The sequence below is a fragment of the Mauremys mutica genome, chromosome 1 (genome assembly GCF_020497125.1).
Source record: "Mauremys mutica isolate MM-2020 ecotype Southern chromosome 1, ASM2049712v1, whole genome shotgun sequence".
Lineage (NCBI taxonomy): Eukaryota > Metazoa > Chordata > Testudines > Geoemydidae > Mauremys > Mauremys mutica.
Window position 1 is genome coordinate 21172840 of NC_059072.1, and position 1153433 is coordinate 22326272.

At 41.8% G+C, this 1153433-nt stretch overlaps 2 protein-coding genes and 3 long non-coding RNA genes across 7 annotated transcripts; 3 read left to right on the forward strand and 2 right to left on the reverse strand.

Annotated features, from left to right (window-relative positions):
* Positions 1–177959: 177959 nt before the first annotated feature.
* On the forward strand, positions 177960–814374 carry CACNA2D1 (calcium voltage-gated channel auxiliary subunit alpha2delta 1). 3 transcript variants are annotated; one of them, XM_045030029.1, is made up of 39 exons: positions 177960–178364; positions 254889–254970; positions 277318–277434; positions 472413–472472; positions 512625–512669; positions 547312–547441; positions 629422–629553; positions 645079–645148; positions 646309–646359; positions 647790–647889; positions 681270–681428; positions 689031–689135; positions 720311–720389; positions 725544–725593; positions 728583–728672; positions 732562–732630; positions 736658–736732; positions 737421–737495; positions 746961–747032; positions 748401–748472; positions 752891–752952; positions 755604–755680; positions 756944–756952; positions 757668–757728; positions 760436–760533; positions 767368–767452; positions 767761–767823; positions 773679–773782; positions 775317–775403; positions 775796–775863; positions 778922–778960; positions 781581–781652; positions 783228–783380; positions 783472–783524; positions 786863–786918; positions 787049–787178; positions 789521–789633; positions 792987–793069; positions 811996–814374. In XM_045030029.1, the coding sequence occupies exons 1-39, from the start codon at positions 178270–178272 to the stop codon at positions 812110–812112; spliced, it is 3258 nt and encodes a 1085-aa protein (XP_044885964.1). In that variant the 5' UTR covers positions 177960–178269; the 3' UTR covers positions 812113–814374. The 3 variants fall into 3 exon arrangements, with proteins under 3 accessions (XP_044885964.1, XP_044885971.1, XP_044885981.1); XM_045030036.1 differs by lacking the exon at positions 756944–756952; XM_045030046.1 differs by lacking the exons at positions 177960–178364; positions 254889–254970; positions 277318–277434; positions 472413–472472; positions 512625–512669 and adding an exon at positions 525483–525538.
* On the reverse strand, positions 627935–636083 carry LOC123377318. Its single transcript, XR_006582172.1, has 4 exons — positions 636027–636083; positions 630366–630443; positions 628927–629063; positions 627935–628172 (listed from the first exon to the last, which is right to left on the reverse strand). It is a non-coding gene; the product is annotated as an uncharacterized LOC123377318 (long non-coding RNA).
* LOC123377324 lies at positions 808704–812313 on the reverse strand. Its single transcript, XR_006582177.1, has 3 exons — positions 812268–812313; positions 809923–810030; positions 808704–808904 (listed from the first exon to the last, which is right to left on the reverse strand). It is a non-coding gene; the product is annotated as an uncharacterized LOC123377324 (long non-coding RNA).
* Positions 814375–895297: 80923 nt separating the features above from the next.
* HGF (hepatocyte growth factor) lies at positions 895298–963538 on the forward strand. Its single transcript, XM_044999117.1, has 18 exons — positions 895298–895485; positions 906243–906408; positions 910151–910263; positions 910953–911067; positions 921593–921735; positions 923341–923461; positions 927659–927777; positions 940805–940979; positions 943050–943177; positions 944732–944834; positions 946185–946324; positions 948178–948216; positions 948756–948852; positions 952316–952390; positions 955058–955201; positions 956832–956938; positions 959649–959794; positions 962441–963538. The coding sequence occupies exons 1-18, from the start codon at positions 895407–895409 to the stop codon at positions 962612–962614; spliced, it is 2184 nt and encodes a 727-aa protein (XP_044855052.1). The 5' UTR covers positions 895298–895406; the 3' UTR covers positions 962615–963538.
* Positions 963539–1028430: 64892 nt separating this feature from the next.
* On the forward strand, positions 1028431–1037514 carry LOC123375460. Its single transcript, XR_006581461.1, has 3 exons — positions 1028431–1028630; positions 1030889–1030938; positions 1037478–1037514. It is a non-coding gene; the product is annotated as an uncharacterized LOC123375460 (long non-coding RNA).
* Positions 1037515–1153433: the final 115919 nt, after the last annotated feature.

Below are 1153433 nucleotides of genomic sequence, written 5' to 3' on the forward strand. Positions count from 1 at the left end.
CTAGATCTGGATAAATATTGGAATAAAATTTTCTATTTTTTACATTGTGTTGGATGAAGAAGAAAGCAAATACTATTCCCCTGAAAAGTTATTCTCCACTTGGAATATAACTTCAGACTTTTATGTAACAATGATTGCAAGTGCAGACAATGAGAAAATTATTAGGATACCTGATCTTTACATAGTGCCTTTCATCAGACAAGCTCAAAGCCATTTACATCCATTATTATGCCTACTGGGTAGGCATTTTTATACTTATTACATAGATGGATAAAAAGACACAGATTAGTCTCAGGTGCTACAGTGGTGTGGTCCATTTAAGTAGAAAAAGATGAGGTGACCTTCCCAAAGTCATTGATTTCAGTGGGAATTAAGCACTTAAATTACTGTAAGAAAATGGGACTTAACCCCCCAGGCTCACAGAGTTTGGGAATGCAGTGGAGGAAAGCACTGGAATTAGTTGGTAAATCAAGTGTGTTGGGAGTGTTTTACTTCAATACCTCAATATTCAAAATGTTAGGGAGAGCAGGAATAGTTGGACATACTGGTGCACTGTTCCATATAGAAATAGATTATGGATGTGCTGTTCACCCAACATGCTCAAACATTTGTCTTCTGCTAGTGAACACGATAATAGCAGCAAAGTGTGAACTGGAACTCACCACTCATGCCATCCAGCTAATGAGTTGTTAAACTGGAAAACCAAGCTTCTTCAGGCTCCATAAATGTTATCTATCATGGTTAAGCGAGGCCATCTAAGGAGCTATCCTCTGTTTGACACCTGGTGGCAAACACAGCATGTTCAGTCACTCAGTTGGCCTTGTAGTCAAACCATGTTCAACAGAAAAAAAGCATGATCAGCTCCTTGTCCTAACAAGATCGACCAAACTTTCTGTATTAGGTCCTGACTGCCAAACTTAATTTGGCCCTACCCACACAATAGACAAACTGCATTCAACCAGAGCTAAAATGGAACAAGAGCGGGATTACTGTTTGACATCACATCAATGCACATCTCAAATTTTTAGTGTAAACACTCAATAGAAAGAAAAGTTCTCTTTTTAAAGCAGTCTGCTTATGCTCACCTCCCTCCTTTGCATTACCCAAGACTGAGCAGGATCTTTCCTCCCAGCGTATGCAGGCTGACAGGAGCTAAGAGGTTTTCCTTACTCATCCATTCAACTGCTGATGAAAAGTGCTGCAGAAATTACTCAGCAGCAGCTGCTGCGATTCCAATAAATAAGTTAATTAATTAACTCATTAATTACTGACATTAAAATGTTGCCACCCATAGACGCTTAAAGAGGATTGCAGAGCAGTAACGTCAGTTAAGAGACACAAGCATATCGGAGAAATTATTTTTTTAAAAAGAGCCCCTGAATCCCAAACCATCACTGAAACCCAGACTCAGGCAGATGCTGTTTTGGTCAAACTCGGGTAAATCAATTATGATGATTATCACTGAGGAGTATTATTTATTTATTATTTTATTACAGTAGCTCCTAGACATTCTGTAGCACAACAGACATTAAATATATATTTTATAGATAAACTCACGTCATTTCACCACTGGGAAATAAAAGAGAGAACCACACATGAATTATGCTAGAAGGTGTTCAGATACTACAGTGATGAGGACGGTACCTGAATAAAATAGAATAGGCTCAGGTGCTAGGCCCTATATAAACACAGGGTAGCAGCGCAGTCCCTATCCCAAAGAGTGTACAGTCTCAGGCAAGATGCAGTAGGGGGGATAGCACACAGTAGGAAGAAGCAGCGAAGGGAGGACTGGGCATAGATATCAAGTTTTGAGGAGATCCTCCACTGACATTTGTGGCATTTAAGAAGTTAGGAGGCTAGAAATGGGGAAGGGAATGCTTCCCTGGGGGAAAATTGTGCTGTGCCCAATTCCCCTCTCCTACACTGTGTTTGCCTCAACAGGCACCCAGGCAGACACCAGCAAGTTGGTTGCTCCACTACCTACCTTTCTCTCTTATTGTGCTCCAGTTTCTCCTCCCACAACTAAGTAATCTCAGTTATGCTCCTCCTTTCTCCACCTGCAACTTGCCTGCCGTGATAGATACAGTATCAGCCAGTACCAGTCACCCCCTTACTCAACAGTTCTCAGCCCTACAAGTTTTGCTTTCCTGCTAGCCAGCCAGCTACCAATGGGCAATCCCTGCAGCCTAGCCTGAAGCATGAGAATCCGGTGGGAGGTAAGGAGTCACCACGGAGGTGCCAAACGCACTAGATGCTTTATGCTTGGCAACTCTGCGATGGGAACAGCAATGCAAGTTTGTGTCCACACAGGGAAGCTACATGTATAGCTAGATGGTGTTTCTGTTGTTTTTTACATTGTAAGAGATAAATAATAGGAGTCACTAGTGACCACCTACCTAGATAGAGAGACTTCTAATATTCGTTAATTTAACAATTACAACCGAAAGAGAAACAACTATATTATATCACCTAGAATTAGGAAGAACTCTTTCATTTACCATGCTTACTTGAAGAATTCACATTGTTTTTGGCACACCTACCAGGATTACAGGAAGGTTGCTAATGTCTTTATCTTCATGTAGCTGTTAGTCCATTGCAAAACATATGCTGATGGCATACCTAGTGCAAAACCTTCTCTCAACTGTTGTTTTTATAACAGATCACATCTGCTTTTCTAGCTACATCTTTTAATCAAGTGCAGGGTCTCAGCAGCTGTCCTAGAAGTTTTCATACCCTACCCCTTTTTTCCCCTTTTCTTTTCTGTTTTAAATGAAAGGAGACGTTATTAAGCTACAGCCTGAAGACACATCAAGGCTGTCATTGTGAAGGCGAGGCTATTCTTTCCTGTATTTCCCAGGTGGGTTTCAGTTTGTCAGGGATGAACAGTCACTTTTATGAAATGGTGCAACCTGCACGTGAAAACCCATGTAACACTGTGAAGGGTTTGTCAAACTGGTAAAAGTGACTCTACACAATATCGACCTCAAAAAGCCCCAACAGCTCGAGAGCAGACAGCAGGGTGAAGAGGATGTTTTTAGGTCAAACAGGATCACATATTTTGATGGGGAATGGAATGAAAAAGTAGTCGGTCAGATTCAAACGGTTGCTCAGATAATGCCATGATACCATTTCTTTTCACAAAGCAGCTGGATAAAATGATGGTACTTAAATGATGGCCCATTTCAAATAGTGGTCTCTATCCAAGTGCTGTATAACTAATAAACAGAATGGAATTACTTAGAATGGAATTGTTTTGATTTTCATTATTCCTAACACGGGACTCTAGCATTCTTGGAATTGTTTATTAGATTGTACAAACTCCCTACTCCCTAGGGACCACTTTGAATTCCCCCCTGCATCAGTGTTAAGATTCAGATCCTAATTTACAAGAGTGTGTGCCTTAATGAGACTTCAAAATCCTGCATTTGGATACTCAGCTTGGCATTTAGAGATATTGCTGTCTTTTTTCATAGACCTAAACCCTGATTGGAAAGACATTCTGTGAAGACACCTATGTTTGAAAATGTGTTTCTCTCACAGTGGGCCAAATTCTGAATTCCTTGCTCAGTGTTAGCTACTTAGCTTCATCATTACTGAGGAAAGAGAATACTTTTTTTTTCTTTTTTGGCTATATTATCCAAGCTCTGGCCTTACAGACACTAATTCATCACAGTAAGAGACAGAAGAAAGAATTTTCATCTCTAGATTCTGTGCTAGTCCTTTCTGATACCTGTAACACTAGTTTAGATTTGGCAATGAATGTGGAGTGGGGTTTTTCCTATCTTTCATTTCCATTCAGCTAATTAGTGACCCTTAAATGTGGGAGAATGTTTATGTGGCAGTTTTATTTAGGAGGCAGGGAATTCTCCCCTTAGCACTGGCAAACCAAAGAAGCATTTTGAACCTTTAGACATGTGGGATCAATTTCCACTGATTTATGGGAAGTTGCTTCTGATTCGCAATGGTGTGAAATCAGGATCTGACCATGCAGTTATACAGGCTCCAATGCAATGACTTAACTGACATGCTCTTAACCATGGGACTACACACAAGCTTAAAGTTAGGCACATGCTTAAGTATCTTACAGAATAATGAACATATACTATAAAGATGGGCCTGAGCTTCAAAGATTGGGTCTGGATCCTAATAAGGATCCACTTCTGATCTTCCTCAACATCCAGTGGGCCAGTTGAGGAGTTCAGATCTAAAGTTCCCCAATATTTGAGAATGTTTGGATCTGGAATTTTAGTCCAGGTCCATCTCTAACATACACAGTTAGCAACATCCAGAGAGGAAATGACTCTATCAGAGGCAAGGAAAATCCTTCTTTTCTGATTCCTTTTGACCACTCTATTTTCATATGTGTGTCATTCACTCTGATATGTCACTAACAAGGCCTTGGTCATTATATCCCTTTTGAGACCCTCATTATAGGCCCCAGGCAGCACCACTCTTTCTTTTGAGGGCTGTGATAAATGAAGGGTGGGAGTAGCTCCCTTTGATGAATACCCAGCCGGACAATTAGCTGTAAAATCCCTCTTGGTAGCTGTTCTCTACTTGTTTTACCTGTAAAGGGTTAAAAAGTCTCCCAGGTAAAGAAAAAAAAAGTGGGCACCTGACCAAAAGAGCAAATGGGAAGGCTAGAACTTTTTTAAAATTGGAAAAGAAACTTTCCCTTTGTCTGTTGTTCTCTCTGGCCTGAAGACATGGGGCAGCAGGAATGCTGTGTAAAGTTTAAACCAGATATGAAAAATCATCAGATCATATCTAGAACTACTTTTAACAATCCAAATATATAAGTAAGTTAGGAATGTTTAGAAATATGCAATTAGGTTTATTTCTGTTTATTTTTTAAGGCTTATGGACTCCTCTGTGCTAACCCCAGATGCATTTGTTTGCTTGTAACCTTTAAGCTGAACCCCCAAGAAAGCTATTTTGGGTGCTTAATTTTTAGAATTGCTCTTTTAAAATCTAACAAAAGCCTAAGTTCCAGATGTATTTTCTTCCTTTTTGTTTTAATACAATTTATCTTTTTTAAGAACAGGATTTGGATTTTGGTGTCCTAAGAGGTTTGTGCATGTTGTTTAATTAGCTGGTACCCCCAGCTAATTTCATTTGTTTTCTTTCTAAGCTCTTCCCGGGAAGGGGGTGGGGTTGAAAGGGCTTGAGGGTACCCACAGGGAGGAGTTCCCAAGTGCTCCTTCCTGGCCCCAAGGGTGGTTTTTTTTTTTTTTGCATTTGGATGCTGGCAGTGTTTATCAAACCAAGGTCAGAGAAATGCTGTAACCTTGGGAGTTTAATACAAGTCTGGAGTGGCCAGTATTAATTTTTAGAATCCTTGCAGGCCCCCACCTTCTGACCTCGAAGTGCCAGAATGGAGATTCAGCCCTGACAAGGGCTAAACTAAGTTATGATATTTTCTAAAAATCCTGCAATCAAACAGTGGGGTAAAAAAAAGAGAGGAATAGGCACCCAACAACAGAATAAAATACCATTGGGAAATGCAAAGAAAATGAACCATGCTGAGGTTTTGTTTGTTTAGGAAAGGAAATTACAGTTCTTAAGAGCATTTTTTGGCAGTTATTTTTCATTTTCCTAAAGAAGTCACATAGGAAATGCACTGCATACATATTTCTCAGCATATTCTTTTTTGATGGAATTAATTATCACGCTGGAAAGACACAGTTTCCTATTATAATGCAAATAAACAGGAAGAAGTTCTTCACTCGTATTGCTGATCTATTCCTGTCCTCAATTGTGCAGCTCAGATTTTACTTCACATTAAAGATGTCTCCAAAGTAATAATTTGGATCTGAACAACAAAGAAGTTTGGTTAAATTTGGAGCCTGTTCTAAATGTTGTAACTGACTTTTTGCTTTATCATGCCGAACCCAAAACCTGAAGTCAAACATTCATGGAACTGTGGGGCAGTTTGGAGCTGGAGCTGAACTGTGCTGTTCAGTCTCATCTCTACAGTATAATTGATCAGATATGGTTGAATGGGAACAACAGGAAATATATCCACATGCTCATTTTACAGGAACTAAAATACAGGAATTGCCATACTGGACCAGACCTGGACAGACCCAGCTAGCCCTATCTGACAATAGCCAGCACCAGCTGCTTTAGAGGGAGGTATAAGAAACCCTGCAGCAGGCAAGTGAGAGATAACTATGTTTCTTAGAAGAGAAATCCTGAAGGGACTGATTAGAATAAAGGTGGTGAACTGTTTTTGCAATCATGGGATAAACTTCTGCCTCACTGAAATCGATGGCGGTGGGGGAGGTTGCCCTTGATCTAACTGGGACCAGGGTTTCACCCACACTCTCTAAATTTCCTGGAGACTGTTTACATGAGAAACATTACCCTGATGTTGCAGCAACAAGATGCCAGGAGAGGACCTCGATGCAGGCACAAAGACAGGATTCTCAGTCCCTGGCCTCAGATGCAGTACAGACAGGGCCAGCTCCAGCTTTTCTGCTGCACCAAGGGGCAAAAAAAAAAGACGACGGCAGCACTTTGGTGGTGGTTCCTCCCTCTCTTCCTCTTTGGCGGCAGCTCAAAGAGGAAGAGAGGGAATGAGGGACTCGCCGCCAAATTCCTGCCGTGGACCTGGAAGTACCACCCCAATACTGGATGGACTGACGCCCCTTTGAATTGCCCTCCCGAAGCACCAGCTTCTACGCTGGTGCCTGGAGCCAGCCCTGAGTACAGAGGTGACACATTGAGTCTATGAGAGAGGGAAACAACTGCATTGTTGTTTGAGCTGCCCTCAAATGCCAATTAGTGAAGGCATGGAAATGAGGACTTTGCAGGAAACTGATTACTCTGCGGCCAAGCCCCCCATGCCAACCAGGGAGTATAGCTAATGCTGCTAAAGAAATATTACAAGGAGGTGGGGGAAAAAAATAACCCTGTCTGTTTGCAGAATTCTCTAGTCTCAAGGGGTTTTCTGTCTGTGCTGAAAAGGGAACATAAATAGCAAGCCCTTTTTGGAAGCAAGAAAATATTAGACTTGTAGATGAGATATTTGAGTTTATGTTCCCAGATTAAAGCAGCAAGCAAGGCTTGAGCGAAGGAGAAAATTTGTAATGTGAGAATTAACAGCGTCCCGCATTAAACAGGGTTTAGAAAAATTGCAATCCACAGTCCTAACAAAAGTGAAAAGCACGGGTCAAGGACTCACATGAGGAGATTTTCCCCAGTCATTATACATGATTAACTTGTTGATTAGGAATTACTGATTTATGTCCTCTGGGGCTTGATAGGAGAACTTTGCTTGACTTTTCAACTTTCAAATAACACTGAGTAAAGTCATGCCCTATCCTATCAGCACCCATGTATGAGACAGGAAACACTGCAAGTTTCTTTCCCTTCATAGAATTTCTTCTGGATTTCTCCACTGGGGGAAAAGTGTTTGCTCCCATATAGAAGAAAGTTGGGGTCTGGCCCACTAGCCTCTGAAAAACCCATCCTGACATCAGGAAACCATGTTCTTCCACATCTTCTCTGTGTCCCCTTTAGCTTTGCCCACCTCTACTCCACTGGAGCTATGCCACCAGTGACTCCTCCACCAATCCGTACGCCAAGACACCCCTATGAGAGTGTTTACCAGTGTGGGGTGGGGAAGGGCTCTGCAGGAAAGGCATTACTCCTGGGTGAGGAGGGGGGAATGATGGACTGATCAGGGCCACACCTGCCTCTTCTGACTTATTCCTGTTCCCAGATCACCCCAGCCCATTAACAAAGGCCTGTGGCAGCATCTGAACAAAGGATGGGGAGAGGGTGCCACAGAAGTGGCTGACTTGCCCCTTCCAAGTGAGGAGGGGGATCTCTCTGCACAGGCCTCAGGACAAAACAACACCACAGAAGAAAAGGTTCCCTCTATAAGGAAGCACAAATAAGGCATGGAGCAACACATCCAGCATGGCAGGGGGTGAAGACATAGGGAAGCTTTGTGATGAGAGGAAGTCAAGAGCTGAGAGGCTTTTCCACCTCCTTGATCAGGCCTTTTCCCAGCAATGACATTTTCCCAGGACCAACAAGCAGACTGGAGAGGAGAGAGTAGAAAGCAAGTGGCAAAAAGTGCAAACAAAACAATTTGTACACTGGGAATGAGAGAGACCCTGAGAACACTGGGCCTGGTACAAAGCCCAGGGAAGGCTTTCCATTGACTGTACTGGGCTTTGGATCAGATCCATGAGAGACACCTTAGAAGAAAAAGACAGAGAAATAGGTCCCCTTGGTTGGAGAGCCAACAAGCAGACTATGACATAACATATGTCTCTGCAAACTAACCAAAAATCACCTGTGTACCTCCCTCCTGACTTTTTGGCCACTGTATACTGTCTCATGTTTACTGTCACTGTAGACAGCCCAGTCCATCCAGCGCCTATGTAAATATATCCGTGCATAATTATTCACATTTAAACATTAGGACTGGAAAAGACTCCAATAGTTTGGTCACTCATGTCCCAGTCAAAGAAGGTAGTTTTATGTCTACTACTTTGTTTTAAATATTCAAGCATAAGTTGCACAGTCCCTTCACCACAATTATATTTAACATATTGACATACAATAAACCAGGCGACAACTTGCAATGATTTAACAGCACTCTTTGCACCAGCCAGTCTATTAAATGTTAATGGACACACACAAAGTGATAGACATTAATGTATTCTGTAGAATGCAGGCACGTCTGCAGTTTATTTTTTTACAGAGACCTCCAGCAGTAAATACAAAATTTATTAAAAACAATATATTACTTGATGCATATAGAACTAAAATATTCCAAAGTCCTGCCAATATTTTCTTGGCCAGCAGTTTTTGAAAGTTAATTTTAAAGTGGAGCAGGGGAAGGTAACAGCATTTAAGTCCTAGAAACTGTTTCATTCTTCAGGAAATAGCACAGCTGAAAGAGCTCAGTCCAAGGTATAGATAATGCCCCACCTTACAAAAGAGTGTGTTTTGAAGAGATTTGAAGGAGTACAGGGAGTCTGATTGGCACACAGGAAAAGGGAGATGGTTCCAAGCAAATATTTCAGGCTCTCAGGTGCCATGGTGATGGGCACAATAAAACTCTAAATAGCATATATTAAATGCACAAGTGAAAGCATTGAGAAATGCACTCTGGTAAGAGTGTTTCTTGAGACCCATGGAAAGATTAGGTGTTTTAAATCATTACAATAATATAGCCTTTACTTTAACAGTTACATTCACTCTCCTACTGAGGGCCAGCATATGACCTATGCACCACCTGAGTTTTATTTTAAGAACCAAAGTGGTGCAGCAGGCTTCTGCTGGACTTTTCCACAGTGGTGACTTGGAATGACTGCGGAACTCAGGAAATCCAGCGCGGTCTACTTAAGAACCTGCCTGGAGAGGACCAATCTCTTAACCCTCTTCCAGTTGGGTAAGTGACATATTCATGGCCGTGGCACTTGGTGCTGTGGCATTTGTGATGCCCCTCATTCTCCTGTGGGGGTGTGATGGTTGCCATCTTGGATGACATGGGTTGAACTGGAGACCTCCAGGGCTAAAAGCATGAGTCTCTACAGTTTAAACTAAAGAGCCAGGCTCTTAAGCTGAGGCCTGTAACAGGCTTGTGCCCCTTGTGGATTGGGCACAGAGAGGAACAAATAATACACACTGACCAGTTGGTTACATGGATATGTTTGATAGATCACAGTTTGGATCGGCTGCCTATTCTTAATTTTATGCACATCAATAGTCCTATCAATTTTAGTGTGAACATTCACATGCATAAAATTAAGCATGTGTGTAAGTATTTGCAGCATCAGAGCCTACATTTGGCATGCCTCTTGCTATGGCATGCTTGGGCTCCCTGGTGTGGGCCAAAAACAGACAGGGAGGCAGAGGAATTCCTTTTGATCTCCTTTTCTTTTTATTTCACTCTCCTGGGCTTTTTCTCCCCGTTCGAATGTGGTCCAATATATAGACTTAGGACAAAGTACTAGTAGCCTCATCACCGCTTGCTGGCAAAAGGCAGTCAGATGACCCTGGGAGCATGAGAGCAAACTTTATCCTCCTATCTCCTCCTCCTTGCATAATTACAGCAAGTTTCCTTTAACTTAGAAAATAGAAGCGGAAGTCTAGTAGCCAGTCACCACAGAATTATACCACATGCTATGGTGAGCTCAACGTAGGTACAATGGCCCAGCAACATGACTACAGAACTGCTAGGTCACAGTTGGGGAATATTATAACTTCCTACAATCAGATGGAATGTTTTCCACTTAATTTTTTTAAATAATAATGAAACTATTTAGTTTCGAGAGAATATTTGTTCACTAATCCTATTTTTTTTCTTGGCCTAAACACCACACAGTGGGGTACCTTTAAGATGTCCCTGTCTCATTTTCCCTTGATCAGGCACGCATGAAGATGAGAATGAAACTCTTGGTTTAGATGCAGGAATGCTAATCTTTTAATTCATTAGGTATAATACATTGGCAGGAGACCAGAAAGTATTCATTTTAATTGCCTTCAGAAGTAAAATCAAAATGAAATTATTTGATTCTAAAAGTACTCCATCCAGTATGGAGTGCATTGTAACAATCTGTACAGTGTGTACTTGGCAAAAACACAAAGTTGGGAAAACTTTTAGATTCAAACTTAAATTAAAATTAAAAATGTAATTTGACTATTCAAGTGTAAGGTACCTCTGCCCCAGCTGTTAGATTTGGCTATACTGTGTTGTGCTCAGGATCCAAAAGTGACTTTCCTCCACCTTTGCTGCTTCCTGGTTCTGGGTACAGCTTGGGACCAGTCCAGCCACCAAAGTAAGTTGGACCAGCCTTATATATGCCGTTTATATGCCCAAGGAACTGTTCTGGCAGCTCGTAAACACTGCTGTGTAGAGATCCTTCAAGCCATGCCTCCTTTTCCCCAGATATGCTTCCCATGTGCTAGAGCAGGGCCAGAGGTGTGGTGCAGAGCCACAATACCAGCTCTGTCCCACCCCAAAATCCTCCTTTTCAAGGGGTAGTTCCCAGTTGACTATCTCCACTGAATTACTAACCACTTTGTGCCATGTTCTTTGGTAATGCTTCTTTGAAGTGGAATTAACACACAATTTGAATCCCCTCTCCCCCAAGTAAAATTTTATTTTCTTAATCAATTGGAAACTAGTTGATCCCCAGGTGACTATCAGTCAGGAGCTTTGCAAATTTCCCAAAGGGAGCCACTGGGGTGCTGCAATGGGCGAGATGTAAAGGATTTGAATATTTGGAGGAAAAGTGTCATTTGGACCTGCTGTAAATCCCCACCTGATACCCTGGCAGGAGCCCCTGCCCTAGACTGACTTCTGACAGGACCTACCCCAGTGCTCATGGCCCATCACTTCCTTCCCAAACTCAGGGAAATGACATGGAGCAGGAAGACAGCCTGAGGGTAGGAAACAACTGGCATGGCCCCATGAAGTGTATGATAGAAGTGGAACCACAAGGACCTTTTCCTACTTAAGGGGGTTCCTTTTCTAGTGCTCACAGAAGATATAAGGAAGTTAGTAGGCAGGGTAGCCAGCTCCCAGGTATGCCATCCTGGTGTAGGAGGAGACCCCTTTCCTGTAGCTATGGGTCTGACCCAAAGCCCATTGTAGTGTAGTGTAGTGTAGGGGATGTTGGCAGCAACAAGGGCCAGGTTCAATAGCTAGGGGTACCTCTTAGCATTACAAAACAGGACTGGCTCAAGCCCCACCCCACCCCCCGAAATCTGGAAAAACTGACCACCACTCTAGGGCACCTCTAAGAGACAATGCTTCCTCACTCACAAGCACTGAGTCTGTGTATGACAAAAGAAAAGTTTTATTAAGAGGAGAAGGAAACAGCATTAATTTGGGAAAACACGGCAGTGACTCAAAAGCATGTAAACAGTAAGTAAAGCACCTGTCCGCCCCCCCGCCCCCATCTCGGGCAGTAGTCCTTTGCCTCAGTTGCCCACCTTGTGGTGTGAAAACCCAACAGATGAAGGTCTCTTTAACATGCCGCTCCCCTCTTCCCTGCACTACTCCTCCGCTCATGTGGTGTGTTCAGGTGTGTTCGCCTCCCACCATGAGGAGTCACTGGTGCCTCCACCTCCTTTCGATATTGTCGCTTCCACTTGTACTGTTCCTCGGTCTTCCTGCTGCTGTTCCTCAGTCTTCAGCCACAATGCCATGTTCTGAGGAACACCTTCACCTAACCCAGCCTTCAGGGATTTCAGCTACTAGTTATATTGGTGGATAGTGAGGAGCCTCACTCCTGCTGCCCTCTCTGTATTGTCTTTTGCCACAGCACTGTCCACACCAGCAGGTGTAAGGCTCTGCCCCTCACTGTGTACTGATGTTTTCAGCTCTAGTGTTCACTGAGAAGAAACCATGGCTATCAATTGAGTCTAGTCAGTTCTGTCTTTAAACAGTGGAGGAAGAGGATCAAATGGCATTTAGGACCCTTTAAAGAAATCTTCCCCACCCTTCCCCACTCTGACTTTCACTTGGATTTGGTTTCACTGCCCCCTGCTGAGTAGACGAGGTTGATGTTAAAGGTGACTCACCTCAGTTAGGGCATATAAAGGGAAGCTGAACTTACGTCATACAATAAGGATAACATTAATTACTCCTGCATCCAAGACAAAGTGAATTTTAACCGAAAACAGCCAAAATTGATCTCTTTGACAAAGCAGATCTGTCTGCTGATCACCTAGACAAAATAAATGTGTCTATGCAAATATGGTCTGCTCCCGAGATCTTTTAACCCAATTCATCAACAAATAGTAGATGAGATTCAGACCCTGCAGGCCTTACTGCAGTCACTGGGACTCTTTCCACTGACCTCAATTAGCTGTAGATCAGGCCTTCAGTGTTTAACTTGCTAGACTTTTACATTACACCTAATAGTGCTGAGTTAAGCTTTTTAGTGCCCAAGCTGTGAGGGAGAGTCTGGAGGGAAGGGACATTTGTCATACTTTAAAGATCAGCTTCTGAAAGTCCTGTAAGCAAGTTACTTCTCTGGTGATAGATCTGCTTTAAAATAATGTTATTGGAAATGTACAAAGTGTTTGGAATGTAAAATTTAATTACCCCTTGTATGGCCAATATTTCTGCTACGGAGGCAGCATCAGTTCTCAGCTCTGCAGTGTCATAGACCTGATGTCATGATCCACTAGCCAGCTGAGAATCTATGAGCATCCTCTGATTATTTTTAAATGGATTTGAGATACCCGAGCCTGCTATCTCCAAACTCCTTCACATCAGAAAATGTGATCTCAGCCCATCAGGCACTCTTGCCTGCTCCAAATGTGCCTCAGCCTTGCCCTGAAACCCAGATCCTTGAGTTTTAAAGACTTTTTCTTTTTTTCTCTGTTTGTACAGTCATTTTAAATGCAGATAAAGTTAGTCTAAAACACGGACATAGATTTCAAAGCCAAAAAGGAACATTGTGATCATCCACTTTGAATTCTTATATAACACAGGCCATAGAACTTCCCAAAATAATTCCTAGAGCAAATCTTTTAGAAAAACATGCAATCTTGATTTCAAATTTGTCAGTGATGGAAAATCCACCACAACCTTTGGTAAGTTATTGCGATGGTTAATTACTCTCACTGTTAAAATTTACAGGCTGAACTTGTCATGTTATGCCTTCTCTGCCAGACCAAAAAGCCCATTAGTAAATATTTGTACCCCATGTAGCTACTTATAGATTGTAATCAAGTCGCTCCTTAACCTCCTCTTTGTGTAGAAAAATAGATTGAGCTCCTTGAGTCTATCACTATACGGCATGTTTTCTAATCCTCTAATCCAGCAGTTCTCAGATGGTGGATTGAGAGCCCAAAGTGGGTACACCCCCATTTTAATGGGGTCAGCAGGGCTGGCTTAAACTTGCTGGGGCCCAGGGCTGAAGCCCAGGCCTGAGGCCTGAAGCCCTGGGCAGCAGGGCTCAAGTTACAGGCCCCTGCCTGGAGCTGAAGCCCTTGGGCTTTGGCCCCCCACCAGGGGCAGTGGAGCTTGGGCTTTGGGGTCATGTAGTAATTTTTCTTATCAGAAGGGGGTCACAGTGCAGTGAAGTTTGAGAACCTCTGCTCTAATCATTCACCTGGCTCTTCTCTGAACCCTCTCCAATTTATCAATGTAACAGGCCCCCGCTTGGCCAAGTGCATGTGCCTGCACTCTCTCTCTCTCTCTCTCTCTCTCTGGTGTGTCTTTGGTGACTCAGCCCTCCGACCTAGTCACACACAGTCTGTCTGTGGGATGAAAGCAAAGCAAAAGCCCTTCCAGGGTACACATCCAACAGGGGTCTCTTTCAGTGCCCCCTGTAATGTCTCCCACAAGTTGTCCCTGCTTCAGAATAGATCAGTGCCCTAGGACTCCCTCCCTGATGACAGAGTCTTTGCTCTTAGGGCCTTTCCGGCCACAACTCTCCAGCTGGGCTGCTGAAGTTCAGTTCCCCCCTCTGGGAGTGCCTCGATGTCCAAGCCACTTCCCCCACTGGGGGCTAGGGGAGATCCGGCCCAACCAATACTCCAGGTCCCAGCACAGGGATCCTGTAGATAGCAGCTGTCTGCTGTGTCCCTTTAAGTCACACTGCTGCTCTAACTCCCTGGGCCACGTCCCCATGCCGTCTTCACCCTTGCCTCAGGGCCTTGTCCTGATGGAGTCCCACAACCGGCACAGGGCTCCTTCTCACTCTCCCTGGCTTCTGGCAGCACTACCTCATCCAAGGTCCTGCAGCTCCCTCAGCCAACCACACACCATTCACCATCCTCCAGCTGTAGCAGGGAACTGGAACTTACTCTGGCCCTGCAGCTCTTCTTATACTAATCTGCAGGGCCCTGATTGGCTGTGTCCCACACAGCCATTCTAGGCAGCTTGGTGGACCATCCCCACTGCCCTTTTCTAGGGTGGGGATGTGGCAGGGCCACAAAGCCTCCAGCAGGGGGACTTAGAGGGTCTGATATACCCCGTCGTAATCAACATCCTGCTTGAATTGGGGGCACCAGAACTGGACACAGTATTGCAGCAGTGGTCATACCAATGCCAAATATAGAGGTAAAATAATCTCTCTACTGCTACTCAAGGTTCTCCTATTTATGCTTCCAAGGATTTCACTAGTTCTTTGGGCCACAGTGTGTAGCACTGGGAGCTCATGTTCAGCTGATGATGAGAGCCCTGTGTGGATACACAAATATGTATCCACATCCGATCTGCTATCCCCAAAATGACCTGTGGATATCCATGGATTTGCAGGGTTCTACACGGGGGGGCCGAGCTGAGGCTCCAAGGCATCCACCCGCCACAGCCCGGTAGGGGAGAGCTGCATGAGCAGCTGTGAGGAGCCTGTGCGATATCACAGACCCTCCACCTGCCCTCGGCTGGGTGGGGAATCTGGGGGGGTGGGGATTGCCCTCAGCCTCCCCTCCCCTGCACCGTGGACAGTTGGAGGGTCTGCCACAGCTCCCCAACTGGGCTCCACACTGGCCTGACTAGGGGGAGGGAGACCACCTGTGGAGCTGCCTGGGGGCTGCTTGGGCCCCCACCCAGGGAAGGTGGAGGGTCCGCCGCAGCTCCGCACAGCTGTCCACCCGACTCTTAAAACATTGTCGGGCTGCAGCTCCGAGCCAGGCCCCCCGCTGGAGCCGGGTCGGGGAGAGCCGTACTGACAGCTGTGGGGAGCTGCGGCAGAACCTCCATCTGCTCTGGGCCGGGGGCCCCGAGCAGCCCCCTGCCCAGTGTCCCAGCCTCCCGCAGCCCCCATTGACCTGGAACAGCAAACCGCGGCCAGTGGGAGCTGAGATCGGCTGAACCTGTGGACGCTGCAGGTAAACAAACCATCCCAGCCCACCAGCGGATTTCCCTGATGGGCCGTGTGCCAAAGGTTGCCGATCCCTGTTAAATAGCATAGGGCCAAGAACCAATTCATTTTCTTGCCTGGAATCAAAGTCAGATTCACAGGCCTATAATTACTTGGGTCTTCCCATTTACTCTTTTAAAATACTGGCACAACATTAGCTTTCTTCCACTCTTCTGGAACTTTCCTGGTGTTCCAAGACTTTTGGAAATCAACGTTAGTGAGCTCCTCAACCAGCTTTTTAAAAATTTGTGTATGCAAGTTATCTACACCTACCGCGTTAAAAATGTCTGACTTCAGTAGCTGCTGAATAACACACTACTGAGATGCTTACAGAATAGAAAGAGTATTATCATATGATATTACTACATCATCTATTTTTTCCCAAATACCCAGCAGAAATATTTATTGATCATTTCTGCCTTTTTGGCATTATTACTCATAATTCTACCGTTTCCGTCTAATAATGGACCAATACCATTGTTAAGATTATTTTTTCCTAATATATTTTAAAAACTCCTTCATATCGTCTTAAACTATGCTGACCATAGGTTTTTCCTTTTGTCCTTTTTCTTCCTTTATCAATTTTCTACAGTTCCTAGCTTCTTATTTATATTAATTACTATCAAGCTTCCCTTTCTTCCATTTGTTTAGCTGCCTTTATTTCCACACTAAACCAAGTCAGTTTTTTAACCAATATGGCCTTCTTCCTCAGTTGTGGGACTGTGATTTTTGCATCTAGTAAGGTATTCTTAAACATTTTTCTGATTTAATACTTCTTCCCAAGTGATTTGGCTAATAGTATTTTCAGCTTTATGAAACTGGCCCTTTTCAAATATATATACTTGGTGCTTGAAAAGGGCCAGTTTCACAAAACTGAAATATATATCACTGGGCTGGGATTTATTCTGTTTGCATGTTATAAATGATATCAAGTCATGATCACTTTACCGAAGCTACTATTAACTTTCAGTTCTGTGATTGGTTCCTCTTTATCTGTCAAGATGTGGTCTAGTATGGAATCCCCCCATGTTGGCTGCAACACTTTTTGAGTTAGGAAATTATCATCTGTAATGTTTAGAAATTCTCAGGAAGTTTTAGTACTGGCAACATGAAACTCCCATTATATGTCACTGAAATTGAAGTCCCCCCATGATCATGCAGCGTTTTTTCCCCTACATATTATAGATGGGTGCTTCAAAAACTGCTCATCCTATTCTCTAAGGAGATTTGGTGGTCTGTAACAGGCACCAACTAGTACCCCATCTTGTGCTTTATCTGTTAGGACATTTATACATAAGTATTCAAGATCATCTTCTTCTGAGTGATGTAGGATGAAGTCAAAGCAGCTGTGAAGGGTTCTAAATTCCATTTCTGGAGCCATCTAGTCCCCCAGCTGCACTTCTGTGGATAAGCAGCAAGATTCAGTACCCATTGCTTATGAACCCAGCAGCTTTCATGACCAGTAACTTTTACCAAAAAAATACTGTTGTCTTAAAAATGTGGACCAAAAACCCCAACCATCTCTGCATCCTTGGGGACTTACTATATGCAGATGGCGGATTTAAAGTGGTTATAGTTTAATGGATATTTATAGACACTCTTTTGATAGGTGATAAAAAAGACCCTATGAAGCAGCTTAAATGCACATTGCAAGAGTAACATGTAATTCTTAGACATTGGCAGTGAGTTGCTTATTAATGCAATGGAACAAGCTTTGTTGTTTAATTTACACTCTGCGGTACACAGAAGCACTTCTGAGCTAGACAACCTAGTATATCTGCCAAGGCAAGGCCCTGTATTTCTGCAGAACTTCTGATGTATTGGTAATGTCAGGCTGTCATGTCATGGAACTGCTTCCCCTACAGAATCAGTTCCAGCAAGCATTTGTATTGCTTCTGGTCAAGCCCTGTTCAGTACTCTGCCATGAAGAGCTTCATGCTTCCTGCACATTTGTTTCTTGAAATATAGCCTGTGCACTGGCCAGCTTCAGATCTCATTTTGGTAACTTTTTAGTGACCAAGCTGGAATTGCCACAATTGTGTGCATGGTTATCCAACCCTTGTGAATTTGCTTAAGACTTATTAGTGGTCTATTATTATATCATATCATATTGTATTATATTACTATTCCAAGCAGTTGGTAATACAGAACTGATTCGCATCTGATCTTTCAAAAACAAACAATTTCAATATGCAAAATGTCACACGCTAATTTATTTCAGATCATGCCGCCTTTGGTGCTTCATTTGAAAGTCTGCATTTAAAGTATTGTGAGTGCATGGAAAGATGCCCTGGAATAGTGCTCATTACAGCACATCAGCTTTCCTTCTGAGTGGAACAGCCATCTCATCCCAGTTGCCTCATATCTATTGACAGGGAAGTGTTATGTTTCCTTTCACTTTGGGAATATGAGCGACTTTGTTCTGCACATCAGAGTCAGCAAGAATCCTTCAATGGTGGGGGTTAGAGATCTTTCTTCAGGGAGGTTCATTCTGAAACAGTCCTGTTGTCTTGAGCCATCATGTAGAAGTGCACATACTGTTGTGTAAAGGAAATTCATTTGTAAGACTTTAGAGACATTGTTACATTACTCGCCGTAATCTAGTGACCCTTTTATATATGAGTGCTTAAGAAGAGAGACAGTATGCTAGACAGTATTGCTAGAACATAAACAAGAAGAACCCAAAGAAAAATTGCATAAACTGCTGATACATACAAGAGATTTAAAAGGTTTATTTTTTTCAGCTTCTAAACACCCATTTGCATGTGAAATACAATCAAACAAAGCCTTGATTTTGTTAAATAAAATATATGGTTCATTTTAACTGACTAACGTGAAACAATATGTTCCAGTAATAATACGGTAATACAAGCACAGATCTTTATAATCCCTAGGAATTTTATTTCTCCAGAGTTATATAACAGAAGATACAGGAAGAAAAATTGAAAATAAATGTAAATTACAAGCAGCCTCCTATTTTTATATAATATGGTCATGTCAGGTAACTCACACTTTTGGGGCAGAAGTAACATATATAATAAAGGACATCACAGGAGATTGTTGTGGATAGAACACTGGACTGGGACTCATGAGACCTGTATTCTGTTCCTGGGTCTGACACTGGGTGACCCTGGGCAAGTTACTTCACCTCCTGTGACACAGTCTCCCCATCAGTAAAATGGGGATAATGACACTGATCTCTTTCTTAATTAATTAATTAATTTAAAAAAGGGAGATAACTGATAAGGTAGCGCGGGTGGGGTGGGGTGGGGGAGGAGAGGAGGAGGAAAGGACAAGGCCACATTGCTTATTGTAGCCACACTACAAATCAAAACTGTTTGAATGACAGCCTTCTGTTGCTTGGGCCATCCTCTGGAGTGGAGTGGTTGGGTGCCCGGAGACGCCTCCCACGTTTTTGGGCGTCTAGGTGAGGAGGATATGGAACTTGGGGAGGAGGGCTGGTGGTTGTACAGTGGATGCAGCAGCGGTCTGTGCTCCTGTTGGCTTTCCTGCAGCTCCACCAGACACCTGAGCATGTCCGTTTGCTCCCCCATTAGCCTCAGTATTGCATCCTGCCTCTTCTCATCACACTCACTTCATGCTTTTCTGGACTCTGCCACTGAATTTCTCCATGCATTCAGCTGTGCCCTATCAGTGCGGGAGGACTGCATGAGCTCAGAAAACATGTCATCGTGAGTGCGTTTTTTTCGCATTCTAATCTGCAATAACCTCAGGGACGGAGATGATAGGGGGAGCACAGAAACATTTGCACCTGTGGGGGGATAAAAAGAGAGAGTAAAATTTAAGATAGATTTCTGAGAACAAAAGGGAGACTCTTTCACAGTGAATCAAGCAATTCACAGCAGACAGCACATGTGCTTTAGGTACAAGGTATCATTTTGCCTTTTATATTGAGCTCCTGCTGGTATGGTGACACATCACACACAGCTGGGCAACAGAATTCGGTTTCCAGGCAGCCATGGTAAGCCAAAGGGTACACAGGTTTGGCTTCTAACACCTTCATAACATGTGGGAATGTTTTCAAACTGCAGTGCCCTCCTTTCCCATAGCAAGCAATGCCAGTTAGGTTTGCCATTTAAAAGGAGGGGCTGCAGTTTTTGGGTGGATGTGCAGCACACACCTCCCCACACCCCTCCACATTGCTATTTGGGATGATCCGTTTGCCCCTTGCCCTCCGCCGCGTGGCTATTCTCAGGGATGATCCCTTTTTGCCAAGCGCAAACAGCCCAGCATGAACGGGGTCCTTTTACTGTTCCCTTACAAAAATTCCCCTATTTCAACCAGGGGATCATGAATGATATCACTCTTCTGAGGCGAACACAGAAATATATAGACCGAATGTTGCTTGAATGCAACCAAAACCCAGGACCATTCGCTGCCATGCTTTGTGCTGCAATGATTACTTGCTACTGGCTTGGAGTGGTAAAGTGTCCTACCGTGGAGGACGAAATAAGGCAGCCCTCCTCAGAAACCTTCTGCAAAGACTTTCAGAGTACCTCCAGGAGAGCTTCATGGAGATGTCCCTGGAGGATTCCTCCTCCATCCCCAGACACGTTAACAGACTTTTCCAGTAGCTGTACTGGCTGCAAATGCATCCCAATTCTTCAGGGCAAATCAAACATTAAATACTATTGCTTTTAAACCCTGTACTGTAGTTACAAATGTGCACTCACCAGAGATGCCTTCTCTGCGTTCAGGGTCGGGGATCCCACCTTGGGAGGGTATTGTCTCCAGGGTGATGAAAAGGTCCTGGCTACCAGGGAGAACGGATTCACCGCTTGTCTGCTACGCAGTCTCCTCCTCTTCCTCATCCACAAAATCCTCCTCCCTGTTGCATGAGACTCCCCCCTTGCAGTATCCACGGACAGTGGTGGGGTAGTGGTAGGGTCCGCCCCTAGAATGCCATGCAGCCGATCATAGAAGCAGCATGTATGGGGCTCTGACCCAGAGCGACTATTTGCCTCCTTTGTCTTTTGGTAGGCTTGCCTGATCTCCTTGACTTTCACACGGCACTGCTGTGTCCCTGTTGTAGCCTCTGTCCATCATGCCCTGTGCGATTTTGGCATATATATTAGCATTTCTTCTTTTTGATCTGAGTTCTGCCTGCACAGATTCTTCTCCCCATACAGCAATCAGATCCAGTGTCTCCCGTTCGCTCTATGCTGGAGCTCGTTTGTGATTCTGGGGGGACTGCATGGTCATCTGTGCTGCTGAGCTCGGCATACTAACCAAACATGAAATGAAATTCAGAAGTTCCCAGGGCTTTTTCTGTGTACCTGGCTAGTGCATCAGAGTTGAAAGTGCTGTTCAGAGCGGACACATTGGAGCACTCTGGGATAGCTCCCAGAGGCCAATAATGTTGATTTGCATCCGCACTACCCCAAATTCGACCCAGCAAGGTCGATTTTAGCACTACTCCCCTCGCCGGGGAAGAGTACAGAAGTTGATTTTAAGAGCCCGTTAGGTCGATGGAACAGAGTTGCTTTTGTAGATGCATTCATTATAAAATCGATCTAATGCAGCTAAATTCGACCTAACCCTGTAGGGTAGACCAGGGCAGAGGCAACATAGCTTGAAAAATAAACATTCCTTTCCCTCAGCAGCACTATTGCTTCTTTTTAAACAAAAGTTAATATATCAAAATTTTGGTTCAGAGTGAGGAGTATAGGCAAAGGTAGAGATCAGCAATAGAAGGCTAGCAAAAACAAGTGAGTTCTGAATTTTGAACGGGACAGAAAGTCTGTATGGCACTCAGGGCAAGGAAAGTCATTTCAACCACAAGGGGAGGCGGTTGAGGAAAGCCAGAGAGTTGTTGTTCTTGATAAACCCAAGATCCTGACTAAAAAACCCACATTTCACAGACATAGCTGGTCTTTTATCTTCCAAATTCATGCAAAGCCGCTCACTGTCTAATGTGGATTCCACGTAACACTGTGGAGATGATGGGACTGGAGACCCTATTGATTAGTCCCGGTGACAGAAGAAAAAAAATTTATGCAAGCCTGATAATATTTGTGTACTGTACTAAGAGGGGCTTGCCAGTTGCAGTGGTTTTGGATTTCTCCCTAGTAATGACCTCGCTCTGTGAACACTGTAGAAATCCTGTGTCATAGGTCAAAATGAGACTTAAGGTCCTTGTACATCAAGGCCTACATAATTTTCAAATTCACCCTGATGCTTTGTCTGCTCCCAGGAAAGAAAAACCATTGCATAGTTTAGAAAGACTTACAGCTGAGCTTTAATGACTGACTGGTATAGCATCTATATAGATTTCTAAAGCCCTACACTATTAGAATCCAGCAAAGACTTCACAGCAAGATTCACTCAAAAGATTGATGAATCAATTCAGAAAAGTTCAGATGGATATAGCCATAGTCCTTATGGCTCCAAACTATCACAACAAAATCCTACAGCTCCTAAGGTCTATCAATAACTCAGCCTTTAAAGTAGAGATAATACAAAAGTGAGGGCACAGAGGATGTATGAATTCGTAGGGTTTAGTGTGGTGTATTTGGTTGTCATAGTAATAGAATCTTGTTGTCCCAAGGATATAACATTTAGTGTCATCCTCCAGATTTAACACTCTTCTCTAGGATCTACATCTTCATTTAAAAGAAAATCCCAAAGAACAAACATTTGAGGGAATGGTTTGGCTCAGAGTATTGGTAACAATATAAAGGGTCTTCCATGCACTCGTAGAAATGTAGGGCTAGAAGGGACCTTGAGAACTCATCAAGTCCAGCCCCTGAGGTGGGGCAGGACCAAGTAAGCCTAACTATCCCTGACAGCTGTTAGTCCAACTTGTTTTTAAAAACTTCCAATGATAGTGATTCCAAGACTTCCCTTGGAAGCCTATTCCAGAGTTTAATTACCTTATAGTTAGAATTTTTTCCCTAATAGCCAACCTAAATCTCCCTTGCTGCAGATTAAGCCTCTTACTACTTCTATTTCAGTGGACATGGAACACAATTGATCACATTCTCTTTATAACAGCCCTTAACATATTGGAAGACTGTTGTCAAGTCCCCCCTCAGTATTCTTTTCTCAAGACTAAACGTGCTCAGATGTTTTAACCTTTCCCCATAGGTCAGGTTTTCTAAATCTTTCATAATTTGTGTAGCTTTCCTCTGGACTCTGTCCAATTTATCCACATATTTCGTAAACTGTGGTGCCCAGAATGGACTCAGTACTCCAGCTGGGGCCTCACCAGTGCCAAGAATAGCAGGACAATTACCCCCTGTTTCTTACATACAACACTCCTGTTAATACATCCCAGAATCATTTTTGTAGCTGCTTCACATTGATGGCTCATATTCAATTTGTGGTCCACTATAATCCCCAGATCCTTTTCAGCAGTACTACCACCTAAACAATTATTCCCCATTTTGTAGTTGTACCTTTGATTTTTCCTTCCTAAGTGAAATACTTTGCACTTGTCTTTGCTGAAGTTCACCTTGTTGAATTCAGAACAATTATCCAATTTGTCAAGGTCATTTTGAAGTTTAAACCTGTTCTCCAAAGTGCTTGCACCCCCTCCCAGCTTGCTATCATCTGCAAATTTTATAAGCATACTCTCTACTCTATTATCGAAGTCATTAACATGTAGCTAGTTTAAATCAATCCCATGTTGGTAGTGACTGAGATCTGGATCCAAAGCCCATTAAAGTCAATGGGAGTATTTCCATTGACTTCGAAGGGTTTTGGATCAGGCTCTGAAATCATAAATATCTGGCATCTGTTTAAAGGCCGACATGGAATGGGTTGCTGGTCTCAGGCTCCACGTAGTTCCTAGGGGCAGTGGTTACAACAGATTGAAATGGTAGGGAGACAGCTCTTTGTGCCAGCCCAGGAGAAAGATGTAGTGAGGGAGGACTAGATGACCTCCTGAGGTCCCTTCCAACCCTGAGATTCTATGAACCTCTGCATATCCAAGCCATGGAGAGCTGTACTCCTCTATTTATTCTAGCTTTAGTACCAGTGAAGAGACCGGGAGTTAAATCCTGACCCCACTGAAATCTACGGGAATTTTGCCATTGACTTTAATGGAGTCTGCGTGTCACCCCATTTGTCTTCATCACAACATCTGGAACTGAGTGGCACTTTTATTGGCCATCCATGGATATGAAGAGGAAACTACTTATTCACCCTTATTCACTTCCTCTATGTTATTGAGGCACATAGGCTGGGCAGTGTGAGTAAATATGCACTGCCAGTGGAGTGCTGTGTCTGCTCTGGAGATATATAAGAGATTACAGTCTCTTCAACACTCAATCCAGATTATTATACTAGCACTAAATCCATTTGAAATTTCAAGAGCAACAAATGTCATATTCATGCAGCAGAAAAAAGCACTTCTGACTGTGAAGTTACAAAGGGATCTCACAAAACTGGGTTGCAGCCCATAGAGCTAGCTTCAGTATTTTATTTAGCAGTAACGCAAGGAACCTATATGCCTGTATGGTGTAAGATATTAGCTTAAGCAGTTAGCAGATGGCATATATTAGCATAAGGCTTTGAAGCCTATGACCTTTGGCATAGATAAATGGCCCAACAGTTACCCTGAGCTTTGGGGAACTGGGAATAGCATGCTTAAGAGAGGATTTTGTGTGTAACAATACCAGGTAACCACAAAAAAAATGAGCTGATACCGGTCTTGGATATTTTCTGATAAAATGTTGGCAAAGGCTTAACTATTCACAGATTCTAGGACTGGAAGGGACCTCGCGAGGTCATCAAGTCCAGTCCCCTGCCCTCATGGCAGGACCAAATACTGTCTAGACCATCCTGGATAGACATTTATCTAACCTACTCTTAAATATCTCCAGAGATGGAGATTCCACAACCTCCCTAGGCAATTTATTCCAGTGTTTGACCACCCTGACAGTTAGGAATTTTATCCTAATGTCCAACCTAAACCTCCCTTGCTGCAATTTAAGCCCATTGCTTCTTGTTCTATCCTTTGAGGCTAAGATGAACAAGTTTTCTCCCTCCTCCTTATGACACCCTTTTAGATACCTGAAAATGGCTATCATGTCCCCTTTCAGTCTTCTCTTTTCCAAACTATGAACTTGACTTGGCAACAAATTGATGTATATGGTAATTAGCTGAAATCATTAATATACTAAACTATAAGATATAGATACACCAACATTAGTAGGGTGAGGAAGTTAGGTATGGACAAGAGAGGCTAGGCATTTGAATGAATATTCATGACAGAACCTAAGTCCTATAATAGGCCACACCACCATGTAAGAAAGAGGTCTGGACCATTGGACTCATTTGGCAGGCCAGAGACAGGGCTGGACCTTTGTCTCTTACCACTAGATCCCCAAGGAAGGGTGTGAGTATATGAGCATAAGTGTGAGTAATTGTACAAGATATCACCTTAACTCTATATTTTTGCTATCTTTTATGTGTTTTGGAGCTTTCCTATCTTTACTAGTTGTGCTAATAAAAGTGGTGAAAGCTTTCCTTTGCCCTCAGTGTGAATGTCTCTGCTGTGCACACCAGGTTTCCCCAACCAGTTATTGAACTTAATAACGTTGATTCTGTTGTGCTTGATTCTGGGACTAGAAACCTACAATCCCTCAGCTCTTTAAATCAAAATTAATTGGAAATCAATAATAATCAATAACCACTAAAGAATTGGGCTACAACATTAACCAAGATGCTGTGCATCACCTCATCAGAAAATCTACATTATGTGCTTGTTCAGGAGGGTTGGATAGAACCATTTATCAAAATTTTACATTTTTTACAAAACAACCCTTGCCTTGGTATTTTTCTGCATATTTTAAGTCAGCATCTTTCATTTATCAAACATAGTTTTTTTTCTTATTGAAACCCAGAGTTTTAAAATATAAATTCTAAAAATTTTAGTAAAATTACTGCATAAAATGTTGCAACCCCCCCCCCCAAAATGGGACCATTTCAGACCCTGTAAAACAGAAGCAATATTGAAACTTTGAAATGTTTTGCAAAATCACTTTTTCTATCAGCTCTAGATAAGATGCAGATAGACAATTTGGATTCCCAATGGACAGTGAATTATTACAAGCTTAATCTATAGAGTGATTTATTTTGAACAAATATTTCCTGAACCTCAGAGGCTAAGCCTCTCCAAGCATGTCCAGAGGTGGAATCCCACTCTGAGCCTGAATTCTTCTTAAGCCATGCCTTTCCTTTCTGCAAACTTCCTTTGTCTTGACATCCCTTCTGCAAAATCCCATTTGCTATAGCTCAACAAGTCTCAGCCTGACATCTTTTAAATTTTGCATAAGTAGCTGCACTCTGTACTGTTCTAACCAGAAAAGCAGCTAGATCTATAGGTTCCAATGCATAGAGCCTTAGAGGAAGAACATATGTTAGGAGGGTTCTGTGATTAAGGGATTTCCAGTGAAAATGCAAAAAGAGAACAAAGAAGCACAGAGCCTTGGGATGTATCAGGACTACTGACTGGTGCTTCATAAATTGTTATTAATAGTTTAACTGCCACATATAATCCAGAAGGCACAAAACATTTAGTTTTGGTAGGTCCTGTAAAATATTTTTTTTAGTTTAAGTAATACATACATATGGATGCACATTCACCCACCAGATATTTAGAATCCAGAGGACTTTTAATGTGGCACAAACTTTAGACCCTAAAATATTGATGGCATCTCTTTAAGTGTTCAGTTTTAATTCCTACACTGAAGGCGGGGCTGTGGAGGTAGGAAATCAACCATTTAGTTAATAGCAAAATGAGAAACATTTTTAATAATAGACACATTTAACTACGTAGATGATATATCTCTCTGATTTATGAGCTGCATATGTAATTATAGCACAATCATAAAATGTTACTCACAGAGCAATTCAATATATTTGTTTATCTGTGCTCCCAGATTAAGAAAGTAATGCCGTCAACCAACCATGTGAGGGCATTGCAGATCCCAGATTAATTACCATCTGTATGAGACAGATGTTAAATCCTCAATTTCACAGCAAGGCATCTATTGCTTATTTCCCATGGAGTGTTTCTTTGTCCGATCAATAAAATGTATCAGCCTAGTTCTTCATCTTGCCTTAGAGGTCAGAGAAATGACAGAAATACATCTGGTTTTGTGTCAAATAAAGGCTGAGGAAATTAATCCAATCCAGGCAGATAAACACTCTAGCTACAAGCATCCTTCAATCTTCCGCTAGGCTACTGATGATGATTAAGTTTTAAGCATTTGGGGATTTGTAAGCGTTGGCACAGTTAAAAACTTTGTATGGATTCCCCAACTAGAATTGGTCTCAGTAACTTAAATGTGCAGAGCCTAATTTGTCTCTCAGTTAGGCCGGTGGAATCCCAATGAATTCAACTACAGCCAATGGGGTAGTTCCACCGTAGATGCTAACTAATAATATTTCATCACAAGTAGGGCCGGCTCCAGGTTTTTTGCCACCCCAAGCAAAAAAAAAAAAGGGAGAAATAAAAAAAGAGGCCAGAGTGCCACCGCCGAAGCAAAACAACAACAAAAACGGAGTGCTGCCGCTGAAGCAACAAAAAATAAAACCTGGAGTGCCATCCCTTGAAAAGTGCCGCCCCCAAAGGGCCGGAGTGCTGCCCCTTGAAAAGAGCCGCCCCAAGCACATGCTTGGAATGCTGGTGCCTAGAGCCGGCCCTGATCACAAGCTGAACTATTAATGGTTATATTTGTTGTATGGACTAAGAAGGGGAGTAATGAATCTGGTTATTATGTTAGTGACCAGTATTATGAGGATGAGTGCCTTTGATAATAAATAGTGTGCTAAATGCTTAACTCCTGTTAAGTTAATGTGGGTGAAGTGACCTTCCCAAAGAAAACAGGGATACAGTGACAGAGCCATATGTGGGCAAACTACTCTGGGTTGTGTTTCATGTTTTACATGAGAATCTAAAGGGTGTAGAAAACAAAGCGTATGATATTCTATATCATTTGTTTAGGAAATAGTATGTGATCATGTAATAAAAGGGGAAGAGTTAAGACTGCAAGTGTAAATTTAACTTGCCCATGTCCTGCTTTGCCATTCTGTCTCTGTGGCCCCTATTGTATTTCAAGGTGTAATCCAGACCAGTAAAGGGCCGTGTAGTCTTCGGTGTCTCACAATGTCTTTCTGCGGTAGCTCCTACATGAGCCGCTCACAAACAGCCTGCCAGCGCAGGTCACACCCTGAGTGTCTGTGTATGGCCATAGTCCTGGTTCAGTAACTCAGATCCCAGAAGCCTGTCAGAAAACACCAGCCACACTCTGGCACCTACCAGTCTTGGTTATTACTTGCAGGGTGACACCAACACATTCCCAGACCTAGATTTTCTCCAAAAAAAATGTGTGTTCTGTACTGTTTAGCCCTCTTCTGGACAGTTCAGATATTTTAAGTCCATTGTCCCTGTGAGGGAACAATATACAACAACTTGCCACCTTAAATGGATTTACCCACACAGTCACAACACCGGGTTAATTAAAGAACCAAAAAAAAGTTTATTTAAGTATACAGAGATAGATTTTCAGTGAGTACAAGTAATGAGGTGTTAAAGTCAGAAATGGTTACAAGAAAAATAAAGATAAAACACTTTCTAAACTTAACAAACTAGTCTTGGTTTTAAGTGAAGTCCCTTCCCGCAAGTTTTCAGTACATTACTGACCAAATTTTTAGCCAGAAGTCCAATGGCTGTTTCTTTTGTATTCTTAGGTAGGGAGAGAGAACCTGGAGTGATTTTGCCCTTCACGTTTAAAGTTCAGACACCCTTTGAAAAGCATTTTCCTGAGTGTGACCCCTAGTTAAAGTTCTTTCCAGCCGAGAGCAAGGAAACATGGAATCTGGTGGAGAAGAGGCGTTATGCTATTGCTTTCCACCTCTGTTTGCTAAGAGGATGCAGAGCTGTGCATCTCTTGCCTTCCCCTTATTCTGCCTCAAAGATTGGCCAACTGATAAGTGATGGCCCATCAGCTTTGATGATACCTGGCTAGGGGCACCTGCTTGTCTGTTGTTTTTGAGAAACAGGTTTACCCACTTCCCAGACTTGTTAGATAAACACATTTCAGTCATCATTTCAGGTTATGTTCATAATTTTGCTTATAATGTTGCTTCATGCATTTCATCATGATATTATTGATGAACAAGGGGATTAGTTTTCAAATGATACCTTACAAGGCACATTTTGTACAAAGATTATTACAGTAGTGTGTAAGGTGTGAATACTTGGGTGCATTACCATAATATCAGTGCAGCTGATTATTAATGGATTTTCTCTCTATAACACTCCTGTGAGGTTCAGAAATGTTATCCCTATTTCAAAAATGTGGAACTAAGGAACAAAGTTGATTATATAACTTGCCTAATGTCAAGGAAAGAACTGAACACAGGTCTTCCAAGTCCTCATCTGGTGACTTAAAAATTAGAAAGAAGCATTGTCTGGTGGTTGTATTGTTTTGTATGTAGAATATGGCATTATAATGGCTATGATCAGAGCATTGTATATCCTTTAAGAAGGGTGATGTTGTCACTAGTAGGTGTTGCATCACCTACTTAGGAGCAGTTCTGTCTCTTGCTGAGTGGAAACATGGTTTATGCCAGTCTTTTTTATCTAACTTTATTGTCAATATTCCCTCCAGAGAAGTGCATATACTTTTCCAGCTTTGCATCTAACAGGCATATGATGGACCTTGAATTCATTGACTCTAAGGAGAAAGGCTTGTTCTCTGAGTTAAATTTACCTGTGTCATAAACAGATAGTTAAGGGTTAAGGTCTCTTTTACCTGTAAAGGGTTAACATGCAGTACCTGATGACCACCTGACCAGAGGACCAATCAGAGACAAGATAATTTCAAATCTCTGTGGAGGGAAGCCTTTGTCTGTGTTCTTTGTTAGAGAGTTCTCTTTTTGGATCTAAGAGAGGCCAGACATGTCTCCAAGTTCTCCTGGAGTAGTTCCTACTATTCAATAGTGAGTATTAATTAGAAAGGTGGATTAGTCTTATAATTTGATTTCTACATTTGCAATTGTGTGTTTGCTGAAGGAAATTCTTTATTCCTGTTTGCTGTTACTTTGCTTTTACTGAGAAAGAAAGGAGGGGGAATTCTCTCCAGAGATTGATAAGTTTAGACCCTGTATATTGTTCCATCTTGGTTACAGAGACAGTGACTTTCTTTTATTTTTTAATAAATCTTTTCTGTAAAGGACTTGGTTAATCTTTCTTTGGGTGGATTCTCAGAGAAAGGGGAGGGGGAGGCATCCCTCTGTAGTTAGATCCCAGTATCTCTCCTAGGAAAAGGGAGGGGGGAGGAAGCAGGGGGGAATGGTTTATTTCTCCTGGGTGTAAGAACTCCATAGATTTGGGGCTCTTGGGATCCCCAAGGATTTTGGGGAAGGACTGTGTCCCAATCCACGTATCTGATTGGGTGGTGGCAGCTTTTACCAGATCTAAACTAGGATTTTTAGTTTAGAGGGAAACCAGTGCAGGTCCCCATTTTGGAACCCAACAGCTCCAAGTGGGGGTGAGACCTATGACAACCTGTGTTCAGAGGGTAATCAATGCTCTATGCATCACTTAATCCCTTGAGGAACTTGAAAAAATCCTCATCCTCTCAACCATGTCCTGTAGGAAGCTTCCCCGCACAAATGCCATCAGTGTCCTTAGAATCTAAGCTTTTATTTGGCAAAATCAAACAAAATCAAAACACAAGCTTATGGCTGTGACGACATTTCAAATTGAAACTGACTATATAGTGGTGCAGTGTTAGCTTCCTGAGTCTGCCAACAGTGTCAATGTCTCTGCTGCTGCCCAAGGCTTGCCCAAGCTGCAGCAGGATGAAAGCTGCTATTTGGGACCTGCAGTCAGTTGTTGTCTGAGTGTGTGTTCTCCCTTTCTACTATTGTGAGTAGCAGTCAAACTGACAAGAATCAAGTCAGTTTCACACTACTGCTGCTGCTGCTGCTTAAGAAAGCTAGCAGGAGGAGTGGAAGTGGGCACTGGAGCTACTCTATAGCAAAGAGGACTCAAAAAACAATGTTGGGGAAGTGGAGGAGTAACAGAGACAGATACATACCTCTGACAAGCATCCAGCAAGCCTGGGAGGGGAGAGAGTAAAGAAGATCCATGACTCACACAGGCAGTAGAGAGAATCCTTTTGCAGCAGCCAGAAAAGGTTAGGGGAAAGTGGTGAGGTTACTCCTCAATCCTCACCTTATTTCCCTTGGACAGTACGCCCCAACCTCCATCTTTTGTACTGACCTTTGGTTACCAGGTGTCTGGTGAAAATTCCAAGTCCCTTGTGTGATGGGATGTGTGTAAAGGAGAGATTAGAAAAGATAAGTACAGTACTGAGAGATCAAAAGATCTGAGGTGATGAGGATGGAGAGGTGCAGAGAGCACATTGGTTCAGTGTCATGTGATCTGGTCACATGCCCTTGCTGAGTCATAGCAGCCATTACTTACAGGCTGTCTGGAATGTTCTCAGGAAGGCTCACCAGGTGGGGGATAAGCTTCTCCTACGGCCTTTTGTTTCCCCTGATGGCCCATTACCTTGAATAGGCTCTTCCCAACCAGCTGTCTAGAATGGAAGCATCTTGCCTAGTGGGTGTCACCCAGGTGTAACTACATTTGAAATACAGACACATAGTCAATATTCATAGCTTTAGGTACAAAAATGACACACACACACACACACACACACCTAGGATAATCATATTCAGCAAATCAAAACTTTTCCAATGACACCTCACATGACCCATCTTGTACAAAATGCATCATAATTACGTTATAATTACATCATAATCATACAACTGTGAAGAATATGGTGTCATAGCCACCATCTAAGAGCTTGTCAAACAAGGGGTTATTTTCTTCTAAAGAATTTCTACAGCTAAAGCGAAAGGGAATAAGGGGTGTTGTTAAAATTAAAACCTTACTTAATACTTTACATTTCTAATGCTTAACTGTTCTTTCTTCTTTTCTGTATCATTAAGGAAAGGTTTAAAAGGATTTTTAATAATGTGTTTGCCGTGGTACTAAGCAGTCTTAATAGTCTTTAATGTTGGGCAGTTTAAGGGTCATGTTAATATCTTTGACTCTTTAGACCTATATACTCCATCTAGATTAATACAAAAGGACTCTAGCTTCTACTGTAATAGAAATACTAATAATAATTGGTTATGATATGTTTAGCCATATATATATATATATTTGAAGTGATATTATTTGTTGCTTTGATACACAATATGAGGGAGATAATAGAGTAAGTGATTCAAGGGCTTTACCATTCCTCATGTGCCCTACTTTCTTTTTTTATATGGATGAAATGCATCTGGAAGACGTTCCTATATTCTTCCCTTACACTTTCCACTAGCTCTTCCTATGTCACCCAGGTGCCTGTCTCCACATGTTATGACACCTTCTCATTGTAATATTTCTATTGTGCCTTTCCTCAAAGGTAGAGGAATGACTCATAACATTAAACTGCATTATAGTTTAATAAAATGCTACATTGCACTGGAATACTAGGTGGATGGTTTGTAGCACATAACGCGACAACACAGATACTGAAACAGCAAAAGTATAATTTTGAAATGATATGTTTTTGTCGAGTGTATAAACATCAGACAGATACCAATAATCATAGGTAATGAAATCCTGTGGGTACCTTGTCAGCCGGTTTACCAATGTAATAATACGATCATCCACTAAGGGGCACCCAGGTGCTATGTTTAAAACTGTACTCGGCGTTCTTTACAGACTTTAAAACTTCTGAAGTTTCCAGACAAAAGTTCCTCTCCCTAAGGCACCACTCCCAAGATTCAATAAAATCCTGGCCTATAAAACTCCCTTACAGTCAATAGAGGCCTATGCAATATACATTTAATTAATTCACTCTCGTTTACCAGAGTGCTGATCACAGTAACAAATATAATACTTAAATCACTCAAGGATGTGGCCTCTTTACAAGGCAATAGCCAAATCCTAGGCAAAGAAACTGACACCAAAGAATAAGCTTTGAGAACAAAGGCCAAGGAGCTTCATAGGGCAGAATATATTTGTTATCAAACTAACATTAAACAACCTCAGATCCTTACCACCATAAATAAGTGTGCACGTGATGGGGCTGAAGTCAAGGCAACCATGACAGTTGAATGTCCATGGGAAATTCTGAAGTCAGAATGGAGGGATTTTCAGCAGTCATTCACTATCATACTCACCACAATTATATGGCTATTTAGAAATCTGTACAGTGCAATTGCCAGATCCTGTGAATGAGCAAGCAGAGATTTGCCTGACATATTATTGGGAAATAACCTATACATCCATCACGCAAATCAGACTCATTCACAACCAGTTGGAATGCTGAGAACTGCATAACTGAGAAGTAAATGTACAGTTATCGGTCAGTAACCTACAGCAGCCCTGTATTCTGACTGGCTGAGGAAATTCTACTTAATTATAATGTACTTTAAAGAGGCATTTAAGCATATCTTCTGATCTAAAGTTAATCTATCTTTTACTGCTGCTGGTTAAAATAACTTAAACTAAATGGAGTGGGTGTGGAGTGATCAGTTCAGTGGTCATGAAGCCAATGGTATTGCACAATTTTATACAGCTGGGAATTTGGCCCATTAAGTTTAACTCTTTCATTCTCCCCTGTACTTAACAAAAATCTACATTTTGTGTCTACACTAAACTGATGGTGTCTTAATAACAAGCGTTTGAAGACGTTTAAAATTATTTTAAAATACTGTAACATATTTGAAACACATCTCTGATACATTGTGACACTGATCATTTGAAATCACTAGGCAGTGGTTTGGGAATGGCAACACTTTTGAGCTGAGCTTTTAGAGTAGTTTAGTAGAGAGTGCTGTGGTTTGAGCATGAGCCTGCTAAACCCAGGGTTGTGAGCTTAATCCTTGAAGGGGCCACCTAGGGAGCTGGGGCAAAATCAGTACTTGGTCCTGCTAGTGAAGGCAGGGGGCTGGACTTGATGACCTTTCAGGGTCCCTTCCAGCTCTATGAGATAGGTATATCTCTGTATATTATATCAGGAATTAATATTATTTAAGAACCAACATTTAGAATGTTTTCAGCCTTGTCTGGTTATAATTGTTCCCATCTGGTGAAGGAAAGACAATCACACAACAGCACTGGGCCAGTGCCTGAGCAGCAGGAAGTGAAACTGCTCAGTGAAGCCTCTTTGTTTTCAAATGCAGTTAAATGGGAAAGTAAGCAATCCACATACATGATGAAGAGGTCATCCATTTCCAATTTTAGACGGGTTTAGCAGCATGGGGAAGGAATTTTAAAAAATGTATTCTCATCTTGTCACTGACTCTGTCTTTTATAGACACAGGAAATAAAAGCTATCACTTTGTATGTGATCAGCAGCATTGCAAAGCCTGGAAGTGTCTTCAACAGAGGAGGGCCATTTGTCAGCACCTGAATTTGTGTTAAACCATTTAGCATATGCCTACTTAAAATCTTGCTGCACAGTGAGATATGAAGTGTCATGAGACACAGTTGTAAGATAATACTACACAGTAAAGCACATTTGTATCTTGCTGCTACAATGGAAAGATTTAATATGTCCTATCCATTTACTACCCTTCAGAGCCAGAGATATAATTGGCTAGGATGGTTAAGATTTGATTTAAAGCAGTGACTCCATCAGCCTGGGTTTTTGTTAATGTGGAGGAAGGGTTCCTTACTACATTATATTTTGCCTTGTCATAGTAAGCCCTAGGTTAATTGTATGTTGCAATCTAATCTATTCCTGCCTTCACTACATTCTCTACAAGACAACACTGGTACATGTGCTTGATCATTCTCCACCTTTATAAGAAGAAGAATGATAGCTGTCACAGACTACAGCTTACCTGAAATATGAGGGGCTTGAAATTGATAATGACTGTTACAATGATTACAGCTTTCATTTATTTTCACAAAAACACTTACTGGATCACAGTGGTCAAAGCTTACAATTATTTGGCACTAGGCAAAGGGGTCTTTATTCAATTCTTATTATATTTTAATACTGAAAAATCTGAGAACCAGATGATGACTGAAGACAGGGCCACACAGATGTGTTTGGGTGCCCAGGGCAAAATCTGAAGCTAAGGTTCCCCACCCTTCCAAAATAAATTACCATGGAAATGGACACATTTTAGAAGAGGAGAGGGGATGGAGGGTCAGAGAGGGCTCAGACCTGTAGGATCACTGCCCTCCCTGTGCAGATTGGGGATTCTGCCCTGCATGTGGCCAGGGGTCCGCTCCCAGTCCTGGCTTCCGCTGAGCTCCAGCCCCGCTGTCAGTAGGAGCAGTATCTCTGCCCACTTCTACCTCTGAGCTGTGAGCCTGCTGGGTTGCCTCAGGCCCATTGTGATGTTGCAGCAGCAACAATGGGATCTGGGCCCAGCCAGGCTGGGCGAATCACTCCCCACGCTTTCAATGGTTGGCGCCAAACCTGAGTGGTGCTGTAACTCTGTGCATCAGGTCCCAACGCCTCTCACTCAAATTTGGCCCAGATGCCCCTCCATCATTATGAGGCCCCTCTCAAATGGAGGGCTTGGGGCAAACTGCCCCTTTTGCCCCCCTCCAAAACCCTGACTGAAGATTTAAAAAGGGAATAATTCCACATTAGCAGCATGGCTTATGGCCAATAGTACTTAAACAACCTGATGTTTAAATATATATATTATGAATCATATCAACTGTGTGTAGTGTAATGAAAGTCTAATTTTTATGGCTATGGACGATGATTGTCCCAAATAGAATTCTAATTACATAATTGAGATTTGCTAGTGCCATGCCTGTGTGTTGGTTTTCATTATATTTTTAAATATTTTTTTCTAGTAGACGAGATGATTCTGGGATTGGGATATATGGAGTATTAAATCATCAATTATTTGGATTCCTCCCAGGTTGTTAGTGGTTAGACCTCAATACCATTATCTGATGGCTTTTCAGTGACCCAGTTCTAGTGGATAGGTGCCCATATCACACAACCACCCAACAAAACTGGCAGCTTTCTTGGCAGGCTAGACAAGACTGCTTGAAGCATGGAGAGTCTCACCTCTAGAGACGTTTACTCCAGCCCAAGGTTGAGGCCGATTGGCAGGGCAGTAGTACAGAACTTGCACTGCTACAATGGTTTGGCTGTACCTAGCTGGTGAACAGCTCCACTTCTATCACTGCTACATCTTTCATATGCACTACAGAAATTCAGACACATTAGAGAGTGAAAGAAAACGTCAGGTCATATAGCCCCTCTGCATCCCTTCCTATCAAAGGGACCTCACAGTGTAACTTTAAATGTCTGGTTGATCTTATGTGCACTCTCTAGTGTGCCTACATATTACAGGTAATGGACAGAAAAGATGGCCAATGGTTCAAGAGTTAGGCTGGATCTCAGGAGACCCAGGGACAATTCCCTGCTACACTATAGACTTCCTGTTTGCTTTCAGGCAAGACATTTAGTCTCTCTGTGCCTCAGGTCCCCATCTGTAAAAAGGGGATAATAGGACAGGGATGTTGTGAGGGTAAATACATTAAAGGTTTTGAGGCACTCAGATGCTGTGGTGAAGGGAGCCATAGAAGTACCATAGATAAATAACAGAGCTTAGAGTGCTACACAATATTCCGGGAGTGGGCCCACCAGAGCCAAACACAGAAGAACTATTAGTTTCCTTTACTATTATATAAGATCATAGAATATCAGGGTTGGAAGGGACCTCAGGACCAATTCCCAACTAAATCATTCAAGATGGTGCTGTGGATGCACATCTGCAGACTCAGTGCCAGGTAGTTAAGACCCGTTGGTCCCTTTCAACATTGTTGATTTCCAGGTTTCCCGCATTATACATCTTCATTTAATGAAAAATAAGTTCAATGAAAAAAAAAGTGCTTCCAGGCACACATCTCGGCCTTCTCTTCTGCACCGTTGCCCACTTCCAACACCAATATCTGTGGCCATTTGATGTAGCAGTCTGGTGTGTTGGGAGGGGGTAGGTTAGTAAAGGGAGTGATGGAAGGTTGGACTCCCAGAGAGAGAGGATGCATGCAAGTTGTTCAATGATATCAATATTTTAATGAAATAGACATTTACAAAATTCAGAAGAAGCCCCCAAGGTAAAGCCTGAAGTTCTGGTTGAGCTTTGTTACAATAAGTTTTCCTTGGCAACCCTCAAGTTTCAAGCTACCTTCAGCAACTGTTCAGTGGCATTCGAGATATGGCGATGTTTCAGACTTTAAAAACTTTTTTTTTCCAACAAAAATCAAAATTTAAAAAGGCTCCAAGGGTCTTCAAGAGAATGAAGCCACATTCTTCTTCTCTAAGAAGAAACTACATTTAAGGCTACTTATCTTTAGTCACTGATACTTTCAGAAAATGCCTGTGGCTACCATGTCCCTTGCAACTCCCAAACTAGCTCTTCTACTGGAAAGTAATCTTTGGAAGTGGCTCTGCTGTCAGAGAAAAGTTACTGAAAGGAGATAATGAGCTACTGTGTGTGGGAGGGCAGATGGGCTCCAGAGGGAGAGCTACAGAAAAAAGTTACTAATCAAAGTAAGTGAAAAGCATTACACTTCCAATGATGTGTTTACCAAGTATTATTCTACCATATTCTTCCCGCATTCTCTAAAGTATTTTCCATGAGGGACTGAAAGAATATCCACAATAAAATAGACAAACACATTTTTAAAGACGAATGCTCTTAAAACTAATGCATTCCAAAAGAAAGAACTATACTCTAGTAAGACACTCCAGGATATGTTCTATGGGGGGACATAACTTTGGTAGTTGAAGGTACGTTGGATTGGCTCAAAGTAGGTCCCTGTGATGGTCTAGTTATTCTAAATCCTGCCTCAGCAAAGGGGGATGTACTGGATGACTTCTCAAGGTCCCTTCAAGCCCTACATTTCTATGATCCTATGATTCTGTGGGGCTTGGTATGGGTGACAAGGATCCACCCATGAGGATGCAATTGCAAGATCATGGGCAAAGACTTGTCAGGGCTTCCTTTATACAGACATGAACCAAAGTCCGTTGAAGTCTTTACATTGATTGTGCTGGGACTGAGATCAGGCCTGACATCATTTATTTACAGAATCTTAGCTTTTTGGATGCAGAGGGTTGAAAAGGTCCACCATCACTATTTGTGTAATGTAATAATGTATAAATAGTAATATTATGTGTGCATGCATGTGCGTATGTGTGTATACACATACATATATATTTATATGTACTGCCATGCAGTAGGTATGCATGAAAGGTATTATAATTTTATTTGGAATTTTTAAGCAACTTTACAGAATTCAATTATCTGTTCTTCTACCAAATGGGGACTGCAACCAGTTGCAGTACAATCTTCCTCAGCCTACAGCACCAAGGGACCTCCCATTTCACTTGGAGGAATTCTCTCTAGGGGGAAAAGGACAGTTTACTCAACTCTTGGCTTTTATTCTGAGGCTGCCAATAAGGATACCAATTACTGTCAGTTACAGTGGTAATTATATTTTTAACCTTCCATTTGAACATGAGTGAGAATGCATAGGTTACGGAAGAGCCATCACCCAGATGATTATGATTTTTGGAACTACCCCCATCCTCTGTCAGTGTCTAATTGGTGACATATAGAGAAGAGGCTCTGTACCCCTGAGCCATGCAGTCCTCCGTTCTGATCCTGAATGTTAACATGTAAGTTTGGTATGATAGCTTCTGACTTCCAGTCTCTAAGCAGGAAAGAAAATAAACTGAGATATTCATGAAGATCAACATTTAGTGGGCCAGATCCTCAGCTGACATAAATCAGTGTCGCTTGATTAACTGCAATGGAGCAACCCTGACTGGCACCATTGAGAATCTGGCCACAGTTTTTAAAAAACACAAATACCCAGAATCACTCCTTGTTAAAATTAGAAAGTAGATCAATAGCTGCTAGAAATAGTATTTGGGGGAAATATTTAATGATCTTCCAGCTTGCTCTTTTAAGGTATCTGAGTGGACTTGAGGGCCTTTTAAGCTTCCTTTCAGCCCTACATTTCTAAGATTCTGTGCTTTTATGCCCAGGATGCAATTTCTTGTAAACTGGCCTGTACAGAGCCAGTTACAGTTGGCTGCCATAACAACATAATCTTACACTTCAGTACTGCCCTAAGTACCTAACTATAATACCAGGTTGGCATATAGGTGCTGCTGACCCTCCATGTTCACAGTTCCCATCTCTGTTAAAGCCCTTATAATGCATCAAGACACCAGTAGTATGGATTCCTGCATCTATGGTTCCATGCAGGGTCCCATTGCTGCAGTTTATCAGTTCAGTCATGCCCATGTGCGTTAATATGGTATTTGACATTATCAGATATGAAGTGATGTGGGATTGTGTGCCTGCACAGAACCAAACAGTTGATGCCCATGTCTGTCCCTAAGTCTTGTAGAGCATAAAGCTTCTTTCTCCCTTAACTGATCATTGCCTCACCTTGATTCATTCATGGCTCCACTTAACTTGCTTTAACATCTTCTGCTGTGTCTGTGGTAGAATATTAATATTTCACCGAAACTTTGATGTGTCCCATCCTTCAAAATACTCCAGCTAAAAAAATTCTCCATAAATCAGCAAGACTTGCTTACACTGATACTTCTTTACTGTTAATGGTGCACATGTATTGGCTCAAACTTCCAGGATGTCTGAGGACACCAGTGCCTCCTAAGAGTGTCTCTTATGTAAGGATGCAATTGTTTTCTTTAATCAGACAGTTGCAAAGTAGGCTTGGCTTTGAAGTGGAGTGCAAATGTGGGTACATTGATTTGGGAGACCATGAACTAAAGCTGTCATCCCTGCATCTTTATCAAGTGTTGGCTAGGTGGTCTAATTTGCCAGATTGTCTAGAGCTGTCAGGGACAGCTGCTTCTTGTTTATTTCTTATAAAGAGGTGTGAATCAAAATGACCTGGACTCCCATGGGCTAGCACCATTGGCAGCAAGTATTGGTGTCACTGGATCCTTGTTTGTGTTAGGTTAACAGGCTTTTTAAAAATAATATCTAGCTGCTGTAGTTGGGAAGATTGACAGGATTAGCCATAAGTATACCAAGAACGCTGCAATAAATATTTGATCTGGAAAGAAAAAGTCAACAAAGATTGTACTTTCAGAAAGATAAATGCTGGAATGGTAAATGTCACAATTTGGATGTTACTAAGACAATGCTAAGAAAGAGATTTAATATCAGATGTCTGTAGGAGACAAGGCAGAAGTTGAAGCCATAGAGATAATGAACTAGGGCACTTCGCATGATAATTTTAAAAGGGATGCACAGGCTCAGGGATATCGATACAAAAAATAGTTTAGACTCAGAAAAGAACAGCAAGTTTGCTCAACAATGGAGAACACTAATAGTAAGCCTGGTTTGAAGACCAAAGTTGAATTTCCTTCTAAAATGGCCACTGGATCTGGTTGGGAAATGTGTCTCCCACCTGGAAAATTTCAGTGAGACAAAAAAAGTTTATCAAAATTTTCAGTGGAAACATTGGACTTTTAAGCTCAAAATGGAAAAAACCATACAAAATTGAGATTTTGATTGTCTGACAAAAATTGAAATTTTTGAGGAAACCACTTTCCATGAAAATTTTTTCTTTATCAAATGTGATTTGCCACCAAAAATGTTGATAGAAATCTTTCAACTAACCCTAATAGCACCACTGTATTACAAGATTGCCAAGAGCTTTTTTTGACAAAGAAATAAGTAGAGATGGGCCAGAACCAGACAGTTCAGCAGTTGGAATCTGAACTTCTCCACAGGATTTGGGCTATTTAGAAATTGAGGCTTTTGTTTCTGGGCATCTTGAGAAACAAGACCTTCCATTCCTGGTGTTTGTGAAGGAAGCTGATAAATAACTATGATCAGATATAAGCCTCAAAGTAGAATGTAAAGGGATTCTGAAAGCAGAAAGCCACAAAAAGTCATCCGCTTCTAGGGCACCAGAAAGTCCAAATGAAAAACAAAAATATGGCCCTTCATCCACCACCCCTGGGCTAAATAGGCCTCTTCCCTCTGGTAAAGGAGTTTCCACCCATCTCTGGGGCGTGGGGGGGAAGAGCATGTCTTCCCTTTACTCCATGTTCCAGCTTTGGGATGCTAAATTCTGGTCAGTGCTCAGCTCTAAGCCCAAGGCTGCTGGTACAGGTTGGGGACTCACCATCTGGCGCCTTCCGCTGGTGACTCTGGGAATTAGCTCTGTCCAGTGGAGCTCCCCCTCCTGGTGGTGTCCCGTCCGTCTTTCCACCCTCCGTTGGCGTCTCTGGACCCGCATTGCTCCCTGCTCGGCGGTGTCCCCTTCAAGGCCACTGCCCTCCGGCAGTGCCCCTTAGTCCATCCGCACCCGCTTCCAGGGGTGGGTGATCAGCAGCCCTACACCTCAGCCACCATGTCCAACCACACCCTTGGAGTCCAATCCCTCTTGTCAGGGATCTGGCGTAGTATAATGGTCGCTCCCTACAGCCAATGGCTGGGTGTACTGCAAGGGGTGAAGGGGGGGGGACCCAGTCCCACCCTCTACTCTGGGTCCCAGCCCAGGGACCCTCTGGCAGCAGCCTCGCTGTCCTCCTTCTCTCCCCTCCTCTGTCAATTTCCCCGGGCCACTTCCCCTACAGCCCCTTGCACCCGCTAGGCCCTTCCCTTCAGGGCCTGCAGGCTGCGGGCTACGGGCTAGAGCTCACTAGCCTCCCCAAGCCTGGCCAGCACTGTGCTGTCCATGGTGCTAGTCTCCCACCTTTGAAGACTGACCTTCCCCTGTCAAAGGCCTGGGACAGACTGACTGCTCCCTTCTGGTGTCTTGATGCATGATAAGGGCTTTAACAGAGATGGGAACTGTGAACATGGAGGGTCAGCAGCACCTATATGCCAACCTGGTATTATAGTCAGGTACTTAGGGTAGTACTGAAGTGTAAGATTATGTTGTTATGGCAGCCAACTGTAACTGGCTCTGTACAGGCCAGTTTACAAGAAATTGCATCCTGGGCATAAAAGCACAGAATCTTAGAAATGTAGGGCTGAAAGGAAGCTTAAAAGGCCCTCAAGTCCACTCAGATACCTTAAAAGAGCAAGCTGGAAGATCATTAAATATTTCCCCCAAATACTTCTTGGGCAGCCTTCTTACAGGGCTGAGCCTGGCCCTGATTGGCTGTCTCCACACTGGGCCTGATTGGCTCACAATAAGCCCTTCTTTAATTGGCTCCCTGTCTGCACAGACGCCCTGGCCTGCCGCAGCCCACACTCACAGGGAGTGGGGCAATCTGCCCCACTACAACTGCCCTGCTCCATTTCTTAGGGTGCCTGCTGCTGGCCAGTCCTTCTTCTCTGGGTGCCCAGTGTTCCTTCTGTAGTCCAGCCAAAGACCACTCATCAGCTCCTTTCCCGGCTTCTTCCACACAGCCTTTCCCAGGCTCCTTCACAAGCTCCTTCTCAAAAAGGAGCTACCACTGGCCCTTTTGTGTTCCTGGAGACTATCCCTGCAACCCCCACCACGGAGAACAGGATCATATGTTTCCCAGTTGGCCTGTCCACATGTCCTCTTCTCTCTCAGTCATGTGATTGGAGCAAGCAGTGGAACCAGGTACAAGTCAGAGCTGGGACCTGCCTATCTTCAAGTTCTAGCATATCCTGCAACACATCATATGTTTTACACTGAAAAAGTCTCCTAAAAGTGCTGCCTTAGTCCTTGGACCAAAAGTCAGGCTAGTGTCCTGATCACTTCTAAAAGAAGCATGACCTTTGATCATTAGATAGCAAATTGAACAAGGCACTTCACAGACAGATGTATACCTGAGATTAAAATGAGTAAACTGAGATTAAAATGAGTAAGCAATAAAATCACAAAGCCTCCCGCTAGAGGAGTCCCTCAGTGTGGGACAATCCCCAGGTGGTGTAGAACTGCCACAATTTCCTACACCAACCTCCAGCACAGTGGGCGTGGAAAGGACAAAAGGGGTCTGGCATGTTTTGGAGAGGTCTGTGAGAGTAAGTTAAAGCTGGCCCAATGGCTGCTCTAATACATGTTAGGGACTAGCTCAGTTCCCAGGCGGGCCCAGAATTGGAGGGAACATAAAGATGGCCTCCAGCCCCTGTCTCTGGTTCTGTACTAAGCACAGCTCAGCTGCAAAGGAGAACCTTCCCCCCATATATTTTTTTAAACTACATATTTTTATAGAAGTGTTTTGTCTTCACTTGGTGGAGTTTTCTGACTACATCTCAGCTGCACAGGATACAGTAGCGGTTAGATTAATGCTCTGTTCACTGTCAGGCTGCAGCAACCTGCCCTCTCAAAGCCAGCGAGCCTTGTTATTCACCTTGTACAGCCACTGTTCAGGGCTAAATATATCCATCCAGTTCACCACAAAGACTGAGCCTGGAGTAAATGTTAAAGGCCATCCAGATAGTTAATGCTTTGTGCAAATGGGATCCAATAGAGCTGACGTAACAAAATCCAGGCAGCTTTTTTTCAAGCTCTGTATCACAGCAAAAGGAAAGCACAGCAGTAATGGCAAAGCACTGCTTGTTCTTCCTGTCTATGCACTGGTTAGGAATTTCTCATTTAATTTATGGCTTGCTGCACCGATTGCATGAAGTCACTGGAGTCCTTAAGACAAAGTCTGGAAGAAAGAATTAATGTCCCCGAATAATATGTGGTGTCTAATCTTGGCACATTGAGACACCGATATACAGGCATTTTTCAATGGTCAAATCTACCAGTCCCGACACAATACCTACTCACCCATTAAAAAAAATAAGTTACTGATCCAGGTTAGAAGTTTGCAATGCCACAGTAGCAACTGGAGATCTAGTTAAATTGGTTGATCCTCAAATATGAAACAAATTCGCTCAAAAGAGAGTGATCACACACTAACCTGGTCCTCTGTCAGCTCTATTCAAATCCATGCCAGAAGGACCCAGGATAATTCACTCACTACCAACATATTCCAGGTATGGAAAGAAATGACTTTTCATCAGATTGAAAATTATAGAAGCATACAGTCTTCCTCTACTTCACAATTAGAGATAGCAGTTAAGTCAGAATATTTTAGATGCTAATGTGGACCCAAAATTTCTCAAAGTTTAAAGATGTTTGGTTTTGACATTTTGGTTCTGGCCTGCTTCTATTCAGAATGCCAAAAATCATCACTGAATGGTTAACACAGATGTCTTGTAAACCTGGTAGATTATGCATAGGCAGCTAGAAATAATCATTTGAAGATCAGGGTGGGGGAGGAGGGGATATCAGAGATGAAGGATCATGCAGAGACCTTGTAAAATATTCCAGTATTTCACATACTAGGCAGCTAGAAATAGTCATCTGAAGATCTAGCAAAAAATATAAACTCCCACAGTCTCATTATCTTTTGATATTTACAATAAAAAAAATTCTCTAACTTAAGACATTGGTTCAATGTACCAAGCAGATAAATTCTGCCCCATAAAATACATGCTAGTGTTTCAAAGAAGGATCCCTAGGCACTCCTGACCCAATCCTACTTTCACTGAAATCCATGGCAAAACTGTGACAAGGGAGAGGATCAACCCATATTTCTCTTCGTAACTGATCTGTGGCAGTTTACATAAAGACATTATAGACATCAGTTAAACAGCATGCATACAGCAAAGGCAAGGCTTGAAATACCATCACCCACTCCCACTGGTGAGTGGGAAGCCTGCCTTGGCAACTGATGGATCTGACAGGATCCATCTTTGCAGAATTTAATTTTCGCTGTTTATTTGCTTATGACTGATTTTAACACATATGGTTCTAAACTTGAACTGAGTATAAACCAATACAACATTTTTCTGAGGCCGCAGACAGCTCCGGTGCCTCTGTTGCTGTTCATGGCTTTGCCAAGCACCAGCAGACTAAATTAACAAAACTAAGTTCAGTTTCACTGCTGTTGTTCAGAACATGATGTCAACAATGAAACAGTCCAGAATCATTGCTGCTGCTGCTGCTTGGGGAAAAAACTTTGAGAAAAACCAGAGGCAGACACAGAAGTGATTCATGGCCTCAGAAAGGAAGGCTGCCCAAAAATCAAAGTTCAGAGACCTTTTATACAATAATCTCCTCTTTACAGCACCCAGAAGGCTGGAGAAGGGGTAGATTAGTGGAGACCTTCCCATTTGAAACAGTCAGGAGATTCTGGAGTAGAGAAGGAAAGACAGAAATCTCAGGACTCAGAGAAGGATGGAGATTCAAATATATAAGACATCTGCTAGAAAAAGTTTATATGGAAAATGGAGGAATGACCGTGGTCAGCTCTTTCCCCTTTCCCAGAAACTAGGAGTTGAATTTCTCATTAGGGTATTTTCCATGGACTTTATTAGTGTTCCCTGCCACCTCTGATTAATAGGTTTAGTCCTGTGATTAGTAGGAATCTGGTATATTTTTAAGTCTTGGGTATAGAGCTGTGTTTCCCGAACTTGGCATGCCACTTGTGTAGGGAAAGCCCCTGGCAGGCCAGGCCAGTTTCTTTGTCCCTGCCTCGTCCACAGGTCTGGCTGATCACGGCTCCCACTGGCCGCAGTTCACTGCTCCAGGCCAATGGGGGCTACTGGAAACAGCGGCCAGTACGTCCCCCAGCCCGCGCCACTTTCAGCAGCTCCCATTGGCCTGGAGCAGCGAACTGCAGACAGTGGGAGCCGCGATCAGCCGGACCTGCGGACGCGATAGGTAAACGAACCAGCCCAGCCTTCCAGGGGCTTTCCCTACACAAGCGGCGTCCCAAGTTTGGAAAACACTGGTATAGAAAATTGAATTCAGGAGCTTCAGGTTCAATGTATTCTATATAGGTTGTTATGTCCCACACATTACCATGGTATCTGAACTAAAGGACCATTGATATTAGCAATGGTTAAACTTACACCCTTTTTGTAAGCCCAAGAACTAGAGGATGTCAATAATATATATTTGAGCCCATTTGAGATCATATGTGGTAGTCAATAAACTATAGATATTCAGGCCTAAGTCAAAGCAAACATCGATCCTCGATTGTCCAGCAGAGTAATCAGTGGGAAACAGATCAAAACATTCTCATTGAATGATAAGCAATGGGAAGCCAAGTCTGTTTTAAAGTCAGATGAATTTATTCCAATAAAATATGAAGAGTTTGTTGGATTGTGTGTATTTTCTCTTATGTCTGTTCAGAAACGCACCTCCCTAAATAAATTAATCCCAGAACTATATATATCCTAAACCTCGTCAATTGCCAGAGACTAAGGTTTGTTTTGTTTAGTCTCTGTTTTTGTTTTTCCTGTTTCCTGGAGTGCTACAATTTTCTGAAAGACCATAGAAACAGGGCCGGCTCCAGGCACCAGCTTATCAAGCAGGTGCTTGGGGTGGCAACTCCGGAGCGGGGTGGCACTTTCAGGTATTCAGCGGCAATTCGGCGGAGGGTCCCTCACTCCCGCTTGGAGCAAAGGACCTCCCGCTCAATTGCCGCAGATCACGATCGCGGCTTTTTAAATTTTTTTTATTTTGGCTGCTTGGGGCAGAAAAACCCCTGGAGCCAGCCCTGCATAGAAATATGCATGATCAGATAATCTCATATTGCATAGAAGGTCAATAGGTTTACATGTTATATAGAGCACTATGTTGCTGACTTGATATGAGTAATTGGACATGGGTGAGGCCTCATTTCTTGGGAGGCAGAATTAGGGAGGTAAATGGTTCAGCAGACTGGAAACAGAATGTCTCTTCTAGCTACGATAAGGGAGAACAACCAGGGAACCATTTACAATGGACAAGATGACAATGGATAAGATAAGCCTGGAACATAAAATGAGGTAAAGAGTAAATTGTTCATGCACAGTGCAGGGAACTGAGTATGCTGTACAGGTTCCTACAAAGTGACCAAGCCAGTCCTAAAACGTGTGATGCAATGTGTAGTAGACGCAATGTAATGTGTAATTATATAGAGAGAGGAAGCGGTTTGCTGTATAACTTTGGATGTGTGATATACCCTTTACTCCTCCCTTCTCACCCACCCCCATGCTTGAGTCTGATCAACTCAAGTGTCGTTTGATTGTTTGCCAATAAAGAAACCTCAGTGACAAGTCTGGAGTTGAACTGATTTCTTGGATTCCAAAGAATTGAATAAAGTGTCCTCCCAAACTGGAGTGGAAAAGGTCTCGGAGGGAATCCCAACATCATTGGTGCCCAAACCCTGGAGCTACTTGTCTGGAGCAGGTAAGGTAGCCTTAGTGATGAGCCTGGAGTTAACCCAAAATTCACTCATTTGGAGTAGGTCAAGTATACACCTATTATTGTGAGGGTCACTACCTAACAGTAAGAGAAATGGCACTGGAAGGGTTTAAATGTTTAAATATGAGGAAGTTAGCACCAGGCTGGAGAAGTGGGTTAAATCTAAGGGCGACCCTATGAACTCTCCAGAAAAGTACTAGGGGGAGATTGGTACTATGTGAAAAAGAAACTCCAGAGAGTGGTATTAAATGGGAGAGAGGAGGGGAGAGGGAGAGAGAGAGAGAATGCTTGCCAGAGCTTTATGGCAAAGGTTGGCTAAGTGCCATAAATAAATAAATTATTGGCAGAGCACACCAAAAGTCTGTTAAAACAACAAGGAGTCCGGTGGCACCTTAAAGACTAACAGATTTATTTGGGCATAAGCTTTCATGGGTAAAAAACCTCACTTAGAAGTGAGGTTTTTTACCCACGAAAGCTTATGCAAAATAAACCTGTTAGTCTTTAAGGTGCCACCGGACTCCTTGTTGTTTTTGTGGATACAGACTAACACGGCTACCCCCCGATACAAAAGTCTGTTGAATGCCACTAGAATTTTCAAAAAAATAAAACCCATTGGCAAGCATGAAAAAAACAATAACTGGGTGTGTTGGGGGGTTCAATCCAAAGGGGGGGGAAAAGCCCAAACCAAGGCAACAGCTTCACAAGGATTAGTCGTGGAGGCTAAAACTTCACAAATGAAATGCGCCACATCGAGGGATGAATGCAAAAAGCATCCAGAGCAAATCAAAGCTGTACAGAAAGAAAAACTAAATGAAAAAGATTCCTGAAAAGTCAAGAAGAAAATTGTCTGTCACCTATTTGCATAAATCCAAAGTAAAACGCAACCATTCTTCAAGGACTGTATTTAGTGAGTACAGTTTTGCAAGCAAAAGGCACTAAGTTAAGAAAGAAGTGCAAAAATAACCCATAAAAAAATACAGTAAGCTTAGAACCACCAAGGAAAAGTCAACTACAATATGTGTTACTCTAGGAAATAAGATATAAGAGTTATGGTCCCAGAATTTAGTAGCTGGCAAGGCCTTAAAAAGTATCTTATTAAACAATAAAAAACTAAAGTAAGTAATTTAGGGAAAAGTATGTGCAAAAAAGGAATGTTTGCACAATTAATACTGCAGAGCTCAGAGGGGACTAAATAGCCACGGGGGTAATGACAGTCATAAAGTATTAAAAAGGACGTTAAAGTGTTTAAAAAATAGAATTCTTGATTTAAGAATGAATCCCAGTTATGGCAGAATAATGCAGTGCAGTCATGCCTGGTGAAATCCTTAGTAATCAAACTAATTATGCACTGGGGAGGTCAGGTGGTAACAACTTAACAGCGCTAGGCTTTTCCCCCCCAAGAACCTTTACAGCCCTTCTGAAAAAAAAATGGGCTCTTCCCAATGAATATGTCTGTAAATAATCAATTGTGCTGGCTGCTGCAAATACAAAGACAATCTAATTTAAATTGTCTGACTATAAACGATTTACTTGAAATCACAAGAGGAAACAGGAATAGCTATATGGTTTAACTGCTTCCAAATGTTCTAGTAAGGAGGTAACCTGGGCACAAAAAGGAAAAGGAATAATTGCAGTGTTAAGTTCAAGAAAAATAAACAAAACAGCAGCTAAAACTGCCTGTCAAAAAAGATAAATGTAACACTCTGTTTACTAACATCTGAGATAGCTAAAATGCAGAATAAAAATAAAGAAGTAAAAAAAGGCAGCAAAACAGATGTTGCTGAAATTCAGCAATTATCAAAGCCCAGGCCAAAAATGTTATCTTGTCTGTAAAAAAATGTATTCAAAGCTTAAATATAAAAATAAAAATTGCAGCTTAGAAATGTGTGCCATTTGCTCATCACTTGCAATTTACAAAGGGAAAACTTCAGGAGTGTAAGACCATTTTAGAAAAGAAGGTTCAAAGATTTAACTAGCCGGTTAAGCCAAGCAAGTTTAGAAGTTGAAAACAGCTAAAAAGCTGCAAAAATAAAATAAATATAATAATAATGATAATTATATTATAATATATAATGTAATTAATACAGCAAATAAAAAAATAAAAGTTAAATTACAAAACATGCAGTGTATACAGTAAAAGAAGCAAAAAAATGTAAACAGAACATGTTACTTGATTAAAATCCAAAAAGTTGTGTTTTCTTTTTCATATGTATGTACCCAGCACAAGGGGGGAAAAAACAGTAAATTTAAAGTAAATCCCAGTTACCAGAATCCTATTAAAAAATGCCATCCAAATTGCTTTCTTTTAACAGATTATTAATGATAAATAATTGTGCAACTGTAAATGGTGCAGCGGCCATTCAAAAAATATAACAAAACCTCCAACTATAAAAATCCCACCCAAAAATTCCGTTTAACTGAAGTGTAACATAAGTGTTACTAAGGGAGTAAAAATCAAAACTATATGGTGACATTTTGTAAATAAAAACAAATATAATGTCCTAGACTGAAAACAGGTCCATATAGTTTAGCATTAAGACGTATTAAAAATATTGTACAAAAAATGTTCAGTTTATATATGTGTCAGAATTATTACCTTTTACCAATCTGAGGTTACCTAAAAAATCGTGCCCACCAAAATTTAGTAAAATATAGTTTACAACTGTTGAAAGGAATTTCTGAATAAAAATGTATACTATAGAACCCATAAACCTGCCATGGTAGGGGGCAACGACAGCAAAAGAAACTGAATAGGGTTGGTAAGACTAGAGTCTATTTAAAATAGGTAGGGAGAGCCACACAGAGATGCTGTGGAAACAAGATCAAGCACTTCAAAAGAAAATATCAGCAAAAGTTCTGCATCCGTTAAATAAGCAAAACCAACTCATTAATAAAGCTTTGTTAACTGTATATGCTGTATATCAGGTTATAATTGCTTTTTAAAAAAACATAACATTAAGTCAATGTGTTCTAATAATAATATGTGTGGTATGTGGGGGATACATGCTATACAAACCAAATGCAGCCTTAAGTGATATGTAGCAAGAAAACATGCTCTCTTTTATCACAACAGAAAAGTTTAAAATTTGGTACAAGAAGGGTGACACCATTTGGTGCAGGGTAAGATAATTAACAAGGGTCCAATACCAGGAAGTTAAATGTGAAATCACTGCAACCCATACGGTGTGGAAGAGGTTTGTTTTCCCTCCTCAAATATTGTTGCAAGACAATTCAAGGTCTGAAAAGCCCCAGACTAGTACTGCCATTTACAGTTTGCACCAAGGGACGCTTACATTTGCAGATGTAATGTCTTAAACAGAGATGCCGGCATGTGCGTTCAATATGGGGGAGTAGTCTCCAAATTGCTCAGTAGCGTTGAGACACTGGGACGCTGGTAAAGTAAAAACCGCCTATGCTGGTAATGTCAAGTATTATGTGGTGGCCAAAGAGGACAACTTCTGGTATGGACCCAGAAAATGTTATTTTAATTAGCCTATGTTCTGTTTCAAATTTCCTTGGTAATAAATGGAAAAATATATATGGTGTAGCAGGTTTTTTGTAATGTAATAAAAGAAAAGTTAAAATTACAGAAGAATGTTTTAAAGGCAAATATGTTTGCCAAGCCTCCCGGATTGTCCTGGAGTCTCCAGGAATTAAAGATTAATCTTTAAGTAAAGATTATGTCTGTGACGGTGCACCCCATAAGGCTTTATGGAAATATGCTTAGGAATGTATATATATGACATAACTGGAATATGTTTTATGCTACATATGCCATGTGACATATCTCTGTAAATGTTATGATCTACTGAATCTATTCATCCTGTTTGTATGCATTCATCATTTTTGTATTCAAAGTTATGAATATTCGCTGTGTAGTGGCTTGATTTGTATGTAGCCTTTGTAAAGCATTTGGTCAGCTTCTTGAGAAAGGAACGTGCAAATTAAGTGCCCAGTCAAAAAGCACTCCAGTCCACATAAGAAGTCTACATGAGGACATTCAAGATAGCAGGTAAGCAATGGCTGCTGCCTGTAAAAACTGAGTCATTCATGGACATGTGACTCCAAAATTCCATCTTGGAGCTGGACTTTGCATAGGAGAGAGGAGGGGGTCTCCACCCACAAGAGAAAGTCTACTTAAACCCTGAGAGACCCTCCATTTGATCTTCAGCTGGCTCAAGAGATAGCCTCTCCAACCCCAAGGATAAATGAAAGAAACTGGAACAAATGACAGTAACTACAGAGGGTGTGAGTGATTGCTGGACCCAGACTAGAAGGAGACTAGTCTATAAAATGAAGCTTACTGGGTGAGGTTTTTATCTGTATTCAGTTTTCTTAGACATAGACTTGCGTGTTCTATTTTATTTTGCTTGGTAATTCACTTTATTCTGTCTGCTATTACTTGGAACCACTTAAATCCTTAAATACTTTCTGTATTTAATAAAATCACTTTTTACTTATTAATTAACCCAGAGTATGTATTAATACCTGGGGGGGGGGCAAACAGCTGTGCATATCTCTCTATCAGTGTTATAGAGGGAGAACAATTTATGAGTTTACCTTGTATAAGCTTTATACAGGGTAAAATGGATTTATTTGGCGTTTGGACCCCATTGGGAGTTGGGCATCTGAGTGTTAAAGACAGGAAAGCTTCTTAAGTGGCTTTCAGTTAAGTCTGCAGCTTTGGGGCACGTGGTTCAGACCCTGGCTCTGTGTTGGAGCAGACAGGTGTGTCTGGCTTAGTAAAACAGGGTGCTGGAGTCCCAAGCTGGCAGGCAAAGCAGGAGCAGAAGTAGTCTTGGCACATCAGTTTGTTGCTGGCCCAAAAGGCCTGAGGCAGCAAACAGTGATTCGTTGCCCGGAGTGCCTCGCTCCAATTAGACACACCAGGGTGGAGAAGCAAAAAAAAAGTTTATTTGAGATCTCAAAGCGCGTGCTCGGAGACACAGTCAGGTCTCAGATCAAGCACACCCCAGAAAAGCAGCTCTCTGTCTTTATACATGATCTTAGCTAAGCATGTCTATTACCCCCAATGCCCAGCTTCCCCCTCCGCCCCCCTCTTCTCCCTCCTTTTTAGTTCCCATACAGCAAATACATTATGAAGCAGCAATTACTCTAAACAGGTTAGATCATTCTTGGCAAAAAACATATTATCTCGTTAGTAACTTTTCTTGACCGGTCATTCTGTTTCACTCCCTTTAGCCAGGTGCAAGCAGGCTGTATAATTGCCTCCTGGTACTGATAACTAGTTGCCACACATTCCATTCTTTCCATCTAGCCTGTGGGGTTAATTAAAGTCTAAACATGGACGCGGTTCGGACAAGCAGAGGCCTAATACAGGGAGCCTTCATTGGCACTGTCATTTTCCACCCCTCTGTCAACACTGGGTCATGCCTGGTGCCACCAACAATTCCCTCCTTTGAGAATACTCAACAAACCTTTGGCTGAGTGTTCTCATATACTGTGGACAAAACGTAATTGAGTTCTATGGAGCTGGGGCTGTCAATGAGAGGGTACATAGGGACCTTCGGGACACGGGGGGTACAAAGTTTACGGAGGAGCAGTTTAAAACAAGCAAGCAGGAGGAGGGTGACCAGGCACAGTATCACACCTGTGAGGAGGAGATGCACAAGGCCACTTCCCAGTCCTCCTAGGTTGGGCAACCAACTCCAAAGGGAATCAAAAATTGTGGGTTCCCTTTCCTGGGCCTTCCACTCCTCGAAAGCCTGTTCGGCTGACAGGATGTGTTTTCGTAGCAAAGAGTAACATTGTGGCACACCCTAGGCCTGGATCCATACTGGGCAAGTGATCCTAAGGCCTAACAATTACAATTTCCCAAATACCCACAAAATTACTACTACTAACAACAAGCAGATTAAAAACAAAAGGGACCAGGCCCACAGGTTAGGCTGGCCCTGTGAAAATAAACACAGCCAACGCTCAGAGTGTTCACGGGGAGTGCGCTGTAACTGTCCAAAGGGGTCACAGGGCATTCCCAGCAGGCCTTACTGTCGCCTGAATAACAGCTTAAGTCCCAGATCGTCGTTGGCAGTCTTCTCCGCAGGTTGGACGGTCCACCGTTCAGGAGCTGGCACTGCTTTCAGACGGGAGTAGTGGATCCAGTTCTTGTATCCCTCGACCTTTGCTGCTGTGTGGGTGATCAGCAGGACGGTGTGAGGTCCCTTCCACTTCTCTTGGAGAGGCTCGTCCTTCCAGGTACGAACGAGAACGGAGTCACCAGGCTGCAGGGAGTGGACAGGGGCATCCAGCGGGAGAGGCTGCAAATCTTTGGTATACCTGTGGAGAGAACAGAGAACAGCAGACAGAGAGCACATGTACTGAGATAAGAAACCGCAGCCTACCTCCCACTCCCCTAACAGAACCGGTGTACCATTCATAGGCCATGCCCTCCCAAACATAATCTCGAAGGGACTAAGCCCTAACCTGCCCTTTGGGAGAGCACGAACTCGGAGCAAAACAAGGGTAAGGCATCAGGCCACCGAAGAGAAGCCTCTTGGCAGACCTTTGAGAGATGCCGCTTGAGTGTCTGATTAGTACGTTCCACTACTCCACTGGCCTGTGGTCGCCATGGAGTGTGGAGCTTCCAGGTGATTTGTAGAACATCCGAAATCCCCTGAATGACTTGCGATGTGAAGTGTGTTCCATTGTCAGATTCCATCCACTGGGGGAGTCCAAAGCGAGGAATGATCTCCTTGACAAACTTGAGAGCCACAGTTCTGGCAGTGTTGTTTCGGCATGGGAAGGCTTCAGGCCATCCGCTGAATCGATCCACCATGACAAGGAGGTACCTGAACCCTTGGGTCGGGGGAATTCAGTGAAGTCTACTTGCCACACCAATCCTGGCCCTGGGGTAGGTTCCAGAGTGGCTGGTGGCACTGACACTCCTGGTCGAGGGTTGTTCTTTTGACAGACTAAACACTCAGCCTGTACCTGGGAAGCCAGGGGTCTTAATCCAGAGGTTAGAAAATACTTATTCATAAGCTGGGTGAGAGCCTCCTTCCAGCGTGAGTGGTCTGATGTAGTTTCTGTAGTACTGGCCGTATTAGGCTTTTAGGTAGGAGGATTTTTCCTTCTGTGGAGTGGAGCCATCCCTCCTTTTCCTGGAGCCCAAGGGAGTCGGCCAGATTCCTTTCTTCACGAGAGTACTGAGGGGCTGGGAGCTCACCCACTGATGGGATGAGGGCATGCACATGGGCCTCCTCAGCTTCCAATGGTTCCAGGGTGGCAGCCCGCTTGGCTTCCCTGTCCGCCCTGGCGTTGCCCTTGGCTACGTCCTGGTCTTCTCTTTGATGAGCCTTGCAGTGCACCACTGCTACCTCTGAGGGGAGCTGCACCGCTTCCAGAAGCCGGAGAATGTGTGTCCCATGCTTGACCGGGGACCCCTGAGCTGTAAGCATTCCCCTTTGTTTCCACAGACCAGCGTGAGCATGCAATACCCCAAAAGCATATTTTGAGTCAGTAAAAATATTAACCCGTTTGTCTTTTGCCAGTTCAAGTGCACGGGTTAATGCTACTAGTTCAGCAAGCTGGGCAGATGTTCCAGCAGGTAAACTCTCTGCTTCCACTGTATCGTAGAGGGTCACAACAGCATAGCCCGCCCTCCTTTGCCCATCTATGACAGCACTGCTCCCATCAGTATACCACTCACAGTCTGCATTTGAGAGCGGTTGATCTTTTAAATCTGGACGGCTGGAGTACTGGGCATCTATGATTTCTAAACAGTCATGTTCCTGCTCCTCTGTTTCTGGTAACATAGTGGCTGGGTTGAGGGAGGGGCAGGTCTGCAGGGTAACTTCAGGATTTTCTAGGAGTTTAGCCTGGTACCGAGCTACCCGAGCCTGTGTGAGCCAAAGACCACCCTTAGTGTCCAGCAGGGCTTGAACCATATGAGGGGTATACACCTGCACAGTAAGTCAGTTTCTCTGCTTCACCAAGCACTAGGGCAGTTGCCGCGACAGCTCGCAGACAAGCTGGCCACCCCTTGGCAACTTGATCCAGTTGTTTAGAGAAATATGCCACAGGACGTTTCCAAGTGCCTAATAATTGAGTAAGCACTCCCAGGGCTACTCCTTTCCTTTCATGCACATACAGTTGAAACGGCTTAGACTTAACACATTCATACAAGGGCTTAGCAGTCCGAACTCTGGGATCCATATTCTGCAAAAGCCTGCCATGCCCAGAAAAGCCCTGAGCTGTTTACGATTGCTTGGGATAGGAATTTGACAGATGGCTTCCTTCCTCTCGTTTGAAAGCTGTCTCTCCCCCTGTCTTATGTGAAATCCTAAGTACTGTACTTCTGAGAGGGCAATTTGAGCCTTGCTCTGAGCTACCCAGGCTCACAGTGGCGTGGAGGCAAGGGGCTATTAACAGGTCGTCCACATACTGGAATCCCGTCCGGAGTATTCCACTCCTCCAGGTGGACCAGCCGATAGGTGCCATTGGGCTTTCGAACAGGCAGGATGGGGGTGTTCCAGGCTGACTGGCATTCTCACAGTACCCCGTACTTCAGAAACTGATTTATAGTTTCCTGCAGCCCTTCTCTGGCCTCCCTCTTTATCGGATACTGCTTGATCCGCACCGGACTTTTTCCTGGCAGGAGCTGAACTTTAATGGGGGTGTGATGTACTGCCTTTCCTGGGACCCCCGATGCCCATACTAAAGGAAAAACCTGGTCCTCCCACTGGCTTCACTCTGGGGCTTGCATGGCTGAGGGCTCAACTGCAAGAGTCATTATCCAGGCATTCTCTGGGGGCAAGGTGAGGGTGATTTCATCTTGGGTGAAGTGCAGGGTGGCACCTAAGCGACAAAGCAGATCCCGTCCCAGTAGAGGCGTTGGGCAGTCGGGGAGGTAAACCAGCTTGTGGGAGAGAGTTCTGTCTCCCAAAGCACATTCTGCTGGGGCATACACTGGACATTTGATTCCTTTTCCTGTAGCGCCGACCACAGTGAGGGAATCTGCCACAGGCAGCCGGAGGGGTTGATTTACAGCGGTTCGAGCTGCTCCAGAGTCTACTAAAAAGTCTATTTCAGAATTTCCCACCCGCATTTTTACTCGGGGTTCCGGGGGCAGGATAGTCCGTCTCCCCTGACACCCCTAGTCTTGATTCTCTGCTGCCATCATAGGGGTATCTTCCCTCTCGGGGCACTCATTTTTCCAGTGTCCCTCCTTCCGGCATATGGCACACTGATTGCGACCCAAACGCCTTTCCTAGAGCCAGGGCGCCCACGTCCACGACCTCTCATCCCCCGGCCCCTTCCACCTCCTTCCTGAAACTTCCTCTTGTCACTGGCCTGTACTGCTGCAACCATCATCTTCACTTGCCTTTTTTCCTTCTCTCCCTCTCTAAGGCTGTAAACCCTGTTTGCAGTTTCCAAAATCTGTGCCACAGACATGCCCATCAAATCCTCCTTTTTCTGCAATTTCCTTTTAATGTCAGGGGCAGCACGGCTGGTAAAGATACCTTTTATAATTGCCTCAGTTGCTGCATTATCAGGGTCTGCGTTAGTGTTTTGCCGAATGGTATCCCGGATGCGCTGCAGAAAAGCGACCGGACTTTCCTTAGGCTCCTGTATGAGCTCATAAGGCTTGGCCCAATTGTTATGGCGAACAGCTGAGCGTCGGAGTCCTAGCAAGAGCAGCTCCTTGTACACAGTGAGGCGGGTCTGACCATTAGGCTCATTAGGATTCCACCTAGGATCTGCTAGGGGGACCATATTGGCAGGAGTGGCAACATTAGCTGGATCCCGATCATGCCTTAGTTGTGCTTCTTCTCTTGCCTTAGCTATAACCTGATTCCTCTCCACTTCAGACAACAGGGTCCTCATAAGGATATTACAGTCATCCCAGTCAGGCTTGTGACTGGCAAAACATCCCTCAAAAACCGAAATAAACTTGCTGGGATTCGTGGAGAATTCCCCTGCCTGTGCCTTAAAGGCTGCTAAGTCCACTGGGTTAAAAGGCACATGTGAGTAAACTAGCATAGTAGTGGCCCGGCGCCCCTCTGCTCCCGGGCGAGCCACCACAGTCTCAGTAATCAACGGATAAAATCCCACTGAAGGAGCAATCTCTGAAACCTGAGGCACCTGGTCTTTATACGGTGGGGGTGTAGGAGCCGAAGGGGACACCGACTCTGCCATTACAACCGGGGAGGGGTTCGGGGAACTAACAGTGACTGCCGAGCCTGTCGGAGTCAGATTACACTCTTGCAACAGATCTGACCTATCTCTCAACAACATAAACAACTGTGCATACATAAATTCATTCCACTTATTCATTCGCTGACAAAACAAAGCTAATTGAAGGATCGTGTTGTAATTAAGTGATCCCTCCGGTGGCCACCTCTTCTGGCCCTCTAGCTGATACTGAGGCCAGTTTACTGTACAGAATCTTTTCAGTTTACTTTTAGTCAATGGATCTTTTTCAAACACTTTCCAATTCATCAGAATGCATTCTAAGGGTGTACACCGTACCCTGCCTGTACTCTGTCCCTGCCCCATACCTATGGCAAGGCTAATTTAGCCTCAAGCCCACCCAGGGACGCCAAAACTGTTGCTGGCCCAAAAGGCAGCAAACAGTGATTATTAGACACACCAGGGTGGAGAAGCAAAAAAAAGTTTATTTGAGATCTCAAAGCGCGTGCTCGGACAGGCTGTATAATTGCCTTGGTACTGATAACTAGTTGCCACACATTCCATTCTTTCCATCTAGCCTGTGGGGTTAATTAAAGTCTAAACATGGACGCGGTTCGGACAAGCAGAGGCCTAATACAGGGAGCCTTCATTGGCACTGTCATTTTCCACCCCTCTGTCAACACTGGGTCATGCCTGGTGCCACCAACAAGTTGGCAGCCCCAAGGGGGTTTCTGTGATCCAAACCATCACAATGTCATGTGATGAAATCTCCAGGAATTTGTCCAACCAAAATTGGCAACCCTAAAGGCAAAGCAACCATATAATGTAGGATTATACCTTAGTGGACTATACCAGAGGAGGTGAGCTTGCACTGCCTGGTTTGTAGTACTACTAAGCCTAGTATTAATGGTGGTTCAAATAATTACAACTACTGTGATCTTGGGAATGTGTTGCTGGGTAATAAACTTTAAAAAAAGCACACAAAAACCCAAACATATAATGCAAATTAAACAAATGCTAATATAAAAAAGAATAATAAAAGCAGCAGAATGTAGGCCTGGCTTGACATGAGTAATTGAACATGGGTGAGGCCTCATTTCTTGGGAAACAGGATTAGGGAGGTAAATGGGTCAGCAGGCTGGAAACAGAATGTTTGCAATATCTAAGATAAGGGGGAACTACCAGGGAACCATTTACAATGAACAAAATAACAATGGATAAAATAAGCCCGGAACATAAGATGAGATACAGAGTAAGTTGTGCATGCACAATGCATGGACAGAGCATGCAGTTTAGAGATTGGTTCCTACAAAGTGACCAAGCCACTCCCAAACTGTGTGATGCAACGTATAGTAAATGCAATGTAATGTGCAAATATATATAAAGGAAAAGGTTTGCTGTATAACTTTGGATGTGTTGTATGCCCTATGCCCACCCCTGATCAACTCAGTGTAGCTTTGCTATATGCCAAAAAACCTGAGTGACCAAAGTAGAGTCTAACAAAGTTCTTGGGGAACCAAGTGGAAGGGTCTTGGGGGCACCCCAACATATATCTGAGCAGATAATAGCATTACTGCATACTGTGCCATCACTATATGATAATCTAGAGGTAATTCTTGTTGGTGCATTGAAGATAGGTGCTGTTCAGAACCATGCTCAAAGATTCTTGGTGGCAAGAGAGCAAGTAATTTATCTAAGGTCTCAGAGGCAGTTTATTCTAAGGTCAGAATGGAACCCTGATTTTCTGAGTCACACAAGATCATCTTTCCTTTGCAAGGCAATAACAGGGATGGAGGCATGAGAAAAGAGATTCTTCCTCCCCTTGAAAGCCTGCCACTTTTGAAATAGACTTAGAAACAGGAAAATCAGTCCAGGTTCCACTGCCCCCTTTTGCAAATTATTTGGAAGCAAACCTCTGGCCTTGTGGCCTCTTGAGCCTGCACTGGCATGGCATTAAGGTGATACTAGGGGACCAGATGTTGCCAACTTTCCACTCATAGAATCCACGCTGGGCCAACCACTGTATCTGAGAGAGAATGAGCTCATTTTGGATGCTGGAGTGAGTCTTCTAGTTAGTGGGATCTTCTATGCTTCTTATGAGTAACAGTCTAGTTTACCGCTGAGATAGGGCTGTGCTGCAGCACAACAAGAGTGGCTGGAATCCACCACAGGAAAAAAGACAGTGAATGATGTAATGATCAAATTCCTAGGTTGGCTTGGTGGTGCTGTGATCAGGCACAGGGAGGAGCAATGGAATTCATTTGTCTGACATAGGTTCTACCTTTATTAGAATTTGTCTGGAGCAATATTTACCTAGCAAGCTGGGTGAGGCTAAATGTTCTAGCCATTCAGTATGAGGTTATCACATGAAAAACCCTTTACCCCATCATACTGAATGAGGAAAGGGATGGGTGGTGGATTTTGGCTTCAACCTACACCGGGGGGTGGGCAAACTACGGCCCGTGAGCCATTTTAAGCCAGCTCGCAAACGCGGCTTGGCCCCGTCCTGGCGCTCCAGCCGGGGTGCTGGGTCGGGGGGGGGGGCACCACGCGGCTCGGCCCTGCTTTGGCACTTCGGCTGGGGTGCTGGGTCAGGGGCCAGGCCCGCACCACGCAGATCGGTCCCACTCCGGTGCTTTGGCCAGGGTGCTGGGTCGGGGAGTGGGGGGCGCACCACACGGCTCGGCCCTGCTGTGGCACTCCAGCTGGGATGCCAGGTCAGGAGGGGCGCACCACGCAGCTCGGCCCTGCTCTGGCGCTCCGGCTGGGGCACTAGGTCAGGTGGGGTGCACCATGCGGCTCGGCCCTGCTCTGGCGCTCCGGCTGGGGCACTAGGTCGGCTGGGGTGCACCATGCGGCTCGGCCCTGCTCTGGCGCTCCGGCTGGGACACTAGGTCGGGTGGGGTGCACCATGCGGCTCGGCCCTGCTCTGATGCTCTGTCTGGGTGCTGGGTCAGGGGCCAGGCCCGCACCACGCAGATTGGTCCCACTCCCGCGCTTTGGCTGGGGTGCTGGGTTGGGGGCTGAGCCATGTGGTACGGCCCCACTCCAGCCAGGGCGCTGGGTTGGGGGCCACACCCTGAGCCTCTCCCCACACCCCTGCCCCAGCCCTGATTCCCCTCCCACTCTCTAAACCCCTCGATCCCATCCTGGAGCACCCTCCTGCACCCCAAACCCCTCATCCCCAGCCCCATCCCAGAGCCCGCATCCCCATCCCAGAATGTCTTCCCGCACCCCTGCCCCAGCCCTGATCCCCCTCCTGCCCTCCAAACTCCTTGGTCCCAGCCCAGAGCATCCTCCAGCACTCCAAACTTCTCATCCCCAGCCCCACCCCAGAGCCCACACCCCCAGACGGAACCCAAACCCCTTCCCGCATTCCTGCCCTGATCCCCCTGCAATGTCCCATTTCAATGCATAACCAATTCCTCATGTTGAAGAACTCCTAGAACGATTAGGGGGAGCAAGGTATCTTTCAACCCTGGACTTAACCAAAGGGTATTGGCAAATCCCCCTGACTCCAAACTTCTGAGAGAAAACCGACTTTCCCACAGCCTTCAGCATCTTCCGCTTCGTAACCATGTCATTCGGCCTAAATGGGGCCACCACCACCTTCCAGCGATTTATTAATAAGGTCTTGAAACCCCATGACAAGTATGCCATGGCTTATATAGATGACATTATGGTCTACGGTGGTAACTGGGAGGACCACCTGTGACACCTCGCTGGTGTGTTCCAGGCCCTTCAAGAACCAGCCTCATGGCCAACCCTGCAAAATGCCATCTCGGACAGGATGAGGTGGCATATCTTGGGTATATAGTGGGAGGAGGGAAACTGCGGCCACTAATCAATAAGGTGCAAGCTCTAGCAGACACACCCATGCCGAAGATGAAGAAACAGGTGCACTGATTTTTAGGATTAGCAGGATACTATAGAGGCTTCATGCCAGATTTCACGACAATCGCCACCCCCCTCTCTGACCTGACAAAGAACTCTCAACCCCGGTAGGTGCAATGGTCCGATCAGTGTGAAGAGTCTTTCTGGACCCTGAAAGAATAGCTAATGCAGGAACCCATCCTGAGACATCTTGACTTTATGAAAGAGTTCATATTCCAGACTAACGCCTCAGAGGTGGGCTTAGGGGCCATGCTATCCCAAGAAGCGGAGGGGGAAGAACACCCCATGCTGTACCTGAGTTGCAAGTTATTCCCCCAGGAACAGCATTATTCAACAATTGAGAAGGAAGCCCTGGCCATAAAGTGCCCTATTACCTACTGGGAACCACCTTCAAATTAATCACTGATAATGCAACCCTCAGGTGGTTACACAGCATGAAGGATACTGCACTGGTACCTCTCCCTCCAGCCCTACAACTTCTGCGTGTTTCATTGACCGGATGAGACTCACCTTAATGCAGAATTTTTTACTAGCCTGGGAGGGAAGGAGGAGGAGACGGACTGGCCCCAGGGTCCCTCTTAAAGTGGAGGGTGTGTGACGGGGTGTGCATACCCCACACTAGCCAAGACAGGATTAAACCCATGTTATGAACAGCGGAAGTTCTGCCCCTTAGGCCAGACTGAGCATGCTCCATATGCTGCAGCAGTATAAAGGGAGGAAGCCCAGATCATTTGTGGCTGGATACTGGAGGGGGAGGATCTGTGCTGGAAGCTGTGCTGCCTGCAGAGATCAGAGGCCCCAAGGATCAGCTTGGACCCCTGCGACCAATGGAGCCCCAGGAAGTGACTGGTGCTGCAGAGCCTGGAGACCCTGAAACCTCATTGCTTGCCACACCAGAGACAACAGTAGGAAGTGACCCAAGAAGGGTGACAGAATAGTATCTTCCACCCAGGTAAGCTCAGCATGTTTTGCTGGGATTCCCCGCTGAGCTAGTGACAGACTGCTCCGCCACTACCAGGACCCTGTGTCAGGGCCCGGTGAAGTCAGGTGGGCCCGGATCCCGCTACCTGGGCTGCCTGTCATCCTTGCTGGTGGCACCTCGGGTACTGGCTATTAGGCTTGGCTACCCAGCACCAAAGGGCCATGCTATTGACTCTGGCTACTAGGCCTCACTGCCCTGCACCAAAGGGACGCACTATTGACTCTGGCTACTAGGCCTCGCTGCCCTGCACCATAGGGCCGCGCTATTGACTCTGGCCGCTAGGCCATGCTGTCCTGTATCAAAGGATGGCTGTATTAACTCTGGCCGCTAGGCCACTGTGCCATGGGAACAAGGGCTATTAACTTTACGCTGGTCCTTAGACCCTGGGGTGGTGAGGTCAGAGATGGACAAGTGGACTTGACGGCGGTGTCTGTGTACCCCCGGGACTCCTGTTTCTGGCCGGTGTGTGCATACGCCGCCACAGGGTCCTTGATGGTTGTTGTGCCTGTTGTGATCATGTTGTGATGAGCTAACTTCAGGGAACACTTGGTCTTGTAGGTAACAGACATTAGGATTTCTGATGTTTAAATGCATAATAAAAGCTGTGGCCAAGCTCTTCAACCATAAGCCTTGGGTGGAGTCTTTATTTGCCAACCTTCCTGTTAACACCAGTGTTACATTTAAAAAAAGAAAAAAACATAAGTGGGCATCAGTAGACTGATGCAGCTAGTACATATTTTGCTGAGTTCTAATGTATCTTTGCTGAAGACACTGTACTTTGTGGGGGTAGAGTGATAATGGACAATAATGTCTTCTATAAGCTAGTTTCCAAGTAGCTGAGGGTCTCTGATTTTGAAAAAGGGATCAGATTGGCTCAGCCCTCATTTATTTCCTCCTTGTTGCAAGTTAATTAACAGAGTGAAGGAGTCAACATGCACTCAGTCTTCTCATACCAGCACTGACTTTTCTTTTTCTCTAGCAGTAGAAGGCAGATCTCCAACTGGCTTGTTACACCAAAGAAAAGTAGATTCCCTGACTATTCCCTTCTGTGCAGTTTAAATACCACCGACTGAGAAACCTTTAAGCAGACACCAGTGTCACAGGTGCTAGTTGCCTGATTGATTCCCTCTCAGAGGAACATGTTGGCATAGATGTGCATGAGTACCATTTGGCCAGCTGGCATCCAGGGACATCAGCTGCCCTTTCAGGCAGATGAATGGTGCAGCATATTAGCTGTTTGCCAAAGGAGAGACTATCTAGGAGAGGAAGATAGGAAACATACTTCATACATTTATGTCAGAAGTTTTTATCCTCTTACCATTTGGTTATGGAGCTAACATTATGTGACAAGCTCATCATCACCAAAAGCCTCTCTCTGACACAGCAGTGAGTTACTTTGAATGGATTCTACAGAGCAGAACAATTCATTGAGGAATGTGCATTCTCTCTAATGGTGGTTAGTGTTGTATATTTTCCCCAGTGTGGTCACAACACTAAATAAAATGTGATCTTATAGAATATCCTTTTTAATAACCTTAAATCCCCAGGCCCCCCAAAATTGACTAACTTTAGGAGCTAAACTAAGTGGCCAAATTTTTGGATGGGATGAGCACCCATAACTCTCACTGGGAGTCCCCCTGTTGGAGGCAAGATCCTCAGCTGGTGTTAATGGGCAAAGCTCCACTAATGTCAGTGACGCTCCAACCATCAACACCAGCTGAGGATCTGGCAATGAAGTACTAAAGACATGGTTCTCAGTGCTTTCCATACCATGGTCCCATGTTACAACAGAAAAAAGTTGCAGGACCCTGATAGTTTTTGGGATCCCCTATCATCTAGACAGAAAGAAACAGGGTGGTCATGATCCCTCTGGACCCATCTGTGACTCCCTGTGAGTCGTGACCACCACATTGATAACTCATGCTCCAATGCATTTTCTTTGACTTTTATGCCAGGTTACGTAGGCAGAATCTGAAAGAAAGGGACAAAGGTTGGTAGAGTAAAGCTATTGTATGTACTTTGAAAGACTCACACAGATTAGAAATGTAACAACCTGGCAACAACATTCTGATATTGTGACTTCATAATAAGTATATATTCACAGCCTCCTTCTTATTCATATGAATTCTTGGGGCTCATTAAATGTACTAGCATGTACTCATTACCATAGAATATATATTCCTTTCCTCAAGAAGTGTGATAATTATTTTTCATTTAAAACATCCTATTAACTAACTGTTCAGAGTTTGCCAGTCCATCCTGTCTAGTCTATATTTGTCTTGTTTAGATGTAAGCTGCTTGGGGCAGGATCTCTCAGTATTTTGTGGTTATTACTATGCTGAACACATATAAGAAAAAAGATCTTGCAGTGCTTTTCTGAATGCCAGATATGTCTGGGGATGTGAATGCTCATTGTTCATTCTCCCAGCATCTCACACCCTTTAGCTGAAGTGTTTTAATATATTTCTGCTGAAACTTAACTGCCAGTGAATTAACAACAAAATTAAAGAGAGTAAATGGTGATTTCTGGCCGGCAGGGTGCCTCTGAGCCCCATGTAGTATATGTTATCTACCATCGGACACTCCAGATAACAGACTGTTTTTCCCCCACCATTACTACTAATGTTGTATGGCTCCTATCAGCATCTGAGCACCTTTTGTGATTTTGACTCTGCAAATTTACATCCTGACCCAGCAAAAAAAAAAAAATTACACACCTGATTAACTATATCCATGCATGAAGTCCCACTGAACTCACTGAGACTATTCGCTTGAGCAACACCATGCACATGTGTGTTTGCAAGATCAGGTCTCCAATGGTGCATTAACACAGTGGGTTTGCATTTAATTAAAAATATAAATCTATAAGATGCTTCACAGATGGGCCTCGGTGACCCCAGCTAGTGTCATTTTTTTCTCTTCATGTAAAAAGTTGATGTAAGGCTCTGTGATGCAAAGTAGGAAAACATTCAGTGTTGCAGCCAAAAGAATCTCATTTGGAATCCCAAAGGAATTTGACCCATCCAAGCAAATGCACTTTAGCCTGATTATGTAGCTGTCAATTATATTATTGTTTCCTGCATTAAGTTTACGTGGGCTAGATTCTATACTACAACAACAAAAAATCCACTTCAGTGAAGTGTTGTACCTTTGCCTATCTACCAAACAAGTGAATATTGAACATGCATTAGTAATCCGAGTCTTTCTATTCAATTTTGTCAGTCATATAAATGGCAACTGTCCAAAGTTTAAGGCTGAAAACAAAGATACTGCCATTACTTGGTTATGTAATGGGAAGGATATGACATTATATAAACAGGTTTTGATGAATTATGGGATACTGCACTTTTCTTCTGTATACTTGCTAGGGCTGAGGGCTGCAGCCTGTTACAGCATGCATAACATTCATGGCTTTGATTTGCATGTCCGTATGAGAAGAAGACAATGGATGAATAGGATAGCTATAAAGAGATTGCTGGAAATAAGGATGGACTTCAAACATTTGAAGGTTCAGTTTAGTTATCAAAAGCCCTGAACATTTTCTCAGGGGAACCCCCATCACCATTTTTTAACTAGCTCTACCAGGGACTCCTTTAACCTTTCACATTAGGTCTATGTAAAGTTACATTTTCAGGCATTTTCTGTAGACTGAAAGAAGCTCTTCTAAATCCTTGTGAAGTGTTACTCTCACACAATTCATGTTATCAAATCTTTCATGGGTCAAGATGTGGAAAACTCTCTGACTCCCAGTCAGCTCATTCTCTGGTAAGCTTCTAAGGCCTCATGCATGGAAATACCCAAAATAGGCTCTCTTGCTATAGGGTGGGCAGATTGTAGGCTGCCCAGAGATAGAAAAAAAATCTAGTTGTACCCCTGCCCCAAAATAGGCTTAAAACTGAGGAGTTCTGTGCAGCAGAACTTTCCTAAGAGATGGAGAAGTCATTTGATAGCCCTCCCAGCTCCCATATTCAATATCTCTACCAGCTTCCCTTTCCTTCTCCCTGTAGAAAAGAACCCAGCTGCCTAGTAAATAAGGTTGAGCCAGCAGCATCCAGTGGATCAACTGGAGATCCTCTGTTACCCATCAAATCCTTTTAGTAGGAAAGTGGTTAGCACCGATCCCTCCCATATACTCAGAAGTCCATAAAAATTATGCTCTGAATTTCCAAGGAAAAGTCACATTTGGGTTGAGACCAAGCCTGGAAAGTTTCACCACATAGGAATATGTTTTAGGAAATTGTAAGTGAAATGCAGGGGTTTGAAATAGAAGTCTTCATCTAGTGTGAACTTATTAAAAGTTCTGTCTTGAAATGCCAAATCCTTGATTTATATTCCATTCATGTGTAAATACCATCCAATATGTATTTACTTCTGAATAGAAAAGCAACTCCCTTCCCCACCCACACAGATATGGACTAGCTATACAGATGTAACCCCCAAGGAGCTTACCTTGGTTCCTGGGTCTCTGTGTGCTAGTAATTCGGGGAGACGTGCTGTCCCTGGGAGGAAGGGGGGACAAGGGCAGACTCAGAGCCTGCTAGGCAACCAAGAGGGGTGAGGAGAGACACTGTTTCAAGTAATAGGGGCCCTGCTGGCTCATGGGAGAATAGCAGGTGTGCATGGTTGGCCACCAGCACGCCTACTCAGGGAAGGGGCAGTTTCTGAGAGAAAGGAGGGGGTATTATCAGTGTGGGCACCAGTGACCGTGAGAGTAGTGTTTTACCCAGTTATGTTATACATACTTCTTGTTTAATATAATTACTCTGGTGAATATATTGCGTGTGTTTGTTTATCTTATTTCTTGGGAGTCTCCAATAGGGTGACCAGATGTCTTGATTTTATAGGGACAATCCCGATATTTTGGGGGTTTTTTTATATGGGCTTCTATTACCTCCCACCCCCGTCCCGATTTTTCACATTTGGTACCTGGTCACCCTAGTCTCCAACTATCTCGAAAGTAAGTGCAAAGAAGGAGGAATGGGGGATGGAGGCACTCACAAATAAATTCATAGGGGAAGAAAACAAGGAAGTTACACTCTGCTGAGCTGGAGGCAGGATCCTGATGAACCCAGGCCTGTCCATCAAAATTCATAAGGAGACTGGCATTAAAGGAGGCAAACAAGTGCATCGGGGTGCCACATAGGCATAGAATCATAGAATCATAGAATCTCAGGGTTGGAAGGGACCTCTGGAGGTCATCTAGTCCAACCCCCTGCTCAAAGCAGGACCAAACCCAACTAAATCATCCCAGCCAGGGCTTTGTCAAGCCTGATCTTAAAAACCTCTAAGGAAGGAGATTCCACCACCTCCCTAGGTAACCCATTCCAGTGCTTCACCACCCTCCTAGTGAAAAAGTTTTTCCTAATGTCCAACCTAAACCTCCCCCTCTGCAACTTGAGACCATTACTCCTTGTTCTGTCATCTTCTACCACTGAGAACAGTCTAGATCCATGCCCTTTGGAACCCCCTTTCAGGTAGTTGAAAGCAGCTATCAAATCCCCCCTCATTCTTCTCTTCTGCAGACTAAACAATCCCAGTTCCCTCAGCCTCTCCTCATAAGTCATGTGCTCCAGCCCCCTAATCATTTTTGTTGCCTTCCGCTGGACTCTCTCCAATTTATCCACATCCTTCTTGTAGTGTGGGGCCCAAAACTGGACACAGTACTCCAAATGAGGCCTCACCAGTGCTGAATAGAGGGGAATGATCACATCCCTCGATCTGCTGGAAATGCCCCTACTTATACAACCCAAAATGACATTAGCCTTCTTGGCAACAAGGGCACACTGTTGACTCATATTCAGCTTTTCGTCCACCGTAACCCCTGGGTCCTTTTCTGCAGAACTGCTGCCCAGCCATTTGGTCCCTAGTCTGTAGCAGTGCATGGGATTCTTCCGTCCTAAGTGCAGGACTCTGCACTTGTCCTTGTTGAACCTCATCATATTTCTTTTGGCCCAATCCTCTAATTTGTCTAGGTCCCTCTGTATCCTAGCCCTACCCTCCAGCGTATCAACCACTCCTCCCAGTTTAGTGTCATCTGCAAACTTGCTAAGGGTGCAGTCCACACCATCCTCAAGATCGTTAATGAAGATATTGAATAAAACCGGCCCCAGCACCGACCCTTGGGGCACTCCACTTGATACCAGCTGCCAACTAGACATGGAACCATTGATCACTACCCGTTGAGCCCGACCATCTAGCCAGTTTTCTATCCACCTTACCGTCCATTCATCCAGCCCATACTTCTTTAACTTGCTGGCAAGAATACTGTGGGAGACTGTATCAAAAGCTTTGCTAAAGTCCAGAAATAGTACATCCACTGCTTTCCCCTCATCCACAGAGCCAGTTATCTCGTCATAGAAGGCAATTAGGTTAGTCAGGCATGACTTGCCCTTGGTGAATCCATGCTGACTGTTCCTGATCACTTTCCCCTCCTTTAAGTGGTTCAGAATTGATTCCTTGAGGACCTGTTCCATGATTTTTCCAGGGACTGAGGTGAGACTGACTGGCCTGTAGTTCCCTGGATCTTCCTTCTTCCCTTTTTTAAAGATGGGCATTACATTAGCTTTTTTCCAGTCATCCGGGACCTCCCCCGATCGCCATGATTTTTCAAAGATAATGGCCAATGGCTCTGCAATCTCATCGGCCAACTCCTTTAGCACCCTCGGATGCAGCGCATCCGGCCCCATGGACTTGTGCTCGTCCAGCTTTCCTAAATAGCCCCGAACTACTTCTTTCTCCACAGAGAGCTGGTCACCTCCTCCCCATACCGTGCTGCAGAGTGAAGCTGTCTGGGAGCTGACCTTGTCTGTGAAGACAGAGGCAAAAAAAGCATTGAGTACACTAGCTTTCTCCACATCCTCTGTCACTAGGTTCCCTCCCTCATTCAGCAAGGGGCCCACACTTTCCTTGACTTTCTTCTTGTTGCTAACATACCTGAAGAAATCCTTCTTGTTACTCCTAACATCTCCGGCTAGCTGCAACTCCAAGTGTGATTTGGCCTTCCTGATTTCACACCTGCATGCCTGAGCAATACTTTTATACTCCTCCCTGGTTATTTGTCCAATCTTCCACTTCTTGTAAGCTGTTCTTTTGTGTTTAAGACGAGCAAGGATTTCACTGTTAAGCCAAGCTGGTCGCCTGCCATATTTACTTTTCTTCCTACACATCGGGATGGTTTGTTCCTGCAACTTCAATAAGGTTTCTTTGAAATACAGCCAGCTTTCCTCGACTCCTTTCCCCGTCATGTTATTCTCCCAGGGGACCTTGCCCATCAGTTCCCTGAGGGAGTCGAAGTCTGCTTTTCTGAAGTCCAGGGTCTCTGTTCTACTGCTTTCCCTTTTTCCTTGTGTCAGGATCCTGAACTCGACCATCTCATGGTCACTGCCTCCCAGGTTCCCATCCACTATTGCTTCCTCTACTATTTCTTCCCTGTTTGTGAGCAGCAGGTCAAGAAGAGCTTTTCCCCTAGTTGGTTCCTCCAGCACTTGCACCAGGAAATTGTCCCCTACACTTTCCAGAAACTTCCTAGATTGTCTGTGCACTGCTGTATTGCTCTCCCAGCAGATATCGGGGTGATTAAAGTCACCCATGAGAACCAGGGCCTGTGATCTAGCAACTTCTGTTAATTGCTGGAAGAAAGCCTCGTCCACCTCATCCCCCTGGTCCGGTGGTCTGTAGCAGACTCCCACCACGACATTACCCTTGTTGTTCATACTTCTAAATTTAATCCAGAGACACTCAGGTTTTTCTGCAGTTTCATACTGGAGCTCTGAGCAGTCATACTGCTCTCTTACGTACAACGCAACTCCCCAACCTTTTCTGCCCTGCCTGTCCTTCCTGAACAGTTTATATCCATCCATGACAGTACTCCAATCATGTGAGTTATCCCACCAAGTCTCTGTTATTCCAATTACATCATAATTCCCTGACTGTGCCAGGACTTCTAGTTCTCCCTGCTTGTTCCCCAGGCTTCTTGCATTTGTGTATAGGCACTTAAGATAACTCGCTGATTGTCCAGCTTTCTCGGTCTGAGACAGGAGTCCTCCCTACTTGCAGTCTCCTGCTTGTGCTTCCTCCCGGTATCCCACTTCCCCACTTACCTCGGGGCTTTGGTCTCCTTCCCCCGGTGAACCTAGTTTAAAGCCCTCCTCACTAGGTTAGCCAGCCTGCTTGCAAAGATGCTCTTCCCTCTCTTCGTGAGGTGGAGCCCATCTCTGCCTAGCAATCCTTCTTCTTGGAAGACCATCCCATTGTCAAAGAATCCAAACCCTTCTCTCCGACACCATCTGCGTAGCCATTCGTTGATTTCCACGATTCGACGGTCTCTACCCTGGCCTTTTCCTGCCACAGGGAGGATAGACGAGAACACCACTTGCACCTCAAACTCCTTTATCCTTCTTCCCAGAGCCACGTAGTCTGCAGTGATATGCTCAAGGTCATTCTTGGCAGTATCATTGGTGCCCACGTGGAGAAGCAGGAAGGGGTAGTGATCCGAGGGCTTGATGAGTCTCGGCAGTCTCTCCGTCACATCGTGAATCCTAGCCCCTGGCAAGCAGCACACCTCTCGGTTTTCCCAGTCAGGGCGGCAGATAGATGACTCAGTCCCCCTGAGGAGAGAGTCCCCGACCACCACCACCCTCCTCCTCCTCTTGGGAGTGGTGGTCGTGGAACCCCCATCCCTAGGACGGCGCATCTCATGCCTTCCAATCAGTGGAGTCTCCTTCTGCTCTGTTCCCTCAGGTGTATCATCCACTCCACTCTCTGCACTAGTACCTGTGGAGAGAACATGAAAACAGTTGCTCACCTGTATCTGTGTTTCTGGTATGTGGATGTTTCTGGTACTCTTTCCCCTTCTGGAAGTCACATGCCGCCACTTATCCTCGCTGGCCTTCTGTCCCCGCTGCGTAGCCTGCTCTGAATTTTCAGAACATTGTGCCCGCTGCAGCTGATCCTGACGTCTATCCAGGAAATCCTCATTTTCTTTTATGGAATGCAGGGTTGTTATTCGTTTCTCCAGACCTTGAATCTTCTCTTCCAAGATGGAGATCAGCTTGCACTTTGTACAGACAAAGTCATGTTATTCACCCAGGGGACCTTGCCCATCAGTTCCCTGAGGGAGTCAAAGTCTGCTTTTCTGAAGTCCAGGGTCTCTGTTCTACTGCTCTCCATAGAGTCTAGTATTTACCACACTTCTCCCAGTGGCCTGGCTGCCCCCAATTATCCACTATGTAATGAAAAGCCTAGATTCCCTAGGCCTGATCTGACACTCATTGAAGTCAATGGATGTTTTCAGTGACTTTGGTGATCATTAGGTTTGGTCCTTAGTCACTGCAACTAACCTGCTTCCCTCTCTGTGGAAAGACTTACCTCCTCCAGTTCTTTCTTCTTGCCCACCTCCTTTCTCCCTACTCCAGAGACTGTCTTCTACCTGATCCCTCCTGCAACCATTTCCACATAGCCAGAGACTCCCTCCCTCAGATTTGTCTGATTCCTTCCCTTTGTCCCTCCATTAGAGCACTCCAGATAGGCTAGCCTCCCACTGTTCCAGGTTCATATTTAGCAAATACCCTGGTCAACTATTAGGGTTTCAGTAGAAAATCCAAATATGTGGCATGTCTTTTATATTTAACCATTCCCCAAAGCCACATTAAAGTACAATCTCTGTGATACCTGCAAATTTGCAAACTTACATGTGTCTATATTTTTTCATGCTGTGACAGAATTAAATTAGTTAAGAATCACATACTCTTCTGCATTAACATCTCAGCCATGTAAGAGAACAGGAATTTAATGCCATGGCACTATAATCTCCATCTAAATTTACTGGGAACACTTATCTATTTTCTCCCAAACAGCATCAGACATTAATCCAAATCGATCCAGTACAACAGCATGCTGTTCAAGTATTAAGGCAAAAAGGCTCTGCTCTTAAGACTCTAAAGTGACAGTGAAATGTGTTAAGTTTGGGAGTGTCTGGGTTTATTCATCAGCAAGGACAGTGTTATATAGTGAAAATGCCATACGATAACAAGATGGTAATGGAACTTGCAACTGAAGAAAATGAAAAACTCCAATCTAGCTAAATGCACAATGATTTTTTTTTTAAAGAGTACGGAGAACTGGTGACTATATCTGTATTTTCAAGCCATTCTCAGCCAAAATACAGTATGAAATGCTGGAATCTAAGGGCCTCATCCTGCAAACACTTACACATATGAGTCACTTTAAATTACTTGCATGAATATATTTTTGCAGCATTGGGCACTGAAGTTGAAAGCAGATTGAAATAGCTATTTCATTAATATTTTAACTTATACTGGGGAGAGCATGAAATCCGAAGACTTTATTATTAACCAGGTATCTCATCTAAATAAAATTCAGACTGATCATTCATCTTCCCATTTTACACAAAGTCCTATTTTCCTTCTCTTTACATGTATAATTAATTTTATTATACACTTGATACATCTTATATTTATTATACATCTTTTTAACAGATCCTTTATAAAGAGGTTAGTTCACCTACGCTGGGTTTTTTTTTGTTCACTGTTCTAATGCAAGCCCTGTAATTTAATTATTTTAATAGACATGACAAATGTGTTTGACACATGCTAGACAATGTTTTGGCTAGTGCGTTCATGCATACAAAATGGACATTTCCCTTGAGAGCAGATGCATCACTGTATACTGCTCCTGTTAAAAGGACAGTGGGCTTCATGGTGGTATAATTAACAGAAACAACAACACTGGTAACATAAGCATAACATTTAAGCATCTGCTCAGTCTGGGTGATCTGGTTAGATAATGCTTATTGCTTTTCAGAATTTTAAAGAACAAATAAAAATGACAAAGGGATAACAGGCCCGATCCAAGGCCCACTGAAGTCATCAGAAAATTCTCTTGACTTCAGTGGGCTTTAGATGAAGCCCCAAGAGAGTTAATCAAGGAAAGGCAACATATTTCACCACAGCATGTAATGCTTCAGCAACAGTTAATCCATTTGAAGTCTACAGGCAATGCCTACAGTATGTCATTGTGGAAATGAGCAATTTTGTTTTGCACAGTTCAGAAAAGCCCATTTTGGTTTCATGTTATGGTTTAATTCTTTTTTTTCCAATGTCCTATTCACTTTAGTAAATATGCAATTCCAGTGTGAAAACGTGCATATTCTCTTCACAGAGCAATTTCATAGAAATAGTTGTATTGAATGTAACAGTGTCAGGGCTGCAGAAAAGTAGTGTGCAAAATGATGTTTGCATGAGCAAATAGACACCAAGGCACATAAAATGGGTAATCACTCACCTAAAAAACTGTGTGTGCCTCCATGGGCAGAATTTGTAGGAAGTGCAGATGTGACAAACACTCTTGAAAATTTCCCTCTACATGGAATCTCTTTCAGGACAATTTACAGTACTCAGGAAGAAAGGTATCAGTCTAATTCTAATTCAGGTATTTTATTGAATTTAATTCTTGTCCTCTTTTTAATGGCAGAAAGAGAACACTTCCAAACTGAAGTATTCAGTGCATTGCCCATGGTCACAGGGCTTAGAACAGCACTGAGATCTATCTAAATTCCTCCTTTCTTCCCACATCCTGTCTCATGTCTCTAACTCAAAGTGTAACTTGGCTTTTAGTTCTGATGTTTGACCTCCCTAGGTGCTCTGTCGTGGGTCCATGTTTCTGTAACTTTGGCCAGAGTCCAAATTTGATGAGCTACCAGGTGCAGTACAACACCTGTCTCTTCAGCTGGACCTGTGATTGACCAATGGATCACCATTGCAGTGGGTACGAAGGGAAGCAGTCATCTTGTAAAGACCTACAGTATATCTAGTCAAATGCAGTCTTTGATTTTAATTGATGTATAGTCAGGTACCTACATGATGAGGTCATGGTTGCACTAATAAGCCCTTAAATACTTACACATATAGAACCAGATCCTCAGTCAGTGTAAATTGACATAGTTCCATTGACTTTATTTAAACTTTGCCCTGTTACACAAGCTGAGGTGTTTTATAGTGAAGTCCTTTCACAGAACACCTACAGACACTCACAGTGCATTCTGTTCTGCAAGCTACTGAGGGCCATCCATTCCCACTGAGGTATACACCATGTGTCAGATGTCAGCTGAGTTGACGGCTCTCAGCATCTTTCTGGATCAAGCCTTATAACAGAGATTAATGGACTTTTTTTAAAGCAGTGAAAGCAGGAGGGACTTCCATTCTACACCCACACAAATGGAGTTTCACTCTACCCAAGATTACGATAGCCAAATCCTGCTGTATAATTTGTAATTTCACTTCTCCATTCATACCCATGTGCTTTCTCTGCAAACAATATATTATTCCTGATGCCCTTCTCTGAAGTGTGTGCAGATTCATTATGCCACAGTTGTGCAGAGATGGTGTCTGTGTTGTGTTGCTAGGCAACTTCTGAAAAACCAAATCCCCAAGCAGGTCACCTGCACAGGCATACCTGCCTGCAGCTCCAGCTATGTTTGTTTAATTAAAACTCCTACCCCTTAACACCAAGCTGGCTAGAAAGTCAACAGCCCCAATCGATTACAACTGCATTAACCAATCTGTCCACAGTATGTTTTCATTTAATATTTCAATGCTCTGGAAACATCTCCCACGCTGCACTCACGTTGACTGACATCACGGAAAGAGTCTCAGAGCAAAATATGGACTGATCCTCTTGAACATTGCAGGAGTTGAAAGCGAGCTGTCAGGACTGTCTCTTCCCATTATGAATGCACCCTCGGCACAGCATCCTGCAGCCACATGACAAATACCCATAACAACACAATTTCCTCCAAAAAGGGATTGAAGTGTCATTTTATATTGGTAGAGAACAACTGAAAATATATAGAGAAAATTTGCTTTGGTTTATTGATAAGAAAATAATGGTGATGGCATAGTCTCTCATTTACACTTTCTATCCCTAAATGGTTTTCTGTTCATTGTTATTACTATTGTGCTGATTTATTCCTTTCATATATTTCCAAATTCCTCAAAGACTCCATTGTATCAAACAGAAGGCATTGGCACTAGCTTGGCAAACTGAAACTCCCAATTGGAGACAGCAAAGCCTTGACATTATTCTAGCATGTGCCAGCAGTGCTCGTTCACTGAGAGCTCATTCTTGGATTTTCTTCTCTCTTGGGAGTAACTATACATTGGACACATGCTTTGCAAAAAGCTCCACTCATGATGCTATGACAGATTCATTTTTAATATCTGTAAGGCATGGCTTTCTAAGTGGAATTTCATGTAACCATGCATTTTCCTAATTTCTTCAAGTGCTATTATGATTGTGAATGAGGCTCTTAAACAGGACTGAATGTATGAAATCACCAACAGTAAAGCATATTATTATGCACATATATACACAAATGTTTTTCCATTAGAATAGTATAACCTGTCAGAGTAAAGGCTGAGTATTCTGGGATGAAACTGTGAGATGGGAATGAAACCTGTGTTACGATATTTTTAGGAGCTGCTTTTGAAACCAAAGGGCCTCTGATCTCACTCACACCAATGTAAATCAGTACTAACACCACTGATGTGAACCAAGTTATTTCAGTTTAAAACCACAGTGAGACTGGAATTAGCCTCACAATATAGAAAGCTCTCTCGTTTTAAGTGTAGAGAGAGCTTTAAATTTATTTTATTTTATTTTAAATGTATTTTAAAATTTAACTCATGAACAAGAGATCCTTTCCGTGCTCTGAATAAAGAAACTTTTTATTCCCATTCCTGATGTTATGGGAATAATTCAGGTTAGTTTTGAATTTGGTGATTAAGGAATGTGTACTTGTAACTGTGGATAAAATAAAGATTAAGAATGTGTTTTGTGATGGCTGCTCTTAATGATGTAAGCTTTTCAGAATTAAAGTGACATGAGAAAAATGTCACTACTGGAAGGTCTTCTAATGACAGGCTTAGCATTGTGAAAGTGCTTACTGGACTATGTACTGTGAAAGTGTTAGCTGCAATTCATAAACCCATGACGAATGTTATAGTTGCCTTGTGTCTGTTACTGGATATACTACAGAGTAGATATACAGTATATATTTTATATTATTTAAACCAGTCTATAGAAATAACATGCAATATGATGCCTATGGGTAGTGGTGGGGATTGAACTCCAGAGCTCTCCATCTACAACCATGAGCCTCTACAGGTAGAGACAAAAAACAAAACAAAAAAACAACCCCCTCCCTGCTCAGTTTGCTAAAAGGCTGTAACAGATTCTTAAACTTCTACGCATTCCAACCACTAGAGGGGGACAGCGCGCCAAAATGCATAAACATGAGTTACAAACATGTGCAATTATGACAATATATTTTTATCTGTGATCATTCTCATTTTACAGTTTGCATAATCATCCTTCCCAACTCAGCAACAGAGCAGAGCAAAAATGTAACCTATCATTTAAATCAGCTTCTGTACCAGATGACTGGAGGATAGCTAATGTGATGCCAATTTTTTTAAAAGGGCTCCAGAGCTGATCCCGGCAATTACAGGCCTGTAAGCCTGACTTCAGAACCGGGCAAACTGCTTGAAACTATAATAAAGGACAATATTGTCAGACATATAGATTAACATAATTTGTTGAGAAAGAGTCAATATGGTTTTAGTAAGGGGAAATCATGCCTCACTAATCTACTAGAATTCTTTGAGGGGGGTAAACAAGCATGTGAACCAAAGGGATCCAGTGGATATAGTGTACTTAGATTTTCAGAAAGCCTTTGACAAGGTCCCTCACCAAAGGCTCTTACGCAAAGTAAGCTGCCATGGGCTAAGAGGGAAGGTCCTTTCATGAACTGGTAACTGGTTAAAAGATAGGAAACAAAGAGTAGGTATAAATGGTCAGTTTTCAGAATGGAGAGAGGTAAATAATGGTGTCCTCCAGGGGTCTGTTCTGGGACCAGTCCTATTCAACATATTTATAAATGATCTGGAAAAAGGGGTAAACAGTGAGGTGGCAAAATTTGCAGAGGACACAAAATTACTAAAGATAGTGAAGACCCAGGCAGACTGTGAAGAGCTACAAATGGATCTCTCGAAACTGGGTGACTGGGCAACAAAATGGCAGATGAAATTTAATGTTGATAAATGCAAAGTAGTGCACATTGGAAAGCATAATCCCAACTATACATATAAAATGATGGAGTCTAAATTAGGTGTTACCACTCAAGAAAGAGATCTTGGAGTCATTGTGGATAGTTCTCTGAAAACTCAATGTCCAGAGGCAGCCAAAAAAGCGAACAGAATGCTGGTAATTAAGAAGGGCTAATAGGCAGGAATGGTGTCCCTAGCCTCTGTTTGCCAGAAGCTGGGAATGAGCAACAGGGGATAGATCATTTGATGATTACCTGTTTTATTCATTCCCTCTGGGGAACCTGGCACTGGCCACAGTCAGAAGACAGGATACTGAGCTAGATGGACCTTTGCTCTGACCGAGTAGGGCCATTCTTATGTTCTTATGTTAACTCGTAGACCACCTCGGCAGGGCCAAGTATATCATCATATTAGACTTCACAAACCTTGACTGACCCACTCATGCCAGAGTTCTGAGACCCCTTTCCACACCCTTTGGGGTATACCAGTTTGAACCATGCCTTTTGGCCTCCACAGAACTTCCACCATCTTTGTGGCTGATGGACTGGGTCCAGGGGTGGCTCGAGACATTTCCCCGCCCCAAGCACGGCGTCATGCCGCGGGAGGCGCTCTGCCGGTCGCCGGTCCCGCGGCTCCAGTGAACCTTCCGCAGGCACGCCTGCGGGAGGTCCACCAAAGCTGCGGGACCAGCGGACCCTCCGCAGGCATGCCGCCATGGCGTGCTGGGGCCTGGAGCCGCCCCTGACTGGGTCTTCCATCCACACAGTTCATACAATGATGCCTATTTAGCCAGGATTGGGAGTCCCATCTAGAACAAGTGGCTGTGGTCATCCGATCATTACAGGAGGCTGGGCTGACAGTGAACCCAGCAAAAATGTAAAATTGGAAGGACGGAAACTACTTACCAGATATATACGCTGGGGCAGGACCAGGTCCAGCCCCTGGCTGAGAAACTCCAGGACTTAAAATCCTGCCCTGTCTCAATAATGAAGAGATAGGTTTGGAGTTTTTTAGGTCTCATGGGCTATTATTGCAGATTTGTGCCTATTCACTGACCTGCTTAAAGATAATGGCCTAGAAAAGTCCACAGGTCCAAGGAATGTGAGAAGGCCTTCTAGACACTGAAGGATTGCCTGTATAGGGCACCAATCCTGTATGGTCCAGATCTATCAAAAGAATTCATGTTACAGACAGATGCTTTGGAAATAGGGTTTGGGGCCAGTTATCCCAAGAAATAGATGGATGGGATCATCCAGTGCTATATATTAGCCAGAAGCTATTTTCAGGGGGAAAGGCCTACTCTGTCATTGAGAAAAAAGGCCTAGACATGAGTAATAGATGCGCTCCAATATTACCTCAGGAACCAGCTCCTACATGTCCCCCTCAGGTGATTAAATGCCATGAAGGACACAAACACCATGTGTCATAAACATACAGCTAAGGGTAGCATAAAATCCCTCCTTACCTGTAAAGGGTTAAGAAGCTCAGATAACCTGGTTGGCACCTGACCAGAAGGACCAATGGGGAAAGAAGATACTTTCAAATCTGGAGCGGGGAGGCTTTGTTTTGTGCTGTGTGAGAGAGAGAAAGGGAGAGAAAGGGAGAGACCAAGCAAATAATCCCGCTTCCACTGAAATGATACATCTAATATTACAGAAATAGTAAGTAATAGCAAGGAAATGCATTAGAGTATCTTTTGTTTTAGCTTGTGAATCTTCCCTGTGCTAAGAGGAAGGTTTATTCCTGTTGTTGTTGTTGATTTTTTTTTCTAACTTTAAAGTTTTGCCTAGAGGGGAAATCCTCTGTGTTTTTAATCTTTTGTTACCTTGTAAAGTTATCTTCCATCCTGATTTTACAGAGGTGATCCTTTTATCTTTAAATAAATTCTTCTTTTAAGAACCTGATTGATTTTTCATTGTTCTTAAGATCCCAGGGTTTGGGTCTGTGTTCACCTGTATCAATTGGTGAGGATATTATTCTCAAGCCTTCCCTAGGAAAGGGTGGGGGAGGGTTTGGGGGAATATGACTCCAAGTGGTCCTTTCCCTGATTCTTTGTCTAAATCACTTGGTGGTGGCAGCATACTGTTCAAGGACAAGGTGGAATTTGTGCCTTGGAAAAATAAGCTTAGGGGGTCTTTCATGCGAGTCCCTACATCTGTACCCCAGAGTTCAGAGTGAGGAAGGAACCCTGACACCATCCTTCCAGCCCTAATGTTTTTCTTTCGAAGAAGAAAGCACACCCAACTGTGGATTTTTCTCAGGAGGGTGAAGGATCTGTCTTCCAATCCTAGTACCTTGAGTACTGTCTTGAAAGGGAGAGTGTGTGCCGGGGTATACAGACCCTACACTGACCAGGATGGAGTGAATTACAGCCAGTGAGCCCAATCAGCCCCATCCCATTACACCTATGCAGAGATCAAGCCTGGAAGGAGAAGATAAGAGAGGAAAAACCCAGCTCAGTGGTGACTGATAGAGAGAGACCAGACCTCTTGAGCTAGCACTGGGAAGGAAGGTCCAGCTGGGGCTATAGACTCCTAAGTATCCAAGAGTCCTTGGGGGCAAGTAGGCCTGGTGGGGAACCTTTTTGTTTCTTTTGATCCCTATAACTAATTGGGCTTTCCTTTGTTTTCAGAGTCAGCTGGGGGACTGTAACAAAATGAATGAACTGAACAAACAGACCTCCTCTGTTTCAGTCAGAGTCCCTAGGCTGGAATGCAGAGTAGAGGTCAGGCCTGGCTTCCCTTTCTGGCCCACTTAGGACAGGGCATGAAAATCCCTGAAGCCAAGGGCTGACAGGTCCCAAAAGCCTGAAGTTTGGCCTAACCTCTGGCATTATGTTGCCAGACTATTGGCATAAGGCCAAGTCACAAGAAGAGGCAGACCACTGCAGTCCTAGAGCCACTGTTGGCAGGGCACAACAAAGGAGGAGAGGCGCTAACCCACACCCAGATATAAGGGGGGCACGCCTGCAGCGAGTAGACCCGTCCACAGGAACAGGACAAAAGAAGGGGCACACGGCCTAATATAGGGTTCTATCTGGTACAATATCATGGCAGGGAGTGTGGAAACCTGTCAGAAATACATGACAAGGAAAGGTGTAGAGTTATTACTCTGTGATAGGAAAGGAAAGAGGAAACTATCCGGTCCCAATCTTAGTTCAAGGCTGGGATTCACTAATTCTATTGTTATCAAGAACTGCTCTTCCATATGAGCCCCTCCCATTGCATTATGATGGAGTGCTGCTTGTGATCACTCATTCTCCTGGAACTCCCTCTGCTGTGCTGTTCTCACCCTCTTTATTATTAGCTCCTCATTTCCCATAGTTCTTATCTATGTTAGCTTTGCCTTCATTTCAACACTCCATGATTCAGTTTTCTTCTCTCCTGATGATTTTCATCTTTACTGATAGGTATGTAAGGAAACCAAAGTCCTTCACTCAAAAGCAGCCTGTTTCTTTTATTAGTCCCAATATACTGTGACATAGTAACACTGCATATCATGTGACTATGTCAAATTATATATGACTAACAAAAAGAGTATAGCAGATTCTTATCTGTTTCTTAGCTATACAGAACAATTAGCAAAGTTGGCACTAGCAACAGCCTGGCTTTTATTATCCTTGATGAACTCCTTCTTTGAATTGTATTGGAACATTAGTTGTGCTCCTATATCATGGTGCCCACATCCCTGTGATTTGAATGAACATGTGAATAAATCTCATATGTTACAACATATTGTGCCATGTCACACCGTACTTCCATTCAGGATCATAACCTGGATATGTTCTTTTTAAAGGTAAATGTGCTGAAACGGAATGAAATTTTAGAGAAGAATCAGTGAAAGAAATAGTCTTAATTCATTATGTTACACCATCTATAGCTAGGTGGTCCATGGCATAGGACAGTAGACACAGGTTCTATCCCTAGATCTGCCACTGACTTTTAGTGTGATCTTGGCCAAGTCTCTGAATTTAGTTCACTTTCCCATGTTACCATCTGAAAAATATTCTGTTCTCCCCATACTAACACTGAAACCTATAATCAGCTGCACAGGTTTAAAAAAAAATTGGGAAGCTACAAGCTATACTTCAACTTCATCCTCCCTGAATACGGTATTGGGGCACACACTAATAGGATGATCTTGTGGTCTGCAAATAAAAATGGATTGTCTCACTGCCCTTTTAAATTTACCACCACCTCATTTTTCTGCCTCTTTTTATAAACCCATCAAACAATCTGTAGACCTCAGCAAAGATGGAGCTAGCAGTTGCGATTAGAAACAAATTTCTTCACACTTTTGCAAAGTGAAGGTCAATCACACAAAGCTCTGAAATATTTGGGAAAGGGAAGGTCAAGGAATTGGTACAGTTGGAAGATGTGAAAAGAATGTTATTAAAAAGAAACCCCAGAGAACAAAATCCAAATGTGAAAAATGCATGTCAATGCATAAATTAAAATAATGCATCATTAGTAACATTATTTCTTCATTTAATGCCCCAGCTTCTGGAGTCATGTAATTACATGAGAATCTACTCACAATTAGTCGCACCGGGAACAGTCTTGTAGCTAGAATTAGCAGATTTTGGCCCAAAGAGAACAATTCTACACTTAAATTAATTTAATGACAAAGAGCTTCAAAAGAAGGCACCAGGGAATGTATGGCACAGTGGGTTAATTCACCTTTGGATACTATTTAACATATACCTAGTGTCTATGGCAGCAGGGGGTTAAGCAGAAAAATCACATATTTCTGCTTGAAATGCCAGCAAAGCTCTAGTGAAGAACAGATTGGCTATGTAGTATCAACAATCTGATTTGTTACCATGACCACATTTGTCTGACCTGTGAAATGTGGGAAGAGTTATTGTATGGATCTCTCTAAAAGTACTGTGATTTCCTACTTTAAAATATTACTGTAAACTACAATTGCTCAGGCAACAATTATTTGTGTTTGGTGACCTCTGTGCTCCAGTATATAATATACTTGTTTCAATTGTTTTATATCTTTTTTCACATAAAAAAGTATGCTGAGCAGAAAACTTTGGCTTGTATGATTTAAAAAAAAAACAACAGTTAGTAATTAACAGAGAACCAAACCCCCTACTTGCAGCAAAAAGGGAACCAGGAAGCAGAAACCTCCCCTATGTCTTTTTGCCTTTCTTCATGTTCTCAGAGAAAAGAGAACTCAGTAAAGGCATCTGTGACTAGATGAATCTTACAGAATTCCTGAAGGTCCACATGTAATGATAACAGACACAATTACTATTAAAAAAAATTACATACACATTGAGCCTGGACTGGAACCCTGACCATTCACCTCTGAACAAACTGTCTATCACTAGAATAAAAAGTAATGGTAGCATCAGGTCCCTTGTCCTTTCTGTGTGACAGCCAATTTTGCAGAGAGCTAATACATTCCAAGAAGCTTTGGTTTCTGTTGGACCAGCAAAGGGAAGGAGCTCCCAATTCAAGGTCTCTTTTGCTGAAGAAGCCCTAACTCCAGCCCACAGTGTTAAAACCTGGTGCTGTTAACTCAAGTACCCCAGCTATTTTAAAGGTAGCCACAATTGAAACCATATAGTGTTCTAGAAATCAAAAATGGAAGCAGGCAGGGAACAAGCAGTGGAGTAAGTGGCCTTCATGGAGAACAGCAGGTGGGGTCAGATTTAATTAGGTACTTCCATACACCCAGGCAGATGTCCTGGACTGCAGCATTGTGTTACGTCTCCCATAAATCTATGTGCTTCTGGTTCGGAACATTGATACTTATAGCTATGCCCACCTAGGCTGATTAGAATAGATTCAGCGCCCCTTAAGCAGGACTCTCTCCTATGTATTTCATTCCATCCATGTTTATAATTAAAAATGTACGTTGTATGCTAATACAAGGATGATGAGTGCAGGGTAAAGGAGAGGCTCTTGGGTGGGGGAAGGCTGAACAGAGAGCAGAAGGCAGCAGGGATAAAATTGTGAACTATCCCTGTCTCTGCCTCCCTTTGTGGTTCCCTGCAATCCCTGTACCCATAGACTCTGAAGCCCACTAAGGTTTGTGATAACCATCACTGGGTATGAGCCTCAGATAACATTAATGTGAGCGTCCATTGCAGCACGACTTTCTCCACTCTGCTTTCTTAGTTTTTTTCCCCCACACTGCCCTTTTCTACACTGCTTTCCCCAAAGGAGCTCTGTACTTTCAAAGGCTGTTCTTACCTTACAAGCGAGAAAGAATTTGATGGTCTTATTGTGTTTCCTACTTTTCATTTGTTGGATCATAAGAGTTATTACATAATTCTGGCAAATCAGCACAACTGGCAGTCTCTGTTCACAACCGGCCAAAGACTGGAACAGCTGGACTGTTGTAGTTTTGGATTGAGGTATATCAACTAACCCATGTGGAGGATTTTGAATATTACCTTCTATACTACACAGCATGCCTGATTCAAATTAGTGTTATTAGGGTCTCTGATTAGCACTGAAATTCTCTGTTTTTCCTGGAATGCATGTGTGTGTTAAATGTGAAAAGACACCTTGTGACAAGAACTGCAATGCAAACTTAACCTGGTGGATTGTTGCAACAAAAATGATCAACGACAGGAAGAAAAGTCTTGTAGTCCAAGAACGAAGACTGGGAGGCAGTTAATCAGGCTTCTACTTCAGGCTTTGCTACTGCCATCCTTGAACGTTACTCTCTCTGTGCCTCAGTCTCCCCATCCATACAATGAAGACAATAAGATTTACCTACCTCACAAGAGCAGAACAACTCTTAATTAACTGATTGTGAGAGGGCTCCACTCACCAAGCTAGCACCTCATGATGGTTGTCTTGGGGATCAGCGCCACAAGTTAGTACATCTACTCCCAGTGATGTCTCACACACCATCACTCCTGCTTCTAGACCCACATCACTCCAAGGACCACAGCATCCTCTTCATGACACAGCTATCCAGCTGTGCCACACTCTGCACTCCCTCCTTCCAGGAGCCAGTACCACAGTCCAACTGTCCAGCCACTGCCTCAGCGGGGGTACCTGGGCCCACACACTACCCCAAGTCTCAGCCCAGAAACCCTATAGATGGCAGATATGTGCTGCATCCCCTCCAACCTCTCAGTACATTTCCCTGGGCCACTTCCCCACGACCCCAGCACCTTCTTCACCTTGACCTCAGGGTCTCAGCATGGCAGTCTTAGCAGCCAGCCAGGAGCTCTCCCTAGCTTCCCCAGTCCCTGATAGTAGCACTGCTCTGTGCAGAGTGCTGGATCTCCTTCCTCTTGCTAGGAACCTTATTTTTCCCTCCTTAAGCTCCAGGCAGGTACTGACCTTGTTCTGCCCTGCAGCTTTTCTTATATGGGCCTGCCAGGCCCTGATTGGCTAGTCCTCACAGCCCCTCTCCCATTGGCTGCTTTTTGTGCAGCCTCCCTAGGGCTCCATTAATTCCTTACAGGCCAGTGTGGGGCAGACACCCCGTCACACTGGTGGTTGGAAATCCCTGGATGGAAGGATAGAACTGCAAAATATATTTTACTTACTGTTGAAAAGCAGCATATTTTATGATGCATAGTGCACATTTCCCCATAATATACAAGCTTAGCTTGCATATTTCCACACCTACTCTCCTACCCCCCCAAAAATGACTAAATTTATTAGAGATTGGTGACATGGTCAGCTGTGACAGATGTCTTCAAACATCCTTCCTGGAAAATTCTAATATAGAAAGCTAGCCTCCCTCAAAAGTGAGCACACTTACCGTGGGGTAGATTGTGATATCGAGTGTAAATAACACTTTACACTAATGGGGCAATTTGAAGAGTAACAAACTACTCAACATGAGCAGGAGTCTCATGACCTAGGTCCATATGACAAATGGATGTTGAAGAATGACCATGGAAAGAACCCTGTCAAGTGAGAGTGCTTCCAACTTGTCCATACAGCAGTTTACATGAGTTCTCTCTTGGCATGTATGACTGTCCATGAAGAAGTGACTAATGATCTTTTCTGTTCTCATTTTATTTTAAGATACTCTACAATTCAAATACTAACAAGCAAAAGAAGAGGTCACACGAGTCACCTTTGTAACAACAACGTAGATGGTTGGCACATTCCAGAATTTTTAAAGTTTTTGTTACTTTATAGGACATATTGTAAGACCATCTATTTTCCCAGGCCTTACCTGGGGAGAGATTAATGGAGGAGGTGAATGGCAGGTAGTTGATGCAGGCAGAGGAAGATACAATGGGGGAAGAGAGAAAGGGATGTGAGGTCTCCTCTTTTTTAAGTCCTATAAATGTTTTTGTGCTTGGGTCAGTCATACTTCATCATTTGGTAATGTGCATATGGGTAAGATAAGCACATTTTATTAAAATATAAGTAAGTACTTGTATAAAATCTCAACAGCGATCAATCAAAAGCTGCCCATAGAGAAGGAAGAACTTAGGGGAAATGAATTCTGTATTAAACACCAGAAGGATGATTCATTGGTTCTTGATTTAGTAGTTTTGGACAACTCCCTTTTTGAAATCAGAAATTAGAAATCAGCTTTGTTCATTGCCTCAGCACTGTGCTGAGCATGAAATAGGGCCTAATGTAATGGAACAAACTACTCGCCCCATGAGCTGATTACATGTTTTGCACGCAGAGTGCTGATTCTTTTATTATCATAGGAGGCTGAATATGTAAACAATAAAACACACATCTGTTACTGAAACTTGACTTCCTTCATCTGATGTTTCCTCCTTATGAATGTCTGTCTTGTATTTGAAATCTCATAGTGAGATCACGTACTGGTTTTCAGTCCGTAGAAACAGATTATAGTGCAGTGCAATTTTCATTGGTTCCATCATTCCAGTCCCAAATGAGCTTGGTCCAATCAAGAGTGAGAATTGTTGCGGGAATGTTTAGTTAGTCAGATTGCTTAAGTGGCAGAGTGTAGTAAAAGATGTAGTCTTGTGTAAATGAAATTGCCTCAAATCATGTCTAAAGGTTGATATTGGAATTTGGTCTCTTAACAGCATATTGAAGAGGCAGTCTATGGGGGGCAAATTCTGACTCAATTTCACTTGTGTATAAAGTTAGCAAAAGCCATTCTGTGTATCTTTATAGTGCCTGGCACAGTGGGGGCCCTGGTCCCCAGCAATGCCCTTAGGCATTACTGCAATACAAATAACAAAGTAACAGATGAATAAAGCTCACATATTCCAGACACTGTTCTCCAGCTTTTCACCCAAATTCTGCTAACCTTTACAAATTTCAGATTGGCAATTGCACCTTTTCTATACTCTCAAAAGGGATGTAGGCAGAAGTAAAAAAATTGGTAAGTCTTATCCATAGACAACCTCCTTCATGCTGGGTCTCTTAAATAGGTATAGGAACAACATAGTTCTCATTCCCTCTCCGAACTTGTATAAAGTAGATGAAGTTCACACCAGCTGTTCAAGTGCTGAAAAAGATCTTATTCCCTCTAGGTCCATTGCAGCACATCCAGGACCTTACCCACAGCCTACAGAAATTAATGGAAAGACTCCTATTAACTTCAGTGTACTTTGCATCAAGCAACAATGGACAATCAGTACAATTTGCTGAAGTTACCCACAAGTGAGCCAATCCTATTCTCACTAAAGTTATTTGCAAAACTTGTGACTTCAGTGATGCAGTGTTGGGGTCCTGGATACCTGAAGCAGATGTTGTGTCATTGGATATTGGGTTTATACACACATGTGTATCTGTTACACTTACTGGCATTTTAAAAATGCTGTGTATATTGATAGGCAGAGTGGATACACATAACACACAAATACAGTAAAAAAACAAGACAACATATAATTCACTTCCTAATGAGAACATTTCAATTAAATGACTTTACAGTTGACAGAGAAATCAGAAAGAAATTAATCTTTACTTTGAGAAAGGCCTCTCTCACTATGTGTGTGTGTGTGTGTCTGTATGCATGTGTGCCTATAGACCGCTAATATTTTAGAGAAATCACCCTGGATTTGAATTACTTGTTATTATACTATTAAGATGCAGGGCCGGCTCCAGCACCAGCGCAGGAAGCAGGTGCTTGGGGCGGCCAATGAAAAGGGGCGGCACATCCGGGTCTTCGGAGGCAATTCGGAAGCAGGTCCCTCAGTCCCTCTCTTCCTCTTTGAGCTGCTGCATAAGTGCCGCTGAAGAGGAAGAGAGGAAGTGAAGGACCTGCCGCCAAATTGCTGCCAAAAAATGAAGCAGCACAATTGAGCTGCCACTGAAGTGCCGCCAATCAGCTTCCCTTTTCTTTTCTTTTTTTCACTTCGTCTTCTGGGGCGGCAAGAAAGCTGGAGCCGGCCTTGTTTAGATGACAAGTTCTCAGCTTCCCTTAATGTCCTGCTGGAATAAACTGTGCTGATCCAAAACTCATTGAAGTCAACTGAAAGATCCCACTGACTTCAGTGAGCTTTGGAAAAAGTCCTAAATACAACAGAACCAGTGAATGAAGGAGACTTTTCCACCCCCCAAAAAAATCTACTCTTCATCAGTGAATCAAACAAGGCAAGATCCTCAGCTAGTATAAATTGATGTAGCATCATTGAAGCGATGCCTATTTACACCAGCTAAGGATATGGCCCACAATAATCGTGAATATATCTCATGATGGCCCTGCAGATTTTCTGATGAATTGGTTGCCCAAGTGTGGAACCAAATTCCATGAATGGTCCACCGTAGCCTCTACACATTTATGCTATATAGAAGGTCATGGGTTTTTGTTGTTGAATATGGCACCCTGAGGAATTAATTAAATGTGATTTTAAATTATGAATGCCAGACATGTCATATTGGATAATTCACTTTTATTTTACAGTAATTGGTTACACAAATTATTATTGTATTATTTAGAACCTCTTGATTCTCAGTGGAAGTCCTTGTACATTTAATTAAGCATGAGTACAAAATGACTTTAACAGTGCAGTCATTAAACAACTCCTTATAAATTTTTATTGAATGGAAACAGCCAGTAACAACAGGTTTCAGAGTAGCAGCCGCGTTAGTCTGTATCCGTAAAAAGAACAGGAGTACTTGTGGCACCTTAAAGACTAACAAATTTATTTTAGCATGAGCTTTCGTGAGCTACAGCTCACTTCTTCGGATGTGAGCCAGTAACAACAACATTTTAGTTTCAGTTATTGGTATTTTCTTTTCTTTTTTTAAGAAAAGCCAATAGAGACTTGTGATAAAAATCACAAGAGTTGGCAACACTGATATGGCAAACAAAGATTTTGTCCCTTATACAGAGAATAGTTCATAATTGTTACTGATCCATTTTTAATACATTAAAAAGTAACACAGATTAATTCAGTAAAAAGTAAATTAACTTTGTCAGGAGTGATAAGATTATAAAACGGGAGATGGAGGACATCAGTTCTAAACCCACATGCTGTTTAGCACTCATTACCCTCCCTTTTACGCCGTAGCTTTTTGTACTTTGAATCCTCCGCTCATTATAATCTTTACCATTCAACTATAAATTCATTAGTTTGTGTCAATATGACAAGCTGTCAATTTTGTCTTTCTCAGCCAGCTGAATCTTAGCTAATAAATGATCTTTTCTTATTTCACTTCCATGAGTCAGCATAAGTAATATATGACTTCTGCCAGCTTGCGTGTTGCAGTAATTTGCCCACTGGCACTGTGTGACAGTCTTCATTTTGATCATCTGACTTAACCAATCAGTCTTTTTTAAACATAATTTTTCTAAGACTTTGTAATGCAACAATGCAGTGAGGCTCCAGTAACATACATGCTGTGTTTTAGAAGTAGCAGTAACTTCCCTTGCAACAGTGTGAAATATAGATATTATATAAATAAAATACACACACACCACCTGTAGGTCTTCATATATTCAAATGTTTTGAAAACATTAATTGAAAACTGCAGTATTTTCTCACCCCAATGCTGGAATTATACCATCTTTCATCAGAACAAAAGAACCGACTTCTTAAACAAAAATTAGCAGTGTGGACCCTGATTTTAATAAATAGGCACACAATTCAATTGTTGAGATTGTGGTAGCATGTACACAGATAGCTAATTGCGTGCTTGTGTGTGTGTGTGTATCATTTCTGTACTTGTGTATACAACAGTAATTGTGTCTGCAGAATGTGCACAAGTACTTTTGCACACAAATGTAAGGAAATTGGGACCAAAATGGCAAATTCTGTTCATTCCATTAAGAGCTCTTTTTTCCTTGTTGGCAGACCAAGGTTATGAAGGAAAGTTTATTTCCCATTGTGGGAAAAGCACTCAAACGAGAATGCTGATTTTAAATATATTTCAACATGAATAACATTAAAACTAGAGCTGGTTTTCCTGCCTCACAATATTTTGAGATTTCAAAACTTTTTACCATCCAAACTCAGAATGCAAATTCTAAATTTAAAAAATATCTGCAAACCAATAATCTGAAAATGTTTTTGGATCAAGTCAAACAAAATATTTTGTTTTGATTCATTTTTAATGTTTCAACTTTAACCTTTTTTTAAAAATTACTAAAACATACATTTTGAAATGAAAATTGAAAGTTTCTTTCAAAAAGTTCAACATTTTTTCCAAAAATTAGAACTGGGAGCTTCATCAAAACTGACCCTTTTCCTGCAAACAGTTTCAATGAATCAGCATTTTCTGAAGAAATGATGTTTTGTTGGAAAACTCCCACCCAGTTCCAATTAAAACTACTGACCAATTTTCTGCAAACTTTGCTTGTTTTGTAGATTTCAGTTAGACTTAAAAATCAAGCTGGAACCCTTCTGCCAGGTGTTGTTAGCAGCAACAAAGGCCATTTTCCTATAGCTAAGGGTCCTCTTGAAACTAAGAAGCACCATTGGCTCAAGCCTCCACCCAGAATTCCCAGGATCACTAAATACCTTCCCTGAGTGCCCTTAATATGCAATACTTTTCCACTTGCAGGCATTGAGTCCATATGAAACAAGGGAACCTTTATTAGGGGGAAAAGGGAACACGGGATCAACTTGGAAAACACAGCAATGGTATGTCTATATGAATGATAAATAAAACAGCCCTCCCTCCCCCCGCATATGGTAACTTTGGCAGTATCTATTAACTTGGTCCCCCACTCACCAGTGTGTATGTCCAATAGAAAAATGTCCCTTTACCACATCACTTCTTTCTTCCCCATCTTCTGACCTCACTCGCTATTTGGTGTCAGAGTGTAGTACAGTCCCAGAGTCCTGAAATGGACTTAGGGCTGTCTCAGGTTCCTTGAGAAGTTCTGCCTGCTTTTGTCCTAATGCTCCAATAGCTAACCCAGCTACAGTGATTTGGGCTTTATTTAGTGGCTGGATAAGAAGGGCCTCACTGGAGGTCACTTAGCTCTTCTGCTCTCCTCTGTGGCTTCAGCAAAGAGCCTTCTTTGCATTGCACCCATCAAGGATCCAAAACTCATCCTCACCATCCAAGCGTGTGAAGTATTGTCAGTGGAGGGAAATCAGTAGCATATAGGATCCTTGAAGAGAATCCTTGCCACTGAGGATGCACTCTTTGCCATGAAGGAGGAGCCCTTTTCCTCTTTCTCAGTCCAGTTCTACCATCAACCAGTCCTTAGTTTGTGCACAGTTAAGGTGGCTCACTCAAAGTGTCACTGGAGAAATTCTGGGTAGAAAGCTCTCTCAATAGCTCCACGCACCCACTGGAATTACGCAGAGGAAGCAGTTCTGTGGCCATTCTTCCTCCTGGTATCAAGAGTTGGGAGCAGAGAGCTCCTGACCCTGTATAACTTCAGGCCTCAGGGCTTATAAGGATAACTGTGAAAGCCATATGTAAATTATTGTACATACTGTTTGTGATGAGAATAGCTTATACAGAGCTTATGTAAAATTTTAAATTTTATATTTCAAATAGATTTAATCTTGATAAGCTGTAAAATAATTTTTCCTTATCAAGATAAAGCGTTTTAAGACCAGTTTCTTGACCAATGACCCAGCTCCAAAATAGAAAGATTATTGTAAATGACTTATTTTCAAGAATAAAAAGAAATTGGAATGGATGAAACTGATCACAATTTGAATTTATTTTTAATTCTGCTCTTGAATGAATGTTGAGTGACTAGTTTTTGCTAAGAGATTTTCCAATTAGCTCCTTTTATAGGATTTTTATATTGAATTTTTCCTAAACTGGTGACAATGTTATTTTATGACCTTTCATCCAGCTAAGACCATGCCAACTTCCTCAAAACTGGCCTCATATATCTGGATTCTTGATATTTTTTTTGCATCAAAGACTTATAGTTGCTGTGGTATGCAATATAGTGAATATTTTTAAATTGCTGATTTAAGCAGGGCTTTTCCAAATTGATGCTCACTAAGGGTGACCTAATTCAAACATGATTGGACCAAGCTGCAAGGTTCCAAGATAGGCCTCACACCTGATTTGGCTGAAGACCTCGGAGGGAGGCACAGCAAGGCTGAGGAAGCAAAGTCCTCAAACCATAAGAATCACGGTTAAGCCAAAGGAGCTTTGCCTTTTGGGTCAATCAGCCACACATTCCATAATATTCAAGACTGGGCAGAAGAAGTCATGTGATCGACAAACAGGCTACTACAGCCTTGAACTAGTCTCTACGTGTTAGAAAGGAGGCCTGCTAGCAAGAAGCACCATCCCTACAAAATATTGCCATCTGACTCCTTGTCTACAGTTCCAGCTCCTACTCTACAAGAGTCCAGAAGATTGCAAAAGCTGAAGACTTTGCAAGCCACGTGTTATGTTATGTATTTTCTATTTTCTGTCTTTTGTTTTTATTAATGGGGAGATGTCCTAGCCTTTTTATTTTTAGAGTGTGAAATGAAAAAGTGTGGCTGTGTGCATGTGTGTGAACATACCTACAAAATCCACACAGGGAATGCACCTGAAAGAAAAGATCCCCAGCTTTAAACAGCCCTAAATATTGTCTCATAAAGATACTCATTAATGCATGGTCTGTGTCTAAAAGTCCTGGGAGACTTGAGATTGTCGTCTGTAACTTCTGGTAAATAAGAGTTGTTACACTTGTGCTTGTCAAGAGTGTTTGGTGAAGTCTCTATTGTAATATCTCTGTTGTGGGGAGGAAAGGTTAGCCACCATACAAGAACTGAAATCTCAGAAGGAAGCTGTATAATTGGCTCTGAGATTCGGGTTTGGACATTACGTAATTTGGTTTTTTTCCATTAGAGATTTAATTGACTTTGACAAAATTCCATAGCTGGGATTTATCACCAAATGGATAGCCTCTTTTTCAGAATTAAAGATTGATTTGTTTTGGTATTAATGTGATGACTTAACTCCAATCCAATATTGAAACTAACTTGTTGATTTGATTATGATTGGATAGTTGTATTGCTTTATTTTCAGGTTATTTTAATATTCATAAACAGTTTTTATTATGTTTTCTAGATTTTCTTTAAGAGTTTTAACAAATTTTATAAAATTGATACTGCATCACATTGCTTTCAATAAGCAACTTGGGTCCAGAACCTGGGTGGATACTGCAGCAATTATTTATTTATTTTTTTAAGACGTGTTTTTCTTTGGCTTTTTAAGTACTTAGTTTGACTGCAGACTTCGTCACTCAGGTATTTTTATTTGGCATACGGCAACACTACACTGAGTTGATTCGACTTAAATGCATGGTGTAGAAGTAGGGTACATCACAAATCCAAAGTTACACCAAAACCCTTTTTTAAATATACATTTACATATTGTATTATATTCACTACACATTGCATCACATCTTTTAGGGTTGGCTTGGTTACTTTGCAGGAATCAATTGTTGTATAGCACGCTTTGTTCACACGCTGTCCATGATGGCCTTATTTTTTACCTCATTTTTACATTCCAGACTTATTTTATTTATTATTTTGGTTTTTGTAAATGGTTTCCTGGGTGTTCTTCTTTTTATTTTAGCTAGCTTCGTTTGATGACCCATTTACTTATTTTAGTTAGCACAAACATTCTGTTTTCAGCCTGCTGATCCATTTACCTCCCTAATCCTGGCTTCCAAAAAATAAAACCTCCCCCCATGTTCAATTAGCAATTAGTCATGTCAAGTCAAGTCTATAGATACAAGCCTGTCAAACTAAAAGCATTACCAGCCTCAGTCCTTTGTCTTTGGTTCTCACATTGTATAAAAAAAAGTATGTTGATGTAATACTTCATTAGTTGACTAGTTATAAATAATAAAGGGAGACCATATTTTAAGGCATAAGCTCTGGTAGAGTTTTATCTACCTAAGCATTTTTATTGAGATAATCACCAGGTATCTAGACACTATATGTGGAACTGGGGATCCGACGAGGTCTTCAATGGATATAAATCCTCATCCAAAGAGCTTTTAGCCAGAACTTTGCATTTCCCGCCTGTGGAGCTCTTGATTTCTCACACTAATCTGAAGTACTTAATTTCTCACACTTGATACCACACTAACCAAAGTTGTTTTGCATGGACTTGATCTAGAAGTACATTGGGCTAAACCTGAATACACCCCAGTGTGTCACCCATTCAGATCAATGACAGGCAAAGATACACCTGCTGCATTCAGACACAAAGGAGACTTGTTTGGGACATAATTTCTCATCTCTCTCTAACACTATTTTTTATTTATTTAAGTTTAAAAAATAAAAACCTCAATGCAAAAAACTACATTCTCTTTGCATCCCCTAACCCTCCCCAAAAATGTTGGCCTTTCCAGAGTACCCACTACTGGTATAAACAAGTACCGTCTGTAATGGATACATAAGGATATCTTGGGATGCACATATTATGGACACGCAATCATCATTAAACCCTTGATTGGTGTATATGCCAATTAGTCATCTAAACTACATAACCACATTCCAGGATTGTCACTTTTTTGTATGACACTGAAACCTAGAATGCGTTGTGAGTCAGTGTGAAGTGCTGCAAATAGCTACAAGCATGGTTGTTCAGAAAATCACTGGGTTCAGTCATCACTGGGATTTGCAGTCTTGCCATGCAGTTTTTGAGTTCTCAGCCATTTCCAATTTGCAAGTTTTTCCTTCTTCAAAATGGCCACCAACTCCTATTACTGTCAATGGAACTGAAGCCAGCAAGATGTCCACCATTTCCCTACTGTCTATCTGCATGAGGAAGTGATGCTGCCCTTAAGAAATATGCTGCCACATGTTGCTTTTTTCCAGTGAGATTGAAATCTCACTCACCGGCAAAATGGTTGCTACTATATGATTCGGGAAGCAGAGCAGGAACTGTGAGGAGCAACAGAGACACTGGGAAAGGTGAGAGCGAGTGAAAGCAGATGGCATGAGAGGCTCCTTCGATCCTGTGAATTTCAGGGTGGGCTTGCAAAGTGCTGTGCGAGAGTCTCAGGCCTGAGGACACAGATCTGCCCTGCCACTGAGCCCTGCCTTCATACATGACCCTAGAGCAGAGAGCAGGTCCTGGGACAGCAAGCAGCAGGGAAGGACAAAGCAGGGGAAGTGGTGCTGCTGGGTCCCAAGTAGAGAAGTCCCGGAGCAGCAGGAAGCAGAGAAGTGTTGCTGCAGGGTCAAGACAGTCATAGGAAATGAATGGCAGATCCCCTGTCTGAGGGGTGAGGAGAGGGTAAGCGAAGTCTCCATCTGAGCAGCCACGGAGAAGCTCACACACACTCACTCACAGAGGAATAGAGGGCAGTTAAAAAGAGACACTGTGGCAAACACGTATTTTAGCAGTAAGTACAGTATCAGTCCTGGGGTATCCTGAGACTGGTGAAATGTACCTTCGTAATAAAGTTTCATATTCAAAGCAAACAAAGGTGTTAGGCTTTCAAGTTGTCGAGTATTTGTCTGCCACAAAATAAAAATGGCTTCATGCTTTCAACATTAACGAAAGATGTGGTTCAAAACTTTGTGGAAACATGGACAGATGTCCTAAGTAATTTAACAAACAACTGGGATGGAGGTGGGCATGTTTGAGTTAGGTGATAGGAGTCAAAATTGTCACATGTGCATGCACTGCAATTTGACAGGGTGAATGTTTTGCATTCATATTCTTTCTTTCTTGCCTAATATTTTCATCCAGCAGTCACTGTCGTTTCATATGACTTTAGAAATTAAACCAGTGCAATAGTATGGGCTTTCAGCTAGCATGATATAACCAGAGCATGTTGGCAATCTTTTATATTGTAGGATGGGATAAGATCTGTAGTACCCAAGCTAGCCTGAAAGACCTATTTTCCATTTCATAAGTACAGAAGAAAAGAATGAAATGGAGAAAGGCATTTAGATAGTGCAAAATAAAAACAGTTTAGCAGCTCTTAAGACACTCAATATGGCTATGCTACATGTTTGCTATTACATCCCATGCGTACTAATGATAAATTAACAAACCACATAGGTGGAAGTGGGAGTTTGAAAGCCAGTTAGACACTGTGAATTTTCCCCAATGTGTCAAAATAATAGACGTGGCTGTGCTCAGTAACTTTGTGCTGAGCCATTGTGGAAACTGAGTGATTAATAACCTTCAGTGCCTGTCTTTGCTTTCTTATGGTATTGTGATCTGGTTGCTGTATGCTAAGAAGCAGTGTGTGCATAATACACACACTGCATACAAATCTCTTAAATGAGGGCTATGCTGGGTTCCAGCCAGGTACACCTCCAGTCCTCTACGTAATACTGACTGCTTTGTATACACAACATACTTATGTTATGGATTGGGACATAGGTGGTCAGGCCTAGTGGTCTGAGCCAGAGTCAGAATGAGGAAACTAGTCAAGTGAGGGGTTGGAAATGGAGTCAGAAACAGGAATCAAGTCAAGGGTCAGAGTGGAGTCAGTGGCCAGATGTGGGGTGTGCACACAGGGATCTGGAACGAGGCAGGAATAAGGGTCCAGGTTAGAAAGCAAGGTCCAAAGTAGCAATCAACCAAAAATTCACCTAATTGCTCAAACAACTTCTTATGCCTCCTTCTGATTTGAATAGCTAGTCTGAGCCAATCAGAGAGGCCATCTCCTTCAATCAGGAGATCTGTGGGTGGTGCCTCTGGTGACTTAGGGTCCACCAGCCCATACTTCATGCTGAGAGTAGCAAGCTGCTGGGTGGTGACTGAAGTCTGAGGACAATCTGTAGTTCCATGGATCCGGGCTCAAGAGCTGTGATACCTCTGAACTTATAAGGACAGCTTCTGGACGAGCATCTCTCCTGTGCCAAATTTCCTGATTCTTGGCCACAGCTCTGATATGATTTCAAGCAAAGGCAAGGATGCTCTGAGGTGTGGCACTGGTGTAGCTCTGCACTGCCACCCATGAGCACCAGACCTGGCTCCTGCACACTTATGCTACAAGAGAGCCCCTTCCACAGGAGGATTCACTGCCAGACAGATTGTCATCTGAGCAGGAGAGAATCTAGCCCATGTGATTTCCTTCTCCAAAACTAACAGCAGTGGAAGTTTATTATTGATCTTTTTGGTGCTGAGAAGTACCATGACAACATCCTTTCTAAAGATAGAAAAATAGACTTTAAAGACACTAACGTGTTGTAAGAGCACCTAGAAAAACCCATTATCCACATAGCATCCAAATGTTTGCTAGGTGCTTTTTATACATGGTTCATGTCCCCAGAGCTGTTCTCCTGACAGTAGGCATGCAAAGCATCCAGCAAATTTTGGGACATTATATAAATAAGCAATAAAGGCTTCTCTTCAATCCTAACATGGGGGAGAGAGGGAAGAGATCCAAAGCTAGCCTTCAACCCCAGCAGGGTGAAGCACTGAGTTCTCACATGGCAAATATAATTACTAGCAAATCAAAGTTCTACATCAGACATGGGATTTTTTTCTCTGATTCAAAAGGACAGTAGCAAAGCAATCAGCTTTGTGTTAGCAGAGGGAAGGAGAGTCCCTAGGGAACAAGTGATCTAAGAACACATTTGAAAATAAAACGGAGAAACATCTGTGTAGATTGAAGCAGACTTCCCCAGTTGGGGGAAAGGTGAGAGAACATGTCAACACAGGACGTAGCTAACATCTGGGTCCACAGAAAGCTACTGATTGGCACTGATGTTGTCAGTGTTGGGATTTTGCTGTCAGAACTAGGGGGAGGTCTCCTTTCATCTTGGCTATGTCTAAACTACAAAGATAAGTTGACCTATGTTAGGTTGACTTACAGCCACTGCATTAATTACTGCGGTGGCTAATGTCCACACTACCCTGCTTCTGTCGGTGGTTCATGTCCTCACCAGGAGTGCTACAGAAAAGGGGCACTCGTTACACATAGCTCCACACCGGGATCCCAGCTGCCCCCTGGGGATTCTCGCCTCCAGCGGGAAGATCTACATATGGAGTCCGGTTGGCTGCTGTGCTCCTGGTGGGGAGCAGGGAGCCGGGACCCCCAGGGGGCAGCAGGGCTCCCAGTGGGGAGTGGGAAGTCCAGACAGCAGCTCAAGCTGGGAGCCTGGGTGGCAGCCCAGCTTGGAGTGGAGAGCAGGCAGCAGCCCAGCTCCAGAGCAAGGAGCTGGCTTTCTTGTCAATTTCACGGCCCCCTGGGCATAGCAGGGCCCTGTTGGTGTAGCAGGGGAGTTACATCAGTGGGAGGAGCATTCCACTGTCTTGTCAACAAAAGCTGACTTTTCTCAACAAAACTGGGTAGCACGGACAAGGCTCTTGTCTGGTCTCCCATAAGGAGGGGCAGCAGGACTCTTCTTTGAATTAATGAGGTTCCTGGTCTTTTTCAACTACTATTATCCCTTTCACCAAAAGGAGATGGGGTCACTCTGGATCAGGTAACTATGGTTTAGAAGCAACCCCATTTTTCAGATTGAAAGTTTGACTGTCACCAGGTGGAGACTACGAAAACTATGGAATAACTTTACAGAGATAGTTTGTGTTCTATGGGTTTGTCTGTAGCAAGTTATGTGCCTAAAATGTCTTTATATTAAAAGGGGTCCAGGGTTGTACAGACCTTTGAAAGCAAAAGTCTTTACAAGTCAGTATGAGAAATAAAATAAAACTAGCTGGCTGGTGTACATATCTATATCAATGTGTACATAATGGCTTACTGACTGCCATTTTCTTTCTGAATTTTCCCTACAAATGACTAGCAGAATTCTTGCTCACCAGTGACCCAGGATTTTCAATCTATGACCTAGGATTTTCATGCAATTTACTGAAAAATTCAATGTGAAATCAATGAGCTGGCGCTGTGATTCAGGAAACAGGATGAAATAGGGCTGGTCAAAAATTTTCCATCATAACTGTTTTTGTGGAAAATTTCATTTTTTTCAATAAAATTATTTTGGTTTTTTGAGCTTTTGCCAAATACACAAACATTTCAAGGGAAAACGTATGGGTGAAAATTAATCTTTTTTTGGTTTCGTCAAAAATATTCACAGGGGAAAATACACATACTAGCTATAGTTAAGATGCCTCATTAGAAACCACTACCTAGCTATGCAGACTGGTTTGGTTAGGGAGACCCCTCACCCCATGCACATTTCGTTCAGTTCTCTTGTGCATTTGTTACCCAACAGGAATAATAACATCTTCATAGATAGATTATTACCACCAAACTTAAAACTTAACTGAATTTTGATCAAAATGTTACAGACTGTTACATAACAGAAATGCAAATACAGTTTGGCCTATTCAGTTGTTTCCTCTTTCTCATCAGCAGAAGCCGGCAGAGATCTCCCTCCCCTGTTCATCTGGAATTCTTAAGCAGTTCTGGTCCGGTCCTCTCCCGGCTCACTAACAGGTGTCAATTCTATGCTGTAGGGCAGTGGTTTTCAACCTGTAGGCCATGGAGCCCTGAGGTTCCGCAGACTATGTCTAAGGCCTGGTCTACACGGGGGGGGGGTTCGAACTAAGGTACGCAAGTTCAGCTACGCGAGTAGCGTAGCTGAACTCGAAGTACCTTAGTTCGAAGTACTTACCCATCCTCACGGCGCAGGATGGAAGTCCGCGGCTCCCCCGTCGACTCCGCCACCGCCGTTCGCGGTAGTGGAGTTCCAGAGTCGACGGGAGCGCGTTCGGAGTTCGATATATCACATCTAGATGAGATGCGATATATCGAACTCCGAGAAGTCGATCGCTACCCGCCGACCCGGGCGGGTAGTATGGACGTACCCTTAGATTTCCAAAGAAGTCTGCAACTCCATTTGACATTTTTTAAGGGTTCGCAAATGAAAAAAATGTTGAAAACCCTGCTCTAGGGCTTCAGGCCAAAGAAAGCAGTGCTCTTCAACACCACAAGGTGGCCATTTTGGAATGCCATTGCAGACTTAGGGCCTAATATTCCTGTCTTGCCAGTGTAAATCAGGAGTCGCTCCACTAACGTTAATGGAGTTATGCCAGTGGGAGAGGACAATTAGGCTGTCAGCCTTCATTTATGGACATCTCTGTTTTACATAGTGGGAGGGTAACAAAATGATTAAAAAAAACTGGCCCAGAAAGAAGAGGCAGAGTTTATGCCCACCCACACTTTCTACTCATTCAGGATCACAAGATGAGATTACCGGGTATGATGACTACAATATAAGGAAAATATGTTGTCTTTTTAGAGCCTAAGGCTAGGCTTACTTATTCATTGTCTAAAGAATCCTTCAGCATCAAGATAGACATTTTAAATATTTTTGCTGGAGGCTAATTTTTAAATAACTGACTGATTAATTAGTAGCATCAACGAGCTGAACTGTGCATCACCTTATTTACCTACTACAATGAGCAAATCTAATAAGTTCAGGCTTTGATGGTATCCACAGGATTGGGTCGCAGTCAGCGGCGGCTCCAAGCACCAGCACTCCAAGCACGTGCCTGGGGCGGCAAGCCTCAGGGGGCGGCCTGCCAGTCATTGTGAGGGCGGCAGTCAGGATGCCTTCGATGGCTTGTCTGCAGGTGGTCCGCCAGTCCCGCGGATTTGGCAGCAATTCGGTGGCGGATATGCTGAATCCACGGGACCGGCGGACCTCCTGCAGGTGTGCCGCTGAAGGCAGCCTGCCTGCCGTGCTTGGGGTGGCAAAAGCTAGAGCCGCCCCTGTTTGCAGTTGCTGACTTTTGGGGATGAAGGTGAATGCACAGGGCAAATTCTCAAAATGGCCTGATACCCCTGATGTTTTCAGTAGGCAGATAGCAGGTGCACATCTCTCCACAAGGTTTACATCAGGTATCTCCCAACTTCCTCTTCTAGAGCTGATAGGAGGCTGCTTCCCTCCCTTCCACAACCTATGGAGAACATGGGGGCTCTCCCGCCCCCTCCTCCACCTGACTGGCATATAACAGCTATAATATGAACTCCTATAATCTTTCCTCCAAGTTTCATTTTTTTTTCCTGAAATGGCCCCATTTCTCGCTTACATTTCTCTAAGCTTTCATTGTTTCTGTCCCCATATTCTCTGCCTTTCTTTCCATCTCAACTTCATTTTTGTCCTCAGTTGTTTCTCTCACAGGAGACCTGGGTTCAAGCATTTTTCACTGGCTTCCTGTGTGACATTAGGCAAATCACTTAGCATCTCTGTACCTCAGTTTCCCGCCTGTAGAATGGAATACTAGCACTGCCCTGCCTCCCAGGGGTCATATCAGGATAAATACATTAAAGATTGTGAGGTGCTCAGATACTAGGGTAATGCAGGTCATAATTACCACTGAGTCTCTTACTGTTCTGCCCCATATAATTTATTGGACATCTCCATCCTGGCTTTGGAGGTTATTGGGAAGAGTGGGGTGGGAAGAGACAGATCAACCAATGCCTTCAGGTATGAAGCATAACTGCCCCTGCTATGCCTCTGAGCCCTCTCCATTCCACTCTGCCCTCAGATACCACCAGGATACAGGGAAAAGACAGTTATTCTGTTGCCTGTCTCCTTTCCACCTCCACAGTACAGTGCCTCCTAGTTCGTAGATTCCAAGGCCAGAATGATTCATTGTGATTGTCTAGTCTGACCTCCTATATAACACCGGCCATAAAACTTCCCTAAAGTCGTTCCTAGACCATGTCTTTTAGAAGAACATCCTATTTTGATTTAAAAATTGTTGGTAATGGAAAAATCCATCAAGACCCTTGGTAAGTTGTTCTAGAGGTTAATTCCTCTCACTGATAAAAAATTACACATTAGTCCGAATTTGTCTAGATTCAGCTTCCACTATTGGATGGTGTTATACCTTTCTCTGTTAGACTGAAGAGCCCATTGTTAAATATTTGTTCACCCAGTAGATACTTATACACTTATACACTGTAATCATGCCACCTCTTAACCTTCTCTACATTCAGCTGAATAGATTGAGCTCCTTGAATCTATCACTGCAAGGTGTGTTTTCTAAACCTTTAATCATTCTTGTAGCTCTTCTCCGTATCCTTTCCAATTTACTTGCAAGAGGCTGGCATTCTTTTAATAAAGTGTAAGCACCAGTGTCAGACAGCAGTGCTTTGGACAATGCCCAGGGCTGGATTATAAAACAGGACAGTCTGGCAAAAATGGGACTCTTGGCAGTTGTGAGTTGCTGAGCCATTGGCAATATCACACAGAGTCATTTATTCATCAGAGATGTACAATAAAAGTGCATAACTAAATTTGTATTACATCATGGACCAAAGGAGTTCAAGAGACTTGGCAGTTTCTCAAGGAGACAATATTAAAAGGAACTGCAAACTATCACACTGTAAAGGAAAGACAGGAAGCATAGTAAGAGGGCATTATGGCTCCATCAGGAGCTCTTTAATTTAAGGAATCCTACAAAAAGTGGAAACATGGATTAATTGCGAAAGATGAGTACAAAAAAATAGGCACAAGCATGTAGGGACAAAATCAAAAAGGCTAAGGCACAAAATGACTTACACCTACCAAAGTATATAAGAGGAAATAAGAAGAGATTCTTTTAAATACCTGAGGAGCAAGAGAAAGATGAAGGAAAGAGTAGGTCTTCTACTTAGCAGCAAAGTAAAGCTAATAACTGATGGCAGAAAGAAGTCTGAGGTTTTTAATTGTGCTTATTTTGCTTCAGCTTTCACTAAAACATTAATGGTGACCAGATACTCAACATAATGAAAACTAACAACACAGGGAAAGGACCACAAGCCAAAACAGGAACAGAACAGATAAGTTAAATGTATTCAAATCAGCAAGGCCTGATGAAAGTCATCCTAGGGTACTTAAGGAACTAGCTGAAGCAATTTTGGAACAAGATTAGCAATTATCTTGGAGAACTTATGAAAGATTGGTGAGGTCCCAGAAGGTTGGAGAAGGGAAGACATAGTACCTGTCCTTAAAAAGGGAGACAAAGAGGACCCGGAGAAGAACAGAGCAGTCAGCCTAACTCCATACCTGGAAAGATACTGGAACAAATTATTAAACAATCAGTTTGTATGCACCTAGAGGATAATCGGATCATAAGGAATAGACAGCATGGATTTGTCAAAAACATATTATGCCAAACCAGTCTAATTCTCTTTTATGTCAGAGTTCCTGACCTACTGGACAGGGGGGCAGTAAAAATGATATCTTGATTTTAGTAAGGCTTTTGACACAATCCCACATGACATTTTCATAAGCAAACTAGGGAAATGTGGTGTAGATGAAATTACTTTATGGTAGGTGCACAACCTGTTGAAAGACCATACTCAAAGAACGAGGACCTACACACACCACACAACAAAAACACTAACCCAGGAACCTATCCTTGCAACAAACCCCGTTGCCAATTCTGTCCACATATCTATTCAAGGGACACCATCATAGGACCTAATCACATCAGCCACACCATCAGCGGCTCATTCACATCTACCAGTGTGATATATGCCATCATGTGCCAGCAATGCCCCTCTGCCATGTATACCATTAAATTAGGCTTGGATAAAGATTAGGAGTGGATGGGTCATTACACAAAGTAAAAACTATTTCCCCATGCTATTTCACAGCTGCAATGTGATGCAGCTGTGAAAAAGACTAATATGCTGGGGTATATTAAAAGCAGTGTTGTATATAAGATATGGGAGGTAACTATCCCATTCTAATCAGCACTGGTGAGGTACCAGCTGGAATACTGTGTCTAGTTGTAGGCACCCACACTTTAAGAAAGATGTGGATAAATTGGACAGTGTCCTGGAGAAAGCAAAAAAAAATGATAAAAGGTTTAGAAAACTTGACCTATGAGGAAAGGTTAAAAAACTGGGCATATTTAGTCTTGAGAAAAGACAACTGGGGGAGTTGGCGGAACCTGTTAACAGTCTTCAAATATGTTAAAGATTGTTATAAAGAGGATGGTAATCAATTGTTGATCTATCTTCATTGGCTTGGAGAAGAAGTAATGGGGTTAATATGCAGCAAGGGAGATTTAAGTTAGATATTAGGATAAACTTTCTAATGACACAGGTAGTTAAGATCTAGAATAGGCTTCCAAGGGAGGTTGTGGAATCCCCGTCATTACAGGGTTTTGAAAACAGGTTGGAAGAACACCTGTCAAGGATGGTCTAGAGATTTCCTTGGCCCTATGTCAGCGCAGGGAGCTAGACTTGATGACCTCTCGAGGTCTCTTTCAGCCCTATAGTTCTCTGAAAACAAACTGCATATGGACAAGGCAGGGTAATGCATACATACATCATGCATTCAACTGTGAACAGCGAGATAGAAGTACTGTGTCACTGTGATGCGGTGTGTTCTCCAGGCTGGTTCTGAGAGGGCTGAATTAGGCCAGGTGGGTCCAATCAGCCAATTAATCAGCAAATTATATATAAGCTGTGTGGATGAAGCTAATTGTGAGGAAGCTCACCTGTGAAAGAAGAGGAGGGGCCTGTATAAAGCCCAGGAGCTTAGAGTAGAAAGGGTCTGTCAGGAAGTAGGATGCAGTCACTTCTGGAGGGGAGGGGATAGGATATGTGTTTGGAGGTTACAGAGGCAGGTAGCCTTCAGCTACTCCCTGGGAGGAGGGAGTTAGGAGGCTGGCAAACCCTGGGAGGGGAGCCAGCCAGACAGGTAGGAAAGGCTCAGGGAAAGTGGCAACAAGATCCAGGAGAGAATAGACCTTGGTTGTTAATTAGAGGGTCCCTGAGCTGAGCCTGGACTAGAGGGTGGTCCTAGGTTCCCCCTACCAGCCACTGGGAAAGCGTCACTGGCTGGGCAAGAAATGGAAAGGCTGCCTAAGCCTGTTCCTAAGAAGGGACTTTGATATCCCAGAAGTGGAAACAGCATGGTGACCTGGCCAGAAGACCAAGTCATGAAGAGGCAGCAGCAGCTCCTGGATCAAGAGGGGTGCTACAGAGTGATAGAGAGATGAGGTGCAACTGCAGGAAGGTGCTCTGGCCTTGCAGAGCTAGTCCCCAGAGAGGCCAGGAGGAGGCATCATCTAGTGGTGAATAGAGTACACCGTGACAGTCATATTTAGAATTAAACAGAAATAGCTGTTACTATAACTATCCTAGGCAGTCATATAACCCCCCCATTACCATAGTACCCAATCACCTCACTATCTTTAATGTCGTTATCCTTGTAACCCTATAGAAGAGAGAGAGGTCAGTTCCTTTATTGCCATTTTACAGAAATGGAACTAAGAGCCTGCGTGTCTTATCCAAGCTCAGGCAGGAAGTCTGGGGCCAAGCAGGGATTTGATCCCACATGTCTCAACTTGCACCCTAACTATTGGACCATGCTTTCTCTTCCAACTACAGCTGATGTAAGGGTCACATACGAGGCGGAATGTTTGGCAGCAATCTCTCGTTCTAATAACTAGCAAGCAGAGTCTGAAATTATGATACAGCAGGGGTGTGATATATAGGAAATGTCATCTTTGAAAACACAAAACTAATATAAGACTTTAAACACACTGGCTTGATTCACTGTTGCCTTGCCATTGTGTAGTCAATTACATCACTGAAAGTGGGTAGCGTTGGAATGGTAGCATTTCACACCCACTGTGTGTAAGTGTAAGTGACTGTATAAGGGGCAGAGAAAAGGGAACTGGACCTCCCTGTGTGTTACACTATTTTCTATACTCAAATGCTAATGAATTTCACATTATGTAAATTCACAATAAGCAAGCACAGGAAGTATGCTTATACACAGAACACTGTGGAGTCTGCCCTTCATAGCTTGTGGCATTTTAAATAAACTGGTCTGTAAGGGTATGTCTACACTAAAAACAACCACCCGCAGCAGCAAGTCTCAGAGCCAGGGTCAACTGACTCAGTCTCCTGCTAAGGAGCTAAAAATAGCCAAGTACATGTTCCTGCTCAGAGGGTAGGCTTGGATCTGAAATCTGGCAAGAGGGAAGTCAGAGTCTACACAGATATTTTTAGCCCTGTAACATGAGCCCAAGTCAGCTCATACAGGCTCTGAGACTTGCTGCAATGAGTTGTAAGTTTTTTGGTTTGTTTTTAATGTAGATGTATTCTAGGAGGGCTTTTAAGCCAAACTTGGAGCACATTGTGCAATTGATTTTTCCAGAAGAACTCGCTAGTAAAAATCAATGAGGAGTTCTGCTTAATGATCAATAGTACAAAATGGTCTTTGTCTTGGATTAGGAGTGAGATCAGATCATCTGACAAAGACAACAAATGGTGCACATCTCACTACAGATGCATGGGGTCCCAACTTGTTAGTTATATTCCATTTACCTCCACACCAAGATCATAGAATATCAGGGTTGGAAGGGACCTCAGGAGGTCATCTAGTCCAACCCCCTGCTCAAAGCAGGACCAATTCCCAACTAAATCATCCCAGCCAGGGCTTTGTCAAGCCTGACCTTAAAAACCTCTAAGGAAGGAGATTCCACCACCTCCCTAGGTAACCCATTCCAGTGCTTCACCACCCTACTAGTGAAAAAGTTTTTTTCTAATATCCAACCTAAACCTACCCCACTGCAACTTGAGACCATTGCTCCTTGTTCTGTCATCAGGTACCACTGAGAACAGTCTAGATCCATCCTCTTTGGAACCCCCTTTCAGGTAGTTGAAAGCAGCTATCAAATCCCCCCTCATTCTTCTCTTCTGCAGACTAAACAATCCCAGTGATTCAAGTCTAACAACTTGTGGTTAAACTAGAGTATCTTTTAGATAAATACTCACTCTTAAAGATATCAGGTGATGAAGAATCTATCAAACCAATTGGTAAGCTGTTCTAATGGCTAACTTCCATCACTGTTAAAAGAAAATCGTGCCTTAATTCCAGTTTGATTTTTTTTAGTTTCAACTTCCAGCCATTTCCTCATTGGATAAATAAATATCACTTGATCAGCTATTAGCTAGGCACAGTGCATTTGTGTTCCGCTCACCAGCTACATCACACAATGTAGAAATCAGCTAATGATAACCTTACCCCCTTAGGAGAAAGTGTCACCATTTGCAGCACAGAAGACCAATTGAGAAGTTTTAATCAGTATCTCTTTACTAACTTTTTTAGTTAGTGATCATGGTGGCTTCCTTGTGTTTTCAAAGGAATATATGAATCTAATAATGTTTTAAAAGAATATCCTTGTGTGAGGTAGATAATATGCTGAAAAATAATTGCCAGCTCTCTTCCAAATGCTAGTCTTATTTTCCACAGGATGCAGAACAGCTATATTCACTCCAAGAAGAGATGGTAATAGCACAGACTTTCGTAGGATAATATTTCTCACACATTCTCATGTTGCTCCATATTTCCCTGTCCCATTTCTAGGTGTCAGAGCTCATCAGGTATGTGACATACATTATGTGCTTTGTTCACTGAAAAGTGTAGTGTAGCAGTTTCATAGGTGTGAAGCCAATGTACCGCACATGAGGCATAAGAGGTATATTGTTAATACAGATTTACTACTAATCTGCAAGGAACATTGAAGCTAATTTTCTGCAAACACCAAGTTCCTGTCAGCTAGACAGAATGCCCTTCTTTGAATTAGTGCTGCTCTTGAGCAGTGAAAATGAACCCAAAATCCATGGACAAAACCTTGTTCTTTCTGCGTGTCTGTAAATTTGGCAATGAAACTGTGTAGCCACTGTACATGTCCTTTATATAATTGGTCCCAGAAGAGAAACTGCATGATGTAGCTTGAACTTTCCCTGTGGGAATGGGGAAGACCCAATCATAAGAAGATACTCTTTCAAAAATGTTATGTCATTCTCTCAATAGGAATCAGTCTATGAAGGTAGGGGAGAGGTTTGGAAATAAATAAATAATACTGAACTGGCTCTCTGAAAAGTGGTTGCTTATTTTCAGTTAGTTTGGGGCAAGTTGGTTCTTTCATTTCCCCTCCATCCTATGCATTTAGTACTTCTTAAAAAACTTGTCTATAACTTGTCTTCTCTAGTAATAGCAGAATGCCTCTTTCACGTACTGCTAAGCTACTATTACTCTGATAATCTATTTCCAATCATACATTGGTTCAAGGTACTCTGTTTGGTTACACAACTTTTTCCGGCACTCCTAGATAGCTGAATTTAGAGCCCTTTTTGTCTATCTTAGCTTGTTAGGATTCTTACTGCACGGGGGGAACCCTTGAATGGTGTAGACCTACCCATCCTAACCCATGGCACAAAGGGCATATCAAGGGAAGTGGGGAGAGTAGTCCTATGCCTCATGTACCTATCTATGCATTTATATTGGGTACATCACTGCATCTGGGAAGAAGTAGTGAAGAGCAGCATGCTAATTTCACAGATACTACTACATTGATAGGAGCTGTGAACATTACTCGGGACAGAAATATGAAGATATAGAGAACTTAAAAACATGAACATAAAATAGCAATATGAGATTCAACTTGGCAAACTACAAATTAATGCCCATCTGGGGGTAAGTGATCCGAAGGTCATGTATGCCATGGGAAGATACAGGCTTGGAAGTAGTAATACTGAGAGACAATGTGTGATGATAGAGGACAAGACAGCATTATAATAAGGCAGCAAAAAGGCCAATGTGATTGGGGGTGGGGGGGCTGTAGGTGCAAAAGAACCATGTTACTCAGAAAGAGGCACTAACCACCACTAGTGCCATATCAGAATATTGCATTCCATTATGGATACCACATTACCAGACAACAAACTGGAGGGATTTCACAAAAAAGTAACAAAGATCGGGAGTGTGCAGAGAGTGACTTACAAGGAAAACATTTTAAGAAGCTAAACATGTGTAACATGTCTTAGTTCTTTCTAAGGAGATCCATGATAAGCATATACAACGATTTAAAGAAGCTCAGCACGAAGAATGGAGAGAATTAGTTAATCAATCAGTCTAGAAACCTAAGTAAGCTAGCTGTCATTGGAGCAGTAACTGGTTAAAAGAGAGCAAACCACGGGTAGGAAGAAATAGTCTATTCTCAGAATAGAGAGGTAAATAGTGGTGTCCCTCAGGAGTCTGTACTAGGACCAGTACTGTTCAACATATTCATAAATTATCTGGAAAAACGAGTAAACAGTGAGGTGGCATAATTTGCAGATGATACAAAACTACTCAAGGCCTGGTCTACACTGGGGGGGGGTGGAATCGATCTAAGATACACAACTTCAGCTACAAGAATAGCGTAGCTGAAGTCAACGTATCTTAGATCGAATTAAAATTACCTACTTCGCATCCTCGCAGTGCTGGATCGACAGCCGCGGCTCTCCCATCGACTTTGCTTCCACCTCTCGCACTGCTGGAGTTCAGCAGTTGATGGGAGAGCGATCGGGGATCAATTTATCGCATCTACACTATACGTGATAAATCAATAGCGCAGTGGTTTGAGCATTGGCCTGCTAAACCTAGGGTTGTGAGTTCAAGCCTTAAGGGGGCCATTTGGGGATTGATCCTGCTTTGAGCAGGGCGTTAGAGTAGATGATCTCCTGAGGTCCCTTCCAATTCTATGAAAATCCCCGATAGATCAATCGCTACCCACTGATCCGGATAGTTAAGTTCAAAGCAGACTGCAAAGAGTTATAAAGGGATCTCACAACACCGTGTGACTGGGCAACAAAATGGCAGATGAAATTCAATGTTGATGAATGCAAAGTAATGCACAGAGGAAAACAATCCCAACTGTACATATAAAATGATGGGGTCTAAATTAGCTTTTACCACTCAAAGAGTTCTTGGAGACATTGTGGATAGTTATCTGAAAACATTTGCTTAATGTGCAGCAGCAGTTAAAAAAGTTAACAATGTAGGGAATCATTAGGAAAGGGATAGGTAATAAGACAGAAAATATCATATTGCCTCTATATAAATCCATGGTATGCCTGCATCTTGAATACTGCATGCAGATGTGGTCGCCACATCTCAAAAAGATATATTGGAATTGGAAAAGGTACAGAAAAGAGCAACAAAAATGATTAGGGGTATGGAACAGCTTCCATATGAGGAGAGATTAATAAGACTGGGACTTTTCAGCTTGGAAAAGCGATGACTAAGAGGGGTGGTAATGATAGAGGTCTATAAAATCATGACTAGTGTGAGGAAAGTAAATATGTCCTCCTCATAACACAAGAACTAGGAGTCACCACATGAAATTTAATAGTCAGCAGGTATAAAACAAAAAAAAGGAAGTATTTCTTCACATAACCACAGTCAACTGTGGAACTCCTTGTCAGAGGATGTTGTGAAGGCCAAAACTAAAACAAGGATCAAAAAAGAACTAGCTAAGATCATGAAGGATAGATCCGTCAATGGCTATTAGCCAGGATGGGCAGGGATACAAGTTTCCCTAGCCAGAAGCTGGGAATGGGTGACAGGGGATGAATGACTTGATGATTACCTGTTCTGTTCATTCCCTCTGAAGCACCTGGCATTGGCCACTGTCGGAAGACAAGATATGGGCTAGGCAGACCATTGGCCTGACCCAGTATAGCCATTCTTACATTCTTAAAGTGGTACAGAACACAGAGACCTGCCTAGTCAGCAGTGCTTCTTAGTGGCAGCACATAACACTACTTCTCTATGCTCTGCCCTGGCTGTCTATTGGCTTTTAGTCTGAATTTAAGGTATTCATTTTAACCTATAAATAGGGTGACCAGACAACAAATGTGAAAAATCAGGATGGGGGTAAGGGGTAATAGGAGCCTATATAAGAAAAAGGCCCAAAAATCAGGACTGTCCTATAAAATCGGAACATCTGATCACCCTACCTATAAAGCCCTAAATGACTGAGACATTTGTACTTGAGAGATTGTGTAACAACACAGGGCGTCTCCCCAGCTCCCAAAGACATACAGCCACACTCACAGGCTCTCTTAGGCAGTTTTATTGTAACAGTTTCTCAACTGCTCCTGGGCTACAATCCTCAGGGGATTTTTCCCCTTTACCCTTTGGCTTTCACTGCCTTGCCTTTTAGGGGAGACTGGCAGTTCTGTTTCCTAGCTCTGCCTCCCCAAGTCTCCCTCTCACTAGGTCTCTTAAAGCTTATTTGGGTCAGCTGCTACAGCACATATGCACCAGTCCTGTTGCCTCTTAAAGAGGCAGAGTCACCCTGTGCCTCTTTCCTCATGCTATACAGATACATCTGGGGTCAGAAGTGCTTGAGCTAGAGCCATCTGCCTTTAAAAGAGAAGGGGCCAGTGTCAGAGAGGTCTCCATGAGGAAACTTCACCTCGGGAGCAAGTTCTGCCTACACCAAAACTCTACTTTATTGGTTTTTATTGATGCTACAGAAGATGGGATTTAATGGGCTTTGTATAAGGTTTTGATCTGTGGCCAGGAGGGAAGTTTTTGTGTTCTGCTGACTGTTTAATTTTATTTCTTATTCTTGTGACTTCTGGCAGTAGTGCCTAGAGCCTTTGGTAAGCATCCAGTAAGCAGAGCTGTAACCAATCCAGTTTGGGGCTCTGTCTCTGCCTCAGTTCCCCTTTCCTGGGTTTCCAACTAACTGAACATAGGTGCTTATGCATCAAATAACATCCCTTTTTGGAGGCTGCTTTATTAAAATATCAACTGAAATCAAGACCCATCTTTCTCCAACTCTACAGATCTTCAGCCCGTCACTGGGCTCGATGGTTCCTTTCCAAAAATCTAGGCTCAGATGTTCCTAAATCCTCTCCTTTTTAAGGGTAAAGGACTCCACCTACTCTATTCATCTGGCTGGTGTTTAGAGCCCTTTGCAGGTCTGCTCACTCCAGCTCTCTCCCATCAGGGGCACCAGCGCAGCAAGCGTGTGCCTGGGGCAGCAAGCCTCAGGGGGAAGCAGGCAGGCGGCTTTTGGCGGCGTGCCTGCGGGAGATCTGCCAATCCGGCGGCAATTCGGCGGTGGGGACACTGATGGCGTGGCATCAGCGGACCACCCGCAGGCGTGTCGCCGAATCCGCATGACCAGCGGACCACCCACAGGCGCGCCACTGAAAGCCACCTGCCTGCCGTGCTTGGGGTGGCAAAAAATAGAGAGCTGCCCCTGTTCCTATGCCTGAACACAGGCTGCCCTTATCTCCCAGCAAATCTGGACCTTGTCACATTATCACCCTTGTCATGCAACCTCTGGATTCATTCTCTTCCTCTGGAGAGGTGGGCTAAACCTGGTACAGGTGAGGCAGGCCTCAACTCCTTAACGGGGCAGCTCATCAGGTGATACGCACCATTATACTTTGTACAAATCTAAATAAACAGATGGTGCATATTGGAATAAGTAGAAATGGATGACATCAAGGAAGGGGAAATTTGTCATATATGAATATCTACAACCAATGTATTAAGTATCAGAGGGGTAGCCATGTTAGTCTGGTTCTGTAAAAGCAGCAAAGAATCCTGTGGCACCTTATAGACTAACAGACGTTTTGCAGCATGAGCTTTCGTGGGTGAATACCCACTTCTTCAGATGCCAGATGCCATCTGAAGAAGTGGGTATTCACCCACGAAAGCTCATGCTGCAAAACGTCTGTTAGTCTATAAGGTGCCACAGGAACCAATGTATTGTGAGAAATTGTGGAAAGGAATTCATAAGAGCTCAATTTCCTCCTATTGTTCAGTACACAGAGTAGGCCATTGGGAAATTAAATTGAAAAACATAGAATCACAGCTAAATGAATTTGAAACTCATAGTAACCAATGGTTACAGGTTGCACAAACATAACTGAAAGCACCCTCTAATCTTTTCTCTCAAATCCCTAGGAGTCCAACACTAATGTTTTCTAACACATTTAGGAACCCAATTTTGCAGTCCTTACTGGCTTCTTAACTTGTGGAAAACTTTTCCCATTGGAAAATGTGATTTAGTTAAAACTGAAATTTGTCCCAGGATAGCTTGATTTCAACTAAATGTTTCAATTTTCTGTCAAGAAATTGAAACAATTTTAACTGAATTAACAATTTTAAACTGGACAATCTTTTTCATTTCAAAATGTTGGTTGCAAACAAGTTTTTATTTCAAGTTGACATCTAAAATTAAAAATGTCATTGTGAGTTGAAATGTTGATTTGAAACAAATTTTATTTCAAATTAACGTTTCAAAATGATTTTTTATTCCATTTTAATATGACAAAACATTTTGTTTCCATTAAAAATATCAACATTTTCCACTTCAGTGGTTGCATATCAACATTTTTCTCAGTGTGTTTGATCTGTAAAAACTTTCAATATTTTGACTTTTTTCATTCTAAATCAGGAGGAAAACAAATGTAGACATGTCATAATGTTCCATTGGATGGAAACTCCATTTTCCAAACAGCTCTACTGACTTCATTGTGCTTTTTGTTTGACTAAGGATGAACAATTTGTGCAGTAGGATTTGATAGTTTCACATTTGTTTAATCCTCCTCCTCGCATGAGTAGACTCATTTATTTTTAAACTCAGAAGATATTTTCAAGTCTATTCTCTACTTTCAAAATGAATGAAGCTTATGAAGGAAGCACAGATAGTAGCTCACCTCACACGCAAGCTGTATTTGTACCATGCACTCTTATGGACATTGGTCATGCTGGTCCCAAACGATCAGATGTCTATTATGCGGATTCATTTTTTTACCTTCTCATCCACCCCCACCCTATACCGCCTCACAAAGATCAACACTTCTTGTATTGCCTAAAAATCTTTGAAACTTCACATGTAGGGAACAGGTGCTTCTTTAATTAGTTATCAATCCCTTCTACCCAATTACAATGGATTGCGAGTCTGGTAATGATTCATTCAGGTTGAGTGTTCCTAGGTTGTTAAATTAAATTAATCTGGGAGAAAGCCTCTCTTTAAAAAAAAGAACTGCTCATAGCACAGTTAGGAAACGTTATGCTAGAGCCAATGTTGCCAATTTACAGTGTATAAATTAATATGGTGGCAGCAGCTATGAACCCTATTTAAAATTGCGTATCAGTGACTTCCTGCATTCAAGCTGAAATGAAAGTATTTTACTGGAAGCTTCACTCTTACCTCAGACAGAGATTGATGAAAAGATGTTCCTACAGAGAGTGGCCTCCCTTCACCTATTCCTTCTCTTTAGATCACTTAAGAAATTATTTTTCCCCGAATGTTCTACTTTCAATCTCTCTATTTCTTCTGCAGTTTCTCTCTCTTGTGCTCCCTGCAGTAGTGCTGAATGCTAATGAAGTAATATCTGGCTTAGCCATACAAAGACATTTTGGAGGTCATTTCTCAGGGACATTAGAGACAACTTTTTTTTTTCTTTTGAGTCCTAAACTGCCGTTGGACAACTTGAACAAGTACCTGAGCTGAGCTAAGCTAAAAGAGGAGGAAGGAAACTGAGCTCAACTGTCAACTGGTGTTCTTTGACTTCACTGGATCTATGCAGATTTATACCAGCTGAAGAGCTGATATGGTCCTATGTTTTAGACTACAGCAACCGGTCTAGTGTACTGTTGGGCCCTAGTACTAGCGATTTTTGGAGCCACTGGTCCTCTAATGGAAAACAGAGGCAAATAGGAACATTTTAATGTAATCTACTGGAATTTCAATTAGGGTGCTGTGTGCTGGCAAAATGCTGCCAGAGTTGCTAATTTCCTAAATTTTGAGATCAAGTGCAAATCCAATTTCCTATATTTGCTGGAGTTTTCTTTTTCTCCATTCAAAAATCATAAAAGCACTATAGAGACAAGGTGGGTAAGGTAAAAATTATTTTTATTGACCCAATTCTGTTTGTGACAGAGCCAAGCTTTCAAATTTATACAGACCTGAAGAAGAGCTCTGCGTAAGCTTGAAAATTTGTCTTTGCCACAAACAGAAGTTCGGTCAATAAAAGAGATTTCCTCACCTACCTTGTCTGTCTAATATCCTGGGTCCAACACAGCTACAACAACACTGCATAGAAACACTACAGACGTTTTCATTTTGCACGTCATGATGGTTAGTAATATTGCTTTTTTATTTTATTTAGAGCGGATTCTGATGCAGTTACTCACAAAGAGTAGCTCTTTGCTTTGTAAGTAGCCCCAGGAAAATCAATGAGACCATTGTACACTGTAAGGTACTACTTAATCTGCCTCCCCCTGCACCCATTGAAGTCAATGCCAAAGCTTTCATTCACTTGAGTAGAGTGGGATTACCCCCAATGGAAGTAAGGCTGGAAGAATCGGACTCATTTTGTATTGTTTTTGCCCTTCATTGTCTGCTCTAGGAAGGCAATGGGCACTAAGCATGGTGGGGGACAGACACAGACTAGAACTGTGCTTGTCGCTGTTGCCACTAGTTCCCTTTAGAATGATAGTTCCCAAATTTTTCATGCTGTAACCCCCCCCACACACACTTTGGGCTCACCTCTCTTACCATGACGCCCAGGGATCTGACTGGTGATGGGTGGAAAATTAAAATAAATAACGAATGGGTCCTGCCTCCAGAGGGTGGAGGAATGAGGTACAGAGCGAATCTTCTCTGCGTTCACCCCAAAACCATGCAGCTCCTGTGCTGTGGCCTGGCTGGGCTCAGTTCCCACTCTGGGCATTGCAGCCTGGCCCCTGGCATATGGGGTCACATTATAGTGCTGCTCAGGCTTGGCTGGGCCAAGTCACAGCAGCCAGACCTGCGAGCCGAGCCAAACCAGCCCAGCAGGACAGGAGCCACTTCAACCAGGACTTATTCTGGCTTCCTTGCATTTTCTTTCCATGTCTCACAATTTCCCTAGTGCCCTTTTAGGACCACTGAGTGGAGTCATGACTCACCGTTATGAAAATGCTGTATTAGAAGACTGGCAGCATTTCTTCGGGTGTTTTCTATACTGCACCAGGGTGTGACGAAAGAATGGCTTGCTGGCTGGAGGAGGTAGCCTCTAACAGGCAGGCAAAGAGCTTGCCACATTGACCACAAAAATCCCTTTTTTGCTGCAGTTATTTTTTGTTCCTATTTGTTCCCACTTTGTTAGCTATTTGTCCTATGTCAGGTGAATATGAAAAAGGCTAAATGCCAGATTTTTCACCCTTGGTGATAGGAATAAGTCTTATAACTATGCCTAGTGCTATAGGTCCTTCTTTTTCCCTGTTCCCAAGATTTTTTTTTCCAGTCTCAGTATTAAGACCTCTATTTCCAGGACTATTTATTCAGCATGAAAAACAAGCTGAAATAATTCTGGGGACTCCTGCCTGGGTATGGATATATTTTATACATACTCTAAAAGCAGTAAACAGATTAAATTCTAGTTATTTGCCTAGGCAAGCGTTACGCTATTGTTGTCCCTAACCCAAAATAACCATAGACTGACAAATTTCCTTGTACTTATGATATCACTATAACACAGCAGCCCCGTAGCTATTAGTGTAGAAATATAACATATTTCCAAAGGTCATCTTTCCACTGGGCAACCTCTGGATACAGAAGCCCTGATGATGTGTCTGACAGAGCTGTATTGCTAGAGAGAGTGGGAGTTGAAGACCGTTGAGGCACATGGTCTCCAAGGCAACAACCCTGGTCTCCTTCTGATCCACAGGATTACAGGGCTGGCCCTATAGCCTATCCCATGGATGGGGAGAGAGCAACACTTTTCTGGAAGATATTCTTTAGCACAACACAAGGTAAACACGTAATTGGACGCAATGCAGCTGTAGCCAGGTGAAATTTAATAGCCTGTGATGTACAGGAGGTCAGTCTAAACTAATGTTCCCTTCTGGCTTTAAAATCTATAACCACCCTACCCTGACAGAATAACAGACAACAGAAATGAACCCACAGGCCCCTCCTATAATTTCCCCATGAGACAGATGACCAAGTCATATTTCTATTTGTGCTTTACTTCTGCAAACACTAAGTTGTCACCATTTAAAATGGAAGCATTCACCAGTTGCTACCACACAATGGCATCAAATTTACTGCAGTGTTTCCTGCCATTAGAATACAGAATAACTGCAATATCTCATATGCCACAGTGTGGTGAATTTTGACTTTAAAATAGTGATCACTGGTATCTATATCCATGTATATATTTATCAAAACCCTTAAGAACATAAGAACTGCCATACTGGGTCAGACCAAAGGTCCATCTAGCCCAGTATCCTGAGTTCTGACAGCGGCCAATGCCAGGTGCCCCAGGGGGAATGAACAGGAAATCATCAAGTGATCCATCCCCTGCCACCCACTCCCAGCTCTATCTCAGACTATTGAGAGTCACCATCACCTCTTAGGAGCCCAGGGCCAGATTCCAGGTCCTTATTCTCAGTCACGACAGTTTGAGAGCCCTCACAAGGAGGCGTGGCATTTCGTTTCTCTCTTTAGCACCTCTTTCACCTTTCTAAAAATGTTTTACAATGACCTTGGCCCATAACTTTTTGGCAGCAGTTTGTTCATCCCCCAAACCCGGCAGACATGCACACTGGTCCTATGTTTATTTCTCCCTCACTGCTGTGCACCACAGTTCTTATCTCTAACCCCATTCCCTCTCAACCCTTCCTGCACAGACATCCTTGTATTCAAACCCCTTTGGACGGAAAGATACCTTATTACTCTAAGCCAGGAGGAAAGTGATCAAGACCTGTAAGTTAATCACATATTGATCTGCAATTGATGTGCACATAAATTACGTTGAACAGTAAAGATAGCCAATGAATCAAACACTTCTTTTTCTGAACCACTGTACTTTTTTTTTTCCAACTTCAAATACTAGTTGTCAGGAAGCAGGGCCTGCCGCAGAACCAGTCTTCAGGCAACATAATGAGTGCAGCCTGATTGGTGGGAAGAGGTGGCTGATTGCCTCCCTTGGGAGTGCAAAGTGTGTACTCTGGCAAGGGGGATGATTATACAAAAAACTTAGAGGCCTTAAAGCATCACTAATTGTATTGTAACACCTAGTAAGAGTATCAGAAAAAATGTGGCCTTATTTTAAAAAAAAGGAATATTGCATTTCTTTACAAATTCAGGGAAAGGTGAAGGGCTTTAATTCTTGAATTATCTATGATGCCCAGTGATGATCATAAACTCAGCAAGTGAGTCTACTTCACCACAAACCACATGAAGAAGTTTGCTGGCGGTTCAAAGCATTCACCCCTGGCTGCAATAACTCCTGGGCCACCTTGAGCCCAGCCCTATTCCTGGCTTGCCCCACCCCAGGTAACACAGTTCTGACCCTAGGTTCTGATTCCTGACCTCTGACTCTGACCCTTGTCTCTGGCATCTGGCCTCTGTCTCCAACCACTAGATATGCTTGCCCTCATCCCAATGTCTGACCCTCATAAAATGAAAATCTTTTGCAGATAGAAAGATTCTGAATCCACTTTTTCTGAAGTTTCTACAGGAATAAATTAGGGCCATATTATCTTACAATGTGAAGATACAATTTCCCTGTAGACACAATCAAGAGGTGCAAACTGGCAGCTTCTACCTGAATTGGTTAGAAGTGTTTTGGCATTATCTCAAGTAATATCAGGTTTACAGAGGAGATAAAAGTGCTTTTAGCTCCCCTCTCCCCCATATCTCCCCTAGCTTAAGAATTAATACAAGGCTTTTTAAATAGTCTCTTTTCAGTATGATCTACAATGTAAAATACATTTTATAATTTAAAAAGGAATGGAAGTTTATGTGAACATGACACACAGTAACACCCAGGGGCGGCTCTAGGCACCAGCAAAACAAGCTGGTGCCTAGGGCGGCAAAACATAGGGGGCGGCAAAAGGCTGGGGCCCCAGCTCATCCTGCCGCTGCGAGCCGAGGAGCGGCCCGTCCCCTGCAGCCGGGGCAGGGACGCGCTACCGGCTCCGCTTGGGGGAAAGGGATGGCCCCTTACCGGTAGCGCGGCCCCGCCTGGCTGCAGAAGACGGGCTGCTCCTCCTCCGCTTGTTCGCGCCCGGGTCCTAAACAGCGCTGCAGCCGCGTGGCTGGGGGGGGCCGGGGCTGAGCTCTGCCCCGCTCAGAGCCGCGTGGTGAGGGGGCGGGGCTGCGAGCTCCGGGCCAAGCGGAGGCAGCTGAGCTCAGCCCGGAGCTCGCAGCCCCGCCCCCTCACCACGCGGCTCTGAGCGGGGCAGAGCTCAGCCCCCTCCGGAGCCATGCGGCTGCTTCTCGAGGCGCGCAGTGAGCCGGGGAGAAGCAGCCGGGGCCAGGGGGTTGGCTAAGGGGCAGGGAGTCCCAGGGACACTCAGGGGGCAGAGGTTCTGTGGGGGGGGGGCGGTCAGGGGCCAGGGAAGGGGGGGTTGGAGTGGGGGGGTCTCAGGGAGGTGTTTGTCAGGCAACCCCCGACCCCATTACCCCCCAGGCCCAGCCCTGACCCCCAGCTCCAAGCCCAGCCCCTCGGACCTGGGCACCCCCCCAACCCATCCTCCCCACCCAGCCCTGACCCCCAGCTCCAAGCCCAGCCCCTCGGACCTGGGCACCCCCTTGACCCCATTTCCCCCCACAGCCCTGACCCCCAGCTCCAAGCCCAGCCCCTCTGAGCCAGACACCCCCCTGACCCTAGTCCCTCCACAGCCCCGACCCCCAGCTCCGAGCCCAGCCCCTCTGAGCTGGACACCCCCCTGACCCCATCCCCCACAGCCCCGACCCCCAGCTCCGAGCCCAGCCCCTCTGAGCTGGACACCCCCCTGACCCCATTCCCCCCACAGCCCTGACCCCCAGCTCCGAGCCCAGCCCCTCTGAGCTTGACACCACCCCGGACCCATCCCCACAGCCCCGACCCCCAGCTCTGAGACCAGCCCCTCTGAGCCTGACACCCCCCTGACCCCATTCCCCCCACAGCCCTGACCCCCAGCTCCGAGCCCAGCCCCTCTGATCCGGACACCCCCCTGTACCCATTCCTCCCACAGCCCTGACCCCCAGCTCTGAGCCCAGCCCCTCTGAGCTGGACACCCCTAACCCCATTCCCCCCACAGCCCTGACCCCCAGCTCCGAGCCCAGCCCCTCTGATCCAGACACCCCCCTGTCCCCATTCCCCCCACAGCCCTGACCCCCAGCTCCGAGCCCAGCCCCTCTGATCCGGACACCCCCCTGACCCCATTCCCCCCACAGCCCTGACCCCCAGCTCCGAGCCCAGCCCCTCTGATCCGGACACCCCCCTGTACCCATTCCCCCCACAGCCCTGACCTCCAGCTCTGAGCCCAGCCCCTCTGAGCTGGGCACCCCCGACACCATCCCCCACAGCCCTGACCCCCAGCTCTGAGCCCAGCTGCTCTGAGGTGGGCACCCCCGACCCCATCCCCCACAGCCCTGACCCCCAGCTCTGAGCCCAGCTGCTCTGAGGTGGGCACCCCCGACCCCATCCCCCACAGCCCTGACCCCCAGCTCTGAGCCCAGCTGCTCTGAGGTGGGCACCCCACGACACCATCTCCCTCACCCCAGACCCCTAGCTCCGAGCCCAGCCCCCGTTGAGCCGGGCACCCCCAGACCCCATCCCCGACAGCCCTGACCCTCATCTCCAAGCCCAGCCCCTTTGAGCTGGGCACCCTCCGACCCCATCCCCCCCACCCCAGACCCCCAGCTCTGAGGCGAGCCCCTCTGAGCCAGACAACCTCCGACCCCATCTCCCCACAGTCCTGAGCCCAGCCCCTGTGAGCCGGGCACCCCCCAGAGCCCAGCTCCCGACCCAGCCCTGGGCAACAGCAGCACCACCTCCAGGCAGTGACAGCTCATTGGCACCAACCATCACCATCACCCAGCAACAGCCCATTATGTAATTGCAAATGTATACAGACCAGTAAAGCATTTAATGTTTTTAAATAATGTATTTGGTGTATTTTCAAATTATTACAAATTAATTTTCACTAGTTATTTTTTACATTTCCAAATACATGTTACTATAGTATTGCAACTTTTTTTATGGAAGGGGCCCCCAAAATTGCTTTGCCCCAGGCCCCCTGAATCCTCTGGGCGGCCCTTCCCAGTGTGTGTGAGGAGCCGGGGAGGGAGGGAAACGGGGTCTCCTGGAGCCAAGCCCGGGCTGCGATGGCGGCGAGGGGCTCCTGGAGTGTGTGAGGAGGTGAGCGGCCGGCTGGGTTCGTTGGTGCTGAGCAGGTAGCCCACAGCCGGAGATCCTCGCCTTCCCTCCTGCCGGGGCTGGGCCAGGGCACCGTGAGGCTGAAGAGCAGCAGGTCCAGGGGGCTCTCCAGGTCCTCGGCCGCCAGCATGTTGGGGGTGAGGGCGGTGAGCGTGAACTGATCCACCTTGGCCACCAGCAGTGCTGCGAAGCCCAGGGAGGGGGCCGTGTTCTTTGCGCCATCCTGTAGCCGCGCCGCCACCTGGAAGTACTCCCGCTCCGCGCCGCCCAGCAGCTCCACCCGCATGGGGACAGAGTCGCAGCTGGGCCAGGGCTCGGCTGCAGTGTGCTGGTAGCGGATCCCACATTTGGGGGGGAGCCCAGTGCTGGGGCAACAGGGGGTGTGAGTGGGGGGCACTGGTGGGCGGGGGGGGCTCATGTCTGGGGGTGGGAGGGGGGCAGCCAAAAAATGTTTTGCTTGGGGCGGCAAAAAACCTAGAGCCGGCCCTGGTAACAGCGTATGTGTTAAATGTGGGTGTAAGCATGCACGCATCTGCGTTGTCATCTTCACAAATTTTGATGTCAAAACAAACAATTGTCCAAATCAGGTATTTGCTGCTATGTCCAATGATTTCTCAACATAAGAAAATCCTAAGTAATTTTATTGAATAGCCACTTTAAGAAATGGTTCATTAGGACTTAAAACATAAGGGTCTTGTAAAATCTGCAGTCTCTCTCACTCTTACCTTTATGTCAGGAGTTTGATGCTTGCAGAAATGTAGTCAGGTAGAAGAACACAACTGCACTGCAGTTTCAAAATACCAAGGCATTTCCTTCTACCCTATGATTTCCTTTGGAGGAGAGGAAGCAGGAATTCAAAGTATGGTCATACTAATGAGATAATACCTCCACTAACGACTTTCAGCTATGGGAATACAACTGTATTGAGCTGAAAGAGGAAATTACTCCTGGACAATGAAGGAACACCAAGAATCTTGCATCTTTTTCTTTTGTACTTTGTTTCCTATACCTTAAGAATCATCAATAGAAATGTGTCACTAAACACCATCACACAGAGCTAGGCAGGTACACCAGACCCAAGTGGAATGTGTCCATTTACCCATATAATCTCTCCAGTCAAATCCCATCCTGAAAACCTACTTCGACTGTGATGCCTACAAGAAATTAACTGCCAGACTGTTGCAAGTTTGTGGGGTACTTGCAATAGTCTTTAATATTATAACAAAAACCTCCGGCTTATTAAAACTTTGCTAATCAGTACCTGGCCACTTTACTTGTCCTCTGTACCCCTTTCCAGGTTTGTTTGTTTGTTTGTTTTCCTGTCTGTCTATTTTGCTTTTGCAGACAGAGTGAGCTCTTCAGGTCAGGGAGCATGCCTTCCTTTGGACCAGATTCCAATACTCCTACACATGCTAAATAATACCTTATGCCAAGGACAGTCCCAATGAAGTTTCTAGGACTATTTGTGGAGGAAGGTGCTATCTACTCAGTGGGACTGAGGATATCAGAATCTGTCCCTTCATATTTGCATGGTGCCTAGCTCATTGTTGGCATTACTGAACCAGTCATAGGTATTTAAATTCCTATTATTTATCTGGACTTCCAGTTTCTATATAACTGGCGATAGTCATTCCTTCTGACTTCATTAACTAATATTATAACTAATTTAGGGCACTTTGACTCTGTTGTATGCCTCATTGAATTCCTCCACAGATAGGGGGCCATTTAGGGATCTGGGGTAAAAATCTGGGGATTGGTCCTGCTTTGAGCAGGGGGCTGGACTAGATGACCTCCTGAGGTCCCTTCCAACCCTGATGTTCTATGGTATGTTCTATGAGAAGTCCTCTCATAGCCTTCTTCTGCTTCCCCCAGACTACCCACATCTTGAGAGTCTGCACAGTAAGAGAGCAGATGCCACCAGCCTGCTACTTCCTCTCCCACACAGGTGGGCAAGGAGTGGACAGACAGCAGGAGTTAGTAATCTGTGGCAGCAAGAGGGCCACCATAGATTGTTTTCCCTGGAGCAAGAGTTGAGCAGAAACCAGATTGTATTATTGGGGTGTAGACATAGCCTCAAATACACAGCAGCTGTGGCTAATTCGGGCTCTCAAGGGTCGGGCAGTGGGGCTATAAAATTGCAGTGCAGATGCGCAAACTCTTGCAGAGTCCAGGATCCAGCCCAAACCTGAACATGTACACTGCAATTTTATATCCCATAATCTGAGCCCTGGGTAGCTGACCCAGGCTCTGATACTCGGTGCTGTGGGTTTTTTATTGCAGTGTAGACATACCCTCAGAGTCACAGCCGGACTCTTTGCTCTTATTTGGACTGAATTGTAACTTTACAATCCAGCCCTTCAGAAACTATTTGCTAATATGTTTGTTTTAATAGATTGTATTACTTAATAGCAACAAGTAATTCCAAGACAGGTAACAGTACTGCTTAGGATGGTTATGTAGTAAACTTGATAGTGTAAATACCGTCAATTCCTCCCTGAGTATGTCTTCCCCGGAATCTAATTATTAATCAAATCTCATACTGGAGGCAGTGCTTAATTTGTGCTGGGGCTTGCCAGCACTGAGCCCCAGCACCTCAAGGGTTGGCAGTTCATAGCCCTAGCACCTCTGGGCTTCCCGCATCTGTTATGAAAGTAAAAAAAAAAATGCTTGAGCCCTGGAACCTCTTTCATTACAAATTAAGCACTGACCATAGGCACACTTACAAGAAAAAAATGTCTTAAGTGAATAACATTACATCACTATCCCCGTAGTAAGTATAGAAAATGATGGAGGAGATACCGAGGTAACTTTGTCTAAAAGTGACGAGTTTTAAAATTACTGTGTATAATGTGGGGATTCATTTATTTAAGTGATGGAAGTGCATTCATGTTCATGATTTAGAACAAGTGCAATAGTAACAATGGTGGCTGTACAAGTGAGTGATGTTGTCTGTCAACGGGATTTGACAGCTGAGGAGACTAGAAATGAGACATTTTGTGCCCTGTTAGTGTGATATGAATTGTACTTGCTATATAAATCTGGGGGTGGGAGCAATACTACGTTTCCTGTGTGTTTGTGTATGACAGTTAGCCTGGAAACAAGGTCAACAGTGGTTACATTTGCAAGGTTAGTAAACATTTCTCTCAGGGTATGTTGAAGGAAAAATGCCCGACACCTGATGGTCAGACATACCCAGTAGACTTTGTATTACATGACAATGAATACTCTTGTAAATAGGAAAAGAAATCAAAGTCTGACATAATTCCAAAGTTGCAGTCCTATGAAACAATAAATTCAGTGAACTATGAATCATGGGCTTATTCAACAAGTAAATCATGCTTACTGAACGTGAAACTGCAATTGCTTCGAAGTCACATGTACCCCACAAATAGATGACCTATTAGGGAAACCCCACGAGAACCCAGCTCAGTACAAACATAACAACAAGGAAATTGACACCTCCATACAGCCAATAAATAGAAACCGGGCAGGATGTATAAGACATCAGGGGTGGAGCAGAAAGAATCTACTTGGGAGCTAGAATTGGCCAACTCTGACATGTCTATTAAGAAGGCCTCAAAGTGACGGCTGGGCATCACACCAGCACCCATTAGTTGTGGTCTGCCCACTTGGCCCTGCCCCAAAATCTAAAGCCCTCTGTATGATTTATAACACTGCTTACCCTTGTGGGAATTCCAGAAGACACTACTACAAGCATTCACCTGTTCTCAATTGCTCTCTGTTGGTCACTGTTGCCTTGCACTGGTTTTTGTTATTTTCACTTGGAGAAAGAGTAATCCTATGAAAGACTAGATGAATACATCTGTTTCTCTGTTCCACAATCCAGTTGGCCAAATAGAAACCAGTAGGAGACAGCTGAAAGTTTTCACTTGGAACCTAAGTAAAAAGGCACATTTCTGGTCTTTACTGGCAGGGGCGGCTCTAGGAATTTGGCCGCCCCAAGCACGGCGGCATGCCGCAGGGGGCACGCTGCCCATCGCCGGTCCCGTGGCTCCAGGGGACCTCTTGCAGACGTGCCTGCGGAGGGTGCGCTGGTCCCACGGCTCCGGTGGAGCAGACGTGCCTGCGGGAGGTCCACCGGAGCCACGGGACCAGCGCACCCTCCGCAGTCATGCCTGTGGAAGGTCCGCTGGTCCCGCGGTTCCGGTGGACCTCCCGCAGGCATGACTCCGGAAGGTCCGCCGGAGCCGCCTGCCACCCTCCCGGCAAAATGCCGCCCCAAGCACGCGCTGGGGTCTGGAGCCGGCCCTGTTTACTGGAAAGATAAATGGTAGTTTGTGGAGAGCCTATCACTGTTGCTTTGGTATATGCATTTATACAGAAAATGGGAAGTACTTTGTTGTTGACAATCAAGAGTATTTATCTGGGGCTGGGATGGTGGTAACCTATGAATCCACCAATCAGTCAGCACTAACATGAGTGTAAAACATCCTATCAAGGAACAAAGGAGGTAAAAAAACCATTATCTGCTTGGCAAAGAAACAGAAAATGTGTTCTTCTGTGCACAACTACTGGAAGAATTAACTTCAGTATGGGTCCCACAAGTGTGAACTGGATAAGCTGTGGCAGGAGATGTCTAGCTTCCTAAATCATATATTCAAACATCAGAGTACATTTGTATACTGCACTGTTGGCATTTCCTCTGAATGTTTATTCAAAGCTGTAATACTTGCCTGCTGAATCTGTCCTGAAATGAATGTCACATTATCCTGTCTCAGCAAATTGGATTGTGGTTATGTAATTTAACCCATGCTAATACAGTGTGGTTCTTTGTCCCCTTCTAGTGACTGTACCACATGTGTCTTTACTTGTCTCTGAAATAATAGACTTGGTCTATTACTTTCAGAAGTAGAGGCACCTAGCCTGAATCTAAGCCTATGACTACACTGCAAAAAAACCTATCCCAGGCAGTGAGTCTCAGGGTACGTCTACACTAAGGGATTATTCCGAATTTACATAAACCGGTTTAGCAAAACAGATTGTATAAAATCGAGTGCGCGCGGCCACACTAAACACATTAAATCGGTGGTGTGCGTCCATGGTCCGAGGCTAGCGTCGATTTCTGGAGCGTTGCACTGTGGGTAGCTATCCCGTAGCTATCCCATAGTTCCCACAGCCTCCCCCGCCCCTTGGAATTTCTGGGTTGAGATCCCAGTGCCTGATGGGGCAAAAATCATTGTCACGGGTGGTTCTGGGTACAGCCTCACCCCTCCCTCCCTGAAAGCAGCAGACAAGCGTTTCGCGCCTTTTTTGCTTGGTGAACTGTGCAGACGCCATAGCACAGCAAGCATGGACCCTGCTCAGCTCAATACCGCAATCGTGGATGTTTTAAACACCTCGCGCACTCTCGTGCAGTATACGGTGAACCAGGACCTTCACACCGAGGCGAGGGAGGAGGCGGATATGGCAGCGCGGCGATGACAGTGATGAGGACGTAGACACAGAATTCTCTCAAACCGCGGGCCCCTGCGCTTTGGAGATCCTGATGGTAATGGGGCAGATTCTATCCATTGAACGCCGATTTTGGGCCCTGTGAAACAAACACTGACTGGTGGGACCGCATTGTGTTGCAGGTGTGGGACGATTCCCAGTGGCTGCGAAACTTTCGCATGCGTAAGGGCACTTTCATGGAACTTTGTGACTTGCTTGCCCCTGCCCTGAAACGCCATATTACCAAGATGAGAGCAGCCCTCACAGTAGAGAAGCGAGTGGTGATAGCCCTGTGGAAGCTTGCAATGCCAGACAGCTTCTGGTCAGTCGGAAATCAATTTGGAGTTGGAAAATCTACTGTGGGGGCTGCTGTGATGCAAGTAGCCAAAGCAATCACTAAGCTGCTGCTACGAAAGGTTGTGACTCTGGGAAACGTGCAGGCCATAGTGGATGGCTTTGTTGCACTGGGATTCCCTAACTGTGGTGGGGCGATAGATGGAACCCATATCCCTATCTTGGCACCGCAGCACCAGGGCACCCAGTACGTAAACCGGAAGGGGTACTTTTCAATGGTGCTGCAAGCACTGGTGGATCACAAGGGACGTTTCACAAACATCCACGTGGGATGGCCAGGGAGGGTTCATGATGCTCGCGTATTCAGAAGCACTACTCTGTTTAAACGGCTGCAGCAAGGGAATTACTTCCCAGACCAGAAAATAACAGTTGGGGATGTTGAAATGCCTGTTGTTATCCTGGGGGACCCAGCCTACCCCTTGATGCCATGGCTCATGAAGCCATACACAGGCAGCCTGGACAGTGGTCAGGATCTGTTCAATTACAGGCTGAGCAAGTGCAGAATGGTGGTGGAATGTGCATTTGGCCGTTTAAAGGCGCGCTGGCGCACATTACTGTCTCGCTCAGACCTCAGCCAAACCAATGTCCCCTATGTTATTGCTGCTTGCTGTATTCTCCACAATCTCTGTGAGAGTAAGGGGGAGACCTTTATGGCGGGTTGGGAGGCTGAGGCAAATCACCTGGCCGCTGATTACGTGCAGCCAGACACCAGGGAAATTAGAAGAGCACACCAGGAAGCGGTGCGCATCAGAGAAGCTTTGAAAACGAGCTTCATCAATGGCCAGGGTACAGTGTGACTGCTGTGTTTGTTGATGAACACCCCCCCTTGATTGACTCATTCCCTGTAAGCAACTCACCCTCCCCCTTCGAGTACAGCTTACTTATGCAAATAAAGTCACTCTCGTTTAAAAATCATATATTCTTTATTAATTCATTATAAAAAGAGGGAGAGAAGTAAGGGTGTGGTTTGGGAGGAGGATAGGAGGGATGGAGAAGGCCATTAAAAAAATTTCACAGTAATGACAGCCTTCTGGTTGGGCTGTCCACGGGGGTGGAGTGGGCAGGTGCACGGAGCCTCCCCCCACGCGTTCTTACACGTCTGGGTGAGGAGGATGTGGAACATGGTGAGGGTTGAGGGTGGTTATACAGGGGCTGCAGCGACACTCTGTGATCCTGCTGCCGTTCCTGAAGCTCCACCAGATGCCGGAGCATGTCAGTTTGATCACGCAGCAGCCCCAGAGTTGCATCCCTCCACCGCTGATTTTCCTGCCGGTCTTCCTGCCGCCACCTCTCATTTCGGGTGTCCCTCCTGTCCTCACGTTCACTGGCCTCTTTCCTGTAATTTGATACCACGTCCTTCCACTCATTCAGATGAGCTCTTTCATTGCGTGTAACTTCCATAATATCCGAGAACATTTCATCTCGCATCTTCTTTTTCCTCCGCCTTGTCTGTGCTAGCCTTTGGGATGGAGGAGGGACGCTTGAAAAATTTGCAGCGGTCACAGTGGTGCACTGTGGGATACCGCCCGGAGGCCAATACCGTCGATTTGCGGCCACACTAACCCTATTCCGATATGTTAATCCCGATATTAGCGCTACTCCTCTCGTCAGGGAGGAGTACAGAAACCGATTTAAAGAGCCATTAAAATCGATATAAGGTGCCTCCTAGTGTGGACGGGTGTGGCGTTAAATCGGTTTTACGCTCCTAAAACCGATTTAAACGCCTAGTGTAGACCAGGCCTCAGAACCTGGGTCTACAGACTCAGGCTGATGCTGTGGTGCGAAAAATAGCCATGAAGATCCCAAGCAGGAATGGCTGAAAGCTAGGGGGTTGGGTTTCAGAGCCCAAGCAGGGACATCTATCCTATTTTTAGCACCATAGTGCGAACCTGAGTCTGTAGACTCACACTCTGAGACATGCTGCCATGGTGGGTTTTGGGGTATTTTGTTTTGGTTTGGGTTTTTGTTGTTTTTTTTGCAGTGCAGACATACCCTCAGAGCTCCTAGGCAGGATTCAGTCCCTTCAGACACCCCAACAATAATGAACCGTATACATATGACACCATGGCTGTCAGTTAGGCCAGCCTAGGAACCTCAGCCCAAAAACATAGTTACTATTGCTTTACCTGAAAAAGTTCTTTTAACTGTCAATAAGTAGCAGGCTTTCATGACCTCTGGGGCTAGCCACTCCATAGACTACACCAATGTATTGCATTTAGCAACCAAAATGATGGGATCCCAAGCTTCCCATATGACCCCACTCTGTGTAGGATCCTTAGTTCCCTTATCTATGCTGGAAGCCAGTCTGGCTCCTTCTGTACACCCTGGATTCCTTTCTTCCAGTCGCCATGGAGGTTTGAGGAAGGCAGCCAGTACAAAAGATGGCATCTAGAATGAGCATCCAATTCTTCCTCACTACTAGAGAGTGTCTAAACTAAACCCTGTTGTTCAGTGAGATGATATCCATAAATTGGATCAGTTGGATGCCTACCATGGTAACAAGTCCCAGCTCCAACTCAACTCCCTAAATCCCTCCTAGACATGCAGCGTACACATTAGCTAGCAAACTGACTAAGAGGGTTTTGGTCTTTTGTGTGTTTTTTAATTTATTTATTTTTTGGCACTTGTGCATATCATGCTTAGGGGAGTTCCCAGCAACCGAGAGACCAGAGCTTACAGCTGCTGCTTTTGTCTGCTTTTGTTTTCATTTTTATTTATTTCTGGGACTATTTGAGACTCATCTATTCCCTTTAACAGCTGAGCTACTTTACATGATATAAAGAGTATAAATAATAAGAGCTGCTGGGAAAATAAAAAACTTTCATCAAAAAAATCCAAATGCAGCCAGTTCAAGTACCTTATATGTTGGCAGCATTTAGTATCTACATTATAGATGAAGTGTTCGGAGTGATAAAAGACATAGTCAAAATTCATTGGTTCCTCCCTTTATTGCTGTACCATAATAGAAGAATGAACAGATCCCTCAAAATAATTTAACAGCAAGGAAAAAATCCAAAATATGTCACAGAGAGCTAAATTCTGAGGTCTTGTGTCCTCAATCCAGCAAATTCCCATTAACTACAATCAGGGAGAAGGAGTTTCCTGAGCATGGAAAAACTCAGTAAGGATCTCCAGGATTTGGTCTCTTTTATGAAGGCAGCCTGTTGAATACACTGAAGCAAAAGGTAAGTGAAGGCTGCAGTGACATTACATATTTCACCACCAATAGGAAGATGTAGTTTAGACAAGCCTCCAGCATTTTTACCATTCAGTCAAACCTAGATTTCAGCCCCATTTATGCTGCTGCTTGCACTGTTGATACCACCGAGGGAGTGTGACCACTCGTGAATTGTGGCTGTAAAGTCCACTGGCATAGATAAGGCCAGATAAGACTCAAGGAGCTCGGTCTATTTAGCTTAACAAGGAGAAGGTTAAGCTATGGTACTCATAGCCTGTAAGTACCAACATGAAGAACTAATATTTGATGATGAGCTCTTCAGTCTAGCAGAGAGAGGTATAATATGATCCAATGGTTGGAAGTTGAATTTGGACACATTCAGACTAGAAAGAAGGTATAATTTTTTAACCATGAGAATAATTAACCATTGGCACAATTTACCAAGGGTTGTGGTGGAGTCTCCCTCACTGACAATTTTTAAATCCAGATTGGATGTTTTTCTCAAAGATCTGCTCTAGGAATTATTTGGGGAAGGTCTCTGGCCTGTGCTATATAGGAGGTCAGACTAGATGATCACAATGGTCTCTTCTGGTCTTGGAATCTATGAAACTATGAATAGAGGGATTATGGTAAATTAGAGGAAAGAGCTGCAGAACATGGGACCAGATCCATGAATAGATTCCTATCTCATTCTGTCTATCTACATTTTACTTTCCTTTTCTGTTTCTTTCAATCACTGCATTATTTTCTGCCTTTTAAAGGGCTTGGTTTGGCATTATTATCAGAATGTACTGGGGTTCTTCTTCTGGGAGACCCAGTTCACCTTGGATTTCAGCCAAAGCACACTGAAGTCAGTGGATGTTTCCATTGACTTCAATGGTCTTTGGATCAGGCCCTTTGAGAGCTGCCCTGTGGACAGCCAAAAGTAAACAGGTTAATAGCCTGTAGCTTTGCCTCAGGGTCATCAACTCTCCTAGCCAGTCATTAATAGCTAGGAAATACTCTATATAAGAGTTATTTAATGCTCAATTAACTTTAAAATGTAGATTGTTGTGCTCTCATACCTTGTCACTGGCATGTTTCCCCTTTTTGTAAAGAAACCTGAGGTTGCCTTTTAAAATTGAGCTGTTTTCTTGAACACCAGACTTTTATTGAGCAGTAAAAGGAAGTGCTGCACTTGCTTTCAGATATACATTCCAGAGCTTCTGGAATACTATGTCCACTCCATCAAGAAGCAGAGTTCAAAGCAAAGGAGAGAGGTGGGGAATTACAGCTGGAGGAATTACATACATGAAGAGAGAGGCACACAATATTTTTAAACATGTATTAATCATGACTCAAAACAGGGGCTTGAGAATGAGGGTTTGCACCTGGAAGGAGGTAGCAGAGAGAGTGAAGTACTTGTTTTCTAAGTATATGCTTTGTTGAAGCTCAGAAAGATGACTCCAAGTGGGAATGTGCAGCTAGGATGTGGAGGGGAGAAGGAAAATGGATATTTTTCTAGATCTGCCACTTTGACGTATGTGAACTCCTGCTTCCAACACAATGGGAGAGTCTGAGAAGTAGAGTGGACATGAGAATAGGGCCCTGTTCTAAAATAGCAGCCATCATTAAGCTTTCCTTCTGTTTGCTAATTAGCAAAGATTTAAAACAACAACAGAAAACTAATGGACTTGACAATGCTTTGACATATCACATTTTTAACAGCAATTTAATATTTAATAATGACTTAATTATGCATGTACTTAGATCACAGATGAGCCTGAGAGTCTTCTTTGGTGTTGGATTTGCTACACCTTATCATTCAGCTTTCATTTGCAACCCCCAAACTGGGGATGGCTCAGATCTGAGTTCATTCAACTTGAGCATCTGGAGTTTGGCATAGTGGGAAGCGAGACAAAAGATTCTAGGTTAATCGACTCTCATCTCTAATTTATATAGTACTCTAGGAAGCTTACTAGGATTGTGCAAGGTATATTAAAGGGTTCAATTTAGCCCTGCTCCTTGGGACTACATGGAGCATATACTAATGCAGGGTTTGGCCGTATGTGTACCTGTTGCACTTCCGAGCAATGAATAATGATCCCTGCCCTGAGGAGTTATACAGTACATTGGAGTCCAGATGAAACACAGGACAAGAATGGAGAAAGGCGGGAGTATGGAGACATCGTGGGTGAGGAGGAGCCTGACACTGGATTGTTTAATGGCCAAGGTGAGTGTTAAGAAATAATATTGAGCAGAAAGAGGGGATCACTTAAAGAAGAAGTAGGAGGGGCTTTCAGTCCTAGGAGGTGGTGTGAGAGAAATGAGGCTTAATTATTTGTGTCTGGTACTTTTTCTATGGACTTTATTTTTTTTAGAAGAATTTTCTTGGGCATCACTATGGGTGAGTGGCTGAGGCACTAGACTGGGAGTGAGGAGACTTGCATTCTATTCCTGGCTCTGCTACTGACTGGCTGGGTGACTGTAGGCATGTCATTTCACCTCTCTGTGCCTCTATTTCCCATTGCTTGCCTGTCTTGTTAATTGAGGACTGTAAACTTGCCATAGAAGGGATGGTTTTCTTCAGTGTGTTTGTACAGCACCTAGAACAAAGGGGTCCCAGTCTTTGCTGGGGCCTCTGGGTGCTACTGCAGTACAAACAATTTGTCTGGCTCTCCGGATGGGTGTTTTACCCTAAAGGTGTTATGTCGCACCATTCAAAAATGTGATTACACAGAAGTCCCCTTACATAATTTTTTCTTATCTCTGAATTAAACTGGTTATAAGTAGCTGATCTCATTTTAAAACACTAAGGAGATATTATTTGTGCAGCACTTCATAACCATGTATTATCAATAAAGTAAATGGCGTAACTAAATGGGTTTGTTTGGGATGTCTTTAAAAAGAAACAACCGTGCTGGCTGGCCAGCTGAGGTATAAAATGAAACAACATCCATCAGCAGCACAAGAAGAAGTGGAACCGACCCACTGCTGTATTCCCCTGAAAGCATGAGTCACAGACCTATTGAGAACAAAATATGGATGTCAGATGGTTAGCCCCTCAGGCTGTCTGGCAACCTGCTTGCTAGTGAGAAAAGGGTAATAGCTATTTCATATAGGACTAAGAAGGATGATGGAAAGGCCTATATTGGCGTAGGGAGCTCAATACCTGAAGAAACCAGTCAAGGCAGACAACATCTGTGCCTTAGGAAACAACTAAATCCGGCTAGTGTAGCTGGAATAAATACAAGATGGCATTCGCTTATTGGAGTCAGGAATTACTGATTTCTCCATCCATTTTATGGGGTTTATTTTAAAATCTTCTAGTGCTGTTTTTTATCTCTATATAATATTTATTTTTAAGCTGGTAATTTCAATGGGGACTACAGGAGTTTGAAAATCCCATCTTTATTTCTTAAGGCCAGCTTGTTTCTGGGCTTTGTGCAGGGCACAGGAAAGGGAGCACCTAAGGAGTACACCTCTGCCAAGTATAACCACAGTGCCCACATTCAAGAGCATAGAGACAGTGCCCCTGGGAGCATAAGTCACTGAAGAGGGGGCAAGAATAGGTGAGAGGAGACAATGCCATTGCACCACTCCCCTTATTGGCCTATGGGACTGGCCAGCTGGTGAGAAGGGTACATGCTGCACCTTCGCAAGAGATGGTGCAGTCTGTGTACTCACCTGTGAATCGGGGAGCTCCAGGAGGTGTTATACTATTGCTATTATCTATAGCCCTTGCACATTTGGTGCTAAGTTGAGGGAGCTTCTTGTGCCCTGCCCTCCTCTTCTGCACCTCCGCTAAAAGGCTACACACAATCTGATCCTAATGATGGGCCAGTGATGTCAGATCAAATAAACGCCCTACCTGGCAGAGCCAATTGTCATTTCTCACTCGCTGAGTTTGACCCAAGCTTTGGGAGTGTTCAGCTACAGTTGAAATTCCCACTTCCAGTGAGCACCTGACAGGGCCGCACAGGAGGGGGGGCAAGTGGGGCAATTTGCCCCAGGCCCTGGGCCCCGCAGGGGCCCCCACGAGAATTTTCCAGACCCATCTTCCCCCTTCCCCCGGCGCGTCAGTGCGCCGCATCCAGGAGCGGCCCTGGACAGAGCTAAAGCGGCCTGGCTCGGGCAGGGCCTGAGCTCCTCCCCGCTCGGAGCCGCATAGTAAGGGGGCGGGGCTGCGAGCTCCGGTCCCGCCAGAGCCATGCCGCTGCAGCGCTGTCCAGGGGCCAGGGCAGCTCCTGGACGCGGCGCGCTGAGGCTCCGAGAGAGAGGAGAGGCGGGGGTAACCCGGGAGTGGCCCTGGACAGAGCTAAAGTGGTGTGGCTCAGGCAGGGCCTGAGCTCCTCCCCGCTCAGAGCCGCGTGGTCAGGGAGCGGGGCCTGAGCTCCTCCTCGCTTGGAGCTGCGTGGTAAGGGGGTGGGGCTGCGAACTCCGGACCAACCAACAGGAGCGTAGGCCTTGCTGGAGCCACGTTGCAGCGCTGTCCAGGGCCGCTCCTGGACGTGGTGTGCTGAGGCTGGGGTGGAGGAGGGGGTAAACAGCATGGCAGGGGGCCAGGGAGTTGGATAAGGGGCAGGGAGTCCCGGGGATAGTCAGGAAACAGGGAGGGGGCAGAGGTTCTGGGGTGGTGGTCAGGGGATGGGGAATGGGGAGTTGGATCATGGGCATTCTGGGGCTCTGTCAGGACTCAGCGGGGTGGGGTGGATAGGGGTCGGGGCAGTCAGGGGACAGGGAACAAGGGGGGTTGGTGGGGCGTGGGGTCCCAGGGTGGTGGTTGGGGAGCGGGTCTCAGGGGGGTGGTGAGGGGACAAGGAGCAGGATGGGTCAGGGATTCTGAGGGGGGCAGTCAGGGGGCAGGAAGTGGCTGGGGGTTGGTTAGGGGGCAGGGCCAGGCTGTTTGGGGAGGCACAGCCTTCCCTACCCTAAAGCTCATTCCACAGTTTGATGCTTGCAGACAGCTATTTAACACAAAGAGCCAAGCTGTTATTTTTTCCATGGGGGAGAGATCACATGAGAAGAGCAATATCCTACACCACCTACCTCCTTCCCAACCCTATCAAGCGAGACCGCCCCCCCTGCATTCCCTGAGGGGTTAATTCAGTGGTTCTCAAACTTTTGTACAGGTGACTCCTTTCACATAGCAAACCTCTGAGAGTGACCCCCCCTTATAAATTAAAAACATTTTAAAAATATATTTAACACTATTATAAATGCTGGAGGCAAAGCAGGGTTTGAGGTGGAGGCTTGCAGCTCGTGACTCCCAGTAATAACCTCATGACCCCCTGAGGGGTGCCGACCCCCAGTTTGAGAGCCCCTGGGTTAATTTAATTTTAGCACCTTGTGTCCATTCACATGCTTGTGCTATTTTGAGCATTTCAGTTTTCACAACATAGGCTCATCCCAGATTCTGGAACAAGCTGAAATGCTCAGTTCATGGAGTATGTACATAAGCTATACTAAAGACAAACTCACAGTAACCGTCTCCAGTTTGTGAGGGACCCATTGGAGCCAATCTCTAGGAAACAGATACATTCATGGAGGTTAAGTCCATTAATGGCTATTAGGCAGGATGGGTAAGGAATGGTGTCCCTAGCCTCTGTTTGTCAGAGGGTGGAGATGGATGGCAGGAGAGAGATCACTTTATCATTACCTGTTAGGTTCACTCCCTCAGGGGCACTTGGCATTGGCCACTGTCGGTAGACAGGATGCTGGGCTGGATGGACCTTTGGTCTGACCCAGTATGGCCATTCTTATGTTCTAACCTAAATGAACCTAAAGTTATGGAGACAGATATGAGTCAAGGAAGCCAGCAGAGTATCAGAAACCTGGAAAAATCTCTGCCTGGATGGGCTCCGGCTTTTGGTCACAAGCTGAGGTGGTTCAAAAGTTTTGGATTTTTTTAAGCAGAATTTTTTTATTGTTTTTTTAAACAAACACAGCAAGCAGCAAATATTTGGCCACACACTTCTGAAATCCCAAACCATGTTCAGGTTTTGGCAGACTAATTTCAGCTTTTCAATTAAAAAAACACAACACATTTTGAAGGAAAGCAGACATTGGCTGTGATTTTTTTTCTGCTTTTTAAAAACCCCTAGTTTTTGATCCAAAAAATGTTTTGACGGAAAATATTTGTCCAACCCTTTTAATGAGCTTTAGTGCCTTTTAGCACTAGCTGATGCTGAGAACTAGTGATACCTTGTAAAGGTGACTTGAAAAGAAGTTCTCTCAAAACTGGGTTTGTGCCGAGATGTGGAAGGTTTTTAAATGTTTATTTTTCCCAGGGCTGCCCGGGGACGGGTTCGGGGGGCAAGTGGGGCAATTTGCCTCGGACCCCGCAGGGGCCCCCACGAGAATATAGTATTCTATAGTATTGCAACTTTTTTTTATGGAAGGGGCCCCTGAAATTGCTTTGCCCCAGGCCCCCTGAATCCTCTGGGCACCCCTGGCACCTGAACCCAAAGTTCTGATATAACAGTAGAGACTAGCCACTAGAATGGCTAGAAGTTTCTCACTTCATGAGAATCTTGTGCCTTCCATCCTAATGTACCCATCACAACGGCGTCTCTATTCTGTTTTTGGTGTGGGAGCCAGCCCAGCTTTGCTGACTCACAAGGATCAGTTAGAAATAGGGCCCAAATAACAAAGAATGAATCCAAATCCAATGTTTTTTTCGGGGGGGGAGGTCTTCCTATCCATGACTTTGCTTCCACTTATGCTAGAGATTGGGTCCAGCAGCAAAATTCAGATCTCCAGAAAGGATGGTCTAACAATTAAAGCCGTGGTCTGGGATTTGGAGAGCAGACTTGCTACATGATCCTGGGTAAGTCACAATCTTCCCATGCCTCAGTTTCCCACCTTTAAAATGGACATTTCTCCCACTCTTTGTGTGTCCTATCTATTTAATTTGTAAGTTATTTGCAGCAGGTACTCTTGCTTACCATGTGTGTGTATATCATTAGCACAACAGGCCCCTAGATACTACCATAATACAAATAACAGCATATAAACTTCCAAGAGAGTATGGCTGGAGTTCTGTTTGAGGCTCAAATTTTGCCTTAAGTGCCACAAAATCTTCCAGTGGTTTGGGCTTTTATCAATACTAACCAAACTCTGAATCCTTGGACGTTCAGTTCTCACCAAAAGAAATAACGCTTTTTCATTACTGCAGTGAATTGATTAAAATAATCAACCACATTTACCTTAGTATATTACATTCAATGGACTCTCTAAGTCAAAGTCTCATGGAAATAGGGGAGCATCAACAGTGTTTTAAATGTCAGGAAACATTTAAATGCTAATGACTGTCTGATTCACTTATAAATGAAAAGGATAATTTTAGAAAATAAAAATGACCTTCCTCCTCCATGCTCTGTTGATTATGTGTCTGTAATGCATCACCACCCACTTCTTTAATCAGGCTCTTTGCTCTCTGCAACTACACGGAGGTGTCTTGCATTTGGCAATATGTGTTTTAAATAGGCAAAAGCCATGATGGCTGCTCTGAATTACTGAAGGGCAAGCTTGTTATCCGTTCAGGGGACAAACAGACCTGTAGCAGTGTTTGTTATATTACTTCCGGGAAGAAAAAAAAAGATGGCTAAATTATCATCCAAGTGATATCATATTATTTTTTTACAAAAGCTGCCAGAACTTACTGCAGGGGTCGGCAACCTTTCAGAAGTGGTGTGCCGAGTCTTCATTTAGTCACTCTAATTTAAGGTTTCGCATGCCAGAAATACATGTTAACATTTTTAGAAGGTCTCTTTCTATAAGTCTATAATATATAACTAAACTATTGTTGTATGGAAAGTAAATAAGGTTTTTAAAATGTTTAAGAAGCTTAATTTAAAATTAAATTAAAATGCAGAGCCCCCCAGACTGGTGGCCAGGACCCGGGCAGTGCGAGTGCCACTGAAAATCAGCTCAGGTGCCGCCTTTGGCACACCTGCCATAGAATGCCTAACCCTGACCTACTGCAATGAGCTTAGACAAAGTCAATGAAGAAAAGGAAAAAAAGCGTGAAAGTGATGGTGACAAAACAAAAGTGGAGCATTTCAAGTATTAATTCATAGTGTGTGGGTTGTTTTAGGAACACTTCAGCAGCATCCATGTATTGGGGGGTGGGGATGGGACTCTCCTCTCTGGTAGCTGGCTCCAAACTACCCTTTCTTCCTTTGGGATGAAGAACCCTCCTGTTGCCTTTGAGGAAGGAGAAATTCCCCCAGAAATCATTCCAACACATTTATCAGCAAACAAACAACTCCTGTCCCTCAGTCACTGATCAGGGGGCCTCCTTCCCTTTGGGCTCCGTCAGATTCTCCTGTGCCAGGGGGTGTAGCTCATAGGGTATGTTTACACTGCAATTAAATACCCAGGGCTGGTCCATGTCAGCTAAGTTTGGCTTGGGCTGCAGGGCTGTTTACTTTCAGTGCAGACATTCCACCTCGAGCTGGACCCTGGGTTCTAGGACTCTGTGAGGAGGGCAGTCCATGAGCCCAGGCTCCAACCTGAACCCAAACATCTACACTGCAATTAAACAGCCCCACAGCCTGATTCCTGTGAGTCCAAGTCAGCTGACAAGGGCCAGCTGCAGGTGTTTTAACTGCAGTGTAGACATATCCATAGGGGCCCCTCAAATGGGCCTGTCTCTCAGCCCTAGGCTCAGACTCTTGGGCTGGTGTGTTCCTGCAGTAGCGCATGCAGCCTGCACCATCCCTTCTCAAAGGGCATTCCCCTCTGTCATGACCCCATGTTACCTACAACCCAGTTCTCACTCGGAACATTTAAGCCAGGCCACTCCTCCCTCTGCTCCCTTCTAAAAAGGACCCTGTCACCATGAGAGAGAGGCATGGTATGTGTTCTTCAAATTCTTCTGCAGAAACCCACAGCGCCTCTCCAGACTGAACTAATGAACTTGTAATTTATTATTTACAGTTAAAACCTCTGAATGGATTCTGGTACTGATCAGCTGGAAGGGCCTACTGTCCTTTTCAAGCCCTGTAAAGTCTTATTTCCCACCCCAGTGCAGGCTTCCTTTTCATAAGGCATGGAGACTGAAGTTCTCCCTGTCTGTTCTCAGTGCTACTCTGGCAGCCCAGGCCTCTACCCTCTCTGGTCCGTGGAGTCCAGCACGACCTTTCTGGCATCTTCAGCAAGCCTGGATCAAACCACCCCAACTGTCAAGTCTCCACACTCCCTCCTTCCATTACACTTTTCAACAAATATTTTTTGGGAGGGGCTCCTAGCAACCCTATGGGCCCTCATGTAGTCCTTAGGTTTCGAACCACTATCTCACTTCCACCCACATATTTTATCTTCCATATATCTCATACCTAAATAATATAAACACAACACATACCCAAATGTTCTCCAGGCTCTCCTGCAAGTGGAGAAGAAATGGCAGATGGGAATAGGGGTGGGATTTTCTGCCAGCGCCCTATCCAACCAGGGCTCTGGGGGCAGAGGCCTGACCCCTTCACACAGTTGATATGTGGAGTGGAGACTCCATACATTACCTCCTCCTCTTAGGGACACACTTTTAGCTCAGACATAAAGAGTTAGCTAAATGACTCCTGTTAATCACACTGGAAGTTGCTTGGCAATATTCCTGTGGGCCATATGCTGATTACTTGAAAAACAGCCAAACAAAAGCCCTACTTAAAATTAGAGATAAACTTCAAATCTGGATCCAAACTTTTCCCAAGCCTGTGAGGATACCGCTCCTGAGTTTTGGATCAGCCCATTGCAGACTTAAGACCCGATTCTCTTCTCTAATATGGCCATAGCTGGCTAGTTAAGTGCCTGCCTGGTTGGGTGATCTCTCCACTGGCATAAAGTGAGCTTCTTTGCCAACCACCCCACACCATGCTGGCATTAGGGATGGGTCGGGAAAAAGCACAGCTCTGCCAGTTCTCAAGTATAATCCCTGGGCTGCTCTAACTTTCACTGAGAGCAAGACTAGCATAGACCAGCCCACCGGCTGTTCCTGATGTCCCCCACCCCACCCCAATCTTGACACAAGAGAGAATCCAGCCTTTACTGTCCATCTAGGGAGTACAAGTGCATTGTAGATCTGGGTTTGTGGTTTGGGTGTTCCTCCACTTAACAAGCTTGTTTAGACTCTCTGTCCCTTCTCGTGTCATTCTTCTCTGTCTTACATAAAAGTCACAATTTCCAGTTTAAAATAGCTTTCCTTCCTGCAAGAATTAAAGATGATGAAATATGCATGCAGCAATATTAGCAGCTATTATCCTGCAAACACTTACACACATGAATAACTCCATGGATGTGCATAGTTCTGTTCAGCTCAAGAGTTTACCAGATCAGAGCCCTATTGTGTATTATAATGAAGGTCCTACTTAACTTGCAATATTGCAGAAATTGTGAATTCTGCACTATTAGGCTTCCACCACAATTTTGACAGTGGGAGCCCCGCCATGCGCAGGGCTGATAGCGGGAGCCCTCGTGGTCAGCCCTGAGTGGCCGCTGTCAGCCCCAGGGGGCCAACACTGGGAGCCCCCGCCCTCAGCCCAAGGCAGTGGACAGTGGGAGCTCCCATGGAAAACTGTGGAAGAAAAGTAATAAGGGGCTTTATTACTGTAAATGATAAGATCCATTATTACTTTTCTGTAATTTTCCATAGCTTGTCCACAACTCAGCTGAATTTTTTGACAATCCATACTGCAATTCAAGTAGGGTCTTCATTATAATGCTATTGCTAATGCAACTCGGGTGTGCAAACCACAAGGGGGCACAATGAAGAACTGAGGCCGGGCATCTACTCAGAAGCAAAATGTCATAAGTGGCTGTTTCTATTTGGTAGCCAAGGAGAGGCTTTAAATCTTTTACTCCCCTGTAATTTTCCAAGCAGCGATCACATCTTTATACATATTGGGGCCTCTTGCTTGCATGGAGTTATACTCACAGCTGCTTTTTGCAACTAAAAGTGGGGTTTCTTTGAGGCAAGGTCTGTCTTTTTGTTCTGGGTTCGTGCACAGTGGGGTCCTGGGCCTGGGCCTTTTAAGTGCTACAATAATAATACTAATAATAAATAAGAAGCAAACCAATTCACATCATTTTAAATTAAAAAGGTCAGACAAAGTGTAATGGTAGCTGTAGCCTTATTGAAATTCTACTTCTCCACATTTATTTTTGAGGGCCCCACAATGTGCAAAGTATGGGACTTGGTCATCCCTGCACATGAGATGAGCTCAGTGTAGGGACTCGGGAGTGGAGTAGAGACAAAAGGTGGCTTTCTGCTTCCCCCATCCTGGGGCAGGCTGGCTCCAAATGCAGGCTGCCCTAACTTGTGCTTGACTGGAATGCTCCCTATAAGCTGTTCTCATAGAACATCCCAACCATGTCCCCCTCCCCAGCAACATCATTGGTGCATCCTTCTACTATCAGGGGATGATGTAGGGCTGGCGGTGTGGACTTAGTGCCAGGCAAGAATTCCCACCTATGTTGAAGGAATTCACGGATGGCCTTCATGGTCCCTTTACACTAGCAGAGTGCATCCACTAATTAATTTGACCCATGTGCCCTGCCCCTAAGTAATTCATTTAAATTCAACAACATGCAATTACTGAGGGTCAGGCAGACAGAAGGGGAGAAGAGACAGAACAGAAGAGAGGTAAAATGGTCATGAGGTAACTCAGTCAGGGATGAACACATCCTCCTGTAGTTTAATTATGTCCTTGGAGGTCCTGACACTTAGTTTCTATTGGTTTTACCCCCATCATCAGGGCTATGAGGTTTTCAGCCTCTTTGTTAATATGACATGCATACGGTGGAAACCACCTATACTGAGACATTATAACTGCAGTCTTCCTATATCCAGATGCACCTACCTCCCACTTCCTCTTTTGCTAACTCGGGACGCTGACCCTTTCTATGGTCCCCAGCTTGTGGATCACAAGCAACCATGATAGCTAAAATATGTATAGACAGTGGTGGTTCTGGTTGGGTTATCTGTGGGGACTGAATTCAGGATCTATGGATATAAAAATATGAGCATCTACTGCCTGAGGTAAAGGACTACCTCTACTGAGCTCAGAGACAGCAGCACAGTCATACACCTTTATATGTGGCCTAGCCACTAGAGGGAGACAAAGAGCCACTATCATGTTGAGGTGAGTTATACAAACATATCAAGTGAGGACCAGGAGTTTAGAATGCCTGGCTTCTGCAGTCACTTTGCGAGGAGCACCAGTGAAGTGATAGGGGGTTGAGGGTTGAAAAATATGCTTGAAAAGGCACCATACATAAACCTAAAGGGCACCAACATGGGGGGTGACTGCCCTTTTTGGCCTCCTATTGCCTCCTCTGTCCTCCATTGACTTCATTAGGTGGATTCCCACCAGGCCTATGTGCATAAACACAACAGAACCTGCTGTTCCTCTCCCTCTGATATGGACAAATAAAAGAGGGAGGGGAGAAGATAATTCACTTGGCATGCAGCACTTCTCACCTACCAGAGAGGTGAAAAAATCATGAGGATTATCCAAGAGGACCCTGCTTACACTGGAGCTTAGCTTCATGATAAGAGAAGTGAAAGTCCATTAAACTGCACCCTTCTTGACCACAGATGGAGTTTCACTCTATCCAGCTTCCCTATTGACAGATTCTTCTGTACTCCTAACATGCATTACTCAGACTGCTCAGTGGCTAGAACAAGACACTAAGAATCAAGACAATGGGTTCTGTTCTATTGCTTAAAACATAAGAGAGCTACATAATCTGTGCCAGAAGCTATACAAATTATAGGTGTTTCCACCCCAAGAGCAGATCTATGTAAATCCCTTTCCTGACAACCAGTTCCCCATAAATTCCACATTAGAGAAAGCTATACAGAGTGGACTAGATTGTGCCGCACTGATGTGGGGGGGGATGGACTCCGTGGGGGATTGTGTCTCATGGAACATTGTATTAATTCTCTCCAAGCTCCCTCCTGCACAAGAAGATGTGCAGTTTGCACCATTCTTTAAGAAAGTGTCGCCTTCCCCTTGTAATGCCTGAGCTGTTCTGCAACAGTGCAGGGAGAAAGGTGCCCTTCCTTTCCCCTACTTGCACCTTCCTTCCTCCCATGGACCCCAGCAAGGGTCAAGTACAATTTGCCCAGTGCATTAATCTGCCAAGGGCATTATGCATTTTGTGCATTATGTGCTCCTGAAACAGACATCAGTGAAAAGACTTTCATATGACAGAAGATGAATAAGGCTAAGAGCACCCGTTTGTCCCGAACCAGGACCCTTTCTGGAGCTTCACCCTGCAACATGCAGCAGACATGTGGACATGGATGATGGAAAAACACCAGGGATCATCTGTTACACATTTTCAGGGCACAAAAGACCCTTCTGCCATTGCAGTAGGTAGCTGGCCCATCACACCTGAAGTGCTAGTACTTGAGAACACTCCATGGTTTCAAAGAAATCACCATCACACAGAAATTATGGCAGCATCTACAATCACTGCAAGAGTGATGTTACTTTTCAGAGAAAATAATCTTTTCAGAAATAAATATGTGCAGATCTGCCAGGCAATTTTTCCCCTCCTGCTATGGACATCTGCAGTTCATTTATTTGAATGTCTTCCGAAAATATATAACAACTGGCAGTTGGCAGGCAGAGCTTCAAAAGGAATCTCAGATTCTTTGGAGATTGAGAAGGCTGTTTGACAGACATTTCTCTCTCCTCCCCCACCCCTCACTTCTTTTTGTATACCTTAATACTGTTTTAATAAAACTTTTATTAGATGAGTCCATTTTTTCTCCTTTTACATAAAAGTCTGTAGCTTTTATGTAAAGAAATACAAACAAACAGAGACACAGGTAAATCCTGAAAAAAGAACGAGGAGTACTTGTGGCACCTTAGAGACTAACAAATTTATTTGAGCATAAGCTTTTGTGGGCTAAAACCCACTTCATCGGATGCATGCAGTGAAAAATACAGTAGGAAGATATATATTTATATACACAGAGAACATGAAAAAATGGGTGTTGCCATACCAACTATAACAAGAGTAATCAATTAAGGTAAGCTATTATCAGCAGGAGAAAAAAAATTTTTGTAGTGATAATCCGGATGGCCAATTTCCAACAGAAGGTGTGAGTAACAGTAGGGGAGAAGCAGCAAAGAGTCCTGTGGCACCTTATAGACTAACAGAAGTTTTGGAGCATGAGCTTTTGTGGGTGAATACCCGCTTTGTCGGATGCATGTTGGGGAGAAAATAGCATGGGGAAATAGTTTTTACTTTGTGTAATGACCCGTCCACTCCTAGTCTTTATTCAAGCATAATTTAATGGTGTCCAGTTTGCAAAAATTAATTCCAATTCTGCAGTTTCTTGTTGGAGTCTGTTTTGAAGGGGGTTTTTTGTTTGAGTATTGTGACTTTGAGATCTGTAATTGAGTGACCAGGGAGGTTGAAGTGCTCTCCGACTGGTTTTTGAATGTTATAATTCTTGACATCTGATTTGTGTGAATCTCAGTGTAAGCAGAGTCAGTATGAGCTCTACCCTGACATCTGGTGGTAGATTATGGGGAGTGCAGAAAGAAGTTTCAAGTATTTGCATTAGCATTTCAGTTATTTGCATCGGCACTCCCACCCCACTTAGCATACTGAACAGCAGCCTTGGATGGTTATTTTCACAGCTATGGGAGCCCCAATTTCGTTGTTATTGGGGCAGGAGCAATAAAATGTTGTCATCCCGATTAAGTAACTGAGGTACTACAAAACTGTCTTATGATAGAGGGTTTCATTATCAACGAAATAGCACTTGCTAGACAAGGGACATGGGTTCCAAAACCCAGTCAAGGGAGAGAGGCTGGGGACAGATATCTGTACTTGGTGGTGCAGGCCTCTTGTGTGAGCCAGAAGCACCAGTTCCACCTATGCCTCTCTCCACTGTGGAATGTCAGAGTTAATTTTTTGATTCCCTTAGGAATACAGGTTACTGAGCTGAACTCACTGGCACTGGGGCTCCCCTACTATGAGCTGGAATCACTAAGAGCTGAAATCACCGAAGAGCTGGACTTGCTGAGCTGAGAGCACTGAGTACTGTGCTAATGAGTGGGGGAGCCTGAAGCAATACCGTGGAGCAGAGCAGCTGGCAGAGTGGAGTGGAGCAGTTTGTGCAGCCACTGGGTGAGTGGAGCCAAGCAGCTCGCGAGGATGGCTGGAGTGGCTCACAGGACAGCTGGTGGACCAGAGCAGCTGGCAGAGCGGAGCAGCCCACAGAGCAAACAGAGCTGAGCTGTTTGCGGGGACGACTAGTGGAAGCAGAACCCCACGAAGAGGCAGGGCAGTTGGCCCCGAAACCACATAAGGTGCCCTTTTCTACCCAGGCTGGGGAGGGGGACCTCTGCAGAGAGACTCTTGAACTCTGGGGCTGCACTGACCCGGGACAGAGACTTTTGGATTGTGGGACTTTTGGGACTGTGGGTGATTTGGGGGTTGCTGGACTCGAGGGCCCCGAGAGAAGGACACGGCCCAATTTGCTGGGGTGGGTCTTTGCTCACGGTTTGACCTATGAACTCTAGCTGAGGTATTTTCCCAATTTAATGCTTGTTGTTTATCATGTAATTAAACCTTTTCTGCTACACCAAGACTCTGTGCTTGTGAGAGGGGAAGTATTGCCTCCTCGAGGCGCCCAGGGGTGTGTGTAAGATTTTCCCAGGTCACTGGGTGGGGGCTCGAGCTGGTTTTGCATTATGTTGTGGGGAAGGGACCCCTATGTATTGAACCCAGCCCTTGCTGCTATCGTTTCGGCCCGGCAGAAGGGTTACATCAGAAAGAATGAAAAGTGTAGGTACAAACGACATGCTATATTCAAATCTAGAGCTATCAAAGAAACATATGGTGGAGAAATAAGTCAACACAGAAATAGTATAAACAACTATGCCCAATCAGTAGATATATAGAAATAAAAAGGAAAGGAAGGTGATATTGCATGAAATCATTGATGACAGAATAACATTTTTGAAGAGGGTTTATGTTTCATGATGTTTCCCCTTCTGCATTGAGCAACTTAGTGTAACATCTGATGCCAGAGATCTAGATAAAGTTTGGATGCATTTTTCTAATTAAGTCACATAGCCTTGATATGGGATAGATAGGCCACCCAATGGCGAGATGAGGATTAATGAGGCAGGTAGGCTATCCCAGTGGCAAGAAGAGTGTTAAGAAGAGCCTCTGGGCCCACCTGACCTTGCCCTGCTACCTCTGCAGCCAATGTCAGGCAACTTAACCCAATTTGGGGCTGTCCAAGGAAGGAAAGCAGAGCTCTATTATGCCCTTGAGGAGGGAAGCCTGGTTCCAGTCAAGAGCCTGAAGAAGCTTGCTGTGGGAATGAACCATTTTGTGGTTGGGGTGACTGGGCAACAAAAGACTGGCGTAAAGGGACTAGCTTTGTGATGACCAGCCTGGAGGAAAAAGATTAATCTCGGGGTGACCCTGTTTTCAGTTCACCAATTTCCTATTGTTTTGGACTCTATCACCCCAGAAGGGGCAGGACTCAAGTGTGCCGTAGCTGGAGAGCTAAAGTGCCACAGCACTGGATCTTTGAGGGATGACACCTGACCAGTGGATGCCAGCAGAGTGAGTTGTGCCCTGAGCAGCCACAAGGGAGAGGTGGGTGCTGCTTAGATCACTTCAAAGGCTTGTAACAAGATTATGTCAGATAAGCAGTAGAGTACTTATTTCAACCGGTATAACAATGCACTTCAGATTTAAGATAGCATTCTATGGCTATGTGAACAGAGTTTAGAGAGGTTTAAGGATTATCAGAGATCTGGAGAATAATAATGTGAAGGTGTGGGTTGTTGTTTTTTTTAATCTACTGTCAAAAAATGGCCCACAAGACTGTGTAGGAAGAGTCATGTTTGTTTAAACCACTGCTGCACTCTCAGGACACGTAAGCCAATAAAGTCACACCACCATGTTCTGGGCTGATATAATTGATAGGGAAGCTTTGACACAAGTGCATTGCTTCAGGATTTTGGATGCACCGATGAAGGACCTTGCAGGGGACTTTAGGAGATATTCTCTACTTAAGCAATGTATTGTCTGACTTTACAGGTAAAGGATCCTAATGCATCAGCATGTATCTAATGCTTCAGAGATTAGTTCTCTATGAATTTTAGTTTGGCACATACCAAATGTGGCTGCAAGATCTAGGAGTGGGAAGAGAAAAGGAGTGGCCTTAGGTGAAAGGGTACGGTTCACAGTTGTCTCAGTTGTATGCTATTTCTATCTCCCGCGATAGAGGCAGCTGTAGGGGGAATGACCTAGTCTAGGCAAATCCAGCAGCAACAGACAATATGGAACTTTTTCTATGCCACAAAGTTAATTTGTTGGTGACAGTCTACCAACAAAATTACTGGGAAGTAGTCAGACAGGGCAGGGGACATCTTACAAGATCAACATGACAAAGTGAGCAATTAAGCTGACAAGAAGTAAGACAACAAGCTCTCTCTGCATCTTGTCATCAGCTCTGAGGACTGAGAGCAGTGCAGGTCACCTTAAAGAGACACAGCAACACAAGCCAGGTCTAGGTCAGGGAACTATTGAACTGCTTCCTTTAACACAGGATGGAGTTCATGCCAAATACAGCTATTCTGGGAAACCAAATGTATTCTGCATACACAAACTATATTAAAAGAACATTATTAAGGTTGCAGAATCAAGCACTTGGAAGTTAAGAAATGCTAGACTTAAAGTTGTCAATGTAACCTTAGTTCAGCTTCCTTGTGTGTATCCATTGGGAGTCTTTAATTACATGATCCCATATAACTTTTTCTACAGAATCTGCTTCATTCAGTGCACAGAATGGACAGTGCTCGCTTAATGAGCATCTCTTCATTATTATCTTATCCTCATTGTTCAATATGTGGCACCATGTCTTATCAATTGCACTCTGTTCAAATCTTGTTCTCAGGACAGAATTATAAATGTTATGAGTCCTTCACAGGTATTAATTTATATTCATGACACTCCTAAGAAGTGAGGGAGAGGTATTAACCTTGTTTTGCAGATTGGGAACTGAGGCACAGAGAAATGATGTCCACTAATGTTGGGTACCCAATCTAAGTTGCTTACAACCTGACTTTTTGGCGTAAGCACTTTATGGTCAAACCATGAGTACTCAGCCCTTCCGCAAATCAGCACCAAAAATAGGAGGAACACAAAATGAATGACCATCTCTGAAAAGTTTTGCTTTAAGTGACTTTCCTTCTATCACACAGGAATACTGGTCAAAGCTTCCCACCCCTGCAAAACAAGCACCACCCCCTGTGAGGAAAAAACACCCATTCCCTGGGTTGATAGCCAAGAGGGGGGATGCTGTAGATGCAACATGCCTGGTCTGCATCCCCTGGGAACTGCCCCTCACAGCACTGGCACCAGAACCATGCCTACACACATACCCCCAAAAAAGAAACAAATGTAGAATTCATGTCACCTGTGGCTTTTTTTCACCCTGAAGAAAAATAGATTCTGCTGGAGAGGTGCTACCATACACTTTTCATCCACCAGGGGCTGCTGTGGCACCAGAAGAGAGGGCAGATGGCGAACAGCCAGGCCCAAAGAGGGAGGGGGCACTTTGGCCTTTTCCCCTGTCCCACTTCTACAAAGGTTCTGATGTACTTGCTACGCAGGCATACTCTGGGGTAGCTGGTTAAATTGGCTGTTTTCCTGCTTTGTGCCACCAGAGCAGCACAAAGTTGGCAGGCTAGAGGCCAGAATCAGGGCCTCAGCTGTTACTTAGGCAACTGTGTGAGTTGCCTTGCCCTTGATTTCAGTGGGAGTTTTGCCTCATTAAAAGCAGCAAAGAGTCTTGTGGCACCTTATAGACTAACAGACGTTTTGGAGCATGAGCTTTCGTGGGTGAATACCCACTTCGTTTGGAGCATGAGCTTTCGTGGGTGAATACCCACTTCGTCGGATGCATCCGACGAAGTGGGTATTCACCCACGAAAGCTCATGCTCCAAAATGTCTGTTAGTCTATAAGGTGCCACAAGACTCTTTGCTGCTTTTACAGATCCAGACTAACACGGCTACCCCTCTGATACTTGCCTCATTAAAGACATCAGGAATTAGGCCCTTACTTTCATAAAAGTGAAATCAGGTAACAAATACTGTTAGCACTATGAACAAACTTCACTATTTATAGAAAACTGTCCTTCTGTAAATAGACTTGTGCTGTTATCTCCATGTGTGCTGGTTTTTTATATAACTTTTTTTCTGTTTTTCAGTACCTATTAACATCTGGTAGTTCCTGCTGTTATTTTGTACAGTGATAGTGCCTAGCAGCCCCAGTCAGGGACCAGGACCACGTTGTGCTAGGTGCTGTACAAACACAGAACAAAAACATTGTCTCTGCCCCAAAGAGATTAAAATAAGAACATAAGAATGGCCATACTTGGTCAGATCAAAGGTCCATCTAGCCCAGTATCCTGTTTTCCAATGGTGGCCAATGCCAGGTGCCCCAGAGAGAACTAACAGAACAGGTACTCATCAAGTGATCCATTCCCTGTCGCCCATTCCCAGCTTCTGGAAACAGCGTCTACGGACACCATCCCTGCCCATCCTGGCTAATAGCCATTGATGGACCTATCCTGCATGAACTTATCTAGGTCTAAGTAAAGTAGTGCTAGAACAACTTTTTTATTTTTTTATTCAAAGCATAAATAGCCCCAAAGATTAAAGTCAATAAAGACAAGGTCAAAATACTACACTTAGGAAGGAAAAATCAAATGCACAAATACAGAAGGGGGAATAATTGGCCAGGCAGCAGTACTGCCAAATATATCTGGGGGGTTATAGTGGATCACAAAACGAATAGAAATCAACAGTGTCTTCAATCAATGTCCTAGTCAATGTCATTCTAGGATATATTAACAGGAAAGGTGAATGTAGGACATGGGAGATAATTGTTCTTCTCTGCTTAGCACTATTGAGGCCTCAGCTGGAGTATAGTGTCCAGTTTTTGGCACCTCACTTTAAGGTGATGGAGAGAGTCCAGAGGAGAGCAATAAAAATGCTAAGAGGTTTAGAAAGGTTGAAAGAGTTGGCCATGTTTAGTCTAGAGAAGAGAAGGCTGAGGGGGGCATGTGATAAGTCTTCAAATGTATTAAGGGTTGTTATAAAGAGGACAGTGATCAATTGTTCTCAACGTCCACTGAAGGTAGGACAAGAAGTAATTGGCTTAGTTTGCAGCAAGGATGATTTAGGTTAGAATTAGGAAAAACTTTCTAACTATAAAGATAGTCAAGTACTGAAATAGATTACCAAGAGAGTTTGGGGAATCCCCATCAGAACAGGTTAGACAAACACCTGTTGGGGATGGTGGATTAGATGACCTCTGGAGGCCCTACATTTCTCTGACTCTTTCACAGTGTAATTGTCAAACTAAATTATCTGAGCATCCTGGTGTAATTTAGCTTCTAACAAAATTGCAAATACAATTCCCTTTCCCAGCATAAAATAAACAGACACTAATAGATAAAATAACCCCCAACTCTAAACAAGGCTTTTTTATAATTTCAAAAAATGGGAATGCTGTGTGTGTGTGTATATATATAAAATAATAAATACAATGTTCACCCTTTGCCAAATGCAACCCAATGTTAATCATAGAACATCAGGGTTAGAAAGGACCTCATCTAGTCCAACCTCCTGCTGTTCAAAGTAGGACAATCCCCAGACAGATTTTTGCCCTGATACCTAAATGGCCTCCTCAAGGATTGAACTCACAGTCCTGGGTTTAGCAAACCAAAGCTCAAACCACTGAGCTATCCCTCCCAATCAGTCTCTTGTCCCACCAACAGGAGGCAGTGTTATGAGTGCCAGGAAGGGCACACTGTAGTCAACATGAAAAGAACATTGCTCACATGAGTGAGAAATTGTAATACTCCACTCTACATGAAGTAGAAGGTACAGGCAAACGGGTAGTAATCAGCCCACTTCTCAGTGTAGAGCTAAGGATTACATTTGCCCACCTTCCCCAATGCTCTTTTTCTCCTCAGCCTAGCAGTTCAATGTGGAGACCAGACCTTTGTCTTTGTTTTTGGTGCAGCAACCTTCTCATACAAGTCTATGAGAGCCGCTTTTCTCATTCATTTTCAGCCATGTTTTTTAACTCAGTCTAGTATTATTAAGGAAATGCAACAAAGCTTTTTTTTATATACTATTGAATACCCCTGATATTCTCAGTATTCCTTCTGAGTCCAAGTTGACTCATTTTTTTATTTTAAAAAACCCTCTTTCCATAGAATATTGCCCACAATTCCATATAAAATGATCAACCGTTTCTTTGGTTTTGGACATATTACACAGCCTGCGTTTGTCTTTTTATTAAGCTTAACATACCATTTAAGGCACACTGACCAGATAACACTCTATAAATGACTACTTCACTTTGTCTAGCATGACGGTAAAGTATTATCTTTTGATTTATTTAGCATACATCATAGCATTTTCATCCTTTTTGTTTCCTTAGTCCAAGGTTTTTTGCCATTCCTTCACAAGTTTCTTCATGACCACACTTCAAATTCTTGTCTAATTAAGGGTATCTTAATATCCATCTCCCCATTTTTAGAGCATGTTTTGCTGCTTTGTCAGCCATTTCACTTCCAGGTATTCCAATATGTGCTGGAATCCATGCTATTGTTACAGAGATCTGCTTGCATTATTTCCATAGTTAGGAACATTATTTCACTTATTCTGTCACTTCTGCTTTCCAAAGTCCCTGCTCTGATTGTCATTATGCCTGACAAGTAATCAGATAAAATAACAGTTGCAGCTGGTCACGCATCTCTTATCCAGGTTAGTGCCAACATTATCCCCATTAGTTCAGCTGTCAGAATGGTCCCATAACTCAATAGCCTTTTAGAATTCTGGATTCCAAGACTAGGAACACAGAAGGCTGTTCACACTCTACCCATGTTGTCCTCTTTTGATCCATCTGTGTAGATTAGGCAAAGCTGGCCCCATTTTTTCACACATAAATTCAGAAATTGCTTTGGTCAAAATGTGTAGTTTGCTTCCCTTGTAGATTTGGAATTGTATTTTTTTAAAGGGGAGAGATGGGGAATTACTGTCCTTCTCTTTGCTTTCTATTACTAAAAATTCTTTCTGAAAGTTCTTTCAGTTTTTCTCTGACATCATTTTTACCCATTTTCTGACCCTGATAGTATGAGGAAGTCTGTGACAATCATATAATTTTGTCTGCTGAACTCCCAGCAATCCTCATAAATCTACATACTTCTATTTTCATTATTTCCCTTTTACCTCTGCCCAAAAGCTTAGATCTAACAGTTTCACTCTTATTCATAGATGCTTCTCCAGTGGCTATTTGCAACATGCACATTGGTACTTTTATCATTGCGCCACATGCCTGTTGCAGAGCTTAGACCTGGAGCAATTTCAGGTTTCTAAGAGTTGTTTTTGAGGGTTAACCAAAAGCTTGGCATCCATATTCTAAAACTGGTCTTCTCAATGCTCTGTACATAAAAATCAGCACTTTCTTGTCTGTACCTCCTTTGTTTCCAGCTATACTTTTAAGTAAGTTCATCCTACTTTTGTATGCAGTGACCTTTCCAAGCTAATTTAATATCAAACACTACTTCTACTAACATAGATTTTTCAACTATGTGAAATTTTTCACCATAAGGAAATGGCGTATTCTCGCCTAACTTTCTTCCTGGTGAAAAGCATTCCTTTTCTAAGTCTGACTTTAACTCCCCAATCACTTTCCTCCTTGGAAATTCTATAAAGTGCCTCATTTCTTTTCCATAGCTACATTGTCTTTCATATGTAGTCCATATAGTACAGTCATCTCCCCCCCTCCCACGCCTCAAAAAAACCCTATTGTCATCTGCACACTATGTGGGGGGTCATTTATCATAATGGAAAACAAAGTGAGGCTGATAATACTCCCTTGTGGAGTTCCATTTGTAGAGACAACCCCTCTTTTGCAGGCTTCCTCTTTTTCTGCCTCAAAATAAACTGAATGGGTATGTCACAAGGTAGCCAGTCCCTGTGAGTAGAACTGGGCCCAGCTTCCCTGTGTCTGAGCAGGTTTGCTCAATGCAGCCAATTAAAGGGGGATGAGCTACACCTGGGCCTATAAAGGGCTGCCAGGAAATAAGTGCTGGAAAGGAGTGATTGGAAAAGGCAATGCCTGGAGAAGGGAAGCTATGGTGTAGTGGGTCCCTGGAGCAAAGGACTAGGTGCTTAGAATACAGCTCTGGGTCTACTGCTCTTGGAAGGAGCAGTGCTGACTAGAACTAGGTAGCTTCCAGGAGTTTCTTTGAGAGCCCCAGACACTGCTGGGAGAGGTGACCATGAAGCCTAAAAGAAAGGAGTGAGTTAAGACTGTTCTCTGTTGCTTTCTTCACCTATGTTAAGAGAATGAACCTTCTTAAAGGAGACAAGGCATGGCAGTGACTGCTTGGAAGCTGCAGAGAAGCCCTGCCCTGGGACAGAGGAATACATAAGTGATTAGCAGAAAGAAGGCAAAGAACTAAAGTCCCTTCTAGAAGTGCAGTGCCCCTCAACAGGGAGAGAGGGTAACACATCAGAAGAGACCTTCAATAGCCTTGCCCCTCTGGGCCCTCTTGAGGGCATTGCATTCCCATCTGCATTGTTTCCAGCCTGCCTTCATACTGGACCTGCAGCAACTCCAGCACAGCTTTCACACACACACACCTACCCTGCCCTGAAGATCTCATAGCATAAAGGAGATGACAGCCAGAACAATAATGCAAACCATATAAAATAATATAGTAAATGCATTTGACCAGAAGGAGAATTTTTAAGTGTGTTTTGGTTTCTTTTGGCACAGCGGGGGGATAACTAATTTCTATCTCTCTCAAAGCCTGTCTATTAACATGATTCATCTTTCAAGCTCAGGCAGACTGGAAGTGTGACCTCTTGCAGAACTTTGCCACGTGTCACCCATCATGTAAGAGCAGTCTTAACCTATCTCACGCTACTGTCCTGAGGCTTACATAGCTAATATTTGCAAATGTAAAGTGCTATGTAAGTGCACAGTCATGAAACAGTTCCTTATAAATTAGCACTGAGCTAGAGAATTTGGAAAGTCAGGAAAAGAAAGTCAAAGACAGAGGAAAAAGGTTAAGGCCTAAAGTCGAAGAGGAGAAAGGGGACTTAACTGAAGGTCAAAGAGAAGGCCTAAGCCTGAAGTCAAAGAAGGGATTCTTAGTACAGAGGTGTCTGACTGGGGCAGAAGAATCCACCCAATAGGCTCCGAGGTTCAGGAAGCCTAGCCTGCCCTCCACTAAAGTTTGTTAGCTGTCCAGTATCAACAATAGGAAGATGTGCTGGAAAGCACCTAAAGAGTTAATACTGCAGGTCTCCCTGCATTCTGAAGTAGAATCTGCCTCACTTTCAGTTATTCCTCAGGGCTCACCTGTGGCTTTGCTGCAAGCCCCCGAGTGAGGAACAGCCTGTGGTTGTGCTTTCCTAGGAGCAGACTAGTGACCAGATGTTGACTCAGACACACTGTAGACCCTGCTTCCCTCCAGTCCTTTACGAGGAGATAATCTGCTCCAGCTCTGTACTGGACTTGGGTGACCACCCGTCCCGAATTGGGTGTGACAGGCCTGAAATGCAGAGTTCAAGTCCGAGTCCCAGACTGAATGACTCTGGGGCAACATTTGTCCTGGATTCCCTGCAGCACCACTCTGGTGCCAGCCACTTCCCGCTGTGGGGGCTGAGGTGGGCAGGGGCATTGGCTGGGGGCTGCTCTTGGGCAGCTGGAGGGTCCAGGGATCCCCACAGTGGCCCAGGCTCCCTGGGCAGCTCTTACCACAGCTTTGCTCCAGCTTCCGGACTGGCCAGGGGGAAGAGGAGGGGCAGGGCTCCTGTTTGTGTCCTGCTTCTGCCTATTGAAAAGGTGATCACCCTATACTGGACATAGATGACTTGCTCACTGCACAAGCTCCACCAATTTCCCACTGCCCAGCAGTGGCGGGACCAGCCGCATAGAGGCAACTCTGCGCCTGCAACGCAGATAGTCCTCACAGGAGAGTAATGGGATTTCTTGCCTCCCCTCCCCCCAGCTCTCCTGTGAAATAGCATAACCAGGGTGACATTCTGTCCCTTACAAAGTCATATGCTCCCTGCTCCTGCCTACACCACCACAGACTATGTCCCATAATATGTTGTGCAAATTCCAGCCAGACTGCATTGAGTTGGGTTATTGCAATCAAACATCTGTCTGTATGTCAAAAATATAAAGGTCCCTCCCTCCCCCCTCTATGAATGTTCCACAGTTAATGAGTTTTGGACCGAAGTCTGGGAGTTAACTCTTAGCTATCAAGTTCCTAAAGGCTGGCTGACGTTCCTCTGTCATCATTAATAGTAATTATAAAAGCAAAGCCCTATTGATACAGCCACACATTTTTAAAAAAAAAACCATGATAGACATTTTTATGCCATTCCTCCGGCCAGATGAGCATTAAGAGATGAAGGGCTCCCTGCCACTCTGAAGATCATTGGATTTGCTTTATAGGATCAGATGAGCAGCAAATTGAGAGTAGAAATGGCTAGAAAAAAGTTGACAGAACCACTTTTTGTCAGAGAATGCAGGTCCATGGAAGTCGAAACACTTTGTAAAATCATATTGATCTCACTGAAATTTCATTTCACAGAAAAAATGGGTTTTGTTTCCGGTTGGAACAAAGATAAATGATGAAATCTCAAAATCCTTAGTGAACAGGAATTTCTGCTTCCAAGTGGCTCTAACTGAGAGCAGTAGCCTGCCTCTGGCAGGGTCCAGTTGATAACACCTCTGACAACTCTCGGTGCACCTAGTCAATTGTGGAATACAATGTAATATGCAGTCAATTCTTCCCTGATCAGCTTACCCCCTGATCACTGTTATGTCTGCTTGTATAACTATAGATATCACTGGTCCTAAAACTAGTCAATACTCCTCCTATCTGATGGCAGTGTATTCAATAGTCTGACTTCATGCTGGGAGTATAGCTTTTATTTGCCTTCCTCCCACAGCCCAGGAGCCAAGCTAATGTTTGTTTTTTAATCAAATGTCTGTCTATTGCCCAAAATTCTTTCCTGATTTAGTTTTGGATTTAAAATCAGCATGGTTAAAAGGTTTACTGGAAAAAAGCAAGATAGAAAAAAATAGCTGTCTACAGTGGTAGCACAAACCCTATCATTAAACAGGGGAAAGGAGGAACAAGGTGATCACTGGTGTTGTGGCTCTGCAATCTGTATCCTGCTGAAGATGAACTTATCTCTACAGGGAGAGAATATAGAGAGAAAGCAGCTGGGAGAGGATTGTTGAAACAAACCAGGGGTTGGTTGTCCCTGTAGCAGATCTAAGGAGGGAGCTACCCTCTGACTGGTGACTCTGAGCAAGCTGGCCCTTTCACAAGGTGTTGTTTGTATGTAGAAGTGAAAGGTTCCCAGTGTTGAATTTCTTTTTTTGGGGTGTGGGGGATTAAACATTGATGCTAATTGTATACCGGGCAGAATGAAGCCTGAGTAATTTACTCTCACACTTACACAAGATGTAACATCTTTTATTTCTCATATTTCATGTCCTATGTCTGTAAATTTCAAGGCTGCCTGTCATGTGACAGTGGTAGAGAATGACAAAAAGAGTTCTTCTAACACCAAAGAAGGAACTTTATTAGAATAACAGAAAATAGTTATCCTTAAAAACGCTCTGCCATGGTGAAGAGCTTCTGCCCAGAACCTTCCCCTAGGGCTATCCTACCTGACTTCCACCGAATATTTTAAGAAACAGTACAGATCTACAGATCCTCGCAGACCCATTACCAATAATGGGGAATGCAAAGGGAGAGCTGAATAGTCAGCATGGTGTTTCTTCATTAAGGTTCTGGGGTCTTTCAAGTATGGTGTATCAGTTTGCTGTGCATCTGTTTTTATTGCTTCTGTAAAGAGAAGAGAGATTGGTACAAATCCCCTTTGTTGCTGTATAAAAGATTTAAAGAAACAAGAAAAGAAAGTGACTGACCATAAGGGGAAATGGAGAACTTGACTATATATAAAGCGCTATCAAACGCACAATGTAAACTGGAAAAAATAAATATTTTTCTCTCTTGCTTTGGTAATAATCTTAATGTCACTTTCAACAACAGTAGGTACTACATTTTCAGAAAGAAGTGTTTGTTCTGTTTTTTAAGGGACTGTGGGCTAGATTCACAAAAGGTCTTACTAACTGCCTAACTGCCATTGAGGCACCTAAGTCCCATAATTAGGCCCCAATGGGATTCACAAAATCCCTACTCAGTAATGCTGTAGGTGCCTAAACTCACTCTAACATTTTTTTGCAGTAAAAATTCCCTAGAAGCCTATCATAGAATCATAGAATATCAGGGTTGGAAGGGACCTCAGGAGGTCTAGTCTAACCCCCTGCTCAAAGCAGGACCAATTCCCAACTAAATCATCCCAGCCAGGGCTTTGTCAAGCCTGACCTTAAAAACCTCTAAGGAAGGAGATTCCACCACCTCCCTAGGTAACCCATGCGAGTGCTTCACCACCCTCCTAGTGAAAAAGTTTTTCCTAATATCCAATCTAAACCTCCCCCACTGCAACTTGAGACCATTACTCCTTGTTCTGTCATCTTCTACCACTGAGAACAGTCTAGATCCATCCTCTTTGGAACCCCCTTTTCAGATGGTTGAAAGCAGCTATCAAATCCCCTCTCATTCTTCTCTATGATTCTGCCTGTGCACATACACACTACAGCCCCATGCCAGGAGTCTGGACACACAAACCCAGGCAATTCACAAACTGGGGGAAGATAGACATTCCTCCACCTAACTCTCCTGCAGGGCCCAATCTGGCAAGCATGCTCAGAACTCACCTTCTAGATCAAGCCCTCATATGTTCAGCCAGGAATCTTATAACTCTTTAGCCCAAGAGTTAGAGTACTCAGTTAGGATGTCTAAGACCCCTGGTTCTAAATCCCCCATTCTGCCTGAGAGAGGACTTGAACAGGGATCCACCACCTCTCAGATGAGTACCCTATCACTAGGTTAGAGAATATTCTCATCTGGGGTCCCTCAGTCTCTCCTTTTGAACTGTTCCACTGGGATAAATAATGAGTCATTGGGCCAGAGAGACGCTAGTCAGGGAGAAGAACTGAGCTATTCCTCTGCTTTTAGCCATCCTTTCCTTACTTTAACCTGAATCTTGCCCTGCATCTGGCTACATAGCTCCCATGGTCCCCTCTTTAAGGTTAGGAAGGTTGTAGTGCCCCTCTCCACCTGGTTACCTCCTTTAATGCCAATCCGCTTACAGATTTTGATGGACAGGTCTGGGTTCTTTTGGATCCCGCCACCCACTCAGCAGGGTGAATCTTTTTTCTTTTTTTCCCTATGAAATTATTTGGTGGTGCCTCCACCTCCCTCGCTCCTTCCTGGCAGGGTCACCAGGTTAGCTTGGGCAGAAAATTCTACCAACAGAGTAATCCCCACTTACTTGACAGATAATTGGAGACTTCCAAGAAATAACACAAGCACATAAAATATATTCAACACAATAATTATATTAAACTGGAGACAAATACAACATAACAGGGTGAAACACTATTTTAGGGTCACCGGTGCCCACACTGAAAATACCTGTGACTTGATGTAACAAGTGTAAAATTAGTGTCCTGTTGGTACGCATACTTTGCTGGGGCCCTTGATGATCTATAATCACAAAATTCTTCTCTGCAGTGGTTTAGCAGTGTGGCTGACTGGGTTCAGTACAGCCCAAAGGACTCACAAGTGGGAGGAGGTGGTAAATCCCTCCACAGGTATAATATGCAGCAGGTTATAAAATCCTCAAACCCTCACTCCCTGGCTTGAGGACACAGTTCAGGGACTAGGGGGTCCCCAAAACAAATTCCCAGGCTAACTAACTAAAAGCTGGTGCACTCACAAACTCCATGAATGATTCTCAGGTTTGAAGATTATGCTGGACACCTCAGTCACTGCAGAGAGGATGCTGTCTGCTGTCAGGGATCCTCCTCAGGCAGGAATCAGGCTGCATCAGTCCCAGGATTTCCCCTCACCACAAAGGGGTGCAGGGCTCAAGGTGTAGGTTATACAACTACACTAACATCCAAACTGTAGCCTCCTAGCCCAACCTCTAGTCACACACTCAGCAGCAGCTTCCCTGGACTAGCAGGCAGAGCAGAGCTGACCATGTGGTGACTGGTCTCACCTAGGGAGCTGGAGGTGAACCCAGCCTGGCTGGGGAAATTTCCCAGCAAACACTACAAATTGGGAATCATCAGTGGGGAAGGAAAAACCCAGCTGAGGGATCTGCTGTCAGGTCCCTAGAAGCCTGTTCTCAGGGGGAACCCTGCATACAAGCCTGGGACTCACCAGCTCCCCACACAGCCAGTTCTCCCTTTTTCCTGGCTGGCTCCAGACTGACTACAAAATGGCTTCTCCCTGGGAGGGCCTGTCACTCCGTTTTGGTTTCTGGGTGGACTCTGAGTCTGCCTTGGTTCCCCCTCTCTACCAGGGAGAGTGCCTCATCCTGAGCTGGCAGCAGACAGCGTCCCAGGAATCTATGTTATCTCCTTGGGGGTTACAGAAAGGTAGGAAGGGAAGAGGATTGAGGGAGATTTTTTGGAAGGAGGGTGGGGGAAAGCCTGAGGGAAAGGGGAAGCCAAGAAGAGGGTAACTTTGAGAGAGTACGTGGGGCAGGAGGGAGAGTACACGAAGCTGGGGCAGAAAAATAAAGGGGAGGCTGTGAGGATTAACCAATTCATGTTCACAGAGTTCTGAAGATGGAAAAAGGGCTGTAAGTACCAAGTATTGCCCTTTGTAATAAAGCTCCATTGGAAAAAAAAATCAGTGGGGGAAGCATGGCTTATTTGAATGGGAATTTGCATATCAATATCGCAGTAGCATGGTGCTATAGTAGAGAGAGATTGGGCAAATAAAGGCTAGTGCCAAATATTGCTGGTGTTTAACCTCCATATCTATTTAAAATAAAAACTGAAAATGCCAGTGTATGTTTGTCCTTGATTTCCTTCCAACAGAATGTTAATTGATGTGTTCACATGTTTTGATGTGTGATTTACAATCTCTAACTCGAGGGGCAATTGCAACCAGGCTGGTAATCGAAAAGCTGAGCCTCACTACAGTGGGATGTCAACTCTCTTGAATATTGTACTCTAAAAATTCTGGCTTTCTAAGTGTGTGGGTGAAATTATTAAGCAGTGATAATCAACAGTACAGCTGATGGGGGAGAGGGTGGTGGCGGGGAAATGGAATTCTGAAAATAGCTAGTGCATCTGCTTGGTAACTATTTTTTTCTTCCAACTGGAAATATTCTCTAGTGTTTCAGAGGAAAAAAATAGAAAAAAAACCAAAAATGTACTAGTCTTCACAAAGAACTCATTGTCTAGAATTTTTAAAAATCTGTTTTTAGGTGGTACCTAGAAAAAAAAACGAATATCCGCAACTGGTTTTTGTTTAAAAAAATCTATTTCTTTTCATCAGTACTTTAAAAATTGCTTTGCAAAACCATAAATGGCCTGAAAACTTGTAAATTATAGTTTCATCCCAATACAACCTACAGCGGCTCATGTATGACCCCTGAAAACTGAGGTGATAATGAAAAACAGTGAAAGCCTGTAAACTATTGCAGCACTACCCTGTGCTACTAGACTATCACCTGTAAACTTTACGTTTGATCTAGTTTTCCATTGTGATTTCATCCTGTGCAAGAGATACTTAACTAGGAATATTTTTAGAAAAAAAATTGTTCTATTTTTCATGTGCACAGGCTTCCATGCTGTTAAATGAGTTGCTGTAAAGGTCTGTGTGCGAGAGAGAAAAATAATCATGAGCTTATGCTATTACTTGCTATTTCTGTTTATAGAGGGTGATTTGATAAGTAGATTTCAGAGTCTGCTATGGATCATTTGTATTCACTCTGAGAGGAGTTCAGAAGAAATTAACGAGAAGCTGAAATTATTGTTGGTGTGCAAAGTTTTGAAAAAGGTGGGTAGAGCAGATAACCACAACTTTCTAGTGAAGAAATCTGGCAGTTGCTGACCCAGCAGCTGTATTGCTATTTTTTGTTAAGCAATTAGCAGCTTTAATGAATTTTGATAACAAGATGCTGCAAAAATGCATACCTGAGTTATCTTTTTAATGTGGAACAAATACATTAGTTTCTCTCATAAACATGAATGTATAGGCTCTCATCTTATATTATGTAGCATACAGTCAGATCTCCACAGAGCCCCAATTATTTCAGCGAGATTTTGTGCCAGTTGAGCACTCCACTCACACATTACAGTTCAGGACTGGGGCCATACGTCTTGCCCAAGGGGAATCATTGGATCAGATTTTCAGAGGTACTGAGTGCCTAAAGATTGAGATGCCTTAGAAGTCAGGTGCTGACTTCTATTGACTTCCATAGGAGTTCGGCATCTAACCTGCCTAGGCACTTCTGAAAATCCCCTTAGGTGCCTACCTGCATCTATAGGTGTTTAAGTAGCTTTGGAAACCTGACCCCTCCCAGTTAACATCTTTTGCTGATGGCGACACTGCTGAAGTCAAGCCACATCCTCAACCAGGCAACAAGAGAATTTCTACCCATGGGAGACAGAACAAATAATACCAGCTTCCCCCTATCCAATTTCCACAGCTCTGCTTCCCATCTCCCATTTTCTCATTTGCAGAAAAACACAGGTGCTTGATTTTTAAAGGGACACAGGGCTACATTCACCAAGGAACTCTGACTTGGTGAGTGTTGCCACACCTAACTTCTAGGTGCTTAGGGAAAAAAAATCACTGGGATTCACAAAGTTTGATTAGGTGCCTCACAGTTCTCCCTCTTCCTTGGACTGGTGTAATAACAGCTCCCTGTCCTGTTTCAGTCTACTTTAGCCACAGGGGAGGCTACAAGGTGGTGATACACTGGCAGTTCCCACGAGACTTCATCTGGGCTAAAGAGATGAACCCTGGTTGCTCCAGGAGGAAGCAGCAGCTAGCAGAGGTATCCTCTGAGAACTGGCTGCAACAACAGGCTCTGTGGCTCTTAAGTCCAGATCCTGATAGTTATTGAGATACTTACCTCCAATCCAACTCAATGAGAGCTAGGTTCCTAAATACCTCTGGAGATCTTGGATTCTGTGAAGCATACCAGCCCATCAAGCAGATGCTGATTGATACATCAGTGCAAACCACTTCCCTGGGAAAGAATGCAAACAAATGACTCTTTAGCGGAAAATGCCAGATCAAATTTACTCCATTTAAAGAGATGTATTAAGAATCTCTTTATTTTTCTACATTTAATTGTTATGCTTTGAACTTTTAATTATTTTTTGGCTAAGAGTCTTAACCTAAGGTTCATAGAATCATAGAATATTAGGGTTGGAAGGGACCTCAGGAGGTTTTGATGACACTTTTAAACACCAGCCTGGGAACGTGTATGTGTATTCAATGTGAAATTCACCCCTCTGCCAAACACCAGAACAATGACTATACATCACTTGCATTAAGCAATGTATATGCCAAGCATGGGTCTGCTGTACCAGGGTGAAGTTCACTCATGGAGCATGATCCATGGGAATGGCCCAGGCCGTGCTGTAGGTTTCCTGCAGTAGGACCAAAATGGAGCTTGTCCTGGAGGAAAACATGTAGAATAAAGAAACTTTCATACCCAAAACTACCCTGCCTTTGGAGCCTGGGGAAAGAGGCATATGGAACTGCATGGAAGGAGAATGGAAAGTCTAAGGCAGACTTCCTATCAATTCTGTGCAGGGAACCTGTACATCTCATATTGCCATAATTTCTTTTTGGTGTATGCGCACCACAGCTCTCTGGACAACGTGAGAGGCCTACTCAAGTCTAAATCAAGTGCATGTGTGTGTATATAAAACAAGTGTGTATAAATCAATAATTGTGCTGACTATGTGTAGTTACTGCACCTACCAGGTCTGAAATAGTGCTGGTCACAAGTTTTTCAACAACAAGTTGGCCTCCTTGAAATCAAAATGTTCCACAGGCAAATGTCAACTTTGATGATTTTTTTTAATTTCTTTTTCAGAAGCAACATTTAGAAATGTCAATTTGAAAGTAAATGTCTTGTTTCAAATTGACATTTCATTTCAAAATGTCAAAAGGTTATATTTTAATTGGAAATGTTGAAATTTTTCATTTCAGTGTTCTCCAATTAGTATTTTATGGAGCTTTTTGTTCTGCAAAAACTCTCTGCATTTTCACTTTTTGTACTGATTCAGGATGAAAACAAATGTCAAAACATGAATATTTCTTGTGGGATGGAAGTGCCAGACAGCTCTGGTCTGAAATATTCTACCTGTCAGAGTTCAGAAGGCTTCTCAGTTAGCATCTGGAGTTTGGTCAGAGAGCAGACATAGAGATGGAGTGAAATGGTTGCAGATTATACAAGGGTTTACTGTGTTAGCTTGATTCATTTTGCTGTTTATCTTTTGCACTTAAAGTCAGCATAGCTGATGTTAAAAAAATTATTTGGATTTTGGGACACACAACCATCTGGTAACTTTTGGTAGCCAGCTCACACAGAGTATAGTTCCTAATACTTCTACAATTAACAGATTCTTCATAACTGATACAAGCCTGTGTTTGTGGAACTTAAGATCTTGGGTTTGTAGCCACAAAGTCCACCTTAATTGATTAGTCTTGTTAGAGTTGGTATGGCAACCCCCATTTTTTCATGTTCTCTGGACCATGCATCTGATGAAGTGGGTTTTAGCCCATGAAAGTTTATGCCCAAATAAATTTGTTAGTCTCTAAGGTGCCACAAGGACTCCTCATTCTTTTTGCTGATACAGACTAACACAGTAAAAGCAGCAAAGAATCCTGTGGCACCTTAGAGACTAACAGACGTTTTGCAGCATGAGCTTTCGTGGGTGAATACCCACTTCTTCGGATGCAAGTGGTGGAAATTTCCAGGGGCAGGTTTATATATGCAAGCAAGAAGCAAGCTAGAGATAACGAGGTTAGTTCAATCAGGGAGGATGAGGCCCTGTTCTAGCAGTTGAGTGAAAACCAAGAGAGGAGAAACTGGTTCTGTAGTTGGCAAGCCATTCACAGTCTTTGTTTAATCCTGAGCTGACGGTGTCAAATTTGCAGATGAACTGGAGCTCAGCAGTTTCTCTTTGAAGTCTGGTCCTGAAGTTTTTTTGCTGCAGGATGGCCACCTTTAAATCTGCTATTGTGTGGCCAGGGAGGTTGAAGTGTTCTCCTACAGGTTTTTGTATATTGCCATTCCTAATATCTGATTTGTGTCCATTTATCCTTTTCCTTAGAGACTGTCCAGTTTGGCCGATGTACATAGCAGAAGGGCATTGCTGGCATATGATGGCATATATTACATTGGTGGACGTGCAGGTGAATGAACCGGTGATGGTGTGGCTGATCTGGTTAGGTCCTGTGATGGTGTCGCTGGTGTAGATATGTGGGCAGAGTTGGCATCGAGGTTTGTTGCATGGATTGGTTCCTGACTAACACAGCTACCTCTCTGAAACCTGTCACAAAGTCCTGTGTGTCTGTACAGTGGTTTCAATGTGTATGTTGAGAGAACCCATGGGAGTACAGAGTGATAGCTTTTTATGGACATAAGTTCAAGGTGACTGTTTCTCATGAAGGAGTTAGGCATATTGTGTGAAACAAATTGAAATAACGGCTAAATGAAAGGAACCTAACACCCAACTCCCACTGAATTAGTTGGGTGCATAACTCCCTTGGGCTCTTCTGAAAATCCCAGTCAAAAATTTCATAGCCCTCTACATCATCACATGCTTCATTTTGATTATCTTGCATGTTAAATTATTTTTTGTCTGTCATTTTTTGGTGTGCACATCTTCATTCCCCTTTACACATATTTCAGTTGCTTCCCCACTTTCTTTTAAGTATGTTAGTTACTATGGAAACAACACTGGAGTTGGGAGTGGCAATGATTAGTGATGTCTGCAAGTGCAGGGTAAAGTCAATGTATATAATTAGGCCCCAAAGCCACAGTGGGCTTTGTGTAGCTAGAGTCCCAGGGTCTGGCTGGGCACAGTTCATTCCAAGATGGGGGCCTTAGCATTCTATATCCTGATTTGTGAAATAGTTGTGATGGGGATTAATTAATGTAAATGAATGACATTGTTCGAGGGTTGAGTGGGGTGTGAATCAGGCCAGGGGTTTGACTTGATATGTATTACGGGTGCACATTAAGGATGTGCTGTACACTCGCAGCAAGCATAAAAAAAATGTCTTTCTACTGAACTGTCAACTTGAAATGTGACTTTTAAATTCCTTCCTTCATTTTAATGATAGATATTGGGGCCGGTCAGAGACACATTTATCTGCAGCTGCTTTTATCTTTGATTCTTTAATTGGCAAATTTTAAGATTACCAAGAAGCTTTTAAAATAAAGATTTTAAATAAAACTCTAAAGGGCTTAGAGAGCCTGCTTGCCATGGGCTTCCTCAGAGAAGTAAAGTTTATTATTTCTTAAAGGCATTTTGTTTGTTTGTCTTATGGGTCCCTTTGCTCCTCCTCCTCCTACCAGGCCTTGTCTATGCACAGAAGTTATACCCCTATAACTTAAATTAGTATTCAAATTAGTGCAAAATGCTGTGTGGGCACTCTTATTTCAGATCAGGGGTGTCTTATTTTGGTTTAGCTTAATCCATTTTTACCAGGTTAGGCTAAACTGAAATATGCCAGTCTTAATCCAAAATAAGTGTGTCTCTTTGTAATGGGGTTGAGGGAGGTTGAGGCAATATTATGTATAAATCTATCACACTGCACTTCTTCCAGTTTACCTCTTTGCTGAAGCACAGATCAGATTTCTGTCTTTTCAGAAAGTATTACAGAGTTAAACTTCAGGACTATTTTAGGGACAATCCTGACCAGTAGGTATTAATAGTTCCCAGTCTACTTCAAAGATAGAGTACCCTACAGTTTATTAGTAAACCAACATTGTAAACAGAATAAAGTATTACAAATAGGGTTTGGAATACTATAAATGTACACAAAAGCTATTAGATGGTAAATGTGTTCCTTTTGCAGACTTCCCCTTTGTTGCTGTTGCATATATTTAAATACAAGTTTCCAACACAACATTTAGACTTCTATATTTTAGCACACACAACAAAACACACTCCCTTCCACCTTATTCCAAAGATGGCTTCTCAGTCTTTATAGTGTGACCAGAATGTGTAGAGTGTGTCTGCTGGACTCTACAGAGCTTGAGAAGAATGGCAGCATCTCAGTCCTTTCAAATGCTTCAGAATCCTGTCAGCTCACAAAGAGTTTGGGGATCTCCATAGTTAAGCATTCCAGCCCTTGGGATAATAGGTGACTAGTCTTCATTTTGCTGATGAAATGGAAATCTGGAGCCTGTATCCAAAGCGGTAGATGGGTCCCACACAGCAGACACATCTTAGTCCTGATCCATCAGCTGCTGCATCCGCAGGGTTGTCTTTAGCTCCTATGTTTACAACCATTCTCCCCTTGCCCACAAGCTGTTTGTTTGGCTCAGTTCTCAAGTGGTGAATGTGTGGGACCTGCAACATTCCTTGCTCACAATGAAGGCCTTTCTTTGGACTAAAAATAAATAAATGCTGTAGTACAAACCATGTAGGTTACATATGCACAAACTTAACACCACTTTAGAAAACACTTTTTAGTTAAAGCAGTGCTAGCATGTGTAGACCAGGCACGCACCCGTCTCCACCTCCTCTCCCTCCCCCTTGCTATCTACTCTGAACTTCTATTTACTTCCACCATTTCCTCCCTTTATTCCCCTCCTCATCTTCCTAGTCACTCTCCTTTCTTCTTCCTCTCCTGTTTATACCTTCCCCCTTTTCTTCTCACATCCCCCTCTTCTCCTTCACTTTACTCCTCCTTCTCTTATTCTTCCCCTCCCTCTCTCACATTACTCCTCCTTTTCTTCTCTACTCTTCTTTCTAATTTTCCTGACTTCATTGTCTTCATCCAGTTCTTTCTTTCCCTTCCTTCTCATTTTCTCTCTTTCCTTCTCCCATGATTCTTCACTCTCTTTTTCTTCCTACATTCTTGCTTCCCCTCTAACTCTTACTTTTTTTCTTGTCTCACTTCTATTCATCCTCTGGACCATCCCACTCTTCATCCACTCGTTTTCCTCTCTCTCTTCCACATCACCTTTTCCCCTTTGGTGAATGCTCATTAACATACTTCAATGTCCTGAAAACAGGATCAAAGGCAAGGGGTGAGGTGGAGTGAAGAAGGAGGAAGAAAGGGGAAAAGAAGCAGCTGAGCACTATTAGCGTTCAGCCTTGAACTCTATGGCCGTAAGCCACCACTTTTGTTCCAAACTTTTGAGGGTTGCACCCCACCTTAACCCTGTCTGTGCTTTCCCGCTCCCCTGGAGCTGGAGCTGGGAGTGGGGCCATGGCTCCTGGGGATGAGGGGAACGGGGTAAGGGGGCTGAGGCTGGGCCTGCAGCTGGGGCCAGGAGTGGGACCCACCTCATCCTTCAGTGACTGTAGCTCACATATATCATTCCCATTCTTGAGAAGCAGAAGTACAGCAACACCTACTGACAATGATGGGGACTAACCTTCTCAATGCTCATTGAACTCACTAGGAGTCTTTCACTGATTTCAATGATCTTTGAATCAGGCCCAAACAAAGCTACTATTGAACTGATCCAGCATTTCTTCTCACTGACTTCAGTATGTCAATAATCAGTATGAATGCAGGCTCAGGCCCTGAGTTCTTAACCCTGAATTTCTTGGGCCCAATTCTTTACTCTTTTAAGCTGTTGCCAAAGGAGTTACAATGGCACAAAACCAGAGTAAAAGAGAGAGACTCAGGATCCTTCTATTCTTAACTTGTCACAGCTTTAGCGTTATTTTCGAGCTCATTTTAGGCCAGATTCACCACTATGTTACTCTTATGCTGGTGTAATACCATTGATTTCAACTGACTGCCACTTGCATAAGGCTACAGGAAAAGAAGTGGTGCATCCGGCCATTAAAAATTAATGTAAATGGTTTTAAAACTTGTATGAGGCTCATCCATGGACCAGTCTCGCTCTTACTTTGTGTGATGTGATACAGCAACAGCAACCAGAGTTCTCCATTATTCTTACAGGCCCCTGATCCCGAGAGATGCTGAGCACCCTGAACTTCCAGTCTGGCAAGGTGACCAACCCTGACAGAGCTGTTCCAAAGACTCCTATTAATTACAGCAAGAGGCTGTCTGGTGCAATATTATATATTAAAAACTACAGCCAAGTTCCTCATCAAATGATGCACTGATCACAAAAATACGATATTACTCCTGGCATGCAATATCTTCCTTATGCATTTCCATAACATGGGGCTTGAGAGGCTAAGCACATCAAATTTTCAATTTGTTCAGCAGTCCAGTGGTGGGGAGAGTAAAGGCCTGATCTGGAAATAAGATACAATTTTTAATAGGGTAATTAACCCTTGGCACAATTTACAAATGGCGTGGTGGATTCTTCAGCACTGACAATTTTTAAATCAAGATCGGATATTTTTCTCAAAAATATGCTCTAGGAATTATTTCGGGGAAGTTCTATGGGCTGTGATGTTCAGATGATCAGACAAGATCAGGGGTCAGCAACCTTTGGCACATAGCCCATCAGGGTAATCCGGTGGCAGGCCGCGAGACAATTTGTTTACGCTGACCATCCGCAGGCACGGCCCCCCCACAGCTCCCAGTGACGGTGGTTTGCCATTCCCGGCCAATGGGAGCTGCGGGAAGCTGTTTTCTCCTAATGTTTATAGTTGTAGGGCAAACCCTTAAATATTACCTTATAACATGGGGTATAGATATTATAAGTAAGATTCATGCATGCAACAACTCACAAGCATTTCATAGTCTCAAAACTCTAAATACATTTTAATAGGTCTAATACCTATTTGGAGATATACCTATCTTGTAGAACTGGAAGGTACCCTGAAGGGTTATTGAGTCCAGCCCCCTGCCTTCACTAGCAGGACCAAGTACTGATTTTGCCCCAGATCCCTAAGTGGGCCCCTCAAGGATTAAATTTACAACCCTGGGTTTAGCAGGCTAATGCTCAAACCACTGAGCTATCCCTCCCCACTAACACACAAGTGAGCCAGACTGGTTTCCAGCTATGTGTTTGTCAGTGGCCAGCGAGGCCTAAGGGCCTTGGCATGAGCTTCCCAGCGTCACAACACATACACACACTTTGTAAGTGGAAGTGATGTCTAGGGCATAACATGTGTAACATGATGTTATCATGCACCTTTGATGGTTTGGTAGTCCTGGTAGTCCCTCTCACCTGGAATTTATTCCACCCCTTAAAGAGACCCTTCTATATCGCATGCTGCATTCTCATTTTAAAATAGAATTGGCCTTCTTCACAATGGCATTGCACTGTGTACTCATCTTCTGTCTTTCTCTGATGTGCCTAATGGAATGGAGCCCTGACCTGGTAAAGATTTCTAGGCACTACACCATGTTAGATTTTGGGAATGATGATGCTGATTTATCTCATCATAAGAGCTTTCTAAATAGCTTTCTACTTGACATGTAGATGGGGCTTTGTTTTTTTCTCAGGAATGTTATCTTTTATCTCAGGTACTTAAATGTCCCCTATTACTGTACTGTCAATGTACTTGTCCTCACAACACCCCTGTGAGATAGGGAAATGCTCTCACCTGCATTTTACAGATGCAGAGGTAAGGCTTAGAAAGACAATGATTTGCCCAAGCTCATACAGGAAGTCTACCATAGAGCAGTGAACTGAACCCTGGGCCCTAGGGGTAGCACCTTAACCATTGCACTGTCCTTTTTGTATTTTGCTATATTAAACTCATTTTTTCCTTTGGCCTGCCAAATGTCCCAAATGATCCCAATTTCTCTGTATTTTATGTGGGTTCTATAGAAATTGTGCAAAACCCCAGAAACTATTTCAAAATTCTCCACCATTTCTCCTAAACCACAACAGTGGGAACAAACATGTCTTAGCTGATGCGTTCTCAGAGAGTCTCCAAATGCAGAGCAGTATCCACAAGCTGCTTTTTTAAAGGGCTGCACAGTGAATCACAATACAGTGGGAAGAGCTGCATCCAGGTCTCTCCTTTTCTGGGATAAATTTGCAGTATTTTGGCTCTGCAGATCACTGCATCTGTTAGGAGCTTCTTTGAGTTAAGAGGTTTTCTTTTCTTGTCTTTTCTTTTTTTTAACCAATTAATAATAATAATTAGTTTTCAGATTAAATGAACATTGTTTAGGAGTTTCATAAGCACCTAAGTGACTTCGTGCTCCTTTTCAAAATCCCACCCATAAAACATAAGGGCAAGACTGTGGATTTAATTTGGGTTGGGTGGGGATGGTGGGTTTGAGAACACCTGCGCATCGCCAGCTTCTGACTGGCATGGTGCATGATCTAGGCACAGACCCTCTGGGAGTACTGGGAAAATGCATGCGGTAGCTTTTACCGAATGTTGCATTCTCCACCCAGTGGCCCAGGTGTGATGGTGGAGGGCAGCAGGGTCGTGGCTCAGGCCTTGCTCTGCAACTTCCCCTGTTTTTGTGTCATTGTGTATATGGTTGTGTGAGTGCAAGTGTGAATGAAGTGGGCGTCTAGTACAGCTGTCACTGCCAGTCTTCTGAAGTCCTTATGCACTAGGAGCCTGATCCAAAGCCCACTGAACACAATGGGATTCACCCATTAATTTCAGTGGGCTTTGTACTAGGCTGTAGGAGCACAAAGACTAGGCACAGTCCTGGTCCCTGCACAGAGGCTTAATGGAAACAGAAGGAAGGATCTTTGTACCCTATCACCTGAGCACTCCTACAGGGCAAGGCAGAATTGAGAAATGTGCTGGTACGTCATCCCTCATGACTTGCTGATGCTCTGCATGTTTTGTCTGCACATCCCAGAAAATAGCTGCCAGACTGTTTCAAAAATAAGCTATGGAGCTTCTCCAATCTACACCAGCTGAGGATCTGGCCCCATGTCTATTGACCTAGGATACTCTCTTAAAACCTGCAGTTTGAGAGAGCCCATTGCAGCAGTGTGGAAGAGCCAGGAATGGCACATTTCTCCAGAGTGGAGCGTACACGCTTTTTGCAGACAGTCTGGCTCAAAGAAACTATCTCTGTTCATAATTATTTGCAAGGAAAACAGACGTTCGGTGTCAAAGCATGTTTTACTATATCTTACACTGGAAACAAGGAGCAAGACTACCCTGATTCTTATTACTTCCTTTCAAGAAGCAATGGCCATAGAGCATGAGTAAAGGTGGCTCTGCCATTTTGAGCATACATCTGACATTAGTAAGATGTATCAAGGGGTTGCACTATATTCTAAGTACTTACATGGGATTGCTCTTGACTTTAAAACCAAAGCTGCTCTACATATTATTTAAAATTATGCTTCAGTCCAGTACTCTGACTTCTCTCTTGATGTTGTGTTCTCTGTCTTAAGTCCTAAACTAGGATTTCTCCGCTTAAAAAACAGTCTAAGGCTCTGATTCTCCACTCCCACAGGCTTGACACCCATGTGACTCCCTTGATTTCAGGGGAGTTACTTCTGATTAAGCATCTGGAAAGTGTATGAAGGCAGTAATAATAATAGTAGTAATAAACTTCAATGGTCCACCTTCCCATCTCTAATTGGGGTTATGAAGTCAGCATGTATTAGACCCAATCCCGCTCTCACAAAAGTCAGTGACAAAACTTCTGTTGACTTAAATGAACTAAGATCCCATTGGGGCAAACTATGTTCCCATTTACACAGGTGTAAACTCCCCAACTACCTTACACAAGTGTAACTAAGGCCTGGTCTACACTAAGGGCGGGGGTCGAACTAGGGTATGCAAGTTCAGCTATGCAAATACTCGAAGTACCCTAGTTCGACTTACTTACCCATCCAGACGCGGCGGGGTCGAACTCCGTGGCTCCAAGGTTGACTCCGCCACCGCCGTTCGCGGTGGTGGAGTTCCGGAGTCGACTGGAGCTCGCGCAGAGTTCGAACTATCGCGTCTTGATTAGACGCGATAGTTCGAACTCAGAGAAGTCGAACTCACCGCGTCGACCCGCGCGGTGAGTATGGACCTGCCCTAAGAGTAGAATTTCTGTAAATCTGTTTTCTGCCACAGATTTCCTGAATGACCTTGGGCCCCTCCTGTGTCTGTTCCCCCTCTGTAATGGTGGTAATCTGTGAGTAGTGCAAGAATATATACATTAAAGATTGTGAGGCACTCAATATGGTAATGGGGGCCATGTAAATATCAAGGCTAGATAAGAGACAGAATATGGTGCATTGCCTAAAATATATATAGGGCCTGATTCTCCTCTTGCTTCCATTGGTGTAAATCAGGAGTAGCTAATCTCCCCTCCCTACCATATGCATTATAGTGAGTATACTGATAGATCAGAGTGCCTTAACATTCATTACTCTTCTCCTTGGTCCCTATCTTTCTCAGTTCTTTAGATTTCTCCTGCGTGCACACATATAATTCCCCTGGCCCAATCCTCTTGTCTTCTAGAACTTATAGACTTTAAGGTCAGAAGAACCATTGTGATCATCTAGTCTGGCCTCCTGCATATTGCAGGCCACAGAGCCTCGCCTACACATTCCTGGAATAGACCCCTAACCTCTGACTGAATTACTGAAGTCCTCAAATCATGGTTTAAAGACTTCTAGTTACAGAGAATCAACCATTTACACTAGTTTAAACCTGCAATTTACCTGCACCCCATGCAGCAGAGAAGGGCAAAAAACCCACAAGCTCTCTGCCAATCTGATCAGAGGGAAAATTCCTTCCTGACCTCAAATATGGTGATCAGTTAGACCCTGAACATGTGGGCAAGACCCACCAGGCAGATACCTTGGAAAGAATTCTCTGTTGTAATTCAGAGCCCTCCCCATCTAGTGTCCTTTTGAAGGCCGTTTGGTATTTTTGCTATTGAAAATCAATGATGGGCCATCGGCCATTGTAGGCAGTCCCATCACACCATCCTCTCCATAAACTTACCAAGCTCACTTATCAAGACCTTCCCTGTGTCAAGGTGCTCTCATCTCAGCCTATCTCTACCTCAGTTTGAGTTCCACTTTCTGTAATACACAAATACTTCCACCTCATTCCTCTCCTGCTCAGTGACCACTCTACAGTACAACAGCTCCCAGTTCAGAATCCCATCTCCTCACTATAAATTCTCCACCTCGGTCCTCCGTCCTTGTTGACCCACCTACCCCATTCCCAGCTACTGCTACCAGCTCAACCCCCCAAAACCCAAAGAAAAGGTTTAAATGGGTCAACTAACACAGGTCAATTATTGCTTTTAATATGATCCTTGGTTATGCTTTCTTCAGTTTGTTTGGCTTGTGGTGTGAAGATTTACATAAGGTAAGATTTTTTTAGGATCTTTGAAACAATAAAACATGACTTGACACAGGAATGCATACAGAAACCATCTGACTTTTGAAAAGTCCATGCTAAAAACAAAAGCTTGTCTTTAGACTGCAAGAGCATGAAGAAATATCTAAGTCTTCAATCCTGCAAAAACTTATGCATGCAAGCAACTTAAGTCCCCCCAAGCCTTCCCATCAAACTCAGTGGGAACTCGCCTGAGTAAAATTACTCACGTCCATAAGTGTTTCAAGATCAGGCCCCAAATCAGTAAGAATTTTGCATCCCCATAATTTGTAGCACAAACAGTTATTTATTTAATAAAACAAGTGAAATAAATAGTTGGAAGGTTTTAAATATCAGTCACTCCTGGAATTTGTGCAAGCGCATCATTCACTCTGAGTCAGGGTGGATCTTGCCTCCTGATTTTCAGATTCAGAAAAAATACAAGAATTCAAAATATACCACCAAGCTTCACTTGGTTTTGAAGCAAAACCATGACTCAACTTCAGGTTTCTCCAACACCGGGCTCAGCGCCAAGTATGGTTGTAAATGTTGCAAGGTTTTCAGGCTGAATCTGGGTGGAATACCATGGCTCTGATCCTTATGGTGAGCTCCATGTGGGTGGACCCCTGCACACACACCCCCAATGGGACTATGCACAGGCACAGAGGTCTGTCTGTATGGAGCTTGTTGTAATTGTGGGGTTCAAGTTTGTAATGAAACCTCAAGCCCACCAAGTTTTTCTTGTTTTGTGAGCACCATACACAGCTCTGCCTAGTTCTAATATTCAATGAATTTCACCACAGAGTACATATTCATAATCAGGTTATAATAGAAACCTGCCCTTATAGTGACACGGCCAAAGTTGGGAGGCCTCAGAGTTAATCAGCTTTGAAGCTAGATAGTGATTTAAACCATTAGCCCCATGCCTGGACCCCTGCATGGACTAGCCAGGCTTTACGTCTGGGGGCAGAGAAGTAAGATGGTGCTACATTCATGTTTACTCCCCCTGGAGCACGGGAGTGGAAAATAGGCACAGCCTTGGTTCCACTGATCAACACAGCTAAGAGTTCACTTGAGTAATTCTAATCTTCCAGAGCTGCCCCCAGCTTCTGCTGCCTACTCGTTTTCTCTAACATGGAGGAGCAGGACAAAATATCCAGCCTCAGAGTGTTAATGGAGCCAAAGTGCCTGGGAGCAAGGGTGGGGGAGCAGAGACCTCCAGACCTGACACAGATGCACAGCTTCTCCATATAGACTCCTGCATTTCTTGGACCCATACAGTGTGGGAGCAGCACCCACTTCCTGATCCGGAAGTAGCACCCCCTCTCTTCCCTCTTCCATTGAAACAGTGAGGTAAATACTACATCACTATGTGCCTCCACTTCAGCCTAATGGCATCTGTTCAGCTCCTGACTGTGCAGGGCTTCCAAAGACTCCCTCTGCTACCGGATGGCGATGGACACCATGCTTCTCTTCCCTTCACCTCCCTTCCTTTCTAGGGCCAGCTCTACTGTTTTCGCCGCCCCAAGCAGCGTGCCGAATTGCCGCTGCGGAAGGCGGGGGCAGTCCTTGTGCCCTTAGGGCGGCTTGCGCGTTTCCGTGGCAGCTGAAGACAGAAGCTGTGCCGCCGTGGACAGCTGAACACAGAAGCTGCCGCTGAATCGCCGCCGCCACGGAAACGCGCATGCCACCCTAACGGCACATGAACTGTCCCCGCCATCCGGCGGCAATTCTCGCACTGCTTGGGGGCAAAAACACAGGGACTGCCGCCCCTTGCAGATTGCCGCCCCAAGCACCTGCTTGGGATGCTGGTGCCTGGAGCCGGCCCTGCTCCTTTCGATGATAACTCATCCCATCCCTGCCATTCCCATCTCTTCCCATACCTTGGCAAGCCAAAAAGAAAATAAAAGAATCTTATATAAATAAAAGGAAAGAAATACCCTCCCTCACTCCAATTTGATATATGTCTATAATCAGGGAGCTAACGGGGCATATTTTGGTCATCACCCTGGCTGCCGTGCTTCTGTGTTGTGTCCATTTCAACAACCCTTATGTCCTGATCTGTACATGAGTGTAGTCAGATATAGGATCGGGGCCTTAGTCTATCTTTGGCCTCTATCCTGCAGTGAGCTTTATGCAGACCTTTCCGCCTGTATGGAATTCATTGCAGAAGGTGGCCTTTAGCTTGTAATCTCTTCAGGGTGAGTGTCTTGCTAGGTGTTTGTACAGGGCTTAGGATGGATCTGGATGCTGATTGGTGCCTTTGGGGTATTACTGTATTAGAAAGAGCAATAATACTTCTACTTGTATTCTTTCCAGTTGTTTACTACTTTGATTATTATTTATTTATACCTGGGAGCTCTGGTCATGGTCCAGTGTGCAGGGCCCTCTACAAGCACAGAACAAATTACATTATTATAGTGGGGTCGGGGTCTGATCCTGGAAGCTATTTGTATTACCATTACTATAATTAATTATTTTTACAGTTGCTGCACAGAGGACAAATGCAGCATTAGAAAGCTTAAGAATATGATGTTAATGTGGAAGAAATTAATCCCATGTCACTTTATGCTTCTGGCTTTGCTTGTGCTATCATTCCTCCTTTTGCCTTAGTTGCTCATTTGTCTCTCTCACGTCAGCATTGCTAACCCCAAGTGTTCAAAAATTACGAGTCGGGGTACCAAAAATCAGGAGATTGGCTTAAAAATCACCTCATTATAAATGTAATTTTGATGGGTTTTTTTCTTCTTCTAGTGTTTGTGCCTGCTGGGGGGTGGTGTCACATTTTCAAGCTTTTCACTGCAATTATAAGCACTAAAAACTATTTTTTTTAAAGTGGAAGCTGAGATGCTCTCATAGTCACATGACTCCAGGAGTTGGGTTCTTGAGAAAAACACCAAATATCATGAGACTCAACAAAACTGAAGATGGCTGAAAGTTTTACGTCAGTGCTAAGGTGGCTCTGAAACAGTCTTTCTTTGTGACCAAGGTTTATGACCACCCTGCTCTTCCCATTGCTAAATGGAATGGAGTCCTGGCTAGACAGGAGGGAAGTCTCAGAGGTGGGGATGTGCCAGTTTAGCAAATCCAATGAGTTAATAGTGACAATGTTCAACAGAAGCAAGGAATAGGTGGAAGTAAGCTCCATTAGATTAGAATAATTAAAATGAGACTGGATAAAACTCTCAGGTACCATACGGAAGCATGATACATATAGACAAGGTAAATAGCACTACAAATGCACTGTACGGCAGAGATTCTCAAAGTGTGGTCTGTGGAGTATTTGGTGGGAGTCGTGTAAAGAGCTGGCTGATTTCATGAGGAGAAGGATGGTTTGGTGGTTAGGGCACAGAGCTGTGATCTGGGACAGCTGGGTTTAATTCCGTGATGCTAGCTCTGCCCCCTCAGGTCTATGTGTTGGATTGTTGTTTTTTTAAAGTTTGATGAAATTAAAAATAATTGTCATTGTTCTTCTACCTGCTCTATTAAATATACATTAAATATTTCCCCACTCTTCCTTTACCTTGTAAACCAATTGTATTTTCCATGGGGATGTGATTGATGATGAATGGGGTAGTGGAGACTGTGGGAGGGGCTGGTCTGCATGATTGTGAATGGAAGAGGTGGTGGCTCCTACAGGGGCATAGACAACTTTTTTGAAGGGGGGGTGGTAAAGTTAACAAATAAAATAACCGTTGAATCTCACTTTAATGAGTAATATTTTATTATGACTAAATTTGTCTGCTTGTAATACATTGGAATAAACAAGCTTCTATTCCAAACTGTTTTCTTCATTTAATAACTAAATCCCTAAATTGTTAGTAGGGATAAAGCCCCTTCCTAGCTCCCAGCTGCCTATACCCTGGGCCCTAAGATGATCTCTGAGTTAAAATGTGGTGAGGCAAGGCGGATGGGGTATTAATTTTTATTGGATCAGCTTCTGTTGGTAGGAGAGAGACCAGTTTGAGCTTACACTGAGCTCTTCTTCAGGTCTGGGTTCTGTGTACGCTTGGCTTGGCTCGCTTGGCTCTCTCACTAACAGAAGTTGGTCTGATAAAAGATATTACCTCACCCACTTTGTGTCTCTAATATCCCCGGACCCACAAGCTTACAACACTGCATGATTAAAATGTGGTGAACACACTGATAAAATCTGGTCTTGTCCTGGGAAGGAAATAGGTGGAAGGACCAGACTGTCAAAAGTGCCGCGCTTAGCACCCATAACTGGAAACCGACTTTCAAAAGAGCCCCCCAGAGGAGCTGGTGAATGCTGAGCAGAGCACTTTTAAAAATCAGGCCAACTTCCATGGGGAGCCTAAATGGCAGCTGTTAAGTAAGGGGGCAGCTTGCCTAGTAACTAGCCTAACTTGCATGGTTGAGGGGGAGAAAACACCCTCACAAGGGCTGCCAGGGACAATCAGACCCAGGGAGCCGCCCGTGCCCTGGGGGTGCAGAGCCCCAGCCGCCCGTGCCCAGGGGGCCGCCCGGGAGGTGCAGAGCCCCAGCCGCCCGTGCCCTGGGGGTGCAGAGCCCCAGCCGCCCGTGCCCAGGGGGCCGCTAGCGACAAGCCCGCAGAGGCTTTCGAACGAGGCGGCGAACCGGAGTCTCGCTGGATTCTGCGCTCCACTTCCCAGGCTGCCCGGGCTCCAGCACGGGGCTAGTTAATAAAACACCAAGTGCGTGGCGGGCCGGTTCGGAGCCTGGCCTGCGCGGCTGCCCGGTGCGGGGCTTTCTAGCATGTGGCTGGCTGCGGGCTGCGGGCTGGGGCTGGGGCTGGGGCTGGGCACCCCCTCCCCACGCTCGGGAGCGCAGCTGCTGACTTGGGGAGTTCCTCCGATTCCTTGTATGGAAAGCGGCTCCCCACGGGGCTCGCCGAGACTCCTCGAACACCCTCCCCCGCTGTGACTCCCCCCAGCTCCCTTGTCTTCTTGCCGGTAGCAGGGAAGCAAAGGAGAAAGCGCCCAGCCGCTGCTGCTGCCCACAACTCACCCCCTCCAACCCCCCCCACGCCCACGCCCGCCTCCTCCTCCTCCTCCTCCTCTCCCCCGCGCTCGGGAATAAATCCGGGAAGGACCGAGCCAGGCGCGCCAGAGCCAGCGGAGAAGCTGTTCCAAAAGTAGCCCTGATGGCGGCGGATCGGATGCAGCCGGAGCTGCCGCGGGAGTAGCGGCGAGTCTGAGTATCTCCCTGGATCCCCCGCTCCACCCACCGATCTCAATCGGTCTCCTCCCCACCCCCAGCTCCGCTCCCTGCTGCTGTGCCCATCGCTGGGCGGCTCCTCGGAGAAAGGGCGGGGGGGGCGGCATTTTAAAAAGCAAAACAAGCCCCCACTCCTTTAATTTCATTATTTGTTCCGTCTCCGTGACTGGGGCGGGGGGAGATCGATCTTCGATCAGGAAGATGGCTGCTAGCTGGCTGCTAGTCTTTAGTCTGACACTTTTCCAGTCCCTGGTGATGAACCTGTCCTCGGAAGGACCCTTCCCCTCTGCCACAACGTAAGTCCCACCTGAGTTGGGGTCTGGACTGTGTTTTGTTTTTTGAATGGGGTGGTGGGGAAGGAAAGCGTTTCGCTGGGAAAGTGTGTGTGTGTTTGGGAGCGGGTGGCGCTTGTAATTTGCAGGAGAGTTCTCCTTCCTGGGGCGTGGGGGAGCCCTGATCAGAAAGTGGTAACTGGGGTACACTGCAGGATTTTGGCTGCTTTTGTTTTGGCGATCCAGGCTCTCCAATAGACGCTCACTGAGAAGAGCGAGAGCAAGCCCAGGGAAAGCCGAGTACTATACTTTTGAGTCAAGGGATTTGCATGAGAGCAACACTCCAGACCAATCTCTAAATATACCCCCAGCAGTTTAGCTGTGCTAAGAGGAAAGTTTCTAGTTACACACATTCCCCTCTCCCCGCCCCCACCAGCTTCAAAGGTTATTTCTGTGTGACTGGAATTTTAACACTTTCTATTTTTAAAAATACTGTAGCAATTTCTTTTTTTAAAATAAAAGATGCATGGAATACATGTCCTTGCCTTTTCCATGCATGTTTCCAAGACAGTGTTGTTATAATTTTTGGATGCAGATTTTAAAGGTATATTTGCGCTCATTTCTACTTGGATCTCCTCCAGTTCACAACATTAATATTTTGACAGTTCCAGGGTTTGTTTTGTTCGTGTGGTTTTGTGTGTGCGCATGCATGTGCAAAAGCAGACTTTTTTGCATGTTTAAAGCAACATAAGTAAAGTAGCTGTGTTTTCATGCAGACTCTTCAAACATTAGCCTTCACAATAATTACTTAAGGGGATTCACCTTTGCACCTTCAAGAGAAATATTCTTAGTAATAGCTGTTTTATGTTGCTGTTTTGCATGGATGTAATAGAAAATTTTAAAGCATTGCACAGTTGTTAACATGAAAGTGTGTCCCTGAACAAAGCTAGGATCACATAATGAAAGGCATGCAAAACAAGAAAGGGGTGGGGAATAGCCCAATATGTTATATTAGTTTCAATCAGACACTTATAGGATAAGAAGCAATGTGGACTAATGACCATATTTTCTTTTTAGAAGCACTTACTTTAGTTCCTGGGTTAAAACCTGTCATTAGATAACTTTATGTGGATGGCTCACTTTAATGCATTTTACATAAGAAAAACAAAGCTAAGGATAGTCTTCTGTGTTGTTTGATGCTGGGCAGAATTTACTGTCCTGGCTCATTCTGTACAGGAGATTTCAGTGATTATCAGTAGTGCTTTTTACCAATTAGTGCTGCTGCTGTGTTAGCATTGGTTTCGGTTCTCTGTGTTGGTTCTATTATGTATTGGAGCAAGACTAAAAGGATGCACACACTGGTACAAGAAAGAAAGGAATTAAGAAAGATAACTGCATAACCACTTAATATCTTTTAGATTGCTTTTTCATTTACTTTTATTTTCTTGGACTGAAAGAGTTACAAAGATGTGCTGTGTAAAACAAGAAGCGTTAACTAAAAAATAATGCTCAGATACCCATCTTTTAAATCCTTGCTACTCTTAGACTTCACCATCCTAGATCAAAAGACTATCTCTTATGAATTGATAAATCATGATAGATACAATTATTCACAATTGATCTTCTTAAATTTATCTAATTCGTAAAAGATAAAGAAATGGAAACCAACATGATGGAAAGCAGATACTATAATTTCCAAGTAGAATTATGGATCTCTTTTTACTTTGAGATACTTTGTTTTTAAATATTAGTAGTCCGCTCAGTTCATATTTGCTTCTTACCGTCACAATTACTCTTACTATTCATAATGATAAGAGCAAACATCAGCAGAATAGGGTATTAGTTAATCAAAGAACTTTAATGATAAGGAATGCAATAAAAATATCTGTTCTCTTGGTTAACAGCATTTATATGTTCCCCATGATCTACTTACTGTCTTTTTTTTTTAAACTCAAGCCATTGAAATATTGTAGAAAGAATCCACAGTGTCTGCTTATCTTCATAATAATGTATTTCCAGTCTTAAATGAAATCAAAGAGCAAATAAGTCTCATTTCATTTAGGAGGCAGTTCAGCAGGCTGGTAGGAGGACTTGTTTTGCAAAAAGTAATGATGTAACAGGTGAAGCCGAAAACAATGCTAGGATACTGCTTTTAACAACTGCGAGTTTAATGATGTTTTGCTCACCAGTGTATAGTGTAAATGGGGAAGAACAAAGTGAAAATGACACAAGTGAAAATGTTCATGAGTGTAAATCATTTTAGATGTAAATACCAGTAGTAACAAATAGAAAAAAGACTGAGGGGTGGGAAGAAACGGAAGGGATACTAATAGTTGAAAACCAAAGGCTGTTTAATGCCTGATATGTCACATTCATCTACAAATATTTTCAATATGCACCCCTCTTTTATCATTTACTTGAAAACTTGGTGTTAGGCGGTATTTGAATATTGCTTGGGTGGGTGTATTGTAGTTTAAAATTAGCATATCCAAGGCTACATAGTTGTTGATTTTATCAACAATTGCTTTTCACCCCATTACCCTGTGTATTTTGCATCAGTTAATGTCATTCTTATGAGTTGTATCTTTCCTGCAGAACTCAAGAAATTCATGTAATCAATACAGTGATATAAAAATATGATATCTTTTTTGGTAAAGAAAAACTCAAAAGCTTTCACTAGTGTCTCTTAGATAGAATCTCAGCATTTGATTGATTTCACTACTTTGGCTTTGATATGTTTACCCAGCAAAATAGGGGGAGTCAGCTTATTAGAAACATCTATACTGAATGAAATAGAAACCTGAACTGTTAATTCAAAATCAGAAAATATGTTATAGTCACATAGTGCTGCAAGCAGCCAACATTAGAATATTTTAAACAGATTGAAGATTTTCTGTATTGGGATATGCAGGCATATTGATGGATATAACTTGATCTTTTGATATAAGGTTTGACAACTGATCAATATATATTGCACATTTAGTTAAATATATCATTTTCACTGAGTCAAAATATTAAGGAATTATACAATGCACTAAATTATACAGTGCACTAAAATATACAGTGGTCTCTTATGTTTTGACGTCCAGTAATTCAGTCATATGTGCAATATTGCATACATTTTGCACTTGTATGAGAATATTTTTTTTGTATGGCAGACCTATCATACATGTAACTGAACTGCTGGTAAAAGTACACAATGCATTTCTTTCTTTCTAGTCTTATATGTACATTTAATGTCTATATATATCTAGATATAATATTTTAATGTTAGATGCATTTTTTAATTTTATTTCTAAGGACAGCCTAGCGCACTGTGGTGCTACATGAATAAAATAACAGTAATAGAAACAAAATAAGCCATTTTAATTTTAGATTTTTTTTAAAAAACAGTTGTACTTTTGATATCAACTAAAAAGCAGTGATTACAGTAGTGTTGATATTTACTATAACACTGATTAACATAAAATGTAAATATGTACTCCATGCTTTGAGAGGACTAACTTGGATATTTTGTTACACAATTTAAAACTTAACTGTTAAGTGTTTGACAAATTTAGGGTTGGATCCTATTAAATTCAATGGGACTGCTTTTGTGTATGTATTTGCAGAATTGGCTCATAGTTTGGTTCTATCAAATCCTTTAAAACATTTTCTGTCTTTAGTTCTCTCTTTTTTTTTAAAATGACTCTCTCCAAATGTTTTGGATTTTAAAATAAGAAGTATAAGTTCATGATATAACCGAGACAGACTTCGTCACTTGGAATGAGTTATAAGATTTATTAATATTATTCAGAATATGTAAAATATGCGAGAATAACAAGGAAATTGTGCATATACTTATAGACAAGCAAACATTTAGTAAATAAAGGTCTAATCCTGCAAACACTTACTCACGTGAATCACTCTCACTCTCTTTTATGTCATTAGGATTACTCATTGAAGTAAGGATGACACACATGAAAGGACTGGGATCTTTATCTTTTAGGTTTTGCACATGGTCCTACCAAGTGTAATTCTACCATTAATAACTATACAAGCTAGAATTGATATTCTGTATCACTTTCTGTATTAAATGATTAGTGACAAAGGGTGGACAGAAGACGTTCACAGTGTGTGTTTTAAATGTGCTGATAAATGTACATACTTCATTTTGACACTTCCAGTATAATGATTATTTAATCCTTTTATTAAAAAAAATCTTCCTATTTAGCTTTGAAACTAGTAGTAATATGTCGAGTACTAGCACTTATAGCATTGTTTTGGTACATTCAGAAATACTCTCTGCTATAAAAAATACCCCACTGACGTGAACCTTCATGTAAATGGAACAGAGAGAGGGAGTATCACCTCTTGGTGTGTTCTCAGCATCATGTGTATTAAAACCACAGGTGCTTAAAACACAGTCTTATGAATGTACGTCTAGTAGAAATAAATTTAAAGCAGAGTGCAAAACAGCTTGGTGACCAGTATTGTTTTCCTTTTGCGTGTGTATGTGTATCGGTGTGCATGATGGTGGTAAATGAAAGTTATTTGGATTCACAGAACATGATTCCATTTATTATATTTATTATCAGTGAATGGGAGTTTCTTGGTATTTTGTTTTTATTTCTTTCCCTCTTGTTAGTGTTTTGATGTCTTCCCCTCCTCTCCACCCCCATGGTTATTTCTTCTGAGGTTTTCAAACCTACAACTGTTACATTTTATTAGGTATGAAAATCTAAACTGAAAACTTGCAGCATAGTCGCTGATCAGAAAGAGATTTTCATTGAAATAAATCAGTGGTTTAGGGTTCTTGCCATCTTTAATCTTACAATGATGCTATTTTCAGAACTGCATTGCTCATACCCTACAAAATGATTTTATCCAAGAACTCCGCTTCTAGAAAGAGAGGGAGGGAGCCTGGCAGTATGTTAGTTTTATATATGTTCACTTAAATAGAAGGTCTTTGGTGTAGATTTTTTTAAAAACAATATTAATTTAGCTGAACACTTTAATTTGGGGGAGGGAAATGGTCAAATTTTAGTTTAACCTTTTGCAAATGATAAACAGTAAACTGGGTTACACAAATCCACTGATAACTGAGGTTAGACCTTTTAATGCCTTGATCCTGTGTCCCTTATTCATGTGAGCAGCTCTTACCAAAGCAAGTAATCTCATTTAAACCAATGAACTATAATAAGATTTGAGGGTTGCAGTACTGTGTAGTATAACAGAGAGAAGAAAATAGTCCAATCCTACTCAAACTGGTTTTAATGGAAGCAGGATTGGGTCCGAAATTCCCTTGTATTTTTACAGGTGAACTAGAGTTTCTCATCCTTGTATGCCTATATATGTATTTTGTTTAGCAAGTTTATAAAGATATTCGTGACTAATGCCAAAATTGTGGACTTGGGATAAAAACCCCTCCTCTGCTTAGGAAGAAGAAACTTCACCAATCTATAATGCTGGGAATCAAATTGTTACTTGGACCTCAACTGTAATTTTGCTAAAGTCAAATGCTGTGCTTTATTTTTGTCTCTAGTAAATACTGAATCAGGCTTATTTACAGAAATGGTACAAACTTATTTTCTGGATTTAAGCAATTAGTGACCCCAACACTTTGAAAAAATGCAAAGGTTACTAATTACCAAAAAACAAACAAACCCCTAAAAACATATTCCTCATTTTTCTCCTTTGAGTAATCCCGATTCTCAGTGCTCTGATTACTGTCAAAGCTCTCCAGTATGAGCACTTCATTCTGTCTACTGTCATTAAATGATGAGTATCAATGAATATTTAAATTATATGTGAACGAGATTGCAGCCCCAATTTTTCTTTTTGTACGTACTAAAGGACCCGATCCTACAACACCTTTCTCATTCATATAGTTCTCTCACATCAGTGATCCCATGGTCCCCTCGGACTACTCGTATGATTTGCAGGATTGGGCCCAAAGCTCGGATTTTGTAGTAATAAATGGTATTGCAAAATAAAAATGAACCGAACGCTGCAATTACATATTATGGGCTTGATTCTCATCACTCCCGATTGATACTCCGATCAATGAGGAGAGAATTTGTCCAGTATCTTATTTTGAATATGCTTTTTGGCTCCAACAGCATAATTATTTCCATATAATACTCTACTGATTGTAGAAATGGTTTAAATACAAACTGCAAATATATAATATTAATAGCTGAATCCTGCCACCATTGATGACATTAATGTGCTGGTTTGAGTTTAACTGAGGACAAAGTCGGGCCCAATAGGTTTAATTTTCTAGGACATTCAGTCAAATCTAGCCTGCTAATTATGCAGTATTGCAGTAGAACATGGGTGGGATTTTCAAAAGAGCCTTAGTGACTTAGGAGCCTGTACATACCTTATTGAAAATCAATTGGACTAGTGCTCCTAAATCACATCAGCACCTTTAAAAATCCCAGTTTGTATCAGAGGAGTATATCTAGGGGCCTTATTGCATAAACCTTACTCAAGCTAAAGCCCATGGCAACTTTGCCTGCATAGGGGCAGCTGGTTGTGGCCTCGGGTGTTTCCCAGGTGTGTAGAACTACACCTTTTTGAAACTGAGATTAGTTCAGATTGTGCCCCCATCAGCAGAATCCTCAGCAGCATCTCCATCTTCCCATGCCCTCAGAGCTTGGATTTATGTAGTGAGGGGGCTGAGTCTCAGCAGGCCTGACACAGGAAGAGGCTGATCCCACAATGGACTGAGGCAGCATGGGTGATACACATCGCTCCCTCTCACAAAGATCCCCCTGGTAAAAGTGACACAGAAGTGAACTTGGTTGGTGGAGCTGATGTTTGATGAGGGTGGAATTGTTGTCCAAAGGGTGACCCCAAAGCAGCTGTCCTATGAAGCAGGGTTATCGGTTACAGGGGGCACAGATCCTATCTGTATAAGAAGTGCCAATGCTCATTCCACATGGAGGCCAGTCCTGGCCCTGATGTTGTTTGAAAAAAATAAAAGCAACTATGCTGATATAACAAACTTGCAAAAGCCTTGATGTTTCCCCCACTGTTTTATTTTTCTGGGCTTTTGTTGAGACATCAGTAAATATAAAGTGTTGTGCCAGAGCGTAGAGAACACACATGATTTACAAAGGGAAAAATGTCAACTATGGCTTTGTACGTGATTGCTTCATTTATTTACAAATGACTGTCTTTAATGGGAATTAATAGTAAATTAATGAATTATGTAATGATGGGATTGATATTTGAAAGATAATATCCTTATGTTCCATACAGTTTCACTCCTGAGCACATTTCCACTGTGACAAAAATCAGTACTAAATGTGTCTGATCTGTATTCCTTAAAAGGTGTGAACATTTGTTACCATACAGTAACCTTACTTACATCAATGAGATATCTTCCATGAGCAGTGACTTCTTATTTGAGTCAAGTTTTGCCGAATCAAACCCCATGTTTTATATTCTTGATTTGGGGTCAGAATCTGACCCTAATCAATGAACCTTTGTTGAGAAGCCCCATTCATGTCAGTGGGGTTATTGCATGGGCAAGAACTCATCATATGAGTAAGGATTTGCAGATTAGGCCCATAGCTCTCTTTTGGTTTTGTTTTTAAATAATTAAAAATAATGGGTCCTATCTTGCTCCCATTCAGTGCAATAGGAGTTTTTCATTTACTTTAATGGGAGCAAGATCAGACCCAAAATTCCCTCCTCTCACTCCCTGCCCCATTTCTCCCTAAAGTACTCTTCACTGTGTGCCAGTGGTGGAAGAGAGAGGCAGGAAGCTGGATTTTTGTTCCTCGTATGATTTTTACTGTTTATTTACAAAGATTCTAACAAGTTTATGAAAAAGATTGACATTATATTGCATCAACAAATCAGCAAGCTTTTGCAGTTAATTACAGTAATTCAAAATCAGACTGTCTTTATTTGAGGCAGTGCCTGAAATACTCATAGCATATGAATGTGGGGTTATAATATTTCTGGTTATAATAAACCTTGCTTCTATGGGATTTTTTTACCCTCTTTAATTACCTTCTCTGCTTCTCTCCCCTTCCCTGCTTTTTAAGAGTTCAATAGGAGAAAGCATGCAGATCAGCTGTGATAGATACAGATTTTGCAAATAATGATTTGGGCCCTTGAACCTGAAATTGGATCGGTGTGTTCAGAGCCCAGTCCTGCCGCCCTTACTCACCCGACTCACATAATTTCAGCTGGGCTACATGTGTGAATACGTAAAGCAAAATGTGTCTCATGTTTAGCAAAAGCTCTGATGTGACTAGAGAGAGTAAAATAAAGATTGCGGTCATCGTTTTCCTTGGCATGCTACTGAAAGTTCATTTTGTAGCCATGTTTTCTGAGGTAACAATTTTTACTCTAGGATAGCTCCTCCATATGACATCAATGGGGGGCTGGGCTCTGTGAGTTTATTCTGGAAGTGCAGCTATTGCATGCGTCATGTTCCCCTCTGCACATTGCCAGTTTCCCAGAAGATATCAATGCAGGAAGTGATATGGGTAGAAATACCTTATACAATATCATGTATTTTATTATTATCCTCATCATTATTAAAAATTCTATAGAAAGAATAACATTCTGTACTCGGGTCTATGTCACTCTGTCAAAAATTACATTACCTGTTCCCAAGTCACTGATAACTTGGAATTAAATAATCTTATGAATCAGTGTCCCAGCAGACAAAGCACAATATGGGGTATTAGTTGGTGCCTGTGACAGACCACCAGATCACACTATACAATAGAATGATGAGCTCCTTACTCACCTATTCAGAGTGTGCAGGGAAAAAAAAACCTGTGTGACTGTGGGGGACTTCAGTATGAGTGACACACACTGGAAGTATCATGCTGCCAGCACTAAAACATCCTTGAAATTTCTAAATATTATAGAATTCAGTTCAAATTCAATGTGTTGCTTCCAAACCAGGGGAATTCTATATTAGACCACGTCTTGACAGATAAAGAGAAACTGGTCACAAAACTAAATATTAATGGTAGCTTAGGTACAAGTGATCATGACTTTATCACATTTCTAATGAGCAAACTGAATAAAGTCCAGACCAGTAGTAAATATACTTGATGCTTTAAAAGGGCCTGTTTTACAAAGCGGAAAACAATTACAAGTTAGATCAGCTCAGAGGAAAAAAAATAATCAGAAAAATGTGAATGATAATTAGGAATTGTTTAAGAACATTTTACTAGATGCAAAAAAGCCGCAATCCCACAACTGAGAAAGAAGGATGTTTTGGTTAAAAAAACCAACCTGGTTTATAAGGGAAGTGAAGGCAGCTATAAAAAATAAAATAATATAATATATAACAAATGGAAGAATGAGAGTAAGGAATATAAATCAGAAACTAGGAATTGTAAAAAAAAAAAATAACAATCCGTTGGGAAGTGAAGGAACACAAGGAGAAATTTATGGCCAGCAGTATAAGATAATAAGAAGTTCAAGAATGTTAGGAACAAAAAGAATCCTAACAATGGTATTGATCCATTAATAGATGGAAATGGTGGAATTATTAATGAAAATGCAGAAAAGCTAGAATACTTCAATAAATATTTCTGTTCTGTATTTGGGGGAAAAAAATATATAACATCATCCTCTAACACACTTTCCATTATATTAGTATCTCAGTAGGATGTTAAATAGAGGCTACTACAGTTAAACATTTTTAAATCAGCAGGTCTGAATAACTTGCATCCAAGAGTTTTAAAAGACCTGGCTGAGGAGCTTGCTGGACCATTAATATTTGTTGTTGTTTACAATAAGTCTTGGAAAACTGGGTAAGTTTCAGAAGACTGGAAGAAAGCTAATTTTGTGACAGAATTAAAAAAAAGCGTAAACAGGATGACCCACAGTAGCTATAGGCCTGTGAGTTTGATGTGGTTCTCTGGTAAGATAATGGAGCATCTGATATGGGACTTGATTAATAAAGAATGAAAGGAGGGTAATATAATTAATGCCAATCAATATGGGTTTATGGAAAATAGATTCTGTCAAACTAATTTGTAATCTCATCAAAAAAAAGATATCAAGTGTGGTTGATACAGATAACGTTGCTGTAATATACTTAAACTTCTGTAAGGTGTTTGACTTGGTACTGGATGATATTTTGATTAAAAACTAGAATGATGGAAAACATGGCCCACTTTACATGGATTAAAAGCTTGTTAACTGATAGGTGTCAAAATGCAATTGTAAATGGGGATTCATCATTGAATGGATGTTTCTAATGGGGTCCATCAGGGATCAGTTCTTGGCCCTGTGCTAGTTAACATAGTTTTCAGTGACCTGGAAGGAAACATAAAATCAGCACTGATGAAGTTTGCAGCTGACGGAAAAATTGGGGGAGTGGTAAATAATGAAGAGGAGAGGTCACTGATGCAGCGTGATCTGAATCACTGTGTAAGTAGAGCACAAGCAAACATTATGCATTTAATATGGTTAAATGTATACATATAGGAACAAAGAATGTAGGCCATACTTTCAGGATGTGGGACTGTATCCTGGGAAGCCGTGATTCAGAAGAAGATTTGGGGTCATGGTGGATAATCAACTGAACATATGATACAAGTGTTATGCTGCGGCCAAAAGGGCAAATGCCTCCCTTGGATGCATGAACAGGGGAATCTCAATTAGGAGCAGAGAGGCTAATTTTACCTCTGTAATCAGCACTGGTGCAACTGCTGCTGTAATACTGTGTCCATTTCTGATGTTCACAATTCAAGGAATATGTTCATAAATCGGTGAGGGTTCACAGAAGAGTCACAGGAATGATTAAAGGATTAGACAACATGCCTTACAGTGATAGACTTGAGGAGCTCAATCTATTTAGCTTAACAAGGAGACGGTTTAGAGATGACTTAATCACTGTCTGTAAGTACTGACGTGAGAAACAAATATTTAATAATGGGCTCTTCAGTCCAGCAGAGAAAGGTAGAACAAGATCCAATGACTGGATGTAGAAGCTAGACAAATTCAGACTGGAAATAAGGTATAAATCTTTAACTGTTGGAACAATTTACTAAGGGTTGTGGTGGGCTCTTCATCACTGGCAATTGTTAAATCAAGTTTGGATGTTTTTCTAAACTATATTCTCCAGGAATTATTTTTGGTGAAGTTCTATAGCCTGTGGGTTATAAGAGGTCAGACTAGATAATCACAATGGTCCTTTCTGGCCTTGGAATCTATGCCTCTAGGAATTATTAAACTCCTAAAGTATTTAAAAGACTTGCTACAGAACCTTGTTAAATGTCTACAGAACCCTGTTGGTTTCACCCTTATTACATTCTGTAGCACTTCTCTAGCCAGGAGCAGTAATTCCATTCTATATCTATAACCCCTCTTCACGAGGGGTTAAGGTGGAGGTGTGGGGGCCAGAGTTCTAAAAGGAGCTAGAACATTGAAGTACTGCATAAAGAGGGTTGGCCTTCTACAGTGGTAGGAGGTATGCACAGGTCCACATGCATTTACTAGTCAATTTGCTGGTGTTGACAACTGTGCGCCCTTCCTTGGGGCTAAAACCATCCCCATGAGTGGATGATGCAGTTTCAATGATATTTTTTCTGCAGAAGAATAATGAGAGAGGAGACTAAAGGGAGGGGTATTGTTTTTCTGGTTTACATCCCCGGGGACAAATATATTACATTATAGTTAAACTGGTCCAGTCTTTTCATATTGAGTCTCTCTTTGGGCTTGTTCTAGTCACTTAAAATCAGTGCCTCAGTTTCCCTCATTTATTAAGTGGGGGTAATACTTACCTACTTCACAGGTGTCCAGTTTTACAGATGAGGGGCCTAGTACCTAGCCAGATTGGGGGAGGGGGACTGTCTAGATTAATTTGTTACTGAAGGTTTGTAAAGCCCTTTATGAATGAAAAGTGGTTTTATTTTTATACTCTCATTTTGCCTCAGAAAGCTGCATACGCGTGATCTTTCCTGACAGGATAGTAATTCTGATTTATCTGCTTCCCGCGGCAGATGCTTTTTATAGAACAAATGAAAAGTTGCTGTCACACCTAACCCTCCCCCTCTTTTTTGGTGACTGAAGGCCTGGGGAGTTAGGAGAGTTAATCCCCCAAATCTTTACTCCTAGGATGTACACAGATTGTAAAACATAAGCTCAGTAGCATTTTTAGAAACTAACGCAGGAGTCAGCAAAAATGTACAGAAAGCACTGTGAAAAAGACCAGCGTATCTGATTCACGCCAGCAGTTAGTTACACTCATTTTGATATACCCCCATCATTTCCCAAGATGAGAACACCTGAGGGGCTTATTTCTGGAATTAATGAGCTTCTGGAGTTCCCACTGAAGGCAGTCGGAACTGGGGGTGCTCAGCTCATTTGAAAATGGGACATAAACATCTTAAGTGTTCTCAAATGAAAACAGAGAGGGAGGCTAGTCAAGAGGTTAGGATGCTAGCCTAGGACCTATCCTACCTTGCAGAGGTGGTGTGTGAATAAATACATTACAGACCGAGGGGAGAATGGAGGCCACGTAAGTACTTAAGATAAATAGAGCTACTTAATGAAATTACTTCCAAGGAATACACAGACATGTTGCATGGGGGGCAGTGTAGGTTGGGGTGGATTTATTACAGACTATTAATTCATGCTATAACTAATTATAACCACTGAAGTAGCAAGTTTTCAAATGCGAGTAACAGGCCTCTCCGTGGTAATCATTTTTTACATGCACAACAGAAGGAAATTTGTATAATCCTTACACTGTTAATTTGTTACATTCAAAGTCACTTTCTTGTGTGGCATCTTGTTGCATTTGGCTTTTGCAGAAAAGCTAGATTTGCAAGTGAGTGGGTGATTTGCATGAAGTGTTAAGGAGATTACATTAAACTAAATAGGTGGGACCAAGTTCTGCTCTATATCTGAAAGCAGAATCTGGCTAAATTAATCAGTGTGTGACTTAGTGGCATTACACCAAGGATGAATTTGGCGTAAATGTGCATGCATAAATGTCCACAAATATAATTTGGGACCTGAGTCTGACCTCCCTTACATCAGCATAGGGCAGAAGTAATTCTACTGAAATGAATAGACGTTATTGGTGAATGCAAGAAGAGAATCAGGCCTGTACCATATACAACCAAGGTTCAGGATGAATCTGCATAAAATAATTTCTTATTGTGCATATGCAGGTTTTAATCCTTGGGGAATGAGTCATCACTGTTAAGGCCTGATTGTGTAGATTGTATAAAATAAAATGTATTACAGATCATATTAGGCTATGAAAAGGGAAATAATAACATATCACAAAGGAAACCAGGCATGATATCAGATGTGGTCATTTGTCTTCCCCTTAAATTATCAGCTCTGACATCACTTCATTGTCTATGCATTGCTGAGCAAGTTTCTATGTAAAAGAGGACTTTTTAACATGCTATAAGGCATGGCAAATTGTTCCTTCAGATTAGCAACAAATGTTATTTTGTATACATATGTGATCGTAAAGAGGAAGTATTTTCCCTGTTTAAAACATTGTATATTGTCTAATACTGTGAAGTCTAAAATGTAAATGGCTTTCACACGTTTTGCCTTTTTTTTTTTTAAGAAGCAATTAGTTGTAGAGCTCAGCATTTCATTTCAGCTTGGGTAGGAATGATCAAAGTCATTTATTTTAACCCCTCATTATGCAGAGCTGATTACCTCGTTCACCATCTGGTGCAAAAGCTTGATTTTTTTTCAGGTATTTATATTTAAAATCTTCACAAAATCTAAAGCATCAGAGTTCTGCAAACTAAAATCTTGATCTTTGTCGCAAGAGATATATTGGAAAATATTTACCATTTCTCTTCTCCACCAGGAGTTGAAATATACAATGCGGTTTAAAGAGGAGACTGGTCTAGGTGTGAGAATGGGGTGTAGGAATGCCTGGGTTATATTCTCCTGCCAATGCCGGGTTTACAATGGTGCCAGTGGCTCCATGGAGCTGGGCCCATGTTCAGATGTGGCCCCAGCCTGCTCTGCTTGGACAGCACCCCAAGACCCCGCTGGCTCCCCACGCCCACCACTTGCTCCTCTCAGCCTGCCCCCTGGCTGAACCCCAGTCTCTGCTTCCTACCACCTGTGGGGCCCTGCCTGTCTCCCCGGAGTGGAGGTGCTTGAGACTGGTACAGAAACCTGGCCAGTCTCAGCCAGGTGGTGGTGGTGGGACAGTGTGGGGGAGTTGGCTGGGCTCCTCCAGGCAAGTGCTTCTTGAGGGAGCCTGGCTGGGGCAGGCCCTGGTCTGCCTGATCGTGGCACTCCCGAGGGGCTGGAGCGATTCCCTATCCTGGGACCAGCCCTGGCTGTGCTGCTGCCTCCCAGCAGGGCCAGTGAGTGTGGCCGGGAGGCAGGGCATAGGGGAGTGGGTCTCTGGAGGGGTTTTGAGTGGGTGCTGTGAGGGGGTGGGGAAGATCTCTGTGTGTTGCAGCATTAGGGAGTGGGGGTTCTGTGGGGGGTGATGAGACATTGTGATGGGGCGCAGGGCAGGGGGGTGCAAGGCAGGGGTAGTGTTGTGCAAGGAGCTGTACATTTGTGGGGGGGCACTGGGCATAGGGAGTCAGGGGGGTGTTGGGCAGAGGGGCTGTGTGGTGTGGCATGGCATGGGCCTGCTCCTGAGGGGAAGGGGCATGCTGGCAGCACAGGGCTGGGCGGGCCACTGTGCGTCTGACAACTGTGGTTTGTAAATAGTGTCCTCACACTGGTCTGGATGGAGCAGAGCCGCCCTGCCATGGCATGTCCCATTGCCTCTGGCTGGCCTCTTGCTCCAGGGACTGACCCCCCCGTGCCATGCTCCATTGCCCCAATGGGGGCCCACAAATATGTTTGACGTGGGGCCCACAAAAGATTAATCTGATCCTGTATAAGGTCAGGGGGCTGGGAGTTAGAAGAACTCTTATACTACTGTCTACCCTTAGAATATTAGGGTTGGAAGGGACCTCAGAAGATCATCTAGTCCACCCCTGGCTCAAAGCAGGACCAATCCCCTGACAGATTTTTAGCCCAGTTCCCTAAATGGCCCCCTCAGGGATTGAACTCACAACCCTGGGTTTAGCAGGCCAATGCTCAACCACTGAGCTATCCCTCCAAAGGCTCTCCCAAAGGAGAGAGAGCTCAGTGGTTTGAGCATTGGCCTGTTAAACACAGGGTTGTGAGTTCAATCCTTGAGGGGGGGCCACTTAGGGATCTGGGGCAAAAATCAGTACTTGGTCCTGCTAGTGAAGGCAGGGGGCTGGACTCAATCTTCAGCAAGTTATTTAGGTCTTGATCCTGTAGAGCACTCTGTTTCCATTAATCATAATGTCATTGGGAGTTGACTGCTCTCAGCATCTCATAGAATCAATCCCTTAAGCTTCTCAGGACCTTAGTTTCCCAGTCTGCAAAACATCACTCCCTCACTGGGATGTTGGAGGACATAATTAGGTACTTGCATGTGCAAATACGGTCACTGTGCACACAAATTGCATTTTTACACACAAGTATCCATTATGCGTCATGAATAGAGATTTTTCCCCCCTGCCGTTTCTGCAAGCACAGATTAAGCAGCAATGACTGAAATTTTGGTTCCATGTTTGTATTCACCTGGAGCCCAGTTCTGCCACCTTTACACCCAGGGCTGGCTCTAGGCACCAGCGTTCCAAGCATGTGCTTGGGGCAGTACTTTTCAAGGGGCGGCATTCCGGCCCTTTGGGGGGGTGGCACTTTTCAAGGGGCGGCATTCCGGGTTTTTTGTTGTTTTTTTTTCCATCTCTGCCAGTGAATGTCACTGGTGACCAATCACTTCACTTTTATTCCAGGTCTGAGAAGTTCCTTTGCTGTGAGTGATCATTATGCTAATCTATGTGGCTGTGGGTTCTTTTCTTTTTAGCTATGGACAAATTTCCACCAGTGACCAACATGAAAACAGCAAACTCATTTTCAGCAATGATATTCTAAGCTGTTATTTGGACAGACCTCCTTTAAAGAATGGCTGGTGCATTTATTTAGTAAACCAGGTTAGATCACCGTGAGTCACATTCGGATACCCTTACTCATGCACTATCTTATTTCTTGAATAGTCCCACTGAACTCAATGATTCTGTTTGGGGAGTAGGATAATATGCACCATGAGGAAGGGTATTAGAACATGGGCCTGTAGGATCACTGGCCCTGATGGGGATATTTCTGGGCCACACTCTCAGTAGAGAAGCGATGCAATGAAAAACAGTAGCAATGGCAAATCCATCCAATTTATTTTATTTTTTTTGGAAGCATCACAGAACTCTCCTAACCCAGACAATCTATATTGAAAAGTCACTCCCTGATTGGCAATACTTGTATAGCATCATGCAGAAGAAGAGCATAACACTTTATGAAAAGAACATAATTCCCCTTAAACTATACAATCAAAACAAAAATATGTGAGTCAGAAGCTGGATTCTGTTCCTGGCTCTAGCACTGACCTACTGGATTGCGTTTCACAGATGGGTATCATCATCATCATTATATATTAGTTGTAATGCCTAGAGGCCCCAGCTGGGATCTGGTCCCCATTGTGCTGTGTGTAGTTAAAGAAGAGCTCTGAAAGGCTTACAGTCTATGTAAACAAGACAGAGTGGGAGGGGAAACAAGCACAGAGAGGTGCAGGGACTTGCCCAGAGCTGCACAGAAGATAATTGGCATAACATAACCCTGGACCCCTGATTCCCACTATAGTGCGCTAACTAACATAGTTAGTCCTGTAGCCCAAGCGGTAAAAGTCTGCGTAAAGTGATGATGAATAATGGGGAGAAGGGTTGTCACAGCTGTGTTTAAAATTTTTTGCTTTTTCCTTTTTTTGATCAAAACAAACAAGGAAACGACATGAAAAAATGCTAAGTCATAGAACATTATTTAGATTGCCAAGTCAAATACTCCAAAGTTAGGAAATGTCAGCTTTTAAGTTGCCTATGCAATCTTTATTCAGCCCTCCTTGTGCATATGCATTATGATACAGTCTTTAATTAAATTATCATATATGGATATTTCCACAAAAATTCATTCCTCTTTCTGGAAGTGGCTAATTATACTGTTCACCAGGAGTTAGTAGGTGCACGTGCATTCTGGGTGAAACCTTGTACCTAAACTTAAAAATGTGTTTTAAGTAGCATCTGCCCTTACAGGGCTACCCAGGAATTTGTCAATAGCTTTCCCTTCCAGAGATAACTGTTACAGGCTGTAAGAGTCCCAATCCAAACGTGTTCCACTTACAGGAATCCAGTCTAGCATATACTTATTTAAATATCAGGTGAGCCACAAATTGGAGATCAACTGAAAAATAATTAATCCCAAGCCTGGTTAAAACAGAAACAGAGGAACTGATTACAGAGAAAGTATGAAACTGAGTTACCATGAGATACCTCTAAAAATTCACGGTACGCTGCTTTGATAAACTAATAACTAGGGATTCTATAACTGTTAGAGTGAAACAACTCTACAGTAACTGAAATAGGCCTGTTTATTTTTCCATGCAGGCTCATAAGTAGATTTTGGTCCATGCCCATCAAATATACATATCCTGTGTGTATACACAATGTATGTATGCAAATATAGACTGTATAGTGTGTGTACATACTTTGTTTTTGTATATGGGATTTCTGGTTCAACAGTAATTTGGTTCATTGCCAGGTTGGCCTGTTAGCACTCTATAATTAACATGGACACACACCCCTGCATGTGACATTTGTTTCACCTGGGAAAATTAGATAATAAACTAATGAAGATTTTCTTGGCTGAAAATGCTGTGTATTTTCAGAGGGGAGCAATTACAACTGTGTTATGCAGTCTTTGTATCTAAACAGAAAATCATCAGACAAATAGGCTTTATTTACAGAAGCATATTATTCTGGTGTGTGTGTAGGGGAATGAGGGGGATGGATGCATGGATGGATGTACATTTTATATAATCTCTGTCACATAGGCTGGAATGAAGTGATGCCCCTGCATTAGGACACAGGGATATTCAGAAGCCTGGTAGTACATCAGGGATTTTTTTTACCATCTGATTTTTGCTTTCAATTGAAAGCTGTTGTCACCTTCCATTGTGTCAGAATCTGAATTGTAAGGGGGTGGTTCAGAGAGCAGTACTTCCAGGAGAGACATTTAAAAGGCAAATGCTGTGGCGTAGTACTGGAGAGCACCCCATGGTTTGGTTATGCTTTGCTGGCATTCATACAACACCAGGCAAGTTAAACAGCCCATCATTTGCTGGAAAATGTAGAATTAGAAAACACCTCAAACTTTCCAGCCTAAAGCTGGATATGACTGACTGTGTTCACTTGGTGTGAGTCACAGGACGCGGTTGTGCTTAGTGTCTAGGATGCCAGTGTGGAGGCCCTATAGAGCGGGGCGTGGAGTCTTGGAGTCTGGTTATTGCTAATTGTTTTTGCTTCATGTTTCTCCACTGTGACAATGGGATAGTAATACTTGCCTCTCCCAGAGGTTTAGTGATCATAATTTAAAACGTAAAATGCTAATGCCTGTTACATTTGAGAAGGTAAGAAAAGGCTGTGTACAAAAACTTACTAGAATGACTTCAGAGATTTAAAAAGTATTCCTGTTAGCGAGAGAAGGTGGGTGAGGTAATACCTTTTATAGGACCAACTTCTGTTGGTGAGAGACACAAGATATTACCTCACCCGCCTTGTCTCGCTAATATCCTGGGAATGATAGTTACAGCTACACTGCATACAAGTATACCTGTTTTCAGCCATTTCCTTCATTTATGGGCTTCAAATTAAGATCAGGAAGATTTAGGTTAAATATCAAGGAAAAATATCCTGACAGACTTAGGGCTGCCAACTTTGGGTGGATGAATTCCTGGAGGTTTCATCACATGACATTATCTTTAATTACATCTTTAATTCCTGGAGACTCCAGGGCAATCCTGGAGGGTTGACAACCCTAGACAGAGTCCTTAGAGTACAGAATCATCCCTTAAGGTGTTTTGTGGATGTTTCCAATCTATGAGACTTCTAAAATATTACTGCAGATGATATGAAAATATAATGTAAAGCCTAATCCTTCACTAGTTTCCATTGCTCACATGTCTTCTGTGCAACCTGTTTTTATACTAGCAAAATACATTTTACTTTCCATACCCAGCTGGAAGATTGCGGTATGCGATGGATGCAGGGTCTGGTAATGCAATCAAATGTATTTTTGAATTGTGTGTTGTGTCAACTACCAGTCATCCAGAGGAACTGGCATTAATGAGTATATACAAATCCATGGTTCAACATGCTTTCCTCAGCTGATTTTCTAAGGCTTCTCTGAATTAAACATCTGTGGGATATTCTTTTAAGGAGATTTCCCACTTCACTGTGGCTCTGCATATAACATCTTTATTGCCAACATTCACTAGAGGAATGCCATGACAGTCGTTGATATTCTGTCTGGTCTCAGTCCACATTATCTTTTAATGAAATAAAATGTAGCTTGTTCAATTATTCACGCTTTGTGGCAAGATATTGTTAAACACTACAGATATGCAATCATTCTCCCCTGAATATTCTGGTGACAAACAAGTTCACAGAGTCATAGAAATTAAAGATAGAAGGAGAATCAAGTAGGTCATTTAGGCCATTCCTCTGCCATTTGCATTCTTGGATGTCAGTGACATTACAGTTTAATATAGTGAGTGTGTATTGTGCCAAATAGGCAGACCTGGGGATTGAGTTCCTCTCTCACACCGAATAGGGACAGCAGCAGTGGATGTGTCCTCTCATCACCCTACATAGTGCCTCTGTTGTTGCAGTTATTTATATTGCCATTACACCTGGGAGCTCCAGTAATGGATAAGGACCCTCTTGTCTTAAGCACTTAACAAACACAGAACAAAAAGATGGTCACTGTCCCCCAAGGTGCTGACAGTCCAAATATAAGATAAGAGACAACAGGTGAATACCGACAGAAATTGCGGTTTGGAGAGACCACACCTAGAAGGAAGAGAGGAGTTCACCTCATGCCCATTGAAACCTTGGTGTCTTTCCTATGACTGCTGATAAAGATAATAAATAATGCCCAATGGTGGTGTTTGGCTGTCTTGTGCCATGACATCTATCCACTCTGAAGTGATCTAAGACCACCACCTCGCTTCAGATGAGTCACTGATCTTCATGATAGCCAAATTCTTCCTTTTCACATGCACGTGTGCATCAGAGGTTGAAATGTGTGCCTTTGCCTTACTTCCATTTATCTGCTATCTCCTTCATTCATGTTACAGAACAGTAATACACTAACTGTTTGCTATACTGCAGGTGGTGACTGTTGTTAATGGATTCTTTAAATGCAGAGATATTAATGAGACAAACAATTTGTATACTATCACATGATCAGGGATCAGAATTTGTCCATGTAGATATTAAAATATAATTAAATATGCTCCATTACTGTATTGAGTTTTTGGCTTTAACTAGGTGACCTTGGGCATGTCATTTGGTCAGTTTTTGCCTCAATTACTCTATCTGTAATATTGATTACAAACAGCATGTCATCATTCTACATCAGGCCAGGCTTAATGACTGATTATTTCCTATCTCATTTCCAACAAGTATTGAACCATTTGCCTCCTGTATGAGAGTGTGGATGGAATCCTGGCTCCACTAAAGTCTATGGCAAAACTTGCACGGGGTCAGGATTTCGCCCTATGAGGTTTGAAATAGCTGCTGTGATACTGATGCAGATAGAACTACTGCACATATAGATTGATAGCATATAGATTTCCTGCATCTACCCTGCCTTCTTTTTTGCCAAGCAGTGTATATTCTTGTTAGTGTTTATCTTTATCTCCAGTTGCCTCTCAAATCTTTATCAGTTGCAGCTAGTAACAAGTTTGTATCTAGAGAGGTGTGTGTTGCTTGAGAGAGGATTAATTCACTTTTTTTTTTTTGAGAGCTCTGCCATTGACTAGCCAAAATAAAAAAAAAAAGTGGTCTCTGTTTGTCCAGGGTAGAGTGGGCAGCATGGGGACCCTTGCACTATTGCTATATTTGTTCTGTGGACAAGGCGAGCGCTCCCATTTCTGGGGATGGGAGTTGTCTTTCACGAGTATTAAAAAGTCTCTATCAGACTCAGGGAGAACGTATCTTTACCAAATAAACCATAGGTAGGTATACGTTACTCCTAGGATAGAAAAAATAAATTTCCTCTTTTGTTTGTTGTAGGCTAGATATAGAAATGGACTAAGACCTATTTATCAGTGGCCACTGCTCTCCTCATTACATGCTGCCATAGTTGTAGTCATCACTGGCATCTAAGCTGTGGCTCCCCAGATATATGAGAGAAAGGGCAGAATGTTCTTGTGAGGGCCTCTTATCATTGGAATCACTCCCACCTTTTGGTCTGTAATAGCCAATGTATTGACCTCTAGAGATCACTGAAAGGCAATTGGGTTTCCCTTGCTGAAAGAGAGTGGGAGAGTTCTTGTTCCAGATATTTTATATGTATGAATGTGTGCTGATGGGTTACTGTTGGTTGTTGGGGAAATAGGGGATACAAAAATGGTCAGTTTCAGGGTTCTTTATCTAGGAATTGTCAGGGATTGTCTAAAGGAAGGGATGTGCATGCAAATCTAAATAAAGATGTTTCCCAATTCAATCTCAGTATTTTTGGTTTTATACAGTATTAATGATAAATAATGTGATTCTGCTGCCTCTTAGGCCTGGTCTACACTAAAAAGGGGGTTTGAATTAGGGTACGCAAATTCAGCTATGTGAATAGCGTAGCTGAATTCGAAGTACCCTAATTCGAACTACTCACCCGTCCAGACGCGGCGGGGTCGAACTCCGCGGCTCCAAGGTCGACTCCGCCACCGCTGTTTGCAGTGGTGGAGTACCGGAGTCGACCGCGGTGCTTCCGGAGTTCGAACTATCGCGTCTAGATCAGACGCTATAGTTCGAACTCCGAGAAGTCGAACTCACCGCGTCGACCCGGACGGTAAGTGTAGACTAGCCCTTAGAAGGAAACCAGAAATCTTAAAGAAGTGGTACAAAATGGATGGTAAGAAAGAAATGTCCATTTGAATAAGCTGGATATAGCTGGATATTGTTACATTTTAACTTTATTATTTTGTTTTATTTAAAGATGATAAAGGAAGTGAAGAATCCATAGTGGGGTTGTTTTATTGATTGATTGTATGTTGTTGTAGAGGATGGTTGTGTGATTTTCGTCTTGTGGCATTTGCATATGTATCTCAGATTCTTTGGTATAAAAAGAAGTGCTGTCTGATTTGCATTTTGAGAGCAGCTTGGATTCAGACAGATGACAATCAAATTGGAATATGCCAGTCTGCAGTGCGGTTGTTAAGTGCAAGGTTGAATAGTAACTGAAGTTCAGTTTGGAATTTTAAACCCTGCAGCAGGGGCATAGTGTGTTCTGCTAAGAAGCAGCAGGGAACTGGCTCCACCTGAAGAGACCAGGTATGGTACAGTGGGACCGAATTCAGCCTTGAGTGTCTCTCCTTCCTTTGGGATCACTGATATCTGATGAAGTCCACGCTGTGCTTAGAGTGCACTCACTGAGAGCATTCACACAACAACAGGGTAATATAACTAATAAGGATTTGCTCTGTTTTCTTCATTGCTCTTGTTGCTTTTATTTTTAGCTCTCTGCTACAAGAGACAGGACTGTGGATTGCTTGCTCTGTTGTGCACGCTCTCTCTCTTTCTCTCTTTGGCTGTCTCTCTCTGTCTCTTGACAGGTGTAAGGATGATCCTAAATATAGAATCCACCCGTCAGTTGGCTTCAGCAATCAGCAGGCACTGATTTAGCATTTCTCTTAACCTACTAAGTTCCAAATGATAGGGTTATTTTTTTAAATCTACAAACAAGTTAAACTACAAGGTATTCTTAAGATTATCCGCAAATTGGGATATGTTGTAGGATGTATGAGCTATGCCATAAGCGGGCGTCCGTGAAACAATAGAAGGTTGTCAGGAATGGTTTGCTTAAGATGCAGTGATGGAATATATCAGGAAGGGGCAGAAAATGCATTTTAAACAGCTCCTGTATCTTAGCCACTTAATGAGATGTTAGATCATTGATTAGGAAGAGATTCAGGACACATAAATAAGCATATTCTTCACGTATCGGGTGTCGAATGCATTTTTAACACTTGTATTCTTCATGGATTTCCCAAGGAAAATAGAGTAACAGTCAGTGTGATGGGTGTGTGGGGGTGTTAATCAGTTGCATCCTGAGACAAGAATGAAATTCCAGTGCATGGTGGGAAATACAGTTATCTCGACTCTGAATGTTTTATGTTGCTTTCATGAAAACATTTTAAGGAAAAATAAAATAAAGTGTGATAACTTTATTTCATAAAGTGCAGTCATTAATGACTTAGCTGAGGTCAGTGCATTACCGATATTTAACACTTGGCCAATCTTAATTTGTTATTAAAAACAATTTCCAATAAAGGTATTTGCTAAAGACCTGTGATTTTAAATTTAAGGGAACAGGTAGTTTCTCTGTTTAGATTGCCATCAGGAATTAAAAGGATCTCATCTGTCTCTCGCATATCTGTATACCATTAATTTTAATAGGAGTTTCGCACAGCACATAGAGAGGGGTGTTGACTTGTTAGCCTGGAGGATGTAATTCTTTATGTTCTGCATCCCTTATGACTGCACATGTCTATGGAATGTATATGTGAAATCAGTAACATCACAGACCACCTTGAGGATAGCTCCTTTAAATGGATCAAGACCGCAGTAATGATTTTCCTCATTAACTCTGTTACAGGTGGCTTCTCTAGCTGCAAGTATTCTCTCCCAGTTTGCCATGGTTCAGTGCCTTTTGTTAATGGCAAAGCTCCCGTATCCTACATCCTAATTCCGTAGAAGCCTGTTCTCCCCTCTCCTTTTGTCATCACTTTAGGGTGGAACAGGTTGGTAGCCCACCACCACCCTTATTTATGATGTCTTCATGGGGCAGCCAGCTGGGCTGTGTCCTCCAGTATCCCAGTTCACCTGGAAACCTCTTCAGGGAAGCAGGAAATACTCCTCTTCCTTCCTCTACTGGCTGCTTGCCAGGTCTGGGATTATCTGCTAGCATGGTTCACTCCATTGATTTAAGCCCCAGAGTGAGGTAAAAGAGCAATGTATCAAGAGCAGCAGGACTCTCACTTGAGAAGATGCTTTGAGGAGGAGAAGTGGTTTCTGTCCCTGTTCCCTTGTGATTGACAGGTGCTGAGATAATTCTCCCTCCCCCTGCTGCAGCCAGTTGAACAGGGTACCAGGTTGGGATTTCTATTCTCAGGTGTGGACCGTGAAACTGTCTGGTGTAAACTCGCTGGCTCTTCATAGTTGAGAGGCAAAGCCTGCTGAAAGCTGGCAGTTTTGGCTGAGTGTCCATTTGAGTGTCTAGGCTCAAATGAATCTGAAACGGCAAGCGGCACAAACCCAAGAAAACTGAGCCCGATTTCCAAAGGAGCAAAATAAAACTTGTGTGACCTGAAACTGCTCCCTTTTTTGCACAGCTGTAGCTGCTTGTGCACAGATGGGCTCAATGTGTAATGACAGCTGAGAACACTGACCTTTCACCTAAAGCTATCATCTGTCTCTATGTAGCCAAGAACGTCCATGCTGGAAAAATCAGAGCATTTTTTTTAAATGCATGTACTAACAACTGACAATGTTGGGTTCATTCCTTCCTCCCACCATCATCTCTGCCAGTCTTTCTCCAGCAGTAGATGGTTCCTTGTCTTCCAACAGCCTCCTCTCTGCTTGGCCTGGGCTTTGGATGGATTCTTTCTTTTCCCACTCTCCCCTTTGCAGAGTGCACTGGGGAGAGAGCCCATCTGCTTCACCATCACCTATATAACTCTTCCTAGTCAGAATCTATTCACCCTTCCCCCATCCTTACCATTTGTCTGGATAGAAGATACATTTAGCTAAATAGAATAAACATCCAGAGCCAGACCCAAAGTCTACTGAATGGGAGTCATTTCATCAAGTTCAGTGGGCTTTCTATCAAGCCCCTAGTCTGCATTATTTGGAAGTAATTCTGTCGGTGCGTTTTACCCCAGGATAAAATTGTGTGAAGCAGAGATATCATTCAGGTAGGAAAATGAATTCTAGAATAGGTCATAATAAAAGGTGAATTTGGAAAATAATGTAGTGGAAGTAATGGCTACACTTTGGCATTAGATTGTGTTAAACAGGAAACAACCTCCCCAGTTCATCCATGTAAAAAAGATAAAAGGGTTAAAGGATCAGGATGTAAGATTAAGGAAGTAAGAAGGTTAATAAGGGGATACACACTAATTGTGTACATGAGTATAAAGACCAAAGACTGTCTTTATAAAAATAGACCTCCTGGAGATATTATGTGTTTGGCGTGTATCTGGGCAATGTTGACCTAAAAGAAATGTTGGGGATTTGCTGCGTATATGATTCTGCGGCAGTTTGAGCATGAAAATTGCTGGCAATGGTATCAGTGGTCTTGAGACCATGGACACTACCATTTCTTATCCTGGCAACTATAAGACCAGCTTATCCATAACCCTCCATGCATGTGTGAAGGGGAAGCTACAAGGTATCTTGTGCAGCACAGGAACTGCTCCCTCCCCATGGTATCACCCACTCTAGGGCAGAAAGGGAGTGGGGTCATGGCCCTATCCCCCTCCCTCATGCTGGTCTTTGCAGCTTGCTGGGCATGAATAGAAAGGCAGGCAGGATCATCCTAGACCTGCACAATCCTCCTTCATACTGTGAAGTCCCTCCTCATTTTCCTCTAGGGCAGAGTTGGCCTATGACTAAATGGCACAATGTAGACTGTGCTGTATAAAGAAAAGGCATGGCCTGCCACCGCTAGAACACATGGCATCTTTTAGTAGTTACATGTTACAAAGAAGTTCACTCAGGATGTACTGGCAGTCACTTGATCAAATAGATGATATAAGTTATAAGTTGCAAAAAATTACTCTCCATGCATGGTGCTTCGATTCCTAGCTTTCGCATGTTGGTGGATTTGAGACCTCATGAAAGAACCCTTGGCTAGAGCATTTTACCAGTCAGAAGGAGAGTGAAATGTGTGTCCTTGCTGTTGGGTTCCTGTCTAAGGCTTTTAGAGGTAGCAGTAAACAGAATCCTTTTATGTATGAGGAGTTTTCACCCTCTGTTTTAAAATGAATTGACATTCTGGTTCCATATCCTATATGAGAGGATTCCTCACAGTTAGTCACACGCAAGACGCCAGACTCAGTTTTGTCAAAGTAAAAGGCTCAGAAAACAGATGGGCTGGATGTCAGTTTAAAGAAGCAAGGAAAAACTGCAATCTTCGTGTTTGAATGTATGCCCAGGCTATGACAATTACACTGTAACATCTCTTCTGCCATTCCTGAAGCAGGGTTTACAAGCTCCCAGAACCTGTGGGTCAGCCCGGTGGCTTCTGTTCTTCTTTCCTTCAACAGAATTGAAACATTTTTTAAGGTGTAAGCTTGAAAATGTTTCTGGATGTTTGAAAGTTTAAAAATAACTAACTAAATAAAACTGTGTTGCATGTCTAGATTTGAAACATTTATTCCTGTCCTATAGTTAAAAATGCAGTTCTCTTTCTTTCTGTTATTTCAAAATAGAATACGACTACGTAAGAATAGGGCCTGTTCCCGGCTGAAACATGAGTGCCACTACTGAGCACAGTTGTGGGACTATGGCACAGAAAGAGAGGATGGTTTCTGAGGTAGGCAAGTCATATAGGGCTATATGGGTCAAAACTAACAGCCAGCACAGATCACATAGTGTGCACATATCTGTCTGCATGTGCACCTTTCATCATATGTGAGCCACCGTCAGACTAGGTGCCTGCTCATGCAAGGCCCAGGGCCTCACTGACCACTGACAAATGCACAGCTTGAAACCCCTCTGGCTTACCTGTGGGTTAGCATAGTTAAAATAGATATTAGTGTTATAAGGGCAAAAGTTGCTAAACATCAGTAAGAGATCCCCATGCTGCTTGCCGTGGGCCAGCCCTAAAGAACATAGAGAGCCGCTTATTACATAAGCGTCTATCACCTTTTTAAATCTAAGATTGTTACTCCTGTGTTTGTGTATGTTTCCTGTTTTAACCTTGTAAAGAACTTTCATTTCTCTTCTTAGTTAATAAATCTTTAGTTAGTTTATCACTAACTGGTTTGGTTTGAGATCTGAGGACAGTTGAGCTGCATCTTTGACTGGTTCTTTGGGACTGAGAGTAACCTGAATGTTGTGGTTATTTTTGGTGTAAAGTGACCATCTATCACATAGTCCAGTTTGCCTGGCTGGCAAGATAGATTGGAATGCCCAAAGGGACTGTCTGTGACTTCACGGTAAAACTGGTATAGTGCTTTTGGAGTTCATCCTTGTTAGAGGGTTGGTGAAATCTAATTATAGAATATACAGTACGTTTGGTATTTCTGCCTTGCTTTTTGTCACTCTGCCCTTAGATTAGCATTCAGAGTTGAGAGTCATTCCAGATGGCGTGACAATGTGAACTTCTGGTCATGGGCCAAGAACTAACCAAGCATTTATGCTGGCATTGCCAGCACCGTCTCAACATGGGTGATGTTGTCTAGGGAGAAGGCATGACCACCCTGGCTGGGGGATTGCGTTGATCCACAGCATCCTGTCAGCAGCTTCCACTATTATGTCTCTTGTGGAATCCCAAATGGTAACCATACAGGAAAGCCATTCTGCTTACCATCCTCTGGGTTAAAAGCTTGTTAAAAATCCCAGCCTAAGGATGTAATTGATGCTTCTTTGTTTTTGCTTGGTTGAATCTAGCAAGTAGTTTGTTACAGTTTCAGTTGTCTAAGGTATAACAAACCTGACAGGACATGAACCAGAGCAGTTGTGAGTTAACCTTAACAGCAGTATATGGATGGAAAGGCAGCACAAATTGCAGTGTGTGTGTGTGTGTATACTACCCATTTTATGGACTCTGTTTCTGCAAGTGGAAAGAATACTCAACATAGTAAATGAAATGAAAGCCGCCCACTTTCTGTGCATCTCAAACCACCCCATTTGTGTAAATGCCATGCTATGTAAACCACCCCTCTGTGTAAATGCCATGTAAACCTTCTTGACTGCAGCCAATCAAATTCTGGTTCAACAATTAATCTTCTGGTGACTACAGAATAAAAAGGGTTGCAAATCCTCAACTAGCACACTCCTCTTAAGGGAAAAGTCAGTATGTCAGATTTATGGCACTAGTCTAAATGCCTAGAATGGCTCTTATTGAGAGATTGCCAGCAGGGCCCACCTGCAGTTTATCTGTCCAAATAAATATGGTTCAGCCTTATACCTAGGACATAGGGGTTACAGTGGACGAGAAGTTGGATATAAGTCAACAGTGTGCCCTTGTTGCCAAGAAGGCTAACGACATTTTGGACTGTATAAGTAGGGGCATTACCAGCAGATAGAGATGTTCAACATTGGTAAGGCCTCATCTGGAGTACTGTGTCCAGTTTTGGGCCCCACTTACAAGAAGGATGTGGAAAAGTTGGAAAGAGTCCAACAGAAGGCAAGAAAAATGATTAGGGGGCTGGAGCACATGACTTTGAGGAGAGGCTGAGGGAACTGGGATTGTTTAGTCTGCAGAAGAGAGAGCTGCTTTCTCGCAGTTAGTCACACAAGGAGTCACTCAAGAGGAACCAGTTTTTTTTCCTCTAAGCACTGACAAGGAGCCCCAAGGAGATGTTTCCTGGAACAGTGCAGATCCACACTGGTTCAGAGCTCAATGCCAAAATCTAGCATTTTACAAACCATTACCCAATGTTTTTTTATTAGGATGAATTTAGTGCTTGTCTGACTGTCAGCCTCACCACCATAATGATTGGAATCTACACCAAAGGACAAGAGCATAGACAACAGTTGTGCAAATTTCCTCAGTCCATCCCACCAACATGCGACCTCTAAGGATGAGACATTGTGTCTCCAGCCCCGTTTAATCCTTGGTACCTCACCTGATCCTTCCACCATCAAGGTCTCATATACACTTTTTTTAGTGATGTCTGAAGGAAACCCAACTTGACCTTGGTCCTGGAGCTGTAGTTTTTGTTTAATGTGACTATGGATGTGTTTGAATGCTATCCAGGGACATTCTAGAATATTCACTGGAGGAGGTGACTGACTGCTTCTTCTGTAACGTCCTGTTGATGTGATCTAACCACATTGAACCAGACTATGACCCTGCCTGTGTTCCCATGCAGAGGAGGAAGGAGGCAAAGGAGCATCATTCTACCCTGTGAAGGCTACTGGTATTGTGTGGTTGGGGAGGGAGCAGGGACAAATGGTCTATGGGGCGCGGGTGGGCAGCGGTGGGGAGTGGGGAGAGTTTTGGCTCTGCTCCCAATGCAGTATCCAGCACACCTGAGCCAATGCATAAGAGGAAGTAGGCTGTGCCAGGAAAGGGGCTGGGTGCAGTTCCCCAAGGAAAAATGGAGAAGTGGAGACCAAATTGTGTTTCTGCATCACAGCTCATTTCCTGCTCTGCTCCTGGGGCAGTTTGACAGCAAGCCACCCCTCACTCAGAGTGGATTGCCAGGTGCCAGTTCATCCCATTGTGTTAGCAGGCTCCATTCAAAATCCTCTTCCATGGCTGTAAGGATGGATGGTCCAGAGGTAAGGGCAGAAGCCTGGGACTTGAGAGACCGTGCTCTGCCAAAGGCTTCCTGTGTGACTTTTTGGAAAAGTCACTCATGTTGTCTGTGCCTTCGTTCCCCATCTGTAAAATGGGGGAATAATAGAGCTTCTATAGCCCTCATAGGAAGGATAAATACATTAAAGATTCTGAGGTGCTCAGATACTATGGGGTTAGAGGACATGTAAGTACCATAGGCTGTAACATCAAAACAACATTTAAAAAAAAGACTCCGTTATAATCTAAACCAAAAAAAAGGATTCTTCACAGAGCATTGTGATGTGACTGCAGCAATCTGTGCCTGGAGACTCAGACGGGGAAGTTAATTGCTTTCCCAATAACCAACTAATTCTGCAGGTGCAAAATGTGAAGGAATTCATATCTAAGCTGCCACATTCACTCTGGAACCATTCATATCTCTTGGCACCTCACAGAGTATAAGGCCTCTCATAGCTAAATAAGAAAGTGAAAAACATTCTGGTCATAGGATAGTTGCCTATAAAACTAGTGTTCTGGGACCCGCCTCTGATTTCATTCACTCAGATCTCAGCATCTGCCTCTGGGAGCGTGATGGTCTAAGCGGTACTTTCCAGACTGCGCTGCAGTTGCTGAATTCGTGGCCACTCCTGGTGGTTCACAGGGGATGCATGCCAACAAACTCCAAATTAGAGTCCAGGAGCTGAGCTTTAACAAGCTCTAACAAATATTGTGAGATTTGTGATTAAAATTGTAAGTGTTGACAGCCCTGTGGAACAGATTACGTTGGGACTCTGTGCCTGGCTATAATAATTTATTTTATGGATCATCAAACTCCTCTTCAGAAACAGAATCTAATATGTGAAGTATAATAGTGCCCCTGTCAGGGTAAAATCCTCTTGAGTACCTCAGTAGGGTGCTTGAAGGTTCCAATGTGGGAGGCAGGATTCCTTCTTTCACAGGCTGCGGCTTAGATGCTGGAGCATACTTCTACAATAGAGTGTGAATTCTACAGCAAACTTCTCTACCCAGAATACAAGGAACCCTGCATAGTGCTAAGTATTATCCCCATACATTCCAAAAATATCTTTCTCTGGCTGAACAAGCTGTGATGTGATTTTAATTTTACTTCTTTCTGGATGGGACAGCTTGAACGCAGTACAAGCAGCCCAAGGGATAAAATGCGAGTCATATTTTGAAATAGATCCATGTGAAAGGCTGAAGGGCAGGTGGATGAACAGATTGTACAAAAGAATGGAAAAGAAGTGAGATTGGAAGGAAAGTAGATCTAAATCAGGTGGGAAAACTACGGCCCGGGGCCACATCCGGCCCTCCACGGTGCTCCAGCCAGGGAGTGGGGTCGGGGGCTTGCCCCATTCCGCATGGCTCCCAGAAGCAGTGGCATGTCCCCCCTCGAGCTCCTATGCATAGGGGCAGCCAAGGGGCTCCGCAGGCTGTCCCCACAGCTCCCATTGGTCGGGAACCGTAGCCCATGGGAGCTGCAGGGGTGGTGCTTGCGGACAGGGAAGTGTGCAGAGCCACCTGGCTGCACCTCCATGTAGAAGCCAGAGGGGGGACATGCCGCTGCTTGTGGAAGCTGCTTGAGGTAAGTGCTGCCCAGAGCCTGAACCCCTCCTGCACCCCAACGCCGTGCCCCCCCCTTCCTCCGAACCTTTTGGTCCCAGCCCGGAGCACCTCATGGACCCCTAACCCCTCATCCCCAGCCGGAGCCCTCACTCCACTCCCCCCGCCCACCCTCTAACCCCCAATTTTGTGAGCATTCATGGCCCAACATACAATTTCCATACTCAGATGTGACCCTCGGGCTAAAAAGTTTGCCCACCCCAATCTAAATTAAGGAAGATATGGCAGCAAACAATACCGTAAAAAAGAAGTACGGTATATAAAAGGATTCTCTAAATTCACTCAGAAAAATTCAAGTTAGGGGTAAAACAGGGCTGCTAATAAAGGAGAAAGAGGAACTGGCAAGTCATGATTGTAAAATGGCAAAACTTTTAACCATCTTTGTTCATCTCTTTCAGTAAGAAGGATAAAAACAAAGAAATCAAAGAGCAAGGACAATATTAGCGCCAATAGTCTGACTCCCGAAACAGGAGATGAACAAAGAGATGGTGAAAGACTCTCTCAGAAAATTAAATACATAGTTCAGTATCATATATCCTAATGTTTCAAGTTTCCTCTGTGAGGTGGTGGATGAATGGGAAAGCTGAATGGAGCCAGCTTTCATGGGCCAAGAGCCTTGTATCCCAGCCAAGGATATGTTAATCCCTGTGCTGGCCATGTAGCTATCAAACCCCTCACCCCCAGGGAGACATAACCAAGCTTCAGTTAACCAGGGTACTCTTTGTAAATGTGCAGGCGGGACTAGACAAAATGCCTCTGAGAGCTCTAAAGGAGCCTCAGAACTTCTGAAAATGATCTGCTATAAATCATGCGTGTCAAGGGAGGTACTTGAGGACAGGAAAAGGCATTTAGCAAGAAGGAAAGATAACTTAGGAAGCTATCAGCCAATTAGTCTCTGTTCTGGGCGAAGTATTCAAACGTAGCTGGGAGTCGTCTTGAAATATTTTGGATAGAAGCATCCAACTGACAAAAAAGCATTAACAAAAGACACATTCATCATCATAACTACTGATCAAGTAGACAAAGGAAATATAGGCACGTCATAGAGTGTGATATAATGGTGTGTCATACATTGATAAAGAAAATGGATAAATACTAATTGGATAAAAACATCATAGCATGGATTCAAAATTGGTTGATGAACAGGAGCAAAGGTTAATAGTTGATTTCCCAGCAAGGACTTGTTTTCATTAATGACCTATAGGGAGGTGTAACTTTAATTCTGATCAAATACATTGATGGCACCAACATTCAGAGAAGTGGCAAGCACAGATATCTAACCCACCTGCTAAGTGACCTGGAGACTTTGGAACAGTTGAATGCTGTGAGCTGAGATTCACTGTGATGGATTTAAAAAAAAATCACAAGAAAGATGAGATTAAATTGTATAGAAATAAATTGGGGGACAGCTATCTGGAAAACAATGAGTGATTAAGAGCAAACGATTGAGAGAAAATTAGAGAAAATCCCAAGGAGTTTAAAAAAGGTCCAGAAATTGGAGGATAAGTCATTTGAGGAGATTAAAGTAGCTAAACTTAAATAGCTCAGAAAAGAAGACTGGGGACATTGTCATGGTCTATAAATACCTTCAAGGAAATGGTATAAATGAAATAATGGAATTATCCGGTATTGGAAGTAGGTGGACAGAGAGCAATGGCTTGAGGCTAAGAGAGAAAAAGTTTGCTAGGTATTTGAAAAAAAGCCCTCTTGAACAGCAAGAGCAAATAGCCAATGGAATAGACTGCCAATGGCCAGAACACCCTCATTATACGTGTGCAAGAAATAGGTAAGACATTAGTCTTGCAAAATAGAAGAGTAGAGGGCGGTGTTGGGGTTTCTAGTTCCTAGTGATCATTCCTGCCCCTACTATCTCTGTTTTATTTATCACTATCGGTTAAAGTTAACGAAGAGCAGAGAAAAATCACACACTAGCTATGAATTTGCAGTCATCTTATATGTTCTGCAGGGCTTATTAGAACCTCACAAAGCCTCCTTGCAAAATTGTCTGCTTCCGGAAGTGCATATAGCAGAAATGCCATCACCTGGGCCAAAGACACTGCCTGCTCCTTCAGTACAGTCACAAAGAGCCATTGTTTGCTCCTGAGGCTATGTTACAGTATCCTCTCTTTGACTATTTCCCAAGCAGTGTGGTGATGCCTTGCACCTCAAGTCATTTGGTCCTCCATTCGCACAATGGTGCCCATCTGTCCTCTCTGACACTGTGCATATAAATAGGATTTTTCCCCATGGCAAACAAACCTTCTGGCCTTGTGTGTTATATTGCATGTTACACCTTCTCGGAGGGATGAGAGGAGGTTCTTAACATGGAGGGTAGGGCTTTTGTACACAGCATTGTTCAGTTTTGTTACGTAATGTTTCTTGGACTGTGGTCAAGAGAGCACCTAGCGCTCTGTAGAACTCATTATCATAAGGAAAAAAACAAGAACAGTCTGTGGCCAGGGTGTTTCCAGTCTCTAAGGCAGACACAGGGAAGACATTCAGAAGCCCTGGTCAATCCAGAGGAGGGAATAACTTCCCTCCCCCACCATCTCTTATTAATGTGGGCTTTATCGAAGGAGTTGTAGGAGGGTTCTAAATGAGGAGAGGGTGTGGATTTGGCAAATTGGGAAGGTATTTAATTACTAAAGAGCAGCATGGGCAATAGGAAAAAGAAATGAATGGACCCCAGCCCCATGGACCCTTCCTGATAATCCGCAGAATGAAACGTTTTAAGAATCAAACAGTAGGTTTGGGCATGTAGATGGATTCATGAGGTCTCTAGTGAAGTGGTCCAAAGAATGAAGTTTCACCAATGCAGTGCATATTGGAAGTGACACACACCCTTAAGAAAACCCAGGAGGGATATTGCAAGGGCTGCAATTGGACTGGCTGGACAGAGCTGACTGCATTTTACAAATATTTAGTGACATTTTAATGCTTTACCTTAAGCAATCTCTCTCTAGAATTTAGCTTAAACTCACTGTAACTGAGATGATCAAAATGAATCCATATGACCGTCATGAACTGTAGATTTTTAAATGGGGGAGCCTTCCATAATGAAAGGAGGCAGATTCCAAACTGATGGAAAAATATTACTTTCACACAGCTTGCCATTAGCCTGTGGAACTCATTGTCACATGATATCATTCAAGCCAACAACTTAACAAGCAGACCTTCAGCAAAAGACTGGACAATTATCCATATAACAATCTCTTCGAACCCATGTCTGTAGGGAAAACTTGGTTTCAGCTGTACTCCTGAGAAGAAGAAGATAGTGAAGGGGTCTAACCTGTTAGGAGTGGATCTGCTGTTTTCTAATAATGCCATGCTGTTTACTTTATGTAAGGTAGTTTCCCCCTATATCAGCATCTGAGTGTTAGCTTTTCTACAAGTGCTTTACAACCTAGAGTTAGAGAATGAGGACTTAATGGGCTGGTGATAAGACTACTGACAGTTAATGGGGGGAGGGGATATTTTGGGATTCAGCCAAATGTATGGGATGGTGTTTGCTACCAGGACCTGCTCAGGTCCTCCTACATTAACAACAAGTTACAAAACATTGATCTTGATGGAGCTGTAGGTGACCATTCATGTGGCAGGAGGAAACTACTTCCAGAGGTATCAGGGAAAATCTCCCAAAGAGGAGGAGGGTTTGTTTTTTTTTTTTTTAAACTTTGCTGTGGTTATTTGCTATGAGCCAGATCTCAAAATCCTTGTTTTTCTATTACTCAGCCCTTTCTCAGGCAAAGCTCCACTTCAGTGGAATACTGGCATGAGGAAGGAGGAGCTCTACAGTTACCCTTGGTTTGAAATTCTGGAACCTGTTTTAGATACGCTCAGGCCACACTGTACACTGTCAGAGCAGGGGTAAACGTTTGCTAAGTGTGCCATGTCCCTCTGCAGTGGCTGATCCACATAAAGGACAAGAGCCTACTATTGCTCTCAGCTCATGTAATTACTACTTTAGTTCAAGTGTGCTTTGGAGCTGAAAGTCCAGGGTTTTGTTCTGACTGATGTAATGGCCTGTTTCATCAGACACGAAACTGAGAGAACTGGTGATAATAGGTCTCTACTTCTCTCCTTAATAAAAGGTTAAAAGATTAAAACTAGGAGCTGTTGTGTAGCCAGTAGGAATTGAGACTTGCAACAAGAGCTCTGGATTCACAGATTTGTAGGCCAGAAGGGACCATTATGGTCACCTACTCTGCCCAGCATAACCCAGGCCATAAGAACCTCTCCCAGTATTTTCTGCATCCAGCCCATTGCTTCTGTTTTGAGTGATAGCATTCGATATTATTATAGAATGGCCTGTTCTGGTTTACTTCTCCTCCCTGAGGTGTCCAGTTGCAGAGAAGGACAGAGAATTTGATAATTACTCACTCAGAGAGTTAGGTGGCTTAAGCATTTCATTTCCATTCATCTTTAAATCAGAGCAATGTTCCTGTTGCAAAGCCATTCTTGGGTTGAAGGGGCTGAAAGAGAAATAGCCAGGTAACCTTTCCTGTTTGTTCTTTGGTAGGCTTGGAGCCCAAGTACTAAAATGCCACTTCTAATCTCCTTCTCTAATTCTATCTATATTTTATTAACTTCTGTTTTTACGAGGCTGTTCCTCAGTTCCCATCTCCACTGAAGCCTGCTGTGGATGGCCCTTTCCTAAAGATGGAACAAAATGTTATGCTATACAAAGCACACAGGATCTTTCCAGGGGGAAGGCAAATACACTGCATTTATTGAAAATATAAGAGTTAGCATATGCTTTTCAGTCTCACACACACCAAGTCCTGCCAGTTGATGTTTATATTTACCAGTCTGTTCTAGCTTGAGTCAATCTAATGGCCAGTTAGATTGAGCATGAGTGTGGAGCTGGGTTCTGTTGGTCGTGATCTGAGGCTTTGCAGGACTGAACCCAGAGTTCCATGGCAAAACACCCCAGCTTTATAGTTGTAAATTCCCATTTGAGTCCATGCATTTTGCAATGTCATCCTGTAATCATTAGTCCTTAAATGGTGTTAATCTTGGGGTTTTCTGCTGTTATTATTTGATGGTTATTGTCGGGCTTCCCATCGTTATCTTCTATTTGTTGTCTCGCCTTCGGGGGTGCCTGTCTCACCTCTGAGGTCGTCAGTGCTGGTAACATGTTTAGCATCGGATATGATGGATGTTTTCTGATTGTCTCCTGGTCTTTCCAAGTCTCTTACTTTTTCTTGACCATCTAGACATTTGTGATGGCTTTGACACCTTATTTTTTCCTGATGCATGCATTCCTCATTCACACAAACAATCTCTTACAGAAACTTTCAAAGGTATACAGACAGCAGTATTGTATATTCAGCAGAATACATTTGAAATCAAGCCTTGCTAAATCTTATAACTAAAACAATTCACATTGGAGCTTCAGGCCCTCAACGTTCCTCTAATCTTCTTAACATAGACACAATACAAGATCCTGTCTCTTACTTACTAAAACCTTAAAACAAAGAAATGTATATTTAACTAGAGTGCCTAATTTGTAATACATATAGGAAACCATACTAGACATTATAACTTATCCTAAAACAAAAGGGTGCGACCATAATCAGTCATAAGGATTGTTCTGTTCTGTCATTCCTTTCTGCTATTCAAAAAGGGTGGCTGACAGGATAAAATCAAATCATACATTAATTCTCATAGTACAATTATAAAATCCTGCTCCTACAAAATCACATGCAACCTGCAATGTCCTTGGATTAAAAAAATCTTTGGCCATGTCACATCATTTCGGTGTGCTATTCACCAGGTGACTGTTCTAAAGAATGGCCTTCCAGATAGTGGGTTATAATCAATTGTATTTCAGAAATACAAAGTATGGAAAATGCTAAGGGCTAGTTGGTGGCTGGTCTTGTGTTGGTGGGTGAGAGTGTACATGAAGCTTTTCTTCACTCTCCTTGAACAGTGGTTAATCATAGCAAAGGCATAATGTGGTTTGGTGCTCAACTTCCTAAAAGATGTGGTATTGCCAATCCTAAACATTTAAAATTGTGATTCTGGCTTAAAAATCATGAGATTTTTAAGAGGAATAGCTCTTGGGGTTATTTGTGTATTGTATCCTTTGTTCTCTAGTGTCGTAGCCTTTAGGACACGTTTAAGCTTTTCTCCGCAGCCATGAGGACTAGAAACATTTTTAAAATGAAAGCTGAAATTCTCATGGAATAACCTGATTTCAGGGGGTGGGGCTCAAGAAAAGCACCAAATATTGTGACTCTCATGATGAACATAAGAATGGCCATACTGTGTCAGACCAACTGTCCATCTAGCCCAGCATCTTGTCTTCTGACAGTGGCTGGTGTAAGAACTGGCATGATTGTATAACTATGAGAACCATTCAAAAACCCAGTTTTTGTCTTGCAAAATTTCAAATGTTTTCAATTTATTTTTGGTGGTGAAAACAAAATGCAGAAATCAAAAAGTTCTATTTTTCATGGTTTCTCTTTTACAATCCCCTCCCCAAAACTCCCCACCAAAAAACAAGACCAAAAAATGTCAAGGGAAACAAACATCTGCCCCACCCCCAAAATACAAAGAAGCCACTTTTCATCAAATACTTTCCAAATGAACAATTTTGACCATATCTAATAACTATGATATTTTATGCTTGTATTTTATAATATAGACTATCAGTGGAAATTAGGACTGTCAAGCGATTAAAAAAATTGGCTGGGAATGGTGAACCACAGCCACTGGGAGCTGCGGACAGCTGTGCTTGTGGATGGTCAATGTAAATAAACTGTCTCGCGGCCCGCCAGCCAATTACCCTGATGGGCTGTGTGCGGCCTGCGGGCCATACATTGCTCATCACTGATTTATATAGAGGGTTGATGGTTGATGGTTCGAAGGTTGATGAAGCTATAGCTGTACTACAAGCCCACCAAGGGTAAGAGGTTGCTCAGAAAGCAGTTAACAATCCCGCTGAGGTTCCAAGTGTTTAATATAAAGATCCGGGACTTCAGACTAGAACTTCGCTTCACCAAAGAAACAAATCTAAACATGGAAAAATGATTAAATATTGAGAAAAACATTGCAAAATATAAAATAAATAAAAAAAGGAAAGGAAACTTTGAAGCTTATGTACAATGCAAATGCCAGGGCTAGCAAAACTAATGCTGGTCCTAGATTTACCTATTGATTTAAAACAAAAAAAAATAGTAAAATAAAAAGTACAAATTAATGTTTTATAAACCCGGGGAAAAGAATTTTCAGCACAATTCCTTTCTTTAGGCAATATAATATTTTCTGTCTTCTTATCTATCCCTTTCTTAATGATTCCCAACATTCTGTTTGCTTTTTTGACTGCCACTGCATATTGAGTGAATGTTTTCAGAGAACTATCCATAATGACTCCAAGATCTCTGTCTTGAGTGGTAACAGGCAATTTAGACCCCATCATTTTATATGTATAGTTGGGATTATATTTTCCAATGTGCATTATTTGCATATGTCCCTACATGCTTCTGCCACCATTCCAGAGGACATGCGTCCATGCTGATGACGGGTTCTGTTTGATAACGATCCAAAGCAGTGTGGACTGATGCATGTTCATTTTCATCAGCTGAGTCAGATGCCACCAGCAGAGAGAAGGTTGATTTTCTTTTTTGGTGGCTTGGGTTCTGAAGTTTCTGCATCGGAATGTTGCTCTTCTAAGACTTCTGAAAGCATGCTCCATATCTCATCCCTTTCAGATGTTGGAAGACACCTCAGATTCTTAAACCTTGGGTCGAGCGCTGTAGCTATCTTTAGAAATCTCACATTGGTATCTTCTTTGCGTTTTGTCAAATCTACAGTGAATGTGTTCTTAAAATGAACAACATGTGCTGGATCATCATCTGAGACGTCTATAACATGAAATATATGGCAGAATGCAGGTAAAACAGAACAGGAGACACACAATTCTCCCCCAAGGAGTTCAGTCACACATTTAATTCACGCATTATTTTTTTAATGAGCATCATCAACATGGAAGCATGTCCTCTGGAATGGCGGAACCATGAAAGGGCATACGAATGTTTAGCATATCTGGCACGTATATACCTGGCAATGCCGGCTACAAAAGTGCCAAGAGAATGCCTGTTCTCACTTTCAGGTGACTATAATTAAGAAGCGGGCAGCATTATCATCTGTAAATGTAAACAAACTTGTTTGTCTTAGCGATTGGCTGAACAAGAAGTAGGACTGAGTGGACTTGTAGGTGCTTCAGTTTTACATTTTGTTTTTGAGTGCAGTTATGTAACAAAAAAATCTACATTTGTAAATTACACTTTCACAGTAAAGAGATTGCACCATGATACTTGTATGAGGTGAATTGAAAAATACTATTTCTTTTGTTTATCATTTTATAGTGCAAATATTTGTAATAAAAAGTAATAATATAAAGTAAGCACTGTACACTTTGTATTCTGTGTTGGGATAGAAATCAATATATTTGAACATGTAGAAAAACATCCAAAAATGTGCAATAATTTCAATAGGTGCTCTATTGTTTAACAGTGCAATTAATCACAATTTTTTAAATTGTGATTAATTGCACTGTTAAACAATAGAGCACCTATTGAAATTATTGCACAATTTTTTAAATTGTGATTAATTTTTTTGAGTTAATCGCATGAGTTAACTGCAATTAATCGACAGTCCTAGTGGAAATTATAGATAAAAAGCAATCATTCTGTAAAAATGCATACAGAAAGATTCTATCAAGATGCTCAGCGATTTGGCACATAATAATGGGTTGCTTTTGTGTTACATGGAAGATAGCCATCATTTTTGAGAATTTTTGTTAGCTTCACAAATATAGGGTTTCAGGGAAGGAGTTTTTTCTCAGTGACATTTCACTTTTTTTGTCATAAACCCAGTAACCTTTTTCTCCGAGGACCAACATTCATGTAACGATGGAAAATTTGGAAATGTTGATAAAACAAAGAAGTCTGAGCATAGGTCTAAATAGCAGATGCTCCTAAGTTCTGAACTGGGCTCTGGCATTTCCTCTCTGTGGCCTGGAGCAAACCATTTAATCTCTCAGCCTCAGAATTCCTATCAATTGTATATTGAAGATTAATTAGTACATGTTTATAAAAGGTGTTGAAGATGTACAGACCTAAGTAGTATTGGCAGACATTTCTTGCTGCAATGACTCAGGAAATCCATTTTCTTAAAATTCAAGGGAATTTCCAGACTGTGTGTGGTTCCTCTGAGGCAGCAGTCTATTTTGGTGTCATTTTTCTGAAAGTAGATTGAATTGTCATGCATGGAGAAATCTAAATCTCTCTCAGTAAGTGATTGTGCTTTACTCTCTCATTTGTTCTCCACAGCCCCTTAAAGATTTGCTCATTGTGCAACTCTCATGTCCCCACTACTCCCAATTCTAGTGGGGTGAACATTCCAATGTGTACAATAGAGAGCAGAGTAATCTAGCCTAGCTCAGTGGTTACTGAAAAGCATTGCCATCTGCTGGTTATTCATTAGTCTGTGTGAAATTAATGGACTCTGTCCAGATCAGAGAGTCTGCACTAGAGTAGCCACCAGTGAAATTGGTGCCAGTTGTCAGCTCTCTTAGTAGAGGCCAAGAAGTAATGCCCATTGTGACTGAAATTTCCTCTCGCCAGCAGAAATTGTCCTGCTATCTCATGTTTCTTCTGACATATTAGTGGTTCATTGTGTGGGAGAGTCGCAGTATTGCCTTTCATGTGAGGCTTCAGCTATAGATAAATGGAGGCCTTTATTCTCCAGGTCTGCTAATCCACCACCTTCCATAGTGCTAAATTCATACAGACAGAAGTACAGGAGTGTAGAGAGGTGTTTCTGGTGCTTACTGTTGCAGGTAACACACTGAACATTGGACTCAGGGCTTGTTTTCTAAGTACTGTAGTGAAGGAAGAGTTAATTTATGTTTGATAAGTTTTATAATTCATATCGTGTTCCTATTGCAATCTTAAGCCCCTGTGATGCAAGTATAAGTCAGTGCTCCCATTTGCATGTGAGTATGTGCTAGCTCATCTGTTTGCAGGTTCAGGGTCTGAGACAATATTTGTAGAAAAGCTTTGCACCTTCTATGCAATGTTTTGGATCCTGCAAGTCAACTCTGTGGCTGACTGAAGTCTACGTGATGCCCAGTATTGACAAGTACAGAGCAAACAACATATGGTAAGATTCCGATGGAGTCATTTGTTAATGCAGCAAAGAATCCTGTGGCACCTTATAGACTAACATGTTAATGGCACTGTTATCTTGCTTGGAGATACAGGTTTCTGGTATGATGCATAGACTTTTTTCTATATTTGCTATGGCTTTATGCTATATGCTAACAAAAAATCTGAGTCTTTGCCTAGTCTTCAGAACACACTACTGGCTAATATAACCTCAGCAAATCCAACCATCACTTCTTAATGTTGATAGTGCTTGAAAGATTCAAAATTGAAGGCCAAATTCTGCCCCCAGATAAACCCATGCAACCCTGTTGACTTTAATCAGAGTTTAGTCTCTGGTATTCATTTTTATTCTAAGTATTCACATGCACCTTATTTTCAAAAGCAATTAGAATTGTGAGCGTTTGGACATGTTTTTCCTTTCATTTTAGAAGGCAAGAGTAGTATTGTTCTCCTGCTCTCATGGAGAAGCTCTCATGGAGAAGCTATGTTAGGCAATTATGTAGCAACAGAGCAATAATATGGTTACCTCTGAGAGGACTACCCATCAATATTAGGATGCATGTGCGCACATAGCAATCTTGTTTTTCCAAAGGTGACTTGAGATTTTTTATGCAAGCAGGAGAGAGCTGTATTACTTAGATTGCTGGCTCTTTGGGGCAAGGCCTGTCTTGTTTGTTCTGTGTTTGTGCAGTACCTAGCACAATGGGCTCCTGGTACATGACTGGACTTCTAGGTTCCAGTGCAATACATGTAATTAATAATAATGCGTGGACTTCAAAATCCAGCTCCTAGCCCTGTGGCAGGCTACAGGATCTCAAGGCAACCTTTTCCTAACTCATAGGAACTGCCATTTACCATCTATAAGTAGGTCACTGTCCATAGAACTGGGTGGGAAGCGGTTTTCCCATCAGGTGAAAGTTTTCGAGATTAAAAAAAAATCTCATTTTTTTTATTCTCATCTCCTAAAATCATGGGAAATCTTTTGCCATCAATGATAGAGGAAGAAGGATAGCCTGGTGATTAGGGCACTCATGCTGGGATATGGCAATTCTGGTTCATGGCCTTGGTCTTCCATCCTTTCACATCCAGGTGGGTGTCCTAGCCACCAAGCTATCAACTATTCTGGGGTGGATTGCTCTCAAATGCTCCTGTTTGGAGCTGTTCCACTTCATATAAATGAAGTTCTTTGGAGCACGTATGTGAGTCTGGGTCCCCCATCCCATCTGAGTGCCCTAACCACTGGGCTATAGGGTCAGTCTCTTCCTCTCACCTTGGATGCAGAAGACCTGTTCTCCTCCATCCCAGCTGAGTGTACTTACTACCAGGCTTTTGGCTATCCTGGTCTCTCAGCATGAAGGAAAATCTGCCCAGCCTTTCCCTCCCCGGTAACATTACTGTAAGGAGAGGAGATGCAGATAGGACATAAGGTTCTATAGTGAGCTGAAGGACCCATCTGTCTTTGAGGACTCATTTATTTCCTTTCAGGAAACAAGTAAAGCAAAATTATTATAATGTTCCTTGGGATCTTCACCATTAGTGGCTAAAGCCATCATTAATTTGGCATAGCATTATTAGTTATAAATTAAAGCAGAAATCAGCTGAATCCATTTGGTGGCACCAGTCTAATTTCCTACATAGATATAAATTTTATGCTGGTGTGAAAGCCTGCATTAGCACTTTTTTATAGCTCAAGCTATTCACTGTGTGTTTCAACACCTTTGTACATCTAGTCCATTAATGTGTACTATAAAATCTTCCCTTTTTTTCCTGCTAAGCTTGTATATCACAGCTCAGCCTATGTTCCAAGATGACACTATCCTGAATTCAAATTATTCTGATTAGTGTAAGAACATGCAGCCTAAAACAAGAGCAAAACTATGTTATCCAATATGCATTGTGTATCCCTAATCTATGCTATGCTTCCATGTGCTAGAATCCTATTAATATGAGTGGAAGCTGTGTGTGTGAGACGAGTGAAGAATATTCATTGGTGAACTGAACTGAGGGTGGGAGATATGCCTTGCAGGTGGGAGGGAAGAATTTTGGCCATGGTTGGTGGTGTGTGCAGAAAGTCTAATGCTGCCCTGGTTACTCTGTTGTTTGTAGAGTTGCAGAGTAAATCAGCAATGTATGTGTAAGTGAATTTATTTACATCAGTGTGGTTAGTTGCAGAACAGCTTTCAGATTCGAGGCCTGAATTAACACCAGGCAACATATCAGAATGGGATTTGATCTCTGTAAAAAAAATTAGGTTCAGTAAACGCTGCAAATGCTGATAAAATCTTCTAAGTGAAAATGTAGCCCACACAACTCCTGGGTATGGTGCTCTGTCCCATGTAGAGGCACTAAGACCACTTAAAGATTAATGAGTCTGCTACAGCCTCAGCGGATAGCAATGTGGCTTTTAGCTCATGCAGTAGAGGTTCATGCACTAAGCTCCAGAGACCCCAGATTTGATCCTGTCCCCCGGCTGTCAGTGTTACACAAAGATATGTCTGTGAGAAATTCCCCACTTGCACATTCTAATGGGGTAGATTTGTGAGAGTAAAATTATGTCCACAGTTTTAAAAATAATGCAGGCTTTAATTTGCTTGGGAAGATTTTGCTCTGTGTGTGTGTGTGTGTGTGTGAGTGTAAACAATGCATACTTTTAAAGAAATAAAAAAAAGGGCACCATAAATCACAACAAATATAAATCTCCTGTTCTGTTTTTTTTAAAGATGATCTCTAACTTCACTGAAGGAATTTATATTGTATAACTATATGTATGTATGTATAATGAATTTTATTCAAATAAGCAGTTATGTGCAGTGTTGACCTAGATATGCTTGCTATAGGAATCATAACTTCATTTTTTTGTTTGAATGACTGAGGATTTAAACTTTCTATGAATGTAGGGCTTTTTTTGCATTTAACTTTCTACTGCATGTCATTTAAAAAAAAAAATCACATATTGAAAAACACCCATGGGTCTGATTTTAATGTATAAAATCAAAAATAGGTGGTGGCATGCAAATTTCAGTACATGTTGGAAGGAATTTGTGATCTAGAATGATTGGTCCCTGGCTTCATAAAGGGGCATCAGAGGGTATTGCAAGTCCACTGACACTACCCATACCATCCCCAGCCTCCATTTCCAACTTTTGTGTTTTGTACTACAGGCTGTAATACTGCATCTGTGGCTATAATTTCAGAGTATGAAAATCTGAATTAAAGGGCTGATGCATTGTTCAAACATTAATAACATAGGGGACTAAGAGGAAAGGATGGCTGGCCAGGTCTGAGATGGGTACAGAGTCCAATCAGTTTACACTGTGCTCCAAAGTGTGCATCTCAGATATAAAATGGAATGATGCCAGTTTAGGCCAGCTGAGGAGCTGGAGGTCTTTATTCATGTTTATGCATACGTCGGATTGCAGCTGTCCATTGTCAACTTTTGTGATTTTTATCATGAAGTGTTCTTGAATTTCCAACTGATGGAGTCAAGTGATTTCCTGAGAATTACAGCTTTCATTTTTTTTAAAAAGTGAGTTTCCAGCTCATGATTATGGCGGCAAGGTGGTGCTTGAAAATATGAAACCTAAAGGCTTGAAAGCCAAAAGAGAAATAAAAATAACTCCAAATTGATTCATTTAAAAAAAAATAAACCTCTTGATTTTTAAGATTGCCTCATAATTTTTGGGAGGGTCTCATGATTTTTGAGTGATTGATCCTACTGAGCTGTGTGCACCTCTCTGTTTTAGGTGGCGAAGAATTGTGCAGCCTGTGAGTTTTAAACATTTGTAACTTTATTTCTAAATGAAATTTCTTTGGACATGTCTAGAATGAGGACTCTGGCCCTAATCCTGTAATATGTAGCACAGAGCTGGACTGCTGTTGCATTTCTGTGGCGACTCAGGCTTTCTGGAGGCACAGTGGGCTACGTGAATGCTCCATGTTACAGTACCAGGGAGTTATTCCATAATAACAAAATTGACGTTTACAAATTAATGTACAATACTTACCAGAGTCCAAAAAACTCAACCTGATTTTAAAATAGCTCCCCTTCCCCACGATTATCCTAATAAAAATAATGTAATTGGACCTAGATTTATATATATTTATATACACACACACACACACACACACACACACACACACACACACACACACACACACATTCCCCTTGTCCTGATAAAAAGCATGAGAAATTTCAGGCTGGAGTTTAATTTTCATAAAGCTAGAAGCATCTGAAACAAAGCTTTGAAACAACAAGGCATCCTTGACCACAAGTATAGCACAACTCTGTATGGAAATTGCCGGTGCTTTTGATAAAGGGCTTTTATAGTATGCTTGCTTTCTTTACAATAATGGAACACAGTTTGATTTATATTGTTAGTGTTATGATTTTCTGGAATAATTACGGTGAAGGCCATAGTTATAAGAATGAACGGTAAAGGAATAAAATGCCTGTAAGAATAGGCATTTTATTCTATGCTGTGAACCATTTTACATGACTCTCAATAATTGCAGCTGTTAAAAGTATTGCACTTAAACTAATAAAATGGATGAAAGATGACAGAGTAAACCTCTCTTCCTTAATAAGATTTAGTGTATGAAACTCTCCTTCCTCAGCCACCACAAAAAACTATTCTCTCATTGGGGGGGGGGGAGGGAAGTGGGAGGAAGGTAGTGATAATTTTACAAGTTAAGTGAGTCTGGAGTTTGTCTGTTCCCAATGAAGTAACTGACAAGATTACCATTAACTTCACCAGGAGCAGGATCTGGCCTGTCAGTTGATTGTCCAACCACAATGAAGACAATAGGACTCTTGTCATTGACTTCAGTGGTGGCAGGATTTCACCCCCTATGTTTTATAAGCTTGATTCAACTGTGCAAGGTGCAGAGGCCACTGGGATTTGAGAGCACTCAGCATTTCCGAGGAGATGCTCAGTGCCTATTGGGATCAAATCCATTGTAAGCAAAATAAAGCCATATTAAACAAAGCAGCTCCCCATCATTTGTTTCCTTGATGTTAATCTGTTCTGCTAGTGCATTTTTATTGCCCCGTCCATTCTTTAAGTAGCCATTTTTCATCACTAGAGTGAAATAAGAGCTTATCAAATTCTCGCCCCAAAGAATCCCAAGCAGAAATTGTAATTATTGCTGTTCAAATGCTTCCAAATGGCCATGCTCCTTATTTACGTATGGCATTGCTCATATGTTGCATAGTTTGTATTCTGTCTCTAGAAACTTTGGCTGTTAATATGCTGACATTCATAAGAACACTTTGAACCTTTTACATATCCATTGCTTTTCCTCAGCTGTTTTCTTAAGTGGCATGACTTTAAACTGTTCTTATTATGATGTAAGTTGCTTTCTTATAAAGAATTAGTTGACCACAGAAAGCCATGGACATAATCTTGATTATGAAGACTGTGAAAAATCACTAAAGCTGAGTGAGTACAATTATTTTGTATCCACTAGTGCTAGCTAACCATGCTGATTTCTACTTACTGTTTAGCCAGTTTTAGGCCCCATTTCACCAAACCACATAAGGATGTGCTTAAAGGCAAAAACATGATTAAGTCCTAGGGACTTCAATGAGACTTAAGAATGTAGCTTAAAGTTGAGCACATGCTTAAATGCTTGGATTTGAGCATGCACTTAAACTTTAAACACATGATTAAATGCTTTAGTAAATCAAGGTGTAAGCACTGTTGAATGGGGGCTTGATTAGCAGTCCATCCCTATTCAGCATGTGCTTAACTGCTTTGCTGCGTTGGAGGCGTAATGATCATTCATAGATTCCAAGGCCAGAAGGGACCATTGTGATCATCTAGTCCAGTGGGTTCTCAAACTTCATTGCCCCTTTCTAACAACAAAAATTACTACGTGACCCCGAGGTGGGAAACCGAAGCCTAAGCCCACCCGAAAGAATTCACTCCTGTGCAACTCAAGCCAGAGAATTTCCTGATAAATAATCCCTAGAACAGATCTTTAAGGAGAAAAAAAAATCCATTCTTGATTTTAACATTGTCATTGATGGAGAATCCATCACGACCCTTAGTAAATTGTTCCAATGGTTAATTATTCTCACTTTCAAAAATGTGTGTTGTTTCTACTCAAGACTAGATGAATGCTAGCACAAGCCTGGAACATACATTCAGTAGCTTTTTAGCAAAAGGCAGTGGAACAAATAGATTAATTTAAAGCCAAGATAGTATTGTTAAAATTCGTAAGTGCTCTTGTTGTCAGCGTAGAATGTTTTTTACTTGTTTTAACTCGTTAGGGAAGCGTGTCTGACTTTTAGTTCAGGATCAGGCCCTTCGTTTTCAGATCTCTGTGGGGTAAAATTTCACCCGGGGTGCAAAACCTCACACCTTCCTCGAATTTGCAAACAGCAGAATATTTGTGGCTTCTTCCTTCCTTCCAAATTTGTTCTTATTTCTTTCTCCCTTCCACTTCCTCAAAAGAGAGATTTTTATGTGTTTATTGTTGATTTTTGCCTGGCACATGTGCATTAATTTGCTGCTGAAAATTGTTTTTCACAAGTGAAAATTTGCAAAGATCCACCAGTGATTCATTTCTACTTGTTTAAATGGGCCCCATTGAAGTCACTGCATACAGTGGTTTTTAAACAATTAATTTGTCTACAATGATTGTTTTGCTTGAGTAAGGACTGCAGGATTTGGCCATTAGAAATTAGTTAGACAAGCCATTTTATCTCATCTCTATCAGACGGAGTTGTTCCCTGCAGTGTATTTTCTAGAGCCTTTCATGTTTAATTACCAGTATATGCCAAGCAACTCACAAAATGTATAGCATTCTCGGGCTTGATTTTTTCCATTGTGTTTTATGTGGATGTGACTCCACTAAAACTAATGAAGTTACAGCAGCATATACAGTTGGTGTAAAGTCATGGAGTTTCAGGTTCCTACATTTACTGCAGTCTGCTGAGAGTTTGGTTGGAAGTGGGGAGTTTTAAACATCTTTAAATGATGACAATTGTTTAGTCATCTGTTCTTTGTGAATTTGAGGAATCCTGTTGCGAATTGCAGCTGTAGGTCGACTGAATTTTGCTTGGCCTTAGGTTCTTGTGGGTAAATGGCAGAAGTGAGGGTTCTTTTCCTGGTGCTGACATTAGCTCCTCTGTGTCTTCTGGCAAGTTATTTACCATTTTGGAGGAGGTAACACTGACAGACTCACAAAGGGGGGCAGTCCCTTACACTGGTCTAGATGGCCGATCACAAAAAAAGGTTAGATTTGTATTAAGTAGGTCACTTGCCTCTCTTTGTCCTAGGAGCACTAATGTTTTGCCTACTGCCCCTCCCCAAGACTGGTATGAATGGATTCTGTGAATGGGCCAGCATGGCTTCTGTTTAGCAGGGGGACTGGATCCATAATAGATGTAGCTCTTCAAAAGAAAGAGTAAAGGTCAGAAGTAGATGTGATGGAGATTTGCTGATGGAAAGACCATTTTAGAGAGAGCCAGGACTCATCTGGAAGATTCAAGTCACACACGGAGAGGAAGGAATTATCATCTGCTCTGTGATTCTTTAAAGTCAGAACCCAAAGCTGAAAAAATATAGTAGCAGCCACCCCTCTCCCCACCCCAAGAGAAGGAGTTTTAATTCCAGAAAGCCATTTGGGAGCATATATGCTTAATCTACTACCACCGGGCTCATTTTTACTGCATGAAAGATGCACAGGAGCAAATTTCTCACCGTGTCAAATTACTGTGTGACATGAGCTCCTCCAACATTATACCTCTTCTGAAACATCCATTCGCATCTGCAAGGATTGTGGGAAAGTTACTAGAGGCACATTGTTCAATGCTTGATAAATTCAGGATACTACTCGCTAGTCACCAAACTTGAAACAAGCTTCTTAATTACTCTGAAACCAATAGTTGTCCAGAATAGTCTAATTGGGACGATCTGAATCTGAAGGTCGGTCATTTTTGTCCAAGAAAACAAAGCAATTCGTATTCTCTTGCATCACAAATACTTGCAGAAATAGGCTGTATTTGTAAACAAAGCCAAAACAAAGTAGATTTTAGGATTGACGATTAGGAATTCCTGTGAGCTCATACCAGCTCTGTCACTAACTACCTCTCTCACCTCTGGCATAGCATATCACCGTTTTGCCTCAGTTTCTCCTACCGTAATGAGAGCTGTACATATCTGCCTCACAGAAAGATTATTTAAGTTTAGAAAATGAGAACTTCTATGTGTTGTCACATGCATGTTAGTGAAAGGCTTGTCTCACATCTGCCTTTTGTTTGTACGTGCTGCCTAGATTGTGCTATATTATGAAATGGCATCCTCTAGTCAATAAGCAAACCCATGACACTTTGTTTCAGTAGCATGCATGCCACATACCACTGAATGCTGCAACCCCCTCTTTAAATATCCAATAACGTAAGGCTTTGCATAAAGACAGAGGCAGTCAGGTGAGGATCAAGGTAATTCTCATACACCTCATGACATAAGACCCATTCAGAACTCCTTAGGAAACTAGTAAACATCCCTATTCTTGCTATTTGTATAAGATATGTGTGGCCCTGTCTTCCTTTCCATAGACCACCAACCATCTCTCAACATTACTGGAGAAATCGTGAGCTTACTCCTTGCAATGTCAGCTATAACTTGGGCAGCAAAAAGTGCTCACTAGTTTACATTTAAGTTGGTATCTCTTTAAGTAATGAATTTGGTATAAATGCATTGTTCACTCTCCAAGTGTTGCCCTTGTGGGCTATCTTTCAGCACCATGCAACGTGAATTCTGCACAACGTGGGAGGAAAGCGTCTCATACATTGATGGAATCAGAGTGGTCAGTCTGCTCCAGAATAACCATAAATCATGCACTTTTTTCCAATCTGCATCCAGGGTAGAATTTACCCCAATAGAGGAATCGGTTTAGTCCAGGAATTTTCAAACTTTTTATAGGTCAGGCCGTGTCTTAATACAGGGATTGTCTTGGGACAATTCCCCTCCCATTGATGATCCCTTTGGCAACTGTAGCAATTGCTTGTGCAGAACAGTAGGCAAGTATTTGATATTTTTAGTTGGCTTTTAATGTAGGTTAGTAGCTGGAGATTAATAAAAACCAGCACTGTGTGACCAGAGCATTCATCACAGAGCGCAGTTTGGGAATCTATCATTTAGTCTTTGTAAAGTGAAAGTAATCTGCGCAGGAGAATAGAAGTATATCAGATTTGTGTACAACTGGGAGTTTAACTTGAGTAGAAACGTCAACATACCCTTTTTCACCAATACCTTTCCTTGAAAGTGCTCTCCATTTCTCCCTCTGAGGGTATTTAGTAGCCTGTGTAAGTCAAAGTATTAAGATGATTAAATATTAAACATAGACTCTAGACCTGCATTAATTAATCCGGTCTGTTACCTGTACAAGACATAAAGCCATCTCATCTTCATTCTTATCACAGTGTAATCTGTTGCAGTGCATGCACAGATCTCACATAGCAGAGCACGCTTATACTGTGGATGAAAAAGGGATTACGTTTCAAGGACAGCCTTAGAAAGAGGGTACAAATAGATAGATCAGGTTTTAATAATACTTTGTGCCGTTAATGGGAGGATCTCAGACTGCTTTGCAAATGGTAACTAAGACTCATAGCACCTGCGAGAGACAGGGAAGCAGCATATTCCTTCTGCAGGTGGGTAAAGAGAGGTTAAACAGCTCCATCTTCTTGTACAGAATCTTGTGTGAACCTACCCAGTTGTGTAGGTTTAAAAGAACCTGATTGGCTTGCACTCAAATGCTTGTTTTTGTGTGTGTGTGTGTGTGTGTGTACCAGTGGTGCCCATAAACAGAAGTTTTGTTAATAGAGGTGCCCTAAATTTTCAAGCAAAGATATCTATATATTAACAAAACCACCTAGGGGATTTTAACACCCTGTTGCCATTAATATAATGGGAATTGGGCGTGCAAATACTTTTGGCAGCTTTAAAAAGATCAGCTTTATTATCATTAGAGAGGCAATTAGAGGCTCCAGTCAGGGATCAGGGTCCCATTGAGCTAAGTGCTGTACAAAGACATAGTAAAGAGACAGTCCCTGCCTAAAGAGTTGACAGTGTAGGTTTAGAACGAGATGCAAGAGATGGATGAATCAAGGTGGTGGTGATAAGGGTGAGTTTACAAGACAACAAACGTGTTTTCCAACAAACATGGACTAGCTATGCACACAGTGTAGTGCCACTTGCCTAAGTCAGGCGCTGTTTGACTTACGTGCAAACATAGTCTGTGAATGAGCCTGCTATTTTTAATACAGCCTGAAGCCTTGGTTCGAATAAGTGGGTGATGTAGTGCTGTCAGATTTCACCATTTTTGGTGGCGGTCTTAAAGCCCCAGCTCCTGGAGTCACGTGATCCCATGAGAATATCAGATTTCATTTTTGTAAGTAAGTTTTTAGCCCTCAGATTTGCTGAGGAAAGCTTGGAAATGTGAACCTTAACATCTCAAAAGGCAGATGGCAAGTTAAACCCTACAAATAATTGTTTGGCTTAAATATCATGAGATTTTAATCTCATGACTTTGTGGGACCTATGATTTTTTGAATGGATTGACAGTAATGGAGTTGGGCACCTCCACTGTCGACGAGAAATTAGTAGAGAGACAAAGGCAGGGGAGACAACTTTTTTTCCCCTTCATGCAACATCGACCCCAGTGGGCCTTATTCTCAGCTAGTGCAAATGGAATTGGCTCTACTGACTTCAGTAGAGGTGCAGCCATTTACATCTCAATGGAGAGCCTGGCCCAATATGCATCGCATCCACTGTGCTGATGTAATACAACATCCCTAATCTAAAGAGAAAAGCAAATCTAGTACCTTCCAAAGCACATCTGAAACTTTAATCAATAACTGGAATGTAAGAGCTTGGCAGTGGGACAGGCATGGGGTTTAAAGCAGGCTGCGTGACCCATGTGCAAGGAATCAATTTTTATGAGGAGTAGAATCTGGCACTTGTCCTGCATGATCCGTCGAGATTCAGTTTGACAAAATTTGGATAATGGATTAGTGCTGATTGAAATTAAGTAATTTTATGTGACTTTAACATGCTGCCTAAGATGGTTCAGTCAATAGTACTTAAACAGAGATGCCCCAATATTAGAGGATGGTTTGAAGTAAGCAAACAGCATGTTCTGCACAGTGCTGTGTGTATATAATTATCTCAGCATGCCTGCCAGGAGAAGGGGAGAAATCTTAACATAGAAGCGCGTTACTAAATCACTTCTTTTCCCATTTGAGTCTAAAGCAGCATTGGCTTTTGGTGCTGTGTACCCTGGAAAGTCATCTTTACAAGTAGGAAGACCCGAGAGTGCTCTCAGACCTGGTCCATGCCTAAAATTTAGGTCAACCTAACCACATTGCTCAGGGCTGTGACAAGTGTGAGGTAGTTAGGTTGACCAACCCTCACTGTAGATGCAGCAAGGTTGACGGAAAAATTCTTCTACCGCTTCTCAAGGGTGTGGATTTACTATAGTGACTTGGGGAAAAAAAACCCTTCTGTACTGTAGTGACAATGCTACATCAGTGTAGCTGCTGCTGTAGCTCATGTAGTTGTACACCACATGCCCTTAGTCGTCAGCAGACTTACTGCACCCAGCAGCACCACTGAAAGCCAGGTGCTGGGTGTTTCTATCACTGAGGAGGCTGGGAGCAAAGTGTGCTCTAACAGTGGGGCATTGAATCCAACGTGTAAATATCAGACACAGGTATGGGCTTAGCACTATGCCTTTTCTGAGAGGTTGCAACATGACTGGGCACAGAGATATTTACCTCTGAAGTAAATCGTGTTCCTTGCACAGAAGGTAAGTGGACAGATTATTGCCAGGAGTGAGTGGATCCCTGATAAGGGAATGGACCTGCTGCTTCAATACTATCCCTTCGGTGAAAAAGACAATCCAGCTGTGCCAAGGTGTTGCACAGTTAGACTTCCTTTCCACGGGGCGAGTGTTAGACATTCAGAGATGTCGCGGTGATTAACATGTCCTCTGAACGCTGTGCGCTGTCACGGCAAGGTGCCAAGTTGTTTGATTATGGATTTGACGATGAAGTGAAATTCAGACTGCAAAACCTCTCTTGATTTCTCTAGCGAGAATGGCAGCCATTTTACTGAGCTGCTCAAGGACTGCCTGAGCCTGCCAGTCTAAAAACACTTTTTAAAAAAAGAAAAACAGCTGTCAGCCATTGGTTCTGGTACAAAGTAGAAAACTCCATTCATTATTTACTCAGTTGGTCGCCCTCCCTGTTGCAATGTAGGTGCCTCTCCCACTTGCAGCCATCTGTAGCCCTACTCTGTTTCTACGCACTGCCACTCGCCCATGGGTGGATCAAGGCTAAATAAGACCCTCTGCCTCTCACGCCGGAGAAATGTCTCTTCCCTTGCCAAACGGCTTTTTTCTCAGTTCCCTCTCCATGCATTTCCAGACACGTCACATCCATACCCTGTCAGTGCCCTGCTGTGGATTCCCTGATCTTTTTGTTACTCCCCCAGGACTGAGGCTGCCTCTTACAGATAGTCAGGCTCAGAACCAAGGCTCCTACCTCCAATTGCCACAGCAGGGAAGTGTTGCAGCACCTTTCCTTTCAAGGGAGAGGGCTGCTTCTTCTGTGGCTGGTGCTATGTGCATTCTGTCCGTGCTCGGACTCAGGGCACCATTGTGGTTTCATTCAGAGCCCTTGGTTTGCATTTGCACTCTTTTCAGGAGAATCAATCCTTTCCTGGTCCAACATGAATGAGTGAAAAGCTGTGTCTGATTTCCAAACTTAGATTACCTTTCAGTAGCACAGTCTGCTCAAGTGACCACCCTCACCAGCCGAGGCTTGGTATAATTTTTGATTAAATACTTCTGTTACTCAAACTTGCATACAGAAATGTCTTGATGTTGAGGCAATGGAAATAGAGGGGAGGGTGCCCAGAAGGGAAGAGGGATGCTTGATCAGGTTACTGTTGTGATGTATCTGTTTTGCATAACTCAGAGAGAAGAATTGCTTTAGCAATTGGCGTCCCCCTCCCTTTGCTCACTCTAACGATTGCTAGAGAAACTGATTTAATCAACAAACCATGCAAGTGCAGTGATTGTGAATCAGATCCTTGTGAAGCAAACAAATGTTTCACAGTAAATTGCCAAAGGAGACCAGCTACTCTGCTCTCTTTTTACTCAAATAGATTGTCTTTTAAGCAGCTGCCTCATAAAAAAGCCTGTGCTATGTATGGACCTTTAATCAACATGTCACTAAAGCCTGCATTCTGGTATGCTTCATTTGAAACACATCCAGTGCTTTTATTTATTAAATCGTCCAGTTCCGATTCCAGCCACTATTAACCCTGGTAAGCAAAGATGGATGAGTGAGTGACAAAAAGCTTGTGTCAGAGCGGAGATCATTTATGCGTGTGTGATGTCTTGATCTGTTTGTACATCCCTCTTGGGGACCGTCGGGCAATTAAGTTCACCCATTACAAACAGAGCCCTTTCTGTACACTCTGATTTGATAGGAGAATGGGTAATTCCTGTTAATGACTACTACATCTGTTCAATTACAATGCTTTGTATTGATGGTTAATTAGGGAATGTGTCTAGATGGGGCAGGGGAGGAGAAGAAAGGGGGAGGGATGGCTCCCGTGTAAATGTCAGACACTCTTCCTCAATAGTCTGTCTTTGTAACGTGCATTCAGTGCACTGACAGGCATTGTAGCCTGACCATAGGGCATGTACCCCAGCCTGAGAAAGGAGAGCAAAGTCTCTTTGAGAAGGAGTTGTTCTAAAGCTGAATTACACTTCATGGCATCTTTATCCAGCTTTAGTGTGAAGTGACCCTTGCTGACCTTTGGCCCCGTCTGCATGCTCAGAAATCATTCCTAAGCCTTGGCTTTAAACCCTGTTTCAGAGCACAGGCTTTATTGCCGACCCCAGGCATTCAAAAATCGTGGGTTAGGCCCTTCCTAAAATCATGAATGATAGCTTAAAATCATGAGATTTTTTTAAAGGGTTGTTTTTATTTGCCTGCTGGCTTTTGAGTATTAATTGTCACATTTTCATGCTGTTTTTTCCACCTGCAACCATGAGAGCTAGAAACTTACCTATTTTTAAAATAAAACTGAGATTCTTGTGTAATCACATGGCTCCAGAAGCCAAGGCTTTAAGAAAAATGAGAAATATCAGTATTGAAAAACCTGCTATAAAATCGCAGGAGCTGGCAATGCTGCACGTGGCTGAGCTGGCCTGTGAGGCCTGGTGGTAAGTGTGTTAGAGATTTGTGATATAAAACCCTGGAGAAGGTTAGGCACATATGGCTTTAATACAGATGTGGCCTGTCCACACTGGCTGGCATAGCCATGACCATGATCCTGTGCCCATTACACAAACAAGTGGTGGTCACTCATGTGAGTAGTCCCATTGAAGTCAAAAGGCTACTGGATGAGTTAGGGTTTGCTAATCTGGGCCTGATCTTTTGCATAAACAATTTTCAACCCTCTATTTAAGACTGTTTCTCAGTACAGCAAACTGCACTGTGGACTAGATTAACCCTTTACTCAAGGAGTACAGAATATTGGTTATTTCGTTACAGAAGTTTTCCCGACAAGGATCATGACAGCCATTAATATGCATCTGCAGTTCAGGAGCTAGACTATAACATTCCACTGGCTCCCCCTATTTTTTTTTTTTCAAACAGGAATTTACTGCAATTTCAGTGGAATTGACCTTATAGGACATGAGCAATTTGAAGACACCAGGATTTTATACACTCTATTGCTACTGTTGTGGATGCTTAACATTCAGTTCAATACCCTTTTGATTTGACAATTGTTTTTGTTTTCCAATTTCCTTTCCTTTCTTTTGTTTTATTTTTTAAATGCCAGCATTGAATGCAGATAAATCCTACCTTTAAAAAATGGAGTCTATTTACATCTCTGCAGCGCAAAGTCTCGTTATGCTGTGACAGTTGTGGTATGTTACAGAGGTGACAGCTTTTACACATTGGAAGTCGGCCTTTGAAGGCTTGAAGATATTTGCAAATGAAATAGATTATTAGTCTGGAGGGTATTCTGCAACAAAGAGATGCCACTGTATATAACACTTCGGTAAACTACTTTTGTAGATGAGAGCAGCGGTAACTGTAGGATGATGAGGTAAGGTGAGTTGGAGTCAAAGATTTGTGTTTCTTTGACTATGTGGCCTTATCGTATACCAGCATGTTACCTTCTGATAATAGATGTTTTATTTATGACTCCTTGTGATGATTAAACAGGAGGAATCAACTGCACAGAACACTGTCTTTCCAAACAGTCTCTAAGGATCAAGTCTTGGTGGTGAACTGTTCTTGGTTGCATAGTAGCCACCATGTTCGCTGACACATTCGCTGTATTAAAAGTATTTAAATCAATGTGGAAGTTACCTAGACCAGTGCTTCTCAAAGCCGGTCCGCCGCTTGTGCAGGGAAAGCCCCTGGTGGTCCGGGCGGGTTTGTTTACCTGCCACATCCGCAGGTTGGGCCGATCGTGGCTCCCACTGGCTGTAAGTGGTGCGGGCTGAGGGACATACTGGCCACCCTTCCTGCAGCCCCCATTGGCCTGCAGCAGCGAACCACAGCCAGTGGGAGCCGTAGTCGGTCGAACCTGCAGACGTAGCAGGTAAACGAACCGGCCCAGACCTCCAGGGGCTTTCCCTGCACAAGTGACGGACCAGCTTTGAGAGCCACTGACCTAGACTATGAAATGCATGGTATAAAAACAAGTCTATTTTAATAATATTTGGTGTTTTTCATCTGGAGATTAAATATTAATTGGTGCAAGGACTGGAACCCCTCCTCAGCCCCGAATATCAGGACTGTCCCTATAAAATTAGGACCTCTGGTCACCCTACAAGCTAGACAATATAAGATTGGTGTATTTTAATTTATTTTTCTCTGTATACATGGAGCATAAATAGAATGAGGACATCCAAAGACTGTGCTTACCATGGGCTGCATGGTGCCCTGATTTACAACTTGTGGAATGCCACTAACGTCAGTCAGGCTGCACAGTTGGAAGGGCTTACTGCTGCACCACTGAAGTCAGTGGAAACTTTGCTATTGACTTCAGTGGGAGCAGAACTGGGAGGCCTAAATCAAGAGAGAATTTGGGTGTGATTAATATATTCTGAGGAGATGTATACATGCACTTCTGGCAAACATGCATCTTCAGTGATAAATGGTCTTAGAAATATCTACAGAACAATACATACAATGATGAATGTCACAATATACTTTTTAAATGATCTCTTTGGGTGCTGTTTTGGTTTGGGATCTGATCCTTTCTCAGACAAAACCTCTGCTGCAGGGCTTTGAGTGCAGGAGCAGGCCCTGAATTGACAGGCTGATCTTACCAACTTTCTAGCACCAACCAAGTGCTTTCTTGCCGCTACATTGGGCAGGCAACATTTACACACTTTTACCACACAGGCATGTGTGAGATACCACCACTTTCTGCATACTCTATAATAGGAAATTAACTGCCGTGCCTCAGATACTGGTGTGAGGTAACTGTTGACTCTAATGATGACAACTTTATATGTGTCACTGTACAAAGGCTTGTGTAGCTAATTCAGCCAAAAAGTACAGCGCCTAACTGCTGCATTCTAGGTGCATGAAGGCAAGCCTGTGCTACAGTGTAAAGACACGACGTGGGTGGCCCATATGGAATTCTCAGAATTGCCCTGGGAATGTATATATTTGTCAAACTGCGTATTTTGATCCTCATTTGTATAAACCTCTTTCCTTGTTAACCTTAATAATCACTTCTTTACTAGTATTCAATCTGCCATATTTTAATTTCATTACTAAGATTAAAATGCAATGCTTATTAGTTTTGGAGAAAAAAATTCATTTCAATATAAATGACAGCTAACGTGTGAACCTGATATGTTAAATGCAATTGATAAAACTGTTTCATGCATAAAATGCCTTAGCAAAACTGCATTTTAAGCACTTTATAAAACCCCATTACAGTGAAATTTATTTTTCAATCATGGTTTTGATGATAATTTTTTTCTTCCAGCGAGCAGTGCTATGCCCAAGGACAGAGCTACTACATAATAAAATAATATTCAGAAGCACTTACATAGCGCTTTTCAGCCATGGGGATCAGATTCTAATACCAGTTCCATTGGTGTAAGTCTGGAGTAACTGCATTCTGATGAGTGGGTTCAATTCTCATCTCATTTATACAAGTGTAAATCCACAGAAGTCAATGGAGTTATTCCTAATTCTCACTGTTGTAACTGAGGTCAGGATTGGGCCCAGTGGAATTATTTCCAACTGATAGCAGTTCAAATGAAAATACTCTTAATTATCTAATATGTTTATTTAGGTCCCCATCATCCTACTGTCTGAACGTCCTGAATTTCAAAGCACTTTACATAGGTTAGTTTCATTAACCCAAGTTTAGAGAAGTGCAAACAAGAGTCTGAGTCTGTGTGAATTGCTAGTGTCTCACTGCACTGCAGTTGGCTTTTGTATTGTGTGTTAACAATCGTGACTATAACTTCTCATGTACAGACTGCACAATGGATTTTTGCACGACACAGCAAGCAACACTGTCTAAATTACACTAGAAGTTGCAGTTGTGTGTCAACATAGATTAAACCACAATTAAATACGTGCAGAAATATTCCAGATAAAGAGCTAGGAAAAAAACCTGGGTCTTCTATTCCTGTGCTCTATTAACTGGACCAGATTTCCTCATTATTTAAAAAAGATTTATATTAAGCTCCATCTGCTGTAGATTTAAAAACAAGCTCATTATCATGCATGATGCAATTCTAGTTTTGGGGCTATAGCAGTGTTAAGTAGATTTTGAGTATTTGATTAATTTTCTTCTTATAAGCAATAAACGTACTTGATAGATATCCAGTTGTAAGAGCCTGTAATGAAACACATCTAGGAAACAATGGCAATCAATGAGCTGTAACTTCATTAAGTCTTATCTCTTTATATGAGATACTTCTCATTTAACTGGAGGTGGTTAAACTTTAATAATTTTTTAAAGGGCGTCTATTTAGGATATATGTTAATTCTGGATCTGAATCAGTTTGTGTCAGGCGTAAATATCTTGGGTTAAACATTAAAAAAAGGAAGTGTGTTGTGTTTAAAATAATAAATGATTTTCCGTATAATAGTAATTTCCATTACGGAACATTTTTTCGTGTTGTTTACTGGAACGCTGCAGATTGTAAAAGGAGACTCTTTTGGCAAAAAAGAAGAGAAGTATTTGTGGAGCAGCAGCTGTAATTATGGGCTTGCTCTGCTAAACACCTGTCTGTCACTTGATTTATACAGAGTTTGCTTATAAAAAGTAGCAACACAATTGAGGACTAATCCTGCTGTCTTAATGCAGGCAGAAGTCTGGAATCTATCCTAGGTCAATGTGGCCACCATTACTGTAGATTCTCAGCACCTCTTGGTCTTAAATCTGTTTATTTTTACAACACTCCTGTGAGATAGAGAGGCAATGTTGTCCCTGTCCAGTGCTACTGGAACACTTTTTAGAGTGGAGGAGCTGTGCCCCCCCTCCCGCCCCTGCCAAGGCCCCCACAGCCCGCTAGAGCTGGGTCTGGGAGCAGAGTTATGGCTCTAGGAGAGTGGGAATGTGGACAGTGGGAAGCGGGGGGGCAGGTGGACCTTGGGGCCAGCAGCCAGGAGCTGAGACCCAAGGTGAGGGGGCTGGCAGCCGGGAGCCTGAGTGTGGGGGCTGGGAGCCAGCACCTTGGATCGTGGGACTGGCAGCAGGGACCCTAGTTGTGGGGCCAGGAGCAGAGCCCCGCATAAAACCTGGGGGTGCTGAAGCATCCCCTGCACCCCTCGTTCCCGTGCCTATGTCCCCATCTTCCAGACAGAGATCTGAGGCACATAGAGGCAATGTGACTTGGCAAAGGTCACACCATAAGTCCAGAGCAGGGGCTTATCCCCAGATCTCTGAAGTCCTAGACTAGGTGTGTTAACCACTGACCCATCCTTCTGCTAACTTTCCCTGGTGTAAAGACTACTGTGTTGGGCTCACACTATGGTGTTTAGCTGAGGTGCGGAGAGACCATGACGGACTCTCTGCATCACATAAACCTCACTTTGGGGCTATTTGCTGGAGCAGCTGGTAAAGCAGTCGTGGATGTTTGTGAACCAAGCCTGCATAGGCCTGCGGCATGTGCTGCAATGGGGAGGGATCTAAAGAGCCGTCTTTTTGGAGATCCAATGACCCGGATGCCCTCGTCAAGGATGTGGAGGGGCTGCAGCTGCTACTTCAGCTTTGGACCTGGTTTTGGAGGTGGATTTTGCCTCCCTACCCCACTTTAAGAAGCCTAGGTGTGGATTTCACTCACGATGGGCAAATTCTGGGTATTTGCCTTCTAAAGCCTTTCTGCTTAGCATGGAAATGCTAAAGCCTCCTACAGGAAAAGAGGGGGGTTAGATGTGAGGGAGGGCTAACCTTCTCTCTCCTCCTGCCCTCACCAGAAAACCCAGATCTCTAAGGTGACATGGCATTCTAGAGTACAGAGATTCATATATCTAGCTCACTGGATCAAATCTGGTGCAGATAGGGATTGGCTCCAAATCGTTATCATCTGTGGCGATCACATATACTCTGTGCCTCAGTTTCTATTTCTGTAACAGTGGGATAGTGATTCTAACCCATGTACAGTGCTTTGAGAGTCAGGATGTTGAGCTAATAGGTTGATGGGAATCTAAATGTACAGATTAGAGAATTAACAGTATTTCATTTGCATGGGTGTCAATTGGGAATAATTCCATTGGGCCCAATTCTGACCGCAGTTACAACAATGTAAATCAGGAGTCACGCCACTGACTTCAGTGGATTTACACTTTGTATAAATGAGATCAAAATTGAACCCATTCATTTGAATGCAGTTACTCCAGACTTATACTAATGATGCTGGGAGGATGAAAAGCACTATGTGTGTGCTGCTATTATTTAATATTATTTTATTAATATCCAGATTTATTGCAGGCAGCAAGTTTCATGAGCACTGCATGAAAGATTGATGAAGAAGTTTATTAATTTAAAGTAGTGGGGGAAAATAAGGTGGTATTTATTAGTATTCCATCAGTGTCAAGAGGCTGCAACTAATCACTGAGCTAGACACTAGACAAACATAGAGTAAATAACCCCTACCATGATGAGTTTGCAGTCTGAATAGACACTAAAGAAGCCTTTCCACCAGAACAAGAATGACAGTCACTGTACAGAGGCCCACACCTTCTGCCATACTGACAAACAAATCAACCAAATAAACAACCCTACTTCAAGCAAAGTGTTTATACTGTGCAAAGAGAGAAGACCCAGAGACTTCCTGGAGTGCCTTAAGGGCTTGGCTATTGGTACTTCCATATGAAAGGCACTCCTGTACCAGGGGCAGCTCTAGACATTTCGCCGCCCCAAGCACAGCGTCATGCCGCGGGGGGCGCTATGCCGGCCCCGTGGCTCCGGTGGACCTCCCGCAGGCGTGCCTGCGGAGGGTCTGCTGGTCCCGCAGCTTTGGTGGAGCCACGGGACCAGCAGACCCTCCGCAGGCGTGCCGCCGAAGGCACCCTTCCTGCCGCCCTCCCAGCGACCGGCAGAGAGCCCCCCTGCGGCATGCCACCCCAAGCACGCACATGGCGTGCTGGGGCCTGGAGCCGCCCCTGTCGTGTACTGTATAGGCAGCAGTGTGTTACCCTTAGAAAGATCAACAAGATGGACAAAGGGGAGTGGGGAAGAAAGAAAGTAATATTCCCATTCTTGCAGTATAATGGATGCTGCATTGTGTACACTCCATCCGCACACTAGCGAGTTCCTTCATGAGCAGCATGGCTCCCAGCAGTAGCTATAGAGGCTATAATCTAACTCTTATTTAGACAAAAGCTTGTTCCGGTCATCTCCAAGAATTAGTCCCATGTGATGTACAGTTTTGCAATGAATGTCTGGTAGTGCACACAGACCCCACTGTCATCGGGATAGAACTGGGATCTTCAGCACTCGTATCACAAGCCCCTACCATTTGAACTAAAGGACAAAATCCTTTGTATATACCTTTGTTCAGTACTGATGGAATTTTACATGCCTTCAATCCACCAGCAGCAAATAGATTATGCCAAAGTATCCGAGAAACCAATGGGCCCAGGTTCAGACATGCCCAAAGGTTATATAATTAGTTCAGCATGTCTCTTATTGTGGTTGTAAAGGTCCTTGATGGTGTGGCATCTGAATGAATCGTTAAGTCTCCTGTACTAACGTATAAGTCAATCAGAGATGTGACATTCACTTCCTGGGATACTGACTGCTTTTCTTTTATGTGGCTTCCATGTTACACCTGGGCTTTAAAACCGAGGTGACAGTTTTACCCATCTTTAGATACTGTTGGTGTGTGATTCAAGGTAATGCCACTTCTCTAAGGGATCGATCTCATGCCCATTATTGAAGTCTGTGGGAGTCTTTGCATTCACTTCTATGGTCATTGGATCAGGTCCTGTGTGTTCAGTCTTCTGAAATGATGAGCCCCCTTCTCTTCCTTTGACTTGGAATAAATGGAGGTGAGGGCAGTCAACCCACTGCAAGGCAATTTGGTCAGTATCTCACAGGATCTGCCTCTCCTTGCTTTTTTCAAAGCCCAGCCATCCATCCACTAGCACATGTGAAATACAAGTACTGTCCGCTTGATAGGTCATTAGAATATATAGTATTATTAAAATTCTCCCTAGGAGTCATACACACTAGTAAAACTAGTGATTTCCTTATAGAAAGTTAATAATTCCATTGTCATGTGTGTTTTTCTTTCACATGTCATCTAGAAATTGTAATAACAAGCAGTTTCTACTTGCCCTTCAGTTTTGTCTGAAAGGAAAAATCCTGGCTGACAATTCTGTATTTATGATAATTTTGTAGCAGGATTTTTTCTTTGTGCTCCCTTTCCCCCTCCTTTCATGGATAGTAAATCTTCTTCCAGAAGCATCTGATTCTGAAAGTGAAGGTTATTCTGAGTGGGAAAACAAAGAGTAAGGGTAGATTGGATAAATATAGCAGTGCTTGCTCTTTCGTTATTTCTGAGTCAAACCTCCTTTATCTTCATTTTTCAAACATTGCTTTTCAATTGAATTAAGAGCATGTAGTCTGCATTTTGGGGGGGCAGGGGTTGATACGCTGAGAAATATTGAACTATTTTGTAAACAATTCACTTTCTTGTATTCCACAATTTTCATTATTTTAACTGTTGCTTATTAGCTATTCAAAGGTGTGCTGGACACATTCAGAATCACAGACAAGATGTGCCCTGGTCCTGAGGAATTTACAGCTAAGGTCCCAAACCTCATTGTGATCTGCGTTGACTGACTGACTGCAGTGGGCAACTAGGGTATGTCTACGCAGCCCCCGGCTTCGGTTGACAGACTTGGGCTCGGGGGGGGATCATGCTACTGAGCTAAAAATAGCTGTGTAGATGTGGTGGCTTGGACTGGAACTCAGGCTCTGAAACCCGACCTGCGTCTTAAAAGTGCTGTCCACACAGCTGTTTTTAATGTGTTGGCGTGAGCCCCGCAAGCCTGTGTCTGTCACCCTGGGCTCAGAGTTTCATTGCTGTTGGCTGTGTAATCATTGGGACTCCATGAGGGTGTGCATAGCAGTCTGCCCATAACATCAGAGCCAAACATAGCAGGATTGGGCGTTACCTCAGTGCCCATAGCCTCAAAGCCATGGTAGGGCCTGATTCTGATGTCAATCACAAAACAGATGCAACACTGTCTGAATTAACTGCCCTCCTTTCTTTAATTTTTGAAATCCACTAGGGCTCTACTTTTTTATATACTGAACTAGTGGTGCACAATACTGTGTGAAGTTTATTTTAAACACACATTGAACATAAAAACAAACAAACAAAAAAACCCACAACAGATTTGGGTTGTGTAAAGAAGGGTCTGTGAGGCAGAGACCTTTGATTCTGATTTTCAACCAGGCGTATGTTTAAATGGCCATGGTTAAACCCTGTGACTCTGGAGATTGTAAATTGCTATAGTGAAAGAGTGTCTGTTGTACTGACTGTCAAATTGGTCTTTATGGACCACCTCGTAACATCAGCCCTTGAACAGAGTTTCCCGCTGAACTTACCGAGGTGTTCTGCTTAAAAAACACATAGCATGCTGTGGCCCTGTGTTTGAAATTTCAGGCCACATTCTGCTTTTGAACACTCCAGATAAGGTTCCCATTGAAGTCAGTAGGAACTGCACATGTGTGGAACATATACTGTATATGTAATCTTTTTATGTAGATCTTTTCATCCATAGATCTCAAAGCCCTTTAACAAAGAAGGTAAGTCTCATTCCTATTTTGTAGGTGAAGAAACTGAGGCATGGGGAAATGACTTGCCCAAGAGCAGCCAGAAAACCAGTGATGGAGCAAAGAACAGAACCCAGGACTCATGAGTCCCAATCCACTAGGCAAAACTGCATTCCTTCTTGGTTATTGTCTTTATATATATATAACAACAATATATGCAATATATATACAACATATATGTTAGTGAGGGAATCTTTGCTATGTGGAATGTATAGCATATTGCAGTCCATATCAAAGGAAACCTAACCTCAGTAATTTTTTACTCTGCAATAATTCTCAGTGCCTGAGATGACAAAAAAAGGGTTCAGAGCAATTGTATTATTGTCTCTTTTGAGCTTAAATATATTCTGATTTTCTCTTTAAAAGTTCTCATTGCAACTTTAATGCTATACTAAACAAAAATAAACCTCTCATCAGCATCAAGGTTCTGTTGCTGGCCTTATCAGGAAAAAAGATTGCTGCCTCTTTAAGTCACAAGACCTCAGGTTTGCTGTAACAACTTTCCAATTGTTAAATAAACTCTGACCATGAGCAACTTCTCAGACAGACATTACACCGTAGGCTTCAGTGAAAGAAGACGCAGACAAGCTCTCATTTCTTTTCTTTTTTTTCTTTTTAATTTGACGTATTACATTTTTACCAAGAAAAAAAATTACAATGAGATAATGTGATACATTTGGATATGTTTAACAGAAATTGCCATTTTGGACTGGGATTACAGTCTACAAGTGTTTTGCAGAATTTCCCCTGCAAATTTAGTACTGAGAATGTGTCCAGTTCAGAAACCACATCTAATAGAAGCTTGGAATAGCTAAACCGTATGCAACCAAGCCACTTATAACTGGTAGTGAGGTGGAGGATTACCATTCACAGTTATAAACATTAGACAATTTAAGTAAATACTACTGGCGTTACTTAGATGCTTGTGGGAATGAGAGAGAATTGCATTAATCTTTATAGGGATTTTAGAACAGTAATTTACAATGTGATACTTCTAATATTACTGTGGGGGGAAGGATCTAAATGATTATTCTTTATTATACAGTACCCTATTGTATTAGCCACTATAGAAACAATTAATACCAAGAGAATCCATGTCACAGAAACCCCGCAGTCTATGGTGACTAGTCTAGACAATATTCTGTCCTGGATATAAACTATAAATCAATATTTGAAGGTACTAAATTATTTTAAACAAAGCTAGCATGGGGAGGGAGATTGTCATTTGTTAATTTTAGCTTATTAATTTCATTGTTGTTATCCCGTCTAACTGTGTGGAGCCAGTTGCAAGATTGGGACTAAGTGAGATCAGAAGCAGGCCTGGGATCTTTTTATTTAATATACAATTTAATATTACTAGAAAAACTGAACATATTTTTCTACATTAAGGAGGGCATCAGTTGGCATTTCAGCAGTTTCCCATCATGAAAGAGATTGATGCTCATTTTTTTAGGAGTAATTTGCTTCAAAATTCAAAAAGTTTAAGTATGTTAAAGTAATTTTAACTAAACTAGGTTTTTTACCATCTCAGATCTAATTGAGTAGCTGACAATTACCATTAAAAAAATATTAACTGTAGAGAGCACAACTGTGGTAAATGGAAATTGTCAATTTAAAAATCAATCCTGTCTGATTTTTATCAATTATTGTTACAAATAAGACCTAAACTCTTTTTATAACTAGAATAGATCAGAGAAAAAAAATTCTGTTTTTTTTCCCTTCGGTTTCCTTTATTTTGTGCACTGGAAAACACTTTTTGAATAATGGATGTCACTATTTCAGTTTTTTTGTTTGTGTGGGTGTTTCACACAACTAGGGAGATGAGACATTTTAAAAAAAATAGGAAAATGTGATGGTAAAACACACAGAAATTGGCAGATGATCTCGGGGCAACTGTAGTTCCTGATACTACTACCTACTAATACTCTCTCTCTCTGTGTCTCTTCTTGTGTTTAAGTGACTAGATTTCAAATTGGTGTCCCTTTCACTAAAGCAGATGGTAGGCTTAGTAGATCACAGCTGCAGGGCACACAAAATGCACCATAAAGAATCCACATTTATAAGCAGTTTTCTAGAATAGAAAATACTAGATTAAATGTTTACTTGATATAAAATGCAGAGAAGATTTGAACCAGGACCTTTAAAATAATTTATATGTGATGCTTCTGAAAAAAAGAAACATGGAAAATAATATGGAAAAGCTTCAGAACAATGTTTGAATTAATTACAGTAGTCAATGAGAATGTAATCAATCAGCCCAGAGACACATCATCAGCATGTTGTCTTGCCATGTGGGAGTCTCAAGATGAGAATGAACAAAGGAGGGAGTTGATAGGGGTGAACTGTTGTTGATATGATGCCGAAGAGGAAAAGCAAAGCACACACTGTATCTCTGGGGAGCAAACCATCCCTCATAATCTGATCCACAGAAGAGCATTAATATTACTCCTGAAGGCAGCTGCTTATTTGTTGGCTGGGAGGCTGGTAGCAAATTGTCGCAAGTGGGACAGTAAGTGGAAAAAGCAGTGTTCCAGTGGGGGGAGTAGGAATTAATAGTGTAAAAAAAGGGAGAGATGTGGAGGAAAGAAAACAAGAACATTGACTTCAATGGAGCCAAGATTTCCCCTGCTGTCTCTCTGCTAGCATTTGTTTTAAAATTGCCCACCCTTGCATTACTGCCAGTCCAGCTTCACCAGTGCTAGCAACATTAGAGTGCTGGGATAGACTTGTATACTGGCTGTTCAACCACCGTGTTGCGTAAGCCCTGGCGAGCACTCCCACTGGTGTTAGCATGACGGTCAGAAATTTTAAGAGAACGTCTAGCGTAGGCAGGGCTGCTGAGTCTAATTGTCTAAGTGGGTGAACATAAGAACATAAGAACATAAGAAAGGCCGTACCGGGTCAGACCAGAGGTCCATCTAGCCCAGTATCTGTCTACCGACAGTGGCCAATGCCAGGTGCCCCTGAGGGAGTGAACCTAACAGGCAATGATCAAGTGATCTCTCTCCTGCCATCCATCTCCATCCTCTGATGAACAGAGGCTAGGGACACCATTCTTACCCATCCTGGCTAATAGCCATTTATGGACTTAGCCACCATGAATTTATCCAGTCCCCTTTTAAACATTGTTATAGTCCTAGCCTTCACAACCTCCTCAGGTAAGGAGTTCCACAAGTTGACTGTGCGCTGCGTGAAGAAGAACTTCCTTTTATTTGTTTTAAACCTGCTGCCTATTAATTTCATTTGGTGACCCCTAGTTCTTGTATTATGGGAATAAGTAAATAACTTTTCCTTATCCACTTTCTCAACATCACTCATGATTTTATATACCTCTATCATGTCCCCCCTTAGTCTTCTCTTTTCCAAACTGAAGAGTCCTAGCCTCTTTAATCTTTCCTCATATGGGACCCTCTCTAAACCCCTAATCATTTTAGTTGCTCTTTTCTGAACCTTTTCTAGTGCTAGAATATCTTTTTTGAGGTGAGGAGACCACATCTGTACACAGTATTCGAGATGTGGGCGTACCATGGATTTATATAAGGGCAATAATATATTCTCAGTCTTATTTTCTATCCCCTTTTTAATGATTCCTAACATCCTGTTTGCTTTTTTGACCGCCTCTGCACACTGCGTGGACATCTTCAGAGAACTATCCACTATAACTCCAAGATCTTTTTCCTGACTCGTTGTAGCTAAATTAGCCCCCATCATGTTGTATGTATAGTTGGGGTTATTTTTTCCCATGTGCATTACTTTACATTTATCCACATTAAATTTCATTTGCCATTTTGTTGCCCAATCACTTAGTTTTGTGAGATCTTTTTGAAGTTCTTCACAATCTGCTTTTGTCTTAACTATCTTGAGCAGTTTAGTATCATCTGCAAACTTTGCCACCTCACTGTTTACCCCTTTCTCCAGATCATTTATGAATAAATTGAATAGGATTGGTCCTAGGACTGACCCTTGGGGAACCCCACTAGTTACCCCTCTCCATTCTGAGAATTTACCATTAATTCCTACCCTTTGTTCCCTGTCCTTTAACCAGTTCTCAATCCATGAAAGGACCTTTCCTTTTATCCCATGACAGCTTAATTTACATAAGAGCCTTTGGTGAGGGACCTTGTCAAAGGCTTTCTGGAAATCTAAGTACACTATGTCCACCGGATCCCCCTTGTCCACATGTTTGTTGACCCCTTCAAAGAACTCTAATAGATTAGTAAGACACGATTTCCCTTTACAGAAACCATGTTGACTATGTGAATGGAGGCTTTGAACTGCTATGACAACACCCTATGCATTCTCATAGAAAATGGAGGGCCTTTCTCTTGGCCCTTTTGTGAACAATTTTCCGGAATATAATGGAGCATTGTAGCCCTGCTATAGAACTCTATCAGATGGGTCAGATGGAGTTGAGGGGTGGGGTACTAGGGACTAGAGCTACTGTAGAGGTACCTGGCCTCTCCATGGATTGCCTAGCCTCCTATGAGGGACCTCCATGGGGACCTGGGTAGGTGGCAGGCTCTAAGGGGAGGCAAACCCCATCTTCCTGGACAGATGCTGTCAGGGAATCTCCAGAAATTTCATTAAGATTTCCATGCAACATTCCTACCCCTTCCTCCCTCAGCCCACACTCCTGTGGCTTTCCCCACAATATGGCCTGTTATTACTGAGACACCTAACGAGCTGGTATTCTCAGTAGACTGGAATTATCAGTGAAGCCTCTTTTGGCACACACTGGGAACCTCTGGGTATTATAGTTACTGCCAAAAATTCAAAGCAAACCTTTGTTTTTGGATAGTGAGTGAAGCTATCCAATCCAAATGTGGACACTGTCCCCTTCAAATTTTGGAGGCACTAGGTTGTGCTGCATTGTAAATGTAAGCATTGTTACATTCCCATCGCATTGTGCTGTATAATTTGTGTCACATTCCAAACTGATGGATCACGATGGGATGCGCAGTAATGAGATGCAACCCATTCTTGGGTTATTTTTTTTCCCCTTTAACAAAGGCATTTCTTTCTTGGATTAGATACAGCACATCTGTTTTGCAACTGAATCTAAAATAACTGCAAATCTGGAAGAGACCGTATCAAATGTGAGAAATGGCCAATTTCTTTTTAATATTGAACCATTTTACAACATTAATATTTCCAGAATAGCAGTTCTTAGCTGCTGAGAGCACAATTAACTTCCAGGATTTCTACCCTCCTGAGAGGTACCACAGAGAGCAGAATGAAAGCGCACAGGCATAAAAGGGGAGCCAAAGGCAGCGTGGCTCCTAATTGCAGGAATATGCAGACATGGCCATCAAGGGATAAATGCTCTTAGGGACAGGCATTTCTTGCGGGTGCTCTGAGATCAGTGGAGTTAAGACCAGATTTCCCTGTGGATCTCTCGGCTCTGCAGAGTTAGAGATCCATGCTCTCTCCTCATCCTCTAGAGGGAAGAATCTGATGAGTTTGCTGTACACTGAAGTTCTTTGTGTGTTCAGATAGCGTTTTTTCCCCTTCTGTTGGTTTTTCTATGGGAGGGGAAAACATAGGGACACATATATAGCTAGATGAATGATGAAGACTAGAAATAAAAGCGGGAGAGGAATTATTTAGGATGGTAAATAGGATTAACCGGATGAAATTCAGAAAGAGAATTTCCAGTGGGATTAGGTGGTGGCATAGTCTTCCAAAGAAAATTTTGGCAAATCCATTGAAAAGTAGACTAACCAAAGCTCTAGAAAATGGACTAGGAGGAGCCTAGCCTGCACTGTCAGGGAAATCGGTTAGGTGACCCAATCAAAATTAAAGATGGCCTGTGTTCTTATCTGAACATAGGAAATTGCCATTCCCATCACCACTGCAAGGGGGAGGGTTCATGATTTAAAGATCTCAGTCCTGATTCTTTGCTGCGCAGAGTTTCTGCTTCATGCAGCAGAGGAAAACCCATCAGGGAGGCTGTTACCATTTCTTAATTATCTGTGCTGGCCATGGCATAGATTCGAGTTGCCTGGGGGCTTCAGCAATTATACCTGCTGGTATTGTTCCCCAAGGGATCATCTACTGGCTGAGGGGATGCTTGGTGCCTATTGGACACCTCTGCACATCCCACTGTACTGATGCCAGGTGGGGTGGTGGTGGTGTATGAGCCAGGTCCATGACAGGGGAATTCTGATCTGGGCAAAGCTGGCCCTTTTGCACCATCAGAGTGGTGCAAAGAGGCCAGAATGCGATAGAAAATCTGGCCTTGGTTTGTATTGCACTAATTCACACTGTTTTGTGTCGCTGTTGAATACAAACAGCCCAGACTATTGCAATGGAGTTGTCACAGAGGCCCATTTGTGGTTCAGTGCTGTGTCGGCAGTTCTTGTAAGGCCTGACATACTCACCACACCTAACACACTGTGGTCATAATCTCAGTTTATAAAATGGCATGTAGGATTATTAATATTCTTGCATGATGTATGTATGGGGCATGGATATGGATATATAGCTCCCTGAGTTCTGGATATGGCCTAGAATAATATACTTAAAATGTGTTTGGCAAGCAATGTGTAAGCACAGTCTGCCTTAGATAGAGGTATGTGCATTTGCTTTTCTGACCAGCCTAGTTATCAGGCAGAGACACTATAAGGTAAACAAAACAATCAAGCTAACAAGTAGGGGAGAAGACAACATGGTGTCTACAGCCCAGCAGGAGAGAGACGCTTGGTCTGGGTTTTACTTTTCTAAGAATAGATTGCAAAGGTTTACTGGCTGAACCTCCCTGTCATTATAGACCAGTGATAAGCAATTGAATCAACTGTGTGTATACAATATTACTGTATTATAAAAGTGTATCTAGTCACGTCTTTTCTGCCAATGATACAGTGGTGATTAATATCCTAGTGAAATGTATGTATTAACACTATATGAGGAAATATGGGTGCTTAATGATACTATACTTTAAAGTCTGTGACCAAACACCGTGAGAAACAGTTGCATTCCCTACTGTCTGGGAGGGAACCTATCTACCTGTTTCCAACAAAATTAAACAAGGTTTGACCAAAAACACTGGAAGCCCTATTTACATGGAACTAAGCAGGGGGATGGGAAGCCCTCAGGAAGAGAAGAGCATGAGGTCATTCTGCATCTTGGAACAAGGTCATTGAACTTTGGAAGAAATAAGCAAGGACAGAAGCCATCTTTGGCATTCATCATGAGAGACACACGCAAGGGGTCAGAGCTCTTGCAAGCCGAGAAAGATGGGTCCATCAATCAAGGGTGTCAAAGTCTCTGGGAATGGAAGATTGATAAGGAAATGACCTTGAACAAAGATTGTAGCTGATTGAGTAAGGTCTTAGCCATTAGAAAACACATTTTTGCTTTTTTGTGTGTTTGTAGCCCTTTTTTAACTTTATTCCTCCTGCTTGGTGTCACTTAACTCTGTCCTTTCGTTAATAAATTTGTTTTATTTTTACTATAAACCAACTCAGTGCTCTGCTTGAAGGGAAGAGTGTATTTACCCCAGTTAAGTAAGCCTTGTCTACATTAAAGGGAAAAGTGGATCTAAGCTATGCAATTTGAGTTACGTGAATACCGTAACTCAGATTGATGTAGCTTAGATCTACTTACCACAGGGTCTACACTATGTAACGTTGATGGGAGATGCTTTCCTGTTGACTCCTCTTGCTCTTCTTGATCAGGTGGAGTACAGGAGTCAACGGGACAGCGATCGGTGGTCGATTTAGTGGGTCTTCATTAGAACCATTAAATCGACTGCTGATGCATCAATTGCCACAGCGTCAATCCTCTAGTAAGTGTAGACAAGCCCTTAATAAGCTGTAATATCCTTTTGGCTCTTTAAAGGAGCAAATGAACCTTAATATCTCTCTGACTGGTCCAGGAGGTGGCTGGACGTTGCAGAGCATATGGCTTTGGGAAAATTCAGAGTTAGGATTGCGTTGAGGTCACTCTTCAAGTGCTAACCAAAGCTGGTAGAAAACAGTGAATGTGACTGGTGTATTGCTGGCAGACTGCTGGGTTCAGAGTTGCTGGACTAAGGCTGCACTTATACACAACCACTCCGGGCATGCGAGTTGCTGGCAGTGAACGTCCCAGGCAGGGAGTTAAAGTAACAAAGCTTTTAATGCACATAAGGTTTACAGGGTAAGAGGTGATACAACTCCTCATCCCAGATTGCACCCCAAGATGTGATAGTAGTGTTACAAGTGTGGGTGATGGCTCATGTACAGAGAAAGTTTATAATAAAATAAAATCTGAATGAGACAGCCTATTCATGTGCCTCGACTGATTTGCGGTACATAATAGTACAATGACAATAATCCCCAATGATTCTGGAACTTTAACTGCTGCATTCTCCTACCTGTCAGTGCTACCTGTTTGAAACAAAAACCTCTCCTTACAGGGACAAATGCCCTGGATTACATGGAGGGCAAATGACCTTGTGCCAGTTCGATAAAGGACTGCAATCTATATTCCTAAGAGCTCGACCTTGTTCACATGGCATTGAAGTGAAATCCAAAGCATATGCACTGTGTGCAGCTGCTATGCAGAGTGATTTACATCTCTTCTGGCTTAACTCCTGTTTAGTGATCAGAGCTGAATCTTCAGCTGAATCAAAGCCATCCAACAGTGTTGTTACTCTGCATCTGCTGCTGTGACCAAGGCTGAGAGAATCTCTCTTGGTCAAACTCCCACTAGCTGCCTTGTGCCTGTGTTTGGGTTCTGCATAGCAACTGGGGAGGTGAAATCCATTACAGCAACTTCACAGGAGGGTGAAGGGCTGTTTCGTGGTCCCTGCTACTCCATCCTGGATCACATTCTAAGGTGACTCTCTGCCCCCATTCATTGTATAGGGAGCCAGGACACATAACTCAGCTTTGTGGATCACAGTGTTGTTCCTGTGACTTTCTAGGCACCTAAAAGTGGGGCACAGTGACACTCAGCCTTTGAATCATAGAAGATATGGGTTGGAAGAGACCTCAGGAGGTCATCTAGTCCAACCTCCTGCTCAAAGCAGGACGAACCCCAACTAAATCATCCCAGCCACAGCTTTGTCAAGCTGGGCCTTAAAAACCTCTAAGGATAGAGATGCTACCACCTCCCTAGGTAACCCATTCCAGTGCTTCACCACCCTCCTAGTGAAATATTTTTTCCTAATATCCAACCTACACTCCCCCCACCCCTACACTGCAACTTGAGACCATTGCTTCTTGTTCTGTCATCTGCCACCACTGAGAACAGCCTAGCTCCATCCTCTTTGGAACCCCCTTCAGGTAGTTGAAGGCTGCTATCAAATCCTCCCTCACTCTTCTCTTCTGCAGACTAAATAAGCCCAGTTCCCATAGCCTCTCCTCATAAGTCATGTGCCTCCAGCCCACTAATAATTTTTATTGACCTCCGCTGGACTCTCTCCAGTTTGTCCACATCCTTTCTGTAGTGGGGGGCCCAAAACTGGACACACTACTCCAGATATGGCCTCACTAGTGCCGAATAGAGGGGAATAATCACTTCCCTCGATCTGCTGGCAACGATCCTACTAATGTAGCCCAAGGGCACACTGCTGACTCATATCCAGCTTCTCATCCACTGTAATCCCCAGTTCCTTTTCTGCAGAACTGTTGCTTAGCCAGTCGGTCCCCAGCCAGTGCATCGGATTCTTCCATCCTAAGTGCAGGACTCTGCAGTTGTCCTGGTTGAACCTCATCAGATTTCTTTTGACCCAATCCTCCAATTTGTCTAGGTCACTCTGGACCCTATCCCTACCCTCTAGCATATCTACCTCACCCCCCAGTTTAGTGTCATCTGTGAATTTAATGAAGATACTGAACAAAACCGGCCACAGGACCGACCCCTGAGGCACTCCACTTGATACCAGCTGCCAACTAGACGTTGAGCCATTGATCACTACCCTTTGAGCCGACAATCTAGCCAGCTTTCTATCCACCTTATAGTCCATTCATCTAATCCATACTTATTTAACTGGCTGGCAAGAATACTGCGGGAGACGGTATCAAAAGCTTTCCTAAAGTCAAGGTATATCATGTCCACTGCTTTCCCCTCATCCACAGAGCCAGTTATGTCATCATAGAAGGCAATCAGGTTGGTCAGGCATGACTTGCCCTTGGTGAATCCATGCTGACTGTTCCTGATCATCTTCCTCTCTTCCAAGTGCTTCAAAATTGATTCCTTGAGGATCTGCTCCATGATTTTTCCAGGGACTGAGGTGAGTCTGTAGTTCCCTGGATTCTCCTTCTTCCCTTTTTAAAATATGGGCACTATATTTGCCTTTTTCCAATCACATCAGCCAACTCCCTAAGTACGCTCGGATGCACTGCATCCGGCCCCATGGACTTGTGTATGTCCAGCTTTTCTAAATAGCCCTTAACTTGTTCTTTTGCCACAGAGTGCTGCTCACCTCCTCCCCACACTGTGCTGTCCAGTGCAGCAGTCTGGGAACTGACCTTATCTGTGAAGACCAAGGCAAAAAAAGCATTGAGTACTTCAGTTTTTTCCACATCATGTGTCACTAGGTTGCCTCCCCATTCAGTAAGGGTCCCACACTTTCCCTGATCACCTTCTTGGTGCTAACATACCTGTAGAAACCCTTCTTGTTACCCTTCACATCCCTTGCTAGCTGTAACTTCAGTTGTGCTTTGATCTTTCTGATTACGCCCCTGCATGCTCAAGCAATATTTTTATACTCCTCCCTAGTCATCTGTCCAAGTTTCCACTTGTAAGCTTCCTTTTTGTGTTTAAGCTCACCGAAGATTTCTCTGTTAAGCCCAGCTGGTCGTCTGCCATATTTGCTATTCTTTCTGCACGTTGGGATGGTTTGTTCCTGTGCCCTCAATAAGGCTTCTTTAAAATCCAGACAGTCTTCTGGACTCCTTTCCCCCTTCATATTAGCCTCCCCAGGGATTCTGCCTATCAGTTCCCTGAGGGAGTCAAAAGTCTACTTTTCTGAAGTCACGGGATCTTGTGAGGATAAATAAATTAAAGATTAGAATGTGCTCATATACTAGGGTAATGGGGACCGGAACATAGATAGTAATAATAAGTGCTGACAGTATGCTTGATTGTTCAGCTAACACGTGGTCTGGTCACTATAGACAACCGTATGAGAGATACAACTGCAGAAAGGTTCACCTGACACTTGAAGACTTAGAATCAAAATACAACTGGGAGGCTAGTCAGTCTCTATACCATGTAGTCTCTAACCTCTCTGCTGCAGCTGTCAGCTAGTGCTAATTGTGTTGATGGGTTTTGTGAGAGGAACTCTTGTCTATGATATGCGGGGACCACCATGCAGTCTACAAATAGTTACACAATTGGTTGATGTAAGACCAGGCTAGATTTGAGCTAACAAAAGATATTCACATTAACTTATGTCTCAGTATTGGTGGCATATTCCAAAAGGACACACAGGTTACTTTTTCAACAATCAAGGGCAAGGCTCTTGTGCCCTTTAAACAACTATTTTCATGTGTCCTGACTTTTTGCCCTTTTTTCGATAGGTCATTGTATACAGCTTCCTCACCGTGTTGGGCCTTTGCAAGGCAGAGAGCTTCTATGAGCGAGAGAGAGAGAGAGAGAGAGAGAGAATGAATGTCTAAAGCAGAGTTACAGCAATATCGAGGGGACTTCGGAATCAATCTGCCTCCTGGAGGATAATCTGTCAGCCTGCATTTGTGTTTGTGATCATCATAACTATTTGCCATTGATCTGATGGGACATCTCTTTCTCTCTTCTTTTTATTTCTGTAGAATAAAGTCATGGGTGGATAAAATGCAAGTCGATCTTGTAACGTTGGCAAGAAGCGCAAGTGGGGTGGACGAGCTTGCCAAGGTGAGTCTAAATGGGTAGAGCCTCTGTGACAACTAGAACAGTCAAAAATGGATGGTGCTCATCATATAGGGGAAACAATTAATTCATCCCATCCTCACAGTGATTTCTTTTGGAATGAAAGCCTATAATATCCCTTTTCTCTTCTGTTTACATAGAAGGACATGAATAATGGAGACATCCATTAATTCACTCTCTTTATATTGAAGCTAATATTTAATCAGCTGTGCAGTACCGGGCATAAGGTTTATGATTATTACAACACCCACACACAATAGCACAGCTCCTTTTACATTGTATATTTGTCCAATATGGTATCCAGGAAGCAACTATTCAAGGAAAGTTCATGGAAAGCTCTCTGTTTTGAAAGAGAAGACCGGTTTTCTGACATATAAATTCTCTGAATTGAAGAAGTCTTTGTAGCCTAGATTTCTATGGAGGAGAATGATACTATCTAATGTTCTCTAATGTTATACTACTTTAATCCAGAGTATATTTTACAGAAGGAACAAATTATTATTATTTTTATTATGGAGAAGAGGTATCCATGTTACTGTACACACTATTATTGTGCACACAAAAATAAGTTAAAAGAACATTATTAAAGTTGCGAAGTCAAGCACTCAAAAATTAGGAAATGCCAGAATTAAGGTTTCCTGTGCAACCTTAATTCAGTCCCCTTGAGTGCATGAACTGTGATACAGTCTTCAATTTCATGGTCACACACTATTTTTTCCATCGGACCTCTTCCCCAGTTAGTTCACAGAATAGACACGCTCTGAATATGAATCAAGGTTATGCAGGGAAGGGGACAGTTGTTTGAAGGTCCGTGCATCATTTGTAGCAGAATTTGGAAGGTGTATGGTGAATGAAGCAGGAGAATGCAGGAAGAGAAAGGATGGTCTCATGGTTAAAGCAGTTGAATACTATCCCCAGGAATTAAATTCTGTCCCTGTCTTTGCCATAGAGTTCTTATGTGACGTTGGGCAAGTCGCTTATACCAAATTTAGTGTATTCTGTATTTTCTGGGTGCCTGAGTTGAGACTCTGGGATCTAATTTGCAGGAGTGCTGAACACCCTCAGCTATGACTGAAGTCAATGGGACTTGTGCTTTGATCATATAAAATGCCATATAATGGTAAGAACTCTAAAAAAGGAGCTCTTAGGCTGCTGAAATTTGGAACCTAAAATTAGTGAACACTTTTGACCTTAATCTTCCTGGGCCTCATTGCCCCTCCTGTAAAATAGGGACAATGCCCCCAACTCATCTCACAAGTGTACTGTGAAAATGAATTCATTAATATTTGTGAAGCACTCAGATGCTATAGTGATCAGCACTATAGAAAACTCATAAGGAAACTAATAACACTGTTTTCAGAGGAGGATTTAGATGGGTTTGCAGTAAAGAAGGCACACACTGAACAATGAGGTGAAAACAAATCTCCTCATTAAGTGAACACTGTCCATTCTGTGCACTGAATGAGGCAAGGGTCCTACAGAAAAATAGTGTGTGAGAGTTAGAGACTGTATCCTAATGCCTCTGGCAGCCAAATTAAGGTTGCACAGGCATCCTTCATTTGGAATTCCTAATTTTTTAGTGCTTGACTTTGCAGCCTTACTAATATTCTTTTAATCTTGTTTTCGTGTGTAATTTCCTAGGTTTTTTAAAAAGGAAACTGGAAAAAAACACATCCTGAAATTCCATCATGTGGGATCATATTGACACTCTTACATGGTTCATCAACAGGAAAGGAACCCTTAGACCCACTGCATACACCTCTGACACATGAGCTAATGGAGTAACTGATAGGGGGGATGAGATCCTTTGCCAGTGGTTTCAGAGATTTTCACAGCAGAACATGGTGAGACTCAGAAATTATAGGTTCCGTTCTGTTGGAGGGAGTGTGCTCTAGCAGGTATAGACTCTTCTGTGCATGTGCCCCAAGTGTGACACATTCTGCCCCATCCCTTCAGACTTGTCCCAGTCCTGTCTCTTACCCATCCCGGCCTCCTTGTCCCAGTTCCATACTTCTCACCTACTCAGTCCTAGTCTCCACATCCCAATCCTGGTTTTCTTGCTCAGGTAGTTCTAGTTTCCCCACTGTGGACTTCTGATCCCTTTATTAATTTACTCCCAACTCCCAGTTTTCTTGTGTAGCCATTCCTAGTTCATCCCTCCTCCAAACCCCCATCTCCTTACCCAGCTAGTCCAAGTTATCCTCTCCTGGCTTCTCTTCCAATCTCTCTCTCCCTCACCCTGGCCTTCAGTCACACCCCTTCTTGCTCTCGTGTTCCCAGTCCCAGTCTTCCTTCCAGGCTTTTTGTCCAATCTCAGTGTCCCCTCTCAGTTCTCTCCCCTCATCCTGGCTTCTGGCCAGATCTCTCTCCTCTCCTTCATCACCTCCTCCCCCCCTACATATTGGTCCTAGTCTCCGTAGCCAGCCAGTCTGTGTCTGCTGCCTGACTCCTCATCTGATTTCAGTCTGGCATTTCCCATCCTTCTCCCAGTGTCTTTTCCCAACCCGCCACAGTTTCCCCTCTCACCTTAATTCACTGTCCTAGTTCCCCACCCCCAAGCTTCTTGTCCCAATGTGTTCCTTTCCCTCCCCTCTGGTCTGGATTTTATCCCCTCTGCATGAGACTCAGTTGGATTCTTCCTCCATGCAGCCTGGGCCTACTGGCAGATGTGGGGGTTATGGGGGGCATAGGAGAGACAGTCTCTCTGCTTAGATGCCTGGACTAAGAACAGCCCATAGCAGCCCCGAGAACTGCAATTGTAGACAAAACCCTGTTCAGCTGTGGCTTGGAACATGCCCAGTGCATAGAAAATCTTTGAGAAAACTGCTAAAATCTAAGAACCCTCTACTGAGCATGTTTGATCTGCAGTTCTTCAAGGATTAGGATTTGGACAAATTAGGATGGAGTTTCGAAGGGACAATAAAAGGCACATCTGTGAAACAAAGGTTGCCCCCTGCCAAATTTCAAGTCCTTGCTCCAAAGCATGGAGGTGCTAGAGCTTTTAAAAGAAAAAGTGTCTTGAATATTTTAACACAGTCAAACAAAATATTTATCCATATTTCTTTCTTGGTAATTGCTGAACCCTTTTGCCTGAAATTTAAAAAAAAAGAAAATCAGCCTGAGGCAGACACCAGGGATGGAAAATTTCAGCCCAAATGGATATAGCTTGGCCACACTTGAACCAGTTGAAAACAGGTTCTTATAATGGGAAATGTTGGGCAACCTTACTGTTGAAACAGTGCTATCAGCCCTGCCTAGAATATACCACAATTACATGAAAACTGAAGGAACTGTTAAACTCTGAACATGGTAGCTAATCCCTTTTGAAAGCCAAAATGTATAGCACACTTAATACAAATCAAAGTGCTGTTTCAGTGAGTATGCGGACTGCCTGTGTGTGTGCGTATGATTCCAGAATAAGAAGCATTAATGCAGTATGTTTCCATGTAAAATATCACTTCATATTAATGTCATTAATGACAGATCTATACTGCCGTATGTCTTTTTTCTGTATCCACAGATTTGAATTGCCTTTCTTTGTAAATGGGAATGTAAGACCCTGTAAGGAGTGACCTATGGAATCTCTCTCTTTTCTCTTATTTACCAGTATCCTTGTCACTTTCTGATTTTTAAAATGAGACTCCATTAGTGCTTAATTGCATCTCTTCTGAAATGAACCCCTGTCAAGGCTGAATCCCCACTCTGTCACTCCGAATGCAGAAGATGGGGGCCCACAAGGATTTTAAAAATTAATACTTGCCACCCCAGGCTTGTATTACACTCCCAAGGTTACAGCTTTTCTCTGGCCTTGGCTTGGTAAATGCTGCCACTACCCAAATGAAAAAACAAAACAACAACAACAACAACTCAACTCTTTGAACCCAGGAAGGAGCACTTGGGAATTCCTCTCTGTGGGGTACCCTCAAGCCCTTTCACCCCTCCCCCCGCCCTTCAGGGAAGAGCTGAGAAAGAAAACAAAGGAAATTAGCTGTGGCTACCAGCTAATAAAACAACATGCACAGACCTCTTAGGACACCAAAAATCCAATCCTGTTCTTAAAAAACAAAAAGGAAAAATTACATCTGGAACTTAGGTTTTTTTTGCTAGATCGTAAAAGAAACCATTCCAAAAATTAAGCACCTAAACTCGCTTTTTTGGGGGTTCAGCTTAAAGGTTACAAGCAAACAAAAGCATCAGGGGTTAGCACAAAGGAGACTCACAAGCCAAAATAAAAAATAAACCTGATTGTGTCTAACTAAACAATCCCTATCCAAATAATTTCTTCTAGGTATGGAACATACATTTTCATACCTGGTTCAAGCCTTACACAGCATTCCTGCTCTATCCCTGCAGCCCAGAGAACAACAGACAAAAGGAAAGTTTCTTTACCAATTTTAAAAAGTTCTACCTTCCCATTGGCTTTTTTGGTCAGGTGCCCACTCCTTTTCTTTTACCTGTGGGCTTGTTACCCCTTTACAGGTAAAGCAGGCAGAGAACAGACACCAAGAGGGATTTTACAGCTAGCTGGCTGGCTGGGTGTCCATCAAAGGGAGCTACTCCCCCTCCCTTCATGTATCACAACTCCAGTCTTGCTATATGAGAGATTAACATATATTAAAGATAAAGCGCGTGTGAATTCTGCAGTTAGGGTCAACTAGCACTTTTATTCAAAGAACCTGCTTTCCATTGCTCATAGCTTTCTGAAACATGGAGCTTTTAGGCTAAATTTCCAGGGCTATTGTTTGACCCAAAGCCTGCTTAAGTCAATGGAAATACGTCTGTTGACTTCAAAGGGCTTTAAAGCAGCCCTCTAGTCTCCACACTTTAGGTAAACTTTGAGAGTAAAATAGTTGTCTTTTCTTTTTTCTTTTCTTCTTTTTTTTTTTTTGGAGGTGAGAATGATGAGATTTAAAAAAGAATACACAGTTTCTATTATAAAATAATAGTCATGACTTTTTGTGAGCAGCTGTAGCGCCGGAGTGCGTGCGCGGAGGACGGGGGTAGATAGCTGTAAATTGGCCAGGAAATAGGCTTTAGGAAGGATAAGTGTCTCTGTGTTCTAGAGAAAAATCCATTCTGATTTGGCCAAGCGATAAGGGTTTGAAAATCACCGCTAGCACATATAATAGATTTTTGATAATTTTAAGGCCTGATCCACCTCCCACTAAAGTCAGTGGAAGGACACCCGCTGAGTTCAGTGGGAGTTACTGCATCCTTCCCAGGGCTACACTCACCCATTTGTGTCACTAGGACTTCTGGGGGCATATCCCATGATTCTTTGTGCTGCAGCTTAATATTAAATACTTGCAATAAACTGCTTATGAACATTCTAAGACTGATAGAAGACCCAGAATAATGCATAGAAATGATTTGGTGAATAACTTTGAATAGTGAATACATTTGAGAAAATTGTTGCTGCTTGTGGACAATTGGCCAACAGAAATGGGTTGAATATTATTATTTATTTGTATCGCAATAGCACCTATATCTCCCAAACAAGGTTGAGTCCCCGTTATGCTAGGTGCTGTGCATACAGATAGTGAAACCCCTGCTCAGAAGAGAGAACAATCTAAATAGACAAGACAGCCAAAATGTGTGTGTGTGTGTAGGGAAAGGAACCGCTAGTATCCTTATTTTATGGATGGGGAACTTGAGCACAAAGAGATTGATTTGCCCAAGGTCACACTGACAGACTGTGACAGAGCCAAGAGTAGATCTTGGATCTCCTGAGTCCCAGTCCAGTGCTTTACCCACAAATCATCCTCCCTCTAAACAGTTTGTTATCAATTATTGATTAGCTGTAGGAATAAGCAGTCACACAACTAGCAATTAACTACAGTTATTATTACCCTTAAGATGAACTGTGCTTAATGTGTATGCTTCCTTTTGTAGTTCATCTTTGTGCCCTTTGCTGCTTATGTATGCTGTATGGGAATGGCTTCAAAGTGGTTTTCCAAAAATAGTTTTTAATCTGCATTTTTCAGTGCAGTTTTCCCAGATATTAATTAGGGGGCTTAGCTTGAGAACTGGGAAAGTGCCAACACAGATTTTCCACCAACTGTGGTGTCCTCATCTCAATTCCAGTCCTCCAGAGGTTGCCTCGGCAAAGAGGGGAAGTCTTGAGTTGATAGGCCAAATTCTCAACTGCTGTAAATCAGAGTAGCTGCACTGAAGTCAATGGAGTAACATTGATTTATACCAGCTGAGGTTCTGGTCTGATATCTCTAATTTAAAAAAAAAACAAGCAAGCAAACCTTATTTGGAAAAAAAACATTGAGCCATTTTTATACATCATACATGAGAAATAAAGGACACAAACATGATCACTTTTTGCCTGTTCAGTTTCCCATTTGAAAAGAGTACTGTGGGTTGTACTACCAGTCTCACATCCTGATACTGTCCAGTTTCTGATTCAGTACATGTTTCTTACTAAAAGAACAATGGGAAAGAACTCCTAGTGAAGCACAACATGCAGGATGATCTAGAGTTACAAGATGTTGCACATGTAGCAACCTCCCTGGCACTTGGAGGGGAGGCCCAAGGTTGCAGGAGGGGAGAGTTTGGAGGAGGCACCAGTAAGTCAGTCTGTGTGCATGTGGCTTGAAAGTTTGCTGCAGTTACAGCACCTCTGTAAATAGTTCTCTTAATAAAGGGCCAGTCTAGTTTTAGAAATATCGTGTCCTCTACTGTTGTGTTACATTAAACAGTGCAATTGTTGTGGGTAGGGTTACCCCTGACCGGTATTTGACCGACCTGGCTTTTTTTTTAAATGGATTTCCCAGTTGCCAGAAAAATAATTTAATCTGCTGGGTTTCTTTTTTTATGTGGGTCTAAAGATTTGCATTATTATCACAATACACTGGTATATCAAATGTTAAAAATTTCTGTGTCCAGCTAAAGATGCTGCAGAGTTCCCAATTCTGTAGTTTAAGTGATAGATCAAAACTGTTGAAAATACAGCAGCTGTCTTCCCACCAACATGTAAGCGCACCACACGAATGTGTGAGAGAGGGTTTGAGTCATGTGAGAGTGAGGAGAGGTGCAATGTTATCAATCTTATACGTATGTGTTAGCTCTCTAGTTAGAGTGGCTGCTGAAGGGGTAGTTGCGGAATTGCCTTGTGGTTGAGGTTAAGGTAGTCTTGCCTTGTGGGAGTGGTGCCGGGGGTTTTTGCATTTCAGAGGTGGTATGCCTAGTTGTTGGCTTTAAAAAAAGAAAAAAGATTCTTATTTACACCAAGGCTTCTTTAAACTGCTCTGGCAGTGTGCAGGTGGTGTTAGCATTGTATAAGCGTAATTGCTGTTCACTTTAAGGACTCAGTGTAAATCAACCCTAGGGTAAATGATATGCAGACCCTAGTGAGCAAGTGTATTTTTAAGCTTCCTGAGGACTATAGAGACATATTTTAAAAAAGTGAGTGTCTGTAGATAAAAAGAACAGGAGTACTTGTGGCACCTTAGAGACTAACAAATTTATTTCAGCATGAGCTTTTGTGAGCTACAGCTAACACGGCTGCTACTCTGAAACCTGTCTATAGATAGGCTCCTAAATCCATAATAAAGTACCAAAATAAGGGGCCTGTTTCTCAGAAATGCTGAGCACCCAGGTGATCCCATTGTCTTCAGTTATTTTCTTCAATGAGAGCAAAAAAGAGTTTATTCATAAAAGGTACAAACCCATGTGTGTTAGTCCTGGACAACCAGTGCCACATTGCTCAGGAGTGAGTGGAGAATGGTTTGAATTGTAGAGCTAAGTACACAAATAGTTACTGTTTTTTAAATGTGTGTACAGCTTCCATTTTAAATAGACCTTTCACAGCAAAGGCCCGTGACTAAGCTAATTGACACTTTTTATAATTTAATAAACTGTGACAAGTCTGCTTCTAATTACCCACATTAGTTGCTAATATACCTCTAGCAGAAGGAGAGAGAGAGAGAAAAGGAGGGACCCTTGCAAAACTCAGAAATCAAATTCTCAGATTGAGCGTGTTGACCCTCAGCAGTGCACTAGCCTGTCCATTTCAAACTGATTGACAAGGAGCATATGTTGCATAAATATCAAAATAAAAATGTGGTTGTGTGTTAGAAGTTTTGACATGACGAATACACAGGAGCTGTACCGTAAACTGCAGTGGCAACAAATAACGTTTTACACCATGTAACCTTTTCAGGCAACAGGCTAATTGAACACAACAGCAGTTTAGAGATACCGTTCCAAGGAGAGCTAGTTTCTGAATGTTTCCCTTCTGATGTAGTAGCAATAGTGACTCTTGCATGATATTCATGAGGCATACTGTTATTATAGTCCCAGGAGTCGCAGAGAAAGATAAACTTGTTCTTTATTAGAGCTGGTCAAAAATGGGAGGACATTTTTCTTTACAATTTTGTCTTTTTTTAAAAAAAGACCAAAATTCCAAATTTCAACCTCAAAAATTATTCGACATTTCTGTTTATTTTCAACCAGTTCTGTTCTTTATCTTTACCCATATGTATTATTGTGAACATTACCAGTTGATGTTTTCTGCCTTTCCATTTAATTTTGGATCAGATATTTTTAAAGGAAAAATTATTTGCTCATAGGGGGAAAATAATAGTAGGGTTGGAAATGATTGGTTTGGAGAAATGGTGGGAAGGATATATTTTATTTGCATATTTTATTTGTCAATAAATAAATATGTAGGCTTCAGCATGGCAGAGGGGAGCACAGGCCACTGGCTTCACGGAGGTGGGAGATTACCCTGCAGCCCCCCTGCCTGCAGAACAGATTCGATGAGAGTGTACCCGACCCTGACATAGCCTAAGGGGTAGGCCTGCCCCAGAAACACACCCTTGCCCCTCTGCACCAGGTGCGCCAAGATAGGAAGTGAGAGGGGCAGAGTCTCTCACGCATTCCCAGCTCTGGCCCCCAATCCAGGTGTGGGGCAGTCAGGCTCAGTCCTGCAGGATCCAAGTGTGGAGGGGCTTAGTGTTGGGGCATCCAGGTGTGGGGTAACAGGGTTCAGTGTTGGACAGTCTAGGTGTGGGTGGCTTAGTGGGATATGTGAGGGGATCTGGATGCATCTGGGCTCATTGTGGGGTTCCGGGTGCAGGGGGAATGGAACTTTGCAGGGGGGTTGAGATGAAGATGGTTGCAGCTCAGCGGTGGGGGTCTGGATGTGGGGGGAATGGGGCTCAGTGAGGGGGTCTGGGTGTGGGGGACTCAGCGGCGGGAGGGGAGGTGCTGGTGTGGGGGTCTGGGTGCAGCTGGTTGGGGCTCAGTGGGGTGGGGGGCCAGGTACAGGGAGTCGTCGGAGTGGTCCAGGTGCTGGGGGGTGGGGCTCGTCAGGTTGGGGGTTCAAGTGTGGGGGATTGTCGAGGTGCAGGGATGGGGGTCTGGATATGGGGTGAGGAAGGCTCAGCCGGGGGGTTCTGGGTATGGGCAGTGTGGCTTGGCAGGGGGGTATGTATATGGGGGGGTCTGGATGCACAGGGGTTGGGTGGATGGAGGAGCAGCTCCCTGTACAGTGACCTCTCCCACCATGGCTGAGGAGCGATGGGGGCAGGAAGTGTGTGGGGGGGTGTGGAGCTTCCTGCAGCCGGGGGAGGTTTCTGACCCAGCCCTGGCTGCTTCTTGCAGGGAAAGAGGAAGATCTGTTGTCTCCCACCCCGCAGCCCAACTGTGACTAGCAGCAGAACCTGGCGCAGGGTAGGAGCCACCAGCCAGGGCGTCCTCAGCCACTCTTCCCCCATCCCCCCGTCTGCAGTGATTTATCTCTCTGCCAGGTGCTCCAAAACAGCACACCCACACTTCCCTTTGCTTCCCTATCAGAAATCATTTTTCTGTGGGGAAACAAAGAAATCTCTGGGAGACATGAATTCTGTGCATGTGGAGTGACACAGAATTCCCTCAGGAGTAATAATACAGCAGGGCTCATTACTGGAGAGTCAGTGTGGTTGAGCCGATATAACGGTGTTTCTCAAACTGGGGTCGCCGCTTGTGTAAGCAAAGCCCCTGGTGGGCCGGGCCAATTTGTTTACCTGGGCCAGTTTGTTTAGCTGCTGGAAGCGGTGCGGGCCGAGTTTGAGAAACACTATGATATAATATAATATAGGGCTGGCACTCAAGATCTCGAGTTCTAATCCTGGATGTATCACCAACCTGTTTTGTGGGCTTATGTCACTCACAGTCTGTGTCTCTTAATTCATCTGTAAAAAAGGGGATAATACTTAGCTACCCCATGGCTGTTGTGGAGGTTAAGTGGGTGAGATTTGCATGGCTCTTTTAAACATGTAAAGTCTTATAATTGATGAGCATGGTTATTAAGGGATTTTGCAGTAGGGCAATGAACACAGGCACTGAAAATAAGCATTTCACTCATTCACTGAGGTGAATTAGAGCCCAATGGGTAGTGTTTGAGAGAATAGACAAGATGGGATAGGGTAAATAGTGGTCTCCAAAACGTGAAAGCAATGTTTTAACAATATTGTGCTCCAGAGAGACATCCCTGCCACTGCTATATAGTTTTATGTGAAACCAAATACCAGAGGAGTGAGAATTATGAAGAGGATCCTCCAAATTAAGTTCCGTCGAGCTTACATGTTGCTAACTGATGTCAAGATGTCAGTGGAATGAAATCACTTTTAGAAATGCAGGCTGGGAAATTTGAAGACACATCTGCATGTTATCCTTATGATCCATATGGAAATTAAGGGATTGTCAAAACACTGGGTGCCTCATTTATAACTTGCACATGCTACTCTCCCTCAGCTCCCTTAGCAATAAACCAGCATTTTGAAGTGCTCCTTCTTCAAGCATGTGAAGTCAGTTATAAGAGTCTAAGCATAGGTGACTGCATTACCAAAGTCCATTCAGACTCAAGGGGACGGGGCGACTCAGCATTACCATACTTTCAATTATTTCTACGTGATGAGCTGGGAAATTATTGAGCATATTACTACTCCTGGCATATGGAGGTTTTTTTTATTGTTTTTAATCACGCCTGCAAGTGTAAGTGGCAAACCATCCTATTCCAGCTTCCTATGACACTTGCTTTCTGCTTGCTCTCATAGCAGCAGGGGATGGATTTCCTTGTTCCAATGCTCAAATAAATGTGTTAGTCTCTAAGGTGCCACATGTACTCCTCGTTCTTTTTGCTGATACTGACTAACACGGCTACCACTCTGAAATCTTTCTGAACATAGTGGTCAGTCAGATGCCAGAAAGGGAATCTAGTTTTCTGTGAGTGAAATTCACCCCCATGTAGAGGGTTGGCATGGGGCTTCAGCTTGGTGATAGGTTTTCCCCTGTGTATCACTGTTTTTAAATGAAATAAATAAATGTTCTTTGGCCAAAATATGTCAGTAGTGAAGGATTATTGAAGTACTTTGCTATGAGTGCTCAAGTTTTCTATTGTCCTGATCCTGATATACTCCCACATTTAGTTGTGAGCATCTATTATCAGCATGGGTTGAGGAGTATAGACTCCTGGGTTCTCTTCTTGACTCTGCCACCAAATTTTCTGTTTTGTGATGGGGAAGCCACTGAACCTTTCTGGGCTTCAGTTTTTACATTTGTGAAACAGGGACAATACATACCTCTCAGGGAGACTATATGGCTTAATTTTGTAAGATCCTTGCTCTCAAGATATTCATGCAAGTGCGAAGTTGACTAGAAGATGAAAAGTGCTATGTACGTGTTGTCTATTACAGTATTGTTTGTTATCAGTATGACATCCAGTGAGATATTTTGAAAGATCATTTTTTTATGGAAAGGAACATCCCCTCCCCCCACTCTTATATTTGCTGTGTGATAGGTGAAGAATTGAATGTGTATTTTGAGATATTAGATACATATGAAATCGAGATCATGGAAATAATTTCTTGCCTTTACAGACTTCCAGGCTGAGTACCTGGGTAGACAAGGATAAAGCTGGGCAAGGTCTCAATCCTACAAAGTGGCCCTTGAGCCCCCGCTTAACTGTAAGCCCATGAATAGTCTCGTGACTTTGGGACTACTCATGTGCTTAGACAGAAGCAGATGCTTAAGTGCTTTGCTGGATCAGGCCAGATTGCTCAGCACTTTGCAGGATCAAGTCCCCACTGTCTGCCTGAGCCTTGGTGAATGTATCAGTTACGAGTGGGCTCTCTCTTGTCAGAGTTCTAGAACTTCCTAGTGCATCCATCACTACTCATGAGATGTCCCGGATATAGAAATTGTCGGCTCTGTCATTTCTGCTCAGATCACCACAGCACTCCGTGACGAATAATTGTGAAAAAGCAATGGAGAATGTAAAATATTGGGGCATTTTCTTCCTTTGTGGGGGTGATAAAAATTTCAAGAACAAAGACGTCCGTGGGTTGCTAGGAAACTGCTGTAATTTTATTTAGACTTTGTATCTGACAAAAAAAAGTAAGCCATGTTCAACATGATCTCCCTGATTTTCCTGGCATGAACATTTTTTTTTTAAATGGTGAGGATTTGTGGCTACAGTTTGCAGTTTATGCTCTATAATGAATCAGTTAGTTGCAAACAAGTTAGGGAGTCATAAGTAAAAGCCTCAGGCCCTGGACTTAAATAGAGAAAGTATTCGTGTTGCTTCAGGAATTTGTTATGGGCAGTAAGAGTACAGGAATTATTTACTTTAGTGCTTGGAGCGATCTACAAACTAGATTCAAGGGAAGTGTGCAGTATAATGGCAAATCAGAAATAATAATAAGGGGACACTCTAGACTAGGTTAGGGTGAATATGTCCATTCTTGGAGTTTTCCTATTTCTACCGAAATCAATGACAACTTTCTTTATTACCTTCATTGGCAGCAGGATGGAGCCCTTTATTTTGAGAGGCTTAACAAACCCAATATGTACAGAAACAATGTTATGAATTAAACAAAATATTCTGCAGTGCTGGAAACTTATACGTGCCCTCCCCCCGACCACTTTCGTAGTCCCTGAGCGACTCACTGTCAGTGACTGGAATGTGGGTAGTTGTGCCTAGTAGTTGGAGCAGGAGTCAGTAGCCAGGAATAGGAGCCAGGGTCAGAGGTCAGAAACAAGGGTTAAAGCCAAAGTCAGAAATTGGAGCTGAGGATTAGTGCCAGGTTACTGGGTGTGAGGAAGGCAAGGGTACAGCTGGGTTCAAAGCAGGGGCAGGTGCTATCACAGTAGAGAGCAAGTGCTGTGAGCAATTGATGAACTGCTACTGCTGCTGATTTAAGAGCTGGTCTGCTGACTCCTACCAGTAGCCGCTCAGATGGCCTATGACATGGCAGCTCTGCTCATTAGGTTGCTTGGAGACTGGCTCTACTACAGACCCTGACATTCACAATCTTTAATATGTTAATCCTCTTGGCAAATGAGGAAAGTATTGTTTGTCCCCATTTTACAGATAGGGAACTGAGGCACCAGAGACTAAATGATTTGCCCAAGGTCATACAGGAAGCTTGTGGTAGAGCAGGAACTCAAACCCAGGTCTCCCATATCCCTTCCTCACATATGCACAAAAGCATTGTACCATTTCATGAAACCACCCAAATCACACAGATCAGTACAATTTGGTACAAAGATGAGATAAACTTATAATTTAAAGAAGTCACATAAATGGTGACTAGCCAGTTTGATAAAATTAAAATTTATCTTTCTAAAGTAGTGCTAGGAACCCAGGTAAGGAATTGTATTTGTGTGACTTTCATATTTACAATATTCCATTAAAGATAGGAATTATCCTTTTCTTCGGTCTTCATGTCAGTAGCAAGAATTGTGTTGTACTCTTATGATTCTTATTCTTTGTATTACTGTAGCTCCAAGGAGCCCTAGTAATTGCCATGGATCACATAGTGCTGGGTGCTGTACAAACACTCCCTGCCACAAGGAGCTTACACTTTAAGTACCTGTTATGAATGGGCAATCTGACCTAGTGGTCAGAGCAGGAGTCAGGTAGGAGCAGGTTACGAGGAGATCAGAGTCCAAGACAGGCTAGAAGGCAAACTGGGGGTCAGGTGTGAGGAAAGAGGCAGCATCAAATTACTAGATCATCATCAGCAGGCTGTAGGAGCAGGTATTGCAGGGAAAACAGTCTTGAGCTGGGAGAACCCTGTTGCAAACATAATTTCCTGTTCTTGTGCTTGGATTAAATAGGGACTGAGGCCCCTTCAAGGTTCCTCCCAATCATATTCCAGGACTGGACTCCTTTGTTAGAGTCAGTTGCTCTTTTAGCCCTTGTTCACAGGTTCCTGGGTGGCAAGTTGGGGCTGCCTAACTCTTAAGCATCCTGTAGACTAGGGTTCAAGCCTCCCAGTCCCTGATGGTAAAGACAAATGGATACCCACAGACATCTCAATTGATTAGACTCTGCCTGTTGGTATGCATACTTCCACCTTTTCATGTTCTCTGTATGTATAAATATCTCCTGTCTGTGTGTTCCATTCTATGCATCCGAAGAAGTGAGCTTTGGCTCGCGAAAGCTCATGCTACAATAAATTTGTTAGTCTTTAAGGTGCCACAAGTACTCCTGTTTTTTTTGCGGATACAGACTAACACGGCTGCTACTCTGAAACCTGCCACAGACAGGGTATCTAGTTGTATCCTGACAGTACAACTAAATGCTGAAATGTTGTTGGCCTGCATGATAGGTGGTGGATAGTAATTTTGAACAATATATTCAGCAGCAATATAATGCATCGCAGATAAAGATCAGCAGTAGTCCAATAATTCTTGCCAGTACTGTTGCACCAGTGCAAGACTGGAGTGAGACAAGTATCTCGGTACTCGTGTGGCCTCCATTGCTGCAGTATTTGAGTGTCTCACAAACATCAATAGATTTATTGTCACAACATCGTGTTGCTATAGACAAGTACTATACTCCCTATTTCACAGGAAGGTATCAGAGGTATACAGAGCTCAGTTGTGGTTGCTTAACACTTGAGCTCTTTTGAAAACCTGGCTCTACGCGCCTTGCCCAAATTCATGCAGAAAGTCCAGTGACACATCTGCAAATAGAACTCACATCTCCCAAATCTCAGTTCAGTGCCTTAACCACACTGCCCTCCTTCCTAAGAAAAGGACCCTTTGTTTCTTAAATTTGGAAAACTTGCATTACACAAGGTACACAGAAACAAGTAGAGGTAATTGCAAAACAGAATAAACAATTCAGCCTTCGCATGAAAACATTCAAAGGAATTAAACTATAGTTTGGAATGATTCAGTGCTCCTTTATTATCTGTTTCTGGGCAATCTGTGCAAACAATGCAGAGGATGCTGGCCATTGAAAGGGGAGCACATTCAGTGCTCTTGGAAACTTGTGGGAGGAGCCAGCTTTTCTGAGTGTTATAATGTATTAAAGCCATTTCAATGGAATTTCAGTTATAGCATGCCCCATATATAAGACACAGTATAATAAAGGCCCTCAGTGAGTGTGCATCTTTATTTCACTCTTGATTCATATAAAAACATTTGACTTCCCTTATCTACCCTGCAGCAAGCAGAGAGAATGTCTTTTTTGTAAGGGATTTGTAAATACCGTATGCCCTTGAAGACAGAGCGGAGAGGGGTACTTTTCTGTAGGGGAATTGGCAGTTCTTCTAATCTTCAGCACATTAGACTATTGTTCTTGTTCTTGTGTGCTTTCACGCTGAAGTGTTGTGGTGTTTTTTTTTTTTATAAACTACGGTTCATTATCTTTGAATAAATATCCATTATTTAGAAAACTATTTTAATACATTCTCTCTTGAAGGGAAAAGTACATGACTATTGACTTGAGAGAGAAATGAGTGTATTTTTCTTGCTGTGACCTTACAGATTTGACTTATCCATGCAATGGGGTTTTTGTTCTATTAAAAATGGCATATTTTACTGTCAATTTGAAGAGCTTTTAGTAAAACACTAGTGATTAAAGTACTGAAAATGAAGTTAGATGTAAAATCTAACGAAAACTTGCATTCACTTGGTCAAAGCAATATAATAAAATGTATTCAAATCAGCTCTTTAGAACAAGCCCCATAGATAACCAAATTGCATTTTGAAAGGTGAATAAACACACCTTAGATAAGGACCTTTATGACTATTAGAGATGAGCTTTCGCTAATTATGTTTGACTGCTAGGTGGAAAGCTTTGAGAATGAAAAGTTTGTTGCTGCATGCAGATAATGAAACCTCCTCTTGCTGCTCTGATTTTCTGCAGTATCAAAGCTGAATTCAAGGAAAAGGGGAGCAAACAAATAAATTATGTAAGCAACTCAAGTAATTAGTGACTCTTTCTTCCATTATTCCTGCCTTGGTGGATTAGACAAGCCTCACATTTGAGGAAAGATTGGGAAGCGTGTTAACGTTTCCGAGCACTCTGAAAAACCGAAACAGGTTTGTGTTCAATAGATAGCGGGGTATATCTCCCGCTGGAGTTAGTGGCGGGTAAGGGAGGAGTAATTTTGATACTCTGAGCCCTGGGGATAGGATTAAGTGAGGAGAAGGGGGAGAAGGCGCACTGTGTTCTCTATGTTATAGTACAGCATCCTACAAATTTGCAAATTTAACACCATTAATTTGGGCTTGGATAGGGACTGGGAGTGGCTGGCTCATTACAAAAGCAGCTTTGCCTCTCCTGGAATTGACACCTCCTCATCTGTTATTGGGAGTGGGCTACATCCACCCTGATCGAATTGGCCTGTCAACACTGGTTCTCTACTTGTGAGGTGCTCCCTTCTCTTCATGTGTCATTATATGATGCCTGCATCTGTAACTTTCACTTCGTGCATCTGAAGAAATGGGTTTTTTACCCACGAAAGCTTATGCCCAAATAAATCTGTTAGTCTTTAAGGGGCCACTGGACTCCTTGTTGTTTTTGTGGATACAGACTAACACGGCTACTCCTTGATACTTGACATCCTACAAATGTTTATTCCTACTGTACCAGTTTCCAAGTTAGGTCATCTGGTAACAGCATGTCTTTAAATCCCTGACAAAGAGGCAGTGTCTCTGGAAATAATGTGAACCTCAGTAGAGTGAACCCTTCTCAGTGCCTGCAGTGAAGGCTTTTCACTGAATGGGGTAAAGGATTCCAATTAGGCATTGTTGGATCTCCGCTATAATCATGTGGATTATTCCTGGAGTAGGAGCTTGGGAAGGGAAATGAAAATGTTTCCCTTGTTCCTGAAAGTGGTACCCAGCATTCTGGCTAAACTGCTATTCAATTACCTGCAACTTCCCACAAATCCCCACCAATAAAAGGTGTTTAAATGTTGCAGTGTATTGAAAGGCTAGAAGACTCGGTGAGATTCTAGTGCTGTGCTTTGTTCTGTGGGCAACATCCTACTTTTTGCAGGCACATGTGATAGCACCATACATGGTCCCTCTCTTAGGACTCTGCGATTGAACACTCAGTGCTAGGACACTTATAACTGGTGAGGTGGGAAAACATTTTAATTTTCCTTATCACCCCTAGCACTTATTGCATCAAAATCTCACTACCTGCATACACTACCCTCAACCCCTATGTGCAGATTGAGGGTTTGCATATATTTATATGTTTGCAGTGGGTGGTGTTTTATTTTAATAGAGCAGAGCTGATTCAATTGTTTGGAATTAAATATTTGCTGAAATCAAAAATAGCCTTTTGTTGTTGTTGTTTTTTGGTGAATGGAAAGTTTTGCAAAACATTTTCCCCTCTCTTCTTCCCCTCCCTGCCAGTGAAACCCAAAAATGGAAAAAAAAAAGGTTTTTTCTGTTTGTTTGGGATTTTTTTCTTTGCCTCCCTCTTTTCAGTGGCAAAATGGAAAGAAAAAGAACAAAAGTGGGGGAAAGGCAGGGGTAAAATGAAAAATTTAGAAATTTTCAAAAGCAAAAAATTTAATGAAAAATTTAAAATAAATGAAAAATGGTTCTTTTGACACCCTGGAAGAATAAACAATATTTCAAATTGATCTAATTTCTTTGCAAAATCTCATTAACCTTTTAATCATATTTGTTGCATAGTTATCAAACCATGAAAATCCATAATTCATAATGGCTCTGCCCCTCATTAGTGCCAATGGTACTGCATTTGGCTTCAAAACAGAGGCTTTGCATATATGAGGATCACTAAGATTACAGTGGTTGTCTCTTAAGTGGTTAGGGTGGGTATTAACTATTGATAGGACATCCTGGTGGGTTTGATACACTTTGTTTAAATCTAGACATCTTGAGATTACAAAACTGAGCTCAGATTTGGTCTTTTTGGCAGTCACGTGAAACAATTTTGTGTCCCTTCTCCCCAGTGTACCTGGCTCTTGACTAGAAATGTAGATATACATATTACCAGTCTGGATCAGACCAGTATCTAATTTAGTATCCTGTCTCTGACAATGGCCAGCACTAGACACCTCAGAGCAGGGTACAAGAAATTCTGTAGTGGTCAATTATGGGATAAAACGCACATAGAATCATAGAAATATCGAGCTGGAAGGGACCTCTAGAGGTTATCTACTCCACCCCCCCCCTTGCTGAGAGGCTGGATCAAATAAACCTAGACCATCCCTGACAGGTGTTTGTCCAACCTGTACTTAAAAACCTCCAATGATGGATATGCCATAAACTTCCTTGGTAACCTTATTCCAGTGCTTAACTATCCTTCTAGTTTTCCCTAATATCTAACCTAAAGCTCCTTTGTTGCAGATTAAGCCTGTTACTTATTGCAGTATCTTACATTCAGTGGACACGGAGAATAATTGATCACCCTCCTATTTATAACAGCCTTTAACATATTTGAAGACCGTCTTCTTTTCTCAAGAATAAACATGCCTAGAGGGTTTTTTTAAACTTCAACCACAGGTCACATTTTCTAAACTTTGTATCATTTTTGTTGCTCTGCTCTGGACTCTTTCCCATTTGTTCCCATCTTTCTTAAAGTGTGGTTCCTAAAACTGGACAGTGCACGCCTGCTGTGGTCTTACTAGTGCCGAATAGAGTGGAACAATTACCTCCATATCCTACATCTGACACTCCTGTTAATGTGATACTACCTTTTTTTTGCAACTACATCATGTTACTGGCTCTCATTCAATTTGTGATCCACTAAAACCCTTAGAGCTTTTTCTGCAGTATGACCGCCTTGCCCAGGGGTCGGCAACCTTTCAGAAGTAGTGTGCCGAGTCTTCATTTATTCACTCTAGTTTAAGGTTTCGCGTGCAAATAATACATTTTAATGTTTTTAGAAGATCTCTTTCTATAAGTCTATAATATATAACTAAACTATTGTTGTATGTAAAGTAAATAAGGTTTTTAAAATGTTTAAGAAACTTCATTTAAAATTAAATTAAAATGCAGAGCCCCCTGGTCCGGTGGCCAGGACCCAGGCAGTGTGAGTGCCACTGAAAATCAGCTCGCGTGCCGCCTTCAGCACTTGTGCCATAGGTTGCCTACCACTGGCCTAGCCAGTTATTCCACATTTTGTATTTGATTTTTTCCTTCCTACGTGCAATACTTTGTACTTGTCTTTACTGAGTTTCATCTTGTTGATTGTCCAATTGTCCAGTTTATCACGGGCCTTTTGAATTCTAATCCCATCTTCTAAAGTGCTTGCAACTCCTTCCAGTTTGGTATCATCCACAAATTTTATAAATATACTCGCTATTACATTATCCAAATCATTAATGAAAATATTGAATAGTACCGGATTCCAGGACAGACCACTGCAGGACCCCACTAGATATATCTCTCCCCCCCACACCAGTTTGACAGTGAAGCATTGTTAACTACTCTTTGATTATGGTCTTTCAACCAGTTGTGCACGCTCTTTATAGTAATTTCATTGAGACCATGTTTCCTGAGTTTGCTTATGAAAATGTTATGGAAGACTCTGTCAAAAGCCTTACCAAAAAAATCTAGGTATATCAGATCTACAGCTTTCTCCTATCCACTTGGCAAGTAACCCTTTCAAAGATAATTGCTGATGGTTCTGAGATTGCTTCAGTTAGTTTCTTAAGTACCCTAGTGTGAATTTCATCAGTCCCTGACAACTTGAATGCATCTATCTTATCTAAACACTATGTTTTTTAACATGTTCTATCTAACCCCTATCAATTAATAGTTGGTTTATGCCCTGAAGCAAAAGGTTTATGTCCCTTCTATGGTTTTGTTATCCTATCTAATGTAACTAAATATGCATGTTGTCATTACAAAAACAAGGCCAGATTTTCAGAAGACATCGGCACATTGGCCATAACTGTCACTGCTGGATGATGAGTAGCTTTGAAAATCCGGCCCATATTTAGATGCCTAAGTAGGACCTGAGCGCCTTATAAAATCTGTCTCTAATTGTAGATGCTTTGCCGTCTGACTATCTTGTCCATGATGTCTAATTTGGTTTTGGACCTGCAGTGGGAGCTTTAGGAAGGCATGAGATAATTAGCCATGCTGGAATTTGACCAAGATACTGAGACTTGCAGAATGAGTCATGAGATCTTTAGCGTGCTCCCCTTGCACATCACTGGGGCATTGGCTGCCTATCAACTGAGCAAGAAGCATCTGTGGCTGAATCACCGCTTTTTGCAGAACAGTGGACTTATATTTGCTTGTGAGAACTTATGTAATCATAGGCTTGAGTGGTGGATTGTCTACAGGCGTTTTGGGGATATCTTCCCAAAAGCAAGAATTAAAACACTTTTTTCTTTTTAAATCAGTTTTTGAGGGAGAAAAACGTTTTGATTTTTTTGAAAATAAATAAATAAATTATATAATCCAGTGTTCTGGAAATCAAAACTGATTGCAACTAATGGTAATTCATGTGAATGACAGAACTGACAAGACTTATCAGACATGACTGGTTTCATTCATCAGAATGGCATCAGACCTGGCAATGTTCAAAATCCACCAGCCGCAAGGGGCAGATCCCTATATTGGTGTGTCCCTTTAAAGCCACCATATAACTATACCCTGAGAAGCCTGGCACAGCTGGTAGAATTAGTCTGCTGGATAGCTTCTGAGATCTTTCTGCTGGAGCTCGGCCAGTGAATTAGTGTTGGACCTGTTCCTGTGTGTGTGCCTAGAATTACTTCCCACAAGACAGTATAACCCCCCATCAAGCAGTGTTTCAGAGAGGCAAAGCACGTTTGTAACCTCAGACCATCTGTTGACTGCATACATTCGTTTTCCCCATTCACTATCTAGCCATAAGGTACACACTCTCTTTCTTTTTCCAGATTGTTGTTAGAGTTTTTCTCCCCCTTTAAGGAGGTTGTGTAGGAAGAAGGGGTGTCCTTTAAAAAACAGAAACAAACCCCACATCTCTCTGGTTTTTGGTAGTTATCCCCCTTAGAAACACCACAGAATAACAGAACTAGAGGTGCTCCCTCACCACAGTGTATTTTAAATCATGGAAGTAAGGACAATATTAAAACAACAAACCAATCCCCTAGATATACCTTACTAAAATCAAGGTAAATAAGTGTCTAGATCATCAGGAAGTGTAAATCAGCATAACTATGTTTAATTCAGTGGCGCTACATTGATTCACCCTGAGTATCTGGCTCTTAATCTTTTAGGAATAATAAAACACATCAGTGATTTCTGGGCTCAACTTCAGGGACCTTTACAGGCATTTGATTTTCAGATAGGGGATGCTCAGCACTTTGTGAAAGTCAGGGCCCTTTAAGGTCTCAGGTGAAGTATCTACCCCTCCCCCTATCCCCATCCCCCGCCAAAAAAACCTGGAGGCACCCAGAATAATTACCTATTTTTGAAAAGGAGAGCCATCATTTTTAAGGCTCAATCCTGAAAGCAGCAGACCATTGCTTGGGGATGCCGAGGACTGTTAAATACCACTGATTCTGATCTGCTCATCTCCTTGCAGAATTGATTCCATAGTGTTCTAGATGGGCCGAAGTCTAATAGAGGCACTAATCCTTAAGCCATCGTTGTGAGATGGGTAGTAGTGAGGTAAATACAATATCCTTTCTAAGGACGGGGAAACTGAAACACAGAATCCAAAGCTCCCTGGGGTAGGGACCGTCTGTTCATTATATGTGTGCACAGTGACTAGCACAGTGTGGCTCTGATCTTTGATCCTTTAGGCTTTATTGCGATGCAAATAATTAGTAATAATTATCATAATAGCCTCATGGGTGCGGAGTATTAATATTAACAATAATGATAATAAATTTAGCCCTTCATTATGCCCACATAATCCCCAAATCAGTGGGGACACAATTTTCAGCAGAGAGGCTGTGGCTTGCCCAACTTAGCATAGTTTATTTGAGAAGTGCATAATAATAACTGAAGAGTTACTGGCTCATAGTCCTGTATTCAATCCACTAGGCCACTGTGCTGTTATTACAATGTAAATAAACAGGCCCATATGCTCGTTCTGAATGATTTCCTTTTCTCATGCAGATTTATACGAAATACAGCGATCTGTATACGGTGGAAGCCAACAATGCACGTGACTTGGTGGAAATTGCAGCTAGCAATATTGAAAAACTACTGAGTAACAGATCAAAAGCCCTGGTGGTGAGTACTAATTGGATCTCTCTCTCCAACTTATTTCTCATTCTTTTTGAGTCTTCATGTTTACTGATGCATGTTTTTACTGTTGTTATTTTTGCTGCTTATAAATGTAGGGGCAGTGTCAGTCTGATATGTACGGGATGTGACATATGCAGAATGATGGCTTGCAAGTTCATGATAGAAAATCAGCTCATTAGTTAGTTGGCATAGGACAGACGTTTATATTGTTGATTGACACATTAGGGACCCAGGCCAAATGGCAAATCAGAAGATAAATAGGTTGAAAAATATTCCTCTACGTGCACATGAATGTTCATGACATGAAGGTGATAGCACTCTACAGTCATTAGTAATCTTGAAACATTGAATGAATACCGGATCCTCTAAGGTAACTTATTTTTTAAAATATGTGAACATCATCCATTGGGTAGATGTGTTTTGAGACAGACACCCAGTGAAAGATGGGTAATATAAGATGTATCTCTAAGTAAATCACTTAGCCTTTATCGACTCATCTTTTTAACCCTCGCATCTTTCGTGATGGCAGCATCTGATTTTCGTCTTCCAACAATGTGTTCATGTGTCTGCTGAAGGTTCACAGTGTGTTTATTCTACGGCTGACTGGCCATTTTACTCCATATTTCAGCCACCTGCAGTGTAAATGAAATTCACCTTGAACTTCTTATAAGAAGTCTGTGCTCAGTTCTAATCCCATGATCCCTTATGTTTTGAATTACAAGTAGTTGCTATTTCAAACTGCTTATTGGCAGTGATCCTTTCCTTTCCTTTCTTTTCCTGTCCTCTAAATAGGCCAAGTCTGGCTAATTGCTTCTTGTAATTCATACCCACAAAACCCTGATTCATTTCAGAGTAGCCTTCTGCTGCCGTTTTCAATCTCAACAATGCCCTTCCTAAGAGATGCTGACCAGCTTTGCATGGAGCACTCCAAGGGCTTGTCTTCACTACCAGGGAGATGTATGCTGCTGCAATTGATGCAGCGAGTGTCAATTTAGTGAGTCTAGTGAAGATCTGCTAAATCGACGGCAGAGCACTCTCCAGTTGACGCTGGTACTCTAGCTCTCTGAGAACATCTCTCATCAATGCAATGCAGTAAAGACTCTGGGGTAAGTTGACCTAGGCTATCACGACTCCAGCTATGTTATTCCCGTAGCTGGAGTAGCGTAACTCAGGTCGATATACCCCCGTAGTGAAGACAAGCCCCAAGTGTGTTCACTCCCTTGCCTTTCCTAGTGTTAAATCTAGAAACGGGCATACCTTGAAGTGGGGTCTAATGGATGGAAGAGTGGACTGGGAGATGGGTCACTTGGGTTCTGTCACCTTCACACTGACTCTTAGTGTAGCCTGGGACAAGTTACTTAAAGCCAGTTTGTGGTTGGTCATCTAGGAGTGGGGGAAGAGAGCACAAACAGCCTTCATCCCACTCCAGTTGTGCCTGGGTTGAGTGCCAGCAGCTGGCTGGGGAGTGAAACCACTGCTCTGTATTAGCCTTCAGTACTAGCCTCCTTACAGGTGGTGAGGAGAGCCATGCACTTATAGTAGCCTGGCCTAGGGGGTCACCATGTGCTGTACCCATTTAAAGGATTGTGGATCTGCCATTGCTTTTCGTGCTTTGCCAGGAGGAATTCCTGATTACTCTTCCAGATCCCTTAGCTTTCCCCATCCTTAATGAAGGGCTATATCTTTAATACACAAACTTTTAACTTCTCTGTGATTCAGCTTACCCAAGTGTAAAATGGACATCATGCTCCTCACCTACAATATGTCACTGGGTGTTCTGAGGCTGGCTTAGTGTTCTCATAGCATATGAACTTTGCGTGGAAGAATTATTGTGGTGAATTATGGTATGATAACTACTGTTTAGACATCTGAAAACATGCCTGTTTCCCCACTACTTTCCCAGTCCAATAATTCAAACTATTGTACACCTAAGGCAGTGTTGCCAGTTTTTGCAATTTTATTGTTAATCCAAGAGGTTTTATTGTTTTTCTTAAAATCTCAGCTGCTGAAATCAAGAGTATGTGAGAATCTCAATTTTCATCTTAAAAAAGTAAGTTTCTAGCCCTCATGATTGCTGAGAAAATCTTGAAAAGTCAAGTGAATGCACACTAAAGGCTCAAAAACAAGAAGGCAAATAAAAAGAACCCCCAAATTATTCTTTAAAAAACTTCTTCATTTTTTAGCCACTTCCATTAACTTTTGAGGCCTGATTAATGATTTTTCAATGCTGAGGGTTGGTAATGCCATTACCAATAGGCACCTATTACAGGGCTCGTTATTTATACCAGTGTGGCTGTAGTCTCCTGATGCATACGAGGAACTCCTGTTGAAACGTGGGAGGATCAGACTCCTGGCATCTGTACTTATCTTGCCACTTTATCCATCAAAAGTGAAATTCACCCTGCGCAGAGGGCCAGAATTGGTCCTAGGCATCACTTAAACCCTCTGCACAGATGTGAATTTTGCTCACAGTCTCTTAGATCCTAATGCTCCCTCTTTGGTGCTGAAACAGCTCAGAAGTTACCATTTTTAGCTGGCCTTTATGAGGTGTTTTTAATCATCTGAGGATCTCTGTGATTTACAAACATTAATTAAGCAAATACAACAGATGCATCCGCCCCTCCTTGGATGAGCATACTTTGGATATATATAACCCTCATCCAGCCTACCACAATTGCATATTCATCTGCTCCAGTTGGCAAGGCATGGCGTTGGACTTCTGCAGACTCCAGTATTTAAGTGTTTACCTCTATTCCTACGAAATGTTCTCCCAGTCTTTGTTTAGCTTTTTAATGCCATGTGTGTGTATACACACACTTTTTAATGCCTTTATATGTATATAGGCATAAAAGTGTGTGTGTATATACATATATGTACATATACACTTTTGTGCATGCTGGAAAACTGGATATTTAAATCTAGTCAGTTCCTTTCAGAATATTGTCTGCCGTTATATAAAATACCTACATACTCTTCAAAAGTCATAATTACCACACTGTTGCCAACCTCATGTAGTCAAAAATTATGAGTCACATATTCCTAAATCATGCGACTGGCTTAATAATCGTGAGATTAAAAAAATTGGAGTGTTTTGGTGTTTTTACTTTCTAGTTCTGATCGATTAAGGTACATTCAACTCACATTTTAAAGCTTTTCTCCACAGCCACTTGGGCTAGAAATGTTTTTAAAATGAAAGCTGAGATTCTCATGTATTCACAAGACTCCAGGAGCTGGGTCTTTCAGAAATATGCCAAATAGTGCAAGACTCCCAATAGAATCATGAGATTTGGTAATACTGTTACCAACTTCAGTTTTGTTCCTGGCTTCTGTTCTCTATTAATTATCAGTCTGTGATTAATCTCTGTGATGTAGAGTCTTCCATGGCATTACCTTACATTAAAAATTACCTGATTCATTCATCTTGCCATAAACGTTGATGGTTGAGATACTTTGTATTGGTTTTTCTGTTCACAGCTTCCTGCTTTTGTCATCAGTGCACACTGTGACTTCGGAGTTTATGCCCTCCTCCAGGTCATTTTTACACACTTGGGATACTCCCTTGTTATCTTCTGAATTTTAAACTGTTGCCTTCTACTAGCAGTTCTTCTTCACCTCCCAGGCACATTTCTGTGTCATGCAGTACCATCTCCATATGACTTACTGATTTTGTAACCAGATCATCTGTGTTGCAGAAAGTTGATCAGAAATGTAGATATGTTTATACCTACAGCTTCAACTTTGACTGAGAGCAGGAATGGAGTCAGGCATAGCTGTTACTAATCACCACAGTGGGTTTTTACCATTGGGACTAAAGTGTGTCAAAGTGTTAAATTCAGAGCGAGGATGATGCAAGAGGACAATACAGCTTCTAGCGATGCCCTGAGGGAGATACCAGTGAATGACATCAGCAGTCTCATTGTTCATACACTGGCATAGCCAAGGGACTCCACTGGGTAAATGATGTTCCCTAGGCAAATAACAGAAACAAAGTTGGGGCAAGGTTGTAATAAGCAAATATTGGTGGTGACTTTCCCAATAATATCCTGGTTTCCCTCAGGTTGCCAGGATGACTATAAATGAAAATTAATCCTTCTGTAACAAAATCTGCAGTGCTGTACTACACCCGTGTGCTAAACCTCTATGATGAAGATTTTTGGACAACATTATCTGATGGTTTTGTACGTGATATATGAAAGTGTCACTCCATCAAGCATTGCGGATAACTCAGAGGGGATTCATTATTCTATTTCTGGTCTGCATATATTAAGTAAATAGTATGACATTTATGTGGAGAGATTATTGTGAAACAATGGACGAAGATAGCAGATGCTTTTCTAGCAAGAAGAGAAATTACGTTTGATTAATCATCATCTTTCCTCTTAGTTAGGTTCCTATATTTACTATTCCCAGAAAGTAAGCCTGTCCACCCCCCTATAATCTGCCAAGGTCCAAATATGGGGCAGAAAGTGTCACAAAATTCCAAATGAGAGTCATACAAATATTAGAGTTGTGCAGGAAATGCCATGGAGTTTTTTCTTGTAGCGTTAGGTAACCGTTTCTGTTCCCATCCCACCATGATTTTTTATTTCTGTTGGAAATAATTTTTCTGCAATAAAAGTTTGGGGTACCATCTTTATGTAGAATTTAAGTATTCTTAGAACTGAAACAAATGATGTCCCTCAAAATGAGAGATATTTGAGATGTATGAGTCCATCTGGTCATGTCTGTGTAGGCAAAAAGTTGTGTTCTTCAAATGAGTTAAGCTAATTCGATTGCGCTAACTCAGTTAAAAACTCCCTTTAATGCCTATATAGGCCCTGTTTAATACATTTAAGATAGGTGGCTATAACATGACTAGATATTAAATAGAGCTTGTCTGGAATTTTCTGTCAAAACAATTTTGAATGAAAAATTCAGTTTCTGCAAAATTGGAATTTTTCATAGGAAAACTTCAAGTTTGCAGAATATTTTTGATTTTCCACTTTGTTTTGAGGCAACACAACATTAAACTATAGGTCTATGTTACCTGATCTGGAGTAGTATTTCAGAGGCCCGATGCCCACATTCTTCTCCAGTGGTTGGGCTCTCTGGCTGGATGACGTCTCCTATGATGCAATGTGGTCTCCCCTGTGAATGTGAGTGCATCATGGGAGATGTCTTCCAGCCAGGTAGCTGAGCCACAGGGGAGTGAGGGCATGAGTTGCCTCAACAACAACCATGAGGCACAGTAACATCGTAAGCAGATGTAGTTTAATGTTGAACTGACTCAAAATGAAATGCTTTGACATTTCCAAATCAAAACTTTTTCATTCTACAAAATATTTTTTGATATTTCAACTTTTTTGTTGTGATTTGGGAATGTTGAAGTATCAGAATTTCCCATGGCACAAATTCCATTCATTGCTCAGCTCTAGTATTAAGCTGTCTACTCAGATGTTAAGGAAGGGGCGGTCATGCAACTGAGTTAGCTTAACTCAGCTGAAAAATGCACCTTTTTGCCAGTGAAGATAGGGCCTCTGAGATTAAGCATAGCTATAATAATACTACCTCTGAATGGATACCTGCTCAACCATGCAGCCAGTTAAAAGCCTTTTCTTGTGGTAACAGAATAAAATGTGTAAAAAGGGGTATTATAGACTCCTTAATATTTGTGTGATTGAAGGCTTCCCTTCATGTTCTGAGTGCAGCAATATTATCTTTTGCCAATAATTGCAAGGCCAGACGAGACCATTGTGATCATCTCATCTGACCTTCTGTGTAACAAAGGCCATAGAACAAACACTCAACGTCAAACAGGAATTATTTTGGGTATCTTTTTGAAAATAATCCAATCTTGATTTAAAAATTCCCTGTAATACTAACAGTTAAAAGAAAAGATTTGTTGGCAACAACACTGATGAATTTTTCAGGAATGTGCTGCAAAGGACAAGGGTATATTTAGTGTAGGCGGTAGTATGATATAAGCAGGTTATGCGCTTTTACCCAGCAATTTCGAAGTGTAATCTACATTGTTCAGATGATCAAAACGTAGCCTCTGTGCATATGAGTTCTTGAACACATAATTTTTGTGTAATATTTCTTATTGGCCTAACCCATCACTCAATGCAAGTGAGTTCAACAGAAGTTGGATCTGGCCTAATGTGCATACATGAGAGAAGTATCAGAGCCGTGTTAGTCTGGATCTGTAAAAAGCGACAGAGAGTCCTGTGGCACCTTATAGACTAACAGACGTATCGGAGCATAAGTAGTGTATTCTGAGGAAGTGGGTATTCACCCAGGAAAGCTTATGCTCCAATACGTCTTTTAGTCTATAAGGTGCCACAGGACTCTTTCTCACTTTATAAATGAGAGAAGTTACATCTGAAAATTTAATCCAATGAAAATGAGTTCTGCAGGTATATGGTCTCACATGATAGTATACAAAACTGCATGCACCAGTGATTGCACTAGGGTTGTCAGGTGTCTGGTTTTCGACCAGAATGCCCGGTCGAAAAGGGACCCTGGCAGCTCCAGTCAGCACTGCTGAATGGGCTGTTAAAAGTCCGGCGGCACAGTGGGGCTAAGGCAGGCTCCCTGCTGCCCTGGCTATGTGCAGCTCCTGGAAGTGGCTGCCATGTTTGGCTCCTAGGCACAGAGCTGCCCCGAGCGCCGGCTCCGCAGCTTCCATTGGCCGGAAACCGCGGCCATGTATGCAGATGGGAGCAGCATGAAGAGCCGCCTGGCTGTGCCTACACCTAGGAGCTGGACATGCCAGCTGCTTCCGGGAGCCGCCCGGAGCCCACACCCCTCACCTCCTTCCACACTCAAACTGCTCCTGGAGTCTGCACCCCACATCCCCTCCCACACTCCAACCGCCTGCCCAGCCCTGAGCTCCCTCCTGTACTCCAACCCCTTGGCTCCAGCCCAGAGTCCCTCCCCCCAACTCCTCATCCTCGGCCCCACACCAGAGCCTGCACCACAGCCAGCGCCCACATCCCAATCCCCAGCCTGGAGCCCCCTCTAAAACTCTGGGCCCCTCATTGCTGGACTCACCCTGGAGCACGCACCCCGAGCTGGAGCCATCACCCCCTCACACACCTCAATCCCTTGCTCCAGCCTGGGAGTCCCCTCCCACACTCTGAGCCCCCCGGTCCCATCACCCAGCCCAGACTCCCCTCCTGCACCACAACCCCCTGACCTAGCCTGGTGAAAATGAGCAAGGGTGGGGGAGAGTGAGCGAGGTGGGGAGGGTGGGATGGAATGAGCGGGGGATGGGGCCTCAGGGCAGGTGTGGGGCAGGGGGCGGGGCAAGAGTGTTTGGTTTTCTGCAATCAGAAAGTTGGCAACCCTAGATTGCACACAGTTATATGTGTACAAATGGAGGTTGGGTTGATGCTTCTTTGAAAGTATGACCTGTAATAACCAAGTACCTCTATCTCTACCTGTATTTTTAATGCAGTTTCATTTTCACAAACTGGTTGCTCTTGGCAGGGAAGTTAAGTGTCTGCACTTGACTGGATGCTTAGGGTATGTCTTACTTTTAGCTTAATAGCTCAGATTACATACAAGATGAAACTTCCTTCTATACTCTTCTAAAAAGTGGAGCTGACCCTTTAAAAACCATCTGTGACAGGGTATACATTGATTAATAACCTTTTGTCCCATTTGCCGCCCACACTCCGTGGAAGCATCTTGATCATTTGTTCCCAGATAAAAATACACACAAATGCCATAAGAAATATAAGACATCAGACACTGAGAGGGCTTTATATTTCTGCTACATTTTCACTTGTTACTATCAGTTTTTTGCTTAGGGTACGTCTACACTACGGGATTATTCCGAATTTGCATAAACCGGTTTTGTAAAACAGAATTTATAAAATCGGGTGGAGCGCGGCCATACTAAGCACATTAAATCGGTGGTGTGCGTCCATGGTCCGTGGCTAGCGTCGATTTCTGGAGCGTTGCACTGTGGGTAGCTATTCCCTAGCTATCCCATAGTTCCCGCAGCCTCCCCCGCCCCTTGGAACTTCCGGGTTGAGATCCCAGTGCCTGATGGGGCAAAAATCATTGTCGCGGGTGGTTCTGGGTAAATGTCGTCAGTCACTCCTTCGTCTGGGAAAGCAACGGCAGACAAGCATTTCGCGCCTTTTTCCCCTGGATTGCCCTGGCAGATGCCATAGCATGGCAATCATGGAGCTTTTTTTGCCGTTTGTGACTCTCACCGTATGTGTACTAGATGCCGCTCACAGAGGCGATTCAGCAGCGCTACACAGAAGCATGCTTTTGCTTTTGCATGACAGCAGAGATGGTTACTAGCCATATTGCACCATCCAAACCCTTCCATAAATTGGAACTGAGGATGATCATGGCTACCAGTCCTTTTGTACCATTTGCTGCTAGTGCCCCTGGTCAATCAGCCAGGGGCGCAAAAGCCAAGAGTGGTTACTAGCCATATTGCACCTTCCATCGTTTTGTACCATTGGCTGCTGTCATAAGTGCCCCTGGCCGATCAGCCAGGGGCGCAAAAGCAAAAATTGGGAATGACTCCCTGAGTCAATCCCTCCTTTTTGGTATCTAAAAATAGAATCAGTGCTGCCTAATATAGGCAAGTGTGCTAGAGAACCACCTGCTCTGTGTCAGAGCCCGCAGAAATTATTATCTGTATGCTATTCACAGGGGGTGCTCCTGTAACAACCCCACCTGTTGATTCCGTTCTTCCCCCAGCCTTTCTTGGCTACTGTAGCATTGTCCCCCCACTTGTGTGATGAATTAATAAAGAATGCAGGAATAAGACACACTGACTTGTTAGTGAGAAATGAGTGGAAGGCAGCCTCCAGCTGCTATGATAGTCCAGACAGGACATTAAGCAGTGTGTAGGAGAGAAGCCCAGCATCCCACTGCTAGTCCAGGGGCAACTGAATCTTTTCTTTACACATGAAGGGTGGGGGCTGATGGAGCTCAGCCCCCTGTTGCTATGATGAGGATGGTTACCAGCCATATTGCACCATCCATCCACCAGAAAAAATTAGGGCCAATAGGCTGATGACGAGGACGGTTACCAGTCCTTTTGTACCATCAGCTGAGGCTGATGATGAGGATGGATTTCCATCTTTTTGTACGATCAGCTTATGCTGATGATGAGGATGGATTTCCATCCTTTTGTACCATCAGCCGCCCATGGCGGGGGGCGGGAGCAAGGATGTTGGTGTTGAGTGCTGCACTATCGCGTCTATCTGCAGCATTCAGTAAAGATAGGGTGACATGTAAAAGAGTCAGAGGATTGTTTTACCTTTCGCTTCTGGGGGTGGGTGGGGGGTGGGTGAGTAGATTGCCAAGCTATGCCCTGACCCGCGGACACTGTGTTTGACCCTAGAAGCATTTGGAGCTCAGCCAAGAATGCAAATAATTTTAGGAGGCTGCAGGAACTGTGGGATAGCTTCAGTCCTCCAGTCCATGCGCATCCATTTGATTCTTTGGCTTTCCGTTACGCTTGTCACGCTGCAGTGCGCTGAGTCCCTGCTATGGCGTCTGTCTGGAGATTTTTAAAAAAGGATTCTGAATTTCATCTTCTGTAACGGAGCGCTGATAGAACGGATAGAACGGATTTGCCTGCCCTTACAGCGATCACATCCGCATGGTCCATGCGGGAGCTCTTTTTTTTATTTTGATTTTGGACTGCATCGCCACCCGTGCTGATCGGAGCTCCACGCTGGGCAAACAGGAAATATTCAAAAGTTCGCGGGGCTTTTCCTGTTTACCTGACCACTGCATCCGAGTTCAGATTGCGGTCCAGAGCGGTCACTGGTGCACTGTGGGATAGCTCCCGGAGGCCAATACCGTCGATCAGCGTCCACACTAACCCTAATCCGATATGTTAATACCGATACTAGCGTTACTCCTCTCGTTAGGGAGGAGTACAGAAACCGGTTTAAAGAGCCATTAAAATCGATATAAGGTGCCTCCTAGTGTGGACGGTTTTGGCGTTAAATCGGTTTTACGCTCCTAAAACCGATTTAAACGCCTAGTGTAGACCAGGCTTTACTTTTTCTCTTTTTTCTATCAGTTTTTTAAGCCCTTACTGGTGGCTTAACATGATTTCAGGGAATGTTCACTTTTGCAATGGAAGCCGAAACACCTGGGTTCTTAGTTACTAGACTACAATGCAGCTTTGGGCAGATTGTATAATCTCTCTTTGCCCATTTGTAAAATGGGTTCTAACAATACCTCACTAGTATGTTGTGAAGTTTAAGTAAGAAATTGTGGTAAAGTACTTTGAGATCCATGGGTCAGAGACACTACACAAATGTACAGTGGTACTGGAATCTTTGCTTTGCTGAAGATTTGGTATGGCAGCTTACTTATTTATTGCTGTTTTGGGTGGAGGAAAAAATGAGAATATTTGTTTGTACTTTCACAGCTTCTCCTTTAATTTCCTCTGCATAAACCAGCCGTACTGTTGAAAATCTGAATTTAGTTGCTAAGAACTATTCCATTGTCATCAGTGAGAGTTAAATATGTATATCAAGAAGAGAAAAAATATATATAAGTACAGCTATCTGAATGTCTTTTATTTTTCTCTCCATTTTCTCTTCTCTATTCTATACAGCCTACAACAGCTTTTCCTCAATCAGAAATAATTCCATGTCTCAGTTTAGCTAGGACTGTTCATTTTTAGAACTGTTCAAGTGTCCAAAATATTATTTTTTGGTACCTAAACATGTATTTTTCTGGTCTCTTTTCCTGTTTGCTAAACCACACTACATGCTTGCCATGCTGATGACCACTGCAAGAGGTATTGCCACCTCCTGACACAATACTTCTGGTGTTAGAGGAAGATTAAGGCACTGGATAAACAATATCTCGAAGATATGGGTTCAATTCCTGGCCCTGCCAGAGACTTTCTGTGTGACCCTTAGTACACCTCTACCTCGATATAATGCTGTCCTCGGGACCCAAAAAATCTTACCGCGTTATATCAATCTTGCTTTGATCCACCGGAGTCCACCCGCCCCCCCCGCGCACTGCTTTACTGCGTTATATCCGAATTCGTGTTATATTGGGTCGCGTTATATCGAGGTAGAGGTGTATCTCTGTTTTAGTTCCCTGTTGTAAAATAGGGATGATAATCCTCCAGTTCTCTCACCCTTTGTCTTTCTTGTGAGCTTAGATTGTAAACTCTTCTGGTCAGGGACTATATCTGTTCAGTACCTAGCACAATGAGGCCCTTATTAAATAATTAATAGTGGAAAAAACGTTCCTAAGCCACTTAGGAGCTTTTGAAAATGTTACCTATTGATAATGCAAGCTTGTATTTAAAAAAAAAAAAAGGCACTGCACCACTCAACAGTAGTAGCTCTAAACCAGTGATTCTCAAAGTTTTGTACTGGTGACCCCTTTTACATAGCAAGCCTCTGAGTGCAACCCCCCCCCCCCCGCTTATAAATTAAAAACACTTTAGAATATATTTAACACCATTATAAATGCTGGAGGCAAAGCGAGATTTGGGGTGGAGGTTGACAGCTTGTGACCCCCCACATAATAACTTCACAACCCCCTTAGGGGTCCTGACCCCTAGTTTTGAGAACCCCTGCTCTAAACACTATCTCTTACAGTGGCTATAACTGCGGCATTTGCTGTAAAATACTGTAGTATTTTTCTTGAGGTATAGGCATCATATTTCAAACTCCTGACAATGCAGAGGAAACCCCCTGGGACCACAGCTACAGTCTCCTCCTTTACAAATTGGTAGCTCTGGAACTGTAATCCAGCTGACCCATGGCTGGAGACTCTGCACATACTGAACGAGCCCCCCAGCATGTCATGCCCCCGCTGTGGCAATTTTCTGTTTTTCAGTGTTAACATAAAATGAAAGCAATGCCTGACCTAGCTTAATCCTCTGAGACTGGGGCTACTGTTAGATTTATTCTTGGAGCCCTGTCCTGTAGATAGTAGTGTTTTATTGCTGTTACTTACAGAACAAATTTGAGTGAAAACACGTTTAACAAACAAAGTATATTGTAGCTGTTTGCCTTTCTCTAGGTTGGTAATAGCTGAATTATGGAGAAGGTGGCCTGTAATGGCTATGGTATCTACTTCAAGATCTCCTTCAAGCTAAGGATCTCAAAGTGCTTTGCAATTAACATAGCTTCAGAATACATGGGGTGGGGTGGGTGGTAGGTTAGTATTATTGTTATTAATTCCATTTACAGGTAACAAATGGAGGCAGAGTGAGGTTGTTACTTGCTTATGGTCACAGACTTTGTAACAGAACCAGGAATACTACCCCGATCTGTCTCGCATTTCTAGCTCATACACCCTGACTGCTCCTCCAAGTGCTGGTCCCTATGTGTATTCCATGTTCCTGAATCTGGAAATTCTAACAAGCAGTGTCTATTGGCCAGCATATGTGCAGTAGTTCTCTTTTTGCTCCAGACCGAGGGCAGAAGAGGCAGTACAGGCCGACGCCTCTCCAGTTCCTTGTTGCTGCCACATGTCCTGAGTCGGAATCCCTGTGGCCACAGATTTCTCCAGCATTTATCCTTGATAGTCTGTAAATAAATTGTGTAAATAGTTCTACAGTTTTTATATTAGTATAGTTAGAGTTTTATAGTATAGTATAGATAGTGCTTTTCCCCATATTGGGGGCTCCCTCCCTGTGGTCACGGACTATTCCCAGAGTCTCGGGATTCAAGAATTGTTTTCTGCCCTTAATGCAGTTTCAAAGCTGTATTAAGTCAATGTTCAGTTGTAAACTTTTGAAAGAACAGCCATAACATTTTGTTCAGAGTTATGAACATTTCAGAGTTCCGAACAACCTCCATTCCCGAGGTGTTCGTAACTCAGAGGTTCTACTTTAGCTAGACCCCACAGGAGCCTGAACATAACCGAGAGCAATCCACCTGGCATGCAGGGCTTTTCTCCTGCTCATTCGTTCTCTCCACGTCCACGTAATGTCAGACAACCTCACCATGGTCTTTCACACAAACAAAGAGGGTGGAGCAAGATCTCTTCCCCTTTGCCAAGAAGTAGTCAGGTTTTGGAACTGTGCATCCAAACCACATCACTATCCAAGGCACATGCCTTCCAGGTGATCAAAACTCTTTAGCAGACAACCTGAGCAGACACTTTTCTGCAGACCATGAGTGGGAGATACACAACTCTATCCTGAGTGAGATTTTCACTCAGTGGGGAAATCCTCAATAGGATCTCTTTGCATCCCAAACAAACAGGAAGCTTCCCTTGTTCTGCTACAGAGGAGCTATTGGTGATGGCTCTAAGGGTGATGCTCTCCTACTGTCATGGACAAACAATCCAATATGCCTTTCCTCCTGTTCCCCTATTACTACAGGTCTTGAGAAAGATCAGTCAGAACAGAGCCAGAGTCATTCTCCTGACATCCAACTGGTTGCCAGAGCTCATGAGAATTACAGTCTGTCCTCCTATCAGGATCTGCTCCTTCTGGGATCTCCTTACTTAGGAAAGGGACAGACTCAGACACCCCAGTCTAGACCCACTATATCTCATGGCCTGGTGTTTGGATAGGCATCAGAAGTAGAATGCTCTTGCTCAGCATCCATTCAAGCTAATCTTACTCAAAATAGGAAAGACTCAACTAGAACCTGCTACCTATCGAAATGGAGACGTTTTTCTACGTGGGCTCAGTATAACAGCCTTCTCCAAGTTCTGCAGATAATCTAAAATGATTGGGATATCTCCTGTTTATACAGAACTCAGATCTTTCCATTATCTCACTGCAGGTCCTTCTTGCAGCCATCCAGACCTTCCTTCTTTCAGTAAACAGATGTTCCATCTTTACTCAGCCTATGACAGTGAGATTCATAAAAGGCCTAGTCAGGACCTTTCCATCAGTCATCAAATCAACACCTCAATGGACATGGACACTTACAGCAGACCTTCAATGGAAAATACAGGTAGTAGAGATGAGATACTTTTGTAAAATCATGGTTATCTCCTACTTTGACCACGTCACTAATGAAGAGGTCCACAACATCATCACCCAACCCAGTGGGTCATATGAAGACTTCCTGACAACGGTGAAGAAGCACAAACTGAAGTGGTATAGATATGTAACAAGATCATCTGACTTATCCAAGATCATCCTCCAAGAGACGGTATGGGGGAAGAGAAGTATAGTATAGGTAGACAGAAGAAGAGATGGATTGACAACATAAAAGAGTGGAGAGGAATGGACTTCATGGTGACTCAAGCACTGACAGACAATCATCAGGAGTGGAGACAATTGATTGATTGCTCATGAATGATGGTGCCCCAACAACCAATGCAGTTTTCGAAGTGATGATGATGATGATGACTGTTGCTTGCATGTGACAATCGGATTAATCTTTTGTCCTGACATCTTACTATCCTAAACTCTATAACCCTCCATGCCTAATCATAATAATAATACAACATGAGCTTTACAGTATGTCTGGAAAGTTAACAAATCCAAGCTCTGGTGAACCAAGGATACAAGCGAATTCCAGAGTCTCTTCATGGAGCATGTCCAGCCGGCCGTCACATCCCATTTATAATGCCTCTGCTGATTGCAACTACTGTATGATTGAATGGGGATGGTGGTGATTTATCAGGTAGACAAACCCAATGTGTTTTTGCTTCTTAGATTAAAGCCAGCACCTTGAACTCCACTCTGCAATCAACCAATCACTATTGCAATGCATTCCTGGTGTAAAACTCTGCTTAATACGTGGTTTCTGGACTAGCTTCAGTTTCTAGATAGTCTCATGATCTAGCGCCACATAGCATATGTTACAGTAGTCTAGTGCTGATATGGCAAAGGCAAGAAGGACTGTGGGGCAGTTGGTATCCAAAATAAACAGGCTCAATCATCTTGCCTGGTATAGATAAAATGAAGGGCTGTTGGCTGCTATTTGGGCATTGAAGTCGATTGGAATTCTGCATGAGAAAGGACTGCAGAATATCACTGTAATGTGCCATAATTTACCGTATTAAGTGAAACAGAAACAAAAAAAAATGACCAGCTGCTCTCTAGGCTCTTTCCAGTGTAGAGCTGGAAGTCTGTGCAAAAATAATGGGTAGAGCAATAACAGGCTGGGTGGTGCTAACAGATGCCTCCCAAAGACAAGAAAAGATTATCAGCCTGTGTCACAGGTGCCAGAACGTCTGTCAGATCAGCCAGTGATGCTCACAGCACTGGCAACGTGCTGAAATGCTGCACTGTCACTGGGTGCCCGTGCTGATGGTAGCTCTTGTAATAGTAGCTGATGTCAGCTCAGCAAGACTCATTTAGGTATGAAAGCCAGGTGGTGTTTTACACCTGCAGCAGGGGTTCCTTGCAGCCTTATCACCAGGATAATTGCAATTGGCATAACTGGTCCCTCCCCCCAATTAATTAACTCATTAAGTCCTACCACTGCTTTCAACAGAAATTCTGGGCTTTTTCAATGTTTTGAATGAGAACCGAGAGCTGCAGGGAACTGACTTTCTGATCTGTTCATTCAGTTGCCATATAATTTCTCAACTACCTCCTAAGCAAAGAACAAGGGGCTTTCTGGGAGAGAAGGTCCTCGTGGACCTGGTGTTTCATGATGTGATATTTGTGAGCAGCAATATAGTGATGTGTGATTAACTAAACTCAGGGAGGAGAATGGCGTAAGTGATATGTGGATGATGTAAATCACAGGAGGAGCACTGTTTATGAAAGGTGAATGGATTGATCCAAAACTGATCAAATTTCAGCCTTTGAACGTACAGTCAAAGGGATCAAATGTCCATTGTAATGTTAAGAAAAAAGGAAGAGGTAGTGCTGGGAAATTGTTTTTTTTGTCTGGCTCACACTGATGATCTCTCTTTCTGTCTCTTGTACTCGCCAAGCCCTGGAATGGTGTAGGCAAGTACTGGGCACGTGCCCCGAGCAGCTATGCCAATGCGTCTTAGTTCTGAGCTGTAACATCCCAGTTCTATTTCACTTTGAGTGTGTGTGTGTGTGTGTGTGTGTGTGTGTGTGAGAGAGAGAGCTTTACTTAGCCTTTTTCAAACTAACATTTCATTTCAAACTAACCAGTCATTTCACTGATCCCATGCCTGGCCTGTAAGTTAGTGATTTTCCAAGCCAGCTAAAGTAGGGCTTGTTAAGAATTGCTGTGATTCCATGGCATTCATCAAGATCAGGTTTCTTTTCAGTGAACTGTAATCTCTCTTTCTCTTGTCCTTTGCTGAGACTAGGCACCATTCAGCCCTGTCAGTTTCAGGAGCCCTATCAATAGGGAAAGCAGCAGCAGCATGATTGTGTGGATAAAGTCTTTGTTTTAAGTTTAGCTCTAAGAACTTCATCTGTTTCTTTCTTTTTTTTTTTTGACACATTGCCCAGCAGCACTGGAAGAGCTCACACTGGAGAAATGTTGTTAGGGAGGAAAGCTTGAAGGGCTGACAGCAGTCAAGGCAGGATGTACTTTTCCTTTCAGAAAGCAGCTTGCAAGGGAACCTTCCCCATACTTTGCTAGTGTTTTATTGTCACTTAAGTAGATTGCCCATCCTAAGGGTAGCTAGCAGTGGACTTTATCTGCGGGATTGTAAGACAATAGTAATTTCATGCTTCTCAGTTCAGAGACACAGTTAAGAGGGGAAAATGTTGTAAATGGAGGAAGAAGTGGAAGATACATGGAATAAATTATTGGTACCCAAGGCAAATATGTTTTGTTGCGTTTGTACATACATGTGTGTATTATATATGCGCACACACACATCTACAAATATTATCTGTTATATATCCTCCTTTCTAACATATCAAGCTTCTTTCTGAAATAGGAGGGCTAGAAACTCCTTTTTATTTTTATTCTAGATGGAACTTTTAAAAAAAAAAAAGTTTTAAATGTTGCTCTTAAATCTTGGGTTATGAAAAGATAGTTGGAAATTCCTAGACCTTGACAAATGTAGTACACAACGCACACAAGAACATCTCAAAGTAAGCAGCATTAACCCTTCCAGAATCCTGCATTAAATGTTTAAAATGTATTTTAATAACATAAAGTTAAAGGGTGATTTTATCTGTGTGAGTACTCCAAGATCATGCATAGTGTATATCTTTATGCAACAATGTGTGTCTTGATTCTTCAACCAATTTTTCCACCATGTGCTATGGTGTTGGGACTTTTAGTGCTCTAATTTCTGTGTATTAATTGCCTTTCTCCAGCAGTGCACTAAAATCCTTTAACGAGTAATTCACTGCAGTGCAAAATTTGCAGATTTTATCATTGAGTGCTTAAAGTTGTCATTCTTGACAAGAGACTTGCCAATTGTTTGTGCAGCACCTAGCACAATGGGGGCATGGTCCCTCACTAGGGCTGCTAGGATCTATGGTAATACAAATAACAAATAGTAATAATAACTGGCTCAGATACTAAACAGTGCATATCCCATATGTCAGAGAGCAATGTTGCACTTCTCTTAAAGTAATGGCTTGCACTGACAGATTATAAAACTAGGAAGAAGATCCTGGGTGGTGAGACAAGCACATTTTTGCTCTTTAAGCTGTAATACTATGTCAGTTAGCATGTATGAATGTTGCTTAAACCTTCAGATGTAAATATAGCCTATTCTTGAAAGTCACTAGCAGTGGCTGAAGCAGATGTGTTTTGGAATGACAGCTAGTGAGATCTGACACTTGTGTAGTCAAGCATTTGTCAACTTGTCCACATATCAGTTGTTTGAATTTGTTTTCACTTGCCTCGTCTTGAGTCTTATTTTATTAAGTTGGATGCAGGTTGTACGGATGCAGTATAGTGTAAAGTAGCACAGTGTGCCTGAAAGCGACAACTCAAATAATTCACACACCTTGCAAAGCATTAGAGGTTTAGGAAAGTAAACCACAAGGGCTTGCAGTGAAAATCCAAATGGAGACTGCATGATTGTAGTTTTTCCAGTTGTTTTCCCCATGGTTTGCTGTGGATTTTATATCCCTACTGACCAGTGAAAAGGGGTCTACACAGACAATCATGACTCATCATCTTGATGGTATGTAGCATAAGTCCACAGAGGTACTGAGATGGTATTTAGTACCTCTGCCGAATCTCTGGCCTCCTGGCACAAACTATTGCAGCAACAGTACTACGTTTGGACTGCTTACATATGTGACTGAGATGACATAGGCCAAGACCAGCTTGAGGCAAATATTTTTAAATGATCAGCATCACCATTTAACTTTCCCTTTCATTCCACTCACAAAATTGACTCTTGGTGCTAGAACTATGAAACAAGTATGTTTCTTGGTTCCCATTGCACCATTCTGGCAGCATTTAGTCTGTAAAAAAACCAGGAACACTGGGACCAAAGGAGTCATAGGCTCCCCAGGTTAGTATTTTCTATCCAGATACGCCCCTTTGAATGTTTGTTTTGTTTGCAACAAATTCCCTTTTGATACGTTCCATGGCTCGGGCTCAGAACGCTACATTCTAAGTTGGTGCGTTACTTTTTACTTCTTTCCCCCCTTGCTTTCTAGCTTTGTGATTCTCTTCTACGGGCGTGTTCCCCTATCTCAGATTGCGATTGATATTCTAAACACCCAGAGCCACATTATCACTGTAGGTTAGTGGGCTGACCAGATGGGGAAGGTGAAGCACTGCTCCAAAGAACCACACTGGTCCAGTCTCATATGCTCAGGGCATTTCTTTATTAATTTATGCCTGGATTTCTCGGCTTAGCATTGCGACGCATAGCTGAGCTAAACTCCCAAGGCACGTTTGAAAATTAATCTTAGGCTCCTATAACAGGGTTGCATGCCACATGGACTGGAGAGTCTGGGGTTAAGCCAACTTGATTACAGATTGAGCCCTACCTGAGAGGAGGGAGGCAATTCCTGTAAAGAACAGAAGGTGACTGAAATAAATTAGGGAGATCTAGGAAAGCTCTCCAGACAGGAACGCCTGGGAGATACCCTGACAAAAACAGAGAAGAGACTGGGAAAAAGCTCTTCAGGCAGGGGGGCCTGGGAGAGACCCTGATTAAGACAAAGAGACCCAGAGGCCAACTTATGAATCTGGGTAAGAAGTGGCCCAGGGAAGACTGCAGCGTAGGGAAAGGAGCAGACGGTGCAGACCTAGGCCAGAACCCAGAGCAGAGGATGGGCCCGTGTTCCCCTACTGGTCCCAAGGAAGGGGGCATAGAAGCCCACCACAAGTGTTATTGAGCCCACTAAGGGGCTAGAGCAGAGGCAGGCAAAGTTTTGGCCTGAGGGCCACATCGGGTTTTCAAAATTGTATGGAGGGCTGGTAAGGGGAGGCTGTGCCTCCCCAAACAGCCAGGCGTGGCCCGGCCAATGTCCCCTATTCGACCCCCTGCTTCTTGCCCCCTGATGGCTCCCCGGGACTCCAACCTCATCCACCCCCCCCCCACTCCCTGTCCCCTAACTGCCCCCAGACCCTCTGACCCTGACTGCCCCTCACTGCCCCATCCAACCTCTCCTCTCATTCCTGACTGCCCCCCAGGACCTCTGCCCCATCCAACCATCCCTTCTCCCTGACCACCCCCCCGGGACCCCTGCCCCCATGTTCCTCACCCTCTGACCACCCTGACCTCTGTCCACCCCCCCGTCTCCTGACCACCACCCCAAACTCCCCTGCCCTCTATCCAACCCCCTCCCCCCAACTCCCTGACCCCATATCGCGTGGCCTGGAGCACTGGTGGCTGGCGGCGCTACAGCCACGCCACCCAGAGCACCAGGACAGGGAGCCACACCACCCGGCTGGAGCCAGCCACGCCACTGCACAGCACAGAGCACCAGGTCAGGCCATGGCTCTGCAGCTGTGCTGCCCCAGGAGCTCACAGCCCACCACCCAGAGCATTGCACCGGCGGCGGAGCGAGCTGAGGCTGCGGGGGAGTGGAACAGCAGGGAAGGGGCTGAGGGTTAGCCTCCTGGGCCAGGAGCTCAGGGGCCGGGCAGGAGACTCCCAGAGGCCGGATGTGGCCCACAGGCCGTAGTTTGTCCACTTCTGGGCTAGAGGATGAGAGGAAGACAGGCTTAGGAGGAGTCGGGGGAGGGGAAGGATTTTTGTTTGTGTGAAAGATAGATTTGGGACTTCAGTGTGGACAGCTGTGACCCTGGAAGGGATGGACTTAAGATGCAGTGTAGTTTACTGTAGCTGTCAGAGCCTTTCCTCACTGCAGGGAAAGCTGGCTGCCTCCTGCGACAGGGAGAGGCTCCAGCAGTGAGGAAAGGTGACAGAGGCAGTGGAGAAATGTTCCAACAGCTCCCCACTGCTGAGCCTTTCCCTACTGTTTCCTCCTGCTAGAGCCTTTCATAGACATGCGTAGCTATACACTGCAGTGTGGATGCAGCCAGCTTTTCACTGCAGCTACATATACCCTGCATGCCACCACAAGTGGCATGCTCTGGAGATGTAGAGGCAGGAAGCTTTATAGATTTGTAGCGTTTAAAGTTAGAAGGAACTATTACATCATCTAGTCCAGTGGCTCTCAGTCTGTGGTCTGCAGGCCACTTGAGGTCTGCAGACTATGTCTAAGGGGTCTACAAAAGGTTATCGTTTCAATAGTGGCAGCCTTTTCTATACAAGAACCTCGGAAAGTTCTTCTTTGAGTGATGGTCCCTATTGTATTCCATTGAAGGTTGTACGTATGCGCCATGCGTCCAGGTAGATAAACTGAGGTGCAGAGAAATCAAAAGCCAGTAGAGATTAAAGGTAGAAGCCTGATGTCTGTATGAAAAATTCTCAGTGTCTTTGGGTCCTGCTATTGATGGTTGCAGTTCCTGTATTTGCATGCAAATATACACCCTGATAACTGGGATGCAGCATGTAGGAGGTCTGGGGTTAGACTGCAACTGCTGCAACTATGTTGGGTTCAGGTGCAGTTGCAGGTGGGAAGTCCCTGTAACTCAGTGGTCTGCCTGGGCTTTGGTCCTGGGCATGGCAATGCATGGTGAAGGAGCATGCCTCTGGCTCGCATGCAGCTTGCGGCTTCCCTCATGTTCTCTCTCCTATCTCCAGCGTGGAGGAGAGGAGCAGGTTTCAGTGAGGGTCCTTTGGCAGGCTTGAGGATGTTGAGAGGACATTGTCCTCACACTCACTCTCATATTTATAGGACACCAGGGGCCACTGGTGCCAGCTGAAATCTACACTGCAACCTTCCTGCTGGGTAGCTTGGGCTTATTACCACTGTTAGGTGATACTTATAAAGTAAGTTGTGACCTCTGCTTTTAGCCATTTTATGGTGTTTCCATGTTCATATAATTGTTTTCATGCTCATATCAATGAAATGCTGCACATATTAGTGTGCATTCAGATGTCTCTACACTCCACGCCCAAAGGCAATAATTGTATTCATAGCTGCAGATCCTCAAATGGGCATTCTTGGGACTTATCTGTAACCCTAAGATTTTAAGTGACTTCTCTGAGAAGTAGGTAGAAGCCTGTGGCAAAGCCAGCAATAGAACCTACATCCCTTTTTCTCCAATGCCTGTATTATGATCTCGAGGCCATTCAAGTTACATTAGAGGGATTTGAATTTTGTGAAGTTTATGAACAGTTGGGGATTGTTTATTTTTAATCTGCCTGCCTCCCTTACACTGGTTAGCACCTTGCTGGTTGAGTAGCCCCCTGTGAAAGGGTATACCAGGCCTTTGTGGCCCCCTGTTGGAGGTCCTATGTGGCCCCCTGTTGGAGGTCCTATGGTCCTACCAAACCCGGCCCCAGGAAAGGAGCAGCGAAGGAGGTCCTCCAGGCCTGCCTAGAGAGAGGCTGCATGGAAGCAGCCAATGGGAGTCCAGCAGGCTCAGCTATAAGGAGCTGTGGGGGCTTAGTAAATCAGTGCCTGGGTGGGACCAGAGGGGCAAGGGAAGGTGCTCTGCTTTGGCTGTGGGAGTGCAACTGGTGGCATTTGCTTAAGTTGGGAGAAAAAAGGAACTGAGAACTTTAACCCTGAGGTAAGGGGTGAAGATAAAGGGGCCAGGTGTGAAGAGTCCCAGGGATGCAGCAGCAATGAATTGAAGGGAGTGAAACATGGCTACTGTTTATAGGGTCTCTGTGTTGGAACTTAGGGTTCCCCCGCTGGCAAAGTGGCCTGAAGCCTGAGCAAAGGGCTGAGTTTAAAGGGCCCAGAGCCAGTGCTGAAGACGCTGGTGAAGGCAGACAGACCATTTTTGATGGATTCTCTGCTGGAAGGGATTAATTTTTGACTGTGTGACCCAGCCGGAGGGCTAAGCCTCTGAAGACCTGCAAAGCAAGGCTGACAGCCTACAGGGGGTAACAGAAGCAGGAAAAGGCCTGCAAACCACATGCAACAGCAAGACGTGCTCAAGAGATTAGTGGCCTCTGTTATGCCCCCTTTTATTCAATGGGGACTATTCACAGAGAAAGATACTCACATTTCTTTGTCAGAGTGTGGCAGAATCAAGCCATTTACTTTTATGTGTATACTTTTCCTCACCCCCTCATATGAATTAATTATTTTAATGCCAAATTAGGATATCCTTTCTCAACATGAAATAGCACTTTACTGCATGAGTAGTGGCCTTAACTTCAGTGTAACTACTCTTGCTGTAAAATTGGAGTAAATGTATCTGAATCTGACCTTAAGATTGTAAGCTCTGACTTGTCTTATATTTTTGGCCAAATCCTAGAACATTCGGCGTCTCACTGCGATCTCGATGATAATTGATAATTGGGATATTGCTGCATAGTCTTTCCATTGACTCAACCATCCCTCTCTTTGTCATTCAGTCCAGGAAGTGTTGTCCTGAATGTTACTTTAGCCAGCTGTAAAATGGCTATAATCCTTATAGAGAGCCTTAGTATCTGCAGATGAAAGGTATTATAGAAGTGCATAATAGCATGGGGGGTTCAGTGGTGTAGAAAATACTTTCTTGGAACAATTTGAGATTTTTCTACAGCATCTTGGTGGCACAATTTGTGGCAGTATTTCAGGCATGCTGTTAATTGTAAGCCTCGGGGAAGAATGTGGGTAAATCTGGGGCTTTTCCGAGTAAGCTTCGAAGGAAAATTGGATCATCAGTGTTTGAATCTTCGGGAAACAGCTTGCTGCACAGCTAGTTAAGAAGCAACACCAGATCTCTCTCTTCAGGAAAGTACAAAGCAGATTCGAGTAGCAGATTCATCTGGCATCTTTCTTTGATAGCTTTCCCTTCCCCGTCAGTATTAAGGTGCCCACCTCCTACCTTTATTGTGCCGTTTGGGCTTTCTAGTTGAATTTCCATGTTAAAATATTCCTCAAGGGCAGCTTCTGTCAGCGTTTTATGCAACAGTGACCTTTGATGTACTTGTTAGTACAGAAGGCACAATTCCCTAGGAACCCAGCCCTCTCTTCACACCATAAGGAAGTGTCTACGGAAAGGTTCAGAAGGCAGAATATGTCGGTAGGGAGGCAGTATAATAAACCACCTTGTGCAATTTCCTGAAGGTACAGATTGTATTTTATTCTAACTCTCTCAGATCCAACTGATAGTTTGCCCACAAACAAATCGAAACGTCACCTGTGAAAGCCTACATTAGTCGGAAGTGAGTGATCCACTTTCAATTGCTTTAATGTTAACCCCTTTATAAAAGGAAGCGGAGTCTCTGATGGATGGTGTCGCTTCAGATAAATCTGCACGCAAGGGGTCAGTGATGATGTACCACTGTCACGATAATATTATAGGTGTATCAGAAGTCAGGGCAAGACGTGGTACGTGATATGCTGCTCCTCCCCTTGCACAACATAAGAACATAAGAAAGGCCGTACCGGGTCAGACCAAAGGTCCATCTAGCCCAGTATCTGTCTACCGACAGTGGCCAATGCCAGGTGCCCCTGAGGGAGTGAACCTAACAGGCAACGATCAAGTGATCTCTCTCCTGCCATCCATCTCCATCCTCTGACGAACAGAGGCTAGGGACACCATTCTTACCCATCCTGGCTAATAGCCATTTATGGACTTAGCCACCATGAATTTATCCAGTCCCCTTTTAAACATTGTTATAGTCCTAGCCTTCACAACCTCCTCAGGTAAGGAGTTCCACAAATTGACTGTGCGCTGCGTGAAGAAGAACTTCCTTTTATTTGTTTTAAACCTGCTGCCTATTAGTTTCATTTGGTGACCCCTAGTTCTTGTATTATGGGAATAAGTAAATAACTTTTCCTTATCCACTTTCTCAACATCACTCATGATTTTATATACCTCTATCATGTCCCCCCTTAGTCTCCTCTTTTCCAAGCTGAAGAGTCCTAGCCTCTTTAATCTTTCCTCGTATGGGACCCTCTCTAAACCCCTAATCATTTTAGTTGCCCTTTTCTGAACCTTTTCTAGTGCTAGAATATCTGCACAACTGTTGATGGGCTGCACCCACCAGCAGTTTGTCTTCTAGGGAGCACAGGAACTGTTCACGTCTGCTCCCCACCAGTGACTCTGAAAAGGGACCAGGGAGGAAAGGAGAGGAGGTGGGGCCAAGAATGGAGTACATTGCTCAACCCCTCCCATCCTGTGCCATGTACACATATAGCAACAGTGAAGAGAGAGGAATTGCCACACTGGATCTGACCAGTGGTCCATCTGGTCCAATTTCTGTCACTGACAGTGACTAGTACCAGCTGCTACAGAGGAAAGTACAAGAAACCCTGCAATACGTAGTTATAGGCCAACATGCCTCCAGGGAAAGCTTCCTCCTAATCTCCATTAGATAGAGCTTGGCTTAAACCCTGTATCGTGAAGGTTTATATCCTTTCCAAAGGTCTTGGGTTTTTAATATTTACGAGTATAACTCTGGATTTTCTTAGGCACCATATAAATGTCTAATTACTTTTTGAACTGCGCATTGGCCTCAGTGATTCTTTGTGGCAATGAGTCTCAAAGTCAAACACAATCTGACTGGTGCTCCTCTTGGGTGGTACTGATCTGCAGGGCACATACTCAGAAGTTTGATTTAAAAGCTACATGCCAGCCCTACAGTAAAACCTCATTCTAAAAAGTCAAACAAATCAAACTGCTAATAACACCTAGCTCTTTGTGTAGCACTCTTCATCAGTAGATCTCAAAGAGGTCAATAGCATTATCCCCATTGTATAGATGGGGAAACTGAGGCACAGGGAAGTGTAGAGAGTTGCCCAAATCACTCAGCAGGCCACTGGCAGAGCTGGGAATAAAAGCCATGTCTCTTGAATCCCAGTCCATGCTGCCTCCTGGTAGTTGGAGTAGGAATAAAGTAGGAAGGCAGAAGGCCCGGGGGAAAGGGGGAGGGGGAGGAGCGCCAGGGATGGGACTTCAGCCCCGTGCTGCTCCCGGCTTCAGCCCTGCAGTGGGGTCCCAGGGATGGTGCTTCAGCCCCACGCTGCTCCCAGCTTCAGGGAGTTGGGGGGTGAATGGGAGCTCAGGGTTTCAGCCCTGTGCCACTCCTGGCTTCAGCCCTGTGGGGGGCACCGGGGCTTGAGGTTTTGGCCCCATGGCCCCCTGAAAGGGCTCGCGGACCCCCAGGTGGCCGTGGACCCCCAGTTGAGAACCACAGGTATAGAATACAGTGATCCCTGTCTTCGTCCCATTGGCTGTCCTTCCAGTCTATCCATAATGGGCCAGATCATCAGCTAGTACAGCTCCATTGAGGTTTCTGAAATCATACAACCGATATGTCCCCCCTCCTTCATAAAACTCTGTATTAACACTCTTTCTCTGACATAAGAAGACTACCTGTTTCCTTTCCAGTGCAGTGAACAAAGAATGTGACATATAAGGAATAACCACCAGTAGAAGACTTTTTTAGAGGTTGTAGGGTGGAGTGGGGTTTGAGGAGGAAGTGGTGCTGGTGTGAAGTCTAGGAAAATGTAGCTTTGGTTTATTATGATTCATTTTCCTAGCATACAAAAGAAGTTTTCTGACAAAAGTTTTTAAAAATTTGGTGAAACCCCAAACTCCTGTTGATTCCTTCATGCCTGGGATCTAAGACATCTCTCTAAGGCTGGTGAGTCGCTATGTGAGCCATTTAACGATATTTTACCATATTTTAGTTAGTGCTGACATCATTCTCCTATTTTATAACAATAATAAAAGTTGCAGCTGATCTTCAGGTGCAGAATACCCTGAGCAGTCATTGCTCATTAGTGAGGTTTTGTTTTTTTCCATTATGCCTTTTGGTTTTAATGTATTTTAAATTCAGGATATCTTATTAAAACTTCAGTCACCCACTTGATTGTAATTAAAACCACCCCTAGGCAATACATTTTGTTCCATGTAAATATGACAGGCATAATTATGGCAAACCTAATTGTTCATGTATTTCTATTTTTCATGTAGTGATAAGGTTGGGTATGAAGGTAAGTGAACAAGTAATTAGTTTGAAAATTCACCCCTCTGCCTCCCAATTCTTTCTCATTTTTTAAAAAAAGTTTTATTTCACCCTCCAACTTGATGACTGAACCACATCTTAGAAATTAACTTCAGAATGCCACAGAGATATTGCTGTAGCCCCAAATGCTATTAAACTGGAAAATGGAGAAAAACTGTGCTTCTAGTCAAATACATACAATTCTACTTTTAATTGTAATTACACAGGCCTGAACATTTCAGACTTGCACTAATGGCAACATTTTGTAACCTTATGTTCACCTGTTTCCCTTCTGTGATGAGCCTGTATGACCCATTACAGCTCTCTTCTGGAAACAGCTTCATTCCTGAAGGAATTTTTCAGGAAGCAAGCAAGGGGCACACTACCTCAGACCTAAAGAATAGCAGCAATGGTGCTTTAGGACCTACCCTCTTCTGCAAAGAAACCTTACATAACCCTTCCATTTCAATTTTTGCTTGCACACCAGCTATAGACAGGCTCCTTTTCCCTAGCTCTTCATGCTGTCACAGAGTTGTTCTGTGTCACAGCAGCAGTGACTCATTAATGCTCAGTCCAGCGTAAAGTACTGAGCAGACAGCCTCTGCTGCTAAATTCAGTAACGATTCCCCAAGTAGACTGTCTGAGTCAGACCACTGTAGAGCAATGATTTTACTTGCTGGATATATTGGGGATGATGTCACGGGAGTGGGCGGCCCTAGGGCTCTGGTTGCTGAGCATGCAGTGAGCTTTACCCTCTGACATTTGTTTTCTTTTAGCTCTTGAAAGGATTTGCATTAGTTGTAGATTTGTCAGGATCTATTTCTGTTTTTTGTTTTTTTTAAAGTTAGTGGATGGAAAGTGCTAGAGTAGCATGTTTACCTGTCTGGAAGGTGATAAAGGCATCTCAGTTGGAAATCTCAGTGGTTAATTATTTGCAGGCAATTTTCAAAGAGGATCAGTCATTAGAAACATACGTGCTGTACTGACTTGTGTAGACCATGTGTCCATTCAGCTTCTCCAGAGAGCTCTCTCCTTCAGTTGCATTACTGTTATTACGAGCTATTATTTTTATTAGGGTAATACATTTGTGGCGGAAACCCACACCATCATGCACTATTCCACCTTAAACATATTTTACTGGCATATATGCTAGTGGAAATAGCCAACTGAGGAACAACAGGCAAATTAAAAAATGTTTGTGTTGTCATGAGATGGAGGTCAAACGTGGTCTTGTCACAAATCTAGGAAAAATTACCAATCAAATGACATGTTGCATGAGCTTCAACTCCTTATACACAAAGAGGAGATCATACCCACGTGTATTCCTGTTTTCTTATGTATATTCAGACTCCCAAAATGTTATGCGTATATATTATGGAGTCACCACCTGGCGCCTCCATAATTAGGGTTGTGTCCCAAAATGGGTTTAATTGGGCTGTGTTTCACCTCTAAAAGTAGGGGTCCAGTTGGTGTAAAGTTTCACCATGGGCTAGTTTATATACCCATTGCGTTTTCTGTGTAGGTTCTGTGTAGACCTCACACCACAACTGCAGCTCTACCACCTTCCCAAAATGCCAGCCTTCCATAACCCCCTTTAACCACTCTGCTGCAAATATCCCCAACCTCCCCTCTCCCAATACAATCAACTACAACACAAACATCCACAACTATTTAGTGTTTTTTTTGCGGGGGGGAGGGGGAGATAATCTGGTAAAGGGAGGTGTGCAGCAGGTGAAATCACTTAATATTGTAGTGCATGTTCTTCTGTACAGTTGTGCTCCTGTGTGTGTGTGTGTGTATGTATATGTATATGTGTGTGTATATATATATATATGTATATGTATATCTCTATATACATATGTATATATACTTATAATAGCCTGGTTTTTTAGCTATGATTATTAAACTGTATTTGAGCTACTCCACTGGCTCCTCATAGCACCATATGAGAAACCCCAGTGTGAGTATGATCTTGATATTCCAGTTTTCCAGACCCTGTGATCTGTGTCTTAGGAGCAGGTGGGAAGGCAGAAGGTCTTTTGAAAACTTTTGTGTGAAAATACCCATATAAACTACGAATGTCATTCATGAAGAGTGCCTCCAGCCTTTAGAATGGATCAGAATTGCACTGCATAATCAAAAGTGCATACACAACATACTCCATATGCAGTCTATTAAAACATGTTATGTTTAGTATCAAATCATTTCCCAACCGTTATATTTTGCTTTTTCTCCTATCCGTAACAATATCCACAAGACACCATATTTGTGTATCTTTTTGTATTCTAGCGACATTTTTGTGGGTCAATACAAATCTGAAAATTGTGCTCTGGATATTGTCATGAATTAATATCATTTTTGCTAGATTCAGTATAGATGAACAGATAGATGGCTTTACTGAGACGTCTCTTAGTTTCGGTCTCAGAATGCAGCAGTAGCTAGGTCAGATATTGGCTGTGTGTGTGTGTGTGTGTGTGTGTGTGTGTGTGTTAGGAACATGCGGTGGGAGAGGTGCGTGAATGAAATGTGGTTTTGCTTTTTCAAGATGCCTGGCTACATGGCTCTGATTTATTATTTAGCTGTGTGCTGTGTTCAGTTCAGCAGGGGAGCTTTTCTTCCTGTAGCTCCATTGAGATCTGTGTATGTCAAGTGACCATTATACAGTGGCTTGGACATCATTCATGACTGCTTGCATTTTCTGCACACCTTCCACAGAATTTATTCTCATAACTTCTTCAGTGCCGACAGAAAACTCGTTTTTACTAGGTTTATTTCCTCTTTAATTCTCAGCACGTTCATGTAAGCATGCAACCATAGGCTGCTATTGCACTGACTATCATGTGTCAGCTGGGAAATTAGACTTCTTCAGAGTTTGGCACTGATTTAAAACTAATACCAGTAGAAGGCATACTTAATTAGCAGCTTTCCGATAGGTGTGGTGTCACCAATGGGTAAATTACCATCTTTTTAGATTGTGTACATTTTTTTTAAAGGTTTGTGATGTCTTCTGTACCTTACACAGTCCGCATCTAATAACAAAACAAAGAGAAAGGAGCACAATGTTTTGAAATGCTCATTTCATACCATTCAGGCTGTGACTTACCTGTGTCTGCACCAAACTGTTTCCTTTGCCAATTAGGATATTTTGGAATGATATAAACATTATTTTTCATTTTAGGGTTTAAGAAAACAGGTTAAAAACACAGTTTCAGGGAAACAGATATAAAAAAGAGAATGATAAGCATTGTAGCTCTCTAGAAGGGCTTTTCAACAGGGGTTATCTTCAACTACTGGGTGATCTAGTTCTTCACTCAGTCAAGGAAGGATTTTTTTTCTAGAGTGCATTCTAGTCTTTTGTCTAGTCTGTTTTTGAATGTTCTAAGTGATTCAGCTTCCAACACTTTGGAGACTTTCCACTCTGTAGTAAATGCCCCGTCCAGACATTTTCCTTATCATGTTCAGCCTCCTTTTTACCAGTTTTAAATTTCCTTCTTACACTCCCTTGTGTCACCCAAAATAATTCCTCTGTGCAGCACCCCAGTTGTCACTTGGCCACCCTATATCTATACAGACCTTTATATCTTTCCTCATATGCTAGATCCTTCCCGCTGCTTGTAATCATTTCAGTTGGTTTCCTCTGCACTCTGTCCTGCTCATCACTAACTTGATAGTGCTGAGGTGTCCGGAATTTTGATATGATACTCTAGGTCTGGTCTCAAAATAAGGAAAGAGATTTAAAAAATAGTATCTATATTATAGCTTTGCTCAGAGACATCTATTGGGTTTGGGGACTCATTGTGCAAACGGAAGAGAGAGTTTACCGCAAAGGGCTTACAATAATCTTTTAGGGTTTTATATTCACACCAATCACCCTAATATCTGAGAGCCTTCCATGTAAAATCAATAGTATTAGTGAAGTCCCCAGTGGACTTTATTGAGTCTCTGGCAGGTCCCTCTTTTCAGGATAAAAAAATCTGCATGGGGCAGGGTTGTTGGTTTGGATATTTTAGATTTTGTTAACTTACTTTTTATTTAGGCTGATGTGTTTCAGAGTCTTTTGTTTTGTTTTGTTTTGTTGTTGTCCGCTGGGGTTCGTTGGGTAGAAGGAGGTGCCAGTGTTGTGAATTCCTACGATGAGAAGACCTTTCCAAAGAAGAAGTTTTGCTGCATTTCCTAAAGACCATCATACTTCAGGTTCAAATAATATCCTGCAAATGTGTTCCATAGCCCAATCCTCTCAACTGAGACTGCTTTGTCCCCAACTCTGGTGTATTTTAACTTGGGCTTTGCGATATGCAGTGGCCCAGAAGAGCACAGCGGTCCTAGGCAAAAGACACACACAGTCAAAAGAGTAGGGGATGAGGCTATAACATTCAAGGAAATGAGTATGATGAAGAATTAGCATAACTTTTTTAATTGGTGGGGGGCGGGTGGAAGAAGGGCTTAGGAAAAGGGATTATTCAAAGCTTGTCTCTCTCCAAACCACGTTCAGTAGGCTGGGCTTATTGGCCATCGTGGTAGAATCCTAAAGAGGGATTTTAAAAAATTAGAAGGTAGTATCTGTATGAATTGAATGAGAGAAGTTATGCCATGCCAGAGGTGTTTAAGGAAGAAGCTGATTGGTGGATGGGAAAGGTTGGAAGTGTTGGTGGAGCCAATTTTTGCATTAGATTCTGCAAGTGGGAACACTCTGCCAGAGAAATCTGAGGGATGTTTCCATAAGCGTGCACTAGTACTGCTTCTGAAAATGCAAGGGACCCTCCCAAATTATGAACCAAGTGTTTATCAGTAATCCAGCCCACCTCAGAAGTCCCATAATACAGAAAATAAAGAATGGAGCTCTCGAAGTTGTAACAGACAGAGAAACATAAGGGTTAAAATAAAAAAACTATTTCAGTTAGACTTTTTGTAGCACAAGGTACATTTTTGCAGAATCCAACTCTTAAAACATTAACATGAAATAAGTATCCAGACTGATATTTTTGTAAACAAACAGATCTTTACATGCAATTGTAATGGCTGTAATAAAACAGCAGCACTTTATACTAAAAATCCAAGGGGAAACTTTGTGAACAGCAAATAAGCTCTACAGGTAGTGGCTTGGTTACTACTTAAAAAGTGTCTGCAACAATTTCTTTCAATCTCTCTAGTAATTTTGAGGAAAGGAATTTTCACAGCAATGCACAGCATGTTAGGGTAGGAGATTGAGAGGCGTACCGCAGGCAGGGGAAAGTGATTAAGGATCATTTTCAAGCTTTCAGACATTTAAAAACTGAACAATGTGCTGGCTAGATCACAACATTCTTGCTCAGGACTCATGCCAAAACTTGGTTATTTGTTCTGGAGCCCAAACAGACTGCGTGACCCACGTATTGACTCCACAATGACTTTTGCAGCTTCAGGCAAGAAAGTTCCATTCCTCAAACCATGTGATACATCTTTATCCAAACTGTACTGTAAAACACTTTATGTTGTTTGTTGAATGTTGACAATGTGCATGACACTGTGAAACAGAAGAAGAAGTGGTCTCTACCCTAAGGAGTTTACAATCTAAACAGAGCTGAAGATTCATTCTCAAAGTTATTCTTGCTGCTGCTTCTTCCATAACATTTTAAAATCTGGCCTTTTGTCACTGACAGTGCTAAGCTCTCTTCCAGGCCCACCTCCTCTCTCATTTTGTCTACTACAATCTCCTCGTCTTTAGCCTTCTGACACCCACCTAGTTTCTCAGAGGTCTACTTAAAACACTGCTGCTAAGATCAGCTTCTTTGTTATGTCATGCACCACACCTGTTTGGTCCCTCCACTGTCTTGTCCACCACAACAAACAGAAGCTTCTGATCCTTCCCTTTTTAAAGCCCTTCGCAACTTAGTCCTCCTCTACTTAAAAGCAAATGTATCTTCTTGCATCATTTCTCCCGCTCTCCCCCGTTCCTGGCAGTGATGACTTCCTCCATCACTTGTTTGGCTGCTTCTCCCAGAAACTATCTTGTACTTTTTCAGCCCCAGAGTGTGCATGTGGATCAGAACTGTTTCTTTTCTCTGAACCGGAAATTCTCCCTTTCCCTTGTGATTTTTTTTTTTTTACCAAGAATCCTCAGTTTTGTTTCAAAATTCCATCAAGTTCAGAAGTGTAAAAACATTAGTTTACTTACATGCTTAAATATTTTTGAAGACTGACAGTCACTCTAAACTGGAGCAGGAGAGAATAGACTTCAGTCTGACCATGCCATAAAGTACTGTAGTGGATTTCATTGATATCTTTACATCCAATAGGCCACATCTTGTCTTCATTTTCACCCATGCAACCCCATAAAGCTCAATATGTTTTATAGAATTATACTTTCCCACATCAGTCGAGGACACTGGGTGAAATCTTGGTCCCATTGAGGTCAAAGGGAGTCTTGCCATAGATTCAGTGCAGCCAAGATTTCACCCAAAGTATGTTAAATGTTGTTTTAGACTTTTATTCCCTGGACCGCTAACCTTCCCCGGTTCCCTCTTCTTTATCCTCCTTTTTCTTCAAAGGGTCCATATCTTAACAGCCCTTTTCTGACAGAGGAAAGCTAGACTAATCTCCTTCCATATGCTCTCCATTCATCCTCCAGAGATGTTCACTGGAAAGCAATACAAAGCGTTGCATTCCCTTCCTTCCCTCTGCCACATGGACTGCAAATGTAATGCAGCAATCTCTGCTGGACCAGGCTTTCAGAAGGAAAGTTGATGCAGCTCCTTTGAAATCAATGGAGCTATGCCATTTTACATCACCTAAGGATTTGGCCCAGTGACTTTTGATTGATCAGCTTTTCAGTCCCCGCCTCCTTTGCTTGTCTTTCTTATGCTTTTTAAAAAAATGTTCTGGGTACAATTAAGAATTATAGGTAGAGTTAGGACACTAGCTTTTTGTTTTTGCAAAAGCAAATAGAAGGTGGCTGTGACTTGTTCCCCTTTTATCTGAATCATAAAATCATAGAATATTAGGGTTGGAAGGGACCTCAGGAGGCATCTAGTCCAACTCCCTGCTCAAAGCAGGACCAACACCAACTAAATCATCCCAGCCAGGGCTTTGTCAATTCGGGCCTTAAAAACCTCTAAGGATGGAGATTCCAAAGCACAAAAGTCCAGGAATGCGGGAATTGTTTTATGAAGTCAATATTTATTTTGATTCCATTTCCACTGCAAATGTTTACTTCCATGACTAGCCCGTGAACAATCAGCCCCACTGAAGTCAATGAGGCTGGAGACCAGAATTATGATGAGACCTAAATACCTTTGTAAATGTGGTCTTAGCCACCTAAGAGGTTAGCAGTACTGTCCCCAAAGCAGGCAAAATTCATTCCCAGATCAGAAATATTAATGATGTTGTGCACTTTGCAAAATGCATGTAGTTGAGTGGTTACTGAGCCATCAGGATGCATTCTCAACTGCTGGTACTAGATATGACCCTTTTTTGTTTTTATTTGAGGGTTTGGGTCAGCTCCTGAAGATGGATCTGAATTTTCTTTTTTTTCAAACTTTGACATTTGTTTTCTTCACTGTAGAGTCAGTGCAGTGAAGGATATTAGACAGATATTGTGGACTGAGAAAGGAAACAGACAACAAAATGCACACACAGGCACACGCACTGGAACCTGACAGGCTGAGTCATCAGAATAGAAAAAAGATTATAACACGTGGAGCCTGATCCTAAACAGAACCATAGCAGCAGCTACATCTAGGCAAAGAAATGCAAGTTGTTTCTCAATCCGCCTGCATGGAAGGAATGTAGCTAATAGGAAATGAAGCTCTCTCAATATGCTAAGGGTTATATAGTTATGGCAGAAAGGAAGGGTCTGAACCACAGAACACTAATGGATTTGCATGGCAGGAATTGCTCTTGAGGCAATATTCTGGAAACAAACAAACAAAAAATCACCATGCTAATTGTCACTGCCGTGGTTGAAGGTGATAATTAAAAGGAGTGTTCAAAAGCCAGACCTAATAAATAGTAAATGAACTGTAAGTATGATCTTTTCATTTGTTTGCTTCTAGCCATGGGAGGATGCATCACCTGTCTGTCCTTTCTTGTGACCCGGTCCTGGTGTGCTCTGTCCCCTCTAGGTAGGTCAGGCTTGTCTGGACTAGTCCAAGGGGGATATTTCATCTTGGTACTTGGCGGTGAGGAGAGATGTGAATCAAGCTCAAGGTAGAAAAAGGGACAAAATTAAAACACATGAAAAGCAAATATTTCTAGTCTATTTTTTTGTATTCCTTTTATTTCTGTCATGTTCTCTTCCTCTACCATCCACATGCAACATGTTTTCCAGCCTGAGGAGTGTGTTGCTGTCCTCCACTATTTGCATTTTTCTGAATATTCAAAACTGGGTGCTCTCAGTACCAAATGGGTCCATAGGAGATGGAAGTTAATATCATCCTGTGGATGATTTTCTTGATTGTTGGGTACAGAAGGGAGAAATGCCACGTTTCCCTAAATGCAGATGTGTATTATTTTCTGTGTGTGCCTGGTATGCTCTATCAAATGCCACAGTGTGCATGGGGAAGAGGCCGCTTGAGCTCTTAAGAAAATGGGATCAGATGCTCTTTGTGGTTTCTGAAAGCTCCTAAGGCTGGAAGCTGCTAGCTGATTAAAAACCTAAACTCCAGTCATTACAATAAAACCTGTTTACTTTTAACAGTCTCGAATGGAAGGTAGAACTTTGATTGTTGCATTATTGAAGCAGCATGTGGGAGGAAAGTGAAGAAATATCGCCAGCGCTGGGAAAGGGAAGGCCTCTGTAATGATACCAGGGACCTTGATGTAATTGTATTTGCCTTCAGTCCATTGGAATCCAGTAAACAGCATAGCCATTAGAAATGATACAATATGTTCAGACAACTAATGCTACTGTAAGATGAATGATTAAGGGAGCTGAACAAAAAATCATTGTACTGTGTCCTTCCCGTGTACAGGCAAAGGGGAACTTCATCCTTGGAATGACTTGGAATGAAGTCAGAGTAACGCCAGAGATGACTTTTTGGTGCAAAGAGCTTATATGTGAATGAGAGAGAGAGGATTTAATATATAGTTTTCAGGGATATCTTGAAGTGATAGCAGCTCTATAAGCAAAAGAAGTTCTGGCAAAATGACACAGCCCCAAATCCTGTAACCACTTGTGTGCAGGAGTAATTGTAGTGAAAAGGATAGTTACCATTGAGATCAATGGAGATTTAACCATGTGCGTAAATGTGACTTCCTTACATGGGCAGGTATTTGCATCAGGACCTGACACAGTAAAATGGGAAGGGGGCAAAAGAGAGTGCCAAAAAATGCAGATTTAAGGTAAAGCGGGGAAAAAAGAGGGACTGATTCTGTAGTCACTGTACACCCACGGCTGCTAGTGATTAGCAATGGGAGCTTTGGATGGGCAAGGAATACAGGAGTGGATTTGAAATCGACTAACTAAAAAGCTGAAGTAAAAGAGAGGAAAATAATTATTTTGGTGCACTTTTCCTTCCACTACTTAGGTTATGAAATGGCTTGATGGTAGGTTTATCTTCACAACTGTTTCCTGCGAAAGACAGTATTTCTAGACCAGGCCTTAAAGATAGTGCCTACTAATTAGTTTAATGGTATATGTGAAGAAATCTAATTATTTTTCAAAATACCTGGTATCTTACTAGAGCTGTGCACAAATTATGATATGTCCTCTCTTGTCCCGTCCAGTTTTGTCTTATATTTGATCAGCAAACTGACTCCTTAACATTTCATTACAAGTATAAAACTTTCATGACTTGAATTGGGAGTTTTTGCTTTACAGTGCAAGCAGGATCAGGGCTTGGACCAAAAGAGTAAGGATGGCCCTGAGAGATTCAGAGATAATTCCCTCCTCTGGCACAGGGGCTGATGGCTTGTGTGACAGCTGCCAGCTTGTCTGATACCCTGGGAATTGAACTGGTGACCTCAAGAGATAAAAAGCATGAATTCCTGTAGCTTGAGCTAAGGAGACAGCACTCCAACTGGGATTCTAACAGACTCATATCCTTGGAAGAATGCTCTCATAGCGGGCCACAATGCACCTTCATCAGTGGATTCTTCTTCAAGTGCTTTCTCGTGTCCATTCCATGCTAGGTATGTGCGCGCCCCATGCACTGTTGTTGGAGATTTTTTCCTTAGTGGTACCTGTTGGGCTGGCTCTAGCTCTCTCCAGAGCTATGCATGTATGCATTGTTATAAGGGGCGCTGCCAGCCCTGCTGGCCCCGCACTCTCTCAGTTCCTTCTTACCGCCCATGACAGCTGGTGGAACGACCCTTTCTTGCTCTGGCAAGGTTTCTTCCCAGTGGTTTTGGATTCTTGCTTCATTCATAGTGTTAATAGTTTAGTGTATATAGTTTTTGCAAGTTGTGATAGCGTATATATTTCTTATCATCGAAGGACTTTTCACCTCAGGGCCGGGCCCTGGTCCCCAGGTTTCAAGCCTTGTGCCTCCTGGGGCAAACCTATGCTTATGAGTGACCTGAACTCGAGTTGCTTAAAGGGCTTGGGGGAAACTTACCTAAAGGACAAGTGAAAAATCTGTTGGGACTTCAGACCCCACGCTAAGAAGGTCTGGGACATCTGTCGCAGATCTGAGCTGCTCCGATTCGGCGTCGAGTATTTCGGTATCGGTGCAAAGTGCTCCCTCAGCACTATTCTCTATTCCCAGTGCCAAGGAAGAAGTACAAAAAGCAGCAAACCAAGAGAGGGTGCTCGCCAGTGCAGAAGAGAGACAAGCAGGGTGAGGGATTAAAACCCAGGCCTGGTTGCTCTTCTAATCGTGGTTCCACATCTGCACTGTTGACTCTGACAATGGTGTTACGTCTGGTGTGGGAGCTACTGTGGTACCAGAGGACAGATGGTGCCATCGACCTCAGATGCATTTCAGGCAGCCAGGACCCTTCTCTCTTTTCTGGTCCCTCCAACTCCTCTGTGGCACCTATCTGCTCCAGAAACCGGAGGCCGAAGGTGATGTCACAATTCCACAACAACCAGTACATTTTTTCTACCTGTCTTCTTCCCAAAACCTCACAGAAGCTCCGAGGACTGCTGCTTCATTCGTTGGATGTTAGGTGGGCCCTCACTTTTTATACTGAGAGAACTAAGCCCTTCTGAAAATCCTTGCAACTCTGTGGCAATAGTGGATGAGAGGGCTACTGTGTCAACCCAAAGCATCTTGTCCTGGATAACTGCCTGTATTCTAGCTTGTTATAAACAGGCGAACATCCCACCTCCAGCCATCATGACCACTCATTCCAGAAGAGCGTAGGCTTTGTCAGCAGTGTTCCTTGCACAGGTACCAAGCCAGGACATCTGCAGAGCTGCAACCTGGTTATTGGTTCATACCATGACACCATCACCCAACAGGCCCAAGATGATGCTAGTTTCGGGAGAGCAGTGTTGCAGTCAGCACATCCATGAACTCTGAGCCCACCTCCAGGAGTACTGCTTGTGAGTCATCTAGCATGGAATGGACATGAGCAAGCACTCGAAGAAGAAAAAATGGTTACTAACCTTCCCCAACTGTTGTTCTTTGAGGTGTGTTGTTCATGTCCCTTCCATGACCCACCCTCCTACCCCTCCGTCACAGTTATTGGCAAGAAGGAACTGAGAGGGTGCAGGGCTGGCAGCACTCCTTATACCAGTGCATAAATGCATGGCTCCAGAGGGCAGTAGAGCTGGCCCAATGGATACTATTAAGGGAAAAATCTCCGGCAACAGTGCGCGTGGTACGCACACACCTAGGATGTAATGGACATGAGCCACACGTCTCGAAGAACAACAGTTATGGAAGGTTAGTAACTGGTTTTTACATTTGCACGTCCTCCAGTCTGAGAATGTGTGCGCCATGGAATTCTTTGCTTTGTGTTTGGCGGAGAGGCCCTTTGTCCTAGTGCTGGTCACCTAGAGGGTGGGGAGAAAAGTTTAATTTATGCCTGCCCTATAGGAGATGGATGATGCCCTTAGTCAAACACAAATTTAAAAAGCTAATAACTAAATATGCCTTGTCCTTGTACTTATGAGGAGATAAGTAAACAATGTATATCATGGGGAAATAAATGGTTTCCAGTTCTTTGGTAACCGCAGTTGTGATATTCAGAGAGGTTACAGTAGATTTTGGCATAACTGACTTTATCGTTGATCAAGAATATGGATTTCTTTACATTAGTGGTCAAAGTGCCTAGTTATGAATGGAGAGAATTTTTTCATGTAGATATTTTAATTTAAAAAAAGCAGCTTTTAAACTAAATTAAACATTAAATGTGGGATTTTCAAAAGTGCTTGGATGACTTATTGTAATGGGGTTTGTGGCCAAGATTTCCAAAAAGAGATTAGTGGTTTTGGGTGCCTCCATATTTGGGTACCCAACTTGACACCTAAAGATGTATGGCTTTCAGAAAGTGCTGAGCACCCAGCTTCTGGAAATCAGGTCCCTCTAAGGCGTTTCATGTAGGGCAAGCAAGAATGGAGGCACTCAAAATCAATTTTGAAAATTTTGGCCTGTGCTCCTAAATCACCGAGGAGCTTTTGAAAAAAATCCCACTCTACACCAGGAACTACAGAAACACGCACCTTGTCCTCATGTAAAAGGTTAATATTATGTCTTTCCCATCCTGTACCTCAGCAGGCCCCCTGCAATACTTTTAAATTTGTTGTTTTTTGTTATAAATTGTTCCCATATGAATCCACCTAGCAATGCCAAGCACTACAAGAGAACTCCCCATCTTGTAAGTTGCCTTCTTTGGGGGCCCATTGGGTCTGATCTGTTCCTTCCATGTTTTCAGTTAGAACTCAGAGTGGTAGCCATGTTAGTCTGTATCGGTAAAAAGAACGAGGAGTACTTGTGGCACCTTAGAGTGGGCTAAAATTCACTTCATCTGATGCATGCAGTGGAAAATACAGTAGGAAGATATATACACATAGAGAACATGAAAAAATAGGTGTTGCCATACCAACTCAAAGCTTATGCCCAAATAAATTTGTTAGTCTCTAAGGTGCCACAAGTACTCCTTGTTCTTTTTTCAGTTAGAACTGTACATTTCAAGATCTGTCTTCAACTAATTGCTCCCGCAGACCCAACAATGTGTTGACAATACCACGTGAAGTTGAAATTCTGAAGTCCCTTCTCAGCACCCCTTCCATCTTGCTTTTCATTGTAGCACGACTGTTGGGAAAGAAGCCTTTGAAAATCAGTAATTAGAAAAGGCAATAATGTATTGAGTACTAGGGCGCAGACAAATAAAGACTGATATTGTAAGCCTTCAATTCCTCTAGTGAAATATTATTATGGCTTGATGTTTCATAATGCTGGGTATATTGGTATCCTCAAGGGAAACTGTAATGTGGACAAAACATAATTACAGGGGCTTGCTTCCTGTAATGTGTTTTTTTTTGTGTGTTTTTTTTGTTTTTTTTACTGAATGCAGGAAACCAAAGATCTTGCTTGGTTCAGAGCTTAAGTTAAGATACTTGTGAAACTTTAAAGATATTTGAAATGTTCTGGAGACACAAACCTTGCTAATATGGGAATCACAACTCCACTTGAAGCTGATGCCTGGTTTACTTTCAGTGCTTAAATAATGAATTGCTTTCTGGTTTTCCGAAGTTCAATGAAAGAAATAATCACTTCAAATGCCACACTAGCTTGCTTATTGAAGATGTTTGTTTTACAAGACAGCTGTCGACATTCAAACTCTCTCTAAAGGTGAAATAAGGCTTTTTTCACTGGAGTCTGACCTACTACCAACTCTGTCACCAGGACTGGATACATAGATTGTGAGTTCTTTACAGCTGGCTAGCTGGGTGACCCATTCTGTAACTGGGGTTGAGGACCTCCAGCACACATTTCATTTTCCTCTTCTGTACATCTGGAGCTCATCTTGATCACATGCATGGAGACAAGGAGGCTCTACTAATGATCTTTGGAATTTTCCATTAGCATCGATCCATCATCTAGTTATTTATAAGGGGCTTACCAGAGACTGGAGAACAGACCATGGGCCTTACTGCACTGGCCTTTTCAGCAAATGTTGATGGGGCAAAACCATGTTAGAACTTGGAACACAGTTTTTCAACATGGCTCACAGGTTTTGAACATGACTCCTCTGGGGATTCCGCATGGCAGCATGAAGGGTTGGGTGGGAGTAAGCCAAAGAATGACTGAGAATGAGGATCTATCTACTGCTTCCTCCCACAAGTGGTCCTGGGACATATACCGTGTTAGAGGCAGCTCCAGCCCTACTACCTTGTGCATCAGTCCAGTGCCTAATCTGGCTACTGTTTTCCCAAACTGCAGGACTTGGGCAGTGTCTTTGTGGGGCCTTAAACTCTTGCTTTACTTGCCTATTTACAACCTTGAAAACACAAAATGATGCTTTTGGCATTTGCCTTAGTTCCCCTGAGTGCTCGTTCCAGCTTTTGCTAAAGTCTTTCCAATGCAGCCCCGCATGACTGCAGGGACCCAGAAGCGTTTCACTAGCAGCGATTCCTTCTGGCTGCTGGAAGCCGCAGTTGTGCTGGTACCAACGGTAAAGACACTGTATCTCTCATCTGCCGCATTCAGTGCTCTCTTGCTGGTGCCCAGTCAGTGTGGAACCACTGAGGGAGGAGAAGCTAGCAGCTGAGTGCCTCAGGGTCTTGCCTGAAGGGAGTTGAGGGAGCAGATGAAGGGGACAGGAGCTCAAGGGGGAACAGCACTGAGGGAACAAGTTGGATCCTGGTCCTCCATGAACCTCTTTTTTCTTTGGGGAGCTTTCCACTTTCAGACTGGGACCAGAATTTCCACAACTAGCTAAGCTCTGTGCACAGAAATAAGCTCCCATCCATCTCACTGAAGCATATCAAGGTAAAGTCTGTTACAATGGTGTATGCATTAGAAATCTCATACTTGATTCCTGGTGGATACCTTTGTGTCTCGAACATGTGTGAAGTTTGAGCTCATAAGCCTTGATAAAGTGGAAGACTGATGGTACAAAGTTTGAGAACCACCATACTACTGAACCTTTTCATAACTAGACTTGTGAACTGGCTCTGTACGTTAAGGAGAAGGGAGAGGTGGTGAAGGAAAACATTCCACTTTAGAGAGCTGTGATGGGATAGAAGCACAATGCTATGTCCCCAGTAGGCAAGGAGTTAACTCTGGTTTCCCTTCTCTCTGCCCCGGGAAGGCTATCAGAATGGCTTCTGGTGAGCCACAGAGAGTGTAAAGTGATCATGTACTTTACCTGGGCTTTTAAGGTAACTGCAGCCTTCGAGGTTGCTTTGGCTTATGAAAAGTTGTCTTGACTGCTGGTTAAAAAGATTTGCTTGAGATATCAACCACAGCTGGCTGTTACTGTAATTTCTGGAGTTAGCCTAGTTTATGGTGCAATCCTATCTCCTTAGCTCTCTGATATCTGCAGAGCTGGAGGAAAGGCTCTTGAATGTTTAATGGCAGCACAACACTGATAAACATTTAGTGCTGGTTGGTTGCCTGCAAGTGCATCGCAGGAGGTGCACTTGTCAGGTCCCACAAGCCTATATGGTTGGGCTTGTTTTTTGGTCTTGTATTTGAATGGGGCCATCCAAGGAAATCGCAGTGTGCGGGTATGATGTTTGTCCTTCTGCATCACTATTGAACCAATTCTGCAGCACCATTGTAGAGAGGGAGGGGAGCAGTGTATTGGAGATGCAGTGTTTCCTTCTGATCATTAAAGATCCCACGATACCTTTCTCAAGCCTGAGTTTATTTAACTCTAGTAACCTGAATTAATCAACTCAGCTGGTCAAATTCCAATTTAGGGAATTGAATTCTGCTTACCTATCGTAAATGCTTCTTGCAGTTTTGAATGAATAACCATATTTTTTCTTCTCTTCCTGTCCTAAATAGTTCTGTAGCATTGTGATGCACTGTTCAGAAATTTTGCTTTGTTCAACTGCTGAAATAGCTGCATATCATCCTTGTATGCTTGGTTTCAGAGGAAAAGGGCTATACTATATTAATGTACTAGATTCATTCCCATCCCCATTATAAGACAAGGAACCACATAGTTGATGATTCTTAGTATCAGTACTGCAGTGCCTCAGTTTCAGCCAGATATTTTATAGGATGATGAAGACAGCCTTTTTAAATACTGAGGTTCCTATACTGTCTTCACTTCTCACACACACCTCGTTGATATTAGTAAGAATTGTATAATGGCTCCAAGGCAGTGTGTGGACCTGAAGTTTTAAAAGAAACCATCTAAACCAGCTGAGAACATTAATCTGTGTTTTCTAGGATAGAATAGAATAGCACTGATTAAATGATTGAAATCACTGTTCAGAGTCATCTGGTTTGAATTGCAGAAACGCATTATGCTGCACTGACAATGTAAACGCTTGTAACCTAGTGTCTCTCCCAGTGTGCGTTGACCCTGACAAGATATTCCCCGAGCTCTCTGTGATTTGTCTCACTCTGTGCAATCTAGAGTATTTGGCCTTTAATCAGTTAAACAGGTTGAAGTGTTGCTTGTAGAAGGTAATTACAGGTTCTCAATGAAAATGGCAGAGTTAGTCCGCTGGATGGCACTTGTCACACTGGGGAGAGTACAAGCAGCCTACACAAGGCATGGGTCCTCTGCAGAAGGGCCCCTTCCTGAGATAATGATACAGCTCCTAGCGGGATTGAGGGAATTGGGTAGCAATCTGACGGGGGAAGTGCTGCTTTACCTTGTGTGATATCCATTCAAGAGAAGCAGCAAGGTTAAGAAGGAAATGTTAAACAACAGGCAAACTGTGCTGAATCCTCCTTCAGTGCAGGGTCTTTGCATTCAAGATAACTCTGGTAAAAAAAAAAAAAAAAAAGGAATTACTGACATACTGATATTCTGGGACGTCTCCAAAGATATTGTGTTCTCCAGTACTTTTTAAAAAACTTCTCTCTGTGAGAGCAGCTATCTTGCTGGAAGTCCTGTCAGTTCTGGTATTTAATTAAAGTAACAAGGTTTACACTGCAGCCTAATTGGCAGTACCAATGAGAGATGGCTGCTTGGTGGCTGAAGCAGCATGTACAGCTTGTGTTTCTGAGCCATAGGCCTTAAGTAAAGCTTGAATTGTTGTCTGCATGCAATCAGGCTACGGGTATATAACTGTGACTGATCTTCAACTGACGTAAATCAGTGTAGCTCCAATTAAATCGATGCAGCTATGCTGATTTATACCAGTTGATGATGTGGCTTATAAAATGTATGCATAAAAGGTCATAAGTGGCTGACTTATGTCTGTAAAATGGCATGCAGCATAGATGTGGTTTTGTGTTCAGTGCTGCTTCCTTCCATGGGGTTAGGTTATGAGTCAATGACGTGTGTACGTGTTCCCTTTTTGAGACAAGCAGGCCGCTGTGTTTTATATGCTAGTTATTTGTGGGGATTTAGTAAAGTAAATCATGGGGGACACGTAGTAGTGTTAAGAGGCTATTGTTGAAGAAACTAGCAATCTGCCCAGGTTTCTTTCGGCAGATTCCACGGAGATCAAGGCCGCTGTGTGTCAGACAAAGACAGTTGTACAGATACATTAACCACTTACTGGTACTGCTTGTTTTTAGAAAACATAAATGAACAGAGCAACGTTTTCCTTCAGTCATAATTATGATTTGGGAAACCCACCTTAATAATCAGAATATATGTGTGCACAAACAGAGGACTTCAGGGCTGTCAATCCAGAAACCATTTTTTAACAATATATTTACTTAAAATTTAAATGGGGGAGGAAGAGACTATGCTAAGAAACTGAATCGAACAGCCATTCTTCTGAAGAGATGGTTGCACAGTACTTGCGTTAGTGCTGGCAAAAGGACTTTCACTTCCATAGAAACAGATAAGAAGTCCCCTCTGTGAAAATACATCAGATGGCAGCAGAATCACAGGCAATCTGATTAGTTCGACAAGCTGTCAATTTTCACAGGCTCTCTGTTCAGGCACAGAGCACTGATGGTTTTTGTGCATGGAAGACAGATGTTCCCTTTATAGTCCCTAAGTGAGGTAATAAAAGTTCCGTCACATGCCAACCTGCACTGAAACACACACAAAATGAGATAATATTATGCTGCTGCTGCTGCCAGCACCTCTGGTGCTTCTGTACAACACTTTGGAGAGCCCAAGAAAATGGGATCTAAAAATAACATAAGGTGCAAAGGCATTTGTGCTACATACTGTATCTTACAAGTATCAGGAGGGAGCCATGTTAGTCTGTATCTACAAAAACAACAAGGAGTCCAGTGGCACCTTAAAGACCAGACTCCTTGTTGTTTTTGTATCTTAACAAGAAGGCACATCGCTTTTTTTATTATATTTTAACGATTATTTATTGATTAAATGCATGGATTTTCTTTTTGATTTTGGAGAAAATACTCTTAAAATATTTCCATGCAGAAATCCACCAAAAAAACCCAAACAAACAACTGAGAAACAAAAAGCCCCAACATAAGCCTTTGGAATATTGCTTAGCAAGGGACTAGAACCTCTCTTGGAATGTTTGCCGGTTGACTTTTTGTTTGTCACAGACAGGTTGTTAACACTACTTCAGGGTGTGTGTGTGTTTGTGTGTATGAGTGTATGCATGTGTGTTTAACCAGGCGGACTGGAGAGGGGCAGTGCGTTAAGCCAGACAATACTAATTGCACTAGTTCTGGAGTGGAACTTCATATTCAAAACATTAGTAGATGCCAGTTTAATACATACTAAATATCAACTAAACCAGAGCCTAGAATCTAAAAACCTTAGAATATTTGTGGAATTCGTATTTGAATTCCTGGATCTGAGAACTTGTCCCAGTAGCTCTAGCTTTGGATTGGATCCAAAACTTCAAGGAGTTTATGGGCCTGTTTTTGCATTTGGATATAGCCCAGATTTCATGAGAACAGATGTTCTTGCAAGAGGAGTCCCAAGACCAGAGAGATTTTGTGAGAACAGCTGATCATGTGCGGTTTCTGTCATTTGGGGTTGAAATCTTGAGAGTGCAGCAGGATTTCATTGATCTTGAATCAGAACCCAAGCCTTAGCCCTGATTTGGTTTTGAACCAGCAGACTGAATGTGGATCTGGCCTTGCATAGCTGCAATTGTTAGCTACTTATTGAATGAAATACGTGTTGGCAGTGATTGCTGGGAGCGAGGCAGCACCATACAAGTAGGGAACAGCTTGAAGAACTGTATAACCTTTGAAAAAAATTTAAACAGTTAGAAGTAAATGTGAATTATCTGTAAATTTTCAGGCCATCCCTTATTAAATCTTCACTTCAACATTTGCTGGCTCTGACATCTTCCTTTTGGGCAAACTGTGGTATTTCCCCACCATCTACCAGAGCTTGTGGTCACAGAGGATACTATGATGCTCTCCCAAAAAGAGTGTGGTGTGTGGATAAAAGCATCAAGGTAAATGATAAAAGAGGAAATGCCAAATTGCATTATGGATTGTAGCCCGATCGGTGGCTGAGGTTAGCAAAAGGTTGGGAGGGGGGGAAACAGAGAGGGGAGGAAGGAGGGAGGAACAAAGCAGAAATCCGGCACCACAATGTCCAGTGCTGGCACCTCTCCTGATGATTTGGTACATCACCGCCACCCAACTCAAGAGAGCAGACACACATTTTTTCCTAGCATAGAATTTTCAATAGTGCTTAAGTCCTATTTTTCAAAAGTGACTTCAGAGCCTAAGTCTCATTGACTTCCTATGAGACATAGGCTCTTAAATCACTTTTGAAAAATGGGACTTATGCTGCAATCCTAAACCACTTAGGCACTTTTGAAAATTTTACCCCTAATCTCAGATCCAACATTCTGGGTATGCCTACGCTGAAGCCTGGGTAGAAGTATCCGCACTGGCTCAAAAATAGTAGTGTAGCCATGACTGCACGGGTGAAGGGATGGCCTCACTGCCCCAAGTACAATCCCATCTGAAACCCTAGCTATGTAATCGAGAGCAGCTATCCCATCCCTCCTCCTTCTGCGGTGTCTACACTGCGATTTTTAGCATGCTACTTGTTCAGAGCTAGGATGCGTATGCCTACCCGAGCTAGAAATTATACCTCCAGCTCTAGTGTAGACATACCTTTTAAAATCTACATTTACTAAAGATACTTCTCTATAATTGCTAAACTGGTCTAGAAGTCAGTCTTCTCTTGAACAGGAAACAATGACAGCCTAATAAATCGATTGGGGTGTATATTCTTATTACTGAAGTTTTATTAGAGATTTGAATCAGTAGTGGGGCAATCATGTTGGCAGAGCACTCCATAGGAAAGCTATTTGGACCTCCAGCCTTCCCTGAAAGAACACTCTTAATAGCAGAAATCAACTATATTTCTGATAAATGTACTCAAAGATTCTCACCAATTAATTTAGAAAAAGGTAATTTAGCAATCCACAGTAGTTTTTAATTCTACATCAGGGGTTTGGAGATGTATCCAACTGATATTTAAGCAAAACAATCCTTTTTTAATATCTGCATTTTAGAGTGGAAATTCTCCATGTGCATTTGTGGGGCTTTTTCAGTCATAAATCCTTAATGGCAACCACAGTACTGTTAAGGCGGAATAACTTTGCAAACAAATGGACAGTGTGACAGTCAGATGTGTCTGGTAAAAGAGAACATGGGGTTGCTATTAAGGTTTTGCATTAAAATGTTGTTCCATGAAGGTGGAGTGCATATTACTTTTCAGTATCTTTTGGAGGTGGAAGTGAATCCTTTGAGTGGTGGAATGTGTTAGCGACGGCATATTAGGCAATGGGAAGGTGGCAAGGAATGCTGAAGGTTTTACCAGTAACTTCATATTCTTCTTCGAGTGCTTGCTCGTGTCCATTCCATATTAGGTGTGTGTGCTTGCCACATGCACCGGTGCTGGAAGTTTTCCCTTAGCAGTATCCATAGGGGACTGGCTCTGGCACCCTCTGGAGTGGTGCCTGCATGCTCCCCCCAACCCTCAGTTCCTTCTTGCTACCAGTGATAGTGCTGGAACTTCTGTTGGTTCAGCTAGTTTTCCATTAGTTCAGTGTGTCTCATGAATGTTTCTTTGTAAAATAGTTGTATATAGTTTTAGTATTTACCCTTAGCATTAGTTCTAGTTAGTTGGTCCCGGACAGGACTCAGCTAGGGACATTCTATCAGTGCTCACCTGCATGGAGCCATTGCGCCTCAGGCTTTGGGAGGCAGGCTCAGAGAAGCCCTCTTTGGTCTTCGGACCCTGGGAACCGACAGCAGGATTCGAGGCGCCAGTCACAGGTAACCTAATGTAGACCTGTGGAGTCACGCGCCCCCCCGGCATGAGCGTCGAGACTGATCCATCGTGTCTCCAACGCCTCGGCACCGGTCCTGCAGCGGAACGGGGTCACCAGTCACCCGCCCGCTAGTACCTGTCGCCGAGACACAGATCCCCTTGATCGGGGAGATTCTGCTGATGGCCGGCCTGCTCCGACTCTAGGTCCCACTCTAGATCCCGGTACAGTTCAAGCAGTGTGAGGCTTAGATTGCCGGTCTACCGAGGCAGAGCCGCTGAATGCCAAAGATCCCCAAGGTCCTGCGGGAGAAACTTGTTCCGATCAGACAGGTCGGCATCGAGGCACAGCAGCCAGCATCACGGGGAGCAGGGCCGCTGGACCAGCCAGTCGAGGTCACTCCGCAGTGTCCGTTCTGCTTACAACTCTGGTGCTGATCAGGAGTCCCTGGTAGATGGAGAAGCCCTGGTACTAGTGGTACCGTTGACCTCATTGGCACCGCAACCGACCCTGTGGCCTTCGGGCCAATGGCTGGCAGCATGGTACCCCTGGAATCCATGGAGGTTCACCCAGCCTTCCCAAGCAACTCAGTCAGTGGTGGGGGCCTCAGATAGGCCATCGGCCGCAGCATCCCACCCTTCTCCGGAGATGGAGGCACCACAGGGAAAGGCCCCCCAGACCTATGAGGACCAGCCAATTGGAGCACCAGGTGATGTGGGGGATCCCTTGGCACTGGCTTCTTCCTCATCATCGCCAGATGAAGTGATTACGAGTCCCCCTCACCCAATTCCGCAAGATGATGCCAAGGCTCATCCGGAGCTTTTGAAGAGGTTCACCTCTAACCTGGGGCTCCAGACAGAGGAACTTGAGGAGCCGTCGGACTCACTGTTCAGCATCCTTTGCTCCACAGCACCCGCTAGAGTGGCTTTACCCCTGCATAAGGGGCTATTGAAAATAATTAATGCCCTATGTCACACCCCTCCTCCCTGCCACCCATGGGCTGAGTGCAAATACTTTGTGCTGGCTAAAAGCCATGAGTGTCTCTATATTCACCCGGCCCCAAACTTCCTCGTAGTTGAGGCCATTAACCAAAGGGAGAGGTAGGGTCAACCCAGAGCTATGCCCAAGAATAAAGACTCAAAGAGACTGGATCTGTTTGGGAAAAAAATGTATTAGTCTTCCAACCTTCAGTTGAGAGTGGCCAATCACCAAGCCCTCCTTGGCCACCATGACTACTATATGTGTCAGTCTGTGGCCAAATTCGAGGTCTCGCTGCCCGAAGGGTCCAGGAAGGAATTCTGGGCGATCCTCAAAGAGGGCACAGCTGCAGCAAGAAGCCTTGGACGCAGCAGGCTCTGTGGTTCACACCATCGTCTCAGCCATCTCCATGCAAAGGACGTCCCAGCTGTTGCTCTCCGGTCTGTCAACGGAGGCTCAGCAATCGATGCAGGACCTCCCCTTCGATGGCCAGGCCCTGTTTGCGGAGCAGACAGACACCAAACTGCCTGGCCTTAAGGACTCCCGCACTCCCCTGAAAACTCTGGGGCTGTACGGTCCCAGTCCAGCCTGTAAGCAGTTCAAACTGCAGCAATCTCAGGGCTAAGGGGCCAAGGAGCCAACCCCACCAGGAGCTCCCGTATAAAAAGAGTAAGGGCTACAGGCGCAACCCGAGCCACCCACCGCCACCCTCTGCCCAGTCGGGCTCATCCTGCAATAAGCAGGGGGGCAAGCGAGCATTTTGAGCGTGAACTCGAGGGCAACCTAGCAGACTATACCCTGGCTCCATCTGTCCTGCTGTTCTCTACTTGCCTTTCTTTTTTCCTCCCCGCATGGACAGCTATAATTTCAAACTGCTAGGTCCTCAATACTATGGCGGAGGGTTATACCCTACAGTATATTTCTACCCACCTCCCTTTCCCATCCCTCTTCAGGGACCCTTCTTACGAGAGTCTCCTCGCACAGGAGGTAAAGGGGTTGCTGCAATTGGGCGCGGTGGAAGAAGTTCCTCTTCAGTTCAAGAATAAGGGGTTCTGTTCTGGGTACTTCTTAATCCTAAAGGCCAAGTGTGGTCTGCGGCCCACCCTGGAGCTGAGGGACCTCAACAAATATCTAAAGAAGTTAAAGTTCCCGCATTGTCTCCCTGGCTTCTATCATCCCCTCCCTGGATCCAGGAGACTGGTATGCTGCCGTTGACTTAAAGCACACATACTTCCACATAGCAATCTTTCAAGGTCACAGATGCTTCCTCCAGTTTACAGTGGGCCCCCACCACTACCAGTTTGCAGTCCTCTGTCTACACATTCACGGCACATTATGCCATCACTCAGCAGGCCAGAGATGATGCTGAGTTTGGCAGAGGTGTGTTGCAATCTACACGTCCATGAACTCCTACCCACCTCCAGTACGTCCCTCGGCCCGCACCGCTTCCAGCAGCTCCCATTGGCCTGGAGCAGTGATCCGCGGCCAGTGGGAGCTGCGATCAGCCGGACCTGCGGATGGGGCAGGTAAACACACCGGCCCAGCCCACCAGGGACTTTCCCTGCACAAGCGGCGACCCCTGTTTGAGAAACCCTGTGCTAAGGGAAGAACTTCCAGCATTGGTGCATGTGGCGAGCACAAACACGCACCTAATATGGAATGGACATGAGCAACACATCTTGAAGAACACTAGTTATGGAAAAGATAACTGTCTTTTTTTTTTTTCTTTCAGGATTTTATATGGGTGGAGTATAGTGATGTAACATTAAGTGCCCAGTCAAACAAAGTTTTTGTTTGTGCTAATAAACTAAGCAGGGAGGATAAAAGAATTCCAAACATGTATAATAAAAGTGTGTGGCTGTACGTAACAGAAATAAAACTACATTTAAAACAATAGTAATGTTGCAAATTCAAGCACTCAAAAGTATGTATGATACTTTACACAGTCACATACTATTTTTTCCATAGGATCGCCATCTCATTTCGTTCCTGAGGGACCTGTTCTGGGGATGAATCAGAGTTATTAAACTAGTCTTGAGAAGAGCCGGGGATCAATGCATATACTCTTTGTAGGTTCCCTGTATGCGTCAAGGTTTATTATTTTTTATTAAAGAAAAAATTCAAAGATGGCCTCCAGTTCACTTTCACTTCTGCTTGAAATTCTGTAGGCACACAAGTAAAGTGATGCTTTGTTGTACTTTTGTGTAATCTTTTGACAGAAAAATATTTAAAAAAATATCCCAGGGCTCAAAATAGCCCAAATCTGAATGGAGACGTTCTGAGAGTTCATGAAGAAAGTTGTTCCTTTTTTATCTTTAAGACCGCTGTATTTACAACCCCATCTTTATCGTTTCTTTTAACTGGCTTCCTCAGTTTGCAACCCCCGATGGGAACACTGAGTCTTGCTTAGAGCAGGGGTTCTCAACCTTTTTCTTTTTGAGGCCCCCAGCAACATGCTATAAAAACTCCATGGCCCACCTGTCCCACGATATCTGGTTTTCTGCATATAAAAGCCAGAACTGGCGTTAGGGGGGTAGCAAACAGGGCAATTGCCTGGGGCCCCACACCACAAGAGCCCCGGTGAAGCTACATTGCTCAGGCTTCGGCTTCAGTCCTGGGTGGTGGAACGAGGGCCGGCTCCAGGCACCAGCCCAGCAAGCAGGTGCTTGGGGCGGCCAAGGGAGGCGGGTGGCACATCCGGCTCTTCGGCGGCAAGTCCCTCACTTCCTCTCGGAGCGAAGGACCTGCCGCCGAATTGCTGCTGAAGACTGAAGCGGCGGCGGTAGAGCTGCAGATCGCGATCGTGGTTTTTGTTTTTTGTTTTCTTTTTGCTGCTTGGGGGGGCAAAAACCCTGGACCCGGCCCTGGGTGGAACTCAGAGCCCTGAGATTCAATCCCATGCGACAGGGCTTCAGCTTTCCGCCCTTGGCCCCAGCAAATCTAACACTGGCTCTGCTTGGCGGCCCCCTGAAACTTGCTCACGGCCCCCCAGGGGGCCCCCGGAACGCCGGTTGAGAACCACTGGCTTAGAGTATACTTGGCCAAAGGTGGCTAGAATAGTGTCAACCTTCTTATGCCCACACCAGAATTCTTCTTTCTTTCTGGGCTTACCACAGATGGACACATTTCTCTTCATTTTTTCCTCTATGTCCTTATGCAATCACCAGTACTTTCACTCTTTGATTCTGATTTGTGAGACGTGTGTTGAATATGTCATGCATTTTAGCTACGTTAATAAAATAAAGCCATTCAGTGTGCCAGGTTTCTCAAGCATTAAGGAAAATTGCTGCAGTGCAAGACTGCTCATGCTGGAGAGTAACTTATAACAATTCTTTGTACTTTTTATTTACTTTTAAAATACATTTTAGTTTGCTCTAAGGAAGGGTGGATGGGGAAAGTGTCATCATTCTGCTTGTTACAGTACCACTCTATATTGCTCAGCTGTCACAGCCCTTCTCACATCAGTTCAGTGCTACATTTTAGAATAGCTGCCTACCTAGGTCCTTGAGTTCACCTGATCAGAGTCTATGAAGATACCTTATGATTAAAGTAAAGTGATTGTAATTCACTAAAACGTGATCCTGTTGCTAATATAGTGTCAATCTATTGTGTCAGACTCCAGTGCTTGTTCAGTGTTCAGGTTGTAAGTTAATGCTCAGCAGGCTCTGTTATTTGAATTATTGATAAAGCATTTTGTTCAACGTGAGAATGCAATAGCAGTTTTGAGCTACAGAGGTAAGACACTCCCATATACTGTTCCCAGGCTGTCAGTGTGAAAATGCCTGCCTGTAGCCTAAAATGAAAGATACGATGTACTTACTTCAGTTTGCTAAGATTGTTAATGGATGGCTGTGCTGGATATCCAGTTAACAAGCAAGCAGTTCTCTCACACCTGACTGGAGAGCCTTTCTGTCATTGGAGCATATGAGCAATCGAGTCTGTTTTGAAAGCCACATTATATATTGCTGAAAAGAATTCAGTATTTAATTACTAGACCTTTATATGTGAACTCAGCCCAATCTTCCTTTTTTTTCTCCTGCTACAGAGGGGAATTTGTGTTCTCTTGCAGGCTGCAATTAAGAGCAGAGATTCATAGATCTTGCATTCAGTTTCACTGATGGACAAATCTTATAGGTTCATAGGTTTGGGGGCTTTTTTGAGGTTGTTTTTTTTTTAAGGCCAGAAGGACTATTGTGGCCATCTAGTCTGACCCCTGTATAACAGAGGATGTGGAATTTCACCCAGTTATTTTCAAATCAAGCCCATAACTTCTGGTTGAGCTAGAACAAATCTTTTAGAAAGATAACCAAGTGCTGTCTGTTTTGCAGGATTAAACACACAGCTCAAACAGGATAAGAATCAAGCCAAAACTTTTTTGAGGGTAAGTTTAGATTAAATGAGGAAGCTGGATCCCTGTCATGTTAAATTTTGAGTTTATTTCTAACTGTTTTAAAGATAAGCGCCATTAACCTGCCTTTCCACATTGTCACAGCTTTATTCAACACAGATTTATAATTTCACCTTCAAGAATTTATATATAATATATAAAAGTTTCAAATGAAAAAAATACACACTTTTCCAAAACATACTGATGCCCCTGCAATTGAAGTAAAAATGGATCTTCACATGAGCACAGGGGTCTACTTACAAGATTGGTGCTTAAACGTATGTAGGCCGAAAAGTGGGGAAGGCCTTTCATTATCCTAGTTCATATAGTAATGTACTTACTGTTCCTACAAGCCTGATCTAACCATATGCTGTGTTCCCAGAGCTGCTTGGACTCTGGCATAGTTGTGAGTGACTGTCTAGTGAAGAAGAATTCTAGCATTGGCATGCAAAGGAGCGCCTTTAGAAATCTATTTTTCTTCACAGTTTGACTTCCAGCAGTCCTGCAACAGGCAGGTTATGTACAGGCACAGAGTTTTACTCAGGCCAGGCATGCAGTCATGGATTTCAGCTGTATTATTTCATTTGTTTGTTTTAGAGAATGTGTGGTGTTTACTCTCTAATGATTTTTTTTTGGCTTAGGCACACTGAATGCATTTGTGAATTAATATTTTCCCAATGAACTATAATAGCTTCTTAGTGAGTACACATCATTTAGTACACACACTTTGGTATGCATATTAACTTGAAAATATGTTATTTACCTATATGCTTTATCAGATCCCTCTGAGTCAACATAGCTTATTCTGTTGATGGTTGATGGTCACTTAGCGGATGAGAACTACAACTGCCTGCTGTGGCTATGTAATAAGCTTTATATAGCTTTTATATAGTGCTTTTCATCAGTGGATCTCATATAACTTTACATCATTAACCCATTTTACAGATGAAAACCTGAGGCACAGAGTGGTGAAGACCTTGCCCAAGGTCATCCAGCAAACCAGTGGTGGAGCTATGAAGAGTCCTTGTCCAGTGGCCTTTCCACTAGGCCACATGGTTGCTGTTATTTCCTCAATGCACCTCCCCCTCCTGTATATTTTGTATGGTGGATAATGGTCATGCTTTCTAATGTGTAGCTGTTCACAGGGCCAGTAAGAAAAATCTCATTTGTAGTCTGTGGGTGTCCCCAAACCTTGACAGTTTTATTATATGGTTGTGACAGTAACTTCACATGTGTGAGGGAAGACTGGGGTGTCTCTCTCCTTCACCATTCCCTGCAACATGTAGCCCCATCCACCAATATTTCTAGCCCCCCTCCCCCAGCCTTCCTACCCTGTTAAGCTATTAGTTGGCTCTGTAAAAGTCATTAATATGTAAGTTGCTTCTTGCTGTGTCCTGCCCTATGCTGCTGCAGCAGCAGCTTACTGGAGGGCCTCACACTACTTTTGTTGTGTAGCCCGAGCTACATGGTGAGCTGGGCCCCTCACTCTCACCACCAACCTCAGGCTGGGACTCCTACCTCAGGCTTCCCCAACCATGCCCCAGGTACATCCAGTCTGACTGTCCTCCAAACTTGGACTCCTCCTCCTCCCTGGCGGCCATCCCTCTCCTCCCACCATAGGGGTGATGTGTATCTTAACTCTTTGTTTTCGGGATTTCAGACGTTTAAAATTGCATTACCTTCATTTCCGCTGCTACAGATGTCAGCTCACATGGAGGGGTGGGGAGAGGGGCTCAAACAGCCCAGGAGGAGCAGGGTCCCCCAGAACCCATAGTGGGTAGAGAGAGAGGGGTAGAGCTCCCTTAGATCCACACATGGAATAGAAGGAAGCAGGGCTGATAAATCCACCCCACCCCTGAATCCCCAACTTCCTCTGTTCCCCCTTATATTCTCCAGCACCCTCCCCTTGCCTGAACACCCAACTGCTCTTCCTTCCCCATCACCCATTCCCATTTATCCCCCCCATAATACTCCCACCCCTTACTTCAGACCCAAACCCTTCTTCCCCTATTACCACCTACTCTTGCACCTCTAAACCATCCTCCCCTCCCCGTGAGCATTCACATGTGTAATTTATTCTTCTTTTCAAAAACAGTTTCAGCGCCTCCTCAGTATTCTCCTGCACTCAGATTACATTTCCCCAAAGTAAATTAACAAAACAAAACAAAAACTCAGCCCTGGACAGAGACATTTGTTCGCAAATGTTTTATTCTCAGTTCGTTTTCAGATTTCTGCACAGGGTGGGTTTCAAACTTCAAAGCTGTAGGTTCAGAGGGGTGAAGTGGCCCTTTCATCTCAATGAGCTGTTTTCATGAAAGAGAATACCCAACGGAGCCTGAACAATAGTTCTGAGATTCTGAACCACTGCACGGCAGGTGGAGAGTTTCTATGTGTGAGGCATACCTGTTCTCAGCGCCTCACCCCAATCTTGGCAGTGTGTTCTTGGTGCATGTGCTGAGCATGCCAATTTTAAGCTCTCCACCCAGAGGGGTAAATCTTCCCCAGATCCTGGCTCACATGGGCTTGGGATAGAGAAAGGGGGTGTCAAACCCTTGTAGATGGGATGGGAGTGGGCCCATATCTTGAGAGGGGGAGGTGATGATATGAGCCCTGGTTTTATCTCTGTGCACAAAAAATAGGTTGGCAAAATCTGGCTACTTTAAGAAAAGCTGTGTTTTGTTTTTGTTGCTACTGTATTCCTAGCTGCTGAAATAGTGCCAAATCTGGATCACTATCAGAACCTCACACCCCAATGAGGGGCACCAAATTTCAAAGCAATCCAAGCAACAATATAGATTTTAGAGCATTTAGCAGAGTTGAGCTTTAAACAGAGAGCTGGTTTTAATCTTAACTAGAGCAGCACCGTAAAAATACAAGGCAGTGTATAAAATTCCAGACTCGTTTCCCATCACAGATTTTAACTCAGATTGGAATTCTATGGCCAAGTTTCAAACGTGTAATATTATGCGTGGGAGGAGCAGAGAGTACGTTCACAGAAGCCTTCCTACTTGTGGCACCCAGTGTAGAAGTCCTTAATTTGGCAAAACTCACATTGACTCTGTTGGGGAAATTGGCCTGGGACACTTCTGGATTTTGACCCTAGTTACTTTTTGTATGTCGGTATAATGTATACACTCTGTATTAAAGTAATGGCATATAGAGTACTAAATTTCAAATTCCTTGTTGTGCAGGAACAGTTGCCCTTGCAAGGATACAATAATTCCCTTTAACTTCAGATGCAGTTTACTTGCATTCTTCATTGGATAACAGGGCCCAGTGTCTTCCTCTGATTTGTACAGTGCTGGTAATGCTAGGGTTACTGAGGGCAGGTCTACACTACTGCTTAAGTCAATCTAACTTGCGTTGCTCAGGGGTGTGAAAAAGACACCCGCTGAGTGATGCAAGTTATAGAAACCTCAGTGCTGTCCACACCAGCGCTGTCAGTGGTAGATGCTCTCCCGCCAACATAGCTTCTGCCTGTTGTGGAGATGGAGTAAGTATGCCGAGGGGAGAGTGCGCTCCCGTCGTCATAGTGTGTCGTCATCAGACGCAGCTGCGCCAGTGTAGCACTTCTAGGGTAGACCTGCCCTGAATGAATACCTTTTGTAAAATTAAAGGTGAAAGGAAAGCAACCCTCTGAGCTGATACCCTCTCCTTATTTTCAAATCTCTAGAAATGAATCTGCCCTTATGGTTTTGGTTGCATGTCAGATCTCAAACTGAAAGAGATCTGTTGTGCATGTTTGATTCAGATGTGGCCCTGATGGCAGAAATTTCATAAAAAACATCATCTTATCTTACAAGGCTTCTGCCCTTTGGGGATGAAATCTCATGAACAGCTGGTGAAATTCCACACAGCTGAACCTGGACTCCAACCCTTGAAACTAAACCAAATCCAAATACTATCTCCTAGGCCCTGATAATGTTCATATACCATGGGAAATCAGACATGAAGCCTGCCAAATAATATTCTCCTTTAAAAGAATCTCCCTTATAATGCCACCCTTAAAACAGAATTAGGGTACCCCAGAATAGGTCACTCCGATTTACCAAAGGAATGTTTGGTGTACAACACTTTTTACAGCCAGTCTGTTTTCCTGAGGTTTGGGTCTCCAGGGTGGCTAAGGAAATACTTGGAGGACATGGATGCGGCCTTCTGATAAATGATTGACACAGAGACAGTTTTCTTTCCAAAAAAAGGCAGCTCCTCTTTATTGGTGCAAATAATAATTTCTAGCACAGTAATAATTTAGAACACAAATCCCTTACAACAAATTAAAGAGCATTTCAAACTGCAATAAATACAGTTGAAATTATTCTAAATGGTTGTACCCTGTCATAGCTGGCCAGTCTTTTACAGGCTGCTGACAGCAGTTTTTAAATGCTTTGACTCTTATACATGTCCTTCTCTATGAAGACACCTACTTACATCTTTATTAATCCACACATACACAGACACATACTAATAGGGTGACCAGATAGCAAGTGTGAAAAATCGGGACGGGGGTGGGGAGTAATAGGTGCCTATATAAGAAAAAGCCCCCAAAATCAGGACTGTCCCTATAAAATCGGGACATCTGGTCACCCAAAATACTGATACTATACTGTACTATGCTATAATTATAGCTGACAGGCTTACCCTGTCTGCTGACGCAGGACTCCTGCTGCTGCTGCTGGTTTTTCCCATTGCTGCTGCTTTGTTGCTGCTGCTTCTGCCACTGCTACTGTTCTCCACTCTGCTCTGTCTTTTTTCCACCACGTCTGCTCTGCTCTATTCTGCTCTGTCTTGGTCTGCTGTATTCTACTCTTCAGCTCCTACTCCCTTCAGCTATCCTGTCAGTACACTCTCTACTGCCCACCAACACACTGACTTTTATACTGTTTCTCAGTTCTATTTTTAGACACATCATCAGACAGGGGCGCTGGAACAATTTGTATAGTGGGGGTGCTGAGAGCCATTGAACCAAACTCTAAACCCTGTATATAATGGAAACCACTTCAAGCCAGGGGGTGCTGTAGCACCCCCAAACCCTTAGATCCAGCACTTATGTCATCAGATCTTTACTGCACATGCTCAGTTCCAACATTCCAAACATTCTTGAATGTATGCCAACGTTCTAAACATTCCACACATGCTCATTGCCTTTGTTTATGATCTGCTAACCTTTCCCCTACATTTGTACTGCACATGCTCAGAAATATCGTGTGGCCTGAGGCTTCCAATGGTGTTTAGGAGTCAGGGCTTTCAGATCGCCACTTGAGGGGAACCCCATTAGAAGCATTGCCATCCTATCTCATGGAATACAGAATGCTTTGAAAATGTGTTTTGTATCAAGGATCCTCCTAGTTCTAAATTTACTGTATTGACTTTATGGAGAATTACAAGGTTGAAGTTTTATAAGATGCACAATATCAACTCACCATGACACACACACACACACACACACACAGAGTTTTAAATAATGGAGTTTTTCCTCTGGAAGTCAATTCTTTGAGAATATCATGTGAAGATTGAATATGAATGTATTTTACATGAAAATAAACAGCTAGTCTCCTTTTCCCCCTACCATTTTTTGGTGGTAATTTCAGGTCCCTTCAAAGCTTGAAAATAGCTGGGTTATATAGAGAGAGTCTAAACCAGAGTAATGAATCCATACTGCCTTGCTTCTGTATGTTGGTGGTTCTGATAAAATCAGACTCTGTGTTTGGATTTGGAAAACAAAAACCTGATCAAGGCTTTAGAAAACCCACATCACCCCAAATTTGCCTATTTCTGTGTGAAATATGGAGTCGAGAGTCGGAACCAGTTTCTTTTATACTCCCACAACTTTAGATCATTGGGTAAAATGACATCGAAATCCAAAGACTTGACTTAAATTGTGCAAAGCCGGAATCAAAGCCATTCCTTGGTTGTGCACAACTCAAATGTTGTGTCAGAATGACTCAGTGGAACCCTGTGCATGTGTTAGAATCTACCTTTGTGGTTCTCTTTGCAGGATCTAGGCCTTAGATTGTCAGCCTTTGGAACAGTTACTGTGTCTTCTATCTGTTCTGTAAAGCAGCTAGCAAACTTTTGAGGGCGCTTAAACAAATAATAAATTATGATGATTTAAAAATCTAACTTAATTTTCATTCTGAGTGTCATTTTCTTTTTCCATTTCTTTTTACTTGGGCCCTGATTCTGCAAAGAGACAAGTGTGGGTCTAACTTTCTGTATGTGAACAGTTCCAGCGAAGTCAATGAGGCTACTCATGTGTGCAAAGTGATTTACAGGATTGGGATATTGGCCACTCAAAGAGAGGCAAGATGGTCAGTAGTTAGGCTCCTAATCTAGGATTTGGGAGATCTGGGTTCAAGTCTCTGTTTTGCCGTATACTTTTTGTATAACCTTGGACATGTCACTTACAGTAGATCTACCTTACAAATTTCTGCTGGCATAGTTGTGTTGGTCAGAGGTGTGATCCCTGATTGACATAGCTGTGCTGCCAACAGCTCCAATGTAGATGCAGTTATACTAGCAAAATTGTACTTTTGCTGGCATATCTTATTTTACTCAGTGGGGATGGAATAAGATACACCAGCAAAAGCTACATCCACGCTAGAAGCACTTTGGCAGTGTAATATGGTGGTGTATAACTAAACTGGGAAAGCGCTCCTAGTGTAAACTTGGCCTTAGCCGCTCTCTACCTCAGTTTCCCAGCTATAAAATGGGTATAATAACACTTTTCTACCTTTCATGAGTGTTGTGAGGATAAATACATTCAAGATTGTAAGGTGCTCAGATACTATGGTGTTGGGGAATGTATAAACACCTAAAATAACTAGATTGATCCAGATTGAATTACATGTGTCACTTATGTTTCTGGTTCTTATTTACTAAAATAGTGTTGTTTTGGTTCACAACACTGCAGAGGAATATCTAGATAAAATGCACAATGAAATAAAACAACTCAACAAAATCCAATTGTTTGGCTTAAAACTATTTGTGTTTCTTTAAGAAGAGAAAAAAATCCTCCTCCTTTTTGATGGCTAATTATATGCTGGAATTATTTTATTTTTTAAATTATAGTATATAAAATATCTTTGTCCCATTTTTTGGCATAATCTGTAGATGATCTCAGACAATGGTATGAGCTTTGGCCTATATTACAATATAGGCTACCTAAAACAACCTGACTTCTAAGCTAAGCAAATTGAAAACATGAACTTTGTGTCTAAATCAATAAGTAGTAATATCATTGCAGCAAGGAATCAAGATAGACCCAATAGCTGCCATTCAGAATGGGGCTCTGCAGTTTCCTGAATCAGAGCCATAATCAGTTTGGTTTGTTTGCTATTTTTTTTTTTATAATGCTGGGCCTTTTAAAAAAAAGAGAATTAATATTCACAATACAAATCTAACCCCAAAGGTCAGGCAGGATTTCTAATTGGCGGTGCTTTAAGAGTAATTGTAAAGAGATTGGAATGGGGGATGGGGTGGGGGGAAGTGGCAGTTGCAAAGATTGTGCTTTAGTGCTAATGAGCAGATGCTCTGCTGTGTATTGAGAGACCTCATTGCAATTAAAAAACAGTTGTAGGTGGGAGGAGATCATTCAGCTGTGTATGCGCTGTCAGATCTACCTTGACCAGCTTTTTGTGTGACAGATGCAGTTAGATTTAAAAAAAAAAAAAAAAAGGTCTCCATAGCTAGCGGCTGACTTGGCAACAGCACTGCATGCAGCAGAAAATGAGACCTGGGCTCCAAGGGAAGCTCAGAACATTTTTTTTCTCTGGTACAGCTCAGGTGTGTCAGGATGGGGCTCATGGCTTGCTGCTGAAGCAGCATGAATGTTAGCCACTGCCACTCCCTGCCTTCCAGTGGATATCTCACCCTTTCAGGCAATGACCTTCAAGGAGACTTTGAACTTCTCTTGATAAGTACCAAGTGGAAAAGCAGCAATCCAAGAGGGAAGGAAAGTGGTACCCACAGGATCTCCCATGACGAGGTTATGCTTTAATTGTGGTCAGGTAGATAGTGAACATGGGGTGACCACTTTAGCTAAGGCTGGGGTGGATAAATGTGATACCCCCAACTATAACAACACGGCCTCTAGCATGGAGAGGGAGAGATGGAAAGGAAATGGACTCTAGAATTAATGTCCCTACCTCTAAGCCCACAGGTAATCCTGCCAAATTTATTAGAAAAACACTTCCAAGTTTAGGAAGCAGGTGCATCTTGCATAGGGAAAGGCACTTAGTGAGCACAACTCAGCTGCTGCAGGCACTGTTAGATCCAACTAATGCACTTTTTCCCCTCTGCCCCCCTCCTGTCTCTCTCTTTCACTTCAGGTCAGGGGACGTGTAGCATAATTAAAAATTGAATTATTTATGAAAAGCCATTAAAGTGGGCGGCTTGCAGATTAGTCAAAGACAGCAGAAGTGTGACACGAAGCTGCATTCTCCTCTGCCTCTCTCACTCACAGTAAATGATGTCTCAACTGACTGCCTGGAAACCAAGCTAATGTGTTTTGAGGTTTGGATTAAAAAAAAATATTGTGTGATGAGATCTATAGGGGAGATAAAACTACAGATGGAGATCTGCTGGCAAAGGGGTATATTGAGAGGACAAAGGGAAGGGCATGGAGCATGACTCATTGTACAGCTTTGGAAATTAGGAAATGTAAGGCACTAATTTCTCCATCCACTTGAGGAGTTTATGAGCGTGATGAAGTTTCTGAAAACAGTGGGAGCTCATTGAATAGCATTAAGACATATAGCGTTCTACCAATATGGTAGGGAGCCTGTCTAAAAATAACGGAGGAAGGCCTTTATTTATATGCTGTTCTCTGGTAATAAGGGCACATCTATAAGTGGGATGCTAATAATTGAGCTCCAAGACAAGTGAAGCCTTTAAGCTGCAATGCTGCTTTTGCCTTGACAAAACTTCCTTATAGGAAGGCAACATGAGAAATAGGCAGTAATTGTACCATGAAAGTCAGCCTGGTTTGCTGGCTTCCCATTCACTTTCAAGTGCAATTCAGGGTCCTGACTTTGGTCCCTCCATGGCTAGACCCTGACAATCTGAAAGATCACTTTTCTCACCATAATCTATCGTGGCATTTCAAGTCATCTGAACTGCTGAAGCAAGCAGTCCCTAGATTTAATGGTAAACTTGTTAGTGGCATTGGGAGTGCAGTGGTAAGGGTTCTGGTTGTGTGTGGGGTGTGTGTGTGTGGGGGGGAGCTATTTCTCGCCCCCCCACCCTGGAAGAAGTATCTTTCTGTGTATTTGAATGTGGCTTATTAAATTATGCTCATGTGGCCTGTCAAAGGTCTATTTAATCTAATGACAAATACTGTAGTGTGTTTGTGTATGTGTGAGGTGGTCTCATCATAAAGATTGCTTTAATTGTGAGGTGGAGTTTGTATGGAGTATTATCCACTTTGGTAATCCTGGCAAATAAGATCTCTAGTTTAACACCATCAGCTCAGGACTAAACAAAGACTGTGAATGGCTTGCCAATTACAGAACCAGTTTCTCCTCCCTTGGTTTTCACACCTCAGCTGCTGGAACAGGGCCTCATCCTCCCTGATTGATCTAACCTCGTTATCTCTAGCTTGCTTCTTGCTTGCTTATATATACACCTGCCCCTGGAAATTTCCACTGCTTGCATCCGAAGAAGTGGGTATTCACCCACGAAAGCTCATGCTGCAAAACGTCTGTTAGTCTATAAGGTGCCACAGGATTCTTTGCTGCTTCTAAGATCTCTAGTGTAGCATGTCCCTTTTGAATACCATTAGAATTATAGTGAAAACATGCCTACAGGCCCTATGCGAAGATCCAGTTTGAAAATGAAACATGCACATCATCTCTTCAATATACATAGTTCATACAATGTAGATGTTGCTTTTAGTGTGCATAACGCAATAAGATAGAGTATATCTTCTTTTTCTTTATGTGTATGTGTGCACTCATGTGGGCAGGAGGAAGGTGCAGAGTCCCATCATAATCCCCCCCCCTTACATTTCTTTTTGTTTGTTCCTCCTTTGTTCACGACAGATGGAATATAATTCTGTTACCTGATTCAAATGAGTTTCTAACACAGACCTTTGTTGCTCTGAGTGGCTAAGCTGAATGAGCATTCATTCATCCAGGAAAAAACATAGCACCTTTAAAACCCATGTCTGATGAGAGTTGGCATTATTTTGCAAAATAAGAATACGGACACATTAATTAATATGAATTGGCCGGAACTGAAGCTTAGTATGCAGAATTGAAACTGCTCGAAGCTGCCTTCACTTACACATCCACAAGTTATGCTGTATGTTCCCATGGTAATTATAGTTCTGTTCAATATTGATGAGTAATTGCTATAGCGAATTCTTAAAGCCCCCTTCTTTTTTTAAAAATGATTAACCCGTTACTGAATTTGGAGTTTATGTGAAAACAGGTGTTCAACAACCCCAGGTGAAGCCAGGATCACGGCTGCAGGTTCTGTATGCGTTCCCCTCCCTAATTTTGCTAGTCACAATCTGCCACCCTTTGCTTTATCCAGCAACTTCTACCTAGGTGTATTATGTAGAGTTGCAGTGCTGTTGTGTGATACTGTATATGCACATACTGTCCAGGATTTTCAACGGTGATACCATCAATTTCAAGCTGCCCAAAGTGAAACACCTTAAATGGGCTTAATTTTCAGAAAGTGCTGAGTACCCATTCCCTGAAAATCAGGTCCCTTTAAGATGCCTCAAGCTGGACACTCAAAAATTGAGGCACTCAGAATGAACAATCACTCTTGAAAATTTTAGACACTGTACTTAGATCCTCAGCCTACTCCCTGATTTATAGGGTTGTGAAGAAAGGCCAACTAAAGATTTTAATCTCCTTCAGCTATCTTCAGAGATCAATCTCTTAATACGTCATTCAGAAATGATCATTCTTAAAGCACAAACCATCAAAACAGTTTCCAAGTATGAGACCATCACTTACCATTCTCTTTTCTTATCAGGATGGTAACGTTTCCCCTTTGGGTTAGGACATTCTTAGTTTTGTTCTGACACTTCTGGGTCTGCCACCCAGACACTTGCTGTGGAGAGAGAACATTTCAGTAACATAAAATGATCCTCCTTTTCTAGAATATTAGCTAGGAATTATCTTCCATTATCAACAGTATAATCCTCCTAAGCAACATCCCTTTATTGCTATGCGTGAAAGTAATTATACTCTTTCTTTTAATATGCCTATTCTGTCACACTGGAAGCAGGGAGTGTGTTTGTCTTTGATCTTTGTATATAATTTTTTCCCCTAAGCCTCTGGTTCTATTCTTGAAACAGTGGCTTATAAGATACTTTCTCAAGAAAAGCGTAGCTGAACGCAATGAAAATAAATAAAATCTAATGAAAGAAAGAAGCTGAATTGTACTCACTGTCTGTGCCTGGGACTTTCCTTCATGTTAGTGGGAGTTTTGTATAAAAGCTGAAGAAGGTGTTTGGCTCAAAGTGCAGAAACCAGTGCTAGTTACTTTTTCAGTGATTCTTTAGAACTTTCTCTTCTATTTTTATATCCTTTGTTCTCTGAAACATTTTATTTTCCTTTCTTGATAAATTTCCCTTGCCACTTTTTTGTTTACCTGAGTATTTAAAGAGGCGCTCCTTGCTTTGTAGTTATTGTGTAATAAACTGCATGCAACCCTTTGAGATCGTAGCTATCAAGTCTTGTTTCTATTATTTATTTATTTATTTATTTTTGTATTGCAGTAGCATCTAGCACCTTCACGCATGAAGACCCCATTTACGAGGCATTTTACAGACACAGAACAAAAAGAAGGCCCCTACCTCAAAGAGCTTATAATCTAGGTATAAGACAAGAGTCAACAGATGGATACAGACGGGGAGCATTAGGAAACAACGAGAGAATTATTGGTCAGCCTGATTGCCTGAGCACTTTCTCATGACGTCATAAAAAAGCAGAAGCTATATCAGGGGAACATTTCTATGGTTTTCCCTTTTAACTTCAAGGTTAATTTTTTCTCCATTGCTGATATATCCTCTGTAGTTTTCTAACTACAGGTGCAGTTTCTGGGGCTGACACCTGTTTCTGAGCTGTGGGAATGGTATACCTTGGGCAAACCAATTTTTTTTGTTTTTTTTCCCCTATTGTTCCCAACAATATAACAAAAATATATAAATAAACAACGAGTTTTGTAGTTTTCCTTCCCCTTTTCATGTTTATCTAGGTTCTTGGATACCAGGGTGAGGAACATCAAAGTCAATGGAGGATGTCAGGGAAGGTAGTGTCTTCCAGTGGACAGGTCACCAGACTGGGAGCCAGAGGACCTGGGCCAGAACCTCAGCTGATGTAAACTGTCACAGTTCTTCTGAAGTCTAATGGAGTTACACTGGCTGAGGATGTGGCCTCTGGTTTCTGTTCCTAGTTCTGCTACTGGTTTGTGTGACTTAGGGCAAGTCACTTCACCTGTCTGTGATTCATCTATGAAGGGATACCTCGTTTGTAAAGAGTGCTTTAGATCTTCAGATGAAAAAGCACCGAATAAATGCAAAGTATGAGATTATAAATACTTTATTTTTGTGTAAACTAAGGAGATCTGAAGGATTTTGGTGCCCCCCATCTCCTGCTTGTCTGGCCTAGCAAATAGCATATAATTGGTAAATATCTTGTCCTCATTTTGAATAATGCCAACATTTCTATGTTATACTCTTATATTTTAAAATATATGCCACAGTCTGTCAAATCCTTTTAGGTACATCCCACATTTTGCTTTTATTTATCTTCAGAGTGGAGCATCCTTATTCACTACATTTTGGCTGCCAGCATAAATGGAAACTGTCTTGAGATGTATATGCATTTAGACTGCAACAGAATGACTGGCACTGGGTATGTGTTTTTAGTGTCAAGGCTATGGTAATATATATCATTAGTTGTAAAACATAGTCTGCTGCCGGCTCCGTGCCAGCGTGCTGTCTTATGCGCAGTGCCAAACCTTGCTGGGAACCTAATATGTTCTTTAGTTCAGCTGGAAATTTCCATAGTTGAAACTACAGCGATGAGACACCAAATGGGGTGACACAAAATATCCTTTGAACCATGTTGACTGTATTTCAATTTGACATGAAAATCGATCTCAACCTAGGCCAGGTGAGGTGCTATTGTATCTTCATCTTCCCTTTGGGCTAGATGGCCACAGTCATGAGTTGGCCATGCTATGGGAGTAAGACCTCTCTTAGGGTATGTTTAAACAGGGATAAAAGCCCTGCGGCGCAGCTACGGCTGTCTTGGGTTCGCAAGGCTCAGGCTATGTGGCTAAAAATGGCTGTGTAGATGTTCGGGCTCCATCCCCGGCCTGAATATCTACACAGCAATTTTTCAGCCCTGCAGCCTGAACTAGCTGGCTTAGGCCAGCTGCAGGTTTTTTATCCCTGTGTGGACACACCCTTAGTCCCCTGTGCAGCCCTGCTCAGATCGTGGATCTGGCTATGGGGTCTAGTCCCTCAAGTATGCAGGGAAGAGGAGAGGGGAAGCAACTGCTTGCTTCAGAGAGTGGATGGCCCAACACATCGGGGGAGTAAGTTGCTCCATGAAAAGTGGTGAAGTACTTCACTACTTCCCCGAGGAAAGGGGACGCAGAGGATGAACTGTGACTCTGAGTAACAATTCATTCTCTGGACTGGTCTTGGGGCAGCACCACTCCTTTTTTAGGACAGGTTGTAAAGTTATGATCTGGCCTTTTCTGATCTATGGGGATAGTATGTACAGACTGTGAAATAGATGATGCAGAGAGAAAACCTTGCCTTTGGTCTCCTGACATGTAGAATAGCACGGTGTGTAATAACAGCTTGTGTTTCCAATAGTGCCTTTTGTATGCAGTGTTGTCATAGCCATGTCTGTCCCAGGATATTAGAGGGATAAGGTGAGTGAGGTAATATCTTTTATTGAACCAACTTCTGTTTTTTCTCTCACCAAGAGAAGTTGGTCCAATACAAGATATTACCTCACCCACCTTGTTTCTCCCATAGTGCCTTTTGCCATTTGGTACTCACACTATTCAAGTATAGTGGTTCACCCACCAAAATGCTTAGGCCACTACTGTACAAAAGACTAGAGATATATTCAGTACAAAAGAAAGGTACTTTACAAGTACTTTTAAAATAAAAAGTTAAAAAGCAGCAGCAACAACAAAGGGGGAAGGAAGGGATAGCTAGGTAAAGGGGATTATGATACTCTTACTTATGCTCAAAAGTGTCTTACTCTATGACTTTTTCCCCTGCAACCAATACAGCTGCAAATGTATTAAAATACTACTGGGTTTGAGCATGAGTTTTCCAAAGATCGCAGTAATGGGATGAGATAAAGGGAAAATATTAGGCTGACTATCAGCAAAAATAGTTATTCCATTATGAAATAATTTTCCAAGGGGAATTTCAGAAGTCCCATCATTTTAGTCTTTGAAAACAGGAGTTAACAAAGAAATGATGATTATATTGTTAACAGTATTTTAAGAGGAAATGGACTTTCTGGCCTAACAGGTCTTTTCCAGGTCTATTTTTCCTTGTTCTGTGACTCAGTTTCTCACTCTGGGTATCTATGATAAACTTAATGCAACACAGTCTATAAGAATGCCAAAGTACTTGTATGGTTACATATATCTAAGGGCTTTGTTATATTTTCACATGTGATATTCATACTGTAAGATGGCAGGCTGATATACAGTGGTAAGGAATGATAGAAGGTTATGGCCACAGAAGCGCAAAAAAAAAAAGAGTGAAAATTGCCATTCATCTAAAAACAATAGGGTTTTTTTTGAGTGATTTACTTAGTCTAGGATTTGACTCCGGGATGAAAAATTTGAAGGCAAAGAACCCCCCTGTGATCCGATGTAATCCACCAGAAAGGGAAGGGAAATAAGCAGTGAGCAACAGTGCAGATTCTGTAATCCCTTGTTTAAAGGAAGTGTGTTTGCGTGGGGGGCTGAGGAGCAGCTGCTCACTGAAATAATATGCAGCCCAATATTAATCCAATCATAAAAATCCAATATCATTTATTGGATTATGGTATTTAGTTTCTAAAGGTTTTACGATATAGCAAATCTGGATTTTGAAGTGCCTTACCTCCTCCTTTCTCTGCAACCGCACTACTTTGTTTTTGCTTTGTAGAACCTGAAGACTATAATAGGCTACAACAGTAAGTACATAAAAATAAAAATTGTGGGTTGGAACGGGTGTTGTTTGCTGTCTTTATTAGATATTTCTCACCAACTTTTCTCATTATAGCTTGGCATTATGAGCCAGCACACACAGAAGGAAACCTAAGGTCACCATTTCTTTACACATAGTAATCCATTTTCATAATGATCTTTGGATTCAGATTGGAATATACCTCCTGTGGTTCCTTTATGTGTATATATATGAAAAGGAAAACGTAAAGATTCCATTTCTAATTGAAACGGTCGGGCAAATTCTTTAGAGAAACTTTGTTCCTGCAACTCACATGAAAGTTAATGGGAATTAAAATTAATGGAGGTTTCAGAGGCTGAGCACCTCTCATGGTGTGGCCATTTTTTGGCAAGGACAATGTGTAATACAGACATCTGCTTCAAGAGCTCTCATCTAAGACCCCATGGGTTTAGAACTTGGGTCACTGACAGTTCTGTGCTGCCACCAACGTGCACTCTATGACCTATTGCGAGCACAGACCATAGTCTGTCTCTTCTCAAGGGGTCTGACAGGCAGTAGTTCTCATGGCTCCTGATTGGCTCCCTGCCCTATATAAACCTAAGGGGATGTTCAGGAAGTGTTCCGGCAATGGGTGGATCTCCCGTAGCTGCCATGATCATTCGTGCTCCTTATTGCTGGCCCCTGAAACTTGACTCTGATTTTGACCCTTGGTATCGACCATGGCCTGGAACCTAAGTACTCCTCTGCTACTCCTAGCCTCAGGTTTGCTACTGCTCTGACCCTGGGTCCTGACTGTGCTTGTCAGGACCATCTGATTGGGTCCGTGTAGAAAAAAGGACATTTTCTAAAAATGAAAAATAGTTCAACTTTGACACAAAACCCACTTCAAAATTTCTATGAAAAATAGGTTTTCAGGTATTGCCCAGCTGTGTAATCTACCATTTCACTGGTGATCATTTACCAGAAAAAGCCTGCCATTCTGGGTGCAATCTGAGTAGACAGCCACAGCACTTTTCTTTCTACCTTACTCCTATCTGGCAAGAAGGAATGAGTTGAGCTGCAGGGAACTTCTGAGAATGAGTGTCCTTATAGTCCACTTCCAGAAGATGACCCATAGAGACAGACAGACCAAGACATTCCATGTGAGAACAACTGTTGTGAGAGGTACAGGAAGGGGACAGTCTCCGAGGGAGGAAATAGAGAGCAGTATTGGGTTATCAAATGTATGTAATACTACTATTCTGTTCTGCTAGGTTGCCGCTAAATGGTAGCAAGCTGGCAGTAGTTAGTAGATCTGGACTAGGAAGAAACTCCACATTTGAGCAGGAATATGGCAAATGATAAAATTAACAACATTTGAAAGATAAGTCAAGCAAACGGACAGGGACATTCAGTCTCTATAAATATGCTCTGTTTAACAACAGAAGCTGGATCACAGATAAAAAAAAAAATCCATTCATCTATAGTCACACCTGGGACATAGCCCCTGAACTGTGGGTGCTATGTATTCTAAAATGGAATACTCTCACATAATCCATTTTCACCTTAAAATAATGACAACAGCATAGGGGATATTTCTTGGGTATTAATGACCAGCTGGAGTTAACACCTCTCCTCCTCCTCCTCAATCATTTATTACCAGGAAATGCTATGCAACTTAACTGTCACTGTGTAAACAATGACCTTAGTAGACTAAAATACATGATTTTAAATGCATGCCTGATGAGACCACAGTCACAAATATGAACCAAAGCATTTTATTTTAGTGAAGCCCATCTACTGTCCTCCAGAGTGCCCCATAAAGTGTTCCACTGCCTATTTCTTTTATCAAACAAGGTCCTAAGACTTGCAGGCACATGCACATTTATTTGTGAGAACCCTGAGCTTTGCATCATTCTGGACCATTCATGCCCATTTTTTAATATCTTCAGTTACCTCTAATCTATTTAAAATGGCACATTAAACTGTTCCCAAACTGATACCTGCACCAGAGAAGTGCCAGTAGTGAGTACAATTATCTTACCCTCTGCTGCCAAAGTTTAATGTAAATCAGGGTGTAATATGAATTTCATCTGTTTACTCTGGCTTATTGATTTTGCTTTATCAGTAACTAGGAGAGTGTCCTCCCCCGCAGCAGTTAGGTCTTGGCAAGGATTGATCTGCTCTGCGGACAGTTGTTGACAGTAGACCTTTAAACATGCCCAGCTATTGTAAAGACCAGTGTGACATAAATTATTGAATAAATCAATATGTAAAATGCGACCCATCATCTTTTTTTACCCTTCTCTCAACCAAAATCTGTATTTGGAGAATAACAATAAAAGTTTAATGAGCATTGACATGATGAATATCTTCTCATCTTGTAAATCAAAAATTTTCTTCTTATACGTATAACAGTAAAAAGTAACATACACTGCTTAACAATCTGTTTTAAACAGTAGCTCAGAGGTAACATTAAGACCATGGCGTGATAAGGTTGATGTAGCAAGCATTTCTGATTAGATATTGTAATAGTAATGAAAATCTGTATAATTTGCCAGAGTGCAAATTAAGGTCTAATGAGCTCTGTGTGGCAGAGCCCCTCATTGATCTCATAGGGAATTTCTCTGCAGATACAAGAGTCCACCCATTGTGGGTTCAGGATTTAAGGCCACAAGCTAGAATCCCTGTAAAGTCAGTGTGGCTTTATGGGGGCTCAACAGACCATTCACGTTTCTGATTGCATGGACAACACCTACATAATACACTGATATGTCCTATGTTTAATAGGAATTGCCAGACTGGATCAGACCAGTGCTCTAAGTAATCCACTGTCCTTTCACAGACAGTCTGGCCCATACCAGTCGCTTCAAATATTGGTGCAAGAAACCCAGCAGCAGGCAGTTAGGGGAAGTTTCTCCCATTAGTTAGAGTTTGGCTCAAGCCCTGCAGCATGACAGTTTATAGTCCTTCCAAAACTCTTGTTTGGTTTGTTTGTTTGTTTTAGTATTTACTGTTATGACTGAATATTTTTTTACTCTGGATATTTTTTTTTAATTCTCCAGATAAACATATGGAGGAAGGATAATTTTGTGTTTAAGGCACATGACTGGAACTCAGGAGATCTGGCTTTAATTCATAGCTTTGCCTGAAATTTCCTGTGTAACTTTGGGCAATCACTTCATCTCTTTGTGCCTCAACTTTCCATGCATAAAATGGGCATAATATTTCCCTACATAAGAGGGTTGTTTTGAGAATGAAATCTGCTAATGACTGTGAAGCACTTATGCTGATGTGGGGGAAGCTTATAAATACCTAAATAGATAGAAATGTCCGATTCCTTTCTTGAATCCTGTGGAGCTCTTAGCATCAATGATATACAGGCTCAGTGTTTGTTGTGTGCAAAATAATTTATTTTACAATATCAGATGTGTTGCAGTGGGAGCAACAATAAAGTAACACATTAACACTTAACTTTTGACATTTCATAACTTTTGAGTGCTTAACTGTGCAACCTTAATGTTGCAGTAATATCTGTTCCCCCCATTCAATATTTTATATAGCATTTATGATCCTTCAGGATGAGATGTGCTATATAAAAGTAAGATGTTATTGCCTTTCACTAAGCATTTCATCTTTATAGAGCTGTTGCCTAGGAGATGAACAAATTCTGATTTTTCCAAGATTCCCTGCAGCATATATAAGAATATAAGAATGGCCATACTAGGTCAGACCAATGGTCCATCTAGCCCAGTATTCTGACTCTGACAGTGACCAATGCCAGATGCTTTAGAGAGAATGAACTGAACAGGGCAATTTCAAGTGATTCATCCCCTATTGTCCATTCCCAGCTTCTGTTATGAGCTATTTGAATGAAACCAGGGCTTACATATGGGCAACAAACCAAAACTATTAAGATGAGCCATTTGTGACCCCAAATTTATACTACATATAAGCAGCTTTGGAGAAAATCTTTGTCCTCATGGACAGAGCAAACATATTTTATGTGCTTTAATAAAGCAACTTTCCTGTCCATTCTAACTTACTTTTTGTTACTGGGAGCTGTATTCTATTATTCAGGTACTAGAGTTCTCTGTGCATCCCCAGAGGAATAGAATGTAGAGGACTATTATTGCTGGAAGATATTATTGGTGAATTTCAATTGTACAGCAGGGTCTCCTGTAAGATTGGTGAATTGTCAAGGACTTTGTTTCATGGTGAAAAGAAATTATGCTTCTGTGCAGAACTGAACAAGCTGGAAGCCCAAGGGGAATGCAAAAATTGTTGCCTTCCCTGCAGGGGAATATTGCATATGTGAGAATGGATGACAATAATACAGTAAATAAAGGTAATAAATAAGCAAAGCAATGTCAGTTTTCAAGTTGCAGATGGTCACCATCTGATACGAACACGATATGAAGTCTGCTGTGATTAGTGATGTTACGTCATAGCATTTGGTTCTAGCAGTGCCTAATCATACCGCCCTTCCAATGCGAATGCTGGTGACTGCTTATAATCCAGTGAAAAAACACTTCTGAATTGTTGCTGTTTCATATTTTATTATGCCTTTTCCCGCCTCTGAAAGGAAGTTATGATCAAAGATTCCTTCCCCGCTTCACCATGTATAATATGTTTAAACAGGATTTGAAGATAGGTGGCAAATAACCTGCACAAATGGAAAAAGAAAAGGGAAGATGACTATAATTCTAATTGTCCACCTCCCCTAAACAATAGGGTTGTTTTGACATTTTTAGACGTGCTGAGGATTTATCCCAGTATTAGTTAAATAGTGTTTAAAATAAAATAGCCACATTAAAGGGAGACTTGCAGAATGAATGAAGAGGAGAAGATTTAAAGAGTTTGCATTGGAATACATAGCATTGGAGCTCTCTGGGAAATATGTTATTGGTCCATTGATGAACAATCTGGGTGCATTGTGCATGGATAGATGCCTTCAGCAATTAAAGCATCTATTAATGAACAAAAATACACACCCCCGAGATTTTTTTCTTGCTATAAGAACCAGGTCTCTCCATTTAAATCCAAATGTTTAAACTATCTTTTACTAAAAATATTTTTCCCTACATATTTTTCTGCTATGAGAAATAGTTCATTGTGCAAAACTTGTGCCATTTCTATCTCGTTCAGACCCTGATGCATGAGGGGTAAACTAAGAAAATGGATTCTGCTTCTCACCAAACTAAACTTACTATTGTGATTATAACATTCAGGGTTATCTGACTGATTCCTCATGGCTGTTAAATAGTGTATTTTGTGGGCTGGGCATAAGTCTACTTAATTTATTTTTCTTAGAATCATGAACAGTAGGCACAGGGCAAGGGGAAAACAGTTTAACCTGGACATATAACCTAAAACTTCAGATTAACAAGGTAGAAGAAATACAAGAACTATATAAACCAAAAGGTGAAACATGCTGAATGCGATTCTCCTCACGCTTTACGCTGGTTTAACTTCATTGACTTCAGTAGTGTTAAGAGTGTGAGGAGAATCAGGCCTTTTTTGCATCCGGGAAAGGACATTTCAAGCAGCTTTTATTAATGAGAATTTGCCAATCCTTATTTTAACTCAGTCCCTTAGTTCGCTCCACTGGGAAGGATGAACAAACTAGATAGATAAAATAAAATCCAAACATAAATCATGTGTTTGCCGTGCAAGCACAGTGCTTTTATGGCAGGGTGTCTCAAACAGGGGTTGCTGCTTGTGTAGGGAAAGCCCCTGGCAGGCCGAGCTGGTGTGTTTACCTGCCCCATCCGCAGGTCTGGCTGATCGCGGCTCTCACTGGCCACAGATTGCTGCTCCGGACCAATGGGAGCAGCGACCCCTGTTTGACAAACCCTGTTTTATGGCATTGTATGTGTGTGTCTGTTTAATTTATAAATTCTGTAGGGTGACCAGATGTCCTGATTTTATAGGGACAGTCCCGATTTTTGGGTCTTTTTCTTATGTTGGCTCCTATTATCCCCCCCACCCCCACCCCCTGTCAAATTTTTCACATTTGCTGTCTGGTCACCCTAAGGGTAGGGACCTTGTCTTCATTACCTTTCAGTAAATTGCCTAGCCCAGCTATAGAAATCAGGTTAAAGTGTCGTTTTTCAATCTGCCTTCTATAGGGGGCAGCACATAGCTGTGCTTCCCAGAAGCAGAGCAGGAAGGAAATTGTGACTTTTAGTACCAGAACTCTCTCCCTACCTCTCCCATTGCTCCAGGGAATGAGTAAGTTGCAACTCGTCTGTACCGGGGTTCTCAAACTGGGTGTCGGGACCCTTCAGGGGGTCGCGAGGTTATTACATGGGGGGTCACGAGCTGTCCGCCTCCACCCCAAACCCCGCTTTGCCTCCAGCATTTATAATGGTGTTAAATACATTAAAAAATGTTTTTAATTTATAAGGAGGGGTCGCACTCAGAGGCTTGCTATGTGAAAGGGGTCACCAGTACAAAAGTTTGAGAACTACAGGTCTATACCAACACCAGTTTACTTCGCCCTTTGCACCAAGCACCAGCTCCACTGTGCTAGCTGCTGCATTTTGGGGTGCAGTCCAGGCTCCACCCATTTCTCACTTGTGCCCACTTGCCTGTGTAGCGAAGTAGACTCCATTGACTTTAATAGGACTACCCACAAGCTTTCAGTTAGGCATGTGCATGAGTACCATGCTGAATCAGAGCCTCACTGAACTGTTTTTGACCTTGAAGGGTGGGACTTGCATGTGGAAATATCTGTACATGCATTTTTTTTTTATTTTATTTTATTTTTTGCCCAACCATACTACAGTTTTGAAAATACTACCTTGAGTGTCCAAACTTTCATGCTGCCAGAAAGAAATATCCATTAGCCACTTGGGAAAAGAATGGTAAAACATGCACCTGCAAACAAATTATAATTTATCTCAGAATGATAATATCTTGACATTTATATAATACCTTTACATGTTTGTGTGGTAGCAGTTCAAAAAAAGATGAAGAACATTTTCTGAAAGTGAGGATGCATATGGTATGCTATGTGGTTTTGGGAGCAGAATATGCTTGTTGAATTGCAAAGGATTTGAGATGAGAAAACCAGCCCAAACGCTTTCATATCTTTTGTGTGTGTTTATTTTTACACAATTATTTAATGTTCTGTCCTAATAGTTCTTCCAGTTAAAGGCAGAAAAATGTTGTATTTGAATCAGAACAGTGGTAAAGTTTAAAAGACTGGTTCAACTCAGGCACCCTATTAAAACTTTTATATTTTGCTGAAAGAAAAAAAAAACTATAGCAGGAGATTAAAGGCCTCCGATTTTAGAATTTAAATAGAAAGTGTCAGCTTAACTTGGGAGAGAAACTTCTGAAAATATACTGACAGCCCCAGCTCCACTGAAATAGAGGTGCCTCTTTTTAAAGCAGCTTTTACAATCCTTGATAAGAGATGACTGGCTATACTTTATTTGTAAAAGCAGCAAAGAGTCCTGTGGCACCTTATAGACTAACAGAAGTTTTGGAGCATGAGCTTTCGTGGATGAATACCCACTTGGTCGGATGCATGTAGTGGAAATTTCCAGGGGCAGGTATGTATATGCAAGCAAGAAGCAAGCTAGAGATAACGAGGTTAGTTCAATCAGGGAGGATGAGGCCCTCTTCTAGCAGCTGAGGTGTGAAAACCAAGGGAGGAGAAACTGGTTTTGTAGTTGGCCCTGAGCTGATGAACTGAAGCTCAGCAGTTTCTCTTTGAAGTCTGGTCCTGAAGTTTTTTTGCTGCAGGATGGCCACCTTAAGATCTGCTATTGTGTGGCCAGGGAGGTTGAAGTGTTCTCCTACAGGTTTTTGTATATTGCCATATCCTAATATAGCAATATACAAAAACCTGTAGGAGAACAGGATTAAACAAAGACTGTGAATGGCTTGCCAACTACAAAACCAGTTTCTACTCCCTTGGTTTTCACACCTCAACTGCTAGAAGAGGGCCTCATCCTCCCTGATTGAACTAACCTCGTTATCTCCAGCCTGCTTCTTGCTTGCATATATATACCTGCCCCTGGAAATTTCCACTACATGGATCCGACGAAGTGGGTATTCACCCATGAAAGCTCATGCTCCAAAACTTCTGTTAGTTTATAAGGTGCCACAGGACTCTCTGCTGCTTTTACAGATCCAGACTTACACGGCTACCCCTCTGATACTATACTTTATTTAAAGCTCTTATGAGGTCTTGGAGTCCTGCCTCATTACTTGCTCCACTCCTTATATTACTTGCAAGTGCAGTCAGTGCTAAAAGGCCTAAAACTTAGGTTTTGTGTTCAGCTTTTTTAATGTCAAATAGTAAATTTTTAATGGAACTTCTGAAAACATTAATTAAAGCCTCCTTTTCTCCCCCTTCTTTTGATTTTGATATTTCCCAGAAGTGTTTGTAGCTCAAATGCTGCAGCAGCGTGCAGCAGAACCAGAAAGTGAAACTGGCTATAGACAAGCTGAGGTAGTTTTTGTCCGTGCCCAATGGAGTGCACAAAACTAAGCCCCCCGTTTGGCAATTAGAATTAACCAGAGCACTGGACCCATGTGCACATATGCAAATCAATGAACTCAAGGATTTGTTTGTTCAGGTTTAGCTGTAGGTTTGGGGTCTAAGTGGTAAACAGTGAATTAGAATAGATATAGATTTAGATTTATCTTTGACCCTTAATTTCCCCTCAACTGTTTAGATTTCAAATAATCTTTATAAGGACATGTTTGGAGTTTTTAAAAAACCTGATAGCTATGGGTGACCTATGAGAATAAATGCTTACATTCTAGTTTGTATCTAGTAGTGGATAGGTGCCCATATCACAAAAACAACTATGGTTCCAGTTATCACTAATTGGCACTTTAGCTGAATGCCTCAAAACACAGGCTAAGGATTTAGGGATGAAACCTGCATTCATTAAATACAAATTCTCTCTGTATACTCACAGGAGGCCTGCTCCTGCTGTTTGTATTCTCTCTCTATATATATAGTGGCTCTAAGTCTGGGTTGAGGCACTGTCAGGGTATTACAGGGAATCTTGTACTGCACACAGACCAAGCTGAGGAAATCAGAGGCCTGGAACAGTGAAACTATTGTAACCCACACACTAGAGGGGACAGAATGCCACACCCAAGAGGTGGGTGGGTTACACTATGAGTGAAACTGTTTCATGAAATGGTTGCACAAAAAGAAATTACTGAAACTAGGCACCTTTCTTTAGAGAGATGGGAAGGAGATTATTTAAACAGAGATGCAATTCTTGTGATATACAGGAAACCTATAGACCTTTGTGACCTGAGATGAGAAATCCCCTTTTTTGGAAGAACATCCTGTCCTTTATACTAAGCACATCATAAACCTTAAGATACTTAGTGATGGACTAGACCAGGGGAAGTCAATAGGCGGACCGCGCCAGATGCTTTTGAACAGACCCCAAAATCTTTTTATTTACTAAAATAAAGAATATTTTCATCAGCCACCTATGGATTATGAAAATAATTCTAAACCCTGTTTGCTCCCAGGATGTGTTGCAAATGTGTGCCCAATCTGCTCTCCACTGATCTCCCTATGTCTCTTTCAATGTTACTATTTTCCAATTTGTGTACTTCTGAATATTGTTTTCCCAGATTCATCAGCTTGCATTTTGCCAGGTTGAAGCTACTTTGGTCTGTTCATGTTGTTAATCTCTCTGCCCCTTTGTATTTTTCCGTCTTCCCTAGTGTGTGGATCCCACGTCGCATCACACACAAATTTCATGAACATGCTGCTTACCCACTTCTTCCAGATCATAAATAAATATTAAGCAGGACAGAACCTAACCCCTACCCTATGGTACCTCATTAGACATTTCCCCAGAGCTTAGTACACTGGGCCAGTTCACCACTGATGTAGGTGGGCACTTATTCCATTGACGTCATCAGAGTTGTACCCATCTATGCCTGCAGTCAATTTGGCCCACAGCCTTGTATCCTTAGCCTTTGTTTATGTTCCATTCAGCCAGTTTACAATGACATGACAGTGTTCCAAGCCAGTTTTAATTAATTTTTCAACTACGGTATCAGATGCTTTATTAAGATCCAAATATATTACAGCCACTGCATCCCTTTTGCCTACTCGTTATGTAAATCCACCCCCCAAAAAAGGAATCAAGTTTGTGTGGCAAGATTTTCTTTAGCAATCCAGGTTGTTAATTGTTCATGGTTATGTGTCCCCTGCCCCATATAGCACCTTTAAAATGGCCACCCAAATCCTATAGGGCTAGATCCTGATCTCAGTCAAATCTATGTGAATGTGGAGCAACCCTGTGATAAGTAAAAGAAGTAGTCAGATAGAAATATGTGGCCCCCCCTTGCCACAGTATTTGAGTGCCTCATGATCTTTCATGTATTCATCCTGCAGCCATGAGTTAGGGAAGTGCTATTACCACCATTTTACAGGTGAGTAACATAGAGACCAAGTGGCTTGCCCAAGGTTCACACACACACACACACACACACACACACACACACACACACACACACACACACACACACACACACACACACACACACACACACACACACACACACACACACCCCTACCCCTGAATCCAGGTTCAGGCGAGTGCTCTAACCACTAGAGGCTGCCCTGGCAGCTGCTGCTGACACTGACAAAGCCAGCCCAGCTTGCCCACTCCACTGCTTCCCCTGTGTGTAGCCCTGGCCTCCCTCCTAGCCTTGTGGGAGCTGCAGTGCACAGCACCGGGTGGAGGCTACACATCCCAAGCAGTATCGGTGGGTGAGTTTCTGTGCATGGGGAGGCTGGGAGAGGAGTGGAGCATGTTGTGGCTATTTCTGAAGAGATGGAGCATAGCTCTGTCCTGCATTTCAAGTGCTGGAGCAATTCTCTGGACCACTTAAAAAGCGCTATACCCCTGTGGCAGAGAGAGATTGGAGTGGTGCTAAGCCCTCTTGCCTTTCTGCCTACTGGTTATGATTGGCTTGTTCATACCCTTGTATACACATATGTCTGATATACACTTCTGGGCACTTGCTTGCCCAAACATTGAGAGACTGGAAGGAATTCAAGAAAATACCAATTAAAGTGAATTAGGGAATGAAAGGTCTGATTTAATAGGAAAGACTAAGAGTTAATATGTACACAGTAGCTGAATTAAATGATAAAGGAAGAGTAAAGATGGAGGAAACAATAGCAGTATACAGATTTTAAAGGTATAAACAGCAAGGAGGTTGCAAAATTGTGCAGGGTGTTGTGTGTGTGTGTGTAATTAGCAGTAAAGGAATTAAATTAGGATACACCTCATAATTTTAATGTATTTATCCTCCCAACACTCCTGTAAGATAGGGAAATCCCTATTTTACTGATGAGAAACAGAGAAGCTAAGTGATTTGCTCAAGGTCACACACAAAGTTTGTGGCAGAGCAGAAAATTAAACTAGAGTATCCCAAATCACAGCCTAGTACCATAACCACTCTTTCTCTCTTCATTTTCATATTCCAGTTTAGACCAAAATTTATTCTGCTTGGGTTAGGTCCTCCTCCTATCTTGATTTTTCTATGAGGTTTTCTGGCTGCTCAGATCTGCTTGGGATTCTAATCCCGTAAGCCTCTTCCCTGCTGCCAGAAATCCCCTCCTTGCTGTTGGTCTGTGCTTCTGACTCAGCCCATCTTCCCAGCAGTGATTCTCTTCAGCCAGGAAACAGGCAGGCTGGAGTGGGAACTGCAATGGAGCTAGGAACATAGCAGATGAATAGGTACACAGGTAGCAGCCATAGAAAGCAAGCAGGGAACAGGAGGAAATCAGCCCACTGCGGTGTCTCTCTCTCGTAATGTGGGTCTTACAGATACAGGGCAGGGGTTGAAGAGCTAGGAGGAAACTCCTTGAGCTGGAGACAAAGAGGGAGCAGTGTTCGGGATGGTAGCAGGTGTGTTGTGTGGGGAAAAGGTGGAGGGGTGGGAGAACGGAAGTCCAGGCTGCTCATACTTGTTACTTCAGCAGAGAAGGTACAAGTTTTGTTTCATCCTCTGAGCTCGTGTAGGTGTCCTGCTGACTTTATCGTTGGCTTTCTTTTCCTGAATTAACTGTTTACAAAACACAGATGATGTTGAAGAACCACTTTGCCTGGGGTAAGCCCTTGCCATATCCAGGTTTGCTCTTTGTTTTGAGAAATTGCTCCATCAAAGAACTCTCTGGCAAGATGCATTGGTTTTTTTTTTATATATCATGTAGAAATTAGGGTTAAATGCTTAGGAAAACACCAATTAGTGTTTCTTTTCTATGTTGCGGGAGTCTTAAAGGGAAGATCTTTGGGAGAAATAGATCTCGTCATCATCTTGTATTTGATGCTTACTTGAGAACTAGCCTTGTCAACTGATCCAGTGAATTCACTGAGTCTTTCTAATTTGTCTGCTGATTTCAGAATAATTAATTTTGCTTTTAAGTTTTCAGTTGCAAATGTATCTGGGAAGGAGCCATGGCAGCCTAAAATAAAATTCCTCCTTCGGATAGCTTGGGTAAGTTGGCAGTGATCAAAGCAGCAACTATTATTCATTATCCTCTAGGTTACTTAATACATTTATTCTTTTTCATTATAATATTCTTGAGAAGACTGGAAAATTGTTTGAGCCTTTCCCAATTGCACTTAAAATCAGTGTAATTAGTGTGTGTGTGAGAGGTATGGGAATGACAACTGCCGAGAGCTCTGTCTCCAGAACAGGTCAGTGACTGCTAGTCTCAGTAATGTGTCACACCCATAGAAGGGATCATCTCAGTTTATACACTATGATTGATTCACAGTGCTTGTTCCAATACTTAGCCACTCTGCCAACTAGGGTGAGATGTTAGTTATGTAGTTAATATGACCTGGACCTGTTTCATAGATAAGGATGGATAATAAGGATAAGGATTCGTGAAAGAAGGATGGTCTTCTGGTGAAGATCTCAGGAAGTCGGGGTTCAGTTGCTGGCTCTGCCAGACTTCTTATGTGACTTTGAGCAATTCACTTAATCTCTCTATGCCCATTGTCTTTTTGGCCACAACTGGCTTGATTTACATGGGAGACATGCTCAAGTGGCTGAACCACATTGCTTTGTCTAGGGCAGGGTAACTTTGCCGGTCGCATGTTTTAAGGACGTAATTTTCAGCATGCATTTGTAATTTTTCATGCATCTCCCATGAATAGACCACACAGTAATAGTAATAACCAGTGTGTAACCAGTTAACAGTTGTTACCTTGCATGACCCCTTTTAGGTATAGATTATGACAACAGTGAGTTCGGTTATATTGAGCTGGTCAGGCCAGCTGAAACTCACTGCTAGATACCAGTAAGCCCCTGCCGTCCAGGGCCGCCCGGGGTGGGGGGAAGTGGGGCAATTTGCCCCAGGCCCCACGGGGGCCCCCACGAGAGTTTTTCGGGACCCCTGGAGCAGGGTCCTTCACTCGCTCCGGGGGCCCCAGAAAACTCTCGCGGGGCCCGGGCTCGCGGGGGGTCCTTCCACCCTGGGACGGAAGGACCCCCCCCACCGCTGAATTACCACTGAAGTGGGACCCGCCGCCGAAGTGTCAGGTCTTTGGCGGTAATTCGGCAGTAAGGGGTCCTTCCACTCCGGGACCCGCCGCCGAAGTGCCCCGAAGACCCGCGTTGGGGGTCCCCTGCCGCCGAATTACTGCCGAAGACCCGGCTGCACTTCGGCGGTGGGGGGACCCCGCCGCGGGTCTTCGGGGCACTTCGGTGGTGGGTCCTGGAGCGGAAGGACCCCCCTGCCGCCAATTTACCACCAAAGCGGGGGCCTCCCACTGCCGAAGACCCCAGGCCCCCTGAGTCCTCTGGGCAGCCCTGCTGCCATCTGGCATAGGGATGCTCTTGGGGTCACAGACCCTATCTTATTGGGGCTTCTAGCCAATGCTGTAATGCAAATAATTGGGGAAAGTATTAGGATTTGCCTGTTTTGCCATGAACCTTTTATTGGAAATCTTGTGGTACATAAAACATTTTTTCTTAAGCAATAAGGGTAATTAACCACTGGAACAGATTAGCTAAGAATGTGGCAAATTTTCCATAACTTGGAATTTTTAAATCAAGATTCCATCTCTATCTAAAACCTACATTCTCATTCAGCCCCAAGTTGTTGTTGGCTAGATGGAGGAATCACAGGGTGGAATTTAATAGCCCGTGTTTTGCAGGAGATAGACCAGATGATCTTCATGATGCCTTCTGGTCTTATGACTCTATGAATGTATGGCACAGTATAAATAGTTAAGAACAATTTTGGGCCTTGCCAAATATGGAAGTGCTGAGATATACCAAAAAAAGGAACTGGAACATTTTGGAAATTCACACTGGGCACTCAAAATTCTGAGTAATTTTCCCAACATTGCTTCAGTCTTGGGTGTCTCCTTGGGTTTAGACCTCTTTGTACCTCAGTGTTCCTTTCTGAACAGTGGGGTAGTACTACTTACCTACTGTGCAGGGATGTTATGAGGCTTATTTCATTAATATATGCCAAGTCCATTGACATGCTCAGACTGGATGTAGTAGATGAAAGGAAGATGTGAGAGTAGTAACTAGGAGTATGTAGGTGATTTTACTTCGGTATGCGGCATTTGTGAGACTGATATTGGATGACTGTATATAGTTTTGATGTCCACATTTTAAAAAAATATATTGGAAAAATTGGAGAGGGGGTAGAAAAGAGTCACAGAAAAGATTTGAGGGTGACTTAATTACAGTGAATTACCTTCAGGGTCTAAAATATAGGTACTAACAGGCCTTTTTATATATAGCAAAGGAAGGCTGAGGCCAGACAGATTCAAACTGGATATCAGACACACATTTTTAACAGTGAGGGTGATTAACCATTTGAACAAACTACTAAGGGAAGTGGTGGATTTTCTCTCTGATGACGATATCTTCAAATCAGGACTGGATGCCTTTCTGGAAAATAGGCTTTAATCAAATACAAGTTCATTTTTAGTCAACTGCAAGTTACTGGGCTCAGTTGAGGGGTAACTGTTGAAATTTAATGGCCCGTGTTACATAATGGATCGTACTAGATGATGTAATGGCTTCTTCTGGCCTTAAACTCTGTGAATCTATGAAAGATGCCCTTGAAGTGAATGGATTATTATTAGCACTATTACTTTGTTCAACAAGTTTAACTGTTCATACATATGAGTAGTCATTTTATTATTATGGTAGCTGTAATAACAAGCATTTTAGCACTATCTAAGCTTTAGGTTCATAGTGACGTTTTCTATCACTCAACAGAGAACTCTAATAAGGTTAGTCCATCAGTCACTCCATATGTCTGAGGTGAACCAATAGCAATGTTGAGAACGGACATGGAAGGAAAAATATTCACCAAAACTTAATTAAGGCTATCGGAAAAGAAGGTCTGTGCATCAATTATGAATCAAGAGAGAAATAAAATGTGTTATAAACAAAGAGAGCTGTTGAATGTCCATAACATAAATAACTATTCCACATCATTAATTCATTGGCTTTTTCGCCTACTACTGCTGGAATGGCAGACACAGTCTTCATTCTAAACTGAGTACTTTTAAATATTTCTCTTTAGTCTCTCTTAAATGTATATTCACCTGACATTTCTCAAAAATATAATAACTTGGGCATGGGGGAAGATACAAAATGTGCCTGAAGCCCCTAGGGATCTGTATGTAAACAATTAAATAGTATTTGGGCCAAAGAGAAAGTGAGTGACTATATTCCTGTGGTTGTTAGGGTACTAATGTGGGAAACCCAGATTCTGGTCCCTCTGCTCAAGTGAATATTTAATTATTTTTACAAAGTTGAACTGCTTCATCAGGGAAGATTGAGAGAGACTTGCCCTGGAATTACCTCATAGCTGAGTGGTTAGAGCATTATCCAGGGACGTGGCCTCTTCTCTTGGATGGAGGAAGAAAATTTAACCCAGCCCTCTTGTGTCTGGGTGAGTGCTCTGACTACTGGGCTAAATGGTAGCTTTTGTCTGTCATCCAGTCTGACCTGGCTCAGATGTCTAATTCCAGGGGAAGGTTCACACCTGTGAATCCTGAGTGAAGATAGGCTTCTCCTTCCAGCCTACATTTAATTCCCTATGAAGAGTGGGGCTTAGATCGCACCCCGCTTCCTGCTGGCTAATTTAGGCAACTCCCCACTCAGCGTGTAGGCTTTTGTGAATCACTTTCTTAGGTGCCTCACTGTCCCCATGCATTGTGTACGGCGCTTGGGTGCTTAACAGCATTGTGAATTCCACTGGGTGGCAGGGTGCCAAAGTGCCCCTTGTGAATTTCATCCAGAGTGTTCAGAAGTACATGAATAATTTGGAGTGTGCTAAGCCCATCTCTAACTGCATCCCAACAAATGTAAAACAAATTTGCATGGATAGTATTAATTGCATCGTGATGATACTGAAATAGGTGCAGTTGAACTCTCATGCATTGGTTGCAAACATTATTACCAGTAGTGTTCCATACATGAGCCCCGATCACAGTAACCCATGCCTCAGTCTTAGACAGGTGGGCCCAGATATTAAAAAAGGCTTAGAGCCAGATTTTTAAGTGTTTGACTCCCATAATTGAAGCAAAAGTTCCAGTAAATGCAAATATAGCTACAGTAGCATTTCTACTTAAGAAATCATTTTGAAAATGGCTTGTAGGAAGGAGGGAAAGGAACAAGGGCCGGGGAATGAATCAAGAGCATCTTACTCCCCCTTCTGTCCCTGAAAAAAGAAGGCATCATTAGGGCTTTCTTTCTTTATTCGTCTCTCCCAGCAAATTACACATTCTCTCTTGCATACACACGCATCATTAAACACTCCATAGATCTCGCATAGCTTCTCCACCCTAACACTCAAGAAGCCAGTCATCAGATTAATCTTTGTCACTAACAATCACTTGTATAGCTATAAGAAAGGAACATTATAGCCATACAAGCACAGCAGGAATCTATAATTTAAACCTCATACTGCTGAATTAAGGGCATTTATCAATATACTAACCCATCTCACACGTATTATTATATTTTTAGCCCCACGGTGCCAGTATAGTCAGGTATTTTAACCCAAGGCTCTAAATGCGTTAGTAGATAGTAATCTGCTCTTGATATGAACTATTATAGCTAAGCTAAGGCATGGCTAGGGTTGAAATTATTTGTTACCTCACTGGCAGCAGGCCACTGAGATGCCCACCTGACACCACTTGGCTGCACCTTGATAGAATTAGAAGCACCTTTCCTATGTGGGCACATTCCTCCAGGCCTCAGTGCCATTCCTGCTCACCCCGCAGTCCTGTAATTGGAGAGAGCTTCCGGGAACAGCTGAGACGTCCCCAGCAACAGCTAGAAACTGGGGCAAGGGGAACCCTCTCCACTAGGGGTCCCTGGCTCCAGTGGACTTAATCTGACCTGGCCTCCCCTCTTCCAACGACATGGAGTGAAGGAGGCAGAGCAGGAACTCCCACTTTGCGTAGCCAGCACCCAGGAGCTGCCAAAGCTACACCGACCTTCACAGCAACATCTAGGAACAGGGCTGGGAGTAGCCAAGCAGGGGCTGCCTCCCCACTTCACAGCCATTGGACACCAAGCTACTTTTGCCACTCTGAACTGCAGACATTATGTTCAGCCTGCCGGTTGTTTGTTTGCCCTACCCCACAACCCCCGTTCCTCTGACTCACTGCCCTTCCAGGAATGGCTTCACTGTCCCTGTCCTAGGTGCTCCTTTCCATCCTTCCATCCTACCTCACTTATTGTGTACCGCTAGCACCACATTGTCTAGGCAGTGGAATACAGGAGAAGTTAAACACATTATTTGCATCAGTCTTCACTGTAGAGTATATGAGGGAGGTTCCCAGACCCGTGCCATTCTTTTTAGGTGACAGATCTGAGGAACTGTCTCAGATTGAGGTGTCAATACAGGAGGTTTTGGAACAAATTGATAAATTAAACAACAATAAGTCACCAGAACCAAGTGGAATTCACCCAAGGGTTCTGAAGGAACTCCAATATGAAATTGCAGAACCACTATGATATGTAAAACATCATTTAAATCAGTTTCTGTACCAGATGACTGGAGGATAGCTAATGTGACATCAATTTTTTAAAAAGGCTCCAGAGGCGATCCCAGCAATTACAGGTCAGTAAGCCTAACTTCAGTACCAGGCAGATTGGTTGAAACTATAGTAAAGAACAGAATTATCAGAAACGGATGAAAACGATTTGTTGGGGAAGAGTCAACATGGCTTTTGTAAAGGGAGATCATACCTCACCAATCTATTAGAATTCTTTGAGGGGGTCAACAAACAGGAGACAAGGGTGATCCAGTGGATATAGCATACTTGGACTTTCAGAAAGCCTTTGACAAGGTCCCTCACCAAAGGCTCTCATGCAAAGTAAACAGTCATGGGATAAGAGAGAAAGTTCTCTGATGGATCAATAACTGGTTAAAAGACAGAAAACAAAGGGTAGGGAGGATAGAAGTAAATAGTGATGTCTCTCAGGGATCTGTACTGGGACTAGTCCTGTACTACATGTTCATAAATGATCTAGAAAAAGGTGTAAACAGTTAAGTGGCAAAATGTGCAGATGATACAAAACTATTCAATTTAGTTAAGTCCAAGACAGACTGCAAAGAGTTACAAAGTGATCTCACAAAACAGGGTGATTGGGCAACAAATTGGCAGATGAAATTCCATCTTGATAAATGCAAAGTAATATATCCCAACTATACATATGAAATGATGGGGACTAAATTAGCTGATACCAGTCAAGCAAGTGATCTTGGAATCATTGTTGATAGTTCTCTGAAAACATTTGCTTACTGTTCAGTGACAGTCAAAAAAAGCTAACATAATGTTGGGAGCCATTAAGAAAGGGATAGATAATAAGACAGAAAATATCGTGTTGTCTCTATCTAAATCCATGATACTCCCATACCTTGAATACTATGCACAGTTCTGGTCACCCCTCTTGAAAAAGATATATTAGAATTGGAAATGGTACACAGAAAGCAACAAAAATGATTAAGGTATGGAACAGCTTCTGTATGAGAAAAGATTAAAAAGACTGGGACTTTTCAGTTTGGAAAAAAACATCTAAGAGGGGATATGATAGAGGTCTATAAAATCATGAATGGTGTGGAGAAAGTGAATAAGGAAGTGTTATTTACTTCTTCATATAACACAAGAACAAGGGGTTACCCAATGAAATTAATAGGCAGCAGGTTTAAAACAAAGAAAAAGAAGTATTTCTTCACACAATGCACAGTCAACCCGTGGAACTCGTTATCAAAGGATGCTGTGAAGGCCAAAAGTATAGCAGGGTTCAAAAAAGAACCAGATAAGTTCCTGGAGGATAGGTCCATCAATGGCTATTAGACAAGATAGTCAGCGATGCAACCCCATGCTCTGAATGTCTTTAGCCTCTGATTGCCAGAAGCTGGGAGTGGAAGACAGGGGATGGAGCACTCAGCCTATTGTGTTCATTCCCTCTGGGGCACCTGGCATTGGCCACTGTCAGAAGATGGGATGCTAAGCTAGATGGACCATTGGTCTGACCCAGTATGGCCATTCTTAATTCTTATGTTCTTATGTCTACACTATTCTCTTTAGCTGTGTAGTGTCCTGTGGCTTCCTGGTGCTGGAGTCTTTCGCTGCCTTGTGTAGTGCCTGTAACTCTACATGCTGTTGTAAGTGTAGCTATAGCCTAAGAAGACAACTAACTAGCAGAAGGTTGGGGAAAGGGACACAGTCAAAAGGTGTTGTTTGCTATTTAGTGCATATATATAATATATATGAATTATACTTGGGTGCCTTGCAACCTATCTATTGTTAGCTGGCCAATTTCTTGTAGGATTGGGTCTTGGGGGTGGGTCTTGAGGGTGGGGGAAATAAAGAAGGAAAGGGCAGTTTATAGCAGGGGTGAAAGTGAGCTGGTACAGCGTACCGGTAAGAAGCCGGTACTGGCCTGTACGCAGCCCACATTAAAGCGCTGCCGCGGCTGCGCTTTAACATCTCTTCCCCTTTTGCTTCCCCTGTCAGTGGCCTTGCAAAGGACCATCCTTAAAGCAGTGATTTAACGTCGCTGTCCCTTCCCCATCTGCAAACCTACCTGTATGGACCCTGCTGACTGGGGGGGGGGAGCAGCTGCCCCAGGGCTGGTGATTTAAAAGGGCCCGGGGCTCTGGCCGCTGATGCCTCTACTGGAAACCCTGGGCGGCGCGGGCCAGGTGGCGTGGAAGGGCTGGCTGGGGGATGCTGACCCCTTAGCTCCTCCTCTTCCACCTGAGGCCCCGCCCCTTTTGGGGGCCGGAGCCGGCCCCTGTACCGGTAAGTCTTTGGAGTTACTTTCACCCCTGGTTTATAGCCTATATAAAGGGTGATTCACAGAGTGGAAGAGCAGAGCTCAGAGAGGCAAGGGGGGAAGTCTTCCTGATCCTACTATCCTGTGTCAATGCACTAGATGCCAAGGACAAATTATCATTCCTCCAGATGAGTCAAGACGCTAAAGTGGTGAGTGGTGTTGCTGTGAGCTGTTAAACAGCTGTCATATTCAGTGATAGGTGAAAGGGGTTCCCGCATTTGTACAGTTGGAATGCACCTCAGGAATCCCTTCTGGATGAAAGGTGCTATAAAATATCGTGCATGAAATATATGGTACAGTTTTTGCTTGGGACTGAACCCAAAGCTAAGCAAGTGAACGGAAGGAAAAATGGGCAGCAGTTTAGGCTCTCAGTTGAAGTACAATATCCACATTCATTTCTGGAGTTCATTATAAAACAAGAATAATAGCAATATGCCAGGTTTTTCACACAATGAAAGCAATAGTTCAAGATAACAAAGGTGATTTCAAATGTGATGGGGTGCAGAATGCTGGGCATCTGAATATTTTATGCCAAATTCTGTTCTTTACCCTTGTGAATCTATTGCAGTTCCATAGGCTTTCAGATTTATTCTGGTGTGACTTCAAGCTGAATTTGCCCCTTTGTGTATGACAGAGATTGCTTAAGATTTATTGTTAAAATTATCTTTCAAGACAAACATTGATTTAAAAGACAAAGGGTTTTCCCTCTGCTGAAATCCATAACAGCTTCTGTATCTTTTAAAATGTTGAGTCATATTGCATCTTTATTAATCTGGAAAGGTGGTACAAGAGGTGGTAGGATGAACTTGGGAACCCACCATGAAGAGGGACAGAGAAGAAATGGGAAATTTAATAAATCACTGTCTAAATTAAGTCTTCTGATATATTAAAAAAGATGTGAAGGCCAGGAAAAGCACACCTCCTGCTCTTTCTATGGTAGATATTTTGGGTTGAACTGTTACTTTGTACAGTGCCTAATAGAAGGGGGTCCATGACTGGACCCTATGGAGGCTTGCACAAACATAGTCATAATTAATAATAGCATCTGAAACCTTCCTGACATTTTGGATATGTAGTCTCTTGGTTGAAACAAAGGACTCAGGGGATGTAATTCTGTTTTTGCCAGATTTCCTGTGTGATCTTGGGCAAGTCACTTAATCTATTTGTAACTCAATTTCCTCATATGTATAATGTTGATAATAATACCTAGCTTGCAGAGGGCTTCAGGGTCCAAATTAATTTTTTTAAGAAGCATGTTGAGATACCCGGATGGAAAGCCCTATATAAATGCAATATTGTCGTTATTATTCCATGTGACTCTGTGATTAAAATACCAAAGAAAAATGGTGTAAATGGAGAATCATTATTGGGCAGGTGTGTTTCCATTAGGGTGCTAATCAGTTTTTGGCCCTGCGGTATTTAACATTTTTATTAATGATCTGGAAGAATACACAGAATATCACTAATAAAGTTTGCACTTGACACGCAAATTGGGGGAATAATAAATAATGAAGAAGACAGGTCACTGATTCAAAGTGATTGCACAAGCTAACAGTATATGTTGTAATACAGCTAAACATAAATGAATACATCTAGGAACAGGAAGGGGGACTGTGCCCTGAGAGACAGTGGTTGTGAAAAAGATGTGGGTATTGTGGTGGATAATGACAGGGGTGGCTCCAGACCTCAGCATGCCAAGCGCATGCTTGGGGCGGCATGCCGCGGGGGGCGCTCTGCCGGTCCCCGGGAGGGCGGCAGGCGGCTCCGGTGGACCTCCCGCAGGCGTGCCTGCGGAGGGTCCGCTGGTCCCGCGGCTTCGGTGGAGCATCTGCAGGACCAGCAGACCGGAGCCGCGGGACCAGCAGACCCTCCGCAAGTACGTCTGCGGGAGGTCCACCGGAGCCGCGGGACCGGCGACTGGCAGAGCGCCCCCCGCGGCATGCCGCCGTGCTTGGGGCGGCGAAATCGCTAGAGCCACCCCTGGATAATGAGCAGAACATGAGCTCCTAGTGTGACTCTGTGGCCAAAAGAGGTAATGTGATTCAATGATGCATAAACAGGGGAGTCTTGAGTAGGAGTAGAAAGGTTTTTTACCAATGTAGTTGGTACTGGTGTGACTACTGCTGGAATACTATGTTGATAAATTGGACAGGGTTCAGAGAAGAGCCACAAGAATGACTAAAGGATTAGAAAACATGCCTTATAATGATAGACTCGAGGAACTACAGCTATTTAGCTGAAGAAAGAGAAGGTTAAGGGGTGATTTGATTACAGTCTGTAAGGATCTACATGGGGAACAAATATTTAATAGGGTTGCCAACTTCCTAATTGCACAAAACCGAACACCCCCTTCCCTTCTCAAAGGCCCCGCCCTCACTCACTCCATCTCTCTCCCTCTGTCACTCGTTCTCCCCCACCTTCACTGGGCTGGGACGGGGGTTGGGATGAGGGCGGGGGTGAAGACTCTGGCTGGGTGTGTGTGCTCTGGGTTGGGCCAGAAATGTGGGGTTCAGTGTGTGGGAGCAGGCTCCGGGCTGGGGCTGAGGGGTTTGGGGCTCAGAGCCTTCCCCACCAAGTCCCTCTTCCAAGGAGCCAGACATGTCGCCACTTCTGAGAACCGTGTGGAGCCAAGGCAGGCAGGGAGCCTGGCTTAGCCCTGCTGCGCCTCTGACCGGACTTTTAGTGACCTAGTCAGCACTGCTGACCGAAGCTGCCAGGGTCCCTTTTCAACCAGACATTCCGGTAAGAAACCGGACGCCTGGCAACCCTAATATTAAATAATGGGCTCTGCAGTTTAGAAGAGAAAGTTATAACCCAATCCAATGTCTGGAAGTTGAAGCTAGACAAATCCTGACTGGAAAAGTAATTAACCATTAGAACAATTTAAGTTGTGGTGGATTCTCTTTTGCTGGCAATTTTAAAATCAAGATTAGATGTTTTTCTTAAAGATCTGCCCTAAGAACTATTTTGGGAGATGTTTTGTGGCCTGTGTTATATAGGAAGTGAGACTAGATCAGGGGTCGGCAACCTTTCAGAAGTTGTGTGCCGAGTCTTCATTTATTCACTCTAATTTACGCTTTCGTGTGCCGGTAATACATTTTAATGTTTTTTAGAAGGTCTCTCTCTACAAGTCTATATATTATATAACTAAACTAGTGTTGTATTGTAAAATAAATGAGGTTTTCAAAATGTTTAAGAAGCTTCATTTAAAGTGAAATTAAAATGTTGATCTTACGCCGCTCAGCCCGCTGCTGGTCTGGGGTTCTGTTCACCTAGGCCGGCAGTGGGCTGAGCGAGGCCTGTGGTCGGGACCCCAGCTGGGAAGGGTCTGGCAGCCAGAACCCCAGACCAGCAGCGGGCTGTGCGGGGCCAGCAGCCGGGACCCCAGACCGGCAGTGAGCTGAGTGGCTCAGCCCACTGCTGCTCAAGGGTTCCATCTGCCGGCTCCTGCCAGCCGGGATCCCGGCTGCCGGATCCACTCAGCTCGCTGCCAGTCTGGGGTCCCGGCCCTGCCCACATACAGTGGGTACCTACCTTCTCCCTGGTTCTGGCCCATTCTCTTCCTCTCTCTGCACTGAGCTGAGGGTGGGAGTGCACTGAGCACAGGGCTGGGGGTGAAGGGTCGGGCCAGGAGCTAGAATGAGGGAGGGGGCTCAGGATTGGGGCAGGAGGTTTGGGTGTGGGGCACTTACCTGGTCAGCTCCCATTTGATGCGAGGGGTGCAGGTGGGAATGTGGGGATGTGTGTGCAGGAGCTCCCGTTTGGTGCTCAGGGTGGAGATGGGGATGTGGGGGGTGCAAGAGTCAGGATGTGGGGGGGGGGTGGATATGTGGGGAGGGTGCAAGAGTCATGGCAGACGGCTGGGGGCATGTGAGGAGGATGCAGGTGTCAGGGCAGGGAAGGCTGGGTATGTGTGGGGATGCCAGAGTCAGGGTTGGGGTCATGGCGGGTGGTGAAGGAGTCAACAGAGGGCTGGGTAGTACAGGGCTCAGGGCAGGGGCCTGTGGGGGTGTGTGGGGGGTGCAGGGCTCAAGGCAGAGGGCTGGGGGGGTGCGGGGCTCAGGGCAGAGGGCTGGGTGACTGCCCCCCTCAGAACCCCCAATCCCCTCGCTCCTTGTCCCCGACTACCCCCTCCTGGGACCCCTGCCCCTTAACTGCCCCCAGGATCCCACCCCCTATCTAAGCCTCCCTGCTCCTTGTCCCCTGACTGCCCCCCTAGGACCCTACCCCCTACCTCTCCCCTGACTGCCCCAACCCTTATCCACACACCCGCACCCAGACAGATCCCCCCCGGACTCCCATGCCTATCTAACCGCTCCCCGCCCCCGACAGGACCCCCAGAACTCTGGACCCATCCACCCCCCCGCCGCTCCCTGCCTGCCCCAACCCCTCTCCACACCCCTGCCTCCTGACAGCCCCCCCCAACTCCCGACTCATCCAACCCCCCCAGCTCCTTGTCCCCTGACCACCCCCTCCAGAGATGCCCCCCAACTGCCTCCCCCAGGACCCTCCTTGCTCCCTGGCCCCTGACTGCCCTGACCCCTATCCTCTCCCCACCCCCTAACAGACCCCGGGACTCCCATGCCCCATCCAACCCCCCCCTGCTCCCTGACTGCCCCCTCCAGAGACCCCCGCCCCTAACCACCCCCCCTGGGATCTCACCCCACCCATCCAACCCACCCTGCTCCCTGTCCCCTGACTGCCCCCACCCCTTATCCAACCCCTAGCCTGGCCCTGGACCCCTTACTATGAGGCTCCCCACTCATCCGGAGCCCTGCCGCCGCGCGCGCAGCATTCTGAGGGGTGGGGCTGCCACGCGTGCAGCATTCTGAGTGGCGAGGTTGCGTGCGCGGCGGCAGGGCTCCAGATGAGCAGGGAGCGTCTTTCCCTCCCCACGGAGCCAAACCCTGCCCCACGAGAGCGCGCAGAACCGGCCCCCCAGAGCGCTGCGCGTGCGGCAGCAGGGCTCCAGGGGAAGGCGGGGGAGGGGCCGGCAGCTTGCTGCACTCAGCTGGACGCTCCAGCCCGGGAGCACAGACCCTGCGGCTTGCCACGCCGGCAGGATTTTTAATGGCACACTGGAGCCCCGGAAGGCCCCAGCGTGCCATAGGTTGCCGACCCCTGGACTAGATATCACAATGGTCCTTTCTGGCCTTGGAATCTATAAATCCATGAACCTAGTAATATAATGTTAAGCTTTTGAAGTTCCTTGTGCTGCTGCTTAAAACTAGCTCTTCATTCTGTACCATGTGCAGTGATTAAAAACACTGTATAAGTAGGCACTGACACTGACTTGCTGTTTGAATTATAATGCATTAATGATGCTCAGTTTTCTTAGTAGGCTGTTAACTCCCATTGGGTCGTCTTGACTTTTGGAGGGTGTAGTGGATGTTGAGTTTTAAGTGAGTGCTATAAATAAATGCCGCAATTACTGTTGGGTAATGAAAGGGATGACTAGTTAAGTTGTAGTCTGTTTCAGCTATCACCAATGTATGATTGTGATTAAAGAAGGTAAAAACAGAACACTTATAGTGTTGCTTATTCATACTCCAGAGAGCAGAGATTCCTCCCCTCCCCCACCAACTATAGAGAAATCCAGTATAAATGTTTGAGTACTTTAGCTTCAAATACAATCAGTAATGAGACTCCGGTAATAATGTAGCCTCCTGAAGAACATACAAATTCCCAAATAGTAAAAATGGTTGGGGGCGAGGGGGAGTGGGGAGATACACAAAGATTCGGTATTAGTCTCCCTCTCTACCCATCAGTGTTTCCATATTTCAGGATTTTATATTTTAAGTTTAATGGAATAAAGATACCTTTTTCTACCATTGTTAATTAGAATTATATCCTCAATTTATTATTTAAATATTGTAACATTTTTCTTTTGAAGGTGCTATGCATTATATCCACATCATTGTATCTGGTGGAATGATTCCAAGTGATATCGTCTACTTAAACTGTTTTTTTTAATAAACTTTTTTTTTTAAATTATAGCTTGGCAATATGTGTAATTTTCTTTTTCATTTTTTATCTAGCAGTCCAGATCTGAATGATTACAATGTGACTCAGTATACTTCATTGATATTGCTATCAACATCTTTCTTCCTAGGAGATGATTGTTTAATTTAAGCAAATTGAATTACTGATGTTCTTTTTCTTGTCTTTTTGTTTTTTCTGTTCTGTTTGTTGTAAATTGCATAACTGCTTTTTCTACCCCACATATACAAAAATAAAAGATACTTTTTGCCCTCTAGTGGCTAAAAATGAACAATTTCAGCCCAACTTTTGCACAGCATTGAAATGACAGTCTTTGAGGATGGGTCTTGTAGGTCGTGCTGAGCTCCCTTTCAGCCTTTCTGAACATAAAATTGTTTTCAGCTTCTTTGGGAGAGCAATTGGTTCTGTAAAGTATGGAAGCAAAAAGCAGCAGTAGAGCCCACAATCTTCATTGTGTCTGTACTTTGTACAAAGGAATTGTGGGTCTTTGGTTATGTGCATGAAATTACCATTGTTTAGGTGATGTAGTGATTGAACGTTTGGAAACATTCATTTCAGAATGTTCTCACTCCTTTAAATTAGTTGCTATTTTTGACTCTTACTTGGCCTTTCTATCTTGGTGAAACTTTGCAAAGTCAGCAAACTAAAGGCTTTGGAAGTTCATTTGTCTTGTGGCTATGTGCCAACCCTGCTCAAGGTCCACTGAAGTACTGAGTGACACAAGTACCCCAGGAAATCTTGGGCCCTTGTGCATAAACAGCAGTTGGTGCTAAAGGAGTGTTATCTACAGCACAGGGTAAGTCTCCTATACATTTTTACAATTTTTTTTCTTAAATGCACACAAAACAGCACTTTTTTTTAAAAGCTCTAAAAAGTTTCCAACTTTATGCTCAGCTTCTGGCCATCTCTTATATTTTCTGAAGTAGACTGTCCATCCCTAATGTAAATAACTGCTACCAGCCATCAGAATGTAAGCTTAGAAATAACAGTTAAGTATTTTTTAGAAGGGTGAAGCCTCTGTTAAGGGTGAAGCTCTGTTAAGTTGTACCTTAGCTCTGAAAACTCATTCACAAACAATTGTGTGTTGTATGTGCAGGTGTGTATGCAAACTGTGTGAACTAGCTCAAACACCCCAATGTTTTGAGACCCCCATTATATTTATTTATTTATTTATTTATTTATTGCTGTAGCACTTAGGAGCCCTAGTTATGTATCAGGACTCCATTGTGCTAGACACTGTACAAGCACAACAGAAAGATGGTCCCTGCCCCCAAAAGCTTGCAATGATCTAACAGGTGGATACAGACGGATGGGAGCATACAAGGAAACAGTGAGACAATATTGGCAGGCACGAAAAGCAGTGGTGTCAGTGCACCAGAAGTGTAACAGTCGTGTTTTTTGTAAGCATCACGGCAAAGGAGAATTTTAAGAGGGTTTTTAAAGAGGATAATGAGTTAGTTTTGTTCATATTTGCAGGGAGCACCACCCAAGCGTGAGGGGCTTCATGGGAGAAAGCATTAAAGTGCTTGTTTAAATTCAACAAGTGAATGATGCAGTCTGACACCATTGGCTGCTTGGAGGTGGGAGATGACACCTTGGTCGAGGAGGATCAGGATGGACAACTGGTTCCGAGCTTTGGCTTGGAAGATGTCATTAGAAACCTTGGCGAGAGCAGTTCTAAGTCAAGTGCAAGGGGCAGAAGCTGGTTTGGGGAAGGTCTATTCAGCCCATGTTTAGGGAGCAACCATACTTAGCACCTACAGCTTGTAGTGCTTTTCATCTTCAAACCATAACTAATAACCACTTACTAATGGATCCTCTCAAAGCCAATGCCCCTGTAAGATGCTGAAAGGAAACATCATTATAAATGCTGAAACTGAGTTAGAGGGGATGTAAGAAATTGGCTGTTTTCTAGGGGGGACTGGTCCTGTTGACTGGTCTAGTGCCAGGATTTGGGCTTTCTGGAGCTTTTGTGACAGCTGGGAAACGGGCACATTAGGAGCAAGTCCTGTCATGAGGCCGTTCTTCCCTGTTTCTGAGAGCCAAGCCTTACAAAGACTGACAGGCCAGCTATACCTTATCTGTGTTTGCCGCGGGACCCAGTCCCTCCCTCAGTCTAGGTACAGCTATACATTTTGCAGGTTGGACCTGTCACACAAAGTAGCTCTGGAGAGATTAATTTGATGGAAGAGGGTGAGAGTTAGGGGAAGCTATGACTTTTGAAATTATATAGTTTTTGTGTTTGAACTATCATTTTATTTTAAGGTTCAGAATTTTAAGGTTTAAGGTTCAGAATTCACCCAGCGGCTTAAGAATTCAAGATCCCTATATATGCCTCGAAACAAGCAGTAAATAGATGTAATGAAAATGCACAGAGTAGCACAGGGCCCTCATTATTCATAAAGGTAATTCTCTGAGTATGTGACTCACATAATTCCAGCAAACTGACACTCCAACCAAGATTGTAGGATATTTTTGTTTTTTGTGGTGATGGTATTGGTGGGAGGAAGACAGAGATGCCGGCCTCTGTGACTACAGCAGGAGTCTAGTTGGAACATGTGTTCAAGGGAACCTTTTGACAAACAGGATGCTACAGCTTGTTCCCTTCTGCTCAGACCAATGTTGAAATTAAGTCAGAAATACTACTGGCCTGACTTGATATTGAATTGATTTTATGTTAACAGTTATCAGTCACAAACCTCCTATTCCTAATTATGCTACTCAAATATTCAATACAGTAACTGTATAGCGTACACATAAGCTAGGCTAATTATGCTGTTATACTTGTTTGCAGCTTGATACAGGCAGCACCAATACCATGCATTTGCATCCTAGTGTCTGATAAAATAGGTGCTGTAATAGGGTGGCCTGGCACTTTAATGCCAGCTATGGCCAATGATCAGACCTGATGCAATGACCCCAATCTCAAACCCAGGCCTTTGAGTTCCCAGACAGCCATTGCAACCTGGCCCTCACCCACTGTTGTCTGAAACCTGGCTGGCCAATGAGCTAGTAGGACTACAGCCTCAGCCAAGGCACCACCCATGAGAGCCCTGACTGGATGATCACCGGTCTCCACCAATTGGTCCAGCCATGCTGTTTAAGCCAGAAGGAGGCACAGAAAGTTGTCGGAGCAATTAGGTGATTCCCTGTTGCTGGTGCTTTGGACCCTGCTTGTGCCTGCTTCCTGTGTTCTTCACCCTGCACTCAACCTTGTTCCTGATTCCCGCTCCTGACTCCAGTCTCACCCCTGCCTGGTTCCATGCTCCTGCTTCATGCCTGATCCTTACCTCTCTCCGGTTCCTGCCCTTACACCTCACTTCCAACCAGTCCTGGCCTGGGCCCTGGGCCTGGCATTTGGTGTGTCACCCCAGCTCCAACCCTCAGCTTTGATTCGTGGCTTTGACTCTGACTCAACTCCTGGCTTGGGGAATCGGCAGTTGATTGGTTCTGAACCTCAACTTCGTTCCCTGACTTGGACACCTGCTCCGCCCACTAGACCTGCTCTGACCACTAGGCAAGACCGCCTGTATCCTGGTTCCTAACACTCAGCTGGAATGGGAGTAAGTGGTTATAACAGCCAGCAAGTGTCTCAGTTAAGTGTGGGGAATTGTAAGTGAAGCTGCAGGAAGGGAGAGGCTCCTGCAGTGGACGCTGAGGAAGGATGACTCCAGTTGGGAAGCCCTGGGAGTCGTCGGGGTAGAAAGTTCCAGCTGGATGTTTTGTTTTCCTTTTCTTTTCTGAGTTTGTGGTCATTTGGACAATAAATAGAGCCTAGACCCAAGGGCTAAGGAATAATTGAGTGTGGCTGCTAATTCCCCAGGCTGGCAAGAAAGCCTGCCTTATCACAGGGGCACTGACCATGGGCTGGGCACATCCCAAACTAACTACAGTAGAACCTCAGAGTTACAGACACCTAGGGAATGGAGGTTGTTCATAACTTTGAAATGTTCATAACTCTGAACAAAGCACTATTTGGGCTGCAGATCCAGCAGCTGACACTCCAGACCAGGCTTCATCGGGGCAGCTTCCCTGCAAGCAGCTTCTTTTCCTGGGTCTGAGTTTGCAAGCTGGTCTCCCTCCCAGGTGTGTGTGTGTGAGAGAGAGAGAGCGCAGCATGTCCCCCTCCCGGATGGGGTGGGGAATGGGGTGAAAACAGCGCGACCCCTCCAGGCCGGGGGAGAGAGTGTGAAAACAGTGGCGCAGATCCCAGCACTGCTCCTGCTTAGCTGGCTCCAGCTACCTTGGGCTAACAGCCCCAGCGTCTCCATCTCCTATCTGTAAGTGGCTGCCCCGCATGTAGGTGTAAAGGTGGGGTAGGGACAGGCAGCCCAGACATGCCTACCTTTAAGATGAAATACAGGTACAGTACAGTATTTGCTATTTTTTTTGTCTCTGCTGCTGCCCGATTGGTTACTTCTGCTTTCACGTGGTGTCTGGTTGATTGGTCAGTCCGTAACTCCGGTGTTTGTATCTTTGAGGTTCTACCGTATAAACATTTAGTAAGCATCAGCCTGTGCACACAACTATGGAATATTTTTCCCCTTCTGAATTTTCTTCTCCTTTTGTAATGTTTTATAAAGATGTGTCTTTAGTACAGGTCCTTGACTCTGGAACTCACTTTCCCCTTTGGTCAAGAGAATCTGAGTTGTTTGGCCTTCAGTGTTTATGCCTATACAGCCCGCAGCAGCAGGCTTCCCAGTCTGGCTAGACAAACTCAGGCTAGCTAGGCTTACACCACCATGCTAAATATAGACGTGTTGATGTTGCGGCTCAGGCTGGAACTCAAGCTCTGAAGCCTGGGGAAGGAGGTGGCCTTCACACCCTGAACTTCAGTCCAAGCTGCAACTTAAAAGCTGTCTACACAGTTCTTTTTAGCACAGTGGTGCAAGCCCGAATCTGTTGACCCAGACTGGGAGACTCACTGCTATGGGCTGCTGAAGACTATGTAGATGTATTGTGTAAGCCCTATCTCTTAACTCTTGGCCTTTATTTTGTTATCTTCCATACTCTCCTCCATACTAGGACATAGAGAATCTCCATTAGTAGATCCTCCTGTAAGGGATGTCTCTGTTCGAACTACATGCTCCTCTGCACCTGTCAGCTTTCCTCCCGCCCTTAATTAAAAAAACTGCTCTACGTCCTTTTTAATTTTAAGTGCCAGCAGTCTGGTTCCATTTTGGTTTAGGTAGAGCCCTTCCTTCCTGTATAGGCTCCCCCTTTCCCAAAAGTTTTTCCTGTTTCTAATAAATCTAAACCCCTCCTCCCTATACCATCGTCTCATCCACGCCTTGAGACCCTGCAGTTCTACCTGTTTAACTGGCCCTGTGTGTGGAACTGGAAGCATTTCAGAGAATGCTACCATGGAGGTCCTGGACTTCAGTCTCTTACCTAGCAGCCTAAATTTGGCCTCCAGGACCTCTTTCCTATCCTTCCTATGTCATTGGTACCTACATGTACCACGACCACCAGCTCCTCCCCTAATATTGCTAATATGGAGATGGGAGAACTGGATATGCCTGTATTCATTTGTAAAGAGAGCCGTAGGGCCAGAGCCTCTATTGCCTTGTTCTTTGCTTAGTCATTGACATCTCTACCAGGTGTATGGAAAATACTATGAGCCTGATTCAATGTTTACCAACTCCTTGTGTAGCCAGTTACACCTGGACATTGTGCATGTAAGGCATTCTGATATGGTAGCATTTCACATCCACTTTACCCCAGTGTAAATGATGACATATAGTACAAGGCAGTAAAGAATCAGACCTCTAGTAATCTGAGCTGAATCAATGACCAGACCACACAAAGAAGCAGGTTAATTAAATGACTTAGGGCTGTAAATGACAGGAAATTGAAAGATATAATGGACATCCATCATCCTTAAATAAATCCACTCTTTATAAAAACAACTAATGAAACCTTCCATGGAAGTTTATGAAATTCCTCTTAATTACCAGAGAGTTGTTGAAGTTTGAGGCAGATTTTTATTTAGGAAGACTTTTAAAACATCAGTGATAGTGTATAGCATCTGAATTTGACAGATCACAGCAACTCCTTTTGTTAGAGGGGAATAATGTGTGGTCACAACAACCCTTGGCAGAGAGTCTTGAACCACAGCAAGACACAAGAATCCAAGCAAAGGATTTAACAGACACAATTTTTTTTTCAGCCCTCAGGTTCCTTAGACCACCTAGGATACAATGCAGAACACTAAGCATGTGGAGTGCAAGGTTCCGTCATGCAGATTATTTCCCTTTATGTATTTCTCAATGCCATGGCCACTAAGGCACTGGGGGTGTTATTACAATATTGAAATACCTATTCATTGAATTACGGTAATGGCTTCAATATGCATGGGCAACTTTGACTATTATAATAATTAAAAATCGCATGGCATTTCTCAGAAGAGCGGGAGTGTTAACGCTAGCGTTCTGATTTAAGGACTGACCAACTTCACTGAGATCCAATATGATGGGGGCTAATTTAGCTACAATGAGTCAGGAAAAAGATCTTGGAGTCATCGTGGACAGTTCTCTGAAGATGTCCACGCAGTGTGCAGAGGCAGTCAAAAAAGTAAACAGGATGTTAGGAATCATTAAAAGGAGGATAGAGAATAAGACTGAGAATATATTATTGCCCTTATATAAATCCATGGTACGCCCACATCTCGAATACTGTGTACAGATGTGGTCTCCTCACCTCAAAAAAGATATACTGGCACTAGAAAAGGTTCAGAAAAGGGCAACTAAAATGATTAGGGGTTTGGAGAGGGTCCTATATGAGGAAAGATTAAAGAGGCTAGGACTCTTCAGCTTGGAAAAGAGGAGACTAAGGGAGGATATGATAGAGGTATATAAAATCATGAGTGATGTGGAGAAAGTGGATAAGGAAAAGTTATTTACTTATTCCCATAATACAAGAACTAGGGGTCACCAAATGAAATTAATAGGCAGCAGGTTTAAAAACAAATAAAAGGAAGTTCTTCTTCACGCAGCACATGGTCAACTTGTGGAACTCCTTACCTGAGGAGGTTGTGAAGGCTAGGACTATAACAGTGTTTAAAAGAGAACTGGATAAATTCATGGTGGTGAAGTCCATAAATGGCTATTAGCCAGGATGGGTAAGGAATGGTGTCCGTAGCCTCTGTTTGTCAGAGGATGGAGATGGATGGCAGGAGAGAGATCACTTGATCATTGCCTGTTAGGTTCACTCCCTCTGGGGCACCTGGCATTGGCCACTGTCGGTAGACAGATACTGGGCTAGATGGACCTTTGATCTGACCCGGTATGACCGTTCTTATGAGAGCCCAGTCACTGTAGAAAGGGTTCTGTGGGATATGGGAGGCCAGAGACAAGCATTCACTAGAGCCACTACTCTCCCTTCAATATCAGTTTGGAGACCTGAGCTTTGGTATCATTTGCTCCCAAAGCAGAAGGTAGCAAGTTTTCTGGTCTCTTGCTCACCTAAATTCACTTCACTGTCCTAAACTGTCATCTAGCATAAACAATTGCTGTGTTTCACCCCAGAGGTGGTTGCACTTTAGTAGAGGCCAAAGTGCTTCCAGTTATGTCTGTAAAGTGTTTAGGAATGCATTTGGAAGAACGGTGATATATAAATGCAGGATTATGATTGTCCCAATATAACCGTCATTGTGTTTCATGTCAGCACTTACACACTCATACAATAGATTCTGGCTTTTTTGTCATTTATTTTGTTTTCGGAACAGCTGTTAAAAATCCCCCCAAAAAACAAGGAAATGAGGTACAAAAACTAAGTTTGGGTGTGGCAAAAAAATGAAAGCTGGGACATGAACCGAGACAAACGATAAACTGCAGCATTCAGACTGAATCTTCCAGTCCTGAGAACATCCCATTGTTCCTTTTCATCAGCCTTGAATTTCTCTCCTTTTGTTGATCTGCATTACAACCCTTAAATAATTATAATTTAAGATGGAGGATTTTTGTTTTTGTGAAAACATGTACTCAGATTTTTTTTCAGACAAGTCACCATGCGTGTAGCAATCATGACTGCTGAGATGTTTGTAATGGCAAAGTTATACATTCATTATTTCTTTAAAATAGTGGCAAGGAAACAAACATTTTATCTGGAAGTTGATATAATTATTTCTTGTTTTCAGAGCACTAGTCCAGGTTGATTGCCCACAGAGATACATTGATACCTGCTGGGAAGGAATTGTTCATATTTTTATTTGTGGTATGGCTACAAAGCTAATTACATGCTGATTGTGGCCAAAACTGCCTGCTCTACTCGTCAGAAAGCTTTAACCCCAATGGTAGATTGTTTGCTAAAAGTCAGGACTGTCTTTTCCAGTTGTCCAAGTAACACTTCTGGAAGTATTGTGGGACATCCAAAATTTATTTATTTTGTGGAAAGATAATTTTGTAGCATTATTTTACAGATAAATTCTATATGAAGTGATGGTATAGATTCATTAAGCCCTTTTGTTCATAGATACAGGTTACATGAGCCCACTGAAATCAATGGCTTATAGTGAACTGTTTCTGGTTCTACCATGGACTCACTCTAGGATCTTGGCAAGTCCCTTTGCTACTTTATGTCTTAGTTTTTTCGTGTGTAAAACAGGGATAATATTAATAACCAACTAACTGACAGTGGATTTGAAGACTCTGCCTTCTTCATTTGATGTAGTTTGACGTTCTGGCATTTGTCTGAGTAACACAGCAAATAATGGATACATTCAAAATCTTCTGGGCGAGCAGATAAGACCAGTACGGGATTTGGATGGAAGCAACTGGGACTGAAACAAGGGGCTGGGGTGGCTTATGTATTTTAGGGGCAGCTATTGAAAACAGCTAATGCAAAGCATTTGTCAGATCATATGATGACATTGTGAAGAGTGACCCTCAAGAGTGGCTATTTTGTGCCTTTCCGACACAGTCGATTGTAAGCCACCAAGAGCTCACTGATTGAGTTGGTGTCTGTAATTGGCTAAAGCCCTTTAATTGTGGCAGCATGTTGCCTTCATTCTTCTAAATTAAAAACCTTAATTATGACGTCATGCCTCCCCTGCAAACACATTATTAATCTGTATGTATCAAAGGCATTTCATAAATGTGTCCTAGCTTTATATTATTTTACTGATGGCAGAATTGAGGCACAGATCGCTTAATTGACTTGCCCAATGTTAGAAAGTCAAGAGCAGAACATGATGTTTTCGTCCCCCTATTTAATACATGTTTGTATGGTTTATTTTTGTTGTCAGGAGCTGCACTAGTAGAATCCTTTGATAGCCCCAGTATTATTAAAAATACCGTGGGACTTTTAGGAGCCTTGATTACCATAGTAACTGAGTGCCTTGTAGTCATAAAAACACCCTCATGAGGTAGGGGAAGTACTGCTGTTCTCATTTTATTGTCCTGGAAGGATAAGTTACTTGCCTAGGGTCATATGGGAAGTGTTTATCAGAGTTGGGAATTGAAATCAGATCTCCTGAGAACCAGTCTATTGTGCTGACCTCAGGGCCATCCTTCCTCCCAAAGGAAAAAAAAATAAACTTGAAATTTTTGACCTCTTTCTGTCCTCACTCATATCCCAAGAGTCCAAGATGGGTCTAGGAGAAGAGACCATTCCTTAGTAGGACAGAAGAAAAGAGTTTGCCCTCCTTGTCCAACACTCACAAAACAGTTCTCTCAGTGATTCTCTCACTTATTTCAACTCTCTTGGGAAAGTGAATTAGGTGATAATTGTTAGGCTGTGGGGAGAAGAAGAAGATTAGAGGATTTTGCGGATGGGGTTGAAAATGTGATGGCAATAAATCCCAGTTTGAATTTAGCCCCAGGATGTTAATGATCAACCTAATGACTACTTATTTCACATGAAATAAGCTGGTGCTCTGACTCCAGTTTCACGCAGATAGGTAGGAATCCACACTGCACACAAAACAAAAACACAGTACAGTGAAGGAAACTCTCCATCACAGTTGCTACTAATTGACATTAATTTTGATGGCAGTCTCAGCAGAGAGAAAGAGACGAATCATTGAGCTGTAGGACTGGAAGGGACCTTGAGAGGATGTGCTGGCCACCGCTTCCTGCAGCTCCCATTGGCCGGGAATAGCAAACCGCATCCAGTGGGAGCTGCTGAGGGGGGCGGTGCCTGCGGATGGTCAATGTAACAAAATGTCTTGCGGGCTGCCAGTGGATTACCCTGATGGGCCATGTGCTGAAGAATGCCAGCCTCTGATCTAGACCATCCCTCACAGGTGTTTGTCTAACATGCTCTTAAAAATCTCCAATGATGGAGATTCCACAACTTCTCTAGGCAATTTATTCCAGTCCTTAACCACACTGACAATTATGAGTTTTTTCTTAATGTCCAACCTTAACTGCCCTTGCTGCAATTTAAGGTCATTGCTTCTTGTCCTATCCTTAGTTGTTAAAGAAAACATTTTTCTCCCTCCTCCTTATAACAACCTTTTATTCACTTGAAAACGGCTATGCCCCTCCCCCCTTAGTCTTCTCTTCTCCAAACTAAACAAACCCATTTTTTTTTCAATCTTCTCTTGTAGGTCATGTTTTCTAGACCTTTAATAAATTTGTTGTTGCTTTTCTCTGAACTTTCTCCAGTTTGTCTGCATCTTTCCTGAAATGTGGCACCCAGAACTGGACACAGTATTCCAGTTGAGGCTAATCAGTACAGAGTAGAGCGGAAGAATTACTTCTTGGGTCTTGCTTACAACACTCCGACTTTTGCTTTTTTTGCAACAGTGTTACACTGTTGACTCATATTTAGCTTGTGATCCACTATCACCTCCGATCCCTTTCCACAGTACTCCTTCCTTGGCAGTCATTTCCCATTTTATATGTGTGCAACTGATTGTTCCCTCCTAAGTGGAGTACTTTGCATTTGCCCTTATTGAATTTCATCCTATTTACTTTAAGGGGCCTGAATAGTCTTCTCCAGGGCAGAGCTTGCAGCAGGAAAATCTGCACTGCTTCTGAAAACACTGTATTTGTTCTGTAGATGTGTAGGAGACTTCCATCTCCAAGGAATCCAGCACAAACACTATAGCTTAAAAAGAAGAGACAAGCGTAAGGAAGTTTGATATATCAGCCTCAAAACTACTATTTCTTCTATCACACAGTCCTCACATTTTGTCCCGTCTAGACACTTATAAAACTGACTAAGGAATCCACATCCACAGTCATTGGAAAACAATTATCCAAAAGATTAATGTTATTGCTAAACTTTTTTGTTAAACCAGCCATTTTATTGCTTTAAGATTGGGCAAGTTGTCACCAAACCTAGGCATATATAAAGCAGAAAGAAATGCATTTGGAAGTCTTACAATTGAAAAAAAAAAAGGTTTATACTGAAAGCCATTTTTGTCTCCATGCTCCATAGGATTTGGAACAATTATCTTGGCTTATGTCCTTCCCTAGTATCTCAATTTGGTTTTTTTTTGTACATCGTAAGCTACACCATACGTTCAATTGGTACTTGCATACTGCCTGGTTTAATTTCACTTCATAATTATCCTCCTTTGTATTGGCAAGATTTGGATTTGACTAATTAAAATATTTTGAATGTCAGAGTCATATTCATTCATAATGAACGCACTGTATGTTTTCTACCCCTATATTTCCTTCCCAGTTTACATTTATGTGAGAAATCCAGAATAATTGTAGATGCTAATAAGAGTGCTGAACACAGAAGAAAAAGCAAAGAGTTTGGTTTCATACAACACCCAACATCTAGAAATAGATTAGATTCTGGTAATGTAGGGGGTATGTAGGCAAACACAGCAGCCATTATGTTCTTGACAAGAGCTCATGCACAGCACTGGGTATAGAACTTGTTAGAGCCCAGTTTAATAGAGAGATTGGCAGTACTCACTAGTGGCAGGCTGGAAGAGAGGATACCACTTCTTTGGGTGGAATTTGATCTAGAACCCTGCAGAAAAGTAATGACTTCTTTACCAGAAATAAATGGCACTGCATGGAATTTACTTTGGAGGACAGATGGGATTTTAAGGTTATATTAACTATTTTTTATTCTCACAGGTAAATAGAATTAGCTGTTCCTAAAATCTAGGGTGTTATGTTGTATAGAGTTTTGAATGACATGAGTTTAGGATGACCATATTATAGATACATTTACGTTCCCAGTACGCCTTTTTGCAAACCATCATGTATTCTGTGTGGTTAAAACATATGCTTTAGGAATGTGTTTAATTGTTCTAGTTTTCTTTCACCATTTTATTCTCCCTCTGTTTGTAAAGCCACCCCATCTTAGTATCATGCTTTTCAGGGACAGAAATGTTCAAAGCAATAAATATTAGAAATCTAGAAATCACCTGGAGTAGCTTTTCCATCCATAATAATGTTGCAGTTTTAAAGTCTGATACTTCATGATGTACCAGAGTAGAAATAAAAGCCCCTAGCCACTAGAAACATGGGAGGAGGAAGGATTCTGAGCTCTCTGTTATAAATAATCAATTTCTAGCCCTAACATATAGAAGAAAATCAAACCTTAAACTTGCAGGATGGAATATTGCCCATTACAGGCCTCACACCATGTGGCAAGGCATCTCCTTCGCCTTGCCAGGCTCCACATCTCCCCCTCAGGCAGTGGGGGCCTGGAGTAAATCAGTCCCATTCAGGAGAGTTTTTATTCCTCACTCAGGTTTTATTTTTGAATATTTATAAGGTGGGCCTCAGGGTATGCCCAAGCAGTACTCCCCAGCCACACTAAAAATAACAAGTTCATAATACAGGAAGGGACTACCTCTCCCTGCCCACTCTCACCAGAAGAGGGTTTTTTAAAGGTCACAGGGAGCCATTAATGTGACTCAGGTATTAGTTGACCTGAAGTAACCTCTTTTCAGCTCATAGGGAAAAGAGCCTTTCCACCACTGCGGTAGCTGTCTGGTCTGACTTTGTCACAAGGGGTAGAAATTCAATATCTGGTGAGGCAAAAGAGAAAATTATCTGGCAGATGTTTCTTTTCCAGTGGCATATGTTTGAAGCTACTCAAAGACTTTGAATATTAGAAGTAGTTTAGTGGACATAATGCAAATGATGTTTTAGCCCTCTTGGTCCAACCACCTTGTCTCTCTAATAATGTAAGTGAGGCAACCAAAAGTGTATGATACAATTTATCACATGGCTATAACCACCACATCTGCAATGTCTGTGTCTTTTTTTTTTCTTTTGATGTTTTCCTGATGATCATTGGCCTACACATCCTCCTCAGCAGCTACTCTTCCTATTTTTATACTCATCCTTTGATAGAGGGGAGGGATGTTTACTTTCTTCTGTGGTTCACTTTTTAATTTATGAATTCGGATAGTTAATTGAAAATATGTGGGCACTTATGCCATTGGGCAGTCCTCGTAATGTGAAGCTTGGTGTCACTACTTGCATTTGGCATTAGTTTGTCCCATGTCGCTGCTCATGTCAATTAGCTGCCTTCCAACACCAGCTGACAGACGTGGATGAGCTGAAGGTAGGTTTCAAATGGCAGAACAAAGTACTCCTAGTCATAATTTAGTGGAGGGGAGTCTGGTTGGAGGATTAGAAGACAGGACTGGGAGGCGAGAGACCTGCTAATTCCAGATATGACACTAATTCATTGTATGGTCTTTGTGATTCAGATCCCCCATCTGTAAGTTGAGGATGATGATGCTCAACATCCTTGCCTCAAAAAAGAGTATTTCAAAGAATAATAAATCCATTGGTGTTTTTGAAGTGCTTAGAGCACAAAGTGGGGGTAGTGGGGTTGTGTAAGCCCTCTAACTGAGGGTGAGTAGCTGGACTTTGAATTTCAAGGTGGAAAAGAAGTGTGGAGATTCAAAAGATGGAAGACTTTTAGAGATGAAAGTTACTTCACTTTTTTTGGTGATATTTCCACTATAATATATATTCTGTGCATAGTTCCTTTTGATCCAGAGTAAGAGTTGGAAGCTGAGGCAATGGGGTTCATAAAAGTTTAGGTCTGTCGTGGCTAATTTCTTTCCTCATCCTTATAGCAGGTTATGCAAAGAACGCCAGAATGCTTTGCACTGAGAGTCACTTGTAAACTAAAGTGAAAGGGAAGGTTTTGAGGAGAGATTTTAAAGAGGGGAAGTAGTTTGGAAGGGAGAGCTCAAGCTATCTGTCTTTCCATTCCTACCTATTTTTGAAGACTTTATCACCATAATGATCAAATTAACATACCAACATGTAATATTCTGATAAAAATGCAATTACGACAATCAGCCAAAGTACTTCTAACGATTGCTTCTCTCAACTCTGTCCTTATAAGTTTCAGGTTGTCTTAAATCTTGGATAAACCTCTAAAAAGAGAGTGAACATTTTGACTTAATATTCCCTGTGGTGCATTTTGTTGGAAAATTACTATACAGATAGTTTTAAAATTAGTAGCAATTTAGTAAGACAACAATAACTATGATCTCAAAATATTTTTCCCACTGTTTTGTTGTTATGAGTTGCTTTCCTGATTGTGGTGTAATGAGGAATATTCTGGATAATTGTACTTTGTAATAAGCAATGATTAATGCAAATCATTTGCAGCAAATATATTAATAGCTTTATAGTTACCAAAGAGCTCTCATTGCTTAAATAATGCATTAGAAAATTAAGTCCAAGGGCAACGTTATGAAGCTACACATTTTGAAGCTAATATAATAGGAAAAAAGGTTGTTTTATTATCTTCTATAATTTATCAGTTAATCCTTTTCAACCCACACGTAGATATGCATATTTAAAATTGTTTGCATTACTGATCATTCAGTACATCTTTGCGTATAAGTCGTCTGTTTACATCATTAGCAATAGTTTTGTTTTCTTTAGATCACCAGCATTTCGTCATCATATGTTAGGCAATGATTAAGAAGTCAGATTGAAAGCATTGGAACTTTAAGACCTGCAGCTGATGTTATTCAGAACTGTAGGTTTGCTAAATGGAAGACTGAAGTAGTGCACCTACGGTTCCTTTTTCTTTACATTCCTTGAAACTTTGGCCAGTCTAGAAATTAATATAAGAGCTACTGAAAGAATAAAAGCAACAGCTTAAAATGAGGTTAAAATGTCTATGGGTCCTTGCTGCTCACCGTGCTTAACCCACAGGATTCGTGTATTGGATAGTGCTTGAGTGAAACAGACGTGCTTGGACATTATCATATTGCTACCTCGGTCAACCTTCACCTACCTATCAAATGAGAAACACACCTGAGCCCCCTTCTGAACTTTGTCAACAGCATCCCAGGAGAGTGCTTACCTCTTCATGTCTTATCCAGTTAGATATTTGAGAAGCAGAGGAAGAATTCAGGGTATGTGTATAGCTGAGTACAGGAGAGGAATTGCTGCCATATTTCAGATAGTGGATTGCCATGAAGGTAATAATTGGAGATATACCAATCTCCTAGAACTGGAAGGGACCTTGAAAGGTCATCTAGTCCAGCCCCCTGCCTTTACTAGCAGGACCAATTTTTGCCCCAGATCCCTAAGTGGCCTCCTCAAGGATTGAACTCACAACCCTGGCTTTAGCAGGCCAATGCTCAAACCACTGAGCTATCTTATGAGGAAAGTAGCATGACTCCAAAATAGGAAATTTTAGCACAGTAAAAGACACAATCTGTGCATGGCAATCTCTGAAACAAGTGAATCTGGAGGGATCATTTTATTAGGCACAGTTTTTATTTTAAAACTTCCTTGGAGTCTATAGAGTTCTTAAGCTTCCTCTATTGTGCTGCCATTAGTGAGCTTTTGGGCTAATTGATTTTTTTACACATCATTCAGCTTTATAAAAGCCCCAGATGTTTAAAAAAAACCAAACCAACAACCAAAAAATGCCATTAAGGATGTTCTGTGGATTTGTGCAATTCCCTGGAGGTTGACGCGTGTAGAAATCAATGAACAGATTACACTAATCTCCTTTCTGTACTGGCTATCTACAGTAAATTTGTCTTCTGTGGCAGATCAATTTTGCATAATAGTTGTAATTTTCAACAACTGTTTCAGAACAGTGTGAAAGAGAATACAGCAGGATAAGAATTGCTTACATATATAAATACATGCTTGTCACCTGATTTTTTATTTTTTTTTGGCTGGGCTCTTGAGAATGCAAGAAAATTGGGCATAATATTGTATTTATTGGTCTTGTATGTGTCAGCCATAAAGGCCTGGCACTTTAAGCTAAAGATATAGTCCGCAAACTGCTAGTCAGGGTTTCTGTGCTATGTCCAACAGAGAAATGATTAAAAGACTTGTACTGAGTTACATAAGTAGCATAAAAAGATTCTGTATGCAGAACGGCATTTGCATGCTGTGCAATAGACAAGGCATGGGGTCCCACATTTGAACGCTGAAGGATAAATACTGAAATACTGAATAGCTGATCATTCACTTAGAGCTGTCCATCCTGTGCACTAAATAAAGTGGGAGTCCTATGGAAAACAAAAAAGGAGAGCATGTAATTAAAGACTATCATTAATGCATATGCACAAGGGGCGCTGAATTAAGATTGTTCAGGCATCCTTAATAGTGGAATTTCCTAACTTTTGAGTGCTCGACTTCACAGTCTCAATATCTATTAATGCAGTTTTCCGTATGTCACATGTCACACACACACACACCCCACACACCCCTTGGTTGCATATTTGAGTGGCCCTCTGCAAGGTACAGACTTGTGTTGCTTAGTAATTGACTTGCTCCTGTGTGCGATAGTAATGGCTAAGTGAAAAATCCTACGGTATTTAGTGCACCCATCATTTCCCCACCATTTACAGTATCAGAGTAATCAGGTTTCCATATTAAAATCTCCAGCTGTCCCCCTCATCTCACAGACTTCTTAGAATTGCCTAAGAAAAAATTATTAATAAAATTTAATATCCTTTGTAATTCTTTGTCCTCTGTGTGGCTTGTAGCTATGATTCACAGAATATTAATAGAAAAAAGTTTTAGTTTTTGAGCATGGGTTGGTTGAACTTTTCATTGAGGATGTTCTGTATTTACCGTTTATTTCTGTTCACAAATCTATCACAGACTAATTCTGATATCTTTGAATGTGTTCTCTATAAGTACTCACCAGACACTTCAGACAAACAAATTTCAGACTGGCTTATTCACAAAATGATTATGTTTGTTCGTTAATTGTGGTTTGTGATTGGTCACCTAGGTCACCTGTGCTTCCTAACTGGATTGGATTGTAAATGGAGGATAAGGAGGAGAATAAGGAAGAGCAAATGAGAATGTACTTTCTGGGTAATAATAATGATTTTGCTGAATTTTGGAAATTGGTAAAATTTTTAGATATCTATGGGTCTTCCCAAAACTACAAATGTGACTCCACAAGTAACCACAGACCACATTTGCCACTTTAATCTGAACATAATTGTGGGTGACTTTTTGTGTTATTTGAGAAGCTTGCTTAGTACTCAAGTACAAGGTGCTGAGAACCCTGTCCCTAATCAAGCAAAGCTCTTAAACCCATTCTTAACTTTAAGCATATGAGCAGCCCCATTCACTTCAGTGGGATTACCTATGTGCTTTAACATGTGCTTCCATGCTTTGCTGGATCAGGGCCAGAGTGCTCAGCAGCTTGCGGAATTGAGCCCGGAGTGGGCACAGTCTGTGAGGGTTGCTTTGCAGTAAAAGTGTCTCATAGCTAATCCCTTGCTATCCATCTGCATTTTGCTAACCTTTGTGATTGGATGCCACATTGATATAATCAGAAAGCTCTTCATCCCTGCTGTGTCCTTTGGGAAATCTAAATTTTCATTTGAATCTCCCCACCAGATTTAAATTGGGTCTCATCTGTCATTGCACATCTTAGCTTGTTCTGTCACACTGAAGACAAGGTGTAGAGGATCAAGGCAGATGGCCTTGAGATAAGTAAACAGCAACAACATGATGGATAACTAGTTCACGCAGGTTGCTCTTGGGATAGAGAGGACAAATTCAGACCTGTGTGAACTACTAAGTGTGGACCTGGTATAGCTGCAGGCTCTGTTTCATTGCTGCACTGCTCCCAAGTGTTAGAATGAATGAAACTGCTTTTTGCAAAAGAACTATGCAAAGGAACACAGCATTTTACACAGATAATCACAATACATGTTTGAGTCATTGGTAGTCCTTTGTTTACAGGGCTCAAATGCCATGTGTAGGCAACTGATTAAAATGTGACAGTATTCTCTTCCATAAGCTAAAAGGTTGTGCTCCTGTAGACTCTTCTAGGTGAGACGCATCCTATAGCTTTTCTCTGAACCTTCCCCAGTTTTTCAGCATCCTTTCTAAATGGTGCATGCGGTATTCCACCGGTGATCTTACCAGTGCTTTATACTCCTGTTCAATATTCCTCTGTTAATATAGTCAGGTATTGTGTTAGCCCATTTTGCCACAGCATTACTTATTTTATAAATTCTTTAGGACACCTAGGTGCTATAATACAAATAATTAATAATAATAATTGCACTGGGAGTTCATGTTGAGTTGGGTACCCACACTTATTTTTTCAGTCACTGCCTTCCAGAATATAGTCTCAGTCCTGTCAGTATGACTGTTTGTGACAGTTGCATTAAAAAGCTGTATCTGTATATTATAGGCAGGGTGGGTAGTGATGTCTATTATTAACATTGCTTGACACTTCCTATTATAAGAACCTGTTTTCATTTGATGAAACTTTGCCAAACTGTATCCAACTGGGCTGAAACTTTCCATGCCAGGTGTCTGCCTCAGGCTGAATTTTTTGATAAAGGCACTTCTATTGGAAGCAGTGGGTGGGAATGAGCAACAACAGGGAGATAGATTGTTTGGAGACACTCTCTAAGGATTTCAGAGGATCGGAGCAGCTGGGAGAAGAGGTTTGGGGTGGGCGATTGAGGGGATATATTTATTATCAGTTTGAGAAGGGCAGCCTTTTGGGAGGCTGCAAGAGAATTAAAAGCTGCAGGCATTGTTACTTGTCTTTAGCTTTACATTTTTTGCTTTTGCATAGTCTATGCAAAACAATGTGGGTCTGATTCTGCTCCTATCTCCCAAGTGAAGTTAATGAAGCCATGCTGATTTACACCAGTTGAAGATCAGACCCAGTGTATTTACATGTGCTTATTATGTTCCAGTCTTTTAACACTGAACTAGTAAACCTGCTCTATGAGTTTGCTGTCAGACCCCCTGCCTTGTTCATCTTATTAAAAGATGCTTACTGATTCAAAGGAAACACAAAAAAAGATCTGCAGTGCCTGGGCAGCTCATTTTTGTACATGCGCTGCTAATTGGTATTTGAATACAGGAGCTACAGATGTGCAATTTCTCTTTATACCTACAACCCTCCTATTGATTTAAATCAGAACTAGAATAATGAAGTTCTCTCATTTATTTACTTTCAATCTTTCTTGGAGAATCAATCACACAACAAATGCTTGGATCTCTTCTCAGGTACTAAAGTTACTGGAGACATTGAAGTTTAATAGTCAGGGCCAGCCCTAGACCAAATGGCTCCCAAGGCAAGAAGACCAAATGGCTCCCTCTCATCCCCTCCTGCCTCCATTTGTTAAACTTTTGAATACCTTATTTTTTATTGCATTTGTAGCCCATTTCATGACTTGGATGCATCATTTGCATGCATGATTTATCCCTGTCATATAAGATGGTAAATTTGCACATTTGGGTCTGTAAATCTGTACAGTAATTCCTCATTTAATGTTGTCCCGCTTAACGTTGTTTCAATGTTAGGTCCCTGCCCAATTAGGGAACATGCTCGTTTAAAGTTGTGCAGTGCTCCCTTGGCTGCCTGCTTGTAAGATTCTGTGGAAGAACAGCGACTTTACAAGGGAGCAGTGCACAAGTTCCGCTTCTCCACCTCCTCCCCCTCCCTCCCAGTGCTTCCCCCATCGCCAATCAGCTGTTTGGTGGTGCTTAGGACTTTCTGGGAGGGAGGGGGAGAAGTGGAGATGCGGGGCTTCTCCGTTCCTCCTCCTCCTCCCTCCCAGCACTTTGCATTTAGGACTTTCTGGGAGGGAGGGGCAGGAGCGGGGAAGCGCTGCATCTCCACTCCTCCCCCTCCCTTCCAAAAAGTCCTAAGTGCCACAAACAGCTGGGAGGGATGTGGCGTGCTCCGGAGTGGAGGTGGGAAGAGGTGGGCCTGGAGTGTAGCAGGGACAGGAAGAGGCGGGCCTGAAGCATAAGTCTGAGCCTGTTTTTCTCTGGGGAAGCTGCTGCTGCCAAGGTGCTTCCTAGCATCCTTGCCTGGCGTGGGCTGTGCCTGTGTGGGGTAAGCCAGGGGCACTTCCCAACCATAGTACAGGACAGTACTGTACAGTATAGAATGCCTTTTGTCTGCCCCCCAAAAAATTCCTTGGAACCTAACCCCCCACATTTACATTAAATCTTATGGGAAAATTGGATTAGTTTAACATTGTTTCACTTAAAGTTGCATTTTTCAGGAACATAAGTGAGGAGTTACTGTATTTATTCATGCCATATATAAGCAAATAAAAAAATGTTTCCTTTAAACTTATAGAAACTTTAATTTTAAGAATAACTGAAATGTACTAACATCAAGAAATTGAACTGTGCACCAAAACTGGGTGGACCAATAGTAAATAGTGTTACGGTAGGTGACAGCCGTAGAATGTTAACCCTAGTCCTTTAATTCAAAAAGTCGCTTTTCTCACCTTTGCCATTGCGAATTGAAGCACAGCATCAGAGAGATCCAAAGACTGGCCAATGGCATTTTCAGGAGATAAAATAGCAAGTGATCTCAGTCTCTCTTCGGGCATCATTGATCGAAGATATCTTTTAATGAGGCTGAGCTTTGAAAAGCTGTGCTCACCACTCACAACTGTGAAATTAATCAAACATTATGTGTTAAGCATGGCAAAAGACATAACAGTATTTCCTTTATATTGGTGCATAAATGGGGGTTCAATAGATATCTCTGGCGTCTCATTAAATATGTCCTTTATTAGTCGCTACTCAGGCTCTTCAAGTCTTAAAACAAAAGTACACTTTCACAATTACACAATAAAACAAGGGCTCTCACTTCACTTTAGTTTGTTTTTATATCTCACTGAATGACTGGTGATGCCCCACCCTTTATATACCCACAAGGGCATGGCTGACAGCATTCTAGGAGGTTTGAAGAATATGTAGTTTTCAGAAAGTCTGGAAGGTTCCCAGAGATTCTACCATGATCCAGAACATTCTAGGAGGTTAGTGAAAAATGAATCCATATATGCAATATTTGAAACATGTTACTTCAAACATTCTATTTTCCCTTTTGTCACTAACAGCAAAAACAGCATCCCGAGCCTGGCACCCCAGGTGGTCGCCTAGATTGCCTGCTCGTAAGTCCGGCACTGTTAACAGTACAGTACCCTTCTCACCAAAGCTTGGCAAAAGCACTCTTGCCAGTAATAACTGACATTTTTAATTAAGGGCTAAGATTTTCAGAGTTCTGGATGAAGTAAGGAGCTTTGGAGTTGTGGGTTCTATTCCTCACTCTATCACAAATCTATTTTGTGACCTTGTGCAAATCACCTAACCTTTCAGTGCCTCCTTTTATTTCATGTGAAATGGATATAAAAATATCTAATTCCCATGGGTGCAATGAGAATCAGCCTCTGATTCTCACACCAAAATCCACTTACACCACTCTGACAATGCAAAGGGGTATTAATGTAAAGGGGATGTAAACTTTTACACTCAATTAAGGCCCCTTTATGCTACCAGAATTTTGTAATGGGACCTTAATGTATATGAGAACGGGGTCCTCATTATGTGTAACATGCTTGGAGATTCTTGATCCAAAGGAAGAATAGAAGTAAAATATATTATAACCATTTGAGCTCTCTGTAATATCAGTTATTACATCAAACATCGTTTCAAAGGAAAGGTGTTATAATATAAACTGGCTTTAATGGGAAGATGAGAACATTTCTTTTTGGGCTGACTAAAGAAGGAAAGAGAAACGGGGTTTATGCCTCTTATTGGGCCTTTTTCTGTGTGGCACTGCAGTTCTATTGATTCCTGTTTAGCATGCTGTCATTTTGTCTGTGCTTTAATCATCTTTCTAATACGTTGTGCTTCAGGTAAAAGTTATGATGACACCTTTTCCTTTTCTTGAGATGAAAAAAAACCCTTGATATTCTGTGAAAATACTTTCCAACAGAAGGCCCAGTCTCAAGAAAAAAAATCATAGGGTGTGAAAAAGCTACATTCAGAGAATACGTTTTGGAAGATAAAGATCAGGTTCTCTGCTACAATGTGCAGATGAATGAATGAATCCAACAAAAACATAAGCCTTTTTCCTGCTTTGTACGTTTAAAAATCTATAATTTCCAAAGCAATTACGCAAAACAATTGGGAGTTAATTTTGTTTCAGACAATCAATAAAGAAATGATCAACACCACAACATAATTAATACATTTTCTTGTTTTGATAATTCAAGTGTAAACACATTAAAATAAAGGAATATAACACTGACATAAGACAAAGTCTTGGGAGGATTAGATTTTTAACATTTACATGCATCTACTGATAAATACATACCAATTAAAAAATATTTCCATCATCTGACATTAATTTCTGTTCACTGTGAGAATATAGTCACTTAGTTCATCTCGGTTCCTTCTCTCTCTCTCTCTCTCTCTCTCTTTTTCTTTAAAGGTGTGAATTTTTTTAAATCTCATAAACTCTGTTCATCCTTCTTTCATTGTCTAAGCTTTACATGATATGTAAAGAACAACCCCCCCCTCCAGTGCTTAGTATGAGCTATCACCAAACCCTTATTCTATGGTCTTCTGCCTCCTTCCCATTTACCTAGCTTGTTGTTTCATCCAGAGTCCTGTTTTGTTGTGATCCACTTACAAGGTGAGCTGTTCAGGGCAGGGATCTTATCCTTACTTGCTCTGTAAAGTGTCACACATGTATAGGGCTACATGCACAACGGATTGTTATAATTAGGCTTAGAAAGATTAGGCTTTTATCAGTAAGGGTAGGTGAACATCAATTACACACCAAAGGAAAAATATTTCTATTGGTAATAATCAAATTTCATGGATATGCAAAATAGTAATGTCTCAAGCAGCAACAGTTATAAAGCTTTCACTTTTTGAATCTCAACATCTCTGGCCATTAAATATTTGTCTGACATTTCCCCCCTCCCTCCAATTTCCCATAACTGTGAAAAAATTTAGATCAACAAAAAATGAAAAAAATGCTTGAAATTATTACAAACCTTGAATTCTGATAAGCCTCGGCCTCTAGATACTCTGATGCTGGGTGCTTAGCAAACAGCTGATACGCAAATAGTTGTGTCCTCCCCAGTGTCTAAAACAAATTCTTTTGTCTGTACAAAATGCCACTGTCTTGCACTATTTTACACAAGCGACCTAAATTTAATTATCCAACGGATGTGTGTATATGGAATTTCATTAGTTCTACAAAATGGAAATTGGGGGTTTCAGAAAACTTTTCTGCCTGACTGATACATTTACTGTCATTGAGTAGAACCTTATTCCCTCAGTAGACCCACTAAATTAAATGGACTGCATAGTAACTGAGTCTGATGTGGCCATATAGTGGAGTAATGGAGAATAAACCTCCTTTCCATCCCTCTGCACAGCCCTATTAATGTTCCCCTCTGAACATGATGGGGACAGCAGAAGCTGCATGTCCAGTTACTCCACCCATCAGGTGGATGGAGCATCCCATTCCCTGTATGACAGCCTGCAGAACTGAACGTGCACCTGGTAACGTGTTTCAGTAAGTTGCTTTCTTCTGGAATAGGGAAGGTATCCTGCCTATGAGTCACCATTCCTACCCTGGGTTCCTCTTTGTTGTGACACACCTGTATGCTGCTCCTTAAGCTTTCATCTAATCCAATGAGACTACTCACAGAATAATCAATGTGACTAAGGGTTGTATAATCTAGAGCATCTGCACTTGTATCTTGATCAATGAATTCCTTCCAACAAAGACTTTGGCTTGGTGAAGTTGAGGATAATTCAGTTTCTACGGTGTTCCCCTGGAGAGCATTCACTTGCATGCTCCGTATATAACGTGTTTGGCATTATTAGACAACAGCTCATTTAAGTGTATATTATAACAGCACTTCTTAGAAAGCAACTCTGGAAATTGTCTGACAGTTAAATGGGATGTTTAGGGCGAAATTGTTACCCACACACTCTAGGGCACTGCAGCATTACCCTTCCATGGGCTCAAGGCGTAACCTGGTTAATTCAGGCACCGCCACCATTTTGCAGTTTCTAGGGCATGGGGTGAAGGACACCTACCCTTACCCAGTTCCTAGGGCTCAGGGTATAATCTTCTGTGGGTTTGCGGGGCCTTTTACTGATGGAAGAGCCTTACACATTAATATTTTTAACCTCTATTTATTAACAGTTATCAAAACAGAATACACTTGTTAAAAGCATGCAATGCTCCCCACTCCTAATAAAGCAGACGAACTTTTGTTGGTGGCCAGTCAAAATTAGGCTATTTGGGGCTCCAGTTTCTGCACAGTGTGATTGGCAGGGTGTTGAGGTCTGGCACCTCTGATCTTGGGCTGTATCCTGGAGTTAGGTTCCAAAGAACTTCCTTTTGGTTATATAGGTTATATAGTCTTGCTTAGCTGTACCTGAACCAATCATTTTAAACTAAAGTCCTACAAAACAGTATTCTAGCCCAGTGTTTCCCAAACTTGGGACGCTGCTTATTTAGGGAAAGCCCCTGGAGTGCTTCCACCCATTGGCCTGCAGCAGTGAACCATGGCCAGTGGGAGCCACGATCGGTCAGACCTATGTGAAAGTTGTTCCACTCTGCTGAAGTTGTGTGGTGTGATAAATTCCACAAAAAACCGTGTGGCATGAAATAATGTCTGAAAGTGTTTGAGGGAAAATTGGAATGATGGATAATAAGGCTCAGTGATGGTGGACACTGATGGCTTGGTATCATTTAAAAGATGACTGATAAGGTAGGACTAAATTGTCATATTCCCCATGTAAGCTGGGAAGTCTGTATTTCTTTCTGGATTCGTCATTCACACAACATTTCCCTTCATCAATCAGGACACGCCAGCAATAATTTCATCTTCTTGGGCAAACCAGCAGCCATCCACCACACCTGGATTCATGCTGAAAATCCACAATGAAGTCTAAGAGCAGCAAAGATTACCATCTGCTCTGCCATTCAGTCTCTGGTGGTTTGAATGTGTGTGTGTGTGTGTGTGTGTGAGGGGGGGGTGCATGCCTGAAATAACCAAAATATTGAGGCTGAAAAGTTAGGTATTGCACATAGGAAGTGGTTTTTTCAACTGAAAAAATCATGGTTGTTTCATGATCTGTTTAGCATCCAGCTTAGTTTGCATGGATGGCAGCTGAAGGTACAGAACAGACCATTATTGCTCCATTGCTGTCACTGCAGTTTTTCAGGTAGATAATGCATGAACTAAGGATGGTTGACAAGACAGATTGCAATGCTATATTGTTTAAAAAATCCTGTCTTATTTTTTTTAAGTGCCTAAGTCAGTTTTATGTCTGTCTTATTTTTATAAACTATTGTTATGCACACAATGTACAATTAACCTTGTGAATTCACTGCTTCAGAATCATATTAAGGCAAACAGCTTAGTGAGATTTACATGCTAAAATATTAGAACATTTGCACAGTTAATAGCAAAATGGTTAAGCCTTCACTATAAAATTATATGGGCTATCAGTCCACATGTATTAGCATGTAAGATCATCAACTGGTGTCTGGATAAAATATTCCATGGTGTCCTACTGCAAAATGACTAGGTCCACTATGGGTGCAGATACTGCAGTTTCCTGTAAAGCAGTGGTTCTCAAACTTTTGTACTGATGACCCTTTTCACATAGCAAGCCTCTGAGTGCGATCCCCCCTTATAAATTAACAACACTTTTTCATATATTTAACACCATTATAAATGCTGGAGGCAAAGCGGGCTTTGGGGTGGAGGCTGACAGCTCGCGACGCCCCTATGTAATAACCTTATGACCCCCTGAGAGGTCCTGACCCCAGTTTGAGAACCCCTGCTGTAAAGCATCCAGCTACTGTTGGAGATAGATTAAAGGTCCATGTAGACAATTAGTCTATGTGCATGTGGCAATCCCCCTATGTATGGTGATGGTAATCTAATCAAGATCAGGGCTCTGTTGTGCTAAGCACTGTATCAACATACGGGTAGGTGCCATTCCTACCTCCGAAAGCGAAGTACTTTTACTCTAATAGTAAGTAGTGTAGGAAATAGCAGAGTAACTATATCTGCTTATCTAAGGCAAAATTGGCATGGCTCCAGAGTGAGCACTGTAAATCTGTTACAGAGACGCTCTATAGATGATACACATGGTGGGTGTCGGCTGTTCTCTCCCTCACCCCTAACTTTCTTACCAGCCATCATCCTTTATCTTTAGAGTAGTGTTTCCCAAAGTTTGAGGCATGAACCGTTAGCCAGAAGTAAGTTTCTAGCTGTTATGATTGCAAAGGAAACATGACCTGACTGAAAGCAATGCAATGGCTGCCTGAATTTGTAGAGCCTTCAACAATAGCTCAGAGTTGTGGATTACCCTGTTCATTTCATGGGTGATAATTCAGTTGCCAGTGAAAAAAAATCATGACATTAACTCTTTCATTGCCCATCAATGTAGGGTAAGAAAGAAAATTAATTCTCATATTATGAAGCTCTACCCTGTGTACTATAAGTGACTGCTCATTTTGGGTAGGCCATTAATGCGATCTATATGTTGTTAAAGGGAGACACGTTTGGTTTAATCTTCCTGAAAGACAGCTCAGTTTTCAAACATTTGGGAAATGCTGTTTTAAAAAAAGGATGTCCAGTTATTTTAAAATGATGGCAAACCGGGGTATGTCTACACTAGAACTGGAGGGTGTAAATTCCAGCTTGAGGAGAGATACCCATGCTAGCTCTGATTGATAGACGTGTGGCCGCAGCAGTCCTAGTGCTGGGAGGCACTAGCTACCCTGAGTTTATTATTTCAATGGGCTCGTACTCAGGATGGCTTGCCCCTTCCACTGCTTGTGTTACCATAGCTACACTTTTCTCGTGTTAGCACACTAGCTTGAGCAGAGCTAGCATGGGCACGTCTTCTGGAGCTGGACCTTACACCGACAGTGGGCTGGAGTGCCTAGGGTGAGCCAGCCCTGGTTACAAGACGAGCCCCACCTCAGAAGAATCAGGTGATTCCGATTATAAAAGGAGCAGGAAGTTGCACTGAAGCAGGGAAAGCTCAGGAAGCTGTGGCAGAGTCTTCAGGGAGTGAAGAAAACTCTCCAGGCAGGGAGGCCTGGCGGAGACCCTGATCAAGCAGAGGAGGGACTGCAAAGGCCCCAGGCAGGAAGGCCTAGGAAGAGAAAGAGAAAACTGGGTTGTGTGGCCTTCTGAATGGACTTTATTGAGGGAGGGAAGATAATTTTTATTTACAGTTTATTTTATATTGATAAAGCCAGTCCCCTAGAAGCTGTATTTTTTGACCAAGAAAAGGCTTGAAGTGAAGTTTTATTTGAAACTGAGGCAGGCTGCTTGTAGCATGACCTTAGGCCACAAGGGGGCACATGGGAGGCAGCCAGCCTGGCTACAGGGTGGCCCTCGTTGTCTGTAGGGCAAGGGAACTGTGAGAAAACTCATTGCCAGACCCAAGTTCAGCCCATTTGTACGTTGCAAGTAGTAAGAACTTCCTGTGACTGAATTTTAAAAATCTGATTCGTGTTCATAGCTCACAATCTGCTTCACCCATAAAGGTTAATTTGTTGAGCTGGTGCTTTGTTTCCTATTTTGTTTCCTAGATCACTCTCTGTAGTGACATCTTCATACATTAGCTAAACCAACACATTTTATATTATCTGGCAGCTTATTTAATTATTGGTCAGGCATCACTTTTTAATATTGCAGCCAAGCAAAAATGTATTTGTTCCAGTAGCAGTTTCTTTTTTAAACACCAGCCTGTAATATTTGAGTTTCCCTAGGGAACTCTTAGTGCCAGGCCTAGCCAGTAAATAGAAACAGCTTTCTTGCAGCCTGAGGTATTGACAGATGCTTCAAATTGGATGCTTTATACTCAGTACCTGCTGTGAATAAAAGATTACTAAGGATTGATAGGCCATACTTTACTCACAAAAGAAGCTTTGCTAACTTTCCTGCCATTCTGTAATTGGGAAAATCACATCACAATTTTTTATTTCAGTGGTACTTTTTCCCCTTCCCCCACACACTTTTTTTTTTCTTCTTCAAATTCTTAGATCTGTGAGATGCAGCAATCTCTCACCAGGATTATATTATTCAGTAAGTGTAATGCAAGTGATATATTACTCTGACATGAATTTGCAGCTAAACAAGGAAACCATTTCCTTACCCAAAGGGACAGAAAGTAGCAATAATGCCAATAGGAATATGATAGTACCAAATAAGAAGTGAATGATATAATAGTTTAGATCACTAGCAGGTCTAATGGGATTTGTACGAGTTATTTATAGTCAATACAATGGGGCAAAGACTTATCCCAGATTCAATATACACACATAGGAGGATTATTATTATTAGCATAGCACCCAGAAATCCTAGTCGTACCAGGACCCCATTTTGCTAGGTGCATTACAGACACACAACAAAAAATCGCCCCTTCCTTGATAAACTGTTATCTCTTACTATCATATGCTCTCCTTCAGCAAAGGGCCCAATTAACCAGCGCACTTAAGCACATGGTTGTTATTGTGTGCTTAAATCCCATTGATTGCATGATATCTCAGTACATGCTTAAATATTTTGCTGGATAAGGATGGACTTGAATACAGGCTTAAAAGCTCTGCTGAATCAGGACCTTAGTAAAGTATTTCCTAGATTGAAATATAAAACCAGATAACAATCTTGTGAGGTGCTGAGTATCCCACATGCCGATTGAAAGCCCATTGGGAGCCGAGGGTGCTCAGTTGTCTTGCTTTATAATGGAATTTAGTTGGTTTCTAAGCACAGATGTACACTTAAAACGCTGCATTGGCAAAGCTATGCCACTGTAGCACTTTAATGATTCATGGATTCATAGATTCTAGGACTGGAAGGGACCTCGAGAGGTCATCGAGTCCAGTCCCCGGTCCTCATGGCAGGACCAAATACTGTCTAGACCATCCCTGATAGACATTTATCTAAGCTACTCTTAAATATCTCCAGAGATGGAGATTCCACAACCTCCCTAGGCAATTTATTCCAGTGTTTAACCACCCTGACAGTTAGGAACTTTTTCCTAATGTCCAACCTAAACCTCCCTTGCTGCAGTTTAAGCCCATTGCTTCTTGTTCTATCCTTAGAGACTAAGGTGAAGAAGTTTTCTCCCTCCTCCTTATGACACCCTTTCAGATACTTGAAAACTGCTATCATGTCCCCTCTCAGTCTTCTCTTTTCCAAACTAAACAAACCCAATTCTTTCAGCCTTCCTTCGTAGGTCATGTTCTCAAGACCTTTAATCATTCTTGTTGCTCTTCTCTGGACCCTCTCCAATTTCTCCACATCTTTCTTGAAATGCGGTGTCCAGAACTGGACACAATACTCCAGGTGAGGCCTAACCAGTGCAGAGTAGAGCGGAAGAATGACTTCTCGTATCTTGCTCACAACACACCTGTTAATGCATCCCAGAATCACGTTTGCTTTTTTTGCAACAGCATCACACTGTTGACTCATATTTAGCTTGTGGTCCACTATAACCCCTAGATCCCTTTCTGCCGTACTCCTTCCTAGACAGTCTCTTCCCATTTTGTACGTGTGAAACTGATTTTTCCTTCCTAAGTGGAGCACTTTGCATTTGTCTTTGTTAAACTTAATCCTGTTTACCTCAGACCATTTCTCCAATTTGTCCAGATCATTTTGAATTATGACCCTGTCCTCCAAAGCAGTTGCAATCCCTCCCAGTTTGGTATCATCTGCAGACTTAATAAGCGTACTTTCTATGCCAATATCTAAGTTGTTGATGAAGATATTGAACAGAGCCAGTCCCCAAAATGAAGACCCTCTATGCTGACATTCTCCCGTTGGCACAGTTAATCCACCTCCCAAGAGGCGGTGGCTTTGTCAACCGGAGAAGCTTTCCTGCCACCATAGCCCCGTCTCCCCGGGGGTTAGGTTGGTATAACTGCGTCACTCAAGGTGAATTTTTCACACCCCTGAACGACATCGTTATATCGATACCAGGGCTGCCCAGAGGATTGAGGGGGCCTAGGGCAGAGCAATTTCGGGGGCCCCTTCCACAAAAAAAGGTTGCAATACTATAGAATACTGGATTCTTGTGATGTCCTCTGTGGGGCCCGGGGCAAATTGTCCCACTTGTCCCTCTCCCTCCCCGGGCAGCCCTGATCGATACAGCTCAGTAGTGTAAACCAGCCCTAAGGCTAAGGACAGACAGCTCGGTTAGTTTTCTTCCTTTTCAGACACATTTCACCAATTGGGGTGTGATTTTGTTCTGTTTTATTTTGAGAGAGAGAGAGCGAGAGAGCGTGCAGTGAGTGACTAAATCCAACTACATTCCTCACCTCTGAGCAAAGCTTTCTCAACACAAAGAGAAATGGCCTCAGATTGGCTTGGCAGAGATTAAGCCCACTTCAATCCAATGAGTTTACAAAGCAGCCTGTTCTAAAATAACTGCTGGACATGCTGGCAGTCTCCGTCAGTAATCTGCAGCTGCTTTTTGCCGTGATATATGTGCGAAGCCATTGTCAAGACACTGATTCATTATCTAGCCTAGCTGAAGTGCCATAAATTATAATGGCTATTTTTCCAGGTTACTGCCAAAAGTTGTAGATTCAATGTTCTCTGACAGAATAAACAGGTTAGAACTCGACTTAGAAGTCTACTCTGTTTAAAAAAAAAAAGATATTTTTAAATATTGGAAACTTAGTACAGCTCAACTGGTTTGTTTAATAGATTATTATTGTTTGTATTACAGTAGAAGATCCAACTGAGATTGAGGCTCCATTGTGCGAAGCAGTGTAATAAAATAGTGCATACCTTGAAGAGGTCATGATAGAAATAGACAGAGACAAAGGTTGGGACATGAAAGGTACACAGAGAGGTGAAATGACTTCCCCAAGATCACACAGCAGGTCAGGAGCAGACCCAGGAATACAACCTTTGGTCTCCTGATTCATGATCTCCTAACTTTTTTTTAATGACTAGATTCTTCCCTCCCGCCCCCATGCATTTATCTCCTGCAGCAAAACTATTCAGAAATTTAAGTCAAATCCAATGAATAATTTCAGCTGAGAAATAACAAAGGGAAATTGAAAGTCAAAATGCAGAACTTTCATGATGTTGCATTTTGATACTTTGAGATGTTTCCTGTTTCAAAACAGTGTTTCAAATTCAAAATTGGCTAAGCTAACCCTCCGCACGCGCGCACACACATGCCAAAACAAGTGAATGGAAATGAAAAACTTGGGAATGGGGGTGAATTTAAGCTAATTAAAATGTTCAGGGTGATTTTTTTTTTTAATTCAACAACAAAATTTGAAGAAAAAATGGTTTTGGTTTAAATTGAACCAAATTATTTTTTTATTTCTCCTGACCCCAAGTCCAATGCCCTATGTTGTGGAAAACACTGCAGTCTATAATCTCATCATTGAAACAAGGCTGGTCCAAGTTCAAAATTCAGGTGTTTCATGTTGCTGGTGCAGAACGGTCATAAAGTTCTAGAGATTGTGTTCTACTGGCGGAGCAATGTGATCTCTGTGCATGTTACAATGTACAGTGTTATGAGGATTGTGAGCATTGCTATGTCCTGCCATCAAGGCAAGATGCTAGTTGGCTCAAGTGAGCATTTGGCATAGGTCAGGGTTGCACAATCAGGCCCTGAATCAAGACTTAATGTTGTGTGTGTTGGGGGGGAATGTTTACCAACTATTACATTGACCATTCTATAGTGTGATTCTCTTAATCAGGAAATATTGTTTATTTTAAACACAGTGTTTGACGCCATTCAAGACAGCATTAAAAATCATGTAAGCAACACGATACTTGCCAGCCATTGCCCCGATGACTTTGTTTGTATGCTGTATTCCTGTTCCTAATACATTGCATTGACCTTGGTTAATTTAAGCTATATGCTTTTCATGTGACCATGGGCAAGTCACTTAACCTGTCTATGCCTTAGTTTTCTATCTGTAAAATAGAGATAATAGTGCTGCCCTACCTCACCTGGGTCTTGTGAGGATAAATACATTAAAGATTGTGATAGGGGAGGCCATATAAGCATCTTAGATAGGTGTATAGCATCCATAATTTCTTATTCCCTCACAATATTGTATAAGGACACTTTGCAAAGCTTGCTTGCTCGTCCTATAAAATAACTATGCACCATACACATGGAAATACACATTCATGTTGTTGCCACTTCTATTTTTTTTCAATTAGCTAACTTTGGCTTAATTTTTCAAGCAATCTCTGACATTGTATTTGTACCCAAAATAGACCTTTAAGTCTGATTTGACAATACTAGACCCGGATGGAGAGCTGGACTACTTGACTTAAAACAAAGGATTAGCAAGAAAAAGCAAATACAGTGTTGTTTCATAATTCCATTTGAATATTGTTTAATATACCCCAAACCTTGGTATACCAGATAAAGTCTGAAAATAGTACTCTTTGATAAGTGGCTTGAAGGGTGTTGGTGCTAGGAATGTTGTGTATTGAACTTCGGAATGATAAATTTGGGAGCATATATAGTTCTGAAAATGAATAACCTTAGTTTTGTAAAGGAAGGGAAAACCATCCCTCTCTTGTTTAAGATTTGTTCCAAGCTTTGTTACATGATCTGCAACCTCTGTCAATATCCTTCTCATCTCCTTTTCAGTTATAGTCAAGGCAAAGATTTTGTCACGGTTATTTTTAATAAAAGTCACAGATAGGTCACGGGCAATAAACAAAAATTCATAGAAGCCTGTGACCTGTCCCCAACTTTTACTAAAAATAACCATGACAAAATGAGTAGGGGGTGCCCAGCACTCACCTCTGCTGTGGCTCTGGGGTGGGTCATGTTGGATAATCAGCTGAACATGAGCTCCCAGTGCAACGCTGGGGCCAAAAGGGTGAATGTAATCCTTGGATACATAAAGAGGTATCAAGTAGGAGGACAGGTTATGTTACACTGTAGATGGCACTGATGCAACCACTCCTGGAATCTGTCCAGTTCTGGTGTCCAGATTTTAAGAAGGATGCTGATAAATGGGACAGGATTCAGAGAAAAATGAGAATGATTATGGGACAGGAAAACATGCCTTATAATGATAGACTCAAAGAGCTCAATCTAACTATCTTAAAAAAGAAGTTTAAGGGGTGACTTGATTACAATCTTTAAATACCTACATGGGGAACAAATATTTAAGAATGAGCTCTTTAGTCTAGCAGAGAAAGGTATAACATGATCCAATAGTGAAAACTGAAGCCAGACAAATTTAGGCAGGAAATAAGGTGTAAATTTTTTAACTGAGAGAGTAATTAACCATTGGAACAATTTCCAAGGGTGGTGGTGGATTCTTACTCACTGGCAACTTCTAAATAAAGATTGGATGTTTTTCTAAAAGATATTCTGTAAGAATTACTTTGGGCAGTTCTCTTGCCTGTGCTATATAGGAGGTCAGACTAGATGATTACAATGGTCCCTTCTGGATGCGGAATCTGTGTTTTGGAGCAGCTTGCATCTAGGTCTGACAAGCTTGTGATTGGGTTTCAAGAGTTCTGGGTGATGCACTGACATTTCCATTTTGCATGTTATTGCTGTCTCTCAAGAGAGAGAGACAGACACAATTAATTAAGCCCCTAACTTGCAGCTGCGGCAGCCATGCTGGCTAATGAAAGAGAAACAAAAAAACCCAACAACTAAAAAACAGGCTGATGGTGATAAGAAAATAGGTAATATAGGTAGCAGCTCAGGGAAGAAGGATGTTATTTCTGCCATACATGGAACTCAGTACCTCATCTAGAAATTAGCTTATATCTTATTAGCATAATTAGCATATAGCTTATGTCAAATTGGGCCATTTTCTCTAAACTCACAGCTGGAGGTGGGGCACCGTAAATGTGCCAGGAAGAAAACAAGTTTGGAGTGGAACATAGAAATTGCCAATATCATGTTTCTGACAGTGGCCAGTACCAGCTTATATACTGTGATTGGAAAAAGGCTAAATTCTGCCATGAAGTACCTGCCGCAACTGTCTCTGAAGCCAGTGGGATTTGGACATGTGTATCTGAAAATGGAATTTGTCCCAAAGTATTGTCTTTCATATAAACACGGGAAGCTACTTTATATGTCTCATAATAAGCAGCACTTTAAATCCATAGATCACCAAAGCACCTTATTGGGTAAGCATCATTGGCCTGATTTTCAATCAGGCTGCACCTGCGGCTCCCATTATCAAATCTAGTTCCTATTGAAACTGAGCACCTTTGGGAAAGAAAAGGCCGCATGATTTCTGTTTTACAGATGGAGTAACTGAAGCACAATTGATGTTACATCATGTGCACAAGGTCACATAGCAAGTCAGGGCGGGGTTAGGAATAGAATCCAGATCTCTTCAAGCTATGCTGAATTCTATAGATAGGTTTCTAGCTCTGAGTGAATGTGCTTGTGGGTGCCCTGTGTGACTGTGAAAATTACCACATTAAAGGGAGTAATTTGTTTAAGCACTTTCCTCTTAAAGTGCCAGAAACTTTAACATATTAATAGTTAAGCATCATTTTGATGAGATAATTGAATGTGCTGGGCAGTTTGGAGTCCCAAGGCAAAGAAGAAAGTGTTTAACATACACATGAGGTCAGTTATGAGGTAACACTCACTTCTGAGCAGTTTACTGTCATTAGCTGTTTCAAATAACTTTACTGAGGATATGCTTGAAAAGCTACTATTGCCAGTCAACAGTTATATACATAAGAGTGAGAACAAAAAGTAAGTGGTGAAAGAGCCTGAAACAGCAAATGGAAAAGAGAGGCTCCAATTGCCTAGATGAGACAGGGTAGATGAGCAAAGTGTCACTTAGGGGAAAGCCTTTACATTTCCTCCTTTAGAGAATGTTACACGATGTGATAGGAAGAATTTACATTTTTCTGAAGATGAATATTATGAATATTTTCAGCAGTGTGTCATGAATATGGAAACTGTGCTTTTATTGTTATGTGTATAAATATATATTTTGTGAGTTCATATCTTTAGAGTGTGTAATATGAATTTTTAAAATTGATAATTAATGAAGTGATTCAGGGGAAGGTAACCCTATAGTGGACAGTTATGCCCATAGGGGAAATTTCTTTCTATTCTCTGAACACTTATGCCTCTCTTATAAAGCCTCTGAGAAAGACAAGCATGGAACTCATGTTTTCTGGTTTCCTGACATATGCCTTAACAACAAGAACATTCTTTCTCTCTCAAAATGTTTAGCAGATTGGTTGAATTGGGTAGTTTTCTGAAGCTTTTCCAAAGGTATTCAAAGATCTTGGGGAAGTGGAAAAGATACTGTGAATCTGTTGCAAAACGATTTTGTATACAAAGTCCAGTGCTTCGGGGTTTTCACTGGGTCTGCAATAGTGTCTGAATAATCTGGTTGATTTCACTACTTCCATCTATGTGCAGAAATCATATGAATATTAGCGTGCAGAATTATACGATTTTTGAGCGCTTACGCTTTTCTGTGTTACATGCACAAATGTGAGAACAATGAGTCTCCACTTCTTGAAGGGTCAGTCCATAGTAGTAAGGAGCATTAACCAAACAGACCTGAGTCAAAAATAGAGCTGGATGACATAAAATAGATGGATGAAGTTGTTTGACAGACAATAAATTGGCTGAAAAATGCATTTTTGAGGCATTGAAACTGTTCATAAATTCAGGCTGAATTTGGTAAATAGATTTGGCTGGGGAAAAATATTTTTGGAATGTTGATATGTTTCATTTCAAGATTGCCAAAAATAACAGTTTTGACATTGTGTTTAAAAATCAACTTTTAAAAAACCAAGTGGTGTTCAAATTGACATTTTCAAACCTGGTGTTTTGACCAGAACAAATTTTGTGGGGGGGAGGTTTATAATGGAGATATCCTATCTCCTAGAACTGGAAGGGACCTTAAAAGGTCATCGAGTCCAGCCCCCTGTCTTCACTAGCAGGACCAAGTACTGATTTTTGTCCCAGATCCCTAAGTGGCCCAGCCCTCTCAAGGATTGAGCTCATAGTCCTGGGTTTAGTAGGCCAATGCTCAAACCACTGAGCTATCCCCTGTTTTGGTAAGGAAAAAAAGGAAAAAACATACAATTTCTGTTCAAAACTAACCACATTTTCTCCATTGTTTTTGTTTCAGCCACCAAACCAAAAAATAACTTATTTGCTCAGCTCCAGTCATGAGTCCTATTCCTGACTCTTGCTGCCTTAGGTTTTGTTCTGCAAGGTATTTATAGGTAGGCAGGTGCTTAAGTAAAATATGTAAGTAGTTCCATTGAAGCCAATGGGACTTCTCCTGTTAAGCACACACTGTATCAGGAGCTGACTGTGCAACCTTGATTAAGTTACTTGAACCCTTTGGAATACAGTACCAGCTTATGAAATGTGAAAAATACTTACCTTCCTCACATGAATGAATTAAATAAAAGTGATCTTTATATTAAAAAAACTGATTAAAAGAGTCTGTATACATTAAGTGAAAAATAATGTAACACAATAAAAAAATATATATTGGAGGCAACGGTGGCTCCAGGCACCAGCGCTCCAAGCGCGTGTCTGGGGCGGCAAGCCGTGGGGGGCGGCCTGCCGGTCCCTGCGAGGGCGGCAGTCAGGCAGCCTTCGGCGGCACGCCTACAGGAGGTCCACCAGTCCTGCGGATTCAGTGGCAATTCGTTTGCGGGTATGCTGACACCGTGGGACCGGGGACCTCCCACAGGCGCGCCGCCAAAGGCAGCCTGCCTGCTGCGCTTGGGGCGGCAAAAAAGCTAGAGCCGCCCCTGATTGGAGGGAGATATCAGCATCTTTTAAAATTATTCTTGGTTTACAGTACAATCCGGCTAGGTTTGGCAGAATTAGATTGTTTTTTATAATTGTGACAGATATCTGTTCATTTGTAAGAATTATTTTCAGTTATTGATTTAAATTTTCAGTTGTTCAAAATTATGGGTTTTAAGCATTTTGTATTTATTTAAATGTTCACAGTTGCGGGAAACTATGGGGGGAGGTTCAGACAATAATTATTGACAGTGGATGCTGAGATTCAAAAAGTCAAAGCTTTATAACTGTTAAAACAAAATTATTAATATTGCATGTCAAGATATACAAAGTGAATTTCCTTAAATCAAGCTCTAAGTTCCCAAGCAACATTTTTCTTTCTTTACCTATCTGCACATTTTGATTACTATCAGTGGAAATATTTGTTGTCAGTTTTTGTGTTTTGCATTATATGGATGTTTACCGACCCCTACTGATAAAAATGTAATTCTTCCATGCCTTAACAAGGCTCTGTGAGAATATTGATACTGTCACCATGAAAATGAAATACCTCCCAAAAAACTAAACAATAGTGTTAAAACAAACAGTTACGGGTGCAGAAAATAATTTTCCAAAAATGTTCCTTTTAAAAAGTCCTTGTTTTGAAACAAAATGTCTCCTAACGTGTTTTGTTTAAAGGGGTGTCAATTTCTTTAAAAAACTATGGTGTCTCTTTGCCTGTGATGTGGGACTGTGGCGCCGAAGTGCTAATGAGACAATATATGGGTATCATTCATTATGCTTTTGAAATGAAACGACACTAAGCCTTTGCACACAGTTGCTGCTGAGAGGTCCCTATGTTATATTAAGTGCCTTTTGTAAAATTTTCTATTTTGACTCTGAGATGAATAGGCAGTGGAAGAATTAATTTGGGTTTTCTGGCTGCCTGAAATAATCCCTTGAAAAGCTGTGGCTATTCAGAGGTACTCAGTATTTTGCCTAAGATCAATAGAGCTGACCGCAGCCTGCCACATTTTGCACATTATTAAAATATTGTCTTCATTATGATTAGGGCTCCTGCACACTACAGTAATACTACTACTACTACTAACAATAAACTGCACTAAGGGCCTGATCCAAAACCCATTGAAGTCAATAATATTAATATAATAATATATCCACTAAGGGTAGGATTTTCAAAAGCACCTAAGTGATTTAGGGGCACAGATCCTATTGCAAGTTGATGGGACTTGTTGGGGAAATTTTCAATAGCATAAATGGTAGTTAGGTGCCTTATGCCCATTGACTTACAGTGGGTCTGTCGTTTGTGCCTTTGAAGACCTTGCCCTTTGCTGCTAAATCACTTAAGCGCTTTTGAAAATCCCATTTTAAGGGCCCCAATATGTGTTCTAGTACACAACCACAACTACTGGTGAAGTTAATGGAATCTGCTCTTCGGCATTTCCAAGGTCCGAGTCAGTTGGTGCAGTGCATTTGTCCTGGGGAGGTGGGAATGTGTGTTCGACACTGTGCCCATCTATTGAATTAATTCCAAGATTAAATAGTTCTGATATGATACGATAGCATTCGTGAAAAAGATTTCCTAAGATAAAATCCTTTTCTAAGGGAGTAAAACTCAAATGAGAAGAATAACGGTTTGGGAATATTGTCCATTTTCTTTACTCATTGTAATTCTACTATTTATTTGGTTTTGGTTCTAGTCAAAATCAAATCAAAATTTGCTTATTAGACAATAGTGACAGAGCGAGAGACTCCACTGTTTTGGCACTATTTTGCGTCTAGGGATAGTCCTGAGCTGGAATTGTATGTGCAGATCAGAAATTCCCCAGAACACATGGGCATTCAGATACAGAATTTAGGTTTGAGACCCTTTCTATTTGTTTCCTTCCCCCCCCCACATGTCCCAGAACCTGCCATATCTTTGCATTATCAGGTCAGTGCACAGCTCTAGCATGTGAAGAAGCAGTAATAAGCCAACAGGAAACACTAAGCCCCCAATTTTGAAGGGAAATTTAACAAGGAAACTTGCACCAGCAAAAGATAATAGGGGAAGTGGAGTTTTATGACATATTGCCTCAGGTGGGTGGAATTATTATGGTTGTGAATATGTTTGATGGAGTTGATTCGTATTGTTCACTCAAGGACAGTGGGGATAGTCTTTAAGGGTTCTTATTACTGATCACCTATTATAGGTCATCAAAAGCCTGAATATGGCTCCAGAAGAAATCCTGTACCAGCCCCCCTCCTCCCAGAGAGGGACCATCATCCTTCCCCTGGGGGAATGAAGGAGAGGACAAAGGGATTAGGATAAGAAAATGGAGGGGAAAACACAGGTCATCGGATTATCCCAGCAAAATACCATCTCACATGTTATTTGAACAGTTGAGTATAGGTCTCGTAACTTCTTTTGTTGCCATCTAAGGAATAAGAATGACTACTGTGGGAGTTTGTCTCTATTCAATAAGTCAATAACTTAAATATGACCTTCAGCAAAGGACATTTTGTAGGAGGACTCATTTTAGAGGAAGAAAGTGACATGCAATCTGAGTTTAATGAGATACCAAAACTTCGTTAGAGAAAAGTTAATGTTGAAGGCATGCATCAGTGGTTTGTGTGTACATTCTTGTTTAAGAGCATTATATTTGCAAACAAATAATTAGAAACAGGAAAGTCAGAGCTAAGGTTAACTGACAAGGAACCCAAACCTGTGAAAGTGTGGAAATTCACAGGGAAGGTATCCAAACTACCTTAACTGTGCACCTATGGTGATGCCTTGAGAGAGTCAGAAATTCATAGTATGTTATCAATGACTACAAAAACTGGACTGCCTTAAATGTATGTAGTGCAATTCACTGCTTTTCAGAACCACTACTTAAGCCGTAAAAAATAACTGAGCTCAAATGGGACTTAAAGTATATGGTGTAACCCTTTGCTCAGGTCTGCTACCCTGGTTGATACTTAATGCTGAAGAGTGCCCTGTTCTAAAAGTAGTGCCTTACTCTGAAAGTAGTCCCATCAAAATCAGCAGGATTACTTGTGGAGTAAGGGACTACTCAACAGAAGGGTAGCTGAATTGGGCTGAGAGTGGTTGTGCCACTTTATGGCCGCCTTCATGGTCGTCATGGTACACCTCAAGGGATTTTTACAAATTTCTGATTATCTCAGTAGCACAATGAAGACAATCCCCCTCTTTTCCAGCCCACCTTTATCTTCATATGGGGGGTGCAGCAATGGGCTGGGACCAGGTTGGGAAGGGGGAGGGCTGACAGCCAGCCTTCCCATATAGGTGGGAACAATTATGGAGATAATCCTACAAAATGTGTACGATTTATTGCTGGGTATTCCCATATGTTAAGTGAATACAGTTGTGGCCTAATTAAACTGCATCCATTGTAGCTAGTCATTATTCCTGCAAAGCTAGGACAATAACAACTAATACAAACATTATAGGGCCGTGCTAATGCTACCATGAAAGCAGCAGTCGCAGCAGCAAACAATGTCATCCAGTGCATTGGATCAATATACAAAGGGACAGAATTAAAGTTTCACAGGCAGCCTTGATTCTGATATTTCCTAACTTTTGGATGCTTGACATTGCAACCTAAACAATGTTTTTGTAACATATGGCGTTTTGTTTTTAATGTAATAATAATGATATAACTGTAAGAATCCCATTGTGAGCTGCTGGTGAGATTAAACTGCGCAAGTGATTCAGAAGCACACTGTTCACTACGGTAGTTAGTTTTAGAACTCCATTGAAGCAGGAATTCAGCATAAAATGACTCAGTGGACATTTTTATTATGTAAATCATCTGTTTTAATTTCCATGATCTATGAAAGACTGAAAACAAAATATTTCCCCTGATGTAGAACTGAAATGAAGTCATGAGAGAGAAGGATGTTAAGGGTGTAAAATGCGTAACTGTAAACTTTTAAGCATGGTAGTTGTCACCCTGCTGCTCAGGATTATTTAGACACTTGACTTTTTCATTAACATTTCCTTTATTTCTGTTTGATCCAGTGGTCCTTTAGTGAAGTGTGTGTAAGTATGCCTAGTTCAGGGTGAGCTGGTCCTTTATGGGGATTGGGACTCAGCTGCAGCTATAGGGAGATTCCTTCCAGAGACTCTGGGTCAAGAGAAGGGCCTGGACAGGAGCTTGCCCCACCAGCTACGTGGCTGGGGTTATTTGCTGTGTGGGCAGCAGCAGAAGCCCCCTAAGGCACAGGTCTCAGGAGGAAGGGGTCAGGCAGCAGGACCTGGTTTACCTTCTTTGACTGACATCAAGCTATGTTTGTGTCTGAACAATAAATACACCTCTGAGAAAAGGGACAACAAGGTTGACAATGCGAGAGGCTTCATTGATGCAGCTGGCTGGTGAGTTGTCCCGCTGGCTTACACAAGAGTGGGAAAACTGAGGCAGGGTCAGAGTCCAGTGCCGATGGAGGCAAGCTGGTTACAGTGCAGAGTAATCCAAGGTTATTTGATTTGGTAGATACAAAATATACGTATAAAACATTATAAAGAAAAAGAGGAGGATAAACGTTGATTGGGGCCTAGCAGTGGATTGCTGCTGCAGACCCTCCACGCTCTGAACTCACTATGATTTTGAACTCCTGTTTGCGTCTTATGGAAAAGAAGCAACAAGCTAAAGAAGATCCCAGACAAGGCTCCTACAAGAATAGATGAACACATTCAATGAAGACAACCATGTAAGTGTAAAACTGGATCCAGAGTGTTAAGGATCTTAAAATGATTATTGTGAAATCTCATTTGTCATTGGAGCTCAGGCATCAAACCAGGATGTAAACTGAGCTGCTTGAACCACAAGAAGACTGCAGCCTGCGTGCAGTGATTTGAGATTTCTGTAATCACAAGGCAAGCAGTCATAGGGCTGGACCCTCAGTCGGTGTAAATAGACTCCAGTGGAGCGACACTTATTTATAGCAGCTAAGGACCTGGCACATGAATGTTAATTCTCCACTTGGTGCAATTGCTCCACTCATTAAACTTTGGGTTGGTTCTAAATATTTACAGCATCTCTAACTCAAAGGTAAAATTTTACAGCTGCAGATCCGCTCTCTGTGTTAATACCAGATTGTGACCCACATTTTTAAAGATGTTTAGGCACTTAAAGATGCAGATGGGATTTGCAAAGTAGCTTAGGTGCCTAGTTTCCATTGAAATCAAGTTAGGAGCCTGATCTGCTTAGGTCCCTAATGGAATATTCATAAGCACCTAGCTACATCTTTTAGTGCCTAAATACCTTTGAAATTCTGACTTCCTGTTTAGTGACGTCTCTAGGTATTTAACCTAGAGAGTGGGAATGTTAATGACTAAGGGGTCATTGAACTCGATGAGCGTCTTTTCATTGACTTTGTTTGGACTTGGATCCCACCCATGAGAATACATAGCATTTATCTCCCTCCCTTCTAACAGCAATCTATTTTATTGACTGGTAGGGTGACCAGATGTCCTGATTTTATATGGACAGTCCCGATTTTGGGGTCTTTTTCTTATATAGGCTCCTAGTACCCTCCACCCCCCCCGTCCCAATTTTTCATACTTGCTGTCTAATCACCCTAGTGACTGGTAACGTTAGTATGTAAATGTGGATACAATGACACTGACATGATGATTTGAGGGTGCTGAGATAGGGAAATGTACTTGAATGTGAATGCTGAGGGGGGAGGAGTCTCCTTTGGCTCAGGAGATCATGAAAGGTGATTGTAGCTGAGAAAATTATTCCCTGGGGGCGCAATCCTGCAAGCTGCTGGAGCTCTGGCCCCAGTTCACTAAAGCACTTAAACTCATGCTTAACTTTAAGCACATATGTAGTCTCATTGGTTTTGATGAGACTACTCACATGCTTAAAGTTAGGCACATGTTTAAACTATATCAAAGCTAGAGTGCTTAGCTCCTTTCAGGATTGATCCTGTGCTAACTTTGCAACTATTTGTAAATTCCTTTGGTAAATATTATATTAAATGCACTGGCATTGGTTTAATGCATTGGTATGGTTTAAATTAGAGCTGTGCGGAGGACAAATTCCATTTTGCAATGGATTTTCAGATTTACAAGAGTAGTTTTGATTAGGAACAAAACCCCCAAAATGTATTAATTTCTCTATGAAAGAAAATTCTGGGAAAAAAGTTTTGGATTGATTGAAATCTTTCACTTTTTTTTTTGGTTATATTAAATACCAAAAGTCATTTCAAAACAAAAAAATCAGTCATTCAGAACTCTCCCCCCCCATTTGTTCTGAGGTGAAATTTACACGATTTCACAAAGGACTTAAACTTCGATTGAACTGCATTCTCTGACAGAAAATGTCAACATTTTTTTGACCACCTCCAATTTTATTTTTTAATCCTGTTTAAAGGTATGATTTATGCCTTCTAAATATAGCTGAAGTTATTTTTAGATAATAAGACCAAAAGCAATACAATCAATATTGTTAAAGTCTTTCATTGTTACTGAAATCTTAAATTCTCTTCCAGTAAGTGTGTGGGGAGGGGAAAAAAGGAGAAATAGGCCATTCCAGCAATAGTAGAAAATTCACTGAGCCTCATTAGTGCATAACTGAAGCTCTTACTGGATATTTTTCTTTTGCTCTAAGCAGTAACAACTACGGTTAGAATTACATTGGCACACACAGCAAGCAGTGCTCATTAGCTCTAGAAGCTACTTTCTTTTAGCCGTTAGAAACAGGGAAACAAAAACCAATCTGATCCCTGTTTCATATTCATGTAGTTTCTCCTTGTAATGGCTTGATTGACAGCCTTGGTATACATTGTCCAATGTCTTCACATCAAGACTATGACCTCAATTCACCTATCATTCACTTCCACTGTGTCAGCTGAGCCTATTGTGGATGTCCATTATTCAGACTCTATATTGTGTTATGATGAATTGCCCTCTTGGGAATTTTAGGACATCTTAATCCGAGTCGGACAGAACTCTCTGGAATAAATAATCAACAAGATCCTGTGCTAAATCTAAGTAGATCAGAGGATGTGGATTTTTGACAGCTGTTACTGATAGAAAAGAAGCAAGAGGGAGTGCCCTAAGCATCCTTGAGCAGATTTCATCTCCCATTTTACTCTCACTGGATGCTTTTCCACTGAGATGTTGTTGGTAGCAGGGGTGGCAAAGTCATACTTTTATCCCCAGTTTCTTGCTTTATATGCAAAGTGTGTACGTGTCGGAGAACAGTTACAGAGAACTGTTGTTTGTAATTTAGACTCACACAGATTCTTCCTCCATCCTCAGAGAAGAAAGAACTTTATAGCAAGAAAAGTCAGTAGCATTTTATTTCATATTCCATTGAAAGCCGTGTGTGTATTTAATACAACTGGCAGTCACTAGTCAAACATATGGTAATAGTATAAAATCATGTGTGTGTGTGTGTGGAGAGAGAGAGGAGGGGGGTTAACCCTTTCAATAAGGCTAGACTGTGGCCCTCATGTAGCGATGCTGGGCTAGGGCAGGAGGGAGTGAGGAATCTTGTGTTGCCTGTCAAAAGCTGGCTGGAGTTGCAGCACAGGATCTGCCACCAAGATACTTCCTGAAGGTAGTGGGGAGGGGATTAGATAAGTCTGAGACACGTCTCAAACTCTATTCACCCCACAACTGCAGCCCAGAGAGGCTGGGTACCATGTGAGAAGGGTTTGCTGCACCCCTTTAAGTAGATCACAAATTGTGCTTCCTCGGGGGTAATGTGGCTCCACATCACTGCTTTTGATAGGTTGTAGATACATACCAATCTACATGCCCCAGAGCATTAGGACCTTTTAGCTATATTTGCGTTGGCCTAAGGATTTTTGTGCAGGTACATTTTTCATAGGGAAAGACCATAAATTAAGGTGAGTAAATAAAGTCAATTTTTATTACAAAAATACATTACATCAGAATTAACACAAGAAAATACAACATTCATATAGGACCACTTCTGACCATGTAGACAGCTGCTTCATTTAGCAGACAGGTAAGGATAATTGGATTGGAAGAACCTGCCACATTTATAGATGGTCAATTTCCTAGTATTCCCACTGAGTCTTTCTGTCTGAATTCCCCCTTCCTCTTTCCTGTAAGCTTCAGTTTAGGACTACATTTCCCAGCATGCCTTTCCTTTCCCCTTCTATTGTCACGTAGCAGGGAACTTTTAGGTCCTGCAATTACGAATTCATCTATATTGAGGGCCCTGTTACATTCCAAATACCCATCATGTTCATTGCATAATTCTGTCTAACAGAGTAGGTGGGACCAAGCCATGTATCTGACAAAGGCTGAAGTCTCAGAAATGTCCAAGCACCTTGTAAAACTACTCCAAGGCAAAGGCAAAAAATTCAGGGCCAGTGATTCTTCCTCAGTGTGTGAAATTTGACAATGGCCTAAGGCTCGAGCTGTTTGAAAAATAAGGGATATTTTCCCCATGGAAAATCTACATTTTTTTTTTTTTTAGTGAAAAAATTCAGCCAACCCTCCCCCCAAAAAACTAGATTCAAACTAGCACTGAAATGCCTCATGGGAGTTGTAGTTTGAGTGCCTTGTTCTCCCATCTTCCAGAGAGGGCTGGCTCTCTGGCTAAACTATATCTCCCATGATATACCATTTTCTTCCTTCTTGGTGAGGCAAGGGAGTACCTCACAAGAGTATCTGGCTGTGGTGCATCATAGGAGAAGTAATTCAGCCGGAGGAGAGATGGGAACACAAGACTCCCATGAGGTACTGAGGTCTCAGTTTGAATTTAAATTTTTGGGGGTTTGGGTTAAATATTTTGAAGTTTAGATTATTGATGCTATAGTGAAATTTTCCATGGAAAGCAGACACTTCTTGTGGAAGAATTCCATTTATTAAAAAAACCCCTAATTTTCCATTTTAAATGTTTTTGACAAAAAAAATTCTACCAGTCCTATCTAAGGCATCAGTCATGTCATTTGATCAGTTTCCCTCACAATATTCTGTGCTTTATTTATTTATTGATTGATTGATCGTAGTAGATCAGGTAGCTAGTCAGCAACAAAACCTTGCTTGTATTTCTCCATTAGTGTGATTGCATTTACCAATGGTCAGGTTTGATGCCAAATATTCACAGCAGCCCTAAAAGAAGTCTAAAGTGCTACACATTATGGTATCATAGCCAGTCTCTTGGTGTGTAGTACCAGTTTCAAAGCTTTATTACAGGCATGATTTGAAAGAAATTTTATAGTTTCAGTTCAGCTTCAATTAACAGATCCTAGATAAATACATTTATTAACCAGACTTGCACATATTTCTTTTAAATAAATTGGCTGATTTAAAAAGAATTGTCAAGCTGTTCAAGTCTGAATTCTGTGAAGTTAAGGCCTAGGGTTTAATGTCACATTTCAGTATTTCTTGCATAAGCTGCATTATCACATTTAAGCCATGGATACTGTCAAACCTTGCAGAAGAAGCAAGTTCTCTTCTTCTGAACTGTCAGCAACCACCTTAATTAAGTTACAAAGCAATTTTTCTCCAAATAAAAAGTGGTAGGTGTCTCTTCTCACATTTCAGATCTGAGGCTCAAGTTGACAATATGAAGTCAAGATGTCATCCAGCACTACACTATTTGCCATTATAGCTTAGACAGCTGTAGGAGATGTTGTGTTCTGAGGGTGGTATATTCATGTGTGTGAGGAGGTGGGCTGGATAATAAATCAGTTTTGGAAATGAGGGGGGGGGGGAGAGAAAGAGCTTTGTCTCCGCTGTTGTGCTCTTGCTTGTTCGGAAGCTAAGTAAGGATAGCTATATTGGCAGCACTGCTGTTTAAATAACTGCATCATTCTTGGGCCATGTCTACACAACAAACTTTGGTCAACACAAGTTATGTCAACATAAAGCCACTGTGATTAGTGTATCGCTTGTGCAAGTACATACTTGGCTCATTGCACCAGTACTGCGTGTACTCACCACGAGTGTTTGTCCTGATGCACAGTGCAGTGCACTGTGGGTCGTATCCCAGTGTGCAAACTGCCATCGTCCGGTACGCTTTCCTTTTGGGAAGTTTTGGCAAGGCATGGCAATGCAGAAATGAGTTGAGCAGGAGTGACTAGAAGCAAGGGGTCAACTTTCCAGTGTGCAACTGTTCCCATCTCATAATGGCATCTATGTCCCATAATCTTCAGACCCTTTTTAAAAATCACACGCACCCTGCGTGGTCTTCCTCACTGTCCACCATCTTTGGAGCCTGGACATGGAAGCATAGAGCCTCCACAGCTCTGCATTCTTGGCATGAGCATTGCAAGCACAGGATGCATGATCCTCCACTATTTGCAGAGCTGTAAGAATCAGTAGGGAACATGATGATTTCTTGGAGGACTGAATGCTGTGGGGCATAGGGAGAGCCAATTCAAGGTTGTTGTTGGTGGTGTTCACAGAGCAGCTGTAGATGGAGGAACACTGCTTCTGGGCCCAAGAGACAAGCACTGACTGGTGAGATCACATCGAGCAATGGCTGCAGAACTTTCAGATACGCAAAACCACATTCCTGATCTGTGTGCCGAGCTCATCCCAGCCCTACAGAGCAGGAACACCAAATTGAGAGCTGCACTGACAGTGGAAGAGCAAGTGGTAATCACACTGTGGAAACTAGATTGCTACCAGTCAGTGGGAAATCATTTTGGAGTTGGAAATCCACTGCAGGGGCTGTTGTCATGCAAGTGTACAGGGTCATTAACCATCTGTTGCTACACAGGACTGTGATTCTTGGTAATGTGCAGGACATAGTGGATGGATCTGCAGGAATGGGGTTCCCAAATTGTGTTGGAGTAAAAGACAGCATGCATATCCTTATTTTGGCACCAGACCACCTTGCCACATAGTACATCAACAGATAGGGCTAATTTTCTATGGTTATGGAAGTGCTTGTGGATCATGGGCAGGGCTTAAATTCTCACTGAGTATTTCCCAGAATCCTGAGGTTTCAGCCCCATGAGAGGTGCCAGGTCTCCTGTGGGTTAGAAAATATTTCCAGGAGCTCTGCTCCAGATAACTCCAGCTGAATTTAAGCCCTGATCTCGGGGATGTTTCACCAACCTCAGTGTTGGCTGGTCAGGGAAGGTGTATGGTACTCACATCTTTAAGGACACAAAACTGTTCAGAAAGCTATAAGCAAGGACTTACTTTTCCGAGCAGCAGATTACCATTGGCCGGTAGGGATCCTGGTGAACTCAGCCTACACCTTGCTCCCCTGGCACATGAAACCATACACCGTACATTTTGACAGCACCAAGAGAAGATTCAGCTACTGGTTCAGCAGGTACTGAATTACAGTTGAACATGCTTTAGATAGATTAAAGGGATGCTGGCAGTGTTTACTCACAAGACTGGATCGCAGTGAAAACAAATCCCAGTGGTTATAGCTGCCTGCTGTGTTCTGCCATAATATCTGAAGCTAAGGGGGAAAAGGTTGCTTCTGGGGTGGAGGGCGGAGGTGGAACGGTGGTCTGCTGAGTTTGAACAGCCAGACATACGGGCTATTAGAAGAGCTCAATGGGGAGCTATATGGCTCAGGCAGTCTTTAAAAGAGCACTTGAACAATGAGCCCCATGAACGCGTTGTGGTGTACTGTACTCTACCTGATCCTACTGTTTTGGTGCCTATTAGGAATTGTGTGCCGCTTGTTGTACATCTGTGAATATAACACTGCCAATGCACCTATTTTTGCTGTGCTTGCTGTACATTTCATTATTACACCGTGTTTGTCACTGATCCTATGAGTTGTCACACTGTACGGTAACACGTAAGTGGGTGCTTTCAGAACTGTTAGGCACTCTGCAGCATAAGTTGTGAACTAATAAAGATTCATTATTTTCCAAATAGAATTTTATTCAGTAACAAAACCAGTGCAAAGAAAAATATGTGAAATTTAAAAAACAAATACATTAAAAACTTAATAAAGTAACGGAACAGAACTTAACGTGGGAAAAGAACATTCTTGTCCATTTTACCTACACATAGAGCAACAGTGGCTTTCACAGGTCAGTATGTGTGAAGCAGTAGTTGTGCTTAATATCCCCATGGTCTGGAGTGGTAGGGGCAGGGATGTGCCCCCTGATACCACATGGAATGCTGAGGCGGGCAGTATAGGGATGTACTATAATGGAGTTCTCCATGGTCTACAAAGAGAGGCGAGCCTGTGATTGCTGAACCTGTAGATACACAAGAGTGAGCCGCATCTGTGTTTGCTGCTGGAGAAGCCCCATTTCTGTCCTGGTGCATCTCCTCCTTTTCCTGCTGCGACACCTGAGCCTTTCTCCTGTCCACTCTTTCCTTCTCCGGGCTGTCTGCAATGTTCACCCTCCAGGCCCTTTGCTCACAGTCTGATGCAGCAATGTTTTGCGGGATCTCATTGAACATATGATCCCAAGTCCTCTTCTTTCTCCTCCTTATCTTGCTCAGGCCTTCTGCCTTGAGGCAACAGCAGCACCTGTTGCAGATAAAACACACAAGTGCCTTTGTCAATATAATCACAATGGAAAATGAAAGTTAAGATTCAGAACTCACTTCCATTGCTCCCCTAAAAGTTTTAAACAAGACATGCAGCTCTTTGTGAAAGTGGCAGGTCTGTGGCTTGCACCAGATTGACTGTTGGCCTCCCCGGCCTTCTCGTATGCCTGACACAGTTCCTTCACTTCCATGTGACACTGCTGCTGCTCCGTCATACCCCTTCTCCTGAATCCCCTGTGCAATCTGCTTATAGATGTCCACATTCTATGGCTGGTCTTGGCTTAGTTTGGACAGTATCTTCTCCCCACAGGCCCAGGAGATCCGATATGTCCTGTCTACTCCAGGCCAGAGCTGGAATGGGGTAGACAGGTGTCCGTTTTTTTACCAGAACACCGGATTGAAAAGGGATCCTGGTGGCTCCTGTCAGCATGGCTGACTGGGCCGTTGACTGTCTAGTTGGCATCACCATGCAGCACAGCTGGCAGGCTCCTGGGAAGCAGACAGCATGTCCCCCCTCTGGCTCCTATGCTTAGGAGCAGCCATGGGGCTCTGCACGCTGCCCCTGCCCTAAGCGCCACCCTTGCAACTCCCATTGGCTGGGAACCATGGCCAATGGGAGCAGCAGGGGCGGCGCCTGCAGACGGAGCCAGAGAGGGGACATGCCACTGCTTCCAGGAGCTGCTTGAGGTAAGCACCGCCCAGAGCCTGCACCCCGACCCTCTCCTGCACCCCAACCCTCTGCCCCAGCCCCAATCCCCTCCTGCCCTCTGAACCCCTCAATACCAGCCAGGAGCACCCTCCTGCACCCCAAAACACTCAGCCCCAACCCAGAGCCCGCACCCTGAGCTTGAGCGCTTACTGCCCCCCACACCTCAATCCCCTGCCCTAGCCCTGATCCCCCTCCCGCCCTCTGAACCCCTTTATCCCAGCCCCGAGCACCCTTCTACACCCCAAACTCCTCAACCAAAGCCCCACCCCAGAGTCTGCACCCCCAGCTGTAGCCCTCTCTCCCCTCTGTACCCCAACCCCGTGCCCCAACCCTGATCCACCTTCTGCCTGCCGAACCCGTCTGTTCCAGCACGGAGCACCCTCCTGCACCCCCAGATCCCTCATCTCCAGCCCCACCCCAGAGCCTGCACCCCCAGATGGAGCACTCAACCCCCCGCGACCCACCTCCCTGCCCCAGCCCTGATTGCCCTCTCACACTCTGAATGCCTCAATTGTGTCCCCACCCTGGAGCTTTCACCCCCTCCCACAGCCCAGCCTCCTGAGCCAGCCCAGTGAAAATGAGCGAGTGAGTGAGGGTAGGGAGAGTGAGCGACAGAGGGAGGGGAGGATGAAGTGAGCTGGGGTGGGGCCTCGGAAAAAGGGCGGCGCAGGGGCAGGGCAACGGTGTTTGGTTTTGTGCGAGTAGAAAATTGGCAACCCTACCACTTGAACAACTAAGTTGACGCCAGGTGACCTATGTCGACTTAACTTTGGGTACGTCTACACTACGGGATTATTCCGAATTTACATAAACCAGTTTAGCAAAACAGATTGTATAAAATCGAGTGTGCGCGGCCACACTAAACACATTAAATCGGTGGTGTGCGTCCACGGTCCGAGGCTAGCGTCGATTTCTGGAGCATTGCACTGTGGGTAGCTATTCTGTAGCTATCCCATAGTTCCCACAGCCTCCCCCGCCCCTTGGAATTTCCGGGTTGAGATCCCAGTGCCTGATGGGGCAAAAATCATTGTCGCGGGTGGTTCTGGGTAAATGTTGTCAGTCACTCCTTCCGCTGGGAAAGCAACGGCAGACAAGCATTTCACGCCTTTTTTCCCTGGATTGCCCTGGCAGATGCCATAGCATGGCAATCATGGAGCCTGTTTTTCCTTTTGTGACTGTCACCGTATGTGTACTAGATGCCGCTCACAGAGGCGATTCAGCAGCGCTACACAGCAGCATGCTTTTGCTTTTGCATGACAGCAGAGATGCTTACCAGCCATATTGCACCATCTACCATACCATAAATTGGTAATAAGATGATCGTGGCTACCAGTCCTTTTGCACTGCTCCATCTGTTGCTGTCATAAGTGCCCCTGGCTGCTCTTAGCCAGGGGCGCAAAAGCCAAAATTGGGAATGACTCCCTGAGTCAATCCCTTCTTTTTGGTATCTAAAAATAGAATCAATCCTGCCTAGAATATGTGCAAGTGTACTAGAGAACCACTGTATATCAGAACCAGAGAGCACAGCTGCTCTGTGTCAGATCCTGCAGAAATTATGAGCTGTATGCTATTCACAGGGGGTGCTCCTGCAACAACCCCACCTGTTCATTCTGTTCTTCCCCCAGCCTTCCTGGGCTACCATAGCATTGTCCCCCCACTTGTGTGATGACACAGTGACTTGTTAGTGAGAAATGAGTGGAAGGCAGCCTCCAGCTGCTATGATAGTCCGGACAGGACATTAAGCAGTGTGTAGGAGAGGAGCCCAGCATCCCACTGCTAGTCCAGGGGCAACTGAATCTTTTCTTTACACATGAAGGGTGGGGGCTGATGGAGCTCAGCCCCCTGTTGCTATGATGAAGACGGTTACCAGCCATATTGCACCATCTACCAGGAAAAATTAGGGGCAGGCATCCTTGATTGACCTAACTGATGCTAGTCGGCATGGTTACCAGTCCTTTTGCACTGCCCCATGTGCCAATAGCCTGATGATGATGATGGGTATCAGTCTTATTGTACCATCAGCCACCCATGGCGGGCGGGGGAGCAAGGATGTTGGTGTTGAGTGCTGCAGCATTGTGTCTATCTGCAGCATTCAGTAAAGATAGGGTGACATGTAAAAGAGTCAAGAGAGGATTGTTTTCCCTTTCACTTCTGGGGGTGGGTGGGGGGGTAGCGTAAATTGCCGAGCTATGCCCTGACCCACCGCGGACACTGTGTTTGACCCTAGAAGCATTTGGAGCTCAGCCAAGAATGCAAATACTTTTCGGAGACTGCAAGAACTGTGGGATAGCTTGAGTCCTCCAGTCCATGAGCGTCCATTTGATTCTTTGGCTTTCCGTTACGCTTGTCACGCAGCAGTGAGCTGAGTCCCTGCTATGGCGTCTGTCTGGAGATTTTTTAAAAATGATTTTGAATTTTGTCTTCCGTAACGGAGCGCTGATAGAACAGATTTGCCTGCCCTTACAGCAATCACATCCGCATGGTCCATGCTGGAGCTCTTTCTTTATTTTGATTTTTAACTGCCTCGCCACACGTGCTGATCGGAGCTCCACGCTGGGCAAACAGGAAATATTCAAAAGTTCGCGGGGCTTTTCCTGTCTACCTGGCCACTGCATACGAGTTCAGATCGCTGTCCAGAGCGGTCAGTGGTGCACTGTGGGATACCACCCGGAGGCCAATACCGTCGATCTGCGGCCACACTAACCCTAATCCGATATGGTAATACCGATACTAGCGCTACTCCTCTCGTTAGGGAGGAGTACAGAAACCGGTTTAAAGAGCCCTTTATATCGATATAAAGGGCCTCTTAGTGTGGACGGGTGTGGCGTTAAATCGGTTTAACGCTCCTAAAACCGGTTTAAACGCGTAGTGTAGACCAGGCTTTTGTAGTGTAGACCAGACCCTACGTACACTTTGCAGTAATAATCTAGTTTTATTTTCTCCTTCAGAAACTGAGACTCACTTTTTTTTTCTTTAACACATGGGGAGGGAGGGGAAACCTGTATAAATTAAAGAACGGGGAAAAAAAGAAAAAAAAATAATTTCCTGAGTATGTCATAGCATTTGTGTGCAAGAGGAGACATTTGTCTTGATGTGTACTCATGGTCAGGATGCCATGGAAAAACTTTATTCAAGACACATAGAAATAGTGATACAAATGTAACTTGAGGGGAGAGGAAAAGGATATGTTTTGGTGGATGAGGTGAGAAATATACAATCATTTCCCTTGTTCTGGTTTGGTACTTTCTAGACCTAACACTAGAGCTGGTTAGAAAATTAGGTGAAAAATTGAAAACTAGCAACAACTGAGAAATTTCCTTCGGAAAGCTACTGAATACCAGAACATGTTTGAGTGAAAACACACAATTTCGTGTGAAGGCTTTTGGTTTTCCACTGAGAAATTAAAAAAAAAAAAGTCAAGAAAAGCACACACTTTTATTTAACTGAAAGCTTGATTTTACTTCAGCCAGTCCTAGCAGTAGCTAATGCTGATGATTGTGTTTGGCTTGCTGCAGACAAGTATCTGTTTTGAGATTCTTTATGTGTGAAACTAAAGGGTACAGTAGCACTGTCACAATTTTGAGACAATTGGGGGAGATGAAACTCTTATCACTCACGCTGCACAGCAGTATTGAGCAAGCTCATGGGCCCCATTCCTTTCCCGTACTTAGATTCACACGAGGGGACTGTTGCACCTGCACAGAGCTTCATAATTGGGCACAGAATCTGATTTCAGGATCAGGATATTAGTTGGTACAGTGCTTTGAAGATATAAGGTGCTGTGTAGGAGCTAAGTTTTAGAATTAGGGTTATTAATAACCCTCATAAAATTTCTTTTAATTCCTGATTGTGAAAAATTGCATTGAGCAGTTAAGAATACAAGATTTAGTATTACTTAATAGTAATTCAAACTGTAATTAAACAAATGCGCCCTCATGGTAGAACAAAATCAGAGTAACTGAAACTTAAACACTTCCACTAGCACATATTTATTTTAAAAGATGCCATTAAGATACAGCATCTTTCCTAACCCAGAACAGTACTTCAAACCTTAATATAAAAGTTGGTTTCTTAGAAGTACATTTATAATGTGCTTCCGTTTGGACCTGTAGCTTTTAATTAGCTTGTGTGTTTTTTCACACTAAATTATTTATAGGAACTTTTAATGTTTCATATCAATCTAAATGGAGAGAGAATTAAATAGGGCATATATAATTAGATTTAAATAGCTGCAGAAAATCAATTCAGCTCAGTTTGTGTTATTATGTAAACTACAATTAAAGACATGCTACATCATTGAATTTGAGCATTTTGATTCTATTTGGATTTTCAGCAGTTATGTTCTAGCTAGTATGAGGCATCAGTTGTGTAGACAGATTTTGCTTTGTAGTCTTAAAGCCCAGTCCTGCAGTCCCTGCGCGTACAAAACTCTTATAATTCTGTGTATGTAATGTAGACAGGATCAGGTCCTGTGTTTAATATGAGTGGAGAGCAAGCAGATCTATTGAAGAGGCAAATAATGAATTCCATGCCGTTACCAAGAAGCATAGTAACATACAGTAGCAGAGAATGTTTACGGCATGAATTATTTATTGATAAGGAAAGATCCCTGCAGTGTAACCATAAAACTAGACAAAGAAAAGAGAAATTATATTTCGATTTGGGTAGGAGATATTGAGATTCCAAATCTTAAATTAGACGATATGGCTTAAGTGTCATAAATTGATGCTTTAGCAGACACACCTTGGTTAAAGACATGTTGTTATATAGGCACAAACATAGGGTTTATTTACTTCCCTTTGTGAAAGTCCATAAGTAACTCCTGATGGTAAGGCTGTAAATGCAGAATTTGGAATAAGGCTGACAAAGGGGGTAACCAGGACAAAGCTAATACAATGGCTGAGTTTGCACTGACTTCCTTATCCTCTTGTCTTTAAATGTTAAGCTTCTATGCATCAGGCCACATCCTTACGTGGTGAAAATCAGCATATTTCCATTGAAATTAGTGATATTATAGACATGTATACCATCTCAGAAGCTGACTCTATGTAGCTGACATTTTCCTTGTTTTGCCTCAGCCAAAATTTCCGCTACGCTTAGAGTTCCAATATCATTTCAGGGACAGTAATATAAACACATAATATAATTTTGATAAGTGAATAAGAGGAAGGGTTGTCTAGGGGTTCACGTACTGTGCTGGGACTCTAGAAATGCAGGTTCAGTTCCCTGCCCTGCCCCAGACCTCCTGTGTGACCTTGAGAAGTAATTTATCTCTGCCTCGCTTGCCCATCTGTAAAATTAGTTTATTTGTATAACCATCCTGCTAGGACCCTTAATGATGGACCAGGGCTCCACTGCACAGAACAAAAAGACAGTCCCTGTCCTGATGGGCTTTCAATCAGAATAGCACCTCCCTTCCTCACACAAGTAATAGGAGGCTAAATATATTAAAGACTCTGAGGTGTTCCGATTCTACAGTAGTGGGGCCATATAAGTACCAAAGAGAGATGTTGCATCACATGGCTACTTCACTGAAGAGTTCCATAGATATGTAACATTTTGAAGTGAAATTGGTAGCAATATTGGTGCCAGATTCTGATGTCAATTAAGTTGGTTTAAATCCAGAGCAACTGCCTTGCAGTCAGTGAACCAAGGCCTTGCCCCCTGCAAACCAGCTGTACCTAGGTAGGCAAACGGCAGTGCTTGTGTATAAGGTAGGTGCTGCTGCTGAGCTCATTCCTCCTTCCCATACCCTTGCAGCCGTTATATCTTGTGTAGGCATAATGCCTCCCTCCAGCAGCAACTGGGTAGTCAGCAGCTTTCTCCCTGTTACCATGCCTACTCCCACGGCTTCACCAGCGCTCAGAGCCATAATTTAGCCCTCAAAATCTGGTTGTCAAGTTTCTGTTTTAATAACTAGCATTTGTTTGTGTAATGGGTCTTAATTATTGGGTTTCAGCTGAGGAATAAGCTTACATATAAAGGTCCTCCTGGCTTAGTAGAATTACTGGTGCTTCTCTCTGTGGCTTGGAGCATCCACATTTTTGTTGTTATCTGAGGTTCCAGTGAAGCCAAAACCTATGAAGGGGGTATGTTTGGAAGCAGTAAAATGGACCATAATCTACTCTGTTTTATTGGGGTAGATCAGATGTAGATTAGTGAAGTCAGTAGAGTTACACTGGATCTATGCCAGCCTAAGAGACAGCAGAATTTCATCCAGTGTTTGTGGATGGAAACTTGTGTTCAGAGTGACAATTATTAATAGTGACAATGACACCAGCAAATATACTATGTCTGGAGAGAGCAAGTTTCCTTCTATCTAGTGTGTATTTCTAATGTGGTTAGGCAAAGTAAAAAGTGTTCCAAAGGTAGCTTGTGTGGCAAAGTCAGGGTGGATGGTGTGATGTTGCTGTCAAAGCAATGGATTTGAACCAAGGTGGTTGCGGCCACAATGCAGAGTACTAACCTCTATATAATCATGGCAAGTTACTAGGGCTCTGATGGAAGGCAGCTATGTTAGCCCTAGAATGTTAAAGGCCCTCTTCCCTATAAGCTGAAAAGGGGTTATCTCAGGTCAAATTAGGAACACCTGGATCCAGTTAAGGGCTGCCTGAGACCTTTAAAACCAGGAGGGTGAGAGAGACAAGTGGCTACCAGGCTAGTGGCAGCAGAGAAGTAAGCTTCTTCAGGAGGGGAGGCAGACAAACCTGAGTGCCTGCTAGGGGGAGGACTGACACCCTGGGGCAGACTACAGGGTGACACCCAGCCCCAGGGAGGAAGCAGGGGAAGGTATCACCCTTTATTTATGTATTTATGGGACTATTTCCCTTTTGTTTGGTGGAGGATCACCCCATAGGCCTAACCAGGAAATATGACTAAAGCAGTACAAAACGGGGGAAGACAAACATTGCCCAGTGTGGGCTGGGGCTGATTTACCCCAGGCATGCCATCACCAGAGAGGGAAGCATTTGGTTGGGTGAGGTGAAGGAGGTGCCTTGCCACACTTGCTAGTCTGTTTTAAGACATTTTATTACTGAGCTGTTTGATTAGGTGTAGTCTGAGGGCTTGGCTACACTTGAAAGTTGCAGCGCTGGTCGTGCAGCTGTGTAGGGACAGCGCTGGTGTGTGGCCACACTCACAGCTACCAGCGCTGCAGTGTGGTCACATTTGCAGCGCTGTTGGGAGCAGTGCATTATGGGCAGCTATCCCAGCGTTCAAGTGGCAGCAACGTGCTTTTCAAAAGAGGGGGGTGGTGTGGTGTGTAGTGTGACAGGGAGCGGGGGAGAGAGAGAGAGTGGATTTTTGGAGCCAACACTGTATGTTAGCTTCCTGACTTGCAAAATCAGAAAATGTTCCCGACCCCTTAATCTTAACTCTTAACTGCAAACAGCCTGCATCCAATGGACTCCGTTTCTCCCCTCTGCCCCCGCTGTTCCTCGTCAAGCAAACACTCAACCCCTGTGAATGAGACAGGCAGGGGGTTTTCTCATTTGATTGTTCACAGTCAGGTACAGATTGATCACAGCAAACAGGAGCTGTGTTTGTTTTTTAGATAAGCAGCTCCCGGAGCCCGAGTTCACAACAAAACAAAGAGAGGTTGCATAACAAAACAAAGAGAGTAATTTAGTTAAAAGCATTCTGGGATATCTCCTAATACCCTGGAGGCCAATAACAGTGCTGGTGTGTGGCCACACTTGACGAGCAGCGCTGGATCACCAGTGCTGCACTCATTATACCCCAAGCAGACCAGGTGTACAGCCAGCGCTGCAGCCAGGGAGTTGCAGCGCTGGATGTGCCTTGCAGGTGTGGACAGTTACTAATTGCAGCACTGGAAAGCCTCCACCAGTGCTGCAACTTTCAAGTGTAGCCAAGCCCTCTGACATGAGGGATGTTAATATTGAACAAACACATACACGTTCATGGTTCAATTCCTCTGTTAAAACAGTGAGCTTTAATGCTTAAGGAAAGCAGAAATGGGTCCTTATATTAAAAACATGCACATGTCTATAAAGTTGTTAATTTTGCTCTCTTTGCATATGTAATAAATGAGAGGCAGAGATGGTTAGCTTAAAGAGACTTAGTTGGGAATTGGTCCTGCTTTGAGCAGGGGGTTGGACTAGATGACCTCCTGAGGTCCCTTCCAACCCTAATATTCTGTGATTCTGTGCCTCCACTGAACTAATCTTAACTGCTGAGTGATTGTTCTACCAACCTGGGGATTCATTCACTGTAACAGAGCTTTTCGTTCTATTTAAATACTTTAGAAGCAAAATGGATATCTGGAAATACTCACTATTTCAGGGGATTGATTATAGCAGCTATTGAGCTAATTAAATCAAAAACTTTTTTCCCAAGTGAAGAACTTTGTAGTCTGCTCAAACTGATCCGGCTGTCTTTAGAGCCCTTCATATTTGCAGAAGACCCTGCTTTGCCCTTAAGAAAGCAGTATCTTTTAATCTCCTGAATCATTAGTCATTCTTCCCTTGTGATTTCTTACATAGACAATTTCATACCCATGCAATAGACAGATATTATTACATAAGGCTGAAAATAGTCGTTTATTATAAGGTTTGCTGATTATTACCTTTATACTTAAGGTTGCTTATCTTTCTGGATCTTTTACTTTTCTAGGGAGGGTGTGGGGAGGGAATTTTCGCACGCTTGGGGTCTGTTTCTCCATTTGCTTGCACCAGTGTAAAATGGCTACCAAATGGTTACCAATCTGATTTGGTAGTATTTTATGCACACTCTACCACTCATTCTACACTGGTGTAAATGATGATACCTTCCAGGGCAGTGGAGACTCAGATCTGTACCAGAAGGTGAGTATTGCTGGAAGGTTTGAAGAAAAAATAAGTCAGCCATTTCTGAGGGATGGGAGAGTGAGAAAATTATTGCTAAGGTTGAATAATGTTTTCCACTTAAATCCTGGTTTTTATGTGCTCATACATTTCTGGGACTTTAAACTTTTAGATTGAAAATTCCTTTCATGTTTCTTCCCTAAAACAAATATTTTTGAGAAAATGTGAGCCATTTTTTAATAGGAGGCAAATGAACAGTATCTTTTCTGTTATTGGGGGGGGGGGAAAAAGGCACTTCGTGACGTTAACAGGAAGAAGTCTGCTCTTTTACCTTAGGAGCATAGTGGAGAGTAGGGTTGCCAACCCTCTTGGATTGGCCGGGAGTCTACTGCATTCGGCATCAATCTCCCAGTGACTATTGAAAGCAATGCAGGAGAATTGAATAGGCTGCTAAAAGTCTGGCTGGTGGCGCAGTGGGGGTAAGGCGGGCTCCTTACCTGCCCTGGCTCCGCACAGCTCCCAGAAGTGACCAATATGTCCCTCTGGCTCCTAGGTGCAGGTGTGGTCACGGGGGCTCTGTGTGCTGCCCCACCCTGAGCGTCAACGCACCCCTATCCCCTGCCCCAGCCCTGAGCCCCCTCCTTCATTCCAAACCCCTTGGCCCCAGCCCATCTCTGGTCCCACCCCAGAACCAGCACCCCCAGCCGGAGCCCTCATGCTGTCTCGCACCCCTGCCCTGGCCTGGAGCGCCCTTCCACATCCTGAATTCCTCATTTCTGTCCTGACCCTGGGACCTGTACACCCAGCCAGAGCCTCATCCTCTCCCGCACCCCAATCCTCGACCCCAGCCCAGGGAAAGTGAGTGAGGGTGGGCGACAGTGAGCGACGGAGGGAGTAGGGATGGAGTGAGTGGGGGTGGGTCCTCAGAGAAGGGATGGGGCAGGGATGTGACCTCAGGGTAGGGGTGGGACAAGGGTGTTCGGTTTTGTGCAATTATAAAGTTGCCAACCATAGTGGAGAGAGCAACTGTCATGGTTGGAACCCACTGGTGAGTGTGTTACAGAGCGGTACTTGTGTCTGATCCACAGAAGATGTCTCTGTTATAGCCACAGCTAGGGAATGTTAGCTCATGCTTTTAGCTCTGGAGGTCCCTGGTGTGTCAGTCAAAATGGTGGCTATTACATGATCAGTGCCAGACAGTCTGAGATCCAGAAGAGTTACTTGTGCTAATGCCAAACAATCAGCCCAGGAAAGTGAATTTCTTTTGTTCATTTTTGTTTCTCCTCCCATCTCTTTTCTTAAAACAAAACAAAACAAAAAAAACCCTTTAGCCATTGTATACAAAATAGCTACCTTCCTAGAACACTGGGATTGCGTGATTACGTTCAAAAGGCAAGATGCATCATTTTATTTATAATATATATAAATGCTGATCTTATTACTGATACTGTATATTTTAACTGTTGTGAAAGCACGAGAGCAACAAATATGTGCTTTAAATAAAAATTGAAATGTCATAAATATATTGGGCACATTTCTGTGAAAGTCTTACTGATTATACAACTATTTAAATATACAACATGATGCTGCACATTTTTTCTACAACCTTACAGACTGCAGTACACTTGGTCCAACATACACCGAGTCCATGAGAATTTTACTGTATGAAGAATGGACGATATATCTCACTTATACAGCAAGCTGCATATTAAGATATTTCACAGGGCAAAAGTGAAATTTTCTGCCCATGTTTAGGCTAGCCAACCGTGTGGTCTTGCAAACACTTCAGTACTTGTTTAAGTGTTTTCATGCAACTAGCCTCATTGACTTCCAGGGGACTGCACACATGACTGAAGTTGCACAAATGCTTAAAGGATTGGGGTTCAAATTAGCGGTGCATTTAACTGGCTCGTTCACTTGACTGCACTGAAGGAAAACTGTTCAGAGTGTGGCTAAAAGGAATCTTGTTGCCCTCCTGTGTGGGAGCTGGGTACAATTCCGAGTACTGGGGCAGAGAGCTGGGGACTGTCTACATGTGCTGGGGGTTACCTGGACAGGAGCAGAGAACTGGGGACAGCCTGCATAGGCTGTGGGCCAGATGGACTGGTGCTGAACTGGCTCACCATTAAGGAATACAAGCTGTCGCTAAAAGAATGGCAGATTGGCTATTTCAGCAGTGTGTGCTCTGAAAGAATTATGGTCACAGTTTCTCCTGCAGAATCCAACTACTGCCAAGCCTGTCTGCCCATTCTCTAGTTGGGGCTGTAATTTAGCATTCAAAGTCTAGCTCATATTCTCTGTTCCTCTATGCCATCTGTAACGTGGTTATAACACCTAACCAAGAGGGGAGTTTGACGTTGCACTCTATATGATTCTATGAAAATACGCTAACGTAACTGGAATACGCTTCATGCAAAAGGTCTCTTGTAAGGTATCATTACAAAGCTTATAATCTACTGAGTGTGATTGTCCTATTTGTATAAATGTACCACTCTTGTATTTTAACGTATAAATATGAAATATAACTCTGAGAGCCTATTGCAGTTATGCAAAGTGTGGGCCATTAATGGTGGTTTGGAATCTTGACTCCTATTAACCAGGACAATTGACTGCAGATGGCTCTGTTTTACCTGTAAGTCTTCCTGTATATGTGTGGGCTGGCAAGGGGTAATGAAGTCTTACAGTGACATGTGATCATGTCACTTGAATTGGAATCCATCTTTAACCTGGTGCTTTTAACATAAGAACATAAGAAAGGCCGTACCGGGTCAGACCAAAGGTCCATCTAGCCCAGTATCTGTCTACCGACAGTGGCCAATGCCAGGTGCCCCTGAGGGAGTGAACCTAACAGGCAATGATCAAGTGATCTCTCTCCTGCCATCCATCTCCATCCTCTGACGAACAGAGGCTAGGGACACCATTCTTACCCATCCTGGCTAATAGCCATTTATGGACTTAGCCACCATGAATTTATCCAGTCCCCTTTTAAACATTGTTATAGTCCTAGCCTTCACAACCTCCTCAGGTAAGGAGTTCCACAAGTTGACTGTGCGCTGCGTGAAGAAGAACTTCCTTTTGTTTTAAACCTGCTGCCTATTTAATTTCATTTGGTGACCCCTAGTTCTTGTATTATGGGAATAAGTAAATAACTTTTCCTTATCCACTTTCTCAACATCACTCATGATTTTATATACCTCTATCATGTCCCCCCTTAGTCTTCTCTTTTCCAAACTGAAGAGTTTTCCATTGAGAAGGGGTGGGTGGGAACCCCAGAGGGACAAAGGATTCCCGTCTTATGCAAAAGATAAATGGGTGGAACAAAACTAAGGGAAAGCCATCATGTAGAATCCCCTGGCTACCATCTCAGCTGGAACAAGAGCTGTACCAAGGGAAAGAATTGTTCCCAGGGCTGGAAGGTGTCCGGTTTGAGGAAAAAACTTACTGAAGCATCTCTAAGGGTGAGAGTATCTGTATTCAGCTTGATTAGACATAAATTTGCACATTTTTTTATTTTGCTTGTTCTGTCTGTTACTACTTGGAACCACTTAAATCCGACTTTCTGTATTTAATAAAATCACTTTTTACTTATTAATTAATACCTGGGTGGGCAAACAGCTGTGCATATCTCTCTATCAGTGTTACGGGGGCGAACAATGTAAGAGTTTACCCTGCATAAGCTTTATACAGGGTAAAAAAGATTTATTTGGGTTTAGACCCCATCGGGAGTTGGGCGTCTGAGTGTTAAAGACAGCAACACTTCTGTAAGCTGCTTTCAGGTAAGCCTACAGCTGTTAGGGGACATGATTCAGACCTGGGTCTGGGTTTGCAGTGGGTTAGCGAGCCTGGCTCAAACCAGGCAGGACACTGAAGTCCTAAGCTGACAGGGCAGGAAAGCAAGGGCAGAAGTAGTCTTGGCACATCAGGTGGCAGCTCCCAAGGGCGGTTCTGTGATCCAACCCGTCACAGGGAGATCTGAAGCAATTTTAGATTCTTGGCTGAAATGGTGCTTTGGTAGCACAGCATATTAGGCCTTGTCTACACTACAAAATTAAGTCAGCCTAAGTTAGGTTGACGTGCAGCCACTGCGGTAATTAATGCAGTTCATGTCCATACTACCCTCCTTCTGCCGGTGGTGCACATCCTCACCAGGAGTGCTTGCACTGATGTAAGTGGGGCCGTGTAGGAGGCTGTGAGCTCAGGGCCGGGGAGGCTGCAGGTGTGAGCCCTGGGTGGGGGGGCTCCAGCTGTGAGACTCATGCCGAGCTAACAGCCATCAGGCAATGTAAGTGACAGTGTCTACATGGAGACTGTGTCACCCTAACTACATCAACTTAACTCCACCTCCGTGAGAAACGTAGTGCTTATTAGGTTGTGGATAGTGGGCAACTTACATTGGTGGGAGTAACCTTGTAATGTAGATGCTTACAGGGTTAGATCAATAAACAACGTGTTTTAAAAGCAAACAAATGAACACAGGAAGAAATCATGCTTCTCAGTTCCCAGCCCCCTTTGACTGCTTGTGCAGCCAGTAGGAGCTGCCTGCACAGGTAGACCCAGTTCCAGGGCTGGTAGAGCCCTCAGGGAGCAGTGCCTGGGGTGGTGCACCCTCCCACTCCTGGCACACAACCCTTAGCTATCCTGTTCCCTGCAACTCTTAGTTACCCCCTCCCTGCACCCTGAGCTACACTTCTCCGTACACCCGGAGTTACACATGTCACTTCACACAGCCCCTAACTACTTCCTCCTCGCACCCTGAGATACACCCCTCACAGCATACAGCCCTTAGCTCCCCCCTGCCTGCACCCTGAGCAACTTTCAAACTTTTTGAGCTGAGCTCCTGCCCTTGAGGTATATTTTTTGGTCATACCTCCCCAACCCAGACAGGCTGGGAGGCCTGCTGAGGTGAGTGATGGGGCGGAGGCAGGGACGGCTCCAGCCACCAGCACGCCAAGCCGAGCTGGGGGCAGCAAAATGCCTAGAGATGCCCATGGGCGTTACAGATGGCATAGAGGTGGCGCTCCCTCCCAAGCCCCACTGAGCCCTGCCCTCCCCCCCCCAGATATAGACATCAAACTATGCCTATGCCCAAGGCACCCCCCCCCACCCAGTGCTCCCACCCCAGCAGCTGGAGCCCTGAGCCCCTCCCACTGGCTGATGGAGTTTTGATAGCATGTTGGGGGGTTGGGGAGCTCAGAAAGACAAAGATTGAGAACCCCAATGTAAGGTGTCTACCGAAAGCTCGTAACTTATCAAGACTCAATCATTGCAAGATGCATATATGGGTAATAGTTAAGGAACAATCTTTTTTATATTGAAAATCTCTTTATGGACTTGAAATCGAAATGCATCACCAAGAGGTAATGGATCTTGGGGATGGCCCATCCAAGCAAGTGGGAGTTGTCACTCCTCCCTAATCAGTTAGCAAGGTAATGCAAGACTCCATTGACCAGCCTTGCTCCCTCCCATGACTATCAATGGAAAGAGACACCACCAAACAATCAAAGCCTCTTAGGGGTGAAAAAGGATCATTAGGACAGGCAGAGTTTTGCCGTGGCTGTGAATAGAAACTCGTTGTTTTCAGTATAAGACTGTAGGAACACTCTATTTCCATTCACTGAGGAACCCCTTGGGGTACGAGGGGGCTTTCATGAATGTTTTGGTCCTGATTATTGAGAAAATCACTCACCTCTGCAGTAGACTGGACTTTGTGGTTGGGGGGAAATCTACTTGTAACTATTGAGAAGTGTAGACCCAGGTTTGTTTTTTATAATTTTGTTTTGTATTGTAGCTACTTGTTTTCAGCACTCTCTCATTTCTAGTTATCTCTACTCATTCATAAGTAAACCTAATTTTGTTTTATTATAAGTGCTCACAAGTGCTGTGTAGTTACAGAAGCGGTGGTTTAAGGTAAAACTGGGTGCAGAGGATCTGGAATTTCCATGAGTATGCAGTGTCGGGCTGGATATCACAGAGGAATGATTGGCCTGCATTGGCCACTGTCAGAGACAGGATGCTGGACTAAATGGAACAGTGAACTGAACTGGTGTGGAAAAGTGATTGCTGTGTTAACTACAAGATATATTTGTACTAGGGCATTTTTCACACACTCATTTATCTTCTGAACACTTTCTTTTAGCATAATCTCATTTTTTCTTTTTTGTTCTTTATATTGCTTTTTTCTGTTCACAACCAGATTCTGAAGATAACCCATATTAAATAGCTTCATTTGGAATAAAAATAAATGAAAGTTCATAGATCATGCTATGCTTGTGTGTATTATGCATTTTTTCCCTTTATAGATAAGAGGCAAGAAAGACTAACAAAACAAAGTAATACCAGATGTGAAAGCAATATGAGGGGGGAGCAATGGTGTTTTTGAGATGGGATAATGCTACTTGATTGTGTTCTTTGAGGTAGAAGGTGGTGATTAGATTTTCATATGTAGAGAAGTGTGAGACATCCTAATTAAACACCTTTTGCTGGAAATCATCATTGATAAATCCAGATTGCTTGTGGTAGCTCTTTTACCCAGGAGGCTAATGCTACAAAGGCCTTTCAGAAATAGCTTTTCAGAAGTCTTTTTTCCAGATTGGAGGGAAATTGTAATTTGAGTGTTGAATCAAGTGTATATGTTACAATTTGTGCCATTTTTCACAAAGACAATTTGTGTTAAGCAAAACTAGAGCTAGTATACTGTAGATTTTGATTTTCTAAAATGGTATGGTTCCTGGGAGGAATATTAAGGTAGAGCCAAGAACACATTCACTTGAACAGTAGTGTGTGCAGTGAACTAAGCTTGAGGCTGGATGCCAGATGAAACTGAGTTCTAATCCCAGCTCTGCCATTTATTTGTTATGCAACCTTGGGCAAATCATTTAACCTCTCTCTGACTCACATTTCCCACATATAAAATAAGATTAATAAAATTTATCTCACAAGGTTCTTGTAAGGATTATTTAATGTTTGCATAGTGCTATGAAAATGTGCACTCTTATACAGCCCTATGCTTTTAAGCTCCCTCCCCCCCAGTAAAGCTGACTTCTATGTTTTGTACTAGAATAGTAGACTGTGACTTTTCCTTAACATGTACAGGTAAGGAATCTTGCAGCTGGATTTCTGAATGGAAAAAAAGACAATGATCTAGGCTAAGTTTTTTTTAAAAACATACCCATCACTGTGGTGTCTAAACATTGCCCAAAAGAAAGGAGAATAAAAACCCAGAATAAAAAGTTTGAATGTGGTCTGACAGGATACGTAGATCCCAAAGAGATGTTGCTGAGAACTGGGGTGTTGGGTCATAAGCAAAGCAAGGATACTGAACTTGGTGGGGAGGGGAGGACTTCCGATGCTGAAGTATATATTCAGATAAATACACACAAATACTGGAATCAGTGAGTTTTTCTAGGTCATTTAAAAATATGCTATACAGTCCATGCACTGTCTCTTCTTTATAAAACATGCTGCTTTTACAGATCCAGACTAACACGGCTACCCCTCTGATACTTTATAAAACATCTGACCAGTATGTAAGTATGGGCCAGACACAATACTTAAATTGTAGGGGTGAAATCCTTGCTTTGATGAAGTCAATGAGAAATTTGCCATTGATTTCAAAAGGGTCTGGATTTCACCCCAGGACAGCACCCTCCTCCTACATCAGCTAAAGGAAAACACCTTTAGTTGTGATTAATTGTTGTTAGTGAACTTATTTTAGTAACACTCAAAGGTCTCAATCAGACTTGAGCCCCGTTCTACAAATGTAGAAAACAGATGATCCCTGCCCTAAAGGGCTTACAATCTAGACAAAAAATGAAAAAAGGGGCATGGAATGGGGATACAACATAGAAGGAAATAGGAGTGGTGAAGGCTTGGCCCAGATTCGTTAGCTACATGGACTATAGGTTTTTTTGTTTTGTTTTTTAATTTAACGTAGTGGTAGGGAGTAGGTAAAGGAAATAAGGGGTAGCTGGATTAGTCACATATTGTCATCTGCTTAGCCAAGACCAGTAGGTTGGGTTCTGTAAGCAGCATCATGGCAGAGAAGGCTAAGATAGTGTTAGTTAGGATTTTACCTGGGAGTTTTCCCAGTAGCTAAGAGGCAGCATGGGAGAAAGCACAGGGATGTTTGAGATTAACAGATTGGCAGGTAGCTGACAGAAGAAAGGTGGAGGGGGGGGTCAACATTTTAATAGGTTACTAGATGAACTAAGTAGAGAGGGACTCTGTTATGAAGGGTCGTAAAGATAAAGAGGAAGCTTGTGTTTGATACTGAGGTGAACAGGAAGCTAGTGGAGGGTTGATGTGCTTAGGGTGGTGAGCCAAGCAAGTGATTTTAGGAGCAGCATTATGAATAGACTTGAGGTAAGCAAGGTAGCAATATTCAGTCCCAGAAAAGAGGAGTTTGCAGTAGTCCAGGTGATATGATGAGGGACTGAACAAGTATTTTGGCTGTGTGGGTGGAGGAGAGGACAGATTTTAGACCTGTTGTGTAAGAAAAGTAGCAAACTTTAAAAATGAGCTGACTATGTAGTTTGCAGTAGTGTTGTAGACATGTTGATCCCGGATATTAGTGAGACAAGGTGGTGAGGTAATATATTTTATTGCACCAACTTCTGTTGGTGAGAGAGAAGAGCATTGAACACATCATCTACAACCATGATTTGGCATGTTTCTGAAGAAGAGCTCTGTGTAGCTCAAAAGTTTGTTTCTTTCACCAACAGAAGTTGGTCCAATAAAAGATATTTCATCTTGTCTTTCTGAATATGTCCAAAGAGAGCACTGAGTCAAAGATTTTATCTAGGTTATGGGCCTGAGTGACTGGGAGGATGGTAATCATGATGACACAGGAAATGGAGAGAGGAGTAGGGCTGAGTGGAAAGATCTGAGCTCAGTTTTGATTGTCTTAATTTTAAGAGAACAACTACATCCATGAAAAGGTATCTGAAACACAAGCCAAGAAACAAGATTGGATGAAAGTAGATTTGTGAGTCATCAACATAAAGATGATAGTTTTAAGCTATAGTTGTGGATAAGAGCACCTAAAGAAAGAATGTAGAGGGTGAGCAGGAGGACGCAAAGATGAGCTTTGACAGATACGCACAGATGGGGAGAGGGAAGGAGGATAACCCACTGAATGAGATATTGAAAGAGTTTAAAGAGGTAGTTCAGAGAGAATCATGGGTAGACAGAACCACAAAAATCAGTGGAGGGTGACCATTTCAATAGGGAATGGTCAACCATGTCAAAAGATGCTTAGAGGTCAAAGAGAATAAGATTGGAGTTCAGGGCTTGAAATCTGGTCAAGAAGAGGTTATTAGAGAGTGTACTGAGAGTAGTTTCACTCAAGGAAGAGGGTGGAAACCAGATTGGAGAGAGTAAAGAATTGAAGTGGAGGAAAGAAACTCCAGACCGTGGTTACAGATGATGTGTTCAGTGTGTTTGGAGATTGGATGATGATTTAAAAGGAATGTAGGGCTGAAGGTGTGGGGGTTTTTTTTGGTTTTTTTTTTAGAATAGGGGAAACCAAAACATTTTTATAGTGAGAGAAGGACCCTAGTGAGAATGAGAGGTTGAGGGAAGTTAGACGCAAGAGAGGATGAGATCAACTGGGCATGCAGGAAATCCGGCTTGTTTGCAGTTACCATGAATCTAATTAATCTGTCTCTGGCATTTTAAGTGAAAGTCAGGCCCCAAATTAACATGAGTACAAAGTGATTTATTTAGATCTCTTAAATATCTAGCCATAATAGCTATAGGCACTTTTTACAGAACCCTAAATGTACAAAAAAAAAGATAAAAATCCTTAAATAGGCAATGAACTGTCCATGCAAGCCAACACAGGACAATAAAATAGGACTTGCACAGTAAATAACTTCCCATGTGTCACCATCTCACATCCCTCAGCCTACACTGGTAACAAAAGCTAGAGGTGTGTAATGTACTCTAAAAGTCAGCGAATTTCTGCCCATGTGGAACATTCTACATTCTTCATGGAAAACAGCTCATCACCTGAATTTTCTTCTTTTTAACTGGAGGCTTTTAGCTGAATGTCTCCAATGCCTGTAGATGCAGCATAACAAGAACTTGGAAAAATGGGCAGGGGAAAACAATAAAAATATTCTAAATTTATTCTAAATTCATTCCATTTATCTTTGGGGGTGCTGAAAAGTTTTAAAACTACTCACTGCTTGGCTTAATTTCAAAAGAGTATTTCAAAAGAGTATTTAGAGAAAGCCCTTAATGAAGTTTAATCCTCATTAGAATGCCTCATTTTTCTGCATATGTGATTGATTGCCAAAAAATTACTATTGTCTTTTAGTAATTAATCTCCTTTGTGCCACACACTAGCTGTTTTGTACTGAAACAATGTATTCATAGGGTGTGCAATGAAACATTGGTCCACATTCTGAAGAACTAATTGGTAAACCGATGTTTTATTTGTATGTAGTGATAGCATTAAATTTTTGTTTCAGAGATGAGGCATAAGGTATTGTTTACTTTTCATCAAGTAAATTAAGCGGGATATGAAAAGTGGACTATAATTGGCCAGCTGTGGAACTTTCAACTTCCTTTGTGTTCAAATATTGTTCATGACACTTCTGAGCACTATGTCTGTAATTAGTTCAGCATCTTTAACAATGGGAAGCTTGACAAATTCAGACTGGAAATAAGGTGCACATTTATAACAGTAATTACTAAAAGTTGTGGCAGATTTTCCATCACTGGCCATTTTAAAATCAGGATTACATGTTTTTCTAAAAGATCTGCTCTAGTTCAAACAGGAATTAATCCAGGGAAGTCTTTTATGGCCCGTGTTATGCTGGCGGTCAGATTAGATGATCACAGTGGACACTTCTGGTTTTAGAACCTGTGGGTCAAATTGTTAAAGATATTTAGGCACCTAATGGAATTTTTAAAAGCATCTGTGTGCCTAGATGCTTTTAAAAAAAACCTAGTAGGCACCTAAATACCTTTAAAATCCAGCCACAGGAGTCCATGAATTTATGCTGCAATAGAACTCAATCAAGACTAATCTGCCTGGATTTAGCATAATTTCTTTCCTGGTTTAGAATTTTAGTGTAGCTATGCATCCTGCAGAGCACATGTGTCAGCCAGACACCAGAGTCGTCCGAAAAAATAAATCTCACTCTCATAACTAAACCTGTTGATGGCCAGTTTGTATCCATATGTTTAGGTTTGAAATTAGATGAAGGTTTCTAACCATCAGTTGAGTGAATTTCTGGAACAGCCTCCCAAGGGCAGTGGTGAGGGCAAAACACTTAACTGGCTTCAAGACTGAGCTTGATAAGTTTATGGTATGATGAGACTGCCTACCATGCATGTAGCCAATCTGCGACTGCTAGCAGCAGATATCTCCAATGGCCGGTGATGGAATACTAGATGAGGAGGATGTGATGGGGTGTACCCCGGTGTGCAACCTGGACTGTGGGACTACTAGAGCCCTTCAAACTCACCAACCTGGGCTCTCTCTCACACTGGGATGTTGATGTCAAGCTACACACCTCTGATAGGCGCGGCGCTCACACAGACATCCAGAGGCAGGGACACATCCAACATGAATGATCTCCCAGACACTCATGAACCAACAATAGGGAGGCTCTAGCCAATCCCCTCCAGCTCCCCAGCCTTGCACCCCCAGAACAATATTGTATTTCACTGTTCAGAAATCTGACCAATGTAAGTTCATTATGTACTTTGCTACTCCCTCAATATGGAATGGACACGCACAAGCCTTTGTAAACTGAGCTGAGATTTCCCAAGCACTTCAACACTGTATTAGGTAAAATATAAAACAGATTTATTAACTACAGAAAGATAGCTTTTAAGTTATTAGAATTAGCAAGTGTAGAGGTCAAAGTTGGTTACTTAGATTGCAAATTTATTCTTATTTCTTAAGTTCTACAAACTAAACAGGGTTTGGATCAAGCAGTGTCTCACCCTGACAGATGGTACAAGCAGGTTTCAGAATATTAATACACAGGCTGGACTCCATTTCCAGCCTGGGACCACACTGCCCCAGTTCAGTCTTTGTCCTCCAGACGTTCCTCCAGGTGTTGAGTTGTAGGGGGAGGAGAGCGAGTCCAAGTGATGATGTCACTTCCCTTCTTTTATATTTCTTCCTGTTTGGTGGAAGGATCTTTGCTGTGACATGGGGATCAAGCAGTCTCCATTGCATACATGCTCTATCTGAGAACTGTCTGGGATTGCCGTTGGGAGAGTGGATTCCCTTTAATGGGACATCAGCACATGTCTGGCTGGTCCTTTGTTGCAATTGAAAGGTTGGCTGTGGGCGTTTCACAACATATTTCAGTAACAGATCTAGCAATGCTTCTTAACTTCACAGATAATGATAAAACATACAGTTCAACAGGATATTAATATTCAGCAGATCAAGACTTTTAAAATGATACCTCACAAGGCTTACTTTGTACAAAACACATAATAATCATAACACAGGGGTGAATATGGTGGTTCCAGGGTGCTGCTTTGAGGTACAAAGTGTCAGAGGGCTTGGAGTCACTACAGAGAATTTTTTTTCCCCAGGAGTCTGTCTGGTGGGTCTCACCAACATGCTCAGGGTCTAACTGATTGCCATATTTGGGGTCAGGAAGAAATTTTCCCCTTGGGTCAGATTGGCAGAAACCATGGTTGTTGGGTTTGGTTTTTTTTGCCTTCCTCTGCAGCCTGGGGCATGAGTTAATTGCAGGTTTAAACTAATGTAAATGGTGAATTCTCTGTAACTTGGAAGTCTTTGAATCATCTGAGCACTTCCATAACTGAGCCATACGTTAGAAGTCTCTTACAGGAGTGGGTGGGTGAGGTTCTGTGGCCTGCAGTGTGTAAGAGGTCAGACTAGATGATCATGATAGTCCCTTTTTACCTTAATATATGGAGATATACCTATCTCATAGAACTGGAAGGGACCCTGAAAGGTCATTGAGTCCAGCCCACTGCCTTCACTAGCAGAACCAAGTACTGATTTTGCCCCAGATCCCTGGGTGGCCCCCTCAAGGATTAAACTCAACCCTAGGTTTAGCAGGCCAGTGCTCAAACCACTGAGCTATCCCTCTCCCAAGACCTTAAAGTCTTTGTGACTAAATAGATGAAATACTCTGATTATACTAAACCTCACATGGACTTTAATGCTCAGGAAGATGAGTGAAATGTGGTGGACAAAAATAGATCTTGCTGCTCCTCGTCCCATAAGGAGTGGGATCTTTTTGAGCATAGGAGTTTGTGCAACAGTTGGCAGATATAAAATGATTGACAGCACCAGATGGATGGATAATATGCATTCATGTATTTGTGCATGTGTTAAGTAGCCACTCTATTTAAAAAAAAAAAAGGCATGATACTTGTATCATCCATATACCATAATGACAGGTACTTACAGTGCTTGAGTACCTCTGCTTAGGCAGGAGGCAAGTTGTCTGTGTGCCCATAATGTGCCTAAGGTGATGTCTGATCAATATAGTTCCTAATAAAGCTGTCAGCACGTCTGTGAAGCAAAAGAGCTTTGGAATTGTTCAAATATTGTCAGATCATATTAAAAGTCACACAGACTGACATAGTTACAGTTGTTTAAGTAAATAAGGGTCCTTGATGGAGTTAAAGAAACCTTTCTCTGACAGGTCCTGCCAGTTACCATCTTGGCAAAATGTAAAGATCAACCTGTTGTGTGTCATTGATAAGAAATGGGGGAAGGAGCAAAGAAGGGGGTGGAGTTTTGATTTGTCTGAGATGGCCCATTCCTGAAAACAATTAAGGTCAGTTTGATCATTAACACATAGCCCTGATTCAGGAAAGTACATAAGGATGTGCTTTAACTTTATGCACATCAGTAAGTCCCATAGAAGCATGTACTCAATGATGTAGGAGTTTAAATGCTTTCTTGGATATGAATGCTTTTCTGAATCAGGTGCTATCCCTTGTGAGATAAAGATGGCTGGACAACACCAGAATGGTCAATGCACTGTTAGATTTGGCTAGATAACTTCCCTTAGTCACAGATTCTCCTCTCATGTATCCTAATGTAAACCAGGAGTAACTGCATTGAAATCAATGGAGTTAAATGGATGCAAAATCAGCATGAGAGGAGATTCAGGCCCTTTGTTAGGGTTACCATCCGTCTGTATTTTCATACATGTCCAGCTTTTTAGTTTTTAAATCACCATCCGGGAGGAATTTGTAAATATCTAAAAAACACGGACCTATGGTAACCGTAAGTCCAAAGTCCCAGGGCTGGCAGCGCTTCCTGGGGCAGCTCCTGGCGCCCGCCCGCCAGCAGGAGCCTACAGTGTGGGCAGCCCGTAGGCACAGAGGCGGAGGGAGTCTCCGCGTGCTGCACCGGCTCTCTCATGCCCAATCAGAGTTGCGGGGATGGGTCTTGCAGGCGCTGGCAGCGGGCAGCCCTCACTCCCCGCCCCCAACCTGACCCTAGGAGCCAGAGGGACCTGCCAGATGCTTCCTGGGAACTGCCCCAGGTAAGAACCACCGGGACTCCCTACCTCACCCCCTGGCAGGTCCCTCTGGCTCTTAGGGTCGGGTTGGGGGGGACGGAGGGCTCTCTGTGTGCTGCTGGCACCTGCAAGCCCCGCTCCGTGGCTCCAGCAGCTCCCATTGGCGCTTTTCCCAGCAGAGCTCGCGCTTGTGGTGGGCACAGCACATGGAGACCCCTGATCCTAGGACCCAGAGGGACCTGTGGCAGGAGGGATGAGTAGGCGAGGGGGGCGGGGTGAAGAGGCGAGTGGTGAGCAGTGGGGGATGAGTAGGTGAGGGGTGAATAGGTGAGCGGGGGAGGGGTGTTAAAAGGCCAGTGGCTGGGGTTGAAGAGGCGAATGGCGAGGGAGCCAGCGGTGGGTGGGCGGGCGGGCAGCGGAGAGGAGGCAAGAAGCGGCGAGCCAGTGGCAGGTGGGGGTTCTCGGGGCAGGCATGGAGGTTTCTGGCAGGGGAGTGAGGAGGTGAGTGGCAGGTGGGAGGAGGTGAGCGGTGGGTGGGGGACTGAGGAGGGATGCAGCAAGCCAGCGGTGGGCCATGGGGTGAGGAGGCGGGACCTGGGGCAGAGTGGGAGTGGAGCGTGGGAGGATGGGGGTGGACTGTGAGCGGGGCTATCACCCCCTGTGAAGTGTCCTCTTTTTTGAATGTTCAAATATGGTAACCCTACACTTTGTGTTTTTTTTCCAATGTGATAATTATGGCACATTGCCCCTTCAAAAATTATGTATTTACTTCTTAAGGTGAACATGCACGCCCTTCATGCCCTCTCACTCCCGCCCGACATATTTCTGTATGATTATGAGTTAAACTTCTTTGTCTTTCTGGTGACTAAAAGCTACTTTCATCACAGCAGTGCCGTCTGACAGTCACATTCAGTTTCAGTGTACTTTTTGTTTTTGCTGTTGCCATTGGAAACATGTTTCTTGGACTCTTTCTCACTATTGAAGAGGTTAAATTGATTATTCAGCAGCTACATCCTACCACCTGCTCTCTTTCTTCCTTGAGAAACAAAGCTGTTAATACGCTATATGGAGGGCATGGGCTCAGTTATCACTTATGCTGTCAATATTCTGTCTGGTTAAAGTCAACATCCACATTGTTTGAAGGTGGCTGAGATTACTGCTATATTTTTAATTTTTTTCTATGGAGGAGTTAATTCACTTTTAAAGAGAGGTGGCCAGATCCTCTGCTAGTGTGACTCAGCATGAATCCATTGAAGTCAACAGAGCTATGCAATTTGCACCAGCTGAGGATCTGAAACAGAATGGTTTAACATTTTTTGAAGCTCATATTACTGTGCTTTCCTTTGACCTTTGGATTTTATTAAGAATAAAGGCATATGTTCTGTAGGCCTGTTGTTGAAACTTTAATGCATACCATGATGTCATCTCAGTTTGATTATAAACATTTAATTATTTTGGGCCCTGTTGTTTCACAGGATAAATGAGCATGTGCTAGTGAAACCAACTGGTCGTACTTGTATCCTTTAGCTGGAGCACTGCACCTGTATTTTGATTTTTGTCATTTGGGGAATTTTTTTTTTAAATGTTTATAATTGTAAAATAAGTTAAAGCTCTTTTTGGATGATGAAAGGAAGAAGTTGTAGGTATAAGATACAGCTGAATAGTCTGATGTTCTGGTACATAGCTGCACACAATCTAACGGTCTACAGCTAAAAGTCTAGATCCACAAAAGAACTTAGGTGCTGCAATGCTCAGCATAACTTTTTAGGCACCTTCCCACCCTGTGGAATCCAGAGCCCCTGGGTGACCAGACTCCCTATGCAATGCATGGGCAGAATTAAGCAACTAAGAATGGGATTCACAAAAGTCAGCAAGCACACTAAGTGGGGAGTCGCCTAAACCAGTGGTTCTCAAACTTGGGCTGCCGCTTGTTCAGGGAAAGCCCCTGGCGGGCCAGGCTAGTTTGTTTACCTGCCACGTCTGCAGGTTCGTCCGATCGCGGCTCCCACGTGGGCCGAGGGATGTGCTGGCTGCCCTTCCTGCAGTCCCCATTGGCCTGGAGCGGCGAACTGTGGCCAGTGGGAGCGCGATCGGCCGAACCTGTGGACGTGGCAGGTAAACAAACCGGCCCTTTCCCTGAACAAGCAGCAGACCGTCTTTGAGAACCACTGGCCTAAATTAGCCAGAAGGAAATGATGAAGAGAGAGGTGTGGCCTAAGCTTGGCCTGTGAAAGGGAGTTAAACGCCTAAATCATTTTTTGCATGGAAAGCTGGAGGAGGTAGTGCCCCCATTTGTAACTTTTGGCCAAGCGGTTAGGGCATTCACCCAGGATGTAGGAGACTCAGTTTCAATCCCCCACCTCTGCCTGATGGAGAGAAAAGATTTGACCTTTGATCCCCTATGTCTCAAGAGAGGGCCCTTACCACTGGGCTGTGGTATATTCTGGGGTAGGGCACTCTCAATCTCCTGTTTAAACTGTTTTATAACTTAAATAGTCATGGGGATAGCTAGCGAGTAAGCAATAGACTCTATAGTGAAGTGGTTAGGCCACTCACCTAGGCTATGTGAGACCAAGGTTCCAGTTCCCCTGCTTCATTGCATATTTATACACAGTGGAACAGGTCTAACGGGAGAGACAGAAAGATGTGCTTCAGAATACCCCAAGGCCTAATAGGTAGAACACTTACTTGAGAGGGGGAGATATCCTTTAAATATGATGTCCGCACACAGTTTGTGTAATGACATAGCATTTTGATAACCGCTAAGGCTAATTAGAGTAAAAGACAATGGGGCTGAATCTGAACTAGGGTTGCCAACTTTCTAATCGCACAAAACCAAACACCCCTTCCTCAAGAGCCCCCCCCCCAACACACACTACATCCCCCCTCCCTTGGTGACTCGCTCTCCCGCACCCTCACTTACTTTCACTGGACTGGGGCAGGGGGTTCGGGTGTGGGAGGGGGTGAGGGCTCTAAATGGGGGTGCAGGTTCTGGGGTGGAGCTGGAGATGAGGGATTTGGGATGAAGGAGGGGGCTCCAGACTGGGGGGTAGGGCTGAGGATTCAGAGTGTGGGAGGGGGCTGCAGATTGAGGTAGGGGGTTTGGGTGTGGGAGGGGGAGGGAGAGTGAGGGCTCTGGGTGCTGGCTCTGGAGTGGGGCTGGGGATGAGGGGTTCAGGGTATGGGAGGAGGCTCTGGGCTGGAGCAGGGGGTTGGGGGTGAGGGCTCTGGGCTGGGGGTGCTGGCTCTGGAGTGGGGCTGGGGATGAGGGGTTCAGGGTATGGGAGGGGGCTCTGGGCTGGAGCAGGGGGTTGGGGTGTGGGGGGTGAGGGCTCTGGGCTGGGGATGTGGGCTCTGGAATGGGGCCAAGGATGAGGAGTTTGGAGTGCAGGAGGGGGCTCCAGGTTTAGGGAGGGGCTCAGGGCAGGGGTTTGGGGCTTGGGTTTGGGGCATGGACTTACCTCCGGAGGCTCCTGGTCAGCGGTGCAGTGGGGAGGGGGGGCTAAGGCTGCTCTCGCCTGCAGGCATCGTCCTCCCAGCTCCCATTGGCCAGGAAGCCAGTGCTCAGGGTGGTGGCCCTTCTGGGGTTCAGCGCGGTACCAGAAGAGGTAGGGACTAGCCTGCCTTAGCCCGGCAGCACCACCAACTGGACTTTTAACGGCCCGGTCAGCAGTGCTGACCAGAACCGCCAGGGTCCCTTTTTGACCGGGTGTTCTGGTCAAAAACCAGACATCTGGTCACCCTAATTGAACTCCCACTGACTTTTTTTTTTAAATACCATTTAATCCCAATGACTTATTAAAAGCTCTTATTGTACCACTAAGATCAGAGTTTGAGCATATGTATCCTCTTCTTCAGTTGCCCTCCATAGAGGGATACATCTGCTGTATTCTCTTCCTACTCCTGTGTAAGGTCCTGAAGTTGAGCAGGTGCTTAACATTAAGTCCACAAGTAGTCCCATTTGGCCTGATCAATGCCCACTGAAAGCAGTGAAAGATTCCTATTGACTTCAATGGGTGTTTGGATCCAGATCCACTAACTTCAGTGGATGCATACAGCTAAGTGTGTGATTAAGTGCTTTGCTGGATCAGAGCCTTAATCGGGAGTAATTTGAATGAGTTTAATTGAGTTACACCTCTGTGAAGAGAGGCACATCAAGCCCTTGGAATCTTAGAAAACCTGTGTAAAGCAGTGGTACTCATTGGATTTTTAGAAGAATTTTGTGTTCTCTTGAGTTTTTCTTATGGTGTTTAACACTGCAGAGATGCTGTAAATGAAAAAGAAAAGTAACAAGGCATGCTTAATTAGCGTACATGTCACTTTGCTGTGCATCTTGTTGGTTATGGCTACAAAGTTACAAGCTCAGTTGCTGAGCTTTTTTTGGGGGTGGGGGGACAGGGGATGTTACTGAAGTAGGCAGTGAATAGTAGCTGCTGGTGTTCTGCAATTTGTGATTTGTCAGATCATTTGGCAAGTTCAGACTAATGACTCCAGCATTTGTCCCTCACCTTAAGCATGTTTTTAAAAAAAAACAAAACAATGTGGCCTGCTTTTAAAGCATATGAATTATGAGAGTGCAAATTTAATAAGAAACACTCTAAGGGTTTGAAAACACTGGAAATGAGAAGGATAAATTGTATGTTAAAAGAAACAGCCTTTTACTGATTGGATAAACTATTCTAGCAAGATTTCACTGCTAGATGTCAAGACAGATTTGACAGACTATTTCTTATTTTCCCTTTCTGCTCATTTTTCTTCATGCCATTATCTATCGCTCTCTGCATTGTATCCTCTCCTTGGCAGAGACATTTTCTGGCACTATCAGGCTGTTAGAGTATTGTACAGGTTTTCAAAGCCCCCCATTTCTACTGCCTCACTCCCAAAAAGAAGAACCACATGGGTATGTAAACTATGGAATTAGCTGCTCTGCCAGCGTGTGAATGTCATAAACATGTTGCTGCTATTTCTTTAACAGAAAATATGGACAGAATCATATTGTGAGCTATTATATATTTGTTTATTATTAATATTTCTCCATAGTGTATTGCACTAATACATAATGTCACTGGCAAAAGACATTTTTCTGGTCTGTCCATCTTCCATACAGATGAGTATGTTTTGTCCTTCTTCCTGATGATCAGACAGGTGTCATTTGTGACTTTTTTTTTTTATTATTTCACTGCCTCCTTTTACTAGATCTCCAGTGATACCCACTGCCCCCTAGTTTTGATTCTTGTCTTGCAAGAAGTGGTCATACAATAGCAGACTTGTTACAAACTTTTCCCATTCAGGCAGATGGCAAAAGGACATTTATCCACTTACAGGTCTTCAGATTACTCTCTTAGTTCATTCATCTGCATATATGATGCTCTTACACAGGTGAAACCCAGAAGCCAAACTGACTAGGAACCTACAAAGTTTCAAATTAAGAACTAGCACCCTTGCCCACATGGTTAAATGCAGATTTTATAGCTTGCACAAAAACTACTATTTTCCCCCTGAAGTTTAAATAAATGACCCACTCTTAATGTTTTGTTTTCTGGTCATTAATAGGATGGATAAAGTTGTTTGAGAATTTGTGGCTGCTCTCAGGGTGGTATTAAGTTTATTCAAACAATCTTAACTGTGCATTTCAATACTTCTGCTTTAAAATTAAAGCATTAGAAACATCTTACTTTTGCCAATTTCCTTGTACAATACTCATGACCATAGGTGCTTCTAAAACGAAAGCCAGAGGTCTGAACTTCCTCAATGGCCCCACTGAAAATATGTGGAAAAATTGGGGAGAATCCAGCAGAGGACATTACGGGGCTGGGACACATGACTGTGCTTATTTAGTCTGCAGAAGAGAAGTGATGGGGATTTAATAGCAGTCTTCAACTACCAGAAGGGGGATTCCAAAGAGGATGGAGCTAGGCTGTTCTCAGTGGTGGCAGATGACAGAACAAGGAGCAATGGTCTCAAGTTGCAGTGGGGGAGGTCTAGGTTGGATATTAGGAAACACTGTTTCACTAGGAGGGTGGTGAAGCACTGGAATGGGTTACGTAGGGAGGTGGTGGAATCTCCTTTCTTAGTGGTTTTTAAGGCCCGGCTTGACAAAGCCCTTGCTGGGATGATTTAGTTGGGGCTGGTCCTGCTTTGAGCGGGGGTTGGACTAGACGACCTCCTGAGGTCTCTTCCAAACCTAATCTTCTCGGATTCTATGAATGCAGACAGAAAATAGTCCAGACAAGTGGAGAGTTGTCTTAATGATATGTCATGGTTTCAATTCATGATGATCATGTGTAAGAAGGCTAACGCATCAAGTCCATATTTCAGTATACCCATTATGTGAAAGTCACATAACACCATGCATCTACATGGTGTTAGGTCAAGAAGATTTAAAGCTCTTTCTTGGAGCTCTCACGAATATCCTTGTTGAGGATAACTAAATTTCCCGGTCCTTACAGTAACCCCAATTTACTTTGTGATTAAGAGATCTAATTTAAAATACTTACTTGACATACTTTGTCATGTTTCTCTAAATTATTAATATTTTTCAAATATAGACCAAATATATTAAAATGGACCAATGCCAGCCAAGCTCACATTTTATTCTTTATGTTTATTAACATATATTGAATGCCGCTCACTGTAATAACAAAAATACAAAAGTAAACCAAAATGAAACAATATAATACAAATGTTGTCAGACTGAAAATGATCTGCATACATAGAATATCTTGATATATTTGATGCAGCCCTTTCCTGTTATAGACATACATTCCATTTAACTCCTAAAACTATCTCAAACATCACTGTCTTGCATCCACACTACAATTAAACTCAGCTGAATTATGTTTAAAATCTGATCAAGCTTGAAGTGCCCACCCAGAGAGAATCAAACTGCCACTACCCACATTCCATTTTACTAATGACTGCTGCTTGAGACAAATAAATGCCTTTTGAGCAGAGAGACAATATCCAGAGTAGCAAAGAGTCCTGTGGCACCTTATAGACTAACAGATGTATTGGAGCATGAGCTTTCGTGGGTGAATACCCACTTCGTTGGATGCATTGCTGGCATATGATGGCGTATATTGCATTGGTGGACGTGCAGGTGAATGAACCAGTGTTAGTGTGGCTGATCTGGTAACCATGTCCACCAACGTAATATACGCCATCATATGCCAGCAATGCCCCTCTATGTATATCGGCCAAACTGGACAGTCCCTACGTAAAAGGATAAATGGACACAAATCAGAAATTAGGAATGGCAATATACAAAAACCTGAAGGAGAACACTTCAGTCTCCCTGGACACACAATAACAGATTTAAAGGTGGCCATCCTGCAGCAAAAAAAACTTCAGGACCAGACTTCAAAGAGAAACTGCTGAGCTTCAGTTCATCTGCAAATTTGACACCATCAGCTCAGGATTAAACAAAGACTGTGAATGGCTAGCAAACTACAAAAGCAGTTTCTCCTCCCTGAGTGTTCACACCTCAACTGCTAGAAGAGGGCCTCAGCCTCCCTGACTGAACTAACCTTGTTATCTCCAGCCTGATTCTTGCTTGCATATATATATATCTGCCTCTGGAAATTTCCACTACATGCATCCGACGAAGTGGGTATTCACCCATGAAAGCTCATGCTCCAATACGTCTGTTAGTCTAGAAGGCGCCACAGGACTCTTTGCTGCTTTTACAGATCCAGACTAACACGGCTACCCCTCTGATACTTAATATCCAGAGTTGTTGTTTCGGTTGCCTCTGGGTTGGATTTGTGGGAACGGAAGGGGAAATGGTTGATGCTTTAAATGGGAGGAAGGAAAAAATCAGTAGGCTTTCTCTAGCTGTTTAAAGAGAAATGTATTTGGCAGAAAACTTAGGGAGAACACTATTTGAACAAGAAAATTATTGAGAAGCCTGTAATTAGTCCTGTGTCCTTAATATTTGTCCTATTAAAGGACCTGGTTTGAGACATGCCATCCCAACGTGAGCTTTGGCATTCATTGGACATGATTCACCCCATTTGTGCTGAACCAGGCCCATGAAGGAGCTCCTAGGACACAGGAGAGATGCAACTGATAATACCTACTTCACAGAGACATGTGAGACTTCATTAATGTTTGCAATGTGCTCTGTGTCCAAAGGTCTCTAGGAGATGCCATGAAGAACAATAACCTTGGATTGGAAAGGAGCGTGGACCAGATGACTAAATAAAATAACCCTGCTTTAAATTTTATTTTATTTTCAAAATTCAGCAATAATAGGCTTCTTCTTGCCCTGCAGCTGTACTACAAGACTCTTCTCTCTGACTAGGTTTCTGATTGTTAATCATTTGGAACAGATCAGCATTGAGAAGTTAGAAGCAGAGACACTGTTATAGTCTGGGTCTGTTTTTGTTTTGTTGTTTTGTTTTGATCAGGTGAAAAATTCCTTATTGAATTCAGGCTACTGTGTCCGTAGCTTTGCCTGTTTGAATGGTAAGCTAATTTATATCTGTTTGGGGAGTTACAGATGAAGTTATTTTCATGTTCTGGGATTGATTTCTACAGGCCTCTCCTTCAGTTACATTGCACAGCTCAACCAGACCCAAAGCTACAATCACCACACTGAAGCCATGTTACTTCACTTTTCTTATTTGCCTTGCATCCAGTAAAGAAGAGAATGTGATATTTAGTGTGATTTCAGCCTCTTGTTATGCACTAGAGATGCAGACTTGCTGTTTAAGTTTCCATTAGGAAAGGCACTATTTGTATTCAGAGATTGCCTATTCCATACATCCAAGAAGGGAGTCAAATGTGAGGCTATTATGATATTCTGTCAAAAAGAACTGGGTTGTGCTGAATTACATTAAATATTACTAGGAAGTATATAAAAGTTTAATTCAGCATTATTTTTATGAGGAATGCTAGACTTTGTCATTTTTTGCATACATCTTCTCTGAAATAACTCAGATATTTACAGCTAAATGCTAATATGTATGTATCAAGAGAAAGGGTAACGACATCAACCAATTCTATTTCCTACTGTGTGCTTAAGGGCCCTACTTTAAAGTAGGTTCACCTATGCCCTAGCATGATGATTTTTATTTCCTGTGGCCTAAGGGCCTGATCCAAAATCCACTTAAGTCTATGGAAAGCCTTCAATAAGTAATCCTACGGATTTAAAAGGGAGAACATTTCACATGCTTTAAACCCAGTGTCTGGGTAGCATTTGATCAATTGTGTGCTTGTGTAGGGATTTCAGAGGAAATTCTCTCTCTTGACCATGTAAAGAAATTGCTCAGATCTTAAACACCCTCTTCACCTGAGCAGTTTAGAGTTTAGCAAGAGGGAAGCTTTTGCTAGGTGTGGCTGAACCTTAAAATACGCGAGAATTTAGTTTAGTTTGGGTAAACACCCAGTAAAATGAATGAATACCTGAACCTGACTTGAAACTGATGAGGTCTTCCGCAGCCTCTGTCATATCAAAATGTGCCTGTTTTGCTACTAAGTCAGTGCATAATTCTTTGAATGTAGTGAGCGTGTGCAGTGTGTGTGCATTAGCTTATCCGATGTTCGGAGTTGAATCTGCGCAGCAAGTTGGGACTAGGCTGTGAGAAATTCATAGAGAGCCAAATTCTGACTGGTGACATTCAGACACATTTTAACTCAAGCACTGAGAGCCAGAGATAAGATTCAGATGTTCTTAAGTCACCATGGATGTCCTGTAACTCCATAAGTAGCCTTATCAAATTGATGGGACAGTCATAGAGTAAAGTTTCCAGGTCTACTTATTTGGAATGGCAAATCCTCTTGGGAGTGGGGAGAAAAGTTTTCAGTGGAAATCAGTCTATTGCTTTGTCCATTTTAATCCATATTAATAAAGTTTGGTTTGAATCATAAAGGAGGAAGATACCCCTTACATTTGTGTAACTGACATTGAACAGAAATCCTTTCAATCTAGTCTTCTACATTTATGGAAGATAATCAGATTTCCCCATTAGATTATATTAGCTAATATGATTGTCTCATGTTGGACATGAGGTCATCTTGTTAGAAAAACTGATTAGGAAGGTCTGAAAATATAATTATTATTCATGTGATAAAAGAAGATGAGCTTGGAAAGCATTAGGCATAGATATAAAATGTGTAAAATAATATTTAGTTAATTGGTACACTAAGGTTGACCTTGAACTTTTCTAGTTTCCAGTGTTATGGCAAGGAACACATTTTTCAGCATGTAGTATGAGAGGGACCTGGATAATTCAGGGGGTTGGAAAATGGGGATAGAATTTGAGTCACGAGTTCAGATCAGTTTATAATAGAAGTCCCATTCCTAGTAGACAGATGTCCCCACTTCAGAAGCCACTGTTACTACTGGCAATTACTCTCTTTTGACAGTCTCATGAAAAAAGATAAGGACTGATGCATGTGAATTATACTGTAATACTCAGGGGTGGTCCATCTAGAAGCATATTGAGACATGTTGGCATGGCAATGTGGGGAATCTGGAATTGCTGGTACCTGTGTGGCACCTGTCCATGAGATGATTAAGCAATGTTGGGTCTTCAGGGCTCTTAGTCTGACACCTTTCCTGGGAAATCTATTCACTTACAACAAATAAAAGAAGGGTGAGGGGGGAGACTATAAGGCGCCTGATCATTTGTCTCAGCCAAGCTGTGATCAGTGGAAAACAACGCGGGGGATGATGAGCACTGGCGGAGTTATTCTATCTTTATACCTCTCTTCTCAATTGTAGGGATGCAAGTTAGAACATCCTCAAAGCTGCTCTAACTTCTGCCAGCCGCAAAGGGGCTATTGTGCTTTACAAACCCTTAGGGCTTGGCTACACTTACAAATTTGCAGCGCTGCAGCAGGGTGTGAAAACACACCCTCTCCAGTGCTGCAAATTGCGGCGCTGCAAAGCACCAGTGTGGTCAAAGCCCCAGCGCTGGGAGCGCGGCTCCCGGCGCTGTCCGTTATTCCCCACAGGGAGGTGGAGTACGGACAGCGCTGGGAGAGCTCTCTCCCAGCGCTGGCGCTTTGACTACACTTAGCGCTTCAAAGCGCTGCCGCGGCAGCGCTTTGAAGTGCTAAGTGTAGCCACAGCCTTAGTTGTACATGGTGCTCTACACTTGGTACCTTTGCCGTCAACCACTCCCTCTTGCCCAGCATGTCCTCTAAACGCAAGTGCCTGGAAGGGTGTGGCCTAGAGCTATATTGGTTCTGTGCTACTCATAGACTAAACTGTGTTGGGGATATTGTGGTTATGCCAACAAGAACTGGATGCTGGCCCACGGTATATTAATGTCAGAATTTTAGTATTTTTAAAGGGTTTATTATTAGATTACATTAGATTTAAATATACATTTTAACTCTGTAATTTATGTACATTTTGCTTGCATAAATGGAAGTATATCAAACAAAAAATTATTTTATGGTAAGATATAAAAAAGAAGGGGAAAAAAAGCAAATTGGTCATGGTCCAAATATGAATTTTTGGTCTTCCACAAATTAATGTAAAAAATCAATTAGAAATACACACATACACCCCGCATGAGTCCTGTTCACTTCTAGTTTCTTTATCAGAAAAGATTATGTTGGCAAACAAGCAACAATTACTTTGCCAAACAAGCAATTACTTTAGCAACAAGGTTACTTTAGCAAATCTTTTTAGCCAAATGGCTTTCAGGCTTAATGTGGTGGGTCCCGTGCTGTATAGATTGAAAGCATTTTATTATTTAACCCCATGTGCCATGAAATGAGATTCTAGAAAACATGGTCTCGCCCATCATTTATCTTGTAGTACGTTATTTTCTTCAATTTAAGGTTTCCATGCTATCAAAACAAATTGAGTCTCCTTTCAAGAGACTTTGTGCATGCAATACCCTGGTGCTTAAGGGTGCAATCCTCTCGTATAATTATGCCTTCATAGCTGCCTGTCGTTAAAAATCAGTCACTCTGCATGGCAAGTGCATCAGCTGACTTTTTCCCTCATAATACCCATTGCTGCTTGCTGGGATGTCAGAGGGCAGGATTCAGCCCTAAGGATGAACTGTCCACAGTGTCTGTGTACTCTTTACTGTACCAGACCAGTGAGTCTACTGCGTAATTATAGAAGTAATAGTTCTCTTCTCCCGTACCATTTTTACTCGTACACACATCTCTGGCCTTAAAGACTTCTTCCTACATACAGAGGTGATCAGCATATCGCTCTAGAGCCCTTAATCAAATGTATGCACTATGTATTATACTGAAGCTATTTTAATACTAGCTGGTTAATATTTGTACAGAGTTTGGGGAAGATGGAAAACACTAGAAAGTATGAGGAAGCAATGTTACTATTATTATTCAGAGCTGATCAGAGAAGCGACGGGATGTTTTGTAAAACACTGTAATTGAGTGATTCAGTCATTCTGTGGGCCATATCATCATCAGCTTGTGTAAATTAGCATAGCTCGGGTGATTTTTCAATAGTGTTAAATCAGTATGCATCAGTTGAGGAGTTGGCAGCATACATGTTCCTTTGTTTCTTTAATTGTGAATTTTGATGGCAACTATTTAGGCTTGGATTATTTATGGTGCTCATTAGCAGTGGGTGAAATCCTGATGCTATTGAAGTCAATGGATTTTTTTTGCCATCTGAGCACCTATGGAGTGCAGGTGAATTTATTTCACAACCTTCCTGCTCTGTCTGTCATGCTGATCAATGGTGTTTCCTTGTGCTCACCCATCTGTCTGTCTATGCACATAGTTTTTTGTCTTATTGTTAGATTGGAAGCTGTTTGGGAACAGGGACCATCTTTTTATTCTTTGTACAGAACCGAGCACAGTGGGGTGCTGGTCCATGCCTGGGGCTCCTAGGCTTTATTGCAATACAAATAAAATGCCTAATGATAGTTTAGGCGAGGAACCTTAGGCAGAAAACATATGGCAATTCTATGGCTATACTATGAAAAATATAATCAGATGGCCAGTTATCATTCATGGTCAAACTAAATTTGCCATACACAGAGGGAAGGCTACGCACACAGACTGTTTACAGAAGGCCATCAGGTCAGAAATTTACACCTTTGGTCTCAGTACTAAATTTCAAGTAGTCAACACAAGTGCCTTCCCATTGCACTTTGTCTCCTATTGTTTCTTAACAAAGACCATAGTGTTTCTCAGTGTGACAGTTGCCATCTTGGCTGATACTGAGGCCCTGCAGAGCTAAAAGCTGGAGATAGTTGAACTTGAACTAACGAACCTAGGCTGCCTTAATATTCGCTGTGATTCAGGTGTACACTGCAATGTATGTTCATCAGTAGCTTACAGCTTTTGCTCTTGGCCTAACAGTGCCGTTCTCTGGCACTATTAATCAAAAATTGTTAGTTGTTAAATGTAACTGAATAGGTGAAAAATGTAACTTCTGTTAAGAATTCATTTGAAAAGAATCAAATGTGTCCCTTTTATTAATCTAAGCTATGCTTGAACTTTTTTCATGATTGCAATCCTGCCTTTGATCCCTGCTTTATATCCGTAATTCAAGAAGGAAACGCCTGAACTGGGAGTTGAGGTTTATGGTTTAATGATTAGTTCATGTGTTACAATTCAAGTAGTTAAAGCTACAATGGTCACCATGAATAAAAGCAGCATTTACTCATAGCACAATGGCATATGAGATATCATCATAACTGTTTCTTATTTTAAGTACAATTAAGCATATGACTCCTCAGACACCTGTATGTGCTAACTATTGATAATGTTTGGCTTTTAGTTATCAGCTGGGTTGCCAACTTTCTAATCACACAAAACTGAACATCCTTGCCTTAGCCCCTGCCCCCCCCCCATCAGGCCCCATCCCCACACACTCCATCCCCCCACCTTCATCCGCTTGCTCTCCCCTACCCTCACTCACTTTCATTGGGCTGGGGCAGAGGGTTGGGGTGCGGGAGGGGGTGAGAGCTCCAGCTGGGAGTGCAGGCTTGCGGGGGGGGGGGGGACTGAGGGGTTGGGGGTGCAGGAGGGGGCTCAGGGCTGTGTCATAGGTTTATTCCCCACTTTGAACTTTAGCGTCCACAAGATGGGGACCTGCATGGGCTCCTCTAAACTTAAATCCTAGTTTAGATCTGGTAAAGCTGCCACCAACTAGAGATTCCAATGTCTAGTACACTCCCTGTTCCCCCAAACTTTCCCTGGGGAACACAGATCCCAACTTCCTGGGATCTTAACACAAAGGGAAATAATCAATTCCCCCCACCTTCTTCCCCCTCCCCTAGTCCTTGGGAGAGATACCTTGATTCAAACTCCTTGAATCAAAACAAAGAGGGATTCCCTTCCCCCCCCTCCCCTTCCCCTGAAAATCCAACCAAGGGAAGAAATCAATCAGTTTTTTCAAAAGAAAAGGATTTATTAAAAGAAAGAAAGAAAGTACACTATCTCTGTAACACCAGGATGAAAAATTTACAGGGTCTAACTTATAAACCTGGAGAGGCTTTCCCCCCCTCCTTTCTCAGAATAATCAAAGTAACAGCAAACAGAAATAAAGATATTTCTCCAGCAAACACACAATTGCAAATGTAGAAATTAATTATAAGACTAATCCGCCTTTCTAATACTTACTATACTGGATAGTAGAAAATACTTCAGGAGAACTTAGAGATATGTCTGGCCTCTCTTAGATCTAAAGAGAAAACAAAAACCCAACAAAGAACACAGACAAAGACTTCCCTCCACAGAGATCTGAAATTATCCTGTCCCTTGATTGGTCCTCTGGTCAGGTGTTCATCAGGTTACTGAGCTTGTTAACCCTTTACAGGTAAAAGAGACCTTAACCCTTAACTATCTGTTTATGACAGGCTGGGACAGGGGGTGTGGAGTTTGGGTGCGAAAGGGGCAGGGGGTTGGGGTACGGGCTCCAGCCAGATGGCGCTTACCTCAGGTGGCTCCTGGTCCTTGGCGCAGTAGGGCTAAGGCAGGCTCCCTGCCTGCCCTGGCTTCATGTGGCTCCCAGAAACGGCTGGCATGTCCGGCTCCTAGGCAGAGGGGCCAGGGGGCTCTGCACACTGCTGCAGCTATAGGTGCCATCCCCATAGCTCCCATTGGCCATGGTTCCTGGTCAACAGGAGCTCCATAGCCAGCACTCGGGGCAGGGGCAGTATGCGGAGCCCTCATGGCTGCCCTTGTGCCAGGGAGCCTGCCTTAGCTCCACTGTACTGCTGAATGGACTTTTAGCAGCCCAGTCACTGGTGATGACCGGAGCCACCAGGGTCCCTTTTCAACCAGGCGTTCCAGTCAAAAACCAACGCCTGGCAACCCTAGTTGTCAACCCCTGTACATAAACATTATGTCATTTGTTGGAATCTAAACAACATATAGTAACTAGGTCTGGAATCCTGCACAGAGGACTCTTATGCTCTCATGGAGTCAAGCTGAAGTCAGTGTGATTCAAAGTGGGTGTAAGGGTCATCCCTCAAAGATCTCTTTTCAGATGGGGGGTCCTACTTGCTAAAATCAATTTTGAATTGTGATGTGGTGCAGAAAAGCTACACAGACCACAGTTCTGAGTAGACGGCAAGGCCACAGAACAAATATTCCAGTGATTCCAGTGGGGTCCTACAGGCATTGCTTCTGTGTCCTACTACACTATTCAACATTTTTATCAATGACCTGGAAGAACACACAAAATCATCACTGATAAAGGTTTGCAGATGACAAACCTATTGAGAGAGTGGTAAATAATGAAGAGGACAGGTCACTGGTTCAGAGTAATCTGGCTCACCAGATAAACTGGGAGCAAGGAAACAATATGTGTTTTAATATGGCTAAATGTAAACGTTTACCTCTAGGAACAAAGAATGTAGGCCATACTTACAGGGATGGGGAACTGTATCCTGGGAAGCAGGGATTTTGAAAAAGATTTAGGGTCATGGTGAACATGAAGCTGAACACAAGCTTCCAGTGTGATGCTGTGGCCAAAAGAGCTAATGTGATCCTGGGATGCATAAATAGGGGAGTCTTGAGTAGCAGTAGAGAGGTTGATTTACCTCTGTATTTGGTGCTGGTGAGACCACTGCTGGAATACTGAGTTCAGTTCTGCTGTCCACAGTTCAAGAAGAGTGTTGATATATTAGAAGTATTTCAGAGAAGAGCCATGTGAATGTTTAAAGGATTAGAAAACATGCCTTATAGTAATAGAACCAGGGAGCTCAATTTTTTTAGCTTCACAAAGAGAAGGTTAAGGGGTGACTTAATTACAGTATATAAGTACCTACATGGGGAACAAATATTTAATAATTGGCTCTTAAATTTAACAGAGAAAGGTATAACACGATTCAATGGTGGAAGCTGAAGCTAGAAAAATTCAGACTGGAAATAAGGCGTACATTTTTAACTGTGATAGTAATTAACCATGGGAACAATTTACTAAGGGTCATTGTGGATCCTCCATCACTGACAATTTTTAAATCAAGATGGGATGTTTTTCTAAAACATCTGCTCTAGGGGGTATTTGGGGAAGTCTGTGACCTCTGTTATCTAGTCTGACCTCCTGTATCACAATGGTCCCTTCTGGCCTTGGAATCTATGAATGATCTCGTTTTTTTCGTTACCCAAAGAAAAAAACATGACACATTTGTAATATGGCAAGAATGACCACTTAGGGCAGTGATACTCAGACCTCAGTGGTTCAGGAGCCAAATTAGCAATCAGCATTACCCAAAAGAGCCACAGTTGTGTGAATTCATTGTTTCATTTACTATAGTGCTATATATTCATATTTAAACAGTATGAGGGGGAAATATTTAGTTATCTATAATTATTCTCACAGCAGAATGACTGATCAAGTATTATTTTATCAACTACAATTAGTTAATAACCTAGTAAAACATCCTGATTGGTTAATAATTAAATCAGTGTTTTAATATTGTGGGCTGCAAAGAGCCACAGGAGATGCATTAAAGAGCCACTTGCGGCTCACGAGCCTCAATCTGAGTATCACTGATTTGGGGTCATTTAACCACATTTACTCACAATGAGTAGTACTCTGCGCTATAGATAGCCCTATCTACTGCAATGGATTACTACAGAGTAAGGTACCATACATGAGTAAGGGTAGCAGAATCTAGTCCTATGTGAGTGGTTTCATTAAGTTCAGCTTAATAGAGAGAAAGTAGCAGCATTATGAACAAATAAATAATTACTCTAGCTTGCAATGCTTCGTCAGATTTTATTAAAACATTTTAAAAATAGCATCCTCATAATATTATTTCATTATTGCTGCTTTTTGCCAGGAACTGCTTACCCCACCCCCATCCCAACCCATTTCTTTCCATTACTTCCCTATTGGTGTGGTGTTTATAATTAGTTAAAGGAAACTAATATTTGTGTGACAGTATATGTTCATACTGTACAGTGATGTCTTCTGTATTATTCATACATAACAGGATGGAGTATTTCAATTATATCTCCAAAGCAGCATTTGAAGTTCATTCTATATTTCTAAATTGTTCGAAGCCAGCTGTGATGCTGCTACATTCTCCCTGGGCATATCTCTTTTTAAATGACCTAAAAAAAAATTCCTTGGAATTCAGCATTTTAGAAAGCTTTTGTCAGACTATTGAGGTCTAATAACTCTCGGATTACACATTTTATAATGGCTTAATGTACCAAGGGGTAGTCAAATATTATTTCAAGATGAAATACTTGAGGGGAGGAGGTGGGAAGCATAAGAAGATTGATTTCATTGTACTGAATATAATTGTAATAGAGCCATGAACTGACAGAGGTCTGTGCTGGCTAGGGGGAGATAAAGCTATGACAGACAAGAAAAGGGAACGATAGAAGATGAATGGGCCTTTTAGGGAGTTGCTCTTTCAACAGATCAGATAAAGCTTCTTCAGGTCTCGTTCTGCAGACTATGGTACATCAAAGGCTTTTTTGGGATCTGGGGACTAGACCTTTAAAACAGGCAGTTCTAAGATTGACAGTTAGTAGGATTCATGTGGGTTTTTGTAACCCTTTTAAAAGTTACAAAAAAGTTTAAATAAACATAAACCTTGGAACTGCTTGCATTTTCTTAGTCTTCCACAATGGGTATTTTACTTTAAGGGTATCAGCTCTGTTGGAAAGATTACAAGAAATGTAACAACAAGCAATGTTCTTTTTCAGTGCGTGGATGAGAATATCTGCTTGTGAGCAGAGACAGTGTTTCAAAGGCTAGTTGTTTTCATATTAATAACTGTCACCTGATTGAATTGAAGGTTATTGAAGGTAATGCGTAGTTCAACGGCACATATCAAGAAAACAATGGACAGCAGATCTGATTCTTTTAAAAAATAAAAAATATTAATAATTGCAGGTAAGAGCACTGGCAAGTATTAGCCAAATGCAATATTTTTAAATATTCCTCCTTGTAACAGTAGATTTGTTTTCCCCCATCATCCATGGGGACCTAAAATAGTGTCTAAATGCTGGCCTTTTTAATGTTCTTTATATCACGGTATATCTACTCAAAAGGATAATAACAATATTACTTAGTGTTTCTGTAGAGCCATTCAGTCATGGTTCTCCAAACACTTTATAAACTTTCTTCTTCACAACACCTTTATAGATGGGTAAACTGAAGCACACAGTGATGTAAATGATCAAAAATGAATTTGCAAAAAGGAAAGTTTGTTTGGGACCCTTTCTCTCTTCTTTTTAAACTTTAAAATATCAGCTCTTGGTGTCCCAGTTTTTGCTGGAGAATCCTGTGGGGATCTGCAGTATAGGTTAGTAGCATCATAGTAGGTTCAAAGTTAAACTTCAGTTTACTCATCCCACCTCTGATGGGGGTGGTGGTGGTGTTGAGTCTTTTTTCAAGTTTCATCCTATTGCATCACTGTCCAACTCATGGTCTCCAGAGAATCGTCCCAGGAAAGAAAGAAGACAAGACCTGAGATTTCTGTGATTAAAAAGCAAGCTGAAATTCTTTGGGGGTGAGGGTGAGAAAAGTTGAGATTGTCCTTGTACATTACCAAGGAACAACAAAGGGCACAAACAACTCCTAATTTGCTGCACAGTCCATCTGTGTATGACCCAGGAGTCCTGGCTTCTAAATTATACTTTTAACAGAGCATTCCCTCTCTAGACTGCATGCTCCTACAACAATAGTGGTAGAGTGTCTTCCTTACTCGGAACAATAGGCACGACATCTGTGTGTGAGAACGTCTTAACTTTACAAAATACGGAGTCAAATATTAATTGCATTTTAAAAATAATACAACTCTTGATGTTCTTCCATTGCCTTTCATCCAAAGATATCCAACTTTACAAAGAAGGGCAAGTGATTTGTTTGTGATCACACTGTAAATTAGTTGCAAAATCTTAGATCCTTGCAGTTCTGATTGACTATCCCTACTCTAACCCTTAAAAATGGTACCTTTTATGACAATAAAAGCGGCAAAGAGTCTTGTGGCACCTTATAGACTAACAGACGTTTTGGAGCATGAGCTTTCGTAGGTGAATACCCACTTCGTCGGATGCAACCGAAGAAGTGGGTATTCACCCACGAAAGCTTATGCTCCAAAATGTATGTTAGTCTATAAGGTGCCACAAGACTCTTTGCTGCTTTTACAGATCCAGACTAACACGGCTACCCCTCTGATTTATGACAATAGTTGGGACTAGATCATTATCATCATCATCATGTTCCCATTACACCTCTGGCATTTAGGGCAAGAGTGAAGCTCTTCCACTCCTGTCTGTTTCTGGCAAGTTTTCAGTGGTTCCCCATCTGTGCCCCAGGTTTTTCAGCTCAGCTTCCACAGTTCTTCAACATATTGGTTTTGGGTGGTCTCATTTTCACTTGCCTTCAGGTGTCCATCTTATTGCTATTCTGGTGATGGAATCAGTTTCCATGCAGAGCACATGGCCAATCCATCTCCAATGTCTCTTGGTAATGATGGTGTTCATGTCTTCTTGGCAGCACTCTGTGAATAGGTCTTTCTTAGAAATTGTTCTGGGCCAAAAGATATGGAGGATTTTTCTGAGGCAGGTTGTATGGAATGAAGACAGTTTGGCCATGTCATACTTTCTCATTCCCCAGCATTTTACATTATAAAGTAGAGTTGAAAGTACACCGCTCTGATAAATCTTGAGTTTGGTTTTGGTGTTGTATTTTGATGATTTCCAGACTGTATTTAAGCTCCTGAAGTTGTTCCTGGCTTTACTGATTCTGTTCTGGATGTGCTGGCTTGTTCTACCATCCTGGCTGATAGTGCTGCCTAAGTATGTGAATGTTTCTACATTGGTGAGAACATGATCCTCTATCCGTACTGGTGCTGGTGAGGCAATATTAAAGGTCATGATAGCTGTCTTATTGCGGTTGATTTTCTGTCCAGTTTGCTGGCTGAATGTGTTGAGTCGAGTTGTTTTTTCTTATATATGGTGTTGGATATGTGATAGAGTGAGATCATCTGCAAAGTCCAGGTCTTCAAGGGATGAGAAGAGTGTCCATTTAATGCCTTTTGGCATATCTTCTGTTGTAAGCCGCATTACCCAGTCGATGGCAGTGTTTAAGAGGATTGCAAACATGACACACCCCTGATGTACTACTGTTTTGACTTCAAAACTGAGCTCTCTGTGATCAACACTGCATGTAAAGTTGAAATAGAAGCTTTTGATGACGTTGATTATACAGAGCAGGATTCCATATGCCCGCAGAGTGCATCATAGACTGGTCCTTTGAATGTTATCAAAAGCCTTCTCAAATTCTGTGACATGTATGTAGAGTTGCCGTTGCCATTCTAAGCATTGTTCTGTTATGTTTCATAGAGTGAAGATCTGGTCTGTGCATCCATGCCCTTTCTGAAAACCGGCTTGTTCTTTTCTGAGAACGCTTTCAACTGCCTCAGATATACGCTGGACTATGATCTTACAAAATACCTTGTTTGGCACAGATAAAAGTGTGATACCACATCAGTTATTACAATCACTCAGAGTGCCTTTCTTTGGTATCTTCACTATTATCCTATTGGTCCACTCATATGGCACTTTTTCCCTTTCCCAGACTGATGTAAATAGAGGGGCAGGATAAATGCTGCTAACTCAGGATTTACCTTGAACAATTCTGCATTCAAGTTATCCTTGCCAGGAGCTTTCCCATTTTTTAAGGATTTGATGATTTGAATGATCTCTTCCTTAGTTGGGGTGTCTGTGTTGATATCAAGATCTTCTTCTGCCCCCTGGATGTTTGCTTCCTCTTTAGGTGGCTCCCTGTTCAGCAATTCTTTGAAATGCTCTTTCATGTTCCTTTTCTGTTGTCAGTACGTGGCCTTGTTTGTCCCTGATGAGTGTTTCTTGGTGTCTGCCATTTACCACTGATAAGCCACATCATTTTGTAAACCATTCCTTGTTCACCACGAGCAGCTGCATCTTCCGCTTATGTTGCTAGATTATCAATATAATGTTGTTTGTCCACTCTCACAAGGTGTTTGACCTTCCGGTTTGCCTTGCTCTACTGCTTGCGGTATTTGTTCTTTAGCTTCTGGGATTTTGTGTCTAAAACGTTTTTCTTCAGGGCTTGTCTGGTTTCTATGGCGTTCCATGTCCTGAATATAATCCACTCTTTCTTCTCTTCTGCTTGTAGCCTAGACAGGCTTCACTGCTCTGTTTATAGATTGTTACTTTGTCCCACATCTTGTTGATCTCCTCATCTGTGTCCCCCTCCTCTTCATCAAGGTCTGCAAGTACCCAAAACCTGTTCTTTAACTGCAGAACAAAGGCTTTTTGTATTTCAGGGGGCTTTAGTTTGTCAACGTCATAACGTCTATGTCCTTTGTTTGGTGGACACACACTTCTCAGTTTTAGCTTCATGGAGGCTGTCACAAGGTGGTGGTCGCTGCCAACATCTGCTCCTCTTTTCACTTTCACATCTGTCAGTGAGCATCACCATTTGCCATTGATCATAATTTGGTCAATCTGGTTCTTATCTCTGCCATTTGGAGAACACCATGTCAGCTTGTGAATTTCACAGTGTTCACCTAGGGTTCCGCCGATGACTAGGTCATTCATATTGCAGAGATCAACAAGCCTCCCTCTGTTTTCATTCATGGTGCCACACCCATGTCTTCCCATTGCTCTGTCATTGTTTGTGTTGTCCTTACTGATCTTGGCATTCAGGTCTCCCATGACGATAGTTAGGTCGTGGTGTGGTTCTCTCTCTAACTCCGCCTGTAATGTAAGGTAGAATTTGTCCTTTGATTCTTCATCACTGTCATTTGTCGGAACGAAACACTGAATCAGGATGATATTTTTGTGTTTTCCTTTTGGTCTGGCTCTCGTAAGTTTGCTGCTGATGGATTTCCACTCAAGCAGAGACCGCTCCATTCCCTTCTTCAAAAGGATGGCAAAACCCTCATGGTATTGTCCATCATCCCATCCAGAATACAGCAGAATTTCTCCCGAGGCTGTTGTTTTTCTTCCTGATCCTGTCCATCTGCTGTTGCTGACACCCAGGATGTATAAGCCGTAGCATCTCATCTCTGCTGTGACCTGAGCAAGCTTCCCTGGTTCGTACATTGTTCGTATGCTTGGGGTTGAGCACTTCAGTCTTCATGCCAGTGGCTTCCTTTCGGCTTTCACCACTGGCAGTCATATGGGTCATTGACTCCTGAAGGCCATCACACACTGTAATGGTCGATTTCTCCGCTGCTGTTTCTGTAACATATTTTGTTTTTTTACAGGACAGGGTTGTTAGCCCTGTGCCTAACCCCCAACCTGGAGGACCAGGGTGTCTGTTTTGTCTGCTCATCCCCCAAAGACCAGTCTGGCATGGTTGAATCTGCCAGGAGCAAAAAGCCCCCACTGACACAGACTCTGGGCATCGTTAGAGCATGCAAGCTGTCCCGCCACAACAAGGCATGACACCAGAGGACAGGGGCACTAGAACAGTTGCTGGGGAAAAGTAGTGTAGTTTAGTGAATAGAGCAATAGACTTACAATGGGGAGACCTTGGTTCTGTTCACTTTTTTGACAATTACTTCATGTGACTTTTGGCAAGTAGTTTCGGCCTAAGTTTTCTAAAGAGGCCGTGAGTTTGCATGCTCAGCTTTGCACAACTAGGGCCTGATTTCCAGAGGTGTTGAACATCTGCAGTTGGAGATGAGGGAACATCTTAGAAAATTGGGCCGCAGCTGTTTAATATTGGGCAGCTGGAATTAAGTGCCACTTTTGTAAATGTGGGGCTTTACCTCTCTGTGCATCAGTTTCTCCAAATTCAAAATGTAGATGTAAAGGTGGGTAGACATTTTTAAGATCTATATTTATAAAATGTTACAGAAGTGCTAAGTAGCTTTATTATTTAGAGTTGATTTGTTTTTATTTGGAATACACACACACAAATACAGATGCTTATCCAAACTACTTGAAACTCATGACTGCAAAGTTGGGCTGGGAAGTTCACGAGCACTGGAGCATTTATGATTTTGCGTTATTAATTCTTCCACTCAATAGAAATACTGTATGTGAGAATTGACTTTCTTATTGGCTTTGGGCACTTCCGCTATGAAGTACAGTTGAGCACAGAAAACAAACAACTTGTTAAACAAGAGTCTCCACAGATTTCAAAGAGAGGTTCATGTCTGGTTGCTCCTTACCTTCTCTGAAATCCTTAATATGGACAATGCAAACAGATATTCCTCCATTGTAACCCATTTACCAATTTGGTTCATTTGGGTTCCTCTTGTCTCTCTATAAACCAGAAGCAGTTCTGAGCTGTCCTTCGAGGGTATATTGAAGCATGTGTAAAGAGCCCAATACAAATAAATATCTGTGTTGTATAGTTTTGTGTAGTGAGGTCACACTATGTCCCACTTTGCTATATTATTATGAAACATGGCTTAAGCAGCTATAGCTCAACAGAGTACATCCTCTACAATTTGATGCAGAACTGGCTGTATCGAGTAAAGAAATGGGGATTTATAAATCCCCATCCCATTGCATTATGCCAGTGCATTATCACATTGAGGTATTTGAGGTAATGAATTAATCTAATGAGTTGTATGGGGGCAAGCCATGCTTTGTCCCAGCATAATGAATCATGTTATAATGGAATTGTTTTTGTTTTGCAAATATGGAAGTTGGCCAGTTGGAAGGTAATTGTGGGTGGAAATGCTGATAAGACATCAGTAATTTCCTATTAGCTATGAATAGTTTGAATTGCCTAACACAGTAGAGTAGGCACAGCTCTTCTTTGGCAGTGGAACAGGCTAGGCTCTGATACTGTTTATAGGATGATTGCAAGTTAATAATAATAATGAGTTAAAACGAATGCAGTGCTTGTGAAATATACCAGCCTGCCAGTCCTGGAGTTTGACTTCCTCTCTCCACAGTGCTGGTCCAAAAATGACAGCACCAATGAAAGCGTCTTATTAGTCTCCCACCAACCACTGTGGTCAAACTCCTTTCTAAAGGCACCACCAGCAGGGTGGTGATCATTCAGCTCTTGGCCTCTTTGCTGAGACTGCAAACAAAACCGACAATTTCCACATGATAAAACTATTGTTGTTATCCGTCAACTGGAAATAAAACTGACACCACCAATTCATTTCACATAAGATTTAATCCAAAATCTATTGTTGTCAATGGGGATCTTTCCATTGACTTTAACTGACTTTGGATCTGTCCCATAGTGACCAAGATGTCATCAGAGGGTAATGAATTTTATTCACTATTGATCTGAACTAGATTCAAATAGATTACTAGGATCAGAGAGTTTTAGAATCCTGTTATCAATCGCCTGAGCCATCTAGTCCACTTTCTTCCCTCTAAGAACAAATCTCTAATAATATACCTCCTTTACACTGTTTTGCCTGAGTTGGATATTAAAATGAAGGGTTGGTCTTTGAATTACCTTTTCCTTGTTAGAAAGGTTTTTCTTGTGCAATAAACATATGGAAATGCATTTATTGATATCCTTGTGCATTTCCTTTGGTGTTTCACAGAAGTCCTACTCTCATTACAAAGTCTGAAGGTGAATTTAAAGAGAGGGTGCTAAAGCAGTTAGTACTGGATGTTCTCCACAGATTGTGTGAGGACTTGCACGAGATATCTATATCTACATCTCTGTCTCACCCTCACCCCCTACCTCACCCCAACCCCCATCCCCCCACACAAATCAAAGCTACATTAAAAGAACATTATTAAGGCTGTGTCATAAACAGATAGTTAAGGGTTAAGGTCTCTTTTACCTGTAAAGGGTTAACATGTAGTACCTGGTGACCACCTGACCAGAGGACCAATCAGAGATAAGATTTTTTCAAATCTCTGTGGAGGGAAGCCTTTGTCTGTGTGAGAACTGGTTTTGGATCTAACAGAAGACAGTCATGCCTCCAAGTTCTCCTGGAGTAGTTTCTACTAATTAATAGTGAGTATTAATTAGAAAGGCGAATTAGTCTTATGGTTTGATTTCTATATTTGCAATTGTGTGTTTGCTAAAGGAAATGCTTTATTCCTGTTTGCTGATATTGCTTTTACTGAGAAAAGGGGGAGAGGGGATTCTCTCCAGAGATTGATAAGGTTATACCCTATGAGTGCCCAGCTTGGATTCATAGAGATTCTGTATTTTTCTTTTTATTCTTTAATAAATTCTTTTCTTTTCTTTGGACTTGGTTAATTCCTTCCCTTGGGGAAATTCAGGGGAAGGGGAGGGGGAAGTGGGCTGCTTCCCTGTGTGTAGAGATTCAAGGCGTTTGAATCCAGGCAACTCTGTCTCCAGAGCAGGCTGGAGAGAGGGAGGAGGGGGGAGGTTCCTCCTCTGTGAATTGATCTGTGTTCCCAAGGGGGGAAACAGGGGTGTCCCGGCCCACGGAATTGACCGGGTGGTGGCAGCCGAAGGGGAGACCTACCCTAGGATTTTGGGGTGGGGGAAGACATGCGGGTCCTCACTTTGAAACCGCCCAGTTTCAAGTGAGGGTAGACTCCTGACAGGCTGCAAAGTCAAGTCCTCAAAATGTAGGAAATGCCAAAAGTTACCTCTGCATTCCAATCAGAAAGCTTCCTCCTCCCGGCGTCCTGGACACCAGCATGGGGAGATTGAGGGCACAGGAAAGAAAACCTCCCTGCTTTTAGTTCTGGTGCCAGCCTGGCCCCAGCTTGCAGAAGCCCAGAGCCGCAATTGCAGATAATTTCCTGCTTAGCCCTGGCCTGGAGCATGCTTGGTGCAGATGGAATCATCAGAATGTATTAGCTGCAAAGCTCTAGCCAGTCTTTATGGGGCATGTGTGAACTGTTTTTCCACACTGCCACCTCCCCCTTCCCACCCTGAGGCTTGTAATTTGGCCAGTGTTGTTATGGCTGTGTTGGTCACAGGATATTAGAGACACGGGGTGGGAGAGGTAATATCTTTTATTGGACCAACTTCTGTTGGTGAGAGAGACAAGTTTTACAGTAACTAGGCAGGAAAAGAGATGAAACACAAAGTGGGGCCTATGAAGGAGGCAACTTAATCATGTCATGATATCTAATAGCTCAGAGTATCTTGTGATATCTATGTCACCACAGTGAAGAGTAACAAATAAATGCTTGTAATAGTAATTGGTATTAGGCAGATGAAAATAATGTGGAAACCTCACTGAAATAGCAGTTACTGTTCAAGTCAACAGGCTGAGCTAGCAGCCAAGAAGAGATGAGGTAGAAGATCATTAATATCCAGTATGTCAATGCCTCTTTTCCAAAGCCCAGGGTCCTTCCTGCAGGCTGGAGAAACTGCATATTATCTGTTTCTCACACACCACTGCAGGGTGAACAACCTGAGTAAAGCATTATTTCTTGGGCTTTATACAGGTGTCCTGATCTTCACCCTGTGGGCTCAACTGGATGTGCAGCAGAGGGTCCAGTATATTGTGTACGTCCCACTTGTAGACTGGCATCTTTAAAAGTCTTCACAGTGATCTCATATTTGTTCATCAAGTTTAGTGTCCCCACAAAAAATAAATAAATAGGAAATTTAAGAAACTATACATTGAAATCGGCCTAACACCTGTTTATATCTCAGTGTCATATTAATACTGTTATGTAGCTAGCTGTTATGAGGGTTAGAAAAATAGGTATTCCTACAATGACCATTGTTTACAAGCATAATTATATTAAGACAAGTATTGAAAACACCAAAATAGATGTCTTTTTCTTTTTCCTCAGAACCTTGCAAAAGAAGCAGAGACATTTCAAGCAGCACATCAGTGGAGGGATGAGTTTGGGGTAAGTTTTTTTTTTTTTCACTTTTCCCTCATCTACCTTTTCAAAAATTTCCCACTTTACAACTGTCACTCTGTTCTTTCAAATTTAACTTGTCAATACAGCTGTGTCAGCAGGGTCTGTTCCCCTGAAAACATGGATGTGGCCTGATTGAAAGAATCAGTGTTGTGCATGTGCTAATTTGCTTTGCAATGAACAATGAATACGTTTGAGTTAAATCGGTTTCTGTAGGACAGTGGTGTGACTCAAGGTGCCTAGGGTAACCCACATTGAAAATGCCAAGGGCAGGGCAGGCTGCAAAAAGGAAAGCAGATTCTCCCAAAACTGATGTTTAACATTGTAGTTAGACTCCCCGACCAGCCACAAAACTGTGGTTCTGATCCCCTACACTGGTTATCAAGAAGCTAGAAAAAAAATCACACAGCTCCCCTTTATTGCATTCCAGTCTCTGGCTCCCAATCAGCAAATAGGTCCAGTAAAGTGAGAAGTTACTTAAAACTCTATTCACTATACTAAATGTTCTTCTGATTCCCAAAGGAGCAGCCACATTACTAGATAAATATTAGTTTGGATCATACCCAAAATACCACACTGCCAGCCAATCCTTTGGTATTTAAATCTAAAGGTTTATTATAAAAGAAAAGAACGAGAAGAGAGTTGTTAAATGGTCCAAACAATCAGATACATATATGGACTCCGAAGTTCTATGTATCAGGCTCTTAGCAGCACTGGTGAGTTTGCTAGCTTGTAAAGTTCCTTTGGAACACATACAAAGCATGGATGGGTCTATCAGTCCTTTGTTCTAAGCTTCCGTTTGTAGAGAAGTTGCTTCAGAGGTGAGAAGCAGGACTGAAGACTAAATGGAGATGATGCGGTTGACTTTTTATATCCTCTGCCATGTGACTTGAACATCTTTTGTCCCAAACACAAACTCACTGCACATGGGCATGGTAAGGTATTGCCACCCTTACTTCTGTGCTGCTGCCTTTAGTGCTGGGCCTTCAGCCAGCAGCTGCCGATCTCCGGCCACCCAGCTCTGAAGGCAGCTCAGAAGTAAGGGTGGCAATACCGCAACCCCCCTAAAATAACCTCGCAATCCCCCGCAACCCACTTTTGGATCAGGACCCCCAGTTTTATAAACGCTGGTCTCCCCCATGAAATCTATATATCAGGGGTAGGCAATCTATGGCACGTGTGCCGAAGGCAGCACGCGAGCTGATTTTCAGTGGCATTCACACTGCCCAGGTCCTGGCCACCAGTCCGGGGGGCTCTGCATTTTAATTTAATTTTAAATGAAGATTCTTAAACATTTTAAGACCTTATTTACTTTACATACAACAATAGTTTAGTTATATATTATAGACTTATAGAAAGAGACCTTCTAAAAACATTAAAATGTATTACTGGCACGCGAAACCTTAAATTAGAGTGAATAAATGAAGACTCGGCACACCACTTCTGAAAGGTTGCCGACCCCGGTATATAGTATAGGGTAAAGGCACACAAAAGACTATATTTCACAGGGGGAGACCAGATTTCATGGTCTGTGATGTGTTTTTCATGGCCAGGAATTTGGTAGGGCCCTACTTATACACACTGAGAGACAGAGAGTTAAAAAAATGACTTAGGTCCTGACCAAATTTAACTAGCTCAGAAGAGCCTGGATCACTAATGAGCAACAGTCTGCTGTTTTGGTGGTCTCCGTGCACAAGAGTGTGGATAGTTTTAGATACTATGTTTGATGATGCACTCTTTTACTGCTACACTAGGCACTTGTGCCACCTGGCTAGCACTGTCTCTGGGCTTTGCTTTTTTTCTTTTGCCTTTCACCTTCAGTGGGAAAGATGCAGATTGTTATACTCCCTTCAGGAAAGCTTCTGGTCTCATCATAATTCATTGCCAAGGAAAGATCTCAAAGTAATTTTTGAAATGTAATTTTATATTAATGCACGCAGCTCAGGCAGTGGCTGGAGTTATAGAGTTAAGGCAATGACAATCTGTGCATATCTCATAGGCCGAAAGAGTCTGCAGTTGGATTTGTAATAAATTAGCTGCAAACCAAGCTTGTGCTTTACTGTTTTGAGTTAGGATGAGAACACGGTACAGAATATAATAACCTTGACATTAGGTTATGCAATTAAATTGAGAATAAATGTATTAAGCATCTTATAATTTAATTTGTTCCATTTTAGCCAGAAGTAATCTTTCTTCTCTTCTGGCCTACTTTTTAGAAAATGCCTGATCAAATTAGCTTGCACACAGATCTTTTTGATAAACTTATTTTTCACTGCAAGATTCATTCTCCTAATGACTGTTTTGGAAACAGAAGCTGTACTGTAGAAGGCTTTCAATGGACTCTGCTTCTTACTGTATTTGTGGTTCCAGAGTGTCTTTTATGGGGTTGTTTCTTTTCTAGGATTTTCTTCTGGGTTATTAAAGCCCCTTCAGCACCATGCACATGAATCACAAGAGAAACAAGCTTTTTTGGACACAGTCTATTGCTGATTTTAATTAGCTCACGCTCAGCAATGGTCTTGACAGCCATATTGTAGCACAATAATAGCCTGCGGGGTTTTGGAGGGTAAAAGAAAAAACAAAACAAAACAAGCAAAAGAAAATATATAACATGGGAGGCTCACTCTTACAGAGTGACTATATGGGCTGATTTCAGTGGAAGAAACTGAGGGGAGCGACGGTAAAAGACATGACATAAGTTCTGAGGTCTGTATAGAGGTATAAGAAGTGTGCCAGTAGGAAAAGTGTCAGCACATCTGTTGTAACAACTTGTTCTGAATGTAAATATTTGTGCACAATTACACAACAAAAGTGTGCAAAATATACTAAGGTTGGAACAAGGAAGTGTTTAAAATATACTAAGGTTCCAAGATTTTCTCTCTGAGCTAGAGTTGTACTGGGACAGAGATCTAGTATCCTTGGATAATTAGGTGATGCTAAAATAATTGGTATGGGGCAAATCTCCAAAGGTTCAGTTCAAAGAGGACTCTAAAAACCCAAAGTTTATCCAAACTTACCCAAAACTCTTTCTGGTTAATTCTGCTGATAATTTAATGTAGAGCTAGTAAAAATTCTCTGACTTTTTTGGGGGGTGGGGATGATTTGGAAGAATGTAGATGAAATTCATATTTGAATTGAAGCAAAGAGACTCTCTCTTGTAGAAAGAGGCCTCATTTTTTAATGATCTCTAGTTCCATGAGAGAAGACTTTCTTATAATATTTCTAGTTTCTAGCTTTATTTTCCAGCTGAAACTGAGAACTATTACTACACAAGAACTGCAGGCAAAAAGTAAATGAACTTCACTTTTTTTCAATGCTCAAAAGCTCAGAAGTTGGAACATTTTAGAAGAGTGTCAGATCAATATTTATTTTACTTGAACTGCTTCGAGAGATATCCCTCTCCTCCCATCCCCAAAGTCAGGGGATGTATCAATAACAAACCTAGCTGGCATCTGGAAAGTTATGATGGTGTCCAAACAAACAACACAAAAGTGAGGGGAGGGATAGCTCAGTGGTTTGAGCACTGGCCTGCTAAACCTAGCGTTCTGAGTTCAATCCTAAAGGGGGCCACTTAGGAATCTGGGGCAAAATCAGTACTTGGTCCTGCTAGTGAAGGGAGAGGACTGGACTCGATGACTTTTCGAGGTCCCTTCCTGTTCTATGAGATAGGACTATTTAGAGCTGCGCCAAGTATAAGAGCTAACCTACTTCAGAAAGGGAAGCTTCTGACAGAAGAGACTGACTCTGCTGGGGTTGCATGGTGGTGCACACTGGATTTGGCCCACTGTTTAAGAAGATGGAGACTATGGAGTAAGTAAAGGGAGATGTGGCCTAGAGCTGGTAAAGAACTAACATTTGCTCAGTGAACTGTGTAAACAAAGGGGTAGGGTTCCGTTTTCAACCCTGAGTTAGCAAGGTGGAGTCAGTAAAGAGCAACTTGAAGCAGAAGGTTAAGTTTGGTATTTTAGAGGGAACAATATTAAGAGACAATCTATTGCACACTGAATTCAGGGTGGGTCTTTCCACAGGCCCTAAAGGACCAAACCTGCATTCTGTGTTCACGTAACTCATAGATTCACAGACTTCAAGGCCAGAAAGGGACCATCATGAGCATCTAGTCTGCCTCCTGCACATTGCAGGCCACAGAACCTCACCCACCCATTCCTGTAATAGACCCCTAGCCTCTGACTGAGTTATTGAAGACCTCAAATCATGATTTAAAGACTTCAAGTTACAGAGAATCCACCATTTACACTAATTTAAACCTGCAAGTGACCATGAGCCAGGGGAAGGCAAAACACCTCTCCCCACCCCCCAAGGATCTTTGCCAATCTGACCAGGCCAGGCAAAATCCCCAGGGAAAATTCCTTCCCGACCTCCAATATGGCAATCAGTTAGACTTTGAGCATGTGGGCAAGACCCACTTCCACAGAATTGATTGTGGGTTTTTGGTGTGCAAGGAGGAGACAATACAGACAGATTGCAAAGCATTTCAGGTTCAGTAATCTCCTGGAAGCTGTAATGAATCTATGTCAGCACTACACAATGTATTCTCGTGACATTCTCATCATTTTGGAATTTTCCTTAAATAAATACCCTGTGTAGGCATTTATTAGTTAATAAATGTATTTTATATAGCACCATAAACACAAATTGAAATCTGCAACGTTTTCTAGTGATTTTGTGAAGTGAAAATGATGAATTAAACATAATGCACTGACTATAAATTAATTGTGGCTATGTATTATGGGTAAACTTCACATATGTGGCAGAGGGCTGACATGTTGAATTCAGTGGACTTATGTCATTAAAGTTAAGAATGTGCATATGGACTGGGCCCTTACATGGATCCAGTTGCCCCTGATGCTCTGCATTACCAGCACAGATGGGCTGTGGTCACTGTTCCAACCCATAGCCTGGAATAGCAGATGGAAGTGCTGCGTGACAAGCCCGGCATCTTGTCCCTGAGGGTGGATCTCCCCACCCAGGATTCAACCTTCATAGAGCCTGAAGCCAATGGATATTTCTATTGGCTTCAGTGGGCAATGGATCAGAACCATAGAGCCCAAACACTCTGGGTTTATGTGGAGTGAATTTTACTCTATGTAAGTAGAATTTTTATTAAGATGTAGGCACATTGCCCATAAACCTTTATTACACAGGAATGTTTAGAAATCCTAACTATAATAGAAACCAAATGATTTTTTTTTACAGAATTTCTTTTAAAAATCCATTTTAACATGAATGCTTTAGAGTTTTAACTATTGTAAAGAGTCTAACTTCTTAATGTCTCGCATCAATAATTTAACATTGGGGTATTGGGAATAATTACTGAAAAGGTGCCTTAACATTTCAAAGGAATATTAGAGATCCTTGACATGTTCTGGAGTAAAGGAGGGCAGCTTTAATTAAATATTGGTTTGTAAAATATAGTTTTTCTGTTTAAATGCAATGCCAATTAAAATATATCTGATTTGCAGTTACCTTTAAGGCCATAAAATACAATGTGCCTCTTATGAAAGTGTTAGGTCTCTAGAGACCTATGTGAACACTATGAAGAAGAATCCAAAATATTGAACAGTGGGAACATAACGAGAAAAAGAAAAAAGGCCCACTTAATTCACTGCCCTTCTCTATTTCCTTTACTCCTGGCAGCACACAATTCCCTAGCTGAATAGAGAGCTGGAGAAACAAAAAATGTATTTATAAATTAGTTCGGATTAATGGAGCCATCAAATCAACCAAACTTCATCAGTTGCTATTTGGAATTTCTTGAGATTTTGAAGACTGAAAGGAAGATATTTTTTGTCACTTGTGATAGTTCAATTATTCTTTTAGATTTCAGGGGCTTTTTAAAAGAGAAAGAATAGGGGACATGTTCTGTATTGAAATAATTGCTTGAGTCCCCAAATGGATCTCTTACAATTACATTTGGTATCACATTTGATTGCATTGCAATGGTTTGTTAGCTAAAGCAATTTTGTTTCCAGTTGGGTCCATAATATTAATTGTACTTACACATGTATAAACGTGAGGAATATCTCATTTGTATTTTAACAAGCAGAGTCTTTCTGCATGGCTTATTAGCATCCACTTATGTATAAGAAGACTGCAATGAAGACTTCTAGGAATTAATTATCATGTAAAATGAGTATCTTAAAAATTCCTTTCAGTGTGTTATCTTTTAAACAATGGCATTGTTCTGGACACTTTAGGGACCATCTTAATTCCCTGTAGCTTAATAGTTCAGATATAATATTTGGTTTGATTTAAAAATAGGCCAGAGTTTGAGTACCAGTTGAGCTTAAGTTTGAGGCACAGAGAAAAGGTCACAAAAATGTTATTGTAGATCATGTATTTTCATACCTTTCTAGTTTTCTTGAAGAGAGAAGGTTGGCTTCATAAAGTTGCTCAGCAGAGAGGCAAAGGATAGAAACGATAATTGAGATTAATCTATTCTCCTACCATGAGAGGTGATCCTTTTTTGGTCAGGGTAGACGCATATTGGGGGGACCAGTAGCGGGAGCTTGCTTTGCTTGATCTCTCCTATGGGTTGAAGACTTCAGTCTCCATGGCTGTCTGTTATCTTTCATGAACACTGAGTCAGCACCAAAAAAGTGTATCTTAAAAACACCAGCTGAAAAATCTTGCCAATTGTATTGTTAATTGCCTGGCTTAAAAGAGGCAGGTTGCCAAACCTGATCTTTCAACTTCTGAGATGGCAGAAAGAAATCAGACATCAGAGGCAGAGATGGGGTGCAGTTCTTCACTGATTTGTGTAGCCAATGGCTCTTATGTAGCCATTTGTGTTTATACAAAGTGGTCCAGCTTCTCTGTTACTTAGTATCTTGCATAGTCAGTTGCACCAGTGCAAAGTAGGTGGGAAAAGCTACCATTCCGATTTGGCACCATTTCCTGCCCACTTTCACTGGTATAAATGTCTACACAAGCTGCAGGGGAACAGAGAACTAATCCCAGTGACTGCAGGTGGAAAGTAGGTGGAGTTGAGAAATCTGATTAAAAACATAAATGGCTCAAGGCAATGGAGAATCAGGCCCACGCTGGTATGTATCAGTCTTTTCTGTGTCTTCACAACAGGGCCTGATCCAAAAACCTATTGAAATAAATGGGAAGACTTCCACTGATTCCAGTGGTTTTTGGATCAGGCCCTGTGCTTCTGAGATATATGTGATTGAGATGTAACTCAGTGTGATTAATCTAAATTGACAGACAGATGGTCATGGTCTTAGGGAGAAGAATTTGTTTTTCTCTGAAGGGCCCTGTGCTACCTTCACTTATGTGACACATCTTTGATTTGTGCATAATTTAAATGAGACATGCCATATATCTTGCTGCGATAATGTGAAAATGGAATTCTGCTGTCAGTTGTATGTGCACTTTGTGGTCTTCCCACTCATGGAATTGTGCCTCATATAATGGAGATGGTGAGAAGAAATAAAAATGGAGCATAACATGCTGAAATGAGCAGTCGTGTAGATTGTTCTGATGTTTCTCTGATGCTTATCCAAATCATCCTAACCTTTCGGGTCTGTGCAAATGGGCTCAAAGTGTCGCAGGAAAAAGATTTCCAGTACTGCCTGTTTTTAAATTGGGTAGGAAATATCTCAATTACAGTCTTTCTATCAGTACCTGGACTGAACTCAAGTTGTGATTCTTTTCCCCTAAGTTAACTGAAATGTATTCCAAATTTAAAAAATAAATAAATCAGTTTTAATTCAGTTCCTAGTGTATTTGAACCTTTTTCACCATCCTTTATGTAGGATGGCAACAACTGGCAAGGAGCTAGAGCTCTTAATTTAGAAGTTTTATGAAAATGTGACAGGATTGAAATTTGGCCTAGACAAATGTACCATTAGAGATAAATACTAAGGACTTGGTTCTCCTTACACTTTTTTTTTCACTTAGAAATATGTGAATCCCTTTGGCCAGATTTTGAACTGTTGGATGGGTGTCAGTCCAGAATAACTCTGCACTCCAGTGGAATTGCCCTTGACTAGTGTAAGTCTGAAGAGAATAAAGCCTGGTTAAATCTTTGGGAAAGAAAATACTAGAATTCTAGACTAGATCACTTACGGCCTTTTTTCTCTTTAATTTCTGTCTTCCTGAGAATGGCAACTACTCCTTATGGTTTATCCTCCAGTGCTTTGTTCAGTGTTCTTGGAAGTTCTTGCACTCAATGGAACTATGATAGCTAAGGATTTAGTCCTATAATTTTGAACTCCTTGCTCTTCAGGTATACTCTTTTTTTAGACTTGCTAGTACTGTAGGAAGCACCTCAACAAACTCTGCATTGCTTTTGGTGGGAAAAGAAGAGTTTATGGACCCTAAAAACACCTTTAAGAAGTGCTGAATCTGACATATCCCGTTTTCTAATATGCCTTTTTGGGTCTTTGTATTTTGGTGCCTCTTTACATGCTTAACTTCATTGCAGAAGTTTAACATTTTAATATAAGTCATTTTAAAAATTACATCCATCCAAAAGAGAAAATTCACCGGTAAGGATGGTGCCAGGAAAGCTTTTACGGTGAGGAGATAAACAGTCAGTCATTTTATCTTTCAAACACCCCACTTTATCTGAAAAATTTAAAGTGTGAACAGACATCACGTACCATCTCTACATATTGACCCTGCAGCTAATTAAAATTTGTGCTGTTTCTGATAGGGGTGGGAGGTGGCTGGGCTCAGTGTAATTTAAATCTTTTCATCTTTTAGACACCACTGGAGAAAACACATGTGCATTATCACCTTCTTTGGATATGATTGTTTAATGTGCTTTCTGAACAAACATCTAATTAAAAGCAAAATGTTCTATTGTACCGAATGTATTAGCACCCTGCAGGTTCTCTAGCTTAGTTTAAAGAACCTACTGTACTGTTAAGAGATGCTTCTGGCAGGCTGCTGTCTTCTTAGTACCTATTTTCCAAGAGTCTTAAATGACTTGGTAGCACTATTTTAGGACTAATTATTTATTTTTGTCCATACTACATTCCAATGGCAGATTTAGTAGCTACTTTAAGTTTGTGATAAGTGATTCTTAACGTGCAGTTTTACTATCCTAAGTGACTCTAAAAATGGCATTGTGGGATTCCATTTGTATTGTTTCTCAATTTCCAAATCAAATGTTAGTTTAAAAAATAAATATTTTTCCCATAAATGCAAGCTGTGCCAGCGTAACCCAGCTCAAGATGGATTTCTTTTTCTTCTTGTTCACCATCATCCCTAAAGAAGGTCCTGCAGGTTAAATGAGACCACCAATTACATCTGTTCAACCCCATTATCTTCATTTGGAATTTAGTTAGCAAATCTGTTGGTGTGTGAGAAAGAAGAAAATTAAGTTCACTCAGCTGCAATGGTTTTGCACTGCTAATAGGAGAAAAGCAATAAAAACATACTTTTGTCTTCACTAGAATAAACAGATATAGCTCCGAATATACACACAAGGAACTAGTCAGTTAAGTAACAAGGTGACATTTTGACATAGATACTTTTCAGAAAGGAAGCACACTTTAAAAGGTTTGGAGATTCAGTTCAGTTTGAATAGCTTGATATTTGAGAAGTATCCAAACTATGAATTACCTCCTGGATCTGCAAATTGAAAAATCTTTAAAGAGTATGATTTTTTGTGAGAATTTCAATATTTTCTCTTAGTAAGCAAACAACAAGAAACCACCTCCCAAAAAAGAAAAACCCAACTATCTCCTCCCCCATAATTTTTTTTTCAGTTTGGCAATTCTGTTTCCAGAAGGCTGGAATCTGAATATGCCGAGGTGCCCAGAAGTGTAGAATAATTGGGGATGAAGTGGAGGGTAGAAGAGGGAAATAACCAAATTTATTTGAAAATGGAAATATATGTGCTTTGAGATTTTGAAGGAAGTAGAATAGCTGAGGTTTTTTCCCCATTCAAACATTTGTTTTCATCTTCTCTCTCTAATGTCAAGGCAGTGCAGGCCTAATGTTGGCTTCAGGGCTGGCACCAGTGCAGAAAACAGGTGCTTGGGGCAGCCTGGGTCTTCAGTGGTAATTCGGCGGCGGGTCCCTCAGTCCCTCTCGGAGGGAAGGACTGGCTGCCGAATTGCTGCCGAAGAATGAAGCGGTGCGGTAGGGCTGCCGCCGATCACGGCTTTTTTTTTTTTTCCCTTCTCTTCACCGCTTGGGGCAGCAAAAAAGCTGGAGCCGGCCCTGGTTGTCTGCAACTTAAAAGCTCCCATACTTGGTCCTGCCTCAGCACAGGGAGCTGGAGTTGATGACTTCTTGAGGTCCTTCACAGCCTACATTCTAGAGGCTCACATTTTTCTTCATATGTCACAAACTTTTTGTGCGGCTTAAGACAAATATTTAATCTGTCTATGCCTCACTTTCCTCTGTGTAGAAAGAAAAAAGAAGATTGTAATATTGATGGAATCTGTATAGTAGGGTAGTTGTGAGGTTTAATATTTTAATGTTTGAAGCCCTCGGTGGAGACACTGTAATGCAAAATATGGCAATAATCTGAAAATCTAATGACCCAAGAAACAAAAAATGGCATTTTTACCACAGTATGTATTGTGGCAAAGTTCCTCCTCTCCTCTAGTAGGTCCTGCGCTTATTGGCGGATTTCCTCCCCTCAGTGGTCTTCCCCTTGGATGAAACCCACAGTCTGGATCAACTCCTCCTATGTCTGATTAGGAGTAGCGGGGCTAGGGGGGAACCCGGGCCCGCCCTCTACTTCGGGTTCCAGCCCAGGGCCCTGTGAATTGCAGCAGTCTCTATAGTGCTACTTGTAACCGCTGCTTGACCGCTACAGCTCCCTGGGCTACTTCCCCATAGCCTCCTTCAAACACCTTCTTTATCCTCACCATAGGATCCTCCTGGTGTCTGATACTGCCTGATTGTATGGTGTTTCCTCAATCCTCCAGTAGTACACCCTCTCAGTTCTTAGTTCCTTGTGTCTCTGTCTCCCAGCTCCTCATACGCACTTCCTTCCTCTGGCTCCTCTTCCCTTGACTGGAGTGAGCTCCCCTTTTTATACCAGGTGCCCTGATTAGCCTGCCTTGATTGGCTGCAGGTGCTCCAATCAATGTAGCTCTCTCCGGTGCCTTCTAGAAAGTTCTTAATTGGCCCCAGGTGCCTTGATTACCCTGGAGCAACTGCCATTTTGGTTCCCATGGTACTAGGGATTTGCTTAGCCTGGGGCTAACATACCTGTTCCTCAGTACTTTCCTGTAGCCATCCGGCCTTGCTCCATCACAGTATACATAATTAATGTCAAGAGCTGATGTTCCCAGGCTACCAGCTCATACTACAGCTAAAGATGGCGAGTATTTGATGTCTCTCCAGTAATCTCAAATATACACAATCCAAAAGTTAACGATATACCCACTCAGTCAGGCGTGACTTTAAAATGCACTTAAAACTATAAAGAGAAGATTTGTTGGATAGCCACTCTTAACAAAAACATTTTACATTGGAGGTTTGGTTTGTATCCTTCCATCCATTTTGTGCTGTGCCTCTGACTTTCATGAAAGTTAAACAAGTGAGGTGAGATTGTGACTCTTTTCTGTGACTTTTGTGAAAGTGATATTGTGCCATGAAGGAATGAGACACATTTCTCTGAGGCAAGGTGGGTGAGGTAATATCTTTTATTGGACCAACTTCTGTTCGAGAGAGAGAGACTTTTGAGCTACACAGAGCTCTTCTTCAGATCTAGGAAAGGTACTCATAGTATCACAGCTAAATATAATATTGTATTTAGACCCACAGGTATAGATCTGTACCATCTAGTTGAGGAACTACTCTAGCTGTGGTGTGTATGTGTAATAAATTCAAATTGTTATGCATTTTCCATTTGAAGACATGTTCATAAATCATATTTAATTTTCAATGGTAAATATGAAATTATTTTTTAAAACAATCTTTCATATGTTAACCAAAATGGACCCTCCTCACATTTAGAACTCAAATACTCCAAATAATTAATCTAAATTGAGCTCATCCCTCTGCAGTCTTTAGGAGGCACACAGAGGCATGGTACTACTAAAACAGTCACAGAAGGACCTGTTTTTCCAGGTATCTTCCACTGCACAAGGCTACGGACGCCTCCTCTCAGAGGGGAGGATCCAGAGGAAACTCAAAGGAAGAACCTTGTTTGGGGTTTTATTGGAATTTTTCTCCTTTTCTTCTTTTTCCTGCAGTTGGGGAACACTTGGTCATTAGACGCATAGTAAACCAATATTTAAATAACTGTAAATACTAATACTAATGAATAGGTGACATTTTGCAAAAATGACTGTTATTATTACTGGGATTGTATAATGAAGGTGACCTTCCTTTTAAGTGACGACTTCAATCTGAAAATGGTACTGGCACAAATATTACAAAATGTCATCTGAATGAAAAAGGAGAGTGCAGCTGGAGTTGACCCAAGGCTGTCATGTACACAATGGACTGATTAAAAGCAATCAAAGCTGATCTGAGCTAACCAAATACAGGAGTCCATTCTATAATAAAGAACAAAAATAACGAGAAAAGGAATGACGGATCAAGCTGCTTGATGCCACATTTTTCTCTTATGAACTCTAATATTTCTTTGGGGTGGGGGAGTTCTATTTTAAGGCAGGTGCTTTACTTTTAGGAAGACTTTCTTGTCTTCTGTATGTACAGGGCAGTACAAGGGAATATAGTGTTCGAGCAGGTTGGCCTTTACATAAAATGATAGGAGGACACAGAACAACAATTTGCATGTGATAACATTATTTGCTTAAAAATTATAAAAATGTGCATGTTATATGGTCAAAGAAGAGACAGAAGGAAAACTGACTATAGTTAGAAACAGCAAGACAAGGGAAAAACACACAAAAAATGAATTGCTTGTCTACACAGAGAAACTTCCTAGTATAGTTATACTATTATATCTCCCTGCGCAGACACGCTTATTCCATAATGAGAGTGACCTTTTCTGATTTAATTTATACTACTTGAAAAACAACATATTCCAGATAGGGATTATAGTCTGATTCAGCGATCATTGATATCAATGGCAGTTGGCGGACTCCAGATGAAATATAATGAATCTGAATGAGGATTTCCAATGGTGACCAAAACCATTACTACTTGGCACATATTGCTAAACAAATATGCACTGATTTCTGCACATAACACACCTGCAGTGGTCAATATGACAGAGCTTAAGTGTGCAACACAGTGTGTGACAGACCCAAGATACACACAAATGTTCCTTCAGGAAACTTAAAATAATGTAAGATGAATTTATTGTGGGTGAAAAATTATCTGTAACCGTATTGTCATGGTTCTTTATTTCTGCTGTAAATAAGTTTCAACAATAGACGTGAGCTGAGGCTACAATTGTGTGGAACACTGACAGCTTTGGGACAAAAATGAGAGAAATTTCTTGAAATGAGAGTCACTTGAACAAAAAGAGGGACAATTAAAACCTAAAAATTACAGTAATGACCAAAAAGAGTTGCATGACCTGTCATAGTTGATTCCTATTTGAAATATAGGGAAATGTAGTGGCATTGCTGTATAATAGCTGTTAGCAAATGTTGACTTTGGATGGTGGATACTGTAGAAGGCAGATCATAGGATTGATTCTCCCCAATTTTACAGAAGGAGAAACCAAGACTCAGAAGTTAAGGGGTTTGTCCAAAGCCACACAGAAATTGGCAAAGCTGAGATTGAGAAATAGGAATTCCTGCCTTTTGTTTCGATGCACAGTCTTCCGTTAGACCAAGCTGCTCCCCAAACAAAAGTTAGGGTAAGTCTACACTTAGTGTGGTGTGTAGACTATAGACACGACATGCTCAGCTAGCATGGGTATAAATAGAAGCGTAGAGAGTGAGGCAAACAGAGTATGGCTACACCAGTAACTTAGGGTATATATCTAAGCCTCTTTGTTTTCAGCTCAAACCTATTTTAACTGAAAAAATCCTGGGTTCTACAAAATGCATTATTAGCAGACATGTCAAACCCGCAAAAAAAACAAACAAACAACCTACCCCCTCCCCACAGAAATAGGGCTTGGTTTTGGCTTAATTGTCTTGTGGGTTGTTTGTTGGCTAGTGTTTGGCTTGTAGCTTGTTGCTTCTTTTTTTTTAATTGGGGGGGCAAGGGAGGGAAAGCAGGGGCAAGGGGGGGCAGAGTCAGGGGTGCACAGCGGGTCCACCATAGTCCCAGACTGCACACCGGGGGATCTAGTTGCATAGAGGTGTTGGGGTTCTTAGAGATTGGCTTGTTTTGGCCTTGCTTTGAAATGGGATTAGTTTGATGCTTGGCTTATTATGAAAGTCGGGGAGCTTATTTACTGCATGAAAGTTGGCAACTCTGATTTAGTGTTTTTTCCCCGATTTTTCACCCTACTTTTGAATAATTTAAATATCTATAAAATAACTCGTTATATCAGAAAAATACAATACATTGCATGAGATATTGTATTATATCCATTAATCTGTGTGCATATGCAAAGCTGCCTGTTGAAGTAACGCTATGTATTAGTCTAGATGAAGATAACACAACAAACAGGCACAAATGCAAACTCTGAAGTGCATGCACATCTGAATGAACTGATGAAACTTATGCCCACCAAGTACACATTTCAACCTGTTAACAGATAATGGTTTAAGGATCTGACACTAAATTGGGAAGAAAATGAAAATCTGTATCTGAATACGTTTCAGAACACAAGGAAATAGTCAAAATTAACAAAAAACAGGAGAAAAGGATGAAGTTGTGTTTATGCGCCTCAAATGGTGAGGCCCAATTATTAAATGTAAATATTTATAGGCAAATAGTTCTAAATCTAAATAGTAAACTGGTGCTTATTCAAATGAAAAGTTTTATTTGGGAATTAGAAATATATTTTTAAAACCCACTTAAAGGCATTGTGTTTTGAATTCTGTTTTAGTTCTGCAGCAAGCCACACTGAATTCCATTAATCAAAGCATTAATCTACTGAATATTTCCCCCCCGTCCTTCTGTCCACCAAAATAAACCCTGATATTTACCCAGAACAATTAATAGCTTTTTTGACCAATTTCCACCTGTTTTTGTTGTTGTAATAAACACCAATTAAAATTCCTGGGAAAAATAAAATAAAATAAAAACCAAAAATGAAAGGCCCTATATATACCTTACACAGCTCAGGTATGTGCCCTATCCAAGCAGTGCTTCCTATGATAGCTGTTCTATTCTGCTTCCTCCCCGCTGCCAGGATCTTTCCCTTCCACCTTCCCCCGCCAGAGCCTTTTGCTGTGGACTGTTGCTTCCCACCGCAGAGTGGACGCAACCTGCCTTTCACTGCAGTGTAGCTACACGTACCCTCCGCATCACTACAACTCTTAAAGACCTTAAACCAAGAGAATGAACTCTTAAACTGGATAGACTCTTTGTATCTCTACCGTGTGTTCAGGCATTCTGCCTTTTGCAATAAGCTTGGGTAAGTGGGTTATTTATTTTCAAGTTCAGTTTTTTGCAGAATATTTTATTAAAAAAATACTATGTCATATCTCTGCTGACTGAAATTACAAATTGGGTTAAAGTAGACACTTCTAGCTGTTGAGGGGCTGAGAGAAGAGACATAAAGTTCTTCTCGCCTTGTGAGTTGGAAATGAGTGGTTTTATTCTATTCAGTTTTGTTATTTGGTCCTCATCACTTTAGTATCTGAGCACCTTCCAGAAGTGCATCGAATTATGTGACTCGCAACTGTCGTGTGATTCCTTTCTTACTCTTTTCCACTTCCCAAAGATAAAGTGTTCAGTAGTTTTGTTTGTGGGTTTTTGTTCTTTGCAGAACAGTGAAAATTAAAAGAAAATCTCTGCAGCCATTAGTTTTATTACATCTAGGTATTGGAGAATCTGTGGTTTTTAATATCTTTCCATTCATTTTTTAAAAAAGAAACAGAGTTGCAGAGAAGAACTTCTATTAGGTCTAAAGAAAGGAAAGTTGTAAGAATACAAATATTAAATTTAAGTTTACATATAAAATATAACTATTTTGGACACCTAAAAACAGACCTATAAATGTAATGTGATTGGTCCCCATTTTGTACCAGTGCAATTTAGTTAATAATCTGGACAAAAATATAACTATTAATATATGATTAGTGATATAGACCTTTGTTACTTAACATATCTTAGTTTCCCTGGCTTAATTCATTAGATTAACTAGAAAAAAAATCACCTTTAACTTCATTTTTGTATTAGGTAATAAAATCAGTTGTACTTATACATACCCAGTAGTTACCTTGTAGCACTGAAAAACTGTACATTCCATTAAATGTTGTTTTATTCCAGTGATTGTAGGCAGGGTATGCACATAATAGATGTCAAAGCTGAACAATTAAAGTATGATTCTTTTTGTTCCTTATTAACTGGGTGAGTTTTGGATATTCCTTAAACCTGGCATCTGCCTACCTGACACATCTTAGAAAAATAATATAAATCAATCTTACAAAGAGGGTAAGATTTATCTCAATGAGAGCCCCATTACAATAATTGCCAGTATGCCAGTTATGTTTGTATGTGGGTGAGACAAACCGTTGGAAAAGAATATGTGGTCTGAAATGGCCTGAATTTCATTACCTTTTTGGAATTGTTTAGAGGCAATGGAGAGATTTGATAGCTTCTCTCTAATCTTTCAAATTTAGCTAGCTACAGCGCTAACAATACATAAGCTGCAGTATAACATTTTTACATTTTTAAATAACTCAATGGGTTTTTGTGAATAGACTTAAAGTGGTGGTATAAACCAGAATAAAATTTTAAATCTTTCCAGAAAAAAGAAAATGATTTTTTAAAATGAATGTTAGGAACTGAAGTCATAGGGAGTCCTTCCACTACTTTAAATGGCCTTTGCATCAGGCCCATAATTGGTATATGAAGACCAAATTCAGTTCTGTTACACACGGTTGAAATATTATAACTCGGAGGAGAGTGGGGCCCTGTGAGTTTCATGTATCAGCAGAAATACAGCATGTTCCTTCTCTCTGTGTTAGAGAGTTATTACACACACACACACACATGCGCATGCAGACAGATTCTCGACTTGTTCCTGCAAGTGAACTAAAATGGAAAGAAGTACAAGAAAACTTTAGTAGAAGTATGAGATATGAATGGTATAATTTTTTCATCTTTTTTTGGTCTAACATTGTCACCATGTAACAGATTCCTTGTTTGAGGCTTTTGTACTATGTACAGATGTAAATAACTAGGAAAAATTTTACTCTATCTTCATCTCTCCCATCCTTTGTTTTCTGTTACGGTATTGTCTCTAAGATGTTTCATTTAAACTGTTGATTATAATATATTCTCTCTCTTTTAGGACTTTTGTAGTGCTTTTCGTCTTCAGCTACCAAAGCATTTTACAAAAAAAGATTAGTAGAGCTGGTTGGGAACTGCATTCTGTGGGAAATTGTGAATTTTTTTTTTAAAAAGTGAATCAGAACAAAAAGCCACGATTTTGAAATTCCTGTGAAACAAAAATTCTGAAAAATTGGAACTATCATAGTTTCAATAATGCTGAATCTAATTTAGATAAATTTGTCTTTAGTTAAGATAAAATATTTCATTTTAACTTGTGTGCTGATTAATTTTAATTTTCATATTCTATTAACTATTAATTTTAATGTATTTATATGTATCATATTTAGCTTTATATTAGGGAAATCAAACAATTAAAAAAATTAATCACAATTAAATGTGAGATTACAAAAATTGATTAATCACACTGTTAATAATAGAATACCATTTATCTAAATATTTTTGATGTTTTTCTACATTTTGAAATATATTATTTCAATTGTAACACAGAATACAAAGTGTACAGTGTCCACTTTATATTAATATTTTTATTACAAATATTTGCACTGTAAAAAGAGTGCATCTTACAGATGTCGAATTTTTTTTACATAACTGCACTCAAAAATACAACAATGTAAAATTTTAGTGCCTATAAGTGCACATTTGTAAGTTGTACTTGTATGCGGTGAATTGGAAAATACTATTTCCTTTATCTTTTTTACAGTGCAAATATTTGTAATAAAAATAATAGAGTGAGCACTGTACACTTTATATTCTGTGTTGTAACTGAAATCAGTATATTTGGAAATGTAGAAAAACATCCAAAATATTTATGATAAATTTAAATTGATATGCTATTCATTTAACTGTATTATTAAAACTGTGATTAATCATGATTAAATTTTTGATCAAGTTCATTTGTTTTGAGTTAATTGTGATTAATTGACAGCCAATATATATTAATAATTTAATAGAATATAAAAATTGAAACAAAAGGAATCAGAATGTTGAAGTTGAATGGAAACATTTACCTTATCAAAAGAAAGTGTTTTACCTTATTGAAATGAGACAGCCAAAACTTTTATTTTCAACTTTTAACCATCAAAAATGTTGCTGAAATTGACACAGTCCTGTGAAAAAAATAGATTAAATGTGACAGAAAACTGAATAAGTTCAAGGCCAGAGATCTGCTTGGGAGAAGGCCTTCATGCATTCATTTTGGGTCTGATCCAAGAGACTTCCATTGACTGCAATGGGAGTTGAATAGGATTGCCAACTTCCTAACTGCACAAAATCGAACACCCTTGCCCTGCCCCTTCCCTGAGACCTGCTCCCACTCACTCCATCACCCCTCCCTCTGTCGCGCTCTACCACCATCACTCCCTTGCTCATTTTCACCAGGCTGGCACAGGGGGCTGGGGTGCAGGAAGGGGTGAGAGCTCTGGCTGGGGGTGCGAGCGCTGGAGTGGGACCAGAAATGAGGGGTTCAGGGTGCAGGAGGGGGCTCTGGCCTTGGGGGTGGAGCCAGAGGGTTCGGAGTGTGGGAGGCAGTTCCGAGTTGAGGCAATGGGTTGGGGTGTGGAAGGAGGTATGGGCTCTGGGCTGGGGGTGTGGTCCCAGGGTGGGGCCAGAAATAAGGAGTTCAGGGTGTGGGAAGGGGCTCTGGGCTGTGCGGTGGAGCCGAGGGGTTTGGAGTGTGGGAGGCGGTTCCGGGCTGAGGCAATGGGTTGGGGTGTGGGAGGAGTTATGGGCTCTGGGCTGGGGGTGTGGGCTCAGCGTAGGGCCAGAAATGAGGCACTCAGTGTGCAGGAGGGAGTTTGGATGTGGGAGGGGACACCGAAGGGGGTGCAGGCTCCAGAAGGAAGTTTGGGTGCAGGAGGGGGCTCAGGGCTGGGGCAGGGGGTTGGGGTGCGGAAGGAGGTGAGGGGTGCGGGCTCCGGACAGCGCTCACCTTGGGCAGCTCCCCGCAAGGGGTGACATGTCGCTCGTCTCCCAGTCAGAGGGGGCAAGTGGCTCTGCGTACTGCCTCTGCCTGCAGGCACTGCCCACGGCAGCTCCGAATTTGCTGTGGTTTCTGGCCAATGAGAGCTGTGGAGCCGGTGCTTGGGGCAGAAGCAGCGCACAGAGCCTCCCTGACCATGGGAGCCACAATGGAGCCAGATAAGGAGCCTGCCAGCCCTGCACCAACCAGACATTTAATGGCCCAGTCAGAGGTGCTTACCAGAGCCGCCAGAGTCCCTTTTCGACTAGGTGTTCCGGTCAAAAACCGGATGCCTGACAACCCTTGCTAATCAACTGAGATCACCATTTATTGTTGCCACTACATTTGGCACATTTGGTGTACTGTTACTGTTGATCTTACGAAACAGAAGCGTAGGAATAAATCTGATGATTAATAACCAGCTGTAAATGCTACTTTCCGGCAATGCCGAAGAAAGAACAGGAGGCACTAGATATGGTTTTAATTAGGCTGCAATTTTATTCTTTAAATATCTGGGAGTACCCATCATATAAAATTGTACAGTGCAGGTAATTCCATAATCCTTTCCATATCCTCGGGGGGCTGCCCTCAGCCCTTCCTTTATTCATCCTGGGGCCTGCCAACCCAATATGAGGGATAAAGGGGGGGCTATAAAAGATTTGGGGGTTGACTCCCTGCTGTATCAGTCGTAAGAGCCCCAAACCCACTTTCTCTGCTCCTTTAAAAAAATACCTCCTTTAAATCCTTTGCTAATCCATTTTATCTGATTACTGTATCCATTCCCTATGGAGTATTTGTACTGGCCATCCACCACAAGCTTACATAATGAGTTGTGACATGCTAGCCCAGTGGTCTCCAACCTTTGTAAGAACTTGATCACTTTTTGAATTTAAGTGCAACCCAGAGACTACCTCAAAGAAAATGTTGAAATAACAGTAATCACACAAACCCAAATACCCTTGCCCTTCCCCCTGCCTCGCCCCTTCTCTGAGGCCTTGCCCTGCTCACTCCATCCCCCCTCCCTCCATTGCTCACTCTCCCCTACCCTCACTCACTTTCACCAGGCTGGGGCTGAGGGGTTCAGAGTGTGGGAGGGGCTCCAGGCTGAGCCTGGGGCAGGGGCTTGGTGTGCAGGAGGGGGCTCAGTGTGTGGGCTCTGGGAGGGCATTTGGTGCAGGAGATAGCTTAGGACTGGGGGAGGGGGTTGGGGTGTGGGAGGGGTTGCAGGGTGCTGGCTTGGAGGGGGATCAGGGCTTGAACAGTGAGTTGAGGTTCAGGGTGCAAGCTCTGGGAGGGGGCTGGGGCTGAGGGTTGGGGTGTGGGAAGGGATGTGGGGTGTGGGAGGGTGCTCAGAGCTGGGGGTTGGGGTGCAGGAGGGGTTTGGTGTTCAGGCTCCAGCTAGGCACTGCTGGTGGTCTAGTGGTTAGAATTTGGTAGTCTCACTGCTGTGATCTGGGTTTGATTCCCAGGCAGGAAAAGGTGACTTTATATATTTAAAAAATCAAAACCAAAAAACCCAAACTTAATTTATAGGGGGAGGGATAGCTCAGGGTTGTGAGTTCAATCCTTTAGGGGTCATTTAGGGAATTGGGATAAATATCTGTCTGTGGATTGGTCCTGCTTTGAGCAGGGGGTTGAACTAGATGACCTCCTGAGGTCCCTTCCAACCCTGATATTCTGTGATTCTATAATTACCTCAAGTGGCTCCCTGGTGGTGGCGCAGTGGGGCTAAGGCAGGCTCCTTGCCTGCATTGACCTCATGCCGCTCCCGGAATTGGCCAGCATGTCTGGCAGTAGCTCCGGGATGGGGAGGGGCAGGGGGCTCCACATGTTGTCCCTCTTCAGAGGCACTGCCCCCGCAGCTCCCATTGGCCACGGTTCCCCATTCCCAGCCAATGGGAGCTGTGGGGGTGGTGCCTGCAGGCGAGGGAAACACACGTCCCCTCCTCCTCCCCCTCCCCTCCAGGAGCCACTGCTGGACAAGCCGGCCGCTTCCGGGAGCGGTGCGGGGCCAGGGCAGGCAGGAAGCCTGCACCGCCTGACTGTTGATCGACTGGTCGATCATGGAGTCTCTGACGATCTTAGTCTCAGGCTCCATGATCACGATCTACCGGTTGGTGACCACTGTGGTGGCCTATCCCCACTCCCTGCATTCCTACTTTACTAGGTCCACTTTACCCACTGTGGGTAAAGGAAAAAAAATTCTCATCTTGACCAATCTGTCAGTGAGGGGAAAAGAAATTCCCTCCCAGCCCTTCAGGCAAGGAGCTACAGTGAATTATGACATAACCTGTATTTTAACTACCTCCATGGGTGGAGGGTGGGCTCTGCTTACCTGCTCTGGGTATAAGAGGGCTATTGCCAGCACAGCCCTAGATATAAATACCGTGTCCCTCTCGTCTGGTCACCTGAGTGGGAGGAGGCAAGTCCCCCATCCCCACAACCTGGTCCTGCTGACCTTGGCTGTTTCCTGCTTCTTACATGGAACAGATAACCCTGGGAGAGGGGCCTTAAAGACCCCCTTTCTACCAGCCTCCGCGACAGGGCACCCTTGCTATTAAAGAGGAGATGGGGAGAAACTCACCTTCATCAAGTCAGACAAAGGTCCCTACCATTTAATTCAGTGAGGACGTTTTATATTCAGCAGTCTGAAGTCTACCTAAGAATACACCATTATTGTATAGGCTGGAGCGCCATTGAAGGTAAGAGAAGGGAGGATACAGTCATCGGTTTTATTTTCTAATTCAGATCTGTTCATCGATTGACTAATACAGCAGGATTTCACCATCTTGCTCCAGCGCCTGCTGTTTGTTAGCAGAGCAGTAGCAGACACATGAATTAGCTTTCATAAAGGTAAATGGTTTTAGAGCATTGTCCATTATTTCTTCAAGGCTTTCTCCATGTGAGCTTGTCACTGCTATCTGTAAGCTTGGCAATTAGAGTCAGAATACCATTTTCCACATACAGTTATGATAGGGCAGCTGTTTATTGAAATAGTCTAGTTCATTGTGTATTGACATACTCCTGAGGCTGAGTTCTGGGTGGTAGTGCTGAGCTACTTTTGACTTGCAAACCTGGTTTAGACTTCACATCCAAGTTATGGAAATAAAATTATGATCTGTATTGGGCACCTGCACTTAAAATTCAGATGAAATCTGCATGCAATTTGCTTTTATCTCTGTTTAGTACATTGATATCTATCCTAATTTACAGTCTATTAAATCCATTTTTAATGATAAACATACATTAGTACTTTAATTAAGCAGATAGTATTGTATGATAGAGGTTAATTAGCTGTTAATACATGAGTTACGTTTTTCCCACCTGGAAATCTTCTTTGTAATCAATTGCATTTTGTCATGTTAAAAAACAAGAAACAAAAAATTCGCACCAGGTTGGTTATGCTCAGTCACTGTGATCAAAAGATTAGAAGTTTGGGGAGCTAGTTTGTGGAATTACACTGTCTGAATAAAACAGATTAAGAGAGTCTCAGCCCCTTTTGCCATGTGCTTTGTTTATGGGGTTGTAATAGTGACTCCAGAGAGTGAGTGAGCTGTAACTCTACTTGGAAACCTTATTTTAAACCCACTGCTTCTCATAGAAAATCTCCTTTATGCCTGTCGTTTTGCATTTGTGAGTCTTCTTCTATAGATAGTTTTTGCTAAGATAAGAGTTTGTAAAATGAAACACTTTTCTGTTTCTTTGCAGTGGAGCCAGGAACACTGAGGCCTGTCTGGGAGGTGTATTGGGGGCAGCAAGGATGCACTGATGTGGTACCTTCCAGCAAGGTGCAACATTGAGAGAGAGGTGCTAGGGTTTCCTGGCTAGGAGGGGGCTGGGTGTAGAAGGTTGGAGATTAAATATATTGGACATTACTATAATGTAACTTGTGACCTCCAACTCATAACAAATACTTACTGTATGTACACACAGGGCCTGTTCCAAAGCCCTTTGAAGCCATTCCAATAACTTCAGTGAGTTCGGTGTCAGACCTGTTAAAAGTTACATGATATGGTGAAGCCACTGAAACAAAAGATATCTGAAGGGCAATGTGTGGACAGATGAGAGGAGTCAAGGGCTGAGCACACTGACTGTAGTAATGCTGAAGTTTGCTCTTGCTTCTCTGCTAAAAGGACCTTGTTTTAAAAAAGCGGGGGAGGGAGGAGGTAGAAAAATATATGTAAAATATTTTAATATAGAATTTTTAAGTCTTGGTTTCTTATTGAAAGGGTGAAGCTTTAGAAAATTTAGGTATTTGATATGAATCATTTTTTAAATAAAGATGCTGCTGCTCCTTTAAAATGATTCATGTTCTGATGCTAATTCATGTTTTGGAGTAACTTTTTGGGGAGAATTCTGCATTTATACTAGTGTAACTGAGATAAGAATCTTTGCTGTTTAAACATTGCATTGTCCTTGAAGTATTAATTGCATATACAAATAAATGTTTGCTGAATACATAGCATTCTACCAATTATTCTCTTCTATATACCACAATCTATATGCCGATTCTTATAACATGCTCATCTCTGTAGTAACTGAGCACCTTTAAGCGTATTAAGCAACGTGAACTAACATCTGTCACGTGTTTGTTCTCTCATGGTCTCCCCAGGGGGAAAAGTGTGTGCAGTAGTGTTTTGGATTGGATTTTTTAAAATCTATAAACATATAGCAACATCTGTTCATCCATCCAACCGTACCTGTTGCTGTATATTTGTTAGAGAAGGCAAGATAAAATAACAGTACCTTGCAGAAATTAGTGAGGTTTGTGATGGCCCTTTGTTCCTCTGGGAGCTTGTTGCACAATCTTGTTTTGTCAAATAGAATAATATATTGTCTCATGTGAGCAGGACTACTGCTTACAAGTAAAAACAGACATCACTCTTAATGCACTCAGTTGAATCTCATCTTCAGAAAAAAGAAAAGCTGCCATTTGGATGAACGCTGCGAGACTTGTAGACAAAAGGTGTGCACAGATAATGATTGTCAGTTTGGTAGTACATATCCTTTCATTTTGCAGTCAGAAACACACGAGTTCCCCACTTACCAGGTGGTGTAGTATCAATATTAAATTGATTTATGAATATAGCAAGAGCAAAACATTGTATCCTAGTTGTGTCAGCAGAATTTTAAAAGGTTTATGATGTAAAATTATGTTTTTGGCATTTATCCTCATATACCCTGGCAGGAGCATTGTATTGTAAACATACCGTAGTATACAATTAAAGTATAAATACAGCTATACACTATAGCTAGGGTTACAATTTAGTCACGGGTATTTTTAGTAAAAGTCATGGACAGGTCACGGGCAATAAACAAAAATATGCAGCTGCTCTGGCTGACCTGGGGCCGTGGCTGGGGACTACTAGAGCAGCAGATGGTAAGGCTGCTTGGGTGGCCCTGGGGTCAGCCACACTGGCCCTTGCAGAAGTCACAGAGGTCACAGAAAGTCACAGAATCTGTGACTTCCGCAACCTCTGTGACAGACCCAGAGCCCCAACTGTACCACTTGTCGCTTGTCACAACCCAGAGTCTTACACTTGAAGACAAATTTTCACTTCAGATAACTGCTACAGTGACCATCCTGATGCCATAATCAGATGTGGCAGAGGTTATTAGCAGCAATGTTTTTGAAGTAGCAGAGTCTTCGTTCCTTCATGATTGTTATATTTGAACTTAGGGATTTTACATTAAAATTACTTAACTTGGTAGCAATGAGTTCTGGGTGTAATTTTTCAGTTGCAATAAGGCAGGGGGAATCTAAAATGTTAACAAGCTTTCCTCATTGTAATGTCAATTGTTTTTATGCTAAACAGAGATTAGCTTTTGATCATAGGACATAGGACAATAAGAAATCTTGGTATGAAGGTGCCCAGGCTGCTAAAAAAGTATCATAGTATGTCAGAATAGACAACAATTATGTGGGGAAGCTTCACTGAAGAATTTGATTGAAGTGTACATTTTGACATTATGAAGGTATTGTTCAGTTGTGGCAGCTGTTCCTTGTGGGCGTGAGGACGATAGTACTTTCATTTTACCACATTAATTTGCTTTTGTGTTTTATCCTATAGCCTAATTGTAAGTAATATCTAAAGTAGATGCTTCATTTTTTCAGTGGAAGCTTATACAGTAGGAAATTAAGAATCATCCTGACAGGGTTGTCAAAAGACTATTTCTTATAACATTTCTAATGAGAGAAATTATCTGAAGACTTAACTCCATAGTTTGGTGACACTGAAGGGTTTTCCTGACTCTTTTCTAATGCATTTCCACTTTCCAACATTGTTTCCAGAGAAAAAGTTTGAACAGAATAACAATTGTGTTTGTGTATTTTACCGTTCTTTACAGAGCTGTGTTTATGACCAGGGTGGATTGATATAAATAAAAGTGATTTAAATCACTGATTTTATTCATGATTTAAGTCACCAAGTAGGAAACCTTGATTTAAATAATTGACTTTAATTGTGTTTTGCATTTGTACTTTTTAAGTTACCTTTCTAAAGAAAGGTTGAGTCTCATTGGTTGAAAACATGTTGCAATTAAATTTAGCTTTTACACTAAATTTGGTGCTTGTTGTTGCTAACCTGGAAGATACTCCATATATTATACACTATATACACATTTAAGTTTTACATAAAATAGCTTAGGTTAACTTACAGTTATTCAGATTCTTAAGTTTTACCCATTTTGTATTAGAAAATGATGACTGATATATTTCATATTTACTATATTAATGTTTTTTGTGATTGGTATCAAACTTTGTTTGGCTAGAAATTCAAATTAAGTTAAAATGTAAAACAGCGTCTTCAGGTTTTGTTATTTAATAAAATTACCTTAAAAGTGCCAGATATATAAGAAAAATGTGTATCAAAATATGGTTTGCATTTAAAACTAACTGATTTATTAAACAAAGGAAGTGTTATATGTACTTAATAAATTTAACAGAATTTCTTTTTTGGTCACCATGTCATGCAAGATTTTAGAACTAGTAGATTGCATGCTCTTACCTTGTTTTAATTCATAGACTGAAAGCGAAAAACAAGCTTTCCTACTTTTTCAGCTCCCAATTGGTTTCTGAACTTTGAATGAACAAGACTTTGAACTGAACTATTTGAATCAATGGACATGAAGAGAATATTCTCTCTGCATCTGCTACTGCTGTTAAATGCTGGTTTAGCAGTCCGACCAACTCTGGTTCCAGAGTGACCTCCAGCAGTTCAGTGCTTTTACTTTCTTTAACTGGCAGCAAATAAGTACTTGTTAATATTATTTCTTGTGTTTAATATAAATAATTGTAATAGATTATAGTAAGTTTAGGCCTTAACATGGATTATAAATTTAATTTTATATATGTTTATTTTTTTAAAAAAATAAACCCTTATTTATTTATTTATTTATTTATTTAAAAATCTGGATTTTTCTATTTTTCTTAAAAAAAATATTTTTATCCTTCTGGCTTGTGACTTAAATTACAGCAAAAACTGATTCTAACATAAACTAATTGTTGCTCAGTTTAATGCAAAATCAAAATGTACAGACATTAAGGTTCCTAAATCAGTGCTGCTGATGAACATATTCAGTTTTCCTCTGACTTTAGGAATTAAGATACTTTTGTGATATAACAGCTGACAAAAGCAGACTTTTAAATAAAAAACAACCTTACCCTCTACTTTGGCAGCAGCACAATAGAAATTAAAATAAACTACATTTCAAAAAGTGTATGTGTATGCACTGGAAAGATCTTTTTAAGTAGGAAACATTTTAGTCTAGGAAACCTGTACCAATGACGATTCTTATGGCATGTAGTAGAGGAGGTGTCAGCAACAAACTTATCAATATAGTGTGTTAATTTCCTGATGTCTGATTTACTATGATTTTATTTATGCTCTGTATGTAAGACAAAATTTTGAGCCTGTCATTGATCATCATATATTGAAATGGAGGATGTGCCATCATCTGACAGGAAGCTGCCTTCCCAGTATTGTCTAATTTGGAAACCAAAACCTTAATTCCCCAGGTCCTTACTTTATAATAAGCATTGAGTTCAAGGTTTTCAAAATAAGATTTTTGTGGGGCACATATCTGTCTTGTCTAGATATTTATATGTGCTCATTACCAAGGTTTCTGGGTGACACAATGACCACCAACACCTGATAAACAGTTTGATGTGTATGAAATATCATGCCTATAGGTCTTGGGAATGATGAGTATCTGACATAAAGCTTTCTAGTGAACCAGTCACCTTATGTCTGGTACCATTAGTCAATGATCTCAGTTCATTTCACAGTAGGCAGGTGTTCTTATCACAAAAACCACCACTGCACTTGCTAGAAATTGGTAACCTCATTGTTAATCCAAGCAGAGGAACAATTTGAAGATACATCCTACAGGAAATAAACAGGGCCAATTCTCCTATTTTAAAAGCAGTGGTAATTAAGATGAATGTAACGAGAAATATGCAGCATCTTTAATCCTCCATCATTATTTTCCAGTGTCTGCATTATAACAGGAGCATTGTTCATTCCCTGTATTGGTCTCAATAAGATCTAAAGACAATCCTGGTGCACAAAAAATAGTCAGAATGGTCCTCACACAAGCTGTGGATCAGAACTAGAACAAATGAATACTTTGTAAATTACCGTATTGTTCCGAGTATAGGCCACTCCTGATTATAAGCTGCACCCTTAAAGTTTGGTGCTATATTAAAAAAATTAAATTTTTAACTTTTTTTAACTTAAAGAAAATATACACATTAGTAGAACAGTAAAACAGTATTTTATTTAATGAATAGGAAGACATGTACCAGTATTTTTAACACTTTTAACACTTTTGGTAGTCCTGTTTTTGACGGCATATGTTATATACTCAGAAATATTGAAAACTATTTTGTAATTATACTGTAAATAAAGAAGGGAAAAGGAATGGACAACAAGGAGACTGATGGGAACAGTTCTCACCCTCTCCCCTGCACAACAATCAACAACATTAGCAAATATTCTTAGGGTTAGGGATCATGGCCCCCCCCCCCGAACTCCTGCCCCATCCAACCCCCCGCGTTCCTTGACACCTCCCCCCACCCCAGGGACCCCTGCCCCATCCAACCACCCCTTCTCTCTGTCCCCTGACAGCCCCTGGAACCCTTGCCCCTGACTGCCTCCCACTGCCCCATCCATCCCCTGATCCTTTCTAACTGCCCCACCAGGACCCTTGCCCCTATTCAATCCCCCTGTTCCCTGTCCTCTGACCCCCCGAACCCCTATCCACCCCCCACCCCGAACCCCCCTGCCCTCTCTCCAACACCCCCTCCCTGCCCCCTTACTGCGCGTCCTGGATGTGGCTGGCGGCAGTACGGTCCGGCCGCGGCTGGAGCCAGGAGCCCCAGGATGCTGGGCCGGGGCAGGAGTCACGTGGCCGGAGCCCGGAGCTGGAGGATGTGGCGGGAGCCGGACGGCCAGAGCCAGGTAGCTGGCCGGCCAGAGTAGGGCGGCCGGGAAGGGATGCGGGGCCGGGGCCGGAGCCGGGCGGCGGGGGACGCGGGGCTGGGCGATGCGGGGCCGGGCGGCGGGGGACGCGGGGCCGGGGCCGGGTGGCGGGGGACGCGCAGCTGGGGCCGGCGCCGGGCGGCGAAGGACGCGCAGAGAATTCCGGGGGCCTGGGGTCTTCGGCGGGGGGGCCCTTCCGTTCCGGGACCTGCCGCCAAAGTGTCCCGAAGACCCGCCGCGGGGCGCCCCCGTCGCCGAATTACCGCCGAAGCGTGACCTGCCGCCGAAGTGCAGCCCGGTCTTCGGTGGTAATTCGGCGGTGGGAGGCCCTGCCGCAGGTCTTCGGGGCACTTCGGCGGCGGGTCCCGGAACGGAAGGGCCCCCCGCCACCGAATTACCGCCAAAGACCGGGCTGCACTTCAGCAGCGGGTCCCGCTTCGGCGGTAACTCGCCAGTGGGGGGTCCTTCCGCCCCGGAGCGGAAGGACCGCCCCCGCAGGCGAAGACCAGGAGCAGAAGAAGCTCCTGCCCCCGGCCCCGCAAGAGTTTTCCGGGCCCTGCGGAGCGAGTGAAGGACCCCGCTCCGGGGGCCCCGAAAAACTCTCGTGGGGGCCCCTGCTGGGCCCGGGGGCAAATTGCCGCACTTGTCCCCCCCCTGGGCGGCCCTGAGGCCGGGGCCGGCAGAGGCGGGTACACGGGGCTGGGGCCGAGCGGCGGGGGAGGCGGGGCTGGGGCCGGGCGGCGGGGGAGGCGGGGACGCGGCCGGCGGAGGCAGGTACGCGGGGCTGGGGCCGGGCGGCGGGGGGGGGGGGGACGCGGCCGGGGCCGGAGCGGGGACGTGGCCGGGGCTGGAGCCGGGCGGCGCGAGGCCAGGGCCGGCGGAGGCGGGTGCGCGGGGGAGGCGGGGACGCGGCCGGCGGAGGCAGGTACGCAGGGCTGGGTCCGGGCGGCGGGGGGGGCGGGGACGTGGCCGGGGCTGGAGCCGGGCGGCGCGAGGCCAGAGCCGGCGGAGGCGGGTACGCGGGGCCGGGCGGGGGAGGCGGGGACGCGGCCGGAGTCGGAGCCGGGCGGCGGGGGAGGCGGGGACGCGGCTGGGGCAGCCCAGAGCCCTCTGAGTCCCGGCCGCAGCTGGGATTTAAAAGGCTCTTGGCTCCCCGCCGCAGCGGGCAGCCCAGAGCCCTCTGATTCCCGGCCGCGGCTGGGATTTAAAAGGCTCTGGGCTCCCCGCCAACGGGCAGCCCAGAGCCCTCTGAGTCCCGGCCGCGGCTGGGATTTAAAGGGCTCCGGGCTCCCGCCGCGGCTATTGTCCCGATTGTAGGCCGCACCCCTAGTTTAAACACTCACATTAGGGGGAAAAAGTGCGGCCTATACTCGGGACAATACGGTATTGTATGAAATGTAACATTAGAAATACTGATCCTTCCTCCGGAGTATGTCATATCCTTTGGGTAAACCCAATAGTGACTACATCCCACACAACCCCTGGAGATCATCTCTTGACAGGGAATTTATTGCACTGTTTTGACACAAGCTAAATATGAGTCAACAGTGTAATTCTGTTGCAAAAAAAGCAAACATAATTCTGGGATGTGTTAGCAGGAGTGTTGTAAGCAAGACACTAGAAGTAATTCTTCTGATCTACTCCGTGCTGATTAGGCCTCAGCTGGAGTACTGTGTCCAGTTCTGGGCTCCACATTTCAGGAAAGATGTGGACAAATTGGAGAAAGTCCAGAGGAGAGCAACAAAAATAAATAAAGGTCTAGAAAACATGACCTATGAGAAAAGATTGGAAAAAAAATGGGTTTGTTTAGTCTGGGAAAGAGAAGACTGAGAGGGGACTTGATAACAGTTTTCAAGAACTCAAAAGATTGTTACGAGGAGGAGGGAGAAAAATTGTTCTCGTTAACCTCTGAAGGTAGGACAAGAAGCAATGGGCTTAAATTGCAGCAAGGGTGGTTTAGGTGGGACATTAGGAAAAAATTCCTAACTGTCAGAGCGGTTAAGCACTGGAATAAATTGCCTAACTAGGTTGTGGAATCTCCAACATTGTCCAACCTGCTCTTAAAAATCCCCAGACACCTGTCAGGGATGGTATATATAACTTAGTCCTGCCTTGAGTGCAGGGAACTGGACTAGATGATCTTTCGAGGTCCCTTCCAGTTCTATGATTTGCCTAATAATCACATTAAAAATAGCTGTTTTTTTCTTGATTTCTATTTTTTATAACAAGATTAACCAGATTTTTCTTCTGTTTCTTTGAAACTGAATAATTTTCACGTTATTTCCTGTATATTTAGAGATTTTTATTTTATTAAATTGTTGTGCTTTTGCAAGTTGGCTGTAGACATAGGAGGCAAATCAGTGTTTTAACTCAAAGACTAAGGGGAAAGTGTGAGCTGATATTGGTTTTTTTTTTCCTTATTCATTTTGCCTGTGTGAAATTTAACCTAAACAAGACTTTTAAAGCATTATTAGAAAACTAATTAATTGTAATAATCGGCTCTGTTTATTTATGAAATAGACAAACTTTTTATCCAGCAATGGTTTGTTTAGAGACACCTCAAGATGGAATAATTTAGACTTTATTGTAGGTCACATCTAGCTTTCTTTGTGCCAAGTCTAACTGTGCCTGACAAGTATATGTCAGACAAAGAGAGGTATTGAACTGAGGCTAGATAGCTTATTTCTCTTAGGGCCCATTAGGTTCGTGTTGAATCATAATGATCCTAAAGGAAACAGAAAGAATAGTTCTTTATCTGCACAGGATGGCAGAAAAATGTCTGCAGAAAATAAACCAGATGTGTTTTACCAACACTTAATAAAAGAAGTATTGACTGGCATTTCCTAAACACTTAACAGACCATTTCAGCTTTTCTTGCTCAGCCATTTTGATATGTCCACATGAAGAGAGCCAAAACAGTATAATTCAGTAACAATTTTACTTGGTACTCAAGTATACGGTTCCCAAAACTTGCATACATGTTCTATTTATTTGCTAAGTATTTGGGACTGATTTGTGACATAAAATGATCTCAAAATCTGAATGTGGACATGGTCTTAAAGCAGTGGAATGATTAAACTGTGCAGTCAAGAAAAAAGCTGACTATACATCACTTTCCTTGAAGGAGACAGGCTAATACTGTGGAGCCTGACTAAAGGTATTAAGAAACAGTTGTGTTCTCCTTGCTTCCTGTTGAGAGAAGTCCCTGGGGCCCATTGCAGGCACGACTCTTACCCTGCATTGGACGTTGTGGGATCAGAGTTGATAATTGTACCTGCATTTATGAACCCTTGGTAAAGCTGTGTGAATAGTGGGTTATGTTGGTTTGGTGGCAATTCTGAAAAATTAAAAAAAAGTTCAATTTCTAACAGATTTTTTTTCCAGCAAGTCAAAAAGTGTAAAAAAAAACAAACAAAACAACCCTTTGGGTTAAATTAAGCATTTAGATTTTGACTATTTTAAAATGGCTCTAAAACTAAAGCAAACGTCGAAAGAAAAAAATCCTTTTGAACTGAAAAATGGAACCAATTTATTCTGAAAAATGTCAAAATGAATTTTTTTTAAAATAACTTTTTCAACCAAAACAATTTGGCAGAATGGACAAGAATTAATTAAATGTTTTGCTGTTGCAGAATCTACATTTTTCACTGGAAACAAAATATTGTGTCTGAAAAACTGTGCCCATTTCTAATCCTTGTGTTCAAAACAAGGTTGATGTGATATATAACAGCAACAGGAAGGAAACCAGAAATTTGTTTGGTGTGCGTGTGTGTTTGTGTGTTTCCCCCGTTTCCTACATATCCACATATTTCCTGATGGTTTTTCATTACTGTGAGGATTACTGCAGTCGTCAATGACATTATACTTCACCTCTTCTAGGTTTCTTTGGCAGAATTTTTATGTAAAATAGGATAGAAGATGTAGAAAAATATGATGTGAAGGCAGAGATGTTGAATACATAAACAGACATATGAATTTAATGTAAGATTTTAAAACACTTCAATTTATTTTCTATATTAATTTATTCCTACTGTATCCTACTACAGTATAACTTATGCAGTAATTGATTACAGTGCTGTATAGGGTGACTCTATAAAGCAAGGGTTCTCAAATATTTTCATAGTATGGGACACCTCTTAATGGTGATTTTTGCTATGGATGTCTCCTTTCCAATTCATAATCTCATAACATCTCTGTGGCAAATACAGTGATGAGGAGAGCCAACACAATTTTAGCTCTGTATGGATTTGAGAACGGCTACTTTAGTACTCTTTCTGTTGTGCCTTTTTAAAAAACCATACTGATAACACTTGTTTTCCTATATTACCGTATATGAAGTTCTGAAAAGAAAATGTGTATTTTTTGGCCTAAACCTGAAAAAAATTTATTTGGAAATGCTGCCATGGTGCTGTTATAGTTTGGGTTCCTCATGTCTCCAGTCTCCTATGTGAAACATTGCCGTCTCCCCTCTTGTAGGACTGTGTAGTTTGGCTTGGGAGACCACCAGAGTGAAAAAAGAGTCAAGGGTGGGGGAAGTACAAGACACATAACTACAAACCCCTTGAACATTCTGGGTCATTTCCAAATCAACATTTTAAATTATTTTAAGCTGAAAATTTTAGGTTTTGGGATGTGCATTTTTTACAAAAAGTCAACATTTTTCTGTGGAAAGCAACATTTCTTTTCAGTGGTGGCAGGGAAGCTCTTTGTCAAGAAACTATTTTTCCACCAATAAACAGTTTTGATCAGGACTAGTAAGGACTATACTCCTCATGGGTCATTGCTGGGATTTGAACCAAGGATCTTCAGATCATACACCTCTACCATGTAATCCAAAGGAGTAACTTCATTCACTGGCAGTAGTAGTAAAATGTTGTACTCTGTGGCTACTGTTCTCTTCAGGCTGTCTATTAAAGATGGATGCAAAATATGCTGTACTAGTGGTTTACAAAAAGAACAGGAGTACTTGTGGCTCCTTAAAGACTAACAAATGTATTTGAGCATAAGCTTTCGTGGGCTACAGCCCACTTCATCAGATGCATAGAATGGAACCTATAGTAAGAAGATATATATACATACAGAGAACATGAAAAAGTGGAAGTAGCCATACCAACTGTAAGAGGCTAATTAATTAAGATGAGCTATTATCAGCAGGAGAAAAAAAACTTTTGTAGTGATAATCAAGATGGCCCACTTTAGACAGTTGACAAGAAGGTGTGAGGATACTTAACATGGGGAAATAGATTCAATATGTGTAATGACCCAGCCACTCCCAGTCTCTATTCAAACCCAAGTTAATGGTATCTAGTTTTTGAAGCTTTTCTGTTGCAAAATTGCCATCTTTAAGTCTGTTACTGAGTGGCTAGAGAGGTTGAAGAGGTTTGAATGTTATGTTTCCTGATGTCAGATTTGTGTCTATTTATTCTTTTTTTTTGTCAGATTTGTGCCCATTTATTTTTTCTGGTCACTCAGTAACCGACTTAAAGGTGGCAATTTTGCAACAGAAAAGCTTCAGAAACAGACTCCAGTGAAAAACTGCTGAGCTTGAATTAATATACAAACTAGATACCATTAACTTGGATTTGAATAGAGACTGGGAGTGGCTGGGTCATTAAACATATTGAATCTATTTCCCCACGTTAAGTACCCTCACACCTTCTTGTCAACTGTCTGAAATGGGCCATCTTGATTATCACCACAATTTTTTTTTCTCCTGCTGATAAGTACTCCTGTTCTTTTTACGGATACAGACTAAAATGGCTGCTACTCTGAAACTAGTGGTTTACAGAAGCTATTTGGCACTGTTTAACACAAAATAATAGTGTGCTGTAATACAGGATTCTCTCTGAAATTTACTCCCTTTATCTCCTTACTGAAAGAGCTTGATCCTACAATGTGTTAAGTGCTACCTGAGAGGTGGTAAGTGCCTTCAGCTTAAATTCCACTTAGTTGTGAATTGAGATTGCAACCAGTGGAGTCAATGCATTGCTTATCTCAAATTGTTCTGTAAGAGACAAAATGGTGAGCCTCCTTTAAGTTAGTGACTATGGTGTGTGTCCAGATTCCATTTGTAAATATTTGGAAAGTGGATGTTTTCTCATACTTATATTCTTGTTTAATTTATCTGTGTGTTTGCCCAAATCTCTACACAGACCTGGAAATCAGAGGCATTGGATTCTGTTTGTTGAATAGCTGTATCTTGGGGAGTTACTAACATAACTCGATTTGTAATGTACACAACTCTTAATGCCCATAGGAATTACTTCATATCAAAAACTAGCAATGAAATGACAGAAATGATAACACAAAATCAATGTGACTTTAGCAGACAATAGGATCAATGAAAGCATGGCAGGATAATGATAATCTGTACAGCCAGAAAAGTGACATTACTAAATTGATCCTAAATCTAATCATCATTTGTTTTTGATATTGTCAGATACTTAAATTGTTTGCTATGCAATAGGAATTCACGGCTGTGAATTATCACCCCTGGGAAAGTCTCACTAATATGTCAAACCATTGTGGTCATGTACAAATTTGTCATTTGAATGTAGAATAACCTGAAGTCATTTCTCCCATGAACATGATTCAGGACTGTACCACAAGACCTGTGTTTGCAAATGAACCCTATGCTCACAAGTGGGAATGATGACTTCCTCCTTTGTTTAATTTTAGTCTCCAAATTATTACCAGAAGAAGAAGGTGGTGGTGGTTTCAAGGGCGGGGAGAGGAGGAGGAACCCTCCATCTTAGACCTGCTGGAAACCATTTGTAACTTCCCTAATGGCAAGATAGTGTACTGGCGCATATCATGAGGTGGATTCAAATTCCCTGTGCCCGGGAGTTAATAAATAGCTATTTGGTTGAAAGTCAGAATCAAAATAATTTGTTCTTGTCACCTAGTAGTGGTTAAATATGAAAAATAGGCCTCAAATTTTAACTGATCCATGAATCTAATTTGTGAGCTTGTGCTGGCTTCAATGTATCATAATACAGTGCAGGTCATGCTTTCTATATAAAGTGTAGTGAAACAGACAAAATGTCCTTATTGGTTTACGTTTTGTGTAGGTACTATCTACAAGGAGCACAAAATTTAATATATCACCAAACAAGGATTTAATTCTTTCCTTTTGTGCTTATCTTGGTTAAACTTGTGCTTATGTTTCTGAGAGCTTCATTTGCTGAAAGGTTGTTTTTAATATTCCTGGTTATTTGGGTCAAACAGGAGTAGCAATGTACTAATTCACAGCAGTATATGATGCAGTCAGCATCTTGCAGGATTAGAGCTTCAACAAATGTTAAACAGACAATATAATTACCACCAAGCATGTCAGTACACAACAGTGTATGAAATAACAGGATGGAAGGAAACAGAAACTTTTGCTTCTTTCAACTCTCTGCACAAACTACGTGCTAAACTACCTCCTATTTTGGAACCATCAGGTTATGAGACTGACCTCACAGCCCATTAAGCGGTGGAGGCTGTTGTCTAGCTTGTTGGAAAACCTGTTCCCCATTAAGGGCTAGACCGCTAGAGAGAGACTTGTGGCAGCTTCAGCCCAGGTCAGTGTGGGGATGCTGACCCATCCCTCATCAGGTGACCGGAAGAGCGAGAAGACTATTGAAGTCCACACTGGTGCAGGAAAAGCACCGTTTTCCCTGGAGCAGGCTGAGTAGCACACACACATCCCGCCCATGGGAGTAGTTAAATACCAGGTTTGTCATGATCCAGTGTGAGCATTACATGTCATCGCTCCTTTCTCAGTGGCCTGGGAAGAAATTACTTTCCTCACTGCCCGATTGGACAAGGCAAAGGGGGCAGGGGGAGGTGTTCTCTTTCCCCACAGCAGGTTGGGGGCTTAGTTGGGATGAATGGTGAAATGTGGGTTAGGCTGTGATGTCCCAAATCATTATATAAGTGTGGGGTGGATGTCCAGCACAGGTACTCCATAGGGAAGGGATACAGTGATCAGATAAAATGGATTGTTAAAGGATTTCAAGGATGTGTTCTCTAAAGGAGCAGAAACGGGGTTGGTGCTCCTATGACTAGTATGTCAGGAAGTCAACCCCCGGCTCTTTTATAGCCCCGCTCCCTTAGCCCTCATTTGAGGGTGGGAGGAGGTGGCAAGGTCCCAGCAGTGGGTTGGCTGAGGGAGGGCTGACAGCCTATACCCTATAACTGGGGTATATAAAAAACAGTGATACTCAGACTGAGGCTCGCAAGCCACAAGTGGCTCTTTAATGTGTCTCTTGCGGCTCTTTGCAGCACATGATAATTAAAACACTGTTTGATTTAATTATTAACCAGTCTAAGTTATTAACCAATCAGGATGCTTTTACAATTGTAGTTGATAAAATAATACTTGCTCAGTCATTTTGCTGAGAGAATAATTATATACAGAGAGAGAGAGAGAGGTAAATAAAACAATGGATTCCCACTACTGTGGCTCTTTTGGGTAATGTTGATCACTAATTTGGCTCCTGAACCACTAAGGTCTTCAATGACGTAAATGATTATGCAATTTAGAAATAATGTTGCGGCCTAATTAAACCACATCCAGTGTCTCCTGTCCTTGTTCTGGCATAGCCAGAAAACGATCAATGCACTCACAATTAGCTTTGATCTCTAATGGTAAAAGGAATTTCCTCATGTATCTGTGCATGTGATGAGCTGTGAGTTTTGCACCCCCTTATAGTAGCTCCATCTATGTTGCATTTCCCTAGTTTGTTTAGTATCATTATCTCTATTTGAGAGATGGCAAAAGCGAAGTGAAATGGCTTCATCCAAGGCCACAAAGCATGGTGGCTTTATTATTATCAAAAATTGTGTTTAGCCTAGAACTTCAGAATTGCTGTACTCATAGTTAGTCCTCTTCAAATGAATCTCGCATGTTATATTTATATGAGGGAAAAGGTGTATCTTTCTTCCTTTTAGATTCCAGGTTCTGCAAATTTTCACTCATGTGAGTAGCCTGGGTTACTCATATGAGTAAGATGTATGCATGTGAATAAGGGTTTGCATTTTGGTTCTTTTCATACACTTTTAATATATATAATACATTTCTGTAAAAGAACCATTGATGTAGAAATATACTCGATTTACATAAGAACATAACGGCCATAGTGGGTAAGATCAATTGGTCCACCTGTCCTCCAACAGTGGCCAATGCCAGGTGCTTCAGAGGGAATGAACAGAACAGGTAATCAAGTGATCCATCTTGTGTCGCCCATTCCCAGCTTCTGGCAATCAGAGAGTAGGGGACACTTCAGAGCATGGTTTTGCATTTGGCTAATAGCCATTTATGGGCCTATCCTCTGTGAACTTACTTAGTGCTTTTTTGGACCCTGTTATAGTCTTTGCCTTCACAACATCATCTGGCAAGGAGTTCCACAGGTTCACTGTGTGTTGTGTGAAGAAATAATTCCTTGTGTTTTGTTTTAAACCTGCTGCCTATTAATTTCATTTAGTGACCCCTAGTGTGTTATGAGAAGGAGTAAATAATACTTCCTTATTTACTTTCTCCACATCAATCATGATTTTATAGACCTCTATAAAAGAGACCCCTTTACTAGTCTCTTTTCTAAGCTGAAAAGTCCCTGTCTTATTAATCTCTTCTCATATGAAAGCTGTTCCATAATTCTAATCATTTTGTTGTCCTTTTCTGAGCCTTTTCCAATTCATATATATATATATAGAGAGAGAGAGAGAGAGAGAGAGAGACGTGGAAACCATATCTGCACACAGTATTCAAGATGTGGGCATACCATGAATTTATATAGAGGCAATATGATATTTTCTGTCTTATTATTGATCCCTTTCCTAATGATTCCCAACATTGTTAGCCTTTTTGACTGCCACTTTTTTTTAATAGGGAGATATATCTATCTCATAGAAGTAGAAGGGACCTTGAAAGGTCATTGAGTCCAGTCCAGTCCAGTCCCCTGCCTTCACAGGCCCTTCATCCCTGACAGATTTTTGCCCCAGATCCCTAAATGGATTGAACTCACAATGCTGGGTTTAGTAGGCCAATGCTCAAACTACTGAGCTATCCCTCCCCACTGAGTGGATGTTATCAGAGAACTATCCACAGTGACTCCAAGATCTTTTTCTTAAATGGTAACAGGCTAATTTAGACACCATCATTCTATATGTATAGTTGGGATTATGTTTTCCAATGTGCATTACTTTGCATTTATCAACACTGAATTTCATCTGCCATTTTGTTGCCCAGTCACCCAGTTTTGTGAGCCCAGTTTTGGGCTACTGTTTCACTTAGTTATCAATTATTGCATGAAAGAAAGCTGAGAGAGTAAGAGTTCAAATATATCCTTGTAAAATTGGTTATTTAATATAAACAGGATTAAAAATACAAATGGCAATATTTTTGGAGGTTGATCTTTGGCAATAATGATTGCCTTGTTGTTTAGGCTCTGATAGGAGCAAAATACTTAAGCATGTGCTTAACTTTAAGCACATACTTAAGTGCTTTAGTGGCTTAGGGCCTTCGCATTGCACTCTTGAGATCCCTGAGCAGAAGTGTGTAAATAAGTGCAAAGGGTTATATGTTACAAAAGTGATATTTATTGGAAAGCAGACACAGTGTATTGGTGAGCAATGTCCACATTACAGAATTCTTCAGGATTGATAGATGTAGCAAAGAAATTACTGATTTTTTTTCATGGTAAAATTTCCCAATTTTTAACCCTCTCAAGAAATCAGTAAATCAAGATTCAGAATGATATTGTAACATTAGTTAATGTTATGCTAGTTCACGGCTCTGTTAGATTTAGAATGTTACAATTCATCCACTGGAGCATTACATTCTGTTGTATGCCACAAGAATTAGATTGTTCTTCTGATGCATAGTCCCAGGGCTTATTTTTACTACCCAACATGAAGAATGAAATCTCTGCATGAAAGACTTAATAACCCACTTACTTTTGTAAAGTTAGTGAGTTATCCTGTCTGTTGCCTGATAGGTTGTTTTGTTGCATATATTATCACTTCAGGTGGTGAATTCTTCATATATCTTTAAAACAAATAGCTCTCATAAGTCTTCCATTAGCAGGTTTTCTCCCCACCATAGCTTATACTCTTCAAGTTGTTGTTGATATACCTTTTATAAATTTTCAGGAAAGAAGTGCTAAATAAATGACATTTCTCTGTCGTATCTGTTGGTTCACAAAGAAGACAGAACTAAGGAAGGGCCTGATCTTGCTGGGAAATTAACAGGGGTGTTCACAAAATTCAGGATCAACCCTTAAATGTATATATTCAGGTTTACTTTAGGTCGTGGACCTCTGTATTCATCATCATTTTTCAATTAATGGAATGATTTTTCTTTTCTTTTTTTCCATGCAGAATAATGAAATCATCTATTACAATGCAAAAGATGATCAGAACGATGTAAGTAATATGTTATCTTCTTGTTTTATCTGCAAACTGTAGGCTGCTTAAATTCTTAGAAAATTGAAAGAGGTATTAAAGATTCTAAAGGTGTTAAACGGACATTTTCAACTACTTCTGGGAAATATTTTGGATTTCTGGACATGCGCACACCAAGTTTGATAGGCTGCTAGGTTGCATTTTGTGTTTGTTTATTAGGGTTACATTTTCTCTCATTAGGCCTTCTGAGTTATTAATGAGGGAGTGTGCTTGGGAAGATAACCCTCTCACCATAGCATTGCCTATGTATGGAATCAAACTATAAAATCTGAATTACAATACTATAGAATCAAGAATACAAAATTCAAGAACAGCAGGAAAAGACCATGAAAAAGCCTGCTCTTATGAGATTCCTAGCCCAATTTTGCAGACTTAAGTGGTCAGATTTTCCTTTGCATCATTGCACCCTGTGTAGTCATTTACAGCAGTGGAAAGTTAGTAGAAAATGGATATACATTAAAAACAGTAGCAATTTGCAGCTATTTTTCATTGATGCAAATGACTAAAAGGTGCAGGGCAATGGAGAATCTGGCCCAAGAAGAGTAAATATATGAGTAAATATATTCCCACCATGACTTTAAATATTAAACATCTGTCTGTCTCTTGGGAGGAAGGGACGTTATCTTCTCCTTCACTTGAGATAATACAGCTGCCTTTTTTATTATAGATTTAATTTATAAAGGAATGGCAAAGGTACTGGAATATATTAATCAGATGAATCAACATGCTTCATTTGCACTCTGTAATCAAGTATTGCTAAAAGATTGATGGCATCATTATAAAACGATGCTATTGCTGTAAGGTAAATAAATAAGATACATAGATCATGTCAAACAAAACTATTTGAGTTGCGTATGTCAGATATGGGTATTCAACTGGGATGCAGGTACAGAAAGTTTGTTCACAAGGAACCAAAACCCACAGAATGAAATCTTCAAACTTAGGTGCCTGAAGATAAATCTATACTTCAGCACCTAAGTAAAAGTGATGTGAGTTTGAAAGACGTTGAGTACCTACCCTGTTGAATTCTTTGCAATTTTCAGGTGTTCTGCATTTCTGAAAACAGGCCACTTCTCTTAAAGTGCCTAATTATGAAGTTAGGATTCTAAATGTGTGCATCCACGTTTGAGCGGTTTTGGCATAAAATAGTATTGAGAGGTTCTTTGAGGCATCTTCTTTTTTATAACAATGGTCAAAATAGGTTAGGCTCAGCTGCAATGCAAACACCACTCAACAATTTATATCTTTCTCAGTTCAGAGCTCCTGTAGGTTTTCTCCCCTTTTTTAATTTTTCACAGAAAAGTCATTTTATTCTTCTAGGTTCCTTGCTCCTTCCAGCTTGTTTGCATTGCTATAGACTCCTTTCCTTTCTGGAGCTCTACAGCCATTGACACCAGAAGACAATACTAAGAAACTTCATGATTGTTGAGTTAATAGCAACTGTCAGTCAGTTACAGAGAATTTATCAATAAATAAGAAAAAACCTTAATGTGATGGCAACAGCACAGCATGTAATTCCAAAACCCAGCACCAAAAAAAGTTATTATTTTGAACACTATTCTATTTCTGAACAAATGAAACATTCAAAACCCTTGGACTTCAGTCAGGTATTCCAGCATTTCCCAGAGTGATAGCTTTAGAGGAATTTTTTCAAAGCAAAAGTCTGTCATATTTGAGCCTGGTTGGCTGGTCTCAGTCCTTGTAAATTTTGTGGTCTTTATTTACCATATGTACCCTGAGAGAAATTCAGGCAGTTGGCAAAAGTGAAGAACAGTAATTTAGGTCTAATGTAATTCTTTGGACGTTTGTTTAGGTTAAGATCGAGTTCCCTAGATGCAGTGGTTAATTAGATTAATTATATAATGGGTTGGAAAGGAGGAAATTAAACTGGGCAACACCATAGAATGGTCCGTACGCTTTGCATAGATAATATTGTAGTGTCCTCAAATGCTTTGGAGATGAATGCAATATAAATACTAGCTAGCTGGGTAAAACAGAGCATCTCATTCTGATTAAGTTGGGTATATTTACATAGTCATGTGCTGACACAGTTCATTGTGCTTCCTCCTTTCATAATAATTCATATTTCTAAAGGTAGACGTGACGGAAAGCAGAGATATTTTATCTCTGGGATTTTTTTTCTCTTTGTTTTTTTTTTCTTCAGATTTAAGAAAACAATGTGAATGAACAAAGAATTACACTTCAAGAAGCTATTGGATTTTAAAGTCTCTGGTTGCTTTGAGAAACGTGCTTTGTCTCTGCCAGATCAGTCTTTGTAACTGGCATGATCAGAAGCTGCTTGGCTGCCTTTGAAACTAGTATTCTGACTCCGCAGATGCCACTAATGACATTCCCATGAGTTCTGGTTAGGCCCTGACAATTTAGGTCATCTTCACATTTCACTGCCACTGATGCCTATTCAGTGTATCCACTAAGTGCTGGACATGCTCATCCTGGATAAATTCCTGTAATGCCTTTCTTTCTTCAGCATTCATCAAAGGCGAAGCTTTCATGTTAGCACTAACCTTTATCACCTTTAAAGCAGCAGTGCACTCACTGGTTATAAACAAACAGGAGAAGACGTATTTACATTAGCATATACAGTACGTGAAAAGAAAACATAGGCAGCAAACGTAATACAAAGAAGGCCAATGTATTCGAGAGTAACTAATGATTTTTTGTGCCTGACTTGACATCTTAAAAGGGCCTGATTTTTCAGAAAGTGCTGAGCACCCACCTCTGAATATCTGGCCCCTTTAAGGAGTCTCAAGTTGGGCACACACAATCACTAGTCACTTTTGAAAACCTTGGCCTAAATATATTTTTTTTAAATGCAGTAAATTTAGATCTTCTCCTTTATCTAGGGAGGTGTGATCTACTTGAATGAGTGCAGGGATTAGGGACCAGAGATCTTCTGAGTTGTTAATCCCAACACTGGCTCTGACTGTGTGGCCTTGAGCTAGTTGCATAACCACTTTACCTTGGTTTCCACATCTGTAAAATGGGGATAAAATTTATCTCATGGGGTGCTATGGATGGATTAATCTTTTTTTGCAGAGTGCTTTGAATGTGAAAGGTTTATATATATATATAATACTATTACAAATTCTCAAAAAACTACCTGGAAAGAGTGAATGATGAACATAAGATTGACCAGAAATCTGGTTATCGAGATATCTAGTTGAACAGATTTGCTGTTGTCTTCATCTGAAATATGTACACTCAAAAGAAGGTCAGGAGACCTTTCTTCAATTTCTGTCTCACTGATTCCTAGTTAAATTCTAATGTGCAAACTCACTGAGTTGAGGTCCTACTTCAGCAGACTCCTCTCCTCCAGACATCTTACTGTAGAATAGTATCCCCCTACCCATCCCCACCCTAGCTCCATTTTTCCTACCTTTTCACATTTTGTGGGTACCTGACATTTAGATGGGGCTATTGCAGCGCACTGAGTTAGCCTTCCAGTAGTTTGGAATTAAACTGGAGTTCAAGACACTGCTCCTAGAGTAAAGACTGTGTGTATCTATTGAAAGAAAGGAAAAAAAATCTCATTGAGCACTGGCACTTTCTGAAGCTTACATAAACTTTTTGTCTCAGAGCAAGCAGAAAGGAGTCACAATGAAGAAGTGCATCATTACCAGCCTTGATTAACTAAATTCTTAGATCTATAGTGCATGTCCCTGCTCGGAGCCTGTCTGAAACTTGCTTACTCTGGTAACTCCTGTGGTCTTTAGTTCACTTGACTTGCCTAATTCCTAGACCCATCTATTCTTGAAGCAAGGGGAAACTTGTTTACTCTGGTCTTCAATTCAGCTGACTTACCCACTCCATTAGAGGATTTTGTTGACCTTGTACAACCAAACTGTCTTGAACATTCTGATCAGCCTGCTCAGACCCTTCACTTATTTGGTTGACTGTTGGTTTTTCCAAAGAGATCATTTTGTATTTGTCTCCATAAATTATGTTAATTCAGGACAGCTTTTCTTCCACATAGATTCAGTGTTGATACACCCTTTGCATGTTGTTTTCTTCTTTGCTCTCAGTTAAACTATCACTGTTATACAGATACTCAAGTTTATATATCCTGACTTTTCAATCTCCAATAAATGAGTCTTAATACTATCACCTTTTCTTGTAAGCCCTTTTAACCTAATTTGGTTCTTGCCTCTACCTGCCTATTCCTCCCCAACAACATCACATTTGTGAAAGTTACTGAATTACCAAGATTCAACAGTCATTCTCAATTGTTCAGCCACAGCTCAGATGACAGCAGTGAAAGTCTTCCCAGAATGTCCCACCAATGTGTCTTTACTCTGAACTGGGACCACTAAGGTTGAAAGGGTTATTCAGTTTCTCTGTGATGTCAATAAGGATGTCAATTATTGGCAGATTGTGTCTGTGATGTGAACACATGTATAATAGGAACAGGAATAAGACCCAACTCACAGAGGCCACTTAATATCTATCAGTTGTTTGCTACTAACCTAGATCAGACTTTACCCAGTGACCTAGACATGAAAAGCTCTGTATTCTAGCACATATTCCTGATTATTTTACTCCCACAGCCTGTTTGCCTTTTCTGTTCTTTACTTGCTTGCGATCATCGTGTTCTATGCTAGTGGTGATTGAATATTGGTTCATCCTAACCTTTGCAAACTCCAAGTTTGAAATTTATGCACCGTTGCATAGTCCTTTAAATAGTGCAAAGTTGTCTAGTCCAGGAGTATATTCAGTTTTAGTTCATATTAGATTCCATCTATACATACACACACCAGAATCCAAAAAAACCCAAAATCTTTACTTAGTTTGATGAATTGTTTGTTTATATAATGTGTTATATATAGTGTGCATGTACAGCATGCTAGATGCTTTATAGACAATCTGAAGTTGAAGTTAAATCTAGTTGCAAGTGCTTTTCAGTGCAAATTACAGTAATTATTTAGGGACAGACAGGAAAAGAATAAAAAATGAAATACAGTCGAACCCATTTATCTCGACCTCGGTTAACTTGCCAATCCTATTAAGTCGACGTTTTAGAAGTGGAACCGCCAAACTCCCTCTTTGTCTTATCGGTTTCTCATCGGTTATGTCGATTCTTTAATCTCGCCGAACCCTAATATCTCGAGCACGGAAGAGCGCCGAATTTGCCACTAACCGAGGTCGAGATAAATGGGTTCGACTGTAACTCCGGCGGCGGTAAATGAAAGTTGTGGCTGCTTCCTGGCTGTTTCATTTGTTATTTTATAGCACAATAGTTGTAGAGACAGTACATAAACATTGCTGGAAAATATTACATTTAGATACTGTTGTATATATTTTTTTAAAAATCAGCACTCATTTTGCTCAGTGGATTTGTATTAGAGCCATATGTAATTCTTTATAGATCTATTACATTACATGCTCCTGAAAATACCATAGTTGTATGTCTGCCAATCCATCTGCCCATGTTCCTCGAGCCTAAAGAATAATAAGAAGTTTGCTCTAGCAAACTCTTCTCTGATGCCTTATTGAAAAGGAGATATGATCAGGAAGGAAGAATGACTTTGTTGTTAAGGTACTGACAAGAGATTCAAACAGATCAAGTCCTCGGTGTGCTACAGACTTTTTTTTACCTAGGAAAATTATTTAACCTCAATACCTCACTTCTCCATCTATAAAATGTGGATATTAATACATCCTTCTCACCACCCTTTGTCTCCCTCATCTGTTTACATTGTAAGGGCTATGGGAAGAGGACTGTCTTTTACTGTGTGTTTGCAATGCCTAGCATAATGGGGCTGATCTTGGTTGAGGCCTATACAGTAATACAAATACAGTAACTCCTCACTTAACGTTGTAGTTATGTTCCTGAAAAATGTGACTTTAAGCAAAACGATGTTATGCGAATCCAATTTCCCCATAACAATTAATGTAAATGAGGGGGTTAAGTTCCAGGGAACTTTTTTTACCAGACAAAAGACTCTCTCTCGATAGATAGATAGATGTACACACACACACACACAGTATAAGTTTTAAACAAACAGTTTAATACTGGTACACAGTGACGATGATTGTGAGGCTTGGTTGAGGTGGTGAAGTCAGCGGGTGGGATATTTCCCAGGGAATGCCTTACTGCTAAACGATGAACTAGCAATTAGCTGAGCCCTCAAGGGTTAACTATCACACTCTACAACAGTGGTCTCCAAAGTGGGGTGCGCAAGACGATCCATTGGGGCGCATGGCGGGAGGAGCGCCACCGGAGGGGGAAAAAAAAGAAAGGGGCGGCCGGAGGAGTGACGGAGGGAGTGGGGAAGCTGGCCCCATCCCCCCGGGCCAGGCAGGGCCACCCAGAACGCAGGGGCTTTAGGGGATGCAGAGCCCTGGGCTAAGGGGGCCCCGGCCTGCAGCTCTAAAGCCCCTTTCGGAATGCGGCCCTGAGTCCTCCGGCCCCTGGAGGAGCAGGGGCAGCCGTGCAGCCAGCAGCGGGAAAGAAGCGGCGCTTTCCCCTTCAAAGCCGGCTGGATAGAAGCAGCCCTTTGAAGGGGAAAGCAGAGCTTTGAAGGGGAAAGCGGAGCTTCTCTCCGGTGGCTCGCTGCGCGGCTGCCCCTGCTCTTCCTGAGTCCTCCGCCCCATGCTCGCAGGGCCACATTCATAAAGGGGCTTTAGAGCTGCAGGCCGGAGCCCCTGGGTCCCTTTATCCCAGGACCCTGTAGCCCCTAAAGCCCCTGTGTTCTGGGTGGCCCTGCCTGGTGGAGGAGAGGGGGGAAGGTCCCAGAATCGCGGCCAAGGGGGTGGTGCCGCGCTGCGCAAAGCCACCTGCACCCCCCCCGCACCAAACAGGAGCTTCCCCAGGTAAGTGCTCTGCACCTCCTGCCTGCCCAGCCCTGAGCCTCCTCCCACACCCCAACTCCCTCCCAGACCCCGCACCCCCACTCTGAGCGCCCTCCTGCACCCTAAACCTAATCCAAACCTTCGAACCGCTGTATCACAAACTGTTAAACCAAGATTTTCAGAAATAATGAAGCATATTCAATCACATTGCTCTCACTAAAAATATTATTTTTTTTTGTGAGAGCAAAAAGCTTTTTTGTACCGTTAATAAATATTTTTTTTAAAAAAATATTTTATTTCATCTTCATCTCATCCTTTTTAATTTCTATTTTCTGTGTATGTTTTATAATGTAGATAATATATTAGTACAGTAGTAAATGTATATAATTTATACATAAATATACATATATTGGGGGTATGCACTCAAAAATTTTTACTGATAGAGGTGCGCAATCAAAAAAGTTTGGAGACCACTGCTCTATAAGGCAGCAGGAATGGAGGGAGGGGAGACAGACAGAGACACACACCGTGTGTGTGTGTGTGTGTGTGAGAGAAAGAAATGCTCATTTCCTCTTTAAGTACACTGCCTTGTTAATTAGATCAGCTAGCTGAGACCTCGGCTGCTACCAGGAAGCTCCCTCTGTCCTGAGCCCTGACATGTGCCCCCCCCCCGCCCCGTGGGAAATGGGGTAAGCGGGATGCAGGAGCAAGAGGGAGGGGGACACCCTGACATTAGCCCCCCTCTTTCTCCCCCATGCACAGCAAGCAGGAGTCTCGGGGAGCAGCTCCAAGGCACAGGACAGGAGCAGCACATGGCAGTGTGGGGAGGGACTGCTGTAATTGATAGCCTGCTGGGAAGCTGCTGCACAGGGAACTTAGGGGAGCGGGAAGCTGAGAGGGGGGCTGCCAGTCCACCCTGATTCCAAGCCCCCACCAGCTAGCTGCAACGGGCTGCTCTTCCTGCAGTGGACAAAGCAGGCGTTATAAGGGAGCATTGCACAACTTTAAACGAGCATGTTCCCTAATTGATCAGCAACGTAACAACGAAATGCGAACCGGGGCGACTTTAAGTGAGGAGTTACTGTAATTAATAATAATTGCAGATTCTGCCACAGACTTTGTGTGTGAGCTTGAGCAAGCTGCATAAGCAATACGGTGTATTGGTTTCTTTTACCCTTTGCCTGTCTTGCCTATTTAGGTTGTAAACTCCTCAGGAGGGGGACACTTTCTTAACATGTATGTACAATGGGCAGTATAACAGGGTCCTGATGTTAGACACTTCACACTCCGCTAATATCATCTTCTAAAACAACCTTCACAAATATGTGTTCTATCAGCTAACCCTTTTATAGTACTGAAACTACCCTTCTGTGTGTGGACAGTGATCTTTTCTTAGCCGTCTGTGGCTCCATTTGTGCCCCCATTTTAATTCCTTTTAATGCTGCATTTAAAACTATTGGCCATGACATTTTCCAGATCATCGAGCACCGTCTGGTGGAGTTACAGCCACTTTGCTTCTGTTGTTTTGGTTCTACATATTCAACTCCTCCTCCTCTGTGCTTGGCAATGGAAAACCCTTTACCACTGTACCTCTCTGCCATGGTGTCCCAAAGTTCTTTGTTGATCATATCCCCTTGGCATACTTCCTATCAGATTTTATTCTTGTGTAACTATTTTATGCAGGGCCGGCTCCAGGCACCAGCTCAGCAAGCAGGTGCTTGGGGCGGCCAAGGGGAAGAGGCAGCACGTTGGGCTCTTCGGCGGCAATTCGGTGGCAGGTCCCTCGGTCCCTCTCAGAGTGAAGGACCTGCTGCCGAATTGCTGCTGAAGAAGAAAGCGGCACGGTGGAGCTGCCACTGATCATGATCGCGGCCTTTTTTTTTTTTCCCGCCGCTTGGGGTGGCAAAAACCCTGGAGCCGGCCCTGATTTTATGCTGCTGATACCCAACTCTGTTTTTTCCCCTGTTTCAGCCTTTACTCATTTTCTGCTGCTTTCACCTCATGATTGCTTGGCTCTACAAGGGTCTCTTTTAATTCAATCAAAACCCATCCTTCTACTAATTTGTAATAAGTGCACCTTGAAACAAAACTCCACCATCTCCAGATTTCTCCTCAACTCAAATATCACGTCAACTCTAGTATTAAAAAGCTTAGGATGAGGTTGTGTATGAATGAGTAAGTGACTTGGGGGTCATATCTCCCATTTATATAAATTTGCCTAGTTTCATTTCTGAAACATTGCCCCCTGCGACAATCTCTCAGCCATTCTTCTTCAATTTCTTTCATTTGTTTTATGGTAAACTCGTGCTTTATATGTCCCAAGGCCCAACTCCTGAGACTTCAGTTTGTCAAGAAGATGGGCTTATGTCCTTTTCCATACCTGGAAGATGTGCAGCTCTCATCCTCAGAAATCTTGACTGCTAAACTAACCATTTAGGAATCTAGTTCAAGATTTCTCTCTTTTCCTTCTTAACCTGAAATACCTCCTGTTAATTTACTCCATTCTATTTTTCTGGTGTATTTTTCTGTTCTTCATTCCCATTTGCTTTCCTCCTTCCTATTACCCAGTGCTCTGAAGATCCACCTCTCTCACTCTTTCCACCATCTAGAATATTTTGGGGGGCTAATTGTTTTCTTCACTTGGATTTAAAAAAAAAACAATGACCACATTTGAAAACTAGTCATTCTTTGGCCTCTGACTTCTCTAATCCAACAAATAAAACAATCTAATTGTAACCCTTAGTCTTCCAATCAGTAATGAGTCTCTGGTGTTCTGCAACATCAAAGAGATGCTGCAAGTTTATCTAATTATTTATATGTCCCGTGGTGCCACGGTATGTGAGCATTTCATAATCATTAATGTATTTTATTTTCACAACAAAGAAGGAAGAATTTTCTTCTTATTTTTCAGATAGGGACATGAGGCACAGAGTAGATTAAGTGACTTGCCAAAGTCACAGCTGATAACTGTGACTAAACCAGTAGGTTTCCATTCACTAGAAAATATTTCCTAGCCTTCTCTTTTTGCAGGTTGTAGTCTATGCAATTGATTTTTATTTGAAGGTGTAGAGTACAGGTGTATGAAAGATACAATGCTTTTATACGACAGCTGAACAGCCCTGTTGTTCTGTCCTTTTCCACACATTTTAATTATTCTTTCTCTGCTTTTTCCATTTTGTCTCCTTGTTCTTTCCGCTCTTCTGTATTTATAGTCTCTTCTGACTCACTGTTCAGTCTTCTCTTCTTGTATTGCATTTGCCCTGGCGTTCTTTCAAATATCACTTTTTTCTTCACAGATCTTGTCCAAATCTGATCGTTCTCTCTCTGTATTTGCTCATATAATCCATCCCTCTAGGAAGTCCTTAATTGCTCCATCTCCCTGTGTTCACTCTTTGGGTTCTTTTCCAATTTAATTTTTTTTTTTTAAATATTGGTCACTTCTTGTCTGTGGCAAACTGCAGTAAGCAGGACACTTCTAATACCACACAGGCAGTGCACAGTTTGTGTTTCCATTATGCGCTTATGCAGTAGCCTTCTTTGTATTTTAACTAGCTATACCAGCTCCTGCAGTAGCAGAACATAAAACACACATTAATTTTCAGAGTTTAAAATTCAGTGTTTTCTGGTGTCTTCTGTGTGATAGTGCTTGAAATTATTTTTTCATGTTCTATTTTTAACACTAAACATGTAGCAGAGGGGAAGCCATGTTAGTCTGGATCGTAAAAAGCGACAACGAGTCCTGTGGCACCTTATACACTAACAGACATATTGGAGCATAAGCTTTCGTTGGTGAATACCCACTTGTGTCTGACGCACATGGTGGAAATTTCCAGAGGCAGATATAAATATGCAGGCAAGAATCAATCAGTCTAGAGATAACGAGGTTTGGCCCTCTTCTAGCAGTTGAGGTGTGAACATCTTGGGAATCCCTAGGTGTTCACACCTCAACTGCTCGAAGAGGGCCTCATCCTCCCTGATTGAACTAACCTTGTTATCTCTAGACTGAGTCTTGCCTGCATATTTATACCTGTCTCTGGAAATTTTCACCACATGCGTCTTACGAAGTGGGTATTCGCCCACGAAAGCTTATGCTCCAGTACTTCTGTTAGTCTATAAGGTGCCACAGGACTCTGTTACTTTTTACTAAACATGTAGCAGGTTTATTTACCAAATTGCCTTTGTAAACTATAATGATATAAATATATACCACAGGGTAAAGCTGCTTATTAATTTGTAATTGGAGATTTCAGAATAAACTAGGAAAATCATACTGATGTGTGGAATCATTCCAGAACTGCCCGTTAAGGTCTTCATTATTCACAGACTACTGCTTCCTGCATGATTTATATGGTGTTAATATAAGTTAGTTATCAGTTGCTGTGCTGCAAGTCAAATGATAAGTTAGGGCAGTGATAACCTGCACTATTAATACCATATTGTTTAATTTATAATGCAGGTAATAGCATGTGTCTTGAGCAAATCTACTTTTTTCCCTTTTATTCTAATCATGCTGCTTATAATCCTTTCCACAAAAAGAACATAATACCCTAAGGGAAAAGAGAGTATAGAATTGCAGTGACTTAGCTAATTAACTCAAAGGAATGAGTCTTGTTCTTTTTACCTGTGTTGCTCTTTTTATTTAACATTTAGCTTAACTGCAAACCAGAACAGCCATGCCTGGCTGGAAGCTTCCAGTACCCCTTTTACTCTCATTCATTAGGCCTTAATTGGGAACAGTCAATTGCATCTCCCGGCAAGGGATGCATCCCTAATTGACACAAGTGATTTATGAGAGAAGAGGATTTCCTTCATCAGCCCCATATTGGAAAGCAGCCATGACTGATGGAGCAGTACCACTTGTGCAGATGCTAATCATTACTAATAGTTAAAGCGACAGCAGCACTTTTTATTCATTTTCTTACTAAACTCAAAATGGGAGGTCTAAGAATGGAAACTCCACAAGAGACTGAACAAACTACGAACTAATGCTTTGACTGAGGCTAAAATGTGAGTTTTACCTACAGGGAAGCACGCCAGTTTTATATCAAACAAGGTCATCCCTATGGCTAATCATTTTTTTTTTAAATATGAAACACTGCCACTTTTATAAAGATTTGCATATTCTGTTTAAAAGTGTGTGAGCTCTACTGCAGGCGATACATGACACTTATTGACTGCTCTGGGGATAATACCTGAAATACAAACTCAATGAAAGATATAAAGCAGGTGCATAAATGCAGCTCTATACCTCTCTGCAAATGCAAGCAACAAATGCATAAAGAACAGGAGTACTTGTGGCACCTTAGAGACTAACAAATTTATTTGAGCATAAGCTTTCATGGGCTACAGCCCACTTCATCAGATACATAGAATGGAAAATATAGTAAGAAGATATATATACATACAATATGAAAAAGTGGAAGTAGCCATACCAACTGTTAGAGGCTAATTAATTAAGGTGAGCTATTATCAGCAGTAGAAAAAAAACTTTAGTAGTAATAATCAAGATGGCCCATTTTAGACAGTTGACAAGAAGGTGTGAGGATACTTAACATGGGGAAATAGATTCGATATGTGTAATGACCCAGCCACTCCCAGTCTCTATTCAAACCCAAGTTAATAGTATTTAGTTTGCATATTAATTCAAGCTCAGCAGTTTCTTGTTGGAGTCTGTTTTTGAAGCTTTTCTGTTGCAAAATTGCCACCTTTAAGTCTGTTACTGAGTGGCCAGAGAAGTTGAAGTGTTCTTCTGCTAGTTTTTAGATATTATGATTCCTGATGTCAGATTTGTCCATTTATTCTTTTGCGTAGAGACTGTCCGGTTTGGCCAATGTACATACTTTCAGCTTTAAATGATTAGATAAACCAAGAAAGAGGAGGCAGGGTAGGAGGGGGAGGGGTTATGTGTGGATGTAGGTGTAGCTAGGGGTGTGATCTTTCAAAACTGACTAGTAGATTATCAATGCCACAATATTTGGGTGCCGAACTTGAGATGCCATACAAGGACTGATTTTCAGGAGGTATGTACTTTTGGTGTGCCAAGTTGGGCACCCCATATCTTTAGGTATTTTTTTAAATATTGGCATATATAATATAATATAAGCCCTCAATTCATCTTTCTTTCTCTATCTCTCTCTGCCTCCCTCCTCTCCTCTTAAAATATAGAGCAGAAAAGCAAGGTAATTGCAATTGCCAAATAAGACACATAACACGTGTTTCTTAAATTCTCCAATCCTTCCTTTTAGATAGTGTATAATTATGCACTGTACTTTGGTGTTTTTTATTTACATGAATTACGTTAGAAGACAGAAATTTGTGTGTGTTTATTTCACAATGAATCTAAGCCATGAGAATGTGTGTCTTTTGAGAACAGAATTATTATCTGGGAAGCAGACACTTCAATGGCTCTTTTCCTAGGTACCTGTTATACTGTATTTCAGAGACACGTTGTTAATGCTGTGTGAAACTCATTGGTTTTGGTTTGCAGAGGTCAGTATCAGTTTTTTCTTCGGTGTTAATTTTTGAGATTTAATACATCTGAATTTTGTTTGATTTACATTTCAGGTTAACTCATTAAAAATAAGTCATGAGAATCAATTAGCCCAGGTTTACTGAAAACTGAGCCCAGGTTCGCTCCAAATTGACCTCCATTACCTAGATGATCCTAAGATTTATGACCTGGAATAAATTTCAGTTTTGTGCTGAAACCATGTTAGCATTTATTTGTTCTGGTGTTTTTGTAATGGAAATTTCACACCGCTTTAAATATGGAACGCTCAGTATAGTTTTCAGTTACTCTTTCTTCAGTTACTTTTACTTCAAGTGTAGAGATGATTAAATCAATGGAAACAAAATCAGAACCAGACCAAATTGTAATCCTTTTTAGGGGGTATGAAAATTTGAACTTTTTTTTTTCTTTACTGCACTTCTACAGTGCTTGTCTCCTTCTGGGATAAAAGCAGAAAAATGCAGAGCAGCAGAAAAGAAAAACAAAAACCAGGAATGTGCTGGCTAAACATCACTGCAGCATCCTGACAATATGTTAACTTACACTTACCTTTCCATTCATAAATATATTTCCTTCCACCTTTAATACCTACATATTTCTTTAATTTTTTTTCCATTTTAATTCTTCATAAATTCACAGTAGTCACTATCCTTTTCACTGTTGTCCCTTTTGGCCTAAGTGCTTGGCCAATATTTTGGACCTCACAGGCTTGTTTCTGTTAGACTGAGCAATACGATATCACGTATAATCTTGGGTGTAATCTTGTCATTCAATAGTAAAGTCAGAAAATTATTTTTGTTACCTCATCCCCACCAAGGGAGCTGCCGTAGCTGTGGGAGGAGCCTCTAGAAAGTGATTTATTTGTTTCTGAGCTTCAGTATGGAGCAGCTATTTTAAAATTGGCCAGGCTTCTCTTCACCATCTGCTTGGGCTGCCTGCCGCAGAACAGGAAGCTGGGGATCCCAAAAGCATGTTCTCTACTTCTCTCCCCTCTGCTACCTCATCTGCTTAGAATTCTCAGGGTAAACACAGTAGAATGGCAAATGAAAATCTCCCACCTATCTGTGATGCTGGGATTCCAAGGGGATCAGTGCAGCCAACGGCAGAGTGAAACTTTGCTGTAAATAGATTGAAACCTTGCCATGAAAGTTGAATGAGTACTGAAGCAATCCGGGACTTCCACTCCACTGCCTTCCAAGACAGGTTTCACTAGAATAGGACTCCATTGATGTGCTAGCAACACTGCCATGTTGCTTGAGAAGATATTTTGCTTATAAACCCCTATTTTGGGTACCAAGGTGGCAACCACTATAGAAATACCTTGAATAAATAGCTAGATTCTGACACTTAAAATTTTATAAGGTTTTAGGAGGAGAAACGCTTTGAAATAAAATTATATGGAATGTCACATGATTGTCCCCTGCTTGCTTCCCTCTTTCCCAAAATCTGTTTTTTGGTTACCATAATTTTTAACTTTGTTTCCTTCCAAATATTGTGTTCTTTATTCTGTTTCCTCTGCTGTTCTACATCCAGTTGCTACACTCTGCTTCATGTTTCCGAGAAGCAACACAATGAAAACAATACTCAGACAATGCTTCAGGTATCATGCCAATTTCACTTTGACACTCTGTAGTAGAACGTGTTATGCTGGTACTCTACATTTAATCTTGTATTTATGTTGAGTGCTCTAGGAGGTGTTAGCTTGCCAGTCACAACTGTGGTGGGATCACACAGTGATAGAAGCAGTGTCTCAGCCAGCCGGGTTCCAAATCCCATATGCTTTTATAGATCATAATCACATATTGAGTTCTTTTTTACCCCTTTTCTAGCCTTTCTAAATGGCAAGAGTGCATGCTATGGAGCACAATGCAACATGTTCCTTGTGTGATGCACTACGCAATAACTGGGCAACTGCATTGTTCCCTAACTTACGTTTCCCACTCGTGTTGAGCATGCAGCCCCATATTCTTTAGTAGAAGCAGAGATAACTATGGTGAGCATACACATCAAATGTACCTAATTTTGAGGAGTGTCACTCAGTATAATCCCAAAGTTACTTATGTTCTACACCTATTTGATTATCTCCTCACAGAGAAACTTATTTGATTAATAAATAAAGACTCATGAAACCAAGCTTATCGGAAACATTGTGTACTCTAAAGGAATGATTCCAACAGCATTTGAAGTTTCCTTTTGCCCCTCACTTTGGGTCTTTGTTGCACACTGTGATTTGATTATTGGCAGATAGATTGAGAGGTATGATGTTGAACTCCACAGCTAAAAGGTCATCCCTTCTGGAACACAATGACGTCCTGATCCATGACTAGGGCTCCGAGGTAATACAAATAATAAATAATAATAATAATCATCTGAGTGCAGGTAAGCAAAATGTGCCTTGCCTTAAAACAGCACAAGATGTGGCCAGTGTCTTGTAGAAGACAAATTAACAAATGAATCAAATTTTCCTTGGTTCTTTTGCCCCACTATATGCCCGTCTCCTTTTTACGTGTAAGAGCACAGTCACTTACCATCCTTCCAGTCTCCAGTAGTTCCCTGTTGACTTTGCTTCAGTCTCTTTTAGCAAAATACACACTCCATGATTTCACTGTGCACTTTCACTTTATGTCTGAAATCTAATATCAATAACAGTATGCTTTGAATGCCAGTGTGAATTAATGCCATTCCTTGGGAAGATGAACATTTGAACTGACAGTGAGTAGATGACTGACGTTGGCTAGTTAGGTACTAAGGCTTTGTCAAGTTGCTTCCTGAAAATGAGCTTCTTCCACATCTACCGAATGCGTTGCTGGGAGACGTGTCAAGTCGTTCCATGTCAAGGTTATTACAAGACAGTTTGATTCTAAACAGTGCTTGGGAAATGGGCTCCCTTTGATGCTCTCATTGGAATCATAAATTATCACCTGAAGGAGAAGGTGTTCTTCTTACACTCTATTTGAATTTGGGGGAGAAATCAGACACCATGCTCATATCACATTACTCCAAGCTATGCAAGTATTTTTTTCTTTCCTCCCCTCTCCCCCAAACCTAATGTATGAATATGCATTTGGGGCTGTATGAAAAATACATAATGAGATATGACTATGCCCAGAGCTATCTCCTACCTGGGAAACAGTGTTATGAAATAATAATGACAAGAGTGCTGCTATAGTCAATATCATAAGATGATGAGGGTGTTCATAATGTACAGAATCCTACCTTCAAGGCAGACGTGCATCAGAACAACACTGGAAATCTCCCAGTGGAGGCTAAAGTTTATGCCACACTAAAGATCAAAATTCAACCCTAAAGCTAGTGCTTCATCATTTTAATGGAATGTTACTTTCTTTGAGATCTTAGTTTTATCAGAAACATGAGTGATAATAAAAAAAATGTAATTGTTTTTGGGTTTTTTTGGGGTAGTCAGTCCTGAATGAACTTAGTGATAGGCCTCTCAATGAAACAATAGTTTCAGACAAAGTTATGTGTTGCCCAATTCTAGATGAAAATGTTACTTGTTGCAATATGGCACTTTGAATTGCATCAGTCACACTGAGTTTTGTTAATCATTTAGTTTTATGCCACATAACTAAATCTGACATAAATTATTATGTGGTTGATCTGAGGGTGAATCGGGGTTTGAAAATTGCAGGTTTTTCCAAGAAAGGTTGAATATAGTGTGACACTACACCTGATATTTTTCATGGTTGTATGATTATGATATGATTATGAAAAAAGATGCAATTTGTACAAGATGAGTCATGTAAGGTGTCATTGGAAAAGTTCTGATTTGCTGAATGTGATTCTTATTTGTGTGCATGTATCATTGCTGTATCTAAAGTTATGAATATTGACTATGTATCTGTATTTCAAATGTAGTTAAACCTGAGTGACATCATCATCAGTAGGCTAGATACTTCCAGTCTAGACAACTGGTTGGGAAGGGCCTATTCAAGGTAATGGGCCATTAGGAGAAACCATAGGCCTTAGGAGAAGCTTATCCCCCACCTGGTGAACCTTCCTGGGAACGTTCGAGACAGCCTGTAAGTAATGGCTGCTATGACTCAGCAAGATATGCAAGGGCATTTGACACTGATCTCCATTTTGTATACCTGTATTTTTCCACAAACTGGTCTGGGAACCAAGTTTGAAACAAAGGGTTCCCGCCATATGGAAAAGTTATATAAGGCAGGGAGTGACATCATTGGTTGTTCTTCACTCCCCAACAACTGAACACCTGAAAGAAGCTCCAAAAGAAAAGGACTTGAAATAAGGGTGGGGAGTCAAGCTGCAAAGCAAATGCAGCTTGTGCCTTGAGAATCTGCAAGCCTGCTTGTATCATCAGTCAGAGTGAGAAATTGTTAATTCATATCCAGTATTTCTAGTATTTTAGGCTTAGTTTGCAGTTTTGTTTATTTAATAGAAAACAGATCAAAGCAGATTACTTATCACTTAAAATCTATCTTTTGTACTTAATAAACTTGGTTTAGGTTTTAATCTAAACCAATGGCCCTCGACTGTAGTGATGGGAAAACCTCAGTTTATATTGTGGATATTCCTCTCCACATTGAAGGAGAGGCTAACTATAAATTCATACGGATTGGGGGTTTGACCAGGACAGGATGGTGCAGCTCTAGGGTCTTGAGCTGGGGATTAATTTGCCCGCAGCCTCTCTATTGTTGGTTCATACAGTGGTTCGCTAAAGCCTGCATGCAACTGCAGCTGGGTTTGTCCCTGCCTGGGTGAATGCTGATGGGAGTGTAGGACCAGGAGCAGTCTATAGCCTGTCACAACAGCACAGTGCTGAGGGGGAGCCCAGGCTGATGAGTCAGAGGGCTCAGAGGTACCCCAGTTCCAGGTGGCACCCCAGGATGAGCCCGTCAAATAGAACTTTTAAAGATTCTTGTATTAATAGGTTCAGAAATGAAGAACTCACATAGATTAGTATCTAAACAAACTGTGTCCATACTGGTGAGTTTGATGTAAGAAAGTAAAAATCACTTTTGGTTTGTGCTGACAGTTATGTTCAGAACCTAAACTTGTGTTCAAACTCATATTACTTATAGTATCTAATGAAAGAAATTGCCAAATATAATCTTACAACAGTGCACTGTGGATTTGATAAGAAACCAGCACTGGTAACTAATGTATGACAATGTTACAAAATCAATTAAAATATTCAAATTATAAATGAGACAACTGAGGCAACAATCCAAATGATGTCTTACCAATGGAAAATGTACCAAAACTTGTAGCGAAGTGTTGGGTTAAGAAGTAATTTTGTTTTCCACTGGAGTTTTGAAGTATTACTTTTATTCAAGGCATAATACCTTAAAGTTACCTTGTATATATTTTAAAGTCTACATTATGACTTTGGGTACAGTCTTGAGCCAGGAGTGCTGTGTAAATTGCACTGCTCAAGGATTGGCAGAGTCATTCCTCTGAGTCACAGTTCCTCCCCTTTTGTGTGTGTGTGTGTGTGTGTGTGTGTGTGTGTGTGTGTGTGTGTGTGTGTGTGTGTGTGTGTGTGTGTGTGTGTGTGTGAGAGAGAGAGAGCGCTATTGGCTCTTCTCCCTTGAAAGCCCCCCAACAGTGGTTTGAGAGAGAATCCTATTCTCTCTAATCCAGTTAAGAACAGAAGGTAAGTGGAAGTAGTCTTAAGAAGACAGAGTCCAATGTAGACCTTGTCTATTTGCAGATGATTACGTCTGCTATCTTATTCATTCCAGTGCTGTCCTCTTCTCCATTTCTGTGAGCATTAACACTATAATCTACTGTTTCCTATACTTTCCATAAATAAGGATGTCAGCTACAGAAAAGGTATCAGACTTGAAACAATCCTTTATGTAACGCTTTTCAGACAGTACTTCTGCATCCAAGTCATGTCTTTCCAGACATGTGCTGAATAGTAAGCAATCTCTGGGTTAGCTGCAGAAATAATTCTTGCCCAGTGTGACTGCGAAAGGTCAACTACATTTCTGCTGTTTCAACTGTTCCTGTGTTCTCTCAGCAGGTTCCTAGCCTTTCAGCTCCCTTAATGATGATCCAAGAAAAAGTATCTCTTTGTTAATCTAGAGCTCTGTCTTTTATTCTGTTCATTACTTTTTAACTGTTTTTAATTCTGTGAAATTTTTATGTGAAGAGACTCATTGCTCAACTCCTTCAATAATTTCAAACTAGACTTCAGCTGACTTTTCCAGAAAGTTCCTTAATTATGTCCTGTGTCTCTTTCAGACATTTGCATGAGCTTTGGCAATGTTTTGAGGAGACCCTTCTGTCTTTTTTGTGCTTTTCTGCTCATGTCTAATACTTTGGTAAAGTGTCTTAGTGAATGTCTTTATTCTAACTAAGTGACAAAGAATCCTGTGGGACCTTATAGACTAACACGTATTGGAGCATAAGCTTTTTGTGGGTGAATACCCACTTTGTCGGATGCATGTAGTGGAAATTTCCAGAGGCAAGTATAAATATGCAGGCAAGAATCAGTCTAGAGATAACGAGGTTAGTTCAATCAGTTCTGGGCACCACATTTCAGGAAGGATGTGGACAAACTGGAGGGAGTCCAGAGAAGAGTGACAAAAATGATTAAAGGTCTAGAAAACATCACCTATGAGGGAAGACTGAAAAAATTGGGTTCGTTTAGTCTGGAGAAGAGAAGACTGAGAGGGGACATAACAGTTTTCAAGTACATAAAATGTTGTTACAAGGAAGAGAGAGAAAAATAGTTTTTCTTAACCTCTGAGGATAGGACAAGACACAATGGACTTAAATTGCAGCAAGGGACATTTAGGTTGGACATTAAGAAAAACTTCCTATCCGTTAGGGTGGTTTTGCACTGGAATAAATTGCCTAGGGAGGTTGTGGAATCTCCATCATTGGAGATTTTTAAGAGCAGGTTTGACAAATACCTGTCAGGAATGGTCTAGATAATACTTAGTCCTCTCATGAGTTCAGGAGACTTGACTAGATGACCTCTCAAGGTCCCATCCAATCCAATGATTTTATGCTCCATGTGTAACTTGTGGGATTTGTACTTGGATTGGTATTATCTACTGGTTTTCTGTTTGGGTATTACAGTGCAAACAGCCAGAGTATATAGCAACAATAACATCAGCGTGAACCGATGAGATAAAGTTTCTACAGTTAAACATTTAGGGTACTAAAAACACTGGAGGCTAGTAAAATCTAGGAGGGGGAGATAGGACCAGCCAGGAGCATGCTGCAAACAGTACTAGAATCGGACTAGGGACAGCTGAAGACAGCAATGCATTATGAGATGGAATCAGGATTCAGGTGAAGGCTGTATATGGTGCAGGACATAGACGTGAGGATCAGTTAAAGAACTCAAACTTGTAACTATCCAAATTCAATTGATTTTAATGTTGGTTTTATAGCTAAATATCAGTGAAGTACTTTGAGAATTTAGCAGTTTGTATTTGCTGGGGATCTGGTCAATGAATCATAGAAAAAAAGGGAGTTCTGCCATATTTTTTTCAGTAAAAGCAGGATTGGGCTCTAGATTGGCGCTTTGGTTTGACATCTATCTATTGCATATCCTAATTTATCCAAAATACTTTGGACTGGAAACCTCACAAGATCAGACATTCTCAGTAGATGTTCAGCAAGACTGGGCATACTTTTTTTTAAATTGCATTACATCTGGTTGAATACCTCATGGGATCTCAGTACAAGCAGTTCCAAGGAAGATAGGAAATACAAAGGGAATTGTGTTTTTGTTTTGTTTTATAATAAAAATAATCAAGTGGATCTTTTCTGACCTTCCAAAAAGGTTTAGATTTGGTTTTAGACGAAGTAACAGTTTATTTTATTCAGATCAAGTCATCACTCCTGGTATAGACTATCAATCACCCCACTACCAAAGCCAAAGACACTTTAGCAAAATATTAGGCATGAGCAGAGAGGCAGAAAAAGAAAGACAGAAGGATCAACCACAAAATGTTGCCAAAGCTCATGCAAATGTTAGAAAGAGACACAGTAACTTTCTGGAGAAATCCTACTGAAGTCTAGTTTGAAATTGTTGAAGGAGTTGAGCAATGGGGCTCTTCTCATAAAAATTTCACAGAATTAAAAACAGTTAAAATGTGGTGAACACAAGATGTATCTAATACTGAAACAGGTAGTCACTGTCAAAAAGTCATATCTCAGGGGTAGGCAGAAAAATGACTGGTGGTGGTATTTTATGGTCTTTTTTTTTTTTTCCCCAGAATCTTGGAGTGAGAACCAAAAGTGAGAACCACACAGGACAAAATGATGTACCCCCTTCCCATGAGCCCCCTTACTTCCCTCAGCAGGCCATCTATGTTATGGATTATATTGTGGTGAGGAAAGCAAACTCCATGAGTTTGCGTGCAGAGGCCGGGAGTGGCTGGAGCCTTGACTCTGCTTCACCAACAAACCAGTTAGCTCAGCAAATCCTGATTGGGACTTGCTTGCTACTGTGAAGTATATGATAAATAATGATGTCAGGGCATCTTGATCTGAATATAATAAGGATACAGAATGGTGACCCACAGCCCTTACTTTTCAGTCTCCTTATTGTGCACCATGCTGTTGTCAGTTGTGTCCAATCAGCTTACACAGTCTGGCCTGGAAAATGTAAAGCACTCTGGACTTGGTGAGAAAAGGAATGAGTATACCTGTGAGCGAGAGCCAGGAGGAAGATAGCTGGCTGCCAGGCTAGGCAGTGCCAGCAGAAAAGATACTGCCAGTGAAGCAGGCAATGCTTTTATCTCCAGTGCCTAGGAATTGGTTTTAATTACATAAAATGTATTATGAAGAGACCTTCATCAGTTTTGCTTGTTGTGGTGTGACTGTCCCAACTCAGATCTGCAGAGAATTGTCTTGCACTTTAGTGGATATACTATCGTGTGGTTGGGAAGACATGTTGTGATTTAAGGGTTATGGTTTTTTAAGTTGTGTTGTACGGGAGTAAACTGTGACTCTCAGAGATAAGGTGGTGATTCTTCTATGGCTATGGTGTATTAATCCTGAGGCGAACTGCTATACAGTTAACTAGAATAAAGGGACGATAGAGTATGGCTGGTTAAAGTGAGTCTGTAGTCTCTCAAAGGCTCAACACTTTACATTATGGAATGACACTTTAGAATCAGGACCTAAACTTGCTATTGAGTTTTGCCTGAGAAAATTTTTAACAGTGGAATTTAAAGGGGAAATTGTCTTACACAAATTTGTACATAATTAGGCTCAGTGCAGGGAACGCTGTTTTTGTTTTGGAGAATGGGATCCAACAATTCACAGGTGGCTGCTAAGCTTCAACTGAGACCTCTGTAGCTGCTGTTCCAGGCTACAAACTGAAAAATGGACTGCAGGTGGTGTGCACCACTGTGCATGGGCTCATGGGTTTCTACTGGATCCATATATATTTTGTACCAGTAGCCCCTCCATATTGGCCTAAGTAGGATCAGCATAGAAACCCCTCTCAGTGGTGTAAATGTTATGTAGATGCGCCAGCTACTGCACCTCTGCTTCAACATCTCTGAGAAGGGCTATGCATCTTGCTCTCCACACCTGGGAGAGTTTCACCAATAATTAACACCTTTCAAAAGTTGTCATTTCTGTCTCTCTCAAGTCTATTTTGTCCAAACACCAGGATAATCTTACACATAAAAGGAACATAACATCCTTGTTTACCTGCTGTTGAAATTCCTCTATGTACATCTACATTCATCTTTTCAAAGGGGCAGTTTGTGCTCTGTCTGAACTTGCCTGTCTTAAAACTCCTACAGTTATTGTGTAAATGTCTAGCTCTAGCACCTTTTCCCAGTGTAGTCTGAATTGCTGATAAACTGCTGTCTAGGCAGGTGTAATTGCTGCTGCAATTTAGTACTTTCATATCAGCTCTCCTTTGATTGCTGCTATACACTTTTAATTTGGTTGAAAATGATCTTATTCCTCAGTCATTCCTCAACATCAGTTGTCCTGTTTCTCAGCTGTGGAAATCACGCCTATGAATGTTAGTCTCTTGCATCTCAGACTAAATTGCTACTGGGTGTTAGGAAAACAGTGCTTAATCTTTTGTTATTAAGTAAGCACACTCCTGGCTTTTGATGCACCATTTAAAATAAACAAAAAGGTTCTTGCTTGCAAACATATTATTTACTATACTGTTGGGAAGAGGAAAAATCTGACCTCGTAGATCAACATTTTTATTATACTCTTTACATAGTTTTGCTTTGGAAGATGGCAGAAATCTTTTAGTTAGTTTCTATTTTTAAAAATAGAGGTTTTCAACATGTCCAGTAAATTCAGCTAGCGAAAGCTTCACTTTAATTGTTGGGAAAGATAAGCACATTGCATGTGTCTCTTGAAAAATAAATATATTAAATCCTGAATATCTACTTGGATGACTTCAATATCCAGTTTTAAACCTTGAAAAGAATTGTTTGTGATAAGCCTAAAATTCTCTATGCTTTTATATTAGAGCTGTCGATTAATTGCAGTTAACTCACACGATTAACTCAAAAACAATTAATTGAAATGAATCACAGTTTTAATTGCACTTGTAAACAATAGAATACCAATTGAAATTTATTAAATATTTTGGATGTTTTTTTACATTTTCATATGTATTGTATTCTGTGTTGTAATTGAAATCAAAGTGTATATTATTTTTATTACAAATATTTGCACTGCAAAGTGATAAACAAAAGAAATAGTATTTTTCAATTTACCTCATAGAAGTACTGTAGTGCAATCTCTGTCATGAAAGTGCAACTTACAAATATAGATTTTTTTTGTTACATAACTGCAGTCAAAAACAAAACAATGAAAAATTTTAGAGCCTGCAAGTCCACTCAGTCCTACTTCTTGTTCAGCCAATCGCTCAGACGAACAAATGTGTTTACATTTGCAGGAGATAATGCTGCCCGCTTCTGGTTTACAATGTCACCTGAAAGTGAGAAGAGGCATTCTCATGGCACTGTTGTAGCTGGCATTGCAAGGTATTTACATGCCCAGATATGCTAAACATTCATATGCCCCTTCATGCTTCAGCCACTATTCCAGAAGACATGTTGATGACGCTTGTTAAAAAAAAAATGTTAATTAAATTTGTGACTGAACTCCATGGGGGAGAATTGTATGTCTTCTTCTCTGGTTTACCCACATTCTGCCATATGATTCATGTTATAGCAGTCTCGGATGATAACCCAGCAAATATTCATTTTAAGAACACTTTCACTGCAGATTTCACAAAACTCAAAGAAGGTACCAGTTTGAGATTTCTAAAGACAGCAACAGCACTCAACCCAAGGTTTAAGAATCTGAAGTGCCTTCCAAAATCTGAGAGGGATTAGGTGTGGAGCATGCTTTCAGAAGTCTTAAAAGAGCAACACTCTGATGCGGAAACTACAGAACCCGAACCACCAAAAAAGAAACTCAACCTTCTGCTGGTGGCATCTGACTCAGATAATGGAAGTGAACATGCATCGGTCCACTCTGCTTCAGATTGTTATCGAGCAGAATCCGTCATCAGCATGGATGCACGTCGCCTGGAAGGGTGGTTGAAGCATGAAGTGACATATGAATCTTTAGTGCATCTGGCATGTAAATATTTTACTATGCCGGCTACAACAGTGCCATGAGAATGCCTGTTCTCACTTTCAGGTGACATTGTAAACAAGAAGCGGACAGCATTAACGCCTGCAATGTAAACAAACTTGTTTGTCTGAGCGATTGGCTGAACAAGAAGTAGGACTGAGTGGACTTGCAGGTTCCACAATTTTACATTGTTTTTATTTTTGATTTCATGTTTTTTGTACATAATTCTATATTTCTAAGTTCAACTTTCATGATAAAGAGAGTGCACTACAGTACTTGTGTTAGGTGAATAGAAAAATACTATTTCTTTTGTTTTTTTACAGTGCAAATGTGTCATCAAAAATAAATATAAAGTGAGCACTGTTCACTTTGTATTCTGTGTTGTAATTGAAATCAGTATATTTGAAAAAGTATTCTATTGTTTAACAGTGTGATTAATCGCAATTAATTTTTTAATCTCTTGACATCCCTATTTTATATACATTATTGTAATAGTCTGTTCCTAAGCATTAGTGATAGCAATGACCATATTGTATTACTTACTTCCGGGCCATTCCTACAAATATGTATGTGAGTAATTTTAAACGGATGAGTGGACCCACTGAACTCAGTAGGACTAATCACATCAGCAAAATGACTCTGTGCATACTAATTTGCAGGTTTCAGACCTTTCTAGTAGGCCATCAGTCAGTTTGGGTTAGTTTCATCTTCCATACACTGAACTGGGACTTCACTAACCCGTGTTTATGGTGCCAGCTTATGGTGACCCCTGTCGGCTGTTTCTCAGGTGGGTTTCTGTGACTCAGCCCTCTGGCCCAGTCACACGCAGTTCGTAGGTATGCAAACCTATTAGACCCCTTCCAGGGTAACAGGGCCTGTCTCAATGGTTTCTGTCCTGTCCTTATATGTAACCCTATCGCTAGGCTCATTGCTCAGTCAGTCCTTCAGTCTCAGCCCCTTCGGAGCTGCCTTTCAAAGCCATTTATCCACTCTCTTCTGGAGCTATCTCCTTTGATCCCAGCCCTCCAGCTGAGCCACCACCCAATATTAGTTCATTAGATCTCCCTCCGGTGTATATCAAAATTCAGTAATTGTTGACCTCCTTTGGGGTATTCAGTCCCCTCTCTGGGCCTGGTACAACTTCCTCCTCAGGGAGTCTGTGCCTGGTGGGTGGACCCAGGCCCATGGACTACTCCATGCCCCAACCCAGGGATCCTATAAATAGTGGTCACCTGCTGCTTTTCTTTAAGTCTGCTGCTGCTACTGTTCCCTGAGCCACTTCCCATGTGGCCCATTCACCTTCACCCTTACCTCAGGGCAATCTTTTTTTGAGTCCCAGCAGCTAGCCAGGAGCTCCGTCTTGCTCCCCCAGTCCCTGCCAGGCACTGCTCTGTCCCTGGTACTGCAGCTCCTTCAGCCAGCCAGGAACACCATCCTTGCTCTTCCAGCTCCAAGCAGTAACTGAATTTCTCTAGCCCTGTAGCCCCTTTTATATGAGCCTGCTGGTTCCTGATTAGCTGTTCCCCTACAGCTCTTCTGTAGGCCACCCAGAGGACTCACCTCAGCATGGTGCCTCTGGGCCTAGTACACACAGGGTCAAACCTAAATCTTATTTGAATTTCCATAAATTTTGAATTTTTTTTGCCAGTCTAAACCCAGCTCATATAATTGGGTGTTAATTATTTTCAGGGGCAGATTTGAGGGGTGGAGGATTGCATGTAATAATCATAAAACTTGAAGCCCTATCTGAGAATAATATTTGTTTTACAAATCTATTTTAAAAAGCCAAAACCAAATTAAAAAACAACAACAAAAAACCCTGAGATTTAACAGCAGGTAATTCTGAAAATTTTGGGCACCTAACATTTGACTGGATACTTATGTAATTTAAAAGGAGAAGACACTTTAATGGTGTTCATATTACATAATGGCTTATGCTAATAATATTTTTCTTTAATGCATAAATGTGTCAATTAAAGGGTACGGTGAAAATTACCACACATGCCACTCCCTAGCAAAAGATTTGGATATGATCTTATGTTTATCTTTATTTGATTAATAAAACATATTTGTTGAGATTTAAAAACTAAGTAATAGACACATCAATATATTATATGAATAAGTGTATTAGGAATTCTAAAGTAGTGCTATTTATTAACTCCATGTTTGTGGACTTATAATTATAAGGAGTAAGCCATTTTGGCTAAAACAAGAACCACTAAGAATTCTAAACTCTAAATTCAGTCTGAACAGAAATTGAAGTTAAAAAAGTGTATTTGTGTATTTGTTTATTCATTTCAATTCTCATTTCTTGGCTCTAGCAGTGTACTAATATGTGAGGATAAAAACAACACTTGAGGCATCCAATGGAGCCAGAAGCTCTGGAAATTTCTCAATTCTTTTCTTTCAAAATTTCCAGTTTTTGTCTTCTGACCACAGAAGTTCAGAGAACATTTTTTTTCCCTACACATGATCTGGATTACCCAAACTACCAAGCAATTGGAGGTGTACCTATCAGTAGCCTCCGAAAATCATTTTATTTCCAGAACAGACTATAAATATATATGTTTAAGCTGTATTTTAAATAATTACAAGGCAACCTTTAGAATTTCCTTTTATGATGCAGCATATTGCATAATTTGTAGTAAAAGTATACAGATTCTACCTATCTCTTGGTGTAAGGTTGTCTATCTCTGTGGTATGTGAGCTCTCAGATTGTATTAAATATCTACATAGCTAGCCTTTGTCAGATTACATAGACATCACTGTGATTTACTCATGTGCATAAAGTCAGGGACATGCTGAAGTGTCTTGCTTAATTAGGGCCTAAGGGCTGGATCTTGCAAACTCTTGCTCCTGATATTTATTGTTGTTGTCATATATTATTCATATTGTGACTGGGCCAAGAAGCCCAAGACAGGTTTTGGTCCCACTGTACTAGGCTTTGTACAAACACCTATGAAGAAAGGACCTGAAATAATTTATAGTCATAGGCCTTAATCCTACAATTGATTGGGACGCAGAGATATCTGCATGGGCCCCATTGAAATCAAACAGGGTGAGGTAAATTGCAAGATCAGGGCCTAGGAAGTCAATGGCACATTTCTCTTGAGTAAGCAAAACGTGCATGGAAAAGATTTGCAGAACTGACCCAGTTTCAGACAGACCGTATAATTCAGGCCAAAGTTGAGCAGTCAGTGTCATTACACATCTCTTATAAGTGCATGTGTATCTACTGGATTATCACTGGAAAAACTTTCTAGAAAAAGTGGGTATGAATGAATGGCCTGATGGAGAAGGGGAAGCAAGGAATTCCAAGCTTTATCTGTTAGCATGGTAGAAGCCATCAAGATGAGTGAATCAGAAATGCAAAATGAGCATATAGGATGCTGAGACGGTTGGAAGGAGTATAGTAGTGAGAGATTGAAAACCACTGCTTTATTTCATCCTCTTTTTCATTTGTGGACCCTAAATAATTTTGCATCGAGGTGCAGACTTCTTTGGGAATCTTTGACCTAGTCTGCAGACCTCCAGAGGTGCACGGCTCATAGGTTGAACACCACTGTTCTGTGGTAAAGACAACCTTCTGTGGACCCCTTAGACATAGTCTGTGGACGGACCACAGGTTGAAAGCCACTGAAATAAAGAAAAATTGTTGGTAAGAATTAAGTGAAGCAGAAGCTTGAAAGTGAAGATGGAAAACTTGAGCAAAGCATGAAGACTTCTACGGGAAGAGAGAAAGAAGAGAGTGACACAGAATAGCATAATTTACTCCTCTAAATTCATAACACCATTCTTATGATTGAATTCTGTCTCCTACATCCAGTCTGTGATGTTACTCATAAAAAAGGAAGTTTTGCAGCCATACAAAACATATTCTCTAGACAGCAAAATCATGTGAAATTATTAGGTATGTCAATCCCTGTCCATGCCACACAAGCACAACAGTTGTCTGGAATTATAATTTGTCTTTGGTTTGGATTTGCATCTGTTTAGCAGCTAATAAAGCTAATTCCACCTTTCATAGCATACATCTACCCTGTGCCATTTTGCACCTGTGTTAAATCTTTTATGATTCTTCAAGAGTAACTTTCTTGGTTTGCATCTGTAAGTAATCTGCCAAAAGAAAACAATTCAAGAGTAATTTTTTTTGTTTCAGTTGTATGGTATTTTTCAAACTACAGTTCTATTTTTAGGCTATCTGTTGCTAATAGCTACAAGAAGCAGGAATCAAAAATATTTTAATATATTTATGGAGGATTTTTTGGTTTATCACCCTCTTAATGCAGTCTACTGGATTTTTGCTGGAATACAGTATAAACTCTTATACACAGATCTTAAAATTATAAGAACATTTAATAGCAGATGGGGCGGGGGGGAAATCTACTCACCTTCCTGTTACTATCATGATGAAAGAGCAAATTATATTTTACTCCCCTATCTACAACAAATGAAACTTAAAAGTAGTCAAAACCTCACCCCACTCTCCACAGGTGAATGGGAAAGTTTTCTAAAGGTGTTTGTCTGTATCTGTAGTTCTGTAGGTTTGTTTTCTAGATAGGTCTCAATGCCACCCATTACCATAATATCTGAGCACCTTATGTGCCTGAATGAATTTGCATTCACAATAACCTGGGCGAAGTAGGGAAGATAGTATCTCTAGTTTACATATGGGTCACTGAGTCACATAGGCCCAGATCCACACAGGGACTTAGGCGCCTAAACCCTAGATTTAGATGCCACTGCAATGCACAAAACCCCCATTTGAATGCTGCGTAACCCTGACTAAACTCACTAAGCACCTAAAGTTTCACTGTAAAAGTCTTTATATGCTTATGTTTCTGTCTCTGGGCATGCGTGCAATCTCTCACTCTAGACATCCAGATGATTAAAACCCAACATAATCTTCAAACCAGGGAGAGAGAGGTGGGAGAACAACTATCTACCTGCAGATTGTGGTCCATTCAAAATCCAGCTGGAGGAGTTTGTGGTGGCTCCCTTATAACCTTTACTCACTGGTTAGAGCACTCACTCAGGGTGTGGGAGACCAGGTTCTAGTTCCCCTTGACCTGATAAGGAGAGAGGATTTCAGTACAGTCTCCGGTCTCTCAGGTAAGCGGCCTAACCAGTGGACTATGAGAGATTCTTATGCTGGCTCCCACATTCTCTTCTGTTGAAGCTGTTCCACTATGGAAAAATAATTCAGCAGTCATTGGGTCCAAGATGAATGAGAGTGACTCTGTAGCTGGGTGGTCAGGGCATTCACCTGGGTGGCGGGAGACAAGGGGCCAGCCCTCTTGCTCCTATGACCATTTAATTGTGTTTCCCCAGTGGAATAGCTTCAACAAGAGAGCCTGAGGAAGGGCCATATCAGAATAACCCATAGCCCACTGCTTAGGGCACTTTCCTTAGAGGTGAGAGGATTTGAATAGGAAGAATCTTTCTTATCAGGCAGAGGGGAAATTAACTCAGGTCTCCTACCTTCCAGGTGAGTGTTTTAACCACTGGGCTGAAAGTTATAAGGGAGACACCACTGTTTCCTCTTCCAGCATTTCTTGCAAGAACAGCTGACACACCCAAGTGTGCCTGATTCTGACAGGGATTCCCAGCTGTGGATCACAAGCAGAGATAGACACCTACCTGCAGCACAGTCTTAGGGACCTAACTTGTTGGAAAGAGTGGGGTTTAGGATACACCATTCTCATTGGCATTTCCCATTGGTTAGCTTAGGTGTCTCCCTGCCTAACATGCTGGTTTTTGTGGATACCATTCTTAAGCACCTATTTCTCCCCAGGCATTGTATAGGGAGTTAGGCTCCTAACCCAGGGTTTGTGGATTCCAGTGATTTTTCACAGTGTCTAAAAGTTAGGTGTTGCAACGCTCAGTGTTATAACCAACGTATACATGTCTTTGTGGTTCCAGGTCATAGATTTAAGGGCCTGATTGTTGGGTGGGGGGAATGGGGAGAGTCTCCAGTTTACTTCAGATCAAGCAGTAAGCAACTTGGTCAAGGTCACAAAGAAGGATTATGGCAGAATCTATATTTCTTGAATCCTAACTAAATTAGTCACAACATCCACGGTCTCTCTTCTGGTGCTGAACTGTGCATGCATGGGGAAAAAATATATTTCTTAAAGTTAATGTCCTAAACTGGTACAAATGTGAATTGAAAGGAGAAACGGATGGTATCTGCTAAACAGGGCAGGGAGAAATTGGTCTGGAGATTTATTTCAGAGAAATAAGTGAGAGATTTTGCTGACTGTCAGTGGTAGTAAGAATGTAATTCAATAAGTGTAGGCCGAGTTCGAATAGATGGAAAATTAATCTTCAGCTTCTGTCTCCTCTGGGATTTTTCTGTGCCATTATTGATTGCATTTCAAGCTCCTGCCTCAGGAGAGAAATTGGTTGGAGTTAGATTTTAATTGTATTCACAAGCTACATTAGATTACTTTCCTTCACAATATATGTGCTTTGTGGTATGTTTGTGAAAACAAAGTTGGTCTGGATATTAAAAATGTAACCAATACATTCTTAGTTCTCTCATTGTTATTGTGTGATTAATATGTTAATGAAAATACACTTCTTTTTTTTTTCTGTCATGGACAGTGTTACTCTGAGTCTACATTATTCTAATTCAGATGTATTTTTCAGGGGGAACTGGTAAATTCCTATTAATTACTGAGAAACCATTATAACAACTGGATTTTGTCAATTAGTGACTAGGAGTGAAATTCATCCAGTTTGGAAGGACCCAAGCACCATTTAAACCACTTGGTAGATTGTGGACGGGAGATAGGCAAATTTGTTGGGCAATGGGGTCTGGGTTGTACCCATTGTCATCACAGTGGCTCTCTATGCCAGCCCAGAAAAGGTCAAAAGTAGGCACTTGAAGGGAGGCTGCTGGTGCATTTCATGTGAATCCTTTGGGCCCAGTCCCTTGCATTTGGGGGGCCACAGAGACCGTGATCACAGCCATGCATGTGGTGAGGGAATCGAAGTGAGTTGAGGGAAGTGAGTGAATGAACTCTCAGATCTATGTAGTTCTCCCTTTGGACCCATGGAGCACAGACAGAAAAGATCACATACCCTGGCTTGATGAGCTCTGCAGCCAGAGTTCTCAGCTTGGGGAGGAGTGCTGGTAGGAGTTTCAGGGGGTCTTTGGGGCTAGAGCTTCTGGGAAAGCATAAGGCCCCTGTGTGATAGCTCAACGTGGGAGTGGACCTGCAGCCTCTTCTCCATGCCAGGTGGGTGGGATGTGGGCAGGCTAACTCCCCCTCTATCCCAAGAGAATCATAGGGGAGGAACAAAGAGAGATTACCTCGCCTAGAGAACCCTCTGGGATGCGTGCCTTCCCCCCTTGGCAAGACGCAATCATCTGAGCCTGTATTTGCAATCAACGATTCTAATATCTCTTACTCAGAACTGAATTGAATCCTTGCAGAAAAGAGATTGCAGAGATTCGTGTCCAGCAGAATACAGAGTTTTCATAATCCTTCCAGTGAAATATGAAAGCTCGCTCTTGGGAGCACTACTTTTGTGGAAAACAGACTATAGTGAAGCTTTGAAAAACCCCCACAAACTTAAAACAAACAATCTTTGTCGAGAAAGAGGGGAAACACTACATGGTTCTGGCATTTTATAGTGGTAATGTGGCTTGATGGCCCCCAGCATTTTTTTCTGAGCATGTCAGCATAGAGTTTGAGACTGTTAGTGCTGATCTCCAAAATAAATGACAGTGCTAGGTATTTTTGGTGATTTGTTTAATCAAATGGTTTGCAGGCATGAGAGAAATTTTCTCACATCAGCAACCTGTTGTTGGGATCTCATTTACAGAGTTAGTCTAGCTCATTAGTTTGGACAGCATGAGACCAGAAAATAACTTACGACCACCACACCAAAATTTGCTAACTGTTAGGCAGCGTTTCAGACTTGGAAACATTTACACAGCCCTGTAATTGAAAAGCAAGAATTATGGTAAAACATTAATTGAGCCAAATTACATTGTGTCTAGAGCAATGTTAATGTTCCATCATTTTGAACCATAAACAAATACAGTAATCTATAAACAATCACTGTTTTTGGATCTAGTATGATTGTTTAAAATTTAGATATAACACCAAGAACTTCTTACTGAGACTCCTGTTTTCTTAAAGGGGGGGTGGATATTGTGTTAAACTGAAATGTGTCATGCAACATTGTGCAGATGTATCCTACTCTATCTACTTTCCTGGTTTTAACGCTAAATTCCATCACAAAAAAAAAGAGAAACTTCTATGTACAATGTACAAGGGCTAGACTATAAACAATTTACAGCTGCTGACATATGTTAGTCCATTGGCCTGAAGTCCATTGGACTACTTGTGAAAGTAAATGCCGATCAATGTGAATATGTCACCATCTGTCCCTAAATAGGGACTAAGGATTATAACGTGTTCTGCACATTTTACCTATTCACGTAAATTCTGACTGGGGCTTATGTGGATACCCAGGTCAGACAGGAGTGTTAGGAGCCTCCTGACATCCTTGCGCTGCCTGAAGAGAGACAGACAGAATCACTCTCTCTGCACTTAGGAGATCATAGGACTGCTACCCTCCACTGCTCCCCCAAAGAGGGTGAGTGGAGGAGGCAAGAACATGGTTGTTTCTCTGCTCTGGCCAGCAAAACTGGCTTTTCAGAGAGCTGTCAGTTGCATGCCATAAAAAATAGCCAGTATTGGACTGCCCAGACTCTCTTCCCCCAGGAGCTCTGGCAGGCATTCTGTCTTCCAAAGTACAATACCTCCCAGCTTCCCTGCTGGAGCAGTGAAACGTTACACTCCCCTGTATATACGATCAAACCTTTAACTAGTACTGCATTAGGACAAGTGGTAGGGCAGCTAACGAGATGATAGCAGGGGGTTGGACTAGATGACCTCCTGAGGTCCCTTCCAACCCTGATAGTCTATGATTCTATGATATTTCAATGGCTATGATATTTCAATCAAGCCATCCTATGGTTGCCTTGATATTTGGTTGAGTATGATTAAATACTACAGTGATGGACAGCATAGAAACGCATCACTGATAATCTAAAGACAGTTAAAAACTGTATTATTCTTAAAAACATAATATATCTTACAAAATCAGTGTATTTGTGTATAATATTATAAATAACAATATAGTGATACTTTATTTTTATATTTATTATTGCTGTTCCAAGTAGTTAACTTTTATGGTGAGTTTTAAAAAAATCCTGTGAATACTTACATCATGTTCCTTTCCTTTTCTTCTCTTGTTATAGGCCAAATGAGCCATTTATGTAAAATCTACTTATGAAATGTACAACATTGTAGCAATTTAGGATTTCCAATCTGCAAGATAATTTCCTAATAGGAATATGGAAATAAATCGTATTTACACTTTTCCACCTACAGCTTTAGAATGAGCTTGTAGCTGTAATTGATTATGAATAAGTACCATGCAATAAAATTAAATGCTCTTGCACTACATTGTGTGTGTATGTGTTTTCCTTATATATATTAAACATGAATCTTGGTGTATAGTGCTGGTTTCACCTTTTCTATATGTCAGAGAGAGAGAAACATATACACACACCTAGCTATTAGAGAAAGATTATCAGTCTATTCTGTGCCAAGAGGCAAATGTGAATAAAATTTTACTTAACATAAATTTTAATATTTTGTCCATTGAATGTTTTTTCCTTTAAAGTCTGAAAAGAATGAGACTGAAACTGGAAGCCAGAAAATCAGACCAGTGTTTGAAGATGATGCTGTTTTTGGGCGACAAATATCTTACCAGCATGCAGCAGTCCACATACCAACAGATATCTATGAAGGCTGTAAGTAGCATGTGAACACATGGTTTTATAATTATAATAAGCTTAATATGTGGACCCCATTCATAAAAGTAAATAGATGTGTGCCTATTTTTCATTTGTGTTCATATCTTTTTGAATGCTTTTCTTTTAAAGAGTTTCACATATGGTATATTAGGTACGATATTCCTATTATGAGCTAGAAGAAGCCTTATTTAGTTTATCAACTATTTGTGAGAGAGGTAAAGATCTGCTGAGAGAAGAACTGAATTTGGGAAATGGATCAGGGAGCAGGAACTGAGAAAGTAAATTCTTGTGAATGTCCTAATTTTCTCATCCATTCACTCTTTGTGCTGTTTTCTCATTTAAACTATTCTCGACAGCTCTTCCTTAGATGGTTTCAGCCTCAGGCAGAGATGAGCACTGAAAACATCTGAAGTATTCCAAAAGCATATACAGTTCATTGAAATAGCATGCTGTTCAAGATGGTAGTACTTGTACTGCATGTAGCTTATCTGAAGCACTTTTTGGTAGACCAGACCTTTAGCAGAGAGAGTCGAATGAGTTCTCTTCAAACTGAGCCAGTACAGGAAACAATAGCGCTCAAGTTTCCAAGTAAGTAATTACAACAACCCAAAATTCAGTATTAAATTCTCTCTCAAAATAGAATATTTTCTTGCATGAAACGTCATAAAAAGGTACGATATGGAGTAGGAAGACACAGAAGAGATGCTACACACACATAGAAGTGCCTGCAAAATTATAAAAGGAGGGATCTGTCTTTTAGTTCCGTAGTTAGCACTACTCATTTTTATTCTGCAGACTTTTCTAGTCTGCCAAAATCTCATCAACAGGAATGAGACTCTAATCTGACCTGTATTTCTTTAAAATTCAAAGCCATCATTGTGTGTCTGCATCTGTAAATGATATAGGAGTGAAAATGGAAATGTCAACAGGATTGGGGAGGGAGGAATCATAATGACTGGTATTCCTCATATGGTGCGTCTGAACGACACAGATTTAGAGGATTATTCTGGGATTCTGACTTTAATAAATGCTAAAGTTCATTTTAATTGAAGGATTAAAGTGAAGACAACAGCCATTTCCTTGCCTTATTTTTAGAGCTGCTTACATTTAGCTGCTAAAATCTTATGAGAAATCATATGGTTCCCATCACTGGGAGGCTAATTTTTTCAATGCTCTATGAATTGAGATGTGATTCGTGGTCATGGGAATATTTAAAGGGTCTGGATCTTGCGTTAAGGTTCTAGGCAGGATTTGTAAAAGGCATGTATATGCCATAGAAATATTTCTGAAGTAATTTTACTAGCAAATTTTCTGTTTAATCTAAAGGGAAAAACCTGTCACTTCCATAGCGCTGGTATGACTTTCGTATTTAATGAAATGGATCTAAAAGATTAAAATGTAAATACTTTATGAGAGAGGACTGTTTCATGACTTGTGGTAGATGTGGTTCATGAGAAATTCATGATTTTTTTGACACTGACCATCACATTAAGTGCCAGAATAAAATGCCTGGTGATACGACTTTTGATTTAGATTCAGAGAAGAGAAAGTCTTTAAACCTGTCAGATTTCATTCTCTGTCAGCAACCCCTCCCACTCCACACACACACACACACTCACTATAGGGTAATAATGTGTAACTTTGACTTATAAAGTTACAAATTAACTTTATTTTTGGGCCCCAACTTGTAATAAATTTTATAACTCTTGCAAGTTACAGATTTCATATTAATGAGCACAGAAAACAGCACCAGATTTATTTTTTGGTGGCAAAAGACTAGTATCTGGAATGTAGCAGACAAGTTTGGACAGTCATGTATCAACAAATACTGTTTTTAACACTAGGATATAATTCTTTATCAAAAGCAAATTTCTTCAACAACAAGAACATTTTCTTTTTTGTTCATAACCCAAGGGAGAGTGATAACATCAGTTTGAAAATATGTTAATTCATCATCTTGCTGTTTAAATTAATCAAACTGCTGTTTTCTTGCTCAGCTTTTGGTGCCCATTACATAATGAATGGTTGTACAGTTTGAGAACAGTTTGATTTGCAACTCCTTGACCTACTAGACTTCTTGCAAACTGTCATAAGGGACTATTGCAGCGAATACCTCTGAAAAACAGTGGGTGAGACATAATTTACAAGTTTTAGAGTCTGAGATAAAATATCTTTTGTAACTGAATCATAGCTTGGAAAACAGGGTTAGGCTTTTTAAATTTTGCTTTTCCTTATATATCTTGGGGGTGGGGTATAGGATATAGAATTGGATGTTTATATCTCACAGAACAATCTAAAGGATAGCTCCCTTGAATTCTCTCCTCTCTTTGGAGATTTGCCTGTGCATCATGAGGTAGAAACAATGGCTGTGAGGGACGGTTACATTTCTCCTTATGGGTCTGAATATTCATTGAGGTCTTTTGACCATAGCTTCACCTATTTTCAATTCCTTTCTTGATGCCTAAAGTGTGGGCTTTAAAATCACTGCTTTCTCACCACAGATATTGTATTGGCTTCCTCGTTTTACAATCAGCCTTGCTTAGGGTTGATACATAACTGCATCTCCCCAGGAGCAGATGGGAGAACAAATTTGTGACTGCCAAGAATTACAATTCACTCCTGCTGGTGTGGATAGGGAGTAAGTTTTATGCTATCTCTTTTTGTGGAAAAGCTTACTCCTTGCTATGTGATGAGGGGCACATCCAGGTCACTGCTTGCCATTCAACACCCCTTCCCTGCACACATGCTTGCAGAAGGGAATATCAGGGAAGTGATCTGTGCTATTGTACCTTTAGGGCTTGGCTACACTGGAGAGTTGCAGCGCTGGTGGAGGCTTTACAGTGCTGCAACTTAGTAACTGTCCACACCTGCAAGGCACATCCAGCGCTGCAACTCCCTGGCTGCAGCGCTGGCTGTACACCTGGTCTGCTTGAGGTATAACGAGTGCAGCGCTGGAGATGCAGCGCTGCTCGTCAAGTGTGGCCACACACCAGCACTGTTATTGGCCTCCAGGGTATTAGGAGATATCCCAGAATGCTTTTAACTAAATTACTCTCTTTGTTTTGTTATGATGCCTCTCTTTGTTTTGTTGTGGGCTCAGGGAGCTGCTTATCTAAAAAACAAACACAGCTCTTGTTTGCTGTGATCAATCTGTAACTGACTGTGAACAATCAATTGAGATAACCCACTACCTTGCTGTGAATGAGGCAGGCAGGGGGATTAGTGTTTGCTTGAGGAGAGAAACAGCGCGGGGGAGGGGGAGAAAGGGAGTCCTTTGGAGCAGCTGCCTATCTGGTCTGCAGGCTGTTTGCAGTTAAGAGTAAATGAGGGGTCGGGGAAATTTTCAGATTTTGCAAGGCAGGGAGCTGATACACAGTGTTGGCTCCAAAAATCCACTCTCTCTCTCTCCCCCGCTCCCTGTCACACTCCACCCCACCCCCCTCTTTTGAAAAGTATGTTGCTGCCACTTGAATGCTGGGATAGCTGCCCATAATGCACCACTCCCAACACCACTGCAAATGCTGCAAATGTGGCCACACACCAGCACTTTCCCTACACAGCTGTACGAAGACAGCTGTAACTCCCAGCGCTGCACACCTGCAAGTGTAGCCATACCCGTAGTCTGAATGGGCCCAAGCAGGAACATAAGGGGAGCCTTAATCTCCATTTCTTGCCTGCATGGCAGAGTATGAACTGCCAAAAGGGGGGTCTTGGGTCAGCCTGGCTAAAACTGACACAAACCAGGCCTATAATTTTCAGCATTTTTTAGGGTTCCATTTAGGTCTCAAGATAAAATCAAAATTATGTTCAAAACAAAAATGACCCCCGAATCAACTTTCTGCTACGTGTTTTGGGAAACAGACATGTGTCTCCTGTTAACAATTACATACATTTAATGTCTAATTCCTATACAAGGCACTGGAACTAACTTTCTCCTCTCTAAGCATATGAGTGGAACTGCAAGCCAAAACAGAGCCAAACGTCAGCATAAGGCAAGTAAGGTGAGTTGCTTCAGGGATACCACCTTCAGTTGTTCTCACAGTTTGCAGCAAATGGCAAATTGTGTGAGTCAGTCATAGCTCCAGTTAAACCTCTGTACTGGTGTTGCTGCAGACTTTGGAAAAGGTGCTGGATGAGGTACCAATGCAGATACTTTTTATAGTCATTCCAGCTTCAGTTGTTATAAATGTTCACCCTAAGTTAAAGGTTTACAAATTTTCAGCAATCAAGACTGCCATCACTTCATTATCTAATTAGTTCCAAAGAGTTGATGAAAGTGACAAATCAACACTGCTTACATACAAAAGCAACAAAGAGCTTTTCAACATACTGACATCACTTTGAATAAGTCTAGGCAGCTTCTAGTAACCCAGTAGAAAATCTCCTTCCACATTTTTGAGAGCAATGATAAATAGTTATGAGTTTTCAGATGATTGAATTAGTTTGATGAAATATTTGTTATGGTTTTTTTTATCCTGAATGAATTTGGTATTTTAAGGTGCACTCTTTTTATTGGTATAGCAATCTAAATTCTCCTGTCTCTTTTAAAGAGTAAAGGTGAAGACCTGGCCCCATTGAAGTTAATGGAAAAACTCCTATTAACTTTTATCCAGAGATTTCCCCCACAGAATGAAAATTTATATAATTGTTGGGTTTTTTTTAATTTCAATTCTTACCTATAATAGAATATGCCAATGAACTCAAACATGTTGTTATAATAATAATTAGTAATTAAATAAATATTTATTTATTATTTTCTGATGGAATTCTTCTGATAGTAATTCCTATGGTATTTGCTGCTGTCATGAAACATCAGCTACTGATGTGACATTATAAAGTAATATATCCGTAAGATTTAGTGCATTTTTGGCCTGGAAAAGAGTAAGTCTTTAAGAACAATCTGAAAACTATCATTTTGAGGCCTCGGTAATTAGGACATCCATATCCTTAAAAAAATAGAATTTGCACATGATTCATAGGTGGCTAGATGCCTGGAATATTCCGAGTTACAAGTTTGTTAGAAAAATTATTCCTTAGAAAGTAACTTTAAGGCCATTAGGGCAGGTCCTATATGTATATGTAACATAGTCCATATGTAGGATAGATTCGCCTGTCAACAAGAATACCAAAAGACTAGAAAAACCCCTTTGGTTTTTATTCTCATAATATCCATATGTGGGTAGTAAGTAAGGTTTATTTCAGGAAGGGTCTGTTATATTAATAAAGGGTTTTATAAATAGGTTGGAATGCTACATCTTACGGATTTTAGAGAAGATCAAGGGAGTATTAAAAATTTCCTGTGCGTCTTTGTAAATATTTTAAAGAGCTAATAAATGCATACAATAAAGGTGTTTTTTCTTCTAGGCAAGACAATTTTATTTCTAGAATTATTTTGTTGTGTCTATGAAAGTGATAAAGATTCATGCTATCAAACTCAAATTGTGGTGATAACATAATAGGGATATTAGTATTCCAGTGTTCACCTTTTGTGGGGTAGAAAAGGGTAATTTAAAATTGTTGGACTCCAAGTAATTTTATTTTAGAAATTACTGTCCAGAGAAATAAGAAAAGGTAGGCCAGCTCTTACTACTTGTTTCTTTTACTGCCAAATCAGGGAAAACCAAAATCAAAATATGCACCATTGTTGTAGCCATGTGAGTCCCAGAATATTAGAGAGATAAGGTGTCTGAGGTAATATCTTTTATTGGACCAACTTCTGTTGGTAAGAGAGTTGAGCTGGTATGTCTCTAAGCTCATCCTGCAAGCTCCCCCCGGACTAGGAAACACCAACTGAAAGTGGCACCAGACCCTGCCAGAACAACAGATGCAAAACCTCCAGACTTATCTCCACTGCTACAATAATCAATGCCCCCAACAACACACCTTTCAAGATCCATGGGTCCTACACAATCCCATCACATCATGTGGTATACCTCATCCAGTGCACTAAATGCCCCATTAACAACTATGTTGGTGAAACCAGACAGTCACTATGCTCTTGAATGAACTCACACGGAAAAATTATAAAAGACAAAACCACCATATCACTTGTGGGTGAACATTTTTCACAAAATGATCACTCTATATCTGACCTCTCAGTCCTCATCCTCAAAGGAAACTGCCCAACACTTTCGAAAGATGAGCCTGGGAGCTTTAATTCATAACTTAGCTAGACACTAAAAATTGTGGTCTTAATAAAGGCACTGAATTCATGACTTATTGCAACAATCTGTAACCCACTAACCCCCTTTTTGTCCTATGACTACAGGGCTGTTAATTGGCCACTTCACCTTGAATGGTCCCTTAAAATATGCTCTAACTACTTGTGCTAAACTACCTGTTGAATGTACAATTAAAGAGAGATTTTAGCATAAATAGTTATTAAATAAGTTAATTCTTCATGATAATTTTTTGGAAAGAGGATATTGTTGTCTTCCTGCGATGGGTGAGGGAGTTGCTTGAGCACAGCCAGTAACTAATTAATTCCCCATTTAATTATTCTATACTCAAATGGCTTCTTGTATTAGTAATCAGTTTAGCAAGGTCATTAAATTTGAGTTTGGTGCATAAAGCATTTTACCATTTACATAGCAGTGATATTAAGGGAATTATATTAAATGCTCATTTTGTTAAAATACTTATAAGTAAACCATCCAAAACAATTTTCCATTTCAACCTTTAAGAAATAATTAAAGGTTTAAAACATTTCCTACTATACATGTTTTTCCTAAAGGCTTTTCTCAATAAAATTTTTAGAGTATTTATAAAAGTTACTTTAACAAGAATATTTATATAATTATTTGTGTGTTTTTATTTAGAAGTTTTCCTTGGAAGGGTGAAAAAACCCACATTACACCTAGATTTCTTGCTCTGATAACACAATCCTACATTCATTTTCATAGGTCTTTTCCTAAAACATGAATGTTTTACATGTCTTGTTTTTCTTAAGATAAGGTTTATATTTGAACCAAACTGGTATTTTAATACAAGAGGGGGGAGGGCAGGGTTCATTTACCCCTGTGTTTTATGGTTTGATAAGAATCTTCAGTGTTCTCTTTGAAATCCTTTTCACCAAATTGTGTTTGCCAGTTGCAGTCTTTACAGTTAAAACTCCTATCAAACGTTCTATCCAAAGCACCAATCACAATTACCGAGTTTACATCCAATTTTCAAAACATAATATAAAAGAAATTGGCATAGAAAGTAAAGCAAGATAAATGTGACAATGTAGCTTTTCTGAATTGGCATAAACACTCTTAGAGGTGATAACCCCTCCTTAGCCATAAAACCATGTTTGTCTTCCTGACATTTGCCTGTCTCCAGGGTGACTAAGAGCAGAAGCTTAGAAGCTGGCACTAAACCTTAAAAAGGTTGTAGAGCAGTTTTTAAACTAGGAGATGGGGGAAAGCCGACTGCTGCAGAGGAGCGTGTGGATCGGACACAGACTTCTCTTAGGGGAGAGTCTGATGATAGAGAATCTCCAGGTTATAGTCAGGAGCAGAGGAATGAGAAGTATAATGTAAGGGCCGGATCAGATGATAAACAGTCACATAAAAAAGAATCTGGCACATCAGAAAAAGGCAGGCTAATAAACAGGGACAAGTTTTTAAAGTGCTTGTACACAAATGCCAGAAGTCTAAATAATAAGATGGGCGAACAAGAGTGCATTGTGATAAAGGAGGATGTAGATATAATAGGCATCACAGAAACCTGGTGGACTGAGAGCAATCAATGGGACACAATCATTCCGGGGTACAAAATATATCGGAAGGACAGAACAGGCCGTGCAGGGGGAGGAGTGGCACTATATGTTAAAGAAAGTGTAGATTCAAATGAAGTAAAAATCTTAAGCGAATCCACAGGTTCCATAGAGTCTCTATGGATAGAAATTTCATGCTCTAGTAAAAATATAACAGTAGGGATCTATTATCGACCACCTGACCAGGACAGTAATAGTGATGATGAAATGCTAAGGGAAATTAGAGAGGCTATCAAAATTAAGAACCCAATAATAGTGGGGGATTTCAATTATCCCTATTGACTGGGAACATTTCACTTCAGGACGAAATGCAGAGATAAAATTTCTCGATACTTTAAATGACTGCTTCATGGAGCAGCTGGTACAGGAACCCACAAGGGGAGAGGCGACTCTAGATTTAATCCTGAGTGGAGCGCAGGAGCTGGTCCAAGAGGTAACTGTAGCAGGACCGCTTGGAAATAGTGACCATAATACAATAGCATTCAACATCCCTGTGGTGGGAAGAACATCTCAACTGCCCAACACTGTGGCCTTTAATTTCAAAAGGGGGAACTATACAAAAATGAGGGGGATAGTTAGACAAAAGTTAAAAGGTACAGTGACTAAAGTGAAATCCCTGCAAGTTGCGTGGGCCCTTTTTAAAGACACCATAATAGAGGCCCAACTTCAATGTATACCCCAAATTAAGAAAAACAGTAAAAGAACTAAAAAAGAGCCACCGTGGCTTAACAACCATGTAAAAGAAGCAGTGAGAGATAAAGACTTCCTTTAAAAAGTGGAAGTCAAATCCTAGTGAGGCAAATAGAAAGGAGCACAAACACTGCCAACTTAAGTGCAAGAGTGTAATAAGAAAAGCCAAAGAGGAGTTTGAAGAACGGCTAGCCAAAAACTCCAAAGGTAATAACAAAATGTTTTTTAAGTACATCAGAAGCAGGAAGCCTGCTAAACAACCAGTGGGGCCCCTTGACGATCAAAATTCAAAAGGAGCGCTTAAAGATGATAAAGTCATTGCGGAGAAACTAAATGGATTCTTTGCTTCAGTCTTCACGGCTTAGGATGTTAGGGAGATTCCCAAACCTGAGCTGGCTTTTGTAGGTGACAAATCTGAGGAACTGTCACAGATTGAAGTGTCACTAGAGGAGGTTTTGGAATTAATTGATAAACTCAACATTAACAAGTCACCGGGACCAGATGGCATTCACCCAAGAGTTCTGAAAGAACTCAAATGTGAAGTTGCTGAACTATTAACTATGGTTTGTAACCTGTCCTTTAAATCGGCTTCGGTACCCAATGACTGGAAGTTAGCTAATGTAACGCCAATATTTAAAAAGGGCTCTAGGGGTGATCCCAGCAATTACAGACCGGTAAGTCTAACGTCGGTACCGGGCAAATTAGTTGAAACAATAGTAAAGAATAAAATTGTCAGACACATAGATAAACATAAACTCTTGAGCAATAGTCAACATGGTTTCTGTAAAGGGAAATCGTGTCTTACTAATCTATTAGAGTTCTTTGAAGGGGTCAACAAACATGTGGACAAGGGGGATCCGGTGGACATAGTGTACTTAGATTTCCAGAAAGCCTTTGACAAGGTCCCTCACCAAAGGCTCTTACGTAAATTAAGCTGTCATGGGATAAAAGGAAAGGTCCTTTCATGGATTGAGAACTGGTTAAAGGACAGGGAACAAAGGGTAGGAATTAATGGTAAATTCTCAGAATGGAGAGTGGTGTTCCCCAAGGGTCAGTCCTAGGACCATTCCTATTCAATTTATTCATAAATGATCTGGAGAAAGGGGTAAACAGTGAGGTGGCAAAGTTTGCAGATGATACTAAACTGCTCAAGATAGTTAAGACCAAAGCAGACTGTGAAGAACTTCAAAAAGATCTCACAAAACTAAGCGATTGGGCAACAAAATGGCAAATGAAATTTAATGTGGATAAATGTAAAGTAATGCACATTGGAAAAAATAACCCCAACTATACATACAACATGATGGGGGCTAATTTAGCTACAACGAGTCAGGAAAAAGATCTTGGAGTTATCGTGGATAGTTCTCTGAAGATGTCCACGCAGTGTGCAGAGGCGGTCAAAAAAGCAAACAGGATGTTAGGAATCATTAAAAAGGGGATAGAGAATAAGACTGAGAATATATTATTGCCCTTATATAAATCCATGGTACGCCCACATCTCGAATACTGTGTACAGATGAGGTCTCCTCACCTCAAAAAAGATATTCTAGCACTAGAAAAGGTTCAGAAAAGAGCAACTAAAATGATTAGGGGTTTAGAGAGGGTCCCATATGAGGAAAGATTAAAGAGGCTAGGACTCTTCAGTTTGGAAAAGAGAAGACTAAGGGGGGACATGATAGAGGTATATAAAATCATGAGTGATGTTGAGAAAGTGGATAAGGAAAAGTTATTTACTTATTCCCATAATACAAGAACTAGGGGTCACCAAATGAAATTAATAGGCAGCAGGTTTAAAACAAATAAAAGGAAGTTCTTCTTCACGCAGCGCACAGTCAACTTGTGGAACTCCTTACCTGAGGAGGTTGTGAAGGCTAGGACTATAACAATGTTTAAAAGGGGACTGGATAAATTCATGGTGGTTAAGTCCATAAATGGCTATTAGCCAGGATGGGTAAGAATGGTGTCCCTAGCCTCTGTTTGTCAGAGGATGGAGATGGATGGCAGGAGAGAGATCACTTGATCATTGCCTGTTAGGTTCACTCCCTCAGGGGCACCTGGCATTGGCCACTGTCGGTAGACAGATACTGGGCTAGATGGACCTCTGGTCTGACCCGGTACGGCCTTTCTTATGTTCTTATGTAAGCCTCCTGTAATTAAATAACCAAAAATATATGCAGATGAGGTACTTCCCCCCCCCAAACCATACATATGTAACAAAAAATAAAGATCCCCTAAGCTTCTGTAAAAGCAGAGGTAAGTTTTTAATGACCTAAAAATTACAATAATTTATTAATAGTGAGATGTCTTCCCTATGTTCTGAAAAGCAAACACAGCGGCTATTTATTCTGTTGCAGCTGAAATTGACAAACAAGAACATTTTAAACCTCTTGAATGTTTCTTCATGTCCAAGTCTTTGAAATTAAGAACGGACTAATTGCCTTAGCTGTAAAAGCAGTGTATCATTATTTAGCTCCATGTAGCATATTATACTGTTCTAATTTTCTGCATGTTTACTATGATTTAATTACCAAGCAATTTGAGAAAAAAATATAATCAGTGAAGTGGATCTTTAAATGAATTTTCTATGTCAGCATATTCCAAATACCAAACCCTATGGCTTGAGGTCAGGTTAAAGCAAATGTTAGTTTCACCAAGTCTTCATGTACTCCCAGGCTGCCTGGCAGGAAACAATATTAAACCTAGAAGGAAGTTATTGAAGCATGAACCCAGGCACAGAAGTTCAGGGTCAGGATTGCTTTTAATGTTCTGAAAATCTTGATTTATTATTATTTTTGTGTGGGTAGCTTACTAAAATTCCCAGAGTGAGAGTCAGATGACTTTTAAGTGTCATAAAAAGCAGAAGAGATAACTCAAGATAACTCAAGAGCTGCCATTATTATTACTATTTTAAAGCTACTATGTTAAGAACAAAATGTTCTTTTCTGAATTTTTTTTTGCTGAATATGATCATTCTATTTGTGTGCATGTATCATTCTTGTATCTAAAGTTATGAATATTGACTATGTGTCTGTATTTCAAATGTAGTTACACCTGGGCGACACTCACTATGCAAGATGCATAGTCTAGATAGCTGATTGGGAAGGGCCCATTCATGGTAATGGGCCATTAGGAAAAACAATAGGCCTTAGGAGAGGCTTATCCCCAGTGGGTGAGCCTTCCTGAGAACACTCCAGACAGCCTGTAAGTAATGGCTGCTATGACGCAGCAGGGCATGGAAGAGCATGTGACCAGACCACATGACACGTATCTCCATTTTGGGTACCTGTATTTTTCCACAAATTGGGCTGGGAACTGATTTTGGAACAAAGGGTTCCCGCCATATGTTAAAGCTATAGAAGGAGGGGTGTGACATCATCAAGAGGCCTCACTCCACACACAAGGGAACTCCTGGAAACATCTGAGGAACAAAGACTGGACTGGGGGAAGTGTTGGTTCTAGGCTAAAAGGATTTCTAACCTGTGTATGGAAACCTGGTGAACTGCTTGTATCATCAGCTAGGGTGAGAGACTGGATATGAATTAGCAATCTAATATTTTGGGCTTCATTTGCGGTTTTGTTTATTTGCTGGGTAATCTGCTTTGATCTGTTTGCTATCACTTATAATTACTTAAAATCTAGCCTTTTGTAGTTATTAAACTGGTTTTATGTTTTAATCTAAACCAGTGTGCCTTTAAGTGAAGTGTCTGGGGGAAAATCTCGGCTTGGTTAACACAAGCAAATTGTGCATATCCCTCTCCACATTGACAGAGGAGCAAACCAGGTAATAAATTCATACTGGTTGGGTTTAGACCAGGAAAGGATGATAAAAGCTCTTGGGATCCTTGGTTGAAAACTGGGAGTTATTTTGGCTGTAGCCTCTCTATTGATTCATGTAGTGGCTGGTCAGCCTGCATGTAACTGCAGCGGGGTGTGTCCCTGCCTTTGCAAATGCTGGTGGGAGTGTAGGATTGGGAGTGGTCTAGAGTTTGTCACAGCAGCACAGTGTGAGAGGGAGCCCAGGTTGGTGATTCAGAGGGCCCAGTGGTAACCCAGTTCCAAGTGGCACTCTGGGGGGAACCTGTCACAGAGGGTACTGAGGATACAAGCCTGATAGACGGACACTTTTTTTTCTGTTCCCGGTTAGCAACTTGTTCTTCCAAATACGTGCGATAAGTTTGCCAAAAGTGACAGAAGCTTTGCCAATTCTAGCAGCAAGTTCCCTGTCAAGGTTAAGTGAGCTGGTAAGAATTGAACTGAGATAGCAGAAGTGATCCACATTATCCGGAGCTTCATTATTGACATAGATTTTAGGTGGAATGTTGGTACCTTGTGACATGACAACTGTTTTCTTGATACTGATTACCATGACAAACTTGGTGCATGCATCAGATAACTTGTTATGATGACCTGCAATGAATCAGGTGAATTAGAGATGAATGCAGCGTCATCTGTGAAAAGCAGATCCCGAATAATAAGCTGGGTGGCATGCATTCTGCTCTGGAATCGTCTGATGTTAAACAAGCTGCCGTCCATCCTTGGTTCAGTTAGTATACCAGATTGATCATTTCCAAAAAGAAGAATAGAGAAGAGGATGCCAAAGCTGGTGGATGCTAAGACACAGCCTTGCTTCATACCAGTATCAATACTAAACTCAGATGATGTTTCATTTTCATACTGGATGGTTGCCTTAATTCTCTCATGGAACTCCTTGAATAGGGAGAGCACATTTTGTGGACAGCTAGTTTTCAATAGATGCCATTCCTGCTTACCGTGTCAAAGGCCTTTTGTAGGTCAATGAATGCTACATAGAGAGGTGCCTGTTCATGGCTTTTTTCTTGCAAGCACAATATGAAGGACCTGTCAGTCATGAAGCATCAAACTCTGAACCCACACTGGCTCTTAGGGTAGCCTCTCTCAGCCAGCACTTGGAGGACTTTGAGTCTTTTCAGTAGGACCCTTGCAAGCACTATGTTGAGTAAACATATCCCCCGATAGTTGGTGCAGTCTGCAGCCTAGTTAAACCACATCCAGCATATCCTGTCCTTCTCGCATAGCCAAACGAAGCTGGATTTTCTGTAGGAACCTTTAAGTACCCAAAGTGAACATTATAATAGGATTAACTTTTTCTCTTCTTAGGAAACTAGTACAAGACTTGATCATAAGACTGTTTCTCTCTCTCTCTTTCTCAAACACACACACACACACACACACACACACACACTCTTAGCAGTTTCAAATTTCTTTTTACTGAAAAACACTCCAAAGATATCACTAACTAGAAATTTATTTTCCTTTAAAATAAAAAAAGTAACACTGGGCCTAAAATTATATACTGTATATGTATATTGCAAAATAAATATAGGGATTGGGACTTCTGACAATCTGAGATCTTCTGCTTTCAAAGAGGATCACTCTTGGTATTATATTGACAAATTAATAAAACATTTAGTTGTAACACAAAAACAGTTGTTTCCGCGTCCACAATATTGAGCATATACACAACAAAATAAGTAAAACTGATAATTACTGTAGCTGTTAGGCTCACATGGTGTCTCAGGTTCAGTTATGTTATACAGCTCACAAAGATATTTGACCTCCAATCTACGATTCCTCCTTTATGGTGTTTTCCCAGTCTCATTCCCACTGACTGCATTGAGATCCACCCCATAGACTGGTTACCTATGGCAGCACTATCTTCTCCCCTGCAGGGCTGGGCTGGATCTGACTAGTGCTCTATCAGTCAGGGCACAGGGCCATGCCTTGTGTCTCAACAATATGTATAGTCACATACATACATCTGCCCTACTTATTTAATTCTAAGCTTGCTTCTTAGAATAACAAGAGTAAGGGAGCAGCAGCCTTTTAGGTAAGTAGCAAACTTCCCTATGCCCTTCACTACAACCCATTTGCTATATAAACAAATACTTATTTTCCTTCTTAGGATTAAGGACTGTATAGATACCTTAACATATAACTGCTGCAGACCAATAAAGTCCAACTAACCTGTAAAATGACAGGAAACTGCACTGAGATCCACCCCACAGATTCAGTCCGGGTTACCTCTGGCAGCGCTATCTTCTCCCTATGGGACTGGACTGGATCTGACTGGTCATCAAATAGCTGCCAGTTTGTACCCCTGACATAATTCACTTCTGACTGGTCAGGAGCTTCAAAGTAAGGTGTGTATGTGCCCTGCTATCTGCCTTGAATGAAACTTTCCACACCGGCTGCAAAACAGCTTCTTAGCATGGTTAACAACTTTCTGCACTCCCTCTAGTGTGCTGAAATAGCAGCTACTTGTTTGCAGTCACTCAAGCCCTCTGTACTGCCTCCTTGTCTGGGAATCTTTCCATATCAACTCAGAGCAAAAGCAGCAGCTGTAATTACTGCAATAAGGTTTTAGGCTGAACTCCAGAAAATAAGAAAAATAGAAAACGGAGTTACACTTACTTGAAATGTACCCAGACTAAACCTTTTGAAGATCACCCATTGTTAATTTTAATTATTTTTTTGGGAAAGCAGGGTTTTTTTGGTGAGGCAAAATCCTTTGAGATTCCTTAACACAGCTGACCAGTGTTTTTCAAGGAACATCAAATAGTCATTATTTTTAATGCATTTCTTTAAACAAAATGGTCATGTACAGTAATGCAGAGAAGGATAGAAGAGGCATATAACATTTTTTTAATACTAGCTTGTGCATGAAACATCTTGGATAGCTTTCATTTCCAATAGTTTTTGTTATTTGCCTGAAGTTGGAGGCAGTAAATCATGAATTTTTGCTTTTCTATCATATATTACCCTATATTCATTAGCTCAGGCTGCAAGCACTTCTGCAGCACAAATGTATCCTTTAAGAAACTACTGACATGGTTTCCAAAGTGTAGTTGTTAATTAAGTAGTGTAGATAATCTTGGTTGTATTTTTCCTTATGGTAATCTGATCATTTGAATTCAATGAGTAAGGGCATTTCAAAAATAATTACTTTGTGAGTGATTCAAAGCCTTTTGTTGATTTTTTTTTTTTTTTTTTTACAGTTAGAGAGAAGAAATTAATCATGATTCTACCAGATGAAATAGGGGAGGCAGATGAGTCAGTGGTGGTACAGTAGTACAGAAAATCTGCAAGAAACTAAATGGATGGTTCAGTAGTTATTGAGTTCCTGTTATACACAAAAGCAGACAGGCATTAAAAATGAGGGAAGCCTTAAAAATTATGGGAATAGCTGGTTACAGAAATGCAGTAGACAGACCAGCACAACAATTGTCCGCAGACATTCCTTCTAAATGTCGGTTTAAACAGCCAAATATGAATTTCAGACTGAAATAGGTTAAAAGTGTTCTTATATCTGTCACTTCTGATGTATCAAGAAATAACGCTGCATTAGTGGAAGAGGTCATAGTTATTGTACAGTAATTTATCCTAGTTTGGTGGTCTTGTTTATAGGACAAAAAAAAAATTCCCTACCTCTTGGTTATTCTCCCAGCTGGTGTTCGCCACTCATGTGGCCCCCCCAAAAAAAATCATTTTGAAAGGCAGGCTACAAGCGCTTTGGGAATGAGTATGTCAGGTTCACTCTCTCCTTCTCTTCTCTCATTCTCTGACCCCTATCCTCTGCTATTGATAGTATTGGGGGTGAAGCCAGTGCTTAATTTGTAATAAAGACGTGCTGGGGTTCAAGCAATGATTTACTTTCATAACTGATACAGCAAGCCTAGGGGTGCGGAGGCTCAGCCCTAGCAAGCCCTAGCACAAATTAAGCACTGGGTGAAGCACCAGGAATGAAATGGATGGCCCAGGCAGCATCATAATGAGTTCGTACATTTGTGTGTATAAAGGGATGAAATAATTTTTACTTTGAAGAACCTCCTCAAAAGTCTGGTTAATTATAACCATAGTGTGTACGTATTTATACAAGATATCCAGCATCCGGCAAGGAGGTTAAGCGGGTGGGGGAAGCTATGCAGTAAAAGAGATACCAAGATTTTTGGGAGTCAATAGAACTTTTATGTTTTAATATGAAAGCCTTAACTGTGCACTATGCAGAATTTTTAAAAAGAAGTAAGATTTGAATCCCAGTGGTTAAGCTTGGTATTATTTAAAACCTAAAGAAAGAGTCCAAAGTATGCTTGTAATGAAGAGAGCTCACAGGATTCACTTGTCAAAACTCACCAAATCAAAGAGGAGGCTCTGATATTTTATTTGCCTCTGAAGTTCACCCCCCATCTATGGATATTTCTAATTCATCCCTGCCAAAAATGGCTAACCTCTGTGATTCATCAAAACTATTTGGAAAAATATGAATATGTATTTTTGCTTATAGAAAGGATAGGCTGCATCAAATGGCAGGTATTAAAAAGAAAAATTCTAAGGAAGCTCCTGGATTGTCTTCAGGTTCACCCACTTACACACACTGAACACCGTGCTATACTATCAATATAACTTGCAGTTTGTTCTGGCAAACCATTTGTTATATGGTGGTTGTGCCCAGAGCTCTTGCTTCCTCTCTTGGTTATGATTGACAGCATGCTTGTTTGATATATGGATTCTCCGTCACTTGAAATCAAGTTGGGAAGTCTCTAAAAGATATGCTGTTAGGTCTACTGTAAATTATTGGGTTTAATGCAGAAAATACTAAGTTAAATTCTGTGGCCTGTTTCAATCAATTGGTCAGATTGTATGATCACAATAGTCCCTGTTAGATTTAAAATCTATAAGAGATTAACAGAGTCCCCCAGTTCATTCATCGTCCTCACAAAGACGATGGATGCCAGTACATTAGGTTTAACAAACCCTTTGTGAAAATATTGGCAATATACTGCTGGTCAAAGAAATAAATATCTATAATTACATTATTTTGAGATGTTCAGGTTACATATTTGATTTTTTTTCCATATATGGTATGTGCGTGGGGTGAGAGGTGGATACACTCTGTGTGTGTGTGTGTGTGTGTGTGTGTGTGTGTGTGTGTGAATATGAAAAAAATCAAGTATGAAACCATCTGAAAATCTCTAATTACTTTAAATATAGATCTGTCTCTTTTAATCAACAATATGTTGCCAGTATTTTTATAAAGGCTTCCCGCAAATATTTCTCTCTTTAGCTTTTGTTAAACTTCATGTACTGGCATCCATTGTTTTTGTAAGGAGGAAGAATGAAGAACTGGGGGAATTTGTTAATCTTATAGATCTTAATTTTTCCTATTTATTTTAATTTTTTTGCTAGCTAGCTAGCTGTAGTCCTGCCATATCATAAAGCAGTGTAAAGTTGTTGTTTTTTTTTAAAAAGAGCAACCCAAACAAAACAGAAAACCTTTAGTGACATGAGTTAAACACAGACATTTTAATTCAACTCTGCAGTTTTCCCCATCTCTCCTTTTAAAGTACTTGGAGATCTTTAGTTGATTACAGTTTTTTTCATATATAATTCTTTATGCTCTATATTTTACATTGCTTTATTGTATGGCTGGATGACCTCCCCTGTGCTTGGTACAAGAAATACCCTGTTTTGTTTGATCTAATGTTGAGATTGCTCCCATCACTCACAGGGTGGGGCTTTCCTGAATCTGTGGTTTGGTTAAATTTAAAATAAAAGTTCTAACAAATAACTACATTTATTTCTGATAATTTTGTCATTATAAAGTATAACATATGTTCACCTTGATTTTTAAAAATTCTATTGAGAGAGAAACTTTCATTCCATTAAATCAAGGAAGCAGTTGGATTTTATTTTCATAAGGTTGCTGTGAAAAAGGCAGATTGAAATCTTTAGTGTTTTTTTTCTTTTTCGTTACAACAACATGCCTATACCATGAGTAATTAGGGTCTAATTTCCCCTGAGAGACTGGCATGCAGTTGTAGCAATGAACTCTGTGGGAACTATCAGCTGCTGAGCTTTCTGCGTTTTGTCACTCCTGTTCTTAAAACCGGGAATTAGTATGTATGGATCACTGATCTGACATATTTTCCCATATTCATTCAAGGATATGATCTGCTATTTAATTTATCACTTAAACATACTAGTGACAGGTGGGAAGCACACTATAAATGAACAGAAATTGCAGTTCTCAATGCAATCAAAGAGAAGCCCCTAATAGTAAGGTAATTCTTCGCAAAAGCTCCCCCTTGTGGGTAGCTCAATAGATTAGGCAGAATGGGAATGAGGTATCTGCACATTCCCCACTCCCTTTTTGCTTTGGGGCGTGAAGTACTTTGCTATTGCTCTTTTCAGGGTGCAGTATACTCTCTGTCTTCCACCTAGCTAGCTCTGTTGGCCACTGTGTTGAGACAGAGGGCATAGCCAGGCCCATGGCCCCATCCCTCTCTGTGCTGTTAACTCACTCCTAAGAGTCAGGAGGAACAACAAAGAGCCACTGTCTTCCCACACCCCTCCCCTCCTCTTGCCCAAAACCATGGTCCTGGAAGAACTAACATGGCTGTACAGGTCCCTGCCCCCTCATAGTCCAGTTTAGCCTGCAGGTGGGATTGAGTGAAGAACACGAAGAGGGTATGGAGTATTTGCCTTCCCCAGGCAAATGTGGACCCACTCAGAAATGAGATCATAGATGCAGAGCAGGTCAAATATAGAGTTGTGCAGGGCCTGTAAAAAGGTGAGGAAAAGACATTTCCTCCATTTTTTCAGCATGGCAATATGTAGTAGTTATTTATAACTGCCATATATTGCTAAGAGGCGAGGAGGGGAAGGAATGTACTCCTGCCTCTTACTTGGAACACAGAGACTATAAGCAAAACACACATTGTCTGTAAATGGTCAATAAAATCATATTAGTTGCTTTTACTTCCTAGGAATGTGAAATACCTCTTATAAATTTACTCTCTGCACAGTGATGCATTTTCAAATGTGTCTAGGTGATTTACTTATTTTTAATATCAAAAGGAATAAGTACATAAATTGTGAACAAAATGCCTGCAAGGTTTTCTTTTGAAAAGGAAAGTTTCTTTCGAGCTATTGAAATACCAGGGGAGGGAGGGACTTGAAACCAGGAAAATCTATTATTAATACTTGTCCTCATGCTTCAAAAGTCTTTTATTTCAAGGCTATGATCTCATAGCTAAGAAGTTGTAGTGCATGAAACCAACATGGCCGTCAGTTATGACTCCCCTCTCCTCCCCACAATACTTAACTAGAAATTATATCTTTGGGTTGTTGGATTTAAAAGATTTACAACATGTCCTAATAATCCTGCCCTCTAAGGACATTTCTTTCATTTGGACTTTCAGAGTGAACTGAATGAAACTTGTTAAATTATAGATGTGCAGAAGATAAAAATTAGGATTCAGAGCGCTTAATGCTGAAAAAGACTAAACATATGTAGGATAAAATATTAAAAAGGAAACAGTCCCCATAGGTATGGTATTTAAAATTTCCCTATTGAGATAGTCATCTGGCATGTGCTTTTGGGATGTTTACTAAGAAGGTGCCTGGATATCAAGGCTGTATAAAATTGGCTAGAATAAATTGTATCTACTATAGTTATAGCATCTATCTTATTGTAGAATCCAGCACACAATATTTGTATAGCAGTTTTTAAATCGTGATTCATCTTTGTAAGTGATGATATGGAAGATTTAATATGCAGAGGGGGAAGAAAGTAGATGGAAGAGGGAAGAGATCAAGAAGAGGAACAGTGTGTGTGTGTGTGTGTGTGTGTGTGTGTTTATATGAATACTATGTGTGTCCCTCAGATTCACAGTTCCTGGAGCTCTTAACCCCATGTAGACTATTTTAACAATGTTATTCTTAATTTATTATTACCAGTTTAATTGATCAGCTGGCTCTAGATCACTCTGCATGTCATATGTGGTCATTTCCTGACTATTAGAAGGCACTAATTTCTAATTTAATAGCAGGGTGCCTCCATGACAAACCATTAATCCCAGATTTCTTCTGCCTAATGTCTTTGGCTGTTCAATACACTATGTGAACTAGGGATCCACTGAACAAAGTAATTTGAAATTTATGTTTTTTGATTTTTTTAAACAAAAGCTGTAAAATCATTTTATTCAGTAGTTATTTTGTAATGACCACAGTATTAAAAATATTCATGAAAATAAACTATATTTGTTATGTATTGTACTCTTTTGCATATCCTGAATTCCACAGCTATATGGCGAGCCTGCTTTTGCCATTCTTACTCACACAGAGTAATAACTTACTGTGTGAGTAGTTCCATGGAAGTTGCTGTATAAGATAATATTCAGCATGAGCAAAGGTAGCTGAATTTTCCCCATGCTAAGCCCTGGTCTATACTACAAACTTATGTTGGTATAATTACATCACTCAGGGTGTGGAAAATCCACACCCCTGAGAGACTCAGTTATACCGACCTAACTCCCAGTGTAGACAGTGCTGCATTGATGGGAGAAGCTCTCCTATTGCTGTAGTTAGTGTCTTCAGTAAGTGTTACGGCACTGTAACTGTAGACAAGCTCCAAGCAGCTAGATGCATCTCAAAAGTATTAACCATTTGTGTGTGTCACAAGTTATGCTGCCTTTTATGTGTATATATATCTTTAGATGACATTGAACCAGTCTGATATATGTAGATAAACTCCTCTCCCTCCTGCATGCTGGGGAACAGCTGTTCAGTGGTGTGCAGGAGGCGCTGGGAGGGAGGGAGCGAGAGGACCGGGGACAGGGCGTGCTTGAGATCGGGGCGGAAAGAAGCAGGGAAGAGGAGGGGGAGGGATGGAGCGGGTGTGGGAAGGGTGGGGTCTGGGGCTGAGCAGAGAGCATGAGGGTCTGCTAAAAATTTTAAAGGAAAAGGGGGGGTCCTTGTGTTGATAAATTTTGAGAATTGCTGTTCTATAGGATTTTTTTTTAAGGAGTACTGAATGTGAACATCAAAAACCTTCTCCCTATATGTTGTATGCTACCATTTACATGGCTAAGGACATTCAGCATATTTCCTAAAATACCCGCCCAATAAGCCAAAATTTATTTTTCTTCTTTTAAGTTCCTCATTTACTATAGCTAGTTGTAGAATCATAGATATATAGGGCTGGAAGGGACAACAAAAGGTCATCTAATCCATCTCCCCCCCCTCCCCGAGGCAGCACCATGAATACCTAAATCATCCCTGAAAGACATTTTTCTAACCTGCCCGTAAACCCCTCCAATGATTTCCACAGTCTCAAAAGGTGACCTATGCACTGCCTTACTCTCCTTATAGTTAGAAAGTTGTTTTTTTCCCCTAATATCCAACCTAAATCTCTTTTGCTGCAGACTAAGCCAATTACTTCTCTTCTGGCCCTCATTAGACAGTTGATCACTGTCCTCTGTATAACAACCATTTACATATTTAAAGACTGTTATTATGTCCCCACTCAGCCTTCTCTTCTCTAGTTGAAATATGTGATATATTTTCAAAACCTTTTTTGAATTAAATTTTAAAAATTTGGTTGTGGAGGATTTGCTCCTCTCCTTCTCACCCCTTTTTTCCCATTACAGAAGAGAAGGGAAGAATAGAAACCATTATTTTCCAAATATAATTGGGTAGCCGTGTTAGTCTGGATCTGTAAAAAGCGGCAAAGAGTCCGGTGGCACCTTATAGACTAAGAGATGTATTGGAGCATAATCTTTCATGGGTCTATAAGGTGCAACAGGACTCTTTGTCCCATTATTTTTCAGTTTTTTTGTTGAAAAAACGGAAAATTTTTAGTAAGCTCCTTGGACAATAGCCATATTTTTGTTCTACATTTGTACAGCACCTAGCACAATGAGGTCATGGTCCATGACTGGGGTTCCTAGGAATGACTGCAATATAAATAAATAATAATTATGGCAGGAGTCACTGGATGTTACTGTTACACATAATCTTACAAAAAAATTTTTCTTAGCAAGCCAGCATTTTTTTTTAGTCTTTGAAGAAAGGCTGTATTGATTTTTGTTATGGAAGGATCTTTTGAAAGAAGCTGGAGTGAGCTGCAGCAGAGTTCACTCTCAGACTTAATCTCTCTAATTAGAGCCAATTATCAGGGCAGAGTATCTTCCAGACATTGGTGTATGAGTTGAGATTTCTGAAAGAGGATATTGCCTGCATGCTATTTGTGACCACCTCTGTTCCAGGCCTGGACTATATGTATAAATATAGCCATTTATACTTAGATTATATCTAGACTCTGTGTCACTGATTCTAGGAAGCTGACTTGCATGGCCCCCGAATTCTGCTGCCGTTTGGCACAAGGGTGACTCTCGTGTCAATAATAGAACGCTGGTGTAAAAAAGAGTGGTGACAATATCCTTATGCCAAAGTTCTATAGGATAAAATTTTCAAAGGCATCTAATTCTCATATTCAAAAGTGACTTAAGCACTTAGAAGTCTAAATGTCACTGAAAGTCAACTTTTAGAATTGTGATATAGATATACACACAGAGTGGTTCAAAATACTTATTTAAAGGGTATTTTATGCATTTTGAAGTAATGTCTATAAAACATTCTCTTTTGATACAACTCTCTTGGTTCTGTTCCTATTAAATGCTATAGGACTTTTTTATTTATTGATAAAGTTAATTAAATTTGTGGATTTAAGGCCCAGACACGTGAAGTGCTGAATTCCTGTTTAATTCAGTGGGATTTGAGGGCACTCAGCACCATATAGAGCCAGGTCCTTACTTTTTGGTACACTTTTAATAATGGGAAAAGGATAAATAGTGGCTGACCACAGGAAGAGAGCATGCAAGGAGGAAGATATAAAAACGAGACCTTGTTCCTCTCCGTTGGTGGTTCGAAATCAAAGGCGCGCTTGGGTAACTCAGTGTGATGGCTATAGCAAGTGACAGACCATTCAGAGACTCAAGGAAAAAAGATAATGAAATCTTAAATTAGAATAGCCTCCAAAACAGGCTGACAGAACTGCTCAAAGCAAATTAAAAAAAGTCCTGTAGTGGTTGGCAATTGGGGCTGTGAGGGAGGGAATAAGGATTGGGAATGTAAGAAGACAAGTGAATTTTTAAAGCCTGGCAATTTATTTCATGATAAATTCTTGCACAAATGTGTTTTCAGAGACTTGGAGCTGAGTTTTGAAGAAATATCTTGTCAGAACTTTAACCTTTTTTTAAAATTTATTTTATTTTATTTTTTATTTTTTGAGGGAGGGGGAACTGCAGATGAAAAGTATGTATGTATGTATGTATTTATTTATTTAGCCTTTTCTTCTTCTGGCTTTAGTGGAAGTGGGAAATACCTGAAATCTGATAACTGAACCTGCTACAGTTAGGTTTCCAATATAGGTTTATGCACTCAGAGATAGAGCAGTTTGGATAAGCATCCAATATTTGGATCTTATCCAAACTGTACCATAGATAGAGGTTGGTGAATAATGGATTTTTTGGTTCGCTGTCAATTCTGAAAAACCAAACAAAATGTGTTGTGTCAAACTGAAAATGAAACTTTTTTGGAATTTTTCAGCTCATCAAAAATGTTTTGGTAACGATGAAACATTTTGTTTAGATTTTTAAACATTCTGACAACAGCAGAGGATTTGCAGAATGGCAGGAGGAGGAGATGGTGGTGCTGCTGCCGCCCTTATAACTGTTTGCAAGCTCACCTGGGATGTGAGAGACCTGGGCTTAGTTCTCCACTCTTCCTGGTGTAAAGAGGAGATTTGAATGTAGGCCCCTCTCATATTACAAGAATGCCCTAACTACTGAGCTATGGAATATTCTGGTATGGGGTTTTCGCAGTCTCTCCTCCTGAAGCTGTGCCACTTTTACAAATAGTTAGTCATTGGAGCATGGACTTGAGTCTCCCATATCCAGGGTGAGTGCCCTAACTACATGGCTGTAGAGTCATTCTCACACTCTTTCCCTAACCCAATGACTATCCATTGTCATCATTGTAAGGGCCAGGGCATAAACGATCTGGCCTAGTAGTCACAGGTGGGCTGGAGTCCACATGTCAGGGGTGGTCATCAGTGAGCAGGGGTTGGAATAATCACTAGAGCTGGGTTCAATAACCAAGAGATGGGGTCAAAGTCAAGCCGGGTTCAGAGACAGGAGATCAAAGGTAGTACCAGGCTGGAATTGGGTGTCAGGGTCAGAATCAGTCTGGAATCAGAGGCCAGAGATCAGGAGGTCTGGAGTCACAGCAGGCCAAAGTCTGTTTTGTTGCACAGACAACTCCCTGAGATACCTCCAGGGTTAACTAGGGTGGTTAGCCAATCAAAGGGCTGCTGGGTACTGTCACTCTGGCTCCCTTGGGTGGTACTACCTGCAGTGCTTATTCTCCGCAATGCTGTCTGGCTGTGGCTTTGTACAGCCTGCTAGTTGTACTGCTATGGCCCAGGCTCCTAATCCCTGCATTCTTACAGTCACTTCCCAGATGAGAGCCCTAGCGCTGGGTTAAAGCTTATAAAGGAGGAGGCACGATCTCCTCCTGCTCTGTGAATCCTTTCCCGTGCTTTTGTCAAAACGTCTGAAATCAAAACAATATTTTTCAGGTAGAATCAAAACATTTTATTTTGACGTTACCACAATATTTTGACTTTTGATTCAGTCAAAACTATTTGGCGAACTCGACACAAATTCATGAATATTTTTGGACAACCCAAATATGCATTTTTGGCAAATTAACTATCTGAAAAACTTAACCTAGTTCTAAATTTAGACTTTTTTTTCTTGGGGTGGGGTGAGGGGGATCAGCCATTACCATTACAAGCCCACAAAATGCTTCTGTTCTAGGTGGACGTGGCATTTTACAGTCTTTTAAGAACTTTTTTGAGGTTCCAGTGGGAATATATTATTTTTATATTATTGAATTTGATTTAGTAAAGATAATTTTTCACTAAGTATAAATGTTTTGTTGTTGTTCAGGTGTTCATGTAAAAATAAATGTACAATGTGGTAGATTAAATCCAGATCTCATCTCGTTTAAATGTGGTGGCAGTTTCCCTCCTTTTTTTCTTTTTAGGGGCCATATGCACACTTCAAGGGCTAGTTGTTTTGCTTTGGTGTTTTTCTTTTATCTTTTCTCTACTTTAATTTGAGTCCATCACACATGGGTATGAGTATTGAACACTCATGGCTGTACATGCAAAGTGTTCATGCGGGGGTGGGGGCAGGAGTGGTACTCACAAAGATCACACTAGGAATGCAGTTAACTGAGTTGCTAACAACAACCTGCATGTGATAATCCATTTTTGTTTCACAGAACTCAGTTGTTTTGTGTCTTAGTTAACATAATTTAACCCCTAAACTTTTGTCAAACACTCAATGTGAAATCCTGGCTCTATTTAAGTCAATGGGAGCCAGCCTCAAGGTCTTAAGAGCTGACTACTACTATATGAAAGCAGACTCTGCCACCCTTTTTTATGGTGAGTAATACCTTGTTTATTGAGGGTCAAATTAGGCTTATTTTTAAGGGCCAGGAACATCTAACACTCCTGCATAGGGAGCCAGCTGCTTCTGTGCCTTGAAAGAATGGCTTACTTCTGCTATCTTTAAAAAATAAAACAAAACAAAAACAAACAACAACAACAAAAACTCATACACTATCTCTCTCACATAATTCTTGGTCTAAAATATGTAATTTTAACTGGATTGGATTTGGTAAAAATATATAGGATTTTTTCAATAAATTAGTACTTTATTAGAAAATTGATAGGCTTTTGTTTTTTAAGTGAAGAATAACTAGCAGTTAGATAGAATTTAGCACCAATACCACTTTACATGTATATAGTGCCTTTCCATTTAAAGCGCCCCAAAAAGCTTTTAAAAATGTGGGCCAGATCCTGTCTTTGTCTGTGGATGGTTAATGACTTTGATATGAATGGAAGAGTCTCAAGGTATACACCTGAGTTCTGGCATGGTCTAGGGATTCAGTGAGTGAACAGATTCACTACAATTATTGTAAAGGTAGATTAGAATTCTGAATAACCAGTAAACCACTGAACAAAATCCAACATAGCCAATCCACTACTGAGTTAGAAAATAGGCTTTAGTTGTCCTTCTTGTTAAAGCTTTTGCAACTCTTGCTCATGATTTCAAGTGTCGTCTATCCATTGTTGATTGTACAATGTGATCCCAGAAAAATCTGCTTGTGAAGGTTCCTGCTTTGTCTCCGACTAGCAACATTATTATCTGTGATTGAGTTATTAGGTACTGAAAGGAGTTCATATAAGATTAAGTTGTGAGTTGGTAAATAACAAGAAAAAAAAACATGGGAAACTGTTCCTGATGTATAGTAGTGTTTGTGAAAGATTCTGATCTCAGTTGTGCTAATGTAGATGGAGTTTTCTGGAATAATTCCACTGACTGATTTTTTCCCCCTTCCAGATTTAGAGCAATAAAACCATTTGATTGCAGTCTTCACTGTAGATTGGTTTGAGGTCAAATTCTATGCATGAATATCTGATTGTGTTTTAGCTAAAATTGTCTAATGCTGAAATATTCATTCATGCTACCTTACCACTGGAGCAGATTGATACAGTTGTTCAGGAGTGAAAGTAATATTAATCTCTTACCGGTATGGGGACCAGCTCCAGGCCCCCGGAAGGGGTGGGGCCTTGGGCGGAAGAGACAGTGCCTCAGGCGGAAGGGGCGGGGCTGGAGTCAGCCTCCCTGCCTGGTCTGCGCCACCCGGGGCTCTGGCGGTGATTTAAAAGAGCCCAGGGCTATGGCTGCTGCTGGTGGCAGTGGCCAAGAGCCCCAGGCCCTTTTAAATCGCCAGCACCAGTGTAGCTGTCCCTTTTGTCCCTATCGGTAGAGCGGCCGATGGGAGGGCAAAAGAAGCAGTGACATTGAAGTGCTGCCGCGGCAGCACTTTAAAGTCGGCTGCGAACAGGCCGGTACCAGCTTCTTACTGGTACGCCGTCCCATTCCATACCGGCCTACTTTCACCCCTGGAGTTGTTCCAAAACTGAAGCTATGCAAAATATTTTAACTGGACATGGACTTGAGGTAAACAATTCAGATCCAAGTGTGGGTCTAGGTTTTGAAAATGTCACTTAAAGTTTGAGGATTATGGATTTAGAAGTTCCAGTGCAGTCCATTATAAAGAGCAGCCACAATAATGAAATTGAGATTCACTCAGTTGGAACTACTGCTAGTTTAAAACAAAATTGAAATGTGCTCTATGAGATTCCAGCAAACTTTCCTAAATTGCACTACGGATTGTTTCTTAGAGAAAATGTTTGTAAAAATACAAGACGCGTAGTATAAAATCCTGGTATCGACTCTGTATTCAAAGGTTCTTGAGGGATTTTTTTCTAACTCCTGGTTTTTTCATTATTTAATAGAAATGCAGTGAAATAGAAATAATGATCATTGTCTCTCCTGCTGAAGTGTTGTAGACAGGAGGGCATTATGAATCTTTTTATATCAATATAAGAGGGCATTGTGAATCTTTTTGCTTCTTTAGGGTTCAAGAGTAAAACATAGCATCCCTGAATCAGCTGACCTGCAAATGTGATGTGATGATTAAGGTGTGGGTCAAGTAGTATTAAAGCATATAAATATATTACTTTTTGCCTCCATAATTAGAAAATAATTAATTATTACTTATTTTAAGTACCATAATTACAGCTGATCCAAATTATTAGTAACAAGTTTGGATTTTGAAGAATTTGGGTTTTAGCTAAGAATCTGCATATTTGAAAAAAAAATCACAAGCTGTGTGACTTCTGTTAGCTTGTTCACAAATAACATATAGTTCAGATACAGATGTAAAATTCACATATACCCATGTACCTGAAATCAGGGTATGGGAAATGTGGATGGATTAATTATTTTTAAAATTTGTAAACTTTTATCTGAAACAGGGTCTATCCCCTTGTTCGCTACTATAGTCAATGTTCTACTAACCCTGCTCTGTAATTTTTATTTAAGTATTTTCAGTTTAAGGGAGAAATAAGCCTGTCTGCTAATTGGGAGCTCTGGAAGGCACTGTGCTTCTGCAGAATGCTTCCCAGTGCTCCTGTTCAGGTCACGTGTCTCCTCACCTTCCTTTCAAAATGCCTATATGCCACAATCTAAGTATGCCTCCATCAGTGTAATGGCACAATCTTGTTTCCATCACTCTAATATTCTTGAACCATTGTTTAATTTAAGTTACTTTCTTCAGCATTATTTTAATATAGATTTCTTTTGGTTAATTATATAGCACTTTAGTTCAGTTTTAACATTAGAACAACTGACTACAGAAACTGACACAGAATTGTGTTGGCTGCTTCAGGTTGCAGAAGAAGTCCTTCACATGCAGGTTGGGAATAAATGGGCCTGTTTTTGAAAAGTGGCCTCCAATTAATGTTTGCAGTGTTGTGCCCAGAAATAATTGCAGGCAGAATGAATAGTGGTCTAAGTTTGTATAGAATGTAGACAGCCTTGTGTCCTCCAATTTGATAGTTATAAATCTAAGCTTGGATTTACAAAAGAGCCTAATGGAGTTAGGTGCCAGGAGCAGGCATAGAATTATTAAATGAGTCAAAATCTGTCCTCAGTTAAACACATCAGAACTCCCAGGCGACGGGAGTATGTGAGGTATTCATCACCCTTTAAATAAAGCACCAGGTGAAATCTTGACTGCATTGAAGTTAGCGTTAATACTCCTGTTGAGTTCAGTGGGGTCAGGATTTCACTCCAAGAAAAATTGATATTGCCATCTTCAACCTAAAACATGTTTCCTACTTTTCTTATGAACATATTTTTTAGAACTCATTTTAGGACTGTCAAATATCCGAGATGCTCAAATACTGAAATATAACTGGAAAGGATTTAAAAATCCTACAGTAATATTAAAAATGCCATATTGCAATTGGTTCTTGCATGCGAGCAAAGTAATAGGGAAACCAAATAACTTCCTGTTGACAACTTACAAATGAGGTGGAATTGTGTCCTGAAAAGTCCATTAGTTCCAACTTGAGTGTAATAGCTTGGACAGTGAATAAATGAGAAACTCCATTACATGATACCTGCTCTATATTTAGAGTCGATCTGCTGAGAGGTATACAGTGTAGCTGTTAAATTATTTCTTTATTATCTTTAAATTTCATTTCCTGTAGCTCTCACCAGCGTGAGAAATTTACATTTGCTAACCATGAAAATCCCACTTGCTTTAAAAAACAGAAACTGTGTTTTGACATGCAGGCTCACTCCACTGGCTCATCAACTATAGTTTGTATGTTTGGTTTAATTAAACGGTTTTATTTACCCCAGTGTGGATTTTTTTTTCTGAAAGAACAAATATAATGCTATAATTGCTACCCAACAAAAAAAAAATCAGTTCCAAAGAATCCAGACAAAATACTTTGTCAATAGACAATAAAGCTAATAATTTAATTGTATGCATAATACTTTTAATAATTAATAATTTGTGTGGTCCATCTAACAATAGATCAAGGTCTCCTTGTGCTAGGTACAATACACACAACAAAAAGACAGCCCCAGAATATCTTTAAAATTTGTAACAGTTAAAGATGTATTAACAGTCAGATATAAGAAAATTGTATACTAAGGCACCTCTACCAAACGTAACCCATTTGTTTCCCTATCCAACTTCCATGTTTTCCCCAATATTATTACTGTTTGTCACATGAAATTAATCTGCCCAGTTGAGTACACAAATTATACTAATCAGTCATTTCATGCGTCCCAATTTGAGAAGAAAAAAGGGAAAGCAAATCTTCCTTTTCTTGAATATCATTATGAGCATGGTTATAAATTCTGTTATAGGCAATAACTATTATGAGACATCCATGTTTAGGGTAGATAGCATACACTTAGATCTGGAAGGTATTTCCTCAGCGTTGGGAAGAGTTCTGTGGTGCTGTGTAGTCTCTTTGCCTTCTGCCATATAGCAGGAGGATCCACACTGGTCTCTGGCCTCTAATGAGGATGGTGTTTGTGGTAACAATTTTGTCTCTGGCCTGCATATGGAGACCAAGGCCTTGATCCTGCAGTGACTCTACGAACATGCTTAACTATGCACTGAGTAGTTCCATTGGCTCTAATGAGACTGCTTATAGTGTGTCAAGTTAAGCACGGTCCAGTCTTTGCAGGACCGGAGCCTAAGAAGTAAGATATGTAACTTCTGGATTTTTGTCTGGTCGTCTACTGGAGGAAAGAGTCCTGATCCCATATGGATTAGATGTTGGCAGTTTATAATAAACCAGAGTGTAGAGGTTTGGAGGATAAAGTGTCTGTGAGCTGTGCTGCACAAACTCCACTTTAAGCACACAACAATCTGTTTGACTGTAACCTTCCACTGAGGATCCTCTATAAAACTTGTCATCACTAGGAATAATTGCCTACAGAAAGTAGGATTTGGTCCTTTTAAAGGATGTGGATCTGTGGAGGATGCATGTGGATCTGTGGAGGATGATATGGGCCAGATATTTGTCTTAGCTCACAGAGAAATCTGCTGGAAATACTTCTCTGGGCCAGGCAAGTTTAATATAATTATATGGATTAGTTTTAGAGAAAACAATGTGGGATTTGTGAGCAAAATGCAAATATTCCCTGCATCATAATGTAATATAAAGGCATTGCAGAGTAAGGGGAATTTAGGTAAGGTTTTCTGTTTCGTTATGAAAAGATAAACCCAAGATTGCTGTAATATGAACGTTGAAAGTTGTTTTGTATGGGTGGTACTGATTGCAGTTGGCATAATTATGAACAAGTGAAGAGGGTTCTATTAAAGGAAAAGTGTTCTTTACAAAAGTAAAGCTTTCCAAGCCCCCCCCCCCCCAAACTTTCAGATTTTACAACAAGAAGACTACTTGCACTATGCTTCCTGCCTTCTTCAGTCCCTCTGGAGATACGAGACTGGTGCCTTTTATCAATCTATCTCCCTGTCAGTGTAAGAATGTGTCAGTCATGACTTCATGCAGGCTTTATAATCCCTGACCCACCATCTCCTGCAGATATCTAAAAGGACCAGAGGGAAAGCATTTGAAATTTCTTTGTATATGTACATAATAGATCAAACAGTTGCTTTTAAATATTCCTTTGGCAAGGACTAACAGTGATGACTGACAGCTCATACTCAATCATAGACTGAGCAGTATTAATAAATTCTGATAGTTCCATGTAGCCTCTCCAGACTGGCACAGCAATTTTTAATGCCAAAATACTTTATAGGTACAGTTTACCCTGCTATTGTCAAAATGTACTAATGTTTCTGTGCATCACATTTCAATCTTTTTTCCCAAACCACTTATCCGTTTTTACCATTTAACCATAAAACTTGTTCCATGTTCAAATTTGACATCCACAGATATCATGGTTCTAATGATTCTCCCCTACCCCCAATCAGTATATCATTTTTGCTATCCTGACCTTTTAAAAAAAATTTACTGGTTTTAAACATACCTTTTTGGTTCTCCTATCTGTAACTCAGCAGTGACATTTTGTAAAGTTAAATTGTGCAGGTGATTGGTTTGTATTTGTATTTTTTTTCCATAACATATTCAGATTATTGATCAAGACTTGCATAATCCTCTCTGTCTAGTCACACAATATTTGCAAACTAAAATTTCCCTTAAGGAGTGCCTGGGAACTGTATGTTTTGCCTGAAGGTTGTGAACAAGCTGGACTCCACAATGCTACATGATGTCAAGCTAAAATGCATTCTTCTATTGCTTTAACCACAAAGGAAATTTAATTAGAAAAAGGGCACACAAAAAAGGTGCTCATTACTTATGAGACAAAGCTGGTTTTTTAGGTTGTACACACTCTGGCCATATTATCCTATTTAGAGCCCTGAACATTTAACAGAATAGGCAAAAAGCTGCTTTTCCATGGTGATGATGGTTGGGAAAACTGGTCTCTACCACAGTTTTGCCAACCTCAGAGATCAAAAAAGCATGAGCCAGACTTTAAAAAGTCATGAGATTGGCCTAAAGATCATGAGAGATTTAAAAACTAATAAATATTGGGCTCATTTAATTGGTTTTCTGGTGCATTTGTGTCACGTGTTTAGGCTTTTTCTCTGGATCTGTGAGGGCTAGAAATTTCTATTTTTTTTAATTACTATTTTTTTGTTAAATGAAAGCTGAGATTCCCATTTAATCACAAGAATCCATCAGCTGGGGCTTTAATAAAAACATCTAATATCAAGAGACTGGAGATGAAATTGCAAGAGTTTGCAACGCTACTCCTTGAAAACCAAATACTCATTCAAGGAAATAGTATTTTGCAAGGCTGTTTCAATAGATTATCCTAATCAAGTTTATCCAAAAACTCTTCTGATTCATCCTGTATAACCTTGGCCAAATTCAACATGGTGCAAGAGGCAGTAGAGATGCAACTACTGTGCACAAAGATAGAATTTGGCTACTCAAATTTCCTTAAAATTCTTCTTTCCATTTCTTCCTTTTATCAGATGCTGATAGGTAATAACAGGTGTAGAGTGATTGTCTGGCTATACCCAAAAAAGCACAGGAGACATTTAACATGGGTTTAATCAGGCCCTAACTTTATTATTAGATGTCGGGGATTACCCGGCAGATAAAAGTGTACAGCACAGGTAACCCCATGTTTATTCTGTAATTACCCAGGGGGCTTTTACCAGCTCCCCCTCTGTTTCCATTCAGGTCCCTCTAGCAAATCCATTGCCGGGACCTTACTATACCTGGGGGGCTTCCACCAGCTCCCCCTCTTTTTCCATTGAGATCTCTCCAGTATATCCATTGTCATGATTTTACCATCCACCCCCCTCATAGGAATGTTAAGTCCTTTTCCAAGCCATTTATCTGGTCACTGTACCAGGGGTCAGCAACCTACGGCAAAGAAAGAAACAAAACAATTACCGTATTTATCGGCGTATAACACGCACTTTTTTCCCCTGAAAATAGGGGGCAAATGATGTGTGCGTGTTATACGCCGATATAACCTTAACAGGGCCGGCTCTAGGATTTCTGCCGCCCCAGGCAGAAAAGAAAAGCGCCGCCCCCCCCCCAGCGGCGCGGAGCGGCGCCCTAGCCCCTGCCCCACTCCCGAGCAGCGCGGCCCTAGCCCCCCCCCCCCAGCGGCCCGAGCCCCCGCCCTCTCCCCCCCCCCAGCGGCGGGGCCTGAGCCCCGAGCCCCGGCCTGCACGAGCCCCCACCTCCCGAGCGGCGCGGGCCGGCCCTAGCCCCCTCCCCCGAGCCCGGCCCGAGCTGCCTTAGCCCCCGCGCCCCTCCAGAGCGGCCCGAGACCCCGTCCTCCCTCCCACCCCCGAGCGGCCCTGGCCCTAGCCCCCCGCCCCCTCCCGAGCGGCCCGGCCAGAGCCGCCTTAGCCCCCGCCCCCCTCCCGAGCGGCCCGAGACCCCCCCCATCCCCCCCCCCGAGCGGCCCTAACCCGCGGAGCACTGCCCTAGCCCCCGCCCCCCTCCCGAGCGGCGCGGCCCGGCCCGGCCCGAGCCCCCGAGCGGCCTTAGTCCCCGACCCCCTCCCGAGCGGCCCGAGATCCCGTCCCCCCTCCCCCCCGAGCGGCCCTAGCCCCTGCCCCCCTCCCGAGCGGCGTGGCCCGACCCGGCCCGAGCCGAGCCCCCGTCCCCCTCCCGAGCGGCCCGGCCCGAGCCCCCCTCCCCGCGAACGGCGCGGCCCGCCCGCCGCCCCCTCCCAAGGCACCGCCCCAAGCACCTGCTTGGTAGGCTGGTGCCTGGAGCCGGCCCTGAACCTTAAGAAGCCATGTAATTTTCAATATATTATCAAGTATAGCAAAATACATGTGCATACCGTATGGCGGCGGCGGCGAGTGGATTAGTAGCGGCGAGTGGATCAGTAGCCGCCATCGGTAACTGCTCAGGCAACCCGCGCCTTCCTCTTCACGTCTAATTCTCGCGGCCGGCGGAGCGTAACCACGGTAGTTCTGAGCTACCCTTATTTTGCTTCAAAGTCCTTTATTTGAAATTTAAGTTTTTTTCCTGAAATTTCCCCCTTAAAATGAAGGTGCGTGTTATACGCCTGTGCGTGTTATACGCCGATAAATACGGTATATTTCCTAAGAACTATAAAAAACAATGGGAATAAAACTATTTAAATAAAGAATTCTACAGAAATAATGTCAATTGCATTAAAAAATCAAACAAACCCCTCAACACATACTCATTACCCTTTTCCCTAATCATAAATCAGAAAGCAGACACACAGCTACAGCAGAGCTATAAAGCAGCATAGATCAGACTCTAGCAGTGGGTCAGTCTCTTACCAGCTGTATATTACAGGCCACTACTACTACAGATGTAAGAGTAAATTTGAGCGCAAATAAATATTTAAATTTTTCAGCAGTGTCATAATGTGCTAATTAATTTTCTGCAGGTTTGTTGTAAAAAGCCGAACCCCCCCCCCCAGCATGTAACGGATGTTAACAGATTCCAGGGTAAAATGCATTGACAATGCAATGCAAGGGTAAAATGCATTGACATCTTTACAGAAATTCAGACTATACCTCATTGCCCTCTCAAAATAAATGTTTGTAACATTCTTTGTGGATGGAGACAAACGCATATTTGAGGCTTTGTTGGGCAGATAACCACATTATTCGGTGTACACACAAGCTGAAATTTATTCTTGAGAGATTAGGAATACATGAGACCTGGGAGATATATTCCCAACTCTGCCACTGATTTACCTTGAGTAAGCCACTTAAACTTCTGTGCCTCGGTTTATTGTATACATAAATTGAAACGTACATAGTACATTTTATTCACTGATCTCAAAACACTTTAAAATAGCCTCAATTTAATAGAAATGGTGAAGTGGAAATGCAGGGAGATGAAGTGACTTCACAAAATCAGTAACACAGCTGGGAATACAACCCAGGTCTTCTGACTCCCTTTCCTGTTCTCTTTCCACTGGATCACACAAAATCTCAGTTTGTACAGATTTGGAATTCTCAAACACAGGTTGCTTCTATTGTTTCACAAGATCACAATTTTGAGCAATGTCCTACCAATAGAATTCTACATCAGGGAAAATCAGCATGTAAAGTATCCATTTTAAGAGGGCACAGTAGCGGTTTGCCTGCCGAATGGCTGACACCCTTCATTTTACAGCAATAGTCTGACAAAGAGGAAAAGCGATGGTGACCCAAGGCTACGGCCTCCAGGTTGACTACTAGATAACAATGCCTTAAGGATTATTTTTTTCTTTGGCATCCCGTTGCAATCTGAAGGACAGATGGAGCATGCCAGAAGGAAGAGAATAGCTATAAACCAGTTTCAGTTGTTTTAAGAACTTGTTACATTAAGCCTAAAAAACTGCATCTCTTTATTTAGTACAATTTTAACGATTGGGTCAATCCATCCTTGGAGAAATGAGCTATTGTGTAATGTCAAAGGCAATATTTTTTAATGTAAAACAAATTTATTTGATAGGAATGCACTGTAATGTATATGAAACTGGTTTAAATAAACTGGATGATGATTCGAAAGATAACACATGATGATTCCACATTGACCGCACCGCACTTTTAAGCAGGGGGGAGGAAGGGTATTTGGCTGGTTGGCTGAATGAATGAAGGGAACAATGCTTTGGGGGACGAGGGGGAGGAAAACTTCTGCAAAAGGGTCAGCATGGTTGCTGACTCATCCCCTAGGAATGCAGGGATTAAAAGGGGCAGCTCTGCACCTGAAGCCTCCTTTTTACATGGAACAGGCTGAGATAGGACCCACCCTCCCTCTTCTTTCGGTGGTAAAATACCAGGTTTGGTCCAGACCTGCTGTGTGCATTATGCTAGCTGCCCCGTTTTTAGGGGATCTGTGAAGGAATTTTTCCCTTACCACCATATTGGCTTGGGTGCAGTTAATTTTTTTTTCGCCTTCCCCATAGTGGGTTCAGAAAGGGCTTTGTTTATGCATGGGATGAAGGGTGGTAGGTTATATGTCGTTTCCCCTTTCATATTTCTTCTATCCACACAGAGGCCAGCTTGGATGTTGGACCTGGAGGCAGAAGATCTGAGTTTCATTTTCACCTCTGCCAGTAACTTGATGTACAACCTTGAACAAGTCACTTCTCTTCCTTATCTCTTTCTGATAAGGGTAGTGATATGTACCTTCCTTTGTAAACTGCTTTAAGATCTATAGGTTAAAAGTGTTATACAAGTGTCACAGCAACTGCACCTGTATTCCCCCTCCAGAGTCCCTCAAAGGCACCCACTCTAGCTTCTCAGCCATCACCTTTCCTGGGCAGAGACCCATATGTCTATCCCTCCTGTACAGGTTTTTTCCAGGCTGCACAGTTCCCTGACCTAAATGGCCAGTGTCTGCGTGTCTGCACTTTGCTTTCTCTCCAGAGGCTATAAACAGTGTAATTGCCCAGAGTTATGTTACTACAACAGCCTTTCTCAGTAAGCAGATTTATTTTTAAGGTGAAAGCATTACAGAGAAAATGTATTTGAAACACTAGAAGAACCTATGCACATGCTAATAAGTTTATCAGAGATCACTCCTCCCCACCGCCACACATACAAATCCAGCAGGGGCTGTAACAGGAGTCGGTCCTTCAAACCCCACCAAGGAATTTATCTGTGGTTACAAGTTCAGAACAATTTTAGCTCAGAACAAACACCCCCACAAATAAGTTACTCGCCTTTATACATCTTGGGACTTTGATCTTCAAATTCCAGGAACAGGTAATCAGCAGACAATGGTCCTTTCCTCAGGGTCTAATTTCAGAAGGTTGGGCCCAGAGGTGGGCATTTGTATTCACCTCCCACCAGGCATTTCCTAGGAAACCCACTTTAGTTTGTTTGTCTCCAGAGTTCCTTCTTGTCTGGCACATGATTTAAAATAGTCCTTTGAATACCGTAACATTTCCCAAGGTTTACATTGGCCACATCTCTGCCTAAGGAAGTTACATACACAATAATACACAAACTTTGCATTTAAAACAATGGACTCCAAAGATACTTAACTTCATTCAATACAGTTTTTCAAGGATATTGCAGGAAATTGCCTTGTCATGATAAGAACTAAGTACTATTCATTACCAGATTTGGTCTTTTACACATTCATTTTATTTCCTTTAAAACTTGCACTTTGCAGAAAGTATCATTCCTTTCCTCAAAATGCTTTGTGTATAGCATTACTTATATATTACGAGGCTCCTAGGTTTGGGATAGTGGGGAGGATTCCTTCATCTCCTGCACAAAATCCTTTAACTCTGGTTTTCACAAGATAAGATTAGAAGGCAACATTTAGTCTTGTAGGCAGGTATTGCTGTATATAGATGCCGGAGATAATGTCACTGTAATAGAAAATCTCTTGTCACTAGCTTAAATGCTGAGGTGAAATGGAAACATTTACTTTCTAAACTGGAGGCACTGAATCAGTAACAGCATCTGTTCCCTCAAATGATTGAGCTAGCTGCTGTTATTCTCCTTCCCACCAAAGGATTTTGGTGCATTTTAGAAAGAGTGACTGTTTTAAGCAAACCTTTTGCAAACAACCAAAAGACTGAAAATTATGTCAAAACTATTCAACAAATTCCCAATACATTCGAAGGAGTCAGGATTGGTTTCCTAATGATTGGCCAGTCAAAAATAGACTAAACCTGTGACAAAAAATATTCTTAATGAATGGTTTGACCAGTTCCATGACAAGTTATTTTCATAAGAACATAAGAATTGCCATATTGGATCTGATTCATGGTCTATCTAGCCCAATATTCTGTCTTTGACACTGACCAGCATCATGTGATTCCATAGAAACCTTACAGAAAGCAGCTGTGAGATAATTTCCCCCATGAAAGTCTTGTCCTAATGAATACTAATTAGAGATTTGTTTAAACCCTGAGGAATGAGGTTTTAGATCCCTTCCAATATTCTTTTTTAGCATGAACTATACTGTAACTCTGGACGTTCTTGTGATATCTCTAGAAATCCAGTCCATCTTTGAATCTTGCTGTGTTCTTGATATTTGATGATACACATCCATTATTGGTTTATATTCTGTTTTCTTTAGTCAGCTACACCTCTTCCATTTTAAAACATATTATTTTTAACATTTAATTATGCCTCAGTTAATATGTAGGAGGCACTGTACTTTGTTCTGCAGCTGAATTAATGGAATCCTTTAAGTCCTTCCTTAAAGCCCATGTCTTTGTGCTTTTCCATAAACTCTCTTTAATAATGTTAATTCAATTAATATTTTCAAGAAATAAAATATGAATGGTGTGTAACCACAAATACAAAAATACTAGCCTTTCACGTGGCTACATCATCTTCTTATCTCACTTTTGCCCAACCCTTTACCCATTCCTCCTTGTCTTTTATGGCTTTACTCTAGGCCTCATTTCTGCAACTGACTCAATGCAAACAGACCCTTTCCTAATACAGGGCTCTCTTGAGCTAACTGGGACTCCATGAAGGCACAGGGATCTACTGGTGCAGAATCAGTTGCAGGATCATGACCAAAGATTGTAAATTTGTTTGGGCAAATAACCTGTCCTTGAAGCTCCATATAGTTCCAAGGAGCTCTATAAATGATGATAATCATGCAATTCTTATTTAAATTATAGATGGTGTGGTAGGTGATTCTAGGTAGTATCCTTGGTAAATAGCTAGTTTATTTACACTATGCAGGTTTCTAGCAGATTTTACATTACAAGGTTGTATATTTAAATTAATCTACATGGAATTCTCAGTTATTTCTGAGCTGCATTTTCATGAGTAAAATGGAAATATTGAGTGCTCTGTGCATGACATAAGTTGGAATATTATTTTAACATAATTAAAACACACACTTTTTTTTTTTAACGAAGTGCTTCTCAAGAAGACAGGAAGTGCTGAAGTCTACCATGATATCAGAGAGGTTGAAAGGTTTTGTTTGTGTGCGCATTTATATATCTATATATGAAAACAAGTGTGATGATTGTGTCTTGCAAAATTGATCTCCCAGCCAATTTGAAATGCATCAGAAAGCATTCTTCAAATGAACTTCATAGAGTATGGATTTGTCTGCACTTTGTAAATTAGTAATGTGATTTGAAGTATTAGAAGCTTGTTCATTTTCTGTGTCTGACAGATTCTGAAGGATTTAATTCTTAATGATTTTTTGAGGCCAGGTCTGGCAAAACTCCTTTGATCTAACTCAGAAATTTAGCTGTATAGGAGATGTTTGTGTTTCATAAGATCCCTATGAAAGGCATAGCAAGAGCTGAGACCCAGGATTGGGTAATTTGAAAAATGAGTAAGAGGGAAGACAAAGAGAATGCTTACTTCATTTTGTCTGTAAAAGTATCTTGGGGTGATTGGGCTAGTGATGTTTAAAGCATTGACCTATCACTTGTGTATGCCTGTAAAATAATCATTTTTAGGCTATAACTGAATTGATTTGTTTGGTAAAGTTCTTGGCATATATTTGTTAATAACATAAATCCACTTAATTAAATTATTGCAAATGGGGAGTTTCTTCTCAGAAAAAGCCTAGGATTGTTGTGCCTTCCAAGTACTATGGAAGGAAGTATGCACAGTTTCTCCCCATGTTATGATGGACTCTAGACCATACTATCGACCTTTTGCTTTGATGAATACTGAAAATTCACCAAAATCATATTTTAAAAGACAAAAAGAGAAATTCTCTTGATTTATAGGAACATGTTTGCAATGTTAATGGTAAATGCATTAGTCAAATTCTCTCTGAAGTCTTAATTTAACTATTCATAGCCCTTTCATGTGATTCATGAAAGGATTGTACTTCTAAAAATGGGCTGTTTCTAGGCATTCTTTTGAAATACCTTAGAGCAGTCATTAAACATTGAAATAAAACCTCAACAATCTTTTTAAGAAGATAGCAAACTTATGGAAAGGAACAGTAAGTTCCCCCAAGCAATATACATATTAAAATAAAATGTAAAATATGCTGTGATAGAAAGCAGCATTTCATCTAAGGCCAAACTCCAGTAAATCTGCTTTGACCTGACTTCCAGTTAAACTAACTAAGCTATGCCCCATACAGTTATAATGAATATGCATTACTGCTTCATGCAAAATAGTTCATTATGAACAGCTTTAGGTCTCACCAGACCAATTTATTCACATACTTACTTCCTCTCCCTATCCCCAGTCTAACAGAGATTTGTGGATTTGCTCTTTTTGTGTGCATATGTGTCCGGTGGTGTGGCTGTGTGAATTTAATCATGTGTACCACTTCTTCCCCTTGTGGGTGGTGATTACAGAATATATGTTTGTTCAGTTTAATTCTCTTGTCAACTACTGGCTAGTGTATTCTGTTAGTGAAAAAGCAAGTTTTACATGAAGTGCTCCTGGGTCTGTGGTTTCATAAAGTGACATAAGATGTTGGAGCTAAATGATACAGTTTCCGCTTATTAGAAAAGCTTAATTATCAAAATTAGGTTTTTTGTAATCCTTTCTAATTCTTCTGCTAGATACTGAATGTAAATGTACATTTCAGTGAAAGCCAGATTAGTCTCAAAGACTTAATTCTCAGGCCTTTTGAGAAGATTTTTAGATTGATCAAGCCAAAAAAATATCATTACTAGCAACATGGAGAGCAAAGCTGTGTTTTATATTTAGTAAATGCCCTACAGTACTTGTTTATCTAGTAATTTGCTATTTGTTGTTGAGACAACTCTCCTCCCCACAAAAACAGCTTATGCCATTAGCACAAGCAAGCAAGAAAGAGTAATTAATTGTGCTGGAAACTAGGTAGCAGTCTCATTTGTTTTATCCTATCCTGTCTTATTTTATCCTAATCCTATTAAGGCTACTGAGACAGAAGGATTACCATGTGGTTTGGGGACTGGACTGGAACTCAGGAGATCTGGATCTGCTTCCCAATTCTGTGTTAGAACACAACATGAATGAACACTCCCAATCTACCTCTTTTAAACATTTCATTATTTTATATACTTTTATCATGACCTTTTATTTTCCCCTTTAAGGGTAAACAATCCCAAATCTTTTCAGTCTCTCTTCATATGTTTTTTTTTCCATGTCCCTAATCATTCTCATTGACCTTCCCCTTCTAATTCTTCAGTATTCTTTTGGAGATGAGGTGACTGATAGTGTACACAATATTTCAGATGAGGGTGCTCCATTGACTGATATAATGGAATTATAATTTTTGCCATATTATTCTCCATCCCATTCCTTATATATCCCAATATCTTGATTTGTTTGTTGTTTTTACCTTATCATGGCCTTAAAAATCAATTGTATTGATAATAAACAAGAAAGAATAGAATCCATCTCACACTCTCTCTGCTGGGTTGGCTATGCTGTGCTAATAGCTCTGAAAAGCAGAGCTGACCAGTAAGGTGGTGGTGGTTTCCGTTCGCTCTCTTTTTTTTTTTCCCCCCCGTTGGAGCCACAGGTCACTCAGATTACGTAATATTTTCTCTGTTTTAGTCTCACAATGAAATGTTATGTATATATTGGGCTATGTCTTTCCTGACTTAAGGATATTATGTTTTGTTGATATTCAGTTTCAAGAAAAATATATTTATGTCCACTTGTGATAACTGCATGTGGTTATCCCTTTTCTTGTCAAGTACAGAGAAAGAGATTTAAAATGTGATCTCTTCCCTAGGGTCTCTTGTGTGTCTTCTGCCACCATGGAATAATTTCTTCAGAAATATATACATGGGTGCACTTTTAATAAGCAAGGATTTAATATCCTTTGTATTAGGAAATGGTACCTACCACAGATACTGGGGGAAAAAAACCAGTAACTGTTCGTTTACTGAGCTGGTTGGGCTGCAGTGTCAACATAGCTGGTAAATTGCAGAAACTGACAGCATCTGTTGAAGGATAGCTTAATATATTCTCTAGTTAAACTATAATTAATAGGTAAACATGAATGAAATCATTTAAATTATGGGTACAAGTATTTCAGTGGAAATAGGTGTCCAAGATCTTAATGTAAGATAGCCAAGAGACCCAATTGGCAGTACAAGAAGCAACCTGATTTATTCTCAGTAATTATGTGGAAATCAAGAGAGCAGAAAGCTTATTGATTGACAGAAGCAATAGTCAATACTGTGCAAGAATGAACTGTTAGTTTAGACTAGCAGCAGATTCTGGGGTTATATACTGCAAAATACCTCTTTCATTAGGATTATTCATTTTGAATACACATTCATTATTTTGCATTTTAATTGTTTGATCAGACTAGTATTTAAAAGATTTATGCAGAAGAAAATATAGATAGGCTTCTGGACATGCAGATCCCAGAAGACTGCATATGACGGGTACACTGTCAGGTGACTAACTGTGACTTGCCATGTGGCCATGCTGTACGATCAGATATTGCAAGCTAAGCAGAAGCAGTATTTAAAAGGAGTCCTAATAAGATACAGCATTTTGCAGGATGTATGGAGTGACCGATAGTGACTCAATTAATAAAGAATTAAAGCAAGGTAATATAATTAGAATCATAGAAGATTAGTGTTGGAAGAGACCTCAGGAGGTCATGTAGTCCAACCCCCTTCTCAAAGCAGGACCAACCCAAACTAAATCATCCCAGCCAGGGCTTTAAAACCTCTAGGATGGAGATTCCACCACCTCCCTAGGTAACCCATTCCAGTGCTTCACCAACAGTTTTTCCTAATATCCAACCTAGAACTCCCACACTGCAGCTTGAGACCATTGCTCCTTGTTCTATCATCTGCCACCACTGAGAACAGCTGAGCTCCATCCTTTTAGGAACCCCCCTTCAGGTAGTTGAAGGCTGCTGTCAAATCCCACCTCACTCTTCTCTTCTGCAGACTAAACAAGCCCAGTTCCCTCAGCCTCTCCTCGTAAGTCATGTGCCCCAGCTGCCTGATCATTTCCGTTGCCCTCTGCTGGACTCTCTTCAATTTGTCCACATCGTTTCTGTAGTGGGGGGCCCAAAACGGGACACAATACTCCAGATGTAGCCTCACCAGTGCCGAATAGAGGGGAATAATCACTTCCCTCAATCTGCTGACAATGCTTCTACTAATGCCAATTAACATATTTTTATGGAAAATAGATCCTCTCTAACTAAATTGATATTTTTTTTGGTGAGATTACAAGTTTGGTTGATAGAGGTAAAAGTGTTGATGCAAAACACTTAGAATTCTGTAAGTCATTTGACTTTGTACTGCACAACATTTTGATTAAAAAATAAAATGGTATAAAATTAGCTTTATTTGCAGTGTTGTTGGTCACGGGATATTACAAAGACAAGATGGGTAATATCTCTTCTTGGAACAACGTCTGTTGGTGAAAGAGAAAAGCTTTTGAGTGACATAAGGACCCGAAGAAGAACTCTGTGTAAGTCCAAAGCTTCTCTCTTTCATCCAAAGAAGTGGGCGCAATAAAAGATATTACCTCACTCACCTTTTCTCTGTACAATTAACATGGCACATATTAAATTATTTGAAAACTGGCTAACTAGCAGGTCTCAAAATGTAATTCTAAACAGGAATCTTCGAGAAATTGAGTTACTCCATTCTTAGTCCTATGCAATTTAACACTTTTATCAATGGCCTGGATGAAAACATAAAATAATCACTTATAAAGTTTCCAGATGACACAAAGATTGGAGGAGTGCTAAATAATGAAGAGGACAGTCACTGACACTGAGGGATCTGGAACACTTGGTAAACAGGGTGCAAGCAAATCATATGAACTTCAGTACAGTCAAATATAAATATATACATCCAGGGACAAAGGATAAAAGCCATTTTTACAGACTCTGTCCTGGAAGGCAGTAACTCAAAAATACTTGGAGGTCATGGTGTTTGATAAGTTGAACATGAGCTCACAGTGCATTTTTGTGGCCAAGATGGCTAATACATTCCTTAGATGCATAAACAGAGGAATCTTAAGCAGGAGTATGGAAGTTATATTATCTCTGTACTTGGTACTGGTGTAGCCACTGCTGGAATTCTATGTCTAGTTCTGGTGTCCACAATTCGGGAAAGATGTTGCTAAATTAGAGAGGGTTTAGAGAAGAGCCATGAGGATGATTAAAAGATTGGAAAGCATGCCTCATAGTGAGGACTTGAGGAGCTCAGTCTATTTAGCTTAACAAAGAAAAGATTAAGGGGTTACTTGATTATTTATTTATTTATTCATACATTCCCTTCTGGGGAACGAATATTTAATAATAGGCTCTTCATTAAGCAGACAAGGATTTAACAAGATTCAATAGGTGGAAGTTAAAGCTAGACAACTTCATACTGGAAATAAGGTGTAATTTTTATTTATGTATTTATTTTTAACAATGAGGCTAATTAAACATTTGGAACAATTTACCGGGGATTCGGTAGATTCTCCATCATGGATAATTTGTAAATGAAGATTGGATGCTTTTCTAAAAGATGTGCACTCGTTCAAAAAGGAATTATTTCTATGGCCTGTTATTCATGCATTTGGATTAAATGATCACACTTGTGCCTTCTGCCCTTAGATTCTATGGTAATTGTTACCGTCTGAGTTAGTCTTGTTCCAGTTCTCCAGTATTGTAGGAGGAGGCTGATGTCATAGTTATATGTGGTTATTAAAAGATTGCACTATTCAGATGAGTAGTGGTTCAAACTTGGCATGCTTCCCAAGTACCAATATCTTGTGATTGAATGTTCTTCCTATATAAATTACCTGTCTCCACGAGAAAATCTGTTGGATACAGTATTCTTCGTTTCCTGTCATTACATGGATCGGAGATGGAGATTATCACTCCATCTTTATTTTATAGCTTAACAGATCTCACTGTCAGGAGGTTTTAAATTATTATTAATTATTAATTATTATTTCTTAATTTAATTTTTAGGTTTTAAATTATTATTAATTATTAATTATTATTTCTTAATTTAATTATTAATTATTATTTCTTAATTTAATCTCAGCCTTACCAATACTCTTTTATTCCATTAGTAATAATTCATAATTCCTATTCTTCCTTGGTGTTTCAACCCTTCAGATATTTGTAAATTATTAACCTAGAATGCAGTATGAAAAAAAGACTGAAGGGTGGTAGTGGATCCAGAGTGTGAATGAGCCTGGAATAAGGAAACCATGAACAGTAAACATCAGTGATCAGATCCTCAGCTGGTATACATTTTTGTAGCTCCATTGAAGTCAATGAAACTCTGGTGGTGCCTCCAGGATACACAAAGAACAGTTTGTGATAGACCTAGAAAATTAGCGGAAGGAGGAAAAGCCTTAGATGTAATATATCTACTGTCAGTTTAATTTGTGGCTTCTGAGGTAATGCACATAAACCAAAATCCTCTCTCCACTGCCCACCTTGAGTAACTATATTAAGATGTGTGCTCTGCAACAGCAAATGAGAGAATTCAATTTGTATTTGTGAATTAAGTGCTCTTTTAAATCATAAAATCATTTGCCCAAGCACAGTTTAACAGGTTAGGTTTATATCAGTATATGAAAACTGGAGTATTACTTTAAATTCCTGCAAAATCACAAGCCCAGCAGTTCTGCAGGTGTCTTTATTCTTGTTGCTTTCTGTACCTTAGCACACAGCATAATCACAGTACCTTAGCCACCACTGATATTCTTGTTTTGCAGATTTTTAAATTAAATTTCTATAAATGTGATTGAACATTTGGATGTCGCTGCAGGATCAGCTGTCTGGTATAAAGCTTCTTTCAAGAAAATAATACCTGGGATCAAGCTGTGAGCCACTTACTGGAGCATTTGAATCAAAAGGTTTACTGCTCTAAGGTGGACAACTTCTTGGGTTTGCACTCTCTTCAGGAGACAGCGTACATATTTCTCTCTCCTCAGGCAATGGAAGTGTCTTTCATTAATTACATTAGTATGCACATCTGGTGGTGGTGTGTAAACATCTAGTTCTTGCTTTGGGATATGGCTTTTTGCTGAGGGGGAAATGAAGATATATGCTATAAAGATTTCTGTGTTGAAATTTATTAATATTTCTCATGTTCCACTTGGGAAAATGCAGTTTTTCTACAATTACAACAAAAGCAAAAATACTTGAAATTCCCTGAGGGAAGCATAATTCACTCTCCGTTTATAGTAATTGTCATTGGTTTGGCTCATAAAGCAGTTAACTATGTTGCAGAACAGCCTCATTTGAAATGAATGTTTAAACAGGCTTGTATGTCTACCTACTTGGATTGATAAATTTGTTCCTATTAGTTGTTTCTACATCACAATCAATCTAATTTTTTCCATTGTGATTGAATCAATAATTATTGATCACTTAAATCATTCTGCTAAAGTGCCTCAGTCATTTCTGAACAAAAAAGCAAGCTGTTAATGAAGACTCATGCCTTTTGATTTCAGTTGGCTCTCTAGGAAGACAAATAGAATCAGGTACGTACATGCAGTGCAGCCACAGTGGTGTGTGAAGATGGGCTGGGCCTGAAATAGTCAATACCTGGGACCTGCTAATTTACTTTTCGGTATTTTTTATTTTTACTTTTATTTTTAATGGATATTGAAGAAGTACAAAAGGCTTTTATGGCTGCTGTTAATATCAACAGAGCACAAAACAGGAGAAAAACACAATATTCACACGTAGAAACAAAAATGTAAATACATTTTTTATTTTTTTCTCCATATGGCCAATATGTTTTGTCAGGAAATTGCAGGTGTCTAGTAGCAATGGAAGTGTTCTTGTTTAGACATTGTGCATCTGTGCGTATGTCTTATTTTCATGGATTCATATATTAAAGCTGGTTGGGAATCAGAACTTCTGGTTGGCAGGAAATTCTGATATTTCAAGAAATGGGATGTTTGTGAATTGAATAACACACTTCTACTTTGAATTGTCAGATGAATAAAAATTCATGGTAAAACTGATGCAATCTTTTGGATTTACTGACACTTTCATTACGAATCAGATGGTCATCTGCCATGATGGTCCTGGGCAATGAATACAACAAAGCACAATTTGGGATATTTGTTCACTGACAAACAGCTTTGTATAGGTGATAGTAAGAGGATAGAGGAAGCCATAATGACACTGGTATAACCTAGTATGTATTCGGTTTCAGATGACATCCTTTAGTTTTTAAGGTAAGTTCTTAAAGTTAGTATATAGTATATTTTTAATTTAAAATTTCAGCAATAATTTGATCAGAGAGATGATTTATTGTCTTTTGAATTCTTTTACTGGATTACACATTGTGTTCTTTCTCTGTGACTATTTACAGCCAGCCAGTCAGTCACTGTAGTGTGTGCGGCTGTTTCAAGTGTTTGTTCCATGCTGTTATTTACACTTCAGGTATATTAATAGTTTATGAAGAGGGAAGTAAAATACCATTTAATCAAACAACATGAGAAGGTGGTGATTTGGAACCACTGCTAGTCAAAGAAGCAGAGCAGTGGTTCTCTATTCTTTACTGTATATGCAATGGTAATAGCAACCAAATAGTAATAAAAGCTAACACAATTTGTGCGTGTTCTGTTTGATGGGACTAAGCGGGAAAAATCAGCCAAATAGCCTCCTGGTGCTGGCTTCAGTATAGAAATGAATGCTTTCAGTTACTACTGCAGATGGCTCAGATGAACCATACAAAGCATTTACTAATATGTCAGATCTGTGAAGTACACCTGCAAACAAGATTAATAGAGTGCTCTGTTTGAATAAAAGAAGCTGAATTTTATTTATAGGCAAAAAGAACAAGAGTACTTGTGGCACCTTAGATACTAACAAATTTATTTGAGTGTAAGCTTTCGTGGGCTACAGCCCACTTCATCAGATGCATAGAATGGAATATATAGTAAGAAGATAAATATACATACAGAGAACATGAAAAAGTGGATGTATTTGTTAGTCTCTAAGGTGCCACAAGTACTCCTGTTCTTTTTGCGGATACAGACTAACATGGCTGCTAGTCTGAAACCTTTATTTATAGGGTAACTTTTTCATGGAAGAAACCTTACTGTTCTGTAAGGTGTCAGTAAGACTTGATCATCCAGTGGAATTCAGAGACACACAGTCATGTCCCAGTTTACTTATTTCATTTACTTATGGGCTTTTCTATGGTGCTCATCACCACAGTGTCTAAGGACCTGACAAACATCAGTTAATTTATCCTCCCAATGCCACTGTGTAGTGGAGAAGCATTACTATCTCCTGCTTTGCAAATAGGGAACAAGGGCATAGAGAAGTAAATGAGTGTTCATAGGAAAAGTGGGTGAGGTGATATCTGTTATTGGACCAACTTCTGTTGGTGAGAGAGACAAACTTTTGAGCTACACAGAGCTCTTCTTCAAGCCTCAGAAACATCATCTGACTCTCACAGCTAAATACAAGGATTGAACTATGGGATGGAAAGACTTTGAGTACATTTGGAATATAAAAGGAACAGACAGACAATGCTTTCAATTTTGTTGAATCCTAGAAACACAATACAAATATTAAGGCATGCCTCTGCTTCTCTTCATCATTACAAGAGGACAGCGAGGAGTAAAATTATCTGAAACTCTCCTTTATAGACCAATTCTAACCTACCCTGCAAACCAAATTGTTATTGTTATAGATTGTTGTTATTACAACAATTATAGATAGTTGTTGTAGATTATTACAACAATCTACAACCCACTAATAACTCTTCTCCCACCTCCCACATTTGCCTTTCCCCACCATACCACCTTCCTTTTCCCCCCTGTGACTGCCGGGGTATTAACAGGCCACTTCACCTTGAATGGTTCCTTAGAATATGTGCTAACTATTTATGCTAAACAGTCTTTTCCACCTTGTGTTTAGCTGTGACACTCCAAATACATTTCCCAGATCTGAGGAAGAGCTCTGTGTAAGCTTGAAAGTTTGTCTCTCTCACCAACAGAAGTTGGTCCAATGAAAGATATTGTCTCGCCCACCTTTTCCCTCCAATATCCTGACGCAGCAACACTGCATACTTCCAGAGGAAATCAGTTACAGATCCAAGAACAGAACCCAGCTCTTCTGAGTCCAGGTCTTGTGCTTTGATCATAAGATCATTATAATATATCCTCATATGTGTGTGCTGAAGTTGCATTGATATATGATGTACTATCATGATTCCATGTAAATTTATTTTTGGCAGTATTGGCAATATCATTGACACAACTGACGTCCCTTCTCTCCTCTTTTGTCTGCTGGTGGATAGCAGTGATAAGAGTAGCCCTTGAGCTTATATCTGATTATTTGAGCATGATTCCATGTTGCTTTCAGATGTGTGGGCTTTGCTGTCTTTTGTTTCCACAAACAGCTGGTGATAAAATGTCACTCAATAAGAGGATATAGACCCATTTTTTCACTCTTTTTTAAAGCAGTGTGATTGAATGCATAATTTGATAATATAATCACCAGATAAGGAATCAAGATAAAAATACTTAAGTATGTATCACCAACAGTGATTGCTGGCTTGATATGAAGGACTCCTAGGACTCATTGCACACATGGATTTTATCTTCGTGCTGTTAATTGGCTGCTTAGGCAATGTGACTGTTAATAAGCATCACTTTCTCCTGAGTGCATTTATACACAGCATAGTTACAGAAAGCAAGAGGTTCTTGGGTTACTTTCTTGAGAACCTTTGTGAAAACTTAGTCTTCAATTTGAATTTATCCTCCCAATGCCATTGTACAGTAAATTCTGGATTCTATTTAAGTAATTTTTTGACTACGGGAAAGTTTTTGGTACTTTCCACTAGCAAGTTTTTATTTTTTGTTTAATCTATATAGAGACCTTTTGGTTACCCAATGGCTTACTTGGCCATCAACAAGACACTATTTCGTTTGCAGTGTAGGTTAGAACTGGTCTGTAAATGAGGTTCATATAATTTTACTCCTCACCATCCTCTTGTAATGAAGAAAAGCAGAAGCATACCCTAATATTTGTATTGTGTTTCTAGGATTCAACAAAAGTGAAAGCATTGTCTGTCTGTTCCTTTTATATTTCAAATGTTCTCAAAGTCTTTCCATCCCATAGTTCAATCCTCCAGATTATTGTCAATTGATTTAATAAGCTGAGCTCAGACAGGCATTACCTACAAGATCAGTACAGTTATAATACAAAGACAAGAAACCCAATTCACTCAAGTCCCAATGCCTGGTAGCATTATTGATGACTGATACACATAGCTACACTGTGCAAGATAATAGTGAATTTATGAGAGAATCACTTACTCTGAAATTGTTCAGTAATTTTTATGAAAGACTGACCTCTTTCCTTGCAGCGAATTCAAATCTAAAGTTCTGGCTTTGTCCTGTTTTAAAATGCATGCTTGTATAATCAGAAGCTACAACAGAAAGATGTGGAATGTCTAAAAAGTGACAAATGGAGTGCAGACCACTCAGCCGTCCACACAGCATTTGTCTATAGAAGCCATGTATTATTTTCAATACTCTCAAGTTTTTAAAGGCAACAAAATGTGTTGAGCCTGGGACTAGAATAGGTTTTGTTCTATAATTATTGTTCTTTAGTTGATATTTTCTTGTACTAAGTGTTGTACTAATGAGAGTTCCACCATAATTCTGGTATTTAGCCAGGTTTAATAGCAGTTCAAAGCTAAATAGTTTACTACTCCCTCCTGCCATGGTACCTGCAGCATGGCTAGCTTGGCAGCTTTTTCTTAGTCAGTTCTGCCCAGCTCAAGTCAGGGTCGCAGATGGGTGGTTTTGAAGAAGCTCCACTCACTTCTGATAACTCAACACTTTGGCCTTACATCAGGGCACACCAACACCAACTGGGCAAAGAGATTGTTTTGATGGTCAGTTCTCTGAAACTGATAGGAAGCAGTGAGCCTCCAGACGGATAAGAGGAGGGAAAAGTTCTGTTGAGCTCAATGGTCATGTATAAAGTTGCTCACATTTGAGTGTTTGTAGGATGCAGAGCCTAAAAGGGTTAATTTTTCAGTTCTTACATGAGACAAAATGACTCCTGACCTCAATGGGAGTCATGCCTGGGTGAAGACCATAGTAACAGACCATAAATGTAGGCTGAAATGGTAGACTATTGGTAGCAGAGTTTGATTAGTGTTTCAAGTTTAACAGTCATTTATATGTTTCTGATGTACTCAAGAAAAGAAGCACTATTCTTGATCTGTGGAATTTTAATTTGTTTAGGGCCATAGTCTGACATTCTTTCTTATGCCAAATGGTACCACCTTACTCCCCAAGAAGTCCCACTGAAATCAAGATGAGAGCTTGAGGAGTAAGACACTACTCGGTGTAAGTAAAGGTGACAGAATATGGCCTAGAGTGATATAAATCTAGAACTTTAAAATAAAATCAACCTTAATTATTATTGTCCATCTGAACAATATAAAATAATAATAATAATTAATAATTAATGTCAGATCATGAAAAATACTTGTAATTGTAGAAAAGATGAAATTGGGGGATGGCAATGAAGCAATGTAATGATATAAACATGGCAATATAAAAATGAATGTGCTATATATGAAAATGATAAAGTAGAAAGCTCTTACTTGAATAAGATCAATATAAAAGGAGATTCAATAGAAGCTGACAAGGGAAGTGAAAGCTCTTTGCTTGAATAAGATGAATGAAAAATGGGAAGCAATATAAACTGACAAGTGAAGTGAAAGATCGCTGCTTGCATGAGATCGATATAAAAACAGATGCAATGCAAACTGACAAGGAAGTGGAGGGTTGTTACAAGAATAAGATTAATATGAAAATATATACAATACTGAAAAGACTGGGAAGATGGATATTGCTTCGTAAGAGACATCAGGGCACACAATAATGATATGCAAAGATAAGCGGTATTATATCTGATAACATACTACTCTTACTAATGTGCTTCTTTTTAATTAGTCACTCTGGAAATAATTGCCACACTGTGGCAATAGTGTTTCCCTGATTATTATTTTTTAATTAAGCTTTTGTAAATTTTTGCACATGAGGGGGAAAAGTTCAATTGAATATTTATATTTTAAGGATACATTTTATATACAGTTTTAAGAATACATATTCTCTTCACCCCCTATCTATTTAAAGTGGCTGGGGCATTCTCTCCTCCGTAGCTCCTGGAGGTGGATCTCTGCGGCAGTTGTTTAAGATCTTCCAAGCTGAACCTCAGCTCCATTTCTGTATAGATGGCAGACTACATTCTTCACGTGAAGCAGAGAAACCCTGTAACCTTTTTATTCCTTTTCCTCCTCATTTTTTTCTTAAGGACTTGACCTCCTAAAGTTAAACCTTCCAGTTTCCAGTTTGGCTGGAGTACATCCTTTTCCCTTTGCCCTTCCACACATCCAGAGTTGACTTTTGGGACATCACATCCCACTCTCTTCCTCCTCTCACCTCAGAATAATGGCAGACAGAGACCACAAAGAAAGAAGCAAAAGGGGAAAAACTACCTGTACTGCTTCTCCCTCTTGCAAATAGGCCAATAAAGGTGAAGTGCATACCACGCTGGGGTACAAAGAAACAGCAGACACTTGTGCTGAGGTATGGATGAATCAAGGTCCACAGTAACCAGGGAGAAGAATGATCTGCCCCTGACCATCATGAGGGTTTATTGTAATCTGGTTGTAGTGATGCCTTCCAATCCACCAGTGAGAATCTGGCAAATCAGCAGGAGCAGCAACAGCAAAAGGTGACATCTCACCCTACTGTACTTCAATACTAAGTGGGTTCAGTGTTGCCTGCCCATTGCAGCATCCGGTCTAGCACATGGGACCAGCTTTGATAAGCAAGTGTGGAGCTGGTGAGAAGATCCTCCCACATCCCCTTTCTTTCTCCTTTCTCCCTTCCCCCCCCCACTTTCTCTGATTCTCTGCACAAACCTGATTGACTGTGTGTGAGGAGGTACTACTCAAACACACATAATAAAGTCTGAGCCCGGGGAGGGTTTGAGCCAATGAGCAGACAGGGGGGATAAGCCTGGGATGATTGGAAGAGAGACCTGTCTCTCCCTCTCTGGCTTCCTTAGTCAGTCCCAGTAGAGAGCTAGCCCCCGGCAGACCCAGAAGCCCACATTTTATTCCCTGCTGGACGTGTCTGTCACCCTGTGTTCTCCAGGTAGGGCCATGCTGAGTTCATTACTCCGTAGTCAGAGCTTCCCACTGTTGAATGTTGATCCATGAGTCACTGGAGCTTCCATTGTCTCTCTGGAACCCTTGTTGATCCAGGTCAATTTCAACCAGTTTCTTAATGACTATTCATTTGATCCAAATAGTGGGCTGACATGTGCATCTCTTAGTCTGCCTTGAGAGCAAACTAAATTATATAATATTTTCTCCCATTGGGTAGCAGTCCAAAGTATAGGGGGAAGCCAAGGCACCCTTAGGACTCATAAAAATATTATAAAAAATGTGCACTTTGTCACAGCCCCAACCCTCCAAAAATATATTATTGGCCCAGCTTTACTTCTAATCCATTTTCAACAATATGTTAATTACACAAGTACATTATTTATTTTTACAAATGACTAACTGATGACAGGAAGATGTATTGTTCTTTCTCTTATGCATTTATACGGCCCCAATAACTGTAATATTTAGTGCCTCACAGTCTTTAATGTATTTATCCTCACAACACCTGTATGAGCTAGGGCAATGCTATTATTCCCATGTTACAGAGAGGAAATTGAGGCACAGAGGGACTAAGTGTCTTGCCCAACATCATGCAGGAATTCTGTGGCAGAGAAGGGAATTTAACCCAGGTCTCCTGATTCTAGGGTTGGTCAATTGGTCAGTCAAATATTGGTCAAATAATGTCAAAACTGGTCAAATATTTTAAACACTAATTTATTAGAACAGTAACAAAAATAGTAAGACTATGATAAGTAAGCCTTAGAAACATATACTTAATTCCCCTCCCCCAAAAAAAGTTACTTAATTGAGTTAAAATAACTCTGAAAAATGTTAAACTCAATGAAATGAAGTTCTAAAAAAAGAATTATTTTTACATTCTTAGCACTGTTAGGTTAGCATGTAAATGTGAACATTATTCAAGATTGACCAGTTAAAAAAGAAAAGAAAAATGAAATTAAACAGAAAAACAAACAAACGCTGTCATTGTAAAAGAAAAAAAAGTAAATGGACTTAGCTAGGTAGTGATGTTGTAGCCATGTTGGTCCCACGATAGGAGAGAGAGACAAAGTTTGTCAGGCAATATCTTTTATTAGACCAGTTTCTGTTGTTGGAGGGGACAAGCTTTCGAGCTTCACAGAGCTCTTCCTCAGGTCTGGAGATGGTAACCAATGTATCACAGTTAAATACAAGGTAGGACAGATTAAGCATAAGGAGTTAACACATTGTAGGAAATTATTTAAAATGAAATGCTTATGCTAGGTTGGCAGCAGGCCAGCTCTTCAGTCAGTTTAATGACTGCATCTATTCTCTTTGTGTTGGGGAAGGAGGTTTATTCAATGACATTGAACCCTCTTTTCCCTCCCCTATTCCATCCTCAGTTCATTTCTGTGTGTTTATCTAGGCAGTTTAGACGGTAATTAATAAGTGCAATACCTATTCCATGCAGGCTCAGGTTTAAAGCAGACAGTTCCAGAGGGTGTAACCACTGGGTTATCTGCAGTGGATTTTTATTTGGAGATTATTTTGAAATAAAATAGCTATGGGTTCACAACCAATTAACCTCTCCTACTGAGGGCATGTCTAGACTGCAGTAAAAGATCTGTGGCTGGCCTGGATCAGCTGACTTAGGTTTGCAGGGCTCTGGCTGTGAGGCTATTAAACTGCAGAGATGTTCAGGCTCGTGCTGGAGCCTGGGTTCTTAGACCCTATGGAGTCCCAGAGCCCAGGTTCCAGCCCAAGCCGAAACATCTACCCTGCCATTTTATAGCCCCGCAGCCTGAGCCGTGTAAGCCTGAGTCAGCTGACCTGGGTCATCTATGGCTGTCCTCCAGGTATTTTGTTGCAGTGCAGAAGTACCTTGAGTGGCCAGTTTTACAGAGAAACGAGCTCTTACATATATATAATAGTATGTATAATAGCATGTTTCTGGATACATGTGTGGACAGCTTCAGGCATGGGGATGGAGCAAGATCATCAGCAAACTAAAAATTCCTGGAACGGCTCATAGAAGCATAGTGTAGAGCTACAGTACCGTGCATCCTGAGGGGAAAACAGAATAACCATTCATCTTAGCTTCTGCCTATTCTATAATAAGAAATAGATTGCATGAATTTTTTAAAACAAAATGTTATTTTTCAGTTTGCATCCTGTTCCTTTCTAAGTCCTTATCTTCCCCATTCTATTTCCAGGTTAACATTCTATAGCTAGGCTATAAATCTGATCTTTGAATCATCACATTTGAGCCTAGTGGTTATTGTTACTTCTTTCAAGGTTCATTGGTGACCAGGAACACCTGGATGAATTAGGTCTTGGCTAAAAATTAAATCACCGTTATTTGACAAATTGGTGGTGGTGGGAAATAATTTGTTGTCATAAGTTTGACTGTTGCATCTATCATTGACTTTGAGCCTATTCCCATTGTAGGAATATTATCTTTCATCTTTTGCACCGCAATACATGCAACATACATTACATGGCCACAATTGAGTTCTTATCCTTCACATCACTTGATTTAGGCAGAAAGAACATGAAAGTAGATTGGTTGTTAATAATTTTGTCACAGCAGCACTGAGTTGCAGGGGAATAGAATTAGGTATTACTGAAGATGTGGAAGAAAGAGCACAAGGCATACAATGTTTCTGCATAGATTGCATATTAAAATTGGTGGATATTATTTGTTTTGATTTAAATTCTTGCTGGTGTTTAAAAAGTGTTTGTGTGTGTGTGTGGCAGAGCTCCGACCTTGTCCCCATGGGTCCCGCGCTTCCAGGCGGTTTATGCTAGCCTCAGACGCTCACTGCAACCTTCCACATAGCCCTTCTGTCGAAAGGCCAGGGTACAGTCTACTGAGCCCTTTTCATCATAAGCCAGCAAGGAGGTTGGTGAGAGAACTCCCACAGTCTCTGTTGTCCCTATGGGCTTATTCAAGAACAGTTTAGTCTCGTGTCCTGACAGGGACCTGTCTTCCCTTCCCAGGAGGTGTTTGTATAGTGGCGGGTTGGGGGGAACCCGGGCCCGCGCTCTACTCTGGGTTCTGGCCCAGGGACTCTAATGGCAGCAGCTGTTGGCAGCCGACCTTTTTTTGCTATTTCTTTTTTTGCAGTCTTTTTAGTCTGCCCACTCATTCCAATTTGGGTGTCTTCATTACCAGCCCTTCAGCCGCACTTCCTCTCCTTTGGCTCCCTGGCTCTCTTTGGCCTGACTGGAGTGAGCCTTTTTATAGCATCAGAGGGACCTTAATTAGAGTCAGGTACTTAACAGCCTCACCTGACTCTTAGCAGGTTAATTGGAATCAGGTGCTCTCATTAGCCTGGAGCAGCCCCTGCTCTGATCAGTCAGGGACCAGAAAAGTGCTTATCCAGTGGCTAGTATATCTGCCTTCTGCTACTTTGCTGTTCCCAACTGGCCTGGGTTTATCACAACAGAGAGAGAGACAAGGTGGGTGAGGCAATATCTTTTATTGGACCAACTTATGTTGATGAGAAAGACAAGCTTACACAGAGCTCGTCTTCGGGTCAAAGCTCTGTGTAATCTAGAAAGCTTGTCTTTCTCTCCGGCAGAAGTTGGTCTAATAAAAGATATTACCTCCCCCACCTTGTCTCTAGTATTCTGGGACCAACACAGCTACAATAACAGTATATGTCTATATAGACTTATAAGGTAGTTGACAAGTCCCTTTACATTCTGACGTGGCCAAGAAGCATTAACTACCAATCCAACTGAGACCTTATTTTGACAGTAAGCTGCAAGCTTGAATAGAAGTCTCTTAATGGACAACTGCTGAGGTTTTTTGTTTTTTTGTTTTTGTTTTTTTCCTAAGCAGTGTATCTACACAGAGTCCTGTGAGATTTAAATGTTTAATGTGTTTTTGCTTTAACATAGTTCTGCTTCTTTTTGAGCCAGAGAAAGCCAAAGATCAGTAACGTATCTGTTAACAAACCAAATCTCACATGTGAAGGATTTATTTGCTTTTTGTTTTTTTCCATAAAATACTTAATTGCAAAATACTTAATACTTACGGTAATTAAATTACACAAAAGACACACTTTGTCAACTATCTTTCATTGTGCTATTTTGCAGGTTGTGCTTTGGTTGCGTAGGTAGGGTTACATTTTACTTTTACTTTTTTCCCCCGTAAGTAATTAGTTTTCCTGGTTGAGCTGTTGTCACTCGTGTTGTCTCCATACATCTCACAAGAATTAATCCTGATTTACTTTTCTTCATAGAGGGTTGTCAGCATTCTCCCCTTTATTGAACATAATTGCCTCTTTCATCTTATTCTATCTGGCCTGTTCCTACTTTTCTGCTACTGCATTTTATTGCATTCTGGTACCTCTGTCTCTTTCCCTCTGCTCTGCCAACAGTGTGAGCCTTGAATGTCCTCTTCCCCCGTAAGCATATTCTTGTACCACTTTGCATAGAAAGTCCTTTAATCTCATTTTTATAGCCACTTCCCTGTCCACCTTCAAATTATTTCTCACTTCTACCAAAATGCCTATAACAAGTATGTCTATAAATAATGGTGAGGTAAATGTCTGGTCGGGATTATTGGGATGGAGAATTGCTGGTATTCATTTAAAGCAACGGAGGAGGGGCTTTTAAATGGGTCACTTGTGCACATACCTACTATATGAAACTACTTGTTCTTATGGTAATGAGTGTGGTTCCTCCCCCAGTTCCCTGCTATTATTTGTTTCACTCGTTTTTAAGATCTTGATTTAAGATCTTCAGGCCATGGAAAGTACTTTATGTGTTTGTGTAGCACTTAGCAAAATGGGGCCTTGTTACAAAGAATACATTAATAATAAGTGATTGAGTAATAATGACAAATGATTTATAACATCACTTCCTCTTTCCATGTCCTGCCTCAGTAGTCAGTGGCTTCTGAATACACATCTTCCCTGAGTCACGTAAACCTGACGTATGCAAATCAGAGTTTATGGAAAAAGTTCCATAAGCTAGAAATAAGATTTTTTTTTTCGTAATTGTCAGAGATACATTTCTGACTTACCCAAAATTCGAGTTATGCAAGGCGTTCTGGAATGGAACGCTTGCGCAAGTCGGGGAGCGTCTGTATACCGTTGTTCATTTGCTTCCTCTTTTTATCATAAGCTGTTGCACAGTATGGACTGGATGCATTCTCTTTCTTTTCTTTTCAATATTATGTTGCCATAAGAATATCGATTATTTTCCTGTGATCAAGATATCTAAGGTTGTACTTTGCTGCGGCATAAGGTGCCTTGAAGGAAAAGCAAAATCAGATTCCCTCTATTTACAAGTCTACTAGTATATACGGGGTACCTGTGGGTTACTGACCAGAATTTTTGACTGCTAGCATCTGAAATCTAATTTTGCGAAAACCAGATTGTAGGCCTGGCTGGAGCTCTAATGCCTCCTTAAATGATGTCCTTGCTTTTTTACCTCAGGCACCTTTATGGGTCCCAGAGAGGAGCCTGTCATCAATAATAAAACATAATAATAATAATAAAAAAGACCTGAAGAACAGCTCTGTGTAGCTTGAAAGCTTGTCTCTTTCACCAACAGAGGTTGGTCCAATAAAAGATATTAACTCACCCATCTTGTCTCTCTAATATCCTTGGACCAACATGGCTTCAGCAATATTGTAAACCTCAATAATGTTTGTAAGTTTGTCTTTTTGGCTGCATACTTCCGATAGAGAAAAGAATAAGATAGACTTTTCTGTGTCAGTATCTGCTAAAACATCATAGATTGACAAAATAAAAAAAATTATTTTTTGAAACTTGTTTTAATGCCATAACCATGAACAATGGAATGTATTAAAAGTATTGTCAGAGATCAGTTCCCTGCAGCTGAAATGAGAGATTTGGTTTATTTTGTTGAATGCTCTGTAAACCACATCTCTTCAATGGCACAAAAAGAAAATGATCTTTGATCAATAAGCCCTGAAAACACAGGGAGGCTTCATGGGTCCATTTTGTGATCTCAGGAAAAAAACTCAACAGGTGATTTTTTTTTTCATACATGAGACTTTTCCATATTGTTAGATGTTGTTAATAAGTAGCAGGAGCAAAGCACTCAGCAGATTTTGGATCCTGGAGCTGAACAACAATAAGAATACAAATAGCAATTTTATAATATATTATAAATATTATAATATATGTATAATATATTATTTGTATTCTTAATGTTCAGCTCAACAGGATACAATATCTGCTGAATGCTTTGCTCCTTCTCCTTCAGTTAACAACATCTAGCCATGTGGAGAAGTCTCATGTTTTAAAAAAAGTCCGAAGGGATTTTGTTTTTTGTTTTTTTCCCCTGGAGCACCAGAAGGACATTGCATTATAACTAATATCTAAAATTTTTCCTCCTTCAAGGTGCTTGAGTCACTGTGCCACACCAAGAAACCATTTAAAGTGTCTTTACAAACATTAAAATGGATGATCATCCTCTTAGAATTTAATATGTAGTTAGACCTGACAACAGCACTGAGAAGCAAGTAAGTACAATTGTCCCCATTCTGCAGATGGGGAATGTGAGGCTTAGTATAATTGTGATGTGCCAAAGGTTGCTCAGGAAGTCTGTGGTAAATCCAAACTTTCAAACCTCGTGGATCGGCTCCTCAGCTGGTGTAAATAAGCATAGCTTCATTGACATTAATGGATAGGACACTACCAATTTCATGGCCGTGAAAAACATGTCACACACTGTAAAATAAACCCATCCCTGTAAAATCTGATCTCCCCAAAATCAGCCAGGCTGGGGAGGGACAGGACTTGTCCTTCTCTTTTATGGCTGTTATGGGGGAGATCAGACCCACCCCCACAATATACCCTGACTTCTACACTGCAGCAGGCCCAGAGCTCCAGCCGAGGCTCGGGGCAGCCACTCCTTGCGGCTCCAGTGAGGACTCGGGGTTTTCGTTCCCCCATCCCCAGGCTCAGGGTTCCCGGGCTTAGGGCTGCTGCCCTCCATGGCTCCTACCTGGGCTCTGAGCTGCCCAGGTTCAGGGCTTGAGCCCCACAGCTCTTGCTGGTTCTCGGGGCTTCCACTCCATGGCTCCTGCCAGGGCTGGGGCACCCATTTTTCAAATTGGCTGGGGCCATGGGCCCATGTGTTAATCCACCACTAGCTCTGACTAGCAGCTAGGAGCCCCGGCTGGGGTGTTCCCAGTGGAGGCGCTCCCAGCAGCATTGAGGAGATTGGACCTGCCTCCTCCAGCTGCAGGAAACTCCTCAGCTGCTGCCTTCAGAGCCCAGCTCTGAAGGCAACACAGAAGTGAGTGTGGCAATACTGCAACCTCCCTACAACAGCTTTGGGACCCTCCTCACCACAATCCTGTTTTGGATACGGTCCCCTGGAGGTAAAACACTGTGAAATTTCAGATGTAAACATCTGAAATCATGAAATTGACCAATTTCAAGATCTGGCGGCCATGAAATTGACCAGCATGAAGCCTGAGTTTGGTAGGGCCCTGTTAATGGAGATATGATGCTGGTTTCCATACTGGACTAGTGTCATGTGTATAGGACATACACGGGAATACGCTGGTTTAGAGTGTTGTTGTGTCCTTTAAGTGGCATAGTTGCTCAGCTTTTCTTAGTAGGACTTTCATTTTAATGGAAAAGGACAGATGTTCTTGATAAGCGCATCGATTCTACGGTGGATCCTCACCAGGTGCAAGTTGTCACATCTCCACTGGCTTAGCTTCTATTGAACCAATGGAACTATAACAGTTTGCACCAAGAATGTGCCTCTCAATGTACAGTGAATAGGTAGTAATTGATTTCTAGACAAGAGACGGAGTACCTGAAGAAACCAGATGCAAATAGTATTTCTTATACTACATATCAACAATCTGTTTTGAACAACTTGATATGATATCTTTTGTCATGCCCTGTACTTTTATCTTTGTATGGCTCTGTTCCGCTAGCTGAAACCGTGTGGCATCTGCTGTCAATTATAACAGATTAATATGGCCATAGCTGGAGCATTTCAAATCTGCTCCTGAAATCACTGAGCAACATTTTATTGCAGATGGACTGACACATTTATTTAAGTACAGACCAGTGTACTGCCTGTTAAAAGCATATCTTCTATCACTGGCAAGCCCAGTTATCCCTCCTCTCAGCTATGTTTTATTAATCTGCTTTAATTTATTTGACCCTTCACTCTTAGTTCACCAGACCAGAGTTATATCTGAGCTGTCTAATCACTGTATGCAGTAAATGAAATCACAAATGGAAGCAGTGGTATCTCACTATGATGAGCTCAGTGTTGCTTAGTTGTAAACTCATTTTTAATTGCTTTGAAGAACAATGGTTCTTTTCTTTTCCTTTTTAAACCAGTCCTGCAAGGAGGGCCTTGTATGTTTGGACCACAATGCCCTAAGTTCATATTCTCAGCGGAAGTCAAAGCTATGAACAATATACACCTGCTGAGGATCTGATCCCCAGTCTTACGGGTCTTCATATGTTTCATGTATCATGTTAAAAATTTAATGTGCATAAATATTTGCAGGAGTGGGGACTAAGTTTGTTATATTTTACTATGAGGCATGGCCCCAAGTTAAATGTCTTACATTAAACCCAGATTCCCATTTTAATATAGTCTTTATCTTATGAAGCAGTACTTTAAGTCTTTGTTTACAGGGATGTGTTGGAAAAGCTAGTTCAAATATTCTCTGTTATTTGACAGGTGTTAGGAAAAAAATAGTTTTGGTTCCAGATGATTTTCTTTACTGTTCAGCAATTGCTACTCATGTTTTTATTTTCTTAAAGACAATTAATCACTGGCCCCTTCCTGTTTTATGCAATGAATTACATCTAAGCTTTAAAATAATCAATTCTCAGCAGTCTCTAGGATTCCAAAGTTCTCTTTATATAATTGTTACTAATTTGGGATGGGGTGATAGCTTTTAAGATTAAAAGACCTGAAGCTTTTGCAACTACATTTTTGAAAAATTTAAAACAAATATATATTTTTTTTGTTTTAAAAATGATTTGGTCTCTTCCTTACTAATGTTGCAGTTGCTTAAAGCTTTTCCTGAAGCTGTATCTCCTGTGCTGGGATTCTGTAGGATCTCACACGCTAAATGGGGTCAGTGTAAGTCAATGCATGGATATGAGACCTCCAACAAAGACTTAACAATTACCACTTCCTGTCATACCTGAGCAGTATGGTCCAGTGGTTAAGGCAGTAGCCTAGAGTTTGGGATAACTTTAAGTCCCTGCTCTGCTACTGACTTCCTGGCTTACCTTGGTGAAATGACTTAGACACTCTGTGCCTCAGTTCTCCATCTGTAAAATAGGGATAATAGCACTTCCCTATCTTGGAGATGTATTGTGAGGATAAAGCCATTAAAAATTTTGTGGCTCACAGGCATTATGATGATGGGGTTCAGGTAAGGTGGCTGGCTAGGATAGTTGTTTATAGAACACCCAAAGAATAGGTGACATACAGATGATACATCTGAAATGTGGGTGCTGGGGGTATATTGTGTGGCGGGGTTTAGTTGTTGGCAGAAAGCCCCTCCCCCCGAATTGTATGGGATTGAACAAAAATTCTGCACTTGTATTATCTAAGTGTTTTGCATCTTTTATGTTAGACATCATGAACTTTTGGAAACATGCTTTCTAAAGTTTTGTTTGGTTTTACATCTAAATAAATGATAAGACTTGGGACTTCCTGACTCCCAGTCCTGTGCTCAGTTCTCCAGACCTTGCTACCAATCTGTTGACTATAAACACAACAGATGAAAGATGCAGGAAAAGTTCTTTGATGAAACCATAGGGGAAAGGGGAGTAAAATCCTGGCCCTATGGAAGTCAGTGAGTATTTTGCCATTCACCCTGAGAGCGGAATGTGATTCGGTATCATGGAGAACAAGGCACAGGAGTGTGTCTGCCTCCTATTCCATTTGGAATAGTATTGTTGACTACATAAAACACAAGCTATTCCTTTTGTATAAATGCAGGAAGAGTATTTATAGCAAAAAAAAATCTTGGCTGAGGTCCTTGGGGAAATAAGCAGCATCACTGTCTGCACAGGCTGCTAGCTTCAACTCTAACCCCTCCAAAATCCCATAGCCCTCTGAAGAGGGAACAGCTTTATTAATTCTTCAAATAAACATCCAGGACACAAACATGTTTTGGATAGAGGATTTCCTGCCTCCAAATTATTTGACTATTTGGCTTTCTAGAAAGCATATGCGGTTGCATAGTTGGTTGTTGTTGTTTCTGTATCCCTCCAACTGATTTCCTTTGAGGGAGGAGATCTCTTGGTAATGGATTTCTCCAGAGCAGCCACACTCCAATCCTTTCTTTTATTGGCAGATTTCTCCAGAGAGAACCCTGGTGCAATCTTTTGGCCAAGCAAAAATTACAGAGGTTAGGAAAACTACTATTATTTAGGCTGGAAAAATCATCCATGAGAATATTAGCATATCAACAAAGACCAAGAGTCTTTCATATCTGTACTACATAAACTGAAGGAACAGGTTTTATCTCGTCATCAGTTTTCTCACGTATGCTTGTTCATAGTATTCCTGTCATACTAAGTATGTCTTGGATTTCTATAGCCTTAGATACAATTAAATAGAATAAACCGGTATCCCCATCTCCCCATTGCTCATTAATCTTCCATTTACATGGGGATTAAATTAGATTCCATTAGCCAAATCCACTGAAATGGTCTGTGCCTTTTAATATTTATGAAAATGTTGCATCTCTTAAAGTAGATTTCCATATATTTAATTGGATGAACAAGTTTATTAGTGACTGCTTTACCTCTCTGTTGATTAGATCCACTGTAAAAAATCAGCAGTGTTTGTGGTTATCAAACTTGGCCTGTTAACCTTGCCTTTCATTTATTTGTAACAAACATCAAACATATGTCTGGCTTTACTGCGACCAGTATAAGAATAAAAGGAATGAAGGCTGTTATACAGTATACTTGTCATAAGGAAAGTCTTGACAATTTGGTACTCTGTGAATGGTATGAAATTAATTTGTAATAACATCTCTGCTTTCAAAGGATTCTCAGACTACAAATAATATACATTTTAGTGGGAGTGAGCATAACAGTTTACAGCAAACTGCAAAGGGGAAGAAAGCTTGTGCTGTTTTGGCTTCCTTATGCTATATAAAAGCAGATGAAAATACTTTTTTTTTTCCTTAAAGGATTTTGTCTTTTGTAATTCCCCTTCCCCCCCCCCCTCCACCCCTGAGCTAGAAGTTTAGGTCTAATTTAGCCTGGAAGATTTTGAGGTCCAAAGAACAACCCAGGTTTGAAATAAATTGGCATATTAGTTTTGAAGTTGTGTTTTAAATCTTTGTGCATATGCAGCCGGGTTTTCTGTTCATTTTATTTTGCTCATTCAAAGGCCTGAATTTTCCCCAATTTCAGCCATCAGTGGCCAGCCAGTAGTGCAACTGCACCAGTGCAAATCCCTAGATCAAACAGAATGAGCCATTATAATCTTATATCACTGGCTTGTACTAGTGCATTTTACCTTATTTTTTTTGTAGAGTAACCTGCAACGATGCCAATAGTGAAGTTGTCTACACTAGAGGTATGTGCTGATGTAGCTACATCAGTGGCTAAGTGTGATCAGGGCAGATTTCCTATCTGGACAAAGCCAAAAGCAGATTTTAAGCGTGCTAATTTTTAAAAGAGCTTTTGAAGTCTAAATTACTGTAATGGTGGAGAATAATAAGTGATAACAGGTTTAGGACCCCCGCCTCCTGAATTCTATTTCAGCCTTTGCCAGCCAGTCCCCTTAATAATACATTTGCAAAATGTTTTATAAATTACACCTCTACCTCAATATAACGCTGTCCTGGGGAGCCAAAAATCTTACCACGTTATAGGTGAAACCGCGTTATATCAAACTTGCTTTGATCCATCGGAGTGCGCAGCCCCCCTCCCCCCCGGAGCGCTGCTTTACTGCGTTATATCCAAATTCGTGTTATATTGGATGGCATTATTATGGGGTAGAGGTGTATATAGCCGGACACTACAATAGCTCTGTGAGGTCGGTAGCTGGTTCATGTTAGTTCACTAGTGCTTATATGCCAGTAGGCGGTACTTACACCACCTATTGGCAAATGGGGGTGGGGGAACCAAAACCTTGATAAAATCAGACTTCAGAATGAATGCAGTACTGAGGGGTGGGGAAAGAAGGTTAAAAAGGTAATTATTCTCAATGCTATTTTAATGAAATGTTTCCCTTTCTTTGTTCTGTGTAAAGCCACTGGTCCCCTTTCAGTGGTCAAACAAAGCAGTCGTGTTTGTATTTAGTTATGATTTGGGTTGGCCAAACTCCATTAGCATAATTCTGAGCGTTCTTCTGACATTTTGGGGATCACCCAGACCAGTAAGGGAATCGATCACCACTGCCTTGTAATTTTGGGTGCCTTAGTGCTGTGCTGGTCTGACTCTGAGCTCTGACACCAGTAGCCAGCCTATAAGTCTAAGGTTCACCCTGGCTTCCACCAGCCTAGTTACTCCATGCAGGGTGATCTCTACAGCCCCTTCCTGTGCTCAGTTCCCAAAATCCCTTAGTTCTTACCTGTTAGAAACTTGGACTCTCCCCCCTCTGATTTGTCGCCCACAAAGGAATGAAACCTGCCCCCAGTTTTCAGTTCACCTGCTTGGGGTAAAAATAACCCAAAAGTTTAGTTAATAGAAAAATTGTAGATTCAAAGATGAAATAGTGAGGAAAAGTCAACACGTGCAGGTTACACAGAAAATAAACATAAAGACACAATCTCAGGCTTTACGCTTCTGTATTAGTAAAATTTCCTTTTCTAACACAAGTTACCTGTTGTCTTGGAACATTTTCCCAGTGTGCCCTCTGTCCTAGAGGGGATCCAGTGTTTCACAGACAGCACCCCACTTAGCTAGAAATGTATGGACAGCATCTAAAGCCCTTCAAATCCAAGCCTGGTTATTCAGAGTGAGGGAAACTCTCTTATGTCTCAGGGTATGTCTACACTTAAAATGCTGCAGCGGCTCAGCTGTGCCACTGTAGTGCTTTGTCGTAGACACTACCTATGCCCATGGGAAGGGTTCTCCCATCGGTGTCAGTACACCACCTCCCCAAGAGGCAATAGTTAGGTTGATGGAAGAATTCTTCCATCAACCTAGCACAATCTACACTGGTGGTTAGGTCGGAACAACTATCTCTGTCAGGGGGTTTGGATTTTTCACACCCCAGAGAGATGTTGCTATGCTGAAGAAAATTCCTAGTGTAGACCAGGGCTCAGTTCTCCAAGCCTGGGGTTTTCTTTTAGATTTCAATGTCTTTCCACTAACTTTAATGGTCCACCATTGTGTCTTCCTGGCTGGACAATGGATGGTATTTGAAGTTGGTTTTATGTAAACAACTAGCCTCCCCCTGCCTGATTACTTCATCCCCCATCGTCAGGTGGTCGTGTAGTTGCACCATAGTTACAATTACAATTTTTTACGCATATACACGTGTATACTTTCATAACTATACCTGTATACATATCTCCTAATGACCATCAAGTTCAAAGTATTACAAGCTTTCATAAAAAACATACTCGCCATATATTTATGTACAACAACATTGTGTACAACCGGTTGATTGAGTGCTCATTCTTTGGGGTTCAGATCCCCTGTTATCTCCTTGGGGTGTCTGAACCCTGATTGTTATAATTGTAAAACTGAAAGTTCAGAACCAATGGATATTATTGCATTTGTGTTTCATGTGAAAGAGACCGGAGCAGCAGCGGGGAAGGGGTGCAAATTGGAATGAGTGGGCAGACTAAAAAGATTGCAAAAAAAGAAATAGCAAAAATAGTGTCAAATCCCGCCAAAAATAAATTGACAATAACATGTCTAGGGGTATCACTTGTCCCATCCTAGCTTTTAACATTTTTTATCCTTACTAGATGGTATATGCATTAAATTACAAAAGTGTCTTTTATTTTCAAGCTGAAGCCATTTTTAGAAAAGAAATGTGTTTAAATTACAAAGGAAAAAGTTTTGCAAACTGACTTAGTTCTGAGACCACTGTGAATTAAAAAAAGAATTCACAAGGTATTAATACCTCTACAATCATAAGATTCATCCATCCCTAGTTAGGAGAGAAATCTACACTGCAGCTAGGGTGACCAGATAGAAAGTGTGAAAAATCGGGATAGGAGATGGTGGGTAATAGGCCCCAAATATCAGGACTGTCCCTATAAAATTGGGACATCTGGTCACCCTAACTGCAACTGACAATACACCAGGGCACATTTTAAAATGTTTCTCCTGTGTTTTATGTAGAGTGGTGAATAACTCATTTAAACACTGTGAGTTCGTACTGGTGAAGCTTTGATGCCTACTTTACATTTTATTAATTGCTCTTGTTGAGATGTAACAGAAGCCTAATTCCATCCTCTGTTCTTGACATTTTTATTCTCATTTCCTTCTCCTGGGCATTTCTCTTTTTTATGAGCTTTTAGTGTGCCATTCTTGCTATCAGCATGTGGCAGCTAAACCTGTCAGCTTACATCATATGGCATTGCCAATTAATTTTCTTGATTTGACATGAGAAACAACTGAATGCTAGATTTCAGTGTCTTCTCTGGTGACTCATTAATAGAAGTATCTAATCCATAATGTCAGCTATGTAATGGGGAATAGAGAACTCCTGCATTAAAAAAAAAAAGTACAGGGTGTTTTACCATTTGGACTTCTAATTAAGAGTTACATGTATATCATAAAATTATGCTTCAGCAATTTCTGATGTTGAAATTATTCAACTTGAACTACTGATTAAGCATCATTCCAAACCAAGGTTTTGCACTTTTTTTGTAGTTAAAAGACCAAACAAACTGTTACATGCACTAAAAAATTCCATTGAACATTTCTTCCCTGCTTACTGAAATATTTTTGAAACTATTAGAGAGAACAATTTTAGAACCATATTTTTTTAGTTCCTTCTGTCCCTTAAATACCATCTTGGTGTTTCTTCAGAGATGCCTGTTTAGTTTTTGTTAAAGCAGACAAACAAAATGTATATAACTTGAATATAGCATGCTGATGATGATCATTTCTTTTGCAAATGTTTATATTTCTTTGCATTCACCAATTTAAAAAATAGGAGTATGAATTAAGTACATTTGAATCATAGAATCATAGAAGAGTAGGGTTGGAAGAGACCTCAGAAGGTCATATAATCCAACCCCTTGCTCAAAGCAGGACCAACCCCAACTAAATTATCCCAGCCAGGGCTTTGTCAAGCCGGGCCTTAAAAACCTCTAAGGATGGAGATTCCACCACCTCCCTAGGTAACCCATTCCAGTGCTTCACCACCCAACTAGTGAAATAGTTTTTCCTAATATCCAACCTAGACCTCCCCCACTGCAACTTGAGACCATTGTTCCTTGTTCTGTCATCTGCCACCATTGAGAACAGCCTTGCTCCATTCTCTTTGGAACCCCCCTTCAGGTAGTTGAAGGCTGCTATCAAATCCTCCCTCGCTCTTCTCTTCTGCAGACTAAATAAGCCCAGTTCCCTCAGCCTCTCCTCATAAGTCATGTGCCCAGCCTCCTAATCATTTTTTATGCCCTCCATTGGACTCTCTCCAATTTGTCCACAATACGTCTATATATTTTTATTTTAAATATATATTCAGTGAGGTAGCTGCTCTAGAGATTATTTTAGTGATTTAGGATTAAATAAATAGGATCATGATTTGAATCTAAATAACTGAAAATGCAGGTAATTACTAATGTTTGCAGTAATGTTGAAAAAATTAGCATATTGTAGTTCGACTGCACAATTATTCTTACCTCTTTCTTTGTGTATGTATAAATAATCTTCCCATTTGCTACAAATATGTTTTGGCTCAACAGAATATCAAAATTAAGTAGGAAAGAATCTTGCAATATCTTAGAATTCATTTACCTACACAATGCAAAGGAGTGAGAAGTAAATATTTACTATTTTTAGAATTATTCAGTGTGGCATTAATAATCATTGCTTATCTGCCTTTTATTTTAACTGAATTCTAGGGTTAATATCTGGGTTCCAGTATCTGTGTAGGTACCTATTTGACCACAACATCCTAATAGTGTAATTCTTCCTATATATTTAAAAAAGAAGTTGCAATAGTGCTTGTTCTCATTCTCTCTCTCTCTCTCTCTCTCTCTCTCTCTCTGTGTCACTACTCAACTTGTAGAAGACTATCTTAATTATTTTATAAATATTTGAGTTTGTTTTTCTTTGTCAGTATGTGAGACAGAACACATTAGTGGGGGTGAAGCCACATCTAAGAAACAAATTCTATATTAAGTTCTGAAAATGGTTAGTTCCATGATAACCCTTATTTTCTATAATTTCTGTCTCTTGCACTCATGAGCTTTCCCTTTTGATTGACAGCATCATCGTTCTGGTGGAACTCAGCTGTTGTGTGAGGTCATGTTTGCAGAGGGAGAGGAGATCTCTTAGGTAGCGAGGGCCATTCCCATAGAACACTTTGAATAATAGGATGCAGACCTTGAACTTGTACTGAGTGATGAGCAAGCACAGAGAGTGTTGTACTTTGGAGAGGTGTTTACTGTGTGGTTAAGCTAAAAGCTCAGATGGAGCTTTTTTCAGGATTTCTAGTTTCACTTTTGACATAATTTGTATCAGTTATCTGGAGGTCATCACTGTGGCCAATACGTCAGGGTTCATTCTTCTGGCTAGTCACAGATGGAAGTTGTGGGTTTTTTTTGTTTTGTTTTGTTTTGCCAGGATGGCTATTTGTGCATCTAAAAGCAAGAGGACCCTACAGCTGCAGACTGACTTACTGATATGAGGACAGATAGTCTCAAAGCAGTGGAAAAAGTTTCTGTAGAGGCCAAGGGTTCTTCAGATAACTTCCTACCAACATAACCACAACCTTAACAGAAAGAGCACATAGGGAAAGACTTACTTAAATGTATAGTAGAATTTTTACTTCTGATGAGCTTTATATCATGGGAGAAATTTTTAGGTCACCAGGTCATACCTTGGGAGGTGAATTACCCCAGTATCTTCATTTGATGCTCTGAAAATCACCAAGTTGTATTTTTTTTTAAATGGCCTCTTCAGGACTTCAGTATTTGTGGATATATCCACAGTTGTATATGTACGAGCCACCTAAGTACTTAATACAAATTCTCTCAGTATCTAGGTTTGTTTAGAAAGTGTAATTTCCTGTAAGTTTCTTTCTCAGCCCCACATAAAATGTGATAGCAGTAAAAACTTTCTGTGATTGGTGAGTATATTTAGCACTATTTCCTTTAACATGCACCAGAAAGTGTCTAAGCTCTGAAAATGTGGGTAAAGTGTACTGGTTTTATAATAAAACATATGAGGCAGAAAAATAGAATACGGAAATTCCACTGAAAATGTAATGTGTGGATGTTGTCGACTGGGGTTGGGGAGTGGGGGGTTGAGCACAAGTGTGAACACGTGAATAAATACACACATGTAAATATATCCTCACTCCAATATCCCAGTATTTGACTGCAATAATATATAACATTCACCACAATAATTCTGCCTAAGTTGTGTCTGCTTTTTTAAATCAACGAGTCAACTTCATTAAAATAGGAGATGGAAACCCAGCCCCCCCAATCACACTAAAAGACAATCACTTTTATGTTATAAATGCATTGCTGAGGAGGTGCTTTCTGTTCCCTCCAGTGTATTATGCATAGCTGCATCATTAGGGAACAGTAGCTGACATCTTTTCGGAGATAGTAAATAGCTCCCAGGCTTTTCAAATAAAGTCATACATTGCCTTCTACTCAGGCCAGGGCCTACACATTAAATAAATCATCAAAACTATGTTCTTCCAGCTCTGCTTTAAAGAGAGCAATAGTGTAGTGTTTTATTGATTGCATTTGCAGAGGCAGATTGAATCCAGGGCTTGTCAAGGCTCCTGAATCCCATGTCATAAACAAAAGAAAAACAAAAAGGGGCGGGGGAATAGAAAAGCTGGATGCATTTCAATGGAATTAGCAGGAAAGAATGATGTTGCCTATTGTATGATGATAAATTTAGTTTTCCTTTCCTGCCCATGTCAAGTGGGAGGTAGCAATAGAAGTACATTGAGAGTCAATCTCCAAAGACCAAGGCCTGTTTTTTAAGAGGATTTAGGAGTAAGCCAGTTATCTAAATCTCGATGTTCTGCCATTATCATCAAAAGCTCCATCCTCCATTGCACTGACTGTCGCATGTATGATTACCTGCCCTGTGGGCGGGTGGCGTATGTGTGCAGTCGGTGCAAGGAGCTCCTGGCCCTCAGAGACCATGTACGGACTTTGGAGGCCAGGGTGGCGGAACTGGAGGAGCTGAGAGAGGCAGAGAGGTATGTTGATGAGGCTTTCCGGGACACTGTAGAATTGTCCCACCTCCGCTTAGACAGCTCCTGTGCTGTTGAGGAGGAAGAAGGGCTCAGGGAAGTAGAGCAGTCAATGGGAGCAGAGGGGAACCTTCCCGTAGTTGGGACCCTCCTTCCAGATGGTGCTGGGGTTACCTCTCGCACTGAGGTTGCCTCTCCGGGGGAGGGAACTCGAGTTTCTAGTGAAATCCCTGCAAGTTGCGTGGGCCCTTTTTAAAGACACCATAATAGAGGCCCAACTTCAATGTATACCCCAAATTAAGAAAAACAGTAAGAGAACTAAAAAAGAGCCACCGTGGCTTAACAACCATGTAAAAGAAGCAATGAGAGATAAAAAGACTTCCTTTAAAAAGTGGAAGTCAAATCCTAGTGAGGCAAATAGAAAGGAGCACAAACACTGCCAACTTAAGTGCAAGAGTGTAATAAGAAAAGCCAAAGAGGAGTTTGAAGAACAGCTAGCCAAAAACTCCAAAGGTAATAACAAAATGTTTTTTAAGTACATCAGAAGCAGGAAGCCTGCTAAACAACCAGTGGGGCCCCTTGATGATCAAAATTCAAAAGGAGCACTTAAAGATGATAAAGTCATTGCGGAGAAACTAAATGGATTCTTTGCTTCAGTCTTCACGGCTGAGGATGTTAGGGAGATTCCCAAACCTGAGCTGGCTTTTGTAGGTGACAAATCTGAGGTTTTGGAATTAATTGATAAACTCAACATTAACAAGTCACCGGGACCAGATGGCATTCACCCAAGAGTTCTGAAAGAACTCAAATGTGAAGTTGCGGAACTATTAACTAAGGTTTGTAACCTGTCCTTTAAATCGGCTTCGGTACCCAATGACTGGAAGTTAGCTAATGTAACGCCAATATTTAAAAAGCGCTCTAGGGGTGATCCCGGCAATTACAGACCGGTAAGTCTAACGTCGGTACCGGGCAAATTAGTTGAAACAATAGTAAAGAATAAAATTGTCAGACACATAGAAAAACATAAACTCTTGAGCAATAGTCAACATGGTTTCTGTAAAGGGAAATCGTGTCTTACTAATCGATTAGAGTTCTTTGAAGGGGTCAACAAACATGTGGACAAGGGGGATCCGGTGGACATAGTGTACTTAGATTTCCAGAAAGCCTTTGACAAGGTCCCTCACCAAAGGCTCTTACGTAAATTAAGCTGTCATGGGATAAAAGGAAAGGTCCTTTCATGGATTGAGAACTGGTTAATGGACAGGGAACAAAGGGTAGGAATTAATGGTAAATTCTCAGAATGGAGAGGGGTAACTAGTGGTGTTCCCCAAGGGTCAGTCCTAGGACCAGTCCTATTCAATTTATTCATAAATGATCTGGAGAAAGGGGTAAACAGTGAGGTGGCAAAGTTTGCAGATGATACTAAACTACTCAAGATAGTTAAGACCAAAGCAGATTGTGAAGAACTTCAAAAAGATCTCACAAAACTAAGTGATTGGGCAACAAAATGGCAAATGAAATTTAATGTGGATAAATGTAAAGTAATGCACATTGGAAAAAATAACCCCAACTATACATACAACATGATGGGGGCTAATTTAGCTACAACGAGTCAGGAAAAAGATCTTGGAGTTATCGTGGATAGTTCTCTGAAGATGTCCACGCAGTGTGCAGAGGCGGTCAAAAAAGCAAACAGGATGTTAGGAATCATTAAAAAGGGGATAGAGAATAAGACTGAGAATATATTATGCCCTTATATAAATCCATGGTACGCCCACATCTCGAATACTGTGTACAGATGTGGTCTCCTCACCTCAAAAAAGATATTCTAGCACTAGAAAAGGTTCAGAAAAGGGCAACTAAAATGATTAGGGGTTTAGAGAGGGTCCCATATGAGGAAAGATTAAAGAGGCTAGGACTCTTCAGTTTGGAAAAGAGAAGACTAAGGGGGGATATGATAGAGGTATATAAAATCATGAGTGATGTTGAGAAAGTGGATAAGGAAAAGTTATTTACTTATTCCCATAATACAAGAACTAGGGGTCACCAAATGAAATTCATAGGCAGCAGGTTTAAAACAAATAAAAGGAAGTTCTTCTTCACGCAGCGCACAGTCAACTTGTGGAACTCCTTACCTGAGGAGGTTGTGAAGGCTAGGACTATAACAATGTTTAAAAGGGGACTGGATAAATTCATGGTGGCTAAGTCCATAAATGGCTATTAGCCAGGATGGGTAAGGAATGGTGTCCCTAGCCTCTGTTCGTCAGAGGATGGAGATGGATGGCAGGAGAGAGATCACTTGATCGTTGCCCTTTAGGTTCACTCCCTCAGGGGCACCTGGCATTGGCCACTGTCGGTAGACAGATACTGGGCTAGATGGACCTTTGGTCTGACCCGGTACGGCCTTCCTTATGTTCTTATGTTATGTTCTCTTACAATGGTGTGCTTCAAAAGAGAAGGTAAGCGATTCTAGCAAATGTCATTTCTCAATTGACCTGGCCACTACAACTCATCAAAAGTCCATTTTAGGAAGATCCAGTTTTTCAAAACAACAAAAATGAATGAAAATATACTATAGCTACTCTAAGAAATACTTACATTTGGGAAGCCAATAGAAATCCAAATCTTAAAGTTTAGATCATGGTCAGCTGAATTCAATATCTCTGGACTGATTTAGTTATGTGCAAAATGAGTTGATGTTTGGGGGGGGAGTGGTTTGAGGAATAGCTGGTTTTTGTTTGTTTGTTTAAGATGGCTTTTCTTAAGCTGGAATGCTTCAGAGGCATTGCTGTTAGAAGTTTAACCAGAATCAACCATTCATCAGAGGTGCCAGTTTGAAATTGCCTATTAGCAGCCAGAGAAGTGGTAGATCTCATTGTCAGCAACTTTTGGCATTCTTGGCTATTTAAAGTGAGGGTACATTCATCAGCAACTGCAAAGCAGTATTAAGCTTCTTGAATAAATACAAATTTTGAAAATGATGGTGAAAGCTATAATTCCTTACAATTACTTCTTCACTCTCTGTCCCTTTGGATGGATATTCTGTTTGTGATAGAAGCTTGTTGTTTTATAGCACACACACAAATACCAAATTTCCTCCTGGAATGGTTGTTTTAATGACCTTATCTTGTGGTATCCGAATAACAGCCTCCCCCATTGCACTATACATGTTTGCTTCCAAGTACATGACACCTTGCTTCAGTCACAGTGAGAGAGTGAATTAAAAGGAAATTGATGCAAATTGAACCATACAATTGTGTGAGCTACTTCTACAATTTAAAACTGGAGCATTCACTATATTAATTTCTGGAGTGCTGAAAGGTTTGCTTTTGAAAATGTGACAGTAGAAATGCTACTCGTATCATTAGCAGCTTTCTCCCAGCTTTTATTTTTTACTACTATAACTGGTGTTGGAGTGAGCTGCTTTTGCTGGGCCAGTTAAACTCCACTCATAAACTCCTGTTTTCAGACTTGACTGGAAACAGGTTTTTTTCCTGGACTTTTTTTTCCTCATTTTTAACAAATCCTTCTTAAAATGCATAAATAAGGAAAAAAGTCTCTTTCACGTGCAAAAATAGTACTTTAAGGCAAAATACAGTATGTATTGTAAAATCCTGGGGGTAGGATGTGGGGTGGTGGGGAATCAACCTATAAATAAAGATAATGCATAAAGTTAACTGTCTAGCACCTTTTTTCCACAAATATCAGAAGTAGGGAAGGGGTTTTGCCATATAAAACCATGGAGAAAAATCAGAGGAATTATTAATAGGTGAATTACTCTATTATATCTGTAAGGTCCTTGTCACTGTAGTATCTAGGTATTTCAATAATATGTGTGATCACTCTTTTTTCCGCCTTGTTAACCATTATTATTATTTATGCATAGGCTTTTCTGGGATACTCATCATTGTAGTATTTGAGCACCTCATATACTTCAATAGATTTATAGGGGTGTATTGCTATCCTCATTTTAAGCATGGGAAACTGAATCATGGAGAAATAAGTCCTTCCTAATTCAGCAAGGCACTTAAGCACATGTCTAGCTTTATACTTGTGCTCAGGTTCATCCATATTTAGCAAAGCACTAAGCCCTGGTCTACACTATGGTGTTAGGTCGAATTCAGCCGCGTTAGGTCGATTTAAAAATGACTGCATTCACACAATCAACCCCGTTCCATCGACCTAAAGGGCTCTTAAAATGGACTTCTGTACTCCTCCCTGATGAGGGGAGTAGCACTAAAATCAACCTTGCTGGGTCAAATTTGGGGTAGTGCAGACAGAAATCGACAGTATTGGCCTCCAGGAGCTATCCAGGACAGACAATCTAGAAAGTTTTTGGAACGTGTAGGGGACAATTTCCTGGTCCAAGTGCTGGAGGAACCAACTTGGGGCAGAGCTCTTCTTGCCCTGCTGCTCATAAACAGAGAAGAGTTAGTAGGGGAAGCAAAAGTGGATGGGAACCTGGGAGGCAGTGACCATGAGATGGTTGAGTTCAGGATTCTGACACAAGGAAGGAAGGAGAGCAGCAGAATACAGACCCTGGACTTCAGAAAAGCAGACTTTGACTCCCTCAGGGAGCTGATGGGCAGGATCCCCTGGGAAAATAACATGAGGGGGAAAGGAGTCCAGGAGAACTGGCTGTATTTTAAAGAATCCTTATTGAGGTTGCAGGAAAAAACCATCCCGATGTGTAGGAAGAATAGTAAATATGGGCAGGCGACCAGCTTGGCTTAACAGTATAATCCTTGCTGATCTTAAACACAAAAAAGAAGCTTACAAGAAGTGGAATCTTGGACAAATGACCTGGGAGGAGTATAAAAATATTGCTCAGTCATGCAGGAGTGAAATCAGGAAGGCCAAATCACACTTGGAGTTGCAGCTAGCAAGAGATGTTAAGAGTAACAAGAAGGGTTTCTTCAGGTATGTTAGCAACAAGAAGAAAGTCAAGGAAAATGTGGGCCCCTTACTGAATGAGGGAGGCAATCTAGTGACAGAGGATATGGAAAAAGCTAATGCACTCAATGCTTTTTTTGCCTCTGTCTTCACAAACAAGGTCAGCTCCCAGACTGCTGCACTGGGCAGCACAGTATGGGGAGAAGGTGACCAGCCCTCTGTGGAGAAAGAAGTGGTTCGGGACTATTTAGAAAAACTGGACGAGCACAAGTCCATGGGGCCAGATGCGCTGCATCCAAGGGTGCTAAAGGAGTTGGCGGATGTGATTGCAGAGCCATTGGCCATTATCTTTGAAAACTCATGGCGAACGGGGGAGGTCCTGGATGACTGGAAAAAGGCTAATGTAGTGCCCATCTTTAAAAAAGGGAAGGAGGAGGATCCGGGGAACTACAGGCCAGTCAGCCTCACCTCAGTCCCTGGAAAAATCATGGAGCAGGTCCTCAAGGAATCAATTCTGAAGCACTTAGAGGAGAGGAAAGTGATCAGGAACAGTCAGCATGGATTCACCAAGGGCAAGTCATGCCTGACTAACCTAATTGCCTTCTATGAGGAGATAACTGGGTCTGTGGATGAGGGGAAAGCAGTGGATGTGTTATTCCTTGACTTTAGCAAAGTTTTTAACACGGTCTCCCACAATATTCTTGCCAGCAAGTTAAAGAAGTATGGGCTGGATGATTGGACTATAAGGTGGATAGAAAGCTGGCTAGATCGTCAGGCTCAATGGGTAGTGATCAACCGCTCCATGTCTAGTTGGCAGCCGGTTTCAAGTGGAGTGCTCCAAGGGTCAGTCCTGGGGCCGGTTTTGTTCAATATCTTCATTAATGATCTGGATCATGGGATGGATTGCACTCTCCGCAAGTTTGCAGATGACACTAAACTGGGAGCAGTGGTAGATACGCTGGAGGGTAGGGATAAGATACAGAGGGACCTAGACAAATTAGAGGACTGGGCCAAAAGAAACCTGATGAGGTTCAACAAGGACAAGTGCAGAGTCCTGCACTTAGGACGGAAGAATCCCATGCACTGTTACAGACTAGGGACCGAATGGCTAGGCAGCAGTTCTGCAGAAAAGGACCTAAGGGTTACAGTGGACGAGAAGCTGGATATGAGTCAACAGTGTGCCCTTGTTGCCAAGAAGGCTAATGGCATATTGGGCTGTATAAGTAGAGGCATTGCCAGCAGATCGAGGGATGTAATCATTCCTCTCTATTTGACATTGGTGAGGCCTCATCTGGAGTACTGTGTCCAGTTTTGGGCCCCACACTACAAGAAGAATGTGGAAAAATTGGAAAGAGTCCAGCGGAGGACAACAAAAATGATTAGGGGGCTGGAGCACATGACTTACGAGGAGAAGCTGAGGGAACTGGGATTGTTTAGTCTGCAGAAGAGAAGGATGAGGGGGGATTTGATAGCTGCTTTCAACTACCTGAAAGGGGGTTCCAAAGAGGATGGATCTAGACTGTTCTCAGTGGTACCTGATGACAGAACAAGGAGTAATGGTCTCAAGTTGCAGAGGGGGAGGTTTAGGTTGGATATTAGGAAAAACTTTTTCACTCAGAGAGTGGTGAAGCACTGGAATGGGTTACCTAGGGAGGTGGTGGAATCTCCTTCCTTAGAGGTTTTTAAGGTCCCGCTTGACAAAGCCCTCGCTGGGATGATTTAGTTGGGAATTAATCCTGCTTTGAGCAGGGGGTTGGACTAGATGACCTCCTGAGGTCCCTTCCAACCCTGATATTCTATGATTCTATCCCAGAGTGCTCCAATGTGACCGCTCTGGACAGCACTTTGAACTCCGATGCACTAGCCAGGAACACAGGAAAGGCCCCAGGAACTCTTTTGAATTTAATTTCCTGTTTGGTCAGCATGGCAAACTCAGCAGCACAGGTGACCATGCAGTCCACCCATTATCCCTCTATCATCTCTGTCCCTGAGGTTATCGCAGATTAGAAGGCAAAAAAACTGCACTCACGATGACATGTTTTCCGAGCTCATGCAGTCCTCCTGCACTGATAGGGCACAGCTTAATGCATGGCCAGGAAAGAATTAAGTGAGCACAAAGAGCGGAGGTAGGACGCGATGCTGAGGCTAATGGGGGAGCAAACAGACATGACAAAGCGATTGTTGGAGCTGCAGGAAAGCCAATAAGAACACAGACCTCCACTGCATCCACTGTATAACTACCTACCCTCCTCCCCATGTTCCATAGCCTCCTCACCCAAACGCCCAAGAACATGGGTGCAGAGAGGCTCCGGGCACCCAGGCACTCCACTCCAGAGGATGGCCAAGCAACAGAAAGCTGTCATTCAAACTGTTTGATTTTTAGTGTGGCTACAATACGCAATGTGGCCCTGTCCTTCCTTCCTTCCCTGCCCCACCTGGGCTACCTTGTCCATTATCTCATTTTTTAAATTAATAATGAAAGAATGCATGGTTTCAAAACAATAGTTACTTTATGTTAAAGGGGTAGTGTGGTTGGCTTACAGGGAATTAAAATCAACAAAGGGGGCAGGTTTGCATCAAGGAGAAACACACACAACTGTCACACCAAAGCCTGGCCAGTCGTGAAACTGGTTTTCAAAGCCTCTCTGATGCACAGCATGCCTTGCTGTCCTCTTCTAATTGCCCTGGTATCTGGCTGCTCAAAATCGGATGCCAGGTGATTTGACTCAACCTCCCATCCCACCATAAACATCTCCCCCATACTCTCACAGATATTATGGAGCACACAGCAAGCAGCAATAACAATGGGAATGTTGGTTGCCCTGAGGTCTGACCTAGTCAGCAAACATCACTAGCGAGCTTTTAAATGTCCAAAGGCACATTCTACCACCATTCTGCACTTGCTCAGCCTATAGTTGAACTGCTCCTTACTACTGTCCAGGCTTCATGAGCCATGGGAGCAAGGGGTAGGCTAGTGTGGGTGCAACCACGCAGTGTGGCCGGCTGGGAGAGCAGCCTGAGGCAGAAGCCTCCAGCTCACATGATATTCTAAGAAAAAGGGCGTGAAACGATTGTCTGCTGTTGCTTTCACGGAGGGAGGGGCGACTGATGACATGTACCCAAAACCAGCCATGACAATGATTTTGCCAGGCATTGGGAGCTTAACCCAGAATTCCAATGGGCAGCGGAGACTGCGGGAACTGTTGCACTCTGATGCACTCTGCCGACTTAATGCGCTTAGTGGGGACATACGCGATTTACTGTATAAAATCGATTTCTAAAAACCGACTTCTATAAAATTTACCTAATTTCGTAGTGTAGACATACCCTTAAGCATATGCTAAATCCCATTGACTTAGTGGTCTAAGTGACTTGCCCAAAGTTATAACGGAAGTTTGTGTAGAGGTGAGGATAACACCTCTATCTCCTGAGTCTCTGTCCAGTGTCTTAATGCAAAAACTCTCCTTTCATCTCCCCCATGTCCTAAGTTTAGAAGCACCCCATGCCAAAACTTGCATTCACTTCACTGGGGCCAGGATTCCACTTTAGGTATTTAGTCATGTAAGTAAGGTCCAGGAGAGAATCATTGCACAAATTAAAAAGAGTGTTACAAGGACTGTACAAAGATTGCAGTGCTTCATTACATAATTATACAATAGAGCAAACTTGCTCTAAAGAACATAATTGTACAATAAACATTTTAAAAATGATAGTTAAGTACTTACTTTACCTGAGGGAATTGCTCCTCTTTCTCAAGTAAATATATATTTAATTAGATATTTGACAAAGAGACTGGGTATATAGTAAAGATTTATTGGTTACAAGGGATCTGGAGAATAGGAGGTTTAATTTTATATTTCTTCAAAAGTCTGCATCTCAGGAGAACAGAAAGCACTTTTAAAACTTCTCTGAAAAAATAACTCTTTCACAGAACAATGTGTATCCAAAAACCAACCCTATGAAATTTAATGTTAGCATTTTATTACTCTAATTACAAAAACCTCAGTTTAGAAGCTGATATTAACTTCAAGTTTTTATTCTTGGTCCTCCATCACCTCACCTATAAAGCTTTGCAGAATGATCCATTTTTTTGTCTGAAAGATGGACTCACTTTATTCAGTCCAGCTTGAATTTCCTATAGACAATTCTGTAGAAATACAACAGAGAATTCTGATGAAAAGCGATATTCAACGTGTATTTTGTCACTTCAGATATTTCTCCCCCTCCCCCACCCCTTTTGAGTTCACTGTTGGTAATGAGTGTGTCACTATCCTCTTTATAGCCTATGTATTTCAGTCTTGAAGCATCAGACAAGACAAAGGAAAGCATTAGTGACCCGACCACCAACAAAAACCTTGCTCTGTTCTAAGAATCTGAATGCCAAGCAGATGCCTACTGTGATTGAGATATCTTTGGAAATTAATTGGATTTGCAACTGATTAAAGCATGGTACCATAATTCAACTTCATTATTTGTTCAGTTGATTAGTACTATAGCGGAGCATTGTTCATAAAGCCCTACTATCTTTTTTCCATTTTTAAAACTAAGGCATGGAACATGCTAATATAAATATTTGCAAAAGTAACACAAGCATCAGTACAGGGCAACTTTGTGAATATGAATTTCCATGTCACTGGCCACTTAGTGTTTAGTGCTGATCATGCTTAAGCATATGAATATCCTTGTATCTCAAGTTCACTGTGGAACTGACCCTGCTCATGAATATTAATGTCCACAGAATTGATCTTTCTGCAAGTGTTCACATCCATATACATGAAATCCTGTTAACTTGCAATAATGAGCACGGTCTTGCTAGTCCCAGCTCGGTTTTACAATTCTAATGTTGTTTAATTCATTGTTTTCTCTTTTCCATGGAATTCATCTTAAATAATAGCATTTACCTTGAAAGGGAGACCTTTGTTACATTTTTCCAATGACTTATACATCTTTTGTTGGTATCACCTTGCTTTTTCTCATGGCTGCGTCCTGTGATCAAATAGATTATGTGGTTACATCCTCTAATTTACTTGTTCGTAGCCTGGAATCAAGAACAGAATGACCCATCAGAAACAACATATTTCACAGAAGAAATTAAGTATCCAAAAAAATAAGAATAATCTTTCCATACAGATGAATCACTGGGGAAAAAGGCAGTACAAGAAAATTAAAGAATATTAATACTTTCAAGGAGCAGGACTGCATTTTCTCAAATTTACTCTGTTGATTACTTAAATTACATAGTCTCTAGAATAGTTGTTAGAATAGTTTACTCAGCCCCAGCACCATATTTGTCATGTTAAATCTTTCACAATTTTTAAAATTCCTTTAAGGAATATTAGCTGCTAATTATGTAAATACTTAGCTTTGTAATACCAAATATGTTTCCTCTTTTACAGCTACAATAGTGTTAAATGAACTCAACTGGACTGGAGCATTGGATGAGGTATTCAAAAAGAACAGAGAAGAAGACCCAACTTTGTTATGGCAGGTTTTTGGCAGTGCGACTGGCCTCGCCAGGTATTATCCAGGTAATTGCAAGCTTATAATTAAAGTGTCTCCCAGAAATACCAGTAAGGCATTCTCCTTTATTTATTCAAGCAATCCTGTGACAATTAAATATAATTTAATTTTCTCAGAACAAAATTATAGCGTAGCTTAGATCGATTCCCCCCCCAACCCAGTGTAGACCAGGCCCTAGTGTCACAAACCTAGTATATACAATAACCCTTGACAAAAGTGTACTATTAAATAGAAGCATCTTTCATGGAGCTAAAAAACACAACCACACAAACAAAAAAATCTTTGTTAGCATCCTTTAACTTCTATAGAAAGAAGGCACAGCATAAACTATGTTAAAAGCGGGGAGATAACAAAAGCTCACAGGCAAGTATTTAAAAAAAGGAAACCTTAAGAGAGGGTTAGATATTACAAAATTATAATTGGACCATAGGAACAACAAGAGGGACATGAGTGGGGGAGTCTCCTCAATATCTTAGCCTATGTCTATACTATGGACCTTACAGTTGTGCCACTGTAAGGTCTCCTGTGTAGTCGCTCTATGCTGGCAGAAGAGAGTTCTCCCACTGGCATAATTAAACCACCCAAAATCAGTGGTGGTATCTATGATGGCATCTTCCACCGACATAGCGCTGTCCACACCAGTGCTTTGGTCAGCGAAACTTATGTTGGGTGGTTTCACACCCCTAACCAACGAAAGTTTTGCTGATAAAAGTTCTAGCATAGATAAAACCTTAGATGTCTGTACACAAACACAAGGTGTATGAGGAATAAACACGAAAGAACTGGAAGTATTTGTACATAAGCTAAATTATGACTTAACTGGTATCAGTGAAGACTTGGTGGACTTGATGACTTCTCGAGATCCCTTCCAACTTTATGTTTATATGATCCTATGATTCTGTAATAATATGTGTGAAATTAGGGCTTGTTAAACTCAGGCTATATGGGGATCTGCTAACAAAGAGGTGGACAAGAAAGTGCTTATTTGCAAATATCTGTCTGACAGAATGTAAACTAAATCTGAGAGAGACTCATACAAAACATGTCTTATCAAGCAGTAGATAAGACTGCAAGGGAGAAAGGAAAAGTTAAACAGAGAGATGGAAGGAATTCAGTGAATATACATAGAGTTCTCTTAGTTATTAGACCTTTTTTGTGCACAGCACTGTCAAACCTACACCCATAGGCCATAAAGTCATGGGACCCTCCTACACTAGCGTAAAGTTTACCACCCATGGTCCAGGGAACATGCTTGCAGACAGAACTCATTGGTGACAACTTGATCAAGATGTCTCAGTTAGTTTGTTGACCCTGTTTGGGGCATATCGTGGGGTTCCTTCCGGGGTGGATTTGATTTAAATCACTAGTCAGGAAGACTCGATTAAATCATGGATTTCTACATAAAAGTGCTTTATTTTTGGTTGTTATAACCGTAATACATATTCTTAAAAACTCAGAGATAGATGTAGGTTTCATTTTTAGAAGGTACACCCTATACATTTCTAAAGTGATTTATTTTGAAAACTTTTCAGATTAGTTTTACAGCTATATCAAAAAATGAATGTTTGGTTATTTCATTTACCAAAGGTAATTGAAACAGATATTTATGAAGTCACTGGGAGGTGAATTATCTCCAATTCAACAGGTTAATCATTAATATTTGGAGGATTTTCTTGCCATGTTGTATTAGGAGAACATCACCAGACAGACATTTAAATTGTTTTATTTAACTAAAACAACAACGTTATGTAGTCTGGATTTTTTTCTTTAGCAGCAAATAATTGTTAATATTTTAACAAAACAAGCGTATGAATTTTTTAATTTAAACATTCAAGGTTTTTTTAAAAATCGGGTTTGTTTTTATTTAAATTGTTTTTAACTAAAATAGTTAAATGACTTTAAAAAAAATAAATCGACTGTCAGCCAAGTCAACATGAGAAACTTAAAATATTGGCTTCTGCAGCTAACTCAGTCATCTTCACCTTCATTTTCCTGTTTGTTCATAATCTGGAAAACAAAAACAAGCTTTCCTGCTTTTTTAGGTCCCAAACAATTTCTCAGTTTGGAATGAATTAGTCCAAAGAAAGAAAATATTCTTTCTTCACCGGCAGAAGAAGTTACTGCTGTTAAAAGTGAGATTATCACTTCAACAATCTCTGAATCCAAGTGCTCAAGTGACTTCCACCAGTTCACTGGTGTGACTTTTTTTAAAACATCATTAGCAAACATACAGTTCTTAGATGATTCCCCTTAGCTCTGAAGTTTATTATAGCTGGCATTATGGAGGGATGATTGCTGGACGTCCATGTCATAGCCAAATCCTCTTCTTCAGCAGTTAAGGTTTGACCCTCGTACCAAGTATTGAGAATATTTGCAAGAAAATGAGCTGGGGATAGTGCTTGTCCCATTCATTTTTTTAATGCTTGTAATTTAACTCTGTCATTTCTCTTCTTAAGAGTTCACTCAGTTCCTTCCAAATTTCAAGAGTGTCAGCAATAAAACAGCTATTTCCCTGCAGTTTGTTCAATGCTAGAAAAAAGTACTCAGCATGTGTTCAATATTTCTCTTAAGCCCAATGTTGAGAACTTAGGCTGTGACAGTGCCATCTATTTTTTTCCAAGTTCTGGCGCTTGATGAAAAACACCAAATATTATAAGACCTTTGATAAAATTGTGCAAGTTGGCGACACTGTCTTTTAGATATTTAGGATACATTCCTGGCTAATTGAAAGAGTTAACTTCAGAAACCTCCATTTAGAGAAAATGGCACTGATGAGGCTTAACATTTACATTAGGAGTATTTTGTGTCTCCTTACTGAATTATTAGTTCAGCTCACAAAATTACCTCAAAAATTGCTCTTAGATTTTCCTGTAGAAACAGTGGTTAAAAGTTATCTTCCTCTCCCCCCCCCATACACCTGTAACTGCTAAGCCGTGAGCACCTATTATTCTCTGTTATCTGCTTTGTCCCAGTTATTCATACCTTTGTGGCCTCCAGATTGGATTATTGCAACACACTCTTTCTGAGACATGTCTTGAACACCAATCAAAACCTACAGAAAGTCCAGAAGGAGGTTACCTGCTTCCTTACCAGTTTAAGCAACAGGGAATATATTACACCAAGACGGCACAAGTTTCCTATTTACTGATTTACTGATAGGTCCATTTCATGATTTTTATTCTGGCACATAATGAGAGTCTTGGATAAGCTAAGAGGCCAACTCTCTCCCCAGGTCCCTCCATGGCAGCTGACATAATTTTGCTACCAGTCTGTAGATTTGAACATCTGCGCTTTCTGAGTGGAAGGCCTTCTGCTGGAATTCACTTTCCCCATTTATCCAGCGCTAGAGCCTGTTGACTTTCCTAATATGATGTAAGGCTGCTCATTTTTTCAGGCTTGTGCCTAATGCAGTCTTCATGGGAATGGTGTATATGTGTGGATGATAAGTATCTTTCAATATTGACACTGGTCAACAAGCAAAACATGCCATTTGCCTTTCATTAGCTTTATGCTTTCATCTGAAAGCCTTTAAAATGTTCAATGTTCCTTATTTTTCCTCTTTTTGCTAAAGTAACACATCTAGAATGGGAAAATTACATCTTGAATTTAATTGAGATCCTTGATTGATTTTGCTTTGTTTTTACTAACTAGGAATTCGATGTTGGGTGGGAGGAAAGAGGGATTGTCTGCCATTAAGTTTGGGAGGGTTTCAGTTATTCAGTTGATCCTGCAATTAGTTCCATGTGGGCTGCACTCACGTAGAGCTTCACTGACCTCAGTTGGATTTCTTGCAGGCAGAAAGGTCCCCACTGACAGAATAGATGACAGATATACTAAAGCTGTTCACATTTTGTGTGACATCTATCCTGCTATCTAATTTCACTTCTGGGCTGTAAAAAGCAACTGCCCAAAAGAACAATTAACTATAGAATTCTTGGTAGATTTAATGGAACTGTAGATGCAGACCATCTATTTTCCCTTGTAATGTCTTTGAAATCCTTCTTAGTTACAGATGTAATTGGGATTATAATTGTTAATCATTGGATCAGTATAATGATGCTATGGGAAGCACATCATTTTTGCTTTATTAATTAGTAATTAAACTCAAGAATTAGTTTGTCTTTATATGGCCTTTGCTGAATGTCTTATTAGTGATTTCCTCACCTTTCCTTTTGTTTATGTTGTTGCTCAACGGATAAGACCTTTAATGATGGAATTTGTTATGTTTTGGACTTCAGTCAAATAAACCAGAGGGAAGCATTTCTCTGTAGTTAAACATGATGTACAGGTGTTTGTGCTCATGTTCCGAGAAACAGTTTAAGAAAGGTTGGCTGCACAGTGTTGCTGAGAAGAAAGACTAGATTAAAGCAAACTCTCAGTTCTGATAAGTGATTAACCATGTGAAATAATATAGGCAGCAAAACTGAATCAGCTGTCCCAGGAGAGTGCCTTAGATGTGCTTTATCAGTGTTATACCAGAAAGAGCCTAGAATGGCATTCTTGAGAAAGCAGAGAGTCTCAGTTTTCAAACTATCTCAAGAATACGATTTTATTTAACAATTATAGCAACAATTTAATGGATGAAGCTACAATCAGAATTTTACTCAGAATCCTTAGATTGTCTGTCTGTCTCCAGGACTCTCTGTCCTCTACTTCCTGTTAGATACCTGCCACAAGAAGGCAGAATGTCCTAGCTAGGTAGCTTCAGGAAATTTTGAGTGCTTGATAAAAGGATCGGCAGTTCCTCTGGCAAGAATATTTTACCGCCTCTGCTCTACTCACTTAATTCATCCCAAAATATCAGACAGTCCTGAATAGCCATCAGAACTTGCCATGTCTCCATGGCATAATTCAGTCTCCATAATTTTCAAACTACTTTAAAAGACTCAAGGATGATGAGAGCTCTCTCTCTTACTACTGAAATGATAGGAAGGTGGGTTAGAGACAGGGCTGGATCTAGGTTTTTTGCTACCCCAAGCAAAAAAAATTTTGGCTGCCCCCAACCCAGCCCTGGGCTCCCTGCCCCTGCTGCCCCAGCCCTGGGCTCTCCCCCCCACCTGCACCCCCTGCTGCCCCAGCTCTGGGCCTCCCCCCACCCGCACCCCCTGCTACCCCCACCCTGGGCTCTCCTGCCCCACACCCCCCTGCCATCCCAGCCCTGGGTCTCCCCCCCACACACCCCATGCTGCCCCAGCTCTGGGCTCCCTCCTTCCCCTCCACCAGTGCCCCCCACCCACCCACACACCCCCTGCTGCCCTAGCCCTGAGGTCTGCCCCCTCCACTTGCACCCCCTGCCGCCCCAGCCCTGGGCTCCCCCCTCCACCTGCACCCTCCTTCCGCCCCAGCCCTGGGTCACTGGTAACTTGCTCCCAGGGCAGGTCATTCAGCAGGAATTTTGGATGTGCACAGAGCACAGACAGGATTGGTTCCCATATGGTTACAGAACTGCAGTAAAGTGGAACAATTTTCAGTGATTGGAGGCTATCTGGATGCATGTTATAAGACTGTCCTCCATAAATGAGGAAAAGTTGAGGTGCCTTTATTATTCTTTTGTTCCACTCTTTCTTTCTATGGGGAATTTGCCAATGCAATATCACTGTCTTCCTTTTAAACAAATAAAACTAAAAAAAAAAAAAAAAGGCAATGGCTGTTGAAAATAGCAATTCCAGTCCTAAAAACCACTGAGAAGCATTTCTTGCTCAATTTTATCCTACTTTTTCTACAGCAAATTGCGGTGGATCAGTATATTTGATTTGGGAGAAATGAAGTAATAGCTGCCCAAACTGAGTTTGAGCACTCCTGAATTTTGAGGTGTTCAAATCTGGAAGGCAGGTGCTCGGGGGAAGGAAGGGGGGTTGGGGCTCCGCGGGGGAACACGGCAGCATGTATGCAGCAGCGTGTCTGGCACTGCGCGGAGCCAGACACACTGGTCCGAGTGGCACGGTAAGGGGGCTGGGGGGTTGGAGAAGGGGTAGGGAGTTCCGGGGGGGGCAGTCAAGGGATAGGGAGCGGGGGGGGTTGGATGGGGCGGAGGTTTGGGGGGGCAGTCAGGGGCAGGGAGAAGGGGGGGCAGTCAGCGGTTGGATAGGCATGGGAATCCCAGGGGTTTGTCATTGGACAGGTAGGGGGTGGGATTCTAAGGGGGAAGTTGGGGGGGTCTCAGGAGGGGGCAGTTGGGGACAAGGAGAAGGGAGCATTAGCTAGGGGGTGGGGTCCCAGGGTCAGGGGTCCCGGGGTCAGGGGTCCCGGAAGGGGGCAATCAGGGGATAAGAACCAGTGGCGCTTAAATAGGGGGTGGGGTCCTGGGGGGGCAGTTAGGTGCAGGGGTCCCGGGAGGGGGGTGATCAGGGGACAGGGAGGGTTGGATGGGTTGGGGTTTCTGTGGGGGGCAGTCAGAGGGAGTGGATGGTGACAGGGTGGGGCTACCCTCCCTCCCCGTGGAGTGTCCTACTTTTTGAATGTTAAAATATGGTCTCCCTACCCTTCACAGCGCAGCTCTCCATTCACAGCAGGCTGCAGCATGTCTCAGCAACCTCCCTCCCGCCCCCTCTTTCCTGTTGGTAGTGGCCAAGGGAATGCTGGGAAATGTAGTTCTTTCCCTGCTCCAGGGCTGGCTCTATAGGCTGGCTCTATAGGCTCCAGGGCTGGCTCTATAGCTCCCAGGGCCCCCTGTTGGTTCTCAGCTCCCAGGCTGGATCCCTGCTGCCCCTGCAAATGGGCAGCCCCAAGCACCTGCTTGCTTTGCTGGTGCCTAGAGCCGCCCCTGGTTAGAGAGACTGGCTACCTGCACAATTTGCTAGTTTGAAGTTGGTATTTTTTAAGACAAAAAATGTCAGTCTTTGCTAACCAGCTGCCTAGTTATAATTTAGCTGTCTGCCTGTCCCCTCCATCCTGCCAAGACTGACATCCATGCTTAATTTTACTTTCTGGTGTAGCCCCATTCAGTAACAATTGGCAGAGGCCCTGGAGGTTTTTCGCCTTCCTCTGCAGCATGGGGCATGGGTCACTTGCTGGAGGATTCTCTGCAGCTTGAGGTCTTCAAACCACAATTTGAGGACTTCAGTAACTCAGACATAGGTTAGGGGTTTATTATAGAAGTGGATGGGTGAGATTCTGTGGCCTGCATTGTGCAGGAGGTCAGACTAGATGATCATAATGGTCCCTTCTGACCTTAAAGTCTATGAGTCTAATACTGGGCTCTTATATGGCATTTTCATCAGTAGATGTCCAAGAGCTTTACAAGGGAGGGAAGTATAATTATCCCCATTTAACAGATGGGAAAACTGAGGCACAGAGTAGTAAAGTGGCTTGCCTGAGGTCACAGAGCTAGGAATAGAAACTCAGTCCAGTGCTCTATCCAGTAGGTCACACTCAAGTTACTGGGATTACTCACATATTTAAAAGTATTTATGTGCAAAAGACTTTGAAGGATCTGTTCAGCCTTAGGGCAGGGAAATGTGAATCAGGACTACAGGGTCCCTTCTGATCTCTACCACTGGGTCACACTGACCACAAGATTTTAGCCTCATTGCCTCAGTTTATTCATTTTAAAACAGATATAAAACAGATATTTACCCATTTCCCAATGGTAATAAGAAATTTTATTAAATAGATTAAAATTCTGTCTCACGTCTTATGGTAATGCCTTTGGGATAGTGGTCTTTCCTTATGTGACTACATGGTCCATAGATTTTAATGGGAGAGCAATATATGTAAGGAAAACAGAGTGCTGAAGATGAGTATCTGGAAGGATAAGTTTCCCCTTAATGTGTGTAAAGTGCTCTGAAACTCTCTGCTTAAAGATAACTAGATAAGAGCCAGTCTTAAGTTTTTTAAAACATTGAGGAAAAAAGTTATTTTGAAAATCTCTTCGGATGTCAATGGAAGCCTGTCTTTCTCAACTACTGAAGCTTTCCCTGCTAAGGCAAATTAATAATGGAACAGCTTTAAAATCAATTTCTAATCAAATAAAATGGTATCTCTCTAAATGAAGGACTTGCTATGCACAGCTGCTCTTATGTTAACCATTAATGCCGAGTAATAGTTTTGCCATGATATTGAACTCTCCAAAGAAAGTCATTACTGTAGCAGATAATAGGAGACTAGAAAGTCTGAAAAATCCATACAAAATGAATCTGAAGCCTTGCAAAAAGAAAGTTTAAGGGAGAACTTTGTGGGCTTTTTCATACATCTTTGTGTAGCTGACATTTCCCCTTTTACAACTGGAAATATAAAAGAGACTTTAGAGAGAGGAACATGAATGTTCCAAGTGTTTCAGCTTGTAAATTATCTGTGCAATTAACGTTCTAGTCAGAATGGCTTCATCACACAGAGAATGAGTCTCCATCTGATCATTATTCACTTTATATTTTTTTAATGGCTGGAAAGAGAGGCCAAGGACTACAATGTTTGTTGCTGTTACAATGTTCATGATACAGACACTTTAACAATTCACGTAATTGGGTCTCATATTTCTAAAGCTATCGTGTTGAATGCCAGCAGTTACGCAAGCAAGCCAAGTCAATCACATGAAAGCATTTTAGTTCTGGTAACAAAATGTTCACACCATGGTCAGTCCCCATATATTATATGGAAGGTAACACTGCCACAGTGCATTTATCATTTAAATAGAAACTTCTGCAGTTAATATATTATGAGAAAAAACAAATGCCAACGAAGACGTCATCTTCACTAATGACATTCACAAATGTAAGGCTCCTTGTTGAAGTACTTTACCCCATTCAGTGTTGTATTTCGTTCACAGATATAAATAACCTCAGCCACAGATGCATGTGAAGGATGAAATTTACTTTGCCCATATAAGACAGAAATATTGGGTTCCATGCCAGTGATTTGGTGGGAGGTGGTGCACTAAATACATCCCCAGTCAAAGGCAAGGTACAGGGCTGCAGCACAGGGCCCACAACCACAGACCCGCCCCCCTCCTTGGGGTGTTAGGAAGGCTGGGCCTGTGGAATTCAGGATTCAGTCACCCCTGCCCTAATGGAAGCCTTCCCTAAAGCAAGCCAAACTGCCAGGCTGTTTGGGGCCGAAGTAGAGCCTACCAATCCACACCCAGACAGGCATGAGATGCTAAGGAATGTGTCCTCACGCTGCTTACCCTCTCTTTCATCTGCTCAAAGCAAATGTGGGGCTTAAGTAGTAGGGAAGGCTTTGCATGCGACAGTCTTTGCCAGGGTGACTTTCACCTGGAAAAAAAAATTAAAAAGCCTTTGCCTGTGTAAACTAGTTTAGCAATGGGATTGCCCACTGTAGCATAAACACTGCATGTGGTGCTGCAGTCTGTGATCGCTTTCCTGTGTCCACTTGTTTAGACAATGTCATTTGCTAAAAATAAAGAACCGTGGAGAAGTGTGCTCTCTGATACTCACAGACAGAGACTTTGCAACCGTGTGTGAGTGAGAGGGTATTTTGTTGTGAATACTCTATAGTTATCGTAAATATTTCCCTCAGAGAACTGCGTGGAGTCCCTTCCACCATCTCTCTTCCACAGATTCAACTCTTCACCACTGGTGGTGCCATCTGCTTGGTCAGGGCAATCCCACGTCCCTTCTCCATAACCCTGCTAATTGGCAGCAGTGCCATCTGTGTCAGCAAGAGGACTGCCCTTTAAATTGACCTCCTTTCCCACTCCATCCCCCAGTCCAGCCTGGGATGGACTCCTCACTGCTGGGTGACCATTTCACCTCATCTTGTAACTTTCACTGTGAGTTTTCCACCTCTGCAGTTGGTTGTTACAACCTACGCAGACAGAAGGTCATTCACTCAGCGGCAACAGATTATCTCCCTTGCCTTTTCACTAGCCAAAAGGATTGAACACTGCTTGTATGACATGGAAATTTTGAAGAGCTGGGGAGAAGGGGCATTCAGTTGTTAGGGTGTGGGCTGTCTGATCTCTGCTGCGATTGGCATGGAAGAACTGGGTAGGAAGAGCTTATTTTTCAAGATATAACTAGGTATTAAGGTCACAACAGTAACACTAGTGTTATGTGGGGTCTTGTGCAGAATCTACATCAATGTACTCTGTGGTTCGTGATGATTAATCCAAGGGCAATGACTAATTAAATGACAGTCATCTATGATTTTAATTATGGATAAAGCCCCTGACTTTGCATATATTACTGAAATCTAGCCGGATAATACTGCTGAGCCACTGTTGCACCAGCTGACTCCAGATCGGTGCTCATTTTAATGTAACTAGCTTAGGAGATAGCTGCTGAATACAGTTCACTGTCAGTGTAGGCAGTCTCACATTACAAACTTGAATTCGTTTGAGTGTCTTCACTTGATATAAGAATTCCTGTTAAAATGGGAAGAGTGGCAATGTATAGGCAGCTATTCGTTGTACCGCAACCTTTCTGTCTTGGTAAGCCAGTTTTATCTAGCCTGGCACTGGGGTCGCGTAGGCATATTTTCCTTGATGTTGTCAGCCCCAATGTGAACATTTCCTTAAGAAAATGTAAAATGCAATTTCTGTTAAAGAAATCGCAGTCTGATCCATGTTCAATAAATCATATATTGATGCCAACATTCTTACTAATTATTGTTAACCCTTCTAAAAATTTCCATTGGGGGAAAAGATTATTTAAATTAAAGATAATTTGGGCAATGATTATTAAGACGCTTATGGCAAAATAGACTTGGTGCCATCAAGGCTTTAATAAATGTATTAAAATACAGTATAGTCATAAAATAACTGAATGCAACACGGAGAGGAAACGGAGAGCAAAAACTACAGAGTCTGAAAACCATATAACACACAAATCACCATATCGTGTAGCAAAACCTATTTTATTATAAAATTCAGATCCATTTAATAGAAATTCAACAGCTGGATTGCATATACATCCACATTCACCCTAAGAGACTTTACTACCTAAACTTCTCCTCATAAGGTTACTTTCATTTTAAAGCCTGTAATCTCCATTTCAGTAGTCGGAGAAGTAGAAGTTTCCCATATGCTTAGCAAACAACAAAACAATACGAACAAATCTTGCTTTAAATCTATCCAAACCTTCATCTCCATAATGCAAAGATTTGACAAAGAAGGGTTATCAAATCCAGCAAACGCTTACTACTAGGGTAGGTGTAGTGCTTACTGCTATAAGAAACCTCATAAAAATCAATAGATCTATGCCTGGCAATAAGCTCTACGCCTCTGAATTCTTATTATTGTTGTTGTCTGCTATTTTTGTTACTATATTTATTAATTTATTATCTTGCTCTTATAGAGCCTTTCATCAGTAGGTCTCAAACTGCTTTACATAGGAGGTAGTATCATTATCCCCATTTTATAGATAAGCGTTTAATTAGTGTTTGTACAATTTAATCCCAAGCCAGGTCTCTGGGAAAATTCTCTCTCACTATCTTCACAGTTACAGTGTAGAGCTCATTGAATTTTACTTGAATCGTAACCACTGTGTGTGGCTTATTGGGGGGTTTATATAAACCAGTTGACGGCATATCATTAATTGTGCCAAATAAAAGCGGGGGGGGGGGGAGGGAAGCGGGAAATTGAATCTATGCACATTGGCAGGAAGTTATAGAATTTGAAGTTTAATGTTTACTTTAATTCTGACGCATAACAAATAATAATTGCAGAATGTCTTTAGTGACTTAGAAGGGTATTTGATAGGAACATTGAGGGGGAAAACGTAAATGTGAGTAAAGCAAGCGTTTTAGGGCAGAAAGCCAAAGCCCCACCACGCGGGACAGCAGTCCAGGGCCCTGAACCCCAGCCCACGGGACTGAAGCCAAAGATGGAGCAACGTAGCTTCAAGGTGTCCCCTGTGGCGAGGGGCCCCGGGCAGTTGCCATGCTTGCTACCCCTTAATGTTGGCCCTGGTTTTTATATGGTGAAAAACAGTTATTGTAGCACAGCTGGGCTGTGGAGTTTTTATAGCATTGTGGGGGGCGCCTCAGAAACAAATAAGTTGAAAACCTCTGATATTGGAGACCCAATTCAAGTCCCTGATTTAAACCTGGGTCTCCCTCATCCTTAGTGAATGCTCTGACTCCTGGTGTAAAAGTTATAAGGGTGGAAGTAGCACCACCACAACAGTTTTTTGCCAGAAAAAATGTAGGTGCATAACTCCAGAACAGGCCTGAAGGCTGCGAATCCCAAGTGGAGATATGTGCCTCCCTCCACCTGGGCTTAGGTGATACTTAGGCCACAGCCCTCTCCTTGGCATTTTATACTGGCTACTTAAGGCATGTCTCTGCTCAGCATGCTGGCTTTTCTGGATCCCATTCTTAGGCATCTAACTTTCCTCATGCTTTGTATAGGGAGCCTGGGAGCCTAACTCAGGGCTATGGATTCCATTAAGCCGCAGGGCACCTAATTTTAGGCATTGCAGCATTGAGTGAAAGTCCTCTTATCAGTAAATCTACATTACACTCTGGAGCATCCAGAATTTTTGGTTTAAAAAAGAAATATTTGTCACTTAAATTATATTATCATTTTCATGAAATGAAACATTTAGCTATATCTGGGCGAGATCCTCGGGTAGTTTAAATCAGCATAGTGTTATGGGCTTCAGTGGAGTTATGCCAGTTTGCACCAGCTGAATCTATAAAATCAGGGGTCATACCCTATGACTGGAGAATTGCTAATATAATACCTATTTTTAAGAAAGGGGGAAAACATGATCTGAGAAATTACAGGACCATTGGGTTGACTTCAACTGTATTCAAAGTCTTGGAACAAATTTTGGAAGAGAAAGTAGTTAAAGACATAGAGATAAACAGCACCTGAAATAAAATACAACAGAGTTTTACAAAAGGTAGATCATGCTAGACCACCCTGATCTCTTTGAGAAGATAGTTGATTTTTTAGACAAAGGAAATGCAGTAGATCTAATACACTTCAATTTCAGTAAGGTATTTGATACAGTTCCACATGGAAAATTGTTTGTTAAACTGGAGAAGATCTGGAGGAACTTGAAAACTGGAGTAATAGAAATGGGATGAAATTTAATAGTGCAGAGTGCAAGGTCATGCACTTAGGGACTAACAACACATTTTTTGCTGTAAACTGGGACCATATCAGTTGGAAGTGACACAGAAGAATAAAGACCTGGGTGTACTGGTTGATCGCAGGATGACTGAGTCACCAGTGTGATTCTGCCCTGAAAAGAGCTAAAACAATCCTAGGATGCATCAAGCAAGGTATTTCCAGTAGAGATAGGGAAATGTTATTGCCATTATGCAAAGGCAAGACCTCTTTCAAAATACCGTGTACAATTCTTCTCTTCCATGTTTAAGAAAGATGAATTCAAAGTGGAACAGGTGCAGAGAAGGGCTACTGGGATGATCAGAGGGAAGGAAAACGTACCTTATGAGAGGATACTCAAGGATGTTGGCTTGTTTAACCTAACCAAACAAAAGCTGAGGGGAGATATGATTGCTCTTTATAAATACATCAGAGGGATAAATACCAGGGAGGGAGAGGAGTTATTTAAGTTTAGCATCAATGTTGACACAAGAACAAATAGATATAATCTGGCCATCAACAAGTTTAGGCTTGAAATTAGACAAAGATTTCTAACCATTAGAGGAGTGAAATTCTGTAAGAGCCTCCCAAGAGGAGCAGTGGGGGCAAAAAACCTAACTAGCTTAAAAACTGAGCTTGATAAGTTTATGGCGGGGATGGTATAATGAGACTGCCTACAATGGCATGGTGCCCATCTGTGACTGCTTGTAGCCTGAATGGCCGCTATGGGACACGAGATGGGGAGGGCTATGAGTTACTACAGAGAACTCTTTCCCAGGTATCTGGCTGCTGGGTCTTGCCAACATGCTCAGGGTTCAGCTGATCACCATGTTTGGGGTCAGGAAGGAAGTTTCCACAGATCAGGTTGGCAGAGACCCTGGAGGGTTTTCACCTTCCTCTGCAACATGGGGCATGATTCAGTCACAGGTTTAAACTAGAGTAAATGATGGATTGTTTGTAACTTGAAGTCTTTAAATCATGATTTGAGGACTTCAGTAACTCAGCCAAAGCTTATGAGTCTATTACAGGAGGAGGTGGGTGTGGTTCTGTGGCCTGTAATATGCAGGAAATCAGACTAGATGATCGTTATGGTCCCTTCTGGCCTTAAAGTCTATGAGTTGATGAGCTGAGGATCTAGTCTATTAATGTATACCCCTTCAAAACACTGATTCCCTCTTAATAATGCAATTGGTGCTGCACAAATAACAATGTGTGTTCCCTGCCCCAAGGAGCTTACACTTTAGTAGTTCAGACAAAAATAATATATGGCCTATGTTAAAAATGATAGTGGTCATTTTAGAAAGACTTAGTGGAAGTCAATGTGACTTGAGAGATGTGAAAGAGGACAGAGAGACTATTTGAAATTTCAGAAAGGGAGGTGATCACAAGCATAAAATCTAATATAATCAGGAGGGACAGAACTCCTTTGTCCATCTCTTGAAGACCATCATCCCCAACGTTACTCAGAGATTGGTCCTATTATTGGTACTCAATAATAAATAGTGATAATGTTGATGGTACATTTGATCATGGGTTGTTGGTAACCCGGGCCGGCTCCAGGGTTTTTGCCGCCCCAAGCAGGGGAGGGAAAAAAAAAAAAAAAGCTGCGATCGCGATCTGCAGCTCTACCACCACCGCTTCAGTCTTCGACGGCAATTCACCGTCTGGTCCTTCGCTCCGAGAGGGACTGAGGGACCTGCTGCCGAAGACCCAGACGTGCCATCCCTCACCGTTGGCCGCCCCAAGCAGCTGCTTGCTGGGCTGGTGCCTGGAGCCGGCCCTGTTGGTAACTAGTTATTCTGGATTTATATTGGTGTACCCAACATCAGAATTTGTCCCAAGTATCTTTATTGCTTTGCTTAACCACTTGAAGGCTCTCCAAATTCCAAAAGCGCAGAGAGAGAAATTATTAATATCTCTATCCTCTGGAAATAGCTTGCCTATGGGAAATGGGGCTGATGTATTACAAAGATTAAGAATCTTCCTGATTTCTTCAGATTTCCCTCTTCTGCCATTTTGCAGACCTTGATACTTTAGTTGCATGTCATTTTTAGGATACTTCTATTACATATCTGTTTCCTAATCAGGGATTTCAGCCAAAGCCCATTTAAATCAGTGGAAAGACTCCTGTAAACTTAAATGAGCTTTGAATCAGGCTTGCATTTCCAGAGAGCAGAATATTTTAAAAAGTTTGTTTTATAAAGTATCTGCTTGTCCTAAAAGATTATCTCCCATCCCAAAAATACTTTGGGTGAAATCCTGGCATCACTGAAGTCAATGGCAGTACTTCCCTTTGAACTGTTTTAATAAAAACAATATTTTTAGTAAAGTGTAAGTAGATAAAGAACATTCTAACTTCCTACCACATGTTATTTATATAGTGCTAATAGTGTGAAATATTGATATACCACATATTAAAGGGTTTTTAATGCTCTCTAAAAATCTTTAGCTTATGTTTATCTTTATTCAAATAATGTGTAATATACTGAAATGAGTACAATATATCTTCTTTCATTTTTAGCCTCTCCATGGGTAGATAAAAGCCGAACTCCAAACAAGATAGATCTATATGATGTTCGCAGAAGACCATGGTAAGCTTTCTTCGGATGAATGAAGCACGTGAAATTGTCAACATAGTACATATTCTGATAAAGAACAAAATCAATAGTAAATATGTGCTAAACACTACACTAAACCCTCTTCTGATAATTTTTGAGGACTAAAAGTTCAAATTTTAAAATATTTTCACTTTCTTTGTAAGCCCATTTTAACTTTCTGGGTAGGTGACATGTATGCAATATCATATTGCTAGACAGAAGGAATTTTCATGATAAAGACAAATACCCAGGTGGCATGACGATAAGACTATTAAACACTTAGATAGAAGGCAACAAACCAAACCAAATTAGGATGATCAAAATGAACCATTCTGTTTTCCAGAATGATTTACAAACACAGTTCTAGAGGGTTAGGCTAGTACTACGGTCACCAGAGCAGTGGGCATTCTCTTAAAATGCTCTTTTTCGGTACTGATTTTGAGCATTTTTTCTCCCAGAATACTATTCCATTTCTTGCTCACTATATTTTCTCATTTATATTTTGCTCATTTTTATTGGTTAAGTATACAGTCAAACCTGCCTGAGTGACCACCTCTGAAGAGAGACCCCCTGTCCCGAGCAACTACTTACAGAGGCCACAGAACGTTTTCCCCCTATAATTTAACTGTGAAGAAACTGCTGTCTGGCCTCCCAGCTCTGAAGGCAGTGTCGCTGTCAGCAGCAGTTCAGAAGTAAAGGTGGCAATGCCATTCCTTTGAAGAGAAAAGACATCTTAAAAGCAACCACACTTACTAATTCCCATGAGTAGTCACTCTTGCCACATTTTACTGTACTCTCATTAAAAAAAAATAAAAATCTTTGCCTGAGTTGGGCTGCTGGAATAATTCACCTGCTAACTTGTCATCAAGATATATTTAGCTCTCAAATCCTATTCACCCCTCTCTGTTGTCGACATACAAGAATAGTGAATTCCTACATCCTACCTCCAGATCTCGCTATTGTTACTTGAACCTTTACCTAGAAGGAGAAGCAATGAGAAAGTGACGGTGCATGAATTTCCTACTGAGATGCAATTGAGAAGTTCCTTTGGTTCAGCTAGACTTGGTTTTAGGGATCACAGGGTCTTTCGATCAAATGCTAAAGAGGTGTTTTTAAGTTTTTATCTTTCATATCTTTTCATTTGTTTATTTCAGGTACATCCAAGGAGCTGCATCTCCAAAAGACATGCTTATTTTAGTTGATGCGTAAGTGTTTAAAGACTGGATATTAATACTGGAGCGATGAAAAGCTATTTGGCACCTTTTGAACAAACTATTGCAAATTGAAGGAGAGATGAGGTTGAAAATAAAAGACATTTATTTGAATTGTTGGAAAAAAACGGCCTTGATACTAGGATGTCTTTATGGCCATCTGATGTTGTTATATTGTCAACATCTCAATTATTTAAGTAACCAATTGAAAATGTCTCAGGTGAATGTCAGAGCTTGTTGTGAAACACAAAGGAAATTACTAGAAGCAAGGAGCTTTTTTGTCTGAGAATTAATTAGCATGGTTTGGTGACCAAAAGGATGAGAACTCATGTATGCTTAATGTATTGTATTCTAGTTCTCCACAGTTTATCTTAAGCTGTTTAAAAGCCTAAAGTCCAGCCCCTTCAGAGCTGTCAAAACATTAATCCCCAAACAGTCAAAATAAATACTTCAGTGTGTGAATACTCTGATGTAAAAAAAAACAGTTTTGAATGTAAAGCCAAAATTAAATACCGGGGGACTGAATGTTGAGGGTAAAATGGCATATTTTAGGGACTATAGCTGTATTGATTAGCTCAATTATTCAAATGGTGGTGTTCTACATTACAATAATATTAATGAAGATAATGTTATAAAAAGCTATGACAAATTTACAGTTGCCATTTCCAATTGTATAAACAAATTTGCCTCTAGTTTTGTATTTATATTCAGAGATTTATTCCATGTTGTATGAAGACTAAAGGAAGAAATTCATAAAAAACATTTCTCTGTACCCCTGTCAAGATTCCCTTTGTTAAGCCAATGTCAAGAGTCTGGGGGAACCATCAGGCTTGAAGTGTCTCACAGATTGCTTTATACTGAAAAAAAAATCTATTCATTGGTTCTTTGCCTCACTGGGAGAGATTGCATTTGATGCTTTTAAATGCAGTCAAATATTTCTGTATTGCAGAGGTGTGTTTTATCAGCATTTGCAATTCTATCCCTCTCTCCCCCCACCATCCCAGTTTGAGCTTTGCCCTGAAACAAACATTCTGCAATTTAGATCCCTGAAAATGTAAAGCTCTGACTGAATATAAGAGAGTAGAAGAATATTTAGGGAACACGCAATTTGCATGTGATAAATTCTCATGGCAATCATGAATTGAAAATGAGGAAAGAATGTATCAGTATGGGTCAGGCAACAGAACTATTCCTCTGAGCTACAAAGTTATGGCTTGGAGACCAACCCTGGAACTTTTTTTTTTTTTAATAGCAAGTTTCTTCCATTGCAGAGCAACTCTTAAAGGTGAGACTTGGGGCTGAGTAGGCACTTCTGGAGCAATCTTGAGTATGAAAATATGGGAGCCAGTTTATAAAATCTAGTTCAACTGTATGTTTTCAATTGAACTCATTCAATCAATTTTTTTATTATCTCTGTTATGCAGGAGTGGGAGTGTTAGTGGACTGACGCTGAAGTTGATCCGAACCTCCGTCATTGAGATGCTAGAAACATTGTCAGATGATGATTTCGTGAATGTAGTTTCAGTGAGTATCAATTCTTTCAGTGGCAGCAGTGATACAAGGAGGCTCTTTTCTGGGCCAGAGTTGAGTACTTGGTTAAGCTGGACACACAGTGCTACCAAACTGAAATATGTGATGCAAACAAATATAATGAAAAGCACTGAAGCTTTGAGACATGTGGATTTGAAATTAGAAGTGATTGGCTGAGATCCAGGACTGTGCAAGGCAAAGTTTGCTTTTTACGAGGATGTAAGAAAGCTTAATTTAAAAAAAAATTTGGTTTATTAGAGCAAAATTCTTCTTTCTAATCCACATTGTTGCTCTCTATTGAACATTATTCATTTGTTCTGCACGTGCAATTGCTACTGAGATCATTGCATGCTTGTGGAAAATATGAGAGCTGCTTATTTGAGATAGAATAAGATGAGGGTAAGGAGTTGATTCTCCACTGACTTCCACCTTGTTTAGTCATTTATACCTGTGCATAACAGACCAAATTCTCAGCTGGTGTAATTTAGTGCAGCTCATGGTACATCATGACAAACGGTAAGAGTGTATTGTTTAATATAGAAATTAATGGGTCTGGGTGAATGGTCAGAGCTTAAATGGCTGGAAGAATCATAATATGGATCAAAGACTATCAAGCCTCAAGAGCCTGGTGGAGGACCCTCTTTGAACAATGGCAAGAGCCACATAGCCAAGTTAGCAGGCTCTGCAGGACAGACACAGCACCAGCACCCTCCAGCGGTCGAGCCTTGGTTCTCTGTTGGGTAAAGGTTGCGACATTCCAGAGTATGCATCTGCTACTACGTACCACAGGTTGCACATTAAACTATTTTGCGTGGACAATCTACTGCTATCAACAGTTTCCACCTTCCCAGTATCTCACCATCATCATTCACCAACCCTTCACCAAAAGACTCATGGAATGAGTTTCCTAGGCAGGACTGAGAAGCTGGAAGCTGATACCCAACGATCTCCATGTGAATGGCCTAGGTGTGGTGGTCACATGAAATCCCAGATTCGGGGAGTCAGGAGTAATGGAGGAGCTGAGGGAGAGGGAAGTAATTGCTGGGAATGAACCTGGGGAGTGAACCTGGAGGGTTGTTGGGGGTGGGTGGGAGAAGTATAGAACAAGGCTTTTTGGGAGGCAGAAGGGATTGTTTGGGAGTCTCCCCCAAGCAGATCCTGGCTGACCCCTAGTCTCTCATTCAGGCACATCTGCCTCTGTCCCCATGTGTCTGTGCACCCCTCTTCCCCATCCCCATGTGTCCCTGTACTCTGACTGTCCCCATGTGACCCTGCAGCACCATTCAGCCACCCCCTCCCTTGTCCCCATATAGCCCTTCACCCCTTGCTCCCTATTCCCATGTGGCCCTGCACCCCATTCCACCCCTACCCAGTCAGTTCTCCCCCACTAGCCCTTCTCAATCCTAGTCTGTGACCCTCGAGTAGCTCCATGTCTCCATGTGCCCTGCTTTGTATGTTCCCTCTCCCCCATATCCCATGCCTCCTAACCTGGCTCTGTGAACAGGGCACTGTGAGGACTACAGCTGGCTGCTGACTGCTAGTGCCAGTCAGCTGGCTGCTCTCTGTTCTGGCACCACCTGGTAACTGCAGCACCTCTCTGGCAGAATATATTTTTCTGTAGAGAAAAAAATCTGAAGGGGACATGCATTCTGCGCTTGCACAATGGTACAGAATTCCTACAGGAATACTTAATGGAAAATATTCTTCTGATTAAAGAAATGGACATGTCCTTGACATATGGCTAATGCTAGTTTTAGCTTCTGCAGCACCAAGGAAAGCTGATTGCCTATCTCCCATATCTTAGCAAGAACTCCAGAATTTCTTCAACCACTTTTACACCTTGGTAGCTGTAGAAGCTAGAAAGATGATGAAGGGCTTCTAACTAGGTTGTTCCTTTCTGTCTGGTAAAGTTACAAAGAAGAATAACTTTTTAAGGAAGGAAGGTTTGTTCTTCTGGAATTGCAGATCTGTATGGACAGCTACCAGGGCAGGATAGCTCTTTCAGCTTTTGGTATCAGATGCTTCCACTGCTTAGATCATTTACCCGTGGAGCATAAGTAGAGGTTGTTTTAGGGGGATGTAGAGTCAAGCAAGCATTCTCTGCACCCTGTTTTGCTCTAACACTTCTCTTAGGGCAGTTACAGCAGACATCTGTCATCTTTACTTTTGGATTAAGTCCTCCATGCTCTCACTTAATTGAGGCAAAGAGCTGAGTTATACATCTTCTCATTAGAGAGAGAGAGAGAGTGTGTGTGTGAGTTGAGGGGAGGGGGATGTCTTTAGTATTGTGACGAGGACCCTTGAGCAAATGAGACAAAAATCAAACCAGGTCAGTGGTGGGAGGGTTCATACAGCCCGAGCAAAGGAAGCATTACATAATGTTCATTTGGTTATAAGACACAACACCTTTCACTTGATGGTTTCTGTTCTTAGGTCCAGAAACCCCATTCTTGACGACAGAAGACTAGGTAAAGAGAAACATGCCAGACAGAGGCAGCTACAGTGTCAGCTGCCCATACACCTGCTAGCCCTGAGAGTTAAAGTATTACTTGAGAGCCTAGAACCAGCTTGCATGTGGCTTTCCTGACCCTCCCTTCCTCCTTTTGCAGACCATCTGCTCTGTTTCCCTGCAGAAGGGAGTAGGATTGCTATGAATTATTGACTGCTAAAGATTATTCAGTTCAGTTACTTGATCAAATTCCACCTCATGCTGTATTTGAATTGTCCTTCCTAATCCCTTGGTAAGTATCCCTCTCATGAGATGCTTCTCAATGCAAAGGTGGTTTTTGTCCTAAGAATGGGGCTACTGAAGTTCTATGGCCTGTGTAGGACAGGAGGTCAGACCAGATGATCACAGTGGACCCTTCTGGCCTTAGAATCAATGAAATTCCCTCAGTGCTACAGAAGGGAGAAGCTTCTATACAAGGTATTTCTTCATGCTGAAAAAACAAAGATTGCTTTTGCTCCATGATAAATTTTCAGAAATTGACCTATTACATCGTGAAGTTCATGTTCCACATGCTAATCCTGCATTCCTTCATTCCTGCCCTTGCCTCTTAAGACTTGTTCTGGACTTCTGACTTGAAAGTTGCCTGTTTTCTCATTGCAATCAAACTGGCACACCAGAAGGGCCTTTATTTCAATGTAGGCAACAGGTGCTACCCATACAAAGTCTTACTCTTCACCCTGTGTACAGTACTAGGATCATTTGCCATGTGATTCGTAGTAATTGCTGTTTTCTTCGGGCTTCCTGGCATCCATGTGTATCTGGAACTGGAGGATTGGCGTGAGCATAGTTTTCTGGAAGGATATTAAAGCTCCGGTTTGGGGGGAGGGGCAGAGGTATATCTCCCCAATGTAGGCCTATGCAGAGGCCGTAAACTCAAAAAATAGTTACTGTGGTTCCTTTAACTCTCATTCCTAAATCTGTAGATTCAAGAAATGTTGCAATTTAAAAGTCTCTTGGACTAGCATTGCTTGTCAAGCTCTGGCCTAGGATTCAATATGCCAAGTCCTGAACTGCAAAACTGTGTGAAGGCAAACTAAATTATTTTGGTGTAGTTTGTTTTTAAACAGTGGGAACCCTAGAATGCCATGGCTTAGTCTGGAGCATTTTTTATTTTTATTTATTTATGACTGAACTATACAACTTTGAATATAGGAATTTAGAATGGAAGCACTGACAGACCCTTAAAGCCAAGTGACAGCATGTGTGATGAGTAAGTACATAATGATTTTGGAGACAATTTTCAACTTCTATTGATAAATTATAACCAGGCTGCAGGGAGAAAGTCCTGAAATAACATTATAAAAATCTCTTTGAACACCATTTACTGCTTCATCTTTTAGCTGTCAGTCTAGTTAGACCTCTCTTCTAGTAGTAAAGAAGGAAGCTTTAATGGAAGTGGCATTTTCTGCCTTAAAGTTCTTAATATTGAAGTAGAGGGTTTTCTTTGGTTTGAACTGCAGTGGAAAATACCTCATGCTCAGTTGTTTATTAAAGCAGAAAAACTTTTTCTATAATGAAAATGGTGATGCCTGCCAAAGTGAATTGAAATCTCATTGTTTGGTCTTTCTGGATCTTCTCCGGTTTAAGAGAAAAGGGCCAGATCCTCAGCTGGTGTAAATCAGCATGATTTATTACTCAGTTATGGTACCTGTAGGTTATCCTCTGTTGGTTATGTCTGGCATACTTGAAAGCTTGAGTTTTCTTTATTCAGTTTGTGTTAAACTGAGTGGTTTTAGGTGAAAATGAATGGACAAATTGAGATGGTTGCATTATCTCATGCCTTTGCAATCTATCATATCATTGCCAGAGGAAGGGACTATATAAGTACCTGCCACTCTAGAGTGGTGATCCCCACAATCTAGGGTGGTGACCCCCTCAATCAGCTTCCTCCCAATCTCTGCTTAAGGCATCTCCAGCCTTCCCCCCCTCAGACCCTCCGGCCTGTTTCCCAGTCTTCTGGCCTGACCACAATGGAGAACCTAGTTCAGGTCCTGCCATGATCCAGGATTTCTGTAGCCTACGTTCCAACCAGGCACAACTAATAATGAATAGCAAACACACATGGGAAACTCGAGAGGAGTTCATAGATGGAAATTTTGTTTGAGTGAAGTATTAGTTGAATAATTTGGAATGAAGAAAATTGTTCACTATGAATACCATTCCCAGTCCTAGACATGACCAAACTTTAACTATACCCAGCATGACCAGAGTGCCTGCTGAAATATGTGTACATGAACATACATGCGCAGTCATGTACATAGGGGAACTTATGCTCTGTTTATTTTTCTTGATTTTTTTTTTTAATGTGAAGCAACTGTTTTTTTCTGTTGCTCATATACCCTTTTGTATACTTTGGAAATCCTCCTTGCTTTACTCAAGTGAGCTAGGCAATCAAGATCCAGCACTGTATGAAACTAAGGAGTCATCACATCAAAGAGAGTTAAATACCATTTGAATTCTTTCACAATAAGCTCAGCAGTTGAATTATAACCTGCAGAATATCAATATATTTTCTAATTCAGTGAACATTTGTGACGCTCTTGTGTGTGGCAGTGTTTAGAGACTTCATTGTGGAAGTCAAGGATGTTTTTGTTTTAGAGCATTCATATTCATGGGAAGTCAAGGCCCACAGATCTGTGCATAACAGAATATGACATCTTTAAATATTTTTATACACTGCAGTTTGGAAAGTGGTGGTGGCATTGTGTGTATATATACTGTTTAAAAATAGGCTATATCCTTGCAGTATCACAATTCAGTTTTTATAACTATATTTTTAAGTGTTTAAAACCCTATTTTGGATTGCAGTTGTAAGATGATGTTGGATTTCAACTATGACATTTTCCTTTTGTGACAAGAAAACGGGATGTGTACACCACAAATACAAAAAACAAGTTTGAAATGATTTTACCGCCGAAAGGTTTTCTTCAGGCAATGGAAGTAAAAATAGAACAACTTTGCTACAGTCATATTTTGTTCTTAATGTTGTTTTTATTTTTCTGTATTATTTTTGCTTTCCTTAATTTTCCCACAGCCCAGCCAAAATCTCAAAGCCAAGTCAAACACTGACAGCATGGCACTAAATATATATAAATGATGATGACAATGAGAATAAAATATTCCACTATAAGGATTTTTTTATATAACTTAAATTTAGGTGGCATTCATCCAACACAACATTGACATTAATTGCTGTGGTGATTATTGATTTTAATAGTGTGTTTAATTTTTGTTTCACTTAAGCTGCTTAGCACTATCTAATAGCTTGTGAAACACAAAAAGTAAACAAATTACTAAAATGGAGATAAATAAACTAGATTATTTTAAATTACATATATATAACTTCAGCACACTGCAGACTCTTAGCAGGATGTGCCACCTCAGCTTCACTCTTAGTTGAATATGGGATTCTTCCATTTTAATTTTTTTTTTTTTTGGTTTGCTTGCTTTTCTCTTTTTTACAGAAAAATCTGATGGTTTATGCAGTTAAAGAGTAGTGGGCTCAGTGATTATTTTCTAATCCTAATGTAATCTAATTCTTCCCACCTATACTTCATAAAATGATCTGAGGATCATTTGGATGAATGGAATTATGTTCATGAAAGGTCATGTTCATAATAATAGGAATAATCATGTTAACAATTCCAAATTGATTCCCCCTAAAACAAAACAAAGCTCTTTATTCATGTGAAAGAACTGTAACTTTATTCAGTGGGTCCATATTATTGGTTAACAATGTTTATAGCTAATAAATAAAAATCTGGGTGGTAACTGGCACAGTATTAGTCGGCTGGCTTATATTAACCTTAGCAAGAATGGTAGGTTCATTTTCATGTGCCAGTCCCTATCTGTGTTTCACTGTAGATACTCATATGCTTCGTGTTTCTGAGACTGGCAGTTTCTAGCAAGTAGTGTCCGCTGGTCTCTGCCTTCACAGTTGCTCTCCTTATGCTTCATACTGAGGGTATAAGCAGCAATGTGGACCAAAGCCTCTTCACTTCTTTCTTATTGCCTCATGACGTGAGTTGAAAACCTCCAGTTCCTGGAATTGATCTTCTTTGACATTCTTTCCTGTTGATATTTGAAAGCTTATATTGGTAGTTATTGTTAGTGGTTTTCATAGTTCCCCTTCATGGGGCAGGTGGCACCTCCACCTGGCCACTTTGATGAATCAGCTCTTTCCAAGTCTGAGGCCCCTTTTTCCTGCTCATTGTGCACCCTACTGCCTCTCTCTCAGGGTGTCCCTTTTCATGATTCGGCCCCTTGGCTAGGTCATTATGTGTGCTTTCCCCTTCTGCGGTATCAAAGTCTTTCCTTACCAGCAGTCTTAGTCAGTCTTCCCATTCATTGCCCCTATGGAGCCACTTCACCCAGAGGCTGGTAGGGGAACCCGGGCCCGCCTTCTACACAAGGTTCCACAGGGCCCTCTTCCATCAGCCAAAGTCTGCACCATCCTGAATCTTGCTGACTTTCCCCTGAGCCTTTCCTTACCTTCTGGCTCTCCCTCCTTCTCTGGGATCACCAGCCCCAAATTAGGGAGTAACTGTAGGCTACTTGCCTCTACAGCCCCAAACACACCTCCCTTCTCCCAGAGAGTGACTACTTCCCAGACTACTTCCTTGTAGCAGCCCAGCTGCTCTCAGCTCCTGGGCTTTATACAGGCCCCTCCTGTTCCCATCCAGATGAGCCTCATTCAATTAATCCCTACTCCCTGGTTCCTCCTCCAGGTGCATCCTGGGCAGTTAATTGGCCCAGCTGGCCACCTTAACTCCTTGTGTGGGGTGGAAACCCTATCACAATCCCCACCCCAAGGAACCTCCTTGTGTGGGGTGGAAACCCTATCACAGTCCCCACCCCAGGAAATCCTCCAATCCCCCAGCGCAGGATTTAGATTATGCCCAGGTGCCCAGGCTTTAAGAATTGTCTTCTACCCCTTTTCAGTCAGCGATGGCCACCAGTGCTGCCTTTACTGTCTCAGAGAAGCTCATATCTCTGTTAAGGACAGTATTTGCCTCTCCTTTCCCAGCCAGATGTGGCAAGCGCAAGAACCCTGGCTTCAGAAGCATCTAATGGATCATGCCACGAGCCCTCAGTCAGATGCAGGTCGAGGAGACCCTTGTTCGTTGGCCTGAGACATCAAGTGTGCTCATCGTAGCTTTATGTCTGACTTAGGAGTGGGAACGATTTGAGTGAAGGACCCTTCATCTTGGCCTTCTCACAAGAATAAGAGTCACTCATAAATGTAAGAATAGATCTCCTCCTAGACCTTGTAAGAGAAGGGATCCCTCTCCATCCAAATTGAGCAAGTCTTTCTGCCCAGCACACAAGGACTTAGGTCGTCTTAAGCCTCAAGACCATGGTTAAAAAGGGCACAGCAGCAAGGCTACGTCAGCACAACTCCACGCATCATCATCAACACCAACCTTGGTACTGACTAAAGCAAAGCACTGAGAGCTGAATGCCCACTGTACTGATGTTAACCATGCGGTTGGAGGCTCCATCACTAGCAGTATCACCACAGCCTCAGGAGGAACCACCGACTACCAAGAGTTCCTTCACACTGTCTCCAGTGGTGCAGGACAACAAGACTCAGCCTTTCTAAGGCTCCAACATCCAACACCACACCAGAGGATAGTTTCTTCCTCCTGGGCTATCATTCCCCACTCCCACCCCTCACCCCTGAGTGACCAGCCCTCACAAGGGAGATTCTAACACCAGGGAGAAGCTCATCTCCCATTCCATCTGTTAACTGTTACTTTCTGATACTGGTGCCAATAGCACTACCACTAGAACTGGATCAAATCTTCTGGAGAGTTGGGACATTTTGGTGGAACCATCTTTTCCTCACCTAGAGAGTTTAGTCTAGACAGAGATTTGAGAGCATCCTACTTCTAGCCTTGTCCATCCAAGGGGTACCACCCCCATTTGGCACCAAAGGTACCCAATGCCTTGGGGACCACCACCAATCTCTGGTCATGGAGTATATGCGTAACCCCGGTGAAATACAGGTAGAGACTGCACATCTTGAGGAATTACAGTTACGAAGTGTGACTTCCCTTTATCAGCAGTTACGCTTTTTCCCTTCAGTATCTTTTGGCCAAGAAAGTAACAATATTCTACAGCTTGATAAATTTAATAATCACAGCAGTGTTTAGCAATGAGATGTTAAATTATCCAGATATCTGTTCTACAGCTAAACTACGCCAAGATGTTGCCCCACAAAACCCTCATGTAGCTATTCATGCCCACACCTGAGAGACTGGGATTTAGGGTCATGTCAATCAGCTCTAGGAAGTGGCACAGTGTGATTTAATCAGTCATGCTAGGTTTATGTAGAAATCCTGGGGAACAACAAGCTTAAAACTGCATGTGCTAAACACTTTAGTTCTACATATTTAATGTCGTCCTTGCATTTATTTCCAGGGAGAAAGGGCTGGCTGAACTATTTAAGTCATGTAAAGACTGTCAAGGGTTAATATGTCATAATTTCCTCTGGGATTTGCATTTCTGCTATCTGAAGAGCTGTGCTTTGTTGCAGAAAGAAAACCTGCTGTTAGAAAGAGCTTAAATGTATGAGTAATACAGCTGTTTTCCCACTAATCCGGTTATATGCTTTGATAGCAGTAAGTGGTAGATGATAGGGGTAGCAATTCAATCCCAGCACGCTATGATTTAGAGACTTGGTTGCAAATGTTGACACAGAGAGTGTAATTTGTTTATGATTGTGAGTAGGCTGTGGTTTCTGGAGAAATGTATTTCAACTTCAAGCCTGCAGAGGGTAAAAAAAAAATGCACCAAGGAAAACACTAACTTGTAACAACAGACATGTTAAAGGTCAGAAGCTGTAGGGCTGCTTAGAATCACTTACCCTTTATAAAAATACAACCAAATATTTACTGTTTAGGTACTGGAAATGAAATATTATGAGTGTGCTAGGGATAATAGAATCATGCTTTGGGAAAATTGAAAGCTCATCTCTAGCTATTATGCTGTGGTTTGGGAATGTGTGAGAAGGAGGTTAGGGTGGGGGGCAGAATTGTTTTGAAACAATACACCTCCCAGCCCTCCCACCCAGTCAATCAAATTGTAGGCTGGGATCTTCAAAGCAGACAGACATCTACCTCCCATTGAATTTTAATAAGAGTTTGACTCCTAATTCCCTGAGGCTTCTTGGAAAATCTTAGCCATAGTTACTTAGGCTGCGTAGCAGGCTATCAGCAGTAGTCCCATGGAGCTGCTAGAGTTTCAGTGATGCTGGGACATTCTAAATAACAAGGCTGTTTGAGAGGAGGTGGAGGGTTGCTGAAGATATCCAGGCCAATCACTGAGGTCAAGAAGTAACAGAAGGTGATCGAGAGGTAAGAATGAAACAGACTGAGAGAGGGAGGATTGGCAGCAGAGGGGTAAGACTGGGCAGCTGAGTGGGAGAGGTCTAAAAGGTGAAGGTGAGAAAGTAGGAAGCAATCAGAAGTCACTGATTTGGAAAAACAAAGAGATGGTCCTCAGAGTGAAAAGCGAAGAGAGGAATTAAGATCCTGGAGAGAAGCAGAGAGTGAGGAAAAAGTGTTTTTTGTTTGTTTGTTGTTTTTTTTTTAAGAGCAAGCATGAGGGAGGTCCTGGAAGCAGAGGTTTAAATTGGTCCATGGAAAGACAATTCTAAGAGCCTCCATCTGTGCAAGAAGTCTGAAAGTCAGTGGGTCAAATTCAAACCATAAGTACATGGATGGAACTCCAATGATATCAGTGGAGCTGTAGCCCTCTGATTCCAGGTGTGGATTTAACCCTAAGACTGCTCTTGGGAAAAGACTTTTCCAATGTTTGCTGAAATCATTGAAAACCCCCTCTCATTTACTTTAATAGGTGCTGAATCAGAGCCCTTATGTTTGAGACAAGATATACATAGTTCTTAATTAAATAAGCAATTTTTGTTTGCATTGGGAGGGATTATCTTTGCAAAAATTAGTTTTTCAAAATATTGCTGTAAAAGTTTAAACAAACATCTAAACTTTTAAATATAATTTCAGTAGGTTTGCTGATCCAGTATACAGAAATACAATCTTCTCCCTATTCCTACTCCCTTTTTATACATCCAAGGATCACCCTGGCCCTTTTTGCACAGCACCACACTGGGAAATTATGTTTAATTGCTTGTCCTTTATGGGCTCTGAATCTTTTTCATTCACTGCTTTCCAGGATAATCTCTCATTCTGTAGGTATGGCCTGCATTCCTCCTTCTTAGATGTATAACTATATACTGGGCTGCCGTAAAATGCATTTTGTTTTAAAGGACGCAGCTTACCAAGTGTTCTAGATTGCTCTGTATGATTGCCCCGTTCTCATCAAAATTTACCATTCCACCAATCTTTGTACAATGTACAGATTTTATCAGCAGATTTTATCACCCCCTTCAATGATGATTCCCCAGTGACAACTACTTTTTGATACCTGTCAGTTATCCATATCTTAATCCATTTAACTTGTGCTTTATTGCTATTGTGTAGTGCTAATTTTGTGATCAGAGTGTTGTGCGATATTGATTCAAATGCCTTACAAAAGTCTACGCAGTTTGCATCTGCACAATTACCTTTATGAAGCAAATTTGTAATCTCATCAATGAACGATAGCAGATTCATTGGAGACCTATTTTCCATAAAACTCTGGTGACTGGCATTAATTATATTCCTATGCTTTAATTCTTTATTAATTTAATCCTGTATCAGCTTTTGCATTATTTCACGAGACTGATATCAGGCTAACCCAGACTATAGTTACCCTGCTCATCCTGCTGGCCCTTTTTGAAAATAGGCACAACATTAGCACTCATCCAATCTTCTCACATTCCTCCCTTATTCCAAATATAAAATTAACATCAGTGAGCCACAGAGCTCCTCAGTCAGCTTTTTTAGGACTTTTGGGTGCAAGTTAGCTGGGCCTGCTAAAATAAAAACGCTTATCTCTAATAGATGTTGTTTAATGTTCTCCTTAGTTATTCATTGACTGGAAAGTACCTCCTCCTCCTCATAGGATATGAGTACATCATCCTGCTTCTTTCCCAATAAAGAACAGAAATATTTACTGAACGTTTCTACCTTTGCTGCAGCATTTTTTTAACAATTTTACCATTTCCATCTATACCATTGGTATGATTTCTTTTGGTCCTAATATATTTATTAAACACCTTCTTATTTTCCTTAGCCCCGTGAGACATACTTTGCTATACTGTACTGCGTTCATGTATTGTAGCATAAACCAACAAAGTAGTTCGTCGACATAGAGGTGTACTGAATCAGACACCAAACAGAGCTGAACTTTTGACTATTACTGTGCTGTCAAAGTGATGGGCATTTCATGGACAGACAGAATCAATATTTAACTTAAAATATTCTCCCAGTACGTAAAACAGAAATACCTTGGAAAAGCTTATTTAATACTCTTATTGTTACTGTCTTCCTTGGAACATACAATCTGGGAAGAAAGAATGAGGCGATTGGCTCATTTTCCCTGTTGATATATGTACATAATACCAATTAAAGTTAATGGGAGCTGCGTGCAGCACAGAGAGGAAAGTACTTTAAAAAATATTTTAGACGTTGATTTCAGACCACAAAGATGCATAAAGCCAAGAAAAAACCTCAATGAACATAAGTGTATGTTTTAACAGCTCGGTCCTAGCATGCCATTTAAATTGAACCCTGAATAACTAGAAATTGTATTATGAAGCATTTGGGGACTAAGTTATTATTGGTTTTGCATATTGCATGCTGTGTTTAAAAAAAAACACAAATAAAGCCTAAGTTTAAAAATTTTGGTTGCCCCAGTACAGTATATATATTTTTTTCAGAACTCAGAAAAATGACAGTCGCATAGACAGTTACAGTTTCTTTCTTTAGTGATCACTGGTCCAAGACCAGTGGTTGGAAATGTTTACTGGTCCTGAAGCATTAGTACAGCGTACCACTTTGGGTTTAGCTTTAGCTGAAGCATTAGTACAGCCTACCACTTTGGGTTTAGCTTTAGCATGTGAGCAGTGCCTTAAAATCATGTAACTTGCTTCCCATCTTGCTATTCCGTGTACACTCTAGCAGCTTCCCTAGAGTTAGATATTAAGGGCTACATTTTCTCTGGGTTAAGTACTAGCTCCCCCCTTTTTCACAGGAATGATTGGTGACTTTAAAATTTGCTCCTAACTTTGTGCCCACAAAGTCAATTCTGAGCACCAATCAAAATGGTCCCTGAAAAGAGAAGGCTCCTTTCTGAAGATTTAGCTGTAAGTTTCCATGGCACTTGAAAGCTGGAATTCCAAGTTGTGAGCAGTGATAGGGGCCAAGTTGTTAAAGAACAGGAGCTTAACTTTAAGGCACATTTAGGCACCTGCCTGATTTTTCAAGAGTGCTGAGTATTCAACAACTTCCACTGACTTCAATGCCTGTTTAGTGGACCTCAGTGGGAACTCAGAACCCTGAAAATGAGGCAGATGCCTAAGTATAGGTTTAGAAGCTTAATTTTGGCCTCTTAGTTTTGAATATCTTGGCTAAGGTTTGTTGTTGTTTTATGTTTAATATTTTTTTTCTTTTTATTAAAAAAACTATAAAGGAAAAGGGCAGCAAAAACGTTGATGAGAAGACTTCAAAACAAAATCTGTCTAATTTTGGATTTGGCTAGGCTGGAATACATCTGAGTAGACAAAGAGCCAAATCAAATCAAATTAGAAACTGAAGACTAGAAATCAGGATCTTGGGATTAGAGATGTTATTAAAAATTACACAGTTGTTGCTAAGCAGTGTAACTGGAATGAAACTATTTCCAACTCTGGCAGACTAGCTAGACCACATTCACTCTTGCTTGGTTTGGGCTTCAGCACAGATTCCTAATGTCCCTGCTTATAGCTGTCACTATCAACAACTTTGCAAGTTGCTTAAATGACAATGGTTTCTAGACTAACCTCCATCTCTCTGGTAAATTAGCAGTGTATAAAATGGGACTGTATTTCTACCTTTTACTTCCACTGCCTAGTGAATCCATTTGCTGTTTCCAGTTCCATAACTACTTTAAATGTAGAAGTCTTGCCAGACAGAGGCCTGCTAGCTGTCGTCCATATTATCTTAGTGCCAATCTCATGCATTTTTTGGATGTCTTCTTCCTCAATAGGATACTGGAACTAAACTACATTTCAAAGTTATCTTGTCTATGAGTACAGGCTTGTCCGATTTTTGTTCTGTGTATGAAAGTGACTATCATCACATTTGCTGTAGGTGCACTGATAAGTGAGCTCCAGGAACAACTGACAAATTCTTTTGGAGGTCAGAAGAGACTGGGCATTTGGTATGGAGTCCTCAAGTTCATTGCCAGGTTCATCTACTTTTTATTCCCAGATTTTATTACTGCTACTTCATTTAGTCTTAACATTAATAATTATTCCCAGTGGAGAAAGGACCACTACCTTGATACAAAGGGTTGATTATTTCCTGTTCTCTTATTAGTTATGGTTTTCTAAAAGAGGAACAAGTTCATTCTTTGGTCGTTTCTTGATGTTTTTGAAACAGTTGTACTGCCATGTATGCTGGTATAAATCTAGTGCAACTCTGTTAAAGTCTAACACACACACTGGCAATGGGCCTGTCATGGAGCAGAGGAACTAGGAAAGGAGGGACAGGTTGTAGTAGGCAGGCTGGGGAGTCTGCCATAACTTAGACAGGTGCCCATGGCTATCTAAATTACACCAGGTTTCACAAACCGTCAAGGATCAAAAAGGCACAAAAATGACTTAAAGCCACATTATCCCCCTGTGCCCCTGGGATGTGAGTTCTGTGCAGAAATTCCAAGAGGCACTGCACAGAATCTTACCCTATTTCCAACTGTTGGTTCCTTTGTCAGGTGGTAGTTTTGCATTGATTTCTGTGCAATCCAGATTTTGTACTCTTGGAGATTATCAGTAGACCAGTGTAAATTCATACTGAGTTTAGCCCAGAATTAATCCTAAATATTTCATGTAGTCTTTGCTTGAATGTCTATGTAACAGAGAGAGTTCATTATGGTAACTGATATATTGTACAATAGGTATCTCTCATTGTATCTTCTTTAATAAATGTTTATGCCAGACAGTGTTCAATGTTTCTGTAATGTTTAGCATGTTTAGCATGAAAAGGAAGAACTAAGGATTATATTGCCAAATATCAGGAGATACAGTATTACTAGTTTACATACAGTACGTTCAACGTATATTCCTGTTTAAGGGTATCTGAATGTGCAGAATTATTTTAAATATGATGCTCCTGAAAGAGTGAGGTTTTTATAGGTCACCATACAGCATGTGTATTGTGCATGTGAAACGTCTCTTGAAGACTTCATTTTGAATTGCAGAAAAACATAATTTTTCCATAACAAGATATGAACCCTAAACTTTAACATAAAATGTTGTTCTCTGTGATGTCAGGACTATAAGGCAAACCTCCATTGTTTGCTGAATTGGCTCAAATATTCCAGTGCTCTGAAATCTACTGGTGATTAACACTTGCAAGTGCTCTATTGTGTCTTACTACAGTATTCTCTAAATGGCCTGTGATAAACATTAGTAATATCTACTAAAATACAGGTTGTCATTCAGAAAATTGCCTTTATTCTGGTTCAGGTATTCTCAGGATTAACCTAAATTCCTGTTACGGAGCTGACAGCATGTAAACACACACACACACGCACACAACGGAAAGCAGCAAAACTGGATTTAGTTACAAGGGGAAAGCCTTATAGAATCAGATCTGTTTCAGTCCTGCTCATTTAATATGTATAGATACAACTGGGTCACCAAGCTGCTTTAGCCATGAGGTAGGAGTAGCATAGCAACAACCCTCAGTAGACTGAAAAATCAGCAGCAGTAATATCATATTAGGTCTGCAACATGCTGACTGTATTTTTTCAATTTTCAGTATTCCCAGAGTGATATTTTGATTTATTCAGATAACCCCATTGCAATATTTTAAACATATGGGATTTGTCCCTGTAGCAGGCCCAGAGATAAGAATTACTTATTGGTTCAGGTGCTTTTAATTTTTCATACGCATCAAGTGGTGCTGGACATCTAAAAATACCCATCAAAATTAAAAAATCTGACTCTCGCTTAATATTCATTTTTAGTCAGTGAATTGTCATTTAAAGGGATTCCGATTACACTGGCTGCATTTTACAGTAACTGTTCATAAACCAACAGGGGATGTGACTAAGGGAGTGACAGGGAAGGAAGTCTGAAAGTGTAATCCTAGCTAAGATTTAAATATGACTTAGATAGTGAAATACTACGAGTATCATCTATTGTACAGTACTTGGAAGGTCAGGGGGACATTTAGGCAGCACGTCAACTGTGTAGAATTTCAGCCTTTGGCTGGAATCAGCGAGTATTGCAAACACTTCCAAAGTATTCATTTGAAATGAATAGACTTGTGTTTGTAATGTGTGTGCACTTTGCAGCTGAATAGGCTTGGTTTTCTGTCCTCCCCATAGCAATGAACCTCCTGTGTTCAAGACATGGAGGCTTCTGTATTATTTATATCTTAATGGGCCTGTTCCTTCTGCCCATCTGGTGCACAAGAGAAAGTAATAATGAGTCTGTTTAACGAGCAATTTACGGCATTCACAAAAAGTTGTGATTTTGATTGCTATACTGGGAAGGGAGAAAGGACAAAGTGTAAAACCTTCTGTGTAAAAGTAAAATGCTGGTCTGTGTAAGTTCAGGTCAGGCAAAGCTTTTTACTATAGTGCCACCTAGTGGTTTAAGCCTGCAAAGTATGTTGTAAGATGTCTCATTCATTTGTTAGCTATGATTAATATATAAAGTTGTGTTTTCACCATTGAGATGGTTTCCCTAATAGTGTATCTTTTGTGAAAATTAGTTGCATAGCACCACTGGGCCAAGGCTTTGTTTATGATGACATGTGTTCATATGTGCTAATCACTCTACTATAGACTGATTTTCATTATGGCTCAACATGAGTATATTCTGCTCCCACCTACACCAGAAACTGCATAGATTATAAAATTGATCGAGAGGTTGGGTCTGAACAAATATATAAAAAAGGGAGAGTCCCTTGTGATAAATTGGAAACATCTATTTTGGCTATATAGAAACATATATATGAACATACTGGATACAATGTACATGCAGTGCTTTCCTGTAAAGATCAGATTAATATAATAAATAATTTGTACTAACGATAAATGAATGGTAGAACTACTTCCATGTCCCAAGATGATGCTCTTTGCATGCTCTGTTCTTTATGCTTCCATTTCTGATGTCCTAGTGGATGCTGCCTGTGTGTTTTGCTGGCAATGCAAGTAATATTCACTCCAGGCGATGGGATGAAGGGGACACTTTGGATCTCCATGTAATAAAAGGAGGAAAGTCAATTTAAATATTTCATTTGTATTTAAATTGCCTCCCACATTCTCCAAAAGAAAGATTAACATTGAACTGCAGATTTAAATCCTCTTTACCCCTCTGGATCTGTAGATATAAAGAGAGAATTTCAAATGTACATCAATTTATACATTATCTGTGAAACCAAAGATTTTTCTTTGGCAGTGCTGTATTATTCAGAATGAATTTCATTAGCAGTGTATACTTTTTGACTAAATCTTGGTTATAGGATCCTCATAAGAATTTGTTTTAAGGATTTATGTCCTATTTGCCCTTGTGGTTAACATAGGATAGACTAGGGTATCAAGGATCAAGTTCAAGGACAAATTTGAGAACTCTCTCTGCCACATGCATTCAGGCAGAGAGAGACAGCATGGAACTGAGAGTCAAGCTTCTTAGCTTCTAGTCTCTTAGACACTCACTCACCTGGGCAAGACACCTTTTGCTGCAGTTACCTTGCAAATTAAACAAGAATAATACATGACTATTTCACATGGGAACTGGGAAACCTCATTCATGTTTGTAAAGTGACTTGCATGGTAAACACATGTCTTCTAGTTGTTAACAATTGGGTGTTACTTGCAAATGTCAGCTATTCTTTTAAAGATGGCTCCTTCAGCCCACAGCACAGTACCAAAAATCCACCTTAATTTCTTTTTGTCACAATAATATCTTGATTTCAGTATGATTACTTTTAATGTGATAAGTGAGGGGAAAATATCAGTGTGTCAAATGCCCAGTCAACGTACATTTATTATGGATGAGCTAAAAATGATTCTTGAATAAAATACGGATTAAATCAGTTCAGATTTTAAATCTTTAATAGGACATACTTGTTATAATAGGATTAATATATGTGGACTTTTTAAAAAAATGGCACATACCTTTTTTGAAACAAATTAGGTGAAAGTTATTTTGTCCAGTTAGTCACAAAGACCATGGTACTAGGTCAGGTAATTTTCCTCTGTTGAAAAGTGAAAGGAAGCTTGGTGTAAGGATTAGTAACTAGGACTCAGACTCTAGTGAGCTGGGCTCTATTCTAGGCTGTGCCATAGACTTCCAGTGTCATGTTGAGCAGGTCAGTTTTTCAGTTTTGTGGTATATAAAAGCCACTGTATAAGTGGAAAGTATATATTCTCACAACCATCTAAAGGCAGTGTAAGGAATGTACTTCCCTGCACTATTACTGTTTTACTTGTTTATAATGTCACCAAATGCTACAGGAAAACCGAATTATTTATTATTTGTATTCTTAGATAAGTGATATGGATGGTAGTTGTCAAATATGGTATGCAGATATTTTTTGCTTATAATCAGTAAATGTTTGAAAGATTAACGGTTGAAATAGTGCTGGCATATTTGATACGAACGTAACAGAAAACTGGCCAGATAGGATATTTCTTACCATGTCTGAGGTTCCAAATGGTCCTGGATGAGTCTGGTATTTGTCACGTTGTCAGCTGGCTAGAGCGCTGAACTATTTTAGTATTGTGCAAAAGGAAGGACTAACCAGTTCTAAGGGCAGTCTGGAGGCTTTTACACATGAAGTGCTTCAATTAGTTCAGTTCTTTAGTTTATTGTAGCACAGATTAATTAAATATAACCCTGACTTTTGTCCCTCCCTACAGCTGTTTTTGTCAATCATTCTTTGACCTTCAGACTCTTGGGCTCCTCTCCTGAAGAATAGGTTGATGTCCACCGTGGAGGATTTTACCTAAACCGATTGTTTTATCTAATAGAAAACTAATCTTGTCTACTTTGTTTCCTTACTTCAGCCTGCTGGCCTCTAGTTATAGTCTAGCATTTGAAGACTCTTGTTTTTCTGGTCTAACACTCTGTCTTCATTATAACTTTCTTTCCTCAGTAAAAGTAGACATTTTGACCTGGTGTCTTTTTCTTTGTTCAATTAACATGTTGTGCTAGTGTTGCTCAATACAATTTTTTTCTGCAAGATACATGCAGTTAGATACATAACTGCCATAAATTTAGAAGGTAATTTATCATTTTTAAATGTATAAGTAACTATCCCAAACACTAGGTGCATTACATCCATTTAAAAATTATAGTTGATATCTTGTGAAACACTATTAACAAGTGAACCCTTTGGACTCTGGATTTAATAAGTGATGTGATGGAGCCAATTTAGAATTAACCCAAATAAAGGGTGAAAGTTTGCTTTCGGAACGATCAGACATCTTATGAAAAACACACCCTTCAGATTTGGAGACATGGAATAGATGTCATCTGCCCTAATCCTTGTTCCTCCCATGTAGAAGCAGATCCAAAGACCCTCTGTTCTCACATGTTTTTGTGCATGTACACCTTGCCTAGAAATGGCTCCCCTCACACCCTCTTGTACTGGGTTATCCCGCAGGTGACTATTGCCTGCCAGAATATAGATAACATCAATGTTGCTTTTGCAGCAAGTGTATATCCTGTCTCTTGGGTATTTATGTATTATGAATTTTTATATTAATATTACCATAGCACCCCAAATCAGAGTCCCATTGAGCTAGGTATTGTACAAGTAAGAGACAAAAGAGCTTACAGTCTATGTAGACAAGATGTTATGCATCTCTCAGCCCTGTTACACTTTCACATATCTTAGCTGGATTTCCACATATCCATTTGAGAGGCAGAAACACTGCAGGTGTTTGGCATGTAGTGTTACCTTTTGTCCATTAGAGGACACTGTTTTCCCGGTTAGATGAGGGCCTGGAATGAGCAGCCGGGAGTCGGAGGCAGCAGGGGCTAGAGAAAGCACCGGGGGCAGCCGCCACACAGTGAGGGGGCCCATACCACCTCCAGACTCCCCGCTCTGCTCCTCGGCCAGTCTTCCCTTAGATACCCAAAGAGTCCCAGCATCTACTACTCCATAGAACTCTCTAGATTCCTCATGGTCCCTCTGCCCCAAGTAACCTCAGCGTCCTCAACCCCTGGAGCTCTCCCCTAACCCTTTGATGTCCCAGCAACCAGTCTACTTCCTAGCAGCCACCCACTCTCATACTCTCTCAAGCATGCATATACCTACCCTACCACTGCCCAAGGCAGGGTGAGGGTATATTGACCATGTTGGCTAAGCAGCAGTTCTGCAGAAAAGGACCGGGGAAGTGGATGAGAAGCTGGATATGAGACAGCAGTGTGCCCTTGTTGCCAAAAAGGCTAATGGAATATTGGGCTGCATTCGTAGGAGCATTGCCAGCAGATCGAGGGAAGTGATTATTCCCCTCTATTCGGCACTGGTGAGGCCACATCTGGAGTATTGCATCCAGTTTTGGGCCTCCCGCTACAGAAAGGATGTGGACAAATTGGAGAGAGTCCAGCGAAGGGCAGTGAAAATGATCAGGGAGCTGGGACACATGACTTACGAGGAGAGGCTGAGGGAACTGGGCTTGAAGAGTCTGCAGAAGAGAAGAGTGAGGGGAGATTTGATAGCGGCCTTCAACTATCTGAAGGAGGGTTCCAAAGTGGATGGAGCTCGGCTCCTCTCAGTGGTGGCAGATGACAGAGCCAGGAGCAATGGTCTCAAGTTGCAGTGGGGGAGGTCTAGGTTGGATATTAGGAAACATTATTTCACTAGGAGGATGGTGAAGCACTGGAATGGGTTGCCTAGGGAAGTGGTGAAATCTCCATCCTTAGAGGTTTTTAAGGACAGCTTGACAAAGCCCTGGCTGGGGTGATTTAGTTGGCGTTGGTCCTGCTTTGATTGGACTAGATGACCTCCTGAGGTCTCTTCCAACCTAATCTTATATGATTCTATAAACTCAAGTTTATGCAAATTACTTCATTACATTTACATAAGATATCGTAGATGGAGCAGAACAAGGCATGGCACTTCCGGATTGGTGGGAAGAAGATGAAACATACAAGTCAAGTAAACATTGGGTTGCCAATAGCATGTTAGTTCCATGGTGTATTTTTTTAAATTATTTTTGTGAGGGTGTGGAGGTAAATTGTTGGGAGGGCATTGGCTAAGAGGTCAGATGAAGGGAGAGAAGTACATTGAAGGAAGGTGGGGAAGAAAGTGAGCATGGAGGGCTGGTGCAATGAGGTTCAAGTGAAGAAACTGTGACAATGGGAATTGCAGCAAACAGCTAGTCTGCAGAGCAGAAAGAATACTAAAAACTGAAACAAAAGCAGTCTGCCATTGATGATATGAACAATGCCCAAAGGTCCCTGTTATAGCTGCATCTTTCTGCTGCTGGCTGAGTTTCTGGGCCAGCTTTTCCCTGTAGATTTTCTTCTTTGAGGTCAGATGGCTGGGTGGGTGGTAGAGCTGAAGCCATATGTGCCATGGTGTCGGTAGAGAGCGGTTCTGGGTCCAGAGTGTTGAGGTGGGAAGAGTAGCTCTTTTTGAGTCTCAGCTCCCTCGTCTCCACCGTGGTATGGCTATAGCTGCTCAATGTATTGCAACAGAATTTGGTTCTTAGATTTCTGTGAAACTTGATTAATTTGACTGAGACTGTTTAATGTTTCCACTCTTCTCTTACAAAAAAACGAAATGGATTTTGTAGGGCAGAGCTGAATATCAGATAGTGTTACATTTTTTTCTCTCTCCATGTGCAAACATTTGTACTGTAATGTCCTCTCAGTACTTGATTGGCCATTAGAAATTTTTCTTTAAAAAATTACTTTACCTCATGTAATGCTACTGTTCGAATTTCAAAATTAGGTCAAGGCAAATTGAAAGACTTCCTTAGCACAAAAATGTTTTGTGCTCTCACATCTATGTGCACCTAATAATTATGCGGTGAGTCATCATTTACTATTATAAGAAACAGCATTTGAGTGTGTCAGTTCATAACTTCAAAGCCTATTTTAACAGCACCGTATACACTTGTGTGGGCAAAGCACATCATACTGCTTCTAAATCAGAAACACCACAAGCGTTTTGGGGGGGAGAGGGGAAGACTACATATAATGTGCACAGAGGCTGGGGAGAAACCTTTAGAAAAGGACTGAACTTTAAAATGATTAATTGTATGAATATTTTCTAGGTAGGACTCCTCGGTTTGATACCAGGTCTAGATCTACACTTCTAGCTTGATATTATTTTTCCACTGCATACTACAGTAGATGACTCAAAGGAATAGTGAACATCAAAACTCTGAACTGAATTCACCTGTGTTGTCACCTTTTTTTTTCAGGCAAGGGTGATAAACATAAAGAGTTTGCTTTATGGCTAAAGATGGGTGAGAACTGGGCACCGTTTATCTTTCTCACCACCCTTATTCTCAACTTGTTCCAAAACATACCTACTTGTAGTTTTCTGAAAACTAAAGCTACAATCAACCAAGTTTAACAAAATGCAGCCTACTCTACTCATCTCAAATGGTGACATAACAGATTCAGAGAATGCAGAATATCTGAATAAATATAGCATTCTCTCACGGTCATTCATGTTTAAGATCTGCACTGCTTATGTTCTATCAATCTTCTCATACATTGCAGAGTATATGTTGTTTGTGGAGCGTAAGGTGTTACCTACTGACAAATCAGGAAAGTCAGACCAGGCTCCTCAGATGCTAATGATGATAAACATAACACCAGATCCAATTCCCTTAACACTGGAAAGATTCCCATAAGCTTTAATGGCTTTAAATCGGGGCCATAGAAATGAGAAGGCAGAATAATAGTTTCCTGTTCCCTTACTGATGCAGAAGAAAACATGTAGATGGTTTTGTTAGCTATATCTCATGTCACAAACACCCTCGTATCAACAGTTATCAACAATTTTAGGGAAGTAGGTGGGGGAAAATGCCTTGGGAAAACAGAATATGTACTAGGAAGCTGTAGCAATTAACCATTGAAGGGCAGCACTAACTGGGGCAAGGAATGAACAAAATCAGCTGCCTGGCAAAGCATATGGAACATGAAGTTGACAAAGTATTAGATTAGTGCTAAAATATACAATATTCAAAATAAATATAGACGGGGGGTGTTCGCTTGTTTGGTTTTTATTAGGGCTGTTGATTAATTGCCGTTAACTCACAGGATTAACTAAAAAATTAATTGTGATTTTAAAAATTAATAGCGATTAATTGCAGTTTTACACTGCAATTTTAAAACAATAGAATACCAATTGAAATTTATTAAACATTTTGGATGTTTTTCTACATTTTCATATATATTGATTTCGCTTACAGCAAAGAATACAAACTGTATATTTTTATTACAAATATTTGCACTGTAAAAATGATAACAAAAAAAGTGTTTTTCAGTTCACGTCAGCACAAGTACTGTAGTTCAATCTCTTTGTCGTGTAAGTGCAACCTACAAATGTAGATTTTTTGTTACATAACTGCACTCAAAACCAAAAGAATGTAAAACTTTAGAGCCTACAAGTCTACGCTGTCCTACTTCTTGTTCAGCCAATCGCTAAGACAAACAAGTTTGTTTACATTTACTGGAGATAACGCTACCCTCTTCTTATTTACAATGTCAGCAGAAAGTGAGAACGGGCATTTGCATGTCACTTTTGTAGTTGGCATTGCAAGGTATTTACATGCCAGTTATGCTAAGCATTTGTATGTTCTCACCTTCATTTTTTTCATCGCATAATGTAATTTTTTTCGTGGCACGATGTAATTTTTTTTGTGTGTGTGACAGCCCTAGTTTTTACATTAATTCAAGGATGGCTTATGAAACAACAGTGAAATTGGAAAACAACAAATTTCTTATACTCTCTAATTAATGTGGCACTTTGACACGTGTGTCTTATAACAAAAAGAAATTATATGTGCAATTGTACATGAATATATAGTATAGCAAACACTAACGTAATAATGTCGACTGAATTTATTCACATATAGTCAAGGAGCAAGATGGAGTTGCATGCACATTTGCAAGACAGGTCTGAAACAGATTTGATTTTTTTTTCTCATTCTGACCTAGTTACCTGGGCTTTTGTAGGTCTTGGAGTGCCAGTAAATGATAGCATAAACAATACTTTGTAGGCTCAGCTTTCCACTGTTGGTCATCTGCCCTACAAAATAAATTAATAAAAGTTTTACACTCAAAGGATGTATCTGTTTATCTTTTGAATGCACCCAAGTACCATGATATTTAGGTGTTAAAAGTGAGCAATGGAAAGAGAGAAGGTGGGTGTCTTGGGGTGAAATTCTGACCCCATTGAAGTCAATGGCAAAACTCCTATTTATTTTAACAGAGCCAGTATTGCATCCTAGGTCTCTTTCTACTTAGATCCTAACCCTGCACCTAGATTTCTGACCAGAGTTAAAACATGTTACGAGGCTCAGTAAATATTCCCCAAGCACAGAACTACTGCCCCAGAAACTTCAGCATTATTAGTGAGAGTTCTCAGCTGCACTGCACTCAGTGGCTATCTGCTGACATACATAAGATGCCCTTCACAATAAAGCAAGGCCTTCTTTACTCCTATAATTAATATCTGTTCCCAGACAATAAAGCAAATACTTTCCCCCCAGATACAACTCAGGCAGGGAAAATCCTGTAAATGTCTTACAATACGACCAGCTGTGCTATTCTTCCCACTATGGGCCTGATTTTCTGCTGCCACTTTGCATCATTTACACCCATGCAAAGTAAGTGTTAATATGCTACCATTCTGACTGGGTAGTGTTTTACAATTACTTGGCACTAGGTGTATGGCAGTGGAGAGCCAGGCTGCATATCACTATATGAGCAGATTAAATGTAGGAGACAGCTACTCGTGGGACTGTTGATCCCTGTTATCAGTCACTTCCACTTCTTGTTTCTGCCTTTCTCCCTGTTCTCACTTTTACTTTCTCCCTCTGTCTCCTTTATACTCACATTGTTGCTAAAGATCAACCACTGAATTTTAACCAATTAATAATTACTGGACAAACACTTTTGATTAACTCTAAAAAAATCAATATGTATATATTAGACAACCCATTTTATTGTTTGGTTTATTGATAAGTATACTGGATATCATTGAGCTGTGGATGAAAAATGACTGTTCTCTAACACAAAGTTACCATGAAATGAATAGGATACTACAGGAGAACAGCATTATAACACCGATAGAATGAATGTCTAAAAGCCCCAAAGTGTGACTAAAGATGAACTCCAAACTCAGATGAAAGAGGAAGACTCCCATTCTCAGAAATTGCCATTTCTGTCAATTGCAATGCATATTTTAATGTTTCTTTAACAAACGTTAAAAAAGAAGCAGTACTAGCCCCCCAAAAACCCTTTTCCTTCAATTTGTGCTTGGCAGTCTAGTCTGTTAAAGCATGACTTAGTACCTGATGCTTATTATATTTTGGGGTCTGACGAGCAACTATTTATTTTTTAAGTTGTTTTCTCTCATCTCCATTGTAAAGTTTTCCAAACTATAGATTATTTAATAACCGGAATCATCATGATCAGCGCCTGTGATGTCATTCAGGATCCCTACCAAGCTAGAACCTTCTCTGGCTTTACTTAGTCTTTTGTTAAAATATCAGCTCCAGCCCTTGTCTGGGGGAATGATTCTGTATTAAAAAGTGGGGGTGAGGGGGAGGGATCTTTTCATCAGTTGTAAGGCCTGATCCTCCATTCAAGTTCCCAGAGCCGTGTATGAGAACAATAGAAAAACAATACAATCAGCAGTGTTTTTAATACCAAGCTTAAAATAAAACTGAAGTACCAATTGCAAGTGGTGGTAATAGCTTACAAGTTTTTCCTTTCAACTTATCTATTTTCATTATCCAAAATCATATCTTTCTTTATGGCCATGGACCTGTTCCTACTGAGTCAATAGAAAAACTCCCATTAATTTAAAATGGTGCATGATTAGAGCATTGATGATACCTGCTAGTAATTCATATGTCTTCTACTATTGGTGTTGATACGATAATTGCCAGTTCTGCAGTTCACAGTAGCACAGAGCATACATCCACACATAACTGATTTCAAGGCATTGAAAATTAAAGTACTTTCTAAGTAACCTAAGAACATGTGTTGAGTAACAATAAAGAACATATGTGTATGGTCAGGAATTCTTTAATTAGAGATCACCTTATCTGCTTACGCTCTGCCTCGTGGAAACCTTTTTATGCATTGCTTCCTTTGGTATCATTCCATAACTGCTTATGATATCACAGGACTGAGACGCTTGCTTTAAACACAGAGGGTTTCTACACATTTTTCTTAAATACTAGTGAAGAAATTGGTCCTAGTCTGTAATTATCTGTTGTCATATTGGTTTGACATATATTGTAAATTTGACAAACCCTATAATTAACATATATATTTTTAACTACATCTAAGATTCAGAGGTAATAATTAATTTACTGGAAAATTGTGTGTGTGCGTACACGTTAGACACAAAAACACTATATTAGAAGAACATTAAGGTTGTAAAGCCAAGAATTACAAAAAAAAAGTTAGGAAATGCCATACTTAAGGTTGTCTGTACAACCTTAATTCATCAACCATGTGTGTATGCATTGTGATACAGTATTTAATTACATGATCACATGCTATTTTTTCCAGAGCACCACTGCCTCATTCTGTGCACAGAATGGATGGAGCATACTTTATGAGCAGCTATTTATCCTCATTGTTCAGAAAACAGAATTATTAATTTCCTCATGGTATTTTCTATGGTGCTCATAATTATAGTATTTCAGTACTTCCCACTAAATTGATTAAATTATCTTCACAACACCCTCATGAGATTTTGAGTACCTAATTTGGAATATCTAGGATCTGATTAGTTAGAGTACTTAGCATTATATACTCCTTCATCTGATCAAAGTACAGCTCCCATTGACTTCAGTTGCAGCTGTGAGTGTTCAGAACTTCTGTAAATCAGACCTGAAGGTCTCAGGTCAGGCACCAGAAAATGAGGAACTCACAGAATTAGTGATCATCTGTATACAGTTTGGTTTAAGTGCCATTCCAAGTATCACGTAGGAAGCCAATGGCAGAGTCGGGGATAGAATCTGGTTCTCCAGGGCAGCATTTCACTGCCTGAACCATGAGACCATTCTTTTTCTTCCTGCAATTCCTTGCCTCACTTTCCACACGCCTTCCAAATTCTGCACCTAAGAAGGCGAAGGTCGTACAAACAACAGCTAGTTCTGATTTGTCCCCTGTGCAGATCCATCCTGTATACTTAATGAGCCGGGGGCGGTGTAAGAATTAGTAAGTAAGCATGTATTTAAAAACAGTATTGCACAAGGGAATCAAAGTAAGATAGTATATTAAACCTTAATTCAGACATTTCCTAATTATTGAGTGCTTGACTTGGCAACCCTAATATTCTTTCAACATAGTTTTTGTGAGTGTAATTTCCTAGGTTTTTAAAAAAAAAAGCAAATTAGACATTAGAAATTGTATCATGTGGCATCTATTAATACCCACGTGGGTCATCTGCCAGGGTCCAGTGTTCCCTCTAATATTTTAAGTGCATGGGTGGAATGAATTTTGTTATGTGCACCAATATGGAGGTGATGTGTGTGGGGGATGGGACTGAGGGATTCAGAGTGTGGGAGGGGGCTCAGGGCTGGAGCAGAGGTTGGGGTGCAGGCTTTGGCTGGGGATGTGGACTCTGGGGTCATGGGGTGGGTCTGGGAATGAGGAGTTTGTGGTGCGGGAGGGGGCTGAGGCTTGGGGCAGAGGTGTAGGGGGTGAGGGCTCCGGCTGGGGGTGAAGGCTCTGGGGTGGGGCCGGGGATGAGGGGTTTGAGGTGCAGGAGGGGGCTCTGGGCTGGGAAAAGGGGTAGGGGTGCGGGCTCTGGGGTGGGGCCGGGGATGAGGGTTCTTAGTATTGGGGTTCTTAGGAATTGGTCTGTTTTGGCTGAATTTGAGCAGAGTTTCACAGGGACAGTAAAAGACAAAGACATCCCTAACACAAAGGCCATTCCTGCCAAATGTCAAGCCCCGTTCCAAAGTCTGGGGATGCTAGAGCTCCTCAAAGAAAAGATCACCCAAATCAATATAGCACAACAATATAAGAATAGTCATACTGGGTCAGACTAATGGCCCATTTAGCCCAGTATCCTGTCTCTGATATTGCCCAGTGCCAGATGTTTCAGGGAGAATGAGAACAGGGAAATTATAGAGTGATCCATCCACTCCCAGCTTCTGGCAGTTGGAAGTCTAGGGATACCCAGAGCATGGGGTTGTGTCCCTGATCATCTTGACTAATAGCCATTGATGGACCATGAATTTATCTAATTCTTTTGTAAACCCAATTATACTTGTGGCCTTCACAATGTCCACTGGCAACAAGTTCCACGGATTGATTGTGTATTGTGTGAAGAAGTACTTCCTTCTGTTTCTTTTAAACCTGCTGCCTATTAATTTAATTGGATGACCCCTAGTTCTTGTATTATGTGAAGGAATAAATAACACTCCCTTATTCACTTTCTCCATCCCATTCATGATTGTATAGACCTTTATCATATTTCCCCTTTAGTTGTTTCTTTTCTAAGCTGAATAGTCCCAGTCATTTAATTTCTCCTTGTATGGAAGTTGTTCCAGATCCCTCATCATTTTTGTTGCCCTTCTCTGCACCTCTTCCAATTCTAATATATCTTTTTTGACATGACGCAACAAGAACTGCACACACTATTCAAGGTGTGGGCGTGCCATGGATTTATATATAGTGGCATTATATTTTCTATCTAATTATCTATCCCTTTCCTAGTGGTTCCTAACATTCTCTTAGCCTTTTTTGAATGCTGCAATACATCAAGTGGTTGTCGTCAGGGAACTCTCCACATCCTAGATCACTTGTGTGGTAATAGCTAATTTAGACCCTTCCATTTGGTATGTATAGTTGGAGTTATTTTTTCCAGGTCCATAATTTTATAATTATCAACACTGAATTTTATCTGCCATTTTGTCGTCCAGTCACACAGTTCAGTGAGATCCATTTGTAACTCTTCTCAGTCAGCTTTGAACTTAACTATCTTGAGTAATTTTGTATCATCTGGAAATTTTGCCACCTCACTATTCACCCCCCTTTTTCCAGATCATTTATGAATGTGTAGAACAGCATTGGTCCCATTACAGATCCTTGGGGGATCCTGCAACTTACATCTCTACATTGTGAAAACTGACCATTTATTCCTGCTTTTTTCTATTTTTTTTAACCAGTTATTGATCCATGAGAGGATCTTCCCTCGAATCCCATGATTGCTTAGTTTGTTTAAGAGCCTTGCATGAGGGACCTGGTGAGGGATATATTTTTCACTAGTTTTGTTTTTCAAAATGGCTGAAATGTCTTGGCTGAAACTTTTTTTAAAAAGCAGCCTAAGGTTGACACCCAGCATATAAAATTTCAGCCTGAACAGTTAAAATTTGGCAAAGTTCCAAGTAACTGAGAACTGGGTTTTATAATGCAAAGAGACGGGTAATAATATTAGGTGGCACTGCTGCTAGCCCTGCCTATAGTAGATAACACATATACCCATAGTATAAACAATTGCTTCACAGTAAATGAAATCCAGAGCTAAACTATTTAAAGGCATAGTGAAAATAAATAAATGCAAACAAAAATAATGGGAAAAGATTCCATAGTTGTAAACTATAGATTTTGTGTTGGAGAAAAATGTCATCCTCTTCATTGCATACACACACTCATGCTACCTATATATACTATGAATCAACATGTTTCTACAATATTTAGTGTACTTGAATGAATAGTACAGAATGATCATAAAATGTAAGCACATTGTATTTTTGTCTTCCATGTAATGTAAATGAGTGAACAGATTTTGCAAGAATTCGATATTTGCAAATATTAATAACCTGACTCACTCTCTGAACAGATGTCTATGGTAGCTTTATCCTGATTATAAATTAAAATTTGCCTAAATTCATTCTTGGTAGAAAAATGGTAACTACAGACAGCTAAACTAATTAGACCTATAAAATAATTAGGGAGACTGCTATCTCCTCAGTGTATGGTGTTGGGATTTTTCATGCAACTAAATCCTGAAATGTACCGTAAAACATTTTGCTCTGATCATAGCACAAAGGATGTTTTTTTAAATACCATGTACAAAATGTATAAAACTCAAAATATTGTCACTTTTGAGAATGACGACAGAGCTTGGCATCCTAATAAGATTATGTGCCAATATTTCTTCTATGCTTAGAGCTATAATTAATAATGTGTATCTCCTGCTTGCATTGTGTATACATATATATTCAATAATAGTAGGACACAAATGTCAGATGAATATAGTGTGTTGCATGTATTTGAACAATTATACAAATAGTTGACTGGCTATGATATATTCCTCCAACATATCAGAAATAACATCTGAGTGGCATTCAAACTGTTTGTGCTATTAGGTTATCTCTGTATCTATTTATCTCGTTTCAAATACAAGTGAATGTTTGCAGTCATTGACACACACAAGGTGATATATGCTATCCATCCATGTACAGTCCCGAGTGATGTTTATATTTTTCTTCCAGAGGTTCTTTCTCTTTAGTTTTATGCTTTTATTTATCAGTCTCTGTTGTCTGATATAAGAAAAGGACTTGATGGTTCAAGGATAAACTTTAGAATCTGACTTTCAGTGAAAGTACTTTCAGTCATAAAAAGATTGTTATACTCAAAGGAGCTGACAACACAAACAAAAATCAAAGTTAAGATGTGTAATTAAAGTTAATTCTATATGCTTAATTGTAATGAACTGTGACCACAGGAATGTGCAAACACCATACCAGTCAATGGGGACTCAATCTTCAGATCACCACCACTAAATCCAAGGCTTCTGTGAACAGGAGCTCTCTTAGTTGTGAAAAAGAGGAAGCTGGTATAGTCAGTGCATCTAACTACTAGAAGGAGACTCTCATAAAATTCTATACTCTAGGTTGGTATATTATACACGGATAGAGGCGCAGCAGAGAAAACTTTTTTTTTGTGGGGTGTCACCAAATTCCTGTAGGGTTGTAGGAATCTCTTTTTGGTTTGGGCCTGCATGGATTTTGCACCCCTGAATTTTGCTTTGATTTCTGGGTACAAGTGAACCATTAAAACTAGAAATTCCTGATCTGGGGTTGAAACGCTTTATAACTAATGAGTTTTATAATGTTTACACCAAATATAACAACTTGGCAGGTTTGCTCAGAATTCCACTAGAATCAGGTGTTTTGTCCTGTTTAGGAGTTGGGTGTGTATGTGTAAAATTTTTGCACATCTTTAATATTTATCCTTTATATACGTGTTCTGTTAGCACCTGGATAAAATGGGGTGTGTTTATAAAGTGGCCCTCTGAATGTATTTATTTCTTTGGTTTAAATTAAACCTGTTGTGTCAGAAAAATAAGTTTTTGGAGTTTTAATTTTGAATTTATCATACAGTAAGAAAATAGAAATAGTTTGAGCATCCCAGCTAAATATGTAAAATCACTGGTCAAAATCTCCCCTTATTTACTTACCGTGAGTGCAACACGAATGGGGTGAATAGAGGTGTTCAGGATGTAAGGACAGAATTAAACTCCTGGGGCTTGATGCTCAGTTATGCTAAATTGACTTTACATGGCTGGCATTCTCTTTAAGGCCCCATACACTGCTAGAGTGGTAGGAAAGAGCTTTAGTGAGAATTTTAAAGCATATAAAATGGCAAAAAGTATCTGTTGTACCTAGTATTTCTGTTCAGTCAAACCAATTAAAATTTCTTTGGGCAGGAACATTTTTTTTGGTAATATGTGTCAACTGTACTTGTTTTTGAATGCAAAAGAGATTTTCAGGCAATATAGGGCACTGTTTGTACTATTCCTAGCGCAGTGGTGTCCAAAAGCATATCTGGGGCCCATAGGTGCTACTGGAATACACGATATGTCATCATATAGAAGACCAAATTTCAGAGAGGTCACAAAATGACCTCCACTTGAGCAGGCAAAACTTTATACATGCAAGCATTTGGCATGTAAATACACCTCTACCTCGATATAACGCTGTCCTTGGGAGCCAAAAAAATCTTACCGGGTTATAGGTGAAATTTGTTATATTGAATTTGCTTTGATCTACCGGAGTACCCAGCCCACCCCCCCTCCCGGAGCACGGCTTTACCGCGTTATATCCAACGTGTAATATTTGGTGGCATTATATCGAGGTAGCAGTGTATTTGATCACTGCGACATGAGTGCTAGAAGTTACTAAATGCTAGGCTCTCCCATGTATCATGGGTGATAGTGCTAAAAAATAAAAGCATGTGCATAATACACAAATGGAAACCTGGTTTAAAAATTGCCTTGTTATGTATATCTATACTGTGACATGCTTAATTTTGCCAAGAGTGTTTTGTATTTTGGCGGGCCATATATAGCAATTGTTCTTGATTTGCAACTCCCATTATGTGATGATAGGTTTCGGGATGGGCCAGCTGATTTGGATAGAATAAGAAGCAACCTAAAACTTGACACTCAACTTTTCCAAGGAGTAAAAGTTTCAAGAAACTTTCAACCTTTTTTCCCCAATTTTATTTTTATTATTTTATTGTATTTTTTCTATGCCTCTGAACTTCCTACTTCTATTCGACTGGTAAGTCCTGTACCAAAGGCCACTGAAACTCCAGTAAGAGTTTTTCTGCTTATTTCAGTGAGCTTTGGATCTGGTCTTAGAAGTAAAGGACTGAATATCCATTTTCATAGAATCAAAGAAATGTAAATCTGGAAGGGACCTCAGGAAGTTATCAAGTCCAGCCCCGTGCATTGTGGCAATGCCAAGTGAACTTACACCATCCCTGACAGGTGTTTGTCTAGCCTGTTATTAAAATCCTCCAGTGATGAGGATTCCACAAGATCCCTCGGAAGCCTATTCCAGAGCTCAATTACCATTATAATAGGAAAGTTTTTCCTAATATCTAATCTAAATCTCTCCTGCTGCAGATTATGCCCATTACTTCTTGTCCTACCTTCAGTGGACTTGGAGATCAATTGATAACTGTCCTCTGTAAAACAGCCTCAACATATTTGAAGACTGTTATCAGATCCCCTCCACCCACAGTCTTCTTTTCTGATGACTAAACTTTCTCAGTTTTTTTAACTTTTCCTCATAGGTCTGGTTTTCTAAACTTTTTATCATTTTTGTTTCTCTCCTCTGGACTCTCTCCAGTTTGTCCACCTCTTTCCTTAATCGTGGTGCCCAGAATTGGACACAGTAACTCCAGCTAAGGCCTCACCAGTGCCAAGTAGCACAGTACAGGCCTCAGCTGGGCACTACACTTTATGAAAGATGTGGACAAATTGGAGAGAGTCGCAACATTTGCTGCCCAAATTTGAAGTTTCAAGAGACTTTGATGTTTTGGATTAAGTTGTGATAAGTATCCAAATGTTTGTGTGCGTTATTGCATCATCTGAATCTTTTCAGGATCACCCATTTCTAGGAGTTGCATGTATGGACTGAAGGCAGCATCTGGCCCTCAGCACTTAGAAATATAGAGCAAAATTGGAAATTAAGCCAACGTTATTGGCTTTAATGTTCATTTTTACTTATTTTGCAGTTTAACAATAATGCGCAGAACGTCAGTTGCTTTAATCATCTTGTCCAAGCTAATGTGAGGAACAAGAAGAAACTGAAAGAGGCAGTCTACAAAATCTCAGCTAAAGGAATCACTGACTACAAGAAAGGCTTTATCTATGCTTTTCAACAGCTGCAAAATGTAAGTATTACAAAGTTTTCCCTCTGCGCTGTATACTATTGATCCTTGGTAATAGAACTTTAATGTCCAAATGGTCACTTTGAATGCTCCACAAGCAGTAAACAGTGTGATATGTTTTATGATGCAATTACGTAGCAAGCAAATGTATCCCTTCAGCATGCTTTCCCTCAGGAGAGCTCCACTCAGCTTGATTTGTTAAGATTTGTGAAGGGGAAACTTGTTTGTCACTGTTATGTACTGTTTTTGTTTCACTTTGGGCTTCTTTTTTCTATGGGCTTCTCTCCCAGTTGTCACATGGCTTCAATACTGGCTGCATTGCTGCCAGTTTTCAAAGAAGAAAGTATGTTATTACATCTCAGATTAATATTTCAATTATACCCTGGTTTAGAGTGTCTCTCGGTCATGTTTAATGTATCCACCTTCCCTGATTTTATTTATTTTATATCTAGTGCATGCTTGTCTGGTTGTAAAGAGGTATTAGCTGGCAGAGGGATATTGGGTGGTGGAAAGAGACTGTTCCAAACTATTTTAAACATGGAAAGGAGAAAGGAATCAGTATCACCAGGGGGGAATGGCTCCATCTTTTGATTGTTACCTATTCCCATATTGCACCCACACAGTGTCTGTGTAAATAATATTGCCCACTTGCCATAATCTATTTACTACTGTCTCTTTTTAAAATATTTAATGTACATAATCAAAATACTTGTATAGTTCATTATATTAACAACTATGGGACAGCTCTTCAGATGACATAAATGGAGCTATGCCAGTTAACACCATCTTATTATCTGGCTTACTAAACAGAATGGGCTGAATTCATTCCTGGTGAAACTTTATTGACTCTAATGATCTCCCTCAACAGAGGTCAGTCTCTTTCTCCCCTCACCAGCTACATGCTGGACTTAGGCACCTCTCGTGGCACGCTGCATCATGCCATGGGAACAGAGCTGGTTGGAGAATTTATATCCAACTGACATTTTGATGGAAAAAAATCAGTATATTTGCAAGAATATTTTCTGACCAACTCAGTGTGAGTGGGATAAAGGATTCAATGCCCTCTGCAGCTGATTATATGAAACTTTAAGCAGAAGGTTAAAATAACTATTTAAATCTTTTAGTCCAACTTGAGACTTCTGTCACTTCTGTCCCTCTCTGACTGTGGGCATGTTAGAGCAATAACAGGAGAAAGCTAGAGTGAGTTTTGTTTAGAGCTGTAAGTTCCTCAGAGCAGAGACACTCTGTGGGTTATAGAGTAGCAGCCGTGTTAGTCTGTATCCGCAAAAAGAACAGAAGTACTTGTGGCACCTTAGAGACTAACACATTTATTTGAGCATAAGCTTTCGTAGGCTACAGCCCACTTCATCGGCTGCATGTAGTGGAAAATACAGTAGGAATATATATATATATATATATATATATATATACACACACACACAGAGAACATGAAACAATGGGTGTTACCATACACACTATAAGGAGAGTGATCAGTTAAGGTGAGCTATTATCAGCAGGAGAGAAAAAGAACTGTTTGTAGTGGTAATGAAAATGGCCCACTTTTGTGCCATTACACAAAGTAAAACTATTTCACCAGGCTTATCCCCCCCCCCCACCCTTTACAGTTCCTTACATCTTCTTGTCAATTGCTGGAAATATATACATATATATATATATTGCTGGATATATATATCTCTCCCTACTGTATTTTCCACTAAATGTGTCCGATGAAGTGGGCTGTAGCCCACGAAAGCTTATGCTCAAATAAATTTGTTAGTCTCTAAGGTACCACAAGGACTCCTGTTCTTTCTCTGGGTTATGTTTGGTACAGCACTGAGTATATTCTTGGCACTTAAATAATCACTAGGAAATAGTAATAGAAGTTCTAATTTGAAAGTAATGAATACAGCAAAGTCACAAGATGCACTTGTTCTCAAAGCTACATGCAAAGGTAAAGAGAAATAAAATACTACAAGAGGACAGGTCGGCTTTGTAATAAATTCCAAGGATGCTAAATATTTTAAAAGGTCAAGGTCTTATAATAATTGCGCAGGCTGTGGATGACGACCACTTGAACTCACTCTCACACTTAAGCAAGTGTTGACTTCTTTGTGCCTACGGGAAAATTGCTTTCTAGAAATATGGCTGGATGTAAATAAATATTTTAATATCGTCTTTGAAATAAATTAAGGCACTCCGCTAGTAATATGGATGTGCTGATTTGTGAGTCAGTGTTATCTACTGTTCTTCTACATTATATTTGCAAAGGAATCTTTACTCAATGTTCTTTAGATTTGGTGGATCAATTAATTTTTACCCTATTGTAATGAATACTATAGCAGGAATTGTTCTGTAAATCACTTTGTGGCCTATTGTGATTCCGAGTAGGAGGCTTTTGCATTGCTTTGCTTTCTCCTTCCCCAATGACATGAAAACTCATTGTGCAAGATGCATTCATAGAGTTTCATGCACCAAGCTATATTCCAGACATACAGGTAAGGGAACTCAATTTTTAAGAGTGTGATAATTATTTCAAAGTAGAGCAATTTTATCCAGAAAATGAATGTGGTAGCACCTTCATTTTTTTTTTTAAAAAGATGGCTAGCTACTTTAGTTAAAGTTTAAAAATATAAAATAAAATAAAAATAAAATAAAGAATGGAAGATACAATTAGCATCCTAAGAGGGGGGTCGGAAAGGATTTTTAAAATAGAGAGAGATCCTGTCATTATGAGCATCAAGAAAATCATAAGGGTTTCTCATGTATTTTAGCACATTTTCATCTTCATCTGAGACATGATATTACGTCTTGTCAGCTGGTAGCATGAATTCTTTAATAGTCGAATCTCTGACAAGATGGATCAAATCCTACAGTGAAAATGCAGAAAAGGTGTAAATTAAACTCATGTGTAAGTTAATGATGTTTTGACTTAGTTATAAATCTCTGACACGGTGGGTGGCCAAACCATCACAGTGGGCTGGACTGTGAATTTTACAGCCAGCCCTGGCCATGTAAGGGAATCTGTGCCATCCCTGCTGGCTCCTTGGGGTAGGAGAGGGACTGGAAATATGCTTGTTTTTAAGGGAACCCATAACAGATTCCCCCACCCCTTGTACAGACCCATACATTTGTGAGAGTGGAGCCTCCCATTCAGAAATTGTGGGGAGGGAGAGCAGAGATTAAATAGCACCCCCTTACAGCACATATTCAGTCAGACACAAGGTGCACGAGTCTGCACACAGGCAGAAGAGTCTGCACACAGGCTGCTGGGAGGTTAAGTGGGCTATGCTTAGGGTTGCCAGGCATCCAGTTTTCGACCGGAATGCCTGGTTGAAAAGGAACTCTTGCAGCTAGTTAGGTCCGGTTGGCGGTGAAGTTGGGGCCCAGGGCTAAGGCAGGCTCCCTACCTGCCCTGGCTCCGCGCTGCTCCCGGAAACGGACGCCAGATCTCTGTGTTCCCTAGGCGCTGGGGAAGTTAGGGACTGGGATGCTCTGCGCACTGCCCCTCCCCAAGTACCAGCTCCGCAGCTCCCATTGACCGGGAACCATGACCAATGGGAGCTGCGGGGGGAGGGAGGGTGGCGCCTGCCGGCGCAAAGATAGTGCACAGAGCTGCCTGGCTGCCCATGCACCTAGAGGCCACAGGGACCTGGTGGACATTTCCTTGGAACCAGGGCTGCCCAGAGCGGGGGCACAGGGGCGCCGAGAATCCTTTCCCTGGCTACTCACCCAGTAGTGGTCCGGGTCTTCGGCGGCACTTCAGCAGCGGGCCCTTCACTCACTCCGGGTCTTCGGCAGCGGATCCTTCAGTGCTGCCAAAGATGCAGCGCGAGTGAAGGACTCACCACCTCTGCAGACTCGGAGCGCCGCCCGGTGAGTACAAGCGCCCCAGCGGGTGGCACCTTTTTTTATGTCCACTCTACCGCTTTGCCCCAGGCCCCCTGAATCCTCTGGGCAGCCCTGCTTGGAGCTGTGGTAAGCGCTGCTGGGACCCTGCACCCCTGGCCCAGCCCAGAGCCCCCTCCTGCACACCCCAAAACCCTCATCCCCAGGCCCACTCCCAGCCAGAGCTCTCCCCTCTCGCACTCCAACTCCCTGTCCCAGCCTGGAGTCCCCTCCCGCACCTCAAACCCCTCATCCCCGGCCCACCCCAGAGCCTACACCCCCTGCCAGAGCCCTCACCCCAGGCACCTCAAACCCCTGCCCCAGCCCAGTGAAAGTGAGTGAAGGTAGGGAAGAGTGAGCGACGGAGGGAGGGGGGCATGGAGCGAGCGGGGTTGGGTTTTGTGTGCTTAGAAAGTTGGCAACCCTAGCTGTGCTATAATATAGCCCGATGTAATTGACAGGTAAGGAATGTTGCATAAACTTGCTCACTAACTCGGTGTTCATGAAGATAAACCAAGAGGAAAAGCTCCTCTTGTAGTTGCTTAGACCACCACATAAAGGGACTCTAGGGAAACGGGGAAGGTATGGTAGTACAGAATAACACTACATCACAATGCAGGAGACTACTGTTAATATGTAGCAAATTGCCAATATTGCAAAATATCATACGTATCTATATTTAGATATGAACAATATATCACCAATATTGCAAAATTTATAGTTAAATATAAAATAGAACATCTAGTTATATTTAAACTAAACAGAATGTACTCATATGATTCTTGTATTTTTAGCAATATATTTGATAAAGTAGGCAGATAATTATATATGCTGGAGGAAATTCTACTCTAAATGGCATTGGTGTTAATGCAGAGTAAACTCCATTTATAGCAATGTGAGGAAAGATTCTGTCCCAACACACACGAACCCATTGTTGTATATCAGTTATATAAACACGAATCAGATGTAAATATAATGCTTTAATATGGCTGTGGTATGGCTTTAATATGGCTGTGGTATTACATTATTGTAATTAAATAATACACATAGGTACCAGTTTCATATTACTTCTTGACAGTAGGTTGTCCTGCAGCCACTGGGGGGGGCACTTCTTTTTACTGGCAGAACCCCCTTTTCCATCACCCTTTCAGCAAGAGAGTACAGGTAGACCTCCTTTGCCCTAGTGAAAGCACCAAAGATGTACTTCAAGATGCATACATGACAAACTACAGCAACCAGCCAGTTCTAATATAATCACCATCCTTCCTTCCCACTCCTTCTCCCCATGGTTTCAACCACTCATTACACCCTGATCTGGTAAAGATTTCTATTGATGAGATTGCAAGTGACAGTGGCAGGGGACCATCTTTTAATCTCTGTTTGTATATTGTTGGGTCTCCAGTCCTGATTGGCTAATAAAAATCTAAGTTTCCATTATATCTGTCACGTCTATCGAAGCACCATAGTACATGTGCTAATAGTCCCACTGTAGCTCTTTTGGGATAGAGACAGTAAAATATTTTGCACTCTTATGATGTTATATAGATGCACACTAGATGTCTAACTTTAAACCACCAAGTAAGTCAGTACAGATTTTGGCCCAGTAGAACAAGGACCAAATCTGCTTTACCTTACTTGTGTAGGTTGGCCTTTTAAACCAATGGAACACCTTGTGAAAGTAAGGTGGCCAGGATTTGGGCCTCCAGTCAATTATTTTTGTGGTGCCCTTATGAATTTATTTTGGAACATCTATTAAATCATTAAGCAGGTAGGTGTTTTTTCAATATTTATAAAGTACCTGTTCTAGTTTTATTACTTTTTTTTAATATAAAAGAGCAGCAGCCCAAAGCAATGTATCATATATAATATTTTACAAGCAAAAGTGATCCTGCAGTTTTTATTTCCAAATGAAACTTACAGTGCTGACAAGAGTGATATTAATGCAATGATTTCAAATTTCTTTATTCATCATTACTGGTAAGAAAATTCATAAGGCTCAGTTCTGTCCTTCGTTAGACAGAGGTGCCTCTTGAAAACTGAGCTTCTGATGTCAAAAGGTCGTAAAGAATTAGTTTTAGTAAAAATGCAGTAATAGCAAGTAAAGAATTTTGATTTATTTTCTTAATACCAGAATTTGGTGAGCATACTATAGAATTATACAATAAAGTAGCTATATTCGTGCTCATCAATTAACCAGTGAGGACTAGATCGTTACATTATGGTCTCTTCTCTGTTAGGGACATTGCATAGCTTCAGCACCCCAGGAACATACTGCTGGATGATTTGTGATACAGAGGGTCAGAATTTCTTCTCACTTCTCCCTTGTTTTTGTTGTAGAGAAAGTTACTTCACCTTTTCTCATGAGCAGCTTGCTTCTCCCAGTTGCTCTGCCAGCTACATTGGCTACTGAATTAGGGATCTGAGATAGGGCTCCTCCCACTCCCATACCCTCCTGCCCTGTTTACAGAGAGGAATCGGGGGTGCGCGGCACCTCCCCTCCACTGGTGCTGCAATTGATCAAGAGACTCAGAGGAGCAGGGGTTTTCTTGTTCCTCCAAGTAGCCAGGTAACCTTGGTGAAAACCTACCCCACTTTGTGTAAGCCTGCAAAACATGTGCTTTGAGTGTAAAAGAAAAAAAAAGTCAGCAAAAATAAATGAAGAGAAAAACTGAGCTGATTCTGAAAAAAGGAAAAAAAATAAAACAAAACAAAGTCCTGAGTTTGTAAGGCTTAAACCTAAGAGGTGGCAAGTTCACTGGGAGCTGAGTGGTAATTTATTTACCTCAGATCTTCAGTTTAAGGACCAAATTAGTGGCCAGAGAGTTTGACTGTCTCAGCACTTGGGATCCCAACTTGAGACACTCGGGGTGTCTGAGATTGCACTCCTATGAGTTGAAGCATCAGAAGCCACTTCTGTTGGCTTCAAAATTTGGCTTCAAATTTCCAGAGCGTGGGAGGAAAGAGGGAGTCAGGCCGAGTAAAACTGAAGGAGAGAGTGAAAATGTCCTCTTTTTTGAATTGCATATGCAAGATAGCCACTGTCTGAGTCGCATTCAGGCATCCAGTGAAGAGAATTTGGGAGCAGGATTTGATCTGCATGTTTTGTTTTAACAAATATGCAATTTACCTCCACCCCAAACAACCCTATTCCATGCAGGTCCCTTATGCTTCTTTGGGTGGAACATACCTGATTACCACAAAGTTGCTTTTGGTCAGATCTGAGGTGTACCATAATTTGGCTCTTAAAGGGTGAAGGAAAGTTACTTTCAGAACTGATGCACTAATAATACTAATATCTTGGTGACAAAAAGCAGGATATATACTTAGAAATACTATATTGAACACAGACTTATTGGGTGAAATCCTAGCTCCATTGAGGTCAGCAGAAGCTTTGACATTCTCCATTGCTGGGTCCCAGAGCCTCCCTCCAGCCCAAGCTGGAAGGTCTACACTGCTGTTTTGTAGCCCCTCAGCCCAAGCCCCAGTCAGCTAACCAGGGCCAGCCAGGGGAGCTGTTTCACTGAAGTGTAAACATATCCAGTGAGGTCAGGTTTTAACCGTTAATACTTAAATAATGCGCTTTCCTCTGCACAATGCATTAAAAAAGAGGCATTCCTTGCCCTTCAGAGCTGAACTGTGTTTCTGGGAACTATATTGCACTTCTGCATTTTTTTTTGAGAGCCAGAACTAAAATCATACTTCTCTTTGAATCTCTTACAGCACAGTGGCTCTAGAGCTAATTGCAATAAGATCATTATGTTGTTTACTGATGGTGGTGAAGAAAGAGCACAAGAGATTTTCAACACATACAACAAAGACAAAAAAGTAAGTGACATTTACAAGGCTTTTGTATGAAGATACCTAATTGGGACATGTAGGTGGTTTCTGGGGAAAAAAAAAAACTTGTGTTTTGTAAGTGTTCAAAATAACTGGTATCTTTGAGATGCAAGTATTGAATAATACACCATCAGAAGTTTTCCCAGTGAACAATATTGGTATGAAAATATGATGGAATTATTAAATAATATTTTGCATTCATACACTGCCTACCACCCGCGGATCTCAAAGCTTTTACTCCTGGGAGAATTCTGCCCTAATACATAAAAAATTCTGCACCAAAAAGATTAAAAATCCTGCGCACAATATTTTAAAATTCTACAAAAATTTGCATATCTTATTTGTCAAAATAACACAATATAAGCACACCAGTTTCAATGATTTTGGTAATTTATTTCAAAATACCTGTCAACAAGTATGTAACTATACAGACAAAAAAGATTCAGGGAATGTTTTTTAACAAATAGTTCCCTTACTAGGCATATTCATACAGAACTCTGAGGAATAATTCATTTAATCTACAATTCAGAAATGTATTTCAGAAGCAGTGCACAGGCTTTGGGGAACCCAGGGGAACAGAGGAGCTGAGGGAAGTAATTTCTGGGAAGGAGCCTGGGAGTGAACCTGGAGGGTTGTTGGGTGTGGGTGGGAGAAGGTTGGAACAGGTTTTTTTTTGTAGGGGAGGGACTGTTGGGGAGCCTCCCCCATGTAGACCCTGGTTGACCCCTAGTCTTTCCCAATCAGTCAGACGCCTCTGCCCCTGTCCCCATGTGTCCCTGCACCCCCACTCCACCACCCCCACATCTCAGCATCCCTTCACCCCCACTCCCATTCAGCGCCTGTCCCAGACTGCTCCCCCACCACAGCTTCTGAACTCCAGTCTATGTGATCCCCAAGCAGCACCATGTGCCCATTCTGTTTTTTGTCACCCCCATATCCTGGCCCCGGATGCAGGGCACTATGAGGGACGTAGCCTCTGCTCTCTCCCTATTGATCGCTGACTGCCATGCCCGTAGAGTGGTGAGCCTGCTGCCTCTGCTCTGGTGCCACAGCAGCTCTTATTGGGCAAAAGGCATAACAGCAGAGCCTCTCCAGCAGAATGTATTTTCTGCAGAGAAAAAAAATCTGCAGGACACATGAATTCTGTGCATGCGCAGTGGCACAGAATTCTCCCAGAAGTACTCTTGTAAACCATAATGCATTAAGTTTTCCTGTAACCCCAGTGCTGTAGGTAGCTATTATCCCTGTACTACAAATGAAGAACATGAGATACAGGAAGATTTAGTGACTTGCTGAAGGCCACACAATTCACCTCTGTGCATGTGGGGAGCCACACACTTGAACACTCTCTCTCCTTTTCCCCAACTGGCATTCCTGTGTTAAGCAATGAGCCATTCGTTTTCATAACTGTATGTAACACCCATACAAAACAGACAACAGGTTAAGTATCAGAGGGGTAGCCGTGTTAGTCTGGTTCTGTAGAAGCAGCAAAGAATCCTGTGGCACCTTATAGACTAACAGACATTTTGCAGCATGAGCTTTCGTGGGTGAATACCCACTTCTTCTGATGCAAGCATCCGAAGAAACGGGTTAAGGGAGTTTTGTACATGAACATTTATTTACCTAAAGCTTTTTGGTAAATCACAGGTTTGCAGGACTATAGTTCTGGCTAACAGTTCCCAATATAAGCCATTTCACCACTCTTCTCTGTTTTGTTTATCTCTGTTGATATGTACGTCTCCACAGCTGATCAATCATAGAATCATAGAATCTCAGGGTTGGAAGGGACCTCAGGAGGTCATCTAGTCCAACCCCCTGCTCAAACCCAACTAAGTCATCCCAGCCATGGCTTTGTCAAGCCTGACCTTAAAAACCTCTAAGGAAGGAGATTCCACCACCTCCCTAGGTAACCCATTCCAGTTCTTCACCACCCTACTAGTGAAAAAGTTTTTCCTAATATCCAACCTAAACCTCCCCCTCTGCAACTTGAGACCATTACTCCTTGTTCTGTCATCTTCTACCACTGAGCTGATATTTTCTTTGTAATAGCAATTAATGTTTTTTTTTTTTTAATCTAGCAGATATAGACATAAGTAGATTGGATAGCTAGAAACTGAAGCTACATAAATTCAGACTAGAAATAAGGTGAATATTTTTAACAGTAAAAAACTGGAACAGCTTACCTAGGGATGTGATAGATTCTCTGTTACCTGAACTCTTTAAATCAAGATTCGAGGTCTTTCTAAAAGATGTGCTATAGTTCAACCAGGAGTTATGGACTCAGTGCAGAAATCACTGTCTCAAATTCTGTGAGTTATGTTATTCGAGTCATGCCGAATCCTCACTCAATATATTTCAATGTAAGTTTCTTCATAATTAAGATAGTTTTAACTCTCCCAATGTCACCTGATGGATCTGTAGTCAGTGTAGTGCAGGTAGCTGGGAATCAGGTCCCCCAACTCAGCAAGATGCTTGGTATCTTTAGCACATGAACAGTCCCTTTGGCTTCAGTGGAACTATTCATGTGCTGAAAGCTGGGCATGTACCTTGCTGAATTGGGGCCCAGGAATCCAGGGCCTGTTTCTGTCTCTGATGATGACTCATTGTGTGACCCTGAACAAGTTTCTTCACTTGGTTTCGGCCTAGCTCCCAATCTGCAATATGGATATAAAGCCTCCCTCACAGCTTTAGTTAATCTTTGTGTATTACTTTGAGACTTTTGAAAGAAAGGCAGTCCATAAGTATCAAGTATTTTTTAAAACTGGTAATTAACAATAAGCTACATTGCACTTACAGCTGGAGTTGTAGCCACTCAGTTCTAAGGCATACTGACTGTGCAGTCTTCTCAAATTATACATGGAAATTTCATGCTATCCTACCTCTTTTCTGTGCCTGATAGCATTTATTATAACACAACGAAACCAAAAGAATAGTTACTAAATGACATTGTGTGAAAGAGGCATGAACGAGTGTGATTCATTTCTTAGTGTTTTCCATTTGCAATTGTGTTTTAGGATTGGAAATAGGGTAAAATGTCCAGTCCTAAGAGAGGTGCAGTTTTATAATGCTAAGAAATGAATCACACTCTCTCCCACATTGTGTCCAAGTACACAAGTTTAAGAAAGACAACAAATTCCTCAGCCATGCATGGGAAATGAAATGTCTGGTATTGTCCGTCACACAATTTGTTACTGCGTACTAAATAAAATTTGTGGATGATAATGGCCACCTTGTTGGAACATATGTCGTAATTAAGCACATTTTCTGACACAATTAATTGTAATGCAAGCGACTCATACCCGATTAATTTTATAAATCTGCCGGTTTACGTTTCAGTAAATTCCAACATTCCTTTTCCTTATCTAATAATGTACTAGCAAAAATGCCTGTATTATTGCTTTGCACCAAAGTGACTTTGAAAGTACAAGGAGCACAGTTTTTGACATGTGCCACTTAAAAAGCACAAGGTTTATTCAAGGAAAAAGAAAATGCTTCTTCAATCAAGTAAACATCTTCACATTCTTGAAGGTGAATTTGTGGTTGCAAAATATAATTAAAGACATTTAAAAATATATTACAGCAAAATATAGAATGAGGGTAATCAGTGATTTGTACTGGCAAATTCATCTGTCTGAACTAATACAAATAACCACACTATTGTAGCAAGTTTTTGGTGTTTCTCAAAGTAATATCTTAATGCAAAACTTATTAGACCAAGAGCTCTTGAATTAGTACTATCTGGTTACAAGGATAAGCATTATTTCTGGAATGTTAAATGTGTAAATCTCTCTCTCTCTCTCTCTCTTTCTCAACATCTCTAATTAAAGTTTAGACTGACAGAGGATAAAAGTAAAGCCACTGGCACATGCATTCCAAGATTAGAAAATTAATATTTGTATCTTGCAAAGAAATAGCCACAGGGAATAGTGTAGCCTTTTAAAGACTATATAGTAAGCTGTGTTCAGGCAAGATATGATAAAACTTCTCACTGGTTATGATTATGGTTCTGATTCTAGTACTTTTACTCCAGTCTACTTATGCCACAAGTAGTCATTGAACTTAAGATGGACTAAGTTACAGACAGAGATTCAAGATGAGTTAGGTTATCAGAATCTGCTTTGATGTATTTTTCAGTAATAGCATTACAGAGTAACAAAATGCAGCTGAACTGTGTAATGCACACAACACAGAACCAAGTGGTGGTATCTTTTCTTGAATAATATGCATTCATGTCTGAGCATTTCTCCCTATGCTTAGCAAAGGGGTTGTAAAAGAAAAATCTTTGTTGTTCACGATTGTAGCATAGTACAGTGAATCACTGTTACCTTGGAGATGTAACATTTTTGGCCGCCAGTCTGAAACTGTGGAATGAACTCCCCGTGGAAGTAGGGGCCATCACAAACCTCTCCTCTTTCTACTCCAAGTGCAAGGCACATTTCTTCAACCCTGTCTTCTCTATCATAAATATACATTTTAAAAAACAAACAAACGAGACACACACTGCACACACTTCTCTCCCTGGGAAGAGAAGGGGAGAACAAACAACATATGATAGATTTTAATCACATTGCTTAATGCACTACTGGAAGATGCTCAGATGCTACATTAATGACTGCAGTCTAAGAATGCCTTTATGAATAGAATAGAATTAAAAAGAACGAGGAGTACTTGTGGCACCTTAGAGACTAACAAATGTATTTGGTCATAAGCTTTTGTGAACTAAAACCCACTTCATCGGATGCATGGAGTGGAAAATACAATAGGAAGATATAAATAACAGTACATGAAAAGATGGGAGTTGCCTTACCTTTTTTAAGTGTCCAGGAAGGTTCAAGTGCTCGCCGACTGGTTTTTGAATGTTATAATTCTTGAAGTCTGATTTGTGTCCATTGATTCTTTTGCAAAGAGACTGTCCAGTTTGGCCAATGTACATGGCAGAGGGACATTGCTGGCACATGATGGTATATATCACATTGGTAGAATTAGAGTAGAATTAGGTAGAGTAGAATTAGTTATACTGTAATATATACCTTATGTTGGAAGACTTATTACCTGTCCATTGTACAAAAAATGCCATCTTCTCTTTTATTCAGATCAGATTATGTTACTCCATATTGTTGCTTCCCGTCCAAGCTGAACTCACTTTAGATCTCAAAGTATTTCCTTCTTGGTGTCAATCGCTTTGTCATTCTTTGGCATGTAAGGGAGCTAAGCACCTTTTGGCCATTCATACATTGCCTAGTTACACTTCTTTGCATTGTTTAGTTGTTACTGGAGCTTGATCTTAGCTCAGCCTTCAAGTTGACAAGTCAAAGAAAACAATAAACAGTTTTATAAAACAAAAACAGCAACCCGTGAAAACAGAGGTAGGAGAAATGCCCCATTAAATTACTGATTTTCATCAGACATGCCAAATCCAAGAAAAAAACGCAGAAATTGGGCTTGTTTTTGGCTTAATTGGCTCGTGAGTTGCTTGTTGGTTACTTTTTGGCTTGTAGCTTGTTGCTTGTTTGGCGTGTAGCTTGTTGCTCCATCTGGTTGGCTCCCGGTAAGCAGGGGCAAGGAGCTAGCAGGGGCAAGGGTGGGGAGAGAGTCTGGGGTGCACAGTGGGCCCACCACAGTCCCAGACTGCACACCGGGGGGATCTAGTCACATAGAGTGTTGGGGTTCTTAGGGTTTGGCTTGTTTTGGCCTTTTTTTGAAATGGGATTAACTTGATGTTTGGCTTACTGCAAAAGTTGGGGTGCTTATTGTGAAAGTTGGCAACTGTGATTTTCATCCGTTTATGCTGGCATATGGCTATATTTCAAGTCACTTTCTGTCTCTTTAGATCTCTTCATGTGTGAATGGAGAGATTGTTATAAAACAAACCTAACCATTAATATTTTGAGGGGACACATTCTAACTTTTCTGCATGCAGGGGCTGTGTTTGTACAATGGGGTCCTGGGCTATGCCAAAGGCTCTGAAGTGTTACTGCACTAAAAAGAATAGTAATGCCTTTGAAATTGAAATTATTCATTGAATCATGCCTTGTCACTTCTATAAAGCTATACATAGTGTAACAGAAGACAACTTCACAGGGTGCTATTTAACAATTGGCATGTTTACCTTTACTGTGGCATTCACAGCGCTTGCATTAAACACGGGAAATACCACATTCGCAGTGGTAAATTACAGGAATGAAAGTGGTAAATATTCATTTTGTGTGTGCAGATAACTTCCCTTTAACTGGATGGCATTTCTCTGATACCATTACTGCTGGAGGGAACCCTTGGGGACTACTATTCAGAACCGGTTAGAAGTAATTATCACACAAATTACGAGCCAGCATAACTAAAGGAAGGTCTATTTTCCATAAGCTTAGACAGTGGCATATATCTTTTAAAGATAATTCTGAAAAGCACAGCCCTGACTATTTGCAGCCATTAAAAAACCTGTGACACTTTCATGATAGGGTACTAGCCCCAATGTGTTGCCAAATTCCAGTCTATGTGTGTTCTATTTTCTGTGATTACCCCGGTAGTTGGAATTAGATGTGGCATTTTTCCACTTTAAGACTTGATTTGTTAGTGTAATTTAACAGCTGTCAAATTCTGCCCAGAAATGCCTGCATTTCAGTAGTAGGTGGGAGTGATTCTTCTGTGTATGTGTGTTTTACATGCATGTGATGGGACCAAAGGGGCGTAATGTAATGTTAACTGGATGAAACTAAGGAAGATTTAGATTGAATTGGTCAGACGCTGGGCTATGTCTGAACTAAGCTTGGCATAGTCTAAGGAGGGACAAAGGTTTTAAGCCAACTTTATGCTTCCTGGATGCTAAGCTAGTGTCTGGGCTACTTTACTGTACATCGATTGTTACTTACCCCTAAGGTGACCCAGAAAGTAGGATTACCATGACTCTTTGTCTTGGCCCAGACCATGCCCTCTACTCTGGGAACTGTAATAGGGGGGGTGGTATAGAAGGTACCGGGCAGGAGGAATCCTCCACTGGCCAGCTAGCCTGGCTTTACTGCCACTTTGTACTGGGTACTAGCACAGTGCAACTGTAAGGAACCAGAACATAGGCGGGCTTGCCTAGTGGTCACAGCTGGGCGATGGTCCACATGTCAGGGACAGTGCTCGACAAACAGGAGTCAGAAGAATCACTAGAGTCAGAGTCAAAGTCAGGCTGGAGTCAGAGACTAGAGAGAGTACAAGGCTAGAATAGAGAGGCAGGAATCAAGCTCAGAGTCAGGCTGGAGTCATAGACCAGTGGTGGTATCAGGCAAGAATCAGGGTCAGAGTCAAACTGGGATTGGAGACCAGAGATCAGGAGATGAGATCTGGAGTCGTAGCAGGCCCGAAGTCTTTGTTGTTGACCAGACAACTTCCTGGGGTACCCTCCAGGGTTACATAGGGTAGATGGTCAATCAGAGGGCATCAGGGTCACTCTGGGTCCATTGGGCAGTACTTCCTGTGGCACCTTCTCCACAGTGCTCCCTGACTGGGGCTCCTCATGGTATCTCGGTAGCACCGTGGGAATGTCAGCTATCCTAGGTTCTGCAGAGTCTGATTCTAGTTCCAACATCTTTACAGCAACTTAGCTAGGCTAATTTCTAGAATATGTTCCTAACTATGAGATCAATTGAACTGTAGAATGGTTTCCCAAGAGAACTGATAGAAGACCTCTCTTTGGAGACATTTATAATCAAAAGTACTGGAGGGAACAATCCTATAATGGCCAGGGAAGAAGATCTAGTAGGTCATTTTCATTTCTAATTTCCATGAACCAGCTAATCACATGCAGCTACTTCACTTTCCTCTAGTGAGACAGCAACTATACAAGTAATGGCATCTTCTCAGGGCACCGTAATGTTCACAGCTACTTATTTGAAATGTATTACATTAGTCCCTTGTGATATGAGGCCATGCTCCAGTGTTATCTGTTAATATTAGTGATGACTTTCTCTCAGTGACTTTAAAAAATGGAAATTAGTTTTCTGGAGAAACTGATAGATAAATAATAACATTGAATCAGAAGAAACATTTTTGTATGTTTTAATTATAGAGCATAGATATTCTGAAATTCTATTGTGCCCTGCATCTCAAAGCATTTCAAAACATGGATGAATTTCACAGTACAGATTCACAATATCCCTGTTGATTAGGTAACTATACTATCCCCCTTTAAAAAAAATATGAACAAACTAAGGCCCCAGTCCTGCAACGAGCACTATGTGGGCCAAATCTTGCACCTGTGCAGAGCCCACTGTAGAGCTGAGGCTAAGCACAGAGAGAGAATAAATGACTTGCCTAAGGTCACAAAGCAAGTCTTTGCCAATGCTGGGAATAGAACCCAGATCTCCTAATTCCATTCACTTTAAAAACTATTCTTCCTCCCTTGATGTTTTATTTCTATGTTTAATGGAACATGCAACTTAAAAACTATGTATTTAAAAACAAACACCCTCTTCCCTCCAATTTCCTTCCCTTTGTTGTTGTTACTAATAGGCTGCACCTTGATTATGTAGGAATACATCGTTTCCTAGTCACCATTTATCAGTTTTCAGCTAGATGGAGTATTGCTTATATCACACTCGAGCACACAGAACTGACTGCCGAAATTTCAAAAATTTTGAGTGGTAATCCAAGTTTTCTTTTGGCTCCTATTAGTTGCCCTGGTTTTACTTGTCCTCATACAATTCTCTCACTCTTTTATCCAGAACTTCCTGAGGTGGTCTTTACCTCACAGTTAGTTAGGTCTCTAAAAGCAGCAAAGAGTCTTGTGGCACCTTGTAGACTAACAGATGTTTTGGAGCATGAGCTTTTGTGGGTGAATACCCACTTCGTCGGATACATGCTTTTACAGATCCAGACTAACACGGCTACCCCTCTGATACTTAGTTAGGTCTGTTTCCCAGAAGATACAGAGGTTTAAAATGAAAACAGATAAGGGAAATGCTTCTCTTCTGATGATGCAAAACAAGTTTGATGAGATGACAATAACCTTCAGTCTCTCCCTAGCTTCAGCTTCAGCTGTCATTGGCCAAAGACCTTTAACTCCTTGTGCCACTACAACAGCCTTACCATCAAAGACGTGGCTTTCCCCTTATTCCTCTTAGCCTTCTACTTTCATTAAACAAAATTAGCCTACTGTCCTACTAAATCTAAAAATACCAAGCAATCTACTAAGGTCTAGAGCAGATCCTTTACCGCAGAGTTCATTTCTACCCCAATCCAGATTGCTCTGAATCAGTGACTTGTCCTCTTCATTATTTACCCTTACCCCATTTTTTTTGTCATCTGCAAAACGTTTTCAGGGATGATTTTTATGTTTTTTTCCAGACCACTGACAAAAACGTTAAATAGTGTAGGGCCAACAACTGATCCCTGTTGGTCCACACTGGAAACACCCCCCTCTTTGATAATTCCCTGTTTACAAATATCTCTGTTAGCCATTTAACCAATTTTAACCCATTTAATGTGTGCCATGTTAATTTTATATTGTTTTAGTTTTTTAGTCAGAATGTCACATAGTACCAAGTAAAATGCCTTACAGAAGTCTAAGGGTATTACATCAACACTATTACCTTTATCAACCAGACACGTAATCTCATCAAAAATGGATATCAAGTTAGGATCTATTTTCCAGAAACACATGATTTGCATTAATTACATTACCGTGTGTAACGGGTTGTGCTCACCACCATGGCCCCCTCTGCTGGTTGCTCCAGGAATTAGCTCTGTCCATCAGCAGGGCGCCCTTCTCTTGTGGTGTCTTACTCTCCATCGCTACTTCTCCATTGTCTCCGCCATCTGTGGGGACCCACGTATCTCAGGGACCGTGGCCTCCTCTTCAGGGCACGGCCCTCTGGGTGTGCACCAACTCTGTTGTCTCCCCACTTCTGGGGGAACCGGCAGTCCTTCGTCCAGCCTCTCACCGCAGCAACAAACTCCAACCCCTACTCCAGCCCCTCACTTAGGGGCAAACTGCAGTCCTTTGCCTGGCCACTTCCTTCGGCGGCCAGAGGGGCAAAGGAGGGGGTGGGGAGGGCAGGCCCTCCTCCTACTCTAGGCCCCCACCCAGGGACCCTATAGCTGGCAGCTGCTCACTGCCTCTCCTTCCCCTCTGCCACTGCCTGCTTTCCCTGTGCCACTTCCCCATGCCCCAGCACCTACTCGGCCCCTGTATTAAGGCCACAGTCTGGCAGCCAGCTAGACTGGAGCTCTGCTTGCTCACCTGACCCTGCCCAACACTGCTGTGTCCTAGGTACTTCTCTCTACAGGCAGAAAGTCCTTCTCCCTCAAGTTCCAGGGAGAGACTCTCTGCCTTGCAACCTTTCTCATAGGGCCCAGCCTGTCCCTCACTGGTTGCTTTTAAGCTTCCTCTGATCGGCTGGGTTCTGCGCAGCTGCTCCAAGGGCTGCTATTAACCTTTTGCCAGCCAGTGAGGGGCAGCTGCCCCATCACATCCTGCTTTAGTTCTTTATTAATTGAGTCCTGTATCAGCCACTCCATTATCTTGCCTGGGATTGATGTCATGCTGACAGGCCTATAATTACCTGGGTCATCCCAGGTAACCTTTTTAAAAAATGGCACAACATTAGCTTTCTTCCAGTCTTCTAGAATTTTTCCAGTGCTCCAAGATTTATTGCAAATCAACATTAATGTCCAGTGAGCTCCTCAGCCAGCTCTTTTAAAACTCTTGGATGCAAGTTTTCTTGGTATGCTGATTTTAAAATGTCTAACATTCGTATCTTCTGTTTTGCATTCTCCTGAGATACTTGTGGAATGGAAAGAGTGCTATCATTACCATATGATGAGATTATATCATTTGTTTTTCCCCCAATACAGAACAGACTTATTAACTGAATGCTTCTGCTTTTTCTGCATTATTATTGATAATTCTACTATTTCCATCTAGTAATGGATCAATCCCATTGTTCCTAATATATTTTACAACTCCTTGTTGTCCTTAATGCTGCTTGCCATAGATTTCTTCTTGTGTCCTTTTGCTTCCCGTATCAGTTTTCTATAATTTCAAACTTCTGATTCATACTGATTACTATCAACAAATATAACATACTTTCTAAAGCTCTGATGGTCCAAGATGGTGTGCCTAGGGGTGTCCCCATTGTCTTTAGTGGGGCTCCACATGGGCATAGGAGCCTACCATCATGGAACAGCTTAGAGGATCCAGCCCTTAAACAGCCTACTACCAAGGGAGCAATTTGAAGGGATTTCTTGGGGACAAGGGCAGCTCCAGCCTCGTCCTGATGGTGGGGCTCAGATGGGCTAGATAGAAAATTGCAGGGGCTGCGCTATACATCTTGTGGGCACACACACTTTCTTTTTTTTTTTCTTTCTTTTTTTTTTACAATATATACTTAAACATATATTTTATCTGTGTTATCCTCAAAAGGAGAATAAAAATGTATACAGACAGATCAGTTTTTTTGTTTGTGGCAGCTCACTGGTGCAACATTTATTCACAGAAAATGAATAGGAAAAAACCCTAAGTCAATACATAAGTAAACTAATACTACTAATAATAACAATATTCAAACTTCTGGGGGAAAATTACTAGTTAAATAATACTAATAACTAATTACTTTAAATTGGAGAAGGTACTGCATTATATATTAAAATTAACCATTTGCACACAGCAAAGTAGGATATTTGGAAGATTTGGACACTCAGAGCCACTCACAGCAACTCATGCTGTGGTCAATCTGGAGCAGGTGGCCTCAATGATAGAGAGGGTTAATTGAACACAAGTGCTGTAGGAGGTGTTACCTGCACCTTCTGCTCTGTCTTCCATCCTTAGTAGCAGCTGGAGGAGGCAGTGGGTGGAAAGGGGGATGGATACTGGGTCTGTGCTGCTCCTGATCCCCAGACAGTTTGAAAACCTAAGCCTGGGCCAGAACCATATGCAGCTGCAGCAGGCACATGGCAGGGAGCCACATGCTGGGGCTGTGAACTAGGCAGGGAGGAAGCAGGGGTGCAATTTCAGATTTTCTTAAGTAAAAGGCAACTTTAACAGTGATTCCAGGGGCTACTTAGGCACCTGAAAACTTTAAGTTTTTTGCAGATAATTACTTAGAAATTAGCTGAGAGGAGCACTGTATCTATTTCCTGTATAAAGAAAGAAAAGATATATAAACACCCATTAAAACCATATTTTAAATTTATATGTAAATTTAGAACAATCAGGAGATAATACGGCAAAATATTCCCAATCCCAAATTGTGAGATATCAGTTTTGGAGCCTTAACACAGATATCAGAAACAAAACTTTGATACTTTTTACACTATCTTTAGTAGAGACAAGGATGGCTCTAGGCACCAGCAAAGCAAGCAGGTGCTTGGGACAGCCCATTTGCAGGGGCGGCAGCCCACAGGGATCCAGCCTGGGAGCTGAGAACCAACAGGGGGCCCTGGGAGCTGTAGTTCCTTGGTTAGCTCCCTGCCTATAGAGCCAGCCCTGGAGCAGGGAAAGAACTACATTTCCCAGCATTCCCTTGGCCGCTATCAACAGGAAAGGGAGGGGGAGGGAGTATGGTAGCTGAAACCTCATGCTGCAGCTTGCTGTGAATGGAGAGCTCACTGCTCGAGCGGGGTGGCACTGTGAATGGGGAACAAGTGTGCCCAAGGAGTAGAAGGCTTTGGCCCAGATAGCCCCTTCAGAAGACATCCCCAGACTGGATTAGGGGTACTGGTGTGGCCTCACCTTGCAGCCCCCAAAGAAGGAATTTGGTGGACTAAATGGACAGTGCCCCTCTCTATCTGAAGCTTAGCAAGGGAGCTATGTGGATCCCACTAGAATTTAAAATGAAAAGAAAGGGAGGGGGGAGGCTCTGCGGGGAGTTCATCAGCTTTAGATACAGTACCAGGCATGTAGGAGGATTTCCACTTTTGAGCCATGGAAGCAGAAATTGACTTTTCCTTTCCAGATTTAGCTAATATTCAGAAAGGGAATCTAGTGCCTGCCTTCCAGATTTGAACACCTCAAAATTCAAGAGTGCTCAAGCTCAGTTTGGGCAGCTGTTACTTCATTTCTCCCAAATCAAATATACTGATCAACCGTAATTTGCTGTAGAAAAAGTAGGATAAAATTGAGCAAGAAATGCTTCCCAGTGGTTTTTAGGACTGCAATTGCTATTTTCAACAGCCATTGCCTTTTTTTTTTTTTTAGTTTTATTTGTTTAAAAGGAAGACAGTGATATTGCATTGGCAAATTCCCCATAGAAAGAAAGAGTGGAACAAAAGAATAATAAAGGCACCTCAGCTTTTCCTCATTTATGGAGGACAGTCTTATAATATGCATCCAGATAGCCTCCAATCACACAAGCTGAAAATTGTTCCACTTTACTGCAGTTCTGTAACTATATGGGAACCAATCCTGTCTGTGTTCTGTGCACATCCAAAATTCCTGCTGAATGACCTGCCCTGGGAGCGAGTTACCAGTGACCCAGGACTGGGGTGGCAGGAGGATGCAGGTGGGGGGGGGAGCCCAGGGCTGGGGCGGCAGGGGGTGTGGGTGGAGGGGGCAGACCCCAGGGCTGGGGCATCAGGGGGTGTGTGGGTGGAGGGGCACTGTTGGGGGGCAAGGGGGGAGCCGAGAGCTGGGGCAGCATGGGGTGTGTGTGTGTGTGGGGGAGAGCCCAGGGTTGGGGTGGCAGGGGGTGCGGGTGGGGGAAGGCCCAGAGCTGGGGCGGCAGGGGGGGTGGGGCGGGGCGGGAGAGCCCAGGGTTGGGGCGGCAGGCGGGTGCGGGTGGGGGAAGGCCCAGAGCTGGGGCGGCAGGGGGTGCAGGTGTGGGGGGAGAGCCCAGGAATGGGGCAGCGAGGGGCGGGGGGGAGCCCAGGACTGAGGTGGGGACAGCCAAAATTTTTTTTGCTTGGGGCGGCAAAAAACCTAGAGCTGGCCCTGAGTAGAGATAAAAATAAATAAAATCTGCTTACTTTCTGTAACATACACATTCTGTGTTAGTGTCGTTATCTACTCTATTTTAGTCAATTGTATTTCATGCCACTAAAACATATTTACTTAATTTTAACATACATGGTTAAGATTTTTTTTCTCTTTATTAAGAACGGGAATTTATTTTTCTAATTATTTTGGCATTTATGTTTATTGATCACAGTCATGTACGTGACTCACTAACATTTGACTCCATCATTACTATTAGTATCAGACTTGGAACCACATTTATTTTTGTACAAATTCGAAGTTATTTTACAGATATAATTAACAAGGCAATTTGAAACAAAGCGAGCTTCATCTGCACAGTATCTAAAATTATGTTTTTAGCTATTTTTTTTTAATCTGGCACTGCTAAGAGGAGTACAAGCTAAATTTACATTCTAGAAGGATACTATTATTTGATTGTACCATTTTAAATAATGAATGACAAAGCACGATATGGTAATAAAAGTAATAATGATAATTACTCCAGCCAGGATAGCTTCGGCATTTTAAAACTCACTACTCAAAGAATTAAATTTAATCATAAGAGAGAAATAGAAGTATGAAATGCACAGACTAGTCAAAAACCCAATATAACAGTACTGTAATCCTTATTGAACTTTGAAAGAATAAAATTACAGAGACTATATGTGCATTGTGCATTTTGACAGGAAGTTGCAAGAGTGAGTGAGTGTTGGCGAGAGTGTATGTGGGAGACTGTGTGTGTCCCTGAGTGTGTCAGTGCGCTGTCTCTTTAAGATGAGCACTCAGGAGCCTGAATGCTTGTTCAGTACAGTAGCAGCTGCAGCTTCCACTCCTGAGCAGGGGCATCAGCACAGATATACCCCTCCTCCCCCCGCAGTCCAGCTCAGCAGAGTCCCACTTGGGCAGGGCCACCTCTAGCATCAGGCGAGCTTCCTCAGTGCCCCTCCAGTCATGGATCATTCTCTCTCTCTCCCCCCTCCTCCCACCGTGCTGCCCCTGCTTGGGGATTTACCATAGTATAATATCCCCTTTTTGGATGTTTCTTTTGTAGTTTCTTTCAGAGTCCTCTTTGAGTTAAGGATTCTGTTTACAAGGTCAGCTCCATTTGCAAACCAAATCTAAGAGGTTACCTTTCTAATGTTCTAAACTTTCTAAAGTTTTTAACTCTTCAACAACATTTTCTAATAAGGCTTGCCTCCTGTCAGTTTTTTCAAGGCTGTTTTAGGTACTGTGCATTCTTTTAATCAAAAGTGTTTTACTGAGTTCCATCAAAACCCAGAGACAGTCCTCTCTGCCTTGTGTCCTTCTCAAACCACTGAAGCTGAGAAATGCTCAGAAATGTAGGCCCAAGTTTCAATGGGTCATGAATCTCTGCATAAAAGATGCAAGATTTTTGAGATGACCACAGCTTCTTCCTTTATTTTGAAGTAGGGTGACCAGATCACCCAGGTCAAATATCGGGACGCGGGGGGGCGGGGTGGGGGCAGAGGGAGAAAAATGGCGGCAGAGCAAAAAAAAAAAAAAAAATCCCCCACCCCCGATTCCTCTTCCCTCCGCAAGCGCTGGAGGGAGGCCCGGGAGACTCAGGGGAGCACGGGGCCGGGGTGAGTGTGAGTGTGAGTCCAGCCCGAGCAGGCAGGACTCAGGCGCGGTATCTGGAGGGAGAGTACGGGGTGGCCTGCGGGGCCAGGCAGCGGCTGTTCTCCCCACCTGGGCAGCAGGACTCGGGAGCAGCCGCTGCTGCAGCTCCCACTGCCGCGGGGGGAGGAAGCGGCCGCTGGCCAAGCTCGGCAGCTGCGGCTCTGGCGCCCACGAACCCCCCGAGCCTGGGCCTGCTGCGGGGACCCAGCGCACACGCTGTGCATACCCAGCCCCTGGCCACTCGCGTCTGGGCTGGCTGCCCAGCTGGTGCAATCCTGCGGGCGGCCTCGGAGTGGGGGCAGCAGGCCCCAGCCCCCCGCATCCCGCTTGGGTCCTGCAGGGGAACGAACGGGACTGGGCTGCCGATGCCTCTGCCACGGGATTGCACCAGCTGGGCAGCCAGCCCAGACACGACTGGCCAGGGGCTGAGCGCAGTGTGCGCGCTGCCCCGCAGCAGGCCCGGGCTCGGGGGGTTCGGGCCCGGGCACCAAAGCCGCAGCCGCCGAGCGCCACGTGCTTGGCCACTTCCTCCCCCCGCAGCAGTGGGAGCTGCAGCAACGGCTGCTCCCGAGTCCCCTGCCCAGGTGGGGAGAACAGCCGCCACCTAGCCCCACGGGCCGCCCCCTACTCTCCCTCCAGGTACCGCGCCCGAGTCCTGCCTGCTCGGGGCCAGGCCAGACTCACACTCACCCCGGCCCCGCACTCCCCTGAGTGTCCTGGGCATGGCATGCTTGGAAAGAGGCGGGGATTTGGGGAGGGAGACAATGGGGCAGTGAGGGGGCGGGGATGGGGGCGAGGATTTGGGGAAGGATCCAATGGGGGAAGGAGGGGGCGGAGTCGGGGCAGGGGAGGGCGCGAGCCCTTCGGGCTCCGGAGCCTTTGCTTGTTTGTCCAGTGTCCCGACCTAACATTGGTCGGGATGCGGGACAAACAAGCAAATATCGGGACAGTCCCGATAAAATCGGGACGTCTGGTCACCCTATTTTGAAGAGACAGAGAGAGCAAATAAGGCCCATGTAAATGTTATTGAAGTGGATGAAAATGAACATCAGCTCTGCTTAATGCTTAGGACAGGCCTGATCAAAAATTGTCCCTCACTGTTAATTTCTTGTAGTTTGCATGTTCTTGTTAATGTTCCCTCCCTACTCTGAACTTTAGGGTACAGATGTGGGGACCTGCATGAAAGACCCCCTAAGCTTATTTACCAGCTTAGGTTAACAGTAAGCTGCCACCACCAAGCGTGTTCCAAATCTTAGGGGAGAGCCACTTGGAACTCTGCCTTCCCCCAAATATTTCCCAAGTCCCTAACCTCCCCTTTCCTGGGCAGATTTGAGACTAATCCCCCCAGCCCAAGTCCTTACACCCCTTTTCCAGGGTAGGCTTGAGAGTATACCCTCACCAATTAATCCTGGTAAACACAGATCCAAAACCCTTGGATCTTAAAACAATGAAAAATCAATCAGGTTCTTAAAAGAAGAATTTTAATTAAAGAGGTGAAAGGAATACCTCTGCGAGATAGAAGAGCTGAAACAAACAGACAGTGGAACAGGAGGGGTATATGTAGTACGATAAACAGGTGGAAAACATCAGGAAACAGAGTTAAATTCCATTCAGATAATATGAAGTTTGTATTTATATATTCAGGAAGCATGAGGAAGGAAATAAGAGGTTCAGTAAGGGTAGGTGCATCAGAGGCTTAAATTAAGTCTAGTGGAGGTAGAAAATAAGGTTTAAATACTTGAGTAACCTAGATTAGTAATTTTCAACCTCTGGTTAGCAGACCTTTGGAGGTCTGTAGACTATGTCTAAGTTTTCCTACGTGGTCTGCACCTCCATTTGAAATTTTTTAGGGGTTCACAAATGAAAAAAAGTTGTAAACCACTGACCTAGATTGTTTGGAAGGGTTTAGGAAGAGTTGTTTTTTATGAAAAGGAGAGCATGTGATTGATTCAAGAGCATTATGTCCTGTAAGAAATATAGTTGAGAATAAGAATCATTATCATTAATAAAAAATAATTTGAGAGGCTTTTACTATAAAATGCTTGATCACAGGAAGCAACATGATGGAGAGAACCTAACTTATATCAAAACACTTGAACAGTGCAAACTTATACGAGAACTAAACTGGGGTATTGTAAGTAGATGAGGTCAAAGAAAGTAAGGATGATAAGTAAAGATCAGAAAACAAGACAAATAAATTCCTGACTCATTAATGTGATCGAATGGGGAGCATAAAGAAAAGCTGTAGAATATTAAAATGATGCAAAACCTAAGAAAAGCAAAGGGAAGAATGAGAGACTTATACAGGAGAGTAAAATGTTAAAATAAAAGAGGGTCCTAAGACATTTTGATGATTATCTATAGAAAAGCACAAAAAAAAAGGAATGGAGACAATTGCCATAGAAAGATACAGGATTAAAAAGGTCTCAACTCAGTGTTCATTTTTACATCCACAGATGGTAGCATGTGTATGGATGGCTACCCAATTTTCATATAGAATGGGTGATGTAGATAGGTGGCTACCTGATTTAGAAAATAACAAAGTAATACTTTAGAAAGTGATAAATATTTTAAAGGTGAAATTCTGGTTCCACTGAAACGGTATTTGCCATTGACTTTGGTAGAGCCAGGATATCATTCTAAATGATTTGAATAGTTTCGGGGAATAGAACAGGGAAAGATAAGAGACAGGCAATTCAGATGACACACATGCAAGGTTTATAGGCAAAGACCTAATTAAAAGTAAATTAGAAAAAACAATCAGTAATAGGGAATATATTGGCAGTAATGCTACAAACTGCTGACCAGAAAATAATTTAAGGTTTGACCCATAATAGCCTTTCACCAGCAGTTAGTAAAGCACAATCCATAAGAGTAGAATGCACAAGGACATTTTATAATATTCAATATACACAAGAGGAAATGCTCCCTGCACTGCAGACTAATGTTGGTGAGTCATCATTAGAGTGCTATACCCAGCTGAAATCTTCTTTTTAAAGAAGTCTGTAGAAGAAATGGAGACATCGCAGGAAAGGTCAAGCTTAGGGTGACCAGATCACCCAGGTCAAATATCGGGACGCGGGGGGGCGGGGCGGGGGCAGAGGGGGAAAAAATGGCAGCAGAGCAAAAAAAATTAAAAAAAAAATCCCCCACCCCCGATTCCTCCGCAAGCGCTGGAGGGAGGCCCGGGAGACTCAGGGGAGCACAGGGCCGGGGTGAGTGTGAGTCCAGCCTGGCCCCGAGCAGGCAGGACTCAGGCGCGGTATCTGGAGGGAGAGTACGGGGTGGCCTGCGGGGCCAGGCAGCGGCTGTTCTCCCCACCTGGGCAGCAGGACTCGGGAGCAGCCGCTGCTGCAGCTCCCACCGCCGCGGGGGGAGGAAGCGGCCGCTGGCCAAGCTCGGCAGCTGCGGCTCTGGCGCCCACGAACCCCCCGAGCCCGGGCCTGCTGCGGGGACCCAGCACGCACGCTGTGCATACCCAGCCCCTGGCCACTCGCGTCTGGGCTGGCTGCCCAGCTGGTGCAATCCTGCGGGCGGCCTCGGAGTGGGGGCAGCAGGCCCCAGCCCCCCGCATCCCGCTCAGGTCCTGCAGGGGAACGAACGGGACTGGGCTGCCGATGCCTCCGCCATGGGATTGCACCAGCTGGGCAGCCAGCCCAGACGCGACTGGCCAGGGGCTGAGCGCAGTGTGCGCGCTGCCTCGCAGCAGGCTCGGGCTCGGGGGGTTCGGGCCCGGGCACCAAAGCCGCAGCCGCCGAGCGCCACGTGCTTGGCAACTTCCTCCCCCCGCAGCAGTGGGAGCTGCAGCAGCGGCTGCTCCCGAGTCCCCTGCCCAGGTGGGGAGAACAGCCGCCACCTAGCCCCACGGGCCGCCCCCTACTCTCCCTCCAGGTACCGCGCCCGAGTCCTGCCTGCTCGGGGCCAGGCCAGACTCACACTCACCCCGGCCCCGCACTCCCCTGAGTGTCCTGGGCATGGCATGCTTGGAAAGAGGCGGGGATTTGGGGAGGGAGACAATGGGGCAGTGAGGGGGCGGGGATGGGGGCGAGGATTTGGGGAAGGATCCAATGGGGGAAGGAGGGGGCGGAGTCGGGGCAGGGGAGGGCGCGAGCCCTTCGGGCTCCGGAGCCTTTGCTTGTTTGTCCAGTGTCCCGACCTAACATTGGTCGGGACGCGGGACAAACAAGCAAATATCGGGACAGTCCCGATAAAATCGGGACGTCTGGTCACCCTAGTCAAGCTGCATGTCAAATGTAGTGTTATAAACTCCAAGTGTGCTGTATGGGTGAAATCCTGATCACCGTTGAAGTCAGTTGCAAAATTCCCATTGAATTCAATGGAGCCAGGATTTCATTCTGTGTTTAACAAATAATAGAGAGACAAGGTGGGTGAGGTAATATCTTTTTATTGGACCAGCTTCTGTTAGTGAGGGAGACAAGCGTCCAATAAAAGATATTACCTCACCCATCTTGTCTCCCTAATATACTGGGACCAACACTGCTTCAACAACACTGCATATAACAAATAATAATCCACTACAGTGAACTGAAAATCTGTTGTTCATGAAGGTTAGCATCAGCTACAGAATGCTGGTATTAAATGTAAAGGACGGATATGTATGGGGAGTTTCTGGTCCATATCCTCAGCTGCTATATATCATCAGAGAGCTCTGTGAAACCAATAGAGCTACTTTGGAATCTGGCCCACTGTATCTTCATTATGTCTAATTCTCTGTTCAGCATTTTGAAGTTAATTATTTTACTTGACTTCATATTCACATTAGCCTTGTATCTAAATTTACATAATATTATATATCCATGTTTTTAAGCCTATTTCAAGGGCTTAAGTGAGATGTGTGTGGCTCATGGTCCTGGTACTGGTTCCCTGCACAGACATGAATTTCACCCACATAGAACAAAGAATTAATCTGGAATATGTGCTGAAAACACCTTTTATCAAGAATTACATTGTTTTTATTTTTAAAGGTTCCTTTTAGCATCATTGGACAACAAAGTATTGTGCTTGCTAACTGCTGTGTTTGTAGCAATTGCATCTTTGCTGGTGATGCTTCCATGCTGCACATTTTGTTAACAAACACAATTTCCCCAGAGCATGTCCCCTGTTTTGTGAAAAGCATATTTGAAAAAATTAAAAAATAGTTATTTGTGTTTCAATCTTAGACTCTGCAGAATATTTATTGTAATTTTTTAAAATAAAATAGCTGGAACCATAGTAAATATCTCCATTAATTACCATTTGAGAAAGTAGCAGACACAATTCTTCCATTAAAGTTCAAAGCTGAGCTAAATGAGATGTTATCAATTATAATCTATTGGTAGTTAAGATTGAACAGGATTTTCAGCTTTTTCATTAAATAACCCTGAATCATTTGGGGGAATGGATAAAACCTCTGCTACTTCACATCACATCATGTTGAAACAAGATTTATGTTTTGTCAGCTAAGATGTGATTTAAATATATCCTGCTGTCATTAATCAGGCCCTGATCCTTAGCTTTCATGCTTGTAAAGTTGATTATGTACAAAAGTGTTTGCAGGATTGGGGCCTCAGGCAACACTTATAATTAAGTTAATTGGAGTTTTGATTGCAGGATAAGGTATAATTTCTTCTTTACCAGAAAATGAAAAGACTCATAGACTTTAAGGTCAGAATGGACCAATATGATCATCTATTCTAACCTCCTGCACAACACAGGCTGCAGAATCTCACCCACCCACTCCTGCAACAAACCCCTAACCTACGTCTAAGCCACTGAAGTCCTCAAATCATGGTTTAAAGACTTCAAGGTGCAGCAAATCCTCCAGGAAGTGACCTGTGCCCCACGCTGCAGAAGAAGGCGAACTCCCCTCCCACCCCCCCGGACCTCTGCCAATCTGCCCTGGAGGAAAATTCCTTCCTGACCACAAATATGGTGATCAGCTAAACCCTGAGCATGTGGGCAAGACTCACCAGCCAGACACCCAGGAAAGAATTCTCTGTAGCAATTCAGATCCCACCCCATCTAACATCCCATCACAGGCCAGTGGGCATATTTACCACTAATAGTCAAAGATCAATAGATGTTTTTTATTAAAGTAATTGAAAATATGCATCATTTAGGATGGAAAGGACCTCACAGTGAGAATTACCTGGTCCCATCTGTCCTGTGGCAAGATTCATTTTATTATTCTAAACCATTCCTACTACAGATAAAGTCTAAATTTCTATATCTGTAATGTTGATGCCACAACTTTAACTGTTCTTGTAGTGGATGCGTAGAAGGAATCTTGAGATTTTGGATGCAGTTTTGTTGTCCTTTGACCTAATCTAGACAAATAAAATATAGTTTTACAAGCAACTTTAGCTAGCCTGCATAGTATTACCTTTATTTTAAATTGCGAAGAACATTCCGTACTACATGTGTGAATTTATGACTCAATCCTTCAGATACATTAGGAAATATACCAATGACAGTGGGTAGCAGCAGTGGATGTAGTTGTATCAAGACAGGAAATGTTTTAACTGTAAGTGAAGTGGAGTCAAATTGTGCTCAACACAATCTCAAAAAAATATGTTTGAGACTTCTCTGATATACAGTACTTACTTCCATTTTCTCTTTTTATACTCACGAAAATACTAACTGGAAAATGATGACATTGAAATACTATTAAAGTCATATATTTTAATATAGAGCATAGAAAGGGAAAGCACAGCACTTCAGGCAACGTAATACAAACCCCTCCGCCCAATCCCCCTTCCAAAGGGTTCATTTTTAAAACTCTAACAGAAGCTGCAAATTTGCTGGCAATCTGGATTTTCCCTGTTAATTGAGCTCTTGGATTCATATCAGGGCTCTGTAAAAGAAAACCCATTAAAGAAAGTGCCAACCACCTGGGGCTACATTTTAAGGGAATGAAGGTAAAAGCACATTGGGGTCAAAGAAGGGAAACAAGAATGGAGTATGTTGGGGACTGGATTGGAAACAGGCGGGTTGGTGGATTGGGGTGTAATGTCAGCTTAGTTGGATGTTAAATAAGAAGAGGAAAAAAGAGTAGGGGTGTTGCAAGAAATACTATTGTGTGTGTGAATGGAACAACTGAGCTTCGTCATTAATCCCACACGCTATAAAGAAAATGGTGAGGGTTTCATTTAAACTAACAAAGGACGGACATTCAAACTTCAGGCTGCAATTTCATTCTGAACCCTCACCTATGGAATGCTGTTCTGAAATCTTTACAATCCCTGGGCAATATGGTACCAGCAAGAAAAGAAGCTTTAAATCTGATGTTTGCCTATCTAGTAAGATATTAATCATTTGCCCACATCACCAAACCATTTACTTTTACATTTCTCTCACTGCTTTTCCTTTCCTCGGAGTCACATTTTCATTAATCTTTGGAGATTTGACCATTGTGAAATTAGACTTGAACTTTGTGTAACTGATAATTGGAGAGGCAAATATTTCCTGTAAATAGGCTCTGCTCGGAAATGAGAATTTCCTATGGTCTTTCCCCCCTCCTATTCTAATGCAACCCTTTGGCATTTGAAACATTTAATTGCAATCAAACATTTCATGCTGTGAGAAGCAGAGTAATGGGAGTGGAAAGCTGAAAGAGTAACGATACAAAAGAGAACAGTACGGTATTTCCAGAGAGCAGTCTATTTGCATTCATAAATGAATTGATCACAATAGCTGGAGGAGGACCCTGATGGAAGCAAGCAAGAAAATAATATTCAATGGGATATTGAAATTATCCTACTATCCTCAGCCGTGTAAAATGACAGTCTTATAGGTAATGGTTCTTCCCTGAGGTTGATGAGGTCAAAAAAAGGGAAAAGTCTTAATATTGTAGTATGAACAATGAAAATCACTTTAACTAAACTGGCCAACTTCCAATGTCATTGTCATCAAATTCTGTTCTATCAAAACATTTCGTAAGATCTCCTATCTTTATTCCAGAATTGCCATGGATGGTGGCCCCTTTTCTTAGTCTATGTGGAGATCTCCATCAAGATGTAGAGAATGCTTTATTTGAGTATGGTTATAGGCAGTTGCAGTGAGAGGAACATAAAACTGAGGATGTACAAATTCATCTACTTTTTCAGTAGTTTTGAGTATTCTCACCCACTTTATAACAAGGAGCTCCCAAAAAAGAGTTTGTGATCAAACCCGAGTATCAGACAGCATGTACTCATATAGAGGAGAGGGACATGGGAAATCTATTAATTTGTTTTCCGCTTTAAACAAAGAAATGTTTTATCTTAATTATAAACAAGGAAAGAGGCTTTGGGTAAACAAAATTAGATTAGTTAACTTTTAAAATGTCTATGCGTTGTTCTTGAAAAAAACATGCTGATAATATGGAACAGTGTTCCGCTTCTATAATTTGAAGTGGGGATGGGTGGGTTTGTAGGGCAGATATGAGCAGCTTCTGAAATCTGATCCCATCTACAGGCCAATGCTTTACTCTTCAGAAATATTGAGAGATCCAGGTGTTAATCATCTCTGAGTGAGACAATTTAGCTATATTTAGAGAGTAATGGCAAAACCAGGAATTGAATTGAGGTCTTCTGAGTTCAGTTCCTTATCCACAAGACCATCCTTTCCTGAGGAGTGCTCAGGCTCCACTTTGGGAAACATATGGGCAGCTCAAGGGTGCTCGTTTAACACTGTGTCATTCCATTACTGCCACTGTGTGGTTGACTGGTAGGATGGGCTAAATATGGTGCTGCTGAGACCATATTCCATCAGAGGAAGGGAAATCATTCCAACCTATAGTTTTGGTGGGTGAATTATAACATGAGTGTCTCAAGAACCCCCAAGAGTCCCCTCCTGCACATCATTGGGAATTCCCATTCCTACTATTGTACACAGAATTTTTACCCTGCCCCTATCCCAGGGTAGTCAATAGGCAGACTGGAGGCCAAATCCAGACCACCAGATGCTTTTGAATAGACCCCAAAATCTTTGTATGTACTTATTATTATCATTATTTTGGGGGGGGGAGTTAAGGTATTTTCTCTGGAGATTGAACTTTGACTATACCTTGACCAAGAAATTTGGACCTTGAAAAAAAAGAATTAACTACCCCTGCTATCCCATGCTGTCCTTCAGTGTGATTCTCCAGTGAATCCCAATCAAATAAGCCTCTTTTTAGATCTGCAATTGGAAATGTTTAAGGTGATAAATCCGGCTGATTGAACGATCAAATACAAGGAGAGACTGGCGAACAGAGGACATGGTGTGCTTATTATCAATAATATTTTATTACATTGTTATTATCAATGAGCCAAATCTAGATATTGTTAATTTATCTTCAGCAGTAGTTTGGGCTTATCTGGGATGGAGTCCCAACTGAGTGAGGATTTCAAGGGCTAGATCCTCAGCTTGTTCATATCAGTGTAATGCCATTGAAGTCAGTGGGGGTATATTGATTTATATCAGCTGGGAATTTTGTCCATTAATAATAATTGTCTCACATATAGCCCAGGCTAATAATGGATTTTTCAGTTCAGAAAAAAAGTCATTTTGAATTTTTTCAGTGAGTCAAAAAGTTTGTTTTTTAAACAAACTTCATTTTGGGTTGCATGAAACATTTAATTTTGATTTTGAGCATGTTTTACAAATAAAATTAAAGGAAATATCAAATGAGAAATCATTCTGAATCAAAGAATCAGTACCTTTTTTACCAGAACAAATTCAGTGAAATAAACACAAATTTGCAATATTTTTGTGTTGCAGAATCTCTATTTTTCACTGAAAAAAGTTTGGGTTAAAAAATTTTGCCCAGCTTTAGTAAGGCATACCTAAACATGGCAAGGGAAATTTGTGGAAACACAGCAAAGTAAAATCATAAACCATTTTATTAATGTGATATATTTTACTGGATGTCTTCAAATATTTCAGATGTGCAGCGTGATGCCCTGACCAACCACTGAGACGGCTCACTGACACCTTTATTACAAACTATTTTGATGAATAATAGAGTGTGAGAATATCACTTTTTAGTACCATCATCAAACTTGTCTGTGGTTCAGTCTTTCCAGTTTCATCTGATCTGGACATGGTTGAGCTTATGAATAATATTGCGAAACATTCCAACAAGTGGAAGGACTTAAAATAAAGCATCTAATGCTTTGGTGGGACGGATTTTTTATGTTTACAAATCCAGTGGCATGCTAAAAACAGTAAATATTTAATTGGTAAGAAAAATGTCCTTCTTATGTATCCTTCTGAAATAATAATAAAAAAAAGATTAGTGGCACGAAAGAACTACCAACTTCAAAACACAGAGAGATGTCATACACTTTCCATTGACAGGTTCAAAAATGGGTAGTTGTATGTTAGTTCCCCAGTTGTTCCACATGGTGGCAGTAATAAGATATGGAACTGCATTTGTAAAGGATTGTTAATATAGAGATTGCTCCTCAGGTCACAATGTAATGGTATTTTCTGCCTTTGCACTATAAAATATCTCATATTGAATGCAGATTTTTTTAAATGTCTAGAAGGATAAAGACAGACAAAAACACTTTTTCACTTAGAAGTGGAAGTCACTTGAAGGAATTTGTCAGTGAAGAGAGAGTTTAGGGATATATGTGAATTGGCATATAGTTGAAGACTTCAAATATTAACCTTCATATTTCATTCTTTCTTATTGCCTCCTGACCAGAAGCATTTGAGTGGTCTTGTGCCAATTTTCTCTTCACTGAATAGGGATGTTTTAAAATATTTTTGTTCTTTATTAATAAAAACCTTAATTAATATAATTTGACTCTTTAGAAGCTTTGAGATTCTGAAACAAGCCAGAGGAAATTAATTATCAGGATTTATATTAGGAAAGCTGTCTTGAATTTTTCTGAGCCCAGGCAGCCTTCTTTAAGAATAATCTTGTGGTCAAAGCACTGGACTGGGTCTCAGAAGGCTTGGGTTCAATTCCTGGCTGTGTTACAAACTCAGTATGTGCCCTTGAACTCGTTACTTAATTTCTCTTCAGCTCAGCTCAGCTCCCCACGTGTGAAACAGGGATGATAATTTCTCTCCCATGTCCTTTGCCTGTTTAGACTGAATGCTTATCAGGCCAGGAACTGTCTCTTGCCATGTGTATGTGGAGTGTCAAGGACAATAAGGCCCTGATCTCAATCAGAACCTCTTAGAGCTATTGTAATATAAATTACAATTAATAATCATCATCAAACAGTGTTATTCTGACCATACTGTGGATTTGACAGTAGGAAGTGCTCACTGGTGCAACTAAGACCACACTCTGTGAAACATCAAGAGCCTGATTTTGATACCTTTACACATGTTCAGTAGTTCCTTACTCCGCCATAGTCTCATTGAAATTGAGTATCAGAATCTGATGTCAATTTACCTGTCTATAAAGTCTACACTTTATTGTGCACTTGAGTGAAGTTAGTATGTTAGTCTTCCAGCCACGTTCTGTACATAAGATTTATTCAAGACTAGTGTTTTAATACTATATTTTAATATGAAAATATATATAAGTAATTCTGATTCCGTATACACACTACTGCTGATTTCAGTTACTGTTTATGCAACACTAAGTAAGCCAGATATTCTCTCTGTATTAGAGGTTTCCCATTTGTAAAACTGATATAAAATTACCTCACTTGCAAGGAAGTTCAGGAGTAATTTTTATTTTATTTTATTTCCCCATTGTTGTCTTGGGGAAAAAACAGTCAGTTTACCCAGTTATGTCTTATTTAAAACAAAAGGCTAGACACACACAAAGCATTATCGAGGGTCTGCTCCAAAGCCTATTGAAGTCACTGGAAAGACTTCAGTTGGCATTGTATAAGGCCCCAATTACACAACAGAGACTGTCTGCCTCAATATCCAGATTAGTGTCTTTAATGACCCTAATTTTGTTTTGAGTTTTCAGTGGGAACTGAAAAATTCTGTAGGTAGAAAAGAAGTTGTTCTTAGATCAGTGTTTCCAGTGCTTTGGAATAAAATTGTCTGAACAGGTAACAGAATAATTTAGGACCAAATCCTCAGCAGGTGTAAATCAGCAATCATCCACTGGAGACTTGCAACACACAGTGTGAGCTTTGTAGTGACAGCAATTTAGATCAGCTGAGAATCTGGTCCTTGGGGAACTGAGTTTTAAAGAGAACTAAACCATTGTTCTTTTCTAGATGAGACTGTAAATTAATTTGTCAGTCAGTGTTGCAGATTGAAGTTAAGCTGGCGTGAGTGTGAGGACTTAGAGATAGGTATAGATTGCAAAAGTATATGGAAGGCTGAGAAGGACAGGTAGGAACAGCTTATTTTGAAGAAACTGGAAGAAGAGCAGCTTCAAGTCCCCAATGCACTTAAACATGTGCCTTACTTGAAGCACTTGTGTACTTCCATTGACTTCAATGGGACTACTTGCATGCTTAAATTTAGGCGTATGGTTAAGTACCTTGCTAGTCAGGCCCCTAATGATGAATTAAGACAGGACTTTGGAAGTAAGTTATCAATACACACACTATTGCAGCCTAAATGACCTAACCAGAGATTTAATGAAAGACAATCTATGATATTTCCACACCCCGATCATTATTATAATCTGAGTTAAAATCTCATCCTTTTTCTCACATGCTTCCCAACATAAGTCTAATGTGCACATATTTTGGGGAGTGTCTTGAAATAAGTGCCTTCTGGTTAATAACAAAATCAAAACATCCTTCATATTTCTTTTCACAGTAATCCACTGTTTTCTGTGTTATGAAGCATACCCACAGAATAAAGCAATAATAAGGAAAGATGTGTTCAGAATTTTAACTGAGGCAGCCTAAAAAGGGTATAGCGTTTCTCTGGCTTGTGCATCGTGGCATGGAAAAAAAGCAGCCTTAAGATTTATATTTAGAAAAATGGGTTTAATTAGTGTATTATTCCCTTCTCTAAATAGAAGAAATACAACCACAAGCAGAAATTAAAGTGAACAAGATGTCTTTTTGTTTGCATTAAATAGTGAAAAGTAATTTCCTGGGACATGCTTTACCCCGCTGATCTTGATTTCTTTTCCCTTTAATTTGCCATCTTTTGGTCTATAACACTATATAGGCTTACAGCTTGGGGTCTTTGTCCTCAGTGACACAGGCCTGATACAAAGTCTATTGAAGTCTGTGGAATGACTCCTACTGACTTCCATGGTCTTTCGTCTATGGCCAATATGAGTAAATGTTTCCTACCTACACTAAGGCAAGCACACCTACTGAGCCAAAGTTCGGTCTCATCATACCATACAACCACATTGAACTCAACTGTGAATAAAGAATTTGCCCTGCCTTGTTTAATATACTAAAAGTGCATGTGAATTTGTGTTCCAGTTATGTAACTACTTTTCTGAATAACCCACATCAACCCATTTCTTTTGTATTATACTTACAGTACACCATGTACTAGAGGAAGCACATAATTATTTCTTGCTTTACATTACTCCAGTAGCACACTGGAGAAAAAAAACATAAAGACTAGCATCTGTAACCAAAGCATCGCTTTTATTGCATTTAATAATGGCTCTTAACCTCTGCCTTTACAACAGCTTCTAGAGTGCCTGAAATCTTTAATATCTGTAGCAACCAGAACCCTTCATTTTACCTTGACCTGCATGCACCTGTCCAATTGGAGGGAAATGCAAAACAAAACAAATTACTTTGATTCTTGGAAAACCACATTCTCCCTATAACAGCAGTTCTCTTTCTTTCTCTCCACTGTCTTTTTTCTGTCCTTGCTATCCCCACTATGACTAGGAGGGTTTTTTTGTTGTTGTTGTTTTTATCTTGTGTCCTCCATCTAATGTAGATTTTAAACTTTTTGAGGCAAGGACCTGTCTTCCCACATGCTAGTAAGTAAAGTGCTATGCACAGCTAAATAATCAAATTAATTAATTAAATATTGTCATCAGAGTTTAAGAAACTGAGAATTAGCTAATTGTTAATAACAGCTGATTCAAATATGATAAAACAAGATATGCACCTCTGTACAACACACCTGTATACTCAGTTGCCTGAAAATAGGATTGTTCCATTTAACAAAATTTGGAGGGTACTCCTGATTAGTCTCTTAGAGCTGAACATAGTATATGTCTCTAGTTTTCTACTTGAAGGGCCAGTCTTGGTTTTGAGTAGTACCTTAATCTGTGAGTAGTCCCATTATAACTCAGCATGAGCAAGGGTGACAGCATCTTGCATAGGTTTTTGACTTTTACTCCTCTATTTTGACTTGCTAACTCATCTTTTCAGGTGTCCATTTCCCTTGGTTCTGGATGAATCAGTAGATAATGGAAAATTCTGAGAATGATTTTTCTAATGCTCCAGCAGTTTGCCAAGTCAACTGCAATTAACAAACCTCTAATTGCTTTAATTGTTGTTCTTTGCTACTTTTGATCAATGCAGTGGGTGTCAATTTAGTGGGTCTAGTGAAGACCTGTTAAATCGATGACAGAGCACTCTCTGGTCAACCCCAGTACTCCATCTCTCTGAGAAGAGTAAGGTAAGTCGACCAGAGAGCGTCCTCCATCAATGCAGCACAGTGAAGACACCGCGGTAAGTCGACCTAAGCTACGTCGACTCCAGCTACCTTATTCAAATAGCTGGAAAAGCATAACTTAAGTCGACTGACTCCGGCAGTGAAGACAAGCCCTGGGGAGCAGTAGATCAGATATATTTCTCTTTTGTTCATTGTCAAGGGAGGTCATTCCAAAATCCTTATAGAACTGCTACAGAGATCACACACACCTTGGCCTGAATTACCAGTCTCAACGTCTGCAGATAATTGCACAACAAATTTATCTGCTCGTCTAGTGTTTCAGTCTTATGAACAGGATTCGGGTTTTCTGTTTAAAAATACATTGATAGAAAATTTTTGACCATCTCTGTAGCTAATTTTGCTCTCAAGTACACAGTACACTCTCAAGTCAGTGGGCTGCACCAATGGAACAAGACAAAATTGTATCCTCAAAAGAGTATATTTTAAAGAAGAGTTCTTAAGAGCTTGATTGAACAGGTCCTTACACATGGAGCTCCCATTGCAGTGAGTGTGAGTTTTGCAGGTCTGGGTCTAATGAAACTTTACTCTGTGTATTATTTGTAAGTTTCACTTTCAAAGTAAAGGTCCTCATCAAAATTCTGTAATATGTTGGAAAGTCTTATTTTGCATTGCACTGACTTCTGCTGCCTAAAATATGCATGCTACATCTCCCTGGGGACAACACAGTGCTCGAGAAGGATTATGTGAGGTAATTTAATAAAATGCTCAAAAATGATAATTCACACCCCAAAACAAGTATATTTAGAAGTCTTGTAAATAGTAACCCTGTGTATTCGACTCAGAGTACTGAGAATATGGATGAGTGTTCTTCCCAGTTGTCTTTATACTATTTAAATATCAAATACATCAAGGTGTATATGTAACATACATCAATGCAGCTATTGTAAGGTATTGGATGCAGTGCTGGAATTTAAAATGTTATCACACTGTTTAAATGAATTAGACATCCAAGTAGCACTGTCTGAAAGTGACATCTGATTGATGACATGGAGAAAAATGATGTGTATCTTCTTTTCAATTTGCTTAGGTACGTGTATTCACATTTTCAGTTGGTCAACATAATTATGACAAAGGACCCATACAATGGATGGCCTGCCAAAATAAAGGTACAGTGTGTATATCTCTGAGCTTATACCTATATAAAGCTTTGATTATCCCCCAAAATATCTAAACCATTCTGTAGCTGTTACACAGGACTACAGATTTAAAAACCTTAGCCTGATTTACAAATTCATTTTGCTGTTTTGATTAGTGATTTTTTTGTTTTGTTTTTTAGTAGACCATTGGGTTCTAATATTAGTATTGATATTATTTTATAGAATTATTACTAATGGCCTCAGTGTTTATTATTAAGAAAATGAGAGTACTGTACAAAACAGACTTCTTTCCGCCATGTGTTTAATTTGAGATTTTTGTGGTAATGTGTTTTGGGGAAAAATCTCACCCTCCTTTATCCAGGTCTGAGGTGTGTTCATTACCAATAGCTATTAAAGTGGTACTGAATGTGTGCAGGTCACAGCTTCCTTCAACAGATTTAAAGAATTGAGCTGAATAATAGACAACAAAATGAGAATAGATTTTTGGTACCAATCGTAGCAATTGGTAGCTTACTACATGCATTTATTCAGACTCCAACTGTGGTAAACTGAGTTGGAGGTAAAAACTTGTACAGTTATCTCAATCTTCTGATTGCCTGGGGATATTTTTTTCAAGTTCAGCCTCTAAACAAGCAAAGACACACAGAAAATGTGGCAGAATGTCTAGGTAGTTGTTAGCAGAGTCATCAAATCTGGTAGAAATATTTCATAAATTCCTGCCTGTGGAATTAAAGGTTAACACTTTCCCTAAAAGAGCTCATTGAGACAGAAACTACATTTATATTGATGTAATTGGCAGAGATTTTAACTACTACCTGCTCCAACTTCTCCCCCATTCCCAGCGGCTTCAGCCCCTCATTCCCCTGCCCTGTCCCTGATACAGTATTCCTGCTCCTTCCATGCTGACCCGCTTATCAGCACCTAGGCACTTCATGATGTGGGGGGAGGTCCCAGCTAGTCACAGCCTCTCCATTTGGAGGTGAGGAAAGGAATTGTGGGTAGCTGCCTAAGGCCTTTTGTGAACCTGTGCCTTGGTCTGTAGATCTGAATGAGAGAGAAATATTCATTTAGTTCTGTGAATAGCAAAAGACTTTTAAATGGAGTGTATGAGCAATTGACTCTACTTTTCAGTCTTAAAACTGAGTTCCTTGAGAGGTTTATTATTCTGTTTCAGTGTGACTGCTTTAAATTAAGCAGTAATACTGAGAAGAGTGAGGCATAATAACTGGATCCACCCTTAATTTATGACCTGGGAATACAACTTTTGAAGCTAAACTGACATTAAACATCTTCAAAAGCCACCATGATCAATCCACTCTGTAAAACCATTTAAAGAAATGATACCAGTACAGAGCATTTCTGTAAAGGAGATTTCCAAATCCAGTGGAGTGTGTAACACTAAGATATTTTTAAAAAATGAAACCAAATTTGAAGCACAATTAGGTTAAACTTTTCTTGAAAGTATTGATTGAGAGCACACTAAAAAATATGACATTTGTTTTTGTCCCCAAGAAGGAAGAAAAGTCAAAATATTAAATATTTTTTTATTTAAAAAAGGACAATTTGACACTTTTGATAAAACAAAATATTTTGTTTAAAAATTATTATTTGAAATTAAACATTTTGCTTTGATATACTGACATTTTCAAAATTTCTGATTATCAACATGTTCACTATATCAAATGCTGATTTGAAACAAATTGTTTCATTTCAAACATTTTTGTAAAAATCAGAAAATTTTATTGAAACTCGATATTTTGTCAGGAAAATGTTATGATCAACAATTTTTACTTTTCTCTAATAATAGTGTAGCATAAATCGTATATGTTTTGGAAAGTTCTTGTTTTGGTGGAAGATGAGAAGCTGATATTGAGGACAGATTAGAAAATTAAGCAAAGATGTTTCTAAGAGAAGAGCTTGTCAACATTTGTTGTCCAATGAAATGAACAAACATTTCAATCTGAAATATTTCACATTGCTTCCTTTTATTTCCAAACAAATAAATCAAAATGAATTAAGAAATGAAGCAAAACAAAAAATTAATTTCTAAAAAAGGAGTGAGAATTTTTGTGTGTGCGTGTGTGTGTTTAAGTTGGGGGGAGGGTATTTTCTTTCACCCTTTTCCCTAGAAAAATGGTGGGGAAAAGTTTTGTTGCTTTTTTTGAGAGAGAGAAAGAAGAGTAAGATATCCATCCACCATTTTGAACACAAAAAAATCATTTTTTTTAAGATTTGATCAAAATTTTATCAGCCAATGATTTTTATATGATAATCCATATCTTTGATGAAAATATTACTGGGATCAAAATCCATCATTTTGTCCAGAAACATTTATTTTTAAATATCTTACCACCATAGACAATCCTGAGTGCTAATTGAAAGAAAGATATTGTAGATACCAAGCTGATGCATTATAAATCACATAATGAGATAACAAGGAGATCATATAATAGTATGAATTTCTAATTCCAAACTTACAGTAGACTATATGTGGTACATTACACAGTCAAGAACTACTGGGATAAACTGATCTCAGAATCAAAAATAAGGTTACTTTCTGTGTGGTGAGAGAGCTATTAATCTTTACACCTTTGAACTTTTAGATTCCCTTATCCTTTGCCTCCCCCAAATACTTTGTTATTTTTATGTTGCTGGCAATTTGTTTATCATCTGACTGTCTCCTTCTCTCCCACTTAAGTAAAAGTCTCACCCACCTTTTCTCTTGTTGTATGCCAGTTTAGGTCCAAATACTGAGAGGTAATGGGCACAATTATTATGTGTAATATCATAGCTCCAGGTGTTCTAATTATGCTCCATTGTGCTAAGTGCTTTACAAACACAGAACAAAAAGTTCCCACCCAAGGAGCTTACAATCTAAATACAAGATGAGACAACAGATGGATATAGAGAAACTGGTGGGACAGTACAATGAAATAACATTGGTCATCATGACAGGCTGTGGTCTTGGCACACTAGTAGCCTAACCATTTTCAAGTCTTTTGTAGGTATCATAGCCAACAAGAACTTGAGGGATTTGAAAGAGAGTGATTTAGTTTTGCAGATGTTTAAGGGGAATATGTCCCAAGCAGGAGGGGACAGAGTGGGAGCAGGCATGAAGATGCTTGTTTAAAAATGTAAACAGTGGATGATAGAGGCTGGCATCGTTGGCCCATCAGAGGCTGGAGTTGACTTTTTGATAGTAAGTTAGAGATGATAGACAGTTGAGGACAGGTTGTGAAGGGTCTTGAAAGTGAAAACAAGGCAGCTAATATTTGATGTAGTAGAGAAAGTGGAGACATTCAAAAAGAGTGGTGATGGGGTAGCAGAAGGATCTTTACTGCAGCATTTTGAGTGAATATGAGCAGGGCAAGATTACATTTATTAAGGCCTGAAAAAAGGATATTGCAGTAATTGAGATATGAGACAAATGAGAGATTTAGTTGGATAGATGGGTAGGAGATGCTGTATTTTAGAGAGCTTATGCACAAAGAAACTGCAAGATTTACAGAGAGTTTGTACGTTAGGACCTAAAGAGAGGTCCAGTTGGAAATGATGCCCGTAATACAGGATTGAGTGATATGCAGGCTGATTCTGTGGTCCATAGTGATTGAGAAAGGAGGCTATTGGGAGGGTTTGTGCGGGAAGATTAGGAGCTCTCTTTTAGCCATGTTGAGCTTGAGCTGATAGTTAGATATCCACAGGGAGCTATCAGACAGGTGGAGATTTTAGTTTGGATATAAACAGACCGCTCTGGAGGAGAGAGAGAGGTAGATCTGGGAGTCAGACAGATAAAGCTGATAGTTGAATTTATGTTTTTGGAGGAGATTACCGAGAGATAAGGTGCAGAGGAATCCATTATATTTGATGTTAGTGAATAGTGTGCTCACTCTGCATCCCTCAGAATTGGACCTATCATATGCAGATAAAACTTCTCAAGAGTATGGCCAATGGCAGATATGATCAGTAAAAGGAAAAAATGATTAAGAGATTTTTTTCCCCACTGTTGACTTTTAGAAAGATTGGCTGCACTTAGTGATAATAGCAAAAGAATATCAGCTTTTCCGCTTGTTTTCCAAGTTGTTTCCCACTCAATTACCTGTTTATGACAATGAATGACCAGTAGATCAATATAACATAATTATGTTATTTTTATAGGAGATCTAGGTGTATGTTTACCTCTTGGGGTAGGTGCATGTGTAAACCTCTCTGCTTATTATAGTGTGTATGTCTCTACATTATGACAGTCTAATTCCTTTTGCTATTCATTTAGTATTGACCAACCAGCTTAAGGTGCTGAGTGACCATGTTATAGCTCTATTCAGTTTATTATGTGGTTTATCAAGTTGCACATGCAAAGAAACAGGCAGAGGTTTTATTTATTTATTTTAAAATCAGATCATTAGGAATAATCAATTGGCGAACAGTGTTAGACCATGTAACTTTAACTTTATTACTGTTACCTTTCTCCATCATCCCCCACCCTTCCTATTACTTGTGACTGATAGTCTGTAGTCTGCAGGGATCGTGACTTCTTATAGCTGTACAGTGGGCCCTCGATTGTGATTGAGGCCTTTCGCAATGTTATAATGCAAATAAATAACAACAATGCAAACGATAAATAAATGGATGCCACTTATATTTTGTGAGAGGATACGTCAAATGGATGTTTTCATTCTTATCACTCAATAAGCAGTGTTTTTATGCTGTGGATGAGTTCACTTCGTTGTGAAGGCAAACTAGATTTTAATTGGCTTTAAACATGTATCCAGCGTATAATTGTATTGTTGTCGCTGCCTTTTAATGTACCTCTTTAATATGTTTCGTCTTCAAAATAGCTGTGAATGCAGGGGGGACATGTATGAAAACTCCATTTCTTCCTCTGGGAAAAACCAAAGGTTACAAAGCAGCTTGTCATTGCTCAGGAATAGCTAGCATGTAGCACATATGGTGATGGCACAACTTGCATGTCCATTCATTGCTATGAAGTCTAATTAAATAATTATGGCTTAGAAGTTCTTTCATGCAAATGCTTTTAAGATACTTTCCATAATTATTGGAAGTAAAAGAGATATGGAAATAGAATTTTTTCTTTCAAGTGATCTCAGATGAAGAGTATGGCATTATACTGTAGCAGCATGTTATTGTTTCCATTATGTATTTTAGGTTACTATTATGAAATCCCTTCCATTGGAGCGATAAGAATAAACACACAGGTACGTCTATAGTGCTTGCAAACTGCAAGTACAGTCATAAGTCAAAGAAATGCTGTTGTCACAGTAAACAGTTTACAAGAATTACTTTTGGTTTGCCTTATAAGTAAAATGAAATACATCTTTTTTTAGGTATAGTTGCAGAGTGAAACAAATTTGAAGGTGTCCACTCATAAACCAATATAGAACATTTACCCCTTATCAGATCCCCATCTCAGCTCAAGGAATGCAAAAGCCAGCTCTAAGTTCTAACGCTATTGTTTCCAATAGGTGGTGTCCTGAGCAAGACCCTTCAGTGGAAGAAAGACATACATAGTTGCTAACCTGATGTTTCAACCCGTTATGGCCTTAACAGAACATTGTGGAGACTTACTTACAGATGTTACTGTGAGCAGTCAAGTCCTGAATAAAGTGCCTAAATACTTTCTTGCCCTCTTCACACACTTCCCCTAAGTCCCCTCGAGGCTTAAGAAGCTTCAGTCTCAGGCAGTTCAGGGTTGAGAGCACCACCTACATGTCAAAACTCTCAGCACCATCTGTATTGCCCAGTCTTTTCAAAATGGACCACAAAACTGCACCTGGAGGTCTTGGTGTCAGTTTTACTGCAGTGTCAAAGTTTTGATGCTTTTGGTACTTCAGGAAACTAGTCCAGTGCTCAGCTCCACTCTTCTTGAAACAATACTCAGCATCACCTATGCTTAGGAGCCTAACCGGGCCTGCATCAAAAGTAGCACACTCAATTAATTATCTGAAGATGATTTCACCCTGGTTTTCTAGCAGCATCCAGTCAAGACTACTGATGACTCCAAGAGCAACAACAGACAACAACAAACCAGCCCTTCAACCCCTGAAGACAGTGGGAAATATCAACCAATCTGACCATTCATTCATGTTTACTGCATTTCATCTATACAGATTCTAGACACCAGTAGGTGTCCTTGAATCCTTGGTTCCACAGGACCACCGATTGTGTTTGAGATGAGGTCCACATTCTACTCCTCCAGAGCATTTGGTGCAGTTGTCAGCACTAATGCCATTATGTCCCATGGGGTATCAGACCATTTTTGGAAGGCCTTAATCCTGCTTCCCCAGTACTGACATTAGCATATATGAATAGGTATAGATGAAGACATTCAGGAGTGCTGCTTGGACACAGAGAATTCAATGGACCATTTTGAGTCTTGCCTTTTGGGCTTGCATCCATGCTACATGTGTTTACAAAGTGCTTAGAAATCATCATCCCAAAACCACACAGAATGGGGGTACATGTTTTCTTCTATGTGGACAATTATTTAATCAAAGACAAAAAATTGGAAGCAATTCAAACATGAGTCCCTGGAACCATCAGGTCACCGGAGACACTAGGGTTCAAAATAAAGTATCCAGAGTCCCAGCTTTTTCTTCAGAAGCTATTGGAATACATGGGTGCCCTGCTAGACTTGAAAAGTTCTACCCCAGGACTGTATTTTGGATATTGTAGAACTGATGGGAAATATTTTCTGGAGCCAGCTGGAACCAGTAAAAATCATGCTGTAGATATTGGGTCTGAGGGTGTCCACAGTATTTATAATTGATATACCACACAACTTCAGTGGACCCTGAAATGCCAGTGGTGTCAAGCTACACTGACTTTCACATTACTCCTGGATGATGGATGGACTCCAAGCCATGCTCACTTGGGGCAGTTCAGTGAACGTCTGTAATTAGGAAAGGATTTGCAAATTCCTTCCTTCAAATTGTATTAGACATAGGTAGGATTAGGAAGCTCACAGAAGGAGGGGTGGGGGTTACATTAAAAGCACTTGGCCTGTCCAAGAAGATCATTTGCACGTAAGTTATATGGCTATAAAGACACCCCTGAATACACCGAGGACCTTCAGAGACCTGGTATCTCAAAAGATGGTCCTGTTTCAAATTGACAATCAGGCTGCAACATTTTACATCAACTAACTAAGAAAGTCTAAGACCAAATCTGCTGTGTCAGGAAGCCCTGCAGGCTTGAACTGTAGATAGTGCCTTACAAGATATTCCCAATGGTCACTTACTAGGCTGGGAAGGAAAATTATTGGTAGTGTTCCATAGTGAACCCACATAAAGCGGGCCTGGATATACATATGGTATATCTATCTAATTTATCTATCATAAATAGTTCCAATACACCATCTCCCATTTGTTTCTGAGTGGACACAGTGGATTGGATTTCTCTCAAAGAGTTCTGTTTGCAGCATCTCCGAACAACAAACAACTGGTTTTCGGCACAGTACAGTAGGAAGCACTGAAATGTCTACTACATCCATTAGTGAGGGAAGCTAATGTATATCTTTCCTTCACTAGCTCATGTATATCTTTCTTCCATTTCCTGTGTTAGCAAATTTCCAGGGCCTAGGAGAAAAGGCAAAAGTGGATCCTTTTGCCTGTCCCTCACAAACTGCTGGAGTGTCATCTTCATCTGTATTGTTATTGTTCACATTATTAGATTTCAAATGAGAAGTCAGTCAGTCGTTGTTACCGTTTTTGATAATTTTAGAGGCATCATTGTGTTTTTTCAGTAGTGGTAATCTGTTCTGACATGTAACTTTGGAGAAGGTGCTTATTGGTAATTGCTCTCTGATGATATACATCATAACAAATAGCACACCCCATTGTTCCCTCATGCACTTGAGGGTTCTGCAATGTTGTTGTCATATTACTATTACACCTAAAATTCATTTTTTATAGATATATGCTCCAGTGGAGCTGCTGACTCAGAATACCCCTTGTTGAATCTAATGTGATATGTAGCACAAACCCAAGTGTGATCTGCTTTGATGTATAGCTACAGAGAGCAATGAATATACGTTTTTTTTCTATTGTATTACTGGTGTTGAAATCATGCCCTTATACTGACTTCACTTTATTTTTTGTCATATGTTTTGTTTTTTTCCTGGCACTATTTTTGTATGTTGATTTGATAATGTCTTGCCTCTGATGGGCTTCTTGCTCTTTTTGACAGGAATATTTGGACGTTTTGGGGAGACCGATGGTTTTAGCTGGAGATAAAGCAAAACAAGTCCAGTGGACCAATGTGTATTTGGATGCACTGGTATGAGCTATATTTATGTAGTAAAAAGAAAAATATCTTTTTAGTATAGAGCATTTTGAAGTGTACATGCTTATAAGTTTAATATATCCATTGCTTTTAAATCCTAAGAACCTTACAGTACTCAGCTGAAATGCATAACTTAAGTCAACACTTTTTTTTATGAACTATATTGTGGATAAAGCAGAGTATTTTGTATATATGGAAAAAACATTTATAAAATGAAGAGCTCTCCCATTTCTATCTACCACCTACAAAAGACTCAAACTCCTCCATCCCAAAATGTAACATTTCTGAGTTGTCATAAAGCAGCTTTCTGAACTACTATTATACCACTGGACATTTTCTGCCCTTGCTATCCTAGCTGGACATTTTCTGCCCTTGCTATCTTTATCATTTTCGTCTAGTATAATGACATGGATAGACATGTGATTTATTCCAGAAATACCTCCCACACACACATCTCTAAATGCAGCTCACTGCTGCCATAAAACAAACAAATGAAAAATATTGTTTTCCAGTTATGGGCCTCTGCTCAGCAGAGACCATCACTTGTGCTAAATTGTCTGGAGACCTTGTTCTGTGAAAAAAATGCACAGTTGGGAAAATAAACTGAAAACCAGCCAACTCATTTTCACATGGCACGTGAACAGGATTTGGACTCCAGAAGTACGTGGTTATTGCAATTGCCCACTGTCTCAGCCAACTGCTTGTTTAGTTGACTATTGTATGTGATGGAGGAAACAACCAAAAGGGCATAATCCAGCACTTTCCAAGCTGCTAGCTTATCATTTGGGTCTTTTAAAACAAACATACGCAGGAAACTATGAAAAGCTAACTATTATTAGCAGCAGTCAGGACTTCTGAAGTAGATAAACTTGCTATACAAACTTTTAATCATGCAGAAATTACTGTAAAATCATCTGAAATCACATATTTATCCAAGTTCACATGGTCATCTAGAGTCATGTCAATATCCACTTCTTCCTGCCTGCATTTCCTTAAAATATCTATTTTTTTTATCAGTCCATCATGGAACAGTGTGTGATATAGAGGAAACAATGTTGTGTCATTGCAGTTTTAATAGCCAGAAGTTCATTGACCACATTCTCTTGGTTGCTGTTGAGGTACTTACTGGAAGTATAAAGGATGTTAAGAGGAAAGTTCATATGTTCTGTACATATCCTGTTCTAAGCTAAATTTGTAACATGGGTGTCAGAGGAGATCTGGTTACTTAAACAAAAAGAACAGGGATAGCTGCAAATAACCATTACATTGGTTTATGTTTTGAGTGGGTTACAAAAAGTTTTCATTCTAAACCTTTACTTAATGTCTTTGCCCATGTATGTAAACAAGCAAATATTCTCTGTATAAATATACTTAAGCAGAGGTGGACCCAAGTTGCAAAATTCAGATCAAGGCTAGTGTCTGCGGCTCAGTGCTTAGAAAATAAAGTGCCAAACATCTAACCACTCTGGTAACTCCAAACCCTCTGATCTGGTAAGTAAGCGTGCTGCCCTCTAATCCGATGCCGATCTAACATGGCAGAAAACTATGTGTTAGGGAATCCCCTTAACGCCTCCTGAAAATCTCCACAGAGTTGAATAAAGTATGGACATGCTGGGTTGAGGACGTAGACCCAGATCTTAAACCTTCTAATAGTTTGAGCCTGTTCTAGTGGAGGGTCTGAATTCAGCCCATGGCAGAGGGTCTCTGTTCATGAAAGCTGGATCTGGTTCAGGATCAGATTTTGAAACCCCACTCCCAGTGTTTAGGGATGTTCACATTTAGGGGTCTAGTTCAGGCCCATCTCTAATAATAAGGGCACTTGTTATATATGTTTATCATAATATAGCTCCTGGCAGTGACCGCTGTCTCCTCTTACCCCTATCATTTAACATCCATCAAGGGACTGTTCTAGGTTCCATCCTCTCCTCCCTCTAGAGTTTATACTCTCTGTTTGACTTCATCCACTCTGAAGGTTTCATATACTGCACTATCTTTATATAGGTAATTCCCAAACTGACCTCTCCAGTCCCTGACTTTTCTCCTTCTGCTTGGTTTTGTGTGTGTAAATGGAGCGTCTCCAAATAGAACCCCTTATCTTTCCACCAGATCCTTCTCCACCACCTCCCTTCTCCATATTGTCTGACAGTTCCACTGTCTTTCCCTTCACCTGGGCTCACTCCTGCAGTGTGATTTCTATTCCTGCTTTCCCCACATCTAGCCTCCGGCTAAGACTGTCACTGTCACTTCTCCTTCTTTTATATGGCTTAGCTCTGTCAGTCAGTGCCAAGGTATCCAGACTACTAAACTACTTGTCATTTATCCCTTTGACCATTCTTATATTTTCCTGTCTGATCTCCTCACATCGCTATCCAGCCTCACTAATCTGTCCAAAAGTAAGCTCAGGTAGAGAATGGATCAGGGTGAGCACCTGTGGGGAAGGACAACTGGCAGCGGGTTTTGGGTGAGCACATCTGAGGAGGAGTGGTTTGGGCTGAACGCAGCTGGGGAACAGTTAGGGTATAATTTTCTATTACTTTTTCTCAGACCATATCACCTCTTGTTCTTGAATCTCTACACAGCATTATCACACCACTCATCCTATTCAGGCTCCTTATCCTGAGCCTGGTTACGCTACATATTCTGTTACCCACCTTGACCTCAGCTCTCATTTCCTCCTACTCCCTGTTTTGCTCAGTACCTATCGCATTCCTTTCCCCCTTTTGCTCCCTTAATTTTTTACCGCTCTGCTTTGCTCCATTTTCTGCTCCACTAAATATCCACTTCCACCTCCTTGAAATGCCTCTTTAAAACACATTTCTTCCAGAGATCGCTCTTACCTTCCTCTCCCCCCTGATAATCTCTCCATGCCCTTCTTACTCTTATTCTGTGTCATATTTTGTCATAGTTTGTCTTCTCTATGCCCTAGAAAACTGGCTTTTACATCATAAACTCTTCATAGAAATTAGTGTGCCTCGTTACCATGCATTTTGATTACTAATGGCTCTCTGCACTTTATGTTAAATTATAAGACTTTTCTTGATGATACTTCTCTAGCATCAGTCATCTGCCTGCATTACAGTGATTAGATTCAGGCCACCCAGATATACCCACAGTCTGCTCATGCCTGGATGCTACAACCAAAATATCTTCACATAATGAGTGCTCTGGCTAAATTCTTGGCACTATCACCTTCCAGAAGGTTATATATGGCAGTTTTTTCCAAGTGCGATTAGTGTACATCATTCCAGACATACTCCCTTTTTAAAAGTATTGCTTTTGGGAATGACATTAGGAAACAATAGAGATGCCATAAGTAGCTTAACCTGCTGTTTGATGTTTCTGTTTTGATTTGGCTTAATTGTTACTTTCCTTTTTCCTACCCCCCTGATTTAAGGAGTTGAGTTTTTTTCATAACTGCTGCTAATTAGAGAATGTGTGAGAACTAATGTATAGATGTCAATTAAGTCTCATCAACCTACAGTTCTCTTGAGTTGAGATATTATATTCTAATTGTAGAACACCACTCATCTTAAACATTGAGTTATTACCTGTGTGTGTGGGGCGGGGAAACCTTCTTATACACACACCAGTAAATATATTAACACATTTTTTACCGAGCAATGGAAACTGGAAAAGTATTAATCAAATAGTTTGTTCAAAAAGTATTGCACAATGTATTAAATACAGTGTTTGACAATTGATCTTTAATACCATTTAAATTAATTATTCTGTTAATAGCTTTTTGGGATTTTTTAGCAAAACGAAAGCCCAGATTTATATCATGGGCTTAAAAAAGGTAATCACTGTTTTTGTCTTAATTTATTTTTGGTTAATATTTGTTATTAATTATGGATTTTTTTCATCCCTTATGATTATTTTCTAGGAACTGGGCCTTGTCATTACCGGGACTCTGCCTGTCTTTAATCGAACAGTAGACCAACAAGGGAACAAGGTAAGCTATTACTTAAAGCTGAAAAGTAAGTTTCAGTTACGTTAATAAAACTTGATGTAGCAATCCGTGTGGAAATAGATATTTCTATAAAGAGCTGTCTACAGTATAACTGTTTTGTACAACTAGAAACAAATGGTCACAGCGAGTTATCTGATAACCACCTGGGAACAAGGAAATGCAAATCACATTGCTTGTTCTGAGTTTCAACATATGATATCACTTGATCTGTCTGCATGACCTGGTGGTAATGAGAATGCATTTGGGGATGAATAATTACATGGGAAATAGGTGATGAAAATTCATAGGTCTTTCAAAAAGAGAAGCCTAGAGACATTTATAAAATCCATAGAAGCTATGAAATTTCATGATAATAGGCAATAATTATAATGATGCTTGGACTTCAAATGAACAGTCAGTTTTTCTAGGGCATTGCCAGCAAAATTGGGTGAGGAAGAAGAACATCTGTTTTTTCCCTTCCATTACATGATAAAAATGATTCTGTCTTACTTTATAGAGTGCTTCCTGCTTTTCTCAGAGATGACACATCAGATTGTGTGTAATAAATTATATACAGAACAAAACAACCATATTTACACTGCAGAATGAAGCATCCAAACTTGTCTGTATACATACACATATCCCTCTCTCACCTTTGTATAGCTTTACTTGTCTGTTATGTAGACTATAAATTCCTCAGGGCATAGACCTGTTTTATATGTATTTTTGTGAAGTGTGTAGCAGAACTGTAGGAGACCTAATTTAAACATTAACATATCAAAAGAGAGATTAGATTTTAATTTACATACATTTGATAGCTAGAAAGATTGACATCTAATTATTAGATAGGCATAATTCTATTATTTGTCCCTGTATAGTGTTGAAACCATGTATGTTTTTTGCTGCATCATGACACTGCTTTGTCTTTTTTTAAATCAGGCCTAGAGTATATTCTGAAGTTGAAAGTAAAAATTCTCTATATTTGACATAGCCTCAGCGTTAATCTGGGCCACTTAAACATCATCATGTACATTTTATTCAGAGTTGTAAATGAGAAAGCATTTCCATTTTACTTTTATCCATTTGTGGATTGAAGTATGCAAAAGCTTATTTTAGCCAAAATACTCCTTTTGATTTAAATTTATCAGAGACCACATAGGCCCAGGGAAAAAAAAAGATCCATATTAGATCCATAATGTTTCTCAAACTAGTTTATGATAAGCTCCTTACCCTCTCCTATTCAGGGTCAAGTTCTTATACTCTTAGTCATGGGATAGTGCTGTACCTCAAACTGATCCCATTGAATTCACTGGGTCTGCTTGTAAAGTAAGGTACTAGTCACTCAGTAAAGGTTCCTGAACTCAGCGGGGTTCTTTGGGGAAATTAAAACTCTATTACGTTTCCTAGGTAGTCTCTGCCGCCTTCCCCAATATGTATTCCAAACCCCTGGAGTGCCCTCCATGACATCCATGGGGATTGGAATGGGTGGAAATGATATTATGGAGATGCATGACTCCTTTTTCCAGATAGTACACAGTACATTCAGGCTTTGATGTTACTATGCTAAATACAGTGGCTGTTGTGTTGTTTGATTGATCATTACCTTACCATCAAAAGTATGTACTGATTTTGCATGTCTCAATTTTTGAGTATCCAGAATGAGACTCCTAGTAGTTTGTGCCTGAAGTTTTCTGAAAATCAGATCTCTTTAGGGGAAAATCACAAGCAGGATTTTAAAATCTTGGCTGAAATAGCTAGAAGCCCTCATCAGGACTGGGACCCCATTATGCTGTATACTGTCCAGACACATAGGAAGACATGAGCCACACACCAAAGAGCATGTTCTATTTGTACCCTCCTTGAAGAAGGGAAACTTGAAATAAGATTTAATAAATAGTATATATTGTAAATGTTCAAAACATGAGAGAAAGTTCATAAAGACTTTATATGTTGTTACTATGCCATTTAAGAACATAAGAAAGGCTGTACCAGGTCAGACCAAAGGTCCATCTAGCCCAGTATCCTGTCTACCGACAGTGGCCAATGCCAAGTGCCCCAGAGGGAGTGAACCTAACAGGCAGTGATCAAGTGATCTCTCTCCTGCCATCCATCTCTACCCTTTGACAAACAGAGGCTAGGGACACCATTCCTTACCCATCCTGGCTAATAGCCATTTATGGACTTAACCACCATGAATTTATCCAGTTCTCTTATAAACGCTGTTATAGTCCTAGCCTTCACAACCTCCTCAGGTAAGGAGTTGCACAAGTTGACTGTGCGCTGCATGAAGAAGAACTTCCTTTTATTTGTTTTAAACCTGCTGCCTATTAATTTCATTTGGTGACCCCTAGTTCTTGTATTATGGGAATAAGTAAATAACTTTTCCTTATCCACTTTCTCCACATCACTCATGATTTTATATACCTCTATCATATCCCCTTTTAGTCTCCTCTTTTCTAAGCTGAAAAGTCCTAGCTTCTTTAATCTTTCCTTATATGGGACCCTCTCCAAACCCCTAATCATTTTAGTTGCCCTTTTCTGAACCTTTTCTAGTGCCAGTATATCTTTTCTGAGATGAGGAGACCACATCTGTACACAGTATTCAAGATGTGGGCGTACCATTGATTTATATAAGGGCAATAATATATTCTCAGTCTTATTCTCTATCCCCTTTTTAATGTTTCCTAACATCCTGTTTGCTTTTTTGACCGCCTCTGCACACTGCATAAACATCTTCAGAGAACTATCCACGATGACTCCAAGATCTTTTTCCTGACTCGTTGTAGCTAAATTAGCCCACATCATATTGTATGTATAATTGGGGTTATATTTTCCAATGTGCATTACTTTACATTTATCCACATTAAATTTCATTTGCTATTTTGTTGCCCAATCACTTAGTTTTGTGAGATCTTTTTGAAGTTCTTCACAGTCTGCTTTGGTCTTAACTATCTTGAGCAGTTTAGTATCATCTGCAAACTTTGCCACCTCACTGTTTACCCCTTTCTCCAGATCATTTATAATAAGCTGAATAGGATTGGTCTGAGGACTAGTTACCCCTCTCCATTCTTATAATTTACCATTAATTCCTATCCTTTGTTCCCTGTCTTTTAACCAGTTCTCAGTCCATGAAAGGACCTTCCCTTTTATCCCATGACAGCTTAATTTACGTAAGAGCCTTTGGTGAGGGACCTTGTCAAAGGCTTTCTGGAAATCTAAGTACACTATGTCCATTGAATCCCCCTTGTCCAGATGTTTGTTGACCCCTTCAAAGAACTCTAATAGATTAGTAAGACATGATTTCCCTTTACAGAAACCATGTTGACTATTGCCCAACAGTTTGTTTTTCTATGTGTCTGACAATTTTATTCTTAACTATTGTTTCGACTAATTTGCTGGGTACCAACATTAGACTTACCGGTCTGTAATTGCCAGAATCACCTCTAGAGCCCTTTTTAAATATTGGCATTACATTAGCTAATTTCCAGTCATTGGGTATTATTAAGTCATAATAATTTTGTGGGCCATATTTATGTTAATGACTTCAATGGAGATATATCATACCTTTTATACTCCTATTCTGTTGCTTCTTGAAATTGTTACCCATTTATCCATGAAAGTATTTTTTTTTATATTGGAACCTGCTGTTTTCACTTCAATCTCCACACCCCCTTTTTATTAGCCTTCTGGAATATTTTACTCTGAGGCTGGTGTTAATATTATTCCATTTATTGGCTGGTGTGGAATAAGGTCCTTAAAATCCATGCAGCTGCTCTTTTCTTCCTGTCGGTTAATCAAGCTCATATGAGTGCAGTAGTTGATCTCCACTCTCACATAACTAAGCTGCTCTTCATTAAAAGACCAGCTGACTCTCTCTCTAGGTATGTATCACCCCAAAAAAGTTTTAAGTAGCACCTGTCATGAAAAACAAAAAAAGATCAAACCAAAATTAAGATTGAGCTGCTACATGTTTGCATGTGTATTGTCAACATGTTAAAACTGCCACTAACTTTTTATAATCTTACCCCAGAACCAGCTGATTCTTGGAGTTATGGGAGTTGATGTCTCTTTGGAGGACATAAAAAAACTGACACCACGGTTTACAGTAAGTTGCCCTCTTCTGTTGGTATTAGCTGTTTCCCTATTTTATGAATGAACTCTTTTTACACACTTTCACAGACCATCTAACTGTGGGCTAGATCGGAGTCGGAAGATCACCAGATCTCCTATAACTTATGCTCTCCTTTCCTCTGATCACTTTAGAGAGTGGTTACTTTCTCTGTAGCTAGTATCAGTGCTGCTCCACAAAATGGTCATCAGGATGCAGCTTACTTGCACAATACACCTGTCTTCTACTGGTATTGAAAGTAGCAGATCTTAAATCCCCTGGGGAGACCACAGAAAGTGCTGTCATCCAGATGTTTGGTCTATGTAGTATTTTATTACACTGTACACAGTGTACCTTCATTATGAAGTTAGTGACCTTTCTTTCACCTCACATATTACTTTGTATGCTAGCAGGTATAATTTATATCCCATGTGTAGAGCAAGATATTTTAGTAGTTAATTTCTAATAACGTTTGTGTCATCATTGAAAACAAAAACCATAGAAATATATATTTTTTTAAAAACTGGTAGGTGAGACTGATATCCCCCCCCACACACACACGTACTTCAGTTTTGCCTTAAGCTGTATATTTTCCACATTCTGAATATTATTAAAAAGCCATAACTAAATCTTCTTCATTAGACTAAGCCTAATAACAGTGCACATCATTTCTTTTTCCTTTCAGTTGTGCCCAAATGGTTACTATTTTGCAATTGACCCTAATGGTTATGTTTTGCTTCATCCAGATCTTAAACCAAAGGTATGAAAAATCTTCTATTTTATATCACTGTTGCTCTGGAATTATTATCAGACATAAGAGAAGCATACTGTAAGTGCTGATAAAGGTGGTATACAGCAATGGTGAATATCCCGATTTGGGGTTTGATCCAAAACCCACTTTTGTCAATAGACCCCCCTCTGATTTTACTAGGATTTGAACTTTGATGAAAAATGAAAATCAGACTGTCCACTCTTACCCCATTATTGTCAAGCATATAATTTGTTACTTTAATAATATAATAATATTAATAGCTTGTGATAACAGCACTAAAGTTGATTCTGAAGTGTATCTTCTTTTGGGGGGCGGGGAAGGATTGTTACAAGGTGACCTCAGGAATAGAACCCTTAAGAGTTTATTTCTGAAAATGTTTATTTTATTTTATTTTATTCTTTGTAGCTACCATATATTTAGTTTAAAGAAGAACTTTCATACTGAGAAGAACTTTCAAACATAAAAATTAAAGACAAACAGCAATACCATTATGTTTGCTTTTTTCATATTTTTCCTTGCATATTTCCTAATTACTAGAATTGTGGTCTGATTGAGAATTTGTCCAAAGATTATTGATTGCTAGGGTTTGGTTTGGCCCACTATAGAGAGATAGTCAGCTATGTGGAATTTAGATTTAACTCTAGATCTAATCCAGGATATAAAATTTCTTAAAGTTTGGAGATGTTCAGATCAAAGGTTTTGGTTTGTGTTCATCTCTGCTAATTATGACCTTGATCCTGCAAATATTTATGCACTACATAGCTTTACTCATGTAAGTAGCCTCATAGACTTTAATTGGACTTTTCACATTAGTAAAATTATATAGTGTCTAATTATTTGTTGAATCAAAGCTTTAATTTGTGTTTTAACACGGTTTTGCCCCATCTTAGTCCATCTTCTTGTCTCTTTTAAGAGACACTGTCAGGTGGCCTAATCCAATAGAAATATTTCAATGAGTTTTGTATTACTTTCTATTATTGTATTGTATTCCTATTGAAACATTTTTCAATAAACATTCCTCCCACAGTGTCGCAACACACACACTGCAGCATTGTACAGTGCGCAAGAAATTGCAAGTCAAATTAAATAGAAACTAAAGAAATAAATGTAAAAATGACCAGACCAGAAATGTGTGAAAGGAAAAGGGGGAAAATCCACCAGGATAAATAGTGAAAAACAAATTAGATTTTAGATTTTTCAGCTATTAATATTAAACTTGCTATTAACATTATTAGGACAATTTATGTTTAAATATATGGGTGAGATTCTGCAAATGCAGAACACTCCATGCAGGGGGGAAGTGGGAGCTAAAGTGATTCTAGTCCACCTTTATGGCCTTCTCATCCTGGACTGCTCCTGAGTTCCCTGCATAACTTAGCCCTGAGGAGCTATCCCCAGCTGCCCACAGGCTGTAGGACTGTCTGTAATCTCTGCAGCCTTTCCCTCAATATACCCCTCCTTGTGATGTCATCTATGGCAAGACTTGCAAGGTCATCCTTGGAAGTCCTCCTTATAGCTGTCTTCCTCAGTTCCTGCACCAGTGGAATCCTACTGCAGATAGAGCCATGGCTTTTAGAGCCCTTTAAACTTTTCCAGCTTTTTTACTTACCCCAGGGGGAACCAAGGATTGGTGACGACCTTATCTGTGGTGCATTTTATCCTGCAGGATAGTTATCACTCTAAATTGGTCATCTGAGAAATTTATGTGTGATGGAATAAACAGAACATTTTGAAGTACTTACCAGGTCTAACAGAAAGGGAAACTGATTTTGGAAGGAAAAAGTATAATTTAAACATAATAATCTCTAATGATAAACAAGGGGAAGAAATAGAAATAATGTCTGATAAAATAAAATGGATTTATAAAACTATTGCTTTTTGTCTGTGTTTTCTTCATTTTCAAACTGGAATTAGTGTAAAAGTTCCTCTTTAAAAGGAGAGAAAAGGAAAAGTTGGATTATTGGTTTAATAATTTGCATGCACTTCAGTTTAATGGATAAGTGCATTAGGCTTTTGATGAAGTGTAAAGGACTCCCTTAGTCAGCTTTCACTTGATGAATTAATATGTTGAATAGTTTTCAGAGAAATAGTAATTACACTGATGTCATATATTAATTGCTCCATTACTGGGTGATTTTGTTTTCATTAAAGGTTATTAGAGGTCTCCTAAGAACAAAATGGTTGGGGCAAGTGTCTATTGTTGTTTGTCGCCTTTCATGCAACTGATATGAGCCCGTTGTTAAAGAGACAAACAAAATGATTCAATGCATTACTATTATTTGGGGGCCAATCTTGCTAGGTGCTGAGCACTCATGTCATCTTCCATTGATGTCTGCCAGCACCCTGCAGGATTAGATCATTTGTTTGCTAGGGTGCAGGCTTCCAGGTTTTCCCTATGAGTTTAGGCTCTTTCATACATGCATCCTGATGAAATGTTCTTAAGAAGGGAATTAAAAAGTATAAAAAGCAAAGAACCATGATGTATTCTATAACTAAAAATTTTATTACCATTCCAGCACTTTAAGAGTAATTTCTTGAACTGCCTTTTAAAATAATATCATATTCACCAAAACTCACTTAATCTCATGACTTTAAGATTGGTTTTCTTGGAAACCCTAATTTATTTTCAAATATGGATTTATTTTCAAAATGTACTTCAGTACCACATAGTAGTAGTATGGATTTTTTTTTAATTAAAGGGGGTTCTGAAGTCCAGTGAAGATGAGTAGAGATGTCCCCCAAGTACTTCTCCAATGGCTGTTTCATAATGTTCTTAACAATTTGTTATTTCATAAATGATATATTGTGTTTTATGTCCTCTGCAGAATGTGCAAACTGAGTATTAAGCATGCTTTCATTTGTGTATTATTATTATTAACAGCTGTACGGACTAGACTTTATTACTGCCAGTTTGTTTGGGGTGGTGCATGCACTTCAGACTGATACAGTAACTATCTTCTCAAACTAAGGTACACTACAAAGACAGATAGGTATAGAATGCCTGATCGTCTCTTAACACACTATATTAATTTTTAGTTGAATTTTGTGATTGCACTTAATATACTAACGAACAACATCTTAACCCTCTTTGCCAGAAATTGTTCAATAGATGTATACCAAAACATACCTACGCATTTACCTTTGAAGAGGTGAGGGTGTGCTGGAGTGTCATTAATTCCTTCTTCTGAATGTCTTTTGCTTTCCTTCCTAAAATCTGTAACCTGAAAATCAAAACTGGTTCAACATAATTAACATTTTGGAATACTGCCTTACAGTAACAACTCACAAATCAAAAACCCCACCATTTACTATGAACTTGTTTTGAGCCAGAATGAGTTATCCCAAGGGATAGATCCAATCAGGGAAGTCAGTGGAGTTATACTGGAATAAATTTCTCTCAACATGTTCAGTCGTAATAGGATACAAATTCTGAAATAGATAATGGATGAACCCCTGGCTCTACTATTGATATCAACGTTCTTTCCCCTACTGTTCATTAAGGTCCTGCTCCAAGCCCTTCTATGAATAAGACTTTCATTGACTTCAGTAGGCTTTGAATAAGGTCCTATGTACTTTATGCACTTCATACTATATATATGTTGGATTTGTTTTTAAAAGAAAAACAAAAGGGAGGTGGTTTGTTTTAGGAGCAAATGTTGTGATGAGTGAGAAGAAATGTGTTTTTCTGTGATCTATTAAACTTGTGGCCAAATGTGTTGGTTATGTAGATGTAGAGCTCTCTGTTAATTTAATTCACCTGCTTTACCGTTGTTTGTTGTTTGTTTGTGCAGCTTGAAACATGTGCTGCTAACAGAGAACTCAGAACTCTGAAACTACTTTGTCAAAATGAGCTTAGTCTGGTGATTCCAGGAAAATACCCATTGGAGAAGAGTAGATCTTGAGGGTAGAGTATAGACCATAAATAATTAACTGTGTGTTAATGGTGTGAAGGTATAAATTACTACTTTTCTGTTACTTCAGCATATTGGTGTGGGCATACCAAAAGTTAATGTGAGAAAAAGGAGACCCAATGTCCAGGTAACTGTGGATGGAGGTGATCATTAGTGTGTTCAAATGCATAGAGTTGCAGATTAGATTTAGAAAGCTTCTGCTCTGCTTATTAGGAGGAACCTAACTAGGGAACTGTTTACTTTGACAAACAGCTTCCAAAGCATGAGGCTTGCATCCTTCTTTGTTAAATGAATATTGACGATGGTACCTGAAGATGTTCCTTTAAATTATGATGCATTACTAATAGCTGCTAATTAGAACTGTGCTGTAAACATTATTCTTCAGTCTTGGAAATGAATTTGCAGTTTGAAAAAATAGACTACTTGTGCTAGATTTGTTTTCATAAACCTGAAAGCCAGTGGAAGATTCTGCTTTGTTTTTGTGAAATTATTGCCAAGTCTTATTGCACAGTGTGTGCTGTATCATAACATCCTTGTGGAATTTTGGTGATTTGTGTAGCTTTCTGTGTGGAAGTCTCAAAGTGGTGCATATGTTATCTGTCACTCAGAGCGGGTTTCTTTGATCAACCAGCATAACTACATCTATGGTTAGAAGCCATCTCACTAAACATGGAAAGAAAATAAGTGACAGGTCATGCAATTTGAATTATGATAAATGTCCTTGCATACAAAACACTTATTGAAATACAAAAAAGAATGGTTTAACTATATAAATAGCAATGCAAAAAATTAAATACAGTATATAACATTAATATCCTACTCATATGGGAGTCCATCGAAGGGTGTTACATAATTTAGTATATGAAGTTAGCAGCTTATTTAAAGAAGACAAAGATTAATTGACAAGCACTGAAACTGTGTGAAATCCTGACTCCATTCAAGTCAGTGACATAACTCCCATATACTTCAACAGGGCCATGATTTTAACCACGATTCCGAACTTAGCCTGATCATGGGTTAGCTTAATGTATATAAAAGAATCTGACAGTCCACATCTTCAGATTTTACCCTTTCAGAGACAGGGTAAAACCTAAACTCTTGTAATTCAAAATAAGGAAGAGAGATGCCATATTCTAAGAATATGTAAGGGTATACGCCTGCTCCCAAAATCCTTTCAAAGCACACAATAATGACTGTTTAATGAACTTATTTTTATGTTGCTGCACCAGTTCGTTCTTTCTTTCTCTTTCTTTCTTTCTTTCTTTCTTTCTTTCACAAAAATAACATATCCTTGCTCTTCGTTGCCCAGGCTGAAAGTAGATTTGCACTAACCTTGCCTGCATGCTTCACTTCTGATGGTGTACTTCTGTTTCATTTTGTTAAGTTGTGTTCTTGTATGGTAATAGTGTAGTTGTGCTTATTTAGTCTGGTTGTGCGCACGTCTGAATGGGTAAATAGAAGAACAAACTTAATAGAAAGTTTGATTCTTCTTCACACACACAAAAATAAATAAATAACCAAGCAAATGACAACCTAGAGGAAGGGAAACGTTATGGAGCCCAAATACCTGAAAAATAAAACACATTCTTCAGGAAAAAAAAACCCAGTGGGAGAAAATATGGTTTTATGGTTAAGCTGTTGGACTAGGAGTTAATATTTCTATTCCAATCTCTAGTACAGATTTCCTTTGTGACCTTGGCAAGTCTCAGCATCCATGTTCACTCACTTCAGTTTCCTCATCTGTAAGATGTGGATAATATGTACTTCATAAGGATGCTGGGATAGATAAAGTACAAATGAGTCAAGTACTTTGAGACCCTAAACCAAACAGCAAGATGCATTTAATGCATATTTTTGTTGCATGAATTTCACTGTTTGTGTTTTAAAGCAGTCATCTAACCTCTGGGACTCCTTAACTAAGACTAGCCCAGGTTATCATTTGAGAGAAATCGTTTACGTTAATTTGATGTGATGTGATGTGATTTATTTTCTTCTCTTCTCTGTCCCTTTGTGTATTGGAATGGGATACAAACTTCGCAATGCCACTTCTGCCATGGCAATGCCTTCATGCATGCTGTTTGGGTTTGATCGTGCTATTCATTATCCATTGCATGTAAGGAAATATTTTTTTATTTGCTTTTACATTTTAGCCTTTTGCTATTTGTTGTTTTGTGTGATTTTGTTGGAAAAAAGTTGGTGAATAGCAAAAGAGAAACTTGTAATGAATTGTGATATGTGTTTTATTGATGTTGCATTAAAGTTGATTAATTGTATATGTTCTAGATGAACAAGAGCATACGATTCCTGTGCAATTATAAATACACATTTAGTGGTTAATTGTCTGTACTTAACCTAGAGTCCTTTGTTCAAACCTGTCCAATGTATACTTTCATTTCAAATATAAAATTCCTTCTGCTTCTCTTCAAGAGAATAACTCTTTCTTACTGAAAAAATGAAAATGCAATCCAGCCAATCATTTGCACTTTTGTTTCTCTAGAATAGTAAGAACTGACTTACAGTCTTTTATACCCATGTGAATTACATTGAATTACAGCACTCATATAACAGAGAGCTGGGCTATTGGCCCCCGGTACTCCAAAATCATTTAGATGACTACATTTCCTAACAAGATGTATAGGACATGATTCTCCACTCAGACCAATGTAAATTGGGATTAGCTACATTGAAATCAATGGAGAGAAACTGGCATCAGGAGGAGGAGATTCAGACCTGCACTATTTAGTAAAATATTCATATACTGTATAATGGGCATGTAAATTTCATAGAAAGTCTAATTTTTGTCCCGCTACTATCCATTAGCTGCTGCCAAAATGTGAGGGCTACACCTTGAGAACTTTTGTTTGTTAGGATAAAAAAGGATATGACCATTGCTTTGAAAGAAGACAGTTTAGACTTATTATCAAAATAAATTTAGCACAGTTGATCCTGTGGCATCCGGAAGAAGATGCCTCTGTCCCTTTGATCTAGCTGCCTAGTAAATTGAAGCTTAGCATATACCAAGCAATAATAAATTTTGCTTAGCTAATTACATCACAAGGAATGCACTGATGCACTGATTGGTGAAAGCTCGAATCCCCGTTTCATATGTAATGTCCCATTTATACAAAGCAAATTCTTTTCCACCGAATAAAAACAAAATACATTGGTGACCTGGTTCCTCTTCTGTACTAAATCAGTCCATAGTATCATGTTCGCAGGGTTTAAAAAATATGCCCCATAATCCTTTTTTCTTAAAAGCCTAAACTACATGTGTGCCTTACATAACTACTGAGTAACCAGGATTTTGCTGGGATCTTTTACTCCAGGACTAGGGATAGTTAGAAACAGATGGTTGTAAAATTATAGATATTAAGGGCTTGTGATTTGTTCAGCTACATTTCCCCCCACCCTGTACCACTTGATACATTAACAATCCTACATAGAGCCTTAATCCAGCAAACATATACAGTCACACTTAACTTCACACATGTGCATCAAGGATGGTCCAGTGACTAGGATAGTAGCCTGGGACTTGGGAGACCTGGTTTTAATTCTCTCTTTTTCCAAAGATTTCCTCTTTGGGCAAGTTACTTAACCTCTCCATGCCTCAGTTTCCATCTGTGGAATGGGGATAATAGTATTTCCCTACCTCAGAGGGGTGTCTTGAGGATAAATGCATTAAAGATTATGAGGTGCAAAATGAACATTTTGAGCCTCACTTAGAATGAAGTCACCTATGTGATCTGTGAATCACATATGTGATGCACATTGGCTGCAGCGTGACTGATTTTCTGTCAGAACCCACTCTGCACACACAACTTGCTTTAGCTATTCCTTTTATTGTGTCAACTCTGTAAAAAAAAAAAAAAAAATCCAGTGGAAAATTCACAAAGTGCTGCTGAAGCACAATGACCTTCTGTTTTAAAGGACACCTATGCACTGCTATTGAAGTAGCATATAGCAGCAGTTTTTTTTTCTGGGGACCCAGTTGAAGAAAATTGTTGATGCCTGCGACCCAACAGAGCTGGGGGTGAGGGGGTTGGGGTGTGGGAGGGGCTCAGGGCTGGGGCAGAGGGTTGGTGTGCAGGGGTGACAGCTGTGGGAATGAGGGGCTCTGGGTTTGGGGGTGCTCAGGAGTGGGGCTGGGGATTGGGTTGCAGGAGGGGATCAGGGCTCTGGGCTGAGGGTGCAGGCTCCATGGTGGGGCCGGGGATGAGGGGTTTGGGGTACAGGAGGGGGCTCTGTGTTTTGGGGGGGCTCAAGGCTGGTGCAGGGGATTGGGGTGTGGACTTACCTATGGAGGCTCCCTGTCAGCGTCGGAGCAGGGTGCAGAGGCAGGCTTCCTGCCTGTCCTAGCACCGTGGTCCACGCCACACCCTGGAAGAGGCCAGCAGCAGGTCTGGCTCCTAGGCGGAGGTGCCAAAGCGGCTTGGCGCAGCTCTCACTCACAGGCACCGCTCCCCCCCAGCACCCATTGGCCAGAAACCAGCCAATGGGAGTGCAGAGCCGGTGCTCAAGGTGGGGGCAGTGTGTGGAGCCCCGTGACCCTCCTGCCTGGAAGTCGGACCCGCTGCTGCCCGCTTCCACGGCGCAGCACGGTGTCAGAGCAGGTAGGCACTGCTGACAGGACTTTTAATGTCCTGGTCACTGGTGCTGACCAGAGCCGCTGGGTTGCTGAGCAAGGCGACCCAGTGCTTTACATGCCACAAGCCAGTACTGGGTTGTAACCTGAACTTTGAAAAACACTGGCATACAGAACATGAAATATGGAAGACATGTTTCTGCAGATCACGACCGTTTCCATTTTAGTTCTTTGCTCGTTTAGATCTTGGTTCAGCAAGGTACTGAAGTACATTGAAGTCAGTAGGACTAATAGCATGATTAAAGTTATATATGTGCTAACTACCTTGCTTTATCAAAGCTTCATTTATTACAAATTATATCTGACTTTTTGCTTGAGGCAACTATTTGTTCCATGAACACGTTTCCATAAGAGGCTCTTTTCATCTGACCTTACCTTTTGTCATTCCTTTCTCTTGTACTTGCTGTCCATTTCATCTCTAGCCACAACCAACTCATGCCATTGTCAACAATCTGCTGTAGGGTTCATTATAGTGGAGTGCAGGTGTTGATATTACTAGTTGCCCAGAAGACTTTCTCACTACCTGTCTCCCCTTTCTTTTTGGTGGCAGGAAACTTAAGGAACAACTCCTTGTCTGACAGGTCACCCTGTTATCATGCTTACAATTAGCAGAGGAAGCAGCCTTCAGCCATTAACACTGTGTGTGACGACTTTAGGCAGGCACTAGTTTTTAGGGTTAATCCAGTTATCACTCACCTGATTATCTCTCTCTTTTAAAAATCCATTTTAAGTGAAATAGCACTGCTAGCAATCCACTATGCTATATCTGATTAAAAGATAGAATGGTAAGTAGTCCTATTTAAAGTCTTTTTTTATCTAAGGGAGGGTTTGAGTGATTTCTAGTAACCTATTCATAACATCAAGTGAGAGATCTTTATTGTTTGATATCTTCTGCTTCAGAATCGTAAATCTCAGGAGCCTGTTACACTGGATTTTCTGGATGCTGAGCTAGAAAATGATATTAAGGTTGAGGTAAGAAGCACTAGTAATGTAGTGCTGCTTTCATGTATATATTGTTCACTGTTTTGGGTAATAGCTGAAATATAATAACTGCTGCACATTCCTTCAGTTTCCTTAACCTCTTGTTCTTCCAAGTGACAGAGGACTTCAGATTTTAATTGCTCTTAAAATGCAGGTTTAGTGAATAGTTTCTGAAATTTATTTTGAATCTATGTATTTTCTTCTCTTATGCACCTGGCAAATTTTAAAAATCCCTGTCATATGAAAGATTATAGTTTTAAGATTAAGATTCCCAATTATTCGCTCTATATAATGGCAAGTGCCATCAGGAATGGTAGAATCATTCAAAACAGTACTTTTTTTTTAAGAGTGCCTAGTGTAAGACCAAAATGTTTATAGGGTCAATCAGTGTGAACAATACATGACCCACTTTATCATGTGAGCAGATAAGCTCTGTTTATTACATTTCTGAAGCATGCTAATTACTGCAGAAAATATTTAAACAAAAATTCTTTCCCTCCATTTTATTATAGCAAAATTATTATTATGACACAACAATTAAGTTTAAAGCACTGAAAAATACATAAAGTGTTCACAACAAACCCGAATCCCCAAAACAAACAAACAAACAAAAAAACCTAAATAAGACTTGCCTACTCATTATAAACTCAAATTCCAGGCAAGGTTTGTTAAAGATTCATACTTCTTTTGGAGAAACTTAACCTAAATTATTGTTTTACAACCTGTGTAATTCAGGTTTCAGTATAATGCCAGCTGAAAGTTGGTGGTTCCAATTAAGTACTGCATTGGACCCAAAACTCAAAGCAAAACTTGGGGAGGGTTAATCCGCACAGACTGAAACAAAAAATTGTATGCACCCATTTTAAGACGCACTACAGCTGACTTTCAAATAGCTATCATGAGAATACCTACAGCTATTAGGCAAATTGCATTAGTTCTGTATCGAAAATTGCCATTTACTTCCCTGGGAGTTCTGGGTTTGCAAAGAATGCAGGAATTAATACCCATGTTCACTGAGCCCAGTCATGCAACCATTACTCATACAAGTAGTCCTTACTGTCATAAGGAGTCTTATAAGTGTCAATAATGTTGCTCAACAAGAGTATGAAATACAGGATTGGGCTCTCTTTATTAGGGGTAAGATAAGTAGGCTTGTATTGGCTATTATTTTCAAATGTGTCAATATGATAGTATTGCTCATAAGATGCAAAGGATCTTGGAAAACATTAATCATGTTCTGAGTCACGCCTAGATTCTGATTTTTCTTTTGTCTCTTCCCCCTATCCTCTTCTTCCTTTTTTTATTTTTTGTTTGTTTGCTTTTTTTGGTTTTGTTTTTTCTTCACCTACTTGTATTTAGATTCGGAAAAAAATGATAGATGGAGAAAGTGGGGAAAGAACATTTAAAACATTGGTCAAGTCTCAAGATGAGGTAAGATTGGAACATAGGCTGTCCTACTTTCAGAATAGAACACTGCAAAATGATGAGAAACTCTATATTTTTAAGAAACTTTTATATTATAAGAAAATTTTATATTTAAAAGCAAACATTCTACTTTTCCAGTGTTCTATAATAGCCTCGTGGACAGGGCCGTCTCTAGGTTTGCTGCACCCCAAGCAAAAAAAAAACCTCCGAGAGCGCAACTGCTGAAGCAAAAAAAAAACCTCCCGGAATGCCACCTTGGAATTGTGCTGCCCCAAGCACGTGCTTGGTTTGCTGGTGCCTAGAGCTGGTCCTGCTCGTGGCTTATTCCTGTACTAATATTTTCCTTCCCCCGCCCTCCCCGCCCCTGAGTTGCCAACATTCCTGGCTTGTACTAAGGGAAAGCACACATTTCTAAGAACAAGGGTGTTTTGTTTCTCTCTTTCTTTGGTGCTTCATAATCATACAAGTGTTGATAAGGCCCCAAATTCTGTTGTCAAGGATTTAGAAGAGAGTTGTCATACTTCTTTAGATGAATCCCTTAGCAAAAGTCTTAAATGGTATAGGAATATGTTGCTTTGTAAGGCATTATATTCTGGTTAGATATGAAGAAAGTGGTAGGGAGGGAGGGGTGGGGGAATGATTATACAATTTTTAGTTCCTAGATTAGGATTCATTACAATGAGCAAATGAATCATCCAAATATAAACAAACCATAGAATAGTAAATGGAATTGTTCATATGTATGCAGCATTGATAGCAGCAACCCTTGTGTTGTAACACTTGTTGCCCTTCCCCCACCAACAGCCTACATTTGTCTGTCTCCAACTCTTACATTATGTCTGAACTGAAATGGTAAGACAATCTGGGCCTGAGCCTACTCTTACATTGGTGTAGTGCCGGAGGAACCCCACTGAAGTCAACTAGACTTTTAATGGCCCAATCAGCCATGCTGACCGGAGCTGCCAGTGTCCCTTTTCAACCGAACGTTCCGGTCGAAAACTGGATGCCTGACAACCCTAGTTAAACTGGTGTGAGGTCAGAGTCAGGTCCCACTTATTTCATTTGCCTATGAAGTATATATTGCACTATAAAATTATGATAATAATCATAGCATTCTCACCCTCATCGCATTTAGATTATTTTATTTTTAACAAAAGAATCTGCAATAACAATGCAATATGAGCAGATGCAAGACTTTTTCATGAGGATGACAGTTTGATAAGGGAAAGACAGAAAATGATGCAAATGGGCATGTGTTGTTTGTTTTCCTTCCGTAAAATCTTGAAATCCTGGAAAACCTGAGGACCAGTGTTTAGATCAGTCTCCTTTGTAGGACCAGCACTTACTCCACCTATTAGTTTGGCATGATAAGAGGGTCATGTTACACATGATGAATTAATCAACAATATCGCCAATGTTATGCACAATCCAGACTTTTCTTTAACATTAAGCATATGTGTCTTATATTTCCAAGTTCTTTTTTACCTGACACATATCCATGGTAACTATAATAATAAAATCCCCCCCTCCATTAATGTCTGAGTTATCCATTGTCTATCCCACAACATGTGAGAGTCCTGGCAGAGTGCAGAACTCTCTTCTAATCTGATCTGATCCCTCAGGAGCTCTTTAATGAACTTAAAATATAAAAGGAACCCTACAAAAGAACCTGGACAAAAGAATAGCACAAGCCTGTAGGGACAAAATCTGAAGGTACATCTACACAACAATTATACACCCATGGGTGGTCCGGGTCAGCTGGCTCAGTTTCTGGGGCTGTAAAATTACTGTGTAGATGTTTGTATTCAGGCTGGAGCCTGAACTCTGGGACCCCATTAGTGTAGAAGGTCCTACAACCCAGGCTCCAATCTGAGCCTGAATGTCTATACAGCAATTTTTAGCCCCACGTCTCGAGCCCACTGATCTGCCCAGCTGCAGCTGTGTCATGGGTCTTTTATTCCAGTGTAGAGGAACCCAGAAAGGCTAAGGAACAAAATTAATTACGCCTAGCAAGGGACATAAAAGACAATATGAAGGCATTCTTTAAATACATACATACATTAAAAACAAGGAGTAAGAGGACGGTGAAGGAAAGTGCATGACTTCTACTTAGTGGGGAAGGAGAGCTAAGAATGGATGACATCAAGAAGGCTTAGGTGTTTAATGTCTGTTTAGTTTCAATCTTTACTAAAAAGATAAATTTTGAACAGATACTTAAAACAAATAATATTAGCAACAATGGGGAAGAAATGCAAGCCAAAATAGAGAAAGAACAAGTTAAAGAATGTTAAGATAAATACATTCAAGTCAGTAGAACCTCACGCATTTCTTTCCCACCCTACATTTCTTAATATATTGGATTTATATCCCTCTATTTTTTTTTCAGAATATATGCAGTGTGTATAGCTGTAATGCAAACTCTCCTACACTGTTCTGTCAATATGCCAGAATACTGGCCTGTAGGGCTCACCTCTAGGGGGAATCATAGAAGATTAGAGTTGGAAGAGACTTCAGGAGGTCATCTAGTCCAACCCCCTGCTCATAGCAGGACCAACCCCAACTAAATTATCCCAGCCAGGTCTTAGTCATGCCAGACCTTAAAAACCTCTAAGGAAGGAGATTCCACCTCCCTAGGTAACCCATTCCAGTGCTTCACCACCCTCCTAGTGAAATAGTTTTTTCCTAATAGCCAACCTAGACCTCCCCCACTGTAACTTGAGAACATGGTTCCTTGTTCTGTCATCTGCCACCACTGAGAATAGCCGAGCTCCATCCACTTTGGAACTCCCCACTTCAAGTAGTTGAAAGTTGTTCAGTCTCCATGTCCAATTAATCCTTGGCTATCTGCTGATATCCTGAACAAAGGTGCCCATATGATGCCAAATGTCTATAATAGTAACTGTTGTGCTCTGGACACCAGTCCACTAGAAAGTAGACCGAAACCTCCAATTCATTTCACACAGTTAATTGAACAGCCCTTATATTACAGTGACCTTGGCCACATTACAGCTAGAGACCCAGTAGTGATTGGTTTCCATTACCCATCCTCTGAGTCCCATGTGGGACACGGTGAGAATATTACATACTCATAGTCATCTTTGCATAGGGAAATTCCTTCTGTCCTTAATCTTCCATGAAGTCACAAATGCAAGAGAAAGATAAGGTGCATTTATTGCTTTTTTTTTTTTTAGTGGATGGGCAGTGTGACAATCAATAGTACTAGGTCAATAAACATGGGTAAGATCTGTGCTGAATAAGTTCACCCATCTATAAGTCTTAAGTCAAAAATGTCTCAAAGCATTCCAAGCATCATCTTTGTGGCAAAATGGCTCTTAGATTGTTTACACCTGTCCTGCTGTGCTGAGAAATAACAAGAGAAGAGAGATTTATTCAAGTTATTAAAATCAGAACAGAACCAAAAACACCTTTTTTTTTTGCATAATCATGTTAATTTTTGTATTTTTATTTTTGCACAGGGACAAAAATAACATCTACTGTAGCACATTCGAACCGTATTAGTAATGTTGTGATGCAGCAGCTGCACAGATTTTATTGCAGACATCCTCATAAATCTTTGTCTCCGACTATAAAGCAGTAATATGCTACAGCTGGCATATACTTATAATTTTTAATGTGGAAAAATAAGTAAAACTGCTCCAGCGGGGTGCATTAATGATGATTAAATCTTCTACGGGAAGTCAGGGGACCTTTTAAACTGTCTGTCGTGTCATCTTTCATTCCAGAAGCAAGTGAATTGAAAAGCTAACTTTAATCTCATACTTCACGAAAACGCTCATGCTTAACTTTACACAAATGAGTTGTCCTATTCACTGTAATGGGACGTCTCATGTACATAAAGTTAAGCAAATACATAAGTGAGTGTATGACCAGAGCCATAGAGTATTTATCCCTGTATATACAATGTCCCAGAGACACAGAGAAGCAGACATTAGTATATGTAAGTATGTACAGGCATAGTGGTTTGTTATTATAGGGTTGCTTATAAGTGCTTTGCTACTGGCACTAGTTTTTTGTTTAGATACAAGATCACTGGGCCATTCCTATGGAGGGAGACTCTTTCCTGTATTTAAAATAATCAAGAAAAAGAAGTAATCTGACAAATAGACACAAAGGGTAAATGGACAGGCCAAATTTATGGCTCTTTATACTTGACACAGCACTTCTAAAATTCTTTATTAGATTTAAAGAATGCAGATGACTCTGTAACGTGTTCTAAATCTGGAAATTGCTGAAGAAATGTAATTGCAAAGCAGGTCACATTTTAATGAAAGGAGCAAAAGAATTCCAACAGCTTGTTTGTTATTGAGTTTTACATTCCTTTCACCTCAATAATAAACCAAAACCTGGTATTTACTGAGCCTCCAGTGGCAATGATATTCTTGTTTATCAAAATTGCTTTCCAGAGGTATATTGACAAAGGAAATCGAACGTATACATGGACCGCTGTGAATGGCACAGATTACAGGTAATTAATCTGTTTTTAATGGAAAGTGTTGGTTTGTTGTTTTGATGAATAATTTTATTCTTATTAGTTATAACACTAAAAAGCCTAAGAACTGACTCTCTCTGCCCAAAAGAATGGAGAGACAAACATTGGTGCAATACATCTTCCTTGAGGATTTCCCTCTGCTCACCACCTAATGGGATAAGGCCCAGTCCTTTAGACCTTTAAAAAAACAAAAATACCACTCCCATTGCCCATGAGTGTCTTACCGAAGGAACTATACAGAGTCAAGCCCTCAATCTTTTGTGGAGCTTTCTAAATAACTCACATACTAGCAAAGTTTCACCATACTAAGAAGATTGTGTGGTTCCTGGTATCAATTTTAAGTGGACCTTATCTTTTCAGGGATCTCATAAATTCTGCAAGACTCTTAAAATCTTTGTAGTGTTTGATTTGTAACTGTGTCTTTGGTTGTGGTCCTCTCCCTCAGCTCCTCTTCTAATCCCACCTTTTCTTGCAGTCTCTCCAACAATAATTTCCATTCCCACACTGGCCTTTGCAAGAAAAAATTTAAAAAAATAAAATAAAAAAGGAAGCACTAATGTTTCATGCCTTTACAAAACAAGCAATTTCACAACCTTATTTTGTGTAAACCTCCTTCTCAATCTTATATTCATTATTTGTCATGTCATGTCATATCTAACCTACCGTGTCAGATTTTGGCAGGCAAGTATTGTGGTATTATCACTCTAATGTGCAGTTGCATTTAAGATGCCATATACAAATGTAAAATAACAATTATATTATTTTGTATATAAAATTGTATGGCCATAGATAACAGCAGAGAAAGATAACACTCTTTGGAAAAGGTGTACCACACACTCACACAATTGGCCTGAAATGCATGATTTCAGACACAATAGCTACACATCGCTGTGACACTGGAAGGGATGCGACATCCCCTTCCTAAAGTATTTGGGCTGCAGTTGGTCCAGGAAGGTTATCAGACTTTAGTTTCAAAGCTGAATACTTTTAAGATTACCAACATTGGGCCCAAATACTATGAAGTTCTGAATATCCAAGTTAGGGCACTCAGGAACTTTCAGGACTGGACAAAGTGTCACAAAGCAGAATCACCCGTGTTTTGCCTGTGTAGTGTGAAACCAGAAACAACATTGAAAGGATTATTTTATTTTAAAAAAAAATATGTAATATTGGGAGTTTTACCCAAAATAATAATATTTGCATTACTATGATGTCTAGAGACATCAACCAAGTTGAGGTAGTAGGCACTGTGCAAATATATAGTGAACAACAGTCTCTGAACAAAATATTTTACAAAACAAACAAACAAACAACATACCAACTCCCTAAACCTAGTTGTTGTGAATTAAAACAAAGAGCTGACTTGATCCATGCAATTCAGAACCTTGTTTTTCTGTTGTTACCCTCATTTTTATTTTCTGAAGGAAAGCAGGGTATTTTTCATCCTATCGTGCTATCTAGTACGCAGTACAGATGCTTATTTGATTTATGAGAGTTCTCAATTCTTACTAAATTCCTCTCATAGCTGTTTTTCATAGGCTGAGAGACAGCAGTTAATCTCTTGGGTTCACATTGCAGCAGTCCCATTAAACATAAAATTATAGATTTTAATTAGTAGTTTCTGTTAGCAATAACTGTTAATGGCAGGTAAACCTCTCCTGATTTCCCTTGAGGGGAATTGATAGAAGGCTATCACTAAATAATCAGGAATCTCACTTCTGTGATGTTTAAATGGCAAATGCATTATTAAAGGTCATCTTGCTTATGGCCCAGTTGTGCAACTTGTTTTAATGTTAATTTCTGCAGCCATCCATTAGAAACCAGTGGCAAAATGCACTTTTATGTTAATGAAAATTGAGTGCAAACATTAAGGATGTGGGATGAAGTAGATATGTATCTGATGGGGATTTATAACCATTGCCTTTAACATCCTTTTTTAAAAGTTCTGCTCTCAGATGCATGTATTGATTTTTAGTGGCAAAACCAAAAGGCAGAATCATTTCTAAACAACAATGGATATTGGAATCAAAGGAGGTGCATTATAAAATATATTGTACATCTTAAGGCACTCTTATATAGTCCAGTTCAAAGAATTATTTTGTCCAGAAGGGACTGTATTACTTTAAGAAGATATTCTGTCTCTCAGAGATAATGTAAATTCAAGTACTACAAGTTTTTGCATTACATATCAGTAGCTGTCTTATTACTAAACGGGGACTTGGTCATCATCATACTCTTTTCATAGCAGTTCAGAATTATTTGTGATTCTTTTCAGCTGTTCTTTAAGCCTAACTTTCAGTGGATATATCCATAAAAATTGTGGCTGGCCTATGAATTTTATGATGGGTGCAGATCCTGGAATGCCTCCTACTTTACTTCAGGCCCCTATTACATGTAGTTAATTTCAACCCCATTGAGGTGCCTAAAGTTAGCACTATGGCAGTGTGGGACTGTATGTAATAATCAAATCATCTCATCTCACAATAATTTTCATCCCCAACTTTTAATTGTTTTCAAAGACACATCAAAGCTGACTTGAGAAAACTGCTTTAAAATGTCTAAGTTTTCTCCACTGAGCTAAATGTGTCTTTATGTCTTTGTTTATGCCTTTGTTATTTCTGTTGCAGTTTGGCCTTGGTATTACCATCTTACAGCTTTTACTACATTAAAGCCAAAATAGAAGAACCAATAACTCAGGCCAGATGTAAGTACTTTGAAGGTTCTCTGGGTTCTGACCTACTTCTGACACACAGGCTTTTAAAAAAAATAATTTTGAAATTCATAAAGTGTGTGGAGTTCCTTAATGTTATCATAATGTACCCAAAATCTACAGCAATGATTCTAACCCATTGTAAACATTCAAGGTACAAGAAATATTCTACACAGCTAGAATATGTGCAGGTACCCCAACTTTGCTCCTTCCCTTTTGCTATGTACCTATAGAATCATTGCTTTGTGTATCCTCTGTTGGTGTCGTTTTAAGGGTCTGCTAGCTGACATTTAAATATTCCACCTGTTAAATATTAATATTTAGGCTATAAAGCAAAGCTTCTTTTCATAGCTTGCAGTAATTACAGTGCTGTATAAAGCAATTTCTCATGCTGCTCTTATAAATAAAGTAATATTAGGGGCTATTTAGTTTTGGCTTACAGTTAAGCTTTTATGTTGCACTTTGTAAATAGTTTCAGTGGATGTCTATAGAATCTTATTTGGATGACGCTCATTTTAAGCCACTTCCAGATTCTAGAAAACTGACTGGAAATATGATGTATTTCCAGCTATAAAGTTTTGTTTATTTTGTTTGACCATAGTTGAGCCAGTAAATGAAGCATGAGCCATCAGATCCTTTTAACTTTATCCAAGTGTTAATCCAAACCTGAATGAATTTCATTTTTGCATTTAGAAATATGTGTATGTAAAAATTTACTTACAAGGACAAAACATTTTCAACTTTTGTTACAAGTCTCCTTGTCAGTCATAGCTCCTATTATCTCAGAGAAGATGTGGTTAGAAGTTGTTTAATTGACAACCACGTCATCTATCATCGTATGCTGGGTAGGAGATAACATGATAAGCTTTTACCAACCAGTCATTTTGTATGATTTGTTTCTTAACTTTATCAAATAGGGACTAGTGATTAAAGTATTAATGAGTGAAAAAAGTGGTTCTATTTATGGACTAGATCTATTGATGTCGGACCGGCATCAATAAACCCTGAAGAATAGACCCTTGAAATAGGCACAGTATATAGAGGTTACCTCAGAAATAATAGACAAGGACATACACTCCAGTCTTCAAAGATGTTTGTCTTTTTCCCAGACTACAGCTGTGCATAAATTGAATCTATGATCTATTCACAATATTTTTATTCAAGGGGTGGTTGAATAAAATATTGGTTTGTGACCCCTTTTGCTTTACCCTGTTTTTTTCTGTTTCCCTGCTTTCTCTTTCTGATGGATTTTCACAGTCAAAAAGGGCAAGTATATTCTTGTTGCTCAATTTCCTTCTGTTTACTGCAGTTGATATTTTCCACTTATTTCCGTTCCTACTGGACATTCTCCTTTGTATTCTTCATTTCTGGACTTCTCCCATGATCATTGGGTACCATAGCAACAGCAAGGGGGAGGGGAATCTATAAAATGCTTTTGTGTTTTCATGCACATTTCAATTTGTTGCTAATCTCTAATCCCTGTTTGTCTGATCCTGTCACCTGTTGGTTCATGCTGATGCTCAGATATATCATTACGTTTTTTGAAGACCACTCTTTTCAATAACATTGAAAGGGACTTATTGTAAAAGTGATGCTTTATAACTTTATTCATGAAAATATTAGAGATAAATGTTTTCGTTGATTTCTCAATCCTAAACATCCCAAGTATTTTTGAATTATCACATTGTAATGATAATGGAAATGTCACATATACTTTGGATTATCATATTGTCATGATAATGAAACAATGACTCAGATTTAACTTGCTTCTATTGTTCTGTTATTGCTTGATGTATTGCTGTATAATAATCAGATCATTTCTTCCTGCAATGTGGAATATTGATGATGGTATAGTACATTAGTTAGAAAAATATTCTTTAGAGATCTCATTTTTTAACATTCACAGATGCATGCAGAAATTATCCAAGTAATTTTACAAAATTCTGTTTACTTATCTGATATTCAACCTTCATCTTTGTAGATTCAGAAACTCTAAAGATTGATCACTTTGATGAAGCTGGCTATACCTTTATAGCACCAAGGTTGGTCAATTTCCCAGTTCTAAGCATTATACACAGCAGTAAATAAGAAGTCTTGATCAGGTTAGTGACATTTATGAAGCATGGACTTGCCCAATAAAACTTAATTTTGCACAAGAAATGTGCTGGGGAAAATTCTCAAGTATAAGAGCAATGGTTAAACTCAAATTTACAAGTTTAGATAACATTTTTATTGGAAGAATATGGATAAAACCATCTCAGGCTACTTCATCACATAGTTTATCATATAGCACAACATACTTTGCAGTGTTATAACTGTGATAGACCCAGGCCAGTTGGGAACAGCAGAGTAGTCCTGTTGGTATCCAGGAAGTGGGCGGGCAAAGTCAGGCCAAAGGGAGCCAGAGGAGAGGAAGTGCGTGCGAGGAACTGGAAGCAAGAGGCGTGCAAGAAGCTGAGAGTGAGTAGGCATACTGCTGGAGGACTGAGAAGTACAAGCATTATCAGACATCAGTAGGAAGGTCCGGTGGCGAGGACAAAGAAGGTGTTGGGAGGAGGCCATGGGGAAGTAGCCCAGGGAGTTGTAGCTGTCGTGCAACTGTACCAGGAGGCACTCTAGACAGCTGCAGTCCACAGGGCTCTGGGCTGGAACCCGGAGTAGAGGATGGGCCCGGGTTCCCCCTCAACCTCCCAACTCCTGATCAAACACTGGAGGAATTGACCTGGACTGTGGCTTCTACCAGAGGGGAAGGTCTCTGGGCTGTTTCCCAACCCACAGGGTGAATCAGTGAGGCGAGCAAATGCGCCAATAAGTGCAGGACCCACCAAGGTAGAGGAGGAACTTTGTCACAAATATTTGGAAGGATAAAAGAAAAAAATAGCTACCTCAGACTAAGCCTCATTTATTTATTTATTGGAAGGTAGTGTGGTCTAGTGAATACAGTGTTGGGACTCAGGAGTTCTTAATTCTATTCCTGGATCCAGATGCTATTTGACAAACTGGCTTAACCTATTCATTCCTCAGGTTCCCCACTTGTAAAATTGGTATAGTAATAGTTATCTCTTTTGTAAAGGCTTTACAGGTTTAAGGATAAAGAGTATTTCCATAAGATCTATGATAACAATTATTGGGTGTAACGCCATTGACTTCAGTGGAGTTAAAATCTCTGGAGAAATTTAAGAGTAGGTTAGATAAATGTCTATCAGGGATGGTCTAGACAGTATTTGGTCCTGCCATGAGGGCAGAGGACTGGACTCGATGACCTCTCGAGGTCCCTTCCAGTCCTAGAGTCTATGAATACTTGCTGGAGGATTCTCTGCAGCTTGAGGTCTTCAAACCACAATTTGAGGACTTCAATAACTCAGACATAGGTTAGGGGTTTGTTATAGAAGTGGATGGGTGAGATTGTATGGCCTGCATTGTGCAGGAGGTCAGACTAGATGATCATAATGGTCCCTTCTGACCTTAAAGTCTATGAGTCTATGAATCTATGAAAAACAGGGATGAATCTGATCCAGTAAGGGCATTAGTTTCCTGGGTTTTCCCAAGGAATTCTACTTTCATAGTCCATCGCATTTGTGCAACTGAAACATATTAGTATAAATATGCTTGCTTTAGTCCATCTTTATATGTAGCATCTTAAAAAGACAGTGGTGATAAACAATGGAGAAATCATCTATACACAATCAGTCTAGAATGATTCAAACTCAAAAGCTCAAGCTTTTTTAGCCCACTAAAGATGTATTCTAAAAAAAATCGCATATAAAACAAATAGTTGTGGGGATTTTTTTTGTTGGTTCCCCCCGCCCAAACTCAAAGCAATCTAAAACTGATCAGGAGCATATAATTTTCTTGGAGGGTCGGAGGCATTGATAATGGAGTGTAGCATTGATAAAGGATACTTGATCCTGCAACTAATATATGTGGGCAGAACCAGGCACAGAGCCCCATTGAATTGCTGACCATAGGACTGGGGTCTAAATTCTGCCTGGGTTCTTTTTGGTCATGGTGTAATAAGTGAATGGCAGGAAGGCGGGTTCTTTCTAAAGAAATGTTTGAACTAACTTTTCCCTTTGCGTAGCATATAAATTGTATTTTGAAAATTTGCCTATACCACTGGTAATTGTTCAACACCTATCTTCTCTTTATCGTTTACTCTACTATGGAAAATCTAGTGCATAATTTAATATGAAATGAATGCATTTAATCCCACTTGCTAGCTAATGTTTCCCCTTAAAGTGAACAGTGATTTTTAGCATACTTACTTATGGCTCTGCTTCAGGGAATCACACGAGGTATGTGGTCATACCAAATATGTGTAAATAAACCCACTTTACTCATGTGAATTTTGTGGGGGGAGGGAGTAGTTAGTCTCTAATTCAGTTTTAATAGTGTACAATCTCCAGTCAAGGGCCTCCAATCTTAAGAGGTCATATAAATAATATGATTTCCAGTATATTTTGGCTAAACATTGCCTCTACTTAACCAATAATTTAGGTTGCTCCCTTGGCTGGGTCACTTAAAACACTTTAGAAGATGGTTAGGAAACTGGCCTCTTCCTATTGAATTCTGCAAAGAGGGTAAACAGAATTTTGCAGAATCCTGTTCCATTGTCTTTTATAATATACTAGCACTGATCTGAGGGCCTGCAAAGCTCTGCCTGGCTTGCAGGAAATGCAAGGCATTTCTTATTGGCACCAGTCGCACCTAAAACAAATCTAACAAGATTGATGTTTTGTTGTTTTTCAGAGAATACTGTAATGATGTAAAAGTATCAGTCAACAACACTGAATTTCTTTTAAATTTCAATGAGTTTATTGATCGAAATACCCCAAACAGCCCTTCATGTAAGTATTCTATTCCATTCACTAAAATTATTTTCACAGGGAGATATAAAAATATGAAAACCGCTGCAAGACGATAGCTTTCATTATGCCAGTGTTTTAAGATTTTTTTTCTGTATTTATTTGCTTAATGGAATTACATACAGGCCAGAGCATTGAACTTATCAGAGGTTTTATTTATATCCAAGAGAGCGCTGGTAAGATTGGTTTGCAGATTGCTGTGACCATTGAGAAATCTCCCTAAATAATATGAAGCAAAATGTATTCAACAACTTACAAACTTCTGTCGTGGATTGTTTTCTAGCAGCATCCAAAATGCCAGTCAGTTCCCTTCTACACTCCCTCACTGTTTTTGGTTCATATTTTTATCAGCCAACACAATGCCACAGGCAGAATTTAAAAGGAAAAAAAAAGCTTTGTCTTCTATCTTCCACAGTCAGTTTCAACACCGGCCTAAGGGTATAAAGACCTTTCAGATAGATCTGTTCTGAAGGTTGTAGCATATCCCTTCAAATAGTTTGTGAGCCCTCTAGTGGGCCTTTTGTTTCAGAAGGCACCAGAAACAGAGCAGGTGTGGAAGCGCACGCTAAGCATTCTATGCTTGCTAATGTTAGTAAACATGGTTATTTGGAACCCAGCTTTGTCCGTGTGTATTCTTCCTATTCTGAATGTTGTGTAGAGAGTAAAGACACAGTTATTGTTGGGGTCTGGTGGCTTCTACAACAGAAGACAGGGAGGTTCACTAGAGGGCTCACAGACCAATTCCTGTTCATTACAAAGACATATTCCTTTTTTAGTGTTGCTTTATCATTTCCCTTCTTGTGCATGGATTCCACTGAATTTTAAAGTCTGGGTACTGGAACCAGTGCAACTGCTTCTCTGCAAAGGACCTTTCACTATACATTTAAGAGGGCACTTTTTTGTGATTACTGAATTAATTTCCTACACTTGTTCATAAAAAGGGTGCTTACAAATGGAACATACAGTATTTCTGTAAAATAGATAAGACATAGGATGGCAAGTTGTTAGATCCTAACTCAAGAAACCATTCCATGACATCGATTATCTCTCCAATTATCACCCTAGTGCAAATCTTCTTCTGTTAGGAAAAGTTGCTGAGAAAGAAATAAACTTGTGGCAGAGCAGGTCTGGCAGCAGCTGGAGTCCTCAGGTCTACTTGACACCGCCACTATGTTTCAGAGAATGGAGAGAATACGCTGATTATGTTATTTAATGCTGTCTCCCTGCAGATGACCGTATATCAGGTCCCCCTCATTCAACATAACCCCTTAACCCTTCTGCCTTGCAATCTCTACCTACTGGGTTTTTATAATACCAGCCTCACCCACCGTCCCTAAGGCTTGTTGCGTCATCATACAGAGCCACCCTTAGAGAAAAACAAAACAAACGAACCAAAATTAGAGTGAAATGTCCTTTGTGATTGGTCAATAGCACTATCATTATCTCAGCTACCTCTCCTTCTGTCAGTGCAGCACATTGTCATTTGGCTACAAAGACCTAAATCTTTGATTTTTCTGAACCGGGGAAGCACAAGCACAGGAAGTGGGGAACAGCACCTCCAGCACTTGAGCGCTGTGGATGGAGGCATAACATACATTTAAGTCATATAATCCCGATCCCTGGAGAGAACACACTAAGTAGAGGAATATGCTGCATATGTTACCAAAAAAAAAACCAGTGCAACCTACACCCCCCATGGCGCAGCCTTGCCCATGACTGCCAGCCAGTGACTGCTGTATGCTGGGAGGGAGATGATGGAGTCTTAGCCACATTCCTACACAGACAATCCACCTCCAGGGCTTGGATCACTTCTAGCAGCACTGGCTGGCCTTGCCTCTGATGTGACCGCAACACTTTGAACCCCAGTTTTGGCTGCCTCTTCTGTAAATTTACTGGGGTGGAGGAAGGGGCTTTCTATTTCTCTTCTCCACTCTAGTTCTCCCATAAAGAGCCAATCAAAATCTGTCCCTAACTGTATAGGATTGAGGTTGCTCAATCACTTTCTACATTGAGGCAAAACAGTTGCCATTAAATTGGCTACTGATTAGAGGAGAGGGCATGGGCTCCTAAGTTCTGTCACTTCCACTGGGCAAGTCACTTCAGGCCTGATCCTGTTGTCAATATAGCCAGCAACAAAAGTCCTATGGACTTCAATGGTGCAGGATTGTGCCTCTGTTTAAACTTAGCTGCTTGCAAAATGGGGTTCCTTTTGTCAATGCCTGTTAAGCATTTTCCTTGGGTGAATGCAATCTACCCTTATAATTTATTATTTACTCATTGTGAGGCACGAGCTGTGTGCTTGATACTGTACAAGGACAGAGAAGCTTACATGTGTAATAGACCAAACATGCTGGAAAACCCAGAGGAAGGTTCAATCATAGAATGAGTATTTTGTGCTTAGTCTTCTTCTTTAAGGCCCTAACCCAGCAAACCCCACAAGCATGTGCTTAACTTAAATGACAGATAGTCAAGGTGGACTACTCTCATGCTTATGTGTATTACTTGCTCAGGCCTAAGTGCAGTTCTGCTTTGATGGAAGATACTCTCCAGTCAACTTCCCTTACTCTTCTTGGAGAGTTGCTTTGGAAAGTACAAATGGCATTGCCTGGTCCCATGTTTATTATCTGTCAGTGATTTCCATATCAACCAGGGCCGGCTCCAGGCACCAGCCCAACAAGCAGGTGCTTGGAGCGGCCACGGGGAAGGGACGGCATGTCCGGCTCCTTGGCGGCAATTTGGCGGCGGGTCCCTCACTCCCTTTTGGAGCGAAGGACCAGCTGCCCAATTGCCACCGAAGACTGAAGCGGCATCGGTAGATGGACTTTTGGAGTCTAACTTGATTCTTTCCAGCTCATGTATCATCACCAATAATAAAGATCCCATAGGCCAAATTAGGGTTATACCTGGGAAATCCTTTTGTTTTAAAGTAATGCACTAAATTTCACTCATGCAAAAACATTGCCTTCAGTGGGTTTGCTGACTGACTGGAATGTCTAGATGCACAAGATGGAATAGAATTCAGAACTCAGCCTTAGCTTTGTTTGCTCAACTGGGAAAGCAGGAAAAATCATGTGTGTCACTAAATGCACAAAAATTGCTTTTTCACATATCTTACTCTGAATATAAAAAGGAAATAGATCTCTGAATAGTAAAAGCATGTCATTTTTACATTCTGATTTTTCAGAGTGGAATGAACAATACTTTAATATATGAAGCTTAGCCTTACAATAGGTGCACTTAAATAGTTCATTCCTGTTTGGGATGTGTTACCTGTGGTATTCCCCATTGTAAATATGGAAGTATTCTTGGAAATGATAATAGTTCTAAAATTGGAATAAACTTATTAAATGCGTCCACTGTATATTTCTGTTATTAAAGACATCAGTTAAACATTACTGTTCAAGAAAATTTCAAAGAAGATTTTAATAGCTATATTCATGTATTTGAGTGCTTACCTCCTGTTAGCATTGCTAGAGGTTTTAAAGAGACATGGAGAGAAAAATATACTTCTTGTGATCTGTCATGATATGGGATCAATTATCATGAAAGCCGAGGAGATATCAGATTCTATGCACTACCATGTCCTTGTTTCATCCAAAGGGAACTCCAGTAAAAATGTCTTTACTTTGTTAGACCACCTAGCTAAAATAATCTGCAACAAGATATGAAATCCTCTCACAATGTAACTATCTTTAAGGCTAATTTATTTTCTTAATTGTCCACACATTTGTCTTATTGGATGATGTATTATGGTTGTATAATGTATGACTGTAACTTTGAGTGTGTCCCCTGAGTCAGTCTTAGAAATGAGATTATTCATCTCAAATGACTTAACCCAGAAAGAAATTTTAATAAATGAAAACTCTAAGCTAATAGCCTACATTAGTTTATAATTGAGTATTGAGGACACATTAGTGTCAGCATGGTACACACTAGGGCTTAGAGAGTAATTAAACCATACAGCACATTGTCAAATTACTGCCAGCTCTCAGATTTGAATTCACAATGATATTTGAATTTGTTTTCCTAATTGTTTTATTTTTTTCATAACCGTAACTTAAACAAGTACTCTCTTGAATGATTAACATAACAGTCTTGACTAAAGTAATGTGTAATAATCCTTCTTGGAGATTATCCTTCACAAAAAATTGTCTTTAAAAGGGAACAACTAATACCATCTATAAGGTTATCTAATTCATATGTAGGACATAGCTTTAATTTTCATTACTTTTTACAGCTAAACATTTAAGGACTGATCGAGTCATATTCAGAACTCCCATTTGACTTAGGTGGAAATTTGGATCAAGTATGGGCTGCAGGAACTAGCCCTGGTAATATTCAGCACAGTCCCTGATCTCTTCTCATTATTTTCAGCTGGACAGGTTACTTTTAACCAAATATCTTGTCCTTGTTATGTACCTTAGTATGGCTCTGTCCAAATGACTTGGATCTTACCATCCCGGATTCTGCAAACAATCACCTCTGTAAATTTAATTCCGTGAGTCCCAAGTAGCTGGAGCCCTTATGTGAATCAGGTTGTGAAGGATTGCAACTAAACAGGATAATGTAAATATGTCCTAATTAGGATTAAAGTAATTTGTTAAAATGGGATTGAAGCAGTACTATCTACTGGTTAGAGCATGGCCTAGAAGTTGATTGTGTTGATGTTTGTAGTAAAGTTCATTACAAATTCAGATTTTAAAGTGGATTTACTGAAAGCTTTTTTGCAAAGGTTCACGGCCTGATTTATGATTTTGCATAAGAGTAGTAGAGAATTAACAGATTAAATGTGAAATGCAGAAAAACTTGGGTGGTTTTGACCACAGGTCATTTTGAGTTCATTTGAGTCCAAAGGTAAGAATGAAACTTGAGGCATAAGAAACAATATCATAGAAAAAGGTTGCGATATCCTCTGCAGTGAAACCACAGAGTTCAGCGCAGTTCAAATTGGGAGTCAGAACTCCCTAGTTCTAATCCCAATTCAACCGCTGCCTCACTGAGTGGCCTGAGAGTCTTTCTGTTTACTTCATTGGGCTTTGGTTCAGCCATTGTTTTATTTTCCACAGCTGTAAAATTGGGTACTATAATATTTGCCTAAATCACTAGGGTATTGTAAAGAACTTTCTGTTACAAAGTGGTCTCCAAAACAGAAGAGCTTGAGAAGCACTGACCTCTGAATAGCTTTTCAAGGGTATAGCCTTAGATGTGGCCCATCTAATCTAATTGTTTAAAACATGATTATCACTGTAGTTTTTACAGGAAGGGAAGAAAAATGCTTGTTGCATTTTAAAAATAAAGAAAGGTCTTGACTGTCAGATTTATACTGCAGTTGAATTCTATTTATTCTTTGTAATGCAAGACAAGGTGGGGGAGGTAATATCTTTTATTGAACTAAGTTTTGTTGGTGAGAGAGTCAAGCTTTCAAGCTACAGAAAGCTCTTCTTTGGGTCTGGGAAAGGTACTTCAGCAATTTCCTGCATAGGAGAGAGAAAACAAAACAAAACAAAATGCATAGTTGCGTGTCCTGAGAAGAATGAGATGTCAGCTATTTGAATGAAAATGTGCTCTTCACAGTATGTTAACTTCCATCTTTGATACAAAACTGGATTCATTCCACATTAAGTGACTGGATAATTAATTTGGTACCTGGGTGGCTTTATAGAATGTAATGTAGGCAAAACTAAAGTTAGCCCAAGCCACCTAAAGCTGTATATGTGGAGATTACAGAGATCCAGGACACTGGTCACTGGTCAGAGTGAATGCAGGATTGTCTTTATTTCTTGTTTACATAGAGTCTTACCTCCTTACTAAGTTCACCCAGTGGCCACCCTGAGTAGTGGCTCTAACCATTTGAACTTAACACCGCAATATTTAGGCACCTGATTTTCAGAGGTGTTGCCCTCAGTGAGAGTTCTGGGTGTTCAATGGAAGCGGTGAGCACTCAGACCTCTGAAATTTGGGCCACATCAAGTAAGCTGCTTAAAAATAGATGTAGGAGCCCGATTTTAAAAATGACGAGTTTGAAAAAGTTGTCTTCTGTATTCTGATTTGGTAGTGTAAGGGCTTGTCTAAATTATGCTACTCCAGCTATGTGAATAATGTAGCTGGAGTCAATGTATCTTAGGGCTAGTCTACACTTACCTGCCGGGTCGACGCGGTGAGTTCGACTTCTCGGAGTTCGAACTATCGTGTCTAATCTGGACGCGATAGTTTGAACTCCCCGCGCGCTCCGGTCGACTCCAGTACTCCACCACTGCAAACGGCGGTGGCGGAGTCGACCTTGGAGCCGCGGACTTCGATTCCGCGGCGTCTGGACGGGTGAGTAGTTCGAACTAGGGTACTTCGAATTCAGCTATGCTATTCACGTAGCTGAACTTGCATACCCTAGTTCGACCCCCCTTCTTAGTGTTGACTTACCCCGGTGTCTTCACTGCACTGAGTTAATGGAAGATACTCTCCAGTCAACTTCCCTTACTCTTCTTGGAGAGCTGGAGTGCCAGGGTTGACAGGAGAGTGTTCTGCAATCGATTTAGCAGGTCTTCATTAGACCCGGTAAATCAATCCCTGCTGCAGATGTGGATCTCCCCATAATGGAGACCAACCCTAACTTTATCCGCTTGAATTTGAAAATTTTAGCTTAAAGGTTCTGATTAAATTAACATATTTTCTTGTCAGCATCAATCAACTTTTTGAAAAATCACACAGTTTTTTATTAATAAGTAGCAGGAATCAAGAAATTCAGAGTTTCATGTTTAACAGATTTACAGATTTCAAAGTCATGTGCTTTCAGGTGACTCATGTTGTCTCTTTTGCTAGGTAATACTGATATGGTCATTAGAGTTTTGCTGGATGCAGGATTTACAAATGAACTAGTTCAGAATTATTGGAGTAAACAATCTCTGTGAGTGTTCTTTTTTCATATCTTTTCATATCATTTTCATATCTTTTTATTAACTATGTAGTCATTGGGGTATTTGTAAATTTTTTTATGAATGTCAAGATCCAAGGTCTGGTAAATTCAAATTTGTGATTAGATATCAAAGTCAAAAATAAAACTAAATATGTGATATGTATATTTCAGTATTTAATGTTGATTAGAAAATGTGTATATTTTTCTCATAATTCTGTGCCTAAATGGTGGCTATTGTGAAGGTGGAGTTGCTAATAGTTCTAATTAGCTTTCGTTTAAACCTCTGCTTTTTGTCATAGCAATGGAGTTGTTGCACAATTTGTGGTTACGGATGGTGGAATCACTAGGGTTTACCCTAAAAGGTAAGAGTCATTTTATTTTCAAATAAGATCAGAATGTGAAAATAATTCCTGTAAGCCATATCAATGGAATATCCAATTAATGGATGTTATGCATACAACTGAAATTCCTTTGGTAACCCCAAGGATATATAAGAACATAAGAACAGCCATACTAGGTCAGACCAAAGGTCCATCCAGCCCAATATCCTGTCTTCCAACAGTGGCCAATGCCAGGTGCCCCAGAGGCAATGAACAGAACAGGTAATCATCAAGTGATCCATTTTCTGTCGCTCTTTCCCAGCTTCTGGAAAACAGAGGCTAGGAACACCTTTCTTGCCCATCCTGGCGAATAATCCTCTGTGAATGTATCTAGTTCTTTTTTGAACCCTGCTATAGTCTTGGCCTTCACAATGTCCTCTGGCAAAGAGTCCCACAGGTTGACTGTGTTGTATGAAGCAATACTTCCTTTTGTTTGCTTTAAACCTGCTGCCTATAAATGTTATTTGGTGACCCCTAGTTCTTGTGTTATGAGAAGGAGTAAATAACACTTCCTTATTTACTGTCTCCACATCAGTCATGATTTTATAGACCTCAATCCTATCTCCCCTTAGTCATCTCTTTTCCAAGATGAAAAGTCCCAGTCTTATTAATCTCTCCTCGTACGGAACCATTCCATATCCCTTATCATTTTCCAATTCCAATATATCTTTTTTGAGATGGGGCGACCACATCTGCACGCAGTATTCAAGATATGGGTGTACTATGGATTTATATAGCGGCAATATGATAATTTCTGTCTTATTATCTATCTCTTTCTTAATGATTCCCAACATTCAGTTTGATTTTTTGACTGCCACTGCACATTGAATGGATGTATATGTATAGTTATATGTATAGTTGGGATTATGTTTTCCAATGTGCATTACTTTGCATTTATCAACACTGAATTTCATCTGCCATTTTGTTGCCCAGTCACTCAGTTTTAAGAGATCCTTTTGTAGCTCTTCACAGTCTGCCTGGGACTTAATTATCTTGAGTAGTTTTGTATTATTTGCAAATTTGGCAACCTCACTGTTTACCTCTTTTTCCAGATCATTTATGAATATGTTGAATAGAACTGGGCCCAGTACAGACCTCTGGGGTACACCTCTATTTTCCTCTCTCCATTCTGAAAACTGACTATTCATTCCTACCCTTTGTTTCCTATCTTTTAAACAGTTATGAATCCATGAAAGGACCTTCCCTCTTATCTCAGGGCAGCTTACTTTGCTTAAGAGCTTTTGGTGAGGGAGCTTGTCAAAGGCTTTCTGAAAATCTAAGTACACTATATCCACTGGATCCCCCTCAAAGAATTATAGTAGATTGGTGAGGCATGATTTCCCTTTGCCAAAAACATGTTGACTTTTCCTCAACAAATTATGTTCATCTATGTGTCTAACAATTTTGTTCTTTACTATAGTTTCAACCAGTATGCCTGGTACTGAAGTCAGGCTTACTGGCCTATAATTTCTGGGATCACCTGTGGAGCCCTTTTTAAAAATTGGTGTCACATTAGATATCCCCCAGTCATTTGGTACAGAAGCTGATTTAAATGATAGATTACAGACTACAGTTAGTAGTTCTGCAGTAGTTCCTTCAGAACTCTTGGGTGAATACCATCTGGTCCTGGTGACTTATTACTGTTTAGTTTATCAATTTGTTCCAAAACCTCCTCTAATGACACTTCAATCTGGGACAGTTCCTCAGATTTGTCACCTACAAAAAATGGTTCAGGTTTGGGAATCTCCCTCACATCCTCAGCCAGGAAGACCGTTGCAAATAATTCAGTTATTGTCTCCGCAATGACCTTATAGCCCTTGAGTGCTCCTTTAGCATCTCAAGTGGGCCCACTGTTTTTTAGCAGGCTTCCTGCTTCTGATGTACTTAACAATTTTTTGCTATTACTTTTTGAGTCTTTGGTTAGCTGTTCTTCAAATTTTTTGGCCTTCCTAATTATATTTTTATACTTTGTTTGCTAGAGTTTATGCTCCCTTCTATGTTCCTCACTAGGATTTAACTTCCACTTTTTAAAGGATTCCTTTTTGCCTCTCACTGCTTCATTTACTTTGTTGTTTAGCCCTTTTTGGTTCTCTTACTATGTTTTTTAATTTGGAATATACATTTAAGTTGATCCTCTATTATGGTGTTTTTTAAAAGTTTCCATGCAGCTTGCGGGGATTTCATTTTTGGCGCTGAACACTTTAAGTTATTTTTCTCCTAATTTTTGTGTAGTCCCCCTTTCTAAAATTAAATACTACAGTGTTGGGCTTCTGTGGTCGTTTCCCTGCCACAGGGATGTTAAATGTAATTATATTATGGTCACTATTACCAAGTGGTACCTCTTGGACCAGATCCTGTGCTCCACTTAGGACTAAATCAAGAATTGCCTCTCCTCTTGTGGGTCCAGGACTAGCTGCTCCAAAAAGCAGTCATTTAAGGTGTCAAGAAACTTTATCTTTGCATGAGGTGACATGTACCCGGTCAGTATGGGGATAGTTGAAATCCCCCATTATTAACTGAGTTTGGTATTTTAATATCCTCTCTAATCTCCCTGAGCATTTCACAGTCACTATCACCATCCTGGTCAGGTAGTCAGTAATATATCCCTATCGCTATATTCTTACTATTAGAGCATGGAATTACTATCCATAGAGATTCTATGGTACAGTTTGGTTCGTTTGATTCATCTGGTTCATTTAAGGTTTTTGCTTCATTTGATTCTACACTTTCTTTCACATATAGTGCCACTCCCCTACCACGACCTGTTCAGCTACGCCAATATATTTTGTACCCTTCTGATACATAATAAGAAATACTATTATGTAGGTTGTCTTCCAGTTGCACCTTCCTGTATATTTTAGGTGAGGTAATCATATGTCATAGACAGGGCCGCCCAAAGTGGGGGGCAAGAGGAGCAATTTGCCCTGGGCCCCGCAGGGGCCCCCCAAGAGTTTTTTGGGGGCCCTGGAGCAGGATCCTTCAATTGCTCCAGGGGCCCCAGAAAACTCTCGTGGGGCCCGGGCCTCCAGAGCTGCTTCTTCTCCTGGTCTTCGCCAGTGGGGGGTCCTTCTGCTCTGGGGCGAAATGACCCTCCGCCGGCGAATTACCGCCGAAGCGGGACCCGCCGCCGAAGTGCAGCCGGTTCTTCGGCGGTTCTTCGGCAGCGGGGGGCCCTTCCGTTCCGGGACCCACTGCCGAAGTTCCCCGAAGACCCGTGGCGGGGGCCCCCCACCGCCGAATTACCACCGAAGACCCGGCTGCACTTTGGTGGTGGGTCCCGCTTCGGTGGTAATTCGCCGGCGGGGAGCCCCCGCCGCGGGTCTTTGAGGCACTTTGGCGGCGGATCGCGGAACGGAAGGACCCCCCACCGCCAAACTACCGCTGAAGCGGGGGCCCCCCGCTGCCGAAGACCCCAGGCTCCCGGAATCCTCTGGGCGGCCCTGGTCAGACACTGTCTACATGGTAAATGAGACATTGCTTTAAGTTATGGAGTTATTTTCTCACTAAATCTCTGATTTCCCCTCCAAACTCCACACAGACAAACTGACCATGCAAATGGATATCTTTGCCTATGTGTAGTCCCAATTCATTAGGGCTCCATATGATTGCAATAGTCCATCTGAACACAGGGAGTTTGTAAGATCAAGTCCCAGCACTGTCCACTCTGTGGTGAGCACAATCTAACAATTGTGAAGTCCAAAGTGGCCATAGGTCAGTTAAGATTATGAGGATGGTACGTACTGTATTTATCCTCAGTAGATGAAAAGGTAGGAAAGGTTTAAAAAACTCACAAATCTGTGTTTCTTTTCAACAAACTTATTATGACACAATTCACTGTTTGCAATGTTTGTGCTTAAATTTACTCTCCCAACACTGTTGTTAGAAGTAAATACTGAGAACCATATGCATATACAAGCACAGTTTATACCTAGTTGAAATAATCTTGCTGTATCCATTAGGTGATGGAATTCCAGCAGTACTTTCATAGTAGATCACAGCATAACAAAGAGAACAAAGAAAAAGCAATTTACTATAATGTGTTAATATGTATCTGCATTCTCCTTCTATCCATGTAAATGACCTGCATTAAGGTCTTCACATTTATCCTTCGTCTTCAGTCTTCTTCAGGGTTCTGCCATGAAGTTATAGGGTTAGGTCATCCCCTCCACTTTTCTCACTAAAAGGATGAAAACAAATGAAGACCCACTGAAATAGCTCATATTTTGTAGGCAGATATATGTACCTTCCCTCCCCTTCCAGCCCACAGTTGCAACTCTGTGGAAGCCCTTATCTCTCTCTGACCATGCTATCTGGCTGTGTTACAGCCTAGGCTCCCAACTAGGCTAAAACATGGCCTGCTAACAGTGCTTCGTATGTCTTAGCTTGCATCTTAATGGGCCTTTTCAATCATGTTAAGCTAACTCAATTGAGCTAACACAGTCAAAACATCATTTTGCCCATGAAGGCACACCCACTGTGTTTGGGTCACCATGATTTGTGTATGCATAGGGGAAGCAGTTTCATGCCTTGTGGGGAAGGGACACAGCTAGGGAAGTGATGCTTTATGAATCATTTCCCTCCCCCCTAGTCTTGCAGTAAGATAATGGTGACCCTGTCAGTACTGAATTGATTCCTGATTTGAGTTTGCAGCTTCCCGAGACTCAAATGGGTTTAGGAGCAAAGTTTGTGAAGGAAATATGCTCCCATAGAAGACAGGTGGGTACTGGAGAATAACATGGGCACAGTGCTTACACACACATACTTAGGCCCACGATGGCTGCCCAAAATTTGGGTGAATAAAATTTAAAAAAAGTCAGCTGATCTTTCTTTTAGTCAGTATGTCAATGCACTGACTGACAGACAGCTGATCTGAGAGCAACTTTTCCTGCTGAAATAATCTGCAGTGATACATGTGAAATCTCATATGTGCCTTGATTTTCTTTGAACTGCAGATTTTAGCTATGTCACATTTAAAACTGGTCTGTAATGTTATTGAATTCCTACTGAGCGTGAAGCAGGAGCAGGTCATAGTAATCAAAGCTTCTTCTTAGCACAGTATAGCAGTAAAGTGAGGTCCTTCTAAAAGCCATCTGGCCACTTAACATCTAATAGCTCAACATTCATTTGGCTGGCAAGCTTGAAAATCATGAACACTCTAAAGTACTCACAAGTACTCCCAGAATGTAAAGGGGAATAATGCAACATTAACAGATAGCATAGAGGACACATGAAAGTGATAACATTTCATACCATATCATGCAATTCTTATCTTCAGTTATTTAGGATGTGGGGGTGATTATATTAATATGAATTTATATGGCAAATTTATCTTTTTCCTGGGATTAGTTTGTATATTACCCATTAAAAATGTCATGGAATATGTTCCCCAATGGATTTGCCTCTCATGCCTGTAGTGCTCAGTTTCTCTCTCCCTCTCTTAAGTCTGTTAAGCTGCTTGCGTGCTTTTGAATAAAGGATGTCATGCAAAATAAGTCTATGGTTTTATGTTTTAAATAAACCCAGTGATAGATTTAAAATCAGAAAAATGTCCTTATAACAATTCTGAACCTGGTCCATGTTGTTCTGGGGGAACCCTTCCTCCATTCTATGGTCTGTTTGGTTTTGTTTTTCTCATTGCAGTTTGTAATTTAAGTTGTTGAAAGCTCAGACTTTCGTGAGGATAGGCACAAATACATTGTAATCAAAGGAGCTCATGAGTTTCTCAATCAAGACATTTATATTAAGTGGGGGAAAAAAACCTCTGCCTTGCAGCTCAAAGTGAAAATCTGACCGACTTTCTTTTTTGTGACCTTTCTCCCCCCCCCCCCCATGTATAGGGCAGGAGATGATTGGACAGAAAATCCTGAAACTTATGAAGTCAGTTTCTATAAACGGAGCTTGGATAATGACAACTATATCTTCACAGCTCCATACTACAACAGTAAGTCATTACTACTTTGAAATTCCAGAGGAGACTGGCACAATATCAACATTTGTGGATGTTTTCCTCCTTTCCAGTTGAGTTCGCTATTTAAAGTTGCATAGTTCAGAACAGACATTCCAACAGAGTCTGCCGGGTCATTGGGGAAGCAGCTCTAAAATAAATGTCACTCAGGTTTGGAAACTGTCCTCACAATCAGTCATCCATCCCAGTAAAGTGATGTGCTCTGCATTGTTTCTCCCAGTGACTAACAGGCTAAAATGCATTTTGGTTATATATTTTGTTAATTAATTGGGCTTGAAAGGTTTCTGTAGGTTTCTCAAATGCAGAGTTTCTTGTGTGAAGGAAACTACAGTGACCGTGTATCATACTGTCTGCAAGAGCCTCAGTTCCATGTATTGACATCGGAGAGAGGATCCAAAAGCAATTGTATATAGCTGAGTTCCCTAGATCTCATCAGTGTTGGCTCTAGCCATCCATGGGGGAACCAGGCCCAAAGGGAGGTGCAAAGTGGCAAGGAAGGCCTGAAGTTTCACGACTGCTTTAACACCACACTATTTATTTTTTCCAAAATGAGCTTGGATAAGTGCAGTCACAGAACTGTGTGGTCCTGCGAGCTTTTCTTCTGCATGGAGCCCAGACTGTGCCACTGATTTATTTAACACTTCAAACCTTTGAGTTTGAATTATTTTACTGATCAATATTATTCTGCTGAAATGGTTTCTGTGACCTTTTGTAATATTTAAAATGTAAATATCCACAATAATAAACTGGTTGATGAGAAGAGGTCCATCACCGAGACACATTAACCTTGTAATGCTCCTCTGAAAGCAGATGCTGCTGTGAATGAGATACTCTTCCCTCTTAGAGGGGGTATTTTATCTCATCTACAATTATTTCATATACATATTTATTATTGCAGTTTCCCAAAAATACTAGCCAGGTAGTAAAATGGTCTGCTTCAAAACCTTTTAGGAATCCTTTGAAAGCCCTCAGGACATTTTTTTTGTTACTTCATTTTCCATATTAAACAGTGCTGCCTGCAGGTTAGCCTGTTACAGTACCAGTCATCATTTACTGATTGTTGTTAGTGGGCTGCGCGCTGTCCGGTGACTAGAAGACTGTATGGGCTCTATTTAATGACCATACAATCTATGGCCCCTATTCTGCATTTCACGGGGCTGCTCACAGCTGTGTTTGCAGAATCAGACTAACTACACAGAACAGTGGAACTGACTGTACACACAGAGCTGTCAAATGTACAAAGTAAATAAAGAAGAGCAAAATATATTTTCCTCAAACTGTTCTGATTGTTCATGATTCTAAGCATAGCTGGGGGTAACCATCAAGTACGATTAGTAAGTACAACATTTTCATATAGAGATTTGGGTTTGAGGATGATGGTTGCCAGTTAAATAATGGTTAATTTCTTGATTGAACTTGAGTTGAGGGGTAGGACTTCTTTATTTAGGGCCAGGAATCAGAAAAGATCACATCACTCTTTTTAACCTTTTGTTTTTTCCCGTACTCTCAGAAAGTGATGCCAGTAGCTATGAAACAGGCATTATGGTGAGCAAGGCTGTGGAAATAACCATTGGTGGAAAACTTCTTAAACCCGCAGGTGAGATGGAATGGTACTAGCACTCTAAATACACAAGTTCTTTTGTTGTTGCCCATCAAGAACGTCCATAAGAAATCTAACTGAAATCTCAAAGCAGTCTGTCTTCTAAAATTTTTCTTCACAAGGCTTTTTTTAATTTTGCTGGTGAAAACCTAGCCAAAGAGCTGATAGTGTGTTAGTAAAGATATTTGGTTGATTAGAATAATGAAGGGCCTTGGAGGACAGATGACTGGTCAGAAAAATGATTTCTTTTAGTTTATCAGCTTCAGAAGTTAGACTTTTATGGTGAATTTTTCATCTGTTTTAGGATCTTGCCTTTTGTTGTTGTTGTTGTTTCCTTTCATTTTGCTAAATAGAATTTCCTGGTTTGTTTGTTTGTTTCTTTGTTTTAGTTGTTGGAATAAAAATTGATGCAATCAGCTGGATGGAAAATTTCACCAAAACCACAACCAAGAGCCTGGTAAGGAATTGATTGACTTCTGTTGAACTTCATTTGCTTTTTCTCTAAGCTATGAGCACAAACCAGTGCTTCCCCCTTCCGTGCAGGCAGGGGGAAGTTTGTATTACAACTTCACAAAGGTCCACAGTTGCTGACTGGTGGTGGTGGTTAAAGCATTTCAAAACACAAAATGCATCTATTAAAAAGCAGCTGTATTTTTTCAGTTACCCACTTATACATGTCTTGCGTTGAAGGTTAGAATATGTCTCCAGATTCAATAGTAACAATGGAGAAAAGAAAATGCATAACAACGGCATATGTCAGCCTCTAGAGACAGTATTGTGTTTTTACAATGAGCCAAATCTCTCAGAAAATCAGGGACACCCATGACTCAGGCTTCCAGAACTCAGGCTCCAAGGCTGTTTAATTGTGGCATAGACGTTCAGGCTGGGCTACAGCCCGAGTTCTGGGACCCTTCCCCTGGCAGGAATTGAATGGGAATTTTTAAAGGAGTTGAATGAGACGGGGAGAAAATTAGTGGCAGCTAGAAGGAAAAGTAAAGGGAGAATCTGACACACTAGGGAAGGGGAGGGACAAGAAGTAGTTGAGGAGCAAACAGGCTCAATGAGCCACAGTTGGTGGGAACCCAGATTCATATCTGGCAGGCTAGTACTATCAGAGCTGTGGCTCTACTGGTAATCTGAGTGCGGAGAAGCAGCTCCATGTCCCAACACATCAACATGAGGTGAAGGAAGCTGCTTGTCTGAAAAAGAAAGAAAGTCGACTTGTGGGTGTCAGTGAGTGCAAAAGAGGCTGCAGTGTGGTCTGGGAGCTGAGTAGCCCAACACACAACAGAAGGAAGAAAGGGGGTGTGTGTGTGTGAGTGTGAGTGAGAGTTGGCACAGAAACTACCAAAATTGAAGAGTGGTGAACCTCCTTGATCTCTGAACACAGTTAAAGTGAAAAACTGACATGTTCCTATGTATTTTTTATATAGCTGGGGAAAAAATACATAGGAACATGCCATTTTTTCACTTTAACTCTATTCATAGATCAAGGATGTTCACCACTTTTCGGTTTTGGTAGCTTCTGTGCCCACCATCTCTCTCTCTCTCTCACACACACCCCCACACCCTTTCTTTCTTCTATTGTGTATTGTGTTTTGTGTATGTATATACACACACACACACACACACACACACACGCACACACAAGGGCTGTCAAGTGATTAAAAACAATCATGATTAATCGCACTGTTAAACTATAATATTTATTTACATATTTTGATGTTTTCTACGTTTTCAAATATATTGATTTCAGTTACAACACAGAATACAATGTGTACAGTGCTCACTTTATATTTATTTTATTACATATATTTGCACTGTAAAAAACAAAAGAAATAGTCTTTTTCAATTCACCTAATACAAGTGCTGTAGAGCAATCTCTTTATCATGAAAGTTGAATTTACAAATGTAGAATTATGTACAAAATATAACTGCATTTAAAAATAAAACAATGTAAAACTTTAGAGCCTACAAGTCCACTCAGTCCTACTTCAGCCAATCACTCAGACAAACAAATTTTGTTACATTTGCAGGAGATAATGCTGCCTGCTTCTTGTTTACAATGTCACCTGAAAGTGAGAGCATGGCACTGTTGTAGCCAGCGTTGCAAGATATTTATGTGCCAGATGCGCTAAAGATTTATATTTCCCTTCATGCTTCAGCCACCATTCCAGAGGACATGCATCCATGCTGATGACGATCCAAAGCAGAGTGGAGCAACGCATGTTCATTTTCAGCATCTGATTCAGATGCCCCCCAGCAGAAGGTTGATTTTCTGTTTTGGTGGTTTGGGTTCTGTAGTTTCTGCATCGGAGTATTGTTCTTTTAAGACTTCTGAGAGCATGCTCCACACCTCGTCCCTCTCAGATTTTGGAAGGCATTTCAGATTCTTAAACCTTGGGTTGAGTGCGGTAGCTTTTTTTAGAAATCTCACATTGTTACCTTCTTCCATTTTGTCAAATCTGCTGTTAAAGTGTTCTTAAAACAAACGTGCTGGGTCATCATCCGAGACTGCTATAACATGAAATATATGGCAGAATTCAGGTAAAACAGAACAGGAGACATACAATTCTCCCCCAAGGAGTTCAGTCACTAATGTAATTAATGCATTTTTTTTAACAAGTATCATCAGCATGGAAGCATGATCTTTGGAATGGTGGCTGAAGCATGAAGGGGCATAGGAATGTTTAGAATATCTGGCACGTAAATACCTTGCAAAGCCTGTTCTCACTTTCAGGTGACATTGTAAATAAGAAGCAGGCAGCAGTGTCTCCTGTAAATGTAAACAAACTTTTTTGTCTTAGCAATTGGCTGAACAAGAAGTAGGACTGAGTGGACTTGTAGGCTCTAAAGTTTTACATTGTTTTGTTTTTGAGTGCAGTTATGTAACAAAAAAATCTACATTTGTATGTTACATTTTCACAATGAAGAGATTGCACTACAGTACTTGTATGAGGTGAATTGAAAAATACTATTTCTCATCATTTTTACAGTAAAATTTGTAATAAAATATAATAATATAAAATAAGCACTGTACAGTTTGTATTCTGTGTTGTAATAGAAATCAATATCTTTGAAAATGTAAAAAAAGTCCAAAAATATTAAATAAATTTCAATCGGTATTCTATTGTTTTAAGTGTGATTAATCACAATGAATTTTTTTGAGTGAATCGCGCAAGTTAACTGTGATTAATCAACAGCCCGTGTGTGTGTGTGTATACAAACCACTACCAACCAAAAGAAACAAAGAGGGAATTAATAAAATCTATAAATAAATAAATAAATCTACCCTGAGCAGAGTTTTTACCCCCAGTGGCAAATGCAATGCACTCAGATACCATGGTAATGAGTACCAGTATAAAACCCTACAGCAGACAGCCAGGCACACACAAAAAACACCTGGGTTTGTCTTGAATCCAACTGTTTATACTCATGAGTTAATGAATATCACGTAATAGAACAGACTTTCTAAGAAACCATTCCCTAAAGATTATTCTTCTTCTGTTTTCCAGTGCAACAGTGAACTTTGTGGCTGTGAAAGAAACAGTATGGTAAGAATAAACTTAGTAATAAATACCCTGCAGAGAGGGAAGGGTCCCCTTTGTTTGTTCTTTGGGGCCATCAAAACTTGTGACCACTGCTATACCCAATTACTTTCTGCAAGTTAAAAACAGAAGCAGTGTTAGCAGAGAGTTGACAGTCTTCTGTGTCTAGGAAGAGAGAGGTGAGGATTCTGAGAGGGATGCTATGGTGAGAAAATGAAATGAAGTCATAGGCAAGGGAGTCCTTGAAATGAGACTATAAGAACTAAAGGGGAGCGAAGAAGAAGAAAGAACATAATATCGGAGAGAGCAGTAGGAAATGGGGGAGTCATGAAAAAGAAGGTGAGGAGAGAAAAGATGATGAAACTTTTTAAAGAAAGAGGTGAAGAGAAAGGAGAGGGAGCAAAAAAAGAGAGAGTGGGAAAATAAGAGAAATTGAGAAGAGAGACAAAAAGAAGAGGTGAAGGAATGTGAAGAGGTGGAAAGCAAAAACAGATGCACAATGTTTCACCTAGTGAATATTAGATCATAATTAGTTTCTCCTCTGTCTTATTGTATCTCTTTCACATACATCCTGTACATTTTAGTAGGAGGGAAGGCAGGGAAACCTATGTTGAGCATGTGTAACCAACACACATCCTGGGTGTGGTGTTCTGTCCCCTCTAGTGGCACCGAGACCACTTAGAGATGAATGAGTCTGCTACAGCCTTAGCTAAGAGCTATGTGGCTTTTAGCCCATGCAGTAGAGCAGTGGTGGGCAGCCTGCAGCCGCAAGCAGCCCATCATGGTTAATCCGCTGCCGGGCCGCGAGACAGTTTGTTTACATTGACTGTCTACAGGCACAGCCACCTGCAGCTACCAGTGGCCGCGGTTCGCCATTCCCAACCAATGGGAGCTGTGGGAAGCCCCACGAACCACAAGTTGCTCACTACAGCAGTAGAGGCTCATGCGCTAAGCTTCAGAGGTCTCAGGTTCGATGCTGGTGACCGTGATCTGTTGGTGTTACACATTCATGTTATATTAATATTTAATTTGGATTCTGTATTATCAAATAATTTGAGGGAGAGAGACAGACGATATCCTTAAATCCACCATAATGCACACAGCACCCTCCAGCCTGTGGGGATACTAGACTTTCCATTGCCTTCCTTCCCTCCATCCCCTGCTGAGCCAGGAGTTTGGGGCATGTGGCCCTAGAAGCACTAATGGGTGGTGATTTTACAGCTTCAGGAGCCCTAATGTTGTCAGGAACTCCGAATTCTCTCATGTGCTTAAGCGCCTTCCCCAGTCGGGACATCTGTGAGTTCTTTTGTGGGGCTGGGAGAATGACTATTGGGTGTGGGACTTATGACTAATTGTCAGGCCCAGGCAGCAGCACCGCATCCTCAGGCAATAGGAAGATCAGTGTATGCTCTATAGCAGCAGTTCTGAAATTTTAGCAACCTGAGGATCCCCATTTGAATTTTAAATGTTTTAAACCCCAAATCCCCGCTCAGCCCCAGGCCTCACCCCCACTACACACCTTCCGCCAAGGCCCCACCTCTGCCCGTCCCCACTCCATCCTTGCCCCTCTTCTCCCCACCTCTTTCTGGCTCCTCCCCCTCCCTCCCAGCACCTCCTGCACACCGCTGAACAACTGTTCCCCAGCATGCAGGAGGCACTGGGAGGGAGGGGGAGAAGTTGAGGGAGAGAGGGGAAGGAGTTGATCAGCAGGGCCCGTGGACCCCCGGAGTACCCTTGGGGACCCCCAGGTGTCTGCGTGTGGACCCCAGTTTGAGAAACACTGCTCCATAGTTAATCAATGGACTTTCTGACCCCAGTACCTGGCACGTGCAGGAATCCACCCATGCCACTGGGACAGCAGCAGAGAAAATGGCTCTTAGCTCTGTGTGGAACTGGTGCCCTAGTTGGAGAATAAGGGGTTCATCATCTGAAGGGGGTGAAAAAAACAGAGCAAAATAAAGTAAATATTGTGAAAATAATTATAGGCAGCAAGCCCAGGTTTGCCGTTTTAAAAGACTCCTACCACTAAAAGCTACAAATCAGAATGGTCTCTAGGTGTGAACTAAAACCAAATCAAAAGTTGCAATCCCTTTATCAGAGCTCTGATCCATGTATGAAGGGGGGTTGTAAGGACATTGCACTCTTAAGGCTAGTTAAGCATCCTGAACAAATAATTTACAAAAACAAGTTACATAAAATTAAGCCACATGTGGGTCCCTTGATCCAAATTTTGCAACACTTATGGATTCAGGGCTATTGGCTTCATGCCCTAGCCTCCCCTACTTATACTTTCTGAATACCAGAGGTAAAGTCAGAAAACACCTTTCCCAGGTGTTAATGGATGAAACAATAGTTACTAGAGCAAGGGAACAAGGAGTGTGAAGTTCTCCAAATACTAATGTTGTTTTACATGAAACCTCTAGGTCTTGACTAGGTTAAACATGCAGATTCTTTGTTGCCAAGCTGATTTCTTTTGAAAAGGGACATTCCAGTCCAGGCCACATGGATTTTAAGATATATCTGAAATGCTGAACGTCAGCCTTTTCTCAGGGATTGTGTCTGGCTGCTTGGAAAGAGAACCGTATCTTTCTTGAAAAAGATCCTTTTTTTTTCCTCCTTGTAATAGCACCTGGATTGTGTTGTTCTTGATGACGGTGGATTTCTTTTGATGTCAAATCAGGATGAATATACCCAACAGGTATGTGTGTTTTTAAATTCATGCCATTAAACATGAGATTGACTTACTTCTCCATTAAGACAGAGAGCGTTTTATAATTAAAAATGACCTGTTAACCTAAGTTCGCTATACAAAGACACTGTGTGGCTGTTCATTGACCTCATTTCATTTGTTTAAATCACGGTTATCAGAGTTTGAGGTGATGAATCACAGACTCATGTACGAACCACAAAGAAAATTTGCTAAATCTCAAATTTAATATAATTTGCTAGCTTTTATCACTGTCTTACTAGTGACTTGACATGTCTAGGCCTGCGCTAATGTGGCCCTGGCTATAGTGATTTAAGGGAGTGAATAAGAAATGGGATGAAGAGTTTGCATTGTTTCCCTGAGAAAGACTTCTTGAAACATAGAGATAACGTAGTGTAAGTGCCGGGAGCACAGAATTATTCTGTGTTGATGTATGAGAACATGAAGATGTTATATTTTTTTCTATGAAAAAATTCAATTTTTTTTCCAGTACTTTTTAGAGCTTCTGTCAAAAAAAATATTTTGGTTTTCAGTTGTGGAAAATATCCATTTACTCAAAAAGCCATTTTTCATCCAAAAAAAAAAAGAGGAGTTCCTATGAATTTTTTTTCTATCATATCTAATTGGTACACTGAAGAATTATTGCATAAAGAATCTATTTCATGATACTGCAACATATTATCAACAGCAGCATTGTGTCTTGGTGTTATGACATCACAGGTTATTGCACTGCAACATTGCACTATTGTTTGAGACACAACTGTAGTCAGTTATGTAATGGAAGGTAAGATCCCAGTTCAGCTGGAAAGCCAGAGCATGGGAAATTTTGATCTCTGGAGAAGATGGTGGCTCCCCGTGTGGTGGGGTGCAGCAGCCTACTTTTCCTTAGAGGCAGAATTCAGGAATTATATGGTAAAGTCATAAATATGCCACCGAAGCATCTTTTGGTTGGTTCTACCTTTTTCCACCTAGAAAAAAAGAGGTAAGCACTCTAGAGGAGATACTGAGATAGCATGTGAACAGATTTGGGTAACTGTTGATGGAATGAGTACAAACATTAGGGGCAAACACAAACTACCATCTAATCACATCAAGAGTCGAATATTCAAAAATGGCTTTGGAATTTGCACCTAAAATTTTGCACGTGCAGTCATTTGTTCATAGGGAAAAAAACCTAAAGACTCAAAGTAGATATGGACATAATCAGGTTGATGCCCCTGTGAAAAATAAGTCCCTTATGGGTTTTATAATAATGACAATGAACCAAATCACGCAGCTGTAAATCAGGCCAAACTTCCCCTGAAGTCATTTAGAGTTTTGCCTGAGTAGGTCTGGAAAACAATTTATTATTTTATAGAATGTAAAGTAAATACAAAATTAACATAAAGTGAAAGACTTTTGTAATTTATCACCATATATCCCATAGTAATTTATACCTTCTAGGATTTATACCTTCTTTGAATTCAGCAGCATTGTTCAATATATGTAAATATATGTATGTTATTTATCATGTGATGTCAGTTTAGAAGTGTTTAAACTCATCTTATTTACAATTTTCTGCACCAGATTGGACGATTCTTTGGTGAGATTGACCCTGACCTGATGCGAAACCTCATTAACATGTCCTTGTATGCCTTTAACAAGTCTTACGACTATCAATCTGTGTGTGATCCCGAAGAAGAACCAAAGCAAGGAGCTGGTCTTCGTTCTGTATACGTGGTCAGTATCCCCTTGCCAAGTTATCAGCATTCCCCTTACCTATGTGCAGATGCTTGTACTAATGGTGCAATCTTTGTACTTCATTTTGTAGCCTACAGTAGCAGATATTTTGCATGTCGGATGGTGGGCCTCTGCAGCCGCCTGGTAAGTTCAAATATTCTGGTAATGTTTATACCAAAGTCATAATTTACAATTCAGCAAAAAGAAAATGTATTTGGTAACAATTAGTTTCTTCTTTCTACAGTGGCTATGTATGATAATAACAGATTTTTGAATTCTTAGGAGCTATTCTGTGGTTTTAAGGGCTGGTACTGCTTCTGCAGCCTCATACAGTGAACATTTTTAGTAACCTCCTCAGACTCCTTGAAAACTTCATTTTCTTGATCTTAAAGCAAAATGAGACTTCATAATTCTCTGTTGTCAAGCTAAGGGTGGGAGGGATAGCTCAGTGGCTTGCGCATTGGCCTGCTAAATCATAGGGTTGTGAGTTCAATTTTTGAGGGGGCTATCTGGGGCAAAAATCTGTCAGGGGCAGTACTTGGTCCTGCTGTGAAGGGGGACTGGACTTGATCACCTTTCAAAGTCCCTTCCAGTTCTGTGAGATGGGTATATCTCCATATTAAAAAAAAACAAAACTGCATAGGTGCAGGAGTTGGTTTGGGTTGAGCTATCTTTAATCTAGGATGCTGCCATGCAGCTTTCAGATGGACTTGTTCAGTTCATAATTCAGTACACTATATTGTTCTTTTTCAAGTGCATGATTAAACAAGTAGGTTGAGAAAGAGTCAGTTTTTGAGGTGTCACTGAATCATTTTGTTAAGCACATAATGGCATCTATTGGAAAACATAAGCAAGTCCTATTTCAGAGCACCAGATGCCACTAAAATGCATTGTTTGGTAATGTAACTCACTGAAAGTTGCTCATTGAAAGAATCAATTGGTTTTTTGTTCATTGTCTTTTTTACCAAAGATATAAACTAGTGATACTGTTTCAAGGAAGAAGCCACATGTAAAACAATATAGTATAACAGCTTTTTTTCCATTTTTTTTCCTTTGCTCAATTTAAACAACAAAACTATACTTCCTCTGCAAGAACAAAAAGAACGCTGGGTAATATTCCAGCAACATATACCTTAGAGACTATCATAGAACAGGGAAGAGGGAATGGCAGTCTATTTTAACTTTTAGAACTACTGAATGAAATCCTGGTTCTCTTGAACTGAATGAGAATTTTGAGATTGACTTCAGCGGAGTCAGGATTTCACCTCTTAACTGGTTTAATGGTTACTATATTTAGCTAAACACAATACCGAATAAATATAGAAACTGATCTAAAACTCCACACCACAGACTTGTCTCATTTTGGAATTAAATCTGTGCAGTAATTAGCAATAGCCACAAAAATTGTTTTGCTAGTTTCATAATGCATATATAATGAAATTCAGCCCTGTACAGATTAAGCACCCCTGCGATACCAAAACCATGTGGCAAAAATTTAATTGGGACTTAAGTGGTATGGTCGGCGTCAGGCAGGCCTTCTGCACTGGTGTGAATTTTACCCTATGAGATTATCTATCCTTCATGATAAAGTTTTGTGGTGCATATTCCATAGCACAATAGTAGGTAATTTACACTATTTGGAGGTAAGCATTGCAATATATCACAGCTGAACAAATATAGAGAGAGCAGTTATCTCACAGATGGCACTGTGAAGACTTTAGATATTTGTTTTTATTATCCGTTACATTTAGTTAACAGTTAAGATCTTTGTTTTCTGGAACAAAAATGAACCTCAAAAACCAGAGATGGGAAATGATCCAGGGATGAAACCTAAGCTCTGCTCAAACAGAGAAATTTGGGTTATCAGTGTTCAAATCAAACTCAGAGGTCTGGACTCAATTTAGACTTGGGTCTTGTTTTCCACAGAGTTTCAGTTGAAAGCGCCACAAGAAAGTGCTTTCATTGGAAATTTTTGAAATGGAATCTAGGCCACAAGCAGGCTGAGAGGCCATTAGGGAAGTGGAATAGAAAGGACTGATCAGAGTGCATTTCAGCAAGGCAGCTAGTGAAAGCAAATGCAGAGAAACAGGAGAAGCTGGGTTAAGGTTAACTCTTATGTTTCGGGCAAAAATTTGGAATAGGATAGTGAGTGACAATTTTCAAAGCTTATTTGGGGAGCATGAAGAATCAGTTAAGTAAATATCTTCTGTTCTCTGCACCCTGGGAACTTTCAGGCTCTTCCCCATTTTTTCAGGCTTCCTCTCTCTCTCATCCTCAGTGAATTCTGTGATCACTTTCTTTCAAGCTAAAAAGGGCTTGATGAGGACTTCCTTCTGGGTCAGCCAGTGGAGTCACTGTTGAATGACATGAGGTTTCTCATCATTCCTACAGACAAGCAGGTGGCCCATGCAGCAATCCCAGTCCGGATGTTATGTAAACAAACCCAATGTTTGATGCAGTATTGCAGAGTGCTATCCACAGAAATAACTGGCAGATATATTTTCTTAACAAATGTATGAGGCTATGGAGGAAGCAGATTGAAGGTTCATCAAGACTGGCATTTATGAGTAGTAGAATATATGGGGGAGTAGGGTGCCACAATAATAGACTAGGACAGATCTGATGGCAGAAGTAAGGCCTGGAAGGTGAGGACAAGAAGTTTAAAGTTAATGAAGAAGGAGCTGGGGGAGGGAATCAAAGAGAGGGAGTGACGAGGGAAGGAATTTAATTATAGTGGTTACGGTAGCAGGGGTTGGGCATTGTGGATGACAGACAAACCAGAGAGGAGGAGGTTCCAATAATTGAAATAGGAGTGATGTGGGCATGAACGCAGAAAAATAAGAGCTTAGCATTATCCGAGTTAAGCTTAATTTTTTCGCAGCATTGAGGAAGAAATGACAGGGATAGGCTAAAGTGCAGAAGTGGAGATAGAAATACAAGTTGCCATCACAGATATGACTTTTATATGAAATGGTTAGAATACTCCAGCATTTATCTGCCTCACAGGAGGGTTGTGAGGCTTAATCAGTAGAAAGTACCAGAAGCCCCTTAGAGCTATGTATAACTATTGTCATTTAAGGCATCCTAGTTAGTTGAAATTGAGATATATCTCAGGATTCCTGTTTAAAATTCTGCGGAGATCTTAAGGGATGACAATTAAACTGCTCTTCAGCATCTCTGCTAGCTGAATTATGAGTTAAAGAGGCACTGAATATTGATTGTCAAATAAAAAGATAATGTGGGACAGTAGCTGAAGGGGAAGAAGAGGGTACTGACAAAATGTAAGATATTAAAGAAACACATTCATATTCATTGGTATAAGTGCAATTAAGCTATGTTGTTGCTGTTGTTATTAACCATTATTTTTATCCCAGTGGTATTTAGGGTCTCCTGTAAACAATCAGGGCTCCCATATTAGCAAAGCTATGTTTAAAGGAGAGGTAAATAACTATTTCATTACAAAACTATTTTTCTGTGCTCAGGTCTATCTTGCAACAGCTGTTTTTGGGCCTGACTTTTCCACGTTTCCTCGAGGCAGGTAAGTCAAGACTCAGGTTTGTTAAAGGGTCAACTTTGAATGAACTAGAAGATAAGAATCCAGGTACCACCCAAATTCTGCTCACTCCACTATATGAGTTGAAAGTGTTCTGTATTTTCTTTCTCCTCAGCGGAAGCAGAAGATGACGATTACGCTACTATCCTATCCAAACAGAGCTGCATTACTGAACAAACTCAGTATTTCTTTGAAAATGATGATAAATCCTTTGGTGGGATCGTAGATTGTATAAACTGTTCCAGGTAAATTTTCAACTTTGAATACAAAATGTAAAGAGGGGCCTTTTTTGTGCATATTAATCTTAGAAGGATGTAATTACATTACTGTCTGAAGGATAAACTATACTGTGTCATAACCTTATCACATGTATGTAAGAAAGATAAAGATATGATACATATGTGTAGTGTAGTACATACATGACAGAATGTATATGTATGTATTTGTATAGATTGAAACAGTAATAATAGTGCACAGAATCATTTTACCTCAAGTTGTGTTTTTCTGTTTTATGGGACTGTCTCCATGTATATTTTAACAGGATAATTGGTGTTTAATACATTTTAGTCCTAATTTTTTTCACTGTATTTTTTTCTAATTTATTAATTGAAATTCTTGAGTTCTATCAAAGATATTCAGAACTGAGGGGTTTTTTTTGTGCATTCCATTATCAGTTTAAATGCAGATAATGTTAGTGTTGATAACCTTCTTCATATTTTGCCTTGAGTTGTCCAATAGCGCTGCTGCTGCTTTCATTAAAGATGTTACAATCTCAATATAGTTTTGAGAGACTTGAAAATTTCTTCTATCCTAAGTTATTAGATTGACAGATTTTCTTAAGTGAAAGATTATAAAAATTACCATAGAATTAACCTATTAAAAAAAGGAGACATTTGAAGACCTCCGTGTAGACGGATTTGTGATAATTCAGTTTAAAATCCTTAAAGAAACATTAAGCTACAAATGGATAAAAGAGAGGACATTTAGGATGTGTTATAGCACAGCACAGATATGGCACAAGTGATGTAAGTGTACAAGGTAAGAAATGATCACCAGCATTACCTGTATTAAAGAGAACGTTTCTGGCTGTGCAATAGCAAGAGAGAGAAGTCAGAGTGGGAAACACAGAGCTGAGCACCTCATTAGCATGATGAGAATTGTATTTAAATCCTCATCTCCTCCATGCCGCTTTGTTCTGTGGTTTATTTTTTTTTTTAATCTGGCACTCTTGAGAATACTGGAGTGGACGTGCAAGTGTCTCAAGCCTTGGTTCCTCCACTGCATGCCAAAAAGTAAGCATGTTTTTATGCTTACTGCTTCCCTTTATATTTGCCCACATGTAGTCTCTGCTCACCCTTCCCCTGGAGTGTAATAACCTTACACACAATTCTGTGCCTCATGCCAGAGCCTACAGAAACAAGAGCTGACAGTTGTTAGCAATTTCTGAAAGTGTTGGAGACAATAGAACTGCTATAAACAGCCAAGCCTTGAAGAACACCTGGAAAATGTTTCATAGGGTATTTCAGTCCAGCAACGTACACACAGGGAATTGGACACAATCACAACACAGGGTCAGATACTGAATTCCATAAAGGGTAGAATGGTGCTGCTATGGACAGAAACAGAGCCATCTTCAGAGATTCTCTTTCACTGATTTATTCAGAAGAGATGTTTGGGCCCCTAAAATGGCCAACTAGTGTGAATAAGTCATTTGTAAAATTACAGATGACCTGAAGGAGTTGTTGGGTCAAATTTAGCCATTGGGATAAACTCCACTGAGGTCAATGAAGTTTTGTCCACTTACACCAAAGGATACATTTTGCCTGTTTTTGTTATATGTGCGCAAAAGTGTGTCAGGAAGCCAGTTACAAATAAATAGCTCTCTAAATTCAGACCAACATAAAAGCTTTTCTTCAGCAATTAGAAAATATTCTCTTTGTCGCTGAGTTTTACATTATTTCTCAGCTCACTTGGATGCTTATTTACATCTATCTATCCATCCATCTAGCTGTCTAAGTATACAGTATAAACACCTGAAAATAAGCCAAGGAAGTGCATAAATTCTCTTAACTATAGTGTCTAAGAAACACTGTATCGAATAGAGATGTGATATACTCAAATACATTATATTCTAACTGAAAAGGTTCATTTGGATTTCTAAAGACGTCAGTATTCTCACTACTCATATTAAACCCCTCATTTCCTCTCCTGTTTAGAGTGGCTTTTCTTTTCACACTACATTGGCAGTAGAGAAATTGTAGCTGAACTGTAGGTTTCACTTCTTAGTGGAGTTACTGATTTAGCAGCATGCAACTTGCTGCTTAGTGGTATAAGGTCACCCTGTGCCCTTTTTCCATTTTTTAATCACAGCATCTGCTCTAATGTAGAACAACACTCCTGTCAATAAAGATTACAAAATTTCCCCTTGAATGGTCCTTGCTATTCTTAAAAAAGACCGGCTGTTCCTTGTATAGCAGTCTAGTTCATTCTATAAAGTTGTGTTACCTGTGATCTCATTAGTGAATGTGACAAGCCCCTGAAGATATATTGTTTGCTTTTTTTAACTAGAGTTGTGTTTCTTTTTCAGACTTTATCATGCAGAAAAGCTTTCACACACCAATCTAGTATTTATAATTAGTGACAGCCAACGGATGTGCCGCTCCTGTGACCCAAAGCCATTGATGCAAGCAGAAAAGCCGGGTATCCTTTAAAGTCAGAACTTCTAGTGGCATAAACTGATATATGTTGAGCAAATATTAGAACAGGATTTGGAGAAATATGGCCTATTTATGTACATTTCTGTGACACATCACTATAGTATCTGAGTCAGCAGATGATTATCAGATACATTTTATATACAACAAACATAGCATAGACTAAACAGGAATCATTTCAAAGTGTTAAGAATTTTTATGTGCATATAGTTCATATGCTGGTCCTAATACCTGTTCCCAGACTGTGTTACCAGGCAAAATCTTCTGAAGCCCGTGCACTGGAATGACTGCTCGGGGCAGCCATCACTGAAGTATATAATGGCCTGTTGTCATAGTATCCTGCAATTGGTGCAACTTGCAGGAAGCAGGCCTTTCTGCAGAGGACCAGAAGGTGCATCACAAGCCCCTCAGTTTGTCACACAACTTGGTGACTGACCTGAAGAAATAGAAGGAGAGAGGCCAGAGCTTAACAGTTACATGCTACCTGAGGTGCTGAAGACCATTAAGCATGAATCACTTGCTAGTTTCCCTCCCCTCACCACGGGAAGAGAGTAAGAAGTGAAAAGCTCCTTTCACGTGTATTGGGTGCTCTGGGGTCTGCGGCCATTCTGAGTAGAGCTAACAGGGTAAAGAGAAATGCCTCTGCTGAGACGCACAAGCCAGAAGGCACAGCCCAAGGCAGGGGTAATGGGACCAGGCCCCACCAATAATCTGTCTAGTGTGGCTGACATACTGCAGGGTGCAGGAGCACCTGTTGCCCGTAGGTCATTTTGCTGGAGCTGGAGCTGTTCTGGCCATGGAGCATCAGGGGCACTGTAGCACCAGGTAAATGTAGGCTGCTACTCTGACCAGCTTGGCTCCATGTCAGTTTGATTAACTACGGGTACTGTCTAAAGTTACGTACAAAATAAAGCAAGTTTAATAAGAAACAGTGTAACTTTCCCATGGGGCATTTTACTTCACAGGGCTAGGGGCAGTAGATGAAAGCTTGACCAGCTGGCTGGGCTAATTTTTCACTAAATAAATTGCTATATGTATTATTCACCTGAGCTGCAGTAAGCCAAGCTTTCTTTTTCATAACCAGGGCCCATTGTGAAATGCAGATGTAGCATGACAGCACAGAGATGGTAGTGCTATTCATCTGTAGGTGTTTATACCTGCTGTCTGGTAGGGATATGCTAATGTTAATGGCCTTTTAACTTATCATCCCTGTTTCTCACTCTCCTTTCTTCCACAACATAAATCTCATCACATATAAACCACCATGGCATCAGTGGGTGGGTGGATACTGCTAAGATGTAAATTAGGGAAGAAATTGACCTTATGTTGTCTTTTCATTTATTTATTTTTTAACATTTTAGGCTTAGGACCAAATCCCATGCCATCTTGTATCCTGAATACAGTAAATTGGATTGTGCCTTGTCTTGCATTGGGACAGTTGCAAAAGTGAAATATTAACCTCAAGATCCAGTCCCATGGTGTGTCCAGGGGGCTTGCATCAGGGCATAGAATTGTCCCAGTCTGTCTGAGCCAGAATGACTCAGTGTATGGGGCGCTATCCAGGTTTCAAGAGACCTGGGTCCTATTCCTTTTTCTGCCATTGATCTGACAAGTGACCCTGAGTATGCCATTTCATCTGTTTCCCCTTGCATTCTAAAGCTGAAACCCAAAGAAAATCTTTGTCCCTTACTGTGGGCTGGTCTACACTGAAAATTTACATTGCCGTAGCCACATCTCTGAGGGATCTGAAAATCCACACCTCTGAGACATAGTTAAGCCAACCTAAGCCACTTCATAGACAAGAATTCTTCTGTTGACCTAGCTACCACCTTTTGGAGAGAAGGATTTACTATAGTGATAGGAGAACCCCTCCTATCGTTGTAGTAAAGCATTCTGGTTTTAGATTAGCTGTTTTTCCCATATACAGTCTGGCGGTGTCTATCTTTATTATCTTGATTAGGAGCACTGGAAGGTTATCCTGTAAGTCATAGAATCATAGGACTGGAAGAGACCATCTAATCCAGTCCAATGCACTCATGGCAGGACTAAGTATTATCTGGACCATACCTGACAGGTGTTTGTCTAAGCTGCTCTTAAAAATCTCTAATGATGGAGATTCCACAACCTCCCGAGGCAATTTATTCCAGTGCCTAAACACACCGACAGTTAGGATATTTTTCCTAATGTCCAACCTAAACCTCCTTTGCTGCAATTTAAGCCCATTGCTTCTTGTCCTATTTTCTCCCTCCTCCTTATAACAACCTTTTATTTACTTGAAAATTGTTGTCATGTCCTCTGACGGTCTTCTCTTCTCCAGACTAAACAAACCCAATTTTTTCAATTTTCCCTCAGAGGTCATATTTTCTAGATCTTTAATCATTTTTGTTGTTCTTCTCTGGACTTTCTCCAATTTGTCCACATCTTTTCTGAAATGTGGCACCCAGAACTGGACACAATACACCAGTTGAGGCCTAATCAGTACAGAGTAGAGTGTAATAATTCCTTCTTGTGTCTTGCTTAACAACACTTCTGCTAATACATCCCCAAATGATGTTTCTCTTTCTTTTTTCTTTTGCAACAGTGTTACACTGTTCACTCATATTTACCTTGTGATCCACTCTGACCCCCAGATCTCATTCCACAGTACTCCTTCCTAGATAATAATTTCCCATTTTGAATGTATGCAACTTGATTGTTCCTTCCTAAGTGGAGTACTTCGCATTTGTCCTTATTGAATTTCATCCTATTTACTTCAGATCATTTCTCCAGTTTGTCCAGCTCATTTTGAATTTTAATCTAATCCTCCTTGCAATCCCTCCCAGCTTGGTGGTATCCACAAACTTCATAAGTGTACTCTCTATGCCATTATCTAAATTACGGATGAAGATATTGAACAGAACCAGACCCAGAATTGATCCCGGTGGGACCCCACTAGCTATGCCCTTGACTGTGAATCACAGATAACTACTCTCTGGGAATGGTTTTCTAGCCAGTTTTGCACCCACCTTATGGTAGCTCCATCTAGGTTGCATTTCCCTAGTTTGTTTATGAGAAGGTCATGTGAGACAGTATCAGAAGTCTTGCTCAAGTCAAAATAAAGCACATTTGGTTTCTATTAATTCAATTTTCTTTAATACGGAACAGTAACAGTGGGTGGTTAATGTGATGCAATCAACATCATCACAAAGCCGTAGCTGGCAAAGCATGTGTCATGGACGAGGCCATAAGTATTTGACACCACTTAAACTTCTTGTGATAGTAAAAATAAAAACAAAATGTTGCTGCTGCTAATGTGTTGTACGCAGGAAAAGAATGTTACATTCCTTAGCCAAAGATCAGATGAAGGGCCAAACCCTTGTGAAATGGTGAAGCAGCCCAGATACAGAAAGGGGCCTGATGTCTGCTTTGATAACGACAAGGGGGTAAGGTTGAACTCTTAAGGCATTAAGATTCTGAGATAGTGTCTTTCCATGTAAAAGCAGTTATAGGAGATGTTTCAGAACAACAATAAAACCTGTGTTTTAGTGTACCTGACATCTGATTATGTAACCTATCTCTCATTAAACATACTCTTCGCTCTGAACCATAGTCACTTTATTTCAAATGTTCCATGATTAACATAAAATTAACAGCTGCTTTCTTATCTGCCTTTCTTGTAAACACTGCACTTTCACACATGATTCCTGGCAATAGTAATAAGTCAAGAAATCTAGTGCTCTGCACATGATGGTGCCAAAGACAATTCCCCCATGGCTCTGGGAAGCACTCAGATGGTTATACTGGTTATTTCTCTAATCTATAAACTTGGTTCATTTGTATTTCTGAATATTGAAAAGATACATAGGGCCAGATTTTTAAAGGCAGCTAAGCACCTAAATGCCTTTAAAAATCTGGACCTTAAAACATTCTATTTCAGGATGTCATGCCTCTTAGGAATACAAATCCATTCTTCAGGGAAGAAAAAATTGAGGGATAATTTGTTAGCCTTTTCGCTTTCATTTTTAAATATTGTATGAAATAGAGAAAAGCAATCCAAAATGTTATGTCAAATCTTAATTGATAGGTTGTTGAACTGTGTGTTATCTAAAAATGCAAATCTCAGTGGTTACTCCTTATCCATAATGCTGTCTTCTCTCAGGGCCCAATCATGCAAGGTGAAGAGAGCTCTCTAGCCTTCAGTGAAGACAGTGGGTATTGAGGGTACTTGGCATTTTGAAGCAAAACTGTAGATTTAATTTTTTTAGAAGCTGCTTTTACACCAAATGAGCTAATAGCTATGAAGGGTTTGCAGAAGGAAATTTAGTAGTAAATTTTTATTTTTTTAGGAACTATTCATTGTTTCATGTTGAATACCTGTCTACATTCCTAAACCTGTCCTTCCCTTATTTAGTAGCCAGATATCTGGAGGGGTTATTTTCAACCAAGAGGACCAGACAAATGGTTATGTAAAAGCAATTGCCAGAGCCACTGTTTGATCCTGTTGTTACAGTGTGCTGAGTCTTGATATAGCTAAATCCAAGAAGACATAATGTCTCAGATGTTCATGATGCTTACGCAAGCCTAAGCCTTTCTTTCAAACCCTCTTGTGTTCACAAACAAAGCATTATGTTAAAAAAAAACACCTCTCTTTTTGATCAGCAACTGCAAAAAAAATTGGCTTCCACAGGGACTGAAAAACAGTCCTAAACGTATAAACTTTTCCAACAGATGTCAATCCAGGTGTTGTTGTGTGTGAAAGTACAACTCTTGCTCACTAGCTTGATGTGCTACTTGGTGTGTAAATCATGTGTTCTCTGTAACAGTGGAATATTTTAGTTAAGTTTATTTGCAATACTCACTATGATTCTCTTGCTCTTGAGTGGATGCTTTCACATTAACTCTGCTAACTGCCAGCAAACTGCATGAAATCTCATCTTGTATGTCTTTTTTTTCCTGTGTTTTCTTTCCTTTCCTCTACTTGCTACTTTGCCTGTTGTTAATAGGATCAGCCTATATGCACAACGAGTCGTGCCTCTGCCATGATGTCCGCTCCTATCTTCATTTTTCTGCAAGTTTTCATATGGTGTGGATGGTCAGTTACTTTCTCTAATTTTTGTTTTGTTTTTGTTCTTTGCATAAAAGAATAAAAATCTTTTTTTACTAACTAAGGCCATGAAAGAAAATTAAATGAAATGGGTCCCCAAAACAGCAACCTGGAACAAATTCCTGTAGCAATTTAAGGAAAAATTAAAAAGCCCTGTCCAGAGCCTTGTAAATCAGAATTAATAGAACTGTGGGGATCGCCCCCATAGAGTCAGGAACCTGCCCGCTTTGAAGGGCTGCAATATCTGAGCTTCTTTCATATCGCTGTCATTACCTTCCATGTTAGCCCTTCAAAATATTTATTGCTTCCTGTGCTCTTGGTAAAGATGAAAATGAGGAAGAAGAAAAAGAAGACATCTAGGACAAACTCTCTGCATAGAAATAAGCAGAGGTACAAAGTAGTTGGAAGAGACTACCGTTCCTGAAAATCTAAAACTATACATGGCACAGCATAACTGAATGCTGTCTTTAGGGTTTGGCAAAATCATTGCTGTGGGGGGAGGGATAGCTCAGTGGTTTGAGCATTGGCCTGCTAAACACAGGGTTGTGAGTTCAGCCCTTGAGGAGGCCACTTAGGGATCTAGAACAAAAATCAGTACTTGGTTCTGCTAGTGAAGGCAAGGGGCTGAACTTGATGATGTTTCAAGATTTCTTCCAGTTCTAGGAGATACAATATCTCCATTAATTTTATTTATTTATTTAAACCTAAGGAGAAATTCAGTGTCGCTAAGCCCATACAGAGGTTGATGATAAAAATAACACTCATTGCTTATTAGGAATAAAAAAAATTGTTTATTTTTTTAAACCTAATATCCAGCAAAACACACTGTCATTGGCTAGTAAAGATACAAGAGAACTTTTGCTTCTAATAAAAATATTGATATATGTTTCAGAACACAAGATTCAGCAGTATGAGTCTAGACCAGTGGCTCTCAAAGCCAGTCCGCCGCTTGTTCAGGGAAAGCCCCTGGTGGGCCAAGCCGGTTTGTTATCTGCCGTGGTTCACCGCTCCAGGCCAATTGGGGCTGCAGGAAGCAGCGCGGACTGGGGGATGTGCTGGCCACCCTTCCTGCAGCCCCCTTCCCTCAGTGGCAGGTAAACAAACCGACCCAGCCCGCCAGGGGCTTTTCCTGAACCAGCAGTGGACTGGCTTTGAGAACCACTGGTCTAGAACACTAGTGTATGGAGACATCAGGGTTCATAAAGAAAGCTCAGTCTTTTTCTCCATGTTATTTTTATTAGTTTGGAAACTCTGAGCTACCATTATTGCTAATATACCAAAGCACCGATGATCTGAGTAACATCCTAAAGTATGGGTTGTGGAATCTCCATCTCTGGAGATATTTAAGAGTAGCTTAGATAAATGTCTATCCGGGATGGTCTAGACAGTATTTGGTCCTGCCATGAGAGCAGGGGATTGGACTTGATGACCTCTCGAGGTCCCTTCCAGTCCTAGAATCTATGAATCTATGTTCCTCATACAGTGGAAGTTGTGTCAGAATATAGATAGCAGTATTGGTATAACTTCTCAGCAGACCACTAGAGGGAGATGCTACCATGACTATTATTGTAAAGGTAACAATGAAAAGAACAAAGAGAATCATTATGTTATGATGTAAATTAAGTTTCAATGTTAAAATACAGTAGATACATTAACTTTGTTTATAAATGTTCTAAAAAGTTTTCAGCAATGCTTTAGATAATTTTTTGAAAGGTTAAGTACATAGAGTTATGGTGATAGGGTGATATTTATAAGTAGGTAAAAAAACTAAAATCAGTTGTAAGAGTTCATCTTCTTTACTGCCTTTAGTGTTGGAAAAAGCTAAATCACTTGGACGTCAATAAAAAAAACTCCATGCTCAGTTTGATAGCTGTTTTTTTCTGGGCGTCACAACATATTAATCCAGGGGCAGGCTAGGGTGACCAGACAGCAAGTGTGAAAAATCAGGACAAGGGGTGAGGAGTAATAGGAGCCCATATAAGAAAAAAACCCAAGAATCGGGACTGTCCCTATAACATCGGGACATCTGGTCACCCTAGAGTGGGCAAACTTTCTGGCCTGAGGGCCGCATTGGGTTTCAGAAATTGTATGGAGGGCTGTGCCTCCCCAACCAGCCAGGCGCCCCCCGCCCCCTATCCAACCCTCCCCCCACACACACTTCTCACACCCTGACCCAGGACCCCTGCCCCATCCAACCACTCCATCCCCCTGTCCCCTGACTGCCCCCTGCTGCCCCATCCAACCCCTCCTCTCATTCCTGACTTGCCCCCCCGCCCCCCCCGGGACTCCTTGGCTTTGCTGAAAAATTAAATTGCTAAGGGCCCAATCCAGTGTCAGCATTCCAAAACTCCCATGGAAGCAAAACCTTACAACACAACTTCAACAGATGGATTCTCAGCAGCAGTAGATGGAAACTAGGCAAGATGCAAAGTTAACTTTTTGTTTCTCAGTCCAGCTTCCAGCCCTTAATAATTCTGTGACTTTGGGTCAGGCTCTCATCTGGTGTAAATCTATATAGCTCTGCTGAAGTCACTGAAACCAAAACTGATTGTCAGATGGGGTAAATCTGGTTAATGAATTATAGCTCTCTTTTTGTCTGCTTTTTGGGAGGGCACAGAAAAAGGGGTTATCCCTGTTATGTACTTGTACTTAATTGCTTTTAAAAAAGAAAAGGCAAATGACATGCAAGTGTCAGAGCACGCCTCTAAGATAGTGAGCTCCCTCGACTCCCACCAAAGCCAGTGGGTTCTGTGAGACTGCTTAACATGTTGCAGGACTAAATTGGACTAAATTGACTTTTTCATTTGTAAAATGGGCTACCAGTGAAATGATCAACACATCAGGCATCACAAGAAAGTTCACTAATATTGCATCAAAAAAAACTTTTGATAGGGTGAGTGAGGTGACAACTGTTTTCCAAAAAAAGGCATATAGTCTACCGATTTTAATACAGGACTTCTTGATCAGGACAATCTGAAAGTAGTACACATAGGAATTATGGCTTCATCTAGTGGCAGAAAATAGCCCAACATTTACATATGACCAAGAATGGACCTCAAACTCAGTTTCCTTTGCTGAATCAAGGAGCTTTCCTTACAACATACAGCTTTCAAAATATCTTCTATATATGTTAAAAGGCCAAGATTGTAAGCTCTTTAGAGCAGGGAACTTCATTTTTGTTGTGTGTTTAGATAGCACCTAACACAATGGGGGTCCTGGTCCATGACTGGGGCTCCTCAGTGCTACTGTAATACAACTAATAATAATAATAATAAATAATATTTTATAACATGAATTTAAATTTAGTTGTAGTGTGCTTCTGAAGTATTTATACGTTTCTTTGAGAGCTCATGCTATCCCCCAGTAAATTTTGATACATTTACTTTGATGTAAATGTGTGGCTATGTAAAAACATTGACTGCTAACATGAAGATACTAAATTAGGATGGTACTGTATAGTCAGAAAATAAGCCTATGTAAAGTTATCATGGTAGGACTGCCTAACTAGGGGAAATGGTGTTTGGATTTGTCTCTCTTCCCACTCAACCCTTGATGTCGAGGCGAACTGGCATCTCTCGAGGCATCTAGATAGACTTTTGTGTAGTGCTCGGAAGGAGCCGGTGGTCATGGTACATGTAGGTACCAATTACATAGGGAAGGGTAGGAGGGACATCCTGGAGGCCAAATTTAGGCTGCTAGGGAAGAGACTGATATCCAGGACCTCTGGTGGCATTCTCAGAAATGCTTCCAGTTCCACACGCAGGGCCAGGTAGACAGGCAGAGTTTCAGATTCTCAATGCATGGATGAGACGATGGTGTAGAGAGGAGGGGTTTAGACTCATCAGGAACTGGAGAAACTTTTGGGATAGGGGGAGCCTATACAGGAGAGATGGGCTTCACCTAAACCAAAGTGGAACCAGACTGCTGGCACTTAACATTAAAAAGGTTGCAGAGCAGTTTTTAAACTAAGAGATGGGGGAAGCCGACTGCTGCAGAGGAGCACATGGATCGGACAGAGACTTCTCTTAGAGAAGAATCTATTGATAGAGATTCTCTAGGTTTTAGTCAGGAGGAGAGGATGGAAGAGGATAAAGTGTGTGCCAGAGCAGACAAGAAATATTCACATAAAAAAGAATCTGACACGTCAGAAAAGGGCAGACAAATAAACAGTGACAATTTTTAAAGTGCTTGTATATAAATGCTAGAAGTCTAAATAATAAGATGGGTGAACTAGAGTGCCTCATGTTAAAGGAGGATATTGATATAATAGGCATCACAGAAACCGGGTGGACCGAGGACAACCAATGGGACACAATCATTCCAAGGTACAAAATATATTGAAAGGACAGAACAGGTCATGAATGGGGGAGGGGGATGGAGAGAGGCAATATATGTGAAAGAAAATGTAGAATCAAATGAAGTAAAAATCTTAATGAATCCACATGTTCCATAGAATCTCTATGGATAGTAATCTCATGCTCTAATAAGAATGTAACATTAGGGATCTATTATCGACCACCTGACCAGGACACTGATAGTGACAATGAAATGCTAAGGGAAATTAGAGAGGCTATCAAAATTAAGAACTCAATAGTGGAGGATTTCACTTATCCCCATATTGACTGGGAACATGTCACCTCAGGACGAAATGCAGAGACAAAATTTCTCGATACTTTAAATGACTGCGTCTTAGAGCAGCTGGTACAGGAACCCACAAGGGGAGAGGCAACTCTCGATTTAGTCCTGCGTGGAGCGCAGGAGCTGGTCCAAGAGGTAACTATAACAGGACCACTTGGAAATAGTGACCATAATATAACAACATTTAACATCCCTGTGGTGGGAAGAACACCTCTACAGCCCAAAATGAGGGGGTTAGTTAAACAGAAATTAAAAAGGTACAGTGACTAAAGTGAAATCCCTGCAAGCTGCATGGATGCTTTTCAAAGACACCATAATAGAGGCCCAACTTAAATGTATACCCTAAATTAAAAACCACAGTAAAAGAACTAAAAAAGAGCCACCATGGCTTAACAACCATGTAAAAGAAGCAGTGAGAGATAAAAAGGCATCTTTTAAAAAGTGGAAGTCAAATTCTAGTGAGGTAAATAGAAAGGAACATAAACACTGCCTAATTAAGTGTAAAAATGTAATAAGAAAAGCCAAAGAGGAGTTTGAAGAACAGCTAGCTGAAAACTCAAAAGGTAATAAAATGTTTTTTGAGTAAGCAGGAAGCCTGCTAAACAACCAGTGGGCCCCCTGGACTATTGAGATACAAAAGGAGCGCTTAAGGACGATAAAGACATTGCAGAGAAACTACATGGATTCTTTGCTTCAGTCTTCACGGCTGAGGATGTTAGGGAGATTCCCAAACCTGAGCCAGCTTTTGTAGGTGACAAATTGGAGGAATTGTCACAGATTGAGGTGTCACTAGAGGAGGTTTTGGAATTAATTGATAAACTCAACATTAACAAGTCACCAGGACCAGATGGCATTCATCCAAGAGTTCTAAAAGAACTCAAATGTGAAGTTGCAGAACTATTAACTATGGTTTGTAACCTGTCTTTAAATCGGCTTATGTTCCCAAAGACTGGAAGATAGCTAATGTAACATCAACATTTAAAAAGGGCTCTAGAGGTGATCCCAGCAATTACAGACCGGTAAATCCAATGTCAGTACCGGGCAAATTAGTCGAAACAATAGTAAAGAATAAAATTGTCAGACACCTATAAGAACATAAATTGTTGGGCAAAAGGCAACATGGTTTCTGTAAAGGGAAATCATGTTTTGCTAATCTATTAGAGTTCTTTGAAGGGGTCAACAAATGTGGACAAGGGGGATCCGGTGGACATAGTGTACTTAGATTTCCAGAAAGCCTTTGACAAGTTCCCTCACCAAAGGCTCTTACGTAAATTAAGTTATCATGTGATAAGAGGGAAGATCCTTTCATGGATTGGGAAGTGGTTAAAGACAAGGAACAAAGAGTAGGAATAAATGGTAAATTCTCAGAATCCCCCAAGGGTCAGTCCTAGGACCAGTCCTATTCAACTTGTTCATAAATGATCTGGAGAAAGAGGTAAATAGTGAGGTGGCAAAGTTTGCAGATGATACTAAACTGCTCAAGATAGTTAAGACCGAAGCAGACTGCGAAGAACTTCAAAAAGATCTCACAAAACTAAATGATTGGGCAACAAAATGGCAAATGAAATTTAAATGTGGATAAATGTAAAGTAATGTACATTGGAAGAAATAACCCCAACTATACATACAATATGATGGGGGCTAATTTAGCTACAACGAATCAGGAAAAAGATCTTGGAGTCATTGTGGATAGTTCGCTGAAGACATCTACGCAGTGTCCAGCAGCAGTCAAAAAAGCAAACAGGACGTTAGGAATCATTAAAAAGGGGATAGAAAATAAGACAGAGAGTATCTTATTGCCCTTATATAAATCCATGGTACGCCCACATCTTGAATACTGCATACAGATATGGTCTCCTCATCTCTGTAGATGAGCGGACTCACCCTGTGGCACCTCCTGATGGTGACTTCCAGGAATTAGCTCTTTCGAGTTCCAGAGCACTCTCTGCAGGCTGGTGATCCGCCTGTCCTCTGGCCCCCGTGTCCCTCTCTGGACCCGGTGCCCTTTTACATGGGGTGCTGCCCCCTGGCAGTAACCCCTTTCTCTCAGGGTCTCCCCTCCCTGGGAAACCCCCAACCTCTATCCAAACCTTGCCTCAGTATATGGCTACTACCAGTCATTGTCTAGCCCCTGCGCCCTGGGGCAGACTGCAGTATCAGCCTACTCATCACCGGCAAGGTTGGGTTTGGACCTGCTGCTTTGGCCTACCCCTGGGCTGCCCTCTGCAACCCCCAGTACCTTTTAGCCCAATGCTAGGCCACAGCCTGGGGCTTTCCAGGCTGGAGCTCCCCAGCTCCTCTGTCTTTCCCCAGCCCTGCTTCACTCAGGTATCCTGTGTCCACCTCCCTGCAGCCAGGCCCATCTCCCTCTATAGCTAGAGAGAGACTGTTCTGCCCCTGGCTTCTCTGCCTATATAGGGCCAGCTGAGTCTATTTGGGGCGTGGCCTCAGCTGCAGCCCCTTCCCCCAATCAGCCCAGCCTAAAAGCTGCTTTCTTCAGCCACAGCCCCTCCCAGGGCTGTTTTTAACCCTTCAGGGCAGGAGCGGGGGTCCACCCCACTACAATCTCAAAAAAGATATACTGGCACTAGAAAAGGTTCAGCGAAGGTTCGTTAATTCTTGTGTATATAGTTCAGATTTATATAGTTATAGTTAACTTTATTCGTTCGTACTATAGTTAGTGTATATAGTTCACAGGGGTTCGGGGATTATCCTCTTCCCCGCACCCGGTGCCGGGGCCTATGCCCGGTTCACCGGGTTTCAAACCGTGCTCGGCCTGCCACAAGCCGATGCCGACGGGAGATCCCCATGACTCCTGTCTTAAGTGCCTCGGGGAATCTCACCTAACAGATAAGAGCCGCATTTGTAAGGCCTTTAAGCCGAGAACAAAAGGGGGAGCGGGATTTTCGTCTCAAGCAGCTCCTGATGGAGGCAGCTCTTACTCCTCCGCCTTCAGCACCGAGCGCCGGAGAGTCTTCAAGAAGCGCTCCCTCGGCACCGGATCGCCGGTACTGCCAAGGCCTCTCGGCACCGGCCGTCGCCGGCACCAAAGTCCGCTCGGCACCGATCCCTCTCCCCGAGGATGAAGAGGCACAAGACTCCTGCTGCGTCAGAGCCACCTGCTCCGCAGCCCGAGCGCTATACTAAGTCGGACCGCCCGGCACCGATACCTCCTGTGGCACCGATAATATCGGCACTATCGATTCTGGCCACACTATCGAGTCCGGCCACGGACTATCGAGTCCGGTGCCCGAAAGCTCCCCGGTGCGAGCCGTGGTTGAGCTCACTATTAAGCTGCATCAGAGCCGCCTGCTCCGCAGCCCAAGCGCTATACTAAGTCGGACCGCCCGGCTCCGATACCTGCCGTGGCACCGACGATATCGGCACTGTCGATTCCGGCCACACAAGAGCCGTCAAGTCCGGTGCCTGAAAGCTCCCCGGTGCGAGCCGTGGTTGAGCTCACTATTCCCTCCACGCCGGAGACATTTTTCACGGCGAGGGAGCTGATTTCAATGACAGCGCCTGCGCTGCCTCAACCCCCGGCACCGCCGGTGCGGATTATGTAGTCGATCGGCAAGCCTGCCTTGATCAGACCACCCTCCGTCGGCACCGCAGAGCGGCACCGTTCACAATCGCGGTACCGCAGACGTTCTCGGTCCCGTCGCCAATCCAGATCCCGACGCCGCTCGCAGTCCCAGCACCGTTCTCCACTTCGGTACCGGTCGTACTCGCGGCACCGGTCAGCGTCCCGTTCGCCGGCCCGGTACACTCAGCACCGATTCAGCTCCCGGCACCGCTCCAGGCACCGGGACTTCCGTAGCCACTCCCGACATCGAGCCTCAAGACCTCGGTTGACCTCCCGGCACCGCTCTGGTGGCAGGTCCCGTTCTCGCTCCCGCCCGGTACCGGTCCCGGTGCCGCGTCAAGCGACATCAGCTAGAGAGGGAGACTCTACCAAGGGCTTTTCAGCTCCTCCATGGCCATCCACACATGCATCAGTGTCGTCCCGCGCTGACACTTCATATGCACAGTACTGTGTTTCGGATGTGCCCACCAGAGTCTTCCAGGAGCCCTATTAGTGGTCATTCTGGACACCTTGGGCGTACCACCAGGCCAAAGGCATACCTGTGATACCATCTCGCTCTGTTCCATCAGACCACTGGGTGCCACAGGTGACAGTTAGCACCGGAACAGGAGGTCGTCCAGGAGCACGAGCCCACACAGGACCCACTTGTCCCCGTCCTTTCTTTTTCCTCCTCCCCAGATGAGGCGGTGGCAGAAGCGTCCTCCTCGGGCCCTCCTCCAATCGACTTGAGGGCCCATCAGGACCTCCTGAGACAGGTGGCACTCAATATAAACCTCCAAGTGGAGGAAATCTCGGACATAGAGGATCCGGTCTTAGCCATTCTGTCGGCTGACGCCCCCACTAGAGTGGCCCTACTGTTCATTCGGATGATCCAGACCAATGCGGATATCATCTGGCAGTCTCCAGCCGCTATCCCGCCCGCGGGCAGGGGAGTCAAACGCAAGTACATCGTACCCTCCAGGGGGCACGAGTACCTATATGTACATCCTCCCCCCTGCTCCCTTGTCGTCCAGTCCATCAATGAGATGGAACGCCATGGCCAGCAGGCACCAGCCCCTAAATCGAAGGAGGCTAGGCGAATGGTCTTACTGGGCCATAAGGTGTACTCGGCAGGGGCCCTGCAACTCCACGTAGCAAACCGGCAAGCCCTGCTTAGCCGCTACAATCACAACACCTGGACGGCAGGGGTGGGGGGCAAATTTGCGGAGTCGGTTCCTCAGCACTCCCGTCAAGAGTTTGCTGCCCTCCTCGAAGAAGGGAAGAAAGTGGCGAGCACTTCCCTCCAGGCCTCGTTAGATGCAGCTGGCTCCGCTGCCAGGACTCTGGCCTCGGGTGTTGCCATGAGGCGCATTTCATGGCTCCAGGTGTCGAGCCTTCCCCCGGAGCTGCTGCATGCTATACAGGACTTACCCTTCGATAGCAAAGGCTTGTTCTCCAAAAAAACAAACAAACGAACAAAAAAAACCCTGACCCTACGCTGCAAAGCCTAAAGGACAGCAGGGTCACTATGCGCTCTCTCGGCATGCACACACCTGTGACTCAGCGCCGACCGTTCCGTCCCCAGCCTCACTGCCCTTACCCTGCGTCTACACAAAGACAGGATTTTGCCAACAGGTGTGGCCGAGGCGGTCGTAGGCGTCAGTCAGGACCCCAAGGGGGCCAAAATCAGGGTCCCTCTAAACCACCAATGGGGCAAAACCCTGACTTTTGAAGGCACGCCCGAGGACGGCGTACCAGTTATTACCCAGGATCCATTCCCTCCCTTGTACGACTGCCTCCAGTTTATTTCGTCCCCCACCTCCCACAAGCAATTCCTCTTCCAAGAAGTGTGGACGCTCCTCACCCTCAGAGCTATAGAGGAGGGACCAAAGGACGAAAAGGGCAAGGGGTTCTACTCCCACTATTTCCTAATCCCCAAGGCGAAGGGAGGTCAGACCTATCCTAGACCTGCGGGAACTCAACAACTTCATGATAAAGCTGAAGTTCCGCATGGTATCCATGGGGACCGTCATCCCATCCTTGCATCCTGGAGACTGGTATGCCGCCCTTGATATGAAGGGCGCGTATTTTCACGTCGCCATTTATCCTCCGCACAGAAAGTACCTCCGGTTTCTGACCAACCATCATCATTTCCAGTTTACAGTCCTTCCGTTTGGCCTCTCTACAGCCCCAAGAGTATTCAAAGTGCATGGCTGTACTCGCCGCCTCCTTCCGCCGCCGTCGGATACACGTTTTTCCGTATCTAGACGATTGGCTCATTCGAGGAACCTCCGAGGCCCAAGTTACCAGTCATGTGGGCATCGTCAAGGACCTATTCCTGCATCTAGGCCTGATGATCAATATAGAGAAATCCACTCAGATTCCCACACAGAGAATAGAATTCATTGGGACCATCCTGGACTCCAATCTCGCCAGAGCCTGCTCGCCTCAGCCTCGGTTTCAGGCGATGGTAATAATTATACAAGGTCTATGGAACTTCCCGACAACTTCGGCTCGTACGTGCCTATGTCTCCTGGGTCACATGGCTGCCTGCACGTTCGTAACCAAACATGCCAGGCTTCGCCTCCGTCCACTCCAATCGTGGCTCACCTCGCTGTACCACCCGGGCAGAGACAGCATAGACATGATCGTCTCGATCCCTCCGAGCATCCTAGGCTCCCTCAACTGGTGGTCAACGCCCTCCCTGGTGTGTGCAGGGATGCCGTTCCATCCACCTCACCCCTCGGTGTCCCTCACGACGGACGCCTCATCTCTCGGCTGGGGTGCCCTCCTTCGTCAGTTTCGCACTCAGAGCCTTTGGTCACCTCAAGAGCTGCCCTTGCACAGCAATGCCCGAGAGCTGAGAGCAGTCCGCCTTGCGTGCCAGGCGTTTCAGCAGCACCTAAAAGGCCATTGTGTCTCAGTGTTCACGGACAACACAGCGGCCATGTATTACATAAACAAGCAGAGAGGAGCACGGTCCTCCCCTCTTTGCAGGAAGCTATCCATCTCTCAGACTTCTGCATAGCCCAATCGATAGGCCTGGTAGCGTCCTTTCTCCCAGGGGTCTGGAACACTCTGGCGGATCGCCTCAGCAGATCCTTCTTGTCTCACGAGTGGTCGATTCATCCGGACATTTTTCATTGCGTTTTCCGGAAATGGGGCTTTCCCCGCAGAGACCTCTCCGCTTCTCGCGAGAACAGGAAGTGCCAGACGTTCTGTTCATTCCAAGACCTCTCCCCGGGCTCGATCTTGGATGCTTTTCTGATACCGCGGACGAGCCATCTGCTGTATGCTTTTCCACCGTTCCCGCTGGTTCACAGGGTCCTGCTAAAACTCCGCAAGGACAGAGCGCACCCGATCATGATCGCTCCAGCGTGGCCCAGACAGCACTGGTACACCATGTTGCTAGACTTGTCGATAGCCAACCCGATTCCCCTGCCTCTTTGCCCAGACCTCATAACACAGAATCACGGTCAACTTCACCACCCAGACCTACAATCCCTGCACCTCACAGCATGGCTGCTGCGTGGCTAAAGCGATCCGAGTTACGTTGCTCTGTCTCCGTTCAACAGATTCTCCTGAGTGGTAGGAAACCTTCCACTCGGTTAACATATCTGGCCAAGTGGAAGCGTTTCTCCTGCTGGTGCGAAACGCACAATGTTACTCCCACCGAGGTCCCGATCCATTCCATCTTGGACTACCTCTGCTCAAACGGCAGGGCCTGGCGGTGTCATCATTGAGGGTACACTTGGCAGCCATCTCTACCTTCCACCCAGGGGAGAGTGGCCGCTCCGTATTCTCGCACCCTATGGTTTCTAGGTTCCTCAAGGGCTTGGAGCGCTTATACCCCCAAGTTTGCCGCCCCGCCCAAACCTGGGCCCTCAACCTGGTTCTAACCAGACTTATGACTGCCCCATTCGAGCCACTGGCAACCTGCTCACTGCTATACCTGTCCTGGAAGACAGTTTTCCTTGTAGCCATTGCATCGGCCAGACGAGTCTCCAAGCTTCAGGCTCTCACGGTGGACCCACCGTATACGGTGTTTCACAAGGACAAGGTGCAGTTGTCACCACATCCGGCCTTCCTCCCTAAGGTGGGTCGGCCTTTCATATCAACCAGGATATTTTCCTTCTGGTCTTCTTTCCGAAGCCACACTCATCGCGAAGGGAGCAACAATTGCACTCCCTACACGTCCATAGTCCGCTCACATTTTATATCGAGCGGACAAAGCCCTTTCGTAAAATGCCCCAACTCTTCGTCATACTGGCAGACCGAATGAAGGGCCTACCTGTCTCCTCCCAGAGGATTTCATCTTGGGTGACGTCGTGCATCCACACCGGCTGTGACTTGGCCCATGTTCCATCGAGCCACCTCACTGCACATTCCACCAGGGCTCGGGCTTCTTCTGCTGCCTTCCTGGCTCACGTGCCCTTCCAGGAGATAGGTTGCGCAGCTACCTGGTCCTCGGTCCACACCTTTGCCTCACATTATGCACTGGTCCAACTGTCCAGAGATGATGCAGCCTTTGACTCAGCAGTTTTGCATTCTGCAACATCTCACTCCGACCCCACCGCCTGCTTAAGGTTTGGGAATCACCTAATTGGAATCGATATGAGCAAGCACTCGAAGAAGAAAAGACGGTTACTCACCTTTGTAACTGTTGTTCTTCGAGATGTGTTGCTCATATCCATTCCAAACCCGCCCTCCTTCCCCACTGTCGGAGTAGCCGGCAAGAAGGAACCGAGGGGCGGATGGGTCGGCAGGGGTATATATCCGGCGCTATAGCGGTGCCACTCCAGGGGGCGCCCAGCCAACCCACCGAGTGTTGCTAGGGTAAAAATCTTCCGACGAACGTGCACGCGCTGCGCGCACACCTAATTGGAATGGATATGAGCAACACATCTCAAAGAACAACAGTTACAAAGGTGAGTAACCGTCTTGTAGCCAGGATGGGTAACGAATGGTGTCCCTAGCCTCTGTTTGTCAGAGGGTGGAAATGGGTGACAGGAGAGAGATCACTTGAGCATTGCCTGTTGGGTTCACTCACTCTGGGAAACCTGGCATTGGCCACTGTCGGTAGACAGGATACTGGGCTAGATGGACCTTTGGTCTGACCCAGTATGGCCATTCTTATATTCTTATGTTATGTTCTTATGATTTTTGACTACAGGAAGGCTCACACTGCTAGCAGGGAAAGAAAGTGGCAAAAAAGGATTCTTGGTGGTGAGGGAAAATCCATGCTGCAAATGATTAGTAAAAAGGTAACAGGGAAAAAATGCCCCAGTTAAAACATCCTGATTCAGGACTGAGTAGTGTTATGAATTGGAAAAGAACAGGTCCAATGTCTGACAGTGCTGGGCAGATGGAAAGAAGTGTGTGAAAAGCAGGCTCTGGCGAGATTGGAGTCCAGGATGGTCCCAATGAATTCTATTCTCTGTGTGGGAATCAGAGTGGATTTCTCTATATTGAAGAAAGTTCACAGAAGGTGAAGGTTCACAGAAAATTCCAGAACAACTAAATTCCTTTAGTGGAGTTGGTGAGTGAGGGAAAACAGCTTCACTGAGTCCGATTCTGATCTCACACCATTTTTTTACTGGTGTGATTCCATTTGTTTCAGTGGTGCACCCCTTACGTGTAAATCAGAATAGAATCAGTCTCTCGCTTATTCCTCCTCTCACCTCTCTTTCGCCAGCCTTGATTGTTTCCCATATCTACACAGTTACAGCACATACGAACCGTGCCAATTACAATACACATTGTTGGGGAAAAAACACAAATAATTTAAATCAGGATCACTGAATTCTTCCTTATCATAGATAATCCACCTTTGATTAGGACAGAAAAAGCAATGTGAGTCTCACAGAAGATGGCTTCAGGAATTGTCATGAGCAAAATTGTGAAGATACATGCTCTGCTATGAGTTGGCTTTTAGGTTCAGAAACTCCAGATGATTTAAGTCAGAAACAACCTGCAAAACCCAAAAGAGTAAAAGCTCATTAATTTTTTTTTAAAAATGGATGCATCTTATATGTTTTTAGACTTGTACTGCCAAACTCAACCAACAATGGTAAGGATGTCTTATATTTTCTCTCCCGTCTGAGATTTTGTTACCCCACAGTTTCTGAGCCATCTTCCATGCTCTCAGACAGTGAGACTCTCTGAAATGGAAGTGGCATGCAGTCAAAATACCGCATTTTTCAATCTGGCAGGTGCAGCACCGTTAATGTAATGTGCCAGAATAGTGCATATTATTCATGATTCTCATATAGACAATGGAAAGCTACAACACATCAAGGATATCCATAGTGTGATCTTCCCAGCCATCTGCTCTAACACAAAGGTGAAGGAAAAACTGAATACTGAGTAACTCCTATAGGTGGACATCCACCTAGTTCACCAGTATCCTAACCAGATGCTATTTTCACTAATCTGACACATTCCCTTTCATATTATACCCAGTTTTGCTTTAAGCCCAGGGCTTTCCTATGTGCTTTATCTAAGAAGCGAGTTGTGCCCCTTCCTTTCAATGTCCAGCTGCAGACACCCTCATTCTGTACTTAAAGATCTCAAACTTATCAATAGCATAAACCATTTCTTGGGATATACCTCCTTTGCAGCGTTTCAGTGATGTGAGACTAAGTATCAGAAATGTGCTATAGAGTATTGTTTGTTGATGAACTCACATCAGAAGAAACCATCACTGATAATGGCCTTTCTAATGGTGCTCACTTTAAGGAAGAAACTTATGCAACAGAGTACACTCCTCACTTATTTGTTGACCAGCAACCTTTGGAATTTTGAACTTCTAGGGTACAATCAACAAAACGTCAAGCTACTAGAACTGAAGCTGACAAATGAAAGGAGTAGTCTGCTGCTACTGGTAAAGAACAGAAGCAAATGCAAGGCATTTTCTTTGCAAGGAATGATATAACGATTTTAGAAGCACTTTAATACTTATAAAAAAATATCCCTGGTCTTCCACTAACCTGGCTTGTCTTGGCAGTTTAACCTCTTGGAGCAGTGCAAAAAACACAGGATCTCCCATCTTCCCCTCTGAAATAACTCCTTGATTTTCCAGAGAGAGGTTTTAAAATCTGTCTGACAAGTGTTGTTGCAAATCAAGTTTTTAGGTAGATAATGGCTAAAACACTCTATATACAGATTAAGGATTTTTCAAAACCAGGCCCTTTAATGGTTCTTGTAATACAGGTGGCTCGTTTCATGTTTAACTACACTGGTAAGAGGACTTAGAACCCTGCAGGAAATGGTGACTGATCGTTGCTGGCTGACTGTGGCAGGTGTGGCTCATTAACTCCACCGTGATATAAGCGAGTGGCTCTTTGGGCAGAGAAAATAGGGGTCTAGGTTGGAGAAATCTTTGCAGTGAACCTTAGGAGGAGCCAAGTTTAGGACAAAAGCTTCGGTTGAAGTTTATTTTAGTTATGTGTTATTGGAGTTGCCAAACCCCATAAGTCTGGATATAATACAATGGGCCAGATCCTTATGTGGTCTAAATCAAAGTAGCTTCAATGGAGCTAAACCAGATTACATCAGCTGCAAGTTTGGCCTAGCAAACGTAGTTCTAAGATCTAGAGGCAGGGGCTGTGTCTTTGTCTTCTACAGCACAGATCAGTCTTTCAGTGCATTTCCAACACTGAATAATAAGCTTTCCAATCGGTATACTCTGAGCATTTCATTTTGCAGGAGTCAGATATAACTTATTCCATCTATCATGAGATATTTAAGAAGGTAGACAGAGAGCATAAATAAAGAGAGCATGGATCCTTCTCACCTTGATACAGAATAAAACCACTGCAAAATCTAAAAGCTTTGCCTGCTGGGGTGGTGCATAGGTCTGTAAGCTGATTTACTCAGCTACCTGAGAATCTCTCTGGCATAAGAGGAAATCCTCAGGTGGTACTGATTGGGCGGGGGGGGGGGAGGGAGAGAGAACATGGCTGGAGCACCTACTGGTCCCTGGGTAGTCAGGCATAAATTACACCAGCCTGGGGACTTGAGGAACCATAAGGGTGTCATAAAGCCAATTTAGTTACCCTCTGCCTCCAGTGCATCTCAGCCAAATCAGGAGTTAGGGCTGTGATCCTAAGGACATCTGTTACACTGACAGACCCCGGTCTTCGGCGGGCAGGATCGAACCTGGGACCTCTGGAGCTTAGTGCATGAGCCAGAAGCCACATGGCTGTTAGCTAAGGCTGTAGTGCAGACTCGGTCTCTCTCTCTAAGTGGTCTTGGTGCCACTAGATGGGACAGAACACCACACCACAGTCCAAGAGCTATGATCCCTGGTTGGCATAAGGCGCCCTTGGGGGCCATTATCAGCTAGTGCCAGTTAGAGCGCTGTGAGGTCAAAAGTGGCCCCTAACCAGCACCAGAATTGGAGAACGTAATGGTGGTGTCTGGCTTGGCCAGACCTGAAGAGCAAGCCTTTGGAGTTTGTACAGGGTATTTAGTAAGTCAATACAAGATTTGATTCCAGCACTTGAATATAGCGATATTTGGTCTGGCAGAGTACACTCCTTCTGAAGGTGTGCTCACAGAGAGAGTACTGGGAATGGCAATTTTTTGAAATAGGCTCCCTTGTCTTACCACAAAGATTTCACTGCTCTTCCATCTCTCCTTGCAGTAAAGTGGTGTTTGAAAAAAAACCCAACCAGTATTGTCAATGCAAAGAATTAAATACGTTAATTTTAGGCCAGATAAACAGAGTGATGTAGGGCTCACTAGTAGTTTCACAGTTATTTCTCATCTGAATGCGCACATATCCTGCATTTTTTATGGTGAGTGACCACATTGATTCTGGGAGTATTTGTCTTTGTTTTTACAAGGATATTTTAGGTATACCTTCTATCACACTTTATTTAAAAATTCAGATTGTTGCCTCCAAGAATATTTGTAATGGCACTTTAGGGAAAACGATGTATTTGAGATCAAAATCCATCCTGCAATGTAGTTCAACAAGTGACAGGCTAAAATGTAGATTATTTCATTAGAGAGTTAACATCAACTAATGCTGAACTATCTCATTTTCTTGCCAACAGGAAGATTCGTCAGACTGTGGTGGGGTCTCTGGACTGAGCCCATCACTCTGGTCTCTGATAGGAATCCAGTTTGTCCTGCTTTGGCTGTTATCTGGCAGCAGACATTGCCAGTTATGACCCCGTGAAACCAAAACCTGCATAACTAATCAAGACCCTGCCAAAACGTTAGCCCTCAGTTTCATTGTCAAAGGGTCAGCTATTCAGGCAGCAGAAGAACAGCAATGCCCATAACTTGGTATCAGTCTATGTGAACGATTTATAAAGGCACCCACAGTGGCTGCATGTTGGAGTGTCAGATCGTTAAACATGTGTGAATGCTGCATCATCTCTGCCATCAGAACAGAATTCTATATGTGCTTTATTGAGGAATCTAAGATTTTTGTGTTCATTGTTGTATCGTTGATGACTTCATGTAAAAGGGCTCCCCTTAAAATAGCGTATGTATGATATGATTTCCATTTATTTTGATCTTAGCATTGAATTTGTTGCAGACCCTATATGCTTTTACATGAACACTTGTGAAATCACATTTCTTTAACCCTCCTCTTTTATTGTATTAATACCATTACAGCTGCTTTGAACATCAGTTGTGTCCAGAATATAAATAGTTGGCAGACTTCAGTTTGCACAAAACAGCTTAGTGAATTGAAAATATTGGCTAGTCTTCTCCAGAAGTTCACCATGACTGAAATGCCTTACAATGAGTGGTTTATTCTGCCAAAATTAATCAAAACAGGTGGCTAGCTAAGTTTTGGTAGGTTCATAAACTGTTGGTTTTAAAATAAAATAAAACAAAAAAGCAAGAAAGAAGCTAATGAATTTTGAAATATAAAGGTGTTTGACAGTTTGATATTTTATCTAACCGAGTGATTTTCCTCCTGAACTCAGTGTCATGTCCCTTTCAGAAAGCTGTTAATTTCCATGTAATGATCAGTGCTCTCTTCACAGTGCAGTTACGTAACGCTAGCCAAATCCTTCAAAATGCTCAAACGAAAAAGCTTGTGAATACAAAATGTCTTTGTGATTATTGAACGTTGGTTTCCAAGGGTATTTTGCATGATGATGCTGCTACTTTATTGTTTTTAAGTTTGTTTTCTTGAATGGTAGAGTATAGTCCATTGAAAAGGTAACTGAGTGATTCTTTTGTTGTGTGAGAAACTGAACACTGCAATGTGATGCAATTAAATAATCTTAAAGTATATTGTTAAACAGAGCTCTGAATATACTGTGCAATGACAAAGCTAAGAAAGTAGCGTAAATTTCGTTGGCCGGACAAAAGGGATGAGATGGATTTTATACAGATTAGTGCTCTCACATGAAAACCTATGTACAGATATTTTAAGTATATAAAAATCAGATTTGACACATTTATTTTTGAAGAGTATATGTTGTTCTGAGATTCATGCCAGGTTCCCCTTTTGTTTTCATGACACGGTAGCACCCCTTAATGTTTAAACTCCTACTATTGCTATTTTATATTGAATATAGCAAGCTTAGTAGAGCAAGATTTCCTGGCTGCTGAAATTAGAACGAAATCTGAACAAATGGGGAGCCTTGAATCTATATGTATGCACATTGATACTTGATTGTGAATAACAATAAAAGCAATTGTTTTATACAAACTTGTTGGTGATACAAATTGGTGCAGTAAATTATAATATTACACTGTAGAATAGTGTACATGCAAAATATGATTTGCGCTTTTTTCTAGTTTTCAGAACTAAACAGTATTGCAAGACAGCTAAACCAATGAATGTGCAACTCTGCTGACATTGTGCAATTCTGCTAACAGCTGCAATATGCTAATATTTACATGGTACAATACATTTGTTCTTTAAAAAATGAAAATGCAAAGCGTTGGTATGTATATGCTGGCAAATGACTACTATAATCTTGAACATGTCAAAAGCTTACAGAAATATTAGGCATGCCTCAATATGCCATGAAAATTGAAGAAGCCACTCAAACCTATGGCATGGCTTACAAGATGAAATGACTACATGTAGCTGTGCCTATGATTGGTGGTTGTTTTTTTCATATTACCCTTGGTTCCAGCTGTGTATGTTCCCATGTTTAGGATTACAGTGCTGGGGAAAATAAAAAAAACCTATTATTTAATTATCACAATTAACTGTTTAATATCTCTAAGAAATTCAGTTGATTAAAAGTACAATTAACTGAGTTGGGTGTATCCAGTTCTCTAGTGAAAAGGAGCTGATTTCAGCAGCAGGGGGTGAGGATAAGTGGGGAATTTTCCCCGCCAGTAGTGTTGCTGGTAGGGCTGTCAAGCGATTAAAAAAATTAATCACGATTAATCACATGATAAAAAAAATTAATTGTGATTAATTGCACTGCTAATTATAGAATAGGATTTATTGAAATATTTTTGGATGTTGTCTACATTTTCAAATATATTGATTTCAATTACAACACAGAATACAAAGTTTACAGTGTTCACTTTATATTTATTTTTATTACAAATATTAACACTGTAAAAACAAAAGAAATTGTATTTTTCAATTCACCTAATACAAGTACTGCAATGCAATCTGTGTACAATCTGTGTACAATCTGTGTACAATGCAATCTGTGCAATGAAAGTTGAACTTACAAATGTAGAATCATGTACAAAAAAAGACCTGCATTCAAAAACAAAAGAATGTCAAATTTTAGAGCCTGCAAGTCCACTCAGTCCTACTTCTTCTTCAGCCAATTGCTTAGACAAACAAGTTTGTTTATGTTTGGAGCAGATAATGCTGCACACTTCTTGTTTACAGTGTGACTTGAAAGTGAGAAGAGGCATTCTCATGGCACTGTTGTAGCCGGTCTTGCAAGATATTTACGTACCAGATGCGCTAAAGATTCATATGTCTCTTCATTCTTCAACTACCATTCCAGGGGACATGCATCCATGCTGATGATGGTTTCTGCTCAATAACAATCCAAAGCAGCTTTCTTTTTTGGTGGTTTGGGTATTGTAGTTTCCGCACCAGAGTGTTGCTCTTTTAAGACTTCTGAGAGCATGCTCCACACTTCATGCCTCTCAGATTTTGAAAGGCACTTTAGATTCTTAAACCTTGGGTTGAGTGCTGTAGCTATCTTTAGAAATCTCACCATGGTACCTTCTTTGTGTTTTGTCAAATCTGCAGTGAAAGTGTTCTTAAAATTAACAACATATGCTGAGTCATCATCCGGGACTGCTATAACATGAAATATATGGCAGAATGCGCGTAAAACGGAGCAGAAGACATACAGTTCTTCCCCAGGGAAATCAATCACAAATTTACTTAACACTTTTTTTTTAACGAGCATCATCAGCATGGTAGCATATCCTCTGGAATGGTGGCCGAAGCATGCAGGGACATATGAATGTTTAGCATATCTGGCATGTAAATACCTTACAATACCAGCTACAAAAGTGCCATGCAAATGCCTGTTCTCACTTTCGGGTGACATTGTAAATAAGAAGCGGGCAGCATTATCTCCTGTAAATGTAAACAAACTTGTTTGTCTTAGGGATTGACTGAACAAGAAGTAGGACTGAGTGGACTTGTGGGCTCTGAAGATTTACATTGATTTGGTTTTGAGTGCAGTTATGTAACAAAAAAAATTTCTACATTTGTAAGTTGCACTTTCACAACAAAGAGATTGCACTACAGTACTTGTATGAGGTGAATTGAAAAAATACTATTTCTTTTGTTTATAATTTTACAATGCAAATATTTATAGTCAAAAATAATACACACTTTGATTTCAGTTACAACACACACTACAATATATATGAAAATATAGAAAAACATCCAAAATATTTAATAAATTTCAACTGGTATTTTATTTTTAACAGTGTGATTAAAACTGATTAATCATGATTAATATTTTTAATTGTGATTAATTTTTTTGAGTTAATTGCGTGAGTTAACTGTGATTAATCAACACTTAGTTGCTGGAGTTCCTTTCACTCTATCCATGCCTGCTCCCAGCTGTAGTTTGTTGATCACTGGATCACTACAATCTGCTACATGCTGCCAATGAGAATGCTCTTGGAAGGAAGGGGTTTGTCGGATGGGAGCAATATTTATTACATTTATGACTCTAAAACTCAGCTTACTAAGACTACCTATTAGTTTATATTTTGCTTTTTTAATTACTTGAAAGGTTATCAGAATATTAAGTGCTATATGTTTAAATATTTCCACTTAGTTTCCCAGAAGAAAAGCCTTCATGGAAAAGTATGATGCTTACACTTCCCAAATAATGTGGAGTGTATGTGTCTATACTAGATTTGCTAACAGAGATGGGTCCAATCCCATGTTACTTACTGAGGCCTTGATTGTGCCTGGTCGGCATAGCCCATAGAAATGGATGGCACAGAGCCACATTGCTCCCAGAAGGCATACTACCAGCCTCCGCCTGCTCCCTGTCACCTTTGAGCTGCATGCAATCCTGGGAAGTAGGCGGGGAGTAGCACTGGCACCTCAAAGGGACCAGCGTTCTTCCTGGCCCTCACACGGCCAGGCTACTTGTTCTGCCCTCCAAATACAGGTCTGCATACAGGCCTTTCCCAAGGGAACTCTGATTGGCTATGGGTGGGACTTAGGAGCACAAGTCCTATTGACTTTCAGTGGGACTTGTGCGGTTAAATCATTAGGCATTTTTGATAATCCTCCTGAGTTTTGGGGATTATCAAAAATGCCTAATGATTTAACCGCACAAGTCCCACTGAAAGTCAATAGGACTTGTGCTCCTAAGTCACATCTGTCACCACACAGGCAGAACTTCTGTGGAAGAAAAACTGCTTGTACATAGAAGTTCTGCCTGTGTGGTGACCGATGGAAAACTCAGGATTTGGCCCAACTGTTGTTTTTCATAAGGCTTAATATTTTTAAGATTAAAAAACTGAATTTTTTGCTGCTGTTTGCAGAGAACTAGGTATATTGTAATTGTATGCAAATGACATTCAATTATTTAAGGTTCAAAAATGCACTATATAGATAGTTTTTTTTGTCAGAAGAGCAAACACGACATTGTGAACATTATCTACATCATAAATTCTAACTCTCACATAGTAGACTTGTTTGTTAGAAAACACCCTCAATCCTAGCCTTTAAAATCAAGAGATATAAAAGTTATAATATCTTGTAAAAACAGTTTGCATTTTTTTAGGTACCAAATAATAAGTTGTGTTTATATTTGTTTTAAAGCCTTTAAACTTCACTAAGGGATTTAAACAAGCTGCTTGACCTGTTTTAGTTCACGTTGTAGTCATACAGCATATTGTATATCTGACAGTTAACCACAGTTCAAGTCATTATAGCACTGTACTAACAAACAAAAAGGTATAAGGATGTAACATGAATGTTTTCTTTCTTATTTTTCATTTGAACAACCAGCATTACTGCCAAAACACTGACTGTGGTCCATATTTCTAACAGGTTTTTACATGACATAGTTAGCAAGTTTGAGTGAAGAGATTTTTAGGTCCTGTACCTTTAAGACTTTAGTATAATCTTTTTCATGTTTCTAATGCTTGAGGCTTTATCGCTTAACTTGACAATAACAGTGTTGCTGCCATTTGTAAGTTTTCCTATAATATTCCTTTTATTAACTTTAAATACTGGCCTTACTGGGTTCAAATAGGCAGTATCCCTTTTAAGTGACCTTTGCAACCCAAGTGTTACTTGCTGTGTTTGACAGTTTTCAATATCTTTTAAAGTACATTGAGACTCTTTGTTCTCCTTTACATTGAAGCTCAGAAAGCTTAAATATTATTTTTTCTTAATTTCAAAACACTGCATTAATCCCCCCAGTCCTGCAAATTCAGATGCTAACCCTGCTGGTAATTCAGAATTCCAGTAATGCTGGCAAGCCACTGCAGAAAGCTCTGTGAAGTTTAGAATGTCTACTGAAGACTAAATGTCAGTAAACCCTTTCGGAGTATAAAGCTTTACCCTAAACCTTCATCTGACATCCAGACCTTTAGCAAAGGCCACATTTCTTTTTTGTTTCTTTTTCCATACCACAGTGTTAATATTGTTAATATTCAATGTACACTACTGTAAAAAAAAAAACCTACAACAAAGTGTCTGAAAAGAATTCCAGAGTTTCAAAAAATTGGCTTTGCCCTCTTACCAGCATTTCTGTTGGTTTTTTTTTTTAAAAAAAAGGATTATCTTGAAGAAATAATTTCACTGAGGCTAAAGGGATACTGTCTTGTTCAGATGCCATGAATTTGCGATTGTGATCTGACAAAGCTGTCTTCTCTTCTTGTGTTGTGTGGAATGTCTGGATCATGCTTTCTGGAATATTTTTATTGAGATGCTTTCTGTGCGTTCCTGCAGAAAAAGGCCCCTACCTGCTCTGATTGGGCAAACAGGCCTTTTCTCCCTTTTATTGTTTTCTCTTGACACTTTTGTGGACCTTGACAAGCTGGAAAAAATAAAATGAAATTTTGTAAAAATTTGTACAATAATGTTATAAAAAAGTTTATAATCCTAGAAAATGTTGTGTTAATTCTTGTGCAAAAACAGTATATTCAGAATAAAAGTTTATCATTTAAAATCAAGAACAAGTCTGGATTTGTTGTCATCTTGAACAATAGCATGTAAATATAGCCCCCAGAAATTTCTGAATAATTATCTGTCTCTTTGAATTTGCTTCATAATTTTTCTGCAGAAGCTTAGGAGATTTCCCAAACCACAAATGGAGGGTTAGGAGCCCAACTCCTATGAAGAGTCAATAGGAGATGTTCAGCTAATGCCAGTTGTGCCTTCAGAAATCACCCTCGTAACTTTATGCTTTTATGAAAATAAAAGTCTCTGCCTGCAAAACTTTTAGAAAGTTAAACCAAATGTAACATTGCAGGCTCTGTGCCTGAGTCTGCAAAGAGCCTGAAACAATCATGCTGAGAATTGTGATTGTCTACTAACTTTGCCCAGGCTTACATAGATGAGACCTCAGAGAATTGCAGTTGTATATTTGAACTGTGAGTGAGAGAAACTGGGAAGAACTCAAACACAGGTCCTCTAGTCCATATAACACTACAGAGTATCAGCCCCCTGCATGTAAGATTGCTGGACGGCACATGATACTGCTGATCAGCATCTGTAGGTCACAAGCATCAACCGTACCAAACATTTCAGTGTATCTGTCCTATTGTCATTGTATTGCTAGAATAACTTTGTCATGTTGTGCTGTATGCTGAATGCCATGAGGATGAGGTACAAATAGAAAACAAAATTCTGTTCCCAAATTTCACAGCGCTCCTGATACAACTTTTTAGTTTAAATTGTAGTGTTATCTCCTGCAGTCTTTCTGAAGTATTGTACATCTATCAAATATTAACTACAAAATATTCTGTTTCCAGGTTCTGCACACAAATCTGTCTTCTGGGGTCTAGTGTGATAATGGGTCTGCCACAGTGAGACATTTTATACTGGTCACCAGTGCAAATCGAGGCTGGGAAAGTGCATTACATCTGTTCCACCATATTATTTTGAGAGATGACTTTACTCCATTGTGTTCATAGCGTTGCTACTAAAATCTGAGGAAATCAGTTACGTGGTAGCTGTGTATAAAAATCCCACAGTGCCATATTTGCTCAGTGTTCCTTGCTATGCTTGATTGAGCAAGAAGCACTCCTGTAACTGGTAATCCACTTGCTCTGCCTGATCAGTTTAACCAATCAAGGGCCTGAGCCAAAAGCCACTGAAGTAAATTGGAGGCTTTCCATTAGGCCCCACTGAGCTTTGGGAGAAGCTACAGAACCACAGGCGCTAGTTTGCTTAAGTTCTAATTCAGTTTTGACTGAATCATTCATACTGCCCCTTTCCCATGCTTCAGAGGGATTCTGGTCATTTTGTGTCCTGCTTGTGACTTCTGGAGAAGACTTCTCTTATCATAATGCTGAAGTCCTTCATTTGATAATGTGAAAATATTTTAACATGAATAATGAATTCTAAAAAAAAAAGCTTCCTTTATTGATCAACATTTAGTAAATAAGCAGACAAATGAGACCAGTCAATTTAATGTGCATAAATAGCCTCCTTATTCCTTCCATCTAGCACAACTGATTGATTCCTAATTGTCAGAGGATAGTGACTTGCAAGGTTGGAAGGTCCTTAGCTTTATTCTGTAAGACGACTGAAACCTTAAACGTGTTAAGGAAGATTGTTTAGATCCCTTCTACACAAAAAACTGCAGGCATGTTGTAACTGTGTCTTCTGATTGGTTGTATTTATTGTGTGCTCTGGCTCTCTGATGCTAGATAGTGATGCTTGTGTGTGGACGGATAGCGATTTCATTTCCTTGACTGCAACTTGAGAAGTCTTAACGTAGACCAACACTTTTATTCTTAAGAGATAAGAATCTAGTTTGAATCACAGATACTTCAACCTACAGTGGATTTTGAAGGGTGATGCTGCTATTGCTGCTTCAGCATACTGTCCAGTAAATCAGAGAGGCCTTTAATCTCATGAATATGCTGCATTTGCTGCTTTTGCCATTGCTTTCATGACATATTCTTTTACATTTTCTTGGAGCTGGTCATGGCTGCCTCTGGCAGCTGTTTTGCGAGGAAATGTGAAGTAGAGGGCCTGCGAGCTCATTTTCTCCTCTCCCTAATGACAATCGTTTAAGCAGTTTCCATACACCGGATTGGTTAGTTCATACACAATATACAGTGCGAGGGGTAGAATGGCAGAGTTCCAGTCTTAATTTGTATGGATTTAAGTCAGACTGTTCTTACGGGCTCAGCCCACATTTTGTGGTTTAACTATTGAAAATCAAATGCCCTTGAGTATAATTTTATATCTATATTTTGTCTGGGGAAGGAAGCAACATTGTGTTTTAGGGTGCTGACTAATAGTTAGCACGATGGTATGGTATGTGTGGTTAACGTACGTTATTTGAATTGTTTAGTAGTTTGAGCAATAGTTCAAACAACTTACACTCACCATAGTCAGAATTTCTAATATGATTTTTTATAATTTCATCATGTGTTTTTATAATAGCTATGAAAAGAAAATACAGGCAGCTAAAGCTTTGCACAGATAGGCTCAGTCTAGGAAAGTATATTTTTTATGATACCTGTTTTTTAGAGGTTTGTAAATTGAGCCCACCCTCACTCCATCCTGCTCACCTACAGTTAGGCTGAAGGATTACAGGATTTGTACATAATGCCAGGGTATGTACACAGTACTTCCCAAAGGCCTGATGCATCCTTCATTGTCATAAAATATGTGTCTTGATATCTATCTAGAACCCCAAGTTGAGATCTAAGCCCTGGTGACTTTCAGGTGCATAAGCCATTTTTGAAATCTGAATTTTGTATCTGGGTTTTATTTCTGTAATGGGGCAAACCAAAATGCTTGGTCAGACTTTTGTTTGGGTATGTCTACTGAAATGTAGACCTGGATCTAAAATTAGAGGCTTAACCTCCACCTCAACTTTCAAGGAAGATTCAAATAGGTGTTCAGTTTTGGAGAATGTGTACAGATCTGTATCCCAATTAGATGCAGATTGTGGGCCGCTATCAAGTTATCATTTTAGATTTGGACTCCTACTGTGCTTCTCTGTGTGGCATGCAGCATTAGAAGAATAACTCCATTGTACTGATTCCACACAATATGATTTTTTTAATCTATACTTGAACTAACTGTTTTACATGGTAACTGTCTCAGATCTTAATGAAAATCTAGTTTGGGAGTTACATAGATACTTTCATTATTTCCAGGAGAAGTTGATATTACAGAGTTGCATGGAAACCCACATTTTATAGTTAATCTGGATTCACTCTTCTGTAATTGAGAGCATTGACTCTTCACTCTTGAGACTTTCAGTGTTCCTGCAACTTAAAATATAGCTGATTTACACAGTGAAAGGGAAATCAGAATCAGGCTTCAAACTGCATTTGCAAAGTAATGTTTGAGGATTTTTTTTTATTTCACAAACTAAGGTTGAGAAATGAAGGTTTTAAAAGCAACACACAGAGTAACTTTTCATTAGGAAGTTTGCTTTGCACTCATTATTATGGATGCAAGGCCATACTATTTTTAATGTACATTCCTATCATAATTTTTTCAAAGCTTATATGTGCCATGAATCCCTATTTTAAAAAAAGTCACATACTTGGCTAACTGTATTTTTCCACAATTTCATAATACAGAATGAATACTGTGGTATGCTCCATATTATTATTAGATCTGTGAAGAGTTTGCAGGGGATTTGGCAATTATAGTTTGGTTCCAGGTAAAGTGGGATTGATAGCTCCTGAATTACACCTTCAGTTTCAAATTTGAATAAACCCAAAAGTCTAAAGCAAAATTGGACCATGCCAGTGATATTTTGGTGGTCTTGTGTTTCACCCATGTGTAGCTAGGTTCATGATTCAGGATCTAGCCACAATGGGGTTAGTGAAGGATGAAGTCTGCACCTGAATCTTAGTGCTTTCTTGTTTTGTGATCCTTAATGTTGTTTGAATCTCATTGTTTGTGGTTTTTACAGTAAGACTAGTGGCATAATATGGCCTAGTGTGGTTAACCAAAATACTATTCTATGTTGTTAAGCTTGCAGTGGGCACCAGTAAGCAGAGTTACTAAATGACTATCAATTGACTCAGCCAAAGTTTTCTAAGTTTGGTCCCTAAAGTTAGGCATCTTGTGGCAGGGTGAGACTCACTAGTGCGGTGCCTCCTGCTGGTCATCTCGGAAATTAGTTCTTCCAGCCTGGAGCGCCCTCTGTAGGCCGGTGTCTCACCTGCCGCTAGCCCCTGTGTCCCTCTCGGACCCCGGTGCCCTTTACATCAGGGTTCTTTCCCAGCAGTAAGCCACAATCTGGGTCTCCCCACCCAGGGGAACCTCTAACCTCACCTTGCCTCAGTGGCTAATGCCAGTCACCGTCTAGCCCCCACTCACTGGGGCGGACTGCAGTCTGTAAACCACTCCTCATCGGCAAGGGGGGTTGGACCTGCTGCCTTTGCGTATGTCTGGGCTGCCGTTCTGCAGACCCAGTACCCTTTCTGGCCTTTTAGCAGGGCCTGCAGGCTGGGGTTTTACCAGGCTGGAGCTCCCCAGCTCCCTCTGCCCTTCCCCAGCACTGCTCCACCTCAGGTACCCTGCTCAGCTCCCAGGCAACCTGGTCCTTCTCTTTCAGAAGCTAGAGAGAGAGTCTCTTCTTTGAGCTTCTGGCTCACAGTCCTTTTATAGGGCCATCTGTGGCCTGATTGGGGCGTGGCCCCAGCTCTGGCTCCTTCCCCTTTTCACAGCCGCAGCTCTCTCCAGGGCTGCTTTTAACCCCTGTTCTACAGGAGTGGGGCAGCCGCCCTACTACACCCCTACATTCATATTTAAGCACCTGAGACTTAATCCTATGAGATGCTGAATATTCTGGCCCCAATCCTGCGAAGCTCAGATATGCATGCATCCAGCCTTGATTGTCAGATCCTTGTAGCTCACAGTAGGTCCCATGATTAGAATGGGAACAGGGGATGTTCAATGCTTCTGAAAAAGAGGCCACTTTGATTTATAAATGTGGATTTGGGTGCCTAACTTCAGGGAGCCAAATTAGAAAACTTTGGCTAAGTCAATAGAAAGAGTCAGTTAGTAACACTGGGTAGTGGGGTCTACTTGAAGCTTGATGGTATTAGAATAGTGTTGCATTTAACTATCCTAGGCCACATTATGCCATTGGGGCGCAGTGAGCCAGGCAGGGCACTTAGCTTTGTGCTGGCATGCAGAGGGGAGCATGCCCCCTGTGCCATCTATCAGGAGGATGCATCATGCTCTCTGCTACACATGTTCACCTCTTATACCTCTGCCTCCTTCCCACCCCGTTTGGCTGCTAGCAGGGATTAATACCAATCCCCTGTGTTCTCCTATCCTCTCGTACACGCAAGCAAGGGCCAGAACCAGCCTGATCCCCCATATTTGACAGTATTACTCACTAATGGCCATAGTGAAGACCCACAAATGAAATACATAATCAAAGCCACAAATCACGAAACTTGAAATATATGTCTAGGGTGTCTGGTTATAGTTATGCTGAGAGTAATATAATCTTTGGCAATGTAGGCAGATGGCCTTTTGGAAACACAGGATGGCCTGATTTTTTTTTGGGCGGGGGGGGGTTGTTAACTTTGCTGCTTCAATAGGTTATTTAAAAATGTTAAGCTTTGTGACCACCTTTGAAAAGAACCCTTAGAGACAGAGAGGTTATAGCCGTCTAACTTCTGTTGCTATGGAATTGAGGGAAATGCAGCTGCTGGAAAAAGGCTGTAGTCCTCTGAATATCTTTAAAGTGATTTCACTGATGTTATGTCTCATGGTTTTAAGATGCCTGATTAATGTTTTGAAGGTGATTCATCTTTGGTTCCCCTATTGGAGACCCAGACTAAAGAAAACACGATAGCTTGGCTGAAACATGGATTTATATATTTCAATTAATAAAAAATTAAAAAATAAATACAGCTCTGAACTCTAGATATTGGTGAGCAAAAGAGAGAGATTTCCTCATTCTTTTTTCAGATGGTTTATCCCCAGCAAAGCAAGATTGAAAAGTGTTCTTTTTTTATTGCATGGGCTGTGCTGTGCTATGTCAACCTTTTATTGATTCAGTTAAATCCTAATTGAGTCCCCTATTGTCTCCATCATTGTGACTGACTGGAATAGAGCACACATTGCTGGCTAATGTGTCTATTTATGCATATTTTTTTCCCAAATTCTTAAATCATTGAACTGTTTCTGCTTCTGGACGCTAGATTTCATTTAGCAACCAAGGGTAAATTTGAAAACAGATACATTGTTCAAATCTACATTTCCCACAAACCGTGCTTATTATTTACTGTTTGGCTTTTGTGCAAATAACTTGAAACTGGACCTGGCATCCTCAGTAGTGCTGCAGAGAAAACCGGGGTCACAGGATGTGCACAGAATTTGCCCTAATGTCCCTTTCAAATGAGCATTACACTTTGTTGCTTGTATTTATGTATTTCCAGGCACATTTGCTAAGGGCCAGATCCTTTGGTGCCTACCTCCTGTTGAAAGGGAGTTAGGTACCTAAATACCTTTGAGGATCTGGGCTGAAGTCACTATATGTTGCCTAAGGTTGGTGGAGGGTTTTTTTAATTATGGCTGCACTTTGCACTAGAACGTTAAATGGAGACCACACGCACGGATAATATGTGATGGTGTGGTGTGATATCTAGGTTTCCATGGGATGAGTTCACAGGAACTCCACTACTCACAATACCATTTCATTTGTACATCTATATACTTACACGTATCTCAGAGAAGATTTGTGTGTGTTCATTGCATTTATCATGGACCTTTAGCCTCATCATTGCACCCTGCCCACAAACGTATCGCTCCAGAATGACTTATGATATTCCAAACCCAAGGGCAATTTTGAATAGCTGCCATTAAGAAAAAATCCTGCCCTTCTTTGTTTCTTATCCCCAAAATGTTATTGAGATGTGGTGCAGAATGGGCAACAGTTCTTCAACCAATGACAGGTTTATAGTCTGAAGGCACTACCTTTTTAGGGCTAGAAACAGGAGCATTACAAAGGCAAAGAGGTTATTCCCATCTTTCGAGACACTGCTTGTTCTAGCTCCAGAGATACTGGCCCTTAAAATTGTAACATTATTTATGGGAAAGCATTCTGAGGTTTATAATATGTGACATGTTCGAGTGCATTTTTCTAGCAGGAAGTCATTTGGTTGACAGTCTAAAGACCATAGAAGCTGAGCACATAGTTATGTATTTGTTTAAGGATTTTGCTGTATTTATAAGGATGAACTTAAGCATTTGCTTAAATGCTCAGTTGAGTCAGGGGCATTATTAGTTAATATCCTGTTGTCTGTACTGTGTGTTATATTACTTAGAGCTCTCTCTCATAGCTTTATTCAAACTGCTCTGTATTTCTTAAATTCATAATCAATTTGGCTTATTTAGCACTTAAGTTAGATGGATTCATGGGTTTTTAAAACAAAAAAAATACATTATTTTGAGTCAATATTTCAAGCAGTGAAATGAAAACAGCAACTTTCTTCCATGGGAAAAAAAAATCTTTCTGACAATTTATGGTTTGTTATTTCAACATGTGGCAAATCCATGAGTAAACTGCTATTTAAAATGTTAAGATATCCCAAAACTGATGTGACACTTGATGATACATTTTAGTTAAATCAGACCTTTACAGGGAAATGCAAATGAAGTAGATACTAAAGTGTGGTAAAACCCTACAAACATTTTTCAAAGGGGTCCTTTATACCTGTTCCACACCCCTATTCATATTAGCGCAAAGAAAACCATCTTGTTAATTCCCATACCGTCCGAAACAAATCATCAATCTATAATGTCCACTAAGGAGTAATATATTTCAGTTTGTAGGAAGCACAGATGTTGGCTCTGGTCCCTGGATAAAGGCTGAAGAATGATTCCTGAAATTAAAGAGACATTGCAGAACGCTGATATTGTACACATCCAGTTACTTGTTGATTCAGTCTCTCTCACTTTGCGGGGTCATTCATATACGTTACTATCTAGATGTAAGAAAGAATAGGCTACAACCCGCACAATTTACAATATTTTTCAAGAGTAAGTGGGAATGTTAGCAGTGGAATAGAAAAATAACAACAATTGAGTTATTTTTAAACAAGTTTGGACGTGATGAATGCTGTGAATTAAATCCTGGGGCAAAAACACTATCCCAATTTGTGTGGTTGCACAAAGTGGGGGAGAAGATGTTCCAGTTTCTTTTCCTTGTGGGCATCCTAGCAGCAGCGAAGCAGGATCCACTCCTCATGCTCCCTTGGACACTAAGAACAGGGCTTGGGTAATGCATCTGCCAGGGCCTTACTCCTTCACCTTCAAACCTGTTGATGTGTGACAGGAACAACTGAAATGGATGACGAATGAAATATGGAACCACCTGGGTTGTGTTGCACATTGCAACCTCGTTGGCAGATTTTAATGGTTTAACTAGAAAGTCTGTTTTTAAGGATATTTTCTCACTGTGTGAATTAAATAGAATCATAGAATCATAGAATCTCAGGGTTGGAAGGGACCTCAGGAGGTCATCTAGTCCAACCCCCTGCTCAAAGCAGGACCAAACCCAACTAAATCATCCCAGCCAGGGCTTTGTCAAGCCTGACCTTAATAAACCAGTTAATTATAAATACTGGCAAAACAGAAATTTCATGTCATGCAAGAGTGCTTGAGAGTAAAGGTTGTGAGGTACAGAGAAATTTAAACAGAAGTCATGGTGGACGAGGGGAAGTATGGGAGCAGTCATGGTGGGAGAGGTGAACTGTGGCTTTCTGGCCACCAGCCCTAAGGCAAAGAAGATTCTGTGGGGCAGTGTTTTCTCTCTGGTTTCTCCATGAGGAACCCAAATGCTCTAAAATGCATAATGGACAGTAAAAAACCGGACAGTTGAGAGGTCTGACCAGGACCCACAGTGGGACACAGCTGCCTGACTTGCAGGAATGACCAGATCCCCACCACCAAGCCTCCTTGTGTGTCTGAGCCAGAGGCACTAGGAGGATTACACTGTTTCTTTTGGGAGGAGCAGTGAGGACAGCTACAGAACACGTTGCCCCGGGGACCTCCCCTCTCTCTGCCACAGATGATTCTTGACCCTACTTCACCCCCTCATCTTCGGGATTTACAGCACAGTTCATGTTACTTAACCATGGAGTTTTGTATTCATATTCTGGGCCTGACCCTGCCATCTATTGATGCACTGGTTTAATCTCTCTCTGACTGTAATCACGTCTGCACACAAGATCTACACACACATAATAAGCAAAGAAATACATATCATGATATCAAACCGTAGAGGCCCAAGTGGATGAGTGCACGGTACTGGACACAGAAGTGCATTGACACCAGAGGTATTGCTAGAGTAAGCAAGCACTATGCCCAGCCGCAAGTGTTCCCACAGTCGGGTCCTTATTTGTCTATAGACAATTGCAAATGTCCAGGTACATTTATCCATGCACAATTGTACCTCAGGATCAACTTTATTTTCAGTGCTTTGAGCTATGGGCGTGTCATGAATAGTTAGTAAAGGGTTAAAGCATAGTACCTGGTGGGCACCTGACCTGAGGACCAATCAGGGAAGAGAATTTGAAACTCCTAGGAGGGAACTTTTCCCTCTGTTTGGTGGGGTCTTTGTCTTTGGCCGTTTGGAATTACAAGAGTCCAGATGTTTTAATCAAGTCTACCAGCTTCCACCTTTCTGAACTAATTTCTTCTAGTCAAGATAGTGAGTATTAGAAAGATACTTTGTGTCCTTATCTAATAATCCTATGTTTGCAATTCTGTGTGTTTGTTATTGATTATTCTTAATTCTGCTTGTACTGGTTGTACTGAGAAAGAGAGAGGATTCTCTCCAGAACGTAGCAAGGTTATACCCTATGAGTGTCCAGCTTGGACTCATAGAGATTCTGTATTTTCTTGTTTTTCTTTTAATAAATTCTTTCTATAAAGATTTGATTAAATCCCTTCTACTGTGGATCGGGGAAGGGGCCGAGACACTCTCTCTCAGTGATTCACAGAGTTGAATCAGTGTATATCTCTCCAGAGTGGCTGGGAGAGAGAGGGAGGGGGGGGAAGTGGGCTGCTTCCCTGTGTGTGTGAGATTCTAGGAGTTTGAATCAAGGTATCTCTGTCTCCGGAGCAGGCTGGAGAGAGGGAAGAGGGGGGAGGGGGAAGGTTCCTCCTCTGTGAATTGATCTGTGTTCCCAGGGAGTGTCTTTGAAGGGAGACAGGGGGGAAACAGGGGTGTCCCGGCCCACGAAATTGACCGGGTGGTGGCAGCAAAAGGGGAGACCTACCCTAGGATTTTAGGGTGGGGGAATACATGCGGGTCCTCACTTTGAAACCGCCCAGTTTCAAGTGAGGGTAGACTCTGACAAGGCGATTTTAAATGATTTTAAATAAACAACATCACCAACCCAAGCCTTCAAAACTAATGAGTCAGGGTCACATTCCCGTCCCTTCCCAGGTCATGAGATTGTTTTAAATCATGAGATTTTTTAAAAAAAATATGAAAGTGTGTGTAGTGGGGGTGGGGTTCTTTGATTTGACTTTTTGGTTTCTGGCCTTTAGGGTGTACTTGTTTCTGTTTTCTCCATGCCAGTATGCATAAAAAAAATACTTAAAAATTAAAAAAAGCTGGAATTCTCAGCTTCAGGATCTGGGGCTTTACAAAAAACCTAACTATCAAGAGATTTATGATAAAATTGCAGGAACTGGCAACACTGACTAAAATTGCATAATTTCATGTAGGCTGAGGGAACCTGTACATTTAATGCTGCTTCCTCGCTCCAGCTCTCATTGAGCCAGCACACTAAGAGTAGTAGCGTAGCAGGCGCAAAGGCAGAATGGGCTAGTTACCCTCAAATACACCCATGGGGTCTCGGGAGATTTGTACTCAGGGCGACTAGCTCATTCCACCACTCACCACTGCCCAGGCTACCCTGAGCCAGCGCAAGTATATCTACTCAAGCTGGGCATCAGAGCCAAGTGCAGGCCTAGTCCTAGTGCAGTGTCTCAATATCAGATGCAGTGACTGACCACACTTGACAAGTTTTTCAGAACTGGTTTTCAGCCAAAAATAATAATAATAATAATAATCCAGAAGCAAATATCCGCATTTATAGTCAATGTTAAAAAGATGCAGACATCTTAGTACGTTACAAACATAACTCGCTTCCATTTCCATTGTCACAGATTATTTTCTGTCAGACCCTTAAAAATCGTATGGGGCTCCATTTTATTACACCGCTATATATGGTCAGTACAATACCCGTCTTCCCCTCTTCGTACATAGGGTTGCCAACTTTCTAATTGACAAAACTGAACACCCTTGCCCCGCCCCTTATCTGAGGCCCCAACCTGCTCACACCATCCCCCCTCCCTCCATCACTCCCTCTCCCCCACCCTCACTCACTCGCTCATTTGCACCGGGCTGGGGAGGGTCCCTTTTCGACTGGGTGTTCCAGTTGAAAAGTAGGAGCCAAGTGAAATGGAATTTTTCTTGTGGTGTGAAACCTGTAAAATGTATTGATTATATTATATGGAAGAAAAAATACTGCAGCATTATTTTAAGAAAAATAATGTGGGGGGGGGGGTCTGGCCTGCAAACATAGGCACACGAGTTACTCATGTGTGTTGTCTTGACTTCAGTGGAACTGTTTCTGTGAGTCAGGTTACCGGCGCGCATAATGATTTGCAGGGGCTGGGCCTAGAGTCCTTCATTAAATGCAGGAGTAACTTAAATATAATTTGTTGTGCATAAACCAAGAATTTGTTTTTTCTTAAGGTCAGTTTGTGGCTCCTCACCCTTAAGTGTCCATGTCGGACGATCGAAGGAAGTTAACTTCCCCCTCCCCTATGTGCACACACTCCCTTGCATGATCTCCCCAGGGCACAGCTCCAGGCAAAAGGGTATGAGCAGGCTCTGCAGAGCTGCTACTGCCTCCTTGCCCAGGTGGATCGCGAGGCAGTTTGTTGCTGAACAAGTTGAGTGTTTGCTACTAACAATGTCATTGGGCCGATTTTCGGATGAATTCCTGCCTCCCCAAAGGCCGAGGAGGGGGGTCTGTACCCCAAAGCATGGGGTTAGCGTTGGGAACTGACTACCACTCCGGGGAGTCCTCACCACAGAAGTTGGTTAGTTACTGAAGGCAGCACACTGAGACGTGAATGCAAATCATATGGGCCTGCACCGGGTTTTCCCTCACTTCTTAGCTCTGTAGATTTATAAAAGGGGCAGCAGCAAACTCATTATTATGTTGGCAACATAACTATTCCTGAGATGTCAAGCTGGCTGGTGTCTGTACCAAGAGCTGCTGATTCAGTTGCTGACAATAGAACCCACTGTAAAAAAAATCTTTCCCTGAAGGCAAGGAGAATTGGGAGTATGTAGCCATGCCATAGACACAGAGATGTGAAGGCATGGAAAGAAGAGGCTTTGATTATGTTTAAAATGCTTCTGTTTGGCAGGTTTTAAAAATATATATTTTGAAGGGCCTAATCATCAGCATAGCTCCATTGAAGTGGATGGACCTATATGTAAGTGGTTTTATATTAGTTAATGAGCTTACTGGCGTATATTTGATGCGGAAGAAATATCTGAATATTCTTTATGATGCTCCATTTATAAATAAACCACTTGCATATAAAACCATTAGTAACTCTCAGTCCCTTTCCAAAAAAGGTTCTTAGGTTTAGTCCTTTGTCTTTGATTTTCCTGTGTGTCGCTTTCTGTATTAGCCTGTGACTGGAATGAAGAAAAAAATTACATGGAGAAATTAATTTCCCTACTGCATAATTTGAATGAAAAGAAATATCTAACAGGCTTCCCACTATAGACTCTTAAAATTTAAATTCAATAATCCAGTGCTTAAATGATCTTTTCAGATACACACAGTCTGGTTTTTATAGTTGCTTCTAATGTAAAACACTTATATGCTGCATGGTATGAATTTGACTATGGGATGTTGATTGATGTTTAGCCATAACTGTGTGGCTCAAGGCCAGGGTTTTTGCTTTCAGCTGACCTGGATATTTCACAAGGATAATCTCAGTCAAGGTATTTTGGCATTTTTGTCTCTGGCACAAACCAAGAAATGCAGATGTGCAGAAAAACAAAGGAAAAAGTTAGCCAAACATTTTTGAACGTCAAACTGTGGGTTTGCTTTGTTTTGCGGTGAGTGAAGTTTAAGGTTGGTTTGTCTTTCATGCCAGCAAGTTCACAGGTTCCTACTAAAAATTCAGTTTGAACGCTCCCCATCAAAAAATCTTATAAATGTTGAGGTGAGCTTTTATATTAATCCTTATTCTCTCTCACATAAAAACATTCACTACCTAATTCAAGGACCACCTAAGGACCCCCCCGTTCTGCCATGATTAACTCTGCACACATGATTAATCCTATTGACTTCAGTAGGACTATTCACATGTGTATATGTTTGCAGATCACAGCTTGAAGGCCAATACTCTGCAGTCATTACTCACATGAAGTTTTCCTGAGTCGGGACCACAGGGTTTACTGCTTTAATGTACAGCCGAGGGAAAGCAAGAACACTGAGAACATTGACACTTGCAGTTTGTCAACCTGATGCATTAATCTGCACCAGAGTGCGTAAACTCTAGTGTGCTCTAGTATGTTACCAACTAACTGGCCTCTGTGGCCCTTCCTTGTGCATACTAGAAGTCCCCTAGGGTGGGTTAATATAGTGCTGCTTGAAAGGGGACGTCATTAATGTGCACTAGGAAACTTGTAGTGCACGTCAGCAGGGTCCACATGGGCCAGTTAATGCACTACACTCTAGTGCACACTAGAATTTACTCCCCTCTGGTGCAGACTAATGCACCATATAGGTCCATTTGTCCTGCATAAGTTCAATGAACTTGTCAAACTAGAATCAGGATTGCCAGAGGACAGAGGATTGTTTAAGGAAAAAAGTTGTGGAAGACTGGCAAGAAAAGAGAGAGTGTGGGCCTGGCATGATGGCTACATGTTTCTTCCCTCCCCAAAACAGAACCAAGCGGGTATCCACTCTTAAACATGTGCACCAATTCCTAGGCTCATTGAGTATGATATTGCAATCTCCTGAAGCTACAGTAACTCCTCACTTAACGTTGTCGTTATGTTCCTTAAAAATGCAACTTTAAGCTAAACGATGTTAAGCAAATCCAATTTCCCCATAAGAATTAATGTAAATGAGGGGGTTAGGGTCCAGGGAATTTTTTTTCACCAGACAAAAGACATATATATATATAATGTGTGTGTGTATATATATATATATATATACACACACACACTATACACACACACACACTATACACACACACACACACACAGAATATAAGTTTTTAACAAACAATTTAATACTGGTACACAGTGATGATGATTGTGAAGCTTGGTTGAGGTGGAGGAGTCAGAGGGTGGGATATTCCCTTACTGCTAAATGATGAACTAGCAATTGGCTGAGCCCTCAAGGGTTAACTCTCACTCTGCAAGGCAGCAGGAATGAAGGGAGATATGTGCATTTCTCTTAAGTACACTGCCTTGTTAATTAGATCAGCTTGCTGAGACCACAGCCCTGGTGTGTCCCCCTTGCTCTATGGAGATAGGGTAAGCAGGGTGTAGAAGCAGGGGGGAAGGGGACACCCTGACATTAGCCCCCCTCTTCCTTCCCTCCCCTCCCGCAGCACAGCAAGCAGGAGTCTCAGGGAGCAGCTCCAAGGCAGAGGGCAGGAGCAGCACATGGCAGTGGGGGGAAGGACACAGCTGAACTGCAGGCACAGGGAACTTAGGGGAGCGGGGAGCTGATAGGAGGAGCTGCCGGTCCACCGTGGTTCCAAGCCCCCACCAGCTAGCTGCAACGGGCTGCTCTTCCTGCAAGCAGTAGACAAAGCAGGCAGCTGCCAAATAACGTTAGAAGGGAGCATTACACAACTTTAAACGAGCATGTTCCCTAATTGATCAGCAACATAACAACAAAACAACGTTAACCGGGATGACTTTAGGTGAGGAGTTACTGTACTTTCAAAATGCTTCAGCAGAGCTATACCCTCAGGACCAAGGTACAGTAGGACATCTCCAGGCAGACAAACTACTTTCTCAGGTCCTCATGCTCAATTAATAACTTGCCATGAGTGGACAGTCTGTGATCTGGGATGCTACTTAACATACAGATGGCAGGATTTGGCCCTTATTATTTACATACACAGGACAATGAGTTTGACCTGCTGGGTCTTCTCTCCAGGAAAATGACAGCACCTATGTCAGAATAATTCCCAGAATAACATAGCAATGAGAACTCATTATATACATGATGTGGTAGGGTTTTTTGTTCCTTTTCTCTTGCTGCCAACCATTATCATAACCAATTCCCTCATGCTGGGGAAATAAAAGTGAAGCTGTTGTAGGTAATAACACTCCTGCTCTGTAAAATCAGCTGTTAAGGGGGGGTTCCAGAAAGTCACTGCCAGTATCACTCCAGCAGAAAGTGAGTGCCATGCCCAGGTTCCAAACTCTGACTCCGCCAGCCCAGGGTCCAAAGATGTCTACTCTATTTTAAGCTCCTCATATGAAGACAGAATATGTGAGAAACAGAGATGGTGGATGGCAAAAATAAATCAATAGCAGCTTTGTGAGAGCAAAGAATTATGTCTGGTAGCTGTGGGGAGGGCAGAGGTATACATACAGTGCCTTTTTGATCCTTAAAAGGAACTGGCATTGAAATGCAGACATAGCTTACATTAATGCTGTCCAGGGACATGCCATTTCCGATTAACCAATTAACCATTCCCAGGTGAACCACTGGGATTTCATGGGGTTAAACTCCAAAGGTGGATGCATATGCTGTTAGTAGCTTGCTGATACAGGTTAAGGATTGGGGCAGTTTCCATGTCCCGGTTATCACTGTTCTACACCACTGCAGTCACAACACAAGCAAGTGACTTCTGGTCAGCATGATGGGTGGGCAGTGGAGTGCACCAGACAGCAACCACTGCACTGTGGGTGGAATATTTGTGCTACTGAAATTACATTAGTGAGCTGTGTCCTCAGTGTGCATGGTGGTTAGCTTTGCCAGAAGAAGTCTAAACCCAGTGTCACACCTGTAGATACACACTACTGTGAGCATTTCGGTGTATGGATAGTGTGTTCTACGCATGCATCCATTTATTAGCATAGTAAATCTCTCTGCTGTAGATGAGGCTGTCACAACCCTGTGTGAGCTCCCCCTGGCAGACTATAGCCCGAGTGCTGTTTTTGGCTCTAACCATTGGATCCAACCACATGCTCAGCACTGTCCCTGGGCCTGCAGGCATGGACTCGGAGGCATAGATCCTGTGTCTAGCTCCCTTCTGAAGAGATGGGCAGTCCAACTGCCTAGTCCCTGTAACCAATGCCAGGTCTCCCAAGCCTCACCAGTAGGCACAACACACTGCTAAGAGTTCCACCAAAGCTGTAGACCCTCTGGATTACGGTTTTACCTCTTCTGAGGCTCCGTGACCCTTAAATCAAGTAACACACTGACTTTCTAAACCAATCACCCTTTACTCTTAGACAAAGCACAAGAAATATGCAGATCTATGAAAAAAATAACAAAACTTGCACACAAATCCCTGACCACTCAGCAAACCCTTTCGGTTTTAGTCAGTGTTCTATGGAATCCAGGGTTCTTAGTGCCTTCTAGTTCTGGTCTTCTCCTCCTTGTTGGAGACAGTCTTTTTTGTAAAGATTCAGTCCCCTCTGTCAGATGATTCTACTGAGTGGCTTCAAGTCCCTCATCAGGTGATCTATTGCTTGGTTACAAGCCCACTTTGAGAACTGATTCCTCTGGACAGTAGCCAGCTCATTGATCTAAGGTGCTTCCATTTGAATGGAGGATCATTCAGGTTAATGACAGCTGATTGCTTTCCATTGTTAGCTGTCTACTAACACCTCCTGCAATCAGGAGGCGTTTGGAACAAATTGATAAACTAAATAGCAATAAGTCACCAGGACCAGATGGTATTCACCCAAGAGTTCTGAAGGAACTCAAATGTGAAATTGCAGGACCACTAACTGTAGTCTGTAACCTATCATTTAAATCAGCTTCTGTACCAAATGACTGGGGGATAGCTAATGTGATGCCAATTTTTAAAAAGGGCTCCAGAGGTGACGCTGGCAATTACAGGCTGGTAAGCCTGACTTCAGTACCCGGCAAATTAGTTGAAACTATAGTAAAGAATGAAATTGTCAGACATATAGATGAACATAATTTGTAGGGGAAAGAGTCAACATGGGTTTTGTAAAGGAAACTCATGCCTCACCAATCTACTAGAATTCTTTGAGGGAGTCAACAAGCATGTGGACAAGGGGAATCCACTGGATATTGCTCAGGCATGCAGGAGTGAAATCAGGAAGGCCAAATCACACTTGGAGTTGCAGCTAGCAAGGGATGTTAAGAGTAACAAGAAGGGTTTCTTCAGGTATGTTAGCAACAAGAAGGTGGTCAAGGAACGTGTGAGCCCTTTATTGAATGAGGGAGGCAACGTAGTGACAGAGGATGTGGAAAAAGATAATGTACTCAATACTTTTTTTGCCTCTGTCTTCACAAACAAGGTCAGCTCCCAGACTACTGCACTGGGCACAGTATGGGGAGGAGGTGACCAGCCCTCTGTGGAGAAAGAAGTGGTTCAGGACTATTTAGAAAAGCTGGATGAGCACAAGTCCATGGGGCTGGATGCACTGCATCCGAGGGTGCTAAAGGAGTTGGTGGATGTGATTGCAGAGCCATTGGCCATTATCTCTGAAAACTCATGGCGATCAGGGAGGTCCCGGATGACTGCGGAAAGGCTAATGTAGTGCCCATATTTTAAAAAGGGAAGAAGGAGGATCTGGGAAACTACAGGCCACCTCAGTCTCTGGAAAAATCATTGAGCAGGCCTTAAGGAATCAATTCTGAAGCACTTAGAGGACAGGAAAGTGATCAGGAACAGTCAGCATGGATTCACCAAGGCCAAGTCATGCCTGACTAACCTAATTGCCTTCTATGATGAGATAACCGGCTCTGTGGATGAGGGGAAAGCAGTGGATGTGCTATTTCTGGACTTTAGCAAATCTTTTGATACAGTCTCCCACAGTATTCTTGCCATCAAGTTAAAGTAGTATGGGCTGGATGAATGGACTATAAGGTGACAGTAAACTGGGAGGAGTGGTAGATATGATGGAGGGACCGAGACAAATTAGAAGATTGGGCCAAAAGAAATCTGATGAGGTTCAACAACTGCAGAGTCCTTCACTTAGGATGGAAGAATCCCATCAACTGCTACAGACTAGGGACTGAGTGGCTAGGCAGCAGTTCTGCAGAAAAGGACCTAGGGATTACAGTGGATGAGAAGCTGGATATGAGTCAACAGTGCACCCTTGTTACCAAGAAGGCTAATGACATTTTGGCCTGTATGACTAGGAGCATTGCCAGCAGATCGAGGGACGTGATCATCCCCTCTATTTGGCATTGGTGAGGTCTCATCTGGAGTACTGTGTCCAGTTTTGGGGCTCACACTGCAAGAAGGATGTGGAAAAATTGGAAAGAGTCCAGTGGAAGGCAACGAAAATTATTAGGGGGTTGGAGGGCTGGGATGATTTAGTTGGGGATTGGTCCTTCTTTGAGCAGGGGGTTGTTCTAGATGACCTCCTGAGGTCCCTTCCAACTCTGAGATTCTATGATATAGTGTATTTAGATTTTCAGAAAGCCTTTGACAAAATCCCTCACCAAAGGCTCTTAAGCAAAGTAAGCTGTCATGGGATAAGAGGGAAGGTCCTCTCATGGATTGGTAACCAGTTAAAAGATAGGAAACAAGGGTAGGAATAAATGGTCAGTTTTCAGAATGGAGAGAGGTAAATAGTGGTGTCCCCCAGAGGTCTGTACTGGGCCCAGTCCTATTTAACATATTTATAAATGATCAGGAAAAAGGGGTAAACAGTGAGGTGGCCAAATTTGCAGATGATACAAAACTACTCAAGATAGTTCCCAGGCAGAATGTGAAGAGTTACAAAAGGATCTCTCAAAACTGGGTGACTGGGCAACAAAATGGCAGATGAAATTCAGTGTTGATAAATACAAAGTAATACACACTGGAAAACATAATCCCAACTATACATACAAAATTATGGGGTCTAAATTAGCTGTTACCACTCAGGAAAGAGATCTTGGAGTCATTGTAGATAGTTCTCTGAAAACATTCACTCAGTGTGTAGTGGCAGTCAAAAAAGTGAACAGAATGTTGAGAATCATTAAGAAAGGGAGAGATAATAAGACAGAAATATCATATTGCCTCTATTTAAATCCATGGTATGCCCACATCTTGAATACTGCGTGCGGATATGGTCGCCCCATCTCAAAAAATATATATTGGAATTGGAAAAGGTTCAGAAAAGGGCAACAAAAATGATTAGGGGTATGGTTCCATATGAGGATTGATTAATAAGACTGGTACTATTCAGCTTGGAAAACAGACAACTAAGGGGGGATATGATTGAGGTCTACAAAATAATGACTGGTGTGGATAAAGTAAATAAGGAAGTGTTATTTACTCCTTCTCATAACACAACAACTAGGCCTCACCAAATGAAATTAATAGACAGCAGGTTTAAAACAAACAAAAGCAAGTATTTTTTCACACAATGCACAGTCAACCTGTGGAACTCCTTGCAAGAGGATGTTGTGAAGGCCAAGACTATAATAGGGTTCAAAAAGTACTAGATAAATTCATGGAGGATAGGTCCATCAATGGCTATTAGCCAGGATGGGCAGGGATGGTATCCCTAACCTCTGTTTGTCAGAAGCTGGGTATGGGTGACAAGGAATGGATCACATGCTGATTACCTTTTCTGTTCATTACCTCTGGAGCACCTGGCATTGACACTGTCGGAAGACAGGATACTGGGCTAGATGGACTTTTGGTTTGACCCAGTATAGCCATTCTTATGTTCTTAATCCCAAACCACGATGAAGTTTCATAGATAGCAGTGAAAGTACCGTGAAGTTTACGCTCAAAATGGCATGCACAAAACAAAATGGAGATTGTAGTTAGATATAAACATATGCCAGTCCATCTTAGGCCAGTGTAGAGGCTTGTATGCCTGATAAAAAAGCCCAACTTTCCACTGACTTGGTCTGTGGGCTTAGGCCTTGTTAGGACAACTTGTAGATGAGGGCAGGCAGAAATGTGATGCCACAAAAGCAAAGTGGTTAGTGGTGAAGTTTGGCTTGTATTTCCATAGTTTTTATTTAATTTTTAATTTTATATTGGGGTATGTTTTGTCATGTTATCTATTCAGTTATCATTTCTGTAGAGGATGGGACAGTCTGGGGTTTATAGGCCATTTGGCAGAAATGTTATAAAGACAGACTTGAAGAAGGAGAAGGTGAATGCATCAGTAACTAGGACTGTACAATAAGAACTAGTCTTGAGTGCTAATCCTGGCTCCGCCCTTATTTTCCAGTACAGCCTTGAGCCAGTCACTTACCCTTTCCATAATTGTTGCCTTGTCAGTAAAATGGATGTAATTTTGTTTACCTCACAGATATAAGGATGAGAAAAAGGATGGTCTTGTAGCTAAGGCACTGCTCTTGAGACATGGGAGGTGTCTGTTTGATTCTTAGCTTTGCTACAAACCTCCTGTGTGCTCTTTGACAATTCATTTAATGTCTCAGCTTCACTTCTCCCTGGGTAAAGTGGGGATAATTATACTCCCACGCAGCGTGTGGGGCCTCAATCCTGGTTGGAGGGGCTACTTAGCCCTACTGTTATACAAACATAAATAATAATAATCCTAAGGATTCATTTCTATTTGTAAAGCACTTTGTTAGTCAGTTTTAGTATTTTGAATGATTTTTAGCACTTACTTTGTTTCATCAAACACAAAGGGTAAAAAAAGACCGTCAGCATGGTCAGTGTTCAACGCCGAGACCAAAAGGAAAGAGCTGCTACACTGTCATAGCCCAGATTTATGGTAACTAGTTTTAGCCCTCTCTCGGGGCAGATCTCTTAAGGATCCCTATCTTTCAGCACTGGAACTGAAGAAACACTTGTGCCATATGAGTTATTAAATTCCTTGAAGATAATCCACACAGGAAGACCAGGTTAGATCAAAGTCAGAGTGCTGCCCTCTGGAGTTGTAACATATTTTTCCAGGAGGGATCATTTCTTAGAGAGTTTGAATACATAAGGATGAAATAGGGAGGCTTTCTGTTTTCTAGAGATCAGCAATTCTTCTCTTAGCCAGCGATAAATCACTGTCCACAACGTTTTGCTGATAGACATTTTTTTTTCCTACTTCCAAATACAACATACTGAGTTTGGGACAAGGTTGATTAGGTTGTTAATGATTTCTGGTCTATTTGAAGTAAGTTTTTGACGGTGCCTGGGTAATTTACAACAGGATCAGAATATATTTGGGATCTCCCCTTTAATAAAACATTGAAGTCATTTCTGGCTGTTCTCAAAGAGCAGGCAGTGATTTGAAAAGGGGATAATATACATTTTGTACTGTTATAAGTGTGTCTTTCTATATTTAACATGGATATAACCTCCACTGAAATTTAGCCCTGTTTGCATTCTAAATTTGTAACTATCCAATACACATTTTTCTTTAAGTTTCTTGATTCTTTTTGGCAGAGGCGGTGAAGATGGGATTACATCTTTCCTGGCAACAACCAAACTACAAAAAAAAAAATCTAACTTCTGAGTGTTATTTTCATGCAATCCAATTATATCCATTACCATTAAAGCATAAACCAGTACATACCACGTAGTTACCACAACTGCTACCATAAGTGAAGGGAAAATATGTGGTATCTCAGTTACCTAATAAATAGTAGATGTTGGCAAAGGCTTTTCTATCGAGGTACTTATGTCCCCCATCAGTGTAGCAGCTCACTTTTTTTTTAAAATTAATTTAGCCCAAGGGTCAGCAACCTTCGGCACACGGCCCAGCAGGGTAATCTGCTGGCAGGCCACAAGACATATTGTTTACGTTGACTGTCCGCAGGCACGGATGCCCGCAGCTCCCAGTGGCCACACGTCACTGTTCCCAGCCAATGGGAGTTGTGGGAAGCAGCGGCCAGCATGTCCCTGCAGCCCGCACCACTTCCTGCAACTCCCATTGGCTGGGAATGGTGAAGCCTGGCCACTGGGAGCTGTGGGAGGGCCATGCCTGTGGACGGTGAATGTAAACAAAATGTGTCTCAGTCCGCCAGCGGATTACCCTGGCCGAAGTTGGCCGACCCCTGATTTAGCCTAACAACTCTCCTGTGATGTAGGGAAATACTATGACTCCTGTTTTACAGATGGGGACTGAGGCACAGGGAGACTAACTGACTTGCCCAAGGGCACACAACTGCCTGGGGCAAAGCAGGGAATTGAAGCTGTGTCTCCCAACTCGTAAATGGGCCATCCTTCTACTTTTCTTAGTAGCAGCCACTGTAAGTCTGGGCTGTGAAATACATAATGGAACACTATCTTGAAGCAACTACAACAGCTGATATGGGGAAGTAATTTTTTCTAAATGAAAAGGACTGATGAAAATGAACCGTTTCGTCAACACTTTTCTAAAAAAAAAAATTGGGGGGGCCACAATCAAAAGTGTTTCAGCAAAAATTGCCCACTTGGGAAAAAAGTTTTGGTTTAAGAGAAAATTGGAGCCTATGCTGAAATGTTTCCATTTTCAGGGGATCTTTCCTGAAGATTCTTTTTGGGTATTTTTTGAGGGAAACCTAGAAAATTTAATAAAAAATGGACATTGCCAATGGATATGTCTATATAAATTATAATTGTCAGTAAGATTTTTGCCCCATGAGAAGTCTTTGAGTAGCTCCAGTAACTACTGCCAAGTAATTTCCATTGTGCAGTGCACCGTTGAAAAAATGTAAAATGTTCATCCCTAGTAAATAAGTCTTGAGGGCAAAGTCCTACACAATCCGGTGAGGTGATCCTAGTCTGGCCCTTAGTAACTATTATTTTGCCTTGATTCCTAAGGACTCATCATCTCTAACATAAACTTCCACTGGAGGCCTCAGATCATTGAGTCAGTCTGCAGCCTCAGTGTCTGCCTGCACTCCTCGTTGCCTCTGGATACCGAGTAGCTATTGCTGTGACAAATGCCCTTTTCCATCTCAGTAATTGTCTGTACTGTTTGTAGGTCTGTAGCCAACAACTTTCCAAAAGCTACAACTGGTTCAGAGCAGTGTGGCTCGATAATAATTATAGTTAACACATTGAAGGGAGAGGATAGTATTTAAGTAGCCAGTTGGCTCAGCAGCATAGACATTGAGCATACATCATCCCACTACTCTGATCTCTGCCTCTGCATGGCTCCCCAATGAATACCAGGTCAAATTCCAGGTCAAATTTAGGCTCCTAATTTCCTTGGATGTCAGTCCTCATCTTCAGTGTCCTCAAAGGGTCCATCAACTGGAAAGATGCTGGGAGCCTTGGAAACTCTTCAGCCAGGCACCAACAGCTCCTCCTCCTGCTGCAGTTTCCTCTGTATGGTGAAAGCTTCTTTTCAGGTCCATGGAGGAAAGGGAAACTCACACAAGTCAATGAGAGGAGGGGCGCCCTCTTGCTGCTTTTAGCAGAGAAGATGGAGTGGTGTTCCCCTTTACTTTAAGCCTGGCTTCTCTGGATTAGAACATTGTGTTTCAACATCTCTGTGTTGTATAGCCTAGTGCTAAATCCATAGAGGAGCTTACTAATGAAATATAAAATAGGAAATGTCCAAGACTTTATTCAATCCCAGTTAATATTTTTAAACACTCCCCAGTATATCAGACCCACTTTACATTACAGCTAAATGGCATAAAAGTCATTGTGCCCATAAACAGTATTCCCACCCCTCATGTTTATCTTATGCAGCATGCTCAATGCATTTTTGTAAATTAACAGTTTTCAGATTTATAAACAAGTCTTTACACTGTTGCTATTTAGACACAAGTGATTCTGTTTAGAGTTATAATGCAGTTATCTTGTTCAAGAGGTCAGAAGCCAATTTATTTATAATACAAAACATTTGAAAAGTGACATCTGTTCTCGAGATACTTACAGGATGACTGAATTGACGTCAATAATGTAACCACAAACAAAAAAATGCTTCCTGTACATTTCCTCACAGTTTTTATCTATGTGATAACTGCTCCCAGCATATTGTGCTTTTTCTGCTTTTTCTGCATTGTAGGTAATGGCACTAACGGACAGATTTTCAAAAGTGCTTAGCTCCCAAATAAGTGGCCAGATTTTCAAGCACATTCAGCATGTTGGAGCGTGATCTCTTTGGAAAATCCAGATTCGTGTGCAATGGTGGGCTGGGTGTTGAGTACCGAGTGCTTTTGAAAACCCTAACTGTCTAAATAGGAACTGGACTCTCTTGAAAATCTGGCCCTGGTTGTGAATGTTCAGTGCTAGAAATCTGGCACTGAACTCTTTTGAAAATTGGGACCTAAATGTGTGAGGGTATCACTTTAAACTAGGCAAAAATGGCAATTAATATTTAGAGGAAGAAAACGATGTGTCTATATTTTTGGAAGGACAGACTGTAGGTATTTGACTTCCCTGACCACAGAATTACCTTCTAAAAGAGTTTGTCACTGATCTAAATCAGGTGTTCTCGGTTGCTTTCATAGGGTGAGGCACATCTTGAAAGTGAACATCTTGCAACAGCTATTCTCCTGTTTGATTAACATACAGACCGCCTCCCTTCCCATTCATAGCATGCATGGAGAAGCTACAGCAATGGGCAACATGGAGGATTAAGATTAAGAAAATAAGTAATGTGTTTTTAAGCTTCTTTAAATGTGATTTAGCAGCTGGAAATACAAAAGAAAGCCCGCACAATGTAACCAGGCAGGTCTTCGTAGCTTACCAGCAAGTGTTCCGCAGATTACAGTTTGGGAACCATTGATCTCAATATATGGTCAAGCAGTGAGTACAGACAGGTCCAACAGTCTGGAAAACTCTGGTCCTATTTAAATATTCTTGAACATGATCATGTATGAAGATCAAATGTCTATGTTGAGCCCCTTAAATTTCTCAGCTGCTGTTGACACCATTGACTACAAGCTCTTATTGGCGCATCTGTGGTCTCCAGAGCAAGGAGTGCTGAGTCAGAGAAGCCATTTTACTGATGTAAACCTTTGAGACATCTGCTTTGTTCTGCCTAGTTAGTGATATCACTGCTTAGCACAGCTCAGCAAAGTAGTATGTATCATCATCCTACAGTCATAGATTTTGAGGCCAGAATGGACCATTAAGTCATCTAGTCTGATCTTTTTTATAACACAAGCCATAGAATTTCATTCAGTTACTGCTGTATTAAATTCCTTGAACTTCCGTCACAGAAACTGTAAGCGTTAGGACGTCTTAGGTGGGTAGTGGTTATATTACTTCACATCCTCTCTAGCAAGACTACTGCATATTATTTTAAAATACATTTTTACTGGCATTTTTCATTCCTTCTTATCCCTTCAAGATCCTGAAAGCTGTCCAGAACCACAGGGAAATATTTATTAAGGTGGGTTAAGTTATGCCATTTAGTTTGGTTTTAATGCCTAAAGTTATTTATAGGAGTCAGACATGACCTGTGATTGAAATACTTGGTACAATTCTTGTATCCTCTCTCAGAATTCCAGACCTAGTCAAATGGAATCTGAAATGATGGAGAGATTGTTTACAAACAATCATAAATATGACTAGCACTCGAGTTACTAGACCGCAAATGTGAAAAATCAGGACAGGGAGTGGGGGGTAATAGGTGCCTATATAAGAAAAAGACCCCCCTGTTCCTATAAAATCGGGACATCTGGTCACCCTAACTAGCACTAAAGAAGCAACAGCTGTTTTGGTTACAGAATGCTACAAAATAATTGTCTACACTCCCTTGATATCACTCCTGAAAGTACAGTCTGTGTCTGCCACTTGATTATGTGACTCAGAAAGTAGTCTCATTGATTTCAATGTCAATAAAGGTGGCAGAATCTGTCCTTAAAAGACGACGTACCAGATTTCCAGGAATGACCTCAGTGTGTCACTAACCAGCACAGCCTGACAGACCTGATGAAAACATTTGGGGGCAGGGGAGGGTTAATTGTGGGAATAATAAAACAGCAACAAGGTGGCAGTATCCAGCAGGGCAGAGGCAGAAGTAAAGCTCCAGATCTACTCATGGCCGACTATTCATACCTGTGTCTGGAGATACTAGTACTAGTGCAATGCAGAACCCCCAACCAGGCTATACTTAGGCAGGGGGTTATTGCCTCCCCTCCAAATAGAGACCTGGGCCTGGAGGAGAGGGAGTATAGAGCTGCTTCTCCTTCCCATGGTGCCTCTGCAGCTGCACACTGGCTCCTGGGGCCTAGTGCTGGTCGGTTTCCCCTTCTACGTGTGCTGTGTGCCCTGCATGGCCAGCATTCATCCTGTTTTCTGTACAAGGGTGAATGCCCGTGTGTGTGGGGAGGGGCATGGGGAAAAGGGGCGAAGTTGCAGGAAGAGGCAGTGGGGCAGGAAGGGGGATGGGCTAGGACAAGGGGCGGGAGATGTGGTAGTTGGGGGAATAGGATGGGGCAGGGGACACTGGGGAAGAGGGATGAGACAGGGATGGGAAATGGAGGGGGAAGCAGGAGCCCCTCATGCCGCATCCCCTAGGCAGCAGCAGCAGCAGCAGCAGCTGGGGCTCCCCCATTAATCTGGCTCATCCCCCTCAGCACTGGCAGCCCACCTCTAGTGGGTACCCCTGTCGCAGGTACCTCTTCCAGTGCCCTCCAAATACCCCCTACAGGACCTCCCAAATACCTCTCCAGTCCCTTCTCCCCCTGTCCCTGGTAGTGTCCTCTCTTTGGGAACTTGAAATATGGTAACCCTAGGGGTTGCTCTGTTCTCTAAGCCTTGGTTTCTGGAGCTGGTTGGAGCAAATCCACCCTGCCAGCAGCTACCTGCCTGAGTGCCTGGGGTGGGTACTGGGCTCATGGGGCTGAGCTCAGAGCTTGGGCTGTGTGACCGTGAGCCTGGAAGCTATGGGGCTGGGATAGGGCAGCTCAGGAGAGTAAGGGGTGGCGCCGCTTTGTGCACAGGGTGTGGGGGGAGAGTGACCCAGCTGCAATGGCAGGTCCCTGGGGAGGGAGTGGGGTGTGACCAGGCTGCTGAAAGGCAGGTGCTCAAGGGGATGAGTACTGCAGGGAGCACCTTGGGGAGCATCTCATGGCAGCCAGGTTCCATGGGCAGAGGCTCCTTCGGAGCTGTGCCGCCTGCCCTGCTTGGGGAGCACTCGGCTGTGCAAAAGTGGCCAGCTGGGGAGCAGGGCGGGGAGGGCTGCTGGGCAGCCAACCAGTCCCCGGTGTCCCACAGCACAGAAAGTCAGTGGCCTGAAAGGGCCGGGCAGCTACCACCAGCTTCCAATCTGCCAGCTCCTGGCAGGAGGTGACAGTTTTCAAACTGTGGGGAGCATCCCCCTAGGGAGGCATGCCCCCCAGTGTGAAATCCTCTGTGCTAAATGGGAGGCAGAAATGTGTGTGTGGGGGGGGGAGGAGATCCTGCGTGCCTACTCCCTGCACCCCCGTCACCTCTAGGGTGTGCAAATATGATTTAGTGCCTGGGGTGAGCAAATATGATTGCTCACCCCAGGCACTAAAATGCTTAGTTATGACTCTGTTGGTCAGGACTACCCATGTTTCTGTTGTGATTTCTCTAATGTATTTCTGTATTCATCTGCTCATCATACAGTTTTCCCTTTCATTCTAATGTGGTGAGTTGCAGAATACCGAATGCCCACGCGAGCATTTCTTGTTGTGTTTTAGGGACTGGATAAGATGCCCATCTCCTGTAACTGTGGTGTATAAAAAGACTGCGTGGCAGAAATGTGGTTAGAAACAAAAATATATTTTATACATAATCACCATAATGAACCATCAAGGGCCTGATCTTCAATAATTCTGCCATCCAGCTTTCACTTTTGCACATGTCCTTCCTATGCACTAACATGCAGAAGATTCTAGCACCTTCAGTAACAGATTTTGGAATTTGCAAATTCAGAACCCATTACCTTTGGTAGCACTGAACTCCACCATCCATGCATCATGGTGATTAGAACTGGGCAAATTGATTTTTCATTTTGCTGGCAGTTTTGAAAAATTCATTTGGGCTGAACCAAAATTCAAAAACTTTGAAAAACTTGGGTGAATCGAAAACACCCATTTTGGGTTGAACAAATCAAAATTTGTGTCAAGTTTGCAAAAACTTTCAAGTTGACCAAAACTGCATTTTCTGGTGAAGAAACTGTCTGAAAAATCTCACCCATCTGTAGTGGTGATACTTCACAGAAAGCATGTGCACTCTAAACTGTACATGCACAAGAGGATTCTGAATATCAACCCTTTAATTTTTGAAGTTATGAAAGCATCTTGCACTCGAAGGTTGAAGGGCTTTCATTCTAGCTTAACCCATGTCTGAAACATTCTTAAATAAGGTCTGCAGTTGTTAGGAAATAACCACAATTACCATTGAATTGCATAAGTACTACAAAATTCTCTCTTAGTCAATACACAAGAATTATGCAGTGGTTTTGACATAGTGCTTAGTAACTGAACACGGAATAGCCAATTAAAAATCCTCTTATAATGTTAAATGCAGCCTCCCCTCATAATGCATAAATTATTCCAAAAAATAGGTCTCAGGTTTTCCCCAGGAACACAGAACTAGAAACAGTGGTCATATTCCTGTCTACTGAGTCAGTGTTCTCTTCACTTACAAATGTAGGCGATGTAACATGAAGCATCAGGACTGCATTCAGCAGCAGCATACATGCTAGTTGAGCGAGATCCTGACCTTTGCCATTCAGCCATGCCCTACTGGAGTTGAGAGTGATGCTGCTGCTCGTCATAGATCTAATCCAAACATGGGAAACATTTTCATGACAACTTTTACAACATCTCCCTTTTTTCATGGCAAAATTTCAAAATTTAAACTACCTTACCAGCAACAATCAGGAGGCTTCCTCCATGTGACTCAGGGCAGGACTTGGTCACGTGCATCTGGACTGAAATTTCAGATCTGCCTAAAAGATTTGGATACCCAACTCCCATTCATTTTAGTGGGAATTAGTTTGAAAACCTAAGCGTTACACTTCAAAAACTGTACAATATGCTCAAAGAGGTCAGTGAGTTGATTTAGGTACCAAGCAACAAAGAAAAACATCTGGACCAATGTTTCCAAAACCAGATGGCTAGAGTTAAGCATCTTGAGTCACAATTAGGCACTGAAATGGCTAGATTTTCATCAGTGGACTTCTCTTTTAAGGCTGTAACTTTAGGTATGAACTTTTAATAAATGTCTTTCCTGGTGACAAGTAGCCAACCATCTGTTAAAAGGAGGGTTTTCAGAATTACCTGCATCTTTGAGTCTCTTAATATAACTGGATGTTTTGCATTGCAAACAGAATGATGAATGTTTATTAATATAAAACATCTGTATTGTGTTAGGCATTCACAACAAGACAGTATGAGATAAGAGAGAGGAACTATTTGTCCCAATCCTGTTCCCTTTTCCATTGCCTGGATAGAACTGAGTGGGGTTGTCTGTGTAACATCCAATACCTATTAGCCATGTGTCAAGCAAGTCATTTTTTAAACTGATCAGTCAAAGAAAATGGCCTATCTGTTCTTCATTGACATGCTTGTTTAAATTAGTTTAATTGTGTGTGGCAGGGGTAGGGGTTTGTGTAAGCAAGTACTTATGGAAATGAAGCATGGGTATCAAAAATGAGCACGTAAAAGATACGGCTTCCTATAATTCATGTTTTCAGGAAATAAAATAGGAAATCAATCAAGAGGCGCTGCACAAAAGATCTCTTCAGCAGGAAGCTGTTTCTCAATTAACTCCAAACACTTTTTTGCACAAACATCAGACAGGGTGGGCTGCCTTGTGGTGTTGTTTATCAGAAATTCACTCTCCCCCTTCACCTCACTTCTTCCCGCACATGGCAAGTGCTCAGTGTCTTCCTCCAGCCAGGAGGGCAGTTTAGAGGCTTCCTTTTGCAACTGAAGCCAACATTACTCTTTTGGCCAGTTCACACAGTATGGGCAGTCTGCCTCTATCTGTTCCCTGGTGCAGGAAGTCATCACTAGTTCCAGCACTTTGACTAGGCTGAATGAAACAAAACCTGGCCAAAAAAAAGGGCTTTTCAAATTCATTTAACATTTTGTGTGTGTGTGTGTGTGTGTGTGTGTGTGTGTGTGTAAAAGAGCATGATTTACTGTATCTTTAACTCATAATAAGTCTACATAAAATTACTAATACTTCTGGGTGTCAGAAAGGCATAGTATGTACATGGGAGGCTAAAACAGAACATGCTATATCTTTCAGGGGTTTAAGAGTAGAAGTAATTAAAAAAAAATCTGTTGTCAAAGCCATTTCAAGAAGCAGTGTGAGGATTAGTTATACAGCTTCTTTGGGAGCTACCCTTTTCAGCTACAAATCTAAAAGCATCACATGAAGAAAGTTTGCTGTAGCCCACAGCCAGATCTTGGCGAGCTAACATCACTGACAGTTTTCTAAAAAGAGCAATCACAAGAATGTGTGTTGTAGGTTCTGCAAAGAAAATCAAGTGTCTTCACCTGGTGTAAGCAGTTTGTTTCATGTCTCAGAGTTAGCTCTAACTTCTGTGGGGCCGCAGGCAGTGTAACAGATTTGGAGCCCATGTAATTTCTTCCCCACTTATAGCTAGGTTCCTACATGGCAACATAATCATGGCACTCCGGCTTTGGTTCCATCCTCACATGGACAGATACCACAGTACAAAGTGTGAAATAAATAACTAGCTAGATCCAGCCTGTCTTTGAACCTGTACGAAGTATTCCTTTTTCCTTACTCCTCGTGGTGCTTCTCAGATCCCAGTGACCCTGGGTGTGATGTTCCAGGGGTCTGTGTGACCCTTCTACCTGTGCTGGGAAACCAGATGGTGAAACAGAAGTGCAGCTTTCTATCAGGGTAGGGCCATAACGGAATCCAGTCTCACCCCACTAATGCAGGATCTGATTGGGACTATGGATAGAGGATTGAGGGACAGTGATCTGGCTGTTAAGTCATATGTATATAGGTAGTTTGGGGCTGAATACATCGCATTGGCCTTAGGCCACCGCTGTTGCATCTTCTGACAGAATTGCCAGGAATTTTGATTATTCACTTTATGAATTTGGGGCAGAATTCAGCAAAGAGATCCTTGGCCAGATTCTGCCATTAATTACTTCATCACTCAGTCATTTGCCTTTTGGGGCAGTGTTGCCACTTCCATTGCTTGTATCTTGTCTACCTAGATTATAAGGTCTATGTAGGGTGACCAACTGTCCCAATTTTATAGGACAGTCCCGATTTTTGGGTCTTATTCTTATATAGGCTCTTATTACCCCCCCATTCTACCCCCGTCCCAGTTTTTCACACTTGCTGTCTGGTCATCCTATGTCTTTGTTGCAGGGACCATCCTCTGGACATATGTCTATGTAACACCTAGCACAGTGGGACCCACACCAGCAAGAATACATAATAGTAATTGTAAGTTTTTTAGGGAAAAAGCCTTGTATTCTTATTTATCCATGAAGTACCTCACACACTTTTGGCACAAAGCAAATAATAAAATAATGATTTATAACATCAAAACCAATTGAAAGAAATCACGCACGCTCTGAAATGTTTGCATGCAATTGCTGATTAAAACATAAAATGTGTATAATAATAATACCTCACACTTTTGTAGTGTTTTTCATCAGTAGATGGCAAAGTAAGTGCACCCTCCCCACAAAAAATTAGTCATTTTGGTTAGACAGTGGTATTTGGTTCCATTTCAGATTGCAGAGATTTATTTTTTAGCTATTGTTTGGAATGCAAATTTTGCTAATATTACATGTAAATCAGAAAGGGGTAGAATGTGTGTGTGTGTGTGTAAATAAGTGTAAGAGAGAGGGAGAACAGGAACTGAAAGCGTCAAAGAACAATAGTTTTCATTTCAGGAGGTGGTGTTGAGTCATCAACAGCAGAGTCTATTCTGTCCTCGCTGGGGTGAGCAGGAAGTGAAAGTGCAATCTAAGGAACTCCAGACATTCGGATAAACAACCAGCTAAGATCAAGTGGCATGAAATTGCTTATCCATGGCTGTGATTTTTTTTTATGATAAGTTGATTTTTGTCCAGTGTGACTGAAAGGTGACTGAAGAATTTGTGAAAGGTGTTGGGCAGAGCCCTGGAGGTTGGATACCTCCATTTATCTATTGCACCAGCAGTGGGGGAGGTAGGTTCACTCATGCTGTTCTGAGAGTGTGTCACAATGCACTTGTAAGGAGGAGAGGGTACTTCACTCTCCATGGCCTATTCAGTCCCTATGCTCTCTGCAAAGATTGTCAACAAACCTCATGACAGTGAGATCACATGGTTACTCAGCATATTGGAATGATCCTATAACGTCTCCTCTGCCTTTTCGCTGTCGGTTTTTTAAAGTTACCTCTCCTCAGGCTCCACTCACTTTTTGCAGGTGAGATGGTAGCAGTAAGTTTCTAGGACAGATTTGAATGCGGTGAGGTGGCAACATAGTGGTAGAAGAAAGCACAGAAACAATGGTGGAAGTAGAAGATGAAAAGAATATTGAGACTGGTATGACTAACAGGGAAGGAACGGGAAAGGAGGCGAGGTCAGAGATGTTGGCAGGGGCTGTGTCATATAGGAACTATATGACAGGGTGTACCAGCCGTGCACTGGTGTAGCAGGGTTTAATCATTCTCTTTGGGATGAAGAGGCCACACCCACTCCGCCCTGCTGGGCATGCTCCCGTTGGAGACAGGGTATAAAAGGAAACAGAGCTACTCAGTCTGGGCTGACTGCTGGCAAGGAGGGAGATGAGCTGCTGGCTCCTGTGGGAGGACCTCCTGCACTCCAGGATGCAGAGGTCAGGCAGCCCAAACCCCAGGCTCAAGATACCACAGAGACACCGTGGGAACCCAGAGATGGCAAACTGCTGAGAATCAGGTAGGAAGTGACCCCGGTAAACTTTGCGGAGAATCGGTCATGGAACCAGAGACCAGCTTGGCGTGTTTCGGTAGGAGCTCCACTGAGCTGGTGGTGGGCTACCCCACCACCAACAGGGCCCTGTGTTGGGACTCAGTGGAGAGGGAGGGCCCAGGTCCCCCAACCCCTGCCACCACCCACCCCAGGGTGGTGGCCCAACTCACCAGTACTACTGACTCTGGCCACTAGGCTGCACTGCCCTAATAGCAAGGGCTGAACTATTGGCTCTCGCTGCTAGGCCGCACTGCCCTGATAGCAGGGTCTGTGCTATTGACCCTGGATGCTAGGCCACACTGTCCTGATAGCAAGGGCTGAGCTATTGACTCTTGCCACTAGGCTGCACTGCCCTGAGAGTAAGGGACGAACTGTTGACTCTGGTTAATAAGCCACAGTGACAAGGAGAGGCGTTAAAGATGATCTCCTAGGCTACAGGCCTGGCTGACGAGGATGGTGGCATTGTTAGCCATAATTGATAATGGAGGGAGTTTGAAGGAGGAATGATGATGGTTTAGTCTTGGCTGTGTTAAGCTTGAAGTGATATTGAACTATCCAAAAAAGATATCAGAGGCAGCAAGAGAAACAAGACGGAATGCCAGGGATAGGTCTGGAAGCTGGGTACAGCTGATCCAGCAGCAAGGCTGCCATGAGGAAATTAATCCAGCAGTTGTAAACAGTCCAGTCAGTGACCTGGGGAGTGGGGAAGGAATATAGGACAGAACCCACCACACACGCTTCATATAGAGCAGCAGATACTCATCAGATTGCAACGGATTTGTGATCATAGGTATTTAATATTAATATCTGCTTAATAGTTTCCTTTTCCTGTCCTGTTCACCATTGCTTTGGTCTACAGTCACTCTATACTCCATTGTTTCTTATCCTAATATGCATGGGCAGAGAGCTGGATAGCATCATCTCATGAAGATAACATTTGTGGCCAGTCAGCAATCCCCTTGGGTTGCTAATGGATTATTCCCACATCTGAGAATGCTGTTAAGAAGCTTCTGAAGTGGAACATGAATCCAGCTGTAACTATTACTTACTGCTCAAATTTCCTATGCCAGGTCCCAAGAGTTTCACTACTGCCTGTTAGCAAGCTGACAATGAAAGGAACAGTTGTAAATCTCAAAAGCAATGATAAGCTCAATGCTCCTGAATGAAATAAAGAATAACTAACTGCAATTTAAAAATAGACTCTTGAACCTTGATCTTTTAAACTGAGTGATGCCAACTGCAAGCCAGTGGATACAGAAAGAACATAAATTATAACCATTTCGCATATCTTGCTTTATGGTTTTACATCTTTCTTGGAGCTGGATGAGGAATGATAGTCAATGGGTTGCATCCAAATGTCAAGCCAATATATCACATTTTTTTTAAGCGTGACCATATGGAAGCCGGATAACTGAGAACTTATGAAGAAGTAGGAAAGTCCTAAGTCCTAACCCTGCTTTGTTCTACTGTCCTACTCTGTGGTTTTCAGCAAAGGAGAGACAAGAGGGAATATAGTGGGGAAATCTAATAAACATCTTAGATGTCCGTATATTAATCCAAGAAATATGGGGAATAAACAGGAGAACTAGAAATAGTAGACAATAATCACAATTTTGACATCACAAGTATATAGGGACAAAATTAGAAAGGCTACAATAAGATTAAAGTACCTCAGGATAATAAAAGTAACAAGAAAGCCTTTTACAAATACATAGAATCATAGAAGATTAGGGTTGTAAGAGACCTCAGGAGATCATCTAGTCCAATCGCCTGCTCAAAGCAGGACCAACACCAACTAAATCATTCCAGCCAGGGCTCTGTCAAGCCGGGCCTTAAAAACCTCTAAGGATGGAGATTCTACCACCTCCCTAGGTAACCCATTCCAGTGCTTCACATGAGAAGCAAAGGAAAGACCAAGGACAGGATAGGCCCATACTCAATGAGGAAGGAAAGACAATAACAGAAAATGCATGGCTAAAGCATTAAATGCCTTTTTTGTTTCCATTTTCATCAAAAAGTTAGCAGTGATTGACAACTAACATATCAAACTAGGGTGCAAAAAAGTCTGTGTTGCAACTACCTAAAGTCACAGGAGGGGTTCTGAGTCAGCCAGAATTCTTCCAAGAGGCTCTTGCTGCAATGGGAGCCCCTCCCACGGGCTCCTACCACAGAGCTGTGCCATTGAGGTACCATCTAGCCAGGGGTATGCACTCAATTCCCACTGAACATCTGCCTTTCTATATTTCTTAGCATTTGTCTTTTAGACTCCCTCTCACTCTGTTAATTAGGCATGAGCTCAGTGAGACTAGAATGTTGTTGTAGGTGAGAATTGTCAAATTGCTGCTTATGTGCTTCATGTAACTGAGGTACTTGAGGGGGTAAGGGATGGGAATGCCACAATACCAGATAATATTTTAAAATGCCAAGCCCTGAAAACCCTGTTGTAAAGCTAGGTTAAAAACAGAGAGAACTCCACTGAAAACTTTGTGTTGAATCTGAGCGAAGCTTTTGTAGGGTGATAAAATACTCAGAGGGATTGATTTAAAAAAAAAACCATTGGCCTCTATCTGTGGATGTCTCTGCCCATATTTGTACCTGCAAATCAGCTGCTTAGATATCTAGATGACCTAACCTGCACCTCTTTGGTAATTGCAGGTCTAAAATGACAGCCATAATTTTTTGAACTCTCAGAATTGTAGGTCCAAAAAGGAAGGCCTGATATTAACATAGGGATAAAATATCCGGTCCACAATATACCAATGGCCTGATCCAAATTGTATTAAGTCAGGGTGAGGCTTAACATTAACTTCAGTGGGCTTTGGATCAGGCCTCAAAGTGTATGTCTACACAGCAAAGAAAAACCTGCAGCTGGCCCGTGCCAGGCGACTCAGGCCTGCAGGGGCTTGGGCTGCTGGGCTGTTTCATTACTGTGGGCGTCGAGGCTCAGCCTGGAGCCGTGGCGCTGGGACCCTCCCACTTTGTAGGGTCATAGAGCCTGGGCTCCAGCCTGAGCCCGGAAGTCTACATAGCAATGAAACAGCCCTTCAGCCTAAGCCCCGCAAGCTCAAGTCAGCTGGCACGGGCCCTCCTTGGTTATTCTTTGCTGGGTAGACATACCCTAAAGATACAGATTTAGCGTAGACTTGGATTGCTGAAAGCATTCCTTTCTTTTAGAAACAAAACATTTCTTGAAGTACAGCCTGAATCCCAAGAAAACTACTGCCTCCCCTGAGTAATAAAAACTAAGAAACGGGAACAAGAAACGGAATTTTAAAATAAACACAGAACCAAGAATCTATAGAAAATCAATCCAAATTTAGTAGGTCTACTCTCATCTTCAATAGACATCAGGACTGTTTTTTGAGGGTTCTGATCAACCAGATGATTAGTGATAAAGAACTTGGAGTAATTGCTACTATCAATGTGAGGATTATTAATCATTGCATCAGTGTTTATACAGGACTCTAAAGATATCAAACATGAGGTAAGTGTTAAACGTTATTAGTTATCACTTTTTATTGAAAAATCCTTGAGTCCAGCTGCTTTAATATGTAAAAAGAAACATGCAGCCAAGACACAGTGTAATTTTATTTTGTATGCGAGATGGTGTGGACTAGTGGTAGGACACTACACTGGGGTTCAGAGGCAGGGCCGGTGCAAGGATGTTTTGCGCCCTAGGTAAAACTTCCACCTTGCGCCCTCCCCTGTCCCCGAATCCCTGCCCTGAGGCACCCCCCCCGCATGGCAGCTCCCCCCCTCCGCCCTGAGGTGCCCCCCCTGCGGCAGCGCCCCACCCCACACCCTCCACCCTGAGGCACCCCCCATGCCCCAGCTCACCCCTGCTCCGACTCCACCCCAAGCATGCCATCACTGCTTCACTTCTCTCGCCTCCCAGGCTTGCGGTGCCAATCAGCTTAGGCGCCGCAAGCCTGGGAGGTGGGAGAAGTGACGCAGCCACGGCGTGCTCAGGGAGGAGGCAGGGCGGGGTGAGCTGGGGTGGGGAGTTCGCCTGCGTTCCGCCCCCTCCTCACTTACTTGCTGCAGGCGGCCTTCCACACGCTCCCCTGCCCCAGCTCCCTCTGCCTAAATGCTGGCGGTGACCGGGGCGGCGGAAGATCTGGCCGCTGTGGTCGCTGCCGAAGAAAATGCCGCCCCCCAAATCCTAGTGCCCTATGGTTGCACCGGCCCAGTTCAGAGGTCTGTGTTCTCTTCCAGGCTCTGTCACTACCAGCTGTGCAATCTTGAGCAAATCTCAATGACTCTGTTTCCCCTCCTGTATCTCTTCAGAACAGGGACTGTCTCTCACTGTGTTTGTACACTGCCTAACACAATGGCATCCCAATTTTGGCTGATGCCCGTAGGTAATACTCAATACTAATAATGTGACACATTATAAGGCAATACAGGTTCATTTTGGCTTTCCAGGAGACGTCAATGTAAAGTTTATGGCCTTGTCTGGTAAGGTACTTAAGCACATGCCCAAGTTTGAGCAGGAGTCGTTCCACTGACTTTGCTGGGACTACTCACGTGCTTAAAGTTAGACATATATGAAGGGAACATGCTGGATCAAGACCTTATTTAATCATTTTTGTGGTGCTAACCCACCAAGCAGGAAACCTCTCTAATAAAATTCACTTGCATGAATCATAGATCTTGCAATATATATTACAAGGAGAGAGAGGAGAAAAAAAAGGAAATTAGAATTCTGATCCTCTACTTTCCCATAAAAAAAAAGCATAGTTGGATTGATGGTGTGCTGTACACCTTTGCTCCTATTGTTTGCATCTGCTACATGTTCTGCTCTCCAATATTAAAACAAAAACAAAGCATGATCCTGTTTTCTGTGGCCCTCAGGAGAAGTAAAGTGGTTGATCAATCTGGCCTGCCAGCAGCACTGACCCTTTGAGAGATGACTCATAAAGTACCCTGTCATGGGGAAAATTAAAAGGGAAGATGCCAATCTAAATTCGATTACTTTTATTTCTCTGATGCTTTTTTTAAAATGGGTGGCCTCAAACTCATCTCTTTCATTAGCTCTCTTTGTTTTTACTCAGCATGTCATTTTTTTTAACAGTAGAGGAATGCCATAATCACGTAAATGGGGGCGGGGGGGAGAACAGAGAACTAAAAACATCAGTTTCCAACCTGAACATACAGCCATACCCTTTCTAGAACGCTGGAGCATGCTGCTTTAGGATGGCAAGGGCCAACTTTACAATTATGAATAATGCAAAAACTGCCTGTACTGCATACAGATTTGTACGTTGTTTGCACTCCTAGTCAGTGGAAACAAAACTGGGCAAACAACAAACACGTTTAAACAAACCTGTTGCTAGCTCGGCCCGACTGTGTTTCCCTGACCAATGTGAGAAGGGATTTTTGGTCTGGGAACCATATTATAAAACCTTGCTATAGAAAGAGGAGTAGCATTTGTACTGTTTACTTAGATCGGTTCATTCTCCAAGCAAAATATATATTTCTGTGGAGTTCAGGGTAACTGTGCTGGCACTCTGCTGGCTACAATTAAACAGAATTACTACTAATGCTATTCAGATCGCAGGGTGAAAAAGGGGCCTACTTTATTGAAGAACAATATGATTGTGTACACAACAGAGCATATGGTGAGTCCCTATCCCCAGACAAATCTAATTTTGGAAATGGTTCCAGTATTTTCCTTGAACATGCACAGAGTATTTTGCTTATGATCTAAGACTACTTCTGTTTTTTAATGACCTCTTAATCTTGGGTCAAGTCCTGCTTGCCTTACAGATGATTTCATTAGGACAGCTCATGTGAGTAGTAAAGGCTAGCAAGATTTGTCCTCTTATGTTATTGGCATCAATCCCAGATATGGCTCAAATGTTATCCTATGTCACCATTACAGTTCGGAAATCAGAAAAAAACAAATCTACAGTCTTAATACTCCAAATAATTTAGCTATATTTTTACAATAAATTCCTGGCCCGTTCAAGACAATGGGGTTTTGCCATTGCTCATTGAGGATGGAATTTTACTTGTAATGGTGAAGATGTAAATCAAGGTAAAATTGCAATCTCCTCATTCAGTGATTTTTGGCATGATGAAACGTTATTCTTATTAACACAAAAGCCTTGTTTTGTGGCAGTTAAGGTTTCAACAAGACATACCGACCCCCAACAAGCCCTTAAAAGCATGGAAATAAGTTAAGGGAAAAGCCTCCAGCATTCTTGCCCACCTTCACATCACCTAAAACACTGTCAATAACATACTCTGAAATTCCATGAGACATTCACTTCCATGGCCAAGAGATACTGAAAAGCAATATACATCCCAGCTTCATCCAACTTGCTCAATATCCAAAACCTTTATGGTGACCACCTGCTCTCTTGTATCCACATTGTAGCAATTCTTGCTGCCACATCGTCTCTTCATTTGGAATGTTGATCCGTCTTCACATCACCATTAAAGATGAGCATGAGTTAAGAAAAGCTGAAGTTGTGACACTTTCTTGGGGCGCCCAGAACTATGGGTGCCATTTTAGCCCTTTGCCTTAGCAAAAGAGAGACTTGCTGGAGCTAAACCGGGTGACAGCTCCCTGTCACCCCGGTCTGTAAGCCCACCCCAGACAAACATCTCAGGACTCTGAGCCTCTTTGAAGAGCATTCTCCTGTAGTATCCAGCCCCTGTCAGTCGATGCTAACAGTAATTACCAAGTCCACTGCTTCCAAAGAGAGTGTACTCATTAGTTTACATGACTCAATTCACACATGATAAAATAAAGGAGAAATGTATCAACAAAGAGAGTCAAATGACGCTGAATAAGGGCAGTAGAAACATATGGTTACAAATAAAAGAAAAGTATAGCATGTTTCTAGGAGACACTAGACATAAGTTAGACAAAGCTTTTCGCTTGCCAAAGTTAAGTTTCTCACCTAAAGCAGCCTCCCAGCATCTATAGACCCCTTGGCTAGAAGCCAGCTTTCATGGATACAAAAAACACTGTCCTTTTTGCTCTCTCAGAGATGGACAATGAAGTGTCCCTTTGGTTCTCCTTATATTTCTCATAGTTTGTGGCCTTTATTTCCAGAGTCAGGAACGCATTCAGACTCCAGTGTCTTCCCATGCTGATTTCACATCCGCCACTCAACTTTTCCAGTTGACTTACATGCAAATGTGGCTTCCTTTGTGTTTATTTCACAATGGCTAATTTACATTAATAACTACCTTCCCTCTTGTCTGGAAGAAAACAGTAAGTATCTATAATTCCTCAGTGTTAATACATACATGTCACAATGATATTAATGACCAATATGTTCGTGGCTTTTATTTGATACCTTACAAGACACTCTTTATAGATAAATATTATGGTGTAGTGAGTGTGTCAGGTCTGATAGGAGCTGTTGAACCACCCATGGGCTGCTGTGTCACAGAGGTGTGTACTTCTTTTTGGTATCTGTTGGAGACTGTCTTGTGGAGTGAAGTGATTCCATTAGCTTCACTGAAGTTATTCTTGATTTACAGCAGTATAACTGAGATCAGAATCAGGTCCAGCTACTCAAGCCTTCGGTCCACTGAATGGTTTCATGTTATTTTGCTTGAAATAATTCCAACTACAACATTGTGTCTTTTGTATCTCAGAATTGCTGATATATTTTAATTGTATTGCCAAGGCGATAACTGAGTCAAAGGATCAATTTCTGATAGTGTGACAATAGTAACAGGTATGACATCTTACGATATCCTTATGGGACAACATGCCTATCTTCAAGAAGACTTATTTAGAGGGATGGTCTTTTTCAGTTTTTCTCTCAGATTTTCAAAGGGAAATTCAGTGGGGGTTGTGTGCCACCACCTAACTTCCTTTGGTATCTTTGAAACACCCAGCCTGAAGGCATATGCACACACAAATGCATATATATAGTTATTATATGTAACACATAATAGAAAATAAAGCTTGCATAATCAAATTGGAAATGCCAAAATTAGGGTTGTGTTCACAACCTTACCTCTTCCCATTTATACAATTATATTACGGTCTAGTAGATGACCACATAAATCTCAGATACAATAAAATATCATGCTTTCCCACTAAAATATTAGATAAACATGTGTAGCACCTTGTAATATGTATTCATTGTTGCCTACTTACACTCATTTCATTTTCATCACTATCCAATATATATTTAGCGATTTTCTTTTCATATAAGTTCCTATCTCTCTACTCTGTATCCTAATATTCTTAGGCTCCATGTACTATAAATTTAACCGGATTCTTTCCCTTTGCAGATATATGCACTTTTATTATAGTAGTATTTCACTCAAAGGAAAATAAATGCACTCTTAATAGTGCCTCTTTCAAAATATTTCTTGATAGATATCTACAGAAGAGACGAGTCAAACTGATTTAATTTTTTCCTGTGATCTGCTCTCAAACGACTTTAAAAAATCAACTTCTACTTTCTCTGTACTACTGAATGTACATTAAAATATTTTTTCAAAAACTGTTTTTAAAAAGTTTTTTTCCAGAGACAAATGAATTAGACTTTGTGTTCAAAATTTATAGTTCCTCACATTAGATTTGATAATTATCACTATATCTCAAAAGCTGACAAGCATAAATAAATTGGAAATGGAATTTTTCAGTGAGATGTCTTAAAAACCTTGTGTTTCCAAGTATAAAATATCTAACTGTATTAAATAGGAACAGTGTATTTACAGTAAAATGTATGACTGAAGCACTGCTCACAACGAGATGGTAATTTAAAGAGTTAATGTTGTAATTTAACTCTAAATTATTACTTTACATTGTTACGTGCTGCAAATGAGGCATTAGTTTGGCTTGCTGGGTACTTTCCATGAGCTGGCATACAGAGAATAGCTAATACATCATTCTCTTAAATCCTCCACAAGTGTATTTAAGGTTGTATAAAATACAGTAGAAGCTGAATCAGGCCTTTAACAAGTTAACCAAAACCAAAAATAAAACACCCCTATGAGGGCTCCTCATGTGATTTTTCCAAATGAGCATAACTGGTTTTGTCTGGAACAAAACTGTCCATTGCACCACAGTGAAGGCTATTTCCATGCCACATTGAAACCTCAGCTATTCTCTTGGGCTTTCATTTTAAAAAATCTCAAGTTTAGGGTTTTTTTTTCTTTTAATAATGAACAAAAAAAACCCCTAAAACCAAAAACCCCAAACTATTTTTTTTACATTCTCCATCCAAGAACTACTCGAGTTTTACTCAAACATTCCAGAAAAACTTACTTTTGAACAAAGACCTTGCTTGGACAATTGAGCGAGAATTTCACTAAGTTATGATCAGCTGGGAAGAAGACTTTCATAAAATAAATCATTTTGAATCCTTAACTATAACAGTCACAGTATTCTTGAAGAAATATATTCAGGAAAATAAATGAGACAAAACACTAATAATTCAATCCCTTTGGATTAGCCTGGCTTTGTATTATCTAAAGTTGCTATGTACTCTTTAGCCTACAAGTTAGATCAGTGTCTGTCTGGTCCAGATCACCCCTTGAAGAGCCATATGGGGAGGGAGCATTCAATGCACAAGTCTCCCAGAGAGGCAGGAGTTATATCTCCACTGCACCGTCCAGCCACCTCTGCTTGCTTGGTGCATACAGCCTTCCTCTGAATTTGGTGGGGAGAAGATGAGGCTGGAAGCAAAGGAGGGCAGGAGGCTGCAGCACCTGCATGGACAATTCAAATTTCCATGTGGAACTCTGGGAAGGTGATATGGCCAGGAGCTGGATCAGCTACCCACCATGGTTTATATTCCATGCCCCCAATGGGAGACAGCCACAGTGCAGCAGCATGGACAGCTCCCGGTGAATACTGGAGTGTTCTTCCCTCTATTTCTGTGAGATCTGAAGACTTCCTTCCACTCCCTTGAGGGGACAGTTCATAGCGAACTCCATGAATTCAACCTCAGACTTTTCCTTCTCCTTTTCCCCCTTCTTACAAGTTTCTCCACAGAAGTTGGCAGACCTGCCCCAGGAATGTAAACGGAAACTCAAAGGTCAATCCTGCAAATTGCTTAGCATCCACTGCAGTCAGCGGAAGTAACAGTGATTCCACACTTTGCAATTAACACTTTCTCGGATTGAGCACTCATTGCATAAGGATTAGTTTTTTATTGCCATCTTCAGAAGATCTTCATATAGACTTTTCTTGCTGATGATTGATGGCAATGTGGTAAGCACTTGAGCTCAGGAAAAATAATTACAGTTTGTGATGCGGAAATTGTTTAACCAGGATGAAACTGCCAATCTAAATTTAACTGTGCCCTTTAAACACATTCATTCTTCCTACCACTCCTCCACAATTGCTATAAAGGTGTCACTTTTGTTGTCTAGAGTTTTAGACTCTTAATATCTCTTTGATGGAAACTAAGTATCCCACTTGCCTGGCTTCCCTTTTCCAGTATGCCCATACATTAGGGATCACGAGTTACAGAAGCCAGGTTTAGACAATGCAAGGAACTGCTATTTTTCATGATCCCCTTCGCTTGCCAAATTTCACTTCTGCTCTCTCTATATTCCACAGAGCTAATTTTGATAACAATAATGACACTTTCTATATACACAGCAAATTCTTTCAATCTCTATTTTAAGAAACGATGCTAAAATTTCCAAAAGTGGCTGTTGATTTTGGGTATTGCAATGATGTGGGTGTCCAATGTGAGACAGCTTGGGCATGCTTTACAGAGGTGCTGAGCTCCTGTAAATCTATTTGATTTCTAGGGTTTTTAAAGTTCAGTATCTCTGAAAAATCAGACCCAAGGTATCTCACGCTGGGTGCCCCAAGACAGAGGCCACTCAAAATCAATGCTATTTTTAGAAAGTTTGGCCTAATTCCTTATAGAGAAAGCCTCACCCCACTGAAGTCAAATGCAAAACTCCCATTGTGACCTAAAGTTTTAAAAGGAGAAGTAACATCATACAAGTTTGTCTTTTAAGATTTCTGTTTGTTTGACTCAGGCATCCCTTTAGGTTGGAGAAACATGTTTTTAATTTAAACTCCATAAAAACAAATACTAGTTTAATTATGGGGTGGGTGGGAGGTTTCACAATACTTATGAAACCCCAAGTGCTTGAAAGCCCCGTTTGTAAAGCTCAATAAATCTTAAACACCACTGACTTTGCTTCCCTCCTTCTCCCCAATAATACTGTAGTTGATAATTTTACAGCACAAATGAAAAACTGATGAAAAATTCTAGTAAATTAGGTTCTTGAATTCAGAAATTTGCATAGTAGATCAGAACCTAGAATAAGCCATAGCTGTGATTTATTTTGCTAATATGGAATTTAAAGAAAAACTTTATATTTTAAAAAGATAACTTTTAAAGAACTTTAAGGTGATTATGTCTGCAAAATATAACTGGGCCAAATTATGATCCCATTCTTCTCGTGGTAGCTTAAACATTTTCTATTCATAAATGTCTTATCGGCATATATAGAAATCTACCTCTATGCCTATAATTGACCACATAATAAACGTAATTTAGATTATTTTTACTGAATGTAAATAGGGAATTCAGGCAAGGATTTAGGCCAAGAACCAACTTGCCAATATATACACAAACACAGACTCTTTCTGTTTTAATTTAATAAAATATCTGTTTTATATATTGGTCCCTAAAGCAAACTAGTTAGCAGAAAATGGACCAGGGAAAGTTGTTCTGGGTATTTTAAGCAAACTTTAAATCCACTTAAACTTACCATAGGTTTAAAATATGTTTTAGAGTTATGGCTGTAACACTTCTGCAGTTTTTCTATTCCCTGAATTCTGAAAGGTGTGTATGCACATTCATATATATATATACATACACAGAGCTTCCCCAAGCAATTGCACTTCTTCAGGTGTTTGGAATGTTAGAATTAGACTTGGTAGAGAGATTGGTGGTCAGAGTGAAGGTGAGGAGTGATCAGTAACTAGACATAATTGTTCACTTTTTGATGGTGGCTACTCTATCTTGATCTTCATATTGTAATAAATAGTTGCTCATTAAATACCAATAATTATATAAATTGTTCAGGGTACAATTTTCAAAAGTGCCTGTTTTTCTTAGGCGTCTAAATCTCATTGGCATTCAGTGGGACTTTGGCTCCTCGGTCATTTAAGCACTTTTGAAAATTTTATCTTTAGTCTTTTATACATGCATAATAGCCAGTGGAGATAGGGTGACCAGATGTCCCGATTTTATAGGGACAGTTCTGATTTTGGGGTCTTTTTTTTATATAGGCTCCTATTACTCCTCACCCCCATCCCAATTTTTCACATTTGCTGTCTGGTCATCCTAAGTGGAGACAAGCCTGCACCAGGGTTTCAGGACTGGCCTCAAAATAGGGCATATTCTATCTTCGACACATCACTATCTCCCATAATGTTAATAATGTTAAGGCCATGCATCTGACGAAGTGGGTATTCACCCACAAAAGCTCATGCTCCAATACGTCTGTTAGTCTATAAGGTGCCACAGGACTCTTTGCTGCTTTTACATAATGTTATTGGGTTTCATGCATGTGCAGAAATGAGAGAATGGATCAGCATTTGTAAGAAAGCTGGATCTTAGTTACTAGTATCCCTACAGGGCCCTACAGATACACTGCTAAGGGTTGTGAACTAGTGGGATTCAGATCTTCCTCAACATCCTCACCACATTGCCATTTTCTTCAATTGCAGTGGTTAGTTAGCACCTTTAGGAATTCACAATGAGCTGGAGTGTATGATTTGCAGATAGACCTGCCAAAGGCATGGTGTGGAGCTTGCACTACACATGTTGCCTCTCAGGATTGTACCTCTAGGGGTGCTTGGTGTATCTAAGAGGATGGACAGCCCTTTGATTAAGGCACAAGTTGAGGGCTCAAGAGAGCAAGGTTCAATTCCCAGCTTGTTTCTGTCTGACTGTGACCACTTAATAACTTTAAAAATCTGGCCCTATGTGCCTACAGATAGACACCTAGTTGGATTTTCAAAAGCACCTAGTTACCTGTCTCATCTTTAGGCCCCTAAATATCTTAGAAAGGAAAAAAAGATGGCCCTTAGTCTATGTACATGAGCTACCTATCTGTAAAACATGGATAATACCACATTCCTACCTCACAGGGGGCGTTGTGAGGGAAAATACACTGTGAGGTGCTCATGATGATGGAAGCCATATCAGTACTTAAGCTAGTTAGTGAGGGAATAGGTACATCACTCCTTCCTAGTGTGCTGACCCCATTCTGAGGACTAGTGTGAGAGGGCTGAGCCATGCTCCCCCCGCCCCCCCACCCACTGCCCTTTCAGGTGATTTGCTCACTGAGGGAGGAATCCTTCTCACAGGGACTACTGATGCAATGAGCAATGGTGGAGGGCAAGCAAGGGGCAGAAGAAGCATCGTCTGACCTCTCCTGCAGTGTTTCTTGACTGCTTTATAGATGGTTTAGCAGAAGACCTTATCTGTGCTGAGTGACTCTGCTAATGGTGGAGGAGGGGAAATGAAGCCTCCAACCACTGTGCCCAAGGAACAGGGCAGGATTCAGTGTAGATCTCAAGGGAGTGTTAGGGAAGCTGCCTTGAACTAGCTAGCAAACTAAAGCCTCAAGAGGGCATAGAACAATCCCCCCCCCTCTGGTTAGCAGTCATGTTGTCATCTGCAGCATGAGTTGGCCAGAGGCTCATGCTGCTCTTTTGCAAAGTGTGCTCCTTGCAGTGCAGTATCATTGGTAACTCTGAGTCAAGCTGCCACACTCCATTTATATCACTTTGGAAACCAACGTGAGGCCGGACCTGGTCCATTACCTGCAGTGCCTATAAATAAAGGGCAGTGTTGCCCTTTGTGTTGTAGCCTGTTAGCAATTGGTAAATTTGTTTCCAGGCATTTGGGATCTCTCAATAGACTGACTGGACCTTTACCTTTCCACCTGTCACTTCTGTCTCCACAATGTGCTTGGAAAACACGTTGCACTAATCCACCTTACCTTTTGGCTGGCAAGCCTCCTGAGGCATCTATTCTCAGCTCCAGGGAACGTTCAAAGGCCTTAAATCTGATCTTTTAGACAGCTGCACTAATTTGACTAAACGGGCTACAGAAGGGGATGGGGAGAAATCTATAAAGTATTTGGCTGACATTTGAAAAAAGAGGTTGGATGTTTTCTTGTTAACCTTTAGAACAGCACATTACATAAATTGTGACAATGTTCCCAGATTAAATGGGACTGTGTTCAGGCATCACGGAGCTAGCTTCTAGATTTATCACTCCAGCAAATGAATTCTACTGTAAAGATTGGCAATATATCTTTTAAAGAATGCTGTTTATCTCATTTGGGAACTTGAGCGCTGAATATACAGGGGCATGACTGAACCATCACAAAGACGGGTAGACAAGAAGATTCAGTAGCATCATTTTCCTTTGGCGAGGGGAAAGTGTTATATTGTAGATAGCCTCCTAAAAAATAATAGATTTCTCTTACCACTTTTGTGAGTGTAGAGTAGTTAACAATATCTGTGCAATTACACCCTTTGCTTAATTAACATGACTGTGGTGTTACCAGTATTCCCTATACTATGGTAATGTTAATTACTTGCAAAGAAGCAATTGTACAGATTTTAATGACAAACAACTGCACTGCTGTATCTTAAGTTACTAATTACCATTCTGCTGGAAAGCATTCACTTTGAGCAACTAAATATAACTAATTTATGTCTAAAAGAAGGGGGTTTGAGGTACAAATTGTAGTGGTATAGTTGATTCATTTAATTCAGACCCCCTCTAAAAATAAATTATAAACAGCCTAAGAGTAACGTCTTTGGTTTTCTAAGATACTTGGGTCCAATGCCTGCAGCAGCTAGCTAAGTGGTGAAAATTTCTTTGTAGTTTTTCAAAGACTGAATCATAGAATAGCATGAGAAGTTGTAATTAAAGGGCTCAGTTTTGATTCCATTAAAGTCAATGGGAGTTTTGCCATTGACTTTTAGTGACAGCAAGGTCGGTTCTTGAATTGTTTAATTGCAAAATTATGACTGCCAGTTGTAAACTGGATGTACTGCAATGATTCTGTCTTGCCACCTCCTGCATGAAGTCCATGCCTTGCCTACAGATTCAATAACATCTCTGCCCTGAGACAAAGTTCAGCATATATCAGACCTATGTACTGTTCTATAGGTCAGAAACCTGGACCTCTTACAGACAGACTTGGAGGGGCTAGAGTCATTCCATATGTTGTGTTAGCACAAAACCCTGACCATAAAGTGATTGGACTTTGTATGGAATGCCATAATCTCCCAGAGATCTGGCCTTCCTCCAATCACTCACTTAATTCAAAAGCAGCATTGCATAGTCTTTGGCTAGTTCACCAGGATGGACAAAAACTTCTCAGCACACTGTGCTCTCAAACGCTCCATTGATGCAGGAAGGGATGTACAACTTGACCCTACCTGGCATCACCCACGGGGCTACCTCACAGGTTCATGAAGTCACAAAATTGAGCCAGATCTAGGAACTTGACTCTATGATGCCTGGTACAATGCCATCAACTATATTCACTGTGGCTAGCACAACAGTTCTCAATAGACCAGGGATTGGCAACCTTTGGCACACAGCCCGCCAAGGTAAGCACCCTGGCAGGCCGGGCCAGTTTGTTTTATCTGCTGTGTCTGCAGGTTTGGCCGATTGTGGCTCCAGCTGGCTGTGGTTCGCTGTCCCAGGCCAATGGGGGCTGCGGGAAGTGGCGTGGGCCGAGGGATGTGCTGGTCGCCACTTCCCGCCACCCCCATTGGCCTGGAGCGGCAAACCATGGCCACAATTGGCTGAACCTGCAGATGGGGCTGGTAAACAAACCATCCCGGACCGCCAGGGTGCTTATCCTGGCAGGCCGCATGCCAAAGCTTGCCGATCCCTGCAATAGACTATATGCTTTTAGTTATGATGAATTATGAACAAGTCTATAAAGCAGAAGAATCCTCAATGTCATAAGTAATGTCATTTCAGAGCTTTTTGAGATACATGTTTTGTCTGAAAGTGGGAGACGAAAAAAATAACGTAAAAAAGTTTGACACAATGGAAAACTTCTAAAAGACCTGTATGTTCTATGAAATAGCTAGAGTGCTGCTAAAAAAAAAAAATGGCTCACAATCCCTAAACTTTCCATGGCTCCTCCAGTACACTCCACTCTGCAGTAGTAATTTCACCTACTTCATAAATAACATTTGATTAAATCCTGCAAGCTGCTAAGCACCTTCTAGGAGATGCTGAACTCCCTCAGGATTGGGCCATATATGAACATATGCAATAAACCCCCCAGAATACTACATTGAAAAGTACTTGTTGCATTTATTTTTGATAACTAGTTTAGTTTGAATTATTTGCGATACTATTCCATCGTGTGCTATAAAGGCACTGTAGTGTGCTTTGTAATGACTAAGAAATGTCAGTAATATAGCTCAGTGCAGGACTTGACTGTTAAATCTTTGAGATAAGGGGAGAGATGGATATTTGTGTGTGTACTAATTATAATTGTGTAGTTAACCAAAGTGCAAATTAGTGAGTTTTTACTATACAATGTGATGCGTAATATAAATGTTCAAAATAGGGCTGTCAAGTGATTAAAAAAAATTACGACTGATCGTGTGATTTAAAAAATTAACCGTGATTAATCATGTGATTAATTACACTGTTAAACAATAATATAATACCATTTATTTAAATATTGTTGGATGTTTTCTACATTTTCAAATATATTTATTTCAATTACAACATAGAATACAATGTGTACAGTGTTCACTTTATATTTATTTTTGATTAAAATATATTTTTGATTAAAAACAAAAGAAATAGTATTTTTAATTCACCTAATACAAGTACTGTAGTGCAATCTCTTTATCATGAAAGTTGAACTTACAAATGTAGAATCATGTACAAAAAATAACTGCATTCAAAAATAAAACAATGTAAAACTTTAGAGCCTACAAGTCCAATCAGTCCTACTTCTTGTTCAGCCAATTGCTCAGACAAACAAGTTTATTTACATTTGCAGAAGATAATGCTGCCTGCTTCTTGTTTACAGTTTCACTTGAAAGTGAGAACAGGCGTTCTGATGATACTGTTGTAGCCGATGTCACAAGATATTTACATGCCATATGCGCTAAAGATTCATATGTCCCTTCATGCTTCAACTGCCATTCCAGGGGACATGCCTCCATGCTGATAACAGGTTCTGCTCGATAATGATGCTCATTATCTGAGTCAGATGCCACCAGCAGAAGGTTGATTTTCTTTTTTGGTGGTTTGGATTCTATAGTTTCCGCATCAGAGTGTTGCTCTTTTAAGACTTCTGAAAGCATGCTCCACACCTCGTCCCTCTCAGATTTTGGAAGTCTCTTAAGATTCTTAAATCTTGAGTCAAGTGCTGTAGCTATCTTTAGAAATTTCACATTGGCATCTTCTTTGCATTTTGTCAAATTAGTAGTGAAAGTGTTCTTAAAATGAACAACGTGCTGGTCATCATCTGAGACTGCTATAACATGAAATATATGGCAGAATTCGGGTAAAACAGAACAGGTGAAATACAATTCTCCCCCAAGGAGTTCAGTCACAAGTGTAATTAATGCATTATTTTTTTAACAAGCATCATCAGCATGGAAGCATGTCCTCTGGAATGGTGGCCGAAGCATGAAGGGGCATAGGAATCTTAAGTGCATCTGGCATGTAAATATCTTGTGATGCCAGCTACAAGACTGCCATGTGAACACCTGTTCTCGCTTTCAGGTGACATTGTAATTAAAAAGCGGGCAGTATTATCTCCCATAAATATAAACACACTTGTTTCTCTTAGTAATTGGCTGAACAAGAAGTAGGACTGTGTGGACTTGTAGGCTCTAAAGTTTTACATTGTTTTGTTTTTGAGTGCAGTTATGTAACAAAAAAACCCTACATTTGTAAGTTGCACTTTCATGATAGATTGCACTATAGTACTTACATGAGGTGAACTGAAAAATACTATTTATTTTATTTATCATTTTTATAGTGCAAATATTTGTAATAAAAATAATATAAAGTGAGCACTGTACACTTTGTATTCTGTGTTGTAATAGAAATTGATATATTTGAAAATGTAGAAAAACAATCAAAATATTTAATAAATGTCAGTTGGTATTCTGTTGTTTAATGGTACGATTAATTGCGATTAATTTTTTTAATTGCAATCCATTTTTGAGTTAATAGTATGAGTAAACTGCAATTAATTGACAGCCCTAGTTCAAAATGTTACTAAAAGCGTATTGGCACAACAGTAAAGATGAATACTACATACTGTTGTAGAATTAGTAATGCTAAAGGTATATAGGAGGGATGGGACCAAATGATCCGAACATGCCACAACTTTGGGAGAATTTGGTTCCAGGTCTGAACTTTGTGGCTCAGCTAGCACTCCAGTAAAGACTTTAGAAAGAATAAAATAGATAGAGTATACTACCTATGCGCCAAATCCTACAATGTGACTACTCATGGAAGTGAGAACTAGTTGCTTGAGAAAAGCAAGAACCATCCTATTTCTTTGTAAAATAAGATTAACTTCCAGTAGGATTCTCTGCTGTGGAGGAGTTACATTTAGCAGGACAAAAAAGCAGAAATGCATGATCCCTCTAGCCCCGAGGACTAATCTTGTTGAAGGTTGCAATGTTTCCTTATTTTATCTGTATTTACTGTAGAAAGTTGGTTGGGTGATGGTGACTAATAGCTGAACATCTGGACAGAGTGACCTTTAAAAGCCTTTAGTCATTACCGTGCCCAATTAAATACAATGTCAACAGAAACACTCACATTTTGACTTAACTGGTATAAATCAGTTTGCAAACTGTGGTGAACATTACCTTTCTGGCGCATTCTCCTATAAATTGGCTGAAAGATGACCAGAGTTTGCCTGAGCTCACTTGGGACCTGCAACAACACAAACTCTCTCTGAGGTTGATGTTCATTAAGTCCTACCAGACCTGTCCCTTTTTTGCTCTCTCAGATTTTGTGAACCCTTGGGCATTTCAGATTAATTACATAAAGGAAATCCTTCCACTGTCTCTTAATCCAGACCTCTTCTTCTTCCCCAGAGAGAAGAAAGGAATCCTTTTCATTGTCATTCATTAGTTGGATTCCTTATATAAAAAGCCCACTGCATTTAGGTAAAGTATTCCAAAGTGAACAGTGGATTTTTTAGAAGGAGGAGAGAGAGGTAACCTCCTGACCCACCCTCAACCCTGAAGTGCCTATCGAAAGGTAATTTAACATTTCAGCACCATAAATCCTAGGAAAAGACAATTTCATGGTTCTATTAATCTGTGTTCCATGTTAACATGACGCATTACTGGAAATTGAATAATAGGGCATTCAGTCTGGGCACTCTCTGTAGCCGAAGAACATTGACAAGATGAAGGGAATTCAGAGATGATAAAAAAAATATTAAATACCTAAAGGGGCTGAATGATTAGGAAAGGAAAAGAACTAAATATTGGCAGCTTCGCTAAGCAATGAGTGAAGCAGGGACAAAAGTATCTGCAAGCGTCTGAAGGGTGTAAAAACCCTGTAAAGGAAGACAATTATTTAAAGTGGCATGAAGGTCTACCACATGAAATTAATGTTATCTCAGGGCTGGACAGTGGCTTTCCCCCACAGGCAGTGTGTAGCTGAGCTACCTGATGAGCAGATTGGGAACCAAACTGTATCCCAGAGACTCATAATCCGTTTCCAGGTCTCCTCCTGGTCTGGAGAAGTATCCTGCACCAACCCTGTAGCTGTCACAGAATACAGCTCAGGACACAGTGGCACAGCTGTGCAGTCTGGCATATTGAGGGGCAGGGACATAGACACTGCTTATTTGGTGTCTCTTCCTACTGACGAGTATGGGGGAGAGGGACTGTAGTGGCACCACAGAAGATGCTCTTCTCCATGCTACTACTCACAATATAGGAAGCTGGCATGGAGGAGCAAGGCAAGGGTAAATGCAGATGACATGGGGGGAGGGGGGATACAGACAGAACGCCCCTCCCCCCCAGTGAACAGGTAAATACTGTTCTAATTTTTAGATGTTTTATTTAAACACTGGCATTTTCATGATGATGCTTTGCACACTCCCCACTGCTGCTCCTTTTCCCACCACTCTGCTAAAGTGTTCTGTGGTTATGGCAACTGCTAAATCCCAGAAGATTCTTTCCAACATAGTACCTCTTTACTGACATTGCAGCTGGAACAGGCCTTTTTACTCTACAGAAAGCACCTGGTTTCAAGTTTGGTACCAAATACAGAATCATAGAAATGTAGGGTTGGCTCGAGAGGTCAGCTAGGCCCTTGTTGAGGCAGGAGTCTCTTAACATGCTAGCATTAAGGGGTATGCTGAGCACACTGAAAGAGATGGGAGTGGAGATGCACTGCCTCAGGGAACTCCCTGGTTGCACTTGAGTTGGGGAGGAGCAATTTGTGTACCCTTGCAACAAGCCATCCCATATGCTGGCCTTTTGTCCCATTGCACAACTGAACCATACTAATTTTCTAGTCAGAAATCCTCAGACTGCAGAGGAGTAGGCAGCAATTGCACCTAAAAGAATGACTATGGATGCGCACACTTTCCTTTTCCAGAATAAATGTTTGGATTACTGACATACTTTACAGAAAGCAGAACTCATAATGTATTGATCATGCCAACTCTCAAAGGGAGAGTGAGATGCATATAAATAATAGAATTACAGGCCAACACGTCTTCTTGTATAAACTGGTACAGTTCCATTGAAGATGCACGGATTTATTGTGGCAGAAATTTGGCCTTTTCCTTATATTTTGTAAGTGTAATTTTACTTTGATCCATAAAGCAGTGCACCATTTCTACAAGGATAAATTCATAACAAGCTCAAGGTAAGTATACTAAAAAAATTCCCAAATGTACCTAATTAGAAATAAATAATTATGATAAATGCTAAACCAGAGAGAATGGATGATAAAAATTTTGTTCTGGAAGAAGGTGCTCATGACAAGCATATTAGGAGCCATTGATGTATAAGCACCCGCAGAACAAGTTAAAAGATCCCCTGCAGTAAATGCCCCTGAGGTATTATAGGGGTATTGTGTGGGTTAAACAACTCTTCTTCATTTGGGCCATTAGATCTATGCTTCCTTTGTGTTGCAGAACAGCTGCAGAATAGGAGGATTAATGGCCAGATCACTTTTCCAGGCCACATGATCAGAGGAGAGCCTTGGACTAGGGTTTCCCAGGTTTAAATGGCAGGAGCTGAGGGAGATGAAAGAACAGAGACTGTGTGTAAGTGGCTGGATGTATGTGAAACAGAGGCCCTAGACGACCGCTTCTTGGGACAGAGCAATGGTTCCTTATCTGAGGTTTCTGCAATCAGGTTGGGCTGACATCATTTTCACAAGCAGGAAGTGGGAAAGAAAGGCAGCAGAATTGGGTCTGAGCAGCTGGGTTCTATCTGGGGTGACCATATATCCCTTTTTGGCCAAGATGGTCCTTTTTAAAACCCTGTTCCGGCCATCCTGACTTTTCTTTTTTTTGCAAAAGTGGGCATTTGTCCCGTTTGCTCTTGCCGACTCAAATGCCCACTTTTGTCCAAAAAGTGAGGTGCAGAGAAATGCGCAGGAGGGGATGCAGGGCTGGGGCGGGGGTGGCAGTGTTCCAGCATCCGGGGGGATGTCAGGGTTCCAGCGACTGGGCAACAGCCTTGCATGGGGGGACCAGCAGGGACCGAGCAAGCCGGAGCCTCCCCATCCTCCACATGTTTCTGGCTTGCATGGTGGCAGTTGGGCCCGAGCAGGGAATGGAGGCAGCGGGGCTGTTGCTGCCTTCCCAGCCAGGATCTCTCTCAGGCAGCCATCGTGATGCACAGAAGAATAGCCACCCTTAGGTGGTTTGAGAATTGGCTCCATTCCATCCCCTCTGCTCCCTGCCCAGGCCCAGATGCCAGGCAGTGCAGCTGAGGGAGCTGGAAATGTGCCAGGGGGAGGCACAGAAGAAGGACAGAGCTACCCTCAAGTAACTTTGGCAGGGACAGTGTGGTGGCCCTGGGCCAGGCGAAGGGTTTGGGGGGCACTAGGGAAGGTGCTGGGAACAGGGTCCCTCTGCTCAGCTGCAGGTAGGGGCATTACCCTCAACCCCTTCCCCTTCTGAGGTGTCCATGAGGGTGCCAGAGTTCCAGGGAGAGAGACACTCATGCTGTGAGTCTCCCTGGGCTGGGGCCAGAGCCAGCTGGCCCAGAGGCACATGCTCCCCACTCTTGTGCTCCCCCTCCCCCGGAGCCAGCAGGATTGGCTGCCCTGGCCCAGGGAGGTGGGGCTGGAAAGTTCCTCCAAGAGGAAACACATGGGGCGGTCACATGGTCCCCCCCTTTACATTGTGCCCCCCCCCAGTATCAGCAGGCATAAGTCGTCTCTGAGCCAAACACTACCTTTGCAGCTCCTGACTGATTCTTCATTCACAAGCCTTGAACCACGGAGAGGAAGGGCTCAGAACTGCCAGAAGGAAAGGAGCAGGTGTGGGCCTTCTTGGGCCAGGCAGACATACAGCAGAGTCTGCAAGTAGGGACAGCCTGTACACTGGGGGGATAGAGGGAGTGTTGCATGAATTGGGGGAAGGGTGCTTTCTGCTAATATTGGAGGACCATTTGGGATTGCATTGTTTGAACTGGGGTCAACTTGGAGTCAACCATTCCTCCCAAGCCCCTCCTCTCCAAGAAGCTAGTACAGGGATACTCTTCACCCCACAACCTCTCCCCAGTCCTCCAGGCGCCTGGGTAGTGACCCTTTCCCATCTTCAAACGATTACAAAACTGATTTAATTGATCAACAATGTAGGAGAACTTCTCCAAGAACTTTATATTAAAAAATACTATAATCTCTTGTTTATGGAAGGTCATGCAACAAAATCCAAGTGTTCCACATTGTGGTAAATTTTTGATAGCTTGTTTCACACAGTGGCAGAGTTCAAGGTTGAGAGGAATGTGATTAATCTCCCAGAAGACTGACCTGGATTCTGTTCCCATTGCTGTAACAAATGAATTGTGTGATCTTGGCCAAATCTCCTGGGCCACATCCTCATGAGAGGAGTTCTTACAAGTATAAGTAATTCCACTGAAGTCAGTTGGACTAACTCATGGTACTGAGGTACTCTGAGGTGCTGAGATGAATGCCCTCAGCTCTTAATCTCTTAAGCCATCTGTGCTCAGTTTCTTCATCTATAAAATGGGGGCCAAAATACGTAACTCACAGGGGGTTTTATGCTAAACTAATGTTTGTAAAGCAGATTGAGATCCTATATAAGTATAAAATATCATCACAATATAGCCAACATCACAATATAGCCAAAGTACTCAAGACTTGTGGGTTTAACATTTTATTTGCTCAGTAATTACTATTAACAGCTCCAATTGTCCCTTGCACTCTTCTACAATCTTATGGTCATAGATCTAACAAGAAATTCATAATATACATGCTGCTTAATTCTACATTTTCCTTCAGGGCACTAAATTATAGTTTGAAAAACACATCGGGCTTTTATAATATGCATTGAATAGGCTATAACCGAACCAAATTACACATAAACCATCATGGAGGCACATCTCCCACCCAATTGTTTTCAGTAAACTATGCTACAACAGACAAATCTTTATATAACAATAATTGGTGCTGTTTCCTTTTACGTTTTGAAACAGAACGGCAATTGAAATGAAGTTATTTCTAGGAAACAGAAACGAGGGCTGAAAGAATCCTGTAGTTCAAAGTTAGGCATTCTGGATTTCTTCAAGTACTACAACTCCAGCTTTTACAGCCAAGCTTCAGAACCTTGATGCAGCAGGTAAAGGATATTGTTCCATAGGATAATTGACCCCAAGGGAAAGGTATATCAATGGCTTTCATGCTATAAAGCAGCACATGCCATCAAGTCATTAATCATTTATGAATGTCACTGAGCCGTTGTAATGCAAAGGAAAGGGACTGAGAATGTAAAATATCACAGGGAAATAAAAAAATATAATTAAGAAAACAGAAGCGGAAAAGAGGAAGAAAACCCTTTCATGATGGACAAAATTTACATGCATTAATAGAATGTCAGAAAACATTCTGAATTTAAGACTCTAAAAAATTGCTATTTGAAGTAAGGTTTGAAATTAATCTCCCAGCATCTTTCATCAAGAGCTGAAAAGGGATTGAAAAATGAAAACAGAGCAAGCTATTTAGGTACCTAATTCATTCATCGATTTAGATTTGTACAAAATATTAAAAAGGTGCCTATCCTGAGCCCTACGTGCCCTTGGCAAACATGTACACTAAAATAAGTAATACATCTAGCACCTTGGCCTTCATAGCAAAAATACACCAGCTAAGAAAATAAACTTTAAAACACGCTCACTAGTGATAGCTGAACTGGTTTGGAAAAGAGTAGGACCTCTGCCATTTCCTCAAACCTTTATCAAGCCCACACTAGGATAGACAAGCAATCCCACTCCGTGGGCTTGCAGCAATCCTCTTGCCTCACTCTTCATCTTTTTCCCTCTTGTCTCCTCATAGCTTTGGTGGTCTGATTGTGGAGACTAGCAGATTGTTGGTTTTCCTAGTGAGGTTGGCTTGTTCCTTTTTCACACAGTCTGGGGCTTTCCCATTACAGCTGTTCCAAGAGTGCATTATACACCTCTGACATGAAAGCCCCATGTCAACCCAGTATCCTGATGGAGCTGAAGGCAGAAACTGCTCTTGGGTTCTGGAGAGAGACTGGACCACACACTAATATCATCAAAGGCAGAGAGAAAGATTGGAGAATAAGATTAAGAAGGAGTCAAATCCTCAGCTGGTGTAAATCAGCATTGCTCTGTAGACTTCAATGGAATGATACCAATCTATACCAGCCTGAGGACCTGGCCCACGTGGGCTCCAATTCTAGTTAAGTGCTTTACTGAATTGTGGGTCATGGACTCTAAAAGTAATTTAGGGATTGGACAGGTAGAAACAAACTATGGGCAGAGTCACTCAAACAGAAATGCTCCTATCTCATACCTGTATAGTAAATTATTAAGGCTGGGATTTTCAAAAGCACTCAACAATCACTTAACATCGCTTAAGTCAATGAGAGTTTATAACCAGAAACTTCAATGGAAGCAGAATTAGGCCAGTGCTGGGTGCTCCTGAAAATATCAACCTAAAACAAGAAGAAACTCCGCCAGAACAGTCTCGTCCATATATTAGGGATTAGGACACATCTCTTAGGCATTCTGTGCTAGTTTTCTGTGGTTGTTAGTCGTTACATTCGCATTTGCTGCATTGTTCAGCAAAGGCAATCCCCCAAAACACATGTTGCATATTACACTTTTCTGAGCTTTCCAATACCATCTTAAAAGAGACAAACCAATATCTTATGTCATGAAATGCTGTACATTATCAATGGTAACAGGGGCAAATAAAAACTGCTAAAGCATTGTGATATATTTGCCATAGCTTTCAAGAAACATACTTTGCTTCCAGCAAATTAGCTTCTCAAGAATTTGTTCATGTAAAGAACAGCTGTGTACCACATGGATCAAACTTACAGTTGGCAAAATTGGATCATTTTCCCCATGCCCATCTGATTTTCATGTACAATCTGTGGAGACCCATACTCCAGTCATCTATCTGACTGTTTAAGAAAGGAGTTTGCTGGTTTACTGAAGACTACTCCCCTGGGAAATAGCTATTTTCATATCCAGTATTCTTTTGAATTTTCTTCAAAAAGTGTCTACTTCATCTGTAGAAGACTCAAGAAAGAATCTTGTAAAATACCTGGAAGAAAACTACAGACCACAAAAAAGTTAAGAAATTGTTCAACCAGCACAGAATATGACAAAGACTACAATAGAGCCAGGATTTCATCCATTGTATTTGCCATGTGTTTTACATGTGTTGGATGCCATGTCAATTAAAGCAAGAGATCCACTTCTAATTATTATTAATCATTGGTATTATGGTCGTGCCCGAAGGTCCCACTTAAGAGTGGAGACCCCATTGTGTTCCACACTGCACAAACATAAAGAGACAATTCCCTGCCCTGTAGGGTTTCTAATTTAAAATATATGTAATTAATAATTATACACCTCCACCAGCCTTCATCAAAGATCTCAAAACAGTCTTCAAACATTTAATGTATGAATGAAGCCTCATAACATCATATACATGATGTGGGTAATAATAATTATAACTATTTTGCAAACATTAAGATAAAGACACAGTGAGATGAAATAACTTGGTTGTGGCTGTTTTAAGAATAGAATCAGGATGTCTGCATTCGCAGGGCCCTACCCCAGCTGTGCAGTAGACCCATGCATACATGCTCACATGTGCAAACACATGTATGTGTAATGCAAGCTACTCTACATCAGTAAGATTTTAAATACATAAAAGTTAGGGAAGGATTAATTATGGTTTCCTCTGCAACTGTAATACAGCTCCCTTGGGTAGGTGTATTATCTTCTTGCATAGGAAACTGTTCTTAGTGAACTCCTAAGAATCGGGATTGTTTGTAATCATAACTAGAGCTGGGTGGGAAATGATTTTCCCATCCCAAATTGGGGTGAAAAGTCACAATCTTGAAAAAAAATCAGATTGGTTCAATCAAAACATTTTGCTAATTTCTATTTAATTTAATGTTTTTAATATTTTAAACTTCTTTTTAACTACACATGAACTACAGTTTTGAAACAGAAAACACAACTTTTTGTTTTGAAAACATCAAAACAGGATGTTTTGAACAATTTCAAAACTTTTTTTTTCAAAAATGTTTTGAATCTGGAGAGATGTCAGAACTTTCCCACAAATCATTTCAGTTTTGATTAACATTTTTCCAGTGAAAAAACCATTTTATTATAAAGTTCCTGATCAGTTCTGATACGAACTTCTGGAATTCAATGGGCACTCACTATACAAATGTGATATTTATCAATATCACTTTCACTTTTACTATTTTAGAGTCATAGAGTGATAGACTTTATGGTCAGAAGGGACCATTATGATCGTTTAGTCTGACCTCTTGCACAATGCAGGCCACAGAATCTCACCCACCCACTCCCGCAGCAAACCCCTAACCTATGTCTGAGCCACTGAAGTCCTCAAATCATGGTTTAAAGACTTCAAGGTGCAGAGAATCCTTACTTTAGTAAGGGTAGCCACACTGGCTCTGATTTTCAGAAGTGCTGAGCACGCACATTTCTAGTTAAAATCAATAGAAGATGCAGTTACTCAGCTTCTCAGAAAATCAGGCCTAATGTCTCTTCAGCTCCCAGCACCCTCTGCAGGCTGCCAGACCACCTCTGTGGGTCTTCTGTGACTCAGCTCTCCAGCCAGGTCACACAGTGCAACCCTCTCCTGGCGTACAACAAACTCAAATAGAAATAGTTCCTTGTTCTTACCCTTCTGGGACTTAATTCCCTCTCCAGATTTATATCAGCAAGGTTCCTCCTGAATACCTGTCACCAACTGTGGTCTTGATTGGCTGTTGTTGATCCCCAGCTCTTCTAGTTGTTGGATCTCAATGGTTCCCCAAAACAACTGTTTCCCGTCTGCTTCTCTACTTGCTGCTCTTTTCCTCTCAGAAAACTGTTTCCTGAGCTGTGGTGTAGCAGAGCAGTGGGGCCTCCAGCAGGGGGCCGCAAAGGTTAGGAACATCCCGTCACAATTCTACAGAGGGGTCCTATATTGGCAGACTTGACATCACATGGTGAATTCTAAGTGGTGCTAAAGATTATTTAAGTTCACTTTACAAAACATCTGAACCAGTTTCTTTGTGTATCTTGTCTCTCCCATTTACGTATTGGTGGAAATTTAAGACATCAAACACAATGGGCAGCATCTCCTTCTCAGTCTAAGGTCAAAATCTTTCTCCTTTGTTTAGAGATCTCAGTTCAAATACCTCTGACTGCCCTTTCTGCTTAAGGCTTGTGTTAAGTCCTTTGGAAGATGCATTTATTAATGCAATTGGCATAATTAAATCACCAGATTTTAAAACTGTCAGATGGGTGACCGGTGTTTTTAATTGCCCAGATGCCTATTTATGCCTGTTTTTCCAATTTCTGTGGTTCCCCAAATGGTTTATTGACCATAGATCAGAATGGATTCCATCAAAGAGTTTATCATCTCCATAAATATCGGTTGATCTGCTTTCATTGTGGAGCGTATATTTCAATCATTGCCCTTATTTTATCTGAATCAGCAATTACGTCATCTTTGCTCAACTTATGTCCAATATAGAGACCTTTCTCTAGTGCCCTCCCACTTTTAACTTTTGCAAGTTCATTGTTCCATGTCTTTCTCTTGCTCTCTGTAAAACTTGTCTAAATCTTGCATTGTGTTTTTAAGGTCCCATGTCCAAATTTAAACATCATCTGTTATAACTTCAACACCTTGTAATCGATCAAAGTTCTGTGCAATTACTGTGAGATGCCTTGGGAACAGAACTAATACCAAATGTTATTTGCTTAAAGTTGCAGGGGCAGCTCCTCAGATGGTGTAAATTATCATCACTCCATTGGCTTCAACAGAGCCACAAAAGTTCACGCCAACTGAGGATCCCATCCATAATGTCTATATGGGAAGTCACTAGCTTAGAGCTGGACTTATCTAACTTTACTTCCCAGAATATTTGTCTTGGATCTAGAACTAAGACTATTTTTACTTCTGGGAATTTTTCTGCCACTTCTTGTCATCAGACAATGTTCACATTTTATTACTTTGTTTTTAATTGTGTGAACTGACGCGTACCCTTACTTTATTCGGTTTTTCCAATAATTCACAGATTTTCTACATTATAGAGTTCAAGTTTTCTCATACATCTATTAGGGCAAGTGGAATTTTTCTGGGTGATTGGATCACTGTAGTTAGTGATTTGTATTTCTTATTGTAGTATTCATCCAGACATCATGGAAGACATCTAAGAATTCTCCTGTGTTCCCTGTTTGTATTTGTGATTTTGTGGCATTTACAGCAAATGCTCTTTTAACTAACTTCAGGACTATACAGGTTTCCATTTCTAAGGGTACGTCTAGACTACCCGCCATATTGGAGGGTAGCGATCGATTTCTCGGGGATTGATATAGCGCATCTCATCTAAATGCGATATATCGATCCTCGAACGCACCCCTGTTGACTCCGGAACTCCACCAGCACGAACTGCAGTAGTGGAGTCGACAGGGGGAGCCGCGGACGTCGATCCCGCGCCGTGAGGACAAGAGGTAAATTGATCTAAGATACTTCGACTTCAGCTACGCTATTCACGTAGCTGAAGTTGCGTATCTTAGATTGATCCCCCCCCCCAGTGTAGACCAGCCCTAACACAGGAGATACATCTGCTCTTACCCTTGCCACGTTAAGTGATATTGGTTTTGACAACAAGTTCTAACTCTTACTAGTCCTTTCACACTTTTAAATCCAGAATATGGCTTTAGATTATAGTATCATTTCCTTAGCTACAGTATTATGTATTTTCCTTAGAATAACAGTTCATTTGTGCTCTAGTATTCAGTTTAAGAAAATACAGCACTGTCATTAACACTCAGCTGCATTTGCCATTCTCAAACAGTTTGCTCTGTAGCGACTTTACCTACTATGAAAGCTGTGTCATTGCTTTGTTGTTCTTTAAGCATGTGGTCACTCTTGGCTTTAACTGTATGACATACTCTTTGAATAGTGTTTTTTCCTCGCTTCTGCATTTATGGCATATTTGACCAAATGTTGGGCAGTTTCTTGGTGTATGTTTTCAGCCACATCTAGTGCACAGGAATTTTTGACTGTCAGATGACCTTTCATTCCCATTTGGAATGTTATTTTTTTGTGCCTGGCCTTCACTTTTTAAAATAATGTCACAAAGACTAGCTGCTCATTATAGACTGGTTTGTCCAGAATCCAGATTTGCAATTAACTAATTTAGTTGGTTCTACAAATGTCTATTCCCACAGTAGTCTGTACCTCACTTGGTCATTTTGTAAATTATTCTGGAGTGACATAGTTCTTTGAATTTACTAGCTTACACGGGGTATGCTCACAGGGTTAATGCAGGCTTTGGCATAGCGATAGCCCTCTTTCTAACCTGATAAAACTCCTTACTCAATTAAAATGCCTATTAGTTTTGCTTGTACAGACTAAGGTTTGCTCCTAGTGTCACAACTCTTCATTAACTAACTTCTGCAAATAATTTTGTTGTTATTGGTCACATTTAATTAAGACTTTTTTATCTCTATTATGATCCAAAAGAAGGGCTTTTTTAAAAATCACTAAAAGACTGGAAGACATTACTCTTATGTAATAATGATTTTCATATATAATTCATTTAAAAAAATTCAACTTAAATCCCATATAGCTCATAGAAACCCTGCATAGAAGTGGTTTACCTATGTAATCAGTGCTTAGATTTTTTTAAATTGTGACATACAACATGCATTGTATTAGTTAATTGCATGTTTCTGTTAATCATTGTAATTTATTTCCAGATTTAGAGTCAGCTTTCCATACCAATTTTTCCAATGGGACCACATATCAGACATCCCTGGGACATGGAACACCTTAAATGCAGGTTGCCTACTAGCTATTTTAGTTCTGGAGAATAAATACCAGATGCAGATAAATACCAAATGGCACTATTAAAAAAAAAAAAGGTCAAGATGTAGTTTTTCACAAGTGGGGGACCCAGCTTATTTGTCTTCCAATGCTAACGGGGGGTTAATTCACATTTATCACTGGGTTATTTGTAATGGTTCCATAACTGAAGGCTCCGTGCATAAAATAATCTTATAGGACCATGAGAAGACTTTATTGATCCTTAACAAGTGAAGAAGAATTTCTGTGCTTGATCTGCAGTGAAGAAGTTGAAGAAGTGCATTGGAATATTATATTAAGATGTAGTTAATCACACAAGTGCATGAAAATCCAAGTGTTTGCAGGAAGGAGATTATTTTATTCAAAACTGGAGTTGTATAACCTGATTGGTAAGAATCAACTAAAGAACAAGGTTTTTAATTGTTTTCTTTACTAATGAAAAGTAATTAAATTGAACCACTGCAAATTTGCTCTCTCAAAACAGGTGAAAACCGATAGTTTGTCAGTTCACTGTACCCAGAACATATTTTGCACAGTTGAAATGGATAGCCCTCCAAAACAAACCACAGAAGCCTTGTAGTATTTGGAATTGGGCAGCCCACTTCTATTTCAAATATTTAGCCCATTATTCATTTTGTTAAATTGTGTTTAGAGCTGAAATCACTTTAGATGGCAAAAGAGAGACTTGAAGCGATGAACAATCTTGTGGACATCAAAATAGATTAATTTGAGACCAGTTGAATCTGTACAAAAATTGCCATTCTCCTGTATAACAGAACTTATAGTTTATCCTGGGAAGATAAATATAGGATGGATATTGGTTCAGAAGATGCTATTTCCAAGAAAGTCTTCTAAGTAACTTAGAATACTAAACAAAAATATCAGATAATCTGCCCCACCTCAGTGGAAAATCCAAAAAGACAATGGCAAATCCAGTCACCAGGACATTGACACCTAGTAACCAATGGCCTGGAGGTAGATGGATTTCCCCATCTCTCAACAGGGAAGCTGAGCAGCATCCCCCAGCTCAAGAACAAAGGGCTGGGAAGGAGTGCGATGGGGGGATAAGAGTTGGCTGCTGGAAGGAGTCAAGCCTGTCCAGGGATCTGACGAAGCAGGTCAGTCAGAGAAAGACACAAAGCCTGAATAATGAGGTTCACTACAGCTTGGCTGGGGCTCTGGCTAACCAGAATGGGCTTGGAATATGCTTTAACCTTCCTTTCTCTGTGCTAACCTAAAGACTTCCTGATTCTGTGTGCCAGGTGACTAATAAATGGTTTTCCTGTTTTGAAAAGGCTTCCTGTGTCCCTGTAAATATTCACTGAGAACATTGTGCCCTGAAAGGCTACAGTAGAAGCCTCCTACAAGAGTCTGGGTTGGCTAGATTTGCTGCAGGAAGCCATGGAGAGAGACAGGGGATGCTGCTCCTGTGAGCTGTGTGGATGGGCACTGTGTCAGTAGGCACTTGGATACCCTGGTGATGGGTGCAGTATAAGAAACTGAATGGAACAGAAAAGCAACAGACCTTGCAATAGTTGCAAAGCAATAGTTGCATAACAAGTATACCCAAGGTTACACCATGTTCAGTGTTGTTCAGTAATTGTGGTTAAGCGTTTTAACAGATAAACAATGTATGGAAATATTTCTTACTCAGTATAGAGAGCACAAATAGCTAGGAAATTCAAGTTTTCTTTAGTCTTCTTCTGAGAGTTCCTGTCCTGATTCCTCAGCCAAATGTCTCCTTTTCCTCCCTGATTAATTTCCAGTAGCTGCACTGCAAAGATCACATGGCAAACCAGGAGTCTTTGATTCAATTGAAGTACAGGATGACCTGTTCTTGAAAAGAATTCAGTCTGAGATTCCTTCACTGATAACATCCTTTTCTGATGTCTTTGTGAGCTTATAGCCCTTGGATTGCCAGGCTTAAATCAGGAAATATCAGCACTTTATGGCCCTCAATTGTGAGTTCCTCTTTTGTTTTTGTATTTTTCAGTGCTGCTATTAATATTCCTTCAGGTCTGAGGGATTGCATGACAACTACTACATCCCCATCTTGTTTTTTTGTTGAATAGTGTAACAGCACTCTAGGTACAAAGCATCTTCTTTGATATCAAAGCTTAGATATTTTACTCTTGACAAGCTGACCCTGGAAGTCTTCATCCTCTGGAATTTCCAGGTCTAATGTTTTTATGTGCCTCTGGATTTTCAAGTAACTCCACTCATCCCATAATCCATCAACTTTTAAACCTCACTCTCCTCTGTGCATTTCATTCATTCTCTTATCAAAAAGTGGGCACACTTCAAAAGTTTCTATCTGAGAGATATCAACAGTAAAGTCAGAATTTTGCATCTTGAGCCTGATCCAAAGCCCAATGAAGTCAATGAAAAAAAGTATATGGGCTTTTAATCCTGGTCTTTATGTAAAGGAAGTCTGTCTCAAACTGGCAGAATCTTTGTAAAAGAGAGGAGACATTCTCTGAGCACAGCCAATGTATTCCTCTAGTTTAGTATCCATTGCATTAACCTTCGTTATTAATGTTTCTATGATGTAACATCTGCAATTTTTCTTCCAGCATCATTTTTTTTTTGGTGAGGTTTTCTCGTTATTTCTCAGACTGATGTTTCTGTTATGAAGGAGTCAGATGGGAAGAAGAGGTCCCTTGGCTCTCTGACAGCTGCAAGGCCAGTCCGTGTCTTATTTTTAAATATATTTCTCTGGTTTTTAATGCTTTTTTTCTTTATGTCAATGACAATACTATTTGCACCTAATGTAGCCTCAGAGTAAGGTTAGCAATATTGTCAACCTCAGGAGTTCAAAAATCATGAGTCAGGCCCCCATTTTAGATTCTTTTTATTTGACTATTGGTGTTGGAGCATTTAAGGTTCACATTTCCAAGCTTTTCTCCACAACTATAGAGGCTTTTTTTTAAATTTAAAATGGAAGATGGGATTCTCTGGTAATAAATAATCTTCAAAATGCATGCATAAACATTACTACATTTGAATATTTTAACTAAAAAAATTAAATCACTCTGGAAAAGACAAGTTTCCAGAGGCAGTGGGCAATAAACACAGAGAGAAGAGGCCAGGTAGCCTATTGCTTTTAGGTTACATTTCAAAGAAAAGGAATACACATTCAGTAAGTGTGACAAAACTCTGGGTTTGTGCTAGAACCCATGTATTAAAGGAGGAGCAGTAGTTACAGGTATATTATGGTTGACTATGTTATGGTTCATTTATTGATAAGTCATCAGATAACTTTGCTTAATCAAACATATAACAATATATACTGACAGGCAAAGATTAAACTGACCTAATCAGAGGTCGCAGTGACAGTATAGTCTGCTCCAAAAAATATTAACTCACTATTAACCATATGTGTACCGTAGTCTGTTACCATAGACAGGAAACTCCCCAAATTTATGACATGATGTACCCTAATTTTCCTTTTCTGTGCATTTTAAACCTACCATGGCTTTTGGATACCTGTACCCTGTTAGTTTTAACAAGCTTGCAACAATTATAAGAGCTTGCAAAGCTCTGCAAAACACTCTCTTGTCCTTGATGATCTCTTCATATGCCAAGAATAAAAGGTTACACAGAGTTTTTAACATATTTTCAGCACAAAGGATGCTGGACGTGTGACTCACGTAGCATATGCGTATAGCCCTTAATAATGCATTGATTTTGGTTAAATAATTTTTGCTAACACCTAACCATACACACATACATAAGAGTAAATGAAGGTTAACTGACAAATGGCTGAATATATGAATGTTAAAAATGCACAATGCGACTATCCTCTAGAAAGTAACTTAGGCTTGGTCTACACTACAGACTTATGTTGGTGTAACTCCATCACTTAGCAGTGCAGGTATACTGACTGAACTCCTGGTGTAGACAATGCTGTGCTGATGGGAGGGCTTCGTCTATCGACATAGCTACCGCCTCTCAGGAAGTGGAGTACCTATGCTGATGGGAGAAGCTCTCCCATCGGCGTGGGTAGCCACTTCGCTACGAGCGGCGCAGCTGCATTGGTGCAGCTGTACTTCTGGAGCACTATAATTATATAGTAACTATGGTGTTATGGGGTTCCATGTTTATTCCCTCATTTCAGATTAATCAATATCAAAAGTACTCACTTTGCAAGTAAAATTATGTTTGTTTTTTTAACTGCCAGCCTCACAAATTGATCCTTGGATCTAAGAGTCAAACGGGGATTTTTCATTCTTACACATCAGAATCAGTAGAAAAGGTTCTGTAGATCAAGTTAGACACAATTAACACAGATGTAATTGATTGGAATTTAGTTCACAATTCTGCTGATGATGTTTACCCTCTCTTGGCTGAGTTGGCACTGCAGGGCTAAAAGGAGTGAATGAAACAGAAACAAAACAAAAACAGACGTACAATTTTTAACTCCTAAGTCAGTAGATATATATTCTGAATATGCACAAGGAGTAGATCTGCTGCAATTTTTACATAAACATTTTTTCAGAACAGGCCTGAACTTTAAGGGCTTGATCCTGTAAACACTTATACCTGCAAATATACTACTCCTGCATGGAGCACCACTGACTTTAATGGAACTCCTCTATGGAAGTAACCATATTTGCATTATGCCTTAATAATAATTAATAATAATAATTATAAATAATTAATACTATACAATTACTAATGAAAAGAACAATTAATGATCACAAGAAAATACATTTTCTCTTTACAAGATGTGGTGTGGAAGTGGGTCAATCGGATGGGGAATCAATGATATGATTGGAGGGTGTTGCAATTAAATGGGAAAAGGGGTAGGTTTTTATTTTGTTAACACAATGACAAGACACACGTCATTGACTGTTTTAAGTTTTTTTTATTAAGTTGTTACAAAATACTCAGAATATAGGACAGATGCTTAAATAATCTAAATAAATGCATACATAGATACATACATATGTATGCATACATAGATACATACATATGTATGCATAGATGTATGCATACATAGCCCACTTAGACCCCACCCCTTACAATTGAGTTCAGTGAGAACAGTATCCAGTCCTATATCTACCAAAGAGTTCAGCCATTAAAACAGAGCCTATGCTCCAGTGTCTTCTTGAAAAAGAATATATGGAATTTCATGCAAAAACATAGGGATGAAGAAGTAAGAACGTTTGTAAATTAGAGTTGTCTTTGATCTTGGTGGACTCCAGTTTAATATCTAAATGAGATTGTGTGGCATGTAGTTATCCCAATCTATGCACTGGACTTTTCTTTCCCCTGTCTTATGTTGTCCTGTTTTTAAAGACAGTAAAAATAGACTCATAGATTTTAAGGTGAGAAGGACCATCATAATCATCTAATCTGACCTCCTGTACATTGTAGACCACAGAACCTCACCCACCTACTCCTGTTATAGACCCATAACATCTGGCTGAGTTACTGAAGTCCTCAAACCATGATTTAAAGACTTCAAGTTACAGAGAATACACCATTTACTCTAGTTTAAACCTGAAAGTGACCCATGTCCCGTGCTGCAGATGAAGGTGAAAACCCTCCAGGGTCTCTGTCAATCTGACCTGGGGGAAAATTCCTTCCTAACCCCAAATATGGTGATCAGATAGACCAGGGTTTGGCAACCTTTCAGAAGTGGTGTGCCGAGTCTTCATTTATTCACTCTAATTTAAGGTTTTGCGTGCCAGTAATACATTTTAACATTTTTAGGTCTCTTTCTATAACTCTATAATATATAACTAAACTGTTGTATGTAAAGTAAATAAGGATTTTAAAATGTTTAAGATGTTTCATTTAAAATTAAATTAATATGCAGAGCCCCCCAGACCAGTGGCCAGGACCCGGGCAGTTTGAGTGCCACTGAAAATCAGCTCGTGTGCCGCAGGTTGCCTACCCCTCAGATAGAGTCTGGGCATTTTGGCAAAACCCAACAGCCAGATACCTGGGAAAGAATTCTTTTTAGTAACCCAGAGCCCTCCCCATTTAGTGTCCTATCACCAGCCATTGGGGATATTTGCTACTAGCAGTTGCAGATTTGCTACATGCCATTATAGGCAGTCTCATCCCCTCCATAACCTTACCAAGCTCAGTTTTGAAGTTAGTTAGGTTTTTTTTGTCCCCACTACTCCCCTTGGAAGTCTGTTCCAGAAAACTTCACCTAATTTCAAGTCTAAACTTAGAACAGAAGAACATAAGAATGTCCACACTGTGTCAGATCAATGGTCCCATCTAGCCTAGTACCCTGTCTTCTGACGGTGGCCAATGCCAGGTGCCCCAGAGGGAATGAACAGAACAGGTAATCATTGAATGGTCCATCTCCTGTTACCCACTCCCTGCTTCTGTCAATCAATTTGCTGATGGCCAGTTTATATCCATTTGTTCTTGTGTCATCATTGACACTTAACTGAAATAACTCCTCTCCTTCTCTGCTATTTATCTCTCTGATGTAAATATAGGCATATTTCACCTCAGCCTTCTTTTGATTAGGCTAAGCAAGCCAAGCTCTATGAGTCTGCTCTCATACAGTAGGTTCTCCATTCCTCCGATCATCCTAAAAATCCTTCTCTGCACCTGTTCTAGCTTGAATTCAACTTTCTTAAACATGGGAGACCAGAATTGCACACAGTATTCCAGATGAGGTCGCACTAGTATCTTGTATAATGGTACTAAAGATTTCCTTTTTCTACTAGAAATACCTTGCCTGATGCATCCTAGGATTGCATTAGCCTTTTTCACAACCTCATCACATTGGCGGCTCATAGTTATCCTGTGATCAACCAGTATATACCTAGGTCTTTCTCCTCTTCCATTCCAACCAATAAGACCCCAGTTTATAGCAAAAATTCTTCTTGTTAATCCCTAAGTGCATTACCTTGCACTTTGCACTATTAAATTTCATCCCATTTCTATTATTCCAGTTTTCAAGGTCATCTAGATCTTCTTGTATGATATTTTGGTCCTCCTCTCTATTGGCAATACTTCCCAACTTTGTGTCATCTGCAAATTTTATTTTATTTGCTTTTTGTGTCAAGGTCATTAATAAAAAATGTTGAATAAGATTGGTTCCAAGACAGATCCCTAAGGAACTCCACTAGTAACCTTGATCCAGTCTGACAGTTCACTTTTCAGTATGACCTGTTGTAGTCTCCCCTTTAACCAATTCCTTATCTGTTTTCCAATTAGCATATTAATCCCCATCTTCTCCAATTTATCATTTTGAGCCATAATATGTGAGCCTCCCTAGGAGGTGATATTTCTCTAGAAGTGTTATAACCTGAGTGATTTGCCTTAGTCATCTCCTACTATTTTCACTTCCTGGAGGAGCTGTTGCAACCTTTTCCCCATGGAGTGCATACAATACATGGCCCACAGTGATACACAAACCATTCATATGCTTCATTAAATATGTAAGCCAAGAATTTTTTTTTAAAGATTTACTTTGAACACATTAGGTGGTTCGTGTGACTAAATATGCTTCCCTTTAAACTTAATTTGGACTCAGTATCTTTTGTCAAGGCTAATTTTGTCAAGGCCAAAATTGTGACTATTTGAGATTTCTGCACTGGATGCTATATCTGAAAAACAGATTGAAGCGTGGTTATGGTCAGATAAGGGATTGTGTAAAAATAGCAACTTCTATGCATTTGCTCACCTAGATCTTTGCTCATGTCTGCTTACTTTACCAAGCAAAATAAACTTTTCCAACTATTTACTCCTATTAGCAGCTCAGAGTCAATACATATAGGATAAAATGAGGAAGATTCTTTTCTCTTTGGACATCCTGTACAAGATTGTTATGCTAATTTCCAAATCCTGGCGATGTCATGGGAACAGTGTTATCAGGGTGAATTTGAAAGACTGGCAATTGTGGGGTAGTGTGTGGAGGGGTGGGAGACAGAGAGAGAGAGACTTGAAGGCCAAAAGTGAGCATTATGGTCATCTAGTCTAATCTCTTGCATAGCAGAGTCCATAGATTTTCACCTAGCTATTCCTGCATCAAACCCATAATTTCTAGTTAAGATACAGCATATTTAAATCTTTATTCCTCTTTCTACCTGTAAGAACAAATTTGATCTGGAAATCACTGAGACATTATAAGCATGGAACTCGGTTCTTCAGACTCCCTTTCAGAGAATATCTGCACTTTAAGATGAAATGTGATTAATTTGAAGGAAAATATGCTTAAATTGTAAGCCTCCTTGGGGCAAGGACACAGGGCCGGCTCCAGCTTTTTTGCCGCCCCAGGCGGTGAAGGAAAAAACAAACAAAAAACCCCCGATTGAGCTGCTGCCGAAGTGCCGCCGAAGAGGAAGCGAGGGACTGAAGGATCCGTTGCCGAATTGCCGCCAAAGACCCGAACGTCCTGCCCCAATACCAGATGGACTGCCACCCCTTTCTATTGGCCACCCCGGCACCTGCTTCCTTTGCCGGTGCCTGGACCAGCCCTGCAAGGACCATCTTTTGTTCTAGGTTTGTACAGCACCTAGCACAATGGGGTCCTAGTCCATGGCTTGGGCTCATAGGAACTACTACAATACGAATAATTAATAATAATACACCCCTCTAGTTATTAGTGACTTTCCTCTGGCCCACCTACTGTGGGGTCTGATAGGTATCAGGTCTTGCGTGTATTCAAAGCATGCCCACAAGATTGGGCCATGCATTTCCCCACCTAGTTTAAGAATCCTGGTCTGGGGCCTCTGGGACTTCAGTTTAAACCAGGGCTCTTAGCTGCTCATTAGCTGTGGCATGATGTCAGGCCTTAGGTGGCTTTGCAAATGAAAATGTGGACTGCAGGAGATGTAGATACCTATGAGACTTAGTCACCTCCATGATAGTTAGGTGGCACCTGAGTCAAAATGTCGATTTGAAATTGTCAGTGGCGCCTAAATGGTGGACCTTTCCTTCTGTCCTTCCTTCCTTCCCCAAAGCAGTAAAGTACTCAAAGAGTCAGACAGGCACCTAAATATATTTGAGAATTTTAGTTTTAGAGCCTAAGTCTCATTGAAAGTCAGTGGCAATTAGGCTCCTAGGCACAGATCCCCAATGGTACTTAGGTGTCTAAGTCAGTTTTGAAAATGGGACTTCAGTTCCTACGTCACTTGAGCACTTTTCAAAATGTTACCCAAGTTAAATAAATATCTGGTCTTGCTTCTTGATTTTTTTTCTTTAAACAATATTTGAAAACAATTTAGCAAAACCAAGACTTTTGTTGTACACTAAAAAAATACTGAAGGCAGGAATTTTCAAAAGATAATAAGGGAGTTTAGGTGTCCAAATCCCATAGAAATTCAAGGTGAGTTTGGTGGCTAGCTCCCTTAGGGACTTTGGAAAATCCCAGTCTGAATAAAAAAAACAATGAAATTTAAAGAAGAGTGAGTAAATTCTCAGTCAAGTTCCAACACCATCCTCAACTCTGTCCCGTACCTCTGCCTGCCCACCACATTATCTTAACCATCCATCAGGATTATATCAATGTTTTCATTAGTTTGCAGGAGGAAAAAATATATTAATAATTGTTTATATAGCATCAGAAGTATGCCAAGGTCTTTACAAACGAGTATTAAAACAAGATTCATGCCCTAAGAATCTTGCAGAATTGGTTAATCCAGTAAATAGATGTTTATATGCCATGATTAGCATCTGCAAGGCACAAAACAGAGGAAGTGGGTATTAAAAATCAGGCCCTAAATGGACAATCAAGGATGGGGAACAGAATACAATAAAGTGGTGAGTCTTAGAAGATGAGTGGTTTGAGGTTTTGTTTTTCCACTGTCATCTATTTTGTTACCATTTATTGAGTGGGGGACCAGAAATCAATTATTACTTATTATAGTATAGCCGTTTCAAGACAACATGCATTATGCATTAGAATGTTTTTTTGTTACATGCTAATATGACCTTAATTCACCCTCCTTGCCTGCATTTGGTAGGTGGGACAAAGGTAGGGGTTTGTAGCTCTTACTGAGATGGTACATATGGGAAAGGTGGAGGATCTAGCTCATGTTGGGAGGGTGGATGAGATTGCAGAGGCTTTAACCAAAAGAGATATGACAGGGGAGGCTTGGTGGTGGTAAGAAGGGTGTCAGGTCCCTGGGTGGAGAATGGGTGGTGGTGGTTCCTGATGCTTCCAGGCTTGAGTAGGGATTAAACCTTGTTGAAAAACTGTCATTTTTTGAAAAACTTAGAAATAACTTTAATTTTGCAAGTTTTGAAAAGGAACATTTTTTTAATTTGAAATCGTTTGCAAAAATGTTCCTTTTAAAAAATGTTTAGCTGCACAGCCTCCTTTGCCCATTTTCTTCTTTCACTTCATTTCTCTCCTCTTTGTTGACTCCTTTTTCCATTGTACCACTGCGAAAAATAAAATGGAAGGAGGAAAAAAAAACTGAATGTTTGGGGAATTCAAAAATGGAAATTCATTTTTCTCCAAAAATATTCTGTTTTAGAAAAAAGGCCATTTTTTGGCAATCAGAGGGTTTAAGGCCAGAAGACACATCAATTCTGACCTCCTGTATATCAAAGGCCACCAACACCATCCACCACCTGCACACTAAACCCTCAAAATATGCACTAGACTTTTTTTGTTGTTGTTACATGCTAATATGACCTCAGCTCACCCTGTTTGCTTGCATTTGGTAAGTGGGGCAAAGATAGGGGTAAAAATGATGAGCAGTATTAATGCAGATAATAGGAGCTGGTAAAGGGGAGGGAGAGGGTGTCTTTGAATAATAGGAGGAGACTGAATATGGATGCTGTTAAGGTTGGCATGGCAACATGTGGAAGTCTCTGGATGGTTTGTGGAAAATGAAGGGAATTATGGTTTCCTGCCTGCTTGTGTTGTCTGTTCCCCACACATATTAGCCAGAGGGCCCTGTGAGACAGAGAGGGTGGGTTCCTGGGATAAGAGGGCAGAGTTAAGGTCAGCGCAGGAGCCAGAACAGATCATTCCCTTTATTCTGAAATCTAGAATTTTATTTGCTAAATTGATCTACAGCCTAAATTGAGCATTAATGACATTACTTCAGTGTAAATAACACTAAAGTTTGATAGAAAAAACATTGTTGACATTTGCCTATGAAAGATGTGAAGATAAACGCGCCTTTGGATTCTGCTGTTTGTTTCTTCTAATTGCACCAGACCAGCTTGTGTTTGCCTTTTTTGATTTGCCCTTTCGAGTTCCTACAATTTTAGGGAACTGGAACTTGGCTGGTGGAGTGAGGGTGGTGATGGTGAGGTCAGGCTGCATGGCATGAGAAGAGTGGGTGTGGGGTGTGGAAGAAGAAATTGGGGTAATTGTTGGGGGGGAGTTGAGGAAGGGTTTCTATCTGCCTTGCTGCTGTCACAGGTGCTGGGGACAGTGGGAGAATTTGATTGAAATAAGCGATAAGACGCCTTGTCAGGGAGGGGGACTGGGGGTCTAGCTGAAGATGAGGGAAAGAGAATGAAGGAGGGGTGATCTGGCTGCAGGTGAGGGAAGGAGCCCGGGGGTGTGTGTGTGGCTGCAGCCTGGAGGGGGGAAGATCTATCTGCAGGTGAAGGAGCGGGGTTTGGGTCAGAGGTCTGGCTGAAGATTAGGGAAAGAGCAGGGGTGATCTGGCTGCAGAATGGGGGAGGGGGTTAGCTGTAGGAGATGGAGGGGTGAGTCAGAGGCCTGGCAGCAGGTGAGACAGGAGGGTCTAACTACAGGTGAGGGGGTCTGGCAGTAGGTGAGGCAGGAAGCGGGCTTCTGGCTGAGGTCTGGCCTCAGGTGAGGCAGGGGATGGGGGGAGGGGTCTGGCTGCAGGTGAGGCAGGAAATGGGGGAGAGGTCTGGCTGCAGGTGAGAGAGGGGATTGGGTGGGTCTGGCTGCAGGTGAGTCAAGGGACAGATGGGGGGTAGAGGGTCTGGCTGCAGGTGAGGCAGGAAATGGAGGGGTCTGGCTGCAGGTGAGGCAGTGGACAGATGGGGGTTAGAGGGTCTGGCTGCTGGCGAAGCAGGAGACTGGGTTGGTCCGGCTGCTGGTGAGGCAGGAAATGGCTGGGTCTGGCTGCAGGTGAGGCAGTGGACAGACGGGGGGGTTAGAGGGTCTGGCTGCTGGCGAGGCAGGAAATGGGGGGTCTGGCTGCAGGTGAGGCAGGGGACAGATGAGGTGGTGAAGAGGGTCTGGCTGCAGGTGAGGCAGGAAATGGGGGGTCTGGCTGCAGGTGAGGCAGGGGACAGACGGGGGCGTTAGAGGGTCTGGCTGCTGGCGAGGCAGGAAATGGGGGGTCTGGCTGCAGGTGAGGCAGAGGACAGATGAGGTGGTGAAGAGGGTCTGGCTGCAGGTGAGGCAGGAAATGGGGGGTCTAGCTGCAGGTGAGGCAGGGGACAGACGGGGGCGTTAGAGGGTCTGGCTGCAGGTGAGGCAGGAAATGGGGGGTCTAGCTGCAGGTGAGGCAGGGGACAGACGGGGGGTTAGAGGGTCTGGCTGCTGGCGAGGCAGGGGACAGACGGGGGGTTAGAGGGTCTGGCTGCAGGTGAGGCAGGGGACAGACGGGGCGGTTAGAGGGTCTGGCTGCTGGCGAGGCAGGCAGGGGACGGGGTCTGGCCGCAGGTGAGGGGGAGGCAGGACCGGGAGGGAGGGAGGGAGGGAGGGGTCTGGGTCCGGCTGTTGGTGGGACGGGGGAGGGGTCTGGTCGCAGGTGAGAGAGGGGATGTGGGGGGAAGGGTCCGGCTGCTGTCCATGCCGCCCACACCCCCCGTGGGGGCAAACCTAGGTTCCCCTGTCACACTCCGCGGCCCCAGCCCGGCCTTTGCCCCGCGCTCCGGGCCGCTGAAGACAAGGCAAAGCTCCCAGTCAGGCCCCTGGAGCGCGGCGCTGCCCCCGGCCCCCCCGGCCTGAGCGAGCGCCCTGCCAGCCCGCCTGCACCGGGCGATGCAGCTCGCCTGGGCGCCCTGCACCCCCCTGCCGCGGGAGCTGCCTGCCGGGCGGCTGGCTGGGGGGAGGGGAGGAGGCAGCTCCTGCTGGGTGCAGGGGAGGGGGAGAGGCGGCAGAGGGGATGTTGTTAAACAATCTCTTACCGTAAGAGGGAGTTGGGACTCAGATCTTTCCAGTTAATCACACAACAAACTTAGATCATCGCAATAAAAAGGAGCGCGGCTCACTCAGCCTCCTCTAGTGACCGACTGTGCACAGGGGTCCTTCCACGAGCCATCTCCTCTCCTCCTCCCTGCGAGTTGCTGGGCAGCCCAGCGGCAGCATGTGGGCCAACAAACTCCTGCCGGTCCTGCTGCTCCATCTGCTGCTGCTGCTGCTTCCCATCACCATCCCTTTGGCAGGTTAGTTTTTTCTCTCACTTTGCCAGCGATCTCTCTTTTCTGCATCCCTTTCTTTCCTTTTCCCATGTATTATGGTGGGTGGAAATGTGCACTACTTACAAACCTTTGGGAAATGATACCGAGAAAGTCGAAAAATCTCCACCCACGCCATCCCTACCTCAGTAAAACAAACACACCTACCTACTCCTTCCCAGATGGTTGCAGCACACAAATGGTGAGCTGCAAACCAAGTGTCACTTCTAGTGGAACAAGCCTTCTGCTCTGGCAAGTTGAAAGCTGCACACAGATTGCACTGAGGGAGGGAGAAGGGATCTTATCCTTTCTACTGGAGAATAGTTTCTGAGCACTAGGGATCATTTGGTGTGAAAGGCAGTAGTGAATGAAATATTATACTATCTGTGCCAATGATTTCTCATTGTGTTTGTGTATTTCTGTGTATATTCTTTGCACAAACAGCCTGTATGTGTGGTTTAGCTCTGAGCTTCTGAGTTACCATTACCTTCTCACATTTAGGGGTGTCTCAGGACAGACAGGGAGCTGGATGAACTAAAAATGGTACAGTATTTCATGATTGCTTCTTGGAACTCTCAGCTGTTATCAGGGCAAGAAGAAACATCTGTACTTTATTGCACAGTAATAGATTAAATAACTGTGAGATAACGAACATCCAAAACATATGATAGTATGTGGCTTGGAGTCACTGTCCAAATAGCAGGCATGTCTTTGTGCACATCCAGCAGCAGGAATATGCTATTTCTAAACTTGAATTAATTCTAATTTCATTAGTGTCTCAATTCAGTTCCTGATGAAACTGGGGGTGTGGAAGGTGCTAGGATTGAACAATAATAAGCAATCAATTCTTGGAAGCTGTCTAGTTGAATTTATTTCCTGAAGTGCTCCTTTTGATAGCGGAGGGACTGGCTTTGCATTCCTATTGGCTCTTTGGTGAGGCACTTGAGGAAAAATGTTTTACAAAGATTTCTACACACCTTTCCTTCCTTCCTTCCTTCCTTCCTTCCCCAAAGCAGTGAAGGACAGACTGCTACTCTGCTAGACAGACAGAAGGAAAAGATAACATGCAGCTCAGGGAGAAGACCTGCCAGCAGTGGGCAATATACCTGCAGAGAGCAGGAGGACAGATAAACAATGCAGAGGTCCAGCACAGACACACAGAGAGCATGGAGTTGTGGGACAGGTTCTGAAGGCATAATACACAAAGAGCTGCTTTATAGACTGTGGTGTCTTGGAGGAAGCAGCTGCAGTTTCCCAAAGGCTTGTAATGGGTAAGCAGGGTTTACACAGGGAACCCCCTGTCTAAGTGCAGATAATCTCAAGAATTTGCTGGCTGCCCTGACCTGGGGCTCAATTCTGTGATCCTGGAATATATCTCCAGGAGGCATCCAATGTCGTCTTAAATACAAAAGAGTGATAATTAATAGCAGAAATAATTTGAAACGGGATTATTTTGTGTTTTGAATGTGCAAGTCAGAAATACGCTGACGGTATCACTTTCAATTAATCCTATCATATTCTTCTAAGATAAGAGCCTAATTCTGTAAGGTGCTGAACATTTCATGTAAGGTGACCAGATGTCCCAATTTTATAGGGACAATCCCAATTTTGGGGGCTTTTTCTTATATAGGCACCTATTACCGCCACCCCCGTCCTGATTTTTCACACTTGCTGGCTGGTCACCCTAATTTCATGAGAAGTGCTGTGTACCCTCTACTCCCATTGATTTCAAGTGTTGTGGGGCTTACTCAGCAGGTGTTCTGGTATAGGCCCATGTTAGCACACTTTTTTGTACTATTTCCTTCCCTCATGTGCCTCATAGTTTCCATGCCATTGAGCTGCAGCCAATTTGAAAAATGGTGACCTTTCCATTTCTCAGGAACACCTCTCCATTTTCATCTCCCTTTCAATCCCTTCTGCCCTCACTTTAATATTGCATCCACCCTATTGGACCAAGAAGATGAGTCTTGCCACTCACCACCATTGGACAGCTCAGAGCCTTGACTCTGTTTGTTTTGCTTTTTTTATTCCTATTTTCATGAAGACCATGAATGTCATCAAAAAGGCCAAACTTTAAATTCCAGTGAGAACACGATACATGAGGGAAAATTGTGCCATAATTGTTTTTTTCATATACTAAGATGTCTCCTTGAATAATTTCTCCATTGAAGATTTTATTTTACTGGGGATTTTTAAGAGGCCCTGTACAATCTGAAAAAATATTCTTTATATATTAAATGCGTTAGAAACTCTTCAGAAATGAAGCTATTTGACTTGTGTATTAGAACTTAGAGATAGAAGAGACTTCTTATATCTTCAGATCAACCTCCCTGCTAATGTATGAATGTCCCTGTTCTGTTGATGTTAAATGTGTCAAGCTATGAGGTTTATTTTTATTATGTATTATTTGTATTATGGTTGTACCTATAAGCCCAAATAAGGCTTGGCGGTCCAACATGCTAGGTTCTGTATGAACATAAGAGTCTCTGACTTGCAGCACTCAGAAGTCAGGATATGTCAGTGGATAGAGGGAAGGAGAGAGAGAGAGAGTGAAGAATGCATTACTGAGACCGTGTTGACGTGAGCTAGCTATGTCTATTATGAGAGGTCCGATTCTTTTGTAATATATAAATAATAAGATAAGAATAGATGAATGAGATAAATATGTAAAGTTCTTACTAGCCAGTTGCTATCCATTGGCGGTATTCTGTAGGTATCTATCATTTACACTGAGAGACTAGTCTATAAGCTAATAACTTTCCTCAAGAAGTTTTTTCCCCCCTGATATTCAGCCTATTTAGATATTCTTAATTACATCCGAGTATTCCTAGTGAGTATGTCTTTTACTCTGTTAAAAAACAGTCTGCTTAGCTCAATAAAAGCTGTTGGACTAAGATGACCCCCATTTTTATGAACCAGGAACACAAATTAGCACATGGGAATGAAAAATTTATAAAAACGCATCAAATTTTCACACGAAGAGGTCTCTAATCTAGGGTGACCAGATGTCCCTATTTTATAGGGACAGTCCCGATTTTTGGGTCTTTTTCTATATAGGCTCCTATTAACCCCCCACCCCGTCCCAATTTTTCACATTTGCTGTCTGGTCACCCTACTCTAATCTAACATTTTTCTTAAAACTAAGTTTCACAGCATTTTCTGTAGGTCACATGAGATGAAAAGAATATGAAGTGCAGGTGTAGTACAAGATGTGGGAGAGCATTTTGTTTTTTTAACTAAAAATGCTTTATACAAATATTAGTAGCCATAGGAGTGTTGTGTGTCCATGTGGCTTGCATAACTGCATGTATTTTACAAATCTAATGTGATTTATTCTCCTCACTCCCTAGCTGTAAATAATCATTATATTATATGCCATAAGCAATGCAAAACTCTGCCAGTTTGAAGACTGTATTCTTTCTGGTTAATGGAATCCATTTGGCGCAGAGCGCCAATAGCTTCTTGTTTTGCTCTCATGCAGTACAGCATTTACCCTACTTAACCGATTTTTTGTTTCCATTAATACCATTTTTGTGAGCAACATAACCAGAGAAAAATAGAATAAAAAGACTTGAGATTAGGATGTTGCATAAAAACTGGGAAAATGTGCTCTGAAATCAAAGAAAGAAAAGCCTCTTAGTGGAGAAGCTTATCTTTCATTAAGATAATACTTTAACTGAGGCCAAAGTTGGGAGGGAAATGTGCATTCTCTCTCCAGAGGATGACATCTTTCCTCCGAGTCTTTTTTTCTTTTTGCTGAGTATTACGTGCAATTTATGTCCTTCTAAACCTTGTGAAGGAGAGGAAAGATGGCTTTGTGGGGATGATACAGGATTGGAAATCAGGAGACATGGGTCTGTCCTACCATAGTTGGAGGGCAGTCAACTCAATGGCACTCTCCCTGGACCCTACAGAGGAGTTTTACAATTCTGTTTGTAAGGATGGCTTTAGAGACTTGCACTTCTCCCCCAGCATTCATGTTGTGGGGCTACCCTGCAGTAGCAACATCAGGAGGACCAACATAGCTAGAATTCCTCCTGGGTCACTCCGGAAGAACACATTACAGTGACAGCTTTGCCATCTTCTAAATGGGAGCAGTACACACTGTCTGCAGTCCCTGAGTAAGTCTTCTAGAAAGCATGAAAAGGGGTGGGTTACGTTCCCTGTTTTCACTCCCACCTCATCTGGGGGAGGCCAGTGCTAGCATGGAGCTGTGGCTCTGCTCCCCAACCGCTCTGTGGCTGCCCAGTATGCAGGGATTCTAGAATGGGGGAGGTGGGCTTCCTTGCATCCTTTCCCATTGGCTTGCATACCCAGCAACCACCAAGCTCCTTTTCCAGAAGAATGTACACAACACACTGCTGGAGGTGAAAGAAACACCAAATGCTTGTAAAGATTGTTGCTTTCACTGTGGATGGTAAAAGCAGCAAAGAATCCTGTGGCACCTTATAGACTAACAGACGTTTTGCAGCATTGTGGATGGTAGTGTGACATGGTGGGGATTTATTTCTGTGTTAAATACAGTGCTTTGAAGGGCTACAGATCTCAAAAGAAAAGACTTATTTTATAGTCAGAGGCTAGATACAGCCGGTCAGAGTACATACTGCGGAACAGTCAGTTCTTCTAGTCTGTCCCAGCATCCTGCTGAGCAGATAACCTTTTCCTGGAAGAAGGGATGTCCTTATGTATATACCATCTGACTTTAGAACACATTATCTGCTGTCACCATTATCTTTAGTCTAATGGGTTTTGGTACTGTGTACAGATGAGTTGTGAAGACAGGACTTACTGAATTTTAAAGTCAGGTTTCTAATAAAAGGAGTCACTGGTAAAATAAACAATAGCAATGAACAATAACCAAAAAACAACCTCCCTCCTTTCTCCCACCATCTCGACAACTGGCCTAAAAAGCAACTGTAAAGCACAAAAATAAGGACAAAATATATATGTTTGTTTTTTTCCGGATTGTTGTTACAGAAGCACCTATACTTTGTCACTACTTTTTTTTGCTAAGAGAAAACTTTGGAAATTAAAATTATCCCAGTGCCATTCTGTATTGTCAAGCAGCATTCTGAGGGAAGCACTTAACTGTGACAAGCTAGGGATGAATCTCTGTATGGTCTCCTTGTTTTATTTAGTGACTTTCCGTCTGTACAATTGTCTCTGTTTTCTTGGGTCTGGGCAAACGCTTTTTTTACCAACCTGGTGGCCTACATAACTAATCTCACTGAACCCAATCTGGCATTTTTTTCATATTCAATTTAAAGTTTTTTTTTTCTTTGGCACATTGTAGAACTTTATGCAACTTCTCTTTGTGCTGATCATTTTTGCCCCAAACCAGCAGTCACGGGCAATTATTAATTTCATCCATATACACAAAGCTCTAGGAAGTCTCTAGTGCTGAAGTAATTCTAAAGGGAAGTCACTTAAACATATATACCTAAAGGGATGAGGAAAAGGCTAATATTATATTTTCTCCATTGATCTGGGTCTGCCAAAAACTGTGGCTTACATCCAAAACTGAACAGTCCCGAATTTAGTAGTCCAGGAATGACCTTCTCAAACCATGTTTGAGGACACTGTTAAAAAACTTTTGATTCTACACAAATCTCTAACATGTTTGATTTTATTATGATGACCATGTTGTTAACCCAATCGGTTGTTGTCAGAATTCTTCAAATAATGTCTAATTTTGCTGTCTGGTTAAATTTAGCTTTTACTTTCTATATGTATTTGTGTTGGCATGCTGGAACCTGTATTAATATATGATATATCCAGGATGTATAATATCCTCATAGATTCTAGTCCATTTATAAACCTCATTGAATTCTTTAAGAATATCTTTTTCATCCTGTTTTGTAGACTAGTTCTACACCCATTTGATCATCTGTATTTGCACACTGCTCTTCAATGCAAGTATGGTATTTGTGTTGCATAGTTTCAAACTCTAGTGACTGCTATCTCTTCTTATATAAACATGCCAGTGTGGCTTTGCTACATGAGCTCATTTTGTGTGCACTATCAAACATGCTTTTTCATTTTAACAGTGTGCTATCACTGTATATACTGCACTCAACTCCAGTATCTATTTTGAAATCTATGTTTGGTCATTTATTTCCTTTGTCAGAAATTGGTCTTTTGCATAATCTTGTGTAACACCAACATGGGCAGGATGGAGCCTGGGACCTCTGGAGCTTAGTGAATGAACCTCTACCACATGAGCTAAAAGCTAACTGGTTATTAGTTAAGGCTGAAGAGCAAACTCATTAATCTCTCTCTCTAAATAGTCTTGGTGCCACTAGATGGGGCAGAACACCACACCCAGGAGGTATGTGTGTTACACTTGCACTGTAAATGTTATTGAGACCTAACCAGGAAACTCTGTTTCTACATCATGACCATTTGGCTTTCTCCTTCAGCTGTATATTTGTTAACATATTTTGACTTTGTATTTCTTTCGCAATTTGGACTGCGTGTGGCATTCTCTTGCAGAATGGTTGCTCTTCTGTTGGACAATTTGCATGATATACTGTGGTTGTTTTCACATTTATTCTGAACAAATATAATCTTATTCTGCCTCTGTGCCTCAGTGAACATTTTTTTAATTAGATGCAGTTCAGTTCTTTCATTGCTTGCTTCTCGATTCATTTGGGAAGCATAGTTTACATTAGCCCTGTATTTAATTACTGTTCTTTGCAAAGTTAAGTTCTTTTCTTAATCTTACTTTGAACTGGTTATCAGTAATACCACAAATAATTTACTCTCTAATTAGTGCATCTGTTAACTGTTCAAAGTCAGGTGACTTAGTTTTATTACTTGTGTCTGTGATCGCTATCATTCACATAATGATCAATGGTCTCACCTGGCAGCTGGTGTCTTGTATTGAGAAAGTGCCTTTCCGAAGTGTGGATCAAAATATTCTTGACATTTTTGAATGACTCAGTCTAGTTTGCTATTGATGGAAATGCGTGTAGATCTCCAGTATTTATGGCCTTGCCACATATACCAGTGTGGAGGATTTTACCCTCTGCAGTATCTCTTCATTACAACTTGGAAGAAATAAAGTCATAAGAATTAGCAACATTCTCAAGTAGAATCATGAACCCTCATTTTATGGAAACCTTGGAGGACATCTGAAAACTCAGTAAAAACTGGAGATTTGACTAACTGGAGGTTGCTGGAGAGCTTCAGTTCTGCTCTACAAGTCTGAAGTTACTGTATGGCTGTGTCTGTAGTAGAAAAAAAGGTTGGTTTTTTATTTTTTACAAAGAGAGAGCTATTTTATTGTAATATCCTAATGTAGACAAGGTAGCTTTAAATTTGTTAGTCTCTAAGGTGCCACAAGGACTCCTCGTTGTTTTTACCTTCATGTAGATGCTCAAGGTAATCCATAGGTCCTCCTCTGCCCCCTTGGTTTACCTCCACAAGCTACATTGAAGTAAAACTACCACTATGTTGAGGTTGCCTTGTTTACACCTGGATTTTACAACAAGAGGACTGACAGGAGATAGTTATCTTGTTTAAATAAACAAACAAATCAAAAACAAACCAAAACCCAACATATTTGCTAGTGAAGGTAAGCTGTAGAACAGTGGTTCTCAAAGCCCGTCCGCTGCTTGCTCAGGGAAAGCCCCTGGCAGGCCGGGCCAGTTTGTTTACCTGCCATGTCCGCGGGTTTGGCCGATTGCTGCTCCCACTGGCTGCAGTTCACCGCTTCAGGCCAATGGGGGCCGCGGGAAGGGCGGCCAGCACATCTCTCAGCCCGCGCCGCTTCCTGAAGCCCCCATTGGCCTGGAGTGGTGAACCGCAGCCAGTGGGAACCACGATCGCCCGAACCTGCGGACGCGGCAGGTAAACAAACCAGCCTAGTCCACCAGGAGCTTTCCCTGAGCAAGCGATGGACTGGCTTTGAGAACCACTGCTGTAGAAGACTGAAGCTAAGCTTATGGGTAAGGCCCTACTTAACTTGCAATATTGCGGAAATTGAGGATTCCACAGTATTAGGCTTCCTCTGCAATTTTGCAAGCAGGAGCCTCGCCCTGTATGGGGCTGTCAGTGGGAGCCCTGGCCACCCCAGGGCTGAGAGCAGAAATTTCTGCTCTCAGCCCCAGGCAGCCACTTTCAGCCCCTGGTGGCCGACAGCGGGAGCCCCCGCTCTCAGCTCTGGGTGGCTGACGAGAAAATCACGGAAAAGTAATAATGGACTTTATTACTGCAAATAATAAAGTCCATTATTACTTTTCCGCAATTTTGCATGGCTTGTCCGCAACTCAGCTGCAATTTTTTGACAATCATCCTGCAATTCAAGTAGGGTCTTACTTATGAGGTATCTAAGCAGTGCATGATTACATTTCTGCTGAGCAATGTAGCACTGCTCCTGCAAAACTCACCTTCAGAGGCTACTCACGTTATAAATTTCTGACTTGCTCAGTAAAAAAACATTCTTCAGTATAGGCAATAAGAGGAAATAAGCCGTTCTCAGTTAACCAGGAGTTTTGGTTACTCAGAGTTTAGAGAGTAGGGATGAATTGTAATTACATGTGGCTAGGCAAGCCATTCATTCAGTTTTAAGATGGACTGTCCTGTTTTTGTATGGCTTGTCCACATCAAGTACTGACATAAAACTGGAAGTGGTTTTATCTGCTATTATGCACAGAGGGCACCATTTTACGGAGCATGACACTCCGTCCTCACTGATGAGACTTGCACGCATGGTGTGTGTAAAATCATGCTGGCAGGTGGGGCAACTGAGGGGATGTCCTGTTTTCTGGAGATGCATCAGTGGCCATCCTACATGCCGTACATCATTTACTGATTACAGCCCAGCGTTTGAGAGGCCCTAATCTAATAGAGAACATTTCTTGAGAATTGTTTAAGATTACACAATAAATCTGTTTTATTATTTTTAAAGTAAAAGTTCTGGGTCTTTTTGTTACTAGAATGATAAGCATTCATGCTTAAAAATCATCTCTGGTATAGCTCTGTTTGCTGTAATGGAGTTACACAAAGGATTAATTTGATCCTTTCCTCTTGGATTGCAATCAGTGCCACAGAATGTAGTTGTTTAAGATCTAAAGTAAATCGGGTTGTTAGAAATTGCTGAATCAAACTCTTAATCCTCTTTGGACAACTGTTCATTTAAAAAACAAACAAAAAAACCCAATGTTACATTACTTTTAGACTGAGCTAAGCTACCTCACTTTTTTATCTAGCTCTCTCATGCTAGCTAGTGACAGTTTAAGAACCCATTATCATATGGATTTATGATAATGACACTTATCAGTGGGTGGGAAATGTTATCAGCAGATAGCGGAAAGAAATACTTTGATATTACTGAATGGATTTGTCATAGAGATCTTGGCTCAGGCGCTAGATAACTAATTCAGCAATAATAAAGAAATCTCATAAGAGATGCATTTTCAACATTTTACCACCTTTTGCTTAAAAGGATCACTTTACTGTGTTAGTTCTGGCACATGAGAATGAAATGTGTGTTGCAGTGCATTGACTTTAGAATCAGTATTATAGAAAAGGCAACTTCATTTAAGCTGCCTGCTTTTACACAAGGGGCTCTCCATTAATTTTCCCCCTTAGCATGTGATTAATTCTGTGTCCACTGAATGGAGTAGCTGCAGAAAAAGAAGTGTGGAACTAGGGAATCTATTAATATTTTCATTTTAAACAAAAGCTTTTTCACATAACAACAACAACCCAGGAGTGTAATCAGTGCCATTGGTAAAAGAAGTCTATATTAACCTGGCAATGGTTGTAATTTTGTCTCTGAAAAATAAATAAATATATTATATATGTGGCTATATTCCATTGTTCAACTTGTGCAGTTTGAAATCAGAGGGAGATGGCAGAGTGAAGATTTTGTATGGATTCGTTGCAGGAGGGATGACCTCTCTCTGAGAATTCTGTTTTTAATACCTGAAGCTTGGTGCAATCTGATCTAAAGGCAAAAGCAAACCAACCCAACCCTCTTCAAACTATTTTGAGGAGCCCAAGGGGTAATTCATCTCTTGGATGGTTGGTTGAGCAGCATCCAGTGAAGGAGTGAGCTCATCATAGCCTTCCATATAATGGGATGGTGGACTTTTAATCAGGGGCTCCTGGGAACCCTTCTGTAGTTGGTAGAAGTCTGTTCTGAGACATGGGGCCTGATTCTCTTCTGCCCTGCCTCTTGTGTAGTCATGTACACCATTGCACAATGAATGTAAAATGCTACCATTCTGACCTGGTAGCATTTTAAACTCACCTTGCACTGGCACAAATAACCTACACATGGTGCAAAGTAATGACGAATCAGGCCTGTGGTCTATATTTGCAAAAAGTAACAGGCTCTAGTGAACCTCTTTTATAATCTAATTGCTGCTGAACATCTTTTGTAACATGCATTGCTGCAACTTGTACAGAGGAGAGAAAAAAGATTATGAAAGGAGAAATAGGAAAGTAAAGCATGAAATATAAGGTGATGTGCTCCTGGCACTGACTCTTGCCTACTTTTTTAGACTAGTGTCTTATACAATTGTTTAACTGAAATTATCTGCTGTATTTTTAAAAGATCTCTGTGTCTGAATGAATGCAGATCAATGACTGCAAGTGACATTTTCTCCTCCATGCTGTGAGGGCTGATGTGGGTTTGGTTTCTTAGTAAGCTTCATATATTGTTGAGTGAAATCATTACCTTGACTGCTTTCCTTAAAGGTGCGTCTTTTCTTTTATCTTATTGGGTTCTTCCACAGAAGGCAAAGGGAAAAGGAGAAATGCTCTTCATGACTTCAAAAAGACAGGCGAGACTATGCTAATTAGATCAGACCTATCACTAGTGGGAAAAACCAAGCTGTTAAACACCACAGAGCAATGTGCCAAGAGATGCAGCAGGAATAAAGGCTTTTCATTCCCTTGCAAGTAAGTTATTACAGCTCTAATATTTTTGTTTCATTATTAAAGTGATGTCTAGCCAAGCACACCACTTACCTTGACATCAGTGGGACTGCCACCTTGAATAGAGTGTATAGCCTGAAGTTTGTGTTTTGACAGCTGTGATCTTGCTCTTCATGGTCAGAGATTCTCTGGTCTTCTCAAACCCTTAACGTGAAATTGGAGGAGTTGTTCGGAATTCTTTACCAGTGTAATCTGTAATTTATTTTTTTTGCACGCTAGATCTAAAGAAATGTGCTCAAATTAAGATGTGTATGGCTTGTTTTAGGTTTGTTGTTGTTAAAGAAGAGTGTCTGAGTTTTCTCCATTTCTCCATTGCTTATAAAATGGTTATTGTTGTACAGCTGCCCTGCTGCAGTACCACTTTAAGCCATATTCTGCCTTCATCCTTTACATGTTACTCATGTTGACTTCACTGGGAATTCCACACGTGGAACACAGTTAAGTGCATGGCTGAAGTTCATGCATGGCATGTACGTAGAATCTCTGGTACAATGTGATCAAACATTTTGGGCTGCATAATAATTACAAATGGAAACTCTGAGCGATAAATATCCTGAGGTGCCTGCTGTCTTTGTCAACACATCTTGCTGCTGATTGCTTCCCTGCCTACAGTAACGCTTGATCTATACTCTGTTTTGGAATAAAACACACTATTTTGTCCACTATGCAATGGACCTGAATTTTCCCTCTGGCCTGTATTAATCTATGGGTGTGACTACAAATGAAAGAAAATGATTGCAGAGGAGAGATGCAGATAACTCCTGTGCTGGCAAATAGGATCCACCAACACTGACGGCTGTGGAAGTTTTACTATCGACTACAAATGGGACCAGGATCAGATGCTTTATTTAGAGAACTTCGCTTGCAGAGATACTCATATAGAGCCTGGTCCTTCTCCCATGAAAGTCACCAACAATGGTGCAAGTTCTGGCCCCTAAGGTCATTAGGTCTGATTTCCTCCCCTCCCCCCACTCCACTGCCTTGCCCCTTGTGTACTCATGTACATCTGTGAAAAATGAGTGCCAGGTGGGTGTAAAATGCTACCTGATGAGAATGGTAGGTAATATTTTGCACCCAACTGACACTCTCACTTTTCACGTGGTGTAAATGACTATGGGCTTAATCCTGTTCCCACTGAAGTAAGAGTCATAACTCCCATTGTCTTCAGTGGGAACTGGATTCAAGACAGCATGGGATCCTGCCCATTTTGCTGAGCTGGAGGAGTGCAGAAATGAGGCCCACAATAAAGTTATTTAGGTTTCATAATATAAAAATTATTTCTGAACTCTGCCAGATTTTGAACAATGCTAAATTCCTATATCTGCTCAGGAAAATGGCTTCAAGCTTTCATGAGTTGTGGCTGCTCTGGCTGTTGTGTCCTGAAAAGTAGGTTAATACATGTGTGTTATTTTAATCCATTATGAAAAATAATCTAGAACTGCTCATATTTTTTCATTACTTTCTCATTTGTGAAGGATTTTCCATCACGACTGTTGCCGTTGCATTCATTCAGGAGCAAATCCTTTCCTTTGTGCACAGCCTGAGTAAAAAGGCTGAGTACTGGGGAGATATACAAGGGCTTGGGAGGAGTGGGGGATGGGAGGAATCCTGCATCCAGCTGGCGGAGTGGCAGCACTGTCCTGCTTCTGATGTTCACTTGCTTCATGAGTTTGAATGAACGTCAGATCTGCCTAATCATGGATCCACAGGCCCAGCAGCTACTGCTTCCCTAGGCTACCACCAAACTCCCCCTCCACAGTGTCAGACAGAGATTTCCATGATGCACAGCTCCATGCGCTGTAGGAAAAAGCCTTGCCTAGGCTCCCAGAAACCAGCCCTCTCAGGCAGGATTAACTGGACTGATTTTATGTATCCAGGGCCCTCAATTGGTATGTCTTGGTTTTGGCCCTAAGCCAGTTGATACAGCATTTGGCCCTAAGCACTGATATAAAGTGCACAGAGGGCAATAGGATTTCTTTAATGCCAGTGAAAAATAAATGCTTAGAAATGACTATAAATATTTAAAAGAATCAATGTTTAACTTTCCCCTTAGAGTTGGGAGCCCAATCCTCAGCATTGTGCTAGTGCGTGACAGTAAAAAATGAAAATGACTATATACATAAGATAAAACTGATCAGTCAAGCTGTGAGAATAATTTACTTTTTGGTTCACTGTCAGTTCAAATGATCATCATAATAATAAAAATAATTTTGGGGAGTGTAACAGCCCCAAGAATGTGGTCAGGAAAAGATTGTTAGAAATCTTTGTGTGAAGAGGGCTAAAGCTAGACTAGAAGATATCCAAGATGGAGCTGGAGGAGGAACTAAAGGAAATGGTTGTAAATGATGCATTCAGTGAGTTTAGAAGTGAAGAGAAGAAGGGAAATGAGAATATATTTGGAGAGGCAGATATTTGGGGTCAATGGTTGATTTTTGTCAGAAAAAAGATCAGATATGGCATCTTTAGGAGAACTGGGCAGAAGAGAGGCTGAAGAAGTGGCAGAGGGATGAAGGTTAGCAGTTTGTAGGGGTTGGAGTCCAAAGAACAGGTAGAGTGGTTAGAGAAGGGATGAGAAACGGTGGTGGTGGTGACGGGGGAGAAGATGAAGGGGAGGGAAGCTGCATCTTATCTTATAATGTTTTTTCTTTGAAAAAGGAAATGAAATCTTGCAAAGAGACAGTGGTTTGTGGCATTAGGATATGCGGGATTTTAGGAAGGAGTCAAAGATTTTTTTTAAAGTCTATTAATAAGGCTGCAGAAATAGTGGGAGTCAGTAAAGCTGGAAAAATGGTGCTATTTTGGGAAGGAATAAAGTGGAACTGAAGGAGGAGTGGACGAACCTGCAGCGGAGGAAGTCTGGTTGGTCATGAGATATTCTACAACAGGGCTGAGTAGCACCAAAGCAGAGTGGAGAAAGCAAATGTTGGAGAAGAAAGGGGCTGAGTTTAGAGGGACATACTTTGCAGTGGGAGAGAAGAGGCAAAGAAGTCAGGAGTGGAGTGGAATGAAACAACAGCAAAGGACAGGGATGGGAGGAAAGGGGATTATCATAATTGTAATTATTATCTATAATATTCCTGACTCCGCTTTGAGCTTCCATTTATCTTTAAGCAACATGGGTGAGATACTTTCTACACCACTGTGAGGCATGCAAGTTTCAATTAATATTTGAGATCCTGGGGTGGAAGATTTTGTATAGGTACAGGGTATTGTCATTATTTTCAAGTTAATCAGCCACATTCATATCTAGTGTAAATCCACTGAATTGAAGTCAACTCAGTTGCACCTAATTATATGAGGAATGAATTTGGCCTATGGGGTTCAATGCAGTATATCTCCCTCTTTCTTTCCACACCTCTTATAGCAGAAGGGAGTGTCTTTTTTTTAGAAAAGAACACAACTGGGGCTTCATGTACCTCCTCAGCCACATTAGTCTTACTTTTAAAATAGAGATTTTTAATGACAAGTGAAATCTGAAATTAGTGCAAGCAGCAAAACTGGTATTTAGTGCTACAACCACAACCACTTAATGTCTTTGTTTCTGTATGCTTGTCAGCACAGTTGTGGGTTTAAATACCAATTTGGGCTGCTTCTGTGCGTTTCCCAGTAAAAATAGATCTATTGTCATAGTATATTCATTGGTATGCCATCTATCATTGCTGTAAACCATGTAGGATTCCTTTCCTCATTGAGATTTTCGTTTCAGGGCCTTTGCTTTTGACAAAGCTACGAAACGATGCCATTGGTTCTCTTTCAATAGCATGACGAATGGAGTGAGGAAGAAGCAAGACCATGCGTTTGATCTATATGATAAGAAAGGTAACTGATTTATTCCCCAAGCACAGTGCTACGGAGAAGGGAGTCAGCAAGTGACCTTTATGACTGTGTGTCTTGCCTGAGGAAAGCATGGTTTGTGCATTCGAGGAGCTGATGTGTTGTGCCTTAAAACTCTTTGTTTAAAAGATGCCCTTTATCTTTGCTGAGATACACAGCACAGTGATGAACTGTATATTTAAGAGCCTCAGTTGTGTGACCTTTAGTATTTATGTACCATATTATGTGCTGGATTGCACTGCTGCTTACTTTCCTATTTAAGGGCCTAATCCAGTGGGTTATTGCCATAGGATTTGGTGCTGCTCCTGTTTGGGTCACTGATGTCACTGTGAATTGAAAGTGCTCAGCATGTGCTTTTGGTAAATGAAACATTAAAATTACCTTTTCAGTAGCATTTTTGATAATGTTTAGGATTAAGTATTTTGAAGAAAAAAAAAGCACTTTGTGGAAATACTAAAAATTATGACACGACATTATCATTGTTTTTTAGCTTTTGCACAAAAAGCTGCATGCCTTTCTAGAAAAAAAAACCAAAACACTTTTCTGGGAAAAAAGGCTACTTTTTCAACAAAAATCCTTTTCGTTCAAAAAATGTTTACCAGCTCTAATTTTCAACAAGTAAACAAGACTTTCCACTAGGTTCTTATTTTGTTCCCCCTGTTTTCTTCCAACAGACTACATTAGAAACTGTATCATTGGTAAAGGCGCAAACTACAAGGGAACAATATCTGTCACCAAAAGTGGCATCCAGTGTCAGGCATGGAATTCTATGATACCCCACGAGCACAGGTAAGCATAGTCTGAACATAAGAAGGGCAGACTCTTCTGGAACCGTGCTGGTATTCTGTATGTTAAAGTTAAAGAACATGGAGTACAAATATGTATGGTGGGGTGTAGCTCCTGATTCATTTTTAATTTTACAAATGAGTAATGGGTCTTTGACCCTACTCTTCTTCCAAAACTTCAGGCATTTCACCTCCCAGTCTCTGAAATGACTGGACCCAGAAATATTAGGCATTTTCTAACTGGGACCTTTCCAGTGACCAACCTATATTTAAAATGAAGGATTTTTGGGATAGATGGTAGACTAGATTCTGAATTCAGTTATACCATTGAGTAACTGAGTTGCTCCATTGAATTCTGTAACCTAGTTATGGCCTAATTCATATCCCAGATCAAACCATTAAAGAAGTCTGAGGATCCACAATCTTTCTCTGCCTGTGATCCAAAACAGTCATATTTACTTTTGCCAGGGCCTCCAAGATCATTATCTTTTATAGATGCACATTTTTAATATTGAGATTACTTTTAATAACCTCAAATACCCCCAAGATAGCATGATGGTGTATATTTAAGGGGTAGATGGGGTGGGGTGGGGCCACAGAGTGCTTCTTTGTGCTTCTGGCTGCTGCTGGGTGGAAGCAGTTGGGATATATTTCTGGAAGGAAATTGCTATTGGGGGTTGGGCAGAAGCAAGTGCTGCTGCATGACAATTACTCAGTGGAGGATGCTGCTTCTGGAATGCACTTAGTGCAAGCATGGTGGGTGATAGGTGTAGGATTTCTAACCTGTACCATATTTAGCTCTGAAGGAAGGTGATGATTAAAGGTGTGTCTAGCCAGCTGAGTGCTATGGGCCAAGTAGTTGGCTCCACAGCAGTTTTAAGCAGTGTCTTGACTTGTAGCTGAGGACAGTGAAGAGAGGACAAATGATGAGAGGTGAACAGAGGGTAGGAGCAAGGAGCTGCACTAGGGCTGATCAGGAGGATTAAAGAGCAGTCATCTCCTTCCTTTCTGTTGATGGCCCTAGCATCCAAATGCAGCCAATCCGTCTAATCAATTAGGCTATTTCTCTTTTTAAATGGGAGTTAACCACACTTAATACCAATCCTGGGAACCATCAAAGTCTATATATTTTTAAAGTCAGTGTATCATATATTTACAGCTATCTATACATGTTATAGATGAAATGATCCATTAGATATCCCTTCTAGACGTTAGAGATCTAGAATTTGATGTTAAAGATGCAAGAGCCAAGTTCTGCCCTCATTTACACTGAGAAGTGAAATAACTCCAAATTTACATTAGTGAACAGTAATTGAGAGCAGAATTTGTCCCTTAAATTTGCAGTGCGCTGTAAAATTCTGCAAAGCCCATCTTTTGACTCCTCTGCCCCCCCCGCCCCGGCCTTTGGGAAAGGGATAGTTTTACAAATATAGAGTGGCAGGTTTGGCGGTGTTAGTTTATCAGTTTTGGGTGCTTACAATTGTCTCTATAGTTTGGTTCATGTTGCAAATCTTGTGGATTGTAAGCTTTGTTAAAGCACCTTTAGCCTGGGATAGGTTTTTGAAATTAATAAACAAATCAATGAATGGCTTCCCGTTCATTTCTGGAGGAGCATTCCACTCTGTCCTTTTAAGTACGGTTTAGAAACTAACCTCACTCATGAAAGGTATCAGAGGGGTAGCCGTGTTAGTCTGGTTCTGTAGAAGCAGCAAAGAATCCTGTGGCACCTTATAGACTAACAGACGTTTTGCAGCATGAGCTTTCGTGGGTGAATACCCACTTCTTCGGATGCAAGACTTGCATCCGAAGACTTGCATCCGAAGAAGTGGGTATTCACCCACGAAAGCTCATGCTGCAAAACGTCTGTTAGTCTATAAGGTGCCACAGGATTCTTTGCTGCTTTCACTCATGAAAGAGTTTCTCAGAGGAAGTTGGCCTTAAAGTGGAGTTACATGCAATCTGGAGAGGATTTGAGAGTACTGGCTATCATTTTTAGAACTAGTCATAATAAATGCATGGAGAATTGTTTTGGTTTATATTTCCTGTCAGATTTAGGATTACATATATAATATATAAAATTAAATAATAACACAGCAATAATTGTAGAATGGTACAATAGCTATAGGACTTAATTTTTTAGCTGAGGGCCTGATCCTGAAAGGAACTCAAAGTCCTTAGCTCACACAGCACTTGAGATGTCAGCACTCATTACCTTTCAGAATCATTCTGAGATACTATTTTCTTCAGTGTCAATGGCAAAACTCCCATTAACTTCAATGGTAGCAGCATACAAGAAGTTGGTTTACTGTAAATGTATTTGGTTAATATCTTTAGCAGTTTTACTTTTGCATTGTAGTAAGGATGGCTACTCATCTGAGAAGCATGCTGTAAAGCTGACTTCTTCCCACCTTGCGCAATAGATTTTGTTGGAAAAGGTCATGATAAACAAGGTGGTCACATGCTAATTTTGTTTCTCAACATCAGAAAATTTGATTTAATCGTTGGAGGCTTGAGTGAGATGGAATGGAAGCAAACGGTGGAGTGTTTGGAATTTACTAACATGTAGAGTGGGAGTTATTAGGTCAGTTTTGTCCCAACATCTGGTTATCACAAGGTGGAAGTTGTGGAAAAAAATCTTTTTTCCATACTCATGGAAAGTAATTTTTTACTAATTTTGCATAAGCTTTTCCTCAAAACTTGTACTTACTCCATACTTTGGAAGGTTGTGCTTAAAATGATTATACTATTGTTATTGTTATTACTCTATATTCCAGTTGTGCCTAGAGGCCCCAAACCTGGGGCCCCATTAGGGTTTCCAACGGTCTAATCATACAAACGCAAATGCCTCTGCCCCACCCTGCTCACTCCATCCCCCCTTCCTCCGTCACTTACTCTCCCCTACCCTCACTTAGTGTCACCGAGCTGGGGCAGGGAGTTGGGTAGCGGGAGGGGGTGCAGGCTCTGGGCTGTGGCCAAGGGGTTTGGAGTGTGGGAGGGGGCTCCGGGCTGAGATTGGAGTTGGGGTACAGGACTGGGTGCAAGCTCTGGGAGGGAGTTTGGGTGCAGGAGGGGACTCAGGGCTGGGTCAGGGGATTGGGGTGCAGGAGGGGCAGGCTCTGGCTGGGTGGCACTTACCTCAGGTGGCTCCTGGTCGGCAGCACAGTGGGGCTAAGGCAGGCTCCCTGCCTGCCTTGGCCCCCGTATCATTCCTGGAAGTGGCTGGCATGCTCCTGTGGCCCCTGTGGGGGGAGGGGGTTTCATGTGCTGCCCCTGCTTGCAGGTGCTGCCCCTGAAGCTCCCATTGGCCGGAAACTGTGGAGTCGGTGCTTGGGGCAGCCTGCGGAGACCGCCTCCCCACTCCCACCCCCAGGGGCCGCAGGAATGTGCCAGCTGTTTACGGGAGCAGTGTGGAGCCAGGGCAGGCAGGGATCCTGCCTTAATCCAATTGTGCAGCTGGACTTTTAGCGCCCTAAAATCTCCCGGATTGGCTTCAGTAGCCCCTGGGAGATAGGGCCTGATTCCAGGAGACTCCTGGCGAAACCTGTAGGGTTGACAAGCCTAGGCTCCATTGTTCTAGGCACTGTACAAATATAGAGTAAGAGACATTTCTTGCTCTGAAGAGATTACAAATTAAATAGTCAAGGCAGACACGGGCAGGTGTGAATGATTTCAGAAATGGTTTTGATCCTGATCCTGGGGTAAATTGGATTGACTGTTGTCAGGCTTTTGTAATGGTTATTTCTGAGCCGAGAGACTCTGTGATGGTAAAATAATAAAATGAAATACTCTAACGTTCAGTGACACACCACTTAACACATACACGAGATGTATTCTCCATCAGAAAAGTTTGCCTAGAGTTGTCTTTATCTTGCTTTTCACTGAGCTTGTAGCTGCACATACTGTACTCACCACCACAGGTGTAGACAAGGTCTAAGATGTTTTGAGAGAGTTATGTGATGAAAATGCAGAAGAATAAAAAAAGGAACAAATATGCAATGGGCAACGGTAAAATGAGGAAAATCATTCTCTCCAAGGACCAAGAATAGGAAAAACTCCCATTAAATTATGCTACCACATTGTGCTGATTGCAACCAGGATGTGAGTAACAGGGATATTTTCCAACTAAATCTGTTCCAAGACTTACTTAACCAAAGGTTAAAAAAAGACAAAAATACATTTTTGGTGGGGTGAGTGGGAGTGGGTAGGGATTTTCCTTTTTTTTCCCTTTTGTTATTCATTCATACCATGCAGTTAGCCAAGTGAGGCAGCAACTGTAAGCTGTTCTTGTACTTCTTGTATGAGTTGGATCAGTTCTGCTGTATGAGTGCAACAACTGGTTAATTCAGTTTAAAGAGTAAAATGCAAGTGTAGTCTCTTCTAAATTGGGGATTTGCACTGCTGACAGCCATAGCACTACTGTGCCCCCAGCATAGACAAGCAGAGTAGTTATTAGCTCTGGAGAATTTACCCCAGTTTCAAGCAGGAGTAAGCTCTATTAGTGCAAATAGTGTCTTTTCGTGTCTACACTGGGAGTTTCACCAGTCCCACTACACCAATGGCTGTAATTATGCAAATCCCTAGTCTAGACAAGTCCTAAGATACAGACTGAAGTACTCGCTCCAAAGGGCTCATCACTAAACACAGGAAATATATTTTTTACTTTACTGCAGTCTTACCTCCCTATGGGAATGATCCAAAATCCATTGAAATAAATGGGAATCTTTCTACTGACTGCAGTGACCTGTGGCATCACATCTAATGCCTTTGTTTCTCTCTCTGTATAACCCTTTTTACTCTGAGAGTGTGTAGAAAAGCAGTTGTATTAGCTTTGTAAAGAAATGAGTGAAAATAATGCTGTGAAAAATGCAAGACTGAGAACGATAGATATAGTCTTTTGGTTATTCACAGAGCAGATACCTGGTAGGAACACTTCAAGCTTCTTCATGCTGCCAACTCATTGTGCCTCAATTCTGTTCTCATCTGGAGGGTAGACTAATATGTAGACTCCATGCCCACCTCAGTCTGGTCTTTCTAATAAGACTGCCAACAAGGGTGAGAATTAGTACTAATCAAAGGATGTTTTTGTTTTTGCAATATAGAGACACATCCATTAACTACTGTACTAAGAACACCAACTATTTCACATATTACCAAAGACATATCCTGGCATTGCTCCTTACCAGCTTGGCTGAGATGGCTATAAATCAGTGACCAAGAGGTGAAAGGCTCTGATTCTCATTGCTAGTCTTATGAGCCATACAGCCTTCCTTTAAAATTATAAATATGTAATATTACAAAATATCCTCACTATATTCAGATAATCCCAGGGTAAGGGTACATTGATAGAAACTTTCCAGTGATTTGATTCCAAAAAATATTCTTTTACTTTTCACAAATTGTCATCTTTTTTTGCTGCAAATGAGACTAAAATGTGAATTAGATATGGGCAAACAGATTCTGGAAACTTAAGAAATGGTTCACATATCACTCCAGTTCATAAAAAGAACCAGAACCCAAATTCCAACCTTTTCTTAAGTTTAATCATTGCAGGCAGGTAGCACATCTTCTTCCTAATTTCTGACCGACCCTCTGTTTTTGCTGATATCTGTCTCCGGACAGAACTGTCTCTGCTACGTCAGGCCCAATGTTACAAACTTAGTTGGGTTTGTCCAGTGCCCCAAAACTCACAGATTTGGTTCTGGAGCTTCATTTTACCTTAAATCCTTGTACTGGAACAGGTTTTGATTTAAATCTGAGCAGGGACAAGTTAAAGGATGGGATATTTGATGCACTGGATGATATACATTTGGATCTTGAAAGGTGTGTTGTGGGTGGTGGTGATCATTGTAGCATGGCTGCACGTTTTGCATCAGTTGTTTTGGCAGGGTCTGCTGCTGCTTTGAGTTGGTAAGTCCCGGTCTAGAGGGAGCATGTTTCTGATTATGAGCTTGGTGAGCTTTGGTGGTTGTTTGAAGTTCAGAAGAGAGGGTTTGGGAAAGATTTCTTTCAGGATGTGGTCCCCATCAAGTATGAGTTGTAATTATTTGATGATACCTCATGAGAGTTCCAGTGTAGGGTGGTAAGTTACAACTAGGGGTATACAGTCAGTGTTTGGGGTTTTTTTTTCTGTATTGAAGCAGGTTCTCTTAAGGTGTTTGTGTAACCTATTCCATGAAGTGATCTACTTCTCTGGTGGAGTGTCTTTGTTTGGTGAAGGTGGTTTTAAGTGTGTTAAGGTGTGTATCTAAGGCTTTCGTCTTGGAGCATATCTGCGGTATCTGATTGCCTGGCTGTAGATAACAGATTTCTTGGTGTGTCTGGGGTGGTTACTGGATCTTTGGAGGTAAGTCTGGTGATCTATGGGTTTCTTGTGTATAGTTTTCTATAGCTTTCCATTGCAGAAGCTGATCATAGTGTCCTGGAAGTTGATGCTGGTATGGGAGTGTTCTAGAAAGAGTGAAGCATAGATGGTGGTTTGTGAAGTTGTGGTGAAAATCTCTGAGGGAGTTTAGGTCATCTGTCCAGACAATAAAAATATCATTGATGTATATCAGGTATTTCATTGGTTTATGGTGCATATTTCCAGAAATTCTCCCTTGAGGTGACCTATGAAGAAGTTGGCATATTGGGGAGCCATCCTAGTATTCATGGCTGTTCCCGTGGTTTTGAAAAAAGTGCTTGTTGAATGTAAAGTTCTTAAGGGTGAGATGGAATGGATGAGTTCGATGTGTTTTGGGTGGATATATGAGTGCCATTCATTGTTGTGAAGATATCTGAGGAAGGCAGAGAGGCTGTCATGGTGAGGGATATTGCTAGATAGGGAGGTGATTTCCATGGTGGCAAGTATAATATGCTGAGGGAGATTGTTAATGTTGTAGCAAAGAATCCTGTGGCACCTTATAGACTAACAGACGTTTTGCAGCATGAGCTTTCGTGGGTGAATACCCACTTCTTTGGATGCAAGTGGTGGAAATTTCCTGGGGCAGGTATATATAAGCAAGCAAGAAGCAAGCTAGAGATAACGAGGTTAGATCAATCAGGGTGGATGAGGCCCTGTTCTAGCAGTTGAGGTGTGAAAACCAAGGGAGGAGAAACTGGTTCTGTAATTGGCAAGCCAATTCCACCACGATTCCAAAATTCCACCACGATTTCAACAGCTTCCACCCCTCCATCAACCTCAGCCTGGACCAATCTACACGGGAGGTCCACTTCCTAGACACCACGGTGCAAATAAGTGATGGTCACATCAACACCACCCTATACCGAAAACCTACCGACCGCTATGCCTACCTTCATGCCTCCAGCTTCCATCCCGGACACACCACAAGATCCATTGTCTACAGCCAAGCACTGAGGTACAACCGTATCTGCTCTAACCCCGCAGACAGAGACCAACACCTAGAAAATCTCCACCAAGCATTCTCAAGACTACAGTACCCACACGAGGAAATAAGGAAACAGATCAACAGAGCCAGACGTGTACCCAGAAGCCTCCTACTGGAAGACAAACCCAAGAAAGAAACCAACAGGACTCCACTGGCCATCACATACAGTCCCCAGCTAAAACCCCTACAACGCATCATCAGGGATCTACAGACCATCCTGGACAATGATCCCACACTTTCACAGGCCTTGGGTGGCAGACCAGTTCTCGCCCACAGACAACCTGCCAACCTGAAGCATATTCTCACCAGCAACTGCACACCGCACCATAATAACTCTAGCTCAGGAACCAATCCATGCAACAAACCTCGATGCCAACTCTGCCCACATATCTACACCAGCAACACCATCACAGGACCAAACCAGATCAGCCACAACATCACCGGTTCATTCACCTGCACTTCCACCAATGTAATATATGCCAGCAATGCCCCTCTGCTATGTACATCGGCCAAACTGGACAGTCTCTAAGGAAAAGGATAAATGGACACAAATCAGACATTAGGAATGGCAATATACAAAAACCTGTAGGAGAACACTTCAACCTCCCTGGCCACACAATAGCAGATCTTAAGGTGGCCATCCTACAGCAAAAAAACTTTAGGACCAGACTTCAAAGAGAAACTGCTGAGCTCCAGTTCATCTGCAAATTTGACACCATCAGCTCAGGACTAAACAAAGACTGTGAATGGCTTGCCAATTACAGAACCAGTTTCTCCTCCCTTGGTTTTCACACCTCAACTGCTAGACCAGGGCCTCATCCACCCTGATTGATCTAACCTCGTTATCTCTAGCTTGCTTCTTGCTTGCTTATATATACCTGCCCCAGGAAATTTCCACCACTTGCATCCGAAGAAGTGGGTATTCACCCACGAAAGCTCATGCTGCAAAACGTCTGTTAGTCTATAAGGTGCCACAGGATTCTTTGCTGCTTCTACAGAACCAGACTAACACGGCTACCCCTCTGATACTTGTTAATGTTGTGACGTTTCTGGATGAAGTCGCTTGTTTCCTGGAGAAAACTTGCCCTTTTTGTGGTGAGTGTTTTGAGGATGATTTCTGTGAGTTCTCATGTTCATAAGCATGCTGTGGCCAGATATGATGGATCTGCCTGGTTTCGCTAATTTGTGTATCTTGGGGAAACACGTAGAAGTTCCCTGGGGTAGGTTCATGGGGGAGGAGATTGTAGAGTTTCTCTTGGAATTGTCTGGGGAAGGATTTTATGATATCCTTAAATTCCTTTGTGGTGTGGGGGTCTTCTTTGAATTCCTTAGAGGAGGGTGAGGTTGGAAACTTGTCAGTTGGCCTTGTTGATGTACTCATCACAGCTGAGGAATATGAGGGCGTTCACTTTGGCTGCTGCTTTGATCACTGTATGGTGGCTGGATTTCAGGAACTGTATAGCTGATCTCTTGGCATGGAGAGATTGTGGTGGATATGATGTTTCAGGATTCCACAGTTTTTTTGTGATGTAATGATCAAGTGTGTCATTTCCTTCCCTGATGAGTGTCCAGTCAGATAATTCTTTTTTTCTTATGACTGTTGGTGGGGACATGGTAGTTCTGGTTGATGTCAACTTTGTTGTGAAGTAATTCTTTGAGACAGAGTCAGCGAAAGAATTCTTCCAGTTATCCACATGTCAGTATGGTATCAGTTTCAATGGTGGGATAGAAGTTCAGTCCTTTGGAGAGTACTGGTAATTCAGTTCCAGTTAGGGTAGTTGTGACAGGCTGTTGATTTTGCGGTGTTGTGTAGTGTCCATGTGGTAGGTCCTTGTGCTCTGGTTTATCCTGGAGGTGAAGTTCTGAGGGTTTTGGAGGAGTTGTTGTTATAGATGGTTCCATTTTTGTTTTTGTGTTGCATGGCTGTCATCAGGTATTTTGATAGTTGTTTTGGGTTTCTTATATGATCTCCAGGTAGGTTTCCTCACTTTTCCCTTCCATTGTGTGGGAGCATGTCATGATTTCATGTTTGAGGTGGTCCCTTCCAGAATATGTGAGGTGCAGGAGATTTGCACCTTAGTTTTTCTGAAATCCTTTTGTAGAGTTGTTCAGAGTTGTATGTGGTTGTCAAAAGGTTATAGATGGTGAGTTCTCTAGGGATGTTGTTTTGTTTCTTGCATTTGCTCAGGAAGTAGATGTTACTGTTAACATCTTCCATCTTCTTTGTGTTGTGGAGTTTCCATATCAGATGGCAAAATTGTTGTTTGCAGTGTTGTTGTAGCTGTGTTGGTTACAGGATATGAGAGGGACAAAGTGGGTGAAGTAATATCGGAAATACTTCACTTAGTTTGGTGGTTGGAAGTGTTTCTCCAAAACTCTCTGCAGGAGCATGATGCTAATTTCCTACTTGGTCTCCTTATGCAGCATCAGAATGTCAGAGTTTATATAGGAACAGGATGGAAACACATTCCAGAATGCAATGCCTGGGTATGGTTACTCCAAGTGTAAAGTATAATGGAGTTTTTTTATAATATGTAAAGAGTCTGGGTCAGTAGTTGTCATACAGTGGTTTTCATATTGTAAACCCATATTACAACAGAAAAAAAGTTTCAGTACAGCTCTCCCATCTATCCATAAAGAAAGATGATCCACCTGGACTGAGACCACACAATCTAAGGGACAGTTTCTGCTACCTCTAATCAGGTTGTGAAGCACCATTAGAATAGATCTATCTATGTCTATATATACTGAACACAATAGAAATTTAGTGAATTAGATTACCGTTAAATGACCTCATTTATGTAATAAACTTAATTACCATACTTCAACTCTGCATCTATTTGACAAGCACATTTAAATGTAGGAGACCCTGGGGTGAAATCAGTGAACTTAATTGCTGAGTAAGGTGTTACTCAACAGGAATAAAGATGGCTTAATCTAGCTTTGGTCTTGTCATATGTTAAAATGAGAAACAGTATATAGTTAAAGGTAGAGGTAAGGTATATGGATGTGTGCACAAGCACATGTAGCATGTGTGGAAAAGAAAGCAAGAGTTTAATAAGCTGTAAGTATTCATGAATACAGTAAGATTCACAACAAAGTTTGCATGCTCTTATACTGTAATGATTGTCATTTTAAAACTAGCTTTTTGCCTTCGAGCTATCGGGGTAAAGACCTACAGGAAAACTACTGCCGGAATCCCCGTGGAGAAGAAGGAGGGCCTTGGTGTTTTACAAGCAATCCAGAGATACGCCATGAAGTCTGTGACATTCCTCTCTGTTCGGAAGGTAACATGACACAGTTGATACCATAGAAATGTCTTCTGCCCTGGAAGCAAGTATGTAACTGTTGTTAGTTATTAGAGAGTATTTCTATTTGGGCTTTGAACAAAGAATGGCTTAATTCTTAGTAAGAATGACTGATTTAACAAGAGGTGTTTGAGTAATGATGTGCTTATCACACAAATTAGATCATTTGAACAGCTCTCTAGTTCACTACAAATCAGCTAACACTTTCTGTTGTGTTCAGTACATTATGAAAGCACCTGTTCCAGGTCCGTAGTTAATGCTGAGTTGAGTTTTTTTTTTGCTAGATAATGGATTTGAGGATGAATTCTGAAAATTAATTATTGTTTCACTTTTCAAATGATGCTCATGTGACAATCTGTAAGGAACATTGGTCAATGTAATTGCTGTAGAGCATTCTGATTGGGTATCTTCCATCAACTGATATTTATAAATAAGAACATAAGAATAGCTATGCTGGGTAAGACTAATGATTGATCCTGTCTTCTGACAGTGGCCTGTGCCACTGAATGAACAGAACAAGGAAATTTCAAGTGATCCAGTCGTCCAGTCCCAGCTTACGTCAGTCGAAGGTGAAGGGACACCCTGAGAGTGGTGTTACATTTCTGACTATTTTGGCTAGTAGCCATTGATAGACCTATCCTCCATTAGCTTATCTAATTCTTTTGTGAACCCAGTTACACTTTTGGCCTTCACAACATCCCCTTAGGGTTACCGTGTGTTTACAGATTTCAGCTTTGTTTTCTTCAGGCTGTCTCTGTTTCTCCCTGGTTCTGTGTTCTGTCCCTGCCTACTCACCCACAGACTTACCAGAACAAACCCTTCCACCCACACAATCCAAAACCATAATCTTTTTGCCTTAAGTGGGTGATTGTGATTAATTTATCCTTATTGTTACACTAATTAATGGGTACATTCACACCTATTAATCACAATTTGGTTTTAACGTTATCCATAATCAGGTTTCATCACAATTTATATGTACATATATTTATATAATTGTCACACAAGCAGGCATCACTTATTTAATCAACAGTAACCTTTCCTGCTTGGTGTGTGCTTTATCAAAACTTGGATCTAGGTCTTCATTTAACACTCAAACTAATTTCTATAAAGGCCCAAGAAAGATGGTGGGTATGTAAATGCCTCAAATGCTTCCATCCAGATGCATCCAAAGTAACTTGATTGTGAACTAACCTGGCACCAAATCTAATCATTTGACAAGATCTTAAAAGTGAGATGTTATTTTGAAGGGCGTTTCTTACACCTGTCAAGGATCAGAAGGGTAGCCTTGTTAGTCTGGATCTGTAAAAAGTGACAAAGGGTCCGGTGGCACCTTATTGGAGCATAATCTTTTGTGGGCATTCACGTGGGTGAATACCCATGAAATCTTATGCTCCAATACGTCTGTTAGTCTATAAGGTGCCACCGGACTCTTTCTCGCTTCTTACACCTGGGTGAAACTGATCATCAGGAAGTATTATTTTTATAATATTATAATTCTCTGTGCAGGACAGCTTGAGTTTATGACTGCAATTTCTTTCTACTAGCCTTATGAGCTACTAACATGCTATTTTTTGTTTTCAGTTGAATGCATGACCTGCAATGGAGAAAGTTACAGAGGGCCAATGGATCACACTGAATCAGGCAAGGAATGCCAGCGCTGGGACCTTCAGAGACCACACAGGCACAAATTCAGACCAGAGAGGTAAAATACTTTTTCACTGTTTTCTTTTAAAAATTACACATATTCTGGTACTCGTTAGGCCTAACCTCAGCTGGTTTAAATCAGCTGAATTGAATTTTATGGAGATATGCTATGTGAATTTACATGGTCTGAGGAGATACATATGTCTGTATACACAGAGTGAGTGATGTCACTAGAAAAAACTCTAACATAATAACAACAACAAAATAAATAATAATAATTACAAGTAGCAGTAATACTTTACACCTACAATAGATCTCAAAGCCCTTTACAAATACTGATGAATTTAGCCTTCCAACATTAATAATTTACAATATATCCACTTACTTCAATAATGAATAGCTAGACCCTATGCAATTATCAGTCTTAATTCTCTAGTTTATGTTGCGTAAGGTGTTAAAAAAAATCAACACTGATTTTCATCCTGGAAAAGCAATTATGAATGGTTAAGTTCAGCATTTTATGATCAGAGATTTATGTTTTGGACAATAACTTGATGAGATATAGATATAATGCCAAAAAAGTGAGTCAGAAATAGCATTAAAAAACTGCAGACAAGAAAGGTTTTATTCTAGTGTGTGAAATTCACCCAAGTGCAGACAGCCATCTGCAACATTTACACTCCCTTCTGGAGAGGCTATGTGGGTGGGTTTAGGCCACACATAAAGGCCTTTGAACCCTTACTGCATTAAGGAGGGGAAACCTTATATGGGCTCATACTGAAACAAGCCTTTCTGAAAAATTTGATTTTGATTAAGCCAATTTATAAAATAGATAAATTAATGCTAACCTTCCCCACAAGAATGTTGTTGGGATTAATTCATATCTGTAAATATCTGAGATCTTCCTCTGAATGTGTCCATATAAACTACCAAGTATTAATAATGAAATGTAGTCATTATGCTTTAAAATAAGATACTGGTAGCTTTAGGTTATGTCTACATTACAGGTTATGTCAGCATAATTTGTGTCGCTCAGGGGTGTGAATAAACGAGAGCTATCTGGGAAAAAGAAGACTGAGACCTGCTCTACACTACAGTTAGGTCGATGTAAGGCACTAAAATGTAGCTCTCACCAATGTAACTCGCCCACTTTACCAACTTCATACCTCCACATGCACGAGAGGCGTACCACTTAGGGCTATGTAATTAGACTGACACAGTGTCAGTGTGGACACTGTTGCAGTGTTGCTGTCTTTCAAAAGCCATCCCACAATGCCCCACACTGACAATTAAATCAGTGCAAGAGCTCCTGGTGAGGACAAGCACCTCTGACACAAGTTGCGTAGCATGGACATGCAAAACCAATTTATTTACTGTAGTGGCTGTAATATTTATGAACAGTAAAAGTTTTAACCCTCACAAAACACTATTCAATTTTTTTTAAAGTGTGACAAATCATAAGGCCAAATTAATCACCGGTGTAATTTAATTTACAACAGTATACTCATGTCAGGGATGCATTTGGGATGCAAATTTCAATATGATAAAATAAATAAGGATTGTTCATTCGTGTTAAAGAGCAGTCTTGATCTGTTTGAAAAAAATATGCAATATTCAGAACTTGAATGGCTAACTCTCTTCAAACCTAGAAATGGACCTGTCTCTGACATTGGAGAAGTGTCTTGTTGCTTTCTTAGCCACTGAAGTCAAGGTTCCTACTGCTGCTTCAGGGGGAGGATGGGGAAAAACAAATGATAAACCTAACAAAAATCACTAAGGAGGTGTAATGGGGGATCTGAAAGATCTCAGGAACCCTGAGAATCCTCCTCTGATCCAAGCGGCAGATTATGGCCCAGGGTATGTTTGGGGGAAAGAGACCTGGAGACTGGACTAACTCCTACAGGGACATTACACAATTCTCAGCAACATAAATCTGAGATTGGGCTGGCCAGATTGCAAACCCATCATCCAGTTTATCCCTGCTAGTTGTGGCTACCTGTGAGGGAAGGGACACTAAATGGTCTTCTGCTGTAGGGACTAAAATAGCTACTAGTTGATTCCCAGGGACATGGAAAGGGGTGAGCAGATCTGAGAACACTGTAGGCAAAATCAGTAACCGAGCAGGACAATTTTCCCCCCACTCACTCTCTCTGCATGTGAGCAAATGAGGGAGGTAAACTGGAGTTTTTCTGTCCCCCAAGGTTAGAGGAAGTCTAAAAGGGCTTTTTTCCCTGCTGCCCCACCACACTCACGATAATCAGATTAGCTTTGTACCCTATACCCTCCTGCAACCAAGGTCGTCTGTAGTCCTTACAGGGAGCTGATACCAATGAATCTATTTATACTCAGGGTATAAAAGATGTTGAGGATACAGTCAGTGGATAGTGCTGGACATTTCCCCATTTCTCTGTCTGTATGGCTTGATCCTGCAAGATGCTGAGCGCTCTGGTGATGATTGTTAAGCCATAAATGATGCAATTGAAGTTAAGTCTGCACCTAAGTGCATTGCTGGACTGGGACCAGAGTGCTCAGCACCTTGCAGGATTGAGCCCTTAGTGTACAGTTGCATGATGGCCTTTAGGGGAAATGCGACATAGAGTCCTGTGGCACCTTATAGACTAACAGAAGTATTGGAGCATGAGCTTTCGTGGGTGAATACCCACTTCACGAGACGCGTGTCATTTAGGGGAAATGGTTCTGATGATCCTACCCTGGCCCCATCCCAGGGACTGATCGGTTGTGGGGATCAGAGGAAGGTCCTTGGAGATATCAGGGTATTTTTAAACTTCACTCCCTCTCCCAGTTTAGAACTTAGTAATTATCTTGAAGCAGTAATGAGTATTGTGGAGCACAGTTGCTACTGCGGATAAAAAGCTTTCATGTTGCTATAGCCCTGTCTCCTCACCAGGGCTGGCTCCAGACCCCAGCGCACTAAGCGCGTGCTTGGGGCGGCATGCCGCGGGAGGGTCCGCTGGTCCCGCGGCTTCGGTGGAGCATCCGCAGGTGTGCCTGCGGGAGGTCCACTGGAGCCACGGGACCAGCGGACCCTCCGAAGGCACGTCTGCAGGAGGTCCACTGGAGCTGCGGGACCGGTGACCGCCAGAGCGCCCCCCACGGCGTGCCGCCCTGCTTGGGGCGGCGCAATTCCTAGAGCTGCCCCTGCTCCTCACCCCATTCTGCAGGGTTCAATGACAACAACGATTGAACCCTCTTTCAATTCTCTCCCCACAGCAGCGAGAGTGTGATTTGTCCCAAGGAAGGCAGGACTGTACAAACAGACTTTGGGATGAGTGTATGGTGGGTAGAGAACCCTATCTGCACACCTTTGTAAATCACGTGTAAATCATGTGCTTATGAGAAGCACATCTGCTTGCAATTGTGGGAAGGTCTCAGGTTCATAGGTAGTTAACATTTTTGTCCCCTTAAATAAGTTTTCAAAGTAATCACTTGGGCAAGCCTACTTTTTGTTCTCTTTCAAACATGCTGCAAAAACCCTGCAAAACCAAAGTATTTTGCATTTATTGGCAATAAATACATTTTACATTTATCCCCACATTTGGAAGTTTATGGCTGCTACTATGACCATTTAGATAAAATAAGTCTCCTTATTATGTTCCCCCCACTTTTCTGTTTAACAGAGGCGAGACAAACATGGAAACAATTAAAATAACATGACAGTTTCAAACCTTGACAAGATAAAGGGAGAGGGAAGTTTTAAATATTTTTTGCAGTGCTGGAAATGAGGGCATGACCTAGAACAAGCTGTGTTACCAAACTGGAGCTATCATTAGTAACAAAGCAATTGAAAATAGCTTCCAGTTTGAACCCAGGGTTGTTGCACTAGAGAACCTGTTTTCTTAATGAGTCTGGCATGCCAGGCAGTGTTTATATAATCCACACTTAATTTGGCTGTGTGGGGGGAAAAAAAAGTGAGGCTTGTGTGTCTGTCAAGGGATGGCCATGCATTAGAGTGAAGCAATTAGCTGAGTTACCCCATCTGGTGTCCTGCATGTTACCAAAGCTGAGTCTCCCTCTCCAAGGGCCTGATTCTGCTAAGTGCTTCCTAGGAGGTTTCACCCTCATTTTCCGCTATGGGAGTAGAGGGTATTACCCAACCCCACATGATCAGGTTCCAAGCCAGCAGGCACTGTATCAAATTTGTCTCAGATGGAATTGGTTCTTTACACGTCTTGTACATGCCTGTATAGTGTTGCCAGCCAGAAGTGCTGAACACATTTGTTGGTGTGGTTTGCAGATATCCTGACAAGGGCTTTGATGATAATTACTGCCGCAATCCTGATGGCAAGCCGAGACCATGGTGCTACACTCTTGACCCTGACACCCCGTGGGAGTTCTGTGCAATTAAAACGTGTGGTGAGTTAAAGCAAAAATTTATTGCTTCCTTTTCCTTTCCCAAATCTGGACTCAAATAGTCTGTTCTAAGTGGGTGGGGAATATAACTGTTTTTGTCCATTCATTGCGCTTTGCTTAATTTTAAAATAAAGCAAAGAACTGCCCTTACAATCTCATCAATAGTCTGCATAAGATATAATCAGCAACGCATTATTGAGCACTTTTTATAGTTATTCTATTATACACATGTCACAGGGCAGCATGCCACACTCCTGCCTCTTCCATAAACACAGACTGCACTGAGATGTCTTCCTTGTAAATACCACTGTGCAGTTTATTTACAGTATTTTAATCCTTCCACCAATCCATAGCAGTGTCTCCATACCTCTAGACACTGTATCTTAACTTTCTAACCCCTTCTCCCAAATAGAGGAAGGGGATAAGGTGGCTCTAATCAGAGGGACCCCTTGGTCAAGCTCGCCTAGCTTTCTGTTCCTCTCCTCTCTTTCCCCTTGAGCGTGCCTTCATATGTCCTTTTATATAGCTTCCCTGCTAATGGGCTAATTAGATCATTAACTCACCAGCCCCAATCTGGCCTGGTAGTCAGGTACACCTTGTCCAATTAGGCCTTCTCCAGGCAAACCTAATTAATACTAATAATGGTACCAAGAGTGCTGGCTCAAGTGCTAGCCCTCATCACTCTGTCACGTGTCCTCCCTTTTTCCAGCGGAAAGATACATCTTCTCCCTCACTTCCCCTCCTTTTCTAGAGGTACTACTAGGCCTCTGCCCTTCCTTGCCTCAGGGTGTTTGTCTTGGATCTTGTTATAAGGTCCATCCATTCTCCACCCACAAAAATCGCATTTGGTGGGTAAGGGTTGTCCCCATAATTCTGTTTGTGCCCACAGGTTGTCACACCAAGGGCAGTCTGTTGGGCTGTGCTCACAAGGAAACCAAAATTAAAAGAACATTAAGGCTGCACAATCAAGCACAGAGTAATTAGGAAATGCCAAAATTAAGGTTGCCTATGCAATATTAATTCCACCCCTTTGGGTTTATGTATTATGTATTATGATACAAACTTCAACTACTTAATCACATACAAATTTTTAAACAGGGCTCCTACCTCATTCAGTGTTCAGGATGGATAGTGCTCACTGAATGGGCAACTATTCAGTATTTTTATCCTTGTTCAATATGTGATCTCCTGGCTTGCTTACTGGACACAATTCAAACCCTCCCCTTAAGACAGAATTATTCATTTCCTTATGGGATTTCTATAGTATTCATCACTATAGTATTTGAGTGTTTCATAAACATGAATAAATTTATTTTCATAATACCCCTGTGAAATAAGGGGTGCTATTATTCCCCATTTTCCCTAATGGGAATCAGGCACAGAGAGATTTAGATGAAAAGTGTCTACTAACTCTGAGTGCCAGGTTGAGCTGATGTTTAGTGTCCTTAGTATTATATAGCACTTTATATGTTCAAAACACAGCTCCCACTGAGTTGTGTTGCAGTTGTGAGTGCTCAGCACTTCTGAAAACCGGGTGTCTCAAGTTGGGCTCCCAGTGAATAAGGAACACGTAATTAGTGCAATCAGTGAAAAGTGTGGTATAAGTGACTTGCCTAGCATTACATCGGAAACCTGTGGCAGATGCAGAGATAGAATCTAGTTCTCCAGGGCAGCATTCAACTGCCTAAACCATAAGACAATCCTTTCTCTTCTTGCAGCCCCTGCCTCCTTCACTATACACCTTTCAACTTCAGTAGCAAATGAAGCAGGGATCCTGCAGACAACACTCTTTTTTACTACATAACCATGATGCATCCCCACAGTAGGTCCATCCTGTGCACTGAATGAGATGGGTCCTTTGGAAAAAATAGGCTGGAATCACATAGTTAAGGGCTATGCCATAATGCACATGCACAAGCGACCAAATTAAGGTCACACAGAGAACTTTGCTACCTTAATGTCATTTTTAACATAGGTTTTTTTTCTGAGAAAGGATATATGTACTTATGTCTTGAGAGCTCTTTATGTGCAGTACTATTCTTCAGAGAGATTGTGGCTTTGGTAAGGTTTCATGGTTATAAATAACATCAGAATTTGTCACAGTTAGTTTTAAAGGTTAACTGATACTGTTAAAAATCCACACCATCCGACCCTTTATTCACGCGGAAGCTAAATTTATTTATTTGTGGATTTAAAAAAAAGAAAAGAAAAATAGTTGAGTGAACCTTTATGATTGTTTGTTTTAGTTTTCATAGTCCTCTGCAATTTTTGGTTTTGACTGAGACCAGAAAAAGCCATTCTTGTGGTATTTTCAACTAGCCCCAAATGAGAGAGAACTGGAAACTGTATGAAAAAATATGTTCTTCCAGTTTTCTAGCCCCTCAATGGTCAAAGTGTGGATAAAACAAATGGGGCCACATTCTGCCTTCCACCCCTGTATAGAGTCCAAGAGGCTGCACACAGTGTAAAAGCAGAATTTATATCCTTTACTTTTGGGTTCTTATCCAATTTAAACTTATCAATGTTTTCAAATTTTGCCCATCAATACTTCTGAACAGTCCATAGTTACTTGTACAGTACTACTTTTATGCTACTGTAACCTTTTTGGCCATGACTCATGTCTCATTTACCCTATATTTATGCTGGTGTAACTCTGACTTCAGTGATGTTACTCCTGATTTATTCTTTGATGCAGACCATCACTTTGAGCCTAATTCTGCTTTCACATGCATCAGCACCAGTCTAGAATAATTCCACTAAAGTCAGAGGAGTTACATCATTGTAAAAGTGGTGTAAAGGAGAGGACAATTTGCCATGCTGTATGATGTCTGTAAAGGGGGTGCCCAGAGCAGTGGCAACTTAGAAGTGACCTTGCTGCCTTATGTGATCAAAAATAGTGGCTTCAAAAATCCATACATCAGTTCATGTGTGACCTTGTGCCGAAAGATCTCTCCTGTGAACTTAAGCACCTCCTTGTATCTGGACTTTTTGCTACCTGAGCGTCCGACTTTGGCCTCTAAGAACAAGTGGGAAGTTATTAAGCCAAAGACATCATCTAGTTTGGACCTAGTTTTTGTCTCAAATATAGAACAGTTGAGTCTGTACACCTAGTTTAAAGATTGTGAAGAGCAATTTACTTATTCGTTTCTTTATTCTTAATTTTTCACTGGGTAGTTCTTCCCACAACCAGTGGTGGCACCCAGGAAAATGGGCACCCCCAACTCGCTCCACTCGCCCAGCACTCCTGCCATGGAGCAGAGTCAGGGCATAGGGGCTTGCCCCACTCTGCCTGTCCACCTGACCCTCCTGCTGGGGAGTGGGGGAAGCCCCTGCGCCCTGACCCCACCCCCTGGCAGGAGTGCCAGGCAGGCAGGGAAGGGCAACCCCACTCCCTGACAGGAGGGCTGGGCGGGAGGACCGGAGCATGTGTGTGTGTGTGTGGGGGGGGGTGTTGGAGAGAACTGCAGGTGGAAGAGGTGAGGAGGAGCCCCCACTTGCTCTGGCTCAGGGCCCCACAAACCCCTAATCCACCTCTATCCACAACTACTTTCAACACGTGTGTTTTATTGAATAATCAGTCTCTGTTGTAACATATTCATATACTTTTTTCTGGTAGTGGAGATTTTATTACTAAAAAAATTGTCTAAGTTATAATTTATGATGGTTTTTACAAATGCAACTTTTATAAATGTTTATCCTTTGGCATTTCCCAAGTTGATGTGTCAGTGCTCTGAAGATTCACATCTGGCTTTGGTGGCCACATAAGCTTAACAATCAATGTAACTCTTAACATTCACAGTCTGATCCAATTTTTTTAAAGACATATGCCAGGGGATGTTTTCCAAACTCTAGTAATGACTCCTCCTCTCCCAACAGTTCAGATTATGTTAGAGTCTTCAAGAAATGCAATCCCAGTACCAGCCCTTCTAAAAATAAATGGCCTACATTAATGATCCTGAGCACTTTGCTCTTGATATTGTGATGAAGTTGGGCTCTCTGCACTGGGTACACAGTCTTCTTTTTGATCTTCCTCTGACATCAGGGGAAAACTAAATTTGAAACATTTGAAACTACATTTACATTATAGTAGACGATAGTGTTCTGTGTAAGGGCGAATATGTAAAAGATGCATGCACAATACAAAAATTCCTTTGATAAATTGCCTGATTCTGTTTCACACTACTAATCAGACAATAGTGACGAGGATGATAATATCAAGCAATGTTCTCATCTGTATACTTTTACATCAGAAAAATCACCACTTTTTTTAAATCTTCAAAACTTGAATACAACTCAGGTAAATATGAGTTTTTTCCAATAAATGATGATGGATGTTTTAGTGCAGTGGTTTTCAAACTGGGATACACATACCCCATCAGTGGGTATGTGGGAAAAATCCTATAATGGCCGACAACACATTTTATTTAGTAAGACTTGGCAATCTGATCAAATTGAATCTCCTTTCAATTAAAACTGCAGCAGCGTTGGTGTACCTCAGAATCAGAGGGTTTCAAACTGTGGGGTGCGGATCGCTGGCCAATGGGAGCTGCTGGAAGCGGCGGCCAGGAAGTCCCTCAGCCCGCGCCACTTCCAGCAACTCCCATTGGCCTGGAGCAGGAAACCGTAGCCAGTGGGAGCTGCGATGGGACAGACCTGTGGATGGGGTACGTAAACACACCGCCCGGCCCGCCAGGGGCTTTCCCTACACAAGTGGTGACCCCTGTTTGAAAAACCCTGCCCTAGAGGTATGTGTCCCTCTAGAAGTTGCTTCTCACTAGAAGGCAGAAATCTGAGGGGACACGTGACTCTGCACGCCCCCCCCACCCCACGCATTGCCTCTGCATATCTCAGATAGGGGTATGCAGTAAGCTACATTATTTGGAAAGGGGTATGTAGCCTAAAAAGTTTGAAAACCACTGTTTTAGTGGTTAGGACAGTGGGTGAGGTTTTGGAAATCCTGGGTTCAATTCCTTGCTCAACCACAGACCTTGGGCAAGTCACTTAGTCTCTCTCAGTACCTCAGTTCCCCATCAGTAAAATGGGGATAATGGCACTTCCCTACCTGACAAGGATGTTGTGAGGATAAATAAATTAAAATTTACGAGGTGCTCAATGGGGGCTGTGGTTAGATGTTTGGCTGCATATGTGTGTTCTCCCTCTGTGCTGCCCCAGCCAGCACAGCAGACCTTGAGCGAACCACCCAATGACCACCAAATCCATTAAGGTATGAAGGCGCCAGGCCAGGTTTATTGTTGACAAAGCACAGTAATAGCACACGGCAGACTCTATGAGGATACTAAGACATGTATACCCATGACGATGGACGCAACTCAGTGAAAGGCGGGACTTTCCATTCCCCACTCGGCTGGACAAAGATAATCCCTTTAAGATGCATTTTTATACCCTGATACAAACAAGTTAGTACTGCCTCTGACATAGTTAGTTACTGCCCCCTGACGTGGCTAGTTATTAACTTGTACACATCGGTTTGATCAAAACATCTTTATTTCGTACTGTTATCCTGACCTTATCTTTAAGGAGGGGTCAGTGTGTTCCTGTTATCCTTGGAGGATGTTTCTGCACCATCCTTAATATCGGGATGTTCTGGTACCACTTGATATCAGGATGTGTTTGCGATTACTTTGTGCTTAGCATTTCTGAGGAATGAGTATTTTTGCAGTATTAGCCCTATTCTTGCCAAATTGTGTGAGCCGGTCCTGCCTGTGATACAAGGGCTTATGTCTCAGGCTCTCTTCCTACTACAAGGGCCATATAAGTACTAAAGGTTGATGATGAAACCTCATAATAACCCCCCCCAATTGATAATCAATTACTGTATTATCTTCTCTAAATTAATCTGAAATTGCCTTTTGCTGCTATTATTACTATTATTTGTTAGCCCAAAACTTACTGTGTGTTAGAGCAGCTTTGCACAAACTGCCTTAGAGCTGGTTTACCCAGCTACCATGTGATTTCTCAGCACAGGTGAATTTTTGGCTTACAGTCACCTTTGTGCTCCCTCCCTCATATGCCACCCAAGCTTCACTGAGTACATCTCTCAGCAGCAGCTCAGGATTTGGTACATAGCATGCATTAGTATATATAACACAGTGAATCCTGTCTCTGCACCAAGGCGTTTGCAGTTTAATTCAGAAATATGGTATGTGAGAGTCCTCATGCAAGAAGGCAACATTTTTGGTGGTGATTTCAATGTAGGGATGGCTTCATAAAATAAATGTATGTTTATGGAAGGATTTGAAGGGGCAGAAGGAAGGGACTTGATGTATCAGAAACTGAAGTCTCTTTCAAGGACAGAAGACAGTATAAAAATGGAGACATAAAGTCAAGAGTGTGAGAAGGAGATGATGGGAACAATAAAGATTAGAGATGGATTCAAACTGCAGAAGCTGGATCTGGAGTGAGGTTTTGAGCACATGAGTTGGTTTGAAGTTGTTCACATATGTGGATGCGGTTTTGGCTTGGGCCAATTTCTAGTCAGGCGAGAAGATAAAAAGGAGCATTAAAATAGCCAGAATGCGTGTAGGAGGAAATGAGAGCAGAGATGGAAGCAGGGACAGGGATTGTGAAGAGGGGATAAGGACAAAGAATTTGGGATTAATGGGAAAGGAGAGTGGATGCCTGTTATAATAATCAGAGGTGGGGGGTGTACACAGTAACATGGCTAGAGTGACAGAGGAAAAGGATACAGTTAGTTGGCCTACACGGGGAGGGGAGAGGAGACATTTTTTGGGAGCACAGAGAGGAGGAGGCTGCAGATATCAGTCAGTATGAGAAGTATTGAAGGCCTAGATCAGAGTAGAAGGGACAGAGAAGAAAGGATGATGTTTGGAGGTATTAAAGAGGAAGAAGTAACAGGACTCAGTGAGTGCCTGGAGGCGATGGGAGAAGGAGAAAGAGGAGAAATAACAACAAGGTTGATAGCATGGGTCAGAGGGACGATGGTGCTGTTGTCACCACTGATTGGGAGGATAAAGAAATGGAACTCCTCTATTTTTGCCAACTAAATTTTTTAGAAGCAGATTCCCTTGCTGATTTGAATGCTGAGTTGTGATTTAGGGCTTGTCTATTCAGGGAGTTTAAATGAATTAACTAAAGCTGTGAAGTTAATGTGCATAAATTAAAACCTTCATGTGGATACTCTTATTCAGAAGTAAAGTTTTTGTAGTTTAATCCTCCTAAGCAACAATGCCAAGGTCACTTTACTTATGAATGAGAGCATCCATGCAGGTGTTTAGTGCACTTGAATTTATGCACATTAACTTCAGACCTTCACTTAATTTATCTTGACTTTCCTGAGTGTCCACATGTAGGCAAGCCATTATAGTGTCTTGCTGAAACATACTACACAAATAAAGAAAGTGCAACTCAAGCTTCATATTTACTTAACATAAAGATGTTTATAGAAGTGAGTCATTGGGAAGAGACTGGTGTTTAAAATTTGATAGTTACCTCCCACTTAATTTTACAATGAGGACTAATAGAGGGTTATTATAGTGTTCACTGTGTGTCACTATGTATTATTTTCTATCTCTTTATAAAGACTCCATCTCTCTACTTCTAGCATACTTTTCAATATGATATGTAGGAGTTCTGTTTAATCTAAAGATGAGATTCAGGGTCAAAATTTGGATCCATGTCTGAATTTTGAACACACTAAATATAAAGCGGTTTTGGATTCAAAGCTTTTCAGCCCATTATAGAGGTGGGGGGGAACTCTGAAATGTGTATCTGGATTCCAGACCATGCTAATTGTTGGTGTTCATATTCAGCTGTAGCATTGCCAAGATATGGCCCTCTGTGGGTTTTTTTGGGGTTCAACTCTAATTTATTCCTTTGTTATCCCTCAGGCAATGTAGATTAAAATTGGTGCTACATGATTCTTCCACACCAATGCTATAAAGCAGGTATTTTTTCCTCTGCTGTGCTGTATATCATAATAAAGCTACCAAGCACACAGAAGGGGTTGAAGAGCCAATGTTCAAAATATAGGGGAGGAAAGTGACCTGAGGTGTGGTATAGCCTAGAATTTCAAATTCAATAATAATGCAGGGCATGAGTTAAGGCTCTTTTGGGGCAGCTTTACTATGCATGAGCAGCACCTGCTCAGCAGATCACTCCAGCTTCTCACTGAACTTTGCAGCATTACACAGGTCACATTTTATTATGACAGAGTTGTTTTAGAACAGTTCCTCTACTGTATTAGGCACAAACCTGCTTGTCTTTAAAAAACAGGGACAAATTATTCCCCCATTTACACCCTGGTAATCCCATTGACTCGAACGAGTGTTGCGCTGGTATCACTGAGAGCAGAATTTGGCTCTGTGGGTTCATTGCGAATTATCTCTATACTCTTCTATGTCTCTTCTATACTCATTTCTTTACTGTGAAATTCTCCAAGGAAGGAACAAATGTTAGTGTTGACTGCTCTTTTCCTACCTTAGTATTGTTGTGAGGAGTAGGATCGAGAAGATCATCCTCAGTTTGCCATGCAAAGCTCCAGATTGTACGCTTGTCCTTCCTCCCAAAATTTTATATGGGTTTTGTTTTTTTTCTGCACAAGGGCTTCCTTTAATAAGTAGTTCATTTAAAGATATCAAAACAGAGACAATTTTATGAAAAATTGGTACTTTTGCATTTTTGAAACTTTTCGTGTTTGGCATGTGATGGTGAAAGTGTAGAGGCGTAGAAGGGATGTGGGAGAATCTGTCACAGCTTTTTGCATTAGTCAGTGATAAAATTAATGGGGTTCCTTTTGGTCCTCAAATTGTAAGAAAGAGTTTAATTTAAGTTCCAAAAAATGACAAATAAATGACAAAATTATTTCTGCTAACAATTACAAAACTTCATAGGACAGAGTTAATATATAACACATAGCACTTTTTAAAAAAATGTAAAAACATAACACAGAATCATACTCCCTTTGAAGTCAGTTCTACCTTTTTACTAATTAAGGCCCTGATCCTGCCAAACACTTAAGCATGTGTAACTTTAAGCACATGATTGTTCTTATGGAACTCAATGAGACTAGTCATGTGATTAAATTTAAATGTGCATAAATGGTTTGCTGGATCAGGGACTAAGACCTCATCCTGAAAAGCAATCCATGCAGGACTTTTTGCAGGACTGGGACCTGATAGAATTGGGTGGATGGGATAGTGTAAAAAAAGAAATAATCATTTAGATTTTTTTTTGCCATATTCATATGCCTTTTGTATTTTGCCTTTTACAAATGTTCATGGAAAATGCATTTTAAAGTTGCATCCTTGAGAATTTCCAGAAGCCAAATTTTAAATTTGGAGGCTTACGTATTGGTACCAGAAGTGCCTTCTCATCCAATCAGGGAACAGAATAATACTTTGTGACTTACTTGACTAATTGGAACTAAAGGACACAGCTCAGTTTATGGATATCAAGTTCCAAATACACTCAGCTCAGTTTATGATCAATACACAGAATAAATGTTGAGGAATAATATAATTAAATTAGTTCAAAGAATGAAAAAGTCCGAGGAAACTGCAATCTATTTGCAATTATTCTAAAGAAGGGACGAAAGGATAAATTCAGTGGATAAATTGTTCATTGTGAATAATTCACTCAGCTCTGCTAATTAATTGTCACAACAGCCCTGTCATGTGATATTATTATACAACATTGTAAAGGGTGGAACCAAGATGCAGAGAGGTTAAGTGACTTATGAGTGGCAGAGATGGGGTTATTAGACCGGCAGCTTCTGGTTCTATAACTCGCCTCAGTGGGTCACAACAGTCCTCAGTCTAGCCCCTTCCGCCAAGGGCAAATGGCAGTCTGGCTTAGCCACTCATTCCTGGTAACTGGGGGGGAAAGGGGTGGCCCAGCCACTTACTGCCCTCCTCCAACTCTCCTCCACTGCCTACTTCCCTGGGCCCCTTCCCCATAGCCCCAGCACCTTCTCTGCCCCTTTGTGTCAAGGCCCCAGTCTGGCAATCGCCAGCCTAGGCTCTCCCAGACTCTGCTAACCCTGCCCAGCACTTGTCCGTCTTAGGTGCTTCTCCAAGAGCCAGTTCTTCTCCCTTACTTTATTTATAAAATCAGTAAAAATAGTTTTGACGATTGAAAACTAAAGAACAGCTACTCTCTTTAGTGAATCCACCCCAGAGGATGCATTTACCATCTTGCAGAAACCTAGGAATGCAAGGGACATCACTATGGCCTTTTGGCTTTGGAATGAGCGTGGAAATCATAACTTCAGTGCAGAGGGGCAACTTGTGCAGATGGACTGCGTTGGGAAGGGGAGACAGGCAATTAATCTGACTATGAAGCAGAGATAAAAGCATCTAACAGATGAATAAAAGAGAAATGTAGAGTTCTAGCATAGACATATATATATATATATATATATATAGTACCTGTCATAAACAGATAGTTAAGGGTTAAGGTCTCTTTTACCTGTAAAGGGTTAACATGCAGTACCTGGTGACCACCTGACCAGAGGACCAATCAGAGACGAGATAATTTCAAAACTCTGTGGAGGGAAGCCTTTGTCTGTGTTCTTTGTTAGAGAGCTCTCTTTGGATCTAAGAGAGGTCAGTCATGTCTCCAAGTTCTCCTGGAGTAGTTTCTACTATTTAATAGTGAGTATTAATTAGAAAGGCGAATTAGTCTTATAATTTGATTTCTACATTTGCAATTGTGTGCTTGCTAAAGGAAATTTTTTATTCCTGTTTGCTGTTACTTTGCTTTCACTGAGAAAGAAAGGGGGAGGGGGATTCTCTCCAGAGATTGATAAGTTTAGACCCTGTGTATTGTTCCAGCTTGGTATCACAGAGACAATTACTTTCTTTTTTATTCTTTAATAAATTCTTTTCTTTTCTATTAAGGACTTGGTTGGTCTTTCCTTGGGTGGATTCTCAGGGAAAGAGGAGGGGGAGGTATCCCTCTGTAGTTAGATCCCGGTATCTCTCCTAGGAAAAGGGAGCGGGGAGGAAGCAGGGGGAATGGTTTATTTCTCCTGGGTGTAAGAACTCCATGGATTTGGGGCTCTTGGAATCCCCTAGGATTTTGGGGAAGGACTGTGTCTCAATCCACATATCTGATTGAGTGGTGGCAGCTTTTACTAGATCTAAACTAGGATTTTAGTTTAGAGGAAAACCAGCGCAGGTCTCCACATTGGAACCCAACAGCTCCAAGTGGGGGTGAGACCTATGACAGTACCACTGTGCATCTTGATGTTATTGACTGACGTTAATAGGATCTTTAAAATGAGGGATTTGAAAATAAGTCATACAGAAACCCTATGTTATAACATTTCATTTTCCTGAGATCCATTCACTTTGCAAATTAGTGGAGCTGGCTGGAATTACTGATTCACTAAGAATGAATGACATTATCAATAGAACACATCTATATTATTCTAATTGCTGGAACATAGAATAAAATAATTTAGAGACTGTTTATTAACATATTTACAGTCAGAGGCAGCTCCAGGCACCAGCACGCGTGCTTGGGGTGGCAAGCCACTGGGGGCGCTCTGCCGGTGGCCCTTAGGGCGGCAGGCAGGCTGCCTTTGGCGGCGTGCCTGCGGAGGGTCCGCTGGTCCCGCGGCTTCGGCGGACCTCCCGCAGGCCTGCCGCCGAAGGTAGCCTGCCTGCCGTGCTTGGGGCGGCAAAATGCCTAGAGCTGCCCCTGTTTACAGTTGAAAACTGTAGCTGGTAAATTAACTTGTAAAATTACTCACCAGATTATGAACAAATACCAATTAGCAACAGTTACAAAATGACTCTTGAATAATTATTTAAAGGTGAGTTTGGGGGGCATTTGGAAGACACTGACATCACCGTAGTATGTTTAGTTTTGCATTACTTAATAAATTTTGTGCTACATCTTTCCCATCAACTTTTCAATTACAGGAAATAAAAAGAGGCTTTCAAGTGTTTGAAATGACTCATTTGTGAAGCCACTGTTTGTCTGAATTTAGTTCAAAACAGCCCAGACTAGGATTAATGCAGATCATATTGACATCTGTGAAAGATCTTGAGTCTGATGCATTTGTTAGTCTTGAAAATATTTATCTCTCTCTAGAGAATTCTGATCTCAGGTTTCCAGAAATTAGGGCACTTCTTTTTCTTAACTTTATGAAGCATAAAAATGAGTAGCTTAAAGGAGCATTAGGACATTAGCTAATGATAAGATGTATTGCTTTTTAAGTACGTACTGCTCACTAATCCATCACTGATATTTTGGGTGCGTTGGGAAAAAACAACAACTACATTAGGGTCTGAATCCTGCAAACATTTATGCATATGCTTCACTTTAACGTGTGGGATGTCTCATTGGGGCTACTCAGTTGCATGAAATTAAGAATGCATGTAAATACTTTCACGATTGGGATTATAATAACTAAGGCCTGGTCTACACTAAGGGTGGGGGTCGAACTAAGGTACGCAAGTTCAGCTACGCGAATAGCGTAGCTGAACTCGAAGTACCCTAGTTCGAACTACTCACCCGTCCAGACGCCGCAGGATCGAAGTCCGCGGCTCCAAGGTTGACTCCGCCACCGCCGTTCGCGGTGGTGGAGTTCCGGAGTTGACCGGAGCGCGTGGGGAGTTCGAACTATCGCTTCTTGATTAGACGCGATAGTTCGAACTCTGAGAAGTCGAACTCTCCGCGTCGACCCGCGTGGTAAGTATAGACCTACCCTAAGAATATCACTCTGACACTGACTGCAGTAGAAACAACCTAGTATCTCTCTATGCAGCAAGATTTACGTAGGAACCCTTATATATTTCAGACATTTTATGCCCTAATCCTGAAAGCAAATGTGCTAATATGAGTTTCTGCAGCCGCAGAGAATCTCATTGGTCTTGTAAAAGTTGAAAGAAGCAATTAATTGTTTGAGTTGCCAGACTTGACCATCACTGACAGTGTCATCAGAGGCTCTGAATTTGACTAGCTATAGAGGCTGAACTGCAGTACACTCACACCAGACTCACTCTTAGGAAAAGAAAACAGCTCTTTTTCTCTCCATTTACAGCTCAGACCATTGTGAACATCACTGATGCTGCCGTAGAAACGACAGAGTGCATCAAGGGGCAAGGTGAGGGCTACCGAGGTACCGTGAACACCATATGGAGTGGAGTCCAGTGTCAGCGCTGGGACTCCCAGTTTCCTCACCAGCACAACATCACTCCTGAAAACTTCAAGTGCAAGTGAGTAGTGCGTGCAGGTGTCACAGATTACAGGGCAGAGATCAGTTCCTGCAATTTAGACATTTGTCTCACCAAAGGGTATTCAAAGAAAGGTTGTTACTTTTTTAATATCGTCGTCATCATCATCATTACTCTGCATGCTGACATGTTCATTGTTGCCTCTGACATTGGAAACTATGTGAATATTGCAAGAGTGTGCTATAAATAATTCTTACTCTTTGAAACAAAAATTATGGGTTATTATGGGTCACAGATGAATTGGTTCAATGCTGTCTTTGTTTTTACACACTGAAGACCCTTATCCTAAAAACACCCATGAGCTTAATTTTGACCACATGACTAGACTGATTTGACTTCAGAGTTAGGTACACGTGTGTTTACAATACTGTGGCCTAAATCCCATTAATACACTATCACTGTTTCTTGGAAGGAGACAATTGTTTATCTGTAGTTTTGATATGCAGACGTAACTTAGTCTTAGTGTTTTTTTCCTGCCTTTTTAGCTAAACAATCTCACTGTGGATACTTGACATTTATAATATTTTATGGAGCTTTTTTATTTTGTCCTCTTGTCAGTTCTGTTTCCCTCTCATTAATGATTACATTTCTAGCATGTATTTTCATCACCTTGTCTAGATTTAATTACACTGATCCCCTGGCCTGACCACAAGACTTGAGTGGAAGAGATTCCAGCCCGAGTTCTAACCTTGGCTCTCAGAAGCACTTGCTCTGTGGTTTTGGGCAAGACACTTATGTTTGCCACGTTGGTCCCTTCATTGACCTGGAGCATTGTCAGGGTTCTTTAATGTGTGTTATATCCTTTAGAGAGTTATCAGTAAAAATGAACAACAGTTGGAGTCACTTGGATATAGGTGCAAAGCTAAAAGCATTTTCTCCTTGGGCAAGAATTGGGTTAAAATCACTCATATGTTAACCTTTTGCATTCCTGTTGACCTCAGTGGGGGAACAGAATTGCTATTGCTCCTGAATCTCCTGTATAAATCTCATAGCTGTTTAAGCAGGACCTTCCTGAGCCCACCTAAAAGACAATCTGTGAGGCTGTTCCTGCAGTGTTTTCTCAGCCAAAATACAATTGAGTCTTTGGCATTTTGCCTGAGTCACTACTATTCTAAGATTAGGCTCAATGTACAGTTCTCACAATCTCCTGTAAAAAAGTAGCCCTGTAACAGTTCACCCTGAAAACAATATTGCGCTGATATGCAGGCCTTACTCATATGAGTAGTTATTAATCATGCTAGTAGCCCTCATGAAGTCAATGGAACTGCTTGTGTGACTGAGGAAAACCCATGTGAATAAGGGTTACAGGATCAGGCCTATTTATTATACCATAAGTTATCAATGACTGTTACAGATGGGAAAATACTGTGGAATGTGAAATTGCAAAGAACGTGAGAACAGCTTTCAAGAGACTAGAGAATAAAACTTACATTTGTGAAGTTTGACTATTTAATTCAAGCTGTGAGAGATTTTTAAAGAGAGACTCCCTTGTGATTAGATTCCTGTTCAAAAGGTAACACCTGTATAAGATTTCAACACAATTTTTTCATGTACTAAGATTCAGTTTCCTAATTAAATCAATGAAAAACTACAGGACACCATTACATTCTACAGAGCCATTCAAAGTACTGAGAATTTTAATGCTATGGTATGGTTTGTATTTTTTTAAATACTTTTAATAGGTTTCAGGTGCATCTGATGCCATGAAAGAATTTTGTAATCAGAGAAAGCTTTGAAAAAAATGATGGAAGTTCCCATATGGAAATATACTATATTTAAAATATTATTGTACTTAAAGTGAAATCCTATAGCTAGTCAAAACATAGATCTACTGGAGATGATTCCCCTATAACCATACTCCAGTTACAATTGCCTTACTTTATTAGTCCCTGCTTTCTTATTGTCTCACCTAAATCTCTCTGCACTAAATACTGATCAATAACATACAGACCTCAAGGAGCCTCTATTATTGTTAACTTGTAATAGAAAAGCAATTAGAACACAGCAGTTTTAGGTTATGCCTAATATAAAATAGCATATTTATTTTTATAGGGATTTAAGAGAGAACTACTGCCGAAATCCAGATGGATCGGAGTCACCTTGGTGTTTTACTACTGACCCAAACATTCGGATCGGTTATTGCTCCCAAATACCTAAGTGTGAGGTGTCAAGTGAACAAGGTAACTGATACAAAGGAGATAAAATATTTTAAGTTCAAGGTGCCAGATTGACTTCCTTGGAGACTGGAATACCAAATTCTGATCTCAGTTACACCTGTGCAATCCAGAGCAACTTCACTGGCTTCATTTGAATTTCACTGGATTTATAGTGGTGTAAATGAGATCTGAATCTGGTCTAGTCCCTCTAGTCAGGCAAAGGAAGCAACAGTGAAAGTGTCCCCCCACCTGGTGCCCTATTGCATCAGATCCTCTGCTGATATAAATCAATACAGCTCCATTGAAAGCAAGGAACTGTTCCATTTTACACCAACTAAGATCTGGACCATTGTGTTTTCTCCTTGAGATGGAGGGACCATCTCTAGATCATTGTCCAAGCCTAGCTATGTCTTGATCTCTCTGCTGAAATTGCCAACAAGGCTACCAGACATGATGTATGGTTAGTTGGTTGTTTTAATGTGGATTCCTGACTACCGGGAAATGAACTTAGACAATAACACGCAACCTACCCCAAATAGCTGTGAATTTTAAACAAAATCAGAAAGCATTCTAATCTGAACCTTTAATATTACCTACATTTTCTATAGATATTTTCCTATTAGATCGCTTCTATATGTGAATTTGATCCTGGAAGATGCATTGTTATCAATGGGAGTTGACTGCATTCAGCATCTTGTAGAGCATGCTCAGGCTTTGACCCTCTTTTAGTATAATTCATAAGTAAAGATTTCAGCTGTATTCCATTTATCTTAGCATCCCATTAAGATTTTTGTTGGGATAAGCAGTTTGGCATTTTTTTTGTATTAACAAGGATTAAATTTTGCCTCCTTTTTTTGTTTGTTAAAAAAAAAGTGTTTTGGAGACTCTGTTTGGAATTAAAATATTTACCATTTAAATCAATCATTTTATACATGAAGTCTTGTGCTATTAACCATTTCAAATTATTTTACACATAAATGTTTGGTGACAGCACATCATGAAATAAACATAATTTATGCTTCATTATCAAGGCATGTTTTTAAACTGTATTTAAGTTGAAGGTGTGCTACTCCTTGGCCATGCCAGAGAACAGAAAAACTCCAGTGTTATCTATTGCTGCCAAAATCCAGAACCTCTCCTTAATGAGTTTAGAAGTTTTGCTCTCAATTCTGTTGAGGACATCTGGACTTTTTAAAAAGAGCACATTATATCCTGGCAGCTTTTAGAAGTAGAATAATTTGCAGTGACCCTGTTAAGTTAACTGTAAGCAAATTATATTTAAACTGAAAAGCTTCCAGTTTATCAAAGAAAGACACAGTAAAAGTAAGTTATTGCGTACTATAGTTAAGACCTTAGGCCTCAAGGAGGGGATATATCATCTAATTTCAGAAAGGTTCACTTTCTCTCATTAATTTGTTTTCTGGTTTTGGTTATGTTTGCTTTATCTTGTATAGTGTCTGCTAAATATAGAACTTGATTATCTTTAATTATTTGGATGCTTGCTGTAAAAGAACAACTTTCCTTTCATTATTGCACAAGTTCCTTCAACATTTCTTTTTCTCAATATTCTTTTTCCAGATTGCTATCGTGGGAATGGCAAGAATTACATGGGGAATTTGTCTAAGACAAGATCTGGGCTAACTTGCTCCATGTGGGACAAGAATATTGATGACTTAAGGAGGTGTGTAGCTACAAGACATAAAGAGAATGCGCAATGAGTCCTGCACAAACACCACCTCCAATTGGCACCTCATTGTCTTATGCAAACACTTCAAAATATCCCCTGGAGTTCCCAGCATAATTTCCTTCAACATTTAAGTATGTTGTAGAATGTGTCTTTGTTCAGGCTTGCCAGTAATTAGACTTTGGGATCTCATAGCCAGTACACTCAATTCTAGGGATTTTCCCATCTCTACCCTTTAAAGTTGTGGGAGAGGAGGGTAGGGAATGTAGCCCCTACGAATGATATACTGTGAGTTGCTGAGTGCTCCCTGCTGAGCATCCTCAAATCCCATTTACTTCAATGGGAAGCCAAGATGATTGATGGTGGAAAAGGCAACTCAGTTTAATAGACATAGTTTCAATTTGGTTTTAAGATGAAAATGGATAAACAACCCAAGAAAGGTTCTAAGCAAGAATAAGCTCTCTGGGCTGTCCATAACTCAACTGTATTCTGAGCACCAATTCAGTTCCCTAAGAAAGGGGCTCTAAATAACTCCCACAGCAGAAAGTGCAGATGCCTTAAAGGTACCACACCCTCCTCACAAGATTAATCACAAATGGAACTGTTTCAGCCATTCAGTGCAGGGATGCCACGCAACTACAGGCCCCTAATGAAACTGTTCTACCTCAGTAATGCAATTCGGTGCTCTCTGATTTGTGCTGTGTGTTTGGTTTGTGTAGTCACTGTCTGGTTATTTCTCACTGTACAATAAGTGAATTGCTATACATTTGTGTTGCCTGCTATTATTAACCAATTATATTGAAGGGATTTGTCATGATCTGAATGTACAAACGTGTCTATTCTAATTGGGACCTATAAGCTGTCTGCTTTGATTGTCTCATCCCACTCTCATCAGCATATGTAGAAAATCTCTACAGTTTAGATGGAACAGAAGTCCTGTTGTTATGCACTTGTATGCGTGTGTTCATGCATAGTCTGAAAACACTACAAGCTGAGTCTTTAAGGCATGTGGGTGGATTCTTAGGCCACTCTCTGATCTCTGGTGTGGAACATGGAATCCTGATTCACCAGCCACTCCCACCTAATTGAAAGGAACTAGGATTTGCTCTTTAATATGGCCCAAAGGTCCCCATTGAGCACACAGCCTGAATACGGAGCTTTGTGCTTGGTTTCTTCAGATCAAGCTGAGGAAATTAATTTTCCTGCCATGCCTTGAAGCAACCACAAAGCAACTCTTCAGCCCTCCCTGCAGTCCTTATGCTTGAATATAGTCAATGTGAATTCATTTAAAATTAGGAATGAACGTTCATAATAACATACTTATTGGTAGCGTGTTTTCTTCTGTAGGCACATACCAGTATTCAGGGAACCAGATATTAGCAAACTGAAGAAAAACTACTGCCGCAATCCAGATGATGATGCTCATGGTCCCTGGTGCTACACAAGCAATCCTCTCATTCCCTGGGACTACTGCCCAGTTTCTCGATGTAAGCACTGAAGATTCCTTGCAACCTGGGAATTACTGTCAGCTATATAAAGTTGGCTATCTTGTTTTCATGTACATTTGTCTATGTTCTGGCTGTTACATGTGGCACTACAAAACTTAAACTCTTATCATGAATAATTTGTGCATTACTTGGGGGCAATAGGGAGGAAATTCCTTCTGCAAAGCCTATGCCAGGGAGATTCTCCTGTGACTGGCTCTGAGGCTCATTTATGCTGCCACAGCAGGACAAAAGGGTTGTAGCAGATGAAGGAATCCTGCCCACTACAGGATTACCGGTGATAGTAAAGCAAGGAGAGGAGGAATGATGATTCAGGGGCTAGGGTATTACCCTGAAACTCATGAGATCCAGGTTCAATTCCCTTTTCTGTCTGCCACAGACTTCCCATGTGATCTTGGACAAATCACTTGGGGGAGGGGGGGAAGCTCATGATGAGAAATATGGAATTCACATTTAAGTTTGAAAGATGTTTATCTTCAGTTTGTATCTTAAAACTGGAAATGCTTCATAACCTGGGAGAACATTTAAATAGTAAAATAGGCTCTTGGGTTAAGGCAGAAATGTGTTCCTATGCTCTCTAGGATTTAGGAATAAAATCACACTAATTCATAAGAGCAATTGGCAGCATTTTTTGTGACCCTAACACTACAAACATGCTCAGGCTATGTCTACAATACAAGTGCTACAGCAGTATAGCTGCATCGCTGCAGCCACACAGCTGTAGTGTAGATACTTGCTACAGCAAAGGAAGGGGTTTCTCCGTTGCTGTAGTAGAATCATAGAATATCAGGGTTGGAAGGGACCTCAGGAGGTCATCTAGTCCAACCCCCTGCTCAAAGCAGGACCAATTCCCAATTAAATCATCCCAGCCAGGGCTTTGTGTAGGTCCATCCCCTTGAGAGGCAGTAGGTAGGTTGATGGAAGAATTCTTCCATTGAGCTAGTGGTGTCTACTGGGGCTTAGGTTGACTCAACTATGTCTCTCAAGGGTGTGAATTTTTTACACCTCACGTGATACAGTTTGATCAACCTAAGTTTTAGGTGTAGATCAGCCCTTAGAAGGAGATCCTCTGATTCAGGTGCTGTTATATCTGTTGAAAGTAAAGAAACCGTGTAAAAAGTGTTTTGTTTTGTCAGTGTAGAGGAAAAGAAATAATTGAACAAATGTCAAACCTATTCAGCTTTAAATTTTATTACCTGTACTCTTGGATTATTTACAGCAAGCACTGGTGGGCTATGTGGCAATGGTAATTATTTTTGGTCACCACTGGCAGTGCGATTTCTGGATTCAAACCCAGAGTTCTCCTAATTTGAGCAAAACTTAAGCAGTTTAAAAAATAACTGGAATATAGAGTTAATATTCGGATAACAAATTTGGCTTCAGATAAATTTTCCCTAATATCAATATATAAATAAGATTTATATTTTCCAAAGGGTTAGAGATAGGAACCCAACTTCCTTGGACAGTCAGTTGGATTTGGACAAGTAACTCCTTTTCGTAACACCAGCCTTATTTATTAGTATTGGCCGATACTTATGTGAAACCAGATGCATGCATTGGTAAATGTCCGTGTAGTTCAGATGTATCCAAAATTCAGCCAAGAGGAAAAATGTGAAATAAACATTTTTAAATGTTGCTAAAAAAAATTCTGAAATGAAATTCAACCCCCTTCCTCGCCTCTATGCCTTTGTGGCCTTTTCCAAAGCTCATTTAAGCCTTAATCTTTGTGAGTTATTAAAATCAGCAACATAGCATTTATTTTTCTGTTATGACTCCTCTTAATTTTAGACTTTATTTTATTTTTCACTGTTATGGACGTCTTGTGTGTCTGCTAGGTGAAGGTGATACAACTCCTACCACAACCAATTTAGACCGTAAGTAATTTTACTTATATTTACTGTATGTCCCATTATGATATTTCCACTTTATTTTGAGTGCTTCTGTGTATATGTATGAGGTAAAGGAATAAGTTCCTTACAACTAGCCAATCCTTTCTAACTGGCATGCCAAAACTTCAGCTAAAGAAAGCAAATTACTTCTAGGCTTAAGAAAATGAGATTTACAAAAGAAAAACTTAAAATTCCTTGGCGAGCTGATAACTTTATTGTGTTCTGGGATATAAATTTTTAAACTCACCCTTCCAGATGGTGAGGTATGGTGCTAGTTTTCAGTATTAACTATATAATTACATGAATCTCAGCAATAAAACTATTTAAATGTTTTTATGCCAACAGCCTGTTTAAAGATTTGATGGCCTAGTGCCATTCCAATGGATGTAATTTTGAATGCTTTTAGTAGCTCTGAGAAAAAAAAATGTTTGTTAAAAATTGACCTTTCTGTGGTCCTTATGTGCAATTGTACAGGTTTCCTACCACTGTTTTTAGTAAAATGTGATCTCTGGACCTGCTTTCAGATACTGTCATTTCTTGTGCCTCAACCAAACATTTGAGAGTTGTAAATGGAATCCCAACACAAACTAACGAAGGATGGATGGTTAGTTTGGCCTACAGGTAACTATCATTTTGCATAGAAAGATGACCCTACTTTAAAAAATATAGGTTTGAGGTTACACTAAAATAAAGACCTCAGTAAAGACACATGTAGATTGTGGTTAAACACTGAATAAGCAAAGTAGAAATATGCTGGAACAACTGTTGAATCCAAGTCTGTATCCTTCGTGTCAATGAACTGGTTATAAGTTCATTATTTCTGTCCTGTGTATAAGAACTGCTCTTTATAAAACATGCATAACCTTCTGCTTTCCAGATTAGCTACTGTAGCTCCATTTATATCATTGGCATCACATCCAGCATTAAAATGTTTGTTTCAGTGACTCTTGTAAGAAAATTGAATTGCATGTTGCCTTCTGCAATTTAACAGCAGTACATTAAGATTTAAGCTGACATGCAGGATCTACACCAGTGTCAAATTTTAAAGTTATCTGTTCATGTCATTACATGCAATTGAAATGCAATATGTATGAGAAATAACTATGGGCAATAAGGGAATCCCTTTTCTCCCTGTAAAACAAGATCCTAATATCCACAGCTGGAAATGTAGATTACATTATGCAAGATCTTATTTGATACAGTTACTGTAATATCTTATCTCATATTCTCCGTTTGGTACCATATGAAGAACTACCAACATACAAAAATGAATGTTCCTTAAACTCATTATTCTGCTCCTCCACAAATGCAGTTCCTAACCCATTTGTTTGCCTTTTCCAATTGATGTATATTTCTGTACTATTTTGATAGCTGTATTGGCCTTTCTTTAAAGAGCTGTGGAATATTTGGGCCCTTTGTACTCCCTCCCATCCCCCATCCATCTCCAACTCACTTTCTATTAGAAAAGCTAATTTTGGATGATCGAACTGTTCTATGGTAACCATGTTCCCTCAGTAACAGGAATGTTGCATCACCTTTTTGTTCTGCATTTGTACAGCACTTAGCACAGTAAGGTCCTGGTTCATGACGGGGTTCCTCGGCACAGCCAAAACACAAATAATTCTCATTTATAATATTTTCAGGGTCTGTCTCAAGGTCCCGGTTGGTTTAACAAAAAAAACAATGTTTTTGTCCTCTTGAATAAGCTGCTGACCAGCTGGCTGAGGGATTGATCCTGCAAGGCTGGTGTGATCCAGCAAAACACTTAAGTGCATGCTTAACATGTGAAGCATTGACTTCAGCTGGACGACTGACAAAGCAGGGCAGGTGCATATGTGCTATGTTGAACCAGACAAGTGTGTTCAGCACATGAAAGCAAAGAAGGAAAAGGAGGTTTATTATATGACTTGAGGAAAGGAAAGGAAGGAGTGGGCATAGCTTTTCTCTTACACCACAGCTGCCCAAACCCTATCATATATGCACATTTCTGACCCTTTCCAAAGCTATCTTCTACCTGCCTACTGTAGCAGGTGTCTTGATTCTCCCCTTTAATATTTGGTCACCAAAAGCAACTCCCAGTTTAGCTTTTACTCTGGCAAGTGGATTAAATGTAGCTTGCAGGCCACAATCTGCTGCAGAAAAGGCATTTTGCCCTCAGTGCTTCCCTCTGTCCATCTGCCACTGCTACCTCTCTTGCAGCCCTAACTGTCTTTGTTCCCCTTCCCCTGTTAACTTTTCTCTATCCCATACCCAGAATGGACATAGCAGCTTTGTTTTGTGAGGTTTTTCATGATGAGGCTTCATCTGTGCATTGTCAGGGGTCGCTGCACAGGTGACATAATTGAAAAAGCCCAGCCACTGTCCAATTGGAATGTGTCTTTGGACACTGTGTCCCAGGCCATACCACAATATATCCTCAAGAGAGACAGAATGACTAGTGGCTGGGGGAATGACCAGAGACATTTAAAATATTATGGGGTCTTTTACTGAAAGGTGAATTCCGAAAAGCTTTTCATTTGTTTGGTAGTAGGGAGGGTGAGCAAAATTCACAAGGAACAAAATTATGATTGAAAAATACTTTGGTGGTGAATAAGAATATGGTTTTATTATTCAACTGTTGTATTGTTAGAAACAAACTCAATTTAAATAGAGGTCTGAACCAAAACCTCCGATCACTCTAGAACTTTTTTGGGGGCGGGGAGAGAGAAGGGAGGAAACAAGAGAGTTTCAAAATCAAATCAGTCTCCTATTCCTAGTTTTGAAAACATTAGAAAGTGTTAAAATGGGCAAAACCAAACTTGGAGTTGAAGCTCTTTAAATTTTGGGGTGCTTGAAACCCAGATCTGGGTCCAGATTTTGCAGCTAAGGCCCATCTCTAAACTATAAAGAAAATTAATTACTCTGAGCATCCTGAGATCTAGGCCAGATTCTGTTACTGATTACACTTAAGTAAATCTGGAGTAACTTCATCTGAAGAGAAATTACTCTGGATTTGTGCCACTGTTAAAGCAGAATTTTGACCTCTGTGTATGGCACTGTGTATGTACCAATCACAACTTCTAAATGAGATTATGCCAATCTGGCCAAGTGATACTGACAAAAAGATTATATGTACTCTTACTTCTGATGCAGTTTCAAGGAATCTGGACAGAACTTTTCTTTTAATAAGAACCCGACTTGTTGCTCCCCAGCTGAAATACAGTCCAAAAAGAAGTAGAAGGCAAACATCTGTGTTAGTCTGCTATCTTCGAACTGCAACATAGAATAAGCATAAGTGAATTTGGGCTCATTCCAGTAGCTCTTGCTAAAGCTTTGAACATCTGTATGATTTGAATTTATAAAATGTGAGAAGTTAAGCTTTTCCCAGAGTCCTTCCAAAGAGCGGCAGTAAATAAATATAACTATTTTGGAAGTAGAAAGAAGCAAACTAATTAATTTGCATTCCAAATTCTCTTCTTTATTCCTGGAATATCTGTCATATTTAATCCTTTTAATTTTACATGATATAGTATGCCGCAGTTTCTATAATCTCACACAGGTCATCACACATTGCAGATTGTTTCCAACTGAAGTATGCAGGGACTGGATAACCCAAGGGATTGGTAATCAAATAGGAACTTTCCACCTTTAGGTCAATACTTGGAATACGATCTAGTTGAGTAATGACCAAATGTTGTTACCATCTGGTGGCAGTTTAGGGGCCTGTGTGAAATGAGCTGGTAATTTCAGTCCAGTTCCTACTAGACAGAGAGCCACATCACAGTTTTACATTTGGCTCCCTTATTTTAGTCTCAACACTGAGGCCAAAAAATGAATGAACAGAGAAATGAACTTCCCTCTCATCTCTAGTCAGGTTGGTCGGGCAGTCTGAGGGAAGCCTACATTGCTACGGTATTATCCATGATACAACTGCACTGTAGAGGGAAATCTTCATTTTCTGGGGTTGTCAATCTACCTTTTAATAGCTCTACATTTAGTTAAATAGTATGATTGTGTAACTGAACGGTGGCCTTAGAAGTGCTGTTAGACGTTTTGGCTTGGTAAAAACCAAATCATACAATTGTTCCCTGTTTTTTTTTTCTAGGAATAAACATATCTGCGGAGGTACTTTGGTAAAGGAAAACTGGGTTCTAACAGCAAGACAATGTTTCCCTTCTCGGTACAGTAGTTTGTAGATTTACATTGTTGAAATTTATTTTCTTTCTTTTAAGCCAGTGGCACAATGCATCTTCCCTTTAAACCCTGCAGTCTTCCCTCTTGCTTTATCTTCAGTCCTTCTCTCTTGATAATGAATGTCTTTATGGAACCTTGGTATTCATTTATTATCATTATCATTGCTCCAAAAAAGCACTGGACATTTTACAGACAAGTATGAAGTACGACCATCTCTTTCAAGTGTGATGATTAGACAATTACTTGTTTATAAAATTTAATTTCATGTTACTGCTGGGAATTGGCTAGAGCAATGCTTTTTAAAGCCAGTCCGCCGCTTGTGCAGGGAAATCCCCTGGTGGTCCGGGCTGGTTTGTTTTCCTGCCGCGTCTGCAGGTTCGGCCAATCGCAGCTCCCACTGGCCTGGGAAGGGGCTGCGGGAAGGGCGGAGAGCACATCCCTCAGTCTGCGCCGCTTCCCACAGCCCCCATTGGCCTGGAGCGGCGAACCGTAGCCAGTGGGAGCTGCAGTCGGCTGAACTGGCCGACGCGGCAGGGAAACAAACTGACCTAGACCGCCAGGGGCCTTCCCTGCACAAGTGATGGCCTGACTTTGAGAAGCACTGGGCTAGAGCATAATACAAACCTGGGCAAATCTCAGGAAGTTCAAAGGTTCAGTTCACTGAGAATCTGAAAGTTTGGATATTATTAGGGGAAAAAATTACAGTTAGTGGCACATTTCATCCATCCAAACCCTTAAAAGAATGGAAACAAGAAGTTAAGGGGAAACACTTGTTTGGCAGAGTTTGAACCCATTGAGTCATTGAGGTGGGGAGAGGTGGGGAGAGAGAGAACATGCATGAAAATAACTTAGGCCTGGTCTACACTGGGGGTGGGGTGGGGATCAATCTAGTTATGCAACTTCAGCTATGTGAATAACATAGCTGAAGTCAACATACTTAGATCTACTTACCGTGGTGTCTTTACTGCAGTAAGTCGATGGCTGATGCTCTCCCGTCGACGCTGCATGCGCCTCTTGGCCTGGTGAAGTATCGGAGTTGACAGGAAAGCGCTCGGCAGTCTATTTATCACGTCTAGACTAGATGCGATAAATCGACCCCGCTGGATCGATCGCTGCCTGTTGATCCAGCAAGTAATGTAGACAAGCCCTTATAGGCTGATAGTTAGAGCATTACTTAGGATATGAGCGACCCAGGATCAAGTCCCCCCATGACTAATTATTGACCCAGAGAGCAATAGATTCACCAGGAGAGACTGAAGGAGCCCTGTATCCAAATGTCACATAGCCCAGTGGTTAGAGCACTCACTGGAGAAGTGATAGATCCCAATTCAAATCTCTTCTCCCCCTCAGGTGGAGGGAGACTTCAACTGGGAGCCTCCCACATCCCGGGTGACTATCCTCATGAGTTGGCTAAAGTTATGAGTGTGTTCCTCCTCTTTTCCCTCCCTCCTTTTCAGCAGCTTGCTAAAATGGCGTAAGATGCCTAACTCCAAGAGAGGATTCACAGCTGAGAATTGACATAGTTGCTTCCCTGCAGCCTGGACTTAAACGCCTATCTCTGTGAGGTGGGGGGGCTTGACACTCACCTTTGGTCAACATCTCCCATTGGCTAGTTTAGGTGACACCCTGCCTAGCATACTGGTTTCTGTGAATCAATCGAAGGAGCCTATCATTAATTGTATAGGAGCCAAGGTGCCTAACTCAGGCTTAGTGAATTGCAGTGATTTTCTAGGCACCTAAAAGGTAGGTGCTGTGATGCTCAGCATTACTACAACTAATTTCTTTTGTACATCCAGGTCTTACTACTTAGCCATCATTTCTCCATAATAGCTGAATATTCACAAGAATTCTGAGAGGTCATTAAATTTCTGGAGCTTTCTTATTCTGCCTTGGAAATACAAACAGAACAAACTTTCAGTTCATCCCCTTTAGGTACTGGCTGAAATCAGGAAGTAAAGTTTCATTGTGCAAATGAAAACTAAATAATTTTTAAAGTGTGACCTGTTGGGTCACAGTTTGAGTCTTGGATGCAAGTTTCTATTGGTTCTTATTTTATCCATACTTGTTTTCCCCTCTCTATACACTGCTGAATTACTATGTGTTCTAATTTACTGACCTAGCATCTTTCAGAGTATAGACTAAGAGGCCTGCCATGAATATATGTGGAAATGAATTGCATATTTTTATCATAAATGTTCCTAATATAGAAGTGGATAAAAGATGGGTAAACTGCTACAGGATCACTTCCACTTTTAAAAATAATACTTCAGTAGTTATTGTCTTAGATGCCACTATTTTAATAATCAGTTAACACATTCTCTATCATGTTGCAGTACTTGCAAAGTGAAATAATGCAATCTTACAGTTGGTCGAATCGATATAAAATGCAAAAAAAAAAAAAGAGAGAATACAGGAATAGTGGAGATGGACGCTAACCAAAATGCTTTTAGATTTTGGAAAACTTTAGAACTGGATGTGAACTTTGCGCCTTGCCTTTATTTCCAAACCAAAACACTATATCTGAACATGATGAATTTTTTGGAAAAGTTCTGTATTCAATGTATATGTGAATGTTACTGTACTAAAAAAATGTTTGTGTTGAGACTAGACCAAGGAAAATGCCAATGTGTCACACCAAATTTGCCTTATTCAGGTACAAAGATTTGAAAGACTATGAAGCCTGGCTTGGGGTTCATAATATCAAAGGAAGAGAAGAGAAACGTAAACAAGTTCTGAATATCTCCCAGTTGGTGTATGGACCTGAAGGGTCTGATTTGGTATTATTGAAACTTGCCAGGTTAGTTCTTAATACCGTTAACTCCAGGATCTCCGGTTGATGGATGTTTTGCCTAAGAAAGAATTATAGGCTCAGACCTAAATACTAGCAATACAGATTATATCCATAATCTCACATTTACAGCTGGTCATAAAAAGGAAAAGTAAGCATAGGTCATGAAAAAATTCAAAAGAAACAATGTTTTCAGCTTGTTTGAATGTTTTCATTTATTTTAAACAAAAATAATCCTTTTGGGAGGAGAAATAAGAAAACTTTTACAATATTTAACTTCCCACCACCCCACTGGGAAAGGGTGTGTTAAAGTAAAAGAGCAAAAGAGTAGGATTTTCCCCATCCAAATAAAATGAAAAAAAAATTCCTCTTTCAAAAAAGGAAAAATGTTGATGAAAACAAAACTTTGTGGATTTTTTCGGGGGGGATGTGTGCATGGAAAAAAAGCCATTTTTCATTGAAAAACATTGACAAAAATGTTCACCAACTCTACTCACAGTGATATAATTTATAACTTTGTGATTAGTTTCTAATCTTTGTTTTCTTGTTTTGGGGATTGGCTTAATATCTTCACAGTATGTACCTGATTTTTCAGCCATCCTGAGTTTTTGCTGATGCAAAGGATAGTAGCTAGATTATATTTCTACCAGCAATTCACTGCTGGTGGAATTGACCTGTCATTCTTGTGTCCAGTACAAGGTCTCTGTTTAGGAGTTATTCTGGTGTCTGCTAGCAGACTAGCTGAAAAGTGGTACTTGTGCACTCACTATGTACTAAAGAAACAGCTTCTACACTGGTCCCATGAAGTCTGGCATAAAAGGCCACAGTTGGGATGACTAAGAGTAAGGTGATCAGATAGCAAATGTGAAAAATCGGGACATGGGAGTGGGGGTAATAGGCGCCTATATAAGACAAAGACCCTGAATATCAGGACTGTCCCTATAAAATCAGGAAATCTGGTCACCCTAACCAAGAGTGGGCTCACAGATCTATCTTTATGCTGATCCAGTAGCCCTAATAACTGGTGTGGAACAGCAGCCACCAGAGAGTCTGTTTTGTGCATGTAGTTCGATTCTCAAGTTAATGAGCACTCCATCAGAACGGAGCCCAAATGCTTGGACATGTGTTAAAAATGTACGTTCACCTTCTGAACCAACAAAAACAAATGCCATTTCTGAAAAATCATGCCCTACATGTATTTTTCTTCCTGATAATGAGGTCTCGTTAAATAGAATGGTGTGTGGTTTTAATTTATAGTATAAAATAAACACTAGATTGTAAGTGAGCTCCTTTTGTACATATGACCCTTCATATGTACCGTCATATTATCATAAATGTTTATTCAAATTAAGGGTATTCTCTTTATGCCTTCATTGTTTATCTTTGTACAGAAACCCAAATTAAACAGAATAAAAGCAGTAACAGCACTACAGGAAAGCTGCTTGAGAAATAACATCTGCAATTCAAAAAGTAGTTAAAAGGAACTCCCAGATTTTCATGAGAAGAAAAATAAAGCAGAAAATTTGGCACAATTTTTAATTATTACTGTGAGCTATTGTAGATCATATTGTTTTTTTTAAAAGCAGTTTAAAATATTATATAAGATCCATCATATCTACCCTTTGTTTTCTCTTTGCAGAGCTGCAGTATTCAATAATTTTGTGGATCTAATCAGACTGCCCATTTCTGGATGTACCATTCCAGAGAGGACCACCTGCAGTGTTTACGGATGGGGACACACAGGATGTAAGATATTAGTTTTTAAAACTGAATGAAACAATATATGTTGACAGCCTGCTTAGTTCCCATTCCCAACATATTATAGGCAGGGCTAGTAGAGCTGCCTAATATTGAAGTTCCCCAAAATGTCCCATTATAAGATCTTGTTTTCAATTGCTTATAACATTGCCAAACTTTAACTGTTTCAGATGAAATTTTCCTTGCTCGATGTCTTCGTCAAGCTGAATATTATTGGAAAATTAAGCCAAAACTGTTCAGCTGTGTCTGAGAATGAGGCTAGGGAAAAATGCATTGTTTTGTGTATGTTAAAAAATTATGATGACATTTTTCTTTGAGAAGCTGTAGTAGCCCCATACTTTGGTCAGGGATTTTAAATTTGAGAGGGAGGTGGCCTTTGTGTCAGGGATGCTCCTTTTGTCATCCCTGTGAAAATCTGCTCAATTTTGGCCAAGTTATAAACTTTTGAAAAATTGCAGTAAACACATGCTCAGTGGACATCGCTTCGAATTTTACTGGTAAAGTCACTGAAGTCTCTGTCTGTAGTGCACATGCTCCAGCCTAGGGCTGAGCAAGACTTTGCCTGCAATTGCAGGCCTGGGCTGCCGAGGGCCAGGGCTGGGCACTGGAATGAGAGCAAGTGCTCTACTGTGCTGTCAATGCTGCCCTGCTGTAGGAGAAAGCTGCCTGATTGGAATGCAACAGGGTTGGGGGGAGTAGATTCTGCGAAGGAACCTAGGGGTGGTCGGACTGAGACTAGAGGCTGTTGGAGTGTGAGGAGGAAAATGGGACTCATGGTTTGGGGGCCAAGACTGTGACTGGCTGGGCAAGGATACTAGGAGCTAGGAACCAATAGGTAGGGGACACGAGGTGGTGGTAGGGAGGGGAGACTGGTCTGACAAATGTCTGGTGTGGGTGTGGGTGTGTAAGAGAGAGAGAGAGACAACTGGGGTTGGCTGGGCAAAGAGACCTGGACTGGAAGCCAGTGGGGATGGGGAACATCAGGAAGGTGGATGGAGTCTTGGGATGCGTGTGACAAAGACAGATCAGATGAGGAGCCAGCAGGGAACTGGAATGGGCTGGACAAGGAAACTGTGGGCAAAGAGCCTAGAGGGTTGTGTTGGGAACCAGGAATGGCTAGGCAAGGAGACTTGGACTGTAAGTGGGGGGAATCTAGAACAGGGACTAGAGATAGGGGCACTAGGACTTGCTGGACAAAGAGGCTAGGACTAGGATGAGGAGCCAGGTCATTCCAAAATAGCTATTCTGATCAATTTCCCCATGTAGACATGCGCTTTCTTCTTGGATGTGGGGATAATGGTTACAGTGTGAGTCTTGACAGCACCATGTCCACAAAAGAGAGAGTGGAGAAAATCCACTGGGAAATGGAAGCTGTTTGTGGGGGAAAGAGAGATTTCAACACAGTGAAGTAACAAGGGAAAGCATTGTCAGCAAATATATATATATAATTAGTCTAAGATAATTAATAGTAGTTTTAACTATTACATTATTTCATAATAAAATCATATACATTTCATAGCAGCTTTCTTCCAAGTATCTTGTACAATACTTTGTACATTTTAATGATTGTATTAGTCCTCACAAATATCCCTCTCAGGTAGAGAAGTTCTATTATGCCCATTTTACAACTGGGGAAATGGAGTCACAGTGTGATCAAGGGCAATATTGTAGCTTCCCATATGTGGTTGCTCAGAGAACAGGCAGTGAGCCCCCCCCCCCATGCTATATGCCCTACCTAAAGCAGATTGCACCTCTACATACACAGGGAGAGCAAGCTCTGTGGGCTGCTACTTCCCCTTCCTCAAACAGATGATTGGAGTGTGAGCAGAGCCTTGGTTCTGCACTTCAGCCCACGCTGTGCTATCCAGAGCAGCTGAACAGTGAAGGGAGAGGAGGTAATTTGTGCCTGTAACTCTCAGGCCATATCTACACTGCAATTAGACACTAGTGGCTGGCCTGTGCCAGCTGACTTGGGCTCACAGAGCTCGAGCTGTGGGGCTGTTGAACAGTGGTGTAGATATTTAGGTTCAGGCTGCAGCCTAAGCTCTGGGACCCTCCCACCTTGCAGGGTCTCAGAGCCTGGGCTCCAGCCAAAGCCTGAACATCTATATTGCAGTTAAACAGCCCATTAGGCCAAGCCCCACAAGCCCAAGTCAGCTGGCCTGGACCAGTGTAGACATACCCTAAGTCATAGTTCCGTTCCTAGGCTGATCTGAGGGTGGCATAACTGCATATTGCCCTTTATTCAGGACAAGACAAAAGGTGAAATTCTGGCTCTTTTGCAGTCAATGACATAACTCCCATTGATTTTTGTGCAGTCAGAATTGCACCCACAGTCTCAATCTTACCCTCCAGTGATTTTTCCCAAAGTCATACAGCAAATCATTGGTTGATTAGGGAATAGAACCCAGAAATCCATAATCCAGTCTTGTACTCTTACAAGTACAGCACACATCTCCAGGTATTATAATCTAAAAGTATTACACACACTCCAGACACACTTTCTTACCTGTCTTTTATCTGTAACAAATGTAAGAAATCTAAAACATGCATGTGTATTACTGGAGAGTTTGGGAGAACGTGCAGCTAATAACGTGGTATATATCAGCAAAAACGGTTTTTGTACTTAGTGTTCATTTTCATTAAAATGTAATATAATTTGTGCACAATTGACTGTTGCTCTTGTTTTCAATGCTAGTGATTCACTTTGATGGCCTGCTCCAAGTAGCAAACCTATTTATTATGGGAAATGAGAAGTGCAACCAATATCTCAAAGGGAAGATTACTGTGAATGAGTCAGAAATCTGCGCTGGGGCTGAGGGCATTGGCACTGGACCGTGTGAGGTAAAATAGTATGGCTATACATAGAGTGCAAGAATCTACAAACATCTGCTCAGGGGTTGTTTTTTACTTTACCAGTAATACTTTCCTGGTGTTTGCCTAATTACTCGCTCTGCATTTAATTTGTAAGTGGAAAGAAAACATGGATGCTATTTCCTTTCAATGCACATTGCAAACAAAGGTCTCTCTCTGGAAGACTCTTTTCTACCACCCTGACTTGCATTGGATAGTAGCTTATTCTTAGTTCTTCTGAAATCAGTGGGACTATGACCCCAATCCAACAAAGCCCGCGAGCACATGCAAAGTTTACTCAGCATGGTTAAATCACATACTTTGGTGGACTGGGGTCTGTTTGTGGAGAAAGTACTATTCAGTGTGAATAAGGCGGCAACATCAGGCAGCCTGTGAGCAGCAGCAGCCATTTATCTGAATTGCCAATAGGGTTGCAATTAGTTTAGCTGCTTAGACAATTGAGGAGTTTCCCAAGAAATTAACAAAATAGGCCACTGCATTGTGATGTTGAAAGAGAGAGCTATGAATAGAATTCCAACGTTCTCAGGATAGATGTCTCATAACCTATGCAACCACTACTGGGATTTAGAGTGTTTGCAGCTTTATCAAATAGATTAGATTCAGAATTTGGGGCTGTTTTAGTTGTTATATACACTTCTGGGACATATTGGCATTCATCCTTGATTGTGGTGGGGATCTTACCGGGGGAAAAAGACAGAGCAGATGATAGCTCTGTTTCTAGGTAGAAACTTTGTGAGATACATTGGTATCCTTCAACTGCAGCCTGAGCCAAAGCTCGGTCAAGTCAGGGAGAGTCTTTTCACTGACTTCATTTGAGTTTGAATCAGTCCCTTTGAGTGGGAATTGGTTAGGATGTAGAGGAAATGGTACAAAATCCTCTTATTGTAGTGATGTATCATTTTTGGACTGACAGTCTGCCAGCTGAGATGATAGGTGGAGAAGGCAACAGTCACTAGTATGAGTACACATTTGGTTTAGATGGGTACAAGGAAGTTTTAAGTAGTTCAATATAAATAAAGCAATGGACTTTTCCCTACCCAAGGACTGCACCAAGACATGGAGGAGGCAGGTCCTGTTTAGGTAACGACATGGTAATGTGACTCCTTAGTGGGATCATTTTGTTATAACAAAGTATTTTTTTCAAAATTAAACATTAGTTCTCGTGGGTGCTAAGATGTAAATGACACTCCTGCATAGAAGTCCTCAGGAAATCCAGCTCTTCATTTTTTCCTGTAAGAAGAAATGGAACGAATCAATATTAATTATGCTTATAACCAGTGGATGGTTTCCCTCTTCCTGTGTTCCCCTTGGAGCAACCTCTATCAGTATGGAACAAACAGAAAAATAGAGCTACCAGATTAAGGACAATTAAGTCAGAATGGCAGGTGAAACCCCAGCAGACAATATTTCACCAGCAGGTTTGGGGATGCTATAATAGTACAGGCATCGTCTGTGAATTAGCCTGCAATCAGCAAGAGCTAAGAAAACCAGCTGTATTTTGAAGAGCTCAATCGCTGTTAATTCTGAAGTGATCTGGAGAGGATCCAAGGATAGTTATCTTTTATGTTTAAGGCAGTACTTCAAGATCTGATGCGAACACTTCTTAGTGCCCAGTCCTGCAGTCCTTACTCGCTGACGTCAGTGAATGAAGACTGCACGATTTTATAGTTCACTAGCTAATCAAAACTTAAAGAATGTCAGTGCTGACTAAGAGCTTGTCTACATGGTGAATTAGTCAGCACCAGAGGGATATAAATTCTAGTTACACTAGTGTGTTGCGCACTGCGCTGTACGGACCCCACAGAAGCACAGTAAAAGTTCTCTAGCACATGCTAACGTGATACTGTTTACAATGGGCCTACATTAACATGCACTAGGGAACTTTTCTTATGTCCCAGCAGGTCCACCTGGGCCAGTTAGTGTGTGACATGCTAGTGCACACATGTATGATGGGAATTTTGCATGTAGAGCTTGGATTGATGCATGTATGTATCACCCATTAAAAATAATGAGTTATGCATGTTCATTGAGGAGAGAAGAGGTCCTTGCCTTTTTATAGCTGTGGCTAATTCATTTCTGAATCATTCTTGGTGATGGCCTTTGCCATCTGTGGAAAAACATGCAGCTCTATGCACCTGGGGGCCTTGCTGCCCAACATGTGACAGAGGGATAGCACTGCTGGCTCTCTCAGAACCCTTCTATCAATAGCCTGGCATTGCACCAGAGATTATCCAACCATCTGTCCTGTTTGCCAGCTGGCTTTTATGTACACTGTACATATTTTGCACTTGCCAGGTAGCTGAGGGAATGAAGCAGTATTGTTGGTATGCAGAAGTTTGGAGGAATTACAATCAGAGGTGAAGAGGTATCTGGATGGAGCCTCTCTTGCGTGGCTCTTTGCATTGAGACCTGACAAAACCTAGGGCCAACCCTGCTGTTTGTTGATATAGGCCCTGTTTATCATGCTCTGCATAAATGAAGATATCACATTACTCCATGGATAGTCTTACTGAAGGTTCCTAGAGTAGGGTGCTACTCAATAGCTCATAGAAAACAAGTGGGAACTGTGTCTTTTAGCTGTTTACAAATTAATGTTCTTTATTTCTCTTTTCCTAGAGGGATTATGGTGGCCCCTTGGTCTGTGAACAAAACAGGATGAAAATACTAGTGGGTGTTATCGTTCCTGGCCGCGGATGTGCCATTCCAAATCGTCCTGGGATTTTTGTCAGAGTGGCATATTACTCCAAGTGGATACGCAAAATCTTGTTGACATACAAATCTGAGTTATAGCTGAATATTTCACACAAAAGCACCAATTCCATACACATGAAGATTTCAGAGAGCATGAAATTAATGTGTAATGTAAAGATCCATGATTTTTTAAAAAAACTACTTGATAGTCAAGTTTCTTGATCTTCTATTGATATTTATGGGTGTTTTCTGAAGATTTTGTCTATCAGTGTTGTTTTATAGATGTTGAAGTGAGCTACAGTATATGCAAGTATGGTGACATATCTCCTGAAGATACTTGAATGGGTAAACAAAATTGCAAAGATACTATTGCTGAATGCAGAAGAGTTTTGTGGAAATGGCTCATGTGGCCTCTTTAGGCTGCTTCTCCAGATCAGCTTGTCCATGAGAAACAAAGAAAGCCTTTTTTTTCTTTACCACCCCTTACTCTTGCTATGTACCATATACTGCTCTCTGTTTGTGGCAAAAGTTCTATTGTGAGCTGTGTGCATTGATCAGGAACAGCATATATGGACCTAATTCTCTTCTCCCATATGCAGAATTTAATTATGTTAAATGCTAAGCTTAAAATAAAATCTCTTTATTTGCTCATTTCATTGTGGGACCAATTCTGCAAGCCCTTCATAAGCAGAGCTCTCACTGAAGTCAATGGGAGCTCCTTTTACATAGGATTTATAGGATCTGGCTCTGTACTTGCTGTCCTCAGGGATATTACACTATATCCTATGGATGAGGGATGAGACAGAGAAACTGGTTGATTAGCAAGTTATCAATCTTTTTTGAATTGTCCCAGGGTGCATCTACTCTGCGGCAGGAGGTGTAATTCACTGCTCAGGTAGACGTACACAAATCTATACGTACTAGATTTGATTGAGCTAGCAAGTTAAAAACAGTAGTGTAGCTGTTGGTGCTGGCAATGGCATGGACTAGCGACCTGAGTACTTATCTAGAGTCACTGATGGGATTGCAACTGCCCGTGTTTCCGTGGCTACACAGCTATTTTAGTGGGCTAGCTCAACCAAAGCTGGAAACTGCACCTCCAGCTGCAGTGTAGATGAACCCTCATATTTAAAAAAACAAACCTAAAAGTGTATTTCATAGGAGCCCAGGAATGTATCCTGATTAGCTAATGACAGACCATTTTTATTGTTCAAATTAATTGCATTGCAACAGAGAGTTTGGGCCAGATTTCTCAGTAACTCAAGGGAATAACTCTGGATTTACAGCAGGATAAGAGCAGAATCTGACTATGAGCTGATAGAATCAACAGGAAAAAAAAGAATACTGTTGTCATTAATGCATTTAAAACCAAATTGTGCCCTCAGGTATGCCTGAGAGCGTTGGAAATTGCATACGCCATCTGGGGGCGGAATGTCAGCCCTTCATATTTAACAAACAGAACCACTAAAAGAACCAATATTTCAAATAGAATGGAACATACATCTTTTGATTTCAGTAACATTAAATATGTTTTATTTGTAGGTGTTATATTATCTTCAAGAAAAACCTAAACATTTGGTTAATACATCTTTTGTATAACTTCTTTGAAGCCAATAGAATTATTGCAGAGATAAATCTGGCCTGTTGTAAAGTATGCAACATGTCACTAATGGTTTAATTGCTTGTGTTACATGTCTACTTGCACACTTAGGGCCATAATTTTCCATACTAGAAATGGAGCAAGAGAGCAAATAGTCAACATCTCTGAGATTTCCTTGTGCTCCTTTAGAACATGTATTGTGTAGCTGAAAGTACTAAACAATTAGCAAATGGCAATATTTTACGTTAGATGGCACCAATTACCATGTACCTGCTGGAAAAATGATACACGATATAATCCCATTGTACTTACTACCGTACATTAAATTGCATAAGGAACTTCGTTACTTTATTCATGAATGTATGTAAATGTATATGTTTCAGATAGCAGACTGTAAAGTATGTACCATGTCTAACTACATAGCCCCTAAACTGACATCACTGTGTAAAAGTAAAGAACATTTCACTGTAATTACATGTAAGTGACATAGGGCTGAATCCTGCCTTGGTAAAAATAACCATGCAGGGGAGCTGCCTTAGGAGGCTGAGAAGGCACTGATTCCCCAAACTGTCCCGAATCAACAAAGCATTTCGACTTTAATGAGTTAGCTATATAGTTAAATGCTTTGCTGAATAGGGATGGACTTCAGCATAGGCTTAAGTGCTTTGCTGAGTAACACCCAAAACAGTCTACTGGCACAAAGCAAGAGGTCTTGCAGCAAGCAGATAAATAAAATCCTTCCTCCCATGAGTAGCCCCACTGACCAAAGTGGGATTACTCATAAGGGCTTCCAGGTTCTGGCTCCTCACTTGTATGCCTAGATGTTAGCTGGGTGTACCTCCCACTTTGTCTGCTAGTGAACGGGATTAGGCTTCATACACTCTCCGTCTGGCTCCTCTTGTTTTCCAGCCCAGCAGAGGGCAGGATTTAGCCGGTAGCACTTACAAGAAATTGTTGCCATTTATGCAAAGTGTATATTCTCATTAAATATGTGCTGACTATATCTTAATGAAAAGGATTAACTTTTAAGGAGAGATGAGGAACTCCAAGTGAGTTTTTATTTTGTGCCATTGAGAAGAGTGTGGATAAAGTATACAATGACATATTTACTTTTCCTATTCTAAGACTTGTTATGTGCTCACTGTATTATATTTGCAGGCATTTTGTTATGTCTACCAACAAAATAAAATAAAATAAATTGGATCCTGAAGTATTTTAGTTATAATCTTCTGCTGTGCAGAGGACAATATGATTATATATATGTATATATATATATGATAAATATACTGTTTTTTGTTAGACAATGTGTAAGGATTTTTACCTGTTTGTTCTGGGCAGCATCTCAGTAAAATGAGTTGTGCAGAGTCAATGCTCTAGAACTTAATGTGTTTCTAAGCACTTGCTTATCAGGTGTGCGTACTCTCTCTAAGTATGGAGGGAATTTGGCACTCTGAAAAGCAAGGAAAGAGAAGAATAATGACATGGTAATTAATTTGTACTTCATTTATTCCTGTGAATATTTCTTGTTGGTACCAATGGTACTGTACCAGGGAAATGTTATAGCTACAGCATTCTCCTTCACAAGGACACTGTTAAGGCACTTTTCATTGTTTTAACAATATTTTTTTATAACTGGGGGCCTGATCCAGTGCTCATTGAAGTACCAGGAAAGCCTCCTACTGACTTAAATGGGCATTTGCCTGGGCTTTGTGGATGCAGTTTTGGCCAGGGCCATATTTAAGAGAAAAATTGGGTGGTAGTTGTGTAAAGGCTATGAAACAAGTAATTAGGAAAAAACCCAAATTCAGCTTTGTTTTTCAAATTTTTGATCCAGGCAAGAAGGATAACTAGTCCCAGGGCTGGGATAACAGACAAAAGTGTAATTGACATGGGACTTTGAAAAACTTAGGGGCTGCTTCTGCCCCATTAAAGTCAATGGGAGCTTTATTATTGATTTTTTTGTGGGGCACTGGATCTGGATTTGTTACCGCAAACCTCCTCTCTAGGCTTTTTTCCCTTGAACCTAATCCTAAAGTAATAAAAGGAAAACAAATGCATGACTCCCCAGGGAATTAGAGCTCTGCGTGGTCTTGATGCTGCTGAAATCCTTTCCCCAGGTTTAAGATGAGAGCGCTCATGGGAAATCCTGAAAACCCTTGCTCCTGTGCGTAGTCCCATAGAATTTCATGGGGCTACTCATGCAATTTAGGGTTTTCAGAATAATACCTGAAGTTTTCTGTGAGGGACGCAATCTACTCGGGCAAAAATGCCCATTGAAATCAGTGGATATTTTTTGCCAAAATACTGCAACACCTAGCTTGAAGGTTGCTCTGTACTGTCTACGATGGCCACACATCCATTTACATAATCCCCAAATATCAACAGGGCATGAAAAATCATATCCCCTTAGAAGCCTGAATATGAATCAACTGATCCCATTGGAAGTCAATGGGAGTTTTGGCAGCATAAAGTCTGTTGGACTGGTCATTACATGTTTTCTTACCAATTATTTTCTTCTTTCTTCACATGCACTGGTATAATACTGTATCACAAGCATTGGGGCTGCTGACAAGAACTAACATTGCTTTTCACCCTACCTTTACAGTGTCTCTTTATAAATAGGCTCATGGACATATGTCTATGGAGTTTCCTAATTTGGAATCTGACTTCAGGGAGCTGTCAGTGAAATGCTGTGGATGGTTCAATTCTTTTTTCTTGTATTTAAATAGGAACATATTAATGTTGCCTATTAAATAAGACTAGCCGAATGCCTATCAAAAGGGAACACTGTGGTTGTAACTTCTATTACAAAAATTCTGTAATTAATGGCATTATTGTTAGTTAACAAAGTTGGTATTTTGTAACCTTTATCCTTATTATTCTTAATAAAATATTTTATAAAAATCCCACCCATATCAGCATCAGATTTCTTATTTGAGGTTTGGAAACTGTATTGTTGGGCAGAGGCGGTACTGCCCTTGAAAAAACAAGAAGCTCAATTCTGACTTCAGTGGCTGAGTTTTGGATGTGCAAAGGAGGTATGATTGGGATCACATAGACATTCTTTCCTTTATGCATATTCAGTGCTACCAGTAACACTACATAAAAAAGGAGGAATTGACCCCAAATTCAGGATTGGATCCTACCAACCCACCCTTAGAAGTCCCAATAGGAATTTAGCAGTCAGAATGAGGGCATTGGTCCCAAAAGATAGAAGTGTGTGTGTGTGTATATATATATATATATAAAGGAACTAATAGGAAACATGCAATTAACACTGAGCATTCCACATGAGGGCATTCCACACTTATGAGAAGCACCTTACAAAATAACTAGCAGAGACCCGGCATCCTCAGAATTCATCTTTGTTTACTTCATTATAGTTTAGGATATAGAACAAATGTCCTCTGTCACTTCAGTCTTGTACAGAAGTGTAGAGTACTGCTACTAATTTTCAGTTCGGGATTAAAAGTCTAGTCCTTAGTTTTTAAAAATCAAAGTGGGTGCAAACCAAAACCTTAGTTGAGTTTTTTTTACATCCAAATCCAGATCTGAATTTGGCCAAAGGCCCCATCTTCATTAAGGGTAAAATACAAAAATTGGTTCCAAAAATGCACAGATTTTTGGGGTGTTTGAATTCTGGATTTGAATTTTGCATCTTGAATCCACTGTACCAGGAATGCAGGTACAGGAATGCATTCAACGTTTGCCTCTTTTAAAAAAATAGGAATACAAATGATATGATACAAAAATGAACTGTTACCATATTGTCTCAGTGAAAGTGATTATAATGCTTAGTAACCTCACAGAAGTGTTGTGAGAATTAGCTAATGTTTGCATAGCAGTTTGGAGAGGTAAAGCCCTGCTAAGTGTTATTTCCATCATATTAAATTCACTGGTTAGTGCTTTGTTATCTATGGGAGTTTCAAGAATAGCGTACTCTGAAAATGAGAGAGAAAAGCCCAGATAGATGCTTAGTGTTTGTTTTCTGCAATCCTCATGTAAACACAGCAGGCCATTAAGCAATGTCCTGATGTATATCACCCCTGCCTTCAAAAGCTCCAATCTCTGGACAGCTACATTATAATAAAAGCCTTTTGCAATAAATAAGAAAGGAAACATCTGGAAACAAAAATGGCAAACCATAAAAAGGCTAATACCAAATAAGCTCTAAAATGAACAAATAAAATGCTTTTATGTGGTCTCACTTTTTAGAACATGGGATATATGGTGTGAAAAGCTCCCCTAGCATAATCTAATAGCCTCGGTTTGCTTAAAAATGATCCGTAGTGTTTCAAAACACTTGAAGTGCAATGACTTCTCCAGATGCACACAGAGGCTGTAATGCACACTGCACTTTAGAGGGCAAGGGCCTGCTCTCCCTCCCATTGAAATCAATGGCAAACCCCATGTGAGTCTAGTGGTTAGACTCCAAAGTCTGCTCCCCTTGTTCACGTGAGCATTTACTTCCATTGACTACAGTAGAATTACTCTAGGTCCTGATTCAGCAAAGCACATGCTTCAGGCCCATTGAAGTGCTTTGCTGAATCAGCCCTAATGAGTCAAATGAACAGGAGTTGTTCATTTGTTGTCTGTTCAACCACTTTTTCCATATATATGCATGTTATATGTAGTTTGAATTCTAGGGGCTGTAATTTTCTTACACGCAAATCAACTAGTTGTTCTGGATGGAATTCCACCCTGTCCACTCCCACCCCAGTAATTACATTTATTAAGAGAACAATTATTAGGTGTTGAGCAGTCCTTCATTTCAGCCTAAATGTAGGACACCCAGCACCTGCCAAGAGGTGCTAATATTTCGTAGCATGTGGCCTTTCTTCCAGCGTATAGTGTATTTGGTTGGGTGGCTTAGGATAGTGCCTGTCTGGAGGAAAGTTTTATAAAGCCATATATGCAGGTGGTTAAGCTAGGAAACGTGAACTTTGAAGTGTTAGGGACTGTATGGGGGGTAGTAAAAAGAAAAAATAAGGCTACAGAGATTTTCAGTGATTTGGGGATGAGGTTTTTGTCACTGGTGATAAGCGTTTACTTTAAATAGCTAATATGGTTTAGATTATATTAGTTGGAAATTTCCCCATCTGGTTTTGTTTCCTGGAGGATTGAGGTCATGTAATACAACCAGGGGGGTGGTTGGGGTTTAACGTATCACATAAGCTTTGGTAATGTAGACTGTGTCAGCATGGGCTCATCAGGCCTGGAGCGTAAATGTGCCATCTGCTGCACAGTCACGAGTTTCACAACAGTCTTACTCCATGGAGTAGCTAAAATGCTTTCATTTCTACTTTTTTCTTCAGCTAACGGAAAACTTGGAAAGGCTGCTGCTCAGCTCAGTGTAAGCAACCCACTGAGTGAAGTCTACCTCAATAAATACAAAAAAGAGGCTTTTAATTATAAACCCCATTTTTAAACCTTAATTTTTGGCGGTATTATTTGCATTGCCTGTATGTAACAAAGTAGCTTAGGAGAAAATTTTGGCTTTTTGAGTGAACTGGGTGGCATTTGAGCCAATGAGCTTATGAAGAATGGGGATGCCATGACTGTTTTACCGATAGGCTGTGTCTGTGGCGCCACACAGGACCATAACTACTGACTGAAACGACAGTTGAGAAAGCTGCTACTCATAAGATTGGATGCTTGTTTTTCACTTTTGTGCCACATCATTTTACTGCAACGCTCACCAGTTGCTGGTGCCAGTCCCTACTGAGGTTGGCTGTGAGAGCGCATGTGCCGGAATCTCGCTTGCTGACTCTTTGTCTGATTCATCTGTTACATCCACAGGTAGCCAGACGTCCATGGGGAAGCCACAGCTTTTCTGCTACAGTAAATAAGTGCCCCATTAAAGTTCTTTCTGGGCTCCCATCTCACCTGCTTTTGTTATGAATGTTCCTTCTCAAACACGGGCTGGGTTTTCCAGACTTCCCTTCCCTTTTATCCTAACAGCGAAGGCCTGCTTTAGTTGTAAACATCTAATTCTTTAATCCCGTCTGTTCCCACTTAACGCTAATGACTGCAGTTGTTACAACATGCCAGCACTAAGTCATGTGTATTAGTTTCTTTTACTTTCTGCTGAGCCTTTTCTTTTACTCATAACTTCCTGGCAGTTTTGTACACTTGCTGGGGTGGGGGGCAGGGTCATTCCAACCTTTCCTCTAACACGCTTCCCATTTGAGCTAGTTGGAACTTTTTGGACTGAAGTTTTTTTGTTTTGTTTTTTTCCTATCAGGTATCTGACAGAAACTTGCCTGGTTTCCTGCCAGCCCAGTTACCTGCTTCAATGGGCTGCCCATCAGCCTGCCATAGTCCCTGGGTTCCCCAGGCTCACAGCCCTGCTCAGTTTCCCCGACAGTGAGCTGCTCACAACTGCCTGGCCAGCCAGCTCTCTGCCTCCCTGGCACCCTGCTCCCAAGGTGCTCTCTCACCCTCATCCCATTTCCCTGTGCCCCCTCCCCAGCTGCCTTTTGTGTTGGTGTTGTACTCCCCCACTTCCTGGCGATTTGCATCTGGGCCTCCTATTGGGCAGTCTGGCAGGGATCGGAGTCCAGGCATGCTCAGCGCATGCCCCCAGGAACAGGTCTTCACTGTCACGATAATCTGCACCTGCCTAGTTTGAGAATTGCACTTGGTGAGGGGGGGAGGGGACCTCTGGGGCTTTTGTTTGAGCTAGGGCTCCAAGCTGCTTGTTAGCTATGCAGTGACATCAGGCAGTTGGTGGCTTTGTGGGAACTTAGGTGTCTATAGGGTTTGACAGCAGCTGAGCAGTTTTTAGACTGGCAGTGTCATCGGCATGGGGACTTGGGTGCATAAAGAGGCAGCCAGGCATTCAAGTATCTTTGAGGCTCTGGGTCCAAGCTATCAACTTCTCCTCACTTAAATCCCTCCTAAAAACTCACCTCTTCCTTGTCAACCGCAAGTAGCGAGTGTTGCTCTTAGAATATATATGGCCAGAGTCAATGAAATGTTCAAGCTATGCACACACAAGCACTGAGTGGCCAGGTGACCTTCATCCTTCCTTACTACAACAGCCATCCCTTTATTCTCTGTTTCTTTTGTTCATTGCATCACATTTAAAACTAGAGCCAGTCCTGCAAAGGGTTATATACCTGCTTCATTTTAAGCCCAGTGGCTCTAAGTGAACTACTTAAGGTCTGTATGTAAGTTTTTGCAGTACTGGGGCCTTCATTTAAACTCTTCAGGGCTTTTCATCTTTTTTTCCTTTGCTATGTACAGCCAATAGCACATTCTTGGGCATTGTGTAAACAATAAATCTAGCTAAAGCTGAATTTAGACCACAGAAACTAGCAATGAAAAGGAACTTTTAGGCACTCGTTTATTTATTTCTGTGAGGCATCATGCACATCTATGCGACTGCATAAGTAATAAATAGTAACAAATGTTGCTGTTGGATTGCTCCCAACAGAGTTTACAAGTTTTTTTTAATCGGTTTCCTAATGGAGTTAAGCTGTTAGACATGAAACCTATGTCCATGTAAAAAATATGGAGGTGATTGAATACTACTACCTGCTTTGTGTTTATATAGACCTTTTCATACAGGCTCTTCCACTGCTTGCTTTGGAAACATTGATTATGCTTCGAACTTATAAAGATAAATATTTTCATCTTCATCTTCAGGATGGGAAAACCCAAACCTGGAAAGGGGGTGACACAGGGAATCACAGGAGAGATGCAAGTGCAAATAACAGCCATTTACTGATGAGCATCAAAGTCTATAAAATGTTTTCTAGGAAGGTAGAAGAAACAACTTAACATCCAATGGCTTTCACTGGGCATATTTAAAAAACTTCCCTTTTTAATTGGAGGGCAGTTGGTCTCATGAGTATGTCATAAGCCGCCAATTCAAGAAAGCTGCTGTTTAGTCCTGGTTCTGCCCTGACCTACTATCTCACTTTGGGCAAATGACATTGCTTCTCTGTGCCTCTCTTTTTTCCCTCCTTTCCTTTACCTTTCTTGTTGGCTATTTTGATTGTAAGCTCTTTGGGGCAGGCACTGTTTCTCGCAATATCTTTGTACAGCACCTTGCACATGTGGCCCCCAATCTCAGTCTGGGTCTCGAGGCAGTATTGTAACACAAATAATCCTCGTGCCCTTTCCTTCCATGTTTTATTCTGGTGCACATTATTCCATTTGAATGCTGACAAGGGAAAACAACAGGGAAACAGCAACATTTATGCAATGTTACTTTTCGCACTGTTCTCAGGGTAAGATTTATGGTCCACTAATGACAGCTTCTTGATCAGCTTATCTCTTCACTCCTTTCATGGAAGTCCACTTGGCTGCGTGAAGACACTTCGCTTTGCTTTCTCATGTTGGAAAGTGCTTTCCAAATTATCTTTGGGGTGGAAATATTGAACGACCTCAGGCGCTCTCCTTTCTGCTGTGCTGGCCTGACTGTGGAACTCTCGTCCTGTTTTCCCTTCAACTTTTCCAGCTTGAATATAAAAATAATGCTGAGCATTTGCACTGCAGGACACTTAAATTCTGCGACAGACAGTGCCAGCAATGGACACTTGCCACTCCTGGGTGAGCTGAGCAAAATCTGACATAAATGCCCCAAAATGTGCACACAGCAGAGAAGCAGCTCTGCTACACGCTCCTCCAGAGACCACCTCTGCAGGGTCCAGGCTCCATGGCTTTGGCGTGAGAGGAAGCAGAGCCATGGAGAAGTCACTCTGTGGAAGTACACTAGGAAGGGACTGCTGCTGGGGCTGCTCTGCCGTCTATTGCCCCTGGATGAGGGGCGGCCTGCACAGGTATGGCTAGTCAATGGCAACATAGCTCGTAATAGAGCTGGGCTGTCAGAGGACAGGGAAAGCCTGGCATCTATCCCCTAGCCTTTCTCTGCCCCCTCCAAAGCCCTGCCCCAAGAGCGGAGATTCAGCTCATGGGGGAAACCCACCTATACTGTAGTCAATCTGATCTGTGCCATAGTCATCACTAAGATCAGGATTTAGACCATGGAGTTCCCAGCTTTCTCCAAGATCTTCCTTGAAAGCTCAGAAGAGGCTAGTAAAGGTCAAAAATCTGCCCACGGAAGTCAATGAGAACTTGGCCTGAACTAATGAATTTGTGGGTCCTCATGCTGAGGTAAGTAGGTAGGTAAGTAAGTTTTAGGTGGAGAGAGCCAGCACAAAACGGAGAGGAGAATTCAAGAATGCAAATAGGAACCTCTGCAAATAAGTGCAAATAAGGCCCAGATCAGTGGGAGCTAGGCATCCCCCCCATGGTACAGATCAAAGGATTGTAAGCAGCAGCCCCAAGCTCCTCCCCCTTCCTTTGCATTTCACTTCTAGCTAGACAAATGGCTCCCAACTCAGTTTTTTGGCTTCTGACTTACCCTTTTATATGTACCTAATGAGAGGCTGAGGTTCCCAGCAGGAGGCAGGGCTCCTAGGAGTAATGCAGAGCATTGCCACCCCTAAATCCCTATGAGGATTTAGCCCTTTGGCACCCCACATTCACTCACAGCAAGAGCCATAAAAACAAAAGCCAGACAACAGCATGGGTCTGTGTAGTCAGCCGCTAGCATTAACAAACCTGACAGGAAATCAAAGCTGACTGGATTCCTTTACAATGCACCGCCAACTTGCAGAAACAGAACTCCAGGGGCAATCTATTTAGTCATTTGTTTGACTGCTGGAGGGGAAAAAAAGCAAACCAAACCATCCCTTTTTCCAACAGTACAGGCCTGGGTATTTGGTAAATTGGGCTCCTCAGAAAGTCTTGTCCTAATTACGGTTATTAAGTTAAACTCATGCTCAAAGCGAGAAAAATATTGGCTGTAATGGAAAGTCACCACTTAACTCAGTGGAGAGCTAGTAGCAGAAGAGCTAACCCCAAAATATTTTTAAACATACAACGTCATATCAAGTTTCAAATTCTCCCACTGCCTGCAGCCTCTTCAAAGCAATGGAGACGCTCAGTGCTGTGTGCTATCAGGATGTGTGATGTAAATGATGCAGAAGAAGGAATTGCATGTTCTGGCACAAAGAGTGAGAAACAGAAGATTATTCCTCCATCCCTGAACAGCCCACTCAGCAAGCAACAGAAGAAGATTTAAATTCTTATGCCAGAGTTTCCCAAACATTTGTTTCTCTCCTTGTTCATTGAGATTAAATGACACTATGAGAAATAGAGATGTGGCCTCAGTTAACACCTGGGTGAAGCAGAGAGCAGAAGGTCTGTCATCACGTTATTTCATAGCACCTGTGCTCAGGAAATGTGTGAGCGCTGTCTTGTTGGTAGGAAAATGATGGACTGTCACACCACTCCAATGAAAACTAAAATAAAAATGGAATTGTGGAGTGAGAAAAATATCTTAAAATTCCAAATGTCAGATTCACTTGGTACAGTCTGACTGCTTTGTGTGGCTCTAGTGGCACAAAACAGCCCTACAGCTGGTTTAGCTGTTAAGCTGGGTTTATGGCTGCTTTACACAGCCAAAGCATATAGCTCAGGATTTCTCAAACAGGGGTCGCTGCTTGTGTAGGGAAAGCCCCTGGCGAGCCGGGCCGGTGTGTTTACCTGCCCTGTCTGCAGGTCCGGCTGATCGCATATCCCACTGGCCACGGATCACTGCTCCAGGCCAATGGGAGCTGCTGGAAGTGGCGGCCAGTAAGTCCCTCAGCCTGTGCTGCTTCCAGCAGCTCCCATTGGCTTGGAGCAGCAAACCGCAGCCAGTGGGAGCCGTGATCGCCGGACCTGTGGATGGGGCAGGTAAACACACCAGGGACTTTCCCTACACATGCGGCAACTCCTGTTTGAGAAACCCTGGTATAGCTGAATCAAACCCAAGGCGTCTTACTTTAATGCTTACTTCTTGGCAAATACTTATTAGAGGCTTTTAAACAGTCACAGTGGGATTCACAAACTAGGCATTGCCCCGCCTACCTTGCCTGTGGGCCTGGTCTGGTAGACATGTTTTGAGCATGCCTAAACCCACACCCAAGTTGCATCCTGGAAGGTCTAGGTTGGATATTAGGAAACACTATTTCACTAGGAGGGTGGTGAAGCAGTGGAATGGGCTACCTAGGGAGGTGGTGGAATCCCCATCCTTAGAGGTTTATAAGGCCTGGCTTGACAAAGCCTTGGTTGGGATGATTCAGTTGGTGTTGGTCCTGCTTTGAACAGGGGATTGGACTAGATGACCTCTTGAGGTCTCTTCCAACCCTAATATTCTATTATTCTAGGATTCTAAGCAGGCAGCAGTATCTTCCATAAATGTAAACAAACTTGTTTGTCTTAGCGATTGGCTGAACAAGAAGTAGGACTGAGTGGACTTGTAGGCTCTAAAGTTTTAAATTCTTTTGTTTTTGAATGTAGTTATGTAACAAAATAAAAATCTACATTTGTAAGTTAGACTTTCATGATAAAGATATTGCACCACAGGTGAGTTGAAAAATCCTATTTCTTTTATCCTTTTTACAGTGCAAATATTTGTAATAAAATAAAATAGAGAGATCACTGTATACTTGGTATTTTGTGTGGTAATTGAAAGCAATATATTTGAAAATGTAGAAAAACATCCAAAATACAGAATACATTTCAGTTGGTATTCTATTGTTTAAAAGTGCGATTAATCGTGATTAGTTTTTTTTAATCACGAACAATTTTTTTGAGTTAGTTGTGTGAGTTAACTGTGATTAATTGACTGCCCTAGTATTTTTATTAAAATGTTTTTCATAGCAATTTATATATTGACATCTTGGTTATACACAGGGATCACTTAATCCACCACTGAGGTGAAATGAAATAATTGTTTCATACAGCATGGCAACTATACACAAAAGCTTGGAACAGGAAGTGAAACATACCATTGGAAGGAGAAATGTAGGGCAGCATGAATTGATATTGGAATTTGGCCAAGACACCATCTTGTAAGTGCAGTCTAACACGAGCAACTGGGAAGTTCTTTTGTCATGTCACTGTGACAGTTTTATATAAATGACATTTCATGGATATAAAATGACAAATAATTAAAAATTGTGACAAATTACTAAACAGAATCATAGAAATCATAGAAATATAGGACTGGAAGGAACCTTGATAGGTCATCTAGTCCAGTCCCTTGCACTGAGGCTGACTAAGTATTATTTAGACCACCTCTGAGAGGTGTTGTCTATCCTATTCTTAAAAACCTCCATTGACATAGACTCCACCACCTCCTTAGGTAATTTGTTCCAGTGCTTAACTACCCTTACAGTTAGAAAGCTTTTACCAATGTCTACCCTAAATCTTCCATGCTGCAATTTAAGTCCATTACTTCTTATCCTGTCCTCGGGGGTAAAGAGGAACAATTTATCACCCTCCTCTCTGAAACAACCTTTTATGTACTTGAAGACTGTTATTATGTCCCCCTCAGTCTTTTCTTCTCCAGACTAAACAAACCCATTTTTTTCAATCTTTCCTTGTAGGTCATGTTTTCTAGACCTAATCATGTTTGTTGCTCTCCTCTGGGCTTTTCTCCAAATTGTCCACATCTTTACTGAATAATAGACTATTGTATCTTGGTTTATTTATCTATTTTCGCTTGTATAGTTCTTGCTGGAAAATTATATGTCAATACAGCTTAAGGTCACCAGTGCTTAAAAGGAGTTTTTCAGTGGGTTCAATCCTGCTGTGCAGCAGCTTTTAGAGGTGGTCTAATACGACATAGATATTTTCCTGTCATTAGACAGGCACTTTTCACACTTGGCCCCCTATGCTGTGAGCTCATCCCTACATCAGTGTCATGCTCCACAGGTTGGTGGTTGGGCTACTGATTTGGTATGTGGTAGGCTAAGGTTCAAAACCCTACTCTACCTAATACAAAGCAGAATTTTAAATGAATTGCATCTAGCAAGGGATAGAAAAGACAACAAGAAGTGGTTCTTTAAATATATTAGGCACAAGAGACCGAAGAAAAATGTAGATCCTCTACTTAGCTGGTAAGGACAGCTAATAACTGATGACATCAAGAAAGCTGAGAGGTGAAGAATTTCAAGTCAAAATAGAGAAAAAAGAGTTAAGGAATATTTAGATGTATTCAAGTTAGCAGGGGTTGATGAAATTCATCATAGGATACGTATGGAACTAGCTGAAGCAATCTCGGAACCATTAGCAATTATCTTTGAGAACTCCTGGAGGATGGGTGAAGTCCCAGAACACTGAAGTAGGGGAAACATTGTATCTCTCCTTTAAAGGGGGAACAAAGAGGAACTGGGAAATTATAGACCAGTCTGCCTAACTGTGATACCTGAAAAGATACCGGAACAAATTACTAAAAATCAGTTTGTAAACAACTGGAGGATAATATGGTTATAAGGAGGAGCCAGCATGGATTTGACAAGAACAAATCAAACCAAACCGACTTAATTTCTTTCTTTGATGGGTTACTGACCTAGTGGTAGGGGGTAAGCAGTATAAAGATGTAAAATACCCTGATTTTAGTAAAGGTTTTTTACTCCCCACACTCATGACACTCTTATAAACAAATTAGGGAAATGTGGCCTAGATGAAATTACTATAAAGTGCGTGCTTAAGTGAGTGCAAGACCGTCCCTAAAGAGTAGTTCTTAAACTGTGAGGGTGTATCTAGAGGGGTTCTGCAGCATTGTGATATTCAATATTTTCATTAATGACTTGGAAAGTGGAGTGGAGGGTATGGCTATAAAATGTATGGATGACACCAAGATGGGAGGGATTGCAAGCGTTTTGGAGGACAGGATTAGAATTCAAATTGACTTTGACAAATTGGGGAACTGGTCTGAATTAACAAGATGAAAATCAACAAAGACAAGTGTAAAGTACTTCACTTAGGAAGGAAACAACAAATAAACACCTGCTAAATGGGGAATAACTATCGAGGTGATAGTCCTGCTCAATGTGAGGCAGTGTGCCCTAGTTGCCAAGAAAGCCAACGACATATGGGCTGTATTAGTAGGAACATTGCCAGCAGATTGAGGGAAGTGATTATTCCCCTCTATTTGGCACTGGTGAGGCCACACCTGGAGTATTGCGTCCAGTTTTGGTCCCCCCACTATGGAAGGGATGTGGACAAAGCTGGGGCACATGATTTACGAGGAGAGGCTGAGGGACCCAGGCTTATTTAGTCTGCAGAAGAGAAGAGTGAGGGGGGATTTGATAGCAGCCTTCAACTAACTGAAGGGAGGTTTCAAAGAGGATGGAGCTAGGCTGTTCTCAGTGGTGACAGATGACAGAAGAAGAAGCAATGGTCTCAAGTTGCAGTGGGGGAGGTCTAGGTTGGATATTAGGAAACATTATTTCAATAGGAGGGTGGTGAAGCACTGGAATGGGTTACCTAAGGAGGTGGTGGAATCTCCGTCCTTGGAGGTTTTTAAGGCCCATCTTGACAAAGTCCTGGCTGGGATGATTTAGTTGGTGTTGGTCCTGCTTTGAGCAGGGGGTTGGACTAGATGACCTCCTGAGGTCTCTTCCAACTCTAATATTCTATGATTCGATGCAGCCGGAAAAAAAGCTAATATAATTTTGGGGTGTATTAACAGGAGTGTATTATGTAAGACACAGGAGGTGATAGCCCTGCTCTACTCCACGTTGCTGAGGCCCCAGCTGTAGTACTGTGTCCAATTCTGGGCACCACACTTTAGGAAAGATGTGGAGAGAGTCCAGAAGGGACACTGCACCATGGAGGATTTGGGTTAGAAATTAGGAAAAACTTTTTAACGATACGGGTAGTTACGCCCTGGAATAGACTTACAAGTGAGACTGTGGCATCCCCATCATTGGAGGTTTTTAAAAACAGGTTGGACAGCCACTGTTAGGGATGGTCTAGGTTTACTTGTTCCTGCCACACCATAGGGGGCTGGACATGTTGAATCTTCAAAGTCTCTTCCAGCCCTCTATTTCTATGATTCTATGATATACGGGCAGACAAATGTATCTATGCAGAGTCAGTGGGACTCCATTTAAGTCAATGGGACTACAAGGAGATGCAAAGGTCTGTCTGCATGTTATGAGCTTGCAACGTTGGAATCTTAGAGAGCTCACTTAAAGCTCAGATTCAGACAACAAAGGCCACCATTTACAGATCTCAATATTAACTTATTTATGGGATTAATATATTTGGATATTACCAGCCAATCTGGCAAAGAAATTTAAACAATATAGGGCATTTAGTGACAACGCCAAACAAAAGAGACGCAATACAATCACTAGTTAGGCCTGGTTGACCTGACCCGTCTGGAAAACCGGAATTTCACCTGTAACCTTTCTATAGAATTTTAATTGCCACTTACAGAATTTTTTTGCAGGGCTATAATATTCTATTGCATTCGAGGCTGCTTTAAAAGCCTCTATAATTTAATAATGGTATCCATTCCACACAATGTTGGGTACTGTCTTTAGAACCCTATTCAATTTCCACATAAGGCTATTGGTTTTATTTGGGATTCTCAAATGTGTTTGCTTAAGAGTTCCCATTAAAGTAAATGGTACAACATTGACTAACCCAATGTTGAGTATTTCTGAGAATTCCACACTTCAACCTGATTAAATTCCTGAAGCCCTTAGTTATATGATTAGTTACCATATTGTAGGAATGGACTCAGAACCTTGTCATCTATTTATTTAAATTCATATTATGTCCATTTCCATGTAATAACAATAAACAAAAATATATTCAAATATATCAGTTGGCCCAGTATCAATAATAATTTTTTTTCAACTCATTCAGCCTTGCATGGCCAATTACACTCCTTACTGCAAGCTAGTCACACATCTTTCAATACACCATTTCCACAAAAAGAGATAAGCTTTGTGTGCCCTGAAATTCAACCGATTCTAGCTCCATAAGACCCAAGGCCTGTATCTGGTAAATGATATGTCAACACAAATCCTCTTCTCTGGTTACAAAAGGTGACATTTGAAAGAATTACTGCAGCATCTTGTACTTGGGAAACTAATGGTATCTTATCAGGTAACCTTCCACTGGATGTTCCAATGGGAACTAAAGGAGGCTAATTATGCTGGGTCAGGATTTTTAAAACACAAGAGAATGGACGTTGAAAGCTTCATTGGGGCTCAGCCTCTGGCAAACACCTTCATTTGAACTTAGGAGTCTTATATTCAGGTGATAAAGAACAAACCTAATTCTCTGTAGGGCTGTTTCTCTCTTCGATAGATTTCACAGGGCTATTTGAAAAGTTTGTTTTTCTTTGGAAAGGGCAGATTCCAGTAGGTCAGTCCTCATGGTAATCTTGCATGAATCCTACCTACTTAGGCATTAGGTAGACTTCATTTTTTGTTAATGTACTGTAGGCACATGATAAATTGGCTGCTGATGAGAATAACAGTCTCCTAAACTAATCAATCTTCCCAAACTCTCTTAGCCCTTTTCTTTCAAAATCATTTAAAAATATTGTAATAAATGAATATTAGGCCAATGTTCTAGTGTTCATGAGTGCACAGGCCTAGTATGAAATTCTCTTCATGCCAAGAATCAAGTGGGAAAAACAATATTGGACAAAGTTTCACGGCCTAATCATGTGATGTGTTGAGTACTTGCTATGAAGTACTTAGAGAGTCAAGGATTCTTGAATACCCTACAGGATGAGGTCCTTATTACATTCTTTCAAATAATCTTCTGACGAGGCATGTGCTATTTTCTCTTATTCTGACATGAGTGAGTACACACTAACATCTGTAAACTTCTTTCCAGTGATCTGCTGTATTGAGCAGCCTCAGTTTAAAACTGCATAATGCATGCTTTGTCTTTGCTGAGATTCAGATGTTTTCTGGTCCTATAATACTGTGCATTTTAATGATAAATAGAGAGTTTGTAGTTACAATTACTCTTGTCTCTTTTGAAGCAGGAAAGCTGGCAACTTCTTATCTAGACTTTAACAAGTTGAGATAAACCTTCGTAGCAAAATGTCTCTGGACTGTCAGAGCTTTTAGCTATAGTAAATTATTTAAACTGAAAGCAGCTGTTAGAAAATGTATCTGTAAGATGTTCTGTAATGGATGGAATATTATTTAATGAGGACTTTTATTCAACTGAGATAGTTAAGAAAAATCCAAGCTCCACACACAATCAGGCCTGGTCTATACTACAAACTTAGGTCAACATAAGATGCTTTAAGTTGATCTAATCACTACTGCATCTACATAGTTTCTGACGATCTAAGGGGCCTGCAAAGTTGATGTCTGTACTACACCTCCATGAGAGGCGTAATGCTTGATTTGACAGCCATGGGTCGACATAGGGATAATGTAGACACCATGTTGTGTACTTCAAATGAATTGGCCTCCAGGAGGTGTCCCACAGCGCTCTGCTGTGACCGTTCTGGAGAGCACTTTCAACTGCACTGCACATCAACCAGGTTCACAGGAAGCAGCCACTCCCCTGTTAAAGCCCCAGGAACTTTTGAATTTTCATTTCCTGTTTGATCAGTATGGAAAGCTTGCCAGCACACCTGATCATGGAGACTCAAGGCCGCAAACACGCTCCAGCATGGAGTACACAGGAGGTGGTGGATCTTATTGCTGTGTGGGAAGAAGAGTCTGTGCAGGCAGAGCTCCGATCCAGCAGCATAAACGCTGATATCTATGCCAAGTTTGCATGCGGTATGGAGGAGAAGGGCTACACCAGGGACATGCAGCAGTGCTGCGTGAAAATAAAGGAGCTTCAGCAAGAGAACCAGAAGATAAGGGAAGCGAACAGTCGTTCTTGTTCTGCCTCATAGACATGCCGCTTTTATGAGGAGCTGCATGCGATTCTTGGCAGTGACCCCACCACTACCCCAAAATGCTGTGTGGATACCTCCCAGGACCCCTGGGTGACCTCAAGCAACAATGAAGAGAACATTGTTGATGAGGAAGAGGAGGAGGAGGAGAAGAATGTGAGGCAGGCAGAAAGTGGAGGATCCATTCTCCCTGACAGCCAAGAACTATTTTTAACCATGAAGCCTATCCCTTTGCAGGACCAGTTAGTGGTGCAGCATGATGCCGGGGAAGGCATCTCTGGTGAGTACACATTTCCAGTCAAACAGTAGGGGTTACATGCTATTATTTTTTATGTTTAACCTGAACAAAAAAGTAGGTGTAGTGGATATCGGTGGCCATTCAAGCTACGCAGAGAGTGCTCTCTGAAAGAGACTGTTTATTGTTTATGTGCATGGGGATGGTCCAGGAATCCTCCATGGAGAGCTCTAGGAACCTTTCATGGAGGTACTCTGCAATCCTTTGCAGAAGGATTCTGGGAAGGGCTGCCTTATTTCATCCACCATGGTAAGACACCTTCCCAAGCCACTCCAATATTAACTTTGCTGACATCATTGCAGCACACAGCATTGCAGCATAAGGACCAGATCTGTACCCAGGCACTTTCAGCATCTGCTTCCTTGCCGCCTGTGTTACACTCAGAAGAGTGATATCACATATGGTGACCTAGGGGAAACAGGGGACGTTTTCAATGCTAGCCTTTAAACCACAAACAATTCAACAAGTAATCCTTCCCTCTTTGGTGAAATCTGGGTCACACAACTACACTTTCCCAAATGTGCTGTGGTTGTGGTTGGAAGGGATCACCGTGTATTGTAAGCATCATTGAAAAAAAAAAGGGGGGGGAGCTTCCTGTTTGTCTCCCTTTCCCCCAACCTGGTGCTGCTTTTGTAAAACAACAAACTTTTTTTTTGGGGGGGGGCAGCTTTATCCTGGTGCCTGTCCTAAAGCACCATCCAAATTGCTAGGAGAAAGGTGGCTTTTCTAAAGTTCCAACCTCTAATCCCAAGTATGTTTTCACAAAGGCAGCAGCACAAGACCTATTGCCCATGCCTTGTGGCCTTACTCACCATGGCTGGAGCAGCAAACCAACTCTTGCAGTAGCCAGCAGTTGTAATTACATTGTGGCTTGCAGGGGAGTGCATTGAGGGGTGGTTTTTTATTAAAAAAATTAACCTTCCACCAGAAACAATATATGTATGGTCAATGCTACCCTTGTGCTTTGCATCCTTGCAGCTGAAACCTTGTCCATCCACGCATCCTCCACACTGGGACAGAGACTTTCCCCAGATTAGAAGGCAGAAAAAGAGGTCTCCAGGAGGACATGTTCAACGAGTTAATGCGCGCCTCTGAGAGTGACAGTACGGAGCCCAGAACATGGATGATTACACTGTCTGAGAGACATGGACAGGTAGGACAGGAGAGCATGCAGGGAACAAGAGCGTGCCATGCAGGAAGAGAGGCTGCGGATTATGAAGGAGCAACCAGACATGTTGAGGCATTTGGATGAGGTTCAAGAAAGGCAGCTGGATGCTAGAGTCCCTCTGCAGCCTATGCTGAACCTGCTTCCATCATCGCCCAGTTCTACATCCTCCTCCCACAAACGTCCTGTGAGGTGCGTGTGTGTGTGTGAGAGAGACTGGTATTCCTTGCACTCAACACAGGGGAGGGTAAAAGGACCAGAAGGCACCCATTCTCACACCTTTGATTGTTATTGCAGTGCATCGGTAAGCAAGCTTTCTTTGTTTCTCCCCCCATAGTGTTATCACACCTTTTGTCCCCATTTTTCTTACTTTTCTTTGCAGTCTCTCTGTGTTTGTTTTCATAATAAAACTTAACAGATTGAGGAGAAAAGGCTTTTTATTCATTCAACACATGATGGTTTGTGGGGGTGGAGTTTACAAGGAGAAAATGCAATGGAGGGGACAGTTTGGTAAGGAACAACACAGATAAGTGTCACATTGCTCTAGCTCATTGCTGAAGTTGGTTTTCAAAGCCTTATGGAGATGCAAAGCCCATCGATGTGCTCTTCTTATTGCCCTGGTGTCTGGCTGCTCAAAATTGGGTGCCAGGTCATCTGCCTCAACGTCTCACCCCAGTGGAAACTTTTCTCCCTTTGTTTCACGGATATTATGGGGCACAAAGCAGGCAGCAATAACAATGGGGATACTACTTTCACTGAGGTCTTACCTAGTAAACAAACAATGCTAGTGACCTTTTAAACATCCAAAGGCACATTACACCAACATGCTTCACTTGCTCAGTCTGTGGTTGAACCGGTCACTACTGCAGTCCAGACTGCCTGTGTACGGCTTCATGAGGCATGGGAACAAGGGGTAGGCTGGGTCTCCAGGATCAAGATTGGCATTTCAACATCACCAATGGTTATTTTTCAGTCTGGAAAGAAAGTCCCTGCTTGCAGATTTCTGAACCGACCTGTGTTCATAAAGATGTGTACGTCGTGCATCTTTCCCAACCATCCCATGCTGATTTCAGTGAAGCAGCCCCTGTGATCCACCAGCACTTGCAATACCATTGAGAAGTACCTCTTTCGGTTTATGTACTCCTTGGCAAGGTGGTCTGTTGCCAATATAGGGATATCCGTTCGGTCGATTGCCCCACCGCAGTTAGGGAACTCCCATCACGGCAAAGAGATCCACTATGTCCTGCACGTTGCCCAGAGTCACCACTCTTCTTAGCAGAAGTCTGTTGATGGCCCTGCAAACTTGGATCACAACAGATCCCAAGGAAGATTTACCCATTCCAAATTGATACCTCACTGACCGGTAGCAGTCTGGCTTTGCAAGCTTCCACGGAGCTATTGCTACTTGCTTCTCCACTGTCAGAGCAGTTCTAATTTTAGTATTTCTGTACTCACTTCAGAGCTGCAGAAAGCTCTTCACACAGTTCCTGGAAAGTGGTCTTACACATTCTAAAGTTCTGCAGCCACTGCTCGTCATTCCATAGCTGCATAATGATGTGGTTCCACCAGTCAGCGCTTGTTTCCTGGGCCCAGAAATAGCACTCAGCCATGTCAAGGTGATACATGACTGTTGCCATCAATTGCAAATTGCTCTGCGGAAAGTAGCGCGGGCTGAGGGACTTATTTCCAGCAGCTCCCATTGGCCAGGAGCAGCGATCTGCAGCCAGTGGAAGCCGCGATCGGCCAGACCTGCAGATGGGGCAGGTAAACACACCAGCCCGGCCCACCGGGGGCTTTCCATACACAAGCAGCGACCCCTGTTTGAGAAACCCTGGGCCATGCAGGATAAGGCATGAGGTGTTTGTAATACTCACAACAACAGTGTAGAGCTGAGCGGGGTCCATGCTTATCATGCTATGATGTCCACTCGGGAAACCCATGCTTACAAAAAAAGGCACGAAAAAGGCTTGGTTTGTTTGCCATTGATTTTGGGGAGGGAGGGAGGTAAGTGCATCATGGGAGGTTAACGCCATGTTCCCATAAGACATTGCAAGCCTAACCTGAAATACCACTCAGCTAAGTGCTCTGGGCATCGATGCAAGCTCTGCTAGTGAGGATGCACTCCGCCGACACAATGATCATAGTGTGGACAGGCAAGATCGACTTGCTTAAATCGGAGGCTCTATGGTGATTTACATGAAGTCTACAACTTTTTAGTGTAGACCTGTGTGTGTGTGTATATATATTTTATTATACATATACATATTTGATTAAACTGTTTGACTCACACAGTAATTCACTTGGGGTATGTCTACACTACAAGACTATTTCGAATCAACTTAATTCGAATTTGTGGAATCGACCTTATGAAGTCGAAGTTGTGTATCCACACTAACACAGTAACGGGGCCAGTGTCGACTTTGGAAGCGGTGCACTGTGGGAAGCTATCCCACAGTTCCCGCACTCCCCGCTGCCCATTGGAATCCTGGGATTTCCCCCCAATGCATGCTGGGGGGAAAAATGTGTCGAGGGTGGTTTTGGGTAACTGTCATCATTGAACCGTCAATCACGCCCTCCCTCCCTCCCTCCCTCCCTGAAAGCGCGTGCGGGCAATCTGTTCATGCACTTTTCTGCTCAGTGACAGCGCGGGCGCCACAGGACTTTGAGCACGGATCCCGCTGCAGTTATGGCCGTTGTCAACTCCTCGCACCTTATCGTCCACCTCTTCCACAGTCAGCTGCTGAGAAATAGGGCTACTTTTCAATGGTGCTGCGAGCACTGGTGGACCATGGGGGACGTTTTACCAACATCAATGTCGGGTGGCCAGGCAAAGTTCATGACGTGCGTGTTTTCAGGAACTCTGGTCTGTTTAGACGCCTGCAGGAAGGTCGTTTCTTCCCGGACCACAAAATAAGTCTTGGGGATGTGCAGATGCCTATAGTGATCGTCGGGGACCCAGCCTACCCGCTAATGCCCTGGCTCATGAAGCCCTATGCAGGCGCCTTGCACAGCGACAAGGAACTCTTCAAGTACCAGCGAGCAGTGAGCAGCGTGACCTGTGACTGTTCAGTTTCTTTACAGAGAAGCTGAAGCTGCCCCTGTTTCTTTACCAAGTGACTGTTGACTAGCATCTGCAGTTACATACCCCGCCCACCCCACTTCCCCAACTTCCAACACACGTTTAAAAATAAAATACATGTTCCACTGTAACTTTACAAAAGTTTCTTTATTGATGACTTTGCGTTACAGGGTTGAAACTGGGACACGGACTGTGCTGGGTAGGGTGTGCAGTGATGTAAAGACCGCCTGTAAACTCAAGGAATGACAGGCTCCTGCTCCCAGAGCAGTCTGCAATGCCGGACTGGATGTTTCAACGGAGCCTGCCATCCCTCCTTTTTGGGACTCTGTGTGCGGGAGCTATGTGGCCTTTTGGCGGGGGAGGACGGATACAGATTCCTCTGCTGCGTGGCTCTGTGGTCCAGGACAGGGACCGTTGCATGAGATCTGTAACCCCCCTCCCCCGCTACAAAGTCACGTACCCCCCCACCCACACAGAACCTGCAAACCACCTCCCATACCGACCACGGTGCGTACTGACCGCAGTGTGTGTGTGACCTGCTGCTGATCCTGCCCCCATGTCTGTACCCTGGTAAAGGTGATTGTCCTGTCAAATTACCAACCCCCTTCCCCTCCTTCAAACACAGTCTCCTCTAAAAGAACATGACGGAAACAGTAATTAACAGAAAAGTATTTTTTATTATTAACTAGACAGTTAGGGGATGAAACTGGGATGGGGGCTTGGGTGAGACGGGAAGGAAAGGACTTCTCAAAATTTAGGGTATGAGAGCTTTTGGGTACTTGAGCACTCTGCTGGGGTGCAGTGACAGTTTACACGGCCTCTGGTGCCCCTCCTTCTGGTTATTTTGGGTGAGGGGGGTATGGGACTTTGTGGCGGGGGAGGGCGGTTGCAGATACACTGCAGGGGGGCTCTGTCCTCCTGCCTGAGGTCCTGCAGAACATGCACAAGGCGCAGGAGCATGTCCGTTTGCTCTCTCATTAGTCCAAGCAGCGTTTGAGTCGCCTGCTTGTCTTCCTCACGCCACCTCTCCTCCCGTTCGCTGTGTGAGCGCTGGTACAGAGAGAGGGTCTCCCTCCACTGGCTCTGCTGGTCCGCGTCATCTCGGGAGCACCCCATAAGTTCAGCGAACATCTCGTCCCGTGTCTTTTTATTTCGCCGCCTAATCTTTGCCAGCCTCTGTGAGGGGGATGCTGTGGCGGCTCTGGAGACAGTCCAAGCTGTGTGATGGAAAAAAGGGAGTGAATTCCTTGCAAAGATAAATTTTTGCGAACAATGAACACAGTCTAGTCTGTCTCTGTGAATTCTGGGTTGAGATCCCAGTGCCTGATGGGGAAAAAACCATTTTCGCGGGTGGTTCTGGGTAAATGTCGTCAGTCATCCCTTCCTCCGGGAAAGCTACAGCAGACAATCATTTCAAGCCCGTTTTCCCTGGATTGCCCTGGCAGACGCCACAGCGTGGAAACCATGGAGCCTGTTTTGCCTTTTGTGCCTGTCACTGTATGTGTACTAGATGCTGCTGACAGAGGAGGTCCAGCAGCGCTACACAGCAGCATGCTTTTGCTTTTGCATGACAGCAGAGATGGTTACCAGCCATATTGTACCATCTACCACACCATACATTGGTAATAAGATGGGCATGGTTACCAGTCCTTTTGCACTGCACCATTTGCTGCTGTCATAAGTGCCCCTGGCTGCTCTTAGCCAGGGGTGCAAAAGCCAAAATTGGGAATGACTCCCTGAGTCAATCCCTCCTTTTTGGTATCTAAAAATAGAATCAGTCCTGACTAGAATATGGGCAAGTGTACTAGAGAACCACTGTATCAGAGAACCAGAGAGCACAGCCGCTCTGTGTCAGATCCTGCATAGATTATGAGCTGTATGCTATTCACAGGGGGTGCTCCTGCAACAACCCCACCTGTTCATTCCATTCTTCCACAGCCTTCCTGGGCTACCATAGCATTGTCCCCCCACTTGTGTGATGAAGTAATAAAGAATGCAGGAATAAGACACAGTGACTTGTTAGTGAGAAATGAGTGGAAGGCAGCCTCCAGTTGCTATGATAGTCCAGATAGGACATTAAGGAGTGTGGAGGAGAGGAGCCCAGCATCCTGCTGCTAGTCCAGGGGCAATTGAATCTTTTCTTTACACATGAAGGGTGGGGGCTGATGAAGCTCAGCCCCCTGTTGCTATGATGACGATGGTTATCAGCCATACTGTACCATCTACCAGGAAAAATTAGGGCCAGGCGCCCTTGATCGATCTCACGGATGCTCGTCTGCATGGTTACCAGCCCTTTTGCACTGCCCCATGTGCCAATAGGCTGATGATGAGGACGGATACCAGCCATATTGCACCATCAGCCATCCATAGCATGGGGGGAGCAAGGATGTTGGTGTTGAGTGCTGCACCATCGTGTCTATCTGCAGCATTCAGTAAAGATAGGGTGACATGTAAAAGAGTCAACAGAGGATTGTTTTCTCTTTCACTTCTGGGGGTGGGTGGGGGGCTGCGTAAATTGCAGAGCTATGCCCTGACCCACCGCAGACACTGTTTTTGACCCTAGAAGCATTTGGAGCTCAGCCAAGAATGCAAATCCTTTTCGGAGACAGCAGGAACTGTGGGATACCTTGCGTCCTCAGTCCCCCCTCCCTCCATGAGCGTCCATTTGATTCTTTGGGTTTCCGTTACGCTCGTCACGCAGCAGCGTGCTGAGTCTCTGCTATGCCGTCTGTCTGGAGATTTTTTAAAAATACTTTGGACCAGGTGTAACATTACAGTAATTCCCCTAATTAGATGCAGGAGTCTCCGAGCGAGATCACCCTGAGGACGGTCACTGAAGGAGATAGAGAGCGCATGCTGCGTGAAAGCCAGCACAAACCAGGGCCCTATGCAGCCGTGCTCGGGGAGGCAATGCTCCCTGAGTACCTCATGAAAGCCTCGCGCGGAAAAGTGTGCTACCACGGAGCACCCAATAAGGCAGCTCTCCCCAGGAACCTCCTGCGGAGGCTTTTCGATTACCTCCAGGAGAGCTTCGTGGAGATCTCCCAGGATGATTTCTGTTCTATCCCCATATATAGAGAGACCTCCTTTTCACATACTTCAGATTCCTGTTATATTAAGAATAAAAGTTTACATGGTTAAAGCACTTACCGACTGTTCCTTCCCTTGATTCAGGATCCGGGTTAATGGCCGGGGACGGTTGGTAGGGGATCTCCGTGACGGTGATGAAGAGATCCTGGCTGTCGGGGAAACCAGCGTTATAAGCGCTGTCGCCTGCCTCGTCCTCCAGAAACCCTTCCTCATCTTCCCCGTCTGCGAACATCGCCGAGGAACTGGCCGTCGACACTGTCCCATCGTCAGAGTCCATGGTCGCTGGTGGGGCAGTGGTGGCAGGCTCCGTAGCGTCCGTTTGCCGCTTTGATTTTTTGGTAGCCTTGTCTGGGGTCCTTGATTTTCACGCGGCGCTGCGTTGCATCCGGGCTGTATCCTCTGTCTCTCATGGCTTTGGAGACCTTCTCGTAGGTCTTTGCATTCCGTTTTTTGGAGCGCAGCTCCGAAAGCACAGACTCCTCGCCCCACACACCGATCAGATCCAAGAGTTCCTGGTCAGTCTATGCTGGGTCCCTCTTTCTATTCAGAGATTACATGAACTCCTCTGCTGGAGAGCTCTTCATCGCTGCTGGTGCTGCTGAGCTCGCCCCAATGTCCAACCATGAAATGAGATTCTAACTGTCCAGACAGGAAAAGGAATTCAAATTTTCCCGGGACTTTTCCTGTGTGGCTGGTCAGAGCATCCAAGCTCGGACTGCTGTCCAGAGCGTCAACAGAGTGGTGCAGTGTGGGATAGCTCCCGGAGCTAGTAAGTTCGATTTGCATCCACACCTAGCCTAATTCGACATAGCCATGTCGAATTTAGCGCTACTCCCCTCGTCGGGGTGGAGTACCGAATTCGAACTAAAGAGCCCTCTAGGTCGAATTAAATGGCTTCCTGGTGTGGACGGGTGCACGGTTAATTTGAATTAACGCTGCTAAATTCGAATTAAAGTCCTAGTGTGGACCAGGCCTTGGAGATTGCTGTGTTGAGAAGACTCTAGTTTAGTTCCAACAGTGGAGAAACTAGATTATGCTTATTATTATACAAATGTTATTGTTGTCTATATAGCTATATTATTTTCATATGATGCCTGGGTGCTACCCTGTCTGATTGTTTTTCATGTTCAAATGGAATGAGATTGTGTAGACATATGTAGATTTATATACTGTGTTAAGAATCTACAAGATACAATGATTCTGATCTCCTCTATGCCGTTGTATTGTGCTTATGTCAAATTATGTCTAAATCCCATGAAGTTTTCTTCTATAATATTGAGCCCATGTTTTAGTTAATATATCACATAGGGAAGCACATAGGGAAACTTGCTAATTCTATTTTTAAAATATCTTGAATGGGCTATATACTTATGCTCACTTTATTTACAAAACACCATTTAGCAGATTAAAAGAGGGTGTTGATCTGTTTGGCAAAGAAAAGTTAAGAAGAGGGGACTTTCTGTTTAGGAAGTGTGTAATACTGATCTCTAAAATTGTGTACATCTTGTTGTTTGGTTCGATGAAATTCTCTATCCTGTCTTGTAGAAAACAAAATAAATAAAGCTACAGGACTAGATCCTCAGCCAGTATAAAGTGGCACAATTCCATTGACTTCAGACCTACACTGATCTACAATAGCTGAAGATCCTGCCTTCACTAAGAAACGTAAGTTTTGCCTGCCTTTGAGAGCAGTTTTGCATGTTTTCCACCCAAAATCATAATTTTTCTCCTATGTACTCAAAACTCACCCAAGTTTGCTTGGAACTTTGCCCATTTTCACTGGAAAACCAGTCCAGACTCTACTGAAACTCAGCCCAGACTCACAAAGCTTTTGGGCAACCTGCCTCAATATTGTGGTTTGCAAAGAAAAGATGAAGTCAGTTGCTTTTTGTGGGGATTCACTGTGGATGTTTTGCACAATGAAGCTAAATCCTCTGAGATTCCTCTAGAGATTTCCAATAAATGGAAAATGAGCTTCAAGCAAGACTGGACAATTTAGTTTTTGATCTTTTCCAAGTAGCAACATAGGAATTGAGATACCATTTTAAACCACTGGGATAGCTCAGTGGTTTGAGCATTGGTCTACTAAACCTAGAGTTGTGAGTTTAATTCTTGAGGGGGCCACTTAGGGATCTGGGGCAAAATCAGTACTTGGTCCTGCTAGTGAAGGCAGGGGGCTGGACTCCATGACCTTTCAGAGTCCCTTCCAGTTCTGAGATAGGCATATCTCCATATTCATTACACCCAGTCTCTAAGAGTGGGTAGTAGCAGCTGATTCAGAGGCGGTTACAAGTCCAGAGTGGACAGTTATTAAATAATCATCCAACAGGGGAAGTTTCTTTCTAACCCCTGTCAATTAGAGGTTGGCTTATCCCCTGAACATAAGAATTTTGTTTTGTGGACATAACACATTATACCGTAATTTACAGCCCATTGTGTTGCAATGCCAGCATAATTGCTTTCCTTGTATGATGAGCTATCTGTGGGATCCCTAAAACATGTTGGTGCACAAATAACCATTGGGATGAGGCTCAGGGACAAAGTCTTGAGTAATATCTGGGCTCTACACTTTCTAGAGCTTGGGCAAGTCTCTCAGGCCATGCTGTGCTGCAGCATTCCATCTGTGTCAATGAGGTAATGCTGCCCTACTTTTCAAGGGTGTTATGAAGATTAAACCCATTAATGGGAAACATATAGGAAAAAGGGAGAAGGCAGAAAACTTTAGCATAGGAGAAAAGTACAAATGACAGAAGAAAGTCAGTGGGCGTCAGGCCTCCAACTTGTTTAGATACTTTGTAAATTCCACTAGGAACCAGCTTTTTAAAGTTATTTAGGCACCTGATAGTGTTGTGTAATGACTGAGGGATTTTTGTATTATTTATGACGTATACCAATATGTAGTTTCATTATATCACATTTTATTTTATAGTTCCTGTGCTATATTGTCAAGGATTCTGATCCTACCAGATTCAATCACATCTGAAACTTAGTCTCCATCCTGGAAATAGGTGTCAGTAGTGGACATTTTTTAAATTTCCTAACATGACTAGTGAAATCAAGGTGCATTTTATGCCATCATACTCCTATTGTAATTGTACCAATTCATTTCCTATGAAGAATTTTTGTAAGGTGCAGTAGGTCTCACACCCAGGCCTGGAGAGCTTGCAGACAGCAGACGCTTCCATGCTGACACCCAGTAGCAGCTAGAACCAGATCATGCTCCAATACTCACAAACTGCTGTGGACACAGAACATGAGCAATCCCACCTCAAGAGGTCTTACAGGCAGAAGCCTCGTTACTCCTTGTCCTATGTAAACCTCTGGAGCCTTCCAGGAAGTACCCAGGCACCAGTGTGCATCTCCTGTAGCTCCCATGACCATTTCTGCTTCCTGTTATTGAACTCCTGGCTCCAACCCCAGCTTGATTAGTTCTTCGCCTCCTGACCAGGGCCTCGAAACCTGACTCAGACTTTGATCCTTGGTATCAGCCCAAGCCTGGAACTTAACTATGAACTCCTCTGCTACTCTCAGCCTCAGGTTTGACCCTGCCATGACCTTTAGTCCCAACTGCCCTTGTCAAGATTCTGACAGTTAGCCCGACCACCCTAGCCCATGGCGAAGGCCTACCTAGAGGGAACATGGGGGCAGTGGGCCACTCCCTCTGCCCAGAATTGACTGTGAGCACCACATGCTTCAAGCCCAAGTATCACAGCTCACAACAGAGACCCAAGCTCTTTGCAGGCAATCCATCTGGCTCCATGATGAAAACATGGCACTGTGGGCCCAGCTGACACATCATACAGCAGATAGCAAGATGCAATGAGAGCAGGCAGCCCAGCTGCAGAACAGGAATTTTGCATTATGAGCACACACTGCAGCCATGTACCCAGAGCCTGGACCCCAAGTCCCACTTCCCAAACATTTTAATGGGGACCGCCAAAATGCATGGGGTTTATTAACCAACACTACTTACTGTGTCTGCTTCACTCCCCACCCTCCCGTCCTTCTCCACCACCCAAGCAAAAGTAGGACTCAGTATTAGCCTCCTGATGGGAGATGCATTGGACTGGACCTTGCCTCTGCGTGCATGAGAAAGACCAATGTTATCTGACTGGGAGTCCTTCCTCACAGCATTTTCTGCCATACTTGATGATCCCCTCTAGTGCCCAGTTGGTGGAGGCAGCCCTGTGCAAACTCCTGCAAGGGAAGGGACTGGCCTCCTCTTACACTGCCCACTTTTGGTGACTAATCCCCAACACTGAGTGGAAGGAAGTGCCAAAGCTCTACTAGTTCTGATGGGGACTACACGAGGAGATTAAAGATGACTTAGCTCATGTGGAGGCCCCGACCAAATTAGATGCCTTTGTTGACCACTTCATATGCATTGACGATAGGTTTCCTGAGTGATGTGAGGAAAGGAATGAGTCCAGGCAGCCCTTGTTATCTGTCTCCAAACTGGACCCTGAACCTATGCAGCTGGATAATGCCCACAACCATGCGACCCTTGAAGAGAAAGAACACTGTTGCCACCGTGGACTATGTTTCTACTGTGATGGATCCAGCCACGCTTACCAACTGCCCATCCTGAGCTCTAGCACACTCAGTTTGAGAAACAACCATGCCCAGACCTGGAAGAGTGGGTTGGCCTGGGTGAGCTCTGAGATAATGGCCCCTATTTCTCACTAACTATCGTCATGGGAGACCTAAATGCCAAGGTTGGTAAGGACAACACAAACAACAACAGAGCAATGGGAAGACATGGGTGTGGCACCATGAGTGAAAATGGAGAGAGGCTTGTTGTTTTCTGTAATATGAATGACCTAGTCAGTGGCAGAACCCTATTTCAACATTGTGAAATTCACAAGCTGACATGGTGTTCTCCAAATGATAAGAACCAGATTGACCATATGATGATCAATGGAAAATGGTGATGCTCACTGACAGATGTGAAAGTGAGAAGGGGTGCAGATGTTGGCAGTGACCACCACCTTGTGACAGCCTCCATCAAGCTAAAACTGAGAAGTGTGGGTCCACCAAACAGGGGACATACATGTTATGACATTGATAAGCTAAAGCCCCCTGAAATACAGAAAGCCTTCATTTTGCAGTTAAAGAGCAGGTTTCAGGCACTTGCAGACCTTGATGAAGAGGAGAGGAATGCAGATGAGGAGATCAACAGGAAGTGAGACAAAGTAACAGCAATTTATAAACAGAGCAGTGAAGCCTGTCTAGGCTACAGGCAGAAGAGAAGGAAGGAGTGAATTACACCCACACGTGGAACACCATAAAAACCAGACAAGTCCTGAAGAAAAAAGTTTTAGACACAAAATCCCAGAAGCTAAAGGACAAATACCGCAAGCAGTAGAGAAAAGCACACTGGGAGGTCAAATGCCTTGTGAGAGCAGACAAATGACATCATATTGATAATCTGACAACACAAGCAGAGGATGCAGCTGCTCGTGGTGAACAAAGAATCGCCTACAAAATGACATGGCTTATCAGTGATAAATGGCAAGCACCAACAAACACTCTCATCAGGGACAAACAAGGCCACCTCCTAACAACAGAAAAAGAACAAGTGCTGGACAAAGCATTTCAAAGAACTTCTGAACAGAGAGCCACCTAAAGAGCAAGCAAACATCCAGAAGGCAGAAGATGATCTTGGTATCAACATAGACAACCCAACTAAGGAAGAGATCATTCAAGCCATCAAATCCTTAAAAATGGGAAAGTTCCTGGCAACGATAGCCTAAATGCAGAATTCTTCAAGGTAAATCCTGAGTTAGCAGCATCTATCCTGGCCCCTCTATTTACATCAGTCTGGGAAAGGGAAAAAGTGCCAGATGAGTGGACCAATGGGGTTATAGTGAAGATACCAAAGAAAGGAACTCTCAGTGATTGTAATAACTGGCATGGTATCACATTTTTATCTGTGCCAAGCCAAGTATTGTGTAAGATCATAGTCCAGCGTATATCAGAGGCAGTTGATAGCGTTCTCAGAAAAGAACAAGCCAGATTTCAGAAAGGGCATGGATGCACAGACCAGATCTTCATTCTACTGAAACATAATAGAACAATGCTTAGAATGGCAACAACAGCTCTACATAAACTTCACTTTAAGAAGGCTTTTGATAACATTCACAGGACCAGTCTATGGCGCACTCTGCAGGCATATAGAACCTCTCTCCATATAATCAACATCATCTTAAGCTTTTATTTCAACTTTACATGCAGTATTGAACACAGTGAGCTCAGTTTTTAAATCAAAACGGAAGTACGTCAAGTATGTCATGTCTGCAATCCTCTTCAACATTGCCTTTGACTGGGTAATGCAGTGTACAACAAAAGACATGCCAAGGGGCCATTTCTCGCTCTCCTATCACATATCCAACACAGTATATGAGTTAAAACAACTTGACTCAATGCATTCAGCCAGCAAACTGGACTGAAAATCAACCACAATAAGACAGATATCATGACCTTTAATATTGCCTCACTGTCACCAGTACGGATAGAGGATTATGTTCTCATCAATATAAAAACTTTCACATACTTGGATAGCACCATCAGCCAGGACAATGGAACAACCCAGGATATTTGGAACAAAATCAATAAAGCCAGGAACATCTTCAGGAGCTTAAATACATTCTGGAAATCATCAAAATACAACACCAAAACCAAACTCAAGATTTATCGGAGCTGCACACTTTCAACATTACTTTATAGTGCATAATGCTGGGGAATGAGAAAGTATGACATGTCCAAACTGTCTTCATTCCATATAATCTGCCTCAGAAAAATCCTCCATATCTTTTGGCTCAGAACAATCTCAAACCAAGATCTATTGACACAGTGCAGCCAAGAAGATCTGAGCACCATCATTGCCAGAAGGCGATGGAGATGAATTGGCCATGTTCATTCCATCACCAGAGTAGCATTAAGATGGACACTTGAAGGCAAGTGAAAATGGGGCTGCCTGAAAACAACATGGCGAAGACCTGTGGAAGCTGAGCTGAAAAACCTGGGGGCACAGCTGGGAAATCATTGACAGACTTGCCAGAAACAGAGAGGCGTCAAGGAGCTTTGTTGCTGCCCTAAATGCAAGAGGAACATGATGATGATGATGACTCTTCACTAAGTCAAGCCCCAAGCACAGTGAATGCTCCTCACACCTTGAAGTCTGGGTCTGCCTCCATGTTCCAGGGGAGCCTTGCCAAATTCCCGCACAGTGGGTACTGGTGGCTTCCAGGGCAGCAGTCAACTTCGTAGATGACTAAATGGCCCACGCCTTGGGTATTCCAGTAAAATCAAAGACAGTCCCTGACCTAGAGGAGACTGTAGGCTCATTCCAGTCACTGGGGCAAGTGACACAGGAGACGGTGCCTCTGGAAGTTGCTGTACAGGACCATTGGGAAGTCCTTTTGGTTGGGGGGTGATCTGCTCACCACTCTTCCCCAAAAACATGGGATACCAACGACTGCTCAGACTTTGGACCACATTTCGTCAGCCATGTAATCAACCTAATGACCATGAGACTTCAGATACCCAGTGTTTCACATAGCCTTGTTAAAGCCTTATACTGACAACCCCTTTGCTCACCAAGCTCAACCACCATCCCGGCTGGTGTGGATCCAAGGACACAGTGAGTATGAGGTCCACAACATACTGGACTTGAAAGTCAAATGCAGCTCACTCTGGTACCTTGTAGACTGTGAGGGTTATGGCGCAGAAGAGCAATTCGGGGAGCTAGCATTCCAAGTCCATACCCCTGACCTTAAAGCAGCTTCCATATGGCCCACACAGACAAACCCAGGCCAGTAGAGGGCATCCCTTGGGGTGGGTGAAATGTAAGGCCTACTGAGTCTCAAACTCAGGCCTGCAGAGCTTCCAGGCAGCAGACAGGTCATGTTGCTAGCCAGTGGCAGCTCTAACCAGCTTGTTCTCCACTACCCACAACCTGCTGTGGACAAAGACCATGCAAATGCCCACCTCAAAGGATCTGACAGGCAGCAGCCTCGTGGCTCCTAATTGGTTCCCCACCCTACATAAACCCAAGGGGAGTTCCAGGAAGTACCCAGGCACCAGCACAGATGTCCTGTAGCTCCCATGGCCATTCCTACTCCCTGTTCTTGAATTCCTGGCATTGACCTTGGCTTAACTTGGACCTCGCCTCCTGACCCAGACACTGAAACCTCACTCAGACTCTGATCCTTGGTATCAACCCCAGCGTGGAACTCAACTACTCTGCTACTCTCAGCCTCGGGTTTGCCCCTGCATTGACCTTTGGTCCCAACTGCCCTTATAAGGTTCCTGACATGTTTGCATTCTGTATCTTTAAGACAAGACTGAAAATTTTTTATCCTCAAAAGGCAAGATACATAATAGAAACAGGATTTTCCATACCAGCTCATACTACTGTCAACCAAATCCCGCTGACACTAGCCAATTGCTGATGGTTAAAAGGATGACCAAACCCAAACAACACCCACAATGTATTTAGCCAATTGTGCAGATATATGTGGGGGTGGGTGGTAACGGAGGAAGGGGAGGACTAGTGGGTCATTTGGGAAATGTATCTTTTTATTCATAAGTATGTATTAATTCTACCTTGAGAATTCCTTCAAGTACATTCGAGTCAGAAAAGAGACCCTACAAATGGCATCTTGGGGTTCCAAGTTTGTTTGGCTCTCACTGATTTACGTTGCAGGTAAAAAGCCATTTCTAACTGCCATCTTGACATATGCTGCCTGCTATCTGGGAGGATTTTGCATAGGCACGTCTGACTGGATTTTAGTAAACAATTCTATTGCCAGTACTCAAGTAGTTTCTTAGTTCTGTTGACTCTTCAGGACTAGCAGAAGTAAAAGGTACAGTAATAAAATATTTTTCTCTCTAACAAAAATCAGCTAATCAGAGGGAGCAGATATGTTGAGTAAGGAAGTGTTATTTTTACTTAAACCACTTTGTAGTGAAAATTAATGGCTTTGCTGCTGGAATGGTTCCATTCACAGAATTCTGGATTTAAATCTGCTTATTTTCAAGTTTTGGTCCAAAAGCAAAATCCACTGCGGGGAGTCACTCTGGCCCAACCTTTGTTTGATGAACATTGAGGCTGACTTGGTTCCAGTTCCCGCAAGCTCCTTTCCCTCGTCCATTAACATACTTAATTTTTCAATCTTTAGGGAAACATTTTGGGGCACACCAGCTGTTAAGCTTCCTATCTTCACTCTACGGTGAGACAGGCATGTAGGATTTCTTTTCTCTAACCATGGTGGTATGATATTTGGAATCACAATCTGCTTTGAACAGGAAGTGTTTATTAAAGAAAATTACTACAAGTCTGCTACAGTACAGACATCTGCACAGCTTGAGTTCCGGCTTTGTCACCATTATTTACTAGGGACCGCATCCTGTCTGGATTTCTATGAAGTACAGAAAGACATCTACCAGCTCACTAATCTATTGCAAGTAAATTTATTATACATTGGAATACTCAATAGCAGGAACAAATTGCCTGCCTGCTCACCCAGTCCACAACAGTCAGAGCAGGGCATGCATCTTTACTCTCACTGCCACCATTATTCAGAGCCTTTATGATGCTCTGGGGCTGGAGTTGTTTCTACCATAGTATATTGCAAGGGTAGTCCCTTCATGCACGGGAATACTAAGTCACACACTAGCTCTCCAGAAATATAAAGCTCTGCTTAACAAACTGTTGCTGATGCGATCACAGGAACTGTGGCTGGGGCAATCCTAACAGAAACTAATGCATAGACTGATGGTGGTGGTGTGTGCTCCCATGAGTTGTATTGACTCATGCTCTTCCCATTGTGATCAGTGTGGGTTATAGCATGAGGGCCTAGAAATATTTAAACAAATTCAGGCCTGGCCTGACCCTTATAATACTGGTCTGGTTGCCTACAGCGCCCATAAAGAACAGGCCAAGGGAGAATTTCCCCTGCACAGGAGCAAAATGGAGTTCATGTAAGTGCCCTTACCCTGCACCTACATTGGCCCTGTTGAAGGGGACATGTCTGGGGAGGGGATGGGGCAGGAAGGGTATATTGGCAGTAGAAAGGGGTGTGCCCATACCACTCAGTTCTGACTGTTGGTGTAGCCAATTGGTACCCAAGGGGAGGTTGCCATAAATTAGTGCAGACCATGTCCTGGAGCTGTCTTACCCTCCCTCCAGCATGCATTGTGGTTATACATTCTGCACCATACAGTAGATTGCTCCTCCTGGGATGCTGGCTCTGCTCCATCAGCTGGTCTCAGAGAGGGAATGTCACTGTCTTCTGTCAGCTCCCACCACTCCCGTCCTCTTTCAGGGTATTAGTTCACTGGGTGTGACCATTAATTGCTCACAGGGACTACTGTTACTCATGTGAACACCCCTGCTGAGACACCTATGCAGGGGCCAGTCACCTCCTGGCCCTAAGGAAGGAAAGGAATTATTTAGTGTAGTGAAAGGATGGTATAGTGAGGAGTAATGGGCAGGGGCGGCTCCAGGCACCAGCACGCCAAGCGCGGGCCTGGGGCTGCAAGCCATGGGGGGGCGCTCTGCCCGTCGCCGCGACAGCGGCAGGCAGGCTGTCTTTGGCAGCGTGCCTGCGGAGGGTCCGCTGGTCCCATGGCTTCGGCGGATCTCCCGCAGGCATGCCACCGAATCCATGGGACCGGGGACGTCCCACAGGCAAGCCGCCAAAGGCAGCCTTCCTGCCGTGCTTAGGGCGGCAAAATACCTAGAGCTGCCCCTGGTAATGGGATGGCAGGAAGAAAAGAAAGGGAAAAAATCAGGCTACATATCAGGACAAATTCTGAAGAGTGAGATCTATTGAAATGTGGAAGTGTCCAAAGGCAGGTTATGGAAGCCCCATCCTTTGAGACAGGACTGGACAAAGCACTAGAGAACAATACTGTGCTGGCAAGGGAAATAGACTAGCTGACTAGTACTAGGCCTTTTCCATCCCTGATGTCAATGATTCATAGCATTTCATATCCACATCCAAATTCAGGACTAACAATATAATCAAGCATGCTCTATGTGCAGCCCCATTAGTCATATCACGCAATCCAACAACATTGTTGTCTTTTTCACACTGGGCTTTGCCTTTGGAATACATTGTCTCTACCCTCTCCTTTTTGATTAACTGCAGTAATAATGACAGCCAAGCTAGACTGGGTGGCTGAGTATTCAATTTGTTATGTGTTAGAAGCAATTAGTTATCTGATCCAGGGCTGGGAGAGTGCTTCCTGATATCACTGCAGTTAATCTCATACAAACTCTTGCTATTTTGCACTAGTTTCATGCCTTTCCTCCAGGGATCTCAAAATGCTGTACAAATGCTTTATTTAATTAGGCCTTGCAATGCCAATCTATTTCAGAGAGATCGAATGAGCAACAGAGCCATTTGTGATTTGTTCGTGGTTACATTATAAATCAGTGGCAGATCTGGGAACAGAAATGGACTCCTGACTCCAAGGCCTCTCATTGTGTTCATGTCAATGTTGGGGAATGACTGTTCTTTCTACAAACACTTGCGTTCACAAGAGTGTTCATATGTGTGAACAAGAGTATTAATGGACTATTGCCGACCATGCTCAACAATCATGATCAGGACCAAAAAAATGATGGGACTAGATTTAAAATTATGAGATTTCAATGAATATATTTTACGTTTTTACGCTTTTGCCTTTGGGATTTATCACCTTTTGGTTACACTTAGGTCATGTTTTAAAGCTTCCCCCACCCCCGCAACCATCAGGGCTAGAAATTTACTTTTTTGTAAATGAAAGCGGAGACTCTCACAACTCCAGAAGTTGAGCCTTTAAGAAAAACACTAAATTGCACAAGATCTGAAATCAAAGAAACAGTGAAAGTTTGCAGAACCCTTCCTGGGTGAATGAATACTGCCAGTCACTATTTGCTTCAGAAGCACTTGCTTTTAGAAAATGCAATTATTCAGTCTGTCATGTAACGATAGCCCGGCATCCCAGAAAGAGTAATTACTTCTATAAGTCAACAAGGAACTCTATTAGAAAAAAGAAAATGAAACTCTGATTGCGTGCGTCTCTATCTCTGCTTGACTGTGGAGCTTCGGCCCAGAACCTCCTTCAGCCCCAATGGTGCCTGGCTTCCTGCTACAAATTTAAAGAAAAAATGCACATATCCTCACACAAGCAACGAGCAGAAACAATACCTTGCAAGTTAAGTGAGCAGTAACCTGCCCACAAATAATCAGTAACAAATAGTTGATAACTTAGTGAAAGTAAGTATATTCACAAGCTACTGCAGGTTGAAATATGGTCACACAATATATGCATATGCATACTGAAAAGCAAAGAAAACAAAACCACACTAGACCCACCATTCCCCCACTTTGGAGATGGAGAGACAGAACCACATGTGACATGTTTTAGTCACATTGTTTAATGCACTACTGGAAGGTGCTCAGATACTTCAGTGATGCAGGCAGTACAATAACCTATATAGAATGGAATAGACAAAGTGCTTGTCAGCTATGAATAATACACTTGTAAAACTCTACAGGTTAGATTATTGAACCCTTTCCAGGGGTGAAAGTAATTTAAAGGACTTACTGGTACTCCGGAGTCTTGAGCAGGGGGCGTGGCCTCAACTGGAAGAGGCGGGGCCTTTAAATTCCCTGGGCCTTTTAAATCAAGATTTAAAGGCCCCAGGGAAGAGGCAGCTGGGAGCCCTGGGGCTCAGGGGCGATTTAAAGGGCCCGGGGCTCCCGCCGCTACCACAGCAGAGGTCTGGGCCCTTTAAATCACCATGGGAGCCCTGCTGCCGCTACCCCAGGGCTCTGGCAGCAGGGCTCGGGCGGCACTTTAAAGGGCCCAGGTCTTTGCCACTGCGGGGAGACCAGGGCCCTTTAAAGTGCTGCCTGACTCCTGCTGCTGGAGCCCGGGGGCAGTGGTGGCAGGGTTTGGGTGGGGATGTGAAGGGCCCAGGGCTCCCCGCAGTGGCTGGAGCCCTGGGCCCTTTAAATCACTGCTGGAGCCCTGCCACCACTACCCTGGGGCTCTGGCAGCATGACTCAGGAGACGATTTAAAGGGCCTGGGGCTCTGGCTGCTGTTGGGAGCCCCGAGCCCATTAAATCACCAGCCGTTCTGGTCTAGCACAGCATACTGGCTCTTGCCAGTACACCATACCGGGCCATGTCGGCTTACTTTCACCTCTGACCTCTTACTTTCACCTCTGCACAGCATGAGTAAGTCCCCTCCTCATATGGGTACCAAACTACTAACAAGTTATAATGTCCGTGAAAGAGGAGACTTCCCCATTGACTGAAATGGAGTCTCTTAGATTAGATAGATGAGAGTAAAACATATTAAGGGCAGAAAGGACCAGTCTGACGATCTAATCTGACTTCTTACAAAATTCAGACCATCTTGCTTCATAAAGCTTAGGCCCAGAGTCGTGCTACTTCCTCCTGGTATTTAAACATCCTCTTTGATTATGGATCTCAGATTCTATCTGGGAAGTCCTTTTTCATTAAAACTCATCAAATCTATATTTGTTGAAGCCAACTTTAATTTATTTTTCTCTAAGATGTAAAAACAAGCAAGCTATATATATATATACAAAATTAATTCTTTGAATTAATATATATACAAAATTAATTATGTATATATATATACACACGTATATACATAATTAATTTTGTATATATATTAATTCAAAGAATCGACAATAGACATTTTTCATGCTTAAAAAATCATGTCCGTCGTTACCCTGTAGTATCCAATACAGCATTTAATCATGATGCCTTTGTTAATTCCTCTTCTTCCAGCTGTGTTTGCATTCATAATCTGATAAGAGCTAAGATGTTAATTGTACGTGTGCTTTGGCATGTGTAGTTATGCTGGTAACAATCTACCAGTCACTTTATATTGAGTAAAAAGCACAAATATTGCTCTTCAAAAAACACATTAAGATAAATATGATTAATATATAATTATTGTCAAACACAGCTATTAGAAATTAAAATCAGAGTTCTCCAAATGTAGGGGGACATTATGACTGAAATACATTTTTCGGATGGGGGGGGGGGGCTAATCTTGGCCCCACTGAAGTCAGTGGGAAAACGCTTGTTGACTTTAGGGATGAAATCCTGGCTCCACTGAAGTACAGTATTTTATATACATGGTTTGCTTGGGTTTTAGGTTTTTTAATAGTGACTAAGAGCTTGATCCTGTACCTATTGAAGCTAATTGGAGAGATGACTTGATTTCAGTGGTGCAGAATCAGGTCCTAAATATTTTTGTATCTAATTGAAGGAGGCATAAGATGAATGATAAATATTTTATACATCAGATAAGGAAAACATAATTGTAAAATTGTCCACTTTCTCACTCTTCATTGCAACCCATACCCCTGGTTAACAATTAAAATTAGTGCTGAATGATTACAGCAAAAAGTCTCAGGACCCAGTCTATGAGGGCTGGATTAGGCTCTCACCTCCCAGCCCCAGTTGTGCAAAGAATTAAAAATGCTTAATTTTAAGAATGTGGTCAATCCCATTGACTTCACCCACTCCAGTGATTTACTGAATAGGGATGGACTTATTCACATGCTTAAAATTAAACATAGGTTTCAGTGACTTGAGGCCTTAATACAACAGTCTTTCAAATAAAAACCCAAATTCACTTTGCTGGTATTCATAACGCTCCTTATTTCATTTTGTAGGTGTGAGTTTTTGTTTATCCATTTGCAAGAATATCTGTGGAAAGTGAATGTAAATTCACAGGAGAACTTGTTCACATAGTTATTAAATCTCTGTGAACATCTGTGAGGTGAGGAATCATACAGTCGGTAGAAGAAACTATATCATGTGATTCATTTGGCCAATCTCACAGCATGGATAATATTCACACACATACTCAAAAAGAACAGTTGGCAACCAATCACAGCCTGAAATTTGTTTGCACAAAAGATTAGCTGAAGAATTGAGAAGAGCAAACAAGTGGGCTTAGTAAAATTAGTCTGCACTCAATTGCCAATTTGCTAAACCAATCGTTTATTGAGGATTGTTTGCCAGCCTCCCGTTGTGATTCTCTCCGAATTTGGATGGCTATATTTATTTTTAGTAGTTTATTTGCATGGCTTTACAGAAATTGTATTTTTCCTCTACCAACAGTATAAGTCTTGGAAAAAACCAAAAACATTATTTATCCTTTTAGGTGTGGTACCACACACATTCTGCATGAATCCAGGGCTCTGCAATATATCACCTGATTAATTTATTTTCATGTAATTCAATGTTACTGATGCATGTGAATAAGTCAGCTAAATGCCATAAATTAATATGTTAATGGGGAAGAGGATTATGTATTTACAGTTTCTCCAGGGCACTGACTGAGGGGGTATGCCTGTACCAAGTATCCCTATGCTGGGAAAATTAATGCATGAGTTGGAGAGAAAATGGCCAGACTTGACAGAATACATAGTATTTATATTGGATACCCATGCTCCTTTATTTTAGTTGCTTTGGCTCCTATAAAATAAAAAGTAAATATACATCACAGTAGTTTACAAATGTAGGGGCTTGGATCAGTGGGTTGAGGTCAAGAGTTATTTAGACCTATAAAAGTAGGAGCTCACTTTATTGTAGCACCACAGAGGAATAGCATTCAGCAACAGGAAGATATCCTTACCTCCTGAAAAGACTTACACATGTGCTTAAACTTTACAGCCTGTGAGTATTGCCACTGAAGACAATATTCATGTTGTCAATATTGAAGTCAGTGGGACTACTCACAGTACATACAGTTAAGAATGGGCATAAATATCTTTGCAAGACCAGCATCAGGTTTGTTCTGGCTCCCTTGGGAACAAGGAACCAATACTGATCCAATAAGAATCAGGAACCTGCCCCAGAAACCTTCTTGTAGTTCCTCCTTTGGGAAGATGTTGGATTGCTAAGTACTTAAAGAAATGTAACCTTTATTTCCATGTTTATATATTTATGTTTTCAAGGTCAGAAGCAGAGTGAAAACTCAGATCATAAATAGCATAGCAGTTTCTCCATAAATATTCAACTGAGTTTTTAAGTGAACTTTGCTTCACTTGTATTCATATCTACAAATATTTCAATGAAGCAGTTTAATGGCTGCAACAGTCTTACAGAGCCAGTTTTAAGCAATTATTAGAGCATATTAGTGGCAAGCAAATGTTGGCCATGTAAATACATGACAGATACCTGGTTCTAAGGTTACATTTACATATGTCAGTGCTGTAATCTGAGATGTGATTGAACTCAGATCAGCATATCTGTGCTACTTTTACCCATGATAAAAATATCCGTGTAGATGCAGTGGCATGAGCTTCTGCCTGGGTTATACAAACACTTGAGATTCTCGGTACAGTCTCACATTGCCAGCCCATGCTGAAGCTTACACATGCATCTACACTGCTACTTTAACAATGCAGGTGTGGGTAAACCCAACCACAGATTGCAATGTATACATACCTCATGGAATCAGGTAACAGAAACACATTGTGTCACTGATGGGTCCTATTTAAATTACCCTACATGCTTGTAATTTCAAATGTCAAATACCACTACCAAGTTGCTCCCAGACAATTTACAGACCAAGAATTATTCACTGAAATTATTATAAAGTAAGTTAAAACATTTTTTTATTTAAAAACTTGCTTGGGGAAAATTTACAGACAGAAAAAAAACTATTATTTGTCCTACATATTCTTAAGTGTACTATGCATATAAATCATCCTTGCCTACATCTACGGAGCTCCACCAATTCCTTACACTATGATGCAGAGTGTATTTCATTTTCTCTATCCACTCCATTGTTTCTAAGCTTCTTTGACATCTCCCCCAAAATGACCTGCTTGAAATCTTGCTTCTGTTTCTGATTAGAAGCAGTTGTGATTTACACATAGCAACTTCTAATCTTATAGTAGTTGTTGGATCTTGTTGTGGTCACTAGAACATCCTGGCTCAATGATGCCTAATTTGATGCCTAATTTGTTCTGCATTAGTCACCATCTACCAGATGTAGCGTCATAAAATCATTTATGACAGGAAGCCATTTATCAGTACATTCATCACTTCTGTCTTCATTACACCATATTTTTCAATAAAGCTTTTTCTAAAAGGAGTACCAAGAAAGGAGAAATCACATCACTCATCTATATTTGCAGTAATGATGTCTGCATGTTTTGAGTGTAACTAAAGGGTGTTGAATAGTTCACAGCAAATGAATCCCTTTCTTTTTAGACATCATTCATCAACAGACTGAATTTTATAAATCTATTCACTCTTTGTAATTATCCAATGAAGAGTTTACATAAACAAATTCCAGCCTATAGGTTGTTCACAAGTTCAGTTATTCACTGTTAGTGGGGTGTGACTGATCATCTAAGTCACATGACATTTTTCTACTTTGATGACTGAAACTTTTAAAACAAGAGAATAATGGGGAAAACATGCATGAATGTCCTTGTTCATATTAGAATATTGGTAATTTTATGAACAATGGTCATTCTCCAAACATTTGGGAGAACAAAAAACCTGTCTATGAAAATATTTGCAAATAGTTAACAAAGGACACAAACACAGTTGAAAAATATGCACCAAAAAGGTTCATGAATACAGTATCAGTCAACTTTAGTTATCACATAATTTAAAACATCTTGGATGAGATTCTCATTTACACATGGCCCCTGTAGACCTCTCTGGCAGTATAAAAAGGGCTGTAAAGTGTAAATGAGAATGAAGCCCTTTGTTTTTATTGCTTTGTAGGAGACCTATGTTCTTTAAGGATGAAGTTCACCCTGAGCAGAGGAGCCAGCATGAGATCTATACACAACTCAAGCACCACTTAGACCCTATTTTGTGGTGCTTATGTGGTACATCAGACTTGTGCTGATCCCTTTGCACAGGGGTGAACTTCAGTCTAACTCCCACAATTCACTTGCAAATCTGAGTTTTGTGATCCCAAATGTGATATCAACTCTTTTTATAAGGGTAGGTCTACATTGCAATTAGACACCTGTGAGTGGCCCATGCCAGTTGCGTTGGGCTCCTGGGGCTTTGGCTAAGGGGCTGTTTAATTCCCGAGTAGACATTCGGGCTCAGACTGCTGCCAGAGCTCTAGGGACCCTCCCATCTTGTAGGAGGGATACAACAAATCCATTCCATTTTTAAACAGTTACATTCAAATTATAAATATTTAGATTCAGTGAATCTTGATCCAAAAAGTAATAATGAACACTAGCCAATAAGAAAAATGTGTATGCTCTTTTAAAATACAACAAACATAATGCATCAATTTATAAACGGACAGTTAAAACTTCAGTGTATACCCAAGCTGTCTAAACTTATTTAGGAATGTAAATGTATTTGGGGAAACAAGGTGAAGTAGCTAAACTTATGAAAATAATAATTTAAAGAAAGTTAAACTAAAACATCCTAACAATTGTTGCAAACACACACATATTATACACACATGCACACATAGGGCTGGTCTTCACTACTGGGGTAAGTTGACTTAAGTTACACTACTCCAGCTACGTGAATACATGGAGTCAATGTAGCTTAGGTTGACTTACCCTGGTGTCTTCACTGCGCTGGTCAATGGGAGACACTCCCCTGTCGACTTACCTTACTCATCTCGGGGAGCTGGAGTACTGGAGAGCACTCTGTTGTTGATTTAGTGGGTCTAGTGAAGACCCGCTAAATCGCCACCCACTGCATCGATTGCAACAGTGTTAATCTCCCCAGTAGTCAAGACAAACCCATACTTAGCCAAACATATTACCTTTTTTAACAGTCTTTAAATGTAGTCATTTGGGTGAAGTCCAAATCATTACTGTTACAATGAGATGCAATTGTGTTCATTTTATCTTCCTTGTTGATGAAAGCTTTTGGGTGGAATGGGGAGAGTGTAGGTGGGTCCCTAGAAGTTTTTTCCAGTGAGACAGACATATGTGAGTCATCCAGCTCAAAAAAGAGACTGCCTAGAGACCAAGTGTATTGTAGAGTTCAAGATCAGAAGGAACCACTGTGATCAACTAGTCTGGCATTCTGCGGACTAAAGACCCTAGAATTTCACTTCATGGTTTCTGCAAGTATATCTTTTATAAATATGCAAACTGTGATACCCTCCACTCCAATCTGTCATGAGTAAGATACAGTGAGTGTTTGTACCACCAAACTGGGTGCTGAGAGCAACTTATTCACTACTATGCTACCAGGTACTGTGACCAGTCACTGGTCGGGGAACCAGAAGTAGAAAAGTGGGAATCACAGCTCCTTTCATTAGTCACTCTCTTCATCCCCTCTCCACCCACTTGCTTGCAGGCTGGATTAGCAAGTCAGGTAGCCTTAGATCTCCTTCCTACAACAGGACTGAACAGGGGAGTAACATGGACCTGACTCCACTTCATTGTCTTCATGGCTGAGAAAGGGTTGCGACAATCCACCCCAAAGTGATTTCCATGATCTGTTCTTTCCTAGTGCTGGCATTTTTTTCATTCCCATCTCATATTGCGGTGGGGTGAGGATATGTGGAAACCTCTCCTTGAGAAGTCTTCTCAGTTGTGGTTTAGTTGTACTTGGGCTGGGACAGGGACTCTGGTCCTTAAGGCACCATCTGACTCCTCATGCTTCTTCATCCAGAGGCAGTGGAAAAGCCTGCAAAGTACAAAGGGATCAGAATGTGCCAAATAATTGAGCTTTAAATTCTGCATCTTACCTTTATGTAAGCTAATTAAACATTGCCCAAGGCAAGAAGACGTGCATTTCTTCCTTTCATCAGTACAATGGTAGAGTCATGTTGTGACCTCTACTTGGCAGATTGTGTATTCTCACACTCATCTTTGGATCAGACTTCTTTTTGTTTCTGAGCACTTTGAATAAAGTAGTTAGGTGTTTACTCCATGATGTATAACTAAACCCTGTTTTCTTAGCTGATAACTGGCTGAATCTTTGCTGCAGTCTGACATGCGGTTTGTTACTAGAAATTCCTTCTGTTTTCATCATCATTTGTCATCTGAAAGCATCTGCAAACTGTACTTTTCATAGACATCATCTCTTTTGTGCAAGATTGCCTCCGTAATGAAAACACTTTCTGAAGTTGGGAAATTGAAACAGAACAGATTTTCCCTTCCAATTCTTTGATTTTATCCCTAACATCTCAGCAAACGAAAGCAAGCTCCTTACCAAAAGATACGCACATTTTTATTTCATGTGTGCCAGAGACACAGTAGTGAACTAACATAGACAGCTAGAAAAACTAAACACCCTGAAAGACTTAGGACAACATTTTTAAACATGATGGTCAAAGCTAGGCATAGAATCATAGAGTTAGAAGGGACTGCAAGGGTCAACTAGTCTCACTCCCTGCCAAGATGCAGGATTGTTGTTTCTAGGCCATCCAAGACAGATGGCTATCCAGCCTCCTTTTAAAACCTCCAGTGAAGGAGCTTCCACAGACTCCTGAGACAGTTTGTTCCATTGTCCTACTGTGCTTATAGTTAGGAAGTTTTTCCTGAGATTTAATCTAAATCTGCTATGCAGTAGTTTGAACCCATTGACTCTTGTCCTGTCCTCTGTGGCGAGAGAGAACAACTTTTCTCCATCTTTTTCATGGCAGCTTTTCAAGTATTTGAAGATTTAGATGCATCTAAGTTCTTATTTGGCCCCCTAAAAAGTGTCCGTATTTTTTACTCTTAGTCATTTCAAAGTGACATCAATGGCAGTGGGGGTGCTCAGCACCTCTAAAAACCAGGCCACTTATTTCATGCCTGAAGTTTGGCACCCACCTTACAAAATTATGGCCATAGTGGGTAATTCAGGGCAGTAAGAGACAAAGAAACAACCCTTGCACTCTTGGTTTCTTCCACTTTCCAAGCACAGCTAGAACATACAGAACACAGGCAGGGCTTGCAGTAACAGACACATTGTGGTACAGGAAAAATTGCAAGTACTTCTAAATACAAAGGCAAGTGAAATCATGGCTCCATTTAAGTCAATGGGAGTTCGGTCATTGACATCAATGGCAACAGGATTTCATGCAATGACTCCTAGTAGCGATGGTATGATTCATTTCAACACACTGAACTTGAGTAAACCTGTAAAAGTAGACGGGGTACACCTGATGAAAACCTATGACACTTGAAAAGCATTTTTGGCACTTTTTGTACAGACAGTGGTGCTTAACCCCAGAGCCTCAGGTGATTTTTCTGTGATGCGATCTCTTCCCTCCTGCTTTAGCTGAATACAATATTCTTCATGTTTTGGCCTTAAATTCTTGTGTTGCATTGCTAGGCACAAACAGCAGCTATGTTCCATGAGATGGCTGCACTTCAGATATGGATTCAGCGATTCTTGTTTGCAGAAACTGTAAAATTCTTTGGGATAAAAGATTATTGAAAGATTACAGAATAATGTCAAAAATATACAATTCCCGCTGAACGGGTTATTGGCTGTTCTCAGCAAGAGCATAAACAAACTTTCATTGTACTTTCAGCCAAACTCCTCCTATACAGTGATCAGTTTTTCTGTCAATGGCATTCTTCTGCAATCTGAAACTAATGAAAATGGATCCTAACAAATAAATAAAGTAGCAATTTTTCATTCATGTTATTCAAAGATAGGATGCTGAAATGGAAAATATATCTGCTAAATCTGACTGAAAAGATGAAATAAAAAATTCTGAACATTCTTGTGAAAAATGTCGGTTTTTCATCTAAAGATTTTTAAATTTGATTTTTACCTGCTCTAGTCCCTACATTAAAAATAAATTTAAAATAACTCCTGATTAATCTAAATGAGACTCAGTTCCCTTTGTATAAATGTCTGTAAAATAAGGTCCATTTTCATTTTATAAAGCAGAAAGAAACTGAAGCTACTCTAGGTGTTTGTAGGCTATGGCTAGCTCAGGGAACAGTAGGGCAACCCAGTGTAAGAATGTTTGCAAAAGAAGTAGTAACAGAGTGGTAGTGGATCGGTAAAGGATGCACTCACTGGGAACGGGAGCAAAAATAGTTTGTGGAGTCTGTTCAGGAGACAGATATCTGTGCTAGGAAGAATCAAATGAGAAGAATAATGACCTTATGTGCAAGGCATTAGACTGGGACTCAGAAGATCTGAGTTCAGTTTCAAGCTCTGTCGTGTATGGCCTGTGGCAGGTTACTTAGGCCTACATCGAAATCAACTGGAAGCTTGGCCCCTAAATACCTTTAAGGATCTGGACCTTAATCTTTATGCCTCAATTCTGTAAAATGGGGACAATAATTTGTCTGTCTTGTCTAGTCAGACTCTAAGCTATTACCACAGATATATGAAATGCCTAGCACAATGGGCCCTTAACCTTGGTTGGGATCCCTTAATACTAATAAAACATAGTGAGTGAAGGTTGGATTAAGGTAGGACAGGGTTTTAATCATGATTAAAATCTGCAAGCAGAAAATCCTGCTTTAAATCTTTGATTTAATCTTATTTTGCATTTGTACTTTAGTTATTTTCCCAGAGAAAGCTTGATTCTTATTGGTTGCCAACAAGTAAAACATGTTACATTTAGTTACAAATCAACCTTTACACTAATTTATGTTTCTTTTTGCTTAACAAGGATACACAACAGCTATACAAAATGTATGCAATTATATAGCTTAACATACATCTATTCATATTATTAATTTTTTACATATTCTTATGTTAGCAAATGGAATGATAGTTTTTTTATTTATTAAATAATGATTATTTTTTTCCTTGTGATTTGTATCAAGCTGCATTTGGATCAACATTGGAATTCAATTAAGTCACAAATACATCATTTCCAAATTGTTTTTATTAGTTAAATAAAACGACCTTAAATGTGCTGGATATATAATTAGATATTTATTAAGATATGTTTTGTATTTAAAGTGAACTGATTTATTAAACAAAGGAAATATTATCTGTAGTTAGTGAATTGAACTGATTGTTTTTGGACACCATAACCCTCAAGATTTCAGAACTAGTAGATCTCATCCTTTCACACATATTTTTATTCATAGATTGGAAGAGGAAAACAAGCTTTCCTGCTTTTTCAGCTCCCAATCAGTTTCTCAACTTTGAATGAAGTAGTCTTTCAACTGACCTAGTTAAATAAACTGAAATTAAGAAAATATTCTCTTTGCACCGGCAGTAGCATGTCAACAAACTCTGATTTCAGATATTTAGCCAGTGACTTCTATCTGTTCAGTGGTTTGATTTTCTTTAAAATTTCAGCAGCAAACATGTACTGTGATTCTTTTTTAAACATAGGCTGTCATAATTTCAAATTTAATTTTAAATATTTTATTTTTAAAAGTAAAAATAAATTTAATTTTAAAAAAATCTGATTTAAATAAGATCTTTTTTTTAAATCATCATTTTTTATCCTTCCTGAGGTGGGGTAGAGGAGTATGTTCTCAATTTCATGAGGAAATTGCCAGTGTAAATGGGGAACCATAGCTATTAGCATAAACCTTCACACGAGTAACTAAAATTAACTTAAATTTTATTGTAAAAAAGAAAACCACAATGGACTTTTTATTTGTCCTGTGACTTCAAACTGACATTTGCTCAAAATATTACTCATTCTCCCCAAATGCCTTCCACAGGATGAAGCTAATGAGGTCAAATCCTGCTTGCCGGTCTTACACAAATAATCCTTTTGACTCAGTAAGGTGAGTGGAATTTAGTCTATGCCATTTTGTAGGCAAATTTGTTTATTCTTTGCCAGATATTTGTGCAGCCCTAAGTTAGCAATGCTTAAAAACAATCTGTTGTATTTTATTAGGGGTGAAACAAAGCATTTGATCAGGAATACTTTTTTATTGCTATATAATTAAAAAGGAATGGTTTCCTTTCCTAGAATAGAGTGTGGGCTGAAAAAATAAACTTATTCCAGCGTCTACTTTACACAGCATGCCACATTTCGGTATGAACTGGCTTAAAAAAGACGGTATTAAACTTCTAAAATCAGTATGGATAAATTACTATTCTGAAATACCAGCTGCTTTAGGGGATGGTGTAAGACACTTCACATTGGATACTTATGGAATAAGCTGCCCACAGGATAAATTTCTTCCTTATCCTAGGCAGTAAGTGGTTGGTTGATGCCTTGAAGCATGAGAGTGTATATGCTTTATACATTTGTTTAAGTTTTCACTGAGACTTCATTGTGCTCCTCTGTGCTGTTGCAACTCTGTCTCTGATCTTCTACTCTCTCTGAATCTTGCAGGTAATCCTGCATTTAATTTAGTTACTCTGATATATAAACAACCCAAAGTGTCAAGTCATTGATATTAAACAAACCAAAGCAACAAACTAAACAAATCCAGTACACAGGCAACACAGAACACATGATTTCCTTGACAGCTCTGACTAAAGTCCAGCTTTACTTGGGATGCAGACTCTATGAGCAATGCTTATTTTATATATATGTTAAACACACATACACAATGAGTCAAGGAACACAGCATCGCATTCACTTGGCTAATCAGTCTAGTATCTGATACATCCTCTCTCTGGGGACTAGCTCCCACCTTGCAAGGAGATGACTTGATGGTTTAAAAGTTTTTTTCAATCTCTACTATAATTCTTGGCAGATGTTAAATTAATATATAGGCCATAATAGTTACAGGGAGAGAGTGTAAAATAAAAATACCAGCTGGATATAATGGATACATTGGCTCTTTATTATCACAGCCTCTGAGCAATCAGGAAGTTTTGGCCTCAAGCAGTGAGTTATTTCCCCTTCTACTGGGAGCAACGTGTGGACACAGACACAGAATTGATAAGTTAGCCCAATCTATTTTATTTATTTAGACAAGGAGGTTTTTTACACTAATTTATACCAGCCAGGAAAAGACTAGAGAGAGAAAGTAGGCCTATTAATTATCATGAGCTCCTCTGAAGAGGGACCATCCTTCTTGAATGTTTGGAAATGCCTAGCAAATAGCGGGTGCTACCATAAATAAATACACTTGAGATTTTCTTAGACATCCAATTCCCATTGAATTTCAATGGTATTTGGGGGCATGAGTCTCTTATGCTCTTTTGAAATCCTATCTTAAATAGATAAATAAGAGTAGAGATGGTCAAAACATAGGAGGAACCCCCCATGCTACATAAATATTTTTTCAAATTTCTAAATTCTAAAGATTTTGGCCAGTTTTATTATTGGTCTAAAAATGATGGACATAATTCATCAAAAATCCTCAATATTTTCCCTCCAATGATTCTTCTGTCAATTTTTTAAAAAAATCAACAGTTTCAAGCCACTCTAGTAGTAAGGAAGGGGATAAAATGAGTGATGAATTAGGAATAGCTGAGTAAATTTAAATTAGGAATTAGGAATAGCTGAGTAAATTTAAAACTGATAACGCTTCCTAATGTATATGAGGGGTAAACCAGGCAGTCTCCAAACCAGGCAGTCTGGGGATTCAAAGCTGGGTCTCCCACATTCCTGGTGAGTGCCCTGGGGGACACACTCTCTCTTCTTGCCCATTGCTGCCTTTTGAGTGGGTTAGGCATGTTCAGAGCATGCCTCATGGATCAAGTCCCACTGGGAAGGTAGGCAGCAGAACACCCAGTTTTAGAATCCCCTTGAGTGTACCAGCAGAAACGTAGGCTTCTACTGGGTTAGGTGGCAGCTGAGAGGTGGTTTTGAGAAAGTCAGAGATGCCTAAATGTTACACTTAAGCACCTATAGATGCAGTTGGGTAATTAAGTACCTTTGTCAATTTGGCCCTATGAGATTTATGATCCCAAGTCTCATTTTCAAGCACTTAGTAGCCTCCAAACTCACTTATGAAAATGGAACTTAGGCTTCTAAGTCACTTAGGTATTCTTGAAAAGTTAGCTCAAGGCCCTTATGACAACATTTTTTCCCACCTTTTGCAAAACTTAATGTCATCCCATGTTAAGTTCACTCCATTCACCCATTCCAAACTAATTTATTTAATGCTCTTTGACAGAACAATAAATGGTGAGGATAGATTCTGTGTGTTCAGTGAATCTGTAGACTGCTCCATGTTCTGGATTACAATTTATATACAAGGTTGAACAGAAAATCATTCACTTCTTCCTTAGGGCTACTTAAGTTATCAGTTCAAAAGATCTTTAATGATTCAAGTAAAGTCTGAAATTTGTTTGGAGGAGAAACAAGAGTGATTCACTGTCTGAGTCATGGAGTCCCCACGCAGCCCCCATCCTCCTAATATGCTCCTTGTCTTTTGAAAATTAATGACAGAAAGGAACTAGCTATTTGGCTGCTCCCACTCAATCCCTCCCTTTATGTTAATATAGTCAATAAGATTTTTAGCTGCTCTTAGGAAGTCTGAGATGCATATGCATTAGTGAGCTGTGTTTGAAAGAGTTATTCTGCAGCTGCAATTTATATCCCTAGAAACACATGCAACTAATCTGGGGCTAGTTTATACCCTTATTTGGGCAAGCAGGGGCTTAATTCTGGCATTTCCTAACTGCTGAGTGCTTGACTTTGCAATCTTAATGTTTTTAATGTAGGTTTTTTTATGTAACGTTGTATATAAAACCATGTCGAATTCTATTGACTTCAGAAGGGTGTGCATATAGATAGCTTTTCCACAAGGCCTAAAGAGAAAATGCCCATCTCTCAGGTAACTTTTAAGGGCTTTACTCACATTGGATAGTAGCTTACTTCTAAAAGGGGTCCCAGTGATTTCAGTGCTATCCAATGTGAATAAGGGAGGCCAATGTGGTCCTAAATAACAGGAGTGTGTGTGTGAAGGAGAGAAAGAGAGAGAGTAAAGGAGAATGAAATCATTTTTTTTAAACCGAAGCCTTACATTACTACGTACTTAATGTTTCTAGCTACACAGAGGGTCCGTTTCCTAACATCTTGATCCAAAGCTCATGGAAATCAATGAGTGTTCCTATGGATTTTGGATCGGCCCCTTCTCATCTGCAATTATGGCTGTAAAATAAATCAAATCTAACCTGTATCCCCCTAAATTTTCACAGCCTCTCAGAAGACAGTATCTGTCTTTTGTAATTTCCAGGAGCTTATTAAACCATCTGTTAAGTCTACACTCAGTTTTTTACAGGCTACATACAAATGAAGCAACTGAACCTGAAAGCTAATACCCTGTACTTGTGAGTATTGGATATTGAACCCATATGAACCTGGCTCTTGAAGTGACCAACTGTATTCCTCTTTCGATATATGCAGGTAAGTTTAACTACAACATAGGATAGGTGAATAATTTACCATATGGCCCAATGGTTCAACTGTGCTTACAAAAAAAAGTTACACCAAGCCAGATCCTGAGCTGGAGTAAATGACTGTAGTGCCACTCAGATCAATGCAGCTATGCTGATTTACACCAGCTAATGGTCTGGCCCAATAGTTTTAATTTTCTCAAGTTTTTGTGACCTACCTACATTAAGTTTTGAATAAATTACTAATCTTAAATTATAAATCTGTAGAAATATCAGAGACGTTTAGTAACAGAATTTACAACTGTGTAACTCCACTTAGCTGAATGGAGTTGCACCTAGTTATATTAGGACTGAATTTAGTCCTGTCTGAACTACTTGCATCCCCAACTGTTCAAACAGGGGCAGTAGCAGCTAGATGACAACTTCCTTCCATTGGAGTGGGAAAGACAAGGAGCTGGGGGAGAAGAGGATCAGGGGGCCTTAAGGCCTGTGCCTTGACCCAGTGACTGTATACAGGCACCAAGGGTGCTGTGGGAACTGGGGGCTAAGCCAGTACTGCCGTCCCAATAATCCAATGGAATTATCTGGGGAAAACTCACAGGGAAATCCAGTGGAGTTTTCCTTTTTCAGAGGACAGGGGACATTTACATCTCATGAGCACCTCCTGTGGGTTGGGTGAGAACTTGCACACTCTCTTGCTATGCTTCTGGCACCCCCTGATGGCTGTTAACCTCAATGGGTGGGTCTTTAGTGGCCCAGCCCCATCATCAATATGTGAAAACCCCTGCTGGGTTAAAAGGTCCAACAGGGCCTATCACTGTGACCTGGTTGATATCTACAGCCCTGTCTCTGGGCTCAGTTCTCAGCCCCTTCTGGGCTAGCTTTAAGTCCATCCCTGCCCGCATATGGAGGAGTGCCCCAGAGTTTTCTCCCTGGAGGCTCTTTTTCCTTATCAGTTCTTCTCAGCCCAGAGAACCAGCCAAGTTACTCCTTCAAGTTCAGTCCCCTACCCGGGGTAACAAAGGTCAACAAATGTTTGGCCCTCTGCAGGGTGTTCAGCCCCATCCTAGAGCCCTTTAAATTCCAGCCCTCTGCTTGGGCTTCTACATGAAACTTGTCTCTTCTCAAGGTTTTGGCCACTCTGCCAGTGGCCAGACCTGGGCCCGCCCACTACTCTGTGTCCCAACATAGGGACCCGACAAATAGCAGCCCCATGCTGCTTCCTTTAACTCCATTGCTGCTGCTATTCCCTAGGCCCCTTCCCACAGAGCCCTTTCCTCTTCACCCTTACCTCATGGTTCTCTTTCTGTTCCCTGCCTACACACAGTTTCTCCTAGGCCTCCTTGCCTGGAGAGTCCTCTTTGCCTGGAGAGTTTCACAACCTTACACTCCTTTCTCATGCTTCTGGTTCCAGCCAGCAACTGACCTACTCAGCCCCTGCAGTTCCTTTTAACTGAGCCTAATTCACTGTGATTGGCTGTTTCCCTGCAGCCTTTCTAGGCAGGCCTGGAGGACTCATCTTGACTGCTCCTTTTCCTGGGGTGGGGTGTGGCAAGACGGCAAGGCCTCCAGCAGGAGGCCTCAAAGCACCTAGTACAGCCTGTCACAGGACCAAACCATGGCTTTTTTCTTTGAATGGAAGGGTGCAAACTTGGCCACTATCATTGTAAATTAGCAATATAGAAGATATTTTCATAGAAATAATTAATAAGTCATTAATATACACATAGTAACTACTATAGCAAGGTATTAAGTTATAGATTAGTAGTATTAATGCTACCTGGAAGTACTTAAAAATCAACTGAGTTATCAAATTAAATTCAGCTTTTATATTAAATTGACCACCTGTATTCCACACAGTAACTATATAAAAAAATCACCATCTTGTTGCTCTAGTCTTTGGTAAGGGTTCCTAATTTCCTTTCTTTATTTTACAAGTGGTTTCTCAGGCCCCAGCTGATCTCTTATTTACCACGATCCCAGTGAATCTGAATGGGACTACACCTGCTGGTACAGAACTAAGCCGAGCTTATGATACTGTTGTTGCTGGTGGTAGAAATCCATACAGTATTACTGGCGACTCAGAAGAATTGACTCAAATCAAGGTTGGATTTGCTTTCCCTTCGATTGTTTAAATACATTCCTGATTGGCATCTTTACTGCATGGTTAGATTTTGTGTTTGTGCTGATCTCATGTTTTGGGCAACCAAAATGTTTTCCATATTGCAAAAAGCTCAGTCTCAGCATAACAAAATAGAACAAATGAAAAGGGTTCTGAGCTCACTCCATAACACTGCTACACTAATACACCACGATGGAGGAGGATCATGAGGGGAGGGGCTGCTCTCCATGTTCACACAAGCCCCTAAACCTTCCACATTCTACCCCACAGTATACTAATACTTGCCTCTATGGAAATCGACTGTATTTTACCGTTAGTGAAGAACTACTTGAAAATTTTCTTAACTGCATGTACAGGGATGGCGACATTAAAACAAATCAACTGGAAGAGGTCTAACTAACCAAGAGCTAGAAACTGGGAGCATAATTCTCATTTGTGCCTTTGAAAAAATCTCCCTCCAATTTATAAAGTTCACTTTGGGTTGATTGATTATATTAATGCCACTACATATTTTTAAATGCAACTGGTTCTGTTCTTTAAATTAATGTTTTTATGACTGTAACCCTGCCCAGTCTTTGAGATGCTGATTTAATACTTGAATTATTTAAGGGAAAGATGTTTCAGTTCTCAAAAAGAGGGTGCAAAAATCTAAGCCTTCTTATCTAAAAATGTCTTTGTTTTCTTTTCTTTACAGACAACAAAGTATTTAATTTTGAGGCTGACCCAAAAGGTCTGAGCTGATAATTGAATCAAGATTTATTGTCGACAAGGGAAGAAAGCATCTCTGAATCAATATTATCGATAGCCCTGAAAAGACAGTATGCTCTGACCCTCAGTTTTCTGCATGAAGAGATGAGACACACTGCTTTTTTCTTACCATACTCTTTTCCTTAGTAGTTTATGAAGTGTAACTGCCATAAATTTCCTACAGGAAAAAAGAGCTAATTGTGATGATGTGAATGCTTCCACTGGGACCAGAACTTAAAACCAATAACTCATTTTATATAGAAATAGATTAATTTCTGAATAGATTAAATTCTGAATATAGAATAATTTCTATATTGTTAATTTAGAGCACACCAGCCTCAGCTTGTTCATACAAACACATGGATTGACTCCACAATTTATTTTATTTATTATTATTAATTGTATTACCACAGCAAACAAAGATGGTCCCTTCCCCAAGCTGCTTGCTATCTAAGTAAAAAATGCCCATTTGTCAAAGTGTTGGCATGCTGGGGTTCACTCACTTTTGATTGCGATAAACTACTCCAGTCACTGTACTTTATTCACTTTTTTGGGGTAGGGGGAGGTAGATTTAACTCTAGGATGACCTACAGGCTCAGATTTGGCTTACAGTTGAGGGAATGAGAATAGGACCCTCTGTCCAGCCTTAATGTACACTTGAGATTATTAAAATAAGGGCTGGATTGACCTTGAGTAAGAACTCTTACCAAATCTTGAAAAAATGTTTGGGATTGGTTAGAGTGAGAATGAAAGCTCAGTAACCTATTAAAAAAACAATCAAACTTTGTCATGTCACCTAGATTGCTCTCATCTGCATATAGGTATCCATGCCTTTAGTGTTGCCTACACTGGTTCTATTTTACACCCTTAGAAAGAAAGGTTGTCTTCATTGTTGCTTCACAGCCTGTGCAGCCATTGATGAGAGCTAACCAGAATTCCAACCCATCTACAAAGCACTGGCCACAGATGAGGATGCAGTAAATCATGACAGATTGACAGTACACAGCCTTATTTTTCCCTTTGCTTATAATATGCTACAGAAAGGGACCAAACTATTAAGCTGTAAGCAAACTATAAGGAAGACAAATTGCAGAGCATTATGGAAGCAGAGAGTAAACATGAGTTTCTAGCAAAGGTGAAATATACTTTAATATACTGTAGCGGGGTGGTTACCCGCTCCTGCCCTTCAGGGTGGAAAACAGCCCAGGAGAGGGCTGTGGCTGGGGCAAGAAGCCTGGGCTGATTAGGGAAGGTAGGCTCAGCTGTGGCCAGGTCCCAATCAGGCTCAGCTGGCCCCTATAAAGGCAGTGAGACAGGAGTCCAGTCAGTCTCCCTTTGCTTGTAGAGGGAGAAGGGCCTGGCTGCAGGGAGCTGACACAGGGTACCTGAGGGGAGCAGGGCTGGGGAAAGGCAAAGGAGCTGGGGAGCTCCAGCCTGGAAAGCCCCAGGCTGAGGCCTAGCATAAGGCCAAGAGGTACTGGGGGTTGCAGAGGGCAGCCCAGGGGTAGGCAAAGGCAGCAGGTCCAAACCCTCCTTGCCTGTGATGAGTAGGCTGATACTGCAGTCTGCCCCAGGGCGTGGGGGCTAGACAATGACTGGCAGTAGCCATGTACTGAGGCGAGGTGGGAATAGTGGGTAGGGGTTCCCCGGGGATGGGAGACCCTGAGAGAAAGGGATTACTGCTAGGGGGCAGCACCCCAGCTAACAGGGCACAGGGTCTGGGAGGGACACGGGGGCCAAGCGGTAGTGGGACACCGGCCTGCAGAGGGTGCTCTGGAGGCTAGAGAGCTAATTCCCAGAACAGACCAGCAGGAGGTGCAGCAGGGGTGAGTCCGTACCCTTACAATACACATATATACACACACATGTACACACACACGTGCATGGACATGTGTTGGTTGAGACTACTTTCTCTTCTATAGTGGCAATATCATAAATGACTGCAATGAGGAGTCATTACATTTCATGGGAGTGCAGGTTAAGGCGGTGGGTAGGTAAGAGAGAGAACCGTACACAGGACCGAAAACTTTTGTGACTTCTTTATCCAGGCTCTGTTTCAATAGGTTGCAGTGTTTAGCTTCATTGCCCCCAGGATTGGAAAAAGACACACCTGTGCCAAATGTGTCCAAAAAAAGAACACAATGTTTAAAATACTTTTAGTTTTTGGCACTCTTGCTCCTAGCACAATATGGTATTTCTACCATAATGTATTCTTGAAAAGGTTCAAGCAGCATTTGGGAATGTTTCCATTTAAAACAGTAAAGCAAATGAACGAAGCCGAGTAGATCTTGTTAGGAATACAATACTGTACAGTAGAACGTAGCATTCCTGAAACCAGATACAACAATCCACATACTTCCTTACTGTGGTGATTAAGAGTTCAGCCACTTTAATCCCTTTGATTGTAGGACACTAGTGCAAATGATGTCTTCATTGTCTGTTTGGTTTCCTTATTCATGACTACTGAAGGCGGGATCTTTCTCAGGCTTTGTCTACACAGGCAATTGAATGACAAAACTTTGTTAAACACCCTCCCCCTCCCCCCCGAAAGACAAAAATTTTGCCGTGACAAGTGCCAATGTGAATGGTTTCACAAATGCTGATCATTGGGGGTGGAAGTTTTTTGTTGGCAGGAGAGCCGACAAACAGAGGCTACACTACATGACTTTTAGCAGCACGGCTGTGGCGACACAGCCATGTCACTAAAAGCTGTGTAGTGTAGACAAAGCCTCAGTGTGAATCCAGCAACTGGTATTGTTATCAGGACTTTGATGCAGGGTATCATGTAATGAAACAGCCAATGATTGAACTGAATTTTCCTTATTTAGAGACAAATCTGAAGATCCAGTTGAGGTGTGTTTGGTGCAGGACCTGATGGGAGGGATAAGGGCAAAGCTGGCTGTTATCTTTATGCTGACTGCCCATTGGTGCCTCTGCCCATTTCATAGATCAGAACTTTGTTAAGACCATCAAATTCCCATCCTCTGCAAGGATTTTCCTGTGCTTGTCAATGCTAGCAACAGATCACTCCTCTCTTCAGGCCCCAGAATGTATCAGACAGCTCTCCTGGCGGTCATTACTCTTGGCGGTCACTGAGAGATCTTGCAGTTCATCTGTGCTTTACATTCACTGTTCATCCTTAGTGTCCCCTTGCTCACTACTCATGACCTCTGAATCAGCTGGTGCTCATGATCTATACTCTTCTGTTCCTTGTGGTACTGACAAGCATGTCTTTCCATGACCAGATGCATCCTGCAATACATCCTGCAATACATGACCAGATGCATCCTGCAATACATCCTGCAATACAACCCCCAAAAGATCCAGAGTCACAAATCTAAGATTCATCATCAGTGCCCAGAATTCTGACCAAATACCTAGAATATGCCAAGGTGTTTGAGAAACATAAGGTGGACACTACCCTCCTCACTGCAGTTATGATTGCCCAATCAAGTTTCAGTCAGGAAAGGACGTCCCTTTTCATCTTATCTGGCATTTACACCTTATCTGAACCCGCACTGCAAGCCCTCAAGGAGTACCTGGAGGAAAATCTGTGGAAGGGGTTCATCAATCCCTTAACTTCCCCAGTAAGAGCACATATCTTCTTCCTGGGTAAGAAGGAGGGCTCCCTATAGCCTTATGTGGATTATCAATCCCTCAACAAGATCATAGTCCACAATCCATAGCCCCTTCCTCTCATAAATGAACTCCTGGAATAGCTCCATTTGCCTTTGGTCTTCACTAAGATGGACTTGCATGGAACATACAACCTGGTCAGAATCTAGCAGGGAGATGAATGGAAGATGACATTTCAAACCAGATACAGCCATTTTGAATACTTGGTCATCCCATTTGGTCTATGCTATGCCCCCACCCCCAATACCTTCCAGTATGTTATGAACCACATTTTCAGAGAAATCCTTGATCAATATGTGATCATCTACTTAGATGATATTCTCATTTTTTTCCAGAGATTCAAGAACTCCATGACCACCATGTGTGCATTCTTCTTTATTGTCTTTGCAAAAGTCAACTTTATGCAAAATCTGAGAAATCCAAATGTTACAAGGATACCGTGGAGTTTCTGGGCTATGTCATCTCCTGGCAGGACACTCCAGGGATCCCCGTAAGGTTAAAGGCATTACTGAGTGGAAGGTGTCCTCAAATATATATGGGATGCAATGGTTTCTTGGTTCATAAACTTCTACTGGTGATTCATTCAAGGATTATCTAACCTGGTAGCTCCTATAACAGGGATAGTAAATAGGTGGAACATGGACCAAATCTGGACCACCAGAAGTTTTTGAACAGACCGTGAAATCTTTTTATTTATTTATTTATTATTATCATTATTGTTATTTTTGTATTATTTTCTGTGGAGTCTGGACCTTGACTATATCTTGACCAATAAATTTGGACTTTGACAAAAATAATTGATTACCTCTGTCCTATAACATCCCTTCTAAAAAAGGGGGCTAAATTTACTTGGTCCACTGATTTTTTGGACTGCTTGAAAAAGTCATTTATTTCTGCCCCCATTTGACCCATCTGGACCTCACAATAAGCTTCATAGTCGAGACTGACAACTTGGACTTCACAATAGGCATGGTCCTCTCACAATTTACTGACCCTCACCAGTTGTTTCATCCCTGTGCCTTTTTCTCTCTGAAACAGAGTCTCACTGAGATAAATTATGATGTGTGCGACAAGAAACTCCTGGCCATCAGGGCCAACTTCAAGGAATGGCGGCAACATGATGACTCAACAATGTCAGATTCACTGGGCCCTTCTCCTCTCCTTATTTGACTTTACAGTTACATACTGTCTGGGGACTAAGAATAGGAAGGCGAATGACTTTTCCCAGAAAGATAAGTACTGCAAAGTGGAGCTGGAAGCTCTAACCACCATCCTTAAACCCTCCCACTTTGTCTGCAGGACCATCACTGGTCACCTGATGACCACCATCCGTTCCTTGCTTCCAACCCACCCATTTGCAGCCCAATCTGCCAAACTCTAAGAACCATCACTGCTTCCTTAGATTCAATGTTTCATCTTCAACAAGATCTCCTTTATCACAGGGATCATCTCTACGTCCTGATGGCAGATCCCTTATTCAAGTGCAAAGGTTTGCCATGGTGGGAAATTTTTGCCAATGAAAAACCTGGAACCTGATCCATAGGTATTTCTGGTGTCCAACCTACAAACTGATGTTAAAAACTATGTTAAGTCATGCAACCTCTGCATCCATATGAAGAAACCATGAGCCAAGTCTGTGGGCTTCCTTCAGCCTCTCCCTACACCTCCCTGTCCTTAGTCCACCCTTTCAGAGGTCTTTATTGCTGAGTTTCTGCACTCTCAGGGGCATTTAGTTATCCTGACCATAGTGGACATCCTGACCAAGATGGCCTATTTTATTCCCTGATGCACTGTTCTGTCTGCCCTTGAAACCATGCAAGTCTTCCTGGAGCGTGTACCATGGCATGCCAACATGTATCATTTGAGACTGAGGTTCCCCAGTTCATTTCTTTGTCCTGTCAGGAATTTCTTCGCCTTCTCACCACCAACCACCCCATCTTGACAGCAGACAGAGGGCCAGTCTGAAAGAGTCAATCAGACCACAGAGCAGTATCTCTTCTGTTTTTTGAATTGCATCAGGATGATAGGCTTCTTCTGCTGTGTTTGGCAGAGTTTGGATGAAACAACTTAACCCCGCTACAACTTCACAGACCTCCAATTCCATCTGAACCTGCCTCAAGTCTCTTCCATCCTGGCAGGCATGGACCTGGTCTGACACCTCCAACAAACACATCAGGAACTCAAAGAGCATTTACTTGCCACTAAAGAATGTATTTGTTATACTGACCAAAAGCAAAACGTCATCCCTATTCTTGCAGCAGGGGCTAATGTCTGGCTGCAGACTCAAAACCTGAGACTGGACTGCTCAAGCCTGATCACCAGTACCTGAGTCCTTTTCAGATCATTGAACAAATAAACCCAGCGGCCTTTGAGCTTCAACTCCCAGAATCCCTCAAGATTCACACTGTCTTTCATGCTTCTCTCCTCAAACCACATTTGTTGACAACTCCTTCCCTGACATGGAAGACCCACCTCCAACCCCAGTAATTGTCCACAGACAGGAGGAATATGAAGTGCATCAAGTCCTAAGCTCCTGACAGATTGGGGAAAGTTCCAGGATCTTATGGACTGAATGTATATGAGCCAGAAGAGTGGTCCTGGGAACCAGAAAAATATGTTCATGCTCTTGATCTCCTGTGGGAATTTCACCAAAAACACCTTGAAAAGTCAGACAAGAAAGAGTAGAGGGCAGGCCTGGGTTCCCCTACCAGCCACTGAGTGAGTGGCCCAGCCAGGGCAGTGGAGTTGAGGACTGAGTAGGACGGTGTGGAAGACTGTGATAGTACTCTTAAAGGGGAGGAATCTTGTGACTTGGCCAGAGGGCTAAGCCATGAAGATGAGGTGCAGCAGCTCCAGAGGTGCAAGAGAGTGGTCGGAGACTAAGAGAGCAAGACGATGGGTCGAGGAACTGCAGGAAGAGGTTGTCAGGCCCAAAGAGCTAATCACTGGAGTGGCCAAGAGGAGGTGCCATCTGCTGTGGTTAGAAGTCCCCATGACAGGGTTATATTATAGATTATTTGCCTGAAGTGGTAAAGAAACACAGCTAAATTGTTGAGGGTGAGTTGAGGCAATTTACATGCAATGTATTTAATCAACCCCAAATATATATAATGGAATGAGAGTTTTTGTAAATATGACTCTCAGCAGATTCAGTGAGCCAAATTCTTTAGAATTCAATAGAGATACAGGGATGTGGGGGGGATGTATAAGGTTAAGTAACCACACAAACAGGTAAATCATTAGAGTGTCAGTTCTGGGTGGCTGAGTAGTCTATTGTGTGGTCTCACAATTGTAGTTTCCCCTGCAATTGTGGGTTCATATCACATCACTCATTTTTTCCAGCTTTTAAGAGCTCAGAAAACATCATGGTGGGTATAAGAACATTGAAAAATGAAGTCAGAATAGATTTTGCCCCATTAAATTGAGTCTTGGTAATTCAGAATTCCATGTAAGTTTGAACATTATACGTATATGAGTGGCTAATGATCACAATGAACAGTCACGATCATCTTCTTTCTTTTTTTTTGTTTAAGTAAACTCTTTAACAATCTAAGAGTTTCCTCACATAAGATAACGGATTTTGCATTAGTGCTAAGAGCAGGACTTCAAGATCAGCTAATTTAACAACATACAATGGGTATGTTCTGTATCTTAGGAAACTCAGTATTATATGCCCTTTGATAATAGTATACTGATGACAGTCATATAAGTAAAGTACCATTTGGAAGAGATGTTTTAATATTTAAAGTACAGCTGCCAGGGACCTGATCCTGCTTTCCTTGGGCATCTGGGACTTCCTTTGATATTAATGGTGGTTTTAGGTTTGCAAGAGATACAGAATGGGCCATCAATTAATTTTCATAAATATTCAGCTTGTCTAGTAAAATAGAAGTTCATACCAATCCAGTTGCAAATCTCAACGTCTTGGAGGAAAACACAACACAGCAGAACTTTCTCTCATCAGTAAATAGGCCTCAATGTTTTCTGATGCCATCTCTTTGGATACAGTTAACATGACTGTAAATAAAAGCAACATATTAAGATGCAAATAGAAACATCAACTATGCATTTTCAGCGCGACAGACAGTGTTTTGTCTTGGACCAAGTAAATTTAATACTTTTCAATTTGTCTTTATAAAACAGATTAGGTGGTTTGCAAAAAAAAAAAATCATTTAGGATATTGAGGTTCATGTTTGGCTAGAAATTAAAGACCAAAAGAAGTCAATATTAATACTGAAACAGCTTTTCTTTATTAAAGCTTGGCCACTTTGCTGTTTCAGAAGTTGAGTACACCATATACAAGACACTAATCTCCCTCATGAGAGTGAGACTATCCAGCACTGACTAATTCTGATACTATAATGTATTTGAAAAATAGCATTTGAGATGGAGAGACTCCAAAAGCATATGTTTTATAAAACCTATGAGCCATATCACAACCCTTTTTGTGAAGTTAGGGCGGCTTTTTTATTCTTTATGCATCAAATGTGGGCGGCAGGCAGCATAGGCCGGGGAAGGCTGTGTTTCCCCAGACCGCCTGGTGTGGCTCTGCCTATGGTCCACCCCCAGACCCCTCCTGCCTCTTTCAGTTCCCTTCCGGCTCTTCTGTGGTGGAGAGGCTGGGGCAGGCAGGCTGGGGCCGGTGCACACAAGGCCCTGAGCTGGGGGTGCTGGGGCTGAGGCCACACTGAGCCACCCCGCCATCTGCCCGGTGCTGAGACTGCGTCACCCACCCAGCACCCTGGGGCTGGGGGCGCTCAGGCCAAGCCACCCACCTGGTGTTCCAGGGCTGGGACTGGGGGCACTCTGGCCATGCTGCCAGCCCAGCGTTGAGGCTAGGGGCACTCCAGCTGTGTTGCCCGCCCAGCACTGGGCCTGGGGGCGTCCGGCCATGCCGCCCGCCCAGTGATGGGGCTGGGGGTACTCCGGCCACACTGCCCATCTGGCGCTCAGGGGCTGGGGGTACTCTGGCCACGCTGCCCACCCTGGCCACGCTGCCCACCCAGAGCTGGGGCTGCTTCAGTCGCGCCACTCACCTGCCCAGCACTGGGGCTAGGGGCGTCAGGGGGGGTAGCAGGCACAGGGGTGTGTACTCCAGGTTCTGGCAGGGGAGAGGAATGTAAGGGGAGGTGCGTGGTCTTGGGCAGAGGGGGAGGGGACAGGGGCTCGCCTCCCCCAGTGGTATGTTCACCCTGTGCCCATGGCATCAACTCTCACCTTTTGCGTTACTTGGGTCATCTCTTTCTCTTACTTGTTCATTTTCCTTGTAGCTTCTCCCCATTAATATCTTTCTGGGTGTTTCACTTCCAAAGGTACCAGCGTCGACGCCAGATCTTTCAAAGCTTTCTTTCTTCACTTCTGCAGCACCAAGGCCCCCATTCAGTGCTGTCCTGAACTGAGGCCTAGAACTCTGCTTTGGTAAGTAACGTAAGCAGCTACCTAACTTTAAACAGTGGGACTTTTTGAGTGCTTGAAATTAGGTAAATGCTAAAGAAGATCCAAGACACCAATCCATCAAAGCACTTAATTATGTACATAACTTTCTGTACAGGAGCAATCTCACTGATTTCACTAACACATTTGTGCTTTGCTGAATTGGGCTCTAGAACAATTTGGATGGAACAATTCAGATGAAACGTCAAGATTCTTCAAACTGCTTTGCACTGGCAGACTGCTGTATCCATATGGAGCAAGAACAGGACTTGCTACATAATCATTAATTAAACTCCCTTTTTCTAAACAAGCATTTACTGCTAAAATTTCCCCTGCCATCATACCCAGAGGTTTTAAACTAAATTACTGTTATATTCTTTCTTTGATTTTACCATCTAAAATATTCTCTGTGCAAACCACATGCTAAAATTGATTTTTTTCCTAATTGAATTTTCATAGTGCACATCAAACCAGCATTTAAAATAAGAGGAAATCATAGGCCGCACTTCTCAGATATCTAGGACAGTTAAAATTACCACTGTTAAAATAGTAACAGAATATGATAATGTACTTCACTGGCATATTGTTAACTTTGAAAAAATCAGGCACCAGCAGTGTTGCTTTTCAGCTTTTGGACTTTGAAAAGCCCAAACTACCCGTTGCAGCTGGAGGCCGGAGAAAATGGAAATTCTCATATTGCCTTCTTACACTTTGTTAGATAATATGGATGACCCTCAGGTATGCAACATAGATTTTTTCTGCTGGCACAGGCAAGTCACTGTTGAATCTTTAGGTCTATACACTGGAAAAGCAATGGACTGGCTATAAATACAAATGTTAATGGGAATATGTATGTAACCGAACATGAAGAAAATCACATGGTACATGAGTTGTCATCCATCTCTGCACACTATGACAGTGATAAATATCCAAACGGTGGCCTCAAACTTCATAATTCACAGTCTGTGTGATATTCTGCCCATGTGTTCTTCAAATGTGATCATTCAACCTTGCCATATATATATGTGCCCTTCGAGAGTAATTCACTCAAATAAAGCACAAGTAACTGAGCTCTATTTTGGTGGAGTACAATAGAGTTGGGGAGTCGAAATCTAACCCATGCAAAATGGAGCCAGACTACGGGGTGTCTGTATAGCCTCAACCTACCTTTCACTTTACAGCTACTGCTTTAGGCAATGAGCTGGAATAGTAGTTGCAGCTCCTCTGTGCTAGTTGGATGGAGTGTCAAGGCCACTGGATCTCTGTAAATACTGTTCCCTAGACTCTCTCCTGGTGTGGAGCCAACTTTCCATAGCAGACAACTTTCCATAGCAGGTCTCCATGCTAGACAAAGGTCTAGCATGGAGACCTTTTCTATGGTGTATAGGGGTTGGAAAGGTACCAGTGTGTATATCTCCTCCTTATGCAGGGCTTAAATGGTGAAGAGGGCGTCTGCAACTGGGGTAAATTTAATTTTTTATGGTCATCTATAGACTAAAAGTGTCCTTTGCCACACAAGGAGAAGAATGCCTGTCTCATTATCTGAAACTGGGTAGACTGCTAATCAGGGACACGTGTACCTGAATCACATCCAATGTTTGTCTGAAACATTAGGGACAAAATGGCCAATTAAGGACCAAATCTTGGGAGTTGCAAGGTGTATACTAGCCCTTTATTCCTGTGGTTTTCTCTTTTGTGTGGCCTTTTCGGTTCACAGACAAAAAGATACAGGAGTGCAGGTATGAAGAGATGTATTTTTGGGAAAGGCAGAACATCAGTAGATCAACGGTTTGTGCTTTTACTCTCTTAAACACAACTCTTTTACTTGGCTTGCAAGTGAAACTCAGACGATAGAATTTCACTCTGATACTATAACTAAATCAAATCAGTGACATTTTTTGTAGAAGGATATGTAACTATTTTATTAAAAAAATCTTGACTCCTATTCAATTTTCCTTTTAAAGTTAAATGATTTTGCTTAATGTCCTTTATTATTAATCACACTGAAGTCAATAGGTGTTTTGCCTGCAGTTTGTCTGTGTAAGAACTGTAGAGCTTCAAGACTGGACCTAGGGATTTAATGCATATTTTTATAAAAAGGAAATCAGTTATTTCCAGGAATTAAAACAGCAATTTATTGCCATTAGACAAACTTGTTTGAGGTATTGTAATGCGTCCAATTTGTTATTCCTATTGCCCAGACATTTCTGTATCCGTTCTTGAATCATTTCCAATCTCTGCAGATGTCGACACAGTTCTGTCAAGAGATCCAGACCCTTCTGAAACTGTTGAAGTAAGTGGGTAAGATGCATCTAAGACTTGTTCTTTTCAATGAATGGAGCTTCACAGTGGGCCACCAGGTGCCTCGTCTTCATCCCATTCTCTGTAGAAGGCTATAGATAAATGCGAGAGAATCTAGGTCCTGGTGGAAATCAGGGGAAGACTTTGTGAAGGTGATTAGCCTATTAGCCTAATCAAATTATATTTGAATGTGATAGTCTAAACTGGGTTCTTGAATACAAATTTCATTTAAATACCAACATTACGGTATTCACTCATCGCTGTGGAACACAATAGCATGCTTGTGTTGCGTCAGATACATTGTTCCAAGAGAATGGCTATTTTACTCTCATGTGGGCATGTTTTTTCACATACTTATAGGGATCTGCCATGTGCAGCTCACAGAAGGATTGTACCAGTAGGAACCCATGCCAGAGCCACACTTTGTAAATATAAACTAATCTTCCAAGCTGATTGTCATAGGTTTGTTCCCCACTTTGAACTTTAGCGTCCAAAAGATGGGAACCTGCATGGATCCTTCTAAGCTTAAATCCTAGCTTAGATCTGGTAACACTGCCACCAGCCAAAAATATAGTGTTTTGGCATACTCTCTGTTCCCCCAAACCTTTCCCGGGGGGAACCCAGATCCAAACTCCTGGGATCTTAACACAAAGGGAAATAAACCATTCCCCCTCCCAGACTTTCCCTCCCTTGGTCGTCAGGGAAAATTTCTTTGATTCAAGCTCCTTGAATCTAAAACAAAGAGGGATTCACCTTCCCCCCTCCTCTCTTCCCCCCACCTATCCCTGGTGAGTCAGACTAATCCCCTGGGGTCTCAAACAAGGGAAACATCAAACAGGTTCTTAAAAAGAAAAGCTTTTAATTAAAGAAAAAAAGAAAAGGTAAAATTTAGCTCTGTAAAATCTGGATGGAAGTTTACAGGGTACAGCTTATGAAACTAGAGAGCTAGCATCAGTGCAAATACAGCAAAGAGGTAAAATATTGTTCCAGCAAACACATATTTGCAAATACAGAAATTAATCAAAAGACTAATCCGCTTTTCTAATACTCACTATACTGAATAGAAGAGAATATTTCAGGAAGCTTGGAGAGCCTGGATATACGTCTGGCCCCTCTTAGATCCAAAGAGAGAACATCCCCCAAAACAAAGAACACAAACAAAAGCTTCCCTCCACCGAGGTTTGAAAGTATCTTGTCCCCTGATTGGTCCTCTGGTCAGGTGTTTGCCAGGTTCACTGAGCTTGTTAACCCTTACAGGTAAAAGAGACCTTAACCCTTAACTATCTGTTTATGACACTGATACATTTCTTAACCTTTTGAAAGAAACTTCACCAATCCTGGACAAATTAAAAAGATGTCCTCTGAAAATGTGTCTGATGGTTTCAGTTGCTAACCTCTTCTTTTTCCCTTAACCTACTCAGCTCAGCATTGAATTGTGCTGCTCTCAAGGTTCTCTGATACTCATTCAGTTGTTACATTCCCATTCAGACAGATTCCCAGACAAATGGAAAAAAATATAAAAGGTCATGTATTAAAAAACAAATAAACAAGAAAATAGCAGAATCCATGACTCCTGTGGCAGCAATGATAAAAACACAGGGTTATCCACAAGTTTGGAACATTACACAGGCTTCTTCCTTGTTAGTTTAATTCCAGACTGTAGTCCCTCCCCCTCCACCATATGTGAAGCCTTTCACAAAATGACACCATATTTGTCAAACTTCCTTGAAATATACTGGCTATCCCTTCCAGGTGTTCTGGCTTCTGAAGATCCAAGACCAGATAAAAGTGACCAAAATATTTTATATTCCGAGCTGCCATCTGAAACTCTGTGTTTTTCTGGCTTCACCAACTTTCTCTTTGAGGTTAAAGATTTTCTTTTTAATCACACCCACCATTCATCTGTATTATTTTGCCTGATTTTATAATAATGGTAACTTTGGATGGTCACATGTAAAGATGCTTGATAAACATGTTTTGTTTTATTTTATGAGCTATTAAAAGCTAGTGAAAATCACTCATCCACTGAGCATTATTCCCACCACACTACATGGAATGCGAATTCCCAAAGATGGGCCATGGCCTTTCATCTTATCTTCATCAACTTAAAACCCTGCAGGTGGAACCCACACACCTCCTGGGTGTAGTGTTCAGTCCCATCTAGTGGCACCGAGACCACTTAGAGAGAGATTAATGAGTTTGCTCTACAGCATTAGTTAACAGTCAGTTGGCTTTTAGCTCATGCCATAAAGGCTCATGCACTAAGCTCCAGAGGTCCCAGGTTCAATCCTGCCCAGTGATGACCGGAGTCTGTCGGCCTTACACAGGCACCAAAAAGACAAGATTCATGTGCATGAAGTAACAATGGCTGCCTTCACAAACAACATGGTGAATCAACACATTCATGAACACCAAGGACCAGATTGTGCTGCTGTAATCCACCTGAAATCAATGAGGTTGAACCACTGTAAATGAAAACAGTACATAGCCTGAAATAAGGAGTATTATAAATACATAGGACACATCCCACCTATCCAAGTGTCTGCACAGAGTGAAATTTTCCCCGTACCTCTTGACCTTCATGAATAGTAAATGAAATTTCCATGGAGGTTGAGCAGTAGCCAATTACCTTCCTAGCTCAGATGACCGTGACAGTATGTGTAACAGCTAGATTTTGATTTTATTATGTCTAACTAATTGATGTGCAGTGGTCACATCCAAGCTGCCTCAGCTGGGAGCTGAAGGAATTCAGAATGTGCTGAGCATTGAACCCCAAGTACCAATATGTTTAAATTCTATCATTTGATTGTTCTTGTAGTTTTAACCTGCAGGTGATTGCAAATACAAAACTAGTGACAGAGTAAAAATGTGGCCTCATACATAATGTAATTACACCCCTCTGCTCTCCAGACAAGAAACCTTTTTATAGTTATCACTGGAGTGAAATAACACAGGTTTTCCCTACTGCATGTGACTTGCTGCACATAGCCAGGGCCACCCTAATTCTCTCATGTGGTGGAGATCTGGGGAACAGATTTTTCTTCCACTGGCATTTAATTCCAAACAGTAGAGTGAACAAATAGGAAACAGATTTTCTCCTTATTAATAAAGCCAGGACATCAGTGCTGTAAGACAACAATTTATACACCTAAAATGTTTTATCAAAAATGAATGTAATCATATGAAAATGGCTTGGAAACCTACATCTGAGGATTTAACAGAATTCAGAAAATCTTTTTGATGTTTGGAAGTGGATGACTACACAGGCTTAGTTTACATGATCTGTTTTCATATGATTCATTTAGGCTTGCAGTATGTTCTGTCCAAAGAGTGCAGTTTAAAGAGGCACAGGGAAAAAAACATTCATGTCCATTTTAACTATTGTGTTTTTCAGTTTACTGCATTGCTCAGCTAACACAACCACATACTTTTTATTGGATTCAGATAATGGTGTGATTTACAAAACCTCTGAACCAATTCTGGATTATGAAACAGACTGTAAAGTAAGACTACAAAGAGATCTGTAAAAAAATCCTCTAAATTTATGTGCAGAAAATGCTGATTTTAAGAAGATGATTTCTTTAGAAAGAAATTACAAATTTGATATTGATTTTAAAGACATTTTGCTTAAAAATCTAGGGCATGATTAACACTATGAGCACAACAAAAGGTGGGAAAAGGGAAAAAGGATTAGAAGACAGTAGTGGTGAACCCTCAGAAGGAGTTTACCCCAGCAAATAATTTCTGTGTAGTGTCCTTTCCAAATATGTGATTTACCTTGGCAGAGTGTCAGAATGGCTTTTAATAACTAAATCCTAAATTTAGCCTACCCTGTTCTCTTTCTAAACCAGTTCAAACTTATAAACATCCTATGCACATACACCCCTCAAAATTAAGGGTCGGATTTTCAAAGACCCCTAAGGAAGGGAGTCACCCAATGACCATTGAAAGTCAATGAGGATCGGGCACCTAAACTTCCATAGGCACTTCTAAAAATCTAATCCTAAAACAAGAAGAGTTTGATTTAAATAGCCATTGAATATATGTAAGACTTTCCATGGGCATTAACTATAACCCCAAGATATCAACCCTACCTTCAAACAAACAGGCCTTAGCTTCCTTAACCATCTCAACCTTCAAGTCAATGGTATTTAGGCTCCCTAATGGTTAAACCTAAGTCACTCAGGTACTTTTGAAGATTTTACTGTGTAGTCTTACCTGAAAACACAATATCTATTTAAGCACAATGGGGGTCACAAGACGTTGTAATTGATTCAGGTGCTCAGTGTTGTGGTACACCAGGGGACTCAGTAGCATGCCAGGTGTGTCATGACTCAGAAGAAAGCGCTGAAGATGTTTCAGCTGCTAAACCTATTGGCACTAACCATGGGGGATCCTAATAAACACCCGCACACAGCTAAAGGAAAGGGATATTAATGAGGCTGACAGAAAGGAGAGGTTGCTGATACCTTAGATACTGTGGCTTAAGCTATTAGATTTCAAGTTGTGACATAGCATTTCCTGAATTTGCCCCCGCAGAGCACCCCATAGGACCTGAGCCCCGCTCCAGTCTATTCCTCTCCGAAAGCCAAATAGTTGATTTGCAAGCTTCTTGGCCAGGATCTGTCATGGTGTGTCTTGCTGGGGCCCCCTCTTCATTGTTTCCGTGATGCTGCAACAGCACTTCCTGCACAGCTCCTACTAGTGGGCTGTTCTAGCTGTACAGGCAGCTAGACTAAAAGCTTTCCCATTGGTCCCTGAATGTATATAGTAGTTCTTTAAAAGGACAATAGCCTTTTTATTGGGTCTGATGGCTGGTCACAGACCACTGACCACACTAATCCCCAGGGGATATGGCACTCTGTAATAGCCTTTTTCATGATCCTGAGCTAGCCACTGGCTCTGTGTCCCAGAGAGGTCACTTCAGGCCCCTCTCTGCTGCTTCATAGAATCATAGAATATTAGGGTTGGAAGAGACCTCAAGAGGTCATCTAGTCCAACCCCCTGCTCAAAGCAGGACCAACACCAACTAAATCATCCCAGCCAGGGCTTTCTCAAGCCAGGCCTTAAAAACCTCTAAGGATGAAGATTCCACCACCTCCCTAGGTAACCCATTCCAGTGTTTCACTACCCTCCTAGTGAAATAGTGTTTCCGAATATCCAACCTAGACCTCCCCCACTGCAACTTGAAACCATTGCTTCTTCTTCTGTCATCTGCCACCACTGAGAACAGCCAAGCTCCATCCTCTTTGGAACCCCCCTTCAGGTAGTTGAAGGCTGCTATCAAATCCTCCCTCACCCTTCTCTTCTGCAGACTAAATAACCCCAGTTCCCTCAGCCTCTCCTCGTAAGTCATGTGCCCCAGACCCCTGATCATTTTTGTTGCCCTCCACTGGACTTTCTCCAATTTGTCCACATCCCTTCTGTAGTGGGGGGACCAAAACTGGACAAAATACTCCAGATATGGCCTCACCAGTGCCAAATAGAGGGAAATAATCATTTCCCTTGATCTGCTGACAATGCTCCTACTAATACAGCCCAATATGCTGTTGGCCTTCTTGGCAACAAGGGCACCCTGTTTACTCATATCCAGCTTCTCATCCACTGTAATCTCCAGGTCCTTTTCTGCAGAACTGCTGCTTAGCCAGTCAAGAACTGCACAGACCTTTAGCCATCTGCAACGTACAGCGCTCATACCCTGATGTACAGGTGGTGCCTTAGGTTTTGCTCCCTTTGCCAGCTTCCTGCTCTACCTGCAGCTCCTCTGCTTCTCTATAGCCTGCTTCACTGCTCTGCTCCCAGAGCACTGTACAACTCCTCTAGCCATAATTCAATTTCTCTGCTCTGCTCTCAGATAGCCATACCAACTGCCTAGCCCATCCTGCTCTGGCCACTGGCTATTCAGAGATCATTTCCTGGGTGAAGTTCCTTCAAAGAGTTTCCATGCCTTCCCTGTATTGGCCAAGGGAGGGGGATGCACCTGTGTCTCAACCCAGGATAGTCGATGGGGAGGGGATTGATGAAATTAGTAGCTCGTGGCTTAGTCACAATGTGTTCATAAAACATGAGTATGTGGAGATGGATTATGTAGGAATATACTACAAGGAATCACATATCTATACAACTTGTAGGATAGGATTTTGTACAATCCTGTAGAGCCATCTGTTGCCACACTTTCACAGGAGGAGTAGTACTTCACTATACAAATAGTCCCATGGCTGGTCTAGTGAATAGTACAGTAGATTGGTATTTAGGCAACCTGGGTTCTAGTCTCAGGTCTGCTGTTGTTTGTCCTGGGGCAAGTCTCTGTGCCTTGGTTTCCCCATCTGTAGAACAAGGATAATGCTGTTGGCCTCCTTCGCAGTCTAGGAATAAAGAGTGCACTACTATTCATGAATTAAGATGCTCTTCAACATAAGAAAGGGTGGGAGAAGTAAGCTCAACAAGATTACTTTTCACAAGGGGCCTGATTCTGCAACCCTTGCACCGAGTAGCACTCACTCATGCATGTATTCCCATTGATACACTCAGACACTGTGGTGATGGGAACAGCAGAAGAACAGACCTGAACTCAGTGGAGCAGCTGGCATAAGCAAGTACTACTGACACTGAGTAAGTTTATAGAATTAGGCTCATTGTTTCTAAGTACAAATCTTGCTTCTCTTACGTACTTTACCATTTCCACATTGTTGTTGCTGCCGCCAAAGACAGGGAAAAAATAACTCCCAGATCATGTATTGGGACCAATTCCATGAACATCCAGAATGTAAACAATGAGGCCCCTGTCTTTGTGAGAGTATTTACTACGTCTTCCAGTTGGGTATAAACAAATTCTGACCATGTAGCAAGTGTACTAATCTCACTGGCTATGCCCATGTTGGGTAATGATTGATTTTTTTTTCTTTATGATAAGACATTTTATAAGTCAGGAACATTTTTAAAAGTATAAACAAGAGTTAATAATAAAATAGTCACTAAAACCAGAAACATATTGGACGTGACATTTCAAGTGCTGCTCACTCTTCTGAGGGCTTTTCTACACTGTGAAGTTATCGACAAAACTTTTGTCTTTCACGGGTACTTAAAAAAGCCCTCCCATGAAAGACAAAAGTTTTGCGGATGCAAGGGGCAGTGTGAACCCGACTTTGTTGGTAGGAGCGTTCTCCTTCCAACAAAGCTAATGCCGCTCATGGGGCTGAAAGTATTTTGTGTGACACATGGGGCTGAAAGTATTTTGTGTGACACAGCCTTGTCGCTAAAAGCTGTGTGGTATAGAGAAGCCCTGAGAGAGAGAGAGAGACTGACTATTTTTCCTTTCAGTCTGAAGAACATTTCCTAGTAGATGAAACATAACTGCAACTGTTTTCAGTATTTCAGAAACATTTCTTTTCAGAGTATTCTGGTTTTGCCTTCAACACAGCATCTCTTTAGTTTCCTGCTCTGAGAACATGAGATTATATCTGGTTTCAAATGATTGCATTTTAAAGTGTTTAGATTAATAAAATACTGAAATTATTTGCTTTTCTCTTTTGCTTAATTGAATAGGCCAGACTTTGATTTCAGTAACATTGATGTAAATCTGAGGCTACTTTCATTCCAGTCATGCAGCTGAGATCAGAATCTGGCACAAAGTCTATTTTGGGGAAATCCTGGAAGAGATTGTGTTTGTGACCATTTGGAACAGAGACAGCTGTTGCCTTTAGGAAGTGAAACTGATCTTTTATTTCTGTAACCCGCACTACACTTTTCAATCCAATGTTTCTTTAGGATCTACTGTCCTTACTTTTATTGTCCAAAAGTAATATGCCAGGGTCTCCAAGGAACATTTTGGAAAATATGCCTGTTGGGAGAATGGTGCTCAGATTGACTGCAGTTGATCGAGATGTAGGGGACAAAGTCCATTATGAATTTTTGGACATTTATAAATGAAGGTAATAAGGAAATGGGTACTAAAACTCGTAAACTGGGGCTGTAATTTGGGAATTCAGGCCCTGAACCTGCTTTCCTTCTGCACTCAAAACTCCCAGTGATTTCAGTGGGACAAGTAGATGTAAAAAAACTACCCTATTAAGTCCTTTCTGCATATTAGACAAGTCTCTTGGCAACATGTGAAGAGCCAAAATACAATGCAAAGTGTTTTATAAGTAAGCAGAATGCTATTGCATCTACAAAAATACAACAGATGATAAATGACAAATATATTCTGTGAGAGAGACATCTTGAATGTGACACCTTGCATGCATGAATTCAAATGTAGTAGAATTTTAGATGCTCAGCCTTTTTCATAAGTAGTAGTGAGTGTGATCGCAACAGGACTACTTGCATGAATAAGGGTTGGAGGATCAGGCCCTTAAGGCCAAATTCTGCTTTCATTTGCACTTGGTGCAACCTTGATGCACGTTAGCCAGAAAATGTCGCCCTGATTTTTTGAAACAATTAACAGATTTAAGTCCAGACAGGACCATTCGGATCATCTAGTCTGACCTCTGCATAACATTGGCCAAACAAGGCACCTGGAATAGAGATGGTGGACCAGATTCTGATCTCTGCCACATAGCATGATTTTTTAGAAATGCTGAACATCTTCAGCTTCAAGTCAGCATGAACTGCAGGCGCTCAATACTTCTGAAAATCAGTACCTTGGCCTTCATGAAAAATTACTGTAGATTTGACTAATGGCTGGCCAATGTAATTAACCATTCATTGTTAACTGCAATATAAGGATTTCTTTTATCTTGCATACTTAAACATCATTTAACCTTGTTTACTTAAGAAGGAGTATACAACGCAGTCCTGGTTATTTTGGAAAAAACAGTTAGGCCGCTTAGGCTGAAATTTAATTTTATTGGTTGAATGGTAATACATATACAGTATTTTATAGACATATAAAAGAAAGGTATTGTACAATTTGTTCTGAAGTTTGTAGTTTACACACAAGGGATTATGACAGAATCAAAGCATGTTTTTTTAATTTTACTGAAATGTTTCAGAGGATATATTTTACTGAGTGTCTGACAGCATATTACCCATAAGCCACATTGTAAAATGAGTTATATTATTAATATATTATTGAACAGCCTTCTAATACTAGATCTGGAAAATCAACATTCCCAAAGCGGTGATTCAGAACAAACATTGTAAGACTCAGAAGTCAGCAGAGTATCATACATTACCCTGATGCTTTTATGATACAGATGCAAGAATTTTGGTTACACTGGACCAGATCTTCAGCTGGCATAAATCGATATAGCTTGATTGACTTTGATTTACACCAGCTGAGAATCTGGTCCACAGTATTTTTGCAAGACAATTCCTTTTTCCTCCCCCCTCCAAAGAGGGAAGCTCAAGGCATGAGCAGATTCTCTGATTCAAAATGTTCACCTTCCATGCCTATATGGATAGAAAACACTTTAACACAGATTTAAATTAATATTACATTAATTTACCTGCACTAAGCACAGCCCCTCCAAAATTCTCCACGAATAGCGTGAAGTGGACTTAGAGCAGCTGGAGAATGCCAGCAGAGAAACACCTTTGTACAGGGGAAGTCCTCACTGATGTAATGCTTACAGAGGCGACAGTTGCCTCATGCATCAATCATGTCCCTTTTCTCTCTCTCTCTTCTGTCATAAGAAGGGAAGCTGCATGTCAGGAGTGTGAAGGGACAAGGAGGGATGTGACAGGGTGGAGCTGCACCATACCTGATCCTCCATTGATATAAGATCCTTGATGGAGAACCTTATGCCAGTGGCATAAATTAGAGCTGCTCCTTTCAGCTCTAATGTACACTGGGACCAAGTAGCTCAGAGTCAGAGAGATGCAACTGGCAGCCCCTCCTCTTGCTGTGAGAATCTAACTCTAGGAGTTCATTACCAAAATGCACACACTTTTGAATATTAAGGAAAATATCCTTGAAGTAACAATAGCACACTGAATTAAGTGTTGATTACTAAACATGATAGAGTTGTCAGTAGCAAGTTTCATTTCAGTTATTCATTATATTACTGAAATAGTAAGGAAGTTACCTCAAATTAAAAATAGTATTGGTTATTTTTATTAATAATGCTATCATAAGAACATAAGAATGGCCATACTGGGTCAGACCAAAGATACATCTAGCCCAGTATCCACTGTTCCCCTGACAGCGCCAGGATTTGGAAATTAGAATAACAATCTTGTACAGGACAGTGGCCAATGCCAGGTTCCCCAGAGGGAATGAACAGAACAGATAATCATCAAGTGATCCATTCCCTGTCACTCATTCCTAGCTTCTGGCAAACAGAGGCTAAGGACATCATCCCTGACCATCCTGGCTAATAGCCAATGATGTACCTATCCTTCATGAATGTATCTAGTTATTTTTGAAGCCTGTTATAGTCTTGGCCTTCACAACATCCTCTGGCGAGGAGTTCCACAGGTTGACTGTGAGTTGTGTGAAGAAATACTTGCTTTTGTTTGTTTTAAACCTGCTGCCTATTAATTTCATTTGGTGACCCTTAGTTTTTGTGTTATGAGAAGGAGTAAATAACAGTTCCTTATTTACTTTCTCCACACCAGTCATGATTTTATATACCTCAATCATATCCCCCCTTAGTCATCTCTTTTCCATGCTGAAAAGTCCCAGTCTTATTAATCTCTCCTCATACCCCATTCCATACCCCTAATCAGATGTTAATTTACTCTTATCAAGCACTGTTCACCTGAAAGGGTCCCAAATAGTAAATATGCACCATGAAGCAAATACACCTGTCTCTAGAATTGAGGATGCCTTTGGCAGCTAACCAGTACCCTGCAAAACAGACTCTGTGTGGGGATTTTAGCTAAGGGTACCAAGGCTAGTCGTGTTCTTGCAGAAAGTCCTATGAGATCATTAGTAGCCATAGGAATCACACAGGACTTCAGATTTTTACATTTCACTCGAAGAACTCAACACAGACGCTACCCAGTAAAAAAGACTCTCATTGACTGCAATTGACTTTGGAACAGGATATGATGCTTATACTTAATTGAGTCTTCCCTTCAAACGAGTATTTATAGCAATTCCTCCACCTCTGCCCCCACAGTCCTTCAGATTCTGCATTTCTTAACGGCTCTGTTTCAGTTGCCTCAACATGCCTTGTAAAATCAGCACTGTCATGTTTTTTCATGTTTGGCCTTCTAGATACCACTGAGATTGCAATTTCGTACCCTCTGGACTATGAAGACCCTGCTGTTCCTCACAGGTGGGTATTGGAAGTCAGAGCTTGTGACAGTGACAGAATGCATTCTTCTACAGTAGCAGTACCTCTCATTTTACAGGATGTAAATGATAACCCTCCTCAGTGGGCTCAGGACCTTTAAGTGTAACCAAATCCAAAATAGCTTTAGGAATGTTAGTCTCACATTAGCATTGCACTGAATGTAACTTTTTTTGTATACAATGGAAAATTAACATGACTAAATCACTTAGAGGGTTGCTATCAAAATATATGGAGCCTTTCATATGTACTACATATGCACTCAGATCTGAGGCAAGCTAATATTGTCCACAATTCTCTACCACTATTTCAGTGTCTTTCACTGTGTGAAATAAATTGATTGTTTCAGCCCAATTCCTAGTTGGCTGTTGTCCATACAGTTCCTAAATCGGCATCACCATTGATAAGCATGTCAAGGACTGAGTGGACACAGAGAATTATCTCCACTCTAAGTCCTCGAGTTCTTCCAGATCAGGGTTGATATACAATAATAGGAAATCTTGCACCAGTGCTGGCTATGGTGTAGACACATACAAGACTACATTCTTCATTCTGGTCTATGCAGGATTTTTCATAAGCACAAGAATTAACTTAAAAATAAATCATTCAAAGGCACAAAGGGCAGAAAGACACTCAGTTGTGATTGAAAAGTCAGTGGGAGTTGGGTGCCTAATGCCTATGTGTTTCTAAAACCTCATCTGTAATGGACACATTCTATCTAAATATGTTTCGAGAGGGCAGCCCGGCAAGGCATGAGGTTATTCTGTGCAGAGCTGAATCCTCTCAATCCCAACTAATTTCACTGGGAATTGAGGATGCTTCTGCAACTTGCAGGAGAGCTCAGCACCTTGCAGGACTCAGTCCCTGATACTGCCATCACTCTGGTTTCTGGGCACCATATACAAAATGTAAAGGTAACAGTTCAGCCTTCCTCTTATCTTAAGCCAAGGACTCAAATAAATGCCTTCTTAGCTGTTTTCCAGGGGGAAATTGCCAGATAAATATGTTACTATATCTTACTGCATATATAAATATGTTAACATGATGCACCAGTTTGAACTGCCACCTCTGATTCTCCTCATGTCCTTGTCACATGTGACACTGAACTTCCTGAAAGAGTTCCCCTTGGAGCCCTTCTGGTGTGACCCTAACATGTGGAGATAGAGACAGAACAGGCCCTGATAACATTTTAACCTATGATTTAATGCTCAATGAGTTTTCCAGTGAAACATTTACTCTAACTACTAATGAAATTTAAAGCAAGTCTTTCTGTCATATCACTGGATTTATGATGACATTTAGTCACAGATAAATAAAGCGTGTACTATTTATCTTTTGCTTGTGAGAATACTTGTGGTTCTATTTGGGTTGGTGGTGTAAGGGGCTGAGGAGGAGGAAGGATTGGCAAGGATGTAGATATTCTATACCTAGAGTATTGGCTTGGTAGAGTAGGAACATCCTGAGTATTACCTTTCCCCTACAGCATCTGCTAAAGTTCAGGGGCCAGCAGTGGGGAATGAACCTGCTTCATACTTTAAAAGAACATGGTCATTCCTTGGCATGCTGCTCCAATAACCATGCAGGAATTCTCCCTGCCTGTCTCCCTGCAGACAGAATGCCTCCACCTGTACCTGGGTGGTGCTCCTGTGAACAACTCCTCCCAAATACCACAATCACCTTTGACTTTATCCAAGTCTACAATGATCAGCAATGCATTTTGTACTAATTCTGGTATTTAGGGTAAGCAGCTTCCTTGCTGTGTGGCAGTGGTTATAATTCTTCTAAAAATAACAATATATGAAAGTAGTGTATTCAGTGGAAATGAGAACTTGTATAAAATTCATTGTTCATCATGAATTCCTCTATTCACTTAGCTATCACACTTACTTCTATAGGAGTTCTATGTGTAGTTTGACATTGTACAAATATCAGCTGTTGAGCCATTTGGGACAAACCCAACATTCCTTATGTATTTTAAAACTCCCTTTGTAGTCGATTGCTTTCCACGGGTGTATATACCATAATTAGTTTCCAACCATACTGTTACCTTAGAATGGTCATAGATCACTCTGAACAAGCAAACGTACAGGACAATAATTGCTCAGTCTATGTTGCTTTCAGCATTGGGCAAGCACCATGGTCTAGTCTGTCCCTGCAAACGACAGTAACTGCAATGTTTTTAAGGGAGTACAAAGTCATTTGCTTGTGTGTGTGAGGGGAGCATCAAAAACTGGACAAACGTTCTTTTAACCCTTTCCTACTCAAAGGAAACATAAGAGGATAATCTAATTCCAATTCAATTTCATAGGGAAGAAAAATTCACTCCTACGCAGGAAACTCATATTCCAGCTTTCAGCCTAAAGCAAAATGTCATGGCCAAGTTATAAAATACTTTAAAAAATGGGGTTTATATAATGAAAGTGCTGACAGACCTTTAATTATATCCATGAGTGTGGCTATACAGCACATACATTTTGATTTCCACTTTGATTCTTGAGGTCTGAAGCAATTTTAATTTACTGTGAAGTGAAATCTTCCAGAATATAAGAGTGGGACACTTTATTTCAATATTTAAAATACTGAATTACATGCTACTTCTTTTCTAAATATCCGTAACATCTGCACTGATTCCAAATGAATCCATTAAAGAAAATGCATTCTTACGGTTGTGGAACACAAGTGTAATATACTAATGCACTCCTTGAAGACTATTATTTTTTGCAGAATCTATTTCTTCTACTTTTTATAGGCCTGAGCAATACCTATGGTTTAAGTTGCCTCATGCTTTTATTGATTATAATTTTGCCAAACTTTCACTGTTCAAGCTGAAATTTACCAAGTTAGGTGTCTGCCTCAGGCTGAATATTTTTGAAAAGTTACATCAAATGTGGTTCAATTATTTCTAAGAATGTGGGCATAACACTTTGCTAATGTCAAAAACAAATCTTCCCATTATTTGGTTGACAGATTAGCACAGGGATCGGCAATCTTTGGCACATGGTCTGGCAGGGAAAGCCCCTGGCAGGCTGGGACGGTTTATTTACCTGCTGCGTCCGCAGGTTCGGCTGATCGCGGCTCCCACTGGCCCCGGTTCGCCATGCCAGGCCAACGTGGGCTGTGGTAAGGGCGGCCAGCACATTCCTCAGCCCGCACCGCTTCCCGCAGCCCCCATTAGGTCCAATTGGATCTATTAGAAATTGAGGACACTCAGTCCCAGGTCCTCAAAGGATCCATTGGAAGTTAGACACCTGAATATCTTTTGAGGATCTAGAGATTATTGTAGTCATTGGCACTGTAAACTTTCTGTTTTAATAAAACAAAAATGTCACTAGACAAGAACTGTGGCCCATATCCTCCAGTCCAGCTGAACTGTGCTGAGCGCAGACAGGAAGGAGAGGGAATAAAAATGGCTGTTTAGTCATTTTGTGCTCCCTGACTCCGGTGTAGCCCCTTCAGTGTAAACTAGAGCAGCCTCATGACTGCTTTAATTTACACCTGGCTGCAAATAGCCTCAAGCTCAGGATCTGGTCCATAATGTCAGTACATAAAAAAAGAGCAGCTGAAAATAGTTGTTTCTTAGCTCGATCAATACAAAAGGCTGTGCATATGGATGGCAGAGAGAGAGGCAGTGAGATAAAACCTAGGTGATAATTGAATTGTGCACTTATGACCCGATCAAAAACCCATTGTAATCAATGGAAGCATTTCCCTTGGCTTCAGTAGGCTTTGGGTCTGGTCACTAATCCACCTTCTCTCATTCTATCTCTGAGGCACCTGTCCAAGAACAACTCTAATTCACAAGAGAACTTAGATATCAGGGAAATAATTCCCCTTGTAAAACTGGGATATAACTGTCAACTTAAATAGGAAATGTCAGATCTCAGTAACTGAGGGCCTGACAGAAGGCCACAGACTCTGGCTCTGCAAGAGCCAGACAGACACGGGAGCCAGGAAAAAATAATTCTAGATTTTTCCAGCTGAATCAGAGAAGAACGGTTCCTTGACTCCAAGTGAAAATAGCCTCTGCTGAGATCAGCTAACTCTCCTCATCATGTGATGAACTCAGCCCTCAGAGACACTATTCTATCTAAGTTAGCTCAAACTCTGACATCTACCATCAACAGCAGCCTGAAAAAGTTTGTGAACAAAGTAAAATAATTCACAAACATCTTTGGAGCACTCCCATCAAAAGCTCTGTTCAATCACTACTGGTTCCTGGACACAGTTCAAACTCAAAACAAAGCTAATGATGACAAGTCTTATTGCAATTCAGGCCTAACAATTTATACAAATGGATTAAAACTACATTTTACTTACCTCTATTTCCTAGCACAGTAGTTTCAGCTGAGTAGAGTATTCTTCTTTGCTGTGGCCATATGCTATTAAACAGTTGCTGTCTTTTAACACAGAGCTGGGTGCTGTTTAGCAATGGGAAAGTACTTTTGTGTAGGGTGGGATCTTCACTGGTTTAATTCAGCATAGCTCCAAATTACTCAATGGAACTACTCTGATTTACACCAGCTGATGTCTGGCAACAGTACAATCATTAGAGTTTTTACGGCACTTTAGGGTCCTTTGGGATGAGGGGGACCATATGTAAGGTTAGATTATTAACATAATAGCTCTTGAAACTGCAGTAACATTAGACTCATTAAAATACAATGGCACAGAAGGAACTGTACTTAACCTTTTATTGAGGTTGACCAGGCTCTCGAGCTGTCAAGCAGAATCTCTCCCAAGAGAGAGAGAAACAGGCTCATGCTGCATTAGAGGGTACTGTAAACAAATGTCAGTACAGGATATGTGATGTGTGTGGAGGAATACACAAAAGTACACATGGGAGCAAAGCAGCTGCAACTGAACAACTGTTCTACTTTCAGAGCTGTGAAGAAGCTACAAGGGGAACATTCCCTCAGTGATCTGCACTGTGATCTTTTCTAAAATATAAATTGCTGTCTCTGCCTTCCTTCTTCTTCCACAGGCACCATCACAAGTGTAAAAGTGACTCATGTTAACGAGGGGACTCCAAGTGCTAGCAGAAATATATTTAGTGTGCTTGAAAATAGCAAAATTGATACTCTGGTTGGGAGAGTCATAATTACAGATGGGGACTGGACATTCAACAATTTGAAGTACACCATTGCTGAAGACAATTTGGGAATCCCTGCCATGTTTCATATAGAGCCAGATTCAGGTACTACCCAAGCTTATAAATGCATGTAACGTAACTAAGTCGAGCTAATGGAACTTGAAACATTTTTAGTTTTGCTTTTACATCCTTAACACGTTTGCTTTCAGAGTAGATGGTCATAATGATTCTTGCTGGTCTTATCATCTATGAATCTATGAAAGAAATATATTCAAAGGTGGATATCCCAGATAATGTCAGTTAGACACTGAGTTCCCTACTTCATAGCTAAGGCCCTACTATGCAATATTGTGGAAATTGCAGCTCTCACAATATTAGGCTTCCAATGCAGTTTTGATAGCAGGAACCCAGCCATGCCCCGGACGGCCAACAGTGGGAGCTTTGGGCCATAGGTGCTGGAACCAGGAGTGCTGGGGGTGCTGCTGTACTCCCTGACTTGAAGTGATTTTCATCATATCAGGGTTCACAGTTTGGTTCTATGGCTTTCAGCACCCCAACTATAGACATTGTTCCAGCACCCCAGCCCCAGGCTGCTGACAGTGGGTTCCCAAGATCAGCTTTTCCACATTACCGCAAATAATGATTTTCCACGATTTTCCATGTCCTGTCCACAACTCAGCCACAATTGTTAAACAATCATCTCGCTATTTAAGTATCCGTGATTAATTAACTTAAAGTGGAGATTTATGTTGGAAAGAATATGTATTTACTTTCTGCTCAGAGACTTTTTTGTGTCTCTCTGCCAGGTCTCATAAAGGTTTTCAATACACTAAGCAGTGAAACAAAGTCCCAGTATTTTATCATAGAAAAAGCAATGAACAATGACATTGAAGCAGATCCCATCAGGGAGGAAAAACCTTTGCTGTCGTCACAGTCAATGTTTGGGTCAATAAGATGATTTATATGTCCCTGTCCCACACACAGCCCCCCCACCCCAAAATGATGGGGTGTCGGAACAAATGAAGTTGGGGACTGATTCTGATGTCAGATACTTGGTGTAAATTAATCATGTACTTGGTGTAAATTCATAGAAGTCGGATGTGTTACACAAATCTAAAACTGATGTTTGCGGTATGAGAGTCAAACCCCATGTACCTTCATATTATTTGTTGAAAACTCTATATTTCCATGTTTTTTTAATGAAGGACAGAACCACCTAAGTAGCTGTGGATAAGTGAAAAGTTTAGTAAGGTCAGTGAATCAAAATTTTTATTCACCTAAAAGGATGCATTATATGTCACTGGCTAGTTTATTCTGTAAAACATAAAACATACAATACTGTGAGCAATTATTGCCTTTGCAAATAATAGATTCATAGATTCAAAGAATATATTATTTGCAACGGATGTGGAAAATTGTAGTAATGAGATGAGATTGCATGAGTATGCGTATGAGATTGCATAATAAACCAAACAAGATATTGTGCAGGGCATGTAACTAGCACTATATTTCTCTCTCTCTTTCCTAGATATATGAGATAATTTTATATCTATTCATGTAGCATCTACACATACGCACACTCTCTCTCATATACACATTTATGACTAAAACAACAGTACTAGATACAACAGTTACAAATTAATGTACATAATTATGTTTGCAAACTATAATCGTAAATTAATGTTTTAAAGATGTACACAGCACCATAATGGTATAACAAATGTGACAATGCACCATAGAAAATTCCAGTCTAAGCATACATTTCATGGCATTATGCATCTATTCTTTAGCATCTTTGAATCAATTATGTCAAGCTAGTCCATAAAATAAACATTATAAATAGATTTTGTACCGCAGAATCATTCTGGACACAAATGAAATAATCAGCATGTATCATACCATTGACTAAAAGTTCCAGATTTTCTGCTGGTGCAAATCAAACTATCTAAGGATATTCCAGTGATTGAAAATGGCAAAATATATTTCTGTTCCAACATAAAAACTACACACCCCATAATAAAATTTGGATTTTGGATTGTTTATAGTTATAATAAGATAGTTCAAGAATTAGTCATAAAAACCCCACCCTGAGAGGCCAGGCACGAATAACATTTTATTTGGTATGCAAGAAATGAAGTTACATTTTTACTATAAATATTGACTATCCTTGCCTGCTCTTTTTTATTATTGTTTGTGAATTTATGCATTTTATTTCATAAAATAAAATTGGACTTAGCACGTGTTTATTTTCAGGCTGTAACATGGTATTTCTTGCTCATTTGTACCATTTCCGTGAAATATAAATTAAGAAAACTCCTTGACTTTGTAGTAAATGCCACACAGATATTCTCTAACTTTTCTTTCATCTCTCATTTAATAAACACACTTTGTCAAATTGCCAGGTTAGGAAAACAAAAGGCATTTTTTCATGAAGATTAGAAATATGTATCTTTTGGTATATTCAATTTATGGGCACATTTCATGTCTCAGATACTATCTAAAGTCCAGTGGAGTCAATCTTTCCTTTGACTTCAATGGGCTTCAAGGCAATTCCTGTATGTGTAACTACTACACATTGCTGGGCCCTTGATGTCTGAACTAGTAGTCACTTAAGTCAGGGGAGCCCAGATCCTCAAAGATATTTAGGTGCGTAGCTCCCATTGAAATCAGAGGGAGTTAGTTGCTTAAACACCTTTGAGGGTCTGCATCTGGGTGTCTTTCCATTGACTTGACTGGATACTGATCAGGCCCTTGTACTCTGTACATGCACAGAGACACAGATGATTCTGACAAACCCCTTCCTCTTTCTCACTCTTCCTTTCCCTTTCTTAACAGGACTTTAAAATGTTTTGTATGAAAGTAGTTGGGCTACACATGCAAAATTCCTATTAGGCATGATTCTCTCCTTCACTCACATGCATTGGTGTGAACCAGGAATTTGCAGTTACACCACTGTAAAACTGGAAGTAGAAGAGAATTAGGTCCGCTGACTTCAAAAAGCTTTATTTAGATTTCAGTGCCACATTTTTGTGCCCTCTTCTGCAGCCCTTACCCACAGGCAGAAGTGTGTTTGCCTTAGGTGTAAGGTTATATAAACTTTTACCTAAAGTCCTGAGCATGCAAAGGCCATGGCTATATACACCAGAGCTATGTCTTTCTCACAATTAAAAAAAAATTATATTAGTGTGTATTAGGGGCTCTGCTGTTCATCATCAGAACTGCTTGGTATTGGGACACAGGATGTAACTTCACCAGTGGAAAGTCCTAAAAGGCAGCCGCCCAAGATTTTCAGACCTTCAGAAGTCACCACCCACAATAATGTCTCTAACGTTATGGTCTGTTGAATTTTGTTTTTACTTGTCACATTAAATTAATAATATTCATAGCATTGGGGTTATACAATGGCTTTTGCAGATCACCCACAAATGCTGTTTATTGCCTTGTATAATCCCCCACCAGGAACATTATTTCCTAACTAGATTCAGTCCTCATGTTGACTCAAAGCATCAGTAGAAATGATGGTGCCAGTGTCCCAGGCACAGACTGGATATGTCTGCAAAATACAACAAGCAAGGCCAGAAAGAAGCAGCAGAAAGGAATTTAATTGACTGGGAAAATAACTTAGCAATAGGCCTGGTGTATTTTTATAGAAATCACTCAGGTTATGTCTTCACTGCAGAGTTAACACGGGCTCTTACCCAAGTTTTAGCCCACACAACAAAACCTTTTACTTGGTTTGGAAGTGCTTTAAGCCCAGGAAAGCTGACCTGGCTATGACTCTGAGTTAGAGCCTGGGATCCATTTACCCTTAGGGCATAAACCTGCCCACTTTGCAATGACGACACAGGCTAAATCACTTGAGTGTTGGTAGTCCTCCAATGCCTTCCCACAATCCCCGCAAAAGGACAGGCAAGTTCTTCACCCATTGACACAATTGACTGGGTTAGAATCTATTTCCTGAGTATCTCGGCACAAAGACCCATGCACCTACATTCACATGGGTGAGTGCAAAAACAGTGAGGACATAGTAATGTGGGTATGGCTTTGCTGTGGGGATGCCCACATCCAGAATAGGCTAATCCAGGTGCTCAGAACCGGGTGCTAATCACTTGGGCTAACTCTGCAGTGAAGACCTACCCTAAGTGGCCACAGTTAGACAAGTTCTTAATGGAATAGCTAATGTTTATATTTCCCTAACTCACTGCTCTTGTTTGAAGTCCAAATAGCTCTTTAAAATAACTAAGTTGAGAGGGTGGAGACCTGGATTTTGCTTCACACTCCCCTGTGCCTGTTGTGCTATATGAGTTACCCTCAGAAATGCTACTTGGTTTAACTTAGAGAATGTGAATGTTCACCTGTATCTGCTCTGCTGCACACACTGACACAGCAAAATGAAGACTATTATGTAGGGCTTCCTTTGTACGCCTGGGCATTTAATTATTGTGAATATTTGGTAACACTTTATATTAAGATTTGGTTTATAAAGGATAATACATGATTAATCAGTTTTTATCAAATCCAAGACATCCATAGGTTGCTGATAACTGGAGCTGAGTGGGAACCATTTTTCCTATTGCATGGAAAGTTTTTTCCCATTGCACAAAAAGGCAGAGAGAGAGAAAGAGAGTGCACCAACCTTTTATAATGGCCAGAAAACCACATGTCCCTTTAATGACCATTAACAAGTTTCAGTGTAGTTTGCCAATCAGTTTTTAAGCCTACAAAGCACTTTGTGATCCCTCAATAAGAAAGGCAGTGTTATAAATGTGATTTGTTACTAATGCTTTACCTGAATCAGTTTGCCATCTTCACTTAAAATACAGCAATTCAGAAAGCTACAATTATAGAGGAGTAATTTTCTTAATACATGAATAAAATTCAAATATGAAAATACAATTATAGGAAGGAAAAATTACCATGATCTGCCCACCCACTGTTAAGTAGCCTTTTAACCTTGAAGTGTTTAAAGTCTCATCTCAATCCATCACAGTCCACCAATCTGTAGCTGGAGCCAAGGCACGTTTTAAGCTTAAAGCTGATATAAAAGAAGCCTGCCAGGAGTCCTTTGAGACATCTGAAATATAGTAGACTTACAAGAAGGCAAGTCCATGTATAATTTAAAATAAAGAAAGCCAAAAGCAAACTTTCCATTCAGTAACACAAAGGCCTTTGGGAGAAAGATGGACTATTTAGAATGTCAAATATACAACCATAGAGTTTTCATTCTTGGACAGGGCCAAAACATTTCTCCTGTTTACATTACAGATGCAGCTGCTGTCATAATGAGTTCTTTTAATAGGATAGGAGAACATCAGTGAAAGACCCACGGGTAGTGAAATCGCTATATTTAGATCATAGAATCATAGAATATTAGGGTTGGAAGAGACCTCAGGAGGTCATCTAGTCAAATCCCTTGCTCAAAGCAGGACCAACACCAACTAAATAATTCCAGCCAGGGCTGTGTCAAGCCTGGCCTTAAAAACCTCTAAGGATGGAGATTCCACCACCTCCCAAGGTAACCCATTCCAGTGCTTCACCACCCTCCTAGTGAAATAGTGTTTCCTAATATCCAACCCAGACTGCAACTTGAGACCATTGCTTCTTATTCTGTCATCTGCCACCACTGAGAACAGCTGAGTTCCATCCTTTTTGGAAAACCCCTTCAGGTAGTTGAAGGCTGCTATCAAATCTCCCCTCACTCTTCTCTTCTGCAGACTAAATAACCCCAGTTCCCTCAGCCTCTCCTCGTAAGTAATGTGCCCCCAGCCCCCTAATCATTTTTGTTGCCCTCCGCTGGACTCTCTCCAATTTGTCCACATCCCTTTTGTAGTGTGTGTGTGGGGGGCCAAAACTGGACACAATACTCCAGGTGTTGCCTCACTACTGCCTTGATCTGTTGGCAATACTCTTACTAATACAGCCCAATATGTTGTTCGCCTTCTTGGCAACAAGGGCACCGTGTTTACTCATATCCAGCTTCTCATCCACTATAATCCCCAGGTCCTTTTCTGCAGAACTGCTGCTTAGAAATTTGGTCCCCAGCCTGTAGCGGTGTGTGGGATTCTTCCTTCCTAAGTGCAGGACTCTGGACTTGTCCTTGTTGAACCTCATCAGATTACTTTTGGCCCAATCTTCCAATTTCTCTAGGTCACTCCTTATCCCTCCTTTCCCCTCTAGTGTATCTACCTCTCCCCCTAATTAGTGTCATCTGTTAACTTGCTGAGGGTGCAATTCATAGAATCATAGAATATCAGGGTTGGAAGGGACCTCAGGAGGTCATCTAGTCCAACCCCCTGCTCAAAGCAGGACCAATCCCCAGACAGATTTTTATCCCAGTTCCTTAAACGGCCCCCATAAGCAGGGCCGGCTCCAGACCCCAGCGCACCAAGCGCGCGCTTGGGGCGGCATGCCGTGGGAGGGCGGCAGGCGGCTCCGGTGGACCTCCCGCAGGCGTCCCTGCGGAGGGTCCGCTGGTCCCTACGCAGGCACGTCTGCAGGAGGTCCACTGGAGCTGTGGGACCGGCGACCGCCAGAGCGCCCCCCGCCGCGTGCCGCCCTGCTTGGGGCGGCGCAATGCCTAGAGCCACTCCTGCCAATAAGGATTGAACTCACAACCCTGGGTTTAGCAAGCCAATACTCAAACTATTGAGCTATCCCTCTCCCCCAATCCCATCATCCAGATCATTAATAAAGATGTTGAACAAAACCGGTGCCACGACTGACCCCTGAGTCACTCCACTTGATACCAGCTGCCAACTAGACATTGAGACATTGATCACTACCTGTTGAGCCTGACAATCTAGCCAGCTTTCTATCTACCTTATAGTCCATTCATCCAATCCATACTTCTTTAACTTGCTGGCAAGAATACTGTGGGAAACCATATAAAAAGCTTTGCTAAAGTAAAGATATATCACATCCACCGCTTTCCCCATATCCATAGAGCCAGTTATCTCATCATAGAAGGCAGTCAGGTTGGTCAGGCATGACTTGCCCTTGGTGAATCCATGTTGACTGTTCCTGGTCACCTTCTTCTCCTCCAAGTGCTTCAAAATAGATTCCTTGAGGACCTGCTCCATTACTTTGCCAGGGACTGAAGTGAGGCTGACTGGTCTGTAGTTCCCTGGGTTCTCTTTCTTTCCTTTTTAAAATATGAACACTATATTTGCCTTTTTCTAATCATTTGGGACCTTCCCCAATCACCACGATTTTTCAAAGATAATGGCCAGTGGCTCTGCAATCACATCAACCAACTCCCTCAGCACCCTTGGATGCATTAGATCTGGACCCATGGACTTGTGCATGTCTAGCTTTTCTAAATAGTCCTTAACCTGTTCTTTCACCACTGAGGGCTGCTCTCTTCCTCTCCATACAGTGCAGCAGTCTGGGAACTGACCTTGTCTGTGAAGACTGAGGCAAAAAAAGCATTGAGTACTTCAGCTTTTTCCACATCATCTGTCACTAGGTTGCCTCCCCCATTCAGTGAGGGTCCCACATTTTCCCTGACCTTCTTCTTGTTGCTAACATACCTATAGAAACCCTTCTTGTTACCCTTCACATCCCTTGCTAGGGGCAACTCCAATTGTGCCTTGGCCTTCCAGATTACACCCCTGCATGCTCTAGCAATATTTTTATATTCCTCCCTAGTCATTTGTCCAAATTTTCACTTCTTGTAAGCTTCCTTTTTGAGTTTAAACTCACCGAAGATTTCACTGTAAAGCCAAGCTGGTCGCCTGCCATATTTCCTATTCTTTCTGCACATCGGGGTGGTTTGTTCCTGTGCCCTCAATAAGGCTTCTTTAAAATACAGCCAGATCTCCTGGACTCCTTTCCCCCTCATATTAGCCTCCCAGGATCCTGCCCTTCAATTCCCTAAGGGAGTCTAAGTCTGCTTAGACGAGGGTCTGTATTTTGCTACTCTCCTTTCTTCCTTTTGTCAGAATCCTGAACTCAACCATCTCATGGTCACTGCTACATAGGTTGCCACCCACTTCTACTTCCCCTACCAATTCTTCCCTGTTTGTAAGCAGCAGGTCAAGAGGAGCACAGCCCCATGTCAGTTCCTCCAGCACTTGTACCAGGAAGTTGTTCCCAACGTTCTCCAAAAATTTCCTGGATTGTCTGTGCATTTCTATATTGCTCTCACAGTAGATGTCAGGGTGATTGAAGTCACCCATTAGAACTAGGGCCTGTGATCTGGAAACTTCAGTTAGTTGTCTGAAGAAATCCTTGTCTACCTCATCCTTCTGATCTGGTGGTCTATAGCACACACCTGCCATGGCATCACCCTTGAGGCTCTCGCTTCTAAACTTAACCCAAAGTCTCTCAACAGGCTTTTCTCCAGTTTCATACTGGAGCTCTGAGCAATCATACCACTCTCTTACATACAATGCAACTCCTCCACCTTTCCTCCAATGCCTATCCTTCCTGAACAGTTTATACCCATCCATGACAGTGCTTCAGTCATGTGAACTGCCCCACAAAGTTTCTGTTATTCCAATCACATCATAGTTCCTTGATTGTGCCAGGACTTCTAATTCTTCCTGCTTGTTTCCCAGGCTTCTTGCATTCGTGTACATGCACCTAAGATAACTAGCCGATTGCCCTATTTTCTCAGTATGAATCAGGAGGCTTCCTGTGTTGTACCCTCCTCCTTGTGTTTCCTCCCAGTATCCCACTTCCTCACTTACCTCTGGGCTTAGGTCACCATTGCCCAGTGAACCTAGTTTAAAGCCCTCCTCAATAGGTTAGCAAGCCTGCCTGCGAAGATCCTCTTCCATCTCTTCCTAGCAATCCTTCTTCCCAGAACAACATCCCATGGTCAAAGAATCCAAAGCCCTCTCTCCAACACCATCTGCATAACCACACATTCACCTACACAATTTGACTGTCTCTATCTGGGCCTTTTCGTTCAACAGGGAGGATGAACGAGAATATTACTTGTGCCTCAAACTCCTTTATCCTTCTTCCCAGAGCCACATAGTCTGCAGTGCTCCACTCAAGGTCATTCTTGGCAGTATCATTGGTGCCCACATGGAGAAGTAGGAATGGGTAGCAGTCCGAGGTCTTGATCAGTTTTGGAAGACTCTCCGACACTCCTGGATTCTAGTGCCAGGCAAGCAGCACACTTCTCAAATCTCCCAGTCTGGTCGGCAGATGGATGACTCCGTCCCCCTTAGGAGGGAGTCCCCTACCATCATCACCCATCTCCTTCTCTTGGGAGTGGTGGTCATGGAACCCCCATCACTAGGATAATGCATCCCCCTTCTGCACTGCACACTCTGATTCTTCAGCAAGTTGTGCTTCCAGCACCAAACACTGACTTCTATCCAGAAAATCTTCATATTCTCTGATGCAACACAGGGTTGATACTTGGTTCTCTAGTCCTTTAACCTTCTCTTCCGATATGCAGACCAACTTGCACTTCGTACAGACGAAGTCGCTTCTGTTCTCTGGGAGAAAGACAAACATGGCACATTCTGAGCAGGTCACAACAGCTGATCGCTCACTATCCATGTCTTCCTTCTAAGAGGCTCCTCAGATGTTGTATGTACTACTCACAGGAGCCTGAAAGGCAAAAACACTCTGTGCAAACTCCCCACAGGCAAACTCTCTCTGTTTGCCTGTCCTCTGTTCGCTGCTTACTCAGTTCGCAGCTGGCTGCCTTTTTATAAGGCTGCTGGCTTGAAGCAGGTGGCCTGACTCAAAGCCTTCCCTACAATCAACCACTCAAGGTCCACCTGTGACAAAGCACTCCCAATTCACACTTTTCAATCCAACATCCACATGGTCAAACAGTCACACTGTGATGTTGCACCCCATAATATGTTATAGAAATATGCTTATGAGTGTACATATGACATAACTGGAATATATTTTATGCTAGATATGCCATGTAACATATCTTTGCAAAGGTTCTGATCTACTGAATATATTCATCCTATTTGTATGTATGTATCATTTTTATATCTGTGTTGGCTCTATGCTTGTATTTAAAGTGTTTGCTGTAGGAAGCACATAAGACAGATTTGTTCAACATAGTGTGAAAGGGTTATTCAAGTAATTGGGAGTACTTAACTAACAATGGACTTTGGGAGACGCCAATTCACATCTGAGCTTTCCTGAGAACGTTAAAACGAACATGTGAACAATGGTGACGGCCTGCAAAAAGCTGAATCATTCATAGACATGTGACTTGCCCAGGTGGCTAGAGATGCCATCTTGTGGCTGTGATGTTGCACAAGAGAGAGAATATATAAGGCCCTGGAAACTCCTACATTTTGTCTTCAGCTGGCTCAAAGTCATATTTTGAGTGCAGAGTAGAACGGAAGAATTACTTCTCGTGTCTTGCTTACAACACTCCTGCTAATACATCCCAGAATGATGTTCGCTTTTTTTGCAACTGTGTTATACTGTTGACTCATATTAAGCTTGTGATCCACTGTGACCCCCAGATCCCTTTCCTCAGTACTCCTTCCTAGGCAGTCATTTCCCATTTTGTATGTGTGCAACTGATTGCTCCTTCCTAAATCTTGTTAGCTAATTGGTTCTGCTATAGCTAATAGGGCTTCATGGCACATCCACTGTTCTTTATTTTCTCACATCATTATTTTAAGGTATATTAATCCACTATTTAAGTATGAATTGACTCTTATGTTTTGTTCCTAAAAAGTAAAGCAAAATCTCATAGGGAAGAGTAGGCAGCTTTATTTACCTTAGTAAATCATTTAATGGTGAATTTAATAAGATAAACATTCAAAATGACTTTCCTGTTTACATCATTAGGGGGAACGGCTGGCTGAGTGGTCCTGATTTGACTCATTTCTCTTTAATTGAGAACAGATTATAAAGCCAGACAGATTTCCAGGCAAACTGACTGACAGCTCTTTTCTGCAACCTGCACTGTTCTATGCGTACCATGAGCCATCTGCAGAGCATTATAACTCTGCTGTTGATAGCACATCTTTTGAAAGGAAAGACAAAGTGCTACATAACAACAGGTAAACAGTAGTTCATCACTTAACAAATCAGTGGATTATTTCAGATTTTTATATGTGCTGTGTTTTAGTTTTCAGCTAGTACAAATTGTTAATTCAAAGAAAGGTTTATTTTTTCCTGGTAGTCTTTGCAAAGATGAACTTCCAGACACACATTGTTAAGGTATATTTCCAGTCATTTGGACTATTCCCTAGGTATACTGAGAGACTTTAGTGAATTATTCTACCTGGTAATAGGAAATTCAATGGACCATGCCAGTCATGGTTCTATGCCAAGTCTCACTTGGCTCAGAGCCCTGGGATATTATGTACAAACCCAGGCAACAGGAAGAACATTGTAGAAGGAAAGAATAGATAATTCAAAGTCGTCAGGTTCAGCTTGTTGTGACTGTTGATGTGGAACAATTTTTGTTCTATGCAATGAGAGAAGTAGACACAGTAGAATATAAGGCTTAATTTTGCACTCAGTTTTCCTAATCCACGTGTTAGAGCAAACACCCACCATAGAACTCTGTCCCATGCATGCCAGCTATTCTGGAGACCCCTTAGGAGGCTATAGAGGCATAAGCCAGATTTTACTTCTTCATGAAATTCAAGCTACTTATTACTATCAACAAAACCCACACTGAGCCAGGTCTCAGTTATCTCAGGCACCATTTCTTTCTTGCCCATCAAGTCATCTCTGTGCATCCTGAATATTTTGGCTATTTTTTTTCCATAGCTGGAATGTGAAGAAGCTGAGAACATGGTGCCTTGATATCAGGCCCTCACCTTTGGAACTCTTTCCCACTAGAAATATATTTCAGCCAGACCGTAGCCACATTTAGTTCCTATTGTAAGAAGGATTTCTTTGTGCAGACTTTTCCCTAACTCTGGGTTCTGGAAACATTATCAGTTGGTCTAATGGGGCAGCATTTTCTGTCTGTTTTTAAAATTGATTTTAGTTGAGCTGGTATAAGAGAAATAAGGTGCCACAGGATTCTTTGCTGCTTTTAGAGAAATTACTGTGCATTCACTGTCATAGGAAAGGTAGGCTATTAATATCCTGGACAGCACTGGTGTTATTTCTGTAACTGTAGCTGCCTAATTAGGAAGAAATAATTATCTCAAACCAGTAAATGATGATTGGCAAATTACAGAATTCTTGTATTAGGAAATTAGGATACAGAAGGCATAAAGTTGTAATGATGTATCAGAGGATATGACCAATGGACTGGTATTATGTGGTGACTCTTCAGTTATCCCGGATGCAATTTATCAACACTTATTCATGGACACTGTGAAGTGTTATCTGAGATACCAGAGGGACAGAATCTTATACTCTTGCTCATACTGACCAATTCTATACTTCACAAGTAAACCCAGTGAAATTAAGGGACTGTTTGTGAAGTAATGTATTACTCCGCATGATCAAGGAGTGCACAATCTGGTCCAGAGTTACTTCCTATTGTATTCACAGGTATTGTTCTGATTCTAAGGATAGTTCCTCTTCCCTCTGTAACTGCATACTGAATTTTAATGGTGACTGCTGTAATTCTGATAGTCCACCATTTGTGCATGGGAGAATGAATGTATGCTTATGCGTGTCTTTGTTCAGGGACTTTATAGGGTGATGGGGAGAAGTGGAAGAAGGAGGGAGTGTAATAATTCTGCTAACAATAATTTCTTATTGTTCCTGTTTTACAGAATGTGAACTATGAAGCTCCTGTCCTCCACCATATTATGACACAATTGTGTATTTCACAATTAAGAACCCCTTTCTTCAGCTGAACTGTTTGGATAAAGATTCACCAGCTATTCATCTCAGCTATTCTATTGTGGGAGCCAAGAATGACACAAATTTGATATCTTTGTTTTAATACAGTCTACTGGGAATCTAGAATGCTTGTGAAAGCAAACCAAAAAGTCACTGCTGGTGGTATATTTGACACAGAATCCCAACATATTTTAACTAGCAGAATAGCTAGGTACAGTATGAGGTCAATCTTGCTTTCTAATTCTATAGCCTCATTATTTCTAGGCAGAACTAATAATTGCTTCACACTCCAGAGACAAACTATTGGCCCTCCTTCTTTGGTGACCACTCAGAATTTCCAGTATGATGTGTTTTAAGGAACTCAGAGTCCAACCATCTTTCAACTACTGACTGAAGTAGCTGATGAATTTGGTGGAAACAAAGCTAGTCAGTTGACCACCACAGCAACTGTAATAATATATGCAATTCCTAGGACTGTAATCAAGCCGAGTAGCAGAACAAAAACAACTATCACGACAGTAAGTATGTAGCATTCCATTACTTTTCAAAAGTTCATGCAAATCATAAAGGCCCAGATTTTAAAGGAATTCAGGTGTTGCTGCACTCAGCATTGCAGCGACTAAAGGATTTAGTAGCCCAAATCTCATTTTCAAAAGGAATTTATGTATTTGGGAGTCTAAATCCCATCAACTGTTGATGGGATTGAGAATCCTAAGTGCCTAGATCCCTGTTGAAAATGAGATTTAGGCCCCTAAATCAGTTTGGTATTGCAAGGCCTAAATACCTGTAAAAATTTGGGCCTAAGTGTCTGGGAATTCCAACATATCTCTCAAGCCCAGTGGGCCTCAACCCACAGCCCGCTTGCAGCCTAATCGGCATACAGCTGTGGCCCATGTGACATCCTCAGGGCCGTAACTAGTTCAGGGCAGGAGTGGTACATGCTCTGGGTGAATATCTGGGGTGTGTGTGTGCAAAAATGGGGCAGCACAAGATGGAGCCCAGAATCAGGGCCCCCCAGCAGGATCAGGTTCAGAAGTATCGGCAACCAGGCCAGGTTAACTAGCGCCCCTGACCTCACAGGATTGCAGGTCCAGTCACCCCAGCTGGAGCAGGCTCCCTGGCACTAGAACCGCAGCAGCAGGTAGATAGGACGGTCTGTGTGGCTGAGTTACGTGCAGCCTAGGTAGGAGATCAGCAGGCCTGGAGAAGGGTTTGCAGGGGGCTAGGGCTGCGGGGACAGGGGTGCAGCTGGTGCATGGGGGCAGAGTCTAGATGGGGGAGACTGATGGCTGTGGGTAGCCCCTGGATGGGGGGATACATACTGTAGCAGCTGTGTGCTGTGTGCTGCTGGGGCTGGGTGCATGGAAGGCAGTCCCTGGGTAGGGGACTGGCTGCTGGAAGTGGCGTTCCCTGGGGGGTGGGGCTGTTCTGCCCTGGACAGGGCATCCCGTCTCTGCAGGGCAGCACCATGTGCCAGCCCAGTGTTGGAGGGTCTAGATGCTGGGGGGACAGTCCCATAGGGTTGGGTGATGGTGGGCATTCCCTGGGTGGAGGACAGTCTGGAGAAAGGCTGAGAGGCAGTCCCTGGGTGCAGGGCCTGGGTGATGGGGGACAGTCCTTAGCTGGGGGGCTGGGTACATGAGGCAGTCCCTGGCTGTGGGGGCAGGGCTCCCCATCTTTGCAGGCAGGGTCTGCAGCCGCATTCTCTCTGGGTGCTCAACCCAGCCGTGCTGCCAGCATCAGCACGGAAGTGAGGGTGGTAATATACCATGCCCTGCCACCCTTACAGTACATTAATTCATTTTCACAGTTAATGTTTTGACTTATTTTGCTACTTTAAAATGCTCTTGGTAGACATTTGCCAGTGTTGAAATGAAGGGTACTATATCGATCTGAATTGTAGTGCTGTCATACAACAAATACCCTTATTTTTTGTAGCTGTACAGGTAGTATATTTATTGTGTGGATGCGGCTCACATAACACATAGAGAGCTGCATATGCGGACCACAGTGGTAAATAGGTTGAGAATCCTGCTTTAGGCATAGCTATCTTGACAGTATAAGAGGAAAAATACATCTATCGTCTCAATTTCCTTATTGCAATATAAGGCCAGGTTCTGATATGTTTACATACGTTGTGTAGCACCTTACTCCACGAGTGGTCCCCTTGGCTTCAAGTACAATTCCACATAGTTAAGAACATCAGAAACTGGCTGAAAATGAATAATTATTTTAGTTATTAGTCATATGAACATACATGGCTAACGTAAGATGGCTTAAATGAAGATCTGATTTTCTTTCTAAAAGATAAGCTCTAGCTCAACCTCAAGTTATGGGCTTAATGCAGGAACTAATGGGTGAAATTCTAGGCTGGGGTGGCCAACCTGAGCCTGAGAAGGAGCCAGAATTTACCAATGTACATTGCGAAAGAGCCACAGTAATACATCAGCAGCCCCCCATGGCACCCCCGCTCCCAGCGCCTCCCACCCACTGGCAGCCCCACCAATCAGTGCCTTCCCCTCCCTCCCCGCACCTCCTGATCAGCTGTTTCATGGCATGCAGGAGGCTCGTGCGGGGGAGGAAGGAGAGGGGGAGGAGCGAGGGCATGGCAGGCTCAGGGGAGTGTGTGGGAAGGGGTGGAGTGGGGGGCAGGGCCTGTGGCAGAGCCAGGGATTGAGCAGTGAGCACCCCCCGGCACATTGGAAAGTTGGCACTGTAGCTCCAGCCCCAGAGTTGGTGCCTATACAAGGAGCCACATATTAACTTTGGAAGAACCACATGTGGCTCCAGAGCCACAGGTTGGCCACCCCTGTTCTAGGCCTTGTGTTATGAAAGAAGTCAGACTAGATGATAATAATGATCCCTTCTGGACTTAAAACCTAGGAATCTCTTCAGATCTCATAAACCTATCAGGATTGGGCCTGATCAGTACTTAGACAGGAGATCATTCAGGGCACACTATGGTACTGTAGGAAGTGCTGTTGGTGATTCACTAAGTGACACTTTTCTTCCTGAGTCTGAAACCAAGCCCATGGTCCAGCATGGTGACACTAAGGGCTTGTCTACACTTACCAGGGGATCGACGTGCGGCGACTGATGCATTGGCAGTCGATTTAGTGGGTCTAGTGAAGACCTGCTAAATTGACCGCTGATCGCTCTCCCATCGACTGCTGTACTGCACCTGAACGAGAAGCATAAGGGGAGTCGATGGGAGAGCATCTTCCATCAACATCACATAGTGTGGACCCCGCGGTAAGTAGATCTAAGAACGTCGACTTCAGCTACGTTACTCATGTAACTGAAGTTGCATACCTTAGCTCAATTTCCCCCTGTAGCATAGACAAGGCCTGAGGCACTGTTCTCCTGGATGTTGCTATCTCTTGGGTGAGATGTAAAACAGAAATCCTTTTTAGTTCATTAAGGATACTTTATGTAGGAGTCTGGAGCTTAACCCTGGTGTTCTAAGCAAATTCCTATTTGAATGACCACATTGTGCCTATCTGTATTTCACCTGAATTTCATTTAGCCATCCTGTACTTCTCTATTCCTCTCCTAAACTGCTATGTAGTAGAATATTGCTGGATAATGTGATTCTCATATGTAGATTTAAAGTGCTCTGGAATCCTCCCCCTTGGATAAAGGGGTCCCACTGCCACCCGAGAACCCAGGAATGGAGACGGATCATTTTAAGACTGTGAAACATTTCAGTGAAACATCCCACATAGATTGCTGAGACCAACTCTATGTATTAATTATTTTACTGTCACTGCATAATTCACTGTCTCCTGTCCTTTCACTGTGTTTGTTGCTGTTCTCCGAACTCTAGTCAGTTTGTCTACATGTTTCAGGGAATCAGGGATAAAAGCCATGACTACTGAAGTTAACAGCAAAATGACCATTGACTCCAACAGAGCCAGGGTTTCAGCCTACTACCTAGAAGGAAAGCTAGTATTTCAGGTGCTAACTTGCCTGTTTACTTCATTGGCAGTATTGCCTGCCTGCTGAGATCCATAGAATATGTCCAACGCCATATGATTTATTCTGCTGCCACATCATCACTAAGAACCTGGTCCCACATCCACTGAAATGAATGGAAAGACTCCATTGACCTCACTGGAGCTGGACTAGGCCCAGAATCCCTTACAGAATTACTGTTTTTTGGGTTTCTATCCCTTTCTGTTCCCCACCATATCCGTTTCTGACTATTTCCCCCAGATGCATTATACTCTAGCTGATTCTCATTTTGTTATATCCTGTCCCTATTTCTAAAAATAAAACAATCCTACAGTGAGATAGCCAGCCAAGTAATTAAGACACCAAGCCAGGAAATCAAATTAACTGGCCACAGCCCTAAGGAACTCTGAATGTCAGGCCACTGAGAGACTGCACAGAACAGATGGTAACTGTCTCAATCCTTCAATTTCATTGTTTGGTGACATAATATTGAAATAATTGTCTGACACACACAGTGTTCAAATACACTGTTAATTCAACACTTTGTCCATCATCAGCCAATTATTTCAATACCCAGCAGCACTGACTGACAGGCCACTTGATCAGTCTGAATAGTCTCTTCACATTCTTCTGTCTGAAATTTCTGTGCAGGATACCAAGATAGAAAGAAAAATGGGTGTCGTCAATGAGATTAAACATTTCAGAAATAAAGAAAAATAGAATTTACAGGCCTTAAACATTCAAGTCTTCTCCTAAAGACTCATCTCTTCCACAGTACCAATGAGCATGCTCTAATCTGGGCTTCCTAGTGTGTCTTGTCATCTCAGTTTTGGGGCTTATTAAGAGTGGATAAAATTTTTCTGTCAAGAGTTTTTTTGAAATTTGGTATTTACTAGGGCAGGCAGAAAATTTTCTAGACACATAGGAGCACAGAGGAGTTGGAGAAGGAGTGTGGTTCATTCCATTTAGGTAAGGTTCAATTCCAGGTTGTGAAAATGAGGGAACAACCTGCCTTACATAAGCTGTTTTTCTTTCTGACGGAAGACAGAAGAGATTTCTGGTGCATGCAGTACAAGGTGGTGGCCATGCTGGAGAAGATATGTGGTCTGGAAATAGAGATTACAGAACTATGTAGCATCTGAAAAATTGAAGACCCATTGGACAACCAGCTTCAGAAATCATTGCCACAGATGCTACAAGGGGAAGCATTGACACTAAGGGAACTGGAGTTCAGCCAATTGACGATTTATGACCAAGAGGGGAGAGAGGGTCAGGAGGCATTCAACCTGGTTACCAATATTGAATTGTTATCTAATACTCCGCGAGTCAACAAACAAAGGGTCCTGTTTGGAGAAATGGAACAGAAAACTACAGGGGACATACCTGATTACCACTGTTGCTGTGTGAAGCAAGCAGCTACCAAGAGAGGTTCTTCAACCATCCTAAGAAGGGAAGCAGTTATCTATGGCAGATTTCTATTAGGAAGAGAGGACATAGAATTCATCAAAGGACACAAAGATAACAGGAAAATGTGCTGTCTGCCTGGAGTGGGATAGGTGGGATTATGAAGTCATCTGTCAAATCTCCACTGGGAATGATACATATTGGAACAAATGACATGATATTATGTGGAACTACATGTATTATAGAAGACCTCAGGTATCTTGGAAGAGAACTGAAAAATTAGGAAAATCTAAGTCGTCTTCTTGAAGATCCTTTAAATCCCATGAGCGAGAGAAGGCAGAAGGCAGAAAATACTGGAGGTGTGTGGCAGCTGGTGTGAAGCTGAAAATTTTGTGGAACATTCAGCCACATTCTAGTGGGAGACATATGCTGGATATTTGGGAGACATATGCTGGAGCTCTCATGCCACCGGTAGTAAAACGTCACTAAAGTGTTTAAAAATTATAGATGATAATTTTGTAATACAAAAGGTAATGCCCCAACATAGGTAACTGTTTGGGACCTCATTATGATGGATAAAGACAAATTAATCACTGGACTGGAAGCTGGTCGTTTTCTAGCGACCAGTGGTTATAACTTGATTACATTCAATACGAGCAAACAGAGGACAGCCCAACCAGTAATATATGTACTAGTAATATGTATAGTGTTCCAAAAGGGCTAATTTCCCAAAGCTAAGGAAAATTATGAGTGAACTTTACTGGTAAGAAATATTTAGACAGAAAAAAGTGAATGAAAATTGGAAGTACTTCAAGAAGAGTTTATTAGATGGCCAAAAACCCAAGGATTCTACAATGAAGAAAGAGGACAACTTTGGTTAAAAGCTTATGCTGAAGTGAAGGCAGTAATTAGAAGTAAAAAAGCAATATATAACAAATGGAAAAAAAAGGAAATAGATAGCAATTGATATAACTTAAAAATTATGATGTGTAAAAAATTGATAAGGGAAGCTAAAGAAAAAAATCTGTGACTGGCGAGGCTAAGGACAACAAGGAGGAGATTTTTAAGTATTTAAGAGCAACATAAATCATAGCAATGGTTTAGGGCCATTATTACATAGCAGTTGTAAAATTGTTAATGTTGCAGGAAAGACAGTATTCAATAAATACTTCAAAGAAATAGGATGATGTACTCCTATCTCATGAGGGTGATGAAGTATTTTCCAGTCCATTAGTAAATGACTATTACATTACATAACATCTACTAGGAATAAATACTTTTAATCAGCAGGCCCAGATAACTTGTACCCTAGAATAATTTTCTGAGGTGATCTCTGGCCTGTTAATGTTAATTTTTAATAAACCTTGGAACACCAGGAAAATTCCAGAAGACTGGAAGAGTGTTAATGTTTGCATATATTCAAAAAGGGCAACAAGCAGAATGACCTGGGTAACTATAGTAATAACAGTCCTGAGAAAAATAATGGAAAAGCTGATACAGGACTCAGTTAATGAAGAATTAAGGGATAGAAATATAATTGATACCCATCATCATAATTTTATGCAAAATAGGTCTTGTCAAACAAACCTGATTTTATTCTTTGACGAGGTTATAGGTTTGGTTAATAAAGGTAATTGCAGAAATGTAAAACAATTAGACTTTTGTAAGGCATTTTACTAAGCATCGCATGACATTCTGATTAAAAAATTAGCACTGTAAAATACCAATAATGCATGTGTGAAGTGGATTAAGAACAAGCTAACTGACATAGCTCAAAAAGTAGTCATCAATGGAGAATCATCATGGAATGGGGTGTTTCAAGTGGGGTGCCACAAAGATCAGTGCTTGGCCCAATGCTTTTCATTTTCATCGAGAAGTAAGTATAAAATCACTACTGCTAAAATTTGTGAATGACTCCAAGATTGGCCTAATGGTAAATAATGAAAAAGACAGGAAAGTCATATGGCATGACCTGGATCTCTTTGTAACATGGGCCCGTTTAAACCAAATGAATTTTATACAGCCAAATGCAAAGTTATATATCTAGGATCAAGGAATGCAGGCCATACCTACAGAATGGAGAACTGTCTTTTGGGAAGGTAATAGTGGAAAAGCATCTTAACATGAGCTCCCCTGTGATGCTGTGGCTGAATGGACTAATGTGATTCTTGGATATAGAAAAAAGGGAGTAATGAGTTAAGATAAGGAGGTCATTTTGCCTCTGTATGTCACAATGGTGAAATTGATAGTGGAACACTGCACATAGTTCTGGTGTCCACATTTTTAAAATGATGTTGAAAAATTAGAGATGTTGCCAAAATGAAGGCTGGAGAAAATGTTTCACGGTGAGAGACTTAAAGAGGCCAATCTGTTTAGCTGAAAAGAAAATTGACAGGTGACTTGATTGCACTGTATCAGTACCTTCACGGAGAGAAAATATCAATTACTAAAGGGCTCTTTAATTTAGTGGAGAAAGGCATAGCAAGAATCAATGGCTGGAAGCTGAAGCCAGACAACTTCTAATTAGAATCAAGTCACATATTTTTAACAGTGAGGGTTTTAAAACAATGGAACAAATGACCAAGGGAAGTCGTGGATTCTCCATCTCTTGATGTCTTCAGATCAAAGCTAGGTGCCTTTCTGGAAGATGTTTTAGCCAAACACAAGTTATGGGGCTCAATACAGGGCTAACGGGGTGAAACTGAATGGCTTGTGATATATGGGAGGTTTAGATGAGCTAATGCCTTTCTGGCTTTAAACTCTATGTATCTATGAAATGACTATCATGATGAAAAATTATGCATTTGTGACACCAACAGTAGAGGATCCAGGATCTGCTTTCATGAACTGATATATATTAGCCCAATAAATGGCCTTGATTTGTGTATTCTGTTCTTTTTTAGTCAGATTCTTGCACTCTGCCAGTCCGCACTGAATCTGAATGCTTCCAGAAGTACATTACATAAAGTTACTAGGATCTGTGACGTGTGGTTCTCTCACTCTTTCTTCCTTCCTTTCCATGGGAGTAAAGTTGTGTGTGATTCTTTTTTTTAAGTGTATCATTGTCTCAACCAATGCCCTTCAATATCTTAAACAATGTTTTGCTCTCTTCTATCAATAACCTAAGTATTCCACGTCTGTTTTCTATCATTTACTATAATAGTGGATGCAATATTTAAACTTCACATTAAAACCAACCAATAAAATAAAATAAAAATAAAATAAGCATATAACATTTTTAAACTTGAGATTGCAAATTTTTAAATTATTTCCTTCTTATTTTCAGCCTTATCACTTACATATTTCTCCAGCAAGTTAATTGAAAGATAAACTTCATAACTGGATATAATTTGCAACAAATCCTTTGTTATGTGCTGCACTGCCATCTGCTGGACGAGAGGTGGAATTGTTATATTACAATTAAAAAGCTTATTTTCAGTACTGTCTCTGTATTTAGAGGCCAAATCCTGATGCTTACACTGGTAAAATACCCCCCAAGGTCAATGAGAAATTTGTATGAATAAGGAAAGAGTAAGGATGGTAGGATTTGGTCCTGTGTGTTTATACAGTGCTGCCTTTCTGAAGGGGCCTTTCATACACACTTCCCTTTCTAATATAAAGCTCCAGCGCTCCAGCTCCCCATATGCTTAAGGCTTATTTTAATTTTCTCTTTATATCATACAAACCATTTACCCCAGGAATGCAATTTTGAAGAAAGGGATTCCCATTTTCTCATTGATGGTGCAGCACTTATGTATCATTACAGTCATGCCTGAAAGGCAAAGTTCACACCTGAACCCACACTTTCCAAGTTTTTAAATCCAAGCTTTTGCTTTGGTCCATTACACAGATCAACCTAGGGGTGAAGAGCAGATCGAAGGAACTGGAATCTGAACGGTTTGGTTCAAACAGAGTTTGTTGAGACGATAGATGTCTTTGGATAGGACAAAGGGTGGTTACAACTCTACAACTCAAATGGGAACATGCTTCTTTTGAAACTAACTGAAGTCAATGGGGGCAGGATGTCACATTCAATGTATTGACAAACTGACTCAATCCCATACTTTGGGTGTCCCTAAATGTCTGACTGCCAGAAACTGGGACTGTATGACAGGGGATGGATCACTTGATAACTGCCGTATTTGGTTCATTCCCACCAAAGCATATGGCACCGGCCACTGATGGAGGACAGGATACTGGGCTAGATGGACCATTTACTTGACTTAATGATAAAACTTTCATTCATGGGCATGTCTAATTCATCCCTTCTGCTGTGAACAATTAAATGGAAAAGTCTGTGCTTGTTGGTGTAATATTGTAATCCATACTGGTTGCTCATTAGTAAACCTTAAGAATGTGGCTATAAAAAGAACAGTCCTTAACGCTCAAATTGCTGTTTTACTGCTGTCCATCCGCTTGGCTGTAGTATTGCTCTCGTATTTCCTGCACAGCCAAAAGATGAAGTACTCTATAGGCTACCCTGACAGATTTCCAATAGCACCATGTTTGCTGTCGTTTTGATCATTTGAAACACTGTATCAATAATACTTCGTTCTAAGATGGTTCGTATTTTTAACAGTGAGGGTGACTAACCATTGGACCAAACTATGATGGATTTGGAACTGCTCTGTAATAATTTCTGAACACTGTACATTGACCTGGTTATTCATATGTCTACTGTAGGAATATTTTGGTTTAATTTAATAGGGGGCTGTCAGGAAAAGTAAGAAAGTAAGAAAGTAAGAAAGAAAGAATGACAAGTTTAGTCACTTCTCCACAAACACTTTAGGGTTGTTAACAGACAATTCTAGGACAGGAGAAGATCTGGGATGACAAAAGATTTTTTAAAAAAGCTATAACAAGATATAAAAAAGGGACTCTCTCTCAAGGGAGGAGGGTAGTTGTTCAGGAAACCAGGGTGAGACACAGACACGAACTGCAGTGTCTGAAGACATTAGGCCTGTCTAAGTTATCATCAGGGGATTGTAAGTCTTTAGGTAAAATGGACATGCATGTCGACTTGTTTTAAAATCCTTTTTCCCTAATGTTTTGTTTCTACTGCAAAAGAAACAACACTTTGGTTTAAGAAGAATGTCTGATCACTACGCTCAGCACTGATCACAGAGTCCCGAAGGGAAGAACTGCAGGTGCCAGACCCAGTCAGACCTGCAGGGTAAGAACATGGATACACAGTGTATTGTAGCCAAGGTCCAGGCTAAGAGAAGGAGAATTGGAGAATTCTGCCAAGATAGGTAAAGGCATGAGGCCTGGCACCTGAGATCAGAGAGGGGACTGAGATGCACAACTAGCCTTGTAACGATAACACAAACTACCAAGAGAAGTGGTAGATTCACCATTTCTTGAAGTCTTCAAATCAAGATTGGATGACTTTCTGGAAGATATGCTTTAGCCAAACATCAGTTATTGGGGTCAGTACCGGAGCAACCAGATTTATTCTATGTATTATACAGGAGGTCAGACTAGATGATCTAATAGTCCTTTCTGGCCTTAAAATCTATGAAGACCTTTCTATGTCATCTGTGCTGCTGTTTCATTTGTCTTTTCACTTTCCACTTGATTTTCCAACCTATACTTTGGAATCTGTCCATTTAATCATTTTAATGTCTAAAGATCATACCTACAAACAATGCACTGTACCTTGCTGGTGATTTTCTGTATTCCTTCTGTTGTTATTTTATATATGAAACTAAATAAAATAAGAGCCTCTTCTGCCTGATCCTGCAATGGAGTTGTAAGCCTGGGCTGATGGCCTTATAGTTAGGGCCCTACTAAATTCACGGCCCATTTTGGTCAATTTCGTGGTCATAGGATTTTAAAAATAGTAAATGTCGTGGTTTCAGGTATTTAAATCTGAAATTTCACAGTGTTGTAATTGTAGGGGTCCTGACCCAAAAAGGAGTTGTGGGAGGGTCGCAAGGTTATTGTAGTGGGGTTACCCTTACTTCTGCACTGCTGCTGGCGGTGGTGCTGCCTTCAGAGCTAGGTGGCCAGAGAACAGCAGCTGCTGGCCAGGAGCCCAGCTCTCAAGGCAGAGCCGCTGCCAGCATTAGCACAGAAGTAAGGATGGCCTGGTATGGTATTGCCAGTATCCTTCTGTGCTGCTGCCTTCAGAGCTGGACCCTTGGTCAGCAGCCGCCATTCTCCAGCCACCCACCTCTGATGGCAGCAGCGCAGAAGTAAGAGTGGCATGGTATGATATTGTCACCCTTACTTCTGTGCTGCTGCTGGTGGTGCTGCCTTCAGAGCTGAGCATCTGGCCAACTGCTGCCACTCTCTGGCCACCCAGCTCAGAAGGCAGCGCAGAAGTAAGGATGGCAATACCACAACCCCCCTAAAGTAACCTTACAACCCCCTTTTGGGTCAGGGACCCCAGTTTGAGAAACACTGGTCTCCCCTGTGAAATCTGTACACAAAAGACCAGGTTTCACAGTGGGAGACCAGATTTCATGGTCCATGACGCGTTTTTCATGGCTGGTAATCTGGTAGGGCTCTACTTATATGAAATGAATCATGGATAAGTCACTGTCTGCATTGCAGCTCCAAGCAGGGACAGGTGGGATATGACAATGGAGTTCAAGAGAGAATATCTTTGTAATAAAACAGATATACACATAGAAAGATTAGAATGTATTTAAATCATGTGGAAGATAAATAGCAGTTAGGCCACCGTGGACATTAACAAATTATTATATATAAAAGAAACCCCATCTTTATTATATTTTAAAAAATAATAATAAAGGTGAGGGTATAGATATAGATATATAAAGCTTTCTGGTTCCTTAGCCTTTAGGATTGATATTTTCAAGCTTTCCTCGGTAACAATGAATGCTAGAAATCCACCGTTTAAAAAAAAAATTAAAAGTGAAATTCTCAGGCAATATCATCTCCAATATTTATTCGAACTGGAATGTGGCCAGGACACCTGGGTTAACAAGACCTATTCTTGCAGAAAGTGACATGCGATCGTTTGTGATTACATGTAATTGGAACCTTACTTTTACTTCTCAGCCAAATGATTCATCGAGAGATGTTACATTTAGAATTGTTCCCCAGTGCAACTCCCTCTGTAGCTATGTCTGATGTGCCAGGCAGTGGGGAAAACAATCTATTGCTATATTTTATGCATTTCCAGGTGATTAAATCAGCGTTGGTTTGGATTCATTATTGAGTATGTTGGCTTCCTGCCACATTAACTATAACAACAGTCCTGTGTTTGATGTGTCTGTATGCCATGGCATAGGGTTTCTTTAAAAAGTAGGATCTGTCTTAACTCTTCTTTTTAATATATTGTAATTGGGAGTAGTAGGTATGGACGGTCTCTGGAATTCAAAACTTTAACAAACCTCTGGAATTCTGGGGGTCATAGAACTAGACCCCATAGAGCTCACATACAATTTTACTAGTAATTTGACCCCTTTTTCCCCACTTCTGCCAAGAATGGTTTATTTTAAACATAAAACAAGTTTTTCTAGAAACATTAGAAACTTTTGCTCCGTATGGAGGATCGAATCACCCTCATTCTCTCTAAAAGCTGGACAGGCACAAATGAGTACCACAGAGGGTATGTTTATATTACAATCACTGGGTGTGACTGTTGCTTCTGTAGACCACCCAAGCTAGCTTTAGTCTAGCTAATTTGGGCCCCAGGGCAATGAAACTGTGGCAGCATACCTGGAACTTTGGGTAACAATTACCTTGGGTAATTACTCAAGTGGATGACATTTGTTTTCGCATGGCTTCACTGCTCTAGTATTGAGTTATCTAAATTGAACCTAGCTCAGGTATGTCCATGCAAGCTTTAATTACAGCAGTATAGACATACCTATACAAGGTGATAAAACACTTCTAGTGAACAAATATAGTCTCTTTCTCCCTTTCTACTTCTCTTTTTTCAAATTTTCCCTCTAGCTGGTTTGCATTGTGCTACTTTTTTCACTCTATATTTCCACTGGAGTTATTCTTCTTCACAAAAGAACATGAAACTTTTAGCATAGTATAAAATTGAGAAATACAGGTTTGCCCATTCCTAGTTGCGAATGATACACGTCCTTTCAGGGATTCAGATACTTAACCCTCTGATGGCAGAGGGGAATCCTATCAAACTCCAGCTAAGGCAGACACTTAGCCATATGTCTTGTTATTCATCCGTTCTTCACCATTATGCCTCAATGTACTGCCTCTGAAAGGCAACAGACCACACCAACAGAAATGCTGATTTGGTAGTGCCGTAACTCCATAATGTGTAGGAGGAATGAGCATCTCTGAGTACCACCACACTGATAATAATGATGAACATATACTGCTACAGAATTATTCTTAAATATCTGCTCTATATTTCCACTTGTATATGATATAATTCATTCTCACCAATGTTCCAAAAACTCAAAGATTCTTCCTTCATTGCTGGACTGGTCAGAACCATCCATAGATTCTACCCAATGACAAAGCTGCCAAAACACAAAGGAAGGAAAAGCCTTACGGGATTTCTTTTTGGTGTGTATATAGTATTCAGTTTCATTTATCAAAAAATCATAGAAATGTAGGACTGGAAGGGACCTCAGTATGTCATCTAGTCCAGTCCTCTGCACTGAGGCAGGTCTCAGTGTTATCCAGATCATCTCTCATAGGTGTTTGTCTAACCTGTCCTTAAATAACTCCAATGACAAAGATTCCACAGCCTCTCTAGGTAATTTGTGCCAGTGCTTAACTACCCTTATAGTTAGAAAGTTTTTTCCTAATATCTAATCTAAATTAGATTGCTATAATTAAAGCCCATTACTTCTGTAATTAAAGCCCATTATTGAGTGGATAAGTAGAACAATTTATCACCCTTTCTTTTATAACCTTTTACATACTTGAAGACTGTTATCAAGTTTCCCCTCAATCTTCTCTTCTCCAGACTAAACAAATCCAATTTTTCAATCTTTCCTCTTAGTTCATGTTTTCTAGACCTTTAATCATGTTTGTTGCCCTGCTCTGGACTTTTTCCAATTTGTCCAAATCTCTCCTGAAGTGTGGTGTCCAGAACTGGACACAATCCTCCAGCTGAGGCCTAATTTGTGCTGGGCAGACAGGAATAATTACTTCTCCTGTCTTGTGTACACACTTTAGCAAATAGAGCCCAGAATTATGTTAGCTTTTCATAGACTCATAGAAGGTTAAGATTGGAAGACACCTTAGGAGGTCATCTAGTCCAGCCCCCTGCTCAAAGCAGGACCAACACCAACTAAATCAACAGTGTTGCATGTTATTGACTTACATTGACACTGTTGCATGTTATTCTTGCAACAGTTATGTTATTGACTCATATTTAGTTTGTAATCCAGGAGAGCCCCGAGATCCTTTTCCTAGGCAGTCATTTCCCACTTTTTATTTGTGCAATTGATTATTCTTTCCTAAATATAGAACTTTGCATTTGTTCTTATTGAACTTCATTCTGTTTATTTCAGACCATTTCTCCAGTTTGTTAAGATCATTTTTAATTCAAATCCTGTCCTCCATAGCACTTAAATCCATCCCCACTTGCTGTCATCCACAAACTTTATAAGTAGAAATCTACTTACATTGCGGAGAAATCACCCTTTTTGCGGGTTGGTCACAGTATAAATAGCAAATGTCATAGATGTGTACGTACAATACACAAGTATTGTACTATACTACTAGTTAGTTTCTAAGTCACCCTGGATAAGGGAGTCTGATAAATCAGGTGTTCTCAAACTTTTTTTGCTGGGACCCCTTTGGAAATATTTCAGGCTGTGACAACCCGCTCCTCATGCCATGCCACCTGTACTTCTGCACTGCTCCTGGCAGAGGTACTGCCTTCTGAGCTATTTGCCCAGCCAGTCACCACTGCTCTCCACTCTGCCTTCATCACATGATTATGGTCAACTGTTTTTGTGGTAATCACAGAAGTTTTCACCATATTTTATGAATAATGCATATTAATATTTTGAAGGTCAATTTAACGAATGAGGCCATATTTCACAATTTCTGAAAAATCTGCTAAACCTCGAATTAAGTTGTCTGTTTATAAGAGTACTTTTTATGCCATTATCAAAATCATGTATGAAGATATTGAATAGAACCAGACCCAGTACAGATCCCTGCAGGACCCCACTAGATATGCCTTTCCAGCTTGACTGTGAACTATTGATAACTAAGGCTATGATTTTGTCACAGAGGTCATGGAAGTCATGGACCCCAGAACTCCAAGGTGTCGTGGGTGGTGGTGGGGATTCTGCAGCTCCTGTCCACTGCTGGGTGGCGGAGGTATCCCATAGCTTGGAGGGCTGAGCTACTGTGGGTGGCGGGGTTCCCTCAGATCTCCCAGCTGCTGCTGGTGGAGGAGACCCCTGGAGCTCTGAGCCACAGGGGACCCTGGAGCTCTGAGCCCTCATGGGCAGTGGGGGCCCCTGACCTCTGAGCTGGGGCCCCTGCAACTACTAAGCCACCACGGGTGGTGTGGGGACCCAGTAGCTCCCCATTTGGTCAGGATATTTTTAATAAAAGTCACGGACAGGTCACGGCCTTTGTGATTTTTTCTTTATTGCCCATGACCTGTCTGTTACTTTTACTAAAAATATCCATGACAAAATCTTAGCGTTATTGATAATTACTCTCTGAGTACAGTTTTCCAACCAGTTGTGTGCACATCTTAGACTATATTTCCCTAGTGTGCTTAAGAGAAAGTCATCTAAAAAACCTTACTAAAGTCAAGATACATCACACCTACTGCTTCCCAACACATCCCACCCTATCCACCACAAGGCTTGTTGCCTTATTAAAGGAGGGTATTAGGTTGATTTGACATGATTTTTTCTTGATAAATCCATGATGACTGTTACTTATCATCTTATTATCTTCCAGGTGCTTATACATTGCTTGATTATTTGCTCCATTATCTTTCTAGGTAGAGAAGTTAAGCGGACTGGTCAATAATAATTCTCTTATAACCAAGCCTGCTCATTCAGTTTGGTCACCTTGTGTACATTGATCCTGGATATGACATCAGTGCACTGATGGACAGTTTCTCCATCTTTATGGACAGAGCCAGACATCCATGCTATAGATGACCTAAAACACTGTAGATCATGGAGTGCTACTATTGTGATGCCCACCATCTTGGCCAACACACTGGGAACCGCCAAAGCTAAAAGCATGAGCTCCTACAGCTTGAGCTACAGAGCCAAGGTTGTCTCTCTGTGGGTGTAACAGACTCATAGTCTTACGCACTGCACACTCACCGGTAGGTTACAATATCATATCTGCAAGACTAGGCTGTAGAGAGTGGAATCAGGTTGATTTCACTGATATCTCTCAGAGAGCTCCTAGAGGACTGACATGGACAGTTGACATGGGCTAGGTCACAGAAAGAGAGAGGTGATGCTGATTTGTAGGGCAAAGGTTTTTGAAGAACTATCAGAAACGTGTCCGTGACTTTCAACTGAAGGTAGTGCCCAACCTTGGTGTCTGACATAATTCAAGAGTCTCTCTTTCAAAGACCCATATTGTAAGAAGATGGCATTGAGCTAAATCCTGTAAGAAGAGGCCAGGGGCTGAAAAAAGTGTCCTTTGGGCTCAGTCTAGACCCTGTGAGCCTGTTTAAAGATATTGTTTTATTCGCCATTATTTATTTTTGTACTGATGCTTTATGATGATTCTAATTTCATTATGCTGGGTTGTGATAGTCTTGCTCGCAATGAATAGTACTTTACTCCACAAGTAGTCCCATTGACTTTAGTGGGACTATTTGTGTTGTAAGGCATTCATTCACATGACTAAAGATATCACAAGCTGGACCAATATAATTTACCTTGTTCTACCCTACCAATATAATAGTCTTGTTGTATTTGAATTTATGAGTACAATTCTTAAGGTTATTCCTGGAAATTAGAGCGGCCAAATTCAATATCTCTGGGAATCACCTAAAAAAGCCATGGAAGGGACCCCCTATCCCACAAAGTGGTTGTCATTTTGAATGTGGTCCTTCTTCAATTGATGCAGGATGTGTCAGTCTGTCCAGCATTTTGTGGGAACCTGTGGCGCCTCACAAGGTATTGAGGGATACCATGAATCAGTGGACAAATATGTCTAATGAATGATCCAATATTCACATATTCAATACTCCTTTGGTTCTTTCATTTAGAAAGCTGGGCCCAGGTGAGAGTCAGCCAAATTGCCTGGAATTCTAATGTAAGTACATTGGGAAAAGTTAAGTGACTTTTATTACAGGGTAAGAGAAAACTGGTTCTCTTAAGCTCTATTTAACCCCCTGTCCCACGGTGTTTCCACATGAACAGGCAGACTTTAAGTTCTAATGACCCATAGTTTGGGGCCTTAAATGCCACAGGTCCTGTAAGAAGGGAGTGACTTATTTTCTACAGGAACTCTGTGGCATTGCATGGAATTCACCCTGTTGGGCAGAAGGAATTAAAAGGATCCAGGACTGTGTTAAGTTAGACCAGTGTATCTGTAAATAAATTAATTGGACCTGAATGTGATTATCTACTTTTTTTATCAGATGAAGGAGGACAGGTGAGGGATTGAAAATCAATAATAGTAATTAGAAGGCAGGCAAAAATAGAGATGTGAGACCTACAGCGACTGAAAGTTAGGATGCAGACAGACCGAAGTCTATTGGAGAGGGATCTGGAATAGGTTCAAAGAAAAATAGTTCAAACCTAAATCAGACTTGTGATGGCTTCTGCTTTATAATTTTCAATTTGCAAAGCAAGTCTTGTCTGTGTTCCCATCAACTCTGTTTTATTATGACATGTCTCTCCATCACTCAGTCAAATAGAAAAACTGAACAGTTGAGTTAATTTGCGGTAACTCAGGAATGATGCATTGCCATTCTTGTATAGGATGCTGTGGGGACACATAGGTAGACAGTCCCTGCCCTGAAAAAGACAGAGCTTAATCTGTATCCCAGTTCCCCACACTGTCCCTGCCCTCTCCCCACCACAAATTACCTGTAGGGGGAGAGGGGCTCTCGCTTCCCACTACGCTGGCTCCCCCCAGCACATTCGGCTGTTCTTCTTGGCAGCCAGACCTGGGAAGGAGTGGGATGGAGCTGCTCCCAGATGCTGCCCAGGGCTGTGCAGCAGCTGCCTGGGAGAGCACCTGGCTGCAGCGGTGGTGGCAGGCTGGGCTTCTGGGACGAGGCCAAGTGAGCCAGAGCCCTCCTCTCCCCCCGGCATGCTCTATGTGCACCAGCAGCTGCCTCAGCTTCTGGCACAGGAGCCGACTCCAAGCATGCCGGAGGAGTGGAGGCACTCCGGCTCACTCGGCCACTGTCCCCATAAGCTGAGCCTGGGCGGGTGGTAGCCTGCCACTTGTGCAGCCAGGTGCTCTCCCAAACAGTGGATGCGCTGCACTGGGCAGCATCCAGACAGTGTCCCAGAGTGGCTGGAAGAGGCCCTGACCCCACCCCTTCCAGCCCCCACCTCGGCCAGCGGCTGGGGGTGGCACTTGACTCTCCATGCTCCCCCCAGACAAGTAGGGTTGCTGTCTAATTGTACAAACCCAAACACCCCTCCCCCGCCCCACCCCATCCCTTCTCTGATGCCCCGACCCCCACTCATTCCATCCTCCCTCCCTCTGTTGCTCACTCTCCCCCACCCTCAGTCACTTTCACCAGGCTGGGGCAGAGTGTGCAGGATGGGGTGTGGGCTCTGGGCTGGGTGGTGCGGCTGAGGGGTTTGGAGTGTAGCGCCCCCTCTCCACCTAGTTACCTTCTTTCATGCTAATCTGCTTACAGGTTTTGATGGACAGGTCTGGGTTCTTCTGGATCCCACCACCCACTCAGCAGGGTGTATCTTCTTTATTTTTTCCTATGAATATATTTGGCGGTGCCTCCACGCCCCTCACTCCTTCCTGGCAGGGTCACCAGGGAAGCTTGGGAGGAAAATTCTAACCACAGGATAATCCCCCTTACTTGCCAGATAGTTGGAGACTTCCAAGAAATAACACAAACACATACAATATATTCATCACAATACTTATATTACACAGGAGACAAATATAACAGGGTAAAACACTCTTTTTAGGGTCACCGGTGCCCACGCTGCTAATACCTGTGACTTTCCCCAGCCACATGACTTGATGTAGCAAATGTAAGATTAGTGTCCTGTTGGTATGCGTACTTTGTTGGGGCCCTTGATGACCTATGACCATAAAATTCTTCCCTGCAGTGGTTTAGCAGTGTGGCTGACTGGGTTCAGTACAGCCCAAAGGACTCACAAGTGGGAGGAGGTGGTAAGTCCCTCCACAGGTTTAATATGCCACCAGTTATAAAATCCCCAAACCCTCACTTCCTGGTTTGAGGACACAGTTCAGGGAATAGGGGTCCCCAAAACAAATTCCCTGACTAACTAAAAGATAAGCGTTGGTTTGGATTCATTATTGAGTATGGTGCACTCACAAACTCCATGAATGATTCTCAGGTTCAGAGAGGACTCTGGACTCCTCAGTCACTGTAGAAGGGCTGATCGCTGCTGGCAGGGATCCTCTTCAGGCAGGACTCAGGCTGCTTTGGTCCCAGGATTTCCCCTCACCACAAAAGGGTGCAGAGATTACACAACTAAAATCCAAACTGTAGTCTCCTAGCCCAGCGTCCAGACACACACACAGTAGGCATCAGAGTGGTAACCGTGTTATTCTGTATCAGCAAAAAGAACAGGAGTCCTTGTGGCACCTTAGAGACTAATAAATGTATTTGGGCATAAGCTTTTGTGGGCTAAAACCCACTTCATCAGATGCATGCAGTGGAAAATACAGTAGGACGATATATACACACACAGAGAACATGAAAAAATGGGTATTGCCATACCAACTATAACAAGACTAATCAATTAAGGTGGGCTATTATCAGCAGGAGAAAAAAAAACTTTTGAAGTGATAATCAGGATGGCCCATTTCATACAGTTGACAAGAAGGTGTGAGTAACAATAGGGAAAAAAATAGCACCTTCTTATCAATAGCTCCCCACACAGCCAGTCCTGTCCTTGTCCTGGCTGGCTCCAGACTGACTCAAAAATGGCTTCTCCCCTTTCCTGAACAACCTGGGAAGGGCATCTCACTCCCCATTGGATGCTGGGCAGACTCTGAATCTGCCTTCGCTCCCCCTCCCCACCGGGGACAGTGTGCCTCTCCCTGAGTTGCTAACAGACAGAGCCCCAGGAATCTAGGTAATCTCCTTGGGGGTTATAGGAGTATGGGAGGGGGCTCTGGGCTGAGCCTGGGGGAGGAGTTTGGGGTACAGGAGGGGGTTTGGGGTGTGGGCTCTGAAAGGGAGTTTTGGTATGGAGGGGGGTCAGGACTGGGACAGGGGGTTGGGGCACAGGAGAGGGTTTGGGATGCGGGTTCCGGACAGGCGGTGCTTACCTCGGGCGGCTCCCGGAAGCAACTGGCATGTCTGGCTCCTAGGCTCAGGGGTGGCCAGGCGGATCTGTGCGCTGCCCTTGCCTGAAGTTACTGGTAATGTTACCATGGTTACCGGCAATGGGAGCTGCGGAGTTGGCACTCAGAGCGGGGGCAGCGCGAAGAGACCCCTAGCTGCCCCTGTGCCTAGGGGCCAGAGGGACACGCCGGTTGCTTCCGGGAGCTGCATGGAGCAAGGGCAGGTAGGGCACCTGCCTTAGTCTCGCTGCACCACTGACTGGACTTCTAGTGGCCTGTTAAAATCTCCCGGATTGGTTTCAGAAGCCATCGGGAGATCGATTCCGATTCGGGGAGACTCCCAACCAATCTGAGAGGGTTGGCAACTTTACTGACAAGTCACTTCTGGATGGAGTTATTTAACATTTTCTAACACTAGCAGACAACAGGAGGCTAACAGTATAGTATAAGAGTAGCAAGCCAGTACAGGTGAATTTTAACCAGTCCTTGAAGGAGAAGTAGCTAAGGAATGGTTAAATTGTGTTCCCACTGTATTTGCTAAGATGCTCTGTGAACACATGATATGATCTATTTACACTGTGAACCTGATTCTAGTAAAAGGAGAAAGGTTAAGGAACATGGGCATTGACAATATTAATGCCAAATTATCACACTTTGTGAAAGAACGTTATATGCAGGAACAATGTTCAGGTGCGGAATGGTGTCTGCTATTCATTTTTCTTGCAGCTTCTGTAATTTATGATGGTTGGCAATAGACCCAGGTAAAATTCAATGTTAATATGGGGATCTCTTTACTGAGGTAAAGTTCCCACAAATTTCAACTGGAATTTGCCCTTGTAAGGAGTTCAAGATCAGCTCCATTCATATCCATTGTATGTGGATAGACAAGCATCTCTTCAAGCACCACCATCATTCCATGAATGAACCTCCTTCCCCTCAACCGTCTTACACACACACACACACACACACACACACACACACAAACAATTGACAGACATATCTGCTTTCTTCTTGATTCTCATTCATTTTACCCCTGTGACGGGTTGGATCACAGAAACGCCCTTGGGGCTGCCAACTGATGTGCCATGACTACTTCTGCCCCTGCTTTCCCTGCCAACTTGGGACTCCAGCACCCTTTCTTGTTGAGCCAGACATGCCAGTCTGCTCCAACACAGAGCCAGGTCTGAACCATGTGCCCCAAAGCTGCAGACTTAACTGAAAGCAACTTAAGAAGTGTTCCTGTCTTTAACACTCAGATGCCCAACTCCCAGTAGGGTTCAAACCCCAAATAAATCAGTTTTACCCTGTATAAAGCTTATGCAGGGCAAACTCATAAATTGTTTGCCCTCTATAACACTGATAGAGAGATATGCACAGCTGTTTGCCCCCCCCCATAGGAATTAATACATACTCTGGGTTAATTAATAAGTAAAACATGATTGTATTAAATACAGAAAATAGGATTTAAGTGGTTCCAGGTAGTAACAGACAGAACAAAGTGAATTACCAAGCAAAATAAAATAAAACATGCAAGTCTAAGCCTAATACAGTAATAAAACTGAATACAAATAAAATCTCACCCTCAGAGATGTTTCAATAAGTTTCTTTCACAGACTGGACACCTTCCTAGTCTGGGCACAATCCTTTCCCCTGGTACAGCCCTTGTTCCAGCTCAGGTGGTAGGTAGGGGATTTCTCATGACTGCCAGCCCCCTTTGTTCTGTTCCACCCACTTATATATCTTTGGCATAAGGTGGGCATCCTTTGTCCCTCTCTGGGTTCCCACCCTCCTTCTCAATGGAAAAGCACCAGGTTAAAGATGGATTCCAGTTCAGGTGACATGATCACATGTCACTGTAAGACTTCATTACCCACTTGCCAGTACACACGTATATAGGAAGACTTACGAGTAAACCAGAGCCATCTACAGTCAATTGTCCTGGTTAATGAGAGCCATCAAGATTCCAAACTACCATTAAAGCCCACACTTTGCATAATTACAATAGGCCCTCAGAGTTATATTTCATATTTCTAGTTTCAGATACAAGAGTGATACGTTTTTACAAATAGGATGACCACACTCAGTAGATTATAAGCTTTGTAATGATACCTTACAAGAAACCTTTTGCATGAAGCATATTTTAGTTACATTATGTTCACACTCATCAGCATACTTTCATAAAATCATATAGAGTGCAACGTCACAACTCCCTCCTGCATTTTGCATTAACTACCCCTTCTCCCTATGCCAAGAGCACGAATAAGGATGCACCATTACATGTGCATGTCAGAAAATCCACCGGGGGGTGAGCTTGCAGTGCACTTGGCTGTTGCCCTGCCGTCTCTGATAATCTAATCCTGGGGGCAGCTTCAGGCACTTGATCTTTTTTGCTATCCCTTTGATGTCCATTACTTCAGTGGTTCTCAAAACCGGTCTGCCGCTTGTTCAGGGAAAGCCCCTGGCGGGCCGGGCCAGTTTGTTTACCTGCCGCGTCCACAGGTTCGGCCAATTGCGGCTCACACTGGCCGCGGTTCGCAGGTCCAGGCCAGTGGGAGCCGTGATCGGCTTAACCTGCGGATGCAGCAGGTAAACAAACCGGCCTGGCCCACCAGGGGCTTTCCCTGAACAAGCGGTGGACTAGCTTTGAGAACCACTGCATTACATTAATCCTGGTCATCTCTCAGGTGATTCATCCCCAAGCGCCAAAGGGGAGGAGCTGAGCACCAGAAGGTTCCAATGTGGAGAAAGAAAGAGCGCTGAAAGCAGAGAAACCTGCCATACACTGAGCACCCATATAGAATTGCTCTCCCCCCAGGTGGAGCTAATATCTTGGTTGCTCCCATTAAAGCACCAGTCTAGCTGCTTTCTTTTTCTCATGCCAACCCAACTTGCACTTAGCTTAGCAGCGTAAGTTGGAATCACACAGGTATCAGAAAGCTATTAAAGGATCTCTTCTAACCCGTGGCATGGATCTCTCTGTTAACTGGGAATAGGATGGTAAAGGAGGTGGGTAAACCGTTAGGGGAAATGAAGCAAAATAAACCACAACAGAATAGGATAGAGAAAAATGAACAGAAAAAAATGGTGATGTGGCAGCTATGCTGTGGCTAGATAGGGTGCAGGAGGAGACTGAAAGATTGAAGCTGATATTCTATTGCAGAGGGTTCCAGTCAATGAAGGGTCGGAGTAACCAGTTCTTTCCAAGAATAGACATGTTAATTCCTGATCTGACCAACTGATGTCACTAGTGTACCATAGATGACATATTCAGGCGGGTGGAATCAGGAAAGGCTTTGCAGGTTTACAGACTGCTGCTATAATGTTCTCTGGTTTCTGTGAAATGCTGCAGTGTCCACAATAAACTTGATTTTCAGATACTTTTGCACACACCATTACGCACCTATATATGACACTGCCAAACTGACCACACATATTTGTTGGATAATTGTGAGCACACATACCTAAAATGAGTAACGATGTGATCTTATTAATTATTGTAACCCTTTGCCCACCTTCTTTGATAAAACTCGTTCAATACTGCAGAAAAAGATACTCACCAATATTCATTTGGGTCCTGACCAACTATCATGTTTGACCTTATCTGTCCCCCTCACCAGTCACTGTTGCAAACAGGAATGTGAATGGGATTTTCTTCATGCTAATATTTGGAGAATAGCTGTTCTTTGTCGGTGAAATTCACACTCAGAATAGAGCCAGCACATGTGCACCGAGTCTTGTTTTGAGATTTGTGCACAAGGGTGAATTTCACCCATCATGCATGTAGTCTACAGTGCCTGAAAATCCCATTTGGCTCCTATCTGCTTCTCTGATTACTTAAATACCTTTAAGAACCTGGCCCTTTGTTCTAAATGGCATAGGCATAGCACATAATACCACATACTCATATCATCTAATGATTTATGATGCTATGAATATTTCAGCCATGTGGTTTTGTCTTTAGTAATAGGAATTCAGAACCTGTTTAACTGTAAAACTGGTTAAATTCATGGGTGGGACCAATATTAGAAGACTTCCACTACCATGTATTCAACTTATTCAGTCTCAAAACCAAAGCATCCCCAGCAGCCAGTGATGGGACACTAGATGGGGGGGGGGGGCTCTGAGTTACTACAGAGAATTCTTTCCCAGGTGCCTGTTTGTTGGGTCTGCTGAAATGCTCAGGGTTCATATTTGGGGTCAGGAAGGAATTTTCCTCTAGGTTAGATTGGCAGAGACTCTGGTTTTTTTTCACCCTCCTGTGCAGCATGGAGAATGGGTAACTTGCAGCTTTAAACTACCGTAAATGGTGGAAAGACTTCTGTAACTTGAAGTCTTTAAATCATGATTTGAGGACTTCAGTAACTCAGACAGACGATATGGGTCTATTACAGGAGTGGGTGGGTGAGGTTCTGTGGCCTGCAATGTGCAGGAGGTCAGACTAGATGATCATGATGGTCCCTTTTAGCCTTAAAGTCTATGAGTCTGTCTCCTCTGCCTGAAAGTAAATTTTGTGCATAAGAACTGGATGTGACCTCTCCATTTTTCACAAAGAAGAAAAGGTATTATTTCAACACATTTGAATGCTTTCATATAATGATGCAAATATTATTACAAGCTTGATTATGTCATTGCTGCTAATTATGCCAAAACATATATGCTGATGGCACATACACACTATTTTGTTGTCTTAATACGACTGCCAAAATGCCAAGAACAGATCAACGACAGAGTGCCAGCTGTGTGCCCTATGTGATTGTATCTCAGTCTCTCTAATTAAATGAAGGGATTGATAAATCATCTAGTGACAACATTTGTTTTAAGTCAAATCCTCTGTTGAGCCCTTGAGAGTGATTTTCATGTTTTCTTGCCCTAAGAATATATGGTACCTTTGTCGGTTGGTGTTGCCCATAAATGAGAGTTGGATTATAAACCAAATGGTTGCACATGGGAGAAATCTACACTATGATACATAACCAGATTCTATAATTGCTTGGAGATTGTTTCCCATCTAAACTCTTTTCTGTCCAGAACCCAATTTCCTGTCAAAATGGAATTTTTCAGGCTGTCTGCTTTCCATGGCAAATTTTAGATTTTTGTCAAAAAAACAAAAACAAAACCCCAGACACCTGAAAGCCGAAAAGCTTTCAGCTGAAAGCCAAACATTTTGATTTGGAAATGTTACCATAGCACTTCCTGGGAGCTGTAGCTTTGGTCCCTCATGTAAGGGACTGGTGCACAGGCAGTCCAGCCTAATGGTCACGGCTGGGCTGAGGTCTGCTGACCAGGGCCAGTAGTGGCGGGCAGGAGTTGGATGAATCACAAAAGCCAAGTTCTATATGCAAGAGTCAGGCCAAGGTCAGAGATTGTACTAGTCTGAAACTAGGAGGCAAGAGCCAGGGTCAGAGACAGGGTAGAGATCAGAGTCAGTACCAGTTTATGTAGTTACCCAGACAACTTCCTGGTGCAACCCCTAAAGGTTAAATAGGGTGCTTGGCCAATCAGAGAGTTGCAGCATACCATCACTCTGGGTCTCTTGGGTGTCACTTCCTGTGGCACCTCCTTTCCATAGTGTTCCCTGTCACTATCTCTACTTGGCCTTCTGGTGGCACTGATGGACTATCAGCTTCTACAGACTTGGGTTCTAGTCTCTGGTTCTTTACACATCACACTCCATTCTCTTCTGTGGGCAGCATTTCCCATCTCAGCTACAACTTTCCTAATTCACTGTGGCCATAGTATTCCAATGATGCAGCTCAGCCAGATGGGATATATAAATTGGCTGGAATAACCAGCTCCCAGAAAAGAATAGGAGCATAAGCCACTGGGGCCAACATTTCTGAATAGAAGATTTCAGCCAAAGTTTTTGTTTTTTCACCAAAAAGTCAACATTTTTAATGGAATAAACAAATACCAGTGCCAATAGTTCGTTTGGAGTACCTACCCTTCACAGAAAGCACCAAGTAATCTGAGGGATATAAGTTTTTAAGGGTTGTGAAAAGATTTGTTTATTTCTAAATAAAGCTGGTGTTGAGCCAAATCACTCTGTATTAGGGTGACCAGATGTCCTGTTTTTAAAGGGACAGTCCCATTTTTTGGGACTTTTTCTTATATAGGTGCCTATTACCCCTCACCCCCTGTCCCATTTTTTCATAGTTGCTATCTGGTCACCCTATTCTGTCTGAATCATCTCACAGCAGTGACTAGCAAGGATCTCTGTCTAGCTCCAAAGAACCTCTGCCTCTTTTCCTGCACACAGGAGGAAGTTTACAAGGGATGGGAGCAGTGTCTGTATTATAGGTTTTCTGAGCACACGTGAGACTCATGGGGGAGTTTCTGGCTCATCGTCTCTCCAGAAGACTGCAATCTTTCTTATTTTTTAAAAACAAAAAATAAAAACAGAAGTCATTGGATTCCAACATTTCCTTATTAAGCTTAACCCAAATACAAGGCAACAGGAAAGCTGTCCTAGATTGTTTCATCACAAATGAAAAGAACGGAGACGCACAATGAAAACCCAGTGTACCTAACAAACATACTCTAAAGTTAGGCTACATAAAAAAAGCTAGAAGTGTAAAAAAAATAAAAAAATGAAGGCAGAAGACCAGCTACTTGGTTTATTGCATTGAGTGCAACATGTATGATTATCTGTCTCGTGGGCAAATGACATATGTGTGCAAACAGTGCAAACAATGCATGGCCCTCATGTCTACACTACAAAATTAAGTCACCTTAAGTTAGGTTGACCTACAGCCACTACAGTAATTAAATCAGCTCTTAGTATCCACACTATGCTTCTTCTGTCAGCAGTGAATGTCCTCACCAGGAGCACTTGCACCGACTTAAGTGGGACAATGTGGGGCACTGACAACACAGAGCCCTGCCGCCAGAGGTGACAGCCCATAACCCCGGGCTGTCAGCCCCAGCAGTGGGGCTCTGGTTTTCAGCTGCGAGGGGCTGGCTGCCAGAACATTCAATGCAGTGTCTACACTGACACTGTGCTGACCTAACTATATAGACTTAAGCACTACACCTCTCATGGAGGTGGACTTATTAGGTCAGTGTTGTGGGTAACTTACATCAGCGAGAGCAACATTGTGGTGTATACACTTACTGAGTTAGGTTGATGTAAGCTGCCTTACATTGACCTAACTCTATAATGTAGACCAGGCCTCAGAGACAGAGTATGGGCTCTTGTGGGTTGAGTGGCTGAACTGGAGCTGCTAAGGGAAACAGAGAGGTATATACAGAAGACTTTTAGGTACATTAGAAGATTGGGCCAAAATAAATCTGATGAGGTTCAACAAGTGCAGAGTCCTGCACTTAGGATGGAAGAATTTCATGCACTGCTACAGCCTAGGGACCAAATGGCTAGGAAGCAGTTCTGCAGAAAAGGACTTAGGGGTTACAGTGTTTCTTCCTATTACAGCAAGAGCTGCTGAGGGAGACCCCATAGCCAGACTAATTCCCCAAGATCAACTGTGTGTCGTGAGCCAGTGTGGCTCCCCACTGCCCCAGGGAGGGTCGAGCCCTGGCGAACCCTTGTACACTACAAGAAGGATGTGGAAAAACTGGAAAGAGTCGAGTGGAGGGCAACAAAAATGATTATGGGGCTGGAGCACATGACTTATGAAGAGAGGGAACTGGGATTGTTTAGTCTGCAGAAGAGAAGAATGAGGGGGAATTTGATAACTGCTTTCAGCTACCTGAAAGAGGATTCCAAAGAGGATGGATCTAGACTGTTCTCAGTGGTGGCAGATGACAGAACAAGGAGCAATGGTCTTAAGTTGCAGTGGGGGAGGTTTAGGTTGGATATTAGGAAAAACTTTTTCACTAGGAGGGTGGTAAAGCACTGGAATGGGTTACCTAGGGAGGTGGTGTAATCTCCTTCCTTAGAGGTTTTTAAGGTCAGGCTTGACAAAGCTCTGTCTGGGATGATTTAGTTGGGGATTGGTCCTGCTTTGAGCAGGGGATTGGACTAGATGACCTCCTGAGGTCCCTTCCAGCCCTGATATTCTATGATTCTATGACATAGTAGAACAGCCCTACCTCCTGTCTGACAACTCCTGTGCTGTTGAGGAGGATGAAAGTCTTGGGGTAAGAGAACTTCAGGTTGGAGTGGAGGGAAATGATCCTTTAGTTGGGACCCACCTTCAAGATGATGTCATAATATCCTCTCACCCTCAGGATATCCCTCCAGGGGCAGGGACCCCAGTCACTAGGAAAAGACAAGTGGTAGTAATGGGAGATTTGATTATTAAAAATATAGATAGTTGGGTTTGTGAGGACTGAAAGAACCTCTTGGTGAATTGCCTGCTGGAACAAAGGTAGTATATTTAATGAGACATCTAGATGGCCTTATATGTGTATGTGTATGTATATATATTGGGGAGGAATCAATGGTCATGGTACATGTAGTTGACATAGGGAAAACTAGGCGAGAGATCTTTGGGGCCAAATTTATGCTGCTAGGTAAGATATTAAAGTCCAGGAGTCCATAGTGACAGGGCCGGCTTTAGGACGATTCGCCTGATTCCCCGGAATCGGGACCCACGCCTTAGGCGCCTTTTTAATTATTTTTTTTACTTACCTGGTGGCGGTCTGGGGCTATGGTGCCATTTCGGTGGTGGGGGGTCCGGTGGCATTTCGGCAGCAAAGGGTCCACTCCGGGGGTCTTCACTGACATTTTGGACGTGGGGGGTCCTTTGGTGCCACGAAAAACCCGGAGCAGACCCTCTGCCACCAAAGTGCCACCAAAGCCCCGGACTGCCGCCGGGTATTCGAATTGGGCCTCGCAGTTAATAAAGCCGGCCCTGCATAGTAACATTCTCTGAAGTGCTTCCATTTCCATGTGCAGGGACAGCAAGACAGACAGAACTACAAAGTCTCAATGCCTGGATGAGACAATGTGTAGGGAGGAGGGATTTAGGTATATTAGGAACTGGGGAAACTTTTGGAGAAGGAGGGCCTACATAGGAGGAATGGGTTCCACCTTAACCAAAATGGAAGCAGACTGCTGGTATAAAATCTAAAAGGTTGTAGAGGATTTTTAAATTAATGGCTGACAGATGTGGAGGTACACACAGTTTGGGCAGACACATCGCTTGGACGGATTTTTTAAAGGGGGAACCCTATATCCTAATACAGAGGACAGGAAAGAAGTTGGTAAGGCACAGGTAGGAGCTAGTTAGGAGCAGTCAAATTTTTAAATGGCACTTGAATGAAAGCAACTACATACTGAAAACATACAAAAGTGCTTATATACAAATGCTAGATGTCTAAATACTAGGATTAGTGATTTAGAATGCCTGGCATTAAATGAGGATATTGATGTAACAGGCATTGCGGAAACATGATGGAATGAGCATAATCAATGGGTCACGGTAATACCAAGGTACAGAATATATAGGAATGACAGAGTAGGTTGCTGTGGTGGGGAACTGGCACTATATGTTAAAGAAGCATAGACAGACAAGGTGGATGAGGTAATATCTTTTATTGGACCAACTTTGGTTGGTGTGAGAGACAAGCTTCTCTCTCACCAACAGAAGTTGGTCCAATAAAAGATATTACCTCACCCACCTTGTCTCTCTAACGTCCTGGGCCAACACAGCTACAACTACACTGCATACACATACACACACACACACACACAAACCAACATCATCAGATAAGGTGAAAACCTTAATTGAATCAAACTGGAACATAGAATCCCTATGGATAGGAATTCCGTGCTTGGATAATAAGGATGTAGCAATAGGAATACCAACCACCTGAACGGGATGGTGACAGTGATTGTGAAATGCTAAGGGAAGTGGTTAGAGAGGCTACGAAACCAGAAATGTAGCAATAATGGGTGATTTCAACTATCCTCATGGTGATTGGGTAAATATCTCCTTATGGCAAGATGCAGAGATAAAATTTCTAGATACCATAAATGACTATTTTTTCGAGCAGTCCTATGAGTCCAGGAACCCACAATGGGAGAGGCAATTTTGGTTTAATCCTAAGTGGAGCACAGGATCTAGTCCACAAGGTAACTATAGCTGACCCGCTCAGCAGTAGTGATCATAACATAATTAAATTTCATATCCATATAGAGGTGGGGGGAGCCCCTCACCACTGTAACATTTATATTTTACAAGGGGAACTACACATGAGAGAGCATGCTAGTTAAATGGAAATAATAATAATAAAAAAGGAATCACAAGGTAGAATGCCTGCAAGCAGCATGGAGACTACTTAAAAACACCACGATAGAGGTTCAGATACACTGTATACCCCAAATAAAAAAGACAGGAGGATGACCAAAAGAATGCCACCATTGTTAAACATCAGCGTAATGGAGGTTGTTAAAGGAAAAAAGGCACCCTTTAAAATTTTAAGGTTAAATCCTAATGAGGGAAGTAGGAAGGAGCACAAACTGGCCAGTAAAATGTAAATGTTTAACTAGGCTAGCCAAAAAAGAATTTGAGAAGCAACTTGCTAATGATGCTAAAATTAACAGTGTTTTTTAAGTGCATCAGAAGCAGCTAATTAAAAAAGGTAATAATTGGAGATATACTAATCTCCTAGAACTGGAAGGGACCTTGAAAGGTCATTGAGTCCAGCCCCCTGTCTTCATTAGCAGGACCAATTTTTGCCCCAGATCCCTAAGTGGCCTCCTCAAGGATTGAACTCACAACCTTGTGTTTAACAGGCCAATGCTCAAACCACTGAGCTATCCCTCCCCCAGGAAGTCTGTTAAATGGGCCATGGGGCTGCTAGATGACGGAAGTGTTAAAAGTGCACTCAGGGAAGACAAGACCATTGCAGAGAAACTAAATTAATTCTTTGCACTGGTCTTCACTGCAGAAGATCTGGAGGAGAGACCCACATCAAAGCTATCCTTTTGGGGCAACAAATCTGAAGTACTGTCCCAAATTGATGTGTCAGTAGAATAGGTTTTAGAACAAACTGATAAACTAAACTGTAATAAGTCATCAGGACCAGATGGTATTCACCCAAGAGTTCTGAAGGAACTCATATATGAAATTGCAGAACTACTAATTGTACTATGTAACCTAACAATGAAATCAGCCTCTGTATCAGATGACTGGAAGGTAGCTAATGTAACCCTGATTTTTAAATAGGGCTCTAGAGGAGATCCTCAAGTAAGGAGAACTGGAAGTCCTGGCACAGTCAAGGAACTATGATGTGATTGGAATAACGGAGACTTGGTGGGATAACTCACACGACTAGAGTACTGTCATGGATGGATATAAACTGTTCAGGAAGGACAAGCAGGGCAGAAAAGGTTGGGGAGTTGCATTGTATGTAAGAGGGGAGTATGACTGCTCAGAGCTCCGGTATGAAACTGCAGAAAAACCTGAGAGTCTCTAGATTAAGTTTAGAAGTGTGAGCAACAAGGGTGATGTTGTGGTGGGAGTCTGCTATAGACCACCAGACCAGGGGGATGAGGTGGACGAGGCTTTCTTCCGGCAACTAGCAGAAGTTACTAGATTGCAGGCCCTGGTTCTCATGGGAGACTTTAATCACCCTGATATCTGCTGGGAGAGCAATACAGCAGTGCACAGACAATCCAGGAAGTTTTTGGAAAGTGTAGGGGACAATTTCCTGGTGCAAGTGCTGGAGGAACCAACTAGAGACAGAGCTCTTCTTCTATTTAACACCATTATAAATAAATGCTCGATGCAAAGTGGGGTTTGGGGTGGAGGTTGACAGCTGGTGACTCCCTATGAAATAACCTTGCAATCCCCTCTTTGAGAACCCCTTCCTGAGAGGACCCCACCCTAGCAGGCCCAGCTTTCTTTGCTCAGTGGTTTGAGCATTAGTCTGTTAAACCCAGGGTTGTGAGTTCAATCCTTCAGGGGGCCATTTAGGAATCTGGGGCAAAAATCTGTCTGGGGATTAGTCCTGTTTTGAGCAGGGGGTTGGACTAGATGACCTTGTGAGGTCCCTTCCAACCCTGATATTCTATGATCCTGACAATTTCATATAGGTAAGCACAGCTTCAGTACAAGGCAAATTGGTAGAAACCATAGTAAAGAACAGAATTATCAGACACATAGATTAACATAATTTGTTGGGGAAGAGTCAACACAGCTTTTGTAAAGGGAAATCACACATAAAAATGTATTAGAATTCTGAATTGCATTATCTTTTAAAAAATAGGGACAGGTAAAAAGAAAGCTCTCAACTAGCATAAATTGTTGTAGCTCCATTGACTTCAGTGGAGCTGAATCAATGTACACCAGCTGAGGAATGAGCCCATAATATTTTGTGATATTAAATTAGTTACAGAACAGACAATACCAATAAGAGGAAATTATATGCTGACACAAAGCAGATTGTTAAGGCTGGATTTCTTTTTCTGAATGAAGAATCTTCTATATTTAAACCTGGAGAACTATAGGTCTAGCTGCTTTTGCTGGTCCAGGGGTCCCTCAATGGGGAGAACGAGCATTTTAACCTCTCCTTTGATAACCTCTGGTGAACAAAGTAGCATTCTTATTAGGGACAAGTGAATAGTATTGTGTGGTGGTATAATAGTGGTGTGGTCTAGTGGACAGGGCACTGGACTAGGCATTGGAAGACATGGCTTTGCATCTGATCTGTTGTCTGACCTTGGGCAAATCATTACACCTCTCTTGGATTCTTATTCCCCTCCTGCCCTTTGGCTGTCATATCTGTTTAGAATGTAAGTTCTTGGGGGAAGAGATCATCTATGAGCTTTTACAGTGCCTAGCACAGATGGATCTCATTTTCAGTTGGGGCCTCTAGGTGCTACTTAAATACAAATGATACCCATTACCATATGACATTTGGGGTATCTCACACACATTTTTGTGTCTGAATCACTTATAAAACTAGCTCAAGTTTACCGACCAGTATTTCCTTGTAATTTAAACCTTAAGGAGTCAGATCCCCAGCAGCTGTAAATCAATGTAGTGCCATTGGTTTCAGTGGGGCTATGATGACTTGCACAAGCTGGAGATCTGGCACAATATTATATCAAAGGTGAATTGATTTAAAAACTAATAATCATGAAAAAAAAAAAAAAGCTTTCCTAGCTAAAGAGAAACCAGTGAGCGCTGCATGTTTGGATTAGACCATTTCCCACCAAAAGGTAGGCTATCACGTAGATATAGCTTGCATGTGGTTTGTACATCCTATATCTGTTCTTCAGTAGAAGTTTTGTCTTTGTCCCCCTCTTTTTCGTGCTGTAATTGTTTTATGTAGGCTCACAGGACAGAGGACTGGAAGGGACCTCCTGGGTCTTCCAGTCCAGACCCCTGCTAGCACAGGCAACTCTGTCATATAATCCTGTTTGTAAATTCAACATAAGAACATAAGAATGGCCATACTGGGTCAGACCAAAGGTTCATCCAGCCCAGTGTCCTGTCTACTGACAGTGGCCAATGCCACGTGTCCCAGAGGGAGTGAACATAACAGGTAATGATCAAGTGATCTCTCTCCTGCCATCCATCTCCACCCTCTGACAAACAGAGGCTAGGGACACCATTCCTTACCCATCTTCAGAGAACTATCCACAATGACTCCAAGATCTCCTTCCTGATTAGTGGTAGCTAAATTAGCCCCCATCACATTGTATGTATAGTTGGGGTTATTTTTTTCGATGTGCATTACTTTACATTTATTCACATTAAATTTAATTTGCCATTTTGTTGCCAAATCACTTAGTTTTGTGAGATCTTTTTGAAGTTCTTCACAGTTTGCTTTGGTCTTATCTATCTTGAGCAGTTTAGTATCATCTGCAAACTTTTCCACCTCACTGTTTACCCCTTTCTCCAGATCATTTATGAATAAGTTGAATAGGATTGGTCCTAGGACTGACCCTTGGAGAACACCACTAGTTACCCCTCTCCATTCTGAAAATTTACCATTTATTCCTACCCTTTGTTCCCTGTCTTTTAACCAGTTCTCAATCCATGAAAGGATCTTCCCTCTTTTCCCATGGCAACATAATTTATGTAAGAGCCTTTGGTGAGGGACCTTGTCAAAGGCTTTCTGGAAATCTAAGTACACTATGTCCACTGGATCCCCTTTGTCCACATGTTTGTTGACCCCTTCAAAGAACTCTAATAGATTAAGAATAGTAAATAACTCTAATAGAATAGTAAGACACGATTTCCCGTTACAGAAACCATGCTGACTTTTGTGCAACAATTTATGTTCTTCTATGTATCTGACAATTTTATTCTTTACTATTGTTTCAACTAATTTGCCTGGTACTGCCGGGATCACCTCTAGAGCCCTTTTAAAATATTGGCTCTCTTCCAGTCATTGAGTACAGAAGCTGATTTAAAGGACAGGTTACAAACCCTAGTTAATAGTTCCGCAATTTCACATTTGAGTTCTTTCAGAACTCTTGTGTGAATATCGTCTGGTCCCGGTGACTTGTTATTGTTAAATTTATCAATTAATTCCAAAAGCTCCTCTAGTGACACTTCAATCTGTGACAATTCCTCAGATTTGTCACCTACAAAGGACAGCTCAGGTTTGGGGATCTCCTTAACATCCTCAGTCGTGAAGACTGAAGCAAAGAATTCATTTAGGTTTTCTGGAATTACTTTATTGTCTTTAAGTGCTTTTTTTGTATCTTGATTGTCCAGGGGCCCCACTGGTTGTTTAGCAGGCTTCCTACTTCTGATGTACTTAAAAGACATTTTGTTATTACCTTTTGAGTTTTTGGCTAGCTGTTCTTCAAACTCCTTTTTGGCTTTTCTTATTACACTTTTACACTTAATTAGGCAGTGTTTATGCTCCTTTCTATTTACCTCACTAGGATTTGATTTCCACTTTTAAAAAGATGCCTTTTTATCTCTCACTGCTTCTTTTACATGGTTGTTAAGCCACAGTGGCTCTCTTTTAGTTCTTTTACTGTGGTTTTTAATTTGGGGTATACATTTAAGTTGGGCCTCTATTATGCTGTCTTTGAAAAGTGTCCATGCAGCTTGCAGGGATTTCACTCGATTCACTATCCTCATGCATCCGATGAAGTGGGTATTCACCCATGAAAGCTCATGCTCCAATACGTCTGTCTATAAGGTGCCACAGGACTCTTTGCTGCTTTTACAGATCCAGACTAACATGGCTACCCCTCTGATACTCTATTCACTGTACCTTTTAATTTAACTAACCTCCTCATTTTTGCATAGTTCCCCTTTCTGAAATTAAATGCCACAGTGTTGAGGTGTTCTTCCCATTACAGGAATGTTAAATGTTATTATATTATGGTCACTATTTCCAAGAGGTCCTGTTATACTTACCTCTTGGACCAGACCCTGCCTCCACTCAAGACTAAATCGAGAATTGCCTCTCCCCTTGTGGGTTCCTGTACCAGCTGCTCCAAGAAGCAGCCATTTAAAGTATTGAGAAATTTTGTCTCTGCATTTCATCCTGAGGTGACATGTAGCCTGTCAATATGGGGATAATTGAAATCCCCCACTATTACTGAGTTCTTTATTTTGATAGCCTCTCTAATCTCCCTTAGCATTTCATTGTCACTATCACTGTCCTGGTTAGGTGGTCAATAACAGATCCCTACTGTTATATTCTTATTAGAGCATGGAATTACTATCCATAGAGATTATATGGAACATGTGGATTCATTTAAGATTTTTACTTCATTTGACTCTACATCAGGCCTGCACAACATATGGGCCGCATGTGGCCCGCGTGGGCTCACTGTGCGGCCAACGGGGGGTGAATAGGCAAGCAGCGGGGTGGGGCAAACCAATGGCTGGCTGGCTGGCGGGCTAGCGGAGTGGTGAAGAGGCCAGTGGCAGGCTGGGGAATGAGGGTGGGCCAGCGGCAGAGGGTGGGGGCAGCGGCAGAAGGTAAGAGGCCAGTGGCGGGCAGGCAGATGAGCTGGCAGCAGGGGGAGCAGGCAAGCCAGTGGCAGACAGGCAGGTGAGCTGGCGGCGGCAGTGGGGGTGGGGGTGAGTAGGCAGCAGGGAGGGTGGAGGGCTGAGGAGGCGAATGGGTAGGCAGAGGTGGGGGGGCAGGTGAGCCGGAGGTGGGGGAGGGAGGCTGAGGAGGTGAGTGGGTGGCAGGGGGTGAGTAGGCGAGCCGGGGGAGGTGGGGGGCTGAGGATGTGAGCGGGTGGGCAGTGGCGGAGGGGCAGGTGAGCTGGCAGCAGGGGAGGGGGGGCTGAGGAAGCAAGCGGGCGGGCATTGGCGAGGGGGCTGCGGAGGCAAGTGGATGGTGGGGGGTGAGTAGGCGAGTCAGGGGGATGGGGAGCTGAGTGGGCAGGCAGTGGCGGGGGGGGGCTTTGTACTTGGGGAAGGCGGTGAGGAGGCGAGCAGCGAGTTGGTGGTAGACCTGTTCTACGGATCTTGTCTCTCATAAAAATTGGTCCTTTTTGAGGCTTTTCTCTGGGTGGGGGTTGTCCCAACGCTGCAAAGAGGGAGTTCCCAAAGGAAGGTGCTTACTTCTAACCCCCTGAGGCCATCAGTATGTCTGCTCTTCTCTAGTCAGCCCACTTGACAAGTTTAATTGCCCTTGGTCTGGCTCCCATCCCCTCTCCAAGGGTTGCAGCTGTCTGGAGGTGCCGGCCTTCCATGCTTTCCTCGTTCACACCTCATTCATTCAACAGGGCAATTGATTACAAAGTGGGGGGAAGATCTTATTCTACTTCTAGCAAAAAGACATTTTTCTTTTACCTTAATTATACTGCCTTGGGGCCCCCTATAACATATTACCAAGGTTCAATACCGCAATTTCGGCGGGGTGGTGCTGGGGAAGGAAGGTTTATTTCTGCAGGGTGGGTGGCACCGGGGTGTGTGTGTGTTTGTTTCCGTAGGGCCAGGTGGCACTGGGGGATGTTTGTGTTTTGGGGGGCTGGGCAGCGCTGAGGGGAGTGTTTCAGGGAGGGCAGTGGATTTTGGCCCTCAGCTGTTTTCTTTAGAGTAATAAGTCCCTCGCTGCTTTACAAGTTGTGCAGGTCTGCTCTACATTTTCTTTCACATGTAGTGCCACTCTCCCTGCTCCCCCTGCATGACCTGTTCTGTCCTTCCGATATATTTTGTACCCCGGAATGATTGTGTCCCATTGATTGTCCCTACTCCACCAGGTTTCTGTGATGCCTATTATATCAGTATCCTCCTTTAACATGAGGCACTCTAGTTCACCCATCTTATTATTTAGTCTTCTAGCATTTGTGTACAAGCACTTTAAAAAATTGTCACGGTTAATTTGTCTGCCCTTTTCTAATGTGTCAGATTCTTTTTTATGTGAATATTTCTTGTCTGCTCTGGAACACACTTTATCCTCTTTCATCCTCTCCTCCTGACTAAAACCTAGAGAATCTCTATCAATAGACTCTCCTCTGAGAGAAGTTTCCGTCCGATCCACATGCTCCTCTGCAGCAATCAGCTTTCCCCCATCTCTTAGTTTAAAAACTGTTCTGCAACCTTTTTAATGTTAAGTGCCAGCAGTCTGGATCCACTTTGGTTTAGGTGGAGCCCATCCTTCCTGCATAGGCTCCCCCATTCCCAAAGTTTCCCCAGTTCCTAATAAATCTAAACCCCTCCTCTCTACGCCATAATCTCATCCATGCATTGAGACTCTGAAGCTCTACTTGCCTACCTGGCCCTGTGCGTGGAACTGGAAGCATTTCTGAGAATGCTACCATAGAGGTCCTGGATTTCAGTCTCTTTCCTAGCAGCCTAAATTTGGCCTCCAGGATGTCTCTCCTATGCTTCCCTATGTCATTGGTACCTACATGTACCACAACCATACTGCCCACTCTCTATTTTTCACTCATTTGTTCATTTGGACATTTTCCCTCCTCTCTCTCTCTGCTGCTTTTTTCAGACTTGCCTAAGCAGACCACAGCTCCTACCACATTGGATTTGGAGTCCAGATCTCATACACACAACGAATTGGCTGGGCTCCATATTAAGTAAAATGAGTTTGCCCATTGCTACTCTGGTTATTGTGAGCAGAAGAGAAGGGGTTGTAAGCTAAATGACTTTGAGGTTTGTTCTTCCTGCCCAGTCTAATGAATTACTTTAGACTCACCATGAAGCGTGAATGGGATGAAAGATGAAGTTCATGAGCTGGTTCACTGCAACTCATGGTATGTTAACTGCAAAGAGAAACAGACTTAGTGGGGTTTCTTGGCCTCAGTTTATCCTTAAATGTCTTGCATTCTTATGTAATTAAGTTAATTTGAAAACAGAAACTCAATGTAGTACTAGATGAGGCATTGCTCAGGAAATGTATGAGTCTTGCTCTGCTGCCACTGCCTCAGTGGGAACAAGAGCAGAGTCAATTAGCAGCCATATGCCAGAGCATACACTATTGTAGCCCTGAAAAAAGGCTACTAGATACTGAATAGAAAGCACCTATCACAGGTCTAGTCTTGCCAATAGGTTCAGTTACTGAACTTCCACCTGCTCATTAGCTTGCCTTTCTCTAACCATCATTTATTTCCTGACAGACGATGTTGTAAAACCCTTCCATAGCTCCACAACACAAGGCCCAGTCCTCTGGACTGACAGAGCGGTAACTGGTGCGCCAAAAAAAAAAATTGCACCTATTGCTAAGTTCCTTACAAGATTAACTGTACTACTGAAAAAACAAGACAGTTTCTAGCACAAAATGTTCATCTTGGAATTAGAGTTGATCAACACAGCATTGCATTCCACTTTAAACTACTAGGGCTCAACTGTGAGCCACAGTACTCACCCATACAAGACAGTAACATAGATCTTCATTCCATTGCTTGGGCTGCCTGTACCATGGGTCACTGAGGGGGAGGGAGGCTGGCAGGGGAAGGGGAAGAGGGACTACCTGCATAGGGAAACTGCTCTTCTTCTGTGCAGGAGGGTAGAAAGTTAGAGAATGCATCCCACCCCCAAGTGCTTCCCAGCACTGCTGAGAAGCATAGAGAGGGGAGTAGTCTGTGCCAGTTATAGAGCTGGTATAGAATACTTTCTCCAGGATGGATCAAGAGGGTGAAAGAGGGTACCAGAAAGAGTCACAGTCTGCTTGTTGGGCAGCAAAGGACCACGTTCATGCCCCTCGTGAATAGCAAAAGTGAGTAAAAATCCAGTCATGTGCAACTTTTCAACATCCTGACATATTGTTGACTATTTGTCTCATTATTTTTTTAGTATTTCCCAAGAATACAATGTTTCTTAGTTGAGAGTTGTCTGGATAAGAATGATAGATGCAATTCAGTATTAAATATACTAAAAGTTCATGGGTTAAAAGGATAACATAATAAACATATTTCCCTAACTTGCACTTGAATGAGTGTTTACATTCTGGACTGCAGAAGAAACAAAGTCTGATTAATGGAGCTACTCTGGTAGTTTTCACATTATCTGATCAAATGCCTTTTTCTGAACATAAATGTCATAACATAACTCAAATGTATATTTTACAAAGTTGTCGGTAAGTTTACTTGCTGTCTGTGAGTCGTTTATAATGAACTGGATTAGGTCTTCTATTCCATTTGGTTTGCATAACTCTAAAATTGATAAATTTAGGGCATCTTTGCTTTTGCCTGCCTCTCTGTGATTTCAGAATGACTGAATTTTGTACAAAGATATTACATTAGATATAACAAAATCACAAAACAAAACAGGACCCAAAACAAATCAGATAAGTAGGAGATATTGATAAATTGATTTTTCATATATTCAGACTAATACACTCTAAACTAAATGGAGGATTTCAAAAGCCCTGAAAAAATCCAATGGCTCTCGGAATTTGGCTCAGAAAGCACAAGATGATACTTAAAAGTCTGGCCACAGCTGTTGATTTGGTTCAAACGTACACGCTGTCATACCATAGTATGACTGATGGACTAAGATGTGATGAGTCAATGCATCTGGTGAAAAAAATGAAAAGAATGTAGTTCTCAATATCACATTTAAAGAGACGTTGACTTTTGGATGAGAAGATTTAAAGGACCTGGAGATTGCTCTAGGAAAGGTTGAATGGTTTCTTGAAATATTTCTGTGATCTGGGTAGGAAAACAGGGATGAAGTGGGAGTCTGTGAAAGACAGTCCTCAGAGAATATATTTTTTTTTAAAATAAATTCATTAGCTCATTACTCAGAACAGGGATCAAAGGTGGGATTCTGCAGGTAGGAGGAGATGAACAATATTTAAAAGTACTTTAAAATATGTCCATTTCTGCTCTGATGCAGCGTCAAAATATAAGCCTGTTGGAGAAGCTTTGAAGAATGTGTGGGCATGCTTTAAAAGTAACAAGTAACTGTAGTTAGTGTTTCCTTAGGCTCATGATTGGGAGAACACATTCCAGCCATCACCCTTCAGGTCTTCTGTAACAGAGGGAGGAATACCAAGGATAACATTTGTACAATCAGGTTTTGTTTTTAGGGCAGAACACATACTTACAGTCTTCTGTGATCAATTTAAGTACTGAAATGGAATAAGAAAAGGCAATAAAACCTGGCCATCATGTGCCAGAAAAAAAATTAATCTGAAATTATATATGAAACATGCTGTGTTAATACACATGGTTAAAGTGTATAGACTTCGAGACGGATGCTTTAAATGCCTTGAATAATGAGGGAGTGCCATTGTCTGCAGTGGTGCTCATACCATTTCGGTGGAACTGTTTTAAAACCCAGCTGTCACATAGTTGAGTCCAACTTAATTTGTTTGACCAGGGCATATCAGTTTTCAGATCCTTTTTAATATTCACTTACCTACACCAGAGAAAGATATACTAAATCTTGTTAATTTTATTTTATCTTATCTTCAATAACCGTGTATTTGTATTTTACAAGGAATTTACAGACTGGTGCCCAGGTCAGTACACATGTACATAAAGAGATGGATAACCAGGTAAAAAAATTGAATGTGTGGACACACACTTTCTTTTGATACAGCATTGTCATACATAGTTGGGTGCACTGGCAATTGTTGCCACATTCTTGTATTCACATAGAGAATTAGGCTTCTGTTGCAGCATTCATTATGACACTTATCTATGGCTAGGTGCACAGCAGATGCTGTATGAATTATATTTATTGCTAAGTTTGTGGCTTGTTATTATGCACAGGTGTACTGTTATGGGCTGGCGGGTCAACATCTTTCCTGAGTGCCAATGCAAACATTATTTTGTATTGTAGAGTATTCATTAAAGACAAATGGCCTCCACACCACTCTTGGGATTGTCAAAACTGAATTATGATTTGCTCCATATTTTATATTTCTTGTTTTTTCTTTAGCCGATCTCAAGGGAAGTGTTTTCTTTCATGAACCATATAGTAATGTGTTTCCTGGGATGGTTGTTAATATCTCAAACAAGCATTTCCCATTGTTATAAAGGTTTGGGGGTCTGTTCACAGGTACAGAATAGCACATTTGTTATTAAAATGGTATGGCAGGTTTTCTGTAACTTTGTGGACGTGTAACAAATGGTTTGGATTTATGATCAATGGCAATACTTATGATCAACTTCTTTATATAGGGCCTGATCCAAGTACAATGAAAAATCAGTGCTTAGGTGTCTCAAATTGGGCACCCAAAATTAGTACACTAGTAGATTTGGGTCTTAATCTCTCTGATCCAGATCCTGAAAGGCATTTACAGGATCCAAGCCACAGTTCAACAGGTCTAAAATGGGAGTGATAATATCATCTAATCTCACAGTAGTGTTGTGAAGACAGATTTAATATTCATGAGACACTCAATACTGTGGTGAGAGCACTTGACAAATGCCCATGAGGAAATTAATAATTTTGTACTCTGTGAAGGATTTGAATGGTGGATTTTAAATAGGGCCTGAGGCTAGACATTGGATGAGGAAGATGAAAGGTAATATTAAATAACTACTCCATTACTGAATGAGGCAGGGGTCCTGTAGCAAAATAGTATGTGATCATGTAATTAACAACTGTATCATAATGCATATGGACAAGGGAGCTGAATTACAGTTTCACTAGCACCCTGGAGTATGACCATCCTAACTTTTGAATGCTTCACTTTTCATCCTTACATTACAAAGAATGGTAATTTCTTTGAATGTTGTCTATATTAGGGAAAGGTTCAGAATTAAATAAATTATTTAGTAACGAGTATGTAAAACCATTTCATACTAACTGCCTTTGAGTTTTCTAGATGTTTTACACATTTTAGGCCAGATCCCTCAGCTGTGTAAATTAACGTAGCTCCAAGACTTCTATGAGCTACCAGTCTGCACCAACTGAGAATCTGGCCCAAAGTCTTCCCTGATGCAAACTCCTTTTCTAGTTATATACGTAGCATGGTTCTAGTGATTAAAAAGGTGGCTTTCCTTTCTCTGGTCCCAATACAGAAAAGTATCCCTGCACAGGAAAGCATGTAAACACATGCTTAAAGCTAAATACATATTTAGCAGAACAGGGGCTTCTCAGTCTGCCTGGAACCACCACCCAATTGTGTTAGGGACCCCTCTGCTACTGGAGGTGCTGTCTTTTGGATTAGACACAAGCTGAAGTCCTGTTCCACTGATGGCCTGCTCAGGGCCCCTTTAGAACTCCACATCACAGTCCAAAAGTAATTTAAACACTCCCCTTCCAAGGTCCAACTTATTTAGTCCTCACACATATTGGCTCTCTCGGTCCAGCCTCAGTTCAGTGGCTTTCTCTTTGAGTCAAGAGTCCCCAGCCCTCCTTCCCAGAGCTGGGTTCCATTCTAACTCTTTCCCTGTAGGAGCCAGACTGGTTCCCTGCCACATTAATCTGCAGCTTCTACCTCAGGCCAGCTGCAATTCCCCAGGTTCTGTCTTTCCTGGAACTTCTAGCTGTAACTAGATGGAGTCTTACTGGCTCCCACTCAAGACCCTCTATGTCTCACACCCACTGCAGGGGTAGAGGGACAGGGCTAGCTGACCCAAGGCTTCCCGGCCCTTAAAGGGGAAGGCCACCTTGTTACATAATCTGACACTTTTATCAACAGTAAGAGGATCTGAAATCTGTTCTAGGCAAATCTCAAAACTGGCTCAAAACATTCTGTCCACTTGAAGTTTCCTTGCAGTTTCAACTGAAGAAGGTATTCCTCACTTCTAGCTCCAAACTAATGAACGGCATTGCTGTATACTGTTAAACATACCTCAGAGTAGCTATACTTTATGGGTGGAAGGAGGAAACTGAGCAATATTATTATTTATTTATTAAAATCTTTTATATAATGCTTTTAATCAATATATCTCAAGTATTTTGCAAAGGAGGTATCATTACCCCATTTTACAGATGGGGAAACTGAGGCATAAGGAGGTGAAAGACACATCCAAGGTTACCCAGTGGCAGAGATGGGACTAGAACCCTAGGCTCCCATATCCCAGTACCATGTGCTAGCCACTAGCCACAACACTGCCAAAAGGTCAGCTTAAAATACCCACAATTCTTTGGGGTCATTTGCAATGAAAAATGAACGGTGCTATACAAATGCAAGATAATTATCAAAGATAAAATCATAATCGTATAATATATATTCTGTTTCCAGATCACAGGCAGCATTCAAAAATAGACGAGAAGGATAAATATACTGGCTTATATACACGTCATGCATAACAGAACTATCTGAAATACTGGGCCAATGATTTTCCAAGATAAATAAATTATCACATTTCTTTTATCATTCTTACACAGCGATATCCTTCAAAGATTGTTTTTAATATGACATTCCTATTCCTTGCTTGCCAATGCTTGGAACACATTGAAACCATCTGTAATATTGCCAGGGGTAAGTAGTCCTCAAACTTCTTATAATTCTACATTAAAAGTATTGCAGGCGCTTCAAAAAAACCTGTTAAAGTAGAGAATTGTATGAAGATTTGTACATATTCTATAATGTACAAGACTTGGCCTCTTTGCACAAATATGAGTGCATCCAGATGGGTGTACCACTCAAATAGTGGTGCAGACACCCAAGCCCATGAGGTTTTCTTAAAAGTAATAAAATGTTTCAAAAAATAAATTGTGTTGGCGTATTTTTGGTCTGAATTATAAATTTTTATCTTTTGAGGGAAGCATCCCAATTTGTGGATGATCATTTCAGATTTAAAATGTTACCTTAAATGGTACAATATATATAAAAATGCTGGCCTCCCTTCTGGTTTCTTTGAGGAATTCTTCTAATCTCTCCTTCATTATGGGAGGTGTCATTCTGCTCTTTGTTATGTCTCTCCCCTGCCTCCCTCTTGATTCACCCAGTCCTATCACTTCATAGTCTTATTTATGTAACCCTTCTGCCCGTCTGAGTTGGCAGCAACAAGGGCCGGGTTCAGTATCTAGGGGTTCCATTTCCATAACACAATGCAAAACCAGCTCGAGCCCCCACCCAGTGACTTGGGACAATTACATACTACCGCCTGGGCTCCTCTAAGAGGCTACGAAGCCTCTTGCAAGCATGGAGTCTGAGTGTAGCAAAATCCTTTTAATAAAGGAGGGAAACAATGTGGCATTATGTTGGGGAAACACCACAAACAGGATTCATAGCACAAACCATGAGCAAAAGACCCAGCCCCAAGTAAGTTTGGCAGTGTCCTTTTCCCCTCAGGGTCTTAAGTCCAACAACTCAAAAGATCACCCCAAAGTCCCAAAAGTCTAACTCCCCAAAAGTCTCTTGAGTCCAGCAACCCAAAAATCACCCAAAAGTCCAACAACTCAAAAGTCTCTGTCTCTGTTCAGTGCAGCCCCAGAGTTCAAAAGTTTATCTGCAGAGTTTTATCTCCCCAGCCTGGGTGGAAATGGGTGGGGGGAAGGTGCGCACAGGGTGTTAAGGGGCACCTTACATGGTCCAAGGCCGACTGACCCGCCTCTCCGTGGGGCTCTGCTGCAGCCTTCACCACGAGCCACTCCACTCCACCAGCCATCCTGTGAGCCGCTCCAGCCATCCCACGAACTGCTCCACTCTGCCCCGCTTCGCTCCACTTGCCGTCCCATGGGCTGCTCCAACCATCCCGCAAACGGCTCAGCTCTGCCAGCCGCTTAGCAATATATCTTCAGGCTCCCCCATTAGTTCACACAGCACTCAGTGATCTCAGCTCTTAGTAGGGAACCCCCAGTGCTGGTGCACCATTGGCCCAAAGCAAATTCAGCACAGCAGCCTGTAACTAGACTCTTAATAGAATCAAAATTAGCTCTGCTATTCAACAGTGGAGAGAGGAGACTGTAAACGGGCCGACTCACCGCCGCGGCGCCTCCTGCTGGTTTTCCTGGGGAATTGGCTCTTTTTCAGCACGGAGCGCCCTCTGCAGGCCGGTGATCCCCCTTTTTACTATCAGCGCCGTGTCCCTCCCAGGACCCGGTGCCCCTTTTACTATAATTGGGTCTCCCCCTCCCAGGGGAACCCCCACCCTACTATCCCCACTTTGCCTCAGTAGTGGCCACTGACAGTCATGGTCTAGCCCCACACCCTGGGGCAGACTGCAGCATCGGCCCACTCATCACAAGCAATAGGGGTTTGGACCTGCTGCTTTGTCCTACCCCTGGGCTGCCCTCTGCAACTCCCAGTACCTTTGGCTCTTTGCTAGGCTGCAGCCTGGGGCTTTCCAGGCTGGAGCTTCCCTAGCTCCTCAGCCTGTCCCCCAGCCCTGCTTCACCCTAGGTGCCTTCTCAGCTTCTAAGCAGCCAGGCCCATCTCTCTCTGGAAGCAGAGAGAGACTGTCTGTGCTCTGGCTTCCCTGCCTCTTATAATCCCTGTTCAGTTTGGGGCGTGGCCTCCAGCTGCAGCCACTTCCCTAGTCAGCTCAGCCAAAAGCCCCTTTCCAGGGCTGTTTTAAAGCCCCAGCAGGCGGGAGCGGATAGCCACTCCGCTACAGAGACACAATTGGTGTTTTAGGCCCTCAAAAGGGGCTCATCCTATCAGGTGTAAATACCGCTCGCTCGCTCGCTCGCTCACTCACTCACTCACCCTCCAGCCACTCCCTCTCTCTCTCTGTCTCAATTCACTGGGATTTGGAACCCATGTCCCTTCTCTAGTGAGTGCTACTTAGTTGATGGTGAGTCCCTCTGTCATAAAACAGTCCCATTGGTCTTAACTCACATAATCAGGGTAACAACACTTTATTCTTCCTGCCCCAATAACAGAGAAACTGGGGATCCAACAGCAGCCAAAGTGACCATTTGGGCGGCTGTGGGCTCATGCTAGGCGGGGTGGGTGTGCCTATGCAAACAAGACCAGCCCCTGAAGTTCTTTTCCACAACTCACCACAATTCACCACCAGATGTCAGGGTAGAGCTCATCCTGACTCTGCTTACATTCATATATTTTCCCTTCCACCTCCGTCCCCTCAGACCCACCCCTGTTGTCTCCTGCCTCCTATTTTTCCTCTCTCCATTCTCATGTTCTTCACATTTTCTCTGCCTGCTATCCCAGTATCCAGCCCCTTCCCTCTCTTCCCTTCCCTCTGAGTCTGCTGCACCTCACATCCTCCATCCTGTCCTTCCTTAATTCTGTTTTGTGTGCAATCTCCTTCCCTGCCCTACTGTCTTTCCCCTCCCCAATACCCTCCATATTCAACCTCCCTGCTGCCCACATTCTTCTACCTCTTAGTACCTCTCTCTGTCATTTCATTAGCCCCTGCCCTCCTCTTCTGTCCCCATATAACCTTGTTTTCATAACCTCCTCCTCAGAGACCACCTTTTTCACCCTCCAGTGTCCCTATCTGACCTGAAGTCTATTTACCTGCCTCTCTACCATACTGCTAAGCACAACACTGGGTTCTTTGTCCCTAGTGAGGGTACCAACCCTGGATAAAGTGGGAGGGTTGGGCGATGGCCTGTCAAGCCATCTCTGTAAAACATCTCTAGCTTCGACACAGAGAAGAAAAGGACATAAAGCTTTGTCTGCTTTGGCCGTTTCATGTACTACTCACAATGGAACCAAACTTCAATATTCATCTAAATCTTTTACTACATGATGGTTCTTCCATAAATCAGATATGGGGGAGGTTCCTGATATAAAGAAGGTATATCTGTTTCTGCAGTGATGTCAGTATATAAGGATGGGATCATGGCATGTTCAATCATTAAGACCTGTCAGAAAAATAACTCTCCTGGCTGAAGAGCTGGAAAGGCTGAATGAATGGGTGTAGTTTGGGGGGATAGGAGGGGCTTCCTCCCACCAAATGCAAGCCTCAGGCAAGCATGGAACTTGTCCACCCATGTTAAACCCATTGGCCTGATTAGAGCTGCCCACTGAAATATAGAAGTCAAACTATGCCTATGGTTGAATGAATATATATATGGCATGTAGGAGATATGGTGGAATTTGAAGACTGAGAGCACATCTCTGACTCATAGTGGTTGTCCAAAATAGATTGCGGTCCGTTAAGCTTGGTATTGAGTGAGGAAAAACAGGCAGGACTAGAATAACAGTGAAAAGCCAAGTGGCTACGTTTATTTTGGGGGATAATTACAACTTGGGCCGGGGGAGTAGGCAACTTTGGCTGGGATGGTATCAAAAGTACAAACACACCCCAAAACACAGTAATAATACACTTTATACTGTTCACCACACCACACCAAATAGGCAGACACACCAATCTTACAAGATAGGAATCTGGTTCGTCAGGGCGGTGCCTGGTGCAAAACAGAACAGAGACCCACGGGCCACTGCCTCAGCCACACTTGCTTTCACACTAAGGGTAACCCAGAGTGTGGTGCGGCTGCAGCTGGGCAGATTCCACTCACTCAGACCGCGGGGACGGGAACCCCTTGGTCTGATAATCTCCAGGTGGAGACAGCTCCCAGATTCATGCACTCCGGACAAAGACAGAGCAGTGATTCACACACATGAAACAGTTTGCAATTAACAATTCACTAACAACTAGAACAACTATACAAGCTAGCTAAGCAATTGTGCAATTCTGAGCTCATTAATACAATCCTGATATCCTGAATAGATACTTGGTACAGAGTTAGGGAGGGGAAAAATAAGAGGCTAGATGAGCTAACTGTCAGATATCAAAAAGCAAATACCGCACTCCAGGCGCAGCTGACCAGCAGAACAGACACCGGAAGCATGACGAGCTGACAGGGATCGGGTCCAAACGACAACGAATCCAAACGATACGACACGAGCGTGGTTTACCGGGAGGAGACCCTGGCCGAAAGGTTGATCAGGTCCTTCAGCTAACACGCGAATGCTCCACACAAATTTTGGGGGGAAACCTAGTTTTATTCGAAGGGTCTCACTCACTCGTGTCAGCATCTGATTGGTCCCTGGCTCCTACACCCTTCAGGCTCCGAACTGTTGCCCCCCACGCCAACAGGATTTGCACACGGCACACTGGCATCTTTGCACAAGGCACTAGCCTGACCCCTAGATGACCAGGCAGAAAAGAGCGGGAAAATGCACACAGCACTATAATGTTGCACACTGCACCTCAGGGTTGCACACGACACCACAGTGTTGCTGGGCAGAATTAGGTCTCTGCCCTCTACTGTGGAACAAGAACCTGCTCCAGGATGGAGGCTGCCTTGTCCTTTTAGCAGAACAAGATGGCCGTGGACCGACAATTGGCCATACAGAGCCATAACTATGTATAGGGTTGCGACAGTGGTCAGACCTTTTGATTGTTGTGTGCCTCTGATACACCTAATAGGCACTCAGGGGCTGCTCTGTTTTGCTCCTGGGGGCACAGTCTGCACTACTGATTTGGCAGGCTTATTCTCCACCCCTGATAGCTTCCATATTTTGTTTGAAGGTGGGATGTATGGTAGTTATTAGTACATATGCACCACATGTTGCAAGGCATGATCCTGAGATTCTTTTTATGACAGTAGGTGACATTGTATCTAATATGTCACCCCAAGTTCATATTGTCATTTTAGGATAAATGAACATGAGATTTGCCCATGATAGAACTGGATTTGAATTGGTATTGGTACCACACAGCTGGAAGAGAGATTCAATAATGACACGTATCTATACAAATTTGAATTTGTATAGATACGTGGATTTGAATTGGTACTGGGACCACACAGCTGGAGAGAGATCCAATAATGGCACGTATCTATACAAATTTACATACAGTCATGGACTATTTTAATGGGTTTTGCATATGAAATGTCATAAGTATACATTTCAATATCGATAAGGTGACAATGCAACCTTGGATCCACGGTCTAGTTTGGAAACCCTTGACTAAACTCATCCAGGATGTTCATGTATTTCAGAGGGTTGATCTTGCTCTGGAATCTGATCATCAAATTCTAATAGCAACAATGTTCTATTTAATAAAGTTCCATAGGTAAGTATCTACTGCATCAACATTGATAAGCTTCATGATGAAGTGATCACTAATAGTCATGCAGTAGAAATTTGCAGCACACATTCTATATTGAATGGGCAGCTGTCTACCTTGGAGGAAGAGTTGACTGTATTTCTGGAATCTATTATAAAGACTACTGGAGAACAAATGGGACTAATGAGAATGAAAAAGCAACATTACAGATGATGCCATCAAATTGTGGGAGAAAAAAAAGATGTAGTAAAGAATGGATGTACTGGAAGGTCAGAGTCAAGTCAGTGAAGAGAAGAGGAAATGGGCAATTAAGAAAAATAAATGTCTTGAAGAAGCAGTCAAGAAGGCCTGTTGGAATCATCATAGTCAATGGTGGAACAGTATGATCCAGTGTATTGAGGACTCTGAAAGTCATGGCCAGAAATGTGTATTTGAGACTCTGAAGGTCCCACCTAGATATTCATTCTTGTGATTTTCACCAGTTAAGGATAAAAATGAAAAATACTGCCAGGATGCTGATCACAACTTAAGCACTGGCAAGAGTATTTTTGTGAAATAATGAACAGATACCCACCAAAATATAAATTGCAACTTAATCCAAAAGTGAAACTAGTAAAAAACAGACCAGTGACATTAGAGGAAGTGATGCTTGTGGTCAAACAGTTACGAAATGATTAAATCACCTGGTTTTGACAATAGTTCATGAGAACTGCTAAGAAATGGAGGCCCAGATTTAGTTCAATGGCTTCATAGAGTGGTCTTAAAAGTTTGGGAAACTGGTGACATTACAGATAATTGGACAAGGGCTGTATTATCACCTTTTTCATAAAAGAAGAGTGATCAGCTTGCTCTAATTATAGGGGAATAATGCTGCTGTCAGTCCCAGGGAAGGTGTTTACAATCATACTACTGAATCAACCCAAACACTGTCTCAGCCCCAGAATGAGAGACATCCAATGTGGTTTCCATTCAGGTCGATCTGCAATCCATGTTATATATGCTCTATGGAATGTTATTGTAAAATTATTAAAAAGTCACATGTCAGATTAATCTTGCATCAACTGCATTTTAGTATCTTCAAAAGCCTCCATTTGGGCAGTGGGAAGTTTGCGTGACAACTAAGATATGAGAACTCAATGCAATATTGATGGCAACCCATTATATGGAGTAGAAACATGGCTGCTAAAAACAGCCGATGAGAGGAAACTAAATAGTTTTCAGTGTCAAAAGTTATGGCATATCCTTAACATCTTTTTGTTCGATTTTAAGAACATAAGAACGGCCATATTGGGTCCGACCAAAGGTCCATCTAGCCCAGTATCCTGTCTTCCTACAGTGGTCAATGCCAGGTTCCCCAGAGAGAATAACAGAACAGGCAATCATCAAGTGATCCATCCCTTGTTGCCCATTCCCAGCTTCTGGCAAACAGAGGCTAGGGACACCATCCCTGCCCATCCTGGCTAACAGCCATTGATGGACCTATCTGCCAACAATTTGATTTTGTCACAGATGAGGAGATATTTAGATGATCCCAGCTAATTGCAGTCTTGCACCCACTGAGAAAAAGACTACAGCAATGGTGGGTTAATGTTCAATGTGCAAAAGAAGGTGTGCTTTTAATCTAAGGTTTATACAGCTGAGGTTGAAGACTGTAGAGCACGAGAACGACTATGTATGAGGTTGGAAGAATCAATTTTGAGGGATTTAAGAAGCCTAAATCCTCCCATACTGATTCTTGCCAAAGGAAGACTTGCAAGAGCCCATTCTAGATAGAAGTCCATTCTACACACCACCATCACTACATCATAAGAATGTGAATCTGCTACTGTTGATTACCATACCTCTTCCCTCAGAGTCCCTTCCTATGCCCACAATTTCTCCTGCAACTCAGGCTGCCTCTCTGCATTCCAGTTTCCTTCCACCCTGTCACCACTCTCTCCTACTGGGACATACATAATGATGAATGGGGTGGCCATGTTCACTGAGGACAGTACGGATTCTGTTCAACTAAGAACAATGGGAAACAGCAGACATCTTTATTAAGGGGAGCCTCACTTACATCTGCAAAGGCTGTAGGCAAATGACCAGTGTCATGTGACAATGGTAAAGAAATACAGAGAGTTGCTTTCTTCTAACGCTGATTAAGCAACTTTGTTACAATAAGGAAAATAGTATTATCCCTAAAGCTACTTTGTCCATCTCCTTCTGATTCACTATAGAGCTTCTGCCAAGAATCCTGCCTGGTCCCACATCCTTGGCTTCCTGCTATAGGTGTAAATGAACAGCACACATATCCCTACATTTCTCCCTTTCATCTGAATAAAGAAATAACAGATATTACTTAAGAGAAACTTATACATGCAGATGAGTTACCAGTGGCATTCAGCCAGATCAGATTTTCATTCTGCTATTACAGATTTGTTGAGGGTTTTGCCTAGCTGATTTACTTGGATTATCTATTCTGTAAAATGTAGACATATTCAAAACAGGTTTAGTTCTCATTTCAACAAGATTATCACTCTTCGTTAAGGCTGTGGAGTGAGTACCATTGTTTGCTCTTAGGATCAGACAGCAATTCAAATGGGTTTGGAGTCAGCTTAAGATGTTGTCTATTTTGTACTGGAACTGCACAAAACTCCAAGAGAGGATCCTGGAATCAGATCTTTTAGGCCACTGACTATGCCAATATATAATGTAGAAAACAAATATTGTCACAGTCTTAATTCCCTGTATCTGCTTTTGAAGGTAGATGCAACACTGAGGTTCCAACTAGTGCAGGCCCACCTTCTCAAATAGACCAGTCATGAGAGGATTTCACCCCGTGCTTTGAGCCTACCACTGGGTCTCAGTCCATTTCAAGTACCAATTAAAAACCTTGATCCTGATCTTCAAAGCCATCGGTAGGTGTGGAACCACCTACCTCAGTGACCAGGTCTCCTTCCATGATCTTCCAAGACAGCTGTGCTCCTCTGGAACCAGGCTGCTTACAAAGCAAAACCCAAGTTGAAGAATGTCTGAGTTGAGGATTAAGCATTCCTGATCAAGAAGCTTTGGCTGTGGGAGAGTTTCCAGAAACATCAGAGTAGTCCAGAGTTTTAGCACTTTGGGGACAGATTGCAAGGTACTCTCCTCTTTTATGGAGTGCTTCCACCATAACTAGCATGATGATGAGTTTAAAAAACAAAGAGTTTTGCTCAGTCTTCTTTAACCAGTGAGAGGAGAAAAGCAGAACTTTGTGAAATCTATTCGGGATTTAATTTATCAGGGAAATATTTAGATGCTGCAATAATGGGGAGTACAGAAAATCCCACAATAGTCAGGTTTGAAGCTGAACTTTATCTCATATATATGGCTGCAGCTATTGGTGATACTAGAGGTCAACATCAGTTTGTTTTAAGTGTGTTCCCCTGAATAGCATTAGTCTTTGTCTACATTTGGCCTTGATTATATTTTCTTAGCTCAGATTCATCCAACACATCATTTATCTTACTGTTGATAAAAAAGACTAAAATTTTCAAGTATTTGATACTTTGTGTCTTTGACTCTTGGGTCAGTTCTTCAAACAAAATAAATAAAAATTCTATTGGTTCAGAACAGTACAGACTTACTAATATAAAATGACACATTATTCTGAATTAGAAACGAGTGGGTCAGATCCTCTGCTGGTGCAAATTGCTATAATCCATTCAAACAACACTAAGGCATGGTCTACACTAGGAGTTTATGTCGAATTTAGCAGCATTAATTCGATTTAACCGTGCAACCGTCCACACCAGGAAGCTAATTAGTTCGACCTAGAGGGCTCTTTAGTTCGAATTCGGTACTCCACCCCGACGAGGGGAGTAGCGCTAAATTCGACATGGCTATGTCGAGTTAGCCTATGTGTGGACGGAAATCGACCTTAGTAGCTCCGGGAGCTATCCCACAGTGCACCACTCTGTTGACGCTCTGGACAGCAGTCCGAGCTCAGATGTTCTGATCAGCCATACAGGAAAAGCCCCGGGAAAATTTGAATTCCTTTTCCTATCTGGCCATTTTGAATCTCAATTCCTGGTTGGACATCGGGGCGAGCTCAGCAGCACCGGCAACGATGCAGAGCTCTCCAGCAGAGGGGTCCATGCAATCTCAGAGTAGAAAGAGGGCCCCAGCATGGACTGACCGGGAAGTCTTGGATCTGATCGCTGTGTGGGGTGATGAGTCTGTGCTTTCGGAGCTGCGCTCCAAAAAATGGAATGCAAAGACCTACGAGAAGGTCTCCAAAGCCATGGCACTCAGAGGATACAGCCAGGATGCAATGCAGTGCCGCGTGAAAATCAAGGACCTGAGACAAGGCTACCAAAAAATCAAAGCAGCAAACGGATGCTCCGGAGCCCAGTCCCAGACATGCCGCTTCTACGAGGCACTGCATGCCATTCTTGGTGGGTCTGCCACCACTGCCCCACCAGTGACCGTGGACTCTGAGGATGGGATAGTGTCGACGGGCAGTTTCTCGGTGATGTTCGCGGATGGGGAAGATGAGGAAGGGTTTGTGGAGGACGAGGCAGGCGACAGCGCTTACAATACTGCTTTCCCCGACAGCCAGGATCTCTTCATCAGCCTCACAGAGATCCCCTACCAACCCTCCCCGGCCGTTAACCCGGACTCTGAATCAGGGGAAGGATCAGTCGGTAAGTGCTATAAACATGTAAACATTTATTTTTTAAAAAACAGGAATAAAAACTATATGAAAAGAAGGTCAATACATATAGGGATAGAACAGAAATCCTCTTGGGAGAGTTCCACGAAGCTCTCGTAGAGGTTCTCGAAAAGCCTCCGCAGGAGGTTCCTGGGGAGAGGTGCCTTATTGAGTGCTCCGTGGAAGCACACTCTTCCACGCCAGGCTATCCTCAGGTACAGTGGGAGCATTGCCTCGACTAGCATGGCAGCATAGGGCCCTGGTCTGTGCAGGGATTAACGCAGCATGCGCTCTCTGTCTCTCTTAGTGACCCGCCTCAGGGTGATCTCGCTCGGCGACTGCTGCATCTAATCAGGGGAATTAGTGTAATGTTACTATTGGGAATGGTTGACTTTTCCTTTGCATAACAATGACCGTCGTTTAACAGCCACATGGTGGAGGCTGCAGAGGGAAAGCATACAGGGATCTTTCCCGGGGACAGCCGCGAGGGGCTGGAACAGGGTCAGACTTTATGCTTTCCAGATTGCCTGCAGCAGGAGGGCACTGCTATCCATTAACTGTTAAACAGCCTAAAGTTTCCGGCTTACCAGGCCTGGCTGCTACACGGATTCTGCTGTCCTGCCACGCTTGTCTGATCTCCAGTGCAAGACCCCAGGCAATGAAAGCGAATGCCGAAAATTCGAACTTGTCCTGAGAGCACATGAGATAGGTGCCGTGTATGGTCTTGTTCACAGAAACAGACTAGACTGTGTTCAGTGTTCGCAAACGTGTATTTTTGCAAGGAAATCACTTCCTTTTTCCCATCACACAGCTGCGGCTGTTTCCCGAACTGCCCCGGCATCCCCCTCACAGAGGCTGGCGCAGATTAGGCGGTGAAAGAAAAAGACTCGGGACGAGATGTTCGCTGAACTGATGGCCTGCTCCAGAGCCGAGGCGGCCCAGCAGAGCCAGTGGAGGGAGACCCTCTCTCAGCAGCAGCGCTCACACAGTGAACGGGAGGACAGGTGGCGGCAGGAAGACCAGCAGGCGACTCAAACGCTGCTTGGACTAATGAGGGAGCAAACGGACACGCTCCGGCGCCTTGTGGATGTTCTGCAGGACCGCAGGCAGGAGCAGAGAGCCCCCCTGAACTGTATCTGCAACCGCCCTCCCCCGCCACAAAGTCCTGTCCCCCCCTCACCCAAAATCACAAGAAGGAGGGGCGCTAGGGGCCGTGAAAACTGTCACTCCACCCCAGCAGAGCGCTTATGTACCAAACAGCTCTCATTCCCTAAAGTATGAGAATTGCTTCTCTTCCTGGCTCACGCAATCCAAAATCCCAGTTTCATCCCCCAACTGTGTAGTTGAGTATTAAAAATAGTTTGCTGTTCATTACTGTTTCCGTCATGTTTCTTTGCAGAAGATTTTTTGTGAAGGGGAGATAGGGGTTTGTTAATTGCATAGGACAGCCACCATTACCAGGGTACAGACATGGGGGCAGGATCAACAGCAGGTCACACACAGAGTGCAGTCATTAGGCACCTGGGTCACTCTGGGAGGTGTCTGTTGCCCCAGGTCAGTCTGGGAGGTGTATGCTGCCCCAGGGTCCGAGTACCTGGCATCCACAAATGGCAAGGCAGGCTGCCCTTACCATGCCCTTCCACCCTAGCCATGAGCCTCTCCGATGCCCTGAGCCCCAGCCAGAGCCATCATCCCCCTACACCTACTCACCCTTCCCACACACCCCTCACCCCTTCCTGCAAACCCACCCCTTCCTGCACACCCTCCTGTAACCATCCTCCCCCCAGAGACCGCTGTAGGAGCAGGAGCCTGTCATTCCTCGAGTGTAGAAGCGGACTGTACATCACTGCACACCATACCCACCACAGTCTGCGTCCCTGTTTGAACCCTTTAACGCGAATTCGTTAGTAAAGAAAACTTTGTTAATTAAAAATGTTCCAATAACTTTATTTTTAAATGTCTGTTGGAAGGGGGGAAACCTGGTGAACGGGGTATGTAACCGCTGAAAAAAGTCAATAGTAACTGAAACAGGGGCAGTTTCAGCTTCTCGGTAAAGAGACTGGACAGTCATAGGTTACCCTGCTCTCTGAGGAACCTAGCTTTCAAAGCCTCCCGGATGCACAGCGCTTCCCGCTGGGCTCTTCTAATCGCACGGGTGTCTGGCTGAGCGTAATCAGCAGCCAGGCGATTTGCCTCAACCTCCCATCCCGCCATAAAGGTCTCCCACTTGCTCTCACAGAGATTGTGGAGCACACAGCAAGCTGCAATAACAATGGGGATATTGGTTTCGCTGAGATCTGAGCGAGTCAGTAAGCTCCTCCATCTCCCCTTGAGACGTCCGAAAGCACACTCCACCACCATTCTGCACTTGCTCAGCCGGTAGTTGAAGAGCTCCTTGTCACTGTCCAGGGCGCCTGTATAGGGCTTCATGAGCCAGGGCATTAGCGGGTAGGCTGGGTCCCCGAGGATCACTGTAGGCATCTCCACATCCCCAACAGTTATTTTGTGGTCCGGGAAGAAACTACCTTCCTGCAGGCGTCTAAACAGACAAAAGTTCCTGAAAACACGCGCGTCATGAACCTTGCCCGGCCACCCGACGTAGATGTTGGTAAAACGTCCCCTATGGTCCACCAGTGCTTGCAGCACCATTGAAAAGTAGCCCTTTCGGTTAATATACTGGCTGGCCTGGTGGGCCGGTCCCAGGATAGGGATGTGAGTCCCATCTATAGCCCCACCGCAGTTTGGGAATCCCATCGCGGCGAAGCCATCTATGACGACCTGGAGGTTTCCCAGGGTCACTACCTTTGAGAGCAGTAGGTCAACGATTGCGTGGGCTACTTGCATCACAGCAACCCCCACGGTAGATTTGCCCACGCCAAAGTGGTTCGCTACTGACCGGTAGCTGTCTGGCGTTGCAAGTTTCCAGAGGGCTATGGCCACTCGCTTCTGCACACTCAGGGCTGCTCGCATCCGGGTGTCCTGGCGCTTCAGGGCAGGGGCCAACAAGTCACACAGTTCCAGGAAAGTGCCCTTACGCATCCTGAAGTTTCGCAGCCACTGTGATTCATCCCAGACCTGCAGCACTATGCGGTCCCACCAGTCCGTGCTTGTTTCCCGGGCCCAGAATCGCCGTCCCATAGCATGAATGTGACCCATTGCCACCATGATCTCCACGGCGCGGGGTCCCGTGCTTTGTGAGAGGTCTGTGCCACTCTGACACTTCATGTCCTCACCGCGCTGCCGGAGCCTCCTCACCCGATTTCTCAGCAGCTGACTGTGGAAGAGGTGGACGATAAGGTGCGAGGAGTTGACAACGGCCATAAGTGCAGCGATGATCGCAGTGGGCTCCATGCTCGCAGTGCTGTGGCGTCCGCGCTGTCACTGACCAGAAAAGTGCGCGAACAGAGTTCCCGCCGGCGCTTTCAAGGAGAGAGGGCGGGAGTGACAGTTGAATGACGACAGTTACCCAAAACCACCCTCGACACATTTTTCCCCCAGAAGTCATTGGGGGCTCTACCCAGCATTCCAATGGGAAGCGGGGACTGCGGGAACTGTGGGATAGCTGCCCAGAATGCACCGCTTCCAATGTCGACGCTTGCCCCATTAGTGTGGACTCACAAAGTCGAATTAGTGTCCTTAGTGTGGATACACAAATTCGACTTCATAAGGTCGAATCCACAAATTCGACCCAAGTTAAATCGAACTACTCTTGTAGTGTAGACATACCCTGATTTATGCTAGCTGAATATCTGGTAGAAAATGTTGATTGTATAATAAAGACAGGTAAGTTTTTCAGTTTGTTACTTAGGTCTGATTGTTTTTGGACCAGTTGAGTGAGAGCCAGGGTTGTCTAGTGGATAGAGATTGTAACTGGGACCCATACATTCCCAAATCTTAATCTCACCTCTGTCACTGATTTAGTGTGTGCTCTTGGACTAGTCTCTTCACTTCTTTTTGTGTTGCAGTTCCCCGACTGACATGTTTTCAGTGTAAATTGGTCAACTTTGTACAATGCTTTAAAGGTATAAAGGGTTATTTTTGCTTTGCTGATTTGTGGTTTGACTGACATTTTTGCATAAATGTATTTTGTTTTGTATGTCTATGAGCACACGTGCGTACAGTACACACACACACACACACACACATATGGATGGGGTGATAGAAAAAGGAGTGAGGGGAAGTCATGGCTCTGTGGAGCCATCTCCTGTTGCTGTGCTGTGACTCAGGATGAGGGTGGCTGCCATGGTTTGACCCTTTCGGAGTAGGTTATGCTGCGTTGCGAACCTATCAGATCTCACCAGTTAACTAGTGTTGAGCTGGCTGAGTAGGTGGACGTGAGATCTCCAAGAAATTGTGAGGGGCTACAGGAAGCTGCGATGGAGATTCAGCAGCTGGAACTCCTGCCTCTGAATCAGGTATTAACCAACATCACAGCAATGTGATACTAGGAGGTGGAGTCTTTCAAGAGAAGGGGCCATGCTATTAGAGGTTTCATTTCCTGACTGTTTGTGATCACTTGTTGCTTTACTTAAGAACAATTAAATTAATTCATGTGTGCTATCCAAATACCCATTCTGGTTTTCTCATAGCTGTCTTTTTTCCACTGATGGATCTTACCCCCTGCCCCTACCCCTTCTTCACATTACTCTTTCTTCTGCTTTTCTCACACATGGTCCCCTTCAACCCTTCGCCATGGCTCCTTCACATGTCTCCCCAGTCTGCATTAGGAGGACTAATGACTGCCGTAGGGCTGGGTCCCACCTCCATATGCTTGTCAAGCTTCAGTGGGAACCGCCCACCCCCACTCCCACTGACTACATCTGAGTCAGCTGCATGAGGTACAGCTGACAGCCAGCTACTTGAATCTGAAAGATACAGTTTAGAGGGGAGGGAAGCCACTGAGCAGACAGGACTGTACTAGCATTATTTTCCTGCAGTGCTCCCCTCACCTAGAAGATGGGTGTAAAGAAGCAACCCATTGCCTCTTCCCCTCTGGGCTGAGGCATTGCTATTGCTGCCTAGGAAATGTGCCTTCCCATAGGTTAGAGTGATCAGATGTCCTGATTTTATAGGGACAGTCCCGATATTCAGCGCTTTTTCTTATATAGGCGCCTATTACCTCCCACCCCATCCTGATTTTTCACACTTTCTATCTGGTCACCCTACCATATGTGCACCTCTCCTATCCCAGTTCCACTGCCTCCTTGTCTCCGTTCCATTTGGAACTTGCCACTTGCTCCCTTCCTCAGTCAGAATTTACCAGTGCCTTTTCCTACTTCTGCAGGTGCTTCCTTTCCCTTGGCCTAGATGCCAGTAGTCTTGGAACACTGGCTGGGGCAGCAATCACCCAGGATTGCTATATACTGGCTGTTAATGGCTATGGTTTCACAGCAGCAGCAGCAGCTGCCCCTCAGTGGCAAGTGAAATGATTCCCAGCTACATATAGGGTCAAACCCTGCTTGACTTGTTCATTCAGGTAGTCTCATTGATTTGGTTTGTAAAACATGTTGGGATCCATTTGCATGAGCTGCATGATAAGAACAAAATAACAGCCATACTGGGTGAAACTAAAGGTCCATCTAGCCCAATATCGTCTTACGACAGTGGCCAATGCCGGGTGCCCCAGAGGGAATGAACAGAACAGATAATCATCAAGTGATCCACCCCCTGTCACTCATTCCCAGCTTCTGAAAACAGAGGATAGGGACACCATCCCCGCCCATTCTGGCTAATAGCCATTGATGGACCTATCCTCCAGTCATTTGGTACAGAAGCTGATTTAAATGATAGTTTACAAACTACAGTTAGTAGTTCTGCAATTTCACACTTGAGTTCCTTCAGAACTCTTGGGTGAATACCATCTGGTCCTGGTGATTTATTACTGTTTAGTTTATCAATTTGTACCAAAACCTCCTCTAATAACACCTCAATCTGTGACAGTTCTTCAGATTTGTCACCTAAAAAGAATGGCTCAGGTTTAGCAATCTCTCTCACATCCTTAGCCATGAAGACTGATGCAAAGAATTCATTTAGTGTTTCCTCGGTAGCCTGATCGTCTTTGTCCAGTGGCCCCACTGACTGTTTAGCAGTCTTCCTGCTTCTGAGGTACTTAAGAATTTTTGCTATTACTTTTTGTATTAGATAAGCCAGATAAGATCAACAGCAGCAGCAACCTGTGCCCTTGTAGGTAACTCAGTTCTTGTTGTAGCTTTAAAATGTAATTCATTTAAATTTGTAATGTCAAATAGAAACTGATATATTTTTTCCTTTTTAAAAGAAAGGTATTTTTGAACATTTGTGACCAATCACAGTTACTGTGATTAAGAATGTGGTTTCAGTATTTAACTTTAAGTTTTGTGAGAAACCATATGTGCTGTGTGTTATTGCAGAATTAGAGATCCGATCAAATTCTGCTCTAAGACACAAGCATGCAACTCCCATTGGTTTCAAAGGGAAGCTGTGAGTTGGTATCCAAGAGCAGACATTGGCCAATGGAACTTTGGCTTTAACTGATATGTGCATTTCTTAATTTCTCTTTTTACAAAAAAACTGTTAAAAAAGAATAACCCCAAATTTTTCACTTTTATATTTACCAAACCAGAATGGTACAAATTCCCAATGTGTTGTTTCCTCCACATAATGCATTTGCCAAAATCTCAGTTTAAAGAACTGAATCCCTAACAGAGGACTTTTTAAAATATAGTATCTGAATTTTATTACAGAACTAAAAAAGAATGTGCAGATTTGCAACAAGTCCTATACAAGAAAATCACACAGAAGTTGGATGCAACATTTAAATCAGCAACTCTTTAAGATTGTTTACAATATTAATAATGTTTTAATACCATTTTCCCCTCAGGAATGGATACAAAATCTCCATAAGCCACATATAAGAATATTAGCAAAACCTCTCTCATTATGAACTGTCGTGCTCAGCTTGAAGAGATTTTATCCATGCTGAGATACTAAAGGAAAATTAAATACATCTTTTATTTAGTTTCCATATGTAAATATTTCATGGAAAGTATTCCTCTAAAGATTGACTAAATAAATACAACATAGTTTTACAGAATATTTCTGATAAAAACTGTATATCAAACTCCTTTACAGACTCCAGTAACATACTGTCATACTGAGAAGTGGATCCTACTCCCATTGAAAGAGAGCTGGGCCCTGACTGGTACACAAATCTATGATGGAGAGAGAATGGGGTGACACAAGGCACTGCAAGCCATTGTAACATCATTGTAGTCAGCCAAGAGTGCTGCTGAGTTGGAACTCTTGCCAGGAGTAGGTGCGACCTAGGGAGGCCAGGGGATCCACTGAGTCAGCACATCTCCAGAAGGAGTCCCCACTTATTCAGCCTATCATTTGAGGCAGATATTATAGATCTCTATATGGCTCCTGCATATGTTTCCCCAATCTCCCCACAGTATCCTTTGCCATTGTCCTGGCCCCACTGAACTCAGTGGGAGCTTCCCAATGAACATGTCTGAGAGGTGTATATATACACACACATGCACCATTAGAGTTCTGATCAGTGCCCATCACTGCAGTATCTATGGGGCCTTGCTGGTCAGTTTACTGTTTGGCATGGAAATTGGTGACATGGAGTCAGTGTGTTAGTATAATTCTTTTATTTACAAAATGTGCATGAGTCCTGTTTCCTTGAACAGGACACAACAACAACCTGCACCCAGGCAACTCCCTTTTGCACCATTGCCTTTTCCCCAGAAGCAACTCTCTCGCCCCTGTCTCTTTCCTGGGTCTCATAGCCAAAGTGAATGCTTACCACACTGCAGCTTTGTTTCAGGCCTCTTCAATTACACCTACAAACCCCGTATCCAGTGGTTTTCAACCTTTTTGCATTTATGGACCTCTAAAAAAGTTAAAATGGAGGTGCGAACCCCATTGGAAATCTTAGACATAGCCTGCCGGCCCCTGGCCCTAATCCAAATTTCTTCATCTGCAGCCACATGGCCTGGCCATTAACCATCCCTCCTCTTCCCTAATACACAAAAAAGCCTCAGAGTTTTAACTACATGACAAACTCACTGTAGGTGTGGTTACTATAAGGCCTTGTAATTCTTCCCATATGATGAGTTTTCTCCTGTATGCTTATGCATAAGGCCCTCCCAAATTCACAGCACTGAAATCCATGTCACAAACTGAAATCAGACCTCCCATGTGAAACCTCGCTACTGGAGGGGAGGGAGAGGGGCAGGGCTAGGGTCTCCCTAGCTGGGGCCTCCTACCATTCACCGGGCTCGAGCTGCTAGTCTGCTGGGCTGGGGAGCAATAGGACTTCTTCTTCCCTTGCAAAGTAATGCACACTGGAAAGCATAATCCCAACTATATATATAAAATGATGGGGTCTAAATTAGCTGTTACCACTCAAGAAAGAGATTTTGGAGTCATTGTGGATAGTTCTCTGAAAACATCCACTCAATGTGCAGCAGCAGTCAAAAAAGAGAACTGAATGCTGGGAATAATTAAGAAAGGTATAGATAATGGGACAGAACATATCATATTGCCTCTATATAAATTCATGGTACGCCCACATCTTGAATACTGCGTGCAGATATGGTTGCCCTATCTCAAAAAAAGATATATTGGAATTGGAAAAGGTTCAGAAAAGGGCAACAAAAATGATTAGGGGTATGGAACGGCTTCCTTATGAGGAGGGATTAATAAGACTGGGACTTTTCAGCTTGGAAAAGAGACGACTAAGAGGGGATATGACTGAGGTCTATAAAATCTTGACTGGTGTAGAGAAAGTAGATAAGGAAGTGTTGTTCACTACTTCTCAACACAAGAACGAGGGGCCACCAAATGAAAAGGATAGGCAGCAGGTTTAAAACAAATAAAAGGAAGTATTTCTTCACACAATGCACAGTCAATCTGTGGAACGCCTTGCCAGAGGATGTTGTGAAGGCCAAGACCATAACATGGTTCAAAAAAGAACTAGATAAGTTCATGGAGGATAGGTCCATCAATGGCTATTAACCAGAATGGGCAGGAATGGTGTCCCTAGTCTCTGTTTTCCAGAAGCTGGGCATGAGCGACAGGGGATGGATCACTTGATGATTACCTGTTCTGTTCATTCCCTCTGGGGCACCTGGCATTGGCCACTGTTGGAAAACAGGATACTGGGCTAGATGGACTTTTGTTCTGATCCAGTAGGGCCATTCTTATGTTCTTATGCCCAGCTGCTCTCGGGGAGGCATGGGGTGAGGGGGGGAGGTGGGGGGAGATAAGACCCACCTCTAGTTACCTCTTCCAGCTGCAGGAAACTCTGCAGTTGCTGCCTTCAGAGCTGAATTCTGAAGGCGGTGCAGAAGTGCGGGTGACAATTCTGTGATCTCCCTACAACAGCTTTGAGACCCTCCCACAACTCTCTTATGGGTCGGGACTAGGGTAACCATATTTCCCTCTGCTGAATACGGGACACCTGGTAAAATTACCTGTATTCAAGTGAGTTCAATGGCAATCAATCATAACTATACAGTACAAACATTCAAATTAACATCAAGTTGACTGAGCCCCCATTAAAAATTAATACTGCGTAGTTGGATTCTTTTTATTTACCTTTTAATCTTTAAGGCTTTAGGGTTCACACAGGGAGGGGTGACACTCACATCCCTACCCCACTCCCACGGGGAGAAGTGACACACACACTCCTGTACACCGCGCTGACACAAGCAGGGGTGGCTCTAGGCACCAGCAAAACAAGCAGGTGCTTGGAGCAGCAAATTACTGGGGGCGGCATAATGCTGGGGCCCCAGCTCCGACTTGAGGCAGTGTCCTGGGCTGGATTCTGATCGCCCTGGTGTTCTCTGACTGGGTGCTGCCGGGGCTGTGCGGCAGGTCAGGGGGAGCTGGCTCAGTGGGAAAAGTGTCCCTGCCACTCTCCCACGGGCAGCGGCCAGACCCCCTCAGAGCTGGTCGCGGAGTGCAGGGGGTGGTGGCAGAACATGGTGGCTGGGCGGGCCGGTCCTCCAGCGCTGGATGCAGGCTCCTCCTTGGCTTGTCCCCGCCTCCCCCCTGCACCACCTCCTTCCCGGGGAGGGGAGCGGAGCGGAGCAGCAGCCCGGGCTGAGCCGAACTCATGCCGCTGCACAGGCTGAGCCCGCGGCCGGCTCGCGGGAGTCCCGGAGAGCGGGAGGCCCAGGCATGCTGCCTGCCGGGGGGGAAATGGAGGAGCAGCAGGGATGGGGAGGGCAAAGGAGCAAAAGCAGGGAGAGGACAGTGACAGGGGGAGCATGTAAGGGGCTTATAGGTGAGTAGCAAAGGCTACACGTAACCGATCGCTGCCTGGAGCCTGCTTGCACACGCCAGCTACTGCAGGATGCAGCCAATTCCAGCTAGAAATGAGACGGGGGCAAGGCCCTGCTAGCTGAGAGCTGGCATGCAGCTGGGGCTTCGCTGATGGACCAGCAGAGTGAGCAGCCAGCCCCGCCACCAGCCTTGCACACCCACCCTCATCGTCAGCCACTGGACCCCCCTACTCACTGCTGGTGGGAGGGTGGCTGCCGAGCAGGGATCCAACCAGCAGCAGGATCTGCTAGTACTGATGGGGGGAGATGGGACAATTTGCCCATTTTTAAGAACAAATTGGGATACCTGCAGGAGGTCTTAAATACAGGACTGTCCCTTTAAAAAGAGGACATCTGGTCACCCAACTTGGGATGATGTAAACATCTATAAATGTGAAATTGATCAATTTAAAAACCCTCTGGACATGAAATTGATCAAAATGGATCATGGATTTGATAGGGTTCTACTTATATATCAATGACTCTTTCCCTAAAGACAAGCCATTAGCACTTCTCAGCATGATATTCAGGGGCTCTGGAACAATTTGTATAGTGGGGGTGCTGAGAGCCATTGAACCAAATTGTAAACCCTGTATATGATGGCAACCACTTCAAGCCTGTGAGTTCTGCAGCACCCTCGGCACACCTAGTTCCAGCACCTATGATGGTAGTATCTAGTGTTCTATGGAGTCTCAGCCACAACTGAGAGCTACTCCTGGAAACCCTGAGGGAGGCTGGCAATACAAACACTGACTGCCCTCTCTGGGGATGATTCCCTGCAGGAGTTCAGAAGCACCAGCTGGTTCAGGGAGGTGCAGTTCTTGCTTTCCTGCGTCAGCCAGGTTGAATCTATGGTGTGTGCTTGAAGAGTCCAAGCTCCTTGACATTTCAGATGATCTCAAACCAGGAACCTGCAACTATTGGACCTTCTCACTCTATGTTTATTTGAGTTCTAATGAGATTGTTACTCAATTTTGTAAGTACAATGTTTTAGCTTTGCAGCAATAGAGAACCCCAGTTTCTTGAAGCACCCATGGTTTTCTTTCAGAACATTATTTTTAAACATCTCTAAATAGTCAGCATTGGTGCAGGAGAAAGGAACACAGATTCATTTAGCCTTGTGCAAAATGGTGGGGTAAATGGATCAAAATCATTTATATGGTTTGGGTCAACAAATGGCTGATAACTGCTATGATCATGATAGTCCTCCTGTACCTGCTCCTCACAGTTATTCCTGGTCCAAAGTGCAAGTAGGTCATGCAGGAGAGCAAAGGGGTATTACTCTTCCTTCGACCCATGTGTGACCATATAGTCCAAGTCAGTCTCACTCACAGTAATCATTATCAACAACTAGCCAAATGGTGAGGCTGTTATTTTTCATTCAGGTGAGACTGCCACTGAAGTCAAACACTAATTTTAAAATGTGGTTTGGCTGAATAAATAATGAGTATGGACCGCAGAATGTGATCCAATAATGATTTATCATGAGCATATGAAAAGTTGCCAAAAAGTAACCAGTAAAGTTAATTTAGTAGGGTGCTGACTTTATCACCCTTATACTCAATAGACCTTTACAATGAATGGCATGACTTGTGGGTAATGCAGCAACTCGCAGATAAGAGCTATTGAATGTAAGGCTGGCAAAATCAGATTAGCGAAGAAATAACTGCACTACTGACCTGAGAAAGGACAGCTCTTACATGTGCAAACGCTAAGATTTTCAAGAGTGGCCACTGATTTCAGAAATCTTAGTTTTAAGACTTAGCCTATTTTTTTCAGAAGTGCTGAGGACATACAATTCCAATTGAAGTCAATGGGAGCTGGACTACCACTGCAAGACAGGACTACAGGTATCTCCAGTGAGCATCCAAAATCAGTGGCCATTTTTGAAAGTTTTGGCCCATGGCTTCTAGTATTTCAGTTAATAATGACTTCTGAAAGAACTGCTCAAACTTTTCCGTAGCAAGGGTCCAACATAACAATGAAGGTTTTACTTCCTTCATATCATTATTATACCAAATATATGTGTGGGGAATAAAATACCACAGTGTCTGAACTGCATGGAAATTCTTCAGGAAGCCTGTGGAAACGTTGGTCTCCCCTTCCTGTTGGCCCTGGACAAATATAATTACAAGGTGAACTATGTGCCACAGTAAAACAACAGTAGAAAGAGTGAAAAACTATTCCCCTTATGTAGACATGCAGAAAAGAAAAACAAACAAAGGAACCCAGAGCACAAGGCAAATCCATGTTCATAGTTCAAAGCCCACCTGGAAGATTTTTCTGCATAATTGCCCACAAACCTAGAATGCCGTCATGAGTCTCCAATTTAATAATTACACTGTAACAGAGTCACTGGCCCCGTAAAATGTTTGCCTTACTGGAACACATCCCTCTCAATCACTCAATAATGGTTCAACATAAAGCATACTAGAAGATAAATAAGCCAAAAAGCAACATAAGATACTACCCACAATAAAAATGAAAGCAGCCAAAAAAGCAATTAAAAACCCAAGAAATATCCTGTATATTATGGAAATATAGAAAAAGTCTCTAAGAGTGGTTCTGGCTTTATGGTCATTTTAAAAATAACTCTGGGTTCAGATGAGCAGGCATAACAGGCTGCTCAGAGTAATAGGAAACCACTTGCCCTCTGTCCTTTGATTTCTTGCCATGCATATTACCGTATACAATGTACTATGCAATGTCAAAATCAGGGAGCCACTGTATTTTAAGACACACACACTTTTAGTACTTGTCTTCCAAAGGTGTATAAAGCAGCACAAGAGAAGACGTGTGTACCACTCTAGTCATACTTATGAATATTGTCTAGTGCCTTTCTTAAGAACTGCAGAAAGTTAAACAGTATGGACCAGCCAAATTCTGAGTTTAATGATCTAAATTCAGAGTGACTCAATGGAGTCAGACTGGACTTAAGTGATCTTAACTGTGACTAAGATTCATGGATTATAAAGCCATAATAGGGGTTACTACAATCAGTTCATCTGAGCTCTTGCATAACACATGCATTAGAATTTCACCAAGGTATTCCTGTGTTAAGGCCATATCTTGTGGTTGAGCTAGAAAATATTTTAGAGAGATATTCAGTCTTGATTAAAAGACTTCAAGTGATGGAGAGTACATAACATCCTTAGGAAAGTTGTTCCAGTGATTAATTGCTTCACTTTCCAATCTGAATTTGTCTAGCTTTAGCTTCCAGCCATTGTTATACCCGTGTCTGATAGATTAGAGAACACTCTTCTCCCCATTTACCCATATAGTTACTTACAGATTGTGATCGTCACTCTTATGAAGAGATGTATGAATAACTGATTTTTCATTTCTCTGGCTATTCCAAAAATGAAACATTTTCAATTGTTTTTGGCAAACTGAAAATTGAAAACTAAACTAAAATAAAAAAAAATCCTATTTTTTTTTCTGAATTTGACCCAAATCTGTATTATTCCATGGAAAAATTTCAGCCACAAAATTTCACCCTGCTTTATTCTTAACTTTCTCTTGCATAAACTAAATAGATTGAACTTTTTAGCCTCAGTGTCTGGAAAACCTGCCTTACAGTGAATCATTTTTGTAGGTATTTGCTGAATTTATTTCAATTTGTCATTTTTAAAGTGTTGATATCAGAATTGTACCAGTAATAGTCTCACTAATGCCATATACTGTAGTGCTTCTATTTCATATTTCCTTACTTTATGCATCCAGCAATTGCATTTGGTCTCTTAACCATGACATCACATAGGGTATGTCTAAACGGCAGTGGAGAGCCTGGTCCCCAGCTCAGATATGCACTGGTTCTGCTTGAGCTAGCATGTTAAAAATAGCAATGGGGGTAGCATGGGCAGTAGCTCAGGCTAGCTGCATGAGTGCAAACCTCTGTGAACTCCCTCAGTTTGTACTCAGGCTGCTAGCTCGAGTAAGTGATATTGCTTTCACTTCCCTTCCTAACCAGGAAAGTTTAACCAAACAAACTTTGTTTCATGCAGATGGCACTTAGAGTCAAAGTCCTGAACACCCTTGGCCACTAAAGATCTCCTGGCACTTTTCATATAACTAGTGTTACTCATGATGTCCTAACTGATATCTAACTTGGTGATTACTTTCTGCTTACTTATTTCTTCTTGATGTATCAACTGTCACTTGTAATGTTGCTGTGCACTGATAAATAATTGCTGTTCTACATATCAGCTGTGTCTGCATTTCACTGGTATATCTCTTACCTGCACAACTTTGATTTATGCCATCGGCTCAGTTTAGAATGGCTCTCGCACTTACTCTGCCTGTTCAAGAACACTTATCATTGTCGTTATATGGATGTATAGAATATTGCTCCTTTTGAACACATCATTTCTCTTTCTAATGTGTCTCTCTCCCTTTTTGGGGTGAGTGGGTGCAGTTGCACTTGAGTCCCCAAATAATGAATATGAATAATGACAATGTAAAACTTAATTATTTAATCAAAGAGTTTAAGGGCAAAAAACTCTGCTATGATCATCTAGTCTGGCCTCCTTCATGTCACTGTTTAGGGAATAGTGGAGCTGCTGGAGGTTTGAGATCCAAGAATGAATGGGGAGAAACCTCTATTTATGTAAGTAAACTCTTCCCTAATTTGGTATTTGGTCTCATTAATCCAGGGTTACATGGGGAAATATATACAAGCTGTAATTAAAGCCTGCTGGTAGCCTCCCACATCCCACAAGAAAATTCAAACTAAAGGCAAACATAAAACAGTGTCCCATTGAAGACAAGTGCTGGTTTACTCTGGAGAGAATTCTAGCTACTTTGTTGCATGTGGCTAAAGATAGAAAATCTACTGTTTGTTCACACAGCAGTACACTAGCCTAATAAGCCAGTTTCTCACCAGAAGAAATTCATTTAATGTTATTGTTACTATTTTTATTTTAATAGGAGAGAGGTACAGCATGGAAAAATTCTGGGGCAGGCTGGAGACAAATTCATTAAAAACTTGCAGTAATATTCATTATTCGTTCCTATAGGTTGTTCAAATGACCCCCTACTTAGCAAGATTTTTGTTGCAGTTTCAAAATATTTGCACATAGTTTATTTATTTTTGTTTTCTACTTGCTAATGAAGTTGAGGTTCTTGCCCACCCCTTTCTAGGGAGGCTTCTTTTGTTTTAACATTTTGGCTCTGCAGCTTGTTGGAGTTGTAATAATACTAGCATTGGAATGACTAAACTTGCTGTAAACTAGTACTGGACAATGAAGGAAGTGCTTGAAAACATTAAAACTAAGCAATTATTACTGAACTACCATATAAGATGCAGGTAAGCACAGTCTTACAGCAGACTCCATTACATGCATGTTACCTAATGCCACTAGGTAAATCTTACAATGGTGCGTCATTCTGAATTGGAGTGTCTAGATTCTACTGAACTACCTTGAAAAGACAATACCTCAGAACACTCTGATACATGCATAGAACTGTAGGTACATGGCCTTAGCACTGATGTGCATATATGTGTTACATTGTTGTGGCCTTAGCCTTGATGTGCATGTGTGTATCACATATAGTGTATACTTACAATTGCTACTTATGCTCACAGAAACGTGCACATTTGGGATATTCCCCTTCAATATCCACTTGGAAACTTACTGTACACCAAAATAAATAACACACATCTGGACTAGTTCAGAGTTGCAGAAAATATCATACTGCTCAAAATGCAATTTGTTATGAACTATAAGATTCAATTAAGTAATGTGACAGTTCACTGGAATAAAAACTAAGCCTGGACAAAATGGAAGATTATGCTGTACAGACATGCAGCAAAATGAAGTGGAAAGAAGGATTATCATAACTGAGAACCTCCCCAAACTATAATAAAAGTACAAATAGTTTGTACCTTGGACAGTGAATCTATTTCAGATAGAAAACAGCTGAATTCAAAGAACTAAAGTAGACAGAAGAACACTGAAGACGGGTATACTTATAAAGCATAGAGAGTACATTTAAAAAGTTTGTGGGTGATACAATGCTGGGAGGGGTTGCAAGTGCTTTGGAGGATAGGATTAAAATTCCAAATGATCTGCACAACTGGAGAAATGGCTGAAGTAAATAGGATGAAATTCAATAAGGATAAATGCAAAGTACTTCATTTAGGCACTGGATCAGACCCATGCTCTAGTTCAGTATCCTGTCACTAAGATTAGCCAGTATCAGATGTTTCAGAGGAAGGTACAAGAAACCCCACAGTAGGCAGATGTGGGATAATTTGCCTCCCATGAATGTGTCCCCCTAATCTCTAATAGTTAAGTAACTGATTTTAAATCCTGAAGCATGGAGCTTTTATATCCCTTCCAATACTCTTTTAGCACTAGTTATAATAATTCTGGACATTCTTGTGATCCATATATGTCCAATCCCTCTGATTTTTTCTAAGAAGAGAAATCCAAGCAACTCCTCTTCAATGTTATCAGTAAGCTTGTGGTTTGCTGCTGACAAGGGAAAGAACATTGCACAGGGAGGAAAAAAATATCAGTCAGATGTATCAAGCCCTGTTCATCCTAATTTACAAGGAGTGGGAACATATGGGTATATTGCTTATCATCTTCATGGCATTCCACAAAGAATCAAGGGAAATATTTTTTTAGATAGACTAATTAAAACATTCTAGCTCACGATAGATGACTTTTAGAGAGTGGACTTGATTCTCCACCGCCTGGTACTTTGGGTGGTCATTGATATCTGTACATAATCAGGGTGAGACTCTTCCATCCAATTTGGGGGTGTTTTACAGCCTCTCCACACTGGGGTCAATAACTCCATTAGATGCATGGAAGAGGCAAATCTGGCTCAGTATGCCCTAAACCTTTTCTAAAGAGATTAAATATTAGGGGTTTTTCTGTTCCCCTCGCAGGGCTTATTCTGCAACCTTGTAGGGTATAGGGATAGGGGCTCCTCCACATCCCCACCAGACCCTGCTTCATGTTGTTTATCAATATCCTCTCCCTAGTTCATATCATATGAGGGATTCTCTAAGAGAAAGAAACAAAAGAAAAGTTATTTCCTCTCTCTTTCCCCTATGAGAGAGGGGAACCCAAGAGAAAGAAAAGAAAGGCAAAGGTGGCCTGTCTCTTAGACAGTCTTTCTGGAGTCAGCCCTTTGGGCTTAGCTTATCAGCAGGTCTATAGTCTTTAATTAGGGTCTATCTCCAGCCACTCCTCTTGGGGCATCCTGCTTTCAGCTGGTCCATGCAGTTTTGGAGTGGTGCAGCCTGTGATTGTCTCCCTCTTGGCTGATCTATCTCTAGGGTCAGCAGTCTCTGAGGTGAAGGTGGGTCCTCAGCAGTCTCTGAGGTGAAGGTGTGTCAGTCCTCTTCCTGTTCACCATCCCTTCCTGTGGCAGGTTTTCTTTTAAGCTCCCCCTTCCAGGCAGACCAAGACTCACAGATGCCCCTTGTTAGTGCTGAACAGACCCAGAAGAACTTGTTAGTCTCCTCACCACCAGAGTGAGGATATGGCCCTTCACACATCTATACTTATTTTGAATAGAACATTGCTCCACATATAGTGCTGCTGAACCCAATGGAAGGTAAGACAATACTATATGAGCAAGGGTGGCCAAATAGTGTCTATAAATATGACCAGAAGATTAAACTGAATAGTTATGAGAAAAATCAAGAGAAATAAATGGGGAGAAAGGCAGAAAAATGTCAGCCCATCTTCCCACATACAACAGCAAAGTTATTACAGCTTGGGGCTGTGACCTTCCTAAACAGGCTCTCATTCCTGGCTCCATCTTTCAGGGCCTTGTTCATCAAAGCATTCAGGCACCTGCTTAATTTTCATCCTGTGCTTAGATCCCATTGTAGTCATTAAGACTGAAGTACGTAATGTAAGTACCTGAATTGGAGCCATAAGGAAGGGGGGAGGTTTCTGGAGCAGCTGAAGTCTGCATAGATGGATCCGTGTCTTCTGCCAATCCTACAACATCCACATGGTCCGGAGGCTGATGTCGATGCATTTTTTGGCAGGGAGTGCAACTCCAGCCTTCCCCTCCCAACAGAAGAGCAACAGCAACTCGTGTCCTGGACGAGCTCTATATCTATTTTGAGCAATTAATCCCTTAAAAGTTATTCCTCTCACATGCAATTCAGCTAGTGTTTTATCTGGAGCATGAGTGAAAATATTGGAAATTAAAGGAACCCAATATATAGCTTGTGAGAACAAATTAAAATAGATTCGACTTCCAGTAGGATTGATTAGTTTTTACGTTAATAAAATATGAAGCCTCACTGTTTTCTGTAATCTTGAGAATGGTACAATGGATTTGGTGACAATTAAATCATTTCAGATGATGCTCCTGGTCAGCACTAATAGACACAAGATTGATTATTCTGATGAAGGATCCCAAATTTCCAAATATAAATATGAGCCTCTTAGCATATGAACCTATAGCCACTCCTGATATAAATCCACTGTAGAATGAATTCCCTACTTCTCTGAAAATCAGAAACAGCACCTTACTGCACATAAACACACACATACACACAGGGAGGGAATTGTGCCTAACCGTATGTCCACACAGCAATTAAACACCTGCTGCTGGCCTGTGTCTGTTTTGAGTCATCAGCAGAAACTGGACAATTTCTTGCTTGTCTACAGGAATACACTACACGCTACTACCCCAAAGTCACATGTAACTCTTTTCTTGACGCAATCTTTTGCATGCCTGTTGGACCTACTACATCCTAATGTTGCCTCACATGTAACCAAATCCCAAGCTATGCAAATTGATCAATGATGTGAGACTCATCATCATTCTTTTCGAGTCAGAAACATAGTGTGGACTTGCAAGTACAGTTGTGGAATGAAATAGGTACCTGAAGAACTTGCAAAATGCACAGGACCTGTTTCATTCATGGGAAAACTATCCAGTGGTATTTTATGGAAAATCGTATGTGGACCAGTTGCAGTCTGAACAAGTACTGAATCCAGTGATGTTACAGGAGGATTTTCTGTTTCTCTGATCTAAGCTCCTTCTGGTCCAACTCCTAATTTTGACAACTTGGTAGAAGAATCTTTGGTACCTGATCCAGTTCATTCATTACCGCTGATTGTTCCTCTTATTCTGGATACTGCGACACCTCCATCCTCAAGTTATCCCCAAAGTGTGCAAAAAACAGTTGTGCACCTGAATTTATAAATAGCTTAGTTAGTGAGTTGCTATTCCAGGGCAGAATAATCCTTCTCAATTTAACCACCCGCAACTTTTAGTTAAACTATGTTTTATATTAGTGTTTCATGTTAGCCATGTAAATAATAACCGATATGTTTGAATAGTTTTTTAAAGTAGGGTGGAGGAATGTGATGTCCTGTCCCTTTAAATGTTCAGCGGGGCTCTGTGCAAAGCCTCACTTTCATGTTAGTTTCAGTTTGACAGCCAGATCAATAAAGCCACCATGGCCCACAACTGTGTGTCCATCAGCTCCCTCTGCATCCGTCTGACTATCCATCTAGCTCCTTCTCTGATGGCTCTAGGGCTGAGGACCTACTGCCCAGTTCTCAGCTAGTAATTTAATTAAAAGAGGACATGGAGGAAGGATGGGAGAGGGAATATTTTTCATATGCTCACAGAGCTAGGAAAATAAATCTTGCATCAAAATGCGGTGACTTTTAAGGTCTTATGCAATCAATATCCATGGTTGATTTCTGAACAATGGCACAGTTCTTACAGTAAGTTACTGATGAATTTTGATCTCTCGACTCATACAGTGGAGCTCTCTGTCATTGTAATAATAATAATAAAAAACGGAAGCAAGGCAAGTCTGGAGCCTGCGCTGGCACAAGTACATCCATGCACCATTTACAAACACTCCATTCACCTCATTAAGCCAATAGCTGTCAAAGAAATTGACACAGTTGGAGGGAACACAGACCTTTCTTCTTCCATTCAAACTTCACAGACTAAAACCAAGGTAAAAAAGAAACTTCACACATAACAAGAGAAATTGTTAACGTCTACACTCCTCACATTCCAAACCCACAGATCTTCCCCCACACAGCTGTGAAGAATCTATTATTGGCTTCCAAGGCAAAGAAGGGTAGTTAGTGTGGTGGGTCTGGCATGAGAGTCTTCACACGTGCCATAGTATGCTGGGTGCTACTTGCACTAGATGCAATATAAGTTATTTCGAGTCAGTTAGATATATTGATATATTGCACAAATTTCTGAAGTCATGAAATCAAATGAAGAACATTTCTAATGTATAATATACTGAGATTCAATATTACTTTTATATGCTATTTATTCTGCATTGATAATGTGCTGTAGCACTCCTATCCTGGTTAGTTCCTTTAGCACCAATCTCCTTACGGGTTTTGATGGACAGACCTGAGTTCTTCTGGATCTTGCATCCAGCTCAGCAGGGTGTAACTTCCTTATTTTCTTCCCACATGAATACATTTGGCAGTGCCTCCATTTCCCTTTCTCTAATAGGGTAGATCACTACTCTCATGATCACTGGTGCACACACTGATAATACCCAATAATTTCCTCAGTCAAATGACCTGATAGAGCACGAGTAAAATTTAGTGTCCCATTGGTATGTGTACTCTGTAGAGGCTCTTAGCAACCTGTGACAACGATATCTTCAATAGCAACAAAACAACTTGGCTGACTGGGTTTAGTACAGTGCAAAAGACTCATATGTGAGATAAGATGGTAAATCCCTCCTGGGTTTACCATACAGCAGGTATTAAAATCCCCAACCCCTCAGCCTCTTGCTTGAGAACACAGTTCAGGGAATAGGGGATCTCCCAAACAATTTCCATGATTATCTCACTAAAAGGTGGTGCATACACAACTCCACCAATGAGCCCCAGGTTCAGAGATGGATCTGGACTCCTTAGCTGAGCAGCTGATGATCGCAGCTAGCAGAGATCCTCTTCATGCAGGAGTCAGGCTGCTTCTGGTCCCAAGATTTCTCCTCACCACAAAGGGATGCAGGGATCAGGTGCAGATACAATAGCTCTGCTGAAATCCTAACTCCCAATCTCCTCCCTTAGTGCTCAGATACACTCACAGCAGGCAGTATCCCTGAACTAGCAGCAAGAGCAGAACTTTCCCTTTAGTAACTGATGTATCTAGGGAGCTGAAGCAGCCTGGCTGTGTGGGGAGTTTTCCCTGCAAAACTCTACAAACAGTTAGTCACCTTGAAAAGGGAAAGGACCATAGATGCCGACTCCATGGGTGCTCTGGGACTGGAGCAGCTATGGGGGAAAAATAGTGGGTGCTCAGCACCCACCGACAGCCCCGTGGATTAGCACCCCCCCATGCCTCCCACCCAACAGTGGCCCTGCCAAATCAGCCTTTCCCCCTCCCACCCAGCACCTCCCATCTGCCGCGATCAGCTGTTTGGTGTCGTGCAGGACAGGCTGAGGGGAGGGGGAGGAGTGGGAGTGGGAAGAGGTGGGGCATGGGTGGGGGCTTGGGGGAAGGGGGAGAATGGGGGCAGGCCAGGGCAGAGCGGGGGTGGGAAGAGGAGGGGCAGAGTGGGGGGTTGGGTAAGGGGTGGAATGAGGAAGGGGCCCGGAGTGGAGCGGAGGTTGAGCACCCCCTTGGGAACAGAGGAAGTCGGCGCCTATGGAAAGAACCAAGGTGAGGGCCATTGCTTCCAGGTACCCAGAGGCCAGTTCTCAGGGGGTTTCCTGCCTTCAGAACTGGAACTCATGAGCTCACCCACAGCAAGTCCTTCCCTTTCACTGGCTGGCTCTAGACCAGTGGCTCTCAAACATGTTTTTACTGGTGATCCCTTTCACACAGCAAGCCTTTGAGTGCAACTGCCATTATAATTTAAAAACATTTTTTTATATATTTAACACCATTATAAATGCTGGAGGCAAAGCGGGATTTAGGGTGGAGGTTGACAGCTCGCGACCCCCTGTGTAATAACTTTGTGACCCCCCCTGAGGGATCCCGACCCCCAGTTTGAGAACCCCTGCTTTAGACTACCCCAAAATGGCTCCTCCCTCCTCACAGTGTTCCCAGTGGGTGGGCATCTCACGTCCTATTGGTCAGGCTAGCTCTTCTTCCCAGGCTTTTACTTGTCAATCATTTGACTCTACCTCAATGGGTCTCAGACTTTTGTACTGGTGACCCCTTTTCACACAGCAAGCCTCTGAGTGTGACCCCCCCTTATAAATTAAAAACACTTTTTAATATGTTTAACACCATTATAAATGCTGGATGCAAATCGGAATTTGGGGTGGAGGCTGACAGCTTGCGACCCTCCCATGTAATAGCCTTGTGACCCCTGAGGGGTCCTGACCCCCAGTTTGAGAACCCCTGCTCTACCCCCTCTTTTTTCTGAGACACTGCTCCTTCTCTGAGCAGGCGCATAGGTGGCCATCCGTGCACATTTGCTATCCTCCTTGAGCCAGCAGGGGCCTCTATTTCTTGAAACAGTGTCCCTCTTCTCTCCCTCTTGGTTGTCTAGCAGACTCTGAGCGCTTGTCTACACCACGAAGCATGTGTAAATGCTCTTTTTCGGTACTTTGTTGGCACTTTTGCTAACAAAATACTTCCAGCCTCGCGAGTGGCGTTAGCTTTGTTGGCAGGAGAGCGTCGGCAAAACTTTTGTCTTTCACAGGGGGGCTTTTTTGAGTACCCATGAAAGACAAAAGTTTTGTCGACAACTTCACAGTGTAGACAAGCCCTGAGTCTGCCCTTGTCCCCCCACCTTCCTCTCAGGGACAGTGCCTCTCCCTGAGGTACTAGTGCACAGAGACCCAGGAACCAAGGTAAGTTTCTTGGGGGTTAGATGCTATAGAAATCTATAAGGCCCAGTCTGTCTCCAGATACTTATAGCCCCACAAGGCACAGACAAACCACATACTGGACACAAGATGGTAAAAGCTCATTGTGATGCTAAATAGATATAGAGCATTACAAATCTCCATTTTTAGCCACATTGTTTCCTAATTACTCCTGGGGGAATTCTGCTTGAAAAATTTAAAAATTCTGCACCAAAAAATTTAAATACTGCAAAATTCCACATATTTTATTTGTCAAACTAATACAATATAATCACACCAATTTAAATTATTTTGGTAATTTATTTCAAAATACCTGTGAGCTAAAAGGAGCCCCCCTCTTGTGAAAATTTACCTCAAAATGCCTGATTTAGACAAGGAATGCAAAAAGCTAGTAAAGCAAATACCTCCCACTTTTAGTCATATCATAATCCTTTTTTTCAGGATATTTGAGCAGATACATTTTAGTCAGAGTTTGTCTTAATTTGTCTGTTGGAGGACAGCGGGTCAGACATCTTTTGGAGCAGAACTGCAGTTTCAAGCAGACGCTGCTGGATGGTCAGATATGTAAGTCTCTTCACTTTGTGATCCTCTGTGTTTGTGCATCTGGTATCAGTATCGAGCATTCCAGAAAAAGAATGAGGCAATTTTTTTCCAAACCCCAGGCTGTTTATTTTCCTTCAGATGAGATTTCTTTCTGAGGCCTCATTTTGCTTGATAAACTCTGTGAGTGAGTATTGTACCTTCTCTCCAGGTGGCTTAATAATTACTCTTTACTACATATCCTGGGAGGAAAGAACACTCATCATTTTGCATGTATTTATTAAATATTGAGTAAGAGATGATACTGGAGGGAAAGTGATTATCTGAACTAACTATGACCCTAATCTGTTCAATTACAGAACTCATAAGAATCCTCAAGTGTCTGAGACATTAGACCACAGGGCTCTGAATAGACTTCATTATCATCTGGTTTTGTGGAAAATATTTATATGGTGTAGCTAAACTTGTAGCTGTTCACAAGTGGGTTAATTTGTGTGCGCCTAAAATGTTCCATCCACTGGGTTTAAGCATCTGGGGCCATGGGTGTCAGGAGGCAGGAAAAGACTATGAGAGGGTTGTTTTTTTTTAAATCAAAATTAACTAACCGGCTGGATTTTCTCAAGTACAATGTCAGTATGAGCAGCAGTAAGGAGAAAAGAGCCACAACGAAGGGAGCAGAAAGGTCCTTGAGCAAACTTTGCAGCACATGCTCCAGGCATATATAACATAAATCAAGGGGGCTGCACTTTGGCCAGACCCTGAGATAGTGGGAAGAGGGATAACAACCTTTGGAACCATCTCTATGGAAGGCTCCGGGCTGCATAAAATGATGCAGAGGCCAGGTGGCTCCCACCAGCATGACATGGAAGGAGTGCTGCTCTTTGTGGCAAATGGTGATGGAAAAATGGGACCGGCAAATTAAATAAGCATAGACATACAATACTGTTGTATGGGAAAAAGCAATAAGCTGGTGAGGTGGCACTGAGGAAGCTAATCAAATGTGATGGACAGAAGGATGATTGGACTCTTCACAATTAGCACAGCACACCTACGTATGAGTAATGACAGTAGTGAATGGTTAGCAATAGTGTGATATAAAGTGGAGATCAATCCATGTACTTGGCAGACGCATGAAAAAACCTGTGTTCTGTATAGAACTGGAGAGTGCACAGTGGGTCCCTGATTAACCCTAGCCAGTGTCCAGGCACTCTGCCAACTAAAAACTGAAATAAAAACAAGGCTACAACCTTTGGAACTAGGACTATGCACATATACAATTACGTGTACTTGTGTAAGTGGCAAGAGAAAATGGGATATAAAGTTTGCTAAACCTGTCTTATAACTTTTTTTTCTCCATCAGGAAGGAACCCAAGTATCATTGAATCTGTACTAAAATAGGATTTTTTTTGTTGTTTTCATTTTTTTGCACAAGAAAGAACACAGAAAAAATATTTAAAATGTTCTAAAAATTTTCCTACCCTGCTTTATACCCTAAATTGCTTCCTTCCATCCTCTGAGAAACTCTGCACACTAAAGATTTTTTCATGGACTTCTACCATTTATAAAGGTTAGGTCATCCAGTCAACAAATGGAGAATGACTTGGGTGACCAGTCACAAAATGAATTCCTCATATCAAATACTTAAAGTAGTAAATGCTACAAGAGGTTCAGGAATCTACCTTATGATAGCACCCATCCCAATAGTATGGGAGCACCTCTTAAGAGGCAACAATCAAAATCACAATTTTCCTCCTTACTTTCAGGATATAATCAGGCATATATTTTCTTCTCCTCTGTCTCTTATCTTCTCTCTCCCTTTCCTCCTTCTTGACTTCAACTCTTTTTCAATGATGGGGCACGTGTTAAGCCTTTGTAGATGCCTCATGTGAGCACTCTAGAAGAAGGGGAACCATCACCACACTAAGCATCCTGACTACAGATACATTCATTAAAACTGTTCATTGAAACAATTACAACCAAACTAATTCATATTCATTGTCATGGACAAATTAATAAAAAAGATAAATATTGTAAGTAGATGGGACTATTCACTGTAAGTCACTAACCCTAATGAAGGCAATCAATAGGATTTCCAGATAACATCAATGTGAGGGATTGCAGGTCCCCAGGCAGTGCTCATACCATGGCCACCAACTGGCAGTTCACTGGAACCAGTGAAGAAGGGGGCTAGCAGTGCTCTAGCTTGCCAAGGGCTCCACCCAGGAAACTCCTGACTGGGGGAGGTGTTGCTTGGGACACACTACATAAGCCAAAAGTAAGCACAGGAAGTTGTCCAAGCAACAAAATGGATCCCTTCTGGCTGCCACTTCAGATCCTGACTCCTGAGCCCAGCCTCCCAGCCTGTTCCTGCTTTCCTTATCTCAAATCCAGATCTGCTCCTGATTCCTACTTTCTTGTCTTGCTCCAGGCCCCTGCTCCTCCACCTGACTCTTGATCCTGGCTCATTCCCTGACTTAAACTCTGTCTTTGACCCTTGGCTTGACTACTGACTCTGTCTCCAGCTCTCACCCCTGGCGTGGGTTCCTGGCTTCTGATGACTAGGCCTGACTGCCTATGTCCGGGTCCTTACAGCTTGCTCCAACTCTTATGGGAGGACTCACCTGAGGATGGATCCAATGAGGTTCCCTGTACTTCAAGGGACATTGGCGCTGCATGATCAGGTGATCTATCTCCAAGGCAGACACTGAAGCATGGTAGGCACAGAACGTGCCATGAATCAGGCATTGCAGGAGCAAGTCCATGCAAACAACGCAGTGCTCCAGGTCCATTCAGCCACACTGTCACCCAAGCTTGGACCTGCTATCCCTCTGCCCGGGTGCTTTGATGGAAGCTGCTCCAAATTCTGAGGCTTCATGAATCAGTACCTCCTCTTGAACTTACTTTGACTGCAGATTTACTCTTCACTTCCAGGCCAAGATAGGCCTGGTAGTCAACCTTCTGACTGAGGAGGCATTAGACAGGGTCACCTGCCCTGTTGGAAACCAGCAGTCCAGTACTGCCCAACTGGGATGCCTTCCAGTGCGTGATATCAATCATTTTTGATGACTCCACCCATACCTGCTCTGCTGAGGCTGCTCCACAGAAACTCCAGCAGAGGCCGGGCACCTCCTCTTCCTATTCAGCTCACTTCTGCCATTTCATATCAGACATAGAATGGAATGAGGCAACCCAGTTATGTCAGTTTCGGTGGGGCCTGTGGGATGAGGTCAAGGATGAAGTGACCCAAGTCTGGACACCTTTGTAGATCTTGTTATCCAGACTGACAATCATCTACGTGAGTGATGGGAAGAAAGAAGAAAGGCACCACAACCATGACTCCCCGCTATTGGATTCTGCTCCACCAGTTGAACCAATACATACAGACCAGGCCTGCCAGCAACTTGCCACTGAAGAGAGAGTCCCAGTGACACCTTAACCTGTGTTACTGCTGTGGTAAGGTGGCCCATGCTATCTCCAGTTGTTCCACAAGGAACTCAGCCCAAAGGAATCTGGGATACAATCTATGCCAGGTTTGGTGAAGGGGGTTAGACTGGGCATCCTTATAGTGTCTCCCTGAACCCCAAACTGAGGTCCTGACTGGAATATGTGCTGGTTCCCATTGACTGGCACTGCTCCTATGAGTGCCAGTTGAGTTACAAATCTCAAGGCATTCCCCAATCACTCCCCCTGCAGTGGGCCTTCATTGACTCAGGTACAGCAGATGACTTTATAAACACAGAAGCAGGAGCTACAGTTTCCACTTCACCTTGAATGGCTCTTGGAATATGTGCTAACGACTTATGCTACACTATCTGTTCAGTCTTGTGTTTAACTGTGGCACTCTTAGTACCTTTCCCAGACCTGAAGAAGAGCTCTGTGTAGCGCAAAAGCTTGTCTCTCTCACGAACAGAAATTTGTCTAATAAAAGATATTACCTCGCCCACTTGTCTCTCTAAACTGAGGCACTCTGACTTGAAAATGTTGGCCATCATTATTGCTAAACACTCAATTTAGATGCAATTAGGCCATTTAGCCATCTACACAAAATTGGGATGAGGTTCTCTCATCAAACAACAAATGCTGGCAATTTTGGCACTCCTTCAAAGATAACTGCCCCCTTATTCACTTCAGCTCTCTCAAATGCATGCAGACTCCTGCACACCTTCTCCATTCAGCCCCACCAGCCTGTTTCTGAAGCTACGCAAAGGAGCAAAGGAAGTGCTGGTCTGAGTCATTCATCCAGAAAGCACTCAAACCCTTCAAGACTAGTGTAAACAGAATTTCTATAAAAAAGACTGAGGAGACCAAAAGATATATACATTATATGTCTGAAAGTCCAAAATTCAGAAAGAAAAATAATTTGTGTAAGTTATAAGCAGGCTGTCATTACAGGTCAGTGCAGTAATACAGAAACTAAATGCAGTTAAATCATTCTGACAATCTGAATTTCATTACCATGCTGGGGAAATATAAATATTCGTTGATAATTTTTATTGCCTTTCATCCTCACAATATGCCCCTTTTATTTCTCCTGGAGTTATAGTAGTAGCTAAGCTCTGACAGTTCTAATAGATCTTATGACAGAAAATCCTTTTACCTTTTCAAACTTGGGAACTAGGCTGGGGGAGATGTTTGGCAATGTTTTCATTCATGGAGCTACTGGTGTGAGAATAGTATTTAGCATTTTGCTACTGTAGTAGTGCCTCTCAACAAATGTGACGTTAACATCAAGATTTTGAATTGAACTCACAAAGCCAAACTGGAGATTATTTCCCCGCTCCCATTCTTCCTGCTATGCCTCTGTGCTTTGCAACACATATGGCGTATAAAGATCACCCACTGTTCTGCGGTGTGCCGTTCCACAGTTCCCTCATGACCATGTTTGTTTTTCCACTGGAAACAATAGATTCTAATTACAGAGAGGCCTGCGTAGCTGTGGCATGCAAAATGAATCCTATGCCACATTGCAATGGCTAGGAAGATCTGTCAGTGAACTGACAAGTTGGAAACGGCTTGTGTAACTTCTGGGGCATGGCAGCCCTAATCAAAAGCAACATCAAAAGAAGACTACTTTGGAGTGGCAGGGAATTTTGTGCAAACATAACTCAGGCTGCGCCAACTTTGACATATTCATGTCAGCGGTGTAGGAGAAGGCAGTCTATATTCTGATATTCCCTCTAGTGGCATGTACCCTGCTTTTGCTTGGGGGTGCCATCAATCATACAACTGGGTTTTCAGTGCTTTTTACACACACCACAATTGCCTGTCTATGACACTTTCTTTACTGCCATCTGAATTTCTTTGAACTGCCAGCCCCAGCTTTTCTTCATCATTGGATATGAGATGCTTGAAACTTGTAAAGCAGCCAAAGGGAAATAAATAATGTGGTGACCTCTTGCACTCATAAAAGAAACGGATTGATAGCACTGTTGGGCAAAAGGTCTGCAAGATATACTGATATGTCACTCTCCTGATCTCCTTCAACCCCCAGCCCTGGGCTTGTAAAGGAACGGAGACTGACATTCATGAGATAGTGTGTCATATTTGTTTGGTGTTTTTTTCCTGTGGACAAGCGTATGCTGCTGCTTTAGCACACTGAAAAAATATTTCCCTTGTTATCTAAGTTAGCTTTGAACTACCTTCTACTCCACACCTGACAAGCTTATTTACAGACCCACTGCACCACCTACCAGTCCTTTGCCGTATGTTTCTTAAGTATCTGAAAATCTCCTAGCTTCCTGGAAAGTAGTGCATAGGTAAGAAGGTGACAACTTGTATAGCTTAAATGCAATGGTACATATTAGAGAGACAAGGCAATATGTTTTATTGGACCAACTTTTGTTGGTAAGAGAGAGACAAGCTTTCGAGCTTGTCTCTCTAATATCCTGGGACCGACATGGCTACAACTACAGTGCCTACATGGTCCATATTGACAGTGATGGCTGCTTGGTGACCTATTTGAAATGAGTCAGTGGTCTCAGTCCATTCTCTAGAAGTAAAGTTCTCATTGTCTTCACAAAACTACTCTCCAGTAGAGTGCAAGGCCTGGGACATGGTTGGAGTCAAGCACCAGGAACTAGAGATCAGAGACTGAGTTGGAAGTCAAGCCAAGGCTCGAAGCTGGAGTTGGAGTCAGGTTTAGGACAGAGGAGCAGGGACCGGGAGCAAGGCAGGAAAGCAGGAACTGAGAGCAGGGAAGAATCTGGGACAAAGAGGGCAGGAACAGGCTGAGTGCAGGAGTCAGAGTCCAAACCAGCAGCCAGCCAGACACCCACCTAGTTACTTGGACGACTGTTCCTCCTTCTGTCTCTGGACCTCTTTCTGGCTTAAGTAGTGTATCCAAGCCAATCAGTGGGGCCAGACATCTCCCCCAGTCAGGAACTTCGTAGGCAGAACTCTTAGTGAGCTAGACCACTGCTGGCCCTCTTCTCCACTGGTCCTGGTGAGCTGTCAGGTGGTGGCCATGGTCTGATTGCTGCCTGGGGACATGCTAGGGTTGCCAGTTTTGATTGGACATATTCCTGGAGGTTTCATCACATGACATAATTTTTAATTAAATTTTAATTAATCTACAATTCCTGGAGACTCCAGGATAGGACAATCCTCAAGGGTTGGCAACCCTAGGACCTGCAGCCCTGGGTTCAAGACCTGTGATCCCTCAACCCCTCCCCTAGGGACCTCCAGGGCAATAGTTGTCTGGGTTTTCAGAGGGGGTTCTTGTGGGTGGTGTTTACTGGTTCATGGCATGGACATCCTCCACTGGTTCCCAGAAGCAGCGGGCAGTGGGTTCAAGTTCTCAGAAAATGGTGCCAGACAGAAGACCTGTGCCCTGGATCTCAGGATTCCAGGCTCTTGTGGCTTAAAACATCTGAGGGATGCAGGGACACCCAGGCTGGGATTCCCTGCCTAGCAGTCCTAATGAGTGGCTGGAAGTGACAGGAAGAGAGTGAGAAAAATGAGGATGAACACACATCTTGTACTTTACAATATAAATGATTTGCAATAGACTAAAGTCAGATTTAAGTATCCTTCATGCTAGATGGCTAGGCAGAGCATCTGGATAACAGAGAGTGTATTCAAAGGAAGGAAAACAGCTGCTGGGAACAGAAATTACTGAGGATCCATTAGCAACATCTGGAAATGGATCCAGAAGATGTTGGGAATAAAGGCTCTTACAGCTTAAGTGAAAGCAAAAGCCATACAGGAAGCAAGTTTTGTTGCGCACTGTCTGGATAATCAGCAGTACAGAGGTTGTCTTTAGACGAGTCAACATTCACCAAGAGCTACACAGTGCTAAAGGAGCCACCACACTCGCCTCCCCCCGCCCCACACACATTTAGAATAGGAATTTACAGTTGCACAGTAACTGTTGGAAAAATTTGACTTTTTTATGGCTACTGCTCTAAGTGTAGCTGCAGTTTAATATAGCAGAACCATCAAAGTTACAGATCTATTTTACCATCTGTCTGCCAGTGCAGGAGAATTGTCTATAGAACATTTCTGAGTGTTCTTTGCAAATTTAAAAATCCCAAGCCACCATTCCCCTTGGAAGTCCATGTCAGGCTTAATATGTTGGCATCTACCCCGCAGCAGGATGCCACTAATATGTTGTAATCTACCTCGCAGCAGAGTGGTGCTGCAAGTGTCGTGCTGCACCAGAGCATTCTAAAAGTCAGGTCACATGCTCTGTATCATGATCTTGGAGGGCATGGTTGTATATCCACGTGGCTCTTTGTCCCTATTAATATTCACCAATTTTGAGTAGTTAAAAGGATTAATTGACTAGGTCTCCTAGAGATAGAGAGTGGAAATAAAGGGCACACAATGATTTGAAAGCCACGGTCAGACTAACCGTTCCCAGTAAAGTAGAAGAGTATAAAGAGATAACCGTGCTCTGTTGGGCTCCTTAAACACAAGTGCCAGCAATACTCCCTCAGCCCATCCCAGTCTCTGAGCAAGAGCTCAGTTCTTTTGTCTGTGGTCTCTGTGCCATCCACGTGCACTGTGTCCTCCTGCTACTGCTGGTTACCGGCCAGCAATAGGCAACAGGCCACTTCCCTGAAGGGAAGGATGACTACGGGCAGGAACCACATGCCAGACCACCTGTGGGCTTCAGAGAGCTCAGAACCAAACTGAGCTTTCCTAATCCTCCCATCTTGTTTGTATGCAGGTCACATCGATAGCATAGTTGATTAGCAAAAGTGCTGATTAAGTGTCGCTGGGCTGTTGATCAACCCTCAGTGTTGAGCTATAAGACTCAGAGTGCGGGCCTGATGGTATGGAAACCATGAGGTTGCACATTCTTAAGGTTACCAGAAGCAGCAATACCGAGATTCTTCAAGTATGAACTGGTGGAATTCGGTTTACTAGGAGGATCATTAGCTTCCCCAAACTGTGCCAGATACTGACAGGCGGTGCGACCAGAATGCTGATCTATTGCCACCACGTGCTTGGAAAAAACAGATGAATGCATTATCCCAGGGATCTGTTCTAGCACCAGCCTTGTTCAATCTATATCTCAATGACATGCCGTGAACCCAGTCACAGAAGTTTATCTATTGAAACAATATTTGCAACAGGCTACAGGCTCTGACTTTTTCTGAGCTGGAGAAGACCCTGAATGACCACACTGCAAATCTGGCTGACTACTGCAAGTCATGGCACCTTCAGCTAGCACCAGCAAGACAGTCCCTAGCATATTCACCTCCACTATGCCAAACTAAGAGGAAACTAAACATCATGATGAACAGCCTGAGACTGAAGCATGAAGCATACCCAGTTTACCTAGGCGTGAATCTTGACCGAACACTGACATACAAAAGCCACCTGAGCAAGATAGCAGTGAAGATCAAGACACGCAACAACCTTCTCAGCAAACTGGCAGGTTCTTCAATCCTAAGGACTTCAGCTCTTGCCATCTCATACTCAAAAGCAGAATACTGCGTGCCAGTATGGAGTCAGTCGGCACACACTAAACTTGTTGATGTACAACTCAACCAACAATGTATATCATCAGTGGCGCTAGAATACTTTTAATAGTGGGGGTGCTGAAAGCCAGCCTCCTTGCCCCTGTCTGCACCCTCTCTCCCCGCAGAGCTGTGGCTGGGAGCAGGGCTGTGTCTTCAGGAACAGGGAGACCCAGACAGGGGTAAGGGTCCGACACTGGGGCCACTGCTGGGGGCAGGAGCAGAGCCATCAGCCAGGACCTGGGGTGTGGGACCAGCACCTGGGACCCTGGGCACGGAGTCCCGGGCACAGGGCAGCATCCAGGGTCCTGGGCGCAGGGTGGCAGCTGGGACCCTGGGCATGGGCCAGGAGCAGAGCTCTGGGAGCAGGGCTGGCAGCCAGGACCCCATGTCAGTGGCCCAGAACTGGAGCACCAGACTCAGGGGCCAGGAGTCTGAGAGTGGGGTCAGGAGCAAAGTCCGGGCACGGAGCCAACAGCTTGGACCCCTTGTGTGGGGCCAGGAGCGGAACCCTCATGCCTATGGGTATCATCACAGGAACTCACCAACCAACTCATCTTCCATGGCTTCCAGTTCTGAGCCACATTGCTCTCCCTTATATCAGGAGGGAGACTGCAGATGGTAACCTGCTTGTGTAATCCTTCTGCCAGGTTGAGCAGGCAGCAACCGGGGCTGGCTTCAATGATTAGGGGTTCCTTTTCAACAGTACAACACAGAACCGGCTGGAACTCCCACCCAGTAATCTGGGAAAATTACACACCTGGAGGCCTCTGAGAGGTAATACTTCTCCACTCCAAGCAGCGTCTGAGCGTAGAAAAGAAACTTTTAATGAAAGGAGGGAAGTCAGCCAACATTAATTAGGAAAAATGCAGCAAGCAGGATTCATAATCATAAAGCTGTGAGCAGGACACCTTCCCCAGAGTGCATGTCTTCTGCCTCATGTTCTTGAGTCCCACAACCAAAAGTTCCTTTTCTATGCCCCTCTCTGCTCCCTCATCATACACCACTCACTGTAGTTATCCTTGGTCCGTGAGAACCCAGGGTTCCGAGAGTTCACTTCCCACCCAGAGAAAAAGGCACCTGGCTTGCTCCACCATCTGAGCACTTGCTCTGGCTGGCTGCCCTGCCAGTCACTGTTCCTCATCACCCGGGCGCTCCTGCTAGCCAACAGCTCGCCATGCCCATTGGCTTGCTGCTCCTGCCAGTCACCTTCTGCTGCCACCTGCCTCTCTGTTGTGACTTCTGCGGGTCAGTCTCTTAGTGATTTTCAGTTCTTAGCATGCTGGGCATAAACACTGCCCCATCAGAAGAGATTTCAAGTCTCATTTGAGCATCTTAACATTACAAAAGCCTCCTAATGGAGCCTATTTAGCTCTATTTTTGAACAGTGGGAAGGAACAGGATAAACCAGACTGGGGACCCTTAGGAAGAGTCCACATCTCCTGGCTAGGGTACCCACCCCCATCCCACTTGCTTTCACTGGAATTTGGCATTCAAGCCCCTGGCTTAATGAGGTCCATTCAGATGAGGGTGACCCCCTCATTAAGGACAGGTTAAACACAGTTCTGCTCCCCGGTGAGAGCCACGATCGGGGCAGGTAAACACACCGGTCCGGCCCGCCAGAGGCTTTCCCTACACAAGCAGTGACCCTTGTTTGAGAAACCCTAAATCTGAGCAACACCCGTCTATCTGCTGCATATCTAGGCAGAGTAGGTGTGTTCATGGAAATACGCATCAGAAGGTATGTGCCAACACTTTTAATAGTGGGGGTGCTGAAAGCCAGCCTCCTTGCCCCTGTCCGCACCCTCCAGAAGAACTAGAATGGGTTACCTAGGGAGGTGGTGGAATCTCCTTCCTTAGAGGTTTTTAAGGTCAGGCTTGACAAAGCCCTGGCTGGGATGATTTAGTTGGGTTTGGTCCTGCTTTGAGCAGGGGGTTGGACTAGATGACCTCCTGAGGTCCCTTCCAACCCTGAGATTCTATGATTCTATGATTCTAACCCAAGCTTTCCCTTGCTCAATGACCTTTCTAGCCCACCAGCTACATGTCTTTCATCACAACACCCACTGTGGTCAAGGCTGCCATGCCAGGATATGACAGTGGAGTCCCTGTGGTGGTAAGACTGGTGCTTAGTATCAGTCATCAGTTTCTCATCACAAACCCTACTGCTCGCCCAGCCGGCTTCAAACTGCCATGTCATCAGTGGGCTCTTCTTAACTGATTCCGGACTGGGCCAGGCCTCTGTGCAGCCAACCAGCACCATTGGGGTCTTTGAGACAATCCAAGCTGCAGCTGCAGCGCAGTTCAAACAATGATACACATTGTTGTTGAGAAGTGCCCGCTAACTAAATTCAGCAGTGGGCTCTGAGAGTTCCACTTGGCCACAGAGAATGCTATTGCTTGGCTCGCCGGATATGCTAATGCTAAATAAATAAATAAATCCTCACAGCTGGGCAGGATACTCCTAGAGAAGGACAGCAGATTTCTTACTGACCTCAGGGTCTGTGTTGATGTGTCACAGCTTGTAGCTGTCAAATACTTCAGAGGCTTGCACACATTTAAAAAATGTGCTTTACTGCAGAATTCACTAAATATACATTTTATTGGAGCCCGTAAGTATGTATGTGTCTATGCAAGTCTATTACAGAATATATCGAATTAAAATATTATGCTCCTATATTGGCAGGAAAATGCAACCAAACTCATTGAAGCCATCACCTCCTCCAGCTGGCATTTTTCCTGACACCTTTATAACCCATTTTTGTGCTATCATTGGAAATAGAAAAGGTTGGAACTTTTAATTTTTTTAAATGCTTTTTTGAAGTCCCACCCCCATAACTCACAAACACTTTGTCTGGCTAACCTCAAACTATTATTGTTCTCTTCTCATGTTTGGTCTCAGTCCAGAAAATTCTGCTCAAAAGGAAACTTTCTGAGTAAATGAGTTTGATATCAAAGTTCAGAATAAATTCATATAGGTGGGTTAGACAGAAATGAAAACTGCTTTTTCAGTCTTCATTATGGAGACACTGCCATGACTCCAGATAAGAATAGCATTTGAGATTATATTAGCTTTGATTAAAGCTATCTAATTTTCAGGGCATAAATTGACTACCTACTGTGGGGAAGAAGAAATTCAAGTCCTAACCAATAATGTGTTATACTCTTAGCTGCACTGTGCTTACACTTTCTTCTGAAAGATGTAGCATTGACAATTGTCAGAAGGAGAATACCAGTATCGAAGCAATACAACTCTTTCATTATGTCAGTTTGTATGCTAATACTGACAAATATACGAGTCCTAATTCATCATTGGTGCAAGCCCTATGATTTCAATGAGTTTATGCCAATGATGAATTTAGTCCATTCACTCTCTTTCATTCCCACTCTCTGTAAATCACATGCAAGAGGGTTGCTGCATTTATTGTAATTGGCTCACGCATGAGGAGACTTACAAAACTCACTTAGGACTTGAAATATCATAAATTGCACTTTCTCTCATGAGCCACCTTACTTCCACCTGTTCTATATTACGCATATGTGGGAACTTCAGTACAGACTGGAATCAGGGCAGAATTTACAAGCTGGATGGCCATTCCAGAAGGAAAATGGGATCCCCTCCATCCATTTGTTACTTGGTCATTAGGAGAAATTTTCTTATTAAATTAAGTTAAGACATTACAAAAAGAACTAGGGGGATGCTGTTTGTCAAAAGCATCACAAAAGTAACTAACACACTGAACTAATTAGCACAGTCTGCACTTATCAGACAGGCAGAAGATTCCTTCAGTCTCAGCTTTCAGAATTGACTATTATATTCACATATCAAAGGAATCAGGTTAGATCCCCAGATGGTATAAATCAGTGTAGATCTGTTAAAGCCCCTGGAGCTGAAACTAGGCTGATCTAGGCCAGCTGAGAATCCACCCTGCTGCATATTTGTGCAAGTCCCAAAAGTGACATAACCGTCTAACTCAACTTTTGACTTGAGATTCAGGATTTTGAAGAATTGCCTCAGACACAGTTCCAGAATACTTAGGAATTCCGAGGGGGTCAGCGTTTTGTATGTGCAAGGTGCAACAATCATGAAACTGTCATGGAGTAGAAAAGATGGTGAATTGAAAGGCCTCAGAGAGGACAGCTCTTGAGCTCCATGCTATCTGCATTTACCTAAACAGGTGATATTTTATTTGCTCCTTTTCTTACAAAAAAAGAGAAAGAAAAAGAAAAAAAAGTGATTTTCATTTCAAGAGGAAGAGGTAAACTCTAGGAAGGATGGAAAACCAATCAACTTAGAAGCAAGGAAAAAGCTTTGGTAGGCAGATACACTTTAACAGTGATCGTGGCTAATGGCATAGTAATTAATAGTTGTCCTTAATTTTGATATTTGTTTTCAATCTACCAATAGCTATGTAATGACATAGTTAAGGCAGCAGGAGGAGCTGAAGAACAGTGTTGCATCAGAAATTAGTCAACCTCAGATTGTATATATCACTACATTGTGGGTCCAATATGAGGTTATTGATTGTGGATGAACATAAGTTATTATATTAAATGTTGTTATTATTTTCCATCATCTAAGTATTTCTTTTAGTATTTTCATTGCTGTCTAGAAGCTGGGAATTGGTGACAGAGGATGGATCACTTGATGTTTACCAAGTATCAGAGGAGTAGCCGTGTTAGTCTGGATCTGTAAAAAGCAACAAATAGTCCAGTGGCACCTTATAGACTAACAGATGTATTGGAGCATAAGCTTTTGTGGGTGAATACCCACTTCATCAGATGCATGTAATGGAAGTTTCATGTATGCAGTATATTTGTAGCTGTGTTGCTCCCAGGATATTAGAGAGACAAGGTGGGTGAGGTAATATCTTTTATTGGACCAACTTCTATTGGTAAGAAACTTTGTCTCCCTCACCAACAAAAATTGGTCCAATAAAATATATTACTTCACCTGCCTTATCTTTCTATTAGGACTTCATGAGCAGTTATAGGGTATACTCCCACTTACAGTGAAGTCAGTGGCGGAGTTTCCATTTTGATTCATATTTAAAGGGTCTGGTTCAGATTTAAAATAAAACACCTATGACATTTTGCTCTGTTTTTTTAATGCATGTGATGAAGTAGCAAATAGTTAATGCAAAGGAGAACAAGAGTTGGCTTGAGCTATTTAGAGAGGTTTTAGATTTGCAAGACACTTGTAAAAGACAATTTATCTTCATTAGAAAAATAAAATTGAGTGACTGAACGTCTCCTGAAAGTGGAAAGGTGAGATGTTACCACATGGTACATATGGTAAGATGAAAGCATATCTTTGGCATGAATTTCTGTCCCATACTGTTAGTAATACAATATTTTTAACATTATTTAAACTATAATCAGCTCAAGTATCTCTGTTGTTCATTTCACCAAACACATTTCTCTTCTTTCTTGGAAATATATGACCCTTTCAGTGCCTTTTGTGAGTTGCAAAAATATTACATGTTGTCCAAAAAAATTGTTTGAATTCAAGCAGCAGTCACACATGACCTATCTAGACAATACAGAACAATAATAAAGCTGTCTGGGTTTACCAGCCAACCTTAAAATAAATTATTTGTGCGGATGTATCACAGCAAGTGCGCAAGGTGAAGAAGAGTGCAAATGCATGCAAAGAAACCCAGAAGTTGACCAATGATGGGGAATTTCAGAAGTAGAGAGGATAGTTTTGGAGGTGTATCTGAATTTCTTTGGTCTAGAATTTGGGCTGGAAGTTGAGAGAACAAACTCTCCTGTACTAGAGTTTTTTAGTGTCTTTACTTTTGTTCCAGTGAAGCCATAGATCAGAGGTATGATAAAATGGAAGCAAGATACCAACAAAAACAGTTAAGCATGTATTTTTGATCCACCAAAAACCAACCAACCTACCTTTGGGTTTGAATTAATTGTGGGGAGGAAGAGGTGGGTTTTTATTTTAATAAAACATGTTTTCTTCTTTGAGTAAATGGAGACGTGCATTCCACTTAGGTTTGTGCGTGCCCAGAGTGCCAGATATTTTGCTGAGCAGTACCTGTAAAGAGGTAGTGCTCATGCCTCATGACTGTGGCCCTTCCCT

What these genes read in the sequence shown, in the direction of transcription:
- CACNA2D1 (XM_045030029.1), top strand. Translation starts at nt 178,270, where the DNA reads ATGGCTGCTAGCTGGCTGCTAGTCTTTAGTCTGACACTTTTCCAGTCC. An exon ending in CGATAAGAATAAACACACAG is followed by an intron (nt 725,594 to 728,582) that starts GTACGTCTATAG and finishes TCTTTTTGACAG; the next exon opens with GAATATTTGGACGTTTTGGG. An exon ending in TATACCTTTATAGCACCAAG is followed by an intron (nt 757,729 to 760,435) that starts GTTGGTCAATTT and finishes GTTGTTTTTCAG; the next exon opens with AGAATACTGTAATGATGTAA.
- HGF (XM_044999117.1), top strand. Translation starts at nt 895,407, where the DNA reads ATGTGGGCCAACAAACTCCTGCCGGTCCTGCTGCTCCATCTGCTGCTG. An exon ending in CCTGAAAACTTCAAGTGCAA is followed by an intron (nt 940,980 to 943,049) that starts GTGAGTAGTGCG and finishes TTATTTTTATAG; the next exon opens with GGATTTAAGAGAGAACTACT. An exon ending in TACCACAACCAATTTAGACC is followed by an intron (nt 948,217 to 948,755) that starts GTAAGTAATTTT and finishes ACCTGCTTTCAG; the next exon opens with ATACTGTCATTTCTTGTGCC.